Source organism: Microtus oregoni, unplaced genomic scaffold (genome assembly GCF_018167655.1).
Source record: "Microtus oregoni isolate MIOR12 unplaced genomic scaffold, Mior012 000044F_ref0000062, whole genome shotgun sequence".
Classification (NCBI taxonomy): Eukaryota; Metazoa; Chordata; class Mammalia; order Rodentia; family Cricetidae; genus Microtus; species Microtus oregoni.
The window spans coordinates 7,799-1,095,166 of record NW_024543218.1 but is presented as its reverse complement, the minus strand read 5'-3'; the positions used below and the strand labels follow the sequence as shown (position 1 = coordinate 1,095,166).

The window sequence follows — 1,087,368 nt, the reverse complement described above, 5'->3', positions numbered from 1 at the left end:
CCTTCCTCTGCCACCGCCCCCTTGGGGTTTGACAACTTACTCAGGATTGGTTCACGTTTCTAGTATTTTCCTCCTTCTCTGGGGGGTGCCTGACTTATACTATGCCTGAGGCAGAGCAGGGAGTAACTAAATATCTGTTGAATGTCCCTCGACTTCCTGTACCTGATACCTGTGAAGTTGGGGCACACCCAGCTCCCATCTGCTTCACTGCTCACGTCTTGTCTCACCTTCTGACCCTACCACCTTCCGGTTCCATAGCCAGGAGCCTTTCCCCACCAATTGTCCCACTTCTAGTCTAGATGGAGCTTAGTTTTATTTTATTTGTTTTGTTTTCATCTAACCAGTCTTCTTCCACTATTTCAAACAAGGGAGGCCTTCTTATCCCTTATGTAGTTTGGTAGAAGATGTTTTTCCCTTGGGGCTTGTGTTTTGTGCTATTTTGATGTTTTGTTTAAGAATGGACATTATGCCGGGTGGTGGTGATGCGTGCCCTTAATGCCAGCACTGGGAAGCAGAGGTAGGGGGATCTCTGTGGGTTCAAGGACAACCTGGTCTAAGGGTGAGTTCCAGAACAGTCAGGGATACACAGAGAAACCCTGTCTTGGAAAATAGCACTAGGAGGAAACAAGAAAAAGAATGGACATCTCTCCATGTGTTTTCCGGACTTGTTGGCTATGGCAGCCTCCCATTACAAGCTATGGAACAGCATATTCTTCCAAGATCAGACGGGATCGGGCGCGTTCAGGGTGGTATGGCGGTAGACGGAACAGCATATTCTTACTGATTGATAAAGCTGTCTCTGTTTACTCAGTGTCTGTTTCTTATTCGCCCAAATAACATCCTTGATAGTTAAGAAATGGAATGGGCATGCTTGCTAAACTATTCTTAAAACGTTTCTAGGTAGTACCTGAACTCATTGCTGCTACATGATGAAAAAAAAAAAGTCAATGTATCAAGAAAAGCAAGGTGATGGTGGCTAAAGTCTTTCCTAGTATCTTACAATGCTCTTCAATTTACATCTTGGAAAATGGTTGTTTTGAATATCAATAGGCCATGGTTTTTAATATAAGCTTGAACTTTCTTTCAGCTAGTATTCACAAAAGATTTGTGTGTGGGCATCTTCTCCAATCCCATCTTCAGTGAACTCCCCCTTACTCCCAGTTGTGTTCCTTAACTTACCTGTGTCCCGCATATGAGTTACTGACCTCAAATAGTGGACCCCAAAATACATGTAAACAGCTCATACAAGCACACCTCAAACTTTAATTATGCTTAATTTCCATAAAGGCATATCTCATTCTAATCAAACATCTGGGGCTCACTCATTAATGTATATCAGCTATCTTTCATGTGAGGTTAATTCGTCTTTTTTTTTTTATCTTTAAGCTTGGTAAATCTGAGAATGATTTGATAAGCCGTAAGATCTGTAAAGATGAACTTTGGACCATTCCTTTTTTTCCAGCTAAGCCAACAGAACCCTTCAGGCTTTCTGCTTATCTCATGAAGGCAATATCACCAGACCCAGCTACCTGGAACCGCATAACTGAAGCGTCTCCTTCCTTTGGAAGCCTGTCCCTCCTCCACTCATGATACTGCCCAGGCTAACGTCACCAAGGTCCCTCTTGCTGCCAAACATGTTGGACTCCTTTGGGACCTGCATCTCAAGAGACGTTCTTGACACCATTTCCTTCTTGAAGCTTCCTCCTTCCTCCTACATTCATCAACTGAACACCTCTGAAACCTATATGCTTGAGTGGGTGGCTTTCACTCTCCCATCAAAGCTCACAGTGATGTCAGATTCTAGCCCATCCTTTGCACTCCCCTTTCGGCCCGGTCCAGAATTTCCTATCCCGGTAGTGGCACTACCATACCATTTAGTGATCTTCCTCAGCAGCCTAGGGGAGAGTCTCAATCTGCTACTCCCGTGGCATATCCATCCTGCCTGGGTATTTCTGTTTAGAGTTCTCTGCAGAACGGCCACAACAGCCATATGTCACATCCTCTTCATTTGCCCGATATGTGGCCTCCCTCTGGTTGCAGTAAATCTCTCCATCCCTCTGAAAGCAAGGCAAAGGAGCTTTCTCCCCATCCTTGCAGTCAGTAATTGATTGCCTTCAATGAAAACTCTGACTTCCAGAGGAGCACGTCCAGAGAGTTCCCTTTCGCCCCAGTGTTCTCTCCTGTGCATCTGCTCTGCATGCTTAGCCAGCCCTTCTGCAATGTGATAGCCTTTCCAACGTTCATTTCCATATTCCTTGCATTTTCCTCTTTACAAGAAGTCAGCAGGCTTACTTCTTGCTCAGAGAAGTCTGCTGGCGAGATGAAAAGCAGAAGTTGTCTGAAAGACATTTCCTTCCTGCCTTTTATTTCCAAAACTCTAAAATTACCAAAGTCAAGAAGGAGAAGAGGAGCCTTTCAGGAAATCCTGGAAGAGAATCTTTCTCTGGAGTCAGGAGGGGAAAATCGTACACACTCCTGTCTGGCAGTTCAGAGGGCAGGGCGGGGTGGGGACTGAAACCTTCGAAAGACAACTTTGCTGTTTCTGGCTTTGGCATTTCCTGGGTCAAATGACAACCCTCATTTCCGTGCCATCACCATATGCCCAGCTCTTTTTGAAATTATATCCAGCCCAGACTGAGACAGGAGTGAATCAGATCGGCTCCCGCAGCTTGTAACTTAGAGATGCAGAAAATTGTCCCCAGGCCTCCAAGACTCTGAAAGCTGGTTTTGGAAAAAGAGACTTCATTTTTAACTGACTCACAAGAGTGTAAATTTTTAGGTGACATAGCATAGCATGCCATTTCAATACATGTAAAGTAAAGTGTAATGATTAAACCAAGAAAACTGGCTTACCACTGAGATGTTTAGATTCTTTGACTTAGGAACATTCATAATGTCCATGGGTAATTTTATATGTGCAATTAATTGATGTCAACCATAGTCATCCTCTTGTACCTTAGAACTCTACTACAAGTTCTTTCTTCTCTCAGTTATATGCCTGCCCCGTTAGCCCTCCTTCCTCCTTTTCCATCTCTCACATACTTTTCATAGGTTCTGACAACCATTATGTCTGCTTGCTCTCCAGTCCTGAAGAGCTCAGCAGTAGCTTTCAGGTGTAAATGAGAATGTCCCCAGTTTGATCATCCTCTCTCAATGGCTTCTACTGCCCTCTCCTAATCAAGAACTTTTTTTCCTCAGGTACATAGGTTGACCCCGTCGGGATAGCAATCATAGCTCTTCCTCAGTGCATACCAGGCAATCAATAAACACCTACTGAACAATAAAGATGGATTTATTTTTCTAGGAATATGCTTGTCTCGGGGTCCAAATCATCTCTCCCACTAAAAAGAAAAATACAAGGTTGATACATGGTTATAGGGACAGACCTTCCTGGGGTGGCAAGGGAGTGAAAGAAAGACAAACACAGAGAGAAATCTGAGCCTGAGTGATCTGAGCTCTCGGTGGGAGAAACTGCAGCACCCAGGAAGCTCAGCCTGTTTGTTATATACTGTTGAATATGGAGGAGGGTTATTTCACGCAGCTGAACAAAGAGGTGGGGTTGTTACACACAAGTAAACAAGGAGGCAGAGTCTACAGCTGGATAAAACAGGCAGGTTCAGTCTTCATAGAAGAACCCCCTGGAGGGGCGCAGTCAGTCTTCGAGTCCTGAACATCTCAGGGGAGAAGTTATGATGGACGTCTATTGTAGACACTGTCAACATCCACACAGACAGAAGGGAAGGCTTCCCATTTCCCTCAGGCTGGAGTCCTATCTACAGCGGATCCTGTAACAACAACACACATTCATTCAGGACCCCACACACTCAGGGCTTCCTCCCCTACCCACGCAACGCAAAATGTTTAAAATACATTCTGGAAAAGTCTATGGATTGGCAAGAAACTAAGATGTAGAGTAGCACGAAGACAGGATGAAGGCCAGAGCCAGAGAGAGCAGAAGTCACCCTTTGGCCCCAAGGCTATTCGCTAAACCTGAATCTGGACATTGCTTTCTGCAACCCTGCCTGAAAGGGCAGAAGGAAAAGATAACATCTGCTCACTAGAAGACCAGTAAAAATTGGACCCTGCCCCCAGAAGCAAAATAAAAAAATGAGGAAGAAATAACAGTGTTTTTGAAAGCCCACACCCAAACTCACCAAATCTGACACACGTAAGCCAGAAAGCAGGTCTAGAAGCATTTTGGAAAATTTGGAACACACCAACGAGAGTCTGTGACCATGATGCAACTAAGACAAGGTTTAATTTCGGAAGGTAACTGACCTGGTGGTACAGACAGGGCTATAATCCCAGTACTTGGGAGGAAGAGGCGGAAGATCAAGAATTTGAGGCCAGCTTGGGTATAGAATAAAACCTTATCTCAAATGATAATAAAAAATAAAGTAATTAAAATTAAATAGGTAAAGATAACTAGAAAAACTGATAGGCTAAGAGAGTTGTGGTCAAGAAACAAGGCTGTATGGAGATAGAATAAAGCTGCAAGGCTATGTATTAGATATTTGATACTAGGTATTAAAGCTTCGGAAGCAACGAGTAATTAATGAGAATTGTAAGAGAAACCTTTTGAGATGTAAAGAGCTTAAAGGTTAGAAAAAGAGCAGTGAAATAAAGGCAAATGGAAGAAAGTAATAAAGGCAAAATAATAAATCTGGAAATGAACACACAGCTGAAAAACACCTGCCCAAGTTAATCTAAGACTCGTAAATGTACAAACCTTGTGGAAGACAATGTAGAAAAAAAAAAAAGGAACCCACCTATGTGACTAATATAAAACTATAATCACTGCCAGGCGGTGGTGGTGCACGCCTTTAATCCCAGCACTCGGGAGGCAGGCGGATCTCTGGGAGTTCGAGGCCAGCCTCGAACAAGAGCTACAAGAGCTAGTTTCAGGACAGACACCAAAGCTACAGAGAAACCTTGTCTCGAAAAACCAAAAAAAAAAAAAAAAAAAAAAAAAAAAAAAAAAACTATAATCACACACAATCTACAGATTACAAAGAGATTGTTGTTTTCATGCTAATCAATTTGGAAAATGAACAAGACAGTGAGGACAAAGTCATAATCATGCAAGAACTTATTCTAATGTCACTCAGTATAGATGCAAACCCCTGGATGGCATTTTAGCAATTTCAACCTGGCAAAATAAGATATCATAGCCAAACCAGCTTACTGACGAATACAAGTTGGGCTACCATGAGGGAAGCAATTAGGGGAATTCACCACGTTAAAGACCTGGTGGTTATCTGAGCATATGCTGCCATTGGCCATCCACCCGAAGTTCACGGACAGTTAAGAATGCTTCTCTGTGTGTGTGTGTGTGTTTTTTTTTTTTTTTTTTTTTATGACAGGCTCTCACGTTGACACCTGGCCACTCTGGAACTTTCTGTGTAGACCAGACTGGCTTCACAGGGATCCATCTGCCTCTGCCTCCCTGAGTGCGAGGATTATAGACAATTGCTATCACACGCTTCAGGAATGCTTTTCTTGAAGAAGAGAATTGGTAGAAAGCTCCAGAAATTATTACAAGCTACGCTTCCTCAGAAAAGCGAGCCCAGTGTCGTGTTTGCTGCATATTTGCTCAGTACTGTGTGAGGACCAAGGTAGTAGACGATGGTAAGAAATATATATCCAGATTGGCAGCGGGAAAATCACAAGAATGTGATAGAGGATGTACATAGTCAAAAGAATATTTAAAAGTGTACAGAGTGTAAGCCTTTATAATGTTGCTGGATGCCAGAGTCAGCAGACAAAATCATTAGGACTTAAAAACAGTGACAACAAAGAGGACCTTTTTGGTTTTTTGTTTTTTATCTGTGTTTTCAAAGATCCTGCTGTATATCAGTATTCTCTGAGACACACTGCTATCTTCATCAGATCAGCTGTGCCCACTTGCAAAGGTTCATCACAGGTGGGTTGTGGAAGGTTGACTCTCCCTCATAAGAGGAAGGGCAGAGAAGGCCATGGAAGCCTCAACCAAGCATCTAGCCTCACTTCTCAACCAGTTATGCGCAATTGTGCTCTAACCTCACATGGCCTTGAGAAGGGGCAAGGAAAGACAAGGGGAGGGGTCTCCAACTTCAAAGCTGGCGGGAATCATCTTCCATGATACATGCAGACCTGGTGTGGCTGCTTAGAAACCACCCACATTCCTGCCCATAACCCCTTGCCCATAGCTCTGTAAATAAGTCTAAGAAACTCATTGGTTCCCCTGAGTGGAGGGGAAACCATACCTTAACTTGTGGTTGGGAGCTTAGAGGAGGTAGACATCATTTAAATCTTCCTCAGGTAAGAAACTGTAGGAACAGATCTATTCTGAATGATACCAAGGAACAAGGTACTAAGAGACAAATCTAACAGAACACATGCCTGACCTTTATAAAGATCATTCCAAAACCTCACTGAAGGATCACGAAGAAGATCAAACGAGAGGAATGATGTGTGCCCACATCTGCGTGTCCTTGTGTATAGACTAAAGGTGCTGGGGTGGAAATGAAAGCCTTCAAGCTCGGCAAACACTCTGCCAGTGAGCTACACTCCCTGCCCTTGATCTTATGAAACAGTTTTTCTTTTCTATCTCAGGCTGTCCTTGAAGTCATGATTTTCCTGCTTCTGTCTCCTGAGTGCTGCTGCAGTTACAGACATGTGTCATTATACCCAGCTAGAAATAACAGACAGAAAGGTCTCTATCATTACCTAGGGAGTCAGTGCAATTATACAGAGGCCTATTCTTCTAGAAATTCTTAAAGAATATGAAAGTAACTACCAAAACTCCGATAAGAAGGCCAGACGGTATTGGTACATGGATAGACAAAAAGATTAAACTGTATTAGGGAAGGGGAGTGAGAAAGGATATGGGGACTGAATTTGACCAAAGTACATGACTTACATGCATGAAAATGTCATAAAGAAACCTGTTTTGTACAATGACTATGCACGAATAAACACAATAGAAATGCCCACGACAAACATGGAGCAGGTACTGGGCATGCAGCTCGGTTGGTAGAGTGTTTGACTAAAATGCGAGAAGCTTTGGGTTCAGTCCCAGTACTTCATATACGGGAGGGGTGAGGGGCGAATGCCCGTGATCCTATCACAGTTCTAAAGCTTAAATCATACATTAAAGCCCACACACCAATAGTGGGAGACTTCAACACTCCACTCTCACCAATGGACAGGTCAGTCAGACAAGAAACGAACAGAGAAATAAGAGAACTAACAGATGTTATGACTCAAATGGACTTAACAGACATCTATAGAGTATTCCATCCAAACGAAAAAGATCCTATCACTTAGAAAGCAGAAAGGCGAGGACTGGGAATTCAAGGTCATCCTCAGCTACTTAGTGAGTTTGAGGCCAGTAAGCTACAGGAGAGGAAAGGAGGGGAGGGGAGGGAAGGAGAGAGCAATATTGAATTTTTAAAAAGGCATGTGTATGGCTATGTTAACTAGCTTGATTTACTAAGGGGAGCAGAGGAAGCTCTGAGTGAGTAATGTCCCGGATGAACGTGTATTGCTTGACATGGACACGGCCATGTCAAGGAATTCAGCCTTAAACCTATGGAAAAGTGGCAAAGCCTCTCTTTTGGGGCAGCCAGTGACTCTCAACCTGTGGGTCATGATCCCTTTGGTAAACCTCTGTCTCCAAAAGTATTTGCACTGTGATTCAAGCAGTAGCAAAAATACAGTTATGAAATGGCAATGAAAATAATTTTATGGTTGGGGTCACCACAACATGAGGCACTGTATTAAAGGGTCGCAGCATTGGGAAGGCTGAGAACCGCTGCTCTAGAGTGAGGCTCAGAGAGACAGTGAAGTCTTCCATGTGTGGATGTTGATAATGTGTGCAGAAAATGACCACCACAGCTTTCTCTCCACTCCCCCGTATTTTGACCTGAAGACTGCGCCTGCCAAGATTAAACTAAACTTGCCTCCTGGGTTCGGCTTGTACACCGTAAACCCTGCCTCCTTCTTTATCTGTGTGCGACAACCCTGCCACCTTGTTCAACTGTACACAGTAAGCCCACTTCTCTGTTCAACTGTATGTAAAATACACTCAGCTTCTAGGCGCTGAGGCGTCTCCATCAGCCCCACCACGCCAGCTTTTAGTGTGTCTACGTGTTTGTCTTTTCCCCTCCCTCACTCCTGCGTGAGTAATTTGAATGAGAATGGCCCCCACAGGCTCTTTTGTTTGAAGCACTGGGCTCCCAGTTGGTGAAACTCTTTGGGAAGACTCAGCAGGTGCTGAGTTCAAGGAGGCACAATTTGAACTTGAAGAAGCCTGGCACCATTCCCAGGGTGCTCTCTGCCTTGTGCTTCAGATCCAGATGTGAGCTCTCAGTGGCTCCGCTACCATGCCTTTGCTCTACCACAGTAGACTCTCCCTCTGAAAATGTAAGCCCAATTAAATGCTTTTTTTTATAAGTTGCCTTAGTCACGGTGTTTTATCGCGGCGACTGCAGCGTGAGCGACCTAAAGGAAGTAGCAGGAAGTGGGCTATCGCTGTGGCAGGCCTTACCATGTTGGTGTGTGGAGGACATTGGGACTTGGAGTTAGGAAAGTGGGTGAGCACTGTAAGAGCTTACCAGGCCATTCTAGTAGGAGATTAGAAGAGAGTGGCATAGTGCTGAGGGTAACGCGGACTATGGAGGCCCAGCGCAAGATGGATTAGAGGGGAACCATATTAGCAACTGAGCTAGAGACCATTTGGGATATCCTGGCAAAGAATATAACAGCTTTCTTCTCTTGCTAAATTGAAAAGCAATGGCCTAATTTCTTTGGTGGTGGAGATTTTAAGACGGCTGGATGTCAACTCTGCTGCGTGGTCATTAGTAACCACGCTTACGAAGCTGTGCAATGGAAAAGAGCAAGGAGAGCAAAAAGAAGCACAGCACACACAGCGTAAAGAGAAAAAGAGCACAAGGAGATTTAATATGGATGCCAAAGCTTGTGCTGAAAGAGGTAAGATTAAGGAGAGGCCTGATTGAGGACGGAATAAAGAGAGGGCTCACCCCACTTATCTAAGTTTCCAACCTGTGAAAGGAAAAGGCCTAAGGCAGCAACATATCAAAGCTGCTACAAAGGAGATTCACGGGGGGGCCAGGGTTCACCCCATGCTGGTATTCAAACATGGCAGCATCACCCACATGGTTCTGACTTTGGAGTTGTGATGAGACACAAGTGAGGGGGTTGTGGAGTCTTTCTCTGTGGTTAAGGAGAGCCACTGAGACAAGGCATACGGCAGAGGAGTGCCTGCATGGAGTTTCCCAGAGCCATTGCACGAAGCCATGAAAGTGAAGCCTGGATTATATCAGTGACCCCAAGATGTTGGAGGTGTCAGAGCCCTGGGACATTTGCCAGCAAGAGTCACATACATGGAGAGAACCAGCAGACTCCTCACACTGTAATAATTTTAGAAAACAGTTTGGTATTTCCTAGATAGCAAGTTAACTGTCCACATCCGCAAGCTGTTCCAGAGCTAGATTCCTGCCCTGGGGAACAACCGCGCCAAAGGACACAAAGACATGTAATACTATAGCAGGACCTCTCATAAGTCCCAGGAGCGGAAAGCAGCCCATTACGGTGGGACATTCAACTGCTGTATCATCACATCGCCAAGAACTACCTGATTCTATCAGCATGGATGAATCTGGAAAATATAGTCTCGAGCAAGCAAGCATCAAAGGTTAGCGTTTCATCCTGCCAATTCTATCCCATGATACGTTGTTTAAGGATAAAAACAAAGGCAATAAACAGCAGAAAGGAAAACAAGGAAATAAATAACAGCTTTCAGGAAGAGGGTCTGTAATCCCAGCACTTGGGAAGAGAGATGAAAGAATCAAGAGTTCAAAGATAGCCTTAGCTACACTGTGAATTTGAGGTCAGCCTGGTCTACATGAGATCCTGTCTCAACAAACAAACAAACAAACAAACACAAATAAATAAGTAAGCAAGCCTCAGGAAAGAGGTCCGGAGAAACAGAGAGGTTGTTGCAATCTCAGAGGGACACACAGAGTATCTTTGTACCAGTCATTTAGCATTGCTTAGATGTGCAATACTGCATCTTTATATTACAATAAAAATTTAAGATAATTGAAAGACAGAAAATTGAATTAAATCAGTACATCTCTTTTTTCAAGTTATTGTGTACGTATAAGTTTTATTAATATCACTTACAAGACAAAAATCAGATTATTTAAGAACTTCCCTAACACCTTGTTTCTTTTTTTTTAACATGGTGTTATACAATTAGTTTTTGTAAGAAATCCTTCTCTTTTTTGTAATCAGCATCACTCCTATTTTATAAATAGTAAACTGAGACACGAAGTGAGTCATTGTGCTTCAGTTGCTTATTCATATAGCAGCAGGTGGAACCAAAAAACTTAGCAAGCATACGTATTGATAACTTCAAAATATCTTGGAAAATCTGAACTCAAATATACTTTTTTTGTTCCTTGCTATATTTATTAGCTTATTCTGCCCCAGATTTAATTCTTGTAAACCACAAGAAACCTTTCTAAATGATGAGAGGTTATGTAAAATGGGTCAGACAGTCAAAGAAGAAATAGCTGAAGTACAGGAGCTTTTTTTTTTAAACAGGTCACCTGTAATTTACATTGCAAGTCACTAGTGCGGTGCACATAGGTCTTTCTGCATTTGCTCTTCTGCTCTGAGAGTAGACCCCTACAGCCTTGCTCTGAGAGTAGAGCCCCACCCCAACCCCGGCATCAGTCACACCAGATGAGCACATCTCTCTGAGAGTGGAGCCCCACAGCGTCCGTCATGCCAGGCAACCGCATCCAGGTCCTCTGGAAGAGCGGTACCTGCTCAGTCCAACCCAGGTCTTCTGGAAGAGCAGTGCATGCCCAGTCCGACCCAGGTCCTCTGCAAGAGCGGTGCATGCCCAGTCCGACCCAGGTCCTCTGCAAGAGCGGTACATGCCCAGTCCGACCCAGGTCCTCTGCAAGAGCGGTACATGCCCAGTCCGACCCAGGTCCTCTGGAAGAGCGGTACATGCCCAGTCTGACCCAGGTCCTCTGCAAGAACAGTGCATGCCCAGTCCAACCCAGGTCCTCTGCAAGAGTGGTTCATGCCCAGTCTGACCCAGGTCCTCTGAAAGAGCAGTACATGCTCCTGACCATTGAACTGTCTCTTCAGCTCTACCTAGATTCTTTGAGATAGCGTTTCCTATGGAGCCCAGGCTGGCCTTGAAGCTACTACATTCAAGTCCTGGAACTCATGATCCTTCTTCCTTAGCCTCTCTCTGCTGAATTTAGACCTTGCCTCATTTGTTTTCTTTCAGGATGATGGTTATAATTATTTGTCCTGAGAATTTCCACCCTTCTAGTTATTCCATGAGCATTCTTATTTTCATTGACATCTTCTACCAGCTCATAAAATTGGAGCCCCCGGGGCCAATGTGTTAGAACCATTGCTGGAGTTGAAATATCTATGGAGAGCTGATGTGGGATTCCCCTCTGTATGCTGTGAATACCATTGGTTAATAAAGAAACTGTCTTGGGCCTGTGCAGGGAATAGAGGTAGGTGGGGGAAAACTAAACTGAATGCTGGGAGAAAGGAGGCAGAGTCAGGGAGAAGCCATGTAGCCCCACCAGAGACAGACTCTGGAACTTTTCTCAGTAAGCCACAGCCTTGTGGCGTTACACAGATTAATAGAAATGGGTTAAATTAAGATGTAAGAGTTAGCTAATAAGAAGCTAGAGCTAATGGGCCAAGCAGTGATTTAATTAATACAGTTTCTGTGTGATTATTTCGGGGCTAAGTGGCCGGAGAACTAACTAGTGGCCTCCTCCAACAGATAGCCATCTTGTCTAAATCTCTTGGGGCATGTCTGGGGCAACTTATGACATAGCCATCAGTTAGGACTATTGCACTATGCAGTAGACAGATCTATCAATGGAAGACTGAGCTGGAATCTCTCAAAAAAACATTAACTATTTGGAATACCTGCTGCCTCCCACAGTTTTCAACCAGCCAGTGAAGAGAAAAACATGTGTTACTGATTCTGCTTAAGGACTAGGCAGCAGAGCTGTGGTGATGAGTCTGGGCCCTGCTCTGAGTTAGTTCATACTACAAGCAAGAGTGTCTTTCAGGCTGCCCCTTGCCCTGGGTGACTCCATTTTGGGTGTAAGTATTGAGACAGAATGACTCAGCATCTCACTATGACTCTGTGAGTAACCAACCATTATCTTTCCAGAACAGACCATTGGGTTCAGACAGACAACTTATTAATGTAAATAAAATTTTGCTGCCAGCAAATTTATAAAGTTAAGTCAGGAAGACATGGACATATGGACTTATCAGAATCGTATCACAAAGACAGGCCTATAAGCTTATCAAATATAGCAGATATAATCCCTTCACCCAGGGCTGTCGAAGAAGGAGCACCCCAAAGCTGAGTCACGGCAGCATACTGACCCATCACCCATTCACTCATGATAAGTCTTGGACAGGAAAATTGCTGCAACCAAGGACCTCTGCCTCATTTCCTGGGCTCCAGCTCAAATTCAGTTTCTCCTGCCCAAGACATTTAGCCTGCTTCATACTGCCTGCTACCTGGACGTCACGCTCTGATGCCCTGATCAGTTCTGTGTCTGTGGTTCTTCAAGCATCCCAGCTGGTCATATTTAGGGGCTTTTCCTTGTGGGAAAGAGTTATAGCTCATCCTCTCTCTCTCTCTCTCTGTCTCTGTCTCTGTCTCTCTCTGTCTCTCTCTCCCTCTCCCTCTCTCTCTCTCTGTCTCTGTCTCTCTCTGTCTCTCTCTGTCTCTCTCTCTCTCTCTCTCTCTCTCTGTCTCGTGTGTGTGTCCTTCCCCCCCCCCCACTCCAAGGTACAGCTCATATGATACCCAGACTTTGTTTTAGCTGAGAATGGAAAAGATAAAGGAAAAAGTGTAAATAGAAAGGAAACAAGGAGAAACAAGCTTAAAAATCTACTCAGACAAACCATCACATAAATAAGAAAAAACATTTGTGGCCGTTCTGTAGCTGTATGTGTGTGGGTGTGTATATTTCTGGTGTATTATTAATAATTAAGATTGAATGGAAGCCCATGTTGACTGACAACCATGGATAGCAAGGGAGATCAGGAGTTCTTGGTGAGTGTGCTGTTAAGTTTTTGTCAACTTGGCACAAACCTAGACATAGACAGAAGGAGGAATCTTAATTAAGAAAATACCCCATTTCAGCCGGGTGGTGGTGGTGCACACCTTTAATCCCAGCACTAAGGGAGGCAGAGGTAGGCTGATCTCTGTGAGTTCGAGGCCAGCCTGGTCTACAAGAGCTAGTTCCAGGACAGGCTCAAAGGAAGAAAGAGAGAGAGAGAGAGAGAGAGAGAGAGAGAGAGACAGAGAGAGAGAGAGACAGAGAGAGAGAGACAGAGAGAGAGAGACAGAGAGAGAGAGAGAGAGAATGCCCATCTTGACCATCCCATTCCCTCATGTTCTTCTCCCCTCCCCCTTTTCTTCTCCTCCTCCCCTTCTGCCCTCTCTTCTTCACCTACACCCAAGGGGAGAGCAAGGAAAGAGCTATCTTGATTGAAGGAACCATTAGGGGGCTAGCAAGAAACCTGGCACTAGGGACATTCCCAGAAATCCACAAGGATGACTCCTAGCAATAGTGGAGAGGGTGGCTGAACTGGCCTTCCCTGTAGAACCTTCATCCAGCATCTGATGGAAGCAGATGCAGAGATCCACAGTGAAGTACCGGGCTGAGCTCCCAAAGTCCAGTCGAAGAGAGAGAGGGGTGATAATATGAGCAAAGGGGTCAAGACCAATATCGATACACCCACAGAAACACCTGACCTGACCTAGTGGGAGCTCACTGACTGCACACTGACAGTGTGGAGGGGGAGGGGGATCAGCATAGGACCACACTAAGCTGGTGACAGTTGTATGGCTGGAGCAGTCTGTGGGGTCACTGGCAGTCGGCCAGGATTTATCCCTAGTGTTTGAACTGGCTTTTTGAATACCTTTTTTCATACCTTTTTGAATTCTGGAAGAATGCCTTGCTCAGCTTAGATATAGAGGGGAAGGGCCTTGGTCCTGCCTCAAAGCAATGTGCTAGATTTTGTGGACTCCCCATGGGAAGCCTTACCCTCTCTGAGGAGTGGCTGTGGGTAGGGTCAGGGAGAACATAGAGGGAGCAGGAGGAGGGAAGTATGTATTGGAACTGGGATTGGTATGTAAAATGAGAAAAGACTGGGTTTTTTTAAAAAAAATTAATTAATTAAAAAACTTAAAAGATGCTTTTATAAGATTGGCATTTTCTTAATCAGCATTGATGTGGCAGGGCCCAGACTGTTGTGGGTGGTGCTATACCTTAGGCAGGTGGTCTTGGGATCTACAAGAAAGCAGGATGAGCAAGTCATTGAAAGCAAGTCAGTAAGCAATGTCCCTCCATGGTCTCTGCTTCATCGGTCTGCCTGCAGGTTTGAGTTCCTGTCCTGACTTCGTTTGATCATAAACTGTGACCCGAGACTTCTCAGCTGCAATAAAACCTTTCCTTCTAGACTTACTTTTGATCGTGGTGTTTATAGCACACCAATAGAGAGCCAAATTAAGAGAGTGGATTAAGTCAAAAATAAAATAAAAAATGACCTAGCTTGGGAAGTTATTGTTACTCAATAAACTTTGAGAATGTAGAAAGATGTGAATGTGTTTCTTGCAAAGCTGCTCACATCAATTAACATCCTCAGCAGGATCCTGCTCATTCAAAAGGGTGCCCAGGACTAGAGGTATAACTCAGGATGGAGTGCTAGCTTAGTGTCCAAAGCCCATGCCTGTGTGTGTATGTGTGCACACACACGTGTGTGTGTGTGTATGTGTGTGTGTGTGTGTGTGTGTGTGTGTGATGGAGGAAGGTCATTGGTTAATAAAGAAACTGCCTTGGCCCATTTGATAGGCCAGCCCTTAGGTGGGTGGAGTAGACAGAACAGAATGCTGGGAGGAAGAGGGAAGTGAGGCAATTGCCATGCCTCTCCTCTCTGGGTCAGATGCGATGAAGCTCCGGCCCAAGATGGACGTAGGCTAGAATCCTCCCGGTAAGCCAAACCTCGTGGTGCTACACAAATTACTAGAATTGGGCTAGTCAAGATATGAGAGTTAGCCAAGAAGAGGCTAGATATAATGGGCCAGGCAGTGTTTATATGAATACAGTTTGTGTGTTGTTATTTCAGGGCATAAGGTAGCCAGGCACCTGGAAGCTGGGCAGCAGGAATGCAGCCCCAGCTCCTTCTACATGCGTGGGCACGAATATACTGCTCACAGGAAAAGTAATTAGAAATCTGTATTTTTTCAAATGAATTAACCATTTGGTAATCGGGATAATGTTTAGTCCTTGTTAACAAAAACAGCACTTGCTCATGAGGGGCTCGGTATGATTTTTCTGCCCCTTGGCAGTGGATGTTTGAGCTTACATAGTCCAGCAACAGATGGCGAAATCATTTGATCATCTGCGAGTGATGGGAGTTTTGAATGGCATTCACCTCAGAAGGAGTGTGCCCCCAGCGTGCGTGGAGGTTTTCGGAGGTGCAGCTGTAGTGCAGCCCATGGTTCTGCAGGAGGTTGGCCTAGAAAACCTGATACTGAGTTTTAACTGTCCTGCTCTTCCAGACTGCCTTTATCAGTGGCTGATGTCTTCATTTCGTTTCAAAACAGCTCCAAATTTGAACGAGATGCCTGGACTGTTGCAAATTGTTTTTGAGACTGTGCTATGAGAAGATGGACATCTGGTCTCTCAAACTCTTCCTCAGGAAGCTCCAGAGACTCCTTTCTTCCTGCACAGAGCTGAGGCGGATGCTGACCAGGAGAAAGGCCTTGCTGTCTTAGGGACTCTACTTTGGTGGTTCAGTAGTTTTTCTCCTCTTCCTTCTGTCTTACCCTCCTCAATTCTGTCTCCCGAAAGTCCTTCTTATCCATGATTCTCCCCTCTCCCTTATATTTCTCTAGATGGCTTATTAATGTTTGACAGATGTCTCTGATGGAGGTAGGTCATTGGCTAATAAAGGCACTGCCCTGGCCCATTTTATTGGTTAGAGGATAGGTGGGAGGAGTAAACAGAACAAAATGCCGGGAGGAAGAGGAAGTGAGCTCAGACTCCACAGCTCTGCTCTCCTCCTGGGAGCAGATGCCTGAGAGAGACGCCATGCCGCGCTCCTGGGCAGACACACGCCATGAAGCAAGCCGCCAGGTTAGACATGCTGAACCTTTCCTGGTAAGACCGGTGCTCACCGATTATTAGAGATGGGTTGATAGGGATAACAGAATTAGCCAGTAAGGGCTAGGGCTAATGGGCCAAGCAGTAATTAAATGAATACAGTTTCTGTGTTGTTATTTCGGCCATAAACTAACAGGCGGCTGGGGTGTTGGGGACGCAGCCCCGCCGCCCTTATTACTTCATGTCTCCAGACAGAGGAGGTGTGCACAGCCTTGTAGGTGATTGTCTGCTCTGTTGACTTCATCTCCTTTGTGAAGAGACTTCTGTTGTTAATATTCCTTGGAGTTCAGGAGATAAATATCTTACAGTCCTGTGTGAGTATTAACTGGTCAGCGAATCTACAGGGCACCCCTGTGCTAAGTAGTTCACTGCTCACCATCCACAATCTTTTATGAGAAAAGAGACCACTTTGGAGCCCAGGGATGGCCAATTGGGCCATCAGCTCCTAGGCACAGAATTAGTCCAGATTTGTCCCAAAGAGCAAGGGAAGAAGGAAAGAGGCTAGCTGGGTGGGGAGGTCCCAAGAGTCCTTGTTGAAGGCCGCTGTCGCCACCTCCTTACTAGCAGACAGCACATCCTTCTCCCACAGTGTCCTCCCCTCCCGACACAGCTCCACAAGATACTCGGGCTTTGTTCTTGCCTAGAAAGGAAAAGTACAAACTGGCGAGGGGCAGGGAGGAGCAGGATAAGAAAGCCCAGGCCGGCTGTGAACAAGAAAGAACATTGTTAGATTTGGGGAGAGGAGGAGGAGGACCTTCCCCAAAGCTGAAGGTATCTCCCTCCAATAAGCAGTTTCTTCCCAAACTTGATGCGTTGAGCATTTTCTTTATTTCTCTTGGATTTCTCTGTGATCTGCTGCCAAAAAAAAAACAAAAAAAAAAAAAACAAAAAAAAACCACATCTCTGTATATCAATAGCCCAGAAGAAGATGAAGTCCAGGAAGGAAGCTTCTGGAATGATCATATAAAAGACTCAGAAGGGGATGTGGAATTTGCAGAGGAAGGGCTCCTCATTTTGCTCTGATTGGCGTCTAAACTTAGGTCCCATATAAACAAGTGTGTGCAGGCATGAGAAACTCCTCACGATGGGACAGCATCTCTTCCCTTGTCCATTTTTAGCGTCCTGGAGGACATTTTATGTTGCTCCTGCTGGGGTTTGGAGACAGACCTCTTGAGAAGACAGGCCCTGGCCTCAGAGTGGTTTGTCAACTCATCCGTGTTGTACTCAGCGAACACTGCTAACGGTGTCTACTAACATGCATTTGAAGGCGTTCTGGATGAACGATCTAGCGTTAGGGGCCAAGCATCCACACCGAAACTTAAAATCTCAATTACTATTCGCAACATCCATTCAGTACTGAACCTATGTGGATTTTCCATTTCATTTGTTTTTCATATACAGGGCTGCTTTATCCAACTTATTTGTAACTTCCTCAAGAACCAAAGTGTGTCCTTCAATTATTTGCAGCTCTGTTATGAATTTAGGAAATAATAGCAACAGTGATTATAAGTGCTTGCCCCTGTTACTGCCTCTGCCACAAATACCTATTACATTTCTGGAACATTGTCGGTCATGGAAGACTATGTATCTGAGATACACAGATACACCACACATATATACATACACATGTATCAATACACACACCACACACATACCATATACCATACACACACCACACATATACATACACACATATACAGCATACACACACGCATACCACACATACACTACACACACACATACACACACCCCATACACTACACACACATATACCATACACACACCACACACACACACGCACACACACACACACACGCACACACTCACGTCAGTCTCCTACCCTTTTCCTTATGTGTACCTGACAAGCTAGCCTTCCCTGAAAGATCTTCTCCATTATGCATGCGCTGCTTTAGGCTCAGCCTTAGGTTGCCTGTGTCAGACAGCCTGCCCTCAGGAAGCTCCATCTCACCATCCTGCTTATCTTCCCCTGTAACCATCACCCCTGCTGTGCGTCTGTGCAAGGCTGTACTTGTCATTCCCCTTACTCCCCGTTCTCCCTCTGGCACACAGCGCAGCATCTGGCATCAACTACTCAATGACTGTCTATTAGCTCAATAACCTAAGCCCTAACATCTCAGGGTACCTTCACCTCTGCGGATTGCACAGAATAAAATCAGTAGCTTGTTGCTAAAGATCTTATGCTTTACAGAAGGATTCGAGACAGATCTCAAAAAGAACTGTTTCCCTATCAAAGATTTCTTTTGCATCTCCAAAGTTGTTCAGGAACATGCCAGCAATATAACATGAGGTGAAGAACATCTTACTTACACACACAGGGTTTAATTGACAGCAACTGCTAACGACAACACTATGTCTTCTAAATTGTGGGCACTTCTAATTAAAGCCTTGCTTGTCTCATTTCATTGAAATCAGACATAAAAGAGCAGGCAGATCAATAAAGAGCAGGGGCCGTTCTTATAAGCACAGCCTCGCATCGCACATCGCATTGGGTCTTTAGTCTGCTGTGGTTAGTGGCTGTGTGTTTACGTCAGTATCGGGAATGAATGAATGGAGCTTGGGGACTGGTTCTGGATGGGGTGGATGCTCACGTATGAGAAGGAAAGATGGACTTCCTCAACCTTACTTCTGTGTGTTGAGGAGGGCTGGAACCAAGCATTAGAGGAAACAGAATTCACACTCACAGATGTAATCCCTGCTACATAGGTAAGGGGAATTTCCAATCCACATTTCTCAAGGGGTGGTGTATCTATTACAGAAATGGGAACTATGGAAATTAGCATGAAGGATTCTTTTTAAAATTTATTTCTAGTGCATTGGTGTTTTTGCCTAAACATATGTCTGTGTGAGGGTGCCGAATCCCCTGGAACTGGAGTTACAGACAGTTGTGAGCTGCCATGTGGTTGCTGGGAATTGAACCCAAGTTCTCTGGAGGAGCAGTCGGTACTCTTGACCACTGAGCCATCTCGCCAGTCCCAGAGTGAAGGAGTCTTTGTTTTTGTTTTTTGAGACAGTGTTTCACTGTGTAGCCCTGGCTGTCCTGGAACTCACTCTGTAGACCAGGCTGGCTTCGAACTCACAGAACTCCACCTGCCTCTGCTTCCTGAGTGCTGGGATTACAGGCGTGTGCCACCACTACCCAGCATGACGGATTCTTAAGAAAAAAACAAAGCAAAATAAAACAATTCCCCCAACAAATAAACAAACCAAGAAAGAAAGCTGCCTCTACCTCTCCTGCGCACACACCCGATGGTTCCTTTCTACCACAGAGATACCTGCACACCACTGCTGCTATACCCTTGATGGTTAACGGACCCAGTCTGGGTGCACAGCAACAGGTAATGAAAATGTGGTACACAGAGATGAATGGAGTTGTGAGTTGGAGTTCCTCACTATCTGTGAGGAAAAGGGATTGACAGAATTTGGAGAATAAAATCCTCATGTTCTCCCATGTATATATATGTGGGTGGAGCCTAAGAAAACTAAAGGAGACCGAAAGGAGGTAAAAAGAGATGTGGAGGATCTAGAGAGAAGGCTAAGCAGTCAAGAGACCTGGCTGCTCTTCCAGATGACCCCGGGTGTTTTCCCGGCATCCGGCATCCGTATGTGGGTTCAACTGTCTGTAACTCCAGTCCCAGAGGAAAAGGCACTCTCCTTTACCTCATGGGGAACCAGGCATGCACATGATGCCTAGAACATACATGCAGGCAATACACCCACATATATAAAATAAATTTTAAAATAAAATAAGAAAGAGAGAGGCTGAGGAAGAGGCAGTAGGGGTTGGGGTGGGGGAGGCAAAAGGACTCAAATAGCAGGAAAGCTGGGAAAAGATGAAGGGAGGGCAGCAATAAGATGGGGAAGAGGAAACGGGAGGAGGAAGACAGCTAGAAGAACAACGAAAACAAACTACACTTGCAAACAATGCAATGCCACCCAAGGCTTTGGAGGCCAATAACTTTAAAATATGAGAATGGAATTAATAGACGCCCCGAAAAGGAAGAAAGAATACGTAACATGAAATAAGAGAATAGGAACTGCAAAGGCTTCGTAAAGAGGTTTCTTTTGTTATTTTAACTCATGTCTCTGTGTGAGTGTGTGCACGTGACTGCAGCGCTGGGGAAAGCAAGAAGCCTTGAATTCCAAGGAGTTTATGGGGGTTAGGAGCCATCAGATATGAGGCCGGGTGAACTCAGGACTCCTGCAAAAGCAGGATATGCTCTTAACTCCCAAGCCATCTCCCCAACCTGGAATTTATGCAATTTTTATTAAATTAAAATAGTGCCAATTAGTCCATAAATTCCCAATTAAAGAAAAGAAACTGTTAAGGAAGATTTCCTAAATATAAAAAACCCTTGAAGTTTTGGAATTTTGGGGTATATGTCAGAAATTGTATTTTACTGTATAATTCTGCTAAGAATAAACTAATTAATAGTTATAATAATAAACAGTATAGAAATTTCTAGGAATTCAACTAACCCACTCTAAAAATATTTGCAAAGTAAACAATTTTACAGTTTTAATGTGTAATGTAAATAAAGTTATATTTCCGGTTGTTTCTCACTCACTAATCTTTATGTTGGGCCCAGTTAGGTCAGCAGGTTTGTTTCCTTTTGATACGTGCTGATGCAGACAGCAGCAGCTGAGCGTGCGGTATGACTCGCTCAAATTACCCAGCTAACCATGTGGAGCCGGTTGGGAATGGAGCAGAAAGGCCTGACTCACTGCCTTGTCTTTCCGAGTTGCGAAATCTCCCTTCTTCCTGTTGACATAGCTGGCTTACCAGCACATCTTCGGTACCTAGCAGAGTACTCAATATGGCGCCCGACAGAGAGAAATACAGCCCGGACTCCTATTAGCTCCCCCGCCCCCACAGAACTCATAAAGTAGGGTCTTCCACGAACACCAGCAAGTTAGGCAGACCTCACCAAAGGCAGTGCCTACTGGCCGATGTTGGAAGGTAAAAAAAAAACCCTTCTTTGTTTCTTAAAAGGGCTATTTATTAGTAGTATATACTTGCAAGCTACTTACAAAAGAAATTAATTTTTCGTGTTTTTGGCATGTGCGCTGTGGTACACATATGTGAATGTCTGTTTGAACATGTGTACATGAATTCCTGAGCATGTGTACTGAGGCTAGAGGTTAGTGTCTGTGTCTTCACTGACTGATCTCCATCTCATCTATCGAGGCAGGGTCTCTCATTTGAATCCAGAGCTCAGCAGTTCAGCTAGGCTGGCTAACCAGGATCCCCAGCCTTTGCCTGCCGAGTACCATAAGGACAATTGACCACCATATCTACCTGGCTCTAGGAGGATGATGCGGATCTGAATTCTGTATTTAACATCTCACAGTATAGTTCCGTAAGAAACAAACTAGCTGACTATGGTGGTTCTTGCCTGTAAAGCCAGCACTTGGAAGGCTGAGCAGGAGGCCTTAAAAGTTCTAGGCCACTCTGAACTTCAGACTGGGACCTTGTCAATAAATAAATAAATAAGAAATGACACACCCAAAAATAACCCAGAGGAGTTTTTCAAATCTAAATTTAAAATAAGACCCCCTCCAATAAAAATAATAGATATTTTTTCAAAGGCTAATACTAATTAGATCACATCTGAACATCGATTGTGTAAACTGGAAAAGCCAAAGGGGCCAATCAGGTCAATATGCTGATCAACCCCTAGAGAAGCTGTTCTGGTCAATCATTTTATTTTCTTCTTGCCCCTGGCCTTTGCTGTCTGAAAGCTGCCACTAACTATATTCTATATGTTATATACTACACAAATTATCTAAATATATAACTATGTTTCCATATAGCCTCCTCTTGATACTTGTGCTTGAATTTCATGCCCTTTTCTCAATCTTTCACCAACTTTGTGCTTGCCTGGCTGAATCCCAGCCATCTGTGATACGTTGGCCCCAAAGGTCACGGTTCAGTATGTAAAAAGACAATCTTGAGAGCTTGTCAGTGAGCGAGGTTTATATCAGATTATTTGCTATTTCCGTAGGCAATCAGTTGGCTCAGTCAGATCAACATGGCTAGAAATTCTGAAATATCCTACTCTGCTAAGATGTCATCCCTATTAGGGATTCTGAATTTGAGCGTTAGGCCTTTGCTAACATTAAGCATGTATTTTCATGGTTTGGGGAACATGGCTCAGTTGGTAACCATCCAGTCTAGCACAATCAGCAAGCTCAGTAAGAGACCCTGATTCAAAAAGACTAAAGTGGAGAGTGACTGAGGGGGGACATGATATAAAACTCTTGTCTCCACGCATACCTGCACATATGTGTGCATACACACACAGACATATACACACGGACACATACACCTACATACAATAAAAATAAAATGTGTATTTTCAAAGGGTATTATTATTTTATTTTTGTTTTGTTTTGTCTTGTTTTTTGAGATAAGGCCATACTACTCACTATGTAGTCCTTGCTGACAGAACACTAGCCCGGCCCCAAGCTCACAGAGACCCTTCCGGCCTCTGCCTCCTGCCTGAGTGACGCAATCACACCTGTTTGGGGTTATTCTTTTACAGCACAGTTTGAAGGCCAGTGAGGGAATGGAGCTTGGTCCAGGATTGTCAGGCTGGGGCTGATTCTTGGGTCAGGGTGACTGTTAGGGCCGACAAGCCTCGTGTATCTAAAGCCTATAAAAGCTTATGGGGCCAGAAGTTTGGTCATCCAGAATGGGCCCCAGCCTAGTGAGCCCCAGGTGGATCACACTAAAAGGAGGTGTGTGCTACACAGTGGGGAAGAATAACTCCCCCTTTTGATGAGCTGCTCTGGAGCCAGCTCTGGCTCTGTCTTTAGTGGAAGCCGTTTGTATTGGAGACCCACTAATATTCGCATTTCTCCATCTGCCTCACCTCACTTGGTGGGGTCAGGTCCAAAGTGTACCCTACTTCCTCCCAAAAGGGCAGGCCAACTGATTTGATTCCAGACTGAGTCTAACTGGACTACAGAAAGATTTCTGGGTGTTAGATAAAAGCTGGCATTGCTCAGGAGCTTGTGAAATGGGCTCCCTCTGCTAAAAGAAGCCATTTCCCTTGGCGCTGGCAGAAGGAAGATGTTTCTCCATAAACCTGGGGTTGCATATAAAAACCCTGACTCCCATAGTCCCTGTTAGAAATATTTTCTAACACGAGCTCTCTGTTGACGCAAAAATCCCAATCAAGCTGAATCAAAAGATACCAAGGTTTAATAGGACTCTTGCTCTCGGGTGGCCCCGAGGGGAACCGGGAAGCTGCCAACATGATGGGTGGGGGAGGACCATGTGTTGACTTTCCCGGGAGCAGTTTAAATAGACTGGGGGAGTGGTCCTTACCTTGTCCTGGGAGGTGTCAAGGTGCAAGGGACACAGGGGCTGGGCTTCCAAAGATGGAGACCAGAGACCGGGATTTACAGTCCCTTTATGGTATATTTCTCAGTGCCCCCCCCCCCCAGCATCCTGGCCCTTCTTACCTCCTCCTCTGCCTTCAAGCCCCAGGCTACTGAGTGCACAGACTTCCCTCCCCACAGTTTCTCATTTTCCCTATAATCCGAGTGATTTTTCCACTCCCTGCTTCCCCAGCCCTGGCCATGTTCAGCCTCCTCCTCCTCCTCCTCCTCCTCCTCCTCCTTCTTCTTCTTCTTCTTCTTCTTCTTCTTCTTCTTCTCTTCTTCTTCTTCTTTTTCCTCCTCCTCCTCCTCCTCCTCCTCCTCCTCCTCCTCCTCCTCCTCCTCCTTCTTTCTCAGATCTGGACTCTTCCAGATGCCTCTGGATGTTCTCTCTGATCAACTGTAAAAGCCCGTGCCTCACTGTGGAGCTTTTTTGGTGGCTTCTTGACTGTGCCCCTGTATACAGGTCACCAGGGCTTGTTAGCCCAGTTGTCACACACTGTATACAGGAGGTACATTATGCCCAGAGGCCACATAAACTCACGTCGCAGAGATGCTTCTCACGTAAGAGGAACGGAGAAATCCACTGCTTTAATTATCCCAACACTAAGGGTAAATTATGTCCAATATAGTTATTTGCCTAAAACTCAGCTCCACTTGTCACAACAAGTCAAAGTGAAGAGAAAAAGTAGGCCTTGAAGACATATTTTATGGATAGCTGCCATCTGTCTCAACGGGACCATGAAAAGCCTGCTCAAGAATTAGACTGTCATCCTGACTCTTGTTTCCTGCTCATCCCTCCCTGTTTTTCATGTGTCTTTGGGGGGGGCAAGACGATTGCACCTTCTGAAAGTTAGGAGAAACTCAGGGGAACCTGAGGTCTTCCAAGCCAACCAAACAGAGGGCTTTCTTAGGTGTTGGTGAGGGCTGTCACTCCCACTACTCAGAGTAAGCTAGACCTGTGTTTATAGCACTCCCTTGTATGTGTGTGCTATGCATGTCTGTGTGTTGTGTGCTGTGTGTGTGTATATGCATGCCTATGTGTTGTGCGCTATGTGTGTGCTGTATGTATGCATGTCTATGTATTGTGTGCTGTGTGCATGTATGTGTGTATATGTTGGGTCCACGGGGGTCGCGCAAAGATAGGGGACTGACCATTAAAGTCTATTAAACCAGAAGCAAATTTTATTCCAGAGAAAGAAAAAAAAACCTCCATGGAGCACAAAAATCTTATGAGCTAGCCGAGACCGCAGCCAGAAATGGGCTCGTATGACTGTGGCAGTGGGCTGTTTCCAACCGTCCCTCTTTATAGCAAGAAGCAAGCATTAGGCGTAAACAAAAGATGTTTTTCAATCTCAAGGTAAAACTCAGATACAGATGGCCCTTTTCTACACCTTCCATTAACAGAGCTTTTCAGTTAAACTAGTGTTTGTACTTAGCCCATTGTTTCTCTCTGGCACTCTCTGATGGTGTTTACCAAGGCTCTATGCTCCGCTGATACTGCCTGTTTTCGCTTAGCAGGGAAGGGTATGGGACAATGCACAACCAAAAGTCAGGTACATCCTGTCAGCACGTACTGGCTTTGTGGGAGCCTAGGCAGTTTGGATGCTCAACTTACTAGACCTGGATGGAGGTAGGGGTTCCTTGGACTTCCCACAGGGCAGGGAACTCTGATTGCTCTTCGGGCTGAGGGGGGGGGGGGGGCTTAATTGGGGGAGGGGGAGGGAAATGGGAGGCGGTGGCGGGGAAGAGACAGAAATCTTTAATAAATAAATAAATTTTAAAAAAAAGTTAACTTAGCCCACATCAATCGCTGGTCATGGGTGGCCAGGGGTTATCTAAAAGCTGATCCCCAGTTTGCAGAGCGACTCCCAGTCTGCAGAGTGGCGATTCTCATTTTGCAGAGGGCTACTCTAGCCTTGCAGACAGAGCTATGGGTTGTAAAGCAGAGTAACCCACTGTTAATAGCTAATCCTTAAGCTGCTGAGAAAGCTGCTGACAGCCTGCTCTCATCATCCTAGGCTTACAACTTTATATTTCTTTACTTCTCCATTCCTATTTCTGGAACCTACATTTCTATTTTCTTATTTTCTTATTCTTGGCTCTTCGTGTATAAGCATGTCTATGTGTTATAGGGTTGTATGTGTGCTCTGTATGTGGCGTGTGCACATGTGTGTGTGTGCTATGGTTTGTGGATTCGTGTGTTTGTGCGTGTGGATGTGGATGTTCCAATCAGGATCTCACGCATTCGAGACAAGCCTTCTACTCCTGAGCTACCCCCGCAGCTGTCACCTGCTCCCTTACACTCTCAGAGAAAGCCAAGTCAACTAATGCCCCCAGCTGCCACTTTCCAGCCCCTTGGCTTCCAAAGGCCAGGATCTTAGTGCAGCCGGAGGCGAGAAATAGCTTGTGGGGCGGTGTGGAGAGATATTCCCATCTTTCCTGCAGGCCTCCTTGGCTCAGCCACACTCTGTCAATGACTGCGTGTTCCCCACCAGAAAGCATTAAGAACGTGTTTGGACAACATGAGTAAAAATATTACACAAATATAAATTCCTTATTCCACATGCTTCGAAAGACTTCTGTGTGGGGAGGGAAGCTCTCCCTATGTCTTTTTTCTTTTTTTTTTTAAATTGTTTTTATTGAGCTATACATTTTCCCCACTCTCCTTCCTCCCTCCCCTCTCCCCTCCCTATGCCTTTAATATGTTTTTGTTGTCTTTTGAAAAGGGGACCCTCAGAAAATGAGCAGGAAGTAAAGGGCAGCAAAATAGGAGAACCGCTTCGTAGCCAACTAAGTCACATGACACTCTGCCAGGCACATTTGCCTGCATAGTCAAATTCATTCCTTCATGCTTTCTCTAGCCCAGGCAGGCCTAGAACGGACAGAGGTCCCCCTCCTGGGTCTGTCTTCTGAAACCACAACCTGAGCCCCACGCCTGCTGAGTCCACATTCTTTACCCCACCCATGAAAGCATGAAAATCTTACATGTGACATTTTAATACACGTGTATATTGTATGCTTATGTCGGGTTCCGCACATGTATCTCCTCCACCTCATTTCTTCATAGTGATTATATCCAAACTCTTTCCTTCTGTTTCCTTTACGCAGGGTTTGGTTCTTTTCTGTAGTCACCCTGCTTTGCAAAGTTCTTTTCTTTTGTAAATTTGCACTTATTTGTTTAGTGTGCATGTGCGCGCACCCACCTGTACATGCCATGGCATGTATGAGAAGGTCAGAAGACACGTGTGACAGCCAGCATGTGGAGGTCAGAAGACACATGTCACGTCATGTATGAGGTCAGAAGACACATGTCACGTCATGTATGTGGAGGTCAGAAGACACATGTCACGGCATGTATGTGGAGGTCAGAAGACACATGTCATGGCATGTATGTGGAGGTCAGAAGACACATGTCACGGCATGTATGCGGAGGTCAGAAGACACATGTCACAGCATGTATGTGGAGGTCAGAAGACACATGTCACGTCATGTATGTGGAGGTCAGAAGACACATGTCACAGCATGTATGAGGTCAGAAGACACATGTCACAGCATGTATGACAGAAGACACATGCCACGGCATGTATGTGGAGGTCAGAAGACACATGTCACAGCATGTATGTATATGGAGGTCAGAAGACACATGTCACAGCATGTATGAGGTCAGAAGACACATGTCACGGCATGTATGCGGAGGTCAGAAGACACATGTCACGGCATGTATGCGGAGGTCAGAAGACACATGTCACGGCATGTATGTGGAGGTCAGAAGACACATGTCACGGCATGTATGTATATGGAGGTCAGAAGACACATGTCACAGCATGTATGAGGTCAGAAGACACATATCACAGCATGTATGTGGAGGTCAGAAGACACATGTCACGGCATGTATGTGGAGGTCAGAAGACACATGTCACGGCATGTATGTGGAGGTCAGAAGACACATGTCACATCATGTATGCGGACGTCAGAAGACACATGTCATTGCATTATGTGGAGGTCAGAAGACAGTGTGCAATAGTCGGTTTTTTCCTTCCACTGTGTGGATCCCGGAAATGCAGCTGAGGCTGTGAGATTTAACAGACAACACCTTCAGCTGCTGAGCAGTCACAGGCCCCAGAACGTGCGTCCATTACTTGGTAGATGGTGCTCACCTTCCTCTAGCCCTCTTACCCACAGAGATTTATAAAGTGAATGATCTCCTTCACCTTTGCTCAGTCTCCACGTGGGAGACAGAACAGTGTCTTTATTTCCATCTGCAGGTGGCTTTCGGTCAAAACAGGCATGTTCGGAGTCCACCTGTCTAGGTCTGTGATTCTGCAACGGTACAATGAGGAACTTGCTCCCTGACCCACAGAGGATCACCAGGAACAGGGTTAATAAGGAGCAAAGCTGACTCTCACCAAAGACGCGTTTGTCCCAATGGCTTTTAAACAGTGCAGTTAGGCCAAGATGGAGGACTTCCGATGGTGTACAGCAAGACTCACAGACAGCCCAAGATGGAGAACTTCCGATGGTGTACAGACAGACTCACAGACAGCCCAAGATGGAGGACTTCCGATGGTGTACAGACTCACAGACAGCCCAAGATGGAGGACTTCCGATGGTGTACAGACAGACTCACAGACAGCCCAAGATGGAGAACTTCTGATGGTGTACAGCAAGATTCACAGACAGCCCAAGATGGAGAACTTCTGATGGTGTACAGACAGACTCACAGACAGCCCAAGATGGAGAACTTCCGATGGTGTACAGACAGACTCACAGACAGCCCAAGATGGAGAATTTCTGATGGTGTACAGACAGACTCACAGACAGCCCAAGATGGAGGACTTCCGATGGTGTACAGACTCACAGACAGCCCAAGATGGAGGACTTCCGATGGTGTACAGACAGACTCACAGACAGCCCAAGATGGAGGACCTCTGATGGTGTACAGACAGACTCACAGACAGCCCAAGATGGAGAACTTCCGATGGTGTACAGACAGACTCACAGACAGCCCAAGATGGAGGACCTCTGATGGTGTACAGACAGACTCACAGACAGGCTCAGCTCTGTGCTGTATGTAAGGGTCTGCTTACATCGCAGTGTTCAATAAGATGGGACAGTCTGGTGCGAGAAGTCCATGGGTCCCCTCCTGTCAGTCAGGAGCTTTGGGTCTGGATCTTTGGTCCAGCTGGGTGACTGCTCCTTAAATGATCTTCCACGCTAACTTCTTCCCCGTTTGCCAGGAGGAGCCTCTATAGGGAAGAAGGGAAATCACTGCTCTGTTTGTGATCGCCTGCGGCAGACAGACCAACGTGTCTACCCTTGCTGCTTTCGCTGCACTAACGGATTTGCCTGGAGTTGTTCGAGCCCCAGACTAGCCCCTCAACAAGGCCTCTCCTGTGGAAAAGGAGTCAGTGAATTCCAGAGTGAACAGATTTCAAAGGTTTGAGGATTAGCAGCAGGTCTGGTCTAGTTTCTGCTTGTTGAAAGGACTAACTGTGCCGAGGGGCCTGAGGTTAGATTCAGCACAGATAAGGGAAGTGTTTATTCAAGGTCGCCTGAGCAAGGACCCCCGTCCTCTGGACTATAGCCAAGACCAAAACAGCAACACCGTGCTTGCGTCCCAGAAGATGTCAGGAGGATCAGTCTCTGAACAGATGAACAGACAGGTAGGAAAATGCCAAGCCAGGTGCGACTGGCCTGCACTCTGTTGGCAAGCCCTTAATAGTGCTTATCAGATGATCCAGAAAAGGTAGAAGAATCAGAGGCTAATAGCCTCAGGAAGGCTGTTTGGAGAACTAGAAAATGGCCAAAATAGATCGCAAGAAGAAGTCAGCTTGGGGGAGGGAGAGAAAAGGAAGCGGGAAGCAAAGTTTCTATAAGCAGAAGACTTCCTGATGCATGAACAGCCAAACAAAACACCAGTTGTGCTATGGCCTGAACGACAGTCGCTTGTCACAGGAAACTATGCTACATGCAAAAAGGAAGGCTTAAATAAACCTAATAAAATACGCAAAGAAAGTACAGAAAAACAGCAGGAAATAAACCAAGGAGAAGTCTCTGTTCAATGTCTCCCCAGTTGACCCAACAGCCTAGCCTGAGGTGACCCCGCTGTCCTGCGTCTCTCTTACCCACCAGCAGGCCCTGTCTGGGTATTTTCTATCTTACATCATAGCCCTACCACCCCTTTACCCAGATTTCACTTTCCAAGGTTTCAGGAAACAGACAGCCAACCAGTTCCAAAAGTACTAAATGGAAAATTCCTGACACAAACGACTTATAAGTTTTAAATTTCTATCCTAGTATATTATTACATATTTTCTTTTCTTTTTTTTTGGATTTTTTTTTTTTGAGCCAGGGTTTCTCCGTAGCTTTTGGTTCCTGTCCTGGAACTAGCTCTTGTAGACCAGGCTGGCCTCGAACTCACAGAGATCCGCCTGCCTCTGCCTCCCGAGTGCTGGGATTAAAGGTGTGCGCCACCACCGCCCAGCTTATATTTTCTATTTTATTAGTGGTTACTGCTATTACTCTCTTAGTGTGTGTACTCTGTAAATTAAATTTCATCATGCATAGAGGAGAACATAACCAAGCAGAACTATATCTATACAGTTCTTGTAGGAGTCTGTACTATCTGTGGCTTCAGGCATTCATTGGAGGGTGGTCTTAGGACATACTCCCCAAAGATAAGGGGGGAGGGGTTTTCTGCACTCTGCCCTTCCACCGTAGTGAAACGAAGCTACCGTGACTGGATCCCTGGCAGGGCAATGGGGCGTTAGATGTAGGTGACTGTCTTTCAGCATCTCTTCTCCTCTCTGGTGCCTCTAGTGCCCCTGTGCTGCCTGGAGCTTTCCATTGTTCTTTTCAGCTCAGCTCTTCTTATACCTGTGAGACTTCCTGAACCAAGGCCGTGTTCTACACTGGGACAGCAGGCTTGCAAGAACCAGGTCCCTGGGAATCCCATGGCATTTTGACACTATTTCAGGCCTGAAGCAAAAATCCACCTTTGAATTTGATGTAAGCGGGAGAATCTGCCTTTGTGTGGTTTAAGCCATTGTTATTTGGGGATTTAAAGTCTTAGCGCCTGTGCTGGTTAGTGCGACCTGTCAAGTGGACGCAGCCTAGAGTCACCTGGGACTGGACGTGGGAAGACTCAGCCCACTGCGGTGGTGCCATTCCCCAGGCCGGGGTTCTGAACTACGAAGCGTGGAGAAACGGGGCCGAGCACAAGCAAGCAAACAAGTGTTTGCCCGTGTTTCTCTATTCTTGACTGCGGTGTGATGTGACCACCTGCCAGCTTCTGCCGCTCTGACGTCCCCGCAGTAAAGCACTCAAACGAACCTGTGCTCTTTTCCTTGGCTCTCCTCTCTGCCTCTCAGATGCAGACACTGCTACAATATGAGCAAGAGCGCGGTTCGTCAGCTGTGCAGACGGAAGAGCACGCATGGCCTAGGGCCATCAGACAATTCTAACTCTCTGGCATAAAGAAGGCCAGCACAGAGTCTATGCAAGAGGACAGAAGGAACAGAAAAGGCCCACAGAATCAGCAAGCAAGAAGAAGCACGGGAGGGAGGAACTGAAACTCATTGTGGGAAAACATCTGATTGCCATAGACTCTGGGCTGTGTGAGAACTTTGGGGTAGCTGACAGGAACCCAAAACTCATTTGTGATATTGTCTAGACTAGGTGTGTTCAAGCTGACTTCCTGCTTAGACTGTGTTCCTCTGGTCATGGGTGAAATCTCGACAGTTTTCCAGATCCTATGTCTTCCTCTATTGATCTCCACCTTATTGTTTTGAGGCAGGGTCTCTTACTGATGTCTTAGTTTGGGTTTCTATCACTGTGAAGAGACACCATGACTACAGCAACTCTTACAGGAAAAACATTTCATTGAGGGACTCACTTACAGTTTCAGAGGTCCAGTCCATTATCTTTATGGTGGGGAGCATGGAGGTATGCAGGCAGATGTGCTGAAGGAGTAGCTGAGAGACCTCATCTTGCAGACAACAGGAAGTCAACTGAGACACTGGGTGGTATCCTGAACATAGGAAACCTCAAAGCCCACCCCTGCAGTGACACACTTCCTCCAACAAAACCATATCTACTAATAGTGCCACTCTCTATGAGATTATGGGGGCCAATTACATTCAAACTACCCCACTGGAGCTGCTGATTAAGCAAGCCAGCCCCCAGGATCTCTGCTCTCCCCAGCACTGGGTTACAGAGGTGTGCCTCTGACTGGAGTTTTATGAGCTGGGGATGAAAACGCAGGTCTTCATGCTGTACAGCAAACACTTGACACCCCCGCCATCATCTTCCCAGCTGTAACTCATGAAGACTCAAGCAGAATTTTGAGACTGGTTGATGGATACATTTTACACAGATAGGAAACAAGATAAAATTGGATATTTTCCTTGATGGCTATGTATACTTAGCTAATTCATGATACCCTTGAACTCTGCATGAATTCTAGGTGGTCCTCAAATGTACGATCTTCCTAACTGTGCTTCTGAAGTTCTGGGATTACAGGCATGCATCATATCCAGACTTTAAAACAAAACTCCAAACACAATAAAACACAAAGGATCAAAGTAAACTTAAAAAGAAGTTCCCACAATTCCATTCTATAACAATTATTAACACACACACACACACACACACACACACACACACACACACCCCTCTTTCACCTTTTACCCTCTGCAATGATTTATGTACTTCTGAGTGCAAAGGAGACAGGCATGGTGGCATACCTCTATAATCTCAGCACTTGGAAATTTTAGGCAGGAGGATCAGAAGGAGTTCAAGGTCACCCTTCTGAAACTTCATTTCAAAAATAAAACAAAAGAAAATAACAGCAACAATAGCAAGAGCAGAGGCCATAAGACAAACAAGCAAGATCTTTACTTCCTAGGGAGGATCTCAATAAGTATGGAATGACTGCATAGCCTTTCCCTAGTGGGTTGGTAAGGTTTTTCTTCCCTAACCTCCTATTCCTTAGTATTGGAATAACCTTTTGTGTGGTGGTGTAATAAAATATGATGGACATCTTATTAAAACAGCTTCTGCTGTGTTGATGGAGACAGGGCCTGCTTTTCGTCCCGGCCACCCGGCTAGCGTACACGTGAAATAACTAGAATCCTAAACACCAGTGTGTAGGGAGACTCTCCCCTTGTTCCTTCTCCCTAGACATAGTCTTTTCTTAGAGCCTGTAAGTCCCAGGAGTGTGTGTGTTTCAGTGATCTTTTACACGAATCCATAAGTAAACCAATTGTGGTTTGGAGGGCGGCATGTGTGTGCCATGACACACGTGTGGAGGTCAACGGAAACCTGCAGGAGTCAGTCCTCTCTTCCCACCATGTGGGTTCCAGGGATTGAACTCAGTCGTCAGGAATGTTGACAAAGCACCCACACCTACTTACCGGCCCTTGATGACTTTGCGGAAAACTTTGAGACACGGTCTCACTACAGCTGGCCTCGAACTTGTACTCCTCTTGTCTTTGCCTCCAAAGCACTGAGACTGCAGCAGCTCGTCACACGCAGGGCCATGACTGCTAAAATCTGCCTTCTGAGCTCTCGCCTCAGCCACAGCTGTGCCCACCTCACGCCTCCCCTGTGTTATCTACATGTCTAACAAGCATCTCAAATTCAACACACTCAGCAGAGAATGTCTGAGTTTCTCCATCCTCAAATTGTTTCTTCTCCAGGACTTTTTTCTATCTCAGGTAGAGTGGAACCACCTTCCTTCCAGTGAGGAGATCAAGACTTAAGCTCACACAGTTCTGCCCCTTTCCCTCGTTCCCGCATCCGATGTATCATCTCCAGTGTGAGAGTGAGTGCATGGAGGTCAGAGAACAGCTCTGGGTACTGTCCTCAGGAGCTGCCCACCTTATCAAAAGTGATTCAGGATCTTTCATCACCCCGGATCTCATTAAAGTATCTTAGGCTTGCTGGCCACTGAGCCCAGGGATCTGTCTGCTTCCACCTCCCCTGAGTTAGGAGAGGTGTGCTACTTTATCCGGCGTTTTTCATACGGCTTCTATGGACCCAACTCAGGTTCTCATGCACGTGATGGTAGTACTTTCCTGACTGAATTATCTCCCCAGCCCTGAATTAGCAAATCAGTAGCTTTGAAACGGATTTCAAATTTGTGTATTTTTCTCCATCTCTATTGCTAACAACAGTCTAAACTGTCATCAAATCTCACCTGGATTTTGATGCTAGACTAGTGCTCCTCTCTTCTTTCCTTCCTTTGAATTCCTTTCCAATCCATTGTCTACTAAGAACCCAGAAAAGAGCTATGCTCCTTGGCCTACTGAAGCCATGGCTGGTGAAGAATGAGCCAAGGGGAAGAGCAGGCCACACACCTGCTCCCCGCGTGACCTTCGGTGTGCTCTCAAGTAAGTGTGCCTTATCCACATATATGGTGCTAACGTTTTCCCCTTAACTCTCCTGCTCATGAAATAGAACCATATTTTTGAATAAACAACTCCCTTTCCCCGATAATGATGTTTGTGTGTACATATATAAATGCGTGTAAGTGTGGATAAAGTCTAGAAATCCAGGAAGATGATTAAGAAAGAGTATAACATGTGATGAAGAATGAAGAGCGGGCAAAGGGCTTAAGGACATGGAAAAGGGTGAGAGCCACAGAAACACTTTGTTGACAGAATGCTGCAGTGGGGCTGGAGGGATGTCTCAGCAGTTAAGAGCGCTTCATGCTTTCCAGAGAACCGTATTTTGGTTCCCAGGCACCCACGTCAGGGGTCTCAGAAGCACCTGTGTCCCAGTTTGCTGGTGACTGCTGTGATCATGACCAGAAACAACTTGGGGAGACAAAGGTTCATCTGACTTACGGGTCACCGTCCATCTTGGAGGGATGCCAAGACTACAACTCAAAGAGAGGGCAGGAGCTGCTGAAGCAGGGGCCGTGGAGGGTGCTGCTCCATGGACTGCTGTCCTTAGCTTGCTCAGCTTGCTTCCTCATACACCCCAGAACCGCTTTCCCAGTGTGGCTCCACCCACGCTGGCTTGGGCTCTTCCACATCAAGCATTAATCAAGAAAATGCCACACAGGCAAACAGGGCAAACTGATGGAGGTGTTTTCTCAATTGAGGTTCCTGCTTCCCCGATGGTAGCTTGTGACAAGCTGGCAAAACCAAAACAAATAAAAAACCCTCTCAGGCCAGCTCCAGGGAACACCCTTCTCGGGCCTCCTCAGACGTCTCAACACACAGCATTCATTCATAGACACACATACATTTTAAATGAATATATCAGAAATTCAGAGTATGCATGTGTGAAAGTATCAAAAAACATTAAAATAGCATAATGGCGTCTAACATATGCTGATATTAAAGTTCAAACATGAAACAACCTCATTTGTATTCTTCTTATTCCCATCTCTGGAATCCTGCTTGTGTTTATATCGACATGTCTCATTATATTATTGTTGCTGTTGTTGTGTTTTGAAGACATGGTCACATATTTGGCTTTGGCTGGCCTAAAATTTGCTGTGTAGACCAGACCAGACTGTGTAGACCAAACTTATAGAAATCCACCTGCCTCTGCCTCCTGAGTGTTGGGATCAAAGGTGTGCATCACCAAGCCCAGCCTAATATGTCTCACTTAAAAAAATTATTTACTTTTTTCTATGTGTATGTGTGTTTTGCCTGCACATATGTCTGTGCACCGTGTGCATTCCTGATACCGAGGAGGCCCCAGGTAGAATTAGATCTCCTGGAACTGGAAGTACAGACAGTCGTGACTCACCGTGTAGTGCTGGGAACTGAACCTTCTTCCTCTAAAAGAGCAGCCGGGGCTGTTTACCTCTGAGCCACTCCAGCCTCTCAGACGGTGTTCTAGGGTTTTCTTTTTTTATATATCTAATCTTATTCATGTGCTATTTCCTTTAATTTACTTTCTAATTCACTAATTCGTTCTCTGCTCAATGTTCTATTAAGGTTTTCTTCCATTTTCGTAAATAACATTTTTGATGTTCCTTTCCAAATCCATTTGCTTGTTTCTATAGCAACTGGTTCCTGCTTCTTCTTTTTGTTTTTACATTTAAACACAACACTACCTTAGCAATTCTTTTCTATTATTCCATTAATTCTTGTTCTTGTGGGAAGACTCTCCTCTGGGATACTTTCTCAGGAGACATCTTTTCCTGTGTGGTTTCTGAGTTTTTATTCATGAAGTGATCTGCAGTACTTGTTTTCTCTCTGTGCCCCACATTCCTTGGGCTGTGTAGACAAACTTCCAGGAGAACAGGCCCACTTGCTGTGAGGGCTCAGAACTAGCCATTTGTCCAGTTAGAATGTTCTAGTTTCTTTGGTATAGAGGAGGTAATTCCTTGGCTTTTACAGGGATCTCTTCTCAGGCAGATTGTGGTGTGTGTGTGTGTGCGCGCGCGCTCGTGCCTGTGCATGCGTGCTCAGGTGCCCTTAGAAGCCAGAGATGTCAGATCACACCAGAGCTAGAGTGGTTGTGAACCACCTGACCACGGAGATAAGCATTAAACTTAGGTCCTCTGGAAGTTAATCCTTGGGTGATCTCTCCAGCCAGCAAAAGTTCTCTTTTCTGCTCTATTTATTTAAAGAATCCAAGCTCCAAACACTAACATGTTCTGAGGCCTAGGAAGTTGGGGCTTCAATGTATAAATTTTGAAGTAAATAACTGATCACATAATAAAGACAGAATGGTTTCTGTTGGCTACCTTTTATCTGGAAGTATCTATTAAACCACATTCCTAGTACACCTGTCTACTCTGGGGGTTCCTTCATGATGCTAGGTGATTTCTGATGGTAGTACTTGTCCTTTTTGCTTCAAAAATGAGCAAAACTCACTTTCTGTGAAAGCTTGGAGAGAATGCATCCACCCCACAGAGCCCTTTCTCATCCTGGCTCCTACCCTTTCCTACATCCTTGCCTCCCCAAAGGACAATTGCAGCCTCCCTCCTAAGAACACGTCTGTCTTCCCTGTGCTTGTGTGACTTCTCATGTGGTTTATAGCTGTTCGTTGCACTGTTGAATGTTCAACAAGCATCCTGAGGGTGAGTCTCCATGTGGCCTGTCTTTGTATCCTCATAGCTTTTTACTCAATCAATATATTTTGAAGGAACAAGTGAGTGGCATAACAGAAAAACTGGTGACTTATCTATTAGCCCTGGGGTTGAGTATTAGTATGCTCCAAAAAAAATCTCAGATTAATAATTGATTGATTTAAAGACACTGGGTGCTTAGTGTAACTTTTCCTGGCTTATTAAGGTAAGAGTTTGGGATGACTGCTCTGTGGGCAGAGGAAACGTAATGATTCTGGACCTCTATATAGGTAGGTGGACATCTCAGGAAGAGAGTGGGCAAAAAGCGGTTATTACAGCGTTCTGTAGCCCATGCACAAACAGTCCGCAGCACACGCAAAATGAGTCAGGATTTTCCCTAATTCCAGTGACTTACCTGATCACTACAGAAAGTATGTTTTAAACGATGTATTTGTTGATGTTTAAATCCACGCCCCATGTGCTTGCTTGCATGAGTTTACGTGCATTGCATGCATGCAGGAGCCCTTGGAGGCCAGATCCCCTAGAACTGGACTTTCAAGGAGTTGTGAACTCTGCTAGGAGACAAACTTGGGTCCTCTGTAAAAGCAGAAAGTAATCTTAACCACTGCTTCCTCCCTTGCCAGCCCTATATAAAGTATAAAGTGTGTGTGTGTGTGTGTGTGTGTGTGTGTGTGTGCATGCGCGCGCGCGCGTGTGTGTGTGTCTGTGTGTGTGTATGCATGCATGCAAGTGTGAAAGACAGGGACAGCTCTGTGGCATCAGGTTCTCTCCTTCCCCTTTCACAGATCTGGGAACGGAAGTCAGGTTGTTGGCGATCACGACTGGGTCATCAGGCTTACGTGCTGCTGTGTACCAGTATCCTCTTACATTGAAGCAGCCCCTCCTGCAGGGAAGATCTTTAAATGGGAAGGTAAACAACTCAAAACATCTTCAGGAAGTCCCTGAAGTTGACCAGATTCACTAGGCCTCTCCCTGTCAGAGTAAGCAATAAAAGCTTGAAAGACTCTTGAGTCCAGACCAGCTGCCTGCAAGAAGCAGAAACCACCCGAGCTTCAGACCAACCGAGGCCCCTGGAAAGGACATTCTCCAACCTGCTGAGCTGCCTGCAGGCTGTGCGGTGTGCTCCAGGGTCCTGGTGAGTTGTCACCGATGCTGGGGTGAGCTTTGGTGATGCAGCTGTCTTGGAATCATTTCTGCTTCTGTAAATTACCACACTCTTTTAATAATCTCAGAAAAGGTCATTGGGTCACCTATTTGGACTTTGGTGATATCTGCTTTGGTCTGTCATGGGTTTCCTATCTGGTGGTGGGTAGACCTGTGTACCACAACTCCCCCAGGGAGAGTTTGTCACAGAACGCATGCCAAGCACTTTGACCCACGGAACCATCTCGCTGGTCCCTACATAAAGCATCTGAAAGCTGACAGAAGTAAATGCATTCTGATTTTGTTTCTCCCATTTCCTTTAAAGGGAGTTCCCAGAATTTGACTCTTGTTCTGAATGATGTCTTTATAACCAACTTCCTCTGTTGACAAGAGACACAGTGCATTTCCGCAGCTGTGGGTACTGCAGAAGAGAGAGGCCGTTTCAAATGTTTCGCTATTTAAGGTCTTTATGCACTGTTTTTAAAGTTCAAGACTTTTAACTTTACCTTACGTATAGCTCTTTTAAACAACTGTAATAGTTTTATGATAAAACAATATGCAATTATATCCATATACTATCTCCATATAACAAAAGGCACAGCTCTGTGTAATAAATACAGGAATACTAATATATAATTGTACCTCTACAACACATCACTGCAGTGTTTGCTTGTTTTATCTTCTACTCTTTTGTTTTATTTTGCTTTAAAGTATTTACCAGCCAAGGCCTGATCATTTACTGGGTAGATCTGGCTTCTGGGTGATGCATTTTTCTATTTTAGTTTTGAATTAACAAGCAGAGTGGGCAGCGCAGCTCTGTGCCCTTGCCCTGCCCTGCCCTGCCGGTGGTTCAGCTGCTTCTATTGCACCAACGTTGCTTTCTGTTGCCCACTCAGATCCCACCAGATGTCCCAAAATGTCCTTCATAGGTTAAAGGACCCCTTGCATGACTGCAGTTTTAAAATGTTCTCATTATTTTTATTTTTAACTTGGGGAGGGGCCCACACATGTGTACGCATGCGCCTTCCGAAGCCAGGCCAGAAAAGGGTGTCAGATCCTCTGCTGCTGGAGTTCCGGACGGTTGTGAGCCTCCTGATGTGGAGACTGGGAACAAGACTGACATGGGAGCTGGTAACGGAACCTGAGTCTGCTGGAAAAACAGGAGATGCTCTTAGGCGATGAGCCCTCTCTAAAAAATATTTGTATTCCTCCAGATGAAGTCGCTTATCATTATATCATGGCTGACAACGTTTCTGGCTTTGAACACTTATATTCAAAGGCATAACCTTTATTAAAACATAGCTTTTAAAGTGCTCAAAAAGTTTTTAAAGTGCCATCAGTCATAATGTGGCCTCAATAAGAAACTATATTAACTGCAGTGAGCCTCAAGAAATACGACTGCACGCCTTTAATCCCAGTACTTGGGAGGCAGAATCAGGTGAATCTCTGAGTTCGAGGCCAGCCTGATCTACAGAGTGAGTTCCAGGACAGTCAAGGCTACACAGAGAGACCCTGCCTCAAAAACAAAAAGAGAAGGAAAGAAGGAAAAACAAAAGAAACGTAAAACTAAGAAACATTGTAATTGTCAAGTGTTTAAACGCAGTAGTCTAGCTCTCCATGACACGATGTTTATGGGAGCAGGTCATGCCTGTGTTCTCTCTTCTCTCCCCTACTTTGTCACCTTCCAGAGCTGGGCACTACTGAGGAACTCCGTCCTGACAGATGAGAGCACTTCCTTGACTTCCAGCAGTGTGTGTGGCAGAGGTCAAAGCCATTAGCAACTTTCCGCTTGGACAAAAGTCTTGCTGGAAGTTGGAGTTATACAGGCTGGGGTTTTTCCGCGGTTATGCTGAGGGCTCTGTGAAGAACAGAGCCAGCCTACCCTATGAATTCTGTAATGCTCACTGAATGAATGATGAAGATACGCTATCTTACGTAAGCACAAGGCAGAGTTAATTGCTTTCTTCTTCTGTTTGGAGGAACTCTAGAGTTGCGTTTCATGTGCACCATCGTCTCATCTTGATTTCCGTACTTCAGACACTGGCAGCCTCCGGAAGGAGGATTTCAGCTTTACTGATTCCAGGGCAGTCAGCCGCCATTTCCCTTCTCCCTCCACAGTCTTCTCCTCCATGGAATAAAATAATGAAACCTCCCCTTGGCATCGTGGTCCCCGGTGTGGGGGATGGGCGAAGGGACACTTCTCATGCGACTTTCTGGTGAATGGAGCTGTACTGTGCAGGAAGTAAAGGAACGGGATGTGCCTGTGTTGGCAGGTGGGGAAGAGCGGGGATGCTTTCCAGGCCTGGGGAGCCAGCAGGGAATGCTAAAGTGTGGAGAGCATCCTGGAGTGGGTGGGCTGCATGCATGGGTTACACATGTGGCCTGGGGCTGGCATGAAGAGCTGCTTGAAGGGACTTTCAGTGGGCGGGCTCCGGGCACTGTTTAGATAGCAATATTAGCCTCAGAGCCATCAGATAAAGGACACAGAACAATACAAGGGACTGGCTACTCTCTGGAAGGAAATCCTTGAGTACTGTTTGTCCAGTGACCTGGCTTATTAGTTCCAGAGCTGGCAGTTTTCATGCTGCTGGGGCTCAGACCCGGGATCCGGCACACAGTAGGCGCATTCTTTGCTATTTAGTGACATCCCCGGTCCCTTCAACCCTTTAAATGTAGTCCTTTCCTTTTCTTCAAAGTGCAAGTTCCTGCCCTCAGAGGTGGAGTCTGGGGACCAGAGAGATGGCTCAGTGGGTAAGAACAGTGGCTGTAAAAGCGTGAGGGCCTGAGTTTGGCTCCCTGGCACCCAGGGAAAAGCCGAGCTTGGTCTTGTGCACTAGTAGCTCATCACGGGGTGGGGAAGCAGGGACAGGAGGATCATTGGGGCTTGATGGCCTCCGGCTTGCTGTAAGCTCAGTGACACACCCTGTTTCAAAGGAACAGCCTAGGAAGTGACAGCACAGGGCATTTAACATCCTTCTTTTGCCTCAATGTGAGTTTGGGTGCAGGCACTCTCGTACATGTGCCTACACCACACACACACACACACACACACACACACACACACACACAGTCTGTATGATCCCTGGGTACCAATAACATATGTGTTAGCAAGTGAGGACCATTGCTTCCTGGCACTGGATTATGATAATATTTCCTTAAGGTGTTAGAAATCACTTCAATGTTAATGACCATGAGGGTAGTGATTTTGGAAGCTTTCATGTACATGCTAGAGATCGAGATTACTCTGTGTGTGTGTGTGTGTGTGTGTGTGTGTGTGTGTGTACCTTGACTCATCAGAAGTTATTTCAATAACTAAAATCTTCTCTTGTGTGATTTTATTTATCTTTGAAGCGCCGAGGTCAAAGACAAAACTCAAGTACCTGTAGCCATGATGGTCATTGCGTGTCAGGATGGTGACCATCCATAGAAGCTGTGTATTTTCAAAAGCCTTGCTGTTACAGTGCAGACCTGGGCAGAACATAAACACCTGTGAGTCTGTGTCGGCTTTATCAGAAAGCCACAGATCTCTTCTTCAGATGACAGCAGTAGATGCTGGGAAGTAACCGGAACATACGGTTTGTGCTAATAACAGCACGCGTTACCAGTTACCAGTCTGTTCCACAAATGTCAAGAGGGACCTTAAACAGTATGAGAAAGTCTTGATGGGGGCTGCAGATGGTAAGAGAGAGAATTGATCAGGAGGACTCCCTTCCCTCCCTGTATGTGGGAGCAACTGGGTGGATGGATGGTTTTTCAGCCAAAAAGAGGCCATTTAGAGACAGAAGGAGAGACAGAAGGAGAGAGAGAGAGAGAGAGAGAGAGAGAGAGAGAGAGGTGGCAAAAGAGCAAAAGCAACATAGAAAATTCCAGATTGGTGGTTGGGGAACTTACCTTCAACACAGCTACTGTTGTCAAACCAAATTAAAAACAGAAGGAAAACTCCTCGCAGTTGTCATGCAGATTTCCTGAGCCGGGACCCCCCACAGGGACGAGAGGCTTGGACCGGGTGTGCAGTAAGAATTAGGGTTCCCGGGGTTTCCGCTCTCATTTTCTCTACTCATTCTGACTCAGCCTCAGGCATCGTGTAAGTCCCGTCCTCCGCTGCTTTCTCCTCACGTGTCCCATGCGACCTGCTCTTGCCACTTAGGGCTCATTACAGGGGTTATCTTCTAAAACTATAATGTATTTTTCCCTTTCCACACGTGTGTTTGCACGCATGTCTCCGTATGTGTAGACACATATGTATAACTGTATGTGCACATGTTCCCTCTAGCTGGCTCGTCTCTGCCTTCTGAGGCTGGAATCACAGGCAGCAGCTACAGCCACAAAGCATTTATGTGGTTCTGGAGATTCAGTCCTCGACCACTTTGCTCCTGGCTTAGACACAGCACGGCTTATTAGCTCCAACCCAACCACCGGGACATCTCTCCAGCCCCTAAAGCCATAAGTTTTTCCTCTGAGATTTTAGTAATCTTGTTAGTTTTGCTATTATGCTACCCCCCTCTCTAAATGGCCTCTGCAAAACCATCTACCCAGTTGCTCTTGCATACAGGAGGTGACTCCTCCTGATCTTTTACCATCCTGCAACCCCCAGTCAAGACTTAACTCATTTCCTCCCTAAATATCTTTCCAACCTGGGCATCGTCCTCTTCTCCTGGGCCACCACAATCCAGCACTGCAGGGGCCTCCAAAGCGGCCCAGCCCCAGGTAGAATTTGACTTCCCCAAGGTTGGGGGTAGAGAGGTGGTAGAACTGTCAGGGGCAGGCGGACATTTCTCCCCATGCGACACTCTTGGTGAGACTGTCCCTGAGGCTGGAGAAGCCTGGCACTGATGTAGGTTTGTAGGCTGCTGTGCTGGTACTCAGTGCTGGGCGAGATGAGGCACACCAGGAGCAAGGGAAGACACAGGGGATGGGAAAAGCTGTCTCACCCTGTGTGTTTGCATCTTACACCTCTATTCACTTCCCTGTGGATCTGAATTCCCACCTGGTGCCGGCTACCTCCTCCTCCGGAACATTTCCTGCAGCACAGGTCTGTGGGTGGTAGATTTCTCGGCTTTAGATTACAGCGGAAGTCCTTTATACCGATGAGTATGGCATCTGTGGTGTTGAGGATGTCGCGTGTCCCCAGGCTTGGTGACGAGTGTCTTCACCCACGGAACCATCTCTCCAGCCCTGCTCTCTGGCACTCCACAGCTCAGCTCTGTCGTCCCTGGTTTCTAAAGCCTACCAAGCTTTACGATGTCTACTTTTGTTCCTCTGGAGTATAATTCCCATTTTCTGACTGCTTCAAAGAATTTTATGAGTATTTTTCTTTGCAAATTCACTATATTTTATAGTCTTCCATGTCCCACTTAATGCATTTATTCTTTCCTCCTGCTTCTTGGATGTATGAAAGATACTTTTTTTGCAGTACTGGAGACCTAATTTAGCTTGCACATGCTCTACATACGTAATATACGAATGAGCTACCTTATTTTTCACTTTGAGACAAAGTCACACAAGGCTGCCCAGACAGACTCTGAACTTATGACCCTTCTACCACAGCCTCCCTGTTAGCTGGTATTGCAGGCCTGTGCGACCAGCTGCAGCCTGTACCACATGTGAATGAGTGCTTTATGTTATTTACTTACATATTTGACATGTGCTCTGTCATGAGTTCCATGTGCATGCCATTTCTGAGCTCATTTTAATGGCTATTTTTCCTCTGGTCATTAGCCATAACCTCCCTACTTCTTTGCAGGTACCCTAATCTGTTACTTGTATTTATTTTGGGTGCTGGAAACTGAAATTAGGGCTTTGCCATCGGGAGGCTACTGCTCTCCCAGGAGCAACACGCCCAGTGTACAAGCCTGCTAAATTTGGATTTTGTCCCTGCTGTTCCGTTACAGTGTTCATCTGAAGTGTGTGCATGCTATTCTGACACATAGTTCCACTCTTACAGAAATTTCATCCTTTTGAAGCTTCCTTACATGTGTGTGGGGCATGTGTATATGTTGTGTGCACATAAATGTGTGCCTATGCGTATGTGTGTATGTGTGTGCGTATGTGTGTGCCTCTGTGTGTACACATGTGTGCCTATGTGAGTGTGCATGCATACATGTGTGCTTATATGTACTCATGCAGAGGCCAGAAAAGATGTTTTTCACTATTGCTTTCTGACTTAGTGTACCATCACTGTCATGGAACCAGAAGTTCACAATTTGGGCTAGGTGGTGGGCCAGGGAGCTCTCTTGTCCTTGCCACCCCCCCCCCATGCTAGAATTATAGGCACTTGAAGCCATAGCTGGTTCCTTGTGTGAATGCTGAGGATTTGAACTCATATCCTCCTATTTTCAAAGTAAGCACACTCACCCATTGAGCCGTCTCTCCAGATGCTCGCAGCTTCCTGTTTAGCTTCAGGACGTGGAGCAGCTTCAGTCTAGGACTGTTTGCCTCTAGGGTTGACGTGAGAAGCTTCTCCTGAGGAGTGTGCTCAGGGCCCCGTGTATCACCCTTTTCATCTGCACTGGCGGTAGTGAGGACCACGTCCAGCCTGAGTGTGCTCCAAGAATTGTCTGCAGCACTGCGGTGGCTCCCATCGCTCCAGCCCTCTGGCCTCTGTGCAATTCTCCTAACAGCTTCCAGGCAACCTTGACATCTCCACCTTTTTGAACCCCCATCTCGATCTCTTCAGCTCCGTGAGGCTGAGCTGTAGCTTGAGCTCTCTGTCCAGGCAAACAGCTGGAGAAGCCACAGCTGTTGCTATAACTCACTCCCAGCCCCCTTAGGAACCACAGTCCTGTGTGTGTGCTAGCCCAGGCCCCAGGCATTTTCTGCTTTATATTTAAGCCAGGTTTTCTAGCTGTTCATGCCAGGACAGCCCTCCTAACAGCGGTCCTCTGTGACTGGACACAGAAGACCCTTGTGGTATCGTTTTACATTTGCTTCTCTGGACTCCAGACATCATTTCCGTGACCATGGGTGGTTTGGGCTCGGGACTCCCACACCATGCCATGCTGGAAATGTGGCCCCCACATGGAGCCTTTATGCACTGGAGGGATCTGTTGATTTGTTCTCCCCGGAACCACCTCCTGGCAGATGGCAAGCTCAAACAGCTTCTCTGTGTCAGTTGGTGGTACTTTTACAAATACCGTTTTTGTTTAGTCTAAGCCGCCTCTGCACAATTCACCTGGAACAATCTCTTGTTCTGGTGTTAGTGTTAAATTCCAGGCCTCTGTCTATATAAAATTAGTATTGTGGCTACATAGAGTCTGTGTAGTGTGTGTGTGTGTGTGTGTGTGTGTGTGTGTGTGCGCGCGCACGTGCGCACGTGTGTGTGGTCAACCTCGGTTGACCTTCCTTAGGAGCTGTCTACTTTGCTCTGGCTATGCTGGCTGCCCGAAGGCCCCAAGACCCTTGGGTCTCTGCCTCCCAGTGCAGGGATTCCAGGTGCGTGCCTCAGAGCACCTGACTTCTGCGGCGCAGGGATCAAACTGCCCCATCACACTGAGGAAGCACTGTACCCACAGAACAGGCTTTCTAGCCCTCTTTTATTCCAATGCACTTGGGATGTCGTAGATAATAGAACCTAGTAACAGCTTAGGTTTCTGATTCTAAACTTAAAGTGTTTGACTATCACTTCAAATCTAGGTTTTCATATAACATGAGAAGATTTATAAGAACTCAATTTTTCCATACTTGAATACTTATCTTAATAAGCAATTAAGGTTAATTTCTTGATAATGTTTTGCTTAAGCCAGATAACAACGATTAAAATGGAAAAAATATCAATTGATAAATAAAATTTAGCAAATTAAAGAAAATTTTTCAAATTATAAAAAGTAGCCCTAAAACTTTTTTCAGTGACTAAATCTTTGAAACCTTTTTTAAAGTTAAAAAGGATTGTGTATATGCATCGGTGTTTTGTCTGCGTGCATGTGTGTGTGTGTGTGTGTGTGTGTGTGTGAGGGTGTTGAATTCCTTGGAGTCACAGACAGTTGGAAGCTGGCATGTGGGTGCTGGGAATTGAGCCAGGGTCCACTAGAGGAGCAGTCAGTAATCTTAACCACCGAGGCATCTCTTCAGCCCTCAATGACTACATTTTTAAAGAGAAAAAAATGTAAGGATGCACTTCAGGGGCTTAGAAATGTTTCAGAATTTGTCAGTTTCCCTTATTATATATTTATTTTATAAGAACATACCCTACTTGTAGCAGGTCACAAGACTTGAGTTAGGAGGAAACGTCAGCACTGTTATCCCAACATGTCTATGGTTTTAGTTGAATTTTCCCATTTAGAAATGGCTTCAAAAGCTACGAGACTGTGGCATGGATAATTTAATTTGGTCACTGTAATGGTTGGAATAATTCTTAGACTCAGTTTGTTGAGGGATCTCAGCAAATATTGCCCTGAATATAAGCATTCCTTTCTCCCTCTTTGCTCCCCTGGCCCATCAGATCCCTCTGCCACATGGTGGGCTTCCTGGTAGGAGCATATGTTTCCTGTTCTCATACAATTTCAGAAACCAGAACATGTTTTCTCAATTTTGTTTTCATGTGAGTCAACCTGCCTTCTTCTTCTTGAGCCTGGGTAGGTCCCAGGGCAGGGTGCTGGGCTCTGCTCCCACACACTTTTGTCCCCTAAGGCTAGAGCTCTGCTGCTGGCTCTTGCTTATGTGTGTACGTGGGTTCTGTGGCGGGCACACGGTGGGGGCAGGACCGCCACTGCCGGGCTCTTCTCTTACGTGTGCTGTACTGTGGGGTCCTGTGGCGGGCATACGGGGGACCACCACTGCCGGGCTCTTCTCTTACGTGTACTGTACTGTGGAGAGCTCACAGGGGACCGCCACTGCTGGGCTCTTCTCTTGGCTTCCTGTCAGATATACACTCAGTGGCTCCAGGTAGCCTTTTTGCTGAGGCAGGAAGAATTTAGACTGTCTGGACAGCTACCTTCCTCAGGGTTCTCTTGGTTTCCAGAAACACATTTATTAGCTATTCTGTTTTCTATATTGAAGTACTTGAAACCTTCTGGCTTTGCAAAGAAATGGAAGTTTCTTTAGTTGAGAAGCAGAGCAGCCAAGGTCAGGCAATCCCACTGGCTTTGCTGAGGGCCTCATGACAAGAATCCATGTGGAAGTGAGGCCTGCCATCACCAGAGAGGAAGCCAGAGAGAGATTTGGGTAGCAAAATCTGTCATGACATGAGCTCCGGATTAGAGCGAGCCCTCAGCACCCTGCTCCTGCCTGCACCCAGTTCACAGCAGCAGACACCTACTGGGCAGTGAGTGTCCAACAGTCAGGCAAGAGCCAGCTTCAGCCTGGACCTTGTTAAAGCTCTGTATGCACAGGAGCCGTTCCTCCTGTATAGGGAAGTCTGCATCATTCTTACTACCGGAGTGTGAGCGTGCCCCCAGCGTTCACAACTGGAAACATCTCCTACAGTGTTCGGAATGCAGTTAGGGTACACAGAATGGCTCATTCCTCTCCTCTGGAGAGGGTTCCTGACCATAGGTGAGTCTGGACCCGACTTCCTCTCCTCTGGAGAGGGTTCCTGACAATAGGTCAGTCTGGACCTGACTTCCTCTCCTCTGGAGAGGGTTCCTGACCATAGGTCAGTCTAGGCCTGACTTCCTCTCCTCTGGAGAGGGTTCCTGACCATAGGTCAGTCTGGGCCCGACTCCCTCTCCTCTGGAGAGGGTTCCTGACCATAGGTGAGTCTGGACCCGACTCCCTCTCCTCTGGAGAGGGTTCCTGACCATAGGTGAGTCTGGACCCGACTCCCTCTCCTCTGGAGAGGGTTCCTGACAATAGGTGAGTGAGTCTGGACCCGACTTCCTCTCCTCTGAGAATTCGTTCCCTTGCTTTCCCTCCTTCTGTCATCAGACAGGGTAGCAAAAAGGTGCCTAACAAGATTCTAACCCATCCTTGTCAGATGCCAGCCCTTTGATCTTGGACTTTGGAACCTCTAGAAGAACAAAAAAAAATAATCTCTTTTCATTATAAGTCACTTGGTTTCAGGTGTTCTATTACAGTGGCATGAAATCGACCAAGATACCACCTTTGACAGAAGGGAGGTGAGACCTCTTCAGCATTATAGTATCTTGTCTTGATTAATCGGCACATTTAGATCAATGACATTGCATTGTGATGGCGGATGGAGGCAAAGTGATCAGATAAGCAGTGTCAGTGTGGTTTTGGTCTCTGAGCCTCAGCTCACCTCAGATGGTTTAGTCTGACCATGTCCAGGGGGCACTGTTCTTATCCCCCAGGGTGTAAATCAGAAGACAATAATGACAAGGAAGAGGTAGGAAAGCCCCACCTAAGCAGCAGCACCTAAGTCAGAGAGAGATAAGGGGGAGAGGAAAGGTAGGAGACTTTATTCACACCGAGGGAGGCCATGACACAAGGCTGCCGTCAGAAATGTACCATCGCTCCATCAACAGTGACCAACCACCCTCACGGCCTGGGCCGTGGGCTTCTGCTTCAACTGAGTGTGAAGACACAACCTTAAGACCTTGCAGGGAAACTTCATCCGCCTCAAACCCCACCCTCTCCATCTGTCCCCCACTCAACAGCTCTCCAACATTTCCTGGCCTTCTTCCTTGAAACCATTCCCTAGAGTTTTTGACTCTCTAAACTGTGGATAAAAACCCTTAAAGTGTCATCATTAATCGGTGCCTCATATGTATGAATAAGAGATTTGATAACTTCCTCCCAAGTTAGCACAAAATGGAGACACCAGGGGGACGCCCCCGCCATCTGTCACCCAAATCATTTTCCCAGCAGCTGCAGGGTGGGTGGCTCAGCTGGCCCTGCTCTCCTCGCTGCTCACTTGGACTTCTGGTCACCCTTCTGGGGCTCTGAGGCACCCTTCCTCGCCTCCTCCTCTGGGATGAACACACTGACGGTGAAGTCGCTGGTCTCTGAGCCATACTTGTTCTTCACCACCAGCCCGTACTTGCCAGAATCTGCAGTGCTCACACCGGTGATGGTGAAGAAGGCGGTCTTCCCGGCCTCAAACCTGAGGCTGCAGTGATCATCAGAGGCCAGTGGCTTCTCGTTTTTCAGCCAGGACACCTCAGGGGTTGGGTCGCCCCACACATTACAAGTGAGATTAAGTGCCTGCAAGACAGGTTCATGAGAAGGATGTGAGAAGTCTGATCCTGCTCCATCTAAAGGATAATTGCAGGGCTCCCAGGCTGGGGTGGCCACACTCTGGGCGGCATCTGTAAGAGCTGGCAGCGTTGGGGAGTCTAGAGGGCTTGTTGTCAGCACGCTCAGAGGCGCCTGCATCCTGCTCTCCTTCCTGAACACCCAGGCGTCTTTTGCTCTGGCGTGGCCTCTGGGATGTATCAGTAGAGAAATCTCATGCCACGCTCACAGGCTGCTCACTTCTGCGTGGCATCTGCGTCACAGAGCCCGGCAGCGGAATGGTACAACTGCTCTACATAATTTAATTTCCCCATTCCATCTCCCTCTTTTTCCTCAGCTCCCTGAACCCCGTCCAATCTGTGTTGTTGCAGAGGCGCTTGGCCCAAATGCATTTGAAATAAAACCTTCCCAGCCATGTTGAAAGTCTCCTTGAAACGCTAACATTTAGGCTGCAGATTGACTTTGCCTTACTAAGAAAATGGCAAGGTTCCCGTGGAGCTCTGGAAGTAGTGCAGGGCTATGTTTGCGTTTACGACTGCTCTGTTCAATGGGCCACAGCACTCGATTTGGTCTCATTATCCCACGTCCCTTTGTGCTGTCCTTCAAAAGCTGCGTGACCCACCCCAACTTTTCAACCCTGTGTTTTAGTACTTTTTTCTTAGATTATAATACAATTGCTGAGATTACAATTTCATCATTCCCCCCTTCTCTTTCCTCTTTTCAAATCTTTCCACATGCTCCTCCTTGTTCTCTTTCAAATTCGTGGCCTTTTTTTTTCATTAATTGTTACATTCGTGTGTGTGTGTGTGTGTGTGTGTGTGTGTGTGTGTGTGTGTGTGTATGTGTGTGTGTGTGTGTGTGTGTGTAACTGGCTCAGTCTGTATAATGTTACTTGTATGTGTGTTTCTCGGGCTGACCATTTGGTACTGGATAACCAATTGATTTTCTCTTCTCTAGGAAAGACTATTTCTCTGGCTTCCAGAATTCCTTAGTGGCTTATAGTTCTTTGTGTAGGGTCCAGGTTTCTTGGTCTTTCCCTATCCACTCTGGCATGTCCACTGATGTTGTCCTTGTTTGGATCATGTGTAGGCAGTCACGTTGGTGGGACTTACCGGGTGTAACTCTGATGATGGTAATAGACTGTCCCACAGCAGATTCCCTGATCCCCTGCCTCTTACTATCACTCCGCCCCCTCTTCTGCAGTGATCCCTGGGCCGGAGGTGTGGGAGTTTTATTGTAGATGTAGCCAGTGGGACTGTGCTCCATATCTTTGTATTTTGATCGTCAACTCTGTTCTCAGTCTGGAGCAACTGCTACCCATTTTTCCATTTATAAAACATCAAAATTCAAAAATTCATGTAAACATAATCTACAGTATGCAAACTTTCCAGACTGCTTCTTTGTGTCAGCATCATTGCCCATGCTGTCCTTCCTTGCTGCTGACCAGTGATGTGTGTGTCCCTAAGGGCCATATGCACCACTTCCAGTTGGGGGCTATTCTGAAGAGAGTGCAGGCTCTTATGTCAGTGATGTGTCCATCCCTAAGGGCCATATGCACCACTTCCAGTTTGGGGCTATTCTGAAGAGAGTGCAGGCTCTTATGTCAGTGATGTGTCCATCCCTAAGGGCCGTATGCACCACTTCCAGTTGGGGGCTATTCTGAAGAGAGTGCAGGCTCTTATGTCAGTGATGTGAGTGTCCCTAAGGGCCATATGCACCACTTCCAGTTGGGGGCTATTCTGAAGAGAGAGAGCATACAGGCTCTTATGTCAGTGATGTGAGTGTCCCTAAGGGCCATATGCACCATTTCCAGTTTGGGGACTATTCTGAAGAGAGTACAGGCTCTTATGTTGACATTTCCATTTCTCTGCACTAAATGCCCAGGTGCAGTTGCTGGGATATATGCTAAATATATGATTCATTTTTCTCCCTAGAAACCGCCAAGCTCTTGTGCTAGGAGTTGATTTAATTTTGACCGGTGTTCCAACCATGACAACCAGCGATGAATAAGTAATCTGGTTTCCTGCGTCATTGCCTGCACTTGCCACTGTTTGCATTTTCGTTGCTTGTCACTGATCGCTGCAGTTCAGACCGGTATGCTATATTTCACTGTGTCTTTTGTCCCCCTCTCCATGGCTAGTGATGCTAAATGACAGAATGCCGACAAGGGATGAAGTTGGCATTGCTAGGGAAGACGTGTTCTTTGAAATAGCCTCCTGACAGACCTTAAGCTGTCACTATGGCCTCTGCTGTGGGAGCAAAGCTGGGTAAGTCAGAAACCCTGCCCACCTCTCATCATTAACTAGCAAGATTTTTAAGGCAGGCTGCGTAGCTCAGGCTGACCAGTGACCTTCTTGCCTATGCCGCCCACGTGCTGGGAGCCACCATGCCAGTTTAATTAAAATTTTTACTAAATTACACTATGGGTACACTTCAGAAAGAAAAGTCCAAGTTGGAGAGATGACTCCGTGGGCAAAAACACTGCTGCCAAGCTGAGTGACTCGAGTTCAATTCCCCAGTGCCACACTGTAGAAGGGAAAAACTGATACCAGCAAGTTGTGCCCTGATTTGCACATGTCTGCTATGGTATATTCTCCGATAAATAAACACTTACATGCAATAATTTTTAAGTGAGTCAAACCATGGTCATTACAGGCCAGGTAAATCATTTTGGATTACACAAATTCCAGACACCATAAGCACTGTGGACAACCAATGCCCATTCTGTCTGCGTTGTGGATTCAGTGCTTCCATATACATTCTAATCATCACTTATGCCCAATGGCTGCAACCTTACTACGTGAGGAAAGTGGCAAAGGCAACTTCAGGACAGAAGCTGCTCTCAGAGGCTCAAAGTTGACTGTGATATTCTCCCTGTACAAAGACTGGAGCTGAATGGACTTTATAGTCTCGCTTTTCTACCTGAGTTTTGCTTGTCCATTTCCCCCACACCCACCACTGCAGACAGTCAACGCCCTTTCAAGCGAGAAAGGGTTTTACTTCACTACAGGTGAAGTAAACTTACTTCCAGGTGTCTCTGGACTTGTAAGAGTTTTATTTTTATTGATACGGGGTCCAGTTATGCAGCTAAGGTGGCCTTGAACTCTAGACCCCCTGCTGGGTTCTTTGATTATGGGTTAGAATGATGCTCATTTTGTCTCAGATTATATGAAGCCAGGAAACACCAGTTTAATACCAAATGGAGAGAAGCTGGTTTTCATCAGAGATGGAGCAGCTGTAACCATGTAACCATGAGACTCTTACTAGCATGGGCCACCTTCCAGTGTGTGCTGGAATAATTTCCTTCTTCTTTTGCTACAGGGCTATGAGTGAATGTTTTCAGGTTCTTTCCCATACAACCTAATGACTTCTGTTGCTTTCTAACTGTGCCTCTGGAGAAATGGTCTAAATATAGCATCACAAGACAAACTTTCATCCTGATGCCGGGCTGACAAGGCATTATGACTGGAATGCTGAACTTTTAACCCTGCATCTGGCTATGGTGAAGGGCGAATGCAAGAAATAAGACAGATGGTAGGATACAGAAGGAAGGACCCTGGTGTGGGGTGTGGGACCGTTCCCTGTGTGGAGGCACAGACAATCGTACCCCATGCTCACCTTGCCTTCCTGGATGGTAACAACATCAGGGAGACCGCCCAACACCCGGGCCCGATCTGCAAGCACAGGAATTTCTGGTTAATCACTGCAATGAAGAGGGCCAATGATCATGCCCTCAAAACCACTTCAGGACACAAATCCTGTTTAGTTTTTCCTGTCCTGATGGTTATTTCAATACTTTTTTCAACATGCAAATTAAGAAAATGACCCAACGACTCTGGCTTTCTTTACTCACTTACTGCACACATGGCGCCCATAGCTGTACCGGAAGCACCAGCGTGGGGCACCTTGCTAAGCTCAAGGCAGGAGAACAACTCTAATGTGCAGGTTCTGAGTCAGGCGTGGCCTCTTTCTGGTCTCCCTGTGATGAGCACCACTTTCATTCAAATTGTGACTCTTTAGTCTTGTTTCTATGAATTCACTCCAAAATGGCAGTGTTCCAGACTCTTTTCTTCTTCACTGGGTTTAATTTTCTTCTGATGCACTGTACCTATTAGTGCCTAATACCTACCATATGGTTATGACCAAGAGATTTCTTAGGGTGGCTTCAGAGACAAGAGTCAGATGCCATAGTTGAGACCTTCCTACAGACATGAGACTAAAGGAAAACAAATGTGGACCATCTACAATTCATAAAAGAAAGAAAGAAGAGGGAAAATCTATTTTCTTTTCTTGAGATAGTGTCTCACTATGTAGCCCTGCCTGTCCTGGAACTAGCTTTTGTAGACCAGGCTGGCCTCAAACTCACAGAGATCCACCTGCCTCTGCCTCCCGAGTGCTGGGATTAAAGGCTTGTGACACCAAGCCCGGCAAGAAAAAATATCCACTGTCATCTGTAGATGTGCTGGGAAAATGAAGTTCGACTCTGAATCTGCCTCTGTGCTAAGTGTGAAGGTAGCTACTTACTTTTTTCGGCAATGGCAGCTTGTCTGTGGTTGAGAGAGACAAGACAGACAGACAGACAGACAACGAAGATTTGTATTAGTGTCATTCCAAGTAGTTTCTCTCCCCCTGCCCTGTTTTTTTTCTCTCTCTTTCCCTCTCCCTCTCCCCCCTCTCTCTCTTTCCCTCTCTCTCTGTCCTTTTCTGTCTCTCTCTCTCTCGCACGTACACACACACTGAATGCAGACTTAGACAGCTGCTCTCTCAGTTACAGCTCTGAGTAACATGAAGAGCTGCAACAAGCTTGAACTGCATTTAATACACAAACGGGGGAGGAGAGCCAGGCCACGATCCGCCTGAGAGGTATTTGGCAGCTCAGCTAGCCGTGTCAAGTGGGGCTTTTCCTGTGCTTGCTCAAACAAAACCCTGTTTCTGATACTCAGATAGGCAAGAGGTACACAGGGTTCCAGGAATGTAACTGAACAGAAGCGGCACTTGCCAGGAAGGGGAACTTACTTTAACCTCTGGAATTCAGCAACAGCTTCGTCAAATGCTGCAAAAGAAAAAAAGTAAGTTAAAAATTTCTTAGTCAGAATTGACAACACACAGGGCCGATTACAAGTTCCAAGGTTCGGTCACTGCCCAGGTTCTCGGGAGACTGCCTATGGCTTCCTATATCCGTGTAGCGCTCTCAACAAGACAAGCACTTTTTATGTAGAAAATATGAGGTAGGAGATGTTAGAAGCTTTCATCTCAGCAACCCTTCAACCTTAAGCAAAAAACAAAAACAAAAACCATCAGTCTCCCCAAGAAAAAAATGGGGATAAAAGTCTTTCAAATAAAAGTGCTGTCTAAGAATCCAGAGGAGAGAAGAAAGGGACTTTTTCTTATTAAATTACCCCTGGTAAGCACCTGGGCTAGACAGTTCAAACATCTTCATGTTAGGTCTTTCTTGTCCATTTAGGAAGGAGAGCACACTAAGTAATGGTCGTCGCATTGATGTTAAGACCAGTCTGAAGTCCACTGTGCTGTCCATTACAGAACAGAGTCCTGAGATTGTACTTTCTTCTTTTTGATTTTTTAAATACATTTTTGTTAGCATACAAAATAATAGGCTTCATTATGACATTTCATAATATGTATCATTATGTTTTGTTCATATTCTCCCCCTTTTCTGTCCCTCTTCTCACTGAGGCAAAGGTGGAGACAGGTGAGAGAAGAAGATGAGAATTGCAGTGTTCTAAAAATAATCCTACCCCGTGATGTCAGGGTGAGACACTTGATGGTAGACCATGAGAAAATGTAGCTCTGCTTTAAAATTCTACTGTTTCATCTTTCATTGCCTTTGGGGCTCAAGAAACACACACGCACACACACACACGCACACACATATGCACACAAGCGCACACACAGATATGATTTATTTACATGAGTGTTGGGGTATGTGTCAGCTTGTGTGGAGGGGTCAGAACACAACTGTCAGGAGTGAGTTCCCACAGCTGTCGAGTAAGGTTGAGTTCCTCTTCTTCCACTGCTGCTCAGCTTACGACGAGTCTCCTGTCTCCACTCCCACCCCCATCTCAGGGCAGACATACTGAGCTCACACTTGTGTACTGTGACATCAGCTTTGCCTGTGGGTTCTGGGGACTGAACGCGAGCCATCAGACTTCCATAGCGAGTGCTTACACCCGTGGTGCCAATTCCTCAGCCAAGAGCCGTATTTGCAGCCTAGCAAATATTTAGACAATACCAATCGACACATCTCCATTTGTACATACTTTATACGTATAAATATAGATAAAACCAGGCTTCAAGCTGCTGGGCCTTATTTTTTCTCATCTGAAAAATGACGGAGATTCAGTTTGAACCAGGGTGATAGCATAAAACCCTTCCTGGTCCCCATATCGAACTCAGAAAAAAAAGAAAGAGTGTGGTCAAGCTAACTTGTGTTTGGTGGCTGTGGCGACACTGGTGAGAGGGTCTAGCCTTGGCCTTCGAGGGCGTTAAAAGTGAGGTAGTTGCATAAGCTGTGGTTGTTAAAAATAATTTTTGGAATGTTTTAAACCTCTCCACCCCATTTCTGCTTCCCCCTTTCTGTTGTGTTTCCCACAGCCAGATGGACGGTGGGGGAAACCCAGAGCACAGCGTGGGTCAGGAGAGCCTTTGCCTCTTTGCTGCAGTTTCTCCATGACTGCAAATTCTCAGTGTGTCTTTGTAGGCATGATGGGTGGGGGTGGCGTGAGAATAGGGGATTCAGATAGCACCACGAGTGTAGGCCTGTAAACACACACACACACGCACACACACACACACACACACACACACACCCCAGTGCATGCTTGGGGAGTGGCTCTCTACATACATTGTGAATTTATCCTGAGGCTGGAAAGCATGAAGAGTTATGAACACTAAGACTGCATCTTAGTGCACTGAGGAGCTCAGGAAATTCGACCCAGCCTCCTTTGCTGACTTTCATCTAGACTTTTTAGGAAAACATGGGGGGGCAGAATATAGCCAGGGGATGGGGAGAAACAACATGGCGATTTTAGCTGTTTTCTTAACTTTGAAAGTTTTATTCAGGAGCTGTGCACCACCTTTGATCTTTTCTTGTTGCTTCTCCTGATTCTTTCTTTTCTTCCCCATTATCCACAGAAACCCCTAATCTCTCAACAGACAGCCACGACATCTGGGACCCTTCAGACTTAGACCCCAGCTTCCTCTGCTCTGCCCAGCATTTTCCCTGGACTCTCCTCACTCACTGCTCTATGGACAGGGAAGCTTCTGTATTGTTACTCTCGGAGTCGACTCTCCCTCTGCCCTTGGTCTTGCACCACGCACCCTTTGGAGCTGACAGGTCAGCGGTGCCCTGCATCCGGGCTTTCTAGTCGCATCAGCTGCTGTCTGGGACTGGATGACGTCAGTCCCCATGCACAACTGCTTTCCTCACCAAGGCACCTCTCACTGGCTGTGAGAGTGGTGCTTTCTTTCCATGGTTACTGTCCTAGCTTGCTTTTCATGGTTGCTTGACTAAATTCTTGATAGTTAAGACAGTCTTGCCAAAATCATTATTAATAAAAAGCATCGGAGACCATTATTTTAGCCTAGTTCCTGCACTAGACTTTAGCCAACCAGATCTAACCAGAATGGCGTCACTCATATAGTGACATATAATCAAACTGAACTTAAAGACAAATTAGGCCTCCAAAAAGATTGGGACTCAGAGAATCCAATCCAGAACAGGTCCACTCAACCCAAGTGTCTCCCACCCAACTTCTTTGACAACACCAGTGTAATGACCTCATTTCACTCTGGTTCATTCTATAGTGAATGCTAAGGAGCGCATTACCTTGTCCAGAAAGATCCACTGTCTTCTGGTGTCCAGTCTTGCCGTCAAAGAGTTCCATCACGTATTTCCCTTTGTCATTTGGAGTGGGCTCATTGATCTGCAGCCAGATCTGCTCCCCAGTGACCCCAGTCTTAACTCTGTCTGTGTACTTAATGCCAGTCCCACTGTTAAGACGAAGGAAAGTGTCATTACTCTTTCCTCGGTGTCTTACAAAGTGATATGCCGTAAACCTTTATAGGCTTTCAGAAAACATGAGACCTGCATATGCCGTCCTGCTTCAGGGTAATTATGGGCACTGAAGCCAGGGACTTGGATTCTAAGGACCCTGGAATGACAGTCTGAACATCTACTTAACTCACCGCTGTAGCCTGGATCCCAGTGCAGATTTCAAGACCGATACTTCTCAGTGGCAATAATTATCTTTGGTTTTGCTTGGGTTTATTTCTAGGGTTAAGGGGATATTTAAAGGTAAAAGGCAAACTACATACTATTTTGCTGCATATTTAATACATATGCTCTGTTGCCAAACTGGATAGGTAAAAACAATGGTGGGGACTATCTGTGCATGACATCTGTATCAATATTGCTCCAAAGCTACTTAAGCACATACACGTACACTTGGTTGTGGAGTCAAAAGTGACTTCGCAGCCGAGTGGCTGTCAGAGCAGTGAGGCATGGGCTCTGGTCCTGTGTGAGAGCAGAGCGGAAGGACCCTTGCCATTGTCATCTGACTGAAGAAACACTACAGCTCTAGACAAAACAAGCACATGGCAGGGCGGCGTTCTCAAACTGTCAAAAGGCACTTCTTGGAGATTATGTGAGAATGGGCAGTACAGGGCCAGTGAATGGTGGAGGGGCGAAGGGGCTTGTTGCCAAGTCTGGCAACTGGAGTGAACCCCTGAAGCTCAAAGGTAAGGAAAGAACTGACTCCTAAACACTGTCCTCTGACCTCCACATGTGCTGTGGCGTGTGCACATGTACACACACAAAATAAATGTAATACATTTTTAAAAATCAGTATATAAAATTATCATATATATGCACATATGGTTATAATTATATGTGGAGAAAATACTAGAAGAAAGTTTTTTAAATTTGCATAAATGGGCTAACAAAACAATTGATGATATCATATTATAACTCTATTTTCTAATATCTATAAATGTATTTTCCCAAAATGCATGTACAAAGTTTATACCTTACATAGAATTTCAAGACGAACTTAAAATTTTTTTTCAGTAAAAAATTTTGGCTTTCATAAAGATTTAGTATTTTTCTTTCAAAACTACAGGCTATGTATGAGGGCATTTATTAAAATATCTGAAAATATATTAGCAATTCAAATGCCATAGGACTAGAGTAGAGAAACACATTTGTACCCTGAAGGTTTGGGCCTGAATGACAGCGTTTCTTTGAATCAGACAGGAAGAAAGTCCTCTGCTTTGCATGGGTTATTTGGTTTCTGGCTGGCTCGCACAATGGTGCTTTCTATATGTTAAGAACTTCAGACAGAATGGATTCTATTGTTCCTATTTTATTTGAGAAACTGATATTCATAGAATTAAATGACTTGCTAAGGAAGATAAACACACAGTCAGGGCTCTCACCCTCTTTAAGGTGTGTTTTTTCAGTTTGCCTCAGACTTACAGAAAACAAAATTATAGTTCTCAACCCCTGAGCCGTGTATGGACAAATCAGTATCAGGGAAGTTCATGTAGACGAAACCAAAACGGCTGCCTTGCTACTCTAACAGCAAGTTCCTTAAAATATTTTTTAATGTTCCCATTTAAAAAAAATTTTTAAAAAGATGTATTTTTAATTATGTGCATATGTGTTGGGAGACTATATCCACATGAGGGTAGGTGCGCACAGAGGCCAGAGGTGTCAGATCTGCAGCTGGAGTTAGAGGTGGTTGTGAACTACTTGACATGTTGCTGGGAATTCAGCTTGGGTCCTCTGGAAGGTAAGTATGTACTCTTCATACTGAGCACTCTCTCCAGCCCTTGAATAAATGATTCCTTTACAAAGGACACAACTTAAAGATACTGTGTTTATCTGATTATTACCATGTGTGTGTGTGTGTGTGTGTGTGTGTTCTTTCCCTCCACCTAGGTCCTGGGGTGGAACTCAGGTTCAGGCGCCTTTACCCAATCTCACAGCTCTAAGACACACTGTTTTGATTGATGATCCAGCTAATTTTACTCCCCTCATTCTTCAGACTGATATATTATAATGTCCTAGATGTCACAGAGGAATTTCCTAGGATTTGGGTCTATTTTAAATTTTAATACTTACTTCCCCGCAACATTTCCTGAAAAAAGAGAACAAAGGGCCCCAAACCCAAGCCTTCCACACTGGCATTTTGCCTCTTCTTACTTTTAGAATTCAGAAAATGCCTAAGAGCACAGTCAAGTACCAGCTCTGGTTGCCTGTACTTTTTTCTTTTTTCCTACTTTCTTCTTTGTGGTGCTGGGGGTTGAACTCAGGGCCTGATGCACGCTAGGCAAGTGCTTTATCACTGAGCTATACCACTAGCCTTAGGCTCTTTTTAAAAATAATACTTAAGTGATATATGTCTCCTCCTCTCATCCTAAACTTTCCATGCAATTTGGAGGTGTGTGTGCATGCATGCATGCGTGTGTGCGCATGTGTGTGTGTGTATGTGTGTGTGTGTTACAATGACCTAGCTTATCTCTAGAGTCAGACTGACCGGGCATAGCCCTCAGCTCAATTATCTGTGTGCACACTCGAGTCACCTCCCCCAGCTTGAGCTTCCTCTCCCCCGAGGTGAAAATACCTATCGCACAGAGCCGGAGCCATGAAAGAAGCCACCTGTCTACTGACTTGGAACAATGCCCAGCAGACTGCTAGTGCCCAGTGAAGCTATAACACAAACAGATATTGTTATCTGTATCCTCAAGGGATGCTACAGGACTTTTGTTAACAGTTTGGAATGAATGTCTAAACCAAAATTGATCTGGAGGAGGCTGCATCCCTAAAGATTGTCTATATGGTGCCTCTTTTCTGTTTCTGCCAAATACGTCTCAAGGGTGCCCAGAGGTTGAGTATACTGTCAGAATTAGATTGAGACGTCTGTTTTGGTTCAGAAACCCATGTAATTCCGGGTGAATTTGAATGTATTTCCTCTATAATTCCACAAAGGCAGCCTAGGATTAAGACAAATGTCAGACTCAATCCAGTTCAAACATTTGTCCCCAGAGCCTTCTGAGGGTGGGCAAACAAGGTGCCAGATGCTAACGCCTAGTTCTGCCAGCTGCTGTAACCAACAATGATAAGCCGGGGCTCCTCTCAGGAAGAGACTTCTATGGGAAATGGCTACGAACACAGATTATAGGAAACTTGGGAATCTCCTAGTGCACACTGCTTCGGTTTTGTTTCAGATCACATGGGTTAGGTGTACAGATATAGAGGAGGCTGCAAGCAGAGCTCTGGGTGGCTGGCAGACCAGAGGTAGCTTATACATAGCTGTCTCAGGTGGCGGCTACATTACAGAGGTGTCTATGAATGACGGTATTCTATCACAAGAAGGACATACTGTAGCCATTACTGTACCTCACTATGCATGGGTTGAGGGAAAGACCTAACCTGAAGTAAGGGAGGGGTTCTGTCCTGTGCTCCTCACTATGAACCCTCTTACCTGAAAGGGGTGGGATTTTTGTTTTCGTTCCTCCCCTGGACAGTGGGGGAAAACATCTACCTAGCAAGTCAGTTTTCATTTACTTACTTGTGGGACCAGTTAACTTTCAAATCGTCCAGGTAGTAAGTGACAAAGGAATACAGCCGGATGCCCTCTGCTGTGCTCTGAATTTTCAGGTCTGTAGCAGACAAAGCTGAGGAAGAAAACAGCACAGTTCAAGCGCGGTAAGCTCACCCTGAGAGGAGTGTACCGAAGTATTTGTTATGGGAAGGAAATGGGAACTTACCTATCTTCCTGCATACTTCCGTCATCAGTTCCTGGAAGGCTGCAGACAGAGGGTCACAGGCAAAACTTTAGCATGACCATATTCTATATAAGGTCTAATTTCAAGCTGTAGCTCTCGGAAACTCCCTGTCTGGCGAAAGCCATTTGACGGGAGGTGAATTTGTTGACCTACTGATAATTAGTGGGTTTTGGTGAAATAACGTAATTTTCATAAGGGTTTTAAAAATATTTCTGCTTGTTTTGACTTGTTTTCCTTGAACTGTTTGTAACTAATGTTATAGGAACATTCTAGAAAAGGCCACACTGAGATTTCCAGGAAGTCTGTTGGCTTTGGAAGACTCTTCTCAAGTCTGGGGACGCCTTAGTTTGAATTACAGGAGTTTGTTATCTGTGACATCAACTCCTAATGAATTTACTGTCTAGGCTGCTTGGACGCCCTCTGCCCAATAATACGGTGGCCCCCACCTCTTCTGAGAGCTGGATGGTGAACGCTAAGGCTTCTGCGGCTTGACTTCAATCCTGGCGTACTGAGGAAGAGAACTGGAGGTTTGGGGTGGGGTTGTAGGTAGCTTCTAATTATCATGATATGTTTGCCCTTAGTCTCTGAAGACTGGAAGCTGCTGCTTTGCTAATTGCAAGGCTTCACATTTCCTACACAAATCTTTCTTAGCACCCTTAACAATGAACCATTTTTTAGGATGTTTCTCACAGAAGGTTTAGATCAGAGAACATTTTTGTTCAGCTGTGAGAAAAATGATGATTTAAATTGGAAACAGCCTTCTAGAGTTCTATGGGCTATAAATTTATCTAAGGATCAAAAGTATACTTTTGATTTCTAGGAAGTCTAAAAGGGAAAATATTTTTGAAAAAGAACAGTAGGTCGCTCTGCTGGAATTTCAATTAAACCAAAATCACTGGACACAAATCAGCATGACTTCTGTGGCCAGCCCAGCTCCAGTCGTAATTCCGGAAGCTGTGGAGCCCATAAGACAGACCCTAGCAGCTGGTAGTCACCTTCATCCACAAGTTTCAATCTGCTCTTATCTTTTCCTCGGTCATCTTTCAGGATAACTTCATAAAATCCAGCATCTTTCTTGGAAAACTAAGGAGAGAATGAACATTACAGTTGATCACAGTTCACATATGGTTCTGCAGTTGTGTGTCTCTGTGTGTGCATATATGCGTGTGTGCGTGAGTGTATGTTCATGTGTGTATGAGTGTATACTGTGCGACAATGGGCTTTTATCCTGTCACTTGTATTATTTTTAATAAAACGCCGATTGGCCAGTAGCCAGGCTGGAAGTAGAGGCGGGGCAATAAGAACAGGAGAATTCTGGGTAGAGGAAAGCTCAGTCTGAAGTTGTCACCCAGACACAAAGGACACAGGTGTGAGAATGATGAAAGGTACCAAGCCACGTGGCTAACACAGAAAAGAATTATGGGTTAAGGTGTAAGAATTAATTAATAAGAAGCCTGAGCTAATAGGCCAACCTGTTTATGACTAATGTAGGTCTCTGTGTATTTCTTTAGGACTGAACAACTGCAGGACCTGGGGGGACAGAAAGCTCTGCCAACATGTGGGTATGCATGAATGTGTATACAACAAGCATGTGTGAAGAGGCCACAGATCAACCTTGGGTATTCCTCTTCAGAAGCCAGCTGCCATGTTTGTTTGTTTTTAACAGTTTATTTTATGTGTATGAGTGTTCTGACTGTACATATGTCTCTACACCATATGCATGTTGTGACTGGGGACAGTGGCCCAGATCTCTAAAGAAATCAGTCCCAAACTATTTTATTTGAGGAAGGATTACAAGAAAGTTAATAGAAGAGGTCATTGGATCCCCTGGAATCGGAGTTACAGATGACTGTGAGCTGGAAATCAAATCCAGGTCCTCTGGAAGAGCGACCAGTGCTCTTAACCACTGAGCCCTATCTCCAGCTCCGACCCAGCACCCGGAGCTTACTAGCACCTGGAGCTCTCCAACTCGGCCAGAACAGCTGGCCACAAAGCCCCGGGATCCATCTGTCTCCGGATCTCCACCACTGGGATTCTAAGTACGTTCCTCTAGCAGTTAGATGGAAGCTGTGTTGAGTCCTTCGGGCATGGAACAACTGATGAATGTAGTTTCTGCTGAGGCTGCTCTTGCGTCTGTAGCCACCCACCTCTGTGATGAGCAGGGTGCAAATGCCATCCTTAAAGTCATGCTTCTCATCCACCGATATCTCCCGTTCATCTTTGTACCACACAATGTGTGTCTCCTTTTTAATATTTGCCACCTGTAGGAAGAATCATAATTGCCCTCCTTGAAATAAGGAAATACATGTTATTTTATGACGGTAAGCAGTTTTTAACACATTGGGGTATTAAATTAGAAAAAACACTGAACCAGAGTCAGAACACACAGATTTGTAAAGAAAACAGTCCCAAGCTATTGTAGTTGAGAAAGGGTTACAATAAGGTGAACACCAGTGACTAAACCTACCAAGAGGATCTCTATTTCCAGAGGTAAAAAAGAGTAAAGACTTCATGAAAATCAGAAAAACAAAACAACGCCCCCCCCCCCAAAGATCACACTGAACAGCTGGTAAGAGGATAAGACAAACATGGAGAAATGTTTACTTGTGCTGGTTTAAGTGAGGATGGTCCCCATGGGCTCAGATATTTGAATACTTTGTATCCAGTTGGTAGAATTGTTTGGGAAGGATTAGGCGGTGTGGCCTTATAGGTGGAGGTATGTCACTGGGGATTGGCATTGAGGTTTAAAAAGACTCCCTGCCATTCCTGTAGCACAAATAATAAAAATCCAGAGACAGATAACGGGGTTCAACCTGAAGATCAGAAAAGCAAAGTAGCCAGTCACTAGAGAGACCTTTTACCTCTACCAAAGCCGGGCGGTGGTGGCGCACGCCTGTAATCCCAGCACTCGGGAGGCAGAGGCAGGCGGATCTCTGTGAGTTCGAGACCAGCCTTGTCTACAAGAGCTAGTTTCAGGACAGGCTCCAAGGCTACAGAGAAACCCTGTCTCGAAAAAAAAAAAAAATCTTCAGACCAAAAGGATGAGATCCTGTCTCCATGAATCCTCAGGCTTCACACTCACTGAGTTCCCGTCTCTTCCCCTTTATCTTCTCTCTCCACCCAGCCATATCACTTCTGTTTCCACCTCCCCGGTGCTGGGATTAAAGGTGTGGGATCCCAAGGCTGGGATCACCTTTGTGTATACTCTGTTTGTCTTTTAGACAGATTCCATCTTGTGTAGCCCAGGGTGGCCTAGAACACACAGAGATCCATCTGCCTCTGTCTCCCAAGTCCTGGGATTAAAGGTGCATGCCATCACTCCCTGGCCTGTATGGCTGATTAGTGTGGCTGCTTTGCCCTCTGATCTTCAGGCAAGCTTTATTTACTAAAACACAAATAGCCAGGTGGTGGTGGCACACACCTTTAATCCCAGCACTCGGGAGGCAGAGGCAGGCTGATCTCTGTGAGTTCGAGGCCAGCCTGGTCTACAAAAGCTAGTTCCAGAATAGGATCCAAAACTACAGGAAAACCTGTCTTAAAAAAAAACACACAAATAATATACCACTTTATATTCCCAGTGTGCTCTCTCTGCTGCTTGCTCTGTTTGACATGCATGCTCTCAGCTGTTCCTGTCTCCATCCATTGCTCTGCCATCATACACTCTAACCCTCAGGAACCATGAGCTCAATTGAACATTGTCTTTTATAAGATGCTTTGGTCATGATGCTTTATCACAGCAACCAAAAAGTAATTATATATTCATTATAAACAAAAGTATTCATGTTTTCCTACACTGAAAGAATTTCAGCTACGTTGTGGATGTAGCTCAGACAGAGGTGGAGTACAAGGCCCTGCAAAACACACACACACACACACGCACACAGACACACACACACCCTGAAAAAGATCATCTAGCAAGTGAACATAAGAAACAGTACTTTAAACTCTCAATGATCTTCTCAGCTAAAAACAAAATGCTAAGTGTACGACAGCTTAGGATGCTGTTTTGAATCCCCTCCTCACTGATCTTCCCAGAGGCTAAGACCACTGACAATTCCCAACTCCAGTACCTGAAAGGAACATGGAGGCGAGACAGGGAGACACAGCTGGGCACACTCAGCTATGTTTCTGTGCAAATCTCTTGAATTAGAGAAGCTCACCGAATAAGACAGGAGTTGGAGTGGGCCAGGAATAGTCTACCACTTAGAACGCAGATTTAGCATAAAATGAAAGTAACGTGTGATGTTCTGCGATTGACAGAAGGTGGCCACCCTAACCTAAAGGCCAAAGCCATGGCTCCACAACCTGCAGCTTTCTGATCATTAGCATGTGTCTTAGTTAGGGGTTCTATTGCTGCAACAAAACACCATGACCAGAGAGCAAATCGTGGATGAAAGGTTTGTCTGGCTTATACTTCTCCATTGCTGTTCTTCACTGAAGGAAGTCAGGACAGGAACTCAAGCAGGGCAGGGTCCTGGAGGCAGGAGCTGATGCAGAGGCCATGGAGGAGTGCTACTTACTGGTTTGCTTCCCATGGCTTGCTTAGCCTGCATTCGCATAGAACCCAGGACCAGCAGCCCAGGGAAGACACCACCTACCATAGGCTGGGCTCTTCCCTCATTGATCACTAAATGAGAAAATGCCTTACAACTGGATCTCATGGAGGCATTGCCTCAACAGACGCTTCTTCCTCTCTGATGACTCTAGCTTGTGTCAAGTTGACACATAAAACCAGGCAGTGGAGCATGGAACCACAAGTGGAGCATTCCACACCACACAGTCCTGCTTCATTTGCAAAATTATTCAAAATAACGCACGGAATGCCTTCGGGTTATGTCTAAATATATGTGAAACATAAATGAATTTTATATTTGGATTTGAGTTCTCTCAGATATTTCATTATACAAACAAAATAAAAAAATTCCAAAATCCCAAATAAAACAAAATTAGCCCTAAACACCAAGCACTTATGATGCAAATCACTTTGGAGAAGGGGCGCTAAAGCTGTGGCTTGAGAGTTCATGCCAGTCTGTAGCTCGGGTGACACATTCCCTATCACAGTTTCCTGCTGGTTTACTCAGAGCAGTCAACAGCATGACGCCTGTTGCTCATCACTCTGGATTAAATAGCGAAAGAGGAAAAACGGGTCCTTGTTCCACATACATGATGTGGGAGTATCATATATCAATCTGTTGATTTCATTGGTTAAGTAATAAAGAAACTGCTTGGCCCTCATAGGTTAAAACATAGGTGGGTGGAGTAAACAGAACAGAATGCTGGGAGGAAGAGGAAGTGAGCTCAGACTTGGAGCAGAGGCCATGCTCCCCTCTCCTCGGCAGATGCGATCAATGAAGCTCCAACCCAGGATGGACGTAGGCTAGAATCTTCCCTGTAAGCGCACCTAGGGGTGCTACACAGATTATTAGAAATGGGCTAAATTAATACGTGAGAATTAGCCTAGAAGAGGCTAGATATAATGGGTCAAGCAGTGTTTAAAAGAATACAATTTGTGTGTTGTTATTCGGGGTAAAGCTAGCCAGTGGCAGGAGCTGGGTGGTGGAATGCAACCCACAGCTCCTACAACACATACAGTCTCATCTTTATTCCTCCTGAGACGAGTATTTAAAATACATCCATCTCCTACCTTACATTTCTTTTTATTTTTTTATTGATTTTATTGAGCTATATATTTTCTCTGCTCCCCTCCCCTTCAACCATCTCCCACGGTCCCCATGCTCCCCCTTACCTTGCATTTCAATAGTACGTTACATTCACCAGTCACTTCCCAGCTCAAATACTCAGCAAAATGGGGACCTGGGAAATTTTAATGACATAAGCAATCTTTTAATTAGCTGTAAATGCAAGATCAAAGTTCATCTTAAATCTTGAGGCTATTTATGTTTGAAGTAAGATTTTCTTATGATTGTGAGTTTAGTTTTAAAATATTTTAGTATCTACATATTTAATAACAATTATTTTAAATTATTATCTTACCAAGCATTAACATAAGCAGTGCTGTTCACTTAACTTTGCTATAGAAATAACCTTGGAATATTTTATACAAAAAAAATGTCTATTTTTACCTTGTTTCCTGATCCATTCTTGTTGCTGGAATTCAGCTTCTTTCTGGAGCGTCTTATAAACTAGAAATTGAAAAACAAGGAAGTGTGAAATTGAATTGAGCAGCACGAATACGCACAACAACCACCATGCTAAGTGGCCTATTTTCATTACTATGGTATGCAGAGATTGTGATGGCCCTGCTTGTTCTGATTTTTATAGAGACAGCCTTTGAAAACTTAATAGCTTTGTGTATATGTGAGTCTGTGAGTGTGTGTGTGTGTGTGTGAGTGTGTGTGTGTGTGTGTGTGTAGGCTAGAAGTAGACATTGGGTATCTTTACTAACTGTTCTCTACCTTACACACACACACACACACACACACACACACACACACACACAGAGCTGCCAAGACAGGAAATGATGAAGCCACACTGGCTGTTACAAATACAGACATCTATCAGTCTTCGCAGCTTGTGGAAGGGCCACTGTTTAAGCCATGTTGGCTTTCACAGGCGTTTATCACAGCTGCCCTCTGCAGTCTAGTTACAATATATGATTGACAGGTTGCACACATTCAGTACCTTTACATCTTTCTTTCCAGAGTTTAATAACTTAGAGTAAGCACATATTGTTAAAAAATAGTGTCATGGTTTGTATATATACATATCTATATCTATATCTATCTATCTATATCTATCTATATCTATCTATCTATCTATCTATCTATCTATCTATATGGTTCTGTCTGTACTGCAGCTTTCTAGGCTGAAGAATTTAGTAATATGTACTTGTTTGCATGTGAAACTATTTAATTGTGCCTGAAAACCAGGAACAATTTTTGTGCTTTTTTTTTAAAGTAATGTTCATTTCAAGGCAATGGGATACTTTGAGAAGTATTGAATAGATTTTATAATGGGATACTCTGGGAAGTACAGACTAGATTTTGTAAAGGGATACTGTGGGAAGTACAGACTAGATTTTGTAATGGGATACTGTGGGAAGTATTGACTAGATTTTGTAATGGGATACTATGAGAAGTATTGACTAGATTTTGTAATGGGATACTCTGGGAAGTATTGACTAGATTTTGTAATGGGATACTATGAGAAGTATTGACTAGATTTTATAATGGGATACTCTGGGAAGTATTGGCTAGATTTTGTAATGGGATACTCTGGGAAGTATTGACTAGATTTTGTAATGGGATACTCTGGGAAGTATTGACTAGATTTTATAATGGGATACTCTGGGAAGTATTGGCTAGATTTTGTAATGGGATACTCTGGGAAGTGTTGACTAGATTTTGTAATGGGATACTATGAGAAGTATTGATTAGATTTTGTAATAGGATACTGTGGGAAGTACTGACTAGCAACTGTAATGGGATACTATGGGAAGTATTGAGTAGATTTTGTAATGGGATACTCTGGGAAGTACGGACTAGATTTTGTAAAGGGATACTGTGGGAAGTATTGACTAGATTTTGTAATGGGATACTCTGGGAAGTGTTGACTAGATTTTGTAATGGGATACTCTGGGAAGTACTGACTAGATTTTGTAATGGGATACCATGGAAAGTATTGACTAGCAATTATAATGGGATACTCTGGGAAGTATTGATTAGATTTTGTAATGGGATACTATAGGAAGTTTGACTGGATTTTGTAATGGGATACTGTGGGAAGTATTGACTAGATTTTGTAATTTGACTCAGGATACACTAAACACTTCCAGATGCCAGTCACGGGATCTCTTTTAAGCCATGAGGTATTTACACTGAAATAAGTAGCCAAGTGTTCCCTGACTGTCCCTCAGAATTCTTACCATCTCCAATCAGAACAAGAGTAGAGTGGCCAGTTGCTTTTCCATCTTGAATCTGGAATGTGTATGTTCCCTCGTCCTCATCCTGAAGCTTCTCCATGAACATTTCAATAATGCCAGTGTTCCGGTCAATGTGCATCTTGTATTTCTTCGACGTGAAAAGATAAAGAGAGAGAAATCAGAAAGGAAAACATTTGGCTTTGAAGGCAATAACCCTGATAAAATTAAAATGAACCCCAAAGAATCATAATTTTAAAATATCTGCACAACTAAGAAAATTGCTTAAAAATCTTATTCCTGGAAAAGGGAACATTATGTGAGTGTGTGAATTAGACAGGAATTGATTATGAATATTTTGAAATTTCAACAATATGGCCACCCAAACAAGACCTTCACAGTTGATATGCCAATATAGATGGGGTAAATCTCATAAAGCCTCATCCCTAAATGAGAGCTATGGGCAAGCAACGGCTGCCAAGAGAGGGAGAAACAGTCTTTCCTTAGATGAGCCCCCTGATAGGTTATCCAGTCCCAGGTAGTCAACCCTAAGCACATACATATACAAACCACACTCAGTGGACTCAGCAGGTTGTATTAAGAGGTCATGAACTTAAAAGGGAATAGGAGATCATGGGAGGAGTTGGAGAAGAAGTTGGAGGGATAGAAATGATGTATATATAGTACAATGGATGACATTATTTTTAAAAATTAAATATAAATAAAATATTATATATAATATATAATATGATATATTATTATATATAGTAATATATTAATATATATTATATATTATAATTAAAAATATATATAATAAATATATATTTATATAATTTTATATATTTATATATTATATATAATATTTTATATATATAATAAATATATTTATATAAAAATATTATATATATATATATATATTTGGTTTTTCGAGACAGGGTTTCTCTGTGGCTTTGGTGCCCGTCCTGGAACTAGCTCTGTAGACCAGGCTGGTCTCGAACTCACAGAGATCCGCCTGCCTCTGCCTCCCGAGTGCTGGGATTAAAGGCGTTTAATTGGAAAAAAATAGGGAGGGGAAAGCCTACCGGCCCCTCAAAAATTTCCTTCTCGTTAAATATGTAGTTGACTTTGGCGTTGCCAGACAGCTTCTCAGCTTGCATCCAAAACCGAACCTGACCTTTCTCCAAAATTTCAACTGCCAACTCTGACTTAGTTGGGACAGCTAGGAAAAAATAAAAATAGACATAGTAAGTGATCACACTGGCAAACAACAATACTGATATAGACATTCTAACAAGGAAAAAGAGTCAATACCAATAGCAATGCAGACCCCTGCTTCCTTCAAGACACAGAGACAGTGAGCATCATACAGGGAGACCTCAGAATACAGGACAGAGGCCTTGGCTGTTATTCTTGGGATGTCACCCCTATTGAATCATTATTGTCCCAATTGTAAAAACAGGGAAGGTGAAGTGATGTATAGGGGAACATCTGGTTAACATCTGTGACTCTCCACTGCAGCTTTAGTCAAGGTTATTCAAGGGCGTTCACAAGGAAAAATGAAGAGTTCTCAGATGGCCCAGGATGGCCAGCACCTAGCCCTAAGTCTGCTAGGAACAAGCTCTGTAGCAGTCAAGCGGCGGAGATGTCTTTCTTTGCATTTTCCTCTGTCCACTCCATAGAATCTCTACAGGTTTGCTCTGCTTGGACATTCTGTACCGAGGAGATGCACTTGAAGAGAGAAGACAGACTCTGGGGCTGAAACAAGATCCTGAACAGTTGCTCCCCTCCTTAAGCCTGTCAACATGGATATGGTGTGCCTCACTTGACAGTCAGACAATTAACTATGGTACAAGGGGTAACATTAACATACCATGAATAATGATCAGTAATTGGAAGGCAAGTCTCTGTTCTCCCACCAAGTTTACTGACGAGAAAGCTGAATGCTAAGTAAGAGTCATTACATCTAGGCCACAGAGCTAAGCCCGTGATTATCCCTGCTATTCTGAGCTGTTCTTTGTCCCAGTTCCATTTCTCTGATGGACACTGTGGTTTTCCAGTGTGATAAATGTCTGAGTGAAGCAGATAAAGGACAGTCCCCAAGACCAGAGGCCAACCTTACTACAAACAGGTCTTGAGGATGGAAAGCATCATTTAGAAACGTCTGGAGATGCCATCACGGAGGTCCTAACACATGAGTGGTTTGACTTGGAATGGCAATGCAAAGGAAGGGACTGGCTTCCTTGGGAGCCTTTGATGTTCTCTGTCTGACCTGAATCACAAGAATACTGTCTAGAAGAAAAGAGACCACCATGAATTCCCTGAGGGCACAGAACAAACATGGCACGTGCCTACACGGAGGCAGACTTTGTCATGGTTATGGGAACAGCACTGGAGTCAGCCCTTGGGCTTCACCAGCTATATGCAACTGGTCTAGCTGTTAGTCCCCGGCCTCATGTTCTTAACCTCTAGAATTAAACTACCACAGTACAGAGCCTTTCCAGGTCAGTGTATGTCCAAATGACATATTCCGTATAAATGCCCTAGAAAGGGCCTGGCACATAATAAATGCTGTATAAGTGTTGGCTAGTAGTATTTTGGTATCTGTTTTCCCTCCAGTTGCTTCAATAATTTCCTATAATTACAAAGCATAATGTGTTGACAACTAGGAAATACATAGCAGTGTGTCTATATTTATGGCTATAGGCTTAAGTGTGTGCACACAATACAGTACTTGTATAGATGGGACAAGATGCAGACAAGTTTGTCTGCAGATGACGAACTGGGAGGCAGGATGTTAACGATGCCACATACTCTACCCTCTGACTCACCACAGTGCAACTCAATATCATTACTGGCACAGCAGGCCATATTATTTTCAGATTTTACATCTATACTTTTCATTTATCTTTTCCTTTGCTTAGACACAAATCACCTTCTCTGGCAGTTTAGAAAACATATTATTGGTAGAGTGAAGGTGCATGCTTAATGGCTTTGAAAATATTTTTAAAATGGCTTTACAGAAGAGAATTTACTACATTAAAGGATAAAGGAACCGAATATCTAAAATTTACATTCAGTGAGAAATGAGACTTTTAAAACCTTATAAATATCAACAAAAGGACGTAATGTTTTCCTTGACCAGGAAGAAGTGGGTATGAATTAAAAAATTAGATATGCTGCTTTGACCCTTGTGGAAGATCTCTGAAAATGTTCCTTTAGTGACGTCATCACTGTGGCTTGGGGATTTGATGCTCTTGCTCAGAGTTTGAAACACACCCTTGGGCTTGCCCTTTGTGCCAACCACATTGTCACAGCTCGTCTCTAATAGGAAGCTCGAGTTTGCTGTCACCCCCTCTCCAAGAAGCCACAATTATAATAATCCTTAGGCTTATGTAAGATACAACTTCTCAGTGTAGGGGACAACAACATGAGTCAGCTATGACTTCCTTAATTACACTACCTCCAAGCCTATCTGATCATCAGACTACGGGAGGCCCAGGTAAAGTGAGCTCAGCAGTGACGCCCTGTCTTGACTTCTCTCCCCACCATCTTGTAGCCTAAGTGTAAGTGTTGTTGGGGAAGCTGTTGCCTGGATACGTGAACAGTATTTACTAACTAGATTAGTACTTCTCTCCACTTCTACCAGGCTTGAGTCGAGGATGTAAACATGTACCTTAGAGACAGCTTCTTATTAGGTCCTAAGAACAGTCACAACAGCCAATGCTAGAAAATGAAACCAAAGCCCAGGGAAATGGAAGCGATTTGCTCAGGGTCACAGAACAAAGAATGTCCAGGGAGGCTGTCACCTTCTGTACAGTTTTCAAAATTAACTTTTCAGTCATCATCTACAATAATATCTCCAGTTCCACGGCTAATAAACACACAGAGGAAGTGAGGGCCATGTGCTGGGATCTCCTGGAACTCCATAGTCGCAAAGGAGTAAACATGTGTAAGCATCGGGGGAGCCTAGTTCAAAAGAGGGAGAGCGAAGGATAATAAATATGCCGTGAATATGGAAAACAATTAAATATGCTGTAAGCACCGAGGAGTCTTTTAGGCTCTTCCTTGAAAAGAGGGAGCGTATCTACCACTTTTTAGTCTGCTTTCTCAAACACCAGATTGTTTTTCTCTGGAGGTGTCTCTACTTTGGCCACTGGGTAAGAGATCGTTTCAGACCAGTGAGCCTTTTGGGTGTTATTTTCTTTCCCTTCTCTTAGGTGTCCACGGTGGAGTTTAATCTTTTATAAGGGAGGTGCCTTATTTAGGACGTATAAATAGTTCAGAAGGGCTCTTCTTCTTTACCCTGTTTTCCAAGAGTATAAAGTGTTGTCATTAGATTGCCTTTATTTAGACATTTGAATATTCTATTACAAGCCAGCATTGCAGATTTGCCTAAAACGTATAAATGAGTATTGTTAGGAGATACAAATATGATCCAAAATTGAAGAACATAATTACCCATACTACACCTACGGATCTTCACACAGCTCTGTTGAATGAAGCAGGAAGTGTGTTTCTATTTCTTTTCTTTTTTCTTTCCTCCCCTCCTCCTCCTCCTCCTCCTCCTCCTTCTCTCTCTCTCTCTCTCTCTCTCTCTCTCTCTCTCTCTCTTCTGTTTGCTTTCTTTACAGACAGGGTCCTAGGTAGCGCAGGCTGGCCTCTATCTTCCTATTTTGCTATATAGCCTAGGATGACCTTGAACTTCTGATATTCCTGCCTCTACCTGGGATAACAGGTGTATACCACCACATCTGGTTCAAATCCAGATATCTGTGAGTGCTACAAAGGTACTCTACCAACCATAGCCCCATGAAGTAGTTTTTTTTTATTTCAGTACCTTGGCATTTCTGGAGAAAAATGGCAAAGGAAAGTGTCATTTCTAGAAAGTTCTTCTGTGGACACCGGCATGTGATGTATATCCCAAGCCACTCCTTATCTCTTTTTCTCTTCTCTCCCTCCCTCCTTCCATGCCTCCTTGCCCCCACTTTCCTCCCTCTGACAGGTAGCCCAGACCAGACCATGAACTCACAACTTCCCTGTCTCTATCTCCAGCTTGTATTTTAAAGCTCTTAGGTAAAGACAGGGTTCATGTTGTCTAGTCCAGCCTTGAACTTAGTAGCCCAGGCAGGCTTTGAACTTGCCTTCCTCTTGTCTCCGCCTACAGAGTGACTAAGATCACAGGACTGAGCCATCAGGTAGGGCTTCAAACTCCTCCTAATGTCATGGGAGCTGTCATTTGTTCTATCACAAGGTGACGCTGGTAAAACTAGAATCTGTGACCGCATCTAGGATACTTACTTGGGAACTTGTGCTCCTGACTGAGGGCAAGCAGACGTTTTATTTCTGTGTGGGGAAACAGAAGACAAACCTTTACCTTCTAAAACAAGTGTCACATGATGATAACAGGAAAAATAAAGCAACATCAGACCTAGGAGTGCACAGATTTTAAACTTACCTTCTTCATCTATCAAGTAGCTTGATGCTATCCCGTCAGTGTCTGTCACACCACAAGAATAGATGCCCAAGTCATCTGTCCCGAGGTCTTTGAAGGTCATTTTTGTCCTTCAAAACAAAATATTTTTCTTAGAAATGAGCCTGAAAGGTCTGTGTGACTGTCAACTCACCCTATCGCTGATCCCCTGGACATGAGACTCCTTTCGTGTGGGACACTTGTTATGTCCCTACCCACCTCCTCACTCCCACTAAGCTAAAGTCTGGTAACTCTTGCTGTCTTGGGAGCCTTTTCTGACCTCTAGTAGGATGATGGGGCACAGGTATGAATACCCTGTCTCCAAGCTGTGGTGCATATATATAATACACATCCTCCAAAGACATTTTCCTGGCTGGCTGGGGAATCTAAGTTTTTCTCCTCTTGGGCAGACTGCAGGTGACTCTGGCTGTTTCTATGCTTTCTGTTGCGTCATGGCACCCAGCACCTGTCTGGAACACAGCGTATGAATTAATGAACAGACCAATATTCTAGATTGTTGTGTTTTTTCACTTTGGCGAGCTCCATTACCAGTCATGGTGTCTGTCATCTAAGATCAACTAAACATTTAAATGTTAAGTGAATAAACTAGGAGAAAAGTTGACAATTGAATGTCTTTTTCTTTAGCCAAATGTGTTCTACTCCAAGAACCGTGCATTAGAGGAGTATTTTAAGGCTTATACTGGCTATGTGCTTTTATAACGCCAGACATAAAATAGCTATGACTTCATCTTCTTATTCCCAGGAAGTTAAGTAGGGGTCAAGGAGATTATTTCATATTCTTATGGTGAAACTGGAATGAGTTATTAGAGAAATTCCTTACTTATTGCCCTTGCTTTCGACTTCTAACCGTGGAGAGCCGTCAGTAGGTACATAATCTTTGGACCAGACGAATTCTGACTTGGGCGACATCTGGTCACATTCAAAGTTCAAGGAAATGACTCCATCGTCATCCACGTTTACAACGACCTCTTTGGTACCTAGAGGATCATAAAAAAGGCATTTGGGACTTGTCATAGAAACTAGTTACCTAAGAATTCTTGTGTTGAGATGCCTTCTTTTACTTAGCCTTAGACTAAGAGCTATCCCTGGCCCAGGGATAGGTCCCCAGTGTTCACTGCAATTCAACTTCTATTTTGTAACATGTGATTAACCAAATCTGTTGTGTTTCATACGTGAAGTCAACACTACAGCTCACTGTGTCTGTCCAGAACCGAGGAGAAGCTGACTGACATGGAAGTCACAGTGAGGGATGGATTTGATTGTCATTATGAACAGTCTTAGGCAAAGGAAACGTTGATTTATGACTTTGCTTCAATAAGTCTCCCAAATAAAATAACTGTATTATTTTCTTTTAAAATCTAGGAATCAATCTTGAAATGCATCACATCCCTTGGACTTATCCCCATTTAAATTTGAATATGATTCAGTAATAATCTTCTCTAGGTTGCTGCTAAAATCGCTGAGGTTATGGGGTGAGTGGAAGATGTTCCCACAGACATTCTTCCTTTGAAAAGGACATAATTCTGGGTGAGAGAATGTATGTAATGCTTACTCATTCGACTTTCTCCTAGAAATTTCTCTCTAGACTTTTAAAAAATGTCTTTCTAACCTTTTCTGGTGACCTACTAGATACAGGATTTATTGAAAAACTGACGTCCAATATAGCAATTTAAAGTTTGTACATCAGCATATCTAATGCTAAATCCAGCTTGGAAGAAGCAAAATGTGCTCTACTTATACAAATTCAGTCTTGTATAACTTGGTTTGGTTTAATATAAGGAAAATTGTATTTAGTCTCAGAAAGATACAGTTTTATTCTTTTTCAAGTATTAGAAAACTTTCCTATAGATTTTTTCCCAAAAGGATCTATTTTGTCTGTAGATACCACCATGAAAGCCCATCATCCTGGGCACTATCCAATATAACCATCAATGGCGGCAGAGAGTGCCAATGTCCTACTAGGGACGTTCAAGAAGAAACCGAGCCCAGACAATGAGTGACAGGCTATTGGATCCCGATCCCAATAGCTGACATATTTGTGTTCTTACTGATGGCAATGCACACTTTAACTTCCACATCTGTGTATATGTCCAGAAAGTGATGGTTAACACATATAAAGAGTGGAAAGAACCCTAGTTTAAGCAGATTTTTTGAAGTCTTATTTTAAAGAGATGTTTATTATCATAGTTGACTCATAAGTGACCTAAAATAGCAATCAATCAAATGCTTAATTGTTCCTGAAGTGAAGCATCTGCCATATGGTCCTTGTAAAGTTGTAGGCCCTGTCTTATTTCTGTTCCTGACAGCACATGACTCATGACATAATGCTCACACCCATATTATAAAGTCCTAACCAATGTGCTCGCTGGAATTTAGACAAAGGCTGGTGCTGAAGAGTCTTTGTGCCCAAGTAGTATTACAACACAGAGTTTTCAAGAGTCACTGTGAGAATACAAAGTCAGCATATTTGTATCACTATAATGAGGACAGAAGTGATGGGTGTTAACGAATTCTTTTAACTTTTTGCATAGTGTTTACTTGGGAAGCATTACCAATTATTCATATTTATTATGTTCTTACCTGTAATCCTTTTCCAGAGAAAATGAATCACTCTGCTTGCTCTTTATTATAGTAAAGACATGACTTAAGTTTGTAAAGAAAAGTATTATTTGGGCTAAAAACTTGATTTATTTTTTTCTTCTAAAGCTAAATACTAGAGTTTGACAAACAGGAGCAGTTCTACGAGCTTCACCTTTGTTCCAGTTCTATAGAGAACCTTTGAACTCTAAAGCCTCACCCACTTACAACCTGGCCACAAACCAAGAAATAAAAACACACAGCTCCCTGAGAGTCAATGCTCATGGATCAAAGTCCACTCTTGAGGGTCCTACTCACACTGGAGAATTCCGGACTGTCACATGGAATCTACTTATGTTTCACTAGTGACCAGTTCTGATAACCCTAACTGGTTTCTTCCAGGTTAAGCTTAAATGGAGACGGTTTTCCTATGACTTCTACATCCAGAACAGCCACAAGACTGCTGGCTGAGATAATCCAGCCTCATGAATACTCCAGTCAGGACTGACCATAATCCTAAATTTTCTTTGGGTCCCCATGATATTATCAGCACCCCCAATTAGCAAGAAGTATCCTAGAAAACTACATTCCCCCAAAATAGATTATGGATGTTTGTCTTTGTTTAGAGGGTTGGTTACAAGTTATTATTGGTAATAGTAAGGAAAAAAAACTAAACAAAGGAAATTAGATTCAAGGTTCTTGTTTTGAAAAGATAGGATAAAGGGGCAGATGATTAAATCTACTCTAAAAATAAAAAAGGGAGAATATAGATATGATAAGATAAAAAGGTAGATTACTGAGTCTTTTAAAAAGCAGCTATTAGTTTTAAATGTTTTACATTGGATTGGACTTTTGTATATTATGTACAAATTTTTGTATATTGATACAAATTTGAGATTAATTTTTTTAAAAACATATTGTACATATGTTTCTACTCTTGTTCAAGGTATTGTACCTATACAGCTCGTTTAACAATGTAATGCAAATTTCTAGTCTTTGAAGGTTATTATTACCAGTTTAGGATAATAAGAAAATGCAACTTAGTAATTAGTCACCTATTATAATCAAACCTGTAGTCACATTAGGTAAGATATAGTTTAGATAGACAGGTCATCTTCAAGCACTTCAGATATCTCCAGAATATGGCATTTAAAATGTTTTAATAACATAGGCATTTTTATGACAAAGAGACATGTCTGCTCCAGGCAGCACCAATCTACTTCAGAGAAGATAACGGACATCGAAGAAACTCCACATGGAGTTTTCTTTCTTTGTGGCAAAAGTAAACCACAGGACAACAAAATGACTTTGCCTCAACTGCTGACAGTATGCTGTCCTAATTGGACAAGCAGGACACAAAAGAAAGTGACTTGACTACCAAACATTGTCAAGACATGGAGGGACAGCCCTTCAGAATATCCTGCTTCACAGAAAAGTCTGTCAGATATGCTAAGACTGTAGGTCAGCTGTTTCTGTCATCACTCACATTTTTTTGGAAATCACTTACTGGTACTTCCTGCTTACTCAACTAATATTATTTCCTTCTCAGGTCTCTGCAGTAGTTGAAGACTAGTTATAGTTACAGTTTTCCTTGTTTACCAGATGCAGAAAGCAAGTTATGACAGAAAGTAAATTAGGTATAAGACTTTGGACTCACAAATATGGGATAGATATGGAGTATTTTCTCTGAATTTGTCAAATGCAAATAAACTAGACATTGTTGATGTACTTACTGCCTGTATATATTGTATATAGTCATTGTACTTACTGTATATAGCTTTCTTATATTAGTTTTAGCCTTCTTTTTTATTTCTGGCAAAAGGGGAAATATAGTAATTAATTTGTATTTTAATAAATAAATATTTAAGAATCATAAAGTATTCTTAAATTTACTTTCTGCTGTCTGTGGTGATGGTATCTTTAGGAGATCCTAAAAAGAAATTTTGGGTTAATTGCTAAGTCCTGTGAGAGGCAACTGTATCTAATTTTTTGCACAGTCTACATGTAATGGGAAAGTGCAGGGCTTGTCTCAAGTCCTAGCTAGAGTAGTCTGTTAGGCTGGGTCATCTCAGCTAGCCACACCGAAATTATTCTGAGCAATCTAGTTTCAGCTTCATGGTGCTATCCTACTCCTGGAGGAGTCATCATTGTGAGGCCCCATCTTCCTTATGGAGACTTTTGGGTTAGGTGTGCTCATGGTTCACTGCAAAAAAAACTGATGGAGACTCAAACCCAAAATCATGTGCAGGAAGGTAGATGAAACCTTTTTCTAGAATTAGTTAGTACTCCATGTGACCATTAATATGACAAAAAGTTTAACATATATATATATGTGTGTGTGTGTGTGTGTGTGTGTGTGTGTGTGTGCGTGTGTGTGTTATACCCTATATATATCTTATACCTTAAGAAAAACTGTCTTCTAATTAAGAGGTGTCTCTTGTTCAAATTGAGTCTTTATCAATTTTGATATATCCATAGTTTTTCTTCTTCTGTGGAAACAAAATCAAAAACCCTTCCCCAACATAACACATGGTCTGGTTTCTATTCTGAGGTCAGTAGTACATCTTTAAGTATATTGGTTGATTTAATTCCATAGTTTTTTTTCCCTACTATTCCATGTCTCTCTGCAGCTGTTGTTTCTTTTTCATTAGTATGTAAAAAATTCAAAATTAATAAAGCATTATGCAATCTATTTCCAGGGGGTATTTTTCATCCCTTTTGGTTTATTTAACACGTCCTTTAGAGTTCGAGTTGATCTTTTTATAACTGCCTGTCCTGTAGAATTGTGTGGTAAACCTATAATGTGGTTTATATTATAATAAGCAAAGAACTGTTTAATTTTCTTAGAGACATATGGTGGACCATTGTCTGTCTTTATTTATGCAGGTATACCCATGATGGCCATAACTTATAGCAAATGTGTGATTACCAAATCGGCATTTTCCAAACCCAAAGCAACTGTCCATCGAAAACCTGAACATAAGTTTCAATAGTTTGGTGTACATATTTTAATTTTCCAAATCCTACAAAATGGAACACATTTATCTGCCATATTGCATTTCTTTGAATACCCTTTGTGTTACTTCCTGCAGCTAGTGGTGTTTGGTTGTTTAAAGAACCAGTAGGACACCTTATAATTTCCTTGGCTTGTTGCCATGTAATGGAAGAGTCCTTTTTTAAAACCTTTGCTATTGATATGATGTTTTTTGTGAAAGTATGAGGCCTTTAGTACATTTCCAATCAATAATTGATCAATTTCTCTATTACCTTGTGCTGGAGGACCTGGCAGACCCATATGGGATTGGATGTACATTGGATGATGTCTATTACTGATTTTATCTTGTACCTGAATAAATAATGAAGTCAAATCTGTGTCATCTGATATAAATTCAGCGGTTTCAATATGCTAAACAACTCTTTCCGCTTATTGAAAATCAGTAACTATGTTGAGAGATTCTTTAAAGTCCCTTAGTATCATGAGAATAGCATATAATTCTGACTTTTAGACAGAATCATAAGGGCTTTGTTCCACTTTACTTATATTTTCTGATTTGTAACCTGCCTTTCCTGATTTGTTTGCATCAGTATAGAATGTACAGGCTCTAGTTATTGGTGTGTCCCATACAATATGAGGAAGGATCCAGTTAGCTCTCTTTTTAAGTTGAATTCTCTCGCTTTTGGGATAGTTGTTGTTAATCTCCCCCCAAAAATTACTACAAGCTCTTTACCAGGATTCACTGGTAAACACGTTAAGAACTGAAAACAACCAGAAGGAAGATATACAAACAAACACCTTCTTACCGGTAGAGATATCACTAAATTGCAACCCTGTTCCACAAATAAGTTTGGTACTTATGGCTCTGAGCTGTATGCAAAAAGTGTTAAGTTGGAGTACATGCATCAAAAAGTAGTTATTGAAACAATCTTTTCAATAGAATTTCAAAGTCTTAAAATGAAAATCAGAGAATTGATGATTGTGGTAAACTCAGATAAATAGAACAGTTGGATACTTAAAACCAATATTATTTATTTATTTACTTATTTCATGGTGCTGAGTATCAAACTCAGGCTAGGTTTAATAGCCAAATATTTCTAAACACAGGTGTGTGCCAGGATAGAATGGTCAAGCTTAGTTGATGTCCTCAATAGTGTTGAGAGAAGAAAGGGGACTAACTCATTGAAGCATTACAGAGATTAATTTTTGTAATGTAACTGGTGATATTATATGAAATATGAGGTGAAACAAAAGATGTTGCTTTCTTCTCTATATTTCCTTTCAAATATGCTATTTAAACCTTAACTGATGCATTCCCTTTATCTCAAACATGTGTGAATCTTACCTCATTATCTTATAACTGACATCTAACCTAAGAAATATGATATTTTATAATTTTGGAAAAGAACATGGTTGTTCTTTGTTTTTTATAATTCAATTATAACTTAAAAATAACTAGTTTCTAGGATAGACAGTGATGTAGGAATCAGTTGCAGATTCAGCTAGTATCTAAGCATTTTCCTTGTCTGTGAAACTTTTCTTGGTCAATTATGTCGGATTGGCACATGGTAACATTGTAGCAAGTACAGAGGTGTGAACATTTCTCCAACCTGTGCAAATTTAATTGTACCTATGATGGATGACGGTAGTTAATTTATTTTAATAGTTGGAAAATAAAGAGAACAGATAAAACCAATTTGAACTATTTGGGTCTTAAGGTTTAAAATATAAAATGTTATGAAGATAACTATTTATTTAGTAGCATTTTTATTCTCCAAAATGTTGCCCTGGTTCTTTAATTATTGAGAACAGAATTAAATTCTGTAAAGGTAGAAACTCCATCTTCCATATTTTCTGTACATACATGTTCTGGGCACTGGGCTGAAAATGTGACTTAAAAAAAACATAGTTAAAAACTGTTATGATATTTTGTTGGAGCATGTTCTATTAAAGCTTCCACATGACATAAATATTTTGATAAACGTCAAGTAAAATAAAGGCACTGTCCTAGTGGCCATAGCTTTCCTACTTCATTTTACACGTACTGTCCAAAGCAAGACCCACGTCTGCTGTTCTGCAGTCAAGAAAGGACTCCTGCGAGCAGTTTTATCCAAGGGAAAGGCCAACCCACTTTCCCATGACGTCTGTTGGAAAAGGGAACCCAAGTTTTCAATGACTCGGGATTTTTCAGGAACAACTTGTGAATTTGTTTAAAAACATGAAGGTTCATGCGGAACATTGGGATTAGAGCAGAAAAAATGAAGGGTGATTTTGGACTGACAAGGCTTTAAAGATTGCCCTGAGGCTTCAGAGATGGCTCAGTGATTAGGAGTGTGTTCTCCTATAGAGACCTGCGTTTGGCTCCCAGCATTCACAGCAGCTAACAACCCACGCAGACTCCAGCTCCCCGAGAGCCAACACCCTTCTCTGGACTTCAGAGATAACCTGAGCTCTTGTACACATACCCCCCACATACACATACACATACACACATGCTCAGAAATAAACCTTCAGGAAAAAGAAAAGTTGTCTCTAGTCAGTGCCTCAACCTATAAAAATCCTTACTGTAGACACAGGGCCATCTGATCTCACAGTGATCTCACAGGTGGCATTGCACTGACCTCCCAGTATGAGAAGGAGCTAAGAAATGATCAGGGATAACATAAACCCCTTGAAACTTAATTTAATCTACCCCAATTTTCTCTTTTCTAAAAAAAAAAAAAAGCCAATAAATAGATAATAAAATAATAACAAAAGATCATATGTTGGTGAGCTGTTTACTTCCTGCCCATCTCATAACGAGATGTAATCCTACAGCCTTTTACGTGAGCACTAATAGGAGCTTTCTCATTCTGCTCCATGTGTATGTGTGCATGAGTATGACATATGTGCCTTTGAAATCTTGAAAGAACAGCTAACTCAAACAGAGATGAATTGTTGTGGGCAGTGGCACGTACCACTGAGCAGTCTTGTCACTTGTCACACTTGCCTGACCTGTCATCATGGTCGCATTGCTAATGGCACCCAAACGGTTGGCAAGAAAAAAAAAAGAATTGCAAACAGACAAAAGAACAGAGCAAAGCACGGCATCTTGGGAGCAGCACTGGCTCAGGTGGGCTCTGTCTGCGAGAGGCAAGCAGAGGCACGGCTCCTTTAAGAGAGGCTTCCTGACTCAGCTTTAGCAGCAAAAATTATGCGGCTCTTTGAAGAGGGTCTGCCACCAAACACTTAAATGGTGTTTATGAGCAGCCTAGCAGCATGCTTCTTGGTGGTGGCATGGACTTTGAAACACCACAGAATTGTGGTAATAAACATGGCTCCCACCAGTACCTCCATCGTGAAGCTAGACTCTCAGGAAGCCAAGGAGTGGTGAAGATCCAAGCGGCAAGGCTGCAGCTTTAATCCTAATCATATCCCTTACCAAATTAAAGACTTATGTGGTCAGAAAAAGATGAATATATACAATAAAGACAGATTCAGACAAAAAATGATAAATAGTTTACAGTGTGTTTAAAAATATACGTAGGCTTGGAAGAGAAAAGGAAAAGGATAAAGTCCTTTAAAAAAAAAAGAAAGAAATGTAGTCAGATATGATGGCACACACCTTTAATCTCAGCACTTAAGAGGCAGAGGCAGAGGCAGGTGTATCTCTGTGAGTTCAAGGCCAACCTCGTCTACAGAGTGAGTTCAAGGGCAGGGCAGCCAAAGATACACAGAGAAACCCTGTCTCAAAAACCTAAATATTAAAAATAAAAATAGAGTAAAACATTAAAGCCATGTAAAGATGAAAAATACACAGAGAATCTGGATACTGTATGTCATTGTGTTGTCTTTGAATTGTTTGACTGCTGAGGAAGGAGAAACATCTGTTAAAACACATTTGCTTATAAACGCTGCTTGATTAATCCAACCTATAAATTTTAAAAATGCCTTGACTTCAACATTTAAGTCAAAGGATATGTTACTTGGAAGAAGTGATTTTGCTTTTGTTTCCACAGGAAATGAGAGGCTGTAGATTCATTCTGAGTTAAGAAAAATCAGGTTTGACCAAGGAAGACCCCCCCCCCCCAAGAAATTTCTAATAGGAGTGGCTGGCCCAAATGACCCAACATTTCAGAGGACCTCTTTTGCAGATTCCTGGAGTTCTACATCCAGAACAGCTTCAAGACTGCTGGCTGAGATGATCCAGCCTCACAGAATATTCTAGTCAGGACTTGGACATAATCCTAAATTTTCTTTAGGGTCCCATAAGATTATCAGCACCCCTGACCAACAGGAAGCCTAGAAAACTAAGCCCACATTCCCAAAACATGTATTATGGATGTTTATCTTTGTTTAAAGTGTTGGTTACAAGTTGTTATGAATAATAATCAGGAAAAAAAGCTAAGCAAAGGAGATTAGAGTCAGAGTTCCTGTTTTGAAAAAAGGGGAAATGCTGTGGGATACTGCTCTTGTACACTTTAAAAATTTGTCACACATTTTGGTTTAATAAAACACTGATTGGCCAGTACCCAGGCTGGAAGTATAGGTGCAGAACCCAGACTAAGAGAATTCTGGGAAGAGGAAAGGCTCAGTCTGCAGTTGCCTCCCAGGCACAGAGGAGGCAAGATAAGAATGCCTCACTGATAAAAGGTACCAACCCACATGGCTAACACAAACAAGAATTATGGGTTAATTTAAGTTGTAAGAGCTAATTAATAATAAGTCTGAGCTAATAGGCCAACCATTTTATAATTAATGTAGGCCTCTGTGTGTTTCTTTGGGATTGAACAGCTGCGGGACTGGGCAGGACAGAAACCTCTGTTTACAAATCATCTTCGTGCCTACCCTGTGGCCTCCACTGGACTTGCCTTTCCCATCTCATCCTTTGCAACCAGTCATGAATTATAAGATGCCTAGGATAACGGGCACACTCTGATGGTACAAGAGTCACACTGCTCAAAACATGGTGGTTGTATTGTTTAACTATGAAATGTACCCCATAGGCTCATGTGGTGGTGCTCATGGTACTACTTTGGGAAGCCCAGAGCCCTTAGGAGCTGGGGCCCACATGGAGGATATAAGTCACTGAAGATGGTCTCCTGTTCCTTCCTAGGTATCCTGTTATAATGTTGGTTGCTCCATCATGTCCTCCTTGCCACATAAACTAAAATCTCTCAAACCATGAGGAAAGTGAATCTTTCCTTCTTTTAAGTTTACGTCAGATAGTTGTCATGGTGATGAGAAAGCTAACATGGCAGCAATTTTTTTCATCTGACAGATTAACTACTATGCAATATAGCAGGCTCTATGCTAAGCCCTCGGGGTACAGAAGAAAAGATATGACTCCTCTTCCAAAGGAGCCAGAGTCTAACATATATTCAAGCCTGGTTAACTTAATTTTTACTTAATTTCTCTGGAGTAGAGTGAGTGCCAGTGTTTCCAGAGTTCCTGGCAGGACTCTAAGACACAGTCACCACTGAGAACAGCTATGGTGGGAGTCCAAGTGGTACTTAGGTATAAGTGCAGTTGTCTGAGTTAGCCAGACAGTTCTGAGTTAGCCAGAACCCCTGAAGTCTCTACTATGAGGCCCCTAGCCTACATTGCCTTCTCAGCGCTGTACCAGGTCCCGAGTCAACCAAGTTTTAGACACTAGAACTGCAAGGTGCACCAGGCTGCTAGCTGAACCCCAACTCATTTCCTTTGGGGAAGTCATTCTTCTAACCTGTTCTGCTGCCGGTGTCACGCTCCTACTTGAGGCCCTGCTTGCTGTCTGGGTTCTCCTATCCATCCCCTGATTCTCCTACCTGCTGCTGTTGCTCTGGCAAGAATACCTGCAAGCTTCAGTGCCTACCTATTGACCTCCAGATCACCCTAGGCCAGGTCTCTCGCCTCCTATCTGATCTGGCTCACCTGGCCTCTACCTCCATTGTTAGTGCGATGCCATCAACAGTAGAAAATACTGTTTAAAAGTACCAGACATCAAGAAGAAAATGTCTCTTTGGGCATCACCAAGTTTACTAAATAGTTCTAACCTGTTGTGTGTGTAGTTTCTTTAGCTAACAAGGGTCTTGGGAAAGCACTACAGGCACACTTAGGCTGTTGTCTGGGCTCTTGTTACCAACACAGTTAGACACAGTTAGCTGGGCAACATCTCCTTAGAGCGTCTTTGACTTCAAAGGGAGGCCAGTGATCCTGCTGCCTCCAGTGGGTTAGGTGAACTTTCAGCTGAAACCCAATTACACTTGAAGTATCTTGTTAGGTGTATTTGTGGTGTGCTGTTACTTGATAAGCTTTACTTTCTATCCAAGAATTCAATAATGTATCACAAGTGAAGGTGTTCTTCTCAAATAAAAAAGGTAAAGGATTTCTATGATCTGAAAAGAAACCAGAGTGTTTTCTGAACCAAGTCTGCAAGTTTCACACCCCAAATCTTGAAATGGATAACATTTCTCCCCCTTCTTCTTCCTATTCATTCTAACACAAAGCAGGCTTAGTAAAAGTAAGGCTTTTTTTTTTAAAGCCTTAGGCTACATTTAAGTTTTGTTAGCCAGCAACTTACAAAACCGTGAATCCTGATTTCTAGCCTATTTGGCTTTGCAGAATTTTATGAATGTCTGTCCTAGCTCTCATTATACCAAGCTCCAGACTCCACTGTTCCCACATGATCATAAACGTGATGAACATACGGTCCTCCCAGGGCACATACAGGGGCTACCATGCAGTAGCAGCTTGAGAAAGTCCTGTTGCAAGAGTGAACACGCCTGCCGGGCAGTGGTGGCACATGCCTTTAATCCCAGCACTTGGGAGGCAGAGGCAGGAGGATCTCTGTGAGTTCGAGACCAGCCTGGTCTACAAGAGCTAGTTCCAGGACAGGCTCCAAAACCACAGAGAAACCCTGTCTCGAAAAAGAAAAAAAAAAAAAGAGTGAACACGCCTGCTGACTGTCACAAATCTGAAAGGTCACCGGGAAGCATTTTGACTTCTTTCCTAAACTGTGAGCAGAGAAAGTATTCAAGTCTGCAGCTGCCGACTAGAGTTCTAGTCCAGGAACTGAATGGCCAAAGCTGCAGCTTTCGGTGCCTGTGCCAAATCAGTAATACAAAACTTTCACCCGGGGGGTCAAGAGCCAATTCCCCAGAGATGGCTATGCTAATGCCACCATTGGCAGCCTTCGCTGAAGGCATGGATTGAGAAATTGATTTGAGTTTTCTTTAATCAAGCTGGGAACCTATAGCTTAAAGGTGCTTTCCTCTACTAGACAGAGAGTTCCCGCATAGAGTAATATAAATTCTCTCTGGGGCGGATGCTGCATGGGAGCCTTTACAGATACATATCCTGGTGCCTTTGTGTGTCTCTTCCTAGCAGTTTTCCGCTTTCTTTGGAACCCTGCAAAGGTTACTATGAGGTGTGGCATTCCCGGCCTCACTCTGTAAAGATCACTTTTGTCAAAGACCTATGTATGAACTAAGGAGCAGATGAAAACAGTCGTGAAGAAACGGGACGTCTTGGGCAGCCTGTTCCTCTGAGGGTGCACTATTGATAGCCTTCAAGTAACCAGAGTTTCAAGGAGTAGGAGCTTCTCTGTTTATGTTTTCATCACCAGGAAAAGAAAGAGGACATTCTCTACTTGGCCTGTGTTCATTTCACTCCTGAAAACAGGGGCACACTAAAACACAAGTCCTCCCTCCAGAAAACAGGGGCACACTAAAACAAAAGTCCTCACACCAGAACAAATAAAAACAAAAGGTGCTGCTTTCTTTTACAAAACTTCAGGGAACAGAAATAAAAACTTTAAAACAGAACAAACTGAATAAGAATGGAACTCCTAATCATTTTGTAGTGGTTAGGAACTAACTGAGCAATGAGCACCAGAAACTTTGTTCTCATAATACGGGACTGTCTTCTCTGGCCCATCGTGGCTTCCTTGAACCTGTTAGAGAGGGCTGCGTTAGCTCAGTCAACAGTGCACGCAGGCCCATTATTAGTTTAACCTACGGCAAACTATGGCTGATGGACTAAATCTGGCCGGTTGCTTCTTTGCATATGGCCCACAAGTAATAGTGATTTTCAGATTTTTAAATGATTTTTTTAAAGGTCAGATAGAGTGGCCCACACCTTTAGTCCTAGCATTTGGGAGGCATATATTTAAGGCCAGCTTGGTCTACATAGCAAGTTCTAGGCCAGCCTGGGCTACATCATGAGATCTTGCTTCAAAACAAAACAAAAACAAAAACAGAGAAAAAAACAGCTGAGAAAACATCAAAAGAAGATTAATATTTCAAGGTATGGAAACATGATATAGAATTCAAGTTTTATAGTATGCATAATTTATATTATTTATATAATGTGCAGAATGCATGATATTATATGACACATGTATGTAATGCCCATGAAAAGGCCCTATTGGAGCACAGCTCCTATCTGTCTGTGGTTGTCTCCATGCCCTGGAAGACCAAGGTTGTTAACAAGGACCATACGGCTGTAAAGCTGGAAATACTACCTTTCCTTTAACACAAAGTGTGCTGACCTGTGGTCTAACTTCGGAGATGGAATTCTATACAGTCTCCACCTGTGTAAGGGCATGCCCACTCCCTGCTATTGCAGCTTCCTCTGTGACTGGAAAATACCTTATCAGGGCTAAAGGACAGGTCATAATAGGAACAGTCTCCTGGGGGTGCTTGCTTAGAATTGGTCCAGGAAGAATACCTTGTGGTTAGATGCTAGCTAGCCACGGTAGCTCCCAGCCTACTTCAAACCCAGCTCATCCTACTCTGAGGCTCCTGTAAAGGAATACGTGATTGGCACATGCTAAGAGTATAGGTACCAACTACTTAGATGGTACCCACTGTTGGCTGAGAGTGAGAAATAGGATTAAATTTATAAGAACAATGTTCATTTATGTTTTAGTCCTATAATATACTTTTACTTTTTAATTTTATTTTATGTGAATGAGTGTCTGACTGCGTGTATGTCTGTGCACTATGTGTATATCTAGTGCCCAAGGAGGGCAGAAGAGAGTGAGATCCCCTGAAACAGGAGTTACAGACAGCTGAGAGCTGCTATGTGTGTACCTAGTGCCCAGGGAGGGCAGAAGAGAGTGAGATCCCCTGGAACAGGAGTTACAGACCGCTGAGAGCCACTATGTGTGTACCTAGTGCCCAGGGAGGGCAGAAGAGAGTGAGATCCCCTGGAACAGGAGTTACAGACCGCTGAGAGCCGCTATGTGTGTACCTAGTGCCCAGGGAGGGCAGAAGAGCGTGAGATCCCTGGAACAGGAGTTACAGACCGCTGAGAGCCGCTATGTGTGTACCTAGTGCCCAAGGAGGGCAGAAGAGTGTGAGATCCCTGGAACAGGAGTTACAGACCGCTGAGAGCCGCTATGTGGGTCCTGGACTCGAACTGGGGTCCTCTGGAAGAGCACATCTTTTTTCCTCTTTGGTATTTGGATTAAACTCTGGCTCCTGTGCATGACCGTTAAACGTTCCCCTGCTGAGTGACACCCTAAGCTGGGAGGAATATTAATGGAAATGTAAGGACCCACCTGGACGTGTTTCTGCCACCACCGGGCCAGCAAGATCAGAAGGCTTCCCAACACCCGCCTGGTTGATGGCGCGGACGCGGAACACGTAGCTGACACCCTCTTGGAGGCCTTGCACCTGGAATCAGCAGGTTTGGAGGAATGAGTGTCTGATGTCACAAGAGCAGGTGTGCTCTTCCTCAGTAGGTGTCAATCCCTCATCAAGGAAACAAGGCTTGTGCTCCAGGGCTGCCTCTGCCATCCAGGCGGCTCTGACTTTGGTCTCGCCTCTCCGTGGACCAGCTGTCAGAGGATGAGTTGCTAAAATCCCTCCCGGCCCTGTCATTCTCATAGTCTCTCCCAAATCAGAAACATGTTCCATGTTCCCGAAATGCATGCTGCTTTGGATGAATTAGCTGCTTTATTCTTTGATCCAAAAGATAAACTACAGAGTGTTCAAAATAGCATTTATGTTACACACCCCGCAGTGATTCCCTTGGCAAAAAGACATTTTGTATTTGCCCACAAGTTCATTACAGAAGCTGGAGGGATGGCTCAGACCACTGGCTGCTCTTCCAGAGGACCCCACTTCAATTCCAAACAGCCACATAGCGGCTCGCAGCTGTCTGTAACTCCTGTTCCAGGGGATCTGACACACTCTTCTGCCCTCTGTGAGCACTAGGCACACACATGGTACACAGACATACAAGCAGTCAGAACACTCATTCACACAAAATAAAATAAAAATAAAATTGAAAAATATACTACAGGACTAAATCATAAATGAACATTGTCCCTGTAAATGTAATGCCTATTTCTCACTAAATAGGAGACTAATATAATTGTGAATTTAAAAACTTGTGAATAATCTAAGTGTATTAAAATTCTATACCCTCTTAGAGAACCAGCCCATATGTCCATCAACAGTTGAATTGATGAAGGAAATTTGATATTTATACAATGGAATTTTATTTAGCTGTAGAATGAAATTATAAACCGGGCTGGTGTTGGCTCATGCCTTTAATTCCAGCACTCGGGAGGCAGAGGCAGGCAGATCTCTGTGAGTTCGAGGCCAGCTTGGTCTACAAGAGCTAATTCCAGGACAGGCTCCAAAAGTACAAAGAAACCCTGTCTTGAAAAAAAAAAGAGAGAGAGAGAAGTGGGTGGAACTGGAGATCAGGGTGCTAAGTGAAACATGCAAGTCTCAGAAAATGACCTTGTTTCTTCTTATACATGGAACACAAATTTAAATGCTTACATGTAGAGGACATAGAAACAGAAAGGAAAAGGCCTAACGTGAAGGAGAAACGGGAAGAACAGAGGTTAATGGATCTTAGTAATATAAAAATGGAAGGGAGACTTTACAGGAAGAGGAAAGAGGCCAGCAATAGGGCATGGGGGAGAAAGCAATGGAAGCTGGGAGGAGGCCGGGAAAAAGGATAATGATGTATGTGTTTAACAGTGTTACAGTGAAACCCATTGCTTTACATGCTAACAGAAATAATTAAAAATATTCTACATCCTTGGTTTTTAAAATGATTTATTACTGTTGTCTATAAGCAGTGGACAGGGATACTGGCCACGCCACAGCACACATGCAGAAGTCAGAGGACGATCTTTGAGAGACGGCTCTCTCCTTCCACACGGTGTCTGAGGACTGAACTCGGCTAGCCAGGCTCTCTCCTTCCACATGGGGGTTCTGAGGACTGAACTCGGCTAGCCAGGCCTGGCAGCGAGTGCCTTTCCTTGCTGGGCTCGGCAAGTATCAGCCTTACGCCCGAGGGTTTTTTGTTTGTTAGTTCCTAAGTTTTTATGTGTATGAGTATTCTGCCTGCTGGTATGTTTGTGCACGCCATGCTTGTCTGTGAAGGCCAGAAGATGAGGGCATCAGGGCCCCGGGATCTGAAGTTACACATGGTTATGAGTGGCCTTGTGAATGCCCAGAGCTGAACCTGGGTGCTCTGCATGGCAGAGAGGTCCTCCAGCCCTCAGGTTTAAATGCTCAGGATGGCTGCTGAGAACATGTTTCATAAATCTGTGAATTGTTTGTGCTCTGTGTTGTTACTGTTCCTACGATTAACAATGCTGTTGACATTATCAAAATTCTTTTTTATTTTTAAAACATATAATTTAAAAGAGTTGTTTTATATCATTTTGAGTGAGGTAACCCAGACCCAGAAAGGCAATTATCACATGTACTCAACCATAAGTGGTTTTAAACATAAAGCAAACAAAACCAGCCTACAAACCACAATCCCAGAGAACCTAGACAACAATGAGGGCCCTAAGAGAGACATACATGGATCTAATCTACATGGGAAGTAGAAAAAGACAAGCTCTCCTGAGTGAATTGGGAGCATGGGGACCTTGGGAGAGGGTTGAAGCGGGAGGGGAAAGATAGGAAGGGGAGCAGAGAAAAATGTAGAGTTCAGTGAAAATCAATAAAATTTTAAAAAAGAGTTGTTTTAGGAAGGAATTTAGGTGTAATTTCTCCCATAATGCTGTGGTAAGGCCAACATTCAAAATTTGATTTAAACCAAACAGTGCTGGGGAACATGTAGTCAAACAACAAAGCTTTTTGACTCGGAATGTGCTATGCTCTGACTGTTAGATTTTAGATCTAACTGCTGGGCTGGGTTCTGATGGCAGCAGAATGTGATCACACAGTGACAGCTCTCACTGGAACTAAGGAATTTTGCTTTCTGGTTTTGTTTATGAAACAAGGTCTCGTGTAGACCAGGCTGGCCTGGAACTTAGTAGAGGCTGACCTTGAGCTCCTGGTTTTCTTGCTAGGATTACAGGCTTGCCACCACACCTAGCTGAGATACTGAATTTTCAAAAATAATTTCAAAACTGAAGTAAGTTCAGTCTGTAAATGAACTTAAACTAGGGCACTGGCAGAGTGCACAGAATGCAATGTATTCCAAATTCTACATTGAGAACAGAACAGGAACAGAGCGGTCACCAGGTGCCTGTCCCGAGTACACCTGCTGCATGGGTAGTGAGTGGCTGTGAGCTGGGCTTCTGGAACACAAGGGAGAGACCGACATTCCAGAGTCAATCAGCGATGAGACAGTACACCTGCGCTCTTCCGTCACTCTGGCACAAGGACAAGAGCATGACTAACTCATAATCTATGCACGCACACTCTCAGATTTCTTTTCTTTCCTATCATCTTACCAGGAATTATATTGTCTCCTTCCGTCCACTCCTGTCTCCCTCCTCTAATTATCAATACAGTTATGAACTGCTTCGTAGGAATGCAGTATGGAAATTCTGAGTGGCTGTGGTAAAGTCCCACTAATTAAGCTATAAACTATGGAATCATAATCGTTGCCCACTATGGATTTAGGGTCTTTGGGCACTCATCTGTGCCTAGCCCAGGGGAAAACACTCCTTCGCAGCTCCCAGCCTGCACACGTGCGAGAGCCTGCTGCTTCCGGGCAGCATCTGTGTTGGGCAGGCACAGGTTCAGTGAGCACACTCAGGGAAACTGGAGGCAGTGCCATGGTAAGGCTGAGACAAAGGTCAAGAGTTGAGTGAACCCATTCCAAGGAGCTCCGAGTGCTCCTGCGAGCACAGGCACGCCCGGGTAAGCAGGGTGAGACAGGGCATGACTCCAGCCAACCTGTGGTTACAGCAGTACCAGTGTGAACTCTGAAAAAGGGCACCCTCCAGGGAAAGGACACTGTCAGAAACGATTAGAGGAGGAATGAGGGTCACCTTTGGGGGACAGCAATGAGCAGTAATGTTTTAAGATTGGGCAGAACAAAAACTGTGAGGGGGTATGTCGGAGCAAAGAGGGAAAGGAGAGGGAGGAGGAGCTGGTGGCTGCCTTCCAAAGCCAGATTAGGGAATTCAGGTGAAATGTCACCAAACAATTTCAAGCATCAAAAAATTCCCCAGCCTTAATGCTGCCAAGTGGATGGAATCTCACTAGGAGCCTGATATATGAACTTGACTCTGACTGTGTTAGCTTAGTGTTAGTAGCTTTCCTCTTTAGAGGGAAAAGGCATGCTGCAGATCACAGGGCATCCTCTCACCCTCAGATACTTGTTCCCAATGGCTGCCTCATTGAGACCTCGCCATTGGTCATCTTTGGCACTGGCTTCCTTCAGGTCCACAAAGTAACCAGTGACTGGAGTCCGCCCTGAGTAGACTGGAGGCTCCCACTGGAGAACCAGGGAGCTCTTCCTGACTTCGCTGAGCTTCAGGCTGTGTGGTGGTCCTGAGGTAGGGAGAGAGAGCAGCAGAAGTCAGTGTGCCCGAGGAGACTCACTATGCGTACATTCACACCCACATCTATGGTCTCTCAGCTGACTCTCCTGCTGGTGTTCTCTACAGCAATCTCTCCGTCTCCTGAAAGAGGCATGTTGGGACCACTGCAAGTTTCCACAGCAACTACTTATGCTCTGCAACTACTTATGGCACAGGTGGTCAAGGGCATGCCCAGATGCCCTTTGGAGCTGGATCAAGCATCCCTTGGGCTGTTCTTGGGTGGACAAGTCATCGCTGATTTCAATCACTCTTAGGGCAGTTAGCCGACAGTCCGCAGAAGGCAAGGGAATTGATAGCACTCTGAAGGAAAGACACTATGATGTGTGCTGTGTGTACACAGCTGCATCTCTAGAGAGTCTGAGCTATGACGTCACCACCTGTGTCTGTGTGTCTGCTCTTCAAATAACAACTTCTGTCTAGACAGCCAATCAAAACCACCTGAAGTGACTCACAGTGACCTGACGTCAACTGTGATAAGGTATCAAACCACGTGGCAGAATATAGATAAAAATATGGGTCTTTGATTATAAAAATAATCAAATTTGTAGTCATATTAGGTATATTTTCAAGGTTAAACATATACTTAGATAAATAGTCTTCAAACACTTCAAAGACATACAGAACACCCCGAGACTTTTCATGACTGTGAGGTAGTATAACTGTAATTCTTACCTCACGACTGTTTTGCTGTGTATAATTTTACTATGTTAAAGCTAAAACATTCCTTTTTTAATTATACAAAAGGGAGAGATGCTGTAAAATAAGCCTTTTGTACACTGTGAAAATATGTTGCACTCGTTGGTTTAATAAGAAGGCCAGACTAAGAAAACTCTGGGAAGGAGGGCAGAGTCACCAGCCAGACTCTGAGGGAGCAGGACATGTAGAAAACAAAGTAACAAGCCATGAGCCACACAGCAGAACATAAATCAATAGAAATGGGTTAAGTTGTAAGGACTAGCTAGTAACAAGACTAAGCTATCGACCAAGTATTTATAATTAGTAATATCTCAGTTATTTGGGAGCTGGGTTCTTCTGTAGACAGGGTTCAGACAGAGGAAGGAGTGGCAGAGTAAGTGGAGTAGGCAAGGTGGCTGTCCACACAGGGTGTCTTCATGTGGTCTGGAGTGTTTATAAAATTTATGATTATATCATGCCTATGATTAGATATGTTGATGATTAAAGCCAGGAGTCCTATGTCATTCAGAATATTTAGGTTTTGGAAATCAATGCCAAAATCAGAAGCAAAATTGAAGTATGTGTTTGGTTTTATGGCACTATATGAGATGTAAACATGAGTAAGTTTTTCTGCTTACTTCTTTTTTTCTTCCTCATGTACACAACCACCTCCACCTCTACAGCAGACCAGATTCTCAGACTGCTGAGGGAAGAGGATGGTGTGTGAACATAGAGATGCTAGAGCTTAGGAGAGAGGCAAGCAGAGAGGGGCAGGCACACATCCTAGGTAGGCATGATAAGCCGATGTAGAACTTAATGTAGAACTACGACAAGGGAGGAGGACAGACAACAGGGAGAAGCCACCATCTTGATTGGGTCTCCAGAAGGAGAGCTGGGTGTTGATAGATGAGCGCTTCAAAGCAACACAGCTGTGAAGGATGCAGGAAGTGGTTCTAATAATAAATAATAATAAATCTGCTGTGGGATATGAACTGATTCTCTCAAGAGGCCTTTAAGAGACAAAGGAAAAGTTTGGGAGTCCTTCCAATGTTCACTTGGCACTCACATTGTGCTTCTGCCAGTCCTCCAAACAGAGGCTGAGCAACAGCAGCTATGGGCTTTAGTTGAAAGAGTAGCAGGAGGAGTTGATTTTCAAGTTTACATTGCTAGCTATCATTTACCTATTATTTAATCCGATCATAAAATATTTTAGGTAAGTATAGCAAGCATGTTCTCGTCTCTTAAATGTCAGCTAGGTAGTACTTTAGTTAACTCCAGACTGTAGATTTTGCTGCAGGAAAGACACGGTTTGCACTTTACCTGGGACAGCGATGGTCCATTCTTCACACCTGAAGCACTCACTCACTGCAGAGGGGGCCCCCAGCCCTGCGATGTTCATGGCTGACACTTGGAACTGGTACACTGTGTTTTCCTTCAAGTTGTCAATCTATAACATTGATAACATCACAAGCAGTTGTTCAGCATACCCTATGGTGATCTAGTTTTATTCCATGTGCTTAACATTTAACCTATTTGCTCTACATGTTGGATATATCCTAGGGTGACCCCAGTAAGCCACACCCTTTTATAATTACATTCCTGCTTGTAGCCTAAAGAACACTCTCCTGTATCCGGTTCCAGGGAATCTGATGCCCTCTCTTGGCCTCTAAGCGTACCGGCACACACATAGTGCCTATCCAGACAAGCAGATATACACGCATACACACAAATAAAAATAAAATTTAAAAAACAGTAATTGTACCAGGAGTGGTGTTGGACAATTTTAATCTCTCGGCACCTGGGAGGCAGACATAGGTGGATCTCTATGAGTTTGAGGCCTTCCTGGGCAAGACAGCTAGTTCCAGGACTGCCAGGGCCCTGTCTCAAAAGACAACAACAACAAAACAACAAGACAAAGCAGAAACAAACCAAAGGCCCAGGTAATTAATAATATTAAAAATCACAAGTCAATAAAATATAGTAGCATACAAACCAGGAAGAGGGTAAATGACATACTTTGAGGTTTTATGTTTCTGAGATGAGGGTAAAACAAAGAGAACAACAATGAGTTCTAAATTTGTTCAGCTACCCATAAGAAATCAACAGGATCTATGATAGACTTGGACAGACAGACCCCAAATCACAGGATCTATGATAGACTTGGACAGACAGACCCCAAATCACAGGACCTATGATAGACTTGCAAATATAGATCTGAAATCATAGGACCTATGATATAATTAGAATGATAGACCCCAAATCACAGGATCTACCTTTCAAGGCAGAGTAGGAGGAGATGCAACGATGTTTAAACTATGCCCAGAGCCAGTACAAGACCTCAGTGCATAAAGACACTGCCAAGCCTTACACCATGAGTTCAATCCCCAGCACCACAAGATGTGAGTGTTCTCTGACCTCTAGATAGGTGAGTACACACAAAATTAACAAATCTATACAAACGTTTTAAATATCCAAAAGTAGTCAATAAAGAACAGAAAAATGTACATGACAGAAAGACCCAGTAGAAAGTACAAAATTAGGTGATTAGGTTAAAATAAGGTTAATATTCCTACACGACATAAAATATAAACTGTCAGACAAATGGAACTATATTTGGTTTTATTTTTTTTGTTTGTTTTTTGTGGGTTTTTTTGCTTCTTTTTGAGACAGGGTTTCTCTGTAGTTTTGGAGCCTGTCCTAGAACTAATTCTTATAGACCAGGCTAGCCTCAAACTCACAGAGATCTGTCTGCCTTTGCCTCCCAAGTGTTGGGATTTAAGGTGTGCACCACCACTGCCCCAGCTTGAACTATGCTTTTTTTCTGTTGTTATTCTTTTACAGAGTCTCATTAGAGCTCAGGCTGGTCTTAAATTCTTACCTTACTTGCAGAGTGCTAGGATTGTCAGTCTATGCCACGTGACTTAATGTTGGGCTATTTCTAAGGGATGCATAAAAAGTATTACAGAAAGATTGAAAATTAAACAATTAAGAGTTACATGCCATGTAAACACCAGCCATTGTTGTGAATCATCATCTAAGTATCTGCATTTTCAGATGATCTTAGAACCCCTGTAAAAGGTTAGTTTGACCTCAAAGGGGCTGTGACCCACAGGTTGAGAACAACCAGTCCAGAACATCTTCAAGTGCAGAAACTCTGTGATCCTGGCACAAAGGAGGCCTTTCCTCAAAAGGGCACAAGATCACTGACCATGTTTACTGCACTAAAGGTTGCTGCAGTTCAGTAAGAAAGCCATGAGAAAAATGGGCAAAACTATGAGCAGGCATGCTATGAAAGAGGAAATAAAAATGAAGCCTATATACAGGAAAAGACATTTCAACACATTTGACACTCTGATGATCAAAACTGAGGATGTCTGAACAGCAAAATGTGGGCAAGGATGCAGAGCGGGAACTACACACTTTAGGAAGCAGTACAGAGAAAAGAGGAAGAAAAAGAGAGCCACGGACTCAACAACTCTACTTTGGTAATGGCCTAGAGAAATCATTGCATATATGTACTATCAGGTATGTTCATTGCTATATTGTGTGATGTAGTAAAAAAATAAATAAATGACCTACATGGCAATCAATAAGGAATGGAAGGCATATTACTGTAAAATCACATGGTGGAATACCATATGTAATTTTAAAAAAGCTGTACATAGAAACAGGGAGAATTCAAGGATACAGCTTTGCAGCTGGGCAGGGTGATGCATGCCTATAGTACTAGTACTTTGGAGGGTGAGGAGTAGGATTGCAAGTCTGAGGTTAGCCTGGGCCACATGAAGAAAACTCGTGACAGAAAACAAATAGAATATTTTATGTCAGCATCCTGGTCTGTGTGTGACATTTCATAAATTTCAAATATTAGCTAGAGTGTGGCACTGACTTCCAGGTGGACTATTTCCTGGCCTGCTCTGGCCTTGTTCTGGACTTTGACTGTGTGGGTGTCTGTGAGTGCTGGGGAGCTGGTAACTGGGCCCAGCAGGTGATGCTCTACCAAAGCTGTGCCTACAGAGAGAGCCACTGGGATCTGTGGCAGGTAGTGTAGTAGAGGGCTCCCCAACAGGAGAATATCGGTTCCCCTTTCTGGCCATCACAGCCACATTACAGGAGGAGGGTCAAGTAAGCTGGCCATGTCATCATGAGCTTAACTGTGAAAATTGAAAAAAAAAAATCCAGAGTTAGAGGATCTAGCAATGTCTGAAGCTAGTGAAATGATCACTGCTGATTTATAAGTTTTGAAAGAAAATACCAGTTTTCATAATAAATGCACATTTTGAAGTAAATATTCTAAAAAAAATCATGCTTACCCTGCTTAGCTAGCCATACTAATCTTATCTACCAAGGGATATTTTTCACAAACTCACACCAGTGTTGACAATGAACGGTGGCACAATGACACACACCCTTTAACAGGTCCTGGGTGTGTACACGCAAGCACCGTCTCATTCGCAGGATGCAGCCCACCACAGAGACACAGGCTTACCTTGTATGCTGCATCACTGACGGCCTTGATGTTGGCTTCTCTCCACTTTCCTGGCACCCCACCGATTACCTCACGGTAGTTCACATAGTAGCCCGTAATCTCTGCCCCTCCAGTTGTATCTGGTTGCTTCCATCCAAGAACCATTGAGTCCCGGAAACTTTCAAGACAAGTGATGTCATAGGGTGGAGATGGTGCCGCTGTTGTGATAGAAACAGCTCGTAAGAGGAAAATGCACTTACAATTCTGGATACATTCACCATACCTACCTGGTGTGCCATGCATGAGGGCACTGGTTGTAGTATACAATGAAAATGTGAGATTGAACTGAAACTTGGCACCTGACTTGGTGTATGAGAAAAAAACATAGACATTGAGAAAGTGTACTGAAATCACTGAATTGAGTTTTAAAAAACATGTCTGGCAAAATGCTATGTCCTCAAAAAATGGTCTTTTTCCCACAGGAAGAAATATTTTCCTCAAGATGGTTTTGTTTTTATTTGATCTCTGATGACAACAGAATGTGTACGTATCTTGGTTTCTGTCTCTGTTTGCTTATTTGGCATCTCCATACAGTTCCGATGGTTTCATATTCATGTGCACTTACCCCGAGGCTTTGTGCACACTCCAGTCAGGAAAATATCCTACATCTCAGTTAAATGCACTTTTAAAAACATTCTCTAGCACAAGGCACAATCTGTCCTGTGGCTTCTTCTTGGCAGATACATGTTTATCACAATGTTTTAAAATCACTCCTGTGATTTTAGATTCCTGGTGCGAAAATGTTTCACATAGCACAAGATACTATGTAGCGATCATTGCATTGTTAGTGCCTAGCTAGAAAACTATCTGAAGGATATTTCAAAACTCCTTGTACATTTACATGGCTTTGCTGGTTCCCTTTACATTTGACCACTGAAATGATACTTTTCAATGAAGACAGAAAGATACAGTGATAGCAAGAAATCTATCTAGATATGCAGTACATCAAGGAAATTTCCAAAGATTTGTTTGGATTATAAGAGTTACATAAATGATCACATTCCTATTCAAAACAACTTTTAGAATAAAGAAAACCTTGAGAATAAAGTTGTCTGTTTATCTGTCTGTCTGTCTGTCTGTCTGTCTATTCCTTTTCTCTCTCAGATCACTTATAAGGAAAGACCCTAAAGTGACTATTACATTTCTTCTTAGTTAATGGGATAAATAAGGGTTCAAAGCAAAAAAGTAGAGGAGTTATGAAAGCTGGGGTGGGTTAGAGATGGGGAATAGATAAGAGGCACCTAAATTATATCCACACTTTATGTGACACATTGTCTCCTAGAACACACAAGTAACCCATAGCACCAGCCACTCACATTTAGCTTTCTACTAAGCCATCTTCCAGGAGCCCCTTCTGGGAAGAAGTATCATGCCTCACGGAACATAGTTCTCAATGGCTATAATACCATTCCGAACGTTTTGGATCTGCTAAGAACTAGTGATCTGAATGAAGTACGAATGATCACTTAAAAGCCTGAGTTGAACAATGGACGTTAATAACTCTGTCACTTCATTACGAAATGTTTTCCTCTACATCTTCTGAGCATGAGCACGTCAGAGCTCATGTCAAGATCAATGAGCTTCATACAGCTGGGGTAATCATCAAGTCCTTCCTACCCTCATGTCTAGGACCTAGCGTATCTCCCTGACAAATGCCCCCTCATTCAAAAAGGCCTGTAAACATTTTGCCATGGCTAAGATGAAGAGATAGTGCATAAAAGCCAATCCCACATTTGATTGTGACTTTGACAGTGTATTAGATGAAAGCATGCTGAATAGGAACATAAATTCAGAACCAACAAATGAGGACCGAACACGGATGAAGCATATGATCTGGACAATGAGAGAGGTGAGGACACTGATGGAGACAGATGAAGAGCTGGACTTGGCAGTTCTCACCTACTGGGTCCTTCTTCTTTTGTGGGGGCTCATGTTTACTTTGCTCCTTGGGAGCTGCCGTCTGTGATGGCGGGCTGAGCTCCTCCTGAACTGATTCACTTACTGTACTCACTTCCGCCTGGCCCCGGCGGGAAGGGCTACTGGGTGCTGAAGGTTTGTTAGGTTTGCTACTGAGCAAAGCATCTTTTTGAGAGGTTGCTGGGGAGGCTCCATTCACGCCCCCCCTGAAGTCTGTTAGTCCAGCAGGTGCATCCCTCAGTTGAAGCCACACATCTGGAGACACTCCTCCCCCTACAGTCACCAGACAACAACAGAAACGACGACGTGAGCCAGACCCCGTACGTGTTACTCTTGGATCACAGAACAAACAGAAGCATCAGGACTACAAGCAGAGCGGAAAACAATCTTGGTTTAGCAGAATTTACACCAGGGAACATTTCAACGTCTCCATATTTTGAAAAAAAAAAAAAGAAACAAGAACAAAACCAAACCACAGACAAAACAGGAACCATTTCTTCTTACGGAACCAACCCAAAGGGTTTAGTTTATACAGGGAAAAGCAAGTCTTGAGAAATGTATGCTCTAATAGTTAACATAATAGAGAAAGGACCACAAAGCTCACAAGACACAATATTAAAGATTCTAGCTGTATAGCAGAATCATGACTGTTAGTGCAACAGTAACGAACTGTACCTCCCAACTCCCAAAAGAACATGTCTGCTACTGTCTACTTAAAATAATGTCAAAGAAGAAAACTAATGTTAAATATAGTTGTGGTGCTTGTTGCCCTATTGCTCTGAATTTTGAGACAGGGTCTTGGTATGTAACCCAGGCTGACCTTGAATTCTTAGTCTTCCTGCTTCGGCTTCCCCAGTTGCTATGGTTATAGATATGCATCACTGCACTTGCCTCATCTTTTCATAGTGGTACTAGGGCTTTACACACCATAACTGTGCGCTCTAGTACTGAGTTACATAGTCAGTCAAATATTTCTATTAACATGTTAGCATATTACAGATTTTCTTTTCTTTTTTTTTTTCTGGATTAGCTGGGTCTCTTCCCCACTCTAGTTAAGATTGGGAGGTATAACACATAGATACATATAATTGCCTTATTAATTATGTTACTCTGTTATTTTGCAAACAGATGAGACATGATTAAGCAACCACATGTGTCTTGCATGAGTTTTAGAGGCTTTATAAAAAGCATGGTAACGTCCTGTTATGAAAAAGAAGCCGAGCTCTGCTGCGGACGAAATGGCTTTTAAGTACAAGATGGCAGAGTTATGGTGATGTACCCCTTCATGGAAGCGGGATGGCCTGCCAGGTCCCGGGATGGAATGAAGTTAGAATGAAGTTTCCTACGGTGGGGGATGTCTGAGGAAACACTGCAGACGCACAGACACTGGTAAGTGATGAAATCTGTAACACACCAGCTATGGAAGGGTCGCTGTCAACTGGAGCCAAGAGAAAGTGACTGTTTAACTGCGGGATCATGGAGTGGAATTAGGAACTTCAAACCATTTATAGACATGATGGAGAATTGGAAAACCCATTCTTCCCTTCGGCCAAATTACGAAGAAGGAGCTTACCGATAGCAGCTTTGACTTCGATAGCTTCCGAATCCTGGGAATATTCACTAAGTCCAGCTGCGTTCACTGCTCTGACCCGGAAGATGTAGCTCTGACCTGTGGCCAATCCATGGCAAGTAAATCTAAAGAGGAGAGAGCTTTCAGAGCCTTTCTGAGGAGGGTGAGGCAAAATGACCAGCAGCTTAACTGAATGGCCCGGCTTTATGAAAGATTCATTTTCAAAAATGAAACCTTCAGGTAACACATGCACCTTAGATAAGAAGGCAGTTTGAGCAATTTTTAAAACTCGCTCTGTCAAAAAAAAAATTAGGAGTCTTGACTTACCTTGAATGTTCATCAGAAAATGTTCAACAGGGAACAATAATACTACCTACCACATACTGATTCTGCATAAAGGTGAGCTATCTAGTCTTTAAAATACAGTAGTAGGTCTGAACAAAAGAAGCACATAGTGAATAATAGGTGTGTTGACGATATCATGAGTAGTTATTTCAGGTATATACTTAAAATGTAAGGTATACTGATAAATCCTGTCACAGACACCTAACCACTACCTTCTTTACACCAGGGAAGGCATCGTCACATGAGAAATTACACTGGAATCTGAAATAAAGTGAAAAATAGTTCCCAGAATTACCTCTTGGATATCAAGATCCAACAATACAATACGAATCCATGGTTTCTCCCATTTAAAACCACCATCCTCCTTAACGGCTGTGACAGCTGTACGTAGCATTTCATGAATCAGCGTAACATTAAGTCGGCCTTGAAGATTGTAACCCAGGAAATAACGTGTCTGCTAAGACTCTATCCACTCACTGGTTGAGCAGTTGATAAAGCGAGCCGTACTTTTCAGTCTAGCGTCTACTTGGTTGGGTGAATATTATTGAACACCTTAGAGGTGAAGGTATCAGAATAGTTATCACGGGTATGAAGATGACTAACAACGGTGTCTGCCCTTCATTGGCTCCTGACTGCCCCAAGATAAAGATGGAATACACGGCTATATGAGTGAAAAAAAAATGAATGTCGTGTGGAGCATGCTGCTGTCTTCCTTTATCTGCTGGTCTCCAGCCTCTAGGGTCCAGTTCCACTGGGAACCAGATCCTCTGGGAGTGTGCAGCCTTTGGAAAGGGCTAAGACGGAAGCTGCCAACAAGCCTATCAGACTCTTCCTAGGGACCACGTCTCAAGTTGGCCCTAAATAAAGCAGGCTCAACTGGCTGAGAAAATAATTAAAAGCAAGACAAACTACTCTCCCCACACTGAAAACAGAGAAAAGGAAAACTATCAGGATGCCCTTGTTTTGATGGCGCTTTCCCTCTGCCTGGTCCTGGGCTTGATTACGGTGATGTGCAGAACTTGGGAAGTGCTAGTATTCCATTTTCTGTTCTTTTAAAAATACCATGTTCGGTATAGCCTGTTAGGTCTCACATGCAAAAGTTCAGAGAGGAACAATGGGAAAAGATAATTCAAACAGAAAGAATCAGAAAAGAACATAAAATGAACTTCTGAACTTCTGTGTTTCTTTATTTAACACTACAAGTCTTTGTTTCCAAATGTATTACATTAGACATGCTCAGCTTTAAATTCATTTGGCTATTTAAAGTAAATGTGTATATGTGTTCTTAAAAAGATTTTTTTTAACTATATCTATACGCGTGGGTGATGGGAGAGAATGTGCCTGCGTACGGAGGTGAGGCCAGGAGAAACTATCAGACCCCTGGAATTGGAGTTATCAGTGACTGTGAGCCATCCAACATGGGTGCTAGGAACTGAACTTGGGTCCTCTGCAAGAGCAGTATACACTTCTGACTGCTTGGTCATCTCTCTAAGCCCATGTGTGTTATTCCTCCACTGGCTGTATGTACTGCATGTGGCTTATAGTAATTCTGGAGCACGTACACACACACACACACACACACACACACACGCACGCACGCACGCACGCACACACGCACGCACGCACATTACCGTGAGCCCTTCACAGGGTTGTTGTTGCAGGGCTCCCATTTGCCAGAGCCAACCACACTAGACTCGATGTAGTAACCAACTAGTTCTTTGGCATCCTTGGACTCCTCCCAAGAGACCACCACTGAGGTATCTGTATTTCGACTTGGGATGATTTTTCCAGGGGGCTTGGGGATATCTATGTAAAAGAGAAAATGGTGATCAGATTCAAGGTAGTTTAGCATACTTCTTTCCCATTGCATATGGGCAAGCACACACGCACAAATGTTTACACATCATGTTAAACATACATTTGCTCTGTTTTATAATGCATTCTGCTCAAAATGTTATTTAGGAAGCGTAACCTATGGACACTGAAGACTATATTACCTGTCACATTCATGAAGTTTACTTTGCATAAGCAAAACAACACTATTTTATTCTTGGTTTGGAATTTTCTCTCGCCACAGTGTCCCAGTCGCTCAGTCTGATCCCACACTTACCAAGTTTGTCCCCTACGATGGTCACTTCTGTTGCCTCTGAGGGTTCACCGACTCCTGCTGAGTTTGAACAGCGGACGCGGAAGCGGTAAGATTTCCCCTCCACCAAGTCGAACAGAGCAAAGCGAGGCGACTTCACTGGGAGTTCTGTGTTGACACGCTGCCAGTTTTCTGTCCCCACGTCACACTGCAGCAGGAACAGGGACATCACAGAGGGACTCACACACACTTACCTGCCAACAACCACCCGTGTTTCGAGAGCTGGGCTGGAGAGGAGGTGTGGAAAAGGACAGCTGAATGCCATAGGCTTCTACATCAGCTGTGGCTTTGAGCCCTTTAATAAACTGTTTTAACACTTCGCTTCACTTGTACATAAACAAATTTGTCAGTCTACTTAAAGAAGTCTTTATTTCAAGGCTAGTTATTTTTCTAGGTCTTAGGGTAGGTCATCATTTCGATGAACTGTTTTCAATACTTAAATTTGTGCGATTTTGCTATGAATGTTATTTTAGTTGAGGTTATAACTCAGGGCATCCTTCGGGTGCACATCTGGCTGCCGCCTCCTCAGAAAGGCCTGGATACATCCCTCCCTTCACCAGTTCAGAAGAGTCCGGTCCTTCTCTCACCACCGTCTAGCCCTTGCCCAGCTAAATATTCTCCAACTATACTGTGTGTCTCTATTCACACGGTTGTTCATTTGCTTTCTCCTCTACCAGAAGTCTATTCCATGAGCTCAAGGGACCTCCTTGCTCACTGTCCTGCCTCAGCCCAGAAGGACACTCAAAGTTTCTTCTCTGATTATGGAGATAAAAAGATGTTCCTTTGTGAAATTGTGTCCAAATTTTAGAATAAACCATAAAATATATTTTAAAAAAATTTAAATATATTGGAAGGTATGGGGCTACATGTATGTCATCTCAGCCCTCAGAAGGCTGAAGCAAGAGAATAGCCGTGAGTGTAAAACTACTCTGAGCCGCACAGGGACTTCTGCTGAGATGCTGAGTTAGACTCTGTCAAAAAAAAAAAGTGAATAAATAAATCTTATCCTTAAAATGACAGTGACTTGGATGAAGAGGTGAATCACGATTTGGCGGGAGTTAGTCAGCACAGTCGTAAGACAAGTCAAAGGCTTTCTCTAACCCTACCATTCAGCTCTGCTCGATATCACCAAAAGCATGAATTTTGTTGCTCTTGCCTGAGTGTGCTATAGATTAAAAAATCATTTTCAAAATAATCTTCAGAAATCCATATTTTATGACAGGCACAGAGGCTGTCAAAGATGACACAGAAGTTTGTACTATACTATTCAATGTGACCACTACTGACTTACTGACTTGACATGGGATGTATTCAGTAGCATGGCAGAAGGGACCCAAGGGTCTGATTCCAGTTAGTAATGAGCTGGGTGGCCTTGGAACGTGAAATGGGTGCTCTTGACTTCATTGTTATAATCTGTTATAAGGCAGATTTATCAAGGTGAAACTCTAGTGTTCCTGCAAAATATTTCATGATAATGTGTCATTTGTACGTGTGATCTGCCCCTAGGAGTGATGAAATTGTCCCACATCTTTATATTCTCGACATACCTCCTCAGGGGAATGCATAAGTAATCATTAATCATTTTTACTTTCATAATAAAAACAATAGCTACTTTCTCTGTGCTATGGATGTTGTAAGCCATCATAACTTTAACCCTCTCGGCTGCACCCCCACCGTTCTTGCGAGGAGCAGATTTCAGCTTTGGAAGGAGTTCAAATAATGCAGGTAGAGTGCCTCTTATTTCAAACGCGTGGAACCACAAGTGTGTGTGCGCGCGTGTGTGAGAAAAATCTACATATACTTTACTATTTAAGTATCCCCAATCCAAAATCCAAAACATTTTGAGTGCCTTGTTGGATATTGAATTTGGATTTTTAAATTACAAATGTTTACCCTATAGCTGGATTTATGGCCCTATGCCAAGATTATCCATGTTCAAATCTTACTTCTGCCTTGTACCTACTGTGCAATCTGGAGAGAAGTGTAAATCACATCAATTATTCAGTTTCCTTATCTATAAAAGAGGTATAATGAAAACAAAAGTATGACCCTAACAGGGTTTCTTTTAAGAATTAGATAGGTTAACTTAAACGTGCAATCCAGTGATGGCCTCTAGCAAACATCTCTTATTTTCATTTCCATAGATAGAAGCAGCACTAGAAAGTAACATTGCCTTGTGCCTGACATAACTAGATTTTTGAAAGGGAAGTGAGAGAAAGTATCCAAGATGTGAAATATCTGAGGGAAAAGTTGGGGGCTGAAAAGAACACTTTAGGATAGGGGAGTTTAAAAGGAAGACCCTGATTCACCCAGTTCTTTCACTTTTGAGACCCTCAGTTTCCACCATCTTAGGAATCACAGGCATGACTTCAATGTTTGACTATAAGCCTGTATCGCAACAGACCAGTTCACAGTTTATGCACAAATCCCAGGTGAAAGTTCCAGCAAACGCAAGCACAGGAGATAATACTGTGCTGTATAAACATTCTAGGTGGGTGAAAAACATGCCAGTAGGTGAACCTCTGCAAAGACTAACACCTCATAAATGGTTCATCAGAAATAATTAGACTCACAGTAGAATTGCTGGATATTTATAGAATTCTGTAATTGCATCCTAGGCCTCTTAACATGGTCTGCATCCTTATTTCTCCAGCATCCTGGATGCTGTAAGAGTAGAAAACACCCTGTGCAGCTTCTCCATAAAATGTCATACTCTTACATATTATCTTCTCTTCCATTTAACTGTGATGTGGGATGTCCTGTGTATGTGTTGCTTTTACTGGTTGATGAATAAAGCTGTTTCAGCCAATGGCTTAGCATAGGAAAGCCGAGCAGGAAATCCGAGAAGAGATAGATATAGAGAGAGAGTAGGCTAAGTCAAGCAGACACCAGTCAGATGCCAAGGAAACGAGACATGAAGAAAATGAGGCAATGCCATGGCCACGTGCCAGTACACAGACTAATAGAAATTGGTAAACTTAGGATGTAAGAGTTAGCTAGAAATATACCTGAACCATCGGCCAAACAGTGTTGTAATTAATACAGTTCTTTGTGATTATTCAGGTCTGGGGGACTGGGAAATGAAAGTGCAGTCTTTGTATACAAATGGTGTTCAAGTGTTTCCACATAAAGCCTGAGAAAGCTTTAAAAAAAAAAAAAGGTGAGGAGGGGAGGGAATTCTAGACAAAAAAAACAACAACAACAACAACAAAAACAGAGTTAAGCCTGGCTTCTCTGTAGCAGCATTGTCTCGGGTAGGCTCTGTTTGCTAGAGGCAAGCAGAGTCATGGCTCCTTTAAGAGAGGCTTCCTGACAGCATTAGTGGTAAAAAACTCACAGCTCTTTTAAGAGGTTCTGTCACCACACGTACTTAAATGGTGTTTATGAGCAGCTGGTATCAGGCTTCTTGGTGGTGGCATGGACCTAGAAACTCCACAGAGTTGTGGCAACAAATCTGGCTCCTGCCAATACCTCTGCCATAAAGCTAGACTCTCAAAAAAGTAAGAAATGAGGCAGAGCCAGCCACAAAAGCAGCAGCTTTACTCCTAGCCAGATTGCTAAACAGACTAAAGACTCATGTGGTCAAAAAAGATAGAGATATACAGTAAAGACAAATTCAGACAGAAAAAAAAAAACAAACCTCTAAACGGTTTACAATGCGTTTAAAAACTATACGTAGACTTGGAAAAGAAAAGAACAAAAGAAATAGAGTAGTTGGGTGTGATGGTGCATGCCTTTAATCCCAGTAATTGGGAGGCAGAGGCAGGTGAGTCTCTGTGAGTTCAAGGACACAGTCTGGTTTACAGAGTGAGATCTAGGACAACCAAAGATACACAATAAAACCCTGTTTCCCAAATCAAAAATTAAAAAATAAAGTAAAAGAAACAGAGTGAAAATAAAAGAAAGCCATGTAAAGATGGAAAATACACAAAGAGAAAGAGTCTGGAATACACACACACACATACACACACACACACATATGTGTCTGAGAATGAGCTAACTACAGAAAGACATTTCATTGTATGGGCTGCTAAGCCAAAACAACAATATATATTTTAAAGATATCTTGACTTCAAAATTTAGGTCTAAGGACATGTTACTTTGGAAAAGAGGTTCTGCTTTTGTTTCCACAGAGATTAGAAAGCTGTGTATTCCTTATTGGCTCATATGGTTTGACCAAATAAGACTCCCTGAAGCGATGGCCTAGGTGGTCCAACATCCATGACAGTTTTAGGACTGCTGGTTGAAATGGACCAACCACACAAGATACCCCATGAAAGACCTGATTAACAGCACCCCCAATCATTAGGAAGTAGTATAAAAACCTACAAATTCCCAAATATTGTTTATAAATGTTTATTTTCATTTAAAGGGTACAGTCAAGGTCTTTCTAAAGAAAAAATGGGAATATGATATAGAAATGAACACTACTGCATTGGTATGGACTTTGGTTTATTGATACAAATTTAAGGTCAATTTTGCTATATGTATATTTCTACTCTTGTTTAAGGTATTACGTTTATACAGCTCATTAAAAATGTAATATATAATTAAAAACTATGAATTAATAGATAGTCATCTATAAAAGTCAAACTTGTAGTCGTGCTAGTTAAGTTTTCTAGATGTAAAGAGATATATTTCAGATGGATAGATATTCTTCAAACTTTTCAAAGACCTACAGAATATGGCACTTAAAATATTTTTAAAACTTAGGCTTTTCTCAACAGTGAGACATGTCTGCTTCTGGCAACACCAATTACTTTAGAGAGGTTGATGGGGATTGAAGAAACTTGTTATGGAATTTGCCTTCAATGTAAAAGGCTAACCATTTGGGCAAGAAACTGTTCTTGCTTGGACTGCTTGATGGTATGCTACATGAACTGGACATGCAGGACCCACAGAAAAGTGACTGCTTAACTTTCCAAAAGACAGAATGGTCTGTTAGGGTTCCTGCTTTACAGAAGAAACTGCCAGACATTCTGCAGGACACAGAAGAAAGCAACGGATGAGCTTTGCCAGTCCAAGGCAGAACAGATCTTCAAATTTCCTGCTTCACTGAAAAGTCTGCCGGATACTATGGGCCTTTGGCTGAAGATGGAGGCCCCAATGTTACAAAAGAACTTCGGGTGACTGTCCAAGCAGTGAGATGTCTCTGTCGTTTTTAGAGTTTTGAAAGCTGCTTACAATGCACTTTCTGTTTACACGTAAGTAATATTATATCCTTCTGGGGTCTTTGATGGAGTTGAAGACTCCATCGAATTATATAATTATAGTTTTCATTAGTTATGGTAAAAGATAAATTAGATATAAAACTTTAGACTCACAAAGATGATAGATGATAGAGTATTTTCCTTAATTTGCCAAATGAAAAGGGACTAAATATTATAACTATAATTCTTGCTTGATAACTGTTTTGTATATGCAATTTTACTATGTTAAAGTTAAAACATTCCTTTTTAATTAGATAGAAAAGATGAGATGATGTGGGATGTCCTTCTGTATATGTGTTTAATGGTTGATGAATAAAGCTGTTTTGGCCAATAGTTTAGCAGAGTAAAGCCAGGAGGGAAATCCATATAGAGATATAGAGAGAGAGTAGGCTAAATCAAGCAGACACCAGTCAGCTGCCAAGGAAGGAAGACATGTAGAAAATGAGGTAAATGCCATGGCACATGGCAATACATAGAATAATAGAAATAGGTTAATTTAAGATGTAAGAGTTAGTTAGAAATATGCCTGAGGCTTTAGTCAAACAGTGTTGTAATCAATATAGTTTCTGTGTGATTATTCAGGTCTGGGTGGCTAGGAAATGAAAGTACAATCTCTGTTTACACAACTGAGCAGGCTGATAGGAAAAAATGTTCAATTGTTTAATGATAAATGATATGTACTTTGATCTGGGGAAGTTAGAGACTTTTCAAAATTCAGGTTGATGTGACCAAAGGAAATGGTCAACAGAAGCCAGCACTGACTCATCTGAAGCACATGTCTGAGTGGGTTGTTATGCGTCATTATGTTAGCAAAATGGTAATTACTGTCACAGAGTTAATTCAGAGCCTTTTCCTGTAGAGTGTGTCAAAGAAATGCAGTGGGCATGGGTGTGTATTAAATTTACCAGAAATGTACATTTAGCTATTACTCTATCATTGCTTCTATTAAAATAGAAAAAGGTTTAGGGTGATAACAAACATTTTATTTGGGGATAACATTTAGAAAATTGGAAACTAAACATATAATTTTAGATTTCATTCAACCAGACCCTTGGAAGATTTCTAGTCTTTGTTACATGGGAAAGCAGTCATAAACTTATTGTTTACAATTTCCTGCAGATAAGAAAGAAGCAAGACATCGATCTCAGGAATATCAGACAAATGTTCACCACCAAAAATATTAATAACGGAAAATCACAGACAATAACGTGTTAATCTGGTGTAATTCTTTTTTCTTTTCTTTCTTTCTTTTTTTGTTCGTTTTGTTTTCGTTTTGTTTCGAGAGAGGGTTTCTCTGTGAAACAATCCTGGCTGTCTTGGAACTCACTCTGTACACCAGGCTGGCCTTGAACCACAGAGATCCCACCTGCTTCTGCCTCCCAAGTGCTTGGATTAAAGGTGTGGACCACCACCTCCTGGCACTCTAGCGTAATTCTTAAGATCCACAAGTTTGAGATAAATAAAAGGCTATTAAGATATTTGCATACTTTACTAGTGAGAAGGCTAGTGGAGGCAACTGCCACCAAGCCTAACACCTAATTTTGATCCTGAGACCCACATGGAAGAAGGAGAAAATCAACTTTCATAGTCTGACATCTGGCACATATGCTGTCATGGGCACACTGCGTGCATGTGTACATGCATGCACATGTGTGTGTGTATGCATGTGTGTGTGTACACACAAAGATATGTCTATATAAATTGCATATTGGGAAATCCACACATACTTGGGTTAGTCAACACTGTGGTGGAGTGGGCAGGGTCTCATGGGTACTCATTAGCTTATGGTTGACATTTATGACATAAAAATAACATTTTATTCAGTGCAGTATCCACTGATAAGGCCCCTCTGTTCCTACAAACAATTCTTCAACTGTTCTCCTGTAAGCAACACTAGTGAAACCTACTGATTACCAAAAACTCAAACAACAATAACAAAACCTCCAAAAACCAAAACTAGACAAGAAAATAGAAGGGGGAAAAAAACGGGGGGGGGGGGGGGGGCGGTCAACAGGAGAAGAAAGGGAAAAGAGAAAATATGAGTTGCACAAAAATGCCATAATGGAAGTCATCATTATTCATAATCAATAGATGTTACTACACTTCTGAAGTTTGTATATTGGCCAGGCCTGGTGGAACAAGCCTGTAATCATAACCACTTAGGGGGCAGCGATAAGATCTCAAAAGTGGGAAGTCTATCAGAGCAGTGGTCTGGTGCGTATGAACCCTGGGTTCAGTCCCAGCGCTTAAAACACATGATATCTGCACCCTGTTTTTATATTGTCGCCTAATCTGTAGATAGATGTCTCCATAAACCTATATTCCTCAGAAATGGATCCTCTCACAGTAACTGTAAGGGAAGGTAACCTAACAGTTATTCTGAAATTGAATAATCAGAATAATCCAGATGAAAGAAAAAAAACTGAATTCCAAATATTTTATATAAAAAAAACTTTTTATGTAATTATGCAAAGATGAAACTTAAAGCATAAGCACTAATCTCATTTTTGTTAACAATAGCACATTACTCTGAATAAATACACAAATGTTTTTACAGATCAGCCAAAAACACCATCTCAATTAAATCCTGATCTCAGTTTTGTGGCAGTGGGCATTGAGGCAAAGGCATCACAAATCCTAGGCAAATGCTTGGTCAACAAGTGACTTAGAGCTTCATGTTAAACAAATTCTTAAATATCCTCTCAGAAGCCATGATCTTGTGAAGGAGGATTCTGTACCACGCGGTCTGGATTCTCACCTCTAGAAGCCATGATCTTGTGAAGGAGGATTCTGTACCACGCGGTCTGGATTCTCACGTGTTTCTGTGCTGGCAGCACAATCACTTCCTTCAGTAATGCCCTGGCCAGCTCTGGGCACTTCCCCACTAGCCGCTCACAAATGCTCCCCAGACCCCTTTGGATACGGCTACACAGCTGGCTCCCGCATCATCCTTGCCCAGCTCATCAAGCTGTCCTCTAACGGTCTGATCCCAGCACGGTTATAAGACATGTGGGGGAAAGAATTCTCCAGCATCTCAGACCGCTTCATCACCCAGCCCCGATCGATTGTGTATGAAGAATACGGCTTCACCTCGCCTTCCTGTTTGGAAGCAGTACAACTTCTCTATTCCTCTTGCCCTCTACCCTCATCATGTTTCATCGTTCTGACAGAAGGACCAGTAGACAGACAGCCATCACTAGAGCTGTTCCATCACAAGAGAGACGGGAGCTACTCTAGAGAACAACGCCATACAGGCAAGCTATAGCGCAGGAACATGAGGGAGTCTCGAGGCACCACGATGAAGTTCTATGTGTTTTTTATATTTTCAACAGAGACAGTTCATAATCTACGCGAATTTAAAGAGTTTAGTTATTCCTGCTGCTGCCCTACTGTAACTGCTCCATTGTTATCAGAAATTAATAGGAGGTAGCATAGGGGATAATGCCGGGGTCTTACCTTTTCTACAAAATACATAATGCCCTCGTGACCGCGCTGGCCAGGGGGTTTCCAGCTCAGCACTACGTAGCTCCGGGTGGCCTCAGTGACAGAGAGGTCTGTGGGGGGGCCAGGAATGATACCCTCTGAAAAACAACAAGGTAAAGTGAGGTGCACGTATTCAGGGGAGCCGGAGACACATGGAGAGCCACAAGTGCCTCTCTCTTCCTGGCTCCACAGTGTAAAGAAACCTTATCTATAATAATAATAATAATAATAATAATAATAATAATAATAATAAATAATTCATTCATTTGGCTATTCAGATGCCACCGTGCATAGCATACAGACAGACCAAGGGAACCTGCGACTGGATTTGTCTTTATATGATTTACCACTAAACTGATGTAGAGGGAAATTGAACCACGCAAAGAAGTGTGTGTTTGGTTCCAAAGTACATAAGGGAAAAACTGAAGGCTAGAGTGGGCCACGAGGTGGCAGGGTTGATTTCCGTGCCAAGGTCAAAAGTGTGGGAGTCACATGGTATCCTCTGGATCTACCTCACAATTACGACATCTTCATTAGAAAAATGTCTTCCCTGCCTTCCTCTTCTTCCCTCATTCCCTTCTTCCATCCCCTCTGCAACAGCTGAATTCCCTGCCACTTTGAAAAGATTTGTTTCCTCAGAAAAAAATGCTCAAAGGCATTTCTACAAATTTAAAAATATCCAGCATCAAACAATATAAACTCAAAATACCTGGTATTAACTAAAAGAGAGGGAAAAAAAAGTGTGTATAGAAAGCAAGAAAATAAAGCCTATATTATGGGGAAGGATCATTAGTAACAAATCCAGAAATGCCACAGGTGACAGAATTAGTAACATCTGTGATAATTGGGAGACAAGGACACGGAAGCGGCTACAAACATAAACCATGGTTATAGACATTCCACATGGTCAAGAAGGTGAAGACTGGGCTGGAGAGGTGGCTCAGTGGTTAAGAGCATTGCCTGCTCTTCCAAAGGTCCTGAGTTCAATTCCCGGCAACCACATGGTGGCTCACAACCATCTGTAATGAGGTCTGGTGCCCTCTACTGGCCTGCAGGCATACATGCAGATAGGATATTGTATCCATAATAAATAAATAAATATTAAGAAAAAAAAAAGAAGATGAAGACTGGGGGGACACAGCACCAATGAGCTGGGAACCAATTTCAGTGGCCTCAAGTGGCGCATAACCAAAACTCCTAGTAGAGGAGAGAGAGAGGAATCCACTAAAAATAAAGAACAACAGTGGAACCTCCTCAGAACAGAGGATAGCTATAAACCCACAGACCCGAGAAGCACAATACATAGGAGGAAAACCACTGATGCACATCATAATCAAAATTCTGCAGTCAGTGATAAAGAGAATATCACAGAAGCAAGCAAAGAAAAACTGTACTGCAGACCCAGGGACAAAAATCACAGTGACAATAGTTATTGTTACAGTACAGATCTGCAGCACCAGGAACTAAGTTCTCTCTCTCTCTCTCTCTCTCTCCCTCCCTCCCTCCCTCCCTCCCTCCCCCCCCCCCCCCTCTCTCTCTCTTCCTCCATTAAACAGACGGTGGGATTCCAAGCCCCTATGTGATACTGACAGTCTTGTCAGGGATGGGACATGGGAAAGAATTCATTGACATTTTATTGATTCAAATGAGGAGAGTGCAGCTATTACATTTCTTAAATAATTTAATTGTTACATAAATGCAGGTAACTATGAAAACCATAGATCGCCTCCTGAATGGTGGCTATTTCCTTAAGAAGTCAGGATGTCTTTATTCCATAGTGACCCCAAGTGATTTTGATATTTCATTCATCTATCCACAGAAGACTGGTTTAAAGTGTTTTTACAAAAACACAGAGAAACACCCTGTCACTAAAAGAACCTAAATGATTGTTAGACGCTGAAATAACTACAGCGTTTTGGGAACGAAGGCTACCTTCTGTGGCAGGCTGTCAGAAACTGGTTTTGACCAATTTAATATTTGAGGGTCTAAATATCAATAATCTAGCAATTTATATCAAGTAATTGTGTTTCCGTGGATGAAAACTCATAAACTTCTCAAGCCATTTCCCTCTCAAACGGCATTGTTAAGACCAAAATGTGCCACCAGGAAAGAGGAGGGAATCTGCGACACCTCCCTAAGCGAGCGTTTACGTCACTGTGGAAGGGCTGATTCGTAGCTGCATCTCAGGGCATCTCTGCGGCTGCTAACATCAAGCTCTGCAGCTCTCAGCAGTGCTCTCTTCATGGGAAATTAACTTAGGAAGCTGCTCTTGGATTCATTCATTTCCAACAAACCAACTCAAGAAAAATATCTACATTTCTAGGACTTTTGCCAGAGTTTTAAGTTTAAAGTTAAAATGTGCAAAGACTTGTTTTATCCTGCAAGACTTCCTGTTTCTGAGTTGGAGCATCACAATATGGCACATGTTCTAGAAACGTTTCCCCGGTACCAGTGTCAGGGCTTTGTGTTCAGTGTCGTTACCCTGTGTAACATTGTAAGGTTTCCCCGGGACCAGTGTCAGGGCTTTGTGTTCAGTGTGGTTACCCTGTGTAACATTCTAAGGTTTCCCCGGGAGCAGCGTCAGTGCTTTGTGTTCAGTGTGGTTACCCTGTGTAACACATTCTAAGCAACAAGAGCTGTTCTCACCAGCTCTTCTGATTTCTTAGGCAAACTGCTACTTTCATTACTTCTCAGTTTTTCATTTATCTTTAATCTGGCTATTCCAAATGCACTGGAATAATTTTTAAAATCTTGATGTCTGGTCCATGTAGCTGCAAAACCTCCATCCGCTCCTGTGACCCAAGTCCTCCCTGACCCATGGGTCCTCGTGCCGTTGTTACTGCCTCTCAACTGGACTAGTTCTTCAAAGTACTGACTGGAAACTGTCAATCTAGAATTCTATACTCAGTGAAGATCTGGACAAGAAGAAAGGTGAAACAAAGACCTTTGCACACAGACCAAAGGGGAAGCAATTGCTCAGCAGAAAATCTGCACTAATAGAAAGGTTCATTAGAAAGAACGGCTGATAACCCAGGTAAGATCGGCATATGCTTTTCCACACACTGAGGAACTCAACGGTGTTAAATATCATCTGAGTTTCAGGATCTTTGTAGAAATTGATAAGTTGATTTAAATTGACAAGAAAAGACGAAGAATTAGAATAGTTAAATAGCTCTGGGAACAATGACACAAGATGATAGTGCTCAGACTCCCTGACTTCTACCATAAGTCAGACTTATGAACAAAGGAAGACCATAAAAGCAACAGTAGCCATTATGATACTGATGTAGAGAAAACAAAACTGGCTGGTGGGGATTCCAGAAGTAGGTGCACGGGAGTGAAATCAGTGGAACTTGACTGTGGTGCCGAGGCAAATTCCATGAGTAAAGGTTCTATTTCAACAGACAGTTCCAAGACGCTGACAGCCACATGCAAGTCCCAATAACGGCGGGTTCTCCGTACAGTCTAGAAACAGTAACCTGAAATAGGTCACTTGTTGAAACAGAAGAGCAAATGCCCTAACATTTTTAGGGGAAGAAAAGAAAGGCGAAATCCTCAGACCTAACAACAATGAATGTCAACTCACACAGAGGTGAGACGTGAAAGGATGTTTGGTACCAGGAGAATACACGTCAAAGACAGAGCCATCACAACAAGAATGCTAGAAAGGCTAACTTAGAAAGACTGCTCGTCCCAAGGACTAGGGACCAGTGGTCTCTCTAGGAATTCTCGCATGGTGCTGATGGGAGTGTAAAGTGGATCAATCATCTCGGTAAAAACAGCAACTCCTATGAAAACGAAACTCACACCTAGCAGAGAGCCATCTCTTCCACTCTCGAGGGTGTGCCCTAGAGACGTGAAGTGCACACATCTACGCAAGCACATCTGGCTTACAGAAACTTTAACAGGACATGGATGAATTGTTATTAAATTATAGGTGCACCTACACAGACAATAAATCACAAAGTAAGTATGCTAACAAAAGGAAACATACAAAATGAGTATGGCCCTATCTATGTAAAATGTGGACAATACAAACTGTAATGTACGAAAGCAGGCCAGAGATGACCTGGAGACAGGGGAGGGTCTTAGAAGTCGTGGGCATGTTTGCTGCTTTGGTCACAGCAATGATATCACACGTGCATACACATAAAGCTTAGCAACGTGTACGTTAGCATATGCACAGTTCATCATATGACAACTACACTACAGTATGTCTTTTCAAATGAAATGTGTCTCTTTGGCTTAGCAACGTGTACGTTAGCATATGCACAGTTCATCATATGACAACTACACTACAGTATGTCTTTTCAAATGAAATGTGTCTCTTTGGCTTAGCAACGTGTACGTTAGCATATGCACAGTTCATCATATGACAACTACACTACAGTATGTCTTTTCAAATGAAATGTGTCTCTTTGGGGCCTGGAGGAAGTGTGTTCTTGGCCTGCACAAGGCCCTGGGCTCAATCCCCAGTGCCGCCACCCCACACACGATTCTTTGATATGTTATTTCAGCTACCATCTCTTTCCAAAGCTTCACAAACGATTATGTATATTTACAAGCAAAGCTAAATTGCACAGCACATCAGTTGTGGCATCTGGAGCGGCCAGAGTTTGTACCTGTAGGTTCCTCTTCTGTGACAATGATCTGTCCAGTCCAGGGCGCTGAAGGACGACCTAAGGAGGACAAGCATTAAAGTCGCACATTCCCGAATATGCTTCTGACTCTTCGACAAACCAATAAATTGGCCGCGTTAGTCAAATAGGTTCTAGTTCATAGTCTTCCTATGCACCTTTGCCAACATGTAGAAGGTACCATGGGAACCCAGCCCTTCCCAGAACCTAAAGTCTCCCTGGACTGAGCTGAATTTCCTGAGTTCTACATATCAGTACATAGCCCCCTCCCCCACACCACAGGCTTCCCATTCCTTCTTCAGAGACAACACATTTGGGAGAAACACACCGAGGACAGTCATAACACAGTAGTTCTCTGTCTGGTATCATGAAGGTCAGGAGAGACATGAGGCAGATTAGGCATGAGAGCTGAATGGGGGCAAAGCGTTCCTATTATGCTTTGAAAAGTGCTGTCTATGGGACATGAGTAAGGAAGACAGGAGAGAGAGGTATAATGTACAGAACTCCGTCCTATGGCCCTGACAGCGTGGAAAAGAGAATGGTGGGTGGGAGCGATGGCTCTGCAGGTAAAGGTGCCTGCTGCCAAGACTGATGACATCGTGAGTTCAATAACAAGGACCAGCACAGTAGAAGGAGACAACCAACTTCTAGTAACTGGTTGTCCTCCGACTTCCACACAAGCACTGTGGCATGCATGCCCTCCCACACACAAATATACCATATAAACAGAGAGATAAGGTATGATAGATAGATAGATAGATAGATAGATAGATGATACACAGACAGATAGATAGATAGATAGATGATACACAGACAGATGATAGATAGGTAGATAGATAGATAGATAGATAGATAGATAGATAGATAGATAGATAATAGATAGATGATTGATAGATAGATAGATAGATAGATAGACAGATGATAGATAGATAGATAGATAGATAGATAGATAGATAGATAGATAGATCATAGACAGACAGATGATAGATGGATAGATAGATAGACAGACAGACAGATGATAGATAGATAGATAGATAGATAGATAGATAGACAGACAGATGATAGATAGATAGCTCATAGACAGACAGATGATGGATGGATAGATAGATAGATAGATCATAGACAGATGATAGATAGATAGATAGATAGACAGACAGACAGATGATAGATAGATAGAAAGATAGATAGATAGATCATAGACAGACAGATGATAGATAGATAGACAGATGATAGATAGATAGATAGATAGACAGATGATAGATAGATAGATAGATAGACAGATGATAGATAGATAGATAGATAGACAGACAGACAGATGATAGATAGATAGATAGATAGATAGATAGATAGATAGATAGACAGACAATAGACAGTTTAGGAAAGAAAGGAGTAGAAGAAAGTGTGCGATGGAATTGACTAATTTAACAGGGAAAAGAGACTGAATGCAATGCGAATTTCCTTGGAATTTTGTGGTGACACTAAAAGTAACTGAGGTAAAGAATAAAACTGTAAATGAAGAGTGGACCTGTTGCAGGAGATAGCTTTTTCTCCTCCTCCCTAGGTATCTGACAGCGTCCGGAAACTCTAGATTAAAACTGGCAAATAATACCACTGGCATGTCCGTGAGTGTCTTCCATGGTCTGCCCTCGGCTAACAGCTGCTGGCCCGTGAGTGTCCTCCATGGTCTGCCCTCGGCTAACAGCTGCTGGCCCGTGAGTGTCCTCCATGGTCTGCCCTCGGCTAACAGCTGCTGGCCCGTGAGTGTCCTCCATGGTCTGCCCTCGGCTAACAGCTGCTGGCCCGTGAGTGTCCTCCCTGCGTCTGCCCTCGGCTAACAGCTGCTGGCCCGTGAGTGTCCTCCATGGTCTGCCCTCGGCTAACAGCTGCTGGCCTGTGAGTGTCCTCCCTGCGTCTGCCCTCGGCTAACAGCTGCTGGCTAATGTGTGACAAGGACTACTGGGACAGAATGAGATGCTACTACTATCTAGGGATTCTTAGGATGTCATTTTATGGTCCCTTGTTAGGGGATGCCATACAGGTTCCCACTGAAGGCATAATTTACGTACCTGACTTCGATATTCAGGCTCAAAAGATAAATATATGAAATGATTGTTTTTAAGATCTTTTAGATTATATTTTAATTGTGTGTGCACGCGCGCATGTGCGCACTTGCACAAGTCTGTGTGTGTGTCTGTATGGGGCCATGTGAGTGCATGTAAGCCACAGAGTACATGCGCAGGTCAAAGCAGGAGCTCCTTCCTCCACGTGGGCCCCAGGCACTGAACTCAGATAGTCAGGCTTGGCAGCCTTTACCTGATGGGCCATCTTGACAGCTCAAGATTATTTTATATTACCTAAAGGGAAACCCAAATTTGGGTCAGATGTAAATTTGTTTTTTAATCAACATGGAGAAGCCCACAGGATTGGATAGTAATACTTGGACAAAGACTTCAAGGTAAAGAAATTCACTTTGGCTGGGTACTGCAGAGGCAGGTGGATCTCTGTGAGTTTGAGGCCTACAGAGTGAGTTCCAGGACAGGCTCCAAAGCTACACTGAGAAACCCTGTATCGAAAAACCAAAAAAGAAAAAGAAGAAGAAGAAGAAGAAGAAGAGAAAGAAAAAAGAATAAAAGAAAGAAAGAAAATCACTTTGAACCATAAATCCAGTTATATTTGGAATACACTAACAATGTGAATAAAAATGAACTTTGGGCTTTTGTTCCCATATTTTATTCCAGGCCTACAGTTTAGAACACAAATTATCAAGATACATTTTTCTGAGTGATTTTATAAAGATAAAATAAAATAGGTTTTAAAAAGCTCAGAAAATGAATCAAAAGCAAATATTTTTTATGTTCTTGGACTCACCCGAACCACAGGAGTTTCAGATCACCAATAGATGTTTTACTCTTGCCGCCCTCTAGTGGACGGAAGAGGAATTACTTGCAGTGACACCGCAGTATTTTTTTTTTTAAAGGTGCGGGGAAGATGTAGAGAAATGAAGAGGGCTTACTTTTAAGTCTAGCTTTCTCAGCTGCATCCAGAGCAGCCACGGGCTCAGAAACTCGAGATGGCAGGCCTATTCCAGTTTTATTCACAGCTCGGACGCGGAATATGTAGGAACGACCCTCTATCAAGCCGGTGACTAGAAAGCGAGCGAATTTCACAGGTGTGTCATTGCACTGAGACCAGCTGTCCGTGCCCACCTCGCACCTGAGGAAAGAGGGGTCAGCAGGTTACGCCGAGGACGGCTAAGAGCAAAGGTCCAAGGCACACATTCCCCTGTCACCTCAGATCGTCTCTGTGTCAAAACCTGCAATACCTGCATGGCTTATTGGGGCTAGACTTCAGACACTCACGACAATCCCACCCACATTCAATGTGTCCTTCAAGCTGTTCCTTCGGACATTTCAAGCATGTGTGTGGGGGGGGGGGGGATGGAGAGAGGGATGGAGGGAGGGAAGGAAGGAGGGAGAAGGGAGGGAGGGTGGGAGGGAGGGAGGGAGGGAATATGAATGTAGGGTACAGGCATCTACCTTTACTAAGGCATCTTACCAGTCAGCAATTTATCTTTTTTAGCCTGAAGAATGAAGCCTCATTCTTCCCGAAGGAGCAGCTGGGGGGAGGGCATGTGTGTTGTGAAGAGGAGTTAGAGTAAGGAAAACATGTGTGGATCCAGAATCTTCTTGTTGTATTTTTAATGTATGGGTGTTTTGGCCGCATGGATGTCTGTTCACCCCTTGTGTGCCTGGTCTGCCAAGGACACAAGATATTTTAGATCCCTTGTAACTGGAGCTGCAGACAGCTGTGAGCTGCCATGTGGGTGCTGGGACTTGAACCCGGGTCCTCTGGAAGAGCAGCCAGTGCTTTAACCACAGAGTCACCTCTCCAGAATCTTTATAGAGAGTTTTAGGGAGAGCCCTCACTCATGTCCTGCTGACACTTTTAATTTCACGGTTAGTGATATTTTGTCTTCTTTAGGCATTTTCATTTAAAATCAGAATTATGGTAGGACAAGTCGGAATCTAAAAAGACAGCCGTGCATCTGGGAATGGTGGTGCACATCTGCAAGCCTGGCATTTGGGAACTCAGGTGGAAGGACCTTGAGGCCAGTCAAACCAGCCAAACAGAACAGAACAGGAAACTGTACTGCAGTTTGGGAAACAGTGTGCTGTTTTCTTCCTTGATGATCACTGTGTGTGTGGGTACAAGGGTCGGAAGGTTGCTGTAATCTATTTGTTTCTTTTCTTTCTGCGTCCTCTGTTCTCCCTCCAAGGTCTTGCTATGTAACCTGAGCTGGTTTTTGAACCCATGACCCTCATACCTCCACCTCCTAAGTGCTGGGCCTGCACGCCATGTCCAGTCACGCTTGTCCCTTTAACGATGTGGCTGAAGATTCCCATGGGAAATGAAGTGGTTGGACACTTACTTCTAGTTGCTAGCTAATGAAGTAACTTGGTTCCCAATAACAGCGGCAGGGGACTGCTCAGGAGACAATATGAGGCTACTAATCCAATCAGCTCAACATTAGCGACTCGGTGTTTGAGTAAATTGTGCAGCCTTATGACAACGTGATCCCTTGTTTTTCACAGTTAGTACACAAGGCTTGTAGTTTGCAGTACGTCCCCTATATGACACTATGTTTAAAATGGATAACTTTCGAATAGTTCTCATGGGAGGACACTTCCAGGAGCAATCAGTATAAAACACGGGGTGGGGGGGTCTTCCCTTCTTCACTCTCGTTTTACATTCTCTGATAGGGATAACATGGATGATTTTCTTCAACATTACGTAAAGTCTTATCAAGCTCATGCCTTCCGTCCACCTTCCCACACCTCTGCTTTGTAGAGTCTAGAGTTGCTGGCGGGGTGGCGCAAAGCTGAGGGGTGCAGTAGTTTTCCTAGACCTATTTCCCAAGCTTCCGTCTGGACTCTCCCACCTCCCCGTTCAGACTCTGCCATGATGGCATTAGAGCACGCCTCTTAACCTTCATTTGTGCAGGGGAAAAGGTGAAGGGCATCTTTTCTAGAAGCTTCTATAGCATGTTGAAGCAGAGAGAGCACTGATCGACAGCTGAGCTGATAGCGGAATTCTGGCGCTGGGTTTCCTACCCATGTGACCTTAAGCAACATAATGTTTCCTTGTGGCGTGTGGCTTCGGCCGGCCCTCTATTTCCTACTTGTAATAAGAGCTAGGCCTCTCTGGGATGGTTATGGGTTAGTGATAACAAGGCCTGTCTGGGATGGCTATGGGTTAGTGATAGCAAGACCTGTCTGGAATGGTTATGGGTTAGTGATAGCAAGGCCTGTCTGGGATGGCTATGGGTTAGTGATAACAAGGCCTGCTTGGGATGGCTATGGGTTAGTGATAACAAGGCCTGCTTGGGATGGCTATGGGTTAGTGATAACAAGGCCTGCTTGGGATGGCTATGGGTTAGTGATAGCAAGGCCTCTCTGGGATGATTATGGGTTAGTGATAACAAGGCCTGCTTGGGATGGCTATGGGTTAGTGATAGCAAGGCCTCTCTGGGATGATTATGGGTTAGTGATAACAAGGCCTGCTTGGAATGGCTATGGGTTAGTGATAGCAAGGCCTCTCTGGGATGGCTATGGGTTAGTGATAAACACATGCAGTGTTTAGAGCAGTATCAGAGCAGACAGTAAATATTGAACAATGTGCACTGATTGTCTCCAATCTTTCATAAAATTTGCAGACCCCTCAGCTATTTGTCGAAGACAACAAAGCAGAACTGACAGTAAGAAAAGAACTTATGCAAACCTCCAAATTCATCAGAAGTAGGTGGAGCCTCCATCCCATTTCATGTCTACGGATAAACAAGCATCTCTCTGGAAGGCACTGAGCACAGCGCGCACAATTTACTTACTGTTACAAGCAGAAAGTTTAATACACTGACGTAGATCATCTGTCTCTAATTGTTTCCACAGACAAAAGCAGAAGGAATTGGGGTAACTATCAGAAGAGAAACTGAGTCAGAGACTCACATACTTGGGCCAATAATCTAAATTTGTTGCTTGTATTACCCAAATCTAGTGGATATGAACGTATAAAATCCTAAGTACTGAAGACTGTAATCAACCAGGACTCATACGTAAGAGTGTAGTCTAACACTATGAATTTTTGCTATTATTTCTTATATAATATGGATAACTTGAAACGATATTGTATGGTACAAGGAATTCATTTGTGCTCCTAAAGGCAGTAATAATTGCCATACTAGGAACGTGGATGCTAAGAATATTGAATGTCAATTATGTCATTTCTGCATTGGCCTCTGTTGTTAGGTTTACAACGTCATTACATTCTTGCCAAGTTAGTGTCATAAGCTGGTTGCCAAATTCAAAGAGTTTATGTAAATAAGTAGGTGCTAATATGTATGTATGTTTATATATGTATTAAACATATATGGAGAAAGAAAGGGAGAGGAGGCGAAAACTAGAAGAGAAAGCTTTCACTTAGAAATAATGGGAACAATCAAGAACACATCTGTACATCCACAGACTGATATCAGGCCAAGCACTAACTTATCGATAAAGTATCCAAGAATAGGGCTCCCTCCATCCACAGCCGGCTGCTTCCAAGAGATTATGATGTAATCTTTGTTCGCATCCAAAGGCACCACATCCAACGGTGCTGCAGGGGCTCCTTCAATCTCTGCATCAGCATCTGTGGAGACAGAGGGGGCCTGTTAATCGCTCACGCAGACTCCGCCAGCTTGGCAGACTGAGGTCATAATGCCCACATTTCCTACAGAACATGGTAGCTACATATTTGGCTTCATAGAGCAAACTTCAAATCTTACAATTTGTTTGTCAATATAACAAGGTGTGCTTTTCCCTTTTGTGGGAAGAACGCTATGTTGGAAAATAAGAAGAGCTCTGAAGAGAATCCGTGCGTTTTGTCTCCTTGCCCTTGCTTCCCAGAGTTGTTGTAGAATATCTTTAAAGTGCACTTGAGCGTATCTGGGAGTGCGTTTCCAAGACCATAAGATCATGACAGCTCTGGCCCCATCAGAGGTTTAGCCCAGTGCTGGTTTAACAACTGATGATTGGTGAGCAGGGGACTGCGGAAGGAGGAAACTGAGTCGGGTCAGTGGGACACGCGTTTAAAGGGTAGCTAACACTTGCCCTGGCTCCTTTTTGCCACCACCCCCTTCTGTCAAGCTGACGTGAGTTGAGCAGGTCTGTTCCACCTAGTCTGCTACCCACTTGTCTCACCACGGGTCCTGGAATCTGGGGCCAGCCTACCAAGGGCTGAAGCTTCTGATACTGTCAACTAAACTAAACCCTGTAACAGAGCCTGGCAGATACAAGAGGTAAACAAACAAAAGTCGACGCACATAACGACTATTCCAAAACTGAGGGTACTTAGGAAAAGAGCTCCAACACAACACCCACATTTTTTTTTAATGACAATACTGTTTAGTTTATTAACTCGGGTTTCTAATTAACTAACTTTTACATCTTTTTTTTATATTTAAATTTATTTATTTATTAAGGATTTCTGCCTCGTCCCCGCAACCGCTTCCCATTTCCCTCCCCCTCCCCCGATCAAGTCCCCCCCCTCATCTGCCCGAAGAGCAATCAGGGTTCCCTGTCCTGTGGGAAGCCCAAGGACCACCCACCTCCATCCAGGTCTAGTAAGGTGAGCATCCAAACTGCCTAGGCTCCCCCAAAGCCAGTACGTGCAGTAGGATCAAAAACCCACTGCAATTGTTCTTGAATTCTCAGTATTCCTCATTGTCCGCTATGTTCAGCTAGTCCGGATTTATCCCATGCTTTTTCAGACCTAGGCCAGCTGGCCTTGGTGAGTTCCCAATAGAACATCCCCATTGTCTCAGTGTGTGGGTGCACCCCTCGTGGTCCTGAGTTCCTTGCTCGTGCTCCGTCTCCTTCTGCTCCTGATTTGGACCTTGAGATTTCTGTCCGGTGCTCCCATGTGGGTCTCTGTCTCTGTCTCCTTTCATCGCCTGATGAAGGTTAATATTCATGAGGATGCCTATGTGTTTGTCTTTGGATTCACCTTCTTATTTAGCTTCTCTAGGAACATGAATTATAAGCTCAATGTCCTTTATTTATGGCTAGAAACCAAATATGAGTGAGTACATCCCATGTTCCTCTTTTTGGGTCTGGCTTACCTCACTCAGGATAGTGTTTTCTATTTCCATCCATGAGTTTAGTGAAAGTCTACGATTGTACAGGAAACAGGAAATTGACTGTTTATGAGGTCAGCTTTCAGACTGTGAGCCCTTCCCTCACTCCTGAGGCACAGCTAATTAATGGATCAGAAGGAAATGAAAGAAAATATGTCATCAGTAGCCCCTTAACTGAGAATAATTAAAGACCCCGATAACCCTGGGGGAGGGGCCCATACTGCCAGTTCTTCTGAGCATATGAACAGCATTTTCATAGACAGAATTGGTTAGGACATCCTGGGACACACGGGAGCCACTTACCCAGGAGAAAACACCCCTGTCAACTGAACAATCTTTTCCTATGATCTATACTTCTGTAATGCTCGTGAGCTACAAAGGTGTTTTATATAACAGCCAAAACATTTGCAGACTTCCGGCTTTAATGTTAATAAGTTTGCATTGTATGTGAAGAGTTGAGATCACTTGGATTTTGGGCATTCTTTTCCATGTCCCATAAACCATCGGGGCATGCTCTCTGGGCAAATGTCTCCTGCAGACACGTGTGCTGAAGGAAAACAACACTAATAAATCATGGCCAAGGCTGAACTTAGAACCCTTCAAGTGTTTTCCTGGGAGCATGTCTCTCTCCTCACCAGCTTTGTGAGAGGGTAGGAACAGTGATGCTGCTGCGGACGCTGGCGGGTACCAGAAGAGGCGCCTTTCTAGAGGGACAGCTGGCAACAGCACAGACGCATTCTGTGATAAAGACCGATGAGTCTACACACTGATGGAGAGAGTCCCATGTTGACAGAGTGGAGTCTAATTAGCTCAACAGTCACTGGATTTGGTGTGTGATACAAAACAGTGCACACTGTAACCGATCACGGAAGACAGGAGGTGTCCAGAGAGCCAGGGCTCGGAATTTTTGTAACACAGTTTACAAGATGCCATGCAGGGGTGGGCTTGATGATCTATTCCGTTATTTAGGCATTCATTCATTCATTCACTCATTCATCCACTCTTGGCCACCTCTGGACCACACCTCCATCTGCTGACCCTGAGGAAACCCTTCCCAGAAAATTCTGCCTCAATGATAGTGGTTGCTTCTTAATCATAGCTGATTCTCTAGCCTCAGGTGACCAGCATCTGCTGTCCCAGAAAAGCAAAGGTTTCACCTTCGTGGTCCTTAGTTGAAATACCACTAGAACAACCACTAATTTGACTGTGTCTCTGGAATGGGGGCGGGGGGGCCTCTGGGGATTTTTCTTCATAAACAATCAAGTCTTCCTGTATTATCTTAGACTTTTACGAATCTTGGGTGTAGGTATTGTGTCAAAGTTGTTAGCCCTAAGTTCATTTAGTATTCTTCTAGGTGCTCCTCCTGGCTAGTTTTATGTCAACTTGATATAAGCTGGAGTCATTTGGGAGGAGGGACTCTCAATTGAGAAAATGCCTACACTAGATTGGCCAGAAGGTAAGTGTGTCATGCATTGTCTTAATGAGTGATTGAAAGTGATAGCACCCATTATGGTGCTATCCTTGGGCTGGTAGTTTTGGGTTCTATAAGAAAGCAGTGTGTGGTGTGTTGATGAGAGGGGGGGGAGGGAGCAGGCAGAACAAGCCAGTTCAAGAAGTATTCCTCTATACCTCTGCATCAGCTCCTCCCTTCATGTTCCTGCCTCGGCTTTCCTCAGCGATGGATTTATAAGTTGAAAGACAAAATAAACTCTATGTTGCTTTTGGTCATGGTGTTTCACCACAGCAATAGAAATCCTGCCTAAGACAGTACTAAACGCAAAAGTTAAAAGTTAAAAATAAGTATTGCTCTTGTTCTCACACCGTGGGGAGCCAAGTATGCTGGGAATGCCAGCCACACAAGTGTGGAGCGCTCTCACACATGCCTGGTTCGCAGCAGCTGCTGCTGCGCTGATGTGAAGACAGTGCCCACGCAGCCAGCATTTACCTCTTCCAAGCTTCTGCCTTTCTCTCTCCTAACCTCCAAATAGCTGAAATTTTTGTAGGCTGACAAATTGGGTCAATACCAGATTAGCCTGCTACTTGTCACAGTTTGGCCTCAGACATAGGCAAATAATAACCTTTTTCTAAAACATTATCTTGTTGTTTATATTTATTATAAAGGTAGCACAGAATTATAAAATAAATGGTAATCAAGAAGTTTAAAATCTCCTTTAACTCTGTAACTCAAAATAATGACTACTGAAATATTGGCTTAAGCCTTTTTAGATTTGTTCTATTTTTATATTTATAAACTAAAAGATTTTTTTTGAGATGTGTTTTGACATGTAGTTTAGGCTGGCCTTGAACTCAAATCGTCCTGCCTTGGTCTGCTAAGTGCTAGGATTATAGGCATGTGACAACACATCTAACAAAACCATAATGATTATTATTATTTGTAGCTCAGGAACTCACTATGTAGCCCAGGCTGGCCTTGAACTCATGGTGTTCCTCCTGCTTCACCTCTCTTCTTCAAGGATTACAGTCATATTTGACCACATTTGGCTAAATATGATCATTTTTTAAGTAACCTGGGTCATGGTCTTCATGAAATCTGCTTCTTTTCCTTGATATATTTCAATAAGTATAGATATACATCATTAGTTTTCATCGCTGTGTAGTATTTCATTGTTTACACGGAGCATGAACTTTATTCATATATATTTATGCATCCTTATTAAAATATGCATATGTAAAGACATTTTATTTTACTGTTCTCATATTGGTGAACATCTGGATTTCTCCAGTTTTCTCTAACATTTGTCTTCACCTTTGTCCCCTCTGTCCTGGGACTGGAGAAGCTGAACTGCGTGTTTTAAATACATAGTTGCAAAACACCCTCAGAAACTCTGAAGCTACTCAGAGTCACGGGAGAGTTGTTTTCCTTATGTGTACTGTGCTGTATGGGTGTGTGCACGTGTGTATGTGGGTAGGCATGCATACGTGCACACATGTATGGAGACCAGAATCCAAAGAGGGGTGTCTTAGTTGGTCTACATCCTGCTTTTTGAGACAGTGTCTCACGAAACCAGGAGTCTGTGGAGCCAGCTAGACTGTCTCTAACGCTAGTCTCAGGGGTCCACCTGCCTCTGCCCCAGCCCTACGCCCTCAAAGCTTAGGTTATAGGTGTATGCGCTATGCCTGCCTTTTACTGGGCGCTGCGGGCTTAATGTTTATTCAGCGGTCACTGAGCTATTTCCCCAGCCCCACAAGGGAGTTTTAAAATCTTGTTATCTTTTCAGTATGGTAGATAAAGCATCAGCTGTCTGTAATTTAGAATGCTTCAGTTCCTAATAACATTTTTTCCATATACTTGCAGGCTCTTCCTTTATGGTATTTCTATCTCGTCCTCTATAATTTTATTCTCTCTCTCTTTCTCTCTGTGTGTGTGCTTGTGCAGGGGACGGATTAAGGCGGAGCAGAGGATGTAACACTATTTCTGACGACAGCAATGCTTCCTTTATGGTATTTCTATCTCGTCCTCTATAATTTTATTCTCTCTCTCTTTCTCTGTGTGTGTGTGCTTCTGCAGGGGACGGATTAAGGCGGAGCAGAGGATGTAACAACTGCTGGCACTATTTCTGACGACAGCATAGGAGGCTCTTCTCCTTTTATTGTTTTACAAGACCTATATTGTTATGACACACATATTATCTGTGTAATAAAAGCCTGTCCAAATATGCTCAGCTCCTCGATGTTTCTATAAAACATGGTGTTTTACATGCGGACCGTGCTGATATAGAAGCTACTCTGTAAACAGTGAAAATTCCAGAACCCCCAAAAGAATGCCTTTTAGTAGCATCACACGCCACCGTGGGAAAAGTTTAAAAACACATAAAATAGCATTTGAAATGCTTTGCAGTTCTGAAAAAGGTCATATGAATGTGTCCTATGATCCAACAATTCAACATGTGGGTATATATTGAAGAGAAATAAAAAACTGTCCCATAAATATGAACATGAATATAGGTAGTACTAGCACCCTTAAACATCCAGCAGTAGAGATGGTACGGTTGCTTAGCAACTGGTGACATACAGACAGCATGAAGCGCATCTCCATACTGGATACTACTCTAGCAACAGAAGGAATGAGCTACTTTATGTATTATGATGTGATGACATAAGGGAACCTCAAAACGCTGAGTGGAGGAAGCCTGACTCACAAGAACACTGATGTCCAAAGATGCCCTGAAAGAAAATTTGTAGACATGGAAATAAATTGTGGCTGAAAAAGCCATGACTGGGCATGGGAGTGGTTCAGGGAAGCTCAGAGTGACAGAAATATTAGATTATTCCTTAGAGAAGGAAGTCATGGGTGAAGACTGCTTAACTCTGGAAATGTATTTACAGGCATTCGTGTATACAGTTAGTGTGGGAGAACTTTGTGTGTTTATATCTGAGACCTAAAATACATCGTTTCAAATATTATTATTTGAAACTAGGTGGGAGAACATTTGCTCTGCACACAAAGCCCAGGCCTGAGCCTCACAACAGGGCAATAGCAGCAGTAGTAGTAATATAAAAAATACACTTTCCTAAAAGTTGTCAAGTTCAGAATTGCAGAAATCTTCCTTTTTAAATTTTTTCCAGTTATCTTACTCAACCCTTTTGTATTAACATCTGATAAATTATAACGTCTTTCCATTTCCTTACTTTGTGGGATGTGAAAACCGGTGTGTGGGATTTAAATGCTGGCCCCTGCTCTGCATCTGGAGTCAGTCCTGTGACGTCTCATCCAAGTCTGGCAGACACAGCGTAGGTGGGGCATGGGAAATGCAGAACAGCCAGACCAGGCCAGGGTTCCCAGACAAGGCCACCAAGGGTTTCATCTCTGCTTTGTTGCTGGTTTGCACAACTGGAGACAACGTCCAGTCACGTGAGATGAGACACTCAGAGGGAAAGAGAAGCCTCATTATCTAGCCAAGCTGACCCAGGTTCTTCAGCTAACCTAACTTCTGGATGAGTCCCAGCCAGCCTGTTTCCATAGCAACCTTTACGAAGGCCACCTCCTCCGTTCCCTCAGCCATACCTGACTTTACCCACAGTGCTTCTGTGGAGAAGATACTCTGACATGCTTCCCAGCTGTTGCGGATGTTCATACATCTTTTATCAGTTGCTGGTTCGTGACCGAATTTAGTGATCACTTGTCATTGTTCAACTTGGCTATGGTACAGAGTATTGAGTGTTCACAGTACTCATTCTTCCTGCTTCTGTTTGGTGTTATGACCACTAAGTGCTGGCAGGGAACACACGGGCCATCTTTGGTGAGTGTTGTACATGGAATATTCAAAAGATCTGCTCACCAAACAGAAGTGATGTGAGCTTCCCCATCCCCCAGCCCCCCACTTCTTTCCTTTTTCCCTCCTAAGCTGGAATGAGAGTCTGGGACCACAGCCTGAAAGAGCAGACCCTGGGATACTGCACATCATGCTGAGCAGAGCCAACAGGATCACCATCTGTCCTCTAAAGCGACAGGCTTCCAATAGATCAGCCCCACTGTCACAGTGGGTGGGTGCACCCCTCGCGGTAGGCCAGCTGGACTGGGACTGAATAAGCATGGGATAAAACCGGACTCTCTGAACATGGCGGACAATGAGGGCTGATGAGAAGTCAAGGACAAGGGCACTAGGTTTCGATCCTACTGCATGAACTGGCTTTGTGGGAGCCTAGGCTGTTTGGATGCTCACCTTCCTGGACCTGGATGGAGGGGGGAGGACCTTGGACTTCCCACAGGGCAGGGAATCCAGACTGCTCTTCAGACTCGAGAGGGAGGGGGAATAGAGTGGGGGGAGGGGGAGAGGAGTGGGAAGAGGGGGAGGGAAATGGGAGGCGGGGAGGAGGCGGAAATTTTTCCAACAAAAAAAAATAAATATATTTTAAAAAAATAAATAAATAAAGTGACAGTCTTAGCCAAAAGGCCGGGAAGTGAGAGACTGGTAGACGTAGGAAGGAAAATCTTCAGTGGTTATCTCATCTCAGCAGCTGAGCCGGCACCCTAATTAAAGTCTTAGCTGAGGCCCCAGAAGACATGTGTCCTTAACTACTGTTGTTGTCTGTGGACCCTTCTCAGGCCCCTTCTCAGAACAATGCAATGCTTTGATTTTTAATTAAATTTTGTGATATGTGTGTTGTATGCATGTGGCAGGTGTGTGCTGATGTGTGTGTGTTGTATGCATGTGGCAGGTGTGTGCTGATGTGTGTGTGTTGTATGCATGTGGCAGGTGTGTGCTGATGTGTGTGTGTTGTATGCATGTGGCAGGTGTGTGCTGATGTCTGTGTGTTGTATGCATGTGGCAGGTGTGTGCTGATGTGTGTGTGTTGTATGCATGTGGCAGGTGTGTGCTGATGTGTGTGTGTTGTATGCATGTGGCAGGTGTGTGCTGATGTGTGTGTGTTGTATGCATGTGGCAGGTGTGTGCTGATGTGTGTGTGTTGTATGCATGTGGCAGGTGTGTGCTGATGTGTGTGTGTTGTATGCATGTGGCAGGTGTGTGCTGATGTGTGTGTGTTGTATGCATGTGGCAGGTGTGTGCTGATGTGTGTGTGTTGTATGCATGTGGCAGGTGTGTGCTGATGTCTGTGTGTTGTATGCATGTGGCAGGTGTGTGCTGATGTCTGTGTGTTGTATGCATGTGGCAGGTGTGTGCTGATGTCTGTGTGTTGTATGCATGTGGCAGGTGTGTGCTGATGTCTGTGTGTTGTATGCGTGTGGCAGGGGTTGCTGATGTGTGTGTTGAATGCATGTGGCAGGTGTGTGCTGATGTCTGTGTGTTGTATGCGTGTGGCAGGTTTTGCTGATGTGTGTGTGTTGTATGCACATGGCAGATATGTGCTGATGCATGTGTAGACCAGAGGCTGATGTTGGGCATCTTCCTTGATCAATCTCCACCGTACCTTTTGAGACAAGGCCTCTAACTGAACCCAGAGCTGGCATTTTCAGCAAGAGTGGATGGGCAGCAAGCCCCGCAGATCCTCTTACAGGAGTCTCCCTAGCACTGGAGATACAGGTGGGAGTCATTCCCTGGCTCCAGGATCTGAACTCAGGGCCTGAGCTCACTTGGCAAGCAGCTCACCAACTGAGCAATCTCCTGAAGCAAGTAAGAACAATGACTGATAAAAGGCTCTAATGACAGAGTGAGTGGGAGTTTTGGTCTTATTGTAAGGCATCTGGATGGCACCCGCAGTTCCATCTCCATCAAAATGCCTATTTCTATTTCATACACAAGAGATAAAAATTAGTAAATCATCTGTATTATTTAGATTTTTAATTGTCTGTGTATTTTGATGTTCTCAATTCTTTCTGACCACAGAGAGACTGCTCTTCCCAGGCTACCTGAAGCTTAGTGACAGCAACAGCAACCTATCCCCACAGCAGGGCTAAGACATGCAGACCAAGACCCTGAAAACACTTCTCCTTCACCTGGCCCACACCATCCGTGATCCGCCTCCCACACCCCTACCTGCCCTCTACCCTTAACAGAGAGGACTTCCACATCCTACACTCCTCCAAAGTCAGTCTAACAACTCCAGTAAAGGCCACAGTTCAAGTTCTCCCAAGTTTGTGGCCTTCGGCCTCTGGAGCCATTGGCCCTGGAGCTTTTCCACATGGCCCTGAGGAGACTCCTGTCTCTGAAACCTGTGAGCAGAAACACATTGTTTTCTTTTTCTTTTTTTTTGGGGGGGGTGGTGGATTTTTTTCGAGACAGGGTTTCTCTGTAGCTTTTGGTTCCTGTCCTGGAACTAGCTGGAACTAGACCAAGCTGACCTCAAACTCACAGAGATCCACCTGCCTCTGCCTCCCAAGTGCTGGGATTAAAGGCGTGCGCCACCACCGCGCGGCAACAGTAAATTGTTTTTTAAGTAGTTTTCTTAAGACTACTCTGTGTCTCCTCTGTGGCTGTACATGCCTATTATGTGAAAAAAAACATAGAGCACAGGCTGAAAGTGCCAGGATCCCATGCAGAGCAACACAGCACCGCGCATACCTGGCCCACTCAAGACAGCAGTGGAAAAAGAAAGCTTAGAACCAACAACTGACAGCTTGTAGAAGAACTAAGTCCCATCACCCGTTTCCTTCCAAATCAAATCAAAGCCATTGAAGGAGTTTGGCATGAAATAATACATTTGCCATCTGAGGTGCTTATTAAAGAGAACTTCTCCAAATAACGTAGCCTCCTCCGTGGTGGCTTCCATAACTAAGACAGCTTTGCACTTACTGCACTGCGTCCCACTAAAGACAGCATCCTCTGTTAGTGACCAACATGCCCCAGAAACCAGGTACCTCTGTGTTGCTGCCTGTGGGGATCTCTTGGACTAGGTCTAGATTCACTGGAAAGTAATATTCCTGTTCCAGGTTAGCGGGGGGATTTGTAGATGACTCTTCTGATGGAAACATGTTTGCACTGACTGTGGCCTCAGTGTTTTAAATGTGGTTGTGTCTTCTGCTTTTCGCCAGGTCTTACCTCGGACAAAGACATAAGCGCTGTATTGCTCATAATACTCTCCCATTCGCACACGGATTGTGTAGAGGCCTTCGTCTTCTTTGTTGAGGTGGGAGAATGTGAGTGTTGCCCGGTCTCCACTCCAGTTCATGTTCACCCATTTTGATGGAGAAACAGGTGCTCCTAGAAATGTAAAAAAACAAGCAAATTCGTTGACTTTACTTCCTCGGCTCCCTTTCTTCCACTCCTCTCCCCTTCCTTCCTTCCATACGGAGAGTCACTTGACTCTTAGAACTCTGTAGCTCTTTAAGCCATTCTGGGGTGTCTAATATTAGGGAAAATGCTAGACAGAAGTGAGGGGCTCCATGACAGACACATAATTTGTAACATCTGACAAAATTAAATTTTAAAGCTCTTTGTTCAAAGAGCAGAGAAGTTCAAAGAGTTGAGTTTGCCTCCGTGCTGGCTGGTTTATGTCAACTTGACACGGGCTAGCGTCATCTGAACAGAGGGAACCTCAACCGAGAAAAATGCCTCTCTAAGATCCAACTGTAGGGCATCTTCTTAACTAGTGATTGATGGGAGAGGGCCCATCAATTGTGAGTGGTGCCATCCCTGGGCTGATGGTTCTGGGTTCTATAAGAAAGCTGACTGAGCAAGCCAGGGGAAGCAAGCCAGTAAGTAGCACCCTCCATGGCCTCTGTGTCAGCTCCTGCCTCCAGGTTCCCCTACTGTTTGAGTTCCTGACCTGACTGCTAAGCGAAACTGTGATGTGGATGTGCAGGGTAAAGAAACCCTTTGCCTCCACGGTGCTTCCTCACAGCAATAGGAGCCCTAAGACAGCCTCTTTTTGTTTTTAAAATATTCTGTTACTTATAACAAGGGTCATACAAACTACAGACAAATTTAGTGCCATAATTATGTGCAACAAATAAATATAAATTTTAATATTCTAGAATTGGTGAATGTTGAGGAAGATTTTTCTAACTGTACAAATTATTTTTGTATTGTCTGAACTTAATTTCTAAATGTAAATTTATACAATTGTATTTTAATGTTTATTCTGATTTGTCCTTTAACTTTTAGAAGTCATGATTCATATACATTCTAAAGTTCCTGCTTATGCATCCCATCTCTGAGTTTTCAGTTGTAAGCATAAACTAATTCTACAACTGTCCTTTTGTTAATAACTGGTCCACTCAGAAACTTATATGCAAAACATGCTCTGTCTATTGAGTGCTACTATCTTTAAATTATATTTTAAGACTCAGAGCCAGAGGATCAAAACTCTGAGGAAGACTAACCTCCTCATATACGTTACTTGCAAAGTCTACACACTCACTGCGATGTGTGGTATTGCACTGCTAAGTTCGCTGTGTGCTGGTCAGACCTGTCTCTGCACACAGCCCACCGAGGTGAGCTCTGTGGTAGGTGGGGAAGCCACCTCCTACTGTGGGTCTCCATACTGTTCCCTGCAGAATCTCTTCTGTTCTCTGGGGCCACAGCCACACCACAGTTACCACTTCACTGCTGCTGCCGCTGGGCCACAGCCTTGCTAATTCCAATCTGGGCCCGGTCATGGTCCCAACCACCATGTTGGAACCTTAAGGGCCCCAGACTGCTCCAGGTGTCCACATGTACATCCGATGACCAGGCCCTTAGCTTAGTGGGCATGTTGCCCATGACCCACCACTAGTCCAAGCCTGTGATTGTCTGTATTAGCACTTGACCTGTCCCCTCTGCTATGTGTGTGCTGTGTAGTCCCATAGAACTTCACATATGAAATGTAAGTTCACAAATAAAATGAGAGATGGTTCAGTGGTTAAGAACACCAGTTGCTTTGCCTGAGGACTTGAGTTCAATTTCCAGCAGCACCAGGTGTACACGTCGATCTGTAACTCCAGTTCAGGGGGACCTAATGGCCTCTTCTGTCAGGGCATCCACATAATGTACAGACATATATCCAGGCAAAACATCCATACACATAAAAATACATTTATAAAAAGGACAAAATGATATGAATGTCAAAGCAGTGACTACATAGCATTGAACCCAGCTCTGGTAGCCTTACAGAGCAGTGTGTGATGGCATTATTACGTTACCCAAAAGTCAGTCCCAGCAAAAACAAAACAAACAAACAGGGTAATTTTTATTTATTTTATGTCTGTTTTTATATTAGTATACATAATTTATAGAAAGAATATATTCACTATAAACTTTTAAATTATAAGGAGACTATCACATTAATGTAAGATTACTAGCCAGGCAGTGGTGGTGCACACCTTTGATCACAGCACTCAGGAGGCAGATGCAAATGGATCTCTGAGTTTTAGATCAGCCTGGTCTACAGGGCAAGCGCCAGGACAGCCAGGGCTGTACAGAGAAACCCCTATCTCAGAAAACAAAAATAAAACAAAAAAAATTACTAATGTCTGAATTGCTTCTGAAAATTTACTCTGCTGATTAATTAATAATATTAGGACTTAATTGTTTCATAAGGTCATAAATATTTTTAAACTTTTATACAACTCTTATGGATGATATCTAGCTGGGTGGCATATGCCTTTAATCCCAGCACTCACGAGTGAGTTCAAGGCCAGTCTGGTCTATAAAATAACCTAGCTTACAAAGTAAATATTATAGGTTTAATTACACATATTACTTGGTGACAAGGAAATCTTACCTTCAAAAATATTTTTTAGTTGGGCATGATGGCATGTGCCTTTAATCCCAACACTGGGGAGGCAGAGGCACGCAGATCTCTCAGTCTGAAGCCAGCCTGCTCTACATACTGAGTTCCAGGACAGTCAGGGCTACTCAGTGCCACCCTGTTTCAGGGAATAAACATACACATGGTGTACACACATCCAGCACACACAGAGAGTGCAATTATTTTGAAAGGTATGTTAAACACTTAGTACATCAGAGAATGTCCTCAGCTTACAGGCTACGTTAGCCCTGGGATGCAGACCTGCATCTGGCCCTTGCATCTTTCCTTAAGAAGCAAAGGAAGAACTCAGTCTACAGACTCACCATTTCTATACCACTGGACCTCTGGCTGGAAGGGTTTAATCTCAGGAGTGATGACTACCCGACAGCCCAGACTCATCGTCTCTCCTTCTCTCCCAAAAGACACATCAAACTTGTCATCAAAGTGGATGTCAAACTTGGATGCATAACCGTAAGGGGTCACAGCAACTGGGTACAACAGAAACAAACACGGGTAATGCATCTCTTCAGAGGTATAACAGCATTTTTAATAAGCATAGGCAGAAAGCAGCTGCAATAAAAACAGAGCAAAGTATGTGGGCAAAAAAATCAAGTTCTACATAAGTACGTAGAACACATCACACATCATTCTCATAACCGCTAGTCAAGGGGGAAATAGCTTCTCTTTGGAGCACATCTCCCGTCTGCCTAGTTTCTATGTGATCATATTCCTATGAAACCTGAGAGGTCTGACTGCATCAGATCCTGCACAGCCTTCAGAGGCCAGCTGGTTCCAGAGGTGCCTGAGGGGACAGAGGAGTTATAAGGAAGTTCTTTACCAGCCCTAAGGTCCCAAACCCAACTGGAAGGGCACACAGGTTCTAATGTCTCCACGTGCAGGATGAGCGGGACCATCAGAGACTGCCTTGGTATTCAGTGGGAAGTCAGTCCTAACCAGGAGACAAAGCAGTCCACTGTCACTTCAGCAGGCCTGGGTCAGACACGCTTCCCATCTGGGGGAAATGGTAGAATCTGGGAAACCTGTGGGCCAAATCCAGTCTGCTTCCTTTTTTTTTTTTTTTTTTTTTTTATTTTTTGGTTTTTCGAGACAGGGTTTCTCTGTGGTTTTGGAGCCTCTCCTGGAACTAGCTCTTGTAGACCAGGCTGGTCTCGAACTCACAGAGATCCGCCTGCCTCTGCCTCCCGAGTGCTGGGATTAAAGGCGTGCGCCACCACCGCCCGGCCAGTCTGCTTCCTTTTATCATCATCCTCATCCTCATCCTCATCATCATCATCATCATCATCATCCTCATCATCATCCTCATCCTCATCATCATCCTCATCATCATCATCCTCATCCTCATCCTCATCATCATCCTCATCCTCATCATCATCAACCTCATCATCATCATGAATGGGTTTTATTGTTAGATTTCTTGACAGTTAAAAAAGATAAAAATCTAATATTTATCACGTGTGAAAAGTCATAGAAAATCCAAATTTCAATGTTCGTATTTATGGCTTTACTGGAATCCAGCTATGTACAATCATTTACTGCCTACAGAGGGGTTTCTGTTTCATATGTTGGGAAAAGGTGTGCTAAGTCAGGTGCAATCAGAAGCCACTATGCGGTGGAAGAAACAGGGTTAAGTTGGTCTTGAAGAACCTGGCTTTAGAGAGAAGAAAAATGAGAAATGTGGCCATGGGAATGAGCAGGATGAGGTCAGAGGACTGGGAAATGATAAACCACGCCCATCATGGGGACTTTGGGGACTATGCTATGATTTCAGAAGTACTGATATGGTCGGGAAAGAGCATTTCCTTCCATTGTCTCCTCCATAGGACTGATACCAGGGATCATAACTTTGAAGTTAGGAACCATTCAGGAAGTCAAGGAATAGGTCATCTACAGACAGTGAACCAACTGGTTAAGTGGAAGACCAAGTCAGAAGAAAGTATTGGTATTAAGTATTTTCAGAACCATCATTCATGATTTAATGTGTAGAGAATAAGTGTGGGCTGCACTGTCCTTTTCGGTCTGAACATATAATCAGTTTCACAAACATAAACAGGCTACTTTTAAAATATAAGGAAAAAACAATTAAACCTGGAAACAGAATAGTAACCAAAAAATTTAAAAAAACAAACTAACCATGGCTGGGTACTGAGTATTATATCCACCGTGGCAAGTACATCATAAGTATTGTGAATTATTTCATCCTTTTAAAAACCGTGTTGCTTCCCTAGACTCAAGGACTCAGAACATGGCTTGGAATTTGAGCACTACTATGCTCAAATTTACATAGAGATGACATGCAGCGAATGGGTTGTTAGACTTACAGCTAAGAGGCATGGAAGCCCCAGCGTGGAGGCGAGTCTCATCCAATTCCCCCTTGTATCCTAGAGAAGAAAAGAGAACACGTGTGAGCTGCTTTGCGATTGCCTGATGTTTTAGCACTGGGAGGGGTTGGAATCCACTTGGAATAAAGCAAGAGCAAACCTACTCTTTACCACCACTGAGGCGTACGCTGAGACCTCTCCTTGAACATTCATGGCGGAGGCCCGGTACTGAGCCGTGTCTTCAAAGTCGCATCTGCAGAAACGCAGGGAAATGAGTGACCATGGTGCTGACTGGTAACTGCTGGGTGTTTTGTCAGGAGATTCTATGCTAACATAACAGACTGCAAGTCAGTGGCTCACATGAGGCTCTTTAGGACTTGAAGGGACTGTCTCTGTTCCTGGGGGACAGTCTATAATCTAAGTCATCTACAAATTTTCAAGCTGCAGTAGGGCAGGAAGGGAAAAGCTAACCAAGTACTAAGGCTATAAGTTACGCAGCGAATAACTGTTTTGCATTATTGGGGGAGAAAATGCACAGCCGAGCATGTGGCTTTGTACCAGGCTGTCCTGTCCTAGGAGGTGGGTCTCAGTCTGGTGACATCAGGATGACAGGGAACAGAAAAAGCAACTTCTCATGATATTCCCACAGCCTCTCTGAAGCAGAAACCTGAGCAAGGCTGGTCTTATATGCCATTCTGCGTTCTAGTTTCAAAACACAAGCGACTTCATACTGTGGTTCTGCTGGTGTTGGGGCTGTACATGAAGTTCCAGCTCACAGCTGTCTGGGCGCAGAAACAGGGATGTCTTACAAAGGTGGAACAAGGAAAGAACACTCTCCCAGAGGTCAGGCTGAGATGTCAAAGCAGGCTGTTTTGTGTCTAATCACACTAGTTTCTGTGTTCTTCCTTGTTTCTTGGGATTTAGTTTAGTTTCATTTGAGATACACTTGTGTCTTGCGGAAAAGAAAGACAGTAGACTCCAGGAAGGCAAATACAATCACATTTCTCAGAGCAACCACAAAGCTCACTGCTGCTTCGGCAGAAGTGATCCTACTTCAGCTCAGGGCTTGGGGAATGCCAGAGACACCCAGGTTCTGTTTGGAGCCCAGTATCTGCTACAGGGGAGAAGGCAGTAAACCTTGTGAGGATGATCGGCGCCTGTCCCCTCCACAGCTCAGCACATGGGCCTTGTGGGAACCAAAAAGATGGGCACTTATTTACTCTCTCATCCACATAATCAGGTTTGCATTTCAAGCCATCTTGGAAAACATTATATATTTTTTATAACTTGGAAACTTTGATAGAGCTTCCATTTTAAATTTTGCTTAACCCAGTGTCTGTCCTTGATTCGCTCACACAGATTGATGAGGCACACAACGTCCTGGTTTCTGGGGAGCTGAAGGAAAGGTCATTCTCTCAGTCTCTCCAGCTCTCACCCATCCCAGCCTCTATGCCTTTTGTTGATTAAAACAAAAGAGCACAGTACTGTGAGTTCGAAATTCTGTTATGATACAGACATTAGAGGTGCCTACTTAAGCAATTATCTTCTTAATTTCTATAGCACATGCTCATATATAGAGAAGGATGAATAAATACATCCTCATTTTATCATCTTTTCGGAAATTCAAATGTGATATCACGTTAAGAGGTACCATGGGCACAGCAAACTTAGCCATGCATGCTACCTTCCAAGTTTGCATCAAGAAAAACGGACATGAAGAAGCATTGTGAGATAAGCCTGCACTGGGACCAGGAAGAAGGTGGATTTTGTCTGTGACCTTGAGTGACTGCTGGGTAGCACACATAAACACTAATGTTCTCTTACTTGTTGATCTCAAGAGTATGCATTCCATACCGACTTTCAATGATATACTTTCCCGGGTTTGTGTGGACATTTATAGGCACCTGGTTTTTATACCTGAAAGATAACGGAAACAAGATGAATAGATTAAAGAATAATTAACTGCATGATCTCTCTCTCTCTCTCTCTCTCTCTCTCTCTCTCTCTCACACACACACACACACACACACACACACACACACACACCACATGATCACTGTTCTTGTAGATAAACCTGTTAAGTGAAGTTCAACAATTTCGTCTATTGAAAAAATGCAAATTACCTGAGGTTAACTAAATTCCCTAGCACTACAATCAATCCTCTCAAAGTACTTTCTCCTCTTCCTTAAAATTTACATGAAAATGAACCACTCACAATCTGTATGCATCTCATGTACATAATGATAATGAAAAACTACAGTTATGAAACAGTAAACAGGGTAGCGACTGGTTTATATAAAATAGAAAACAGAATGACGCATTGATGCTCCTGGAAATCAGGACACTGATTTCCTGAGGTGGGCACAGGGCATGAAGGATGTGTCTCGGCTGCTGAATATTGCTTGGGTTCCATTTTGGGTGTTGGTGTACAGTCCAACAAACACTAACCCAAACTCTTCCTTTATGTGTAACATACGCTTTTTTTGTATGGACATTATACTTCAACAACAATCAAAATTGTTGGCTCTCACCCGCACGGCAGAACGAAGCTTTGTGTTAGCGCTTGTGTTGCTGGCCCTCTCTGTGGGAGGAAAGCACAATCTCCCTCCCACTAGCGCTCTCTCGTGAACAGCACCATTGTAATGAGGGGTCATCACACTCCAGTGACTTGGTTTCTGTGGTAAGTAAGCATGGCTTTTGACTCAGAATAACTTCAAAGCATGAAAGGGAAGCTCCAGCTGTTCTATTCCTGTTTGCAGCCCATGCAGAAGGGCTTCTCTGTGAGACACTGATTTCCATTCGTGGTACTTGTCTTCTCAAGTTCTCAGTAGCCAGTGCTATGATTCCACATGAGGCTTAGCCACTTGAACCTTTTTTAAAAATTTATTTATTGCTTAAAAAGAAGAGGAGGAGAGAAGCAGCAGGGGGTCACTTGCTTTCCTTTTGATAACCTACTTCATATGTACAGGTCAAACTAATATAGCTAATAAGCACAGGAGGCAGGGAGCTCTCTGGTCCATGTACAGACAGCATCAGCACATCTAGTCCTCACAACAACCACGAAATGTCACTATTTAACCTCACTCCCCAGTGGAGAAACTGAGGCGTGGAGAGATCAGGGAACTCACCCTGGTCATAAGGCAGGCACAGCAGAGCCGGGATTTGAACCAGGTCTGCCTGGCTCCTTATTTACTTGGCATTTCCATTTCTAAGTTGTTCTCTACATAGCTGCATTTCATTTCTTTTAGACTTCTTGAAATGGATATAAGGAAGGGTGGGAAGAGGGGAGTGGTATAAAGGAAGAGGAAAATATTGGTTTCAGTTAACTCTTTCACCCTAACTTTGTCCTCCTAAGGTCCATGTTTTGGGAGGTTGGGGCCCAATGGTGTAGCATTATGTGGTAGAGAGGAGGGTCTTGGATCATTGGGGGCCTTATGGTGTTCTGTTAATTCTAAACTAATGAGTTACCATAAAGGAGTAAGCCCTCCCTGATCTGTGTGACCTACCACCCCGCAGGCTTGCTCACCACTATTCCGTCTTCCATGATGTAACACTGCCAAGGGGACCCCATAAGAGCTGGCACCATGCTGTCTGGGCTTTCAAACTGTTAGATAAGTCTACCTCTCATAGGTAGCCTTAGTGTTTTGATATAGAAACGGAGAGCTCAAAGAAGAGAAAGTGGGACGTACACTTGAACGCACTGGCACAGGAGACCACTTCCTAAATATAACACAGTAGCACAGACACTGAGAGCAACAATTAATAAATGGGACCTCCTGAAACTGAAAGGTTTCTGTAAGGCAAAGGACACGGTCAACAAGACAAAACGGCAGCCTACAGAATGGGAAAAGATCTTCACCAACCCCACATCGGACAAAGGACTGATCTCCAAAATATACAAAGAACTCAAGAAACTTTTGACATCAAAAGAATAAATAACCCCATAAAATATGGGTACAGACCTAAACAGAGAACTCTCAACAGAGGAATCTCAAATGACTGAAAGACACTTAAGGAAATGCTCAACATCCTCAGTCATCAGAGAAATGCAAATCAAAACGGCTCTGAGATTCTATCTTACACCTGTCAGGCTGGCCAACACCGATGACAACTTATGCTGGAGAGGATGTGGGATAAGGGGAACACTCCTCCATTGCTGATGAGAGTGCAAACTTGTTTACCCACTTTGGAAATCAGTATGGCGATTTCTCAAAAAATTAGGAAATAATCTACCTCAAGACCCAGCAATACCACTTTTAGGTACATACCCAAAGGATGATCAATCATACCACAAGGACATGTGCTCAACTATGTTCATAGCAGCATTATTTGTAATAGCCAAAACCTGGAAACAACCTAGTTGCCCCTCAGCCGAAGAATGGATAAAGAAAATGTGGTACATTTACACAATGGAGTATTACACAATGGTAAAAAAAAAATGACATCTTGGAATTTGCGTGCAAATGGATGGATCTATAAAAAAAAATATATTGGCTGAAGTAACCCAGACTCAGAAAGATAAATACAATATGTACTCACTCATAAGTGGCCTTTAGACACAAAGCAAAGGAAAAAACAACAACCTACAGTCCACAACCCTAGAGAACCTAGACAACGAAGAGGACCCTAAGAGAGACATACATGGATCTACATAGGAAAGAGAAAAAGACAAGATCTCCTGAGTAAATTGGGAACATGTGGGTCACAGGAGAGGGTAGAAGGGGAGAGGGGAGGAAGGGACAGGAATGGAGAAAAATGTGTAACTCAATAAAAACAATAAAAAAAGAAATGGGGAGCTAATATAATTTCTAAGGCACACTGTTCATTTTTCTTCTTTTCCTGAGTCTGTGTGCATGATATTATGAGTGTGTCTCTGTGTGTTCACATGCATGTGTGTTCTGGTGCATGTGAATATAGAAGCCTGAAGTTGAGATCAGCAATTTTCCTCAGATGCTCTTCTACCCTTCCCCTTGGACCAGGACCTCTCAATCAAAACTCAGAGCTCAACAATGTGGCTAGTCTAATAGCTACCTTGCTCTGAGGATCCCTGCCTCTGCCTTCTGAGGCTGAAATTAAAGGTGAGTCACGATGCCTGCCTGGCATTTATGTGGGTTCTGGAAGAATCCTCTTGCTTGCATGGTAGGCACCATTTCCCCAGCCCATACACATTTCTATTGGTGTTAGCATTCTCCTTTTCCACCCAGCTAGGCTGCAGCACAGCTGTCAAGACTCAGGTCAGATGCCAAGTCTTCAACACTCCTCTTTACAAGTTTTCCAAACTATGAACCGCTTTCATCTCTCGGAATCATGGTTACTCTGCTAAGTATAACGTTTATCAAAATTATTGTTGGGGGCAGTAAGATAGCTCTGTGGGTAACTGAACTTGCTGCCAAGACTAATGGTGACCAGGGTTTGACCCTAGGACCCACATGTTGGGAAGGAGAAGAACCAACTCCAGGTTGTCCTCTGACTTCCCCACACATGCCATGGGCGGTACACACACACACACACATACACACACACACACACACACACACACGTACACACACACGCACGCACGCACACACGTACACACACACGCACACACACACGTACACACACACGTACACACACGCACACACACACGTACACACACACACGTACACACGCACGCACGCACACACACGAGTGCGCACACACATACACACACACATACACACACACACACGTACACACACACATACACACACACGCACGCACACACACACGCACGCACACACGTACACACATGCACACACACGTACACACACACGTACACACACACGCACGCACGCACACACGTACACACACGCACACACACACGTACACACACACGTACACACACGCACACACACACGTACATACACACGCACGCACACACGCACACACACGTACACACACGCATGCGCACACACACACACGAGTGCACACACACGCACACACACGTACACACACACACACGAGCGCACGCACACACACACATACATGCACACACTATATAGATGTAATTTTAAAAGTTATGGCTGAGTTTGCATCTCCCCTGTGAAGTTGCTAGTCCTGCTATACGTTTCCTTCTGTCCCCACTCCAATGAGGGAGTCGTTGGCGTATTGCATATGCTCAGTGTTGATTAAAATGATCGAGCAGAACTGTTATGTGATAGTTAAATTATACCTTCATACGTTTTCACTAAAGAAATCAAGTTCTGGAAAATGCACACCCCATGCTATGGAGGATTTAACGGGTGTACTTGAGGTGAGCAAGCTGAGACTTTCGGAGTCCTGTTCCCTCAGGTCTGGAATCAGGAGGGAAGTTCTAGCCTAGAGTCACAGCTGGATGGAAGGTGTGCTGTATGACCTTCTCCCTACTCACAGAACACAGTGCTGCTGCCTTTGTCTCTTGAGAGCAGGGAAGTGCTTCAGGGAGCTGTTTCAACACAGCTCTTGTCAAGGCAAAGCGATCAGAGACAGCCATCAGCAACCCTGACTCTCAGACTCTCCCGTCTGAGGGAAATGGTGTGCTTTCTGACGAGAATGGCTTGGATCAAGGGAAACTCAGCTGAGCAGCTCCCTCTTGCCCGTTTGACCAGAGGGACAATGTGTCACTGAAGACTGTGGCATGTGCTGCCTGACCAAATCTGAGTGACGCTAGGTTGGCTTCCGTTCAGCAATGCTGTTCTTATCTCTATAAAGTTTGCGTTCAAGTGGCATCCGGCAGCTCCCGAGGTTGCGCCACTCTTCCTGCCCTCAGGTACTGCTTGACTTAGCACCTTCATACCTTCCTGGTTAAACACACCCAGCTCTTCTAACGTGGCCACCTGGCTGAGGAACCTGCTTTAAAATACACAGCACTTGACTGTGGGCCTCCACAGAACTCGCCATATCAGAGAGAGAAACGAAAGGACTAAGTCACAGGGAGAGTTTGTTCTATTCTGCAGGGAATGTCCACTATGAGGCACTCAAGTTTTGGGTCACTTGAGACTGGCTGCCTTCAGTATTAAGTCAGAGTGGAAAAGAAGGGGGTTTGGCCTGCCCCCACACACTTCACAGCTTGTTGCTTCTGGAAAGTGGAATTCCAAACTAGCCAGTCATCAGCTAGCTGTGGAAAGTAATCTACACCCTGGGATTGTTTCAAAGGCTTGCTCAAATGCTCTGTGTGGATACCACTTTCCTTACACACTCTGTTCTTACACACTGTCCTTACACACTCTGTCCCTACACACTCTGTCCTTACACACTCTGTCCCTACATACTCTGTCCTTACACACTCTGTCCCTACATACTCTGTCCCTACATACTCTGTCCCTACATACTCTGTCCTTACACACTCACGTCAGCCTAGTGCAGGGCTAATGTTGATGATGAGGGTGGTAGAGAGAGCTCCTTGGTGGAGTCAAATTCAGTGAAACGAGAAGGCTCTGAGATCCTTTCCCTGTCATGATGCCAGGCAAATTGAAATGACCTCGAACACTGGTGAGAATCCACCTTAAAGAAATAGCTACTACCCGCTGTGAAAGCAACTATCTGGGGCTTCAGAGTTGGCTCCATGGTTAAGAGAAGAATCCAGTCAAATCTAACTGTCTCAAATAATCCACAACCAATTTTCCTTCTTACAAATAACAGTTTTGGAGCCAGATGTCCTGTATCCCAGCCTGGCCTTGAACCCTTCTGATCCTCCTGCTTCTATCTCCTGAGTGGTAGGTAGGGTTATAGGCATTTGCCATCCTGCCCAGTTTATGCAGTTGTGGGGCTAGAACCAAGGATTTGTGTGGATTTGTGCATGCGAGGTGAGCAGTCTACCAACTGAAACACACTCCCATCCACAAGCGTGTGTGTTTTATTTCATTCTCTATGCCGGTGAGCAGTCTACCAACTGAGACACACTCCCATCCACAAGCGTGTGTGTTTTATTTCATTCTCTATGCCGGTGAGCACTCTACCAACTAAGACACACTCCCATCCACAAGCGTGTGTGTTTTATTTCATTCTCTATACCTTATCATTTCATTTCAAATAAGTTGGAAATATAGCTGTCTACTGTAAGTGCCCGAGGATATAAAACTGCTCAGCACATAGTGCCTATGCCCTTTGATCCCGCTCCGTCAGGACCAATTACTCTCCTTGGGTTTGAACATAACCTTCCAGAATCTATGCAAATGAAACAACATAAATTCTGCTTTCCGCCTCTAGACCAGGAGATGCTAGGCAGGCTACTGTATAAAATAGCCTACTAAACACTAAAATTTCACTTTCTTCCCACCACAGAAGTATCATTCCTCCATGTTAACAAGGCCTTCTCCATGATGGAGGCTTCACTACCCTAGTGTGTTGCTGTCCTCTGTAACCAATTTTCCTACTGAATGAAAGCACACAAATAGAATCGCTTCTACTTCCAGGCTGATCTGCAACCCCGAAACTGTCCTGTACCTGGCCTGGCTGAGTGTTGTGTTGCTGCTGCGCATCGTTCTCTGGGTAACCTCAAAGTTCCACTTAAACAGATGTCTGCAGTAACATGAGATTGGCCAGGAGAACAGCTGCGGGACTCCATGACCTAACAGTGGCCAGTGGAAACTTGGAGCCAAACTGTCTTTGGAAAAGACTCTGAGGGAATCAGACCCGGGACACATGCCTCAGCAAGGCATAGCGAGGACTTAGCTGCTATCCGGGAGGCAGCGTGACCGCACCGAGCCCTCACAAACGCATTTCCTTAACCCACCTCCTCCCATGTTTCCCTGCCATTCATACCCGGTGTGGGGACCATGAGGCTGCAGTCGGGCACCAGAGAGGCCAACGATGTGGTCACCAACAGCATTGGCTCTCACCTGGTGACGAGCTCCCTGCTCTGTGAGTACGAGGATGCCAGTGAAAAGTATTCCCCTTGCGTCCATGTTGTGACATAAATTAGAGTTCCAGCTGCTGCTTCTTAGAAAAGACACCATGTCCAAGAGGAGACACGAATCCATAAGGAACCTGTTCGCGGAGGTCTGTTCACCTGGCGGTGAAGTGGGCCTACATTCCAGGGATCTCCTCTGAGAGAACCTTAAGATTACTAGTCTTGTATTTGTTTTCGTAGAAGCTCCTTGCTCCACAAACCTGAATTTGTCCCCGTTGTCACCACAGCCAGCTGTCACTATGTGCTCACTGATTCCAAACATTTCTCCTCACCCAGGGGCGACTCTCAGTCTCAGGATAGTGGAAGGCACCTTCCCCACTGAGCCATCTTGCCAGCCCTCTCAGAAACAGAGCCCTTTCTTAGCTGCTCTCCGGTTCTTTTGTTTTGACTTGTATGTCTCACTGAGCATGAAAGGGGTACTTTCTCTGCAATTTCTGGCTTTTCTCTCCTGGAAGAACTGGCATAAAGAATGAGTCTTGGGAAACAGTGCCCTCCTTCGAGTAAAAAGGAAGTCACCTTCCCAAACGCAGAAGGGAAGAGAGCAGGAGGCTACCACAGAAAGGGGCTACTCTCCCCGAAATAAAGATTTCAAAGCCACAAGTACAAGATTTGTGGTCAATGTGCTGTGACTGAGCTCTGTTGGTGGGGAAAACTGAAAACAGACAATACGATTATTTTTCAAATTTAGCTTGACAAGAACCATTACCTTAGTAGTCTTATGCTCTCTGTGCAGAGCTTTAATCTCTTTGTTTGTTAATTATTCCTTTTCCAGGCCAATGAAGTGCACCTAAGGAGTTTAATCTCCAAAACTGAGCCGTGCCTCTGGGAAACCCCACTGCTGGTTTAAAAACACCACCAGGAACATGGCCCAGCTTATGTTCCAGATGCTGCAGTTTACAAAGCAATGCTTAAGAAATTAATATTTTTCTCCTAGACATTCCTTTGTATAATTTTAAAGTTCATCTTTAGTGTTTAAAAATAAAAAGAGCTGAGTAAGGCAGTACACTCCTGCAGTCCCTGTGTTTGGGAGTCTGAGTGGGTAGGGTCACAAGTTCAAGGCTGGCCTTATCTCAAACAAACAAACAAACAAAAACAGGTAATAAAAAATTTAAATTAAAAGCAAAAAAGAGCTACAAAAATATTCAATGAACTCTTCTATTTGATTAAGGACTCTATTTAGTCAACATTAATATATTTAAATTTCTGACAGAAGGATTTTTTACTTATCAAATAGTATTTGTGAGAACTAAGCATTCATTTATCTTCATGGATTTCCATGGGAATGTTTGGATTTTCTTTCTCCTTTGGTAAGTGATACTTGAGGGGGAGGGATCTAATTCCGGGAATCACACACACAAGGCAGGTGCTCTACCAATGGAGTTCATCTCTCGTCCAGTAGTTAGACATTTTTTGTTGTTTATTTGTAGTTATGTTGGTGTATGTTTTGGATTGGTTTTTGAACAGGGTCTCATTATGTACTCCAGGCTGGTCTTGAACTTGCAATCCTCTTTTTGAGAATCTTAGAGCTCACTATATATACCATGCTGGCTCAAACTCATGAGGATCCTCATGTTTTTTTTCTGAGAGTTGGGATTAAAGGTGTGTGTGTGACATCACATACAGCTATAATTTTTAATTACATCTATCTATCTATCTATCTATCTATCTATGTAATCTATCATCTATTATCTATGTATCTATCTTATCTCTACCTATCTATCTATGTTTTTTTCTTTCTATCTTGTGTGTGCAAGAGAGAGAGCATGAATGAATGAATATATGTACAGGCATGTTGTGAAAGTTGGTTCTCTCCTTCCATCACTGTGGGTCTTAGAGCTTGAACATAGGTCATCAGGCTTGGTGGCTAGTACGTTACATGCCAAACCATTTTGCTGGCTCGGTGTTTGTTATTTGTTGATTTTTAAAGAGATTTATTATTGATTCCTTTAAAGGTTGAATGGTACAACTTTATAGTCATAAGTAAGTGTGAGGCAATAGAAATCGATTTTTAATTTACTTTTATATTTCAAAATTTATAAGTTAAATTTTTAGAAATTCATTTTTGTTGAAATATTATGTGTTTTGTGGCATTTCTCATCTTTGTTTATTATAAGCTATTTGCCATAGTAAAATTTATAGTCATTTTTGGCATTTTACAATTGCTGCTTTTGTTTTTGATTTTGAGGCAGAAGGGGTAGAGATGAAGTTCTCTGAGTTTTGGTTTTCTATGTATAGATACATATTTGCATATGCACGTGAAGGCTAGGTCAACATCAGCTGTCTTCGTCATCATTCTCCACCGTACTTTTGAGACAAGGTCTTTCACTGAACCCGAGCGTCATGATCTGTCTAACTAGGTAATCAGCAAGCTCCAGGTCTCTTCCCATCTCCACCCTAGCACCCAGCCTCCTCCATGGGTGCAGGAACCCAAACCCAGATCCTCATGTCAGCACAGCAAGCTCCAGAGCTCTTTCCGTCTCCACCCATCAGCACCCAGCCTCCTCCATGGGTGCAGGAACCCAAACCCAGATACTCATGTCAGCACAGCAAGCTCCTTACCAATGGAGCCATCGCTCCTGCCTTTACGATTATAAAGTTATTAAAATGTATAATCTCTGTGCAAGATCATTTATTCTTCCCATTCATAAAACATGTACAAACTTACAGGTGTCTTTGCTGACTCCTGTGTACTGCTAGTTCAGGGTGTTTTCTCTGGATGTAAACTTAACTTGGTTATCAATTCTATCAGCTTCCACAAAGAAAACATACCATGTGACACGGGGTTCCGGCCAGCCTGCCACAGAGCAGTGCAATTTCACATTCTCTTTCTCCCAAACTGTGTGGGAACGAGGTTTAATGATAAACTCAGGAGCATGTAGTAGATGGTCTTCATTTAACTTTCCGCGATATGCTTGGGTGTCTTCTAACTGAAAGAGTAAACAAGTAACAGCCACATGTTTACAAAATACTGCCAAATTAAAGTTACTTCTGGTGCTAAGATAGCAAGTAGAAGCCAAAATGTTACTTTCCCTTTGTTTTGTTTGAGGTAGATTTTTATGTAGTCCAGACTGGCTTCTAACTTACTTTATAGCCAAGGATAACTTTAAACTTCTGATCTTCCTGATTCTATATCTCAAGTGTAAGGATTACAGAATGGCATTGCCCTTGTACCCTACTCTATGGGTTGGTGAGGTTTGAACCTGTGACTCTATGCATCGCATTGTACCCTACTCTATGGGTTGGTGAGGATTGAACCTGTGACTCTATGCATCGCCCTTGTACCCTACTCTATGGGTTGGTGGGGATTGAACCTGTGACTCTATGCATCGCATTGTACCCCACTTTATGGATTGGTGGGGATTGAACCTGTGACTCTATGCATCGCCATTGTACCCTACTTTATGGATTGGTGGGGATTGAACCTGTGACTCTATGCATCGCCCTTGTACCCTACTCTATGGGTTGGTGAGGATTGAACCTGTGACTCTATGCATTACACAAGCAATATAAACTTACTGCATTCTCAGACCTAATTTTTACATTTTGCTCCTTATTTTACACTCAGGTAAAATCATTTCCTTCCTGGTTTTAAAAATGAGTTTGGTTTTCTAAACCCTAGGATTTAGCAACACCCCTATGATATGACCCTAAAGTGGCTTCAGAAACTTATTTAATATCTTTCAAATCTGAATTTCCATGAAGTTTAAAATTCCAAAGTTTGCCTTTATATGACCTATGCATTTTGACATCTTCTCTCCTTGTTTCTGTTAGCTTTGTTTCCCTGTAACCCACGTGGTTCTGCCCTTGAAAGAACCCAGTGTGGACTACACACGCACACGCTCACACACAACTTCTTAAACACATTTCCACTCTTCTGAACATTGACATTAGCTCGCCTTACTGTTTTCCTCAGTGACAGCTCTTCTGCTTTTTCTCGAATTGCAACACTCCTCGACTTCTTTTCAAATGTTTCCTCTCGTTGAAGGGTGGACGTGGCTTGCTTGGATATTTTGGACTGCTTAGAGGCTGTGGACTTTTTGGAGGCTATGAGTTCTTCCTCGCTTGCAAGAAGAGTCCTCTGAGCTATGTAAGCAGCAGCTTCTTTGATTCTTTCTTCTTCTGTGTCTCTAATTCCACCAATGTGCACTTGGCTGAAACAACAGAGCAGAAGGTAGAAACAGTGTGGTAACCACAAGCTTGCTTGATTTTTCTGGGCTCGGGCACTATCCCTACCCTTAGAAAATCTGCCATTAAAAAGCCCTGGTGTGGAGCTGGAGAGATGGCTCAACAGGGCACGTGCAGAGGACCCTGGTTCAGTTCCCAGCCCATAACCCTCTGTTGCTCCAGTCCCTAGAGCTCTGATGCTCTCTTCTGACCTCCATGAGCAATGCATGAAGGTGGTATACTTATATACATGCAAGAAAAATATTCAACACATAAACCAAAAAATACATCTTTAAAAATAGCCTGCTAAATCAGAGTCTAACTCTTTATTATAGAAGCAAGCACCTTCCTTTACCACTAAGAATGACAAGGGCAGTGATTCCTAGTATGGTTCTGGAGCCTTCCACATACAATATCTCATTCCACCCAAATAAAACCCCACAAGGTAGATGCTATCACTCCTATTTTAGATAGATAGTAACAAGACTAAGGAAGATGAATAAACAGCCCAGGAGTTCCCCTAGGCAACTGAGTGTGTTTAAATATGATCCAGTTTACAAGAAAAGATAAAGCTATGCTTTTTCCAGAAAAGATGACAATAGACAATGGAAGAGATCAGTTGTCCGTGGCCTGACATGTGATGTGTGAACTCTGCTCTAGTGCACAGCCCAGAGCTGCCCAGACATGTAACATGTTCTATGTCACATAAGACTCTGGTGGACAGTGGGTTTCTTTAGTCCCACAACACTTTACAGTTTGGGTTTTTTAACATACATATTTTTTAAAAATTATTTCCATCATATTCTAATTTTGTGAAGTAACAGGCTTCTTATTGACATTCTATACATTTTGATCATATTCGTTCCTCTGGTGCCGTTTCTTACCCTCCTCCCTTTGCCCTTCCAAATCTTTACTTACCCTGCTCACGTTACACTTTATAGTTTAGAATCTTTCTTTTTACTGTCCATAGATTGACTATAAATAGTATTTAATCACTCACATCTAAAACTCTATCCCATGTCAACTGACCATATAAAGTATGATGTCCTAATCATTCCTTTGTCGTGTATCCAATGTATGACAGAAATGTCTGAGAATGAAATCCCTTTACTTCAATGAGCCCTCTTCTCAGTGGGTTCCAAGCGTCCCAAGCCCTTTTTAAAGCAATAAATAGCGAGTCCTCAATAATTGCTAGCTACTATTGACTCCTTACTTATAATAATTACACACCAAAGGGAAAGCACACTCACCGTCCAGAGTAAATAGGCACCATGTAGTTGCCTGGCAGGTTTTCTGTCTCCTCTCCAGGCAGAAGGTTCCGCTTGGCTCTCTTTGGCTGGGGGCTCAACTTGGCTGAATAATCTTCTAATAGCAAGCTGGAATCTGTAAGTCTGAAATAAGATCCTAACATTAGCCAGAACACAAAGGGCACTGAAGATATTCAAGGGTTGACAAAGCACGGGGTGAGGGGGCCTAACTTAGGGGGCTTTTCCTAGACTCTTAGGTCTCTAATATTATTATCTTTTCCCTTTAGAAATGAATTCGAGTTAGAAAGATTACAGAGATGTAAATGTACTCTAGACAGATACTAAGAAAAAAGAGTGGTTTCATGGCTTTTTCCCTCTAAAATTTCAAGGGAAAAAGAGGAAGATGTTGGTATTTTCAAGTAGCTTTTGTGGATAAAGTAGTGTTTGAAATGTAGGCAATCTATATAAAGGTTTTTCTTCCTCCCTCCCTCCCTCCCTCCCTCCCTCCCTCCCTCCCTTCCTTTTTGCAGAATTGGGACACAAACCCCAGGCCTTGTAGACAAGCATATAAATGGTTTTGATGCATTTTGTATTCAAGTCCTCTTAGAATATAATGGGAAATGTACAGTTCTTCAAACAGGGATCCTGGGCTACTCTGACGCAGAGCCCTGGGTTCTCACTGTGAGACCCTTTCATACTTAACTGCAGGCATATTCCAGCAGTTGAGGAAACCCTGAACTCATCAAACAAGTTTTCATTACATGGACATTTGATGTTGGGTATGATAAAGAATCCTTGGGCCAGTTCTATTTGACTATGCGCACTGCGGCAAATGTGTGTAAGGAGGTAGTTCATGTTTGAACAGTGAAAAACTTCACTGGAGAGGTGGGAAACAGTAGAAACCATAAAAATTAACAAAACAAAAAATTAGTGGCTGAGTTTAATAACGTATATTTTTAATGCAGATAGTTTCATGAACTCGAGTGCATACTCCCAGGAGGCAATGTATAAGCTGAAGACTGAAACTTCCCTGGTTTCTATGCTGAGGATGTCAACCACAGGAGACTGTGTGGGAACTCTCTGTACTTAACGTTTTCCTGTAGACTTGAACTATTCTAAAATAAAGTAATATTATTAAAGGCCCTAGTCTACAGAATTCTTGAAAGGAAAGAGAAGCCTGTGAGTGGTATCTCTTGGGAAATATCAAGCTTCCCAGTTAAAATTAGTCAAGCCTTGGCTACTGCCTAATGTTTAAAAAACCCTTGGAGATGCTGGTTAGAGGGCTGTGCCATTAAGAGCACTTATTGCTCTTGCAGAAGACTGGGGTTCAGTTCTCAAAAATGGCTCACCATCATCTGCAACTCCAGTTCAGAAAATCCAGTGCCTTCTGGCATCTGCGGGCACCTGCATGCATGCAGTGCATATAGACTTATGCAGGTGTGTGCACACATGTGTGCACATACATACACATACACATACACGAGATAAATAATCTTTTTTAACATGTAGAAAAGCAAAGAGAATTACCTATATCAAAAGCAGAACCATGGACCAAACATACACGCAGTATAAAATGGGTAATGAAAGAAAGTAAATAGTACTGTACAAAACAATAAGGGTCAAAGATTTACAGAGGGCACAGAGGTCCAGTTTCTGAGCAGACATTAAGCACACGTGCATGAATGAGTGTCTGTATCTTGTTTATTAAGACTGTGTTGCGTGTGCAGGCTGGGCTACTGCCATTGATGCTCTGGTGTGGTCACATGGAAGTGGCACACTCTGCTACCCAGAGTAACAGCTAGCTCATTTCTATGGAACAGCACTGAAGATAAAGGTTAGAACCTTGACGTGGAGCTTGTGGATTGCTTACCAATTGGAAGCCAGGCTGAAATTTGTCCCTGGCTAACTGTTCCAGCAAAAGGCCTGCATTTTATACCCCAGGTCACAAAGTACAGCCTGTGCTTACACAGGTCTAAGTTTAAAGTGGTATTTGCCTCCACTTCTCTACTCCATTACTATACAAAATAAACCACGAGATCAAGAGGACTGCTTCCTTTATTATTTTGAGAAAGTGGAATTTTCTCATTATTCTTCTATTTTTACTCTTATTATTTTTGTTTCTACAATCAAATTTTTGCAAACTTGTTTTTCAATGTTGTATTCTAGTAGAAGTTATAATATTCCATTATTTTTGTTTGCTCCTTTTTTTCTGTAAGACAAATATTTTAAACAATGAACTTATTAATAGGACATACCACATATGAGATTGTCCCATTCTCACAGGTAAATCAGAGCAGCTGAGTTTTTTTTTTGATTGTTTTTATTGAGCTCTACATTTTTCTTTGTTCCCCCCCCCCTGCCTCTCCCCTCCCCTTCAACCCTCCCTCAAGGTCCCCATTCTCCCAGTTTACTCAGGAGATCTTGTCTCTTTCTACTTCCCATGTAGATTAGATCCATGTATGTCTCTCTTAGGGTCCTCATTGTGCCACAACGAGCTAAGTTATTGTTTCTTACAGAGTGTGTGAAGTAGATGTCAAATTACCATCTAAACAGATGACTTAGTAATGTCAAGTTATTTACTGATGGATTGACTATGATAGTTCAGGTCAGGCTGGCCCAGGATCATGGTGGCTCTCCTACTTCTTCCTCCCAAATGCTGAGATTACAGATGTGTGCAGCTATGTCCAGCTTCCAACTTATTTACTGAAGTTAGAAAACAAAATTAAATTAGGAACACAATGTTTTGAAGAACCATGTAATAATCTGTGTAATTATTTGAATAGAATAGCAGTCTATTTTGTTGTGATTCATGAAACCAAAGTCTAATGTTTTATACTACAAATCCTAGAAGAGTTTAGTAAAGTATGTAGACTTTAAACTTCTTTGACTCTAAAACCTAAATACGAGTTTATTCATTTCTTGTGATTTTAGTTGTATATAAATTTTGGCAATAACCCTTCTCTAATACCTCAGTTTCTGAGTAAAGCTGACATACATAGTGCTGTGTAGGTATTTTACCTATTAAAATTGTGTTGGTTATTCTTTATGTACTAACTTCGATCATGAAATTTCCTGGGTTCTTGAATCTTAGTTGATCAAAAAATCATATTAAATGTGTGCCCATGCATCTGTCTGTGGCTATATCTAGGTTCATCTTTTTTGCACTTCGCTATTATTATGTCATTTTCTCTGTTAATAGGTCTACATTTGATAGATTTTAAATAAATCTCCTGCTATGTATATTATCACATCTATGGCCGGTGATACCATGGAGAAGGAATGGAATCAAAGGCCAGAAGCCACTCTCTGGAAATCTTCTAGGAATCCAAAAATAGGCTGACCTCTGAATCTAATTAAAATACTGAACAGATAAAAGTGTAGGCTTCACACCAGGTGTGCTGGCACACACCTGTAATCCTGGCAGTTGTAGTCTTCACACCAGGTGTGCTAACACTCAAACCTGTAATTCTAGCAGGTGGGAAACAGAGGCAGGAGGATTAGCACAGGTTTGAGGTCTACATAGCACACTTTGGGATGCAAAGGCTACAGACTGAGACTCTGTCTCAACAAACAAAAGTATGTTCTCTCAGTTGGACCACGACAGGATAACACTTAGCAGAAAAAGTATTTACAGAACTCTAGAGCTATATAGTATCTCAGGGACACTTATTTAATAGGTTCTTCTCATGGGGGTAGAATCCAAGGCCTAGAGTCATGCTTCCATGTTCATACAGCAAGCTGGTGTTTGAATTGGGGTTTGTACCCAAGCTGTCTTGATTTGCAGGTTAGTATCATTTCTACTACACCACTGGTCTCCCACATTTGTTACAGTATACTTAATCAAGTATTTATTGATTGATTAATCTATTAATCAAATAAATCAAATTATTAGTTAATTGAAATATTAATTCAGAAATACTTGTTTACTCATAAATTCTCATATTCACAACTATACAGTCTAACTTGATGAATTATTATGGAAAATTAAAAGACAAAATTCAGTTTGAAAGATAAAAAGAAGGGCTGGAGAGATGGCTCAGCGGTTTAGAGCACTCTGCTCTTCCGAAGGTCCTGAGTTCAATTCACAGCAACCACATGGTGGCTCACAACCATCTGTAATGAGATCTGGTGCCCTCTTCTGGCCTGTAGGCATACATGCAGGAAGAACACTGTATAGATAATAAATAAATAAACCTTTAAAAAAAAAGGAAGATAAAAAGAAGAGGTATACCTCTCCCTATACCTTCCCAACTTATGGACTCCCCACTGTGGAGACCACAGTACCTAGAATGAGTCTGATGTTGATGTTCTGTTACTGAATCGTAGCTTGGGGTTATAAAATCAGCACAGGTCAGATAAAAAGTAAAATAATTATTCAACTTAAATTAAAATGTAGTTACTTAAAATTATGTTTGTACCCATCACATGACCTGTGTGAATTGTTCTGGTTTCCTGAAACAGATAGGGATGGGAATGATCAAGGAACTGCTTTCTGAAAACACTCTGTCAAGCATTACAGAATAGTGGTACATTGTGGGCCTGTTTTGTGGCCTTTGCCTTAAACTCAGTGTCAACCATCCTTCTGTACTCAGGGCGACATTGCATTGCTGGCTTCTCTGTTGTCTTTCCTACTGAAGAGTGATCTTAATTACTTTTCAATCCTCAGCACTAGGTAGCTACATTTGACATCCAAAATATGCTGATTGACTGATGTGGAATCAAGATTCCAGTTCCTGTAATCATATGGTACTGTATGTCTTAACAGCTGAAGAGCTATTAAAAATGAGCAATGCAGGCACCTGGGAGATGCTCAGTTGATAAAGTATTCGCTGCGACAGTACGAGGACCTGCGTTTAATCCTCAAAACCCATGTTAAAAAAGCTAAGTGCGATGATGTGTATTTCTCATTCCAGTCCTGTGGTGACAGACAGGAGATCCCTAAGCTCACTGGCCAGTCAGCCTAAACTAATTGGCAAGCTCCTGACCAATGAGACACTCTTTCCCCCAAAGAACCAAGATGGAGAGCACCTGAGAGCAACACTGGAGACCGACCTCTAGCCTCAACTCACATCCACATCTGTGCACTTGTGCCCCCTCGCACACACACACACACACAAACAAACACACACACACCACTGCAGAAGCAGGATTCCCACTACCGAGGTTAGTTGTTCATCTATCCCTCTAGTCAAAAGGCAAGGATAAAACATAACATATCAAGACTCAGCTCTGAAGTCCAAGGAATACATTAAATGGAGAAGTGGTTCTTCATTTAAGAAATGAATCTCTTTTTAAAAGTTGTATACAGTTATTTGTTGTGTTATACGGAAGTTAGAGTCCACTTGTGGGAAGACTGAAACAGGAGGATCACAGGTTTAAGGCCTGCCTGCATAACTTAGTGACCCTGTCTCAAATAAAAGAAGGCTAGAAGAAAGATATACCATGGAGACAGGTTTGCCCAGAATAAAATGAAACTTTAAATACTGTGATATCTAAATGTATATACTATCATAAGTAGACTAAAATAAATACAAGAGAAAGGGTAACGTAACAAAAATTCAAGCAGAAACAATGAAACAGGAAACAGAACAGAAACAGGTAATGTCAGTGAAGATGCCCCCAAAGAAAACTTTGAAAAAAATGTTAGTAGCTTAATCATGAAAAGAAAGAAATAAGTTATTAAAACCAAGAATGAAAGTGGACACATTATAGCCAGGCCTACAAAACCAAGAGACTCCTAGGAAAGTAGTGTAGACGCTTCCAGGTCAACTCACCAGACTACTAAGATATAATGGAATCATTCCTGTGAAGACCAAAATGATTAAAACTATCTCAAGAAGAAATGTAAAACTATAAATGACCAAAGCCAAGAAATTAAACAAATAATCTAAAATATTCTCACAAGGAAAATTAGACAGCTAGGTGGTTTATATTTATAGATCCTATCAAATATTTAAAGAAGAAATGGTAATGATTACTTTCATATTTTTAAAAAATGTGTTAAAATAGCACTGTTCAGTGTCCTGTAAGGTCAGTATTTTCTGATCAAGACATCAAGATAAATTAACATAGTGAAAATGGCAATCTTACCAAAAGCAATCTACAGATTCAATGCAATGCCCATCAAAATCCCATCAAAATCTTCACAGACCTCTACAGAACGATACTCAACTTCATATGGAAAGGCAAAAAATCCAGGATAGCCAAAACTATCCTGTACAAATAAAAGAACTTCTGGAGGTATCACAATCCCTGACTTCAAACTCTACTACAGAGTTACAGTACTGAAAACAGCCTGGTATTGCCATAAAAACAGACAGAAGAACAAAGACCCAAGATATCAGTTCACACACCTAGGAACATCTGATTTTTGACAAAGAAGCAAAAAATATCAAATGGAAAAAAGAAAGTATATTTAAAAAATGGTGCTGGCATAACTGGATATCAACATGTAGAAGATTGAAAATAGATCCATATCTATCACCATGCACAAAACTCAAGTGCAAATGGATCAAAGATTTCAACATAAAACCAACCACATTAAACATCATAGAAGAGAAAGTGGGAAGTACACTTGAATACATTGGCACAGGAGACTACTTCCTAAATATAACCCCAGTAGCACAGACACTGAGAGCAACAATTAATAAATAAGACCTCCTGAAACTAATAAGCTTCTGTAAAGCAAAGGACACAGTCAACAAGACAAAATGGCAGCCTACAGAACGGGAAAAGATCTTCACCAACCCCACATCAGACAGAGTACTAATCTTCAAAATATACAAAGAACTCAAGTAATTGGTCAACAACAAAAAAAAAAAATCCAATTTAAAAAAAAATGGGATACAGACCTGAGCAGATAACTCTCAACAGAAGAATCTAAAAGGACTGAAATACACTTAAGGAAATGTTCAACAACTTTAGCCATCAGAGAAATGCAAATCAAAACAACTCTGAGATTTCATCTTAAACCTGTAACAATGACCAAGATCAAAACTACTGATGACAGGGCTGGAGAGATGGCTCAGAGGTTAAGAACACTGGCTGCTCTTCCAGAGGTCCTGAGTTCAATTCCCAGCAACCACATGGTGGCTCAAAACCATCTGTACTGAGATCTGGCGCCCTCCTCTGGCATGCGGGCATACATCGAGGCAGAATGTTGTATACATAATAAATAAATAAATCTTTAAAAAAAATACTGATGACAACTTATGCTAGAAAGGATGTGGGGTAAAGGGAACACTCCTCCATTGCTCGTGGGAGTGCAAACTGGTACAGCTGCTTTGGAAATCAGTAAGGTGATTTCTCAGAAAATTAGGGAACAATCTACCTTAAGACCCAGCACTGCCGCTGTTGGGTATATACCCAAAGGATGCTCAATCGTGCCACAAGGACATGTGCTCTAGCAGCATTGTTTGTCATAGCCAAATCCCAGAAACAACCTAAATGCTCCTCAACCAAAGAATGAAGTACTACAAAGAATGGAGTACTACACAGCAGAAAAAATTAATGACATCTTAAAATTTGCATGCAAACGGATGGATCTAGAAAAAAAAAACACATGTTGAACGAGGTAATCCAGACCCAGAAAGATGAATATCATATGTACTCACTTATAAGTGGCTTTTAGACATAAAGCAAAGAGAAACCAGCCTACAATTCACAATCCAAGAAAACCTAGACAACAAAGAGGACCTTAAGAGAGGCATACATGGATCTAATCTACATGGGAAGTAGAAAAAGACAAGATCTCCTGAGTAAATTGGGAGCATGGGGACTATAGGAGAGGGTAGAAGGGGAGGAGAGAGGAATGGAGGAGTGCAGAGAAAAATGTATAACTCAATCAAAACAATTTAAAAAATACATCAAGATATGGCTACAGCCTAGTATTTTTATGAACATAGATGTACAAATAAATTCACGAAGCATTAAAAAACTGCATCTGGGGCTGGAGAGACAGTGCAATGGTTAAGGGTACTAGGTACTGGGTACCCCAACATGGTGGCTCATGACCATCTGTAATTCCAGTACCAGGGGATCCAACACGCTCTTCTGGTTTCCTTGGGTACCAAGCATGCACTTGGTATACATACAGAGAAGCAGTCACACACACACACACACACACACACACACACACACACACAAATAATAATAATTTTTAAAAATTAATCTAGTAAGTGCCAGTCATGGTGGCACATGCCTGCAATCCCAGATCCCAAGAGGCAGAGGCAGGAGGATCTCTATGACTTCAAAGTTTAGTCTAGTTAGCTCCAGGTCAGACAAGGTTACATAGTGATCCCATGTATTAAAAAAACAAACAAACAAACCAAAGGGATGTTTGTTTCAACCTCCAGTCCTTAAAATCTAGGTATAATAGGATATAAAACCAAGTGAAGTGAAGTGAACCCCGTCATTCAAGGTTGATTTACTTCAACAGAATAAAAACAAAACTCACATTATCATCTAATATATGTGTAAAAAGAAGAGGATTGGACAAAATTTGGTGTTCATGCATGTTAAAAAAGAATCTCTCAGCAGGAGCTGGAGATATGGTTCAGTAGTTAACACTTGTCCCTGCGAGGACCAAGGATCAGGTCCCAGCAAACACATGGCAGCTAATAACTATCTTTAACTCCTTTTTCAGGGGTGATTTGTCCTCCATGGGCTCCTGCATGCACAAGGTACACATGCATATACTCAAGCACGCATAACGAAAAATGTAAATATTATTTAAAATCTCTCAACAAAATGGAACAAGAAAGGAACTTCCTCACCCTAATGAAAATGTTTGGTTCTATCTATATGAAAAGTCTATAGCTAATATACTTAATGCTTCTTTCCTTGTCCTTTTTCTTGGGTTCCAAGGATTAAACTCAGTTTCGTGGGCTGGCTTTGCAACAGTAAACACCTTAACCTTCGAGCATTTCACTGGTTTCCTAACAGTTCTGCTGTGGGAAGATGCTCTTGTACCCTGTAAAGATTTGTCACTTGTATTGCTTTAATAATATGCTGATTGGCCAGTAGCCAGGCAGGAAGTACAGGTGGGGCAACCACACTAGGAGAATTCTGGGAAGAGGAGATGCTCTATTTGCAGTTACCACCCAAACACAGAGGAAGCAAGATGAGAATGCAAGAACAGTTGCGGGACCTGCAAGGACAGAAACTTCTACCTACACAGTTCTTTTGTTGTAGTTGAGTTTTGTGTATGTGGGAAGGGGTGTTGTTGTTTGTTTGGGTTGGGTTTTGGGTTTGTTTGTTTGTGGGTTTTTTTTTTTCTCTGTGTAGCCCTGGCTGTCCTGGAATTCACTCTGTAGGCCTGGTTGTTCTGGAACTCCAAGAGATCCACCAGCCTCTGCCTCCCACGTGTTGGGACTAAAGGCATGTGCCACTACACTCAGCCTGGCCCATTTTAAAGCAAGAATGGGAGAGCTTGCTCCTTGTATTCTAGGCAGACAACAATGGAATCAAGAGATGCCTTTAGTTGAATTTTCCTGTCCTTGTACAAGTTACACTGACACACCCCAGCTCACAATATAGATGGTCCTGTGGTTGACTAGAGAGTGCATCACTTCCTCATTCCCAGAGAATGCTGGGGAAAGGTCAAACCTGTTGAAACAGTTCCCGCAGGCTTCCCCACTGCCTGGTCAGCAGGAAGATGCTGACAGACTTAACTTTTCACCCCAGGCGTGGGGATCGAACTCAAGTCAGCAGGTTTGGTGAAAGAACCTTTACCCACTGAGCCATACTGCCAACCGTCTTCTGGAACCAAAGCAAAGATGTCCTATTATTTCCTGCTTAGTTGGAGATCAAAGGGAAGTGGAAGATCAGGAAAGTCCAAGTTACAGAATCCGGGCGTGAGATGTGGCTCAGGCTGTGAAGTGTGTGCCGTGAAAACATGGGGATGTGAGGTAGATCCCAGCACTCATGGAGAGAGCTGAACGTTGTGACCATGTGGACCATGATTTCAGCACTGGAGGACTTGCCATCCCATTAATCCAGCTGACCTCTCAAGATCCTGGGTCAGTGAGAGTGCTTGTCTCAAAACTGTGGGAAGAGACAGAGGAGGGCACCAGACACTGGCCTCCGGCCTCCATGCGTGCGTGCACACACAATGCATGAAAACGCACACACAGAGCCCTTGCATCCCCCCTTTGATAACTATTGTTGATACCGTTGTCACACAAAACATCAATTTTGCCATTCTGACAGGGTTGGTACTGTCTTTAGGGTCTTTTTTTCTCAATGTAACCATGAGCTAAAGGATTGGTAACATAGCCAGTCACCAATCTGTACCACAGCCATACTGACTCCAAGCAAACCACCTTGACTCCAAGCAAGACTGACTGAGGTCAGCCAAGCCTTGAGCACATTTAAATCTCTGTACTTTCCACTTTAACACTGGACATCTAACTACAAAGTAGAGGGTAAAAATAGACCTAGCCTAGTGTTTACATACACTGCAGAGGAACCCAATTCCAATGCAGGGGCCTTTATCAATGACACTGTTCACAATCAGAAGACATAGCTCATTTAGCAGGAAAACTCCTTTCCTTTTGAATAAACTTAAAAACAACCTGAAGAAACTATAAAGATCTAAGCCTGCATCTGTTACTCATAGTTCTAAAAATGAAATATTGAAATGCCTCCAAGGTTATGTTAGGTTTCTTTCTCTTTTACATTCAGGATATGAAGGGGGAAGGATGGCACTGGTATTTTCCCTCCCCATATGCACTATTTCTAGCTCATCTTGTCCCCACCAAGAATCTTGAACTCTATCTTCTTTGAACATAGCAAGCCATTAATAAACACTAACCTACACACACAGAAGGAACAGGTGGTGTGACACATGATTATAGTTTAGTTCCTGTGTAAAGTTTGTCTAAGGCTCCATAGCAGGGTTCCCTCACGCTCTCCAAAAATCCAGTTCAATTACTAATGTTTGAGATGATGTATCAAATTATGAATAAATAAGGATACTGCATAGCATCTAAATAAACCATGTAAAATTAAAGTGGTCTGAGCATAAGTTTGCAGTGGAGCTAAAGAAATAAAATCATTTGAAAATATAAATGTAGAACATTCTATCAATTCTTCCAGGTTGGGAAAATGAAATAAATACATAAGAATATAGCTCATAACTTCATGATCATAAAAACAGCATCTTCTGCAGACCCGGAGCAGACGATCCAGGAGGACGGAGATTTAACATCTAATCCTTTCACTGCAAGGCAGCTGCTCTCCTAAATGTGGTCCTTGAGCATCGCTGTGGAACATTCCTCCGGAGAACAAGTTGATGCTGGCACACACACATGTGGTGTTAATTCCTCCCAACTTTCCTTTGGGAGGTGATTCGTTTGAAATAAGTGCTACAAGAAATAGATCCTCCTCAGCGACAATATTTCCATTTCTGCAGCCAACATGAGCTCCTTCTGAGTATCCCAAGGCAGAGTATGACCTATGAAAGTGAGATGGCAAAAGGATCCTGTTCCACTCCACGTGGAATTTCAGAGTGCTGCCATCGTGCATTCCAGGTAGACCCTGGCAGACTCTGCTGTTACTGAACCTGCCGGACGCTCCCTCGAGGTCACTGTAACTGACAACATGAAGCTGTAGAACAGGAACTTAGGAATTTCTGCCCTCTCCATACCGACTCACACAAGCCGCTGCGTTATTTCCCCAGTAACCTTTGTATGCCCTGAGAGAGACACTTTTTCCAGTCGCCTTGATATATATTTTATATTTAAATTTTGGAAGCCTGAATATATTCCATGTATTACGAAAAATGCCACCTAAGCCTTGGAGAAGTGCATTAGAGGCAGCAGGTGGTTAGAAGCCATACAGCCCAGAAATGTCTACATTTTAAAAGTGAGTAATGTTTTCTATAGACTATAAATAGACTTACTTAAAACTTTGTATATCTTGCATGTCTTTTTTTTAGTTCCCATAAAATGTTTTATTAAGAGTAGTAAAATACATCCTGGTCTACAGAGAGAGTTCCAGGACAGGCTCCAAAGCTACAGAGAAACCCTGTCTCGAAAAACCAGAGAAAGAGAGAGAAGTAAAATAGCCAGGTAGTGGTGGCGTATGTCTTTAATCCTAGCACTTGGGAGGCAGGTGGATCTCTGTGAGTTTGAGGCCAGCCTGGGCCACAAAGCAAGTTCCAGGACTGCCTGGGCTGTTACACAGAGAAACCCCGTCTCAAACAAAACAAAACAAAACAAGAGTTGTAAAATAAAAATTGTCTCAGACTGAGGAAACACACATCTACCCAACACAGTGGGCTAGATGAGCAAACACAGCTAAGTCAACTGCAAAAACACGGGATTTGCCCCAGAGAAGCTTCCATGGTACAATGTCACGACACCCCCCTTCTCTGAGGGACTGCAGACTCACTGTAACACTTCTGCTTCAGTGATCACTGAGTTTGCGGTCTGGAACACTGAGATCCGCTGAAGGTTCTGCTGAGGGTGGAGGAATCGCAGAATGGGTAGCAGAGGAAGGGAATTACAAACACCAGCTAAGGCCATGTGACAAGCTGCAGAACCAAAGATTAAAATTGACAGGAGTGTTTCTGTCATGTTTTGATAAGAAAGTATTTGTACATATATTTGTGTTTTCTTTCCTCAATTTCTTTACTTTTTTTATTAAGAATTTTTAATACCATATTTTTTCATTATACATAGCTATCCCTGTTCCCACTCCCTCCCCTCCTCTCAGCCTCCTCAATTTTTTTTTTATCATGTAATGGTAATGGCATAAAAAACAATGGAATCGAATTGAAGACCTGCCCGGATATTAATTCACACACCTATGAACACCTGATTTTTGACAAAGAAACAAAAAAGATACAATGGAAAAAAGAAAGCATTTTCAACAAATGGTGCTGGCATAACTGGATGTCAACCTATAGAAGAATGAAAATAGATCCATAGCTGTTGCCACGCACAAAACTCAAGTCCAAATGGATTAAAGACCTCAATATAAATCCGACCACACTGAACCTGATAGATGAGAAAGTGGGAAGTAACCTTCAATGCATGGGCACAGGAGACTATTTCCTATGTATAACCCCAGTAGCACAGACAATAAGAGCATCAATAAATAAATGGGATCTCCTGAAACTGAGAAGCTTCTGTAAATCAAAGGACACAGTCAATAAGACAAAAAGGTAGTCTACTGAATGGGAAAAAAATCTTCACCAACTCCACATCAGACAAAGGACTGATCTCCAAAATATATAAAGAACTCAAGAAATTAGACATTAAAATTCTGAATAATCCAATTAAAAAGTGGTGTACTGAACTAAACAGAGAATTCTCATCAGAAGAATTTCAAATGGCCAAAAGATACTTAAGGACATGTTTCACATCCTTAGCTATCAGGGAAATGCAAATCAAAACAACTTTGAGATGCCATCTTACACCTGTCAGAAGGGCTAAGATCAAAAACATTATTGATAGCTTATGCTGGAGAGGATGTGAAGCAAGGGGAACACTCATCCATTGCTAGTGGGAATCCAAACTTGTGCAACCACTTTGGAAATCAGTGTTGCGGCTTCTCAGAAAACTGGGAATCAACTACCTCAGGATCCAGCAATACCTCTCTTGGGAATATATCCAAAAGATGCTCAATCATATGACAAGAGCATTTGTTTAACTATGTTCACAGCAGCATTATTTGTAATAGCCAGAACCTGGAAACAACCTAGATGCCCCTCGACTGAAGAATGGATAAAGAAAGTGTGGCACGTTTACACATTAGAGTTCCACTCAGCAGTAAAAAACAATAACATCTTGAATTTTGCATGCAAGTGGATGAAATTACATCATCCTGAGTGAGGTAACCCAGCCCCCCCCCCAAATGAATATGGTATGTACTCACTCATAAGTGGATACTAGTCATAAACAAAGGGTAGCGAGCCTATAGCTCGGGATCCTAGAGAAACTAAGCAATAAGGTAAACCCAAAGAAAAGCATATATAGACCCACCTGGAAATTGGAATCAGACAAAAATTTGGGAGGGGGCGGGGAATATGGGGGGAGAGAAGGGGGTTGAGGAGAACTTGAGGGAATAGGATAGCAGAGATGGAGGAAGGACAGATATGAGAGCGAGGAAAGAGATACCTTGATTGAGGGAGCCATCATGGAGTTAGCAAGAATCCCGGTTCTAGAAAAATGCCCAAGAACCCACAGGGATAACCCCAGCTGAGACCCTAAGCAATAGAGGAGAGGGTATCTGAACTGACCTTACACTTGTAGTCAGACTGATGATTATCTTAAATATCACCATAGAACCTTCATCCAACAAACAGATGGGAACAGAGGCAATCACCCACATTGGAGCATTGGACTGAGCTCCCAAGATCCAGTTGAAGAGTAGAAAGAATGAGAGTATGAGCAAGTAATTCAAGACCATGAGGGGGTCATCCACTGAGACAGTTTGCTTGAGCTAATGGGAGCTCACCAACTCCAACTGGACTAGGAGTGAATGAGCATGGGAACAACCAAGCCCCCCTGAAGAGGGTTAACAGCTGGAGCAGACTGAGGGGCCATTGATAGTGACACTGGGATGTGTCTCTATTCCATATACCAGTTTCTTGGGATCCTATTCTCTTTGAATGTAAACCTTGCTCAACCTAGATGTAGTAGGGAGGGCCTGGGGCTTTCCACAGGGCAGGGTGCATGGCCCTCTCTTAGGAATGGAGGGGGTAGGGTGGAAGGGTCTGTGGAGGGAGAAGGAGGGGACTGAGAGGAGGGGAGGGAGTGAAAATTTGGATTGGTATTTTTTTAAGTAATAAAAAAAGAATTTTCAATACTACATTTTTTCAATATACATAGCTATCCCTGTTCCCACTCCCTCCCCTCCCCCTGGCCTCCTCAATTTTTTTTATCATGCAATGTAACATGATAACATGATGCATAAGTATAATATCAATATGAGAAAATTAGTGGTAATCATATTTAGGTTTGAGATACTAAAAGAATATCCCTCAAGGAACAATGTCACCAATTCTAAAATTTTTCAAAAATTTATAATGCATATGCAGTTGTTCAAGGGATAGTTATATCATGTTAGGCATAATCATTACCTGGTTAAATATACAATGCATTTGCAATTGTATATGGAATAGTTATATCATGCTAGGTATAATTATGGCCTAGCTATTGTTTTCATGTTAAAATTAAGCATGACATAAGGAGCGTGTGTCAAGTTGACAAGGGGTGGACTGTGATGACTATCCTTGGTTGTCAACTTGACCAAATCTAGAATTAACTAAAACCCAAAAGTTTAGATACACCTGGGAAGGGTTTTTTTCTCAATTAAAATCATTTGAAATGGTAAGAAGCACTTTTAATCCAGACCTTTTGAGGTTAGAAGATACATCTTTAATCTAGGCCGACTTTCTACTGGCAGCCTATATAAAGAACGTGGAAGAAGGCTTGCTCTCTTTGCTTGCTTGCGCTCACTCTCACCGGCAAGTCTATACTTGCATTAAAGGCTACTTTTTCAGTATTTGGGAATATTCTGAAGACCAGACAAGACATCCAGCCTTGTGGACTGAACCACTACTGGATTCTTGGACGTTCCATTGGTAGACAGCCATTGTTGGACTAGCTGGACCACAACCTGTAAGCCATTCTAATAAATCCCATACGTATCTGTCTGTGTGTATAATATTACACATATTATATATAATATATATAATATATATTATATACCTTCATTCTACCAATTCTGCTCCTCTGGGGAGCCCTGACTAATACTAATTTCTGGTACTGATGAGAATGGACTACCTGGGGCTGGAGAGCTAGATTAACAGTCAAGAGCACTACTCCTCTTCAGAGGATTCAGGTTCCATTCCCAGCTCTCACACTGTGTGTCTCATACCACCACATAAAACTCCGGTTCCAGGGGCTCTGGCACCCTCTTCTGGTCTCTGTGGGCACCTACATGCAAGTGGTACACATAAACTCATGCCATCACACACACATACACTGAAATAAATTAGTATCTCTTAAAAGAAGGAAACGTCCCGCTCTCACCTGCAAGACCTCAGTCAGGAAATCAGCCTTAACTCCCACCCCAGGCAAAGAGATCCAAATGGGAACTTTCTAATATAACCGTTCATATTTATGCTAACTTTACTGTTTTCAAAGAAGCAAGAGTCGGGGTTTCTGTCACAGAGCAGACCTTCACCTGTGATTTACTCTTCCTAGCATCCCACGTGACCTTCTGTTTTGGGGTAGAGTCTCCTCGCTGTGTGTGGTCAGTGATCTAATTTGACCCAACGCATGCTTGTTCCTATCGTTCTCAGGCTCACCCAGTGAAGGCCGGGCTTCTGTATAGAATATTCCAGATCGAGAAAATACTTGTTGCTTGAATAATAACTTGGGACTTGGAGCACTGGTTTTCCGATTTTGAAAAATTCCAATGCATCTCTGCTGTAGATTAGCTCCCTGGCGCCTGTGAATTTTATATTCTGTACTGGCTTTTAATCTAAGCCGAAACACTATGAGCACCAAGAGACCTGCTGAGTATCAAAACGTTTCCTGGCCCTGTGGCTGCCAGAGTAACCAAAACTTCCTTGCTTCTAGAAATACCACTGCAGTGGATGGCTCAAGCGAGACTCTCCAGTGAGACTCAAAACTCCGTGAATTTCAAACAGACAGTAAAGGGGAAAGGTAAGACACAGTGCTGGGGTCTCCCTCCACACCTGGAATAACACGGTCGCCATATTTAAGGCAGAGCATGTGCCCGAGGTTGGAGGCTGCTCCTGACTTACCCGTGGGAATAGCCATAATCATAAGCCGAGGCTGTTTTCCGGCTGACGTCAGTCCCTCGAGAGAACTGGGACGCTCCAAGACTGTAGGCCTGAGCAGCTTGCTGCTGGGAGGAGACTGCTGACGCTTGACTAAAAGCCTCCGACTCCTGGCGGTGTGCTGCGGAAGAGCGGCTGCTGTAGGCGGTGGAGCCATGCGTGTAGATGGCAGAGCGCTTCTTCTCCTGCTGGTAATGGCTCATGGTGGTGCGAAGGTCCTTGTTCCGGTAACTGAGGTCATAGTGCTGGTGGGACTTCTGATAGAAAGGCAAAGACATCGTGTGCCCTTGAGAGGAGGGGGCAACCTACAAGAGAACAGTTCTTGACTGAACAATCCCCAAGAACAATTCATCTCAGCCAGAGTAGAAAAAATGCAGATTGCAATGGTTCTGAGAAGTGAATAGGAAAGACTGTAAGTTCACCTTAACCGGGCACTCACAAATCCTCTCCCTGCCATTATGTGTTCTTTTCTTGCTTGCTTAGGACAGTCAAACAAAGTTTCTTCTCTGACTACTGTGCTTTCTCTCAAACATTCTGTGGTGCCTATTTCTAATTTTCTTTATTTTATTTATCTATTTTTAAATTTCATTTTACAGTCAACCACAGTTCTCTTCCCACCCCTTTTCCTGCCACCCCCCCCCCCTTACCTTCCCCCAGCTTCTTCCCCCATCCACTCCTCCCAGTGGGTAAAGGCCCCTATAGGGAGTCAAGGAAGTCTGGTACATTGAGTTGGGGCAGAACCAAGCCCGTCACCCCTGCATTAAGGCTGAGCATGGCATCCCACCATAGGGAATGGACTCCAATAAGATAGCTCACGTACCAGGGATAGATCCTGGTCCTACTGCCAAGGGTCCCTCAGATAGACCAAGCTTCACCACTACGTGCTCCAGATGAAACACCCACGCCAAAACACCAAGAAAGAGCAAATGTGTTGGCGAGCTAACAGTGGGGCTGCAGAAAGAGAGGAAGGGCAGATAGTACAGGCTCCTAAAGGAGATACAAAGGGTGTGACTTTTACTCAGAGAGCTAACACGCCAAAAGAAGTCTCTGAAGAAGCAAGCCCTTGCTCATGTCTGAAGAAAAGATTGTTGAAGAAAAGCCAAGAGATCAATTAGAGGGCTACACTGGGCTGAATTATACCCTTTCCCCAGACTGATGTGCTAAAGGGCCTCCAACCCTCAGAATGAGACTGCGTTTAAAAACTGGGTTCTTGGGGCTGGAGAGATGGCTCAGAGGTTAAGAGCATTGCTTGCTCTTCCAAAGGTCCTGAGTTCAATTCCCAGCAACCACATGGTGGCTCACAATCATCTGTAATGAGGTCTGGTGTCCTCTTCTGGCCTGCAGGCATACACACAGACAAAACATTGTATACATAATTAATAAATAAATATTTAAAAAAAAGAAAAACTGGGTTCTTAAGGGGAAAATTCAACTGAAATGAGCGCATCAGGAGGCCCTTAGCCACCAGGGTTGGTATCCCCAGAATAAAAGAAAATCAGGATGGTGTCTCAAATACTTGATAGGGTGACCACCATGTGAAGGACAGTGTCTGAACACATGATAAAGTGACCAACCATGTGGGTGGCAGTATCTAAACAATGATGGAGCAACCATCATGTGGAAGCACAGGAGAAGTGATCCATCTACAAGCCATAGCAACCATCACGTGGAAGCACAGAAGTGGTCCATCTACAAGCCATAGCAACCATCACGTGGAAGCACAGAAGTGGTCCATCTACAAGCCATAGCAACCATCACATGGAAGCACAGAAGTGGTCCATCTACAAGCCATAGCAACCATCATGTGGAAGCACAGAAGTGGTCCATCTACAAGCCTATCAGAAGCCTTACCATTGCTTTACCCTTATTCACATTGTCTTGATGTTTTGCCTGTATGCTATGTTTGTACCCCATGTGTGTGCTGACACATGGTATAGAGAAGAGGGTGTCAGAGCCTTTGGGACTGAAGTTACAAAAGGCAGTGTGCTGCCATGTAGGTGTTGGGAATTGAACCTGGGTCCTCTAGATGAGTAGCCTTATCAAATCTAAGAACACTTGACCTTGGATTTCTAGACTCCAGAACTGTAAGGAAATACATTTCTGCAGGCTAGACCTCTTGTCCTTTACACTGGGCTCGTGGTTCGAAGGGACAGCCAGTGGCATTCACATGAAGGAAAAGGCAATGCTCCCAAGGCTTTTTATTCTCCTGACTAGGAGAGTGAAGTTACCATTATCTGAGATGGGGAAGGGAAGAAAGTATCATCTGGGATGGAAAAATCCAGAGGATGGTTGGAGATGTCCTACATTTAAGGTACCTGCTACACCCTCCAGCTGATGGTTTAAGTGGGAAGCCAAGTGAAGAACACGGTCATAGTGTAGGGTGGATATTAAATCTTAGAGCCAACTGCATGTAGGTGAAACTGAAAACAAAGATTGCTGGGTGGTGGCGCACACCTTTAATCCCCGCACTCTGGAGGCAGAGACAGGTGGATCTCTGCGAGTTGGAGGTCATCCTGGTCTCTGGACGTTTCAGATCAGCTAAGACTGCACAGTGATATCCTTTCCGAGGTGAGAGAAGAAGATGAATATGAGTACAAACAGTAAAGCCCCAGAACTAAACCGGGGTCTGCGAATGTTTATGAATACAAGTTCTCCCAAATCTTATAAACACTTGGCAACTTTCAAACCAGAAAAAATACTTATTCCAAATAAAAATATGGATATTTCGATTCTTACTATATAAAGAAGAACGTCAGGCCTCAGTGTGGCAGCTGGCAGTGTGAACTCGGGCTGCTGGCAGTGTGAACTTGGGCAGCTGGCAGTGTGAACTTGGGCTCCTGGGCAGCTGGCAGTGTGAACTTGGGCAGCTAGCAGTGTGAACTTGGGCTGCTGGCAGTGTGAACTTGGGCTCCTGGGCAGCTGGCAGTGTGAACTTGGGCAGCTAGCAGTGTGAACTTGGGCTGCTGGCAGTGTGAACTTGGGCTCCTGGGCAGCTGGCAGTGTGAACTTGGGCAGCTGGCAGTGTGAACGCCCGCTGGTCATTTAGCTTCAGGAGGGGAGGCTTCACATTGTATTTACTTTTCTATTTACACCGGTCCATCTATTAATTAACTAATTATGCGGGGTGCATTGTGTCACTGCATGTACACAGAGGGCAGAGGACAACTTGTTAGCATCTGCTCTTTCCTCCCTTCATGTGGGTTCCAGGGATGGAACTCACGTGCCTTTACTCACGGAGACCCCGCATTCACTTTTATAAATAATGCATCACCAAAGAAAGACTACCCGCCATGTGGGAAAATAGGGTATGTCATAATTTTATAGATATTTCCCCCTAAGTTTTAATGCATCATATTTTGAAATATTATTTTCAAAAATATGTAAGAAAATTATTTTCAAGTAAAGGTTTTTTTCAAACCTTATTTTACTTAAAAATCCTAAGTGGGGAGTGAGTCCTTTAAATTTTTGTCAAATTCAAAACTAAGTTTTATTTAAACTGCTTAAAAACTCAAAGTGTACTCTCTAAAAAAGAAAATCCAGAAATGTGCATCTTAGGTCCCATGGAAAATACCAGTCTACATGGCATTTCCTAAGAAGAAAAAAAATAGCTACTAGCAAACAACACTTAAATAGATTGCTTTTCCTGTTATTAAATATACAGAATTGTACTTAATAGTTACTAGATAATGTTTATAGTATAAAGCGTTTGGATACATTAATCTAGAATGGTATTAGTGTCGTGAAATGTTAGAGAAGTCTCTGTGGCAGTGCCACGAGTGACTTACAAATAACAAAGATCTTTCACTATATTATAATGCAATTATATTATATTATATTACATTGTAAACTAACACCACCACCAGATGATTCAAAATGCTGTCATTTTCACAGAACATATTATTTAAATGTATTACCCTAATTCTATTTTCCAGTCTTTGTTATCTGACCCAAAGTACATTTATTTTATTAATATCTATTACTTAGTACATAGGGGTCATGTATTACCAGTAAACAGGGCTTGACTTTAAGTCACCAGGACTGACTGACCTTTGGAACCAAGGTATAAACCACCTCCTTTTCTTATGTGAGTCAGGTTTAGCCCAATACACAACAGCCAGAATTTGTTAAAAAGAAAGATGATTTTGTCATCTTCTGTGCCTCTGAAACCTACATTTTCTTCCTAAAAATAGTTTGGGAGCTGAGGAAGAAATACTAACTCTGTAATTGTAATCTTGCTGCAGGACTCTTAATGCTGGCAGCAGAGGCCAAAAGCTGATGACAATTACCTACAGGAGGCAATAATTTCAGGGTCACAGTGCCAGGTCTGCCACCTCTCTAGTACCCAACCATTTTCAAGTCAGAAATAACACAGTGCACTTGAGAGTTCACCCACACTGGAGCATGCGCTAGTGGCTTTGAAGGGAATTTGTGTGCATCTGGCCTAATTTGCACTAGGGGATGGAGACAGATCTGTAGGCATGCAGAGGAGGGAAAACACCTCACTACTTCCTGTCCCTCGTCCAGTCCAGATTCCAACCAGACCGCTGAACTATAACTTGGAGTTGAATCTGAAACAATATGATCTTATAGTTCCAGCAATGGCAGCTTCATTTCAAAAGAATACAGTGACACAGCAAAATGGCACGGGCCCCAGCAGGCACCCTGCGGCCCCGCTCTCCCTTCCCCTGCATTGCCCTGCTGAGCTGAGAAGACAGACATAAACTACCGAGTGCATTTGCCGCCTGTGTGTCACACTTACCAGTCTCTGGGGCAGAGATGGCCGGGGGATATTCCACTGCTGTGGCCAAGGAGCAGGAGGAGAGAATGAAGACCCTAGGTGGCTGAATCCCAGAGAAAGTTAAGAGGCAGGGCTAGAGGCAGGATCAGGGGGCCAGTTCAAAAATAATGCATGTGGTCAGGCAGCAGAATGTCAGGGCCCCACAGGCAGCCTTTTATGGCCAAGAAGGCAGATAAATATAGCAGCACAAGGGAGGGTAGTCCCAGACCCAGAAGAGACGAAGCAGTACAGCAAGAAGTTGCACGAGCAGTAGGATTAGGCTGATGGTTCCATGAATCTGGCCTCATTAAAGCAAATAAAGCAGTTTCACTGGGTTACATGGCCAGTGTCCAATATAACTTTATTGCTTTATATTTAAAAGTGCAAAACAAGTGGCTTGTGTTTATAGCTAAAAACAGGTGTAGGAATCTGATCCTCAAAATATACTTCATGGAATTTTACTGCCAAGATGTGGGCTTTGTGTGCGCCACTGGTAACACATATACCACAGGGGCAAAAGGCACAGCGTGAAAGAAAGAACTCGAGGCTGACCCAGCGTACCACGTGCTGGCCATTTCACTTCACGATGAACACTCCTTGTTCCTCTCGGTTCAAGAAAATTGACAAAATGCATCAGAGCTTCAGATGTAAACATTTACTTCCTTGTTTCTTAGCAAAACCCTCAGGAAAAGGAATTCATTATTGTGTCCTTCCAAACTCAAGGACAGGGACAGCCCAACTAACTGGTTCTTTGTTCCCAACCAATTCTGCTTCTTCAACGGTAAGAGGAAGAAGGGGCTCAGCCTGACAGCACAGGTTCCCTCCCCAGACTCCATGTGGAAAGAAGTCTGGAGCAATGGTTCACATCCGTAATTCCAGAACACCATAGAGCCTATAGCCCCAGGAGTCCTACAGCGAGATGACAGACAGATGTTGATGCCTGCTGCTACACCATACAGAAATATGGGCCTACAGACAGGACGACCACCATGAAGCTGGTGGGTCAACGGACCTGAAATACTCAGCCGAGCTGAACAAGACAAACACCCCAGCTGAGTGAAAGGAAGAACCAACCCCAGCAAGCTGTCTCTCCCACTCTCACACACGGACACACAGCACACATACTAACTGAACGGAAAATACGCAACTACATCTATAAACTGCAGAAACCATTTGCTTCAAGAACTTTCATCAGGTTTGCCTCGCAGAATGCCTAGAGACTTTTCTGGTATATGCGGTTCATTGAGACCACATTGTCTATAAAACATACTTTAATTCAAGTCGGGTGGAGGTGGCACACGCCTTTAAACCCAGCACTAGGGAGGCAGAGGCAGGTGGATCTCCGTGAGTTCCAGGCCACCATGGTCTCCAGAGTGAGTTCCAAGACAGCCAGGGCTACACAGAGAATCCCTGTCTCAAACAAACAAGCAAACAAAAAACCATAAATAAATAAATAAACAAACAAATAAATAAATAAATAGTACTTTAATTCTATAATTCCACTCCTCTATATTCAGAGAGAGACGAGAATTCTAGCTAGTTTCTTCTCTTAAGGAAATGTCTGGTTTTAAGGCAGATATAGATTTTCTCTTTAAGCTAACTGGAAGAATGTTGGCATTTTCTGAGTATAAAATGATGAGTGACTGCAGACAAAATAGATGTCTAAGCTTTATTTAGGCCCTAGCACTCGGCCAGCTCGCGTTCACTTTACAGCAGCACACAAAGTAATCAGTGGCAGACCATCACTCTCTGCATGAGGGGGGAATGAAAGAAACATTGTTAAGAAGTGAAATGTGAAGAAAACAATTAAGAACCAAATTCCACCTAAAATAAGAAAGCTATTTCCTAGGCTTAAACTAAAACTCACATATCTACAATATGAAAAAAGGAAAATGAAAATATGATAAAAATGAAAAGAAACTCTGCATCTATTCAGTTAAGTGCATGAAGCATTTGCTGAAAGCCCCTGCATGGGCTGCACCCAGCACACCAAGGCACAGCGCAGCACACCAAGGCACAGCGCAGCACACCCAGCACACCAAGGCACAGCGCAGAGGCACAGCGAAGCACAGCACAGCACACCGAGGCACACACAGAGCAGCACGCCGAGGCACACACAGCGCAGCACACCGAGGCACACACAGCACAGCACACCGAGGCACAGCACAGCACACCGAGGCACAGCACAGCACACCGAGGCACAGCACAGCACACCGAGGCACAGCACAGCACACCGAGGCACACACAGAGCAGCACGCCGAGGCACACACAGCGCAGCACACCGAGGCACACACAGCACAGCACACCGAGGCACACACAGCGCAGCACACCGAGGCACACACAGCACACTGAGGCACACACAGCACAGCACACCGAGGCGCACACAGCGCAGCACACCGAGGCACACACAGCACAGCACACCGAGGCGCACACAGCGCAGCACACCGAGGCACAGCACAGCACACCGAGGCACACACAGCGCAGCACACCAAGGCACACACAGCACAACACACCGAGGCACACACGGCACGGCACACCGAGGCACAGCGCAGCACACTGCAGAGTGAAAAGATCCCTAGAGACAATTACATGGTGGTGGACTCAGTGACACGATGCAGTAAGGACGTGGCACAGGAAGAAAACATGATTCCCAGTTAGAGCTTCATAAAGCAACATCTAAATGATTCCCTCACCTTTACCAGATGAGAACAAAGAGGGAAATCTAACGTTATGCTGGGAAAGGGGAAGAAAAATAACTGATACAGGCCCTGTGGTTAAAAATTTCCAAATTCTAAGCCCAATCTCTCCAATGCAGATCATCTAAACCTAAGAAAAATCTTAAGTGAATTACCGGGTTTTTTGAAGGCTGCAGTTGGAATAACCTACAATTGTAGGGTAACTAGCTTGTATCCCCACTAGCTTAAATTTGCCGTGTGTGTGTATGTGTGTGTGTGTGTGTGTGTGTGGTGTGTGCACACACCGCACATACATCTACGTGCGTGTAGGGAGGGTGGGTCTTGAGTATCTGATGTCTTACCTTGCTGCTCATTGAATGCTTCAAGAACCACGTCATGCCCCTAGGCTTTAAAGCTGCATTCCTTCTCAAGCGGTCTCTAGATGGAGTTTCTGGGCTTTTGATCTAGAAGGTGACTGACCTACTCTGTCCTCACTCATAAACTGAGCAGCATACCTTAGGAAGGAACAGTTTATTCTCAAAAGGAAACTGCTTGGAATTGATATCTCACCTCTGACATGCCCCTTCTTTGGTGCTGTTTTGTTTTTAACCTCTGATGTCCCTGAAAACAATCCAGAAATGTGTTTGTGTTACCATTTAAGGCTGTGGGTTGCAAGCAGTGGAGTGAGGAGGTGTGGAAGAGGGGCCGTGGGAATAGTGAGAGGACTGGGCCTAGAATTCTTTCCAGAAGCCAAGTTTCACCCAGTTATTAAATGAACCAGTTCTGAACTAGATCTGGATCTAAAATTAGAACTAGTTATCTGAGCAGTGGCAATGTGAAGCCAACCGTCTCCCATCAGGCCCTGCAGGCTGCAAATGTCCTGAGCAAGTTCCCTCTGAACTAGGCAGAAGGGAAGGACTTCTGGAAAAGAGCAAACCTGTGATGGTACAGCACCCAGGTCCTGTCCACTGCCATGTCTCTGGAGTAGACTCTGCCACCAGTAAGCTCAAGCAATCCCAAAGAGGCCTTGGTTTTCTGTGGAATGCTTTACTCATGCCTTCAAATATTAATTTCTTTCTGTTCTTTCCTGGGCCTGCACTTCCTTCTCTCACTTCTTTCCCCCATCACAAGAACCTTTACTCTGCCTCTCCAGACCCTCGGTATTAACTGTTGCTCACTGCTGTGACAAAATGCCTAAAGGAAAAAGCTTGCCTGGGCTCACAGCTCGAGGCGTGGCCTGTCATGAGAGGGAGGCACAGTGACAGGAACATGAAGCCACTGGTCACGTATGTTCACAGTCAGAAAGCAGAGAGAGAAAAGCATGCTGTCGGCTGGCTTTCTCCTTTTCACTCAGTCTGGGACTCCAGACCATGGGATGGTGTCACTCACATTCAAGGTGAGTCTTTGCTACTCAGTTAAACCTTTCTGGTAACATCCTTAAAGACACACTCAGAAATGTGTTTTTATGGTGACCCAGAAGCGTGTTTCTGTAGTGACCCAGAGGCATGCTTCTATGGTAACCCAGAGGTGTTTTTCTATAGTGGAAATGTACTTCTATGGTGACCCAGAGGTGTGTTTCTATGGTGACCCAGAGGTGTGTTTCTATGGTGACCCAGAGGTGTGTTTCTATGGTGATCCAGAGGTATGTTTCTATAGTGACCCAGAGGTATGCTACTATGGTGATCTGGAGGTGTGTTTCTATGGTGACCTGGAGGTGTGTTTCTATGGTGACCTGGAGGTGTGTTTCTATAGTGACCCAGAGATATGTTTCTATGGTGATTCTAATTCCTACCAATTTGACAACAAATATTAATTATCATACTCTGCATGTTTGCTTCAAGAGGGAAGCTCTTGGTTGCTAAGTTGAATCTGGCCCAGGACTGTTGGCCAAGTCAGCAGAGGCAGATAAAATATTTCTGCACAAGCAGCAAAAGGGTGGGTAGTCAGGGGCACTGATGGAAACTCTTACTGAGGCAGAGGTGAAGGAGTGACCTTGGCTTCTGCCACCACCCTAGATCCAAAATGTAATTGATGGAGGAGGGTCATTTGTCTATGTGTTACTTTCATTGGTTAATAAAGAGACTGCCTTGGCCTTTTAATAGGGCAGAAAATTAGGTGGACGGAGTAGACAGAATAGAATGCTGGGAAGAAGGCAATGAGGCAGACGCCATAGCTCTCCTCTCCGAGATGGATGCAGGTTAGAATCTTCCCGATAAGCCACCACTTTGTGGTGCTACACAAATTACTAGATATGGGTTAAAGCAAGATATGAGAGTTAGCCAAGAAGAGGCTAGAGATAATGGGCCAGGCAGTGCTTAAAAGAATACAGTTTCCGTGTTATTATTTTTGGGGCATAAGCTAGCCAGGTGGCTGGGAGCCAGGTGGCAGGAAAGCAGCCCACTGCTCCTTCTACATGCAATGGTCTGTCCTGTTCCTTTAAGAGACAAGCCCCACCATGAGGGGCATTGGGGCATTGGGTCCAGGCAGGGAGCCATGAGGCGGGTAAGAGACAGACAGCTAGGCACACCATGCAGAGTGAGGTTAGATATTTATATTTACTTAGTGGGTTATGGAAGAGAAGAGGAAAGGGGAGAGGTGGAAGGGGTACAAGGAGGGGTGGGGAGAAGAGGAGAAGCTACCTCTTTAGAAGAGAGATAAAAAAGAAGGAAGGAAGGTCCACTGCCTCAGGGGACTGGGGGGAGTGGGTGGGGCTTGTCTCTTAAAGGGACGAGACAGACCATTACCCAAACCCTGGCCTTAACACCTCTCTTTCTAGACTACACTGTCTGGGGGTAAATGAGGGCAGAGATATGGGGCAATATCTTTCTTAGTTTTTTTTTTTTTGAGATAGGGGTTTCCCTGTATAGCAGCCCTGACTGTCCTGGAACTTGCTATATAGACCAGGCTGGCCTCAAAATCACAGAGATCTACCTGCCTCTGCCTCCCGAGTACTGGGATTAAAGGTGTGCACCACCACCACCTGGCTTGTGGGGCAATATCTTAAATGGTAAGCAGGTTCCACGCCCTGAACATCAACTACCTATAATATACTCTAAGATACTCTCATATACCACTAAGATAATGAGAAAGTAACTACCCTATGTTTTAACCTTGATCCATGCCCTTCTGCTCACACCACACCCATCTGCTCACACCATGCCCTTCTGCTCACACCACGCCCTTCTGCTCACACCACGCCCTTCTGCTCTCACCACGCCCTTCTGCTCTCACCACGCCCTTCTGCTCACACCACGCCCTTCTGCTCACACCACGCCCTTCTGCTCACACCATGCCCTTCTGCTCACAACATGCCCTTCTGCTCGCAACATGCCCTTCTGCTCACACCGTGCCCTTCTGTTCTCACCATGCCCTTCTGCTCTCACCACACCCTTGTGCTCACGCCATGCCCTTCTGCTCACACCATGCCCTTCTGTTCTCACCATGCCCTTCTGCTCACACCACGCCCTTCTGCTCACACCACGCCCTTCTGCTCTCACCATGCCCTTCTGCTCACACCACGCCCTTCTGCTCACACCATGCCCTTCTGCTCACACCATGCCCTTCTGCTCACACCATGCCCTTCTGTTCTCACCATGCCCTTCTGCTCACACCATGCCCTTCTGCTCACACCACGCCCTTCTGTTCTCACCATGCCCTTCTGTTCTCACCATGCCCTTCTGTTCTTACCATGCCCTTCTGTTCTCACCATGCCCTTCTGCTCACACCATGCCCTTCTGTTCTCACCATGCCCTTCTGCTCACACCACGCCCTTCTGCTCACACCACGCCCTTCTGCTCTCACCATGCCCTTCTGCTCACACCACGCCCTTCTGCTCACACCACGCCCTTCTGCTCTCACCATGCCCTTCTGCTCACACCACGCCCTTCTGCTCACACCACGCCCTTGTGCTCACACCATGCCCTTCTGCTCACCACTGATAAATGAAGGGCTCTGTGCATGTTGAGTTCTCCTGTGGCTAAACACTAATCTGCTTGGCTCTTTCCTTTTCTCTTTCACTTTGCCCCAACCCCCTTCCTGTGATTCTGACAGAATCTTTGCTTGACTCGGGCTGTAATGTTTTCCTCTCATTATCAACTAATGTGTGTCATCAAATAACATGCTTGAATTCCAGAGACAGAAAATTACAAAATGTGGCATTTTGAGAAGTCTGATGACTTCATCACTGTTTCCACACAAAGGCATTAGCAATTAGAACCACATTTCACTCATGAATCCCTTTATTTTCCAGACTAACCGACACATTACATGTAATTTGTCAGAATTATTGAGAGCTGTGATCCACTCATGCGTCAGTACTAAGACACGCTGTCTGAAAGCCTGGGCACTGTGATGAACTACAGCAAACCAGGTCCTGAAGCCAAGGCAAAATCAGGGCTACAGCTGGGGGCCCAGGACATGTGCAGACAGCTCATTCCTTCTTCTGTCCCTTAGAACCTTCCCAGGGCCCCTCCTTAGCACAGTGTAGGGAATCTTGGCATTGGAGCCCGCCTAGTCCTCCAGCCCCACCCCCTCTGTTTCCCTAACTGCTCCTGAGCTCCAACCACAGGTAAGTCCTTGCGATTCCCCTAGCTCTGGGGCTTGAATGCCTCGCCTCAGTCCCTCCAATGAGCCATCCTCTCAGTTTGCCTACCACGTGCACACTTCTTTCCTGGCTTCACTTCCCCTCCTTGAGGACTCCTTGTCATCCCCTTGGGGAAATGTCCCCAATCCCACTAGGCTGTGATATTATGATATATATATATATATATATATATATATATATATATGATATGTATAAGTGATATATATATCATATGATATGTAAACAGTGTGTTTGTTTCTGTTTCCTGAGCTATGAATTACCTACAGACAGAAGCTGGTCTCTCTGTATAGGACTCCCAGTATCTAGCATGTCTCTTGACATATAATGGCTCTTTGATAAGGAACCAGGAACTACTCAGAGATGGGAAAAAGAAGAACAATGAAACAGCCAGGCCCAGGAGCAACAGACAAGTAACAGATCAGCTTTCAGTACTATCTGCCTTGTTTGTCTCCAGAGCTGGTGATGGAGCCAGCCAAACCACTATGGGCTGGGCCTATCTCTAAGAGTCAGATTCATGGAGACAGAACCGTGGTGGTGTATTTAATGGGTGTGAAATTTTGGTTGGGAGAGGTGAAAAGTTCTAGAGATGAGTGAGAGCAGCATACTTCATGCCACAAAGCAGTAAAATGGCCAGTTCACCACCTATGAGTACTGGATGCTCAGAGCCCCACCCTTCTAACAGATGGACTTGCCTCTAGTAAATCCGAGAAGGGCAACAAAGAGCTGTGCTCCCCCAAAAGGAGGCAACAGTACCAGCAGAAACAATTGCTGCTCTGCATAAGGGGCAGTGTGGACCCTGGTCACTGTGGTTATCAAGCTGCATGCATTCCTTTCCATCCTGCCCATAGCCATCCGTTTAGTAGTATTGCCGAACGCATCGTATTACTCCTGTACTTTGTTGCCTAGTCTAAATGCTAAGCACATGGGTGCTTCTGGGATTTGCAATTGGAAGGAGGCAGTAGGTAAATCTTCATTTTCACCTAGGTCTTCCATCACCCATGTTTTCTTCTGTGAGGCCTTTTAATCTCTCTGGTTCTTGTATTTTCTCAGGCCCCTTGATAGGGAGGAGCAAGAGCAATTCTCTTTCCTGGATACATGTTAGGCTCATCTGAGCAGCTCTAAACCATACTTAGGACAAGGCTGTATTCTAGAACAATTAACTGGGAATCTTTGGAATGGACATGAATGCTTTTTAAAAGCTCCAAGATGATTCCGGCATGAAACATAAGAGGGAAAAATCATCTCACCTCTTTTAGTTCTAAAGTCACAAAAGTCTGGAACTAAAAAGAAAGCTACAAATACCTGTACAAACAAAAATTTCCTTTTCAATTATTTCCTTAGGAAGTGTTTTTCCAGATGGTATTATGAGTTCCAGGGTATGTTTTACGAGACTGCCATTTGGAAAAATCAGGCTGATGTATAGTGCCAGAAACCAAATGTACCATACTGTTACTCAGTACTCCATTAATAATACAATGTTGCGCAGTGTGGTGACATGCACTTATAATAGGAGCAATCACTGAGGTTGAAGCAGGAAGATCATGAGTTCAAGGCTAGCTTGTCTCAAAAACAAAAGCCAAAAAAAAAGAGAATGTTTGGATTATTTTGTCAAACATTCAATAGATGTAAGAGACATCTATTTTTAAATGGATTATAAATTTCTTTGTGGGGCTGGAAATCCTGCTTGGATTTCCTCCTGGGTGACATATTTTTTCAAAATGTATGTGAGTTATGTTGATTTATAGGTGGATTTTTTTATATCACCATTAAGCTGTTATAAACGGCCATCGTTGCTGAGAACTCCTGTATATTGCATACCATACTGGTTCTTTACAAAAACAAATGTTAACTTTTTTTAAAACCAAATCTCGCCGGGCAGTGGTGGTGCACACCTTTAATCCCAGCACTTGGGAGGCAAAAGCAGGAAGATCTCTGTGAGTTTAAGGTCAGCCTGTTCTACAAGAGCTAGTTCCAGGACAGGCTCCAAAGCTACAGAGAAACCCTGTCTTGAAAAACAAAAAACAAACAAAAAAAAAAAACAAACAAACAACCCAAATCTCTAAAAGATACTTATTATCCCCAGGTATAAATGAGAAAATTAGAGTTCAGGGAGCTTAGCAGAGCTGCTTCTCTAGCTCTTTAAAGTCACTAAAGGTCACAAAATTATAGAGGGCAGAGTGAAGTTTAAATCCAGTTCGGGCATGCTATAAGGGCCCACTATTAAAGCACAGTTAATAAAAACCCAAAACATATACTGTGGTTCAACCTGAAGACCAGAAAAGCAAAGCAGCAAGCCACTGAGCTTTGACCTCAGTACAAATGGCGATCCTGCCTCCAAGAAAACTCAGGATGAGACTGTGAGAGAGCTGTCTCCTCCCGTCTTACAGTCCTCTCTGGTTCTGGGATTAAGGACGTGCACCACTACTGCCTGGTTTCTATGGGAAGCTAGTGTGGCTACCAGGATTTAAAGGTGTGTGTCACTGCTGCCTGGTATATAAGGCTGGACAGAGTGGCTGTTTTACTTTTCTGATATTCAGGCAAACTTTATTTATACAAATGAAATGCCACTACACGCTATAGTGATCTTTATTCATGGTTTATAAATAAAGCTTGCCTGAGACCAGAAGATAAAACTAAGCCACTAGAGGCCATGCAGTGGTGTCACACACTTTCAATCCCAGGATTTGGGAGACAGAAGCAGATGGGCCTCAGTTTCTCTATTTTATTTTCCAACAGTATTTCATGTTGAAAAGATATCTTCCATCATTGTTTATTGCACTTGGGAAAAGAGGTATTGAGCTTCCTAGTTTCAAATTTTTACCATTTTTCAGCCCTCGGCCAATTTTCTGTTTTTAAACTTAGTAGCATCTGGCTTAGTGGAATTTTGTTCATTTATAATACTTTAAAGTTATGTTAAGACATGGTCTTTAATGAGGCATTTTATATGAAATTATTATGAAATAGAGTTACAATAGGAATTAATGTAGTGGAGCTAAGCATTTTCTTTAATGTCCTCTTTTGCCTTGGATAATAAATTTTATTGAGTGCCATGAGCCACCTTTTGGGGTGACTTCTGCCATAGTCCTGGCTACACCAGCTTCATATGTTTCAGGGTGGAGGTGTGTGAATTATAAATGCTAAGATAAGAAAGAAACAAAGAGACACAGAATAGTACCAGGAGGGCAATTCAGTGAACACTGAATGCTGAATTTGCCCGTGTTTATTTTTCATACACTTTTATAACTCAATAGAAAAGGGGGAAAGAAAGAAAAAGACTGCTTTAACATGACACAAAGGACAACCAGAACAGTTACTTGCTTCAATACTTGAGACATCAAGTCACTATTTCCTGAGTGAAGCATTTGATGCTTGTAGCAATGAACACACCCTAGACCAAGTATCCTGTAGGCAGTCACTCCCTATGCCAACCCTCTTATTTTAAATGAAGGACTACAGGAGTATGCTTGAATTCTCTGACCTTTGGTCAGGATGGAGCAGATCCACCTCTAACGGTCATCTTAATGTCCAAAACACCAAGTAACCACACCCTAGGTCAGGCTACACCTGTTAACAACTTTGAAAGAGCAAAAATTAAGCTCAGACTCTCTGGCCTTCAGACAAGGTGGAACAGGCTCACATCTGTGTCCCAACAATTGAGCCTATCTATCTAAACAGTATCTAACCCCTCCATGGCTAATCTGACCATCTATGTGGTTGAGGAAATTTCATTTTGGACTTAGGAGACCAAAAGAAGTTTGATGACATTCAATTTGGTTGAGTTTCAAACAGGATGGCTCTCATCATCTATTTAACTACTCCCCAAAATGCCCTGTGTCTTTTCTACTGCTTTTGCCCCAAATTTTATGGTGCACAGCCGAAAGTTTTACTGTGTTCAGGTGGCACTGGGAACACAAACAAAAGAAGGCTCTCTGGGCAGCAAATCCACCTTCATAGTGTTTTCTTCTTCCTTACCCAAGTAATGCGTGGAGCGCACAGGTGGCCACTGAAGAACCCCGACCTAGGGAAGCCCTTCAGATTAACCTCTGGGTCCGTGGCTTTCGTGGGCAGGAACCAGCACCAAGAACAGTGCTTCACTGACTTGGCGCTCTGTGGTCAACAGAAACAGAGGTATTCTGTGTGAAGTGCCTACAAGTTACATAGATGAGATATTACTTTCATCTGCCATTGCTTCTCTGGAAAGGAGAATTCAGCCTAAAGCCAGAGCATATTTACAGGTGCTAATGCAGCCTTTTCTCAAGGTACTGATTTCAGTGGGGTTGAGCCCACTTGCTGGGAAGTTCCATGAGGTTCATATGATCTCTTTCTCTGGGAAAAAGAAAGATAGGAGTAAGTATTACTCTTCCTTTTAGGTAAGTGTTCCCCAAAGGCCCATCTGTTAAAGGCTCCTCCTGCCCCTTTGAAGCCAACCACCTACATCTCTCCATTTGCCTACAGTCACATCACTCTCTGGATCTCCTCTGCCTCCATGTTCCACTCTGAAAACTCTGTGACATTTGTCACAATGGAACAATGCAGGATAATCTTCTTAATTTAAGGCCAGGTCATTTGTAGAAGAAGCTGCGGGCTGCGTTCCTGCCTCCTGGCTCCCGGCCACCTGGCTAGCTTATGCCCTGAAATAACAACACACAAATTGTATTCATTTAAACACTGCTTGGCCCATTAGTTCCAGCCTCTTATTGGCTAATTCTCACATCTTGCTTTAACCCATAGTTAGTAATCTGTGTAGCACCATGGTAATCTGTGGTAATAATCTGTACACAGGTAGTAGTAATCTGTGGTGGTTTACTGGGAAAGATCTTAACCTGCGTCCATCTCTGAGAGGAGAGGAATGGTGTCTGCCTAAATCTGCTTCTTCCTCCCAGCATTCTGTTCTGTCTACTCTGCCTACCTAAGCTGCTGTCCTATCAAAGGGCCAAGGCAGTTTCTTTATTAACCAATGAAAGTAACACACAGACAGAAGACTCTCCCACATCATTTCCCCTTTTTCTGTTTAAACAAAAAAGAAAGGCGCTCACTTTAACATAGTAAAATTACATATAACAAAACCGTTATCAAGCAAGAATTACAGTTACAATATTTATATCTACTTTATCTTTTATCATAACTAAGGAAAACAATAACTACCTATTCTCATTAGCAGCTTTAATTTCATTATTTACCTTAATTCTTTTTGCAATATAACTCAACAGAGGTCCTAGGAAATCGGATATGGGTATCTTTGAGGGACTATTATTCTGTCTACTATGCACAGGGTACATTACAGCATTCTTGCTGACAGGAATAATACAATAGAAAAAGAACTGGATATTGCAGAAGCAGGGAGAACTACTAGTGTGGACATGGGTGAGAGGACAGAGAAATGGGCTTTTTAGGACCTAGTTACCAAGGGAAGACTCTTGGGGCAGATGTAGGGCAGTAGATGATGAAGTGACCATTTTCTCAGTGACCTACAAGCAAGGTCATCACCTGTGAGTAACAGTGGAGTAGAAGTCACAGAGGTTTGACGATGAGCAGAGAATATGCTCAGTATCTGCTTGTATTGCAAGCATGAAGATTGGAATTTGATCCCAAGAACACATGGTTTAAAAAAAAAAAGCCAGACATGGCGATGAGAGTCAGAGATCCTTGGGATGTGAGGTTTGCTAGCCAACCAGTCTAGCCTACCTAGGAGATTCCCAGACCAGTAAAGACACCTATCCCCCCACCCCTCCAAAAAAGTGCATATGTGAGGTTTCCCTCCAGCCCCTACATGCACACATATACACATGTACATTTATACACATGCACAGGGGGCAGGGATACGTTATAGAACTGACACCTAAGAAAAAAAGAGCACGATAGGGCTAGAGACACACGAGAAGCAGCAAGGACCACTGAAGTCTGTGATCACTGCCTTAGTAAATGATCACTAACACGTTTCTTCCAGTCAAGCAGACAAAGAAATCTGCCATGGTAATTCGTCAGGGTAAGCTCTACCACTTAAAATTCCAGGCCTCAATACAACCACAGTTGTGTACTGACAAAACTGCATGAATGTCTTCCTTAATTCTCACAAAAACTGGAAAAAGTAGATTATATTAATATTATTGTGCCATTTTTCAGAAGAGGACACTAAAGGGGTTGCTAAAGTAAGCCTGAACTATAATTCTTGTTTAATGTATTATTTTAGGTAAAACTAATATTGGCATTATAAAATTAACTCAATAAATATAATCTGATCAATACATTTATTTATTAACAATTAGAATCACTTATGTCAAGATAACATTTTGAAATAGCTTATGATAATGGGAGTTTTTCTAACAATGGGGCAGCCTGTTTTTACCCTTAGAGTCTGGTATCATCATCAAGGTAACTGTTACTGTACAGTTGACATGTTTTCTTTATATTCTGTCTTGCATCTTACTTAGTATTCTAATTTTTCTTTTTTTAATATTTATTTATTTATTTATTTATTTATTTATTATGCATACAATATTCTGACTGTGTCTATGCCTGCAGGCCTGAAGAGGACACCAGACCCCATTACAGATGGTTGTGAGCCACCATGTAGTTGCTGGGATTGAACTCAGGACCTTTGGTAGAGCAGGCAATGCTCTTAATCACTGAGCCATCTCTCCAGCCCTGTATTCTAATTTTCTAAGCGCTTACTTAACTTACTTTTACTGCTACAGAGCTGAGGCTTTAGCTCAGCGGAAAAGTGCTTATTGAACATGTACAAGGCCCTGGGTTTGAGATCAGTACTGAAAAAATAGCATAGAATAAGTTTATTCAAATATCCTTAATTCAATTCCACATTTCATTTTTTCTTTCCTCTTTGGAGACAGTCCTCAAGTAGTAGCTGAAGATGACCTGAGAGTCCTGCCTCGCCCTCCCAAGTGCACAGATTACAGGCATACACTGCCGCTCTGGGTTTATGTAGTGCGGAGGATCGAACTCAAGGCTTGTGCCAGCAGGCACTCTACCAACTGCACTACCTGTGTGTATGCCTCGGTCCCATGTGCCTTTCACCTCACTCATCATTCCTCAGCTTAAAAGAATTTTGATTAAGTCCATTATATGAATTATGAAAATTTCAAAGATGTAATGAAAATATTACATGGAAAATAATTTGGGAGTGGGAGAAATGGCTCAATAGTTAAGAACACTTGTTGCTTTTGCAGAGGACTCAGGTTCAGTGCCTAAGCACCCACATGGTGGCTTACAGTTATCCATAAATCCAGTTCCAGGGGATCCAACACTGTCTCTTCTGACCTCCAAGGACACATGCTACACATACATACATGAAAGCAAAACACTCACACATAAAATAAACTAAATAAACATAAAACATTTTTAAGAAAAAAATGTTGACTAAAATTTAGAAACTAGAAATTCTTTATTCATGTTGACTTTTCTACACACTTTTAATATACTATTTGTATTCTATTTATAGCTTTTGTGCCTGTGCCGTAAATTTAATTATCAGACTTATTTAAACATCCTTTTCATTTGAAAGACAAGAGCTCCTCCTACTGTTTTCCTAGACTAATGCTCACTGTTACACCACACATATCTCACCTACAAGGGATTAGACTTCTTATTGTTAAAGCCAGAGTGATGGCTGGAAACGTAGCTGTTCTGGTGCTTGCCTAGTATACATGAAGTCCTCACTTCAATTCCCAGAGCGGCACAGAAACAGGCATATGGCACATGCTGTAATCCCAGCACTTGGGAGGTAGAGGCAGTAGGATGAGGAGTTTAAATGCAGCCTGACACTACATGAGACCATATCTCCAAACACAAAGAAGAATATAAGCCCATATTTCTCGACATTCAGAAATTTCTTACATGCAACAAAATTCAAAAGAGGGGCTGGAGAAATGGCTCAGTGGTTAAGAGCATTGCCTGCTCTTCTAAAGGTCCTGAGTTCAATTCCCAGCAACCACATGGTGGCCCACAACCATCTGTAATGAGGTCTAGTGCCCTCTTCTGGCTTTCAGGCATACACGCAGAAAGAATATTGTATACATAATAAATAAATAAATAAATAAATAAATAAAATCAAAAGTGATTGAGCCAAGTGAGTAAAAGTGCTTGCCGCCACGTCTGCTGATTGACATTTCCTCCCTGGGACCCACGAAGTAACAGGAGAGACCTAAGTCCCACAAGTTGTCCTTTGACTTACAAACACACACACACACACACTTAAAATTTACAAAAAAAGAATTAGAAAACATTATTTTCTTTCAATTGTGCTACCAACTAGCTATTTGCACCCAAATAAGTATCCAAATAGCAAAGATTTGCTGGTATTCATAACTAGATACTATATGAGAAGTATAAATTTGCCCTGTGCTTCTTTCTCTCCTACTTCTAGAAAACCAAAGACATAGAGGTTATACTTCTGACTTTTGAGTGACTATTTGAACAACCTTGCAAATAACTTAAGTCTATTGGATCTCAGTTTATGTGAGAAAAGCAAATGTCTATGCAGGCCCACTGGGCTGTGGGGGGATTAAATATTACGTAAACACCTTGCATGTACTAGGCACACAGTAATGTTTTATTAGCTCGTTCTTTCTCATTAGCCCTGACCTTGGGAAAATAAACATCTTACTCTGGGGAAGAAGAAATTAAATAGTGTCATTTTGGTACTCATAGTACTCCCAAACAATCATTATAATACTGAGCCCCAAGTCACTAGTGTAGAGTTTTCTCAACCTTAGCCCTTTAGATGGCATCTCTGACTTCTACTCTCTACATCCCTGCAGCAGCCCTTTGGTTATGATGATCCAAAACATCCCCTGACATTGCCAAGTGTTCCTTTAGAGCATAGGTTCTCAACCTGTGGGTCACGACCTCTCTGAGGGTGGACTGACCCTTTCACAGGGGTCACCTAAGGCCATCAGAAAACACAGATATTTACATTATGATTCGGTTATGAAGTCACAACTAAAATAATTTTCTGTTGGGGGTCACCACAACATGAGAAATTGTATAAAAGGGTCACAGTATTAGGAAGGTTAAAAACCACTGCTTTAGAACCAAAATCTATACTCCTCACCTCTGGCTCTACTCCTGGCTATTAAGAACAACAACATTAGTGGAACATGGGTGCTATTTCGAGAGAGGAACCCTAGGAGATAATAAAATTTAGAGAGACCATAGGATGAGGCCCTAATCAGTTAGTACTCATAGGAAAAAGGAGGGAAAACCTCTCCCTGCCATCTAGAACAGGGCAAGAAGGAGGCTGTGTCTGAGCCAGAAAGAGGGTCTTCAGCAAGAAGCAAACCAGACAGTTCCTTGATCTTGGACTTCTCAGCCTCCACAAAGTGGAAAACATGTTATTTAAGATGCCAAGCCTGTGATTTTATATATATGTATATGGCAGCCATGTGAATACCAATTTTAATAGAATAGGAAATCTTGCAAAACATCACAGATATGTATTGTTTAGTTATACACATTTCTTTTTAACTTTTATTGTGTTTATTTATTTTGTGGGTGTGTCAGTGGACAGCTTATAAAAACTGGCTCTTTCCTTCTGCCATGTAGGCCCCTAGGATTGAGTTTAGGTCACCAGACTTGGTGGCAAGCAGGGCCATCTTGCCAGTCCTGAGATAAATTTCCTACTCCAAGTTTCAGTTAAAAATATGAAAGTCACCAGAAGCTAAGGAGATGGCTCAATGGGTAAAAGCATTTGCTGTGTATGCCTGTAACTCCAACAGTGAGGGGCAGACACTGGAGGATTCCCAGGGCCAGGCTAGCCGAAACAATGAACTTCTGGTTCAGTGAAAAGTGCAAGAAGACAGCTGACATTCAATCTGACGTACACACACACATGCATGCACACACACACTTATTTAAAAGCCACTCTTCTGTATATAGAAAATCTTTTAAAGTTATAAATAAGGGTCCGGAGAGATAACTCAGCAGTTAAGAAGTCTGGCTACTCTTCCAGAGATCCAGAGTTCAATTCCCACCACCCACGAGGCAGCTCATAACCGGTTATAACTGTAGTCCTGTGGGATCTGATGCCCTCTTCTGGTGTGCAGATGTAAATGCAGACAAAACATCCACTTGCACAAAATAAAATCTTTAAGAAAAATAAAATTATAAATGATCACATTTAATCGGGAAGCCCTGTAAGGCAAGGTGGAGAAATATAGAAAACTGAGGTCAACCGAGGGACTTGCTCTCAGAGTTGCACAGAACCCAGACTGCCAAACTTGTAGTGAGAAGGTTTTCACCTGATGTTTTAGGAAGATCTCCTCCAGGTTCCAAAAGAACAGGGACATCGAACAGCTAAGAGGCCTTCAGTAGTGGGTCTATCATTAACATGTCATATCAGAACGTTAGGTAAAGTAGTGAGACTTAATTTTTCCACATTGACTTGGTATATCCATAGTTCTCTGGAAATGAATAAAGGGCAAACAGAAACCAACTTCCGAACAGCCAGGTTCTTTGCCCCTTCAGACAATTGAACATGCTTCTCTCCTTTCCTCCACTAACCCCTGGAATCAGTCCAACTGCCCTCTGGGGATGTCTTCCAGCACTCCCCTGGTAGGTGTATTTGTTCTTCTGTAACCTTTCGCATGTTTGTTCCTCGTAATTCTCCCCCATTTCTGTTCCATCCCACAACCCCATCCCAGAGATGGCCATTGTTCATTTTGAAATGGGCAAACCGCAGCTCGGGGCACAGTGTTTACCAGTTTAGTACGTATTGGCTGATTTGACGGGGACTCGGCGGGAATTCCTACAGAAGCCAACAACGCACTGTTTTCCAGGTGAAGGGGAAACTGAACTGCCCACTTCCTTGTTATCATCTACAGGGGTTTTGATTTTCCGCCGCAGAACAGCCAGGCCTGAAGGCCCGAGCTTCCCAGTGTGACAGGCCAGTACCGGATGGAGGGTAGCGCGCTGCTGCCTCCCAAGAACCTACCACAGTTTGACTCTGTACTGTCATGGCTTGCCACCAGCTGTGTGCCCAACTTTCCCAAAAAGTCATGCTAGACCCCTTAAGTCCTTGACTCCCCAGAACCTGCTCTTGACAGTCCTGATTCAGGGAGCTGGGGATGAATTACCCAATTATTTATATCTTTAGTTAGCACCCCAAATGGTTCATATTATCAAAGAAGGGAGGGAAATTTTGTTTCGGTCACCTCCAGGATTAGGACTTTTATTTTCTTCAGTGGCTTTACCTGAGTTAACCTTAAACCATATCACGTATGTTCCATGAAGAAAACAGCTGGTCTTAGGACTATTTAACACGTATCATTTAGAACAGCGCCTTCGTTTTCCTGGGTCAAGCGACAGAGCTCTGGAGATGAAGAAGAAACTCTACAACTGCTCTGGTCTCGCCAGGGTCGCAATCTGCTTCTGGGTCCGAGCTGGTACAGCCTCTGCAGGATTCCTCACAGGGGCGAAGCGGTCCAGGAGGTTTTCCCTTTAACCAGAACCATCGCTGGCAGCTGACTCACGTAAAGGAGACCTGAGGGGTAAATGGGTCCTGCACTTAGCCCCAATTCACCAAGTCACCCTCGAGCGATGGGTGGAGCAGGAGTCACCATCAGGGCTAAAGGGGACTCTTGCAGGAAGTTCCAGGGAACTTTTTTGGGGGGCGAGAGTGGAATCTGGACCAAAGAGACAACGGGGCCCTGAAAGCTCAGTGTTCCCTCCCACGTGGAGTGTGAAGTACTCCATAAAAGGCCACTCCGCAACTTTCCAAAAGGCTCGCACACGCCCTCTCGGCGCCGAGCGGACCCCGAGGCGCTGACCTAGACGCTGATTCACGCGAACTTCCTGCACAGGCGCATTCCAGCAGGGACCGCGCCGGCGGGCGCTCGGGGGCGGAGCCGGTCCAGTCACGTGCGGCCCCGCGTCCCTCCGCGATTCCCCTACAAGGACTGGAGCCGGGGCCCCCGCCCCTCGCCGTGCTCTGGAATGCCGGCGTTGGAAAACGGCGGGACGGACGCAACCATCTGCGGGAGGAAGGGGGGAGACGATCGCAATTCCAGAAGAGACGGGAAAAAGACGAAGAGTCAGTAATTGGAACAAGAGATCCTCTACACAACCCTCTCAGTTCTAAGTTCCGCGCTCTGTGCTGCCCATGGGCGCCGTGCTCCCGCCAACCGCTCGGACATCTTCCCTAGGGTCCCCTCCCGTCGGTGCCGTCCCACGGAGGCGGTGGGAATGGTGGCTAGGCTTCCTTCCGGTTTGCTGGAGGAGGCCGGAAGTGGCCGTTCTGGGGCAGCTGGATAGTTGTTAAGTCGGTGAGAGCGGTTGGCAGAGCATCGCCGAGACACCCTCGATTCTCGCGGCTGGGCAGGGTGAGTGGGGCTGGCCTCGGGGCATGCGTGGCCCGTCCCGAGAAGGCGTCCCCGCGGGTGGCGGGAAGCTTGGGGGAAGCGGGGAGCACACCTGGGCAGGTGTGCCTGCGTGATCGCGGGCGGCTGTGGGCTGGGAAGCCGCGTGCTGGGGCGGCCGGGACGCAAACTTGCTCTGTTTGCTAAACTTGGAGCTTAGGAGATGATGCTCAGCTCGCTGGCGCCGCACGCCTGGGCCCGCGAAACCGGAGCCCCACAGAGCTGACTCCGAAACTATGTTTAGTTGCTAACGTAAACTTGCCAGAGAGTTTGCTGATAAAAAAAACAAAACAAAACAAAACAAAACCGTAGCACAGCCGCCCTCTGCAGCTGTTGTTGCAGCTGTACGGCTACGTGTTTAGTAGGAAGAACCCATTCAAATTTAGCAGCTCAGAGGGCGCTCCTCTAATTAGAACTTTTTCTTTGATGTTTGAACGGGGAGGAGAGATTGGGGTTACGTTTGTCTCTCGAGGGGACTAAGTCGACTTTACAGAGGAGTATTTTTAGTTAGAGTCGTTCAGTAGATATGTAAAATATTAGAACTTCAGAGATCGATCATTTAAGATTTTAACTTCTTATATGCAAAAGTTTGTATCAAAAGGTGGAAAAAGCGAGTTTACTGAAATTGCTGGTATTTTCTTTTTCCGAATGGCTCTTGATAAGGATTAATAGAAAAGCATTTTATCTTCAAAAGTGAGATGTAGCAGACGAGTCGATCCTGACAACTAATTGACTTTTTAAAAAGTGCTCGGACTTCTTGGGTGTGGCTGTCTGGGAGATTTGAATCGATTCTCAGCTGGAAGTGTGCCTGAGAAATGAAAACTCGGCTTTCCTTGGTACTGAAACGCCCAACTTGAGAATATACTTTCAAAAACTGAATTTGCCCACACACACCCAAAAATCTTATCTTGGAAACAAATGGCACTGATGAAATGACAGATTTGATCTGGAGTTTGAAGCAGGCCAAATACCTAGGTCTTAGCACACTAGGAGGTTCTGGGATGGGAGTTTTCCAAGGGATGTATCACCCAGTTTTAAGGGTTTTTCATTAAAAGGTATTTTAATATAACTTTTCCTAAGTATGCTTGTTTTAGATATTCGTTAAAGGATTTTTCTTTTTTACGTGTGTTACCAGTTTAGGAGCTCTGAGATCCTGCTATTTTAACTTAGGCAATCTCATGTATAATTTAGTATTGATTGGTCTCACTTCATAGCTTTCACGGGCAGCTCTGTTGTTGTTATGGAAAAAATGTCACTAAGGCCCAGGCTAGCCTAGAACTTGAGATGGTCCTGCTTCAAGTGCTAGGATTATATACCTAGTTGTGAACTGCCACACCCAGCTTTTATAAATTCTACATTTCTAAAGATCCTGAAAAATCTGGTATGTATAAAAAGCCTCTCTGAGGATCTGTCTTTTGTTTTCCCATGCCTTCATAGTCCGATGTCTTCCTTAAGCATGGACTCCCATCTTAGCAAACTAACACACAAAATCGCTCAGGCTGGGAATGTAGCTCAGTAGTAGAGTGCTTACCTAGCATGTGTGAGGCCCGAGGATCAATCCCCAGAACTGCACAAAACAACCCTCCCCATATTAGTCACTGCTGAAGCACTGTTAACTTAGCTTAAAACATTATACGCCTTTCCATCTGTAAGCCAGAGTGTCCCGACCACCGTCGACTGCCTTCCTTCTCTTTCTGATGCTTTGAAACCCTCATGTGTTCGCTAGAAGGCCAGTCTGCAAATTTCCCTGCTTTTCAAGTTTCACCCCAAAGATCTTTCCCAAGGCTTCCAAAGTGGGGAGGATCTCACATGTTCCTCTCATGCACCCTAAATAAAAAATAGTCACAATGATTGTAAAATATTTACAATTTCACACGAGAATTGTGTTTTACATCTTCACTTTTGGAGACAGTAGAAGAGTGTCTTAGAACCACAGCAAAGAGAATTCTACCAATTCTGTCAAACATTATCTCTTTGAGATCATAGCGCTTTTCTCCACGTGATCCCTTTACCTAAGTTTATTCCAGCCGTGTTTGTAGTTCGGTGTGAAAAAATAAACAGTTTCTATTGTTTTGTATAGATGCCTAATTGACCATCCCAGGCCTGTGAAGCTCCAAGTTTCTGCATTGGAGATAAGAATCAGTCTTATCTCCTTGAAAAAGTTGAGGCTCGAAAGTTATCGGATTTGGAAAGAATTAACTGCTTGAATTAGGATGGAACAGCTGACTCTTGATTATAAACAAAGTTTCTAATTTCCAACTGATAATGCCCTGGGTTATTTAGCCTCCCCTCCCTTGTTTTAGACAAGGTCTTACTTTGTGTCCTTGGCTGTCCGCCTCCCCGGTGTTGGGATGAAAGGAATTCACCACCATTCCCGGCTTCATTCTTTCATTATTTTTATGCATTGGTTTAGCTTGAGAGTCATACCTCTGAAGTGTATGTAGCTCATTTCATAAGTTGAACTAATCATTGCATTTCCTTATAGTTGCCTCTCCAACTATATTTTAACTTCTTTAAGATAGGTCACGTATGTGCTTTACATTTTTAACTTTTGACTAGTGTTCAATGCTAATAACATTTGATATGCATTAATATAATTAGCTGGTCCTAATACAATCATTTGAATTAAGCATGGGATGAGCTAAAGTTCTGGGTGAAGCTGTTGTTAATGCTAAATAAAACACCAGAAAGGAATCTTTTTGATTGTTTTGTAATGCATTTACTAATGTTTTGGTGGTTGAAAAAGTCAGTGGACTCTGTTGCTTCTGGAGTATGGGGCTCAGGAACTCTGGTGGGGCTGTCCCTTTCCTCTTCGCCACCACAGGCTTCTGGCTTGTCAGGATGACACTGGCCCTGGGGATGGTCGCCATGCCCAGAATAAGGGGGTGTTTGTTCTTTTGAATCATGTGCCTGATTTGCTGAGGGTGGCCGTGCATTCTTGTTGATGGTGGTCCTTACGTAAGAAGTGTCTGGTTTTAGCTGACCAGGTCTGGGATTCATGACCACCATGACCCCTTTGCCCCCAGCCACAGCCTGCACTCCCATAGTCTTGCTGTGAGTCAACCTGTTGTAGCAGGAGTTGCTGGCCTGCGGATTGCTGTGCGTTCTCTTATTCCCCTTGATCAGGAAACTGGAGAAGTTCCAAACCACTATCCATTGCACATGCGCAGACATGGCGGTATCTCCTTTCCCTGTGGCGGCCGGAGACGGAAAGAGTGCATTTACTAATTTTTAAATGCATGGTTTAAATAATAGGAAATATAGTCTTAAAGGTTACATATGACTTTTAACATGTTAAACATTTTTATAAAGGAATTTTAATAGTGCACCCATCAAATTTAGTTTTCCGTGAGATTTTAAAGAGTAAAAATCCACCTTTGTCAGCCATTTGACTGATTCTCATCAGTTTTTCTGTTCTTAGCATAACTGACATTCCTGTGTCACTGGGGAAGGGGAACAATGTTGTCATACAAACAGGCTATTTTTGAAGATGATTTTTGACTTGCAAAGGTGGACTATGCTTAATATTGGAGAGCTGTGGACTAGTAAACATGTGCCACTCGCCAGAGTTCGTGAGGGCATTTAAGAGACGCATCCCGTCATACCTGCCATTAGCCATTTAGATCAGGGGAAAGAATGCAACTTTGTGTAGTAAATGAGACGTATGTCTCCATAGGCGAATGCATTTTACGAATGCTTTCAGTAGGCTGTAAAAGACAGTCTCCTAAAGGAGAAATAAAAGTAGGAAATTTGGGAATATATAATTTCTGTGCTGTGCATGGCATCTTTCCAAAGACATCCCGCTGTACTGCCTATGTGCAGATGGATTGGATTTGTGACTGACCATTCGTTTAAGGATTTCCTACAAAAACCTGAAACCAGATTTCCATAGGGAGCCGTGTGAGCAGAGCTGCTCTGATGTTTCTGTAGCTGTTTGTGGTCTGATGGTGTGGTGTGGTCAAGGAAGGAATGTAAGAACTAACTTCTTTTTTGTTTTTTATTTTTGCTTTTTTACCTCATAGGAAGCATTCTAGAGGTCACTTTGGGTGCTGGAATCTAGGTAGCGGTTCATTCTTTGCAGTCCACAGACTTATTTTTAGCGCAAGGGCATGGTGCTTGCTGCATCATGGCTAGATGTTGTTTTCAGAACGTAAGCTTTAAAACTGTTATCTTGGTCAGAGTGGAGTCAGTAGTCCCTGTTTTAGCCCTGCCTGGAGGAATATAACTCAGCAGTGGCTTAGGCTTGCTGATCAGGATTCTGCTGGCTGTCATCTCCACCTCACCCTGAAGAATGGTATGCTGGAATTTTACTATCTGATAACTCGGGGGTTTTCCACTTCAATCATTTGGTATTGTGTTTTTTAAAGTTGCGTGTTCACAGGAAAAACATTTTCATTTTATGTATTAGATGTTCTTTTAAGTTTTCCAGGGATAAATGTATTAGAGAGTGAAGATAGAATCTGTGATCTTGAGGTGTTCTTTAAACGAAATTGCTTACAGCTTGTACTCTGATTTTGAAAGAGAAGCCTTAGCTGTATCGGGTGTTGAGTGCAGAGCAGCTCTGTATAAAGTACAGTCTGTAAGACTTAACGCCTGGTGAGTTAACTTCAGTTTCTATGCCTTTATGTTAGCCTTTCAGCAAACTGTTGTTGAACGACGCTGAATCCGGAAATGAGGGTGCGATCTGAAATGTTCTCTGACTGGAAGAATAGCACCTGTCAGTAGAGGTTGGAAGGGAAGACCTCTTCCATTGGTCATTTTTTCTGATGGCGTGCTCTACAGGAGGCTAGGCTTCTGAACACTAGTTAGTACCTCTTAGCAAACCCGTAGTGCTGATGTATAAGAACTGCTACTGTTTCCTGGGTATCTAAGGTTTTTTTTCTCTCTTTCTCACTCTCTCTTGTGTGCGTGCATGTGCGCGTGCACACACACTCACACTCACATACACATGCACGCACCTCCTTGGATTTTATTTTTCTGTTGTTGTTAGGCTCTATGGTAGTACTAGGGGTATGTATATAATCTTGATGTGCTGTGAACTGTGACTTGATGTTGGTGGAATTAGAAGTGATGGTCCTTTTATAAAAAATCTTTCAACTTTAAGAGTGAATGAATTCAAAACTGAAGACTGGTTTTTCTCTTTTAGTTTGGTTGTTGGGGTGATGGTCCTGAATGGCTAGAAATCTTGACGCACTTGGGTTACCCCACTGAAACTTGCCACTGACTGATAAAAAGACAATTCCACTCATCTTCATTAATCTCTGTTGTTATCCATACTTAGTAATCTTAGATACTGATTTTATTTCCCTTGAATTCTTTCTTAATTAGGATTTAACCACCACCATGTCGAGCAAAAGGGCAAAGACCAAGACCACCAAGAAGCGCCCTCAGCGCGCAACATCCAATGTGTTCGCCATGTTTGACCAGTCCCAGATCCAAGAGTTCAAAGAGGCCTTCAACATGATCGACCAGAACCGGGATGGCTTCATCGACAAGGAGGACTTGCATGACATGCTGGCTTCAATGGGTAATGTTCACTTACAGTGTTGATGTATTAGCTAGGATTCCCTTAATGTTTTCATGATTCTTAAAGCTCTATGGAGTCTGTCTAAGTGATTGATTTAGGAGCAGTGTTTCCCACTGGTGCACACGCAGACGCCTGTGCCTATCTCAGGGTTGGGCTGAAGGGCTGTGTGTGCATGCAGGTATGTGGGTGCTGTCTGAGAAAGTGAGTGCATACAGCTCTTTCAGAGGAATTGAGTTGGGTTCCCAGCACCCACATTTAGTAGCTCACAACCACTTGAAACTCCAGCTGCAGGAGGATTCTCTGGGTACCTGCACCCTTGTGCATGTACCCCCCCACACACATAATTAAAAATAAGTCCTTATAAAGAGAAAGTGAGAGATCTTGATTAAAAGCAGTATTAATCCTTCTGCCATCTCACTGGAATATTACATATTTATTGTAGATCTCTGAACTTTCCCCTTGTTTTGCTATCATGAACCCAAATAGCAAACAATATAGTGGTTTCATTTCCTGCTAGAATGTTTACGGCGATTAAGCGTTTGGTGTATTTCGTAATGTAATTATGAGTATGGCTCTTTTTGTTTAGGAAAAAATCCAACTGATGAATATCTAGATGCCATGATGAATGAGGCCCCGGGCCCCATCAATTTCACCATGTTCCTCACCATGTTTGGAGAGAAGTTGAATGGCACAGATCCCGAGGATGTCATCAGAAACGCCTTCGCCTGCTTTGATGAGGAAGCAACAGGTAAGTCGGGGTGACTTAATCACAATGCTGTTTTAGTTATGTAACAAGATACACAGTATTTAAAGTGTGGTGAGTTAGCACTTTCTGAAGGTTTTCTCCAGCTTTCTTTTCGTGTGCTCATCACACGCCTTACTCCTCCTCCCTTCCACATGAGTGTGTGAGTGTGACTTGTGGACTTTTTCTGGGCTCCTTAAGTATTAGTTGTTTTCAGAAGTTTGTTGGTTAAATTTGCAACTTCTTTGGGAAACGTACTTACTCTTTTACTTAAAGGTTAATTGCCCAAGGTCCTGACTGTCAGTACTGTGTTAAAGGAGTAGCTGGCCAGAACAGCCTGGTAGATTGCTATAGACCACAGCATAGTAGTCTTGTGTTTGCCTGTCAGGCATCTCTGAACTCCAGATTATCCATCCCATGTGCTATCTAACCTCTATATTAGAATATTCCAAGAAGACCTTAGACTCTGGTATCAGATGAGCAGGTTTCAGGTCCTCTTCTGCTGTGTGATAGCTGTGTATTCGGGCAGGTTACTTTGGTAAGGTCTGTTTTTATTTTTGATGAAACTGGCAATACTATGACCTTATCTTGCAGGGCTGTTATGAGGATGAAATGGGGGATGAGATGGGTAGCTAGTGTCAAGCATGCTGCTGGGATGGAGCTGACTGAGAAGAAGGACGTGCTTGGTGCGGTGCTGCAGGACTAGAGCCTGTAAACCCAGCGCTCAGGAAGCTGAGTCTGGAATCATGGCTTTGGGATATAGAAGACTATATCCCCAAAAACAGACCATTAAAACTAACAGTGTTAACTATTGGAATGCCTGGTCCTTTGGCAAAAGTAGAGGAGAAAGCATATGGGGCCTATTTTCTAAGATTTCCACAGTGTGTGTAGAGAGGGAAGGCGCCCTCTGGTTGCCGACATTACTACAGTAGGCTAGTCTTAAATGCCCGTGGTTGGCAGGGCCAGCTGGTGGAAGCATGTTCTCCTCGCTCTAGCTTTCAAGCTCCCCGCAGCATGGCCATCTTCTGATTTTCACATATGACCGCCACAGAAGAGGCACATGTGTGCATGTGAGTGTGACTTGTAGGCTTTTTCCTGGCTCCTCAAAAACAATAAGCCTTTCCTCTCTTTCCATGCGCCAAGTTCTTCACTCGTGATTCTCTCCTGGCACGTGCATGGTGGGCATATTTTAGTTGTGTGCTTACTGCCAACCACAGCTCGTTCATGTGAGTCGGCTGCAGTGAGTGATTGATTTCTACAAAGCTACCCATCTAAGACTTTAGGGGCCTTCTTTAAAAATGTAGGATTGGAGTTTCTTTGTTAATCTCATCTTGTTTGTCAATCTCACTTTGTGGGAAATGTATTCTTAGTGTATTAATTTCACACCCAGGAAGTTGTTTGAGTCTGTTCTTTTTTGCTTTGTGACTAAGCCTGTTTCATTTCTTTTCCACCTATAGTATATTAAGGGTTCTTAATCACTGTGCATACAAGTTACTTGAGCCCTTTAACACTGCTAGTACTAGAAAGAAACGAGGACTAACACAGGGTTCTGCTTCTGTTTTGTGAGTAATTCCATTCTTTTTGGCAGGAGGGTTTTATGGAAATGTCAGGTAGCGGTGGCTGCTATCGGCTTGTACAGTTTGTGTGCCTCTTGCTGAACACCAAGCCAACAGGAAGGATGTGGGACAGGCAGGCAGCGGAGTAACACCATGAGCATCTGCTTGTCTCTGTTAGGGCTGCAGGCCCGTGAAAATACATGGACTGTGCAGTGGGTGTGGGTCTTCTGATCCTCCATTCTTTACCCTCCAGGCACCATCCAGGAGGACTACCTGAGGGAGCTGCTGACCACCATGGGCGACCGCTTCACAGATGAGGAAGTGGATGAGCTCTACAGGGAGGCCCCCATTGACAAGAAGGGCAATTTCAACTACATCGAGTTCACGCGCATCCTCAAGCACGGAGCAAAAGACAAAGACGACTGAAGAACTCCAAATTTCAGCTACATGTTCCCTGTTGCCACTGGGGTATTTCTGAGGTTTTTCTCCTAGAACCCGGTGCATGCCCTAGCTTACTGCTTTTTGCTGTCTGGTTTTGTATTTATATAATCTCAGCCTCTTTGGGCCACATGTATCTTTATAATCAGACTGGAAATGGGACTTGGTGTCGTTATCCAACCAGAAAGTAAGGTAACGGGACTTACAGGCAGTCTTGTCCCTCCTGTGTAATAACTGCAGCCCACACAGAGTCAATATATTTTTTCAGAGAAAGTTATCCACTCAATTTTTTCTGAATGATAATTAAACTTTCTTGATAAAATACTTAGTTGTTTATTTCCCACTTGGTTTTAGTGTTATTGCGTCTTGGAAGCAAGGCAGATGGAGTGAACAGCATTCCTGTGAGCTTGCTTAGCTCTTCCAGTGTCCCTCGTCTTTTTAAAAGCAGCCCTGGTTTCCTCTGCACCTGTTTATTTCTCCCCTCTCGGGGAAATCAGATTTTAACTGCCCTATTTGGGTTTCCTAGACTTGGTCTACAATTTTGAAAACAATTCCTGCATAATTGTGAGCACTTGAGCAGCTTGAGATACTAGAGTTCGACACTTTATTTCCTCCGACTTTAAACTTCTGTACATTACTTCCTGACCCTAAAATAAGATCAGGCCACTAAGTATACTAATTTTCATTTGTTGTATCAAAAAACTCTATTCAGCGCTAAAGGTTCTATGGAATGCTTTTAAGAAAAAGATTTCTGTGTTGTGTTTCCAGCTATCGGAAATACACATAGTATCTTTTGTTGTGTACAGTTTTTCCCTTATAGCAACCCCTATTGAAGGGATGTTTGTTTCTGCAGAGAGTCGTGTGTGAGCTTTAGACACTCCTAACCTACCCACAGTCACAACAGCTGTGGCTGCATGCCTGGGAAAGTGAGGTCATCGTTTCGATCCAAAAATAACTTTTGTTATGTGTGATAATTCAGAACTGTTGCTGAGCTAATCAGGGAAAACACTTGTTCTGTTTAGTTTTCTAATGTTTCAAAACTTCCCAAGTTTAAAAAGACTTGAAGCAAGGGGGTTGGTGGGTTTGCTTCAACAAGGCCCGTCCTTGAAGGAAACCATTACCTCATTTGATAAACAATTTCGGAATGCCTTTGAGCAGCAGGTTAGAGAGCCAGAGCCACCAAGTGGAATGGGGGCAGGGGACAGGGGATCATAACAACTGCTCTTTGCTTCCTTCAAGATTACAATCTCAGAAATCTGCCCTAGTTTCCTGCTTGAATTTCGTTTTTGTTTTTTTTTTTTTAAGCAAAATAACTTTTTCAGCTTATCCACTCAGTGCTAGTCTTGCCGAATTTCCATTTCTACTGAAAACAATACAAACCCCAACCTACCACCTCTGCGTTAACACATCTTCAGCCAGGGATAAGTTATTTCCACTCTAGGAAGAAAGTACTACTAAAATTATCTCTCGCTGCGTCCATCTCCATCCGGACAACCCCATAAACAGCCGTTAGGAACAGTAGTAGGTGGTCAGCCCTCAGTGAAATCAAACAGTTTGCTAGTGGGACTCTGCGTAGTAGCTGGGTTTTGCTTACACAAGAATGGCTGCCAATGAAAAGCTGTCAAAATGTCTCCTAGCAACGGACTTGACTACAGAACCATTCTCTAGAGTTTCCATGATGAGAATGATCTCAAAAGCCCCAGGAAAGCACTCCAAGGGGCAGCACCCCACCGTCTGCTCATGGTCATGTTGCCTTTGAGACTCAGTGCCCAGATTGAGTGCGTCTGACCAGGGAACCTGAGACCTAGGGCAGGAAGTGAATGCATGCAGCTGGGACAAAGGGAGGACGGCCAGAATAAAAGGCAGACTGAGGAGAGGAGGGAAGGACAAGTGGACAGGGACAGAAACAGTTACAGAAAGCTGGTTTAGGAGGAAGGAGGGTGGTCACCCCGTCACAGAGAAGTGTAGGGAGCTTTGCCATGCGTCAGCCATTAGGTAGTTCAGAATGCAGAAACCACAATGAAACAGTATAGTGAACAATGCAGACGTTTAGGGCTCTGGCAGATCTGCAGTTTCAAGTCCCAGTTCTGCTACACCAGGGATTTCTTCTCAGGCGGGCGTAAGCAAGCTACTTAACCTTTGTTGACCTCTTTCTCCACTTCTAAAATAAGTCAATGCTGTTCCTAATTGCATTTTATGATTAAAAGCAACATGGATCTAGAGCTGGGTGTGGTTGAATAAACCCCACTCATTACCCAAGTAGATTTGTGGTCAGGCTGTTCTTAAATACTGGCTTCCTCATCGGAAACAGGAAGGCTTCCTTCGAAGTTTGCTATAAAAATTAGAAGCTTGAAAACGAAGGTTCTGAATGCAGCAGATATGCAAATTGTAGTTTTTCTTATTTTGCTCACTTGTTCCTGAGAAGAAATCCTGAAGGGAAGTCAAGGCTTTCAAAGGGCCTATTCTTAATGATGAAGTCTTTTATAGAGGGGTAAAGTCTGGCCTTTGTCTGATCCACCCTTCAGCCTCACTCCCGGCTTTGAGAGGAGTCTTGCTGTGTTAAGTTTGCCTTGAGCTCAAGATCCCCCTGCCTGCTTCTCTGCTACTAGAATGCCAGGATTAAAGGCCTGTGCCACCACAGCCTGCCTGTCAACTGGTCTTACATCATGTAGGAAGTGTTAATAGACTGTGATAAACTCCTAAGATTTTATAAGAAACATAATTATTTAAACAATGACTTAAGGACAGACAGCATTGAAGTGGAAAGAATACTCAGGATTAGACATAGTATCAGCATTACCTGATTCCTACCCATTAAAAACGGGAATTATTATCCATCTCTGACCTATTCAATACCAGCACCAGATTTTCAAGTGCAGAGTTAAAGCCACCCTCGGTTTATTTGGGGTTTTTTTATTTTACATCTTATATGTGTATTTGCTTGAGGGAGGGAGTTGCTCATTCCCTGCTGCCGGCATCTGGATGGTTTGCAGGAGTTGGTTCTCCTTGTGGGTCTTGAGACTCTTTATTTATTTTAATTTATTTATTTATTAAAGATTTCTGCCTGTTCCCCGCCCCCGCCTCCCATTTCCTTCCCCCTCCCCCTGGTGGCAGGCACCTTCACCTCCTGAACCATCTCGCTGGCCCCTACCATTTTGTTGTTGTAAGTACTGCTCGGTGGTGGATATACAATGGTGTCCCTACCTTCTAGAAATTTCTGATCAGACTTCTAGAATATGTAAACTCCCCCAGCGCCTGGCACAAATTTAGGGGGGGAGTGCTTAATCAAGACTATTACTAGATTGACTATCCTTCATTATTTCAAAATAGTGCTCCTCACCTAGATTATCCCAGAATGAGGGAAGTTAAAAAAAAAAAACTATCCTCAAGAATACACTATGCATAGTATCTAGAACAAATTCTGCGCAGTGCGTACTCTTCTATCCTTTCTTCAAGAATAATTCAAGGGGCTGGAGAGATGGCTCAGAGGTTAAGAGCATTGCCTGCTCTTCCAAAGGTCCTGAGTTCAATTCCCAGCAACCACATGGTGGCTCACAACCATCTGTAATGGGGTCTGGTGCCCTCTTCTGGCCTGCAGGTATACACACAGACAGAATATTGCATACTAAATAAATAAATAAATATTTAAAAAAAAAAAAAAAAAAAAAAAAAAAAAAAAAAGAATAATTCAAAATTGGCTGAGCCCTGATAATCTGCAAGTTGGAACTGGGGAGAAAGTAAAGGACACTGGCTGGAGAGCGATTTCAAATCAGCGAAGGGCGGTTCTGGAACCCACGGGGCAGTGCTCAGCCTCCGCCCTCTTCCGTGTTACATTCCTTCTCTAGAATTGTTTATCTAAAGTTCCGTTCAACCAGGCCAACCGCCCTTTGCTAAACCAAGCAACCTCGGACTGGCCGCTACGGGCGCCAGGGGACCCCAAAAGATCGCGGCCCACCCGGGTCAAATTCCAGAGCTGGCGCTCCGCCCTCGGCCGAGGAATGCGGAAGGACCGGGGAACCGGCACGGGAAGCCGGGGAGGCTGGCGGGTCGCGGGGCGACTGCGGCAGGGGGATGCCGTGTAGGTGAGTTGGGGAATCCGTACTCGTGGCCATCCAGACTCAGTTCGTCGGGCCGCGCAGCCAGGCTAGTCGCCGCCGCTGGCCCCCGGACCCCCGGTCCAGCGACACGCTAGCCGCACACCCCCCCGGCCGCGGTTGATCGCGCCCAGCTCGCTGCCGCTCCTTCCGCCCCGCCCCCTGGCCGGAAGTGCGGCGCCGCCACGGTCCCTCCGCAGCCCTCCGCCGGTCGCAGTAGCGGTTCAGGTCGTCTCGTGCGTGTGTCCTCGGATCTGGTGAGTGGCTCGCGGCACCCCCACCCCGCGTCGGTCCCTCTTGCTGCGCCACCGCGCCTGGAGCCTCCGGGCGGCGGGACAGCCAGGCTGGCGGAGAGGAGGCGGCTCAGGATGAGGCCCTGCCGCAGGTCCCGGGCTGGCGAACCCTGCCCGAGGCCCTGCGTCGCCTGGATGCCTGACACCTGGTACCCGGCTGCCTGCACCTGCCGCGGCCGCAGGCTTCAGGTCCTACTGGTGTGGCGGCGCCATCTACGCGCATCCGTTCTAGACGCTTTGGGGGAGGAGAAGCCGGCTGGTGCACCACGGTTCCTTCCTAAGGAAGCCTGGCACCGGTCCTGGAGTTCGTGGTTAGCAAAGGCTAAAACGAACCGCTTTCCATCCATTCTTCCTGTACCTGGCGTCTTGCAGAGATTTAGTTCATCTGAGAAAAGGACAATTCAAAAAAAGCTGTAAAGAATTGAGAACTTACTAAGCAAAGGCTCCAAGAGGAAGAACTGGGTGTTTTTGGCTAGATGTCTTGGAGGAAATAACAAAAGCAAAAAAAAAAAAAAAAGAAAGAAAGAAAGAAAAGGAAAGAAAAAAAAGAAAGGTGGGCATCGTACCATATGTTCAGGAAGCACGAGAGACCAGCCCCCCGAATGGAACAAAACAATAATGGACAAGAGCTGGGAATGAGAAAGATAGGGTGGGGCAGGGCTCTATACAAGGTCCCGGGCCTGGATCCTATAAAATAAAATAAAGTAGTTAACTAAGTTAGGCCTTTTTATAGATGTGTTGAAAACTTACAGAGAAATAAAAAGATTATGTAAGGGACCTTAGGGAGTCACTCTATAAGGAAATAACACGATGAAAGGGTCTTTAGGGGGTCAGGCTAACAGCTTTTCGTTAAAGATGACTTTGCTCTACTGTAGTCCTGCGTGTTGGAGAAAAATCACAGCATTTTCTAATTCGGTAGACTCCCTACAGACTATCTCCTGAAACCGTTTTTAGTTTACACTCACGGAAAGTGGTGAGGTAATTTGCCTGGGATCAGTTGAGAAATTCATAGGATGCCACCAATTTCCACTGTACACTCTCTCACTGAACACAGACACACACACAGGTGCCTGATCACCCTTCTGAGTGCACAGCTTTAAGTTTGTTTCCGCTGTGTTAAATAAATTCTATGATGGCTGCCTCCATACTTGTTTCTGCTTTAGTGAGACTGAGCTTACTGAACTTTGGTCTCGGAAGGACAGATCCCTAGGTGATGGTGGCTAAACTTAGGAAAGCCAAGGATGGGGCCAGTGTCCCCATTTTCCCAAGGTTAAAAAATACCATCTGTCTAAGGAGGAGTTTTATTATACCCTCATTATCAGTATCTTTGGGCTCTGGCTAGTTCCACATGGCAGGCAAAGCAAATCCCCTTCTACCTCTGAAGGTTGATCCCGGAGTCCTCCCTGACTGGTAAGGGAGTGAAAAAGACAGCAAGCTTGTAGGGGGTGGGAGTGGGTGCAGGTAGGCAGTTTTAGAGGAAGTAAACTGGCTTGAAAAACAGGATATCCGGGACAGCTCCTTTGGACTCTGAGTATGGTGTGAACTCTGGACGTTTTTCCAGACTTGGGGAGGTAGCCCTAGCTACTCCATTGTTTCTGCTTCCCATGCTTGGATCCTCTTCGTGAGAGAGGGAGGAGAAGGGAGGCAGAGACCTAAAGGCGCTTCTTTGATTCAGAGTACTAGTGTGGCGAACAGCATACTTGATGTCACCATTTTTGAACCCCAAAGTACACATTAGCCTTGCTGGTCACCTCACCTAGAGTTTTCAAGGCGGCTATGTTGCAGCTGCTGCTAAGGACATGAGGGGCGGCTGGATTCCCTAGGTATGCTTTCTGCCACTTTGTAGCTTTTATCTGGAAAACAGGGATCCCGATACGCCCGCATTATAAGCTGTTTTGAGGGTTAAATAGTCAATGCTTGTGACTTGCTTACTCCGCTGCACCCATAGCTTGTCCTTTGCTAATATTTCTTCCAAGTGCTGAGCACAGGGGTAACCTGTTGGTGGAGTTTGTGAGGAAGCTCTGGAAAATGAGCCTGGCTAAGTGTGTGCTGACTTAGAAAAAAGCCTTACTTCAGGAGTGCTCGCTCAGCTCTAACACCTGCCGTACCGTGAACACTTGTGTATGCAATTTGTTTTTGATGGAAAGAAGTTACTTATATGTATGTTCTTGCTTACCTATTTGGCACCTGCCAGGTGCAAGGCAGTCTTCTAGACTTTATAATCCAAGAAGAAAGACAAAAGGCTGTAAAAAGCCTTTGTAAGTAAAAACTTAAGAATATTTGTAAGTTGTAATTTTCAGTGTAATTCTACTAGTGAGTAGAAAAGAATAAAGGACTGAGTGTGTAGCACTTGCCTGATATGTTGGAGGTCCTGGTTTGATCCCACACACTCAAAAATGGTTTTTTAAAGAAGAGGAGGAAGACCACTCATAAACTCAACACAGTGGGTCAGTCTCAAAACTATTACATTGAAAGACTCCAGGCTGGCCTGGGGAGATGGCTCAGCAGTTAAGAGCACTAGCTGCTCTTCTAGGACCCAGGGTTCAATTCCCAGCACCCACAACTGTGGCGACTCACAACTGTCTGTAATTCCAGTTCCAAGGAATCTGGCATCCTAACAGACATTCATGCAGGCAAAATACCAATGCACATAAAATTTAAAATTTAAAATGAATTTAAAGTGAATAAATCTTAAAAAAAGGAACAAAAGAAAGAAACCAGGCCTACACAAGTATATACATTTGCTTTTTGGTTTAAAAGACACTCACACAAGAGTAGATCAAGTTAAGATGGTCTCTGATAACCTCTATCGTAGCCCCTGGAAGCTGAGGCAGGAGGTCCTGAGCTTCAGTCAGCCTGGGCAATGTAGTAAAACTTGTCTCAGGAAAGAAATCCAAACAAGATTTGCCTGGGTAGTGACTTCCGGGAAACTTTCTGGAGTGATGTTTAACATTTGTAACTGACTTGGGTTATTACATGGGCGTACACAGTTACAGAAGTGGTCAGATTTGTGCACTTTAGAAGTGATAGAGATATCAGAGAATAGGGAACTGCCGGGACACCCAGAACACCTGGAAGGAAGGAAGAAGAGAGGGCGCTGCGGTGTATGTGGCAAGTGTGCCTGGTGTTAGATGTAAAGGCTGTGTTTGACTCTTTAAAAGAAAGATAATTATGGAACTTAAAAACCTACGTATGTAGCATAAAAACAATTATGTGTCATTAAGTACATTAGGTTAATTTTGTAAAGCATCTTAATTTGACTGTATACTGAATTCTCTTTGATTGCTGCTTTCAAACTGTTGTTCTTGTGTCTAGTCATGTGATCCTCAGAATTAGAACAAACAGTAGCTCATCAAGGGAAGCCCTGTGCAATTTCTAGATTCCGACCGACCTTGGAAAAGATGAAACCGAATGTGAGAAGATCAGAGTGTTAAACCCTGGAGTCACCCTGCTTCTACTCTGGGTTTCTCCTGCTGCAACTCTGTCCTCGCCAACAAGACTCACAACCCCCACCTTGGGCATCTGCCATCCTAGCGTAGTTGGGCTAGAACGAGAAGTCTTCTGTGAAGGTTTATGTTGAGTTATGTGTGTGGGGTGTGTGCATGTAAAAGACTGAGTACTGATCCCAGAGGCAGTGGATCCCCTGGAGCTGGGGTTACAGGTGGTTGTGGTCTTCTCCGAGCAGCTTGCACTCTTGATGACTCCAGCCCCTAAAATTTGAATCCTTTATGATTCCTTTGCCCACAAAGCCAGTTCCCACCCTTTCCTCCCTCATTGACTTACACTGAGTGATAACTTTTATTTTTCAGTTTTATGGTTTCTGTTGTTTGGTTCAGTTTTTTAGACAGAACCTCATTCTGTAACCAGGCTGGCTTGGGGCTCATTGTGTAGCTCAGGCAGTCCTCTTGCCTTGGCCTGGAGAGTGCTGGGAGGAAAGATGTGAAGCCCCACACCCAGCTTGAGTGGAGCCTCACGCTTCTCAGCCAGCCTTTAAGCACATTTAAGGATGAAACTTTGAAGAAAGCTGCAATTAGAAAGCAAGAAAAACCTGCAAAGCAGTAGAGGCATAGGAAATAGGGTGGTGGTGGCAGGGAGAAGAGCCTTGTGTTTGAGAGAACCTACCGAACTAGGGGAATTCTGTCACAGTCACATTTTCTTAACCAGAAAGAAAATTCCCTAGTCACCTGACTGATCCATTTGAACTTTCTAGAATTCGGTGGCTCTAATCTCAAAATGAAGGTGTTTCCTCGTCTCACTATTAAAGAAATCACGTAACAGTGGCATTGCTGCTTTTCTGTTGATATATAACAAATTGCCCTCAATTTTGTTTTGAGTACCTGTAAGGCAATACCTGGGGTTTTTTGTTTGTTTGTTTGTTTCTTGTTCTTTTGGTTTTTTTGTTTTGTTTTGTTTTGAGGCAGGGTCTTTATAGCCCTGTCTGTCCTGGAACTTAACTTTGTAGACCAGGTTGATCTTGAATTTAAAGAGATCTAATCTTGGGATTAGAGGGATGTGTCATCATACCTAGCTAATAAATTCCAGTTTTTTGTTTTTTTTTTTTTTTTTAATTTTGGAAACCAGAACATTTATTTTATGACAGATTGAAATCCTCAAGATGAACTGGATGCTGCAACAGCTGCCCTCTTGGGTTTAGGGGTTGTCCCTTCACGGAATCCATGCCTGAATCTTCGGTAGACAATTTTTAGATGCCTCATTTGCCCAGTCCCGGTAGTGTTTCATCTCTTAGCCTTGGCACTCCAGTTATACTTTCTCTTGCGCTTGGCAGGGTAGCCGCATTTGCCACAGGTAGACTTCTGAAGGTGGTAGGCCTTAGAGCCACAGCGGCGGCACAACGTGTGCGTATTGTTACGACGCTTTCCGAAGGATGACGTTCCTTTCGGCATCTTGCTTCTGCCGCCGAGGCCAGAGAGCTAAATTCCAGTTTTTAAACCCAAAAATCTCCAAACACTTTAGTCTTGTGAGGTTGTCCTTATCTGAAGGGAAGATTGTCTTCTTCAGTGTGGTTGCCTCACACGGCTGGCCAGTTGCTTCTGGCTGTTGGTAGGAGGCCTAGCTCCCCACTTCCTGGTGCGAGCACCTACATACTGACTCAACAGAGCGAGCGGGGGTGCAGTGTCTCTCGTGACAGTCAACCACTGTCATTTCATAACGCTCTGTGTTTACATTGGTCACTTCACTGTGACAGCTGTTGGGGAGCCTAACTACCCCTTGGCAAGGGAGGGAAGGAAGTTCCGTGCCATTGGGATCCATGCAGGTAGCATGAACATGGGGGTGGGATTAGGGTGTAAGGAGGGGGTCTAGTCTAGTTCTTCATTCTGCAGTTGTTCAAGATGTTTGAAATTCGGTTTCTAAGTAAAGCTAATTTTTGGAGAGACATTTTAAAAGCCATCTTGGAGGGTACTAACCAAACCTTCCTACAGACTGCATGTAATTTGCTGGCTGCCAGTCATTGGCTATGAGCCAGTTACTGGATATGTGTATATGTGTGTGCAGGCCAGAGGACAATCACTGGTGTCATTTCTCAGGTGTGTTCACCTTCATTTTAAGACATCATCAACCACTGGCCCACATGCATCACCAGATTCGGATAGGCTCAAACTCAGGTCTCATGCTCAAAGACTAAGCACCAACTGAGCCATCTTCCTAGGTAGCTCATTAATCACCTCTTAGATGGATGAGGAAAATGGGGTCTGGGATGGCTAGACTAGCCAAAGGTCAAACAGCTGCTCATGTCAGAACTGGAGTTAGAATCCAGGCCTCCGCATCTCCATTTTCCCATAATGACCATCAACTTTGAAAAGCCAGGGGAAACTGGACATTTACACGGCCAGAGTGGGCCTAGTGGTTTCAGCCTTAGCTGAACACTGGAAATGCATAGTGCATTTTTAAATTTTTATTTATTTTATTATCTCATGATTATGAGTGTTTGCCTGCATGTAAACACTCCGTGCACCGTGTGCATGCCTGATACCTCTGGAGGTCAGAAGAGGGTGTCAGATCCCTAGGGACTAGAGTCACAGATGGTTCTGAGCCTCCACGTAAGTGCTAGGAATCAAATCCTGGTCCTCTGCAGGTACTCCAGCCAGTGTGAAGCAGCTCTCCAACTCCTACTTGGTGCGTTTAAATTCTTGGCCTTCACGCCAACATTCCCTTCTGGTAGGCTTGACGAAGACCCAGGCATCGTTTTTTATAAACTTCATAGATGACTGATACATGACCAGCTTCTGGGAGAGCGGTGTATATTGGCCATATGGTGATAACAAAGACTTGGGAAGGCATCAAAGGGAGCTTGGAAGCCATAGGCAGCATGTGCTCTGAGCATCTTTCCAAGCCTGGGGAAGCCTTACAGGCAGAATGAAACTCACCGAGTTCTGCTTGTTAATGATACGTTCCCTTGCTCTGACTTGGATATCAGACATTTGCATCACTTGTGACACCGGCTTCCTGCACCCCAGCCTGTGGTGTGACTCAAGAGCACAAACACCACTTAGTTCACTACATTAGGAATGTAGAGAAATAGTAAAATGTTTGAAGAGAAAATGGGTCTTGTTTTTGTTAAAGGTAGTAATTTACATTCTGGGCAATGTTTTCTGTGAATAGTCTCGTCTGTAACTGTAGTCTAGGGGTAGAGTGTTGGGTTAGGTGGGCCCCCACCACGTGCACACACAACACACACACACACACACCACTTTGATAATTGAGCATAAAGGTTTCTCTGTTCAATCATGGCTAATAGAAGTTACTGCTGGCCGGGTGGTGGTGGTGGCACAAGCCATTAATCCCAGCAGAGGTAGGCAGATCTCTGTGAGTTCGAGGCCATACAAGAGCTAGTTCAAAGCTACAGAGAAATCCTGTCTCGAAAAAACAAAAACAAAACAAAACATAAAGCTATTGGCACTTCTTAACCCAGTCTGAGCTGCTGCACCACATCACATACCCCGGGGTTTCCCTTCCATCTGCTGGTCGCTCACCGTGCAGTCCTGCTGTCCATGTAGTTTCTCTACTCTATCTAGTTCTGCTCTTCTGTGAGCCGAATGTAGAAGAGAATTGTGCTCAGAAGCCCACGTTTGTCTCCAGTGGGTTGTGAGCACAGCTGACCTGGGGTCATTTAATGTCTGGTCTTCATTTACATCATTGGGAAGGCAGGCAGTTTCGTTCAGTTCAAGGCGTCTTGAATGTTATCCACTTGTGACTCCTCCTGGAAAAAAAGTAAGCGTGTGTGTGTGCACGCATGTGTGTAAAATATGTATACATGGGGCTGAAGAATTGTCTCAGTGCGTGACGGCTGTTTCTGCCAAGCCTGGCAGCCTGTGTTTGATCTCAGAAGCCAAGCCCATGTGGTGAGGGGAAACCGGCTTTCAAACATTGTCAGCTGACATCCGTGCATATGTTGGCACACACGAATTTAAAAAAATGTTTTTAAAAAAATCCATGGTAGTGCATGCTTTTGATGCCCGCATTGAAGAGGCAGGACAGCTGGGAATAAGTCTACGTGAATGAGGAAGATGGGGCTCTCCATGGTGACAGAGAAATGAGGAAGATGAGCACATCTGAGAACTATTTGAGAGACGGGAGGGATTTGTGGAGGATGACTTGGCTTCCTGGCAGGGTGAGTGGGTGGACCGAGAAGTCTGAAAGCTGGGAAAGTTGAGAGGGAGGATAATGGATTCAGTTTTCAGCTTGTTGGTTTTGTGGTGTCTGTGGGATGGCCGAATGGGCGTGATTCCTAGGCAGTCGGCTATGAATCCAAAGCACAAAGGTGGAGCACCCGCCTGGAGGTGTAGGCCTCAGAGCCAGAACAGTGAGAGTCGATGAGATCATTCAAGGAGAGCGCTTTCAGCCATGGAGGGGAATTTTGATGCAACCGAGAGGCAGAGACTGGCTTGCAGGTTATAAAAATATTCTTCATAAGAGCCAGGTGTGGTGGTACATGCCATAATTCCAGCACTGGGGAGGCAGAAGGAGAAACCCTACCAGCCTTGGATGCATGATGAACCCTTGTCAGAAACGGCAGGGAATGAGAAACCTGGATGCCAAGTGAGTGAGGGTGAAAGAAGAAGAAAATGCAGAGGGCCAGTCCTGGAAGGAAGCTCGAACAGTGGCAGGTACAGGAAAAGGGCCTGGAAGCCTTCCCGAGTTTGTCGCCTTGACGCGGCCGCTGTGGCAGAGATGGATGGCCAGCTTTCTGTGGGCTGGAGAGCGAGTGGGCGGTGAGGAAGCAGAGGTGCTTGTCTCAGAGAGCAAGAGGAAGGGCTGTTTTCTTCTGGGCCTCCCCTTCAGACTGCCGGTTTTGATACCTTTGCTCACTTTTCAACTGATGTGTATGTTTAGTTTTTATAGGTGCCATATAGTTATATGAAGTATATTTTATTTTTGTGCTTCAGGGGATTGAACCCAGTACCTTGAACAGCTAGACAATTACTCTCACTGAATTATGTCCCCAGCCCTAAAATATCTAAAACTCCCAGCACTTAAGATCATAAATTCAAAGCCAGCCTGGGCTATAAACAAGTAAAACTCTAAAGAATGTGGGGGGGGGTGAGACTATGTATGTATGTATGTATAACAAAGTTGGGTTGCTGGTGGTGGTTTGAGACAGGATCTCACCATGCTGGGCTCAAAATTGGGTTTCTTAACAAACAGTTTTAGGACTGGGTAATGACTCAGTAAAGTGCTTGGTCATGGTCCAGACCCCACATAAATGGCGGGCACATAAGTACGCCTAAGATCCCAGTGCTGGGGAGGCACGGTGGCAGGAATCCCTGGAGCTCCTTGGCTAGTCAGTGAGATTTTCACGCGTAGTGACACCCACCATCGGCCTCCGACTTCCACACACATCCGTGCGTGTACACAGACACTTTGAATAGAGATTTAAACACAAGCATTAAGGAAGGAGTGCTTAGGAAAAAGACAGTACATACCTAAGACATAAGAGAGTTGTGGCAAAAACCAAACTTGTGAACAACTCAGATGCTTCCTCAGTCCCCTGCTTACTCTGTAGCACATTCTAATTGAGCCTGTTAGTAATCGCATCCTCACCCATCAGCCTCCCCTCCTCTTCCTCCCCCTCCTCCTGCCCCTGCTCCTCCCTTCATCTGGGGGTCAGAAGACTGCCGTCCCAGCTGAGACTGGTGCCGCCGCCAGCAGTTCTTTTCCACTACTCAAACTCCTTAAGCTGATCCTTGCATTTAGTTCTACCTTCTTGAAGAACTCTAATGAAGTCTCAAAAATGTTTAGTGTAGGATATTCTGGGTTAACTTTCAGCATGATAGAGTTGACAGATTATTTTTTTTATGTTACTAGTTAGTGAGTTTGCATAAATGATCGGCTGGTAGAACTTATCTGTGCCTTCAGACTCCTAATATCTACTAAATCTTGAAATAAGATTTAATACTTTTTGAAGTTTCTGCCCCCTGATAAGCTTCTCCGTGATTACAGTCAGTAATCCAAATTAGACAAAACCGGAACGAATTAGAAAAAACCCAGGTTTGACCAGCAACCACGTTTGTTCTCTAGGGGACAGTTTAAACACCCTGCTGTAGTGGTCTTGAGCATCTCTGGGGAGGGGTTATTATTGAGGGGCTTTCTCGGGGGTGGAGTCTGAACTGAGGCTCAGGGTGGCGCCTCCATCCAAACATTCTAGACTCTTTGGGTATATGGATGCCAGGGCCTGGAGTGAAGCCTTCACCCAAACACTTTTCACACGAGAAAAACTTGGGTCTAACAATTTTGGAATGTAAAGCGTCAAGGGGTGGCTCATTGGAAGAATGTATTATAATATGCATGAGAACCTGGGCTTATACCTGTGCTGCCTAATTTTAGTTTAATCTGAGAGAGGGAGCCTCCACAAGATCACATGTAGGCAAGCCTGCAGCATTTTCTTAGTGGTTGGTGGGGAGGGCCCATTCCACTCGGGGTGGCGCCATTCCTTGTAGTTTTCCTGTTGGCTTAGTGACTGAATATAATATTGCCCCACTGCCCCGAGTCAATGCCCCACCCACTACTCAGGCTGCAGCCTAGAAGGCATTCTGGTCCCACTGCCACAGCAGAACCGGTTAGGCTGTGTAGGTTTAAGCTAAGTCTATTGTTCTATTTACCAGTGAAGACTTGGAAGTCAGATGTGGGGAGTGAAAATCTGCTAGGTCACAGAAGCTGAGAAGCAACCAGCTGACCTTGGCCAGAGACACCAAAAAACAAGCCTCTTCACTCATCCCAAAACCAAAAAAAAGCGCCAAACTCTTAGTCCCTCCCTTTCCTTTGTTTTGGTCTTCTCTATTGAATTCCTGGCTTCTCTATGGCTGATTTCTGTCAGGTAGTTGCTGGCTCTGCCCGGATTCAAGGTAATTTTATTAACAGTCTGAGTGTCACGGTGTGATCTAATATTCCACATTCATCCCTGGGCTTCTATCAGAGAGTCGTCCTGGGTTATGTAAGAAAGCAGGCCGAGCAAGCCAGTGGGCAGCACCCCTCAATGGTCTCTGCCTCAGCTCCTACTCTCTGTGAGCGCCGCCTTTAGGTGCCCTCAGTATGCTGTGTAAGCCAAATAAAACCTTTCCTCCCCAACTAGCTTTTGATCCTGATGTTTTATCATCAAAATTGTAATCTTAGCTAAGACAAGGCCGCCGCAGCAGCAGCCAGAAAAATAAAACAAAAGGAGGGGAGTGACCAATAGTGACCACATTCTGTCTGTCTGTTCTTTGTGTAACTTTCCATATAACTGCAGTCAGGTATCAAACTAAGTTACGGGGAGGAGAAGAAGATGATGTTGAGAGTCAGCACCATGAAGCTGGAGTACTTCAGAGCTGTGCTAACCCAAACATCGGTACACTGGGCGCATGTTTCAGGTTGATGGTAGAGAAACACCGTCTGAAGAGAAAGCCCAAAGCCCGAGTTCCTTTGTAGACAGCTAACATGGGTGGAGTGCGGCTTGGTTTCTATCAGCTTGACACAAACCAGGACCCAGTGCGGACAGTAGTCCAGTCTGTGAAGTGTTGGGAGGCCCAGCTCCCTGTGGGTGGTCCTGGGTTGTATAAGAAAGCAGACTGAGTGGTTAGGAGGAGGAAGCCAGTAAGCTGCTCCCCTCCTTCTGGGCTTGAGTTCCTGCCCTGACTTCCCTTTCTTCCCTAAGTTGCTTTTGTCCGTGGTGTTTGTTTATCACAGTAGGAGCCCTAACTGAGACAGCTAGTTGTTGTCGGTCCCTCTGAAGCAGTGGCCCTGCAGAAGGGGAACTCCTCTATGCTGTCCTCATTTCTCACACCAGTTGTACCTTTAGGTGTCCCTGGGGCCACACTCGGGTTTGATTTGCTGGGGTTCCCACTCACTGATGGCTGTGGTTCTCCCTGCGACCCCTCCGGGAGGTTTCCTAACACAACTTCAGTTGTCTGTCCCAGGGAAGTCATGGACGGTGTCAGCTCCTAGCAGCAATGTGTCACAGTGTGCAGAGTACTGCCAGCCAGGGAATGAGGGCTTTATTGCATAGGTATACCTAGCTCTCCACATGTCCGACCTCGGTGTCCAGCCTTGTTAGAAGTCAAGCTGATAACTTATGACCAAAAGCCTCCCATCATAACTCATAGTTAGATCATCTGGTGTCACCTAAGATAGTAAATATCAGGCAGGACGTTGCAGGAGCCAAGGACAAGGTTATATGCACCTCCCTCAGAACAGCCTTGAATTTTTAATACACAGGGAGTGCCTATCTCATAGGGCAGTTGTAGAGATGCAATAAAACATTAGATCAAAGAGTTGCCATGGTGGGTGAGATAGCTCAGGGGGTAACAGTGCCTGCCATGCAAGCCTGACAACTGAGTTTGGTACTGATCCCATGGTGGAAGGAGAGAAAGCGTTTCCAAATAGCCTCTCACTTCCACACACTCACCTGCACTTTTAGATGTACATCATCATCACCATCATCATCATAATTGGAGCTGGAGAAATGACTCACTGGTTAAGAGCCCTGACTGCTCTTCCGGATAACCTGAACTGGATTGCGAGCACCCACACTGCAGCTTACAACCCTGCGTAACTCCAGTCCCAAGGGACTGCCCATATGTGGCGCACCAACTGCATCAGGCAGAACACCCTGGCACAGAATTCTTAAAAAATAATAATAAAAATATTTTTTTAAAGTTGTCCTGAGGGCTGGAGAGATGGCTTAGTGGTTAATAGCACTGGCTGATTCTTCCAGAGGACCTGGTTCAATTCTCAGGAGCACATGGAGACGGACATTGGTCTGTAACTTTCTCAGAGGACCCAGCATCCTCTTCTGGTCTCCATGGGTGCTGCACGTATTTGCACAGACTTTACATGAAGGCAGACTGTATGTATAAAAATAATAAAAGCTCAAAAATAGTTTTTAAAAACTGCCCTGATATTTGTGAGACTTAAAGTTATGTATACCTCGTCGTTTGTGGCTTAGATTTGAACTTTGCGTGCTGTCTAGTAATGGGGATACATTCTGAGAACCCCTTTGTTAGGCCGTCTCGTTGCTCTGCAAACACTGTAGAGTTTGCTTACACAAGGCCAGATAGAATAGCTGTGGGTCTATACCATTGTATATGCTGTCTGTCACATTGACCAGAACACCACTGTGCAGATATTTACACTGTTTAAATGCAGCCAGGGCATGAGCCATGCGTATAATCCCAGCACTCGAGAGACAGAGGTAGGAGGATCAGAGTTTAAGGTCATCCTCAGCTACAGGTTGAGTTCAGTACCAGCCTGGACTTCATGAGACCCTGTTTTTAAAAAAAAAAAAAAAATGGAAATTATTCTGTTTGACAGTTAAGTTGCTGCTGGATGTCTGTAGTGTTAGAAGGTAACACCAACGCCATCAATGTGGAAGGTGATGGAGTGGGAGCAGTTGATCTTAACTGATCTTTAGAATTGTCAAATGAGGGAAATGCAGGGGTAGCTTGGAAGCCTACAAGAGGAAATTAGGTTTAAAGGTGAGCACCGTAACTCTCTATCCTTCTACTTAGTTCACACTATACACTATAATAGATACTATATTTTGATGATGAAAAATTGGGTTTCTGAAAGATTTGATTTCAGTGGTAGTAAAGTGGAAAGAATAAAAGTACCGGTCATGTTTGGTTGTTGTGAGGGATAAATGGGAAAATTGAACCTAGAAAAGGTGAGAGGTTTGTGTGAGGGAGCCCTTTTAATGATTTATTTATTTTTATTTTATGCGCATTGGAGTTTTGCCTGCCGGCAAGTCTGTGTGAGGGTGTTGGATCCCCTGGAGCTGGAACTACCAACAGTTGTGAACTAGCATGTGGGTGGTGGGAGTTGAACCCAGGTCCTCTGGAAGAACAGGCAGTGCTCTCAACTCCCCACCATCTCTCCAGTCCCTGTTATATAGTTCTATAAATCCCAATAGATAAGGATAGAATTAGTCTTGGGAGCTGGGTGGCACCTTTAATCCCAGCACTTGGGAGGCAGAGGCAGGTGGAGCTGCAGGTTGGAGTCCAGCCTGGTCTATATAGGACAGCCAGTGCTACACTGTGAAACCCTGTTTTGGAAAACAACAAACAAAAACTTGGGGTGAGAGAAATGGCTGCAGAAGACCCAAGTCTGGTCCCCGAATTCACGTGGGGGGCGTGACACACACGACACGACTCTGTTTTCAGGGAGAAAGAAAAAGAAAGATACTTGTATTCACTAACTTTAGGTGTGTGTGTGTGTGTGTGCCCCTTTTTGCTTTATGTATTAAGCATTTTTTTCATTTAATTCCAGATTTAAACCACCATCATGTCGAGCAAAAAGGCCAAGACCAAGACCACCAAGAAGCGCCCTCAGCGCGCAACATCCAATGTGTTCGCCATGTTTGACCAGTCCCAGATCCAAGAGTTCAAAGAGGCCTTCAACATGATTGACCAGAACCGGGATGGCTTCATCGACAAGGAGGACTTGCATGACATGCTGGCTTCTCTAGGTAGCCTTTTGTGCCTTTCCCTGGTGGTGATCCATCTCTGATTCATTTGTCTTGTGATTCAGTTCATGGGCCATTTGGCCTTTGAAAAGCTTTCAGGTGTGGGAGGGGCCTTTTCAGGGCTGGGCCCGGCGAGGGGGAAATCAGCTCTAGAGGGAGACCTGGCAGATACTGTTCCTGTTAGCTAAGTGGATTGTGTCTATGTGAGCCCGAAGGGTGTGTGTGTGTGTGTGTGCACACGTGCATGCGCGAGCATGCTGGTGGCTGTGTGCAGAAGACCAGAAGTCACATTAACAAATGCAGCCAATAATCTTCTGTGGATGGAGGACAGGCCATGAGCAAATGAACAAAGAGGAAGCACTTCATAACCAACAGTGGTTACTCAAAGATGGACTCCTGGGAAAGAGACTTCTACAGTAATGTTTTTTATAATTTTAAAAGAAAGAAAGAGAAAGAAGCAAGGAAGTAAGGAAGAAAGAAAGAAATTGATTTTTTTTTTTTTCCAAAAACCCATAGAGGTTAAAGGTGCATGCTGAGCCTGGTGCCTTGTGTGTGAACCCCAGGATGGAGAGACCTGGCTCTTGGACATTGTCCTCTGTCCTCCACGTGTGCTCCACAGCGCTGGTACACATACGTTTTATATGTACCACCAACAGACACAAACACACTCACCACGTGCGTGTGCACTTTTTTTGGTTTGTCTGTTTTTGTTCTGTTTTTTGTTCTGGTTTTTTGAGACAGGGTTTCTCGTGTGGTTGTCCTGAAACTTGCTTTGTAGACCGGCCCTCCTTTGCTTCCCCAGTGCTAGGATTAAAGGTGTATGCTACCACACCTGGCTACACACACATTTTTAAAAAGATCCATTTTCGATTCCTATTTCGCTCTGAGAACTCTCTTGAACCTCTGGGTTGCAGTCACCCCTGCACTTCCAAACAGGGAAGTGGGGTTGTTTTTGTGTTGTTGTTGTTTTTTGATGTTTTTGTTTTTCGAGACTGGGTTTCTCTGTAGCTTTTGGAGCCTGTCCTGGAACTCTCTCTGTAGATCAGGCTGGCCTCGAACTCACTTGCTCAGTGGCTCCTGTTGTACAGGTGAGCTAAGTGGGTGTAGTGAGGTGGATTTGCCATGCAGTGAAATAGCTGTCCATGAGGTTTCTTAGATTTCCCCCAAGTTCTAGACTGGACTGCCGTCAGCTTCTAGTTTGGTATAGTTAGTTCTAAGGTGCTCCTTTAGATCTGAAGACATAACCAACACGGTTCTTTTCACGTGTGTCAACTTGGTGTCTGAGGGACCTTCAAGATACTGGCTTTAGCCAGCGTTTTCACAGGTTAAGACTAAAGGAGGCTGTGTGGGCCGGCTGGCACTGACCTCAATGTCTGGAGAGCTGGGTTTGAGTTCCCGTTCTTCCACCTTCTCCAGACCTCATAGCCAATTGGTGAACTGGTTTCAAGGTCTTTCCTGTGAGGAGCTCTCCAGATGCTTTCCCTCCCTGTCAGGTCTCTGGCTGCTGTTCTCAGTAGGAACTGAGATCAGGATTCTCTTTACAAACAAGATGGTGAGCACCCCAGTTCAAGTCTGGCATGGTTGCTTTTCCGTCAGCAAGCAGGAGGATGAGACCAGAGGGTCCCTGAGAATCTGAGGCCAACCTGGGCTATAGATCAGATGTGCCCCCACCATATCCCACCCCAACAAAAAAGTAAAGCAAAAGAAGATTCCAGTTAGCAGCATGTAGAAATGGTACTTGGGGCTGACCATACTTTATTTAATATTGTTCAAAAGAAGTTCCCAGTCCCAAACTGACCTAATAATTTTAACCCAAATGATCATCTTATAAATAATTTTGAAGCATACCAAATCACATGCAGCTGTATCATACTTAGAAAAATTAATGTCGATTTTCTAAATTTATTTTTATTTTTTTTATTTTTTTTTAAGTATTTATTTATTATGTATACAATATTTCATCTGTGTATATGCCTGCAGGCCAGAAGAGGGCACCAGACCCCATTACAGATGGTTGTGAGCCACCATGTGGTTGCTGGGAATCGAACTCAGGACCTTTGGAAGAGCAGAATGCTCTTAACCACTGAGCCATCTCTCCAGCCCTATTTTTATTTTTTTATTTGGTTTTTTGAAACACGGTTTCTCTGTCTAACAGTCCTGCAACTCACTTTGTTAGGCCAGGCTGGCCTGGAATTCATTGAGATCCGCCTGCCTCTGCCTCCCAAGTGCTGGGATTAAAGGCGTGTGCTGCCTGTTGATTTTTATTTTAAATAACTGGTATTAAAATAACAACCCCTGATGAACCAGTGTAGAATCAACAACATGTGATAGTGTGGTGTTCCCTGTCAAAACTTGAGACTTTTGGGGTTTTGTTTTTTAATGAAAAAGTGATGAAGAAGCTGGCGAGATGGCTCAGCACGGAAAGGTAAGGTGCTTATGCCCAAAGCCTGTGGGGTTTGGTCCCTGGAACCCTTGTGGAAAGAGAGAACCAACTCCTGAAAGTTGTCCTCAGCCTCCACACATGTGACATGGCACACGAACACAGAGTAATGCGATAGACCCTCTTAACAGTATGACAGCATAGGAGCAGCCAGGCGCACCACATGATGTGGGTTTATATGTCTTCTTACAGGCAAGAATCCCACCGATGCCTACCTGGATGCCATGATGAATGAGGCCCCGGGCCCCATCAATTTCACCATGTTCCTCACCATGTTTGGAGAGAAGTTGAATGGCACAGATCCCGAGGATGTCATCAGAAATGCCTTCGCCTGCTTTGATGAGGAAGCAACAGGTAAGTGCTGCTTGCATGTTTGTCGCCAGCCCATTTTAGGGTCTATGGAGCACATTTTAGGACATGTTTTTAATGTGTAATTTTTTTAATTAAAAAGAAAATCCTGTTGTTTTAAAATAGGAATGCACCAGAAATGGTCTTGTCACATACCTGTTGTAGACCATGAAACTACAGCTTACCTTGTTCACCTCTGAATTTGACTTCGAACTTCCTAGAGCAGTTGTAAGAATTTAGGGTCCATTATGTCGCCTTAGAGATGAAAACTGTTCAGAGACCCTGGTTTCTCTAGACGGCATAGTTCCTACCGTGAGCATTTGAAGTGCTGTGTGTCTCTGGAGTTACTCAGGGTTTCTCTGTTTGTCTTCATTTTCCTGTCCTTTGGAGAAGCACGCTTTGACAAGAAAGCCTTTCAGTCCCATGTTTCTTCCTTTTTCCATCCCTTCTTCCTTCAGTCCTCCCTTTCCTCTGCTTGGCCTCACATCTCCTGGAATCTCCCTTGCTCCTTCCTGACTTTTCTCCCTGAGCCATTGATCTGGGTGACATTGTCTTTGTTCTGGGATCCACCTCTTATTATTTTTGACTTTTTATTTCTATACTGTGGTTTTTAAAATGATTTCTTTTTCTTTTCTGTGTATAAATATTTTGTGTGTGTGTGTGTGTGTGTGTGTGTGTGTGTGCGTGCGTGCATGGCTGGTGCCAGAAGAGGGCATAAGATCCCTTGAAACTGCAGTTACAGGTTAGATTCTGAACTGCTATGTGGATGCTGGAAATCATCCCAGGTTCTCTGAAAGCAGCCTGTGCTCTTAACCACGGAGCCATCTCTCTGCTTTGAAGCTTTTAACATAATTTAGTATTAATGAAAACTCCAAAGCGATTGGGATGGGAAGCAGTGGTGAAGTTACGTGTGTTGTGGCTGAGTGTGGTAGACGATGAGTTTGTGGAATCATGACATGTCACGTACTTGGGTATCTGTGAGTCCGTCCCTTGTTGCCCTCCAGGCACCATCCAGGAGGACTACCTGAGGGAGCTGCTGACCACCATGGGCGACCGCTTCACAGATGAGGAAGTGGATGAGCTCTACAGGGAGGCCCCCATTGACAAGAAGGGCAATTTCAACTACATCGAGTTCACGCGCATCCTCAAGCACGGAGCAAAAGACAAAGACGACTGAAGAACTCCAGCAGGAGCTCCTGTCACGTGACCCTACTCACTTCATTCTCAGCTCCTTCCCCCACCTGTAGGACCTTCTGCATGCCACTTAGTTCACAGCTTTGCCTCTTTTGTAATGTATTTATTTCAGACTTTTCTGTCATTTAGCACTTGTATAATCAGACTGGAAATGGGGACAATGCTGTAAATTGTGTTGAAAATGCCATGCGAATAAAAATCAACAATGTGAAAGCCCAGGAAAATATATCCATAGTTCTGGTTTGCTGGATTTTTTACATTTTTATATAATAAAAATGTTATTTTGAAATAAAGATTATGCTGACTCAAATGGAGTGTAAGACAAATGAGTGACAGTTTGGGGTAGCCCTTCCTTCAGGCTACCTTGTGAGATGCAGACTGATTTTCACATCCCTGGGACAGCGCTCTTCAGAACTTCTAAATCACGTTAGCATCTTCAAGAGCTTTGCTTCTACTAGGGGGACATCTGTTAAATGCTAGGCATAGAGTGTTGTCTTTCAGAGCAGAGTTTCCATTGCTTGATGTCAGCGTATGTGTCGTTCTGAGAAGTACTTCCTGTGTGCAGCATGCACCTCCGCGGTTTTCAGAGTGCCTTCACCCCAGTTTGGTGAGACAGGCTGTTACTGACTGCACTGGTTGCTGGGTGTTGAGCATACTGTACCCCAGAGCCGCACCCCCAGCCGCTTGCCCTCTTTTGTAAGTTGGGGTTAGGGGTGAGGGCTAAGTGACCAACTCTTTGGTCGCAGTTGGTGAGAGTCGCGGTTCTGTTTTACTAACTCCAGAGCTCACAGGTCTACAGAAAGCCAAAAGTGCCAACACATTTCCATTTCACTGAATTCGGAACTCAGTGGTCATTGTTGACATTTAAAACCATCTTGCAGCAAGACAATTGTTTGCAATTTTTCCAGAGTATTTCTCCCAGGGAGAAAGCAAAAGACAAAAATACGCAGACTGGGGTGTAGCTTGGTGGGAGTCCCGTGCTCAGCATATGCAAGGCCCTGTGTTCAAACCTCGGTGAAAAAAGTTAAAGATGAACATTACAAGCAATTATAGATGTGCTTCTGTAGACTTAGGGAAGGAGACAAAGGCAGGCGAAAAGTACTTAGAAGAGGAAGTTTGGTGAGAGTGACACCTATTTCTCCTAAACATTGTTCAAAATCAGCATGCGCACCGCTTGCTGCCTGTGTCTTGTAACTCTGTGCAGCACCCTGGCCTGCTTTCTCCTGCTGTCCTTTTACACCTGAGCTCTTCCCTCATCCTTAAATGAGACAGTGTTCAGCTCAGGAGCACGGACGGATAAGCCAAAGTAGGAATTACTGAAGTTACTACTACTCACTGATATAAGCCAAAGCGGAAATTACTGGTTACTTCTACTCCCTGACAAAAGCTGAGAAAAGCTGCGCTCCCCTCCAGAACCACGAGGAGGCTCCTGTTAACACTTAGAATCTCAAAGTCACTAGGAAGTGTCACAAAACTAAGTGAATTGTCATGTAGTTAAAGCAAGGCAGAAGTAGACACCAAGCCATTTATCCAGTCAGTACCTGTTACCCAGCAAGCTCTTGTGTTGCTCACCAAAGGCCAAGACAGGAGAGACAAGGCTCGGGTTCCAGGCAGAGGCATGATGAATAACAGCACATAAATACCACGTGGTAGTGAAGAACACTACATGGCAGAGCGTGGCCAGAAATGGTCTTTAGGAGCTATGGTCAAGTTGAAGTCTGCTCGATGGGGTCCCTGTGCAAAGCCCAGGATGAGACTGTCCGTTCAGGAGACGACTCCCAAGTCATGGTGGCATGCAGTAACAAGGAGAGCATGATGGTGTCAACTCAAGGATGTCATCAATGATAGGGAATCAGTGGATTTAGGTTGGATGACCTAAATGAAAACTCATTGTAGCTGAGCATAGAATTAAGTGACAAGGAAGACCCAGGGACAGCTAGGGAGCCATAGCTAGCATCCAGAGGAGATGCAGCCACTTGGCTGGGCTAGTGGGGGCGTGGCTGGCCTTGGTCCACTGACCTCCAGTCTCTTGTTACGATGTAAGTTCATTCCATCAGTCTGCTAAAAAGATCAGAAAGAATCCCGGGAGGTATTTTCAATGTTTAAGACAAAGCAAAATCACTGTTCGATAAATAACCCTTGGTGTTGAATCCAACATCACCTCTGAGAACCTTATTGATCCTATGGCCATTGGAATGTGTACACGTATAAACCTCTTAAATGGCATGGAGGGGCCTGAGGATGTAGCTCATTGGTAGAGTTCTTGCCTAGTATTTATTCATGAAGCCTCAAGTTCCATCTCTAACACTGTATACAAATACAAGTGTCAGCTCAAGCCTGTGATCCCAGCACAGGGGAGGTGAAGGCAGGAGGATCAAAAGTTCAAGGTCATCTTGTTTGAGGCTTGCCTCGCCTACATGAGCCCCTGCCTCAATAAACAAAATGCACTGAGTATTTTCCGATTGTTACAGGAAAGGACAAAATCTGCCTTTAGGTGAAGACATGCCGTTGCCTCCTGCCTTAGTTATTCCAGCTTACTGGAGAGATGATTAAGAACCCTTGCTGTTACCAAGCGGTGCTGGTGCATGCCTTTAATCCCAGCACTCAGGAGACAGAGGCAGGTGGATTTTGTGAGTTTGAGGCCAGCCTGGTCTAAGAATGAGTTCCAGGGCAGGAACCCTGTCTCAAAAAAGCAAACAAAAGTATTTCTTGTAGAGGAATGGGGTCCCTATACCCACATCAGGCAGCTCACGACTGCCTGTAAATCCAAGTTCAGGGTATCTAATGCCCACTTTGGACTTCTGTGGGCATATATACACTCAGACACATGAATTAAGTCTCAAGAAGAAAAGAGTTAACCTAAAGTCAGACCTGATGTCAAAGGCCTTTAATCCCAGCACTCAGGAGGCAGAGGCAGTAGGGTTACTCGAGTTCCCGTCCAGCCTGGTCTACATAGCCACTTCCAGACAAACCTGGGCTACACTGTGAGACTCTATCTCAAACAAACAATGGTTAATCCAGTTGGGCAGTTCAATCCCTTGTCCGGGTATCCAACTTTCAAAAGGCAGGTCCACCCTACACTATGCTACAGGGGTAAGAGAATAGCCATCCCTTCTATGAGCCACCACGTGTCCTGAGTCCCTGCCCTCCATGCTGCTGGAAGCTGGTGTGAGGCTCTGTTAGGTCTGCCCACTTTTCACTGTCCTGACTCTCAGAAAGGCTTAACCTTTCCTTTGTCTTCTCTTCTGTCTTTCTTTTGGATGCTGACCAGAGCCTTTGTGCTTTTCCTGGGGCTTCCGGCTTCCTTGCTCTTTCTCCAGTGCTCCCTTCTCTCGGCCGGGTGGCCACTGGTCCACCTTGTGGTTCATTTCCATGAAGCCTTGACTCACATGGTCTGGCTTCTGCTCCTCCTCTTCTCTGTCCTCTTCCAGGCAGCTGCCAGGGTTTACAGTGTTTCTCTTGGGGGTTTTATTTCAAACCCTTAAGCTCCCCTATGAGTCTGTTCCTAAATCATCTTACTAGTGGAACTTAGAACCCCAAGAAGGAACCCAGTTTCTCTGATATCATTCTGCTGAGTGTGATAACCAACTGCCTCCAGGAGGGACCCAGGAGAGTGGTGGTCCAAAATGGCACCGCTACTTTGTTATCCTTGAACAGAAGTTATAAAGACCTTAGTCACGGCATTTTTAGTTCCCAGAACACTAGGACATGGATAATGTAGGCATTGTTAGCTCATTTTATGGGCGAGAATATTGAACTACCGAAGTTACCTGGTTTGCTCAACTTTACTCGCTAGACAGAGTCGAGGTTCGAAGCTTTCTGACCAAACCATTAAGCCTATAATTTCCTAATTAAATAATTGGTACCTCTAGCCCGATCAAGATGCTTTCCAGTTAGAAGGAAGCTAAAATTTCTCCCTGCTCTTTAAACCTCACTAGCATGACTTAGTTGTCTTAGTTGAGGTTTCTATTTTCGTAAAGAAACACTATGACCAAAAAAGCATCTTGGGGAGGAAAGGGTTTATCTCGCTCACAGTTCCACATAACAGTTCATCAAAAGCTGTGACGACAGGAAGTCAAACAGGGAAGGATCCTGGAGGCAGAAGCTGCTGCAGAGGCCATGGAGGGGTTCTGCTCCCTGGCTTGCTTAGTCTGCTTTCTTATAGAACCCAGGACCCCCAGCCCAGGGATGGCACCACTCACTATGGGCTGGGCCCCACCCCCATTGATTACTAATTAAGAAAATGCTCTACAGCCACATCTTCTGGAGGTGATTTCTCAGCTGAGGTCCCTTCTCTCAGAAGACTCCAGTGGTGTATGATATTTGATTGCACTGTGAAACTCCAAGACTGTTAATAGGGGCTGGAGGGATGGCTCTGTGGTTAAGAGCACTGACTGCTCTTCCAGAGGACCTGGGTTCAATTCCCAGCACCCACATGGCAGCTCACAGCTGTCTGAAGATCCAGTTGCAGGGGATCTGACACCTTCACACCAATGCACATAAAATAAAGTTAAATAAGCCATAGCAAAAAAAAAAAAGAGAGACTGTTAATAAAATTAACCTTGGATCGGGGGCAGAGCCAGTGACTGGTTGACAGGAATTAGCCATAGATGTGGCTAGAGAGACACACAGGAAGGAGTAGGGAGAGACTTAGAGATACCTGGTCATTTTGGTTTGGGATGGGTGGAGAGAAACTCTCTTCCTGGGTCTCTGGCCAAAAGGGAAGCTCAGCTGGCTGCTCGTTGGCTTCTGTGATCTAGCAGGTTTTCACCCCAGTATCCGACTCCTGAATCTTTACTGGTAAATAGAACAACTTAGATGAAGCCAACAACACCCTAGCTTGTATGAAGCGGACATAAAACTAGCCGGAACACTGGCGAGATTGCGAGCAGGACACGTGTGGAAATCTATCTGCAGGCCCCACAGCCTGGCAGGAGACTCGAGACAGGTGTCTACCACCCAGTCTGAACAGGGCTGAGACTGGGAGGGGGCGGAGAGGTGCTGACAGGGTTTAGAAGGGTGCAGGGAGGAAATCTCTGGCAGACGAAAAGAACAAGAGCGTATCTTGTTTTACAGATAATGTTCTCCAAGGGAGCAGCCTCTAGAGGAACAGGTCACAGCCAGAAGCTACACTGGGCTCAGTGTGGTCCTTTGGCCTCTTTTCCTGGTCTCAGATCTTTCCTAGAATGCTCTTTACGTGTTTTTCAGAGCAAACTTCAGCTTGCCTCTGCTTTTTCGTGATTCAGGCAGAGTCCTTAAGCCCTAGGCAGTGAGGCATTTATTACTCCTGTGCTCGCTAACATAATCAATATGTATAGTACTGTCTAGACTGCTAAATAATTCTATCAGTATTATACCTTACAGGGGGTGGAGACGGGGCTCAACAATTAAGAGCACTTGTTTCTCTTGCAGAAGACCCAGGTTTTGTTCCAATACCTTGGCTTATGTGACCTAATTCTAGGTGATCCAACTCCCTCTTCAGGCCCCCGTGAGCACCAGGCGAACAGACATGAAGACAAAACACCCATCCTCGTAAGTAAAACAATGCTAAATTTAAAAAGCCAATATTATGCCTTATCACAGAAGCACAATCCTTGAAACATGAGCACCAGAAGTATTGAAAGACCTGGTGTGGAGAGACCCATGAGAGTGTAGCCGAGGGTACTGGTGGAGGATGCGAGAGTTTATCACATGCTGTGGCTTCAGAGAAAGCCTACTTCACGTTGAAAAATGATGACAATCACAGGCTGCACACATCCCCTTTGTGCTTAGTGGATCTAAGTTGTCAAGTTCAACTGTTTAGAGACAGTAACTGAAAGTGTCACTAGGTGGCGCTATTGTTCCTGGTACTGTGGTAACCCAAGCCTTAAGGAATCAGCATGAGGATTGCTGCAATGTCTTCAAGAGCCTTGGCAGCAGAGTTCTTGAAAGAGAACAGGAAATTCAGGCATCCATACATTCCAAACTTAGGGGTTAGTTTCCGGGATTCGTTTTTTACAGATACCCATAGCAAGTCCCTCCTTCCCTCTCTCCCTTACTTCCAGTCAGACATCATTAATTCACATATGAATATTTGTTGAGTGACTGGAAAGTTCCAGAATATCCAGCTCTGTCTGCTCTCTCTCTCTCTCTCTCTCTTTCTGTCTATCTCCCCTCCCCTCCCCTCCTCTCCCCTCTCTTCTCTTCTCCTCTTCTTTTCTCTCTCTCTCTCCCCTTTGTAGGCTTGCATCAAATTCCTGGCTCACCCTATCCTCTGACCTTAACCTCCCCAGCAGCTGGGTCTTAAGACACCACTTCCGTGGTCATGTGAGGTCTGAACAGGACTCTATTGCTATTTTCATGTCTGTTTTAGAGAGGGAAGACCAAGGCTGTAGCCAGCAGACGTGTATAAAATTTACTAAGACAACGCTAAGCTTATGAGCCGGCTTCTTTCTGTTGCTGTCCCTTCCCCCATCTCCTGGAAATATCATCAGAATAATAGCAGGAAAGCGACAAATGAATAAGAGGCTCAAAGTGCTCGCAAAGGGGCTGGAGATACTCTGTGGGATGTGCTTGAGTGGGTAGGTTTAAATACGGGAAATTGTTTTGACATGTCTTCAGGAAGAGCCCCTAATCCCTCCAGTCCTGCTTCTGCTGTCCTGGGTTCCTGGGGCACAATGCTTCCGTTCAGACCCCCCTTCCGAAGGAGCAGGAGGAAGGCTATTTCCTCGTGGACTCTGGAGGCTAGCACTGCAAAGTCCACACGAATGCTTTCCTGCGTCCACTTTTCTCAATGTCTCGGTGCAAACTGACTTAGGCTGTGCTGACTATACTTTCTCAAATTACCTTTTCTGTACTTTGCTTGCCCAGTTCTCACTAACCAAGATTTGATTATATTCAGGTGTTAAAGGCAATGCAAAAACTGACCCTTCTCTCTGGAGTGGCATAGTGCCCACACTTTAGGGCTGGGATGTAGCTCAGTAGTGAAGCACTAGGTCCTGGGTTCAATCACACACACACACGCATATGCACATACACACACATATATACACATGCACATACATACATATGCACACATATACATACATATACATTCATACACACATGCACACGTATACATGCATACACATGCATATACACATACACATGCATATACACATACACATGCATATACACATACACATGCATATACACATACATACATACACACACATTCACATACACATACACACACCTTATTACACTACTACAGAGCAAAAGTGTTAGTCCCTTTGTTTATCAGCATGAAAGACACTGTTACCGAGCTAGGATGTGTAATCCCCCAGGAAGCTGCCAAAGCTGGTTTTTAAAAGCTGCTTGCTGAAAAAAAAAAAAAAAAAGCTGCTTGCTGGAGAATGACATTATTTCCTCTTGTGATCCCATTGCTGGCCTTCATGCTGGTCAGTTATCTCAGCAACACTGAGAACTCAAGCAGACATGTAACAAAGGAAAGCCCAGCATCAAACCTCCATCACAGGCACAGTTTCTGAATTGTCTGTGATGTTCCTTGTCAACAGTGGGGAACAGGGGCCGTTTGCTAAAGGCATTTTGGGAGGAGAATGCCCCCTTCTCAGAGTAGAAGACTAACGGTCTGGCACCCTGTTTCCCATGTGCTGTCACAGCCATGGGCAAGTCGTAGCAGAAGCTTCTCCTACTCCTGGCTCTTCCTCGGCCCGTCTATCAAGAGGTGGCCTTGGCCTGCCTACCCAACCCCAGGGCTTGATGATGAGAAATTACCCTTGAGTTCCACACTTGAGTTTTAAAAAAAGTGTCCTCGTACTTCTTGGGCGTATGTTAATTCTTTTTGTGTAGCTACAACCATTTTCTGAGAGAACACAACTAAGGAGAAGGGGCATGTCTGGGGTCACGGTTTCAGAGGGCTTGCTCCGGGGTTTCTTGGTCCTATACACTGGATAAGAACAATGTACAGAGAAGAATGTTCACCACGCGGCGGGTAGAAAGCAGAGGACGGGGGACTGGGCAGGGGCCAAGTATCACCTTCAAATCCATACTTCCTCCAGCTACGAGATACCATATTCTAAAGTTTCTAGGACCTTCCAAAATAGATCCCACACCACCAGCAGTTGGAAAGCAACCCCTCATCACAAGAGCCTGTGGGGGATATTTCCTATCTGAAAACCATGACAGAACCCAAACCTTGAATGTAAAAAAGATAAGAATTTCCAAACACAGAGACAAACGGGAAACAGTGCCTGCCTTTGTCTGTATACACAGAGAAATCTTAGAAAACCATGAGGCCAGCCAATTTTAATCAGCCATTCCAAGAGACTCCTCCCAAACCCGAAAGGTTTGTTGTGTCTGACTCCGTCTCCTTCCTTATTTGTGTGTGTTCCCAACTAAAAGAGGTTTTTGTTGTGTATGTGACATACTCCTTAAACTCTATCATATCCAGATTTTTTTTTTTTTAACCTTGCTCATGAGTCTGTTAGAAGACAACAGGATCTCCACAGAAACTCCCCTCCTCTCACGGGCTTGCTGCTCAAAGCAGGCAATGCTAGCAGTCTAGAAGTCCATGATGAGAGGCAGAAGAGAAGGAGAGGAGGAAGGACAAGGGAAGGGGGAGGGAGGGAAGCAGATGGAGGCGGTAAACCCATGGCTTGTCTAAGATGGCTGCATCGGGAAGACCTTCCAGTGGAGCTAGCCCCTCCAGGCGGCAGGCGGGGCCAGGGGTGTGTGAACGAGATGGGAGACATATGGATGCAATCAAACTGTTACAAAGAGGAAACAGACTGTCGAGTTTAAAGAAACCAAGAATAAGCATTTCTACACTCTGCACAGTTCTGAAGACCGATCTCTTCGCACACACCCGTTCTCTTATATAGTGTCTGTTGTGAGTCCTCTCTTTTTACCCCACGTGTCTGTCAGCTTCACCACTTTGCTACTTGACTAGAACATAATCAGAATAGACCTCGGTTTTAACACTCAGTTTCTGTGGATTTGGAAAACACAGACATTGTCCAAGTTTCTTCACTGCTGGGCTGAACCAGAGAGATGTAACAAAGTGGATTATCTCCTGATGGGTGAGGAGAGGGGGTGTGTTTCAGGGACGCTGGGTTGTAGTGACTGGCAGACGATGCCTGTGTGGGCTAGGCCAGCAGGTCAAGGGCGTCTTCCCTCCTTTGGGCTTCCGTGTGCAGGCAAGGTCAGAAATGGCAGCAAGATCAAGAAACCTGTGGTCGCGTGTTAAGACAGAGTCCGGTTAGAGTCCATATGGCCCAGGAAGAGCCTGATGTACTATGAATGCGATCTCTCTCTCTCTCTCTCTCTCTCTCTCTCTCTCTCTCCTCTCTCTCTCGTGTGTGTGCACGCACATACATATGCATACGTAGCATGCATGTAGAGGTCAAAGGGCAGCGTGGGGGTGGGGTAAGTTTTCTCCTATCATATGGGTCCAGGGGAACTAACTCAAGTTATCAGATTTTCAGCTTAAAAGTCTGCAAGTTGTACTTGCATTTCTCATTTAAAAACCAAGACTCTCCCGTAATGACAACACGTTTCACAAGACTAGGTCAATTTAAAAGATGTTCTCTAGAGTAGCTCATCCCTTTACATAAGGGAGTGAGATCTCGTTTGTCGCCTCACTCTGAGGGACGAAACATAGTAAGTCCATGCAGTGGTTTTACCACGGCCATGTTGAAAGACAGGTGTACGCATGTGTGCCAAATGGTCTGGAACAGCATGGTTTTGGAACTCCTGATGGCAAAGCTGTGGAAAACACAGTAAGAATTTGGGGCCTGGAAGCCACCTTCGTGACCCTGTCACTGGGAGACTTAAAGCTTGGAAAGATGTGGACGAAGTTGGAGTGGCAGAGTTGGAAATAAATGAGCTCCACGAATCAGGAAGAAGATGGGCCGTGCGCCACCTGAGGGCCACTGTGCTGCCCTCGTCAGGCAGCCAGAGCACAGGTGTAGTAATAGGAGCGGCGGAGCTGCGTCCCCAGCACCCCGGCTGCCTGGCTAGCTTATGCCCCGAAATAACAACACACAAATTGTATTCTTTTAAACACTGCTTGGCCCATTATATCTAGCCTCTTCTCGGCTAACTCTCGCCCTGGACTAGCCCATTTCTTATAATCTGTGTAGCCCAAGAGGTGGCTTACCAGGGAGATTCTAGCCTACGTCCATCCTGGGTCGGAGCTTCATTGCGTGCGTCTGGCCGGGCGAGGGAGCATGGCGTCTCTCCTCCAGAGAGCAGAGCTGTCGAGTCTCGCATCTGCCTGGGAGAGGGGAGCATGGCGTCTCTCTGAGGCGTCTTACCTCACTTCCTCTTCCTCCCAGCATTCTGTTCTTTTTATTCCTCCCACCTATGTTTTAACCTATCAGGGCCAAGCAGTTTCTTTATTATTCCAGGCTGCAGTCTATCACTGAAGAAGCTAATCACGTCATATCCACAGTCAACAGCAGAGAACTCTAAGTGCATGTGTGCTTAGCGCCTAGCTAGCTTTCACTACTCATCCTGTCCAGGATCCCAAACCAGGAACTGTGCCTCCCACTTCCAGGCTGGGTCTTCCCACTCAGTGAATTCAAACAAGACAGTGCCCCACAGGACACCCGGATGGAGACAACCCCTCTAACATTTTCTTCCCAGGCCTTTCTAAGTCCTGTCAAGTTGACGATCAAAAATAATCACATTGAGTAATTTAAGATACAAAGCATCAGGAAACCCCGGCGGTGGTGGCACACGTCTTTAATCCTAGCACTCGGGAGGCAGAGACAGGTGGATCTCTGTGAGTTCGAGGCCAGCCTGGTCTACAGAGCAAATTCAAGGACAGGCACCAAAGCTACAGAGAAACCCTGTCTCGACAGGGAGAGAGAGAGAGAGAGAGAGAGAGAGAGAGAGAGAGAGAGAAGAAGAGAAGAGAGAGAGGGAGGGAGAGAGGGAGGGGGAGGGGGAGAGGGAGAGGGAGAGAGGGAGGGAGAGGGGGAGGGGAAGGGGAGGGGGAGGGAGGGGGAGGGGGAGAGGGAGAGAGAGGGAGGGGGAGGGGGAGAGGGAGAGAGAGGGAGGGGGAGGGGAGAGGGAGAGAGAGGGAGGGGGAGGGGGAGAGGGAGAGAGAGGGAGGGGGAGGGGGAGAGGGAGAGAGAGGGAGGGGGAGGGGGAAGGAGAGAGGGAGAGGGAGAGAGAGGGAGGGGGAGGGGGAAGGAGAGAGGGAGAGGGAGGGAGAGAGGGAGGGGGAGGGAGAGAGGGAGACGGGAGGGGGGGGAGAGAGAGAGAGAGAGAGAGAGAGAGAGAAAGGATCTCTATATATAATCCTGGATGACCTGGGATTTGCTACATAGACCAGAGGGACTCAAACTCACAGAATTCCACCTACCTCTCCCTCTCAAGTGCTGGGATTAAATGTGTGTGCCACAAACCCTACCTAGTGTTTGTTTAACATTTATTTTTGTTTGTGTCTGTGCGTGCAGGCATTTGTTCACATGTGTACACGCACACCAAGGACCAAGGCGTGGCTGTGGTGGTCGGAGGACAACTTGTAAGTGTTGATTCTCCTCTACCTGGTGGGTCTCAGGACTAAACACAGGTCCCCAAGCTTAGCACAACAAGTGTCCCACTGAGTCACCTTACCAACCCTTCATTCTGGTAATAAGTATTAAAGCAGTTATCTCTAAAAGACAGGGCTCTCTTACTTTTTAAATGTAACCACAAACCAATATTTTATTGTAAAAAAAAAATACTATGGATGGGGCTATAAGTCAGTGGGAAAGACCATGCCTAGGATTACACAGTGAGAACCTGTCCACAAAAGAAAAGGCCACAGACACGGGACTTGGTCCAGAGCAGCAAGCTTTCACTCTTTTGCTTGTTTAATGGTACTGAGGATGGAACCAGAAGGCCGCATGCCCTACAACAGAGTGCCATCCCCAGCTTCCACGCTGCAAACTTTATAATTTTATCTATGAGGTCATCCAAGGAGGAAATGTTCTCTGACTTTGTTTTAAAGTAACAAATAGAGCCAGAGATGCGGAGCTGTTGGGAGAACGCTTGCCCTGTGTGTAGGACTCCCTGGGTTCCATTCTCAGCACAGAGTGTACGGGAAGGGATGGGTAGGGGGGGAAGGGGATGATGTCTCTAATAGTGTTTGCTATGCACCTTCTCTTTTGTGCGTTTAACAGAATGTTCTGTGATCTGCTTTAAAGTGTCTTATCTTATCTTCTTCAAAGGTCCCCCAAAATAAATATGGAATGTTAAGTTGAAAGGACAAATTTATTAGACTAACAAAGCCCATGCCCTCCCTGCTCTTTTCTTAGACAGGGTTTCACTATGGAGCCATGGCTGGCCTTGAACTCACAGAGTCCCACTTGCCTTTGCCTCCTGAGTGCTGCGATTAACGACATGAGCCACCACATCCAGCATGAAGAACCTGTATGAACACGCATCTTTAGTGTCTCCTGTGTTCTTCTGGGGGACCCTGACGTGTGATGAGTCTCAGCCATCTGATGATGTATACATTTTCTGTGTGTCGGGGGTTGACGTGTAGTGAGTGTGAGCATGCATGTGTATGCACATGTATACATACGTGTGCTAGCAGCTAGCATCAGGAGTCATTTCTGATCACCCTTCATCTTGCTTGTTTGTTTGTTTTTGAGGCTGGGTGTTTCAATTCGGCTAGGCGAGCTGGCCAGTGCTCTTCAAGGGAACTGCTTGCCTCTGCCCCTCCAGCGCTAGGGACTCAGGCGCCTGCCACCATGATAAACTTTTTACTTGGGTTCTGAGAGACTGAGCCATCTTGTCAACCTGAGACTATAGCTGATTAGTGGCTCTTTACTAGGGGACAGTCATGTCATGCGGTGTTGCTAGCTATTTCTTAGCTCCTAGCTGATGGGTATGGTCATCTGAAACTATTTTTGCTCAATAAATGAAGACATTTCAGGATGGTTTTCTCCTTAGGCAGCTGCCTCCATATATATATATATATATATATATATATATATATATATATATACACACATATATTCCACTGGCCTATAATAGCAGTCTAGATCATTTGAAAGTCCCACTTGGCATGTATAATAAATAATAAGTGTTGTAAGCGGCACCAATGTTAGCCCAGCTTGAGTTCCTTTAGGGTGCTTCTCCTCCACACCCCCACCTTCCTCTGCTTTAATAGACTGTCGGTGTTCATACTTGCCTCCTCAAATATAATCCTAAATCCAGGCTCCAGAGCCTTCATTCCATGCCTGTTTCCTAGTTCCTTTACCAACTCCTGTTGGGTAACAGCTTGAAATATCACTGACATGGTTGCTTAGTTTTTTGTGTGTCTGTGTGAGAGAGAGAACGAGAGAGAGAGAGAGAGAGAGAGAGAGAGAGAGAGAGCATGCACATGCATGTGTATTTATAGCCAACTTTTGAATATGTAAAGGTAGGCATAGATTTTTGTCAGTAAATATGCACCGGGGATATATTAGCACTTTTAAAAAATTATTTATTTATTTGCTATTAGCAATTCCCCTAAGTCCAAACAAAATCCATTCAGGACTTGCCTCCCTGGGGTGTCTATGCTCAAACTCAATAATCTTTCTGCAAACATTCTTTTTTTAAAATACATATGTATGTATGTATGTATATATATATACATATATACGTATAATTTATAAGTGTTTGGTCTACATGTAGATGATCTGTGTACCATGTGCATGCGGTGCCTATAGAGGCCAGGAGAGGGTGTCAGATCCTCTAGAACTGACCTTACAGATGGTTGTGAGCCTCCGTGTGGGCGCTGGGAACCAAACCCAGGTCTTCTGCAAGGGCCATCAGTGCTCGCTCGGAAACCCTGAGCCTGAGCGTTTCCCCAGCTTCTCCCGGCATTTGTCCTAAATGTCAAGTACGCCATAATGTTTTGAGTTGTGAGACACATTTCTGTGACTGTGCAGAGCTACAGAGGAAAAGGTGGTGAGAGCTATAACAGGAGGGGAAAGCAGACTTGAACAAAAAGAAAAAAGTCAAAATCCTTCTCTAATTCATTTCCTCATTCCACCTTGTTAAGTTTTCTCTGATCTCTAGAGCATGCCAGAAGTTCAAGCATAAATAAACCATAAAGAGAGGGGCCCTAGAAAAATTCTCCTTTGAAAGAGCCATATTAAATCTAAGATCTTTTGCATGACGGTTTTTGAAAAGAACACGGTGAGCTCAGGGAAGATGAGAGGCGGTGAAAGGTGTTCTTTAAAGGATGAAGCAGATTAAAACACATTTGTCCCCTTGTGCTTAAGCAGCCTAGCTCTGCATGATTTTTACCTTAACAGGACCCGTGAGGTGGTGGGGAAGCTTGACCACCTGAGTTCCATCCAGGATCCTCATGGAGGGAGGGGGAAACACATTCCATACTCCGGCAAGTGGGCCTCTGCCTCCCACCTGCAAACACCCACATAGATACGCTCTCTCCCTCTCTCTCTTACACACACACACACACACACACACACACACACACGAGAGAGAGAGAAAGAAGTTAAAATAGACATACTCTCTCCCTCTCTCTCTTGCACACACACACACAAGAGAGAGAAGTTAAAATAGACACACTCTCTCCCTCTCTCTTACACACACGAGAGAGAGAGAGAGAGAGAGAGAGAGAGAGAGAGAAAATAGAATAAGAAAATAAAAGAATAAAGCCATGAAAACAAATCTTTAGTGTCAAAGGCCAGGATAGCAATTGCCTCTGTTGTCTGTTTATTCGAGTGGCACATGAAGGCTGCTGGGCACTTGATCTGGGTGGAGGCCAAGCCTAGTGTAAGGTGCGTGCATGTGTGAAGATTTGAGCTGATCCCTGTGACTCGGAACATACTAAATGCAAGTCACACTTCGACAAATAAGTTAGTGAAGCCTTTGCTGGCCTCCACTTATTAAGGAGCCCAATTCTAGCTACCCTGGAGCAATGCTCGAAGCTGCTCAACACTCAACAGCCCACAGTGTGTTCTGCGGACAAGCTGGTGAACTGACACATGGGGACTGCAGTTGGTAGTCACCAGCGGATCTCAAGTGTGTCTGCTCACCGGCAGTGGCTGCAATTTCAACGAGAGGGTTTGCTCTAATGCATCTGGGCCTCTTTAGTGTTAGCAAATGAAGGAATGAAATCTGGATTGATGGAAATTTCACTTAGATTTAGACATAATTACCCAGATGTCACAATATACAGGACCTGACTTTACGTCCTAGGCAGGGTGGCACATGCCTGTATTCCCAGCACTCAGGAGGCAGAAGCAGGAGGATCATGGGCAGCTTGGGCTACATAATAGTATCTCAAAAAAAATAAGTACAGGAGTGAATCTCAGTGTCACAGTGCTTGCCTAGTCGTTCAAATTCATCCCCAATATGAGAGAGGGAGAGACTGATGTCTAGAACATTCAGGTGGCTTGCAACACAGCCAAAATGAGAAGATGGGAAATCAAATCTCTCTCTCTCTCTCTCTCTCTCTCTCTCTTTCCCTCCCTCTCTCTCTCTCTCTGTGGGGGCGGCATGATTTTCAAGACAGGGTTTCTCTGTGTATCCTTGGCTGTTCTGGAACTTATTCTGTAGACCAGGCTGACCTCAAACTCAGAGATCTGCCTGCCTCTGCCTCCCAAGAGCTGGGATTAAAGGCGTGTGGCACCATGCCCAGCTGCCTCAATTTTCTTATGAAGGTCTCAACTTGTACATATAGAGACTTGAACATTTTGAACTTGATCAACTCATTTGAATGTATCAGACATTTGACTGTGCTCATTGGGTGAGGTAATTTCTTTTTCAAAAACAAACAAGAAGTACAGATGGTTGCTGGGTGGTAGTATGGGTCTCACTGTGTAGCTCTGGTTGTCTTGGAAGTCACTGTGTAGATCAGGCTAGCCTTGAACTCACAGAGCTCTGCTTGCCTCTGCCTCCCCATTGCCGGGACTAAAGGCGTGCACTGCCATTCTTGTGGTTATGAAATCTTCAGGAAGAGTGGCTTGCCTGGCAAAAGTACACTGATTGTGGGAAGGTCTTTAAGGTTACAGTGCAACCCTGCTCCTGGCCCAAGCTCTCTGATTCCTGATTTGTGGAGCCGTGAGGAAGCCACACCGCAGTTTGTTTGCCTGATTCCCAAACAGGCATGCTTGAGGCGATGTCTAAGGCATTATTGTTATTAATGTTTAATGAACATCTCTACACTTACAGTGAGGCATACTTTTACAATTACATCCTGGTTTTCAGTCACAGTAGAACTAGTGGATCAAATAATAAGTGTATTTTAAATTTTCGGTGGAATTTGTTTAATTATCCCTCTGTCACGGTTAGCCTCAAGTATTGGTGTACTACACCCTGAGTTATCATCTCAGAAGAAAGCCTCAGCTGAGGAATTGCCTGGCTCAGATTGGTTATGGACATTTCTATGGGGGCACTGTCTTTACTGGAAGGGTCCAGCACCATCCCTTGGCAGCTCCTAGGTGGTCTAAGAAAGCAGGCTAAGCATGGGTCTGTGCGTGAGCCAGAGAGTGAGGTAGCAGCATCATTCCTCTATGATTCCTGCCTTGCACTCCTGCCCTGACGTCCCCCTTGACAATGGGCCGTGACCTGGAAGTGTAAGTCTTGACGATAGGCCGTGACCTGGAAGTGTAAGTCTTGACAATGGGCCGTGACCTGGAAGTGTAAGCCAAGTTGCTTTTGATTAGAGTATTTATCGCAACAACAAAAAATGTCAAACTAGAACACATTCCCAAAGCTCATCAGTGTGTCACCCCACCGGCCATGTGTCAAAGGGTTTATTTTCTTCCCCTATTGCCAATGCTGGGCATGATCAATCTTTTACATTTCTTGTCAATAACAGACAGGTAAGTTATTGGTAAGGGGTAGGTCTCAAGGTCACAATGAAATGATGTAAGATTCCGTTCTTATTGTATCCCCTTGTGTTTGACCTGACAGAACAGCTCCTCTCATCCTTGTCTGTCTAGGGTTTTCATTATTGGTTTATCAGCTCGCTCTGTGATAACTTGGATGTTTAACAATTGATTTGCTTCTGCGACTCAAGAAAATCACAACTCACCTTAGCATTCGCTTCCTGTTTTAGTGCTACGTTTTGTTTAATGTAATACCCGCTAACGGACACATCCTTTGTGATTGACGTGATATTGATGAGAACACAGTGCACACTTCATTGGATGTTTGGTCCATGAGAGGCTCCCTGAGCAAGTGGGTAAAAGGGAAAAAAAAGGTCACTCTCTACAGACCACAAACAGTTTCCCAGATGATCTCATGGTGGACTTTCCCTCTGATCTGGTTCCATCAATCCTAATGGCAGCCTGCTAATCCTTTCAGAAGGGCAGAGTACACTACCTTTTCCTTCAACCGCTTCAGGCAGAAATGCCAGAGTTGAATATCAACCAAGTTCTGTTAGGTAGCTGGCTTCCCCGACTACCCTGAGCAGATCTTGTAGGACCATGTTTATTTACGGCCACAGGGGATAAATTTAAACTCCCACATGAGAACACAGCTAAAATGCAGTGTCAGACTTTAAAACCGATCACACGGGAACTGGGAATGCAGTTCAATTGGTGCTTAACTAGCATTTGTGGCGACTGGGCTCAGTTGCTACCTAAAACTGAATGTTGCGTGTAGGCCTGCAATCCCAGTACTTGGGAGGTGGAAACGGGAGAATCAGAGGTTCAGGGTCATCCTCTGCTGTGTTGCTACTTTGAAGTCAACCTGAGCTACATAAGAGCCAGTCTAAATAAATAGACAAAATAAAATAAAAATAACTCTACACAACCTACTTTCACTATTCTTGTAAGGAAATGCTAATGACCACTAGCTGTCTTTACAATTTTCTGTTAAGCTATAAAAATCAGCATCTGTCACCAGGAATAAATGTCCAGAGTTTGCTTACAGGTATTTGTGGCTCAAGCCCTCTAAAGAGTAACTGGGGTCATTGTCTTAGTTAGGGTTTCTATTGGGAAGAGACACCATGACCAAGGCAACTCTTATGAAGGAAAACATTTAATTGGGGTTGGCTTACAGTTTCAGAGGTTTAGTCCATTAGCATCATCATGGCAAGAAGTATGGTACTGGAGAAGTAGCTGAGAGCTCTACATTCAGATCCTCAGGCAGCAGGAAGAGAGAAACGCTCGGCCTATTTTCTAGGCCCCCAAACCCCAAAGCCCACCCCCAGGGCCAGACGTCATCCAACAAGGTCATACCACCTAACCCCTCTCAAGTAGGACCATTCTCTGATGGCCAAGTGTGCAAATTTATGAGCCTATGGGGTCATCTTATTCAAACTGTCGCAAGGAAGAAAGGGTTTATTTGATTTGCATGTCCATTAGCAATCAAGCAATGCCTGGCAGGAGCTCAAGCAGGAACCGAACCAAAGACCATGGAAGAATGCTGCTTGCTGGCTTGCCCTCATGGCTTGCTCTCCTCGGCTTAGTGAGCCTGCTTTCTCATACAACCCAGGACCAGCCGCCCAAAGGTGGCACAGATCACAGTGTTCTGGTCCCTCCCGCATCAATCGCTCAGCAACAAAATGACCCACAGACGTGCCCGCGGGCAAATGACGGAGGCATTTCCTCAGCTGAGGTTCTCTTCACAGATGACCTGCGTTCGTGTCACACTGACAGAAAGTACCCAGTGCACACGCACCTGTAATCCAGGTGCTGCTCACTGTACGCATTATAACTGCAGAGTTATAATTCTACCGTATGTTTAAAATATCAAAAATTCATTTGCCATCAGAGCATTGTGGAGCGGGCCTGTGATCCCAATATTTGGAAGGCCAAAAGCAGGTGAATTGGTAGTTCCAGGTCAGTCTAGGCTACACAGGGAAACTATCTCAAGCAAAATAAAACCTTTTTTTTTTTTTTTTGGAGACACTCCCCCCTTCACTACCCTTTGCATAACATAGGGTAGGGTGGATGTGCATTTACTTTATATAACTATTGAATATTGTAGCTTAGATTAGCCTTACACTTGTCAGAACACACGCAGCAGCTTCCAGGTGGGCCCAGTAGCACTTTTCTACCGTTTATTGTTAACCAAGAAAAAGAAAAAATTCAAAATTCCAAGGACAACTTTCCCTGAACATGCATTTTTCTTTTATGTATGTGGGTGTTTTTACCATGTGTGTTTCCGTGTAACTTGTGCCAAGGAGGCCAGAGGATGGAATTGGGCCCTCTGGAACTTGAGTAACAGATGACATGGTAGAAACTGAACCTGGGTCCTCTGGAAGAACAGCCAGTGCTTTAACTGCTGAGCCACTTCTCCAACCCCCATGTATTTTTCTTTTGCTCTATTGAAAAGTTGAAAAATAACAAATTATTTTACATGCTAAAACATGGGACAGAATATTTGCTTCATAAAACGAAAATGTACTTTTCTCTATCCCTCTTATTAACTACAGTGCTAATCCCTGAGTACAATACATAAGACACAGGCCAAACTCTGAAATGTAGAGAAAAAAAGCCGACAGACAAGGGACGTTGAGATCCAAGGAACAAGACAGTGACTCCCCTAGGCTCCCCTCTGCCTCCTCCGGTTCATACTCTGAAGAAGCTAGCAACCCAGAAATTCCAAAAGACACAGATAAAACAACAAAGCCTGCTCTCTCTAGACAAGGGCTCCAGGGAAGGGGCCAAACATCACTCTTATCTGCACAACCAGAGGCAGAGCTTAGCTGTCTCCAACTGTTGCAAGAACTCCAAATACCCGAGTTGGTTGTTGTCAGAGAATCTCCACTGGGGAGTCAGGGCTCTCCTGCACCAACACTGTCCCCCTCTGTTGTCAGCAGAGGTCATACTGGGGCACCAGTGAGACACTCCTACCCAAGGGTCTCAGAGGAGACTCTGTGCTGCCCTGAACTCCCTTCACTGTTGAGCAGAAATGAGAAGTCTGGCGCCCTCTTCGAGACTTCGTGGGCACCCGTGTAAAAATGGTATATATTCATACAGATAAATACATAAGTAAAAAGTAAATCATTCTTAAAAGAGTCGAAGACCAGCCTGGGATATTTATCAAGACCTTGTTTCAAACAAACAAACAACAACAAAGAGCCTTCTGGTCAGTATCGCTCATGAATAGAAAAGTTAGGATCTTCAACAAGACGTCAGGGGGTGGAATTTAACAATGGATACTGAAAACAGAAAGGCGAAGGAAAAGCATGTGTTAAACAGGCCACAGGGTCAGATGAGGGACCTCAAAATTATGGAGCTCTGAAATGTTGCAGACCAGAGCTAAATCACCTTGGGCTACCTTCAGTCCCTTGTATTGCTTTCCCACGTCTGACCTAACATCCTTGTAACTATCAAAAATCTTTAAAAAGGTAATTTATGATATTTTTGAGGCAGAGTCCCATGATGTAGCCTCAGCTGACTCGGAGCTTTTGATGTAGACCAAGCTGGCCTCCGACTCAGAGATGCAACCGCTAAGAATGCCATCAGGGAGGGGCTGGAGAGATGGCTCAGTGGTTAAGAGCATTGCCTGTTCTTCCAAAGGTCCTGAGTTCAATTCCCGGCAACCACATGGTGGCTCACAACCATCTGTAATGAGGTCTGGTGCCCTCTTCTGGGCTGCAGACATATACGCAGACAGACTATTGTATACATAATAAATAAATAAATAAATAAATAAAATATTTAAAAAAAAAAAAAGAATGCCATCAGGGAACAGCTAAAACCCACACATTATATTGAGAATAATAGAGGGTTATTTATTCAGGGGTAGACTCACAAGTCACAATCCTCTGCTGGAATGGAGAACAGCTGGAAAAAGAGGCCACAGGTGCGGTTTACTTTGGCATAAATACTTTAAGAGGCCACGCCCATATGGGTGGGTAACTTAAAGGCTCCTGGCAGTAGGAATTCCTACAGCACTTATCTCCCCTCGTTCTGCTTTGCTGTAGTTGCCCATCCAAGGTTCCTGCCAGTGTGTTTGATAAATGCCTTGATTTATGAGTCTCTTCGCTCTCCAACTAACAAAAATCTCAGGTAACCGCTGGGTGTGGTGGGACACACCTTTAAACCAGCATTCAAGAGGCGGTAGCAGACAGCTCTCTATGAGTTCTCTATGAGTTCAAGGGTAGTCTGGTTTACACAGTGAGTTTCAGGACAGCCAGAGCTATATAGTGAAACCCTGTCCCATCCCTGTTGTAATAGCAGGAGCAGCAGGGCTGCGTCCCCAGCACCCCGGCCGCCTGGCTAACTTATGCCCCGAAATAACAACACACAAATTGTATTCTTTTAAACACTGCTTGGCCCACTAGCTCTAGCCTCTTACGGGCTAATTCTCGCATCTGGACTAGCCCATTTCTAATCATGTGTGTAGCACCCCAAGGTGTGCTTACCGGGGAGATTCTAGCCTACGTCCATCCTGGGTCGGAGATTTATTGCGTGTGCCTCAGAGAGCAGAGCTATCACGTCTACCCGGGAGAGGGGAGCATGGCGTCTCTGAGCTCACTTCCTCTTCCTCCCAGCATTCTGTTCTGTTTACTCCTCCCACCTATGTTTTAACCTATCAGGGCCAAGCAGTTTCTTTATTGCTTAACCAATGAATTCAACAGATTGATATATGACACTCCCACATCACATCCCCAACAAAACAACAACAACAACAAAACCAACCAAAGAAACAAACCTCTCCGGTAACCACTACCACATTGGACTATGGGAACTGAGGCAACACAAATGTGCCTTCCTGGACCACGGACACTCATATTTGACTCTTAGACTATCTTTCATTGTGTTTTTGTATGCAGAATATGAAGAATTGGACACAAAAGAATAGCTATTGTATAATTTTATTTATATAAAAATTTAGGACAAGAATAAACTATATTTTTAAGGATGAACAGTTAGGTAAAATCAGAGTGAAGCAAACCTTAGAAGTGGTTTCCATAAAGGTCAAGAAAACAGCTATTTCTGGTGTGGGCCAGAGGTATTTTGGGGATAGGGTATAGTAAAGAGGTATTAGGTGTTGATGGGATTTTATTTTTTGTGGTCATGGGCAGCTTCTATTATTATACATTTATAGTTGGTGTGCCCTTCTATGTACAATGCATTTCTTCTTGAACATTTTATTGCGTTATATTTGTTTTTGTATTTATTTGCTGTGTGTGTGTGTGTGTGTGTGTGTGTGTGTGCACGCACACACATGCGCATTCATGTTGAGGAGTACCCCAGAATGACTGGTATGAAGTGCACACACACACATGCGCATTCGTGTTGAGGAGTACCCCAGAATGACTGGTATGAAGGTCAGAGAGAGGCTTGCAGGAGTCAGTCTTTGCTTTCGCCTGTGGGTCCCAGGACCTGAACTTAGGTTGTCAGACATGGGTCAAAGTGCTTAACCCATGAACCATCTCAGTAGCCCTTAACTGCTTTTCTTAATATGAAAAACATTTTCTAAAAAAAGAAAAAAAAAAGACTTAGCAGGCAGTGGTGGCGCACAACTTTAATCCCAGCACACAAGAGGCAGAGGCAGGCGGATCTCTGTGAGTTTCAGTCCAGGCTGGTCTACAGAGCGAGTTCCAGGACAGCCAGAGATACACAGTCAAAAAGTCAAAACCAAACCAAATACTCATCCGCTTTGTGGACGAAGTGTGAAGGAGAAAGCCAGCAGTCAAGGAAGCACTGGGAGGTGGTGATGATGAAGGAGCAGCCAGACAAGCAGCGTGGCCAGGACCTGAATGGTGGGTGAACCTGAGAGACGACCAGAAAGTAAATGCAGGAGAGGAGAGGTCAGGACGGGGACATTTGTCTCTGAAGCTCGTTCCCGTGGTGGCTCGTCTTGTCAAGTTGGTTAAATTAAGAAACATCTAGGAGGCAGCAGGCATGCTTGTGGTGTGCACTTATATCCTCAAGCAAAACACTCATACACACACAAAATAAATAAACCTAAGATAATGAGATAAATAAATTTAATATGTTTAAAGAAATATGTGTGAATTCAGTTATGCACACCTCCAGCTTCTCACATAGTGAGTGCATTAACCCCTTGAGGGACATTTCCCTCAGCTCCCTGGTGCTCTGGCCCCTTGCTGTGTTCCCTTGTTTCTTTTTCCTCATTACCATGTTGTGAACTGCACTGCTCTGTCCCGCCCTCCTCACCTGGATGGGCTGACACCCCTGAATCCTTGAGAGCCAACACAAGCATTCCCTACTGCATCTTGTTTAAGTATCTGTCACATGTCTGTCACTGAAATGGCAGAGCAGGCTTACTCAGACCCCAGTGAAGCACACCCAGTCACAAAGAATCCCAAGGCTGGTCCGTTAAGACTCTTGGGAAGTTTCGTAAGAAGTCGAAGCCACCCAGCTGAGCCCCCAGGGGACACCCAGAACATTTGCCAGCCGTGAGCCACCTAGTCCGACTGAGTCTAGAGACGAGTTTCAGCTCAGCCAAGTCTCTCATTTAGTTGTCTAAGAAAAGCCAACAAGAAGCAGTTGCCTGGGCCCAAGTCACCCACTGAATCATGAGAAATAAAATACATTTCAATGCCACGAAGCTTCAAAGAGTTTTAAATATATACATATATTTAAAACATATATATATCATATATGTATCTATATAATATATAGATTGCAATATAATAGAAATGCACATAATGTGTATATGATATATGTATATATGTGTGTGTATATATATATACATGCATATATATATAGTGTGTATGTGTGTGTGTGTAGATAACCCACAGTGTTGAGCTTAGTGCGAGGAAGAATGGTGATAGAATCCCTGAGATACAACATATGGGAGGCAAAGGCTTTGGGTGGGTGGTATACCAGCCAGTGGTCATCCCTGTGACCAAATACCTCAGAGAGACAATTGAGAGGAGCAAAAATTTTTTTGGCCTCAGTTTTGGAAGGTTCCATTCCCTATGGCCAGAGGATATGGCAGAGCACAGCAGCTGCTACCATGACAACCAGGAAACAAAAAAAGAGAATGCAGGAATCAGATAGGACCAGATATATATATATATATATTAAGGATGGACACCAGTGACCTGTCTTCCTCAGCCAGGCTCCGCCTACATTTCTCTGCCTCCCAATAACACCATAGAAAGATGAATCAATCAAGGGATTCACCCATCGGTTAGACTGCAGCCCTCATGATCCAACCTCACAGACACACCCAACAGCATGCTCTACTGACTTCCTAGATACTTATTAATCCATACAACCAGTATGGTAGTTTGAATGTAGTACTCTCGTAGGTGGTGGCACTATTAGGAGTGTGGCTTTGTTGGAGTGGGTGTGACCTTGTTGGAGGAAGTGTGTCAGAAGTTTAGTCCATTATAATCATGATGGGGAACATGGCAGTGGGCAGGCAGATGTGGTACTGGAGGAATAGCTAAGAATCCTATATCTTGCAGGCAACAGGAAGTCGACTGAGACACTGGGTGATATCCTGAGCACAGGAAACCTCAAAGCCCGCCCCCACAGTGACACACTTCCTCCAAGGCCCTATCCACTCCAACAAAGCCACATCTCCTAGTAGTGCCACTCCCTATGAGATCGTAGGGGCCAATTACATTCAAACTACCACAGTCAACAATCAAAATTCACCATCACAGATGCAGACATAAGTTTTGTTTGGGATTTTGAAGTGAGGTGTAGCTCTTCAGTGAACATTTTCACATGCCATTTTAAAGCCCAGAGGATAAGTCTAGGCTGCAAGATGGAGATTTGGAAGACATTAGAGTATAAACTGTAGATGCACATGATTCTTCCCAAGAAGTAGGACTTACCCCTTCAGGCTGGTAAAACAGAAATTCCTCTATGAAGACCCTACTGACTCTTTTAACACCAACCAGCCTTTCCCCGGTGACTATAGTTGTTTTTAAATAGCCTTTCTATACAATAATTTTATTTATTTGCATGCTTGTCTTACTCAGCAAAATGTGTGGCAACCTGAGTTGGGATTATGTCTTATAGTTCCTGAGTGTGGTGGTTTAGAGAATTGTCAGCTACAGGCAGGTGTACCTGAATGCAGAGTCTCTAGACAGTGGCGGTGTTTGGGGGCAGTTACGGAATCTATAAGATGTGAAGCCTTAATAGACAAAGTCATTCCTCAGGACAGGGCTTTTGTTTTTGTTTTTGTTTTTTGGGTTTTTCGAGACAGGGCAGGGTTTGAGCACGACTCCCTGCTTGTTCTCTGCTTCCTGGGTGTGGTTGAGAGGCGATCTCCCAGCTGCTGCCGCCATGCTGGCCCCACTTTTAGAGACTTCTAGCCCTCTAGAACTGTAAGCCGAAATAAATCAAACTCTTTGTTGGAGGCCGTGTGGGTCCAACACAGATTCCCTAACTGGACTGGAATGGAGTCACGAGGAATAAAACGACGCAGCTTACACGGTCATCACGGAAGGGCAAGATCTCTCTCCAAAGATCTCTCGTTTAGCCTCCAAACACCTTATATATCATCACATCAATTGAGCGGGGGGGGGGGGGGGGGGGGGGGGACACATTAGGCTGTCTCCTAGGCAACCAGGTGAATGGGCTCAAGTCATGTCCACATCTACCTGTATGCTAGCAGTCAGGTAGGCCATGAATTAGCATCTCTATAAGGCTTCCTCCAAATTACCAAGAAATAAGCTCCAAACATCCTGACCAGCTTCAGCCAACACCTCTTCTCAGGAGATCTACATTTATAACAAAAGAAACTAGGAGCAGCACATCCTGGCTATTGATAAACAGAGACAGCTTGTCTGCAGAGTTTGTGACCACCTCAGACCAGGCTAATGGCTCTTGTGCCATACAGAAATATGGGCCTACATTCTTCCTTAGGTTGCTTTGGTCACGGTGTTTTATCAAAACAACTAAAAAAAAAGCAAACAAAATTTGGTGGGATAAACAAATGAACGACTCATACCTTAGATAAACATCAAAAGCACATAAAAATGTAAAAATCGCCATGTATTTATGCTAAGACTTTATTGGTAGGATATTTCTTTTAAGTATTTTATTTTGGTTTTAGTTATGAGCATGTGTGTGTGAGATGGGGTACTGGATCTCTGTTTATGTGCTCCCGAGGAGGCCAGGGATGTCAGGTTCATCTAGAGCTGCAGTCACACTGACCCGAACCACCTGATGTTGGTGCTGGTGACAGAACTCAGGTCCTCTGCACTAGCAGCCCTTGCTGTCACTGCAGAACCATCTTTCCAGGCCCTTGGGCAAGGTATTTGTTTGCTTAGACCAAAACTTGAAAACAGTTCAGTATGTGATAACCATGAAGCTGAAAAGAATGTTTTCTATATATAAGTTTTGCACCCAGCATCTGGACTTACTTCTGTCTAGAGACTATTTCTAACTACATAAATTTATCTTTATGGTATTTGGACCAGGGGAGACTTTGCAAGTTATATTTGGAAGAGGCTCAGTTGTACAGCTGGAGTAAGAAAAAGAAAGGAGCGGACGATGGCTTAGCTCTTGTGAGTTACAAAGTTTAATGGATTTTTCTTTTTTACCCACTCAATACGGGATTGACATGAATTAGTTAAATAGCTTCAGGCACCTCTTTGACTATCTTGGAAGTTAAGAAAATCCTCTAAAACCTTTGATTTTTTTTTTAACCAGTATACTTTATTTAATCCAATAAAACAAAATTAATTTATTTAGACTTTAGAAACGTCAATGTAAGGGCTTAACTACTATGCCCACAGGCTACCCTATAATTTTAGTTTCCCAGCCTTTTGGTGAGGGACGAAAACAGCTGTGTTTACCCCATTGGTGGCTGACAAGATCCATTTGTTGGTACCGTGCTATCAAAGTTATTTCTACAAATGCAAAATCTGGCAGAAATTTTATTTCAAATTATCCCGTGTGTCTGAATGGATCGTCAGAGGGAACACTGCCAATTCTGAAGGGCTACTGAAGGTACTAAAATATTCATCAGACGAGAAGACTGCCAAGAGCTTCAAGAGTCCAGCGGCTTCCTCAGATTACCAGGCAGACAGAAGATGTGGGGAAAGAGCAGGAAATGAGAACGTCCGTTGCTTAGATACCTCGGTTGAAATCCGAACTGTTGAGACTGAGGGTCGCTAGCCCCACTCAAACAAAGCTGTGACTAGTCCCATGGTCATTATCACTACACGGCTAGCCAGACTTGACCAGAGGGTTGCAAGAACAGAGAGCCCGATGAGGATTCTAAAGACAGCTTTAAAATGAACACATTTATAAAAACACCAGGCTCCTGAATCATACACCCATCTAACACACAAAGATTAAGTGTTGTGGTTGCTGATGTAACTGTTGCCATGAGTGGTCTCTTTAACTAAAATCAGGAACAAAGAAGGCCTCCTGCATAGTGTTTTATTGTCCATGATATAGCTCTTAACTCCTGCCTCTTCCCGTCCCAAACTAATGTCCCCTTTATCTTACTACATACCCTTTAGATTTATTTAAAGTGTATGTGTGCACACACATGCGTGCACACGCATGCACACACGCCTGCAGAAGCCAGAAGAAGGCATCTGATCCCTTGGAACTGGAGTTACAGGTGGTTGTGAGCCTTTAGACATGATACTGGGACCTGAATTCCAGTCCCCCTAAAATAGCAGTAAGTAGTCCTAATGACTGAGCAATCTCTCCAGCCCTTCATATGCCCTTTTAAATATTTCAAGTCTTAGATCAGTCATTCTAAACTAATTTTTCTTTTGACACAGGGTCTTACTATATTGGCTTCCGACTCAAATCTTCCTGCTCACTGTCGTGAGTGGGTCTGCAAGTGAACACCCCCACGTGGTATGGGAGAATTGTCTGTATTCTGTCAGTCATGTTTCAAATAAACGCTGATTGGCCAGGCAGGAAATGTGGGCTGGAAAACAAGACAGGAAGTAGAAAAGATGTAATGAGAACAGGAGAATTCTGGGAAGGAGGAAGTTTATTCCTCCCTCTCCTGCCCAGATCACCGAAGCAGTAGGATGTGATCTGCCCCACTGAAAAACGGTACTGAGCCACATGGCTAACATAGATCAGAAAAATGGACTAATCAAGACGTGAGAGTTAGCCAGTGAGAGGCTAGAGCTAATGGGCCAATCAGCTTATAATTTATGGAGAGCTATGTGTGATTTTCTTTGGGGCTAAACAGTTGTGGGGTACCAGGCGGGACAGAACCCCCAACAACAAGCCAGCACCTCATGTTATACCCACGTCTAGTGCATTGACTCTCAAACACAACTGGCAGTTGACTCTGTTATAAGAGGTTTTCAGACCTGTAACTGGAGCCACCCTTAGAGAGTCTAACTCAAATGCTCTATGGAGAGGTCTAAGCATGATAACATGTTTTTAAAAGAAATTCTTCTTATAGCTCGAGCCTACCAGCATTGTAAGTAGCTGCCTGAGATCCCGGCCTCTGCGGCAGACCTCGCAGTGTAGACAGCAGGTACAGAAGCTGAGAGACATCCAGCATTAGACCAACTGCTGTGCTGTGTTCCCCTAACGTCTTTGTAGTCCAGTGTGATATTCTGGAAATACCAATCATTAAAATAGCTCTGCACACAACCCTGCTACAAGATACTCTGTAGACCTGTCTTCCATCCTCATCACAGTGATATTGACTGTACACTAAAATTATCATCTTTCAGTTAAAGAAACTGCTACTAAAGCCCTGTGCTACATCAGACTTGTAGGAGAAGGGCCTGGGGCAGCTTGTTTGTCCTGGCTGCCTGGCTAGTTTAGCCCCGGAATAAACACACAGAAACGGTATTAATCAAATCGCTGCTTGGCCCATTAGCTCTAGTTTCTCACTGGTTAATTCTTACATCTTAATTTAACCCATTTCTATTAATCTGTGTTATTCCCACGTGGCAGTGGTTTACCGGGTAAAATTCCCAGCTTCTGTCTCCAGCAGATCCATGGTGTCTCTCTGACTCTGCTTTTTTCCTCCCAGAATTCAGTTGCATCTTCCCCGCCTACCCATGTTCTGCCCTATCAACAGGTCAGGGCAGGTTTTTTATTCATTAACCAAGAAAAGCAACACACAGAGGGGACTCCCATATCACAGACTTGCAGCGATTCTGTAAGATATGCAAACTTTCAGGTCAATGAAGTTTCCCAAAGACATATAGCTAGAAGTGCTTGGATCCCCAGCTCTGCTCTCATCTAAATATTCAGGAAGCATTGTCTAGTGGGTTTAAATGACATCCTATGCCAGCAAGATTATGTTGTCTGCAGGCTGAAGACCACAACTCATCCATATGGACACTAAAGACACACATTGTTTTCCATGCAAGAAGTCCAGGTCTAGGGCAGCTCAGTGAGGTCTGGTCCTCTCCCTAGGGGTGGCTCAGTGGTCACTGCTCATCACACCCAGATGCAACCACAGCTCTTTTTCTAGGGGATGAAATGAGAGCTGCGGGGATTTGAATAAGATGTCCCTCCTAAGTGAATGTATTTGAACATTTGGTCCCCAGCTGCTCTTTGGGGGAGGTTACAAACCCTTTGGAGGTGAAACCTTGCTGGAAGAAGTACATCCTTGAATGTGGGCCTTAAAGCTGTTTAGCCTGACTTCCTGTTCTCTTTCTCTGTTTTCTGATTGTGGACTTTCTGTTCCTGTCACCATGCCTTCCCTGACTTTTGTCATATCTCCCCTACTAATGAACTCTGTCCATCTGGAACTGTGATCCAAAATAAACCCGTTTCTCTTCTATGTTTTAGAAGACTCAATGCTATTTCCATCCCCCCTAATAAGGGTATGTTTGAGTCTTCAGGATCTGTTCCTGGCAGTGTGTCCTTTTAATAGTTCACCGTAGCAGTCTATGTGTTGGTTACCCTCACCTATTTCCTTAGGGGAAAAACTGAATTAATTAAGTTAATTAATTAAGAATAAAGTTTTGCAGTTTTAAAGATTGACATCAAGGCCTTGCATATGGCAGACAAGGAATCAGCCACTGAACTATGTTGCCAGCCCTAAAATGTTTTAATTTTACTAATATTTAGTATATTAAAATAAAATTCTTACAACTCAGTGCCTCCTTAGGCTTTTAAGTTTTGTTTATGAATTCTATTTTTATAAGCAAAATAGACTCAGCAAACATTTTATGGAGGCCTTTGTTTTAGTTTGTTTTGAGAAAGTTTGATGGGCCTTGAACTTTCAATCTTCCTATCCCAGACTCCTGCACGCTGGGATTAAATGTGTACCCTACTATATCCAGTCTGCAGAGATGCTGGGATTATATGTGTACTCCATCACATGCAGTCTGCAGATATGCTGGGATTAAATGTGTACCCCACCATACCCAGTCTGCAGAGATGTTGGGATTATATATGTACTTCATACCCAGTCTGCAGAGATGCTGGGATTATATGTGTACTTCATACCCAGTCTGCAGAGATGCTGGGATTATATGTGTACTTCATACCCAGTCTGCAGAGATGCTGGGATTACATGTGTATCCCACCATACCCAGTCTGCAGAGATGCTGGGATTATATGTGTACTTCATACCCAGTCTGCAGAGATGCTGGGATTACATGTGTATCCCACCATACCCAGTCTGCAGAGATGCTGGGATTATATGTGTACTTCATACCCAGTCTGCAGAGATGCTGGGATTACATGTGTATCCCACCATACCCAGTCTGCAGAGATGCTGGGATTATATGTGTACTCCATCATACGCAGTCTACAGAGATGCTGGGATTATGTGTGTATTTATTTATTATGTATATAGTGTTGTGCCTGCATGTATGCTTGCATACCAGAAGATAGACGATTGTGAGCCACCATGTGGTTCCTGGGAATTGAACACAGGACCTCTGAAGAGCAGCAAATGCTCTTAACCTCGGAACCATCTCTCCAACCCCAAAAATCAAATATTTTAAGAGTGTTTATATTTTATTTATCAATATATGTCTGATTTATTACATACTTGTCATAAATTAAATCTTCCTGATTGATTCTCAATCTGATATGTTAAATCCCACTTACAATCATTTGGACATGAAGTTCACTCTTGAATATGAACTTGAATGTACTTGAATCAGTTATCCAGACAGACACTTACATTTGCAAAGCACCTATTGTAATATGTCTATCATACTCAAACACAACAGTTTTAATAATACAAAGCATTGATGAATTCCTTAACTGCCCCCCCCCCATAAAAATACAGTTTGGGTTAGTTCCCTCAGATTGTGTTGTGAGTGTAAGATACTTCCCGGAATTCAGTGGACAAATTTCCCACGTAATTATGGCTTGAGGTTGTATAGCCAGCAAAGCTTTCACCAGGATGCTAACTGAAGTCCTTGTGGTTGCTAATTCTTTTCCTCTTCCTTGCAGGAGGAGGATGAGGCAAGTAGGAACTCAAGACTGACCCCCTTCTGACCCCCCTGCCAAGACTGTTTCTCCTCATCATTTTGTTGAACCTTTTGCATTTCTTTGCCTCTTAAATTACAGAAACATGATCTTCTTGAGGAAGGAATTTTGAAAGTCTGCTAGGGAGCTCAATGGGTAAAGGTGCTCATTGTCAAGCCTGACAACCCAAGTTTGATTCCCGTGGTTGAAGGAGAAAACTTTGTCTTTCAACAACAAAAGTTGCCCTTTGGCCTTCACTTGCATGTATATATGCATGTATACATGTGCGTGTGCATGCATGTGGGTGTGCATACACAAAACACACACACAACTGAATACATATCTTCTCACCCCAGATAAGGAACCTGTTATCATTCATAACGTGGGTCACCTGAGGCAGATCCCACAAGGGGCAGCAGCCGGTTACCTGAGACCCTGGCTGGTAGGAGATAGATAGATACATCATGCAGAGAGAGTTTAGGAATAGAGTTTATTTAATGGGGTTGGGAGAGAGGTAGAATGCTGTGAGACAATGGTCTTTTATCGTGTCACTTGTATTATTTTTAATAAAATGCTGATGAGCCAGTAGCCAGGCAGGAAGTATAGGTAGGGCAATGGCGACCAGGCAGGAAGTAGAAGCATGGCAACAAGAATTATGGGAAGAGGAAAGTTTGAGTCTGCAATCATCATCCAGACACAGAGGAAGAAAGATGTGACTGCCTCACTGAAAAAGATACCAAGCCATATGGCTAACACAGACAAGAATCGTGGGCTAATATAAGTTATAAGAGTGAATAAGAAGCCTGAGCTAATAGGTCAATCAGTTTATGACTAATGTAGGCCTCTGTGTGTTTATTTGGGACTGAATGTCTTCAGGGACCTGGTGGAACTGAAACCTCAGTCAACAGGAGAAGAAGAGAGAAAGAAAGAGAAGAAAGAAGGGGGAACGTGGAGAAGAAGGGGAGAAGGGAGAAAGGCGGAAGGTACCCCTCCAGAAGAAGGAGACGGGGCTTGTCTCTTAAAGGGACAGGGTACCCAGGTAACAGGCCAGGTCAGCAGATTTACTTTTATAGCAGAACCAATGATGATAGACCAAAGTATATAGATAACACCAAAGTCTAACTTGGTGAGCCAATTTCTTTTCTTGATATTACTTAGAGGAATATGGATGAGGGATTACTTACAGGAATGGGAAAAAGTCTAAGACAGCTGCATCATCAAAGTCCACCCCAGCATGGGTGTCAGCTCTGCACAGCCCGCAGGCAGCTTCATAGGTTGGAGTGTCCTTTCTGTAGCTGTCCTGATCTGAACCTCCTCCAGGCAGCCCAGTTCGTCTGAGAGTGTCCTTAACAGTCCTTACAGCTTATACCTGCTGGGAGAACGAAGGGAGGTCTTTAGATTGGTCAGTCCCAGGGCTTCCTGAAGCTATTGAGTTAGCCTCCTCTTCTTTAACATTCTGTGTCTTAATAAGCGTTCCACCAAGATGGAAGGCTTTGATCACAGAGGAAACTGCTACATAGCAGTCAGTATGGAGTTTATTGAAAAATCGTTTTAAAGGGGCTAAAGAGAGGGCTCAGCAGTTAAGAGCACTGACCAGTATTCCAGAGGACCCCAGTTCAATTCCCCGAACACACATAGCTGCTCACAGCTGTCTGTAACTCAAATTCAGGTGATCCAACATCCTCTGGCATCCATGAGCAACAGCCATGCATGTGGTGTGTGCATACATGCAAGCAAAACACCAGACACACAGAATAAATAAATATATATTTATAGTTTTAGCATATATTTTAATATGAGCATAATGTATGGAGAAAGATGCTTATGAAAAGACTTACAATGTAGGACCTAGTCATGACAAACTCAATAGAGGCCCAAGTCTCAGTAGTTTACCATAAGGCAATACCTGGTTCCCAGAAAGACCACAAACTGAGACCACCCAGGCACCACCTAGGAACAGACCATCCAAAGGAAATTCCTAACGTTCCAACCATTGTAGACAGGATCACCTGCCAGCACACAGCCATTGCTTTTCTTCAGGACACCCCCTAGACAAATATCAGCCAATTAGAGGTCCTGAACCTTAGAAATCCCTCACTATTATAAAAACCTCTGCTATTATGAAAACCCCACCTGAACTGAACTCGGGGCTCTCTGATTATGCCAATGTGTTGGCACACGGAGAGTCCGAGTTTGAACTTGAAGAAGAATAAAGACTCTTTGCTTTTACCTACAGGATTCCTAGTTGGTTTTGGGGAGACTCCAAACAATAACACCCAAATGTGAATGCGGGTGTCTCAAGATTCTTGTCTCCAGATCTTTTTTTTTAAAAATATTTATTTATTTATTATGTATACAATATTCTGTCTGTGTGCAGGCCTGAAGAGGCCACCAGACCTCATTACAGATGGTTGTCAGCCACCATGTGGTTGCTAGGAATTGAACTCAGGACCTTTGGAAGAGCAGGCAATGCTCTTAACCGCTGAGCCATCTCTCCAGCCCCTTGTCTCCAGATCTTAACAATAGCCACAGAAGCAACTTTGATGGCTTCTGAAGTCATACAAAGTGTTGCCAAGACACCTCCCAACCCCCCTAAATGAGATCACAGAAGGCTGTAGAAATCAAAGGAATCTTCACTATGCCAATCACAAGGGAGTCATAGAAACATAGATTTGATTGTGAATGAACTTCATAAATGTGTTTTGGGATTCTAAAAGAGTTACATGTTTAGAGTGGAGAAAGAAAGTTAAACTCAAAGATCATGTATGGTTAGGCCTTGAACATGGTCCATTACAGTTTTAAATATATACATACATATACATATGTATGTGTGTGTGTGTGTGTGTGTGTGTGTGTATCATGTGCAAGACCTACACAGGCTCAAGCCATAATAGGGTCCCAGTAAAGAGAGAGAGAAGTAGACACAAAGTCCCACCCCTAACCAAGAAACGATTTGCAACTGTATTCCGCTGGTAAAGGGAAATCAGTTTTTCCCAAAGGAGTGAGGGCTACTGGTGTATCAGCTCCATCTAGGCTACTGGTGTATCAGCTCCATCTAGGCTACTGGTGTATCAGCTCCATCTAGGCTACTGGTGTATCAGCTCCATCTAGGCTACTGGTGTATCAGCTCCATTTAGGCGGGCCCAGGCCCAGGAGTAGTTGACCAACATAGAACAGACTCAGTGGTATGTTATGGACTTTTCCTTTCATTTGGCTTTGTTTTCATTTTGTCATATTGGTTTTGGGGTCTGTTTGTTTGGTTTCTCATTTTTATGTTTATTTGCTTTCTTGCTTTTTGTTTCTTGTTTGGGGGGGTTCATTTTAGAGAAAAAAAACATAAAGTTGGGAGGGCAGAGAGGTTGGGAGGATCTTGGAGATGTTGGGGGAGGGAAATACATGATCAAAATATATTATATAAAAATTTTTAATGAAAAGTTAATAAAATACCTCCCTATTCTAAAAGGGGGTATTGTCTTTGTGTAAGGAGCCTTCATAACCATTTTAATTGTGCTGATTCTTGACTCCTGGGTATTCAGACTTCATGGGGCAACAATAGGACATCTGAGAGAGTCCTGTGAGGATCCAGCATTGATAGGGTAGCAGAAGCTGGAGGTCTAAAACCGGACCAAAGACTCGTAACAATGAGCATATGCAAGAAAAGCCGGGCAAAAGGGTAGACTGTGAGATGCGCCGCCGTGACACACCAGGGCTTCCATGGTGAGATTTTGTTTGTTTTGTTTTCTTTTGGAAACAAGGTTGCGAGGGCAGAGCGCAGATATGGAGGGAGAGGGAAATGAGGGGATTGGGGTGCATGATGTGAAATTCAAAAGGATCAATAAAACAGTTATAAATAAATTAATAAATAAATAAAATTAATAAATAAATAAAAATAAAAAATGTGAGGCTCTCAATGCAAATAGTCTGCACACACTTTTGGGACAGCTACCACTCTAAGGAGCACATTTTCCTTATATAAGAACCAATGTTTTCTATCTACCATCTATTATCTATCTATCTATCTATCTATCTATCTATTCATTTATCATTTATCTTTATTATCACCTGTCAATTTATTTATTATCTATGTATCTTTTAAAACAAAGCTGTCAGGGTCCACTCCCCAACATAAATTACATAAATTATCTCTCTGGATGGGCGTGGAGGTGCGGAAATAAAGACACAGCTCACATGGTTTTATCGGGAGGGAGATTCTCAGTGATCCCTCATGAAATCCTGAGTTCACATGCTGAAAATTCCCCTGTGTTTATTCTCCAAACAGCCTTTATACCAAAATGTAAACTGAGGGGGGAAAAATCATTAGCATTCTGTTTCCTAGATAACCTGTGCCTGCTCTGTCAGGTAGGTTGAATTAGCATCTCTATCCCAGGCATCCTCCAAATTACCAAAAAGGAGCAAAACAACACCCTGACCCTTTGTTAGGGTAGCAACAGCCTGTTTGGAAGGCTATGGGACCACCTCAGGTGTGAACTATGGCTTGAGAGTCTGGCTGCCATACCATGGACCTACAATCCACTCTCTCTTATTAATTTTAATAAAACCCGGGCTTCTGCTACACAAAGCCTCATGAGACAACTGTCAGTCTTGTTAGGTTGAATGGCTTTTGACGTTCTTATCTTCTATTTTTCCCATGCATGCATTCATATGTATGCCATAGTGTTTATGAATGCTTGCCTGTGTATGTACATACAGAGGCTGGGGATCAGCTTTGGGTGTCTTCCTTCATGACTCTGTTTTTGAGACAGGGTTTCTGAAAGGACCTGGAGCTCACCTTCTGGCTAGACTAGGTGGCCCATGAAATGCCAGGGTTCATCTGTGTCCATTCCCACCACACCCACCACACCCACCTCTAATGTTATAGGCACCTGTGGCCACTACTGGTTTTTACATGGGTTCTGGTGATCCCAATTCAGATACTCGGGCTTGGGCAGCAACTACTGTGCCCAGTGAGTCATCTCCTCGGTTCTCTTCTATTTTTCTTAAAATCTTGTTTTCTTCTGAGTCAGACATGGCAGCGCATATCTGCAGTCTCAGCACTTAGGAAGCTAAGCAAAGGGAGATTGTTGTTTCCGCCGCTGAGCTATTCACTTGAGCTTCCAGTCAAATCCTCTTACCTCAGTTTCCAAACTCGCCATAGCTGGGCTGGAGTTACAGAGGTAAGCCACTACACCCGGCACTTTTCTGTGAGTTCTGGGATTTGAACTCAGGTCATCAGGCTTGCATGACAACTACCCTTACCCCTGAGGCCTTTTCCTCAGCCCAATTTTTCCTTTTTATTTTTTATTTGGTCCAGAACCTCTGCCCAAGGAATGGTGCTGATGACATTCAGATTGATCCTTCCTGCCTCAATCAACTTAACCTACATAATCAGGAGCCAACCTAATCTCGCTAATCCTTTATAAGCATGCCTAGAGGCTTGTCTCCTAGGTCATTCTAGATTCTAGAGCCTGTCAGACCGACAATCACACCCTGCTACAAGCATTGTTGAGCATCACACCTTGCTCTTTTGACTTGCGTAAGAAAGACTTCTCCCACCTCCTGTTAGATGCTTTATTTTTAATACGTGTGAATGCATTGCCTGCAATATCCATGTGTACCATGTGCATGCCGGGTGCCCAAGAAGGCCAGGAGAGGGCACTGGAACTTACCATATGCACCATGTGCTGGGAACCAAACCTGGATCCTCTAAAGAGTAAGCAGTGCTCTTAACGACTGAGCCATCGCTCTAACCCCCACCTCCTGATCTTGAAGCCAGTGGTTTAACTGCCAGTGACTAGAACCACCCATTCCTGAGACTTATCTGCACCCAGTACTTTAAAACAGACCTTGATAAAGCAGTAGAAGGAGAAAAGACACAGAGTGAGCACACTGCCTGCCCAGTCAGAAAGGGGATTGATACAAGCATGGGTCACACTGCAGGTGATAAAGAATGATCTTCCTGCGTGTGTTTCCCATCTGCCGTCGCTAAAATGTAGTGGACTTGCGGGACCTGGGTAGAGCCTTACCTGCTGAGGCTTATTAAGACCGTTCCTGCACCACGCCTGCCACCGTCCAGGCTGAGCATCCACCACTGTGCCAAGAACCTGAAAGCCCACAGACGGCCTCTGTTGTTTAAAGCAAGGACTCATTGCCCTATAAACTTCCTTCCCTAACCCAGTGGTTCAAAGTTTCTGCTACGATGAGCGTTTCATAGTCAAGCACTAGGGAAGGAGGGGCACAAAGCTAGAAGTTCAAAGTCATCCTCAGCTACATATGGAATTCTAGGCCAGACGGTGCAACATGAGATCCTGTCTCAAAACTAAAAACAAGCCCAAAGCAAAAGAAACCCAAACTAAAAGAAACAAACCAGGCAGGAAAGTTCAGGTCTTGGGGACCCAACAACTCAGTGGTCCAGCCCTGGAAAGTCTTCAATATTAGATTGACTGGAATGAGAGAGTCCTGGGAGGTTAGGGAAGCGCGCTACTGGGTGTATCAGTGTAGGCAATTCCAGGGGTGACCGGCATGTGGGACAGAAGTTGAGGGGGAAAAGCTTGCTCTAACCAGAGCTAGCACCACGCCACAGACAGAGGCCCAGAGGGAACAGGAGGAGGCCTGCCAGTAGAAGCCTGTCTGTGTCTGCCTCCTGTCCATCTTGAGATGAGCCTCTTCGGTCCATCACATTCCACCTCCGCCATGATGTTCTATCCCATCACACAAAGGCCAGAGGCAACAGAACCAAGTGACCCCCTTTTGATTTACCTCTTCCAGGTGTTTTGTCGTGGTAATGGATATTAGCACAAGTCTTTTACATGCCAGTGCTATATTTTAGAGTCCTGGATTCAATTGCCCCCCCCCCCCAGTTGCTTAGTATTGTAATAATATCCTGGAGGGGAGAAAGACAAGAATACAGGACAGACTCTAAGGGTCTTGCCTGGAAATGGCGGCCAGAACAGACCTGACGCTCAGCAGCTTCGGTGCCTCTGCACTCTGAGTCTCAAGTTTCCTTGTTACCCAGAAAAGCAATCACGTTCAAAGGGTTGCTCTCTTTCCCCTCGTATCCTCCCTTGCGATCCACAGAAAAAAGTCTGTGGATTTTTTTCCCAAGTGTCCGTCCCTGTAAACAATTGTATTTTTGCCTCCAAGAATAGCCGCGTGCTTTCAGAATTTTTTCTTACTTGAATGTCTGGTCCCCAGCTGGCGCTGCTGCTTTTGGGGACATGTAGAACCTTTGGTGTGTGACGACTGCTTGACAGACACCGTCCCCTAGGAGCCCCTTAAAGGCTATATCCACTTGAGGATCTAGTCTAGTGTACTTCCCTGACTGGCTGTTAGGAGCCACTCTGTGTACCCTCCCCCCACCACTAAGGCCCTCGGTCATGCCTTCCCGGCCCCTTGAAAGCCTGTTGAGCATTCTGTCACAGCAGTGAGAACTGTAATACACTACGGTGTTGTCTTGCTTGGCCCAGGAGCTGGAGACAATACAAGAAAGGAAGGGTAAGTCACAGTGTCTCAACTCAATCCATCAAAAGTCCCACCTGCTATGGCCCTGCCCCTGAGGCTGCTCACACCTTCCAGTGGAGAACAGTTGACAATTCATGTACCTTAGGCCAAAGAAAGCACTTTTGACTAAAAATATTCTAAAGGTTAAAACTCCAGCAAAGATACTCAAAACAGAATTTAAAATTAAGGCTCTAAATCAGTTTCCTGAGACTGGAGCCCCACGTGGTATTCCTCTGTCACCTCAGAGAAGAGATTCCAGAACAAAGAGAGGAAGTTACCAGGTTCACAAATCTTCACACACACACACACACACACACACACACACACACACACAGAGTCAGACCTATTCCACTGGGCCAGACCCCTCCCCTAAAGGGCTGCCAGTGCCAGCATAAGACAGGTCACCAGTAGAACTTGAATTTGGGGTGAACAATGAGTACATTTTCTTTGTAAGAACGCCCCTGCAGTTATTTGATTGAAATTTAACAAGTCATCCTGTGTTTTATCTGGCAACCCTTCTCGTCGCACTTTAAAAAAAAAAAAAAAAGTAGGGCAGGAATGTAACTCAGCATGGAGAACGTGCCTGGCGTGCTCAAGGCTCTGGTCACCCCCGCCACCCCACAGTCCAAGAGGAGGGATGTGAGAGAGAACAGGGCATTTAAACCTGACTGGTGGAAGTCAGTCAAGAAACAGTTATGCAGGGCTCAGGAGATGGCTCAGAGGTTAAGAGCACTGACTGATCTTCCAAAGGACCTGGGTTCAATTCCCAGCACCCACATAGCAGCTCATAAGTGTCTGTAACCCCAAGATCTGACGGCCTCACACAGGCATATATGCAAGCAGAGCACCAATGCACATAAAATAAGAATAAGTAAATTATTTTTTAAAAGAAAGAATGAAGCAACCGTGCAAAGAGATGGGTTTTGTCGTTGATTTCCTCCCTGGTTAAAACAACCACGGTAAGAGCAGCAGGGAGTGGGCGGAAGGGACTTGCAGCTTCGCTACGCCGGATGGTCTAATTATCTGTCTTTCTCCCTCGTCTACCTCTGAACTCAGATCCTAGCAAAAATTGCTCATATTTTTCCTTTTTGGCAGCATAACTGAAGAGGAACTACAGAAGGGGAAAGGGGAAGGGTTTGCGTGTGCCCGAGTGACAAGTTGGAACAAAACAATAGCTTTATATTATAACACACACATGTATTTAATGAGCCCAATGAAATATTTTATGCATTGCCTCCATCACACACCTGTGCATTGTCTGCCCTGAAGACAGAGCTGGGGGGACTTGGGGCCACACAGGTCATCCTTGTGTTTCTTCAGACATTTTTCTGAGGGTCAGATTCCTAGTGTATGACCAGGCAGGACTGGATGGGAACTTCCAAGGGTTCTTCCTGTTCTTTTGAGTTGACAGCCCCTTAGTGGGCTTTTGTAGGCCACAGGAATTTCATAACTCAGAAAGAAGAATGTGTGTCCATGTTTTTTGAGTTTTAGCGAGGGGACAAAGTAGCTTTGGTTTTACTACTGAGTAACAACCATAAAACATCAAGGACTGAACTTTATTAAAAGGAGAGAGAGAGAGAGAGAGAGAGAGAGAGAGAGAGAGAGAGAGAGAGAGAGAGCCAGCTAGACAGTGACAGTGGCAGCCAAACCTGCCCAAGGAGCAATTGTTCAAAGGCTGCTGCCTCCAGGCCTTCATTCTCGAGCCTTCTGGAAAAACCCTGGCCCTGCTGAGTCACGGCATAGCACGCCCCCGGACAGTTGGTGACAGAAGAACATGGAGCTGTAATGATAAACTTTTTAGCCCAAAGGTTTAAGCAAGGTCCAAAGATTCTGGAATTTCTTCTCTTTGGGTCATATCCCGTGGGGGAGATCTGTTTTTCCTCCTTTCCTGACTGACACTGGCTGGGAGCAGAGGGTTCCTATTTATCTTCTGAGAGTATAAGGGAGTCTAATAGCTGCTTCAATGTGGTGGGGGTACACGTGTTTGTGTGTGTACATGCGCATGTGTTTGCAGAGAGGGGGTACATGTGACTGTTCAGTGTGCCCTTATGCAGAGGAATAGGATCTCTGGAGTTACAGGCAGTTGTGAGCAGTCTGATGTGGGTGTTAGGAACCCAACTTGGGCCCTCTTCAGAAGCAGTTTGTGCTCTTAACTCCTGAGTCATCACCATCCACCCCTGACCCCTGCTTTTCTTAAAATTTGTTTCTTTTTCTCTTCTCTTGTTCTTTTGTTAAATTTCCCAAACCTAGAGTTTTGTTTGTTGGTTGGTTGGTTTGTGTAGTGGGGCAGTGCTGAGACAGGGTCTTTCTCTCTAGACCTGGTTGCCCTAGAATAGACCAGGTTGGCCTTGAACTCACAGAGTTCATCAATAGGACAGTAAAAGTAGTCACTGTCATAGGAAGCACAGATCATGGGCCTCCACAGGCTTCTGGCAACAGCGCAGATTATGAACTCTGCCCCTAGTTGCAGTAGGAACACAGACCCAGATGAAGCTCCCAGAGGCAGCCTAGATGGTGACATCTACATGAATGACCTCAGGTGGCAGTCCAGGCCACCCACGTCGATATGGCCCCTCCAGTGGCAACATAGCCCACGGACATCAACACGGCTACAGGCCAAAGCAAAGACCGTAGACATCCCCATGGCCTTTGGTGGTGACATGGACCATGGACATCAACACAGACCCTGGTTTTAGTAAGAACCACAGAGCCACCAGATGTGGCTCTCAGTGGCAGCACAGACCTGGACATCACTGGCAACACAGGACACTTACATCAACATGGCCCTCAGCGGCAGCATGGCCCATAGATATCAACACAGCTTCAGTCAGAGCCACAGACCTCAGGCTTCATCGCAGCCTGGGCAGCAGCATGGGCCACAGACGCCAACGTGACCTCTGGTGGCATCACAGACCATGGTGGTGGTCCATTGAGGAGGTCCAATTCAGAAAATTAACTGAGCCATTTCTTATTGCAGGTGTTGTCAGTGGGGAGGGGGAGCGGCTGAGTGAGTGCATCGGTGTAAGCTCTACGCTGCTGCACACTACCTGCTGACCGCACGGGACAACGACACATCCCGCTGTCCACCTCAGCCCTCTCTCGCCCCCATCACCACCATCAGTCTCCAGTTCTGCCCCGCTCCACAGTGCATGTACCATTCAAGTTTTCTGTCTTTCCCACTTCTCCATCATGTATGTGTTCATCGTATTGGTGCCTGTCTCATGAGGCAGGCAGCCTGGCTGGCTTCCACACCCCAGGCTCTGTTTCTTAGGCTCCCCTGCAGTGGATGTGATGTGACCAAGTCCAAGTCAGTGATGTAGGTGGCTCTAGGAAGTGCCTTTGGGAGACTGTCTTCCAATAAAGATTCAATTATTTCTATTTTATTGCGTGAGCGTTTTGCCTGTGTGTATGTTTGTGTATTACATGTGTGCAGTGCCCACAGACACCAGAAGAGTGATTGGGTCTCCTGAACTGATAGGGAACAGGCAGGAGCTAACACTCAATGTCTGTCTACAGAGGTGTTTGGCTAATTGCTGTATGCAGTTGCCAGCACTCACTGAAAGGTGTGTGTGTGTGTGTGTGTGTGTGTGTGTGTGTGTGTCTGAGAGAGAGAGAGAGAGAGAGAGAGAGAGAGAGAGAGAGAGAGTCAGCCTAAGTTTTACCAACTTGGTGGTTTGAAAGAAAATAGCCCCCAAAGGGAGTGGTACTATTAGAAGGTGTTTGAGGAAGCGTGTCACTGTGGGGGCAGACTTTGAGGTCTTTTTCCCAAACATCACTCAGTGTGACACTCAGCTGACTTCCTGTTGCCTCTGAGTCAAGATGTAGGACTCTCAGCTCCAGTACCATGTCTGCCTGCGTGCTGCCATGCTCCCCACCATGGTGACAATAGGCTGGACCTCGGAAACTGTAAACGAGCCACCCCAATTCAATGTTTTCTTTATAAGAGTTGCCATGGTCAAGGTGTTTCTTCACAACAATAAAAACCTTAACCAAGACAACCACTTCTCAATTTTTTAAGAATATTTACATCGTGTCACAGTTGCCACCACCATCAACCCCCAAATTCTTCAATCTTTCCAAACAAAACCTATTGGACATTACACTAAATGGAATAAAGCAGAACTAGAGAGAAAAAGAACGAACAGTCTCTCAGGTCTCACGTCTAAAATAGACAAAGTGTAAGTAAGCAGAATAAAATGGGGGCTCCTGGTGGTGGAGGAGGAGAGGAATCAGTGGGAATGAATAACAGGGTCAAAGGGTATATGGGAAGCTGGCCCTGCAGGATGAGCACGTCATGCGACCTCTGTAGTTGTTTTTCTGTTACTGTGATAAGACGCCATACACGTCTTTAGTCCGAGCATTCGGAAGGCAAAGGCAGGCAGATCTCTGTGAGCTAGAGCCCAACCTAGTCTACATAGAAAGTTCCAGGCTAGCCAGAGTGCCAAAGAGAAACTTTGTCTCAAGTAAATAGATATAAATAAATAAATAAATAAATAAATAAATAAATAGGCGGATCTCTATGAGTTCGAGGCCAGCCTGGTCTACAAGAGCTAGTGCCAGGATAGGCTCCAAAGCTACAGAGAGACCCTGTCTCGAAAAACCAAAAAAAAAAAAAAAAAAAAGAGATAATAATTACATTATTTCCTCCTTCCCTTTAATCTCTCCAAACTCTCCCATGTGCTCCAACTGCTTGGTTTCTCTCAATTTCATGGCCTCTTTTCTTTAGTTGTTGGTGGTGGTGGTAGTGCGCGTATGTGTGCATGTGTGTGTTCCTAAATAGGTAGATGTAGCTTGCTGCTTGCTCTGTTGTGATAATTTTACTTCCCCTTTCCCTTTAAAGCTGGGATTCATGGCATAAATACCGGGAAAGGCAGGACCCCGGCGCTGCATCCACAAGGCTTTGACAGAGTGAGCTCAGGTTTGGGGAATCCGCGATGACGCCCAAGGGTTGCCACATCCTTGAATAAGCTCTCAAGAACTCCCTTTAATCTTCCGTTCACGCCCTTCACTGAACTTAGCCAGTGCACAGACCTGTGAATTGGGCCGGGAAATCTGGAACTTGTTTGCTCGTCTTCCGATCCTCTCTGCGTTCTCCGGTTGGACAGTCCTGTGATCACATCTGTTAGTTCTTTCAGAGTGGTGGGTGTCATTAATCTTACGTCAACAGCCAGCCTTGCCCTCGTCTTCCACCATTAGACACTCCCTTCCCATCTGCCTCCAAGAGGAACAAAGCCTTCGCCATCCGTGCTGTCTTAACACAGGCGTTATACATTTTTACTCACATGACGACTTCTTTTTGTCTTTCCTGATTCTATCTGAAAAAAAAAATTGTATTTGCTGTCACACGCATTCTTTACACTAAATTTTCATAATGGATATATCAAACGTCAAGATATACTGTCCAGAGCTGTAATGATTCCCCTAGTAGTTGTATGATCTCTGAAGAGGATACACTACTTTACATTATTATAACTACACTAAGGAGTTCTACATGGTTTTTTTAAACCTATTCCTTTCAGTTTTCAACGAATCTGGACTCTTGGTCATGTGGTGCACTGTTTCTACCAGTATCACATACTAAATCACAGCAGGGTAATCGCCATGAAATGAAAAGGCACATTTCTTTCCATCCACATTTTTCCTGTCAAGTGCACATCCCTCTAAACTGCCTGTGCTCCACTCAGGGACTCATTCAGCAGCTCCCTGAGACCCCAGGCAAAGTCTGTAAAACCATGCACATGGACCTTGCAGGCCTGAGCAAACTGGTAACCCATCCTGCTCTATAGTGGGATATTATTTGTGTTTTAATAAAACTTGCCTGAAGATCAGAGGGCAAAGCAGCCACACTAGTCAGTCATACAGGCCAGCGAGTGGTGGCACACACCTTTAATCCTAGGATTTGGGAGGGCTTCTCTTTCTCCTTCCACGCGTACATGCGCAAATTCAGACCAGGCTGGCCTCGAACTCACAGAGATCCTCCTGCCTCTGCCTCCTGAGTGCTGGGATTAAAGGCGTGCATCATTACCACCTGGCTTCTAATTGTTCTTAATAATAAAAAGCTGAAGTCAGTTATCAGGAGTGAAAGCTGAAGAATCAGAGAAGCACAGTGGCCAACTACTAGAGGGACCTCTACCAATGCTCAGACCAAAGGGGCAATCCTGTCCTCAGACTGCATTTGAGCTCCTGTCTCCTCACACCTTATAGTCCTCTCTCCACCCAGTCATACCCCTTCCTGTCTCCACCTCCCTAGTGATGGGATTAAAGCCCTAGCACTCCCAAGTACTTGAATTAAAGGTGTGAGTTACCACCCCCTGGCCTCTAGTGGTTTAGCTCTGCATTCTGATCTTCAGGCAAGCTTTATTTGTTAAAACACAAACAAAATATCACGACACTGAACCTCACTGGGCTGGTGGGGCAGAAGGAAGTTCGTCTATTCCCGTGGAACTGAGGCATTGGGTCCTTTGACATGGTGGTGCCTATGACTACAATACACATGTATTCAAGGCTTTATCTGTTCTTTACACAGGCAGGGCTCCCTCGGGTCCCCCTTCCCAAAAATCAAAAAACAAGATCAAAACACTATTAGAACTGGTAAATTATTTCAGTAAGGTTACAGAATACAAAATAAATATATAAAAACAGTAGTTTATATCACAATTTCTTAAACATTTTCCACTTGTGACTTCTTTTTGACCATGACATTTTATGCAACTCTGGGCACATAGAGATAGAAAATACAAGAGCGGGCAAGATGGCTCAGCAGGTGCGAGCATTTCCTCTTCCAGGGGACCCATGCCAGAAGACTCACAACCACATGGGGCAAGGGATCCAACACCCTCTTCTGGCCCACATGTACTGCACACCCAGATACACATGTTCACTGTGTGAGAATGATCCCCAGAGGCTCAGTCAACAGTTGATGTACTGGGAAAGATTAGGGGGTGTGGCCTCCTTGGAGAATGTGTCTCATTCCGGTCGTGGAGGATTTTGAAAGCCCACACTATGCCTGGTCTGTCACTGTCTACTGCTTGTGGAGTAGGAAGTAGATCTCAGCTACTGCTCCAACACCCTGACTGCCTGCACGCTGTCATGCTCACCACCATGTTAAATACTTTCTTTTCTTCTTCCTCAGCACTACCTGTTAGGTGGCTGCCATCTCTTTTGCATCATTATGGCTGCCCTCCGGCCTCTGGTAAAGCCCAAGGTCATCAAAAACAGGACCAAGAAGTTCACCCTGCACTAGTCAGACGGATATGTCAAAATTAAACGAAACTGGCCGAAACCCAGAGCGGTGTACAAAAAAGATTCAAGGGCCAGATCCTAATGTCCAGCATTGGTTATGGGAGCAGCAAGAAAACCAAGCACATCTGCCTAGCGGTGTCAGGAAGTTTCTGGTTCACAATGTCAAGGAGCTGGAAGGGCTGCTGATGTCCAGCAAATCTTACTGTGCTGAGAATGCTCACAACGTTTCCTCCAAGGAAAATCGTAGAAAGAGCAGCACAGCTGGCCACCAGAGTCACCAACCCCAACGCCACCAGAGCCTCCAACCCCAACGCCACCAGAGCCACCAACTCCAACGCCACCAGAGTCACCAACTCCAACGCCACCAGAGCCACCAACTCCAATGCCACCAACCCCAACGCCACCAGAGTCACCAACCCCAACGCCACCAGAGCCACCAACCCCAACGCCACCAACCCCAATGCCACCAGAGTCACCAACCCCAACGCCACCAACCCCAATGCCACCAGAGTCACCAACCACAACGCCAGGCTACCATAGCTCGCATGCATGTTTTAATTCATGTTTAAATAAAACCACAAAAACTGCCATAAAAACAACCACAGCAACAAAAATTTTTTCTTTTGTAAGAATTGCCTTGGTCTTGGAATCTGTTCACAGCAATAAGACACCTGACTAAGACACTAAAATAAGAATGTTCTAAAATAGAAATAAATATGTATACAAATCCAACAGTTACTGACAATAATCATAAATTTATTTGAAAGGAAATCTTTGGCACGCATGTAAGTTTGCCATCTATTAAACAGGACAGCAAATTAGGAGAGCAGAAATCATAAATGCGGCTATGAAATGAGTTACCGCCTGAACGGGAAACTTCCAACCTTGTCAGACAGGGTTTTCCCTTGTCAAATGCTAACTGTAGGATACAGTCTAATTTCCTGTGCTGATAAAGAAGCATAAATGAAGCCAGCATTGTATCAGTTCAGAATCCTGTAGAAATGTCAGCTGCTTACTTCATCCGCAAGGCGAAAGGCAGACAGCGAAGCTCAGCTGTCTCTCTCATTCTTGCAGCCCTCGGACATCCTGGAGGGAAAGTCCCTGCAAGGCGCAGGAGAGGGTGTGGCCAAAGGTCATGGAAAAGGAACCATGGGGCAGGATGATGGCTCTTAGAAAATTCCAGAATGTCTGCAGCCATGCTGGAGTTGCTGCTAAGCCATCTTCCTCTGATGAACCAAAGGGCCTGTCTTAATCCATTGAAGCCACTGTAACTGAATAGCTGAGTCTGGACAATTCACAAGTGACAGATATGTGTTCTCACGATCTATAGGCTTGAGAGTCTAAAATCAATGAAGTCAGTGCCTGATGAGGGTGTGCTCTTCACAGAGGTGCCTCTGATGTCCTCTGACTCCATTCACGCAAATTCTTCTGCCCAGGCCCCATCAATCAACTCTTAAAGTCCTCCCCTATTAATATGAATGGAGGGAGATGGGTTTCAGGGGGTGAATTTGGGGGAGACGTCAAAAGTGATATCTAAGCATATAAAGTAGTCAATATTGCAAAACCTCAAGTCTGGTTTTGATTATATACTGTGGACATTGATCGTGTAAGCTGTTGTTACCGGGAGAAACTGGGGGTGGGCATTATACAGAAATCACTGTACTAGTTGGCAATTTCTGTGTCTCTAAAATCAATTCCAAGCATAAGGTTGGGGCTGGAAAGAGATCCTGGTGGTTTAGAGTTCTTGTTACTCTTGCAGAGGACCTGGGTTGGATTCCCAGCATCCATATGATACCTCACAACCATCTATAACACCAGTTCTAGGGGATCGGATGACCTTTTCTGACCTCTTCAGGCACCAGGCACACATGTAGGACATACACATAAGACAAAGAAAATCAATGTAAAAATAACGATAGTGAAATGTTGTGTCCGAGGTAAGGAAGGACACTTCCACATTCTGCATTAGTGTGACACACTTGTTCTCCATATTCTAAGTGGAAGATGTACATGTCACTAGTTATCTGTGTTGTTTAAGTAGTGAGGGACTGAATGAGTTACATGAAAATAAAATGGTATTTTATAAGAGACTTGGCCGTCCACAGCTGTGGGTGTCTGTAGGGGCCCTGAAACCATTCCCCTGTGAATCCCACAGGATAGCTAATGTAGGAAATACAAAGCCCTGTGTAACTTGAAATCCCTACTGTTTGACTTAGAAGATGCCAAGTCTTGCATTCCTGGCACTGTGGGTGAAGAATTTCCTGTGTGCCAGGTCACTAACACAAGATGCATTAGCCCACAGCATTAGGAACTGCAGATTTCTTGGCACCAGGGGATGATGGACAGCTCTCTCCACCCTGCTTGACCTTTGAAGCCTCTCCAAATGCTTCAGGGGACCTTACCTCTCTCCAGTTAGTGTGCATAAAAACCACCTGGTAAGAAGTTAGGCTCTCAGGCCACACTCACCGAAGTTCTGGAAGGAGTAAGCTGTTTCCCTTGACAAGGACCCTGATATTAGTGACCTGGCTGCAAACCACACGGTGAAAAGCCCTGATGGAGGGGACTCACTTGCATATGGAAGATACAGAACATAGTTCATCATACACTATATGTCATTTGACAGATATGAAAATTGGCCAGGGCGATGACTCAGTAAGCAAGATACTTGTTGGGGAATCATGAGGACCCAAATTCAATCCCTACCACCCACGTAAAATAAACAAAACAAAACAGAAATGGTGGCAGACATTTGTAATCCCAATACTGGGGAGGTGGAGACATTCCTGGGGTTTGCTGGTCAGATGGCCTAGCTTAATTGAGAAACATCAGGTCCCAGAAAGAGACTTGATCTCAAGAAACAAGGTAGAAGTCTCCTCGGGAATGTCACCTGAGACAGACCTCTGATGTGACGCATGCATGCACACACATGCATGCACACATGTTCATGAACATATACACACACAAAGATGTAACACTCAAAGGCTTTTGACACAAACATTGAATCCCTGGACATGAGAGAGTGAAAAAGGACCCGCATCTTGCATTTCAATTTCCTGTTAGCGGCTAATCACGGAAGAATGAACTTTAGCGTGGCATGGTTATCTTCCCTTGTAAGATACAGCATTGATGGTGGTCTTGCACTGCTTACCTGGAGGGATATGTTCTGAGCAAATCACACGGTTTTATCAGCGTGTAAGCATCCCAGAACACGCTTACGTAAACTGTTTTCAAAGTCGCCCGTCAATACACTCCACGACCTCCATGTCAGAAGCGGCCCATCCTTGATCAAAGCGCTGCTGTGCAGTGTGTCACTGCGTTTCACTGTCTGATTGGGACAGAAGGAAACAGAGCCCCCGGGCGCCTTCCCCTGAGTGCTGAGCTCCGTTGGCTTGCAGAAGGTCGATTAGAAGTGAGTTGTCACCCACTGGCTGGGTTTCCGTGGATGGCGACTGCGTAGCAAAACTTGATCGCGGTCTGCACTTTAAAGTGTGCCCTAGCGCTCTTCAGCAGCTTTGCTTTTTACTCCCCTGACTCAGCTCATATTTCCCCTTTCTGAGCTTCATTCCTATGAGCATCCGATTCACTTCCTAACTTGGCTGTGGGTCAACCTTTCCAGCAGAAAACTTTTACCTCAGCAGGATTCCGGGTTCCGAGCAAAAATCGAAGTCCCCTCCTACAGAGCTTCATGGAGAGCAATGGGACAGAAATAGCTGCTGTGGGACTCTATGAATATATCAATGCAGATGTGCAGCCAGCCACAGCGCCTTCCCTGGGTCAGTTGCCTCTCTGGGGAAGAGTCCTATGGTACAGGAATACTGCTCTTAGGTTCAGAAGAACAGCGTGTAACCTGTTAACCAGCGCCAGCCAATGAAAATACAGCGCAACTCTCAAATGCCAGCTAACTGCCTGGCTGCGCAGATTTAGTAACTCCAGTTTACAAGTAAGAAAGAATGGGTGAAATTAATTTTAAAATGACACTTTATTTAACCTGATGTATCTAGGATATTATTTCTTCACACAACAATTATACACTCAAAAACTTAAATTTTTAAGTTTTTTTAAAAAGATGTATTTGTTATGTATACAACATTCCTTCCATGTATGCTTTCATGCCAGAAGAGGGCACAGATCTCATTACAGATGGTTGTGAGCCACCATGTGTTTGCTGGGAATTGAACTCAGGACCTCTGGAAGAACAGTCCGTGCTCTTAACCTCTGAGCCGTCTCTCCAGCCCCTAAGTTTTTATTTAGTTACTATTTAAAAGAGAAAGTTTCTTTTTTTTTTTAAATTATTTATTTATTTATTTATTATGTACGCAGTGTTCTGCCAGCATGTATCCCTGCAGCTCAGAAGAGGGCACCAGATCTCCTTACGGATGGTTGTGAGCCACCATGTGGTTGCTGGGAATTGAACTCAGGACCTCTGGAAGAGCAGCCAGTGCTCTTAACCTCTGAGCCATCTCTCCAGCCCCCAAGAGAAAGTTTCTTGAGACAGGGTTTCTCTATAGCTTTGGAACCTGTCCTGGAACTTGCTCTGTAGACCAGGCTGGCCTCAAACCCCCAGAGATCCACCCACCTCTGCCTCTGGAGTGCTGGAATTAAAGGTGTGCGCCACCACCACCCAGTTTAAAAGAGGTTCTTACAATATAGCTCTAGCTGGCCTAGAACTGGTTTAGACCAGGCTGGCCTCCAATTCACAAAGATCCAGCTGCCTCCACTCTCTAAGTGCTAAGATTAAAAGTCTGAGTTGCCACACCTGGCTGTTTTGATTTTTAATTATGTGTGATTGTGTGTGTGTGTGTGTGTGTGTGTGTGTGTGTGTGTGTGTATCTGGGGGTTATGTTTGTGAACCTGAGTGCAGTGCCAGAGGAGGCCAGAAGAGGGCACTAAGTTCCCAGGTGTTCAAGTTCCAGGGATCTGTGTGCCTCTTGGAGCCCCGTGTGGGCAATCAGACTCCAGTCCTCCACAGAAGCAGCACCTGCTTGTACTAGGGACTAAGCTCAGTGCCTTGGGTGTATAAGCAAGTGCCCTACCACTGAGTTACACCCCGGAGTCTGATAAAATGAGACATTTGACCTTCTCTCCTCATACGGCTTCTTTAGCCTGACATGGGGATCACACTGACGCTACGTCCTTAGTTTGGATTGCCCCAGCCCAGTTGCTCACGAGCTGCATGTGGAGTGGTTCTGGAGTTGTGTCAGCCACAAACAAAGCCTGATTTCCTTGTCTGCGGCTGCGGGATAACGCCCACCTCGGGTTCCATAAGGATAAAATGAACAGTGGGTGGTGGCTTCTGCCTTGGAGGTTTGTTATCGCTGTGCGTTCAGGAAAGGTTGTCTGGGGACTCTGCTCTCTCAGGTCGGGCTCCTGTGGCATCGTCTACATTAGGAGAAGCAAAGGAAGTCATTTAGTTACACCAAAGTGTCGGCAGGAATGGAAAGCTCTCATCCTCCCAAGCGTGCGCAGAGGGTGGGAAGGAAGGAACATTGGCTGGGCTCATTTGGTTGAAGAGACTTTGGCTAGCCTGAATTGGATCTGTGTTGTTTCAGTCACGGGGTGGCTAACTTGGTGGTGGTGGGGTGGATGTTGACATGATCAAGCGATGCGTGAAGGTAGAGTGTTCTTCACTTCTGGGCATGTCCGTGAGTGTGTTTCCAGAGAGAAAGCAAACTGAGTTGAAAAGAACTGCTCCCTGTGTGGGCAGGGCTGGGCCCGAGAAGAAGTTAGCCATCTTCTGCTGAGCTAGCCGTCTGCTGCTGCTGCTCTCCTCTTCAGTCTCCAGGTTGCTTGGTCTTTAGGCTCTGGGATCCCCACCAGAGCCCATTGTTGCTTTAGTTCTTTGGCGTCTGCCTGGGGGCTTCATCTTTGCCCCTCGTTGGTTGAGGCTTCCTGCTTAGGTTGAATCGCACGACTAGCTCGTAGAGCGGGACTTTTCACATCTGTGGTCTGCAAGTCATTCCATTAAGTCCGAACACCTATGTAAGTATATACACAAACATGTATGTAAGTATATACACACATGACTCCTAGGTTCAGACTGACACAAAGAACCCCACAGGAGATATCGTAAGCACAGGGTCTCATGTCTCAGGTTGGCCTCAAATTGCTTGTCCTTCTGTGTCCACCTCCAGAGGGCCAAGATTACAGATGTGTACTGCTACAGCCAGTGCCCAGGATTACAGATGTGTACTGCCACAGCCAGTGCCCGGGATTACAGATGTGTATTGCCACAGCCAGTGCCCGGGATTACAGATGTGCACTGCCACAGAGAGTGCCCAGGATTACAGATGTGTACTGCCACAGCCAGTGCCTAGGATTACAGATGTGTACTGTCACAGCCAGTGTCCGGGATTACAGATGTGCGTTGCCACAGCCAGTGCCCGGGATTACAGATGTGTACTGTCACAGCCAGTGCCCAGGATTACAGATGTGTACTGCCACAGCCAGTGCCCAGGATTACAGATGTGTACTGCCACAGCCAGTGCAGAGGATTACAGATGTGTACTGCCACAGCCAGTGCCCAGGATTACAGATGTGTACTGCCACAGCCAGTGCCCAGGATTACAGATGTGTACTGCCACAGAGAGTGCCCAGGATTACAGATGTGTACTGCCACAGCCATGCCCAGGATTATAGATGTGTACTGCCACAGCCATGCCCAGGATTACAGATGTGTACTGTCACAGCCAGTGCCCGGGATTACAGATGTGTACTACCACAGCCAGTACCCAGGATTATAGATGTGTACTGCCACAGCCAGTGCAGAGGATTACAGATGTGTACTACCACAGCCAGTGCAGAGGATTACAGATATGTACTACCACAGCCAGTACCCAGGATTACAGATGTGTACTGCCACAGCCATGCCCAGGATTACAGATGTGTACTGTCACAGCCATGCCCAGGATTACAGATGTGTACTGCCACAGCCAGTGCCCAGCATTCAAATTTGCCTGAGGTTTGACCCATTTTTAGGTGTGTCAAAGTTCTAAAAGATTTTTTTTTTAAATGTCGATTTCTGTGTGGCTGTGGATTCAGACTTAGGGTTTCAGTCTATCAACAGCCACGGGGTCAGAGCTCTCTAAGGTGATGTCACGGGGTCATCACTAAGGAAAACTGCTAGGAGTCCCAAGTCTTAGCTGGGCTTTAGCTAAGGCACAAGCCCCTCTGATTGTCCCTTTCTAGGTCTTTCTTTACTTCTGAATCTTCTCTGGGGACCCAAAATTAAATTCCTCTCACTTTGGCTCTTTATGAATTTTGGTTTTGGGTTTATTCGTTTGCTTTGAGGCAGTCTTTCCATGTAGCTCAGGCTGCCCTGGAGCTCCCGATTCTGCCTCTGCTGTCTGATGGCTGGGATTACAGGTGTGGCCCACGCACTGCTATTAAACTCATTCGTAGGAGCTTTCCTGTTGCTGCCTGCCTCCTTAGTCTGTACAGAGTGCAGATGCTCTCTGCCCCTGCTTGCCCCAGCATCTCAAAAGGCAGGGGAAGGGTGGGATGGATGACTCACACTGGCCTCTTCCAACTGGGGAATTCAGGTTGGGCCCAGGGCCACTCTGGAAGGAAGAACCACACACAGACCTTCCTCTTCTGGTTTCCATAGCAGCCCCCAGCCCACTGGACAGTGCTGCCCACACTGGGGTAGTTCTCTATGTCCATGGCACATCATCTCACCCCCACCCACCCATGGCACAGGTGTACACTGCCTTCCTTGGGCTTGTAGGCTGCTGGCATTGCATGATCATCCCCTCTTGAGTTGTCTCTATAAAAGGCTATGTTGACTAGAAACCATTTATCATAAAATTCACCTCATGATGTTTCTTTATCATATTTAGGGGTCCCAGGTCTTTATACCTCTTTCCCTGTACTTTATCAGTGAGGGTACTCTGTGGAATCAAACTGAAGTATGTAGGTTTCTCAGAGGCTATGACCTAGGCTCCATAAAGAGCGTGGAGACTTTTAATCGCCCTTTCACCAGTGAGAGGATCTGGCCCAGAGATCTGAAGGAGCTTGTTCATTATATTAACTCTGTTTACTTGAACATGATCAGAGCAGCATGCCTGCCTTTGAAGAAATAGTCTCTCTCTTCACTCTGGATGATGACTCTAGGTGTCCCTGAGTTGAAGTACCAGCTCTCCAAGTGACATGGGGGCTGGGGGGGGACACCTGCTGTGAGGAACACACACACGAGGTGCATCCCATCACTGGACAGACCCTGGCAGAGACTGACTGATTGGACGCTTCTTTCTGGTGTTCATTCCTTATTTACCTTCCTAGTTGCAATCTCTGTCTGCAGGGATGTTTCTGGGGGTTTAGGACACGGAGTCGGTTGATTTAGAGATTTGGTTCTTTTAACTAGAAAACGAGGTAGGAAACCAGACATGGTGCATGCCTTTATTCCCAGCACTCAGGAAACAGAGGCAGGTGGATCTCTGTGAGTTCAGGGCTAGCCTGGTCTACATAGACAGCTACATAGTGAGACCCTGTCTTGAAAATTAATAAATAAAAAAAAATTAAATAAATAGAGAAAAGAGATAGCTTGTAACAAATAAGTCTTACTATCTGTAAATATATTAATATCTCAGAGTAAATCATTCTTCAAAATGAGTCTGATTATGCAACCCCCAAACATGCCACTTTGGCAAAGACAATTGAGACTCAACAGACCCGTCAGCTTGACTTCCCCTCTGGGATGGTGTTCAACAGTAACTTCACCTCTGTCTGCTGAGCCGTCTCTCTAGCCTAGTATCTACCATTTTAAACACTTCCAAACATCTTTGTCACTTCCAAAGGACTCCAAATCCATCTAGCAATTTTCCTCCAGTGCCGCCGCCTCCTCTAAACCCTGGCAGCCACCAGTCCATCCAAAGTCCACGTCAGGTTACCATTCTGGAAATCGCCCATGAGTAGAACCATATACCACATGGCATGCTGTGTCTTTCACTTAGCCTAACGTTTATTTTGCTGTAACAGGTATCAGAACTTCTTTAGTCTGCATGGGCAGAATAATGTTCACACACACCACACACACCACACACCACACACACACACACCACACATAAACATACATACCACACATGCAAACACACATACACACATACAAACATACACATACACCACACATACCACACACCGCATACACTCTCAACACAAACACTGCACACCACACACACACCACACACCACACACACACATATACACACACCATACACACACCATACATGCAAACTCACATACCACACATGCAAATATACACACATACACACACCACACACAAATACACACACACCATACACACCACATACACAATCACACACACACAAACATCACACACCACACACAAACACACACATATATACACACCACATACACACTCACTCACATAAACACCACATACCATGCACACACACAGATACCACACACCACACACAAACACACACACCACACACAAACACACACACCACACACATGCACACAAACACCACACACACAGATACCACATACACAAATACACACACACAAACACCACACATCACATACACACAGATACCACACACACAAACACACACATACACACACCACACATACACATACCACACACATAAACACACACATACACAAACACACACATACACACACCACACATACCCATGCCACACACATAAACACACACACCACACATGCAAACACATACACACATACACGCGCACTCACGCGGCGTTGGGAGCACACGACAGTTGCTTTATCCGTTCATGTGCTGACGAACATTGACTTTTCTCATATCCTGAGTTCATGTGGCCTATGCTGCTGGGGGAGCTCTAGCTGCTGCATTGCCCTTGCATTCCGGGGTAAAGTTCCACGGATCGTGATGTGCCGTCCTTTCACGGGTGGTGGGATGGAGCTTGCTACTTTTTTGTTGAGGGGTTAGTATTTTATTATTGTTATTTTTTTTACAAGCCAGTTTGAGCTTCTTGCTTTTTCTTGTGTTCTGAGTTACACAGGATCAGACACAAGGGAACAGCGTAAGGCAGGGGACAGATGTTCCACATGGAACCGGGTGAGTCTGGCCCACGCAGGCACGATTCTGCTACCATAGATATTAATCTGAATGTCCTTATTGCTACAGAATGCTATCTAAATCATGTAATATTTTTTTTCTTTTTTTTTTCTTTTTTTTGGTTTTTTTCGAGACAGGGTTTCTCTGTGGCTTTGGAGTCTGTCCTGGAACTAGCTCTGTAGACCAGGCTGGTCTCGAACTCACAGAGATCCGCCTGCCTCTGCCTCCCAAGTGCTGGGATTAAAGGCGTGCACCACCACCACCCAGCTTCATGTAATCTTTTTTAAAATTTTTAAGGGTTTAGAGAGATGGTTCAGTGGTTAAGAGTGCTGACTGCTGTTGTAGAAACCCAGGTTCAGTCCGCAGCACCCACATCAAAGGGTTCACAAGCACCTGTAACTCTAGCTCCAGGGGATACGAGGCCACACACACACAGAGGTCACATAAACTCCCACAGACACACACATGCACATAAATTTAAATAAGTAAAATATTTCAAAATTAAATGTCTAAATCATTATTTAAAATTTCCCTTTTAATATACTTTTAGCATTTTTCTTTTTTCATAATGAGTGCTATTGATAGTACGCAGCTGTTATCTTTGTAACTGTAACTGTAGCTCTGTAGTTTTCTTGAGGATTATTGAAATAAATTATGTTAACACTTTTATGACTTTTTTCTTTTGGTTTTTCAAGACAGGGTTTCTCTGTGTAGCTTTGGAGCCTGTCCTGGAACTCACTCTGTAGAAGAGGCTGGCCTTGAACTCATAGAGATTCAGCTGCCTCTACCTCCTGAGTGCTGAAGGATTAAAGGCACATGCTACCACCACTTGGCCAATTTTATAGCTTTTAATTCCCTTACCTAAATTGTTTTCTAAAACGGATTGCTACTTTCACACTGTGTCCGATACGTTGGATTATCTCTCCACTAGACCCGTGTAAAAGCTGGATTTTATCTCCAGGGTCCATGTGGATGTGTGTGGTCTGCTCTGCCTCCTGAGGCCATGTTGACGTCCATGGTCTGTGTACCTCCGAGGGCCTTGTCTGGGTCTGTGGTCATTCTGCAGCCAGGGACCATGTTCACGGTCTGTGCTGTGTCCAGAGATAGTGTGAAGCCCATGACCCCTGTTCCCAATGACAGTGAAGAGCAAGGATGGTATCCATTGTATTTGTATGGTGTGGATGAGTGCAGATACATAGTTGAGAAAGAGGGACACGGAAGGATTCTGTGACAACCTCTACTATCCGCCAACCTCCGCCTCAAATAGCAGCCTAAACAGGAGGCCGTCGAAGAGAAAATGTGTGGCAACGATGCTGAATTGGCTCTCCACAATTGATGGCTTCTGGTGGGGGGGGGTAGGAGGATGGGGGGGTGGGGGAATGGGGGGTGGGGGATGGGGAGGTGGGAGGATGGGGGATGGGGGGTGGGGGTGGGGAGTGGGGGGATGGGAGGTGGGGGTGGGGGGGTGGGAGGATTGGGGGTGGGGAGTGGGGGTGGAGGGATGGGGATGGGGGTGGGGAGTGGGGGGATGGGGGAGTGGGGGTGAGGGGTGGGAGGATTGGGGGTGGGGAGTTGGGGGATGGGGGAGTGGGGGTGGGGGGTGGGAGGATTGGGGGTGGGGAGTGGGGGTGGAGGGATGGGGGTGGGGGGTGGGGGGAAGGGTGGGGAGTGGGGGGGGGAGGGGAAGGGCTCAGTTTGAAGGTGCAGGCTACTGGGAGTTTGACCATTCTCTGGCGAGTGGGCATAGCCACTGTTTTTCATAAGGAAACCAAGCACAAGTTTAACTCATCCAGAGCCACACAGCAGCAAATGGGAGGTGAGGAAGGAGGCCTGGGCTGGGAACTCTGGCTGCAGTTGCTACTGTTGTGTTTGTTTGTTTGTTTGTTTGTTTTGCTATGGTTGAGATAGATGGGGTCTCCCTATGTACCTTAGCTAGCCTAGACCTTAGTATGTAGACCAAACTGACCTAAAAAGTATCACAGAGATTCACCCGCCTCTGCAGGCACCAGGCATACATGTGATGTACATACACACAACACACATGGAGACAAAACACCCACACACATAAAATTTAAATTTTTAATTTAAAAAAGGTAAATATTTTTATTTATATTTTTGTTATGTGTATACAGGCTCCTGTGGAGGCTGAAAGCAGAAGTCGAATCCTATGGAACTGGGGCTACAAGCTGTGGAGTCCTTGGGGACAGAACAAGTACACTTAGCTTCTGAGTCATTTCTGTCGGCCCCCGACTTGAAAAAGCTTTAGACATTGCTGGGTGGTGGTGGCGCACGCTTTTAATCCCAGCACTCAGGAGGCAGAGGCAGGCGGATCTCTGTGAGTTTGAGGCCAGCCTGGTCTACAGAGCGAGTTCCAGGACAGGCTACAAAGTTACAGAGAAACCTTGTCTCAAAAAACCAAAAAGAAAAAAAACCCAGACACTTTAGACATCATTTTTTTATGTGAGTTTATGATAAAAACAGCTTCTCTATCAAGTTTCCGACTTTATATGTGTATCATCTGTTCTCACGAGAACAGTGCCTACTCTACAAGAAGACACAGTACAGGTTTTTGTTAGTTTGCTTGCTGGGTGACCTTGAACTCACTCTGTGAACCGACCTAGCCTCAGACTTGAGACTTTCCTCCTGCCTGTGCTTCCTAAGTTCTAACACTGCACACATGTGCCACCACAGCTGGCCAGAGGGAACGCTTTCTCTCTTGTTAGACATTTCTGTTCCATATTGAAATTGTCTTCCTCTGTGATGGCTCAACTGCAAACTAACCTCAACAAGGAAAGCCCTACCTGCAGCCCACCCTCTCTCCTGCACAACAGCCAGCAAGGGTTTAATGCAATGGATCCTTAAACCTGGACAGGAGCCGGGCGGTGGTGGCGCATGCCTTTAATCCCAGCACTCGGGAGGCAGAAACAGGCAGATCTCAGTGAGTTCAAGACCAGCCCCGCCTACAGAGTAAGTTCCAGGACAGGCTCCAAAGCTACAGAGAAACCCTGTCTCGAAAAAAACAAAACACAAAACAAAAAGAACCTAGACACAAGTGGCGAAAATGGAAATTCATGTTAAGTATATTTAACATACATGCACAATCACACACACGAACACACACAGGCCTGAGGGTGTATCCCAGTGGTAGAGCACATCATGACCCCCCAGGTTCAAATATCCCCTCTTCTCTCTACTCCAAACTGCAAACAAATATTCAAAGTTTAAGTGGATAAGGGTTCTAAATTCACATTCATCTCTGACCAAGATGAATGCTCCAGAGCTTAACACAAAAAGATGACCAATATTATGTCTCCAACAAGTGTTATTAATCTTGATGACAGTTTTTTATATTCTTATAATATCTCTACACATTAAGGAATCAAAACAGTAGTTTGGCAGTACACAGCTGAAATCCAAGTACCCTGGAGATGGAGGCAGGAATATCAGGAGCTCAGGACCAGCTGTGGCTACATTAAGAAAGTGGAAAATTAGAAATAAATGCCTTCCCAGTCCCCATTCTTCTCAAGACTAAATAAGTAAATGACCCGATTTCTGAACTTTTATTGTTAAATATATAAATAGATCATGAAAATTTAAAAAAAAAGAGTTTATGCAATTGCTCTGTGACTCAGAAGTTAGGAAGCATTTCTCATGGGTTGCATACGGCTGTCACTACATGAGACAGAAAACCACAGTGCAACAGAAATAATTATCTCATGTGTCACACTCAGTGAATCAGTCGGTTAGAGAAACAACAAGATTCCAGTAGAGGTCACTGCCACCTACTTCAACACCAGAGGAAGGAGGTGGCAGGGTTTTAATTGTGCAGACATGCGGGCATGCGTGGGCATGCACGCCTGTGCCAGAGATGGTTGTGAACCACCTAGTATGGGTGTTGGGAGCACAGCTTCTGTAGGCTCTCAGAATAAACAGCAAGTGCTCTTCCCCTCCAGCCTTCGTATTTTGTTTTTATTAAGTGTGCTACCCCCTCCCTGTGTGTAGAGAGCTTAGTTCTCCTGGACCTAGAATCACAGGCAATTGTGAGTCACCTGCTGTGGGTGCTGAGGTCTGAACTCAGGTTCTGTGGAAGACAAGTCTGTGCTCTTAACCACTGAGCCATCTCTCCAGCCTTGATTTTGTTTTGAAACAAGGTCTCATGTACCCAGGCCAGCTGCAAACTTGTAACATAGCCAAGCCGGCCTTCAGTTTCTGACCTTCCTTGCTCTACGGACCTCCCAAATGCTGCGATTACTGGTATTCACCACCATGCCTAGCTTTAAAATCATGAATTGGCTAAGAAGAAAATGTTAATGGCCTGTACTAAGATTGTCTTGAAAACTAAGTCTTCCTTTTAACACATCTACTGTATCTCTTTACTCTGAGTCAATTTTAAGTCCTGTCAACAATGCTTTATAAAAAGTACAGAGATTGTTTTAAGGGTAACATATGATTGATGATAATTTTTTAAATGTAGTGAAATTATTCCTATATTTAACAATATCATCATTGGAATAGTAGATAGTGGGATAAATTATCACAGTTCCCTGCGTTATTCAAATGTGGCCTTTTTGCTGTGTGTGCGTGTGTATGTGAGAGAGAGAGAATGTGTGTGTGAGTGTGTGTGTGCATGTGTGTGTGTGAGAGTGTGTATATGTGTGAGAGAATGTGTGTGTGAGTGTGTGTGCATGTGTGTGTGTGAGAGAGTGTGTATATGTGTGTGAGAGAATGTGTGTGTGTGCATGTGTGTGTGAGAGAGTGTGTATATGTGTGTGAGAGAATGTGTGTGTGAGAGTGTGTATGTGTGTGAGAGAATGTGTGTGTGAGAGTGTGTATGTGTGTGAGAGAATGTGTGTGTGAGAGTGTGTGTGTGCATGTGTGTGAGAGAATGTGTGTGTGAGAGTGTGTGTGTGCATGTGTGTGTGAGAGTGTATATATGTGTGTGAGAGAATGTGTGTGTGAGTGTGTGCGTGTGTGTGACTAACTCTGGCTGTCCTGTGACTCACTCTGTAGACCAGCCTCCTTGAACTCACAGAGATCCACCTGCCTCTGCCTTTGAAGTGCAGAGATTAAAGGCAGGTATCATAAAAGTACTAGTTTATGAACATAAAACACTCTATACTAAAGCACATTAATTTAAGTGCCATCTCTGCCAAAAAATAATTAGGGATCCTGAAGAGACGACTAGTTTTGGGTTAGAAGTGGGCCTGCATCATTGCTATTCCAGGACGTAAGAAAGTGCTCAAACACACACGAGGGAGTGGCGAGATGCTCAGTGGGTGGAGGCACCTGCTGTTGTTATGCCCGAGTTTCTGGTCCTCAGATGAATTCAGGGAGCCGATTTCTGATGCAAATTACATGAGGGTTTTTTTTTAAAAAATTCAAACTCAAGTTTGGGCCAACACCTTTCCAGCACACCAGCACGGTGGGTGCAGAAGGTGTGGCAGGGAGTCATGGGAGGGCAGAACTTTTAAAGAGGAAACAACCACCGTAATCAGGGGAGGTCCTGTCCTGTCATCTTGGGATTGGTGAGGAGGCCATAGGGTAAGATAGTTTCTGAAACCATTGGTCAGTTTTGGGGCTCGAAAACCTAACAAAGAGCCATAAATAACTGACAAGGTATCTTCAAGGACAGGATGCCTCCCGGGAACATCTGGACCTCGTTAAATTTTATGGCCCTGCTCTTAGCTCCTTAATTGACTATTTTTAGGGTATCTGTTCAAATTCTGCTATGTCAGCACATTTCTGGAGCTGAGATCTGGACACCCCCTACCCAGCTCATTATATGGCTTAGGATGAAGCCCCTTCTTTAGAATGGAGTTTACAAAGTCAGGTCCTCACACTGCTAAGCCTGCTGGCCTGAGTTCAACCCCAGGAATCCATGTGGTAGAAAGAGAAAACTGATCCCTTTTACATACATGTGTGTTCTGTGGCATGAACACCCCCTATCTCCCCCACACACATGCATTCTGTGGCATGAACACCCCCATCCCCCCACATGCATTCTGTGGTATGAATGAACACCCCTTTATCCTCCCCCACACACTGATATTCTGTGGCATGAACACCCCCTTCTCCTCACATACATGTATTCTGTGGTATGAACATTCCTCATCTCCTCCCACACACACATTCTATGGCATGAATACCCCCCCCCCCACCACACATGCATTCTGTGGTATAAACATCTCCATATCCCCTCCACACACAAAATAAATGTAATTGAAATTTTTTTAAGATTTATTTATTTATTACGTATACAACATTCCTTCCATGTGTGTCTGCAGGCCAGAAGAGGGCACCAGATCTCATTACAGATGGTTGTGAGCCACCATGTGGTTGCTGGGAATTGAACTCAGAACCTCTAGAAGAGTAGTCAGTGTCTTAACCTCTGAGCCATCTCTCCAAACCTAATTGAAATTTTTTTTTTAAGAAAATGCCTGATTCTTTAAAAAATAACAAAAGAAAACACATTGGACAAGTAAAAAGCAGGGGTCAACAGAATAGTCTTTGGATGAACAAATTTAGAATAATTTAAGCATGTACCAAACAATAAAAATGAGGATAGTGGCCAGAAGAGGGCACCAGATCTCATTACAGATGGTTGTGAGCCACCATGTGGTTGCTGGGAATTGAACTCAGAACCTCCAGAAGAGCAGTCAGTGTCTTAACCTCTGAGCCATCTCTCTGAGCCTTTGATCCCCAGGCAGAGGCAGGCAGATCTCTGGGAGTTTGCAGGCAGCCTGGGCTACATAGTTAAGACTCTGTCTTCAAAAAATTAAAGTATTTTAAAATTCTGAAGGATGTGTGTTAGTCAGGCTTTTATCTGTGTGATAAAATATCTAAGCAAAACAACTTATAAGGGAAGATTTTTCCTCATGGCTCTAGAGTTCCCAGAGGTTTCATCTGATCATGGCTAAGAGAATGGGGCGGGGGGTGGGGGGGGGCAGAGCTGTGCACACCATGGTGGTTAGGATCTGCACTACCAGGGATTTCGATTTTTAGTTTTTCTTTCCCTCATCTATTCCATCCAGGCCTGCAGCTGCAGGATAGTGCTGCTCACGTTCTGGGAAGGCCTCCCTTTGGTTAGCCCTCTTTGAAATACCTCACAGACACACCCAGAGAGACTTGTTGCTGATCCCCAGGCGCTTTCAGTCCCATGAACTTAATTGCCAAATCTCAATATCATCGTTTCACAGGAGGCTTGAACATCTCTGCTTGTGGTATCCAAGGTTGTTGCGGGAGGTTTTTCCGCTCCTCCAGCCAATAACCGCTGAGATACCAGCCCATTGGGGCGTGGTCTCTCTCTTTAAAAAAGAGGCCACTTCCCTTCTCACTCTCTCTTACTTCCTGCTCCGCTTCCGGCGACTAGACTCCCTGATTGCGCAGAGGGCTGTTGTCTGGGACGGTGATCTGTAAGTTTTTTCCCCTTTAAATAAATAACTATTCTATTAATCATAATTCTAAACTGGTGTGGGATTGTTTTTGGCTTAAGCCTTCGCCTTCACAAGGTCGTGGGATTAAACGGCCCTTGACTCTGGGGGACGTGTGCATATTAAAATAAAATAATAGAGAAGCTTACTCTATTCAATATAAGGCTAGACTCTAAACTCCCAATGGCTACTGTAGGGGCATCATTAAAATTAAGTAACAAAAAAAAGGTTAAAAGTACTTTCTTTTTTGATTTCCTAATACTTAAAGATCTCAGATGTATTGAATGCTATCTTAGAATGCTTACCTTAAAAAAATAAATAAACTTGTTGGCTATTACTATATCAATAATAGATACCCTATCATGGAATTATCTCATAGTTTTTGGTATAAAAGATGGCCAGAGAAGTATCAGACTTTCCAATGATGAATTATCTTAAGGCTTTTAATATAAAACAAAAGATGGACAGAGTTATCATGTGATCTGAAAATACTTAGCATTGTGCTGGGTGGTTCTGTGTGTCACCTTGACACAAGCTAGAGTCACCAGAGGAAGGAACCTCAGCTGAGGAAATGCCTTCTTGAGATCCAGCTGTCAGGCATTTTCTCTTTTAGTGATCAATGGGGGAGGGCCCAGCTCATGGTGGGTGATGCCATCCCTGGGCTGCTGGTCCCAAGTTCTATAAGAAGGTGCAAGCCAGGAGGAGCAAAGTCAGTAAACAGCTCCCCTCCATGGCCTCTGCTTCAGCTCTTGCCTCCAGGTCCCTGCCCTGTTTTGAGTTCCTGTCCTGACTTCCTTCAGTAATGAATAGCAATGCTGAAGTGTGAGCCTAATAAACCCTTTCCCTCACAACTTGCTCTTTGGTCATGATTCATTGCAGCAATAGAAGCCCTAACTAAGATGATGTCATTGACATTGATGTAATTACACTGTTAATGTATTGTTATGTTATTGTTGTTAATGTAATGAAATCAGGGCCAAAGCCTTAAACAGCTACAGGTTAGTATTTACTTTTACTTTAATTAATTTTACGTGGAAACGGATGAATGAGAATCAGGAGTTCAAGGCCAGCCTCAGCTACATAGCAAGTTCAAGGCCAATCTGGGTCACAGAATCTCCTCTCAAGAAAACAAGGAAGGAAAAGAGGAGAGAAAGAAAAGAAAGAGAGAGAGAAAGAAAGAAAGAAAGAAAGAAAAGAAGGAAAGGAAGGAAGAAGAAAACAAGAAAGCTACATGGTCGGGAAGCAGGGATAGTCCAAAAATTTTTTAATTAAAAGCTTTGTCGGGGGCTGGAGAGCTGGCTCAGAGGTTAAGAGCATTGCCTGCTCTTCCAAAGGTCCTGAGTTCAGTTCCCGGCAACCACATGGTGGCTCACAACCCTCTGTAATGAGGTCTGGTGCCCTCTTCTGACCTGCAAGAATACACACAGACAAAATATTGTATACATAATAAAAAAATAAATAAACATTTAAAAGTTTTGTCATAAACCAAGCTGCTTCTGAAAGGAAACTCCAGTTGACTGTGTTACTAAAGATGACACTTCATGTCCCTGGGACAAAAAAAAGCCAAAGAGCCGGGCGTTGGTGGCGCACGCCTTTAATCCCAGCACTCGGGAGGCAGAGGCAGGCGGATCTCTGTGAGTTCGAGACCAGCCTGGTCTACAGAGCTAGTTCCAGGACAGGCTCCAAAGCCGCAGAGAAACCCTGTCTCGAAAAACCAAAAAAAAAAAAAAAAAAAGCCAAAGAAACAAAAATGAACAGTGCACCACACTTTAATGATATTTACCGTTCTCAGTCTGTCTTTGACAAAAGGCAGAGGCAACAAATAAAACAGACTGTAGGGCTGGAGAGATGGCTCATTGGTTAAGAGCATTGTCTGCTCTTCCAAAGGTCCTGAGTTCGATTCCCAGCAACCACATGGTGGCTCACAACCATCTGTTAATGGGGTCTGGTGCCCTCTTCTGGCCTGCAGGCATACACACAGATGGAATATTGTATACATAATAAATATTTAAAAAGAACAGACTGTAGAGGCTATAATAATCTAATCAACAAATTTACAATACAGAATGCGCATTTTCCCCAATGTTGATAGAAAATAGTGATAAATGCCAAGCTGCCTAAGGAGGAGTGAACTAGCCCAGGTTGGAAAATAATGATAACATTAAGAGCAAAATTATGTAGAGTACTGTTGGGGCCCATGTGGATCCAACACAAATTCCCTAACTGGACTGGAACGGAGTCGCGAGGAATAAACCGACACAGCTTACACGGTCATCACGGAAGGGCAAGATCTCTCTCGAAGATCTCTCGTTTATTTTCCAAACACCTTATATATCACCACATAAATTGAGCGGGAAAACACATTAGGCTGTCTCCTAGGCAACCAGGTGAATCGGCTTTTAGTCACGTCGGCATCTACCTGTCTGCCAGCAGTCACGTAGGCCATGAAGGCTTCCTCCAAATTACCAAGAAATAAGCACCAAACATCTTGACCAGCTTCCGCCAACACCTCTTCTCAGGAGATCTACATTTATAACAAAAGAAACTAGGAGCAGCACCTCCTGGCTATTGTTAAACAGAGACAGCTTGTCTGCAGAGTTCATGGCCACCTCAGACCAGGCTAATGGCTCTTGTGCCATACAGAAATATGCGCCTACTGGCCGGGCGGTGGTGGCACACGCCTTTAATCCCAGCACTCGGGAGGCAGAGGCAGGCGGATCTCTGTGAGTTCTAGGCCAGCCTGGTCTACAAGAGCTAGTTCTAAGACAGAAACCAAAAAAAGCTACGGAGAAACCCTGTCTCGAAAATCCAAAAAGAAAAAAAAAATATGGACCTACAGAGTACATTCTCTACTATAATGGCCTCAAGACAGAAACCAGTCATGAGATTTTTAAATTCTCACCTTTTTAATGTGTATGGGTGTTTTGTCTGTGTACCAAATGCATACCTGGTGCACGTGAAACCAGAAGAGAGCCCTGGATCCCCTGGGATTGGAAATACAGGCAGTTATGAGTACCACGTGGGCGCTGGGAACTGAGTCTCAGTCCTCTGGAAGAGCAGCCAGTGTTCTGAACTGCTAAGGCATTTCTCCAGCACCTGAGAGTTCAAATATTCAGCGCGTTAGCTGCAAATTCAGGTGAACATTAATTTAGAGAGTCAGATTCTAGTACAGCTTCCTGTAGCTGTTTTCTTTGGGCACGAACATACACACACACACACACACACTACAAACTGTGCAGAAAAACAATGAAGAAGATATCATGCACACTGCTATAACCTTAATGAATTGATGGAGATGGAAGTTTAAAGAACCTGCCCTTCGTGGAAGAGATGGGATATTCTCACAGACTCATCTCCCCACCCAGCGTGATCATTGTCATAACCACTAAAATTTAAAAGCAGGAAACTTTCAAGTCATGGTGGTGCGCGCCTTTAATTCCAGCACTTGGGAGGCAGAGGCAGGCAGATTTCTGAGTTCAAGGCCAACCTGGTCTACATAATAAGTTCCAAGACAGCCAGAGCTACGTCTCAAAAGAAAAAGAAAAGAAAGAACCACTTGAAGACAGCAAGTACTTTACTCATGGATAGATATGCAAGACGGAGGAGTGACAGGTGAAAGATAGAACTAAATCTGACTGACTTCATATTCCAGAGAGGCCAGGAGCCGTGTGGAGCAGCACCCCTTGCTACTGCCTCGCCACGCCCACGCGGCTTCATCCTCATTCCAAATGGTGCACCTAAGGGTGTTCTGTAACTGGCAGCCAATCGGCTGGTATTTATTCTCTCCTGGCCACAAAGCCTGGCCTCCCTGTCAATTTCCACTCCTGAGAGTGGCTCTTGGTCTTGATGCTACCAAGGAAACATCCTGCCCTGAGGACTTGAAATTAGGTAGAGGATTGTTGGTTAGGTTGGGATTTGTTCTCATGACTTTCCTCCTCTGCACTGCGCCTTCAGATGAAGCAGCCGAGGAATGAGCACTCAGAGCAGGCCACCACCGCCTGGTTTAATACAATTCTTATTGGGCATTGTAGTCTTCTTTTGAGAAAGGTCTGGGTCAATATTATCATTGTTTTGAGTTTCTTATATATTCCGTCTGTTAATCCCATGTCAGTTTACAGTTCTTCCTGATTTTGCGGGCTGCCTCTTCACTGTTGATTGTGCCCTTCACAGAAGCTTCTTAGTTTCCCAGAATCCCGTTCGTCTGTTCTGCCGCTTAGGCTCATCGAGTCTTACACACCAAGTTTTGGCAACACCAACTTCTTGAAGTATTTCCTCTTTTTTTTTTTTCTTTTCTAGCAGTTCTATAGTTTCTGTCTTGTTAGGTTGATTTTGTATGTGATGTGAGGTAGAGTCTAGTTTTATTGTTTTGAATATGAATATCCAGGTTTCTGTTAGAAAAGATTATCCTTTCTCCAATGTATAGTCTTATATCCTTTATTCAAAATCAGTTAGCTAAAAATAATCAGAAAATATATTATATATACGCATATACATGGAACTGATAAAAATCAAAGAAAATAAAATGAATGGGAAAATCCTCCATTTCTACTAGTTGAAGGGAAGTGTTAGCATATTGTCTTGCATTTTTTCTTTTATTTTTTGTGTAGACTTTTAAAACATCTTTTCTTTGTTTGCTTTTGTTGTTGTTGTTGGTGGTGGTGGTTTTTTGAAACAGTTTCTCTGTGTAACAGTCCTGGCTGTCCTGGAACTTGCTCTGTAGACCAGACTGGCCTCAAACTCACTATGAGATCCCCCTGCCTCTGCCTCGCGAGTGCTAGGATTAAAGGTGTGCGCCACCACCACCTGACTCTTCCGACAGAGTTTTAATGAAATAAGGATCAGTTCTAACTGGGCAGTGGTGGCCTTTTATCCCAGCACTAAGGAGGCAGAGTCAGGTGAATCTCTGTGAGTTCTAGGCCAGCCTGGTCTACAGAGTGAGTTCCAGGACAGCCAGGGCTACACAGAGAAACCTTGTCTCAGAGGTGGTGGGGAACCTAAAATTTAAAAGACAAGTTGTCTGAATTATTCCTGCCCGCAGTCTTCGTTTTCCAGAACAATTTTTAAAATTTTTATTAGTTTTTTTTTTTCTGGTGACTACAATGAACACACTTTCCAATTATATTCTATGCCTCCCTTACCTCTTATTTACCTCTTATTTGCATTAACATTTTAAACATTTACATGCTATTCCATAATTATTTTGTGCTTTGCTATTGAATTAATCCTGGATTTTTAACTCCACAAGACATTATTTTTAGGAAGTCACTGTGTCCACACTGTTTGCTGGAGACTCAGATGGGGCTTACAGGGAAAATGGAATTCTGTGCCGAAAAGGTCCTTTTAGCTCTTCCAAAGAAATTGTCTCAGGGGGCTGGAGAGATGGCTCAGAGGTTAAGAGCACTGGCTGTTCTTCCAGAGGTCCTGAGTTCAATTCCCAGCAACCACATGGTGGCTCACAACCATCTGTACTGAGACCTGGCGCCCTCCTCTGGCATGCGGGCATACATTGAGGCAGAATGTAGTATACATAATAAATAAATAAATCTTTAAAAAAAAAAAAAAGAAATGGTCTCAATACCCTTAGTTCCATAGATGCCCATGGTGGTTTGAATGAAAATGTCTCTCATATAGTCTTTGGCATTTAAATGCTTGGTCCCCAGAAGGTGGTGCTCTTTGGGTATCTTTAAAAGAGCAGCCTTGGGGCTGGAGAGATGGCTCAGTGGTTAAGAGCATTGCCTGCTCTTCCAAAGGTCCTGAGTTCAATTCCCAGCAACCACATGGTGGCTCACAACCATCTGTAATAAGATCTGGTGCCCTTTCTGGCCTGTAGGCACACATATAGACAGAATATTGTATACATAATAAATAAATATAATAACAATTAAAAAAAAAGAACAGCCTTGCTGGAGGAAGCTCATCCCTGGGGGCAGGCTTTCAGGATTCAAAAGCCATTGCCATTCCCTGTTAGTCATTTTATTTCATGTTTGTTGGTCAAGATGTGAGCCTCAACGCTCAGCTTCCAGCTCAAGTCACTATGCCTACCTGTGTGCTTCCTCAGCAGAACAGTGATGAGCAGGACTCATCCCCCTGGAACCATAAATCCTAAATAAACCCTTCTTTAAACTGGCCTTGGTGTTTTATCATGGCAACAGAAAGCAACTAAGACAGTGTCTTTCCTTGCTTGTTTGATTGTCTTTAAAGATTTATTCTAAGTCTGCCACTGCCTTTTAAAAAAAAACATTAAATATTAACTTAATTTAGCATAATTGGTTTTGTGGTGCTGGCAGCTGAACTTGGTCCTCACATATGCTAGGCGAGTAACCACCGCTATACTCCCAGCCCTTGTTTGTATTCTTCAATTGCTTTTTTCCTTTCGTAGGCAGAAACTTCTCATACAGAGTTGGATCGTTTTCATAATTCTTCATCTCAAGATATACCGCCCCCATCTCTTCTCCCTTTGATGCCAGGCAAGGGATAGAAATCAAGCATCATGGTTGGGGTGTGGCTCCGCTGGTGGCTTGCTTGTCTGGCACATACCCGGGCCTGGCTTCAATCCCCAGCACTGAATAAACTGGGGTGGTAATGAATGCGTGTCATCCCAGCCCTCAGGAGGTAGAGGCAGGAAGATCTGAAACTCAAAGCACTTGTAGCATAGTGAATTTGAGGCTATCCTGGGCTACATGTACTCCTTTCTTAAAAAAAAAAAAATTAAAAACGGTAGAAAATATTTGCAAATTTTCCCTAGAAACGGGGAGGAGTGTTAAGAAGAAGGAAAGGCTCAAAAGAGAATCTTTCATTAGCTTTGGTTCCCCTGGGCCCTTGCCTTGATTATTTATTGTTATTTAACAGTCCTAAAGCTTGGTGGTCAAAAGCAATACCCGTTTAATTTTCGCCGATGATTCTATGTGTTTACTGTGTCTGAAGGGCCAGTTTTCAGCAGTGTGTGATGTGGGCTGTGGTTGTGTTCATCAGGGCGTTTGGCTGGGCGGGTCCGTCTCAGTGGCTCCTTCCCGTGGCTGGCAGGGACAGAGGGGCAGTTGGCAGCTCAGCAGGGCTGTTGGCAGGACATGCTCCCGGACTGTCCATGTGGCTTGTGCTTTTCACAGCATCGCAGCTGGGTTCCCAACGTCCCCAGAGACTGCCAGGCCCCTCACAGGCTGGGTTTGGAGAGCTTGGGTCTTTCCGGGAAGGCTCCGTCCCTGTTCTTGCCCATCTTTGTGGTCCTGAAAATGCTCCATCCGGTATCACATTCACGCTGGTTCACTCAGCTTGCCTTCCTGGCTTTGCCGTAAATGTACTCTTGCCCTTTCGTTGGCTTGGGCTTTTTGTTTGCTTGATTTTTTTTTTTTATTTTGAATCTTTTATCAGTGGAACCTTGAAGGAAAGTAATTATGATCGTCAGGTAGTGGTGTTTCTTTGGAAGGCTATGGAGTCTTTGGGTGGAAGCAGATCACTAAGGGTGGGCCTTGAGACTTAATAGCCCAGCCGATGCTCTGTTTATGTTCCGATTTCTAACACAATGTAACTCCTGCCAAAAGGCCTTTCTGCCATGATACGGTGTCCCCGTTTATAAAATATAAGCCAAAACAAATCCTTCAATTCTGAAGTTGTTTGCTGTCAGATCTTTTGTTACAGAAAATAACGGGACAGGTGTGGCGGTACACATCACATCTTCGACGGAAGTACTCAGGAGACAGAGGCAGGCAGATCTTCCATCTTTGTGAGGTTGAGACCAGCCTTGAAGCCAGAACACAATCAAACTCTGTTTTTTTTTTTTTTTTTTTTTTTTTTGGACTGTTGTTGTTTTCATTTTTCTGGGGTGGGGACAGGGTGGGGAACTAGTGTAGTGCCTTATGAAGTAACAACGGGTGGGGTGTGTTTGCCTCATAGTTTTGAGATCCAGGTTTAAGATTGAGTGACCCCATTGCCTTGGGCTTTTGATAAGGATGGCTAATGGCAGCGGAACAGAGAGAAAGATGGCCTGGATCAGATCCCACAACCCCCTTCAGTGGTATTCTCTCAGGCTCCTAAAGGCCTTCCAGTAGGCCCCGCCCTAAGTTCACAGTGTCTTCAAACAGTACCAGCCTAGAGCACTGCCCACCAGCAAAACACAGCAGGCATGTGTCTGCCATCCTCATCCAGCTCCAGAGCCTTGGGTGTGTCTTGAAACCTTTATCTCAGAACCTTTATCTCAGTATATTACCGACAAAGTAGTTTTATACCATGAAATAATAGGATTTTTCTGTTTGTTTTTTTGAGACAGGATCTCACTATGTATATTTGGCTGGCCTCGAACTCACTATGTAAAGCAGACTGGCCCTGAACTCAGAGAGACCCATTCACCTCTGCTTTCAGAGTGCTAGGATTAAAGGAAAGTGTGTGTATGCCATCTACCTGGCTTTTAATGATAATAATAATTTATTTCTATGTTGAATGGGTCTTAGGGTTTTTATTGCTGTGAAGAGACACCATGAGCATTTAATTGAGAATAACGTTTGAGGGGGCAAAGTTTCAGAGGTCTAGTCCATTATCATCATGGCAGGGGGCATGGCAGCATGCAGGGAGACATGGTGCTGGAACTGAGAGTCCTACATCTTGCAAGCAACAGGAATTCAACCGAGTCACTGGCAGGTATCCTGAGCATAGGAAACTTTAAAGTCCACCCCACAGTGACACACTTCCTCCACAAGGCCACACCCACTCCAACAAAGCCACTCCTTCTAATAGTGCCATTCCCCATGAGATTATGGGAGCCACAAACAAACTACATTCAAACTACCACAGTGTGTGTGTGTGTGTGTGTGTGTGTGTGTGTGTGTGTGTGTTTTGCCTAGGATCCGCGTTGGTGCCAGTGCTCATCCAGAGACCCACGTTGGTGCCAATGCTCGTCCAGAGACCCACATTGGTGCCCAGTGCTCTCAGAGGACGCGTGTTGGTGCCAGTGCTCGTCCAGAGGACTCTCTCTCTCTCTCTCTCTCTCTCTCTCTCTCTCTCTCTTTCTCTGTCTCCCTGCCATTCTTCTCAAGAGGCAAGCAGATCTCTGTCTCCCCCAGCCCCCATTCTCTCTTCCTTTCCCATTCCCTTTATCTCAATAAACTCCATGCTCAAGCTCTGTCTGCAAGGTGTATTCTCTCACCCACCGCGGTTTGGACCCACCCGCCGCTAAGGTCCTACCCCCCCCCCCAATCGTAAGAGTAGCTCCTGTCCAAATTCTCCTTGTATATCAAAAAGTTTCCTTTCTTCAACCTTTATAGTTGTTTACAAGAAAATGGCCTCCCAAAGGAGTGACACTATAGGAAGTGTGGCTTTGTCGGAGGAAGTGTCTCACTGTGGGAGTGGGCTTTGAGATCTCTTTTGTTCAAGTTTCCCTCAGTGTGACAGTCAGCAGACTTCCTGTTGCCTGCAGGATGTAGGCCTCTCAGCTCCTCCTCCAGCACCATGTCTGCCTGTGTGCCAGTGTGCTCCGGGCCATGCTGATAACTGAAACCATAAGTGAGCCAATTAAGTCAAATGTTTTCCTTATAAGAGCTCCTGTGGTCACGGTGTCTCTTCACAGCAATAGAAACCCTAACCAAGACACCATGGGACTGGTGAAAAGTCTCAGTAGTTAAGAGCGCACACTACTCTTGTGAAACATCCAAGTTCAGTTCCCAGTCCCCACATTGGGTTTCTCACAGCTGCTTGTACCACTGGTAACTCTGTTCCCCGGGAATCTGACCCCTTGGGCCTCCATGAGAAACACACACCACACACACACACACACACACACCACACACACACAATTAAGCATAAATCTCTGGCCTCCTTGAAAAACACACACCACACATACACACACACAATTAAGCTTAAATCTTTTAAATATTAAAACCAAAAACCTTCACACTCACTTATGAAGCCTGGAGCTGGGAAAGAGGTGGGGGTAGGAAACTCAGAACTCAGTTTCTGCCTTAACAACGCTCTTAACCGAACAAAGGCTTTAGTCACAGGTGAACTCAGGTGCTTAAATGATGTCATCAAGGATTGTATTTCCCTTTCCCACTCTTCCTCTCAGGTTTGTCTCCGTTTCTCTTTGCATGTGGCCTCATTCTCTTCTGATCCAAAAATGTACTTCCCGTGTTCCAGGAGAGAAGGCTCCTGGTTGCCTATGACTCATGCTCAGAGAGGCAGACCCTTCCCAGCTTTCCCGGTACGTCACACAGCAAACCTCTTTGGAAGAAATATGACTGGACTAGCTTGGGACAATGCCTGGTTGCACTGTGTAAACAGAGCTGGGTTGGCAGGATAGGATGGGGTGGATTGTGTATCCACCTCAGTAGCCAGTCCCGTGGGCATCCTTCGGGATCTGGAAAGACCAAGCCTCTAGTGTAAAGCCCAAGCCTCTTGTGTAAAGCCGGATGTTTTGTTGGGAAGACAAAGGCAGCAGCTGTCCCACACCTCATGCTCTTTGGTATGGAAATGTGCCCAGGCAGTACCCTTGCCTGCCTTTGGCGCATCCTGCCTCTGCTTGAGGGTTAGCTGAAGGACCTTAACACTCAAATATCTATCAGAGTGTGCATCCTGCTAAAAGATGTGACATTCGTGTGGCCTGGTTTTCCTATCTTTTCCCCTCAGTGGCAGTGACAAGTGACTTCCATGAGGAGCCCTGGGTTTGTTTCCCCGCTGTTGGCCTCCGAAGAGCAAGTGAGCGAGAATGGGGAAAGACTAAAGGGAAAATGGCCTCATAAATCCCAGGGTTTTCAAGTGAAATTGTGGCTGCTGTGGTGAATCACAACAGCAGGGTGAGTGGATGCATAGAAGTCACCAGTCAACTGGGTGACCCGGCGTGCCGGAGTCAAAGGAGTGTCTTGTTTGGAAGCTAGTCACAGAAAGCAAGGTGACTGAGTGCTGGGGTCTGCCAGGCATAGTGCTGAGTACTAACCACACTCTCACGAGTACTAACAACAGACAGAGTCGGCTTAAAATAGAATTTTGTGCTGCATCAATCTTTTATCTCTCTACACACTCCCTTCTTTATCGGAAGTGGTGATTTTGAAAGGTTCTGCTTCCTTTATTTCCATTTGAAAAAGACTTAAGGTCTGGGGATGTTGCTGGGCTGCTGGAGAGCTTGCCTAGTTTGCATGAAGGCCCAGGTTCGATCCCTAGCCTGCATAAACTAGGCATGGTGGAACATGCATGTAAAACGCTAGAAGTGAAAGCAGGAGGCTCAGAAGTTTGAGGGGGCTAGAAAGACGGCTCAGCAGTTAGGAGCAAATATTGCTCTAGTAGAGGACCCAAAGTTCAGTTCCCAGCACCCATATCAGGCGGCTCACAACTGTCTGTAACTCCAGCTCCAGAGGATCTGATTTCTCTGGCTTCCTCAGACACCTGTTCTCACACGCACAGACACATAAGCTTAACTAAAATAATCTTTTTAATGTCTCTTTATAAAGAATTCAAAGTCGGGCTGGAGAGATGGCTCAGAGGGTAAGAGCATGCTCTTCCAAAGGTCCTGAGTTCAATTCCCAGCAACCACATGGTGGCTCACAACCATCTGTAATGAGGTCTGGTCCCCTCTTCTGGCCCGAAGGCATACACACAGACAGAATATTGTATATAATTAATAAATAAATAAATAAATATTTTAAAAAAGAAGCTCAAAGTCATCCTTAGTTATATAGTGAGTTTAAAGCCAGCCTGCCTGGGCCTCATAGTCTAAAAGGAAATAAATAAAAACACAAAATAAAGTTCTATTAGGTTACACACACTTTTGTCACATATAATCCTTCTAAAACCGTGAGGTAAGTATGATTACCTTCAATTTAGGAGCACTGACTGCTCTTCCCGAGGACCCAGGTTCGAGTTCCAGCACCCACACAGCAGCTCTCAGCAGTCTGCCTCCAGTCCCAATAAGGAGACTTAAAGGTATTAAAGATGGGGCGTGAGTCCAGGAAAGATGAACGTGTCTCCGAGAGACCCCTGCACTCATCCACTGCAGCGTTTCTCGGCACGCCACAGATGCAGGAAACAACCTGCATGCATGGCCACAGGTAAAAGGGCAAGTATGGTGCCCACATGTGGAGGAGAGCTGTTTAACACTGGAGTCCGGCGACACGCGTGCACCTGCCTGTGGAGGAGAGCTGTTTAACACTGGAGTCTGGAGACACGCGTGCACCTGCCTGTGGAGGAGAGCTGTTTAACACTGGAGTCCGGCGACACCCGTGCACCTGCCTGTGAAAGAGAACTAACTGTTTAACACTGGAGTCTGGCGACACGCGTGCACCTGCCTGTGGAGGAGAGCTGTTTAACACTGGAGTTCAGCGACACGCGTGCACCTGCCTGTGGAGGAGAGCTGTTTAACACTGGAGTCTGGCGACATGCTGGCACCTGCCTGTGGAGGAGAGCTGTTTAACACTGGAGTCTGGCGACACGCGTGCACCTGCCTGTGAAAGAGAGCTGTTTAACACTGGAGTCTGGCGACACGCGTGCACCTGCCTGTGGAGGAGAGCTGTTTAACACTGGAGTCTGGCGACATGCTGGCACCTGCCTGTGGAGGAGAGCTGTTTAACACTGGAGTCCAGCGACACGCGTGCACCTGCCTGTGGAGGAGAGGAGCGCTGCATGAGTTCATTTAATGTGGACAACGGCAGAGAGGAACTTGTAACTGCGAGCAGATCAGTGGCTTCCAGGGCCTGGGGTTTGGTGACGTGGGCAGATGCTCATCAAGAGATATGAGTTTAGAGTCCTCATGGGTATCTCGACACTGTGTGAAGATATATTGCTGAGACTGGTGTAATAAAGAGCTGGACGGCCAATAGCTAGGCAGGAGAGAATAGGCGGGACTTCCAGAAAGACAGAGAGAATTCTGGGAAGAAGAAAAGTGAGGAGACTCCATGGAGCCAGAGGGGAAATAGAACGTGCAGAATGGGGATGAGGTAATGGGCCACAAGGCAGAATGTAGATTTAAAAATATGGGTTAATTTAAGTTATAAAGGCTAGTTGGAAACAAACTTAAGCTAAAGGCCAAGGTTTCGTAATTAATAGTAAGTCTCTGTGTCTTTATTTGCAGATTGGTAAATACGAGAAAGTATTCCATTCAGTCATGAAATGACTAGACTCTGGAGGTCCAGCGTGTAGCACCATGGCTAGCGCACACTGGACCTGCGCTGTGAGTCCATCCTAAATGTTCTCGATTCACTATGAGAGTGAACGTTTTTTTAATAAATATTATTTTGTTTTTTATTTTTTAAATTTATTTCTTATGTACGTAGTGTTCTGTCTGCATGACAGAAGAGGGCACCAGATCTCATTATAGATGATTATGAGCCACTATATGGTTGTTGGGAATTGAACTCAAGACCTCTGGGGGAGTGGTCCAGTAGTCTTAACCTCAGAGCCATCTCTCAGCCCAAGATTATTTTAAAATATTTAATTTATCCGTGTGTGTGTGTGTGTGCATGTGTATGTGTGTCTGTGCGTGTGTCCAGAATAGGTTGTCAGATCCCCTGGAACTAGAGCACCAAAAGTGGGTGCTGAGGGGCTGGAGAGATGGCTCAGAGGTTAAGAGCATTGCCTCCTCTTCCAAAGGTCCTGAATTCAACTCCCAGCAACCACATGGTGGCTCACAACCATCTGTAATGGGGTCTGGTGCCCTCTTCTGGCCTGCAGGCATACACACAGACAGAATACTGTATACATAATAAATAAATAAATATTTAAAAATATTAAAGCTGCACCTCAATTTAAAAAAAAGAGAATAGAACTTGGGTCCTCTGACACAGTAGCAAGCGCTCTTAACAACTGAGCAGTGTCTCCAGTTACAATATTCTATTTTTATTATGTAAATATGTGTACCTGTGACTATGCATATGTGAAGTGCAGGTGCCCTCAGAGTTCAGAAGAGGTCACTGGGTCCAATGGGGCTGTAGCTACAGGCCCATGTGAGCTATAAGTCAAACACGCTGTTGCGACATCTGCTAGAGTGGATTTATTTATATATATTTTTTAGTTTTTTGAAATGGAGTCTCTCTACATAGCCCTGGATGCTCTGGAGCTCAAGGCCTTGAGTTTGCAGAGTTCTGCCTGCCCCTGCCCCTGCCCTGGTGCTTGTGCCACCACAACCCTAGAGCAAATCCGTGAACACAAAGACACACACAATTAAAAACAATGTGATATGACAGCTATTTTAATTGGCATCATTTCATGATGTATGTGTATATCAAAACATTACACACCTTAAATATACACAAGTTTGGTTGTCAAGTTTAGCTCAGTTAACACAGGGCTGAGTCTAACCTAGTGGGAAAGCCCATCTGGGGGGGGGGGGCAAATAGCCAATTTTCCCCGCAATGGTAGCCTCTACCTCAAGCCTTTTATTTATACCCATTTTTGCCTTCCTTGGATAAGTGCCTAGTGTGCTATTTCTCAGTTTGACACAGGTTATCATTCCCCCTGCTGGTTCATATTTGCGTCTCCAGCTTGGCCTAGAACATAGCCACGCCTATTCTGATCACCTGTGATGGGGCAGGAGGTCTAATCAAGGCAGATTTCCCTGCATGGTGTAAGTATTCATGAAGGTGGCTAGCCTAGCCACGAGGATAGACAATCCCAAATGCACAATCTTTAGTCTGTTAATATGAGTTTAGTAAATGTTGCATCCTAGCGGGCAGTGTGGAAGAGGAACAGTTCAGAGGTTGAAGGCGGTAGTGGCTAAGTGATAGCAGGAAGCAGGGTATAACTTGAAATATTAAATAACTACTCAGGGCTGAGCCTTCAGTTCTGTAAGCGCCTGAGGTGACCTGGGGAAAATGGTTCACTGCTCTCTCGGCTGAGAAAAGCCAACAAAACCGAGCACATTTAGAGGATCAAATGTTTTTGTTGATTCTCTGTTCATGAAAGTGTCCCGGCCATTCAGGATGCGTATCCCATAAAAGTCACCAATGACCTGACAGAAGTCACTTACAGAAGTAGTGTGAGTCATGTACTTGGGCCAAGTCACAGAGCCAGTGGAGCAGAAGAAATGCTGATTTTTTTTAAATTACAATTGTTTCTGACCCACTGTGTCTAGGACTGGTGTGTGTGTATGTGTGTACATGTACGTGTATGTGTGCCATGGTGCATGTATGAAGGTCAGATGACAATTTGCCTGAGTTGGTAACAAGCACCTTCCCTCTCTTGAGCCATCTCTCTCGCCAGCACAAAAGCTGGACTTTTGCTTTGCATGCTTAAAATGCTAAGTAATACTGAACTGGAGGATTCAGACACCGATGCCCTGGTCGGTGGGCATATCCAGATGAACAAGGTGGCATAGATGCCTCACACTGATGACTGACGGCAGAGCTGGGTCAGGCTCACCCTCCCGCAGGCTCCCCTGCTACAGAGAGGACCTTCGCTGGAAAACAAGGAACACATTGTTTCTGTAACAGAAGAGGAGACTGCACAGGAAAAAAAAAAAAGATATCCCAGAAGACACGGAGGAGACAAAACCTTATGGCATGGGAATATAGTCAGCACAAAATATATGAAAATAAGCATGGAAAAGGGAGTTATGTTTTCAAAAGATTTTCACAACATGAGAAATGACTAAAATACACCAAGCGCAAACAAAGGCAAGTATGATAAATGTCTTCATACATACGCATGTATAAGTGAACTCACCATGAATCTTAAGTAGGCAGAGGACAATGTCAAGCTAACCGGAGGAAAGTAGAGGGAATTTGAGAAAAAGAAAATTTCCCCACCGTGGTACCAGAGGAGAGTGTCCGGACTAGGCGGCAGCAAGCTGCCAGGATGAATACATTATAGGCTCTTGTGTTCTGGGGAAGAAAAACTATTGGTGGCAGAGTTAGCATCCTTTGTTGGGTTTTACAGAGCTGGGTTGTGACACTCACAGTCGAGGAGACGCTTTTGCGAGTAGCTTTCTTTTCTGAGAACATTCCCCTATTGGCCAGCATCGTGGGCTAGTCATTTGGCTTACAAAGCAGCCCCTGTCTAGATAGGGAAACAGTCCCTCCGTGTTCACCGCAAGAGCGCTGCAACTTGGCACAGAGAAAGCCGACGCCGCCCGGACTGTGTGTGGTTGGCTGCCTCCCTGCAGCAAAAAGACACCAAACAGGTTCAACCTGAAACCGCCCGCGCTTTCCCTTCCTCACTCCGAAGTCCCGAGATCATTCGCCAGAAACAGCAGCTTTCCGCCTGTCGGCCGGAAGTAGAGGCTGCTGCTCTGGGATTTCCACAGTTTACGACAGAGCTCCAGGACACAACAGCTCGACTGTTTGTCTCTGACTCAGACCCACGTGTGTTTCGATGTTTGCGGGAAGGTTTTTGTGGATTAGGAAGAAATAAATTCCATAAACACACACTGGTTAGATGGAGTCAGGGAGAAAGCTGTGTTGGGATGGGGTGGGCGGTGGAAGTTGGACCACAGACTTGGTGTATCAGCAAAGCAATAGAATGCACACACACACACACACACACACACACACACACACACACACACACACACTGTGTGACTGTTCAATAATATCACTGTTTATAGAATAGTTACCTGTCTAGTGAAGGCAAGGGGAACTCCAAAGAGAGCCACACTGGCGGCCTGAAATGTAGAACAAAGGAGAAAAATGTAAACAAAACCAAAGATGTTTGGCTGGAGAGATGGCTCAGTGAGTAAGAATGTATACCGCTCTTGCAAAAGTCTTGAGTTCAAATCCCAGCACCCACATCAGGGAGCCCATAACCCAAAGTAACCCTGGCTCCGAGGGAGTCAGAGACCCTCTTCTGGCTTTCTCAGTGTGGTAGTTTAAGTAGGGAAGTCTCTCTGGCTTGGCCTATAGTGAGTGGCTGCTAGGAGGTGTGGCCTTGTTGGAGGAAGTGTCCCACTGGGAGGCAGGCTTTAAGGTCTCAGATACTCAAGCTATGCCCAGTGTGGCATGCACTTCCTGCTGCCTACAGATGTACAACTCAGCTCCTTCTCCAGTACCACATCTGCCTGCTTGCTGCCATGCTTCCTGCCAGGATGACAATGGATGGAACCTCTTAAACTGTAAGCCAGCCCCAATTAAATGTTATCCTTTATAAGAGTTGCGGGGGGAAGGGGGGGGCTGGAGAGATGGCTCAGAGGTTAAGAGCACTGCCTGCTCTACCAAAGGTCCTGAGTTCAATTCCCAGTAACCACATGGTGGCTCGCAACCATCTGTAATGGGGTTTGGTGCCCTCTTCTGGCCTGCAGGCATAGACACAGACAGAATATTGTATACATAATAAATAAATAAATAAATAAATAAATAAATAAATAAAAAGAGTTGCTACGGGATAGTGGTGGTGCCCGCCTTTAATCGCAGCATTCAGGAAGCAAAGGCAGGCAGATCTCTGTGAGGTGTTGGAGAGCCTGGCCTACAGAGCGGGTTCCAGGACAGCCAAGGCTACTGTTTTGAAAAAACAAAAAACACACAACAATGACAGACAGAATTGTCATGGTCATAGTGTTCCTTCACCGCAGTAGAATCCCTAACTAAGACATCCAGGCACCTGCACTCACAAGCACACACACAGACACATAGACACAAAAATAAATAAAAGCCAGTCTTAAAACACTCACAAAAACCTGGGTGTTGTGTAGAAGTGCGACCATGACCAACATGCATGAGCTTCTCTGGAAACAGTAAGGCCGTGGGGCGAGCCTTAGGTTCCCTAGCTGGGAAGCACTAAGATGTGTGTCTTCAGAGCTGTAGTAGTTACAGCCAGGGTCATTCTCCCCAGCTGTGTCCTGGGACTCTCCAGGCACAGCCATTAACACTTGTAAATGCTGTGCCATTTGCACCTCCAAGGGCTTTACCTAAAATCGCTTATTTAACACTCAAGGGAGCACCACCACAAGAACGTGGTTGCAGGCTGATTTTACAAAGGAGGAAAGGGGCACAGAACCATTAACTCTTTTGACCAAAGTCAGCACTGCTAGTGTCCTGTGTGATAAAGTAAGGAGAGGCGAGTGTTCCCAGGTCCTGAAGCTCCAGTGTGCACACAAATGCACCAACTGTAGTGCTCGCACAGCCCCAGTACCACAGGGTGCCCAGAGGAGTGTGATAGGTGCTTCTGGCGAGATTAGCATTTCAACAGTGCAGGTGGTGAAGCAGATTGCTCTCTCCAGTGCCGATGGGATCAGGAGGGTTATTTTGGGCCTGACGGAAACAAAAGGGGTGAAGAGAATTTGCCTCCTTTGCTTTCAGGATAGGTCTTCAGCTGCAGCCACTAAGACCTCTTGTGCACGGTCACAAGGTTCCCTTTTAGAAGGTGGGCCTTGCCCAGCTCTCTCTCTCTCTCTCTCTCTCCCCCTCTCTCCCTCTCTCCCTCTCTTTCTCTGTCCCCCTCCCTCCTTCCCTCTCTCTCTCCTTTCCTCCCTCCCTCCTTCCCTCCCTCCCTCCTTCCCTCTCCTTTTCTCTCTCTCTCTCTCTCTCTCTCTCTCTCCCTCCACCACCCCTCCACCATCCCCTCACCCCCTCCATCTCTCCTCTTCTAACTCTCCTGTCCCCAGAGGCCCCTCTTGTCACCCCCTTTCCCCATTCACTGTCCACCAGTAAAAAAAAAAAAAAAAACCTCTCCACCTGGACTCTGCCTCACCATGTCTTTCTGTCATACGCCGCTATTTTGTTTTGTTTTTGAGATTACTAGAGTGGAGGCCTCAGTTCCTTGGGCCCTCAGATCAGATTAACATCTCTGGCTGTGTCCTGCCCTCCCTCACTTTGTTCCCACTTCTCTGCGATGCACGGTTTGTAAGAGGATAACTTGTTGGGGTCAGTTCTCTCCTTCCACCATGCTGGTTCTGGGACAGAATTCAGGATGTCAGGCAAGCACCCTCACCCCCGGAGCCATCTTGCCTGCCCTCTCTGATCCCTTCCTCTTTCACCCTTTTTATTCCATCCAGTGACCCCACATAGAATGGTACTGAGGAACCTTCCCACAGTCAGTCCATCACTCTGGAAACACTCCTGAAGATACCCAAAGGTGTGCCTCACCAATCTCCTGGGCAGCTGTAATTCAATTAACCATCATTACCACCCTTGCATTCAACTCGTTAGCTGTTTGTTTAAGAGTAATCTAGGGGACTGGAGAGATGGCTCATTGCTGAAGAACACGGACCACTCTTCCAGAGGACTGGAACTCAATTCCCAGCACTCAGATCAGGTGACTCCAGGTCCAGGGGGATCTGATTCCTCTGGTCTCTGGGGCCCCTGCGCTCACATACACAGACACAAACACATACTTAAGGTAATAATAATATATTTTTTAAAGTATTTGAAGTCAGTTGTTACCTATGCTTTTTGTCCTTGTGTTCAGGGGCTAAGGCAAGAGACGATGAGTTTGAGGCTGACTTGACTGCATGGCAAGCTCAAGTTCCACTCTCCCTCCGAAAAGCAACAGCAAACTTACTAAAAGAAATAGTGTCACACGGCCTAGAGCAGTGCTTCTCAGCCTCCCTAGTGATGCGACCCTTTAATACAGCTCCTTGTGTTGTAGTGTCCCCAACCGCAAAATTATTTTCATGGCTACTTCATCATTGTAATTTTGCTACTTTTATAAATCATAATGTAAATATCTGATGTTACCCTTCTAAGGGTTGGGTCCCACAGATTGAGAACCGACGGCTCAGTGGTTAAGAGCATTGGGTGCTGTCACAGAGGACCTTGCTCTCACAAAGCACCCACATGGCAGCTCCCAACCATCTGTAACTCCAGTTCCAGGGAATCCACTGCCCTTTTCTGGCCTCTGTGAACACCAGGCATGCACACAAATACATCTATATGCATAAAATAAAAATAACAATCTTTTAAAAATATTAAAATAATGTTACCTTGTCTCTGTTATGTACTGTGTAGTTAGGCCCATCTATATAACATTTACTAGTATATATATTACAACATACATACACAGAAGTGACTTAAAGTATACAGAACTACATAGGAAACACATAAATATTAAGTCATTTTGTTTTGGGACTTGGGCATCTTCAGGTTTGGATGAGGGTATGTGTGTCCTAGAATCAAGGCCCTACAAGCCCCAATGATAACTTTATATCCTCTTGACTTTATTTCTCCAGAAAAAAAAAAAAAAACAACACACTACTAGGAGGTGTGGCCTTGTTGGAGTAGGTGTGGTCTTGTTGGAGGAAGTATGTTGCTGTGGACGCGGGCTTTGAGGTCTTATATATGCTCAAGCCATGCCCAGTGGCTCCGACTACTTCCTGTCACTTGCAAGTCAAGATGCAGGGCTCTCAGCTACTTCTCCAGCACCATGTCTGCCTGCACACCATCGTGTTGCACCATGATGATAATGGACTAAACCTCTGAAAATGTAAGCCACCCCAGTTGAATGTTTTCCTTTATAAGAGCTACTGGGGTCATGGTGTCTCTTCATAGCAACTGAAACCCCAAGACCTAATTAAGTTGCAAGTACTCTTTTTTTTTTTTTTTTGGGTTTTTCAAGACAGGGTTTCTCTGTGGCTTTGGAGCCTGTCCTGGAACTAGCTCTTGTAGACCAGGCTGGTCTCGAACTCACAGAGATCCGCCTGCCTCTGCCTCCCGAGTGCTGGGATTAAAGGCGCGCGCCACCATCGCCCGGCTGTTGCAAGTACTCTTAACCACTGTACCATCTCTCTAGCCTTTACACACAGTTTTTAAGGTGTTTTGTTTTCCTTTTTTCTCTTTTTTTTCTTTCTATACTAACCCAGGGCCTTGTGCACACCAAGGTCATGCCAAGCATATATTGTTCCACCAAAGCTACACCACAGTCCTTATTTCTTCATTACAAATTCTTTCATTTACTTTTCACTAAATTGTGGAGGCTGGTAACATTCTCCTTCTTCTATGTGTGAAATAGTTTCAAGAGGTCAGGTGACTTGTCCACAATCTCATTGTCAACCCACCACAAAACAGGACCAGAATGAGGGGAAGAGGCCAGGGAAAGCCCTTATTCTTTGGGATCTCTCATATAACCAGAGTGGCCATAAATAACTAAGAAACAAATATGGCTGAATGGTTTGGCATTGGGAATAATTTGTTAGTGCTTATTTAAATCTGGAGCTGTGCCTGTACTAGGAGGTAGGAGCTCAGGAGAAATTTGTACTTAGTTCAGTGAGGTCTTTTTAAGATTTACTTGTTTTAATGAGTGTGAATATTTTGCCTGCATGAGTCTATGTGAACAACTTGAGTGCTGGGTGCCCTCAGAGGCCAGAAGAGGGCATCAGATCCCCTGGAACTGGAGTTTACAGATGGTTGTGCACCGCCACATCAGTGTGGGAACTGAACCTTGGTCTTCTGCAAGAGCAGCAAATGCTCTCAAACAATAAGCCATCTCTTCAGCCCCGCAGTGTGTTGTTCTTAAGCAGGACTGATAGACACATCTATTCCCCAGAAATGGTAGATGCCATCTTGTTAGTAGTCTGGCCTCCGGTTATGTGGAAGTGTCTTTGTTTTAAACAGATTTGGTTTGTTCTAGCTGTTGGATTTCTACTTCCTCTACCTGATGACAGGAGAAGTGAAGCAGTTGAAAGGGTTAGGGTTAGGGGTTAGGGTTAGGATTAGGGGTTAGGGTTAGGATTAGGGGTTAGGGGTTAGGGTTAGGGGTTAGGGGTTAGGGTTAGGGGTTAGGGTTGGGGTTAGGGGTTAGGGTTAGGGGTTAGGGTTAGGGGTTAGGATTAGGGATTAGGGGTTAGGGTTAGGGGTTAGGGTTAGGATTAGGGGTTAGGGTTAGGGGTTAGGGTTAGGATTAGGGGTTAGGGTTTAGGGGTTAGGGTTAGGATTAGGGGTTAGGGGTTACTGTTAGGGGTTAGGGTTAGGATTAGGGGTTAGGGTTTAGGGGTTAGGGTTAGGGGATAGGGTTAGGGATTAGGGTTAGGCATTAGGAGTTAGGGTTAAGGTTTAGAGTAAGGGTTACGATTTAGGGTTAGGGCTCCAGCAGCACAGGGGATGAATAAGAGCAGAGAGAAAACATGTCTGTCGGGACTTTAAATGAAGGGATATGATGGAACCAGTCTCAGTTTTTATTTTCTTCAGAATAGTAACATGTGTTCATTTCAAACCTTAATAACATCTGTTAAACATGAAAGCCTTGCCTTCCTCTGTTTGAGAAATAAGATAAAGGGCTTCACACTAAGTGAGAGAGGTAAAGCAGACCACGAGACAGTTATGAAACAACCAGAAGGAAGCATCAGCAAAGCCTCTCGATGTGGGCCTGGAGGAAGTAGATACAACATGTGGGAAGAAGTGATGTTCTCTGATCTAGGGGGCTGGGGTGCTTGGGGAGGATCGATTCCCTGCCGACATGCACGGCTGGAGTTCACAGGGCTTTAATGGGCATAGGCGGTGTTTCAGTCATGCTTATGCACACACACTTGAAAGCTGGGGGTTGGGAGGGTTCGTGTAACTGTTCTTAAAAGCATGAATTCTGGCCTGGGGAAATGGTCCTTCACTTAAAAGCACTGGCTGCTCTTACAGAGGATCCCAATTCATTACCCAGCACCCACATGTCTCAAAACCATCTGGAACTCCAGTTCTGAGGGATCTGACATCTGACACCCTCTGACCTCCACAGGCACTGCGCTTGTGTGGTACATAGACATGCATGCATGCAAAATACCCCCCCCCCATACAGACACACACACACACACACACACACACACACACACACACACACACACACGGCATGTCCTGCCAGCCAGAAGACTCATGCTGTGGCTATCCAGAGCCCACCATTAGCTCCCACTATCATGCGTCTGTGGAAGGCGTGGAGATGACTGACAGGCCATGGAGGGAAATGAAACCCCAGAAGTAACAGAAGTAACAGAGGAGAAATTATTGATGCGAGCCACATGTAAATGTGCACCGACTACAGATGCAACCTTGTGTCTGGTGATTTCAGACAGCTGAACGGAACCTCCGCAATAGCCACACAGATCCGGTTTCGACTGGGAGAGCTTAGCTGCTGTTGCCACACATTTTTATAAAGAAAGGAATGGGGGTCTGAACCCCCCCCCCCCCAAATAGCCATCGTTATTAGCAAATATGAATGTCCGTGTTTATAATTGATGCAATCTGTCTAGTGAAGGACCTCAGACACCAGGGCCTTTTAAATAACGCTGCGTCCTAAAGAGTTCCTGCAGCGCTCGGGGTACCAATAGGGTAAGCATTAAGTAACAGTGGTGAAAACTGACCCCTGAGGAGCCCCGCGCCCACCTGAGTCGCAGATTTGATTCAGCTTCTAAGAAAAGGGGCATTGCTTTGCAAGGACCTTTACATTCTAGAAAGATCTGCTTTACCCCATTGTTAGTCTTCAGGCATCTGTGCTGGCCTGCCCTTAGGGTCCTGACAGGGTACAACCACAACTGCATGGGGCTAGAGTGCCTTTAATCGCAGCTCTTGGAATGCAGAGGCAGACGGATCTCTGAGTTCAAGGCCAGCCTGATCAACAAAGCAAGCTCCAGGACCGCTGTAAATCAGAGAAACCCTGTCTGGAGGGGCGGGGGTGGGGGAGGGGAGGTGGGCCTTGCCGACCTCACATCTCTCCCTTCCTTTCGTTGTTTCTCTGTCTCTGCCTGTCTCTTTGTCTATGTCTCTCTGTCTGCCTCACTCTTCTCTTCTGCCGCTCCTGACCCCAGAGGCCTGTCTCCCCCTGGCACTCCACCGGCTTTACCCTTTCACTTTCCCCCATGAAAAACCCCTCCACCTGAGCTTTGTCGCATGTCTGTCTGTCATGTGCTGCTTTTTAAAATTCCAGCACCCACGACGCTGCATGATGTCCCTTGAGGTCACTTTCACATTCTGTTTTGTTTCTATAGGATACGTTTTTAATTATTTGAGACAGAATCTCATATAGCCCAGGCTACCCTCAACCTCACTACGTTGCCAAGGACAACCTTGAACTTCCTTTTTTTTTTTTTTGGTTTTTTGAGACAGGGTTTCTCTGTGGTTTTGGAGCCTGTCCTGGAACTAGCTCTTGTAGACCAGGCTGGTCTCGAACTCACAGAGATCCGCCTGCCTCTGCCTCCCGAGTGCTGGGATTAAAGGCGTGCGCCACCACCGCCCGGCTTTGAACTTCCTTTTTAAACAGTTTACTTATGATGATTGATGTGTTTGTAGAGGGGAGAGGATGAGAAACCAAAACTGAGGGAATTTATAAATATAGGAACGATATTAGGCAGATAGTAGGTTCCTAAGAAATATTAATTGGTGGGTTGGTGTGGAACTTGGTGGCAGAGCACTTACTGTTTGAGGCCCTGGATTCAAACACACACACATACACACAACACACACGCGCACACACAACACACACGCACACACACACACACATACAAACACAGACACATACACACACACTCGCACGCACGCACACACCACACACAAATACACACACCACACACAAACACACACAGACACACACATTCACACACAACACACACAACACACACTCACACATACACACACAAACACATATACACACACAACACACACACGCACACACACATACCCACACAACAGACACATACACACATATACACATAACACACACACACACACACTACTTGCATCCTTTAAACCTCAGCTTTTTGTTGTTGTTTTTGGGGTTTTTTGTTTGTTTGTTGTTTGTTTTTTGTTTTTCATTTTTGATGATAGGGTTTCTCTGTGGAGCTCTGGCTATCCTGAAACTCACTCTATAGACCAGACTAGCCTTGAACTCACAGAGAACCACCTGTCTTTGCCTCCTGAGTGCTAGAATTAAAGGGGCATACCACTAAGCCTTGTTAACTTTCTTTTAATAATTTTTTAAGATCTGGATTATAGTGGGTATTAAAAGAGGATAAGCTAGCCAGGCGATGGTGGCGCACGCCTTTAATCCCAGCACTTGGGAGGCAGAGGCAGGCGGATCTCTGTGAGTTCGAGACCAGCCTGGTCTACAAGAGCTAGTTCCAGGACAGGCTTCAAAACCACAGAGAAACCCTGTCTCGAAAAACAAAACAAAACAAAACAAAAAAAAAAAAGAGGATAAGCTGAAAGTTCAAAGTGGAGAAATGACGTTTATTTAGTAGCTAAGCTTAGAAGCACACACCTGTAAGCTCAGCACTTAGAGAACTGAGACAGGGGGATTGCCTGCAGAGTTTGAGATCAGTCTGGGTTGTACAGTGAGTAGTAGGCCAGCCTGGACCACAGTGTGAGACCCTGTCTTAAAAGAAGCCAAGCATGAACTGGGTGCACCTTTAATCCCAGAACTCAGAAGGTATTGTATTTAGTGATTAATTCCTGTGACCCTATTAAAATGCTAGTGAAAAAAAAATTAAGAGTACAACCAAAGGGGCAAAGGACAATTGAAAGACACGGAAGGAACCACCAGTTATCTTAACTTTCTGGTAAGTATTAGGAAATGTGCTATATGAATATTAAGCCTCTATGGGCAGGGAGGCTTCAGCTGACAGGGTAGTGAAGTGGCTGTGCCAGGTCCTCAAATGCTTCTTCTTCTGTCTCAGGCTCATTTATTCAAAGACTAACTTTCCCCAAAATAGCTAGTTTTCCACTGTTCTTTCAGTGTTTATCTCTAGCACGACAGGATCCCAAAGAAGACCCCTGTGGTAGTTTGAATGTAATTTGGTCCCCATAAACTCATGGAGAGTGGCACCAATGGGAGGTGTGTCTTTGTTGGAGTAGGTGTGGCCTCCTTGAGGAAACGTGTCACTCTGGGGGCAGACTTCGAAGTTTCCTTGCTCAAGATACTGCTCAGTGATTCAGTCGACTTCCTATTGCTTCTGAGTCAAGATGTAGGACTCTCAACTCCAGCACCACATCTGCCTGCATGCCACTATGCACCCTGCCATGGTTATTATGAACCGAATCCCTGAAACTGTGAATGGGCCCACACAATTAAATGTTTTCCTTTTAAGAGTTGCCATGGTCATGGTGTTTCTTCACAGCAGTAAAAACCTTAGGTAAGATAGAAATAGTTATCAGGGACTGGGATATTGCTGTGATAGACCTGACCATGCTTTTGTTTATAGTAATATGGACTTTGGGAGTTGAGATTAAGAAGCAGTGGAATACTTTAAGCACTACTTAATGGACATACTAGTAGGAGCATGGAAGACAGTGGTGCTGAATGGGATTTGAAGAACTGTGGAGGACGACATCAAGAGATTTCAGAGGAGAATAATTTTAGTATGTTGCCTAGAGATTGTTCTTGAGATATTTTGGTGACCTGCTTTTGCCCTTGTCTAAAAAGTTTACCCAAGAATAAAGTGAAGAATTTTAGATTAATTCCATTGGCAGAAGAAATCTCAAAACAGCCTAATATAGACTCTGTCACGTGATTTTTGGTAGTAACTCTAGCGAAGATTTATATTGAAAAGGAAATAAAGGAAAGCTTAGATGGAGGACACCTTTAATTCCAGCACTCAGCAGGCAGAGGCTGGTAGATCTGAGTTTGAGGCCAGGCTGGTCTACAGAGCAAGTTCAACAACAGCCATGCTTAGGCAATGAAGGTGAAAAAAAGCAGAAAGCCTGTGAACAAAGGGGCCATGTTCCGGCCCCCAGCAAACAGCAGAACTTTGCAGCTTTAGCCATGTGGTTCTTTCTGGCTTTAGAGTTAAGGATAAAAGAAACAGGTATGGGGCTGGAGAGATGGCTCAGAGGTTAAGAGCACTGACTGCTCTTCCAGAGGTTCTGGGTTCAATTCCCAGCAACCACATGATGGCTCACAACCATCTGTAATGAGATCTGGTGCCCTCTTTTGGCCTGCAGGCATGGAAGCTGAACACTGTGTACATAATAAATAAATAAATCTTTAAAAAAAAGAAAGAAAAAGGTATGGAAGTTGCCTCTGTGCCTAAGGAAAGCTGCTGAGGCCAGGCATGTGTCAGGGGTGGCCCTGAATGGAGGTCTAAAAGAGAGACCATTGAGTGAAACTGTGAAGTGAAGCATAGATTTCCTTGGAGACTCCAAGATGCTAGAGATGCCAGAGTCATGGGATATCTGCCAAAGATATCCTTGGGAGTGGAACCAGTCCAAGGGAAAGAAGTATGTTGCCATCAACAAAGCTGAACAGCATTAGAGAGCTGAAGAGTGTTTCTATGCAGAATGTGGAGTTTGTCCAGCTGGCTTTTGGTCTTGCTTTGGCCCAAGTATTTCCTCATTCTTCTACATTTTGGAATGGTAATGTATATCCTATGCCCTTATATGCTGGAAGTGTGTGATCTGATTTTTAATTTGACTTTTACAGGGGATTATAGTTAAGAGATTACATGAATCTCAGAAGAGACTTTGAACTTCGGACTTTTAAACATTGCTGAGACTGTGGTAGACTATGGGAATTTTTGAAGTTGAACTAAATGCATTTTGCATCATGATATTGTTAAGGTTTATGGGGGCCAGGGAGTAGAATGTGGTAGTTTGAATGTATTTGGTCCCCATAAGCTCATAGGGAGTGGGACCACTAGGGAATGTGACTTTGTTAGTGTGGATATCGCCTTGTTAGAGGAAGTGTACCATTGCAGGGGTGGGGGGCAGACTTTGAGGTTTCCTATGCACAGGATATCACCCAGTGAGTCAGTTGACTTCCTGTTGCCTCTGGGATTCTCAGCTCCAGCTGCCTGCATGCTGCCACACTCCCCACTGTGAAGATAATGGACTGAACCTCTGAAACTGTAACTGAGCCCCTTCAAGAAAACGATTGGTTTTATAGGAGTTCTCATGGTCATGGTGTCTCTTCACAGCAATACAAACCTAACGAAGACAACACCATTCTGGAAACCTTCCCAAAATCCCCCAGCAGACGTCCTATCCTAACTGACCTTGAGTCCTTGCTGTGTCTAAAGCATTGCTAGAAAGGAGACTGGAGTTGCACGGATGTGGGTCATTGCTCTACTTCATCATCGCTCTCTGCTGTGCCATGGTAAAACTTCCTCAGTTATACCTGGACCACAGCCAGCAGGATAGAAGCATCCTTTCCCAGTCTCCCCTGCACTTTGTCTTCACATGACCAAATTCTAGCCAATAGATTGTGATTGGAAAGTTGGTAAGCAAATTGTAGACTGATCCTTTAAAATGTTTGTGCTCAGCCGGGCGGTGATGGCGCACGCCTTTAATCCCAGCACTCGGGAGGCAGAGGCAGGCGGATCTCTGTGAGTTGGAGACCAGCCTGGTCTACAAGAGCTAGTTCCAGGACAGGCTCCAAAACCACCGAGAAACCCTGTCTCGAAAAAACAAAAAAAATAAATAAATAAATAAAATGTTTGTGCTCTCTGTTGTCTTGCTTCCTCCTTCTTGGAAGCATGAGGGTCTGGTGGGATAGATCAGTATCAGTAACTCAGAGACCTAAGTAGAAGGAACCCAGAACCCAAATCCTTCCCATCAAGAAATATCTTTACGTGGTTTCCTAGTTTGAAATTCTAATTATTTTCAGTCATTATTATTATATGAATATAGATTATATGTTAATGTATTGATATATTATATGTTATATTAAGATGTTATATTAATATAACATATAATATTAATATGTTTGGTCATATATTATTATTAGTCAGTACCATATCCAAATTGCAGAAATGGCCAAGCTTCACTTAGGTTAGTGGTTCTCAACAAGGTTCCTATTCTGGCAGTGTCTGCAGTCTGCATCACCCGGGTGCTGGTACACCCAGATTTACCAAGTTAGAATGCCTGACTATATAGTCTAGATACCCACATTTTTGATAATCTTCCAGGTCATTCTGTTGCACACTTAAGTTTGGTCTGAAAAAGCATGGGATAAATCCGGACTAGCTGAACATAGCGGACAATGAGGAATACTGAGAATTCAAGAACAATTGCAGTGGGTTTTTGATCCTACTGCACGTACTGGCTTTGTGGGAGCCTAGGCAGTTTGGATGCTCACCTTATGATACCTGGATAGAGGTGGGCAGTCCTTGGGCTTCCCACAGGTCAGGGAACCCTGATTGCTCTTCGAGCAGATGAGGGAGGGAGACTTGATCGGGGGAGGGGGAGGGAAATGGGAAGCGGTTGCGGGGACGAGGCAGAAATCAGAAATCCTTAATAAATAAATAAATTAAAAAAAAAAACAGGCTACTCACAGGCCCCACGGGTAAGCTTACTACTATTGTTTTTCTAAATGGACATAGTATCAAACTACTATGACTATCCCTATACCCACAGATTAGCATGGCTCTCAGTCCCCACCAGAGGTTTCTTTGTGCAGTGGATGGTGGTTAATACAGAAACCCACACCTACTCAAAGTGCAGAAAGTGTCAGTGGTACTATCAGCTACAAATGTAACATCTGTATCAACAACCCACCAAAGCCTCAGGGACCAGTGTAGAAGAGGGGCAGGAAGGTTGTAAGGGTCGAGAGGTCATGGAGGACCAGAATGGAACTGTGCCCTCTGAACATGACAGGCCACTACACTCAGGAACTCACAGTAGCTGTGGCGGCACAAGACCAGCACTAGACCAAGCCAATCATCATTCTACCAAGGAGGAAGGTGGGGCTTTTGGGCCCACCCCTAACAGAGGAGCTGTTGGCAGTCCAGGCGATGGTTTCTTTAGACAAGGAACCAGTTTTCTCTAAGGGTGTGGCTCCTGGTAGGTTGACCATGCTCCAGAAGATGGCTCCATATCTGTGAGTACTCAGGCGGCACAATTTGGGTTGTTTTTTATTTTGTAAAGGGCATATATGCATATATTATATATATAATTTTTATTAATTCTTTGAGAATTTCATACAGTGTATTTGGGTCATATTCACCCCATCTCTTTCCCCTAACTCCTTCTAGACCCATCCCAAACACCCTTCTCCCCAATTTCTTGTCCTCAAACCAAATTAGAAAAAGCCCAGATTTAATGGATAAAATGGTCCCAGATTATTTTCCATCTCTCCCACCCCTCAGGAATGAGACCGGAAAGGAAGGCCAGAAAATCACTTGTCTGTGCTCATACAAGCCTGCTAAGGTAAATGAACAGTAGGTGGGTCATCGGGAGGGAAGGTAAACAGGCTCCCTGACCAAGTACCCGGTTTCCCAGTGTAGTGTTTTGAATAACAGTCCCCATACACGCAAGTGCTGGGTCCCCAGTTGGAACTGCTTGGTGAGGATTAGGAAGGGAGGACTTGTTGGAGGAGGCCTGTCAGCAGGCCATGGGGGGATGGGTGGGGGCGGGCTTTGAAGTTTCAAAAGCCTATGCCATTCCCAGTTTCTCTCCTCTTTCCCTTTCCCTCTCCCTCTTGTTCAGTTGGAAGCATCACCCCAGCCCCTAACATCCATATACCCAGAGTCGGGAGCACCACAAGCCCCCACCCCCTCTCTCTCCAAACCCTGTTGCATCTTAGAAAGCCCACAGAATGGTGAACGCTCCCCCCAAAATGTTCAAGACCACTCCCACAGGGTGTTTAAACTGCACCCTAGAAAACAGACTTGGTTTCCTGATCTTCCTTTCCTGCCTCCTCTTTGGGGACCTGGAAAATTATCTTGGAGCATTTTATCCATTAAACCTGGGCTTTATCTAATTTGGTTTGATTTGGTTTGATTTGCGTTGCCACACAGGCGAAGAGGCTTATGGAGTGCAGAAAGTTTTCTCCTCTCTCCTCTTTTCTCTCTCTCTCTCTCTCTGCTTTCTGGTTTGTGTCTCATGATGGAAGCTCTCAGCTACTGCTCCAGTGCTCGCTGCCATGCTCCCCATCATGATGGGCATGTGCTCATCTTTGAATCTGTAAGCCACAGGTTAAATGTTTCCTGTCATAAATTGACTCGGCCATGGTGTTTTGTCATGGTGATAGAGAACTAACCAAGATTCGCAGCTACAGGCAGAAACTTGCTTGCAGGGCAGAGGGGGAAGAATATGCAAGCTTAGAGGATGAGGAGGACGTGAACTTTAGGGGAGATGAACGAGTCTGAGCAACGGACCACAGCCTGGGTCAAAGTTCATTGTATTCTGGCAGGGCACAGGTGCTTGTCATTCCTCCGGCCACGTGCATCGATTTCTCCCAGTTGGTGTCATTATCTGGGAAAGGGCCACCACGAGTAAGAACAAACCGTCTGGAAGAGCCATCATTCGGACATATATCAGAACCTCCGAGAAAGCCCTTCTCTGCTTTGTTTGATGTTTTTGTTTTCTCAGGTGCTCTGTTTGATGTTCAGAGAGACATTTGGGGGTGTTATCTGGTTCTGAACCCCAACATTACCACCTTCAAGTAGACAGGAGCAATACACGTTAGGTCGTGATTAACAGTAATAGCTAAGAAAAAACGACAGGTATCCTCCAGGCACATACGCACAGTAAGGAAATGTCTATGTTAACTAGTTTGCTTTAACCATTCCATATTATTTATACCCATCAGTACATCACATGGTACCCCGTTAACATATGCAATCATAATTCACCAATCAAAAGTGAACTTTTTAAAAGATGTATTTATTATATATAGTGTTCTGCCTGCATTGTGCCTTCAGTCCAGAAGAGGGCACTAGATCTCATTACAGTTGGCTCTGAGCCACCATGTGGTTGCTGGGAATTGAACTCAGGACCTTTGGAAGAGCAGGCAATGCTCTTAACCTCTGAGCCATCTCTCCAGCCCCAAAAGTGAAAATTTTAAAGTGAAAAGAAATGGGGGAGGGGCTGGAGAGATGGCTCAGAGGTTACGAGCATTGCCTCCTCTTCCAAAGGTCCTGAGTTCAATTCCCAGCAACCACATGGTGGCTCACAACCATCTGTAATGAGATCTGGTGCCCTCTTCTGGCCTGCAGGCATACACGCAGACAGGATATTGTATACGTAATAAATAAATATAAAAAAAAATAAAAGAAATGGGGGAGAAAGCAGGAATTCAGTAGCTGACCTAATAAGAAATGAAGTCATTGACTGAAAATTATACATGCAAGCAAAACTCAAAATAAGAACAAGTATTAGCAGAAGGGCTGAGTGGATATGAACTCAGTTTTCTTTCTTTTTTTTCATATTATATTTATTTATTTACCTGTGCATTTGTGGGGGGCACCATGGACATGTGAGGGTCAGAAAATAACTTGGACTCAGTAGTCAGTTCTTTCCTACCACATGAGGCCTGGGGATGGAACCCGGGTCTTCAGGCTTGGCACTAAGTGCCTGTTAGCCACCAGGATATCTTGTTGGCCTATATGAACAAAATTTCCTTCCTTCATAGCAGGAAGTCAGTAGATAGCTTCAGAAAATGCCGTAACAAGGAGCATCGTCCTTGTTAGAACAATTCTTTACTAAGACAACAGCCAGGAGAATGGAACCAGGCAATTATAAATAAAACCCCAGAGACCCGTAGAGATGCAGGGATGCAGGCTATTCAGTTTCATTATCACCCTCTTCTTGCTTGACTTTTGTTTAACTTAGGGCTGGTACCCCTCTGGATTCTGTCCACGGGGCCTGGACAACCATCTATGATAGCTGTACTTCATTTTCAAATTAAGCACTAGCAAGGAAAACTGAAGGGACAATAGAAAGCAGCAGATAGCTAGAGGCGGCAAATGCATAACAAAGCATCACCACCCAGTAGTGGTGATTAGAGTAGCCTAATTTGGGTAGGCCAACAAAGGTAACTCTTCAAGGTGGGGGGAGGGGGCGTTGCTTATCACACCCAGCAGAAACGGAATAGGAGTTTGTGAGCTGGAGCTATCAGTAGGATTCTCTCCAGTGTAGGCATTTTCAGTCCCCAGGATGAACAGTAGTAACCTCTGTTGGTTCAGTTTCAGCTCTTCTCAAAGTTGCAATGTTTTTAACACCCTTAGTTGTTTTTCTTTCCTCCCATCAGAGCTGAGGAGACAGGCTGGGCAAGAATAGGGGCTTTGGGAGGACATTTGGAAACAAACATGTTCTAAGGCTCTGAGGTGGCCAGAGATGGCCAAGTCAGTTGCCTCAAGCCTGACAGCTTGTGCTCCATCCCTGGAACCCACATGGCTCCAGCAAACGGTCCTCTGATCTCCACACGGATGCCTGTGGCCCAAGCACACTTCTCTCCCAGACACCCTGTCATAAACAAATTTATGCTTTAAAAGTGCTTGGAGAGGGAGGAGTGAGGGAGGGGGCTAGTGTCTGCTTCAGCTGCACATGAAGTACTTATAATGACGGAAATTTAGCTGTCAAATATTTAAAGTTAAACCACCAGAGAGAGGCTGCACACAATGTGGGGGATGGAGTGTCCTACTCTAAAGCTTTCTCTGTAGCGCCCTGCTTTATCCAGAAGTCGCCAGCGTGTTCTCAGAGCCTCAGCTAGCCCAGCCGCTGGAAGGAGCTTTGAGGGTGGTTGAATGGGGCGGGGCTTCTACAAAGAACCCTCGTTCATTGGCGTAATCCTCTGAAGAGCTGTGCCGCAATGCCTGTGGCCAAGCCATGAGAACCAGCTGGGAGCAGCCTGGAGGCAGCCTTGTGGCTGTCACCCTTTGTCGCAAGGCCTCAGTCAGCCACTTGCTCATTCAGGCGGCGAGTACACTGACTTGCAGGATAATGGAGGCTTTCAGCTGGAGAGCCCTCACCAGCCTCGCCGCTATGGCCCAGCAGGTGAACATTCACATTCCGGAAGTCATGGTATTTCAACTACCCCGGCCCCAGCCCTTGTCCAGACAGCTACAGTAGCTTCCACGTTACGAGAGCAACAGTTAAACCGTGGTTCTGTCTTTTAATTCAGCTCATATGCTTCCTTTTAACACACCAGCGCTGTCATTTTTTAAGTTAACTTCGTGCCCCATGTAGATGTCGGGATCTCTGCTGTCAGTGCCGAATAATCCTGATGGGAGACGGGCCAGGTTGAAGAGCCCAGAGGTACTGTGGGGACAGCTTTGGTGGTGTTCCTAGGAGTGGCCAGGACTCGAGTGACACCTCACCTCACACACTCTGCTGGACAATTAGGCCTGTTACATAATTATATTCGGGAGTCGGGGGAGAAATCTTCAGGAACTCCTTGAAAACAGCTGATACGCTTAGGACGTTAACACCGGGCTTGGTGAGGTTTCCCATCTGTGTGGTAGCTCTGCGACCCGGAGCAACTCAAATGACTCCTTTGGCTCAGTTTCTTCCGTATAAGATAGAGGTGTTGGTGTCTTCTTCATTTTTACCACAAGACTAACTGTAAAGCCTTTTGTTTCCATCTTTACAGGAAGTACTTAAGTGACCCATTGCTTTGGGGTTTGTTTCTGTGTTCGCCAATTCTTTCTTTGTCTATCAAGCTGACCTCTTGAGCGACTCATTAAAACACTCATTCTCTGTCTGCTCCGGGGAATGGAGCTTTGATTGATTCAGGGATTGCAAATAAATCAATGGAGTAATTTGAACTAAATGTTTATAATTCTTAAAAACCTTTTTGAGTCAGATGATAGTGGCATACACCTTTAATCCCAGTACTCAGTACTCGGGAAACAGAGGCAGAGGGATCTCTGTAAGTCTGAGGCCAGCCTGGTTTGCATAGTGAGTTCCAGGACAGCCAGAACAACATAAAGAGACACTGTCTCAAAAAAAACAAAACAAAAGATTGTTTTTCTGTGTATGTATGAAGCATTGAACTACATGTGTGTAAGTAAGTGTACCGTGTGTGTCTCCTGTGCTCTCAGAGGCCAGAAGGGGGCACTGGACTTCATGATTGGAGTTACAGATGGCTCTGGACTGCCATGTGGGCCTGGGAACTGAACCTAGGTCCCCTCTACTAGAGCAACCAGTGCTCTTAACCATTGAACCATCTCACCAGGCCCTAGATTTGATTGCTTTTATAATATTTCCATTTCTACCCATTAATTCAAGCTTATTTCAGGGCAAACATTTGACCCATTCATAGTTTACTTGCTACTAGGGCCAGTTAATATCTTAATCTGGTTAAGTAAATTACCTTAGATAAATCCGCACTCTGTTCCTTCAATTTGCTCTCCACGTCTCCCTTGTTCCAGGAGGAAGGGCTGAACTTACTACATCCTGGTCAGGCCTGGGATAATGCAGTGCTTGATGGTACAGTGTCTCAGGTCTCACCTGTCCACTTCCGGTCTCAGAGGTGACTGCCGCATGTCAGCTTGACTGCTGCTTGTCCTGTGGGTGGAACTGGTCAGTGTCTTGCGGTCTGGCACCTTCAGTTTGTATGAACCATGCCACAGCCACACCCTCACACAGCAGGCCCACCCAAGTCCCTTCTCTCAGGTCTCTTCCCCTTGTCTCCTCAGGACCCACAAGGTTTCACTCTGTGTCTTCTCCAGACCTATGACAGCTTCCGGGCCTGGTGGCTTTGGGAAATGATACTGTCTGCCCTGACCATGCTTCATGACCTCATCTCAATCTCAACCCAGAAAGAGAAGTGGGAGTGGCTAATTGGTACCCCCTCTCTTCCTTCTGTCTTCAGCAACCCTAGGTAGAAGGTTCAGACTTCTTCCTGTCTGAACCAGCATTTCCCTTCATCAGATCCTTCTTCCAGAGATGATTACTGCCCTCACCCTAGGATAGAAGGACTCAGGAAACAGAAGTTAGCTTATCATAAGGAAACATAGGGATCTTTGTATCTGTTATAAGGGAAAGGGTGTGTAGCACCACGGTGGTTTGCCTGCTCAGCAAGCCGTGACCTTGTGGAAGAGACTTGCTAAGGCAGCGAGGAGCCAGGATGTTCTCTGAGCACTGGCTGCTCCTGGAGTTGGATGTTAGAATAACTTGATGGTTCAGAGAAGCTGCTGGCTGTGGCATGCGGTTCTCTCTGTTCTCACCCTTGCTCTCATATGCAGAAGCACCAGGCAGTCCCACTGATAAAGAAGCTGGTCCACGCACGAGAAGGCTGTAGCCTCACCTACCCATGCCTAGTTCCCGGTATATAGCATTTGAGGCTCAGAGTCACTGGGGATGTAAGCATCGGCTGGAGGAACTGATTCTGGCTCTCACTGTTGACCCATCCTTTGACTTGTTGAGCTTTGATAAAGTCTGGGGATTTTCTCCACAAAATAAGTCTGATCACAAGTAAACAGATACCCAGATATTTACAGTGGAGAACAGTGGGTTTTACATTGTCTTTGGCAAGGGCGGCTGGGGGCGTGGCTAAGGCCTTGAATATGCTAAGAACTGCGCCATCTTTGAACTTTAACCCTAGCTCTTGTTTTTTGAGAGTCGGTCTTGCTGTGTAGGCTATTGGTAAAGAAACACAAAATACAGGGCTCCAAAAAGGTAGGAACTTCTGTTCTCTCCAGTGTTACGGTGAAGCTGAATCCAAAGTTCTCTCCTCTTGTGCTGTCACCTCTAGGTTTGCATCCAGGCCGCATGATAGAAGCGGTCAACCTCCACATCAGAGTCCAGGTTAAGCAAATTTGTCTTCACAGAAATCCCTTGAAAGTCACCCACGCCATTTTCACTCACCACTGGCTTAAATAGTCACGCGACCACCCTGGGTCTGCAAGACAAAAAGGCCAGGGAGATGGCTCAGTTGGTTGCCACGTTTGATCCCTAAAACTCATGTAAAACTTCAAGACAGAAATGGTGGGTCCCTACAACTTTCCAGCCAGCCAGTCTAGTTCAGTGAGCCCCAGATTTAGTGAGACATCCTGTCTTGAAAAAGAAGGTGAAGGGGCCAGAGAGATGGTTCATTGGTCAAGAGTGAGTGTCTCCTTGGCTTTCATGAAGACCAGAGATCAACCCCCAGCACAAGTAACTAACAACTCCAAAGGATCCATTGCCCTCTTCTGGGGCATGTGTTTCAGTTCAGACACATGTGAACATGCATGCACATAGACACATAAGGAAAAGAAATATTATTTTAAAGATTTATTAATTTATTATGTATACAGTGTTCTGCCTGCATGTATGCCTGCAGGCCAGAAGAGGGCACCAGATCTCATTACAGATGGTTGTGAGCCACCATGTGAGTGCTGGGAATTGAACTCAGGACCTTTGGAAGAGTAGGCAGTGCTCTTACCCACTGAGCCATCTCTCCAGCCCCAAAAAGAAATTTTCTTTTTCATGTCAGATGGGTAATGTGCCCACGTCGTAACAAGGTTTAATGGGCAGCACATATCACGCACTAGCGTGAAACCCCAATCATTACGCTTATGAACCATGAAAGGATCAAAAAAGAAATATTTTTTAAAATACAAAAAAGAAAGGTGAGGAGTGATTGAGGAAGGCACTGGATGTTGACGCTATACAGACACACACAGACAGATACACACTCTCGCGCACACACACAAGTTCTTTTTTTTTGGATTTTTCGAGACAGGGTTTCTCCATAGCTTTTGGTTCCTGTCCTGGAACTAGCTCTTGTAGACCAGGCTGGCCTCGAACTCACAGAGATCCGCCTGCCTCTGCCTTCCGAGTGCTGGGATTAAAGGCATGCGCCACCACCGCCCGGCTTCACTTTGGGGTTTTTTGGCAGTGGCCATGTCCTAGAGAAAGAACGGAATACACACACAGGGGCAAGAACTCTAGTGCAAAGTTCCAACCAGCTACTGCAATGCTAAATCGAACTCCTGGAAGAGAGCCCTTCTCCTCGTTTGTGGTTCCTCACAAGACCTCTGAAAGATGAGGTACCTATTCTCCCCACTTCTACCCACCAAAAAGAGAGGGATGACCCAGACCCAGAAACACATTACAAAGAATACTTCGAGAGCAAGGTGGGGAAAGGCAGCTCCTGGCTAGCTGCAATGCTGACATATCTTGTCAGCTAGATTTGTACACTTCACCCTGGCCATTGCCCAGTGTGTCAGCTCTCCCTCTACCAAGGATTCTCTGTTGTCCTCTGTGGCATTTGTATGTGATTCTAGAAATTTCTTCCGACAGCCACATCTGAACTGGTGTTAAAGATTCTGCTGTCCTACAGTTCAGTTCAAGGCTTGAGGCTTGTTAGATACTGCTTTAGGAGATAGAGTTTGAGTATTAAAGTTCCCCATTCTGTTCTCTCTCTCTCTCTCTCTCTCTCTCTCTCTCTCTCTCTCTCTGTTTTTGTGAGACAGGGACCCTCTATAGCCTTGGCTATCCAGGCACTTGCTATGTGGACCAGGCAGGCCTCAAATGCCGAGTTACTCAAACCACTCCTGGATTCTCCCTCCTATCTTTCTCTCTCTCTCTCTCTCTCTCTCTCTCTCTCTCTCTTTAAAGTACAAAATCTAGGCCGGGCGGTGGTGGCGCACGCCTTTAATCCCAGCACTCGGGAGGCAGAGGCAGGCGGATCTCTGTGAGTTCGAGACCAGCCTGGTCTACAGAGCTAGTTCCAGGACAGGCTCCAAAGCCACAGAGAAACCCTATCTCGAAAAAAACCAAAAAAAAAAAAAAAAAAAAAAAAACCAAAAAAAAAAAAAGAAAGTACAAAATCTAAAATTGATTTTATTTTTTTTCTCCCTCCTATCTCTTAAGCATCACTTAAGCGAGTCTACCTGTCTGTGGGATGTTCCTATCTTCCTGAGGAGTGGTCTCTCAGCCAAATGACTCACCAGCATAACTGGGTTAACTCTTTTGTTTTAGATAGTTTAGAATGTTCTGTCTCCACCCAGGTCAGAGAAGTAGCTTTCCCTAATGGGCTTCCACAGAGCCCTTACCGAGCTTTCTGTAACTGTAGACCAAAGTCTTTGTTTCTTAGACTCTTTAGCTGCCTGACCTGACCTGTGACTTAATTCTAATTAACAAGCTGTGGCAAGAATTATAAACCAGGCACAGTGGCACATGCCTTTAATCCCGGTTCTTGGGAGGCACGGCAGGTGGATCTCTGTGAGTTTGAGACCAACCCGGTCTACAGAGTAAGTTCCAGGACAGCCAGGACTCTATAGAGAAACCATGTCTCAAAAGACAAAAAAATTAGAAAAAAAGGCAGAAGAAGGATGTCTATATACTTATATACTTACATGTTCTATACTTAGTAATATCATTTTACAAGCCACTGTCATGTATGTGGCCTGGCTTCGACTGGACTATTACTGTCTGGTACAGGTATGCTTCTTTCATCCTTACGTTGGAAAAGCTAAGGCAGTGAGAATCAAGAGCTCGGTGGTAGAGCATTTGCTTAAAGAGAATAAGGCCTAGATTCCAGCCTAGCACTGCAAAGAAAAAGAGAGGGTCACGGCGGGGGGGGGGGGGGGGGGGGGACACGACAGTAGCTGGCAAGAGAGCACCCATGCAGAGAACCCCAGTCTCCAAACAATGCCTGCCCAACCAAGCACCAGCATGGAAGGCTTGTGATTAGATGGAGACAGAAATACAATCTTTCAAGCTGTCACCTAAATGATGTGTGCATCTTACTGTAACTATCTGTTATGATTCTCTCCCCTGCCTCAGTGCTGGAGGTCAATCCAGAGCTTTGCCTATGCTGGCTAGGCAAATACTCTACCACTGAGCTATATCCAACCCATTGTAAAGTGTGTGTGCGCGCGCGCGCGCATGTGTGTGTGTATGTGTGTGTGTGAGTGCGCACACGCACATAAACAGTACCTGTGGAGGCCAGAATTTCAGTCCTTGGGGCTGGAATTACTCTTAACTGCTGAGCCATTGCTCCACACCTGCCTTCCTCCCCCATTTATTTTATTATAAGTCATCAGTAATCATGACAGCACCAGTGAATAATAACAGGTAGTAAATCTTTACTGCATGGGGGCTGGAAGTTCAGCCAGGCCTTGCAGGAGCTGGGTCAGGAAATCAAGAAAGTCCCCAGCGAAGGAGGGTGTTTCTACGCCTGTGAGCCAGAATTCTCTAGTGTGACATTGTGAAATAGACATTTGGCCTTCATTTCCTGGCATACAACTTAAAACAAAACAAAACAAAACCCCCTTGGACTCTCCAAAGGGTAAGAACAAATAGGATAGTTAGTGCTCTGGTGTCAGCAATAGGGTGATCTTTTCCATGGGAAAAACATGTCAGTCAGCACTGACTTGTTTAATAGACTGGGAAGCAGAAGTTAAGGCAATGATTGTCGGTATCGGGCAGGACCGTACCTAATGACTCTTAATGACGCATCTGATGTCAGGGTCCTAAAGATGAGCTTGGGGTAGGAGGGGAGTTTGCTATATCTCTTTGTTTTTTCCCTAATGTCTCTTTCACTACTATCGGTTTCCTTACTTGCTTACTGGGACAGACAGCTGAGCCTTGCTTGTTAAGGGCTTCCAGGATTTGACCCTAACAACTGGTACTGACGCCTCCTTAAGCAAGTAGAGGTCACTGTATGGGCTGAGCTAGGACCCAAAGAACTGTTCCCAGTTTTTTAGTTTTAGTTTTAACAGTACTTGGGTTGCTACCCCACCTCCCAAGCTGTGCTCAGCCAATGCTCCCTTCCCCCAAGGCCAATCAAAGAAATAAGAAATGGTAGACTGCAGAGAGAAGGGACTAGCTCGGCCAGCCACCTTGCTTTAAGGTGCCACTAGAGCTTCAGGTTTAAACAGAGGAAAGCCAGAGCCCCGGGGAGGTGTGTAGTTATAGCCCTGGTCTAGGTGTGGTCTTGTTGATCTTTGTCTCCCAGGTGAGTGGAGGAAGTCCTTGTCTCTGGAGGGGACAGAGCGGTTCTCTAAGCTGCAGCCTCACCTTCACAGAGAACCGCCCTCTTCTGGGGAAAGGAGTGCTCTGTCAGGGGAGGGTTCTGCTGTTTCTAGAATACAAAGGGACACAGGAGGAAAGGTTAAGGAGGGTGACTCATCATCTCTGTGCCTTCAGCAAAAAAAAAAAAAAAAAAAAAGTAAAGGCTCGGTGAGAGTGGAAGGCAGGTCGCTGGTTATCACCTGTTCTTCCTCCCCGGAGGCTCAGGTCAGGGGTCACTGCTTTTTAGCAAAAGTGACTTCTAGGACCAAACCAGAATAGAGCCAATCATCCTAACCCGAACTAAAACTTTAAAGAAGCAGTTTCCCTGATGGACCAGTTTTTCCTTAAAATTGGAGGTTCCAGTCTCCACCACAAGGAAGTGCTTTCTCTCACTTTGGCCCTCACAGAACAGTGACCTGGTGGAAGCTGATGTTAATCAGGTGTTCTTGTTTCCTTGTTCCCACCTCACAAACCCCACTGTTCTCTGCAGGGCCCAGGAGGGCGGGGGAGGGGGTTTCTCATTCCTTTCAGGAAAACAGAGACTGCTCCATTCAGGAATCTTAAAGTCAATTATGCCTGTGACTAAATTCATTGTAATTTTGTTTTTGACAGTACACAATAAAGCCCGCAGAAAACCCAATAGGCGGGGTTCTGGGGTGGGGTCTCTGAGAGGGCCCTGCAGAGGGGGAGAGGTTTGAAACTCGTCTGAGTTCCTCACTCGGTATACCCTTCCTTCGGGGCAGTGGTTCCCAGCCTTCCAGACAATGTGACCCTTAACACAGCTCCCCCTGAACTAAAGGTCAGAATAATAATGTAAATATCTGTGTTTTCCAATGGCCTTAGGTGACCCCTGTGAAAGGGTCACTTGACCCCACAAGGAGTCGTGACCCACAGGTTGAGAACTGCTGTTCATGGGCACCTTTCATGGTACCCCCCTTACAAAAGCAAACAGGCAAATAGTTTCCTTGAGCTCTCTAAACTGTTCTCCAAACTCACCAACCCAAAGGGTTTTAGAGCTGACAGGTAGGTAGAGGTAAGAGAGAAAGTTTATTAAGACTGGTATATAACAATGGTAGAGACAGGAGAGACAGGATTTGGCTTCTCTTGAACCCTTAAGTCTACTTTGGTTGGTGTTTGGCCAGAGGCAACTGGGAAGGTACAACTTTGAATTTCCTAATAGAGACAGATTGGGTCCTCAGTCCTAGACAGGTCCCAGGACAGGTTCTGGTTCAGCCTTGACTGGGCTCACTTCTAATTCCATCAGCCTACTGATTGGCAAGGGAGGGAGATTTCCACCAGCAACAGGCTTGTGAGGTGAAATGTGATAGGATCTAAACCAAACCGTCTGTCTATCTATCTGTCTGTCTATCTGTCTATCTATCTATCTATCTATCTATCTATCTATCTATCTAGGTCTATCTATCTATCTATCTATCTATCTATCTATCTATCTAGGTCTGGCCAAACTTAAACTCACCATCCTCTGTCTGTACCAAAACTTTATATACATTATTTTGGTTGATGACAACAAGCTCAAGCTCAGAAAATAGTATGAGATGGGTAATCTTGAATTTTTATTTTATTTTAGAGACAGGGTATAACGTAGCCTACAAATTCACCACGTAGCCCAAGTTGACCAAGCTCCTTCTGCTTCTACCTTCCTGGTGCAGGTATGTGCTACGAATCTGATTATAGGTATATACTAGGGACTAAATCGTAAATGCAAGACAAAAACTACCAACTGAGATAGAGCCCTAGCCGGGAAGTTCCCCCACCACAACATTTGTTCAGTGTGTGTGTGTGTAGAATAATTCATGGGAGTTGGTTTTCTCCTTCTACCATGGAGCTTTGGGGGTCTAACTCAGGTGTCAGGTTTAGAGCAGGTACCCTTACACACTGAGCCATCTCCCCAGTCCACCGATGCTATGTACTTACTCTTCACAAAGCTATGTCACAAGAGGTTTTGCCCAAGGTGCACCTGCAGTGACAGGAAAATGCCTGAGCCTGTGACTGCTCACCACAGGGCTGTTTTTATTTTTTTCTTTTTTTTCTTTTTTTTATATCTTTTTTTTTATTAAATTTATTTATTTATTAAGGATTTCTGCCTCGTCCCCACAACCGCTTCCCATTTCCCTCCCCCTCCCCCGATCAAGTCCCCCTCCCTCATCTGCTCGAAGAGCAATCAGGGTTCCCTGACCTGTGGGAAGCCCAAGGACTGCCCACCTCTATCCAGGTCTCGTAAGGTGAGCATTCAAACTGCCTAGGCTCCCACAAAGCCAGTACGTGCAGTAGGATCAAAAACCCACTGCAATTGTTCTTGAATTCTCAGTATTCCTCATTGTCCGCTATGTTCAGCTAGTCCGGATTTATCCCATGCTTTTTTCAGACCTAGGCCAGCTGGCCTTGGCTGTTTTTAATTGCAGTTCAAATGCTTGAAGGCAGGAGAGAAAGAATCTGTGGTCCAAGGTGCTGGAGTAGAACAACCACCCGGAAGCAGGGAAGACAATCTGAGGGGAGATTGAGCCCTTCCCTTTGGCTATCTGAAGATGGAGACAATAGATCCCAAAGAACTGGAATTTCCCAGGAATCTTCCTTTAGGACTGTGATGCCTGAGGCCAGCCAGAGGAAGAGCCTGTGTCCCAGGAAAAAGTTTCACAATTGGACTGCTTGTCGGTCCACCTTGCAAGACAGATTGGCGCCAAGACAGGGATGGACCAATGATGCCAGAGACACACCTTGGCCGGGAATACTTAGGTATGCCATCCGCCTGCCCTCTGCTTTAGCCTGAACTGTATGTCGATAACCTAAAAAAGGACATACGGGCCATGAACCATGTTGTTTATTCCGTTCCCTGGTGGACCCTCTCTCTGCTTTTCATTCTGCTTGTCTCTCCATATAGTGGAGAGGTGACCGAATCTAGGTTATTTGGATTGCCAGGGTCTATGCTTTGACACTTAAAATTCTGGTAACATTAATATGCAACTGTAAAAATAAGACTTCTATAACCTGTTATAAAGCATTTATGATTATTTATTATTATTATTACTACTACCAGAAATGGAGCCCCAAACACAAATCCAAAATACAGAACACATACACCTTTTTTTTTCTAGATAGGGTTTCTCTGTGTAGCCTGGCTGTCCTGAAACTCCTTTGGTAGACCAGGCTGGCCTCGAACTTACTAAAATCCACCTGCCTCTGCCTCCCAAAAGCTGGGATTAAAGGTCCACATTTTTTTTGCTGACCTCCAACCCTCTATGTAGCTGAGCATGACCTCACACTTATAATCCTCCTGCTTCCAGCAGCGACCTCCAGGGTTGGCGGAATCTGTGGGTTTGACTATGGCTGACCCTTTCACTTGGTGAAGACTTCTGACTTGTGTAAATGAGAAAATCTGCAGAGTCAGAAGAATGAGGTGGGAACACAATATGGAACACAAATAAAAAACTCAAACGTATTTCAGAAGAGTACCAGTCAGCTGAAAAGCATGGGAGGCAGAACTTACGGAAGTAAGTTTTAAGGAGGGGGTATTTTGATCTTAAACCCGCAGACCAACGGGAAGAGACAAGCAGGAGTTAATTCTCAGTGGTAAGGTTGCTCTCTGCACTGACCTGCAGCCATATTCTAGGCTAAGTACTCATTCTCCCTGGCGGTGGGAAGGGAGGCAGGCTTCTCCGGGTTAGAAAGGAGAGGCAGGGATATCAGAAGTGGGAACTGGAAGGAGGTGCTGGAGTGTTGGACTGAAACCGGAAGTATCAGAATATATGCATTCCACTCCCCCTTCACTCACTCTCTCTCTCACACACATATATTCATTTTTTTTCAGACACAGACTCTTCTCATAGCCCCCAAAGGCCTCAAACTCCCAGCCCCCCTGCCTTAGTGTTCTAAGTACTGGAATTATAGCTGTATAGCTCTTTCCCATGACACCCTGCTTGAATTTGTGATTTTCAACATATGAAGGCATGTGCATGTGTGTGTATGTGTGCATGTGTGCGTGTGTGTATGTGTGCATGTGTGTGCATGTGTGTGTATGTGTGCATGTGTGTATGTGTGCATGTGTGTGTATGTGTGCATGTGTGTGTATGTGTGCATGTGTGTGTATGTTTCACCTCTGCTGAGAAACCCGGAAGCAATGATGGTCGAGTAGCAATGAACCAGCCTTGAGCCCAACTCAGTGTCGATAAATGAGGCCCTTTTCCACTGAGAATAGCCAGGGCTGGAACAGGGAAAATGTAACATGCCCCTGAAACAGTAAGAAAATCTAAGAATCATAGAGACGGAGGAGGGAACCAGTTTAGGGAGTTATTGGCTCCTGGATGCTGCAGGGGAAGAGGGAGTCATTGTCCTCACTGTGTACCCTCGGGTGGGTCTACCAGTTTGAATCAATAGTTCCTTCGCCCAAGGTCACATGAGCCACTGTGATTAAACTCAGTGGATCACAAAACAAAACAAAAAGGCATGAGGGGCTGGAGGGAGAGATGGCTCATTTGTTGCTCTTGGAGAGGATCCAAGTTTCCTTCTTAACACTCACCTAGTGACCTACAGCCATCCTAACTGCAGCTCCAAGGGATCCAATGCCCTCTTCTGGTCTCTGTGGGTACCAGGCACACATGGAACACATGTACACATTCAGGCAAAACACTCATATACATAAAACTTATAAAATATACAAAAAACAGGACATGAACGTGAACAATGGACTTGTGCAGAAGAGGAGGGATTGAAAAGGGGGAGACGAGGGAGGAGGGGGAAGTAAGCAGAATGTATCCATGCACTGTATAGATGAAATTGTCTATAAATTTAATTTTAAAAAAAGCCAGTATGTCTAACTCCCTCTGGGTAAATCTGAGAATTTTTTCACTAATAGTAATAATGGGCGATTAAGGCACTAACTGAAGCGGGATTCCAAACATCTGGGGTTCTGTAAGTAAAGGAACCAATAGAATCAACTGGAGGGACGCTCTTTCCGCTGTAGAACACAGCAGAGAAATGGAGAAGAAATGGCGGAGTACGGAGGTGCAGGATGAAGGTTTGGAGGACTGGACGTCCTCCTGTTTTGATACATTTGATAGATTTATCAACCACAGGGTAGAAATAACACCCACAGTGGAGAGTTTGGGGGGGGCATCGTCTCAACCATGTGACCGAGATTAACAAAAGAAGCCAATGCTTAAACCATGTTACTTGACACCTGCACTGAGAAAGGCATAAAGCCACTTTTGAATGTGACTGTCAGGAACAAACAGCTTCCATCTCAGTGTGACAGCAGACAATACCAAACTGCGAACTCTAAAACAGCGGCCTTTACTTTTAAAAAAGGCCAAGACTACTAAAGACAAATGCAGAGTAACCAGGTAAAAAAAAAAAAAAAAAGCCAGATAAGCCAGGTGGTGGTAGCATTCGCCTTTAATCCAAGCACTTGGGAGGCAGAGGTAGGTGGATCTCCGAGTTAAGGCCAGCCTGCCTGGCCTATGAAGTGAATTCCAGGACAGCCAGGGCTACACAGAGAAAGCCTGTATCAAAAAAAGAAAGGACGAAAGGAAGGAAAGAAAGCCAGCCAGAGAGGTTAACCAAATACAACCAATGTCTGATCCTCATTTGAGTTTAGGAAAGCTTGTTTCTGGTGAAGGGCATTATCTGACAAGTAGAAACTATAAACAGCCGGTGTGTTAGATAACACTTCTCAACTAACTGTGCTCACTTCTAACGTGTCCTTAGGACACACACTGAGGTCTGTAGGGGCCAATGGGCAACGGCTCTGCAACTCACTATCACATAACTCAAGGAAAATAAAATACAAGTGTATGGGAAAGGGTTGTGTGGGGCTGGAGAAACAGCTTGGTAGTTAAGAGAACTTGCTGCTTTTCTAGAGGATCATGTTCAGTTCCCAGCACCCGCACTGGGAGGTTCACAGCTGTTTATAATCCCAGCTCTACTGGATCTGATGCCCTCTGTTGGCTGCCTCAGGCGCCTGTGCTGCCCACGCCTGCACAAAATCTAATTGGTCTTAATGATAAAAATCCCAGAGTCTGATATCGGGGCGAATGCTGAAAGATCGGAGAAGCAGAGCAGAAGACCACTAGAGAGTTTTCTTTAGAGGCAGGAAGGGGAGAAAAGCAGTCATGCGTATGCATGTATATGGATATAAATTCATATATGAATATGTGAAAAATAGTGAATTGAACTGTAGAGTCTGGGTGGTAAAGAGTATATTGGATTTCTTTGTTTTTCAAGACAGGGTTTCTCTGTAGCTTTAGAGCCTGTCTGGAATTAGATTTGGAAAACCAGGCTGGCCTCAAACTCACAGAGATCCACTTGCCTCTGCCTCCCTAGTGTTGGGATTAAAGGTGTGTGCCACCACTGCCTGGCCGATTTCTTTGTATTATTCTTAAATTTCCCTGTAAGGCTGAAATTATATTAACGTTAAAAATTATGAGCCGGAGGTCAGGCATGGTGGTGTACATCTTTAATCCCAGAACTCAGGAGGCAGAGGCAGGTGGAAGATCTGAGTTCCAGGTCAGCCAGGACTGTACAGTGAGATCCTGTCTCCAAAAATTTTAAAAATATTACGGACTAACATAATAGTCTATACGTTGGCATGAGCCTGGCCTGAAGTGGCTTCGTCTTCTTATTAAGGTGGCACACCTACTCACTACAGAATAAGCAATGGCTGTGTAGCTGTACGGTACTGAATATACCTGTCTCACATACAAGACACGGTCGAGTCAAGCCTGCGTTCTTTGTAATCTCTTTCCATTTACTGAATGGCCCCTCTGAGATGGGGCGATGACTTGATGGACAAAAGGACTTGGTGCACAAGCCTGACCTAATTCCACCCCCAGAACCCACACTAACGCAGTGGCGTGCAGCCCTAATCCCAGCACTCCTGCAGAGAGGTGGGAGATGGGGACCGAGAATCAGACCAAAGCTTGCAGACAACGTAGCCTGGAGTAGAAGCTACAGGAGAAACTGTCCCAGAAACAAGGTGGAAGGAGAGAAAAGACTCCTGAAGCCATCCCACTCCAACCACATGCCTGAAGGACCCCTTCTCCATATCTCTGTGTGTGCGTGTGTGTGTTTTCAGAAAAAAAGGGAGGGAGGAAGAGAAGAAAGATAAAGGCTTTTGTCTTTTTTAAAGCATTTATTTGTTTGAGAGCGTCTCCATGCTCACTTAAACAATGAGACAAAATAAAATTTTCTTCCCTAGTTGCTTCCTGTGGAGGATTTGGTCACAGTGACTTTCCAATTTCCAGCACCCGAAAAAAAAAAAAAAAAAAGGCGTGTAAAGCGCGAATGTGTTTCATTAGACAACGGAGCAAAGCCGACGGAGTGCCGGGTGCCCGCAGAAAGAACGGAAATGGGCATCTAAGAACAAACCTGTCCCGAGGAGGAATGCCACCGCTTTACTGGCCTAGATAATGGACAACTAGAACTAAAAGCATTGAAGTCGCAACTAAGGACAAAGTGTAATTGTTCTCTCCGAACAAAAAGTTTAACCGTAGAAGCAGAAAACACCTAGAAAAAGACAATGGAGTGCTTAATTCTGGGACTGCCTAACCCTATTGTAAGCGAGCCATTTTGGCCGCAGAAGTTCAGAGCTACTGATCAGGCAAGCTAGGACATTAATCATAAATGCGGAGCCAGAAGTGATAGGATGTCTGGGATTTATATCAAATAATAAAAGAAGAAAGTGTGAGGATGTAGAGGAAGGAAGACAGACAGCTCAAAAGTCAATAGCTCTTGCGTTGGTCGTGTTGCTCAGTGGGCGGGGCGCTTGCACAAAGACCCGTGTCCCCCGTTCCTACCTAAGCAGAGACCCAGGCGTGGTGTTACATGCCTGTAACCCCTGTACTCTGCAGGTTCAGACAGGAGGACTGTCAAAGCCAGTGTCTGTCTGGGTTACACAGTGAATTCCCACTCGGTCCTGAGTGAGAAAAGAAAACTATCCATAATAAAAAGTTTGAAAGCACACAAAACCAGGCTGGGTACGACAAAATCATTGTATCTGAGATCACTCCTCTATCTTCAGGGTTCCCTAAAAATAAGATGGGTGGTTGGCTTTAGAAATGGTTCGGTGGTTCCGAGCACGGGCTGAACTCCTAGCGGCGGGAAGATCGCCAACTGACAGAGCGATAACCGAGCTCCAGAGGATCCAAAGTCCTGCTCTGGCCTCTGAGGGCACCAGGCGCACATGTGATACATAGACATATAGGCATGACACCCATACACATAGAAAATAACTTTTTTTTTTTGTTTTTTTTTGTTTTTCGAGACAAAAAAAGCTGGGCGGTGGTGGCGCACGCCTTTAATTCCAGCACTCGGGAGGCAGAGGCAGGCGGATCTCTGTGAGTTCGAGACCAGCCTGGTCTACAGAGCTAGTTCCAGGACAGGCTCCAAAGCCACAGAGAAACCCTGTTTCGAAAAAACCAAAAAAAAAAAAAAAGTCTTTAATAATAATAAAAAAAAAGGTTTTGGACTGGAGAGATGGTTCAGTGAATCGCTGGCTAAGATGTACCGTTCTTGCAGAGGTTCCAAGTTCAGTTCCCAGCATGCATCTTGGGAGGCTCCTGAGTGCTGTCTCCAAGGACAGCTTCACTTTTGTGCGTGTACCCACATATAAGCACATAGTTAAAAAAATGTAGCTTACTTTATAAAGAAAAAAGAAAGGAAAGAATTTCTTGTCTTTAAGAATAGTACCCATGCCTCAGCTCCTCAGATCGCCGGGGCTGAGCTGCGCGTTTCCGAAAGAGAGCAGCGGCGCTCGGGAAGATGGTGGCGAGCAGATAAAAAAGATTTGCTCCTACCTGGACCTCACTGATTGGGCTGCCAGTTGCAGATCTGTGTTCAAGTTGAGTGGACTAGGTGAAAGCTCCTTGGATCCGCTGGCCACTGAGTCTCAGAAACGCCATTGCCATGCGATGCTGCAGGGCAGGGTCTGGCGTACGGTAGTGAAAAGTGGAGACAGGAGGAGGAAAGCAAATACAAGAACTGGCTGAGCTGATACCTGCAAATCTTAGCAGTACTGACAATTTCAACGCCAAACCAGATAAACACGCTATTTTAAAGGAAACAGTGAGACAGGTACATCAAGGAAAAACTGTTTCCAGCGATGGTGATGTTCAGACAGTTGACGTGTCTTCTACAGGACAGGCAGTCACTCGTAAAGAATCTTTAGGGCCGCTATTACTACAGGCATTGGACAGTTTTCGTTTGGGTGGATCGAGGGGGCAGCATCGTATTTGCGTCAGAAAATATCACGCAGTATCTGCAGTACAAGCAGGAGGACCTAGTTAACACAAGTGTCTACAGCATCTTACCTGGGGAAGGGGGGAAAGGACTTCCTTTAACACTTACCCAAATCGACAGTTAATGGAGTGAGTTTCTTTGACTAACGAGGTCCAGAGACAAAAAGCCATCCTTGTGTACTGATGAAAACACGATATTTTGGAAGACATGAATGTCAGTCCTGAAGCTCCCAGGGATATGAAACACCGCAGTTCTTAGCCCGCCCTGTCTCAGCTTCGAGCTCCTTTGGAAGCAGGGCAAGACTTGCAGTGCTGTGTAATCTGCGTGGCACACCGGGTAACTACAGGGGAAAGGGCCTTCCTGCCAAGTCTGGGAGCCTTGGTACTGGCATGACCTTTCAGGAAAGATTGTCGATATAGATACAAACTCACTCAGATCTGCCACGAGGCCTGGCGTTGACGATATCATCGAAAAGTGTATCCAGAGATTCTTCTGTCAGAACGACGGGCATTCATGGTCCCAGAAGCATCACTATTCCAGTCCATGCTGAAACCCCATCGCTTCTCATTGGCGGATGGAGCTCTCGTGAGGGCGGAGACAAAAGCGATCTTTCCCGAAATCCTGGAACGAATGATCGAATGATCGTCATGGCTTCCTCTCCACCCACTTTCTTCAGAGGTGATGTCACTAACGGTACCCACACACTCAGGACGCTTTGCTGTTGATATGCAAAGCGAGAAAAGGCAGGAAAGTTGTTGAATTCCATGAAGTGAATTTAGAGTCTTAAGAAATGTTTTCTTTAAGGTTATATTTTTTTTTCTAAAAGTTAGTATTTTCCACTAAATTATTGCTTCTTGGATAAGGCCAGGGTGTGTGGTGTGTGGAAGAGGAGGGCTAGGGTGGTGGTGTGTTGGGGGAATAGTGGATACCTTGTTACCTTTTATTCTAGTGGCATAGTTACATTGCTTCTAGGAACTGAATTGAGAATAAAAATAAAAAAGAATGGAACATATGTATTTTATGTACTCTTTGTGTTAGAGGGCTTTCAAAATGAAAACTAAAATGAACTATGCCAATCCTTGTACATCAAATATAGTAAATAATATGGAACAGATGTCAGAGTTTTAAAATCCAGTTTATTGAGGTTGGAGTGTAGCCCAGTGGTCAGTGTTTGCCTAGCACGGGGAAGTCCCGGGTTCAACATTTATCCATGTAGCTTGGAAGGGACCAAGCATTCCTGTCTTTCAAGAAAATACGAAGGGCTGGGATGGTGGTGGTGCATACCTTTAATCCCAGCACTCGGGAAACAGAGGCAGGCGGATCTCTGGGAGCCTGCCCTACAGAGCGAGTTCCAGGACAGCCAAGGCTACACAGAGAAAACCCTGTCTCGAAAAATCAAAAGAAAAAGAAAAATGAAGCCTTGGCTTCTGGAGAACACCTGCGCAGACAATCAGTCACCCCCATTTACAAGCACACGACTGGACTGGAATGCCTTCGATTAACTGCGGTCCCGTCTTTTGAGGAGTATGCTAACTGTACTAATTCATTCTCGATGAAAATGACCCAGCCCTGACTTCACACGTCATAATGCTTGGCCTATAAAAACAATCTGCAAGCCGGGCAGTGGTGGCGCACGCCTTTAATCCCAGCACTCGGGAGGCAGAGGCAGGCGGATATCTGTGAGTTCGAGACCAGCCTGGTCTACAGAGCTAGTTCCAGAACAAGCTCCAAAGTCACAGAGAAACCCTGTCTCGAAAAATCCAAAAAAAACAAACAGAAAAACAACAACAACAACAACAACAAAAAATAAAACAAAACAAAAAAGATCTGCATCAAGATAAACATGTTTAATTCTTCTCACATCTGGTCTCCTACTCCCAGGCTGTGACAGTATTTGTTCTTGTTTCGGGTAAGGGATGATGAATAATTTGTTTTCCGTGCCATTAGGGGTTCATACAGCTAATGATTAACCACCACTGGCTCTTGGAGAGGGAAGCTGACTGGAGAGCCTTAAACACATCAGAGTCCCATCTCAGATGTCGCTCAAGAGGTTGTACAAATCTAACAAACTAGAACCAGACACACATGTCTAATAGCTAGAGACTGGTGCATATCATGCAACCCATGGACAGATTGCTACTCAGCCGTTACAGTGACAAGATGGTTTGTCATAGGCCCCACTCCAACCTTCAATCTCATGTCACCCCCAGAGGTAGCCAGCCTTAATGTTTTCTCGACATTCATCCCATAATATGCAGCCATTCAAAAATTTTTATGCAAAACGACTGCACTGTTTTTACCAGGTATATATGTGTGTTTGTGTGTATGTGTGTGTACAGACAGTTATGGGCCATATGGTGAATCACACATATAACGGCAGTTTTATAAGACTGAATAGACTTGCCAGATGTGGTGGTACACACCTTTAATCCCAGCACCTGAAAAGACAGAGGTGGATAGCCTGGCCTATATTAATGAGTTCTAGACCATCCAGGGGTACACAGGGAGATCTGTTCTTTTTTTTTTTTTTAAAGATTTATTTATTTTGTTTACAGTGTTCTGTCTGCATGTATGCCTGCAGGCCAGAAAAGGGCACCAGATTTCGTTATAGGTGGTTGTGAGCCACCATGTGGTTGCTGGGAATTGAACTCAGGACCTCTGGAAGAACAATCAGTGCTCTTAACCTCTGAGCCATTTCTCCAGCTCCCGGGAGATCTGTTCTTATGCAAAATAAAATAAAATAAAAAACAAAAACAAAAGTGGCCTAGTGACATCATATCCATTTTGGATAAGAACACTGCACGATGCCTGCATAATAAAATTACCTGACAGCCTGTTTCAGAATGTATTAGCATTGTTAATTGATGAGTCAGGCTGATTTCCTTTATCCTGTAATAATATATTGACAGCATATTATGTCCTTTCCTGTGTTTTTTAGTCATTTGGATTCATTTCGTTAATTATTTTTGTAAACTTCTAATCTGTAGATTCATTTGTCAAACTTTGGAAATATTTGTGTGTGTGTGTGTGTGTGTACATACATGTGCCCGACAGCCTGAGGTGGCAGAAGAGGGCATCAGATTCCATGGTGGTTTTGAGCCGTCTGATAAAGGTGCTAAGAATTGAACCAGGTCCTCCTCGAGGTAAGAGCAGTCACCCACCCAGGCATCTCTCCGGCCATGGTCTCATTTAACACCAGGTTGTTCTTACACCTGCATGACCTCTTCTTGAACTAAGTCTGTGTCTCACGTGTGCTCTTATTTACTCTGGCTTCCTTGCGTTTGAGAAAATGAGCAAACCAAACTGCTTTCTGACAACAAGCCCATGCTGTCTTGACCTCAAGTGTGAACCACCTCAGCCTCCTGAGTGCTGGGATTAGGAGATGATGTGTATGCCTGGCCCTGCTTTTAAAAACATTCTGGATTTTTCCTTCTACCCAACATACTTTCATTTTATGAAGTGAAATGCGTATAAAGATGATGGAGGAAGGTCATTGGCTAATAAAGGAACTTCCTTGGCCCATTTTATTGGTTGGAAGATAGGTGGGAGGAGTAGGCAGAACAGGACGCTGGGAGGAAGAGGAAGTGACCTCAGTCTCGACAGCTCTCCTCTAGGGAGTGGACGCCTGAGAGAGATGCCATGCTCCTGGCTCCTGGGCAGATGCATGCTATGAAGCTCCGACCCAGGATGGACATAGGCTAGAATCTTCCCGGTAAGCGCACCTAGGGGCGCAACACAGATGATTAGAAATGGGCTAAATTAATATGTGAGAATTAGCCTAGAAGAGGTTAGATAGAAATGGGCCAAGCAGTGATTTAAATGAATACAGTTTGTGTGTTGTTATTTCGGGGCATAAGCTAGCCGAGCAGGCAGCCGGGGTGCTGGGGATGCAGCCCCACCGCCCCCCATATTACTACATAAAGATGTGTGTCTTGTGCTGCTGAATGGCTCAGTAGTAGATCAAGAGCTCACCGGTGAGCTGGTGGCCCGAGTTCCATCTCTGGGACTCATGAAAAAGTGGGAAAGGGGAGCAAGTCCACAAGGCTGTCCTGTCACACACGTCCCTCCCATAGTCTTCACCCACATGATAGAAATACAGATTTATATCTCTATAACTCTGGGTTCTGATTTGGAAGGCTTTCCTTACTCCAGCATCATACATTTCTCATAAAGAGCGAGGCATAACCTCTTTCTAGGGCACAATCCACCTCTCTTGCAGCACCTTTAGAGCACACTGCTGTGCATTTTAAAAAAAAATCTCTTTTCAGGGATTGGGAGAGGGGATAGCCCTGGCTGTCCTGAAACTTGCTATGTAGACCAGGCTGACCTCGAACTCAGATATCCACCTGCTTCTGCCTCTCAGGTCCTGGGACTAAAGGTACGTTCCACCACTGCCCAGTTCCAGCTTTATTTTAACTAACACCCCCTCTACTGATTTCCCTGAGCTGTAGCACTGGTTGCCGATTAAAACACTAAACAGAAAAACAGTTGCCTGGGTTTCATCCAGGATCTACAGATCCAGTTCCATGCCAGCCTTTGCTCATTCGCCAACTCCTAAAGATACCATAGAAAAATTTGGCAAAAGGGGCCAGCAAAATGCCTCATTTGGTTAAAGCAGTTGCTATGCAAGCCTGATCTACCTCATATGGTGGGAGAACCAACTCCTAAGATAACTCCCCTGACTTCTGCATGATATAACATGTAGCAGGTGCATATTTTTTAAAAGAACTGTATTAAAGAGTCACAGCATTAGAAAGGTTGAGAACCAATGACTTAGGAGAAAGAGGCAGGCAGTGATTTCTGTGAGTTCAATGCCAGCCCAGTCTACACAATGAAACCATTGCAACAAATAATAAAAAGGTTTTTTATATCTGAGTTTGAATAGTTCTACATTGTTTGAATTTTGTTCTCTTTTCTTTGTTTGTTTATTATTTTACTTCATTTTGTTTTTGTTTTTACAAGACAGACTTTCTCTGTGTAATAGCCATGACTGTCCTGAAACTTGCTTTGTAGACCAGGCTGGCCTCAAACTCACACAGCTCCACCTGCCTCTGCCTCCTGAGTTCTGGGATTAAATACGTGCACCACCACCACCACCAGGCTTGCTTATTTTAAATAGCTGGTGTTAGGGGCTGAAGAGATGACTCAGTAGTTTAGAACATCTGTTGCTCTTGCAGAGGTCTGGGGTCCAGTTCCCAGCACCCATAACTCTATTTCCTGGGGGATCAAACACCCTTTTCTGACCTCTTATGGGCACCAGATATACACATCATGCACATATATGTAATCAGGAAAACACTCATAAAATAAATAAATCTAAACAACAAACCAAAAAAAGAAAAAAACCAACACTGTGGTAGAGTACTTCCTAAGCATGTATGAAGCCAGGAGTTCCATTACCAGAATGTTAAAGAATAAAAGGAAGAGAGAAGGGACTGTGGAGATGGCTCAGTGGCTAAAAATATTCGCTATGCAAACATGAAGACTTGAGTTCGAATCCTCCCACCTACATAAAAGCAAGGTATAGTTGCAGGACCCTGAGTTGGGTTGATCCAGAGAGCAGACTGCAGAAACCTCAGGCTTTCGCTTCCCAATGTGACACCCGTGTACCCCCACCCCACATATACACAAACGGAAGAGTGAACAGAAACCATGCAAAAAAACAGGTGGGGTGAAAATCTAGTAACTTTCAGCATTGAGATCTTGGGTGTCTCTGATCTTAGGTCAAATTCCGACCTGCCAGAAAGACAGGAATTCCTTGAGAGCCAGGCAACATATGCCCAATACCTTGTTTTATGTCTTTTAGCTATGCTATAATTGGATATGTTGTTCAAGTTATCTTGATTTTAAGAAAAATATAATTTATACAATAATTTGGATATTAATGGGAACATTTAAATGTCTCAGAAATTATGAAGCACAACGAAGATACAGGATGTTGAAAGTCACCAGGATACAGGAGGCAGAGGTACGCCTGGTCTACAGAGTGAGTTCTAGGATAGCCAGGGCTACACGTAAAAACCCTGCCTCACCCCCACCCCCCCAAAAAAAACAGCTGTTGAAAATAAAGTAGATAAAGACTGGGCTCAATGAGTTGGTTCTTTGTTCTGTCCCCTGGAGACCAAAGGCCATCATCAGAGGAAAACCAAGATCTCATCCCAAAGGCAGTAAGAGATAGTTTATTCTGAGCCAAACGTGAAAGTGATTGTGGCCTGGGAAACAGAGACACGTTCCACCACGGAAGTTATCACGTAAACTGTTAATCACATCCATTGGTGAAGCAAGTCAGAGCAGGACAGGGAAAGTCTCGGATGCCACAGAGTCGGTGGAAGCTGCCGGTCGGTTAAGTGATTATCTTCTAAGGGTTTTAACTGATAGCCCAAAGAGGCAGGTTAGATGCAGAGTAGGCCATGAATGACTGTGGCTGGGACTTGAGAGAGATCAGGTCAATTTGGCTCTGCATATGTATCCCAGCTCTCCCCAACCAAACATTCTCTAATCTGGCAACCAGTCCACAGGAACCACACTGTGTTGCTTTTTCAGGGAACTTCAGTCCAAATCACCCAGGTAAATAAAAGTGACTTCCACTGTGGAATAAGAATGAGTGGTGTGTGTGTGTGTGGACTTCCTAGAAAGTGCTCAAAAGCAAAAGCAGCCCTGACAGCTGCCTGCACCTGAAGAAGAGAATTACCTGATAATGTTGATAAACTCACAAGATGGCTGGCCCTTGAAAAGACAATGACTAGCGTGCTCCCCCCCACCCTCCCCCACCCCCGCCCAGATCTGAGATGTGACGAGATGATTGCAGGTCCCCTGTGCAGTGTTTGGAGCCCAACCTACATATTTTATAAATATCAGCCCTTGCTGGGCTCCAAGCAAGAGATCCGATGACCACGTGAGTCAGCCGTCCCCAACCCCGGGCCAGCACCTGATGGCAATCACACCCAAGCAATTGTCCAGATGAACAACTCCATCATTTGACAGGCCTGGTACCAATAATAACAAACTTGTTGCTACCGGCCTCTTCTCTCGGCTTTCCCAAGTTTGTGCCATTTGAATCTCTGCCTGCTCAGGGTCTGCAGACCGGGAAAATTATCTTTTAATAACTCTGCTTGGCTTAAGGCACCAAACGGGACTGCGTGAACGGCAAAGAAGATGAATAAATAACAAATAGTGGTGGAAAACGTCTGTCGCTAGGCTGTGAGAGCACAAGGCCACCGCTCGGTTGTACTTAAGCAATTCGATGAAAAGGCATTTTTAAAAATCCATTAAATAACACGTGGCAGCAACTACTAACCCAAAGTCAATTGAATCAGTGACGCGGAAGAGGCCCCGAGACTTTCAGAGTGACACGGCCAGAACTGAAGCTCGTCTTTCTGCCGTGCAGACAGCGGATAAAAAACAACAAAAAAAAAACATTACTGGTGTTACAAGCTCGAGCTGGGGGGTGGGGTGAGGGTGGGGGTGTCGTTTCCCTTTTCTGTAGCTGTGCAGAGCGGATGCACACTGTCCTGCAGGAATGCGAAGCTCCTAACGAGCTCCGCTCCGGCCGCAGCGGTGGAAGTGGTGGGGGAGGGGCACCATAAGGCTCCAGCTGATCTCAGAATCCGGCCAGCGCGTTCCCCGCTTCCTAACGGCCTCGAAATGATTTACACGAGCAGAAGGTGTGCCTTGGCGGGGTCCAGCTGGCCTTCGCGTCACGGTGAGTTTTATTCTGCGTTTTTTTTTCCCCTTCCGTGCTCGTTTGAAAGAGGCTTCTACTTCTCTCCACCCCTCCCGCTTAGCCCTGTAAAGTTTGTTTTCAAACCGTTAAACCCGGTTTCCATTTCGGCTGCCTACGGATCGCATTCGTGAGCCAGGCTGACTTGGAGAAAAGAAAAGCTACCTTTGTGTACATAATGAGAGCCACCGCGTGGGCGCGGGTAACCGCCGGGAAGGAACGTTTCGGCCTCGCGCTGCCGCGGCTGGGTTTAGCCGACCCGAGGCGGGTCCCGTGGAGTGGCCCCGAAGCCACTGTCCCAAGTTAGCAAACAAAGCAACTAGGCAGTCCCAGCCGGGCCCGAACCGGACTCCTGCCACTCACGCGGTCCAGCTCCTCCTCCTCGCGTCTTTCTTCCCTCCTCTCCAGAGTCCCCAGCGGATGTGAGCCACCAATCCCAGCCACAAACAACCCTTCAAAACCAGACCAGACAGAGGCGGCCCTCCAAACGGGCGGCCCCCTCCCCGCATCACATCAGTCCCGCACCCGGGCGCAGCAGCTGAGTCATCGCTGGCCAGGTCCCGGAAAGCTCTGCGACCCGGGCAGTTTGCAGAGGGGGCTGCCAGCCGGTGGGTTCCCTCTGTCTCCCCGGACACGGTCCTACCACCGCCTTCTGCTTTAATTTCCGCGCGTGCACTCTGCAAACCACCGGGGAGCGCGCGGGGTGCGGTGGGGGTAGGGTAGCTTTAAGGTTCCTGCCTCTCAGTGACGCTTCCCGCAGTTGGTTCATTTTGGAAAAAGTATACCAAGCTTCCTTAACTCTGGGTTTTAACGCACTCCCCTGAGGGGTTGTCTTTGGGAAGGGGGCGCGGCGTAGGCACGCGTTAATTTCCAACGTAATCGTAAACAGACTCCAAAGTCTAGCGGGTCATTCTGTGGCCGCCTTAGTGTGACTCGGCTTTAACCTTGTTTTCTCCGGGACGTCTCCTCCCGCCGGATCTCCACCGAGGTCACAAAACCAGAACAGCCACAGAGTCGAAACTGGAGACAGACACTGGCGCTGACGTCGCTGCTCGGCTTATTTACGTTTGGGGTTTTTCTTTTCTTTTCTTTTTTAAGTAATGGGGAAAGTCTTCTGTGACATGTGACAGTTGGTTTGCTGCCTTTTTTTTTTTTTTTTAACTAATGGGCATAGGTGAAAACTATACCCAGAAGTGCGGACATGCGCATCTTGAAATCAGCCAAAACAGCATCTGGGTTGTATTTGGGGCGGGGGTGGAGGGGATTCATAGTTGAACTCCTATTGGAGCTCCCCTCTCAAGCAAAATAAACCAATAGGAACGAGTGTGTACTTAATGGCTAATTTCTGTTTGAAATACTGAAGGGTGAAGGGGGTATCCTCTGGTAGGGATTGTAGCCCACAAAGTTAGACACTGTTTACCGAACCGGACGAGCAGCCCCGGCGTGGTCAACCCTTTTCTACAAAGGTGGGCGGCGGGGGGGGGGGATTGTAGCGGGGCACACATGCGCCCCAGTCATCCCCAAGCCCAGACGTTTAAAGACCATGTGAGCATGACAAGTGTCTATCCCCAACGTGTTAGATTTCGAAACTGTCTTGCAATCCAATCCGGAACTCAGAGCCTGGGGGAACAGACGTTCACCTAGGGTGCTTAAGTTTGTGTCTCATCTCCCCCCCCCCCCCCGCGCCCTTCACCTCCACACACACCTCCCACTGTCAAGAAGAGTCCACGAGGAGAAGGGTGCGCCGCGCCCGCGTGTCAATGGCAGCTGCGCCTACTGGAAGAAGTTGGTTCTTGTCCGGAATACTTTTCCTCCGGTGCCCCACCCCTTGAATCAGCAGCCGCTGCCTCTTGCGGCTGGAGCAGGGACAAGTGGAGTTTGGGGCAGCTGTCAAAAACAAGGGTGGGGGTGTCCTTTCTTCTCTGGGATGGACCGGAGTGAAGGAGGAGGTGTCTTTAACTCTCTCCCCATCTGTTGCAAACTAAAAGCACTTTTCGCCCCGGGAGGAAAGGCCCCGGAGGAGAAACCGGTGTGGCCGCTGAGGTCTGAGGGATGTGGACGGCGTTAGCGCTTCAGGCAGGCAGGCATGACCCTGTTTCTGGGCTCTGCCACCCCAGAGAGGGACCAGTGACCGCGGCCCCCCGGATCAGGGCTGTTGAGCTGGAAGGTGCGGGGGAGGGGCAGAGGAGCGGCTGGGCGGGCGGGGGACTGGGCGGGCTGCTGGGGGCGGAGGCAGGACCTCCTGTACCTTCCCTCTGCTCTCTCACTCTGACAGCGCCGAGGTGCGCGGAGTGGAGCGGGAAACAAAGGAGTTGAGTAGGGAGGGGAGTGAGTTGAGCCAGAGAGAGCCCCCGGCTGGCTGCCAGAAGATCCTGGCTGGAGGAAGCCCAAGTGTCACTTGAATTCCAACCCAGGAGTCAGCGCCTGGGACCCAAGCACCTTGTGTAGCAATAGTGGCTGGAATACTCTTCTGTAAGTTACCGGAGCGCCAGTAAAGGAGGATCATCGCCCGCCCCCCGCCACTCCGACTGCTGGCCCCTAGAAACCCCAGCTTAACCTCTCGCTGGGACGGGGAGTTCCAGAATGAAAAGCAAAAAGGGTAAGGTTGCGGCGGGCTGTGAGCACCCGGGGCTTCAGTGCGGGACATGTGCGGGTCGTGCTGGATCGGGGGACACTGTCTTGGTGGACTTTTCCGCCCAGTGGCACCCGGGCCGGAGAAGTGGCCGATCTCTTTGTTGAGGCTGTGTCTCGAATGGCAGTTGCTGTTCTTTTCCTTCTAGACACAACACGAGGGGCTGTTGTGGGGAACAGCCTCACCACGCTGCTGGCACGTTGTCAAGAAACACGCTCGGCGCCTTGTTTGTGCGCCTCCAAGTTTCATTGTCTTCACTGACACCCCATGCTCGATCCAGCCGCCGCGTGGTCTCTAGTGCTGTTTTCTGGGACGGGGTGTGGGTTGGGTGTTTAAGGGGCCCCTCACACCTCGCTTTTCTAGCCACCTTACCTTTTGTCTAAAAGTTCGGTTCCGGGTGCTCTCACTCCCCCAGACCACGGTACTGTTTTTTAGGGATGTGGTTGGTTTTTATTTTTATTTTTTCACTATCAAAAGAATGTGATCCAGGACCGACACATCATTCTAGGGCGAGGGAAAGCAGGACTTTTAAGATTACTAGCTTCTAAAAGTTTTCCCACGATGAATTTAGCACAGCGTGAGCCTGTTAGAACACTAGGACCATGCAGTCAAGATGTGTTCAAGTGTGACAAGCAGGCTTGGTTGTAAGTGCAGAGAGCGAAACTGTCATTGTTTCCACCAAGCTTTACAACTAAAACTTGCCGTCAGTCTGGTTTAAAAACAAAACACACAGGGGAGAGGGAAAAAAAACCCGAAAGGTCAAAAGCCTGTGAAGTCCCTTTTGAAGCTAACTTTGGAATCCCTGACTGGGAGGTCCCTCGAGTGTTCAGTCGTGGACTAGAGTTGGCTTTTCTGTTGTGATTTATGTGGGGTGGTTCAAAACAGAAGTTAATCGCTTGGGGAAGCTGGCGGGGGGGGGGGGGGGGGGGGCGCTGCTGCGCATGCCCAAGAGCTTCCTCGAGTTTGTTACTCCGCATTCTTTCAGACCCAGACCGCCACTGCAGTTCCAACGACTGCAGTTCCAACGGAACACGGTTACGGAACACAGTTACGGTGGCCACCTCCCGTACACAGACACCCCGGGGTTCCTCCCCGCTCTCTCCCTTATAGAGTGTGCTGATGTAGTTCCGTAGGAGACCCTGAAACATACGGAACTCATGAAGACCCTGGGTACTTGGTTAAGTAGGCCGCCTTGCCCATCTCCATCCCGGTATAGCGAGAGCTTGGGCGCTTAGAGTTGAAAGAGTTTAGCTGAGCTTTGGGGAAGGCTTCGGGATCCTCTGCAGAGTCGTGTCACTCTGACGAGACTGACAGATGTAGACCTGGTGGGAGGTGTTCTGTTCCAGTAGCATCTACATGAGGTGTTTTGGTTTTGAGTGGTTCTCAGTGCGGTGCGGAATGCGAAGCCGGAATTCCGTGGGTGGGGAGGGGGACCGGCTACTAGCCTCCTCCTTCTTGGGTGTCCCCTTCCTTAGATGCAAGGTCTGGGGAAAACATCAGAGGTCCCCAGCCCAGAGCGCGTGGGTCCCGCAAGTCAATCCCCAACTCGTGGAAACAATGAGCGGTGACGTGTTGGAGGGGAAACTTTGCGGCAGCCGCTTCAGAGCTTATGGTGGGGAGGTTGCTAGGGCTCCTTTCCCTTTTTAGGTTTCCCCAGTACATGGTCTGAATGGGGGCAGAACCCTGAGGCAGTGAGCCCCATTGTTCCAGCTTGGTTGCTAACTTGTACAGTAGGGGTTGAAGAACTCCAAAGAACAAAAGCTGCTTGCTCTCCTCCGGCTCCTCCCTCTACCGCGAGCCTCTCAGCCCTGCCTTCCCCTACCTGGGAGGGGAGGGCAAGCTTTCCCTGTCCTTGGGCGAGGATTGCTTAAACCTGTCCGCCTATTGTGTGTCTTAGGAAAGTCTGAACATCTTTCAACTTCAGAACAAAGACTGATCTGATAATAAAGTGCCTTCGTAGAAAGCCGAGACAACCCGAAAGAGCTCCCAAAATGGCTTCGGAACTGGCTGGGAGAAGGCTCGACTAGGAAACCCCCAAGTGTCCTCACGGGGTCTCCAAGCCCCGTAGTGAAGTTCCATCCGAGTTACTTGTCCAGAGGGGAGACTTTTTAAGTTTATCCTTAAACTTTTCCTTTGATCTTTCCTCAGATTCTTTTTCTAGTCTCCATTAGATCTTTAAAACCCAAGCTCTCCCACCCCCCAACCTTGTTTCAGAGGTTCAGAAAAAGAAAGTGAAGAAGCAAGATTTGCTTCTTAGCGCCATGGGATCCACAGGCCATCTTGTGGCTTTCTGAACAACATTTCCTTGTATGTGGGTAGAGTAAGAGGCTTGTGATTCTGTCCCACACCCACCTCTCTCCCTCCCCAACCGCATTTTTTTTTCTTTTTTTTTCAAAAAGTGTAAGCAAAGCGAGACTATTGGAAACAAGTCCTGACCGGGAAACTTTTCAAAAGCTCTGTTACAGTAGGAAATGAGTAACGAGGAAAAAAGCCTGTGTTTTTCCAAGTCGAGCCACAATCGGGAGCGAGTTTTAATGAAAACAGCTCTGACAGTAGCAAACGTGGTCTAGCAACGCTGAACACATCAGCTGGCCCGCCCAAGGCACCAAGTCTTAACTTCCTGTTTCTTCAGCCTTTGTGCATGCTTTGGAAATGTTTGTAAAGAAGACTTGATTTTCTTTCTTTCTTTCTTTCTTTCTTTCTTTCTTTCTTTCTTCCTTTCTTTCTTTCTCTCTCTCTCTCTCTCTCTCTGTCTCTCTCTCTCTTTCTTTCCTTCTCCTCCCTCCCCCTCCTTTTCCCCTCCTTCCTTCCTACCTTTTTTTTTCTTTCTCAAATGAACAGGGGCGGCAGTTTGGTGTTGCTTAACTGAAACCTGCTTTGTGTCCTTAGACTTCTTCTGAAAGATCATGCATGCTTTTTGTCAAACTCGAGTGATCAGATGAAAGGGCAGGCTTTAGGGGTTTTTTGTTTCAAGCACTTTGTTATTACCAATTTACAGTTGGGAATTAACTGCTCAATGAGCGAGTTTCACACTTTTTCCCTCCTAGATTTAAAAAGAGGGGGGCAGGGAATAGAGCCTGGCTTTTCTGAAGTTGGGGGAGTTGAAGCAAATTGCTTTATTCAAATGCTGTTAGTTACCCAATTAACCTGACATGTTTAAGAGTGAGATTTCCTTGGTTATCAAAGCAAATGTGAATCAGGAACTCATTTATAGTCGAAGGTGGTTTTTTAAAACGGTTTTTCACCCAGATTTCAATATGGGACTTTTAAATGTTCTCAAATTCTGTACAAGTAAAGTGCTTTCGTTTTTAAAAATTGCCCTTTAGAGTTTTTTTTTTTGTTTTCTCTCGAAGCATTAATTGCATTTTTAAGAAGGGACACTTGAATTGCATGGCAGTTAAAAATGGAGGGTTCTTGTGGTTTATAATGGCAGTTTGTTAAGCCTTAAGCTACAGTGAATTTGCAAAATCATCTGCCTCTTTTGTTAGAACTTGCTTTTACTTTGTCTGGGGGATTTGGGCTTTTCCTGTAGGAATGCCTTCTAGCACCTTCTGCCCCCTGCAGGCAAAGCTAAAAATGTGTCAACAAAGTCAGTCTGCTCCTGGTTGTAAAATAAATTCCTTTAAAATTTATGGAGTTGATGTTTCACTGTGAAGAATATTCTGTTTTTATTTCCTAGATCAATAAAAGAGCTCAATTAAGATTGGATAAAAAACTATACAAAGCTTAGAAAAGATACATTTTTGCAAACTTTCCCCTCAAATAGAAAGTTTCATATATTATAAACTTTACATTGCCTGACTTTTAGATTTAAAAGCAGTTACTAGCATTTGTTAGAGTAAACGTCTTAAGGTTCAAAATGACGCTAAAATGTCTGTAAAAGTCAAGCTGGCCTGAATTTTCATTGGTCTGTGATTTAAATAATCTGTAGGGTTTGGGAATTCTTAACATTTCCGGTAGGATTAAAGCATTTATCACCAAAATGGTTTCCTCTGTGGGTTGCATATTCAATTTTCTTTGTCATGTAAGAATTAAAAACTGATGGGCAGGGTAGCATTCTAGGTTCATATCTAATTGATAGCTTAGGGACCATCGAAGTACATGAAAATGTACAGTGCTTGCTTCACAGCAAATCTTTCACAAAAAGAGAGAAGCATTTTCAACCTTAGTCACTCGATAGTGTCTCTAGGTAGCAGTGACCTTAAAGACAAGGTTGTGGGATACATTCCCCTTCCTATTTCAAGTGTGAAGACTTCTTACTCCCTTTGAGTGCAAGTTGGCTTTTCTAAGTATCATGTTAGAAAAAAAAAAAGTTTCATCTCAATTGGGTATAGCAAGAAAGACTGAGAATTTTGTTGGTTGAGTGCCTGCCCCAATGGCAGTGGCAGTCTGACTGCTTCTCCTGGCCTTTCTATGGAGACCCTGGCTCAGACTGAAAACTTCACAAGGACAGGGGATGGTGTAAGTAAGTGAGTTCTGAGATGGTAGCTCTGCTGGCGATAGTGACGTGGCCTTGTCCTCTCGCAGGCCTTGTCGCGGCTTCTGGCAGCGAGACTGAGGATGAAGACAGCATGGATATTCCCCTGGACCTGTCCTCTTCGGCGGCCTCTGGCAAGAGAAGGAGGAGAGGCAACCTGCCCAAGGAGTCTGTTCAGATCCTGCGGGACTGGCTGTATGAACACAGATACAACGCATATCCTTCCGAGCAAGAGAAAGCCCTGCTCTCCCAGCAGACACACCTGTCCACACTGCAGGTAAGCTGAAAAGCTAAAGGTTAGCGCCAGGACTTCACCCCTGCACTGCCGGGCTTCTACCACCAAGCCTTCCCCTAATGTGTGCATACACTTGTTTTATTTAACATTAGAGACTTTCTAGCATTCCCGTGTGTCATTTCATTAAGCTCTCCCCTCGTCTAGAGAAAGCAAGAAACAGAACCTTTCCGTTTCAAACTTCATAGTGTGAAAAGCTAATAATGGGCTATTTATGGAGGACAGAAACACTTGGCACTCGTCGGTCAGGAAGCATTTCCTTCAGTGCCTGAAAGAGCCTATGCAATGTGTATTGAAAAGGAGGTTAAACCTTACTCTATTGCCCAGGAAACTGGTTTGATATTTAAACAAGGACAGACCTCAGTGAGGTAATTCGTGTTATGTCTGTTGACACAGTCATTTGAACGGAGAGAAATCAGTTACTGGGGGGTGTGGCCTCTTTTATACAGGAAAAGCTTTCCTGTAGTTGATTAACTTAAATGCTAGGGCAGTAGGTAGTAGGTTGAAGCAGACTTAAAGGTGAACCTTCCTTAAAGTTATATTCAAGTATTTGAGATCTTATGCCTCTCCCTTGGTCCTGAAAGGGTTTGTGGATGATGACAGGACCATAGCAAATTTGTCCTCAGGGCAGGCTGACTCAGCTTGAATGCCTTGCAATAACTTGTAAGTCCCTCCTGGCTGTTGTTGGGTCCCTCACCTGCTAGGCAAATGTTCTACCATCATTGAACTACCTCCTTAGTCCCAGATAAGCCCTTTTATGCCTCCTTTAACTCAGAGAGAGAGAGAGAGAGAGAGAGAGAGAGAGAGAGAGAGAGAGAGAGGTCAGTTGGGCACCCTACATAGGATGTTTTCAGAACCTGTTTGTCGAGTGCACAGAGAAAGTGTTGAAGCAGATCCCTGTGATTTCAGGTCTGTAACTGGTTCATCAACGCCCGCCGCAGGCTCCTCCCTGACATGCTGAGAAAGGATGGCAAAGATCCAAATCAGTTCACAATTTCCCGCCGTGGGGCCAAGATTTCAGAAGCTAGTTCTGTGGAAGCTGCCATGGGTATCAAAAACTTCATGCCGGCTCTAGACGAGAGCCCGTTTCATTCCTGCACAGTTGGACCCAACCCAACCCTAGGGAGGCCAGTGTCTCCCAAGCCTTCCTCCCCGGGATCCATTTTGGCTCGCCCATCAGTGATCTGCCATACCACTGTGACTGCACTGAAAGATGGGCCTTTCTCTCTCTGCCAGCCGGTTGGTGTGGGACAGAGCACAGACGTACAGCAAATAACAGCCAGCAGCTTCACAGACACCTCTCTTGTGTACCCCGAGGACACTTGCAAATCTGGACCGAGTCCAAACCCTCAGAGCGGCCTTTTCAACACTCCTCCCCCTACTCCGCCGGACCTCAACCAGGATTTTAGCGGATTCCAGCTCCTAGTGGATGTTGCACTCAAACGAGCAGCAGAGATGGAGCTGCAGGCCAAACTCACAGCTTAACCCTTCTTCATCCGAAACAGTTCTCCACAATACGGTCCTGACTGTCAGAGTGATGGCAAGAGATGCATTATTTTATATATTTTTCTATGAATATTTGCACATGGGATTGCTCAAACGAAGCTTCCTGTTACTAAGATGTCTTCAATGGAATGCAGCCATTCATTCCAAGAACTACAAACTAAAGCTACTGTAGAAACTGAGGGTTTTCTTTTAAAAATGTTTCTTGGTAGATTTTTCATAATGTGAGATGTTCCCAATATCATGTGATCTTCTCCCCCCTCCTTTTTTTTTTGATGTTTTTTTTTCCAGACTGTGCAATACTTAGAAGCCGTAGCATCTTTCTATTTCCATGTGGAACAGAATACCCACATACAGTCTAATGAATACATTTTCAGTTTTTTTTTTTTTTTTAAGATTCAGGCAAGTATGAATCTAGTTGTTGGATATCTTTTCATGATGTAATAAAGTATTTTCTTTAAAAGTTATTGCCATGAGGAGTACTTTCTTTTTTTTTTTTTTTTTTTTTTTTTTTTTTTTTTTTTTAAATATTTATTTATTTATTATGTATACAATATTCTGTCTGTGTGTGCCTGCAGGCCCGAAGAGGGCACCAGATCTCATTACAGATGGTTGTGAGCCACCATGTGGTTGCTGGGAATTGAACTCAGGACCTTTGGAAGAGCAGGCAATGCTCTTAACCTCTGAGCCATCTCTCCAGCCCGAGGAGTACTTTCTTGAAGGAAGCATTTAGAGCCCAGCAGGAATACAGTACACCCACAAGCAGGAAGTGGGGGGCAGGGAGGAGTGTGACTTCGAGGTGTGTGTCACTGCTTTGACGAGCCGTGGACAACAAACCATTATGAATAAACAGGATGTGTGATATTTACTCTTGATTGGAGGCGGAGCTGGCCCTTCAGTCTTTGCGTAGATTGGCAAATTGCACTGAGGTACCAGCATTTAAGTATTAGAAATCACTATATACATCAGTAGTGAGCTGCTGCATGTTTCAGACAGGCCCTTGTTAAATGGAAGGCTTAATTTCTCACAAGTAAACAGTACAAGCAATTTTCATGTCTTTCTAGTATTAATTCTGGTGGTACAGGTGGTACAGGCTTTTGCATCTGAACGTAGCACTCCTTTGTGAAGCAGTCACCTTTGAGACGCTTTTAAAGCATTTTCCATGATGACGGCATGACCGGGAAAGTGCTGGCTCCGATGACACTCTGAGTTTATGAAGCTTTCCAGGGTCATAAGTTTGAAAAACTGGTGCCATGTACAAGTGGAGTTTGTTGGGACAGGAAATTCCTTACACTTACAAAGCCTGGCTGGTCAGAAGGGAGTCGGTCAGGCTCCTTTCGGTTGTCACATACCACAGAACTGTTCTGACAAAAGTCATGCAGAGTGTGAAGTTCCTTTGTTGCTAAAGCCCTGTCCGCTGTCCCACGGCCTGAACTGTCCACAGTCTGAGGGTGCATCACGGCTTCTCTGTGGCGGTTTTAAACAGGAGCAAATTCTCACACAGTGAAGTTTACCTAAGTGTGAACGTGGCTGCTAGAGAAAGCGATGCACTCAAAAGGTTTCTCTGTAAGCAAAACAGAAAAACTTGACAGTGGCCAGTCTAGAAGTATAACAAAATGAAGAAACAGTCTTCCAGCCAGTGGGGTTCTGTCAGACGGCTGCCTGGCCATAGTACGAACAAATTGAAGGTGGTTAAAGAATTGTGCTTACGTCAAAGCTGGAACAAAGGTCACTAACTTTGCTTTAAATCCAACCGCCTATCCATGTTATGGTGTTACATTAAAAGACAGCGGGGGAAAAAAAAGCCCCAAAACTAAAGCTGGGGAGGGGGGTAGCTCAGGACTAGAGTACACAAGACCAGGCCAAAAAATGGCAAGGTTAAGGGTCAACGAGACCTGAAACCCACGTTTTCTGCGGTTTTCCTCATTTGCACGGTATAGATCCTACAATCGCTGATGTAGAGTGAATATAAGCCATTGTGTGAACACGTGTCACTCAAAAGCTTGTATATCAGCTGGGCATGATGTCACACCTGTAACCCAGCCTTGAAACAGGAGAATCATAAGCTTGGAGCAATCCAGGGTCGCTTTGTTTGGTTTGATTTTGGTTTTTGCTAGCTCATAGGGTGTATATAATCGGGTCTCTGAGACCAGAGTCTCTTTGCACAGAATGTATTTCCAGCACCATGGCCAGCTATTTGTTGATCTTTTGGTAGTCTGTGTCTGTCTGTTTTCCCCTCCTTTGTATTCCTCCATTTTTGCCTTATTTTTGGTTTAATTAGTATTATCTAGTATTTTGTCTTTAGTTTGTTTGAGTCGTGAACTATACTATTTATTTGTTGTGTTTTTAGAGACAGTCTCACTAAGTAGACCAACCAGGTTGACTCAATAGACACCCATCTGCCTCTACCTCCCAAGTTCTGGAATCAAAGGCATTCACCACTGCACCCAGCTGTACTGCTAATTTTGTGTGGATATTGCAGGGACTACAATGTTCATCTTTAGTTTATTGAAGTCTCTAGTAAGGTCTGTTCACCTAATCTCCTGATTTTCTTTTTTGTGTCTGTCACAATGAACATGGATCTGTATATAGCAAACTCAACACTACAGATAGAAGTTTGGCTTAAGAAATAAAGACCTTGAGTTTGGCCTGGCTTGGTAGACTATGCCTTTAGTCCTGGCACGAGGGAGGCAGAGGCAGGATGATCATCGTGAGTTCCAAGCCTGCCAGGGCTCCATAGTGAGACCCTCTCTCAAAACGTAAGCTTTATGGGGAAACCAAAAAAATATATAATAATATTGCTTTAGCCTTTCCAGAGCCTTCCATTCTTTCCTGTAGATTCAGGTGACAGCTAGTGTCCCTCCTAAGCTGGGGGAAGCTCCTACAGGAGTGTAGTGTGAAATGGTCCAGCGGAAACCCAAGCCTGGGTAACCTTAGTTCAGGGCTCAGGCTCCCCTGGAGAGGATATATATATATATACATACATATACATATACATACATATATATATATATTTTTTAATTGAACTTCATTTCACATTTGTCTTGGCAGGATGCTTTCCCTGATGGACAGTTTTAGGTTGGTATCCTGGTATGGATAAGGCATAGTCGCCTCTCCCCATTCTTCTGGAGGAGACACCTGCTGCCATTTCTTTTGTCTTCCGCAACGGGGTGTATTTCCTTAGCTGTGTTGTTCTGGAATTGCAGTAGTTGAGCCTCAATGTGATTAGCTGGAGTTTTCTTCTGTTTTCATTCGGTTTTGTTGCTCGCTTTGTTTTGTATTGTCTTGTTGGAGTTTATTGAACATCTTAGATGTGTAAGTAAAATTAGGGAAGTTTTGTCCATTAGGTTTGTTTCTTTGTTTTTTGTTTTGTTCTATTTTGTTTTTTTGAGACAGGGCTTCTCCATAGCCTTGGCTGGTCATTTGTTTTTAAAATACATTTTCTATTTTCTTCTCTTCGAAAATGCCAATAAACTTATATTAGATCACCCGAGATTGCCTAACATGTTTATGAGATTTATATATCCCACTATATTTCTTTTTTTTTTTTTTCTTTTTTTAGTTTTTCGAGGCAGGGTTTCTCTGTAGCTTTGGAGCCTGTCCTGGAACTAGCTCCTGTAGACCAGGCTGGCCTAGAATTCACAGAGATCCGCCTGTCTCTGCCTGCCGAGTGCTGGGATTAAAGGCGTGCGCCACCACCGCCCGGCATTATCCCACTATATTTCAAATTCCCCATCTTATTCTCCATCTTCAGCCTGTTCTTGGGTCTATCTCAGGTCTTTTTTATTTAGATATAGATTCCCATTCGCTGGAGATAGAACCCATGGCTCATCCATGCTCTCTCTGCGGATACCTTACCACTGAGCTACACCCCAGACTACCATCCGATTCTTTGTTTTGAGACAAGGTCTCACCTTGTAGACCAGGCTGGCCTGGAACCTGAAGTGATCTTCCTGCTTGTTTCCTGAGTGCTGGTATTAAAGGCATACACCATCACACCCTGCCTTAGTCTTATTTTTGAAAAGTCATTTCTATTCTACTGTGACCATTGGCTTATTATTTATTATTTATGTGTAAGCAATTTCTTTATCTGTTTTACTTTCTATTTGTGACGTGTATGTAGGTCAGAGATTGACATCAATCTTCATTAATTGATTGACATTAATTGTTCTCAACCCCTTTATATTTTATTAACTGAGCAGGGTTTCTTCCTGAACCCTTACCCTGAGGCTCATGTGCCCAAGTGCTTGGATTACAAGTGAGCCGCCATGCTCGCCATGCCCACCATGCCCACCATGCCCACCTAGCTTTCTCGGTGGGTACAGGGTTCTGAGCTGTGCTCACACTTGCATGGCACGAGCTCTATCCCCAGTCCCTCACAGGCTGTTCATTAACACAGCCTTGAAGCATGTGTCTGCCAGCTGTAATGTGTCATGATAGACAAAGTCTCTGTTGGCAGCCTTTTGCTTCAGTAGGGGTCAGCTCTGGGGGCCAGTAATTTTTTTTAACTGTATCCTGGACATTGTGGACGGAACACGAGTAGACTCAGTTCCATGGCACTCCTGTGAAGAGTTAATGTTTGGACTAAATAAATGGCACACACTGCCTGCGCTGAGGTCTGAACCTGCTCTTTCACTGTCCGCAGTGGCCCAGAGCAGTGCTCTCCTCTGCACAGGCTGAGACTTGCCCCTGGAACTGCAGCATTTCCCAAAACCTTCACAACTCTTCTGCACCCCCAGACCTTTCCGTGACATCTTTAAAAACTACATTTTTAAATTCACTCACTTTCTATCCATGAGTGTTTTGCCTGCATGTGTGTAGGCTCTGGATGAATCTTGGTCCTCTGGAGAGCAACCCCCGAGCCACTACTCCAGCGTCTTTCCGAGACCTTTTTTTTTTTTTTTTTTTTTTTTTTGGTTTTTTTCGAGACAGGGTTTCTCTGTGGTTTTGGAACCTGTCCTGGAACTAGCTCTTGTAGACCAGGCTGGCCTCGAACTCACAAAGATTCACCTGCCTCTGCCTCCCGAGTGCTGGGATTAAAGACGTGCGCCACCACCGCCCGGCTTTTCTGAGACATTTTAAACCAAGAAGGATGCAGTTAGTATTCAGCCTTTGTAGGTGTGTGAAGAACGGAGGTTATATCACGAGTCCATCTTTAAATTACCTCCTCTTAATTGAGACAGTTTTCCAGTTTCTACCGCCTTTGCTCAACTATTTTGAGGAGGGGGATTTTATATATAAACTAGTTCAAGCTGGTCTCCCGATCCACTATCCTTAAACTCAGCTCCCTGGTCCGACGCTAGGATTATGCAGGTTTGTGCCACCAGCTCTTTGTTAAATATTTGTTTCTAGTTTGTAGTTGTTAACCTCGAATGCTGTTGGTCTAGAAAAGACTTCCCCATGCTGGACATTAGAATGTTACTGTCCCTTTAAACTCAAAATCAGCAGGCAAGGAAGGAGTTAAATATCTCAGGCCTGCTTAGACAAATTCTCCTGTCTCAGCCTCGTGATGAGTTGTCCACCACCACGCCCAGTTTAAATTTTTTTTTTAAGGTTTATTTTATGCCTTTAAGTGTTTTGCCTGTATGCCTGGAGTCCCAGGATTTCAGAAGAGGGTGTTGAATCCCCTAGAACTGGAGCTACAGATGGCAGCAGTAAGACATCACATGGATACGGGGAACTGTATTCAGGACGCTCTCTTAACTGAGCTGTTTCTTCAGCCCCCGTACATCACTTTTTTTATGTGTTGTGGGAGATGTTGGTGTTCCAAAATGGTTCTTCTGTGTAGCCCTGGCCATCTTGAAATTCCCGCTGCAGACCAGGCTGACTTCACACTCACAGAGACCCACCTGTCTCTGCCTCCGAGTACTGGGTCACCACTCCCAGCTACCTAGGTCACTTACCTGAATATTAGAATCACTTTGAAAATTTTCAAAACTATTTTGGCCAGGGGCTGGGAACTTTTTTATTTATTTACATATAAAAAACCTATTTATTATATTTTATAGCTCGTCTGGGAACTCTGCCCTGCTTAATTCTTAAATTTCCCTCAGTTTCTTGAGACACTGTCACATGTAGCCTAGATTGGCTTGGCACAGAGGAGGCAGGCTCACCCTGCACTCAGCGCCAAACCCAGAGCCTTGCGCTGGTTCTACACTGTTCTACCGAGCTAAGGTCCCAAACCCTGTTTCTCTTCTTCTCTTCTCTTCTCTTCTCTTCTCTCTCTCTCTCTCTCTCTCTCTCTCTCTCTCTTAATTTTTTTTGAGTTTCTCTTCTTAGTAGTTGTCTGTACTCTTGGGTCTGGCTTAGTGGCCCATGCCTTCAACCCCAGCCAGCACTCTGCAGGGAGGGAAAAGCAATCTGTGAATTCAAGGCCTGCCTAGTTATGTGGTGAGTTCCAGGCCGCCCAGGGCAGGGATAGCAATGAAAAACTGTCTCCAAAGGGGAAAAAAAAAAAGGTTGCCAGGCAGTGGTGGTGCGTGCCTTTAATCCCAGCGTGCCTTTAATTCCAGGACAGGCTCCATAGCTACTGAGAAACCCTGTCTCAAAAAACCTCCAAAAAGAAAAAAAGAAGGCTGGCCATTCTCTTTCCAAGCTATTTTTAAGAGTGTACTTCAGACAATAGACAATTTTTGAAAAAAAATGTAATTTGATATAAATTTGATATAAAGTTATTTTGCTACCCAGATCAGTGTTTTTCTTTTCTTTTTCTTTCTTCCTTTCCTTTATTTTTTTCTATCTTTTTTTTTCTTCAAGACAATGTTTCCCTTGCTGTCCTGGAACTCATTCTGTAGACCAGGATAGCCTCAAACTTAAGAGATCTTCCTGCTTCTGCATCCCGAGTACTGGGATTAAATATGTGTGCCCCCAATGCCTGGCCTGTTTTTCAGTTAAAGTTTCAATCTAAATTTGATATTTGACACTGGACTCATAAGACAGCACTCACTTGGTTTTTACTACATAAGAAGAAGCCTAGCCCCTATTTGCCCTGAAATCACTTCCAGATTTTTATCTATCCCTGACCCCCAAATGAATAATGTATCTCTGAAGCGTGGCCAGAGAACAAAAAATAATATGTAGAGATCAGAGTGTTAGATCTTACTAAGCTCATTGGCCGGAGAATGTGTCGAGTCTTGGCCTCTCCAAATCCTGACCTGGTTAACAACAGACTGCCCTGTGGGCTGGACTCGTGGTTCGGAGGTTGAACCATGCTCAGCAGCATGGCAGGTGAAGCATAGGTGGTAGCTTAGCCAGCGGCCACAGCAGCACCACCAACAATCAAGGGAAGCACGATAAATCAATGAGGAAGAGCAGCAAGTTTCACAGAGATTTAACAAATGTCAGGGAAATAGGATTTCTGAATGAAGTGTTTGATAGACGGCAATAGCCCGTGCAACCCTGGAGGTTGCGCATGGGTGACTGGTGTATGACTCAGACCCCATGATGGAAATTTCCTTGGCTTTAAAAGGAGACTGCTGTAGGCAGTCAGTTAGCAAACAGCACTTGCAGGTAAGTCAAAGGAAACCATGTGGAGATTTCGGAAGACAGTTGTTACTCTAGGGAACACGACCTTAGGAAAAAAATTCAAGCTCCACTTCACGTCACTTCGTGTTATTTTTTTTAATGTGATGTGGCCTGTGAGGGCCACCCCACACATATGGGGATCAGAGGCAAGTTGTCGAAGTCAGTTCTCTCTTTCTAATGGAACCTAGGTCATAGGACTTGGTGAGGAGACCCTTTACTTGCTGAGTCATCGCGCTGGCTGGCTATTATCTTTGTAAATAAAATTATGGAAACCTGAATATGTTGACATTTGATAAGATCATTCTAATTTATGATATTGGGGCAAATTCTGCTCTTATCTGAAATTACTGCATACACATATAGGCAATAATATATAGGATCTATATCTTAAAGGTATGAATTCTCATATAAATTTTAATGTGAAATCAATAAATTGAAATAAAACAAAGATAGTTGCTATTCTGGTCTTGTTTATCTCTTGTCACCTGGTCTAATAATATTTTATTGCCTTAAGTTCTTTCTAATGAATTTTGGTTTGAAATTTATTGGAACGCTTCTGTGAAAAGCCAATATAAACTATTCACCTTTATCTACCTTTCTAGTGTGTCAGTTACTCATAAGGACTGAGACAACTCATGTTTAAAATTCCACGCTGCTCTAGTAGGATGACAAAATCTCATACAGTCTTACCCCGTGACTCACCCCCATTCTACACAGGGCTCTGCTGCCTGCTGGTCAATCACATGGTAGCCATATTAATTACTGAATGGACTTAGGGCATCCAGAGCTAGTGTTCATAATGCAAAAATGCGAGAGTAGTGAGCCATGGTGGCAATTAGCATACGCCAGAGAGAGTTTACAAAGATCTTCCCGTAAGTAAAGAAGTGAAAGTTCCCAGTAAGGTTAGTAAAAAAAAAATCACATCCTGTAGTCGGTCAGATCTAAGGGAGATCAACTGTACCTGTGACATCGTGAGGAAGGAAACAGAAGCTCAGGCTAATTCTGGCTATCAACCTCAAACTGCACACGGCACATGACAAGTACTTGTTGAGACATAAGATGATACTTGTGCACACATAATATGGAAAAAAATTATATGTGAGAAGATTCAAAACTGGTGGTGACTTTGCGTATCCAGCAGGTGTCTCGGAATGCAAACACCCCAAGGGTTACTACTTAAAGATGGCTGCCAATTTGTGATGGTTACAGTTTTTTGACCTATGAATGGTGTGAAAGCAGTAGACTCCTCCTTCTGATCCTCACGGCTGCCCAGGCTGGTGAGGACACTGTCAAGGGAGCAGTCACAGCTCTCACTTAGAAAACCGACCTTGGAGTGCAGCTCTGTGGCCTTTTGCTTTGGGATACAGGTACTCGGGTACATTACACGAGATGTTCATCACAGTATAGCATAGGCTTAGGGCAAAAGGTACTGGAGATACAGTTCGGTTTGAAGGGCCTTGGCTTCTATCCCCAGTAAGCACAAACAAACAAGACACCACAAAAGAACAAAATAGACAGGCCAGATAAAACTAGGTGAGTGGAGACTGAAGAGAAGGCGGCTCAGTGGGTAAGAGGGCTGACTGGGGTTCCATCCCAGCATCTGCCTGGGAGCTAACTAGTGACTCTAACTCCAGTTCAAAGGGGACCAGACACCTACTTGCTGGCAAAGCACTCATACGTATAAAATAAAAATAAATCTCTAAACTAGATAAGTGTTTTAAATCCCTCTTGGAATTAGAATATTTTCAATTTATGGCAGATTCATCTGGTTGTAATATCATTATATGTCAAGGAGATAAGTATTATACAGTCAGTGTTTTATCCCCAAGGCCAGGCGCACAGCAAACCACACAGTTCAGAGCATAATTTATTAAAATTTTCTAATGAACAATCTTGATATGTTATTAGTCCAATCCAATCATTTCACAATTTATATCATAGATCAAGATGCCACAGAAAAATACAATTTTTTTCTTCACAATTTTTGTAAAGCCTTTAAATACTTCAAAATAACTTTTAATTGTAGAATTTTTCTAGTATCTTCTGTAAATCCAGGATAGTAGTGAAATGTCAGAGTAAGAGCTGGTGGGGCTGGGGCTCAGTGATTCCGTGCTTGCAGAGGTCCAAGGTTCAATTCCCAACACTACATACATTAAACATAGAAACAAAGTCAGATGAAGTTAAAAGCAATAGTATAATATTTATTGAACACCGTATATTGCCATTTATGGCATTATTGCATTTTATTGAGCACCTTATGTACCGGTCATTTAAACGTCACGATTTAGTGGGAGGTGTTACTACTGTAAAGGGAGAGGAAGCCGATTACCTAGAGTTCAGCTTCTCTGCGGTAGCTGGCTGTAATTTTGCAGCGGATTCTGCAGATTCACGCTGTGTGCACTGTGCCAGAATCAAACGACCTGGAAAAACACCCTACACTCTTAAAGATTTTGGAGTTGCCACTCCAAAATGATCAAATCATTGTTTACAATTTTTTTTCTAAATACTTTTTTTTTGTCTGCCAAATTACCGCCTCTCCTCCCCACTCCTTTTCCTTTTGATCACATCCGCATCTGTTTCTTGGGGTGACCCTCCGGAGGCACTGACACATTCTTTGGGTTTGCTAAGCCTCCTGAACTGCAAAGAGTCTGGCATAAAGAATTCCTTCGCTGTGCTCGCTGCAGCTTCCCGATGTAAGTAACAACACTCGCCCAACTGCTCAATACTTTTTCTTTTCTCTGAGCCTACAACCTTTTTTTCCCGAGTAAGTTTCTGTTTTCGTTTTGACCCTTTAATTCTTCTCATTTTTTTCTCTTCATTAATACCATCGCTTTTAATTGTGATGCGGGGACAACGGTGCATTAAAGGGCGGCGCGAGTTTCTGATAACGCCACTCCATCCCTCTCTCTCCCAACCCCAACGCTTCTATTCGCCTTTGAAAGCGGGATGTGCATTAATGAGAGCCAGGGGTCTCTAGTGGTATATAGACCGTCTTTAAAAATAAGCAAATACCTCCATGCAAGAAAAAGAGAGCACGCCTTTCCCCTTCAACCCGGACAGTACCCGAACCGTCAGCCTGGGCGAGCTTTCTGAAAGGCTCACCTCCGGACAAGATGAGCTGATTTGCGGCCACGCTGCTCTTCGCGGGCAGGTGCAGCGCGGCTCGCCAGTTCCGTGTTAATTTGAGCCCGCAGAGGGACCTTTGATCAGCGCGCTCGCAGCCTGCAGGCTTCCCGAGCTGGGTCCGGCGACTTCAAAAGAGTTATAAAGCGGACTGTAATCCCGGTCTTCCTGTTTCTGTTCCTGCCCCCTGGGTGCTCATACAACCGCCCGACTTCCCACACTGTCCTCTGGTTTCCCACTCTGTGCAGCCACCGCAAACCCTGCGTGCGCTCGCAGGGGACTGGGCCAGACGATGACCCGGCTCAGGCTCATTTGCTGGGATGTAGAGGAGGGCTTGTCACTTAATGCTTGTTGGCCGGAAGCTGGATGTGAAAAGCCGACCGTTCTGGGGAAATCTATACCAGGAAGACTGCTATTTAAGTCAGCCTACTTCCACAGACTGGCAGTGGGCTAAAATTGTGATCCATAAACTACAACAAAACTCCTAATCAATATAGTCAGTCAATCTGTCTATCAATCATCTATTTATCCTCTCTCTCTCCCTCTCCCTCTCCCCCTCCCTCCCTCCCTCCCTCCCTCCCCCCTCCCTACCTATCAGCTATCATCTCTGTGTTTTGAGACAAAGTTTCACTTTATCATCCTAGCTGGCCTCTAACTCTACATCCTACATGCATCCTTTTTGTTCTCGATATTTTCATCCTTACTTGCCTTTGAATTTTCATTCTCTTTCAAGGCCCTCATAACTTTGGGTTCTGGGATCTTAATCGTATTTGGGATTCAAAAAAAGACTTTTGAAAACTTAACATGTATTTTGTGTGTCAAGTGTGTGTCCCTTGGCAAGCGTATAGAACAGGGGTCAGAGGACCACTAGAAAGAGTTCTCTCCTCTCCGTCTCCTTTACGAAATTGAACTCAGGTCCTTGGGTGTGGTGTAGCGGCAGGTGCGTCTACCTTCTGAGCTGTCTCCCTGGTCCTGATCTATGGCTTCTATTAGAACAGCACAGAGGGGAGGTGAGAACTGGACTAGTGTGGCTTAAGCAAGCATTTTGTTGTGTTTTCACAGTACAAGGGCTTGAACTCAGGCCTTGACCAATGTGAGGCTAAGCTCCATAGAGCCTTCTAAGTCAATTATTTGGAATCTTTGAAAAGCTTAATTTCTTTATCCACAGTTTGGTATCTATTTTTACCTATCTATTTATTTATTATTATTTTGCAACCACCCCAGCTGCCCTGGAACTCACCCTGTAAACAACAATTTAGTATTTAAAACACCAATCCCCCACCAAAAACAAAACAAAACAAACAAACAAACAAAAAAACCCCGAAATCACTAAACTTCAAAGTTGTTGAAATATCACAGAAGGTAAACTGAGGTCGCTTCAGAGTATCCCCCATAAGTTGGCCAAAGAGAGAAGGTGAAACCTGTTCTGCCATAGGGTGAACCATCCTTGAGTAATTCAGAACTGGGATTGGGGGCTGGAGAGATAGCGCAGTGATTAAAGCACTGGCTGCTCTTCCAGAGGATCCGGGTTCCAGTACGCACACTACAGTTTCCAACTGACTAACATCGGGTCCTAGGGATGTAATACTGGTACACACAGAATATAGAAAGAAAAGAACTGGGCTTGGTCTGCGGAGCACTCAGTGATAAAGCTCTGGCCTTTCATGGCACGTGAAAGGCCCCATGTAGATCCCCAGCACCAAAAAGGACAAAAACAAAACAAGCAAACCCAAGTGACTGGGGCTCACGGTTCTCCTGAACTTCCTGCTGTCTCTGAAGCCCTCACACTGCTTCCTCCTATGAAGTCCTAAGGAGAGAAGGAAGTGAGGGCAGCTTTGCTGCCGTGTCAATAGAAACTGGAGAAGGGCAGGCTGGGGAATGAGCAAGTCAGGGCCAGACCAGAGCCAAAAGGCAGAAGCGAGGCTAGGATAGTCGCCCACGGGCAAGTAAGAGGAAGCAGGATTCTGGCCCCTATCCTGGGAGGGTCACCGGACAATTTAACCATTATCTGGCCACTCAGTTTTGCTCTAAAGAACTTGCTTTTGTTGGGTGCAGGCCTTTATCTCAGCATTTGGGAGGTTGAGGCAGAAGCAGGCAGATCTCTGTGAGTTCAAGGCCAGCCTGGTCTAAATAGTGAATTCCAAGAGGGTTGGAGCAACAGACATCCTGTTTAGAAACAAGCACCAAAAAAAAAAAAAAAAAAAAAAAAGACAACACCAAAAACACACACACACAAACCAACAACAAAAAGAAGTTGTTCTTTGTAACTTTACTCTGTGTGTGTGCGTGCTGGCGCGCGTCTCTCTCTCTCTCTCTCTCTCTCTCTCTCTCTGTGTGTGTGTGATCTTCCTCTGATTTCTGATGCTATGATAAACACTGACTGAAGGGTTTATTTGGCTTACACTTCCTCATCACAATCCATCTCTAAGGGAAGTCGGGGTGGGAACTCAAGGTAGGGACCTGAAGTAGAGGCCCATGCTTTGTGGTACTGCCCTAACTCAAACATTAATCAAGAAAATGCCCCACTGATAAACTCACGGGCCAATCTGATGGAGCCGATTCCTCAATGGAAGTTCCCCCTTCCTACTAATTTCTGTTGAGCTGACAAAAGCTAACCGGCACAGGTGCTATGATGTATGTCTTTGGACAAAACCACCCAAAGATCATTGCAAACTTTAGGGTTGACCCTTTAGGGGAAAGAACAATCTGTGTTAAAACATTAAATTTGAGAGTCGAGTTTTATATTTCAGGTGGAAGCAATTGATGTGTAGAGTCAGTGTGCCCTGAAACAGTCGGTAGAGAGGAGTGGAGGCTGGAAGAGGGGTCAGGGAAACAGGAAGAGGGGTGCTGTGGGCTGCTGGCCACTAGTCCTAGGCAGCCAAACATCAGGCAAGTCCTGTCAAGTTCAGGCAAAGTGTTCTGTACTGAACGTAGGAGGGGAAGATCAAAAAAGACTATAATATTTCTTTAATTTTTCTTTCCTTCCCTTCTTTCTCCCTCCCCCTTCCTTCCTTGGTGTTTAGGGATTAAACCCAGGATCTTATACATACATCTTAAGCATACATCCCACCACTGACCTACACACTCCCAGCCCCCCTAACTTTCTGATGACTGTAGGACCCAACCCTACAGGTTCAATGGCGATCTCCCAGGCACCACCCAGGACCTGACCATCCAAGGGAAAATACCTAACATTCCGACCATTATAGGTAGATTCACCTGACCTGACATCCCTAAGCACAGCACACACCCATCCCATAGACAAAAGTCAGTCAATGTCAATCAGGGGTCCTGAACCTTAGAAGTCCCCTCACCCCCAACCTCTGCTGAGAGAAAAACTCCACCTCAGCTGTGCTCAGAGCTCTCTGACCTTACAGCTCTGTTGGATGGACAAAAGGTCCAGGCTCAAGCGTGAGTAAAGGCCTTTGCTGAATACGAGTGTGGACTCCGTGGTGGTTTTGGAGGGACCCCACGATCTGGGTATAACTGACCAACAGAGCTCCCGTAAAACCTGTAGCCAACTAGCAATGGCTACCGAATCATATCGACGTAAACTCAGCGAGTAGCCGGAGGAAGAGCTGGAGGCTGGAGAGGAAAGAGTTCCATGACTACAAGAAACAAAAAGGCGAGCTGGAGAGATGGCTCAGAGGTTAAGAGCATTGCCTGCTCTTCCAAAGGTCCTGAGTTCAATTCCCAGCAACCACATGGTGGCTCACAACTCTCTGTGATGAGGTCTGGTGCCCTCTTCTGGCCTGCAGGCACACACAGACAGAATATTGTATACATAATAAATATTTAAAAAAAAAAAAAAGAAACAAAAAGGCACAGCCTGGAAGTCAGGGCATCCACTGAGAGAGCACTGCAGAGGGGCAAGGCTGTCAGAGCCAAATAGCCCAGGTGGGAAGGGGCTTGGTGTGTGTGTGTGTGTGTGTGTGTGTGTGTGTGGTGTGTCAGGGGCAGATAAGAATCAAACGCTAAGAAACCTTGAAACAGACCCAAGGCCCAGAGCTTACAGGCCACGTATCCAAAGTTCTCCCTCACTTGAACTCTCTAGGACTCAGGTCTGTACACACTCATCCCTACACCAGTTCTGGGGGCTGCAGGTGCCAGTAAAGCCCCTTCTGAAAGATCAGGGCCAGCAAGGTGGCTCAGCATGTTCAAGAATTCGCTGCCAGTCCTGATTGCCTGAGTTGGATCCCCAGGACTCAGGTGGCAGGAGGAGTAGACTGACGCCCCCAAGTTGTTGTCTGACCTCCACGTGTACAAAGCGGTTATGCATCCATTCCATCCTCACAGAGAAATAAAATGTAAGTTTGGAAAAGAGCCCTGGGAGGTATTCAAGTGCTGGCTGGGTAAGCACTTCACGGGAACTTGGAGGACTGAGGCAGGAGACACAGTAGAGTCTGGCGTTCAAAGTTAACAGGGCAAGACTCCGGTCTCAAGGAAACAACAACAACAACAACAACAACAACAACAACAAAAAACAGCAAATAATCAAAATGCAAACAGTGAAAGAGGAAGCGGAAGGGCCAGGAGTTCAAGGTCACTTTCAGGGTGCGCAGAGTTGGAGGTCAGCCTGAAACACATTTAACCTGTCTGAATAACACAAAGCAAAGTATCCAGACGCCCTTTTCAGTGCATTGATTTCTACTTAATGTTTCTATAATGTTTGCAGTAGAGAGGTCTTACAAACCAGTAGCGTGCATTTGGGCCATTTGCTATCCTCTTAGACACTGCCATCCTGAAATGGAAATGAAAACCGTTGCATTATATGTGGAATCTTCCAAGCTACAAGCTTCAATTTCAACACTTGTATGAGCATTGAGTATCGTATCCTGTTCTTACAAATAGCTGTGCCTGTGGCACATGCTTTTTGTAACGGTTGTTCTGTCTTTTTAAGAGACAAGCCACGCCCACTCCCTCCCCAATCCACTGAGGCAGGCTGATCTTCAGCTTCTGGCCTGAGCTCGCTCTCTTTTACATCTTCCTCTTGGAGAGGCAGCTTCGCTTTTAGTCCCAGCACTCAGGAAGCAGAGCAAGGTGGATCTCTGAATTGGAGGCCAGCCTGGTCTACAGAGCAAGTTCCAGGACTGCCATGGCTGTTACACAGAGAAACCTCATCTTGAAAAACTAAAAATCACAACAAAATAAAAAGCCAAATAGCTATACCCAAGTAATAATACTGTTTTGTTTTGTTTTTTCCCTTTTCCAGTCTTAATCAGCTCATATCTCACCAATGCACTCCAGGAAGAAGGGAGAATCAGAGGCGCTATGGTGACGCCATCTTGCCCTTACCTTCTTGATCATTGTTGGCGAACACAGGGCAGTCACAGGGCCAGGGAAGAATGGGCAGGGTTCCTTGTTCATTCATGTTTCTCGAATATCAGCTTTTTTTTTTTCCTGGCTTGAAGGAAAAGTGTTCCCTGTCTGGACTGTAACTACCATCTCTGGTTACTCAGGTGCACATGTAACATGTTTACCTAACACTGCACAGCCTGCTACCCTCCCATGCATATGTGAACTGGCTTTGGGCTTGTTGTGTGTGAATGAGATACGAGATGACAGAGTGTGAACCCAGCTGGGTGTGGTGCCAGCTGCAGCTAGGCCTGCGCACTTCATCTCAGAACTCCGGCACCAGGCACAGGGAGAGAGCACACAGGAATGTGAAGACACAGCCAAGGGTGAGTCAGGCCAGGAGAAGGCTCCGAGTAAATAGGACAAGAAGCTGGGCAGTGGTGGCACACGCCTTTGATCCCAGCACTCGGGAGGCAGAGGCAGGCAGATCTCTGAGTTCGAGGTCAGCTTCGCCCCAGGACAGCCAGAGCTACATAGAGAAACCCTGTTTCAAAAAACACGGCAAGAGTCTTGTGACCTCAGTTTCTTCAGAACACAACAGAATTGTTTTTGAAATGTGTTTTCATGCTCCTCCCAGGTGTGGTGAATAGGAGTGAGTTTACTTCAGATTCTTCGTTACTGTTATGCAGATTGATCAATACAGATTGATCATGGAGTCCTCCCAAAACCAACTAGGAGACCAAGTCCTATATGTAAAAACGAAGAGCCTTTATTCTTACACAAGTTCATGAACTCGGACTCTCTGTGTGTCCAATGTATTGGCGTGATTGGAGAGCCCCAAGCTCAGTTAGAGTTGGGTTTCTATTATAGTAAAGGTGGGGGTGAGGGATTTCTAAGGTGCAGGACCCCTAATTGACTTACATTTGTCTAGGGGTGTCCTGGTGAAAAGCGATAGGTATGTGCTGGCACGTGATCCTGTCTACAATGGTTGAAATGTTAGGAATTTCCATTGGATGGTCTGTTCCTGGGTGGTGCCTGGATGGTCTCAGTTTGTGGTCTTTTTTGGAACCAGGTATCGCCTTAGGGTAAACTACTGAGACTCGGGCCTCTATTGAGCTTGTCATGGCTGGGTCCTACAATTACAACCGGTTATTGTTATTGTTATATGGCTCTATGGGAAAACATAAGTTTGCCGCTTGCAGTCAGACACTAACTCATTCCTGAGACAAAACGCTAAGAACCAACAGTTAAAATTCATTATTTGGCTAATAAGTCCAATCAGGATTTATCAACACAGACTTCCCCCTTTTCACCTTAAAAACCAACAAAAAGTATTGAAAGACCCGGATAAATCCAGACCCCTCTAGCAGGAAAAATAGAGCTAAAAATCTAGCAGGAAAAGAAGAGCCAAAAATCTAGGATTAGCTGGTTCAGTGACTCTGTTTCAGGAACTAGCTGAAGATAAAGTTAGATTATAGTTTTTTTTCCCCTTAAATACCCCTTCTCCTAGCTACTCGTGGTCGAACTCCCTATCCCTGCGTGGGAAATGAGTTTCGGCCCCAGTGTACTGGCTCCTGTCCTGTCAATAAACTTCGTGTGATTGCAGCAAGGACGATCTCTCGTGAGATCCTGGGGGATCGTGTTATCCCGAGACTTGAGTGAGAGTCTCCCCACTCTGGAGGTCTTTCAGTATTTGCTTGCTTGCTGCTGTTTGCCGTCTGCCTTTGCAGCCTCCCCTACCCTTCTTGCTTGCCCATCTGGGGTAATAAATCTCCTTTGGGCTGAGAATTTCATATCTGAGTATGTACCTCCTACATTGCCCGCCACTGCCACCACTGTGCCGCCACCACCACAGCCCGTCTGCCACTTTGACATGTGATTGTATACTTTACTCATGTGACTGTTTGTAACCCTCAGAATATGAACTGTCTGATGCTCTGAATAAAGTTGTTCTGCCTCTTTTCTGGTGGAAGCTGCACCCCAGCTTCTGGCATCCATGTACCCAAAGAGTCTGGGATGTTCTGGTGGAAGCCCCATGACAATCCCCCTCCTCCATCTCACTCTCCCCAAATCCTACCTCATCTCAGAAAGACCATCAAACACAGAACCTCCTTGGGGGCCTGGAAAATCATCCAGGTGTGTTTTGCCCATTAAACCTGGGCTTGGTCTAATTCAGTTTGTTTTGGTCTGATTTGAATTGCTGTGCCTGGGAGAGGATTATCGGGGTACAGAAACTTCTCAGCCTCATTCATAGGCTCCATTCTCCCAGGCCCCACAGTCTTTAGAGCAGTAAACACAGTAGGAAATTGTAAAGGATTTTTTGCGCATCCCGGCAGCTTGCTGTGGGGCTGAGACCACGCTGCAGGTTCCCAAACGAAGGTGGCTGATCCCCAGCCATGTGGCAGCTGGCTGGTCCCTGGTGAGCAGTGTGGGCAGGCGGTGGGTGGGAGGCACAGAGATAGGCACACCATACGGAATGAAATTGAACATTTATTAGGTGATTAGGTGGGTTATGGAGGGGAAGGAAAAAGGGGAAGGGGGGGAGAGAAGAGAGACAGAAGCGGGGGAAGGGAAGAAGTGGGGAGAGAAGCAGAAGCTGCCTCTCTGAGAGGAAGACAGAAAAAGAGAGCAAGCTCAGGCTGGAAGCTGAAGATCAGCCTGCCTCAGCAGTTAGGAGAGGGAGTGGGAGTGGCTTGTCTCTTAAAGAGACAGAACAATCATTACAGAAATAATGGGTGCTTCTGCAAGATGTTTGCCGATTCTCTTTCCAAGAGCAGGAGTTTTCCATCTATGGAAATGTATGGCTTAGGCAAACGTTTGGGTCTCAAACACAGGCCAGTGGCTGAGGTACCTGTTTTACATGTCAAAAGCTGACCTGGCCTCTGGGTTCTCCCAGTATCCCTCAGTCCTACCTGTTACCAGGTACATGACTGGCATACCCCACCTTCTACTCCAAACTCTCCAGCCCAAGGGATTGTGGGAGCCCACAGTCATTCTATTTCCATCTTGACTCAAGGTCAGAGTTCAAGCTTGTCAAGGCCAAATAACAGGATGCTGTGGGAGTTACCCGCCCACTTGGGCATGGCCTCTTACTATTTATGCCGGTATAAATAATGCATCCAGTCTCTTTTCTGGCTGTGAGATTCGGTTGCTGTTCTCTGTTCCAGCAGAAGATTGTGATTTGTGAGTCTACCCCTAAATAAAAACCCTCTATTATTCTCAGTTCTGAGCTTGAGTGGGATTTCTTTTAAGCATCCTTCTTCATCTGGCACCCCACGTGGATCCAGACTCCACACCTATGGGGTGGACAGCCTGAGGGTTTCACCAGTCCACAGCCCAGAAAGTCTCCCAACCCTGCCTGCTTGGCTTGCTTTTACCTAAGCGGGTTTTGTAAACACCCCCCCCACCTACCCCCCACCCCCCCAGCAAAGCTACTGCTTGCAGCAACTTGGAAATTTCCCAAGCTCACGAACATCCCCTCCCCCACTGCCATGTTTCATGTGTCCTCTCTTGTGCAGCTTCCGGTTTGTGGTCCCTGCCTGTGAGTTCTGGGCTTCTTGCTCCATGTATGGAATTGGTTTAATTGCTTTTACTTTGTAAAGCAAAGCATATTTCTCAGTATTTAACCAGTACCAAGGTGGGAAACTAAAGCGGCTCAGGACCATTCATGCCGCCACTGGTTGCATTGCTGCTAGTGGTGACTCTGCAACCAGTATTATTATTTAAATTATTATTACCTAAAGCAATTTACCGGATCTCATAACAATTAATTAATAAATCAACATGGCAGACTATATTAACATTGAAACTTTTAGTAACTTTTTTGTTAAGACTATAGATTGTATTTTACAATGTTTATATGGTTATGGTGATATATCCATTTATTGGATAATGGGACTCAGTTTTTTCTTCATACTATATCCTTAAGAAAGAATGAGATACTTTTAGAAATGATATAGTTTTTACAGACAAATAATGAACAGCTCGTTGACAGGATTAATACCATTAAAAATCAGAAGTTACCTGAAAAAATTAATACTATTGAAAAGGGTAACATTAATTTGACAGACAAAATTGAATCCATGTCTAAGGGTACTGAGAAATTATCTGAAAGAATTTATACTGTTCAATTTGACAATCAAAATTTGTTTAAAAGTTATGATAAGTTAACAGATAGTGTATTTTTCCAGGATGGCAATCTATATACTATCCAAATAATGTCCAAGGATGAGGTATTATCTTTAAAGAAGAAACTTCAGACCTTGGAATCACATGTGCAGAATGAGGTCCAGAGGCTAGGTGCTTCAGTGAAATCACTAGAAATATATAGATGCCAGGAGACTCAGACTTTACAAAAGATTTGATATGATTTAGGGAAAGTATTGGAGCTGATTAACAGGGAAAGAGGCACAAGGACAGGATTCAACATCACCAGTAGCTGTCAGAGATGACTTACCCAGGGTTTTAGCTTCCTACCCTGTAATCTACTCTGACAAAGCATCACATTCTAAAGGTCTAAAAGGATCTAAAGAAGGTGATGGATATCTAAAAAAATGCATGATCTAAAAGAAATTAAGCAAGCCATAAGCAACATATGGCTTGTATTTCGCATTTGTAAGGGAGATGATAAAGACATGGGCTTCAAGCATTAAGGTGACATCACATGACTTACTTTAGTTAGTTTCAGAAGTTCTAGATGATGGGTCTCAGTTGTTGTTAAATGTTATTTCATGGAAGAGGCAAAATTTTAGAACAACAAGAAAAAGCAAAAGGACTTGAGACTTCCTAAGATCAAATTCTTGGTGAGGACACTTATGCTGACCCACAGGTTCAAGTTCTTTAAGATGAACAAATCTTGTCCCTATGCCCCAAAGCAGCCTTAAATGTTTGGGACAGGATTCAAGAACCAGGAAAATGAATTGAATCATATGCCAGGGTTAAACAGGGCCAGAGAGAACCTTTTAGTGACTTTTTACAAAGATTAACTAAGGTTATAAAAATAGGAATAACAGACTGAGATGCTAGATGAGTACCATGGAATCTTTGGCTTTTGAAAATACTGACTTAGAATGCAGAAAGATACTTGGGCCTTTAAAGGTTAGATCAGCACCCATGGATGAATGGATCCTGCATACAATGAACATTGAGACATTTGACTATAATACTGAATCTTGGGTAGGAGAAGCAATTTCCAAAGGAATGAGGAACATCAAAGTGCTAAATGTTTTAATTATGGTAGAATAGGACATCTCAGAAGGGATTGTAGATGAGGACTTCCTAGGAATAATGTCTCCTTTGGGAATGGCAAGAATATGAGGATTCAGCCTTCAGGTATATGTAGAAGGTATGACAAAGGCCGACATTGGACCAATGAATGCAGATCAACAAAAGACAGACAAGGGCAACCTGATACCATTGGAAACTTCTAGGGGTCTCTCACAGGCCCCCAAGGCAGAAGTGGTCCAGTTATTCCCAGTTACTGTGGAGGACATGTCTCACCAGGAAAATTAAAAATCCAGAGCCTTCTATAAAAACCATACTGTTCTGAATGGTGGGATAAACATGGTGGATAAATCAAAAATTCAGATAGGAAATGTATATTCTGATAGACTTCTATAAATGATCAAAGACCAAAGCTAAGCATGCGTATAAATGGCATTGGATTGTGGGTTTGATAGACACAGGTGCAGGTGTGAGTATCATTGCTTCAGAATCTTGGCATCCAAATTGGCCTCTTCAAGAGGCAGATGTTCAATTACTAGGAATTGGAACCCTATCTCAAGTTAAACAAAGCATGAGATGGGTTGACTACATAGGGCCATAAGATCAGAGAGGGAAGCTGCCCCCACCCTAACTTTGGGAAATTCCTTCTCTGTGAGATCATATCTTTGTTAAGATAAAATGTTTTGTGGCAATAGAAAAATCATTATCTTTTACTAATAATTTTTTATCATGATCAAATGAAAGACATTTGTTATTCTTAAAAGTTAGTTTAGATCGAATGTACTGGCTGTTTGATAAATTATCTCCTTTCCTCATTTGGAAGGCTCTCCTGTTTGAATCTAACCTTTATCAGTGTTTATGATATCCATAGCTTTTCTTCTCCTGTGAAAACAAGAAGCAAAACTTCTTCCCTAACATAAGACATTTCCTGGTTTCCATTCTGGGAGGTCAACACATCTTAAAAATATATTATTTTATTATATATTATATAATATTTATTCTATTATCCAGTGTCACTCTGCAACTGTTTTTCCTTTTTTGTTAGTGTTTTAAAAAAATTAAAGTCAATAAAACATTGTGTAATCTATCTCTGGGGGTCTTTATTACCCCTTTCTGTTTATTGAGCATATCTTTTAGAGTACGATTAGATCCTTCTATAACCACTTGCCCTGCAGGATTATGTGGCATGTTTATAATATGATTTATGCTGTAATATGCAAAACACTGTTTTATTTTACTAGAGATATATTCTGGAGCATTGTCAGTTTTAATTTGTACAGGTATTCTTATAATGACCATGGCATTTAATAAATGTGTGATTATAGAATTAGTCTTTTCAAAACTTAAAACAGTATCCCATTAAAATCCTAAGTCTGTGTCTACGGTATGTTGCATATATTTTAATTTTCCAATCTATACAAAATGAAACACATCCATTTACCAAGTTTCTTTTCTTTTTCTTTTTTTCCTCTTCTCTTTTCTTCTCTTCTTTCTTTTCTTTTCTTTTTTGACTTTTGGGACAGAGTTTCTCTGTGTAGCTTAGGAGGCTCTTCTGGAACTTTCTCTGTAGACCAGGCTGGCCTTGAACTCACAGAGATCCACTGGCCTCTGCCTCCTGAGTGCTGGGATTAAAGCATGTGTCAGCACTACCCAGACAAATTTCATTTCTTTGAATACCTTTTGGGTTACTTCCTGCAGGTAATGGAGTTTGGTTATACAAAGAACAAGTAGGACATTGCCTTATAAATTCTTTGGCTTGTTGCCAAATGATGGAAAAATCTTTCTTTAAACCCTGCTATTAATATGGTGTTTCTTAGGAAATCTGAGTCTTCGAGCACATTTTCTACCAATAGATGATCAATTTGATCATTACCTTGTACTAGAGAACCTGGTAGGCCTGTATGGGATCTCATCTGTATTATATATAGGGATGATTTCCATTTATGATTATTAGTTGTTGTTGAATACATAAACAAGGTTTATTCTGAATCATCTGAAATAAGTTCATCTGGTTCAACATTTAAAACAACTCTTTCTGCATATTGAGAGTCAGTAACTATATTGAGGTTCTGAATAACTGAATAATATTATGAGAATAGCATATAATTCTGATTTCTGAATTGGATCATAAGAACTTTGAGCCAGTTTACTTATTTTCCCTGACTTATAACCTGCCTTTCCTGATTTATTTACATCAGAATAGAATGTAGGGACTCAAAGAAATTGGGATACCTTTTATTATATGAGTGAAAACCCAATTAGTTCTTTTTGTAAACTGAAGTCTTTTGTTTTGGGAATATTTGTTACTAATCTCTCCTGAAGTATTACTGCAAGTCCTTTGCCAATGTACATTTTCTGTCCATAATGAGGAAATCTTGGCATTAGTGAAAGGTACCACAATGTCTGCTGGTTCTAATTCTGCAATTGCTGAAATCTTAATTTTTCATCTCAGGATAAATTCAGAAACCTTTTCTACATATATTTTACTCTGTGTGGTAAAAATATCCATTCTTATATATTATCTTCTCTCTGTACTAGAATTCCAGTAGGAGAATACACAGAAGGTAAAATAACCAGAATAAATCAAGCTGGGGATTCAAATGATCCACTTGTGCATCCTGTAATTTCTTTTCTACCAAAGCCAATCTCCCTCATTCTCAACTGACAGTTTTCTTGGACTATTTAAGTCCTTATTACCTTGTAAGTTTTGAAATAAATCACTTAGTTCTCGAGTTTCAATCCAATTGTGGGTTGTAGTCAGTTATTATCTCCCAGCAATTTTTGAAAATCATTAATTTTTCATAATTGGTCTCTTATGATTTGTACTTTCTGTGGTTACATTTTCTGTAAACCTATTTATATTCTAAATAATCAGTAGAATCTCCTTTGCATTTGTTTCAGGAGTAATTTGTAATCCCCAACAAGGAAACATTCTCTTTATCAAACATTTTCCCTAAAATATCTATATCTGAATCATCCAATAAAATATCATTCATGTAGTGGTAAATTATAGATTGAGGAAACTGCTTATGAATTAGTCCTAATGGCTATTATACAAAATATTGACATAGTATGGGGCTGTTTAACATTACTTGTGGAAGAATCTTCTAATGGTATCTTTTAACAGGCTTGAAATTATTATAAGCAGGCACTATGAAGAAAATTTTTTCTCTACCCTGTTATTGTAAAGGAATAGTAAAAAAGCAGTCTTTTAACTCAATCACTATAATAGACCATCCCTTAGGTGATAAAGAAGGAAAGGGAATTCCAGGTTGTAAAGAGCCCATTGACTGAATCACTTCACTTATGGCTCTTAAATCTGTTAACATTCTCCATTTCCAGATTTCTTTTTATTTAATGACAAATATAGGATAATTCTAGGGACTGATCAATTCTTTAATATGTTGAGCACTTAACTGCTTCTGTACCAGTTGTTCTAGTGCCTGTAATTTTTCTGATACCAAAGCCATTGTTCTACCCACACAGGTTTGTCAGTTAATAATTTCAGAGGTAACTCAAACAGACTGTGACCATCCTTAATAATACCTCTTATATTTCTTCCATATGCATTCCTTATTTTATAGTTTGTTTATGAGATTGGGGGAATATTAATCCGTGCTTTCCATTGCTGCAACAAATTATGTCTCCATAAATTCATTGTTATGTTAGCCACATATGATTTTAATTTTTCTATCTGTCCTTTTGACCCTATACACTTGACCTATCCTGCACTTTTACCCGAGATAAAGTTCCAATCTCTTGAAGCTGAACCTTTACCTCCTGAAGAGGCCAACCTGGATGCCAATATGTTGGGGCTATTATTGTTATATCTGCACATGTGTCTACCAAACCCTTAACTTCTAGGCTGTTTATTTGTAATTTTAGCTTTGGTCTTTGGTCTTGGGTAGAAGTTTGCAAAATACTTGCTTTATGGTTTCTCCTGAAAATCTTGTTTTATCTACTGATGTTTTCTCACATCCAGAGCAGTATGGGTTTTAACAATAGGCATTAGATCGTTTAACTGCTCTGTAGAGGGACTTCCCCTATGCTGGCAGAGAATGGTTGAACCAAATTTGATATTGGGACCTGATGTGGGAAGTGATGTATGCTATGAATATGCTTTATTGCTATTAGTTAATAAAAAAGCTGCTTTCGGCCAATGTTTACTCAACAGAGTAAAGCCAGGCTAAAAGAGATACATATAGAGAGTAGGTGGAGTCAGGAAGAAGCCATGTAGCCACCACCAGAGACAGATGCACTGAAATTTTGTTGGTAGGCCACAACCTCGTGGTGATGCATAGATTAATGGAGACAGGTTAGTTTAGGATATAAGATCAAGCTAAAAATATGCTTAAGCTATTGGCCAAACAGTATTGCAAATAAAATGGTTTCTGTGTGATTATTTCAGAGCTGAGCAGCCAAAAACAAACTAATAGCCTTCCCCTTATAGGGACCCACAGGAGGCCCCTTCAGGTCATTTCCCTGATGACAAATGGTTATCTTGCCTGTCCCTTGTTGATCTGCATTCATTAGTCTATTACCAGCCTTTTGTCACACCTTCTACATATTCGAGAAAGCTGGGGCCTTTTGGTTGAAACATTTCTAGAATAAACATTGTTTTTAAGAGCACCTTGCCTACAATCCCTTTTCAGATGTCCTTGTTTGCCATAATTAAAACATCTAATATTTTTATTATTAATTTGTTTATTGGTAATTTTAGAAAGCAGTGCTCCTATCCAAGTATCATTAGTAGTATGGGGTCCAATATCAACTCTATTTCAGATCTATTCTCCTATGGGTGTTGATCTTGCCTTTAAAGGTCTAATGACCCTTTTGTATTTTGAATTAGCATTTTCAAAAGCCAAAGATTCAATTAATATTTGTCTAACACCTATATCTAATATCATTCTATTTACAGTTGATGTCAATCTTTGTAAAAAAAAAAAAAGACAGCGAAGACTTCTTTCCTGATTCTTAAGCCCCATCCCAAGCATTCCAAGGTGCTATACAGCATAGAACCAAGATGATCATCAAATATAGCCTGTCTCGCAAATCAGCATTCTGACCCTCACTGCAAATTTGGCCTTGGGAGGTCTCATGACCTCTCACCCGACCTCATTGTTCCTTGGTCCTAGATTCCTCTCTCCACTATGTTCTCCATTGTAGCTGAAGGCCAGCTTCCAGTACTGCTGAACTACATCCTTCCAGTCTTGTGGAATAACTCTGTTTCTAGTTGCCTATGAATTTAACATTTGTTTTACAACAGGTGAATGCATACCATATGAAATGACTATTTCCTTAAATCTTTTCAAATCTACCATTTCTACGGGATTCCAATTAACTTCTGCATAACCTTGGGGCTTTTTAAAAAAAGATTTATTTATTTATTATGTATACGGTGTTCTGTCTGTATATATGCCTACAGTCCAGAGGAGGGCGCCATGTCTCATTATGGATCATTGTGAGCCATCATGTGGGTGCTGGGAATTGAATTCAGGCCCTCTGGAAGAGCAGCCAGTGCTTTTAACCTCTGAGCCATTTCTCCAGCCCACCTCACCTGGGGCTTCTTATCATTTAGTGGTCATTCTCATATGGTAACTGGATTCCCTCCCCCCCCCCCCCCCCCCCGTTTTGTTTTTTTGAGACAGGGTTTCTCTATGTAAGAGCTCTGCCCTGGGACTCACTCTGTAGACCAGATTGACCTTTGAGCTCCCAGAGATCTGTCTACCTCTGCCTCCTGAGTGCTGGGATTAAAGGCATGCTCCACCACCGCTCAGTTGGTAACTGGATATCTTTTTTTTTTTTTTTTTTTTTTTTTTTGATTTTTCGAGACAGGGTTTCTCCATAGCTTTTGGTTCCTGTCCTGGAACTAGCTCTTGTAGACCAGACTGGCCTCGAACTCCCAGAGATCCACCTGCCTCTGCCTCCCGAGTGCTGGGATTAAAGGCGTGCGCCACCACCGCCCGGCGGTAACTGGATATCTTAAGGTTGGTGTTCTAATAACCTTAGGCCACTCCTCCTCAGTTTCATCATGCAATGGCGCAGTAGGTTCTATTCTAAGTTCCTGTTTGTGTGTGAATATTTTTCTTGTTTTCATTAATAGGTCTTTCTAAGGCTTGTATCTTATCAATCAAATTATATTTGGCCCAATTATCAGAACACTTTGATAACAGTAATCACCAAACTGGTAGTAATTACAGTCGACATTATGTCAATCCTAGTTAAGTCATTTATCCCCTCAATTAAATTTTCCATCAAATGATCCATAGTAGCACGATACAGGGTCCTAGCACCCTGCATTGTGATGTTTCCCATTCCTAATATGGGAAAGATCTCCCCTAGAGGGTTTCTCTGGTATCTAACCAAATCTGCTGACTTTTCTGTTAGTCTGCTATGTCAAGCCCCGCCCTCACTTTCCAAATGTAAGCCTGTTTTTTGGAGTCCTGACAAGCATCAGCTCTCTGCTGTAAATGCTTGGGTAGAGAGACCACAGCTGCAGCAAATCCGGCTGGCATGACCCCTCCCCCGAGCCTGTCTGGTCTTACCATGCATCGGAGCCCCAAAATGCTGCTTTGCCTTCACTGCAATGGCCTGGCTACTGAGACTGTAGCCTGGCTTGAGTTCTCTTCCCCAGATAGTGACTCTGTAGCTGTAGCTACATCTCTATTGTTCTGATTCAAAGGCCAGAAAACCTGCGAGCTCAGAGAGTTAGAGTAGCAACTGGCTGACTTTCTCTCTCAGCTGGCATCCTGGGAACCTCTCTCCTTCCACAGTGCCCCAACCAAAAAAACTCATGCTAAGTTCCTCTCTGCTACCCTTGTCAACAAATTGCTAATCCTACCTGAGTCCAGGCTAATTTTATTTAATTAATTCAAATGCAACATATCTTTACATAGTTAACAAGAGCAGCATAAACAAATATAACACATCTTTGCCTACTTAAACAAATATTTCATAACAGCTATGTGTTATGTGTATGTGTGTGTGCGTGTGTGTGAAATAAACCTGAAGTAGGGCTGTGAGGGTAGATTCTTCAAGTACATAATATTCTGGTTCCGACTTGACCTTGCTCTGGCACAAATTGAAATACAGCCTGAGCGATGAGCTTGTCTTTCTAGTCAGGTCTTTTACCAGCAACTCAAACACTCAGCTCACACCCCTCCACCACACTTTGGCCATCTTCTTCCTTTAGGTTCAAATACTAAAATGGGAGTTTGAACCTGAGCTGACGAAGATATGCCCAGCAATACCGCTGCCTTTGCCCTCCTCCCCAAGCCCTGCCCAGCTTTTAACAGGACCGATCTTCGTTATTGGGCTGTTGGGCATCAAAACTAGGGCCTCATGTATGCCAGGCAAAGTGTTCTTCTGCTGAGCGGTCCTGTGTCAGGTTTTACAGAGCTGCCAAAGCTAAAGCCCATGATGGACAGCAATTTTTTTGGCGTTCTGGGCACCAGTGGCGTTTACTTCAACAAGATGTTTGTTAGACATGCAGGTGGCCATTCAGAGCCGGCTTTCCACTTGGGATCTGCAAGGGGCTCCAGGGATAGCCTAAGGGATCTTCAGAACACCTAAATGATGATGCCTGGGGGACTGCAAGCCTGTAAGTCAAGCCTGTTCACCCACAGCCTTTACCTGCTTCGATTGCTGTTTATGGCTTCATGAATCTTTTTCAGTGTATCGTAAACAACAGAATAGCGTGATTATTTTCAGGTTTGTTTGTCCCTTTGGGGCTAGAGTCTTGCATAGTCCTGACGGGATCTCACACTTGCAACCCGTTCTTAATCTCCTGTGTTGGGATTGCTGGGATTGCAGGGGTTAGTAGAACATATATTTTAAAAGATGTATCCATTTTTATTTTATGTGCATGAATGTTTGTCTGCATGTGTGTATGTGCACCATGTGTGCGGTGCCCTTAGAGGCTAGAAGAAGGTGTCAAAGCCTACGAACCTAGCTACAAGTGATTGGGAGCCACTGCCAATGCTGGGAATCAAACCCGGGGCCTCGGGAGAAATGGCAGCCACTCTGCCCACTATGCCATTTCTCCAGCCACGGTTGGCAGAATAGTTTTTATTTTAATCTAGGGAGATGTGTTCTTGCCTGTTTGGGGCCATATATAGTATCATCTAACCCCTTACGTCTTTTGCATCATTGAAACTATTGGCAGGCTTTGGACTCTGAACGCCTAGAGAAAGCGGTGCCCATCAATCAGCCCTCTTACAACATCTGTGAGTGACTGGTTCCAAAACCTTGGATACTAAAATCTGTGAATGCTATCTTGGTATAAAATCTACATACTGCCTGTGCCTGTCCTGCTGGGTCCTTATTTTTAGATTCCTAGTGATACTTAGTACAATACAATGACTTTGTAAAACACTGTTGTGTGAATTGTTTAGGACATAGGAAAAGAAACATTTATACATGCTCACTATAGATACTTCTTCAAATAAATATTTTTAAAATTATTATTATATTATTAGTGTGTGTGTATGAGAGAGAGAGTGAGAGAGGACAACTTGTAGGAGTTGGATCTCTCCTTCCACCAAGCTGGTACTGAAGACTGAATTTAGGTTGTCCGACTTGATGGCAGGCACTTTTACACGCTTAGCTATCTTGCCAGCTGCTCCGACTACTACCGATTCACAGTGGGCTGAATGTGGGTATGGGCCACTCGGGGGTAGGCAGTGCTGACTGTAAACCTCGCAAGCCTGGCTATGCTGGGATGTTCCCTGTAGGGCATCGGTATCTGAGGCATTCAAGGTGTCAGGATTGGAGACTACAGAAAACAGGTGCTGTCAGTTGTAACCTCCTTGTAGAGCCACTGGGAAGAATGACAGGGCCGGAGAGGATCAGTCTCCATCGGTGTCATGGAGAACGTTCTGTGTAACGGAGAGCAACATTCAGCCTGCGACGGGGCAGACCTTGGTTTTTGCCATTTATGAAACTGTTTCCTGCTTCCTGCCTTGTGTAAGTTCAGGCTTGTGTTCCTTTGTTTAGAAGACATATGGAAATAATCCCCTAACCAAGGCACAGGGTGCCATCTGGGGCTCCGCATTCTTGGGATTCACACAGGGAAGAAGGGTGTACCTGGGGTAGCCCTGCCCTCTTGCTCTGCTTCATGGGAGACGTGAGTGACTTAAGGGGAATTTAAAACCTATTTCGCAAACTTAAAAATTAGTTAGAAGCAAAGGAGGGATTTCAGACAGGGTCATTAGTTTCTGTTTGCAAAAGGAATTGATTGGGTCTTGGTTTCGCAGTTGAAAGTCAAACAGCAATTGAACAAACAAAAGGAAAACCAGCACCTTTGGTTCCCAGCAGCACTTACTGAGCCAACATACTGACACGGTGATTTTAATAACATGTCATTTATTTAAACCAAAATCAGTGTAAGCTTTCAAAGAGTGGGTTTCAAAGATTTAAAAAAAAGTAATGTTCTCAACAAACTTTTTTTTTCAATTTCTTTAAAAAAAACCAAACAACTAAATTATATTTTCCAGGAAAGTGGGTTTAGACTCTAACATGGAAACTGTTCACTTAATAACTCCTCCACCTCTTTTTCACCTCCTCCTTCATCTCTTTCTTTCTTCTCCCTCTCATCCTCCTCTTCCTCCACTTTCACTTTCTTTTCCTTCATTTTTCTAGGCAGGGTCTCTCCATGTAGCCCAGACTAGACTTGAATTCTTGATCCTCCTGCCTTAGCTGGAGTTCGTTAACTTTAGATTCTTACATTCAAAAGCGAACTCAGTTTGGGGATTGATTGAAATGCTATAGAGCCTGGATAAGATAAAACTGAGCGGCGAAAAGGCAAGAAATGTACTCAGATTAGATGAACAGCGTGCGCGTGTCCAATCATGAGGTCTTCGTGGCCCTCAGGGATTCGGTAAGGTGACCATTTTGCTTCTCAGGTTCAACACATATTGTGTTATTTGGGGACTGGCACAGATCTTGCTTATGAACAAAATTAGAAAAGATGCCCGTCTGTCTACTCATTTCCAACTCTGTTGCATGTAGGTGAAGGGGTTTTGCCAAGAATGAGGAGGAAGCTAGGAAGGAGGCACTACAGACACAGTGGCCAGATTCTTTCAGACTACTGATGAGCGCAAGTCCACTTTGGAAGCATAAAACCCAGATGAAAGTGGCAAATAATTAGCCAACGTGAACTAGGGAAAAAGCAGAGGTGGTATTGGAGATACTGAACACAGGCCTGCAGTTGAGAGCCCAACCCATCCTTTAGTAATTGTGCTGCCGTGTCTAGTAAGTAAACTGTGAGCAAAAATGTCTTTGCTTTTTCTCTCCCCTCTCCTTTCTTCCCAGTACCGGAGATGAGATCCAGGGCCTCACACATGCTAAACACACCCGGTCACTGACATACACAGTTTTGATTACTGTGAGGGTGGGATACAAACAACGGAGTCCAACTGTGTGGGAAACACAACGCAGCGGGGCATGTACGCAAAGAAACCAAAGTGGTTAAAATACATACGTGTGAGGGGCTCAGAGCATCACTCTTAATCTGTACCTGTCAGCATAACGCAGTGGCAGGGGCACCTGAATCAACACGCCAAGCATCTGTGATTATCAGGATAGAAGACTTCAGTTCTGAGATCCTGGAGATGGGAGCTCCCACAGCCTGTGTGGCAGGGGAGGGAGCACGGTGTGTCATCACAATGACATGAGAAAGACGACGTGCTGCCCGCTTCCAAAGAAGCCCCAGGGCTTCAGTAAAAACACGCAAGCCGGCCTGGTGGTGGTGGCGCACAACTTTAATCCCAGCACTAGGGAGGCAGAGGCAGGCGGATCTCTGAGAGTTCGAAGCCAGCCTGGTCTACAAGAGCTAGTTCCAGGACAGGAACCAAAAAGCTACGGAGAAACCCTGTCTCGAAAAATTTAAAAAAAAAAAAAAAATAACCCACACAAGCCTGAAAGCGGTGCATTGATTATTTTATTAATTCCTTCTTTTTACATTATGGGAAACATTCATGTATTTACAGATTGTTGGTTGTTTTTTCTTTTTTTTGACCACACACAATCTAGGTAAATAAGCCTATGAAATTCCAATTCAGAAAGCCATAAAAATCTTCCCCACCCCTCCATCTGAAGGCTTTCAAATGAATCTTTTTTTTCCCCAAACCAAAATAATTTTTAAAAATTACATTAGGGAATTCAGATATGCTAATGATTTACATCCAGTTATTTAAAATATGCATCTAGACATGTTCTTAAAAAAGAAACGGTAAATTCACAAGGATAAGGCTTAAATGAAAGCAAACGGCACAGGAAAACATTAAGGGAACACCTATAAATAACAGAAATATATTACAAATAAATTAGCTCTATTTACCATTTCAAATATTAAAAATCTTTAATCCATTTCTTCATCTCTCTTTACAAAAAGGTTATGTGAATTGTATGGAAACATCTGCAAAAAATATAATAAATACTTAATTTATTTGAACGTATTTTTTTTTGTTTTGTTTTTGATGAGGGAGAAAATTTTCTTTTGTAATTCCCCCCGCCCCAAGAAAATGCCCAACACCTTTATACCAAAGTTAAACAAAATAAGCAATTTTTCAGGGTACATCCGCTGTTCATTATGAACTAAAAAACATCTCTACAAATTACATCAAAAAGAATAACGCAACAGAGGTGATGCTCACAAGATGTCAGTTTCCGGGTCCAGTGGATAACAAGCTGTATTGTGTGGGGGTCAGGTCCTAACGTCAATAATTAGCTTTTTTTTTTTTTATAAAGTGTTTGTACAGATTAAACTGTGTTTTTCAGGAAGGCAAAGGTTGTGATGCCCTGCAGGCGTTCAGCTAAAAGATTTAAAATTCTTACCAAAAATAGCTTATGAATATACAAATGCCACTCACTTAGACAAGATAACTAGGCCTTCTCTCGTCCCTCTTTAAAACAGCCTGGGCCAAATCAGTTTCCAAAGAAAACCCTGCAGGAGTATCTGGGATCAAGTTAGAACCTGAACTCTACCTCAGGGCAGGGAGCTGTATTCCTGACAGTGGGTCTAGAATGGCTGCTTCCGGTGAATTCCAGTCTTTCTCGGGTGAGTGTGACCACGGGCTACCCAAGGGGACAGTTGGCTTTACTCCTGCATACTTCCCACAGTATGTAAAGAGAAAGTGTCTTTTTTTGAAACTAGCAAATTCTTGAAGCCTACGGATCTCTGCTCCAGTTGAGAAAGCACTGACTTTGTCTGCCATAGTTAAAAGTTGTTCTGTTGATGTTTTTGTTAATAAGTTAGTAGCCCTTTTCTTGTAAACCACAGCAGGGAGCGAACATTTGTGCCCTGTTAGTAAAGGCAGCTCAGAGCACCAAGGGCTCTGAGAGGTAGCGAATCCTCTCGTGGTTTTAGAGTGTGTCTGAAAATAGTGCTTGCCAGACCCATCGCTTCTCTGAAGTTTGTAAAGAAAATTAAATTAGCACCTGGCTATGAGAGTGTATGTTTTTAAGCGTCTCTGGTGCAAGCGTTTTGTTTGTTTGTTTCTTTTAAGACTTCCACTTTTCAATGGCAAAATTTAGGCTGCAAGCTTGACATAGTATGTGGCTGACCCTTTCAGATCGCCACGTTCTGAATGTTTAAATGGCTACAAGTAAGGGCGTTTGAAGACTTCAGCAGGAGGCCAGTGCTCACAGCCATCCACCACGACTAACCTGCAAGCCAAGAGAAAGTCTGGAATCCAACCCAAAGCACGGGTTTCTATCAGCGTTTCCCTTTCTCCTTACAGCTCTTGGTCCCTGCGCATCGAAAGACTCCTCTCTACCTGCAACTTCGGGATCATGATGGCAGCTCTTTGGAATGAGGCAGCATAGCAACTGGGGTAGACAACCTTTTTAAGTTTATTCCTTTGCTAGAGGAGGAAACCCTGTGCTGGGAACACGTGAACCCTGTACGGGAGCGAGGGGAGAGCCCTGAAATATGACGTGCTGGGCTAAACTAGACAGGTATGTAGCCTTCGAAGGGGTGGCAGGGAACCGGAACTCTTCTCTGGAAATGACCTGGCAGTCTTTTGGAAGCACAAGTGTTCTTACGTGTGTGTGAAATCTTAAGTGAGCCCACGCGAATGGACATTAAACTACCTGAACCAACTCTTTCTCCCCCGCCCCCTCCCCCCCCATTTAAAAACCACGGCCATGACACTATAATACACAGAGTACAAGAAAAGTTGATAAAACATTTCAGGTCTAAATTTTCTTAATAATAAGAGAAATAAACAGATTCCTTATATAGGATCTTAAACCTTCCTTTGCCTTAACTTTCTTCATTTTATTGCCTTTCAGAATAGATTAATTTCCCTGAAAGATCTAATTTACAATCTTCTGCTGATTGAAACATCTGAAGCGGTTTGAATGAAGTACCAGAGAGGCAGTTTGTACAGCTGCGAAGGTACACACTTTACCCTTCTCTCCTCCAACACCCAGGCCCCCAACCCCAGGTCAGCTTTGGTCCCTCTCTCTTGGTCACCATGGATTCCGACAAGACGGTGTGATATCTGATATAAGAAATAAAGCGATCTGCCTGCTTGTAAAAATAACTGTTTGGGGGCAAATAAAGGGACGCGAACCCTCGTTTCTTTCACATGGAAGACGGTTAAGTCTCAGAGGATACCGGGTTTCTGAAATACCCTATGGTTTTATATTGCTGAGTTCTAGGGACACACTAGCTTGAAAGAACTGAGGAAGGTGAGTGACCTACAAGGTGTCTTTTCTACACAGGTGGGTTTGCTTGCTCCAGAAAAGAAAGGGTTTGGATGTCTGCATGAGGCTTCAGGACAGGGGAGCAAAGCTCGGTGGAGAAGATGGGCCAGGCGGTCCAGGAAGCGGGGCGGCTCAGGGGCGGCTCCTGCGAGGAGGACAACTACGCCAGGGCGGTGGCGGTCACTGAGCTCAGAGACGGAGGGGAACGGGGAGGCGGCCGAGGGCAGGGCGGCGGGACGGTCCTCTGCGGCGCTCAGAGCCGGGTCTGCGCCTCGGGGATGTAGATCTCGATGCTCTCCGCGCTCTCGGTGGCCGAGTTCTGGCGGACCGACGCGGCACGCTTGGCAGCCATCAGGCGCTTGCGGGCCTCCTGGCGCTGCGAGCTCTCCAGCGAGCGCTCCCGGATCAGCGGCGCGGGGCCCTTCGCCGGCTTCTTTGGCACTGGAGGAGGGGCCCTTCGCTCCTGATCAAAGCAGAAGGTTCAGGACATTACACAGCTTCTCAGGACAAGCTTGGGAAAGACTGGGATAGGTCAGTAGTTCGAAAACACATACACGTCTTTTTTTTTTTTAAACCTAAGGATGGTTAGTTCTGATCTGCACACTGTATATATGATTTCTCTTCATTGCTCTGGCTTGGATATTCAAAAGATGTGGGAAAACAAAACAAAACAACAACAACAATAACAACACATAATCTCTTACACTTAAGGTCGAGGGGAAAATTGCATCGCAGAACTAGGCCTTTCCACGGCAGGGTGTGGGCATTTAAAGTGCAGCCCTACAAGGGGCTCCGTGCACCTCACAGTGAGGGAGGCTCTGTCTGCAACCCCCAGACTATTCCTGGCGCTAGCAGTGGGTCAGGAGATCTCAACAGCTACAGAATGAATTAGAACTCTAAGCTGTATCTTTATGAGGAGCATCAGGTAGGAGAGCTTGGGTTCGAGAAAAAGCCCCCGCTACTCCCTCTCTCTCTCTGGCCTCCTCCCTCCGCCTCCCCAGCCTTCCCTTCCATCCCTTCCTATTATAAGATAGTGTTTTTAGGCTTCAATGGTGCCATCGGGAGTTACACCCTTTTTGCACAACACACAGCCATAGATTGTACAGGGTCACGGGGTGGGGGGTGAACAACTGGTATTTCCTACTCTGGGGAGGATTTTTCCAGGACAGCGGTCCCTAGGGGTTTCAGCATGCTTGTGGTAGTCCTGAAGACAATCCCAAGTTGTTATCAAAGCTGAACACAGGACTGGAAAAGGCCATGTCTCTTATCAGCAAACTCCGAAATGGTATTAGATCTTTTCTAATCTACTGCAAAATCCAGCCACTCACGCCTTCACGATAACCATACAAGGGGAAGGAAAGGCATCTAAACCACAAAGGGTGCTTTTAAGGAGAGAAATGTTGACCTTTTGGGCTCTGCAACAGTCCACAGCAACCCCACATTTCCACTTAAATAAAACACCCTGCATCCTTATGAAATCAAACGTGAAGTTTCTCATGAAGGCACGGAGTATCTGACTTAACACTGATGCTCAGTACAGCGGGTCCTCCTTGCTTGCCAGGGAGAAATGCAGAGCTCAGTATCATCACACTGGGCTTTGGCCCGTGCTTGTTTAAAGTGGACTGTGTTGCTAACGGACAAAAAGGGAGAAGACAGAGTGCGGTCTCCCACCACCTCTGTCTCTTCATCTTTTGTTTCCCTGTCAGGTTCATGAGATGAGGAAAGGCTCTGATCATAGGCAAAATGCATTGTTAAAAACTGAAAAAAAATAATTAAGCTAATAATTTATTATTAGGTTACATACCAATAAATCACATGTAACGATTTCTTTGCATCACTTCTTCGGGACATTTGTAATCTTCATTGTGGGATAACTGGTGGATATTTTTAAAAGTATGAATATTGGAAGCTTTTTAGTCATTTTTCTTTCTTTGCACACTTTATTTTTTTTCAAAACAATAATATTAAAGAATCAGTAGGTGAGAAGTTAGATGGAGCATTCCTAAATTCCAGCGTGTGTACAGGTGTGTATTCTTTTAAGACCAGTTTGTCAGCAGACAGTTTTACACATAAAGAAAACTAGATGAAGCACAACGTTTGGCTTCTCAAAGCAGAGGCCACACACACATCGATAGTACTTCAAGCTTGGTTCTAATCCCCCCAGTTGGATGGCAATAGAACTAGAGATGGTGGATAGTGGTGACAACATTGCCCTCCTTTGGGACTGGGTTTGTCCTGGGTGCCCACTGACCCCATACACCCGGAGATGATGGGCAGCAGTGGATTACTGTTAGTTCTTGATGGGTCAGGAGACCCCAAAGGGCAGGGCTCTCACTGCTCCGAGCAAATAACCAGCCTTCATTTTCAGGGGTATCTCTTGGAACTATTTGACCTCGGTTCATAGAAGAACAAAAGTTACTTAAAAAAAAAGACAAATCTCATACAGAACAGATCAGCCTGGAACGGCAGACATGAGATACTTATAGAAGCCTAGTAGAACCACAGCAATCAAATATGAAATTATGATTGATTAATTAAAATAATTTAAGCCTTTATTTCTAAACTTTTGCATGAAGATTCCCAGGGAACAATACTGCCCCAGGCAAATCAACCAAAGTTAGGAAAAAAATCCCAACACTTAAGATGACTACCAGTCTCACAGGGAGCATTTAGACTGGGGCGCCAGTGACTTCTTCGTTACTCTGCTTGTGAGACGACTGTCAGCCAGTTACTGCTCAGAAACATGTCCTGAGCGTGGAACTGAACTCTAGGGAACCATACACTGAAGAGGTCCCGATTTTGGTTTAGAAAGCAAAACTGGAGGCGGTTCCTTTCAGTGTCTAAGGGGGTTTAACTTAAAGTTTAATTAATGAGAGAAGACAAAGAAAGAAAAAAGAAAGAGAAAAAGAAAGAAAGAAGGACAGGAAAAAGGAAAAAGAGAAAGAAAAGCCACATTCCCACTTTCCAATTCACAAAGACAGGTTTTTCTTCAAAAGTATGCCTGAAACATATTACAGATAATATCCCAAGTGGTTAGTATGTAAACATTGCCATTCCAATGACATGGACACGATGCCAGCTCCATTTCACATGGTGAACAGAAGGGCTGAGTGCAGAAGCCTATTTAGACTGTCCAGGGTTTGTGCAGCTTTTTAAATGGACCATACAAAATCTACATTGTTCTACCTTCTTGTCAAGAGGATCCATCTGTTTCCAATTATTGGCCTTTAACTGATGAAGTTCGTCAAATTTCATACTAATATTTTCTATGGACAACTGCAGCATGTCCCAAAACCCCGCCAAATCCTGGGAAGTGGGTCTTGGATGCGCATTGGGATTCTGTGCAAAAGAGAGAAAAATATTGATGATTTAGAGGCAGTGGGACGGCAAACAGGGGCCACAAATGCATTTTCAGACATTTCAAAGAACCCAAGGAGGCCGAGTTCCTTTTGGCTTTCAGATAAGAGATAACAGTGAGGCTACCAATGGTGATTTTCTACAGGCCCCCATCCCAGTCCCTGATTTTCAAATGTCAAGGCTGTAAAATTCCTCGTCCTTACAACAGCATGGTTGTTTCAGTCTGATAAGTGGGGGAAGAGTCTAAACATTTGAAACAAAGCATCCCAGAATGCATTATCTCTTCCTGGATGTATTTTTAAACAATAGATTCAAATAAAAATACTGCCTTGAAAATAAAATCATGTGTGATTTCATGCCACACAGTTTATCCGGAGAACAGACGAGAATTCTAGAGTGGGATTAGTTTTAGCACTCATGTTGGGTAAAATATCAGGTGCAGAATGAATAAGCAACAAGGAATTTTTTAAGTACCTGGTTCTCAAGGCTTCTCTGGTGCCCAGAATTCAAATATTCAAATTGAATATTTGAAGCAAATGGTCAACCGTTGTTGGGAGCAGTGAGACCCCAGATCCTGAATTGCTTGCTTTCCCCTGATCTGAGTGCCTACAGCTGCTCTGAGCACGAGACCTTCAGGAGTTCCTGATGGCAGGAGAGTGGTTTCTGGTGGGTTTGGCTGGGGCGTGGCTATCTGATGTGGGAGTGTCATATATCAATCTGTTGATTTCATTGGTTAAGTAATAAAGAAACTGCTTGGTCTCATAGGTTAAAACATAGGTGGGAGGAGTAAACAGAACAGAATGCTGGGAGGAAGAGGAAGTGAGCTCAGAGAGGCCATGCTCTGCTCTCCCGGGCAGACACACACGATGAAGCTCCAACCCAGGATGGACGTAGGCTAGAATCTTCCCGGTAAGCGCACCTAGTGGTGCTACACACAGATGATTAGAAATGGGCTAAATTAATATGTGAGAATTAACCTAGAAGAGGCTAGATAGAAATGGGCCAAGCAGTGTTTAAATGAATACAATTTGTGTGTTGTTATTTCGGGCATAAGCTAGCCAGGTGGCCGGGGTGCTGGGGACGCAGCCCTGCCGCTCATATTACAACAGCTATCTCTATATAATCTGCCCCTGAACACAATAAAGGGGGTATTCTTGGGGAATTCAAGGATGACCCGTGTTGCTGTCTCTCTGTCTGTGTGTGTCTGTGTATTTTAACCTCCAGCCCCCTTGCCCGAAGCTCGCGAACTGGGTGCCAGCGCACAGAGTGCAGACACGGGGGCGCTGTGTGCAGCAAACCGTGGATATCCACAGGTAGTCCTTGAAATAGATATGTGTTCAGTAATTGAGACATTACTGGTATATATAATAACGAATCATTTTATCACATGACACATTGGAAGTTAGCTAGTTTTAAATATAGCAAATGTCAGAAAACTTTATCTTTACACATACATATGCATGCTGATAATAATTCCCTTTTCAGGATCGCAAATATCCTTCAGTGTTTAAGAACTGACGTTTTGCCAGCCAGTAGTGGTGACTGCCTTTAAGCCCAGCACTTAGGAGGCAGAGGCAGGTGGATCTTTGAGTAACAAGGCCAGCCTGGTCTATAGAATGAGTTCCAGGAGAGCCAGGACTAAACAGATGAACACTGTCTCGAAAAACCAAACCACTACCAACAAAAAGTTTTTATAAAGAATCATTCAAAATTTTTATTGTTGTCATTAGGGCATAGCGATACACTCCTTTAATCCCAGCACTTGGGAGGCAGAGGCAGGTGGATCTCATAGGAATTCAAGACCAGCCTCGTCCACACAGTGAGTTCCAGGATACCCAGAGCTAGAGAGTGAGACCCGGTCTGGAAAAAAAAACTCAAAAAACAAAAACTAACAAACCAACAAAAATTATTATTATCAAGAATACACGCATACATGCGTGTGTGTGCACATGTGTGTGTCTGTGTGTGTGGTGTGTATGCTACAACATGTGTGTGGAGGTCAGAGGACAATTTGTGCATACATGTGTGCGTCTGCAAATGCGTGTGCTTGTGCCTGTGGTATATATGCTACAACAAGCGTGTGGAGGTCAGAGGACAATAAGCATGTACATGCGTGCATGCGCACACGTGTGTGTGCATGTGGTGTGTATGCTACAACATGCGTGTGGAGGTCAGAGGATGATACACACACACATGCGTGCATGCGCACAGGTGCGTTTGTGTGTGTGGTGTATATGCTACAACATGCGTGTGGAGGTCCGAGGACAACTTTATTGAGTTGGTTCTCTCCTTCCACCTTTGTGTGGGTTTCAGGGATTTAACTCTGGTCATCAAGCTTGAGAAGCCAGCTCCACTGAAGCCAGCCGAGAGCTGACTTTTGTTAGTTTGCTTGAGAGTGTTCTGTGTGATTTATGCTGGCCTGGAAAGCTCCACCTTTCTTATCTCAGCCTCCTCAGTGGAAAGACCTGGCTTGGGAGTTGACTTTCTTTGTCCCTGTAAGCTGTAATCACTGTCATTGCCTAACACCCTTTGCAAAAGCAGCCGAAGGCTTCCCAGTCAGACAGCAGGATTAGTAGTAGAAACAACTGTGCTGGGCGGTGGTGGCACATGCCTTTAATCCCAGCACTCGGAAGGCAGAGGCAGGAGGATCTCAGTGAGTTCGAGGCCAGCCTGGTCTACAGAGCGAGTTCTAGGACAGCTAGAACTGTTACACACAGAAACCTTGTCTTAAAAAACCAAAACCAAAACCAACTGTAAACTCCCATGTCCTATGATAACTAAGGCCAGCTTGGACATTTAAAATTAACCTCACGAAAACGGTATCATCAGAATTTCAGAAAGTGTCAAGGTTGTGGGGTCATCCAGTTGTTTAACAAGGTTGGAAACAGCATTTACATCAGAGGATGAGCAAGAGTGACGGCAAATAAGGACGCCGATGTGCACACGGTTCTGAAACAACGCATGGCCGTTCTTTGGAATGAATAAATTATGGAGTTTTTAGGTGCTTGGCAATATTATAAATCTATCCCAGGGATGAGAGTGAGTGTGGCTTAGAGGTACATGCTCAAGACCCTGGGCTCAGTCTTCAGCACCTAAGCCAGAACAAAGCAAAATAAAATAAATACAACAACTTAGTCTAACACTAAGTAAGCTGGAGCAAGAACTCCCAAGTTTGAGGCTTACACTGCAAGCAACAAAAGACCAAAAGGGCTAGACAAACAACCCCTCAACATGCAGAACGGATAAGCAGACTGAGAAAGCTCGTCTCACTACTTCACGGTTTCACAATTAGTCAGCCTTATCCACAGTGGGAAACTAAACAGTTAATATTTTGGAATGCAGTGACATTTTCTGGGTCATGAGTTTTACTATTGTATTGTTTTAGCACCAATGAAAGGAATAATACAGATTGAGCTTCTTATCTGGCACCCTTGGGACCAGATGTCGAGATGCTAGAGTTCATAGGATTTGGATGTTTTCCTGTCCACAGTGAGATATTTTGGAGACAGAATATGAGTCTTAATGTGAAATGCACATATATGTCATGTACACCTGTACACACAGTCTGAAGGTTGTTATATATATTTTTAATGTACCTATATTGACTGTGACATGTTATATGAGGTCAGATTATACAGTATCAATGCCTCGGTGTCCCCAAAGTTTAGATTTTACAGAATTTCTGATTTTAGATTTCTTGGGTTTGGGCATAGTCAACCTCCAGTTCAGTAGCTTCTAGAGTATTTAGAAGTGCTTAAATCAGTATCGTGGGCAACTCGGTCTTCCCCCCAAAGGAATCTCTTTGCCCCATGTTGTCAAACAGACAAATGAGAAAAGAGAGTGTGTAAGCGCTAGCCACTCTCTAACTCAGCAGTCATGAGTCATGTGACAGAGTAGCTGAGTCTAGACAGACCATCTCTGAGATCAGAGGGACAGTCGGGGGTGGCCCCCTGGTTTAGTGTAGCTGGGATAAGACAAACTTCATCCATTCACTTTAAGCTTGAGAATCTAGTCGTTTTCAAACTATCTTCTTTTTTTTTTTTTTCCTCCTCAAAGGAAGAGGAAGAAAGAAAAGCTGCACCTGGTTCTGACCAACCCTACAGTCACTTTTAAACACACACACACACACACACACACACACACACACACTTATTTAACATGCGTGTGCTGGAGGCAGTGCCTGGGCAAGCAGGTGGAGGTCAGATGACAGTTTGTAGGAGCTCGTTCTCTCTTTCCATCTTATCTGACCTGGGATCAAACTTGGGTCATCAGACTTGGCAGCAAGCCCCTTTGCCTACTGAGCCATCTTGCTGCCCCTTAGAGTCCCTTTCATACAGATGTGGTGCTAAGAGGAACTACCACCAGGTCATATTTACTTCCTGGGATGACTTCGCTCTGCAAAGGTAAGGGATGGAACTCAAATCCTGCATGGGATTTATGGGGGACAGCCAGGAGAGATCAGGGTTTGATTCTTGGGTCTGATTTTACTGTGGGCTGGTAGCTAAGTTTCTTAACTTTTGTGCCTGTCGATCCCATCTGTAAGTCATAAAGACAATGCCACTAGGAACTCCAAATGGCCATTCTGCGTAGTTACCAGGGCATCTGACACATTTGGTGCTGGACCTGCTCTTCAGAGGCCTGCTGTGAGCAGTACAATGACCATCCTCTGCTGGTGTGGCATTACCATAAATAGAGATTTCTCTAGTGGCTATAGGAGCCACTATGAGGAATGGCAAGATGTCAAAACTGGCTTTCATGAAGTTGATAATTTCTAGAAATCAGTACACATTAAAAAAAAAGTACCTGTAATTTCATCTTTAAAATGTACATGAAATTTATGTTCTCCTTTGTAGTACACTTGGCCACTTGCCCATCAATTCTGTTTTCACACTTATTCAGTATGAGTGTGGGGTAAGTGAGGGTGGGGCTGGTGCACATGCCACCGTGTCTGTGTGTCTGTGTGTGTGTGTGTGTGTGTGTGTGTGTAAGAATGGGAGCTGGTCCTTTCGTGAGTCCACCATGTGAGCTCTGGAGATTGAACACCAGGCTTCTCAGCAAGCCCCTTGACCCAGAAGCCACCTTGCCAGCCCTGGACTAGATTCCTTTGAGGAGAAAACGCAGTGCTTAGGACACAGAGTTGAAACTCTAAAGCCCGACCTGGGTCCTCTAAGATGTCGTTGTGTTTTCCCTTCCTGCACATCACCGAGTTGCTGTGCGTTTGTTCTGTGTTAGCGCCAGCCTGACCGGCAGCAGTTGTGTGTGCAGAGTCCCTCGTGGTGGACGGAGGTCTTCTTTAAGGCCTCCTGGAAGAGGCTCCTGGCCTTTATTTCTCTGCCAGGTTTGCAAAGGCTATTGCTGTCACGGCTGCTGTTACAGAAGAGGGTTCCCTTCCTTCGTGTTTGTATGTCACCTGTCTCAGGGTGTCAAATCCACATTTTGTCATACCCTCAACCTCTGGCCTTTGGGTTAGAGCAAAACTGATCAGGAGACACCGAAGGCTGTTTTAGAGAGAGAAATCTTTGTTTAGAAAGTACTTAGGAAACATCAGTTGCTCCAAATTTTACTAAGAATAAGAAAACCAAAAGCAACATACAAAATCTAGGAACATGGGGGCTGGAGAGATGGCTCAGTGGTTAAGAGCATTGCCTGCTCTTCCAAAGGTCCTGAGTTCAATTCCCGGTAACCACATGGTGGCTCACAACCATCTGTAATGAAGTCTGGTGCCCTCTTCTGGCCTGCAGACATACACGCAGACAGAATGTTGTACACATAATAAATAAATATTTAAAAAAAAATCTAGGAACATGGAAAGTTTTCAATATAAAAAAAAATCAGGAAATGGAGTTTTAACTTAATTCTGTCCCTAGGATTATTTAAGTGGGTCTCTCTCTCTCTCCTTCCTTCCTTCCTTCCTTCCTTCCTTCCTTCCTTCCTTCTGCTTGTTTGCTTTATTTAGTGAAAAGCAGGAAACCAGATTCATCTGTTAAGACTCCAAGGAGCCTTGACCTAACTTGGTTCAAACTAAGTTTTGCTGTGGCTGGACCAGTCTTGAGGACAAGGTCTCTCCGAGCTGTGCTACAAGGAATCACAGCGATGTGGATGGTACTTACCAGGTTCTCTTCACACAGCTCTCTGAACTGGTAGAATTTCTGCGCCATGAGAAGTTGGGCGCTGCCCACAGCGGTTCGGATTTTCCCTAGAACTGAAAAGAGCAGACACAGAGGTTTACACGATGCCTCAATGTTGAGCTTAGTCTGATTTAAAAAAAAAAAAGGCAAAGAAAAAGTTATGCTGTTGCGGTGTGGAAAAACACCCACAACGCGCACCCACACGCACCTGGGTCCATGAAACCCGGGATACCGGGTTCAAGCATAAAGTCAACTTGGGAAACCACATGTTTATCGCTCTTGTTTCTTGGGAGAACTGAGTTTTCCGTCACATCACTGTGCTGTACCCCAAGGAGAGGCAAATAGCGTTCCTTTTCTTGGTCCAGACAAACTTCACGCGATTTTCCCAGTGTAGTTTCGGGTTTATGGAGTCAGTGATCCTGATCTACTAGCTTGATTTTCTAATTCCGATTCAAACACAAGAAAAGTAATACAAACTGGGGGAGGAATCTCCTAACACCCTAACTAGTCCATAATCCAGCATTTTCCCTGGAGTTCAGCCACTGACATTCTCTGAGAAATGAATTTGCTAGGGAGTGATGGGGTTCAACCTGTCGCCTGGGTCACACCAGCACGGACCCTAACATTCATTTGGTGTGGAGTCTTCCTCCTTGCTTTGGTACTTGAAGCGGTCTTAGTAACTGCCTTTGAGTGCCTCTGCAGCCCCCCCCCCCCTCTCAGTGTCCCCAGGGCTCCCCCTGCACCCGCAGCTCTTGCAGCTGCCCCCCGCTGGAGCTCTGCCACATAGCAAACCGCCCTCCTGTACCCGAGTGGACAGAAACCTCCCACAATGGAAGACTAGAGAGAACTCAGACCACCTGAGGCTTGAATAGGCTGGGAATTCTGCCTGATAGAGACAATATAGGGTTCAAGCAATCTCACTGTTGGCTTCGATCTAAAAAATCCACACTCCTTTTCTCAACCACAAGATCAGGAGAAAACAAAGAAAGCAACGGGCATTGCCCAGGCTGGCTTTATAATCTGCTGTACTGGATTCACAATGCCAGGCCTCCTGATGCTCATTCTACCTAGGAAGTTCTGGGGCAGACCTACACAGAAGTCTTTCCAAGGTCACTCTTGAATCCACTATTGTTCTGCAGCATGGTGGTGGTTAACCTTGAAGCAGTTAGCCTGGCCCTCAAGGCTAAAGCCAGGCCAGAGAAGGGCAGAGGAGCCAAGGCCCTGCCTTCTTGGGCTTTGCATCCTAGTGGAAAGCACAAAGAAAAGGCAGGGGAGTAGACCCCTTCAGTGGATTAGACAACATAGCGTTCCTCCTCTGTCTCCTATGAAATGGGAAACAAATGAGCAACAAACAGGCTCTGGCTTAAACAGTTTGTCTTGATAGTCACAATTTTGTAACAGCAAAATAAAACTTATTTACCTCATTAAATCTACGCACATCATTTATTGATTATATATCTATAGTTTATCTTATTTTATGTGCATTTGTGTTTTGTCTGCGTGTATGTCTGTGTGAGGGTGCCAGAAACCCTGGAACTCAAATTGCAGACAGGTGTGACCTGCCATGTGGGTTTTGGGTGTTGAACCGGGGTCTTTTGGAAGAACAGCCAATGCTATTAATTGCTGAGTCATCTCTCCAGCCCCATAAATATATAAATGAAAACACACACGAACACTGGATTTGATCCGTCCCACTAACACAGTAGATAGACTGGGAGTTGAAGCAACAGATTTTCTCTGAATATTAAAATGGGAGGTTCGAGGACTCTGTGGGTCGGGAATGGGTTTTGCTCCTGGGGTTCTGGGTAGTGGCCTCCTTTACAAGCAGGCTCCTGTAAACTTTTTAGATTGTCCAACCAAATAGGGTGCTGTTCTGTTCACATGAATGTCCCCCAGAGGCCTTTGTATTAAAATGTTGTTCACTGGCCTATGGGGCTTCTGGAAGTAGAAGACACTTGGGAAGTGGGGCCTTAGTGGAAGGAACTCGAGCTGCTAGGAGGTGCCGGAGAAGGGACACTGGTACCCCAGCCATTTCCCCTTTCTCTTTTGTTCCTCAGCTCCCACGATGTACTCTGCCACTGAGGTCTACAAGCAACAAGGTTAAGTCACCATGGACTGAACCTTTGCTTTTGTTTTCCCCCAGACAGGGTCTCTCTATACAGCTCTGAATCTCCTGGAACTCGCTCTGTAGACCAGGCTGGCCTCGAACTCACTGAGATCTGCCTGCCTCTGCCTCCCGAGTACTGAGATTAAAGGTGTGCGCCACCACTGCCTGACTTCTTGTTCTATTTAAAAAATCTATTTCTTTTTATTTTATGTGTGCCTAAATGGACATACATGCATCATGTGTGTACAGGTCCCTGCGGAGGCCAGAACAGGTAGCAGATCCTTTGTAACTACGGTTATAGGGGACTGTGAGCTTCCTAACATGGGTGCTGGAAATGGAACCTGGGTCCTGTGCAAGAGGAGAAAGAGCGCTTAACCACTGAGCCATCTCTCTAGCACTTGTTTCCTTTCCTTCTCTCTCTCTCTCCTTTTTGTTTTGTTTTTGGAGATAGGATCTCTTTTTGTAGTCCTGCTGTCCTGAAGCTCACTCTAGACCCAGCTGGCTTTGAATTTAGAGAGATCCACCAGCCTCTGCCCCCTGAGTGTTAGGATTAAAGGCATGCAACACCATGCCTGGCTCCTTGCTTTAGTTTTTGATATAGGGTCTCTCCTTACACTCTGCTCTGTGATGAATTTGAATTTGCCTTATTTATTTTATTATTGATTTATTTAGAACCAGGACCTTACTGTATAGCCCAGATTGGTCTCAACGTCCGTGATTCAAGCAAACATCCCTACCTCAGCCTCCAGGGCACCTGGGATCCCAGTAGTTTTCCACTGAACCAAGGTTTGAATTTCCTTACTTTATGCTGTTCATGTGTGTAGGAGTATTCAGTATGTACCTTCCAGTGACAGGCTTATTGCGCTTAACACGGGGCCTCTTGAGTTACCCATGTTGTCACATAAGATCTTCTTCTTTTTAAGGCTCAGTAACATTTCATAGTATCCATGAATAGCATTTAATAATCTGTGGAGTGGCCGGGCGATGGTGGCGCATGCCTTTAATCCCAGGACTCAGGAGGCAGAGGCAGGCGGACCTCTGTGAGTTCGAGGACAGCCTGGTCTACAAAAGCTAGTTCCAGGACAGGCTCTAAAACTACAGCGAAACCCTGTCTCAAAAAAACCCATAAATAAACAAACAAACAAACAAATAAATAAAGGCTCTTTGCTTATCTCAGCACTTGGGAGGCAGAGGCAGGCAGATCTCTGTGAGTTTGAGGCCAGCCTGGTCTACAAGAGCTAGTTCCAGGACAGGCTCCAAAGCTACAGAGAAACCCTGTCTCGAAAAACTAAAAAAAAAAAAAAAAAAAAAAAAATCTGTGGAATGTGATTTCTCTCGATTATCAACACTTTCTAGAACCAGATGTGGTAGCCAGTCCTCAGGAGGCTGAGGCAGGAGGATTCTGAGTTCAAGATTGTGCCAAACTACTTAGCGAGACCTTGTCTCTGAACACCAAAGCCAAGCAAAACCAAACCAAATATTCACCTTCCAGCCAGCGCCACGGGACAGAAGGATTGGGTATAAGGGGACACCGTGGGAATCTGGAGCTGAGAGCAGAACAGATCTAGTCGTAGTGCTGAGGACAAGGTCACGTCAGTTGTGAAGAAAGTGGAGGGTCTGGGGCTCACTCCACAGACATGGTTGGAGAAAATTACAAGCCCCATGTTTTCTTTAAAGGTTACATGTTATAATGAGAAGCACAGAAAGGCTCTGTGGGGAGGGGCGTCTATGCAGACTATGCTTTGAAATCCCCTGGCTATGCAGAATTAAAGACGAGACATTAAGAGAAGAATGAAGCTCCTCTTTCCCCACCTCCCTGTGTGGGGTATGGTTTTTATTTGGGGAACATAGCGGTGGTAGAAAAAACACAGCGGTGAAAAGAACGAGCGATTTCGAGCGATTTCTTTTAACCCTGCCAGGGGAATCTATGATTGCTACGAGGAGTTTCTGTGTGCCGGTGCCAGCGAGCCAAAACAAAGACCAGTTAGTTCCCTTGGGAATACGCCTGGCTTTTCGCTGAATCAAAATTTCAGGGCTGAAGGTGGTGCTTAGCATGTGTGACGCTCGGAACTCAATCCTTAGTACCTAAAACACAAACAATTGAACAAACGCACACAACAGGTGAGCGTTCCAGCAACTCTGTGATCCTCTCCATAGTCCAGGAGAACTGGTCTCTAGATGGGAAAAGTCAGAAGACTGGTTTCTCTGGCTTCTTTTAGTTCCTTTCTTTTCCTTCCTTTTTTCCTTCCTTTTTTTCCTTCCTTCCTCCCTCCCCTCCTTCCCTCCCTTCCCTCCCCTCTCCTTCCCTCCTCCTCCTCCTTCTTCTTCTCCTTTTTCTTCTTCCTCTTCTTCCTCCTCCTTCTTTTTATTTTTAGTTTTGAGGCAGAGTCTTGCTATACAGGCTTGGCTGGCCTGAAGCTATAGACGGAGCCAGCTTCAAACGCTCAGAGACTCACCTTCCTCTGCCTCCTGAATCCCAAGTGCTAGGATCAAAGCCACCATGGTTGGCTTGCGCTCACCTCTGCCCAATCCACAGCCACCATGCCTCTACTTTAGGGCCTCAGACACTGGAAAGAACATACATACAGCCTCAAACTTGTTATGTAGCCAAAGACAACCTTCAACTCCTGATTCTCCTGCCTGCATCTCCCTAGTGCTAGGATTATAGGCATGCGCCACTATGCCTGGGCTATGCAGGGCTGCGATTGAACCCAGGGCTTCACTCTTACCAACTGAGCTACATCCCCAGCTCAAACAAAAATTTTTTCCCCATGTCATTAGTTTATTTACAATCATATCTAGCATAAGAATTTGAAAGGTTAAGCCATTTTTCATCGATTTCATTTCTTAAACATTCTTTATAGTTGTTAAAGGGATGAATGAAAATATTCTGCTTTCTTAAGTAGTCACTGCTGTCTTAGGAAGAAAAGAGCAACAGATCCAGATCTGTAAGTTCACAGTTGTCAGAGCCAGTGACCGACGGGGATTTCCTCACAGTGGCTACAAGAAGCACAGAGGTGGTGAACTCTGGACGTTCTGGCCTAATACGGTTCTGTTGGACGCTCTGTAAGGCTGCAGACAGAGCGGGAATGTGGAAGTAATGACCGCAGCACTGTCTCCCTCACGACCTTGATGTCTGAATCACCAAGGGAAGAGGAGAATTACAGACATATTTCTTACTCCTTTTGTAGAGTCCCGGAGGACTAGAAAATACCGTCACCATGCAGGAGCCCATCGAGCTGTCCAGCCACGGTGAAGGGCCGTCAAGTGAACACGCCAGGGAGCCATTTTCAAATGGCTGGCCACCTCAACTGCAGTACATCTGCTGTGCTCCTTTGCCATGGAACTTTCCTTGACACCCAGGCCATAGGTTCAAGGGCAGCCAGCTTCTTCACTAAGTGACTGTTCGTCTTGGGACCATTTACACACCTCTTCCTCCTCATTTCTCCTGAAATTCCTATACCTAGCTGCCTCTGCCATTTGCTCATTCTTCTGCCTCTGGGTGGCTAGATCCTTGATTTCCAACCAGCTCGCAAGCTTCTTGACTACATAGGTGGTGTCCATGCACTCAGGCAATCCCTGAAATGACACTGAAGGGTTAAGTTTGGGGATCAGCTGAATCAGCTCTGGACTCTCTCTCTCTCTCTCTCTCTCTCTCTCTCTCTCTCTCTCTCTCACACACACACACACACACACACACACACACCCTGACAAACATACACACACACCACCACCACCAACAACAAAGTTAACAGCAACAATCTGGACTAGATTTTGACTCCTTTCTGTCTGTCTTCCTCCGCCCTTTAAGTTACTGTTGAGTAGTTAAGGAATACAGTCTGAGCTAGGCATATTTATTTCTGAGACAAGATCTTTCTACAGAGCTCTGGCTGTCCAGGCCGGCCTCAAACTCCCAGAGATCCATCTGCCTCTGATTCCTGAGTGCTGGGATTAAAGGTGTACGCCACCACCTTTGACTCTTAATTCACTAGCTAGCTCAGTAGTAGCCTTTGGGAATTCACCGTCTCTGGCTTCTCTGTCCCGAGTGCTGGGATTGCCTTCTGTGCCTGCACACCCACCCTGCAGGTGTCAGGCCATGTGGGATAGGGTGACCATGTCTGTGGGTGAAGTGAATTGCCTCATGGGGAATGTTCCTCCAGGAACTCCCAGTAAACTCCTCAACAACGGAAAAGGCAGGTAAATTCCTAGTCTACTAACCTTTATGATTTTAGCAAAACACCCCTGGGCAATCTCACTTGCAACCCCCACTTCCTGAAGCTGTTGGGAGCAGGTGGCTGCCATTCTTCACTTTAACCAGAGAGGGTACTACCAGCGTGTGGCCAGCCTAGGAAAAACAGAACCCACAAGCCCAAAGCGGCATGGAGTGTCTGTCATGGAAATGCCTGCCGGCGTAAATTAAAGGCTATCTGCTCCCAAGTTTGGGCTCCTCCTTAACCTCTTTATGCTTTTCTTATTATTCTGGAGACTTTTGGGGTGAAGGAGGAGAGAAGAGTGGGGGAGAATTTGAGTCCACATCTAAAGCCACATGGGTTTGTCAGTACAAATCTATATGAGATTGCCCAGGCTTTGAAGAACGCATCCTTGGGGCAGTTTCTCCAATCTGTGACTCAGAGGTCCCTTCTTATATATACACAGAGCAGAGTGCTGACCAGGAAGCACATTGGCTATCACTTCCTGTGGCCGTGAACTATTGTCAGGTTAGTCAGAACTTACGAAACAGACCACATGGTCTCTGTCTCTCTCTGACCCCTACTACCGAGTGTGCATGCGTGTGTGTGTGTGTGTGTGTGTGTGTGTGTGTGTGTGTGTGGTGTGTGTGTGTAGGCACACACACTGGGAAAAGGAGAAAATCTTTTGAAGGTTCACTTTAAAAGGTGAGAATTAGCCGGGCGGTGGTGGCTCACGCCTTTAATCCCAGCACTCGGGAGGCAGAGGCAGGCGGATCTCTGTGAGTTCGAGACCAGCCTGGTCTACAAGAGCTAGTTCCAGGACAGGCTCCAAAACCACAGAGAAACCCTGTCTCGAAAAACCAAAAAAAAAAAAAAAAAAAAAAAAGGTGAGAATTAAACTGAAAGAAGCCAGATGCATCTGCAGCTCTGCACTTAGCCACACGCCCAGGGCTGATGAATGAACGGCAGGCCTCACAGAGCGCAGCTTTATCCACCACCTACCAGCTGATGAGCTGCGCAGACTGGGCAGAGGCAACCCTGGACAGAAACCCAGTGATCACACTGATAGCCGGTCACAACAACGACCCTGCCCAGCTTCCATAACCAAACCTGAACGCAGCCAGAGCTTACTTAGGGTTTCATCAGCAGCCTCAAGTTCCCTGGCCAAACTCACAAGGCTCCTGTGAGATGCTATCCACTAACCTGAATGCTACTGCAGGTGAAATTAAACTGGAATTAATCTGCTTCTTGCACACGCTGTTTATTTGTGTCTTTAGGATAACGTCTGAAAATTCCACAGAGAAGTTGTCCACAATTCAGGAGGCAAAGACAGATTACCAAGTACTACAAACCAGTCGGTACTTTATCCTTGAGCCAATGAAACCTGAGCCCGCTTTTCCCCCCACAGCCGGAGACTGCATTCTTGTGAGAAGGGCTCAGTTCCATCTGGTTGGTTCTTTCCCGGTTAGATAATCCCAGACGTATCCATGTAACATGCGAGCCGCTGTCAAACAGTGCTGAGCCATCTCCCCGGGACAGCTGTTTCGCACAAGGGCTGCGTTGTCTGAGGAGAGTGGGTATCGGTTTCCCTTCAAGTGCTTGGGAGACTCTGTCAGCTGCCTTGGCTCAAAGAAAGCCTCGCCCACTGCAGACTTCCATTATTCTGTTATCTGGCCCCAAACCACTCTCGACTGGGAGGGTCGAAGGCCTAAATCAAGAACCAGTCTTTGTTCTGCTTGGCTTTTTATCGGGGGAAGTAATAGCTCCACACACCCAAAGAATGTATGGTCTTACTCTTCCGAAGCTAGCTGGCTTGCTTTCACTCTTCCCTGGGCTCCAGGTGAACTGGGAACGCCAAAAACTATTCACAGGGAGGAGTCGTCAGAATCTCCATAGATGATGACCGCAGAGGCACTGAAAACGAGATGGAGCTTTCCTTCTCTAATAGAGACCACTCTAACTCCCCACACACCCAGATCTCTGATTTGCTTCAAGTAGTAATCCAGCAAACAGATTCCTTACCTCCCTCTCCCTCTCCCCTCCCCCCTCCCTCTCTCCCTCTCTCTGTTTTGGACTGTGGACATCTGTGTTTTGAACTTAGACATTTAATAAAGTATCTTACATCGTGTGTTGTTAGGAACAGAACCTAAAGCCTTGAATTTGCCAGGAAAGCTGACAACCACTTGCCTATACCCCTAAGAACACCTGTGGGGGGGGGGTCAGAGGTCAACCTGTGGGCGTGGGTTCTCCCCTCTGTCATGTGGTTTCTGGGACTGAATTTGATGGTCAGGTTTTGTGGCAAGCACCTTCAAGTGCTGAGCCATGTCATACCCCCACTCCACCATTTTTAAATGTGCATCAAGCATTTGAAATATTTAAAAACTGGGATAACTCTGAACCCTGTTCCTAACCCTATCTAAAATCTAACCTGGTTGTTGGCTGGTAAGGTTTTAGACAAATGAGCTAATCTAAACCTAATCCTAACCCTAACTGTAACCCTAATCACAACCCAGCCCTCTTCCTGTGACTAACCCTAACCCTGACCTTAAACCTAACACTTTTTTGCTGTTTTGTTTTGTTTTGTTTTTGTTTTCCAAGACAGTGTCTCTCTATGCAGCTCTGGCTGTCCTGGAACTCACTCTGTAGACACACTTAGAGCCTGCCTCTGCTTCCCTAACCCCGAGTGCTGGGACTGAAGGCATGTGGCACCACTACTTGGCAAACTTAACAGTTTTCCTAACCCTGGTCCTATTATAAATAAATAAACGAATAAATAAATAAATAAATAAAATGCAAGCAAACAAAAAGTTGGGAAACTGAGCAAGCGCTGTGTTCAGAATTTCCCCTGTCCTCACTGTGTCTGATGACTGTAAACATGAGGTCCCCTGAGAAATTTTTGTCAAATTTTTCCTCTTTTTCTTTTCAGGAAAAAAGAACACATGAAATGTATACCTTAACTAAAGCACAGGGACACTGGACTCTAAACAGACACTGCCCCTGACCCCCGAAGAGATGTCTTCTCTGCAGAGGACGCAAAGAACCTCTGCAGCGGTCACATGACCTGGACAACCCAGAAGTAGCTGCTTGATTTGTTTCTTTGTCTGTTATCCACAGATGAAAACAAGAGTTGGTTACTTAGAATTTAGCTCTTCTCTGAAAACTGGGGCTGACAGAAAGGAAAAAGAGAGAAGAAAGGCTGGATCAGAGAATTTGGGACACTGACTGAGGCTGTCATCAGAATAGAGGGACAATTGCCAAGAAGCCAGGGGCAAATACGCGTGGCAAGCTTTCCTGAGGGTCTTGCCAAGCAACACACAGTGTCATTATCTTGTCAGCTGTGGTGTGTGTCCTGCCAGACACTTCTGTGTTCTGTGACCTCAGACTAGGCATTGCAGAGAGCTGTTCGGATGGCAAGGGAAAAAGGCATCTGTCAAAGGCTCCAGCTTTCTCCTAGGCAGCAGTTTTTCTCAGGGTTTCTCCCACAGAGCGCTGGTTCCCGCTAACTTCCGTTTGCCTCATCTGAAACTGGCAATGGTTTGTCTTTGGAATTATCAGTTAACTTCAGAAATCGGGAATCCCAGCACACGAAAGCATGGCTGGGGGATGAGATAAACGAGACTCGCTTCAAGTGCTCGTGTGTTGAAACTGTATCTCAGAAGCCGGGCAGGAACTATGGAGCTCACTGAGTTATCCACCGGGTTCTCTCACCCCTGACAAATCTATCCCCTAGTCTGAGGAGCCCATATCGTACAAGGGATGATCCTTGATGCTTTTATTGCAAAAATAACGGCTAGTTACTTGCTGTGATCTGAATGTTTGTATTCCTTCGAAATTCTATGTTGAAGCTCTTCACTGAGGAGCAAGTCTAGAAGAGATGATTAGCAGGTGGTATCTCGCACCTTTGATCCCAGCACGCAAGAGGCAGAGACAGGAAGACGTCAGAATTCAAGGCCAGCCTGGTCTACGGAGTTCCAGGACAGCCAGGGCTACACAGAGAAACCTCTCAAAAGAAAAAAAAGAAAAAGAAAAAAGGACGGAAGAGAGTAAGAGAGAGAGGGAGGGAGGGAGGGAGGGAAGGAGGAGGAAGGAAGGAAGGAAGGAAGGACGAAAGAAAGAAAAAAGATGATTAGGTCATGGGGGTGGGACTCTCAGGAACAGGATTAGTGGATTCCTAGATGAGGCCTGGAGAGCTTGCAGCCTTTCTGCAGCCCGAAAGTGCGTCAGGAAGGTCCCGTGCTGAAAGCAGACAGTGGGCTGTAGCAAACTGACCAGACTAACGTACTACTTACTATGCACTTTTTACTTAAGTAGGAAGAAAGGTGTTGCTAACTTAAAAAACCAGGGCCTGGAGAGATGGCTCAGTGGTTAAGAACACTGGCTGGGCTGTTCTTGTAGAAAACCTGGGTTTGAGTCCTGGCACCTACGTGGCAGCTCACAACCATCTGTAACTCTAGTCTTAGGGGACTCAACCCCCTCTTCTGGCTTCTGAGGGCACCAGGCATGCACACGGTGCACAGACATATGCAGACAAAACACCCATATGCATAAAGTAAATAAATGAAAATTTAAAAAGTTTTATAAGATTAAATATGTCCAAGATTTAAATGTATACGTAATGATCCCATCTTACGTAACAGAGAGGCTAGATATGTAAAGGCGAATAAGACAAAAATAACTTCTTCCTGGGCTGTGGTGGTACACACCTTTAATTCCTAAACTCAGGAGGCAGAGGCAAGCAGATCTCTGTGAGTTCAAGGCCAGCCTGGTCCACAAAACCTGTTCTAGGATAGCCAGAGCTGTTACACAGAGAAACCCTGTCTCAAAACAAAACAAAACAAAACAAAACAAATAAACAAACAGAAAAACAAAAGCAAAACCCAAAACTCTTCTTGCTGGAAGTAATGGCACTCATCTTTAATCCCAGCATTCGGGAGACAGAAGCAGTTGGATCTCTGTGAGTTCAAGGGCAGCCTGGCTATAAAGAGAGACACCGTCTCAAACAAAAACCACTGGGCAGTGAGTGGTAGCGCACACCTTTAATCCCACACTCAGGAGGCAGAGGCGGACGGACCTCTGTGAGTTTGAGGCCAGCCTGGTCTACAGAGAGAGTTCCAGAACAGGCCACAAAGCTACAGAGAAACCCGGTCTTGGAAAAACCAAAAAAATAAAAATAAAAAAATAAATAAATAAAAAAAATAACTTCTAACTTTATGAAGCTTTTGTCCTGAAAATGAGAACATAGACTATCATAAAGAGGCTGGAAGGCCTGAGAGTGGTTAGGCACCCCCAAAGTCCTGGCAGCCATGCCCAGTGCACCCCAACAGCAAACTCATTTTGGACAATAAACAGAGGCATTACTTTGCAATGACCTATAGTTTTACTCTCTCCTTCCTTTCATTCTCCCTCCCTTCTGCCCTTCCTTTCATTTCTCTCTCTTTTTTGGCTGTTTTGAGAATGTATTTAATCACAACATTTCTCCCTTCCCATTCCTGCTCCGAGAGTCTCCAAACAAAAGGTAGGCACCCAAAAGCCCAATTCTGCATTCTTGGCAGCTATTGGAGCCCCACCCCCAAGTTGCCAGGCATCTAAACCCATGCCCAAGTGCTTAGCTTTTGACCATACTTGGACACAAACCCAGTTTGTGGCAGACATACCATCACCCCTCACGTACAACCTAAAAACTCTCCCGGCTGTAGTTTGGGGATGGGACTTTTCTGGCCCAGTCTCTGGGATCAGAGAACCTACCTGGGAGTTGCTCTCAATAAACCCGTTACACTTTTTCAATTTGGCTTGACCTGGCTTACTGTGAAGGTAGGGAAACTTACCATATGAGGAGGATGTGTGGCAAAAAAAACCCTATTACTCACTCTGTAGTCCTGGCTGGTCTGGATTTTGCTATGTAGACAAGGCTGGCCTGAAATTCTTTTTGTAGCCCAGGCTGGTTTTGAACTCATAGAGAGAATACTTGTCTGTGGCTCCAGAGTGCTGGGATCAAGGATGTATACCACCAGGGCCCAGCATAAATTCAATGTTTTTAAAGATGTTTATTTATTTATTTATTGTTTGTTTGTTTGTTTAAGGTTTTTCGAGACAAAATTTCTCTGTAGCTTTGGAGCCAGTTCTGGAACTCCCTCTGTAGACCAGGCTGGCCTTGAACTCACAGAGATCCACCTGCCTCTGCCTCCCGAGTGCCACCACTGTCAGCCAGATTGTGGCTTTCTATTCTATTAGTGTACAGCTGAGATAAGTTTGGCCTAAAGCTGCTTCCTACACAGCTACACAGTTTACGCTAAAGGATACTTTGTACATAGAGAATAGTAACCTAACTGGATGTATCAACAGACTGGTAAAAAAAAAGTTTCATTACATTTTGGGGAAATTTATTTTCAGGTGTGTGACTTTGTTTACGCTGCAATTATTTAACTCTATGAAGCTGTGTTACTGTGACTGTCTAAAAACACTTAATGGTCCTAATAGAGATGAACAGCCAACAGTGAGGCAGGAGCAAGGATAGGCTGGGCTGGCAGGCAGAAAGAACGTGTAGAAGGAGAAATCTGAGAGGAGGGAGCAAGGAGCAAAGGCGAGAACAAGGAGAGGAGGATATCAGGGGTTGGTTACACAGCAAGCCACGGAGAAAGAGGCAAAGAAAGGTATTAAGAAATAGATAAAAACCCAGAGGCAAAAGGTAGTCAGGATAACATAAGCTAAGAAAAGATGGCTGGAAACAAGCTAAGCTAAGGCCAGGCATTCATAACTAAGAATAATTCTTTGTCTGTGATTTATCTGGGAGCTGGGGGATAGGCCCCCCAAAAGCCAAAACAATACACATCATACAACAATTTTGGTCAATCAGAAGTGACCCGAGAGGGCTGGAGAGAAGGCTCAGCAGCTAACTGCACCTACTGCTTTTGTAGAGAACCTGGGTTTGGTTCCCAGCACCTCTTTGGAGGCTATCAATCAGCCTTAACTTCAGTACCTGGGGATCTGATGCTTTCTTCTGACCTTCATGGGCACCAGATACACATGTGGTGCACATGGCATATGCAAAGGCAAAATATTCATACACATAAAAATTCATAAAGAAGTCTTTAAATTTTTTAAAAAAAATGTATATACGTTGGCGTTTTGCCTGCATGTACGTCTGTATGAGGATATCAGATCCCATGAAATAGGAACCTCAGACAGTTGTGAGCTGCCATGTGGGTGCTGGGAATTGAATCTGACTCTTCCGGAAGAGCAGCCAAGGCTCCCAACCACTGAGCCATCTCTCCAGCCATAAATAAGTCTTTAACAGAAAAAAAAGGCAGTTAGCTGGCTATGCATGGCTGCACACACCTTTAATCCCTGCATCCAGGAACTAAAAGCAGGTGGATCACTATAAGCTTGAATACAGCCTGGCCTACATAAAAATTCCAGGTCAGCTGGCCCTGCATGGAGATGTATGCCTACAACACCATAACTTGAGAGGCTAACATGCATTTATAATCCCAGCACTTGGAAGGCGGAAGTAGGAAGATCAGAAGTATACAGCTTTCTTTTGCTACTGAGCTCCAGGCTAGCCCCTGTCCCAAAAAAACAAACAGGTGGGCTGGAGAGATGGCTCAGTGGTTAAGAGCATTGCCTGTTCTTCCAAAGGTCCTGAGTTCAATTCCCAGCAACCACATGGTGGCTCACAACCATCTGTAAAGAGATCTGGTGCCCTCTTCTGGCCTGCAGACATGCACACAGACAGAATATTGCATGCATAATAAATAAATTTAATAAAACAAACAAACAAAAAAAACCAAACAGGCTAAAAGACGCAATAAGCAGGGTTTCTGTGGGCATACACACTATTTTAATATTGCATGTTAATAAAACTATACGGATTATTATTACCCAACACACACATGTATACACACATTGTGTATTAGTATTAATTATCAACCTGACAAAATCTAGAACCAACTGGGAGGTGAGCCTGTGTGTACGATTGAGAGATTATCTTAATTGTGGTGATTGCGGTGGGGAAGAGCTGCCCACTGTGGATGGCACCATCCCCTAGGTAGGGGGTCCTGAGATGCACACAAGGAAACAGCGAGTTGAGTACTAATCTGTAGCTATTTGTCATTGTTTTCTTTGCATTGGCGGGACAGAGTGTGCAGACCCTGCTGCAAACTCAACCCCCCCCCCTCCCCGCGCGACCTCAGACAGTGGACAGGGAGCTGAAATAAGCCCATTTTCCCTTACATTGCATTTGTAGTGGACCTTACCACAGAAACCGAAAAGAAACTAAGACATCTCTGGACCCTGTCGACTTGACACAAGGTAAAACACTCTGAGCGGCAGGAACCTCAACTAGGAAAATGGCCCCCTAAGGTGGGTTGCAGGCAGGGCATTTTCTTAATTAGTGATTGATGGGGCGGGGGCGGGCCCAGCCCATTGTGGGTGGTTCCATCCTGAGCTGGTGTCCTGGGTTGTATAAGAAAGCAGGCTGAGCAAGCCAGTAAGCAGCTCTCCTCCATGGCCTTTGCATCAACTCCTGTCCCCAGGTTCCTGCACTGCTTAAGTTCCTGTCCTGACTTCTTCAGTGATGAGGAGTGGAAGTGGAAGCCAAATAATCCCTTTCCTCACCAGCTTGCTTTTGCTCATGGTGTCTCATCGTAGCAAAAGTAACCAGGACTAAGGCAGACCTTTAAAACTAGTTAGATTATTATTATGATGATGATGATGTTTTTCGAGACAGAGTTTCTCTGTGTTGCCCTGGCTGTCCTGGAACTCACTCTGTACACCAGGCTGACCTTGAACTCACAGAGACCCACCTGTCCCTGCCTCCTGAGTGCTGGGATTAAAGTTGTGCACCTTTAACTACCCATCTAGTTAGAATTATTTTTAATCCCTTGGGATCAGACACATTCCAAGATGATCTGGGGAAGCGGGGATCCTGGGAGAGTGAGACCACTGCCATGCTGGTCTTGAATGTTTTTCTGTGAAGGAAGTCACAGATCTTAGAGCTGGAGGAGGTGGCATCTGCTTAGGGGCTTTTTTCTTGAGCAGTCTAGCAGTTTCTGGTTTTTTCAGTGGGATTGCCCAGCTCTTCCGGGAGTTTGGGTTTGGGGTGTGAAACAGAAGGTTATAGAAGCTGAGCTGGTGGGAGCGCAAACAGGAAAGTCTACAAACACACACCGGCACCGCCCACACCACAGCCACAGACATGAGTGGCGGGCGGTACTTACTGTCCTCCGGGAGGTTGTTTTCCCGCTCTTCCCTCTCCATCTGCTGGCACCAGCCTTCCATGCGGTCCCGCTCTGCCTGGAGAAGCTTCAGGAACCAGTGGCCATCCCGGTGGCACACGGACCTTTGAACGGCCTCCAGAGGGTCTTCTGTGATAGAGTCAATCCAGGGGTCAGGAGGAGGCAGGATGGAGGGGTCAAAATCCGTGTCAAAGTCATCATCGGCCGCGCAGGCGTGGTAATGGTTTCCTGAACCCTGGATGCTGACAGTGGATGTGCTGGCGTCCCGGGAGAACTGCCTGGCCATCGGGCCGGGACACGAATTGTCCTCTATAGATTCCAGAGAATTTTCCAGATTGTCATGGAAGTCCAGGTCAGCCTGCACTGCGGCGGTCACACTGTTGGACCGAGTGAACCTGCGGAAGCTTGGGAGAGAAGAGACATGGGGTTTAGTTCCGGGATATTTATTGAAGTGTATCTATCGAAGTACATGTTTTATTTGTTTTAGTGGATCTGACGAGGGGTGTGGTCGCATCTTCTCAGCGTTTAAAGGAACTGCTGGGAGTGACCTTTGGGGTGAATATGCTGGTTGCCACAGACCTAAATCTTTGTTAAATATGGAATAATAAGGCATAAGTAGAGTAATTTTATAGGTGGAGCAAAACATAGAGCTCCCAAAATCACTATGATGTCCAGTATCTGCCTTCTTCTCCAGACCTGGGGTGGCTTTCAGACGGCCACTGGAGAAGCAAAATGTTTCCATTAGATTTTTGTATAATTATCTGCGAGATGGGAGAACAATGCAAGCTGAGCTTGACCAAGACTCACAATTCTTGCATTTTCTAGGGACACCTCTTAGGAGAAAGATTTCTTCAACACTCGTTAGGTTTCCTTTGAATTCAACCCTTTTTGCTCGGTAAGCATTCACCTGACAGGCCTGGAGGTCCATGTAATAACATGGTTCAGAGTCTTTGGGATAAAGACCAAGTTTACAGTTCTAGAGTTCTCCATGACTACCCTCCTGTGCTTTTGCTTGCTTTACCATAATTCGTCCAATGTGGCAAAACACTGCTTATTAACGGACTTAGTTTGGGCATTTCTCTCTCTTTCTCTGTCTCTCTGTTTTGTTTTGTTGAGACAGGGTTTCTTTGTATAGCCTTGGCAGGCCTGGAACTAGCCCAGTAGACCAGGCTGGGCTGGGACTCACAGAAATCTGTCTGCCTCTGCCTCCTGAGTGCTGGGATTAAGGACATGTGCCACCACTACCTGGTTAGTTTGGGCATTTTTATATGGATATTCATGAGAACTTTTTATTTATTTATTTATTTACCAAATAGTTCTGTGTATCTATTGCTTACCCCTACTATGAAGGTGAGGGCATGTGGCCTGTCAGAGGGTTGTGATGGATTCAAGTATCAGTTTCTCTATACCCCATCAATATCACCTCTTATTCACTAGGTCTCTCTGTGTCTCTGTGTTTAGTGTGTGTGTGTGTGTGTGTGTGTGTGTGTGTAGTATATGTGCATATGTTGGGAGCACACACATGTGCATACATATGTGAGTTTAGAGCAGTAGTTCTCAACCTGTGAGTCTGACCCTTACATTACAATTCATAACAGTAGCAAAATCACAGTTATGAAGTAGCAACAAAAATAATTTTATGTCTAGGGATCACCACAGCATGAGGAACTGTATTAAAGGGTCGCAGCGTTAGGGAGGTTGAGAACCACTGCTCTAGAGAAAGACATTGGTTATTCTGTTCCCTTGAGACAGGGTCTTCCACTGCACCTGGAACCAGGCCGATAGCCAAGAGGACCCAGTGAGCTTCTTGTTTCTGTTCCCCACATTGCTGGGGCTACAGTCAGGCATGTGGGTGCTGGGGATTTGAACTCAAATCCTCATGCTTAAGCGGTAAACATGTTTGAAAGAATTATTTTGATTTTACATATCTGAGTGTTTTGCCTCACTCAATACATATATATTGTATGTATAATAAGTATGTACGTGTGTGTATGCGTGCGCGTGCACTGTGTATGTGCCTGGTGCCCTCAGGGGCCAGGAGAGGGTGTTGAATCCCCTGGAACTGGAGTTACAGACACTGTGAGCCACCGTGTGGGTTGCTGGGAGTCCTCTGCAAGGGCCGCCAGTGCTCTTAACCACTGAACCGTCTCTTCAGCACCTTAGTTTAAAAAAAAGTTAGCTTCTGGGTCCCACAGTCATGCATGCGCCATGGGCATTCAGGTAAACTGCCTGGTCACCCCAGTGCCTGAAGCTGTATGTAATCTACGCACAGTGTGGTCACGTAATCTATGCACGACATAGCTACATAAGCCCCTGTGCGCATGCGCTAGACGGCCTTTAAAGGCAGACACGCCCACTCCACCCCCCCCTCCTCTCCTCTCCTCTCTCTCTCTCTCTCTCTCTCTCTCTCTCTCTCTCTCTCTCTCTCACCGCATTGACGCTTTGCTTTCAGACAGGACCCTGCATTACTCTCCCCTCCCCGCCCCCATTAATAAAACTCTTAAAGTGGGTTTCCTTGTGTATCCTGTGATTTGTTCTTGTAGCCGGTCGATTTCCAATTAATGTTTCATATGCAATAGTACCAACTGGAAAGGATTGTGCCTTAAGCAAAGTCTGTGCAGCATTAAATAGCTCAGACATTTGCAATTCTCTGGGATTACCCTGTGTCAGTTAATTAAAACTAATGCTTGTTTTAACATCAAAACAAAGGTCCAGATAACATAGGGAAGCAGTCATGTGAACAAGTTAAATCAAGTCGTCAAAAGGAGAAAGGATCATTATTCAAAAAAAAAAAAATCCGTATTTTCCCCTAGAGATTATATGTCAAAGATGGATGGAGGACTGGTCTGTGCTAACTATTAAGAGTTAAAGACAGGCTGGGCAGTGGTGGCACACGCCTTTAATCCCAGCGCTCAGGAGGCAGAGGCAGGTGGAGCCAGCCTGATCATCAGAGTGAGTTCCAGAACAGCCACGGCTACAGAAAGAAACAGTCTCGCTCGAGAAACAAAAACCAAATGACAAAGCGTAAAGCCACCCACACACCTTCAGTCCCAGCACTTGGGAGGCAGAGACAGACAGCCACATACACCATGATCCAGGCCGCTCACTTCGGGACATCTCATCACTTAAGACTTAAGATACTGCATGTAGCCCTGCGTGGGCGCACATGCCTCTAATCCAGCGCTTGGATCTCTGTGACTTCAAGGCCGGCCTGGTCTACACAGAGAGCTCCAGAACAGCCAGAGCTACATAGTGAGACCTTCTTCAAACCACCTCACGCACATACAAAGAAAGGAAATCACATCTGTTGACATGATCAGCTCTCGTTACTTCTGGAAACTTAATACTGCAAAGAAGCAAAACGCACATGTGTGTGTGTGTGTGTGTGTGTGTGTGTGTGTGGTGTACAAGCTTGAGAGTCATGTTAGGAAGTCTCTTTGTTCTAACAAGGAAGGGCAGAAATTCAGGTAAAACGTCCCTTCCAGCAGCCACTCATTCCTTGGCTGTGTCTGTATTTTTCCCACTTTGTCCCTAAATGCTAAACGTCGCTTCCCGAGGTTGAGCTTTCTCTCCTGCTGCCCATGTGTGACCTGGATGGCATCCATCACCGCTGCTGACATTCTGACTCTCTTCTAACTCAAAACTCAACACTGCAGAAATATTTAGGCTTCTTTCCCCGAGATCTCTGATTGCAGGGATCAGATTCCCAAATTCACTCTTGCCACTTGTCCCCCAGCAGCTCACACTCGGGCTCCAGAGAGAAAACAGCTCACACTCTGCTGCGCAGAGAAAGCGGTGGCCTACTTCCCTGTCTGTAGCCCCACAGAACTGTCCCGCCAGCATTCCTGACAGCCACAGTCTCCCGGCTGTGGATTGGGCAATTTATCTACCTTCTTAAGAAAAACAACTTGGCAGAAGATTAATAGAAGTTTGCAGTTTAGCCACCCAGAAAGAAATAAAAAGTTAAGCTGAATGAAAATGGTTTGGGATTAAAAGCGGCGCCTTTGAACTCCAGCAACCCGGCACAAGCTGGGCCGTTTTAGCCCTTGAGTCCGGTAAGCAAAGGCTTTTTCTTCCCCTAGAGCTTTCAAAGGATGCTCTGCACCACAAAACTGCTGTGTGTCTTTCAAGTGCAGAGGCCCTTGGGGGTCAAGGGCGTGATCAAGTTGTGAGTGCTTTTCAGTTGTTGCCGGGCACCCAGGAAAGGGTCACTAAGATTAATCTCCACGAGTGGGGTAACCCTGAAGCTGAGCCTGGTCTGGCTGCTTCCAAACCCACACTTCCCAGTCTTGAAGTTCTTCCTTCCTGCTTGCCCTGCGGGCACAGTGTGTAAGGATAACACTTTTGAACCAGGCCAGCCAGTGCTCAGGTCTGGGATGCAGAAAACCTGTGGCTCAGCCGGTGCAGGGGACAAAGCCCTGTGTGTTCTGAAGAGTGAGCCACAATTCACCAGCTTGCAGTCCTAGTAAGGACCTTTGTGCCTGTGAACAAGCGGGTGTTGAAGGACTTTCTACCCCACTGCCCCAATGTTTCTATGTGGAACAGGTTACAGATGAACCTGTTACAGTTTTTATAAAACGGCGGGAGTGGGGGGAGGGGAGGGGAAAGTAGAGGGGGTGGGAACACGGGACACAGACTGCCGGGTAAGCACAACGGCCATCTTCAGTGTATGTTTGTGTAAAGGCTGGGGTTTGAACTCAGGGCCAGGCGTGTACTAGGCAAGTGCTCACCTACAGAGCCACACTCGAATTCTGACATCTCGGTGCTAATGGTCTGAACCTGTTTGGCCTACAACCAGTGCCTTACAAGGCATGTGGGGTTTAGGGAGAGTAATTCAGTCTTCCCTTGGCAGAGTCCCCAGCCTCTCCTCACCCTCTTTATCCTTCCTTTTGCATAACGCTTGCCTTTCTGAGGTAACTCTGGCCACACAGATGGAAGTGCGAAAGCTTAGGCTATTCTTTCTCCTCAGAAACCCTCAGCCTTCCCCAAGCTCCTGTCAAGGTTTATGTGAGATCTGAAAAGTATGCCTCAGTGCGATGCCCATCTCGGTGCTTTGTGGACCAGCGCCAGTTCTGATCAAGACCCGACATAACTCATTATACAAACTAAACGTCAAAAGAAAGGGGTGGTAGGTCAGGAGTCCTCTAAAAATGTGCTCTTTAGTCAGAGCTCCCAAGCCAAAACTGATCACAGCCGTCAACTGCCCTCACTCAGAGAACTCCCTGCCACCTTGTGAGCCAGGCTAATGCTGTTCTATCTAGTTTGCAGAGCTGCTCACAGGATGCACCCACTGCTCACATGAACTCCGCGGATGTCATTCTTTTTGCCCAGAAATCTCTTTAAGACCAAGGACCAGATTCCCAGCATGAAGACTCACACCAAGCTGAACAGGGGAGATGCACTGGCAGACAAGGGCAGAGCATGGGAAGTAAGGACAGTAGGTGACATCCAACAGCTTTTGAGAGGACCCATGTATTTCTGGTCTTCTTCGAGGAGGAGCTGGGAAGCTGCTAATGTCCCTGATGGCTGTCACTATGGGAAACTTGGTTCTACCTCTTGAAAGGTCCGGAAGAAATTACTTTGCCTTCAGAACTGGAGCAGAGCCAGTTCTTGGCCACTGACGCAAGGTGTGAGAAGTCTCACTAACAACGAAGAGAGTTTATGCTTATTTTATGTCTATGAGTGTTTTGCTCATGTGTATGTATGTGTACTACCCGTATGCAGTGCCTAAGGAGGCCAGAAGAGGGCGTCAGATCCCTTAGAACCGTAGTTACAGACAATGGCTAACACCCAACTGGGTGCTGGAAACCAACCTAGGTCCTCTACAGGAACAGCAAGTGTTCGTAACTGCTGAGCTATCTGTCACTTCAGTCCCACTAATACATTTTAACATAGCTTTGGTTAAATGAAAGTCACAGTGAGTTGGTTTCTTTATCTTTCTACAAACTAAATGATCTTAAAACAACAACAGCAACAAACACGCCGGGCAGTGGTGGCACATACCTTTAATCCCAGCACTCCAGAGGCAGAGGTAGTGGATCTCTGTGAGTTCGAGGCCAGCCTGGACTACAGAGCTAGTTCCAGGACAGCTAGAAACCCTGTCTCAAAAAACCCAACCAAACCAAAACAAAAATGATGCAAAATGGAAGAAAGAGAAAGAGGGAAGTAGAAGGAAAAGAAGAAAGGAAGACAGGAAAGGGAAGAAGAAAAGAATGAAAGAAGGAGCAAAGAGGGATGGGTCAAGGGTGGCGCCACATACTCTGTAGCTCAGGACTAAGAGCTATAAATTTGAGGCTGTCTTGGACTTAGTGTCTTAAGTGTCAGACATTTGAAATTCAAAACCCCTGAAGGCCACACCTCCAAAACTCAGATGCACGGTTAGAAACTATTTGATTAGGTTTCATCATTGTTAAGCAAAGGAGAGAGGTTGTGAAGGGTGGGGTCCTTGGGGAGACAGTGGGGGGGGGGTGATGAATCCAGAATCCAGGTGAGCAAAACAGGGATGTAGCCTTGAGCTTAAAGTGGCTGTCTCTCTAGGCCCCTCGATTTTGAATGTTGTTTTTTTTTTTTTTTAAATTCTTGTTTAATTGAAATCAGAAAAAGCCCAACTATTTCCACAGTGAAGTCACCTGGGATCAGAGGAGGAATCTTTATAATGGCCATCACTATGGGCAGAGAAAACAACGTGGTTTCGCTACGGCTTGCTTGCTCTGTCCAGTTTTGAGTCTGCTGTGAGTGCTTCTGTTTTGAAATGTAGAATCTTGCGGGTTGGTGAGGTGGCTTACCCACCACCAAACCCGATGTTATAAACTGAATCCCTGGGACCCACACAATGAAGGAGAGAACCAACTGACTCCTGCAAGCTTTCCTCTGACTGCCAACATGCACCTGCCCACTAAACAAACAAACATACAGGGTCATATGTAGCCCAGGTTGACCTCAAATTTGCTATGTAGCCAAGTATGAGCCCGAACTCCTGACCCTCCCTCCTACCTTCACTTCCCAGACGCTAGGATTACAGGAATGTGCCACCATATCTGCCTCTGAGCTGTAAGCTTTGATAATTTGAAGGAAGGAAGAAAGGTCTTTGAAACTCAGAAGTAGGTCACTGCTGGAAATGCTCATGGAAATAGAGGCAATTTTGATGGAAAAACCAAAAGTATAAGACTTCTCTTCAGAAATCCAGTGGTAGTGATGCATGTCTTTAAACCCAGCACTCGAGAGGCAAGGGCATGTAGATCTGAGTTCGAGGCCAGCCTGGACTACAGAGTGTGTTCCAGAACAGCTAGGGCTGTTACATAGAGAAACCCCATCTCATAAAAACAAACAAACAAACAAACAAACAAAACAGACAAAAACCAGGGCTGGAGAGATGGCTCAGCGGTTAAGAGCATTGCCTATTCTTCCAAAGGTCCCTAGTTCAATTCCCAGCAACCACATGGTGGCTCACAACCATCTGTAATGGGGTCTGGTGCCCTTTTCTGGCCTGCAGGCATACACACAGTTAGAATATTGTATACATAATAAATATTTTTTTTAAAAAAAACAAAAACAAACAACACCAAAAAAGAGTTCTGTTCACTGAAGCTTTGTTTCTGGAGATGGGGAGTGGCTCTCATCTCAGGGAGCTCAGTCTGTATCTGGGCTAGAATGGCAGGAGTTACTTGCAAGACGATTTTATTGTTTTGACAGAGGATGTGATGGTGTAGTTCAAGCCGTTCTCAAACTCATGGAGCCCCCCTGTGTGAGCTTACAACTTCCATACCCAGATCTCAAGCACATCCTAATGCCAGGACATCTTCTTTGCCTCTAGTCAGTGTACTCTTGAGGTCTAAGTCCTAAGCACAAAGGAAAAGGTGTGGTGGGAGAAGCAGGAAGGGGTCTCCATAGGTGGGAGGTCAAACAGAGTAGAGATTTTTCTTTACAAGTCAGAATATCTCTCTGTACCAATTTCCTTTCCACCAACAAACAGGAATGTTCCTGGCTCTCCCCTAAAGTGAGTAATCACATTCTACATTCACAAAGCATGCACTGTTAAACTAGGGTCATCCTTTGACCCTGTGTTGGGTGCCTGATACCTGACAGGTGGAACTACTTTAGAAAGCGGTGGAAACTCCAGGAAGTAGGGCCTTGCTAGAGGAGCAAGATCACTAGCGGCACGTCACTGAAGGGAATTTTTGTTTCCTCATTTTCTGAATTTTTTGCTGTCAGTAGTTGGATCTCCTGGGACTAGTATTACAAATGGTTCTGAGCTGCAATATGGGTGCTAAGAACTGAGTCAGGGTTCTCTGGAAGAGCAGCCAGTGCTCATAGTCCCTGGTTGCCCATCTCCCCAACCCTTTGGGAATAATTTTTTTTTGATATTTATTGAGCTCTACATTTTTCTCTGCTCCCCTCCCTGCTTCTCCCCTTCCCCTTCAACCCTCCCCCAAGGCCCCCATGCTCCCAATTTACTCAGGAGATCTTGTCTTTTTCTACTCTCTACTTCCCATGTAGATTAGATCTAGGTAAGTCTCTCTTAGTGTCCTCATTGTTGTCTAAGTTCTCTGGGATTGTGGTTTGCAGGCTGATTTTCTTTTCTTTATGTTTAAAAAGGTAATGATTTCTTAAGCAGGATACTGAAACTATAAGCAACAAAACAAAGATTGAAAACGGGACTTTTTGAAAATTAAAAACTGGGGTCTCAAATGACCCTATACAGAGAGTGGGAAGCCAGGTCATAGAATGTGGGGAAAAAATACATTTTCAATTTTATAAAGATCTAGTGTGTATTTGTATTTGCATATAAAATATGCAAATCTTAAAATACTGACTAACAGAAGAACAACCCAATCTATAGAAGAAAGGGAAACAATCTCAATCTGAACAGACGCTCTCCAAAGAGACGTACGATTGTCCAATAGATTCATGATAAAACAGCCAGTATCATTGTTCATTAGAGAAACTCAAGTGAGTTACCACTGCACACCCACCAAGACGACACAGGAGGAAAAAAGGGAGTAACAAGTGTTAGTACTTCCTCAACCAAACACAGAACTCACGAGGTTTTCCCTGAACTCACGGTATAGACCAGAGTGGCCTCAAACTCACAGAGATGTCTCTGGAGTGCTGGGATCACAGGCATGTGCCACCAAAGCTAGCAAGTTGTTGCTTTACGCTTTTCAAACATTTGCTTACTCTGTATGTGCATATGTGTGGGGGTGTGCACATGCCTCTGCACGTGTATGGAGGTCAGAGGTCAATTTATGGACCTTGGTTTTCTCTACCATACAGGTCCCAGGGATCAAACTCAGGTCTTCAGACTCAGTAGCTGGCACGGGACTCTCTGGCATGGGCTTCTCATAACGAAGAGAAAACTTAGGTTGTGCTGTTCTTCTTTTCTGTTTCATTTGATTTATTTTATACGCATGGGTGTTTTGCCTGCAGGGGTGTCTGTGTACCACAGGTGTGCCTGATGTCTTTAGAGGTCACAAGAGGGTGTCAGATCTCCTGGGACTGTAGTGACAGCAGTTGTGAGCTGCCATGTGGGTGCTGGGAATCAAACCCACGTTAACTGCCAGAAAGGCCAGTGCTCTTAGTAGCTGAGCCATCTCCCCAGCCCCTACTTTTCTTAGTATTAACTGATTTATTCAACAGTACACAATCCTTATTTAAAAAGACAGTATAAAGAGAAGACACAGGTGGTTTTTGTTTTTCTAATTACTCCGAAGCCCGTCAGTTATAAATTGTTCCCACATCACTCTGTCTCTGCCTCTGAGTAAATCTGCATAGTCCTTTTATCCGGAGGGCAGTAATCACCTCCCTTTCTGGGTCCACTGCTGGGGTCAGAATCGCCAGTGGGCCCAGTGACAAAGGGCAGTTTAGAGTCACCAGGCGAATGCAATCCTTCTTCGGGGGAAGGGGCCCTCTGGGAGCCCCAGGCTTTCTTACCTTAGTCAACAGAAAGGATTACTGTCCTGGAGCGGCCAATTATCAGCTTGGAAGCCTAGAAGACTTCACAGGAATTCCTGAGAGCCGGCAAAAGGATGGGGCAGCCGTAGGAGGCCTTTCATCCAGGGCTGTGGAGGAGGGATCCGCCCTTCATGTCGGCAAATATATATACCCCTTGGATCCTGTGGATAGCACAGCTAGCAGGAACTGGGGGACAGCTGATGTTGACGAAGGTGATGAGTTTGGTTTAAGAGAACAGCCTCCTTGCAAAAAGTGACTCGGGGCGTTAACACAACTGACCTTTGGACAGCATGGTCCCTACTGTGACGCTGTCCAGCAGAGGGGACATGGTACATGGGTTAACCATGATATTCTGAGGATGTCCTGGTGGCCCACCAACTCTGCGATGTTCCATGCCCAAACCTCTTCTTGGAGCAGATCTCTGCCTAGCGTATCTTGTTTATGTATTTCTTTATCAATAGCCTATGAACTAATTTGTTTGAACTCAGAACTCTCAAGTCCCCTGCTTATCAAACAGGCAGTCAGGTTGTTACCTAAACAACTTTCAAATGAAAGACCATTCAGAAAGGCCAGGAGTGTCCTGGCCTCTTGCATATCTTTCTTTCTTTCTTTCTTTCTTTCTTTCTTTCTTTCTTTCCTTCCTTCCTTTCTTTCTTTCTTTCTTTCTTTCTTTCTTTCGGATCTGTTTCCTTTTCTCACTTTTTGTGAGGCTGGCACTTCTTAGCCTTCAGTCTGTTTGGGGAAGGAAGCCTGGGTTATTATCAGATATTCAGTGTGAACACAGCTGGCTCCTCATTAACACTACATAATTGGTGTGTGTGTGTGTGTGTGTGTGTGTGTGTGTGTGTGTGTGTGTCCAGTCACCATGAAGGAATCTCAACCGCCCAATTCTGCCTCGTAAGATGGGATCTAAATGAGCTGCCACCAGCGGAATTACAGAAAGGAACTGTAGGAGAAGATGAAAGAAACCCTTCATGTCTGACAATGGGTTTCTTTTGGGGTCAGCCACTGATATCTTTGTGTGAGCCCATTTACTTTACAGAAAGGCCAACTACAAAGTGGCCCGTGGAGGAACATTCTAGAAGGCTAAGCACTGAAATTACGGGCAGCCCTTCTAGGGGATTAATTAACTTGTTTATTCCTTTAGTTGTTTGTGTTTTGAGACAGAGTCTCACAATACAGTCTGTCTCACTATGGAGTGTAGGCTCGCTTCAATTCACAGAGATCCACCTACTCTGCCTGGAGAGTGCTGGAATTAAAGGCATACGCCTCGTGTCCAGAGTTGCCAATAATTTCTCAAGAAAGTATTACGAAGGTTCAGCAGTTGAGAGCTCACAATGCTCTTTCAGAGGACCTGAGTTCAGTTTCCAGACCCAAACCTGATATGGCTCTGGTCTCTGCGGGCACTTGCACTGACGTGCACAGATGCCCATACAGATGCATACACATAATAAATCCTTTAAAATGACTAATGTTTGTATATGTGTGTGTATGTGAATGTATGCGTGTACATTTGTGACTGTATGTGCATGTGTGTGTATATGTGTTATGTGTGCGTGTGTATGTGCGCACACATGTGCAGGTTTGTTAAGGTCAGAGGAGACAGCTCTCTCTTTTAGGTTGGTTTCAGGGAACTCAGGTCATCAGGCTTGTGTGGCGAGCACCTTTTCCTATCAAGGCAATCCTACTGCACTATCATCCAGCATTCTTCTAGATGGGCGAGCATCAGGGCATTTCTAAGAAGACTTGGTTGACTGTGGGGGAAATTCTCTCCTCTCTCTCTCTCTCTCTCTCTCTCTCTCTCTCTCTCTCCTGTTTATTTGTTTTTCGAGACAGGGTTTCTCTGTGTAACATTCCTGGCTGTCCTGGAACTCACTCTGTAGAGGGTTCAAGGTTGGCCTAGAACTCACAGAGATCTGCCTGCCTCTGCCTCTTAAGAACGGGATTCAAGGCATGCACCTACTAGTGACCTTTTCTGTTTAAATTATTATTTTACTTTATGCATATGGCTGTTCTGCTTGCATGGGCGTCTGTGCAGTATGTGTGTCCCTGGTGCCCATGAAGGCCAGAGTAGGGCATCTGGAACTGGAGTCATAGACCACTGTGAGCTGCCATGTAGATGCTGGTAACTGAACCCGGATCCTTCGGAAGAGCAGCCCGTGTGTGCTTTACCTCTGAAACATCTCTCCAGCCCCCTTCTCTTGTTTTTTTGAAGGAAAGGTTATACTATTGCTTTCTTTAAAATTTCTGCACACCTATGAGCACGTGTGTCCCACAGTCTACACACGTGGCAGTCAGAGGACAACGTTTGGAGTCAGCGGCTTCCTTCCGTCATGTCTGCAGGCTGGGTGCTGAGCACCTCTGTGTCCTGAGCTTTCGCAGCCGCCCTGCTCTTTTATAGCTTTGTCTTTACAGCCATGCTGTGCGGCTCTCTCCTGGCAAATGTGAGGAGAGCATCCCGCATGCCCGGCACTGCGCTGAATGTTTCATATGCCAAACAACACATCCCCACAAGCACTGATGTTGAAACTATTATCCATCCTCTCTTTCACAACTGATACGTCTACGTTTTTAGGAATGGTTTAGAGTTCATAGCAAAATTCTATAAAATGTCAAGTTCCCATGAACCTCTTCTTCACTTAGATATCAAAACCCTTCACTAGAATGTTACGTTTGGTGCAAATGGTACCTCTCTAAGTTACCAAACGATGGTGTTCATTGGGGTTCACTTGCTTTGTTTGTTTTCCACTCAGCTCCCCGCCCCCCTTCGTTTTTAGACAGGGTTTCATTTAGCTCATCTGTGTAGCTGAGGTTGGCCTTGGGAGAGTTCTCTTAACCTCCCAAGTCCCGAAATTACAGGTTTGTGCAACCACACCCAGCCAGGGTTCAGTCTTAGTATCTGTTGTGTATTCTACTGCTTTCGATAAATGCGCTTTAACATGTAGGCTCCATCATAGTTTGGTACAGAGGAGTTCACGGCCTCTAGCCATCCCTGTTACCCCCAACCCTTGGCACCCACAAACCATTTCTGTTTCTACTATGGCGTTCTCTTTAACGACAGCTAAACACAATGATATGGTGTGTCATCTGTTTAGATTGGCTTGTTCTGGGACAGCGCTTTCCTCCGTGGATGGTTGTTTGTTTATTTTGTTTCTGTTTGCCCTGCATGACAGCTTTTCTGGTTGCTTTTCATTTTAAGAATTTTTTTTTAAAAGATTTATTTATTTAATGTGTATGGGTATTTTGTCTGCATGCTTGATGCCATGAATTCCCTGGACTTGGAGTCACAGAGAACCATAAGCTGCAGTGTGGGTGCTGGGAATTGAACTGGGGTCCTCTGGAGGAGCAGCCAGTGCTCTGAACCACTAAGACATCGCTCCAGCCCTTGTTTTGAGAATGTTATATGTTTATTTATTTGTTGTGTGTGTGAGTGTGCTTGTGTGTGTACCTGTGTGTGTGTGTGCAGAAAGAGGGTATTTGGGGGTATCTGGTGTTATCCCCCCCCCCCATCACTCCCCATTTGTCCCTCTGAGGAAAGGTCTCCCTGAACTTTGGGTTTGTTTTCTCAACTAGGCCGAAAGATCAATGAGTCCCTGGGATCTCCTTTCTCTACCAAGCCAGGGCTGGTTGGGGAGACAGGCATTTGTGGAGAAACTGGATTGCTATGTGGGGCTGGAATCTGAACACCAGTCCTCACTGCAGAGTAAATACTCTTAATTGCCGAGCCATCTATCTTTCCAGCTCTGTGGTACCTTTCATTTTGAGACGGTCTCACTCTGTAGTCCTGACTGGACTGGCGCTGACTGCGTAGACCAGACTAGCCTCGAACCTCCTGCCTCTGCTTCCTGAGTGCTGAGGTTTAAGGCACCCATCACACTGTCTGATACCTTTTTAAAAAAGCTTCAACTATTATCTCCTTACCTGGATGTGCGGGGAGCCTGGCCGCTGCACGGTATTCTAAGAGCAGAGTATGGTAAGAAATTGCCAGACTGCTGTCTTACATGGCTAAGGTTCCCTTTCCCACCCGAGACTGCCGTGCATCCCTATTGCTCTGAGCTCTCAGGATCAGGGACAATGAGCAGCCTTTCAGACCATCAGTAGTGCGTGTCTATCTGTCAGGCCTGCTGCTTGTCTGCTTGGGCAGTGCTGCGGACTGAACCCAGAGCCTCACGGATTCTAAGTGAGCGCTACAGGATGGAGTTACAACCCAGCCTTGTGCATGTCTAATTTTTTTTTGTAGATTTTTTTTTTTATGTGTTTGAATGTTTCGTATGTCAATAGCATGCATGCAGTGCACACAAAGGCCAGAAGAGGGTGTCAGATGCCCTTGGAACTAGAGTTAACAGATGGTTGTGAGACACATTCTGGGTACTAGGAACTGAATTACAGTTCTCAGTAAGAGCAGCCCATGCTTTTAGCCATTGAACCCTTTCTCCAGGCTCCATTTCCAAAAAAGTTTAAATTTTATTTATTATTAATCATCATTAATAATAATAATAGAAACATCATGAAAGTTCATTCCAAACTCATCCCACAAGATCAGCAAGATCTTACTATCCAAATCCAAAACATAAGAAAACTGAAAATCAGTATTATGAACACAGATATAAAAATCTTCCACAAGATATAATGAAATTGCTGGGTGGCCGTGGTGCAGGCTTTAATCCCAGAACTCAGAAGGCAGAGGCAATTGGATCTCTGAGTTTGAGGTCTACAGAGTAAGTTCCAGGACAACCAAGGCTACACAGAGAAATCCTGGCTCAAAACACAATAACAACAAAGTATATATGTGTGTATACTATATATGTATGTGTGTAATATATACACATATATATTATGTATATACACACATCTCGAGAGAGAGAGAAATGGAAACTAAATGAACCTCACCTCAGGATAAATTCTAATTTATCAGAGGCACACAAGTCTGGTTCAACCTTTGAAAAACAACTGGTACATAAACATGCCAAAGAAGCCAGGCAGCGGAGGTGCACACCTTTAATCCCAACACGCGCGAGGCAAAGGCAGGCGGATCTCAGTGAGTTCAAGGCAAGTCTGGTCTACAAAGTGAGTTCCAGGACAGACAGGACTGTTTCACAGAGAAACCTATCTTAAAAATCAGAAAAAAAAAAAAAGCCAAAGGAAAGCAATCACACGGTCACATTGGTGTGTGCATAAAGTTGCAGCATTCTAACACCTGTTCATGATAAAAGAGGACTAGAGCCTGGGGGTAGCTCACTGGGAAAAGATTTTTGCCACCAAGCCTGGCATGCCTGGACCCACATGGTGGAAGGAAAGAAGCAGCTCCGAAGTCTGCCCTCTGACCTCTGCCCTCCGACCTCCGCACAGGCACTGCCATACATGTATAAACACATATGTGCACACACACATAATAATGTAATTTTAAGATCTTTTTTCAAACCTCCTGTAAACGAGGCATGGAGCAGAACTCCTGTAACTCACAGAGCACCTGCAGCTCACCTTGTGACCCCTGGAAAAGTGAGCTTCTGTCCCACGAGAAAGGCAAAGATGTCCTGCACTATTCTGCTCAACAGTGCCACGAGGACATATTACATGCGTTGAGGAAGGCAGTATCAGTGGCTTTTGTTCATAGATTACAAGGTCACATATGCAGAAAATGATGTTGAAAAGATAGTAGAAAATTTCTGCAATTTACATAATGTGGGAGCTACAAACAAAACTCAGTTCCTCGGAGCCATTTCATCTCTTTAGTCCCTAGGCAATGTCTCTCTTTATCCCTGATAGCATTCCTTGGTCTGTTGTCTGCAGCTGCTCCTCTGTTGGGAGTTGCAGACCCTCAGATGATGTGGGAGTGTCATATATCAATCTGTTGATTTCATTGGTTAAGCAATAAAGAAACTGCTTGGCCCTCATAAGTTAAAACATAGGTGGGTGGAGTAAACAGAACAGAATGCTGGGAGGAAGAGGAAGTGAGCTCAGACTCGACAGCTCTCCTCTCGGGGGCAGACGCCTCAGAGAGACACCATGCTCCCTGCTCCTGGGCAGACACACACGATGAAGCTCCAACCCAGGATGGATGTAGGCTAGAATCTCCCTGGTAAGCCACCTCGTGGGCTACACAGATGATTAGAAATGGGCTAGTCCAGGTGCGAGAATTAGCCTAGAAGAGGCTAGATAGAAATGGGCCAAGCAGTGTTTAAACGAATACAATTTGTGTGTTGTTAATTCTGGGCATAAGCTAGCGAGGCAGCCTGGGTGCTGGGGACGCAGCAGCTCCTATTACTACACTCAGACCCTGAACTTTCTATGACCCCTTGTTTGTCAGAGTAAACAACTTGTTTTTCTATGCTTGCAGCTCATCTGATCACAAAACCTTCATGAGTTCCTGTTAACAAGCAAGTGGTTTCTGGTGGGCTTGCAGTAGAAAATCCTGAGAGCTAGGGCGTGGCTACTAGTTAAGGAGAGCACTATATCAGCTGCCTTGGAACATAATAAAATTGGCATTCTTACGTCCAGAGTGACCTGCGTCTCTGTGAGTTCTTTACTCCCCAGACCCTTGCCCGACTGTGGTTCCAGATGGTGCGGGCACCACACTCCTGCATTCTTTTTATTAGTCTTAGACCGTGGCTCTGTCTCCCTCAATTTATTTAACTTGTGTTATATTGATTTATTTTATTAGCCCACATGTATGTCTGTTCACCATGTGTGTGTGGTACCTATGAAGGTCAGAAGAATATTGGATCATCTAGAATTAGAATTACAGAGACTTGTGAGTTCCCGTGTGGTGTGGGTGGTAGGCACCAAACCTTGGTCCTCTGCAAGAGCAACAAGTGCCCTTAACCATCAAGCTATCATTGCTTGGTTGATTGACTGATTGATTTTCAGGGGTGGGTCTCACTATGTAACCCTGGCTGCTTAGAACTCCCTATATAGATCAGGCTGACCTCAAACTCATAGAGATCCACTTGTCTCTAGCTCCCGAATGCCGGAATTAAAGGGACATTCATACCACCATGATACAGGCTCCCAAAACTTGTCTACACTTGAACTTACGTGGTAGCCCAGGCATGTCTTTAACTTGCCATCTACATGAATCAGAATTCCAGGTAGCTGGGACTATTACTGACCTGTGCCAATTAGCCTGGCTTAATGAGATGATTTCATAAAGCACAGAAGTCTGAGTTGGTGGGGTTTTCTCCCTGACCTTAAACACTCCCGTCTCTTGTCTGAGATGCTTTGCGATTACTGGATTTGTAGTTTGATGTCTGACATCACTTTGGGGCAATTTCTTAGTTGTTCTTGTTTAAATGCCATTTCTGCTCCCCTTCTGTCCCCTTCTCCTGGTGTTCTCATCTTATGTATGTTATGCTTTGTAGTTGTCCTGCTATGGTGAGGCCGTCTGCTCTGTGTTCTCAGCCTTTCCGTCTCTTTGCTCGTGTTTTGGAGATTTCTACCGTCACGTCTTCAAGCTCAGTGATACAGAGATGATTGTACCCTCAAGCTCTGAGAGTTACTATTGATCCCATCAAAGGCTTCTGTGTGCCTTCTGCATGTTGGTGCTCATGAGAGTGCAGACAGCTCATGGCTGAACATAGGGAGCTCATGGCTGAACACAGGAAGTTCATGGCTGAACACAGGAAGTTCATGGCTGAACACAGGAAGTTCATGGCTGAACACGGGGAGCTCATGGCTGAACACGGGGAGCTCATGGCTGAGCACAGGGCCTGCACACGCTAAACACAGGGAGCTCATGGCTGAACACAGGAAGCTCATGGCTGAACACAGGAAGCTCATGGCTGAGCACAGGGAGCTTGTGGCTGAACATGGGGAGCTCATGGCTGAACACAGGAAGTTCATGGCTGAACACAGGAAGTTCATGGCTGAACACAGGAAGTTCATGGCTGAACACAGGAAGTTCATGGCTGAACACGGGGAGCTCATGGCTGAACACGGGGAGCTCATGGCTGAGCACAGGGCCTGCACACGCTAAACACAGGGAGCTCATGGCTGAACACAGGAAGCTCATGGCTGAGCACAGGGAGCTTGTGGCTGAACATGGGGAGCTCATGGCTGAGCACGGGGAACTCATGGCTGAACACGGGGAGCTCATGGCTGAACACAGGAAGCTCATGGCTGAACACAGGGCCTGCACATGCTGAACACAGGGAGCTCATGGCTGAGCACAGGGAGCTCATGGCTGAGCACAGGGAGCTCATACAGAGTCTCACATGCTAAACACAGGGAGCTCATACAGGGTCTCACATGCTGAGCACAGGGAGCTCATACAGGGTCTCACACGCTGAGCACAGGGAGCTCATACAGGGTCTCACATGCTGAGCACAGGGAGCTCACAACAGGGCCTGCACACGCTGAGCACAGGGAGCTCATGGATGAGAACATGGAGCTCATGGCTGAGCACAGGGAGCTCATACAGTCTCACACGCTGAACACAGGGAGCTCATACAGGGTCTCACACGCTGAGCACAGGGAGCTCATACAGGGTCTCACACGCTGAGCACAGGGAGCTCATACAGGGTCTCACACGCTGAGCACAGGGAGCTCATACAGGGTCTCACACGCTGAGCACAGGGAGCTCATACAGGGTCTCACACGCTGAGCACAGGGAGCTCACAACAGAGCCTGCACACGCTCACAGTGCAGTCTAACCCCAAGTTATACCCTCAGCTAACAGTCTTCATTTTCGTTACACATTTTTCTTAGTCTCCTAGCATTTACTTTGACACTTTCTTGTGATTCCCCTTTCTGCTTACGTTCATCTGTTTTACTTGGAATTTTCCTCCATTCCAGCCCCGAGCATCTTAATCATGCTTTCAAATAATTGCTTGTAGCAGGGCAACATCCTTGTCACACCTGGCCCTGACATGGATACTTTCCCATGTGGTTTCCACATCGTATCTTTAACCACTTGCAGTGCCTTATTACGTCTTGACAAGTGGACATGATGTATGCATGGCATGAGAGAAAACATGGTAACTGGACCGAGTCAGTCGTGGGAAGGTGGGTGGCAAATATGTCTGTCCTATAAAACTGGGGTTGTCTTCCCTCTTTGTGACCCTATCCCCTGGACTGTGAACTTCATGGGAGTGCCTCAGTTATTTCTCTCTCTTATTTGGGATAAGATAGCTAAGGGGGAGATGGTGGTGAAGAGGGGGGCTGGGCAGATCCCATCCCTCATGTGTGAGGTTGTGACTGTAAAGGGGAATCCCTCTTCCCCAGGTAGGATGAAACTCCAGCAGGGGAACCCCCCCACCATGACATTGTTCCTGTTGAGTGCAGGCCCAGTTTAAAAATGATCCCCATCCCTTTCCTCTTCCTGCTACCAATATGGGATTGTCCCTCTGTTCACTGTTCAGGCCCAGGAACGTTCCCAGAGGTAAAATATACCAAGTACAGGGTGTCCTCAGTTCCTGCCCTAAGTTCTTCCTGGGCAGTTTCTTCTGAGGGGACAGGAATTGGTGACAATGTGGGTTTTCCCTCCCCAGGACTGGTTTAGGCTTGTGGCTGGTCTTCCCTCCCATGTTTGTGATTGTATCTGGTATCTGTCTTCAGTTTCTCTAATCCAGTGTGTGCGCCTGTGTGTAGGAGGGGAGCAGGGGCAGGTCGTATTGTATCACATGACTTCACTTCTTTAATAGATTTAGGACTTACTTTTAAAGATTTATTTATTTACTATGTGGGGTATCTTGCCTGCTTGCACAGATACTTGCACCACATGCATTCCTGGTGTGATGGACCCTGAAACTGGGCCCATCTGGACAGCTGTTAGCGGCCATGTGGGTGCTGGGAATCGAACCTGGGTCTTCTAGAGGAGCAGTCAGTGCTTCCAACTGCTGAGCCAACTCTCCAGCCCCAAGGACATGGTTTGTCTTGTTTGTTTGTTCAGATTTTTACTTATTAGAGGGTACAGGGGTGACTTCCCAGCTCCTGATATGCTAGACTGGGAACTGTCACCCTTTTACACTGAAGGACTCCAAGTACACGGATGTGCAGTTTTAGGTTCAAGGTCCCTCAGGCGAGGATTGGGCAGGGGTTAGATACAAGCAGGAGAGGAATGGCATAGCTCTATTGTTTAAAAATTGGTAATTTTTAATTGTGTGTGTGTGTGTGTGCACACTCGAGAGACTCAGAGCACACACCCACACTCAGATGTGTTGGCTCTCCCAGAGCTGGAGTGTCAGGCAACCGCGAGTAAACAGTTGTGGGTTCTAAGAACCAAAACTGGGTCCCCCATATTGTTTAATCTTAGCTCTGTGGCAACAGGACATCTGAGCCCATAAGTTCATAGACTCTTATTTGTAAAATGAAAATACTGGGTGTCTAGGGAGATGGCTCAGTGCTCAAAAGCACTGGCCACTCTTGCACCCATATGCCAGCTCACAACTGTCTGTAGCTCTGGTTCCAGGGGGTCCAATACCCTCACGCAGACATACATGCAGGCCAAAACACCAATGCACAGGAAATAAAAATAAATAAAATTAAAAAATGAAAACATTAACATCAGTAGTCAGTTTCAGCAATGGGATTCTGAGATATGATGAAATTGAATTTAACACCTCTGGATGCTAAGATTCTATAGGGAGTTTGCTTTCGACATCAGTGATGTAAAGCTGGGCCTTGGGTGCTTGTGTACTTAAAAACATTTTTTAACATTTTTTTCTTCTCTCTCTCTCTCTCTCTCTCTCTTTGTGTGTGTGTAAGTACAACTGCACTCCCCAGCACATACCCACACACAGACAAATACGCAATTAAAATAAAGTCACATGACTGAGCACGGTGGCATACACCTTTAATCCCAGCACTCAGAAGACAGTGGCAGACCAATCTTTGTGAATTTGAGGCCAGCTTGGTTTAGAGTTCCAGGTCAGCCAGGGGTACACAGCACAACTCTGTTTTAACAGCAGCAGCAACAGCAACAACAACAACAACGTGATAATAATAACAATACTAATAAAGTAAAATTAATATAGAATGGCTGTGAATTTTACGGAGGGGCTCTGGCAGTCCCTCATCTCCCCTCTCCCAAACCTAGTGGCAGGAAGGCAGAGAGGTTTGTCACGGAGGAGTGCCGCAGCACCCTGGCCAGCAGCAGACAGGAAGACAAGGACAAACTGTGGACTCACCACTTCTCCTCTTCGACTTGCACTCCCACGGACTGGAACTTACTGGGCGCCTTATTCTCCCCTGGCTTCTCAGGCTCATCAGCATCATCCACCTGAGGAAAGTGTCAAGCAGACAGGGTTGGTCCTTCCCATCGCCTCACTCGAGAGACAAATGCGCTTCCTCCTCAGGCCTCGGTGTTGTGTGGGGATGTTCTGGGACTTAGGATGTCTTTCATATTTGTGTATCTGAAGTCAGCAATTACTACATTAGTTAGCATGCCCTCCGAGTTTGCTAATATTTTTTAAAAACACACACACACGTGTGTATGCGTGTGTGTGTACCCGAGCATATGTATGTGCACCACATATGTGAAGAAGGCCAGAAGAGGGCGACAGATCCCCTGAAACTAGAGTCACAGGCTGTGAGCCATTATGTCAGTGCTGGAACTGAACCCTGATCCCCTGCAAAAGCAACAAGTGCTCTTAACTGCGGAGCCATATCTCCAGCCCCCAACTCTGCTGATTTTTAATAAAACACAGTTTTACACTGGGCAGTGGTGGTGCACACCTTTAATCCCAGTACTGGGAGGCAGAGGCAGGTGGATCTCTGAGTTTGAGGCTAGACTGGTCTCCAAAGCAAGTTCTAGGGTTACATAGAGAAATTCTGTCCTAAAAAAAAATAAAATAAAAAAGTAAGCAAGAGAAAAGGTGGGCTTATGAAATGGCTCAACAGGTAAAATCACAGGCTACCAAGTCCGACAACTGGAATTTAATCTCTAGGAGCCACGTGCTAGAAAGAGAGAACTAAGTCCCACATTGGGTCCCTTGACTTCTTGAAGTGAGCCACCACTCCCACCACTAAATAAATAAGCAAATGTAATAAAAGAAAAAAAATTAAAGCAAAGTATAGAGTATTGTAAGGTATATGCTAATATCAGGGCAAAAAAAAAACAAGGAATCAGCAAAACATATATTTGCTAGAGTATTCACAAAAATCAGTATATGCAAATACTGAGTGTATTGATTCCCCCAAAAGAAAATTGGTTGAATCTTATCATCATATATATATATATATATATATATATATATATATATAAACTTATATATATATAAGTTTTGGGGGGCTAAAGAGATGGCTATGAGGTTAGGAGCACTGACTGCTCTTGCAGGGGAGCCATGCCCACGGTGGCATTCATCTGTCTGTAACTCCTACTCAAAGGTAGCCAATGCCCTCTTTTTAACCTCCGCAAGCTCCGGCGTGCACACGGTGCACAGACATGCACCCAGGCACGTTTCACAGACAGACGTACACAAAATAAGTAAATAAAAGCTAAACAATGCTTTGAGTTTTGAATGATGGATTAGCTATTGAAAATAATATGAAATGAAGAAGGAAAAAGAGCAGACTAAACGCTGAGGAAATAAAAGCAAGCGATCATTCCGTGACACTAATTTAGAGCCAGATAGAAGGGCAGATATTTTAATCGCCACGGTGAAGCTTGTTACATCAACTTTCTCACTGTCACCATGGTGATGTGCATGGATGAGTTGGTACTGAGCGTATTCCTATTGCTGTGCAGCCACCGCCAAGAGCCACGACAGAATTGTTCAGCATTCCAAGCAGAGACGTGTGTCCACAGGAATCTAGATTGCGTGTGTCTCGTGATATGGGATGAGGTGGGGTGCCTGCCGTGGTGTTCCCGTGGAGTTCAGAGGACAACTCTCAGGAGCACAGGCTCTGGGTCTCAAGCTCAGATGATCAAGCTTGTGCAGGAAGAGCCTTTCCCCTCAGAGCCATCTTGCCAGCCTAACATTTAAAGTTTTACATACCTCATTCTTGGGTGAGCAAGATGGTTCATTGGGAAAAGGCACGCTGCCAAGCCTTTTTAGAATTAGACCCTGGGGCCTGGATAATGGAAGCAGAGAACCCCCTCCTATAAGTTCTTTTCCGACCCTACATGCATGCTGTGGTATGTAATCCCCCCACTCTTCTAGACACACGATAAATAAATTAAACATCTTTACTGTTTCTTAGTGCTGGTGACGTATGCCTGTAATCTCAACATTTGACAGGTAAAGGCATCTCTTAGTGATGGAAGGGAAATTTAGCTTCCAGTGGGAACCAGGAGATGGGGGCAGGGGGTTGACTTGGTCTCGTGACTCCTATGCTGTCACCTACTCCCAAGCTTCTGTGTGACCAGCTCTTTGGAAGACCTGAGTCACTTGCACTATGGTAACCTGGAGGCTCTCAGAGGGCATCTGACTCCCTTCTGTGAGGGAAGGATTAATGGTCCTTAAAGGGGAATTCTGCAGAATGGACTGTGAAAGTACAATAGCAGGGGAAAATGTGCCCACGCCTGGCCTTCAGCTGTGCCGAGGGTGGGTTCAGTGTGTCTGTGACCCATGCATGGTCTGCCCTGTAGAGAGATGACTGTCTAACAGGCACCTGCAGAAGGCACCACAGACATGGATGTGTCTTAGGGTTTCCCAGACGGGTGCAAAAGAACAAAGGACGGGCTGGCGAGATGGCTCAGTGGGTAGCAGACCTACGGCTTGGCCTTAGGACTTGAGTTTTGTGCCCAGGACCCACATGGTGGAAGAAGAGAATCAAGTCCTGAGAGTTGACCTCTGACCTCCACATGTGTGCTGCTGCAAGTGTGTGTGTGTGTGGACACATGCAATAAATAAGATCAGATGATCAGATGGGTGTTATTTTAGAAAACCCACAACACAGGAAAATATTTCCGTAGTACTTCCGCTGTGGAGCATGAGTTGGGAAAAGGAAAGAGAGCAAGGAACCGAGAAGTCTCCGAGCTGGCTACTGCATTTCCTGAAACGCACGATTAAATAGCCAATGACGACCCTGGGCTTTCCACACTCGTAGTAGCTCCGCCCTTGGTCTCCCACATCTGTGAGTGATAGATCACGTTTTGCTCTCATATAGGGTTAGGCATAGGGCACCTGATGGTGACCACAGCGATACGGCGCCAGGTCGTCTTTACAAATCTGGTATCATGAGCGTGCAAGTGTGTGTGTGTGTGTGTGTGTGTGTGTGTGTGTGTGTGTGAATGTGCGTGAGTGTATGTATTGTGTGAGTGTGTGTGCCTGTGAGGATGTGTGTATGTAATATGTGATTGTTTGTACATGGGGTGAATATGTGTGATTATACGTATTGTGTGAGTGTGTGTGTCTGTGAGGATGTGTGTATGTAATATGTGGGTGTGGGTGAGTCCGTGAGAATGCATGTATTTGTGTGTGTGTGTGTGTGTGTGAGAGAGAGAGAGAGAGAGAGAGAGAGAGAGAGAGAGAACGGGCATGTGCGGGCCACAGCACTGCACTGGAGGTGGAGAACATGCTGCAGGTGGTGGGTCTCTCCTTCCTCTAGTGGATTCTGTAGATTGAGCTCACACTGGCAGGCTTGGCAGAAGTATCTCTATGTCCTAAGAAGACACCAAAGACACCACAGAACTGGCATACATAGGAACTCACTGTGGGAGCAGGCATGGGGCCTGCATGGTGCTGAGCCAGATGGGCTCCCGGTGCTGAAAGAAGCGGGCATGAGCCCCATCCTAGCCCACAGCTACCTAAGTGGACATCTGCTCGCAAACGAAAATTCATTCTCTCCAATGGCGTCTCACTGGGTGGACAAACCACTCGGAAGGGGAGGCCCCGGCCCACAACAACACGAACTCAGTGGTGGTTTTTGGAGGGTTTTGTCTGTAATGCGTTGTCTAGGGTTTTTGCTTTCTTAAAATTTACAGGTCTTTTGTTTCGTGTTTTGTATGGGAGCTCAGTGTGTCAACATGTGTATCGACATCTATATACATATTTCTTGTGCTTTTTCTTTGGTCCCTTTTCTCTTTCTATTTGTTTGATCTCTCCTGTTCTGGCTTATTTATTTCTGCTTTATTTTATTTATTTATTTATTTTTAAAATATTTATTTATTTATTTATTATGTATACAATATTCTGTCTGTGTGTATGCCTGCAGGCCAGAAGAGGGCACCAGACCTCATTACAGATGGTTGTGAGCCACCATGTGGTTGCTGGGAATTGAACTCAGGATCTTTGGAAGAGCAGTCAATGCTCTTAACCACTGAGCCATCTCTCCAGCCCTATTTTATTTATTTTTATGTGCTTGTCGTTTCCTAATGAGAGAGAGAAAGTGTGTGGATTTGGCCGGGAGGTGGAGAGGATCTGGGAGGAGTCAGGTGAGAACAAAACAAGCAACAACAACAAGCCAGGAAGAGGTATACATCCTAGTAGTCGGGTTGTTTCAAGGGTCCAGGGAGCTGTTACCTGTATCCCAATAGAGAGGCATCGGTTTTTCTTGAAGTCTTTCTTCCTGTCCTCGGTGGCAACAGTGGCTATGGTGGTGGCAGTGGTGGCAGCAGCGGCATTATTGCCCATGTGCTGACTCGCTGGGCCGTGGATCTGGGCATTTGCGGCCTCGATGGCGGCCGTCAGAGCCTTCATACTGTCCAGGCTTTCGGTGGAGTTGCTGAGGCCAGACTGGCTGATCATGTCTCCGCGCTGGCCCTGTCCGTCCATGTAGGCATCCTGCGCAGACTCTGTACTACTCTGGGCTGTGATAGAAATGAAAGGTTTCGTGGTAGTTCTGGGTGGGACTGGAGGTGGTGTCTTCTTATATGTTGTAATGCAAGATGACACTGGAAGACAGCGAAAACAGACACTGTGATTTCTGCGTGGGTTTCAAGCTTCTGACATCGTCAGTGACAGCCCCTGGAAATCGCGGCACGGGAAACACTCTCAGACGCTGAACTTGAACACAAGTCCATGAGCAGGATAAGTGAGGTCTTTGCTGGGGTCGGGGCGGGGAGGGGGTCATAGAGGTACTGCCTAGGGGTAACACACCCACAAAGTGAGTGAGAGGAGAAGCCTGGAAAACGCCCACCTTGGAAATGGGCGTTTCTACATGGAAGTTATACATCAACATGAACTAGATATGATTGGTCAGAGGCAGAAGCTCTCAGGTAGCAAGGCAGAAAAGGAGAGGAAGCTCAGAACAGCACATACAGCTAATGCCAAACAAAGCAGCCATCTGGAGTTGATTTTGGTGGTTGGTAATTAACACTGAGGAGGAAATGAGAGGTTGGGAGCATGTGCATGCAGACCCTAGTGAGTGTGGCAAGCTTGGGCCACATCAGCCACTGTAGCTCCCCGGATTATACCTGCCAACACTGTGTTCCTCCCTGCCTCCTAATGCCTCCCTTCCATCCTCTGTGGTTTCTGTCTGTTTTCCTACCTATCTGCTTTCCCGTCCCGGCCCCTCCCACCCTTGTTTCATTTTTTCGGATGGGTACTCGCTATATAAACTTCTATTCAGAAGCTTTGTTTGCTGGGCACAACTGCTCACTAAGAGGAACCCCATCCCTACCCCCAACACAATTTTATAACACACTTGTTTATAAACCGACTCTGAGAATCTCTCGGTCTCTATATTGCCCCCTTGAAGAGTCAAGCTAAGCCTTCCTTCAGGGCGACTTCATCAAGTCAAGTGTCTGAATGCTGCTATTTCCCTAGGCTGCTATTTCCATGTCCGCCCCGAGGCTCCAAACATCTGGCCACAGCTTTTCAGCATCCTGGAGAACTGTGGCTGCTTCTCTGCTTCCCATCTGTGGAGCACTGGTTCAGAAAAAAAGGGACATAAAAACCCATTTCCCCGTAGGACCTTCTGCCAGCAAAGAGCAAGCCCTGGGCAGTGTTTGGAACTCCCTTCCCACTGTCTCTCCATTCTGCTCCCATACCTTCCCCATGCACACACGGCCGGTACCTCTGTGGTTACAGCAAATCCACACAACTCTATCTTGTCTCCTTGGGTTCCAGCTACCACGTGGATAATCTCACCTAATAAAATACTCACTTCTGTATTGCCCATGCTTCCCCAGGTCACTAAAAATCAAAATCCTTAGCCAGGGTGGTGGTGGTTCATGCCTTTAATCCCAGCACTTGAGAGGCAGAGACAGATGGATCTCTATGAGTTTGAAACCAGCCTGGTCTACAGAACAAGTTCCCGGACAGCCAAGACTATAGAGAGAAACCCTGTCTCGAACTGCCCCCCAAATAAAATAGAATAAATCCTCTGATGAACCATAAACAAGAGGGTCCCATTTCCTGTCTCTGCTGTTCTGTGACTCAAATGATTTCCTTATCGATAAAAGAAAGGGACACAGCAATGTTGTTTTCCTAGGCATTGCCTGAGAATCGAAGGAAGAAACCATGTGTTGTCATGTTACACTATCACATGCTCAGGAGGTGTGAACACACGCAATGGGGTCACCTTCGTTATGTGGTCAGATGCTCAACAAACACAAAGAGAAACCTGCATACACTGACTGCCAGGCTCTCCCGCGGATCCAAACACTGAGAGATTGACAATTCAGATCAACTCCCTCTTTTCCCTTTTTTCTAGCTAATGCTCCTGAGGAATAAGTCCTCCAGAAGAAGATCCCACTGGAAGATGTCCCTGGTGCCTTCGGGGTCACGGCAAGAACCTGCCTGGATTCAAGTCCAACCCACTGCCTTACATTTGAGCCTCTCACTGAGTTACGGGAGCTGGAGGGGACCGCTAAGTTGTCTCACTCGGCTTGGTTCATGTACTTCTAGCCCCTGTGATGCTGTCTCCTGCCTCCCAGAAAGAGGTAAAGGTGGCAGCTGTGTTCGTGATCTATCTGACGACCCAGAGAGGTTCAAGAGGGGCGAGGGCCATAATTAGGATATCCACTCCCACCTGAACCTCAGATCACGACATGATTTCTTTCTGTGTAGCTTTGAAGCCTGAACTGGAACTCGCTATGTAGACCAGGCTGGTCTCGAACTCACAGAGATCCGCCTGCCTCTGCCTCCTGAGTGCTGGGATTAAAGGCGTGCGCCACCACCGCCCGGCTTGACATGACTTCTAAGGCGAGTTGTTACAATATGAACTTATTATTTCACTCAATAGCTACCTACTGTCAGGACCTTCGGTCCACCCCTTCCCAGCGCACAGGGTCTGCTATTTTTTTAAATTTATTTATTATGTGTACAGTATTCTGTCTGCAGGCCTGAAGACGGAACCTGATCAACACAGATGGTTGTGAGCCACCATGTGGTTGCTGGGAATTGAACTCAGGACCTCTGGAAGAGCAGTCAGTGCTCTTAACCTCTGAGCCATCTCTCCAGCCCCACAGCATCTGCTCTTATAGGTTATTGATTTACTGCTTGCTCTGACCCCTTCTGCTTTCTCCTTGTTATACAGATCATCAGACAGACAGACAGACAGCTGTCCATCTGCCTATGTGGGTCTGACTCCAGAAACAAATCAAGTGTTCTCTAAGCAACAACAACAACAACAAAAACTTAGATTGGTGCATTAAAAATATCATTTCATTTTCTGTAATATAGAGGAAAAAGTCCTGCCATGGTTATATCTCAATATCTCCAATGCCCTGGCTGGCTTTGCCTCCTGCCAGGTCCACACACTTCCCAGACCAGCCGCAGTTTTTCTAGTGTCAGACTGTTCAGGGGCAACACTGGGGACATGCTGCCACCGCTCCGAGATGCAAAGGTGATCAGAATTTGAGATTGTCCTACTTTATTTTTTTTAATATTTATTTATTTACTATGTATACAGTGCAGGCCAGAAGAGGGTACCAAGTCTCATTACAGATGGCTGTGAGCCACCATATGGTTGCTGGGAATTGAACTAAGAAGAGCAGGCAAAGCTCTTAACCACTGAGCCATCTCTCCAGCCCCATTGTCCTACTTTAATAAAGAGGGTCAGGAGCATGGCTGGGGCTTGCTGGCCTCCTGCTTACCTCCATGTTCAGGGAGATACCCTGTCTCAAAAGAATAACATGGAGAGCTATGGATCAGGCTAGGCAGGGTCCATTCTGGCCTCTGTGTATATGGATACTTTGTACCTGCAGTCAGACTTGTGAATACAATGCGCATAGAGCTAGAGATAGACAGACAGACAGACAGATAAATAGATAGAGATAGACAGACAGAAAGGCAGATAGATTATAGATAGATGATAGACAGATAGATGATAGATAAATGATAGGTTGATAGATGATAGATAGATGATAGGTAGATAGATAGATGATAGGTAGATAGACAGATCATAGATAGATGGTAGATAGATGATAGATAAATGATAGGTTGATAGATGATAGATGATAGATAGATGATAGGTTGATAGATAGGTTAATCATAGATAGACAGTAGGTAGATGATATATAATAGAGGATAGGTAGATCATAGATAATTATAGATAGCTAGATGATAGAGAGGAGAGAGTCAGAGTCAAAACAAGACTTTACAAACAACAGATTTCTGTCATTTCAGTTAAATTTTTAACACTGACTATTTTTTTTTCTTCTACAGCATCTCATATGGATCAGAATGGCCTTGAATTTGCTTTGCAGCTGGCCTTGAACTCCTGACTCTGTTTTGATGGTCAGGTAGTATAGGTGTGGACTGTGACTCAGGGTTGTCTACATTCTAAATGGAAGTCAGTATTCACGTGGAAGCCTCCAGAGGGGCTGGGCTTTCTGGAAGAAGATGTAGCCTCCTCCCATTCTGGCCATCCTGTGGTCTCCTAAGCACAGATACCAGGTGGCCCTGGACACACAGCAAGCACGGCAGGGACACTCTTTGAACTGTTTCTTTATCCCCGAGTTAAAGTCTATGGTTGTTCTGGGGCGTGCAGGTGCCCGCGGAGGCCAGAGTCATTGGACAGCCTGGAGCTGGCGTTACGGGTGGCTGTGTCTTCAGCTCATGGGTTCTGGAAACCAAGTTCAGGTCCCCTGTAACAGCCGCTGAGCCATCTCTCCAGTTACCCCCACATTGTTCTCTTACTAAGGCTTTCTTGTTGTTTTGAGACAGGGCTTTCTGTGTAGACCTGGCACTTGCTCTGTTGACCTCTTGTAGTTTTTACTGGCTTAGCTAATGGGTCATGGAAACATCAAGCCATATGGCAGAACAGCTTAGCAGGTCTTGGTTACTATGCCTGTAACTGTGATCCTCCTGATACTGGACCTGGCCTCTCTGGAGAGAATGAATGTCTAAGGAGACACTTATGCTCCCCTCTTTGGCTATAGAGTAATCAAAGTATTGAAAGGAAGGCCCCTAAGAGATTAGAATTTCCCCAGAGGAAACAGTAGAAGACCTTGTCTCTCCCACTAGGACTGACTGTTTAGCTGGCCTTGCAGAGGAGGCCTGGAGCCATAGTGGTAATGGGCCAGGGACCACACCTTTTGGAACCACATATCTCTTGCTTCTAGTTACCCTACACTCATGTCAGGACCCCAAAAGATAGACCAGGGGACACCACTGGACCTCTTTGTCTCCGTGCCAACACTGAATGATTCTCCTTTTTCTGCTTTTCTCTGTTAATTGGTTCATTGAGGATTGGTAGCAAAACCTGACTTCTTGGGGCACAGGCTGTGACCCCTGAGTAGAGTAACAATATACGAGCAGCTCAACAGGGAGTACAGATAAAAACATCAGGATGGGTCCGGGGAGGGGGCTGTCTCAGAGGCTGAGAGTTCTCACTGCTCTTGCAGAGGACCAGGGTTTGGTTCCTAGCACCCACATGGCAGCTAACAACCATCCCAGAGGACCCAAGCCCTCTTCTGGTCTGTGGGGGCACTACGCACATGGTCTGCACAGACACATACAGGCAGACACCCATCACATACTAAATAACAACAACAAAAATATCACCACCTATCCTACTAGCTACATCCAGTCATTCAAACGAGGTGCTGGCGTACACTCTCAGCATTGGCAAGGTGGAGGTAGGCGATCCTAAGCTCGTAATGTGGCTAAACAGTGAGTCCGAGCGACATGAGACCCTGTACGGAAAACAAAACAAGACAAAATACCCTCCAAAATCAGTTCCACAGTCGTCAGAGGACCTTTCTGTATGTAAGCACAGTATCTTTTTTTTTTTAATACTTATTTATTTATTATGCATACAATATTCTGTCCAGACCTCATTACAGATGGTTGTCAGCCACCATGTGGTTGCTAGGAATTGAACTCAGGACCTTTGGAAGAGCAGGCAATGCTCTTAACCGCTGAGCCATCTCTCCAGCCCGTAAGCACAGTATCTTAAGGGACTTCTAATGCTGGTGGCTTTGAGTCGCTAGGTCTCTGAAGCCAGGGTCACAGGCTTGCTGAACAAGGGTTTTGCCCCTGAGCCTCAGCCTGCTACTGCACTGAACTTGTATCTAAGTTGTTATTAAGCAAGCCTCGGCATGATAAGAAACCACATGATAAGAGAGAACCAGGTCCTGCAGGTTGTCCTCTGATCTTCACACGCACACAGGATCACACGTATGCATGCTAACCAAATTGATGAAAGAAATAAAAAAAATCAAAACTAACATGGGTCCGTGAGATGGCTCAATGGTAAAGGAAACCAGCTGCCAACCCTTACAGCCTGTATTTGTTCCTGGCCCAACCCACGAGGTAGAAGGTGCGAACTGACTCCCAAAAGTCCTGTCTTCCATATGTATGCATACCATGGCATGCATATGCCCATATATAAGTACGTGTACAAAATAAATAAATAAATGCACGCAATTTTAATTAAAAACAAAACGAAACAACAACAACAAGAAGAAGCCAGGCTTGGTGGTTATTCCCAACACTAGAGAGGCAGGCTGATCTCTGTAAATCTGAGGGCATCCTAATTTACACAGTGAGGTCCAGGCTAGCCAAGGCTACATAATGAGACCTTGTCTCAAGAAAACAAACAAGCAAACGAAATCCCCACAAAATAGGTAGCCATGAGTTGTTCTATAGTGAGGGCTCAGTTCCTGGGAGTATACCAGCACAGAGTAGTCAACTTTCTTTCTCTTCTTTTTAAGATTATTTTATTTTATGTACATGATTCTTGCCTTCATGTATGTCTGTATATCACACGCATGCCTGTTGTCTACGAGATCAGCAGAGTGCACTAGATTCTCTGGTGCTGGAGTTGGGATGGTTGTAAATCATTGTGTGGGTGCCGGGAATTGAACCCACGTCCTCTGCAAGTGCTCTGAACCCCTGACCCATCTCTCCAGCCTCAGATCAGTCAATTCTCAGGGGTGGAAAGATACAGAAATTGTATCAACATTTGATAGACGGGCGACCTTGCTAAAACAACTTTATCTTTCCGAGGGGGTAAAATCTAGAAAGGCATTTTGGGTAGCAGCGTTCTACTGAAGGTGATGTGAACCAGATGCAGGAGGAACCACCACTGCACTGTGTGGCAGTAGGGTGTCCCGGAAAAGCATCCTGGCATGGAGACACAAGTGCTAAGAGAGATGTTTGCTGCCACTGTTTCAAGTCAGGGAACCAGGAATCGTTGTGGTCACACAGTTTACAGTGATGTGCTCGGCCAGGCAGGAACCCACCTGGTGCCAGACAATCCTGGCCCTTCACTGGGGAAATCACAAGCCCGAGATGGCAAAGAAGCCGAGATGAAGAATGAGCTGAGATTCTCCTAATCATAGACAGTAACACTGGACACTGCTAAGAACGTGAAGGTCTCATGTATGAGGAAGAGCCCAGTACAAACCCACATCCTATTTCTTTTCCTTCCTTCCTTCCTTCCCTCCCTCCCTCCCTCCCTCCCTCCCTCCCTCCCTCTCTCTCTCTCTCTCTCTCTCTCCTTCTCTGAGTCAGGGTCTTACTATGTAGCTGTCCTGGAACTTGCCGCCATGTGGGTGCTGTTCTGGACAAGCAGCCAGTGCTCTTATTGGCTGAGCCGTCTCTCCAGTACTCTGGCACACGCCTTTAATTCCAGGATCTGGGAGGCACAGGCAGGTAGATCTCTGAATGTGAGGCCAGCCTGATCTACAGAGAAAGAGAACTCCAGGACAGCCAGGGCTACACAGAGAAACCCTGTCTCAAAAACAGACAGAGTCTCACCATGATCCCGAGACTGGTCTCGAACACTCAATCTGCTTCAGCCTCCCAAGTAACTGGGGCTACAGGCACCCCAAACCAAATTAAGTCAAAGTTCACGCCTCTGTTGGGAACCATTTCAAACTTATTCACTTACTAAACCTATAAGGAGTTGCTAGAATGTGCAGAGTGTTAGGATGCAGGCATTACGCTGGCCTGGCCTGTCATCTGGCAGGTTGCACCCAGGCTTTCCCTGGCTGGCCCAGGGTCCTAATCTGTATACAGGTGAAAGGGCCCTTTAAGAGACAAGCTCCGCCCACTCTCTCATCTCTAGCTCTCTCCCCCACCTTTCTTCTGAAGAGGCAGCTCTCTGTTTCTCCTCCCTTGCGCTCCCTCCCCCCCCCCCCCCCTTTAATAAAAGGCCACACTCAAGCTCTCTCTTCTAGGCGTACTCTGTCACCTTCCTGGGTCCCACTTGCGCTGTGTCTAACACAGAGGGCTATGTGGGGAGGAATCTCTCCCAATGCTGGGAGAAGGTGTTTTGTGGAGGTGTCTTCGGGATGAATATAAATAAATATTTTATTTAAGCCTGGCAGTGGTAGTCCGCGCTTTTAATCCCAGTACTTGGGAGGCCGAGGTAGGAGGATCTCTATGAGTCTGGGGCCAGCTTGATCTACAGAGGGAGTTCCAGGACAGCCAGGGCTACGTAGAGACCCTGTTTTCTCTAGGAAGGCCTGTCTTCAGTCCTTCCTAGACTAACAAAATAAAGAAATAAATAATAATAAAAGAATAAGGGAGAGAATAAAATACCCAAGTATATATAAATTTTTAAAAGTCAACAAAACGTTACAGAAACTCTACCCAACAAAGTCCACATGGAAAAGTTACTGCACTGTTTCAAAAATATTTACAGCTTCCCCCTGTCCAGGCCACCCAGAGAGATAGGGTGGCTTGTGGTGCGAGGCAGGGGCCAGGAACGCCTGCTCGCTGTCTGCCAGCCCACCTCGGGGAGGTACAGTGCACTACACAGGAGTCTCTCCGTTAGTTCTGGCTCCAGGAAAGTGGCCGCCTGAGAATGACTTCCACTCAAGACATCCTCCTCGGGGAAAACTTCCCTGTCTCCGAAGGAAAAAAAAAAAAGCAAGCGGCTGTTGTGAGCACCGAGGATGGGGAGGGGCTGGCAATAACTCTTGCAGTCATCCACACCCTTGCCAGTTGGTGGTTACCAAGATCCCAGACACTTCCTAATGCCAGACAAATGCCCCAAGCCTCGGCATGTCTGGCTTGAAGATCTATTCAACTGATAGCCCCCGCCTTTTCTAGGGAGAGCCCCACTACCCGGCTAATCAAACAAAACATTGTTCTCAGATGGCAGGAAGAAAGGAAAGGCTTGTCCTCTGGGCCACGACGTTTGGGGTTTATTTAATACACACACACACACACACACACACACACACTCCTAATTAAAAGGTTGTTACAAAACCTGGGCTTCCCGAGACCAAGGTTGTTTTGCACAGCGCGAGCACTGTATAAAAATCCGGGAGGGGAGGGGAGGAATCAGAAAGTTAAGTGCCATTAAACAGAGAAAGAAGAACAAGAAAAAGCCCCAGGCACTTGATGCCTGGAACTGATGTAAGACGCAGCCACTCCTCTGTTAGATGTACAACTGAACAGCGCTCAGATCCGCCGCAGCTGCTCTCCAAATGTCTGCGCTGGCGCAGGGCAAAGCCTGCAACCCACCGAGCTTCAGGAGGGCTTTTCTCATCCACATCTTTCCCCGAGCTCTCTTAGGAACCTGGCAACAGGTAACGTGGCAACCTTTGACTTCGAAAACGGCGGGTGGGATAATTTCAGGGCACAAATGGATTGTTTTCCAGCCAGCTGCATCTCTCCTACCGCCCCCGCACCCGACCTCCTCCCTCCCAAATCAAAGTTTGGGAAAACAAACTAAGCGCTGCAGGGCTACCCTTGCTCTTGGGCGTCCCCTGGTGGCCAAGGTAGGAACAACACATGTGCTTGGAGCTCCGCAGCAATTCCTGCTGGTAAGTGCCTTTGTTGGCCCTGCGGACTGGTAAAGAGCTGGAATCTGTCCAGAAACTCTTTTTGTTTGTTTGTTTTTGTTTTCGAGACTGGGTTTGTCTGTGTGGCCTTGCCTGTCCTGGAACTCACTAGGTAGCCCAGGCTGTCCTGGAACTCAGCCTATGCGTCCTGAGCGCTGGGATTAAAGGGATGCACCAGCCACGTCCAGCTCCAGAAAGGCTTCATTTTTATCTAAGCACATTAGCAATTGTACCATCTATATGCTGAGTAAAACCTCTGGACTAGGACCTAGAATCCCTGAAAGCAAACACTGGGCATCCCGAGAGCATGCATGGCAGATGGCCCAGGCCTGTGAGTCCTTCTGGGGATGATGTTTGGGGGGGGGGGGGGGGGCAATGACCAAGGTTCAAGACCAACCTGGGTTCCCTATTCAAAGTCTGTCTTGAAAAAGCATCATCAAAATGGGATTCCTGCTGTGACGACTCCCAGTATCCTCCCGTGGTCTCGTGTGCCTCCCCCCCCCCCCCCCCCGTTTTGTCTTAATGTGTATTCTGCATGCAGATACCTTTTGGGTCTGCAGTTTTCCCAGTCAGCCCTGCTGGGTTCCTATCTGCAAGGATCACTGAAGACTTCCACACTGCCAGGCCAGGTTCCCAGACAGCAGCCTCCCAGCCCCAGCTACACCGAGGAAAATGCCAGTGGCAGTGTTTTTAGGGTGTCTGGCCCTCTCAGACTGCCCCACCCCTTCCTCCCTTGGGCAGGAATGGAGGCCCACAGTTGTGGGCTGCTATTAGCCCAAGCACCTGGCACTCCTCAGCTCTGCATCTGGAAATGGTACCCGGAAACTCAGAGTTCAGATCAAGGAATTGTTCTTTCTTCAGAAACTTCCATTAATTACCTAAATTAGAGGGCACCGAATGATGCTGGGAAGGAGGTGTCTCTGCAGAAGGCTCAGGTCCCGGGGTTACGGTCTGAGCCCCGTCACAGAGACTTTTAGTGAAGTTTGACAATCAATTAAGTAATAAGAGGAGCTCAAAGTTGCCATATGTGAAGAGAGGACATGCCTGAAACCATAGACAAAGCTGGGGATCTGAGCCAGCATGGCCTGCATCCCCTGTCGTGTCTGTCCGTTCGTCTGTCCCCACCCCCAGTGCGACTCGCAGCCTTCCGAGAGCCAGGGCACCTGTGTTGAAATCGGGGTATTTCCATCTTCAGTATTACTAATTTCCAAGGCGCGAGCGAGTATCGTTCCCAGTTGGGAATTTGATCTGGACTTGACACTTCGTTCTCCCGGCTTTGCTAATAGGGGCCCTTGAGTCATTTGTGTACACAGATGACAGCCCCGGCTGCTTCAGCACTGCCAAGATTTCGTGTCCATTTGACCCATGACTCTACGGAGTGGTTTCTACCGTGGACTCGGATCACTTCCTCTTAGACTTGGGATTGTTTTCTTCCTCTTCTTCAGCATTTGTAATCATGTGTGTGTTTTTCAAAATGTGTCCCGGCCTGGCTCACAGGTCTTCCTGAGTTGAATGGACTGTTCACAGAAAGGGGAGATTGGGGGCCCAAGGTCAGAGTCACAGAATTATAGACAGTTTCCTGTTTCAGCAACTGCTTTCCCAACCCCTCGGTTAGGGAGGATAGAGTTTTGGTGAAAGACAGCATGCCAGTTGGGTGTGGTGGCATACAGCTGTAACTCAATACTGGGGATTATCAGATGTCCAGAGTCTTGCTGTGTAGGAAAACTCAGAACTACTAAGAGTGTGGACATGAAGCCAGGAACAAGAAAAGTGATGTCTCTGATGCTCTCATCGGCCAGCCAGCTTTCATTTCTCTCCAGATGCCGATTCTCAGCCATTTGGCTGACCCTATATATTTTTTCCTGGCTGGATCGAGAGAAAGACGTTCACCAAGGATGTATGAAGAGCACAGCCAAGCATTCTTGTCCTTCTCACCCATGATGACACGGTGGATCCTAGACCAGGTAGGTCACAGTCATGACACGGCGGATCTTAGACCAGGTAGGTCACAGTCATGACACGGCGGATCTTAGACCAGGTAGGTCACAGTCATGACACGGCGGATCCTAGACCAGGTAGGTCACAGTTATGACACGGCAGATCCTAGACCAGGTAGGTCACAGTTATGACATAGTAAATGTTGGCTACATGAAGGAATGAAGGACAACGGGAAGACATTTCCTGGAGAAAAGGGAAGCAAAGCTAGTCCGGGTGGCCTTGGGTCTCACAGTCCACCACCCACCCCTCCCTGTAGCCACAAGGTCAGCACCTGCAGGCTGCACTCACTGTGAATGTTAAGGGACCTGGAAAGACAGACCAAGCCTTCGCTGAACACGCCAGACTTTTATTTGCTATTCTCTCTGTATAGCATAACAACTAGTTGCTTGGTGTATGTTCACACAATCCTAGCATGCAGGAGGCTTAGGCAGGAGGATTGCAAATGGAAAGCCAGTCTGAATCACAAAGTTGGATACTTGTCTCCAAAAATTAACATCTAGCCAGGCAGGTTGGCATATACTTTTAAGCCCAGCACTTGGGGGAGAGAGAGACAGGTGGATGGATCTCTGTGACTCTGCGGCTTTCCTAGTCTACACAGCAAGTTCTAGGCTACCCAGGGCTACAGAGTGAGACCCTGTCCTAAAAAATATGTATGGGTCTATGTCAATGGTAGAGTATGCCTGAGATTGATCTCTAGATCCACCGAAATAAAAAATAATATTCCCAAAGCGTTTGTATTAGGTGTTAGAAGTAATCTCAAAATGGCTTATAGTATATTGTTCACAGGTTATGCAAATACTACCCAAGAGATTCAAGTGGCTGAGTATTCCTATAAACATGCAGGGCGAGAGGGTGTTCCAGAATCAACTCTCCAAGGATACCAAAGGACAGACAACTACATAGTCTGTTGTCCCCAGTGCCTACTTCTGCTGGTACTAGTCAGGGCTGGCCAAGTGCAGCTGTGAATGCCACCTTTTGCCATGGAGCTAGTATGTCAAACCCCAGAGTCATGGGGTTGAGTGACTGCCCAGCTGTAGAACATGAGCCTTGTATGTTCGAGGCTCAGAGTTCCACTTCCAGCATCATCAAAATGAAAACTGTAGTTTCTGTTCTCACCTGTGGTTTATCTACCTCATATCCTCCTTTGTCTCTGCCGGGTATCACACTCAGGTCCTGATTGGCCAATTGGCCACTGCTGAGTGGCCCGGATGTTCCGCGTTCCCTGTCTGTCTGAGTGCTTTTCTTCCCTGTAGTTCCTGTCAGATCAATCTTATTACAATACCTGTCACTCATCATTCTTGGGCTTTTGTCTCCTGTAGCCTAGGCTGGCACAGAACTCACTGCATAGTTGAAGCTGACCTTGAACTCCTGATCCCCAACCCCCTCAACTTTCGAGTGTTGAGATTACAAATATGCCATTGTATCTGCTTTCCCTTCTGAGAACCTTTGTTGTCTTTACTTTTTTGAAAATTTTTGAGACAGGGTTTCTCTGTAGCTTTTGATTCCTGTCCTGGAAGTAGTTCTTGTAGACCAGGCTGGCCTCGAACTCTCAGAGATCTGCCTGCCTCTGCCTCGGGAGTGCTGGGATTAAAGGTGTGCATCACCACCACCCGGCTTTTCTTGTTTTTTTGAGACAGCGTTTCTTTGTAGTTTTGGAGCCTGTCCTGGAACTTGCTCAGTAGACCAGGCTGGTCTTGAACTCGCAGAGATCCATCTGCCTCTGCCTCCTTAGTGCCACCACCGCCCGGCTAAAAATCTTGTTATTTATTTTATTGATTCATTTGCTAAAGTCTCACGCAGTTTAGGCTGACCTGGGACTTGAGGATAACCTGGAACTTCTGATCTTCCTGCCTCACCTTCCTAAGGGTGGGGGTCTAGTAAGCAGACCATAGCTGGCATTTGCTCACCCGGAGGCCAAGACCATAAGTTGTGGAGGATTCCTATACTGGAGGAGAGTATCAAGCTCATGGTATTTGTCTGTGTTGCTTCAGGAAGTGAGGGGCCTGTTTAAGAATGACGATAATCACATCTATGGGAGCCCAGGCCTGCTAAGTCCTAACTGACCGGAGTCAGGCTTTCCTGGGAGCCCTTGACTGCAGCTCTGCCTAGGGATTGCCAGCAGCCTGGAGAATGTACTGGAAAGCCTCAAGCCTGAAAAACAGGGTTTGTGCTTCGGCGGCGAAGAAAGGAAACCAGTCTTCCCTTCCTATTGGTGTCTGTGGGGTCTGGAAGGCGGGGCTGTGGGAGGCGCCAGCAGCGAGGTAAGCATTTAATTATTGATCTCCTTTCTACCTCCTAGAAACCCTCGTCTTTCCAAGGGAAAAGTGTCCTGTCATCTGGCCTGGCCTCCGCAGTCCCTCGGTGCTGATCACCATGGGCCCTGAGGATGACGAGTCACTTTACCTGCTGTGTCATTGACAGCTGAGGACACAGATCTAAGAAACTGTCCCAGCGTCCCCCAGGACTCGTTCCCACTACAGTCACCCTGGGGTGTAGCTCAGTCGTAGAGCACACACCTGGCGAGCAGAGGGCTGTATTTCAAGCATGGAGACAAAGGACAGGAGGCACTGGTGAGTGCTTGTCATCTGCCAAATTTCAGTTAAAATCCTTTTGAAGTTAAGATTAAAACTGGTATCATGTTACTTCAACCTCTGTCTGCCTCATTCACCGAGTGTTAATGAACCCAAGGCTGTAGCCGGTCTCATTAAATCCCTAAAACAACCCTGCCAAGGAGGGTATGGCTTGCAGATAAAAAGGGAGGCCAAGGGAGAGGTTGCTTTGCCCCAGCTCTCCCACGACAGAGCGGGCTGGGAAATTGTTCTCCCCGCCAATGCCTACTTAGTTTTCAAAGACATGCCACTGTATCTGCTGGTCATGGGGGGTGAACACTTGTAATCCCCTCACCGGAGAGGCAGAGGCAGAAGGATCAGAAGATCAAGGCTAGCTTCAGCTACACTGTGAGTTCAAGGACATTGTCTCAAAACAATAATGACCAAAAGATTCTCCCTTTGAGTCTTTGGGAGGACAGTGCTGCCAGAAACTCTGTAATCGTGCTGCTAGCAGTCCCAAGGTCAGATTTTGGGTGATGGCTTACTGAAATGTGGATGGAGGAGTCACCAGCATCCTGCTGTGCTATCACTTTAGGAACTGAGCCAACCCGCAGAAGGTAGTTTGTTACAATGTTTTCTATTTCAGTTTTATTTTGAGACAGTGTTTCACTGTGTAGTTTGTAGCCCTGACTGGCCTAGAACTCTGTAGACCATGCTAGTCTTGAAAGAGATCTGCCTTGCTATGTGTGCTTTGAGCCCAGTACTTGGGGGGCAGAGGTAGGAAGATCTCTGTGAGTTCAAGACCAGCCTGGTCCATAGAGCAGAGTTTCAGGACAGTCTGGGCTACATAGAGAAACCCTGTCTCTAACAGAAAACAAAACAAAAACAAAACAGAAACCCCCAAATAACAAGAGATCTGCCCACTTCTTCCTGAGTGCTGGGATTAAAGGCATGAGCCACCTCACCGAGTTTAAAGGTATGGTTTAGGCTGTCCTGGAACTCCTGATCCTCCTACCCCTGCCTCTTCAGCACAGCACAATCGGGTTTGATTGGAGTCTCTGTTGTCTCCCTGTGGAGTTAGTACCTTGCACATGAGATATACCTTGTTAGTTTTTATTGTAACGGTAGGGATGGCCGGAGGGTTCTTCAACTGTGTTCTTTCCACAGGTTAGGGTGATATCTGAATAGCAAATGGCACTTCGAGCTCTGTTCTTTGAGATAAACATTGCATATTTACAAGGCTGTGCCGTCCACCCCACTTCTTCCTGATCCCTACTCCCATGCCAACTTCATAGACAGCAAAATAAATAAAGTAGCTGTTTTTTTCTTGGACTGACAGGCGGGTGGGAGTCCATAGTAGATTCTTTTGGGTGGGGTGGGGCTTCTGGCTACACTTTATCTGCAATCAAACTTTTCAATTATTGAAGTTCTACACAGGGAACAGGGTCTGGAGATCATCTTCCAATGCTCCAGATTAAACTCAGTTAATAGTTGAGATAATCATTGTTACAGCTTGAATTACAGAGTAAACTGGGGTGGGGGTCTATAGCTTGTGGTATCTCCACCCCCAGCACTGCCAAAACAATCTCTCCGAACTGATGTGTGGGTAGACAGCTATGTTAGTGAACTGCACAGGTGACCGATCAAACACTCGACATTTTTATGACCCTAAACAAGCCCTGCACCTTACTTCCTGGTGTGGATTATAGTCTTGTTTTTAAAATGAACCATAAAAATAAGGGGCAATAAAATCTTGTTTTTTTTTTTTTCTTTTGGATTTCTATTACCGTAAGTCAGACTTTATCAGATAACAACTTTGGGCTCACCAGGTAGACACACTTGCTGCCAAGTCTGCTAGGCTGAGTTCAATCTCTGGAGTTTACAGGGCAGGACAGAAACAGTCCCAGCAGGTGGCCTCTGGCCGTGGTGTCCCCTTTCTCAATAAAGAAATGAATGTAAAACACAAATCCAAAAGGCAACTATGACCACTGAAAAAATCTCCTGCGCGTGCTAAAATGCTTGGGGCTATATTGGTGCTATTGGGTGGGGGTCTTGTCAAAACTGGCTCGCAGAGGGCGGCTGACTTCTCTCAGACCTGGAATGGGAATGCGGAAAAACCGGAGGCAAGCGGGGCTAGGGTGGACGTAAATTAACTACCAATAAAACTGTGGAGAAGAGAATCTTTTGAAGGCCGCTGCTCCGAGTTTCAGCCCGTTTGAGTTGCTGATAACCTTGTCAGGCTGGAAGATAAAGGCCAGTCTTGTCACCCCGGGCACCTGGCTGAGCCATAATAAAGGGCGTAATCTCCCAAGGGTGGAGCCTGGCCAAACTCTGCCTGCGGTAATTACAGCTCTAGAATTGCCAACCCCTACTGAGAAACCCGGACGCGAGGGAGAGGGGGAAGAGAAGAGTTGGAGGCCCGGAAACGTTTGTTTCTGTCCTTGGATTTAAAAGAGAAAGCGATCCAAACAAGGACAAGTTCTCTAGAGAGTGAGAAAAAACAGCTAGGGGCTAGGTCCCCCTGAAGGGTTAACCAGTTAGCGGACTGTCACGGAAAGAGGCTCAGCTGTGAGAATAATCCCAGAAATTTTAAACTGAGGCCTTGCCTTCTACGTGTAAATAGCCGAGTCACTGCTTTGCTAAGCGGGGTAGGAAGTTACGGGAGCACAGACTGACTGATTCATTTGTTGCCCTTCGCTCTGGCTGTTGGGGAAAAAAAAAGCAAGAAAACGGCTTTAAGTCCCAGCTCCGTAAGGGAATTCCTCTCTGGCGGGGGTGAAAGCCAGCCACACAAAAGAGCTCCTGTGGACATCTCATTTACAATCTCCCCTAGGACACAGAAAAGACCGCCTCAATAAACCGGGCTCAGAAACACCCATTGTTTGAAATCTGCCTTTAGCAACAGGCGACCATCACCCAAAGGCTTTGCAAAAGAAAAGATTCGGGTGGAGGAAGCCAGGGACTGGGAAAATGGAAAGGCAGGAAGCCGTCAAGCCCGGCCATCCGAGAGGGCAAGCAGAATAAAGTTAATGGTGTTTCCATCTTTTTTTAAAGAGATGCCTGGGATAGTCCCAAAAGAGTGATGTGAACTCTAGATTTGATGTCAGCTCTATACAGAGACCTCTGTCAACAGGATTGCTAAATAAAGAGACCAGGCTCTACCTAACTCCCCTCTTCCCGACCTTGTGAAACCGGATCCTGCCGCAGCCACAGTGGAGCAGCCGTTGTAGGCTCAGTCTCTAACTACACCTGCCCGGAGTTCTCGGTCAGCTCCATCGCTTCGGTCCCTCTCTCAATAAAGCTTGAAAAATCCTGGGATTATATAATGCTGTTCTTTGGATACACCTTAAGTTACAGAATACGTTAGGGTTTCCCAAAAAACGGAGGTGGGATTTAAGAAACAAACAAAAGCTTTTTACAAATTATTTTTACCCTCCTATGCGACCTTCCAGTTAACGTCCAGCCCCAAACCCAGGGCATCTGTGTATCACTGTTCAAGCCACAATTCTGGCTGTTATTTTTCTGATCCTCCTGTCTCTTAGGTCATCCTGGGGTCATTCTACGTCCTGCTTGACCCTTTCTCGGTCTCTAGATCTTTCTATTTATTAACCCGTCTCCGGGGGTGTCGCAGCCGTTTCCTACTGCGGGTTTCTACAGCTCATGCCTGTGATTTATTAATGAGTCATGGGATCAACGGAGGTGAGTCATGCAGCTTCACTGTTTAGAAAGGAAAAACGTTTAAATAGAAAACACCAGAGTTCCTCATGGTTAGGAAAAGTATTGTTGCGTGAAGCGTGTGTGTCTGGATCTGTGTACAAAGTAGGCAATAGGTCAAACGCTCTTGTTCGTCAGAAGTGTTTCCGAATTGGTCATCCTGCAGGTCTCGTCCCTGCTTCCAAACTGTTGTATGTACTTAGAACTGCAGTGATAACGTGGAAATGGACGGCTTGTCACCCAGGCTTACATCTGTTCCTCGGAGGAAAGTGTCCCATCCGGGGCTCAGGAAACTCCTGCTCCTCAATTCTGCTAGCCTTCAGGCCGCTCTTCCAGAACAATCGTACTTTAGTTATTCAGACAACCTAGTTTCCTCCCTTTGCCCTGGGGTTCCTACTGGTCCAGGTACCAGTGTAAGTGTCGCCACCTACTGGAAGACATCTGCACTGTCCTTCCAAATGCCTCTTCTCCCTACTCTTCTGGCCTGATAGAGCAGTTACTATATTCTGTTATCTTTTCAGTTCCTTCTGAACACAAGCCCCCAAATGGGCATTCCATAGCAGATGCATTGCCTTGAAGGTTGCCTAGGCGACCAGTTCACTTTCCACCCTGTCCTAATCATGTTTTTTTTTTTTTTTTCCTGTAGAGAAGATAGATGTCTTTATGCCAGAAGTCCCTCCCTCTTTAGGTGACCTGGTCAAAGTGGGTTGGGTTGGGCCAGCTGGGTGACTACAGGAAGCCTCTGCATGCTAAATGATACGTGTCCTCCAAAGTCACGATATTTGTCAGCGGCCGTGACAATAGCAGGGGCGGGGGGGGGTAGTAAGAGGCAGAACCCCGGTTCCCTGAGAAGTAAAACCTTTAGTCACCCCCAGAACAGACATGGACGCCCCTCTCTACTAGCTTGCTCTTTCTCTCACTCGGCTTTAACCTCCCAACCCCGAGGACTGAGAAGTGGATTCTCACCTCCCATCTTTCCTGTTCTTGGACCAGGCTGGAAGACTACTTGTCTAGGTCAGGCATGGCGACTGTCAGCTTAAGCAGGTGCAGAGCTGTCTCACAGCAAGATATCCAGGGGGAGTAAACTCAAGATCACTCAAAACCAGCTGGGACCAGCATGGCCAGAGATGACAGTTAACTGTCCCTTATTATGGCATCTTCAAAGCAGCGGCCTTGCAAAATTCTTGTTACCCTCCAGCTGGCTCCAGGATACATCATCCTCAAACTCCATATAAGGACAGAAGAGAGATGAAACCCTGTTCTAGGAACCCCTACCCCGCCAGCCGTGACTTAATCTTCCCTATATTATAAGACGCCTGGTTAGTCCTGACATTCAGCCCTCAGACTAGCCCACTTTCAAAATTTAGCCAGAGAAGCGTGGACTGGAAGATCAGCAGACCCGGATACTACGTGGTGAATTGAGGCCACTCCGGGCCTCAGAGGACTGAGAGGTGAAGAAACCTTTCCAAGGCCAAACAGCTTTTAAGGAGTAGGGGGAAATTAACACTGTGTAGGTTTTAATCCGTTAATTTAGGAATGCAGGGGACTAGATCCAGGGCGTGGCGCATGCTAGGCCAGGGCTCTAGAGCTGGTGGCAAGTGACAGCTCAGCTGGCAAAAGAACTGTGTTGTGGGATCCTGGAGCCAAGCAGCCCCACCAAGCTGCCCTCTGACCTGCACATCGTCACTTTGGAGCGTGTGTGTGTGTGTGTGTGTGCAAACACTAATCCAATAAAAACTAAGACGACTGGGCTGCAATACCCATCCCTCTATCGATGTGAGTATTTATTTAGAGACAAGATTCCTCGGTGTAGTTCAGGTTGGCCTGGAACTTAAGATATCCTTGCCTCAGGCTCTCAAGTGTTAGGATTGTGGACAGACGTAGCTGCCAGGCCCTCTCAAGGTTTTAAAAAGGAAGCTGAAAGACCAGCATGACAGCTCAGTGGTGAGCTGTGCTTTGCCTGCCATGGTTAAAGACCTAGAGGTTCAGTCTCTCGTACCAATGAGAAGGTGGGGGGGGCAGGAAACTGAGTGTCATTATCATGTTTGTATAAAAGAATCCACAATGAACACAATGAATATAATACAATAAATAACATAATAATATTAAACACATGCATACAAACCAGACAGCATCCATAATGGATTCCTTCTTGAACACACCCAAATGTTTAAAAAGATGGTCTGATGGCTATTTGTTGTTAACTGGAGAAATAACTGGATTTCCTTTGAAAGTTGAAAGTGAGCAAGCACATCACGGTGGCGCATGCCTGCAATCCCACCACTCCAGAGGCTGAGACAGGGGATTGTCAGTCTGAGAACTGCTTGGGCTATATAACTAGCTGGTTCCAGGCCAGCCTGGACTATGTAGCTTATACATAATAGAAAAAAAAATGAAAATAAAAATAAGCAAAGCTAAGAGGGAAAAATGAAAGGACTTCCTGCTTCCACACACACTGTGCTAACACAGCACCCCAAAGATGCTATATTGTTCAGGCCCCGGACCCCCGTGTCTGGACCAGTAGCCACTGAGAGAAAGCTGTAACTTTGGGTCACATGACCCTTCTCCCTTCCCAGGTCTACTACAGAAAAGAATTCCTTGTCTTCAGGGACAGACCGTGTTTACTCTCCGGTTTGTGAAGACAGTCATCTTTGTTCCTTACTGCTTTTCCGTTCTATGCGTAAGCAACACAAGCGTGAGAAGTCCAGAAAAGTGACCTGTGTAGTGGACGGCAGAACCAGTGCTGAGGGTCAGGGTCCACGGCATACGCTGGCCAGAGGAGGGCGGGTATGGCCTGGATAACACACTCATCCAGCCTAGCATTCCTGGCTCCCTCCCTCCCTTCTCCATAGCAGCCCTTTGTGCTGGGTCCCCAATATGGAGCTTTGAGGATGATAGTGTGATAATACCTACGTCTTCTCCAGTCTAACTGTCTCTTAGTAGAAACCGATTTCATTGTCCCCGTGTGTGTGTGTGTGTGTGTGTGTGTGTGTGTTGTGACTATTCAGGCTCTGTCATTAATACTGTCACCTTGGCACAGTTATATTTAATAATGTCAATGAATAGGTGTGCCTTTCTACCAATGGGCTGCATGGATCTGAAGGATTCAGTTGGCCAATTTCTATTCTAGAATATTACTATTCCCTGTCAGGGGTGAAGTCTGAAGGCTACATGAGGTACTGGGTTTAGGTTCTGTCTCTGACACCCACCAACCTACCTTACTCCCATCTCTGCAACATATACACAAAGTCTGAACTCCTTTCCATATTCTCTGGAACATAGGAAGCTTTGCAGTTTGTAACTAGCACAGTCAGAGGTTATACTGCATGGCCTTCAATGCTAGAATCAGAGCACGAAATGGAAATTCTAGCAGCCCGGTGGCCCTGAGGCTGTCGAGCTGTTAGGAAGCCCAGGTCAGTCTGTGAGGAAGACCATGTGGGGAAACCTTGAGTCTACAGAGGGAGAGATGTTCAGACAGCCTCCAAATGTTTTAACTCCCATGGACTGTAAGACCAAGAGAGGCCCTGAGCCAGGACCACCAGCCAACGCCCTTCCCCAAATTTATGGTCCCCAGAAACTGACAACTGATAAAATGTTTGCTGTTGTGTCTCATGACCAAGTTTGGAGTTGAACTGTTCACAGACGTACACACTTCACTGCTCTGTAACTAAGGATTGATAGAGATGCCGTCCAAAGCTATGACAGGGCCAGACAGTGCATAGGTCCCTCCATCTTTTATTTTTGCTGAGAATTTGTTCACCTTGATTCTATGGAAATTACTCATCTCTGTTCTAAGAGCCCAAGGTGAAGCTGCCCCAGCTGGCTTATCTTGGCTTCTGTTAAACTGCCTGCTTTGCAGATGCCCCCCCCCCTCCTCCAGTCAACTGATTATCTCAGTCTTTGTAGAACTGCTTCCTTGTGTAAAACTTCTCCCGACAGCCGCCAAGCAAAATACCAGGGTGTGGCTTTTGCCTTTGAAAACCCCTTATCTCAAACACTTGGTTTTATACTTGGGTCCTGCATACCAGAGCGCAGTTCTAGCCGCCTAGAATAAAGACTCTCAGGTGGTTATAAACTGTGTTTGAGTGGTTGTCTTTGGTGGGCTCCCCAGTGAGATTTCCCAGAGACTGGACCCAGATATTTAGGAGGACCCCCAGAAGCAAAGAAGAGTGTGTGCCAGCTGGAGAAGACTTCTCGGGGAGCCCTGAGACTATACTCTGACGGATAACTGTTAGCTGCCCATACTCTGATGCTGCCACCCCAGAAGGTCAATCCAGAGTCATCTGATTTGAACACCTCTGGAGGTGAGTCTGGTCCGCAGGAGTTGCCATCGGATTAAGACACAAGAGAAGAGATGGAATTGACCAAAGATTCAGTGTCCAGGATCCATATGAGATGTCCTGAACCCGCCTGGTCTGTTCAGGTGTCTGAATGTGTGGTGGCCACCCTGGTTGTATTTACTATGTGTTTCTCTGTATGATTGCGTCTCCCTGTGTGTCTCTTTGTGGGTTTCTGTCAGTTCTGTTGGTTGGAAAAGACAGATCTAAAATGGAAGGGAAGGTGAGCCATCCTGAGACTGCAGCTGCCACTGCCCCCCAAATTGGGCACTATGTCCTGCAGTCTACGATGGTCCAGGTACTATGATACCTGCAGAGGTCAGGAGGTCCTTGTGCACACAGATATGCACCGGGGACACCAGGAAAAACTAAACATGCAAGCTTGTCTCTTCAAAGGAAGGAAATATTTACCTGTCTTCCCCTGGGAACCAATGTAGTTTTCTATGTCTGGTGATCTTGCTGTCTGTGGGGCCAGGCCTCATCCTAATCCTCCAGACTGTTAGGTTTGTTTATCTCAGACCTCCCCCACTAGATCTTGAACATTGCTTCTCAGTCATTAAAACCCATCCTTATGAGAAATGTCACTTGTGTTTTGCGACCTCGCCAACTTTTGTCTTGTCTTAGGGCTAGGCCAATCCTGACTCGACTCCCACAGGCCTTGTGTTTACCTCAGTCATCTCCCTACACCTTATCCTTCCCAGTCAACAGAACCCATCTTTATGGAAATGCCACATGTACTTTGTAAAGAATTTTAGTGTAAACATGTCTTGATTGAGTTAGCTGTCAACAGGAAACTTTTTTCCAAAATAGTGTTGTGCTTAAATTTGGCTAAAATAAACCACTTGGTATCGGGTTCTAGAAGTCTGAGCCAGCACCAGCTAACCAAGTCATTTTGAACCGGACCTCCATCTGGGCCAGCACCAGCTAACCTAGTCATGTTGAACCAGACCTCCTTCTGAGCCAGCACCAGCTAACCTATCATGTCGAACCGGATCTCCTTGCCTCTTGTGGACTTCTCTGTCAGCTGTAGCATTTGTAGAGACTCCACAGACACTCCCCTTCTGTGGTGACTGGTTACTGCTGCCATGGAGATGCCTGAAGCTTCCTGAGCCACAGTGGTGGCCATCAATTTCCTTGTAATAACCAATAGCTTTCTCTGGTACAAGACCCTCCCCTCTTAGTTTAAGACCTGTGCCCTCTTCTCAGGGACTAGAATCCTTTTGACCTAGCAAATTTGACCAGAGAAACCTAAAACCCCCATCTCCTTAGCCCCACCAGAAGAAATTTACCACCACCCCTAGCAGTGACGTATAACTCCGGCTGTGGTCCCAGGGTCCTGGTCCTGTTCCCTGTGTGGAGGTGGGACCAGGCCTCATCCAGGGGCTCCCTGCCTTCTAAGTAGTGCACACACAGGGAGGAGGAAATGCTGGCTCCTTCACAGGCTCTACACAGCTGGCTGTGCCCCAGGAAAGTAGTTCCTCCAGTAGCAGCCCCCCAGGGGGGGGGAGGAGTGGAAGTTCATCTTTTTCCCTGTTCATGGTTTAGGTCCCCTTCTCTACTGATGACATATAATTGAAGACCCTTAAACCCTCCATTTTCAAAGAAGCCACAGGCCCTTATCAGCCTGTTGGAAATTGTTTTAAGGTCGGAGAACATTGGATGATCTTTCACTACACATTATTAGGAGGACTACCAGCTTATCCAAGCTAAGTCCAGCTACTCAGGACCTGATAAGTTGCCTGCTGGGTTTCTGGAAAGGCTGTATGAGACATATTGGTATTTACTTCCTTAGACCGAGATGCCTCCAAAGACCAGCAAGCCACTAATATTGCCTTTGTCACATGGTTGGCCCCAGTCATAAGGAAGAAAGCTCCAGACACTAGAGGGATTTGAAGGGGACAAATAGGTCTCAGCTTCCGGAAATAGCTGAGCAAGTTTACAACAGCCAAGATCCAGCTAAAGACAGACAGGGAAAGATTGCTGCCCTTAGGGAAACAGACAGGAGAGGAAAGAGATGGGTAGTCCAAGAGAAAGGGGGCTACAACTCACCAACTGATAAAGGCTAGATCTATTGGAATTTAGGCAAAAATATCCACAAAGCACCTGCTCCAGTGTGTAGATGACTTCCTCATAGCTACAACCACTGAGGAGGAGTATGTGTGTGCGGTGTGTGTGTGTGGTATGTTTGTGGCATGTGTGTAGTGTGTACGTGTATGTAACGTGTGTTATGTTTTGATGTGTGTGGTGTGTGTATGTATATGTGGGGTGTGTATGTGGTATGTGTGGATATGAGTGTGTGATATGTGTATATGTGTGTGGTGTGTGTAATGTGTGTGTAGCGTGTATATGTATAGATGTGCATGTATGTGTGGTATGGTGTGTGTTGCGTGTGTGCCTGTAGTATGTATGTGTATAGTATGTATATATGTGTGTGTGATACATATTTGGTATGTGGTGTGTGAGGTACGTGTGTGTATGTATGTGATGTGTGGTATATGTGTGTGGTTATGGTGCATGTGGTGAGCATGTGTCTATGCCTGTGGTGTGTTTGTGTGTGGTATGGCATGTATGAATGTGTATGGTATGTATATGGTATGTGAGGTATGTGTGTGTGGTTATAGTACGTATGGTGTGTATATGTCTGTGGTATATATGTGTGTGTAGTGTGTATGTTGGGTACATGTGTCCCCACTGAATGTAGTTAAACAGATTGTTTCAGGATTTATGGTGGCCCTGGAATTTGAGAAGACAGGCCAAGTTATTTTCTCAAGGATGGGCTCAGTAGGGTGAGCATTCACACTTCCTGTCCTCTTCCCCTAAGTCAGATTTCACCCTAGTGACAGCCCCACCCTTTGCTGTATCTGTCCCAGCAGGCCCGGCAGGAGGGTTACATTTCCTCTCAACTTTCCCTCTCCTTGAGGCCTGAGGCATTCGCTCCCTGGCTGGCTGGAAAGATACCACACTCACTTTCAACACACAGTGAGGTCATCTCTGCAGCCCTGGCTTGCAGGCTGAATCACACTCACACAGACATCGATTTGAATATTTGAACTAGCTGCTTCACGCCAGCTGGGTGATCCCAGGTGCTTGGCTCTGTGTTCTTGTTGGTATGGTGGGCATGCTGAATGTGCTGTCCTGATGGAGGGGGTGTGAGGGTTAGCGGGCAGTCTGTGGAAGCACTTTGGTGCCAGGCCTAGAGAGGAGGGAATCGTACTATCATAGTAACTATAGTTGGTAGCTTTTCTTGTACGAATCCATAATCCCTCCAGACACATAAACAGAAGGGATCTAAATACTCTTTCTTTTCTCTCCCTCCCTTTCTTTCCCTTCCTGTCTTCCTCCTCCTTTTCTGGGATGCTGAGTTGCAAAAGCCTTGCACAAGCCAGGCAAATGCTCTACCACCGAGTCACACCCCTAACCCTAGAGACTCTGCTGCCCACACATGTGTGAAGAAACTCGGCATTAGCAGCTAAAACACACCAGGGTCCTGATGCCACCCAGGCACCGGGAAAAGTGTTCCTGGTGACCTCCAGCTAATGAGGCTTTCCTCAGGTGGAATGCCACTGGGCCTGGGTGGGTGGCAGCCTCCTCAATACTCGCTCCTCTGACTCGAAGGGCTGGCTGGTACTTTTCCTCCCTCTACCTCAGCTGGGCCTCCACATCACCCGGATGGACCGACAGCTGCTGCCACATTCCACTGTTCCAGCAGGGGAAGGAAGGCTGGCCGAGGTTTTTCTGGGTGAGTGACGGTGTTTGAGATGAGATTAAGCCAATGCCAGTGTTGGGGACAGCAGCCTTTCCCTGAGTCACCTCTGTCCCACCTGACAGCTGAGCCTGTTGAGCACTGGCCTGTGGAATCCTGAGTCAGCCTTCTGCTGTGGGACAGTGGGCTCTTGTAATCCGGCAGCAATGCATCTACCTGTGAATGCAGGTCTGACCTGTGCGAAGAGAGCCAGCCCTAGCCACGGCCAACACCACGAATCCTTGACTTTGGGGCATAGCCTGGCATGTGTATGTCTTTGTTTCTCTGTCCCGTGGTGGAGAATGAGGGTTACTCTGGCTTCCCCAGGGATGTTGCAGGGTCTGTCCTCAGCCACCACGTGACAAGGATGGGGAAAGAGAAACCCCACACAAGGACAGCATTCCAGGAAGCCGGAAGGGCTGGGTGGGCCTCTGGAATGTCAAAGTTGACAGCTTGGCCCAGCTGGCAGGTTCCTTTCTGCTGTGTCATTCTCCCTGAGCTACAAGGTACTTCAGCAGCACTAACCCTCTGCCTTAGCAGGAAAGTATCGTTTTGATTTATTTTCTGTGTGTCTCAGTGTTTTGTCTGTGTGTGTGTATGTACACCATGTGTGTGTGCCTGACGCCCACAGAGGTCGGCAGAGGGCATTGGGTCTCCTGCAGTTGTGGAGGGTCTGAGCCATCATGTGGATGCTGGGAACCAAACCCAGGTCCTCTCATTTCTTCCTTTTCTTCAGCCCTGTCTTGTTCACTGGAGTACTTGTGCTCCATGGAATGATGTTTTCCCTGACTTTAGAACTGAAACTAAAGCCAAATACAGTCTTTAAATTGAATGGCAATTACCTCATCTGAGAGGTTGTTTCCAACTTTTGGACGCTTGGTCGGTGCCACAATGGACACTGCCTACGTGTTCTGCACAGGAGGGAAGAATTTCCTAGGGAGCTTCTGGATGGCAGGTTGTGTGTGTTTTCACAATGCCAGAAGATTTTCCCAAGAATGTTTATACCAAGTTATACTTCCAGCAGAGGGTTCGGCCGCTCCTGCCATTGTCCCCTTCCTCACTGTTCGAAGTCGCCTCTTTCTTTCTTTCTTTTTTTTTTTTAATATTTTATGGCTTATTTAACTTTTTTATTTTATGTGCATTGGTGTGAAGGTGTCAGATCCCCTGCAACTGGATCTTCAGACAGTTGTGAGCTGCCATGTGGGTGCTGGGAATTGAACCCAGGTCCTCTGGAAGAGCAGTCAGTGCTCTTAACCACTGAGCCATCTCTCCAGCCCCAGAAGTCGCCTCTTTCTATGAGTAAAGGAATTTCACTGCAGTTTTAATATACTGTCTGAGTTACTACTGGCATGAGTACTTTCCCTTTTATTTTTTTAGTATGTATGTGTGTATGTGTGTGTGTTAGATGCACGTGTGCGAGGGTCTATGTAAAACCAGTGGCGATAAGAGGAGGGGCCAAAGGAAGACATTAAGTATCATCAGAAGGTTGACCTATGACCTCCACATACATGCCACAGCATGTACACACACACATACACACAGCCAGCAACCTCTATGTCACTGGCTGAAGCAAGACATCAGTTTGTCCAGCCTTTGGACCCAGCAGAAACTTTGGTTTTCTTGTGTGTGAAACTTGGAGCTAGTCCTGTTTTTCAGGTTTTTGGGTTCAGAGGCCAGCTTCACACCAGCTCACCCAGCTTCCTTAGCTTAAGGCTTCTCAGCCGCTCCAACTGTGTGAGCCAGTTCCTCACTGTCTGCCGACCTCCCTCTCTCCTTCTTTCCTTCCTTCCTTCCTTCCTTCCTTCCTTCCTTCCTTCCTTCCTTCCTTCTTCTGTCTCCTCAGCTGTCTCCCATACCCCTTCTATCGTTTACACTGTTTCAGCTTCTCTGGAGACCTGGAGTTCTGCAAAGGTGCAGCCTAATGTCCTCTCTTCTCTCCTTCCTGTCCCCCCTCCCTCTCTGTCAAAGCAGACACTCCTGCGCCAGCACCCCATGCAATGCTGCCCTACCCTGCTCTACAGAGGGCTTCACTCACATGCCCTGTCCTGTGCCCACACATCTTATCATCACAGGGTGATTTTAAGTCTTGATGCATGCTCTTGTCATTTCAGAGTACCTTGAGCTGCGCGTTGATAGTGCACTCTTTAACCCCAACACTCAGGGGGCAGGGGCAGGGGCAGGGAGTGGGGCAGGAGCAGGGGGCAGGGACAGAGGACAGAGAACAGGGACAGATGACAAGTCCATGGGCCATGTTGCAGAAGCAGAGGATAGGGGCAGGGAGCAGGAGACAGGGGATAGGGCCAGGGGACAGAGGTAGGCAGAGCTCTGTGAGTTCAAGGCCAGCCTGGTCTACTTAGTGAAACCCTGTCTCTCAAAAAACAAAACAAGAAGTACTTTGGCTATATTCAGCAAAACTAAACAACAACAACAACAACAAAATAATTAGGCTTTTAATTGAGTTCACTTTGAACTTATAGGTAAGTCTTAAGAAAACTGACATGTTTATGATTTTGGGTGTTACAGTTTGTATCCGGAGGTCACAGTCTCTGTGAGCTTAAGTTCCTGGGAGGAAGCTGCACCTCCACTGATCTTTGCAAAGGCGGAATGACTGATGGGAATTTCAGAGACTCTTCAGAGGCTGGAATGCTGAAACAGAGCCATATACCTTCAGCAACCTATCTTACCTAGACCCGTAAGTAACCATTGCCAGTCTGTATGACCTAACATCCTGTCCTTTGAAATGTAAGAACAGACCCTGGCTTCCACCAGTCCAGCAGCTAAGAGTGTCATCAGATCGCCTGCTGTCTGTGGCAGACATTGCTTTGCGAAGCTGTCGATTTGAGGTACCACCGGTGTATGTATCTTAGAAGGGTCTGGTTTATGCCTTTTTTTTTTTTTGTCCTGTTACTATAAAATTCCTGGAACCTGTTTCCATCTTAGAACATGGTTTTTGGGGTGACCTAAATATGTTTTTCCAGCCATGGCCACTTAGGCCCTTGAAGGAACAGCAAGACTCCAGTCCCTTCCATTTTCTCCTTTCTTTTCTTTTTTTAAAGAAGGCTTTTGGAGTTTTTGATTATGTATACAGTGTTTTGCTGGCATGCATGCCTGCAGGCCAGACAAGGGCACCGGATCTCATTATAGATGCTTGTGAGCCACCATGTGGGTGCCTTAGAACCTTTGGAAGAACAGCCAGTGCTCTTAACCTCTGAGCATCTCTCCAGCCTTTCCTTACATCTTAGCTGCCATCATGTGAACATACTCGCTCCATCGTGTGAACATACTCGCTCCATCATGGGAACATACATGCTCTATCATGTGTATATACTTCCTCCATCATGTGTTCACCATGATTATTTTCTTTATTACCGCATCCCCCCAAACTGGAGTCAAATGACAACGACCTGAAATCTCCAAAACTATTAACCGAAATCAATCTTCTTTGTTAAAATATCTTTCGATTTATTTGTTTCATTTTATACATAGGCGTGTTTTGTCTGCATGTATGTCTGTGGGCCATGTATATGCCTGGTGCCTGTGAGGACGAGGAGTAAGCGTCAGATATCCCGTAACTGGAGTTATAGATGGCTGTGAGTTGCTATGTAGGTGCTGGGAATTGAACCCAGGTCCTCTGGAAGAGCAGCCAGTAAGTACTCTTAACCACTGAGCCACAAGAGCAGCTAGTACTCTTAACTGCTGCTTCACTCTCTCTCACACACACATACACACACACGCACACGCACACGCACACACACCTGTTTTTGTTTATTATTTATTTAGTTAGTTAATTAGTCTCACATAGCCCAGGCTGGCCTCAAACTCAACAAGTAGCCAAGAATGACCCTGAGTTTCTGATCCTCTTGCCTGTACTTCCTAGGTGCTGGGATTACAGGCATGTACCATTGTGTCTGCAGTAAGTCAGTCAGTCTTATAAGTGCTTATTGCCTTTCAGATCCTAAGTGAGTTTATACCTTTATCTACTACTTATTGTTGGTAAATAAAATATGTAATTAGTTTATTGGCTGGTCACTGATCAAATTTTCTAATTTGTTTATTTTTTGTTCTTGTTTTTCTTTTTTGGGGGATAAGGTTTCTCTTTGTAACTCTAGTTGTCCTGGAACTCACCCTGTAGATTAGGCTGGCCTCGAACACAGAGATCCACCCGCTTCTGCCTCTCCAGTGCTGGGATTGAAGGTGTGTGCCACCATGGCCAGTTTTTTATTTTTAAATAATTAAATACAGTGTGTCACGTTGTAGACCCAGTAGGTTTGGAACTCACTGTGTGGACTAGGTTATCCTTGAACTCATAGAGCTCTGCCTACCTCTACCTCCTGAGTACAGGTATTAAAGCTCTGTACCACCATAAATGCCTAATCCTAAAAGTTTTTAGTGAATTTTCTAATTTATTTGTATATTCTTTGACATTCACATGTATTCACTGTTTGAGGCTAGCCTGGGCTACACGGCAAGACCCTGTGTTAAAAAGCAAAACAGCACAACCTTCAAATATATCTGTAGTTCTTAATGCCCTCTCAGCCTCTCTTTTATTTTTAAATATTTATTTATTTATTATGTATACAATATTCTGTCAGTGTGTATGTCTGCAGGTCAGAAGAGGGCGCCAGACCTCATTACAGATGGTTGTGAGCCACCATGTGGTTGCCGGGAACTGAACTCAGGTCCTTTGGAAGAGCAGGCAATGCTCTTAACCACTGAGCTATCTCTCCAGCTTCCTATTTTATTTTTAAAGACTGATTTTGTTTTTACTTGTGTGTATTTGTCTGTCCATGTGTGAGTGTGTACATATGAGTTCAGGTACCCTCAGAGGCCAGAAGTGGGTGCAGTCTCTAGGACTGAAGCTGCAGAAGGCTGTGAGCCACAGGAGTGGGGGCTGGGAACCGAACTGGGTTTTAGGTAAGAATGTTAGAAGCTACCTCTCCAGTCCTGTTCTCCTTTGTTTTATTAAAGGCTCTTTGTTTCTGAGGGGCTGGGCATTGAGTGCAGTCTTTCACACCTAAGGACAAAGCTTTTTACTTCTCAACTACTTTCTTTGCTTCTCTTCAGAGTTCAGTTAATTTCTTTCTTCCCCCTCCCTCCCTCCCTCCCTCCCTCCCTCCCTCCCTCCCCTCAATTCCTCTTCTCCACCCCCTGTTTTGGAGGGTTGAACCCTGGGCTTTGCACAGGGCAAATACATTTCCATTTGAGGGAATCTACCAGTAACACAATTTCTCGTTTCTGCGGAATACCCTGACATCACATGACTACAACCCAGACATGTGTGAATGACATTGAGGATATGGCCTGCATTTCTGCATGAGTTCTCTTGTTTTATGTATTGTTCTACCAAGTCATACATTGTGGTTTTTATACAACAGTTTATCATAGAGTATTGACTCAAATTATACAGTCATGGTCAGCTGTCAGAACATGGTCCAAGAATGGGGTTGTATAAGGAGATTTCTTTCTTTCTTTTTTCTTTTTTTGGTTTTTCGAGACAGGGTTTCTCTGTGGCTTTGGAGCCCGTCCTGGAACTAGCTCTGTAGATCAGGCTGATCTCGAACTCACAGAGATCTGCCTGCCTCTGCCTCCCGAGTGCTGGGATTAAAGGCGCGTGCCACCATCGCCCGGCTATGAGGAGATTTCTTAGTGCTTGTGAAAAACTCCAAGTCTTGTGACTTCGGTGTCTTCAGAAACAGGGAATTGTTTTGGGGTTGTGCTTTTGTGCCCCTCCCAGGTGTACTGGCTAGGCATGAGTTTACTTCAGATTGTTCATTACAACTGCCTATTGTTACTTGTTATGTGCCTCTATGGAAAAAACATGTTCTGTTGCATGTAGCTTGCCCACCATGTACGGCTTGCCCTTGCGATTGGACACTTTAAGCCTGTTACCCCTCTTAGCCCTCAGAGTATAAACTGTCTGATGCTCTGTATAAAGCTGGCTGCTGGATGAGACAACAGTCTGCCTCATTCATGGGCTCCATGCTCCCAGTTTCCACTGCCAGCTAGAGTGGTACCAGTCAGCCTCATGAGATGAGGTTAAGGGAAAGACACCATATTATATACTACAATGTTTGCCTCTATAACACATAGGAGCTGTGTCATACAGTTATTAAGATAGATCTACTTGGAGGTGTAAAAAAACATAAATTCCAATCCTCACCATATATTAAAATTTTTTATATTTTTTATCTGCTATTTCTCTCTAATGCTACAACCTTTCTGAAATAACAATTATTATTGCTGTTTGTGGCTTTTACAATTTTTACTTTTTTTTGTTTGTTTTGTTTTTTTGAGACAGGGTTTCTCTGTGTAGCTTTGGAGCCTGTCCTGGAACTAGCACTCTAGACCAGGCTGGCCTTGAATTTGCAAGATCCTCCTGCCTCTGTCTCCCAAGTGCTGGGATTAAAGGAGTGTGCCACTACCACCTGGCTGCCAAGAACTTTCTCATGCTTAACCTGACACAATCCTACAGGGTAACTCTTACACTGAGTGTTGACTTAATAAATGGATAAATGATGGAGGAAGGTCATTGGCCAATAAAGAAACTGCTTGGCCCTGTGGGTGGAGTAAACAGAACAAAATGCTGGGAGGAAGAAGAAGTGAGGTCAGAGACTCCACCGCTCTGCTCTCGGGAGCAGACGCCTCAGGGAGACGCCATACTCCCAGCTCCCAGGCAGACACACGCCATGAAGCTCGACCCAGGATGGACTAGGCTAGAATCTTCCCGGTAAGACCGGTGCTCACCGATTATTAGAGATGGGTTGATCGGGATATCAGAATTAGCCAGTAAGGGCTAGGGCAGAAGGGCCAAGCAGTGATTAAATGAATACAGTTTGTGTGTTGTTATTTCGGGCATAAGCTAGCCGGGCAGGCGGCTGGGATGTTGGGGACGCAGCCCCGCCGCCGCCCTTATTACTACAGATAAACTAGCACTATCCAGGAACATTCCTTTCCCTTGTATCTATATTCGAGCAGCCATGAGTGCTGAGAGCCCAAGCTCCTTCACCCAATGGAGTTCTACATGGCACAGACCTTCAAATCTTGACTGGATTCTCTGCCTCTAAATTTCAGCACTTTCTAATTTATTCTTTTTTTTTTTTCTTTGTCAAGGCTAATCTTGAGCTCTTGATCCTCTGGCTTCTACTTCCAAGTGCTGAGAATGCAGACACATCTCATTGTGCCTGGCTCTGAGTTATTGATTGAATAGACACATAATCATTTCATTAACTAGTTCAAAAAAATCTTCAGTGGGGTTGACCAGATGGCTCAGAGGATAAAGGCACTTGCTGTCAAGCCTCACTACCTGAGTTTGATCCCAGGAACCCACATGGTACAAGGAGAGAAGCACCTCTCTATAAACCGTCTTCTGACTCCACATGTGTCCTACTTCCTACTAAATAAATGTAAATTCTACTTTGAACAAATCCTCAATGGCCTCTTCTCACAGATGGAGTTGAAACTCCTTATTGGGATCTTTATAACAATCTGAGTCTTCTGCTTTTTACTCTTTAATTTCTATTTTAAACCATTATGAAATATAGACTGACATCTATCTACCTACCTATTATCTATCTCTATCTATCTATCTATCTATCTATCTATCTATCTATCTCTATCATCTGTCCGTCTGTCCATCCATCCATCATCTATCCATCCTGTGGTGATATTTTGTTTGTGCTATAACAAATAAAGCTTGCCTGAAAACCAGAGTGCAGAGTTAGTCACACTAGTTAGCCAGGCAGTGGTGGCACACACCTTTAATCTCAGCACTTGGGAGACAGAGGCAGAGGATCTTTGTGAGTTCAAGGCCATTCTGGGTTACACAAGATCGAATGTGTCTAAAAAAGAAACAGAGCTCTTTTGATCCCAGCACTTGGGACCCCACACCTTTAATCCCAGCACTAGGGAAGTGGAAATGGGAGTGATACGGCAGGGTGGAGAGAGGAATATAAGGCAGGAGGAGACAGGAACTCACGGCATTCAGTTTGAGGATTTGTAGAGACAGAATCTTGACCCCTTGGTTCTGAGGATTTCTTAGAGGTGAGAACTAGCAACTGGTTGCTCTGTTCTCTGATTTTGCAGCTTTCACTCCCTAATATCAGACTCTAGTTTTTTATTATTAAGAACAATTAGAATTTACACTACATCATCCATCTATCTATCTATCTATCTATCTATCTATCTATCTATCATCTGTCTGTCTATATCTATTATCTATCTATCATCTATCTATCTATCTATCTATCTATCTATCTATCTATCTATCATCTGTCTGTCTATATCTATTATCTATCTATCTATCTATCTATCTATCTATCTATCTATCTATCTACTTATCTATCATCTGTCTATATCTATTATCTATCTATCTATCTATCTATCTATCTATCTATCTATCTATCTATCTATCTATCATCTGTCTGTCTATATCTATTATCTATCTATCTATCTATCTATCTATCTATCTATCTATCTATCTATCTACTTATCTATCATCTGTCTATATCTATTATCTATCTATCTATCTATCTATCTATCTATCTATCTATCTATCTATCTATCATCTGTCTGTCTATATCTATTATCTATCTATCTATCTATCTATCTATCTATCTATCTATCTACTTATCTATCATCTGTCTATATCTATTATCTATCTATCTATCTATCTATCTATCTATCTATCTATCTATCTATCCATCCTCTATCTATCCATCATCACCTATCTGTCTACCATCTGTCATCATCTACCTACCATCTATCAATCGTCTGTCTGTCTTTCATCTATTTGTCTGTCTATTCAGTGCGTCTCCTTAGCCACCAGGGACACACTCCAAGACCATGGCAGCTGCCTGAAGCCCCCACTTAATACAGAGCCCTCTACTATTTTCTCTATGTGCCCTGCAGCACTGCTCCACAGAACCATGATCAATGTCCTTCGGTGTTTTAAGTCCTGCTGCCTCCCTTCTGTTACTCCTCTTGTGTTTTGGAGTCACTGCTAAGTGACATAGGGAACACTTGACCAGCAGTTTTGTGCCATGCAATCAGTCTGAAAACCAACGGAGCTAAGTGAGAAATCCGGTGGCCACTATGAGGCTAACGACTGTACAAACCGGTGGATGCTTTGTGTCTGGTAGGCTATGTGGCTCAGAGCAATGTTCAACCTAAAGTTCATGACTTGAAAATTTCTGGAATTTTCCATGTAATATTTCTATACTGTGGTTGACTGGGTAAGTGAAAGTTTAGAGAATAAACCCAGTTTAGAGATAAACTGACTTCCTGTTTCCTGATCTGACATTTGCAGTTCCTTCTTCCTGTAGGTCCAGTGTGCGCGTGTGTGTCTGTGTATGAGTGCTTTTGTGAGTGTGTATGTATCTGTCTGTAGATCCAGTATGTGTGTCTGTGTGAGTGCTTTTGTGAGTGTGTGTATGTGTCTGTCTGTAGGTCCAGTATGTGTGTCTGTGTGAGTGCTTTTGTGAGTGTGTGTATGTGTCTGTCCGTAGGTCCAGTATGTGTGTCTGCGTGAACGCTTTTGTGAGTGTGGGTGTATATATATCGATAGGTCTAGTATGTGTATCTGTGTGTGTGTTTTTGTGAGTGTGTCTGTAGGTCTAGTGTGTGTGTGAGTGTGTGTACATGAGTGTGTCTGTCTGTATAAATGTATGTCTCTGTGTGTGTCTGTATGTGTGTGTATGTTTCTAGGTCCAGTGGGTGTATGTGTGTATGTATGTGAGTATATCTATGTCTCTCTCTGAGTGTGTCTGTATGTGTTTGTAGATCCAGTGTGTGTATATGTGAGTGTGTCTCTATGTGTGTGAATGTGTATGTGTCTGTAGGTCCAGTGTGTGTATGTGTGAGTGTGTCTGTGAGTGTGTGTCTGTAGGTCCAGTGTGTGTATGTGTGAGTGTGTCTGTGAGTGTGTATGTGTCTGTAGGTCCAGTGTGTGTATGTTTGAGTGTGTCTGTGTGTGAGTGTATGTGAATCAACCTAGGGCCTCACCCATGCTAGGCAGGTGCCCAGCTGCTGAGTTACATCCTCATCCTACCCTCTCTTTACTTTTTGTCACTTTTTGAGACAGGGCCTCACTGTGCAGCCCTGGGTGGCCTGAAGCACACAGAGATCCGTCTGCCTTTTGCCTCCTGAAGCTGGGGTTAAAGGCGTGCACCACCATGTCCAGCCAGCATTTCTTTGGCATGCTTCTTGTCTCTCCTGTAGGATCCTCTTCCTGGGTCACCCATACTGTCTCTGTGTCTTCTCAGTCCTTTGAAGCTGTCTTCTTAGGACAGTGTTTTAGGACCTGCAGCATCTTCCTTTGCTTATGTTTTTGAGACAAAGTTTGATCATATAGTCCAGGCTGGCCAAGAACTCGATCACACACACACACACACACACACACACACACACACACACACACGAGGTTTTTTTTTTTTTTAAGTTTTTCTACTGGGCCAGGGGTATGACTCAGTGATAAAACATTTGCCTTGCATCTGAGTGTCCAGAGATAGACAGATTGATTGACAGAGCAAGCACCTATGCTAAACTAGGTTAAACACCTGGAAAAGGAAGTGGTTTTGCTCCCATTTTACAGATGGGGAAGGCCTGGTTCTGCAAATGTTATAGTTTGGACATGGAGTGTTTCCCTGAGGGGCTTGTATATTGAAGGCCTTGTCTTCAGATGGTAGGCCAGTCAGGAGAGGTGAGTAGATTATGGGGAACTGATTTAATATATAGGTCCATCATTGATTTGGGGGTACAACAGCACTAGTGGGGGGTGGAAGAGAGAGGTGGGGTGGGGTCAGAGGAAGTGGGTCACGGGGTACACCTGTAAGGATGGGTCTTACCCTGCCCTTCCTATTGTTATACTATGCATCCAGGAAGTGGGCAGCTTTTCTCCACTGTGCCCTCCACCACGGTGTTCTGCCCTGCTACCTGCCTAAAGCAATGGAGACAGCCAGCCAGGAACCAAACACTCTGCAACTGTGTGCTCAAAATAAGTCTCTCCCCTTTCACTTGCTTCTCTTAGGTATTTTGTTACAGGGATAAAAACAAAACATAAAAACATCAAGGCCATTCAGAGTCTCTCCCTTTGGATCACAGCGCAGGCTGAGAGACTGTCTTGTGCTCTTCTGAACTTTCTTCTACTACCGTGGTTCCAAACCCGGCAATAACTTTATCTTTGAAGCCATCTCTACAACCCACAGAAGGCTTCAGAGGAGACGAAATCTGTGTCTGTATCTCTTACAGTTTCAAAAGCGCGGTACCCCACAGTGATGGACCCAGGCTCTTTCTCTCTTCAGCTCAGCATAACGTGGTGCTTGAAGAGTCTGCAAGTCTAGAACCTTTCACGTCCCATGGCGGCTGATTTTGCTCATCACCCACGCAACCGCGAACACCTAAGGCAGCATGAATTCAACAAGACGGCTGAGCAAATCTGTAGATATCTCGGTGGAGTGCCCAGCAATAACCAGTTTTCCACTTAACCGTACTGGGTGCAATGGATAGTTTAAGATGTGATTCCTAAGGTCACACCTAGAAATATCTAGTCCTACTCAGACCACAGTATCCAGTGACTTGAGCCAGTGTCTAAATTATGGCATATTCCAAAGTTAACAGGAAGGCCTCACTGTAATTTTAGATTGAAAATGTGAAAAGTTTTCTAAATTTGGGAAGGCAAGAGTAGGAGTGGCCTTGATGTCATCGCAGAGCTGGCTGCAAAGCACGATAATCAGAACTCAGTCCTAGAGAACTGTGTTCCCAAGCAACGAGTCCGAGCTGGTTGTTGAGAGACAAAACATTCAGCAGACAGCTACGCTAGTGAACACAGGTACACAGATATTAAAACCTATGCCCTTAAACACAAAAGGGGAAAGTGAGCCAGTGGGCTGAAGAGAAAGACTGCACAGCCTCTGTGATCCTTACTTCCATGTCCTGCCCTGGGGAAGATGGCAAGAGGCCGGCTGCCAAGTTGGGGATGTGTGGACTCTCTGGGAGATGCTCGTGTGTTGTTATTGCTCAAGGCTGCAGATTCAGCACAGACTTCATGAGCTTAGAGTGATAAAATTCACAGATTTATGAAATTCTGCTGTCAGGATAACTTTAGCCACACAGACTTTAGTTCTTATTTGTCAAAGCTCACACTTTTTTTTTTAAATTTTGTTTTAACATTTTAATGTGTGTGTGTGTGCGTGCATATGCATGTGTTTGTGTGTGTGTGCACGTGTGTGTGCGCAGGCGTGCCACGGTGCACGGTGCACATATGGAGATCAGAAGATAACTTGCAGAAGTCAGTTCTTCCCCTCTATCATGTAGATCCCTGGGATTGAACTCAGGATATCCGGCTGGGAATGGGCTTTATTACCCACTGAGCCATGTCAGTGGCCTCTGTTATTCATTTATGTTTTCATAGTTTGAAACCTTTATCTGCTTTTCCAAACCACTGATCATGGGTTATGTCATCAGCGTGAGTGACTAAGCCATATTTCTGCCCCAGGAGAGAAGGTCCACCAAGTGACTGCCATGCTGTGATACTGACGGTCAACTTGACAGGACCTGGAATCGCTGAAGAGACAGGCCTGTGGGCATGCTTGAGACGGGTGGTCTCGATCAGGTCAACTGACAGGGAATGTCATTAAATGTGTCGATTCCCATCCGTGGGCTGGGGTCCCAGTCTGAACGAAAAGGACAGAGGGAGCTGGGCATTCATCCTTGTCTGGCTTTCTCAGCTCTTACTGCCTGTCATGACTTCTCTAAAACTTCTAGAACTATCACTCAAAATAAATCCTTCCTTCTTTAAGCTTTTGTCAGTGTTCTTTCTTTCTCTTCTTTTTTCTTTTTTCTCTTCTTGTTTATTTGTTTTTGTTTTGAGACAGAGTTTCTTTATGTAGCCCTGGCTGTCCTGGAATTTGCTCTGTAGACCAGGCTGGCCTCGAACTCACACAGTTCTGCCTGCCTCTGCTTCCCGAGTGCTGGGATTAAAGGTGTGCGCCACCAAGCCTGTCTTTCGGTCAGCTATTTTGTCACAGCATCGATACAAGTAACTAAAAGGCAAATCACAACACTTTCTTCATAGAGATGGGAGTTCTTGGCTCCCCACTCTGTCTGGCCCTCTCTCTCTCCTCCCCATCCCTTCCTCTGTAGTCCAGGGTCTCAAGGACAATTCATTATGTAGCCCAGACTGACTCTGAACTCTGAACAGTCTCCCTGGGTTAGCCTCAGAAGTGCTGGGCTTACAGGTGTGAGTCAACACATCCAGCCAGCCACCAGAGGTCTAAGTTCAAAAACACTCGGGAAGACAGACTACTTCTGTAACAGAGTATCACTCACTGATACTGAGGAAACTGGTCTCTAAGGAGGACTCTGTTGCACCAGCCTGACAATTTCCTCTGGTAGAAATGGAAGAGCAGTAGATAGGCAGTGGGGTGGGGAGGGGGCCACGGGGACGACAGTCTATTTGGACCTCATATTCAGATGGTGCCTGGCCCCTGGGGTGACTGTTCCCCTCTGTATGGCGATGTCACATCTCCAGACAAGGACATCAGAAGCTCTGTCCCATGTAAAGAATTGTTTCCTTCTGAGTTCTCAAGGTAGAGAGAAGGGAGTTCGGGCCGCCTCTGCCCAGGCTTTGTTCAGAATGAGGCAGTCACTGCTCTGCTACAGCACAACCAGTCCGCTGTGCACTAGATCTTTGGGAAGAAGAGTGTGAGATTGGCAGAGAAGACAGGAGGAAAAGAAAGGAAGAAAGGAAGGAAGGAAGGAAGGAAGAAAGAAAAAGGAAGGAAGGGGTAAAAAAGAGCTTCCTGTGGGCTAAGCCTAGTGGTGCAGGACCCCAGGACTGAAGGGGCAGTCAGGTAGATCTCTGTGAGTCTCAGGCTGTCCTGGGCTACACAGAGAAACAGAGTCTAAAGGAAAAAAGAAAAGAAAAGAAAAGAAAGCTCCTCGGGGACCGGCTGTACCCTAGACCATTGCAGACAGTATGCTATGTCTTTCTTCCTCATTTTCTTTCCTTTCTCCCACCCCCTCATCTCTTTCAAGTGTCCCAGGTACTTCAGCTTTTCTTAGACTCAGTACGTAGCCAAAGGATGACCTTGAACTTCGGGTCCTCCTGTGTCCACCACCTAATTCTGGGGTCACAGAGGCATGCCACCTAGCCTGTGTGTGTATATATATATATATATATATATATATATATATATATCTTATATATCTTTCACTTCGTCTTGACAATTGTCCTGAGAAAAAGAGGGCCTGCTTTGTGGGTCAGTGTGTTCAAGTGAATAGCAGTTAGCAAACACACCCAGTTAGTGGGGAGTTCTCTATTGCCGAAGGCCTCCATACGGCTGCAACTCAGGAATAGAGACACCAAAAATAAAAGCAGCTATAAAATGTTGTCCATGGTCCTGCAGAGTTGCCTGTACCTGACAACACAAGACAAACTACTGGTCTTAACCTGGATCTGTCTTTCTCCAGTTTCTGCATCACATGGCTCCATCACTGATAGTTCAGATAATAATCCCAGATTCAGGAAGCTGCAGTGGTCTCTCTGTGTCTGTATGTTCTACATTGTGGATTCAATGAACCATGGATTGAATATCTATCTGTCTCTATCTGTATGTATGCATCTATCTATCTATCTATCTATCTATCTATCTATCTATCTATCTATCATCTATCTATCTATCTATCTATCTATCTATCTATCTATCATCTATATCTATCTATCTATCTATCTATCTATCTATCTATCTATCTATCTATCATCTATCTATCTATCTATCTATCTATCTATCTACCTATCATCTATCTATCTAACTTTTTATTATTTATTTGTTTAAGCGTTCTACCCCTGAGCTACACTCTCTGCCTCTGCGATTACTATCTTGTAGGAAAGTTTTATCAAGAGGCTAATGACATGTTTCTGCAAAAATACACCTGCAAAGGAAACCCATTTGCATTTGGCGAGGTGTTCCGGCTTGCAGACTACCTGGCCAGGAGGTCGGAGCTGCTTTGCAGGAACATTCTTCTTGCATATTATTTTTAGTTTCCACAGTGTTCAGTCTCCAGCCCTCAAGCCGTCGCTCTGGTGGGTGGAGCAGAAGAGCACCATCCTAGGAGACCGCTCTATCCTGGCCCTGTCAGTTTCCTGCCTTGAAGGTCTGAAGAGATGCGCTGATTTCCAGTCACATAAGCGATGAGGCCTCACCGTCAGTTTTCTACTACAGTCAGTCCTCAGCCATCTGTCTAGTAACGGGTTTGCCACCGTCCGCTGTGTCACGCTGGCTTTCCTTAAAAAGTGGACACAGTGGCAGTGGCAACGCTCATCTGTGGAGGGAACGATGTCACCATCTGATCAACTGTTTTCCATACTGGGAATTGAACCCAAGGCCTCTCAAGTGCTGGGCAGACTTAATCACAGTTATACCCTCCATCCTTTCTTTTTCTTTTTTTTTTAAAATGTGTTTTTATTTTGCAATAGAGTCTAGGCTGGCCTTGAACCTGCAGTCCTCTCACCTCAGCCTCCCCAATAGGCCTTTTAGCTGAGGACTTTTAAAACGTTACCTTTATTTGGGAAGTTCTGGATTTAATGCAAGACAGGAAGCAGTGCGCTCTGAAAAGGAAGCTCTTCACAACAGACAGGAGGCTAAGAGTGTTGTCTGGTTAGAAAATGGGAGAGGGGCGCTAGAGAGATGGCTCAGTTGCTTAGAGCACTTGTCGCTCTTGTAGAGGGCCCAGGGTTGTTTCCCAACATCTACAGAATGGCACAGAAGCCTCTGTAACTCCAGTTCCAGAGGACTCAATGCCCTCTGTGGTCTTCCACGGGCATCGGGCACACATGTGGTGCACACATTATATGCCAGTCAAACACTCATACATACAAAATAAAATAAACCTAAAAAAAAAGGAAAGAAAGAAAATGGAAATGAAGCATAAGCCCTGCTTTAAGTTTTGTTTATTTTGAGACTGGCCAGGTCAGCCTCAAATTTATTACATGGCTGAGGATAATTCTCCTGCATCCACTTGCCAGTGCTGGTGTTTCAGGAGTGCGCCATCACGCCTGGTTTATATAGTATGACGTATGGAACCTAGAACTTCGTGTGAGCAAGGCAAGCGCTCTACCAACTGAGCTACATCCCTTGGTTCTAATTATCTTAGCTTTTAAACATTATGGTGCTGGGCTTATAGACAGGGGCTTGTACATGTTAGGGTCTGCCTCTCTAAACCTATTTTTACTATTCTTCCGTTTGTCCGTCCATCCATCCATCCATCCATCCATCCATTTATTTAAGACATGGTCTCTCTAGACCAAGCTGGCCTCAAACTCAGAGGTTTGCTTGACACTACCTCCTATGTGGAGGGATTGAAGGCAATCACTACCATACCAGGCTCTTTTCTTTTCTTTCCTTTATTTTTTTTTTTTCTAGACAGGGTTTCTCAGTGTAACATCTCTAACTGTCCTGGAACTCACTCTGTAGACCAGGCTGGCCTTGAATTTACAAATCCTCCTGCCTCTGCTTCCCTAGTGCTGGGATTATAGGTGTGTGCCACCACCGCCGGGCATTGCTATTCTTTAAAACAAACATTGTGTGTGTGTGCATGCATGCCTGTGCACACATGCCATTTCATGGATGTGGAGGTCACAGGATGACTTTGGAGAGAGAGTTCTCCCCGGCTGTATATGTCCCGGATATTGAACTCCGGCCATAAGGTTTGGAGGCAGTGTCTTCTACCCACTGACTCATTTCTCTGGCCTTGTTTTTTAGTATTCTCGAGATGTCTTTCCATTTCGTGGTCCAGAATTCATGAACCTGCAGAAAATGTCACCTTGGCTACGACAGCCCAAAGTCACCTGTTGTGACATACATACCAGTCATCATTGGGAACAAAAAAGATAGTTATTGTTTTTAAAATTACTATTACTAGTAATAATTTGTTGTTTCTTAAGACAGGGTCTTGTTATGGAGACCAGGCTTGACTCAAACTCACAGGAATCCTCCTGCATCTGCCTTCCGAGTGCTGGGATTACAGGCGTGCACCATGGCATACCCAACAGCAGTTAGATATTTAAGTTTAGATATCTGAATAGGAGGAAGTGGGAATAAGGAAAAGAGAATATTCGAGACTATTCCTGTGCTCAGGGGAGGGTCTGGTTAGTGGATCTATGTGGTTCCTTCACGGAGGCTTGGGTGTAAACTCTCACAGCCTTGCTCTGACTGCACAAATGAGCACCCAACTCCAGCACCCTGTGCGACTTAAGACCAAAGAGGAGGGAGAGCCCAGGCTGTCTGTCATTTGATTTTCTTGAGCAGTTCATTTATTCACAGTTTTAAAGCCATGGGGCTTTCCCTAAGCAGACTTCTCTTTATCTGGGCTTTCGAAAGTATTTCCTGTCATTTGGGTGCTTGGAATTATCACCTGTAAAGGGATCGACGAATCACCCTTGAGGGGTCTTCTTACAGAGCCTAGCTAGTCATCAGAAGGAGCCTGCACCAGTCTGACAACATGGCAGCCTCGCCTCGTCCCTCTGGGCTGCCATCTCCAGAACACCGCAATTTGATTTAAACATAAGTTAGCGCACTAGTGCCGCAGTGGCCGGGAAAAACCTCTAGGCTGGGGCTGGGGTCGCCTGCCTGGGAACCGAAGCTGCCTGTAGGCTATCAGGAGTGTCCTGCCGGCTGCTTCAGCTCTGACTTGTCTGCAGTTCCATGATAAGGCTGGTCTTCTCTTTCTGCTTGTGGAAGTGCACCTGTCTGCTTCCACGTCAGGAGGGAGAGTCCCCTGCCAGAGGGCGTGCGTGAGATTCTAATCTGGGATTCTCGGCATGGACATCTTTTCTTTCTTCCATAGCTCAACTTCAGTTTAACCTCAGATGTTCTTTCTGGACTTTTCCCTCTTAGCCCAATTTAGTTTGGAACTAACCATTTTCTTTTCTTAATTTTATTTATTTATTTGTTTTTGGTTTTTCGAGACAGGGTTTCTCTGTGGCTTTGGAGCCTGTCCTGGAACTAGTTCTGTAGACCAGGCTGGTCTCGAACTCACAGAGATCCGCCTGCCTCTGCCTCCCGAGTGCTGGGATTAAAGGCGTGCACCACCATGCCCGGCCTCTTAATTTTAAAATTAAAACACACAGCATCCACGTGGAGTCAGAGGAACTTGTTGGTGCTGGTTTTCTCCTCCCCGCAGGGGCCCCAGCATTTGAACTCAGCATGGGGCTTGGCAGGAAGTGCCTTTATGTGCTAAGCCTCCCATTTTTCAGTCTCCTTCTTCTCCCTGTGTTGAGATTGAACATTGTACATGCCCAGGGCTTTGTTCATGCTAAGCAAGTGCTCCATGGTACCGAACTCCCCAGCACTGAGTTTGGAACTATCACTGTTATGGTTTTCTTCTCTTTTTTTTTAATGTTTATTTATTTATTATGTATACAATATTCTTTCTGCATGTATGCCTGAAGGCCAGAAGAGGGCACTGAAAGACCCCCACAGTATAGACAAACAGCTAAGCAGCAGCAATGCCAGGCTTAAACTTTGGAGCAACGCAAGTAACACTAGAGCAGGGAAGTTCGACTTGAGAACAAGGGCGGAGAAGCCAGGCAAGATATCTGCGGTCAGCCGGTCAGCCATCTGGCCCCAAGCGATAAGGAACCCGCAGCTGGCCTGCTCTAATGAGAACATCCCGTTTGCTTAGGGAAACAGGATGCCTATAGTCAGCACATGTGCCCAACTTAGAATATCAGTAATTCACAGAAGAGACAACTCCCCCTATGAAAGATCCCAGCTTATCTGCTGTAACGTCATTTCACAAAGCTTTTGACGAACGACTGTAAGTGCAGAGTAAGGTCAGGGTCCCTGGCTGCAAAACAGGATATTTATATCCATAGATTAGGACAGGACATCAATTAACAGGATATCTGTTCCCATACATCTGTGCTGGGAGAGGAAAAACCACCTGTGCCCCTTGCCCCATTCCAACTGACCACTAACGATGCATTTGCTTCTGTAATCTGCTTCTGCCGCCCTCTTTCCTATAAAAAGACCTTCCCCCAGTCTGCAGGCGCGCTTGTCTTCCGAGAGACTAAGTCGCCCCAGGTACCTGTGTACTGAATAAAGACTCTTGCTATTTGCATCCGAAGAGTGACTCGCTGTTCCTTGGGAGGGTCTCCTCAGCCTGAAAGACTGCCCACCACTGGGGTCTTTCAGGCACCAGACCTCATTACAGATGGTTGTTAGCCACCATGTGGCTGCTGGGAATTGAACTCAGGACATTTGGAAGAGCAGGCAATGTTCTTATACGCTGAGCCATCTCTCCAGCCCTGGTTTTCATCTCTTTAAGAGGCAAGCCATGCCCACTCCCAGCAACCCCTGCCCTTTCCCCACCATTTTAGACTCTCTCTATCCCTTCTTGGCGTGCATGTGCGTGTCTCCCACTTCCCCCTCGCTTCTCCCCTTCTCTGTCTCTTTCTTCTCTTCTCCTTCTTCCCCCCCCACTCTCTCTTTCCTCTAAGTAATAAATATTCAGTTCTACTCCATATGATGTGTCTCCCACCCACGTGCCCACCTGCAGCTTGCGGCTGGGAACCTGCCCAGCCGCTCGACACATGGCAGGACCAGCCCGCTCCGCTACCAAGGACCTTGTAGTATTTTTAGAAATCACCACCATACCAAACTCCCCAACCCTGAGATTAGAACTATCAATCTAAAATTAAAGGCAAGAATTAATCAATGTTAATGATATGATACTGTAGTTAAATAAAGATTCTTTTTCTCCCCATTTAGACGTTTATCTTCATTGAAAAATAAAATATTAATGTGTACTTCTGTTTAAGTCCATATTTAAATCATTCAAAGAACATTTCACTTTAAAGCTGACAAATATGACAAATTTCCCCTTTGTGCTTACATGAAGCTACAGAATGTTGAAGGAGACAGTGTTTCAGAAAACGGAATGCCCCAAACCATATGATGAAATTCTTGGTAGCAAAGCACAAGTAGAACCTCTGAAGATCTCTTTCTGGTGACTTTCCGAGTTGTCTTTCTTTTTATCGTTTGGTGATGAGAATTGAACCCAGGGCCTCAAGCACTCTAAGCAAGCCATCTACCAGTAAGTTACCTCCCCGGCTCCTCCTCCCAAATGTTTTCCCTTAAAAAACAAAGAAAATGAGAACCTACCTAGAATTTTAATGCTAGTTTCAGAGTAATAGCATTTAGTAAGAGCCATTTTTAAAGAAAAAGGAAGAAGTTTCATTCTTTTGACAGAGGCCTCTTCTGTATACATTCATATTCCCGGGCATGGGGGAAGAGCTAGGCAGCTGCTGTGGATACATTACCCAGCCGGAAAAGAGTAAGGGCGATAATTAACTCAATAATTGCTGTTTCACTGCCCCACAAGAGATTGTAATCTGACACACATTCCACGGAGCATGCTCACAGGAGCCTCACGCTCTAGATGCACGGAGAACGCATGCATTGCACACCCCCCACCCCGCCCCAACAGACACAGCCCCAGACTGCATCTGAACACCCGGATTAGGTCACAGTTAGAGCACAGCATGCTTCCCAGCCTGCAAGCTTTTCCAGCTCTCAGCCAACAAGATGTGCAAGCACAGTAGAAGCCTGCTCCCTAGTGGCTCACACCTCCGAGAACTTCCTGTGACCCCAGGGCCTCTGGGAGGTGGGCACCGGCTGCCAGCCATGCTCTGGACAGCCATTCCGCTGGCTGCCTCACTTTCCCTCACAGCTTCCCCTTTCTCTGGAGAATATAACTGTGTTTGGGGAGCCGAGAAAGGGGGTGCCATCTAATAGTAACCTCTAGTAGAATAAGGTTTTAAAATTCTTGGGTTTCTAACTTTATTTAAAAAAAAAATTTCTATATCCTTTGTTGTGAGTGGAATATTGTGCTTAAGTCAAACAGACCATGTAAAGATCAGGCTTCAGATTTTCGGAAATGTTACAATGGCTAAATGGTGGCTAACCCTTATCTGTTATTATCTGATAGTTAACTGAATCTACAGGTCCAAATTGCCATTGTCTTCTGTATTATTATTATTATTATTATTATTATTTTTAAATATTTATTTATTTATTATGTATACAATATTCTGTCTGCGTGTATTCCTACAGGCCAGAAGAGGGCACCAGACCTCATTACAGATGGTTGTGAGCCACCATGTGGTTGCTGGGAATTGAACTCAGGACCTTTGGAAGAGCAGGCAATGTTCTTAACCGCTGAGCCATCTCTCCAGCCCCCGTTTATTATTATTTTTTAATGTGTGTCTCTCTATGTGGGGAGTGTTTAGGTAGGCACAGTGTGTGTGTGTGTGTGTGTGTGTGTGTAAGGGACCAGAGCAGGTCGTTGCTGTCTTCCTCTACTGTTCCTGGCCTTGTTGCCTTGAGGTAGGGGCTCTGACTGAAAAGGGAGCTCTCAGTTCTGGGCTAGGGAGGCTCCACGGAATGCTCTGATCTGTACACGCAGCTATGCCCAGCTTTTTATAAGTAGGTGCTGGCGGTTCAGGTCCAGGTCTTCATCCCCTGAGCTCTCTCCCAGCTCCAATTCTTGTACTTTGAGAGGCATAGAAGAGACCGGAGAGGCTTTCTATAAAATTCTTCTTTGATGTGGCCTTGGAGAGGCCTGAAATGTGCACTCTGTTGAGCTTTGGGCTGATTAGCCTTGCTCATCTCTCTCTGCTCTAGAGCACCTTACCTGAACCCTTCTCCTGTTCTTTTGTTTTCATGGTGCGGTGTGTGTGTGTGTGTGTGTGTGTGTGTGTACCACACTAAGCTACATCCCTGCCATTGAGCTACAGCCCAGGCCTCCATCTGTTTTCTTCAGTGTAACAACATTCTTTATGCTGTTGTCAAGGTCAGAATGCTGCCTTTGGGATTTGGTTTTAGAGTCTGTGGTGGCACTAAACCCACAAAGGGGACCGAGCCTCCCACCCTGGATTTCTAGGTCTCATGAATGAGTTTCTGAGCTCCTCTCTCATCTCCTAACTTTCAGTCTCTAGCCCTTTGAATGCCTTGGCTCAAGTCCACCCTCTTCCCTTAGAGCCTTTCCCCACCTCTACGCATTCCCCACTCATCAAGCTACATCTCCCTGCAAGCTGCCTGAAACACTCGCCTGAAACCCAGCCCTCTCTTTAAGCTACCTCCCTGAAAGGATAAAGACAGCCCCAGGGCATGACTGGCACACTCCCAGCACACAGGAACAAACCCCCAAACAAACATGAGACTCACAAAAAGAAAATGCCACACACTGCATGTTTGATCTATAAAGACCCTAAGAGGGTGAGAACATCATTAAACAAACAAACAAACAAACAAGCAAACAAACAAAAAAGCCCCCCCCCCCAAACATCCCAAACTAGTCACCATCACTTCAGATAATGAGAGACATTTGTTACTGTTGTTTTATAGGGCCTTGCTATCACAGCCCAGGCTGACCAGCAATGTAGCCCAGGCTAGCTTCAAACTCATGATTCTCCTATCTCAGCCTTCTGAGAGCTGAGGTTGCAGTAAAGTTATTTGTAGCAGTCCTGGGCCATTCCTCAGCAATACATGCTGCTGTTATCTTTGATTTTGTATTTTCTTTGTTTTAATCTCCTAATGGCTTTGGTGCCAGGGAAGGGGCCCAGAGCCTTGTATAACAGAGGGAAATCACACTACTGCTTAACTAGACAATGCAAAGTTGGCCCCAAGAGCATCAGCTGTTTTGTTATGTACTTTTTGAGACAAACATTTTATGTAGGGTAGGCTGTTTTCAAATTGTCTATGGATCCTTCTCTCCATTCCCATGTGCTGGGATTACAGGCATGCACTACCATGCTGGGCTTTTCCCACAGCATCTTGAGGTAGACCGGGTACCCAAGAACTTGCTATTAGATTGGCAAGTGCACTTACTAGCACAGGAGCCGGAATGATTCTTCATGCCCACAGGCTTCCCAGGGAAACCAGTATACAGCACAAAGAACCGCGGCTGTGCCAGAAAAAGCCCTTGCTGAAAGTGTTTGGGCCGCAGACTCCCTACAGCCTTCACATCCACTCAGGCTCTGAAGCTGGTGCCTCTTCAGAAGCTCTGGATCTGAGGCGACCACACAAGGAAATACAGACACATATGAGCTCTCACGATGCCGTGCGCACAGGACCGCTAAGGCCCACAGGGAGGCCGAGAGATTTGTTAGGTACGACATGACCGGAACAAGGAGAAACATGAGACGCAATGGCAACAGCTTGCAACCGGAACATGGCGTCAAACACCACGGCCACAGAAGCCTGCTAGCTACGGGCCACGCTGTGCAGCCTTGAAGCAAAACTATTGATTTTTGTGGCTGAAAAAAAAAAAAAACAACAACAAAACGCCCCCCAAAAAGCCCCAAAACGTACCTTCAACGGCAGAACTCAGTTTTATGACACCTTGAATAAAGACAAAAGATGGTGGTTATAGAGTGGACCTGGGCCGCCTTCTCCCGTTTTTCACATAACATGCGTACATTTCAGCTTTGGGTATTTGTTGTTGCTGTTGAGAAACTGTTAGTTAAACAATTTCAAAAATGAAATACAGACGCTATCGTTACTTCCTCATTTTTTCCTGGGTCTGGGGATCATTTTACACATGTTGGGACAGGGTTCGTGTTGAAATATATAATAGGCGGTTGCAAACCAAGGCCTATCTCCTAGCGTCCTTCCCTGAACTGGTTGGGCAAGAAGCTATTGTCTCAGTCTTCAAGCTTGACTTTTGCCTTTGTACGTGAAACGATGAAATAGTCACCTGGGAATGCCAAGTTGATCGTGGAGAAAATAGATAATACCCATGACTGGACTGCTTTTTGTTCTCCCCTAAATTTAAAGGTGAAAATACTAAAATAGATTAAAGTAGACCTGGTTCAGCCATTTGACCTAAAACATAAGCTTTGTAAGCCATGGCTATAAATAGATAATGTTCTCGGTTTCTTTCTAAAATCTTGGTGTGTGTGACAAATATGTACGTGAATACAGGGGCATGCCCTGGTCAGAGGACAACCCTCATGTGTTATCCCCTCCTTCTACCTAGCTTGAGGTGGTGTTTGACCGGCCTGCTGGTCTGTGCTTTCGGTTGGGATGTTCCTGTTTCCTTACTTCCCTTCCTGCCAGGAGCTTTGGGATTACGACACACTGCATCTACTTGTAAACTTTCTGTGGATTCTAGGGATCAGAAGTCAGGTCCTCTGGCTTGTACCAGAACCTCCTTTACCCCCAGGCCTTCTCAGCAGCCCATTTTCTATTTTTTTTTGTGCCATAGCTGTGGTCTTTTACAGGGTGCCAAAGTGTCTATAGCATCATTTGGCTGATGATACACCTTGTCTTTTTACTGGAAAGATCTCTAATTTGAATGGAAACAAAAGTCTTTTCAATACCACCAAACTCAGCAGGTATCGGGCAGCTTGCACACGGCTTTCACGGAGTGCCCGTAAGTAAATATCTCGCTGCAGATGCTGCTGACGTGAGCACTGTGTGGAACCGATCTACAAACGGTAACAAAGGCCCCGTGATCCTACGGCAACTCCCATGTAGCAAATCGGTCTTGTTAATAAATGAAGTCTTCTATTAACCCAGCAGTTCAAGCCAGATCCAGTGTCCCTCCTCAACAGATCATACACCAATCTGACCTTTCTCCAAACAATTTATTATCATTACATCTTTTCATGACCGTAACCCAGTCCACATATAAACTATTTTCATTAGGTTAAAGCCCTGTTCGGTTTTAGTAACTTTGAACACTCCCATTGTGAGAAGCCCACTGTGGGGCTGGGGAGAGGTGTGCAGTAGGCACAGCACACAGCAGTGAATAGCTCCAGGAATAGGGGGCAACGAGCTCTTGTTAGGAATTCTAGGATTTTAGTAATCTGTGACCGTTGTCCAACAGGGCTGAGCATTGACTAAAACACACAATGAAGCCAGGGGGTGCAGGTCAGTGGTCCCGTCAGGAGACCCTGGGTTCAATCCTTGGTAGCATTAAACCCAGTGTATTGTCTGCCTCTGAACTATCTAGTCCTTACTTTTTGTTTTTAATGTCAATTTATTGAATTATGCACTTATATAATTTAAACTGTAACAACAAGCTCATAAGCTTCCTAGAAATGCAAGATACTGGAAATGCTGGGCTCTGTACCTGCAAGGAGCCAGACTTTGGACACCACCATCAAAACTGCTGTTCCTACTACTCCGGTTCAGAGAAGAAAGTTTGCTTAGATTTACGGACGTGGTTTTAATTGAACCAAGCAAGCCGGTTGTAAACAACTACGATTCTGAGAGTCTCAAAGGCTCTCAAAACTGTCAGATGCAAGAAATACCTTTACATCCCTTCTACTGGAAGCAACAGTCATTGACGTCCAGTAAGAGCAAAATCTGAGTGGGTTTGCCCCTTCTGTGGTCAGACGATTAAACCAAGAGGTAAAGTCAGGCCTGAACACTAGAGATATTAATGATCTACCCTATTTGAACAGTAGGAATTTTACATAGGTTAAAAACGAGATTTTCTCCCAGTCATATTTATCCATTACACGTTTTTAGATGATTATTCTTGTGTGCACACATGACGTGTGAGGGTGTGAGCAGGCGTGTCAGGGTGCGTGTGCAGGTCAGAAGACGACTCTGAATTCGCTTCTCTCCTGCCTTAGGTGGGTTCCTGGGATCAAACTCAGGTTGCCAGGGGTGTACTGTAAGCACCTTTGCCCACTGAGCCATTTGCCTGTCCCTCAGTCATATTCCTCATTGTATGTAACTGTGGTGTCAGCAAATGCAGCTCTTTAAAACAATGCGCACTACATGTGTGCAGACACAGTCTCGATGAAGAACACCTACATAAATTCCAGGGCTGTAAGTGGCCTTGGAGGGGAGCCCAAAACCGCACTTACTGAGTGAGAGGAAAAAACATTAAAAAGTTAAAAAACAAACAATAGTATGACTTTAGAACTTTCATTATGAACATTATTTTCACAGAGGCACTAATGAGTTATTATCTTCAAATGGGTGTTTCTCATTTTTTTAAACAACAAATGAGATTTTTCTCTATATCAGGGTAGATATTTCTATTTTGAAGAAATTATAGGGAAAGTCTAAGTTAACTAAAACACAATACATGGCTATTAACATATATGATTACACAATGACAGAGAAAGCATCTTTTATCTTCAGATGCGCATATTTGGAAGTCTCGGAATATTCAAGAGATGACTGGTGTTGATGTTGTAAAGTACACACAGTGTTGCTGACTTGCAGACACAAGCTAGACATGAGCTGTAAGCGGCCAACACTGACGTTGCCTGGATTCAGGGTTAGTCACAGCACGTACATGTTTGCAGATACAGAGAATGGGGCCCACCACTCCCCAAAAGGTTCACTTCTTCACAGGGTGCGGGAGGTTTAGAAAAAGATGAAGAGAAGAGAAACCCCACGGTTTTCCCCTGAACTGGTTATCTGAGCAAGGCAAACTCCTAATAGGGTGGAGATCTGTGTGGAACCCATCCCATCCTTGTCCTGAGGTTGGGAGCCAATGGGCAGGTAGGTGTGCTTCCTTTTCCTCAGCCGACCACTTCCAAGGGCAGTTTGCTCTCTCCCCTGTGCCTTTCTTTAGCTGTGCTTGCTCGCTCGCAGTCCTAGGGGTTGAACTAGACATGATGTGATCCTTTGGCCATGTGCTGTGGGGCAATGGTCTGTACCCTGTCACTTGTAGTTTACTGAAACGCTGATTGGCCAGTAGCCAGGCAGGAAGTAGAGGTGGGGCGATGAGAATAGGAGAATTTTGGGAAGAGGAAAGGCCAGTCTGCAGTTGACATAGAGGAAGCAAGATGAGAATGCCTCACTGATAGAAGGTACCAAGCCACATGGCTAACACAGATAAGAATAATGGGCTAATTAAAGATGTAAGAATTAGTTAATAAGAAAAGCCTGAGCTACTAGGCCAACTAGTTTATAATTAATGTGAGTCTCTGTGTGTTTCTTTGGGACTAAATGGCTGTGGGATTGGGCAGGACAGAAATCTCTGTCAACAGCTATGTTTGCTCGCTGCAGTCCTAGGGGGTGAACTAGACGTCATGCATGCAATTCTTTGACTGTGTTTGCTCGCTGCAGTCCTGGGGGGTGAAGCATGTGAGGCAACAATCAAGCAGAACACTAGGACCTTAGCTGGTTTTTGTTTGTTTGTTTGGTTTTTACTTTGGGCATTGATAGAGAGTTTTATAGGATGACCAGGCTGGCCTTGAACCCACTTGGTAGCTCATGTACTCCTTGAATATAATCCTCCAGCCTCAGTTTCTAGAACAGTTAAAATTATAGGTTCCAATGTGAGGCCCATGTCCCTTATATACATTGATTCCCCTACTTTCTTTGGTGCTGAAGATTAAACCTAGGAGCTTCCGTATACCAAGTTTGTTCTACTACTGATCTACAATCCTGACCCCCATCTGAAATGATTGATCTTAGCTGTTGTAAGAGAATGCATAGGAGATAGGACCATGTTATATCATGCTAAATGTGAATGACTAGAGGTGACTAGGACCCTGCAATGGCATCTCACTGCTGGTGAAAGGCTGAGCCAGTTTCTAGTGCAGAAACCTCCCTACCTCCTACTACAGCTGCTCCCAGAGACACCCCTACCTCTCCCTACAGCTACTCCCAGGAACATCCCTACCTCTCCCTACAGCTACTCCCAGAGACAGCCCTACCTCCCTCTACAGCTACTCCCAAAGACAGCCCTACTTCTCCCTACATCTACTCTTGGGGACACCCCTACCTCTCCCTACAGCTACTCCCAGGGACACCCCTACCTCTCCCTACAGCTACTCCCAGGGACACCCCTACCTCTCCCTACAGCTACTCCCAGGGACACCTCTACCTCTCCCTACAGCTACTCACAGGGTCACCCCTACCTTTCCCTACAGCTATTCCCAGGGACACCTCTATCTCTCCCTACAGCTACTCCCAGGGACACCCCTATCTCCCCTCACAGCTACTTACAGAGACACCCCTACCTCTCCCTACAGCTACTCACAGTTCTCACTCCTTTCTGCCCTGAGCTGGCCTAGCTGCTGCTCCACTGAGCTGTGGAACCCTCCTGGACCTCTTTCTCTTCATTCAGACTCTGCTCCACGGCCTCTTTGTCAGAGTTCTCCGGGTGACTGCATTCAGAGAAGCGCACAAACTACCTTCAGTGCTAGGCTTTGAGTTGACTTCTCTATCTGACATGCTCTCATGGGGTCCCTGGCTCATGCCTGCCTTCCTCAGTGGGGCGCAGTACAGTGAGATCTGTCTGTCTTGTTTGTTTCTGGAACCTCTTGCCCAATGGAATTCCTCATGTAAAATGAACACCCAGTAAATACCTTTAAAATATTTTATTTTTTTGAGATGGAAACTCATGCAGCCCAGCTGGGCCATGAACTCAACGTGTTCTGAGGATGCCCTTGACCTTGTGATCCTCGTGCCTGATTCCTGAGTGCTGGGATTAGAGGCGTGTACCACTGTGCCTGCCTACTAAATACTCACGGAATAAATTAACTGAATGATCTCTGCCACGTCCCACGTTACGAAGCTTTGCAGCTCCAGCAAGTGCATTTCTAGTATATTATTTAATTGTGAATACTCTGAGTAGGATACTCAGAGTTCATTACTCTGATTACTGTCTGTCCATTTCTACTCAAACTCTTTTTTTGGGGGGGTGGGGAAACAGTTTTTGGGGTAGACTTATGAATGGAGAGTATATATATATATATATATATATATATATATATATATATATATACTTGTCTTGTGCAGATATAAGGTATTTTTGCCTGTTGTAACGGTAACAAGATCTCAAAGAAATCTGGATGGCTACTTGTAGAAAGAATGTGCCCTAATTAGATGATAAGAAATATTAATGGGAGAGCTGGCTCAGAGGTTAAGAGCACTGGTTGCTCTCCCAGAGGTTCCCGAGTTCAATTCCCAGCAATCACATGATGGCTCACAACCATCTGTAATGAGATCTGGTGCCTTCTTCTGGTGTGCGGGCATACATGGAGGCAGAATGTTGTATACATAATAAATAAATAAATAAATCCTTAACAATAAGTAAATATTTTTTTAAAATTATTTATTTACTTATTATGTACACAGTATTCTGTCTGCATGTATGCCTGCAGGCCAGAAGAGGGCACCAGACCTCATTACAGATGGTTGTGAGCCACCATGTGGTCGCTGGGAATTGAACTCAGGACCTTTGGAAGAGCAAGCAGTGCTCTTAACCAGTGAGCCATCTCTCCAGCCCAAGTAAATATTTTTTACAAAAGAAATATTGACAAATTAGTTTTACATCCAAGTGTCTCAAAAATCTGTTCTCTACGACACCACCACCCCGCTCCCACTGGAGCAGAGTTTGTATGCTAAGAAACAGAAAAGAAAGGCTCAAAAGAGTGGCTGGGGTTCCCCGAGGGTCTGGGTCACAGGTGTGTGTCGCCATGCCTGGCTGAGGACTGTCCAGATTTTAATATCCTGATTCTAATTAGTGGCTGGACCGCAGCTGGCGGGGCTCCTCAGAAGGTCCTCACCCCTGTAGACTCCTTCAGTAGTGGTTTATTATTTCTAAGATAAAGACAAAAAGCCTTAATGCAAGCCTTTCAGGATGTCGCCGCTAGCCACAACAAAAGACAGCTCTGTGTTCTTCCACACTCCTCTCAGGTACTACCTGAAGCTCCGAGTCCTCTGACTATCAGAAGACAGAGGAAGGACCTTTTGCCCACCCTGTGTCCAGCTTCATGAAGCCAGCTGTACCCTCTTCCTGTCTCTTAGGGGTTAGAAGAACTGAGCATGCTCGGATGGCTGGTGAGGCCTCAAGGAGGTTCTGTTGCATGGGACTGGAGGCAAGTCTTCACATGAGCCTGAGGGACCCTGTTGGTGATGGGTAGGAGAATGTGGAGGAAACCATCACTTTACCAGGAGAGTCACTGATCCTTTTATGTGGTGGGAAGGATTTCTGCCACATTATCCCTCTAGTAGAGGGGAAAATAGACCTAACAAATGCACGGTTTTACTTGTTATTGTGGGGATCGAGCCCAGGGCTCCAGATATGCTAGAGAAGGGCTCTCCCTCTGAGCTACCCTCAGCCCGTAGCATTTCCAAGTTCAGGGCTTAAAATGCCTCTCCCTCCCTGTTAAAATAGAGCTACCCACCATGAGTTCCAGGCAAAGAAAGAAGAGTTTAAAAAACAAATGAAAAGCTGTTATTTTAAGAAACACTTAGAGGGAAGACAAAGAGGCAATACTTGCAAAGCCAAAACACAAGAGCAAAGTAAAAATATAAGAAACAAACCAGTGTTTCTGCATTTCACGAGATGGCCTTTTTTTTTTTTTTTAATGAAATCAGAAGTATTTAAGCGTGCATCCTCTGGAGTTCCTAAAACCGAGAAAAATACTGTAAGCCCCCTCCCCATAAAAAGCTGTTCCCCAGCTCCATTTTGAAGAGACCTGTTGACGTGTCTTGTTTAGCAGACAGATGTCTATGAAGACCCAGTGGAAGGCCAGGAAGATTGCAAGAGACTCGAAACAGGAGCTGCAGATGGGCAAAGTGAACAGGAGTGTTCCATGTGCACAGCCACAAGATGGCCTGAGAAGACTATTCAGCTCCAGGCTCCATTTCCTATGAAAAGGGACAATTCAGAGTATGTGCCAGGAGTCTGGTAACTGGACCCTAGAGCCCTAAAGAACCACACCCCGGAAGCAGGACTGGGCTCATGAGTTGAGGAATGGGTTTCAGAACTGCTGAGGCTGCTGGTTACCACACTGAATAGAAGTGTTTGTGGTCATTAGATAGGAAAGCTCTCCCAAGGAGCATGTGCTGAAGGCTCGGTCCCCAGTGCAATGTTCAGTGGATTTCAGGAGTGACTGGATCACAGGGACACTAGGCTAATCAATAAATGAATTAAGTCACTGGGGGATTCATAATTGAAAGGACTGTTGGGAGGTGGTAGATGCTGTGGAAAGAGGAGCCTGGTTGCAGGAAGCAAATTTCTGGGGTGTAACTTTGAAAGGTGTGGTGGTTTGGATGAAAATGGCCCCCCTAGGTTCATAGGGAGTGCCCTATTAGGAGGTATGGCTTTGTTGGAGGATGTGTGCCACTGGGTGTGGGCTTTGAGGTCTCAGATGCTCAAGCCAGGCCCAGTGTTGCTCTCTTCCTGCTGCCTGCTGATCAGGGTGTAGAACTCTCAGCTCCTTCTCCAGCACCATGTCTGCCTGCATGCTGCCATGCTTCCCGCCATGATGATAATGGCCCTCTGAACTGTAAGGCAGCCCCAATTAAATGTTTTCCTTTATAAGAGTTGCTGTGGTCATGGTGTCTCGTCACAGCCATAGAATCCCTAACTAAGACAAGGGGCAGGGCTGGAGAGATGGCTCAGTGGTTAAGAACATTGCCTGCTCTTCCAAAGGTCCTGAGTTCAATTCCCAGGAACCACATGGTGGCTCACAACTAAAGAGGTCTGTAAAGAGGTCTGGTGCCCTCTTCTAGCCTGCAGACATGCACACAGACAGAATATTGTATACATAATAAATAAATAAATAAATAAATAAATAAATAAATAAATATTTTTTTTAAAAAAAAAAAAGACAAGGGGCATATCTTGTCTCCAACTTTTTCCTCTGTCTGGTTGTTTTCCCAGCTTGTCATGATGTTCCTGCCTGAATAGAAACCCACAGTAATGAAGCCAGTTGACCACGGACTGATCCCTCTGTAACCTTGAGCCAAATTGAGTCTTCCTCCCGGGGGTTTGTGCAGCGATGAGAGGCTAAGTAACAGCGCTCAATGGATTCTTCTCTTTCCACATCATCAACATCTGTTGGGTATACACAGCTCATATACTTTTAGCTCACAAATTTATGTATCTAAATTATACTAGACAGCAGCTTCAGGGGACTGCCACTGGCACCTCAACCTTATTTGGATAGCAAAGATCTCAAACTTGAGCTTGGCAAGAAGTTATGACATCCTTGAAGGTGTCCATTGCTTTACAGAGGATGTGAATGCTTCATGTGTGGGGATGAACTGCAGCTGCCTTCCCATAGGGAAATGGCATCTTGGTCATGTATGTGGGCTCTGTGATTTGACCAATAGAATGGAGTAGATGTGACATTGAGCATTTGGGCTCGGACCTTAGGACTTCCTGTCATGAACACACTCTTTGCGAGTCCTGACCTGTTAGAGGTCTAGAAACCACAAGCCTAGAGGTCAGTTAGCATTGAGCTTATGTTCCAATCATCCAAACCAAGAAGCCAGGCACGTGAGTGATGCCATCAAAGACCTCCCTGTGATGGCTAGCCTTCGTCTCAAGCTGACTGGGCCTTGTGGAGAGTCAAATATTTGGTCAGGCACTATTTTGGGTGTATATGTGAGGGCTTTTCTGGATGAGATTAATATTTGAGTCAGTGACTAGATGAAGCAGGCTGCCCACCCCGACGTAGCTGAGTCTCATTCAGTCTGCAGAAGGTCTGACTAGAACGTGGAGGTGGACTCTGAGGGAACTCCCCTTCCCACTGCTGCGACACTGGTCTCCTGACTTGGACTGGAATTCATGTTAGTTGTCCCCCTGGTTACCGGGTTCTGGCCTAGACTATAGCACAGATTGGCCTCTGATTGCCGACCTTGGGACTTCCCAGTCTCCCTAATCAGTCAGTCAGCTCTGAAGCGCCTTAGCCCCCAGCTTCCAGATGCACATGGGACAGAAGCGTCACTGCTGAACTTGGCCCAAACCCCGCAGGCAACACTGTCATCTCGGTGACAAAATACCTCAGAAGACCAACGTAAAAGACGGAAGAATTTCTCCTGGCTCTTACTTTTAGTTCCTAGCTGCTTTGCTATACTGCTTTGGACTCGTGGCAGCATGCTATACCATGGTGGGGACACAGGAGAGGAGGACTGCTCACCTTCAAGCAGGTGAAGAAGAAGGAGGGGGGAAGGAGAGAGGGAGGAGCGAGAGACCAAAAGGTGGTGGGGAATGGCGTCCCGGGGTCACTTCAGGAGCATGCCCCTAATAATGTCCTAACAGTCCCCTGCCTTCTAGTAGAGTCACGGTCTGATGACTAAGCCTTCACGCAGGAGGCTCTGGGGGGGACATTTCAGATCCACTCTACAATGCAGAGTCTGATGATCAAAAAAGGTTGCTGATGAGCGACTACGCATTGTGAGACCATACGGTTCACAGCAACCAAACAAGCAACAGTCAGTGCTCATCTCTGGCCCTGACATCTGTCCTTTCCCCAGTGCTAGCTGGAGCTTCCTCTCCCTCCATCACCATCACTGCCTGTTTAGCATGTGAGGGTTTTCTGCAGCGGGTCCTCCCTTCCCTCTCCCTCCCTTGCTCCCTTGCCACGATTCTCCGACCAGCACTGAGTTCTTTCCCTTTGGAGCCATCATCTTTGATGATTTGATTTATGCTGGTCCTCACCTCTAGACTGTGAGAACAGAGAGCGAGACTCCCTTTGATCACGGTGGAATTCCTGGCTTCGGCACAGTGGCTGGACAGAGCAAGTGCTGGATAAATATTTGTTAAGCAGATGAATGGAATATTTGATGCTGCTGATAAGGACTCGGTCCTCACCACAGCCTTAATAAGGTACCACTATTCTTCTTGCTCATGGGCTGTGCAAACCTGGGAACCCAGCCACAGGAACCGGGCAAGACCGTGTGGCTTATTCATCACTGGGCTGTGGTCTCTGAGGGCAGCTGAGCACTCTGAAGACTCTACAAGCCCAGGAAAAAGAGCATTTGGCCATGTGTGGGTTTGGTATGCGAGAGTGGGCTGCGGGGGGGGGGGGGGGGTGATTTGTGCTCCAAAGGGAAATGGGGGTTGGGACTTTACTTGAGAGCCTTGGGAAGTCAGTGGCATTCAGACTGTTTGAAGCCCTCTAGGCCGAAGTTAGAAACCATTCCTTGCTGTTTTCCACCCTACATCTACAGCAGAAGGAAGCTGTTGTTTCAGGGCCAGGCAAAGCTGCCACTTTGCACAGCAACTGCTCCCAGAATTTGAATCACCCCGTCCTGGGAATGCACCTAACTTACGGTCCTATAGATACGGGGAGCAGTGGCGCATTGGAAAGTGCTCTCCTACAGTTTTTGCAGGGCTTAATCGCCATGGCTTCCGTTAGTGGGATATGTACAAGTTTTATCAGTGTTCTTATAACTTCCATTTTATAATTGAAAAGTACCTTCCTCACCCCCTCTGTAAGTTCTATCCCTTCCTTTACACCCTAGTGTGTGTGTGTGTGTGTGTGTGTGTGTGAACTTTGACACAAAAACACTGCTCTCACCTCAAAGGGATTAAGAGTTATATTAAGTTTCTATAGTTACAGAACAAAGAAAGCCATAAATCAAGACACTTTAAAAATAGATTGGTGAGAACATTAGAAATGACTTCCAATAGAAGTAACTTCTGTTATTGGACACAGCCCACTATTTGATGACATTCTTAGCCTCTGGGTTGGAGGGAGCTAGTGGTCCGTTAGTACATTTTAAAAGGATTTACCTGAATAGTCACAGGGCATTAGGGCAAACTCTGATGGGCAATGATGGCTATAAGAAGCTAAGGATAGCCCAGGATAACTGGGCTCCAGATCGGAAGCATTACAAATCTCACAATCCCAAATTCTAACTAGTCAACCAGCCTTGCAGGTCCCTCCATCTTCCCATCCTCCTTCCATCCCTCCCTCCCATAATTCCTTTCTTCCTTTTGTCTTTTTTAAAAGCAGGGTTTGCTGGGCGGTGGTGGCGCACGCCTTTAATCCCAGCACTCGGGAGGCAGAGGCAGGCGGATCTTTGTGAGTTCGAGACCAGCCTGGTCTACAGAGCTAGTTCCAGGACAGGCTCCAAAGCCACAGAGAAACCCTGTCTCGAAAAACAAAACAAAACAAAACAAAACAAAAAAACAAACAAAAGGCAGGGTTTCACTGCATAGTCCTGACTGGTTCGGAACACAGGGCTCAGAGAGATCTGCCTGCCTGTGTGTCTCGTAGGCGCTTGCACAGTAGGCTTGCCTTTTGTATGCTTTAACTCGGTGAAGCTGATTTACTTAGGTTTCCCGGGCACCCAGTTCACATAGGCAGGCTCTCTACCACTAAGTCACACTTCCCATGACCTGATTTCACGAAGTGGGTTTAGCATGGCTCTAGTTGGAGACAGGAAGATTACCATCTACCCGTGTAAACCCTGATCTTTAAACAAGAGCACACTTCACCGTGTCCGGGCTGCTGAATTAGCGTGTGTGCAGAGAACGCGCGCCTCATTTTCTGACAGTCATTCTGCCATCTCTGGTTGGTGCCCCACCACTCCCCTGGGGCGCACAAGGCCGTATTTGTCCCCTTTGAATGTGTAACATTTGAAAGCGCAGGGACAGGAGGCAGATGTAGGCACACCTTTGATCTTTCATCCTTGCGGGCGGGCGGGTTAAGGGAGGACAGACACCTGGCGGCTGTTGTGAACTGGAAACAAAATGCTGGCGGGGATCGGAATGACCTGAACTGCTGATGCTGCCGGGTCGCAGGCGCAGCCGGAGCTGATTCAGTGTACGGTCCGGGCAGCACCCCTAACGACCAACAACAACGGGGCTGGGGCGCCAAGGGCAGACACTTCTTAGGCAAGAGGCCAGGAAAGATCCGGCAGTTGCGTTGAGCAAAGTCAACAACGATGCAAAGACTGCAGCTGTGCACCAATGCCGAAGGACGCCTCAGGGAGCTTCTAGAAAGGGTATTTAGAGAGCTCTCTTTTCTTCGTGAAATTAAGGATTCCACCCTGGCATCAATATGCCACGAATGCTTGCTTCAAGTTCCCGGGTCTTCGGCGGGATTATACTGCCCCCTGCCGTTTATGTGCTGTCATTACGCCACTGCCCGGGAAACCAGGGCTGTCAATTACACCTATCTATGGCTCAGCAGCTTCCGGTTTACCCCACTCAGTGGGAGGTGGTTTGACAGTGCAGGACTGAAAAACAATTTTAAACCCCAAGTCAGACCTGGGAGGAAATTTGGGAATTAAAGTGCTTCCTTCCCCACTCTGAGTCGGGTCTTCTGAGATATTCCAGAAGCTTGGAAGAAAAAAAAAACCTGTCAGCTTCGAATCTGTTAGTTTTTAAATGTGGTTACTGCACTATGGCTCTTTTCAGGATCAACTCAAATGTAGCCTGGGCTGGAAAAATTTTCCTGACATCACTTCTGCAATTGGCATGTGACAGGTGACAGATGCCCCTTTGCTGTCCCTTCCCCATCAGCGTGGAAAGGCAAGGGTAAGGGATAGTCGCAAAGCTCTCTGTTCAGTAAAAAAGTATCCGTTCAAAAACGGCCGTGTATTGTCCACAGGTAACAACCCTATTAACAAAAGCGTGTATCAACCACAATACAGCAAGCAGCCTGACCCAAACGAGAAGGCAGGTACTGGGATGAGGCAGAGGGTGTGCACACACCGGTGTTTGTGTGCGAAGGAGGACAACGTCTGGCTTTGCTCTCCTGCACTTTCTTCTTACCCTGTGACAAGGTCTTTCATTGGCCCTGAGCTTCCACAGGTAGGCTAGCTGTCCAGCAAGCTCCAGGGACTTGGTGGTCCATCTTGCTATTACAGGATGACAAGTGCCCAGATACTTACATGAGTTCTGGGATCGAATTTGAGGCAAGCATCTACTAACAGAACCATCTTGCCAAGTGGTATTTTTTTTTGTGTGGAATATTTATAATAACACAAAAGTAGAAAATATCTGATTGCAATAGCTGAACATTCGTGAAGCTATTTCGACTTTCACTCCCCGCACTCATGGAGAATGGTCTCCATGAGACCCCTCACTAGTGAGATCACAGATGTTGTTTGGACAGGTATTTCTAGGAGTCAGTGCCGTTTCTTAGACGATGGCGTTAAATGTCCTCTGGCACCTGGATAGAGCCCGGAACACGGTCTGCCACTGAGCGGAGTGTTGGTTTGCATTAACACTACTTATCAAAGATGCTTGGGCAGTCCATTTTGGGGACCTCATACGCCTTGCTGCAGGGACCTGTTACTCTACACTTGCCCTTAGGCTCCTCCCCCAGACTCTTAGGTAGACCTGGCCTCCAGGTCTACACAAGGATGACTTTGAACTCCTGATCCTCTTGCCTCTATTGCCCATGTGCTGGGCATTTGTCATTGTGTCCTCCCTGCTTGCTTGTTACATGCCGATTTAGTAACAGTTTTAAGGTGGAAAACTAACACAGTATGGGCATCGTTCATGATTGACAGGCAAGTGTACTACGGCTAGTGTGTAGCACCTCTAAGCTAGGCTGACTAACAGAAGTGTCAGATAACTTCTAAATAAAGTATTGTATTGTATTGTATAATCTCAGTTTTAAGGCAAGATGGTTTAGGGTTCTAAACTTTCTAGATGGTTTTCTTCTCTTACTAAAAATATATACGAATTATATAGAATGGCGGATTCTGTCTTAGTCACTGTTCTATTTCTGAGAAGAGACACCGTGATTAAGGCAACCATTAGAAGAGAAAGTATTTAATTGGGGGCTTGTTTACAGTTTCAGAGGTTTAGTTTATTATCATAGCCTGGAGTATGGTGCAAGCAGGCAGGTGCTGAGAACTCTACATACCGATCGGTAGAGAGGGAGAGAGAGAGAGAGAGAGAGAGAGAGAGAGAGAGAGAGAGAGAGAGAGGGAGAGAGAGAAATGATTTGAAACCTCAAAGCCCACTCCCAGCAACAACACACTTCTTCCAACAAGGAAGAATCCTTCTAACCCTTTCAAATAGTGTCACTCCCTGGTGACTAAATATCCAGATATATGAGCTTATGTCTATTCTTATTCAAATCAGACCTATTCCATTATGATATGATATTTTCATACTTGTATGGAACATATTTTGCTCATTTTCATACTCCTTCTCTTACCCCCCCCCCTTGTTCACCCCCTTTCTAGTTTCTTCTCTCTTTTTATTTACTCATTTCCCCTCTTAGGGTTGCTTATAGAGCACAGGCAACAGTCACCGGTGACTGCACTGAAGATGGTGTCTCTTGGAAGTCTAGAGAGATGGCTCCGTGGTTAAGAGCACTTGCTGCTCTTGCAGCGGGGCCGAGGTTTGGTTTTTAGCACCCATGTGGCAGCTCACAACACCTGAACTCCAGTTCCAGGGAATCCAGTGTCTCTTTCTGACCTCTCTGTGCACCAGACATGCGTGTGGTCAGCACTCATACACAGAGCAGATGAAACTTAAAAAGAAAAAAAGGAAGTGTCCTTCCCTCCCCTCCCAACCATCAGCTGTTGGGAGGACCTCAAGGAGGAGTGATCTCATGAACCTTTCCTTATATGTAACTTTATTTCGTGTTGCAGCATTGAAATTTTGCCTCTGTGCTGATGGGAAAATACAGATCACTAAGATGAAAAGCTAAAATTTTATTGCTTGACTAAGATGGTCAAAGTGAGACCATTCAAGTGTCTTCTGTGTATTTGTGACATGCACAGGGCACCCTCAGATTTATACAAAGATGGACCAGGTTGATTCTTAGAGAGATGAATGGTGCCCATAGCCACCAAGAAGAATGCAAAATTATGTATTTGTGGGAACCTAGAAATATATATTCTTTTTCAAGGGGAGAACCGGGCCTTCTAATGAAACATCCAGTAATGTACGTAGAACACGAGTCCTTCACAGGTCACAGGGCACACCGTGGCTAACATAGAATTCCAGCACGTTCCAGTAGACCTGACTGCTGAGATCTGTCAGCCTGGCCTTCATGGGAGAGCAACATCCACCGCCCTGCAGGGACAACACCTTTGCGGAGGCTGTCTTGTTTGTTTGGCAGAGGATTTGCAGGCATGATGAGGATGGAGGGTTATGTTTTCTTCACCAACAGAATCTAGCTCAGGGTTGTAGGATCTTGGTGGGAAATTTCCAAGCAATTACTTTTTCTCAAATCTTAAAGATTCTTTTCTGTATATGGGTGTTTGGTCTGTAGGTATGTCTGTGCACCACACGTGTGCTTGGTCAGAAGAGGGTCCCTTGGAAATGGAGCTATAGATGGTGAGCTACCATGTGGGTGCTGGGACTTGAACGCAGGTCCTCTGGGAAAGTAACAATTGCTCTAAAGGCTGAGACGTCTGTGTAGCTTGTTTGAGTAATTTAAATATCAGTATCTACAAATGTAAGTCACAATCCTGATTAGACAAGCTTTTTAAAAATTTTTTTATTTATTTTACATACCAACCACAGTGCCCCCTCCCTTCCCGATTAAACATGCTTATAGAACTGTGTCTCGAAATTGATGTTTGACAACTGCCGTGTGAGCAGAATGCACTTGCCTTTATCCATAAACCAGTGAATATTAGCTTTCCATACCTAGGAGCAGTGAGCACGGTTTAATCAGGGCACCTGTGTGAGCGAGGTCACCATTGTCTGACAACCCCATTCTTCTTTCTAGATCTGTGAAGCAGCTGGCCAGATGTTGGCTTTCCTGAGCTGCGATTATGTCTAGTTCTGTCTTGGGTGCTTTTCATGCCTTCAGGCTCCCATTTCTACCCCCACTCTGAAGCCCTTTAAGGTTCTTCACTTTGTATTTTCCCTCCTGCCCCTGGAGCTCTCTGGAGGAAGAGACAGTTCCCTTTCTCTGCCCAATTAGCTCACAGTTACACAGGGACCAGTGCTTCTTCGCTAATCACAGATAATCACAGAACACGATGCGTCTGCACAGTACGCAGCAGCCTCCCTTAGGTGCCGGTGGGTGCCCGCTAGGTTTGGATAAATATCCCCATGAAGTCCCAGGGCTTTGTCCTAGCCTGGGGCACTGCTGGGACATAGTGAAAACTTTCAGAAATAGGACCCAGTGGGAGGGCTTAGGTCTTTGGGGAGGGGTGTGTGCTGGATAGTCTTAGGTCAACGCAACACAAGCTAGACTTATCTGGAAGGAGGAACCTCAGCTGAGAAAATGCCCCCATGAGATCTGACTGTAGGGCATTTTCTTAATTAGTTATTGATGGGGGAGGACCCAGCCCACCCTTGAGCTGGTGGTCCTGGATTCTACAGAAGAGCAGCAAGCCAGTGAACAGCTCCCCTCCATGGCCTCTGCATCAGCTCCTGCCTCCAGATTCCTGCCCTGCTTGAGTTCCAGCCCTCACTGCTTCCCCCCTCCCCACAAGAAAGGGTTTCTCTGTGTGGTAGCCCTGGCTGTCCTGGAACCCACTCTGTAGACCAGACTGGTCTTGAACTCAGAGATCCGCCTGCCTCTGCCTCCCAAGTACAGGGATTAAAGGAGTGCGCCACCACTGCCTGGCCAACCCTCACTGCTTTTGATGACGAACTGTTATATGGAAGTGTGAGTGAAATAAACCCTTTCCTCCCCAAGTTGCTTTTGGTCGTGGTGTTTCCTCACAGCAACAGTGACCTTGACTAAGACTGTGCACGCCCTCAAAGGTGAAACTGGGATCTCTCTCTCTCGCCCACCCACGAGGTGAGCAATTTCTTCCAGCATTGCCTCACTGTAGGCCTAAAGGACCTTCAAAGCTCGGAGCCCAAATCAACTTTTCCTCTTTTTAAGGTGACTCATTTCCTATCTGCTACAGTAATAGAACGCTAACTCAGTCCAAAAACAAAGTGCTCGCTGAAGAAAGGAAGGAATCTGTAGATTGACAGGTCACGCTCTCCCTTGCTTGGCTGTGTCTGGCTGAAGAGATTACATCACAGCAGCTGTGATGTATTTCAGTGGGAGGCGCAGCCAGTTATTTTCAGAAAGGTAGAAAAAGGATTTATTTATTTTGCTTTTTCTAGGCAAGCATTTTTTTCCCCATTAAGCAACACCTGTAGCCTGAGAACACAGGTTTTTAATTTACTTGTTCGTTTGCTTATTTATTTATTTGTTTGTTTGTTTTTTGAGACAGGGTCTCACTGTGTAGCTGTGGTAGCATGAATGTAATCAGCCCCCAAAAGGCCATAGGGAGTGGCACTATTAGAAGGTGTGGCTTTGTTGGAGGAAGTGTGTCACTGTGGGGGTGGACTTTGAGGTCTCATATACCTCAGACGACTTATTTCCTGTTGCCTACAAGGCGTAGGACATTCAGCTCCCGCACCACGTCTGCCTGTACGTCACCACGCTCCCCACCATGATGATAATGGACTAAACCTCTGAAACTGTAAGCGAGCTACCCTAATTAAATGTTTTCCTTTTTAAAAGAGTTGCTGTGGTCATGGTGTCTCTTCACAGCAATAGAAACCCTAACTAAGATAGTAGCTCTGGCTGACCTGGAACTCACTCTGAAGACCAGGCTGGCCTCAAACTCACAGAGATCCCCGCCCACCTCTGCCTCCTGGGTGCTGGGATTAAAGGAGTCTGCCACCATGCCTGGCTTGATTTTGCTTTGTCAGCACTCATGCAGGATGGAAGGAAGTATGAAGGAAGGAAACGAAGCAAATATAGCATTCCTGAAGCCATTCCACTTTGAGTCCATTTTAAGATGCTCTTGTCTTCATGCCCAGCTAGTTGGTTCCCAGTGGAGCCACAAGAATAATTCCCTAAAATCTGGGATTCTGAAGCCTCTTTGTTGAAGTCAAGACATGATTCCTATTTTACTCATTGTAGGAAGCAGATCATCCCCATTGCCAATGCATGGTAGAGTAGCAGTAAAGGACCATGAAGGGAATATAATAATAATAATAGTAGTAGTAGTAATAATAATGATAATAATAATGATGATAATAATAATAATGATAATAGTAATAATAATTGTTGGCCAGGTAGTGGCACTTGCCTTTAACCTCAGCACTCGGGAGGCAGAGGCAGGATTTCTCTGAGTTCAAGACCAGCCTGGTATACAGAGCCAGTTCCAGGACAGCCAGGGCTGTTCCACAGAGAAACCCTGTCTCAGAAAAATAACCAACAAAATTACTTATTTTTATTTGTGTGATGGTTTTGCCCGCATGCCTGGTGCCCTTGAGGTCAGGAGGCATGGGATTCCCTGGAACTGGATCTATGGTTGTGGGTGCTGGGAGCTGAACCTGGAAGAGCACCCAGGGCTCTTAACCATGGAGTCACCTCTCCAGAACCCGGGGAGACTTTTCTAAGTGGGAGGAAACATGACTCCCCAGTGGCTAGAGCAGACTCACAGGAGAGTTTGCTTGCTGATTGAAACAGTTTTCTTTCTTCAATGCTAATGAGAACCCCGCAGTACCAGGGAGGAATGAGAACCTTAGAGACTGCACTTTGAGCACCTGTCTCTTACTCCGGAGAGTAATGGTAAGCACACACTCTTTTGATGAGCTACACAGTCATTCCTATGAACATCATTTGGTTAAAGACTAGAATCTAAGCCTTTGAGGGAAGGAGTACCTTGAGAGTGCTCCATTTCTGAGTGCGTTAACTGAGGAATTTGGTGAAGCAGTTGAGAGATGAAGTCAGGTGCAGGAAGGTCAAATATACATAAAACATCAGGTCAACTAGTTTTCCTTATAACAAACAGGCCAAACAAAAAATATCAGCACTATATAAGCAGAACTGTCCTAGTACCAACTTATAAAAAGAAATAACTGAAATCCAGACTGAGGTTTTATGGAGTAAGAAAAGATTAGGCTCAAGATACTTTTCTAATCTGTCAGAAAAGAAAGTGTTTTTTTCTTCTTCTGTATTCGGGATGATAAATGATAGATTTTAGTTTTAGAGACTCTGCAAAACCAAGGGTGAAACAGTAGGGTCTTAAGTGGGCTGGAAATAAACAGAGCTATTGTTTCCTCCACATCCCACAAGGCCTTGAAAATGTAGTTGTATTGTTAGACAGAATTATTTCCCTTCGAAAACGACTGGTTAGAGTTACCTAATGTAAATTCCTTGGTTCATACAGAAGAAGCTCCAAGACCTAAAATCAGACATAGTTTTGAGATGCAAAGTAGAAATCCAACGTCATGAAGGGAAGCAGAGAGAGGGAGGCCTGGGGATGGATGTGGCTCAACCATCTCAGGAAAAGGGAAGGATGAATACGATGCTGGAAAGCTATAAAGGGCAGAGCAGAGGAGGCTGGAGAGATGGCTCAGAGGTTAAGAGCACTGGCTGCTCTTCCAGAGGTCCTGAGTTCAATTCCCAGCAACCACATGGTGGCTCACAACCATCTGTACTGAGATCTGGTGCCCTGCTCTGGTGTGCGGGCATACATCGAGGCAGAATGTTGTATACATAGTAAATAAATAAATCTTTTTTTTTTTTTTTTTTAAGAGCAGAGCAGAGAAGATCATTCCCTGGTTCAAGGGGAGCTGCGGAAAGTGTCTCAGAGGAAAGTTCTGCATGCTATTGCCGATCACATTTGCATTTCTTTCATCAAATAAAAGTCTTTGATTTTAGATATGGAAAAAAGAAAAGCAAAATAAAAATAAGAGAGGACTGTCTTCAGGAAGATGCCAAATGGCTACAGAATAGGCAAAAGGGCAGAATGGGAGGCAGCTGGCATCGGTTGTGCTCCTTCCCCCACAGATTCTTCACGTGCTTGCAGAGACTTCAAGGAAGACTGGCAGGAGGCTGACTCTTTCCTGAAACCTTTCCCTGGTGCCTTGAGCCTTCCACGGTCCCTTCCTGCTGAGAATTCCTGTTTACTGCTGGGATGTGCTAATAAAAACAGACTATGTCACATTTAGGCCCTGGGTTTGATAGCTAGCTTCCATCTTCTCCTGGCTTCCTCCTTTCTCCCATACACTGCTACGAATGATGTTTTCATAGGCTACAGCCTTGGAAATCTTCACTAAATTAACAAAAAGCATCTCTGTGTTGGCCATTATCATACGAGCTACGGTCAGCTCTGGAGTCCTAGGAAGAATTTAAATGTATTTATCTCTCTGCTCACATTCAAACCAAATTAGTCCCAAACCTCAGGCTATAAGTGATATCCTTGAACAACAAACCTTTTCATCCGCCAGAGCAACAAAGTTAAAACCCTAGCTGATGAATTTGACCTTCTCTGTGCTGGACTGTTTGCGAACTGGGAAATGTAATTTTAGATTTCCCAGCACCAGGGTCAGCTCGCCCTGGCGTTGGGGGTACTCTCAATCATCTTTGTCCTTGTGAGTATCGAGTGTCCTTTGGAGGGATCTTTTACCTCCTCTAAATGGCGTGATTAAGAAGAAAGGTGACCACCGTTTTACTGGAAAGCTGATATATGCTGAGAATTGCTACCGTCCTCAGCAAACAAAAACATGGGTGGACAGAAAGGGCTACGTTCTTGGGCCCATGCAAACACACCAGGCCACTGTGGTATAATGGATGCTCAACTATGCGCCCCGCCCCCCCTTTTTTTTTTCACCTTGGAAGTCATGTTCTGAGAAACAGAAAAGAGTGTCTTAGGTGGCGATGTAGAAAAAAAGAAAGGAAGGGAGGAAATTTATTTTATAGCTAAAGTAACTTGGAAAATTCTGGAAGAATTAAAGACAGTTCTTAGAATAAGCTCCGTGACTTCCTAAGAGGTCTACAGCATGGGGTGACCTCGAGATTTGTTGTTGCTGTTTTTAGGTTTTGTGTCTGGAACATATCGTGACATTCCGGGGCATGGTTTGGGAGATCCTCCCAAGTGTCTTCCCCCATCCCAGTTTTTGGGGCAGAGGGTGAAGTTCCAGTTCTTTAAACTCTGGGAAGACTCGTGGAAACGCTGTCTGGCCGAGGGTCTGAGTGAAGCAGCCCCCAAAGGAGCCACCCACGCTGACCTTGGGAGGACTATGTGCAGAGAAGGTCAGGGTGTGGTTTTCTGTCACAGGGACAGAAGCCGGGCTAAGCCACCCCCTAGAGAGGCCCTCTTATCCAGATCCAGATGACCTCTTCACATGATGAGCTAAAGAGTTATTCATTTTTTGATTTAATAAAGTTTTATTTTCTCAAATGTACAGCCGACTGACTCTGTTCACGCATCTTCACCAGCAGCAGGGGCAGCTCCGCCCTTTGCGTTTCTGGTGGAAATTCCTTGGGCTCTGTGCTTTGAAACCAGCTCGATAAGCCCTTTACTAAGCAGCTCCTGAAGGGATTTATTAATTTTTATTTTACTCCTGTGAGAGCCTGCATGTATGGCCGTGAATCACGTACGTGCCTGATGCCCTTGAAGGCCAGAAGAGGGCACTGGATGCTCTGGAACTGGAGTTACAGGTGATTGAGAGTTGTCATGTATGAGCTGGGAGCCAAACCTGAGTCCTCTTCAGGGGTAGCTGGTGCGCTTAATCACTGAGCCATCTCTCTAGCTCCATTTAAAATGACATCTGTGTGTATGCATGTATGTATGTATACATGTATGTGCGTATGTATGCATATATGTGTATGTCATACACGCATGTAGAGGTCAGAGGACAACTTGTAGAAGTCAGTTCTCTCCTTTAAACATGTGGTTCCCAGCAATGGAACTGGGTCATCAGACTCGGTGGCAAGCATCTTGATCTGCTGAGCTGTCTGGTGGGCTCACCATTTGATGAGTTAGTGGGAGAAAACATGAGTGAGGTGAAGCTAAATGACTCAGCGTGGCTGAATGAACGTGATTATGACTTCTGGCATGCAAGCTTTTGGGTTTAGGAGTTTGCATTTGCATTTAAGATTGCAGAAATGGGGGGCTGCAGAAATGGGGGGCTGGAGAGATGGCTCAGCGGTTAAGAGCATTGCCTGCTCTTCCAAAGGTCCTGAGTTCAATTCCCAGCAACCACATGGTGGCTCACAACCATCTGTAATGAGGTCTGGTGCCCTCTTCTGGCCTGCAGGCATACACACAGACAGGACACTGTATACATAATAAGTAAATAAAGAAATATTTTAAAAAAAGATTGCAGAAATGTAAAGATGAACACGAGCTTCCTGAGACAAGGAGTCATTCATAATTTCCCCATGCAACATTTTAAAAACTCACTGAAGAATTAGTTCCTCTCACAGCTGTGAGGAAGGATGAATAGCAAATGGAAACCAAGCTAATGGTGGTTTGTGTTTCCTAGTCTTTGCCAAAGTTAATTCCCACTCCCACCCCCATTTTGCCTTGATCTGTAAGAAGCTGTCCTTAGGAGAACTTGGAAAAATTTACTAATTATTTTAACGTATTATCAAAACAACACCCAAGGAAACAAGTCCCTGGCTGTGTGCATGGTGCCTCTGGGTAATGTAATTTAGCTAGAGATCAAAGGTTAAGTGCCTCTTAGCCGTGGTGAGAGGTAATCGTTTCCATTATGTGTATTTTTGGAAGTGTTTTTATTGTTAATACAGAACGAAATGGACATTCCCCCTCCTACGAACCATTAACAGTTGTGAATCTTCATCTTCGGATGCATTAGAAGAGGCGATTAGAAAGTTCCCATGGCCTCCAGAGTTCAAATGCAATTTTGTCATTTTAATTAGGAGTTTATTCTTTTACCAGGCATTAGAGTATCGTGTACCAAGGTACAGTGAAGTAAAGAGCCATTAGCTTTTCAAGGTCGCGCGGTACTGGTTCCCATTCATTTACCCTGGCAGAGATTCCGCTTGGTAAGTCAGTCCTATTTCTGTAACCGAGGGCTCCCACGGTTAGACCGTGGTGCACACACGTGGAGCTGCTTGCTCACCACTCAGCACGTGACAGTCCCAAGTCACTCTCCTGTTTCCGAGTTCTGTGTTTGCAGGGAGATGGGCATTATCTCTAAGCTACTATCTCCACCAGCTTCCTTCACCGACCTCTCCTCCATTGGGAAATGAAGAAGCAGTTTTCCAACCAATTTCTCCAATATTAGAGAGAAGTGGATGAAGTGGGGTTGGAGGATGGGCAGGACTAGGATCCAGCCCGATACCTTTGTATGTGGAACCTCAAGACTCTGGTCATGGTAACGAAAGCCACGCAGTCTGGCTGTCATGGAGACAGCATGTGGGATGGCTGTTAAAACCCGTCAGCTCTTTGCTTGAGGTATTTTTGGTTCTTCAGTATCAAAACCACTATATAACCTTGCACTGCTACGGTCAAGGTATGAATTGTGTAGTTCCTAACACTTGGTTTTCCTCTTTCCACGTTGGAAAATGAAAAACACTGAATTACACAGTCCATTACAGAAACCACTTAGGGAATGGGTTTTAGAGTGAGAGCAATCACAGCATAGATCTATGCCAGTCAGATGAGTGGGGCAGATTTCTGCTCAAGAGAAAAGGGAAACCCAGATAGCCCAGGCCAAGTGACTTATTACAACTTGGTATATTCACAAGGCTGCAACTCCTCTGTGGCCTTACAGCTCAGATCACGGAGCCCCAACACATTCAAAGTGGGAGGATTTTCATCCATGAGAAAATGTGTTTATTGAAGATGACAATAGGGAACACATACTGAGTGAGGAGGTTGCTGGGCTCTCAGTGTCATGGGCACCCAACACCCAGCACTGGTTCTGCCTACACCATCCAGCTTGTTGTGTGTGTGTGGACGCAAGAGGACGGACAACGTCTGTGTCTTTATCTCTCTCGATCTTATTTTACCACAACTGCATGCTCACCAATTTGGCTAGACCGACTTGCCAGCAAACACCAGGGATCATTCTGTTTCTCCCCAAGAACACCAGGATACCAGGTGTGCATGGTCACCTCGGGTTCTTTATGTGGACTGTCATTATGGCACATGGCCAGCTTCTTGTTTTAGGTCTCACATGGCAGGCATGCTTTATAGTACTGGGTTGTACATACCTTATTGGAACGGAGAAGGCTGGGAGAAGCCAATACTGAGGGCTGTATATTACTACACTCTTTGGATTTGTACTGCATGGCAAAGGCGTTTCCAGCACAGGAAAGGATGGACCCCTAGGTCAGCATGGTAAGACATGGCTTTTTTCTTTTGGTTACTGTTGTTACTGTTTTGAGACAGGGTCATACTATGGAGCCCAAGCTACGAACATACATCAGCATGCCCAGCTAGGGGTCTGAACTTCTTGGACGGCATAAGTCAGTAGAGTGAGGCGGGCTGTGGGAACCAATACATCATTCAAGAAGCAACCAGTACAACCACGTGCTGGTGTGTAGCAGCCATTAGGGTTATATACAGCTCCTGGGTGGCAAGAGGGTCCAGACTTGAAGGACACATCTGCTGGACTAGGAGCAGGGACAAACTGGAATCTCTAGGAAGCCAGAGGGGCTGCTGGCTGGGCCGCTGCTGCCAGGATTGAGGAGATGGATAGGAAAGGGAGAAGTTGGCTCTGGCTTCTGGGGCTGCTGGGTAGCAGGCAGCAGCCCACTCAGGAAGCAAGGACACAGGATAGGGAGGCAGAGGCTAGCTAGCAATCCAAGTCCTAAGAACACAAGTTGGGAACTTGTCCTTACAAATGGTCAGGTCGCCTTCTGGGACAAACAGGAGCAAGGGCTATTGGGAGGGCACTTTTAGTTTTGTGATAGTGGAACACCACTGGACTTGAGAAGGTGAGGGCCTGATAGTGATGGCTGCGTACAAAACCATTTAAGGAAAGGATCAGGAGGGAGGATGGGGACCCAGGCACCAGATGGTGGATCCAGGCACCATGGCACCATAGATCCTTGGCTCCAGACTGCTGAATCTTCAACGTGCTGGGAAGATTGCTCAGTAACCGATAGCAAAATAAGACATACAAATCGTCAGAGTTGATTAGAGAGAGGAACGGGGCAGCAGATCTGATGGCCCAAGGGTAGCGTCAGGGTGACATCGTTCATTGTGACTGACTTTTCCTTTAGAAGGAAGCTCACCAGCTACGGATACATTCCTCATTTTGTGGGCATCCCTTAATTGTGCGAATGAACTTTACAGACTGTCTTACAGCCGGTGTTCGCTCTTTCCCCATGCACATACACATAGCGACCACCAGAGGTCGGCCTTACACGCGAGTAAGCCCTTAGCAGAGCGTATCCCCAGAGATTACTGAGCCCACAGTAGTACACAAATTTCTCCCCAGGGTTCCCTTCATGCCTGGCCTCCGATCTGACGATTCCTCAGAGTACCAGGTACCGGTCTCTGTGGGCAATGGTACAGCCGGGAACATTCTGGCTGCTTTGTAAAACTGTAAGCACCTAGGGACAGACGCTTTTGAAATATAAAAGCCGGATGCCAAGCTCACAGGGAAGGTGGTGGCAGATGATCCGCCCTACTACGTTTCTCCGTTCCCAGAGGCAAGTCCGCAGAGCTCCCTGGAGGGGCTCCGGAAGTTGGCAAGAGTGGGGTTGTCTGGACATATGGCTTCCTCTGGGTGTGCGCATTCTCTCTTAAATTATGAAAAATTGCTAGTTTCATAACTCAAAGTGAAGTGGCCAGTTTGGGAATCCATGACTAGGTTTCCTTTTTAATTTCCTCTACAGAACTCTAAATCAAAAGATCTGAGAGAACAGTAGGATTTATAAAGCCAGCTGAGCAGCCTGGGGTCACAAGGACCTTCAGGAAGGGATGGTATCCAGGGTTTACCTGGACTGTGTGTTTACTGAGTTGCTGTCATGAGACCTGGTGGGATGCCTGCAATTAGGACAAACATCTCCAAGATTTATTAATACCATTCTTGAATGCCTTTTGGAAAGATATTCTGGGTAGTCAACGTGGGTAAAGATAGAAGACACGAACCCATGTAAATGGGAATAATGAGCATTTACAGTACTACATTCTGGGGTTCTAGAATGAGGTGATAGAGGACCAAAGTGTTGTTTCTGGTAGTTCAGTTCAAAAAATACAGGATGGAATGTGATTAATAAATAGGAAAAAGAAAGTCAGATAAAAATTTTAACATCCATCCATCCATCCATCCACCCATCCATCCATTCATTTTAGCATCTGTGTACATGGGCACCATGGTGTATTTATAGAACCCAAGGAACTTGTGAGAGTCAGTGTTCTCACAGTGTGGGTCCTGGGGGTGGAACTCAGGTCCTCCGGCTTGGCTGCAAGTGCCTTCACCCACTGACTCATCTCATGAGCTCCAGTTTTTTTTTTCTCCTCCTTTTTTTCTTTCCAGGATGGTTAATATGGTCTCCATGTAGCTCAGGCTAGCCTTAAACCGTTCTGTCCCTCAAGTGTTGTGGACTACGGGCATGTATCACCACACCCAACAGAGAAATTCAGATATTCATTAGAAGAGAAAGACACACAAATATGGTATGGTTCTCTAATTTTTTTGAGCCAAAGAGATTTGTTGGCATGGTGACTTCAGAAATCCATCTGTGGGGTTATCTGAAGAGAATCTAAAATAAATGGAGGGATTAGTCCAATTTATTTTTGGGGAGAGAAACATTTCCAATGTTTCAGACTGCTTTGCTCGCTGGGAAACTTCTGGGGGTTTAAACGCAGTCCAGCTTTTCTTTGGCCACGGTTAAGCAATATTAACCAAAAACATGGCGCTGAATGTGTCAGCTTTCTAACCACAGAGCAGTTCCTCACCAAGAGACTGCTCAGCCAGAACAGCGGAACACAGTTTCACGGAGGGACTTCAACGTTAATACAGTTCTACACTCAAAATGACCTTCACCCCAGTATAGTCATTAGAAGTTCCCTTCCCACCCCCCTCCTTTCAAAAATGTCTCAGTTTGAATGAGACACGAAGTGGCTACCGTGCCATTATCACCAGTCTCGGAGCCTACAAGATGTGTACAGATGCGGCCTTCGGCTCCCAGCCTCAGGAGACTGATGTGCCCTGTACACACACAGGCTGGACCCTTCCCTTTGGCCTGTCCAGAGAGTTCACATACCTACAGTGCCAGAGCAAAGGCAATATGGAGATGGTGGAAGACAGGATGAAATGTCTCTGCCCCAAAGTACTTAAAGATACGTATTATAGTCTGCATCAGGAATGTCCCCAAAGGCCTCCTCCCCCATGTTGGTTCTTACTCTATGATACTATTGGGACATGGCAGAACCTTTAGGAGATGTGACCTCGCGGCAGGAAGTTAGGTCATTGGAGGTATATCCTTGGAGGACATATTGGGATGCCAGCTCCTTCCTGACTCTCTCTGATCCGAGGCTGCCTTGCCCCACCGCGTGGAGTCATGTGGGCCTCACCGCCACACGCCCTAACTAAGCTAACTGATAACTAACTGCCATCTCTGAAACATGAACCAAATGAAACCTGTCCTCCTTGGAAGTTATTATTTCAGGTGCTTCTTAGTGGGAATCGGACACACATAGTGTGGGAATTGAGGGGACTCCGACAGTGAAAATATTGGCTCTGACTTAGGACAGTATGATGACAGAGCCCATCGAATACTTGTACATGGGAGATGCCGAAATAAGGCCAGTGGTTGGCTGAATGACATTTCATCTGGATGCATAGAGAAACTGGGACTCTGGTCCGAGACCAAGGCCAAGGAAACAAGAAATGCAGGAAAACAAGCCCTCACTGTACCCTAGTCTCATTATTTCTATAGTTTTTAGTTACTGGAAGTCAACAGAATGTAACTGGAAAGTTCCAGAAGTATACAACTCAATTAATTTGTTTTGGTGTCAGGGATGCACTCAGGCCAAGCAAGAAGCCTACCAATGAGCCCTGCTCCCTGGCCTTGACTGTTGTCAGGGTGCGTTGCTCTGTCTCGCCCTGGATTTGCATTTCTCCTCTTTGAGCCTCCTAACTCCTGAGATCACTGGCATGGGCCACTGTGCCTGGTGCATATTTCATTACTAGTTATTACTAATCTCTTACTGTGCCTCACTAGTGAACTCATCTCTATCACGCTGTACGCATGACTCACTTCTCTTGCTGCCATGACAAACCCCTGAGGGGAGCATCTGCTGAGCTCACAGGTGCAAAGGACATGGCCCATCATGATGGGGAAGGCATGCTGACCGGAGTGGTGGGTTAGTCCATGGAGGGAACAGTGGCCTCACAGGGTGATCACATGGCAGAGGCAGGATGGAAGCAAGGCTGGGGAATAACACACAAGACCCACCCCAAGTGGCCTATTTCTTGAAGCTTGGCCTCACCTCTAAAGACTCCACAGCTTCCCAAAACAGTAAATAGTTTGGAACTCAGTGCTCAAACTCAAGGGCGCTGGTGGTGTAGGAGGTCCTTCTGTTTGTGTGCTGCTTTCATTGGTTAATGAATAAAGAAACTGCCTTGGCCTAGGGCAGAAATTAGATAGGCAGGCATGACAGAACTGAATGCTGGGAGGAAGAAAGGCAGAGTAGGAGAGAGACACCATGGAGCTTCCAGAATCAGAATCTTTCCCGGCAAGCCACTGCCACATGGCGATACACAGATTAATAGAAATGTTAAATTAATATGTAAGAGTTAGCCAATAAGAAGTTAGAGCTAATGGGCCAAGCAGTGTTTTAATTAATACAGTTTTCTGTGTGGTTATTTCGGGGCTAAGCTAGCTGGGTGGCCGGGATGAACAAGCAGGCCCTCTGCAACACACTGGGACATTCTAGAATCAAAATATTTTACACACACACACACACACACACACACACTCTCACACACACATGCACACACACAGATATGTGACAGGGTTCAGTCATATATGGATTCTGACATCTACCATATAGAAAAGAAGGGGAGGGACTGATATATATTATGGTTAGGAAAAAAGTTCCTAAATAAGAACTTGGTAGAGATTTCCATTAAGAAGAATGCCAACATTGTTAATACCGATGGATGAAGAATGTGGGCAAAAAGGAATTTTGCTATGAAATTCAGGAGGAGAATTGAATTCAAACAGAGAATTGAATGCCACCAGGGCATGACAGAGGAAGTTGGATATTCTGTGGAAATAAAGCTGTGAAGAGCCTAGCATTTGTTTGCCTATTTCCCTTTAAAAGTGATTTCACTGTCTGTCTAATCTACCATCTGTCTATCACTGTGTGTGTGTGTGTGCGTGCGTGCGTGTGTGTGTGTGTGTGTGTGTGTATGTATTTACGCCATATAGAGTTCCAGGCACTTGTGAGCTGACTGATGCAGATTCTGGGAACTAAACTCAGGTCTTCTCAAGGAGCAGGAAATGCTCTTAATTGCAGAGCCATCTCCAGTCCGTGCTGACCAGTTACCCATCTCTACCAGCCGGTATGAGCATGCTTTACGTCCGAATGGTTCATTAGTCCCTTATTTTATTTTGGAATCTAACCGTAGCCCAGGCTGGCTTTGAACTTGAGGCAGTTCTCTCTCTTTAGCCTCCCAAGTTCTAGAATCAAAGTTATGACCTACCACGCCTGGCTTCTCGTAAGTATGTATTTCTTTTTCCAAGAACCCATTACTGTACACCAGTAATCAGTCAGCAATACCGAGTCAGGTCCTTTGATCTGATAAGCTGGAGTTGAATTCCAACAAAATTGAGCTGAAAATAACTGCACCAGTCAACAGTGTAAAACCCTGTCATTATTCAGGGAGTCAGGTAATACATGGGCTCTGGTCCCCATTCATTATACAGAGGACATGTACATCTGTACTGGGTCCTGCAGGACTCTGCCATGATAAAGCAGCAGTGCAGAAACTGAGGACTTAGCACACGGCATAGAGGTGGGGTTCCCTGCACATGGTATAGATATAAAGAGGTGGGGTTCCCTGCACATGGTATAGATATAAAGAGGTGGGGTTCCCTGCACATGGTGTAGATATGAAGAGGTGGGATGGGATTTCCTGCACATGGTGTAGATATGAAGAGGTGGGGTTCCCTGTACATGTGTAGATATGAAGAGGTGGGGTTCCCTGCACGTGGTATAGATATGAAGAGGTGGGGTTCCCTGCACGTGGTATAGATATGAAGAGGTGGGGTTCCCTGCACGTGGTATAGATATGAAGAGTGGGATTCCCTGCCAGGATACTCATACCTGCAGTCATGATGCTTACCATGGTGGGCATCTTAGTCTTGAACTTGAAGTTTGGTACAAAGCAATGTTCACTGGTTTCTAGTCTGAGTGATTAAAGAGTATAGTCAGCCTTCTGCAGCAAAGGTTCTGGATCCTTTCAACTATTGGAATTGGATTAAAATTATTTGGGAAAAGATAATGTTTGTGTTGAACAAGGACAGAAATTTTCTTGTCATTATTTTTGTATTAATTATGTGTCTATGTGTGGATATGTATATGTTTGTGAGTGCGGATGCCTCCAGGGGCCACAGGCTGCAGATCCTTTGAAGTTGGAGGTGCTGGGAATAGAACTTACGTCCTCTGTAGGAGCAGTACGCACTCTCAATCACTGACTCATAACTCCAGCTATTGTCTTATTGTCTAAGCATTAATGTACAGCAACTGCTTACAGAACATTTGTTTTATTTTATTTGTGGTGCTCGGGTTTTAACCCGCAGCCTTACGAATGCGATGCCTCTTGCTGTCCAATATTTGGTACTATTTTGCATTCTAACCACCTAGAGATGGTGGAAAAAGCATGTAGATTATATGGCGATGACCACCATTTCTCAAAAAAAAATATTTATTTATTTATTATGTATACACTATTCTGTCTGTGTATATGCCTGCAGGCCAGAAGAGGGCACCAGACCTCATTACAGATGGTTGTGAGCCACCATGTAGTTGCTGGGAATTGAACTCAGGACCTTTGCAAGAGCAGGCAGTGCTCTTAACCACTGAGCCATCTCTCCAGCTCATGACCACCATTTTATAGAAGGAGTTTGGACTTCTGTGGGTTTGGTAGGGAGGTGTGTTTGTGTGTCTTGAAAGCAGATGGCTAACACGACTTGGTAGTCCTCTTTTCCTTTTATTTCTGTATCTGCCAGGCCTGGTTAACACTGGAATCAGAAGCAGTGTGGGGATAGAGGTGCACTCTCCTGTGCCTGCATCCTAAAGGGTCAGTGCAGGTCAGAATTCGGTTTCCTCTCTAAATCATCACTCAAGCAAATTGATCCACTAAGGGTGGGTTATCGTTGCCAGCTACAGAGAAGCTCAGATTACCCGCTGGATTGTGGTGGTGGGGGGCAGTATCTCGATGACCACAGTGTCATCGAGTTTGGGACACACAGCTGAGAATGTGGATGGATCTGTGTTAATAAATATCCATGGCCCTTCATTTACAGCAGGAGAGAAACTACCATGACCTGAGACCGCTCACACGCTCTCTCATTCCCCACTTACAGGAAAGAGAAGACACTTAGAAAAGATGCTACAGAGACTTGTGGCCCAAGCCTCCTTGGAGAAGTCACAAGTCTCACCTTCCCTGGTGGATTTCCAGAGGGCTCACTTCTCTCCTTTCATTCCTTCCATTCTGATCCAAGCTCCCCCGCTGCAGAAGGAATGTGGGTGTCTAAACCCCCCTCTTTTTTGAAACAGAGTCTCACTTCTGGCTTTTTTTAGAACTCACTATGTTGACCAAGCAGACCTCCAACTCAAAGAATCCATCTGCTTCAGCTGGAGTATTAGAAAATAAAGGTATAAACCACCATGCCCTGGCTCCATGCAGATGTTTTAAAATATCTGATGTCAAGGTTTTAAGATCTGAGAATATAGCAGTAAGAGAAGCTCTCTGGATAGGTGGATAGATCTCACTATGTCAGATGCATGAGTTGTTAATTCAGGCAGCAGGAAGTGCCCCGAAGATAAAGAAAGCCGACTCAAGGTGGAACCAGCGTGTTGGGAGCTGGAAGGGCAGACATAGTAGGCAGCATTGTTAAAGCCTGGGGCAGGACGGGAGCAAGCTTGCTGGGCTCACAAAGGGCAGAACTGCAGCTCTGTAGGTGTGCTGCCCAGGTGAGTGGTACCTGTCACAGGTGTCCTGGGGGGAACACACTCAGGAGGAGGGCAGAGATGGGCACAATAGCAGCTGCGAAGGAGACGGGGTGAGGGCAGCAAGAGGCCAGCAGAGGCCAATGGAATGGCAAGGGCTTGGTTACAGACACGATTCCCTCAGCCCCACCAAAGGAAGCAAGTAAACCAAGGAGGCAGTGCCTGGCTTGCTTAAATCTGATAAGAAGCTGCCAGCCGGGGACAATAAAGGCTGAAGAAAGCCTGGAGCTGGTGCCTCTCATACAATGAGCCCTGTGATTGCCTGCTTTCATCAGAGACGTGAATCAGCTCCGGTGAATAATAAGAATCGTGTTTTAAGAATAACTAGGTGAACTGGCCTGCTCATGTAATGTTTATGCAGAGCGGATCCATGGGAACAAAGAGAAAATGTGGACAAAAGTAAAACACCTACCCACACGAGGCCAGGTGAGACCATTTATACCTTAACTATCTGAAGTGACCCCAGTGGCCTGCCCACACAATAGGCTATGTTGACTGTGGTTGGGAATAAGACATAAATCTGTCTGATTGCGATCATGTGATTTTAGGATGATGGGCTATTGGGAAGGAGGTGGTAAGGGTCAGGCCAGAACCCTGCCTTCTCCCCCCACACCAAGTCCATACAGTTAAGGCTTAGCCCCAGCCTGAGAGGCGGTCAGAGCCTTTAAGAGCAGGGGCCTAGTTAGAGGATGCTAGGTACTGGTGATATGGGATTGGGATGCCCCCTTCTTCCCAAGCCTCTTTTTATTTTCCAGTTGCCACACAATGAACAGGACCCCTTCAAATTTTTTGTCACAATGTACTGTGCTGTTGTAGGCCCAAAGGCCAAGAACAGGGCCATGTGAGTATAGGAAACAGTCAACTGAAGTAAACCTTTCCAGCGATGAAGCTGGTTGCCTCAGGCATTTTGGTATAGTGGTGGGGGCGGGAAGATGCTACTATGGGAATAAACAAAAAGGAATATTTATATATAAAACAATATAGATTCTGCTGCCTTCGTCTGCAGAGTCAACCAAGTACAGATAAAAAAAATTGGAGAAAGAATCCCCTTGCGTCTGTCCTAAATGTTATTTACCAAATAATAAGAATGTAAGAGCTGCTTGGCTAACACTTGCATTACTTAAGGTATGATAAATAATTCAGACTTAAATGAGAGTATATGGGAAGGTGTGCACAGCTTGTATTTGAATATGATACCATGTTAGGTAAGGGACTTGAGCATACTCCCTGAGCAGGTGACTACTGGGGTAGGGTTGGCCCTAGAATCAGCTCCCTATATATTGGCCTATAACTAAAGCCAATGTATGTGATATGGGCTTGAAGGATCTATGGCTCATGGGTTCTGAGTGAAGGGCATAGCCAGTTAAGGGACAGAAGTTTGGTGTCTAACAGGCTCTTCTCTAACTACCGAGGCAGCAAAGCCAGGATGAACATTTACCAAATGGCTTTCCAGCACTTCACACACCCTCAGTTCCTCTTGAAAAGGGGCTTGTTTTGTTTCTGGATTTTTCTAGGACCCCTAATCCACAGCAAGGTTCATACTAGAAGACACTGTGGTTGGGGACAAGCCTGAACTCGTAGAGCCTGGGACTAAGTTGGCTGCAGGACCTACGCTCTCAGTAGTTCACGATCCAGTCTGATTTGCCCTTCTAGAAAGGCTATCAGAATCTGTTGTACCTGAAATGGGTCCTTAAGCTCCTGGCCACCTAGGGCTCCGCTGCAAAGTCTTACCAAGGTCCCTACTTCTCCTGGTCCTCCTGTTAGCGCCCATAGTGATCTCCTGAGGTATCTGATGGTATCATAAAGCCTTCATACTAAGAGCTGATATCTGCATAATCTGATTTTTCTCCAACTAGCCAATGGGCTCTGATTCAAGCAGGCTTCATAAGGAAACTGAGGAGGTCAGATCAGGGCACAGGAAGCAGAATCTGGGAGTATGGTCAGGCTTATTTTCGAATCAAGACAATTCTACTGACCCTTGGTCTCCTTTCCCTTCCTTCTCACCCACAACTCTAGCAGCTGGTCTGGCGCTATCCAGCTGTAACTGATCACCTTCTGCAGGACCTGAGGAAATGTAAGGAAGGGGAGTGGCGAGGACGGGTCCGATGGAGATGGATGGAGCTGAGGCCTGTGAACACGGCACTCAGGCAACTGGAAAGACGTGGAAAGCCAGGGGGAGGGTTTGGCTTGGAAGAGGGAGCGAGGAAATGTTAGGGTAGCTCAGTAGCTCGCTAGCAGTCAGGTGTGTGGTGCTGGGGCGGTGGATTTGGAGGGAGCTGTAGCACTCAGCAAGTCACTGACGTATAATATGCGTCTGTTCTTAGAATGAGGACCTTCCTTGGAGATGCCCCCCATTACAGCCTGTGCGACGTACTAAGCATCTGATGGTCCACCATCTGCTGTGGTGTGTGATGCTAAGCCATGCTCTCTGTGGAAGGCCTGGTATGCTGCAGCTGTTCAGTGGGTGTGCCATGATTTGAATACCTTGCAGAAGGCCCAGAACTGACAGATAGTTTAGATCAATCTTCAGTTACTTGTCTGCATCTATCTTTTAGCCTATGACACGCGTGGAAAGAGAAAAGGAACGTATGAGAAAACCGAAGATAAAGGTGACTTGGAAGGTGACTGTCCATTTTGAATCATATGAGAAAACCAAGGTCACCGAGAGAGAGCATAGCATCTGGTTCTGTGTGGAAGTGTCCAGTTCCTGATGATGGGGATGCTTCTCTGGGGAGAAGCTGACCTGGGTCCTATAGGTATGTCAGAGCCCCCTTTGCGTAAAAAGGTTTATTTTAGTTTTAATTATGTGTCTCTACGTGGGCACACATGTGAGAATGTGTATATAAGTTCAGGGGCCTGTGAGGACACTGGTGTTGGATTCTCCTGAAGCGGGAGTCACAGGCAGCGTCTTCACAACTTTGTAAAGATACACAATCTTGTTATGCTTTTAGCGGAAAGAGTTTTGTGTGTCAGTAATGAATATAATCTGAGTACATCACTTCAGGCCTATACTGTCCTTGAAGGCCCTTGCCCCTTGAAGAGATGGCTCAGCAGTTAGGAGACTGTACTGTTCTTGCAAAGACCCCAAGTTCAGTCTCTGGGACCCGTGTTGGGCAGCACACAACTTGATGCTTAGTGGTGCTGGGTAGCAGAATCCATAGGATGTGTAGCCTATGGGGAGAGTGAACTTCAGTTCCCTGACAGCTTGATCTCAAGGGAGACTGTGGACCTTAATCCGTTTTCCTCTCCTTTTCTACTTCCTGCCCATGAAATGAGGGCTTTGCTTTGCCATATGATCCTGTCATGATGTACTGTCTTGCCACAGGCAGCCACAAGCCAAAATAACCCCTCTCTTGTAGGCTGGTTATCTCAGCAAGTTGTCTGACACAAGGATGGAGGTCTAGTGTTTGTAGTGGATGGAGGTACAACCCCTAAAGGTGGCTCTGGATGAGATACAAACTGACATTAAAGCTAACTGCAAGGCCACGAAGTTCAGGGAGATAGACTGGTGTGCTCATCACTAGTGAGGGAATCTGTTCTGTTAGACGCACTTGACAGGAGCAAGCGCGGTAGACATGCTCATAGGTTTAAAGGCATCCACGGATGTACTGTTTAAAACTGGGCTTTAAAATTACGCTCATGGGGCTGGGGAGATGGCTTGGCAGGTAGAGTGCCTGCTGGACGAGCGAGAGGACCAGAGCTTGGATCCTTTAGACCCCATGCGAAAGCTCGGTGTGCTGTGCATGTCTGCAATCCCAGAGTTGGAGGGCAGGGACATCTGGATACTGGGCTGGCCAGCTTAGCTGAAATGGTGAGTTATGGCTTCAGCGAGAGACCCTATCTCAAAATACAAAGTGCAGAAATGAATAAGGAGACACCCATATGTTGACCTATGACATCCATATAGGCTTGCATGGACCACTGCACAGATGCACAGACCACCCCACCCCCACCCCCAAATAAAATTATATGAAATTCAGTACATAGCCCAGCAGATTTACATTCTCTTTGCTTGGATGAAGGCTTCACAGTGCCACTGAAGTGACTTATCTTACAAGATCTGGCTGAGAAGCATCAGCCATCTGTGTCCTTTTCTGGTGAAATGCGAGCCTGTGATTTCTGGGGTCTTATCCATGCCGTATTATCTCACATAGAGACGGATTTCTGGAAGCACATGTATTAGAAATGGGACAACCGTCTAGCCTGGCTTTGTTTTGATTTGGCTGCTTTATTCTGATGTTTTGCTTGAGCTGTTAGAATGTATGAGAAATGGCCCAATGCCCTTGAGCTGCCCCTGGGACAGGAGGAAGGGAGCAGGGAGGCCCAGTCAAGAGAGAGGTCTGAGAGGGTGGGGTGGAGCAGCTGAGGAGGACAACACTACCGGAGCGGGAGCACAGAGGATGTGCAGGATGCAGGGTAGCACGAGCCGGTGTTTTCAATGCTGTGCTGTGCTGCACGAAGAGACTCCTTAGTGCTGCTGTTAGTGTAGCTTTATCAACCTTGAGTTTTTCTCCTTCTGCTTCTGGGCTACATGTCCAGCCATCGCATGAACAGCAGCGGCAATGGTTTTCCACACTCCCACTTCGTGTTTCACTTTTCCTGTTTTCTGAAAAGCTCTCTGGCCTGCGCTGTTATAGCATGGCCGTGAACCGCCATGACTGCCCAGGGAGCATTGCTGGCTGGAACAGGGCACCGTCTCTGAGATCTTTACTTTCATCAGAGTAAGAATTACAAAGACCTGGATTTATGTTTTCAGGACAGCAGGGCCTGGGTTGATGTAGCTTTGCCCTTTGTCCCCAGCTCCATTCTCTCAGAGGCCACCTGCAGCTGTGGTTTGTAAATGAACCGCTAACTGACATCTAAAGCGAAAATCCTTCCAAATCCACAGAACCTCAATAGCAGGCACCATGAGAGTCAAGGAGGGCAAAGGAAGGATGTTTTAAAAATGATTTTTATGCACAGCAGTGCTTACCTCTAACCCCAGCACTTGGGTGCAGAAGCAGGGGGATTGTAAGTTTGAGACTAGCCTAGGCTTCCTGACAAGACCCTGCCTCAAACCAACAGGACAGAGCTGCCTGTTTCAGCCTCTCCCCAGAAATGTAAAAGCCAAGAGGTCATGAGAAATGGTTCTATCCAAGGCCCCCGGCACTGACTTGTGTTCCAAGCTTGGCCCTTACTTGCATTTTGGTTATTATATTGTTGCAGGTCTAGACTTATTCCACCTCAAAATGGAGGTGCGAAGACAGAAAGTGAGGGACTGTAACAGGCTTGTATCTCAATCGGACTGTAGGAACAGTGAACCCCAAATAAGAAGGAATTTCCCTCGGAATCTCATGCTGCAAAGAGGTCAGCTCTGGGAAAGAGTCCACAGCTCAAACAACTTGTTAGGCCAGCCACCATAGGAAGAACCCGAAGCCCAGTCAAGGATGAGTGAGTGGTGGACAGGACCACACCCTGCCCAGGACCACTTAGATGTGTGTAGCCTTGACTGTCTATTCAATGTCACTTCCGGACCCTGAAGATGAAGACGGGACTGGGGAGTCACTGAATCTCTCTGTCCCTCTTCCCAGTATGGCTACATGAAGAAAACTCTTTTTTTTTTTTCTGATTTCCACTATTAGCTATTTTTTTTGGTTCATCTTAGAATTCTTATAAATAAAAGAAACAACAACAAAGCAAGTAGGAATGGCTTCAACTACCCTGATAGGAACCGAACTCGAGAGACCTCAGTTAATCATGAATCATGAAAACGTTTCTTCCTCATCTCCCCCTTCCCCTCTTTCTTTTCTTCTGGTGCCGTGTATTGGACCTAGCTCTTGGAGCACGTCAAACACACGCTCTACAAACTTCATTTAAACTGGCGGAAGGTGGACAGTGGTTGATCTTTATGATGATGAAATGAATCTCTATCTTGAGTGCATGGTGGCTATGGGAACCCACACCAGTGACAAGACATGAATTCTTCACTCCGATTGCACCCATATCACTGTCCTGCCTTGGTGTTACAGAACCACCTGGGTTCCATGTCACTGCTGGAGGAAATGGGAACATTATAAGGATCTCTGCAGTCTTTGTAATTTCCTAAAAATCCACAGTTCTTCTTCCTCCCCTCCCTTGTCTTGGGATCAAATCTAGCTGTGTGGTGTGGACTGTTCTAGAACTCGCTTGTCTCCAACTCTCAAAAGCCTGCGAGGAGTATAGGCCTGCATCACCACACCACATCCAACTGCCATTATGCTGAAAATAAAAAGTTTAATACAAAAGGTGACAGATGGAAGCTTTATAATGAAATAACAAAAGCAAACATTTAAAGTCCCATGATCCTCTGGCCACAATTGGCATTGTAGAGAGGAGAAAAGCAAAGTTCTCTTAAAATGTTTTAGGGTGGGTAGGTGGGTTATACAATGGAATACAGAAAGTGGATGAAAAGATACTGATAACGGGAAGAAGAGGTAGGGAAACAGTGTATAGGGCAACACTGTATCGGCAGAGAGCAAAGAAGCACCTGTGGCTGCACGGCCATTGATTTATCATTAAAACAAGTGTAAGATGGTTTCAGTTGCCAATGGGGCAAGGTCCTGGTACTCTTTAGTTTTTTCAATCAAGGACAGTCACTTTGAGGTGAAAGTCACTTTGAGGGGTGTAGCAGAAATTCAAAACCTCCGGCCTTGATTTCACCACCTGGAGATAGGAACGCTTTGAACATCAAAGGGGCTTTAGAGGGTTGTTTAATATCAGTGTTAATTACAGGTATGGTTTCCAGCTGAACTGCCATTGTGAATCGGGACGGACTGACTGACTAGCTACTTATGTGCCTACCTATCTAGTATCTACTGATCTTTCAGAGTAGAGGAGAAACTTACTTATTTTTACAGTCATTTAAAGTTATCATACAGAGTACTGATTTTCACATGACATTCCCCATACAACATATTTCACTTTTTAACCCTTCTTCCCTGTCCTCTATTCTTCTTGCTGGTCCCTTGTCTAAAGTGTTTTTTTTTTTTTTTTCACTTTCTGAGGATTGGGGTTAACACAGTTGGCAGAGTATCTGCCCAGCATGGACAAAGTTTTATGTTTGAGCCTAAGCACCCTGTAAATGGTGTGCTGTTGAATGCCTGCACCCCAGCAATCTAGAGGAGGAATCTGGCTCAGAAGTTCAAGGTCATCCTTGGTTACGTAGTGCACTGGAGGCCAGCCTCGATCAGAAAGTTTCTTTATTTTACAACGATGTCTATAGATAGAAAGGAAAATGGTAAGATTTTAGGTGCTATATTTTCAGATCAGTATTTTTATTTGGAAATTTCATCTGACAAGTCATGGCGTTAAAGAACCCTAATTGACTAATTTGTGTTGTCTGACCTTTGTAACTGGGTCATCTCGTGTCTTTGCTTCCCGGTTCCATAAAAAGACCTGCCATGTCAGGATAAAATTACCACAGGACGTTTCTTCTTACTTGGCACAAGGGCAGAGAGACCCTTGTCTTTTTCACCAGCCACACAAAGCAGCATTTGCCACCTGCTTGGTTTACATACTGGTTGGCAGAAACTTCTTTTTTCCAGTCAGGCTGCCTGACAGAGCTGTGGCAAACGGGGACTGGAATTTGATCTTAAAATCTATCACACTATCAACACAACAAAATGTGATAGGAAATTTTAAACCCAGAGGGTGCTTCCTTTTTATAGGCTATTTCTTTATTCATTTACATTTCTCTCTATTTCGAACACCTTTAAACGGCCATTGCACAGGCAACGCAACACCAGAGACTGTGGTAATAACACGTGGGCAGAACATTTTCTTTTCTTTTTCCTTTTTGTTTTTTCCAAGGCGGGGAGTGACTGTGTAGCTCTGGCTGTCCCGAAACTCACTCTGTAGCCCAGGTAATCCTGGAACCTAGAGAGGTCCTCTGTATAAAACAGAGGTTTTCAGAAACTTTTAAGGAAGATACAGGTTTCAGTGTGGCATGAGCTACATTTATGAGAGGAAAAAATAAGGGGAAATTTCCCGGGCTTCTCAGGATAGAAACAGACTTTGTTAAGTTACTTTAGAGTATACTCTATCTTAAAAAAATTATAGTTATAGAAATAATTTGAGAGCTTTCATTGTCATGTATACGTACGAGACTTGGTCAAAGTGTGTAAATTGTTAATTTTCTTAAAATGTTAATGTTTTATCATCATCATCATCATTGTGTATGTTTATGTGCATGTGTGCACACATGTGTGTGTGTGTGCGCACACACACGTGACTCTGTGTGTGTGTGCACACACGTGTGTCTGTGTGTGTGTGTGTGTGTGTAAGTGCTCTGGGGTCTGTGTGGAGGTTAGAGGCAATGTTGTGAAGTTGCTTCTCTTGTTCCACCTTTAAGTGGGTCCCAAGGGTCTAACCCAGACCTTCAGGCTTTCATGCCCCTTAGCAAGCGGCTACCTGCTGCGCCGTCTCTGCCATCCTTATTTTTTTAACTGCATGATGAAGATAATATCACACACATGTCATAGAGCATTTGTTAGGATGTCATGGGATGATCAAGCAGTTGGTTCACAATTTTGTTCAGTAGTGTGTGTGTGTGTGTGTGTGTGTGTGTGTGTGTGGAGGTTAGCTATGACCATTATCAGCCACTAAACCGGACCAAGCTTTGAAACCCAGCCGCAGTGGCGGCGTTCCGACGTGTAACTTGCAGATTGCTTCCCCACTAATCTTTTCTGAGCCTCACCGCACTTCCCGCCACTCAGAAGCCCCATGGGGCTCCTTCACTATTTGCCCATGGCAATCCTCCCTGGGCAAAGGTAGAAGGACCCTGGGCTGGCTCTTAAGGCATGGACACTCTGCTCTCAAGAGATGACTTTCATACTCAGAATAGCCGGGTGAGATGAAAACACCTGGTGTTCTCCATATTTTAAATTGTGCTTGTGTCAGCCAGGATGTTTGCACGCTCATGATTTTTTAATGCTTTGGAGGAATCCCATCTCAAGTGCTCCAAAGACAAAAGGGGAACCTAAAGCAAAGTCTTCTGAGTTTATCAGCCAATTTTCTCTGATAGAAAATAGACCGGGATGGGTTACATCACAGGCGAGTGGGCTACCCCAGCAATGTTGCTCTTTTTTTCCTTTCTTTTTGCCTAACTTTCCCAAGGTGTGTGTAGGCAGATGTCCCGCTTTATGTGGAGAGATTCAGAGACAGAGACGTCATCAGCAGAGAGCAGGAACCCGGCCAGGCGAGAGCCAGACATATATTACTTGATTTTTATCTTGGACAGAACACAAAGGGGCTTTGTTCGGAAGGCTTCTGTTTGCTATCTGGCTGTGAGCTTCTGAACGTTCCCCGGCTGCTTTATTGGAAGTTTATTAATTAACTTAGTGCCTGGCAGGAAGAAATGACTCTGAAATTGGAGACTTCACTAAGTCTGGGATGAGAAGCTCCATTCTAACCTCACTTTACATACAAAGAAATCCGCATTAAATTTATAATCATGGACTTCGTAGAGCATCCTGGAGGTGCAAAGGGCTATTTTCAGAAGACCTGGGTCTTTAATCCTGATTTCCTGTCCACTTGGAGCCCCAATGCCTGCTGTGGCCACTACCCCCTGCTCCTCCTCCTACTTTTTTGAAACAAGGTCTCCTGTATAGCCCAGTCTAGTCTTGAACTTGTAATCCTTCTGTCTTAGCCCTCTGAAATGCTGAGATTATAGGTATGTTCCGCTATTGATTTTTTTTCGTACACACTTATTACCATGTTTCTGTCTTTGGAATGTGACCACATACGGCTGTGATGTCATATTTCACCTGAATATGATGTCATATTCAGGTTTTGCCATCATCAGTTGTCTGATGGAGGAAGGTCATTGGCTAATAAAGGAACTGCCTTGGCCCATTTTATTGGTTAGGACATAGGTAGGTGGAGTAAACAGAACAGAATGCTGGGAGGAAGCGGAAGTGAGGTCAGACTCGACAGCTCTCCTCTCGGGAGCAGCCGCCTGAGAAAGACGCCATACTCCCAGCTCCCAGGCAGACACACGCCGTGAAGCTCGACCCAGGATGGACTAGGCTAGAATCTTCCCGGTAAGACTGGTTCTCACAGATTATTAGAGATGGGTTGATCGGGATATCAGAATTAGCCAGTAAGGGCTAGAGCTAAAGGGCCAAGCAGTGATTAAATGAATACAGTTTGTGTGTTGTTATTTCAGGGCATAAGCTAGCCGAGCAGGCAGCCGGGGTGCTGGGGACGCAGCCCTGCCGCCCCTATTACTACAGTTGTCAGTCTGGGCTCAGAGGTAGAGGGCCTGCTGAGATGCCAGTTTGCCTAGCTAAAAAGAAAACCTACCCTTAAATGCATATAATGATATGCATTGGTGTATTCTATAAGAAGTAGGCTCAATCCATCACTGTGAGGGGACATCAGGGTTTATTTGGGCCACCAAGATCTACTTTTTACCAAAAATATTTAGATGAATGAAGCAAGAACATTTTTCTCAGCCATGAAGCTAAGTATCTCATTTTTTTTTAAAAAAATTTTACTTTCCTCTCATAGCTCTAATCTTAGCCAAATATATAAAACCTCGGACAGGTTGATCAAGCTCTGCCCACTCCCTCCCCCTCCCATCTTCTCAGCCTGTGCCATTGTTCACTGTTCGGGGCTCTACTTCTGTGAGATTCACCTTCTTCAGACTCCACATATGAGTGAGAACATGTGACATGTGTCTTTTTATGTCTGGCTTATTTCACTTAACACAGGAGGAGGGAAAGTTGCAAAGCCCTAGTGTCCTGCAGGCTGCTTGAAACAAAATAACAGGGATTGCATACTTCAGAGCAGGCATTCTTTGGTTTGTTTGTTTCATTTTGATTTGGTCTGGTTTCTTCAAGACAGGATTTCTCTGTAGTCCTGGCTGGCCTCAGGCTTGCTTCCTAGACCAAGCTGGCCCTGAACTCAGAGATCTGCCTGTTTCTGCTTCTCAAATGCTAGGATTAAAGGTGTGAGCCACCAAGTCCAGCTCAGATAAACATTCTTACCATGAAGAAACAATAATTGTTTGGGGGGTGTGGTAGATAATATTGATTGTCACAACTGATGACACAATATGCGTTTGTATCAAAGCGATAGAGAGCATCCCACAGAATTGGAGAGTCATTAGAAATTTATCCAATCTATTGGATTCAAAGTGATCTGGGTGACTGAAGTGGATTATGAGCTTAGAGAATGCTTGATTCTCTCATAGATAAACTAGAAATTTGATAAATCAGTGGAAGCATAAAGAAAGGTCACTACCTCCCTGATGATCTGCGCAGACATGGTCCTTCCTCTCCACCTCATCATGACTAAAAGGTCCCTATGGCTACTTATAACTGATCTCATCTGCATGACTCCTCTGTTTAGCATAAGCACCCTCTGTGGACTTTTGTTTATGATTTGGCTGAGCAAATATGCATAAAGAGCAAGGCTGGAAGAGAAAAGATCAATAGAACATCTTGTTGGACATGCCGAGGGCTAAAATGGACAGACATAAAAATCAAACTCTTAAAAATGACAGCAGTCTTAAACATAATAGCAGATGAGAAAAAGGGATCGTTCTTCTGGAGAGAGGATGTTTAGCCATCATCCAATCTGTTAGGAGAATCCACGATTAAAAAGCAAAGGTGGAGAAGTCAAAGCGGGAATCTCTATCATGTTCACTAACCCAAGCAGGCTGACCTCTGTACTCGGGGAACCTCAAGAAGGCAAAGTCGCTTCTGATGACCCCAGGTGAGTACATGCTTTAGCATGCTAGTAAATCCTTTGAGAATAGATCTCTAGAGGAAATTATATTTGCTTCAGAGTGAGAAACAAGCTACTAGAACCAGAAAAACGAACAAGAAACCCCAATACACCAGTACTGAGAACAGGGAAGGCGATCTGGTGGGGACTGGGGAGGACAAACCAATGAGACTGAGAGACCGTGAAATGTAATACTGGGATCTCCCATGCTGTGTTCCCAGATATCAGATTTGCTCGGAATCCACTGTAATGATTTTCTTACTTAAAGCCGTTTGCTTTTCCATAATGTTTGGTTAATGTTGTGTTTGATGATTTAGTTAATGGTGATATTTGATGATTAAGTGTGAAGCCAGCAGCTGCCTTGTGTGAAAACCTGGCACGGCGCATCTCTCCCTCACCTGGAGCGAATCACAGAGCTTGGAGTGCCTCACCTAGAGAGCTGCAGGTGGATGCTGCATGCACTTGGGACAGGGGAGAGGGTGCAGTTGTCTCTGAGGTTTTCACTTGCTGTCCCTGTTCTGGGAGGGTCTCACATGCAGGGGACTCCTGTTACAGACCCCCCCCCCACCGGGGTCAACTTAGAGGCTGGGTGGGATGATATGGGACACCCTTGTAGGTATGCTTGATTCTAGCAGAGACCCCAAAGACTCCAAATACTGCCTCAATGTCATTATTAGCTGAGGTAGGTAGGGATCACTGCACAGCGGCAAGAGATAAATGAATGAAAGGCCTTTACATCACTGTGGTCATCAAATACCAGATGAGGCCACAAGGCCAGAATGTTAGGGATCAGGAGTTCTCTACAACCAAGCTAAACCCAGAAGGGTTTGAGATGGGTGCACAATGGTAATACCAGGGGACCTCTTGCCACAACCCCCCCATCAGTTCAGACATTCTACAACCTGCCTAGCAGAATCCTAGCATTCCTGTATAGGCCAATAAGTTACCAATGTTGGAGGTCACAACTGAGCAATGAATTATCAGCTTCTATCTGGGTTACCGGAGCTAATGCTTCTGGCCTGTGGGCTATGATAGCGTTGTCTAGGTAACCTCTTAGAAGCTGGGAGACTGCTTTTGCTAAAAGCCATCGACTCTTTCCTAGAACCCACAGGCTAGCTAATGTATCATTAAAATGGGATAAAAGGCCTGGCATCCTTGTCCCCATATCATGTCCCTTTCGTTGCCGTGACCTTTGAGCCAGACTCTATTCAGCTCTGTGTTTGGTCGTATTTTGTCCAAGTCCATAACACAGGGTGAAATCTTGTCCGCTGCTCTTTGGAGTGGGTATGCTTATCCCGCCCTTCTGCTTTCTTGCCAGCTCAGGCACCTCCAGTCCCTCATCCTTCTTATAATGGAACCAAACCATGAGGTGAAGACAAAGGTGCCAGCAGCAGGTGGGACTTAACAGCCCTGAAAGTCCTAACAGGCGGGACATTTACGCGGGACGTGGGGCTCAGTAGCAGGAGGAACTCAGCAGCTGAAGTGTAACTCACTTCCTGACAGTCTGCAAAGCCTGAAGGGCAGAATGCTTGCTCATAAAAAAGGAAAATACTTCCTGAAACTTTGCCTGTCACCAACTGATGATTACCTTAGCCCGCTCTAAAAAATAAAACCAAAACCCAAAAACCAACCAACCAACCAAACAAAAACCTAATGAAAGTCTGACACTTCCTTTGTCCAAGCAAACAGCCTGGTCACCTCTGGGCCGTCAGGCTGAAGTCAGGCAGTGAATGGAGGCCCCAACTTTGCATGCTTTGTTTTTAGTGTGTGGGTGACTCATTTTCACTCCTTCCACGTTATAAGATCCCAGAGTCTGGTTCCTTTTCCTGTCCCATATTTGGGTTTCTTATATATTACTTACTATTTACCTGGTATTAACGGGCAAGCCTGGCTTTTATTTGGCAACCTTATTGTCTGAACTCTGTGGGTCTCCAGAGTGGGGAGTTGGCAGAGTCATCAGTGAGTGTCTGCGAAGCTGAGAACTGCCATGGAGAATGTGGAGACCACAAGTCACTGTCTGTTAGTGACAAAAGCCACACACGTTCTGAGAGGTGACCAGGGTACAGCCAATCAGAGTCTCCTTGCCACTTTATCTCCATACCTGTCCCCGAGGGGGAGGAGCAAGCTGGAGAGCCTCTCCTTCACAGTTCCTCCCAGGTCCACGCTCTAAATTATGTGCATTTAAGGACTGGTTTTATCTGGCAGGTGATGCGATTGTTAGAGAGGAATGGGCCCAGCACCGGGGAAGGGTTGTTCGGAGGGTGAGGGTGGGAGAATGGGGAACACCAGCAGACACACAATGATAAGCTGCAGGAGAGAGCAGACCTTCAAAACCACACATGTACGGCACGACATTAAACATACAGAATGTTCTGTGACTGATGTTTGAAAGACATTTTGAAGGCTTCGTGAATCACCCTTATTTCGTTAGCATCACCTGACACTGCTCTCAGGGATTGCCTACCAAAAACTGAGTATCTCATCCACACTCTGCAGTCTGGACATGACTGGCCGGGCTCACGGTGTGGAGCCGTTCATGCTAGCAGCGTTTCTCAGTTCGTCATGGCCAAAAATCTTTGTTCAGCTCCTATGGGTTTTTTACGAATCCTTACGTCAATTGTTACCTCTAGTTAGTAGGGGTTTCAGAGGATTTATCACGTAAGCCTTCAGAAATTCTAGAACAAATGACAGTTACTGCGATTACATGTTTTTGAGAGGTTTTAGTATGAAGTGTTTGACTCAGATTCATGGTCCTCCTGCCTCAGCCTCCCTGGGACTGGAATTACAGGCATGCTCACCATGCCAGGCTAACGCGGACACTGGAGCACCTAGTAATACACAGAACAATATGATATCCTGGTATGGGCATCTCTAGTTTTCTCATTATTTCTTAATATGATATCCGGGGTAGGCGTTTCTAATTTATTCGTCACTATTTATCTTGACTCTTACGTTTGTGGTGTTTTTGTAGAATTACTCTATTGTAGTGAGGCTGGATTCAATCATAAAATGAAACCCGGCTAAAATGGAGGGATTTTCGTGGCGCTCAATTGTTATTCAGTCACACACAGCTCAAGGCTGTATTACTATGCAGCTTCCAGTGCCATGGAAACTAGTTAAGCTTTCCCATGCCTCTGCATCAAAAATTTGCCCGTAAAAATACAGTTCCCCTGCAAAATCACAGTCAAGAGAGAGGAGCCGTTTCTATATGGCAGGGTTTAAACTAATGAAATAAATCTTTTTGCTGTAAAAAAAAACCTTCATAAATGCCTAGTCAATGTTACTGGTCCATCCATTTTTCTTTTCTTTTTCTTTTTTTTGAATTTTAACAGGATATTTTAGGTCTCCTGGAAGAGTCACACCACGGCTACCTTGGAATAAAAAGAAATCAGGCTGACTCCAAGAAGCAAGTGTTTTTGGTTAGTCTCAGCCCGAGGAGGGCGGTAGCTGTCCCTGAGGAGTTTTACCACGGTGATGGAGGGAGGAGCATGTGAGAATGACGGGAGGCGTGGGTGGGGTCATGTGAGAAGACTGTTTTTCTATGTGGCACACAGGTGGAATTTTGTTCCTGTCAACCACGTGACTACAGCAAAACTACCCACTTCCGGGACGGCCAGGCTGGGGCTCCTGGCTCACTCACCGGTGCTGCTTTGGATGGTCCTCACCGTGGTGGTTGTGCGGGGAGGGGAGGACGACCTCAGTGAGACGCACTCGTCGTCCTGGGAGCAGCCCTTCTCGATGGCCCGCACATAGCTGTGGCTCCGCATGCGGAAGCAGCCAGGCATGGGCAGGTCGAGAGCTTCCACAGCCTGAGACTCCAGCTCGCTGAACACAGACTCACACACGGACTCGAACTGTCCGTTCACCTCCATCTCGCTCACCTGTGGGCACAAACACGATAGTAAACACCTGGCTGGCCGTTCCCCACCAGCTTCTCCCGGCCACTATCTGGAAACTTCATTCCCCGCACGGGCAGCCTCGGTTACATATCATTCCAATGTGTATTAGTTTCCTTTATGCCACAGATTCTAAGTCAGTGGCATCTAGCTGGTAATATAATAGACGACATTTTTAAGGAAGACAGCTTTGGGGATGGGAAGAGATCTCAGCATGCAAGACCTCTTGCTTTGTAAGCCAGAGGGCCTGGGTTTGAATTCCCAGTACCTATAGTGAGAAGTGGTGTGCCTTAGGGTTTGAAGAGCTACCATGACCCTGGCAACTCTTATAAAGGAAAACATTTAATTGAGATGGCAGCTTATAGTTTCAGAGGTTCAGTCCATTATCATCAGGGTGGTGTCCGCAAACAGGCAGACACGGTGCTAGAGAGACAGCTGAGAGTTCTATATCACACAGGCAACAGGAAGTGAACTGAGACATTGGGTGGGGTTTGAGCATATGAGACCTCAAAGCCCAACCCCATAGTGAAACACTTCCTCCAGCAAGGCCACACCCACTCCACTCTCCTAATAGTGCCACGACCTTTGGGGGCCATTTGATTTCAAACCACTACACTGGACATGGCTATATGCACCTGTAACAGAAGCACTGGATAAAGCATTGGGCGGCAGAGACAGGCAAATCCTGATAGCTCATGGACCAGCCAGCCTAGCCAATCTGGGAGCTCCAATTTCAGTGAGAGACCTTGCTTCAAAAAAATCAGTGGAGAGCAACAGAGGAAGACTCCACCTTCTTGCTCTGAAACACACACCTGCACACTTCTGTGCATGTGTTCTTTACCTCTCCTATCAAAGGAGAGCAGTGAAGAAATTCAGGATGGGAAGGAAGCTTTGGCCCAACACCTTCTTGATAATTCTATTTACTGTTTCCACTTAACTTACTTTTATTTTGCATTGCTGGGGACAGAAGCTGGGGATGGGAGCCAGGGCCTCTTGCTGGGTAAGCATTTCATCACCGGCTCTGTTCTTCAGCCCCCCCCCCCTTATGTGTACACAGGGCCAAGTTTATTGGCTTGTGGTCATGGTTCGTGCATTTCAGTGTAACTTTTTAGCAACTACTATTTTTGTAAGCTATTTTCCTTTGCCTTTTGAAGTGACTAGCTCATCAAATAATTTCAAGGTTGACTGAAGTTCACTGAATGCAGAGTTTGGAGCATACATTTTTTTTTTAAAAAAAATTTTGTTTTGCAAGATATATTCTGTACTAAAATAGATCAAGCCTAGATATGTCAGAATCTTAAAAAGCACTATCAAGAATTCAAACTACTTACAGGTTTCACTTTTCATAAAAAAATTAATAAACTTATTTTGGAGATAGGTTTTTAGGTTTTTAATCCTGACTGTCCAGGAGCTCTCTATACAGACCAGGCTGGTATTGAACGCACAGAGATCCTGCCTCTGCCTTTGGAGCCCTGGCATTGAAGGTGTACACCACTAGGCTAGCCTCATCCATAAACTCTTTATAAATACATTCATGAAGATCTTTCATTCATAAAGACCTCTTTGGCAAAATCAGATAATTAAACAACAACAATAGATTTTAGCCTAATATTATAGTGCATGCCTTAGGTTGAGGCAGGTGAGTTCAAGGCTATATACTGAGTTCTCTACCTTTGAGGCAGGGTCTCTCTCTGAATCTTGTACTGTTATTTTCTTAGCTAGGGTGGATGCCAGCAAGCCCTAGATACTCTCCTATACTTTTCAGTTCAGAGATGTGGATACAGACATGTTCAGATTGCATGGCTAGTTACATGAGTGTGAATACAGATCTGTCCAGATCGCACAGCTTGTTACATGGGTGTTGGGATTCAAACTCTGACCCTTACAATTGAACATCAAGCACTCCTACATGCTAAGCCATCTCTTTAGCTTTCTGAATCTGTGTTTTAAAATGATTATATAGATATTTAGTCATATATATATATATATATATAGTATATATGTATTAGTATGTGTGTGTGTGCGCTTGCGTGTGTACCACAGTGTGTCTGTGGAGTTCAGAGAACAACTTGTCAGACTGTATTCTCATGTGAGTCCAGGTATCAAAATCAGGTTATCAGTCTTGGTGGCAAGTACTTGCTGGACCACCTCTCTGGCTCAGCCACTGAGTCAGAATCCGAGGTTAAGGATCTGCAAAGGTTTGTTTATTTTATATGTGACTCATTCAAGCTTGAAATAATCTCAAAGCAATTTATCCATGTATGTGCTCCGAGCTATAACTTCTTTGCTTTCTTCCCTCTCGATTATTGCTGTAGCAAAAATCACAAAAAAAAGTGAAATAACTGCCCTTGTCAAGGCTGCAGACATTAACCTTGGCTGTCTGTCTTTCCCCAGGGTTTATACACCTTCTTTCCTAGTTTTAAAAAAGCTTGACTCATACAACAAACGTAATTTTGTGACTTATTTTTATTTGACTGAATCATCTAGGCTAAACATATATTTTTAATAGGATTGTTCTTTCGCAGACATAGAAAACCAAAGGAAATAAATGTATAACTTAACAAATAATAATAACCAAATATCCTTGGAAATACTAACAAAATTAAGAATGGACATCCCCAAGCTACCTTGTAACCCTCCACATGCATATTTTAAAAACAACCCCAAGTCTAACCTCTACTTTATCCATTTTTTTTTCTTTTTTGTTTTTTTTCGACACAGGGTTTCTCTGTGGGGAGCCTGTCCTGGAACTAGCTCTGTAGACCAGGCTGGTCTCGAACTCACAGAGATCCGCCTGCCTCTGCCTCCCGAGTGCTGGGATTAAAGGCGTGCGCCACCATCGGCCGGCTTACTTACTTTACCCAATTTAAAAAGCTTTTTCAACCAAGCGTGAATCCCTGGGCCCTACACTTTAGTCACTGAAAACAATCCAGTACACAATCCAATCAAAAGGAATCAAAACCCAGGGACTCCTGGATGCTAGGCAGACACTCTCATTATTAGAGACAACTCCAGCCTCTAAAACATCATTTACTTAAAAGGATTAAGTTACACTTATGTACATCTATACTTATGTGCATGCATGTGTACATGGGTTATGTGTGTGGGTGTGCGTGCCGGAGTGTGCATGTGGTCAGAAGTAACTGCGTGCGAGTCAGTTCTCAGCCTGCGAGTATCAGCTTCGAGTATCTTTCGATTGTATTGTGTTAGGGAGTTTTATTTTAAATGTCGTTATTTCAGTTTCATGAATCGCTAAGTGGTTTTGGGCTTGCAATTGGGACACTTTCTGAAGTGGCCTCAAATCTACGTCGGCTGTTCTGTATTTTATATCTATGTGAAGTGGCGTTCTCAGCACAGACGGTGGCACACTCAGAAAAACACCAAAGACACCCTTGCTCCTGCTATCTAATATTCAGCCAGGATTGAGGTTTCTCTCTGTAGACCAGGCTGGCCTCAAAATCACAGAGATCCGCCTGCCTCTGCCTCCTGAGTGCTGGGATTAAAGGTGTGCGCCACCACCGCCCAGCAGGATTGAGTTCTCTATAGCATCTTAAGCATGTCAATTCGCTTTCATATTTAATAAATAGTACAATATACATATGTCCAAGCATTGCTTTAAAATAAACTTATGCTTAGTCATCAGTAAGTTTGTACACTTATTTTATATATGTTGCATAAAAAATTTAAGCATAAAGGGGTCATAAGTTTAAAAACGTTTAAGAAGTACACCTGAGTCTAATTCCTTGGTTTTTAACATTTTACTTGGATCCTTCTTCTGAGCCTTTGGTGAATAATGTCAGATTTTAAATAGGAACAGAGTACAATGGGCTTAACTTCAACACTATTTTCTACATATATATATATAATTAATATATATACATGAAATACTATATGAGAATAACTCGCAAAATCTTCTTTCAGAAAAGTCAGTATGTATAGCTGAGTGACTTTGAAGAATTGTTCTCTGGATAATAACAATGTTGCAACTGTAGTAGGAAGTTCAAAATTGTCCTTAAAGATAATGTGATATTTGAAAGTTGAATATAGGCTAGACAAATGACGTGTCATTAGAACTCCATTAAGGATGGTTGATCTTTCTGTCTTTTTTTTTTTTTTTTCTTAACTCAAGGCCAAATGACTCCAGCGTGGAATTGCAGCACTTGACCCGAAGGCAGCATTAGTCTTTTCCAGGCCTGATATCTGACGAAGCTATCATTGGGAAGTGATGGCCTAAGGAAGGTCATACCCACAGCACAGGGACCTGAAGTGGCCAGCAGCACAGCACAGTGTCCTGCTGCGGGATAGGACGCGTTTCCTTCTGCTGAAAACACTAAGGTTATAACGTTTATAATGTGTATACATCTTTTCACAGTTTTATTTACTTTCGGAGATAGGGTTTTACCATCTAGCTCTGACCGTCCTGGAACTCACAGAGCTCTGCCTTCCTCTGCCTCCCGAGCATGGGATTAGATGCATGTGCTGCACAAAACCTTTTTACGGACGCATTCTATATGTAATTTTGCCTTGATGACCCCACTCTACGCTGTAGTACTTTTATGACTATGGTTTAGCCAGTGATGTCTACCTTAGGAATGAACCCCTCAAGCAACACTGCATTGGAAGCCTCTTCCATCAACACCATCCTTAAAATTGGATGGTGCCTGTGAATTTCCCAGGATTCCCTCCTAGTGCCTGACTCACCTGCAAAGGGCCTCTCTTCTCTTAGTAGACCATCAAGACTAGGAGATGGGGATGAACACGTGGCTTACATTGCAGCGTTCAGTCAACTCCGTCAATGTCCCCGTGCCTCTCCGCCCCCGCCTGCCGCGCCCCCGCCCTCTCAGTTCTCCCCGATAATGACGCGTGCCCACTGAGGCTCGGATGGCTCTCACCTGGCTGATGGTGCTCATGGCGCGCATGTAGCTCTCATTTCTGGAGCGGAACTTTGGCGATGTGAGCAAGCCTGCAGGGTCCAGGCTGTCCAGGCTTCTGTTGATGGAGACTTCACTCACGGCCCTCAGGTAACTGTGACTCCGGATCTGGAGTTTGGGTGAGTGTTCATTGGAGATCCTGGAAGAGACCAAAGGAAGGAAGGGTTTGCTGCGTGTTTACTGGAGGTCCTGGAGGAGGAGTCATATTCCACAGGGGCAGTGAGTTAGCTGTGGTTGCTGTCCTTGGTGCAGCACCCTTAACACCAGGACAAACAGCACTGAGGTCTTATTGCTAATGTGTCATAGTGAGACTCAGGAGGATAACCTGTTCTTACGTTTCTATTCTTGCTTTCTTTTAAATTAAAATTTGTTCCAATAGACATATAATAATTTTATATGCATAAATAGAGGTCATGGTGCGATATTTTAGTGCACTATTTTCTTTCTGAGACAGGGTTTCTCTGGTAGCCGTCGCTGTCCTGGAACTCACAGAGATCCACCTGCGTCTGCCTCCCGAGTGCTGGGATTAAAGACGTGCGCCATCACTACCATCGCCTCACTAGTGCATGCATTCCTTTGGGAATGTGGCTGTAGCTGCTGGTTGGCTGACCATGTCCCATTGGATGGTCTCACACACAGCCTTCAAATGAATGGAGATCAGTTATTTACCAGTGACGTGAGAGCAGCTGAACATTCAGTTATTGGGAAAAGAAATTATTCTTATCCATGCAGATTAAAAATGAAAATATTAGAAGCCATCATAAGTAGATCTAACAATGAATAAAAATCAGATTTAGTCACCCCTGCTAAAGGCTCTCTAGGGCGCATTGCATGAAGATAAATAGACCCACAGGAAAGAAGTTTATATGATATCAGGCACAAGACAAGGTGTGCAGGCTGGAGAGATGGCTCACAGGTTAAGAGCACTGACTGCTCTTCCAGAGGTCCTGAGTTCAATTCCCAGCAACCACATGGTGGCTCACAACCATCTGTAATGAGATCGGGTGCCCTCTACTGGCCTATAGGATATATTATATACATAATAAATAAATCTAAAAAAAGGGGACAAGGTGTGCAGTCTCACTGAAATCCAGAGAAATGTTGACTACAAAAAAAAAAAAATCACACGTTTTCAAAGCACAGCCATGGGAAGTAAGAACACTCCAAATGTCCTTGAAGCAGCAATGCATGAGGTCACACCCATTCCTAAGGATTACAGGAAACTGCTTAATAACGGCTGAAAAACAGATTCCGGGTAAGACTGCTACCCCAGAATTTGCTTAGCAGCAGTTTTATTCATCACTTGGGCAGACAAAACACTGAAAACAGATGTAGACCAAATGTCTGAAGGAAACCTGGTATTTTATTACGATGAGGAAGAAATGATTGTTCTAGAAGCCTGTCCTATGGGTTATCTGGGCAGCTCTCAAGAAAGAGGATGCCTCTGCCAGGACAAGCGGATATTTTTTATGTGTTAATGATATTCCGGAAATCCATATTGGGTTCCTTTGCCATCCCAGGAATTCTACCCAGCCAGTAAACTTCAATTTATTTTCTCAAACATCTCTGTTTTGAAAAGTGTGTTAAGCTTTTATAAGCTAATGTTCACTTCCACTTAGAACCCGAGCACATGGTGACACATTTGTTTTCTTTTGACCCAGAGCAATGACGCCCCCCCCCAAACAAATGATGGTGCCATTATGTACGGTCATCAGGGCAACGATGGGAGTGGTGCTTTCATAATAGAATATATGCAAGAAGAAACGAAAGTCCAGTTTTTGAAAAGCGAGTGTCTGCTGGCTGAGATGCGGAAATGAGGCATCACCGTGACAACCACTCATCTTGGTCACTTGTTATAAAATAAGGCATTGTTCCAAACATTTCAAAGGGGGAAAAAAATTGAGAAGGAACTGAATAGCTCCCTTTCAGTGAGTCATTTCTGATAAAAAAAAAACACAAAACACAAACAACGCACACCTCAGTAACCTATGACACACAAGGAAATGAACTTTATCTAATCTAGAGGGTAGAGGTTGCAGCTATCCACACAGAAGACAGCCTGGACCTGCACTTCCTGGTGCAGAAGAGGCCAGTAAGAAACGTTGACACACAGTTTGCTCATTGCCCCCTCCACGGCAATGGATACCCCCTGAAGGAGGTGCGCACAGTCAGAACTGGGAGAGAGAACTACTCTTTAGTGTCAACCTCTTGGAATAAGACCAGCCTTCTCCCACTGTCCTTCCTGAATCCTCTGAGACTTATCCTTCCGAAGTCCATAAAAACTCAAGTGGGATTTTGGCCTTGGGGGAGACGGGCAGAGAACCCTACTCACTATTATATCCCTAAGCACAGCCACTTAAAGAGACAACCCTTAAGGGCGCTCTGGGGTTGATCGTGAGGCTGTGATTGCAAAGAAGATCTGAGAAGACTCGGACCATAAAGTTTCAAGCCTATGCCTTAAGAAAGAAAATGACCAACTTCGTAATATAGAAGCAAAAATATGACCAGATGATTGGTTATTATTATTATTTTATTTATTTTACATTAGTTTTAACTGAAGAGAAGTGATTCCATGTGACTGTGTCTAACAAGAGTCTTGGGTGGGGACGGGACACCTAACTGGTCCATCTGAGCTCTAAGCTTTTGCTCTTTCTCATCTGGTTTTGACTCTGACTCCTACAATGTCTACGTAAAACAATGCCATATGCACAGAGGCAACGTCTGGCTTGGTTCTATTCTGAAAATGAAGATATTTGATCTTGGCCATGACCCCCTTATTGAAGTATACCACAGACATTCATGGCTTAAATGGGGCTTTGATTCCTTGGGCTTTTGGGTAGAAAATGGTACTTCAGCCAGTGACGGCATTTGGTTACCGGGTTTCAAGATGTTTTATGAGTTAATCTGCTTCAGTAAAACTGAGGCCAACTTTTTCCCCCTCATCCTGCTGTGTATGCTCTATAAAGGGCTATCTTTTGATCAAATTGTTTCTTGGGTCGATGCCTCTTGGATGATTTCCACCTGACATTTCTTACTACTTATTAAACATGCAGGTATTGATATTATCCCACTATATAACAAGAAACAACTTCTCTAAGAGTCTGCATGGTTTGAAGATAATTTACTTATTATGAAAATCTGATCTTGAGACAGGGTCTCATTAAGTATCCAAGGCTTGCCTTGAACTCGAGAGCCTTCTTGCCTCAGTTTCCCTCATGCTTGTATTATAGGCAGGTGCCACCAAACCCAACTTGTTGAAGGCAATTTAAGTAGAAACCTTCCTATTTCTGACTTCTCCACTGTGACGTTCTGAATAAGGATGGCCTCCATAGGCTCATATGGTTGAATGCTAAGTCACCAGGGCATGGAACTCTTTGATAGGATTAGAAGGATTAGGAGGTGTGGCCTTGTTGGAGGAAGTGTGTCACTGGGGTCTGGGGTGGCCTTTGAAGTTTCAAAAGCCCATGCCAGGCTCAGAGTCTCTCTCTCTCTCTCTCTCTCTCTCTCTCTCTCTCTCTCTCCCTCCCTCCCTCTCTGCCTGTGGATCAGGATTTATCTCTGAGCTCCAGCTCCAGCACCATGTTTGCCTGCTGCCATGTTTGTTACCATGACGATAATGGACTAACCTTTAGAGACTGTAAGCCAGCCCTCCATGAAAGCCTTTCTGTTATAATTTTGCCTTGGTCGTGGTGTCTCTCCACAGGAATAGACTAAATGACTAAGCAATAGTGACTAAGACATCCATCTTTATTCCTTTCCCTTCTACTTCTTAGGGACTTCTGTCTGGAAGCTTATTAGTGTTCTTCCTCAAACCTGTCCTTAAATGCCTCCCCCCCATCCATGACATTACAGTTTTTTACTTTCTTTATCAGATTTTATCACCATGCCATCAAAAGTCTACTTTGTCTTTTTATCCTACATTATTTCCCTGCACAACTCGACCTGACTCTATTATTGAATAGGCATCAACCCTCCTGCGTCTATGAGGTGCATAGCTCCCTCCTAACCTGGCCCTTTCTATTAACAACTGCAGCATGTTACCTGATGCTCCGCCAGCACCCAGCTCCTCCTGACTTCCCAGTGAACACATCTGTCCGCCAGCACCCAGCTCCTCCTGACTTCCCAGTGAACACATCTGTCCGCCAGCACCCAGCTCCTCCTGACTTCCCAGTGAACACATCTGTCCGCCAGCACCCAGTTCCTCCTGACTTCCCAGTGAACACATCTGTCCGCCAGCACCCCCAGCTCCTCCTGACTTCCCAGTGAACACATCACTCTGCCAGCACCCCCAGCTCCTCCTGACTTCCCAGTGAACACATCTGTCTGCCAGCACCCAGCTCCTCATGTCTTCCCAGTGAACACATCTGTCTGCCAGCACCCAGCTCCTCCTGACTTCCCAATGAACACATCTGTCTGCCAGCACCCAGCTCCTCATGTCTTCCCAGTGAACACATCTCTCCGTCAGCACCCCCAGCTCCTCCTGACTTCCCAGTGAATACATCTGTCCGCCAGCACCCCCAGCTCCTCCTGACTTCCCAGTGAATACATCTGTCCGCCAGCACCCAGCTCCTCCTGACTTCCCAGTGAACACATCTGTCCGTCAGCACTCAGCTCTGCCTGACTTCCCAGTGAACACATCACTCCGCCAGCACCCAGCTCCTCCTGACTTCCCAGTGAACACATCTGTCCGCCAGCACCCAGCTCCTCCTGACTCTGTCCGCCAGCACCCAGCTCCTCCTGACTTCCCAGTGAACACATCTCTCCGCACTCTTGTTCTCTTTGATTCCACAGCCCAGCAGACGCACTAAAACCTTCACAGTCAAGCAAGTTGGAAACCCAGGCATTTAGTCTGTCTTCTCTCAACTGTCCAAGCCATTTGGTCACCACAGCTCCTCAGCTTTGCTTCCCGTATGTTTACAACTGGCTTCTCTCCCCACTGTCTCTCCCACTACATGCTCAGGCCCAGCCTTTGTTGTGATTCTCCTGACCAGGTCCCCTGCCACTGGAGCACACCTTCGGCCTCCGCCCCTCTTGTTCTGATCAGTATTTGACAATCTCTGGTTCAGCTTTGTCTGCAGAGAGCCTCCGTCACTCCCTCAGCTGGGTAAAGTCTCCCTCTGCGAATGCCTTCTCTCTTTGTCTGTTGCTTCAGCCTCCAATCTTCCCGGCTCCTTTGACTTTCATTTTTTACATGCTCATACACTCTTTGGGTTTTTAAGATCTCAGAGGGAGAACCAGGATTGCATTCATCTTGTTACACGGGTCTCACTGTGTAGACCAGGTTAGCCTTTGACTTGTGATCCTCGGCTTCCTGACACAGCGCGGAGCATCAGGCACCCCCACTGCAACCCCCCGTGAAGCTTTAATTTTACGGTCACAGTGGTTGAGAGAGTCTGCGCTGTCAGGGACTGTATTTGGACGGCCTCATGAAGTCGATGACACAGTGAGAAAATAAGGAGCGACAGAGATACCATCGCGCTCGACCACGGTTTTCCTCGGTCTCATAAGTGATCTTTATTACTGCAGGCCAACTCCACAGAGCCGATTTCATCATGGGGTTTTCAAGCACACACAGAGCCCTTCGGTGAGCTCCACCCTAGTGCTCCCTGTGCACCCTTCCCCGCTTCAGCTGCTCTTGTTCCCTAGTAGTCCTCCTGCTTCATGCTTTACAAGGGTTCCGTGTGTGGAAAAAGCGTGCAATGCCTGTTCCATGAGTCTCGATTGCTCTACCATCACGGCCCTTACTGCTATGCATCTTACACACGATTGTGTTCCTCACTCCGTCTGAATGCTGCCTCGTTATGTATGCACACTGCATTTTCTTTATCCATTCATCTGCTGGTGGGGATCTAGGGTGTTGGACTTGGCTATGTGAATAGTGTTCATGGAGGAGTTTAAAAATGTTGTAAGATGCCGGGTGGTGGCGGCGGCGCAGGCCTTTAATCCCAGCGCTCGGGAGACAGAGGCAGGCGGATCTCTGTGAGTTCGAGGCCAGCCTGGTCTACAAGAGCTAGTTACAGGACAGGCTCCAAAGCTACAGAGAAACCCTGTCTTGAAAAAACAAACAAACAAAAATACCTTAAGATATAATCCACCCTTAAAAGTCCGTGGTTCACTGGTTCTTAGCATGTTTGTAGAATTGAATAAGCATAATCACTATATGCATATCCTTTAAACATCATTACAGGAATCTACTGACCATTATTGGCCAATGGGTATTTATAGAAGGTAGCACAATTCCCCCATTCCAAGCCCTTGCACTGCCAGGCACAGAGGGTTCTTTCAAACTTTATTCTTTGTCATACCATACTGTTTCCTTAACATTAATTTTCCTTCAGTTTCACAAAAATGAAAATTCAGAACAGGATCCATTTAGCCAATGATTGCCCCTTCAGAAGAGCAATAGCTTACATACAAAGGCAACTGGTAAAGAGTAGGAAACATGTTAAGGAGTGGACTCCCATAGATTCATATAGATTCATGCTATATTCTTTGCTGCATTGCGTCTGTAAATGTTTGATGTGGTAGATAAATGTCAGCATTAACTGCAAGTCGTTCCAACTGTCAAGTGCCATAGACACAGAGACATTCCTATTTCCCAAGAGTCCCAGGGCTGTGGTCAAAGAAAGTCAAGGGAATGTTTGGAGAGTCATTTAATGCTGTTGTGTTTCATCTGCTCTATTAACTTTTCTCTGTAGGAAAAAAAGACAGATTTGGTTGGAATTTTCTGTCTGCCCAACTGTGGGCCTGCTGGAGAGTCAAAGGCCCAGTACATGTGGAGCCAAGTGCTAGACCCTGGGGTAAGTGGTTAAGTTCTGAGAATCACACAAATTGCAACTGCAACCCTTTTCACAGCCAACCATCTCATGCATAGAAATTATTACTAGCAAATGAATTTCCTATGTTTCAAATGTGCTTATATCAATCACACTTAGGTTTGTATGACTCTTAGGATTCAAATGTTCTCCTCAGACTTTTACCGTATCCAGCACTGATGGCAAAGCAATGAAAAGACACCAGGGGTACATATGGCTCGGGTTGGCTACAGCAGGGAACAGCTGACTCCTGCCTGCTAGAACTCTAGTTTTCAGATGGAGACAAACATGCAGGCCCAACTTCAAGAGAATCTCTGTTAGGCTTTTACCAGTTCCAGGAAAAGGAATAGAGCAATAGGAAAAGAAGGGTCTCAGCTGGAATGTGGAGAAGAGCTTCGAAGAGAAGGAAGCTTTGAGTTAGAACCCCAATGACAAGATTTCCCGGGGGCACAAGGAATTCCAGACCAGGGAACTAAGGGGCAAAGGAGGCTTGGCAGTAGAGTAACCGATATCCAGAATGCTGGGTTGTGCAGAGCAAGTCAGTGCAGCCGGGAGGGCTCTATGTGTTGTAGCTGCCTGCTGGCCAGGCTATGTCATCAAATGGTTGGCTCCCAGAGACAGCAGCCTCGGGCTGTGTTCCCAAGCTCATTTGAGGCCTCCTCAAATAACTGCTGAACAGCAAGCGAGGAAGAGGGTGGTTAGATGTAAAGGCCCGTTCAGATACTGGGACAGGAGGCTCTGGGAGGTCTTGATGAGGTCATGAAGTGAACCAGAGACCGGAAGAAGCCCAGCTAGGGTGTGCAGGACAGACTCTAAGAATCGGCAGTGACAGAAGAGCTGTCCAGAGCCCTGTCCCTGAACAATGGAAAGTCTGCAGTGACACTTTCTCCCACTATGAAGAACATGGGTCTGGGGATTTGGTTCCCTCTTTGGGAAAAAGAAATACCCCTTCTTAACCCTTGCATGCACCCACAGAGTCTGGGGTTGGCTGAAGACAGAGCAGGGGTCATGCAAAGATTTATTTCTGAAGAACCACATGCAGGATGTTGCTGGCTACAGCCGAGCCTTCCAAAGGGTTCTGTGTGCATCTGGACAAATCCAGGAACCACTGCCCATAACGGAACTGCAACTGGAGCAGAGCGAGGTCCAGGAACCACTGCCCGCAACCGAACCGCAACTGGAGCAGTGAAGTTTCTCCCTGCTGGTTTTCACCTGATCCAGGTTGTCAGTTTCATGAAAATTGTCGTACACCTTAAACCAGCTCCTGAAATTGCCTTTGCTTTAGCTTGCCCAGGACCACACCGAGAACCAAATCAATGGAAACAGGCCAGTGAGAAAGCAAAGGAACCCATACAAGTCCTTTAACCCATAGAAGTCCGTTAACATGAGGACGTCTACCGTGGGCTGCTTGTCCAGAGAGCTTGGATCTGTTTAATTGGTAACCTGGAGACCTTCAGTTTAAGACCTGATTGAATCTTAAATGCTAAAGCATCGGGTGAGCCCCATTTTTCTTGTTTTCAAGAAGCAATAGTGGAATGGAGAGATGGCTCAGTGGTTAAGAGCTTTGCCTGCTCTTGCAAAGGTCCTGAGTTCAATTCCCAGCAACCACATGGTGGCTCACAACCATCTGTAATGAGGTCTGGTGCCCTCTTCTGGCCTGCAGGCATACAAGCAGACAGAATACTGCATACATAATAAATAAATAAATAAATATATTTATTTTAAGAAAGCAATAGTAACAGCCACCTTCCACAGCCCAGAGGACTTACTGAAGTATAATCATCTGTCTTCCTCTTACTGTGGAGAAGACAAACATCACATAAACTACTCCAGGAAAGCACAAGAGAATCTGAGCAGGGGGCAGAAGGACCTAAGGGAGGGAGGGGGAGATGCTGAGGGTGGAGTAAGTTCAGTGAACATTGTATATATTATGTCCTACAATAACACGGACAGTTAATATGCACAATGAGCTGCGAAAAATCACCATTATAACCATGATTTCTGTGTACAGTTCAGCGGCATGAAATACATTTCTATCCTTATGCAACCACATACTGTCCCTCTCTAGAACTGCTCTTCCAACTGAACTGCTGAACACCGGTGCTCCCCAACCTCCTCCTGTAGCCTGCTGAACACCGGTGCTCCGCATCCTTCTCCTGTAGCCTGCTGAACACCGGTGCTCCCCATCCTCCTCCTGTAGCCTGCTGAACACCGGTGCTCCCCATTCTCCTCCTGTAGCCTGCTGAACACCGGTGCTCCCCATTCTCCTCCTGTAGCCTGCTGAACACCGGTGCTCCCCATCCTCCTCCTGTAGCCTGCTGAACACCAGTACTCCCCATCCTTCTCCTGTAGCCTGCTGAACACCGGTGCACCCCATCCTCCTCCTGTAGCCTGCTGAACACCAACGCTCCCCATCCTCCTCCTGTAGCCTGCTGAACACCGGTGCACCCCATCCTCCTCCTGTAGCCTGCTGAACACCGATGCTCCCCATCCTCCTCCTGTAGCCTGCTGAACACCGGTGCTCCCCATCCTCCTGTAACCTGCTGAACACCGATGCTCCCCATCCTCCTCCTGTAGCCTGCTGAACACCGGTGCTCCCATCCTCCTGTAACCTGCTGAACACCGATGCTCCCCATCCTCCTCCTGTAGCCTGCTGAACACCAGTGCTCCCCATCCTCCTCCTGTAGCCTGCTGAACACCAGTGCTCCCCATCCTCCTCCTGTAGCCTGCTGACCACCGGTGCTCCCCATCCTCCTCCTGTAGCCTGCTGAATACTGGTGCTCCCCATCCTCCTCCTGTAGCCCCCAGCAACCACCATTTTACTTTCTGCCTCTGAGTCCAGCCACTCTAGGTATCTCCTATAAGTGGAGCAAAGCAGTATTTTCCTTTTGTGCCTGGCTTAGCTACATTAGCACATCTTTCAAGGCTAACTACTATCACTGAATACACCTTGTGTATCCTTCCTGTAGGCAGACACTCAAGTTGATTCCCACCTTTCAGGTACTGTGTAATGCTGCTCTGAACTTGAGTGTGCATATAACTTCTTGAGTTCCTGCTTTCATTTTTTGATTAAACATCCAGACGTAGGAGTCTCTCCTTAGCAGAAGGACTTGTTTCTTTTTCAATTCCATTTCCTATCAGTTTTGCTACCAACACCTATAAGGACCAATGCAATGAAAAACAAGCTACCACTTTTCCCCAAGGAAACACTCTTTGGATTATTTACTGCATATTCTAAGGATGTTAAACAATATAGTAGTATTTCACAAATGGTTACTGCCATGGTGAAAATATAAAAAAATATACTTCTCCCAGGGACAGAACACTCATCCCTGGATGCCTGCTGACCCTGGATGGCTGCAGCATCTTACAGACACCAGAATCTGCACACTCTTGTATACAGATAGATAAATGTATATACAACCTCGCTTTCACCTTCAATGATGTCTGGGTACTCATAACATCCAGAAAAATGAAAACGCAGTATACATAGCTGTTCTATTGTACATTTAAGGGAATAATGACAAGAAGACTGCACTTTTTCAACACAGAAACACTTTGGAAGTATTCTCATTCACAGCTCATTGAAGCTCTTCTGCATGAAGAACCCATGGATACAGATGATAATACCGTAAATTAAGAGTATAATTTTACTGCTATAGCAATTGAAAAACTGTAAAGTAATTAAAACTTGATATAGTATTATCAAAGATATATTGCTGTGGTTAAGAAATCTGGAAAAAATAATCTCATAAGCAGCTAGAGATTGTTAAGAGGCTGCGGAGAGCAATGTCAGTTAATGGACTGGTTACAAGGGCGATCATTCCCTATGCACCAGGCAGTAAGAGCCCATGTGGTAATTTTTAGCAGTGGGTAGAGAGTGATCCCAATGCTTTCTGCGTGTCAGCAACAGGGAAAGGAAGTGACGTAGGGTACTGACTACCACTGCAAGCTCTAGAACAACAAATAGCCCAGAACACACTATGACCAATTAAGAACATATTGGAAACTAATGAAAAAAGACATTGTTTCACCAAACTGATCTGGGACTCTTGGCTAATAAATTGATATAAAGAAGAATCAAGTAGAAATTTTAGAACTGAAAAAAAAAAAACGGAGCAACTGAAAGGCAAATCTTAGCAGCTGGCTTCCGAGGCAGGATGGAAAGGGAGAGGAAAGAACCCGAGGCAGGATGGAAAGGGAGAGGAAAGAACCCGAGCCCTGGAGGACAGGGTAGAGGAAATCTCCCAGTCTGCACGGCAGACAGAAATAAACTAAAAAGAAAAGTTTGAGAGCTCACAGACCGGTGGGTTTTTCATGTTGTTAGAATTCTGGGGTTGGGGGTGGATAGCTTAGACTCAGCAGGAGTGAGCGGGAGTACGAGGGGCTAACGGGTGATTAGGGCCACAATATACTGCACACCTGCGTGAAATTGTTAAAAAAAAAAAAAGAGTTTTAGAAAGTGGCTTAAAACTTGTTAAAAATGGCTACGAACTCTCTGAATTTATCAAGACACACAACTGTAGAAATAAGAAGCTAAGTAAATCCCAAACAGGACAATCATAGAGAAATCTAACCAAGACGTCATACGTAACAGCTCTAAGCGAGAGACAAAGAAAACATGTTGACACAGTCACAGAAAATGACACCCATCCCTTGGGGAAAACCAACTCGAGTGACACAGATTTGTCCTTTGGAGTCATGATGACAAGAAGATGCACAGAAATTTTCAAATGCTAAAGAAAAAGAACTGTTGCCGCCAACTTTTATACCCAGAAAAATCATCCCAGGGAATGGATAAGAATAGAGACATTCTCAGTCAAAGAAAAACTAAAAGCTGATCTACTGTGAAAGAATGGAGACAAAATGTACGCATTTGATAAGCCTCTTCAAATAAAAGAGCAGAGGCAGAGATTACCACCACCACGCGTGAGGCAAGAACCGTCATGATAGAGTCTACAGACACACTGCATGGATGCGCGACGGGCTCAATAGATCAATACAGGACAAAGAAGCACACGGCCAAATCACCTGATGTAGAGAATACCTTTGACAGGATTCAGCACACACACAGTTACCAAAACCAGGAATATCATTGCCCATCCTCAGTTTGGTACGGAGCATTGACTATGTCTGCAGCTAATGATACAGCTGACGGAGAAGAACGGATTCCTGTCCTCTGGATAATCAGAAACAAGCTGAGGACGCTGTCTGTGTTCTTGTTAATGCAGCAGTGGACTTTCCAGGCAGTGTAGTGTGGGAATTAAAGGCTCACTGGTTGAAAGGAAGAAATAAAACTGTCTCCATCTTCAGATAACACTATAGTCTACATAGAAAGCCCTGAAGACACTACCAAAAACCTCATCAGAGAATTCAGCAGTGTCACAGGATATAACACAACACGAGAACCATGTGGATTTATCTAGTTATAAACACAGAAATTAAAAATACAGTGTCTTTTTACAGTGGCTCAAAAGTGAAACACTTAGTGCCAAATCTAACAAAATAAATGCAAGACTATGGGCTAAAACTGGTCAACACCAATAAAGAAATGAAATAGCTAAATAAATGGAAATGCCACTATGCTTATGAGCTAGGATACTTAATAATTCTCATATTGATGTACATGTTCAATGGATCCCTGTCAAATTCCATAAAGACTTTTTTTTTGAGACAGGCTCTCTCTGTTATCTATCTGGCCGTCCTGGGACTCACCATGTAAAGCAGACTGGCCTCAGACTCACAGAGATTCACCTGCCTGTGCCTCCCAAGTGCTGAGATTAAAGGTTTGTGCCTCCATGCCTGCTGTCCATAAAGACTTTTGTAGATATAAGTACAACTATTTTTACATTTTTCTGGAAGATATAGAAACAAGAATAGCTAAAATGATTCTTTTAAAAGAACACTGTGTGAGGGTTTACTCTATTCAATGACTCACCTTGCAGGTACAGTCAGCAAGACACACTCTGTCATGCCAATAATCAAGGAATGAGTGGAAGGGAATGAAGCCTCCCAGAAGAAACCCACGTATGTCTTGAACTGACTACGGCTGACAATGCAAAGCCAGTGTGCGAGAGGGAGGACTGTGTTCTGAACAAAGGTGCTAGGAGAATGTGCACAATTTCTGGCAGGGAGAAGTCTGACCTAAGTTTAACAACGTATTTAGAAACAGATCCTGGCTTGAGTGGAAAACAATGGAAAATGATGAAGGAAAAAATATTCTTTGAGACAGGTTTTCTTTGTGTAGCTTTGGCTATCCTAGAACTCATTCTGTAGATCAGTCTGGCCTCAGACTCACAGAAATCCACCTGCCTCTGCCTCCTGAGTGCTGGGATTAAAGGTGTGCACCACGCCTGCCTGGCTTGAAGAAAGTCTTTAGGAAGGAACTCTGAAGAAGATGCTTGGGATTCTCAGTGAGACGAGAGGTGGTTCTTAGACATGGCACTAACGATTCATGAAAGGAGAACAACTGGGCTTGATAATACCTAAAACCTTCGTCTTGATTATGACCTGGTCAGAAAGAGGCTACAGACTGTGCACAAGACGTCCAGTGGGGAAGTCTTGCGCTGACATTTGTTTCCATCCACAAACACATCATGCTTTGACCACGTGACTCTCCCGCTCCTCCTCCCTTCTCTCCTGGTTCCCCTTCCCCTTCTCCAGAAGTCCTTCAGAAGTTATTGAAAAGCAGCCATCTCACAGAGCCTAGTATCTGATACTCTCAGAACCTGATGCTAAAAAAATACAATTCAATAAAAACATGGGCAAAATATGAAGAGGCACTTCACAAATGAGTACACGAGAAAACATTCAATGTCACTATTCATTACTAAGATGAAAACGAAATCCACAGTGAGCCAGCATTGCCTCCTTACCAGAATGGCTAAAATACAGTACAAAGGCAGCAACAGATGTGGGTAAGGATTCAGGGGAAGGGAGGCACGTATAAAATGGTTCCTTAAAAATACTAAATGTCCAACCACTAGACAACCTAGCCCTCGTGCCCCTGGAATTTCTGTTAGACAAACAAAGAACTCAAAATGCTTCATGGGAATGTTTATACTGGTTTGATGTATAAAAGCCCCAGATTGGAAACAACACAGGGATCTGTTGATGACCGAAGGCTGAACAAACTGCAGTAGATCTACAGCAGGGAACAAAGAAAAAAGGAACAAATTCCAGAAAGTTCCACACCGTGTGGTTCCCCTGATATGAGAAGAAATCATCATAGAAATGGAGAACAGATTGGGGAAAGAGAGGGAGGGGACAAGGAGGTGTGTGGAGCGACAGGGGCAACCCGGATGATCCTTGTGGTGTTAGAAATGCTCTGATGTTTACTTTGTGCGTGAATTCTAGTACAGCTTCCGAACTGGTACTATGGGAGACAGAAAGGGAAATCAGGGAACTGGGAAAGGGTATGCGGCTCTGTTAACACATGCTATATCTGTTAACTCCGTGTATCCTACAACATCTTAAGATGAAAACTTCATTCAGAACAATTTCACTTGCAGACAATCCAGGAATGTCCAACACATGGCTGAGGATAGCTACAAATACAGCAAAATGCAAAAATCAGAAACTTACTCAAAACATTGCAAACATGGGTGCACACACACACACACACACACACGGCTGTACAAAACTAATTGTGTATGTGGTGCATGTAAATGTTGTAAACAACATGGTGTTGCAGTGTGGTTGGATATGCCCAACAGTACAAGCTGCCCAGTGACGGAGGAGGGTCATCTTTCTATCTGTTGATTTCATTGGTTAAGCAATAAAGAAACTGCTTGGCCCTCATAGGTTAAAACATAGGTGGGTGGAGTAAACAGAATGGAAGGCTGGGAGAAAGAAGCTGAGTCAGTGAGTCGCCATGATTCTCCCAGTCCAGGCAGATGCAGGTTAAGATCATTCCTGGGTAGGCCAGCTTGTGGGCTAAACAGATTATTAGAAATGGGCTAGTCCAGGTGCGAGAGTTAGCTGAGAAAAGGCTAGATATAATGGGCCAAGCGGTGTTTAAAAGTTTCCGTGTAATTATTTCGGGGCATAAGCTAGAGCTAGCCATGCGGGCGGCTGGGTGCTCGGGACGCAGCCCCGCCGCTCCCATTTCAACAGCCCAGTATCAGTGATGTGGATAATTCTGAGACTAGGAGTAAGGAGAACTGTGTTATGTTCCGAAGTTTTCAACTTCGGTCCCAGTGAACCAGGGTCTCCGTGTGTGACGTGGGAGATGCAATTGTGAAGGGTCTGCTCTCAGGAGTGCACTCAGGGACCTGGTTAGGCCACTGTTGGCAGCGACTACTCCATTTCCCTTACAGAGTTGGTCAGCGTGGCTGTGGGTGGAAGGTAAGGAGGGAGGAGGAGAGAGGGAGGGCATGGGGAGGAGGAGAGAGGGTGGGCATTCTCGGCTTACTCTTTCCCAAGCCTTTGGAAAGGTATGTGACTCTTAATGACCAGACTGGTTCTCTGAATACTGCCTCTGCCTTGCCCACTTGACCCTGGCTGTTAAGACAGAAACACACTGGAGGTGGCCACAGGAAAAGGCACTTGAAATACAACTTTCAATGTAGTTGTGTGCACACATCCATCATATTTTCTTTACTGTACAAATGAAGCCGTTTTGAAACTCAGAGACAAAAGAACTCATTTATCTGATCAACAACAAGACTGGATTCCAGGATATGTGGAGAGCGGTCAACCTCACTGATTCTGAAGACGAGGTACAAGACAGAAATGTATTTCAAAGCGTTTGTGAGCAAACAGAAATAGGCTCTGTTAATACACTGTAACTTGAATCAAAGCAGCATTGAATGACCACACGCACTCTGAATCAGCCAAGTAGGAAGAGTTATAATTAATCTCACAGGCTTTCCAGTTATGCACTTAGCTTGAAAAGATGATTTCTAGACACATTATTCCCCGTTGAGGTAAATTATAGTAATTTCTAGTGTTTGGGTGCTAGAGAATGGAAAGATAATTGTCTTAGTCGGGGTTTCTATTGCTGTGATGAGACACCATGACCAGACACAACTTGGGGAGGAAAGGGCTTATGTCTCCACATCACTGTTTATCACTGAAGGAAGTCAGGACGAGAACTTAAAAGGGGCAGGACCCTAATGCAGAGGCCATGGAGGGGTGCTGCTTCCTGGCTTGCTCATCATGGTTTAGTCAGTCTGCTTTCAGCCCAGGGATGACACCACCCACAATGGGCTGGACCCTTCCACATCAACCACTAATTTCCCAACTGAGAGTCCCTCTTCCCCAATGACTTTAGCGTGTGTCAAGTTGACATAAAACTAGCCAGGGCAATTTTCACCTAGTGAAGACGGGTTAAACTCTCCACAGAGAATCACCGAAGAACCTTTTACCAACACACGAAAAGGGACGAGTCCACCTGGTTCAAATGGTTTCTGCCATGGCAGCAACAGAACAGACTACCTAACTCTGCTGCGGGAAATTCCAAGACTGCCACGAGTAACGTGCTCGAAACGCAAGCGCAAGCGCTGTGGAGTCCGGAGGGGAGGCAGTTCATAAACAAAGCCTGCCTTTTACACGGGGCTGCCTAGACTATTAAGACTCGCTCTGTTTATTGTCTTCTGACCCTGAGAGCCCTTCCTCTTCTGTGGGTCTTTATCGCCTGGACTTTGTCTCTTCTCTAATGAAAGAGGCGCTTATGCTCTGTCCTACTCACTGGTGCTCAGTGGTGGGGAAAATTCTGTAAGTCTAAAGGAAGCCTGAGTGTGTTCCCACGAAGAAAACCTCCAAGGTGTCCCTGGCGTGTCAGTTCCGGAGAGCGCCTGCAGGGGGCGCTTGTATACTGAGGAATGAGCAGGGGTTTGGCGCAGCCACAGAGGAACCACCAGGGTAATTTTCTTACTCAAATTTTACAGTGTTTTTCGTTGGGGATTTGATGAGAGAATCGGAGGACGTTAGGAACTCGAGTTTCTGTGATTATTTTTTCTAAGGCTTCTGTTTCTCAGATGAGGAACTAAGCTACGAAGCTTTGGGTCTAAGGAGCTGATGAGCAGGGCAGGTGCCCAGGCTGAGATCTGGTGGCCACCTGCCTCGGACTCCAGACCCCTAGCCAGCCAGCTTTGCTGAAAAGATAAACAGCGAATGATGAAAGACCCCAGACTCTCTCCCACTCCCTAACTGGTATTTTCATGATTCAGGACCCCAAATGGCTAACAACCTTCAGAGAAAAACACAAATTTGAAATTAGATAGAATTATGAGTGAATTGTAATATTTTGATCTTTTACCATGGGTGCTGATATAAAAACAGTAAACAAAGATTTTCTTATTGTTCATCCTATCCCTCCCTCCTTCTTTCCCCTCCCTCCCTTACTTCCTTCCGTCCTTTCTTCCTTCCTTCTGTCCTTCCTTCCTTCTTAGTGGGGAATCCTGGCTATATTCTTAATCCTTTTTAAAATTTAAAATCAACGTTATTATTATTACAGACACTGGTCTCACTATGTAGTCCTGCTTGGCCTGGCTCTCACTAGGCAGACGAAGCCAGCCTCAGACACATAGAGAGCCATGAGTGCCAGGATTAAAGGGCCCCATGTCTGGCTGTTTCTGTCTTAAGTTTTTTTTTTTTTGTTTTGTTTTGTTTTTTGTTTTTTTTGTTTTTGTTTTTTTTTTTTTTTTTGATTTTTCGAGACAGGGTTTCTCCGTAGCTTTTGGTTCCTGTCCTGGAACTAGCTCTTGTAGACCACGCTGGCCTCGAACTCACAGAGATCCACCTGCCTCTGCCTCCCGAGTGCTCTTCTTAAGTTTTGTAGTAATAAATGTCTCAGAATTTATTCATGTCTTCATTTTCCAGTCTAAAAATTATATTTTCTAAATACTTCCCAAAGATCCTCTGAATTTTGTTGGATTCTGTTATAACTCTTTTCATCCTTAATTTTATTAATCTGGGTCTTCTCTTCCTTCGACTAGTTGGCTAGAGGTCTGTCAGTCTTGTTTTTCTTCTCAAGGAAAAGGATTTTATACCCCACTGGTTCTGGGCATTGCACATTTACTTTCTGTTTCGTTCATTTCTGTCTGGAGCTCCGTTATTTCTTGCTGTTTCATACATTTAAGTTCAGCCTGTTCTTGTTTTCCCAGGACATTAAGGTCCATTGTTAGGTTACTTGAGATAACCTTTATTTTTATTTATTTATTTGAAATGAGGTCACACTATATAGCTCTGATGGCCCGGAATTTACGATGTAGGTGAGGCTGGCCTCGAACCCATAGAGATCCATTCGTGCTATCACCCTCAGCTATCCTTGACTCAAAAATTAATACAATAAAAATTAAAATATGATTATTTTCTCCTTTTCTATCCTCTCTCTAACTCCTCCCATGTATTCAAAGTCTCTTGTTCCCACTCTAAATCATGTCCTTTTTTCCTTAGTGACCATTGCTGTGCTCTCTCTCTCTCTCCCTCTCTCTCCCTCTCCCCCTCTCTCTCTCTCTCTCTCTCACACACACACACACAATTTATACATTTATTTCACTGTAATCTCTTGGTTGGCCTATGCACTAGTCATTGTAATAGTTTCTCAATATTTGTGGATTTTCATATTCCTATTATTTAATTCAAATGCAATTTTGTTGATCAGGACATATACATTGTGTGATTTAGATCTCTCTCTCTCTCTCCTCACACACACATACACATATAGAATGCCTAAATATATACATACACCCTGCACAGCCTGTATAATATTATTTGTGTATATGCTGTTTCAGGGCTGACCTCCTAGTACTGAATCACCAATAGAGGGCTCATCCCCGAAGAAGGCCATTTCTTCTGCTCTTAGCATTTCTTAGTTGCCTGTAGTTCCTAGCCTATGGGTGGGGCCCAGTGATCCTTCTCTCTGTCATGTCAGCATTTCCATTGGTGCTATTCTTCAGGGCTTGTTCAGGCAGCCACACTGTTGAGGTCTCATGGGTGTAGCTTCCCTGTCATTCCTTGGAGACCCAATCACACAGCAGCATTCCTGGCCCTCTGGCTCTTGTGATCTTTCCGCCCCCTCTTTCACAGCGTTCCCTGAATTGTGCAGGGGTTGTGCTGTAGATGGCTATCCATATACCCACAGAGAGCGCAGCGCCCAACCCTTGCCATCAGAAGGAAACCATTCAAGAAAGCTACAACCAGTTAGAGCGCAGGGAAGAAGTGACCTTGGCTGTCCAGTCCCAACTGTCAAATCTCCATGATGTTTTAGAGTGAGCGTCGGCATGCAGCTCTAACTTTCCTCTTTGAATGGCCTTATGGGTATTCAGAACATTCTGGCAAATTGTACTTTGATTTCTGTTTAATTCTAGGAACTGCAACATGTCTTCACTGGGTTCTTCAAAGTCAACACTTGTCATCCAACAATGTGTTTCTCGGTCCCCAAGAATTTGTGCAGTGTCTGTTATATTTTCCTGCTACTGGTTTCTAGTTTTGTTCCTTTGTCTTTGTTTTAAAATGCCTTTTATTTCACTGGCAATTTTAGATGTTAGCTTTGTGAGATATAGCAATCGTGACCGGCAATGATTTACTTTATCGGCTTGAAATATATTGTTCCTTGCTCCCCTGGCTTTTAGGGTTGTTGATCAAAGACTTGCCATTATTCTGATGGGTTTGCCCTTATAGGTGAGTCCGTAGTTCTGACTCATGGCTTTTTAAAAAAAAAGTTTAAATTTATTTACGAGTCTGTATACATGAGCACATGTGTATGTGGGGATAGCAGAGGTTCCCTTGGATCTGGACTCACAGACACTAAAAGGCCATGGAAAAATTTTCCACGTATGCTACTAAGTGTAAGAAAATTGGAAAGGTTCAATAGTAAATGACATGTTCGATTATGTTGTACTGGATGAGACCGCCTGGGCGGAGTCTAAAGGACACGGGGAGAAGGCACAAAAACGGCAAACACAGTCCTCTTGTCTCATCCTCCCCCGTCTCCCCCGTGTAGGCTGTGCCTCTTCTGTTCTTTGCCTCTGTTTAGCTCACTTAATGTGTTTAAGATTCTTTTTTTTTAAAGTTAAATTTTACATATAGTTTCCCCTCCTTCTCTCCTCCCGTTCCCTCCCTCACCCCTTCTGAGAAGTGGATGGGGGATTAGAAAGGATGTGGAATGTTCTCCTCAGTTTTGTTCTGAACCTACAACTACTTCAAAAAATAACCTATTTTTTTTTTTAAACTTGCAAGGATGAGCGAGTCTGTAGAGAAATTGGGTTTATTGAGCTGAGAATCTGGGTAGCAGTAAGCGATGGTCGTATTCACTGAGAGAGGCTGAACTGGACCAGCGAGCATGCTACTCTTCTCTCTCCATCACGGTAGCCAGGCAAGCGCCTCTGTTGTGTTCCAGATCTGTGCCAGGAGCCCGGGACAGAGTCTCATACCCAGGATGAGAGAAGACACACGTGAATGGCAGTTAACATCCTGGGAACAAATATCAGGACAGCTGTTTAACAGGGTTCCTAGAGCAGCTCCGCGTCGACAGTTTGGATTGGTGATCTCACTTTCCAGTTTGCTTTTGGAGAAGACGATTAATTAGCTAGAACTATTCTGCTAAACTAACTGCAATTCTCTTAAATAACTTCTTGCCCCACTGAAAAAAAGCCTTGCCAAATTCAGCTCGAACAGATTGGTAAGTGCTATTTATTTTGAAAGGATTTTATTCTGTTCTGGGAGCGGCAAAGGCAGGTGATACGTTAACTCGAGTAGAACATGGAAGGAGATAGTCTCTGATAATGTTTCCCCGTAGCCCGACAGCCAGATGTTACGAGTTATAAATTGCCAAGTTTAAAAGTCACAGAAAGAACCAAAATACACTTTTCGGTGGTTGGGACTCCGAGCCAAGAAACCAGATTCTCGCTTAGTCTTTCTACCCCCAAATTAGGCAGCTCCCTCCCCTGCCATGTCCCAGCAGCTGCCACCCCACCTTCTCCCTCCCACTTATTAGAAGCATTTCCAGCAGCTGTCTGAGGAGAGTGCAGCAGACGCTGCCAATGGCAGGGTTTCCGTGTATCTCTAAGCTGTTCGAATAACTCCGTGCCAGGATGCTTCTCTTATTGAGTTCTTGGGTACAAAAATTCAGGCTTTTTCTTTAAGCCATAAGAAATGCCTGGTCAATAGCTTAAGATTTCCTTGTGTCCAGCGTATGCTCTCCTCTTCCCCCTTCCTCCTCCTCACTCCCTCTGTTAAAAGACAGAGTTTCACCACGTAGCTCTGGCTGATCTAGAATTCACCATGTAGAGCAGGCTGGCTTTGAATGTCTAGAGATCCACCTGCCTTTGCCTCTTGAGTAATGCAATTAAAGGTATGCATCACCATGCCCAGGTCTTCTTTTTAAGAAGGACTTTATTTTAATCTAAATTTACGTGTGTTTGTGTCTATGCAATTGTGCAGAGGCTAGAGGCAGAAGCTGGACCCTTTGGAATGGAGTTGCATTGTCTTAGTGACAAGGAAGTCGTGAGTGGTAATAAGGGAGTCTGGGAAGCCAGAAGACTGAGAAGTCATGTATGCTGTGCCCACCGCACGGAATGTCAAGGAGGGGTGGAGAGAATGTCCGCATGGTTTTTCCCCCGCTCTTTGCTATACTGGAGATTCAACTCACGGCTTTGGGCATGCTGAACAACTGTTCTCCTATGAAGCCACATCCCCAGCCCTTTTTGGTAACGTTCTTTGTACACATGTATGTGTATGCACGTATGTAGAGGTGAGGCTGCCCATATGCACAGATATGGAGACCGGAAGTTGATACTGGGTGTCTTCCTCAACTACTCTCCACCTTATTTTTTGAGTCAGGGTCTCTCACTAAATACAGAGCTTATCTTTTAGCCTAGTCTGGCTGGCCGGTATGCTACAGAGATCTGTCTGTGTCCGCCTCCCAGTGCTGAGGCTATAGGTGCATGCTGCCATAGTTGGCTGGTACATGGGTGCAGGCCTCTGAACTCAGAACCCCACGCATGGATAACAAGCACTTTACCCAATCAGCCCTCTTTAAGCCCTGGTGATGTTTAAATGGTTATTTAGGGCAACAACATCCTTAAAAACTTATTTAGCATCACCTCTGTCTGAGATGGCGGTGGTTTCGTTCCCGTTGGCTGGACTTACGCCGTGGCAAGCAACAACTCACCTGGGAGAAGGACTTGTCTTGAGGATTGCTGACTTCCCCCTTGGCTGCTGGGAGGAGAGGCTGATCATGAAAGGGAAATTGTGACAAAGAGCCCAAGCATCCTCTTGGTGTTATTGCCCTAACTTCTTTACAAACCTCTTCAGGGAGGGGGACAGTAGAACACAGGTGATCCAAGAGGGGGAACGGGATGCTCAAAGGGAGCATTGATTCAGGGGAGGGAAGAGAGGAGAGGAAAGAGAACGGGGTGGGGGAAGAAGAACTAACATTAGGGATGCTTGAAAAAGCTGTATGAAAACCGACTATTTTATAAGATTCCTAGCTATGTGCATATGTTTATTAAGGTGAAATAGCCTAATTGGAGCAACCCTGCACAGGGGATAATGCTCCTCCCAGAAGCCATATCTGCCCAATAAAAAGCCCAGTACCAGCTGTGGGATCCCCTCCTTAGACTTGTTAGTTCAGGGTGCCTCAGAGACCCTAAACCATTACAGGGTGTTGTTGCCTATCAGAACTGGATGGCAAGACTCTACTGCTGAAGACACCACATATTTGGCTCTATCATACAGACAAATCAAGTTGGCACTGACCAAGGAGCCTCCTAACAGAAAGCGCAATGCAGGTCACCTGGGGGAGAAAAGTCAACAGCAGGTTTTACCCAGCTAGGGACTCCCTACAGTAAAGACCAGTATGCCAAGATATGGACAAGGTGCAATAGTGACACCCATGTTATAGGGGAAACAAAACGCTTTCTGATTGAATGTAATGCCTATTCCAAAGGAGGAAATGCATGCCTAGTATCATAAATATGGACAAGAACCCATAGTTGGGGAGTTCACAGGCCACAAGGGTAAACTCACCATCATCATCATCATCATCATCATCATCATCATCATTATTATTATTATTATTATTATTATTATTTGCTGAGTAGACACAGTGTCAAACCACTAACTAAATCTCTCTCCCTCATCCCCCTGATTAGTGCAGCTCTCAGATGGGACCAAGAGAAACAAACTCCCAGCTGGTCAACACGCAGAGAGCAGTGCAGTGTGCTCAACTCTAAGAGGGGCATCCACACTGCATTCTCTCCCTCCGAGACTCAGGGAAGTGTACAGAAGAGGGGCGGGAAGATTGTAAGAGGTCAGGGAGGATGCGACCCAAAGAACCCGCTCAATATGAAAGAACCGTCACTCCCTTGGGCTCAGAGCAGCCGTGGCTGGGAGTACACGATCAGGACAGTCCCCTTCTCGCCATGGAGGGGGGAAGGGATGCTGATCCCGCACCCCAAACTTGCGAGCATATAAAATCATGTGCTCTGACTCCATAACGGTCCCACACACCTGTCTGTTCTTCACCGAAGCTAAGCACAAAAACCGATAGCTTTTCCTAGGTCTCTGGGTCTTTTTTTCCCCTCAAAGGCTTTTATGTCATATAAGACTTTGATTAAATAAACTTGACACACTCTCCTCTTGTTATCCTGTCTTTGGTTGTATGGGTGTCAGTCTTGGGGTGGGAGACATGGCTCAGCAGTTAAGAATATAATCTCCTCTTTTAGAGTGCCAGGTCCCAGCGCCCTTGTCAAGCACCTTCCCCTGACTCCAGCTCCTGCATACATGTGGAAATATCTGCACACAAACAGCCATGCACACATAATTAAAAATAATAAAATGCATCTTTGGGGAAAAAAAGCATGTAAGTAGTGACCCTTAATGATGGGAAGAGAAAAAAGAATCTCAGGGTTTTCTGCCCAATCCGTACCAAATTTATTCTGTTGTTGATAGCAGTTCTCACTTGGAAGTTATTAAAATAATCCTGCAATGAATATTTTACACGTTTTTGGTGCCTGTGTGTGCATATTTCCGTCGTGTCTGTATCTAGAAGAGAAGTTGTCAGTTCTGTGACCATCTATGCTGGGCTCCTGCTGTCATTTTTTTGTCTTAATTTCAAGCCATTTCTGTTCCCAGATAATTTAGTAGTTATCGAAGCTGTTTATATGGAAACTGAGCAGGCCAGGGCACTGCTTGGGGCTGCAGCTCACAGCTCAGGGAAGGACCTACTGCTGGTATCAAAAGGTTCTGGACCCTACTCCTCAGTGACACAGTCTTCCATGGTGATGGCTCTCCCTGGGGTCCCGAGCACATGGCAGTCAGAACAAGGACAGACATGCCAGGTGTTCCCGCTGCTTGCCTTGCTGTGAGCCAAAACTGTCACAGCAAAGGAGAGGGGAGGCTTGGCTGAAACTAAATATATGAAAAACACCTCAGGGAAACTTGCTTTTTAATAAGCTAGTGAAAACACACACACACACACACACACACACACACACACACACACACGTGCTTTGACTCAGACACTTCATCGACTCCTGACCATGATCCCGCATAGGGCTTGTCTTCTAAGCTTTCTGTCGCTGTGGCTGGGACCTAAGGTCTTGTGCATACTAGGTGGCTGTCCTACCTCTGAGCTGCACCAACTCTCTCTGTTACACAAGGCGAGTTCTTTCCTCAGAGCACTCAGTTTGGTCCTTTGTCCCTGCTCCTACTCTCCCTTTCTGCTCGCTTTTTCTATAGCGTCTTGCTACGTAGTCCAAGCTGGCTTGGAACTCGCTAGGTACCCGAGGCTGGGTTTGAACTGTTGACCTGCCTCCATCTCCCAAGGGTTGGGACTGCATGTGTGCTGCCGCTCTCTATTAACACTTTGCTTAGGAAGGCAGCTAAACAGCTTCCCAGAGTAGCACCTGAGATTCTCATTGCCCTCCCGGCATTGGCTACAAGGCGACACTTGATTGGCTAACATAATATCCTCTTCATAGTCTCAAATGCCATACGTCCTACAATTCCACAAGGTAAGTTTTATTCTTCGACAGGGCCAATGGCAGAGTATGAAAGACATTTAATTTTGTATGGCCATGGTAACAACATTCACCACGATGCATGGCAGTAGCTGCCGACACCGTATCAGACCTTGTGGCTGGTGTTTCCCACGGGAGTGGTTTCACAGCAATGTTGTGGTAAAGTGTCAGCTGTCCTCACTCTTCACGAGTGGGATTGTCAGCTGTCCACAGTCTCTTAACCATGAGGGACAGGAAGTGACTGACCTCAGAGCCCACGCACAACTCTCCCTCCATCACACTCCTTACGTATGTGGTGAGCAGAAGAGGCACAGGCTGGACTCCCATCCCTGGAACCTAAAACAAAGGCAATTTCACTGGATACTTCCCCAAGGCAACTCAACCTTCAGCTGGGAATTTGATCGAGGAAGGTCATTGGCTAATAAAGAAACTGCCTTGGCCCATTTGATAGGCCAGCCTTTAGGTGGGTGGAGTAGACAGAATAGAATGCTGGGAAGAAGGGAAGTAAGGTCAGATACGCCTTAGCTCTGCTCTCTGGGGCAGACGCAATGAAGCTCCGACCCAGGATAGATGTAGGCTAGAATCTTCCTGGTAAGCGCACCTTGGTGCTACACACATTACCTGACAGAAGAGAAAGTGGGAAGTACTCTTCAACACATGGGCACAGGAGACCACTTCTTACGTATAACCCCAGCAGCACATACATTAAGGGCCTCATTGAATAAATGGGACCTCCTGAGACTGAGATGCTTCTGTAAAGCAAAGGACACTGTCACTAAGACAAAAAGGCAACCCACTTACTGGGAGAAGATCTTCACCAACCCCGCAACTGACAAAGGTCTGATCTCCAAAATATATAAAGACCTCAAGAAACTAGACCGTAAAAGGCTAATCAACCCAATTATAAAATGGGGCACTGAGCTGAACAGAGAATTCTCAACAGAAGAACTTCAAATGGCCAAAAGACACTTAAGGTCATGCTCAACTTCCTTAGTGATCAGGGAAATGCAAATCAAGACAACTTTAAGATACCATCTTACACCTGTCAGAATGGCTAAAATCAAAAACACCAATGATAGCCTTTGCTGGAGAGGTTGTGGAGAAAGGGGTACACTCATCCATTGCTGGTGGGAATGCAAACTTGTGCAACCACTTTGGAAAGCAGTGTGGTGGTTTCTCAGGAAATTTGGGATCAACCTACCCCTGGACCCAGCAATACCACTCTTGGGAATATACCCAAGAGAGGCCTTATCATACAACAAAAGTATATGCTCTACTACGTTCATAGCAGCATTGTTTGTGATAGCCAGAACCTAAAAACAACCTAGATGCCCTTCAATGGAAGAATGGATGAAGAAAGTATGAAATATATACATATTAGAATACTACTCAGCAGTAAAAAACAAGGACTTCTTGAATTTTGCATACAAATGGATGGAAATAGAAAACACTATCCTGAGTGAGGTAAGCCAGACCCAAAGAGGAACATGGGATGTACTCACTCATATTTGGTTTCTAGCCATAAATAAAGGACATTGAGCCTATAATTCACGATACTAGAGAAGCTAAATAAGAAGGTGAATCCAAAGACAAACATATAGGCATCCTCCTAAATATTAACCTTCATCAGGCGATGAAAGGAGACAGAGACAGAGACCCACATTGGAGCACAGGACTGAAATCTCAAGGTCCAAATCAGGAGCAGAAGGAGAGAGAGCACGAGCAAGGAACTCAGGACCGTGAGGGGTGCACCCACACACTGAGACAATGGGGATGTTCTATCGGGAACCCACTAAGGCCAGCTGGCCTGGGTCTGAAAAAGCATGGGATAAAACCAGACTTGCTAAACATAGCAGACAATGAGGACTACTGAGAACTCAAGAACAATGGCAACGGGTTTTTGATCCTACTGCACATACTGGCTTTGTGGGAGCCTAGGCAGTTTGGATGCTCACCTTACTAGACCTGGATGGAGGTGGGTGGTCCTTGGACTCCCACAGGTCAGGGAACCCTGATTCCTCTTCAAGCTGATGAGGGAGGGGGACTTGATCGGGGGAGGAGGAGGGAAATGGGAGGCGGTGGTGGGGAGGAGGCAGAAATCTTTAATAAATAAATAAATTAAAAAAAAAGAAATGGGCCAGGCAGTGTTTAAATGAATACAGTTTGTGTGTTGTTATTTCGGGGTATAAGCTAGCCAGGCGGCTGGGAGCAGGGTGGCAGGAATGCAACCCGCAGCTCCTTCAACAGGAATTTTCCTGCCCCACCAGGCACACAAGGAAGCTCACAGATCTGCCAGGGACAAAGAGAGAAGAGAGTGGAAGGTTTGTCCAGTTCTTATCCTGGGTCCTCGGCCTCTGAGTGGCAGCCTGGGTGGCTGATGATGAAAGTTGGAGAGGCACGGAAGTCTTCAGGCTTTCTGAGGGAAAGATGAGACCTATTAAAGAGCAAATGCTAACTGCGGTTCTTTGAGCACTTTACCCCAAATATGCCAGGAAACTACGTGACAGCTGCTTAGAGACCACCTAAAAAAGAAACTTATAGGTAATCAAGAAAATGATATTATTTGTGTGCTTATAAAATATTTTTCAAGGTTCTATACATTAACAAATTAGTATTTATGTGATAGTTCAAAGTTTCCACTCATAGATGTGACTGGGATATTTGGAAAGAGAAGGGAAGAAGCTTAAATGGGCCATCCAGAAAGAAAGCTGAACTCTCTGATGGAATCGTTCTGAACAGAGATAGGTCATTTAAGGACGGGCAGGTGTGTTCCAAAGAGGAAAACAGCAGGAGCCGCACAGGAAGGAAATACACTGGAACCAAGAAGGGGCTAGAGAAGTTCTGTGGCTAAGAGAACTTGCTGCTCTTGCAGAGACCGTTAAGTTATGTTCCCCCCCAGCTCACAACCACTTATCACTCTGGTTCTTCTGGCTTTCACAAACACCACCATAAACACACACACACACACACACACACACACACACACACACACACACACACTTAAAAAGTAAAATAAGAGCGAAAATGAAGAAGAAAAAATGTAGGTAAGTTCATCAAGGCGGAGGTGGTAGAGGAGTACACATTTGTGGCCTGAGAGACGGGACATAGCTTATAGAAGGATAAGTCTCAAAATAAATTTCTTCATGTCCTATTGGCTATTACTCCACATTGAAGGAAAGAAAGCAGAGAAGTTCTAAGCCTTTTCTGTGGGAGTTTTCTTACAATCTTGTTAACCCATCTCCTGAAGAACACAAAAGGGTTGCAGACGTCTTTGCATGCAGATTCTGGGTACTGGGAAAACGTATTTCAACTGTGAGGTATTCTACATTTGTGAAAAAATTGAAAGGGACTGAAAGCCCTGGGTATCAAATGTTGCATTCCAGTGTTGTTAAGTACTGCTTCTTGCAGAATTATACAACTAAACCAGCAATGTTCCCTGGCCTTGGGAAAAGGTTGACCAGAAGGAGCTCTTCTGATCAGACATTGGCTCCCTGGAGGGATGGCTATCTTTGGAGATGGGTGGGTGGCTAGTGTATGAAGATATGTCTGTGGAAGGAGTCTTCTCAAAGTCTATAGCCTCTTCCATGCATTCTTCCATTTTTGCTTCTGGCAAGCTCTCAATTCCACATTATGGTCAAGGAGACTTTCCTCTAAAGAAACCTTCTGATTAAAGACAATGTACCTATAAGATAAAATTTAATTGTGCATATCAGAGTTTTGAACTAATTAGCATTTGTGGTGCACATCAAAGGTAGGTCATGGCTCTCATTTTAGCTGATGTAGGAAAGAAAAGACTTTCTGATGGAAGGTTCTCCATTAGCAACAAAGATTTCTTGTTTGCTGCTGATTCCTTGGGTGACTGGGGATCTTTTCAGAGAACAGTCCAGCAGAGAGAGTGAGAGAGAAGAGGGGGAGATGGATAGATGATAGAGATTGCATAATGGGCTCAAAGAAGAGGTACACCTTAAAAACTCATGAGAGAGGAAGATGCTGGAGGAAAATGAGTAAAACAGGATAGTGAAACAGGATGAGTGGGGAAGAATAATGACTCGTTATCTCAAGGATAATCAGTGCTTAGCAGAGGAGATGGACTGTCCACAGAGCGGGTCCTGCCATGGAGACACAACTGTGCTCAGTTCCATCCATTGGAAAGCCATGTCAATCACTCCTGTCCCACTGCTCATGCGACACCTGCTGTATGTGAGACCACTGTATCCCAGCCTGCTCCCACCTTCACGCTTGGCTTCACTTTGACAGGTTAACTCCCTTGCCCGTTTTAGCTGGGTTTCTACCAACCCAGCCAGAGCTAGGCTCCACAGTTCTCCCACATTCCCATCCGTATTCTGCTCGTTTCTCTTCTGTCCTCAGCCCTGGGTCATGCTCTTAGTCTTGTCCCCCTGAACTCTTTGCACTGAGGGATTAATCTCCAGAGATAATTTAATCCATTTCCCCCCCCCCCAACAAATCCAAAGAATTCAGGGATTTTCACAGACTACTAAATAAAGCTCAAATCTTCAGCAATCCATCCAAGCCCCAAGTAGCCTGTTCTTGTCCTCCGAAATCCAACCTAAGTACCTGCTCAGGCTTGGTTTCCTGCACTCTTCCGAGTACCACACAGGACAACCGAGTGTCTTTCATAAGGTCTGCCTCACTTCTTTGTTCTTGCTGTCCTTCCTTTTCATCCCCCCTGCATCTTGCATGCTAGTATGGCGTTTCGTCGCTGCGTTAGAAATCCTAAGACAAGTACCTTGTGGATCTAGAGACAAGAAGAATGAATTGGTGTTTCTGGTCTAAAACCAGGGGTTCACAGTGGGTTCCTTTCTGTAGTCTGTAGGGAAGAATCTATTCTTTGGCCTTTTCTGCTTCAAGGCTGCCTACATTCCTTGACACTTTCCCCATCTTCAAAACCAATAATGGCATTTGAATACGTCAAGCTTAACAACTGCACTCAGAAGGGCCCTTGTATATTTACTGAGCACTGTGGGACATTCAAGATTACACATTACATACACATCTATCTATCTATCTATCTATCTATCTATCTATCTATCTATCTACACACACACATTGACACACACAGAGACACAAATAGACAGACAGACAGACACTCACCTACACACATACACTCTTACTATATTCCACAAGTTGGCTTCAAACTTCTTGGACCAAGTGTTTCCAGCATACTCACCTTAACCTCTACTTTAACTAGCTACCTTAATTTTATCTGCAGCTTTAAGTGTTCATTACCATGTAGGTAACATATTGCAAGTTCTGGTATTGTGGACATCTTTGGGGAATTTGGAAGATAGCCTTTTCTATCAATCACAGGCGCATTCTATATACTTTTCTTATTTTATACCCATCTGTCAATATGAAAAGATAGGCATTTATTTTTTAATACATGACTTTTAGAAGTCTAATCTACCATGCAACACTGCATCTCTCTGCAGTGCTGTAGGTGGAGGGCAGGGCCCTGCACATGTTATACAGGTGTTCTACCATTGAGCTATTCTATCGGTCCCAGATGTTGCTTTTAATAAATAATTTATCCTGTATGTTTTGAATAGAAGTCCATTGAAAACCCTCACTGTTTCTGACTGTTTCAGAGTATTCCATGGGATAAATGTCTCATTGTTGAAGTCATCGGACATGGAGAAATCAAGTAGGTACTGGCCAGGAAGTTTCCTCTGTGATAGCTAGCTTTCATAAGCTACAGAAGGTGATGTTCATGCTTGTGGGGGATAAGAGTCTCACCTAGATGGGATCCCTGTGAGTTATTTCACTGTCAACACGGCAAGAGATGCTCATGGTACAATAGTGGCACAAGTATTAGAGGGACAACCAACAGCTTCCTGATTGGATTTAAAGTATATTCCAGAGGAAGAAACACATACCTGGTACTACAAATCTGGCAAAGGACCCATGGCTGGGAGCTCATAGGCCCCAGGGGTGATACTAGTACTATTATTTAGCTAAATGGACATAGTATTGATCTCCCCTCTGAATTTTTATCTATATGCTCACAAAGGGATGGTGTAACTTTCACATTTTATCAGATAAGTCTCTTTGTTCAGTGAATGGCAGTTAATGAAGGAACTCACAACTGGCCAAGGTCTAGAGAATAAGTGTCGGTGGAGTGGTCAGCCACAAATGGACACTGATCCTACCATCCTTGTCCACCCAAGGCTCAGAGCCATTGCAGACAGGGGGCAGACATGTTTTCAGAGCTAGAGTCAGGGAGGACCAGATCAAATGTCTTCTTGATGCAACAAGACCCTGTGACCATAAACTCACAGCAGCCATGGCTATCTCACAAGACAGACAAGACCAGTTCCACCATGGAGGAGGGAGGGGGTCATAAACTTCCACTGCTAACTGAGGAGCTATGGGTAGTAGTGGACAGCTTCTGCAGGAGAGACAATTCTCTAAAGTGTGTGGTCCCTGGTAGGCCAACCACACTCCAGGGATGAACAGGGTGGGAAGGAGAGAAATCAGACTGCATGCTGTCCATGTATGAAGATATCAGACTGCATGCTGTCCATGTATGAAGATATCAGACTGCATGCTGTCCATGTATGAAGATATCAGACTGCATGCTATCTATGTATGAAGATATCAGACTACATTCTGTCCATGTATGAAGATGCCAAAGAACAAATGCCATCCAAAGGAATGGAAAGACAACAGACAGATGGATGAAAGAGTTTTACAATCATATAACTGATAAAAAAACTTGTGTCTTGAGACTGGAGAAACATCCCAGTGGTTAAGCGTACATACTGCTTGTGTTCCGGCTCCTATGTTGGAGAGCTCACAACTGCCTGTAACCCTTATGGAACAGAGGAGCTAGTTAAGGGAGAAACACCAGCTCCTGAAGCACAATGTACCACTGGGCTGTGCCCTGGGTTCCTGAAGGCAGCTTGCTGCCTGATTTTAGGCACCTGAATGGGACATGCTGCCTGGACGATTTCCTCTCGCGTTCCCCCAGTTGTGCTCCCCCCACTCCCCAGATAGAAACAAGCAGAAGCCAGTGGGCATACAACCCTATCCTGGGAAATCCCTTTGGGTTTCTCTGCTGATAGGCAGTACCAATGGTGGCAAGCTGGGCTGTTCGCATATCTTGCTGTTGTGAGGATGGGATGAAAACATGGTGGGACAGTGGGATTGAGTTCTGGTGTGCAAGGCACAGTGAGTTGACATGGCTCACAATAATCGACTACATGTTGTATGACATTCTAGAACAGAGGAAATGATAGAGACGGCATGCTAATTACCGCCATTTGACCCCTATGCCTATGTGTCGCATGCATTTGTTATTACCAAATCAAACCCTATTAATATGCAATTATTACATGTCAGTTAAAAAACCTTAGTCTAGTCTCCATTTTCCTCCCTCCCTCCCTCCCTCCCTCCCTCCCTCCCTCCCTTTCTTTTCTTTCTCTCAAGCAGCTACAGTCCTGGGAGACATTTGAGACTGCTTTATGTTTCTTTGAAAAATCTATTTTTATTCGTATGTTCAGGTGCCCAAATGATGAAGTCTCTCTCTCTCCCAATCAATGACAACCCACCCACAATGTCAGAGTGTTCCCTGCTTTGGCTTCTTAATGACAGGCCAGATTCCTGCCCAGCTCTGCTACCTGCGAGGCTCTGCAGGGTGCCCACACCAAGCTGCTCCTGAGGGAAGGAGCCCTTTAGGAAGGACTGGTGTGCTCTGGTGAACCAAGGAAGAGCCTTGGTTTGGAGTGCTGACAATGACTGATTTTGCTAAAATGTGTATTGAGAGCCTCTAATGCACTACCAGAGAACAAAGCTGATAGAACAGTATTGTGTTCTGATCACTTTCAGTGTCGATTTTAGCTGCTCTCGCCATAGAAAGGGTGGACACGCTAACCTCCCTCACTATGGTAACCACCGTACCATCTGTATTTGCCTCAGAACATCATGTTGTAACCCCAAGGTACACACAATGCGATGAATTTTTAAATGCACATCATGAAATTAGAAACAAGGAGCTGAGACAGTAGCTCAGTTGGCAGAGTGCTCGCCTGGCAAGCACAAAGTTGGGGGCTCCATCCCTAGCACCATGTGAACTGGGTGTGGAGGCACAGGCAGGAGGATTAGGACTTCAAGATCACCCTTGGCTACTGTAGTGAGTTCCAGTCAGCCTGGGCTACTTAAGGCACTGCTTCCAAAAGAAAGTCATAAACGAGGTGCAGGAGTTGGCGAAACCCACGGGGACTGCACATGATGCTGCTTCTGCCCCCATGCTCACCCAGCACAGTCTCTGGCAGCCACGGGCTCGCTCATTGTTGCTTGCCTGGGCTCTACTCCTGTGAACAGGCCCCTTTTGAATTTATGGTTGGAAATTCAAGCACTCAAAACAAAATCTACCCTACTTTATGGGCTGAGTGCATCCTTTCTCCTAGTCTTACGTCTGTACTATTCTCCTACTGACAGAGACAATACCAAACCAGAGTTGTACTACCTTACTGTTGCTGCCGCCATGATACCATGAATTCAGAGGCTCACAACAGCCACAGTGTATCCTCATTCCTGAAGTTGCAAGTTTGAAATGGGTCTTTGGGTTATCCCTCCTGGATATTCTGTTTCCTCATCTTTGGAGAGGCAGCCTGTGTTCCTTGGTTGAAGAGCCATCCTCTATCTTGAAAGTAGGCCACTCAGCATCTCCAATCCTTCCTTCTCTCTCTGGCCTCTGCTTGCTCTTTTTTTTTCTGATTCAGATGCACCTGCATCTCATTTCCTTAGATCTCTTATGACCACACCCATCCCACCTACAACTTTAATCATGTCTGTGAAGTTCCTCCCTTTTGTCCTGTAAGGAAACACCTTCACAGGGTCTGGGGATTAGGATGTAAACATCTTTGGTCACAGTCCACTTTCTACAGGGACCTAGAGCTGAGTTAAGAAGAATAATCCAGGGTCAAATGTTTCCACTTGTCTCTTACTGTGTCAGAATATGGAACCCCAGTTACATATTCAATACTAAAAATGAAGACATAGTCACTACAAATAGAAACAAACCCAGAAGAAATGGCAGATACACTGTAGTGTTCCTTCCAAGCTATAGGAAAACCAGCTGATTCTGGCTTGATAGGTTTTATGGTATATGTGAGCTCTCTAATGAGGCTTGATGGCACACAAACGTCAGCTTATAAAAAAGAAGAACACGGGGGCTATAGTTTCTAGAATGTCATAGATTAAAAATACTTATTATTGTTGTTATTATCTCTGCGAGAGTATGGGAACATACAAGCCACGTGCTTGTGGAGCAGAGGACAGTATTTAGGAGCTCTGGGGAGAGAACTCAATCCATCAGTCTTGGGTGGCAAGCACTTTTACCTGGTAAGCCATCTTACCCACCCTTAGATTTTGTTTTGTTGTATGCGGCTGTTAAAATATTTCATGAGAAAAGTGAGTAAAAAATTTACCATAAGACAGACATCAATTAGTAAGTAGATCTCTTACTGAAAACTGAAGTCTTCCTGGTGGAAAAGGCTATCAGTGGCTGCGCATGCTTGGGCCATAGATTCCTGGGTAGATTTACAGTCTTGACACGGGACCCTCTCCTAGAGGGGGCCTTAAATCCAACCAAAAAGCTACCGGTTACCCCCATGACACTCACATCACTACTGCACCAACAGGCATATTGTGCCAAGTCGCTCATTACTGCAGCCTGCAGCATTCACAGCTGGGCAAGTCTGTTGATGATGTTTCTCCTGGCAGCCTTGGTAGCTTCTTCTAGCACCGTGAAAGCTATCCGGAAGGAAGGAAGCTTCTGTTTCGGTACTAGCATGACTTTTCCATGTCCTGCGACCATAGGATGCAGCGTCTTTAAGAGGGTCTTGCCAACAAGTTCTGATTGACAATCTAGAATAATGACAATAGCCTATACTCATTTTGGGGGGCTCTTTGGGACCCCTTGATTAACAACTCCAATGTATGTTTCACATATCTGCCTTGTCCTTTGTGTCTAATATCTATGCTTTCTGGGAAGAACAATTTGTGTCTGTGTAGGTTAACTCCAATTAACCTTTCTGTTTTTAGATTATACTTCTTAGGAAGCTTATGAAATAGTATGTTTCTAAATGACTTTTAAAAATACCCTTCATGCTACTTATTCCTCATCATCCGATATCTGTCCTACCTTGACATCCTCTTCCCACTCCAAACCTTCCCCTCAGCTTCCCCTCCCCCTGCATATCACCTGTGATCTACAATCCTTCTCCCTTAAGCACCCCCCCCCCAACAATGATACCTTCTTTCCTTCCTGGCTTTAGCACACACACTCTGAATTGAACACTCAACTCTGAATATTTGAAGTTGAATCTTACATACGAGAGAGAACATTTAACATCTGTCTTTCTGGGACTATTACTGCGCTGTCTGGCCTTGTGCCAATTTAACCCAGGCTGGAGTGATTTGGGAAGAGGAAACCCCACCGGTGAAGATGCTCCGCCAGGCTGGCCTGTGGACAAGCCTGTGACGCATTGTCTTAGTTGGCGATTGACAGGGAAGGGCCCAGTCTGTTGTGGGTGGTGCCATCCTTGCATGTGGTCCTGGGGTGTGTAGAAAGCAGGTTGAGCAAAGTTCCAGGAGCAAGCCGGTGAGCAGCACTCCTCCATGGCCTCTGGATCAGCTCCTGTTTTCAAGTTCCTGCCTGGAGTTCCTGCCTTGGCTTCTCTAGGTACAAGGTGAAATAAAACACTCGCTAACAAACCCAAACCAGACATGACTTAGTAAATCCCTTCCTGAAAACAGAATCCCCGTGAAAAAGGTCTTCAGAGGCTGTGCATTCTTGGGCTTAGACTTAGACAGGGAAGCCACCAACTGTGAGTCTTTGATTCTACTCAGGAAATCTCAGTGTTTGGGCAATCACCTGCCATCCTAGGTAAAGACATGAGTCCCTCATTGAACAAAGACTCGTTTTAAATCTAAGCGAGGGCGATGGGATCTCAGGTTGAGCTAGTACTGAGTCTGCTGTGAGCCATGTGGTTGCCACGCATCTCACGGTGCATGAGGCTTGTGAGTTCAATGATTTCTCTCCCAGTTATGAAAACTTGACTTTCTTGAGGAACTCTGACTTGTCACCCAAGGCCAAAGAGCAAAGGAAAAGAATTGTTCAGCAATGGGGAAAGGAACTACAATGAGACTAGATGTGCATTTCCCCATGACTATAAATGAGGATGGCAGACTAATATCACATCGGGAATTCTGAGGATAAAAGGGAGAATAGGAAAGTTCTTTTCTTCATGAAACTGAATCTAAGCTCAGGAAAATTCTAATCAAAATATGAATACCACACAGTGGATATATGATCTTTTTTGGCACAGGTGTATTATTACATCACACTAAACAGGAGGAAGCTGGGCATGGCAGTGTAGACCTGTAGTCTCAGCACTCAGGAGGCAGAAGCAGAATGACCTAAGTTCAAGGCCTGCCAAATCTAGGCCAGCCTAGTCTACAAAGCAAGTTCCAGGCCTGCCAAGGTTACACTGTAAGGCCCTGTCTCAAAACAACAACAAAAAGTAAATAAGAAGAAAACGAACTTATATTTAAGATTTTATGAGGTTGATATTATTTATTTAACTCTGAATCATATTAATATAATATTACTACAAAACAAATGGGATGTCACCATTTTCTTAATGTTTTTTCTTTCCAATTCTGGTGGATTTTTTTTTTTAAAAAGAAATGACTAGCAACCCACTCAAAGTTTGGGGTTTCTTTTGATCCTAAACTTCTCCCAGACACAGGCCACCCTGGAAGGGACTGAGGCAGCTCATGGATACATGGGTTCCTAAGCTGCTCCCCCCTTTCCCAGCTCATGGGTTTCATCTGAGACACAAAAGTTGAGCAAGGAACAGGTCCTCAGGTCCCTGTCCAATTTCCGTATTGAAATGTCGTCATTTCAGGCACCTTTCTGTGTCTGTGCATGTATATATGTGTGTGTGTGTATGTTTACACACGTGCACGTATGTGGATGCCCATCCACAAGCGTGTAGAGGCTTGGCGATCACATTGCATATCTTCTAGTTTATTTATAGAGCCAGGGCCTTTATAATAAACGAGGCGCTCCCTGATTCTTGCTAGTTCAGCTTGCCCCGAGGATCTCCTATCTCTCTGCCTCCTCAGTATCCGAATTACAGGTGACTACCATTCCTACCCAGCTCTTACATGGGTTCTGGAGGTCCAAACTTGGTCCCTCATACTTAGCCATCTTCCACGCCCAGGAAAGAACTTTTAAAAGATGGTAACAGATGACTCTAAAACACAGTGGAGGCTCAGTGTTTTTGTCTCGCCCGCCCTGCTTAGTCTTTTTGGATCCTGATGACGGGGAGGGTAAGTGATCGTTAACCTGCCCTTTCTTCAGAGACGGAGACAAAGGGAGCAAGTTATTTCTATCGCACGAGCACAGGCAAGTCTGTAAAATACCAAAACCCGTTTCTACCGCACAACACCCCTTGCGGATGGCAAACGACCATGATTAGGTTCATTTGGCAAATGAGAAAATTTGCTCTTTGAGTTAAGTGGCTTTTCAAGGTCATTACACTTTGGCAGAAGTCTCTGACACTCGGGTTTGTGTGTCAGAAGCAATCCTCACGAGGCTGGGTGTGGCAGTCCCAACTCTGTCATTCGAGAATGACCTTAGAATTCAGTGATCGTAAAGGAGGGTAACAGAGCCCTCATAAACAGATGGTGGGATGGTTATGAATCAATGTTAAGGACAAATAATCAGAACATAAAATTGTAAGTTCTTTGCTACTGGGACTACCTAACATTGTAAAGCAATGGCCCAAACACCGGAAAGTTGCGGAGAAAAATAGAGATGTGATTCTCAGCCTAGCCCAACTTTTCCTTTACTAGGAAGAGTGACATAAGAAAGATAGTAATGACTCGATGAGGGTGCTCCATCACAAGGCCCTCTAAGAGGCATTGATAATGTCGAGTTTATTACAGATATATCAGTGGGCACAACTGGCAGACATTATTAGCCTATTGACATAGCTAGCAGATAGCAACTGAGACGTGGGAACAGGCAAAAGGCTGACAGAGTGAAGATCCCCATTGGGACGACTTCTACATTGAGGTCTGGTGACTCACTCAGACAGAGTAAGAAGCTTCTAAAAGATGTGCCGATCAGGTAGAAGACCCGATCTGAAGAGGTGGATGTGAGGGCCAGAGACAAGCAGATGACAGATGAACCTGCAAGGTGCAGATGGTGCTGCCCAAGGAGAGATTATTGACTAAGAAAGATCGAGGTGGGAACAACACGGCCCATCAGTGTCTGAAGGGACAGTGAGAGAAGATAGCGTCTGAGAGATGCTGAGGAAAGGCAGTCAAGAGAGAAATGCATCTGTGTCATGTAGGTCAACAGAATAGTTTAAGACGATAGGATCAGTTTAAAACATGACAGAAATAAATATGTGTATAAAGACAAGACATCAGAAACATCCCTTGGCTGTGGCATTTGTGAAGAGTGACAGGGATCCAAGAATTAATGAGAAATGAAAAGAGATGATGGTGATACACACACACACATACACATACACACACACACACACACACACACACACACACGAAACAGGCTTAAACTAATTAAAACTAAGCAACAATAAAAAAGAAATACTAGAATTTAGTAACTGTTTACCAGCAATGACAATCTTACACTGCAAAAGCAATGTTTGGGAAATATTGGGAGCTGTGTCTCTGGTACACAAGTTATTCCAGAATCTAAGGAAATTAGTTTAAATGTGGCACATGCTTGTGGCTTAGCTCTTCATGGTTTTGAAATATCAGTGAAGTTCTCTCAGCTTTTAGTTTGCAAAGTTTCTTTTTGAAGGACACATTAGGATGAGCAAGAATTTAATTCTTGTCTCTGAAAAGATTTTAGAATGAATTACCTTCTCTTTGTGTAGTGACATTTCATTTGTATTTTTAATAAATAAAGCTTTCCTGAAGATCAGAGAGTACAACAGCCCCATTGGTCAGACCAGGCAGTGTTGACACACACCTTTAATCCCAGTAACCACAATAGTTTGCCATAGGAACCAGGCAGTAGTGGTGCACGCCTTTAATCCCAACACTAGAGAGGACTATAAGACGGGAGGAGACAGCTCACAGTCTCATTCTGAGGATTCCTGGAGGCAGGATTGCCATTTTGGACTGAGGTAGAGGTAACAGCCAGTGGATGGTTATTTTGCTTTCTGATCTTCAAGTTGAACCCCAATATCAATCTCTGGGTTTTTATTAATCATGCTACATATTTGTTTAGCTGTAAAACGACTGTTTGAATGGAGGACTGGACCACATCTTTGTACGGATAGTTTCGAAGTCCCCCTCTGCCTTCCTCTCCTCTGCCCTTTTCTTTGTCTTTCTTTCTCTTCACTCTCCTCCCTTCCCCTTCCCTTTTCCCCCTCCCTTTTTTTTGTGACAGGCTCTCACTAGGTATCTCAGGTTGGCCTCGACCTCACAATCCTCTAGCCTCAGCCTTTGGAGTTCAGTCTGCGAGTATGCACCCCACTCTCGGCTGTTTTGTTTCTTTAGTCTATAAACTGAGGAATTTGGGGTTCCCTGTGGTGTCTATTATCTTATTTACCAAGGCACATTGATTCAACAGAAAGAGGAGTGCTGCTTGTTTGCTGTTCCGTGTGGTGTGTCCTTGACAGAGGTTATGGAGAGGAGTGTTTGGATCTCGATGCCACTTTTTCGCAAAAGGAAGTGGGGAGGGAGGTTCCTCTGAAGGAGTCATGGAGAAGGACCTCTCAAGTCATCAGTACTCAACACAGGGGACTGGTGGGTTTGTGGTCTTCTCGAAGGACTGAACTCACTTTTAGCTCAAGCTAACTCAATGCCACTTCACAGACAAACACTGACGTTACTTTTGCTTCATTAAAGCAAAGGTACCAACCAGGTCCCTGCATATGTGGTCTCTGCCTCTTAGAAATGACAGACTCAATTAGTGAAGGGTCATCTCAGCTGTGCACCATGGGCATGGCTTCTGGGCCAAGGCAATAAAGACCTGTCAACTTTGATGATGTTCCTGAGAACAGGGGGAACAGGAGACAGTTCCTCAGGATATGAAAAATGGAATCTACCAGAAAAGAAGGTGAAGAAACTGTAATAACCCACTCAACAAATGCCTTGTCCTACACAACTTTTTAAAGTCTGATATAATTACTAATCCAATTGGCTCAATAGCAGAATCCAACATCGAAGGGAAAGGAGAGGAGAATAGCATTTCTTCCCATAATATCTTGTACATATGTTATCACAGTGGGTCATAATGCTCAGAGTGGCTTATGGGAAAATGAACTCTAGATTCATACAATTGGCTTGAATACAGGGCTGCAAACGTGTGTGTGTGTGTGTGTCTGTGTGTGTCTGTGTGTCACACACACACACACACAGAGAGAGAGATTGAGAGAGAGAGAGAGAATTCTCATTCACACAAAACAGAGTTCAATCCCAAGAACTGACATTAAAAAAATAAAAGCCAGGTGTGTTGGCCTGCATGTGATCCCAGTGCTGGGGATCCTTCAGGCTCACTGGTCAGGCAACTCACCTACAAGTTCTAGGACAATCAGAGAGCCTGCCTCAAAGAACAAGGTGGATAGGACCTGACGGAGTGGCACCTGAGGTTGACCTCTGACCTCCACAACCATGTACACACATGTGCATACATGTCCTCCTGCACACTCCCGCATGTCCTCCTGCACACTCCTGCATGAACGTATGCACACACACACACACACACACACACACACACACACTAAAAAGCTACACATGCAAATGGGAAATCATTTATTATATCGAAAAGAAAGTCACATTCAATCCCTATCTGTTTGCCATCTGCACACTAAAGCTCTTCACCTGGAGCTGGACATAATAACACACCAGTATCATATCCCAGGAACCCTCAGAACTGGTTGACCCTGAACAATTATGGGGTAGCAACCTTCATGAATGCTGGAGGCTAGATACTCTCCTTTGAGGTCCCACTGGTTTCCCTCATGGGATCATGCCCAGTACCACAGCCTTTCCCCTCTTTTTTCAACCCCTTTGGCCCTGGAGACAGGGTCTTGGAATTCCATACAAGGGTTCTGACCATGTCCACAGTGGACAAGAAGGAACCGGATAGTTTAGCTAACTGGACAGCCCGTCTCACCACTGCCCTGATGAGAGTTCAGACTGAGCCTCAGTTGGCTGAACTGTTGGGATGATATACTGGGTTGAGTTTATATAGCTCTCTGATTCTCTTGGTCTTGTCTGACCCCTTGGCTTAGATACTTTTGCATGCTATCCTGAACTGAGAGCATCCTTGGGGTGGCTCCAGTTATACAGTCTACCTCTGTTGTCTTCCTCCCCTGGGCACTGAGTGTTTCTCAGCTTTCCTAAGGATGGGGGCTACACTTGATCCAGCCCCGAGAAAGCTTGTGGGCCCACAGGAGCTCAGGCTTCCTGTTTGGGTTGCCGAGGAAGTGTGGTGCAGTTAGCACCCTGGATATTAAGTTTGGCCAGAGCAGATAGATGTCTGGAAGTAACCAGCATGTGGGTTTCTAGTCCTTTCTCTGATAGACAGTTAGGTCTGCACTAGCTCCATATGATCCACCCAGAGGAGTTGCATGTAATCAGACAGCTAGTTATGCTTGTCCCCAACACTTCGGTCAGCCTGGTAATGGCCCACCGTCTATTTGCCGTGTCTAGTCTCCGATCCTGCTTAGCCCTTCCTAAGAAGAACATGAATGTAGGAAGATAAGACCTACAAGGTGAGAGATGAGCCAACCCCAAGTCTGCCTAAGGGCCTAGCATCAGGCACTGTCAGAGGTCCTGATGGTGCCTAGCCAATGAGGGGCAACCACGCAATGTCAACGTATCAAATATAAGGCTCTCTCCATTGCTGAATAAAGGAGCCTGCTGTTTGCAGTTACCTGACTCCTGGTGTCTACGCCATTGGTGCTGTGCCTTCTCACCTCCTTCCCCAGCAATAGAGGACTTAGCTCCTGCTCACTGTCTTGGGCCTGGGCTACGCAGACACTGGGATTGCAGGGAACGGTGTCCTGGCACGAGGGTGGTCCATCACAGGCAGGCTAGCCTAAGGTGGGTCTGCCCATACACAGACTCCACTGTGGTCCTTGCTGGTCTGCTGCTGACATCCAAGCCCAACTCATAACTGACTTATGGTGAAAAATGGATGGATTCTTGGACATTTTGGTCATTAATTTATGTGGTCTGGGACTGGTCCAAAGGAGAGAAGTTTTGACTTAATAGCTCTACTATCTGGCAATCCCAAATAGCTTAGGTGCTCAGGTCCGGGAGGGTGGACACTAGTTGATACCCATTCTAGAACAGAAGACATGGCAGAGGTAGCTGACTGCATCATTTCAAGAACAGAGTGTGGTACCCAGAACATCCTCAGCACTCGATGGACACATGGATGAACACGATGCCATGTACACACAAGCACTTCCTCTGGAACTAGATGGGCTCCTTCTCTTCTTTGCTAGGAGGGGTTTGCTTGGCCTGGTCCCAGACCATCCATCAGACTGGTTCACCGTCACATCCCTTAGGTGGCAGTACTTCTACCTTTAATCCTTTCCTAACTGCCATGAACCAACGGTGATGGCAGACAAGAAACCTGTCACCTGGGACCTAACATAAATAAGAGAACATGAATGTAGGTGGACAGCATACATGACCGGGCTACATGTTCAACGTTCACGTTAATATTAGGCAGCGATTCTTTTTTATCTTTCTGACTTCAGAGTTTGAAGTGCCAAAAAAAAAAAAAAATCTTGCTTCTGATAGCTTGTTGAACATGCCTTCCACTGATAAGTAGCGTGGAGCTAGTTTGGGTTGGGAATAACTGCAAGTCTCCTGCTTCACAATTCTTTCTGAGGCAAGTGTAAGTTCCTCCGTGTGCAAAGGAATCTTCCAGGAGTTGAGGTTTTTGGAGGGTACAGGAAAGGTAGACAGAAAAGAGATTGCAGGGGTTCCAACATCCTCCTTCCCCTACCAGCTCATACAAAGGCTTGGCCAGCTACCTCCAGAGGGTAGTCTGAAGAAATTGGCCAATTATCCAGAAGACTGTGTGGCTGTGGGAGTCAGACCAGGTACCTAGGGGCAAAGAGATGCTGTGGATTCTCAGCGTAGGATACCGCTGACTTTCGACAGATGGTGAGGGATATGTGTGCCGCTGGTGTCCCCTCCAATCACCATCGCCTCTGGCTTCTGTCTGGCTGCTGTGCTAGTCTCCCATTGTGACACTCACACCTTCATTCCCCTGCTGCCGAGTCTTGGAGGTTGTAGAATATATCAGTGAAAACTCATTTATTGTGGAAGGGGAAATCCATTTCAGTCAATTTCCCTTGTGGGTTGACCACTTATTTGCAATGCAGCATGGCCCCAGTATTTGGTGTGTATACATAACGCATTCTGGCAAGCAAAACGAGGGTCATGGGGCCACTTGACTAATGCCAGACAAGATAGAAACCTGGACACTACGAAAAGTCAGGAAAAAGCTTGGCTTGAAATAGAAAAGGGAATTATCATATCCCCTTCTCCTCTTCCCTTTCTCTCTTCTCTCTTTCCTTTGTCTTTTTGAGTATTAACTGTCAAAAATATTTTCTAATACTTGAAGGTAGCTTGGAGCGCTGCTTTCAGGTAAAATAAATCTGATGAGGGGGTTTTCTTATTGGGGGCTAAGGTAGACACATTAAATAAAGAGCATTTTCTCCATTGTGTTCACCCGTTTTCTTATTGTTTTATGGCTTGCAGGATACAAACCACCCCAGTGAAACACAAATGTTCTTTTTTCCACATAACAGCCAAAACCCACACACTGAAATTCAGGATCTTTCCATGGTATCTCATTGGCATCTGACATACTGCACAACTGAACTGTGGGATGCGCAGACCCAAAGGAGCTGGTCATTCAGGGGAGATGGTCAAAGGCTTTATAGGACAAGGGAGCTAAGAATCGTCAGCTCCCAGTCGAACCGGTTCTTGCCAAGGGAAGCCAGGTTTCCCCAGCAACTGCAGGCAAACATCACTGATTCTGGCTGTGACATTGCACCTCTGTGTCCGTCTTAAGCTGCCAGGCAGTGACAGAGGAAGAAAAATTAATTCGTTATGAAGGTGGGCACAGCACTGAGAACTGCAGACCTAAGGGTGTCTGGAAAAATCTTTCATACCAAATATCTAGAGGAAGCAACTTTCATTTGCTCCTCTTCAAAAATCATGCCCCTTCCTTTCTTTGTGTTGGCATCCAGTATTACGAGAAATTCACTGGTTGTGGGACTACATCTGGTTCTGCTCATTATCTGAACTATATGATTAGATCTTTAATATCCCCCAAAGATCCACTTGGCAAAATCTTGGTCTCCTGCGTGATGCTCCTGGGAGATGTAGAACCTTGACGGTGGGGAGGTCAACAGGGTGCACCTTTGGGGCGATAGCACCCTACCTCTGTCCTTTTCTCCTCTTAGGCTGAGCTATTTCACTGTGTGCTTCTACTGTGAGATGCCTTGTTTCGAGCTTGAAAATGACAGGGTGAATCAAACACTAACTGGAGCCCGTGAAACTGGGCCAAATGTAAACCTTTCCCCTCTATAAATGTATTATTTATAGGCATTTCAGGTATTTCCTACAGTACCAGAGAGCTGACGAACACTTTCTATCACTGGGAGAAAACTGTCTTACAGAAAAGAGGGTTGTTTACTACAAGTAAGCAGCAAACGATAAACCTTTTAAAATTGCAGAAAGCACACAATCACAATACGCTCCTAGCATTGCATATGCAGACTGTCTTCTTATACCATGGCATTCCACGGAGAGGTAGGATTTAGGCAGCATGTTCTGTTAAGAAGTCAGGAACAGAGGGGTCAGTGCACTGAGTTACGGCTTATCCAAGAGATTCTAGGAGCACACACATCTTTATCACGCTACAGACCCATAGGTCATAACTGCTGAGCCGGGAAGCTAAGCACTGAAACAGGCATAAAATGAGACCTGCTGAGTCCTCACCGAGCCACCAAAGCACATTCCATCATCAGGGGCCACTGGTACCCGCAAAATACATTGGCCAATAGTTTCTGCTTTCTGGAAGGCACCAACACTTTTCCTTATGACAGAACATGAATGTCAGGTGGAACAAACTGTGTCCCCTCAAGTTCATATGTGGAAGACCTCCCATCCAAAGGGACGGATTATTGAGACAAGGCTTTTGTGGGAGGAGTCTGTAAGTTTAGATGAGGCCATGAGGGGGGGACCTTTCCAATGAGATTAATGTCCTGATAAGATTGCTCAGTGCCTCCTCAGCCACTTGGTTTGTGGAGGGAGAGGTAAGTAGGAAGTTTCTCACCAACATCTTACCATAATGGCACCTTGATCTCAGACTTTCAACCTTCCAAACTGGGAGAAAGTAAATTTCTGTTGTTTGAACCCCCTTGTCTATGGTTTCTCATGGAGGTCAAAGCATACGCCCAATAGCAGACTGAAGTCTAAACACATGCACAGCAGGAGAAGAAAGCCTCCTCCTGTCCGCCCGTCAAAGGCTAGGGAGCACACAGACATCTATTCTTCATGTTTCACCTCCTTTACTGCAGAGGGCCGTGTGCTACACAAACTGGCCAAAGGCCAGAGGATCCAGTGTGTCACAGTGTACTAGACCTCAGGATCCGAAACATGTTGGCCACTCCCCTACTCACTGAGTTCCAACCAGCACAGCAAAGACGCCAGGTTAGAAAACAGCTGGCTTCATTTGTCTGTCCATCGGTCATTGGGTTATAGGGCTTTCCAGCTATCCACTTTCATCTAAGGATTGCTTTGCATTTTTATGTATAATTACGTGCACATCTGTGCGTCTGTGTGTGTGGTTTATTACTGTGAGCGCGGTGCTCATGGAGGGAAGAGGAGGGCATTGGACCCACTGGGCCTGCAGTCACAGGGGGTACGAGCTGCCCACTGTGGGAGCTGGGAGCCAAATTCTGGTCCTCTGCAAGAGCAGTTAACCCCTTAACTGCCAAGTTGCCTCTCCCCACATGAAGGCTGTTTCTTTCAAGGTAATATTTGTTCCTGGTGAACCAGGATGGGTACGCTAGGGTGGCAATTCAACTTTCACCAGCAGATTTACTTTTCACAAGTATTTGAACAAGGATAGGTAAAATTAGGCCAGTTTTACAGGCAAGGAAAAACCCGTGAGAAACAAAGTACCTCACAGGTGCAGGGTGGTAAGGTTCACCTGTGCACTCATGGCGGTCTTCCCCACACTCTCAGGGCACCTTTCCTGAAGAACACTTCAGCTTGAGGTCCCCAGCGGACAGAAATTTGGATGCTACTATGAAGGGTGATGGGAGCAGAGGAGGAAGCTGACTCCTTGGGCCTTCTGCCTCAGTTTCCTCTCTCTTCTAGAAACGACTGTCAGGACTGAGGGTGACTAGTGGACCCTAATAATAGCAGCTCTTAGCATTTCAGTGTGCCATTCCAAAAGTAGTGCCCTTTAAAAATACATAAAGAAGAGCAGAACCCACGGTTATATGTTTAAAATATTATTTAAATTTTAATGTAGTTACCCCCAGGGCCCAGAGACTAATCACGGAGGCCAAGTCAGAAGAAACTTGTCAGGCTGCTTCCACAAAGCCCATCAGCTACTTAAGATGCCGGTGGTTGCTATGGGCAACTACTTAAATAAACCCGGGGAGGGTGGGAACAGTGGGCACTGAAGAGCACAAGGATTTAATGAATCTACCTGACTTTGGAAAAACAAAACAAAACAGCAGACATGATTTGCCACAAGGGTGGCTACTCCCTCCCTCGAATGTTATCAGGAACTCCCTCTACCGAAGATGAAGGTTTCCCTTCAATCAGGAAGAGAAATCGAGGAAGGGGTGAGGGTGGGGGTGGGGATCTGGCCTTGCAATCAGCTCAGTCTCAAGATCTACAGGAAGGAAAGAAGCTAGAAATCTTCATTTTAGTTTTAAACATTTGATGACATCTCACCAGGATTCTGAGCTTAAAAAGGAAAACCAAGCGAGGAATCTAAGGGCAATGGCCTCTCAGCTGTTTCCTGGTGGAAGGTTCTGTATGTCTACCCCCAGTGTCAGGGTCTGAGTCCAGCCCTGCCTGCGGGGAACAGAAGAGTTAGCTTCGTGATCAGCCTTCCCATTTTGATGATTGGGAACACATCTGGCTTCATACTGCGCTTTCTGTTGTATTTTTCCTGTCTTCAGACTCAGTACTCCAAGACCATATGCTGTTACGTTTATAGCTATTGCCTTTTAACTCTTACCTCTTTTCTATATGCTCGTGCAAGGATCACAGCCCTGTGACCATTTTGATATGTTATGAACGCCCCTTTCCTAAAGTTAGTTTTTCCATAACTTTGGAAAAAAGTATTCCCTACAGAGGAAACCGATTGCATAAGTCATGGCACATGGACAGAGTGGAGTACCCAGAAATTACTCAGATTCACATAGTCTGGTATTGAAGAGATGGCTCCGTGGTGAAAGTCCTTGTCACAAAAGCATTACAGGTGGAGTTCAGATCCTCAGAATCCACATAAATGCTGCGTGGGTGTGGAACCTGGTTGAAACTCTAGCTTCCTTTAGAAGATAGAGACAGGGGACCCTTAGAACAAGCTGGCTAGAGAGATGAGTCATATTGATGAGATAGGGTTTGACTGGGAGACCCTACTTCAATCAGTAAGGCAGAAGAAGGATTAAGGATGATTCTTGGTATTTACCTCAGGCCCCCCAGTGCTCCCCACATGTATGTCCCCTCACACATGCAAACATGCACACACACACATGCATATCACACACATGAAAATAGAAAAAACATGGTGAACTTATAGAAAGCATATTTAAGGTATAGTTTGAAGAGAGAAGAGCAAGGTGTAGACAATGCTTCTAAGGAGAGCTTAGACTCCTGTGTATATAACGTGTGCCCAGTGGGAATACTGGAACCTGCTTGCAACCTTCACTCATGAGGTAGAGGAAAGGAGTATCATGAGTTCGGGGCCAGCCTGAGCTACGTAGCAAAAACTTGTCCCTCCCACAAAGAAAAAATATGCAATATTTATGTGCATAATATTTCTGAAAGGTCATATTAAAAACTAAAAATTGTTGCATATAGAGGGGTACTTGTGGTACATAATTCCTGGTTTCTGGGTCTTGTTAGACTTCTTCCTTTATTATGCCCCCATGATGGCCACCATCAGCTGATAGGACTCAGTTTTGTGAAGTGGTTCTGCTCAATGAGGTAATGCAGTGTTGAGCTTGATGAGTATGGTCAATGTTATGGCTTGGATCTTAGACATCTCCTGCAGGCCCACATGTGGAGATCTGTGGCGCTGTCGGGTGGCTGGAGGGTGGCACTGGAGAGGATACTAGTGTCTACATAACTTTTTTATATGTGCCTTCACACTGCCATATGGTAAGCAGGTTTGTTCTAATGGCACAATATCTACCATGATGCTCAGTCTCACAAGCCCCAAAGCAATGGAGTCATTCAACCATGGACTAAAACCTCAGAAGCCACAAGCCCAAATAAACCTGGCCTTTTTATGCTATGTATATCAGGTAGTTTATCACAGTGATGAAAAGCTGATTGTGTTGGTTAGTTTTGATTATCAATGGATGGATCAATAAATGCCTAGGGCATCAGGGAATGGAGCCTCTAGATACAAGGGATTATTGTATGTGGTCAGGGAATGAAAGTAGAAGATATGAGTGAAACACATTAGTATATGTATGAAAATGCAATAATGAAACACTTATGTTTAATTAACATATTCTAATAAAACATTAAAAACGTATCTAGGTTTATCTGAGATGGTATTTCCACAGTCAGTTAGATCATGAGAGCTTGACTTGATTGATGGATTCATCCACTTTCAGGCATTCATAATATGATGGCATTATTGGGAGGTGAGGAAGGAGGTCTAGTTACAGGAAGTAGGTAACTGTGGGTATTGGGGATTGAACTCAGGTTCTCAGGCTTGGCAGCAAGCATCTTTACCCACTTACCCATGACAACCTTACTAAGTAAGGGATGCCAATTTGTGGTTCTCAACCAGCTCTTTAATCTAAGGCTATAAAGAGACAGGTTCTAGGATAAGCCAAACTTTCAACCCAGTATCATCAACAGAGTGAGAATTTCTTAAGTCTGACCCAGGGACAACTCAGGTATGGGCGATGCCATATGCAATTGGTAACCTAGATCTATGCCAAGAGCTCTCAGCCCTGCCATTTCTGGGGAAAAGAAGTGATCCAAAGAACTGAAGGAAGGTTCCAGGATGAAAGTCAAGAACAATGCCCAGATGGTGCAGGCAGTCCCCAGATTGCTTGGGGGGAAAAGCCCCCACGGTTCTATGAGTCATTGAGAGGAAGAAAGTTGGCACAGAAAGCAGAGGTTTACAGCTGAAGGCACAGGGCAGAGCTGGTCATTGGCTGATGAGGAGAAAACCTGGGAATCCTTTGGTTAAACTCAACTCTACTCCTTTTGAGAATATTGGGATCAAACAAGATGTACTGAGAATTCCGAATACACCGTTATTTGCAACTATCAGTCTTGAAAAGAAAGCCAAGGAGGAGAAGGAAAACAGTGCTATATATCAGCATGGATGATCAGATGCCTCTCTTGCTCTTTGGTTTTTGCGGATTTTCAAACAAGTTTTAAAAGTAGTGAGTAGTTAGTATGGACATTGAAGAAGACCTCTCTCCAATCATAAAGGACTCATTAATCCCAGAGAATCTTAGGGAATCCCCAGATAAACTAAAGGAAATATGCCAGCATTCGAAGAAGATGACAATACTAGGGCTGGCTGTGTAGATATTTTTACCACGATAATGCATGCCTGACAGACTGAGTTCCCAGCCTCCAGGTGGGTTGGCAGTGCTAAGCAGGGCTGAGAGGGAAGAACTTTCAGAGAACTACAGACTCTGCAGCATGGGGGGGGGGGGGGGCTGAAGAATCTGAGAGAGTACAGCCAGAAGACTTCCGGCAGAAGCTGGACGGCCGTCTACCTCAGGGATTGCAGGTTGATGCCACTGTGTGAAATTCTTGTCCAGCCTACCAGAGGCATGCAGGGATGGTGGTGGCATAGTGACCACAATTCAGCTTTTGCTTGGGGCTATTCCTGTGCCAAAGGATGCGCAAACATTACTTGTCATCTACGCTAGGGAGAAAGAGATTATACTAGCAAAAATCACATGAAGGCTAATTACCTTCACAAATATTTGCCCCGGGAGATCTTAGGAAGAAGAAATATTGGCCATGGGAAAGTATTTTAGTTTGAGAGGAAGGTTTAGAAGAAGGGAAATATTCTTCTAGTCCATTCTTTGTTATTTTAAGTATCCGAAGACTGCACTTACTGGGATGATGGGGGGAACATGATGGTAGCTAAGCCCTAGAGAGCATCTTCTATGAGCTAAGTGCCTCACATGCACCATCTTGCACCTCCATGATTTCTAATCGTGTCCCTGAATCAATGATCCAGACGTCGAGGTATAGAAGGGCCAAGTAATTTACCATACTATGTACTTCATAGTGACAGAGATAAGGGTTTGAACTGAGATATCCAGCATCAGAGGCTGGGCTGTGTGCTTGGGTATTTTATGGGAGAACAAGGGACAGCAATGGCAGCGCATAGGAGCTGGGGTGGGGGGGAGAGAATGAAGGAAGACCTTGAGGTCTGGTGACGCTGCTCACCAAGCAGACCTGGTTCTCAGTTTCCTAGGCTTCTGGTAGCACAGTTCTTCCCTACCTCTTTGAAGGGAGGTGTGGCCCGCCGTGGGGCTTGCTTTAGCAGTGAAACGTGAGCCAGAGCCATGTCTCACCTCGAGGAAATGGTGCTCAATTCACCACATTCCTTTTGTGCCTCTGCAACTGTGGAAGCAGATACTAAGGATGGGAGTGACCACCGTAGGCAGAGCAGGATGAAATTGTGGCCATCTGGGAACCGCCTATCAGCAGAGCACAGCTTAACCTAACCTTGCTGGGGCACAAGCTGGCATCGGAAATAGGACGTTCCTGTAACACCGAGAATGACAAAAATCTCAAAGCATGTGCCTTGTGTTTTCAGTACGTGGTAGTCATCAGCAAACAGTGGCCATTAGAGGCTGGAGAAAGTGTTGATCAATGCTTCCCAGTGAATCATTTTGTGAACTGTTTTCTACAACCCAGAAGAGAGATGATGGGACAATGGAATTCAGAACATAGTGTTAATAACATAGGCTGTTGCTGTTGGCAACACCCGACAAAGCTAGGAAGGGAATAGATTCAGAGAAAAAGGGGCTGATCTTTCAAGTAGCAGTCAAACAATAAACAGGTTAGACATTTGGGTGCTTGAAGGACTGGAAGAAGCAACTGGTTCTAAACTAACTTATAGAAGGTAAAACAAAACCCGAAGAAACTTTGAATGGCGAGGGAATGTGAGACTCGCCTCGTGTGGCAAAGTTCCATTCAAGGACGTGCCTGCTCTTCTCCACTGTTTATCTCTCTGAATAACTCAGAGAAACGAGAAGAAGATATCATTAAGATACAATAAGATCCCTCTTATTAAACAAAATTATTCAGAATAGAAAAGTGAATAAGACTGGTTGTCTAACTCTTGATGAGCTGAGAGTATCTACAATAGTGTGTGGATAAGAAGGCAGACAACCCAAGGCCAGATAATAATTGCATCTACACGGGTCCTGTCAGTACGGTAACCAGTTCACGGAGCTCACTGGAGACAAGAGATAAGAGGGTGCCTGTGGTATTATGGAGCTGTACTGTTCAAGGGACCACAAGATTAGATGAAAAGACATGTTTCTGGAAGAATCCTGAGATACCACTTGGGCTGCGAAGGAGCAGATGTTCCTTAGAGTGGACTACGGATATAGTCGGGAACGGTAACAGAAATGTCCTTCCAGAGACAAGGCTCAGAGACAAGAAGAACAACAGACAAGTAGTTGCTCTCTGGAAACAGAATATCAGCCTCATCAAGAAAAACTGCTTTTCCCAAGGAAGAGACCCTACAACAGGCAACAACCTACCAGCAGGACCGCTGTGGGGCCATGCCTACCGTGATCCTGTCTTTTTCTTCCTAATGAGAGTGTTGATTAGAGATTTTTTTTTTTTTGCTCGTACTTTACAATTACATTAGATATGTGGGAGGCAGGTCATTTGTCCTGTTGAGTCTCTATGTCACTCAGACACACCTGGACGGTGTCTCACTCTCTGTGGCACCCACTATCCCATATCTGCCACAGGACATAAAGTTTCATACAGATTTTTCGTCAGAAAAGGATGGGGTTTCTGGATTTCCTCCCATTTGATGGTGAGCATGAACCTATATTTTTTTTTCTTGCAGGACAGAGAGTACACTAAATATTTAGTATTCAAAAGGATGGGCTGGGGCTGGAGAGATGGCTCAGAGGTTAAGAGCATTGCCTGCTCTTCCAAAAGTCCTGAGTTCAATTCCCAGCAACCACATGGTGGCTCACAACCATCTGTAATGGGGTCTGGTGCCGTCTTCTGGCCTACAGGCATACACACAGACAGAATATTGTATACATAATAAATAAATATTTAAAAAAAAAGATGGGCTTTGGTTGTCTTTAGAGCGGTCTGACCGACAGTGTTTTGCATTTATGTCCTTGCATGTGGTCATGTTGCCTAGCTCTTTGAAGTCAGGCATGGCTGTGCCATTAGCTTTTGTCAGTGGAACTGGAAGGGAACTGGCTCACTTCCAATCCAAAGTTTTAAGGTCTCTTCTCTGGGTCTGCTTTGGTGAACTTGTGGGAATTTTTGCTGTGGAGACTCCACACTTGGTCATGGTGAGCAGAGTGCTCTAATGACCCCAAGTAAACACACAGTGTGTGTAAGAAATCACCTGTAGCTGTTGGAAGTCTCTGACTTCAAGACTGTTTTAAAGCACCCGCCTTAATCTAGCTTATCTTGTCTAGCATAGGTCTAAGGCCTGAAATACAGAACCCAGAATAAACAATACCTCCCCGTGATTGAAACCTAGGAAATATGTAGAGGGTTGGAAGTAAAGAGCTCAAATGAAGTTGGCATTGATGCTTTGGAATGTTCTATTGTGCATGGGCAAAATGAGATTCTGAGGTGGCCTTTTAGGAGCCGTGTAAAACGTCTCTGGAAAGAGCTAGAACAGGTACAGAGCAAATTGGTTCATTGGAATCTTTCAAGAGAGGAATGGGAAAGCCATAAAGCTCAAAGGCATTAGAAGTGATACCCACAATGCTTTGTCACTGCATTCTGGACAGGGGCAATTCCACCAACAGAAGGAAAAGACCTAAGAGGAGATGGCTGTGTTGAATGAGTTGAAATGCCATCTCACAAGCTCAGCTGGGAAATGTAGAACTGGCGCTCACAGTAGGAGGACAGTGCTCCCCTGTGATGACATCTTAGACTCCTCAGGCTGGAAGAATCTTACGTAGATGCTTTGTTCATCATACTTAAAAGTACATAATACATCCGCGCAGTGTTAGCACAGGCCCTCTGGGAAGCACAACACAGTGTTTATAGACCAGGAGGGCTTCCGTAAGGGTTGACTTGATCGTTCCTCCTTGTAGGTAACCTGAACTCCGCGCTGTGGCGCTGACTCTCTCCTGTTTGCTACATGGGGATATCGAGAGTCCTGCTCTTCAATGCATCCTCTGGTAAGACACATTTATACAGGCTTTCTTCTGAACAGGGCTAGCAACTGCTTTCCATATGGCTGGCTGGGCTTCCTGGGGAAGAAGCTTTCCACCCTGTGTGATGTCCTGCTGTTTAGGGGGAGGACAGAGGTTCCTTGAAGAATATAAGAAGAGAAATCAAAGCTAGTAAAACTTGAACTATTCCGATACATCAAAATTCCCTTCCCCATGCCAAGTAGACTGTTCTGACCAGAAAAAAATTCCAAACAAAACCATTGTTATGATTTGCTGTCTTTTTTCCCTGACAACACATATTCATGTGTTGGTATTGGTTTCCAAGGTCCTGTGTTAATGGTATCTGGCACTGAGGATTGGATGAGGTCTTGAGGGTGGGGTCTCCATGGTGGTATTAGTGGTTTCATCAGAAGAGGAAACCAGACAGATTGTAGCTGACACACCTTGTCCTTGCTATATCTATCCCTGCAATGGCCCCTACCATGTTATGATGCACCAAGAAACTAGATGCTGTACGGTGTGGTTGAATTTACCGTCCTTCAAAATAGTGAGCCAAATAACTTCTAATTTTGTTTTTTAAAGGCTTTCAATTTTAATAATTATCCTGTTTATTGTGCTTAGTTGTACCAACAGAAAATGCATTAAAATACACATCAATACTGATAGCTCTTGTCACTGAATTTTAAGCTCCTTATTCTCTGTTGTGCTAATCTTCTGGATGTGTGTGTGTGTGTTATCTGAATATCAAATTTTTAATCATGTATTTAGTGCATGTATTGAAACAAGAGTATAAATGATTTAAGCAGTAAAGATACTGAATAAAAGTTTACTGCATGAGTCAATGACTAGATTGCATGGGCACTGTCTGATTATAACTAGGGCACTCTCTTTACCTGCTGCCCGTATTCAACAGGTGTTCAGTATTGCACTGGAGGAATGCCAGCCAGCAGATAGGGAAGGCATTGAGACTTTAAGGCTCTTTGCAAAGAGGAGTCTTCCTCACTCACAGGGGTTTCCACTGCTAGAACCCTAGCCTGAGTTCCTTCCCTGCACACATCTCTCTGCTACCCCAGTTTTTTTTGCCACTCCATCCCCCACTTTTTTTATTTTATTTTTTTAAAATTTATTTATTTATTAAGGATTTCTGCCTCCTCCCCGCCACCGCCTCCCATTTCCCTCCCTCTCCCCCGATCAAGTTCCCCTCCCTCATCTGCTCGAAGAGCAATCAGGGTTCCCTGACCTGTGGGAAGCCCAAGGACCGCCCACCTCTATCCAGGACTAGTAAGGTGAGCATCCAAACTGCCTAGGCTCCCCTAAAGCCAGTATGTGCAGTAGGATCAAAAACCCACTGCGATTGTTCTTGAGTTCTCAGTATTCCTCATTGTCCACTATGTTCAGCTAGTCCGGATTTATCCCATTCTTTTTCAGACCCAGGCCAGCTGGCCTTGGTGAGTTCCGATAGAACATCCCCATTGTCTCAGTGTGTGGTAAGCCAGACCCAAATATGTACTCACTCATATTTGGTTTCTAGCCATAAATAAAGAACACTGAGCTTATAATTCATGTTCCTAGAGAAGCTAAATAAGAAGGTGAATCCAAAGACAAACACATAGGCATCCTCCTGAATATTAACCTTCATCAGGCGATGAAAGGAGACAGAGACAGAGACCCACATTGGAGCACCGGACAGAAATCTCAAGGTCCAAATCAGGAGCAGAAGGAGAGGGAGCACGAGCAAGGAACCCAGTTTTGTTGACATAGCTCTATGGCGTCTGTCAGGGATGCAAGGCCCATCTGCAGCCATCTGAAGAAGGCTCAGTCGGTCCTCTGCCTCTGTGTGCTGTCACTCACACTCCCTGCACCTCTGATCCTTTGACCATGTGGTTCTTCCTTCCTTCACCCCAGGCCATGCCTGAGGCAGAACATTCTCAAATTCCTTCTAGTCATGTCTTCTGCTTATACTTCTGGGTCAGAATTCACCTCACTGAGCCTCTGATACCATCTTGAATCCAGCCTTCAATTTTACTAACTGCTTTGAGTGTCTTTTTTTCTGGGGCTGTTTATATTCACCCTGTTTTCCCCTCCTTAAAAAACCCCTTGTAAACAGTTCATTGTGATTTTAGTAAGGTATTCATTCCACCCAACTGTTTCTATTTTCTCCATTAAGTACACAGGCTCAAATCTTTACTCTTACTGTACTTGAGAGTAAACTTTGGACAAATTATTTAGTCTCAGTGAGACTTGAATTACTCATCTGTGAAAGTCTCTAAATCACATGTAAAGAGCAGTGGTGGCCACATGATAGAACATATGTAAAACTCTTGTGCTCAGTCACGTACTGAGAACTTTGTGAAGATGGAGATATCCGGGCTGCAGAGATGCTCAGTGCTTAAGAGTTCTTGCTGCTTCTCCAACCCACATCAGGTAGCTCACAACCATCCTTAACTCCAGATCCAGAGCATCTGACGCCCTCTTCTGGTCTCTTTTGGCACCTGCACTCATGTGTACATATCCACTCAGACACACACACACATACATATAATTAAAAATATGTAAAAAGGTACCTTATAATTAGGTAATTATCTTCTTTTTGTTGCTAAGCTGTGTGTTCAAGCTCTCTGAAAAGACTCTGAACTTCTTTTCCCAACCATTAAACACACACATACTTCTCTTATTGCTGAGAACAAGGTCATTTCAAGACGGTTCAATCTGTGCAAGCTTCCTTCTAAGATAGGCTTTGAAAAGAGGAGCCATATTGTAAGGTCTAGGATAGGGTGTAGACCACAATACTCAACAGACTAATCCCATCTGAATGTGGGCTTTCAAATCCCAGTGAAGGGCCAGGTTCGAAGCTTCACCTGGTGATCAGGGATTGAAGCAGCAGGCAGTTCCTTGCACTAAGTACTTCCTGTGTTCAGTCGTGGTTCATCCCAGTGGGGCTTTAAAAGATCTTAGCCTACAAGCAAGTGATAATTTATCTATAAGAAGGAATAATTCTGTTTTAACATTTTCCCACTTATTATTTTAGAAAGTGAGGGAGCTGGAAAAACTGGGACAGCAACAGAAAGTATTATTGCCACGGAGGATGGAAATTTACAATGTGTAGTGTCTGGTTGTGTTATTCTGCCCTCTCCAAGACTGTACAGAGTGCATGTTAGTTTGTGCCACAATTATTTATACTTTGGGAAAGGTATAAGAGGAATGGGAAGAATTCATGGAAAAGAGATAACAAAAGAACAGAGCTATTTTACATCCTTAGGGCCAAGGTGGATGATGTATACTGCTATGCTCTTAAATATGGCTCATATTTTTGGTAAAAAAAATAGCAATGCTCCAATCTCTTCCACCCTCTTCCTTTTCTGGGAAGAGAAACAACATGAAGAACAGTCGGTGGGTAGGAGGGGCATGTGGAGTGTGAGGAACAAGCAGGGACAGAGTGCGTCTAGAAAGAAAAAAGAAACTTATACAAAGACAAACAAGTCTTATGCTCTTGAAAGAGACCTTCGTTTTGAAGTTGAAGCTGGATTCTGGCATTTCTCAAAGCATTTTACTTGCCAGTACTGTTTCCCCTTGTATTTAAATTATAAATAACTATTTTTTCCAGTGCTTCATCCTTATAGTTTCTTCATTAGTGCCAAGAAGTTTTTCAGAGACTTTTCCTGTAGATGGGCAATGACATCCACAGACAACCTGCGGTCACTGAGTCCAGGATCAGGGAGGCTAACATTTAGCCATCAGCGCTGGGATCTGACACAGCCAGGAGTGGAGGAGTCAGCGTAGAGATCCCACTCGTGCTGAAAGCCTGAGACTTTTCAGAGATGCTAAGCCATCAGTTCAAAGGAAAGAGACAGTTGTGGTTTCACCAACTAGGGTGGCTCATCCTCATCGTCATCTCCCCTAGATTTGGAGTCACCTTGGAGGCACACCTGTGGGAATATCTGTAAGGATGTAGTCAGAGGTGTCTAAGTGGGGAGGGGAGACCCACCCACTTCGAGGGTAATACCACCTCATGGAACAGGCTGCCATATAAACAAAAGAAGAAAAGGAGGACAGCTATGGCTCTCTGCTTTAAGGATTGTCCCGATGGAAGGAATTCCAGATGCCATGAGCTTGGCCGTATCTCCTGACCTGGATGGACCATGCCCTCTCAAGCTGTGAGCTAAAGTCAATATTCCTCTTGTGAGTTTCTATTTGTTGCCTATTTGCTCACAACATGAGAATAGTAATTAATTTATCTTTCAAAAAGCGAGGAGCTGGGAAGTACATGAAGATGAGGAGGATGAACCACCTGAAACACAGGATTAGACATAAAATCCCTTAAGTCACTTCTTAGACACTGTATCTAAATTGCTAAGAGCCCTGACTGGTCCCATTATCATGCCCAGGCCCTCCTCAGTGGTTTTAGAAGCTGCCCCCCACCAACAGGAAGATAAGGCCAAGACTAGCCAACCTGGAATACTCTTGAGGACCTAGCAACAGGCACTGTCAGAGGTCCTGATTGTGCCTAACCAATGAGGGGCGACCATGCAAAGTCACTAAATTGGAACACAGCCTAGGTTGAAGGAGGAGGGGAAACCAGGCTCTCCCCACAAGTCTGATGTTTGCTTTTTACCAGCCTTTCAGAGTCTACGCCACTGATGCAATACCTCCTTGCCCCCACAACCCTGGGATCTGTTAGGGACCAGCAATATCCCCCAGGAGATTTTATTGCACCTGATGCTTCCATGAAGGGATAAAAAAAAAAAAAAAAACTAAGATATTTTAAAGCATTATTTGCCTTGGATTACTGGGTATTTGAACTTAACTTTAGAGTATTTCATATTATATTATGATGATGATGATTTGTTGTTGTTATTGTCATTATTTTCTTGAAATAAGATCTCAGGATATAGTCTTGGTTGACCTGAAGCTTACTACATAGACCAGGCTGAGCTTGAACTCACAGAAATCTACCTGCTTCTGTCCCCCGACTGCTGGGCTTAAAGCCATGTGCCAACAAACCAAATGTACCTTTTAGAATGTTTTAAATGGCAGCTCTCTTATATCCTTTTAGAACATTTTTTTTTCTATACTATATTTGAGTGAAATAAATTCAAAACTGGCTTGGGCAAAATTTTAACCAACCACTGCAGCAGTCTCTAGTCTAGCTCTGAGAACAAACAAAAATATAAAGAATCGAAATAACAGACCTAAGTCTTTTTCAGAGCGAAACTGCGGGGATGGGGTTTGGAGAAACTCTGGCTCCTAAACTTCTTCCTCACTTGCCTGAAATTTTCTTACTGACTATTCAGAAGCTTCTTTGGGAAACATAATAATTTTCTAGGGATGATGTCATTTTAGATGCTCCATCAGCTCATCCCAGAAGAAGGAGAAGCTAGTGAAGTCAAGGGTCAGTGGGGCGGAGAGGAAGAGGAACACGAGAGAGACAGCGGCTTCCAGGCAGGGGTGACTGCAGAGCTCTCTAAGCCCAAAGATGGACTCTCGTGATTTCAGAACGTTCACCTGCCCGTAGGGTTTGTGCGTCCAAGACCCAACCGGGAACATTAAGGAGCTGGACGCATGAACAAGTTCTCGGCATGCTTTTGGAAACTAGGAGGCCAACAATGGAAGGGTGTGTAGGAGTACTCTCCGTCTCTGGGAGAAGAGGGAAGTGGAAAGCCACAAACAAAATGTTGTCCCAGTCCCGCTGGACTAATTTTAGTTATCTTGGTTCATGTCTATGATTCATCCCTAAAGCTGCGAATTGTTGAGGAGGAAGGAGGAAAAAAACTGACTTAAATGTCAAAGAAGTAGGAACATAAATATAGTTTTCTCTTTTAGGGGAACTAGAATTCCAGGAGCTGGGTATCTTTTTTTGTATGAGGGACTAAACGCTTCAAACTTCTAGAAAAATAATGACTCCAGTCAAAACCCCACCAAGAAATAAGACGAGACTGATTCCAAACCATGACACTTTTGACTTGTTTCTCCTTCAATACTGTTAAACTAGACATCAGCAAATGATCGTATGTGACTAAGTATGACGGAAACAATATGTAGACTGTGGTAATACATGGAACTCATGAGACAGGGCAGAGAGGAATATACGCTGAGAAGCAGACTCAGGAATAATTCTGCAGAATGTCATGTGTACATAGAGAAGGAATTATGACTATACAGTGCTCAGACATTCTCTAGGCTGCTGGGTCAACACAGAGACGGCTTGATGAACTTCTGTACTGAGTAATAAAACATGCTTTTTTATAAAAATATCTGTGAGTAAACCGATTTCCATTTTGAGTTTCCATCGATTTGGAGAGTAGAACAAGCCCTCGTTGCTCACACTCAGTTTGAGCATTTCACTGACGTCAACATCCTCCTCCAGAATTATCTCATCTGTGACCCATGGACTACATGTGCCCCGGATGAGTGCGCCCCTCTCCCCACAAAACCACAGGCTTACTTAAAACATTATCTTTCTTTGATGACTCAATTACATAGTTCTTGAGCATGAACTTTGTAGATGACGGCATGTCACAAAATCACAAAGCTGGGCTCTAGAAGAGTATGCATGTCTAGCTATGGCCCAGGGAGTTAGCAAGGAAGTATTATGTAGAAAGGAAGGGAGAATTGATTTCAAGGGATTTGTTTCTGGGAAGCTGTCAGTAGAATGTCCCTAGTGCAAAGCTGAGAATGTTGACTTCAGAACCTGCCGTCTCCAGTCTCCCTGAAGCTTGCTCCATTATCCTCACAGGGCTCCTCTCAGTGAACTCACATCTGTGCACTGCAGTGAGCAGCGGCAATCACTGCACACCGTCACCTCAGGCCCCAGCTGTGTATTGCAGTGAGCAGCGGCAATCACTGCACACCGTCACCTCAGGCCCCAGCTGTGTATTGCAGTGAGCAGCGGCAATCACTGCACACCGTCACCTCAGGCCCCAGCTGTCACTGCAGTGAGCAGCGGCAATCACTGCACACCATCACCTCAGGCCTCAGCTGTGCACTGCAGTGAGCAGCGGCAAACACTGCACACCGTCATCTCAGGCCTCAGCTGTGCACTGCAGTGAGCAGCGGCAATCACTGCACACTGTCACCTCAGGCCCCAGCTGTGTATTGCAGTGAGCAGCGGCAATCACTGCACACCGTCACCTCAGGCCCCAGCTGTCACTGCAGTGAGCAGCGGCAATCACTGCACACCGTCACCTCAGGCCCCAGCTGTCACTGCAGTGAGCAGCGGCAATCACTGCACACCGTCACCTCAGGACTCAGCTGTGTATTGCAGTGAGCAGCGGCAATCACTGCACACCGTCACCTCAGGCCCCAGCTGTGTATTGCAGTGAGCAGCGGCAATCACTGCACACCGTCACCTCAGGACTCAGCTGTGCACTGCAGTGAGCAGCGGCAAACACTGCACACCGTCACCTCAGGACTCAGCTGTGTATTGCAGTGAGCAGCGGCAATCACTGTACACTGTCACCTCAGGCCCCAGCTGTCACTCACCTAATGTGTTCAGCATGTCCTGTAAGTGACCTGATAGGATGCTCGGGACGAGGGAGAATGCCGGGGGCTGCCCATCCTCACCTCTTCACTTCAGATGAGCCTGCAGGACTAATGTGACTTCCTGCCCTCTGCCTGCCTTAATACTTGTCTCTTGACACCATGACTGTGACAATTATTGTCTCTTGAGAGAGATATTTTAAAGTCTATAAATTATATACATATATAATTTATAAATTTATACATATGACCAATTTTTATCCTGTAGTCACATTATAGGCTGACTCATCTCCCCCAAATAGCTGCACTGCCAGTATTTGTGAAAGCTCACAGCAAGAACATGGTCTCGCAGACTTAATCATGTTAGCATGAGGCTAATTAGCGAGGTTCCTCATGCTACGGCTGGTGTCGTGAGAGAGATGGGTTAGCTCCATGTGATGTCAGCCAAGGCATGCCGAGTGCTGTGGCCTCAACTAGAATCTAGAAGAAGCGAGGAAGGACTGACCGCGGCAGGTTTTGGCAGGTGCACATCCCTGCATGTCTACCTCCTTGTGCTAAGAAGCAGTACATTTGTTGTTGGTGATGTCTGTGATGACGGCCCCGATGAACTGACACAGCAAAGCGAAGCGAAAGCACATGGGTGTGTGAAGGTTAGAGAGAAGGGCTTCTCTTTGTGGATTAGGTAACTAATGTATCAATGCTAATCTTCAATTAGAAAAATTTCAGAGCAATTCCATATGGTCCCTTGAAAAGGACCCAAGAGTAGATTTTTTTTTGTCTAGTTCCTTATGTCCTTCGCTATTTAAACAATTCTCGTTATAGATCAGTCAGCTGCTTTTCAAAGTTCTTGATCAATAGTCTGATTTTGTATTTTTATATTTTAACCCATCTGCTTTGTCCTTTTCTGTTTTGTCTCTTAATATTTCACTCTGTGACAAATGCAAGCACATAAATTGTATTAGTCACATGTGTTTACAAAGAGGGAGCTTTAAAAACGCTAATCAGCTGCAGTAAATATACCTTTAGGTCCGAACAGATCTATATTCCAAGGCTCTGACTTACTCCCTATAAACAATATTAAAAATTAGGCCTGTTTGAAATAATCAATGTCTGGGCTGGGTGTGGTGGCAAGGCTTTAATCACAGCCCCAAGGAGGTAGAGGCAGGCGGGTCTCTGTTGAGTTCAAGGCCAGCCTAGACTGCACAGTGAGCACGAGGCTAGCCAGGACAGCATGGTTAGAACATGTCTCCACAAAGAATCAGTTCTAGCTGTTGCCTTGCAAAGTTGTTTTTCTTCAAATCGCACAAATATAAGTACACATACTCACATTTTTCAAAATAAATAAAAACACTTTGAAGGTCTTACAAACTGTGATATGTATGGAGTTCGAAGTCAAACACGCATATCAATAGCTCTCATGTACCTACCCAATTTCCCAGCATGGTCACATTCTATAAATTTCTATGACATAAACATCTCCACCACCTTACATAATTTTCTGAAAATCCAAGTCTCCAAAGGAAGACTTTTATATTAGTGGCTGAAAAAAAGGTTCCCAAATGGGGTACATGGTCCTTTTCATTGACCAGAATTCTTTTTTTCCCCTCCAAAAACATTCTGATTGCCTTAGAGGGTTAGGAGTCTACCCGGTGTTCCTCTGACTTTGATGACAGTGGTATTTACAAGTCAAATCCAATGTCAACATCAACAGGCCAGTCATCACACCCGGGTATCTGAGGGATGCTTTCGGCCCCACTACAACTAGCCAGCCACCAGCCGGATCCTCGGTGCTAACACCGGGCTGATGGAGGGAAGCAGACAGGTAGGGTTACTCACTTGAGTGTGGTGAGCTCCGTGAGGGAGGGCTGTGTAGCCTTGAGATAGCTTTCTCTCCGCGCAGCCACTTTGGGAGAAGGCTTGGGGCTCGTGTCTGAGTCTCCGCTGTCCTCATCCCCCATGGCTTTGATGTAGCTGCCACTTCGCATCCTTCGGCATGGAATCTCATCATCTTTCCCACGAGGTGTGTACCCTGTCCATTCATCTTGGGGAACCTAGTCAGACACGAAAGAGACAGTTCGCTTTCAATAAAATTGAACTTTTGAAAGCTTTTCTTGTCCTTGCCTTTTTTTTTTTTAATGAGTCTGGAATAGAGATGAATTATCTAACCCTCAGACATGAACTTTTTGGATATTAAAGTTTCACGGTAACCACTCTGACAATCATTTTAACACATGCACACCCATGTTGCAGTCTTAGGCAAGTGCACAGCATCTGCAAAGTGGGAACCCCTGGCTCTGGGAACTTAACACTTCTCAGTGTTCTCACACTCATCACAGCTGAGGTGGGAGAACGTGATGGAGAGGGAAGCCGCTGGATTTGAACTTTTCACCGACCTTGCTCCAGCAGCACTTGGGAGTTGGGGTGCTCCCTGACTCCTCGGGGTCTCTCTAACTTCACCCCTGCCCCACCCTACGATTGCTCTCTTTCTGTCCTGACCCCTGCGCTGTGCCAGATGCATTGACTTTCCATCCACCCATTCTTTCTGAGGTCTTATTATGGTTTATATCTCATCCTAGTGGATCTGATTAAAGAACCTTTTGGGAGGTTTCCCAGCAAGGTTTTCAGAAGAGTCAATGGCCTTCTCTCGGTATTTGTACTCGCTGGCCTCTCCGGCATGCACACGTCACACACACTACACTTATGAAAGCGTCTCCATGTTTGACATCTTGCTTGGTCTATGACCTGGGGGAGGTACCAGTCAGTTTTTTTCTCCTCAGGTTTGGCTGGATCCTGCTCCACATCCTTCACTGTGGAGTCCACAGAAAGGGTGCTGGCGGTGCGTTGCTTTCTTATGCTTCCCTCTCTGTGAAGCTGAGCAGGGCATTACATATTCTGTTTTACTTTTAATACATTATGACATTACTTTCAACTTCTTTTTTCTTTTCTTTTTTTACTTCAGCATGTGCTCAACCTAGTTCCTATTCAGGTTCATTCTTCTTCCACTGGTGAAAGAAACACATAATAACCCCTGGCTTTATCCTTCAAGAAGTGAAAAGAGCCCACAATGCATGGTGCCCTGTACGGAGCTTAATCCAAAGAGACCGACTAGGGCTGGGCTGATTTCACCACTGACATGCTTACAACAGGGACGAGCAGATACATAAACAAAGGACGACCTCTAAATCAACATGCTCATAAGTCGAAGCTGCCGTGCCACAATGGGATATGCACTACAGAGACACTAGAAGCATGGCCCTGCCAATAATGAAATGGGGGGAAGGGTCCTAGAGGGGCGCCCTCTAGGTCTGCAATGATAAGATAAAATGAATATATATTTACATACATACACATACACACATAGGTATGTATGTATGCATGTATATATGTATGTGTGTTAGGGTCTCATGGGCAGGCCAGTAACTCATTCTGTAGCCCAAGTTGGCTTGGAACTCTTAGTCCACTTGCCTCAGTTTTCTGTATTCTGGGATTAAAGGTGGGTACCACCATATGGAGTGATAAAACATCAGCTCCTTAAATACCGGGATTTAATATTTAGATGCTAAGTAGCTCCTGGCTATGGAAAGTGACACATTTAACTATGCTAAGCAATTTGCTCATAGTAACTTATTTTAGCAGTGTAACTTGGGGCTTTTATTTTCTTTCTGTAATTTTCCAATGAAAGGCTGGAGCTTAGAAAGCTGAAATCACTGGACAAAGAACACGGGGGAAGTCTTGGGATTGAAAAATGCTCAGGTCATCTCACTCCAGGCAGGCCTCTTGTCCAGGAGTAGCTGGTCAACACAAAACAAATTCAATGGTTTTTGCTACATTTCTTTTGTCAATTTTTATTTTATTATTTTCTTATTTGCTTGTTTTGATATTCCCTTTTTGTATTCTTTTGAACGAGAGAAAGATAAAGAGGGTGCTAAAGTTGGGTAGGTAGGGAGGATCTCAGAGGAGTTGGGGAAGGAGAAACCTGATCAAAATATATTGTATAAAACATTAAAGAAAAAGAGAATAACACACTGATTGCATCTCAAGAAAACAGAAAAACATAAGAGTGCTCCTGCTGAACTTTAAAAATCAGAACATTCTCATGAGAAACAGCCTGTGAATTTGAAACTTAAAAGTGTTAAGAAAATTGTCCATGATGGCTCTTATCTCCACTGGATATAGATTTCTAAATATTGCCCACTGTAGAAAGTGAAATTACACATTCACTATCAAAAGCATTGTTCTTTCTTCCTTCAAACCATGGGCTTCTCTGTGTAATCAAATGACATTCATTGCTAATAGCCTCTCATTCAGGGGTGGGCCCTTGTGAGTTTCTCACCCATCCATGCTAGAACAGTGACTGGCTTGATCTTGGGCAGGTTTCCAGAGCTGCCATGAGGTCGTGAGTGCAATAGCTTTGTAACGTCCGAAGACATTGATCATTCCTTAGCAGTCTTCCAGTGCTCTAGTTTGTATAATCTTCCTGTCCCCTTTTTGGTTATTCCCTGAGCCTTGGGAAAGGAGTACAATATAGAGGTCCTGGTTTAAGGCTGAGGAATCTACAGTCACTTTTTCTCTACACTCTGACCAGTTGTGAATCCGGATGGAGGACACCAGGAGAACAAGGCCCCCTAAATCATCAACTGGACAAAATTCATATGAACTAACAGAGCCTGAAGCAGCAAACAGAGAGCCTACACAGGTCTTCTACATATATATTAAAGCTTTAAGTCTTATGATGGGAGCCTTTAATGTGAGATGAGTAGGTCTCTGACTCTTGTGCCTGCTCTTGGGGCTCTTTTCCTTCTGTTGATTTCCCTTGTCCAACTTCAGTGCGATGGTTTTGTTTTATCTTACATTTTATTTTGTTATGTTTTGTTGTTATCTCTCAGGAGTCTGTTCCTTTAAATGAGAGACAGAAAGGGGGTGGATCGGGATGGGATGGGAGGGGAGGAGGGCAGAACTGTGAGGAGTAGCGGAGGGGAAATTGTAATCAGGATGTACTGTATGAGAAAAGAATCTATTTTCAATAATAGGAAAAAAGATAACCTTCTGGAAGACAGTTTAATACTACATCAACTAAGCAGAACAGTATTAGTAGGTTTACTCCTAGGGCCTATGAACTTTTCAACTGTAGGTCCTTGGCTATGCTTGCAGTACAAAGGATGAGTTCCTTCCTTTAGAGTAGGCCTTAAATCCAAGGAGAAAGATGCTGGTTACCTCCATAATATGCATGCTACTATTGAATCAATAAATTTATCTTGCTAGGCTGACCATTACACAGAAGATCATTGATGTCTCTTCTCCCCAAGCCACCTGAAGAGCACTTTCTGTAAAAGCTAGGCACCATGGGGGAAGCTTTGAGATGAATATCAGTGTTATTTCTGTGCTCTTTCCTGTAACCAAAGTGCTGTCTTCCATAGCGGGGTCTTCCCAACACAACTTCCACATTCTTGGGCTGAGCTCGCAGAGTGCAGATGCTTTCTGAAGTGTGTTCTGTTAGTTTCTTTGATCCACACAATGAATACTGTTTTCCCCTCATTTTACAACGGAGGGACCTGAATCTACGGAACTAGGTCATGGCACAGGTGTGAAGAGCAGAGTCTCCGCCGGGCAGTGCCTGGGCTTCACTACTGGCTAGTGGCTGATGGAGATTTTCCTTCTGGGCTGTGCTGTGCTGTGCTGTACCTGCTGGACTGTATAGTTACATCCTCAATCTCATAGTTCACCACATACAACACATCTGTCATTGACCAGCCACGCTAGTAGCAATGTAGAATTTTCATTTTTCTGCGCTAAAAGGGCTCAGGATCACCACAGCAACAAGGGCTGCTCAGACAATTACAAATGATGAGAATAATCTTGTTTTCCTCCAGTTGGTAAGTGACTCACTGCACAGCGACAACCGTGTTCAGATCCTTGCCATCAGCTTAGCAATCACAGTCTAAAAATTAACAGCAAACCAGGGTCACTGATGACCCGCCACTCGTCATTTCTCAACGCTGACGCGAGGTTCCTAAGTGTTGCCTTCTGGAATATGTTAGAGATGAATGACAGACTGATTAGCTAATATGACAGTTTCTGTTCGGGTGCTTTGCAAACCTAGCTCAAGGCAGAAACCTGAGCTCCAGGAAAAATAGTCTGCCATCGTTGCTAGGGGAACGGGCTGAGAAGTGTTTAATCGGTATGCCTTTCAATTAATCATTCTTTTCAAATGATAGTGGTGAAAGAATTGTATCAATGTGACTTCTACTGGAGTGGAGCATAAATATTAATATAGTATTCATCTACCTAAAGGCAGCATGCAGCAAGATTTCGCAGAAAATAACAAAGAAGTTAGTTCTAAAAAAAATAGAGATGTAGAAAACGTAGACCCCGAAGAAGAAAAATACCATTGCTGAACTGGTCGGGCGAGCAAAATTGCTGTAATTAAGCCTCTGTGTGTGTGTGTGTGTGTGTGTGTGTGTGTGTGTGCGCGCGTGCGCGCGCGCGTGCACCTAAATACTTCAAAACAAAAGAGGGACATCTCAGAGGTGCACAGTATTAGAAGGAAGCATACTGCTCTGAAGAGCCCAAAGAGTGCAATGTTACCCATCTTTGGTCATTGAGAAAAGATAGTTGTGAGCTTCGGTTTCTCCTTTTCACTACTGGGCTGGGTTTTCAGCCCTCAACCCCCAAGAAGCCACAGGCCTATGTATGTCTACAGACTTCCAGGCAGACACGAATCTGCTTCTTCATGGCTAGGAGTAGCTAATGTTTTAGATTTTGGTGATAGTCTCCATCACCAGGGAGTACCCACCCTCTGCTGACTGAGTAGCTAATGCCTTAGATTTTGGTGATAGTCTCCATCACCAGGGAGTACCCACCCTCTGCTGACTGAGTAGCTAATGCCTTAGATTTTGGTGATAGTCTCCATCACCAGGGAGCACCCACCCTCTGCTGACTGAGTAGCTAATGCCTTAGATTTTGGTGATAGTCTCCATCACCAGGGAGCACCCACCCTCTGCTGACTGACACGTGTGTGGTCTAGACGGACTCTCAGGTTTGCTCGCACTGTGTTCCGGTCACCTCTGTGAGTCCAGCCTAGGTCTACAAACAGCCTTCAGAGCACCAGGCGTGCAGGATCCTAGGGGTGCTCCTTCTCCCTTCCACTGCTCTCTCCCCGGGTGACCTGCTGTTTGCTGCTGCTAACACCTAGGAGCCACCTTGACTGCTGCCCAGCTGAATGCACTGAATAAGAGTGAGGGAAATCTAAAAAGAAGGTTAGCTCTTCCCACTGCCTGGGAAAGGCTATGCTGCTGCTGCTGGTGCCAGGCTAGGACTGGAAGTCCTGCTTGAAAGAGGAGCAGAGGACAAGCGCCCAGGCATTGTGGGTGGTGGGACAGGAGGTGGTCCTGCATGTCTGAGGCATCCCAGGAGGCAGCCGGGCCCAACGACAGAAATACCACATAAAGCAGTCTCCTACAGCTAAGTATGATAATACTGCTAGATCTAAGAGGAGATTATTTGCTTTTTAATGCTTGTATTTAAGCACTAATACTCTAATAGAGAGCTTTATTTTTTTTTAATTTTCTTTTATTCTTTTTAGAGACATGGTTTCTCTGTGTAACAGTTCTGCCTGTCCTAGAACTCGCGTTGTAGACCAGGTTGGCTTTGAACTTTCAGAGATCCACCTGCCTCTGCCTCTCGAGGGCTGGGATTCAAGATTGTGCCACCACCACCTGTCTTTGTTTTTCTCTTTCTTTTTATAGTTTTTAGGAAGGCTCTCATTATTTAGCCTGAAACTTGCTAAGTAGCCCAGGTTGTCCTCTAATTCACAATCCTCCTGCCTCAGCCTTCCTTTTCAGTGCTGTCAATACAGGCATGTGCTACTATGCCTGTCAGAGTTTTGAGAAAATCAGGAGTTCAGGGAGTTTCCTACTTGAAGTCTACAGCTGAAGTCACATGTTGTCACTGAGAGTTGGAGGGCTCAGCACCAAACAGTGACTGTAATCAGACGCTGCCAGGCTCCACCCAGGGTGCGGATGCTTTCTATACTGCGAGATGTCTCAGGCACTCGACAGCAGCCCATCTATTCAACTATGGAACAGGGTCCAAAGCAGGAAGCTGACCACCTAATGGAACGTGCTGTTAATTCCTAAGTCTTCCTGCCTGCCGCTCTTATTGTTCCTGCTGCAAGCAGTTCTGTTTATCTGCCAACAGCACTCGATTCAGATAAGCGGAGAAATAAATGAACACGGTAATTTGAGAGAAATAAATGCTGTGGGGAAACCAGGTGAGACAACATGACAGGGTGTCCGAAAGGGGCTGGCTGTCGCTTGTTTCTCTCTTGTCTGAAAGGGTGACATCTGAGAACCACAGCAGTCAGCCTTAGGAAGGCCTGGGTCCAGCCAGCAGAAACTCTAGCATAAGAAGAAGCTTGGAGTCATCAAAATCTAGTCACGAAAGTGTCAGCCTGGGCAGAGAGCACCGGGCAGAGGAGCAACAGTGGGCAGGTCACTTCCGTCTTAGAAGTGCATGTCAAATTTTCCTCCAAAGATGCGTCAGCCTCCCCTAAGCCCCTTCTAAACCATCACAGCCTAAATTAGCTTTTTCTGTGAAATCTACAGATGTGGTCTATTTACTCCAGCGTTTGTGAGCTATAGCGCTTGGGACTAAATAATCACAATAAACTTTATTGGAACACAGTCATGGTCGGTGATTATATCTTGTCTATGGCTGGTTTTGAGTTACAAGGGCAAAACTGTGTGGTAGTGAGAGAAACTGTACTGTCCACAGGGATCGGGTGGGACCTGTCGAGTCCCATTCTTTGATACTGCAAACACAAAAATAATTGAATGTGTTAAGCAGAAGTATAAATTTAGAACAGACTGTCTACACTAGCAGTTCTTAGCGACAGTTCCCCATCAGGAAGTATCCCAAAGCTGTCTTCTCCAGGTGGGCAGGCTTCCCTGGCTTCCCAATGACCCTGTATAATATCTCTTTGGGTTTAGAAATCTTAGCGTCCAAGAACCCCAGTGGGACATATTTTTTTTGTTTTTTAATTTTAAGATTTCTTAAAAGAACATTTGTCCTAAGATCTGTGTGCTTGATACGTATAAGGGCTGTCTGGATTGGTGTGTGTGTGTGTGTATGTGTGTGTGTGTGTGTGTGTGTGTGTGTGTGTGATCGACTCACAACTGTTTGTAGTCTCCGAGGTAGAAGAGGGCAGACTAACAAAGGTGTAAGCATTTTACTATTCACCTATTTCCAGGGCCTAGAACCGTGCTGTAATCCATTAAGTTTTTGCATGAATGTGATTCCCCCCCCTAGCTTTTACTTACTATATGTTTAACTATGTGTGTAATCACATATTTGACTCAGTCTTTTCATCTGTAAAACAGGCATTCATGAACTTAAGCACCTTATAAATGTGAGCATGAAGGTTGGAAGCTCAGCTATATTGTAAGTGGAACCAGCCATAAATATCTTGGGGATGACAAAGTAACAGCCTTTCAGAACGATATCCTGCTGCATACTAGACATTCCAGTACAAGGACATACACGTGACAGACTATGTCAACAACCACAGGCAAAGATGCAGGTGTTTCTTATATGGTAAGAACGTAGTCCTCCTAAGTTGGCCATGGGTACCAAAAGGTATTTATCCACCTTCTAGGCACTTTGGAAATGGACTGTCTTTTGATGCTTTTAATTCCTCTCCTTTAGGTTTCCTCAAATGAAGTTAAAAGAGCATCATACTGATTCTAAGAGATCAAGGAAGGGGTACTTAAAAACCTTCCTCAGATGGAACCTTGGAAGATTACAATTCAAGGTTACTACTTCCATCTGGATGTCTCAAACTGTGATGATGTTTTGAGCCTTTCTCTTGCTTGGTTAGCTAACTTCCTGCATTTACACTTCCTTAAGTTCCTAAGGTGACAGAGATGCCTCATTTTATTGACTCTAAGATTCCAGTGCGAGATGCTCATTTTATTGATCTCAGAGGCCAATGCGAGAGACCTTATTTTATTGACTCTCTCTCAGATGCCAGTGCAGGCCTCACAACACTTTTTATACTAATCAGAAAGAAGGAAACACTGTTGATGAACTCTGTTGCTCTGGTTTATAAGCTGTATCTTGGAAATGACAAACATATGGGTCTTGGAAATGGAAACATATGGGTCTTAGGATCAACTTTTACAATATAAATGAAAACGAGGAATGAGATAGTATTTGTATTCAGCATTTATCTGTGCTATATTTTTGCAAAAAAGCCCACCTATATGTTCATATAATATCTACGATTCTCATGGTGAAACTGAATGACAGTAAGGACTCTTTTTTATACTTTCTATTATAATTTGTAGCAGGTAAAGACTGGGGTGCAGAAGATTAGTTAGTGCTGATGCCCCTGATGCTCAAGCTGGGTTCAGGGGCAATTTTCCTTCCATTATTTATAAATATTTTTTTGAAGCACTATTGTTATTTTATGATAATCAACAGAGTACACACTTCAGATAAAAGGAAATCCAACTTCACATGGATTTAAGATCAGCTTATGGGAAAACAAATTAAAACACCAAGCGTAATTTCTATGACTTGGGATAAAAATGACAAGAATGACTATTTATGACACAGGGAGGCTTGTCTGTAAGAGGCCCTGGAAAGGCCTAAGAGCTCGAGACGGCGTCGGCTGTCAACAGGCCCTGAGCCGTAGCTGCACCTAGGGGAAGATAGACATTCAGTGCCCATGATGGTCTGGTGGCCGAGGGATGAAGCCATGTGCACATCCTTGAGAGTGGAATATCTCAGGATGGGAGCTGGATGGTGAGGTCTGGAGTAATGAAAATGTGTGAGATTTGGGGAAATCTGAGAGCCACAAAAGGAATGCAGACACTTAGAAAGCCCGGGCAGTTGGAGTGGAGCGCATGTCCTGAAAATCCAAGGGTAGGAAGTGGAGCTTTTCTGGGGAGGTGATGGAGCTGGTAGTTGTGGGGCACATAAGGCAGAGATCTATGTCATCGGGGTCAGAGAGGCATTTGGCTGGGCAGACAGACTACAGACAACAAAACAAGAAGACGTGGGGAATATAGAGGGGCCATTGATAGGCTTGCTCTTGCAAGCACTTAGCACTGTTGAGGTTTTTCAAAGTACAGAATATTTCAGTGACGGTGATCAGGTAAATGGTGGTTCTTGGCCTTGACTGAGGCCAAAAGAGCTTGCCCATCCGGGCTTTATGAACAAAGGTCAATTACAGAACAAGACCTTGTATTTATGAAAGCAGAGGTGGGGATCTGCTATCTACAGAAAAATCTAACAATTACAGAATAAAACACAGGGTTGGGGGCAGCGTCATTCAGCAATAACGTGAAACAGGCATTGCCATTTCTGTTCTGCTCTGGCAAAGCCGAGACTCAAAAGAGGTGAAATGACTTTCTGAGGTCATCATCACGAACAAGAGGTTTGCTGTCCAGCACCAATGCTTTTAACAGCATTAGCCAGCCTCTGATGAATCCATCATGATCGAGGGATGAACAAATATACCTCAAAAAGGAAAAAGAAAACCGAGAATGGAGCACATGCTCCCATTTAACTGCTCTTAAAAACAAAATATAATTATTAAAACAACCACAAGTATTATCTGGTCTATAATTTTCTAGCATTAAGTACTTAAACTGTAGGAAGTGAGATGTCCTTTGCCTCCTCAGACGGACTCTGCCTCCACTGGTCTCTGCTTTATGGCTTAAACAAAAATGCTCAGTTGTATGCATGTGAGGAGGAGTGTGGCTGGGGATCAGAAGCCTTTCAGGACAGTCACACTGGTAACAGTGACTCTGGAGGCCTCCGAGCATCCTGGCATGCTTTGGCATCGGTAGGAAGACTTGGCTGTGGAGCTCAATCTCCCGCCGGCAGCTGTCTGCAGAGACGGCTGCGGTGTGCTGACCTTCTAAGCACTTTTAGTGGCTCTCAGATTCCCTACTCACTCTGCTCCTTCGCATCTTCTTTGTGGCTGGGAGAACTGCTTTTCTGCTCCACACAGCTTTCACCTTGACAAATACGACTTGGCTTAAGTGTCCCTGCAGCCTTTTTAGCTTGCTCTTCTCATAGCAAAAGCAGCGGGAGAAAAAAGAGAGCAGGAATAGGAAAATTACAATGACATGATATTCAGATCCTTAGCCTGTCCTTAAGATTGTCCTTACCCAAATAGGATTTGATCTCCCTAGCAACCACCCTGCCTCACTCCTATGGAAGCCCAAAGCTGGAGTGACTGAATTTGCTCTACTTACAGTTACCTTTTAAGGCCAAGCGTGAATACCTACCTTGCTTAAAATCAGGGGCTATACCCCTTGTCAAAGCTCCCTCCACAGGTTCTTAAATGGTTGCAATGTGTAAGAGATCTGTCCACTGAGTGACTCTGAGATTATTTTTCACCTACAAATAGTTATACTTGTCTTCAGGGGACCTTGCACCATAAAAGTTTCTGGGTAAATAAGCACAAAGCAGTTTATAAAACATAGTCTCTGACCTCAAGGAAATTTACAGGTTTTAACTGGATCAGGAGAGCTGGAGGATGGATGAAGACTGAAAACAGCTTTAAAGCGTGTCACTCTGAGCTGGGCACCAACTCTTGGGGAAGCTGAATTACCTATGGTTAGAGTTTGTTCCCATACAGGCTGTTCCCTAGTGGGTGGAACTATGTTTGTGGGAGTACCCAAGGACCTTTTAAATCAGCTCAGCTCTGGGGGCTGCTGGGAAGTGTTTTCAAGGTGTCAGCTGATGAAGGAAGGGGGCAGCTGGGCAAAGTCTTTGTGATACCACATCAGGAAGCAGTAGTGGGGATACTGGCTTCCAGCTGGCTCTATGAAGGGGAAGAAGGGAAAGCTATTACATTTGTTTTTATTTTGTATGTATGAGAGTTTCTTCTGCATGTGTGTCTGTGTACTATGTGTGTGCTAGGTGCCTGTAGAGTTACAGATAGTTGCGAGCTGCCATAAGAGTGGCTGGGAATTGAACTCGGGTCCTCTGGAAGAGCACCTAGTCCTCTTAACCACTGAGCCACCTATCCAGGCCCTGAATATTTATGAGTGTTCTATCCTGTACTATAACTGGAGTGGGCACTGATGGAGTTATCTGAACCTCACTGCTGGCTCTCGGGTCGCATCACACTGGTTCTCTTTTGGGGAAACTTCTTCCTTTATTCGAGACCCATATGTCTGAGAAATGGTTTGGGGTTCAGGCCATGCCCATCGGTCCATTGATTTGCTCACTGTTCTTTGTTTCACGGAACTGCTACAGGGTTGTAGGTATGACCTAAGCCTGTTCAATGCTTGGGATGCTGGGAAAAATACTTTCTCTTTGATGAGTAATGCAGTCGGGAGGAGGGTAGCCTTTGGCCCTGAAAGTAAGCACACAAATATACAGGCATTTTCTAACATACTGTTGATCCTAGGATGCTATCAAATCCCATTGCAAAAATGAGAACATCGAGACTTCAGGGTACCAAGGGATTTAAAATGAATGTTGTACACCACAGTCAAACTTCTGTTCTCTCTTTACCACACCGTCCTATCTAAACAAGATTCTGACCTTTGCTTCAGCAATTCTTTATTCATCATGAGATCCAAAAATGAAAATTTCAGGACATATTTTGAAAGTTTTTTTTTCTGATTTTCAAAAATTTGACACATAATGACTATTAGATGCTTGCAAGAACACAAAGAGCTTGAAGTAACAGAGACCACACCCTGCCAGCAGTTATAACTGGCTGTAAGATTTAGTGAAATGAAAGGAACATCCAAAACATTCTAAAAGAGTTCAAAATCAACAGCCCCGGCATTTGTCTGTGGCAGACAAACTCGTTTGTACTGGCTACACAGGAGGATAATGGGGAGCCCTGAGTAGTTTTCACAAAGCTGCTTGCTTCTGGGCACATTGAGTATAGATAGCTGCTGGCTCAGAAAGTCCAGGCTAGGCACTGAGTTTTTCCCATCATGCTACAGTCAGGGCGGGCTGCGGTCTCTCCGCTATATCGTGTGTGGGTTTTAAGTATAATTCCTTGTTTCAAAACGGAGTTCTCAGAGGAAAGCTTGAATTCTTGCCTGGGTATTCAGAAGTACCAATGGACCTCAGTCAGTAGTCTTCCTGTCGGGTTTCTGTAGAAACCCAGACACAGACACGTTATCCACCAAACCCAAACTGTGCTGTTTGCTCAAACCTCCCAGATCCCTCATCTAGCCCATCAGCTGTCAGTGCCATCCACGCCCCAGCTCTGTGTCTGATTTACAGGGTGCTGATTCTGCTTCTTTGGAACATGCAGCCTGATAAACACATACAGTTATTTTAGAACAAATAGTACAGTTATTTTAAAATGCTTATGAATATAGATGTTTTCTCTTAGAACAGAAAGTCTGATAATCTTGTTAAAATGGTACAAGTTTAGTCCATAAAATCTTCAGTCAACCATCTCATACACTAATAGTTAAACATAAATTCTGAAAGAAATTCCAGAGAATATGTTTCCTTTAGAGCATTTAGTATTAATTTCAAAATACTGCTTCTCAAATGAGCCTATCACTAATTATACTTAGCAATCATGGACTTGACTTTCCGGCATGACCGACTGGAAGAAGGGAAACAACGTAGTTACAGAGATGTGCACACGTGCATTTCGTCACCACCCACTGGTTACTATGGCCGTCAAAGTCGCAGCACCTACAGCACACTGCACACTGCATTTAAATGGGCCACAGTGGAATATTTCCTTACTGAATCTATTCATTCTCTATCAGTGAAACACCACGAAACCACAAGAATCTAGCGCTCGGTATCCAAACAGGATAGAGTCATATTCTGGTGTCTTTATGCATGTAGGTGATAACAAAAATTATCACACACTGATCGTGTATCTTGAGGATCTGAACTTTGTTCTATCTCATCACACTTCCTCAGGCACAAGGTATCTAAACCTGGTATGTGCACAGATGGTCTGTTCCATAGCTACTTTTATCAGTATTTTATCAGGCTGTTGGAAAGGCTGTGGCTGAGGTTTTGAATAGAGACAGACATGTTCTAGTTTAAAGGGCTCTTTTAGTTTGACTAAAAGGAAACAAGAGTAAAGTCAGAGATGAGATTCATGGGAGAACCTTGGTGAAGAACCAGGAGGCTGTGATGGAGAGAGGAGAGGATGGATTTTCTAGTGATGACTTGGGTGCGTAGCCAGGAAGAAAGGAGGTGAGATGACCCCAAGAAAGGTGGCAAGGATGGCTTGATCTACTAGAAGGACTGAGTTACTGTTGGCTGAAATGAAGAGGCCCAGAAGGAGTAGATTAAGACTGGAAGATTTGATCTGGACTCTAAGTCAAAACACACACCGCAGGGACATCTTAACAGTCCTGTTCACTGTGGTACTACCCACAATAACCAAGTCACGGCATCAGCCTAGGTGTCCGCCAGATGAATGGATACAAAGAAAGTAGTACATTTATACAATAGAGTTTTATTCAGCCGTGAAGAAGAGTGAAACTATGCTGTTTGCTGGAAAAAACATATATTCAGCAAAACAGCAAGATTCAGAAAGAAAATATTTCATGCTTTCTCTCATTTGCAGATTCTATATTTTATATTAAAACATAAAACTCTATATGCGAATAAATATTTTTTTCCATTAAGAAAGTTTTCTCACGTATATAATGTTCCTTAACCATAGTTTGATGGAGGAGGGTCTATGTGTTACTTTCATTGGTTAATAAAGAAACTGCCTTGGCCCTGATAGGACAGAAAATTAGGTAGGCGGAGTAGACAGGGCAGAATGCTGGGAGAAAGAAGCAGATTCAAGCAGTCGCCATAGCTCTCCTCTCTGAGATGGATGCAGGTTAAGAATCTTCCCGGTAAGACACCACCTTGTGGTGCAACACTCATTAGAAATGGGTTAATCAAGATGTGAGAGTTAGCCAGTAAGAGGCTAGAGCTAATGGGCCGGGGAGTGTTTAAAAGGATACAGTTTCCATGTAATTATTTTGGGTAAAGCTAGCCAGTGGCCAGGAGCTGGGTGGCGGAAAGTGGCCCACCACTCCTTACAACAATAGTTACCACTATGTTCCCCGTCTTTCTCCCACACTTTTCCACTGCTCTATCCCCTTAAGCAAGAAATCTATCTTTTGCATATGCAAAGTGAACTACAGCACCATGCACAGCTGATGCACACACACGTAAAACAGAAGTGTGCGCTCGGAATGTGTTGACGTTGAGATGTCTGCGATACATCCAAGAAGAGATGCTGAGGTGGGAGCTTTGGGCATATCAACATGGTAGGCCAGCAATCTGGGCTGGAAAAATCCATGTGGACATGTAGACAGCACTTTCATATCTGAGGATGAATGAGTGTCAGCAGGAAAGAGAGGCTCAAAGGCCATGACTAACTCAGCTGTCCTTCCGTCTTCGGAGGAAGGAACCAAGAAGCAGCAAGAACGGTGTGAGGACAGCAAGGGGGCAGCCCTGGAAGCTGAGCAAAGGAAGGTGCTGGAAGAGGGAGGATGACCTGCTGCACCCTACCCCAGCTTTAATCTCCAGGGAGGCCAACTCTCTGCTTTTTACAAAAGACTCACCATTAATTAGCTTTCTTTTCTCAGCGAGAAGAGAACTCAAGAGCATCCCTTTTGTTTTCTTTTTCTCTCTTCAAACTCTTTGACTACTTTCGACAATAAGAAGAGTCTCTTACTTTGGAAACCCAGTGCCCCTACACACAGGAAAGAAGAAATAAAAACTTAACCTTCCATCTCCCCATAAGCTCTAGCTTCTTTTTCTATTCTCTTCTATTGTGTTCTACTTAATTAAAAATAACGTTGTTCCCAACCCACTAAATTGATTTTACTAACTGCTAATTCGTCATGACCACAGTATTAAAAAACAGGCTTTCACAGCATCTGGCGGGGGCTTGGCTATATTCATTATTAATCAGAAAGATAATGCTATTCATCTTTGCTTTTCCTAGTGAACCTTCTGCAAAATCAATGCTTACCACGTACTGGTTGAATGAATAGTTTGGGGACCTGAGAGTCATGTTTTTCGAATGGAGCTCTATGGATTTTTGTTGCCCTTACTTTATTGATTGTACCCTGTGTGGAAAACCATTCCTGCAAAGCTCTTTATCTAGATGTGATTTGAATCTTTTTGAATAGCTCCTGGAAGAGCTGGTGAAGACCACCTTCTGGGTGACACCCACCAGTAGGGTTACTACAACATGCAAAGCCAGAGAAGGCATATAGAAAATGCATGTATTAGCATATTCTCGCATATGAACCTTTTTGGGTCTGGCCAGTGTGTTGAAAAAACATTTACGAGCTAGCGGGATGGCTCAGGATAAAGGCACTTGTTACCAAGTCTGAGGCTGTGAGTTCAGTCTCTGAGACCCATACAGTGGAAGGAGAGAATTGTCTCCTGGAAGTTACCTTCTGATCACACAGGCATGCTGTGATGCACTCCCACCATCAATAAATGCAATAGAGTTTTTAAAAAATGCAAAATTCAAACCAATTAAGCTCCCCTTAGCCATACTATAAGAGATCTCAATATTTTAGAACAATCTTACTTTTAATATTGTAATCTTCATGTCAAGATGAAATACCTGTCACCTCATACAGTGCATCACTTACAGGAAGGAATATGCTACAACAAAGTACAGATTTTGGAATCAGGTGAACCGGGTACAAATCTGATCAACAAACCTGGAATTTTTTTGGTTTACTTACATGGCTTCCCTCTAACTTCAGGCTTTCAAATATAAAATGAGGATATATGGTGACTTAACAAGGTTAAGACTGTAAGGATAAGGCTACTATAAATATAAAATAATTTAGATTCTACTAAATAACAGACAGAACATGCTTGTTAAATATGACGACAGGGACATGCCCACCAAATGAAGGCTTGTAGAGCATTTTGGAGGTGAAAGGGGCTTGGTCCACATGATTTTTATGTGGAAATCATGTAATAAGGGGTTGATAGATCTTTGAATGGCGGAAGTTTCTAAAGTCTATTTAATTCATGATAGACCTCATCTGTAATCGAATATACAATAAATCCAAGACTCTGAGCCTTGGTAGAGCTGAGAGAAATTAGCAGATCTGGGGGATTCTCCAGAGGCTTGGCTATAGAGGATGGCAGACTGGCCAGGGGAAAAAACAGAAGAAAACTCCAAATTTGTTTTAAGACACAGGCGTGCATGAGTGTGGCAATGGCGAGTCTTAACCCCACAGAGGTCACCCAGAAGCTCGGGCAGGAGTGAGGCTGCCATACTAGAAGAGTCTTTCCAGGAAAACTTCAGTTTCGTTCTAAAGGTTTCTCTGTTGATTAAATGTGGCTCGCCATCCACACAGCCACGGTCACATCAGGGTTTGATTCAATAGCTGGGCACTCCGGCCTAGTTAGGTGGCCACGCAGAGATAACTACCACAGGTAGGGACATAGGGAGCAGCTTGTGGGGCAAAGGGAAGGCTTTAGAGTTGGGTTCAGGCACCGATTGCTTACAGGTCTTCAGGTTCAGATATTTGGTTAAATATTCTCTTTCCATTTTGTGGAGAAGTTATTATTTGGGTCAAGAGCCTACATGTAAATATGAAGTCTTTACGTAGCTGTACTTAGCTGTTCTGGATGTCCACAAACTCTTTCCAAAAATCAAACCTCTGTGTTCTCCTTTGTACCCAGCACCTTGCAGACTGACTGGCCAATCAAATTCAGTAATAGTTTTTTTTTCCTCTAAATTTCTTGTTCACACATGAACAGGAAGACTTGAAGTTAACAGAAGCATCACATCAGATGATATAAATAGGAATCGGAGAGGTCGATCTGATGTGGTATTCCCCTCTATATGCTGTGAATATGTTTTATTACCATTGGTTAATAAAGAAGCTGCTTTAGCCTATGGCAGGGCAGAACATATTTAGGTGGGAAAATTAAGATGAATGCAGGGAGAAAGAAGGTGGAGTCAGGCAGATGCCATGTAGCTGCCCAAAATCAAGATGTGAGATAACAAACCATGAATCTTGTGGAAAAATATAAAATAATAGGAATGGGTTAATTTAAGGTGTAAGAGCTAGCTAGGAATATGCCTGAGCTGCTGGTAAAACAGTATTCTAATTAATAGAGTTTTGTGTGATTATTTGGGTCTGGGTGGCCAGGAGACAAAAACAGTCTCTGTTTACAATAATCTTTCTTTTAAACCTCTTTTCTAAGAGGCCAATAATTCATAACGCCCCACCTTAATAAACATCAATACAGTGACAAACTACAGAAACCCAGAGTTACTCTAAGAACTTGAATCAATGTAAAATACTTCATTTTAAAAAACCATTTGCTTAGAAGGCTGCCTCACCAACCAATCTCTAAGCAACTTAAGAGGAGAGATGAAGTTGTCGGTCTCACAGACACTGCTGTGCCTAACTATAAACCCCACTCCAAGGTCAGTGGCCCATGAAATGAAACAAAAGGGTTCATGACACGCTTATCTACCTCAACTGGGTTAGAACTGATTTATTCATCAACCTAGAAGTGAAATAAAGGAACATTGAATCCTGACTTTTCCTCCATCAATGGTGGGGAAGGAGGAGGAACCTGGCATTCAAAGTGTGTTGTTAGAGTGGACCTCGGCAGATGATGGTTCAGTGCATGGAGTAGCCGGGGTGTGTGTGTGTGTGTGTGTGTGTGTGTGTGTTCACGTGTGGGTATGTATAGGCAGGAAGGAGATCCATGGCCAGCATTCAGAAGCAAGGCATTGGAAGCATCCAAGAAATTGCACACGTGTATTTCCATGGAGACCTTCAGGTCTCCAAAGCTACAGCTCACAACAGGGCATACTGAAGCCAGGCCAAGGGAGCCCTATCACCACATCTGGGCAGGCCCAGTGAGGAAAATTAAAGACTGTCACCTCACCCAGCACGTTTCAAAGTCCATTTTTATTTATCATGGGCCCTTAGACATGTTTTGCCGAAGTGGTTTCCAAGAGGGACTGGAGACACTAATATGGAACTGCTTGCTGTGTGGAGATTCCAGGATGCTTCTGATGGGAACGTGAGAAGGTCACTTAGTCTTACAGCTTGGCTGGTTTTCTTCATGTGACTTCTAGTTACACCATCCCGTGGCAAACCCTACCACTTACAAATGAAGGTGCGGACACACAGAACGTAATTAAAGTTGACATGAATGATAAGCAGTAGGAGTTAGTCAGATTTCATAGCTCCTCCTGGGCCAGTGAATGTTCCACCTGGCCACACCACACATCAATGAGTTATCTACCTTCTAAACCCTACAAAGGGGAAAACCACCAATGAATATGTATCAATTCTTTCAACAATCTTGGAAATGGCTTCGACCTCTCAACATAGATACATACAAGGGGAAAATGTGTTTAGAAGACTCTTGACCAAAACCAATGTTAGGATCACAGAATTCTTGTCAAGTCTGTGCCAGTATATATATTTCCCAAGGTATTAGTGTAAACAAAATGGTGTTATAGAGGCAAGTAGGTATGATTGTTAGTAAAAAAAAAATAGACATATGCCTTACATTTGATTCCATAAACCTTGAGCATGCCAACAGTTTAGAACACTGCATGTATGTGCTCTATGCATGTGTTCATGTGTGTGCATGTATGTGTGTGTGGGCTGGAGGTTGATGTCAGATGTCTTCATTACTGTTCTCCAGCCCGTTTCTTATTTGAGACGGTCTCTCAGTGAACCTGGACTTTACCTATTCTGACTGAGTAAGTCTAGCTGGGTAGCAAGCTCCAGCCAACCTCCTGCTTCTATAGCCTCACTGCTAAAATTATAAACATGTGTCAGGGTGTCTGGATTTTTCCATAGATGCTGGCAACCCGAACTCTTGTCTCTCCTACTTGTTACTGCAGGTACTTGACTGCTGAGCAACCTTCCTAGATCCGTATCAACATTTTGATGGTAAAAATTAGGAGGGAAAAAGGGCCTATTTATGTTTATAAATGATTGTCTTTGGATGTAAGACTAACAGGAACCTTGCTAACCACACACATGCTACTATTACCTCTCCCTTTAAAAATACAGTGTTCTCCCAGCCCTCTCCCCCGCACAAATCCACAGCACACGGTTCAGAACAGTGTTTTCCCACTATAAAACTGAACCACCTACGGAGAGCAATGCCGCGGGTGCCCTTCACATGAGAGAGGCTTTGGGTTTTTCCTTTATCTTTTCTTAATGGGTCACACCGGCCCTGTGAAAGCTCCTCAGGGACCATGGCACCTCCCTGTGGCAGTCCCCATGCTTCGCTGCAGAGAAGAGTGGGCTTAGCTTCCTGCTCACGCTAGCAAGTGTGTGTGTGGAGTAAAAGTCTATGGGTTAACAGACAAGAACTAAGGTAAATTCCATTTATGACATCCTGTAATACTAAACAGAATCCTTTACTGGGTCAGAAGTAGACAACTAGGAGAACACACTGGAGAAGCTGGGAGTACAGCTAAGGGGTGGAACACGTACTGTGCAGGTCCGAGGGCCCAAGTTTGACCCCAAGACACATGTCTTCTCTTGTAATGTCCACAAGAAACCTTTTTTTCCTGAGAAGGAGCTATTTCATAAGTAATATAAAAATAAAAAGCCATGTGATTTCCTAGTTTCTGCACAAGCTAGACAAGTTTCTCAATATGACTCGAAGATCTCTGAAGCAGTGCATAGCAGAGGCTGTTGCCAGGCGTGAGGGCAGCTTCCATCCAGAGGGACAGTGGACGCTGACCAATGGCAGTTGACTTTCTTTTAAAAAATGTATTTTTAATGAGATTTTTCACAGTATTTAAAAAATGAAAAAAAAACCACAGGAAACACACACACCACAAAAACACAAAATCTGAAACCATAAAATACAAATAAAAGGCCAGTAAGAAAAAACTATGCCCAAATAAAAAAAAATATGGGACAAGAGTCTACACAAATACCATGAGTTCATTCTGTGTTGGTACCTGCTGCTGGGCACAGGGTCTGTCTTCAGTGTGGTTTGCACACCCCGTGATAGATAGATATCCGTTAGAGATTTTCCCTTTGCAGCCCTTGACTTTCTTGTCAGTTATATTGGGAGTCAAATTTTTCTGTGAATGAAGGGATAAATTTGTCTCGTGTTTGCGAAACTACGTTTTCTTTTGTTCTTACACAGCAACCAAGAGGAGAAATATGAATTCTGTGTGGGAGGCAGCTGAATATCAAGACGTATTTAAGTGGGAAAATTGTAGCACACATGATCAGGAAGAGTGGATGGAAACTGGGACACATGACCTGATTCTTGGGGGGACATCATCACAGGCTCATCTGGGAGAACTCAGTCCCGAAGTCATTGTAACACATTTCTTCATTTTAACAGAGATGTAGCCCATAAAACGTAGCACGCCTTAGTGCTAATATTTTATTATTGCCTGAACTCAGGCAGCAATGTAAAATAATCCATTTCTAAAGGAGTTGATGATAAAACACACACACACACATACACATATGCACATGCCAAAAAACATTGATGGAAAAGCTGCATTTATAAAAACAATTTCTGCAATTTGCCTAGCTGATTAAGAGGCAAAAAGAATTGTTTTAACACAATCTGTTATAGTACTTATTTGTTTTCTAATTTAAAAATATTAAAAAATTTATATTGTTAATAGAAATATTATTATGTGGCTTTCTTCCTTCCCTTCCTCTATGTGTCCAGCCCTTCCCTCTAACCCCTCCCAGGTCTGTCCACTCTCAAGTTCATAGACTTTTCTCATCACTCATATATATTCAAATATTAGCATAAACATGTACATATTACATAGACAAACATGGAAATGCTTAAACATAAATGACTGTGTGCTCAGACATACACTGTCTTCTCTTTTAATAGAGTGGAATTATATGGTGAATACGCCCAGCTCTTGGCCTTTCTCACTCAATAGCACAAACTTACCATCATTGCATGACAACATGTTTCAATCCACCTCATTCTTGTTAAAGTTAGGAACTCTTCATTGTATGGGAGAATTCATTTCCTTAACAAATGTTTACTCCTTATTTGCTGTGCACTCAACACACATCCAGGTAATGGAAACACAAACTCAGGCAAAACCAAATCACTGGCCTCATGGAGACACGTCCTACCATCTCATACTAAAGGAGGGCAGAATCAGAACACGCAGGGACACAACTCATGGTCACATGTTTTTCCTGAAGGGAGAGAATCTCATGGGGCCCAGGCTTAGATGAAGAATTACAGGCAGCTAAGGACTACTGAGAGATTCAGCCTCTCCCAGGTATGAGCCCCTATATTAGTCAATACAAAGCAGTCAGTCCTGAAGGGACATATTACAACAAAAATGGGCACAGCAGGCTCCCTTTATATATCTGTGCAAATATGCATAGGCACATGTATATACACAGATACACGTATATACATATATGAATGAACTCAAGAACACACACAGAACATAGCTGGAGGAAATGCTATTGGGGAGGTGAAGGAATACACACAGGTGGAAAGTTTTTAACTTTCAACTATATGATTATATATATATATATATGATTCTTTACTATTTTTTTCCTCCACAATTAGCATGTGAAACTTTCATTAAAAATATGAATTACGTAGAAAAACTCTCAACCTGCAATTCCCGTCTATCTGGATTTTGCATTCATGTTGTCTTTGCGTTGTCTCAACCCCAAGGTAAAAACACCATTAGGTTCAAAGACCTAAGGACAGGTTGACTCTCCGCAGAGGACTAAGGATCCTGAGATGGGGAATCAGCGTTACAGAATATACTCTGCTTCCCAATTTCTTCAGCTGGAACTTTATAACCAAAGTGAAGGGCATTTACATGTGACTGAACGCAAGAACCCATATGCTCCAAGGCAGTCTGTACCACTTATTTTCAAGAAGATAAAATAGCTTATTTAAACTTTGAATTTCCCTATTGGGTTCAGACGATTCAGCTGTTTACCCAGCAGCACCCTACTTAAAAATAGATAGCATGACATTTGTGGGTGCTCTAAAGCATACCCATTGGGGAAGGAGCAGAGCGCTCACGCCACACTTATCGTTTCTATTATGTAAGAGTGGAAAGGGTTATGAAATGAAGGCTTCAAAGGAAGCGCTCTTCCTCTCAGCTATGAAGGACAGATCTTCATACCAGCTGAATATTACTACTTGGTGATTATAATTAATGTAATGGAAATCCACTAGTAGTATAAGGAAATTTTCTTTCTTTTGTCATCCTCCTCATTACAGACTTTCCAACCAACACTTTATCAACTAGTAAGCAATTGCTATATGTCTGCTAGTATCTGCTATATGGTAGGCAATGTCAGTATGTAACTGAATACACAAGTGACATTGGGACTATTTGATGAACCTGGGTAATAACATTTGTATCAATCTCTCAAATGTAATTGGTATGATTAATATTGACCTTAAGCCTATGGTCACACAATTTCATAGACAATGGGGACAAGAATTAAAATAGGCTGAACTCAAGATATGCCATTATCAGAAATACCAAGCAGGAGCTCTACCGGAATCTGAAGGACTGAAATCGTGGTTCCAATCTGGCAGCCCTGCCGATGGCAAAGGGCAGGGCCCGGAGGAAATGAAACCCAAAGCACTTCTTTCCCACCATAACACGCCTCTCTTGGCATCTTACTGATTTTATTTATTAAAAAGATACCTTTTGTGAGGAAATTGCATTTCCTGGGTGATATGAAGGAGGAAATCAGGTCTGTGTGGTCTTCTCTGGGCAACATTTTTATCACCAGTTTTAGCAGTGTTTTCTGAGTACTCATCACAGGCAACAGGGTGAGGTCCGTCTTCCTCCATCAAGTGTGAGTTTTACCCCAGCAGCTGTCACTCACCCTACAGGTGGATGGATGGTCCCACTGAGGAGGAAGCCAACCGTTCATCCTCCGGGTCTATGACTTGAATACTTAGCTGTTAAAATTAGATTTGCCACCTGCTCCTTCCCAGGGGGAACTGGTGACCTGAGGCCATTCCAGCGAGTGGCCAGGTTAAGGGAAGAGAGTCCTCTAAAGTCCACTTCTCCATGTCCTTCTAGAATTTACCTCATGGGGCAGCTTAAATGCGTCCTGCCTGAGACACTGTCTCAGCAGTCCTGCTGGTTTCCTTTCTTCAGATTCCACAAGTGCTTTTAATGGACGGGGTGTCCCCACTTAGAAGAAGGGTTTTGTGTTTTCTTTTTAATAGCACAGTCTACTCCTGAGCACCCTGTGGCATTCTGTAAAAGTGATAAATACTAACGATGAACAGCCTAGCAGGCCCTTGGGTCCCCGGGGGTGATAGGAGGACTCAGAGCGAGGGGAAGAGACAAAACTGTTTCCAACACAAAGGCAAGAGGAATCCAGCCTCTCATTGGATCCAGCTGTGAGATGTGATAAAGGTTGGTAAGAAAATGATGCACGGATTTTGTGTCATGGAGTCACGTGTGCGAATCGGGTTTCCAAGATGTGTTTCCATTTTCCTTCCGATTTGGGGTGCTATGATAGATACAACAGGATTTTGCAATCCAACCAAACATTATTCTCTTTCTTCTTCTCCTCTTGTATTTAAAGCTGCACTCTACCGCTAGATCTCCCTCTTCAATAATCCAGACTGTTTGTTTCCTTTAAACATACATTTAATTGACTTACATGTTTAAAACTCATTTTCACTTAACAATGCGAAGATTCTTAGCTGCTTCCTCCCTCTTAGTACTGCATCTAGTCCTACTGGCTCATAACTCAGGTATGAGTACGTTAATCTTGACAAGTGTTGGATACAGCTGTTCCTATAATTTATACAAATGTACCCTCGTTTTCATACACAAAGCTTTGAAAAGTTTTGAGTTATAAAAACACTAGAAATAATTGATTATGTCATTTTCACTTTGAGGGTTTTTAGGACAAAACTCTGGATGCTGACAGCCACAGACTGGATGAGGGCAAACATTAAACAGTATTCTTATTCTTATTAAACATCTCCATTTTGTTTATGTTTGTAATGAAGCACCTACTTATAAATTTTGAATCGAATATAAAAAATTTATGTTTTCTAAAAAGGATTGTAAAACTTCTGTTCCTTTTGCCATATTCTGTTCTCAGTGGGCTAGGATGGCAGAGGGCTTCCTTTCTTTAGACACCGATGGGGGTGCTGTGAACATTGCTATTTTCTTCATTCTGTGAGAATTGTGACTACAGCATACAATTAGTGAATCAGTTAATCCATGCATCCATCCACATGTGTACAGTCCCTCATGGATGGGCAAGGAGGCGAGCAGAAGGCAGTGCCATGATCTGATATTTATTCCCAGGAGTCTTTATGCCCATTGAGAGAATAGGTGGAATTACTGTAGAAGGAAGGAACCATAGTCTACAAATGTACTATAAATTGGTAAAAATCAAAACATATTTATTTACAGTATTGGCATAGAAACTAGTTCAAGGTCATCCTTTACTTGAGACTTGGAATATGGGCAAGACATTGCCAGTTAGGTAGAAGGAGAAGAAAGGTTGTATGTGGAAACGTGAACATGTGTGTTTTCACAACATAATATGCAAACTGATTGTGATATATGGAGAACTCACAGGAAACGCAGTTTGCTTCTAACAACAGTCTTGACTTGGTTGACAGACCTAGGAGGTATTTTTAAGGCTTTCAGTCCTTGAACTGTCCGTGCATCCCTATTGAGGCACTGTGATCCCTAGAAAATGGCTGTTTTTCCTGTTTGCTGTTGTTTGTGTGATCCTCTTTTTTTTGAGGGTTTCTTTGTACAGCCCTATCTGTCCTGGAACTCATTCTGTGGACCAGGCTGGCTTTGAACTCATAGAGATCTGCCTGCCTCTGCCTCCTGAGTGCTGGGATTATGCTATGCACCACCACCGCCTGGTGATATGTCCTCTTTTCTAAGATTCCTGGTTGCTGCCTAGAGAAATTTCTCCAGACGACACTTTTTCTTTTCCCGAATGGAAAAGGACATTTCACCATTTCCTCAGCCTCATGATGCTGTGAGCCTCCCCTCATCTGCTACTCATGGCTGCTCTCCTCCAGCAAGAACTTACGCATGCTAACATTTGGGATCTTCACAGTCTGCCCCAATGAAGGTTCTCAGCTGAGGTGCAGCGGTCCATCCCTTCCCATATCCTCCCATGCCCTGGCTGTCTCAGCTGAGGTGCAGCGGTCCATCCCTTCCCATATCCTCCCATGCACTGACTGTCTCTAGCTGAGGTGCAGCGGTCCATCCCTCCCGTATCCTCCCATGCACTGTCTGTCTCTAGCTGAGGTGCAGCGGTCCATCCCTTCCCGTATCCTCCCATGCACTGGCTGTCTCTAGCTGAGGTGCAGCGGTCCAGCCCTTCCCGTATCCTCCCATGCACTGGCTGTCTCTAGCTGAGGTGCAGCGGTCCAGCCCTTCCCGTATCCTCCCATGCACTGGCTGTCTCGAGGACCTCTGCACCTCAGTCCACCACCCCTGTAGTATCATCTACCTCTCATTCACATCCTATTTCCCTCTATTAGCTCATTTGAAGAGTCGTCTTTCATTTCTCAAAATGCCAACAGCTCTATCTGTTCTCTCTGCTGCGTACCCATGCCACCATAGCCCACCCACTAGCAAACAACTCCCATTTATTCGCTCACAGTTCTGTAGGTCAGAAGTCTAGACAGATAGATGAACTGAAAGGCCCATCCCAGCAGCGAGGAGTGTCCTTCCTTGCCCTTTTAACTGCCTAAAGTGGCATTCCTTGGCTCATGGCCTCTCTATCTTCAAAACCAGGAGTGTGGCATCTTTAAATATTTCTGTTTCTTGAGTCAAATTGACTTCTGTGCTCGAAAGTCTCTCTACCACGTTACTTATGAGTATATGTATTTAGGGCCCACCCATGACGATACTTAATGTAATCACATTTGCAAAGTCCTATTTACTACGAAGATAACCAATGCACTCCAAAGACTATGATGTGGCCACATGGGCTTTCGCTTCTGTACTTACTGAGGCCACTCACACCACCGGCCGACGACTCTGTGCTCACCCCCATTCATGATGTAGACATCACTGTCACCGTCACCTCCATTGCATGGATGAGGAAACTGGAGAACATAGATGATTTCAAGCTAGCTGTGCCCCGAACGCTTTCACTCACGTTCCGCTCAGCGCTGATATGTTCACGTGGGGGTTGAGTCGCCCAGCAGGGGCTCCGAAGATTACCATGGCCAGTACAAAGTGGAAATTTCTTAGACATTGTACATTTCACGTCCCTAGCTGCACCCCCAGGTGTTTCATCCATAGGGAACGCTGCCAATTAGGGGGCTGGGTGGTAGCGAGTAACCCAATAAAGAGTAGCGGAAGCTCCCTGGGTCGGCTAACATCAGGCTGAGGTTGAAACACACTGGGGACTGACGGGGTTTGGGCAAAAAGTGCTATGGAAAGAGTAATCACAGGGCAAGACCTGGAAAATGATCCTTGCACAAAAGAACAATGGAAATGAAGCCGAGACAAAGAGCTCAATCACTTCGTCTGTACAGGAAGCAAGGGAGGTTCCTGGAGACCCTTGTGGATGGAGGAGCCAAAGGAGAAAGCAAGAGAACAAAGAAAGCCATAGCACAAAGAAAGTACTCCCCAGCCAACAATAAGGGAGACATACTCCCAGGGCAGGGCGGACTGCTGGAGGTCAGGAAGCAAAGGAATACTGGTTGCTACAGAAAAGCTCAGGCTTTTTCTATGAGCACAACACATCAAGAATAGGCCTTTTTCTCTCATCCTAAGAAGGCAGAGGATTGCAGCAACATGGATAGAAAGAGTTGGTCCTTGGTGTCAAACACACTGAAGGGCCAGTTCTTTAATAACAATGTCATAAATGGTAGGCCGCTCATTTACAGAATGGCAGAAGAACCATCATGGCGTTATCTTTCCAGGGCTGAATAACATCCAGTTTCTGCAGCCCAGAAGACCACAGGTCATAGTTTAGCACTGTTAACTAGATGGTATGTATTCAGACAGATTTTACTGTGTCAGGGGCAGTGTGCTGGATCATGGGCCACAGCCATGAATGAGTCTAGGCACCAGTTTTCATGGAACTAATAGGCGAGAGGAAGAGGTAGCCATGGGATGGGCAATTCCACACACAACAGGAAGTTCACAGCAGAAAAGTGATGGATGCTATGAGGGCATGATGGAAGAGGGGACCTGTGATGTAAGAGGGGGCCCGTGATGGAAGAGGGGACCCGTGATGGAAGAGGGGACCCATGATGGGTCATCTTCATTGTCCACAGGACTGGAATTGGAGTCACCAAATGTGTTTATGAGGATGTTCCTGGTAAGGTCTAACAGAGGAGTGACACCATCCTTCAGATAGAATACAAGAAGAGAGCTGAGCGCTGGCATCCATTGCTCTGCTTCCTGACTGCAGATGCAGTGTGGCCAGCAGACACACACTCCTGTTGTCATGTCTTCCCTGCCACTAAAACCCAAGACAAACTTTCCCTTGACTGGTTTTCTGTCAGGAACTTTGCTACAGCAATAAGAAAAGCAACTAATACAGCATTTGGCTCCAATCTGGGCCATCAGGGAGGACTTTCCATAGGCAATGACATCTCATAAGAGACTAGCAGGTTGAGAAAGGGATCAGTACGAAACAGGGAATGAGGCAGATGGAAAAAAGGATCAACGGGGAAGCAGCTTGTGCGAAGGTCTCGGGTGAGCGTCCATGATGGCTGTAAGTGAGGGAAACAGACCAGAATGGCGGAAGTGCTGAGTGGACGTGGGAGAGGAAAGAGATACAGGAGCAGGAAAACGGTCCCGGTCATGCCACCCGCCACATTAAGGAATCTCAGTTCTATAGTGGGGGTAAAGACCACCCTTTTCTCTCCCCCCACCTCAATCTCTCTCTGTAAGTCACACAGAGTGAGTGATCACTATACTGTTCAAGCAGGCCTCAAGACGGCTGTGTCACTAGGGTGGCCTTGAACTCATCCCGTCCTGGTCTCTCAGTTGGCCACCATGTTTGGCTCACTGAATGACTTTTCAGCAGAATGATTCTGTATGTATTTCAGAAAGATCCTTTGGCTCTGTTTTCCAGAGTGGAGTGGATTGAAGAAGAACTAACAGGAAGATCTACCATCTACTCCCCCTCCCCCAATAATCTAGGCATGACAGAGATTGGACTAGAATACTAGGATAGTGGCAGAAGAATGGAGAGAAAGAGACAAGTAAGCTGTCTAGAATTTGGTGGTTTTCCTCCTCCTTCATCTCTTATCAGTGCCAAGAAGCGAGGACATGAGAGTAAGGGAAAGGGGAGGCGGTACCAGAGATGTTTTGTAAGCTGGATTGAAGAAGAGCGACATGGAGAGGAAAGGAACCAGCAAGATGGAGGTGGGGAAGATCAAGAGAGACTGGGGCATGAATAAGAATGATATAAAATGATATCTGTGTATGAAGACATTTCATACAGAAACCCATTACTTTCCACATTGAAGCAATAAGAACAGAGAGAAGCAGGCTACAGAAGTAAGAGAAGACTATATGGAGGACTTCGGCTACAGTTATAGATCTGACATACTTTAGTTTTGTATCCTGGTATCCTTGGGTTCTATAGTCTGTGGAAATAAATGAGGCCATATTGACAATAATAACCGAGTCTAGACATATTTTAGTCTCTCTCGTCTTTGTTCTCCCTGTGGCTGATCCTCATTGTGCTCAAGAATGAGCTTCACGTGTATTTGGAACAAATTTGCTCGCTGCCTTCTGTCAGGCTGCTTGGCCACAGTGCCAAGAACTTTTTATGACGGTGGATCCATCTGGACCAAGTGCCACCTGATCACCACTGTCTGCAGCTGGTGGCTGTTCCTGGTCTTTGTGCGTGAGAGAACAATGTGAGGGTCCTGCTTTTTCCCATTTCCTCTATAATAACACGGAAAGAATTAACATTCAACTGTGTAAATAACACATGGCTTGCATGTGGCGTGGCCAAAAAAACAACCTCAAAGGGCAGAAATGTTTATTCCTTACGTAGCATAGTCGCTATAGTGACAAAGATCATATGAGCGGTGAGCGGTGCTGACCCATCTTGCTCATTTTGACCACTGAGATGGTTTCAGGAAGCGATAGTGGATAGAAGTCACGGGGTGTGTGACTCTTATTTCTCCAGCGGCAGGAACTGAATGACACAATTCAGTGATCACACAGGGCTGGTTTCTACTTCCCACAGCTTTCAGATGGACATGGGGCATTCTACAGCTCTGAATTAGAGCCATTTTAGGGAAGAGAAAGGGGGACTGTTAGGAAAAAGAAGGGAAAACAGTGCCTGGGTAGCTAAGGGAACTTTAGAGAGTTGAGGTGTGAGGAAGAATGTGGAGGAAAAGGGGGAAGATAAAAGAAAGGCTTTTCAAACCCCAAACGTGTGCTTGGAGAAAGCTCTACACACTGAATAGCTGTGAAATTGAACATATTTTAAAACCGTGCAATATGAGTAGGTAACATGTGCTGTGTTGCTCTACAAAATAAACTGTGAGAGACTAAAATTCCACGCTCTTCCCTGCTAAAGTAGTATCTCAAGAGGAGTGCCTCAAATTTGGAGGTGGGACTTGGGAAATAGTTTAGGTCGTATTAAGCTGCTATTGGCGGATAAATGTTTGTGCTCACACTTTTCGAACTTTGTTTATACTCCCAGAGATAACGGAGTCCAGAGCCCGTGGTGAGGAAGTGGGAGAGATTGGTATATGGAAAGTCACTGTGATGTTCAGAGTCAATAAACAAACCCGGGAGCCCCCAGGTCACTTCCCATACAGAAAACCAGAGCGGAAAGACGAGACGAGAGGGACAAGAGGATAGTTCCTTTCTATTTCTCCCAAATCCCCATGTGCTCGGCCGTTTATGAGTAGACCTTCCAATGCCTTTTGAGGTCACCTACTTTAGGAGACTCGCGTCTGGTTTTCAGATGACACAGTGGTGCCATCCCAGAATGCCTACAAACACAAACCCTGCTTCTGTTTGCCTTCCTTGTCAGCCTCTTAGAGCAGATCACAATTTCTTCTCTATCTCCATAAACCCTTGCTCGTCTCAGGGATTCATGGAAGGATTCAAACAGAACCAGACTCTCGTGTTACACACACACACACACACACACACACACACACACACACACACACCAGAACTGCCAAGGGAAGCCAACCCAGGGACTGCTTCTTCACTTCTTGTTTATGAGATATTATAGATATTATAGAGAAAAGTCTCAGATATGATGGTTTTGACTTCCATGAACTTGGGAACAACTACGTTTTCCATATGTCCTGAAAACATTACAGCTAGGGACAATGGAGAAAGTTACAGAAAAATTCCCATTACCACTACACTGGCATTTAAAAAATACACTCTCACAAAATAAAATCCACCTAAACCAACGCTGTGGAGTAATTTTGGCAACTGAAAATTACTACCTTTTCTAGAATAACACATACTTAGAAATGAAACGGCTCAGAAAACAGTGTGACGTAGCTATAGCCTGCTTTCCTGAGAACAAATTTCACTGTCAATTTATATTACAGCATGGTAAACATCAACAGTCAATGCTTAAATACTTTCGTCAATCAGGGCTGAATCGAAGTATTTTCCTGCTTAACTAAACTCATTCTCTGCCACAGATGATTAAAAAAAAATACGACATCGTTCTTATTAAAAGCTGTGTCTCTCCCCGGACTCTCTGATATCATAAGCTGTCATCTCAAGAGGGCACAGTGGGGGAAACTCGTTACAAAATTTTCACCCCAAATTCACAGCCAGCATTAAGTGTGAGATTACTTCCATTATGCTAAAAGAAAAACTATAGATTAACACAGAGATCAAGCATGAAGAAATTATTCCCTCCCCACCCCCAGCCCAGCCTTTCTACTAGCTTACCTTATTAGCTGAGACACCAAACAGAATGTCCTTATGGAAAATTAAGTTCATTATTCATGTCAGCTTTGATTTGGTGTATGCACGCAGCTGAGAGCCTCCAGCTTCTGCCTATGATTTGCTGAGGCAAAGTGTGTGAGTCAGGCAGTAAACACAGGGCTGGGGGTGGAGGGAGAAAGTGCCGCGATGATCTGTCACAAGTCCCCACTCGCAACTTTCTGGATTCATTCACAGGAAGCTGAAATCAAGTCCACCAGTGGATGACTGTCTCTTAGGGGACACCCTAGCCCAGGTGTGGAGAGCAGTGGACAGGCGCTTGCTTTGTGGGTCACTGTCCTAGCAAAATGACACTGTTCTCTTTCATTATTTTGGTGAATCCTTGGGGTGTTGATTCACCTTACACCATATATGGGGGTAATTGCCATCTGTCAGAGAGAAGGCCACATGAGCTACGGAGTCCTGCAATTTGCAAACCACAGCACACCTGGCTGTCTCTGTAGCAGTGAAATGCTCAATGCAGTTCTCAACTTTGAAGGTAGTGTGTACACATACCAAGTGGATGGAACATCCACGTGACAAACACACAGAGAACCTGGAGATCCAGGAGTCAAATATCAACAGCTAAACATTCTCTGCACAGTAATCTCCCCCCACTCCTATTTAGAAAAAGGTGGAAGTAATACTGCCTCATTCATGAATTTTATCTAGAATAAACATTGAGTGAAGTTAAGCTTTCTCAACGAAAACTTCCAATCACAGCAGGAAGAGAATCTCTGGGTTGTCAGTGGGTCAGGATAACATGACTGAGCAATGGAAGCAGGCATGCTAACCTATACCCTGTGGGCTGCATGGACCACAGAACATCTCTGTATGTGCTCAAGATGAAATCACTAACTCAAAGCATGAGATTTGAAGGACAACTGTTTTTGTAACTTGATGATGTGGTTGTCGAGTGTGAACTTCAGAGGTGATCATGTCCTTCTGTAATGTTCGTCCCTGCCTGGAGCCTCAGAGCTGAGAGTCTTTCACCTTCTTGTTCTTGGTAGCGTATGATGCCAAGTCTGAGAGTTCTCCCCTGAATTAATGAGTACTGCTGCCTTTAATGAGAGCGATCGACTTATCTTTAAATGTGATACTGTTGTTACATCCTTGAATTTATTCCAGGAGAATGAAAGTAAATGCCTACCCAGGAATCTGTATACAGAGGCTTTCATCATGTTATGTTCACAACAGCCAAAAGTAAAACAGCCCTAGTCTCCAGCTAACGAATGGCTAACACATATGCAGTAGATCCATAAGAAATGAAGTAGTGATATGTGTTGTAAGTTTGTTGTGCACACCATTTGTAAGAATCCCAATATTGCACGCCTTTAATCCTAGCACTCAGGAGGCAGAGGCAGGCAGATCTCCATGAATTTGAGGCCAGCCTGGTCTATAAGAGCACCAAAGCGACAGAGAAACCCTGTCTTGAAAAACAAAAACAAAACAAAACAAAACAAAAAAAAAAGAAAAAGAAAAAAGTTAATCCCAGCACTCGGGAGGCAGAGGCAGGCGGATCTCTGTGAGTTTGAGACCAGCCTGGTCTACAAGAGCTAGTTCCAGGACAGGCTCCAAAACCACACAGAAACCCTGTCTCGAAAAACCAAAAAAAAAAAAAAAAAAAAAAAAAAAAGAAAAAGAAAAAAGAAAAGAAAAATAAATAAAGAAAAAAGAATCCAAATATAAAAGATATCTTCTATATTTATGGCTTCATTTATAATAAAATGTCCAGAATAGTGGACACCACAGTCTTAGCACATAGATTATTCATGGCTGTGTTAGACTTGAGGTAGGGCTTGGCGGGAAGCGAATGATACGGTACCAGGATGAAAATGCTTTTTCCTTAGGCACATAGTAAAGACTGCACAACTTAGGGACTGTACTAAACTACTACACATCTTAAATAGCTGAACTTCACATTCAGTGAATGCGAACTCTGTAAGGAAGAAAATGGAATCACTGTCATCTAGTGCTTATTGTCACATGAATTATCCGTACGCAGTTAATCCTGTAGAGGCAGAAAGGAAGAAGTGGAGAAGAAAGAAAAGGTAACTACAGCAAGGAGCCTTGAGGACTAGAGAGATGCAGACAGAGCTAAATACATATCTATGTGGTGTTTCATTGTGTCCCTCCCTCCCTCCTCCTCTCTCTTTCTTTTGAGGTATAGTCTCACTATATCCTAGGCTTGTTTATAACTTGTGCTTTTCTTGCCTGGGCCTCATTAATTCTAATATTATAGACATGTGCCATTGTGCCTATCTTCCAGTTAATTCTCTCCCCCTCTCTCCTCTCCTATCTCCTCTCTTCTTTCACCTCGCCTCCTTCCCCTTTCCTGCCCTTCTCTCTCTCTCTCTCTCTCCCTCCCTCCCTCCCTCCCTCCCTCCTTCCCCACCCCGCTCTGAAGTACTAGGGATTGAACACATGTACAGGCTAAACAAGTACTCTACCACTGAGTTATATCGCTAGCTATTTAAAAATTATTTTCATTTTTGAGGTAGGATCTCAATAAGTTGCCCAGGTCAGTCTTAAAGGTATTATGTTAGAAGAAGAGAACGAAAGTAAAGAGAAATTGGAAGGAGAATAAAGACGAAACAAGAATAAGATGGTAGAGACTCATTCTCTTCCTTTTTCCTCTCAGTAGTATGGACTGAATCTAGGTCCTTGAGAGCTCTATCACCAGCTTCAGACTGGGTTCCGGCAAGATAACATGAAAGTACAGACTGTTTGAGAAGGAAAGCAAGGCCACAAAATTTAACCATGACGATATCAGGGTCTAGCTGAAGACAAAAGGAGAAATTCCATGGAAACAAGTCTGAGGGTACCAGACTGCCCAGACTAAGAAAATGTGTCTTAAACAGAGCCAGTGGAGTCAGAATCAAAGAAGTGGGAGCATCTAGAACAATGGTTCTCAGCCTTCCTGATGCTATGACCCTTTAATACAGTTCCTCATGCTGTGGTGACTCCAACCATAAAAACATTTTGTTGTTGCTTCATTTTACTGTTATATAATGTAAATATTTGATATGCAGATGGTCTTAGGCAAAGCCTGTGAAAGAGTCATTTGGCCCTCAAAGGGGTCACAACCCACAGGTTGAGAACCATTGATCTAGACGATCTCTAAGACTACGACCCAGAATGAAATGAGGCCTTTAAATATGTAAAGGAGGCCCTTTAAAACATGCAAGTTAAAATAAGCTAGAAGGAGAGGGCAAAGGCTTGGTCCAGATGGTTTAATGTGAACATATGAAGAAAAGGGAGGAGGAGGAAGAGGGGGAGGAGCAGTGGGGAGGAAGGAGGGGAAGACAAATAGCAAGCTGTCGAACTTTTATCTTCCTGCTTTTTTCCTCTTCTGTCAAAGGGCAGAATCTTTGCAACAAAAAGAAAAGATGATGGGGTAAAGTCAAGAGAAATCTGAACTTGAAGAACTTTTCTTCGCTTAGATAAATCTTAAGTGTATCTTTCCTTTTCACAGTGACCATAAACTTAGGTACATGATAACTTCACATAGGTACTTCAGAATCAGATTCTTTCTGCCTCCAACTCCAGCCACAGAGCAAACACTGGGGGGTTCCAGAGTTTTGTACTTCAGTGAATGGAACCACCATCTTTTAAGTATGTTGGGAACACAAGTACCCTAAGGACACTTCCCTGATCCTCCATATCCCTAAACCATGGATTTGGAATGTCTGGAAATGATCTATGCTCTTCACTGCCACGTCCGTCATCTTAGTCCTGGTCACCGTGTTCTTTTTTCATTTCTGTTTACTTTTTTCTGAGAACAGACTCTCATTCTGTAACCTAAGCCATCACCAAGCAGCTCAGGCCCTAAACTCTCTACTTTCCTATTTGCCTCTGAAATGCTGTAAGTCAGGCTCCTGCCAGCACACCTATGGTGTGGGATGTCTTTCTGTATGCTGTAAATATGTGTTGCACGTATTGGTTGATAAATAAAGCTGGTTTGGCCCATGGCAGGGCAGAATACAGCTAGGTGGGAAACCCAAGCAGAGATAGAGGGAGAAAGAAGGCAGAGATGGGGGAGATGCCGGCAGTCATTGGGAAGCAATTGGGTAACAAGCCACGAGCCTCGCAGTAAAATATAGATTAATAGAAATGGGTTAAGTTGTAAGAGCTAGATAATAATAATCCTGAGCTAATAACCAAACAGTTTATAATTAATATTAAGCTTCACAATGATTATTTTAAAGGTGGCTGTGGGACCAGGTGGGAAGAGAAAGCTCCAGTTACACACCTGGCTTTGGCTGTCCTCTATCCTTTGCACTGGTGTGCTGTTTATTCTCTGGTCCTTCTTTCCCACACTCTTTTTCTTCCCATGCCACATAGAGGCATGTTTTCAGGGTGCAACATATTTATCAACCATACTCTTTCCCCCATTAAAAAACGATATAGAGTTAAGTTTGACTTTTGGGGTCTTGAAGAAGTCTTATCTTTCCAGACTCATCTACCATCTTGGCAATCTAGCTTCGCTGGATTCTCACCTTTCGGTTGGTCTGCTCAGTCGGGATTCCCCCACACTTGTTGTCCTGTTTTCCATTTATCCTCATCTCAGGCTGTGTCTTCCTGAACCTTGCTACAGCAGCATTGACCCAAGTAATAGCTATGGAGAGATATTTAATCAGAAGCAGAAAGATTAACGGACACACAGGTCACTAAACTCTTGAAATGTTCAAGAGGACTTGCTTGGGATTAATCTTTCTCACTCTTTAGACCTGACTTCCTGTTGGTCATCCATCTCGCTAGGGAAGAGTATGTGGAAGATGCCCTCAGGAAGGTAGGTAAAGGGGAAACATTCTGGGTTCGGGACCACAGTCTGTTTGGTGGGCCAGGTCTTGATGGAAGTGCTAGGGAGGGCAGTTGCCCCGACCCTAGAGTCTGTGAAGATCCTTATTCCTATCCGTGGAGCAAGGGTTGCACCAATTTCAGACAGCACATTTCTGGGGAACCAGAGATGAGTCCTCAGAATCGGTCAGCAACAGCTATTACAGTTTGCATTTGCTTGTGTGGCTAATTATTGTTTATTTCATCATTGCACGAAAGGGAGCTTGAGCCAGGAGTCACGTTTGTTTCTGGCTATCACTGTAACCTGCGCATTTACCTGGGGCCTAGCAAGAGTAAGAATTTAGTATTATTTGAATGAAGGCCACAGCTTTTAAATTGGTAGGATGCAGAGTATAGGTAATAAGCATAATTGCTACTAGAAAAAATAATTTAATGCCTATGATTCTATGTGGGACACCATTATTAGTATACTGGTTTATAAATCTGGCCCTTTTATCTCTTTCCCTGTTCCGGTTATCTCTCGCAGCCTAAAAATGCTCTTAGCTGAACATATACGTTTTCCTTAGAAAGTTAGCGGCCATGCAACATGTTGATTTAAAAAACTTACTGAATTAGTAGTAACTTTCACAATGAAGACATTTTTCCTTTTAACCTAAATACATTAAGCCTGAGGGAACTGTGCTCAAATTGTAATAAAGGGCTTTTGCCAGGACTGTAAAACCAATCCGGGTAAATAAAAAATATTTTGTTTTATTTAGTGTGTATGCACATACATGTGCATATGCATGTGTGTGCATTTGCACACACACACACACAAACACACACACACACACACACACACACACACACACACACACGCCATCTGAGTCCAGAAGAGGCCATCAGGTTCCCCTCGAGCTGGAGATACAGACGGATGCAAGCTACCCAAAGTAGGTGCTGGGAACTGCACTTTTCTGCAAAGATAGAGGGCGCCTCTACCCACTGAGCCATAGCCCCAGCTCTGCAGCATGGGTAATAATCACAAAGACGAGTAAAAGAAGTGGTGGTTGTGGCAGCTGTCACAGCGTCAGCGAAAGCAGCAACAACAAAACACCTGAAGATGCTAATACATCTGAATCGTCACAATGAAATGTCTTATGTGTTCAGTAGAAGGTCTCTGGGAAGAAAGAACGGCTCACTGAGAGGTGGACCAACCTAACTGTGCTTGGCTTTATCTTTTACTTTGTAAGATAAACTTGGATGATAAATAAATGAATATATCAAGCTTGCATGGACAAAATCATCTTCAGAACAAAGCACCAGTATAAAATTATGTCTAAATGTTAAGAGGATTGGCTTTCAGAGAAACTAAGTCTCCCCACGTTTCTTGGAATCCACTCTGTGCAACAAAAGCAATACAACAAAAATGAAAGGCAACACTGGCCAAGTAAATTTCCAGCCAGGCCAGCAGAGAAATCCATAAACTCCTGAGTCAGAGCCAGGCAATGAAGCTGAGGGCTGAAGTTGTAACAACATTGTAAATAAACAAGAGACACAGAAGGACCTCAACGGAATGGATTGAAGAAACCTCCGCCTCCCTAAAAGCCTGGGCTTTAATCTAAGAAAGAGATGCTCTGAAGAGACAGATGCAGATGCAGGAAAACAATGGCCAGAAAATTTCTAAAAGCATTTTTCAAAGCACTGTGCAATTTGTGTTTCCCACATCAGGCCACATGTAAGGCCATCCCTGAAGGAACCAAGGAGAGAAGCAGGCTTGGAGGGGAGAGCAGAGGAAAGAGGCCTCACATTATAGAGATTTTTAGAGCTGTGCAGCAGCAACAAGAGAACCTTGGTAGCTGGAAAACACTGCCCTCCACTTCCTCCACAGGAATCCTTTTCCAGTTCTCTAGAAAAAAAAAACCAACTTATTCAAGTAAGAGAAACACGAAGCTGATATGAACAAGAGCAGCCACAAACAACTTGTAAATAATGAATACCCACCTGGGAAAACATTCCTGAACAAGATTAAGTATTTAACCCCAAGGTCCATTATCAGCTGCTTGAGTAGCTGACAAAGCAGCTACTTCTAGAAAGGAAGATCACACAGTAGGACTGCAGGAACTCAGGGACGAAGGGAGAGAACAGCAAATGTCACGGAAAGACTGCCGGAGTGAAACAAGAGTCAGCAGAACTGAAGGAAAGGACGTAGATGAATGGATGTGAAAGGTAAGAAACTTTTAAAAGAAAATAAATGACACAGGGATATAAAAGTATCAGAAAGATAATGAAACATTGAAGATAAACAGGGTACCCAGCATATACATAACCTTAATCCTTGATCAAGAAAGCCAAAACACCAGAATGGAATCATTATCACAAGACATAATTCAATTAAAAGAGGCCACCCAGACCCCTACAGAAGTGCAGGATGTTGACGCTGTTCTCGGTTGCCCACCGAAACGTGATAATAAGACCCTGTGCTGCAAATACCTCATACTTTAGCCCCTGGATTTGGAGAAAGCGAGTTGGTCCTACCTAGTTGCTTCTCCCTTGCTGGTCAACTTTCATCGTATTAAGAGGTGCTGTGCAGGCTTCTGGGGGTGAAAAGCCATGAGTATCCTTACCCAGCTGTGAGTCACGTGAGGTACAATAATGAACGGCCCAGAAGGCAGGTCCATTGGTGCAATAGTGGCATGAGTGTTATGGGGGAAACCAATAGCTTTCTGATTGCTCCACAGGAGAAAACTCATGCCCAGAGCACATAGCTGGGGAGCACACAGGCCCTAGGGGAGAACCTAATACTTTAATTTTTGCCAAATGGACACAGTATCAGAGTGTCTTCTAAATAAATATTTCTGTACCCAAAGATACCCCAAATCATGCAGCTCTGTCCTCATTTGTGAACAACGTTTGTGTGGTGGATGGCTGTTAACTGAGAAGTCCACAATTAGCCCAAGTGCAGAGAACCAGCCATGGTGGACTCAGTCATCCCAGATGGGACACCCATATTACCCTAAGGCTCAGGGGCCATTGCAGAAGGGAAGGCAGAAAGAGTATACAAGCCACACATCTGGAACTAGTGGGGTAAAACAGTCTATTCTGGACATGATTGGGCTGTTACACTCATGAATTCATGGCTGCTGTGGTTGTCCACAAGAGACCTGCATGAAAATCAAGTTAGCTAATATTCAGGAATGGATGAGGAAGAGGCTCTAATGAGGCTCTAATTCCTATGCCTAGATGGGAAGCTCTTGAAAAATCCATGAAAGCGAGAATCGGTTTCCTCTAGGGTCCTTTATAGGGTGGCTTTGTTCTAGAAGGTGGCCCCACACCCACGGGCAGCACCAATTAAACTCAGTGAGCTATAAAAGAGAAAAGAAGAGTACACAAAATTTAGAGGGGGACCTCTGAAGAGGTGATCTGGGAGGAACTAGAAGGGGGTATGTTGTGGAATATTATTTTAACTGTTATATTTGTTTCTGCTGTTTTTGTTAATGATGCAAAGACATGTTACATTTGTTTGATTAAATAAAATTAACTTGGGGGTCAGGAGGTTGAGTCAGCAACTAGCTGACAGGAAGTGGTAGGGAGGAACTAAGTGTAGCTAGGGTTCTTAGGTGGGGGTTGCGGGGAGAAGTGAGAAAGGAGAAAAGGTTAGTTAATTGTTCTTCAGCCTCTCTGAGCGAGCAGGATTTCACCTCCACCTTTGAATCCTGAGCTCTGTAGGAGGATAGAGATTTACATAGTTTCCTTTAATGGTCTTGCTAGAGCCGGTGCTGGAGGGAGTAGACTATCCTGACTGGCTGGGCCAGGGTGGCAGGACTGCTGCTGGGAGCTGCAGAGTTGCAGTTATCAGATGGGACAGCAGTTGCTCAAGGTACCGCCACTGTATTGAAAGCAAAACAACAGGGGTAGTGAATATTCTAAAAACACACTATACATTCATGAATTATTATCAAGAATAAGTAAAAATATGTTAAAAACATAATTCAGAAAAATTTTCTGAAATAAGGGCCTTAAGTGTACTTTGGAAAAGATCTTTTAAGAGTGTGTGCAAAATCATAAAATAAGTTAAAGCGCAGAAAAATAAGCTGACATCAGACTTAGTCATAGGAAGTTTTATCCTCAGTAGAGAGTGTGACAACATCTAAAAGGTAAGAAGTCAAAGATTTTCTACCTCATCTGGTCATCGTTCACATATCAAAACTCAAGTAAAAAGTGAACAGAGTGGACATGAACAATAATTCTCAAAGATGCCCTATTAGTAATTTCTTTATTCGTAGCTGTGCTAAAATACCTGAAGAAAACACATAAAAAAAGATGGGCTTATTTGAGTTCATGAATTGAGGTGACACAGTCCATTATGATGGGAGCACATTAAGGAGGGAGGCTGAAGGAGCTGGTGGTCATCATTGGGTCTACAGTTAGGAGGCAGAGAGAGAAAGTTGGTGTTCTGCTTGCTTCCTCCTCCTGCTCTTTTTACCCAGGGTAGGAACTTCGCTGGGATGGTGCCACTTGTATTAAGAGTGGGCTTGCTGGCTAGTTTTATGTCAACTTGACATAAGCTAGAATCATCTGAGAGTAAGGAATCCCAATTGGGAAAAAAAAAAAAGCTTCTGTAAAGTCTGGCTATAGGCAGATAAGCCTGTAGGGCATTTTCTTAATTAGTGGTTGACAAGGAAGGACCCAACTCACTGTGATTGGTGTCATTCCTGGGCTAGTGGTCCTGAGTTCTATAAGAAAACAGGCAGAGAAAGCCATGGAGTGCAAGCCAGTAAGCTGCACCCCTTCATGGCCTCTGTTTCAGCTCTTGCCTCTAGGTCCCAATCTTGTTTGAGTTCCTGCCTTGGTTTCCCTTAGTAGACTGTCCATAACTGTCATCTTGGCACCCAAATATCTCACCTTTAGATCTTAACATTCCGCCATCATCCTAATTCAAAACTCAACCAGATGGTTTCCAAGAGACCAAGCTTCAACAGTCCCAAAGACTGTTCAAAAGTTCAATAGTTAAAGTCTCTTCTGAGGCTCAGGCTATTTCTTAACAATAAACCCATCAAATTAAAAAAAATCAAGTCACTGATCCTAACACACAATGGTGCTATGGTGGCCAGCTTTCATATCATACCTTTCAAAGCCCCACCCAGGACCGACGAACAAGAGTTCCCACCCACATATGTGAGTTTATATGCTGCTTGTTGATATCCTACCCCATCCCCTGGCTCCAGTTTTTCCTCATGGAGCAGAGACATATGATTGATACTGTTTTCTGCTCAAAACTTGGCCCCAAATGGTGTGAGCATCAGACATCAGTGGATCAGACACTCTTGCTGTTATGAATTGTGCTGGCTGCTATATAGGAGGTGACTAGCAAGCAGCAGACAACTGCAATATGGTGTATATATTGTACAGTGACCTGGGGACTTTTGCACGCTCTACGTTGACGGCAGTGTCCTTTTCAGAAGATGATACAGCGCTGTACACTCCAGCCTGGAAGAGATATGCAATTTTCCAGGACAATCATTACATATTGAGTGGGTTCTATAGTCTCTTCCTATTGATACATATTAACATAATATATATACAAACATATACATATATACATGTAGGCAAACAAATTAAAATCCACCATTATTAAAATATCATCAAATTCATTGCTGATATATCATACACAATAATGAGATTTTCAGTGTAACTTGAGTTGGGAAGATTTAGCACATTCTTTGGGGTAGTCTAATCGGCACTTTGAGGTGTGTGAATTCTAAGCAATCTGTCTTTTGCTCGTTGCTGGAAGTGTATAGTAATAAGTAATTATTACTGCATGACCACTAATAAAAGTGGTGCCCCGCAGAGGTGAAGGGGGCCTTCAGCACCACAGTCAACCATGGCCGTGGGCTGGAAACACACACTTCCACGCGCACAGTAACACTTACTAACGCTAAGAATAGTGGCGGCATTGTGCTGAGCCTCCCAAGTGTTTAATGCAGAGTACAGAAACATGTCAACACGCTGACATGAAAAACAAATGATCTCAGAAATTTGAACTGAACACAAGGCAAGTTGACACAGCTGCCAGTCTCGTTAGGGGAATGACAGAAGCGGGACAGTCAGAGCCAGAGATTTCTTTCACTGCACGCTGTGAAGTTTTGAACCTAGCTGAAATGCCGTTGGCACCATTACATTGTACGCCAGAGGGGTGCTTTCTTGGGATAAGGCGCAGTTTGTCGGGGCGATGCTGACAGTGCTTCAAGGCCTACTGGCAAAGAACTGTGGAGGGAAGTCTGCCCGCTGAAGGGAGAGCACATGACTTCCAAGGAAAATAGAGGTTGTTTTTGCACACTTGAGGACTGCCATGCAGAGGGGTATTTAGATACATTTTACATAGCTCTATCAGAGTGGGAGAGTTGGGTACAAACAGAGAAGAAGCTCCTTAAAGGCAGGAGCCCTGGAAAGGAGAGCTGGCGCTACTAAGCAAATACATGGATGCAGAAAAGAAATGTGAATCAAACAGGCAGCTCCCAGAACAACGACAACCCAGAGCAAGGACAAAGTGAATCGGAGAGAGACCAACACACTAAACGGAACAACAGCAAAATGCTGTTACAGAAGAGGGAAGACAACGCGGCAGTATCATAAAATCGCCAGTCAAAATAAGGTTGAATGCGGGCCACTGAGGCAGTGACCCAATTTCTTTGTTAATTAGACGAGAGAATTGTGATTGCTAAAATTAAGACGAGCAGGAGGAATCCGAGGGAGGTGAGGTCAGCGAAAATAGCTAATGGGCGGGGCACCCGTCGTTTGAAACGGAAGACATGGATGCCTGACGGGAGTCAAACTGCTCACAGTGTAAGAAAGGGAACCGATTCCTGCCTTGTATTTTATATTACGAAGCTGCTCAATGGTTTTTCTTTTTCTTTTTCTTTTTTTTTTTTTAATACAGCAAGAGGCAAGCTCTCGCTTTAGAAGTGTGCGCTTCAGGTTAGAAAGTAGTTGAGACATTTGTGTGGTCTCTGCCTAAAAAAAATAGCAACAAATAGAGAAATGTCTCTGCATCATAATATGCAAAATTAGAATTATTAGGATACTAAGATTCACTTGGGTTTCTTCCTTAAGATCGGAGGATGCTTCATATTTCGGAATAATAAAAACAGGACAGTCTTTTATTGAAAATGACAATTAAGGCATTATTTGTCACAGAGAAAAACTGCAAAAAGTATTTCGAGTTGCAAATGACTTACCAATAAATATTTTAGTCACAGAGCACTTACGTATTTTAGTAGTATATATATATATATATCCACTAAAATGGAAATTACTTTAAAAATAAACTTTTGTTAAAATGGCATGAAATGAGTTTCACTCATGTCTAATAGTGATTTCCTAACCTTCAAGTTCACGGACAAGGTTTTCCTCCCCTGTCTGACTGGGGTTCTGGTAGATGACTTTGTTGAACTGTTTATCCCCCCCCTCCCCTTTCCTTTATCCGTCCTAGTGCAAGGCTGCTGGAATTTCCTCCTGTGTCAGCCGACTCTCGGCCACTGTGTCCAAGAACCTGACATAAACACCTTGTTCAGGTTCAGAGGGGCCGTGCTGCCATGGTGAAGAAAGGATGAAGGAGAAGCTTATAGCCTCACAGCGTAGCTCAGCCCGTGGGGGCAAGAGGGCGCAGCCAAGGAGGGCTAGTACTGTGGCTGAATCAGACGCAGACGCTGAACTGCAGCAGCCAATGAGGTGACACCCTAAGGACCCCCCCCCCCCCCCACTGACCTACTTCCTTCTGCTTATTTTTACCTTGAAAGTTTCCAGAACCTTCCACAATGTCCTTACCATCTAGGGACCAAGTATCCAAATTATAGACCTGTGGTGGCATTACATGTCCCAACCACAACACCTCCCATCTTTGCATATTTTAATTATTTGCTGTTTATTTGTTGTCTGTGTAGTTCAGGGACATGTGTAGCAGAAACTGTTCACAACGTGGCAAAGCAGGAGGCAGAGAGAGGGGGAGGATCTAGGGGGTGTATATAACTTTCTAGAACCCATCCCCAGTAACCCAATCAACTTCTACCAGGTAGGTTCTGCCTCCAAAAGGTTCCACAGCCTCCTAAGGTCGTGTTACCAGAGTGCCAAGCACGAGCCTTTGAGAAATCTGACTGACTCAAACCATAACAGACACCAAACTTCTATTATGAAAAAAAACGCATATATGCTCCCTGACTTGGGAAAGGGCTTGGACCTGATAAACCCATGATAGTACTGTAAGCTGAAATAACAACCGACCTACTGGACATCCCTCCAGCAGCACAGTGCTGTGGAGAGGAGTGTTGTCCTCTAGACTGACCAGAGCTACAGCTCACAGCCGCTGCCCAGCATCCAGGGAGAGGACCGCACACATATCTCTCACCTGGGAAAAGGTCCAAATCCAGTCAGGGAAAATATCGGATACTTACTGCTTTCACAGGATCATACAGGGGAAAAACTGTTGAGAGACCATCATAATTCAGAGCTCACTTGCATTTAAATCCATAGTTACTGAAATAATATTTCGAGTGACAGGACGAGTTAGAGTTTCACCATGAAGCAAAAATAAGTAATGGAATTTCAAATAAAAAGAAGTTATCAATATGTAATGCATACTTAGCAAAGTCAACGCTGCCTAGCACAACCTCCCTGTGGTCTGCAAGCTCACTGAAGGTCATTGGCCCGCACCATGGTGGGGCAGTTCTCATAGGAGATGAATACTGCTCGGAGATGGTGCAGAAAGTTAGAGTTAATTGTAAGAGGAAAAGCAGGTGAGACTATCACACGCTTATATTTGAAGAAGGGAGACCAATAAAACTTAAATACATTAGAGATTTCCTGGCATTAAAGTATAGTGTGAGGAAGAAAATACATAACAGGCGGCAATATTTAACAGAAGCTGACAAGTTAATTGTGAGTCAAAAACAAAAGAAAGGCAATAACGGCTGCAGTACACGAATGCACATTCTGTAACTGCTTCGGGCTGAAATGGTGATTTTTGAATGGAGATGTTGTCAAACTATGTCAGAGTAGCATTTTTCAAACTAATACAACAAACGTAGAACTTGTTGGCTTTTCCATTTCCTCTCTATAGACAAGTATCAAGATTTCAGTGACTATATTAGCTCGTGTGTACTAGATGCATGATTTTATACACCTCTCACCCTAAACATCAAAAAGGGTAGGATGGGGGTGTAGCTCAGTGACAGAGTATGCAACTAGCATACAAACAGCACTGGATTTGTCTCTAGCCCCAAAGGAATTGTATTAGGTTAAAAATGTATTATGAATTTAGTTGTGTATTCTGTGGTTGGCAGAATAATGGCTCCCTAAAGAAACCTACATCTTAGTCTAGCATCTGACCTTACATAGCACAAAGGCTTTTGAAAGTGGCTTTGAAGATGTGGTCGATTCATGGTTTTAAGATGAGAAGATTATTCTAGATTATTTAAACAGGTCCAATACAATCACAAGGACCTCTGTAATTGAAAGAAGGGGGCAAGAGAGTCTGAGAAGGGCAGGGGACCAAGGTGACGTGACTGCTGGCCTTTAACATGGAGGAGCTACGAGCATGCTTCAAAAGGCTCTGAAATGGATTCTATCCCGCAACACTGAGTGGGGCATAGTCTTACATGTTCAAGTTTATTTTGTGCGTGTGTACATGCGATGGGGTACATGTGGAAGGCAGAGGACACCTTCTGAGAGTCAACTCTCTGCTTCTGTCATGTGGGCTTTGGGGATTGAATTCAGGTCTTCTGGCTTGAAAGCACATATCTTTACCCACGGAAACATCTCATGGGCCTCCTTCTTGTAGGGATAAGTCCCGCCCCTTGGGGGGCATGTTCCCCTCGGGCTAATGTTTGCCTATAAATTTGGTGAGCGTGCTCCCAGCCGTCCCTTCTACTTTCCTGGTCTCCGCGGGAACGGTGGTTCTGTAAGTCTATTTCGCCATTACAGCTGTATATATATTTTTACAATCTGTCTGCATTCGTTTACGCCGTTACATTTTGGCATCCAACATCGGGCTATTTTGCCCCCGACTCAAGCGGGTAGCCCGCTAGCTAACACAGCACCCTTCTGGGTGCTGTTTTTTAGTTCGTGACTCAGGCCCCAGTGCCGAGTCCAAGACACACTCGGCCACACAGGCCCATTCTGCCCCGCCTGCTCGCCAGAGCAATTAACCCCTCCCTACCTGCCTTGGCTAAGTTTGGAGCAGAACCCCACTGCCTGAATTAGCAGAAACTCAAGTACCTGCGGTTTTGCAACAAAAGCTTCCACAGCGGCAGATTTGGTCTGATACAAAGTGACTTGGCCGGGCGGTGGTGGCGCACGCCTTTGATACCAGCACTTGGGGGGCAGAGGCAGGCAGATCTCTGTGAGTTCAAGGCCGGCCAGGCGGTGGTGGCGCACGCCTTTAATCCCAGCACTTGGGAAGCAGAGGCAGGTAGATCTCTGTGAGTTTGAGGCCGGCCAGGTGGTGGTAGCACACGCCTTTAATCCCAGCACTTGGGAGGCAGAGACAGGCGGATCTCTGTGAGATCGAGGCCAGCCTGGTCTACAAGAGCTAGTTCTAGGACAGGCTCCAAAAACACAGAGACCACCACTGGCAGGAACTGATCATTGCAGGTAAAAAATTTTTCTTTTATAAATAAAATGTTTGAACACGTTACTATTCAAGAATTTAACAGTTTTTTAAATTGTACCATGTGGGAGATTTTACAAGAGGTGTCTATCACCCCACATCTATGGATCCTTCTGGGATTCATAGTTTTCATTGGCACTAAATGGTTTGATAATAGAAATATGATAAAGTCTTTACGAGATGAATCCAGGATTCTTAAGGCAGAGATTGAATGCTTAAAAACAATTGAGAATGACAACAATCTTCTCAAGAATCAGTTTGAAGTTCTCCAGGCTGATGTTAAGGAGAAATTCATTACTATGGAAGAGGGAACAGCTGATTTGGATTGTAAGCTTCAGTCCCTTTCTGTAGGAAATGAAACATTAACTGAGAGAATCAAAACTGCTGAATGTGACAATCGGATTTTGTCTAAAGCTTATGACAGATTGACGGAAAGATTGTCAATACAAGAAGGCACGGTTTATGCCATAAAAATTATGTCCAAAGATGAGATGTTATCTCTAACGGACAAACTTCATACTTTAGAATCCTCAATGAAGGCTTTGGAACATAATTCTGGACAGGAGATTCATACATTGCAGAAGGCAATGGTGAATAGAATTTAAAAGATTGAGGAATTTCTAAATTCTGATGAAGAAGAGCAAAGGGTAGAAAGGCAAATTTTAACTACATCTGTGGGTAAATCTCTCCGGGACAATTTCCACAAAGCTCTACCTACAGCTCTACCTGCCTATCCAGTAATAACAACAGAGAAGGTGATTGGTTCCAAAAACCCTAGGGTCATCAAGGAGGATACATGGGAGCCTGTCCGTATGAATGATCTCAAGGAAATAAAACAGGCTGTCATGACTTTTGGGATGCAAGCCTCTTTTGTTAAAGAGATGCTAAGAACTTGGGCCACGACAAGCAGAGCAACCCCCTCGGACTGGCTCCAGCTGAGCTCTGCAGTACTTGAGAGTGGACCGCAATTGAAATGGAAATGCTTATTCAGGCAAGAGGCTAGACTCTTAGAACAGCAGGAAAAAGCAAAGGGAATTGACATTTCCCTAGATAAAATTCTAGGGGAAGGGCTCTTTTCCGACCCTCAGGGACAAGCTAATTTGGATGAAAACACACTCTCCATGTGTACTACAGCAGCCTTAAGGGCTTGGGACAGGGTACAAGACCCAGGACAGAGAATGGAATCATTTGTCAGAGTTAAACAGGGTCAGAGAGAACCCTTTAGTGACTTTTTACAAAGATTAACTAAGGCTGTACAAATAGGGATATCTGACCCAGAAGCAAGACGTATAATGATTGAGTCTTTGGCTTATGAAAATGTAAATGTGGAATGCAAAAGGATTTTGGGTTGTTTAAAGCTCAGATCAGCGCCCTTGGAAGAATGGGTCTTGCATACACTCAATGTTGATACATTTGATTATGGCACTGACACATGGGTAGAAGAAGCAATTTCCAATGGTAAAAGGAGACACCAGAATACCAAATGTTTCAATTGTGGAAAAATGGGTCATATGAAAAGGAATTGTAGACAATGGATTTTCAGAAATAATAATAATAATAATAATAATAATGCATCTTTCAGAAATAATAATAATAATAATGCATCCTCTAGAAATAACAGGAATAGGAGGACTCAGCCTTCAGGTTTATGTAGAAGATGTGGAAAAGGTAGACATTGGACAAATGAATGCAGGTCTACAAGAGATAGACAAGGCAACCTGATACAGATGGGAAACGTGAGAGGGGGGGCCTCACAGGCCCCCATGGCAAACATGGTTCAGTCATTTCCAGTTTCTGCAGAGAACGTGCCTCATCAGGACAATTAGGAAGCCCCATGCCTACTGTTACAAGCAATAATGATCAGAAAGATGAGCTACGTGTGTTTTGGCAAACTTCTATAAATGATCAAAGACCTAAACTGAGAGTGTGTGTAAATGGCATTTTTATTACTGGCCTGCTGGACACAGGTGCTGATATAAGTATCATTACCCCAGAATCTTGGCATCCGTATTGGCCTCTTCAGAATGTAAATGTTCAGCTCCTGGGAATTGGAACCCTATCTCGAGTAAGGCAGAGCACGAGATGGGTTGAATGTATAGGGCCAGAGGGACAAATAGGAAAATTAAGGCCATATGTAGCCAATATCGCAATGAATTTATGGGGTCGTGACCTATTACAACAATGGAATACCGAAATTAACATTCCTGCTACTTCTAGAGCCTATATTTCTGAGAATAATATTAAAAGATATTACAAACGGAGAAAACCGGCCATTCGGGCTGTACAAGAACAAGCAATTGATGTTCCTTCAGAGATACCAACAGCCTTGCCTCTAAAATGGTTGACTGAGAAACAAATATGGACAAAGCAATGGCCTTTAGCTGAGGAAAAGTTACAGGCTTTAGAACAGCTGATACAAGAACAAGTAGATGCTGGACATATAGAAGAATCTACCAGCCCTTGGAATTCTCCTGTATTTGTGGTTAAGAAAAAATCAGGTAAATGGAGAATGGTGACAGATCTCAGGGCCATCAACAAGGTTATTCAACCTATGGGCCCTCAGCAATCTGGAATTCTTTTGCCCTCTTTATTACCAAAAGGATGGCCTCTCATAGTTATTGATTTAAAGGATTGTTTTTTCACTATACCTTTGCAAAAAGAAGATAGAGAAAGATTTGCCTTCACAGTGCCTACTTATAACAATTCTCAACCTTCGAGGAGGTACCACTGGACCCCAGGGTATGTTAAATAGCCCCTCCCTGTGCCAATATTTTGTGAACCAACCATTGCAAATAATACGCAAGAAATTTCCCGAATCTATAGTATACCATTACATGGACGACATTTTGTTATCCGATTCAAACATGGATACCTTGAACAGACTGTTTGAAGAAATAAAGATACTTTTACCTAAATGGGGATTGCAAATCGCTCCTGAAAAGATTCAGAAGGGAGATTCTGTTAATTATTTAGGTTATAAAATAGGTTTGCAAAAAATTAAGACACAAAAAGTACAAATTAGGAGAGATCGCCTACGGACTCTTAATGACTTTCAAAGACTGTTAGGAGACATTTCCAGTCTACGACCAGCTATTGGAATAACACCTGATCTAATTATTCATTTGAACAAAACCTTGGATGGTGATAAAGATTTAAACAGTCCCAGAGAATTAACAGCTGAAGCAGAAATGGAACTGACAATGATTGAGGAAAAATTACAACAGGCACATGTGGACAGGGTGAATCCAGGGCTCGATTGTATTCTCGTCATACTACCATCAAAAATTTCTCCTACAGGAATTTTAATGCAGAGAGATGATATTATTTTGGAATGGATCTTTTTACCACATAAACCAAGTAAGAAACTGAAAACTTATGTGGAAAAAGTCTCTGAGTTAATTATAAAAGGCAAGCTGAGACTTTGTCAACTAGCAGGCATAGACCCAGCAGAAATTATAGTGCCTTTCACTGCTGATGAACTAAAGAAATTATGGGAAGATAATGAACCATGGCAAAGATCTTGTGCTATTTTTTTGGAGACATTAATAACAACTATCCAAAAAGCAAGAGGCTTAACTTCATAAAGAGAACTTCTTGGATTCTTCCTTGAATCGTCCGTGATGCTCCAATAACTGGAGCCCGTACATTCTATACTGATGCCAATAAATCAGGGAAGGCAGGTTACAAATCAGAAGACTTGGGTAAGGTGGAACAAAGTCCTTATAATTCTGTCCATAAGGCTGAATTATATGCCATTCTTATGGTGCTAAGGGATTTTAAAGAACCTATTAATATAGTCACTGTTTCACAATACGCAGAAAGAGTTATTTTACATATTGAAACTGCTGAATTTATACCTGATGATACAGAACTAACCTCATTGTTTCTCCAGGTTCAAGATTTGATCAGGAACAGGCTTTGCCCTATGTACATAACACACATCCGATCCCATACGAGTCTGCCAGGTCCTCTAGCACAAGGTAATGCAGAAATTGATCAATTATTGATTGGTAGTGTGCTACAAGCCTCTGAATTTCATAAAAAACATCATGTTAATAGCAAAGGTTTGAAGAAAGAGTTTTCAATTACATGGCAACAAGCTAAGGCGATTGTAAAGAAATGCCCTACTTGCTCTTTCTATAACCAAATGCCACTGCCTGCAGGGGCTAATCCAAAGGGCACCCAAAGGAATGAAATCTGGCAGATGGATGTGTGCCACTTTACAGAATTTGGCAAATTAAAATATGTTCATCACACCATTGACACTTATTCAGGCTTTCAGTGGGCAACTGCTTTAAGTTCAGAAAAAGCTGATTCAGTAATCACTCATTTATTAGAAGTCATGGCTATCATGGGTATACCTACACAAATAAAGACAGATAATGGTCCTGCTTATGTTTCTAGGAAAATGAAACGGTTTTTTGATTATTACAATATCAAGCATGTTACAGGTATACCATACAATCCTACAGGTCAAGCAGTCATAGAAAGATCAAATTGAACTATAAAGGATATGTTGAACAAACAGAAAGGGGTGGAAAACACCCCCAGAAATAGGTTACATAATGCTTTGTTAACCTTGAATTTTCTCAACGCTAATGAGAAGGGAACAACGGCTGCAGAAAGACATTGGATAATGGAAAAGTCTACTGAACTACATCAACCAGTTTATTTCAAGGATGTGCTGACCTCACAATGGAAGCCAGGAGATGTGCTACGTTGGGGAAGGGGTTTTGCTCTTATCTCCACAGGTGAGGAAAAATTGTGGATACCGTCAAAATTAATAAAGGTTCGGTTTGAAGAAGAGAAGCCACTTGGAAAAGATAAATAACAATTCTTTCATAAGGATGGCGAGCATACTGATGGTAAGAAATACAGATAGGTTGGAGGCAGGGTTCTTTTCTTATCTCCACAGGAAAATACTCATCTTCAAAGAAATTAAGGGACCCTGAATATTTAATTACTGATGGATGGACACATTTTTAAGTATTAATTTATATATATATGTGTGTCTTATTAAATATTTCTTTATAAATATGTAGAGCTGGTTTTGAAGTTGGACTCTGGCTCAGTCCCTCTCCAATTCCAAGCCTGTTAGTAAGAGAAAAACCCAGAGTTTCTGGAGTTTCTGTCTCATGTCAAGAGCCATGATATGGGACAGAAAGAAATATGAGTTTAGAAAACATCTTTGCTTTTCTTCGTATCTATCATACTTTTCATTGAATATATCTATCATGCCTTTCATTGAATATATATGTATGTCTATATATGTCTATATGATTAATGTTTAAGTTTTTCACAATGAACAATGAGTTTTTCCTGAAGTGACATTTGAAGTTTCCAGGAAGAAGATGGGGCCCCACAACAACAACTCTACCTGGTTGATATGACGTCATGATACTGATAGCGCTACTACAAGACCTGTTTTGGATACCAGCTACACAAGACAATCCCAACTTGGTTAGCTGAAATGGTGCACATCTTGTACAACATTCTGGCCAGACCTCCACAAAATACTCAGAGACTATTTGCAATTTTAAACGACATTGATCTTGAAATTTAACCATCATTTTACTTTCACAGGATCCCCCAGAAAGAACGTCGCCCCCATGACAGCTGGAAGTAATTCTAGAGGACGACGTCCCCTCTCCCAGTAAAGTTTACCCCTGGGTTTAGGGACATCACTTAGGGGTTGGGAGGTTAGGGGAGGAATTTTATAAGCTCAGGGATCATTTTGAAAAAAAAAAGAGGGAATGATGGGATAATAGATTTATAATTGTGAGTTACTGCTTTTAGACAAATATATTGGTATTGATTCTTGTATATTGATACAAAGTTAAAGTATATTGACTATTGTATGCATGCATGTTTCTATCTCTGTTTAAAACATTTTTTATGTATTATATTGTTTGTTATATTTATTATCTGTTGTTATTGTATATAGTTGTATTTGGTTTGGTTCTGTCTTATTTAGACAAAAACGGGAGATGTAGGGATAAGTCCTGCCCCATGGGGGGGGGGGCGTGTTCGCCTCGCTAATGTTTGCCTATAAATTTGGCGAGCGTGCTCCCAGCCGTCCCTTCTGCTTTCCTGGTCTCCGCAGGAACGGTGGTTCTGTAAGTCTATTTCACCATTAAAGCTGTATATATATATTTACAATCTGTCTGCATTCGTTTACGCCGTTACACCTTCTGATAATTTTATTGTAGCCTGGTGAGACCCATTTAGGACATCAGTGATATCCAGAACTGTAATATAATGAACTTGTATTATTTTTTTCTTCCTTCCTTTTTTTTCTTTCTTTTTTTTTTTTAAACTGTGGACTGCTATTCAGTCTCAAACAAGGATAAATATAAAATAGTAGATGGTAGAAGATTGGGCAGGGTGTAGAGGGCAGACAATCAGGTTTGGATCTTATGTGCACATCATATGCCTGGTTCAAATGCCAAGTGGAAGAAACTCCATTTATGTGCAAATAAACAAAAATCAATTTAAAAATCCGTGAATTCACATTTTTAAATTTTAGAAGTTTTTTTTTAAAAATGTGTCTATCTCCATGAATATATACCACATGGTGTGATATAGATGTTCCTTTTTGCCTTCATATCTATATCTATATCTATCTATCTATCTATCTATATGGAGAGAAAAAAGAACATCAGATCCTCTGGAGCTGGAGTTACAGGCAGGTGTGAGCCACCTGATCTGGGTGTTGGAATCAGACTCGAGTCCTCTGGGAGAGTAATATGAGCTCTTAACTACTGAGCCATCTCTCCAGCCCCAGATTTGTGTTGTTTTAACCTGCTGGGCTTATGGTGATTAGCAGCCATAAGAAGTCCATGTGGCAGGATTTCCTTTTCTCAAACCCTTTTCTGTTCTAACTGCCACCACCATGTTTTCAGGCGTGGAAACACAGAAGTGATGGAGCCACTGTGTAGTGCTCCCTTTCTAAGCGTAGTGCTCCCTTTCTAAGTGCCGATATCTGTGCTTTACCATGTAGATCCGTGTAATGTTTTCAGCATCACAAGGTGACAGGTGCTTTCTTTATCACCACATTATAGAGGAGAGGACCAGGGATGAGAGAAATAAATAATTTCTTCATATAATTAATAAATACAGGATTTGAACACAACTTCCTGGCACCAAAGTTGTGCTTGCTTTTCCCTAAACAAACATCAAAGCCTTGGACCACACAGTTTTCAAAGAACATGGCCATCATACTGACTCATCATCCAGGTAAATCTGCTGGCTATTCATGTGGCAGACAGAATTTTGGCCCCCAGAGTCTTGCTCCATTGTGTTATGGCCTTGAGCGAAAGGGAATTTATGTAAGTAATTAATATCAATTGGCAACTTCAAGTAGGCAAGTTAATGGGTTAATCTGGGTGGAACCACGATAATTACAAGCACCCTTAAAGCAGCTGGCTTGTGCTTTGCGTATTTTTCCACCATGAGATAAAATAAAAAGAAGTTTCTTTGGCTGAGAGCAAAGAGTTGGTGGCAGAAGTTGGATTAAAATCAAGGGAAAGACCCCATGTGCTACTGTCAGCCCAAGGATAATGGGACTTTTGTTGTATAACTTACCTGAGCTTCTGGTCCACAGGGATGTCTACCTTTCTGATCTTATCCATATCTGATTTCTTTCTTTTCAAAACAAGATTTATTTTTAATTACGTGTGTCTGTGTCTGTGTATGTGATGTGGAATTCCCCTCTGTATGCTGTGAATACCATTGGTTAATAAAGAAACTGTCTTGGGCCTGCACAGGAAATAGAGGTAGGTGGGGAAAACTAAACTGAATGCTGGGAGAAAGAAAGGGGAGTTAGAGAGAAGCCATGGATCAGTCACCAGAGAAAGACATGCCGAAACTTTGCTGGTAAGCCACTGCCACACAGCAGTACACAGATTAATAGAGATGGGTTAAATTTAATATGTAAGAGTTAGCCAATAAGAAGCTAGAGTTAATGGACCAAGCAGTGATTTATTTAATACAGTTTCTGTGTAGTTATTTTGGGAATCTGGGCAGCTAGGAAACTAACAAGTCGTCCCCTACTACATGTATGGATTTGTGCACATGTGAGTTCAGATGCTCAGGTACTCACCTATGTACTAACCTCCTCATACATAAAATATTGGCTAGGTGTGGAGTGTACAAGACTTACTTAGTGAGGGTTAAATGAATAATGGGAAGGTACTAAAGGCAATTTCCTCAATATGCTCCTAAGAAAATGATGCTAAAGTCTTATAGTTCTCCAGTGACTTAGTTCATTTTACCTTACTGTGTTAAAATACCCAACAAAAGCAATTTAGGAGTAAGGGATTTAGTTTAGCTTGTAATTCTAAGTTATAGTCCATTGTTGTGGGGAAGTCAGGAGGCAGGGAGACAGTTGATGGAGGAAGGTCATTGGTTAAGTAATAAAGAAACTGCTTGGCCTCATAGGTTCAAACATAGGTGGGAGGAGTAAACAGAACAAAATGCTGGGAGGAAGAGGAAGTGAGCTCAGACTCGACAGCCCTGCTCTCTGGAGCAGAGATGCCAGACTCCCCTCTCCCGGACAGAGGCGATAGCTCTGCTCTCTGAGGCAGATGCATGAAGCTCAGACCCAGGATGGACGTAGGCTAGAATCTTCCCGGTAAGCGCACCTAGCGGTGCTACACAGATGATTAGAAATGGGCTAAATTAATATGTATGAATTAGCCTAGAAGAGGCTAGATAGAAATGGGCCAAGCAGTGTTTAAATGAATACAGTTTGTGTGTTGTTATTTCGGGCATAAGCTAGCAGGCGGCCGGGGTGCTGGGGATGCAGCCCCACCGCTCATATTACTACAGACAGTGAATGTGCTTATGTTATTCTTGTGCCCTGGTGGCCTTCTCTGTTCTTATGATAGTTCAGGATGCCCTGCTTAAGGAATGGTGCCACCCACAGTAGACAGATCTTTCCTCCTCATTTAATATAATCAGATAATTCCCTGTAGCGGTGCCCACAGGACACCTGATCTAGGTAATCCCTCACTGAGACTTTCTTTGAGGTGAGTCTATAGTGTGTTAAGTGGATAATGAACCAACCCTTACAGGAAGAATTCCTCTCCTTTGCCCTCCCCTCCCTGAAACTCAAGTCTGAATTTATCATCCTTTAAATCTCCAAATATTTTATTCAGAAATCTTCCCTTGTATTATACTGATCTACTTAACATTCTACCACTCTAAGTTCTTTGAATGTATTGTTTTATAGAATTTTAAATTCACATCTCCTCTTAGTTTTAACTCTTGAATATGTACAGAACCTTGTGCTTTTGTTACTTGACTGACCTAATCACTTGAGTGAAGTTCCTTAACAATACATCTCTAATTTCTAACAGAATATCTACTTATTTCAGGAACTATTTGCAGCCAATGATAATTTTTATAAACTTGAATATTCTGAGTTGGTAAAATGACTCAGTGGGTAAAAGCTCTTACCATGTAACCCTGACAGTCTGAGTTCCATCCCTTGGTTCCATAGTGGAAGCAGATAACTGACTCCTTAAAGCTCTTCTTATCCTCCACATATGTGTTGGGGCATGCATATATCCATGCTTACTCAAAGATCATACATACATGTAGGGGCATGCATATACACACACTCACACACAGATCAAATATACATGTAAGGAGATGCATATACCTACACTCACACACAGGTCATATATACATTTAAGGGGGATGCAGATACATACACTCACACACATATATACATGTAAGGGGCATTTATATACATACACTCACAAACATATATACACGTAAGGGGCATGCATATACATACACTCACACACGTATTGTATATACATGTAAGGGGCACAGATATACCCATACTCACACATATATGTACACATAATTTACAAGGAATTACTTTAATATCTTTGTACATGAGAAGGCTGATTTTAATCAGTAGTGCATTAATCTCACCTCTGGTCTCCCTAGGGGCTCTCAGCCTCTGGCTAGGAACATCTGGATTAGGTGGGTGGTATGTCCTACAGTCTGCACTTGACATTCCCCTCTATTCCTCACTCTTTCTGAGGAAGGGTAACTTCAGAAGCCACCAAAAGCTGAGACTGGCCAGTTCTGCTCTGGGCTGTCCCCGCTGTGGGAGGGTCACCCTGAGATGCTTCCTTCACGAGAGCGCCCTCTGTTGATGGTTAGGGAGTCTGGCCTCTCTATTTTAGAACTTTATACAATTTACACCATTATTAGTTTACAATGAATTACTCTCCATTAAGGCATTCTCCAAACAAAATGGGGTTTTGTTCTTCTTGGTGTGCTTTTTGAATGCATTTGCTGCCAGTGGTGTTTTCCTAACTTGCTAAGTTGAAGTAATTAATTTCTCTCACTAAATTTGAAAGATGACCAAACATGGTTTGAGGAAGCAATATCAGAAATATATTTGAAATTTGGTAAGTAAAAAATGAGGTTAGACAGCACTATTTTTTGACAAAATCTTCCCAAAATTTGAATTTGAAAGTACATCTTGCTTATTAGTGTACAAAATTCTACTAGATTGTACAAGAGTTTACTAGATTTTTCTATCAAAGCAGAACATTATCCTTATAATGCTTATAACGTTCACGTACAAGAATAACATTAAGTGTCACTGATACTCAGGGACCAGCAACATGAAATTTTCAGCGAACAATGGAATGGAAACAGAGTTAAAACTAAACCACTGTCATGGCTAACTCAAGCTCAAGGGTCCTTCTAGAAGGTTCTTTTCGGGTGAAAGCCAAGCATCTAAAGAGGGCAAAAGTGTCTCCTGTAAGTGTCTTCCTATCATGCCACCTGATGGTAGGAGGGGTTTTGTGCCAATGCCCCTGCTCTGGACAGGCTGTAGCAGATCTGCCTGAACGAGGCCAAGTTCAGAATTATTTTGCCCCTAGATTGAAGTGACGAAACATTATCATTTACAAATAAACTCAAAGAACAGGTTTGCACACTTGGTTTTTGAATAAATAGGATGAACATTCACAGTCAAAGATTAAAAACCCAAAATACTTAAAAAAATCTGAATTCTTTTGAACATAAAAGGATACAAATGGGAAGTTTCACAGGAAGTCTTGTGACAGATTGCAACCCAAAAGAGGCACACTAAACAATAGCACATGAAACTGCCTTCAGTTATGTGTATAAGGTATATATAATGCCTAAATGAATTTTGTGTTTAGACTTGGATTGTACCCGAAGAAATAACATTTCATGTATACACATATATATGTATATATACACATACAATACATGTATACATATATATATATGTGTATATATACATACAATACATGTATATATATCCAAAAATCTATTTAAGTCTGAAATTTAAAACACGTCATGTCCTTAGCATTTTGATAAGAGATATTCAAACTGTACTTTAAGTAATTGATTCCTTATGCTTATTCTACAAAGTAAGTTTTTGAAAGACAAAGAAAGTAGATAAGAACTGTTGAGTGTTTGCTGTGTAGTATAGTTAGTATAAGAGTCAGGATTTAATTAGGATTCAACTCACCTCTTCTACTTAGGTACAGAGAAAGTTACCAACTAGCTTACATTCTTCTGACCAAAGAGTCATAACAATAGAACCTTAACTTTTTTGGTTAAACTCAAAAGCCGAAATGGAAAGAATTTAAACAATATCAACAACAACAACAAAGCACAACACTGTCCACTAGAATGTTCTATTTTGATAAACGTCTCATAGATGTTTTGTCCATACATTGACTACTAGCCACATGCGGCTACTAAACACTTCAAACACAGGTGCTGTGACTAAGAAACTCTTTCAAATTTCCTAAACACAACTGAGTTTTCAAAGAATCACATGTGGCAGATGACTACCATATGGGGCAACATGGAATTAGATGACCTGGTTTAAAAGGAGCCCTGGGGTCATCTATTTTAACCACTGCAGAAATATGGCATGCTCTGTCCTTGACTGTGGGGCCCAGGCTACACAGCTGCCATACTGGGTTCCAGGAAAAGCCATAAACTGGCACCACCCAGGGACAGACCATCCAAAGGAAATTCCTACCATTCCAACTTGCTAGCACACACCCATCGTTTTTCACCAGGACACCCCTAGACAAATGACAGCCAATCAGGGGTCCTGGACCTTAGAAATCCCTTACCCCTAACTTTGCTACTATAAAAAACCCAACCCCAAATGAGCTCAGGACTTTCTGATCACTCCAATATGTTGGACACACGAAGAGTCCAAGTTTGCAAACTGTGTAAGAATAAAGGCTCTTTGCTTTTATATACAGGACTTGGCTCCTAGTTGGTTTTGGGGGGACCCCGTCCGAGATCTGGGTATAACATGATATTTTCATCATGTCTTTCTCTACACATTTTTAATAATAGGAAGACCTCCACATGACTTGGGATTTGATAAAGTTTGCTAGAAAAATCATCTAATGCCACTTGAGAAGGTGCTGTGATCTGAGGATAAAGTGAAGTTTGGGTAGAATAACAAACATATTCATTGCTCTCTAGGGCTATTTACCAACCTCTGTCTGAGTTCTTGTAATGCCTGTGACCTTTGAGGCTCCACGTGTGCCGAATCCACAGAGTCACTGTCTGTGAACACCAGGGCGTTCTGGTGTAAATCAGGGGACATGTGCAGCACCCACAGTGCTCTGCTCCCGGTGGATTCCCTCTCTAGGTCTTGCTCAGCCCCATGGCTTCTGGTGCCAGAGGTCTGCACGGGCACAGGAGCCTGCAGCTTCTGTTCTTCTCTACCAGCTCTTTGCCCATGTCCTCACCCTGATCCCATTGATTGGCCTTACACAGTGTCCACAGATTCACTTGCTTTGGGTTTGGTGCTTCGGATACAGATTATTGATTCTCTTTGGGTAATGTGTGCATTTGAGAAAAAAATACTATATACCATCTTGTTAATTACAGAAAAAAAAATCTTGATTTACATTATTTATCCTACCTGCTGGGCAATCAGGTTATCCACCTGTTTACTCCTTGACAAACAAGTCAATTCCCTCTTTCCTTTTATCTAGCCACCTATCCTTAGCTTTAGGTTTGGGCCAAACAGGTATGGGATGAATCGCCAGTTCCCTCTCTCTTTTCGTCTGGCCACCTGGCCCCAGCATTTGGTTTGAACCAAACAGCTATGAAATAAATCTTGGTTGAGTAAAAGATTTTTTTCAGGATGACATTTTTTTATAAAACTTTTAAACATTTTTTTCATTATACCCTTGAGGACCAGTTAATGCAAAAACACTATGTACTAGAATAATTGAGCATTTTTACTACCAGTGAGAGCTAGGAAATATGCTATATTCTATTTACTTAATAATCTAACAACAGCTTCCAAAGTATAAGTGAGATTGAATTGGCATGGTTTAGTTCCAGTGATCTTTTCCCATTCCTTATAAACTCCTATTAAACAATTAACATTCTTATATGTGGAAATACTTTATTATAAAACATTGAGATAAGGGAACATGGAAGCTGTAGAATATATGATGAATGTACTCATCATTTTAAATTAACTTTATCTGAGTTTAAACAAAGAAGGAAGAGTATTATATAGGGGTTTGCTAGAACACTAAAGTATTCATACAGACTAGGAAAACTCCAAACAAGGGAGGAAGTAGGGCAATAAAAAGTATGATGAGGGAGGGGGACTTGATTGGGGGAGGGGGATGGAAATGGGAGGCGGTGGCGGGGAAGAGACAGAAATCTTTAATAAATAAATAAAAAAAAGAATATGCATACTCCAAGGTCATCAGTGAACACGACCTGTGTCCTGAGAGATTTCAAAGGCTTTACTGTTCCATTGTATTGCTTCTAAGGATTTAGCACAAACTCTACCTCACACCAGATTTATAGGACTCACTAATATTCTTCTTTGAGCAGTTAAGTGATATTCTATGGATAGACCTTTGACAAAAATATAATTTCCTTCAGACCTGGAATGAGTAACTTAATATATTATAAAACTGGTGACCTCCCGAAATATTTAGCCAACCTTGTAGGAAATACGGGGCTCATGCTGGGCAGAATTCTGATTCATGATACATCTTAAAGATGATAACCAGGTTCCACAAAGGTAAGAGCAGACAAACTATAAATCATATTGATATATAGAGGAACTGAGCTTGGGGATTCCTAGTCTATTTCTGCGAATCTGCTGCTCATAGAAGTGAATGTTGCCCAGCACACTGATCCACCAGACAGGGCTGATTTGGGCATAAGAAATTTCAAGAACAAAGTTATGACTACAACCAACTGAGTGGTTTTATTGGCTCAGTCATGATGTTTCTTTCTAAAATTAATAGATGAACAAATAAATTAGTAACAAGAGCTGTGCGTAACTGTTATTTACTGGGTTGAGATGTGGATTTCTAGTTATAAGAAATAATATTGTTCTACTGCAACTCAACTTTAAACATACGACTTTCCAAGTGAATTTCATACAGTTCTTGATTTTAAAAAAATAGCCATTTTCCAAACTGGTCTGAGCATCACTTCTTGCTACACAGGTAGAACTTAGTTTTAACATTCATAGTTAATAATTTCTATGAGGAAAAATGATCTTGTAAGAAGATTGAAGTAAATGATTATGAAACAGCACCGGCTGGGTGTCATGGAAAGTGAAGAGACTTTGGATTCAAGCAGACCAGGGCAAAAATTTCGATTCTGTCACTCAGTAGCAATATAATTGTGAGCAAATATATATTAATTCCTTAATAAAACAAGGATAAATAATAACTACTCCAGAAATGTCAGAAATAAGAGCAAATTGAGAGCAACAAAAGTCAAACACAGGTCCACAGAGCTGTCTCAACAAGTTCTAACTCTTCTTTTTATTGCTTTTATTTTCTTCTTCCCCTTTTATCTTCTTATTGTTACCATTGCTCACTATGATGGTTAGTAATGGTTACCATTGTCCATTATGATGGTTAGTAATGGTTACCACTGTGTACTATGATGGTTAGCAATGGTTAAAATTGTTCACTATGATGGTTAGCAATGGTTACCATTGTCCATTATGAGGGTTAGTAATGGTTACCATTGTTCACTGTGATGGTTTGTAATGGTTACCACTGTGTACTATGATGGTTAGTCATGGTTACCATTGTTCACTATGATGGTAAGTAATGGTTACCATTGTTTACTATGATGGTTAGCAATGGTTGTTATTGTCCAGTGTAACAGGTAGTAATTGTTACCATTGTTCAATATGATGGTGGGTATGGTTAGTTCACTATGATGGTTAGTAATGGTTATGTAACATTGTTCACTATGATAGTAATGGTTACCATTGTCCATTATGTTAGCTAGTAATGGTTACTATTGTCCATTAGATGGTTAGTAATGGTTAGTATTGTAATGGTTACCATTGTTCACCATGATGATTAGTAATTGTTAACCTGAAGTAACCTGGAGTCATCTGGGAAGGGTTCTCATGAGGGACTGTCTATACTGAGTTGGTCTTTGGTATATCTATGGAGGAGTGTCTAAATTTCATTGATGTGGGAAAACTCAGCTAATTGATGTGGTTGGCACTGTTCCTTAGGCATGGACTCTTGAACCATATAAGAAAGAAGAAATCGAGCTGAGCACAAGCAAGCCTCCAGTTAGTGATCAATGCATATACCCTTTTCTTTTTGCTAGGACTGTGAGTGCGATGTGAATAGTTGTTTGAAGTTTCTGCCTTGTCTTCCCCACAATGATGAACCATACTCTGGAACTGTTAAGCTGAAATAAGCTCTCTTCTCCCATCAATTGCTGTGCTGCCAGGGTATTTGATCCCAGCAACAGAAATGAAACTAGAGCAGCCCCTGCAGCACCAAGGAGGGTTCGGCATGGGCTGGACATAAAAGGCTCTCAATGTAGTGCTATCTAAAAAGCATTCGGCTAGGAAGCGAGGGGCTTGTGTGTTCTGAAAAAAATCAACTCCTCTTTCTGGGTTACAGCCAAGGAAAACAAAATGAAAGTAACTTAAGAATTTATATGCTCATAGGAGAGGAAGCAAGAAGGTAAGATCTAAAAACAATTAAAAAATGATGGAAATAAATTCTTATCTAACATCAGTTACAATGACTATAAATGGCTTAAGTTTTCCAATATAAAGACATAATATCTAAATTGATGAAAAAACAAACAAACAAAAAAGCCAGGACCCAGTCATATGGTGCTTACAAAAGACTGATTTTACCTATGAGGCTACACATAGGTAGAATGGATGGAAAAACGGTGAGAAATGAAGGAGAGTAGACCTAATGGACCTAGATAAAGAGACTAAATTCTAAAAAGGGTAAGAAGAGTCAAACGGTCATTATGTCAAAGGGTTTAGCAAGAGGATGTAAGCGCTACGAATCTATAAGAATATATGCACCTAAAGAGTATCTGAGAGTGGAACTCTGGGATACAGTGTCTGGGAGGGCATTGGCCATGTGGAATTGAAGTATTTGGTAAGGTTGCTCTTTTGAGACATTTATACTATTTACATGTGGTTGAAAGTAATGATAGAGAGTGGAAAAACTGGACCTAAAGTGCCATCAGAACAACTAGATGAAGACAGTTGCAAGAAGGAGGACCAGGGCGACTATACCACTGTATCTATATACACAGATCCACTGCTCACACCAGCTCCCGGCCTTGTGCACACTAGCCAGTGAACTTTCCCCAGAAAAAAACCCAGGCTACTGTCACTGCCATGGGGACATGACCACTGCAGCCATACCACCTTCAATCCGCACTATCAATCTCTGCTAGTGAACAGTTTGTAGGAAACCTACTCGGAAATACAGACAGAAACACATGGGTTGTTGAAAGGTACACATGGAGACCGGACTAAAGAGCCATGGAGAATGATACCAAAGACAGGCCAAGGGGAGGAGAAACCGTATCACCCCAATGAAAAGAAAATGTGGCCTAAAGGCACGGAACAATACCTTCTATTTTATGTGATTGCCTATTTTGATTTGTAAACCTCAGTTGCTTAGGTTTTTCTATCTTCTACTGTTAACGATTACTTAAAATTTTATACTTTATTGTTAAGCTATCATGTCTCAATGTCCGTGTGTTGGAAGAAGCTTTTATGTCTGTCTTTTAATTTTTCTATGTCTACAAAGGTTTATACACCTACAATAGCCTCTCTAGTACTTCTCATAACTCCAGCCCATTTACTTTTCTTCTTAAAGAGAGCAGAAAATGTCACATAGGTCTTGACATGATACTTGGGACTGATAATTATGTTTACGTAGGTCTTTCAAACTAGACATCTGTAAAGAAATTTCAGGAATAAACTATACCATAGATCAACTAGTTCCAAGAGATGTCTACCGAATATTCCACCTGTCAGATAAGGAATAGACCTTCTTCTTCATGACACAGAAACCTCCAAAACGATCATATTAGCATATGGTCATCCAGCAAGTACATAAGAAAGACAATAAGAATCTCTCTGTGTGAGAAAAGCCGCAAAGCAGCCTTCTCAAGTACAAAGATACTAAAGAAGTTTTTTGCATCTTACCAGACCACAGTAGAAAAAAACCCTACAAACCAGCAGCAAAAACAAAACAAAACAAAAAAACAACCAACCAAAACCAAAACCAAACAAACTGAGAAACTACACAGGAACTTGCAGACTGAACAATATATATTTGAATGAACAGTGGTTCATGGAAGAAATTGGAGAGAAAATGAAAAATTTCCTAGGAACAATGAAAATAATAGCACAATGTATCAGAACCTCTGGCATATAGCCAAGGCAGCCCCAAGAGGGAAAGGTAGAGCTGTAAGCACCCATGCCAGAGCAATGCCCTTTAAGACGCCAAAACCAAACCCAGGGAAGAGTAAGAAATAACAAAGACATGTACAGAAAATAATAAAGCAGAGAATAAGAGAATACTATGAAGAGCCAATAAAAAAGGGTTCTTTAAAAAAAAGAGTTCTTTTGGAAAATGAACAGAAAATACTTAGCTAAACTAGCACAAAGAAAGAGAGACACATGATGTAGGTGGGTCTTCTATCTATCTGTTGCTTTCATTGGTTAATAAATAAAGAAAATGCTTGGCCTGATAGGTCAGAACAAAGGTGGTGGAGTAGACAGAACAGAATGCTGGGAAGAAGGGAAGTGAGTCAGATGCCATGGAGCCAGCCGCCAGGTCAGATATGCTGAATTCCCCCCCCCCCCCCCCCCCCCCCCGGAAAGCCACCACCTTGTGGTGCTACACAGATTATTAGAAATGGCTTAATCAAGATGTGAGAATTAGCCGATAAGAGGCTAGAACTAACCAGCCAGGCAGTGTTTAAATGAATACAGTTTCCGTGTAATTATTCTGGGGCTAAGCTAGCTGTGTCAGAGCCGGGCAGGATGAAAAGCAGGCCTGTTTGCCCCATCACAACAGACACACATTAAGAAGTTAGAGACAAATGGAGTTTTTATAACAGACTCCAGTGAAGTTAGAACATTAGGGAATACTCAGAAAACATTGTTTTAAAAAAGCTAGAAAACATATAAAAACGAATGAATTTCTAAGTTCATATAACTCTACTAAAACTTAACCCAGGGGATATAAACAATTTAAGCAGATTCGTAACAGTCTCTGAGACTGAAACAGTAATAAAAAAAATCTCTACATAGAGAGAGGCCAAGGGCCATGCAGATGTACTGCAGAATTCTACCAAACTTTTGAGTACAACTTTATAGAAATAGTTCTCAAACAGTTCTGTGAAAAAGCAAGAGCAGGGACAGTACCAAAATTACTCTATGAAACCAGCATTGCTCTGATACCCAAAGCAGAAAAAGACAACAAAAAGGAGTTAGGATCTGCATTGATGCAAAAATAACAACAAAATACCTGTGAACTAAATTCAAGGACACATTAAGGAGATCATATTTTATAATTAAGTTGATTTTATCCCAGGGGTGCAAAGCTGGTTTAATATCTATATCTATATCTATATATATCAATAAATGTAACACTTAAGGACAAAAGTTTATAATTATGTCAGTAGATATGGAAAATTTTTTTGACAAAATTCAAAATACCTTCCATGACAAAGTTCTGGAGAAATTAGGAATAGACAGAATATACTTCAACAAAATAAAGACTACATTAGACAAACCTATAGCCTATGTTATTCTAAGAAGAGGGAACTGAGATCATTTTCTTTATAATCAGGAATGAGACAAAAATGTTCATTGTCTCTATTCTTACTCAATATAGTGCATGATGTCTTACACTGAATAGTAAGAGAAAGATATGAAAAAAACTCAAGTAGAGAAGGAAGACATCAAATTATCCCTATTTATAGACAGCATGATTCTATACTTAATAGATCCCACATACTCTACCAGAAAACTTTAGAGCTGGTAAACATACCCATCAAAATTGTAGGATACAAAATCAATATGTAAAACTTGGTAGCTTTCTTATAATCAAAAGCATAGTTGCTGAGAAAGAAAATTGGAAAAATATTACATTTGCATGCAAAGAAAGCATCTAAGAATAAGGAAGACCTCTACAATGAAGACTCTAAGACAATAAAAAAAGAAACTGAAGAAGACACTAGACCACTCAATGAACGTCCATGCTGCTGGGCTGATAGAATTAACACTGTGAAACTGGCTATGTTTACAAAAGTAATCCATAGGTGCAGTCTTCATCAAAATTCCAATGGCATTACTCACAACTAGAAAAAAAAATAGTAAAACAAAAATGAAAATGCAAAAGGTGACAACAGTCAAAGTAACCGAAAGCAGAAAAAACACTGTTGGAGGTACCATGACCTCTGACTTACAGTTCTCTACAGTGCTCCAGTGGCAAAGACAGCTCCCTACTGGTACAAAATTAGACATTAGGCCAATTAACCTGGAGAGGAATGAAATTAGATCCATATCTCTCATTCTATCAAAAAAATCAAAATAGAGCAAAAGCAGGCCCTGGTGGCACACATTAATCTTGGCATTTAGGCAGAGGCACGTTCAAGGCCAGTTTGACCTACATAAAGAGTTACAAGCCAGCCAGAGTTGCATGGCGAGACCTTGTTTCAAACAAACAAACAAACAACTAAAAATAGATCTAACACTTGAATTTAAGTTCTGAATCTACTAGAAGAAAACACATCAAAAACACTTCTCGGTGTAGGCAGAGAGAACCTTCTAAATAGGTTCTACTAGCACATGGGATAACCTCAAGAAATTACAAACAGAATTTCATGAAAATAGAAAACTTTGTGTAACAAAGGGAACCAGATCATACAGCTTATAGAGTGGAAGAAAAATTTCCTCTCTATATGTCAAAGATGGCATTAATACCTAAAATATAAAATGAACTTCAAAAAATCAAACAAAACTCAAACCACCAGTCAAAAAATGGGCTAATGGACTGAAGAGGTGGTTCTCAAAAGACATGCAAGAGGCTAATAAATATTTCAGAAGTATTTTGGGGGCTGGGGAGATGAGTCTCAGTGGGCTGAGTAGGCACAAGTCTGAGTCCAGTGCCTATGAACATGTGGGGAATGTTAATTCCAAAGCAAGATGCCTGGTGGAGACAGGTGACTTCTAGAAGCTGTTCAGTGAAAAGTTGTGATAGATAACACCAATTGTCAACCTGCTGGGCTCCAGAGTCACCTAGAAGACAATACCCTGAGCATGCTTGTGAGGATTATGCAAATTTGGTTAGCCTCTGGGACTGTCTGTGAGCCATTCCCTGGATTACTTTAATTGAAGTAAGAAGACCCACCCTGTGGGATGCCAAGCTCAACCCTAATGCAGGGGGAAAGGCTTGGTCCTGCCATGACTTAATGTGCCAGACTTTGTTGACTCCCCTTACTGTTGGGAGGCATGAATGTGGGGGCTAGGGAGGAGGCGAGTGGAGCTGGAGGAGGGGTGGGGGTGGGAAGAACTGTGGTTGGAATATAAGATGAAATTTAAGAAGTAAAATAAAATAAAATATGACCTCAGTCTCCAAGATGCAAGAAAAAAAAGACCCACTGAAAGTGGTGGCACCATTGCTTGGGTTAGGGTCCTGGACTAGGTACAAAGGAGAAAAGTCAGCTGATCATGGTCATTTGTCCCTGTTTCTTGACTGTAAATGCAATGGGGCCAGGTGTCTCAAGTTCCGGCCACCATGATGAATGGTGCCTTTGGATTGTGAGCAAAGGCAAACCCTCCCTTCTTCAAGTGGCTTCTGTCAGATATTCTGTCACAGCAACCAGATAAATAACCAATATCAATACCCTGACTCAAGAGCCGAGAGTGGCTGGAAAGGGGCACTTGACATTATCTCTGGCCTCTCTACACATGAGCATAGACACACTCATGTGCACCCACAAACACAAGATATAGACACACTAGTGTGTACCCGCAAAGACCCCCCCCCCCCCCGTCTCTCTCTCAACAACTACTACAACTACATTGAGAACGGTTTTTATCAGGAAGACAAATGCCGCTGAACTAGTGTGCTGCTATGGAAACAGATGTGGAGGTGTCTCAATAAACTCGACAGTAGAATGATCAGGTGATCCAGCCACACCACTCCTTAGTAGAGACCCAAAGGATTCTATACTCTACTGTATTCTACATTCATGTTTCTTCCACGTAAATAGAATCACTCTTGATGCCTATCAGCAGATAACTGGATAATAAAACTGTAGCACATACATACAATGGAAGTGTATTCATCCATAAAGCAAAATGAAATTCTGAAGTGTCTAGGGAAATGGATGTATTTAGAACCTGGTACATAAAGTGAGGTCACTTAGAAAGATTATACTCTCCTATGCAGATGATAGCTTTAGGTTTTTACATGTGCATATATGTGGGAATGAGTGTGGGCATGTGATGTGGGAGTCTTCTGTTTTGAGTTGATTTCATTGGTTAATAAAGAAACTGCCTTGGCCCTTGATAGGACAGAAAATTAGGTAGGCCGAGTTAACAGAACAGAATGCTGGGAGGAAGTGAGGCAATTGCCATGCCTCTCCTCTCTGGGTCAGACATGCTGAAGCTCCAGCCCAAGATGGACTTAGGCTAGAATCTTCCCAGTAAGCCAAATCTTGTGGTGCTATACGGATTACTAAATATGGGTTAAGCAAGATATGAGAGTTAGCCAAGAAGAGGCTAGCGCTAATGGGCCAGGCAGTGTTTAAAAGAATACAGTTTCCGTGTAATTATTTTGGGTAAAGCTAGCTGGTGGCCAGGAGCTGGGTGGCGGGAAGTGGCTCGCAGCTCCCACTACAGGCATGGGTCATAAAACTGGAGAGAGGACCATGAGAGAGGAACAAAGAAATATTAAACAAAACAAAACAAACAAAACAGTATGTATGTGTGTGTGCTGGACATGTGTGCACCTGTGGCTGAATGCGTGTGAGTGCATGTGCACATGAATAGGCTTCAGGTTGGTGTCAAGTGTCTTCCTTGCAGGTAGGGTCTCCCAGGAACCTGGAGTTCATTATTTTGGCTAGTAGCCAACTTGCTCTGGGGTATATCCTGTATCTCCTCTGGTGTGGGGGATTATAGGTGGGCCATTATGTCCACCTGGATTTTTATGCAGGTTGTGTGGATCTGAACTCTGGTCTTCACAATGCTTTACCTATCCAGCTATCTCCTTCCTTCCTTCCTTTCTTTCTTTCGCTTTCTTTCTTTTCCTTCCTTCCTTCCTTCCTTCCTTCCTTCCTTCTGCCCTTTTTCTTTTTCTTTTCCTTTCTTTTATTTGAGATAAGGTTTCACTTTGTGGTTTAAATTGCTCTGGCATATAAACCAAGGACATTGAGCCTATAATTAGTGATCCTAGAGAAGCTAAATAAGGAGAACCCAAAGAAAAACATATAGGCATCCTCCTGAATATTAACCTTCAGCAAGCGATGAAAGGAGACAGAGACAGAGACCCACATTGGAGCACAGGACAGAAATCTCAAGGTCCAAATCAGGAGCAGAAGGAGAGAGAGCACGAGCAAGGAACTCAGGACCGCGAGGGGTGCACCCACACACTTAGACAATGGGGATGTTCTACTGGGAACTCACCAAGACCAGCTGGCCTGGGTCTGGAAAAGCCTGGGATAAAACTGGACTCTCTGAACATAGTGGACAATGAGGACTACTGAGAACTCAAGAACAATGGCAATGGGTTTCTGATCCTACTGCACACCCTGACTTTGTGGGAGCCTAGGCAGTTTGGATGCTCAACTTACTAGACCTGGATGGAGGTGGGGGGTTCCTTGGACTTCCCACAGGACAGGGAACCCTGATTGCTTTTCGGGCTGAGGGGGGGGGACTTAATTGGGGGAGGGGGAGGGAAATGGGAGGCGGTGGCGGGGAAGAGACAGAAATCTTTAATAAATAAATAAATTAAAAAAAATTAAAAAAAAAGTTGCTCTGGTGTGGTAAGCCAACAAGGATAGTGCAAACGCACAGCTGGTAGATCTACTGGACTACCCACGGGAAGTGTACACATACACCCCACTTGGACTAACCCGTTATTGGAGGGCTTCGGGTACACCTGTCCTTTGGATAAGTCACTGTCAGTTCTGTACAAATCTTGGGAAATCATGGCATTTCTCCCTTCTATAGTATCCCAGCAGTGTAGAAACCTGACTTGTCCTGTAGGGCAAATGGATATCCCCCCCCCCCCCCAACACACACTTCATGAAGCCCTGGTATGAAAAAGATTCACTCACTCACTCACTGTTCTCAGAGCCAAAATCTACATAAAAATAGTCCCTACAAACTTTCTTTATAGACTGTGGTCACTGATAAGAAAGGAGACTCATATAGGAGGTAATATGTCTGCTCTAACAACAGACTCAGGAAGGTGTAATCTCCTGGTCTTCTGCTCTGACTTAACAGGCTACTAATATTCTGTATTTATCCTAGCCCAGGAAATTAACTGTTTGTACAGGAAAAAGGCCCGAGTCACTAAAACTAGCTTCAGAGAGAAAAATTCTCACCTGGGTACCCTGCTAGAGCCAAAATCAAGGTCCTCAGAAGAGATTCCTTTTAACTCAACCTAGAGAGATGCTTACTATAGCTACCAATGCTGTGTTTTCTGCTGCAGGGGACTTCACAACCACGCTGCCTCTGAGACTTAGTGGGCCTCCTTGCCAGAGCCACCATTTTTTTGTGATTCTGTGAAAATGCATGCTTGATACTATTGTTATTGTCTTTGGGATTGTTAACTTGTCTGTATGCTTATAAAAACCGAATATGTACATATGCCTATACATACTATACATACATATTTCACAAACTGAAAGCTTTGTGGAGATCACCCCTTATACCTTACCCTTATGTCTGGTGCTTTGCCCTTATGCCTTATGCTTTTTTCCCCTTCTTTCATCTTCCCCCAAGGAATAAAGAAACATGCAGGAAAAACTGTGCCTAAGTCAGTCAGTTCGTTCTGCCCCTCAGATCCCATCTCCAAGCCAGTTTTCACTTGTCATAGAAGTCCTCCCTGAACCCTGTGTTTTTTTTTTGCCAGCTGAGGCTGGTACTCAGTAGTTCTGGATACCCTGGAACTTGCTAAGTACATCAGGCTGACCTCCAACTCACAGAGATTCCCCTGCCTCTGCCTCCCAAGTGCTGGGACATAAAGGCGTGCACCACCAAGTCTGGTGAATGAATATTTCTTTTGGGGGAGGGAGGTTAATAGAAACACGCGGCAGGACTAGAAAGAGACTACTGTGAGTAGGAAGTGAGGGGCAGGGACGGTCAGGGAAACAAGTTACACAAATGCAAGCAACGACTTTGTATGCTAATTAAAGTTAGTAAAATAATACATCCGCTCGACATCAGAGCACCTAAATACACAAAGCAAACGGTAATGGACATGCAAACGGAGTGCAATGGAAGAACGGCAGGGAACCGTATCAATCCTCTTTCTGCAGTGGTTTTCCGGATAGAAAAGCAACAAGGCAACATTAGATTTAAGCTGTGCTCCTATGCGGCACTCCACCCAACAGTCGCATCCACGTGGAATGGTAGCCAGAGAGTTGCTGTTCATCTTAACAACAGCAAGGGACTGCAGTCACATTGGGTCTCCTTCCCCACCGCAAAAACCAGAAATCAGTAACAAGCGGAACTTGGAAACTTTATGGTGAAATAACATGCTTCCACCTGGCCAACGGGTCAATGAAGAAATTAAAAGGAAAACAAGAAAAATTTCTTCAGACAAGTGAAAATAGAAGCACACTCTTCCAAATTCTGTGGGCTGGGTGGTGGTTTGAATGATGGGGGCATCTGTTCTGATTCGAAGCCTCTGAGGTGTCACAAGCCCACGCTAGACCCAGCCTTGCTCAGTCTCTCCTGCCGCCGCCTGGGGATCCGGATGCAAGCAGCTCTCAGCTACGGCTCCAGAGCCTGCTTGCCTACTTGCCATTATGTCCTCTGTCATGAGAATCATGGACTAAGCCTCCGAAACTGCAAGCAAGCCTCCAAGTAAATGCTTTTGTTTTTTATATGTTGTCTTGGTCATGGTGTGTCTTCCTAACAACAGAATAGTAACTGACACAGGGTGCATCAAGAACAGTTCTAGAAAGTAAGACTGAAGCAATAAACATCTTCATAAAAAAGAAAGACTCCAAATAAAGAACCTATTGGGGAACCTCAAGAAACAGTAAGACAGGAAAAACAGACCAAATGAAATGAGCGGAAGGAAGGAAATAATAAAGAGCAGAGCAGAAATAGGTGAAATAAATGAAATACAGACTAGAAAAAACAAACAAGGCCATGAGCCAGAAAATGACAGTTAAGACCAGTAAATGCTTAGCTAGAAGGAGCAAGAAGATTCAAATAAATTCAGAGACCAAATAATAGCAGAGTCAAGGCAGCAAACACATTGGAAGCACAAGGAATGATGGCAGAGTATTGGGATAGTAAGTAATGACTGTAAACCTGACAGGATCTATGATCCCTGGTGAGACAAACCTCTGCATGCAGCTGATGTAGAAGGGTCTTTATCTATCTGTTGTTTCATTGGTTGATTAATAAAGAAAACTGCTTGGCCTGATAGGTCAGAACATAGGTAGATGGGGAAGACAGAACAGAATGCTGGGAGGAAGAAGGAAGTGAGGTCAGACACAATGGAGCAAGCCGCCAGGTCAGACATGCTGAGTCTTTCCCGGTAAGCCACCACCTTGTGGTGCTACACAGATTATTAGAAATGGGAAATCAAGATATAAGAATTAGCCAGTAAGAGACTATAACTGATGGGCCAGGCAGTGTTTAAATGAATACAATTTGTGTGTTGTTATTTCAGGTGTAAAACTAGTCGTGTGGGAGCCGGGCAGGATGAAAAGCAGGCCTGCTCACAGCTCATCACTACATGCAGCTGTGAGGAATGCTCTAGAGTGGGTCTCTTAAAACCAGAAGACCCACCATACCCTGGCTGGGGGCATGGACTATATAAAAAGGAGAAAGCAAGCCGAGTATGAGCATGATCTGCTTTCTGCCAGACAGTGGGTACAACATGAGCAGCCACGACTTTCTTACCACAGTGGACTGTGATCTGGACCTGCAGGGGGAAACCAGCCCCTTTCTCTCTTGCTTTTGTCAGGACAGAAAAGTAACTGAGTATGACAATGTGATAATCCAAGGAGAATTTGATGAATTCCTGGAGGCATAATCAACCAAGGTTGAAGTATAAAGAAAGAAAATTGTATAGTCCAATTACAAGTTGAATAAATTATGAATAAAAATCTCCCATAAGTAATTATTTTAATAGTAAGAGTCCAATGGAGCCATTGTTGAATTACATTCAACATACAAAGAACAACTAATTCTTCTCAAATCATTTCAGTTGAAGAGAAGGGATGTTTTGAAATTCTTCTTATGAGGTCCCCCATGTTAACTGATCAATAAATGAAACTACAAATCTTTGATATCATTGAGAAATACAGATGAAAAATTTCTTTAAAAAAATCCTAGCACATGAAAAGCAACAACACAGAGATATTGTTCATTTTGAAAAAGTGTGATTCCTTCCATGCATGCAAGGAAGGATGCTTCCATATATACAAATCCATGAATGTGGTACCCCTACCCATTAGCAAAATTAGACAGAAACCCTATTATAATTTCAATAGACAAAAAAAGCAGACAAAAGTCAACACCCCTTCACAATGATAATTGTCTATTAAATGAAGCAAAGGACTCCACGTTGCTACCACAGAGACTCTCTACTACAAAGCACAGCCGCTCCACTGAACACGAGCACCTGGAAGTGGTTCCTTAACATCTGGAGCAAGACAGGGACGCCCATTTTTATCACGTCTATTCAACACAGCATTACCATTCATAGCCAGAGCAACTAGCTGAAAGAAATGATGGTATCCATATTGGAAAGGAAGTAAGTTCAATTGTCCCTATTTGCAGGGGATATAGGCTTATATAGAGAACCTTAGAGATTCCACTAAAAACTGTTAGGTCTAACAGATGAATTTAGTAAGGTTTCAGGGAAACAACAACAACTAACACACATAAATGAGCAGTGGTTCTGCATATGATCAGTAAACTATCTAAAAATGTAATGAACAAAACAGTCTCATTCCCACTTACGATAACTAAAGTAATATTTGGGATTGCATTTGAAAGAGGTGAAATATCCCCTCACTGAGAATTATAGAATACTGTGAAAGCAACTGAAAAAAAATCACAAATTAATAGAAAGATCTGATGTTCAATGGATCAGACACATAAATATTGTTTAATGCTCTTGTTGCCTAAAGCAATCTGCAGATCCTACGCAACTCCAATCAAAACACCAATAGTACTCTTCAAAGAAATGGAATACAGCAGTTCTGAAATTTGCATGGGACCATAAAAATCCCCAATGCACAAAAAATACTGAGTAAAAAGGACAACGATGGAGGTATAACATTGCCTGACTTTAAAATGCACACAAAATGGAGGTTTGGTTAATGCTCTCGAAAAACAAGTGGGTTGAAGAAGTGCAAAAGACAGTTGTAAATTTTCTTTGGATGGGTGAAGTGAAATCTCAGTGTTCTCACCCTTTGTGGTATGGTAAAAGCTGGGTCATCAAATGACTCGGCACTGGAACATACTAGAATGGGAGGTCAGGAATGAGCCCAAGAACTCATACATAGCTGTTTTTGACAGAGGATCTAGGAATGGGGACAGGGAAAGATGCTTAAAGAGATGGCCTTGGAAGATGGAATCTTCAGATAGAAGCATACAGACCTTTCTATACAGTTAGCTCAAAATAGGGTTAAAGATCCAAATGTTATTTGCAAAATTATGAAATGACTTGAAGAAAACACATGGGGAGATGGTGTCTTTACATTGATCTGCAATGACCTTTGTGATATATTTGTTATCTGTGATAACAAAATATAAAAATAATAAAAATGATAACAAAAGAAAAAAAGAGAAATGTGATTACATCTGACTAAACAGCAGTCCTACGAACAGCAAGAAGCATTCAAAGGTGCCCCAACAAGCCAGCAAAATGGCAGAGAGTATTTGCAAACACCCATCTGATGAGTAGTTAGTTTCCAGAATTTGTCAGGAACAAAAACACTCCAGAGAAAACAGACCCAAGAATCCTGCTTGGAAAATGAGCAAAAGACCAATGTTTGCAAAAGAAGACATGAAAATGGCAAAAGGTGTTAAAAGGTGTTCAGCAGCACTAATTAGCAGACAAATGCAAATAAAACTAAATGGAGTCACACCTCACACCTGCTGGAATAGTTATTGCCACTGAAGAGGCAACACATGACAAGAGTCAGCACACATCGGGAGAAAGGGAACCCTACATTTTTGGTGAGGATTTAATTAGGATAGCCACCATAGCAAAGATGGGATTTCCCTGAAATACTAGGAGTGGAGCTGTCATCGTACTGTTTCTGCACATGACCAGGAGACCACTGAACTTTCAGCACACAAATCTGTGTTGAAGAGACATCCTCAAAGCACAGATTATGACAGAAATAGTCACAATAGCCAAGATGTCCATCAACATATAAACCAATGAAGGAAATATGGTAGACATGCAATGGCCACAGAAAGAAGAAAGTCCTGTCATCTGTGATAAGACATATAAATCCAGAGAATATCATGTTCTCTAGGAAGAGGACCAGAGAGACTAATGTCCCATGATCTCAAACATATGTGGAATCTGAAAGGGTTTATTGCATAGAAGCACTGAGCAGAACGGTTCTTAGCAAAGGTGTGAGTGGTTGGCGGATTGTGGAGGCGTTGACTAATTATAGTTACAGAAATACAAATATTTCCAAAATAGGTGAACACAGGGACAGAAAGTGGAAAGGCAAGTGAGTGCCCGTGGTGTGGTGACTGAGGAGGGACCGTGTTTGTGTGTGTGTGTGTGTGTGTGTGTGTGTGTGTGTGTGTGTGTGTGTGGTGGGGGGATGGAGAATGACTAAATAGTCCTGTAAACCCTTTATGAGATATACGATGCTCTGAAATTGTGTTGATGGTTGGCAAGCCGTGAGCACCCTTACACTCATCAGGTTACACACATTAAGATGGAGGACTGGGTGACATGTTGGTTATATCTTGTTCACATCTGTGTTTCCGTTATGGGTGTGCGCTCTGGTGTGCAGTGTGAGTGGAGACGAGGCAGATCATCTCCAGGCCCTAGCTCTAACTGAGGAGCCAACTGGCAGCTGATAGTTACTAGAGGAACATGGATCACTCTTTTGAGGATGTGGCCACTTTTAGGATTTCCACGTTCCACGGCATGGCCCTGTATGGAGGATCATAAAGGCAGCACCAACTGGATCAATGAAAAATAAATGAAAAAGCAAGATGCCACGAACGTCACAGTTCACCATCAAATTAGACAGCTTCTGACTGGAGTGGAAGACGCAGGACCTGGGGACAGGACAGCATTTCCTGACCACTAGATCACCGAGGTGGGTGGAGGATTCCGCTCACATAACTAGGAAGGCGTATCACCCATGGGACAGGAGGAGCCAAGGAAGACTTTGCAGTTGCTACTGGCCCACTGCTCTCTGTGATAGAGGGATCTTTCTAGAACTCAGCCTGGAAACGGATGACTTTGGGTAAGTCTTCTATCTCAGATTGTGTAATAAGATAAAAAGTGGGATTCGTGAGGGAGGATGAAGCCAAAGGAGCAGGGAAACATTGCTGGGCTCCGTTCTCTTTTCCTTAGGGGTGTGAATGGGAGGGGGGCTAGAAGTAGGAGGGAGTAGGATTAACCCCACCTATGAGATGGGTCAGGTCTGATTTTAGTAAAATTAGCAAAGGAAGATATTCAGGTCTCTCTCAACACAGGTACAGTCTTCCAAGGATTTTCTAATTCCTATGCTGGGAAGCCAGGTGGTGGTGATGGTTGTGAGGACACAGGAGACAAGATACTAGGCTGGCCAGCCAGTCAAAGACCTGTTAGTAAGGCAGATGGGAGGAGATATGAGATCAGTTTCAAATTCCCCACTCAGGAATAGCCCTAGAGATTGGCTATTCAGGCCTACAAATTGAATCTAATAAGTTACAGTTGACTTCAGGTTTATTTTTTTAAAAGTAGCATGCGTGTCCAAGTATGCATTTTCAAAGCACTGGAGTCCATAGGAGACATTTTTTATTTTTTTTATGGCTTGTTTGGTCCATGAGATCACCTGCCACAAAATAAAATGTTTCTTCTTTTCTGTGCCATTGACCGCGGCAGTCAAACATGGCCGAACAACCTACACAACAATTTCCGGCCCGTGGATCTGATTTTTCATAAGCCTCACCACACATCCCTCGCAGAGGGCTCTTGTTTCGGGTGGATTTGTTTCACCTTCTTTGTGGAGGCCTCCAAGAGAAGGCAGTACGAAGGGGAAAAAATAGCTATTTATAGGCATTTTTTGACTAAAAGTGTCTGCTCAGCACACTACGGAAGATTTCCAAGATGTGGGAGAACAGGAAGCTATCTAAAATCAACTGGAAGGCTGGAGGAGTGTTATGGGGGAGCAATTCTGCAGGGAAGCCGTCTGCAGAAAGCTCAAGTGTCATTTGCAAACAAATGACAGTTACTTTTCCTCACACCCCGAGTTACAGCTAAACTTGTAGTTAAGGAGAGAAGAGGAGAGGGGAGAATGAAAAACCCCGCGAATTCTTCAAGTATTAGGAGTAATTCGAAACCCTTAAAGGAATACGAAAGGGGAACGCTTTTCTCCATAGCCAGTCCTTGATGCATGAGCTGCCAGCTAGATGGATGCGCATGGAACACACAGCAGGCAGGTGGATCTCTAAGAACAGACTGCAGGTCCCTGTGACCTAACAGCGTCCCGCTGAGACCAGAGAACAATCTTTATCTCCACTTACAATAACAACACAAAATGGCAAGATCTTCTACCGCCAGGAAACAATTCCACGAAATCCTCTGTGCATCCACGGGCTCTGCTCTCACTGTCTGTAGGAAGCAGGAAGTGGTCGTAGGAAGCAGGTGTGGAGGGACGACCTGGGGCTGACTGCCAGGAGACAGATGGCTGCGAGAAAGCCTGGGCTGCTGGTTCTGTGGAGGAGGAGGAGGTCCAGAGAGGGACCTGCCTTCACCAGGTGTTTATTCCTTGGAATTCTACAGCCTTGAATGAACGGTGTACCGGGCTTCAGAGAATGAGAAGGTTAGCCAAGGACCTTGGGCAGGAGCAATAAAGGACAATGGCCTAAGACCTGTTGCCGCCACCCTTCAACTGTGAAGCTCATCCCTGTCTGGCTGCGATGAAGGAGACACTCCCAGGGAAGTGGCAAAGCTCATAAAGGACAAGATGGAAGGGTGGGCTGAGTTACCTTGCGGACACCTCCCACAGTTGTTCCTGTTTGTGAAACTCATCCTGCTGACTTAGCAAGGAACCTGGAAGAAGGCAGTGGGGGGTTGGCAGACTAAAACTGTCGCTTTTCTGAACAAACGCTTGAACAGGCTGGAACTGTGATCTCTCAAGCCGTGTGAAAAGCAGCTCCACTGAGGCTGAGATGATCTCTGACCTGGCCCATCGGAGACCTCTTACTTACAGTGACAAACTTTATGTGTTTAGTTGGCACCTGGTAAAGGAAGTTTCCTCACTGTGATTAAGATATACCATTATCAGCTGGGCGGTGGTTTCGCATGCCTTTAACGCCAGCACTTGGGAGGCAGAGGCAGGTGGATCTCTGTGAGTTCTAGACTAGCCTTGTCTGCAGAGCAAGTGCCAGGATAGGCTCCAAAGCTACACAGAGAAACCCTGTCTCTAAAACAAAACAAAACAAAAAACCAAAAAACAAAACAAAAGATAGACATCTTATATGGGGGTAGGAGGAAATGGGGGTTGGGTAAGGAGGAGATTTTCCTTGTCCATGGAATCAGACATGCCTATGTGAGCAAAATAGAAAAGAAAAAGTGTTGTGTTATGATACATGAAACAAAGAGATGATTCAGAGCATGTCATGGTGGACACGCACTCTGAAAACCTTCCACACTGTTATTTCAACCCATTTTCTAAGTCCTCAACTTTCTTCCCTAGCTCCTGAAACAGTCGTATCTTCAAGCCCATTCTACAGATTAAGAAATGTAAGCATCAGGTAGAGGGCAGCCAGTGATGTAGGAAGCCAGTGATAGGATCAAGGCTTGGATGAGCATGGGAAGCCCGTTTCCATCAGTTAGACTCTACTGCCCCCTACAGGAAAGCACATGAGACACTAAGCCTCCTGTTTCCTGGAATTGAGTTCCTTGAGCTTCTTGGATAGATTCTATTGGAATCACTCCAGATGTGTGCCATCAGAATTTCTTGGGTTGATGCAAGAAGTCCTCACTTAACAGACTCCTTCAGTGCACATAATGTTACAGAAAGGAGCTATCTCTAAACTGCAATGATAGAGGGATATTCAATGGTATATGACTATTAAAATGATTCAATAAATAGTTGTGTTTACTTGTACCCATGTAGATACCATCTTGTCTTGCATCAGGTAGTGTTTTCCAGCCGTACAGGCAGATCTTTTTCTCAGTCACCTACTCTCTCATTTCGGATGCAATGATCAAGAGATCCATTTTAGCCTTTTGTTTTTCTGATTTAATATATCTGCTCTCATTTTCCCAAACGTATTATCCTCTATATTATTATATGTGTGTATAATTTATATATGCCATATGTATATGTGTTACATCACCTAGCCCTTTGAAACTACAGATGGTTTTTATCCTGACGAGGTGAGGTGAAAGAGTCTGACGGCCATGACGTGGAAGATGCCAGGCAGAAGCACGCGATCTTCAGAATCCAGACCCTGCACTTTTAAGAATTGGACCTAGCCAGACGATGGTGGCGCAAGCTTTTAATCTCAGCACTAGGGAGGCAGAGGCAGGTGGATCTCTGTGAGTTTGCGGCCAGCCTGGTCTACAAGAGCTAGTTCCAGGACAGGAACCAAAGCCACAGAGAAACCCTGTCTCGAAAAACAAAGCAAAGCAAAACAAAACAAACAAAAAAAGAGTTGGACCTAAAGATCACAAATCCAAAAGTGGGTCTGTTCTGCTCTGTTTGTCTTCTTCTGGATCATCGTCCAGCCCTAGTAAAGCCATTGGGACACAGAAAGAATCAGTCTGTAACAACAGAAATAGAGCCATTTTGGGGGGTGGGTGGGGGAAAGAAAAGAGTTAAAAATACTAACATGGGGCTGGCGAGATGGCTCAACCAATAAAGGCACTTGCTGTGTAAACTGACAGTCTGAGTTCAAGCCCTGAAACTCCCATGGGTTCCAGGAGAGGACACACACCTGGAAGTTGTCCTCTGATCTCCACCCGCATGTGTGCATGTGAACTTGCATTCACACACAGCCCCCAAACACAAATAATAAATAAAATAAAAATACAACATGCACTTTGTGACTACAGAGTCATGAACTGTAGATAATTATTGAGCTGACAAGTATCTTTGCCTCCTATGAACCTTTTAAAGCACAAACATGTATCACATGTAACTCTGACATCACTCTCTTCGCCTCTTTGACCTCACTGCCTCCAAAGGATGGAGAGAGAGAGTATCCGCAGGAGTCTGAAAAGAGCCTCTAGGCTTTAGTGGAATGTGTGGGACAGTGGGAAATAAAGAACACCGGTCGTCAGGCGGAAAGACTGCCAGTGGAGGGCTCTTCTGAGACGACAGATCTTGTCAAGGTTCTTCCTTTTGTCATTTGAAGAGAGTAAGCAGTTAATTCCAGAAGGTTCTTTTATAAGATGGTCACTACATAAACTATCAGGAAGCAATAGAGTCCAGACTATCGGGAAGAGACTGTGAATGAGGCCGGTGAGAAGATGACGGTCCAGAGAGGAGTATCTCTCATTCAGAAGACGATAATTTAGAAGGAAACGAAAATAAGATCTTAAGTCCCTAGATGGTTAAATCAGGGTATCGGACAATCCCGACGGTGTATATTAAATTGTGGGATTTCAAAGTCTACATGGAGCAGAAGACATGTTCTTTCATGGTTGTTGAGTATGGCTTTGAATGAAAGGACTGACACCAGCCTTGTCACACCAGGGAGTCAGGACATGCCTACATTAATGATCTGAAATGAGACTGGGAAAGTAATGATTTCTTTTTTAACTTGGATCGCTGAAAAATAAAAGAGGGGGTGTTCCCTACTACGTAACTATTCTTCCATGGCTTTCACGAAGTGCCCCATTTAAGAGGGATCTCATTCCATCGGAGATCAAAGACATGGAAAGCACGGATGTGTTATGCAGAGTGTGGGGTGCCCAGGTGCTGAGGAGGAGGTGGGGGTCGATCCACACACCTCTGTACACAGTAACACTCAAGACGTTTCCCAAGAGTGAGCTCCGCTTTCCTAACTCCCCGAGGACAATGATGAGACACTCTTGAGTGATCAGGAACAGTGTCCTAGTATCAGGAGCTTACCTAGAAACTTCAGTGTGTGGCTCAGACACACACAGTACGGCACAGCGTTAGACTTCAGCAAATGGAGAAAAGCAGTTTTAAAGGCACACTCTGCCTTTTCTTACATTCATAGGGTCAGAGCATCAAAAGAGGTCTTCCCTGCCCACGTGGGTCATCTCCAGAAGAATTAAAAATGAGGAACTGGTCCCAGGAAACACAAGGGATATAGGATGCTTTCCTGCACACGGCTCTCTCCTTTACGTATTTTGATCATTTTAACAGTAATCAAATAGCTTCTATGCCATCATCTTTTAGTTACAAACAGAGAGGGCTCAGAGGCTGGAGGATCAGCTAACTTGAAATCATTCCAACTGGGAATCCTTCACTGAAAGAAAAGAAAGCACTTCCCTACTGTGACTTTAGTCTAAGAACAGAAACGAACACTTACATACGCAGAAGAATACAATGGCTCTCTGTGTTATGATGTCAGCCCTATGGCTGCTGCTGACCTGCTGGTGGGGGCCAGGAAAGACGGTCTTGGGAAACAGGGCAGTGAGTCCTATCAGCAAAGGTGTAGGTGCTTTCTTCCCTCTGAATCAAACTCTGGGTTTAACTTTTCAGATGAATAATACATGTTACAGCAAAGTCACATAACCCAATGCAAACTGTTGACAGTAACAAGTTTTACCTGAAAACACAGATTTCTCTTTCCCTCCACCAGACGTCCCTGGCTAAGGACATAAAACCCTTAGGTGGTATTTGTGGTTTCGAAACATATGAAATTGGAGATTTCTGTGTCGTAGACCCACATAAGATGGTATTTTCACATGAGTCAACCCTGCCTGAGCTCTGTGGTCCCGGACCCTAGCAACACACATTTTTCCAAAATGAGAAAAATGATACTGAGCTTAATTAATTGAAAGATTGATCTCACTTAACTTTAACTCACAATGATCAACTAAAAGACACTGAGCCAAAAATTGGAGAAAAACATAAACTAATTGCAAACCAAAGCCAGTATGGCAGTGCTACATAGATCCTTTTCTGACTAGCCCAACACACACACACACACACACACACACACACACACACACACACACACACACACGCACACACCTAGAACAAGAAACTGATATATTCTGCCAGTCACAATCACTGTTAAGTTCCATAATGCCATGATCTCAAATGTGCTGGAATTAAAGTTGAATTCCCAAAAGACATGGTGGACCTTGACTTCTCACCTTTGATTGTAACCCACTAAGTGATTCCCAAGAGAGAGAAGAAAAAGAGAAATCAAGTCCATGGCCACCGAGTGACCCCCGGCTGGATTTTTCTCTTTGACACTCTCCGAATCAATGTTGCCTCTTTAATTAGTAGGTTGCAATTCGGTGAGATAAGCAAATGTAAGCAGAAACCTCTGGCTGGGGCTCACCAGGGGCTTTCAAGCAGCTAACAGTGGTCTCAGAGCACTGAGCTGCAGACCAAGAATCACGAAGTTTCCTGTAAGAGCAACTTGTGATCCTCTCTCCTCGTGCCTGGGCTCCTGATTTCTCAGGGTGTCTTGCCGATTGTTTTCCTCTTCTTATTAGTCAGATAGAGGCCTTAGTGAGAGAACTGCCGAGAAACAGGGCAGAGGACAGAGGGCGGCAGAATTCCCGGGGTTCTGTGGGTGGTCAGGGCCCCCACATTCAAAGTTAGCATCGGACAGGAGTTGCCTCACCTTGTCTCCCAGTGGGAGAGGCATCTCTACTAAGATGAAAGATACAGAGGATGTATGAGACACATATAAAATGTATTCAAGGTCCTTGGCAATACCAATTAAAAATAAAGAAAACTATTAATTAATGTAGTTGATAAGGCTTTTAGACAAGACAGGCAATATTTCAGTTAGCAAAGTCATTAGCAGAATTGGCAGTTTTATAAAATTCATATGAAATAGTTAAAACTGAATTAGTATAATTTAAATTGTTTTAAGACAGGAGGAAAGAAAAGAAAAGAAAAAAAAAACTCAGCCAAAAGAACCTAAAAAAAAAAGCCTAAAAAACCAAAGCCAAAATTAAAAAACCTCCTACTGGACAAAGACGGCAACAGTCTTGAGATTGATTTGAAAAATAAGTGTACCTGCACTTTAAAATAAAGCCCGAGCTCACATTTGCTGGGAACACTTCCTTAAAGATCTCTGTGATATATCTCATGCAAACAACAGACAAGACAAAAACCAAAAACCACTCCAAAAACAAACAAAACCCCATCATCCAGAAATCTAAATTCTTAAATGGACCAGTAAGTGCTGAGAATTCTTGTTCAGAAAAACGATCGATGGCATTCGAATCCCTGGGCATTCAGCATCACCAGCTCCGTAACATGCACTTCAGGACCATGAGAAAGAGGATTTTAGGGAGCCTCTGCGCACAGTGACTTGTAGGCATCTGATGTCTTCACCTGATTTTTGCCATCAGTACATACATTAGCTTGTGAGCCCTCTCTGACACACGAGACATTGTTTATAGAGACGAAAGAGAATAACAGAACAACCAAACTATCGTACACTGCCCCCCTTTTTGCAAAAATCTCTTCCAAACCAACTACTCACATCCATCAAACACAGAGTAATAAAGAGTGACTTATACCCAAACCTGGCCAGTCCTTCCATTCCTGGAAACTTGCACACAGACGGAAGAAACCCACTCAGCCTTAAACAGGTCGATCATCTTGTTGCCTATAGCTTCATCTCTGAGAGCGCTGGCTTCCTCAGTCCCTGTCTGTGCTCTCTCGCTCCCTCTGTGTGTCTCTCTACTTCACGGGAGACGAGAGGGTTCCCTTCCCCTTTCCTGTTTCTGCTGCTGGATGAAGGACGAAAGCTGAATACACGATTCAAAGGGATTTTTTTCCCCTTCTTCTTAGGTGAACAGTTGGATATCTAAAAATCTTTCTCTTCTGAATGGCTTAACATGCCACTCACTCGACACAGAACATTTATATAAAGAGGCATAAACACAACCAAGAATTCTACTTAAAAAAAGAAAAGGAAAGGAAAAAGAAAACAACCCTCCTCCCAGCCTATTCTGTTCCCTTCACTATTAGCACTTACCCTGAGATGTGCCATCAATGCCCTATTCCAAATGTACAAAAGCCAACCACATCTCAGCTGAGAATTAAACAGTTTTAATGTCTTCCAATCCATGCTCCTGCTCCAAACCCTGATGCAGGCAGTCACTGGCAGCGGTACAATAGCTCTCCACAGCAGACATCTGATTCTTGACATTTAAAAATAACAATATTGGGGAAAGGGGGAGCTTTTTTTTTAATTAACTAAAACAGCTTGTGAGTGAGCACACAACACTCATTGAGTGTACTGATTGATTGGAATTGAGTGTATTGATTGATTGGAATTGAGTGTATTGATTGGAATGTACAGAGACTACAAGTGAATCCTTGACAGCCACCAGCCAGACACACACAGACCCCTCACCTCTTACACAGTCCTGGCAAGGAGCTGCGTTAAGTTCGCACTAAGTGAAACTCTCCAAAGACTTCTAGAAGGTATTTCAGTTCTGTTATTTAGCGAATACTTATTGATTAACATTAACTTGTGAATTAATTCATGAATTAATATTAATTAGTGAATACTAATTTAGTTTGAAATAAAATTAGGGATTTTGCTTTTCTTTCCACTGGCAGCCTAGTTTCCCGTTTATATTATTGTATGACATGGACACATTGCAGGTGGAAGGCACACATGAATTTGATGCAGACTAAGGCATACAATAAAACACACATTTACATCTGAAACGTTACAGAACTAGACAGATCTGGGGTCAGCTGTTGGCTGTCCTGTCTACTCTGAATTCTTTGTGCCTTAGTTTTGTCTATAAATTAAGGCAAAGAAGGAAGAAGGTGGGAGGGGAAGCAGAGGATGAAGGAGGGGGAGAGGAGGAAAGCAGAGGAAAAAGGAGGGGGAGAGGAGGGGAGTAGAGGAAGGAGGGGAGAGGAGGGAAGCAGAGGATGAAGGAGGGGGGAGGAGGGGCGCAGAGGAAGAAAGAGGGAGAGAGGAGGGGAGTAGAGGAAGGAGGGGAGAGGAGGGAAGCAGAGGATGAAGGAGGGGGGAGGAGGGGAGCAGAGGAAGAAGGAGGGAGGAGGGAAGCAGAGGAAGAAGGAGGGGAGAGGAGGGAAGCAGAGGAAGAAGGGGAAAGGAGGGAAGCAGAGGAAGAAGAAGGGGAGAGGAGGGGAGCAGAGGAAGAAGAAGGGGAAAGGAGGGAAGCAGAGGAAGAAGGAGGGGAGAGGAGGGAAGCAGAGGATGAAGGAGGGGGGAGAGGAGGGAAGCAAAGGAAGAAGGAGGGGGGAGGGAGGGAAGCAGAGGTAGAATGTGATCGAAGTTTGTTAGGCAAATGGATGAAACTATCATAATGGAAACCCAATTTTATATGAGAAAAAGTTCTGAAAATAGTTAAAGCAAATATAGTATTTTTCAAAGTTGCTTTGAGTATGGAGTGAGATTTTCTTGGTTTCTAACCCATAAAAGATATGAGGGAATTGGGCCTGGTGAACAGAAAGAATTCAGACTTCACAGGGAAAAGAATCAGTTCTGGCTCACCATATTGCTGTGTGCCCTTGGTCAAGTTATTCAACATAGTTTTCTAAGTCTATTTTTTCTCTGTGAAATGCCTTTAAAGTTTCAAAGAACAAATTAAATAACATTTGAGAAGCATCTGCTTTAGGCAAGCATTTATGAATCGAGAGACAGAGGCCTTCCAACTCTTGGAAATTGCTCTAATTAGGAGACTGAAATACTCAATTTATGAATTTAAAAATGAGTAGAGAGACTGCAGCCTCTGAGAACCAAGTGCCTGTTTCCTAGTAGATGAGAGAGGCTCCGGAATCTGAAGGATGGCTCCAGCAATGGCACCAGTTAGTGGCAAATTGGGAAGAGAGCCCAGTGTTCTTGGTTGCTCACTAGACTGGCGATGGTGATGTTAAGAATGAGGGTAACTCTGGTTTTATGTCACCTCCTACTGTATCATGACTAGAAGACAAAACAAAACAACTCTTTTTCTTTCTCCAAATTTGTTTCTAGGAAGAGCTTATCCATGAAATTATCCCACAAGAGCTGATGGGAGCTGGTGAAGCCTATTTTCTGAGAAGAGGATCCACAGGATGCCTGATTCTTTCTCCCTCCTTCTAGAAGCAAGAGAATTGTGGGAACTCGGGTCTCAGGAGGCACCTCCTACTCCCCCTCTCCTCGGGGATATCAGTTCTTCCCTCCCTTGTAAGAACATCCCAGCCTCAGCTGGGGCCGGAAGAGGCTGCAGTTCTCCATGTGGCTTCTTTACTAACATGGAAACACAGATCAACATTATGTTTTCAGCTTGAAGGCCTTGTACAGAATAGGAATGCAACAAATGTATCAATGCAGATTTCAGTGTATGTTCAAAAGGATAAACAAACATGTTTCAGGATTAAATCTTGTCCAAGGCATGAAAAAATATTAAATTTAAACAGTTTCAAGTTAAAAATAATAATAAAAAAGTTCCATTGTTCCAGGTGCAAGGTAAGGATGGGTTAGAGGGAGGTGCATATGAGATTTATTATAACTATTGTTTCTTGACTATATTATTACTAGCCTAAAGGTGGTAACCAATGTGAAGGTAGAGGTTTCTCATCACTGAAAGGTGAGGTCTGCTGATAGCACTCTATCAAATTCCTCACTGTGATTTTAAACTTTTCGTTCTGATGTTACTGCAGAACATTCACAATTATTATTTTGAAAACTCTCCTTCCTCACTTTCCTCCTTAGCTTTGGCCTGACGTAGGAATAAGCCCACGTTTCAGACCTACAGCCTCCAGGTCAAAGTCTCTCCCTATTTCAAAGCCTCAGTTTCTTCTTCTGTGGGTGGTTCCCTCTCGAAGACGGAACCCGCTCACCACAGCGTCTGCTCCACAGTGGCTCAGCAGTTGATACCCATCTTCCAACCATGGTACACTTTACCACTTTGGAGACTTTCACTTTACATAGGCGTAAGAAAGAAAGAAAAATGAATTTCAGGGAGGAAGAGCATAAACTATTGTACAAGCACATGTGAGAATTCTATTACTAACAACGGCTGGTGCTGGATCTCTGGACAGCAGCCTTCTTAAGTCTATTTCTTACCTTTCTCATCTCCTTCCGTGACTTACAATAGCACAGACAGAACCGTCATTAGCGTCAGAGCCTTTTCATAGGAAACATGCCGATTTCTAGGGCACCCATACCTCCTTACTCAACCTTTTTTCAAGACTTTTTTTTTTAAATCAGAATACTTCATTTTCAATACTGGATAAAATTTATGTGCTTACTGGACTGAGCCCCCAAAGTCCAGTTGAAGAGTGAGAATATGAGCAAAGAGGTCAGGATCATGATGGGTTCACCCACTGCAACAGTCTACCTGAGCTGATGGGAGCTCACCAACTCCAGCCAGACTGGGAAGAAACAAGCATAGGACCAAACTAGTCCCTCTGAGTGTGGCTGACAGTTGCATTGCAGGGGCAGACTGAGGGGCCACTGGCAGTGGCACCAGGATTTATCCCTACTGCATGTACTGGCTTTTAGGAAACCTATTCTCTTTGATGGATACCTTGCTCAGCCTTGATATAGTAGGGAGGGCCTTGAACCTTTCACAAAGCAATGTGCCGTCCCCTCTCTGAGGACTGGATGGGGGTGGGATGGGAGGGTATGTGGAGGGAATGGGAGGAGGGGAGAGAGTGGTAACTTGGTTAGGTATGTATAATGAAAAAGGAATGTTTTTTTTTTTTTTAATTTATGAGCTTGAGTAATTTCTACATCCTTGGCTTGCAGCCCTTGTAATGGCCATTTTGGGAAGCGACTTGGGTTCCTGTCCCATTTCTGCCACATGCAACAGAGTAATGAACCCTTAAACCTTTATTTGAGTTCACTGTTTTTCTATGCTAAATAGGTCAGACGATCCTTTCAGCTTGAAAATTATTAACAGTTCTTTGCCTGTATCTATGTCTGTGCACCATGTGTGTGCTTGGGGCCTGCAGTGGCCAGAAGAGGGTGTCAGACCTTCTAAAACTGGAATTACAGATGGCAGCAAACCACTGTGTAGGCGCGGGGAACCCACAAGGTCCTTTCCAAGAGCAGTCAATGCTCTTAACCGCTGAGACATTTCTCTAGTTTCTTTTGATAGTTTATTTTTACACAGAACAACCAGACAGTAAACTAGGCAATCCCATCTTCAGTGGGAAATACTAACATCTCTAATACTAACGTGGTAGCTTCTTCTCAAGTTTGGGCATGGGCTCTGTTCTTGCTCAGGACTGCCAGCCTAGAATATTCTCCGGGCTCAGGATAGATGCTCTCAAAAAGGTTGTATTTAGCAGAAAGAGTTTAATGAGGGGAAAACGACCACCTTCTCACTGGAAGAACTTTTCCTTGTATTTCTTTGGAAGGAGAGAAGGGAGACAGCAATGGCATGGTGCTTTTAAGGCTGAGTAAAACCCGAAGGAAAGGAGAGCAGGGAAGGAAGCAACACAGATGCCCTGAAAGGGGGGCATGAGGGTCGTTATGTGGAGCCCTGTGTCTCAGGAAAAGCACCACTGGAGGGAGGACAGAGGGAAGAAAACTCTGCCCGCCTGCACTGATATTTTTATCCAGGTGAATCTCGTTTAAGTAAACTGGAGGCAGAAGGGAAAGCGGAGCAGAGAGGAAAGGGAAGAGCTGGCCTGCCTTGGCGGCTGTGTGTGGGATTTACAGGCTGACACTAATTGTATTTTACTGCACTGATGTCACCTCTCCCCTGTTGTCCTGGGCTTCTACAGCTGTGCTTATCAGGTCCTCAAACTGCCTCCTCCTGCCTCGACCTCTGCAGAGCATCATCCTGGCTTTCTGTGGCTAAGAAGTGGGGCGGGCTTGGGATAATCACGGCAAAGAGGAAGATGTGTGCACACTACTTAATATCTTAAGGAACCTGGCGAAGCGGGTAGAATGTACTTCCTGGAATTTTCCAGATAGCTGCCATTAACCCAATACTGAAATGATAAATATTTTGATCGAGTTCATGCAGACAGTTCAGAATATAGCCAAGACTAGAACAAAGGCGCAAAGACCACATAACCGAGGCAGGAGCAATTTAACATTGATAGTACCTGTAGGTACTGGCAGGACCGTTCCTGTTGACAAGCTTCAGACTTCACCATGGCCTGGTCCATATTCACCGAGGCTTTCTGGTAAACCTCTCGGGCTCTGCTCACGGTGAGAGTGGAGGACCAGGCACTCTTCTTCAGAAGTGGGGCATCCAGACTGACTACCGGCAGGTTAGTACAGGAGCACTTGACATCATTGTTACTCCGGGAGGCCTTCACGGCCTGCTCGCTGATGGTGTTGTAGGCTTCCATGAAGTACTGCGAAGCGGAGCGGTCGGGGCACCTGCCCATGGTCATCACACCCGAGGGCGTGTGGTAGAGGCACATGTCCCCATCTAGGTTGTCATCTGAGCTCCACCAGCTGGGAGAGGTTGGAGAAGCGTTGGAGGCATTGGATCTGGCCTTGGACTCGGATCGTCTCTCCTTGCTCTTGCTGCGCTTGCCATATCTCACAGTTTGCGACTCGTCGGGGCTGGCTTTGCCCCCATTGACGCTCCCTTTGGACGGCCCCTCCAGGGAATGCGACTTGGTGAAGAGCTTCTGGACCGAGTGGACCAGGTGGCGGATGCGGCCTGGGCTATCGCTGCGATGCTCCACAGCGGTGCGCTTGTACTGGAGCGTGTGGTAGCCATCCCGGCTGAGGGGCAGCTGCCTTTCAAATTGATCTAACAGGTTGGCTGGGATGCGATTGGCCTTGGTGGCCAGTGTGCGTGGCACCAGGGCACTCTCGTCCTTCAGCTCCTGTTGCGAGGTGTAGTGCCTGCGTGGGAACGTGCTGCTGGCCAGCGGGTCGCTGAAGGGCCCCACACACTCGGCCTGGAAGGAATTCCGCTGGGTGTAGTAAGGATGGTCCGCTGGGTGGTGGTCCACGGGGCTCAGCAAGTAGGGCTTGTGGTCCGAGTGGTGTGACAGTGAGTCACAGGCCGATTCGCAGGTGATCCCGTGGTGGTGGCTGCGGCTACCCGATAACCCTTTCATTGCTGACCGGAAGCAATCGCAGGGCTCATGGGAACCCCGTTAAGTTCCAGACCCGTCTTGGGAAAAAACCTGAGGGAGGAAGAGCGGGACACGGAGTTAGCGCTTTTTTGGTATAGGTATACTGTTCTTTCTGTGGCTACACACTCCTGCTGGGTTTCTGAGGAACTCAGGGCTGTTCCTAAAAGCGGCTTTCATGCATTACTGGAAAATTTTCTCTCACCTTTGTAAGGGCGGGAGGAACTCAGGGACAAGGAAACTATTAAATGCAACCTTACTGTTGCTTTGTGTTCTGAGACAGCCTAGGCTGGAGTGCTCCATCCTGCCTCAGCTGGAGAGATGGATCACTGCCATACCGGGCTGAAATTGTTTCCAAGTTCTTTGACACAGTAACTGTTTTTCCTTTATGAGCCCAGTAGCGCAATGTATCTTTCCCCTGCTTTTCTTCTTTCCTTCTTTACAAGACTTGAAAAAGATATTCTATTATGTTTAGATGTGGGAGTACATATATGGCATGTGTTGATGCCAGTTGAAACCAGAAATTTGGCATCCTCTGGATGGTAAGATACAGGTGGTTGGGAGCTGCCTAAAATCAAACCTGGGGATTTTACTAAGCAGCACTTAGCCTCTGGCCCCAACTCTTTACAGGTTAGTTACAAACGTAGAGCATCCAAAGGGCTGGGTTTATGTGCAAAGCCCTTCCTGGCACCCATAGCAGAGAGATGTTATGGTCTTGTGATTTTGTGACATCTCATATGTACTTTCCAGAAATCACAGTATTGTTTGCTTCTGTCTCTCCCAGCTAAAGTTCCTTGCAGCCTGGCTTAATGCTTCCTCCCTTGTATATCTTCCTGTTATCAACAAACTATTACTACAGGCACAAAGAAAGCATTCTGTAAGTGGGACTAAAAAAGACAAGATGAACAAAAGAAGCCTGTAGCAATTAAACCATGAGGATATAACTTTGTGTCATTCTGTCCGCCATCACTTTCTGTTTGAAATTCTGTAGGGATAAATATAGTACCCAAACATATCAAGGTTAAATACAATTATGTATTTATGTATTAATAAAATTAATGTTAAATACAAGCCCACATATTAATCAGCTACAGACAGGAAGACCAATAGCCTGGAGAAACAGGGAAATTTGTCCATGTATTTCTGTTCTCAGATCTAAGCGTCCTGTAAACAGAGTAAGTAAGAAAATGCATTGACTGAGTCTCAAGTCATGCCTTCTGGTTGCCATGGTTTGGATCCTAAAGAGCCCTCAAAGGACGGTGTGTTGAGGGCTTGGCTGGTAGCCTGCAGTGTCATTGGTGGGTCATGGATATTTTGGTAGATGGAGGCAGTGTGGCCATTGGGAGATACTGTGAACTAGGCTCCTTTTAGCTCTTGCTCTTTCTAATTCCTGGATGCTGTGGGGTAAATAGGCTTCCTCCAACACACATTTCTGCCATGGTGTGTTTCTCCGTCACAGGTCCCAACCGACAGGGTGAAGTGAGCTAGCACATCACCTCTCCAAGACCACGAGCCCAAACAAATCCTTTCTTTAAGTTGATTTTCTTGGTTGCTTTGCCTCAGTGGAGGAGGGCTAACTGGTTTAGTTTTTTTTTTTTTTTCCTAAATGTTCACAAGGAAAGCAGAATGACAAGAGGTTGAGAGGCTCTTGGCCCCAAGGATCTGAATAGAAGACTCTGGACCTCATGATCTACGTACTCTGCAGGAGACTTAGTCCCTACTGTTCGTGCAGTGGGAGCTCACACTGAGTTTGTATCTGAGCTCAGGTTGTCCCAAGCTCTGGAAACAGTCTGTGGCTCCAGCAGGGAACTTGATTTTCCTCTGACTTTAACACAGTGTGCTCTTCAGGACCTGGCTGGGGTCATCCTGACAGTCTGCTTAAAACCTTTTGTTTTTCTCAAGCTTCCTACAGTACAAAGATTGTCATTTTAAGCATTGTTCTGGAAAGCGAATTAAAAAATGTCATTTCCCATTTTCACCAACGGCAAGACAAACGGCTGGTGAGCATACGGGGTAGGCTGAAATGCATGTGCCTGGCCTCATGAAGAAAGACAAGGACTTTAGGGAGGCCAAAGCTTGCCTTTTCCAGAGGACACATGGTATTTGTGAGCTCATGACAATGCTGATGTTTTTATGCCCCCCGAAGCCTCCTGAAGCTCCGCAATCCCTCTCTTTTCCCCTGTCTTTTGCTGCTCAGGATTGTACCTGGTGCCTTGAACAGGTTAGGTAAGTAATCTCTCCCATTTCATGGCTTAATAGTTCAAAACTACTGATGGGAAATTTTAACCACTGGTCTTTTGAAATTGGTTAGTCTACTGAGTGAGGACAGCGGAGACTCAGTTCGTCTATCTAGTCTCAAGCACAGTGTAAATACTTAATCGTTGATAATGAATGCATGCAGAATTTTCCCGGAGGGTCCATACTGTGATCCAAGTAACTTCTGCTGACAATGTGACAACATGGCCATACAGGGAACACTGGGGGAGTATTCCCCTGGCATGAAGGAATCAGCGGGTTCAGCGAGGCAGAAGATGGCTGTTGAGTCATACTCCCGCACCTCTTACATTTTCCACTTCTGTCTCATCATGGACCCTGACTTCTACCTGCCTGGAAGTTAAAGTCTGGGAACTTTGTCTGGCCCAAAGGATATCCACACAAAGATGGTATGTCTGGAGGAGGGAGAGAGAGAACACGCTCTCAAAAGACACAGAAAGGCATTTAAGATTTATAATAGACGCGGACCAGGAAAAGCCTATGAATAAAATCTCCCCCCCCCCCCCCGGAGAGATCCTAATAAAAAGGGAAACCCCAGGACAGCCCTTTTATGAACCTGAGATGGAAGCAGCAGACTACAGCAGGAAAGGATCTGGAGTGGGTAAATTTACATCTTTTTTTAAAATTATACTTTTTTAAGATTTTATTTATTTATTATGTATGCAACATTCTGCCTCCATGTATGCCCGCACGCCAGAAGAGGGTGCCAGATCTCAGTACAGATGGTTGTGAGCCACCATGTGGTTGCTGGGAATTGAACTCAGAACCTTTGGAAGAGCAGCCAGTGCTCTTAACCACAGAGCCATCTCTCCAGCCCTTAAATTTACATCTTTAGCAAAGCTATGGTGCAAACTGACTTCTGAGAAACCTCTCTATTAGCCATGGTTTTGTTTTTTTCAGATATGGACCCAACAGGAAGAAAGCTAAGGAAACACCTAGGTGGCGGAGTGCTTGCTGAGCATGGGAGAGAATTCGGGTTCAGTCTCCAGTGCTGTGGTAAATAAATAAATGTAAGCCAACAAGCTCAAGAGGGGACAGTTCTGGAGGCCTATATGCATATATGCATTTTAGGACTATACTGAATTGTTTCTCGACATACAAGGTAACTGAGACGGGGCTTCAAGCGTGTCTTCTGAAGCAGCTGAGTCTTGGGTAGATATTTTGTACTAAATCATATGTGACATTGGTAAGATCAGAAAACAAGGATTTGCTCTAACTTGTACAGTATTATTTCTATCAGGTATTCAATGATCATCTTAATACATGAGCAACATTTTATGGGATATAGTAGTACCTGAGGGCAGGCAGAAAAAAATGTAGAGTCCCTTTATGACCATCAATGGTGAATTACACTGCATGATGTACGCAATGATAATTTATGTAAATTAAACATATACAGTATGGTATTACTTTAAGTGGGCTATTTTCATCACAGTGACAAGTACCTAAATCTTCCAAGTGGCTGAATATAGTCTCTCACTTTTTTCTTCTTACTGCTTGTGAAGGGACACTGAACTTGTCATTTTCCTCCATGTCAGGGGATTCCTATGGGCCTTGATCCTCACAGGGCCACATATCAGATGTCCTACATATCAGATATTTACATTACGAGTCACAGCAGTAATAAAATTACAGTTATGAGGTGGCAATGAAATAATTTTATGGTGGGGTCACCACAACATGAGGAACCTGTATTAAAGGGTCACAGCATCAGGAAGGTTGAGAAACTCAGCTCTATGCCATGGTAAATGAAGTCATAATATTGGCGCTGTACTATCATAAATGTTTGTTTTTTTTCCTGGTTAAGGTAAAAAAAGATTGTCAGCTTGGCTCTTTCTGTAGAAGATCTCACACTGCCTTTTATCCTCTTTTCATTTTTAAAAGGAAAGTTGATCAATTTGTGGTTAGAAATCACAGCAGCACACTTGGCCACTTCCTGTTGAGCAAGACAGATGACGTCACATGCTAATGTCAATGACCATGGATAGATAATTGTGGCCGATACCTACCATGGAGATCTTGAGTTCTCTTTCCTCATGCTTCATACCCTCCTTTTTCTAGCACACCTCTCTCCATGACTCCTGTTTATTGCCCTCCTAATTGATGTTTCTAAGTGGCATCTGTGGACAGCACTATCTCCCACCCATGGTGTGGCCAACAGCATCAGTATAAAGCATTAGCGGAGCACTGCTCATGTGCAAAATCTAGGGCTTGCTGCTGCAAACATGACCAAATGCACACAGAGAATCCTTACTGAAGGGGTTATGATTTTCTCAGAAAAATATGACTGAGGCATGAGAAAAACCTCACTGACGAGTCTCCTCATTTAATACAGTCTTCAAGAAGGAAGTTGCGAGTAGTTGAATTAGGTTTCAATGGGCAGTAACAATTTCTAAAAATAGAAAGGGGGAACTGGCTCTTTTGCCCTTCTCTCTGAGCAAGGCTGTGGACTGTGGTCAACACGTCTCTGGGAATGTTTCTATGGCTACAGTGATTGCATCTGATTCTTTCTTTCATCAAAATTATTCTTTGTTGTTCTCTAGGTTCAATTTTGCCATCAGATCGCGTGTCCTGTTGCCTGCCCTGGAGAATTTGCGGCTCTACTGGTGACCGTGAGATGAGCTGACTGTGGCAGGCGCATTGTTTTTACTGAGTCCCTGCACCCGGTGCAGGATGGACACACAGAAAATGACTGATGCCAGAGCAGTTAAGCACGCAAAGGAAAATCTCTAGGTAGGTAATGTGCAAGACCCAACGCAACACACAAACCAACCACACATCAGAAGATGCCGACAGGGGAAGATAGCCCCAAAGCAGATAAAAGCAGGCGATTCCTTATTTCCTCCGTTTCGTTTTGATTTCTGTGCACGTCTTTATTTAGAGCTCCTCCTGTTGGATTTTATTTACATGCAGAGAAGCGTCAGCCAAAGGCCTCTGGTCGCCTTCCTCGGGGAGCGTTGGTAGGCAAGCAATCACAAACTGTGTCACCAACAATGTGGGGGAGCTCCCGCCCAGAGTGTCATGCTCTGGCTGAGGAAGGCAATGGGGCAAGGCAATCTTTATAGATTCTTCCGGGGTCAAACTACCTTTCTGGCTTTGCGCCATCTGCCTGTGACTTTCTCATGCCAGATTATCACATTGAAATAAGAAGAGATAAAAGATTCTCTTATCAAAAGAGAACAACCTAGCCCTTGAATAACGACCACACGTCCCAGTGTCCCTTGTTGAGTAGAGCTGACGAATTCTGACTAATGGAATATAATTAGAAATGGCACGTGCAATTTCTGGAAAAGATCTCAAAGGTGAAGTTCTCTTTTCCCTGCCTCTGGCTGGAATGCAGATCCAAGGGCTGGTGAAGCGGTGATCTCACACCACAATATAAACACTGTGTATTGAACATGGTGGAACACAAAAAAATAAAAGATGTCCTCACCACGGTGGAGTGCCATGTCACCTAGTATCTTGTTCCTGTGAGAGGAAACAGACTTGTGTTTGGTTTGCAGCTCTGTTCTGCTTCCTTGAGAACCAGTTTCTGGATGAGATGGAGCAGCTGAGGCCCAGTCGCAGAGGCCATGAAAGCAGCTATGTCATGATGGAGAACCACACCTTGAGGTGGGGGCACTCCACTTTGAAATTTAAGAAAGCTAGTGGCGTGGCATGATTGTAGGCATCCAAAAGATGTCTGTGCTTGTTCCCAGGGAATAAATTGAGGTAAGTTTAACAAGATGGTCCAAGGGAGCAATTATTTCACGAGAGAAGAAAGAAGGGAGGGGAAGGAACAGCCTAAAGGAGCATGGTGATGTACTGACTAACTGGGTGCTTCCCCAATTTCTGCTCTCTCAGCCAAATAGGGATGTTCCAATCACAGCCTGAACACATCCCACACCTTTTCTAGAAAGAACAAAATACCCGAGGTGGAGGATCCAGCTTTCTCTAGCATTTTTTTTTTTTTAAATTTACTTAAAATAAAACCCGGTTCAATGGGCAGCCTCCTAACCTGTGAAGTAAAGAAACTCCCCTTTTAAATCAGTACCCCGCCTAATGTCTTTCATTCTAGTAACAAAGAGGAATGGGTCACTTAAAGGCACACAGACATTAGTGGGGTACCTCGGAGTGCACACCGTGCGAAATACTCCAATTATATTATTCAAAGCGCAATGCTGAGCAGCTCTGTACATACAGAGTGTACTTTGGCTTTTCGTTACCATTAATTGCCATCCTGATCCCCTGCGGTTTGATTTTGTGAATACCTCTTTGAATCAGGGGCATTTCTCTCTCGAAAAGATTTGCTATTGTATAAGAGAACAAAACAAACAACCGAAGCCTTCTCCAATTTAGTCACAGTAGGCACCGAATCACAGTAGCCTCCCAAAGCTTGCAAAAGGCGGTGTTGTACCAACCAGCTTTCGAGACTCAAACGGAGGGGACGTCCTGGAGAAAGGCCAGGGGAGGGGGGCATCGTTAATACCACTATGGGCTTGGTGCTGTTTGGGCAAAGCATCACAGAGACTGGTAGAAGATTTTTATGTGATATGCCACATTTCTTTGGCTAGATGGAGGGAATGGTGGCTGTCTTCACTGTGAGGAAACCAGGGCGTATACTTCCTGTGTGTCCACTGTTTTCTGTTTCGGCTGTCTCTCCAGAGGATTCAGGGAAGCCCCCAGAGTGAGGCAGGAGAGTGTGATCACCTTGATCACCAGCGGTCAACAAATGTTCTTCCCAGAGATACTGAAGGGAAAGGAACACCTTATCTTCTGGGGTGCAGCTGCTTCCAAATATTGACAGGGGAGACTAAAAAACCATCAGCATCTACTAAAAAAGTTGAGAAAAACTTGCGAGCTACCGTTTAATCGAGAACAAAGAACAGTGACGGATTAGCACTGTTTTGTGGGATACAAGCCAGCTGTGATGGAAGATGGGAAGGCTGCAAAACAATGACAGCTAAAGCAACGCAACAATGCAACTTGGGAAAAGCGGTGGAAAATAACCTCTGATAATAACGCAGTTATTTTTGTCTGTATTTCTCATAACTAGCTAAAGAGTCTGGCGAGCATGTTCTGGCATATTCTAGACAAGCTACTTCACAGTTAGAACACACACACATACACACACACATGCACGCATACCCACCCACCCTCTGAATCATGTTTTCTTTTATAATTTCTTCTCTTAAAAGCAATTGCTTCCCTTCCAGAGCTTGTAACGCAATTCTACTCTCCTGAGTTCTGAGGCCTCGGAGTGCCTGCATGGAGGTCCTTTTGTGATAGTCATTCAGTCAGCAGCTGCACTTGGGAATTTTCTGCTACCCACAGCATCTGCTGAGGACACCCTGGCTGGGTCTGTTGAGGCAATCACCATGTTTCTCAAGCTGACTGGGCAGTTTGAAAGCCAAACTCAAGGACGTTTGTGCAGAGGCTTAATTGAGCGAGCCAGATGTTTCCTCTAGAGAGTCAAATGGAAATATTCCACAGTCAGTGGATCTTTGTGAGCACAGCCAAGGTCAAGGAAAGGAGCATCTACATGGATGCCACAGGATGGCAGAGTTATCTGCTATTTAACCTACGAGATAGCGAGGTCACTTGATCTGCAGAAGGAGAGAGTATAAAGAGAGGAATAAGTCTAGAATCTATGTAGCCATGGGAATAAATAAAACAAAAAATGTCTCCCAAATCTCTTGGATCTAGGTAGTCAGTTTCCTGCCCAGTGTGACTGAGAACTTGTAGTAGTTTGTGGCAGAAACATGGTAGCCCATAAAAGCTTATATACACGCATAAAGGGAACCCTTCTTCAAAGTTGGGGTAACTACTAGCATACCAGAACCACTGTCAATGATCTGTGCCCAAGTGGGCACCATGTGAGTCCTCAGACTCAGTTCCCTTGGGATTGGCTAAGGTGTCTTCATATGGCTTCACACAACCCATTTATCGAGCATGATACATTATGAACACTCATTCAGATTTCATATCGGCTCATGGAAAAAGCCCATGAGTGGCCTCCCTCTGTGGCAAGGAGATGGTCAGAAGCTGTGTAGAAGATGAGAAGAGCCGCCATTCTCAGCATCTGACAGATTCACTTTCTTTTGGTGAGTCTGGCTTTCCTGGCTTCTACAGTGGTTAGTTAGTGGTGCCCAGACTTTGGCCTACTGAAACGCCTTTTCTGCCTTCTGTTTCATCGTCGGGTCATTTTCAAAGTGCTCCACTTTCAATCCCAGCTTTTTTTCACTCTTCTCACCTTGGCATCCATTTTTCTTCTCTTGAGGATTGTATATCCAATCTTAACTTTTCAAAAAAAACCCCAAATTTATCTCCACTAAACAGTCTAGAAACATGGTTGTGGGTAAAGAAGGTTTTGTATCTGGATTAAACTTCCAGGATCCAAATTTTGACAGACAGAAGTAGCCATTGAGGCTGCAGCCCATGTGTTCATATGTCCTTCCAGTGTCCTGGCATGGAACCGCATCAAGTAAACACACAAATCAAAGTATTTATTAAAAAAACTATTATTTGCCTAATGTGCGCTAGTCACTCTGAAATGAATTGAGGTTCTTCACACTGCACTTCCAACTTCCCCTCTTCCATTTTTTCCTCATATTTCTTTATGCCTATGCTTCCTGTCTCTGCCAGTTCTCGTGATGGCTTCTTCTATTTCCTCATTGCTTCCTGTCTCTGCCAGCTCTCGTGATGGCTTCTTCTATTTCCTCATTGCTTCCTGTCTCTGCCAGCTCTCGTGATGGCTTCATCTATTTCCTCATTGCTTCCTGTCTCTGCCAGTTTTCGTGATGGCTTCTCCTATTTCCTCATTACTTCCTGTCTCTGCCAGTTTTCGTGATGGCTTCTCCTATTTCCTCATTGCTTCCTGTCTCTGCCAGCTCTCGTGATGGCTTCTTCTATTTCCTCATTGCTTCCTGTCTCTGTCAGCTCTCGTGATGGCTTCTCCTATTTCCTCATTACTTCCTGTCTCTGCCAGTTTTCGTGATGGCTTCTCCTATTTCCTCACCGCTTCCTGTCTCTACCAGTTCTCGCGATGGCTTCATCTATTTCCTCATAGCTTTCCTCTTCTCTAGTCTTGGCCCAGGAGACACAGCAGGTCAAGCATCCTGTCATCTCCTCTGCTCTATGATGCACTTCACTGGTTCTGGACAATATAAATCAAAGACAGATGTCATCATCTTTTTTGTCCTTCGACTCAAGCTGCCAAACATCCCTGGGGGGAGAGCTAGTACCAAATCTTAACTCTATGTCAATGCCTATTAGGAATACTACCCCAAGTATTCTGTTACAGATACTCATTCATCATTTGTGAGGACTTGGTTGGAAAAAGAACTAATATAAGCTAAGTGAGTGAAAAGAATGGGATCTGTGCCTATAGTAATCATCTACCAAACAAACATTCTGAACTATCTATGAGCACATTCTGAACACTTTAAATATATGCTATTACGGTTCATTATTAAATAATCCTATGTGGTAGGAATTCTAGAACTCCATACCTACCCAAGGAGGGTATATCCTAAGACTCCTAATAGATATCTGGAATCTTTGACAGTATTGAACTTTGGATAGGCTGTGGTTTGCCCCATAATATTTGTATTTAAGTTTAACTTAAAGACTAGGAACAATATGAAACTAACAGCCATAAAATACTGTAGTTATTAGTAACTTCAGCATATGATTCTTTTTCCTTTCATTATTATGTCAATAACTTCCGTCTTTTCACCTAAAGGAAACACTTAACTCCTTCTCGTTGGCAAATCTAGGTCGCCAGCATTTCTACTCTTTTTCTTTGTGGAATTATTAAAAGATAAAATAAAGATTACTGTTGCTGGGATAACTCAAGACCTAATCTGACATCTGAGGCAGTTATTGCATAGCCTGCAATCAGGGAGTGTATATGATATGGACACACGGGATGGAAGGGTGACTCACACACTAGGTAGGATGAAGCAGGCAAGAAATTTCAGCATATCACTCAAGAAAGCAAACAGGATTTAAAACTCATGAATTGTTTGTTTCTGAGAACTTCACTCATTATTTCATGCAGTTGAGTGTGGATTAACCGAAAATGTGAAAAGTTAAACTCTGTGTACGGGGTGGTTATCATGTTCTTTGGATAAAGAAATCGACTTTCAAAAATTAAATGACTTACCCCAAGATCTTTAATTAGTAAGTTTTGAATACTTTCAACTAGTATGTTATGGTAACTATTCTTACCACTTTTAACACAGGCACACACATACAAAACACAGACACACATACAGATACACAGAGAGAGACAGATACACAATCACACAGACACACATAAAGACACATACAGACACAGAGATACAGAGACAGAGACACATACAGACACACATAGACACACACAAACATACAGACATAAACACAGAGAGACACAGACACACATAGGCACCCAAACACACAGAGACACAGATACACTCACACCAACACAGAGATACAGAGACAGAGACACACACACACAAACTCAGAGAGACACAGAAACAGATACACACTCAGAGACACAAACACAGACAGAACAAAGGCTCAGACACAGAGACACACACACACACACACACACACACACACACACACAGTTTTTGGTAATGCTAACAGCAGGCTTATACTATATTATTCACTATTTGGTTATCCTATTTTTAAACTTTTAATTGCTCCCCCATACCCACAGGGTATACCATCAGTCTTTCAGTATGGCCCACAGTGGACAGCTCCATTATCTGCAGACAGTCCCCCAGACAGCTCTATCTCCTGCGCCCTCAGCCCTTCTTCCGCTCCGGCAAGGCTGCACTCCTCCCCAGACGCCACGCTGGGCTCTCTGGTGCATGCCTCTGCAATGCTCTCTTTCACTCGTCAAGCAAATGCTCATTCCTTCTTCCAAGTAGGTACAGATATAGCCTCCCCCTGAAACATTACTCGGCTGAAGGAAACATGGAAATGATAGGCCTTATCTAATTCATCATTTAGTTGAAAAAAATAAATCGCATAGAGGTGGCAATCACAGGATAATACAAGCCAGAATCTAATCAAGCACTGAATCGCGCGGTACGTGCGGCACATGTAATGTGGTAAGTGTAACGCTTCTGGCAAGGAGAAGTCTGGAAGATGCGGAAACTACGGAGGACCAAGACATCTCAATCTAGAAAGCCAGAGCAGTGCATGCTGCAGAGAGGAGCATCTTAGGGCAGTGTGGTTCTTTCTCTGGGTTTTAAAATCTCATCGCTTCATATTTCGTGTGGCTTTGTTGGTTTTCTATTTTAGAGACAAGTTCTCACTCTGTAGCCATAGGCCCGACTGGCTGGAACTTGCTGTGTTGACTGGACTGGCTTCGGATTTTTGGTGATCCTCATGTCTTTGCTTCCTGCTGCTGGGATCTGAGGCATCCTTTAGAGGAACTACTCTGCCTGGCTCCTCTGAAGTTTTTAGTTTTCCCGTTAGTACCACCAATAAGTTGGCCAGAGCCTCTGAGGCCCACAAACCTGACATCACTGGGCCCTTGTGCTGGGCTCCTTTCTCGGAACTGCTCTTGGATGTTAAGTGGCTGCTCTCCATAATAAACCTTCCCCAAACAGTTTCGCTTCCGACAGGGGGCTTTGTTTTCTGTAGGGTTGTCACGTACCCCAACAAAGACTGACTTGAACGAGGTGCATGGGGGGTCCTGGGCAGGTTTTTAGCATTAGCAGATCTGTGTTCTCAGCACCTGCCTTTCAGCTTGGAGATAGCTTGTAAGACAAGGGCAATTCTAGATCAGCTATAGTGGGCTCCTCCAGCCTGAATACCATGAAGGTTATTGGGAAATTTATGGAAATATAGCAGTGGTTCTATTATTTTTCTACTTGTAGTCTAACGGCATGGCATTTCCTTAAGCTCTTCTTGTTACTCCATTTTATAATACACATACTCTTACAAGTCACACAGGCCTTCATGGAAATGCAGTACACTGGAGCAGCACATCCGTGCCCAGATATCTGTGTGTTTTTAACATGAATCTATGTCTTCCCCACTCAGGACACCACATTTGAATGTAACAGAGGTGTGCATAAGAATCTGATAGCAGACCTGTTAAGACCCAGCTTGCTGGGACCCACTCTCACGGGTTATGGGGTGGCTCCCAAGAACTCACAACTCTATGGCAAAGTTCGTACTGATCCCATAACCACATGATAAGGACTGGGGGATGTAACGATTGGGTCTGTGAAGCATTTGTTGAATACAATACACAGCACTGACGTGTACCTTCTGTTATCTTACTGGATACTATGTCGCCTTGCATCAGGCTCTAGGAATATCTGCTATAAATTATTTCCCTACATGCACCTCTGTAGGACTTGCAGTTGTACCAGGCCTGGGAGTGCCTCACCGATGCTCCTGTTAGAGTTCTATAGGTAAGCCCCACCCCAAATATTGCATGCACTCAGCAAGCATTATCCAAACACATCATTAGGAGTCTCTTGCCTGCAAAACACTTTTTCCTTGTAAGTTGCGCTAATTTACAAATAAAAACAGCAGCAGCAGCATTCTAGAAACAGGGTTTTTTTTCTGTACAGGTGCCACAGAAAGCTGAGGGATGGTGCTAATTGTCGAGTAACGAGCGACAGCTGATGAAGATGGCTAGTGCCTTCTTTGCTCTCCCATCCATCCACACACAGCCGCTGCAGCTGCCTGGAGGAGGCTCCATTCATCCTTTGCTAGCCTCCTCAGCAGTAAATCTCTCTCCAGTTACAATAGCAGTAATTGAGGAAACCGCTGCAGAAAATTTTCTGTTCATCTCTGAAGACAGGGGCCTTTGGGGTCAAACCTGGCTAGTTCTAGGACAGTTCTAGGGGAACCAATGCAGCTTCTGACCCCAGAGGGTCCTATGCCCATGTGGTGCAGGTACATGCAACTCAGACACTGAATATAAAGTATGTATGTATGTATGTATGTATCTATCTATCTATCTATCATCTATCTATGTATCTATCTATCATCTATCTATGTATCTATCTATGTATCTATCTATCTATCTATCATCTATCTATGTATCTATGTATCTATCTATCTATCTATCTATCATCTATCTATGTATCTATCTATCTATCTATCTATCATCTATCTATGTATCTATCTATCATCTATCTATGTATCTATCTATCTATGTATCTATCTATCATCTATCTATGTATCTATGTATCTATCTATCATCTATCTATCTATCATCTATCTATGTATCTATCTATCTATCATCTATCTATGTATCTATCTATCATCTATCTATGTATCTATCTATCTATCATCTATCTATGTATCTATCTATCATCTATCTATGTATCTATCATCTATCTATGTATCTATCTATCATCTATCTATGTATCTATCATCTATCTATCTATCTATCTATCTATCTATCTATCTATCTATCATCTATCTATCTACTATCTATCTATCATCTACTTATCTTTATAAAAAGGGCATCGATTTCTCCCTCTACACAAGTGTCACGATGAATATCCATCTAAATAGGAGTGTATGCTCCCTTTCCCCACCACATACATGGGTAGCTGGCACTTTCAGCAGGGATCTAAGCATGAATTACCTTAGCCAGCATGAGCGTCTGTGGTCAAGGTGAGCCCTGAGCATGTGAGTGGCTGCGACACGCATGGAAAGCAGTGCGTTTTTGTGTTGAGGTAACCTTTGCCCGCTGAGGAAATGAACCAAAGTCTGGGCCGCTCGTACCCTCCATCTTTCAGCCGGTGTGTGAGGTCGAGGCCTGATTGGACTCCACAAAATGTCTTTGCCACCGCCTCCAGCTTCACTCTGCTTCATTTCAGAGCCAGGTATAGGCAACTTGGGAAGGAGATACCTTCTCAATGCTGCTTTCTGCTCACCTTTAGGGACACCATCCTTACAACATGAAAGGGCAATGTTGCCGAGGTCCTTGACTGTCGTCACCTATAGGAATTTTTCTTACAGGTTATTTGTTTAATTATTTTGGGGGTTGTGTATATGCCATGGCCTGTTTTGTTTGTGGAGGAAAACTCAAAGGAATGACTCCTCTCCCTCTACTATGTGGGATCTGGGGACTGAACTCAGGTCACCAGGTTTAGTGGCATGGGCTCTACCCTGCAGAGGCATCTCAATGGCCCCATTGCCTATTTTAAAAACCGTCATCTTTCTGCACCTTTTCAATGAGCCAACTGCTTTTGAATTATTTAAGTTAGCTTTCTCTCAAGATTTACTTTTGTTGTGAACTTGAGAATTTTTCTGGGTCACTCCATGCATGCAAAACCAAACTAAAGCCAAATAGTAAAACAAATCCAAAGAGAAGTTGTAGAGAAAAAGAGTTTTAGGTATGAAAATGAACTCTGCAAAATGGATAGGAACCCAGAAACAGTCACAGCGGGCGATATATCTTAGCGTCACCATAGCACTGCTCTGGAGACCCCTGCTTCTGCTGTGAAGTTCATCAGAGGCCTACAGTCTAGCTAGCCACACAGCCTGTCTTTCCCACGTTCAGCTGCAAATTGCAGGTAACTCACTGTGATATTTTATCAATACCTGACAGTGTTGATTTTTCTCATCGGCTTCCCTGAAGCTTTTCTCAGGGACCCTTGCTATCTCTCTTGTCTGTACCGATTCCTGTACTCCTAGGGACCGGCTTTCTGGAAAACCATTTGAGCGTTTGTGAGCAGTATGTTAACGGAGAACAGCTATTCATACATGGTTCTGTCTCCCTTCCAAGGGAGAATCCCTGGGCACATGTCCAATGCTAGGTAGGGAATGAGCGCTCAACGAACACCGAGTGACCCCTTAGTCCACTGAGTCACTTTCAGGTCCCACAATCGAATTAGACTGGATTCTTCAAGATTCATAAGAGGGAGATTATGTCTTTGGGGTGTAAGAGTCTCCATACATGACTAGACCGGCTAGAAGACAAAGGTATTCAGTCCCAGAAAGCTATCTTCTAACATGTCACAGGTCCTGCATTGGGACACCCCTTTCATGTGGGAACTGAGAGCAATAAAAAGGGCGAAGGAGAAAGTCATGCAGAAATTGTACAAAGGTTCCCATGGCACTGTCCTTGTTTCTCCTCCTGAACAATCTGTCTCACTCCAAACCTCATGCTGCTTTTTCTCTGTGCAAAGTGGTTTCTATTTTAATCATCATCACCACCACCACCATCATCTATGTACCTTGTATGGTCAAATCATCCCCACAGGCTCTTACTGGTCCATTATCTCCATGGTCCCAATCACTATATGACTTACAGTTTTCTTTAACATCCCCCATCTGCCCTCCCTTTATGATGCTGTGGACGGTATTCATTTCCTCTGTATGGGAAATGCTCTCGGCTGCCTAGATAATGCTTGTTCATCCTCCAATACGGCTCCCACTGACCACACTGAGTTCTGAACATTCCCAATGAGGCTGGGCTGTGCTTCCTACTGTCAGCTGCCTGCCTTCTTGTCACCATTCTTTCCACTGTGAGTCAGGGTACAGTTACGATTGTTCTTGCTACTTTATGTTCAGTTGTACGTTTATCAACAATGAACTTCATAATCCCCTAAAATCATAAAAATGGAACCATGAAGAAAAGTTGAGTTGGTTACCTAGGATTAGCGGTGATGTGGGATTCCCCTCTGTATGCTATGAATATGCTTTATTACCATTGGTTATTAAAGAAGCTGTTTTGGCCAATGGCTTAGTAGAGTACAGCCAGGTGGGAAATCTGAACAGATATAAAGATAGAGAGTAGGCGGAGTCAAGGAGATACCACATAGCTGCCGAAAGAGACAGACACAGCCGGAACCTTTACCCGTAAGCCACAGCTTCTTGGTGATACACAAATTAATAGAAACAGGCTAATTTAAAATTTAAAATTCAGCTAGGAATATGCTATATTCATTGGCCCACCAGTGTTGTAATTAATATAGTTTCTGTGTGATTATTCAGCCGGGAAGCAAAAGAGCAGCTTCTGCCCACATAGTGGCTGAGGTATATATGGTCTCAAGCTCTCCTTAGAGGTGTGTAGCTGACAGGAAGAAAGATCTGGTCTCTGGCCCACAGCCTTCCAGGTCCTACATGTGGCAGTATTTTACCACCTACACAATTACTTTATTGAAGGTAGCACTTATGTTTAGCCTAGAAACACTGTCCTTTTTTCTATTTTTTTTAAAAACTAAAGGTGGGTTTCTAGGATTTGGCAATAGGAAGGAAGAACCCTATCAAGGGGTGGGAATTAAATTAACACCCAGAAGTAAGATTTAACGCCTAGACAACACTGAACTGAGGCAGAAGTATAATAAGAATGCCACAGCCTCTCAGGTGGCCAGCAGAACCCGGAAGCCATTCATAGCACAGTGACCTTTTCAGTCACTGAGCTACTACGTCGTATCTGTTACTGTGCTTGCTTACCGTCCTCCCCAGCCTATTAGTGAGTGAATGAAGCTACTCGTGCAGTCTGAACTAAAGCTACCCTAGAGCAAAGACTTCGAGCATCAGTGAGCAGGCTGTCTCTCTCTACTACAGATCTTTCTCAGTTCAACCAGTTCAGTCAAAGAAGAAAACTCGCTATTCACAGATGATCTGTTTTGAATATCTGTTTAAGTAGATGCAGTGTCTTTTAGAATTAAATAACATTTCTTGATTCTCTTCTTCTTATTTTTATGGTTAGCCTTTATCTCAAATGGCGAGGCGAGCAGAGGCAATATTCAATTTCTTTGTAAACAATAAATATATTGAAATGAGAGTAGAAAAACAGTCAGAGGGCACCAACAGAAAAGGCCAGTTAGAACCGTGGAAAGCTGGTGGTATGGAGATGATGGGTGTCAGGAGACACTGGCACAGGACGGGCACACAGTACATGTCTGTTTAATGGATTAGTGCCCCCCCCCACAGCTCCTCTCATTTTTCAGTTTCTGTGAGGTCTACAGTAGACTCCATGTTTGCTTTACTCCACCTAGATTCCGAGCTTCATTCTTGCCCCCATTCCATTTGACTCCTTCCTGTCCTAGTATCATCTCCTTGTAAACACCCTGGGGCTCCCTCCGACTTGCCAATAAGGAGTTGCCTTTGGACATTCCAAAAGCGGTCTCAAGGCTGTTACAATAAATGTATCATGCCAAGCTCCACAGTAGAAATCATGTGGACAGCTGTCTGGTCCCTGGCCTTGATTTTTTTCTCTCTAAGCAGAAAAATAGAATCCTCCTTAATGTTGAAAGTCCACACAGGTCCTCCTGCCCCAATAACACCTTTCTATCCCATTCTATGGAAAGATGTCCGATGTGGGACTTCCCTTTGTATGCTGTGAATACCATCGGTTAATAAAGGACTGTTTTGAGCCCATAGCAGAGCAGTGTAGAAAGAGCTAGGTGGGGAAAACTAAACAGAATGCTGGGAGAAAGGAGGTGGAGTCAGAGAAAAGCCATGTAGTACCCACCTGAGACAGATGCCTGAACTTTATCTGGTAAGCCACAACCTCATGGCAATACACAGATTAATGGAGATGAGTTAAAATAATATGTAAGAGATAGCCAATAAGAAGCTAGAGCTAATGGGCCAGGCAGTGTTTAAATTAATATAGTTTCTGTGTGATTTTTCTGCATCTGAGCTGCTGAGCAGTCAGGAACCAACAAGTGGCCTCCTCCTCCAACAGATATCTGTCTGTACCTTAATCCCTGTGAGGAAACACCTGTGTGCATCTTCCACTGAGCAGAACCACTCAACCTTTCCTTAGGTACCCAATTTCTTCTTTTAAAATATAGATTCTAAGAAAGTGAGACTCAATTTCACACAGCCACAATTCTACTTCTGTTGACCAAGTACCTTGAGGGTTGGACTAGTGTGTGAGTGGACACAAAGAAAGGAAGTGTGGTGGATCAGTGTCAGCTCAGCTGAAGACACACAAGGCACAACCCCAACAACATGGAGTGCCCATGATAGCATGCCAAGTTTAATAATGCAGAGAAAAATCACAGTTTTGTATTTGACTAGCAAGCAGAAGCAGAGGGACAGCCTGTAGCATGCATCCAACCTCAGTTGAGCCCTACTCGGTGATGTTGCCTTGGCTGCACACACAAGAGTAAACATTAAGCACCCTGTCTTCGTTACATGGTCTATTCCACTGCACGTAGCATCTGTCAATGGTTCCCGGCAGTTTTAGAGGTCGAGATATTTGCGGGCTATTCAGGCTGATCCTCCCATTCAGAATAATGGGATATGAGCATGAAAAACATTTAGAAGAGAATCCTTTCTGCAACAGCTGTTTCTGAACCCAGTTGTGTTGTTTCGTTTCATGCCAGATGTCTTGTGGTTTGAATGAGAAGATCTCCATTAGGGTGTGTGTGTGTGTACAGGTGTGCCTGTGTGTTTTTGTGTTATGTATGTATGTGTTGTGTGTATGTACATGTATGTGGGGTGTGTATGTGTGTTTTGTGCATCTATATGTATGTATGTGTGGGGTGTATGTGTGTGGGGTGTGTGTGTGTGTGTGTGTTTGAGAGAATGGTAAGAACATGACGGAAGTTGAAGTTGGAGTGGAGAGAGGCAGGGTTGGATATGATGCAAATATATAATACAAATCTATGAAAATTTCAAATAAATTTTTAGGAATTGTTACAGAAGTAGTCGTGGATGACACAAATGTACATATTGAACATTTACAAAGATATTGCATTCAAATTATTTTGTATGCCTACACCTAAAGAAACTAAGACTTCAGTTTCTAGGAACACATCACAAATGTGAACAATGAGAGAGGGGTAAGTCTTGAGCTCCACGTAGTACATTTCTTTCAATGAGATTTCAATGAGAAAGTTGTTCATTATGTTTTTGGATAACTCTAAACATTTAAGGAAAGCATCTTTAGAGGGTCCTTCATTTATCTTTTATGAATAGCTTACTAGTTAGATAAACCAGTTTGGGGAATTGTCAGCATATGTCTAAACATTTAAAGATATTCAGTGCCAACATGACAGATATGCTTTAAATTGTACTTATTGGTTTTTTTTTTCCTTTCTTAACTTCCTTTACTATTTGAGCTAGGCCGGAAGGCAAGGCTTACTGGAAACGGTGATACAGAGGGCTTGTGGGATCTCTCATCAAAGCTCCCAGGTGCAGGAGTGAGAGGCAATGGGACCTTCACCCGGGAGAGAGCTGGTGCCTGCAGCGCTGAGTGGTATATTACTGATCGGGGAGATGGCTGGCTGATACCACAGGGCTTTCTCACTGGGAAAGTCAAGAGTAAGAATTTCTACTGGGAATTTCAAATTTCTATTTGAATTTGGATATTTGATTCAATGCTCTGAGATGCCACCCTACCCCACTAAATCCCATTTCATAAGAAAAAATGCTGGCCATGAACACTAAGTTATTTCTTGAGCACAGTTTGGAAAACACTGTGAGTAAAGACTGAAGCTGCTAGGGATCGTGTCTCATCCTGTCTACACCAGTGGTCCAAACCTGCTGTGGAAGTAGACTTGCTCACAACATACAGCTCTGGTGAGTATTCCAGATCCCTCGCTTGAATTCTTGAGCTTGGAAGGATGGAAAACAATAACACAGACCTTCACTTTTGGTCTGAGTCAAACTGTCCTTGCTGAGGGCCTGGGGGTGACTTGGGGAATGAGTGACCTCAGAGACTCTCAGTTCTTGGGTGGGGCACGAGGAAGGGGATGGTGCCTAAGGAGGTGCAGGAGTACTGGAAGCATCTGAGGAAATTAACAACTGTGTGGGGAACACATGGTGTTACCCCATCATCCAAGACCAAAGGCAGCAGTGAGGACCACAGGCTTCCTCAACAAGGGGAGATCCAGGGGACCTGCAAGGTGGGTCCCTGTCTCTCAGAAGACAATGATGAGGGGGAACGGGAGCAAGCTCCTCTTCATAAGTCCAGGAGCATAGGCTGCGAGGACAGTCTATATCAGAGATGCCGAGAAAGCCACCCAGAATGACAGGGGACATTCAGTATCACCAAACACTTATCTAAAAGACAGAACCCTAGGCAGGCCTGTGACCCTGCAGGCAGAGGTAGTACTAGGAGCTTACTGACTTAACTGGAATTGTGGTCTTCAAGAGCGAAATGTGCTTCGAGCTGCAGGAAAGGCTGCGCTACTGCCTACATGACTTGCCCTTGTAAATGTTAAACCATCTCTACCTGTACTGAAAGGATTTGTTGACGGATGAAAGCAACAAGCAGTCCCTGCTGTTATTTTTAATGCACACTCAGTGCCAATGTTCCAGGCATTGTACTGACTGAACACAGAGTCAGACAATTCTCTGCTCGCTTGGCTCCCGGGCAAAGTGACAAGAACAGGGCATGCAGAGCCAGTGTGGCGGGCCAGAGGGGCACAGTGGCAGTGGAGCGTGCAACCTAGTTAGCAAGTAGAAGTGATCTCATTATGCGGCTTTAGAAGCAATTGATACAAGAGAATTAAAAACTATGACTACTCAATATTGAGTCAACGCCTTGAAAGCAGCGCACGACTCGAGAGGTTCGGTCTCAGCTCTGGCTGCCTGCGACTGAGAAGCCTCACCCGTCTTGAGAAATGACGTTTCTGTGGTGTCTGATGCCTGCCCCAGGTCGGCAGTCACTTGCATTGAAAGGCCTACATATTTTTATTTATTCTAATCACTTATTTTCTGGACTATAACATAATCACATTATTCCCCTTTCCTTCCCTCCCTCCAAGCTCTCTCACTACTCCTCGTGGCTCTCTTCAAACTGTGGGCTCTTTCCTCATTACTTGTTTCATGCGTGTATGGATGTATGTGCATACACACATATCCTTAACACGAAGCCGACCTGCTTGGTCTGTATAATGTACTTGTGTGTGTTTCCCCAGCTCTCAGCACGCCTTAGTTGTCTGTAGACCTTTGTGTAAGCCTGAGGCCTTGAGAGCTTCCTGTCCACTCTAGCTCGGCTGTTGTTGTTTAACTCACGCTTCAGTGGTCATATTTTTTTAAAAAATTACCTTTTTTTTGCTTGCCATCTTAAGAGGTGATAAAGAAAGTATTTTGATATATCCTCTAACACTTTTTTTCCTAACCAGAAAACATCCTTAAATGTACCATTCATATTTACCATTTGATTTTGAATTAAGAAAAACATATTTTTAATAAATTATATAAAAAGTCATAAATTTACAACAGTATATGAGGCTGAGTGGTAATGGCACACGCCTTTAATCCCAAAACTTTGGAGGAAGAGGCAAGCGGATCTCTGTGAGTTTGAGGCCAGCCTGGTCTACAAGAGCTAGTTCTAGGACAGGCTCCAAAGCTACAGAGAAACCCGGTCTTGAAAAAAACAAAACAAAAAACCAATCGTCTATGTGAAACATCATGGTAGGAGTAATAAATGCTGCAAGAGAGGAAAGACCTGCATGTTTCAGCTTTGGAACACTAGGCCACAGCAGCAGGAAGCCCTGTCAACCTTGTTCTTCAGTGCCGGCAGCAAGGCAGTTTCTGTTGGGGCAACTGCAGGTGAGTTGCAGAAACTGGCACAGACAAAGCAGATGGTCCAGCCCGTGGAGGGAACGCTGATGAGCACAGCCAGGAGACAAGTTTGTTCATACTGGAGGATCTAAGTCATAGTGGTCATCATCTGATTGTTTCCTGGAAGCATTCACTGTCATGCCAACCTTCTTGTCATAGGAGGCAAAAGGCAAGAAAACCGTTTCTGTACTGAGCAATTAGAATCAGTTGTTCATCTTTCCATAGGCCTATTACATATCAAAAACAATATCATATTGGTGGATTTTTATCCCCTAAATTCTAGGAGTCAAAACTCAAGATTAGCTGGGCCTGATGGTACAGCCCTGTAATTCTAGCTCCTTGAGAGGCAAGAGGATATAAAGTGAGTTCAAGGCCAGCCTATGCAACTAGTGGGACTCTACTGCAAAATCAAAGGTAAAAAAAGGTCTGGGGCTATAGCCCAGTAGTAGAGTCTTTACTAAGCGTGTGAAGGTTCTAGGCTCAATTTCCAGCGAAACACTGACACAGACATACACAGAGAGACAGAGAGGGGGCGAGGGCTCACATAAGCCAAGAAAGAGCTGGACAGGATAGCAGTTAAGTTTGAGTCTGCCTCAGAAGAAGGTTAAGCAGATCTTTGGTATCACACTAATTCTATAGGTCACATTCTGAATGGAGCAAAAATGAGCAAGGGGACACAATGATGGTCTTCCCAGGCTGGTCTAAAAGGGACAGAATGTGGCCTAGCAATGCCATACAGGCTGGAGACTAGTTTTTGACATTACTATTTGGATCTCTTCCTGCCTTTTATTTTGAAATGATTAATGATAACCATTATTTCTATTCTACTAAGTGACTACTAGAATATAATCTTGAGGCAATTCACATTTACAGATGTCTCTTTTTCCTGGATTTTTCAGTGTCAATAGAGAACAGACAGCCAGTTCCTCCAGCAGCAGCAGGGACATGGAAGTCCCAGACCACAGCTGTTCTTCAGTGTGTCGCTCACAGGCTGCACTGTTTGCTTTATGTTGCACACTTGCAAAGGTGCCTTTCTGGTGATTTTATACTTCTGTTTACCAAGAGAATGCTGAACATATCTGTATTAGAGATAGGCATTGCACACACAAGCTTTTCCTCTTGACTAGATAATCATTCTGCGGTGTACTTAACCAGCTCTGAGTTTCCTGGGAGAAATGTCTCTTAACACCTTTAGTGCTAGTGTAAAGTCAGGGTTCACATGGATAACACTCTAGCGTTCTTCATCTCTGATAGTTCTACTGGGCTCAGTGGGAAATTCTTGGGAGTGATCTTTCCGACAGTATGGAGACTGGAAGTCACTGTTTGCTGCTTTCTCATGATTAAAAGCTCACAGGTAATAGACCATAAGAATGAAAAAATGTCGCGTGCTCTCCAGCACCCTTAGCTGTTCTTAAAGACTAGCTAAAACACCGATTCTCAGTGCGCATGCACACTGCCATGCCTTTATCTGAATTCTAACACCTCACAAAGGCAGGGATTGCAGTTGCTATCTTACGCTCAACCAGAGCTTCTCCCCCACATCCCTGTTCTCAAAGAAACGAAGATAGAATACAACTGCTGACAATTTCTCTGTTAGCAGAGTCCACTGTAGAATGACAGGAAGTTGAGAGATAATTTTAGTGTTTTAAGGCAAAGCACTAAATGTGGTTGATTTTTTTTTTTAAAAACCAACTTTTAACATGCTCAGCCATTAAGTTCTGTTGCTTCACTGATGGAAACGGAGGCAGAGACCCGCAGCAGAGCACTGGGCTGAGCTTCCAAAGTCCAGTTGAAGAGTGGAAGGAATGAGAATATGAGCAAAGAGGTCAAGACCATAATGGGTTCACTCACTGAAACAGTATATCTGAGCTAATGGAAGCTCACCAACTCCAGTCGGACTGGAAAGGAACAAGCATAGGACCAAACTAGTCCCTCTGAATGTGGGTGACAGTTGCATGACTGGGGCAGACTGAGGGGCCACTGGCAGTGGCACCAGGATTTATCCCTACTGCATGTACTGGCTTTTTGGGAACCAATTCTCTTTGGATGGATACCTTGCTCTGCCTAGATATAGTAGGGAGGGCCTTGGACCTTCCCCAAAGCATGTGTCTTACCCTCTCTGAGGAGTGGATGGGACTAGGTTGGGGTGGGGGATGGAGGGAAAGGGAAGAGGGGAGGGAGTGGGAACTGGGATTGGTATGTAAAAAGAAAAAAAGATTTTTTTTAAAAGTTCTGTTGCTTCTTACAGGCTAAGTTCAAATTGGATAACAAGATGAATGAAACAAAAGCCAAGTGTCCAAGTGTTTGACTCTGTGACTTCAGGTGGACGATAATTTCAAAATCTTCATAGTGGACTCTGGACCAATTAAAACTAACAATAGCTTCTCTGAATAAGGGCGGCATGAGTGACCATGGGTGACTAGGCATCTTCATCATCTTCCGGTGTTTGCCTACACAGCTTTGAGATGTTGATAGGGAGCGGTGTGTGCATCAAGCCTCAGTGGAGTGAGTCACACCCTCCTAGATAGAATAGAAGGCTTGAAGAGATACTCATATTCCAAACCTATGAAAGCATTGGTGAAATCAGAATAGGAATCTTTCTGGTGGCATCGATAGAGTATAAAAGTGAGGACTAACGGCAAGGCTTGGAAGAGATGGGACATGATTGCTTTAAAACCTACAGGGATCATTGCTTGTGGGAATAACAGGGAGTCACAGTGCTAATCTTGGTTTTGACCCATGAATTGCTTGAGGATGAGGCAGTTAAACGCTCAAGAGTTTAGTTTCTCCAGCTGTGAGTTGGAAAAGCTGTAAGTGAGCACAGGCAGGGCAAGGCTATTAGAAAGTTGTGGGTGGAGAATGACTTCATGTAAACTGGTGTTCTGCCTGGCAACCAGGAAGTTCACTAGAAACCTACTTTGTGCCCCACTGGGGGCAGTTGGCTATGTCCTGTCTAATCCTTTAGGATGACATCTGAATCTTAACGCACATTTGTTGGTTTCCGGCCGAGTGTTCGGCTAATCAGCGGTACAACAGATTTGTTGGATGAACTGATTCTGCATATCTCATACAAAAACTAACCCCTTCCCCCCTTCTCTGAGGGCGGGTGAAAGGGATGAGAGGTAGCAACTGTGCAAAGAAGAGCAAGAGGGATCCTTACTAGCCCGAGCTGCTTCTCTGTGGAGACACATACTCCACAGGGTGTGACCAGACCGACAGACCACTCAGAATGGCCAAGGAGGCATTTGCTCAGTTATTAGGTGCTTGGCTGGTTGAAGGCTGCTCACCATGAAGTTAGCACATGGTTCAGCACATGCTGAGGACAACAATGCACTCGATATCTACCGTGTGACAATGAGTTCAGGGGTAGTTGATTCTCACAGCATGTTCCTCCTAAACTCACAGCATCGGTATCACTCAAGACCCTCGCTGAAGGTAAGTTTTCCGACTCAGATCTATTGAACTGGGCACTCTTAATTGCTTCCAGCTGACACGCTGACACCTTCAAACCATGGATACATGGTTTTAAAATCTGCAATTAACTATTAGACATCTCATTCTTCTCATTTTGAAAAGAAAAGATTGCTATCCATGTTGCATGACTATCTGAGTGTTAATAAACCAAAATGTAATTTCTTGTATTCCCAACAACTCTATTGCTATTACCTAATATGCTTTATCGTTTGAGATAGGGCAACTTTAAAACATCTCAGATGCCTGTGAGCATCCCAGCTCGCAGGGGATTCTGTTCCAAGATGGGGCAGGTAAGTGTGAGCAAGTCAAGTCTCCTTATGTCTGTTTCTGGGCTTTAAACATAGTCTGAGATGAGGCTAGACTTCCGGTTTGTAAAGAGCTTCTGTCAAGTTCAAAGAGCTAGAGAAATCAAGTTGGAGATCTCTATCTCAACATGGTACTTGGTTGGTTATTTCTGGGCCTCTTGTGTAAACTTCTCTTTACATTTTATTTGCAATGCTAAGCATCCAACCCAAGATCTTGTCCATGCTGGACAGGTACTCTATCCCTGAAAAAGACCCTCACCCTTCAGTTCTTTTGAGCTACAGTCTCCTTGCAGAGTCAGAATAGCCTTGAACTTTTGACCTTGACATTCCAGCTTCCCTATTATTGGGATTGTAGTCATGCCTTACACACTCACTTCCAAGGAACTTTTTACTTACAAAAAGGTTTCTGAAATGGATCACGGAACTGGACATCCTTAGGGCTGTTATAGCTATGGTTCCATAGACTTCCGTTCCTCTGTGGTTCTGGGAGGGTTTCATTAACAGGAAGCACTACTTGGAATTCTTTGCAGGAAGTTTTCTATGGAGCTCTCAGTTAAGTGATAAATATTTCTATTAAACATAGCTTCTATTTAGCACCCAGAATGGCCTATCAAGGCACCTGAGTTTTACTTAGGAGGCACAAATTTACCTTTTGTTCTTCCTAGCCTGATTCATAAATAGAGAAAACAATTGCTCTTTCTATGGCTGGGTAAACAAGCAATATATATGCTGTTGGGCTTGGACCAAAATACTAAAATAGGTCAAACCTTAAATGAAAAAAGAAAAATATCTTATGGTTCAAATTATCATTAGTGTTGCTCCTTAAGCTAAATTTACCTCTTGAGTTAGCCTTCTATTTATGAATATAGTGTGACTGAAAAAATGTTCTCTCCTCAATCCACCACCATATGGCTTACTTGCCTAAAAGCATTATAATCAAGATGACTCCCCCCTAAAATGAAACCAAAAGAATAGTACTCAAGTGAAAAGTGGAAAACTCGTTGTTAGTATGAACTGAAAGAGACTACATTTTACTCTTGTACGTGATGGCTAGTCTTGATTATCAGTTCAATGTGACCGAGAAGAGCCTAGGATGTAAGTAAGGAGCATCTCTGGGTATATATTTGTGGAGGTTGGGGGCGGGGGAGACTAAAGGGAGGAGAAGAAACTTGCCGAGTGTGGGCAACATTATTTCACAAGCTGAGGCCTCAAAGGTCCTCAAAGAAAAGAGAAAGAGGCTAGCAAGATGCAGGCAATCTCCTCCCTCCCTTTTTTCTTCCCTCCCCCCTTCACTCCATCGCTCCATCCCTTTCCCTCCATCTCTTGCAGCATGCACTGAAATGCTCTCCTCAATCACACCGTCACCACAAGGATGGACTAGGACTTTGGAAACGATATACGAACAAAGACTTCTTCCCTTGTTTGTGTTTGTGTCACAACTATGCAAAACTGAGCTTCACACCAACTCTGCCTTAATTAAAAGCCCTTCCCAACTGGGCTGGAGAGATGGCTCACTGGTTAAGAGCGCTTGCTGCTCTTGCAGGGGACCTGTGTTTGGTTCCCAGCACTCTCATGGTGGCTTACAACTGTATGTTCTAGAGGACCTGACACCCCCTTCTGACCTCCATGGGCGCTGCATGCCTGTGGAACATGTAGTCTAACCCATAAACATAGCTTAATGAATTAAAAAGTTAATAACTTTTGAATAAATTAAAAAGTTAATAAATCTTGAGAAAAGCCCTTCCAATTGGTACCAAAATTTCTTCTCTTTGCCACTCAGAGGTAATTGTGTTTATCTACCTACCATTTATTTTTGGGGAAATATGTGCCCTCATTCTTAGTCATTTTCCTGTATACATTGTTAACTGCAGTCTTTGTTGTCCAATAGTTCTCCATGTTGATTCATCACATCTAACAAAACTGGGTCCTTCCACTAACTTCTTCCCACCCCTTCCTGCTTAGGCCCCGAGATCCACCGTTTATTTCATAAGCTTTTCTAGGAATGCAACAGTTTTCTATACCATATGTAAACGGTCTCAAGGAATATGTCTCTTCCCATGCCTGTCTTACTTCGTTTATCATAATGTCCAGTTTCATTCATGCAAATTCCAGGATCTCCTCCTTTTAAAAGGTTCAGTGGTAGCAGTGTGTGTGTGAGTATGAGTGTGTGAGTGTGTGTGTGTGTGTGCGCGTGTGTGTTTCACATTTCTTTTGTCTATTCATTCATTAGTTTGATTTCACATGTGTGCTTGTGTGCTGCAGTGGACTTGGGAGTGTAGACACCTCTTCAACACACTTGGTTCCATTTTTTTTGGGTATGTGTGCAGAAGTGGTGTTAAATGGATCATATGGGAATTCTCTTATTAGCTTTTTTGAGGAACCTTGATGCCACTTTTCCTACAATGGGTGCATTAATTTATTCTTTTCTACTAGGTACAAAGATCCCCTTTCTCCTCATCTTTATAAGATTTACCTTTTAATAAAAGTAATAGCTGCTCTCACAAGCGTGAGAAGTGTGAAGTGACTCCTCACTGTGGCTTTCGGTTCCTTTTCCATGAGTCCCATGACTGTTGGGGTGCTGAGAGCACTTTGCCCCTACATGTCCACTGGCCATTCGTATGCCCTCTTTGAAAACACTATATTCAAGGGTTTGCTCATTTTTTCCTTCTTCTTAGTTTTCTCGCTGTTGAGACTACGACTCCTTAAACGAGACTTTTCATGAACTGAACTTCACTAGGTCAGAAGTGATAGCTATGTACAAGAAGAAGGGAACCTGAGTCTCTTCGGATTGAGTTTTACTGAGATTTAACATTGCAGGTGACTTATAAAATGGCAGCTCCCACAGAGGAGTTTAAGAGGCGTGTGGCTGAATTGCAACTCTCAAGGCTACCGAGAGCAGAAAATAATGAGACTGAACCTAACCACAAAGCAAACTCCAGTCTCACTGGGAGGTGGAGCAGGCTGGGGCTTCTGGGACCTGCAGAATGTTTGCTTTTTGGAAAATAAGGATTGCAAAGAGGACCAACAAGCAAGACAAGGGACGAAACAGCCTCCCATGCTCCTTCTGAAGTATCAGTTTCCTTCAGGTCAGCATTTCCCAAGCTCACTTTGTGAGAAGTATCTGAAAACCAGGAACCACCTTGAGCAACAATACACACTAGGAAAATCTTAGACCTCGGAGGAGACTGAAAGTCAGTGAAAGTGGAAAATTCCCTGCTGTCTGCTGGGGCAAGATGCCCAACAGCAGAAACAAATACTTTAGAAATCTGCACCTCATTGTGATCCCCTCTGATAAGGGAAATAATGAAACTCCCCAAAGATGTTGACAGACTAATCTCCCAACACCCAAGGGCTTGATTTGCTCCCAACATTGGCCACCCCGGAATATGCTCACTCTGCAGCAACCCTGTGTGATTACTGCCAGCTCGCCCAGGGCAGTGACGCTGGCTGCTTCAGAGACACCCACGGTTACAGTAGCACGTGCCAAGCCAGCTTGCATGCCCGTGCCTTCCCAGAGAACAGAGCAGCATATGGAGGGTTTGGGCTCCCTGCCATCTGTCAGGAGTGGGCAGGACAGTGCGTGCAATTCCAATCTGAGCCAGTGCGCAGGAGATAATGATTTCCACAGCAAAGGGTCTGTTGGCCTCAGATAAGGACAGTTTTCACACAGGAATGGCAAGAAATCACACAGCATATGTACCTTGGCCTCAGCTCCTCAGGGTCATCACCCATGTGGCACTGAAAAGAAGCCATCCTTATTTATTGCTGCTGTGTATGGAGATTGGCCATCCACTCCCGGGTTGTATGACAGGACCATCATCATTATTATTGTAAACGAAAACAAAGCCGACATTTGCTGAAGTACTTCAGGGTGATTCCCTTTTTACTTCCCAAAGCATGAGTGAGGAAATCTCCTTCTCCAGGGACTCAGACACATATGTCACTCTCTTCTCCCGACACCTGGACTCCAGCCAGGGAGCCAAGGAAATGGCAGTGGGCATTACTTTCCCCAGAAAGCTGGTTTTCAAGTTTTCTAGCATCCATTTTTTAAAATTGCTTTATATTTTATCATTTTGAGACGAAGTCTCAGGTAGCCCAGGCTGACCTTGAACTTGGCTGTGCAGGAAGACCTTGAACTTCTGACCTGCTTCCACCCTCCACGTGCTAGGATTGCAGGTTTTATGGCATTCTGGAACTCAAATCCAGGGATTCATGCCTGTGAAATAAACATTGTGTGTGTGTGTGTGTGTGTGTGTGTGTGTGTGTGTGTGTGTATATATATATATATATCTGGCTATATCCCCAGGTCCTTGAGAATTATCATCATCACCCACAATTTCCATCTTTTTTTTGGTTTTGGACCAACATCTATAAATGACCAAATGAAATGGTATAAATACACAATCAACACACAAAGATGTCCTGTGACTGGCCTGGTAACTAAAGGACATTACAAGGAAACTCATGTCCCCTCACTTTGGTTATCAGACTATTGACAATTTAGTCTCTCCTATTTTCGGTCTTTAGCTATTAACTTGTCTATTTTAGTTGGCTTAACAAGGATGGGTAGATGAACCTGGCTTGTTGGGGCCTAGGCTATGGCCCCTAAGTCTAATAACAGTGGTAATGAATGCTATACGAAGTCCATTAGGTGCTTACTAAGAGTGATCATCAAAGTCTTTGAAACTCCTGAACTAGTCCTCCAAAGTACCTGCCAATGGGCTAGTTATTGAGCTGCACTGAAACGTAAAACCTAATGTTTCAGACATCCTGCTGATGTTCTTTGTATCTAATAATTCACAAAATCACTAGAAAAATTCAGTGTGATAAGTACTGTCAATTTTCCTATTTTACAAATTTCAAACTGTAACATAAAGAGATAAAGTCCCTCATTAGGTACATGGTGGGGATGAGGAAGCGGGCAAGGAAGCCTAGCTACACAGTCTCTGCTTGATGTTATTCCCCCACCTCATCTGGGAGCTGATGCTTATGGCAGGACGTGGGGAATAAGCTCAGAATGTTGTCAAGGGTGTGCCCAGAGAAGAAGGGCAGGAAGGGGACACAGAGGGTGCACAGGGGTATGCCCAGAGAAGAAGGCCAGGAAGGGGACACAGAGAGTATGCAAGGGTGTGCCCAGAAAAGAAGGCCAGAAAGCAGACACAGAAGGTGTGCAGGGGTGTTCCGAGAGAACAGGCAGGAAGGGCACACAGAGGGTGCACAGGGGTGTGCCCAGAGAAGAAGGCAGGAAGAGCAAACCCAGAGGGTGCACAGGGGTTTTCTGCTTCATTTGCACTTCACTGAATCTCCCAGATAGTGAATACAAATAGATCATCCACTGGGGAAGGCAGGTATGTTCATTATGGGTCCAGAAGCGAGTCAATGGCTTCCTGTTCTTGTACCATAGGCAAGAAGTCAGAGGTCCACCTTAGGGCAGTGACTGTAGTTCAAGGAGCATAATTTCCATCTCCCAGGCACTTCCATAACTCGTTATTTGTCCTCCTTTCTGGAGGAGTCGCCTAAAATATTTCATATTATATTCCACATGTATTTATGGAGTAATGATTTGCACTAATGTTTGTAAATGTGTGACATCATCAGACACATGTCTGGTAAGCACCCAGGGCATGCTTCACCGAACCAGTACTTCCTACTAGATCAACTGCAGGCTAAGAGACTTTTGGAGCTAGCAAGATGGCTCAGTGAGTAAAGGTGTTTGCTTCTAAGCCTGAAAACCCGAATTTAATCCCTGGGACCTACATGAGAAAGGAAGAAGAGAACCTATTACTGCAAGATGTCCTCTGACCTCCACACACATCCTGTGGCACACACACCCTGTTCCTGTCCACAATAAATAAATAAAATCTAATTGAAAAAACTAAAGAAGAGAAGACTTTGTTTATTGGTCATATTTGAGTGACTTTTTACTGCAATATATTTAATACAGGTTATGTGGTAAATGTTCTGCCAGAGTAATACTAGTGATACTATGCCTGCTTATATTGTAAACTATACATATATAAATTGTATACTTAAATGTATATACAACTTAAATATAAAAAATAAATTGTATATACGTTTAAATCAGGACTTGTGGGGGAAAGCAAACAATATTGTGCAAATAATATGTTTTCTCTTCTAGACTAGGGATGCAGCATGGTGGTGGCAATGAATCAAAAAGGAGATGTGGTGCCCAGGCTTAAGGAGGCAGCGCCATTGTTCCTTCTTTACAGCTGCCGTCAGTATTAAGGAGGCAGGAGTGATGTACGAGTTCATGTTTACCAAGAACAAAGTGGAGGACCTGCGCGAAGGAGGTGCCTAGTATTAGCATTCTCAATGAGGCTGACAGCTGGCACACTTGCTCTTCGATTCTTTGCAATCATCTCTATTCAAGCTGAAACACACTGTACCTACTATTACCAGGCTGGTGTATTAGATGTGTGCTTGTTGTTCTCCAAAAATCGTGTCTGTTGCCATGAAAACGAAGCACTCCAGACTAAGGTTTCATTTTCTGAACACGTAGGACACTTCTAGTTGCGAATGGATGTATAACTGAATAAGTCATTTAGCATCTCTGAGCCTCAGAGTCTTCTGCGAAACAGAGAAACTGTGTGAAGCATTGTCCACATTTTCTTTAGCCTGTAACAATTAGGTGAGGACAGACGGAAACCAACCACTCAAAACAAAATGGGGCACTTAAAAGGGGTAAGTCTTAGGATGCTAAGTAGGAGTGAATGATAGAACTTCAGATTCGGTCGTGAAGCCAGTAAATAGATCTTCTTGACTCTTTCTCTTCAGGCATTGTCTGTTGAAAGAATCCGTTCCCCTTCTCACCTGCTTTCTTTTTCTCCCTGCCTTCTGTATTGTTGTGGATCGAAACCAGACCCCTGGAGAGGCGCGGGCTATGCTGTCACTGAGCTACACCTCCAGCTAATGGAGAGGGTTCTCCCTAAGTCACAGCTGGCCCTAAGCATCTCCTTTTTATGTAGAGAGCATATGTCTGCGGTCTAGGGCAGAAAGAGAAAGTGGAAGAAGGGGAAGTCGACAAGTGATCTGGGCCACGAGGGCCATGGGATTTAGCATGAGACAAGACCTTGGACGAGAGTTGCTAGCGGTGAAGACGTGGAAAGGATGGCATGGAAGAAAACAAGGATGCCAAAGAGGTCAGGAGGAGGTCACGAAAAAAATGTGGCAGACATTAATGATGGGATCTTGGGACCTGCACACAGCATAGCAGCTAATGCTGGCTCTCTGTAAGGGTCTCACAACAGAGGCATAGTCTGCATATGTCAGGCACAAGGGGCGTAGGGACAATTTGAGACACATGCGGAGGAGGGGCAAAATTATATGAGTGGCATTTAAAGAAGGTTCCTAAATATACACACAGTTGATAAAGAAAAATGGATGGGCTATGGTGTAGCTCAGGGGTAGAGAATTTGTCAATGCTGTAAGAAAACAGGAATGTGGTGAGGTGGCTTAGACTTCTCTCTAGGACTCAGCTTCATGTGGGGGTCATTTTAAACTCCTTTGTTGGCACGTGGGAAACACTCAGAATTCACACGTCCCTAGCTTTGTCTGAGGTTTTTGTGGGCAGATCTGTCTCTCTTCCTTAGCAGTAAGGAGTCTGAGAGCATCTAGACCATTCAGAGTGAGCCATTTTCATGTGTAAGCTTTCCTTTTGCCCTTTACAAAAACACAGGCATAGAGATCCCTGATGAGTCCGAAAGGTAAAGCCGGGAAGTTATGTTGACGTTAGATTGTGGGTGCTTTTACATTTTGAATGGACTGGTTTGGTACAAGGGAGCTATTGATAATTTTGCACAAGGGGCGAGGGGGATCACAATTACATTGTTATCTGAATGTGCACTGATCATGAGAGAAGTTAGACTCTTGCTAGCAAATAGCGACTTGTTGAAACAGGCGATGTACCAGGTGAGAAGACTGGTACTCCAGAGTGATTGCATGTCAAAATAGCGTGGTACCGTGCTAACCAAATGACTTCACTTTGGGTGGTAGTTAGACGTCCATTGTCAGGTTGACTGGATTTAGAATCAGCTAGGAAGCATCTTTCGGCATGCTTAGGAGAGACACCTCACCCTGAATGTGATGGTACCAAGAGCTCAGAACAAACACAGAAGGGAAAGGAGAAGGTCGAATGATGCGGGCACCCCTTTCTCCGTGTCCTCACGCACAGAGATCCACCACCTGCCGGGGTGGACTGCGGCTTCAAGTTATAGGTTAAACAAAACAAAACTCTTCCTCTCCTTCTTTTCTTCTTGTCGGGTGTTTGGTGGTAGCAATGAGAAAGACAACCATAAGTCTATATTACATCACTTCCTGTGAAGCCGCACCACAATTCCACAACAGCATCACCAGCCTCCTGTAGAAGAGTAACCAGAGGGTCACAACATCAAAGCCAGCTGTGAACCGGGGCTAACCAGGGCCAATCTGTGCCGTCGGCCAGTTCACCGGCAAAGCCTCAGTGATAAGGGAAAGGAGTGCCAGCAGCATTGGGAAACTGAGGCTGTCCATTTAGAGCTGGGAGTTATCTTCTGGATGGATTTTCTGTACATGCTACAGACAAGAAACCTTTCTTTTCACATCAACGATCTTAAATATAAGAGACCATGCAAAACCGTCTTGAGGAGGAGCTGATAGGAAAGAACAGATACATTGTGTTTAGCTGTTTTCATGGGGTCCCTGATACACTGTAGACCAGGTTACCAGCCCACATCCTAGGAGTGGGGTGAGTCATCCCACCTCCCCTCTGCTGCCCCGGCCATTGCTAGTTCCCACCAAGGACTGACGTCTGGCTCTGTATGTGTGATCTTGAAAGGGTTACTAACACAGTGAATTAAACAAAAAATAAACCGCAAAGGGTGGGGGCCTAGGCAGAAAATAAGAAGACAGTTTTCAAAATACAACCGATATGGCAGAGCTTCTAGTAAGTATCAGAACTGGCCCCACAGATCACGTGAGATTTTTAGGACCACAACTGTCTGAGCACATGCCCTAGTAACTGAACAAATCGTTCATTCGCTAGTATGTATGCATATATGTACATACATGCACATATACAGCCATCTTCTTGTCTGGTTCTTGATACCCATTAGAGAGACGAGAGACTTCCAGGTCTTGGCTCTGCCTCAGAGGAGCTCATCTATAGCCACCTTTGGACTTGATGAATTTAAGGGGCCCACAGTGGCCCACAAGGAGAAGACTGGTGCATGGTGGGATATATCCAACTCTTCTACAGTTTAGAAGAGAGATCTATGCAAACATTTAGGGTTGCAAATTCAAAACACAGAAGCAGGAGATCTGCTGCCACAGGCCTGAGGGATGGCTAAGATTTGGTGTGCATGTATGTGTGCGTCTGTGTGTGTATGCTTGCCCATGAGGGCTCACATGTACTACAGCATATGTGGGGTGGATGAGGATTACTTGAGGGAGGGGTCTTTCCCTTCCATGTGCCAAACCCTGGTCACCAGGCTTGGTGGCAGAGTCTTTGCTGGCTGAATCATTTTACTAGTACAAAGACCTAGCATTTCAAGTGAAAATCCGGACGGTACTCACAAGGAAGCAGAAAATCAGGACGGCAGCTCTCAATGAAGCAACTGCTCAGCAGCCACAAGTACCAGAGAGGACATCTTAAGAGCAAGACTGAAAATGTCTATTTAATCTGACAACTAGGTTCTTTTGTCTAGATTTACTGTAATTTAAAATGTTTCAAAATGAATAAAGCATAAATTAGAAGAAAATAAAGAAGGAAATTCATTTTCGGTTGTTCTTTCCAGTTGCTGTTCATTTGACTATGCTGAGGCATGCAAAGTTCTTGAGTCCAGAGGGGAATCTATCCAGATGGACGGGTGGGTAGTGGGTACTTAAATCCTTCAGTGTTTAAAATACAATTCTCATCATCTCTTTCCAACCGTGAGGATGAGGGGAGAATAAATCTCCATTCTTTGAGTTCTACTTTCCAGAATAACGATTGCTAATAATTTATGCATCATTTGGATCCTTTGCAAAGTAACCCATGACTTGTTTACGTCACTAATGCCGTGTAATCTTGGGTCTATATGCACATTATCATTGTCTTGTTGTTGTTCAGGCTGCCCTCTGGTTTCCTAGGTAACTAAGGAAGATTTTGAACTTCATATTCTTCTGCTTCTGTCTCCCTACCTAAGGTGTGTGTTCCTGTACTTAGGTGGTGCTGGGAATCAACCCCAGGGCTTTGTCATCCCAGAAAATGGAGATCCCAACTGAGCTATATCCAAACCCACAATAGCATCCTTCTGAAATTTTAATTTAATTCCTATTTACTATTTATTTTTATTTTATATGTGTGAGAGTTTTGCCTGCATGTTCAGTAACAGATCTAGAACAGCAGTTACTACCGGTTGTGACCCAACGTGTGGGTGTTTTGTCTTCTGCAAGAGTAGAAAGTGCCCTTAACCCCTGAGTCATCTCTCCAGCTCCATAATAGCATCTTTCTTACGGTGACACATCACTTCACTCAGTACATTCGTCGTGATTTAACTGGTCCTTTGTGGAGAGTCGATCAGTGAGTCTAGCTTTGTTATCTGAGTCATTTCTTACTAATGCAACATACACCTATTTTTATAAATATCCAATTCTACAGGCTAAATAAGTGCATGGAGAATTATTTCGGAGTAAAAGGGTATGGACAGATAAAATTGGATAAATATTATCAAATTTCTTTTCAAAAATCATGCACTGAATTTGTTTATAACAGCTATATATAGGAATGAAATTTTCCTTAACTTTACCAATCCTAAACATGAACTTTTAGTTTGATGAAATCAATTTCTCTTCCCCCCGCTTTTGTTTTGGTTTTTCGAGACTGGGTTTCTTTGTGTAGCTTTGGAGCCTCTCCTGGAACCCACTCTGTAGACCAGGTTGGCCTCGAACTCACAGAGATCCATGTGCCTCTGCCTTCCGAGTGCTGGGATAAAGGTGTGCGCCACCACCGACTGGGGTAATCAGTGTCTTATATAATTTTTAAAATACTTCTTCATTTAAATTTTCATTTTATTCTAAATAGAGTCAGTAGATTTTCATGTTTATTGGCCATTTTTATATTCCTTCTGCAAATTTTTATTTACAAAATTGTTCATGTTTATTGTATTAATTTTTTGATTAGTAAGAACTCTATGATCTTTTTGTAGAAATTAATAGTTTGCAAGTCCTATATTATACCTATATTTTCCAATTTATTCTTTTAAAAGTTTGTTTGCTTTTGCATTGCTAAATTTTAAGTATTTCACTTTAAGCTTTGTTTTGTAGCATGCTCATTAAATTTCTCTGAAATGTGATTTAAAAATACCATTTTAGTGCCAACAAGATGGCTCAGCAAGTAAAGGGGCTTACCGCCAAGCCTGATGATTCAGACCCAAATTCAGTTTCCTCTTAGTCCAAGGAGACATTGGACCAAAAGGTTTAAGTGACACAGGAAATCTTACTGATTTAATATTAATCTTTAAAATAAATTTTATCTTATTGATAATTTACTTTTATTAAGTGGAATTGTAAAAGTACATGAAAATCATGACAACATAAAGTCAATGGCTGGGGACCAAGTCTTTGCTATATGAGCCCCTGGGCAGGGGACGTGTAAGGGTCACACTATTGAAACATGTAAAAATATGTAAATTATCCACATATTTCCGCACTATGCCTCAGTAGGATCTAATGGTGACAGTCCAAGAACCCTGGGCTTGGGTTCTAACCATCATTCATGCCTGGAGATAGGGTTCCTTGAAGAAGTGGCTTCCTTGAGGACTGGAGCTGGAGGAAGGAAGATGAACAATGCCTTTTTGCATAGAAAAGCAAACTAAAGCTCAAAAAGAGGCAGGTCACATGAGAAACACTTGGGGTTTGCTTGAAGGTGCACTTCCTAGAAAATTTGGGCAACAAAATTAATAAGTTAAAGATATATAGCCCAAAGCTATAGCTGTCATGCATGCATGAGGCCTGGGTTCAAATCCCTCCCTATGGTAAAAGGTTCTTGAAAAATACACAGCCAATACTAAATAAATAAAAGAATAAATACATAAAAATACAGTTCTTTACTACTCAATTAGTAATATTAATAATGAATGCAGATGAAATGAGTTCATGATTAGAAGAGCACACAGTCTTGTAATTGTTTCAGGAATGTCTAAATCAATGGATGCTAAAATGTTGGGGGGTAACAGTCTTCATATGAAAGTATATTTCCACTTTATAATTCTTGTGATGCTGTACTGGCTAGTTTTCTATAAACTTGTCACAAGCTAGAGTGACCTGAAAAGAGGGAACCTCAATTGAGAGAATGCCTCCATAAGATCTGGTTGTAGGGCATTTTCTCAACTAGTGGTTGATAGGGGAGGACCCAGCCATTGTGGGTGGTGCCATCCCAGGACTGGTGGTCCTGAGTTCCACAGGCAAACAAGCTGAGCAAGCCAGTAAGCAGTATTTCTTCATGGCCTCAGCATCATCTTCTGCCTCCAGGTGTTTGTCCTGTTTGAGTTCATGTCCTGACTCTGCTTGCTGATGAACTATGATGTGGAAGCAGAAGCTGAATAAACCCTTTCCTCCCCAGGCTGCTTTGGTCATGGTATTTCATGACAGCAAGAATAACTCTCATAACACAGACAACAATGTCTTGACTGAGGAACATATGAATGTCTTCTTGTGTAAAGGATTTTGCTAAAAGTTTTAGAGGCAGATGTGTAGATTATGGTACATTACAGACTCGAATGAACACATATAATCACACGTATCAGCACCAGAGACTGACGAAATAAATATTTACTAAGTGAAGGGATGCTGTCTCCCCATTACATGTGATATATGGCTGTTGTATCAACATGAGTCATGACTATGCCATCGTGACATATGAGCGAAGCAGCTGCCGTGGTTTTTCGTTAGCCTAAACAAATGTTTATCATATCAGCAGAGAAGTTTTAAATGTCAGGCCTTCAGCTATAGATGTAATTTAGGATTTAGATGATGATAAAATATAATTTTTAGGATAAGGAAGGTAAGTTTGAATTATCCGATTATAGGAGTGTCTTGATATGAAGTTTCACTATGGTAGATTACAAGGGTTACCAACATGTGAGTTCATTATTAAGAAACAGAAATCGCAGCATGCTCATTGTACCTTAGAGTATTAAGAAGCGTGAATGCTTTTAAAATACAATGTAGGCTCAATGAGACTTGTGTGGACCTATACTCCAATGAAAGCATCCTTCCCTGTAAGGTAGAAGACCTTGACACTCATCTGCTGGGAATTATCTCCACTCTGAATGGTTGGCCTCAACACTGCTTGCAGACTTTTTGTATTCTATAGAGTTTGTTAGATGATACTATCCCATGGCCCTCACTTTATTTTTCCTTCTTCCTGGCCTTCTGTCTGCGCTGCTCTTTTCTGACCCTAACTCTGGACTCAAAATAGCTGTGCTCCTCCTCTAAGGACACCGGCATCTTTTGTTTTTTCAAGAAGCTCAACGTATGGCTTGTGAAATAAGACCCTTGCCCATCCCTTCTGATGTGGGATGCCCTCCTGTATGTTGTGAATGTGTTTTTATTACCACTGGTTAATAAAGAAGCTGATTTGATCAACAGCCAGGCAGATAAGAGCCAGGCGGGAAATCCAAGCAAAGATAGAGGGAGAAAGAAGGTGTAGTCAGGGAAACACCAGCAGCTGCTGGAGAGGCAAGATGTGAGGCAATAAGCCATGAGCCTCGTGGCAAAATACAGACTAACAGAAATGGCTTAATTTAAGTTGTAAGAGCTAGTTAATAATAAGCCTGCTCTAACAGGCCAACAGTTTGCAATTAATATTAAGCCTCTGGTGTTTACTCAGGAACTGGAGGGCAGGAGAGAAACCTCAGTGACACCCTTCACCCACTTAGCTGTCATCTTAGTATCTAAGCATTGTTGCTTGCAAGAGTATTTAAACAGAGACACATTCATCTTTTCATTTTGTCATTCTCTTTATAAGCATAATAGCCCACATTTACCTGTGGCTTCACGTCTTCCAGTTTCTGTTACCAACAGTATACCACTGTCTGAACATGCTGAGTGAAAAAGTACTGATATAACTCGTGAACTTTAAGCTGCTGCGGCTCTGGGAAGCATGGTGGAATGTCACGTGATCTCGCTCCACCATCTATCTAGATAGCCACCCTCCCACACTCACTCAGCTGTCTCAGTTTTCAAGCCAGCTGTGGAAAGCACTTCAGCGCAGAGATCCAGGTTCTGTGTTCTCTGGTTTATGGTACTCACTGGGGCTCTTGGAGCATCTCAAACTAGGAGCAATTACTGTCCTTCTGGAGAGCTTTCAAAACAAGATATTGGAACAAACCACTTCAAGTTATTATTTTCAGAACATATTAAGAGAAAGTAAAAAAAATCCAATTATACCAATACAAATAATTAGATGATGAAGACATTGAGAGTTACCATGTGCCAGGCATAGCTGCAAGGACTCCAGGCCCATTGATCATTTAACCTCGGCAGTGCTGTGGAGGATACACAGTAATCCCCCTCCCTATTACAGACGAAAAGAGTGAGCTAGAGAGAAGGGGCATGCTCACAGAGAGACTGCAGGCAAGACTTAGAACCCAGGCTAAACATAGGCAGTCTGGCTATAGGTCCTCAACCTCTCTGCTCAGTTATTCCATGCAATTTCCACACCAGGAAAAAAGATGTGGTTCATTTTTAGATGGAAGGAATTTCAGAGAAAAGTAAGGTTGTTACCTAATCTAAGGAAGACCTTGAAGTCTCAGATTAATAAGGTGTAGCCTATCGTCTTGGATGTGACATGAATTTGAATTGAGTGGACAATGGCCTCCACCATCCTGGATATTCCAGCAGTGTCTTCAGGTCACTTTACTGCTTCAGAATAGGAAGACGTAAATCTTCAATCTTATGGTTTGGAGTTGAAATGTCAAAGCTACATTTTGGGCTTTCTAATGTAAATACAGAACAAAAGGGCTTCAGAAGCCACCTTATGCCCAAGTATGGCGTTTGGAAGACAGCAGAAAGCATTGCTGTGTCCCTTATACTTTATACATTTCTCTCTGGGGAAGGATGGAGCTATGCAAACATATTCTATCCACAGGGTATATGTATGTGTGTGTATAGATGTGTGTGTGTGTGTGTGTGTGTGTGAGAGAGAGAGAGAGAGAGAGAGAGAGAGAATGTGTGAGTGTGTGTGTGTGTGTGTGTGTGTGTGTGAGAGAGAGAGAGAGAGAGAGAGAGAGAGAGAGAGAGAGAGAGAGAGAATATGTTTGTGCACGTGAAGGCCTTGGGTACTGTACCTTAGAAATGGCTGGCTGGTCAGCGTGAGTCCCAGCAATGACCTGTCTCTGCCTCCCTGGGGCTGATATTAGGAATGAATACTTCTGGAACTGAACTCACGTCTTCACAGTTGCATGAAAAGCACTGTATTGATTGGGAGATCTCCCCAGCCTCTGCTTTGTGTACTTTAGTAGGAGAAAAAGGATTATGAGTCACATATTTCTCTCCATTGAACATCAAATTCCATGCAGTGACTCTTCATTGTCTACCACAAACAAAGCACCTTATGTATTTTACCGAGTTTTTATTTTTCATAAAACTGTGAGAAACACTCTATAGATAAATATTTGCATACATTTTTCCATTCCTTAAAATGAACTGCCTAGAAGTAGAATTCCTGTGTCAGTCTCTTTGTGAACATTCTGGAACTTGGACTCTTGTCGCATTAGTTACTAGTTCACTTTAGGAAGCTTTCAAAGTTGGCCATGGCTCCAGCATTGGTTTGTGAGGACTTGATGTGGGATGCCCGTCTGTATATGTGTTGCTTTATTGGTTGATGAATAAAGCTGTTTTGGCCAATGGCTTAGCAGAGTGAAGCCAGGTGGGAAATCCGAACAGAGATAAAGAGAGAGAGTGGGTGGAGTCAAGGAGCCACCATATAGCTGCCGAAGGACAAGGACACACTGGAATTTTAGGAACCATACCAGTAGGCCATAGCCTCATGGCGATACAAAGATAGAAATGGGTTAACTTAAGATGTAAGAGCTATCTAGGAATATGCTAGAATCATTGACTGAACAGTGTTATAGTTAATATAGGTTCTGTGTGATTATTCAGGACTGGGTAGCGGGAAATGAATGAGCAGTCTCCATGTACAGGATTTCCTAGGTGTTACTTTGGTCTGGAGGGAATAAAACATGGCCAGTTCCTCAGCACTTTTAATTTATGGTTTATTGATTTTTGTTGAGTGTATTATCTGATGTTTTATGAGTCGCTTCTTTTGTAAACTGTGTGCTTGTGAACACCTCTTTCCTATTTTTTACTGATATGTATAAAGCTAAGTCTTAAGGACAACAACGACACCTAAAACATACTGGGTTTTTACTATATGCCTGGCATCATGCTAAGCCCCTTGCTCTCATAGACAGACACAGCAAATCTTTCCCCATGTGGCTTGCATCTAAAATACTCTTGTATGAAATCATCACTCTATTCCTTGAGGCCAGTTTTGGAGCAGCCTGTTTTAGAAGCCTGCATTAGCTCATTTTTAGCATTTAACATCTTGAGAGGGGGACTGAGGTGTAGAGCCTGTGTAGGCCGCTCCTGGCGGTGTAGCTTGGTAGTTGTCTCACCCTGACAAAATCATAAACATAGCTACTTCCTTGGACACTATGGCCTCTGGCAGAGGTGGCGGCCTTAGAAAATTAGGTCCCTCTGTTCCTTACTTCTTCCAGGAATTCCAAAGGAGAGAAGCATTAGGATCAGTTGAGGGGGACAGGCACTGACTTGCAGCGACACTGAAGAGTGTGAAGTGAGCAGGGAACACTCGGATATTTCTTTCTCTAAGCATCTATGAGCAAATACACAGCCCTGTGGTCCAGGAAGAACAGCAAGACTCAGTGTCCCTCTAGGTACCCTGACATGGAGACACTGGATATAGTTTTGGAAATGGCCCATGTTGTCACGCTTGTGCCAAACTTGTCTAAATGTCCCCTCTCTTAGCATCTGATCAGGGGACGACCTCTTTGTCACTACTGTTTCCTCTACTGCCTGCCCTTCCTTCTAAAGCGACCGTAAGGATGCTTCATGCTGCCCGGAGGCTATCACTATGCTGGGCTTACGGGCTAGTCCCATGACTCGATCTCTTCTCTACCTGCTCATTCACTCTGTGAAGTTTCAACTTGCTACAAACATCCTGATTTTGGAGCTCACGCTGACTGCACAGCACCCAGATGGCAGTCACTAGGTTGCTTTGCTTGAATAGCAAGGACCCAAGCTCCAGGCCTGGGAGGTGGCGTTAAACAGAGAACAGCCTTTTTCATCAGACTTGGCTCTGGCCCATTGTGCTAATAGAAATGCAGGAAGAAGCTCTTCACAAGGCCCTATCCTACACACTCGGGGGTGTGCCTGGAAATTAGAAACCACCCGTTTTCTCTTTGAGTACAGATATTCGTTGAGGACCAAAGCGAGGGATGAGAAACTGCTAGAGTCCTTTGTAAGGATGAGCATGCCATCGGGTAAATTAGGACACATGTCAAATCTAGATGCCTGGGCTCTGTTCCAGATTGTCTCAATAGGACTAGGCAGAACCTGGGAGTCTGTTTGTAATTAAGTAATCAATTGATTTTTGATTAATTAATACTTATGTAGGAGGTAATTCTATTACAACCTGTCTGGCATGGGAAATGATGTCTTGGGGCAGAACCAAAATAGTCACTTGTTCAAATCACCAAAAGATCCCAACATCCTCCTTCCCACACATCTGAACAGCAGCTTAATAGTACCTTTATAATGGAGGATTATTTTTAAATACAAGTTAATTATTCTAACTGTTGAGACCAGTTAAGGAAGACTAGCTTTTTGAAGTACAGCTGATAAACACAACTTCCAGCCAGGCATTTGGTAGCTCATGTTGGTGGCTTCTCACAGCGTCTTTGATCTGTGGTGGCCTGTCTCATTCAGCATTTTTTATGTTGATAGTCTTTATGTTCCAGCCTATGCAGGCACGGACATGTGTACTCAGTCTCTTTTCTGCATCTTCCTTCCTTCTTACTTCTTGGATACTTTCTTCCCTGCACTTCTCCTAAATGAGGGCTGCCATGAAACACTCCAGATACCCATAGGCCCTGTCACAGAAGAAGAAAAGGGTCCCTCGGAGTGTACAGAAGTTACTTAACAAGGCTGCTTTCTGGATATATACACATGGTTGGATCAAAAGCATGATGACTCCAAACTTTGCTAGGTCTACAGGAGACAGAGGTTATCACCACATCTTGAGGTTGCTAGGCTAGCAAACAGATAAAGGCCCAGATCCAGGAATTCATGACATTCCACCTCCCACAGACTGCAGGAGTCAAAAAGTTCTCTTACGCATTTCTCCCCCTTCCAGAGTTCTAGCCAATCACATAAACAAAAAGTAATCATCTGTATTCTCTACAGCTCAGGAGCAGATGGGACAACCCCCACAAGGCTAGTGCCAGGATGGAGTTGTGATATCAGTCCCCAAGAGGGAATGCTGCAGAAACAACCCTAGGAACAGCTCAGGCTCTGCTGTCACCAGGAAGCCAAATCCTCTACTTCCTGTGCTTACCATGTGACCAAGGGGGAGTGGCTGAGGACAAACTGAAGTGTCGATAGTGAAAACGGAAGTGTAGACAAGGGCCACATTTGGAAGAGATAGTTCTTGTGTCTGGTCAAGTCTACAGTTAAAAATAGAACCCAAAGTATGAATTTGAAATAGGAACATGGCCAATACACAAAATGCCTTCAGAAATGGTGCCTCTTATTCCTAAACACTCATCCTATAATGATCTGAACACCTAATGCTGTGCACTAATGGGCTAGAAACACATCAATGGCTACACAAATTGTTAGAAATAAAATCAGAAGAAAAACCTTAGTTCATCTTGGAAAACATGCATGACAGACTGGATGCAGCTAACTCCTACCATAGGAGTTTCCCAAGAGTAGACTAGCAATGACGCTGAAGGAGATAGAAGCTGTATTGTGCTGTGCACGTGGGCTCTACTAGCTACAAACCCACGTCCAATCTCTTCGGATTCAATTGGACACACTAGACCTTGGAAGTCAACACCCGATGGAACTGACTCTTTAGATTTCAGAGTCTATGTATGTTCTTTGTGTTACCACCCCCTTCTTATTCCATTGGGCACTCACTGACCTCGGATCTCAGGAGGAAAATGAGAGGAAAATTCAGACGGCCTCTGCCACCGCGAAGGATATAATCTGGCAGGAAAAAATGAAATTGAACAAAACAGTAATCAAGTTTATGAAGGGGTCAGATATTAGTCACGATTTAGGCAGTGGAAGTGGAATGTCCCATCCTTATCTTAACTACATCTACCCTCAGACTGTGTTTCTACTAAGGAGTTTGAAGATTCTTCTTTTTTTTTTATAATCTTTTTGGTAATTTCACAGTCAATTTAGACATCAAGATTGAGTCACTCACAATTTGTTAGCAGACGGTATCTTGTGGGTCCTTGTTATTTATAACAGTCTTCCTCTCCAGGTTTGCATCTGGGAGCAGGAAAAACAACACAGAAACATGCATCTGGGCAGAAGTCTAGGCTTCAGGGCTGCTTTTGTTTATGTTTGGAAAGTCTAACCCCTAGGGAGGCTGGCTATTGATATATTGCGTTCCATATCCCCTGTGAGAGGGATTAAGGGCATGGTGTGGATGGACCTTGTCTCAGGTTCTCTTCTGTTTGCAATCTGTCTTCCATTCATGCAGATGGAGGGACACGTGAAAGGGGCTTGATGGATCTTCGTCTTTTAACTTCAGAAACTATGGTCTTTCTATGTCACCCTCCTTTTTGCCCAGTAAACACAAAGACACAGAATGCTGTAACACTGTTGTACCCATCGAGTCTTCTAGAATCTTCCACTTTACTCCACTACAGACACCCCAGTCTGAAGCCATCAGCAGGTTGCTGTGCCCTGGTCACTGGCGGGCATTAGGTGCAGTCAAGCGGTCTCTTAGACGTTAACTGATGGCTTTGACCCTTCTGTTGAACTCAGGAAGCAGCAGCTTCGTAAAGAAGGCCGATTCTCTAGGTCGATCTTCTATATAAGCATCAATTTTACTTAGTCCCTTTGCCTCATCTCTAAAAATGGAAGTGCATTTCCTGAGAAGGATCGGTGACATAAAGTCAGGCATTTGTTTCCATTCATTTGCGTTCCTTAGTGATCATAGCCATGACTGTTATACTAGACTGTGGGAGTCTAAAGGTTCTTGGCCTGAAAAGAATGCTTTTAAGGTCCAACTACAATAAGCAAGAGGGGAGGCTCCCGAGAGAAGGCCCATAGAAGGGACTCACAAGGTTGAGACTCTTCAGACTCAGCCAGATTGACCCATTAGTTCTCCATTCAGTGAATGAATGGTTAAATATCTATGGCTAGCTACTATGTGGTGATAGTGAGGGATGGACAGTCAGCAATAGAGTAAGAGGGAGAAAGAGATAAGATAGACGATCCTAACATTCTGTAACAGGCATCTTCTCTGACAAACTCCAACAGATGTATTGATGACATTGTAACTGTACACATGCAAAGCCATGTCTTTTAAAATCCAGAGAAATAGCAGGTGACAGTATAATCGGTCTCTCATGCTATCAACACCATGATTTAGGGGCTAGGGGAAGTGAAAATGATGGGCAGGTTGAAGGCAAGACTATGGATGAGGAATAAAATTTGGGTAACAAGGAGGGACCAAAGGGTATCCAGAGCAGTGTCTAGGTCAACCTGGCAGAAATTGGAGGACCTTCTTAAAAGATACCTCCTCCACTGCTGAAGACTCTTCACCTCCTGGCAGTGACTTCACTTTGCTGTGCCCCCGTTTCTTTTAGGCTCTGAAACTAGAACAAAACATCTCTGAGGGAGTTACTGTTGTGGTGACGATAAGATACATTTGCCTGGCAGATTATAGGTCCCAAATAGATGCCCAAGCGGAGGAATATGAGGTCTTCTCATCGTTTACAGATCATTTAAACAAATAAAACACTTCCCTGGGCATTATCTCATTTGGTTCTCACCACAACCTGTGAAATGGAGAAGACAGGTATGAATATTCTCATTTCACAGTTATATGAGATTTCAGCTCTACCTTGCCTCCTCAGGGAGACAAAACAAAAGAGTGAAATGGAAAAACACTGTGGTTATGTCAGTGACTCGAAACTTAGGGAATATGTTGGGATTTTATTTCAGTGGCTAAGAGGAAGCAGGCAAATACTCGAGAATAGAGAAAGGAAAGGACAGCAGTACTCAAGGGATGTTAATCTGGAAGTAGTGGGTTGATTGGAACGAGAAGGGCTTATTCAAGCCAGCCTCAAAGGTAAGTATTTTGGGTTTTGCTGTGCATAGAAGTATTGGGTTACTGTAACAATTTAGGGCCGGTGATTCAACGAGACAGAATTTCCTCCTCATCAATGAGACATGTGCAGCGGTCCATCTGCTGCTCTTTCCTGCCTCTCCCTCCCTTTGCAAGCAATGAGGATGATAACAGACAATAGCAAGACATTATAGTTAGCAGGTGTGAGTGGCAACAGTGTATTAAAGCTATGTAAATAAGGAAAGCTGAATCTCTGGAGCTTTCTAGATGAGGACTGTCATGCCCAGTGCTTAGAAAGCAGAACGAATCCAGGGCTTACTCCAAAGCCTGGCATTTGCTCTCTGTCATTTTTTTTTTCAGTCAGGGTTTAGGTGGTGTCTTTCATCAAGATTAAGGAAATGTTTAAAGTTTTACACAAAACCTACATCACCATCAAGCCCCTATCTCGGGTTTCTTATCCACTCCATCGATGACATCAATGAAAATGGCCCTCTCCCGGACTATCTTGCAGAGTCCTAATCCACTTTGAAGGAGAATACAGACTTGGAGACTCATCTACCCACCCACCACAATGGCGGTCTTTCCTTTGCAAGTCCAACTCTATACAGACAATTCAATAGCAGTGCTGCATCATTTTCCATGAGGTCCAGTCCCCTACAAGTCCCTCATCAACTGGAAATAGCATGAACCCCCGTAGCCTACTGAGCACCCTACTTTAGTTATGGTGTCACTTGTGATTACTCTGCTACCAGGGAGTGGAGGCTCGCTGCTACTGGCCACCATCAGACACAGGCTTGGACAGCACACTGCTAGACGGGGACATGATCAAAACTCAAAATGGAAGGATAGTTTCTACTGACAGTGGCTATATTTTCACTTTTATAAGTCAAACATGTCTAAAGCAAACCATCTGGGCTTCCAGACCACATTTCACAAGGATGGGACTCTGCTGCAAGACCCTGAACAGACCGAGAGTCAGAAAACAGTCGGTTTTGACCTGGCCTTGTCAGACTGACTTCTTGGATGCAGTTTTCCTCCTAGTGATGAGCAGATTCTTTCTCCTCCCTGTACAGGTCATGCTGTTTTAGGCGAGTGTTGAACATTTTCTTTCTCCATATATTTAACTTCTAATTCACCCAATTCATCTCAGTAGATCTTCACTGGAAAAGCACGTTGACTGGACAAGGCAGTGTCGCCCACCAAGTACCTTCCTATTCTGCATTTCTTTGACATCATTTTCAGCAATACCATGGCACGGTGATGTGGATCCACTTCTGCCAGCTGTGGATGTGGTTGGTGTCCTCCTCCAAAAGCTGTTCATCCGATACCTGATTCCTAGTTTATGTGTTAATGGCTTTGGAGATGTCATATATACATCACAGTAATGAGATAAAGTCGTGAGAGAGGGGCTTCTAATGATAGCATTAGAGATTTTGTAAGCAGATGAGAGACTGACATTGACCGTTTGTCTTACCATGTGATGACCTGTACTGTTTCACCATGCGGCAGGAAGGTCCTTCTCAAATGTCGGCTATGCTTGTGACTTCCTAGCCTCCAGAACCAGCAGTTAAGTAAACCTTTATTCTTAATTACTCAGTCTCGGATATCCTGTTATAGTGGCAGGATAAAAACTAAAACCCACTATATTTGATTATAAGTACCCCAAGGAGAAGCTCCATTGTCTGATTTTATATAATGTTTTGTCTATTGTAAATGTTTAAGTCGGATGTTTGAATGAACAAGTGAGTGAACGAAATACTCATTTACACTTGTCTAGCACTCTAGAGCATTCCACTATCGACAAGCTATTCACAGTCTGGCGGCACATACCGGATCATATGGCCTCTCTTGGTTTGCCCAGGATCTACGAAGCAGGAAGGATGACCCACCAGAGATGCTCTGACTGGCATGCTGACCCCCAGGTACGAAGGGGGGATGCGTGCTCATCTTGTGTAGGTGTCGGCAGTCAGTCATCTCTGACTCACAGGCTACATTCCTTGGCTGCTATTAAAGCTTACGTTAAGAGCACTCTCACAGGAAGCAGAGGGTGGCATGTGACGCCCGGAAGAAATGAGCTCTGAATGGAAGCTGGAGCACAGCAAGCCCCAGAGAGGCCAGCGTTTACAATGGTGGCAGGAAGCGAACAGAATGTTCTAGAGTCATGATGCTACATGCCATCACTTTGCATCTTTGCAACTTCTGCTTATATAATAGCAATTTGCACACCCAGATTTAGACACCCAACATGTCCATCTCTGAGATTCAGTGCTAAATTACAAATCACCAAATTTGCTAGTGCAAATCAGTTTTGCCCAAACTAACAGGTTGTAATCATAACATTTACACATTAAAGTTGATACCTTGAATGCACAGGAGACCTCAGACACTGAGACAAAGCCAACCTACATTTATTTTATATGAGATTTTATAAAGGGACACATATCACGGGCTTTGGCAGAGACTGCTTTCACTACCATCTGACATTAGCTGAGCCCCAGTAACAGGCTACTTTGACTTTCTGTGCCTCTGTTTCAGGAACTGTACAGTATAAAGAATGTAGGACTGTATGTATACATGAGTTTGTTGTAAGGAGTTTATTAGTTAATATGCTGTAGACGTCACTTCTAAGCTCCCCGTGGGTCTGAAACAACCAATCAAATTTTGGAGTTAAGGCAAGTATGCTGATGGTTTATTTGTTAAGAGAGTGTTTTACTATGTCAGGCGGGCTGGCATCAAACAGTTGATGCTCCTGTCTCAGCTTTCTGAGTGCTGAGATCTTAAGACTGAATCATTACACTTGACTGAGGTTTTTATAACAACACAGGCATTTTAGAATAGATATGAAGAGGTCCACAATTTGGGGCTTATCTAATCACTAGAAATTTTCATCTAATAAAGGATCTTGGCATTTATAGATACTGTACAGCATCAGGCAGGGGAGGGAGTTTGAGGGAAAATGCAGCTGGACACAGGGAGAAGTGGGTAAGAAGCCTCTCTGAGAGCTAAGTGATGTTAGGGAGTGGCACTCAAGAAAACCCAGAGAATAACATTCTGAGGGAGGGCAAGGGATGAGCTGCTGAAAAGCTGTGAGCCTTCAGTGTGTGTGCTTGGTTTTGGGTGCTCATGTTTCATGGACGAGACCCACATATTTAATTCACCACTGTACCCCAGGAAACCAGGAGAATATCTGGCAGAAAATGTTGGTTTAATTAATATTCTTGAGTACAGTTAAGGAGGTTAGTACAGGCAGAGTGCTGGAAGAAAGGATGGGTGAAGTAGAAGTGAGTCTCCACAGGACAGCCATATCAGAGCACATGAGACTCTGGGCTCCAAGAGGAGACTTGGGTAGCACTCCAAGAATGTTGTGGGGCAGACAGAACCTTGGGATAAATGGATGACGTGATCTGACTTACATCGCAAAGTCGCCATCTTGGTTCCCGGTGCGCTTACATCAGAACACATCATAGGGGACAATAATGAACACTCCCAGGCCAGGAGGAAGGGAACCGAGACATACACTGATGTTAGAGGTGATAATGAGGGTTCAGTTCTAGTCACACTGTGTTTGTCATTGTTAACTTGGGGGGAGCTAGGGGAGGCTGGAAACAGAGCTAAGCCACTCTCAGGAATTGAATTGGTAAAAGGCAGTAGATATGTATAATTGAAAATCATGTGGCAATAAACTATAGATACACCAATAAAGGGATATATGCTTAAAATGTGGGATAGAGCAAACATTTCAGAAAAAAGCTGGAGGACAATTCTGTTCATATACATTAAAAATAACCAGTAAGTCTAATACATCTTAGGAAACACAGCTCTATATTGGTGGAGTTGACGCCTCGTAGTATGATGTCTGTCCCTCCCATTAGATATGGAGAAAGAATTGAGAACAGAAGGGAGTAATAAATGAAACAAAATGCAACAGTGGTCACAATACACTATCGAGTAGTGGATTGCTTAGCTCTTGGTTGGTGAGGCCCATGGAAATAAATTCCTCAGCTCTAGGTCTCACTGGCCACTTTCTCTATGAGAACTCCTGTCTATAAAACTTCCTCCTTTTGAAGGATATGAATTCCATAGGCTCCTGAATGGTTCTTGGTGGTCACTGATTCCTGACAGTCACACTGTTTGAATCCTCTCTCTCAGGGATAGGGCTAACCTGTAACTCAGTGGGGTTGTAGAAATGGCCGCCAAGGCTATGTCATAAAAGACATTTTGGCTTTTGCCTCTGTGGCGGTTTGAATGAAAATGGCCAGGATAAGTCCATAGGGAATGGCACTATTAGGGGGTGTGGCCTTGTGGAGTAGGTGTGGCCTTACTGGAGGAAGTAGGCCTTACTGAAGGAGGTGCAACACTAAGCCTCAGAAGTTCAGCTTCTTCTCCAGACCACGTCTGCCTGCACGCTGCCCTGCTTCCTGCCATGATGACAATGAAATTGTCATCTGAATTTTACATCTTAAATTGTAAGCCAGCCACAATTAAATGTTTTCCTTTATAAGAGCTGCCATGGTCATGGTGTCTCTTCACGGCAATAGAAACCCTAACTAAGAGAGTCTAAGTCTCTTGTCCATTTGCTCTGGGGAAGTTAGTGGTCATGTTGTAAGGACACTCAAGCAATTCCATGGAGGACCACGCGGTCAGAAACCAAGGCCTCCTGAGAATTTTCCTTGAATTTTCCAGCCCCGTGTTTGACTATCTTGGAGGGAGTATTCCTCCACACATCTTCACTGCAGCCTTGCGAGACACTGGTTCAGTACCCCCACACAAGCTATTCCTGACGCACAGACACTGTTTGGGGTTAATAAATGATTATTGTTGTCTTAAGTTGACCATTTTCTGGGCAGTTTGCTATGATATAGTTAACTGAAGTCCTTGAAGTCAGTCTTTGAACTCATAACTGCCTTACTAAGGGGTGTGAAGAAATAAAAGCCTTGTTTGTCTTGGATGAGTTTTTTCTTCACTAGGTTCCCTTCCCTTCCAACAGGAGAGGTGTGAAAAGCAATAATTTTAATCAAAATAAGTAACACCTGGTTCATTTAAAATCAAGTCCTGTGAAATTGGTCCTTACAAAAATCAAATGTTGGCACCGCTAACAACCTTAGAAGTGTCTTTAAAGAGATGAATCTGTCCTAAACTTGCACGATGTTTTTCAGAAAAACACCCTTGAAACATCCTTTCTTATCCACGCAAAGTTCTGGAAAATCAGCTGGCTTTGAAACCTTATCTGTTTGGTCTTCTTACAGCAACTTAAAAAAAAAATCTACAGAACATATAATGAGCAGATGAATTTAAATCAGTGAAATAATTTATCATTTCCCGAGTTTTGTAAGAAATTGAAATTTTTCCACAGTGGGGTGTGTGGAGGTGAGGGGTAAGTTAGTCTGTTAGAGAATATGGTTGTAGCAATGAGCCCTCTTCTTTCACAGTAAAGAACACTGCAGACTATGAAGCAGGAATGGTGGTTTCCTCCTTGTTTGACATACTGTGTATTTATCTGCATATTATTTTAAAAGGACAACAAAATCCAAAGCCGAATGACCAAATGCTAGCAAGTCATAGTCAGGGATGTAAAAGGAATTTGTAAGACAAAAGTGTGACCTCTGCTAGGTCAACTGTCTGTACTAGACAGGGAATTCTGCAGAGTGTGGAGTTCGCCCCAGGAATTCAAGGAAGCCCAAGTCAAGAATCCAGCAAAACAAGAAAGCAATGATCCCTGGCTTCAAGAGCTCAGGCTGCACGGTATGGGAGCTGGCAGGGCCTTGAGGAAAGGAAGGAAGGGAGGAAAGAAGAATGGGAGGGAGGGAGGAATGAGTCTTAACAACCGGATAAAAATCAGAATGGGCCAGAGGAGAGTAAGTTGAGCAAAGGGAAAGATTATATGACGAGAAGTCTGGAAAACTTCTGGGGTTCAGAGCCAGAAATGGCCTCTTGTTACCAGGAGTTGCCATCGGCGTCACTTCCTCTAATTAACAACAGATGCTTTTTCAACATAAATAGCATTTACTTTTCCTACAAGACATTATTAATGGAGCTCTTTCACAGTACCGGAGAAAATGGCACGTGGTGATGAAGTTTTCATAAATTTCAGGTTCTTTTTTCCTTCCCTTCCCTTCCTTCCTTCCTTCCTTTCTTCCTTCCTTCCTTTCTTCCTCCCTCCCTCCCTCCCTCCCTCCTTCCCTCTCTCTCCCTCCCTCTCTCTCCCTCCCATTCTTCTTTCCTTCTTTCCAGGATTCTCCTGTATCCCAGGTTGACCTTGAACTCTCTATGTAGCTGAGGATGATCTCAAACTTCTGAGTGCAGATATTATAGGTGTGTGCCACAATGGTTTCTGGGTGTTGAAGCCAAGGCTCTGTGCATTGTAGACAAGCACTCTATCAACTGAGTTTCATCCCCAGGCATCAGGCATTTCCTCAGAGAGAAACAGCATGGGTTTTGGATTTAGATCATGATCATAGTTCATCTTGACTTTGTGATCTTAAGTAGGCTAGTGGCTTTCAGGGCTCAGATCTTAGCATTTAGTGAGTGGCTTTGCCATATATGAGGCACTACAGCTAAGCAAGCTCAACGCCAGCTTGCTCTAACAACCATCTAGGATTGAATGTATCTCCCGAGGTCCTTGTGTTGGAAATTTGATCCTTAACAGTGTTGTGTGTGGGGGTCTTCAAGTAGTGATGAATTTAAGACAGTTCTGCCCTCAGGGATGAATTAATGGCATTACCTTGAGAGTGAGTTTCAGACACGGGAGTCTGGCCTTTTCTTAGCCTCTCTTACTTACCACTTTACCTTGTTGCATTCTGTCATGGGATAATTCAAAAAGAAGGCTCCTGGCATATGATGGAATTTTTAAGTCAATTTTTATCTTATTAATGTATACTTGTCTGTGGACAGACAGTGGTATTATGCACATGTGATTATAAGTGCCTATAGAGGCCAGAATAAGGCATTAGATCCCCTGGAGCTGGAATTACAAGTGGTTGTGAACTGTCAATAGTGGGTGCTGGGAACCAAACTCAGGTTCCCTGTAAGAGCAGTCAGCACTCTTAGCTGCCAAGCCATATCTCTAGCCCTGGTGCTGGCATCTGCAGATCGGACTTCCTACCCTCCAGAACATCAAGAATATATGCAAATTTATTAAATGTATTAAATATTAATATAGAATCATAAACATGACTTATTTAAATGTATAATAAATGGCATAACAACATATAGTAAAGAAGATTGTTATCATATATATTATTATAAATTAGCCAGTTTGTAATATTGTTACAGCAATGCAAAACCAACTAAGATCATCCCTCTGAGTGTTGTAGTCATTCCAATTTATGAAGAACCTGAGGCTGAGAGGCCAAATCTAAAAAAAAGTGTGTGTGTGTGTGCATGTGTGCATGTGTATGTGTGTGTGTGTGTGTGTGTGTGTGTGTGTGTGTATGTGTGTGTGTGTGTACAGGTATAAGCAAGCCACAGTATGCCTGTGGAGGTCAGAGGGTAACTTTGTGGAGTTGGTCCTCTCCTCCCACTTTTACAAGGGTTCAGAGGATTGCAGACTGAAGTCACACCAGCAGGCTAGTGCAAGCAGCAACTGCTTTTACCTGTTGAGACATCTTGCCAGTCCCAGATGTTGAATCATTTGTTCAAGACATCAGGATTAAAGGGGCTGACATTTGAAGAATGCTTTCAACAACAAGTTGAGCTTTGGCTCTGTTTCATGATCTCTAATCCGGAGATGAAAACTACAGAGTACCAATGTTGGGAGCTGCAGACCCTCAGACCCTGAACATTCTATGATCCCTTGCCTGCCAGAGAAAACAGTTTGCTTTTCTATGCTTGCAGCTGCTCTGAACATGGAACCCTCATGAATTCCTGCTTACAAGGAAGTAGTTTCTGGTGGGCTTGCATGGAAAATCCTGAGAGCTAGAGCGTGGCCACTAATTAAGGAGAGCACTATATAAGCTGCCTTGGAACATAATAAAATTGGCATTCTTGCTTCAAGAGTGACCCGTGTCTCTGTGAGTTCTTTAATCCCCAGACCCTTGCCTGACTGCAGTTCCAGGTGGTTCAGGGGCCACACATCAACATTACAGGAAGGGCCTGGAGGCAGAGAAGGTCTCCACACATGATCTCCAGCCTTGGAAGTAGGTTCCAGGAAAGACAGACAAATCTGTCATACCTGAAAGGGTGATGATCATCAGAGGTCCCTTAGGAAAGGGCTATAGTATCAGCCTCCCCTTGGTCCAAAGTAAGGAACGAAAGGAACGCGAGGATGATGTGCACTGACTCTTTCAGACAAGGGAGGCAGCCTTAAGCCAGAGTTCCTGCCTGACACCATCTGCTCTGGGCTTTCTCTTGCTTAGATGTAGAAATTCACTCTGGCCAGGAACTAAGACATAAGACACAATAAATGTTCCTTAAATCAACAGAGTATTTTTAAATTATTATTGAATTTATAGGCTTTGTAGAAAGTAGACAATCACCCCCCCCCCCCCGTATCTAAATATAGGTGGTGTTTAGGGTTAGCAGGCAGTATAAGATGCACCAGGTAGTAGGACTCAACTGGGGGGGACAAAGATGGGGACCAGAAATAGTGACATTTTCTGGCTCTTTCTGCCTAAACCAGCCCGTGATACAGCTGCTGAAGCTAAGTCCCAGCACTTGCATTTCCCACTCACTTTTCCCCATTCACTTCAAAGAAAATTGGCTCCTGCATTTATTCCTGCTCCCATTCAGGGTTCTGCCTCACACCAGTTTTCTATTATTTAGTTCTCTGAGGTCAATCTGTCTAAAAGTTCACCAGGTTTGCCAGGCGGTAGTGGCACACGCCTTTAACCCCAGCACTCTGAAGGCAGAGGCAGGTGGATCTCTGTGAGTTCAAGGCCAGCCTGGTCTACACAGAGCTAGTTCCAGGACAGGCTCCAAAGCTACAGAGAAACCCTGTCTTGAAAAACTGGAAAAAAATTTCACCAGCTTTTATCATCTTCCCCTCCTAAATCTGTTCACCTCTCTCATTTTCCTTGATCAAAAAGGCTACATTGGCAAATGGTTAGTTTTGAGAAAGGAATGGTGGGGGGTGGGGGGGAGAGAGCCACCCACTGAACTTGGGTTTGAGTGTTTGGAAGCTGCGTTTCAGAGAAGCTGGTCTTCAGTGGTTTAATGGTGAAAGACTGGAATCTGGCCTCATCAGAGGTTATTCATGCCCAGGGTTGAACGGTGATAAAATACAAAGGTGGAGATTACCTACTATGAAAAAGATGAGCTCATTCCCAGCCTGGCATGGCAGTTCCACTGGCAGGGCTGGCCACAAGATTATGCCTTTTGTAATTTTGCACATCGGTAGAACTGGTAAACCCATGGAAAGGCAGAAGATAGATAACAACCCACAATGGGGATGCAAAACACCATGCCTGAGAAAACTTGGCATGGAAAATGAACTCAGATTCAACAGATTCAAACCAAGCACCTCAGCGTCTGTCTTTTCTTTGTTTGCTTTTTTTCCCCTCTCTCCTTTATAACGGGCTCTATTTGCTAATTTAAAAACATTGCAAGTGACCTGAGCCCATCTTCTCAGATGGGTCTGTGTACTTTCTAACTCCACGAGGGCAGTCCTTGGGTTTAGAGCTGTAATTCTAAACCCAAATCTTAATACTTTGTGATGTTTTTAATATGTCAATAATTTTCTGGCTAAGAATCTAGGGCCTTGGGGCTGGAGAGATGGCTCAGAGGTTAAGAGCATTGCCTGCTCTTCCAAAGGTCCTGAGTTGAATTCCCAGCAACCACATGGTGGCTCACAACCATCTGTAATGAGGTCTGGTGCCCTCTTCTGGCCTGCAGACATACACACAGACAGAATATTGTATACATAATAAATAAATAAATATTTAAAAAAAAAGAATCTAGGGCCTTGGGTACTTGATGCATATTTATCCCTTGATCATGTTGCTTTTATGAATGGTGTTAAAAGAATGGAAAATAATAACCTTCAGCCACCTTATCCTTAAGCGTGGATTTTCTCTGACACATGAAAGACTAAGTCTGACAATATGGTGGACAGATACGTAATGTGAGGCTTGGTTCATTTGCCAACCAAGTTCTTAGTAATTATCAGATCAGATAAATCCAACGACTCAGTAATGTACCGATTCATGTTTCCATAAGAACTGAAAAATTAATCAAAAGTATTTTATACATGTAATCAAACATTAAGAAATTAGCCATCTTCTAAGTCAAATAAAAAATAAATTTAGTAATATATACATATATGCATATACTTGATAATATATGTGATTGATTTATTGATTTATTTATTGAGATAGGGTTTCTCTGTGGTTTTGGAGCCTGTCCTGGAACTAGCTCTTGTAGACCAGGCTGGTCTCGAACTCACAGAGATCCGCCTGCCTCTGCCTAATATATGTGATTTAATACCTAATTGATTTACATTATAAAAGCAGCAGAAGGGGGTTCAAAGGACTTTACCTTATCTACAAGAAGTAATCAACTCAATTTTGAAAAAAGTTATTACTTTTATTTATAGTGTGTGTGTGTGTGTGTGTGTGTGTGTGTGTGTGTAGTGTATGTGTGGATTCTTCCTTCCAGAAGCCAGAAGAGAACATTGCATTCCCCTAGCACTGGAGTTAAAGGTAGTTGTTAGCCTCTGGACATGGGTGCTCTGAGCTCAAGTCTGGTCCCTTGCAAGACAGCAAGTGTTCTTAACCACCGAGCCATTTCTCTCCAGACTCCACAAATCCAGTCTTTAAAACACAGCTTTTCTTTGTGGAATAAAATAGTTAAATATTAAAAATAATCAGACCTGTAATCAAAGTCTTTCTGGAAAGCCCTATCATTTGCTTTATGACCCCGAAGTTACTCTTAATTAAAGGTTCTGATTTGTTGCTAATAAAGGATGTCGGTAATTCTCTGAGTCATTGCTAAAATTATCACAGGGTTTCTAGTGAAAGGAAGAAACCCTAACGTGTCGCATTCATTTAATTTGTACTCTGACATGATGCTTTTGGACAGGACTGCCTTCATTTGAAGAACCATTTCCTGGCTTTTCCTTTATCGCGTGGCAGTTTTACGAAGAGGTCATTCAGGATGAGTGGGCTAAAATTCTTGGTTTCTATTCTGAGTGGTCCCGCAGCTGTGAGAAGGCGGCCGGAGAGTGGGAGGCTGGGTCTCGGTAACCTTCTCCTGCAGTCTCTAATCCCAGTGGTTTTTGTTTTGTTTTTCCATCCAAGCTCCATCTCCACCATTGTACTTCTGGAAGTATTGGGCTTGTGTTTATCACAGTCTGAGGTGCTTTCAGGGGTCAAACCCAACAGAAAAATCCTGTAAACCAAACTCCTTTTACATCTTCAAACATTTAGCCGATAATTCATGTTTTTAAAGATTTATTCATTTGTATTTTTTTTTAATTCTTAAAACGTTTTATTTCTATTTTGTACATATGCATATTTTGTCTGCATATATGTCTGTGAGTGACTTGTGTGTTGAGTGCCCTCAGAGTTACAGATAGATGAGCCATTATGTTCTGAGAATTGAGCCCTGGTCTTCTGGAACAGCAACCAGTACCCTTAACCACTAAATCACCTCTCCAGCTCTATAGTTAATTTTAAAAATTACTTTGACTAGAAGATATACTTATATACTAGAAGATAGTATACTTTTAGTCATAAACTAAAGCCACTTTGCATGTCTAAAGTAAACTTTAATAATCATGTCTATTTTCTTTTTTTTTCTTTTTTTAATTTATTTATTAAGGATTTCTGCCTCCTCCCCACCACCGCCTCCCATTTCCCTCCCCCTCCCCCGATCAAGTCCCCCTCCCTCATATTTTTTTCTTTTTTTAATTTATTTATTTATTAAGGATTTCTGCCTCCTCCCCGCCACTGCCTCCCATTTCCCTCCCCCTCCCCCGATCAAGTCCCCCTCCCTCATCTGCTCGAAGAGCAATCAGGGTTCCCTGACCTGTGGTAAGCCCAAGGACCGCCCATCTCTATCCAGGTCTAGTAAGGTGAGCATCCAAACTGCCTAGGCTCTCCCAAAGCCAGTACGTGCAGTAGGATCAAAAACCCACTGCGATTGTTCTTGAGTTCTCAGTAGTCCTCATTGTCTGCTATGTTCAGCTAGTCCGGATTTATCCCAGGCTTTTTCAGACCCAGGCCAGCTGGCCTTGGTGAGTTCCCGATAGACTACCAAAGAACTCCTACAGCTGATAAATACCTTTAGTAATGTGGCAGGATACAAGATCAACTCCAAAAAATCAGTTGCCCTCTTATACACAAAGGATAAGGAAGCAGAGAGGAAAATCAGAGAAGCATCACCTTTCACGATAGCCACAAACAGCATAAAATATCTTGGGGTAACTCTAACCAAGGAAGTGAAAGATCTATTTGACAAGAACTATAAGTCTTTGAAGAAAGAAATTGAAGAGGACACCAGAAAATGGAAAGACCTCCCTTGCTCCTGGATTGGGAGGATCAACATAGTAAAAATGGCAATTCTACCAAAAGCAATCTATAGATTCAATGCAATTCCCATCAAAATCCCATCAAAATTCTTCACAGATCTGGAGAAGACAATATTCATTTGTATTTTATGCATGTATATGTGTTTTGCCTCCATGTGTGTAAGTGGACCACCTGCTTCTGGTGGCTTCATTTCCTTGCAGTACCCATCAAAGCCTGGTGTTCTCACGACCCTGTTGTGGTTCTGAGCCATCGGAATGTTTCCTCAAGTCCCCGGTTCTTCAGTTACAACCTCTGCTTTACCAGCTCTTTCCACAGTCTGTGCAACTAAGTTCCTCTTTTTAAATTCCTTCTGAGTAGCATCACATGGGCTCCATTTATTTTCCTCATAGGAGCCTATTATCTTCATAGTTGATTACTTTGGTGACAAATAAATAAATATATAGTGTGCATATATATACACAATGTTTTGACACATATATATATTATATATAGTCACCTCTAAGTTATATTAGATTGAATTTTGTTTATGCAGATCAAGGATGACAGAGGAATCCAACCTAGGAGAGAAGGTTCCAGGATGTCCCACAACTGGAAGCAAAACTGCTCAGGCCAGATGTTATTTTATCTGCACTTCATGTGTAAAAATGAACTCTTTCAGGTTTACGAGACCCAGATAGCAACTGAAGGAAGTTCATGCATTTCTACGTCTGTCTCATATTTATGAGGAAATGCAACTTAACAAGCTTGCACCCAACGTTTCTACACCAATGAGAAGAAAGTGGAGGGTGATACTGTGGCCGGCATTGGTTTAGTGGAGCTTCTGCATCAGCACAAAGTTAGAAGCATTACCTCGCAGGAGCATGCAGATACATCGTGTGCTACAGAAACCATGCCCGGGTCCATGGCAGTGTGTGTCAGGACAACCAGGCAAGAGCACATCACTGGGGCTGTAGCCATGGTGCTTGCGTGGTACTGGACCACCCGAGAACACTTCTCTCAGGATGCATCCTCACCATTTAGTAGTGCCTGGCTGCACATACATAAAAGTCATTCTGGAAACTGTGTTAAGACACTATCTGATATGGATGAGTTAGTTCTTCTGTTTTTGCTTTTGCATTTTTAAATGGCTCGTGTCAAATTCTGGTGTGCAACACATTCGTAAGAAGAATGAATTCTTTAGAAACTTTTAAAGAATGGTCACAAGTATCTTGATACAAGTACCCTATTTCTTCATCTTGCTTTGTGTTTATTTTTTTATTGCTTTGTTGCTTGGTCCAACTCTCTGACTGAATTTACTTTTCAATGTGCCCACTGCATTCTTGTAATTCTAAAGACGCTGGCCTCCTAACTTACTGTTACTTTTCTCGATGATTCTAGCTATAGGTTTATTGAGACATTTTAGGCAAAAGGCAGGTGGTAGAGAGACATGAAGAAATTGCAGTGATAGAGGAGTGGTTAACATTCTTGTTAGCCGTTAGTCAGCTTGTAAGATGGATTCTAAAGCCATGTGTGGGAACATCTGAGTGAAGTCAATGAACATGACTCAGATCGCATCTTGAAATAAATAAAACCTTTCTCCTTTTCCTGGATGCTGTTTGCTTGCTGCTTTTATCTCCGAATGCCAGGAGAAAATATCAAGGAGATTACTTTAATCTCCTTAGCTCATTTGTGCTTCATCACACACATGACTCTGTGGCTCCTTGCTCTGAAGACGGCAGCCTTGGAGTGGGTTGGCTGCTGTGATTCACACCTATCCCTCCTCTTGGGCTTCACAGGTGTCTGAGTGGAGGGAGATAAGACGGAGGCCGCTGAAGGCCACAACCTCAGCCTCATCTGCCTTCTGTCCCAAGAGCCTCAGCGGAGAGAGAACACGCTGTTCACAGAGGATGAGGTAGAAAGCGATCATCTAGGAGAACATACACTCGTCTCCAAAGCTTCGAGGAGACTGCCTCACATAAAGAAAGATGGCTGCCAGGTGAAATAAACATACGGGTGATTTTCCAGAATTTAAAAATTCTGTAGAATCAGAAGCAAGGCAATACAAGCGGAGAAGAGGGAGCTTATAATAAACAAACAAGCACGTTTCATAAATTGCCATTAAATTGTCCAAAGAAGGCTGCTGCATACGGCCCTGTTGATGATTTAGGACATCTGCCTGCTTACCTGGGAAAGAATTTCACTGCATAAGCCCTTAACTTTCTACTATAGTTAGTTTTTCCCCTCTGCCCTGAGAAATTAGAAGGTTCCTTCCACATCTATCAATTGTACACCAGATTTACAACACAGAAGACAAGTATTTATAAAGTGAACTATCTAAAGTAATGGCTTCATCTCAGAATTTCTGAGCAAGCTATTCTGTACATTTGCCCAGCTCCTGAGCTGGTTTGCCCGTTTCACTCTGGGAATATTTAACGCCTGAACTACCGAGGAATACATGAGGATGGCGAGGATGCTCACAGGTCAGCTGGTGTGCGACACCCACAAAGTTGCTGTGGCATATCTAGCCGCAGCTCTACAAACAAACGTGTCGGGGGACGCTCTACGGCTTGGAGCGAGGACTCTTGGCTTGGAGCTCTTTCCTCCCAGCATTGCCAGGTTATACAGAGGAACAAAGGCAATTGTTAGCATCCCTGTTATAAGAAGACACTTTAATTTTTGCTTTTGCTATTCAGAAAACATTGACACTTATTGTTTTTTTTTTTTTAACTTACAAAGCCTCCAGGCAGTTGCTTATCACTTACACACGAAAGGGGTCTTTAATTTCATGGAAGGAAATAGCCCATGTGGAGAAGTTAAGACTTCAAGAGCCACCCAGGAGCTTTCTAAATTGTCTTCTTAAAAGATATTATCGTATAATTTTTCATCTTTTGTGAAAATTGGAACCACGTCCATACGATGCCTCCAAAGGGATAGAAATAAAAGGCCTTGTGGGACTTCAGTACCCGCTGATATTAAACTGTCAAAACAGGATTTCTGATGTTAAGTGGTGTGAACAGATTGCATTTAATTGACACATCTGAAGATGCATAATGGGATGAAGAAAGTGGCTTACTTCAGTGCAAGTTAAACAATACTTCTGCTAGGCCACAAAATACGAAGAAGATTTCACACCAGAAAGTTCCCATCAACCTTATGGATCTTTAAGGCAACAACCCTTCATGAATAATCTCTTGAGAAACAAAGCATTTTATTCAAATCAATGGGAAGTTTTAAAGTCTTTATATGTGAAGGAGGATTTTGACATGATAAAAAAGAAGTCTAAGAACTAAGGGATGAGATGCTTCTGCTTAGGATGCTGTCAAAGGCAGCCATATTTATCTTCTACTTGAAATGATAAATGATGTCAGGAAACATGAACGAAATAACCTCCTCCTAAGCACAGGGTATATTGGCACAGAAGACAGTGATCCATGAGAAAGAAGAAGCTAAAGAGACGAGCCTGGCCATGACCTCTGCACATGATAGGATGGTTCCAGACTATGATGTGGGAAGAGGAAACAGGAGGGACTTCTGAGAAGGCAGTGGATACTAAGTACGGCACACAGAGATGACAAAATGCAGGAAGAGAAAGGCAGCTCGAGTTCTGGAGTTCAGCACGGCATACCAATGACATGGGGGGGAGGGGTACCCATCCAGCTGTAGAGGCCTGAGCAGTGAGGGCACTCTGAGGAAGAGGCCACTGGACCAGTGGACGGAACTGTACCTGCTGCTTTTACAGAGCTTTGCTGATCAAAGAAATCGTAAGTCGCAGGGTATTGGGTAGAGCACGCAAGAATGTCCTGCCTGATTCAGTCAGGGTAATCAACCTTACATGATCTGTACTCGCGTAGGAAATCAGAAAAGCAGGACTCCCCAAAGCAGGTTATCTCCAAAAGTGACTTAACTGTGTCTGAACAGAGCTTGAGAATAGTTATAAAACATGAAACACTTTGCACACAACAGTTACAATATCTGGCCATGTATTAAAACCTAAGTAGAGAGGCTGGAGAGATGGCTCGAGGCCTAAGCATGTACTGCCTTTGCAGATGGACCTGAGTTCAACTCTCAGCACCTACACGGGGAAGCTCACAACTGCTTTAAATCCAGCTGCCCTGTTAAGGCTGTCATTTTAGATGAGTGAAACCCAGTTGGGTCGCCTGACCTCCATCACCATGGGATAATAAATCTTGTTGTTGTGAGAAGTTACGACAGTAGCAATAGGAAAGCAATATGCTTACCTCCAGAGTATGCATTAGTTCATGGACTCATCAGATTTCACTTGTGTCTGAGATATTTTAAACATCTTTACCTGTTTATTAATAACCTCCCTTCTACATACTTTTAAGGATGTTAGCCTTGAAAAAATATGTAGCATTTCTATTTTAAAATTATTTGCACACACTAACATTTGCTTTCTAGTTGACACATAGAAACTGCACGTAAGTATTCACATAATGAGTACGACATATGACTTTGATAGATGTATATATTGTGTCGTCTCCAAATCTGAGTAGGTGCATTCCACAAAACTAGCTTTCCCTCTCGTCTGTCCTTCCTCCCTGTGGTGGTCTGAAGGAAAGTGGTCCCCAAAGAGAGTGCCGCTATTATGAGACGTGGCCTTGCTGGAGGATGCGTGTCACTGTGGGGACAGCTTTGAGGTCTTATTTTCTCAAGCTTCACTCGGTGTGACAGTCACTCAACATCCTGTTGCCTGCAAGATGTAGCCTTCTCAGCTCCAGCACCACATCTGCCTGCATGCCACCATGGTCCCCTTCATGATCATGATGGACTGGACCTATGAAACTGTAAGCAAGCCACTTTAATTAATGTTTTTATTTATAAGTGTTGCCGTGGTCATGGTGTCTCTTCACAGCAATAGAAACCCTAACTAAGCACTTCTTCCTTTCCAGTCTCTCATTACTTCCTTTCCTTTCTTCTATTTTGTCTTTGTCTTTGTTTTTGGTGGTGCTGAGCCATGAACAATTGAGCTATGTTCCCCAGACCTTTTATGACTATTTTATATTGGGGACAGAGTCTTATTAAGTTGCCTAGGTTGGCTATCATCATAATTATCAGTTATCATTTCTTTGTGATGAAAACATTTAAAAGAACTGATTCTACTTTTTTGATAAATATACAGTACATTATTATTATCTATAGCTATCCATTATATGGTACAGTAGACATCAATTAGTAAACTCTTTAAAAATCCAGTATGGGGATGTGACAGTTTTTGCTTGATAGATGTATCTTCTCTAAAGAGATCAGCCTTAGATTACTCCCCCCTTATAATTTTCAAATACATCAGATATAATATAAAAGAAATGTTTAGCACTGATCACGGGGTTAAGTAAGTAGAAGAAGAGAGACAGCCTCATATACTAACCAGGTATTAAGAAAGAATGCGAATTAGGGGACGCCAAAAAGACTACAGGCTGAGCAAGATCAGGTAGCCAGGAAGTGCTTAGAATCCTTCCAAGAAAGCAAGCACCGACCGATAAGACAAGGCTAGAGATTTTACAGATGAGAAACAAAGACCCACGGAGCTTCCATCTTACTTAGCGAAATGGCCTTCGTAGTATTTCAGGTTTGGGCATTCATTATAAATAGGATGCTGCCCACAGCATTTTCACTCTTGCCCGTATCGCCTCTGTGCCTTTGAGGATGTTTGATTGACAGCTTATTGAAAGGGGAAGCCTGGTTTAAAGCCCCAAGTTTCCTTTTACTGGGTTTGCCACATCAGTACCAGGCTCTTCTCAGACAAGTCCTGTCCTTAAATTCTTGGAGTTCCGCATTGGACTGTCTGTTGGACAGGAAGACATACCTTATTTTTAAGCCTTGACTTTGACCCTTTCACCTGTAGAACTAAATAAAGCAAACCCATGATGATGATGGTGATGGTGATGATGATGATGATGCTGGTGGTGGTGGTAATGGTGATGGCATCCCAGTGCAGACTTCTTCTATACACAGATGAAGTCCTGGTACCACCCGGGGTTCTCCTCCAGCGACCACAACTCTTCCCAGGCAGATTTGAATTAATAGTGAGTAGTCTACAGCCTATTCCTTATGCCTATGTCTGTGGTCTCTTCCTTATGTCTTTAACTTGAGGATCTTGAAGGAATTACAAATGATGTCCTGAATGCCCTTTTGTCCTGACTCCCCAAGTTCCCCTTCACTAAACTTCCCTCCAAACTTTTAGACTTCTTGTACTCTTGGATACAGACATGAATAAGAATCACAAAAGTAACTGAAAAAAATTCTAGGGGTTAAAACAGGGAAAAATCAATGCTAGTAACATACTTTATTTAGCTTGCTATGTTAATATCATTAGTATCATTAATAGGACCCAGGAATGGGGGATGGGAGGAAAGGTGGGAGGGGTGGAAGAATTGAGGGAGAGGGAATTGGGATTGGCATGTAAAGTAAGACTGTTTTAAAATAAATAAATAAATACAGAGAAGAAAAGAAAACTAACAACACCAATGCAAACTGAAGAACTAACCCCCAGGAAATATTGCCGGTAGACGATACTATTTTATAACAATGGAATAAATTAATTGTTTCCATCAAATACTTAATAAAACACAAACAAGCCATTGAGATTTAATTTCCTAACAAACAAATACACAGGCTCAGACTGAAACAGAATAACCCAGCTAAGAGAGTGAACGTTCAGAAAATACCTTGTGAACAAACATACGTGGAGAGAAGGAGCAAGGGAAAACCCGTGGAAATGAAGGATCATAAAATCCCGAGACACCAGAGTCACAGGAGAAAAGAGTCAACAAGTGACAGGAAACAATCCCTGAACTGAAGGCACAGCACAGGGAGGTCAAACAGACACTGACATGAAAGGACCTATGCTGCAGAGATGCAGTCACGGGAGGCTTGGAAGGGAGCAAGCGGGTCAGACTGGACGTTTCACCCACGGCTGGTGTTTCATGCCCTAGTCACTGCATCTGCTCTGGACTGTCTGTTGGAAGACTGCAGAATGCATGTCTTCCTTTAAGATAAGGAATCCTGTTAGCTGTCTTATTAATGTATGTTCTGACCTCCTCTGTCTGCCTCCTGTAAGGGAGAGAGGAAAGGATGGGGGAGACTTTGCTTTGTAAGGGTTGGGAAGTAATTTCTTCTTAATTGGAGTACTGTCTCACAGCCCTTGTTAATCTCTACTTCAGAAAACGTACTCAGAGTCACAAACTGGGCCCAAAGGCTCTTTTCATCCCTAAATTCCAATCCACTTTTATGAAGACAACCCAGCAGCAACAGCAATTGCTTTGTGGCGCTAACAGGTCATTAGCGAGAAGGCAAATGCTACAGCTCCCAGGCTCTTGTGTGCATGCATGAGGTCCTCAGCTTCTCGGACTTCCTGCAAGAGCACTTCACAACTCTGGACAGACTCATCCCAGGGTCCAGCAGCCTTTCAGCTTCTCTTTCTGTCTCTGTCTCTCTCTCTTTGCTGTTGTGCATGTGTGTGCGCGCACGCACGTGCATGTGTATGCATGTATGTGTTTGTGTGTGTGCATGTATGTATGTATTAATGTGGGTGTACATGTGATGTAGGTGTTGTTTCATTGGTTAATTAATAAAGAAACTGCTTGGCCTGATACGTCAGAACATAGGTGGGTGGAGTAGACATAACAGAATGCTGGGAGGAAGAGGAAGTGAGGCAGACTCCATGCCTCTCCTCTCCAGGGCAGACACGATGAAGCTCCAGCCCAAGATGGACGTATGCTAGAATCTTCCGGTAAGCCACCAGCTCGTGGTGCTACACAGATAAATAGAAATGAGTTAATCAAGATGTGAGAGTTAGCCAGTAAGAGGCTAGAGCTAATGGGCCAAGCAGTGTTTAAAAGAATATAATTTGTGTGTTGTTATTTTGGGGCATAAGCTAGCTAGGTGGCTGGGAGCCGGATGGCAGGAATGCAGCCCGCAGCTTCTCACTACATACATGTGTATGAACATTCATATGTGGGTGAGGTTAGAGTTTGACACTGGCTACTTTTTTTTTTTTTTTTGAGACAGGATCTCTCACTAAAACTGGAGCTCATGGATTTGGCTAGGGTGGTTGGCCAATAAATTCCAGGGAACTGCCTGTCTCTGCCCCACAACTCTGGCATTACATATATGTTTCACCATTTCCAAATTTTACATGGATGCTGAGGACTGGGCTGAAGTCCTCAGGCTTGGACCTGGGTGTGGGGGGGTGCTTTAAGAGCTGAGTGAGGGCTCCAGCCTCTAATCACAGCGAGTTTTTATCAGTGTGCTCTAGTTTCCTTTCTGTTGGTCCCATAAAATACCCTGAAAAAAGCAGCTTAAGGGAGAAAAGCTGATTCTAGCTCATGATTCATGACTACAGCACATCATTGTGGGGATGTCCCAGTGACAGCAGACATCCCAAAGGACAACCTGATGTAGATGACCCCTCATGAGACTATCTACTCAGGTGATGCTAGATCATGTCAAGTTGACAATTAAAACTATCTCATGTGGCTTCTCTCTTTCCTCTCTTATTTCTGGCAATTCCCCTACTAGATGCCATATGAAATTGGGGTTTTTTAAGAGGTGACACAAGGGAATGATAAGGAGAAAGCAAAATCACTGGAACAAAGGGGTTCTGAGTTTTGTGTTTGCTTCCATTGGGATAGACAAGAATTGCTCTTAGGCCTGTGTGTTTATGGAAGATTCTACTAGGAGACTTAACCAACCATGATGGGTTGCTTCCCATCTTGAGCTCCGAGCCAAAGGGAGATTCCTATTGTTTTTAATGCTATAGTAATGGGATTTAAATGGGGGTAGGGAAAGACTGCTTTGTAAACAGCTAGGAGGGATGGATTATCGTTCCTTCTTTTCTGCAGTCTAAATTGAGGACACACAGTGCTGAACATCGTAAGCCTGTAATTACTGCAAACATGAGCGAGGGCCTCAGGTCAACATATGAATGTTTCTAGTTCTCCACCTCTTAGAATCATCTGGCAGATCTAAATAAAACTGACAAAAGGACTGGGTAAGACCCAGGGTGGTGGGGACTTGCAAGACTCGAGAGATGATGGTTTCTGTTTTGGTTTGGCCAGTGGCCATGCACAAACTACTAAGAGCCTTACTGAAATGGGATCATACTACTAAGCATAAAGTATGTATACAGAGGAACAACCATCAAACTCTGTGGCATTTTATACTGTCCCAAGATTTATCTTTTTAATCATTTTCATTTCACATCTGAAGCAATTACTATTCAGCTTGGGAGGTGAGGGCATGCATGTAATTCAGTTTGGTTGGATGTGGAAGCGTGTAAACCCATTGTATCAAGCTGTGTGCGGTGCCAGGCTACGCTGCTTCAGGGAAACTGCCAGTCAAACAGGGGGATCTAATACTCATGAGTTTCCCTTCCTTCCTCGGGGCAGTTATGGAGATGATGCACCAGCGCTGCGGAGGAGTCAGGCATGGTTCTGAGCAGCTGTGCTCATAGTGACTTAAGCACTGCCGCTATCTATCCCAGTGCCGCGGCTTTACTTAGAGAGGTGATTCTCAAGACAGCGGTGCCTGCATCAAGGACTTTCTCTGGAAACTTGTCAGGTGTGCCATTCCAGGGACCCACCAAAGGCTACAGAATCTGAGACTCTGGGGGCTGGAGTGTGCAGAAGCTAGTCAGCTGACTGGGATGTGGAGGGACACCAGCAGAAGATGTGGTCCTGTGGGGAGAAGGGTGTCACTGTGGACACGGGCTTTGAGGTCTTATATGCTCAAATCACACCCAGTGTCTCAGACCACTTCCTGTTGTCTGCAAGATGTCGGACTCTCAGCCACTTCTCCAGCACGTTGTTTGCCTGCATGCTGCCATGTCCCAATATGATGATAATAAACTCAACCTCTGAATTGTAAGATAATCACCCTAATTAAATGTTTTCCTTTATAAGAGTTGACATGGTCATGGTGTCTTTTCACAGCAATAGAAACCCTAAGACAGAAGTTGGTACCAGGGACTAGGGTATTGCTGTGATAGGCCTGACCATGTTTTTTTCTTTTTAATTTTTTATTTTTTGGAATTATATGGACCTTGGGACTGTGGATTAGAAAAGTAGCTGAATGATTTAAAAGTGGCCCTAAATACAGTGGTTCTGAATGTGAACTGAACTGTGGGTGATGGGCTCAAGAGGTTTTAGAAGACAAGAACATTAACATGTGATGTAGAGACAGGTCTTGTGATATTTTGGTGAAGAATGAAGTTGGGTTTTGCCAACTTTGCCTTGTCTGAAGAGTCTGCCTCAGGCAAAAGTGAAGAGGTTTGGATTAATTCTACTGGCAGAGGAAATCTCGAAGCAACATAGTATTGATTTTGTTGTGTTTATTACTGGTTACTCTTAATCAGATTTATTATAATGAAAAGGAGCAAGAAAATGTACAATTTGAGGAGAAAAGGAACACCAGGAAGTGGAATGGTGCTAAGTCCTATTGAGGGAATAGAGATAGGGTAGTTTGAATGTATTTGACCCCCATGAGCTCACAGGGAGCGGCACTAATAGGAGGTGTGGTCTTGTTGGAGGAAGAGTTGTCTTTTTGGAGAAGGTTGGATGCTACACACCTTTAATCCAGACTTTGAGGCTGGCGGGCACACACTTTCTGTTGGAAGTGTGTCACTGTGGGGGTGGGCTTTGAGGTCTTTATCTCAAGCCTCACCTAGTTTGACAGTCCGTTGACTTCCTGTTGCCTGTGATACATAGGGTATTTGCTTATTTCTCCAGCACCATGCCTGCCTACACGCCATCATGCTCCCTCCCTTGATGGTCTGAGCCCCTGAACCATAAGTGAGCCACCACAATTAAATGTTTCCTTTATAAGAGTAGCTGGGGTCATGGTGTCTCTTCACAGCAATGAACACCTAACTAAGAAAGGTGGCCTCAGGGCAAGATCTCAGCCAGCTAAATTTCCAACTTGTAAAAAGGAATTAAAGAAAAGTTTAGAGCCAAGTGTAATGGCATGTCTTTAATCCCATCACTCAGATGGAAGAGGCTGGTGGATCTCTACGTTTGAGGACAACCTGGTCTACAGAGCAAATTTCAGGACAGCCAAGCTTAAACAGTGAGGAAACTATCAAAACCAGAAAGCTGGTGAAGATGTAATGGAACAAGAGGACAATGCTCCAGACCCAGTAAGTAACAGATCTTGGCAGCTTTGACCACATGATTCAGACTTTAGAGTCTAAGATAGAAAAAGTCATCATGGAATATTCCTCCACAACTAAGGAAAGTCACTGAGGCCAGACATGTGTCAGGAGTGTCCCTGGATGGAGGCCTAGAGAGGCCTTTGAGTGAAGCTGTGAAAGAAGAATTGCCTTGGTGACCCCAAGATGTTAGAGGTTCCAGACCCACGGGATAACTGCAGAGGAAAACTGCTAACAGGAAAAGTGCTAACTAGCTCGAGAGAAAGAAATATGTTGCAGTCAGCAAAGTTGAAAGGAGTTGGAAATCTGAGGCGTATTTTGACATCAGACATAGAGATGCAGAGTTTGGAGTTTGTCCAGCTGGTTTCCGGTCTTGCTTTGGTCCAGTATTTTCTCACCATGCTTCCTTTCCTATGTTTTGGAATGGTAATTTATATCCTGTGCCATTATATGTTGGAAGTATGTGATCTGGTTTTTTTTTATTTTTATTTTATCGAGAATTATAGTTAAGAGCTTATATGCCTCTCAAAAAAGACTTTAAACTTTTAAACATTGTTTAGACTGTGATAGACTAAGGACTTTTCAAGTTTGACTAAATGCATTTTGCATTATAATATTGTTACAAGTTTTGGGGGGCATGGAGTTGAATGTGGTGGTTTGAAGAAAAATGACCCTCAAAGGGAGTGGCACTATTAGGAGGTGTGGTCTTGTTGGAGGAAGTGTGTCACTGTGGAGGTGGGCTTTGAAATCTCATATATGCTCAAGCCATATCCAGGGTCTCAGACCAATTCCTGTTGGTCTCTCAGTTACTTCTCCAGCACCATGTCTGCCTGCATGCTGCCATGTCCCACCATGATGATAATGGACTGAACCTCAGCTCTAGAAGCAAGCTCTCCCAATTAAATGTTTTCCTTTATAAGAGTTGCTATGGTAATTGGTGTCCCTTCACAGCAATAGAAACCCTAGCTAAGACAGTGTAGAAACCTCTGCTTGAGAAAGGAAAACTTGATCTCCAAATTGTACTAACCCAGAGGGAAAATAAAATGTCAAGGGAGGTTTGGGTAGTAGGCTCAGTGGATAAAGTACTTACCATGCAGTCCTGGGGGCCTGAGTTCATGCTCTAGAACCTGTAGGAAAAGCCAGGCATGGGGACATAGGCTTGCATCTCCAGTATGCAGAAGGTAGAGACGGATGCATCCCTGGGGCTCACTGGTCAGCCAGCCTAGCTGAAAAGCAAGTCCTAAGTACCAGCGAGAGATCTCAAAATGGAGGGCTCTGGAGAAACAGCACCTGAGACTGATGTCTACCCTACAAATAAGTACTCCCACACATTTGTACACACCTACCCTCCCAACAGCTCACCCCCATACACAAACAGTGAGATAATGGTAGTATGTATTGCTCTCTTTCTCCTCTGACAACCATACTTGATTATTTTGGCTCAAAATATACTTGATTCTACTTTTGGCTTCATATTAAGAAGAACAATTTAATGTTTTTGAGCTTATTTATTTCTGTTATATAAGAGAAGCTGTTGAGGGCTTCTGAGAAAGTCACCCAACTGTGCAGCTTGGTCCCAGCATAAATGCAAAGAATAAATACGTGGTTTTCAGCTGCATCAGATGCCTGATTCAACTTCCACACCCACGATGTTTCCTTGTGAGCCCCCAGCACATTTTCCAGCAGCTGACTGGAATGTTCTCTTTGACTATTAGAGTACCACAACCAACTTAGAGTCTTCGCAGTTCAAACTGGTTGTTGGAAAAACTGTCTGACACCTGTCCTGATCAGAGCAACTTCTTGACAAACAGCCAATTCCTTCACATATTATTTCATTGATCATGCTCGGATAAAGGCATTAAAACTGCTCCAAATTGAGCTCTAATACATCAAGACCCCCCCGCTTCCTCCCAGATCTTAAGCCTTCCATTGGCTGTTAGCGTTTATCTTTGACTGTTTATATATGCCAAGGAACATTTTTATCTTAAAGGCAAAGTGGAATCTTACTTCAATTTACCATCTGATAGAATCTACTAATCTCAAATTTTTATTTTATGCGATGTAATTTCTTGAATTTACCTAATTTGTTCTCTTTGCCCTTCTTAACTGGCCTGCCATGTAGCTTGCCAAAAGGCATTTACTGAGCTTTACTGCTTAAAATGGCTGACTATAAATATATACTTAAAATGGGAAAATACAGCAATCTACAAAGATGAGCATGTGATTCCCAGAAGTTTTAAATAGGGAATATGCTCCTTTCTTATTGTGGCTGTTTAAAAGATAAACACTACTTTGATGAATTTTAGGAAGAATGCTGTAATGGTAGATAATGTGATAATTGGAATTCAATTACATATGCAAACATTACCTAGAACAAAGAGGGATAATTGAAACTTAGGGGGAACTTCTTTTCTTTAAACTTTGAATTGTCATACCCAATCAAATTTATACTCGGAATAGCAAATGAATAGTATTTAGTAATGCATCTTCATTTCTTCCCTCCCTCCCTCCTGCAGTTTTAATATTCAAAATAACTGAATGATATAGTAACAGTACTTAGGTACTTAGCTAGGAGGAATGGATTGTCTCTTCTTTTCTGCAGCTTAACTAGAGGACACCCCATGCAGAACACCCCTACGCCTGCAATTACTGCAAATATGCCTGACTAGGGCCACAGGTCAATGTGAGCATCTACAGTTCTCAGCCTCCTAGACTCATCTGGCAGATCCCAACAGAACTGATCAAAGGCCTTCCTACAACATGAAGGGAAATAATGAGGAAATCTTTAACAAAGCACAGTTTTTGTTTGGAAGAAAAATTATACCACATTTCCCCTCCATTTTTCTTTTTAAAAGACATATATTTATATGTTATGGGTGGCAAAGGTCTACTAGGGAATCACTAGGAGTGGGAAGTCAGGGAATATATTCTAGAAGAGCAATCTTATTTTCTGTGCTAATAATACAAAAGAAGTCAGGGTTGTTTGTTTTGTTACTAAAGAAGAATTGGAAAGAACAAAATGATTATCAGAGTGTCTTAATTATCAAAGTCGAAATATTTTAATATATATGTGCCAGATTTAATAGTACCCCAATATCACAAAGTTATGTTATGAATCCTACTAGTGATCATTAACCCCATGCCCTCACCCAATGATTCTCACCTAGGAAGAAACATCGCTACTGCTCCATCCTTTCTGAAGACTAAATGACAGGGATGCAGAGGAAGGTCTCCTCTTAGCTGCTCACAAGACATCCTGCTGTGTATTTTCCTTCATTAGTGCTTAATGCGTTACACCATGGACACAGTCCAGCCATCAGGAAAGAAACAGTGGAAGATTCATGCTCTTAAAACAGAAAGACACACACGGAAAGAAGGGTCTTTAACATTAATAAACAGAAGAGATTCTAGAGGGAGACATTGCCAAAAAGAATGATTGCCCAAAAGCTTCAGTCTCTATCTTCCTTATAAAACAAAACAAAACAAAACAACAACAACCACCACCATCCAGCCACACCAGTGCGGATGCAGTCAGGCCCAGTTTTATATCTCAGCAATGAATCTCCACAACTCTATGTGAAACTGAAGTTATCACCCTTATTAACAGTGCCAGCTCCTTTCTGCCAAGAGATCTGTTGGTGCCAGCTTGTCGCTACGGAGCTCAAGCCAAAAATGGCGCTTGTTTGGTTTTTTAATGTGGTTCATATAAAGCCCTTTCACGTATGGAGCGTGCACAAGAAAATGACTCCCTCCAGGAATTGCCTGAAGGCTGTCTTGCCTGTGTTTAGGACGGAAGGTGGCTTGCCAGGAGCTTAGAGGTTTGCTGGGTTAGCGTGTGGATGTTTCATCAGCGTTTAATAATGGTGCCAGGTTTAAGGTTTGCTGCTGTAGGTAAAAGGAAAGAACACAGTTTCCTCAGGAAGAATGAAGAAACATATGACAAAAAAGGAGTGGAGAATGAAGGATAAGCTGAATGCTACTGAATTCATGTGATGTGTCCTCCTCGGGGCCTCATGTAGTATTATTCACTGAGTTTCTAATAACTGATCACAGCTTTAGCTTTAAATCTCAAGTGAAACTTAAAATGTAATAATTTGCTTATTATCTCTCTCTTTTTTTTACTGTCTTCTGAACTGTTACCATAGCAATTGATATATGATCTGCCATTAGGTCTCATAGATTACATTTTGGAAATGTTTCTCTAGAGCTTATTTTTAAGACTCACTCTTGAGCAAGGTGAGATCCACTCAGGATGAGGTAACACACTATTGGAGCAGTCACAGAAAATCCCTGCCTGATTGTTTCTAAGAGTCTAAGGGTTACAAGCTTAGAAAACCTTGCTCTATAAAAGAGTGATAATGATTAAATCTGACAAATCTTACATGGAGTTTTCCTTGTTGATCAGTTTCTGAAATTTTATATCAATGGGCATTATCAATTTCATAGTCTCTTAGACTGGTAGACATGGATTTTGAGGGAATTATCAAATTATAACTAGGCTTTTTTTCCTCAAAGAGCACATGCCTTTAATCTCACCACTCAGGAGGCAGAGACAGGTGGATCTCTGTGAGTTCAAGGCCAGACTGGGCTATAACTAGGCTTTTAAACAGTCCTAGAGCATTTTACATGAACTAGACCTCTACGAGGTGACTAAGCAAAGTCCCTCCCTTGGCTTCTTGTCAGAGGACTACAAACTGTGACAGGCCAAGACAGGGCAAGACAGTGCAGAGGTTCCTCCATCTTGCTTTCTTGCTGAGACCAGTTCTAGATTAATTAGAATTTGATATCCTGACGAAGAAGCCCACGGGAAATTATCCGACTCTAGGACCTGAGGCGAAGATGCTCCCGCTGACTTGCATTAGTTTATGGTAAATTGCCTGTGTGTGCAGATCAACCCTTGCACTTCTGTGTGAGATATCAGAAGGAGCTTTTGCCTTTACAAGTCCCTTGGTGCCAGCACTCAGGAGGCAGAGGAAGGCAGATCTCTGTGAGTTCAAGACCAGCCTGGCCGACAGAGTGAGTTCCAGGACAGTTATGGCTGTTACAAGGAAAAAACCCTGTCTTGAAAAACAAAACCAACCAACCAAACAAACAAAAAAGTATCTTGGTTTAAATGTCCCTACTCTGCACATAGGTCTGAATGCCTGTGGGTAGCCCCAGCCGGATGGAATAAAGACTTTCAACTGGTTATAAACACTGTCTGAGTGGTCTCTTTGATGGACATCCTGTAAAAAAACAGCTTGGACTACTTTACAACGTCCAGCTGATAAGGAAGTCCTGCAATGCACAGGTTTTCAGCTTTCAAGGATATATACTTATATTTATAAAGGTTTTTTAAAAAACACTATACCTCACCTTGTTAGTTTTTGTATGAACACATGCACACTGTGACACATGACATACGGTGAGTACAACACCTCAATGTGCACAGCGAAATACATCATTGATTAGTTTGCAAATAAGCTGGCATATAGTTATATCATATATATATATATATATATATATATATATATAACACATATATATGTATATGAGCTTTCTGTCTCTCTAGTTCTCTTGTTAATTTACTCTATCTTCTGTCACCTTGATTATTTGCTAACTGAATGAAGCCTTACTGAATCTGACTCTGGCAGTTCCAGACTTACAACCATGCTTGGAATGTATGTAAAAATGTAAAGAAATCTTGGAAATTGCTTAGTAAGTAGCTATATGCAGACACTGCCTAGATAGTTATAATTAGTTTATTTTAAGTAGTAATTCCCACTAAACAGCAAGGTATTTAGCTTCCTGCTCCCACTACCAACCCTATGGCTTGTTGCCATGCCTCCCAACTATGATGGCCTCTTATCCCTCTGGAACTCTTTCTTCAGGATAGTTGCCTTTGGTCATGATGTTTTATCACAGAAGCAGAAAAAGAGCTAATACAGAGAAGGAGAAGGTGTGAGGGAAGATACCCCGGCCGCCAGGGCCCACAGAAGATGGGAGGTGCTTTCCCCATAACTGAAGCTGCAGAAGGAGTCTCTTGACCTCTCTGCTAGTTAGCTCTTACCCCACGGTGACAAAATACCTGAAAGGATGGAAGAAGATGGAAGAGGAGGAGGAGGAGAAGAAGGAGGAGAGGAGGAAGAGGAGGAGGAGGAGGAGGAGGAGGAGGAAGAGGAAGAAGAAAGAAGAAGAAGAAGAAGAAGAAGAAGAAGAAGAAGAAGAAGAAGAAGAATAAGAAAGGGTTTTGTTTAGTTTTTGGCTTATGGTTTCAGAAGGTTCAGTCTGTGTTTGCTCAGACTGATGTCCTTGGGCAGAACATGGCAGGCTCCTATGGCAGAGGATGAGGAGCAGGGGAGAGAGATTACAGAAAATGCCTGGGTAAGACAGAGCTCTCAAAAAGATTCCTCAGTGCTGGAAAGTGTCCTTGAGTGGTTCTATTATTTGATTTTCAAAACATTTAAAAATTTAACACAATCTCTGCATATACTAATAACCTTTTGCTAACATTGTATTTATTTTAAGCTCTATTAAAGTAGTAGCTGCTTCACAACCAATATGTTGGTTCTTTTGTGGTCTCTTCTTTGAAAAGCTGTTTTCACACTAGGCCTGGCAGAGCTGATTCCGTTCCTCTCCCCGGCTTCCTTATGGCATGATGTTGCATGTTCAGTTTGTTTTCCACTTGGAATCCACCGCAGTAGGCAGCCGAGTTCTCTGGATCAGGACGCAGGGAGAGGGCTAGACAGAAGAGGAACAGCGTTCGGGAGCTTTTAGAAGTAGGCTTATATGGGTAGTATGCAGGAAGTGTGAGGACAATGTGGCTGTCTGGGTGAGACAGCTGAACAAGCTGGAACGGGAAACGGGAAGTGTGAGAAAGGGAGCTGGGTGAGGTGGGCGCTGGTCTGTCAAGAGGTGACATGCACAGCCTTGGACAAGTCTGGGGTTACTGGAGGTGGCAGGACCTGGGGTCAACAGCCTGTTAGTGGGGTATTGGAGAAGAAGGCCTTTGACAAATCACAGCAGCAGGTTGGGAGCAGGGCCCAGGGAACAAGGCCTGGAAGTGGGCATCATGGGTGACTCTGGAAATGAGGTCGTCTCTCATCTCTCCAGGACAGGTTTGTGCAGTGTGGGATTTCATGTCTGCAGGGGGAGGGTCTCTTCCTCACGTTCTGGCAGAAGTATATATACGCTTTGCATCTTATGCGTGCACTGCTATGTACCTTTCTCGCCCGTCTCTGAAAAATATAGGCACAGCAATTTTTACCTCGGAGTTCTTTCTCTGGGGTCCAGATTGTATGTCGGGTGCTTAATTTTATTCACTTTCTCACCAGTTTAAAAATTACTTATGTTTAATTGGCAACTAAAAAGTGTACATATTTATGGTGTATGCTCTATTTTGAAATATGTTAGGTATTATGGGATGGCTTAATGAAGCTAGCTAGTGTAGGCAGTATCTCACATTTAACATCTATTTTCTTCCGTGCTTTCAAGTGCAGAGTGTGTCATCACTAGTTATGATCTTCATGTATGAGCAGCAAATCTTTTGAACATGTATTTGTGATGTCATCGTATCGTTATTTTAATCCAATGTTTATTGTGGTTTATTTGAAACAGAGCAAGCTTTGCAGCCCAGGAGAGTCTCAAACAAACAATTCTCCTGCCTCGGCCTCCATGATGTGCCACCAGACTCAGCTTTTGATATTATTAGGCCTGACAAGATCCTGGCTCTTTTGAATACAGACTTTTTTTTTTAAATGATGTTCAGTTAGTAGTTACATTAAAAAAAAAGCCGACTTCAATATACATGCTTAATAACCAATGAAGAAAGTAAACATTCTCCACTACCAGAGTTTACTCAAGACTTATTTATATACAAAAGAAAAGGAAAAGTCTTAGGTTTCCTAGTGGAGCTGGATACTTGGCTACATTTATAAAAAAAAAAAAAAAAAAAAAAAAACAACTGTAAACTTACAGATTTGTTTTCGGGTCACCCTCGCTACCCATGACCACATGTTTCCTCTTGTATCTACTGATTGACCACGCTTTTGAGTTCTGTCCAGGGACATCTTATTTCCACCTCAGTGATTTTACTCATCATTGTCCCTTCTTGGGAATCTCTTCCATCTATCAACCATACCCATCTTGAAAGGCAATTTCACATCTAAATCATTCAGAGTCCTGTCTCCCATCTCATCTTGAATCGCAAGGGCTCTCAGCTACACATGATACTCTACGGAAGTTCCCTGTATCTCTGGCTCCAGTCACGACCAGCTCTGTGTCCTCTCCAGGGGACCTACGATATTGTTTACAATTCCATTTAAAACTCCCTTTGGAATCTGTTTTTTTTTTTTTAAACAAAAACCCTCAAAGGCATAGGTCTTGTTCATTTTCAACTGAAGAAGAACCACTAAATTACACGCAAATAAAAAGTCATGCTAATTCCAATGCATGGCCTTCATGGAATTGTCATCTTAAGGATCACTTTTGTTTGAGCTCTGTCTTGGGTGGCATGTGATTTCAGGATCTAACTTTTCTCCTAGATTGTCCCCCTTAAAGGCTAAGTGTCTCTTTTAAAACCCCACAAAGGATTGGGCATAAATATAAAAATAAATCTAAGTATTTCCTGATGTAGGAGGTCCTTCTGTCTTTGTATTACTTTCATTGGTTAAAAAAGAAACTGCTTTAAGCCCCTGATAGGGCAAAACTTAGGTAGGCGGAGAAGACAGAACTGAATGCTGGGAGGAGGAAAGCAGAGTCAGAGAGAGACACCATGGATCTCCTGCCTGAGACAGATAATGGTTAGAATCTTGCTGGTAAGCCACAGTCACATGGTGATATACAGATGAACAAAAATGGGTCGAATTAAGATCTAAAATTAGCCAATAAAAAGTTAGAGATAATGGGCCAGGCAGTGATTTAATTAATACAATTTCTGTGTGGTTATTTTGGGTGTAAGCTAGCCGGGCAGTTGGAACAAAGGGGTATTCCGTGCAACAATTTTCTTCCAATATGAGAGAGGCGTATTTTTAGGAGGACAAGCTCATTTAATAGTGAGTCGTTCAACCTGAAGGATGAGCTTACCATTCGGTGGTATTTTTTGCCTGTTTGTTTGTTTGTTTGTTTAAATAAGTGCAAAAACATCTGCTTTTGGATTTTAGGGAGTTTTTTTCTTTACATTTTTACAGACTTGAGAAATAGTTGGGTGCCATTACTATTCCAGTGTGAGTCATTGTTCCACCAAATAGCTGATCAGCCTCTAGCCAAAGGCTCTTTAAGTCTTCCACTTAAAGGAGGACTCTCCCCTGTCCCTGTCCTTCCCACTAGGTCAAAAAAAAATGACATGTAAAAAATTTTCTGGAATATTTAAGAGGTTCAGTTCTGGCTTTGACACGGAAAGTCTAAAGGACACCAGGAAGACATCAGGAAGTGACTGTGGGTGAAAGTAGATGTTTCTGCTTTGGTTATCCTCCAACACACTCTTCTGCTTGCCAATCATTCCTGTCTGATGGCCAGCTCCAGAACATTCTCCCTCTTCTTCTTCTTCAAGTCAATCTACCAGTCTTTCCATTTGGGACACCCTGCCTGCAGCCTTTGGGCTTGCTGTATCTTCTGCCACCATCACCTCTGCCATACGGTCACACAGTCTGCATCAACAAACACCTGCACGTATTCACTTCAATCAACACAGGGGTGCCAAGTATTCTTGTAAAGAGAGATGCAGATCAACTCCTGTAACCTGTAACTGTCTGCGATCCCTTCTAAGTCTTCATATTATTTTGAGTGACACACACAATCCCTGGGCTGTCGATTTCCAGCCAGAAGGTGGTGGTGCACACATACTTTTAATCTCAGCACTCAGGGAGCCACAGGCAGGCAGATCTCTCTGAACTCGAGGGCAGCCTGGTCTATAGAGTGAGTTCGAGAACCACACAAAGAAACTCTGTCTTGAAAAACAAAACAAAAATAAAACAAAAAAAAATCCCCCCCCCCCAAAAGATCCCAAACCTACTTAATAGGACCATTTGTTATAGACAAACTCATTTACAGCAACGAATATTTGATTTGCTTTATTCTCTCCTATCTAAGGAAGGTGACTCACAGTAATCTCCCTTGTTAATGGTGAAGACCATGAGAAGGCTCCTACATCTGGCAGACAATAAATACGCACATGGTTTCAGAGAGCCCAGAGAACTTTAATTTCTAGGAAGACGAAGTAAGAAGAAGCAGATGCAGGTTTCCAGTTTCCGTTTATAGTCTAGCTATTCTCAGCAGGATTCCAACCCACCGTGGACCTTTTCCAGCCCTCACAGGCCGTGTTCAAATGCCTGGAGTTGACATTTAGCTGGTACGCATCTGTACGACTGCACCTTACTGAATTCATCAGCTGTTAAAATAACCCTATCTCCGCTGGTGTTGACCCATTGTAACCCATATGGCTCCCCAGTTCCCTTACCCCAGTGCCCCATTCCCATAAAAACACACCATGATTAATACTTGAGAATGTATTTCAGAGTCAGGGTGGCTCACCTGGACCAGGACCTGTTAGTTATGGCTACTGTCTTGTAGTTACAACTTGCTTCTCACTGTATCAGTCATCACACAACAGTCTGAAAGTATCGGCTTTGAGAACTGGGGTACCTAGGAGCTGATTCCCCCATCTGGATCCAAGAGTCACTCCTCACAAACTTGCTACCGAGCCTAAACCCTGGCCCCTGCAGATTGAGTACCAGCTTACTGGCTGCTACTCCTTGAAGCCCATACTATATTTTATAGGAATAATTTTACAAATGGATGTTTTTGCTTCAACACACATACACACATGCACACATGCACACACATGCACACACACACACACACACACACACACACTCACCCTACACACGGACAACACAGGCTTACATCATTGATATAAGAATGCAAATAGACTATGTTGGGCCTATTCCAAGCTAGGCATTGTATGATTGCTTTACAATATAAACTTATTTAATCCACAGGGTAACACTATGACCTGATTTAATCAATATTGCAATTATTATAATTTAAAGACTACAGTCAGATATATTTATTTTTACCTTCCCAATTTTCTTAGATATATTTCAAGTTATAATTTATTCAAACCTAATATTAATATAATGATTATTTAATGAAATGCAAGTTATGATATTGTCTTTCTTTTGTACCCTAATGATGAATTTCAGAGCATACTTTATACAACATTTTCTCTTTAACTGTTGGATTTCATGCAAAAATATAGACTGAGTCACAAAAGCACCTATGTGCTTTCTTTGTGGTTTCTATCAGTTTTCACATTATCTTCAGCCTCTAGTGTGGTCATGGGTTTGGATAGTTTAGAACTTTGCTCAGACATTTTCAGAGCATCAAGGGACTACAACTGGTTAACAGACATAAAACCCCAGTATAATTTGAGCACAAATTCTTCAACACTTTCCTATTTATGTGTGTCTATGGGAGAGGCGGGCAGGTCCATGTCTGTCCCTGTCATCCTGCACAGCAGCATCACTTGCACCCTGGCCCCTCAGCATCCTGCACAGCATCACTTATAGCACAATCCCTTACCATCCTGAACAGCATCACTTGTACCGTGGTCCCTCATCATCCTGCACAGCATCACTTGCACCATGGTCCCTCACCATCATGCACAGCATCACTTGCACCATGGTTCCTCAGCATCTGCTAATGCTTCTATCTCCATGGTCCCATGTGCTTCTGGGTGGGAGACGAGTCATGGCCAAGCCCATCTTAGGTCTTCGCTGGTAGGGAATGCAGTCTCTCAATGAGTCCATAGGAGCTGGGAAAGAAATGTGAGGAAGCAGACCTTCATGAAAAGAAGTAGGGAGGACCTCTGGGATTCCTGCTTTGGCACAAGGACCAAGTATCTGAAAGGAATCCTCTGATTCTTGTAGCTTCACTGGGCTGGAAGAGAGCTCACAGATGCAGTCTGCAGAGCTGGGTGCTAATGGAAGCGGAGGAAGATTTCCTGACCACGGTGGTCCTTTCACGGTGCTCAGATGGCTCATCGTGGACGAGAAGTGAATTCAAACAAGATACATGGCTTGGCCATATGAGCTCCCTGCAGCATTAATCACCCATCCTAGACTTCATCACCTCTCTCACCCCAAAGCAAACACCAACTTGCTATAGTCCTGGTTTTAACATAAGAACGAAACAGCTCCACAAACAAATAAACAAACGAACAAACAGGCAAAAGCTCTTTCCTCTTATTGTTTAAGTGCTAGTCCATTACGATGATGGTTTTTACTTGATTTCTCATTCGAACAATAAAGACCCAAATGAATAGAATTAAATAAAATCCTTATATTTGTATTTGCACGTCTTTATTTCTCTGTACTTCTGGTGGTGGAACAGAATGAGAAGAGAGACATTGATTTCCACAGGAGTCAAAGCCTCTGTGTTTCCTCAGGAATCTGAGACATAGCCAGTGGGAGTGCTGGGAATCTGGGCGTGGGATCCTGGGAATCACATCACAGGGGTTGCAGGCAGCCTGCTTACTCCAGGGGTTAGTGGTGGCAGACCCAGTGCTTCTGGAATCCCTTCTGGAGGCTTCCATCTCAGAGGCCTGGGAGTCCTGGAGACCAGTACTGGCAGGTATCACACTTCTCCCAGAGCTGTGCCTGATGGGGTTGAGAGGGCTGGAAACACAATGCCTGTGTCACATATTCCTACGTTAATATGCTAATACCCTACCTATCCCCAGACTGAGATGCTAATAGCTCCTCTGACCCATCACAACCAAGCTGTGTTACATGCGGCAGCTCTGGTCACACCATCACCGATTACAATATACTTTATTATAATATACTGTAACTCTTCTCTTTTGGTCCTGTCTTGACATTATTTCTGTATTGAAGACCATGAAACATGTATTTTTTTGGGGGGTGGGTGGGAGATAGTCCTAAAAATGACAAACTGCAGAGCTCTTATCTCTGCAACTTGGCTTTCGTATCACAGAGCAGCTCTCTGCTCTGATAGCTGATCTCACCATACAGGTGGATAAAGAGGGCTACATAGCCACCCACAGGTCCCATTTATTTCAATGTTCTCAACCATATCAGTGGCCTGTCTGGGAAGAGTGGCCGGATGATGAGAAACAAAGCTGGCCTCTGAGGATGGCGCGGAAGCAGAAGCTCATCCCTGTGCACCAGCCATTTGGGTATCTGGCAGAAACCACCTCGGCAAGGAAAGAGAAAAGAGTGCTTGGAAGCAAAAGGCAGACCAAGCTTGTCAAGAAGAGGCAGGAGGTTCTTAGACAAAAGTAACAGCATCTTATTTACTTAATTTTAGGGGAGTATGCTCTTTCTGAATGGAACTTTTCAATCCATTGCTCTTGTTTATTTTTTGTTTTGTTTCGTTTTGGTAGAGGGTCTTTAATGACAGCTTGTTTAAAATGAAACGTCAGATGTGCTTCTCATTCATCCTATCAGAGAAAACTTGAAGGGAATGGGGGAGCAAGGAGTTGTGAGATTAACACTTGGTGAAGGACTTAGAGCATCTGAAAGCAGAAGTTTGACTTAACCATAAAGAGGGCCGGGTTGCAGTGGCCCAGGCTTGACTGATTCATTTAGGAACGGGCAGAGAGTAGACATGTCTCCTGTTCCCCTGCAGCTCTATCTAAGTACTCCAGAGTCAAAGGGTGCTGAACCCATTCAAAAGTTGGTCATGTGATGCTGAGAAGAAACTACACGTTTTTTATGGAATAGCAGATATTTTCCATTGAAGCAGGGAACAAAAAGCCTAGCATGGAGGAATCATGGATGATTTTCCTTAGAGGGATCTGGTGAAGAATTAGTGAACGAGACAGACACACAAGGAGAGGCCCCTCAGGGTCATTTCCAACACCCAGGGGCTGTTATTCACCATGGCTACAATCACACTTGCTTCCCTAATTGTTTCTTGCTCTCAGTGGCCCAGGTCATGCTTGGGCTGAGGCAGAGCAGGGAAGGAGGTAGGTCTGGGAGCTTTTGCCTCAGCCCCTCCCAGTCTTGGTTCTGGCTGTGTTTCCATCCAAGACACCATAGCTGTGTTTCTCAGAGAACTAGGCAGCTCCTCCCTTCATGCCCGCGGTGGTGACAGCTTCCTACCGTATTGCATTGTGACTCCAGCCTCTCCATTACCTTCTTTCAGCCTGTCCACCTCTGTGAAAACAGCCCCTGGCTTAAACTTAGTGCAACACTCATGAAAGTGAGATTCTTTTCCCACGGAACTCTGGCTCAAAACTGATAGAGGTTCCAGTGAATTGAAAGTTTGAGTTGCACAAACATGGATTCAAATTGCCTCTCTGTGTAGGAGAGCAAAATCACTTATTATTTATGAAATACCATGAGAATAGGCTATAGAAATTCCAAGAACAAAAGACCTGAAGAAATGAATCGGAATCAAGCAGGATTAATGGTATTAATCACATATTTTCATAATCACCCCGCCACCTGCTGCTAATGACACATTCCAAACAGACTTCAAGAAGTAAATTACAAGAACCGTGTGGAATGAGGAATTAGAATTTAAGTAGGTCAAAGCCAAGTTCAGAACACAGCTCATGTAGTAATCACAGAGTCTACTTCTTAAAGAGAGAAAGAAATTATGTGTTGCTGTGTATTAGGAGATTCCCTGCATATTGAGAAGGTTCTGGAATACAGCTAGACTCTGAGTTGAGCATACCAATGATGACCTTATCACCAAGTATAAAGTACCTATGGTCTGTGCCAAACACTACATGTTCTACCAGGAAAAATCACTGTTGGCAGAATATTATGCTTTTAAAGCGAACTAAAAGATAGTGCAGAAATGTGGTACACTTTCACAGTTCCAGTGGTTAGGAAGCCAAAGTAGGAGAACGGATATGCTGGAGGCCAGCCTGGGTTATACTGTAAGATACCATATCAAATTAAAATAACAGTAAAAACAATCAACAAACCAAAACAAAACAAACCAAACAAAAAACAAGCAAAATATAATTGCAGAAAATGTAAGTAAGTTTTTAATCCTTTAGATTTTTAGTTTTGACATTTTAGTTTTTGTTCCTTCTTTTTTTTTTTTGGTAGGTCGTGGGCTAGCATCCAAACTGATTATTTAGGATGCTTTGTGAATTGGAATTAAACTGAGTTGTGTAAATTAAGGATGGAGAGAAAGAAGCTGAAGGCTGAGAATAGCAACTATTCTCAAATCCTATCAAAAGGACAGAGACACCAAGGTGCAAGGGAGAGAGGCCGAAAAGAACGGTGACTCCAAGAGAGGAATACGGCAGCCACAGATGCTATTTCTGCACAGACAGAAAACGGCTTTTCTCAGAAAGAATCGTTAGAAAGGCATTTCCAGAAAAATATTATGGATGAGTTCAAAATTTGAGCAAAGTGTCCTTTCAAGAGGTGATGGATATTACACACTCTCCCTGTAATTCAGAAATCATCTCGAGTAATGTTGCTACCACACATTGGTGTAATTTTCCAATCCCTAGAGAGCCATGGGCTAGCACCACTGCCCCCTAGTGTTCTTTTATGTTATTGCAACATCTATTTATAACACAAAATAATTATCAATGTTTTCTTATCTGACAGTGACTATTATCTTTCTGTGGGGTATTTAGACATCAAATTCTTTCTGCAGTATGGACAAAAGTTTAGGTAATGTTAAGTCAGACCTTTTTAATTGATAATTTAAAGCAGAAATGAGTATAGATGACATTAGGCAATTTCTTACTCAATGAACTGCATCTACTATTAGACATGACATATTAAAAGTCAAGTCTGCATGGTCTTAATTCTACAATTTTAAAGTGTAAGGTTTCTGCGAAGGTAGGAAGTCTGCCATGTGTCACAGGCCAGCCTGGATTATAGAAAGAGACACTGCCCCAAGAAACAGAAAATACAATATACAATAAGATAAAGTAAAATAAAATACAAAATACCCTCTAGTGCTTCCTAAAGTGTAGATTTTCCTTGTCTAAAAGCTTCAGCTTTGCATCTGTATGTCATTGTTCAAGCTCCTCTGTCCACCACTTTTCCTGCTGGTTGTACTTACAACAGGCTGTTGCTATCCAATAGGAATATAATACCAGGTACAAAAGAAACCTTAAAAATGGTGATGAGTACTTTCAAAGTAGCCTTCACAATATACTTATTTTCCTAATATATAATAGCATATGAGGAAATAATAATCAAATTTTAATAATCAAAATTAAATGCTATTGAAATACATCATTATTTATTTATTTTTGCTATGTAGTAGTTTACATCTCAACTTGGCCTGGCATCACGTCTACTGTGGGCAGTCAGCTGTGTCTGGTATTGAGAGAATAGTGCAGACCTAGGGATGCAGATTCTTTTTTTTTTTTTTTGGCAAAGATACCTGTCAATGGTGCTGTATTCCTGTTTTGAAGCAGATATTTTTATAGATTTTTTGGTGACATTGGTGGTCACAGTCTATAAGTGTCTACATGTAATATATCATTAAAGATCTCAAAAAAAATGGTGTAACTCTAACATGAGTCTTCATTTGATAAACGGACTACTTCCACAAAGAGAAAGAACACATCAAATTGCTTACTTGTGATAGTTTGTATGAGGGCAGAGTCAGTGCTTGATTTCCTTCATTTGCTGGTTTTGAATAGAGATTTTGCTTCCTGGTAACTTTTGAAGCACAGTACCAGTATTTAATTTTGACAGCATCATTAGAGGTTTGTACATTTTAAGACACCTGTTGGGCTTCAATCCATTAGAGTTGTGCTCTCTGCTACTGCTCAAAATTTTCCATCCTTGGTCCCCGAGAGTTCAGTACCAGCCTATGATAGCTACCCCAGGCTGCTGTTGCTTCCCACAAGGAGTGCTTGTCAAGCCTGAGAGTCAAGACACTGGGCTGAGACCAAGGCCTCATGGTAAGAATTCAAGCACCTCAAAAATCTTCCTGAGAACAAAACACAGGAACCACTTACTTTATCAAACAACCTTCATGAATTCATGATACTTCTTATTCAAACAAGTGGAGGGCAGGTTTATCATTATTATTACTATTATCATCATCATCATCAGATTTCAGTTTTCTGATGAAGACTATGTGTACTCACTTCTTTAACCAACAGGTGCTGTGGGACAATGGCCTGTACCCTGTCAATTGTATTTTAATAAAATGTTGATTGGCCAGTAGCCAGGAAGGAAGTATAGGTGGGGCAACCAGGCAGGAAGTATAGGCGGGGCTATGAGAACAAGAGAATTCTGGGAAGAAGAAAGGTCAGTCTACAATCATCATCCAGACACAAAGGAAGCAAGATGTGACTGCCTCGCCGAAAAAGGTACCAAGCCACGTGGCTAACACAGACAAGAATTATGGGTTAATATGTAAGAATTAATTAATAAGAGGCCTGAGCTAATAGGGCAACCAGTTTATGATTAATATAGACCTCTGTGTATTTCTTTGGGACGGAACGACTGTGGGACCTGGTGGGACAGAAACCTCTGTCAACGATCAGGCACACACACCACACCTTGGGAATAAATCCCGAGACAACCCGAGAGGCATCATGATAACAGCAGCCAGCTCACAGTTCCTTGCAACTGTGTTCAGCTTAGGATACGTGGCACCTGTGACTTGAAGTCCTCTGTCATCCTCCTTCAGTCTTGCTGGGCTACCTACTGGAAGACAGACACAGTTGGCATGTTTTATTGCGGATGTTTATAGAATGCTTCAAATTGATTTCTGCTCCGTGATGATGGGAGGTTTTACGTGGCTCTGAAGTCAAATTTACAAGACGAACCTGGAGTTCATTTCTCTCTCCTTTCTCCTGGCTCCTTCCTCTGCCAGGAGGTACAGCTTTATTTTTACATGCTGTGCCATCTTTCCATTAATATGCTAATATATTGCTATATAAAATTTGCTTCTCTCTGTATGTGCTATTCTTTTTCACTAGATAAATAGCAGCATATTTTACAGACCATTGTCTACCTAGAATATATATGAATATATATATATATATATATATATATATATATATATATATATAATATAACTGCAGGCAGAGACAAGTAAACCACCTGCATGATAACCTGACATGGGAGACTTGACTTTGCAATCTGAAAATCAATTTTATGAAAGCAGATGGTCTAAAGGGGATTAGTGGTGAAGTCATAATCTACAGTTTTAAACAGATGCCTGTTACACGCTTCTGTCAGAGACAGGATGGCTGTCCACACAGATCTACAGTAGCCCTGTTTCTGAGCCCACCACTGTCCTTTCATGGCGTGAGAGATGCCGAGCCCCAGATGGTGCTGAGATCTACAGCCCCCTTTTCTCCTGTTGTTAGGATACATTTACAGTCACAGTGGTCTTCCAGGATCGATGGTTCAGTTACCCACAGTCAAACATGGGCCAAAAACATTAAATGGAAAACTCCCAAATAAACTTCCTAAGTTTTAATTCAGGTATTACTCTAAGTATTATAATTAAAAACAAGCATCTGTGTTTACGAGCCAGGGACACGAATCAGCCTTTACTATACATTATAGGTTATAGGTTATTTGTGCTGTAAACTCTACTTGCCTCAAGGCAGCAGAGGAGGAGATATCTAAATAAATACGGATCTGTTGTTGCATTCTGCTTTGTCATTAATCTTTCGCTATGTTTAGGTTTATGGGTTCAACTTATTCATTTTCTGTTTCTATTTTAAGATTTCTCTTTATTCATTTTTAATGAAAATAGATTCTTCTCTCATACAACACATCCTGAGCACAGTTCCCCTCCTTCCACTCTTCCCAAATACCCCTCATTTCCCTTCTCCACCAGCTCCACTGCCCATTTCCTCTTCAGAAAAGAGCAGTCCAAGAGACAACAAACAGTACAAAGCAAGATACAATAGACAAGGTAAAAGCCCTCATACCAAGGCTGGACAAGGCATCCCAACAGAAAAGAGTCCAAAGAGCAAGCAAAAGAGTCAGAGATACACCTACTTCCACAGTTAGGAGTCCCACAAGAACACCAAGCTAACAACAAGTATATGAAAAAGTCACGTCTGGTTCTAAGGGGTGCCATTTACCACTTCTTTATCATAGAGCTGGCGGTGGGGTTTTGTTTCTGCTGTTCCCGTTGTTATTTCTGCACAGAGTGGTTTAGTAATGTAAACATTCTTGCCACCTTGGCACTATTTTGCAGATGAAGCAGACAAACCTATAGTCTTTTTGTTATTAGCATCCATGTGTCTGTTTCCCTATAGCATGCTTCCTGAGGCACTTCAGATGCCCTCCCATTTGCAGTGGGTGATAGCCTAGAAAACCATCAAAAATATAACCGAAAACTGGATTCCATTTTATCCTACCAGTTAGCTTAGCGCCCTCTTCCTTAAACCACAGAGTATTTATTTTAATACAGTTAGACAAAATCATTATACAGAAAATCTATTTTACAATAAAATTCTGAGCATACCACATAATACAGTGAACACGATTTATATGGAAAGCAAAATCCAGATAATAGCATAGATGTGCGTTTGCAATACTACAAAGTTTAAAAATCATAACCTCAGTGGGAACCATCTGTATATCATTTAAGCAATGTGGTGTTGGGATACTCTTTTTGTACACTGTGTGGAGATGTGTCTCTGTCCTTCCTCACCTGCCTGATTGGTTCTGATTGGTTTAGAAGAGAGCTGACTGAACACTAGCTGAGTGGGAGAGAATAAGCAGGACATCCGGGGGTGCGGTAGGGGCAGACAGGAACTTTGGGAAAGAATTTGAGGCACAGAAGATTTGCCAGCGAGATACAGAGGAAGTCATACGTATGGAATTGAGGAGAGGTAACGAGCCACACGGCAGAATGTAGATTAATATAAACAGGCTAAAGTAAGTTTTAAGAGCTAATTGGGAAGAAACCTAAGTGAAGGGCAAGCTTTCTTAATTAATAAAAAAAATCTCTATGTCATTATTTGGGAGCTGACAGTCCAAAGAAAGACTTGCAACATTTAGTGTCCAACATAGAGGCATGTATAACTACACATAAGACCCAAGAAAGCTGAGAAAGGATCATGGCATAGACATAAAAACTTGTTTATCTAAGAAAAAATTTTTAAGGTCTAAAAAGATATTTTTAGGTTGGTATTACAAGTTATGATAGAAAGTGATTGAGGTACAAAGTTCTGGATTCACTAAGATAGTACAGATAATAGAATACTTTCTCCAAAGTTGCCAAATACAAATGTACTGGACATTGTGAACATACCCATTACCTGATAATTGCCCTTATTATGCATAGTTTATCGATGTTACAGAAAGAGCCCTGGATTCTAGAATAAAAAGTCTTAAAGGTTTGGTAATAGGTAAGGTTCAAAGGTTATCAAAAGTCAAAGAACCAATGGTCCAAAGAACATTCAAGATAATTTCTGAGGAGTCCACAGAAACTCCAGCATGAAGGTCATATTAGTAACATGAGGGCATATCATAAATATTTCACATAGAGTGATGTAACAACTATGTAGATGTTTCCCAAGTAAGTTTGTTACCACACTGATACCATAACAATACGTAATTTCATATTTATGAGTTTTCTCTATTTTCTGTGTTTTGGATATAATTTCTTCCATAACTGAAGAAGGAACCCAGAAAATGAAGTCACCCAAATTAAGTCTTTTATTATGGTATTAATATTTTAAAATATGTTGGTAATGTATTATTGTATATTATAATATAATCTTTCTGCTGATGCCTCTTAACTATGACAGGATCCATCATGGCAAAGCACAGCTATAGAGACAGCCTCCATTCCTCAAGATTCTCCTCCCTGTTATGTTCCTGCCCAGTAGTGACTTCTTGTTTACTAACTATACTTAGTCTTTTTCTCAGAAATAATGTTATCTACTCCTTGTGCCAGTTGAGGTCAGCAAACCAAAGGAGAAACAAAAAGAAAAACATCTGCAAGACTTGGAAAAGGTGTCAGCAAAAAGAAAATAGTTCTTGTTTGTTAATTTCTGCCACAGTATATAATGAGCAATTAGTGCCTTTTGACTTTCTTCCCAATGGTATTAAATAAAACCACCAAGAAATAAAGCTGGGGAAATACCCAGGCCCTGCACATGATAGACAAGTACTTTGCCACTGAGCTACATCCCCAAACCAGAAGCACATCTTTAACGTAATCCGGCCATATCGGAGCCTGGAGAAACAGGACAGTTTTCACTTTGGAAAGTTTACTGGGCATGTAGGGTCCCTTTATGCCTCTCTGTTATAGCTGCAAGAAAAGTCAGTTTGGATCCATGATTACTTTTAGATGAAAGGAAGCATGCTGATATATATGTATGCGGTGTGTGTGTGTCTGTGGTACGTATGTCTATGGTGTGTGGGGCATGTGTGTATGTGTGCCGGGTGTATGTAAGTGTGGTATGTGTATATGTATGGTGTGTGTGTATGTGTAGTGAGTATGTGAAAGTATGGCATGTGTGTATGTATGGTGTGTATGTGTGTATGGCGAGTGTATGTAAGTGTGGTATGTGCATATGTATGTGTGTGTATGTGTGGTGTGTATATGTATGGTGTATGTTTGCATATATGTTTCTATGTGTAGTATGGAGGTGGTATGTATGTGCATGTGTGGTATGTGTTTGTGTATATGTTTGTATTATGGTATGCAGGTGGTATGTACGTGTATGTGGTATGTATGTGTGGTTAGCATGTGTGGTGAGTATGTATATGAGTGGTGTGTGTCATGTGGTGCATGTGTGTATGTGTGGTAAGTGTGTCATGGGGTGCATGTGTGTAGGTGTGTATGTGTGTTGTGTCATGGGGTGCATGTGTGTATGTGTGTTGTGCCATGGGGTGCATGTGTGTATGTGTGTATGTGTGTCATGGGGTGCATGTGTGTATGTGTGTTGTGTCATGGGGTGCATGTGTGTATGTGTGTATGTGTGTCATGGGGTGCATGTGTGTATGTGTGTTGTGTCATGGGGTGCATGTGTGTATGTGTGTTGTGTCATGGGGTGCATGTGTGTATGTGTGTTGTGTCATGGGGTGCATGTGTGTGTATGTGTGTTGTGTCATGGGATGCATGTGTGTAGGTGTGTATGTGTGTTGTGTCATGGGGTGCATGTGTGTAGGTGTGTATGTGTGTTGTGTCATGGGGTGCATGTGTGTATGTGTGTATGTGTGTCATGTGGTGTATGTGTATATGTGTGTTGTGTCATGGGGTGCATGTGTGTTATGTGTGTCATGTGGTCCATGTGTGTATGTGTGTCGTGTGGTGCGTGTCTGTATGTGTGTATGTGTGTCGTGTGGTGCGTGTCTGTATGTGTGTATGTGTGTTGTGTCATGGGGTGCATGGGTGTTATGTGTGTCATGTGGTCCATGTGTGTATGTGTGGTAAGTGTGGCATATGGTGTATGTGTGTATGTGTGTCGTGTGGTGCGTGTCTGTATGTGTGGTCTGTGTGGCATGTAGTATACGTCTGTATCTGTGTTATGTGCGGCATGTGGAGCATGTGTGTATGTGTGGTGTTTGTAGCACGTGGCGTGTGTGTGTTGGGTGGGAGGTGGCGTGGGAGCCAACACTTAGCTGTGAATTCTGGATACACCTTCGTACCTTGCTGCTTTTCTATTTTAACTGGAGGACGGCAGGCTCACAGGCTCCTTTCTGCCTGTGCTGTTTCCCCACTTGGACTTACTGTGCTCAGCGTCCTTGTCATTCAACAGGAGTTCTCTGAAGCAGACACAGGGACCTTCGAGTGACATTCAGCACGTCCCAGAGCAGATGTAACCTGCGGGAAACACAGTTCACACTTCAGTCCGCTTGTCACATGCAAAGACAACAGGAGGGGTTGACAAGTTTCAGGAACTGCGGTCAAGGGGCCCCACAAGTCATCTCTACATGCTTTCCTTGCATGCTCAGAGCCATTTTTATTATGCCCCCTTTCCCAGGAAGTCTTAAGGGAACTCCCCATCCCCTCAAAACTTTTATCCTTTTAAATTTGCTTATTTTGTTTTGGTGAAGCTCTATTTTCCTGTGCTAGCCCAGTGTTCCAGATTTAATGTCATATGTTTACTTAACTATTTAATGAACAAATATTCTTTTTGAGTTCATTATGTGTCACAGTACTGGGTATCCCGATATGGGGGGTAGCGGATGTTGTCTAGTCCCAAGTATTTAAATTCAGTGGGCTATTGTGTCTTTTCCTCTTCCTGTTCCACCTTCTAGGCGCATATAGATCTTCAGTTTCTTTGCAGCCATCCTTCCTCACGCCAGGCCCACAACGGTCAAGTGCACAGCGCCTCCCAGTGGTCTGCAGGTCCGCTGTGCACTCTTTATCCTGCACTAGGACTTCACAATCCTCACACTGCATCAAGGTCCGTTAGCAATTGAGGGGAAGAAGGTCTATTTGTTTTTGTCATAGATGCTTAGGAACCTGCCCGTAGAGCATTCCCATGAGTTTCTGCAAAAATTACTTCCCTCTTTACCTTTTCCTGGCTGTATGGATCCCTGACTGTCAGTAACAGTATCACACATTTCTGAGCCACTGCCTCCACTTAGCCAGCTAGCATCTCTCCCTCTAGGGGAGTTTTAGAGTCTTGACGTCATCTCTACGGACTAATGCCATGCTTCCTTCCTCTTGGCCTTTCGCAAGGATCAATATCTGTGTATTCATGAACTGTCTGCCTTTAGCACCTACCTTCCCCCAACCCCAAGTCTCAGGGCTTCGAGCAGCCTTGCTCTTATGTAAACAAAGGATGGAAAGAACCGCAGAACTCAGCAGTAGCCTCTTTGGCTATTTTACTTCCGGTCATACGTATCTTTGCAAATCTTTGTAAATGACTCCTTGGGACTAGAGAGTATACCGAAATCGGTTTCTTTCCTCTCATAGCAGACTACACTCAATGTTTAAGAGATCCCCAGCGGAGCAGACTGGGCGCTGAGTATGACAGATCTTCAGCCTGCCGTCCACCACATACAAAGTCAGGACTGGTGGTTGAATCTCATACTGCAACCTTAGCTTTTGTCTTCTTGTATCTTTTCTTCTTCCCCAGCCAAGAAAGTATCTCTAAATCTAAGGATTCGTGTGACTCCACTGAATCCACTGAGATGATTAGAATCATCTTCTCATTGAAAAGCCATCTGGCTAGACACTAAATCCCACCACCCACCTGACTGTTCCTTTGTTGTTATGTGATATTACATATTATAGCTCTGGAAGGAATCGTTCCTAATCACCATTTTCATAGAGGAGGAGACTGAGACATATAAAAATTTAACTAATTTGTTTCTAATTTAGAGCTCGAGAATGTCAGAGATAGCAACTAGCCCAGTAGCTGGACCCAGGATTCGCAATTATCTATCTATCTATCTATCTATCTATCTATCTATCTATCTTCTATCTATTTATCTATCATCTACTATCATCTATCTATCATCTACCTATCTAGTGTGTGTGTGTGTGTATGTATGTATGTATGTGCACTCATGCGCATGTGTGCACCACAGGTCATATACAAAGGTCAGAACACAGCTTTTGGAATTGGTTCTCTCTTTCCATCATGGGGACTGAACTGAGGTCATCAGCTGATTGCAACTGCCCTTCCTGATTGGTCCATCTCGCCAGCTTAACTCTCACTCATGTATACACTTCCTCCTGAATGGGTTTGCTGAGTCTTTCTGCAGAATCCTCCTGAAAATACCGCTTGAACAGGCTTACACTGTATTAATAATGTTGAGGCACTTCACAGAGAAACAAAGCATTTCTGCCAGCGCCGTTTAGTTCATTCTCCAAGTAAGAGGGCATCTTATGATGATTAGTTCTACTTCACAGATTGGAAAAAAAGAAACAGGAACCAAACATTGAGCAACTGAAGTGGCTTCTTCAAGAAACACTGTTAATAAGGAGCACAAACAGGGATACTTGTCACAGACAGGGGTTGCTGGGACTCAGACTTGGGTTGAAGTAGAATTGGCATAGTTCTGAGCTGTGTGCACCAGAGTTTCCCGCCTGCGACTTGCAAGGTCTGGGCTTGGGGAACGAGTCTTGTTGCTATTTTCCTTCCACGACCAGAGGCAGGTTTTCTACAATATCTGTATCACAACAGAACCCCACAGGAAAGCCTGCAGTGACATCTGGTGACCACAGATGGATAAAAGTTCCAGCCCAATACTCAAGGAGCTTTAAACTATTGGTGATAGTCCAGAAGAGGGGCAGAGGTTGGGGTGGATGAGAACAAAAGAGAGTCTTCGGGACATTCGGGCACTGTTCTCCTCAGGAGCTGACCTGCTCAGGACCAGGGCTGTCATTATTCCAGCACGAAGAGGGGAAAGGCTCACGAGCCTCCCACTGCTGCAACTGAGGCATTATGGACAATTAATGTTTTTTTTTTTTTTGTGTGTGTGTGGGGGGGGAAGTCAGTTTTCTTTAAGGGTGTGGTCTAGGTAGGTTTAACTATGCTTCTGTGTGGTTGGTATGACACCCCACGAGTACTGGGCAGCACAAAGTGGATTACTCAATAATTTTTTTTAAATAAGAGGACATGGAATTGCAGGGGTAAGGAAGTAGAGGTGGATCTGGGTGGAGTTAGGGATTGAATATAATCAAAATACATTGTATGAAATTCTCAAAATAACAGTGTTATAACAAAATATTTTTTATCCTTTTATTAGAATACTGTTATTGTTTGGATGCGAAATGACTCTCACAGATTCATGTGGCTCATGGAAGATGGTGCTGTTTTGAGAGGTGAGGGAGATTTGGGAGATGAGGGTGAGCGAAGGAGTCTTCTTTCCATTTCTTGTTCTGCAAAAGATGCGAGGATGCAAGGAGCCCTCGTTGAACACATCAATTACCCTGGCACCACCTGCTATCATGCCTTTCTGTACACATCCCTTCGTCTACATGATAAACTGCATCCCTCACACCACGAGCTAGCATCCTTTCCCCTCTAAGATGCCCATCGTAGGCATTCTGCTCCAGCACTGAGCACGAGCGTCAGCTGCTCCTCTCTTTCTCAAGCACAACAGCGTCCAACCGTGACTGCTGCTCTGTGAGTGTCCCCTCCCTAACAGCATCACCTCCTATCACTGCTCCTTCTAGAACACCTTTCCCATCTGTCCTCACAGGAAGCCCCATTCATCTTCAGGGTGCAAGCCACACTCGGTACTCAGACACTGCCTTGTCTAGGTCTCCAGATGAGGGGTAATTTTCATTCCTCTAAATCCAGCTTCTCCTGTGTTCACCAGTGACACAGCATCCCTGTGCCTTCCGTCCTCTCCATCAGTCATGAGAACTCCGAGACCTGCAGATGATCCCCTGACTTTCTCTTGTGTATTTATTCTCCTTTATCCCATCTTCCTTGTCTCCCAATGGAGTGTAAGTTCTTGGTATGTCTTCATTTGACTGTATAGTAATCTACTGCCATTTTAATCAAATGGAAAAGAAAACTGTAGGCACCAGGAAAGCCCCTATACCCCACTTTTCTTTTATGGCCAATGCAGAGACTTCTGACTGAAACGACAAAAACTGGGTTATTCTCGTGTTATGCTATACAAAGTCCACAAAAACGCTACTTAAAGTTGTAGCGTTCTCTTCCCGTCTGGAAAATGATCTGTGTCATTTTTACAGTTCTTCACTGACACTCTCTGCTTCCTGTTCCCAGACTAGCAGTATTGGTCCCAGCATGGACCAGGTTCCTTTGATCCTTTGATGAGAACAGAAGCACAGGGAGAGAGCTGTTCCGATGGTGGACCGTCACCTAGGTGGGCCTTTGTTGTCTCTGTAGGAGTGGCAGTAAGAAAGGAAGGGGCTGGAGAGATGGCTCAGTGGTTAAGAGCACTGCCTGCTCTTCCAAAAGTCCTGAGTTCAATTCCCAGCACTGCAGGCTGATTATCAGTAACCAAATGCATCAATCCGTGAGCAGGGACGCCTTCCTATTTGGAATCCTATCTCATCACGTGACTGAATCTATCATAATGGGCATCTCCCATAAAAGGAACAATCTTAACTTTTGTTTTTCATGCTTTGAATTAATGCCAGGTTATTAAAGATAGAATGACTTGAAAGTTCAAAAAAAAAAGGAAATTACCAGCACCCTAACGTAACATCAGCTTCTTCAGTTATGTGCCTCTGGAAAGACCGTTTCCTTTGTCTCTAGAATGCATATGATGGCAGCATTGGCTATTTTAATAACAGCTATGGGTCTATAGCGAGGAATGAGTAAGATCATTTAGGATAAGATATTCAGCATAGCAGCTGGCCCACACTGGGTACGCAACACAAGAACAATCACGGGTCACGTGTGTTCATCATAGAGACATAGGTTCTAAAAGAACTTGCTGGAGTTACACTGAAAACCAATTATGGGTTTGGAGACAAGCTGGAGTTTAGGGCAGAGAAGATGGATCTTGCTCCCAGGTACGTGGTGCTGATGAGACTGGCCAAAGGGAGATGGCCGAAGACAGAGTGACTTTTGAAGGAGTCTGTGGGCCCCAGCAGTCACACTCCTTTATTTCTTTAAAAAACTATTTTTATTTTTAACCTTGAATGCATGCACACAGACGGCAGGCACACAGTGCCTGTGCAGGCCAGGTGTTGGGTCTCTCACGTCGGTGCTGGGAATGGAACTCAGCCCCTTCCCCCCCTCAAAAAAGCAATACATGCTCCTAGCTGCTGATCCATCTCTCTAGCCCTGCTTATTACTTTTAAAAACCGCTTTTTTGCTATGAAGTATGGGAATAAAAATGTCTTCTCAAAAGAAAAACTGTAGTTTATGTATTGCTCTGCTATTGAGCCAGTATGTGGTAACTTGTCTTAAGGATTTAGATAAAGTCAGCCCTGTGTCTATGGTACCACTTCTACAGATGCAACCAATGGAGAATCCAAACTCACATACAGTCTGAGGATGTACAGAGTTTCATCTTTCATACAGAAACGATGCTGAGGTGCAGCTATGCACAGCCCTTGTATTAGACATGATAAGAGATGATAGGAAGGGCAGAGGAGACTGTGTAAGTTGGATAAAAACACTGCAGCATGAAACAAGAGAATGACCTCCATCATTTCTCCATTAACCCTCTCTTTCCTGTTCCCGGGGAAACATGTCTCCACCAACTTGTGTCATGTTCGTTTGGTGCCTTGATGAGAACAGATCTGGGGTTCTTGCTGCTGCTACTTTGGATGCTTAACTCAGGGGGCTCTGAAAGGTAAGGGGTCCTCCCTGCACATGCCTGACGTGTAGAAGGGATGCTTACATGGCTGCTGCGTTCATTCCTTGGATTGCAGTCACCATTCACACTGGAGCTCACGTCACGGAACTCATCATCCCCACACTGCTAAAGGTCTGCTTTCTATTGTTTTGTGGGTTATAGTGACTCTTTTTTCTGCTGTTGCTTCCATCCCTGGCAAGCTCAGAATTCAAACTGGAAATGTGTATTTCACTTGCTTACTTGTCACATAAAATGTTCTCTGAAAATGAAATTAGTCACTAACAAGTCCCACGGAATGGTTTCCCCTCACCAGACCTCAAACCAGTAGGGGTTGCTATAGCAACCCGACAATCACCACGCCCAACTCTGCTGTAAAGCATACACCAACTTGTCATCTACAAAATCACATAGATTTTTTCCCAATTAAATTTAAACAAAAGTACTTATCTTTGCAGAATTCTAATTTAATTTTTGTTGCTGTGATAAAAGATCTGACAAAAAAGCCACTCTGGGGAGAACAGGTTTAGTCTGCTTTCAGTTCCAGTTTCCATCAATGAGGGGAGGCCAATCATATCACACCTCAGCACTAGCTATCTCCACCCTTACACTGTTGAGGGTCCTCTGAATAGGGAATGGTGATGCCCACAATGGGCCGAGACAACCTGTCATAGGCATGCCCACACGCTAATTTCATCCAGATGAACAAAAACACAGGTGGAAAGAGTTTAAGGGCCAGAGGGGACGGAGTGCACCAGAACAAGCCCTCTAAATCATCCGAGCAAAACTCCTATGAGCTCACAAAGACAGAAGCAGCAAGCACGGGGCTGACAGCCAGTTCTTTGCATATCTATACATCATAGTTTTCAGTTTAATATTGTTATGGGACTCTCAAGTGTGTGAATGAGTGGGTGTCTGATTCTAGTGCCCACTGATGTGTCTTTTTTCACTTTTGTTGATTTGTATTGTCCAACTTCGATATGATGTTTTTGTTTTATCTTTTTATATTTGATTTTGTTTAAAAAAAAAAGAAGAGAAGAATTTCTCAAGTAGAAGGAAGTCGATACCAGATCAAACAAAGCCCAAACAGATATCCACGAGAAAAGACAGAGTGATGGCAAACATGAAAACAGTATGTGTGTGTGTGTCTGTGAAATGTGTGTGTGAGAGGAAGTATGTGTGTGACTGAACTCAAAATAATAAAATAAACTTACTGTAAGTTTTAAATTATATAAGCTTAGAATCTCTCATATGATCTAGTAACTTTTTTCTTTCTTGCTTCATCTTTTAGGTTAAATATTTTGATTATTGTGGTGGTGTAGAAGAAAGTGTCTCCCAAAGGGAGTGGCACTTTTAGGTGTGGCCTTGTTGGACAAAGTATGTCACTGTGGTCTTTTTTTGCTTGAGTTTCCCTCAGTGTGACAGTCAGTTGACTTCCTGCTGCCTTCTGGTCAAGATGTGCAGGACAATGTCTGCCTGCACAATGCCATGCTCCCCATTATGATGACAATGAACTTACGCTCTGAAACTCAACTGAGCCCTTCAATGACATGTTTTCATTTGTAAAAGTTGTTGTGGTCATGGTGTCTCTTCACAGCAATAAAAACCTAACTAAGACAATTATACTTCTCTCCTATCTTATACTCTTAAACCTAAGATGACTTCCTGGAAATGACAATATTCTTAATGTGTTTGAAACCTATATGAATGCGTAGTTTACCATATTCCAAAGTCAATTAGCAAATGGCAAAAATGGAGTTACAATCACACAATCATTAGAATAGGCCTGATCTGGTTAGTAATCTGCTCAACCCCAAATCCTCATTTGTGGGAGAGCAAATGGTGTAGATAGAGATCTGGTCAACCCTACATCCTCATTTGTGAGAGAGCAGATGGTCTAGATATGGATCTACTCAACCCTATATCCTCATTGGTGCTAGAGCAGATTGTCTAGATAGAGATCTGGTCAACCCCACATCTTCATTTATGGGAAAGCAGATGCCCTAGGAACACTTTGGTCAATGGTGGCTTGTTTCCCTCTCTGTTTACAAGTAGATGTCAAGTGTCTGCCTGGGCCAAGGTCTGAGCGCTAAAAGCACAACAGCTGATGTGCACTTTGATTTCAGTGTCCCAGACCTTGCCTTTGATCAGCAGCACAAACACCAGCCCCTGACTCTCCAGAACCTGCCTTTGAACAATTTGCTCTTTACCATTTATTGAAAGCTCTTGACAGGAGTATTGAAGGACACATGTCCAGTGCATTCCTGACTTTGACCCTTTTATGAATTGAGAGGTCTGAATTTTTGTCCTAAAAGGATACATTTAACCACAGACACAGAAGAATGGATGTGTGCTGTTACCCCTGGAGGAGAGTCTCTGATGACTTCAGTTTTTGCCACCTGCAATCAGGTCATTGGAAAGACCAAGAGTACTTTTATGAAATTGATTTGAGTTCAGCGTGGTCTAAACAGAAGAGAGTCCTATGACCCCTTAGCAGCCCCTGCATTTAGGAAAGGAACAGCCATGGTTTTAGCTCCATAATCTAAAAATTATTGCAGGGAGTCATCAAGCTGTGTATATTGGTTATGCTTTCTAATTGAGCCAGCCACTAGCTTTTCTTGGCCATTAGAAACTGCCTGAGACACCTGACTTCATAAATTTGTTATAATTTCATAAACAAACTGTCATAAAAACTATGGTACGGGAAAGAAGTTCTTGCCAAACCCTCAGTTTATTAAAATCCTTGCTTCACTATAGAGTGTTACATGTTCAGGGTGGAATCTCTGCTTCACTATAGAGTGTTACATGTTCAGGGTGGAATCTCTGCTTTACTATAGAGTGTTACATGTTCAGGGTGGAATCTCTGCTTCACTATAGAGTGTTACATGTTCAGGGTGGAATCTCTGCTTCACTATAGAGTGTTACATGTTCAGGGTGGAATCTCTGCTTCACTATAGAGTGTTACATGTTCAGGGTGGAATCTCTGCTTCACTATAGAGTGTTACATGTTCAGGGTGGAATCTCTGCTTCACTATAGAGTGTTACATGTTCAGGGTGGAATCTCTGCTTCACTATAGAGTGTTACATGTTCAGGGTGGAATCTCTGCTTCACTATAGAGTGTTACATGTTCAGGGTGGAATCTCTGCTTCACTATAGAGTGTTACATGTTCAGGGTGGAATCTCTGCTTTACTATAGAGTGTTACATGTTCAGGGTGGAATCTCTGCTTTACTATAGAGTGTTACATGTTCAGGGTGGAATCTCTGCTTCACTATAGAGTGTTACATGTTCAGGGTGGAATATCTGCTTTACTATAGAGTGTTACATGTTCAGGGTGGAATCTCTGCTTTACTATAGAGTGTTACATGTTCAGGGTGGAATCTCTGCTTTACTATAGAGTGTTACATGTTCAGGGTGGAATCTCTGCTTCACTATAGAGTGTTACATGTTCAGGGTGAAATATTTGCTTCACTATAGAGTGTTAGATGTTCAGGGTGAAATGTTTGCTTCACTATAGAGTGTTGGAAGTTCGGGGTGGAATCCTTGTTTCACTATAGAGTGTTACGTGTTCAGGGTGAAATATGAATGTTGGGAGTGTACAGGTTTTCTTTGACTTTCAGGACAACTAACTTAGTATTAGTAATTATATTCACTGACACAAAATCTGCCATACAGGGACACCAATTTATCATCTATCTATCTGTCACCTCATTGAGTGAGGAATTCCCATCAGCCATTTAAAACAAAGTGGAATATATAAAAACAAACAAATACTTTTGTAATATTTGTCAATATTTGAAGTCTCCCATGCCAAAACAAAAGCTACTTTGGTTTCAGAACAGATTAATCAGTTTTGTAACATGAAGACTGCAGAGTAACAAACTTTCCCACTGACACTGGGAGAAGAGTCACTCTGATGCAGCCTCTATCTCCTGCCAGGTCCTTCTAGGCAGTGGGGGTGGGGTGGGCTCTTACTCTCTCCCTGCAGTCTAAATGGAAACAGGTATCAAAGTGTTCCATTTGTGTTATAGACACAAAGAGTTGTGGGGCAATGGATTTTCAGTGGTGAGTGTCTGCTCTGTGACTGAGGGAAACACTCCAGGTAAGGCTACTTTCAGGTTTGGTGTGAGAAAGCCCTGTCAATGGAGGAGTCCCATGGAAACATTGTCGGAGCAGCTAAGGATTCAGTGGACTTTTCAAAATGAACAACGATCACGCATGAGTTAACAAATAAAAAAAAAAACCAGCACAGAGAACTGATCTTAACATTCTAAGCACCATGAAGTCACTCACGGAGCATCAACTCACAGACCCAAGCAGGGATTTTGCAAATGCCAGATAGTTTGTCATTGCTCGAACTGATAAGCACCAGACATTTTGGAGATCTTATTGCTTTTCTGGATTCTTGCTAGGATACTGATTCCCTCTGACAGTTGATGCCTGTGGCTTATTTGAGTCCTGGGTCACCATCCTGGAGTTTTGCTAATGATATGAAGATTTGTGGAACATAACCACCCATTGCTGTATTGGGGGAAGAATGAGTCAGGGGAAGGCAATGGTCTCCATGTGGATAGTCCTTCAGATTGATGGACAGAGGCACAGAGGCTGACCCTCTGTGTTCCTGTCAGTGACTACTCATTCAATATGAGTTGTTCTTCAGAGAAGGCATACCCTTGTATGAAGTCACCACCATAAACAAGTGGTAATGCCCACAGAAGGGTACAGTTGACAGCTCCAATCCCTACAGCTGTTGAAATGAGCACCTTTGTCTTAATGGAGCAACTGTGTGACCATCCAAACTGACCAAGCTGAACAATAAGATATTTGGGGAAGAGGATTTTCTATACAACCTGCACTTAATATGAAGGACATTCAATAAGTATTTGTTGAACCAATAAATAAATAATTATTATGAGGAAAGAATGATGAGTAACTGTTTTAAAGCTCATCAGGAAAGATTTAAAGGAGGTCAATACTAAATGCTAGAAAGTCAAATCAGTCTATAACTCCAAGCCATTGCATCTGTTTTATGATGCTGGCATTTGATTTAGTCATTAAAATTATTAGAGTCTGAATCTTCTACGCTATGGGCAAATGTAGCAGGAAAGACCCAGAGGGGGCTATGAGCTGAAGCTGAACATGTGATGCCCTACTCTGCCAAAGGGCAACCGTTTCTACTATATCAGAGTTTGAGGGAAAACCTTAGTACTTTAAAAAGGCAATTATTAGTTTACAGGAAGCAGGAAAGAACTGAAAAGCAGTACTGACCGAATCTTCCCAAAGTCAACAACTCTTCCTGCCAGAAGCCATTTAACTACGAAAATCTCCTAAGTTGTGTGCGAAGGCCAAATCTAAGCATAGTCATTTCTATTCAGCTGAGGATTCAGGTCCTCCCCCAAGCATCTGGAAATACCTTACAGCCAGCAATTTAATCATAAAGAACATTTTCCCCAAATTACAAATTCCTGCAGTATGTGGAGTTATAGAAAATAGGGACTTGCTCCTTAATGCCAAAGATTTGTCGCCTTCACACAGTGTCTTGAACCAAGGTAAGCTCTACTTAAAATTAGCTTGTAAGAATTTCTGTCCCTAAAATTTTCCTGATTAAAGGCATAAATAAATATTTAATATATTTAGAAGATGTTGTTGTTGTGCAAATGAGCAAATCTTGTCTTAAAAAGAATTTTCCCTGCTTATCCTGAAGTGGCGTGTTTTTCAGATGTGTCCATCCAGTGATTAGTTTACTGTCTTTGTTGTCACAGGATGAATGTGTGGCAGAATCTGAACATACTGATACCTCATGAGTGCTTTTAGAGTAGGGTAATCAGGTCATTTAAGAGATTCACTGCTCTGATGAGGAGGTTATTAAAAAGATGCTCTGTTGTGTTGCAAGATCAGTTGTTATCCAAGATCAGTGACTATACCTCTCCAGGGAACGTAGGCACAGAAACACATAGGCATATGCCCACACACCGACACTCACATGTCTCTGGAAGCTTGAAATCCTACCACCAGCAAATTACATACCCTTTGTATAAGATTAGCTCTTTTCACAGTTCCCTGTTAAAATATTCCTAAATAGGGTGCCATTAAGGTGATGGGGAAGCAGGGGCTCACCAGATGCTTACTTCCCACCTCCTACAATGAAGAGAAAGAGTACTAAATTTTGCCCAGAGAACCGCCTCATGGATGACTAAACACCGGGAGACATTACAGAGTATCTACGTAATGAAAATGGTAATGGAGAATCTAATAATACACAACCATGTTTACCAATTGCTAGCATAAAAGAATAATGAGCTTCATCAGTCCAGGAATGAAAGTGAATACTATACCTAGCACTGCTGACCCTCAGTAGACAAGTTTTGCTACCCCTCGACTATTTGTTAGTAACTGGGACTCTGTTTTTCAATGAAGGAATCATCAAATTTATAAATAAAAACATTCCTTTGATGCAATCATAAATGAAGTAAGTGCCTGGCTAAGCCTTGCTCCTATTCCATCTTCCTTTAAAAGGGATTTTGTATCTGGATTCATTTTCTAGAAGATCTAAAGCCCATAGGTCCAGGCAAAAACAACCCTGGTTTCCAGTGGCAATGGGGCCAGCTTCTTAGGCTCAAGTCCACCCTCTCCATCAGTCACTGTCTACTGAGTGGGAACAGCATCGCCATGTTTTCATGGCTCAAGTCATCTCTCTGAGTTAGCATACAGTTTCTAAGTATTATATTTCTACAGCTTTTTATTGAATGTGTATTAGATGAGAGGGGCTAGGAGGCCCTGGAGTGAACTTTATGTCAACTGCCCTCAAGTGCTGCTGACTGTAGAACATTTCGTAAAGTTTTATTTTCTCTGTCATAGTGAGGGCAACTATCCTTTAAAACTAAAAATCTGTCATCCAGGTTCAGCTTCCAAGAAAATCTTCAAATAGAATTGATATTTTTACTGTTACCCACACCTGTTCTTGATTTTGCCTCAACTGTTATGTGTTCCAATTGTTTCTAAAGGTTCACCTCAGATAAGCAAGTTTACAATGACTAAAGACTCGGGTTTACATCATTCTGTCACTGTCAATGCATGGAATGCTCCTCTTAGTTTATGTTACCTGATTTTTTCTTTTATTATCTGTCGCGCGTTCCATGCTTCTCTCGCATTACATTTTTTATACTGCATTTACAATATGTTTTGATGTTTACCTTCTACACACAAGCACATCTTTGAAAATTTATCACCAAGCGTGTTTAATGTTCATCCATGTAGCATGTATTTCCGCTTATAACATTTTCCTGTTCAATGCTACTTTTGAAGTTCTGCACATAATATTGAACATACTCCGAAGCCATTGGTTCACGCACTCCATCGTGTGCTGAGCTAGCCACACAATGGCAAACCTTCTCATGGCACCAGCCTTGCTGTATGCAGAAGCACACATTTTTCCCGAGTTCCTAGTGTTTAAATGAGAATATCAACAGTGGTAGCATGGCTAGATTATTAAGTCCACATATGTAATGTTAAATATCTGGGGAGAATATTTCCCAGCTATGTGGAAGCATACTCCAGGGTCTCAATGTGTTGATATCCTCACCAACATCTGATATCATGCAACGCTTTAGTTCCTGTCAACCTAAAGATGATATATTGATGACACCTTACTGATGCTTTGATGAGCTTGATGATACTTTTCTCGTTGCTAGAAGGCTGAGTACACTTTCGCATTTGCTTCTCCTTTACCTGGGCTTTTCTTTCTATGAGTGACCTAGTCACAGAGGAGGAGACATTTCCTATGCGCCTTCTCATGTCTTCATTTTTTTTTTCAGAAAAAAAGCCATGTGGAGCATCTTTTCATTGTCAAAAGCCTTTAATATTGTTAACTTTAGGTTTTTCTGAAGTCCACACACTTTTCTTTCCTGCCTTGGTGTTAGAAAACGTATGGCCCTATTCAACGTGGAGCCAGATATTCAGGGAAACACTGTAATCCATTCTTTGGAACTAATTTATAATTTCAAGGTTTGCTGCAGGAGAGCCTTCTGCTCTTTCAGCCAATAGCTGCTGAAATACCGCCCACTGCGGAGTGGTCTATTTATCTTTAAAAAAGAGCGGCAAGCCTTGGCCCTGGCTCCTGCTCCGGCGACTAGGATCCTTTCCTGACGGTTGGTGCTTTGTTTTTTTTTTTTTCCCCTCAAAATAAATACCCCTTTGAATCCTAACTGGTGTGGGATTGTTTCGAGCATTAAAGGTTATCACTAAATGTATTTTTAATAGTCCACTTTTCAGACCCCAATTCAAAAGATGTTTTGAAGGATTTATTTGCAAATAAACCACTAAAAGTATTTTCCCCCAGAATGTACCCTTTTATTTGAAAAATTGGTCTTTCTAGAACCAAACATGTTCTTACATACCTAAGAATCAAAAAGGGTTTTTAGAATTACAAGGCTGTAGGTGTCATCTGGTCCAATCACACACCCTCCTAGTAAGAGTTGAAAGCCACTCAGAACTAGGTGTGGAGGGGACGTAGGGCCACCCAAACTGGAATGTACTTGTGCCAAACTTAAGATTTTTCATATTATTTTCAATTTTTTTTTGTAGAAATAAAGCACAGATATGGGCGGCACATGGATCAAAACACATTGAGGTTGGCTAAGACAAATACTCGATGGTTGCCTACTTCCCATAAGAACGTCCTGGGCACTAAGTGATGAGTTAGCCTACATTCCAGGGCTTCAGCCAGAAAAGAGGCAATGACAGGGGAGTAAGAATTACAAGGCGTCATTGAACAAACTAGAAGAGAGACTCCATCCGAGGTCAACCGCGTGCACCTCACATCACAGATCTCACATCCGTGTGTCATGTGACACATGCAAGGACTCATACAACCATTTCACTAGCAGCCAATAGCAGTTTAGTGACCGGATAAGGAGCTACAATGGACTGATGTACTCCTGTGTTCTGAAGACAAAGATGGTTTCCACTCGATCTTTATTTCACAACATGATCAGTTTGAACAGAAAAAAAATCAGGTTGCAATTTCATGTGCCCCCACCCCCACCCAAGACTTCTCTCTAAATCATTCTCCAGCTGTAACCCTCCTGGAACTCCTGGTCTCCTACCTCTATCTCCCAAGTGCTTCGATTTTAGGGGTGTGCCACAAGTTGGACTAAATTTCTACTTTCTAAGGTTGATGTTTTTCTATCTGAATTCTGTTTCTTGCTGATAATTACAACATTTTGAAAATAATTCAAGCCATATATGTATGTGACATTTGCTGAATATTTTACATGACCACCAAGGGATTCTTCAAAAATTGACATTTAAAAATGCCAAGTAAATCATTGAAAGTATTTTTAGAAAATGGTTACTTTGATTTGAAACAATTTCTTACTATGCCAAGAACTGTCTCATCTCTGAAACTGCCAAACTCAGGTAGTCAGAGGATAATTAAATCACAATCTGACTTTACTTAAGGGGATTGAATCCAAATGTCAAAATATTGCATGCTCATGCTAGGCTTACGGTAGCAACAGCTTGATGTCAAAGCATGCTGGATTCTTGAGGCTGTGGCAGTGCCTCTATTCATACACAGTGAAGAGGATGTTAATATGACTGCTCTTGACCTCTGACCCCTGCCATTTACACATGTAGACATGGTCACACCCTGGTCAGACTAAGTTGAATGGAACTCAAGATGTATTAGAAAAACATTTCTAAATTGTTGAAAATCATGTTAGGGGTCAATTAAGGGATTAAGAACTATACCTTGATTCTGAAAGAGAGGGAGATGAGAGACACACACAAAGCGATTAAGAAGTGCTATGTCAAGAATATGAGGAGGTTCCTATCTTCTGTTTCTTCTTAAGAATTCAGTACATCCTACTCAAGAATTAAGAATACTTATGCCTCAGATCAAACTGCTAAGAAATACTTAGGGGTAAGGTCAGAAATGTACTGGAAGAGAAGAGACAAAAGAATGAGCATTTTCAAGGCAACAGTCATTCAGAGAAAGAGCTCTGAGTCAGAACAGTCATTTCCAGTTCTCAAGATGAAGGAAAGCATCAGGGTAGTAACACCATTAGGCAGCCACAATTCAGCACTGTTCAGTTTCCTCTTTGTGGATTTTACTTACACGGCGAGACTATTTGTCAGAATAAAGATAGCAAAAGCCATTTTCTTAGTCTTAGTCCTGAAAAATCACAAACAAACTAAGTATTGAGAGTTGGTGTTTGGTTTTTGAGTCAGCCTGTGAGTTTTATTACTTTCCAAGGTCTAGGTACCAAGTGACATTAAGACATGAATTATATGGATGGATTTGTTTAGTCCCATAATGAGCCTTATCCTGAATAACCCATCTCTCACCGCAAGGGCAGAAAAGAGAGCTTCCTGGATCCCGTGTGCTCCAGCTCTCCTCCAGCCGCCATGCTCTTCATGGATTTGATCTTAATCCATCGTATTTACAGTTTGAACTAATTACTCACAGAATAAAAATGTTTGAAAAAAAACCGCATCTGTACCAAATATGAATACATTTTCTTGTTGCATTCCTTATATTGTACAATACAGTACAATTCCCATTTACACATCATTTATATTGCACTAGGTATTAAAAATCTAATATGAACATAGTATTAAACTGCCCTCTAAATTCATATCTCTCTACCATACATTAGTGAAGCTCTCAGAGCTTATTGAGAATGTTCTTTATGCAACAGACAGTGGCTAATGTACAAACAAACAACTGAACAAAGAACAAGAATAAATGGTAGTGGAATGGTGATTCACAAATGGGACATATGTATTGTATCTTACCCCAAGACTATGGCACCATCTTGGAAGAGGGAGCAGAACGATTATAAGAGCCAGAGGTCCAGAAAGACTGAACAGCATCCTCTGGAAATGACAGGACCACTGTAGTCAACAACTCACAACAGTGGTAGTTCTCCATATAAGAACCATACAAGATCAAGCCAGTCAGCATTCTAAGCATGGAGGTGGAGGGGCTCATGAGTCCCAACCATAACCGAGGAGTTGTGACAGCTGCTGGTTTCTGGTGGAGAAGGTGTCAGTTTTCTCTAAGGAGGTTGCCCTCAGTAGGCTGACTATGCTCTAGGAGATAGGAACAAAACCAGCAGTACAGGGGCAGCATGAAATAGACTCAGGAGGTTATGAAAACAAAGAGGACGAGAACTTGGGGAGCAGTACAGAAAGGAGCATGGATCTGCGAGGAGGGGGCAGTGAGCACAGAATGCATTGTATCAAAGTCTCAGAGAACTAATAAAAATATTATATTTTTAAAAGTAAAGAAAATATCTGGGGGGGGGGGCTGGAGAGATGGCTCAGAGGTTAAGAGCATTGCCTGCTCTTCCAAAGGTCCTGAGTTCAATTCCCAGCAACCACATGGTGGCTCACAACCGTCTGTAATGAGATCTGGTGCCCTCTTCTGGCCTGCAGGCTTACACACGGACAGAATATTGTAAACATAATAAATAAATTATTTATAAAAAAAAGAAAAAAAAGAAAATATCTGGAGCTGGATTATGGGAGTCAGCATTCTTCCGTGGAAACATCTTTTTGGAGGTCTCTGCCACGGACGAGCATACACACAATGAATTATACGATGTTTCAGATCCCCATTTGAGAACAGAATTAGAACAGACTGGAGTAAGATTACATGATATAATGTACTTACTCATCTATCCAGAATGTGGACCTTGGTACCAAGTTCCCTCACTGTCTCCTCTTTTTGAAAGATTCTATACAGTTATGATAATAAGATTCACTTGCTGCATGAAAATGTAACTCACATGATCCCAGCTTAGAATTCATGGATGCAAAACCTGGAGCTAGTAAACTATGAGACAACAGACCCCCAGGGGACACAGACTCGTATGGTTTGCTTTTAAGATCAGGAGACCTCGAGTAATAAATGACCTTGAATCTGATTTCCCTCCTTTGTAGCATGAGATGGCAGTATTTTCCCCAGATTATCCTCTGGAAACCAATCACTGCATCCCAAGGGGAAAAACATTTCAGAATGAAGAAAAATAGTGATTTGTTTTTGCTAGAAGACTATGAAGTGGTAACAGAAAATTCTAGAATAGACCTCAAATTGCTATGAAGAATCTAAAACCTCAATTCGTCCTCATTTTACCAACAAAGTGCTGTTAATCTAAGACGGTGTCTGGCCATACAAGTTTTGAAATTATCCTAATATGTAAATACATAGTGAAATGTCAATCTCTCTCTCTCTCTCTCTCTCTCTCTCTCTCTCTCTCATCTATCTATCTATCTATCTATCTATCTATCTATCTATCTATCTATCTCTATCATCTAGCTAGCTATCATCTATTTACATCTATATATATCTATCAATCATCTATCTATATATCTATCTATCATCTATCATGACACAAATAAGTCAACACACACACGTGTTTGTGTGTGTGTGTGTGTGTGTGTGTGTGTGTGTGTGTGTGTGTGAGGGAGCCAACAGAAGTGAGTCCATTCCACCTTGACTGGAGATCAGAGAATTCAGGCCTATTCTTTCTTCTTCAAGGCTATTGACAAGAGGTTTGACTTTAGGTGTGGCTACTAACTTGGTATCTTGATCTAGGGTTTAGTTACTTGGTGTTTTGGGCCTTAAGACATCCCATAGAGGTAGATTCATGATGCATGTCCAGTCTAAACTACAGAATATTCAGCTCAGGAAAAAGGTGCTTGCTGCTTCAGGCATTGAAGAGGTAATTGCCCTGTGTGTTCTTTGTATCATGTTAAAGCAGTCTTTTACCTTCTTTCCCCCCTTTTTGGATTGGGGTGTATAAGCATATGGAAAATAAACATGGGCGTATTCAGTATTCACTGTATTGCCCCATCAATTCTATTCTGTGTGTCTCTGTCCCTTTCTCTGTATCTCTGTTCTGTCTGCCTAGTGTTTTAAATCCACATGCCCCTACCCTGGAACATGCCAACCTCATTGAGGTTGGACCCTGACAGATGTCGCCTCAACTTGGGGCCCCGACAGATGTTGCCCCAATATGGTATCCCAATATCTGTAGACACATACACATAAAACTTAAAATATTTTATGCAGTGGTTCAAAGATATTCATGTCTTATATGAGTGCATATGTTGTGTGATGTATTCCTCAATTGAATCTCCACCTTTATGTTTTGAGACAGTGCTGTGGTCCACAGGACTATACAGTGAAAATACAGCAGACAAAATCACTGGACTGAACTACAGGAAACACGTATTCTAGGGAAGGAAACCCAACTTGCAGAGTTTTGGGGATACCTGCCTTTGAATAGTCAGTGTCATTTCTGGAACACCCTTGTGAAGCCAGAGTGCTCCCTCTTCCATAGTGGGACTTGTCCCAAAAACCCTCAGCAGTGTATCAAACAATTATTGGGCACAGCTCCCTCATGTACTGTTATATGGGATGACCATTCATTTGGCTGTGTAATCTTGATATATAGAATATATACTGGGTGCCTTGAATTCTGGGAAGGACCCCAGAAAAAGGAAATGTTTCTCACTCAGGCGACAGTGGTAACAAACCCGCCCCTTATCCCGGAAGCTGGAAATGCCAGGTTCCAGATTTTACAGTATCACAGTCTCTCCCTTGACCTAGTCACCTTAGATGTTTTATCTCTAGAGCTGAGGGGTTCCCTTTAATCAGCTAGCGTTTGGGTAAAATACTAATGTGGTTCACATGACATCCATTTTTCTTCCCTGGCTTCTGCTGGTTGCCATGACTACTATGAGGCTGTGTTCCCAGCCTCTTAGGAAGTGAAAGGAAATGCTAAGAGAGTGCACAGCACTTTGCAGCCTTCTTCTTTTCTCCACATGTATCAATTACAAACTTCTAGCTTAACTAACCACACAAATGCAGTTAACAGACAAGATCCCTCTCCCCCTCTTAGAGATCACAGCCCCTTCCACAATTTACCCTTTTCAGATATGTCAGGGCACTTCACCGCCATGCCCCCTCTGAGACATACATAAGATAATGCCCGCCATGTCAGCCTTATCTGTCTTCTTGGTCCTCAAAAATGCATGCTATTTTTTTTATAGTATCCTTGCTATTGCCAGAGAATTTCTAATTATGTCTGTGTGGGTACATAAACTGGAAGCTTTGTGGGGAGAGGGAACTTTTGTTGAATAATAGAGACAAGAGAAGGAGGCGTGTACGAGCTGATTCGTCCACTCTCAGACCCCTTTAGCCAGTTCTGCATGTTGTAAGCATACTGTCTGAACCCTGAGGGAGCACTGAGGTTGGTACTCAGAGGTTCTCACTAAGACAGGTTCTCTTTCTGAACCAGGACCTCACTAATTGGCAGAGGGGCTTGTCAGGAACCCCAGAAACCTTCTTGTTTTGGCCCCATGTCTCTGAGTGCTGGGGTTACTGCCTTGCATCTCTGGGTGGGCCTGGCTTTTGGTATGGGCTCTGGAGACCTTAATTCTGGTCTTCATCTTTCTGCAGCGTGTGCTTTACTGATGGACTGAGCCATCTCCCCAGCCCCAGATGTCTGTGATATTGGCTATGTTTCTATGTAAACTTATGAGAAAACCTGAAAACAAGTGTGTACTACGTGATCTACAGTTCTACTCTATGGTGAAGAGTGTCTTCTGGAGTGTCATCCTCATTACACAAGTTTCTGAGGATGAGATAGTGGCAGGATTCGATTTCTCAGATTACAGAAGTTTAACATTTAGGGAGTGAATCCTAATTTGTAAGCATTTGTATCGGAAAGTTCTCTTTAACATATCTAATATTTCCTTGCTTTGCCAATTCAATGTATTAAGTACTATTTAATCTCTCTTATCTCACTTTCTCATTCTCTCTTTAAGATTTTTTAGGTCACTATGTTACAAAACAAATTTCTTGGACGTATTTCTTTGGCTCATGCATTGTATCCTTTGGCCAAGATCTCTGTGATACTCCACGTTTCACCTGTAATACCTGCTATTCACTGTTTCATATTTTGCTTCTGTAGATTTTACCTTTAAGTAACAGCAATAGGACTTGCCTTTCTAAAGTGCCTGGCTTCTTTCACACAACACAATTCCAGGGTTTTCAATGTCACAGGTAACTTTTTTCTTTTCCGCCCTCCCCATATGTATGCACGTGATCACATTTCCTTTATCCATTCCACCTATTAATGGATACTTAGTCTGACTCCATGCCTTGGTTATGGTGTTGCAAAGAACAGGACAGTGAAGAACTTCTTGGAAATTGTGGCATTATTTCTTTTTGCTAGTTGTCCAGTGGTTGGACTGTTGGGGATTATAGCAGTTCTATGTTTAATCTATGGGGAGCCTTCATACTGCTTTTGATAATGGTGAATTTACATTCCTCTCATCTGTGTACAGGGTCCCAATTCTCCATATGCAGGTAATATACTTTTAATGACCCCATCATCTCTGAGAAGATATCAGTGTTCGTTCTAATAGGTGAGGTATAGCACTAATGTTGAGTTCTTGGCACTTGCCAGTGATCCCACCCTTGTTCTGAGGATATCCTGCTCTGCCCTGTGGAAGCTCTCTCCCCTTGTTATCCTCTTGGTACAGTACTCCAGGAGGTCCTGTTTAAATCTGATGGCCCCTACACACTTCCTCACTGTCTCTTCTGTCTTCGATTCTGTCTCTTCTCTGTAGCAAACACCACGCTAGCATCCTCCACTTCCAACCAACTGTACACTGTTTCTTCTTCTGCCCCTCACGTTGGCACGTCAACTATGAGAAAGATTTTAGTTTAGTTTTGTTTTTTAATGTGAAATTTAAAAAAAAAATCTGTGTCCCTAGTGGTAGAATCAGGGCAAATTATAGGCTCTCTGTGAGTATTTGTGTCAGACATCACTCTATGACTAAAGCTGGACACACACTTGACTTCTGTGTGAGCGAGGAGATGCAGCACTGTCCATCTTGACAACACTCAGTTGCTTTTCGCTCTCAGTCACTTGCAGGCGACTGTAGTCCAAACACATGGAACAGAAAACTCTAGTAAAAAACCTACATAGTGCTGGTAAGATGGCTCAGCAATGAAAAGCACTGGCTGCTTTTCCAGAGAATTTAAGCTGTGCTCACAGTACCCACGTTGTGTTCAGAACTGCCTGCCATTTGAGCGCCAGGAGAGCTGATGCCCTCTTTGAATCCCTATGGAGATGCACACACAGATACACATATACAAATAAATAAAAGTAAATATTGATTGAAGCTCACAAGTTTTAAATGAATTTGAGTACTGTACAGTGCTGTAAATATTTTTAATGTTGCTGTAGTCTGTTATGTGCCTAATTTAAATTTAAGCTTTATCTTAGGTGGGTAAGCACAGAAGAAAAGCACATGCACAGCTTCAGGTGTCTGTTGAAATACTGGGATTTGTCCCCAAGGAGGACGGGAGGCTTTTGAAGAGGCCTCGACAGCAATTACAACAGGAAATAAATTAGCCAATGAATCCATTTATTCATGTTGTAATTGCTGAACAAAATCTTCTGCTTAAGAACAAAACAAAGCAAAAATTTAGCTGATCTTCAGCAAAAGCCAGCTTTATGTCAGATGCCAAATAACATAAATGCTGCAAATACATTTCGGTTAAGCCACTGACAGTATTGGTAGCAATACTGTCATTGAAACTACATTTTTCTTACAATGGTGATGTACTTATGAAAACCCATTTATGTGTGTACCCAGTAGGCACACAGGATGCCCCACCCAGGTCCTTTCTTGATCAGTAGGGAGCTGACAAGGCATCTTCAAAAGCCATTGGTGGGAAACTCAAAACAGTGTTTGTGGAAAAACCACTTGTAGAAATCTCAAAGGTTTTGGGGTCTTTTGGAGAACAATTTTCAGCAAGTTATATAAAAGAACTCACAACAGCGAGTTTCAAAGGAGGACGAATGTGAGAGGAACTTGCTTGAAAGCAGTGATAATCTCACGGGCTGTAGGCACCCCGTAGAGTTCTTCAAAGTAGGTGGGAGCTGGAAGCATCCTGACTCAGTGAGGAAACTGTGAAGTAATGTGCAGTCTAGAAAGTGCTGCTTCATTGGAAGTGATCATGATAAAGACTGCAGAGCAACTTAGAAAAATTCTATGAAGTAATAGCAAATTGTTCGACATACACAAAGCCAGATGTGGTAGCTGTAGCCATGCAAAATATGCAATGTTATCTGAAGACTCTATTTGAGCCCTGTTGAAGAGTCAAGATACACCACTTATTTAAAACTCTAAAAATTTATGGAAAGAAAGGAATGGCTCAAAAAAAACTTGGTTCAACTTTCCCTGATATTATATTGCCACCTGCCATTTTCTTGGTCCTAATCTGACCCCTGACCTCCTGAGGAGCTCCCTGTGAACCATGGGAGATAGGGCAGCAAGTACACACCCACAGGAAGCACAACAACTACTGTAAGTTGTTGAACAAAAGAACCACAGTGCTTTGTGTTTGAAGGCAGTCAAGGCAGACTGACCTGGAAATGCAGAGTCAGTCTGTAAAGTCTGAAGAGAGGGACCATTCATAGAGACCTTTCATAGCTGGGATGAGTCACAAGGCAGGTGCATGTATGTCATTCTGCCTGGAAATAAGCTACTCAGGAGTCAAAGTCTTAGGACTTATAGAATAGAGTGACTGGGAAAGATTCCAAAGCCCTATATTCCTATGACCCCTGTAACCACTCACTATTAGGGAATGATTTTCTTAGTGATGGGTCTTGGTAGAGTGTGAGCTCCTGCATCTACCCTGTTGGCTCCTAAGCCTCTTGATGACTTAAGTCAGTGGTTCTCAACCTTCCCAATGCTGTGACTCATGTTGTGGTATTTTCCGATGGTTTGAGGCGACTCCTGGGAAAGGGTCATTCGATCCCCACAGGAGTTGGGACCCACAGACTCAGGTTCTGGGGGTCACCTTTGTGTTCACAATGGCTGGAACGTATCTGGTGCTGAATAGGTGACAGCACATTAGGAACAGAACTGCTGAGTGGCTAAGTGAATTAGTGCTCTTGGGTAAGAACACTGGAGCAGAGGAATTCAGCATTCTTCCCAAGTGCAGGCACCAAGTAAAACAAGCCTGAGAAAACTTCCTACACTACTATTAGACTAGGAAGTACATGTACAGTACTGTCCAGACATTCCTTAATATCTTCTCAGCTTATTAAAGTTCATATACTTAATATCATCATGTATAAAATATTAAAATATTATAGACAAAGGTAAGATGTCTCCAGGCTAGAAATCTTTGAACCAAGTTTGGCGCACCAAGTTGTTGTCTTTACGGTCTTCTGAGTCTGGGAAACTGTGCACATAGACTTTTTTCAGTAGCCACAGAGTCCTCCACAAAATAGCATTGGATGAAGTCTTCAATTTCTCCTGCTTACAGAATCCTGTGTCACCAAGATTCTTGCACAAATATTTCCATTTTCAAATAAGATTCTTTTTCCTTAATCATTTGGTTAAAACAATATTTTTTCTGATTACTGTGGAACATTAGCACTTTTGTGTGGTGGCACTGGGGACCCGACCCAAATGCTACATTGAGCTCCCCTTCATAACCATAAACTATGTTTCATACATTACTTGCCATGAATTAATTTAGGCCAAAATATAGTTGTGTGATGTGGGAGCAGAGCTGGAGATATGCAGGAATTACTCAGCACAGAAAACATGAGTCCAGTTACTGGAATCCATTCACAGACCCTGCAGCGTACACCAATCACATCAGATACCAGGAAATGTTCTGCTAATTTTCTTCCTTGTTTAAATTTATCTTCTTTAATGTTACCAGAAGCAGAGCAAGAACATTAAAAGCATGATGCAGACTTTAAAACTGGTGAGAAATTTGCCAATTAGAAGTGGAAGCAAGACTAGAGAGAAGGAGGAAGGAGATGGGTTGAGAAGCAAAGCCAATCTCCACTGAACCAGTAACTCTTTGTACACACTTGAAGAAAGTTTTGCTATTTGTGTTAGGTTTTAGTAGGAATCTATAAGGTGTGGCATCTTTTGTGCTTCCGTAGAAGAACATGCCTCGTAGACTCTTTAGAAACATAAACTACTCATTCGGAACAGCCTTCATAAATCAGGATAAAGTCACGGGGAAGAACACTGCATCTTTCAATCAGTGCAAACCGCACCCGTGAACGCTTCAGCATGGCCGTTGTATGAGGGCTGCAGCCTGGACCTGGGACACTGTCTAATGGTGCACATGCTGACGGAGTGAGTTCCAGCCTGACGGGTCGGTGGAGGCATCTGTAGAAGGCGTGAACAGCAGACGAAGTGAGACCGCTGGGTGTCTCCATGGAAGGGGGTGCTGTTGCTTCGCTCTTTGTCCTCCTCCTTATGCATTCCTGGCTGCTCTGCACAGGAGCCCCGCACACACTCACCATCTGTGCCGCGCGGCTTCAGGCCCAGGGAAACAAGGCAAACATGGATGGGAGGTTCCTCAGGCTTGAGACAACTCAGACCTCTTCAAAGACTTAGTTCTACTATATCTTCCAGTGAGGAAAAGCTGGTATATTAAGCCCCAGGAAGTTAACTATTTAATTTTTACGGTTTAAATTAAACTGATTCTCAAAACATAGATCTTTTATGTTTTAATGAGGTAACTAATAGGCAATGCTTCAATAGACGTTTATTATATAATGCTTAAATTACATTAAATACATCTACTCAACAATTTATTATTTTTATAGAAAAATGTTCAAAATCCTTTCTGTTAGGCATTTGGAGCCTACAGTGCTTTGTTGCCAAGGGTGGCACGTGACCACGTGGTCACACACTAGGGCTTCTCCTTCCTAACCAACCGTAACTTCATTCCCACTGAGCAGCCTTTTCCAGTTCCTCTTTGCCTCCAGTTAATCTGACTTTACTGTTCCTACTGCCACCCATTTTATGAGGTCTCACTTCTGTGAGCAAAGCTCATTCCTTGCAACGCAGTTTCTCTCTATTGCCACATTTCGCCCATGTCCCCACCTCTCGTGATCTTGCAGAAGCAGCTCATAGAACTCAGTTATCCACACTCAATATTATACCTATGGTTTACAAAATGCAATTGGAAAAACATTATTTCTGCTACCTATACACATTTCTGCTTATCGTTCTGTCAGTCATTGGAGTAAAATATACTTTTATTTACAGTCACAGAGAAAAGAATGCTCACTAAGCCTCGGGTTATATGATATTAGACTTAGTAGTAGAAATATGGGCATGCTAATAAAAAAAAAGAATAAAAATCAATTGCTGCATTCTGAGAAATGTTTCACATTACAGAGCTGTGGGTAGAAAAAAATGATTTAAAAATACCAGATTTAAAAAAGCCAATCATCTATTTACTTATCTGAAAACAGTATTTTAGGTGAAGAGAGAGAATATACGTTCACTTCAGTAGGCTCTGGGCTTATGGAGTGTTCCAGAAATAACTCTGTTGCGCTCAGAACACCAGAAAATTGCCACTTCCGCAGTTACAGAGCTTTCAGGCTGCCACCCAGACACCTACTCGCTCGACACTGCATTGGTTGCTAATGGTTTCTCGCTGAAAAATTGATCCTCTTTGTTTTAATCGGGAATGATAACCTCTTTCCAACTCAATCATAGTCTGCCAGCTCCGTCTATTCCAAAAGGCTGCACTTGGTTCTGTATCTATCTGAGAAGACCAACAATGGGCTCAGTGCTAACAATTCACACACACACACACACACACACACACACACACACACACACACACACTTCTTTGACACCACAGAGAGGCTATTTGGGGAAGGCCAAATCAGTTATTTATTTCTCCCTCTCAGGAGAGCAGATCAGAGATCCCTTCCAGTAGCAGTTCTATTTGAAAAGCCCACGACTGTTTTTAGTGGGACCCGGAGATGCCCGAGACAGGGTCGTCCTTGGACTCCCCATCTTTCTGCCTCTGCCTCCTAAGCGCAGGGATTTCTGGCACATGCCACTACATCTGGCACTATGATAGCTTCTCAAACATTTTTATTAAGCACATTAAATACTGCAGTACAAACTGAGTGCTCGATATGAAGTTATATTAGAAAGGAAACAGCTGGTTGTTGATGCAAGAATCTATGAAAAACCAGATGTTTTCTAATGGAAACCAGGTGTGAGGAAATCAGTCGTGGTGCCAAAACAGCATGGATCTGAAGATCAGCCATTGGGGGAAAACATGGAGAGCATTTAATTACAATTCCCACTTTTAAAATGGGAATCTTCACATGATTAAACAGAAACATAAAACACAACCTTTTTATTTAACCAGAGATTTTCTGCAATGGCCCTTTCTTAAATACTTAAAGTCCATTTAAGTTGAGGCTCCATTTGTTCTCTGGGCCCCTTTAGAAAGCGGCAGGAGGTCTCTCGGGAGCTTCCTGGCATGGCTTGCACCCCTCATGGTTCCTCTGAATACTTTTGCAAGAGAACTCTGAGCTCCTCAAGTTGACACAAAGACTGCCCATCCTGTTCCCTCGAAGACCTGCAGGCTAAGGCTGTGCAGCATCCACGGGGATGCCTGAAGGAGTTGTCTCCGTGGAGGTAAAGTTCGGGAAACAGGGAGATGCACAGATGGCATGCTTAGGCATCAGGAAGAGAAGTCAGGCGAGAATGAACTGCTCAAATAAACCTCTAACGGGGAGTGCTCCTCAACAATCCACAGCGATAGTGGCAAAGTTTCCTCCTGCACACCCAGAGCAAACTGCAGCACTTTGGACCCAATATGGGCAGACTGACACAAACTGTACTGCCCGTTCATATTCAGTTTTTACATTATCTTAGAATTAGTGAGTTTCATTGTGGCATTTTCATACAAATGTGTCAATATACATTGTTCTCAATTTTTTCCCCTCTCCAACTACCTCCTCTCTGCTGCCCCTGCTCTGCTATGGTCAGTTCTTTCTTCCTCTGGCTACCTTCTTTCCTTCTTTCTTTCTTCCTCCTTCCCTCCCCCTCTCTCTCTTTCTTTCTGTTTTTTGAGACAGGGTTTCTCCGTAGCTTTGGAGCCTGTCCTGGAATTAGCTCTTGTAGATCAGGCTGGCCTTGAACTCACAGAGATCCGCCTGCCTCTGCCTCCCGAGTGCTGGGATTAAAGGCATGCGCCACCACCGCCCGGCCCTTCCTCTGGTTTCTATCTTTTTAAAAATTGAGAACTCTATACACACAAATAATGTGTTTTGATCAAATCTGTGCCTCTTTCTCCTCTTTCCAGTTCTTTCTCTATTTTCCCCACCACTTTGTCCTCCCAACTTCATGGATGCGCTCTCTCTCTCTCTCTCTCTCTCTCTCTCTCTCTCTCTCTCTTATTCTCTCCCTTTCTCCCTCTTTCCTTCCTCTCCTCCTTCCTTCCCCTCCCCTCTCTCCCTCCCGCCCTTCCTCTTCCATCCCCTCACTTTCTCATTCTCGCTTCTTTGAACCAATGGGTCTATTTGGTGCTGCTGTATGTTCATGGGCATGGGACCATCTACTGGAGCAAAGGCAGCCTCTTAAACCCACATCCCTCAAAGCGTGACTCTTTCTCCCTCAACACACCTCAACTGCCAATAGCTACTCTGATAGAGGCAGGAGTTCATGCCTCTTCCTCTCCCCATGCTTAGATCTGAATGGTTAGATCTTGCTCAGGTCTTCTGCACATAGTCCTAGGGTCTGTGAGTCTCTGGGTGCAACAGCACTGTCATGTCTGGCCAGCACTGCTTCAAAGCCAGCATCGAATCCATCAGGCTCTTCAGCAATGATCCCTAGCCTTGTGGGAACAGGTAGTGGTGGAGATGCCCAGATTCTCTCTGCTTTCTTATTCTTTTAAAATTATTTGTTCATTTGCACTGGAGCATCTGTATAAGGGTACTAGATCCCTTGGAACTGGAATTACAGACAGTTGTGAGCTGCCATGTGGGCTCTTAGAATTGAACACAGGTCCTCTGGAAAAACAGCGAGTGCTCTTAACTGCTGAGCCCACTCAGCTCCAGCACTCCCTGCTTTCCTATTCCATTCATTCCCATACCTTCTCTCCAGCCATCCCTTAAGACCTATTATTCTTCCTCACAATCCCTTTGCTAGACCACACTGCCTTTGAACAATGAATCCCTTGTCCCAGTAGACAGCAGGACTGTAGAGACAGAGTGTGAGGGCTATAACTGATCCACTTGTCCTGGCTGGACACCCAGAAGTGAGCAAGCTGTGTCACACCCACATTGCCTTGGAAGGACCCACCTGCTGCCATTCAAACCAGTTTTCTATCTGCGTGGCAATGGAAGGTTCCACGATTTATCTGTGACTGTTTTCCTCACTGTTTTTTCAAATGCAACTGTTAGGGTTGAGGAAGGTATTAACCATCCAAGTTACATTGCTATGCAGTAAGCAGTAACTGCTAGCTTTAACAATTGCAATCATTAAATGAAGTTTTCAATTTTTGAAAAATATAACATACTAAGGTAGAAATGAAGTTTAAGTCTGTTTCAGGATGACTTTTTCTTACCCAATCCTCATATCATTTTAGGCATGACAAGGTCTATTTGTCAACTTAAGGAAACAAGTTTCTATCTCTGCTCAAATACAAAAAGGAGACGTAGTGCCCCTTTCACAAAGGGTGAAGAATTGGTAAGTCTCCAGACACAGCTTCTTCTCACGCTTCCCTCCTCCCCCCACACGTCTCGATGTGCTATAAAGGTCCGAGTGACCTGACCCTTTCGTCTGCAGCATTGGTTTGGTGAAAACTGAGCTCAGCAGCAAAGTGGTCAGGAGAGGCGGTTCAAGAAGACAAGCCTCCTGTCCTGAAGCAGATGTGGCAGTCTGTGATAAGCAAGGCACTGAACCGCCAACAAGAATTGGGGTGGTCGGTGCTGTGTCCTTCATAACAGGGGCTGAGAAGATAAGTGTTACTTACTTCTCTTCTTGAGGGCATAAAAGTACCTATGAAAGTTAGTCTGGGAGCACACTTGGCACATGCCACCTACAGAGAAGTTGGTCCTAGAAAGGGATAGCCACGATCCCCCAAGTCCCATAACATCACCTCCTGGAGCCATCCCAATTTCTTATTACTTATTATTATAGCCTACTGGAGGGTTTGCAGGGAAGTGAACAGGAATAGAGATGGTATCTACATTTCCACCATAAAAGGTACCTACTCACAAGCTACAAAGTGAAGCATCAGCACGATCAGCAGCAGCAGCAGGCAGAACTGAGATCCACTCCTCTCCCACCCCCGAGATCTCCCTATATACATGGAAATCTGGCTTGTGATCTGGTGTTTGCAAGCAGGGAAGCATGCCCTGCCTTGGCACAAAGAACTCTGAAAGAAAAGCCCCTTATTGTTGTAGCATATTTTGATCATAGCCTGACAATTCCGAGACTGACAATAAAGTTCTGTCTGAATCAGAGGACAGAGATAGCTACCAGCTGACCAAAATTAGCCATAGAGATTTTGAAGGACCAAGGACGTATAGAGAGATACAGGACGTAGTAGGGTGGGGCTTAGGAAGGTGCTGTAGGAGGCTGCTAGTTCATTTCCCAACTGCCCAGCAGCTCAGACCCAAAATAAGAAACTATATTATTTAAAAGACTGCTTGGCCAATGACTCTAGTGAATTTGCAGCAAGCTCTTACATATTAAATCAACCCATTTCTATTATTTTATATTTTACCATGAGGCTCATGGTCTACTGGCAAGGTTCCAGCTGGAAACTTGTGTCTTTCTCCTCTGGCCTGACTCCGCCTTCTTTCTCCCAGCAATCAATTTAGTTTTCACTGCCTAGCTCTGTTTTGCTCTGCTATAGGCTCAAAGCAATTTCCTTATTCATTAACCAAAAAAAGCAACACATATAAGAAGGACCTCCTACATCAGGAAGTTCTCAGCCTTTCTGGATTGAGTAAGGAGAAAGAGAGAGAGAGAGAGAGAGAGAGGTCACTGGTCACTTCTCTACTGCTTTGCTCATCATTCAGGTTCTTACTCCAATAAATGACTCCTGAGTTTTTATTGATAAAGAATAACTAGATAAATGCTTCACTTTATGCCTCTTGAAGCCAGAAATAAAGTCCCCTGTGAGAGACACCTTTCCCCAAGAAGGTGTGGCCTGTCTATCCTCAAGGGAGGAAGCCCATGTATAATAAGTGTGCAAAATGCCCAGCAGCCTTGTTCATTCTCCACTTCCTCCTGGCCACTTCTCTCTCAGATACTTCAGCTCCAGCTCCTCTATCTGGTCATGACTTACAAATCAGTACTTTCATCCAACTTTAGTTTAGTTTCGTTTCGTTTTTTTTTTTTTTGAGGGGTGTTTTTATTTCCCCTATGAGGACTCCAGCCTTAATACACATAGAGGTGCTTAGTCTTACTGCAACTGGATATGCCATGTTTTGTTGATACACATGGAAGATCTGTCCTTTCCTAAACAGACACAGAGGAGGGAGTGGATTGGAGGTGTGGGAACATGGGGGCGGGTGTCAGACGGAAGGATTGGGAAGGGAGGAGGATGGGGAAACTGTGGACAAGACATTGAATGAATGAATGAATAAATGAATTTATGAATGAATAAACAAAAATAACCTCCCCAAACAAACAAGCATACAAAACTTCATATTAAGAAAAACTGAGAGCTTTCCCCCAGTTAACTGATTCATGTCAACTTAATTCTCAGGACCAGATGGAGATGAACTTCTCTCTATGATGGAGGGAAGATGCTATAGAGAATACATTCTGCCTCTCTGTGGTTTGCCATTTTAGCAAACAGGAGGGTTACTTACAATGCTTTGTGAACATACTAACCTATGCTCATCACGGTCGCATTGTGATGCATTTTAGTCCCCTCCCTCCCTCCCTTCCCTCTTTTCTTCCTTCCTTCCTCCCTCCCTTCCTCCCTCCCTCCTTCCCTTCTTCCCTCCCGTCCTAAGATTTACGTAAAAAACAATGACTTCTCAAATTTTGCATGCAAATGGATGGAAATAGAAAACACTATCCTGAGTGAGGTAACCCAGACCCAAAAAGATGAATATGGGATGTACTCACTCATAATTTGTTTCTAGCCATAAACAAGGGTCACGGAGTCTACAATTGGTGATCCCAAAGAAGCTAAGTAAGAAGGTGATCCAAAGGAAAAACATATAGGTGTCCTCTTGGCTATGGGAAGTAGACAAAATTGCCGGGGAGAAAATTGAGATCTTGGGGGTGGGGTGGGATGGGGGTAAGGGGAGATGGGGAGAGAAAAGGGAGAAGGGGAGAATGGGGGGAACTTGGGGAAAAAGGAGGATTGGGATAAAGGAAGGTTAGATAGGGGAGCACGGAAGCACAATTCTTAGTTAAGGGAGCCACCTTAGAGTTGGCAAGAGACTTGAACCTAGAGTGGCTCCCAGATCTCCAAGCCGAGGTCCCCAGTTAGTTCCTTGGGCAGCTGAGGATAGGGAACCTGAAATGACCCTATCCTATAGCAATTCTGACGAATATCTTGCATATCATCATAGAACCTTCATCTGGTGATGGATGGAGATAGAGACAGAGACCCACACTGGAGCACTGGACTGAGCTCCCAAGGTCCCAATGAGGAGCAGAAGGAGGGAGAACATGAGCAAAGAAGTCGGGACCACGAGGGGTGCACCCACCCACTGAGACAGTGGAGCTGATCTATTGGGAGCTCACCAAGGCCAGCTGGACTGTGACTGAAAAAGCATGGGATAAAACTGGACTCTCTGAGCATGGCGAACAATAAGGGCTGATGAGAAGCCAAGGACAATGGCACGGGGTTTTGAACCTACGTAATGTGCTGGCTTTGTGGGAGCCTAGCCAGTTTGGATGTTCACCTTCCTAGGAATGGACGGAGAGGGGAGGACCTAGGACTTACCACAGGGCAGGGAACCCTGACTGCTCTTTGGACTGGAGAGGGAGGGGGAGAGGAGTGGGGGGAGGGGGAGAAGGGTGGAAGGAGGGGGAGAAGGGTGGGAGGAGGGGGAGGGGAAAGGGAGGCTGGGAGGAGGTGGAAATTTGTTTTTTTTTTCTCCTTTTCTCAATAAAAAAAATGAAAAAAAATATGTATACGGTGCTCTGCCTGTATGTATGCCTGCACACCCAAAAGAAGGTACCAAATTTCATTATAGATGGTTGTGAACCACCATGTGGTTGCTGAGAATTGAACTCAGGATCTCTCGAAGAGTAGCCAGTGCTCTTAACTGCTGAGTCATCTCTCCAATCCATTCTTAGTCCTTTTTCATCTGGAGACTATTTGATAGGAGGATTGCCATACTGTAGCAATACAATCTTCTGAAAATACCGCCAGCATTCTAAAATGTTGCTTTTGCTGGACCTCACAGCCTGAGTTAATAATATAACTTGAAGTGACTTAAGGCTTAAGACTGTTATCTTATTGAGCACTCAAACTGTCCGACCAGACTTTCAGAGACTGATGTAACAACTGACTTTACTTGCCTTGGATTGCCCATGTAGTCAACTTCCGAAACCTAAGTTAATGCAGAGCTGTAATCTTAAATTAAGTACCCCCCCCCATATATGTGTCTCATTTATCCAAAGCAGAAAATATAGAAGTTGAAAGTGACTTCCTAAAACCTACCATAAAGGTTGACACAGCCATTTACAGATATTGATTGATAAACAATGGTGTCTACTGTCCGGATCAGTTGGGTCTGGTGAAGACAGTGACTTAATCCCTTGTAAAACTATGATAAAGATTTCTGTAAAGGATCCCTCATTTCTTCCCCATGTGATGCTTTCTGTGCTGTTCAGTAAAAACAGAGCAAAGCCCTTTGTGAGGGACAGACACAGAGATCCAACTCACAGAGCAAACAGACATACATAGAGACACAGCCAGACACAGACACACACACTCATACAGATAGTTGCAGAGACCCACGCAAACGGAAACAGACAGATTTAGAAGGTATCCTTCAAGCAGGTACAGATTATGACTCATGAAACAGACAGAGGATGGAAGACACAAGAAGCAAGAAGTAAAGAATTCAAAACTAGACTCCCTCGTGGTTAAGTAGCTCCACGTGGAAGTGCTTTTCTTTTTTTCCTTAAGCGACACTAGTGCACTATTGGTAATGCATAGGTATCATTAAGACATATAATTCCTACATCACAGCAGTCTTAGATCAGGTTATAGAGATAGAGATGATTGCTATGGGCAGGAAAAGGACTGTCTTGGCTATAGTGACAGATAAAGGGTTGTGAAGCTATGCAGCACGCTCACATCATAAGACCATACTCTTACAGCATATACCCTATTCTCAGCATGGTTTTCTTGTGATTTAACCATTTCTAACTTAAAAGTATCTTAAATATTTATGTTCCCCTTCAAAAATGATTTTCAGATTAGCATAGTTTTCACGACAGAACAGAGCTAAAGAAAAAGGGTCAGCACCCCGATGTTTCTTTCATTCATACTGTTTTGCAGCTTTCCTTTTAAAACCCCCACCATGAGCAATGAATGGGCAGGTATCAATTCTACTGTTGAGGGGTATGGAGAAGAAAAACATCTCTGCTTCTTGCAAAGTATACAGATAGACTGTCTTGCTAGTGTTCTAAAAATCATTTCGGAGGGTTGAGAAAGCAGTTTACTGTTAGAGCATGTGCCTAGCATGTGTGAAACAAGAAACAACAACAACCAGGTAACATATTAAAGAGCGTGGAAGGGATACAGAGGTCAACGATAAGGGCAAATACAGGAAATCATACTTTGAATTAACTATGGCCAGGGGGACAAATATGGAATGGCAGAAACATTTTTTATGGAAAACATTTCTTTCCTTCGACTGGGTGACAGAAATGAAGCGAGCCACATTTCCCCCAAGGACATGTCCCTTTCAAGAAGAGCCACAGAAGAATTAAAGATCTCTACAGTCGATGTACTACACACTTTGAGATTTGCCATTATTCCCATAATTCTAGGTTGGACAGTGTTTGGTTGTTGAGTTTTATAATGTAAAATGATAGTCATTTGGAAGGTTTGCAAAAACGAATGTGCCAAATATCTTGGCTCATGGTAGTAATAATCTCTTTTTCATTCCCATAAAATATAACCGACTTCAAGTCTGTGGTTTCATAAAATACTTTAGAATTTCCTAAATTTCTTCAAGTACTGCATTTTATGATATTTGCCAGTACTCTAAAGTTTCCTTAAGTTTTGGCCAATAAGGCCCAAATTCTCTATCATTCTTCTTGTTTCTAGTTAAGACTGCCTCAGGGGGTTGCATTATGAGATGTTACGCAAGATAGAGGTTTGGAGATGGCCACAGGCTGTCAGCAATTGATTACCGAATCAAAAACCGATGCTGGCTCTGCTATGAAGGAGGCGAGCATTTCAGGTCCCCAGACTAGAGATGTTAAGCCAACACAATCCCCTCTGGCAGAAGAGGGCGTCCTTTAAAGTTAGAAAAGGGGAAGAAGAGGTTGGGGAGATTGGCTTCGAAGATGGATGGAGTCACCTCCGATGAACGGGAGGGGGTGAACCCTGGTGGATACCTGGCACGGAAATGGACTTCAGAGTACAAAGCACACAGCCTAGCCCAAGTGGGTGACACCTGACTGCAGCCCTGTGCTACCTGACCACACCTGCCTGGGCTTCTGCCCCACAGAAGGTAGATATCATAGCCATGATGTGTTTGTTAGTTTGTAGCAGACTGATATTCTGTGATATGAATAACTAATATGAATTCTGCATTTGCAGCAGTGTAGACAACCTTAATATTTCTTTAAACAATTTATATTTAAATAAATTCTTCCAAAGATCATCCTATTAGCTATAAGTTTAGAAAACTTCAACACTACATATGATTTACACATAGGATAATTTCTCTCTTCTAAAAAAGATTCATTTATGTTATTTGAAGACAGTTGAGACAAAATATAACACTTTATTCTTCAACAAAATACTTTATTCTCCAGTGACTAAACTCTGTGCATTTCTTTACCCATTCCAAATCGAGACTTCCATTTTTTCTCTGACTCTGGAAGCAGAGGGAAGGATAGACATCCGCAGGAGCTTTATTACTGTAGCAATATTTATACATACTTAATTTATGCCTGAAATGTTTATTGTAAATATAATCTCTATACCCAGCACAGGGGATACAACTGGATCTAAATAGTGAAGAGCATTTGCATACACAGCCTTGATGAACTTTATGCAACTAGGAAAGATGACAAATCTGAATGAATCATCAAACGTCTGACATTAAAACAGGAATTTGTCAGGGTAGAAGCATACGAGTCAGTGCAGAAACTAATTCCACGGTTTCTGGGCAAATCTTTTTCTGTATTCTGATGAACACTAGCATGTGTTTATATTAAAACGTCTCCAGCAAACAAGACTGTACTTAGTGCAGCCTGGGTGCCCAGGGAGAGAATACATCTGTAAAGATTTTAAATGATGATGGATTTAGATGTAACTTATATCCTATTTCCCCTTTCATCTCTTAGTCTTGTCTTTGAATGACAGACACATTCCATTGATTCCACTAGAGCATTCCCAGCTTCGTTTAACAAGCTGAAGCAGACACATTGACCGAACTGTCATGAACTACTGGTCTTATTTATAACGTCCATACAAGTACTTGGCTTTTCTCTTCAAGGTTGATGGCAAAACAGAATGGGCCAAACTCAGCGGAAAAAATCAAGATGGGAGAGGATGAGGAGGGAAGGAAGGGAAGAAGCAGGGAAAGTGCTGATTTAGAAGCCTGGTATTGAAAAATTTATCATTTTTCAGTGTTTGTTAATGAAAACTAAGTTGGGAATTTAGATAAAATATGTGAATGTTCCCAGCAATGGATAATGAGGTGGGCAAATGTCATCATTGTGTACTCATTTAAAGTTAGTACTAAATACGAACTGACAATGTAGAACAGTTCTTCTACTCTCGGTACTGAAAACAGAAAATGAAAGGTTAGTTATCAAGATATTTAGAGGGCACATTGGACAAAAAACAAAGAAGGAAGTAAAAAATGAGAAAGCATGATTCTCTGACAAATAGAACCCTTTAAAATTAACGAGAATACAATCTATTTTCTTTCAGAAGACAATGGGCAAGCACAAATGATGAGGTAGGTATGTGTTACTCAGTTTATCATCACTGCAATAAAATGCCAGTCACAATCAAGTTCTAAAGATGCAAAAGCTATTTTGATCTCAGTTTTAGAGATTACTGTCGATGACTATGAAGAGCCAGCAGTGATGGTGGTAGCATACAGTAGAACCACCTGGGAGCCAAGAACAGAGAGAGAGAGAGAGAGAGAGAGAGAGAGAGAGAGAGAGACATAGAGAGACACACAGAGAGACACACAGAGAGAGAGAATATGGCACCAGTGTCCACAATTTCTATTGAGGACACAATCCAATGATTTAAAACTTCCCGGTCAGTCCCATCTCTTAGTTTCTACATTTTCTCAATAGACCCACACTTAGTCCAAGGTTTTAGCACATTGGTCGTTGGTGGGTCACTCAAGATTCAATCTGCCAAATACTGTCTATGAAAGTGTGGGGTTTTATTCCTGGAGAGGCCAATTACTTCACTTATTGCTAGTCTGGGGATATTTACAGTGGCTGTCACTCAAGAGTAAATCAGCTATTTCTAAATAGTATTCAGGGCCTCTCAGAAAAAGGGTAGGTGTTTTCATCTAAGTTGTTCTATTTACCAATAAAGTCAGATGCTGGTGTGAAAATCTGCAAGATCACAGAAGCCAAGAAGCAACCAGCTGACCTTGCTTTTTGGCTGGAGACCCAGTAAAAGAACATCTTTCCTTTTGTCCCAAACCCAGAAGGCCCCCAAATCTCTAAGTCCTTCCCGATTCCTTCCTGTGCATCTCTCTATCCATATTCCTGGCTCCTCTGTCCTCTCTATGGCTAATTCCTGTCAACCAGTCACTGGCTCCAACCTCTGATCTAAGGTTAATGTAATTTTTTTTTCCAAGACAGGGTTTCTCTGTGTAACATTCCTGGCTGTCTTGGAACTAGTTCTTGTAGACCAGGCTGGCCTCAAACTCACAGAGATCTACCTGCCTCTGCCTCTGGAGTGCTGGTATTAAAGGCATGTGCCACAACCGCCCAATCCAAGGTTAATTTTCTTAAGACCGGCTCAGAATTTTGTATTTCTTTAATCCCAACACTTGGGAGGCAGAGGCAGGTGGATTTCTTTGAGATGAGGCCTTGTCTACATAGCTAATTTCAGGATAGCCAAAGCTACACAGAGAAAACCTGTCTTGAGAAACCAACAAAAAAAGAACAACTTGGAGATTTGGGGTTTTCAGTTTGTTTTTTTGTTTGTGTCTGTTTGTTTTGGGACAGCGGTGAGCGTCCACAGATGTAAATCTGAAACACAGCTTACTCCAATACTGAGGGGATCTTAGGAGCTTGCTACAATACAGAAGGGATCAAGAGCTTGCTACAACACTGAGGGGATCAAGAGAGAGGACCAAGAGAGCAGACTTAGAGAGACCTCAGAAGTCAACAAGATAGACAAATCCTTACCCAAACTAATCAAAAGGCAGAGAATGAACATCCAAATTAACTAAATCAAAAATGAAAAGGGAGATATAACAACAGACACTGAAAAAATTCAGAGAATCATTAGGTCATACTCCAAAAACCTGTACTCCACAAAATTGGAAAATGTAAAATAAATGAACAATTTTCTACCATATGCCAAAATTAAATCAAGACCAGGTGAGCAATTTAAATAGACCTATAAACTGCAAGGAAAATAGAAGCTATCACCAAAAGCCTCCCAATCAAAACAAAACAAAACAAAACAAAAAAAAAAACTTCCCAGGGCCGAATGGTTTAAGTGTAGAATTCTACCAGAACTTCCAAGAACTAATGCCTAATTCCTCAAAGTGTTCCACATAATAGAAACAGAAGGAACATTGCCAAACTCTTTTTATGAGGACACAGTCACCCTGATACCAAAACCACACAAAGACCCAACCAAGAAAGAGATTTACAGATCAATCTCACTCATGAACATGGATGCAAAAATACTCAATAAAATACTGACAAACCAAATCCAAGAACACATAAAAAAATTCATCCACCATGATCAAGTCGGCTTCATCCCAGAGATGTAGGGCTGGTTCAACATATGAAAATCTATCAATGTAATCCATCATATAAATAAACTGAAAGAAAAACATGATCATTTCATTAGATGTGGAAAAATCATTCGACAAAATCCAACACCTCTTCATGATGAAGATCTTGGAGAGATCAGGGATACAAGGAACTTATCTAAATATAATAAAAGCAATATATAGCAAGTCGACAGCCAACATCAAATTAAATGGAGAGAAACTCAAAGTGATTACACTAAAATCAGGAACAAAACAAGGCTGCTCACTCTCTCCATATCGCTTTAAAATACTTCTTGAAGTTTTGGCTATAACAAGACAACAATAACAACAACAACAACAAAGATCAAGGGAATTCATATTGGAAAAGAAGAAGTCAAACTTTCATTATTACAGATAATATTACAGTGTATATTAGTGACCCCAAACTCTACTAGAAAACTCCTACAGCTGATAAATACCTTCACTGATGTGGCAGGATTCAAGATCAACTAAAAAAAAAAAATCAGTAGTCCTCCTATATACAAATGATAAAAAAGCTGAGAGGGAAATCAGAGAAACATCACCTTTCACAATAGCCACAAATAACATAAAATACCTTGGGGTAACACTAACAAAGGAAGTGAAAGACCTATTTGACAAGAACTTTAAGTCTTTGAAAAAAGTAACTGAAGAAGATACCGGAAGATGGAAAGATCTCCCATGCTCTTGAATAGGTAGGATCAGCATAGTAAAAATGACAATCCTATCAAAAGCAATCTGTAGATTCAATGCTCAATGCAATCCCCATCAAAATCCCAACACAATTCTTCACAGACCTTGAAAGAACAATAATCAACTTCATATGGAAAAACAAAAAAACCTAGGATAGCCAAAACTATCCTGTACAATAAAGGAACTTTTGGAGGCATCACCATCCCTAACATCAAGCTCTATTACAGAGCTACAGCACTCAAAACAGCCTTATATTGACAGAAAAACAGTGAGGTTGACAAATGGAATCGAATAGAAGATATGGATATTAATCCACACACCCATGAACACCTGATTTTGGTAAAGAATCTAAAATTATACAATGGAAAAAAGAAAGTATCTTCAACAAACTGTGCTCACATAACTGGATGTCAACACATAGAAGAATGAAAATAGATCCATATCTATCACCATGCACAAAACTCAAGTCCAAATGGATTAAAGACCTCAATATAAATCCGACCACACTGAACCTGATAGAAGAGAAAGTGGGAAGTAGCCTTCAATGCATGGGCACAGGAGACCACTTCCTAAATATAACCCCAATAGCACAGAAACTGAGAGGAACAATGAATAATGAGACCTTCTGAAACTGGGAAGCTTCTGTAGAGCAAAGGACATGGTCAATAAGAAATAAGACAAAAAGGCAGCCTACTGACTGGGAAAACCTCTTCACCAAGCCCACAGCAGGTAAAGGACTGATGTCCACAATATATAAAGAAGACAAGGAATGAGACATTAAAATTCTAAATAACCCCATTAAGATGGGGTACAGAACTAAACAGAGAATTCTCAACAGAAAAATTTCAAATGGCCAAAAGATACTTAAGGAAATGTTGAATATCCTTAGCCATTAGAGAAATGTAAATCAAAGCAACTCTAAGTTACCATGTTACACCTGTCAGAATGGCTAAAATAAAAAACACCAATGAAGCTTATGTTGGAGAGAATGTGGAGTAAAGGGAACACTCATCCATAGCTGGTGGGAATGCAAACTTGCACAGTCACTTTGGAAATTGGTATGGCAGTTTCTTCAGAAAATTGGGAATCAACCTACCTCAGGATCCAGCAATACCACTCTTGGGCATATACTCAAAAGATGCCTTATCATACTACAAGGTCATTTGTTCAACTATGTTCATAGCAGCATTATTTGTAATAGGCAGAACCTGGAAATAACTTAGATGCCCCTCAACCGAAGAATGGATAAAGAAAATGTGGCATATTTACACATTAGAATACTATTCAGCAGTAAAAAACAATGGCATCTTGAATTTTGCATGCAAATGGATGGAACTAGAAAAAAAACCATCCTGAGTGGGGTAACCCAGACTTAAAAGGCTGAATATAGTATGTATTCACTCATAAGTGGATACTAGCTATAAAGGAGACCAAGTTAAGGGAAGCTAAGTAACTAAGTAAGCTAAGGTGAACCCTAAGAAAAATCTATATAGATCCACCTGGAAATTGGAAACAGACAAGATAGCCTGAGAAAATTGGGAGCATGGGGGTGGAGGGAAGAAAAGAGGATGGAAAGGAAGAAGAAGGGAGAAGAGGAGGCGTGAAGAGAACTTGAGGGAATAGGATAGTGGAGAAGGAGGAAGGACAGAGATGAGAACAAGGAAAGAGATATCTTGATTGAGGGAGCCATTATAGGTTTAGCAGAAACCTGGCACTAGAGAAATTCCCAGGAATCCACAAGGATGACCCCAGCTAAGACCCTAAGCAATAGAGGATAGGGGGCCCGATCTTGACTTGCCCTGTAGTCAGACTGATGAATATCTTAAATATCACAAAAGAACCTTCATCCAGCAACTGATGGAAAAAGAGGCAGAGACCCCTATCAGAGCACTAGACTGAGCTCCCAAAGTTCAGCTGAAGAGTGGGAGGAACAAGAATATGAGCAAAGCGGTCAAGACCATGATGGGTATACTGACTGAAACAGTTTACCTGAGCTAACGGGAGCTCACCAACTCCAGTCGGACTGGAAAGGAACAAGCATAGGACCAATCTAGTCCCTCTGAGAGTGGTTGACAGTTGCATGGCCGGGGCAGACTGAGGGGCCACTGGCAGTGGCACCAGGATTTATCCCTACTGCATGTACTGGCTTTTTGGGAACCTATTCTCTTTGGATGGATACCTTGCTCAGCCTAGATATAGTAGGGAGAGCCTTGGACCTTCCCCAAGCAATATGCCTTACCCTCTCTGAGGAGTGGATGGGGATGGGGTGAGAGGGTGTGTGGAGGGAATGGGAGAAGAGGAGGGAGTGGGAACTTGGATTGTTATGTATAATGAAAAAAGATAGTTTGTTTTCTTTTCAAAAAATAAATAAAAAAGGAAAAAAAGAACAACAACTTAGATAAATACAAAGTAGTCGAGCTTTCTTTGGACTGTCAGCTCCCAAATAATGGAATGAAGACTTCTTATTAATTATGAAATCTTGGTTTTAGCTTAGGCTTGTTCCCAGCTGACTCTTATAATGTAACCCACTTATATTTTCTTAGTTCTGCCACATGACTCGTTACCGCTCCTACATACTGTGTGTCCGACTTCATGTCTCGCTGGCAAATCCCACATCTTTTCTTCCTAGTTTTTATCTCTGTCTGGATGGCCTGCCTATCCATTCTTGTCTAGCTATTGACAATTCAACTTTTTTATTAAACCAATCAGAAGGTGCCTTGGCAGAGACACATCTTCACACCGTACTAAAATATTATCCCACAACAAGCAGAATGACTTCCAACTTTGAAAGCATAAAAAACACCCCCACACCATAGTCTAAAACAAGCACTCCAACACAAGAAGCCGTTGAGGATCAACAGGCACACTAGCGGTAAATACAGATTGCCAGGCTGACCCTCAGAGAATTCTGCCCCCACATACTTTCTAAGAGCTGTGTGGATCAGACTTGGAAACCAGTTGCAGTGAACCAATGCCTCCCTTCCCCATCAGTAAAACAACACAAAGGAACAGAAAACACATCAACATTTATAGGTATGAGTAAATGGCACCTTATTACAATGACCAACCCATGTTTAGTCCCTCGGTCAGCATCAGGTCTTTGTTTTAAGAGAAAATTCTGCTTCAGTGTTGATACTATCTGGAGGTAGCCATGTGCATCCCATACTGACCCAACTGATCTGTTGTCCTTCAGTTGTCTTTCGTCTCAAACACTGCAGAGACCTCTTTGTAATTACCTCAGTCCATTTAAAAAGTTTCTTTAGCTCAGTGGTCCAGCACTTGCCTAGCATTTCCATGACCTGGGCTTGATCTTCCAGCACCAGAAATAATAAAAAAGTGTTTCATATGTGGCCAAGCCAATGAGAAATAGAACTGGCAACCCACTGGTACCCCGCAATTGCACTCCATCCTCAGCTTCTAATATGCACACTTACCTAAATCTGAATTTCTGGGTAATAGAGAACTGACTGTAGCAAATTACACTTTTAAAAAACACACCTTTTGGTCTTGTAATCATCATGCTTCATCTTAGTTCTAACAATTAGTAGCTTGGTAAACTATTAGTTACAACTCTCTGAGTTGGTTATGCCACATATAATATTTTATTGCCTTTTGGCTCCCTTTAAAAAACTAGTCTAGCATATTCCTTCTGAGATTTTTATGTTTTCAAAAAATGCCACGTGAAACAGTAACTAGGAATAGGAGTGACCTCACAGGATCCAAGTTTACAGCCCTAGAATTAGAAGATTCTAGAAGAAAACCAAGCATCTGCAGCCCGCATATGTCACCATCCAGTGTCTGTCTACCTGTCATATAGAGGGGCCAACTGAACATGACTGACCTGATCAAAGCTGATTATTTTCACATTGGGATAGAGAAAATCATAGTTTTGTTTTTGTAAACATTAACACCTGTTGGTTGATCCTAAAATTGTTCAGATTTGGGGAGAGCTAAAGATTGCATATGATTTCTTGAACAAGTCTCGATAGTATTGGCCAAATTTGACTAAGATCATCTGGAGTGTGACCATAGCAATTTAACAGGCCTGCCCTTCCTAGATTAAAAACACCATTTCATTTAGCATGCAGTCAAGAATGAGTGATCTTTTGTGATACAAAAATAAAGTTTTGAAACATGCCTGGGGACTAGTGTCTTGTGAGAAACCATATACACGAGTAAATCATTATAAGGTATTTGAATATAAATCTGGGAAACAAGCTGAGATTGAAGGTAAGGATGGTATTCTGTGTAGTGGAGTGCTATCCTCTTCTATTTCCCTCAAATACAGCAGAGTGTTCTGAGGGCTCTCAATAAACTGTCCTTGAAAAGAAAACAAGCAACAAATCACATTATTTTACATAAACAGTAATCAAAGAATCAAAGGTATGAAGTCACTGATTGTCTTGCCTCGTAGCAAAAAGGGGGGTACCCATCCCGGCAAAGTGTTTCCAGATAAAAATGTTTTGCTATTGTTTTGAGGGGCTCTAGGGATCAAACCCAGGGTCTTTGACATACTATATAAATGCTGCAGCACTGAACAAATAAGTCTTTTTTTCACATTGTGAGATCATTCTCCACTATGCACATCTGTGGAGCATAGAAGTGGATGCCTCGGATACACGGTTCAGAAGCTCAAGGCTGTGAGCATAGCATCTCACTGCAGCTCTGCAGAGAAGGCCCAGCAGCGCCACAGAAACATGAGCAGGCTGGAGCGTAAACTCCACAATGTCACACTTGGATGCCAACGGTCTTTACGATCTTGTTTCCAGGTACCGAATCTTTGACCAACCGGCTTTCTCTGTAGAATTACAGTAAAATGCATTTCAGCCTTTTCTAATAACCCTGTTCATTCTTCTATTTCCAGGAGAAAATTAAAGTAAAATCTGCCTTACACCTTTGAAACAACACCAACAGGATATCCCCATTATTTATGTAAAATGTTGTTAGTCCTCAAGTCACGTCTTTCAGAGAATAAAATGGACTATTTTAGTATCATAACAAATGTATAATAGCCTAGGAACCCGCACATGTCGAGAAATGGAGTAAAATGTTGTCAGTTATCAAAGCATTCGTATCTTGGAAGGAATGAGATAACCATTCCTCAGGTGACTGCAACTGCTCTGAGACTTGAACGACAAGCACAAATCCTGCATCTTCATGGCCGAGCTTTATGCAGGACAACTGAGAGCAACAGCAGACACAAGAACATTCCATTTCCACCCTGTGTGTGCAATGATGAGCATTTAGTTGTGAAACAGAATACGAAAGATTTATGTACTGAGAGGAAGTGACTTGGGTCCCAGCGGCTGGTGACTATCAAAGTCCTCAGTTTGACCTCACATCTTCCAGTTGCCTGAAGATACGCATTGCTTGAGGAGAAACCCTTGGCCAAGCAAGTTCATCCACACTGCTGGTGGAGTTCGGACTTGTGCATACGTCTGCTTACTGACTGCGAAATGGTTCTTCTACTACACCAGTGAGGTTCGGTAAGGGACAGAGCTTTCCATTTAGCTGAATGTGGTAGCACATGATTGAATTCCCTGTACCTGGAAGGAAGATTGATAGTTCTAGACCAGCCTGAGCCACATAGTAAGTTCAAGGCCAGCCTGATCTATATAGAGATCATTTGGTTTAAAACAAGAACCAAACAACACTCAAACGAGGGTTGGGGATGCAGCTGAGTGCCAACATCTGTCTTGCTCATTACACAAGGGCCTGAATTACTCCACAGCAACCACTCACTTAAGGTAGAAGGAGATTGCTCTTCTCAAGATACCATGTACATCCGAACAGATCCAGGGAGCTAATAAAATGGGCAAGTGTGAACTACATCATCTGCAGAGCCTGGGAACGCTCTTTATGTGGCTACTTTCGAGAAATTCACTGATTCTAGAAGAAATATAATCGCTCAGATTTAAGATGAAGAATCAGAGCAGCAATCTAAGCCATCAGAGCCCATTCTTGACATTTCAAAGCACTGAAATTCAAATTTTGCCTTTTATACTTTCCTTATACCATATTGATTCTTAATGACTTGGAGTTTCTCACAGTATGACGATGCACGAAGCGGGCTGTTTGGCAGATCTTATTTTGGTCAGAAGTGGGATCTATCTCCATGGGCCTGTCTGTCAAACCATGCCCACTCACTCAGAAGTATAATAATTGAAGCCAGACTTCAGACAGATTTGAGATTTCTTCTCTCCATTTCTCTGACAGTTGTATAAATCTTATGGAGCCAAAGAAGATGAGAAATGGTTCTGACTGACTTGTAGCTTCTTCTGGGTCAGCCCTGGGCCACCCAGTGAAGGGCAGGGAAACAATTTGCCCGCCAATGTCAGCCGTTACTGAGAAGTTGATAACTCATTGTCAAGGCGCTGTCAGCAGGAAGAGGTTGTGGACAGAGACAGCATTTACCACAGTCTCTATCCTAATTGAGTCCATCCTAACAGGGTAGATGGCTCCTCTTACCCTGCTCCCATTCAGCTGAGCCACCTCTACTGGTTGGCAGGCCTGAAACCTCTGTTCTGAACTTCCTGTCAGTTCAGCCTTCCACTGCATCCTTGTTCTCAAAACTAGGCTCCAAACCTGGATTCGTGCTAGGTTTTCATTCACTAGGTCAGGACCATGTCTCCATCTCCTTAGGACATGATAGCCCCTTCTACGGGAAAATGGGGAAATTGCCCTGGTACTCTGTATGAGTTTATCTCTTGCTAAGCCCAAGGCCTTGACTTGCTCTTAAATGTTTGAATCTTCAGCACTCCACATCCTTTGATGTAGAATACCTTCTGGGCTAGCCCGGTGAGAACCTACCCTGCACACTGTTCAGGTTCTCCTTTGATAACCAAGGCTAGGACTGCATTTGAACAGTTTTCTAGACAGTAGTCAAACTATTCATGACGTTGCTTTTTCCACTGATATGACCAAAATACCTGACAGAAGCAACCTAAAGAAGGAAGCTTTTATTTTGGGTCACAGTTAGGGGGTTCATTCCACCATGGTAGGGAAGTCATGGTGGCAAAGGCATAAGGCAGAGGCTCACACTGAATTTACAGTGAGATGAATGGCAGTGCTTAGCTTGTTTCCCCGTGTTTGTCCAGGTCAGGAACTCAGCCCACGGGATGAATACTTCTGTTCACATTTATAATGGGTCTTCCTACCTCAACTGAACTCAGATGTGTTCAGCAATTGATCTCCAGGATTATTCTAGATACCGTCAAGTGGACATTCAATAAAAACCATTATAATGAGAGTCTGTCCATCCATCCATCCATCCATCCACCCACCCATCCACCCCTCCCTCCCTCCCTCCCTCCCTCTACCCTTTCTATTCATTTACTATTTATTCACTTTTAGGTTAGTACTAAAGATACAATGTGTCCTAAGATAGGTCTAATCTAAGTTCTGGAAGAAGAAAGAGAGAAAGAGAGAGATGACAGAGACAGAGACATATAAACAAGTACAATGAACAAGTGTACAAATCAAGTAGAAAAGCTCTTCCACACAGCTGCTTGCGAAGGTGTCTCTACCTAGTTCCAGTGCACTCTTTCTTTACCTACATCTCTGCACATACGGATACATTCTGTGGAGTCCAAAAAAAAAAAAAAGCTGATATTTTCAACTTTCTTTTTAACGAACTCTATAGAAAATCCTACCATGGAAAGTGCATTAATATTATGAAAACACCTACACCACAACTCTTCAGGGTGCACGAGTTTTACAGTGTATAAATACTGTTATTCACAGTTGCTATTCCATATTCAGAACCTCGCTCGCTGTAAGGTTCTTGCAAGGTAGGTTCTATTTTTATTTTGTGGAAAAGAAACCAAGATTTAGGCAATAAGAGTAGGTTTGGCTATTGAAAGGCAAAACAAGCTTTGTTATTATTATCACTATCATGAGACTCTATGCACTTTATAAGTACTTGAGGCAAACTTGCATAGTTTCTTAAAGTCTTAGTAATAGCACTTCTGTTATTAGTGTCTGTTTTTGAAAGACACATTTGCGCTTATTGGATAGCCTGGCATGCCACTTGCTCCAGAGAAATGACAAAAGACAAGCATAGAACTCTAAAGTGTTGATTTTTCCTCCATTAAACACTTACTGCCTTAGTCTGTGAACTTAAAAGGGGAGCTGGGGGAAAGGAAACCGCATGTTTTCCTTTGAAAGATGTGAGATCATTTCTAAGCCCTGACAAAACAGCAGGGAGCTCCCAGAACATTTTTCAAAGAACGCTTAGTGACTTTGATGCATGACTGAAGTTTCATCATGGCGTTTCCCTTCTCATCCATCACACTATGGAGCAAGCTCATTCTTCGGCATCTGTTGTTTCTAGTTAGACTCATCGGCATCTGTTCTCATGTGTCATTTGTTGTTTTGGCTAACTTTACTGATTCCATTTTAATTTCTGCAAATAAACTTCCTTTCTTAAGTCTACCTCGTAAAATAAGTTTTTAAGTGTCAAGTTAGTGGAAAAATTTGCTGTTCTACTATATGCTTTCCATTTACCGTAGTCTTCTACGTAAATTTTCAAAAGTGTGGCGTTTAACATGGAAGAATTAAAGTAAAACTTAAATATGCAATTTTGTTTTGCATTTTTATGTGGATTCCATATTTCAAAGTGATTTGAGAATGTCTTGACTGTGTTAAAGCAAGGGCATTGTATATACCTAAGAAGACATTTTGTGTGTGTGTGTGTGTGTGTGTGTGTGTGTGTGTATTTTAAGATATGATCTCTTAGCTTCCTCATCTGGCACCTGCTGCCACGCCTTCCCATCATGAATGACTCTCCTTCTGAAAATGTTAGCCTAATGTAAACACCTTTGTTCATGGTGTTTTATCAGTGATACAGAGCAAACTAGAACACAGGCAAGCACTATAATGATGGAGGAAACCCCCAAGTCCCTTTTTTCATAATTATTTCATTTTCCTAAGCACAGAACACCCTGATAACCATGGAGATATGTCTAAAGGAAGTGGTGGCCATCACTTCGTTAGTTCTATATCACCGTCATTTGGTTTTGTCTGATACTTTTACAGAATGGAGCATCTTTGCCTAGTGTCTCTCACTTGCTCTCTGAAATTATATATCTGCTGTTTGGGGCTGTTCTGAGTATAAATATCATGAACTGGTCAAGTCCCATGAAGGATGCTGTATTGATAAGGAAGAAAAAAATCCACAAAATCTCTAATAATATGGACTCTTTTAAAATCAGTCCCCCCCCAAAAAAATTTTTTTTAATTGAAAACTTCTCCAGATGGGAAAGTAAGTCATTGATCTATATTTAATGAGTGCATATTTCTTCAAAGATGAAAGAGTAACTCAAGCGTGTGCACTCAATCACAGTTCGGGTAGGAGCCTCCGAGAAAAACAGTAGACATTCCATGAGTATAAACCCTGACTACACACTGGCAAGCACAGCGGGACAAAGAGGAGAGAAATCACACCTCAACAAGAGTGGAAAACATTAGAATTAATGAACGGAAAGTTCTCTGGAACTCCACTCTCTCCAATTGTCCCATGCACTACAAGGAAGGGACAAAGCAGCCAAGCATGCTCCAGCATGTTCCAAGTCCTCAAGCAACACCATATTTTCCATGGGCCATAACATTTACAGTGTGGCTCAGTGATAAAGGGCTAGATCAAATCCATTAGACTATTTCTACTTTTATTCCATTTTAATTATGCTTTACTCAAGGAAAACAAACATTTGGGGATTGGATTTGGAAAACACACTCTTTGAATGGGTAAGAGAAAAACTTTTTATGCTGATGTGGTAGGCACTCGACTTGGATGGAACTTTGTGACTTTATTCTGAGGTATTGATTTATGGACATTGATAACAGAATGTTGATTTGGAACTTGTTAGTGGGAAATAAAAACTAACAAGTGCTGGCTAAATAAATCCAAACATCCCAGGGGCTAGGGATAAGTCTGGTCTCTGATCACAAGCCATGATCAGTGAAGCTGGTGAGGGGAAATGGCCGGTGAGTCATGGAATGCAGGCAGATAGCCTTCATCAGAATGAGTTTTTCCAAGTTTTTCATAGGACTGCATACTGGTTACTCATGTTTCTGCTCAGCAAACGCAAGAGGCTTTGGGTCATATTTCCTGGCCCAATAGAATAATCAAATATCCAAATTATGTGGTTAGAATTATTTAAAGGGCGCTGGGAGTATTCTACTGTGTGCTCTGAGGGAGAGCTGGGAATATTTGGTGAACGGCTCTTAGGTAGTTGCAGGGTGTAAGAAATGTGTGTGCTACTCAAGTGTCCTTACTGCCATCAGGAATGCTGGTTAAATGGCTCTTCATAAAACTACTAGTATTAATTACATTGTCATATGTAAAAAAGTTGAGACATGCAGTTAAATGCATCATTATCATGCCTGCTGCTAGGGGCTGATTCAATGTCAAAGATTGATGAAAAGAAGAGGGAAAAGAGAAGGTTGATTGTTTTCATACTGAAGGTAGACCTATATTCACGTGCTATGCTAATTCAAGTGTGTAAAGAAGCAGATGCTGAAGATGAGATTAAGCATGAAAGAGATTAATGGGAAGCTGGAACTAGATTGACCAACACATAGCCCCTAGACAGCTACTGTCCTGCCAGAAGAAGATCCATATGTAGGTAAACACAGGAGTGTGTGTGTGTGTGTGTGTGTGTGTGAGAGAGAGAGAGAGAGAGAGAGAGAGAGAGAGAGAGAGAGAGAGAGAGAATTTGTGAACATGTATATTTCCTTGGAAGGACTCACCATAAATCAACTAAAAACAAACAGGGAACAAGTTAGTATAATGTGAATGACTGGCATCAGAACAGAAGTCTCCAGGTAGTATACATAACTATAAGAACAGAATTTTACAGGGACGGCATTAAAGGGCTGGGCTGGGGTGTGAAACAGCCAAGCATGGGCTGCACTGCAGTGTCACCGAAACTGCGCCATTCACTCTCCTGCTAGTGCCCAACACTGGCATTCGCCATAGTCTGGGAGGGGTTGGGTTTGCCTTTACTCTTCTGGAAGAACTATGTGTATCAAGACGAAACAATGGGAAGACTTTTATCTGATTAAGACTATATGCGGAATTAGAATGGGTTTGTTTATCTGAAAACCATTTCAGAAAAGCGAGGATTTTACAAATTCATTTTCAAGTCAGTCCTTTCTGACAGTTTCTCACACCTGAAATACTCTCAAGGATATCAAACTTACCCAGGCTCTCATAGTTCAGTGTGAGCATGTCAGTATTTTGCTCCTCTTGATTTGTATTCTATGGAAGTTCACTGTCATCACACAATTTAATAGAGATTCTGCCTCATATGTTTCCATAATTGATTTTTATTTTAATTAAAAAATTGTATCAGACAGTATCTACATATATGTCCTTTATATATGTTCTTTCCACAACAGCATACTTACCTCCATGTAACAACACTATCTGACACACTATGAAAATTATGTCTATATGAAAATTTGTTTTCTAAATGGAACATAGGCTCCAAGAGGGCAGGATTGTTTGATTGTTCCTGTAGGCTTATAAAGTTTTCCAGTCAGTAGATGTTTAATAAATAGTGAATTAGTCAATGGTATTTTTGTGTTTTGGCTTACATTTAAAATTACATATTGCGGTATATATTTATGTATATTACATATATGACATATACTATAGAAATGCTATGCATTTGTATGTATGTTCACATACATAATTTTGCATATTTATTTAATTTTGGTGCCAATGGAGGTCAGAAGCATCAGACAAAGCCGGAGTTGGAGTCATAGGTTGTTGTAAGCCAACCGTCATGGATGCTGGGTCTTAACTTTGGTCTTCTGGAGGAACAATGTCATACTCTGAACTGTTGAGCCATCTCTACAGACACTGTTCATGCTTTTAAATAAGGATTTTAATCTTCTGATTTTTCAGATTTAAGAGTAACAGTATCGTGAGATGATTTGGAGATAGTGATAAATGATGTTCGACTACATTGTGTTAATGAATATGATTACAATCTTTACAGTTCACATTAATGGAGATGAATTTTGTAGTGAGTGTGTAACAGCAACATCAATTAAAAAGAATTATTATTTATGTAGTCACGGCCTATAGGGAAGGAGCTAGGCTATTGGTTCTTGCTCTATAGCACCATCTGCTGTGCATATTTAAAACAACAGGAGACACATCAAACAGAACTGATAAGGTCCCTTGTCGCTAATACATTTACAGTTTTACATGTTAAAAAAAAAAAAAAGCAAAGACGAGAGAGGAAGTGAGCTTCTTGCCAGCTTGTCATCTTACATGTTTTTAGCACAGATGAACACAGAAGGGCTATGTGGATAAGGATGGGAGCTCTGGAGTCAGGGCAGAGCTAACACTGGAGAGCTATGTGGATAAGGATGCGAGCTCTGGAGTCAGGGCAGAGCTAACACAGGAGAGCTATGTGGATAAGGATGCGAGCTCTGGAGTCGGGGCAGAGTGAACACAGGAGAGCTATGTGGGTAAGGATGGGAGCTCTGGAGTCGGGGCAGAGTGAACACAGGAGAGCTATGTGGGTAAGGATGGGAGCTCTGGAGTCGGGGCAGAGTGAACACAGGAGAGCTATGTGGGTAAGGATGGGAGTTCTGGAGTCGGGGTTAGGTTTGCATCTCATGCATGGCCTCCAACGCCTTTGGAGAGCTGGTGATATTTACACTGTGTCATTGCTGTGAGACTATCTACATCACCTGGCAAACAGCACACCCTACTGACTGCGCTTACAAAATAGAACCTTAGTTCTTCCACAGTGAAGGCATTTTTATCTCAAAATCATCAGCAGCACATGGCGTGTGAAGCACTTTGTTCTCACTAATTACCTGAAGAGTATATCTTGAATAGATGGAAGATCATTAAGAGGGGGAACTGAGGCATCTTATATATCTATTCCAGCCACACAGAATGCTGTGTACTGTAGATTGGAGAACCTGTTTTGTAAAGAACAAGCAAGGCTGATCAATTTATCTCTTTATTTGCTTCTTGGGGGCTCCTGACTGATAACCATGCCAGCGAGTTTCATGTAAATCATAATTTACGGTCCTAATATTTCAGAACATTAGCATCTATTGCTTTTGATTCAAGCTTGATTTTCAAAAAAAAAAAGCGTAACTCTGTTTTCTATCCTTATTTTCTTTGCAACTAAATACCAGATTTCTGCAGTCCAGTCTTGCAAACCACTTGTTCATAACAGATCAATCTCTGAAAGGAGAGTATCTGCTTTGGGAAATCTAGGTGCAGAGAATTTACATGAAAACGACTTACAAAGAGGAGTGTCTTATATAATACCACGTGCAAAATATTATGATAGCTATGAAATATTTTCTCACTTCCCCAAAGTGGATAGTAAACAGAAAAATAAAACCTAACTTTCACTCACAGCTAGTGACAAGCAATCTAGGTTTTTCAAGGAACTTGGTGTCAATAGCAGAAAAAGACACACAAAAATGAAAGACTGGCCGTGGATGAAGGTTGAGAGTAGTTGCAGACATCACAATGTGAGGTGCTATTCCTAACGACATTTCTTTAGATACAGACGACACCAGGGGACAGAACATTCTTGCCTTCCTTGTTAAATTAGAGCAGAGGAATGCCGGGAAGATGGGAACGGATGGTGGAAAGTGACAACGCACTGGGATCCTGTCTCATAAGATGAAAAAAAAAAAAAGGAGATGAATCGTCAAAAATCAGCCTTGCATCAGATCGGGAACGACTGAGGTTGTAGTACTTCTCATCTCCATTCAGCTGAGATTTGTCTTTCAGGCCCTTCTAACTTAAAGCAATGTGAAAGCTTTTTGGAAAGAGGGCCTCGCTATACAGCTGTGGCTGCTAGGACACTCACTACGTAAATCAGGCTGACCTTAAACTCACAGAGTCCACCTGCTTCTATGTGATTGTGAATTGTAGGCTTTTTTTTTTTTTTTGCTTTATGTCTAAAAGCCACTTATGATTGAGTACAGATGATATTTGTTTTCTGGGTCTGGGTTACCATACTAAATATAGTGTTTTTTAGATCCATTCATTTACCTGCAAATTTCAAGATGTTATTATTTATTTCTGCTGTGTAGTACTCCATTGTGTGAATGTACCAAATTTTCCTTATCTATTCTTCAGTAGAGGGGCATTTAGGTTGTTTACAGATTCTGGCTATGACAAACAAAGCTGCTATGAACATAGCTGAGCACATGTCCTTGTGGCACGATTGAGCATCCTTTGGATATATGCCCAAAAGTGGTATTACTGGATCTTGAAAAAGGTTCTTTCCTAATTTTCTGAGAAAACTCCACACTGACATCCAAAGGAGCTGTACTAGCTTGCATTCCCACCAGCAATGCAGAAGTGTTCCCTTTTCCCCACAATCTCTCCAGCATAAGTTGTCATCAGTGTTTTTAATCCTGACCATTCTTACAGGTGTCTATGGAATTTCAAGAGTGGTTTGATTTGCATTTCTTTCATGGCTAAGGTTGTTGAGCATTTCATTAACAAGAGCTTTTCAAGAATTCTAAGGAGCTTCACTGTCTGGTGGCACAGAGAAGAAGTCCTTGACTGCTTGTATTCAAATGTGACAGCTGGGAGTGGTGAGACATTCTTTCTCTGAACTTTCCCTGATCACTTTCTGTGTTAATCATATTATAAATCATAGGCATTTTTTCAGCACTACCACCACTATTATTTTTATAGCTGATTCAACTGCTCAAGATTATAGGTAAAAATTAACTCATCTAACTCAATAGGCATGTGAGAGAGGTTTTATTATATATTTTGATCTGACAGAGAAGGGACCAGAGTTAGAGAATGTGAGTCAGTTACATATAGTCACAGAATTGGAGATGTGCTGTCCTAGAGTAAAGATGTTTCTGTTCAAAATCTCTATCCCCTCTGAAGAACGGTGACCACAGACAAGTGTCCTAGGTCCCCATAACTGTAGTTTCCTATTCTAAAGAAAATGTCGCATGGCTCTCTGGGGATAATGGAGGACCAAAGAGATGGAAGCGCATGGCTCTCTGGGGATAGTGGAGGACCAAAGAGATGGAAGCACATCTGAATCCCCACTGAAATGTTTCAGTGTGGAGCGAGTTCGAAATGACCTTCTTTCACAAACAATACCTAAGCAAAGAGAGTCTTACTTTCGTTTTATTTTGTGGTTTTGTGAGGAAGGGTCTTACTATGTGGCATTGATGTTCCGAAACTCACTCTGTAGACCAGACTGGAAACAAACTCACAGAGATCCACCTGCCTCTGCTCCCAAGTGCTGGGCTTAAAGGCGTGCACCACCACTGCCTGGCCAAGGAGGTTCTTTACACAGTGAACTAAGTAGATAAGATTTCTAGTAATTTCCTAGGAAATTTTTTTGTCCAGCATGAGCTGGTTAGTAAAAAACAGGAAAGACTTTCTTCATCTATGACTATATTATTATAAGCCTTAGACTCCAGCAGCCACTCCGTGTTGGAAATTATCAGTGAATGGAGCAGACAAAACTCTGATCATTCATAGCACAGATTTTCTTAGCTTACAAATCAAACAGCACAGTCAGCTAACTCAGGAAGACTTTGGGAGCCCAAACGAAGGTCAAAGGAGTGAAACGAGGTTGTGTTCCCAACAAAAACACACAGAAAAGGACAAGACATCAACACTTGTCGTGACTTACTTGTGGACAGATAATCCAACTTCAAGGAATGGAATAAGAAGTTTAAATATTTATTAAAAAATATGAGTGAGGTTTATGAGAAAGTACTTCCTGTATAATAAAGCCCTTTATTTTGGGAGCTGGTAAATGTGGATGGAACACCAGGGGTGTGCACATGTTCATCTCTGTGCAGGGATCACATTTTTTTCTAGGTGATTGGATGGATACAATATTTTAAGAATCTCTGCACCCCTCACACTTCAGGTAAGCATGTGGTCAAGGCTCCAAGGGTGCAGCAAGCTTTCCTGACTTACATTTCAAGGGAAATGGCTGCCTGCATGATTTAGAAGGAAGAAGGGAGGAACAATCTGTTATATCGGAAAAAAAAAATCTGCTACTGGATGATACCGCTCAGGATGATGAGGCCTCCGAAATTTCAACACAACCCCCAGGAAGTAATTTTACTGTCAGTCTTGATTCTGGAAACCAAGTAGATTTCTGAAAGTTAGGAAATGGTTAAGATGCACAGTGGAGACAAAGTTCAACTCCTGATATTACACCAAATCTGAAGGAATTTCAGAAAGCATTTTATTCAAAGTGGTACAGGACAGCTAATCTACAATCATCAAACTAAATCGCCACTCTCCATCCGTAACGGAATAACTGCGATGTGCGGTCCTCTGAAACTGTCACACAGAGCTGTCTGTATCGTCGTCACACTTGTTCCGTTGTCCTGCAGCTAGCTGTCCCTGCGCGTCTTCACTAGGGCACAGAGGCAGCTTTGCTCTGTACACAGCTCTCAGAAAGCGTTCGCTGAATACCTGGAGGCATTCACTCCTGACACGCATGGTACAAGTCAGAAGAGTAAAACTCCCAGTCACTCCGAAAGAAACTGCTGTTATGCTCAGACCATTTCCTGTGTTTCCATGGATCTAACCTTCTGAAGGTCACAGCCTTGGCATCATTAATTTTCTTGACAACAAAATGACTGGAACTTTCCATTGGAGAATGATCAAAATTTACCAATGGAAATTCTCCTCCCACTGACATTAAACAGCTTTCTTAGTGTCATTATGGTATAATAATAATTATAACTATTATTATATTACAGTAGTTTCTCCAGATTAGATTTCTTGTTTTAAAGCCATACAGTGTTGAGTAATAGCAGAAAAATCCCTGAACACCCCGATAATGATTGCTAGCTGCAGTTCTGTGGTATGGACAGGGCTTACCTGTCTTTACTGTTAAGAAAAAAAAAATGAAAGAAAGAAGTAGCTAAGAAGCAAGTGAAAAATGTTTTCTCTTCTTCTTACAAAACTCAGTAAAGTGAAATCCCCTCAAACAGCTGTAATAGAAAACACTGGGACTGTCCACGCTGAAAGGTTTGCATAGGCCTGTCCTTCCCTATGGCTACACTTAGGAGGGAAAATGAGGCCGGACTCCCATTAATTTACCTACACTGATCTTGAAATACAGAAGAAATGGTGAGAAGACCTCACTGATCAAACCGCAGATGCAACTTGCCCCGTCTAGCCTCCACCTGCCAGAAAACAACAAGCATGGGATGCTGTTGAATTCTCGGGAATCTGAGTGCTGATACGGCAGGGTGTGAGACAACCTTACTATTTCTTCTCTGAGACTGTCGAGCATGGTGACTCACGTGAGAGCCGTGCATTGTTCGGCTGGGTTTACTGTGACTTGAGTTTACCCTGCTCTATAGGCCACAGGCTGATTATTTAAAGAACGAAAGTTCTGACATTAATCAGAATCTTTTGTTCTTGTCAGTCACGAAACCTAGCACAGCTCTTGGGTTACTTAGCGCTCCAGAACTTGTATTTCCTGTTTTTGTCCCTCGGTTCCTCTCTCTCCATGCCTACTGGATTTCCAGTGCTCTGCTTTCTGAGAAGTCTCTCCTCCCTCACCATCCTACAGACAGCTCTCTTGCCTCCAGCATCTTCTCAAAATGAGTACAGCACAGGACTTGTATTTTTTCCCCATTGGCAGCTCACTAGACTTCTCCCAAGATATGTCATTTTTAATGGTCTCCTTAGAGACACACTATATATTGTATTTTATTAAAAACTTTTATGTGTAAAGGAAAAGAGCTCGTGGTAATTGGTAAGTTCAACTGAATGTGGCATAAGCTTGGTTGAATGGAGATGTAACAAAGACATAATAAAAATCTTCTTTTACCAAGGCACTCAAAACACATCCATACTTTATAGGGATGAAGTCAATGAAGTAATGAAAAATTCATAAGAAAACTTCAATGCACAAGAACCCGCCTTTTGGAAAATGAAGGGTTTGTGCCCTGTATCTGGAGCCTGTTTTTACTGAAGCACGTGTTGTCATTTAAACCCCATGTGAGGGGAGGGCAGTAACCACTTCGCTTGGGAGATTTCCAGCAAGAATTAATTGCATTAATACATGAATAGATTAGCTCCACCCCTGCTACACAGTAGCCCTTGTTAAAAGGTCAGATTTTTATCCATTATAGTAGTTTGTCATAAAAAGCACAATTAAGTATATTAAAAGATGGATTGCATAGGAGTTAAATACACAGTGAAAACTCTCTCTCCCTCTCGTGTGTTGTGTGTATGTAATATACACACAGAGAGAAAGAGGACAGAGGCATCAGAGTCAGAGAGAGAGGGGAAGAGAAAAATAAAGGAAGCCTGAAGTATTCTGTGTGAAGAACAGCCACGTTTGAAATCATTCCCCCATACCGAGCTTCCTAAATCTTAACAAAGATTCCAGGTAAAGTGCGTAAGTCCCAAAGTCCTATGTAAATTTAAACAAGCTGCCATAATCTTTAGGCACTGGTGCAGAAAGCACCTGGTGTTCATAGCTCTGAACCATATGGAGGACCACATTACATAACAGGAGTCTAAATGGGCCATGTGTGAAGAGTGGGCCTATGGCTCAGACATGGAGGTCAAAAGGCTGAGTGCTCGTAAAAGTCATGGCATTTTCAAGGTTAGACAGTCCCTGAGAAGCCAGATGATACTCTGGGTGTGCGGTATGATGGAGACTTTGAGTTGTAAAGCTGACAAAATCTATAATCACCCTAGAGAGTTTCAACGAGGGATCCCTAGTCCTCCACATTGTTGGCCCGTTGGTCAGTCAATGGGGAATTGTCTTTGATTCTGATCACTGGGGTGGAAAGTCTTGTCTTTTGTGGTGGCACCATTCCCTGGCTTTGGGTCCTAGACAGTCTTAAACCAGAGAAAGCTAGCTGGACAGTAAGTAGTAAGCATGGATGCATTCTCTCTCTTTGAATTTTATAAAAAAATATTCTTTCCCCTTTTATTAAGCGTAGATTCTTTCCTCAGACAATATAATCTGAATACAGATTCCCCCCCCCCTCCTCCCAGCTCCTCCCCGCCTCCCTTCCTATCCACATCCACTCCCTTTCTGTCTCTCGTTAGAAAAGGACAGGCTTCTAAGAGATAACCACCAAACGTAAGAAAATAAAATATGATAATGTTAAAAAAATTGAACAAGACAAACCAACAGAAAAATAAGAGCCCCAAGAGAAGGCACAAGAATCAGAGACCCTCTCATCCACACATGCAGGAGTCTCGCGAAAGTACTGAACTTAAAGCTATAATATGTGCACAGAGGACCTGATGGAGACCCATGCAGGCCCCATGACGGCTGTCTCAGTCTCTATGAGTTCATATGAGCTTTGTTTAGTTGTTTTGGAGGGTCTTACTCTCCTGTTATCATCCATCCTGTCCCCCTGCTCCTGCCTCCTCTTCCCTGGGGTTCCCTGAGTTCTGAGGGGAGGGATCTGTTGATCTCTCTTTGCCTTTGACTGTGAATCTGACTAGCTACTTCAAGTTCCCACCGCCTTTCTTCCCCAGTAAGGATGGACTGTGACCTGGAGCTGCGAGCCAGAATAGACGTCTCTTCCTGCAGGCTGTGTCAGCAGAGGTCTCACAGGCACAAGAAAGAAAAGTACACACAGGCTTCCTAACAAACCTAATTCTTTCCTGTTGAACGGCATCAGTAGGGCTTCGGGGTAGGAGGTGGTTCTGTCTGGAAAGCACTTGCCTTTCAAACACGAGGACCTGAGTTTGATCCCCAAAACCCACATAAAAATGTCCCATAGGGTGGTTTGTGCTTATAAGCCCAGACTGGAGAAGCAGAGAAAGGAAGAGATCTAGGACTTATTGGCCAGCCAGTTTAGCCTAATGGATGTGCTCTAGGCCAATGAGAGACCTTATTTCAAGGAGGCTGATGTCATCCCTGAGAGTGACAGCCAAGGTTATCATGCTTCCGTACGCAAATCCTGAACCACCATTCTTAAAAATTCAGAGACGTGACAGAGTTAGGATGTACTCCAAACTATCCTACTTATATATCATTCCAAAAAAATCACTAAAATTAAACAAACATATGTTGTAGAATATTATTTTAAGATGTTTTACATTTGTTTATGCTGTGGAACATTTGTTTTAATGGTACAAAGATGTGTTGCATTCTTTTATGTTGCATTTGTTTAACTCTGTGAAGCTGTGTTACTTTGCCTGTCTAAAACATCTGATTGGTCTAATAAAGAGTTGAATGGTCAATAGCGAGGCAGGAGCAAGGATGGGCAAGGCTGGCAGGCAGAGAGAATAAATAGAAGGAGACATGAGGAAGAGCAAGAGAAGAGGACTCTAGGGGCCAGTCACCCAGTCACCCAGCCACCCAGCCACCCAGTCACCCATGGAGTAAGAGTGAAAGTGATATATATATATATATATATATATATATATATATATATAGATAGAGAGAAGAAAAAAAGCTCAGAGACAAAAGGTAGATTAGATAATTTAAGAAAAGCTGGCTAGAAACAAGCCAAGCTAAGGTTGGGCATTTATAACTAAGAATAAGCCTCCATGTATTTATTTGGAAGCTGGGTGGCAGCCTCCCCACAAAAAGCCAAAAGAATAAAGAGTAAAAAATAAAAACAAAAAACATATAACATTAAAGCTTCTAATAACTAAGACAGGCAGGACCAAAATTGCCTAAAACTAGAGGAATTGATTTGCTGTACGGGTCTGTACACATCAGAGCCTCTGGCTCCGGGAAGCTCTAGGTATTTATATTTAGATGGGGACAACTGAAAGAGATCTGGGGATGAAGCTCAGTAGGAGTTTGCCCGGCATGTGTGAGGCCTTATTTAATTCAGCACCACAAAAAAGGACGATGGCCAAACACGAAACCATCAGCCTTTAATCCCACTCTAAAAGCCAGGAATGGACCCGTACACTGCTATTTCTAACGGCTACTCAACATGCTCACATGAAGAGATGGTTGACAACCCCCAGGGTAGTGGAAAGGGTAAGTGAGAAGCCTGGCACTGGGTGCTTCATACAGTGGATGGGATGAGCTCTTCGGAAATGGTTCCAGATGAAAAGAAACAGCATATAAAGTGGCGTATAAACACAGATGTTAAGAGTAGGCACCACGGGCTCACCCAGCAAGGCTGCCTGTCCCAGAAATAGCTTCGCAGTTGCACACCTGGTCCTCAGCATTTCTTGTGGGGAAGAATGGAGGCCAAAAGAGAGGGAGGTGGGCAGCATGGATGGGGATGCACATAGATTCATGTTTCCTTGGAAACCGAGGACTTTTAGGTAACACAGCCTTGCCATATCTAAGTTTATTAAATTCAGATAATGACATAAAAAGTCCAGACTATTTTATACATGGAATAGTGTAGCATGAATAATTAAAACCCAGAGAAAGAAATTGGGGTTTAACCTGAAAACCAGAAAAGCAAAGCAGCCAAGTTCTACAGAAGTCTCTACCAAGGCTGGGTGACTGCATACCAAACCAACTAAGCCTCTCTCCACCCATTTTATATTCTTTATAGTACTGGGATTAAAGGCATGAGCTACCAACACCTGGATTTGTTTCAGCATTGTTCTGTGTAGCCCAGGGTGGCCTTAAACACACAGAGATCCATACGCCTCTGTTTTCCAAATCCTGGAATTGAAAATGTGTGCCACCATGCCTGACCTCTAGTGGCTTAGCTTTGCCCTTCTGGCCTTTAGGCAAGCTTTATTTATTAAAACACAAATAAAATATCACTATAGAATAGATTGCAGCTCTCAATTTTATGGCATTATATTCTTCAATATATCAATTACTTTTCTAAACCTATTGAAGTGTGAGAAAACTCCATGACCAAGACAACTTATAGAAGAAAATAATTTATTTTGGGCTTATGGTTCCAGAGGGTTAGGGTCTATAATCGTGGGGACAGCAGACAGCAGACATGGAAGCTGAAGCTGGAAGCTGAGAGCTCACATGGTGAGCCACAAACAAGAAACAGAGAATGAATGATAAATAGTACATGATTTTTGAATCCGCGAAGCCCATCTCCAGGGATACACTTACTCCATCAAGGCCACAACTCTTAATCTTCCCCAAAGAGCACCAACTAAGGACCATTTAAACGACCATTACTCATGGGGGACATCTCATCTGGACCACCACAGGCATCTTTGGCTGTTCTCTAATGGTTCTTGTTCAGAAAGCTTAGGTAAATAAATGTGGTATGAAAAGCTAAAGACCATCAGTATCTGGATTCAACGCTGACTCACAAGTAGGGAATGATCAGAGTATCAGTTTCCCACATACAATGCAAGGCAAACAAAATTTATGGAACAGATTTGAGTTACTATATATAGGCTGTGTAAGCGTGTCTCTGTGTGCATGTGCATGTGTGTGCATTTGAGTGTGAAGGTCATGCCATGCGCATCAAGGAAGTGACCTCATTAAGGTTTACTTTATCTAAACCCAGGTTTAGTCTTGGGGTAGTTGGGGAAGAAATCGTGCATTTGTAGTAGAATTATAGGTGAGAAATAGATCTGTCTGGCTAAGGGGAGAAGAAAGCAGCAGAACCAAGCTGTGTTCTGTCCCTGGCACTTGTGGGAACTCACCACCCCCATCAGCTTCCATCTGTTCCCACATGGATAAGAGATAACTTGAGTGTGGCCAAGCAACTTCACTGTAGGTAACAATCTTTGGATTACTAACAATGAGATTTCTGGTTCCCTTCCAGAATCTCTGACTTCAGCGAATCCCCAAATAGAGCAAGGATTCTGTAGCTGCCTCAAATGAGTCTTGCACAGTCTTTTGAGGCAGTGGCTCCAAAGCCCTTAACACAAGGCACACCTCTCATGATACGTTTCTGCGATGCTTTAACTCAGAACATCACAGTGTGTGTGTCCATCCAATTCTCTGTTATGCTCAGAAACAAGATAAAGTTAGTAATGCCAGCCTCCTAGGAACCATTTCTTATCTCCCTTTGCTAGGTCGTTTCCAATTTTAAAGGAAATTTCAAATTCCATTTTGTTGAATTATAAGCACTTTATGGCACTATGCTTCCATTTGCTAGATATTTGAAAAATGGGAGCAACAGAACCTAAATTCCTCTTTGTAGCTAAAAATAGATGCACTGTGGTGCTCTGCGTATGTGAAACGGGCTTTGAGGGAGTCTGGCCTTACTTTTAAGTCCATTTCACGACACTACGCAGTGACTCGTCATGAGACCTGATCAACGATAACAGGAATTACAGGAATTTCTCTCTTTTGTTGAGATGGAGGAAACACGTGTTTGGGAACATTGAAAGACACTACAATTTACTGAGTACAGGGCATCAACCACTATACTTGATCTTTTCAAATGCCATTTGAACATGTCTTTTTCTGGAGGCAAGGCTGAAGCCACTGACTCTGACACTGGATGCTAATCTACCACCACTGAGCTACACCTTTATCTTTAAGCATTTGCTATATTCATTTGGCGTGTGTAGGTGAGTGTGTGTGTGTGCGTGTGTGTGTGTGTGTGTGTGTGTGTGTGCATGCACGTGCACATGTGTATATGGATGTGTCTCTGTGTATTTCAAAGCACTTTCCCTCTCCTCTCACTTTTAGCCAGGGTGTTTTCACCACAGCTGATATGAGACTCCACTGCCCTGTCTATGGACTCCACTGCCCTGTCTATGGACTCCACTGTCCTGTCTATGGACTCCACTGCCCTGTCTGTCTATGGACTCCACTGCCCTGTCTATGGACTCCACTGTCCCTGTCTATGGACTCCACTGCCCCTGTCTATGGACTCCACTGCCCCTGTCTATGGACTCCACTGCCCCTGTCTATGGACTCCACTGTCCCTGTCTGTCTATGGACTCCACTGTCCCTGTCTGTCTATGGACTCCACTGTCCCTGTCTGTCTATGGACTCCACTGTCCCTGTCTATGGACTCCACTGTCCCTGTCTATGGACTCCACTGCCCTGTCTGTCTATGGACTCCACTGTCCTGTCTATGGACTCCACTGTCCTGTCTATGGACTCCACTGCACTGTCTGTCTATGGACTCCACTGTCCTGTCTGTCTATGGACTCCACTGCCCTGTCTATGGACTCCACTGCCCTGTCTGTCTATGGACTGCACTGCCCTGTCTATGGACTCCACTGCCCTGTCTGTCTATGGACTCCACTGTCCCTGTCTATGGACTCCACTGTCCCTGTCTATGGACTCCACTGCCCCTGTCTATGGACTCCACTGTCCCTGTCTGTCTATGGACTCCACTGTCCCTGTCTATGGACTCCACTGTCCCTGTCTATGGACTCCACTGCCCTGTCTGTCTATGGACTCCACTGTCCTGTCTATGGACTCCACTGCCCTGTCTATGGACTCCACTGCACTGTCTGTCTATGGACTCCACTGTCCTGTCTGTCTATGGACTCCACTGCCCTGTCTATGGACTCCACTGTCCCTGTCTATGGACTCCACTGCCCTGTCTAGTCTATGGACTCCACTGCCCTGTCTATGGACTCCACTGCACTGTCTGTCTATGGACTCCACTGTCCTGTCTGTCTATGGACTCCACTGCCCTGTCTATGGACTCCACTGTCCCTGTCTATGGACTCCACTGCCCTGTCTAGTCTATGGACTCCACTGCCCTGTCTATGGACTCCACTGCACTGTCTGTCTATGGACTCCACTGTCCTGTCTGTCTATGGACTCCACTGCCCTGTCTGTCTATGGACTCCACTGCCCTGTCTATGGACACGCCTCCTTGTCTAGCCGTATATTCTCTCCACTGGGAACTGAGCATTTGTCCTATGAACTTGAATACTGTAAGGTTTTTTAATTTTACTTTATTCTAAGGTTTGAAAAAAGTGGATTCTATATCACATTCTGTTTAATACCTTTTCTGTTATTAAAATTTAGACTTGAGGCAGTTTCAAACCTACCCTAGCACTAGCTGCAGATACAGGTATTTATGAGTATTTATGAGCATCTAAGCCCAAGTCACCTGACACAGATGCAGAAGTGAAGGCTCTGATTTGCCACCCTCTGTCCCCAGGACAGAGCAAGTGACACACGTGAGAAGTCCACCCTCTGCCCAGAGGGAAGGAGTGTCCTTGTATCTGAAGATACAGAGATGCAGAGAAGACTCAACCCACTGCCCTAAATGCCCCACATCCTGGCAGCTACCACCCAAACACACTATTTTAGCAGATGCTCCTTCTCCATAATTTTCCAATTGTCATCAAACTTAGTGTAAAACACACATGGTGTCCATTTCTCTGGGCCTAATCTCTAATGGAGATGCCATGCCATTTAAGATCTGTGCATATATGTATGTACATCATCCTGTCAATCCATCGTTTTCAGTTTTATTTTTGGACCGAGGCAGGGATATTAAAAGAACAGAAGAAAGGTATTTTAGACCTCCCTCACTACTCTCTCTCTCCTTCCCTTCTTTCTTTTTCTTCTCCTTCATTCTTATTTATCTCTTCTCATTCCAGCTCCCTCCTTTCCTTCCTTCCTTGATGGATTGAGACCAGGTTTCATGTATTCCACACAAGTTTGGAACTCCCTATGCAGCAGAAGATGCCACTGAACTCCTGATGATCCTGCCTCTACCTCCCAAGTTTTGAAATTATAGGTTGTAAGCCACCACATCCAGCTAAAACTCGATTATGACTGACTACAAATGAAGAAGAACCTGTGCCCAAAATGCACACATCAACTGAATTCAAGATGGTTAGTGGTTAATGGTTAATCACACGGTCCACCTGCCAATTCCAAGTCTATGAATGAGGAGGGTTTCTGCACTCACAGGTCACTCACCGATGGGCCTGTACTGTTTGCTCTCTCTCTACTATATGAAAATTATTACGGTAGGTCGCTCACACAGTCTCTGTGCAACTGAATTGCAGAACTAAACGCGAACGTGAAAATGGAGAGGGACAATATCGTTTGCAAAATCTTTCTGAATGCCAGCTCCTTGACAAAGCAAGGCAGAAAAAACCACGTGGGCAGCCCCCCGTTCTGATTATTTCCAGACATGATGATTATTCGCGTCAGCTAATTCACTTCCACGCTAATGAGGAGCTTTTGTCTTCATTGAAGAATGTTTTCTTTGTTTAACTCAGCAAACCCAGCTTTATATCATAAGCAGCTATGCAGCCAAGCAGCATCTTTTACCACAAGAAGGAACTTGGGTATTAGGGCAAGACTACCAGTTCTTACCTGATGTAAATCTGCAATTGGTAGACAGTCATTTTTTTTTAGAAATAGGTTTTAGTGACAGAAATAACCCGAGAGTAAAAGCTTCCCACTGCCACTGTCTGTCTTGGAAACCCTACAAGCCTGTGCTCCTTTCGTGTGTTCAGATCCCTGGGCTTGCTGTCAGCGCTTCCCTCCTTAACTTCAGTCCTTGCCTCTCAGGAGAGCAGAATGGATTTTTACACTGTAAACATGGATGGCCATCCCTAGGTAAGCACAGAACGTAATACAGGGTCTGGACCACCCATCTGAAGTGGTCAGGCTATGGTTTCCATTCACCTACCCTTCCTCCTTGTCAGCTTTTCAGGGAGTGTTTCTACTTTTGTTAGGATTCTATACTATGTCGATCCTGCTTCCTGTGGGAAGCTCGTCTACATGTGACTATTTGTGTTGATTTGAATATGAACGGCTCCCCAAAACCCACATATTTGAATGCTTAGAAATCAGGAATTTGTACTATTTGAGAAGGATTAGGAGGTGTGTCTTTATTGGAGGAGGTGTCACTGGAAGTGGGCTCTGAGGTTTGTTGGATTTTTTTTTTTTTTTTCGTTTTTTGTTTCTTCAAGTCAGGGTTTCTCTATGTTACAGCTCTGGCTGTCCTGGAACTCACTGTGTAGACCAGGTAGGGCTCGAATTTACAGAGACTCCCCCTGTAAATTTCTGCCTCCTGAGTGCTGGGAGTGTGTGTACCACCACAGCCCGGCTGACTCTGAGGTTTTTAAAAGTCCACGCTAGGCCCACCTTTTCTCCTTTGCTCTACTGTGATTAGGATGTAGCTCTCAACTACTTCTTCAGTACCATGCCTGCCATGTCTGGTGCCATGTTCCCTGCTATGATGATAATGGACTACATCTCTGAAACTGTAAGCCACCCTCCAATTAAATACATTTTTAAAATAAGAGTTGCTTGGTTATGGTGTCTAAGAGCTGGAGAACAGTGATAATTACACTGGGCAGATGCAGGAATAAGACCATTTATGCTTCTGTGTATTTGAAAGGTAGAGATGGCAGAATCCTCAACTCTGTTCATTCCTTTACTCTGGCCCTGGCCAAGGAACAGGAACTTGGCTACTTCAAACAGGTTTTCAATGTGGAATTGGTCAAAGAAACATTTTATAGTCACAACACAAAAGAGTCATAAACTATGACATCTGAACCCAGTACAGTGCTGGGAGTATCAGGGGTGCTAACAGGAAAAAAGGGAACTCTGCTATGGTCTCAGATGCTATCTGAGCACATCTTCAGCTATGGTGTTGGCGGAAGCTAGAGGTCTGCTAAGAAGACATTCCACAGGTATTGCCTGAGAGTCGAGAAGATCTAGCTCAGATATAGAAGGCGAACAATAAGTGACAACGAGAGACACTGAAGAGAGCCCGCTATATATTTTAGCTTAAAGTTGTAATCATGTACATTTTAATGTACATGGGGACTTATTTTTTCTATGAACTTCAGTTCATAGTTATTCAACTTAAAAACGTTCAGGGATTTATTCTTTTTAAATGATTTAATACCATGGGGTATGTTCTTAATTATCTCAAATGCATGAATGCTTATTTTGTGGTTCATGATCTGATTTATGTCTGTTGAATGTCCCACTCAGAAATAGCGGGTAGACTATTGCTGGGTTGAGAGTTCTGTAAATGTCACGTTGTGTTGTCTGTCGTGGTGGTAATGCTTCTATATTCTTGCTGACTTCTGTCTTGTTCTATTAACTACTTGCAGAGAAGTATTGGAATTCCTAAATATAAGCATGGATTTGTTATTAACTCTATTAGGTTCTGTCAGGTTTTGCTTTATGTGTTTGCGGATGGGTTGTTGGATGCATACGTCTTTAGAATTGTTAACTTGCCTTGGGGAATCGTCCATGCTGTTATGGTAAAATCCTGGTATAACTCTGGTAATTCTCTGATTCTGAAGTCTGTGTCACCTGATGCTTATATAACCAATTCAGGTTTCCTTTGCTTGGTGTTTGCATGATATTTTCATGTCATATATGTTTACATACATCTACTCTTAACCTTTCTCACGATGTGTGCATGTATATGTGTATATATATAATGGGTTTCATGTAGGAAATTAAATTTTCAACTTTTTTTTTTCAATTACTGACCTACAAACATTTGGGTCTTTTATTTTAGTAGCTTATGGAGAATGTGTATTCTGGAAAATAATCAAGTTAAGTCATAGAAATGTAGAGAAGGTTAAATTATATTCCTATTAGTTTACTGTCACCTATAAAACATTTTTGATTACATGATTACAACCTCAAGACCTTTTCTATTATGTCTAAACAGCCTACACCTCTCTGTGTGCTGTGAAGTGTGCTTTCAGAGGAGAGACGACTTCATCTTCAGCTGAAGCACTCTGTCCCTTTCAATCCTTTTATCCTTGAACAGAGAAGGACCAAGGCAACCAACCCATGGTGTGTGAAGAAACACCTTCACGTTGCTCTAGAAAGCTGTTATCTCTGCCCACTTAGCTCCCACAGTGGGAAACAACTCGAAAGGGGCAGAGTCTCCAACTTCTTTCTGGTGTGTAATAGGGGTTTTAAGAACGTACGATTGGCTGAAGTAGAAACTTCAGACTATATGGGTTAGCATGCCAACCTGCCTTGTTATTTCTGATTAACGCTGACAAGGTTTATCTACGTTTTCTGTATTTCAGTTTACTTATATATAAAATTCAGTAAACATCACTTAGTGACACGTCACAAACTTGTGAAATTAAGTGAATGAAGTTAATGAAAGAGTTTAGAATAGTGCCTGGCACAACTTCACGCCAGTTGGTACCCTTGCTATCATCATTCTCTTAGAGAACTCTGCTCCCTAATCTAGCGCATTCTGTGCTTTGTCCACGGATTCTTCTTACATAGACCTTCAGCTGCATTACTTGTGGTGGTTAAAGGGGAAATGTTCCTGATAGACAGGCTCACCTACGTGAGCACTCGATCCTTAGCTGGCGGCTCTGCTGGGGAAGAGATGGAATCTGGAGGAAGTTCATTGCTGGGGGTGTTCGCTGGGAGACGACAGCCTCACTCCACTTCTCACCTGCTCTCTTGGCTTCTTGTGTGAGAAATGTGCTGAGTTTTCGCTCTGCCTTTGCTGTCCTGCTTCTGTGTCACTGTGAACTTGCCTCTGGTGCCAGAAGTTAAACCCGCTCTACTCTAAGTTGCTTTCGGTGCTGGTATTTTTTTCACAGCAACAAAAAGTGTCTGGAACATTATTCAAAAACACAGAAACTTTTTAACACTCATTTAAAAAAAAAAGCATTCAAGTCAAACCTTTCTGATATTCAGAGAATTGTAGAACAAGTTGAGCATCTGAAAATCTGACTCCCAAATGGTTCAACGTCCAGATAGTTTTTAGTGTCCCCATGATACAAGGGCAAATATAAACACAAATATGCGTGATGGGTCACACTTAAAATGCAGCTAAAAATAGAGTAGAAAATGTAATTTCCTTTAGCCTCTGTGCATATAGTAAATATGAAACATAAATGGCTTTTGTATTAGACTTGAATCCCACCTCAAGATACCTCACACAGGTTATGAGACTTCATCCTCCCATCTATTGCTTTATTGCCCACTGTGCAGGGTTTTTGCTGTCTCATGACTATGTTCTGCTCTTTTCTGTCCGGAGTCCTTCTTGCTGTAAACACCAATCATCTTCCTTATTTCTATCTATACCATGTCATCTTCATTCTACCTTTTCCAGGATGCCTACTACTTACAATTATGATGTAGTCTCCTGACCTTTCAAATACCACTGCCCAATACTAGGCACTGCAATCTCACAACACTAAAACATAGGACATTTTGTGTAATCATATGATACGTGGTGTAAACATACGATACTTTATGTAGTAGATATGATGACTCTCTTCCTCTGATGCCAGGCTTCTCACAGGCAGGAATTTAATGATTTACATGCTTATTTCCCAAAGTTACAACAGCATACCTTTTATGTAGAGAGATTCAAGAGTTGGTTATGGATACAGAAGCTCTGGTTAAGGATAACAATACGTTGACAAATTTCCTGCTTATGCCTTTGAAGCATGACACAGGACATTATTCTTGCTTAAAAAACCAGAAGTTTTAAATATTTCAACAAAAAATTCAGATTGGTCTATTTCCTCACAATATATCAAAACTCACTCAGCATCAATAAAGACAACGACACATTTTTCTACAGAGGAAGATGTCAACATTAATCACTGTAGCATTACTTCAAGGCTCAATATATAGTCAATGGCTATTACAGACTTGGTATCAAAAACCAAAAGGAAGCTGGGTGATGGTGGCGCATGCCTTTAATCCCAGCACTCGGGAGGCAGAGGCAGGAGGATCTCTGTGAGTTCGAGACCAGCCTGGTCTACAGAGCTAGTTCCAGGACAGGCTCCAAAGCCACAGAAAAACCCTGTCTCGAAAAACCAAAAAAAAAAAAACCCAAACAAACAAACAAACAAACAAAAAAAAACAGAAGGAAACAAGAACACTAGAAAGTCCAGAGTATTTAAGTTAGGGAACATGTCAGAAGGTTCTCACTTCATAATGCAAATCCATCAGCAAATACTTATTATGCCACCTAGTGATGTAAATGATAAGAAAAGGTTACAATACCCAAGACAAAATGGAGTTGGTTAACTGGGAAATGACTGTTCCCTAATGAGATGTATCAGAAGTTTGTACTGCAGTTCATTTATGGCAAAAGGACTTAGAAGGAAAGGAGAGGTGCAGTTGTGTTAGAAAAAGAACACATGGGACATGGAGACCAAACAGTGGGCAAGGGCGGGGAGAGAAAGTACAATATTTTAATTCCAAGAAATGGAGATAATTACCAAAATACAGAAGTATGAAAAGTAGGGGAAAATGTTAGGGATGGTTGGGGCAAGAACAACAAGAAACTAGCAATGTGATACACGGAAAATAATTCAGATTTAAGTTCCCACAGCAGGCATTCACAGTGCTTTACAGTTTTTCATTGCTTTGTTTGATGACACCAAAGAGCCTGTGATGTTCAGAGAAGGAAAGTGATTTTCGCATGTACCAGGGGCAGAAGTCTACACATGAACTCTAGGCCCTAAGGAAGCTGGGTTTGGTATAAGCCATCTTGGGGTAGGTGCTACATTAGTTTGAACTGCCAGCTCTGTAAATTATTTCAACTCCTCTAAGGTGCTTTCCCCATCCATGCCTACATTTGCAGTGGAAATGATAGCACTTAGAATAACTTAGAATAACTGGCATGCAATGAAAAACCTCATAAAATTTTTACTCAATATATTGCTTCAACACCAGAGCTGCCCCACAGAATCTAGTACTTGAAATTAGAGGCTACATAACCTGCCAGGATACATGTTTTTTTCTAGCCAATGACCACATATGTAAAGCTAACCTAGAGTTGAATCCTAAAGAAACTGATGTTTTTGATACCCAGTTTGTCGAGCTACATTAACCTCTCAGCAGAATTCTACACATCATTTTCACTTATTTCCTTGCTGGAGTCAAGTGTTTTCTTAGAATGCTGTCTCTCTATAGTATGAAAATATGCAGACAGAATGTAGCCTCATCCATATTCAGAAACCCAGAGATTCATTGGATATCTCATGACAGATAAGGTTTACATGAGGCTACGAAATGATTATTCTATTATAAGCAAGTGAAAACTTTGGTGATCTTGATAACTACTTAAAAATTTAAAAATTAATACTTAAACATTAATGTTTTTGAGAATTTCCTATATTTGTATTGTATTCATATTTTTTATGGTCCTCCCTTTTCCTCTTGTGCCTCCCCCACACCTTCTAAAATTAATAACTGCTGTGGCAGTCCCCTCTATAAGCTATGAATATGTTTTATTACCACTGGTTAATAAAGAAGCTACTTTGGCCTGTGATAGGACAGAATATATCTAGGCAGGAAAACTAAACTGAATGCTGGGGGAAAGAAGGCAGAGTCCGAGAGTAGTCATTTAGCCGCCCAAGAATATGAGGTAACAAACCACAAGCCGTGTGGTAAAATATAAAATCACAGAAATGGGTTAATTTAAGATGTAAGAGGTAGCTAGGAATACTCCCCGGCCATTGACCAGACAGTGTTGTAATTAACATAGTTTGTTCTGGGATTATTTGGGTTTGGGTAGCTAGGAAATGAAAAGAGCAGTCTCTGTTTACAAAATGGTGCCCAACGTTAGGCAAGATACACCACATAGAGCCTAAAAAAGTGTTTCTAGACCCACAAAAACTGGAGTCAACTGCAGCTTCTTGGTTACCACATTTTTTCAGATATGCTTTGTTTGCTGGCCACAAGCAGAGATACTGCTTCTTTAAGAGATGGTTTCCTGGTTCATACTCATTGCATGAAAAGCTCTCATTCTTTCAGGAGGTCCTGCTACAGAGCACTTAAATTGGGTTTGTGAGCAGGGTGTTCCAAGTTCCTTAATGGTGACATAGACCTGCTGTGTACATGGAGCTTGGGCGGTGAGCATGGCATGCAGAAGCGGTGAACATACTTTCCCCATCTTGGATGGGGCAGACCAAAAGGCAAAGCTGCTTGGCATTTTAAAAAAAAACTCTCCTGGTCAGGTATACAGTAAGACAGATTCAGACAAAAAAGACTGCTGAATGGGTCACGGTGTTGGATAAATGTACACGGGCTTAGGAGAGAGAGAAGAAAGAGTACAGACACTCAGAAATTAAAGGAGTAAAGATAATAAAATAAATATTAATTTAATATAGAGTAAAAGATGGAAAATACAATGAAATTCTAGATTATGTGTATCTCACTGTGTTTTCTTTGGATTTTTTTGACTGTTAATGAGTTAACTGCTGAAAAACATTTGATCCTGGGAGCGGCTAAATATATATGGTTTTAACATATATATTTTGAAGGCATCTTGACTTCAAAATTTGAGCCTAAGGATATGTTACTTTGAAAAAGAAGTTCTGCTTTTGTTTTTACAGAGGATGAGAATATGTGAATTCTTTCCAGGCTAATGTGGTTTGATGGAACAAGACCCCCCCCGCCCCCCCGCCAAAGATCTCTGTGTATCCTAAAAATACTTTACCCAACAAACAGTAGAAAGCAGTTTGGAGAAAACTATGCCAACATTCCCAATATGATTGTTTATAAATGTTTGTTTTCATTTAAAAGGGATTGGGTAGAAATGGTTAATGTTAACAGTCAATCACTGTCTATAAAAAAGAAGGTATGATATAGAAATGAATACATTGTTATGGATTTTGGTCAATGGATACAAATTTACGGTCAATTTTGTTACACTATATATACATGCATATATATATATATATATATATACATATATCTACTCTTGTTTAAGGTATTATGCTTATGCAACTGATTTAAAATGTAATAGATAATTAAGAAATACAGACTAATAGATAATCATCTATAATAATCAAACTTCCAGTCATGTTAGTTATGTTTTCTAGATATACAGTTAGATATATTTCAGTTAAATAGATAATCTTCAATACTCCAAAGAACTACAGAACATGGGATTTAAAAGGCTTTAAAACTTAGACTTTTCTTACAGTGAAACACATCTGCTCCTGGCAGCCACAATTACTTCAAGAGGATGACAGGCATCAAAGAGGCTCCTTTTGGAGTGTATTAGCTATTTGGGCAAGAAACTGCTCATGCCTGGACTGCTTCACTGGGCATGCAGTACCCACAGAGAGAGGACTGCTGAACTTGCCTAAAGGTGAGATGGTCCTTCAGGGTTCCTGCTTCATGAAAGAGTCTGCCAGACATTCTTCAGTATACAGAAGAAAGTAACTGACAAACTGCCAATATAGGCAAAATAGTCTTTCAAATTTCCTGCTTCATGGAAAATCTGCCAGATACTATGGGCCTGTAGGCTGAAGATGGATGCCCTAATGCTACAGAAGAACTTTGGATGACTGTTCAGGTAGCGAGATGTCTATGTCAATTCTAGTTTTAGAAGTTGCTTATAATGCACTTCCTGTTTACTTGGGGGTAATATTATATATATATATATATATATATATATATATATATATATATCCTTTGGAGGTTTTGATGGAGTTGAAGACTAGACAGTTATAATTATAGCTTTGTTTAGTGATGACAAAAGAAAATTACATATGAAACTTTAGATTCACAAAGATAAAATAGATGATAGAATATTTTCTTTAATTTTTCCAGGTACAAAGAGACTGAATATTGTAACCACAATTCTTGCTTGATACCTTTTTAAAATATGTAATTCTACTATGTCAAATTACTTAGTTAAAACTTTCCTTTTTATTTAGGCAGAAAAGGGGAGATGATTTGAGATTTCCCTCTGTATGCTATGAATATGTTTTATTACCATTGGTTAATGAAGAAGCTGCCTTGGCCTATGACAGGGCAGAATATAGCAAGATGGGAAAACTAAACTGAAGGCAGAGCCATGGAGTCACCACGTAGCCACCCAAGAAGCACAAACCACAAGCCTCGTGGAAAAATATAAAATTATAGAAATGGGTTAATTGAAGATGTAAGAGGTAGCTAGGAACACTGAGCTGTTGGCCAAACAGTGTTGTAATTAATATTGTTTGAGTGTGATTATTCTGGTTTGGGTGGTCAGAATACAAAAGCACAGTCTCCATTTATGAATAACTTCTTTTAAAATTGTGTGATATACAAACACACACACATGCATACATGTGCACCCCCACAGAAACCATGCTAGTAGTTAGAAATCATTCTAGTCTTTCTAAAGACATACCACTTCTAAAATTAGTAACTTCTTTTAAAATTATTGTGGCATATGAATACATACACATGAATACATATATACATACAAACACAGACATGCTACACACACACATACACAGACACACACTCACATCCCTCCAGAACCTACCGGGCCTATTTAGTGTATGTATATGTGTTACAGGATGACCTTGTGGAATTTCATAATTTATCAGGGAGCTCAGCTTTGGATAGGATTGATTCTCCTCTCACCGGCCATTCATCTAGATATGGGGTCATGTGAAATTTCCCCCGTCAGTGTTGGACTATCAACTTATGTCATCATTTTGTAGATCATGTTTAGGTGGCTATTTTTGAGATTTCACAGGTTCAGCTTCTTTGTCAAATAGAAAACATACTGTCTCACAGCAATAGATGTTCTGGTACCAGGGAATTCATGCCTGGTAGTCTAAACCACGCTAACTATTAGTAGCAGGTGAGGTCATGTATCTCAGAAGAAAACCTACTACTGCCACATTCAAAGACAAGTATGGTCTCTAACCCCATTCTGTAAACTTACCCTCATACCCAAGGTAAGTATAGCTCTCACCTCATCAAAGAGCTTCTTTCCACAGTGGATACAGACTTGCAGAAATACACATCTGGCCACAGTGCAGGAAACAACAGACTATGGAGAGTCTAACCACAGCTGACATATCTACAATGCAATAACTACGCCCAAGACTCAGACAACATCAGGGGAAATGGGAATAGAAGGACTATAAGAGCTTGGTAATCTTTAAGACTGCATTCATGGAGAAAGAAACTGAAGTAAGCCTATTCATTTTTAAGTATTTATAAACGAGAGCTTCTCAATGCTTGAATCAACAGCAGTAAGACAGAGATCTGAAGAACAAGGATAATTAGAGGGGTCACAGATGTTGATGGGCCACCTCAAGCTACGAGGTTTGGTCCACTAAGACACTAAGTTAAGGGGGGCAGCTGCACATCTCAACATCTCCATGTCTTCCCATCTGTCTCATCATGAGTCAGTCCAGAAAGCTTCATGGTCCTGTCTGTGCTCGGTGTCTCTGAGTCTGGAGTTACCCTACATCCTCATTGATGAGGCCGGGCTTCAAGTGAAGGTATCATGGCTTCTTTTCTGCCAGTCTGTTCTCATCTTTCTCTCTCTCTTTTCAAGATAACTGAATTTTAGTAGTAAGACATTATCATCAAATGTTACCAAAATTAGAAAGTATAGAACAAACAGTCAACAAAAGTCTCCCTTGCCAACTGGATTTCTTTCTTCACTTTGGAATTATTTATATACTTTGCTCAAATTTGTTGTTACATCATTTGTTCCCTTATTTACATAAAGTGATTCCTTACAGGTGCTGATAGTTCTGTGTCTTTGAATGATTTACAAACACCTGGGTCTGTTGTTAATTTGTTTTCCAACTGCACTTATGTGGGTTGTAAATAGTAGAGATTTGAAATATTGATGATATCAATGTGTAGACTTTTCCCCCCTTTATGTCTTCTGGATTTTTCTTCTGTTTTTTTTCCAGGAAACTTCTTCTTTCTTATAAAATATAAATATGGTTTTGTTTATTGATTGTTTAGATTTACTTTTTCTACACTTTAAGAACTAGGATGTGCGTTTATATGCTGACAGAAATCAAAACCACATTAAAAGATAAAACACTAAATGTCTTGCTTCTAGCATTGGCTTTATTGTCCCCTGTTACTCTGTTTAACTAGCTTCTTGTTTATTTTTCTACTGTTTCCTAATGCAAATACATATTTATAGATGAACAGAAATCTGATATACATAAATATACTGTACCTTTATAAGTGCTTATTCATTTGTGAACACATACACTACCCTTGGGGTTTCGGCTTCAGAAGCCCCTTAAGCTGCCCTAAATCTGCAGATGCTCAAATTCCTTCCAAAACATTATGTAATATTTATATATAAGCGAGGCATATTTTCTCATGTATTTTAATCTTGTCTAAATTATTTATAATACTTAATACAACATAAATACCGTGTAGATGTCTGTTATATTGTCATATATAGGGGATAATGAAAAACTCCATGCATGTTCCCTACAGATGCACCCACTGCAGACTTAACTATGTTTAAACCCATGGCTTGTTGAATTCACAGGTGCAAAAGCCACAGATATGAAAAGTCAAATGTGCATACAGTTTTAACACACAAAAGGTTACTTTAGCAATCTCATTTGCTAGTATACTTGGAGCTTGAATGTAATCACATTTAATTATCACAATTTCCAAGAGATATTCTTTCCTCCTCTTCCTTCCTTCCTCCCTTTCCTTCCTCATTTCCTACCTCTGTTCCTCCCCTCTTTCCCCTTTTCCTTTGTTCTTAAGAACTCCTTGAGTGAAAAATTCTCACCCGGGGACCAGTACCTACTACTTGACCACCGGGGAATGGCAGCGTATTAATGACTTCCTTCATTGCTCTGATCACATTCCTGGCAAAGCGACTCAGAGGGGGAAGGATTCATTCTGTTTCCTGGTTTGTGGATGCAGCTGTCATGGTAGCAAAGACATGAAAGCAGGTTCCATGGAAGTGGAGACATGCAGTGGGGACTCCTCTTGCATCTCAATAAACCAGGAATCAGAGAAAAGAGAATGCCTGTGTTTACATGGCCTGCTCACTTCCTTCTTTTTATTCAATTCAGGACCTCCATCCATGATAGGGCCACCCACGTTTAAGTCGGGACTTCACCACATGATACCCTGTGAAGATGTCTTCAAAGTCACATCAAAAGGGGTGCCTCATTCCTACAAGACAAACACATGCGCTGGAATGCACCTGCCATTTTATGAGATCAACCATTCTCAGTCTAAACTCCTATGTGTTTTAATCCAAAAATTGCTGAGCATTGATATGGTGCTACAATTAGAAATTCTCCACCTAACATCAGGTCACAGAGAAGGCGCAAGTGCACAAAATTAAATTACAAATGAAATTGCCTTCAGGCTATGAGAACAATGTGCGTATGGAACATAAAAGGGTTCTATGCTCCAGAACTTCCATCTCATTCGTAGCTTATAAGCCGTCAGGAAGTCAAACAAAGTGTAAAGTTTAAAGTACTTTTGTTCCAAAGCATTGGAGGTAAGACTTACTCAGCTTGCACTTTTGTGTTGGATGTTAAGTACACATGAATATACAATGTATATATGAGCAAGAACTCAAGTGTCTACCATCTGGCTAACATTAATGCTACCAAGAAGCATCTTGTATGACCCCTCCCAACTGTGACTACTGATTTTATTGTTTTCGTTCCTGTGTGTGAATAAACCTGATAAATTCTGCTCTTCTGCGTCTGGGCATTTGTGCTTTCCTGTGTTTTGTGCTTTTTGTTCTTTTCCATTACTATTGTGTGCCCATGAGCTTCCTCATGTATGTCTCCTAACAGTTTGCAGGGGTGTTCATAAGGCATCCTTAGCCACAATGCCAAGTCCAGGGACAAAAGCAGAAGCTTCCCCTTCCTCACCTGTGGTGGTTTGACTAGGTCATACTCTCCAGAATTATTTTCAGACAGATGTGACCAAGTTCTCACCAACAAACTCCACCAGATGCCTGTTTCCAGGAGTCAGAGCCTCGAGGCAGCGGGCATCTCCTCCATTCTCCCACCTCTCACCCACAAGCTAAAACCCAGACCTGGTGGCGAGGACCAGGATAATTTTGAAGATAAAAGCCACTGAATAACACAGATTAAAATTCAGACCTGTGGTGTAAGGGAAAATACCTCTCCCCCTTTAAGCTATTCTACTGTGTTGTCAGGGTAGCCTGGGCTCACCGTCCTTAATGTGGGAGGAGCATGGGTTAAGATTCTCCAGTGGGTGCTATGTTCCTATCTAAACTCTCTGAACTGGGCGACCCTTTCAACAGTGTCGGCTCCTGTTTTAGCAGTGAGATTTACCAGGCTGTCCTACCTTCCACTTTCTCTCTCAGGAGGAGAGAGATCTGCACTACTGAGAAACTGAAGTTCTTGTGCCATGCCTCTGGGATCAACAGATCTACTCTCTGCTTCCTTTGGGGGCAAGCGCCCCTCCCCTCCCCCCCAAATACGTCCTGCTCCACTGCAGCCACGGCCATTCTTCCCTTCACTGGGCCTCTGTAGAAGTTAAGAGAAACAGGAAAGAGTTCTGGCTGCACACACTCCAGCGTCAGCGCCACTCCAGGAGATCCTGCCTTAGTCCTCAGCTTACAACACACTTGGTGGGAGCAGGTGGGAAGTGGTCCAAGGGAAACGTCAGAGCCTCCGAGAGCAATCTGGATATTGTGAGACCTGGTGTGGAAAGTGTCTCCACGTTATTTTTTCCTTCTCCTGTAAGAACCACGGCTCTTCTCACACACACAGCAGGTGATTTTTAGGTGAAAATATTATAGGCAATACATATTCCTTCTGACTCTTAAGAGCCGGATTTTGTTAAATTTACAAAATAACTTTAGAACTGGTGTACTTAAAAATGAGTTAAGCCAGGCATGGTGGCGCACACCTTTAATCTCAGGATTCGGGAGGCAGAGGCAGGTGAATCTCCATGAGTTCAACGCCAGCTTGGTCTACAGAGTGAGTTCCAGATAGCTAGGGCTGATACACAGAAAAATCCTGTCTCGAAAAACCAAATCAAAACAACAAAACAAAACAAAAGTTAGGCCTTTTGTTTAATTCTGAGAGTGCCAGCGATGTGTCTGGGAAATAAATGTGTTTGCAGGCCTTTTTTTGAGATGGTTTATGAAACCAGCCACTATGGCAATAATATTTTCTTTTTCAAACAAAACCCACAGTGTTTTATTTCCCTCCCATTACGTAGGGCTCGGCAGGGCAGGGAACAGGTTCTCATAGAGGGATGAGGCCTCTATTTGCCCACAGTGAGCAGGTTTCGCAGCACCTCCATGACTGAGTGCCTGTGCAGGAACACCTTGGAGATGCAGTAGTCCTTCTCGACAGGCTCGGACTTGCCCTTGCTGTGCCTGGGGACATCGGTCCACACCTCCTTCACCTTCTCTGGCACCAGGCTGCAGTGTCCCAGTAGCTTCTTGTTGGGACAGTTAACGAGCACCCGTCGGTTGTTCTTGACGACGACATGAGCAGCGAGAAGGGACCTGTGTTGCATTCCTCTTCCCCCTCCTGGTTCTGCACTTCCTCCTGGGCTTACTGAGGAGCCTCACTGTGGAGGTTTTGCTCAGAGATCACTCCCACCTCTACTGTGCTGCTCCCGTCTCTGACAAAAAACACTTATTTCTACTGATTTTATTCCTGGGCAGTATGATCGAATATTTATTATTTCTAATTGTTTGTTGTTCACCTTTAATTCCAAATAGAAGACTCCATCATCTTAAAAAATGAAAGTTGGCTCTTCTCTGTTACAACACATTTTATACTTAAGAACATACCTAGTGTAGAAAACAGCTTGCACAGCATACAACCAAAGTGCATTCTTGTATTGATATTTCCTCAACATCGATTATGTTTTAATAGCCGTTTTAATAGCAGGCTGAAGGAAACATCCTCTGCCGTTTTCTATGGCTTTGAAAATCTTTAATGAGCTTTATATCTCATTAATACTTTTTTCTGAATAAAATCATACATTTTCCTCTGTTTTAAGATCGATAGTGGCTTTAATAGCTATTTTGAATTGAGCTGGTTTACATGGTTAGTATACAGCATGCTTATTCTACATGTTCAACTCTTCAGAGTTATGTGTTTTAACCACTAATTATTTATTCAGGAATTGTATGTCCGTATTTACAAGGGAGTATGACTTATCACTTTCTCTCATCTAGCTGAGCATCACATTTTTTTTAGCATTTCACATTGAGAGTATTTCTAGTAATTTCTATTACTTACATAGAAAGACCCTGTCTCGAAAAATTTATTTTCCTTAGCCAATTTTGTACTGTATCTATTTTTAAAAGAGAATGGATGCACACACTCATCCAAATGTGTGCAGAATATCCCTATGCAGCAAGCCCCTTGGCTGTAACTGTCCTTTCCTAATTTCTAACACTGTTCGATAGTCATGGGTCTTTCCCTTTGATCAGTCTCACTAAAAATCTCAAGGGCTGCTTGAAAGCCTCAGGCTTTGATTCATTGTTCATTCTATAGCTGTCTTAATTAGGGTTTCTATTGCTGTAAAAAGACACCATAACCTCAGCAACTCTCATAAAGGAAAACATTTAATTGGGGTTGGCTTACAGTTTCAGAGGTTGAGTCCATTATTGTCATGGTGGGACATGGTGGTGCTCTGGCAGGCGTGCTGCTGGAGAAGGAGCTGGGAGTTCCTCATCTTGACAAGCAGGCGATAGGAAGTGAACTGTGACACTGAGTGTAGCTTGAACATAGGAGACCTCAAAGCCCACCCCCACAGTGACACACTTCCTCCAACAAGGCCACACACACTCTTAAGAAGGCCACATCTACTAATAGTGCCACTTGCTTTGTGAAGCTTTTGAACAAATGAGTCAATGGGGGCCATCCTTCTTCAGGGCATAATAATATTGTTTACTTTTGCACTTTGATTATTTCCACCTCATACTTTTACATTTTTGAAGTATTCAAAGTCACTAGTATTTTTGTGGCAACATTAATTTTCTAAAACATCCTATTTTAAGACAACATACATGTATGGTATTGTATCCCCCCTCTTGCATCCCCTAGTCTAATAATATGTTAATATGGAAATAAGGATAGAATAACAAGCTCTTAGTCTTCACAACTCTGCCAATGTTCTCTCATTTCTTCTCCAGGAAAAGGAGCAGCAAGTGTGTTTCTGTGGCTCTCACAACAGTTCTGACCCACTCCAATTCTCTTAGCTTTGGCTGACAAGACTCCTACCTCTGTATTAACTTCCAGCAAAAGGAACCACCATAACACTGAAATAGCCTGAAAGGGGCAGTATGTATTTGAGGTGGTAGACATGTATCTGGTAAGTTTACAGTGTCCACGTCTACATGCTTCAAAATAGCACATTGCATGCTGTAAATACCTTCAATGACAGTGAATCAGGCAAAAATGAATAAATAAATAAAATTTAAAAAGGAATAACATCATCAACAAAAAGAAACCAATAGAAATACCTGAGACTTGGATCACATTTACTCATGGAATTTATGCACATGTGCAAGACACACACTTCCCGGGGCTAAGTGCTGTGATTTTAAAATAATATGCCTATATAAAATGTGCCTATATACAATGTGTGGGTACATGCATGGTATGTGACCCATAAAGACTGTGTCTTATTGAGGAATATAGTTAGTGTTCTAAAATAAGGCCAAGCTGTCAGGAGTGGACAAATGCTCAGTAGGGGGCATCCATCTCCAATGACCCAAAACTGGATGAGGCAAAGCACAGACCAAGCAAGGTCCATCAAGCATCCAATCTTAGCTCATGATCTCATGTGATGAGTCTTCCCTCAAGCTCTGACATGATGCAGGGAAACAGACAAGGGAAAACCCAGTGTCACACATATTTGAGGATTTTAGAGCGTACAAATGCAACTTAACAAAAGGAGAGGTAAAATTCTATTTTGACTTCAGAGGAAGAAAAATGAGTTTCAATGAAATTTTAAATTTAGACTATACCTTAAAATATTAAGTATTTTTGATGCTTTTAGCAATGTTGCCTAGAGTCATACAAATTTATCACTAATTTCATGACTAAAACTTACTTTTTTAATCCAATCTTTAAACGCATAACTTGTAAAAAGTACATTACTATTTAAAATACATACAATACATACAATCTATATATTTTTTTTTTTTTTTGGTTTTTCGAGACAGGGTTTCTCTGTGGTTTTGGAGCCTGTCCTAGAACTAGCTCTTGTAGACCAGGCTGGTCTCGAACTCACAGAGATCTGCCTGCCTCTGCCTCCCGAGTGCTGGGATTAAAGGCGTGCGCCACCACGGCCCGGCTCATACAATCTATTTCTAAAAATTTATATTGCCTCTATAGTCCTAATATCCAGAATCCAGGGAAGGGACAGAAGTTATCTTTTTTTCTTCTTCTTCAGGACAGGGTTTTTCTGTATAGCCCTGGCTCTCCTGGAATTCATTTTGTGGACCATGCTGGCCTTGAACTCAGAGGTCTGTCTGCATCTGCCTCCTAAGTGCTGAGATTGGAGGCATGTGATACTATACCAGGCAACAGAAGCCAGTTTAAGGTTTGAGTGGAAAATGTCCCACTGAAGGACATTTTCTAGCCTACAGCACTACTGGGACAGAGGCCCAGTGGATGAAACTGAGTCCATGATGCTATCATGGGAATATCGGGAAGCTGGCTTCCTTCTCTGTTTTGCTTCCTGGCTATCATAAAGTAAGGAGCGAGACTGTATCATACAATCCCATTGTGATTCCTATCTGATATGGGATGCCCATCTGTATGATGTGGATATGTTTTATTACCACTGGTTAATAAAGTAGCTGCTTTGGCCTATGACAGGGCAGAATATAGCTAGGCAGAAAAGCCAAACTGATACAGGAAGAAAGAAGGTAGAGTCAAGGGAGATGCCAGCAGCCACAGGAGAGGTAAGATGTGAGATAACAAGCCACGAGCCTTATGGTAAAATATAAACTAATAAAAACAGGTTAATTTAAGTTGTAAGAACCAGTTAATAATAAGCCTGAGCTAATAGGTCAAACTATATAATTAATATCAAGCCCCCAAGTGGTATTTTAAAGTAGCCGTGGCACCAGGCAGGACAAGAAACCTCCAGGTACACCTATCATGGTCCCAAAACAGTGGGGGCAATGACCATGGATAGAAACTTCTGAAACTGTGAGCCAAAACATATCTTTTTTTTTTTAAAAAACTGTTCATCTCAGGTGTTTTGTCATAGCATCAGAAAACTAACATAAGCCGTAAGCCATTAAATAAAAATGAGTTGTGAAGTTAAAGCCTAGCTTTCTCCCCTCTAAAGCAGCAGCAGGTGGCTGTTTGCTTGGTGATAATATCGATAGTGATGTAAGGGGCCCGAGTTGACATGACAGCAGCAGCCAGGAACTAGGTGGGAATGAAGCTTAAAAACCTGGCTGGACTGAAAAGCCCCACGTGCAACTGAAGCCAGACACAAGCTGCATGTGACATGTGCAACTATGATCTAAAGCCTGGATTGCCCTAATGAGACTGTCAGCCGACAGCACTGGGACAGTCACAGAAAAACATCACGGATTTCAGCAACTGGAAACACACAAGACTACCTGGTGCAATCCATCCTAAAGTATTCTTTAGACAACTGCTTATCTATCCCTGCCATGGAAGCCAAGGTGATAAGCTGTGAACACTTCCAGCAGCTTGGATCTCTCCTCTCTCCTCCAGGTTTGACAGTTCTCTCCTGGTTGCTCATAGTTTACGACTCATTTGCATACAAACACTCCCAACCCAACAGGGCCCACCCGAGTGTACAAAAATGAGTGTGCATAGGTTTTTCTCCAGTTCAGCTTCCACAGGCATCTGCGTCTCAATTGGCTCCTGGCCATTCCTGCTCTCTTTAGAGATGGAAGTCAGATGTCTTCAGACTCCAGCTCTGAGCCTAAGTTCAATTCTCAGTCAGGGGCCTGGCTCTAAGAGTTATGCTCAAGAGGAGAGATCCACGAGGGACAGGCCCTCTGAAGACCTTCCCAGGCAGAGGAACTTAGTCTGAGAGGCTCTGGTGCCATGAGACTCATCGTTCTTGTCTCAGCAGGGAGACTCCCACAGCATACCCTCCTGGCAACTATGCAATTAGTTTGTTCTTTGACAATTGTGTAAATGTACCTAATGAATTCTGATTGTTTCCATTCCCCCATCTTTACTTTCTTTGCCCAACTAACCTCCTCTTTTCCCCTTCTTTCCTTCTTTCCTTCTTTCTTCCCTCCCTCCCTCCCTTCCTTCCTCCTCTTAATGCTTTCTCTCTCTCTCTCTCTCTCTCTCTCTCTCTCTCTCTCTCTCTTTCTTTTTCAAGACAAGGTTTCTCTTTAGCTTTGGAGCTTGTCCTGGAACTTTCTCTGTAGACAAGGCTGGCCTCAAACTCACAGAGATACACTTGTCTCTGTCTCCCAAGTGTTGGGATTAAAGTCCATCTCCTTTCTTAGATTCATGACATTTGGTTTGGTTTTGTGATTCTGAGGCCACCCTTGACCACTGCTTTGGCACTATCCACTGGAGCCTTGTGGGGTCACCAGTGTATGAAACTGAAGACAATGACTCCTTCAGTCCCTTGAGACCTAACTGACACAGGAGACACAGCATTGCTACTCTTACAAGTGATCTTCTTGCTATGCAGGGTGTGTTCTCAGGAGGCCCCCTAAGACCCTGTGGAAGTTGAGAATGGTGATCCTTGCTAACACCCTCTTAGATGGACAGTCTGAAACCTGCTGAGAGTGTAAAGTTTCAGTGTGACCAACCTCTCTCAAGTGGTTGGCATTCTGTTGCTATTGTCTTGTTCAAGTTCCCACTTTCAAGCTCAAATTGTTCTCATGGGGCAAATAGAAGCTTTTCTAATGTGTTTCCACTCCCTGTTTCTGTCTTCCATTCTTTAAACAATTACTATTAGTTTTTCTACATGCGTGTGGTTTTGTCTAGTCGTATGTCTGTGCAACATGTGTGTGCCTGTGGAGGTCGGAAGATGGCACAGGATGCCCTAGGTCTGGAGTTACAGATGGTTTGGATCCACCATGTGGGTGCTGGTATTGAACCTGTGTCCTTTGGGAGAGAAGCTGGTGGTCTATGACTGAGACCAAGACTGCCCTGTCTGCTGTGGCATCTGCACCCCTGCGTGTGCCACCTCTTCACATCCTGCTTGTACTGGAGGAGGCCAAGAAGAGAATCGAGTAGAGGATTTGCATTTGTCTTCAGAATTTTTGTCCTTTCCTTTAAAATTTTTTTTTAAAGAAAAAACTATCTTTTTTCATTCTACATACCAATCCCAGTTCCCACTCCCTCCCCTCCTCCCATCCCCTCCACCCCCTACCCCGAGAGAGGGTAAAACACATTGCTTTGAAGAAGGTCCAAGGCCCTCCCTACTATATCTAGGCTGAGCAAGATATCCATTCAAGGAGAATTGGTTTCCAAAAAGCCAATACAAGCAGTAAGGATAAATCCTGGTGCCACTGTCAGTGTTCCTGCAGTCTGCCCCAGTCATACAACTGTCAGCCACATTCAGAGGGACTAGTCTGGACTTATGCTGGTTCCTTCCTTGTCCGGCAGGAGTTGGTGAGCTCCTATTAGCTCAGACAAACTGTTTCAGTGGGTGTACCTATGCTGATCTTGACCCCTTTGCTCATACTCTCACTCTTTCCCCTCTTCTCCAGAAATTTTAAAGATTGCTTTTGCATTTCATCTAGGGGTTTGTCTGCCACCCAGGAAATGGGCAGCAGTATTTCTCTTCAGCCAGCAGAGGGAGCAGAGGATCCGAAAGCCATGCATCCGACAAAGCACTGCTTATCTTTGCTGACAAAACTCAAAACAAAACCTACCTGCTTTTACTTCACACACGCACGCACACACACACACACACACACACACACACACACGAGAGATGATAGATAGATAGATAGATAGATACAGAGAGAAAGAGAGAGAGACAGAGACAGAGATCGATTGATCAGTTTTGAAACAGATATTTACTCAGATTTTAAAGACCAGAGGAACATATTTAACAAGTCACGTGGAAATTTTTCCAGATAAATTCACAGCAAGATACAAGCTGGTCGTGACTAGTGTTACTTCATCCCCGTTTGGTCAGCATAGATCCAGAGTCTGTCACCCACGAAAAGAATGGACACGAGGGTTTTGATACAGTTATTTGCTGCTAGGGACACTCTACTCACATCCCGATTATATTAAGGTAAATTGCACAAGCTTTTTTCCTCCGAAACACACTTCGCTCTCTGAAACTTCAAAAGAAGAACATGAAAGAAGGCCACACAGGCATTTTAAAATCAAGTATTTGTTCTAAAATTGCCTAGCTAAAACACAGAGCCACTTGATTACAACAGCCTCTCTGCTGAGGCAAAACACACACTGAGCTCCCATTCTCCCTCGGCCCCCTTTGGAATGGCTGGGGAGATGGCTGTGGTGAGGATCGTAATTCACAATTCAGTCTTGTTATGGGGTCTGGCTCGCCCATTAGGCTTAAATGGAACCACACAGTGAATTTTCCACAAGCGAAATGTACCAGGGAAAAGCTTTTTCCAAGGTATCTGCCTTCCAGCCGAAGCCCAGGGGTCCGGCGTGGTCTGCAGAGAACACACAGCTCCCTTCGCCACTTCTGCTCCACTCTCTTCCCTGTTTGCTCTGTCCCCATGGCCCCACATGGATTAGCATGACTTGTGCTTTGCCATGATAAATAAAGGGATTTCAGGGTTGGTTGCCAGGGAGATGAAATTTAGTTTGCAGTGACGGATGCTGAGTGAATGAACAAACGAAGAGACACTGAACTATACACACACTGTAAATGGGAGAACTGTATGGGAGGAGAATTATTTCTCAACAGGGTACTAAAAACAAAGGCTTCTCTCTCTTTGGCTACAACAGGAATTCGTGTAATGGCATGCGCAAGGACACCTGACCTCACTTAGTCAATGGAATTCGACCGGTCTACTTCTTTTTAACTTTCTAAGGCTTCCATTTGATATCTATGTTTGTTACTATTTTCCTCAAACACTGGAAATATATGGAAAAGGAAAAGGAGACACTGTAGCACGCTAACAACATCTCTTTCTGAGTTTTCACCTTGAGTTTTCATAGGTTTGAGGGAGGGGCTTCTCATGCAACCATCTAAAGACCTAATCATGTCTGTGGGTCAGCTAATGGATCATTGGGAAGCTGGAGATAAAGGAAGCAGAGAGAGAAGCTTATGAAGGACGGTCCCTGTCACCCGCTTGTCCCCTTTCCTGAGTTTGGTCACGGAACTGAAACTCTCTGGTTGTTATGGATGTCGCAGATATCAGGCTACACACACTGCAAATCAATACAACATTGTTACAACTCTCAGTTTGTAAGTCTTCTGTATTTCAAGATGCAGAGAGGAAAGGAAATACTTCAACTGAACTTTCTGAAACAGCAGCTGTAAGTGTCCCCATTTCTGTGGAAATAAGCAATCACATGACCACCTCATGTTTTCCTACTCCAGTAAACCTTCGCTTCTCTCCATGTTCTGTCAATCTAACAAAAAATATTTTAAAAAATTCTTTTGGAAAGTCATACATTAGCACTGTATCTACATCAATCCCATCCTTTGTCCTCTCCTAATTCTTTCTCCATTAATGACGATTTATTTAATTATTACTGCTACAAACTTAACGATATGATAGGTATGTTTTATGCAATTTCTCCTTTAAACTACAGAATAACAGTTTCAACTAAATTGCCTTTTGAAAAATTTATCTACATAAACACCCTCATCAGTATTCTTTCTGTTCCCCCTGGAGATTAGAAACGTGATTTTGAGTCTGAACATCTTTGCCTGTTAGTATTTCTCCCACTCAGGAACCGACCAGGCTTAGCCCTACTTAGCTTCCAGGATCAGAAGAGGTGAGGCACATGCCAGGGTTGTGTGGCTCAAGATTTCCTTGAGTCAGGTCAACAAACAGCGTTTTAAAAGCTGGGAATGTTTCTGTTTTGCCCTCATTTTTCACAGGCAGAATCTGCCTAGATTCTCGCTCGATGTTTTCCACTTTTGGCTCTGTGGCTGTGCCACCTGCACGTGGCCTCAGTTGTCAGGAAGAGGTCAGCTGTTAATACTCCCAAGTTCTCTTGGCAGCGATGACTCATCTTTCCCTTGGTGGCTTCTCTTTGTCTTTGATCATTTTGATAATGTGTCCAGTGGTAGATTTCTCCCTGCTTCTTATTTGGAGCTGACTGTACTTCTTGGCTATGTAGGTCATGAAACTTAAAAAGTTTTTACTGCAGCCTTAAACATTTTCTCCTTCCTTGTCCTGTCTTCCTGGAACTTCTCTATGTGTTCCCAGGTATGACAAATGATGTCCTGTGTTTCTCTAACCACTTCGTTTTTCCTCATCTTTTTTATTATTAAATGACTATGTAATCTTTGCAGATTTCTTTTGAACTTTTCCATCTTTTGGCAGCTCAAACTTCCTGTTGAATCTCGTATAAGTAGAACTACATCAGACCAAAACTTAGGTGCTAAAGTACTTATTTTCAGTATCTCAGAATGCAACTGTATTTGTAGCCAGGGTCTTTAAGGAGGTAACTAAGGAAACAGGAAGCCATTGGCTTGGTCTCTTGCCCAGTGAGACAAAGGGAAGACCACATGAAGACATTTGAGGGCGGTGAAAAAGGTAAGGTTTTATAAGGAAACAGTAGTGACATTTTAGTTTTGTAAGGATAGTATCCAGAATTTTGAAGTTTTGATGGTGAGCCCAGCTTTTAAGGGGTGAACCATCTCTTCTGCCCTACTCTCTGGAATTTTAAGGAAACAGTTTTCACTCTTTAAGACACTCACTCTCTGGTACTCTGTAATGGCGAATTTAGTATCAGTACAGGGCCCTACTTCCCTGTTTCTTTGCATGTCTTTAACTTTTGTTGAAAGCTTGGCCTTTTTTTCTTTACTTTTTGATATAATACATTGTAGCAGACCCTTTCCCCTCTTCTCTATTCTATTGGCTTGGTAGTGTTGTCTCTGTAGTTTATGTGTTCAGTGGCTGGATGCCCATTCCCTGGCCCTAGCAGGTAGCCTGTTGCTTACAGGCTTCTATCTTTTCTTTTGACCCAGTATTTTGCTATGGAGTACAGGCTGTCCTGGAACTTGTGATTTGCTTGTCTCTGCTGGCCAAGTGCTAGGATACCTGCTGTGCTCCACAATACCCAGCTTGTTCCTATCTTGTAGTTTGGCTCCCTAGAGATTTATCCTTGGTCACCACACTTGACATGCACTGTAGTTTGACTTATGCACGGCATACTAGCCGTTGTCACAGTTTAGATAGTTCTGGGTTCACCTCTACTTCCTGTCAGGGAGTACTAGCTTGGATTTCCCCTTTTCACTACTAAGTTGAAATTTTGGCATCACCCCCCCCCCCCCCCCGGAATGCACGGTCCTACACAATGCATGACTACAGACCTTCAGGCACGCATGAGCTTGCTTCTTCATTTTCTTTCCTACAAGCTGCCTCTGGCTAGGAGTAGCTAATGCCTTAGATTTTGGTGATAGTCTCCATCACCAGGGAGCACCCACCCTCTGCTGACTGACACGTGTGTGGTCTAGACGGACTCTCAGGTTTGCTCGCACTGTGTTCTGGTCACCTCTATGAGTCCAGCCTAGGACTGCAAACAGCCTTCAGAGCACCAGGGGTGCAGGATCCTAGGGGTGCTCCTTCTCCCTTCCACTGCTCTCTCCCTGGGTGACCTGCTGTTTGCTGCTGCTAACACCAACAAAGCCTTGAGTGCCTCCTTTATTGCTCCCCACCAAGATGTTCACCTCTTTTGACAATATCCTTGGGCATGGAGTTCTCCATGCTCTAAATAAAGTGAGTTCCCTCTGGCAGAGCTGTGGAGTTTATCCTTGAGACCTGCCTCCTCTCCTAGGCAACATTTCTCCTCTACACCATTTCCCAGTGCTATGAGAAGGACATTGAGGCTTGCTTTTCCCAGAAGTAGTCTCTGATGTAGGAGGTGCGTGTGTGTGTGTGTGTGTGTGTGTGCATGTGTGTGTGTGTATGTGTATGCATGTGAGCAAGAATGTGTGTGCTCTGTTTTCTTAGTGTCCTTTCTGGAGGTAAAGCCTGGGGGGGTGACCAGGCCTCCATATTCTTGGGATGCTATTCCTAGGGAGAACTTATATCTTATAAACGGGGATGAGTTGAAGGAAAAGAGAACATGATGTCTTTTTTTATAGCTGCCCGGAATGGAATGGGGCTGAAGGACAAGAGGAATTAGTGGTAGTCCTTCATCCCCAAAGTGAACTTATTGTCCCAGTCAGAATGCTGGGAATATAGGATGAGCCACACCCTCCTAATGTCCCTGAGTGGGTGAGTGCTCCTCACTGCTCCCTAAGTAGTGCTCTTCTGTAAATGTGTTTAGGACTAATCTCTTGGGGGTGAGTAATGTACCAGCCGGCTCATCCCTGGATCGACTGATTCCCTCTGTCCCAGTACCCACTAATTGCCTGTAGCTCTTCATTTAGGAGTATGGCCAGAGTAATGCTATCTTTCTAAGGCTGGTGGCGTGACAAGGGCATGATGCTGTCCCTGGAAAACAGCTCCACTGTTCTCTGCAGTATGAAAACCCACAACCTTTATTTCTAACTTGCACTAGAAAAAGTACCTAGGGGGCTGGAGGTGGAGGTCAGAAGTACAGCTGTGGAATAGTCCTTTACACTGTGTGAATATATGTTGCTGTGATTGCTTTAATAAAGAAGCTGACCAGCCAGCAGCTGGACAGGATAAGGTTAGGCAGGAGAACAGGACTAAGGTAACTGGGGGGAAGAAGAGAAGAGTCAGAGGGGTCGCCAGAAGACACAGAGAGAAAACAGGAGTTGGAAAATGAAAGTGAGTTAACGCCACATGACAGAATATATAGTAATATAAATAAGTTACATTAAAAGTTGTAAGAGTTAGCTAGTAACAAGCCTGAGCTATTGGCCGAATATTTATAATTAATAAGAAGTTTCCATGTGGTGATTTGGGAGTAACTTCCGTGACACAGAGGAACTCTGCCTACACACAACACTTGTCTAACACATGTGAAAACTTGGGTTTAACCCTCTACAAGGATATGGAGAGCAGTCTTTTAAAAAACATGTTTATTTTCTGTCTGGGATAGTAGTACATCTTCCCATAGAAGTCTTTATCATTATTAATTTGCAAAATGTTTCTTTGTATATTTTAATTTGCTAAGAGCATGGTGAAATTTGTGCTTTTGGTAAGACTACAGATGAAATAAGACATCGTCCTACATATAAATATGTCCACTGGTAAAATTACTTGACATCTGAACTTCTTCTTTCTTTGATACAATGACTGAAGTTTAAATATTTCTCTTTGAGATTTAAAAAAAAAACATTATTGTGTGAGGAAACATCCACAAAAAGACAACCTTTTAAGAGCAGAAGGGGCTTGCTGAGTTCAAAACAGAGACTGTACTTGTCACTTAATTTAAAAAGTCCATGTAAATCAGTATTATTTTGAAGATAAAATTTATCAAAAATGAAAGCCAATGAAGATTAATTATAATGCTATTTACTAAGAGACCTTTAAACACTGTCCATTGTTTGAAAAGCACCCATGAAATTCAGGCCCAATTGCTCATATAGTCACGGTCGCACGTGTTAAAAAGAGCAATGAGATGCTACTAAATACATTACAGCATTCAATTAAATCGTTACAGGTCGTCAGAGACATCAGCCTGGTGGAAAGGCTGGAGTTAGAAGGTTTCTCCTAAGGAGACAGACAGCAGGATTCTGTACCTAAACAAGCCCATGACAGAAAAGCAATATGGAAGAGGGAATTGTACATCCCTCTTGATTTTACAGAATCTCTGCCCACAGCTTATTCTTGGTTTGAACCACCTAGACATCACTGGCAGTCATAAATCTGTAGTGTTGGTAGCATAATGATAGGCAGGTAAAATCAAGATCAGTGTTCAAGGCAGCAAGGTCTGAATATTTCTCTCGATAAGAGAAAAACTCAGGAAATGGTAGCGTCATTGCCCACTGTTTCCACTGGGTCATTTTCTCCTGAATTCAAAGAGCAGGACCATGCAGAGAACTCATCCCAGCTTTTTTTTTTTTCTGTCTCCTTTTCTCCCCTCTGTCTGCATGTCAGGTTCACACTAATAAATGTTATTGAAAACATCTGTCCCCTTCTCCCTTGTGGCAACATGGGAAGTGAGAGGCAAGCAGTTTGGGTAGCAGTCTACGCAGGAAGCGGGTCCAGAAGGATGCTGTGAGCTTTAGTGACTGAGAAGGTCAGAGTCTAGGTTCCTCCTCTCTGTATATCCCATGTGCGGGGATTCTGGGGGTCAGAGGATAAAGCTGACTGTGGATTTGAATGTACACAAAGGAAGCCACATGTCCAGTAGGTGGGAGAGGCAGGTCCTTCTGTTGACCCTGACTGTATAAGGAAGCACAGAAGAGGAGCAGGAAGAAGAGAAAGGATGTTTATTAGAACACACTCGGAATGTAGGACAGAAATGATGGTCTGGCAGGAAAATCTAAAAAAGGACTCTCCTCCCGGGTGCTCATTTCCTTCTCACTATGAGATTCTAAATGTCCAGTCATTTAGAAACGCTGACCTGCTCTTTCATCTTCACGGAGGCAGTTGGGGCTGTCGACTGAACAGACCGAGGCTGAAAGAGTTATGGAAACCTGGCTACCAGTTGGTCAGCAACTACTCTGCGCATAGAAAAAATGAGGCGCACAGACCCTTGTGAGACACCCTCCCTCTGACCTCAACTTCGCACAGAGATTTGGGGCAACACAGAACAGTGCACACGATCGGAATCTTTGCTGATGAGATCCTACAAAGACCCCACAAGGAGGCAGTGCTATCAGGGAAAATGGTTGGATAAGTGTTCTTGTAACATGAGGACAAGCTTGTTGGGGTTTCTGTCCCACCCGGTACCCCACAGCCAGCAAGTCCCAAAGAAAATCACACACAGGTCTACATAGGTTATAAACTGGTTGGCCCATTAGCTCACGCTTCGTATTAGCTCTTATAAATTATATAGCCCATTATTCTAGTATATGTTAGCGACATGGCTTGGTACCTTTCTCAGCGGGCAGTTCACATCCTGTTTCTTGGGTGGTCTGGACAAGAATGTGAAAAAAAGGACTTCCTCCTTCCCAGCATTCTCCTGTTCTCATCGCCCCGCCTCTATTTCCTGTCTGGTTGACCCGCCTATACTTCCTGCCTGGCCAAACAGAGTTTATTTAAAACATGATTGATAGAATACAGACAAGTCTCCTGCACCATGTTCTGTCTCTAAAAGCAGGAATGTATCTCTTACCAGCTTTAAATCATTCTGAATAATAAATTTTGATATGTCAAGGGAAAGAACACTATAGTATGTCAGACTGTGACATAATGATGGGTCAGTGCCTCTGACTCACTAGGTTCAGAACAGCTTTCAATCCAGGCAGCTTGTAGCTGATACCATCCTCGGTTCATTTTTGAAACAATGGTCTGGGAGTCACAGAAATCCTTCACAATAAAATATTTCACCAACTCATTAATCATAATTAACAGTATTAAAGGCAATTCATTCATGCTTTTCTACTTTTCTATAAAGAAGGAAGGTTGATGTACCTGGCTCTTCTCTCCAGTGTTCAGTTTATGAGAATAACATTATTTCCTGGCTGGAAGAAAAAAAAAAAAAAGAAAAGCTATATATCTGTCCCAGGGTTCCAGCCATTGTCAAAAACAGTAGAGACTGGCCGAGCGGTGGTGGCACACACCTTTAATCCCAGCACGCGTGAGGCAGAGACAGGCGGATCTCTGTGGGTTGGAGGCCAGCCTGGTCTACAGAGCTAGTTCCAAAACAGGAACCAAAAATCTACAGAGAAACCCTGTCTCAAAAATCAAAAAAAAAAGTAGAAACTTTAATGGATTTCCTTGAAGACCATATACAACTAGCCAGAACTAATAAGCAACACAAACATTAGGTCTAGCTGGTGGTCAGATGTCATAGTTTAAGTACAGCAGCCAGTAAACAGAAGTGGCCGAGAGGGAAGGACCTGGAGGGTTAGTATATAAGGCAGAAGATTAGTCACTACAGATACAGGATGCAGAAACATAAGTCTGAGATTCATTCACTCACTGAAAAAATTAAAAGCTTGCATGTAGTACTAGGCATTTCGTAAGTCATGGGAGGCTCACAGACTAGGGGAAGTGGGTAACAGATACACATCTAGATAATTGTAACACATAGTTGAGCATGCTTGAAATATGTGACAGAACTTCTGAAGTATTGAGAAAGGACATGCATCCTATCCCAGGGATAAGAGGAGCAACCATGGGGGAACCCACGGAGAATGGATGCCTGAGCCAAGTCCTATCAGACGCAGAGAAAATCATCATAGGAAAAGGGCGTTCTAGTACTAGGGACAGAAGGCTAATTTCCCCTTGTATCACTGTGGATGGCTGAGATCCACACAGGCCTGGTATCTAGCTGTGCATACAGGGCTGGGGATAGTGGAGTCTGGAGAGTCAGCTTTACATACACATGGTTGGCCAGGAGAGTGTGCTAACCCCAGCAGAGCTGAGCAGTGGATAACAATAAACCCATCAGTCCAGACATGAAATAGTTTAGGACATGGGGCATAAGTTCCCATCACAGGGATGTTGAAGAAAGGGCTAAAACCAAAGAATCTAGAACAGTGAGAGTAGATGCCGACCACCACATTTCTCGGCCAAGGATTGCTTTGCTGCTCTGGATGCCTTAATCTGGAACCAACAACCATTCCAAAGCAGAGTGGACACAGGGAGAATGCTTACAAACTTCTACCCAGCCAGTGTGACTGTGGTCACATGACTGGGACCACAGAGGACAGGGGACACAGGCGTCAGCAATGAAGGAAATGAGGACACAAGCTGGAGCTAGCAGGAGTTGATGAGGGAGGCAGTTTTCTGACCTAGTTCTGGCTTTCATTTTTGTTTTCGTCTGTGGAAGGAATCAATCCCAGCACAGCTGGTCCCTGCTCATGGATGGAAGTTTGCTATCCCAAGCACCTGGCTGGCGAAGCCCGTGTCGAGCAGGGACACAGCCGTAGTTCTGTGAAGTGAATCCTCTCTTGGGTCAGGTTGGAAAGGCATATTGCAAAATAAATAAAAGCCCCAGCGAAGATGGAGAGAATGGGTCTCTCTACCATTATTAAACACTCTGTCTCTGAGATGACTTTGTAGTGCCCCTAAGCGTAGCAGTAGAAACCTCAGCATTGTACAAACTCATCTACTCAGTGATACAGGGACGATGTCCATGCTCACAATCCATCCCAGAGTTAACCTGTTAGATACCACGCACAAATGCACCATTTAAAGATATGGCACGGTGCACTTGTAACATCCTTTATCTATTTGCTTTAATTACACACTGTCCAAATGGAGCAGTGTCTACTTGTGCATGTATGTGTTGCAGATAAGTAGATATTTACATGTCTCTTTCCATACACTTGATTATTCCTCTAGTTCTAACATAAGGATGAAATGTTGGGCATCTTTGAGGGAATCACAGCTGCTTTAAAACCCTGCAGTGGATTTGCCTATGACTTGTCACCGTCTTCTGTCCCTTCCCAGCACCAGCCCTTTTACTCTACAAGGTGTTACATGTGGTACTGAACCATCTTCAAAAACTTGAAATCTCAGAAACCCAGATATGTAACTATCAAAGCAATGTTTCAAAGGCAACTTCTGGAAAGGATAAAGCCTCTCAAGGGACCTGGCCCAGATTGATGCCATCCTTCTCCTTTGAGGGAAATGGGAACATCCTTAGAGAAGAGTCCAAAGTGGCATGCCAAGACCTCCAGAAAATGCATTCTGTGACTTCCATTCTTTCTACACTTAGAGCACTAGCCTGCACATTCTACCTTAAGGATAGAAATTGGCATGCCAATGGTTTTGGATTCATGGTGATCTGGTTCAGAATACTGGAGTTTCCACAGGAGTTTCTAAGGAATAATTTTCGAAGAGCTAGAGAAAGCCATCAAAGTGGCATCGATTAACAAGATGGCGACACTGAGCAACAGCAGGAGCCATGCGACCTCATGCTTATTCAAAGCCATGCATTTCTCCACACATGCTTCACAACATGGGATAACGAAGAAGGGCGCTTATAAGAAATCCCATACTAGCTCAGAACTAAAAAATAAATGTTTATTTACTTAGGGGTAGATGCACAAATCAGAATCCTCTGCTTGAATGGAGATCAGAAACCGAATCCCGCAGCCAGAAAAGAGGCTGGACACATGCTCTACATCAGTATCAATAGTATAAGAGGCCACGACCCAGTGGGTGGGTAACCACTGGCTGTAAGACTTCCTACAGCAGGGATGTAGTTGTGTACCACAGAAAGCAGATAGGTGGTGTACAGTACCTTTGCAAAAGAATGAGTACTCTTACTAAAAAAAAAAAAAGATTATTAGTTTGCATTTTCCTTTGAGTAAAACAGGGCATTTTCCATTGCCATAATGTACATTTGCAATGATGATAACAGGTCCATGCAATAAAGACTGAGACCCAAGACTGCGGTGCAGACTGGGAAAAGGTAGCATCTATACTAGGTGGGGCTGAATGGAGCCATGTTCTCAGGGAGGGTGCACCCATGAAGGCAAGGTAGGAACCTCCGAGCTTTCCTTCACCCCTCTACTAACTAGTCATGAGATGGAAAGTTTTGCTTACTATACATTCCGACCACCATGTACCAGGCTGTACGGCACACAAACAGCCAATCCAACCAAAGTAGACAGAACTTCACAGGAATAAAAGGCAAATAGATTCTCAGGCCTTAATTCAGATCCCGTCATCTACTAAAATGAAAGCAAAATCTCTTCCTTGCTAACAGTAATGTAGATATGTCTACACCCGTCCCTCATCACTCCTTCTCCTCTCCCTGTAAGGGCGGAAACCAGACAGGTGCAAGGTGATGCTTTACTGCTTCCATTGATGGACTGGTCACTCAACTCTGCTTTACAGGAGCAGGACACTTATTAAAGCATGAAAATAAGACTTGGTAATTTTACTTTATTCTTTTTGCCTATGTTCGCAGCACTTGGGAGACTGTGGCAGGGGGATTGGGAATTTGAGACCAATTTGGGCTACTTAAGCAAGACCATGTTAAAAAAAAATGAAAAAGAAAAAGAAAAGTACACCCAAAACACTCTGAAAGAACCATTCTCATGTCCTTATGACTAAAGAAAAAAGACCAGACCTGGGACTCCTCCAGCAATCCAATCCATGGGTGCATTCGGTCCTCCTGTGCAAATGCTCTTCCCTGTCTTTCCTTGAATCTTTTATTTATTTCAACTGAAAAGTTCACCCCATCTTTTCTTTAGATTTATAGAGACACATGGAGATAAATGATTGCTCGAGTATGACAGCAAATCCTCTGAAACCGTGAGTCAAAACGAACAGGATTCTCTCCCTCAGCTGCCCCTCTCGGGCGTTTGCTACCACCACAGCGGCTGATGATCACGACTGTCCCTCACAACTAGCCAAACCTTGTGTGAAAATGCGATGGGGTACAAACAAGGATAGCAGGGATAAGAGAGGCCAGAAAAAGAGAGGCAAAGAAAGGAAAGGAAAGATTTGAACTTCAGAGAAAGGACAGTAGGAAAATACATTTGGAATCATTAATTGATTAGTGCATCTATGAAATAAAAGTGTCAGTCAATGTCACGGAGTACATGGAATCATCAACTAGTGAGCCAATGAATGGTTTCTCAGAATTAAACATGTTATCTAATCTCAGAATTAAACATGCTATCTAATCTCAGAATTAAACATGTTATCTAAGACACACAACTGAACGTAAATGTGAGGATCACATATTTGTTTCAAAACCAGAAACCAGATCTTGCAATATTACTTCCTGCTAATATTTCTTCTGACACAAGAGTGAATTAAGACTTCTAAAGATAAGAGCTACACACCAGAAGAATTTAAAGTTACATGTCAGTTTTCTTGGCTTATTCCATTCATTTGAGTCATCTTGTCACTATGAAAAGAAAGGTATAGAAAACTCATTTTCCATGCCTTAAGCTATAAAAATTCCACTCATCTGTCAAGAGAAATCATTGAATACAATAGTCTACAATAAAGGCAAGGTTTTTCAAAAGCATTTTTGAATTGGAGATAAGATTGTTTTTAATGGAATGTCCCTCCCTTTGTCAGCTCCATATTTTCCCTCAGGAATGCCACTGAGTTCATAGAGAGCATTGTGTGTCACTGCAGGCAATTATCTACCTCCTGTAACTGCTGATTTCACACATGAAAATATGATTACATACTTACCATTTATATGCCATTTCCTGTTCTCTAAAAGCATTGTAAGACTCTCCAGCTATTCATATGTGCAAAGCAGAAACAGTTGGAGAGGAATCGCCACAACTCAGGGCCGAGTACTCATAAAGGTAAGTGGATTCTGAGAGGGCAAAGCTGGCGTGGCAATGAGGAAATGTAAACATAATGTTGGCAAAGCCCCCAAGTAATTTCCCAAAACTTTCCCGGCCAGCCAGAGGGTGAAACACATGCTGGAGGCCATAACCAATGATCAAGTTAGAAAAGATGCAAGACCTGACAATTTGGGACATAATGATCCTGGCTGAATTAAAATGGAACGAAGTGATGAGAAACACTAGAAAGCGCTTCGTTATTTCTTGCTCTTGCTGGTATTTTTCCCCAAATGTCCACTAATTTTCCATGGAAACACTGTGTACTCTGGATTCTAGAATGAATTCAGGATGAATTCCTAACATGAAGAGCCCACAGAGTGAGCACGCATCTTTGGCTTTGGTAACAGAGTGGGGAGAAGGAGGCATCTGCTGTCAGTGACCATCCTTAAGCACAGGCGTGTCTCCAAAGCTAGTTAATTGATCTCTAAAGAGGGGATACAGAAATGTGACAGGTCAATTCCTGCCCGTTGCCAGCTGCACAAGAAAGGAAAGCTGTCCTTTGACAGGTTCCACAAAAGGGGAACTGTCAGCATGCTATCTGTAGGTGAAGGTAGGGGAACTGTCAGCATGGTATCTGTAGGTGAAGGTAGGGGAAAACTGTTAGAGAATCTGAGTTTAAGGGGAGCCCATAGAAAGCTTCTGATTCACAAGTACACATACATAAATACACAAGTCCAAATACATAAAGTCCACATACACAAGCTTGCAAGTGCCAAACACACATACACACACACACCCATACCATGGAGTGGGCAAGAACTAGCTATCAGGAGCACTACATATGATAGTCTCATTGTTCTCTCTACTTTATTTTTTAATAATAATAATAATAATAATTTTATTATTATTTTTGGTTTTTTGAGACAGGGTTTCTCTGTAGCTTTGGAGCCTGTCCTGGAACTAACTCTTGTAGACCAGGCTGGCCTTGAACTCACAGAGATCTGGGATTAAAGGCATGCACCACCACTGCCTGGCTCATTATTCTGTCTCTTATATGCTTTAACACATATGATCATTCTGTGTCACACTGGGCATTCCATCATCATTCATGAACATGATGATGGTGGGAAACTGTGTCGTCCGGGCCTGAGAGTCACTACCCATGGCTCCTACCCTGCTCATAGGTGAGTCTGCGTTCTAGCAGACAACATCCCCTGGGAAAAGCAGGAGAGGATCCACCTTCCCAGAGCCTTCTAGACCACTAAGGTGAGAAGGACAGACAGGAGGCAGCGGATGATTTAAGTTTGCTTGAACAGCTTCATCTGAGCACGGCGCCAGGAGTCAGTGAGGGTGCTGATTTCCTCAGGGACATGGGCTCAGTTCTATGGAGTCCAGTACCAGCTCCTACAGTGATTGCTTGTCTTCCTAAAATAGCTCTTTATGGTATAACAAACACATCTATTAAATAACCTTTGAAATCTTTTGACTAGTAGATCAGTGATTTGACATGCGTATGCTATAAAGAGTACTGTCTTGAACTATTTTTCGAATAGCTGAATAGGACCTTCTGGGCCTCGCTTAAAGGGTGGTCAAAATGCTTTATCACAGTTTTTTTTTTCTCCCTGAGAAAAATGGTAGTACACACACTCAATTGTCTAATTACTGTGTCCAAACTTTCTCAAGCACCGTGACTTTAAGTCTCAGAGGGCTTCAGTTTCCTAACAGGACCTCCGACTCTCATTATTTGTTCATGTTATTAATGAAGCTACATGCACTCTCGAGAACGGTCCCAGTTACAGAACCGATGGCTACCTCCTAGTTGCCAAATTTTCTGCTGGGTTAGTTTCAGTCACATTGCCGACACACCCTAACTTAGAAGCACAGAAACACAGTATCTGGGATAAAGCTTATTCACTGATATGGGACTGAACAGACAATGACTTCATTCACTAAGTTAGAAGAGAATTCTTAAAGAGTATAAATACGTATTAAAATCTCTGCCATTTCAATAATTTTGTGACACCTATATTTTCTCTCTCTCTCTCTACACACACACACACACACACACACACACACACACACACACCTGATAAATCAGAAACTAGAAAAGGCAGCGGGGACCTAAGCAGACTCTGTTCCTGCCCTGGAAAAGCACATTCCAGCAAAGAGCAGTACTACTCCTTCCTATCAGTCAAGCACACACAAAACCCAAGTGTGGACTAGTCATGACTCAGCAAATGTCAGGGATGGGCTACAGGAGACATAGCGGCCAAGGAAGCTAGCTCTGACATTGACGGAAGGCTAGATGGAGGATATAAGGGGCAAGAAAAAGGAGACCTGAGGGTATCTAGCAGGAGTAGCAAGAAATTGGCCTGTTTTAAAAACTCGAAGGGAGCCCCTCATGGTAGCTGTGCAGGGCCAGGGCCAGGATGTTGAAACAAGGTGGTGAAGGGCAGATTTGGAGAAGTTTTTACTGAAGGGGATATCTAAATACAATTTAATTTTCCAAGCCACTAATATATGCAGTACCAGTAATTACCATCAACAGCCATACCTATATTCTTATGTATCTCTTCAGAAGCCCATTACTGATATAATCAAGGTACTTATACCCCAGGGAAAATGCAGCCATTTGATTTTCTGAAGAAAAAAACAATAGGCCCTTATTTTTTCTTAGTTAAACCAGCTTCAGAAAGGAAAGTGTGTGTGTGTGTGTGTGTGTGTGTGTAATTACTAAATGTTATGAGAATATAGTCAAACTGTGTCTGTACTCCTTGTACTCATGTCATTCAGGCTACCACAATCATGTCAATAATTTTGTTCCACATAGTATAATGGCTAATTTTATGTCAACTTGATACAAGCTAGAGTCATCAGAGAGGAGGGAACCTCAACCGACAAAGAACCTCTCCATAAGATTAGGCTATAGGCAAGCCTGGAGTGTATTTTCTTAACTAGTGATGTCTCTGGACACCCCAGGGCACTGTGAGTGGCGACACCCATGGGTAGGTGGTCCTGGTTTCTAAAGGAAAGCAAGCTGAGCAAGTAATATGGAACAATGCAGTAAGCAGCTCCCCGCCAGGGCCTGGGCATCAGCTCCTGCCTCCAGGTTCTAACCCTTCTGAATTCCTGATCTGTCTTCCTTCAGTGATGAACAGTGATGATGAAGCTTACGACAAATAAAACTTTTCCTCCCAAAGTTGCTTTGGTCATGGAGTTTCATCACAGCAATGATCACCCTAAATAGGACAGATTCGGTACCAGGAGTGGTCCTGCTGTAGCAGATCTGACCGTGTTGCTTTAGTGGGGGAGGACTTTGGAACTTTGGGCTGGAAAACCATTGGGTGTTGAGAGCTGATAAATTAGCAGTGATTAAGAAGATACTAGTGCTGTTGAGGTGAAATCTGGGAAGTGTTTTCTCGGTTTCAGCACACAGAAATTACGTACCAGAAGTAGCCAAGGTTAGACCTCTCGCTGGCATCTGAACTCCATAATGTACGAGTATGACGAGTCTCATAGGTGATGCTAGTTTTGAAGGCATGGAAGGGTGTAGCCCAGGCTGGCCTAGAACTTCGATCCTCCTGCCTCTGCCATGAGATGACCACCAAGAACGGTAGCAGTGGTGTTGAAAAACTGGACTGAGCTGGCCTGAGCTGGCCTGAAGGAAACTGTGTGCCACAGATGGTGGAGTCAAAGAAGTGACCCAAGCCCCTTGGGGGAGTACAGATGATCATGGTAATATCCAGGTAGTTGATATTAAATTATTTATACTGCTGGAGTTTTGGTTGGTTTTGTTTAGATAGTGACTGTGCCCTGGTTGTTCCCTCTTGATAAAAGGAAGTATTTATTTTTGATTTTACAAGACTCAACAGTTGAACGACTTTAAACTTAAAAATAAAAAGGATTTTGGAGCTTTACAGAGCCTTTGTATTTTAAAAGAGAACAGATATTTTTAAGATATAATGTTTAAAGTGTTTGAATTTGTAACGCTGTGGAACTTTTTAAGTTTGCAAGATGTTTTAATGCTGTGATGTCTTTATTAATGTGTGATCTTGGAGAAGAACGAGAAAGGGACGGTTGTGGCTTAACAGTGATGGGTTTTACATGCTAAGCTGACAGGCCGTGCTGGCTAATTTTATGTTAGCTCGACAAAGGCTGGAGCTACTGTGAGGTGAGCCTCAACTAAGAAAATGTCTTCATAAGATGGGGCTGTATGCAAGCCTGTAGGGTATCTTCTTAATCAGTGATTGACATGAGAGGGCCTAGCCCATTGTGGGTGGCTTCAATCCTGGACAAGTAGTCCTGGGTTCTATAAGAAAGCAGTCTGAAAGTCGGGCAGTGGTGGCCCACACCTTTAATCCCAGCACTGGGGAGGCAGAGGCAGGTGGATCTCTGTGAGTTCGAGGCCAGTCTGGTCTACAAGAGCTAGTTCCAGGAAAGGCTCCAAAGCTACGGAGAAACTCTGTATTGAACCCCCTGTCCTCCCCAAAAGAAAGCAGGCTGAGTAAGTCATGAACAAATCGGTAAGCAGCTCTCCTTCACGGCCCCTGAATTAGCTCCTGACTCGAGGCTCCCGCCCTGCGTGATTCCTGTCCTGACCATCTTTGATGATGAGCAGTGATGTGTGGCGTAAGCCAAGTAAGCCTGTACTCTGGAGGTTGCTGTAGTCATGGTATTTTGTCACAGCAATAGTGACCCTGGCTAGGACGCATGATGAATGTATTAGGAAATAAATGAAATAAAGACACACACATGAACTGCAATACTTTGGAGCGCAGATGGACAGACAGTTTTTCAAAATGTCAGACAATGATTTAGTCTTTCTTGGCAGCACTGTCTCTGCGGCCACCACCTCTCTTAGCCTTCTTCAGATAAAACAAAGAGCCACAGACGACATGATGCTCTGTGATACACTTAAATTATGCTTTATTAATTTAAAAAAAAAAACACCGGGAGTAAGATACCAAGGTAAGAACCTGACTGATCAGAGAAATAACCAGTGACCTGCCATCTCTGCTCTTCCTCCATCTAAACGGCTGAGAACCCTGGTAAGTCCTACTTTACTACTTCCTGTCTCTCTACCTGTTCTCAGACCTCCAAAAGCTCTATGGTTAATGTCGGTCAGCTAGTGGCTAGCTCTGCCCTCTGTTTCAAAGCAAGCTTTATCGTTGGAATGCACTCAAATGATCACACAACACACTCGGTGTGGAAACACTTGTTCATCCTTCATATGGCCTTGGCTTCAACTGCCCAGCACCACAAATAAATAACATCAAAACCAAAAACAACTGAAAAGCAAAAAAAAATAAATAAATAAAACCAACAACAACAACAAACACTACACAAAAGAGCAAGTGTGTCTGTGCCTTAGGAAACTTTATCTATGACAACAGGAGATAGGCAACATTTGCTGTTGACCTCTGCTTTATGGGAACAGAAGCGAATACAAAACAGTTCCTAAATGAACAATTCTGATAATGACATAAAGCAGATTTCTAAGATGTAGTCAAGAAATGAGCACAGTGAATCCTCCAGGACTGCACCGGCTAGCTAGTCTAATACCACACTAGCCACAGGTTTATTGTTAAATGGTATTGTGAAAAATAAAATAAACAAACAAATGAATAAAACCCCCCAAACAACCCACCGCTATCTCTACTGATGCTATACAAATGATATAGGAATATTTTCAAATATTTTATTTTTAAAATATCATGTTACTATTTCTGACATGAGGTAGCAAGTTGGTCCAGATGACCCAAAACTCTCATCCAAATCTAAAATTCTAAGGCTCCAAAATGTAAATGATAATATAATCAATAATACCTGTAAGCACTTCAAAAGCAGCTAAAAACGAATTTTATGCTTTCTTTTTCCCGGTTTACCAATTTTTTTTTTGGTAGATTTTAGAATGCTGATTCTTGAAACCTGGCAATAACTGACTATTTCCCAGGCACTTTGCAATTGCTTCCTTTTAATTAAGTATGAATTGGTACAGCATGTAAAATCTGAAAAGTAAAAAAGGATGCTTTAGGCAACTCATATGTTTTAAAATTAAAATGAGTCAACTAGCATGAAGCCATAGTTTACTTTTACATGGCAGCCAGTGAATATCTTGATTGAGTATTCATGCAGTGCTATCAGTAAGTACATATCCATTATACCTATTAGTATATATACCTACTATAGATCAAAAAACATACTTGATATATAATAAGCTGTATGTGCTCATTCATTAACTGAGTGTCTGAACAGAAAAAGTGCCTGGGTTCAAAATCTCGGTCTTCCATTTACTAGCTATGTGAACTTGGGAAGACATTACTGAATCTTTCTGTGTCTTCTTTGCTGATTGGTAAATTCGGAATACAAAATAGTACTATATGAAGTATTATAAGAATACAATTTGCCAGGCGGTTGTGGCAGATGTGTTTAATCCCAGCACTCAGGAGGCAGAGACAGGCAGATCTCTATGAGTTCGAGGCCATCTTGGTCTACAGAGCAAGTTCCAGGACAGGCTCCAAAGCTACAAAAAAAGCCTGTCTCCACCCTCCCCCCCCAAAAAATTAAAAAATAATAAAATAAAAACCAATTCGATGTTACTTACAAAACACTGCCTCTTCCATTGTCAAATTCTACAAAAGGTAATGTTCCTAACATTATTTTCATTTGCACCTTCTCTTTACTAAGTAGGTATATTTAAGTAGAAATATCGTGTGATCTAGGGCAGAAAAGGTCTCCTGCCAAAGAATGGTGTACTACTGATAAGGCAGAATTCTTTTAATATTCTACCAGAAGGCTTCTTGCATTCAAAACAGAAAAGAAAAACAAAACAAAACGAAAAGGTTTGGATACGTAAAGCAAGTTGCTCCATCTGCTCTGGAAAGAGTCACTGGTGGGGATGGTGAGGGTGACACACGTTTGCAGAACACTGAAAATAAAAACAGAAGTAAAAATTCCTCAAGTTTTCAATTGTTTTGATAATCAGTTTAAACAGATGCAGTATTCAATGTGTGTATTCTACACTTATGGAGCATTTACGAGGTCCCAGGTCTCGAGAAACCGTATTTCAGATGTCACTTAGACAGGAAACTCCTATCACAGAGGTGAGCCACACCTCCCTCATCCGGACACGTGGGTGGGATACTTCAACAAGACCTTGAGAGACAGATGAGAGTCAGATGAGCCCAGCTATAGATCCTGTGGTGATATCCAAGCCTTGGAGAGAAGACCTTGACTAGAGGTCATAAACCCCTGAAGGGTTTCCCTCGGTAGGTGGCCATATAAAGCTGACCTGACAGAGGTATGTGAACTAGAGATATTAAGTAACAACGCACGTTGTGGAGAGGGTAGCTTCTGAGACTGAGGGAACCTGACAAGCTCTTGAGGGTGACACAGATATTAATTACTTCCACCCTGGAGGTGCCAAGCTCGCAACAGATCCAAATCCAAGAAACACTCACCATACGCCTATCAGAACTACTTAGTAAAGGGAATCCAGCCACACGCTTCCCTTGCCATCTCTCTAAAAGGCTTCAATAAATGTTTTCCACCAGGGATAACTGATTGACCCTTTCATAGTCCATTGTGATCTACCCAGACTGAGCTCTTGAGCTGGTTATCATTGTTTTTCATGCTCAAAGAGTCTTGTGACATACTGCTTGGGTTTTAGAGTTAAACTTTCCTAGTTAGGTTACCTTTAAAACACTCTCTCAAGACCAATTTTCACATCTGTAAAACAGGAATGACCATAGCACCTACTGTCTGAAACTGTCAAAAGACGAAGAGAGATCGAACACTTAGCATAGTGTCTGGCACATAGGAATTGGGTAAGTACTACAGTTATAGAAACATCAACCCACTACTGGGCATACATATTAAAGGAAAGAATTATGTTCGGAAGATATGTGTACACATGCTCACTGCAGCTCTATTCCCGATAAGTGAAAAATGAAAAGAACGTAAGAGTTTATCAAATAATGAATACATTGCATGGTGGTACTTGCACTTGATAGAATATCATCCATTCATAAAAATATTAAACCATGTTACTTGTGACAGTTGGGATGATAGAGACGTATGTTCAGCGAGGGAAGAGGCACAGAAAGAGATCCACAGGATCTTGCCCATATATGCAACGTATTGATTTTGATCTCGGAGCTGCAAAGAGAGGGTGAGTTGGGGGAAGAGGTTGATCACCAGGCCCTGAATTACAACCAGATGGAAACAAAGGGCTCTAGGTATCACCTCACAGAACAGTGATGACAGAAAATAATTACTTGCTGCACATTTTAAAAAATCTAGAAGGATTTAAAATAATTTTACCACAAACATGACAGGTGGCTGAAAATGTAAGTGTGATTAACCTATTTAGACATTACCCAATGTGTGCATATATCACACGCTGCCTAGGACCCCAGATGTATGCTCCGGTTCTCTATCTGTGCACTAGTTAAAATTAAAGTGCTGTGTCTGCCGTGGTGTTTGGGAGAGATTAGTACAAAGACAGCTTACAAAGGATGCTGTGGAGAGAGCCTGCCATGGGGAGGCACAGGAAGGGATACGGTCCGGAGGTTGAGGGAGGATCTGAAAGGACCAGAAAACATAAAAAAGGCCCAGCAAGGGACCTGAGAAGAAGGTGAAACTGAAATAAGGGGTAAGTCATTGGTGATCCCCAAGATTCCAACAGCGAATCATCAACAGTCTGAAACAGGCAGGTCAGGAAGTTGGTGAAACCGAGGTTTGCAATTTGCAATCACACAATCTTAGAAGATAGATGCCGCGTTTGAAAGACGGAAGTTTTCAAGCTTAAGATTAGGAAAAGATCATTTAATTAAATTCCCTAGTTTGTGGATTGGGAGATAGCCCTGAGACAGAACACTTAAGGTTCTAGGCTCAATCCTTAGCACACTAATAAGATTAAATGAAAATCCCCACTCTGATTCTGAAACTTCCTTTTCAGCCTACAAGCGCAGAAAAGCCTCTATTCCACGAAAACATTCCATCCCTATGCATCCTTGTATCCACTCAGGTAAGTCCACCTCCTATCACCAACAGGATGATCTCGACCAGAGGTCAGGACTCAACTATCTTTTCTGATTAACCATCTGCCTTGTGAGGTGGGGAGCAAGACCAGGTATTGCCTTCCTTTTCATGTCCCATTAGGACTCAGGACTTCAGTCTTCCTGCCCAAAGCACCTATTCCACATTACAATTTCAAAAATTTTCCACAGCTAATTGGGAATGGAAATAACCCAATGTCCTTTTACTGCCAAATGGATGATGAAAATGTGGTCGTATACACAGTGGAATACTATCCAGCTGTAAAATAAAATAAAATCTGGAGATAAATGGATGGAACTAAGAAAAATACTGAAAGGAGAAGAAGATCAATACAGAAGGAGAGGGAGGAGGGAGGGGAAAACAGCACTAAGGATGCTTGAAAAGACCATGAGAAAACATATTGTTTCTTATTTACCTAAAATTACATATAATACATAGAAGTCTAAACATATGTATATCTTAAAATGGGTTATGCCATTTGAGCCGATAATGTTCCCTCCCAAGAGACTAGTTTAAAAAACTCTAGTAACAAGCACGAGAAATCACCTTTTGGTTGTTCATCAGGACTGACCAAGAGATTTGTAGAACAATATAGGCTACTGCTGCTGGCCTTGGCGTCCTTCCAGAAGGTGAAGGTAAGTCCTTATTGCTAAAGACACCATGTGCTTCATACACAAGACTTAGAGGAGTTGAGCTGGATATGATGTGAAAGCCAGAGAATTAATATTTGTCATCCAGACAGGTTCAATGCAAGCAAGAAAGAAAGTAACCAACAGCTATACTCAGCTATGATGGCTATGAACCCCAACAATACCAACATGGTAAGATAACCCCAATGTTGCAATAGTGGTAACCACTATCTTGACTGTAAACAATAACTATATAATTGGACTTAAAATCCATCACCGGAAGATCATGCCTGAAGCTGGAAACCTGGCGAACTATCCAGGGCTCGTGAAGTTATGGATTTTAGAGGAAACCCTACTGCCATCACTTTACCAGTCAGGCAAAGGATTATAGAGACCCAAGGACTGCTGAAAGAAAATGAATTATTCAGCCCCAAGGATGACTCTGACTGGGTAACAGTCACAATTAAAGAAAAGTGGCCATCTATTTAATAGGGAGTGAAGAAGGGGCCGTGGAAGAGTTTGGAGGGAGGAAATTAAAGAAGGAAATAACATAATAATATTTTAATTAAGAAAAAAATCTCGGGGGCTGGAGAGGTGGCTCAGCGGTTAAGGAGCATTGCCTGCTCTTCCAAAGGTCCTGAGTTGAATTCCCAGCAACCACATGGTGGCTCACAACCATCTGTAATGAGGTCTGATGCCCTCTTCTGGCTTGAAGGCATACACACAGACAGAACATTGTATACATAATAAATAAATAAAAAAAATTTAAAAAAAAAGAAAAAAAATCTTCATGGCTAGAAACAAGTTTGAGTGAAAAATAATGATAATATATTAGTGACTTTAAAGTCCCCAAAGGATATGTTTTCAGAGTTTTCATACCATTGCACGTGTTGTTTACTGGTAATGTTTAAACAAAAATGGTTCAAAATGTTTGAAATCTTTCTCAAACCCCTCATAAAATACTTTCTTATGAATAACATTGGAGGTTGTTGATCCCCAACGGATATTTAAATGAATGCCTAATTAAACCCCACCGTATGCTGCGGGTCGAAGCTCTTGCGTTTCTTATTACTTAACCCAAGAAGTCTGATTAGGAAAGGGGCCTTGCCAGGGTAATGGGTGTTTCCTAGGTGACATAATTAAAGGGAGAATATTGCTGAGAACACGTGTGCCACTGGCAATATGCTGTCCTTGTCAGTACACGCGACACCTTCGTGGAGGGCAAAGCAGCCCAGCTCTTAAACGAGGATTCTTTTGTGGGTCTCGCTAGACTCCCTCAGCAGCATCACCATTGTCACTATCTACAATCTGCAGGCACAAACCCCAAACCTCACACGGACATTCAATAGTGCAGCCTCTGACTCCTACCCTGTGCCCAGTTTACTTTTTATGGCTTTAATAAGCATCATGACAAACACAATTTAGAGTGGACGGGGCTTATTTTAGCTGACTGGTTATACTCCATCATCAGGAGACTTCATGGCAGGGCACTGGGGGCAGGAACTGAAGAAGAGACCGTGGAGACATGTTGCTTACTGGCTTGCTTCCTCAGCCCCTGCTCAGCCAGCTTTCTTATAAAATGCAGAAGCACTTCCCTAGGCTTGGCTCTCTTATATCAATCATAAATTAAGGCTAGCCTTATCTACACAGGGAGCTGAAGGACAGTCAGGACAGACAGAAACTGTCTAAAAAAGTTTTCAATTATTTAAAATGTCAGGGATATGTGATGGAGGAAGGTCATTGGCTAATAAAGAAACTGCCTTGGCCCATTTGATAGGCCAGCCTTTCAAACAGAAACAGAACAGAATGCTGGGAGGAAGAGGAAGTGAGCTCAGACTCGATGGCTCTCCTCTCTGGGGCAGACACGATGAAGCTCCGACCCAGCATGGACGTAGGCTAGAATCTTCCTGGTAAGCGCACCTCGTGGTGCTAAGATTATTAGAAATGGGTTAAGAGGCTGAAACTAATGGGCCAGGCAGTGTTTAAATGAATACAATTTGTGTGTCGTTATTTTGGGGCATAAGCTAGCCAGGCGGCTGGGAGCCGGGCTGTGGGAAGAGGCCCACAGCTCCTTCAATAGATATGGACCCTGCAAATTTTAAAGTTTTGTCCAAATTGTATGTTATTTGATTTTCAGATCCCTGATTGCATTGGAAGGGTTAAAAAAAAATGCCCGTGCTTAAGTTAGTTATTTAGCATAGTAACACCATTTCTCCAAATTTAGCTTTTAATGAATATGGTCTGTTTGGAGTGCGGGGGGCTACACAAAAACGAAATAAATTCTGCAAGCAAACCTGTTTTCTTTCTTCTAATTATTCTTGGCAAGTTGCATGCATTGTATGCAATGAACCTGGCTTTTGTGCATCCTCACAGATAAGCAAACACCTATAAGCACTGAACTGCAATACGCTCCACTATGGTTTATTTAAAAACAAATTATCCAGTCATATAATATAATGCCTTTATATATCATGAATACTTTGTAGAGTGGAAAAGCTGCTCTAGTAGGAAATATCTGGTTGTTTATATAAATAATAACATGATTTACACCACACATTATTATATCTGTCATCTTCTAATGATCTATCTCTCTCATTCTATTAATTTATCATTTATTCGTCTGTGGATCATCTATATTTCTAGCCATCAACTGCCTATCTATCTACAGTCTGCCTATCATCTATCTTTATCCCATAAACCTTGAGGCATCCTCATCAGCAGGATTTTCATATTGATGTCCAAGACATGACAAGCACAACACACAACGTCCCACAATTAGATTTTTCTTTCTTACAGTTGTCTGAGTGAATCAATCCCTTCATATAGCATGGAGGTTTTCAGCTTCTAAACTGTTTCTGACATAAAAAGGGACAGATTACTAAACAGTAAGATGTATCTTGAAACTTTTACTTACAGCAAATTCATAGGATATCGAAATGGCAAACAATCCCAAGAGGATGAAATCTTGCGCTCAGGTTGAAATCTCACACCAAAGTTTCATTGGCTGCCTATTATGTAGACCACTCTGAACTTCTGATGACGAATATTGGGGTTAACCAATGTCAGAGTGACAACTCAGCCTCAAGAACATCAGAAAAACAGAAACGCATTCAATGCGAGCATGAATGTTTTAGCAAATGAATCTTCTATTGACCAAATTTGATTTTCTCTGCTTCTAGAGATGGAGCTGCATCTGGCAAACTGGCTATGAAAATGAACTTTTTATTTTGAGAAATAGAAAAGAAACAACTTCGCATATACTGCAATCAGATCTCAGCTCCAAGCACAGGGACATTCGTTTAGAATGATTCTCTGTATTTGTAGAATCTCTAGGTTAGTTTTTCCCAAAGGTGTGAGTAGATTACAAGCGAGAACACAGGATATGATTTGCATACTTAATACTCATAGATGAAGGAGTTGTTTGTTTTCTTTTGGAGAGTGGATGGAGGGGAATCTAGTGCCACTTTTAAGTAGCTGTTTGGTCTGGAATTTGCTACGCAGTCCTGGCTGTCCTTGGACTCCTGATCTTTCTGTCTTGGCCCCGCAAGTGAGGGGACAGCACCTCCATGTCCCACCTAAGGACTGCCTCTTGAGGTACAGGGCATGACTTTCTTCCTAAGCTCACTAGCAGTCAACAGTCAGAGACATCCTTTCCAGATAAAAACACACACTGAGTTTTCCTTTTAGCCTTTCAAGACTCACATGCCTGAATTATCGATGTATGTTTTATAAGCTGTGTTCATCTTTTAAAGTCTCTAGCAAAACTGGCCTTAGATCCTAAAACCTTACTTTGAGTTTATAAAGATTTGAGATCTGAACAGGCTGTTGGAACCACCCATGCTCAGTTCCAAGCAACCTCCAGTTTTATTTTTTTCTATATGATCCTGGTTTTCAAAACAACCTTAGATGTAATAAATACTAATCAAAATTATAATAGTAATCATAAAGAAATGCAAAGTTGTTTGGAATACTTTCTAAGGGTAGCCATGTGCTAAGTGAAAAAGTTGGGTGTTGAACTCAGGTCTTTCTGAATCCTAAACCTTGCCTTTTACACTCTATTTCCAACCGTGTGTCGGTCATAGATTGTTTCATACTGCAGAAACTGACTTTGGGTAACACTGTATAAGCTCTGTACCCTGATATTGAAGATGGGCACTGGAATGAATCAAGGTTTTTATCCTAAGCTGTTTTCCCTGTCCCTCTTCCTCTCTCTTCCTTTTTCTTTACTAAAAAATAAAAAAGTTTTTATTTCATTTGTTTTGCTGGCATGCATGTCTATGTGTCATGTGCATGCCTAGAGCCCTCAGAGGCCAGAAGAGGGCATTGAATCCCTGTAAATGGACTTACAGGTACTTGTGAGCTGACACAGGTTCTGGGAACCAAACAGCAAGTATCTTGGAAGAGAAGCCAATGCTCTTAATTACAGAGCTACCTCTTCAGACCACTCTCCTCTTCTGTCTTAAAACTGTGCATGCATGTGTGCACGCATTCATTTGTATTATGTGTGCATGTACTATGTCAATGTGTATGTGTTGTGATCTGTCTCTTTCTGTGTGTATGTGTTTGTCTGTCTCTGTCTATTTGTCTGTTTCTTTTTCTGTGTATGAGTGTATGTTTATGTATGTTGTGTGTCTGTCTCTCTCTCTGTGTTATGTCTCTCTCTGTGTGTATGTTTGTTATGTCTGTCTGCGTTTATTTGTATGTGCGTCAGTCTGCACTCTCTCTGAGCATGTCTGTCTCTCTCTATGAGTATCTGTCTTTGTCTCTTTGTGTGTATGTCTGCCCCCCCCATATACGTAGTTGTGCACCCATGAAGAGCTTCCCAGAATTTTTTTGTCTTTATATGCCATCTCACTGTAAAAGTTGGGATTATAGACATGGGCTAATGTGTCCAGCTTTGTAATGGTTGTGTGGATTTGAACTCTCGCCCTCATGTTTATGTGGAAGGTATTTTACTCACTGGGGTGTCCCCCAGTCCTGCCCTAAACCCTACTTTTCCTAATTGAGTGAACAAGTCTAGGATTCAGTCAGGTAAACGCACTTGTGATATAACAAAGCTGAAGTTAATATTTTATGCTTTAACTTTTAAGCTTTAATATGAGGGATGCTATAAAATAAAAAGAAATTGGTAATTCTTCCACTACTAAAATGAATTATGAAATACATTTTTAAAGATACATTCTCAAGGATTCAGCTTCATCATCCACTATGGTTAATTATGATAATATATAATTGTAAGCATTTTCAATTTTAGTTAAAATTATTTCCAATTAAATTATTGGGTGTATTTTCAAGTTTAATACACAGCAGAATATATAGGAGCAAAAATATGTGGAAGTTTGGTTTTAAAACCAAACAGAATGAATTCGCACTGAGCTTTGAAAGTAGGCACTGAACCCACTCTCTGGAATAAATCAAAGAGTAGGCAGAAAACAGACAGTACGGACATCTATTTTAGCAAGCGAAGTGGAATAAATTTACCAAGCCAATCACGGTATAAAAAATGCAGCTGAAGATGCAGAGAGAAAACATGCAATGTTGATCATGAACACATTTCAATGCACGAGACCAGAAAGCACTTTTGTCCTCGGTGTGAATAAACAGTCAGACCACGCTGCAGCTGCAGCATCTAAACTCGAGGAAGGCCAGTTTACAAAGGGATTTATTAAATTGGTGTGATTTCCCAGTTTCACACATCCAGTGTCTCTTTCATAAAGTAGAATGTACAATTTATCTTGATAAAAATGACATTTCTCTCATTGTATTCAATCAGATAGCAAATGTCCTTTATGAGAGATGTGCTTATAAAAGAGCACAGTGCTAGGATGCCCCGCAGCTCAGGCTCTGAATAGACACAGCTCATCCTCTGTTATGATGCCCTCTGTGTCGAGTATTCTTTGTAAAGAAGGTTCCATGCAAAGGAAATACGTCTCTCTCTGTATAATATGTCACAGAGATTTCTTTGTGAGAAGTCACTTGTTGCTAAATCCATCCATCTATCCATCCATTCATCTGCCCCTCCACCCATCCATCCATTCATTTCTTGATCCATCCATCTATCCATCCATTCACCCACCCATCCATCCATCCATTGACCCATCCATCTACCATCCATCCATCCATCCATCCATCCATCCATCCATCCATCTCTCCATCCATCTATCCACCCACCAAACCACCCATTCATCGACCTATCCATCTACCCATCCATCCATCCCTTCATTCATCCACCCACCCACCCATCCATTGATCCATCCATCCATCCATCCATCCATCCATCCATCCATCCAATATTTATAAACCTCCACAGTCTCTAATGAAATAATGGAAAGAAAATATATCTGAAAACTTAGTATTCAAAATTTCATATTAAAATCTTATTTCAGGGTTGGAGCAAGGAACTGTCCCTGACAGCTACACATAGTTGTTGAAAACAGGAAAGAGGGCGAACAAACTTAGTCATGGTTCTTAACGAAGGTTCCAAGCCCAAATCTCCACAAAATGAGGGCAGAGTACAAAGAAAGATCAAGAGAGAAAGTGACAATACAATTCTTTAAGAAGTGACTGACCACTTGACCAAACCCACAAGACTGCGTATCTCCAATGTCATAAATGAACTGCAATGCAAGCCCACAAGGACGTACATCATGTGTACCCCTGCTGGGGTTGGTACCTCCTGTAAGGGGAGAAGAGGAACTTGCAGGCACAAAGACTGACTTGTGTGAGTGGGATCATATTCTGCTTTCCTGGTGATTGTAAACCTTTCAGTTAGGGGCCCTGAATTGTGGTGACCCCAGATGACGTCCAGGTTGTCAGGAAACTCTGAGACTTAAACAGCAGCCACTTTAAGGCTAGGGAAATCAGGTACTTATGAAGCTCTGTAGAGTGTGGGGGAATCGTTAGGGCAAAGACTTTGGGTGTGAAAGCCCAGGATTAAATAAAGACAAGTCAGTTTTTAAGTAAAGTGATCTTGTGTATTTTCACTTTTGAGTCATTTTCTCACTGTGTAGACTGGCTCCTGACCTGGAACACTCTATGTAGACCAACTTGGCTTTGAACAAGGAGACCAGGTTGAAATTAAAGGTATGCACCACCACGCCCAGCTATTAAATGTCATGCCAGTCCATGACTCAGACCCTGTCTGAAGCTAAGACAACTCTCCACGGTGTGAGCTGGCAAGGAAATCCATCCTCTCTTTAACCAAAACTGTAGCATGATAACTATAGTGCCATCCTGGATCATCCCATTTCTAGAGCTGTTCTTCAAGGGAGGTCTCAGGACAAACAAATTCACCTCCTCTTGGAGCTTGTTAAAAACGCACACCCATGAGCTCAGCCTGCACTGTTGTATGCCTAGCAACCACAGGCCCACATGAGAAATTGGAAGCTTGATAAACCACAGGAACTACTTTCTAGATTAGACCATGACTGAGAGACATTCTGAGAGTAAAAGCTGGCAAACTAAGGGGCAGGTTTTACATTTCTGGTTTAGCAGTTTGGATGACAATGAAGTGCTTAATCTGAGAATAAGATTTGAGCTAAATCCTGATATAATCAAAACTTTCACTTCGAAGAATCAGAGGTCAAGGGAAACTACAGAGCAGAAACCCAGGGAGAGGTGACTGTAAGCTCAGTAAGAGGGCAGAATTTGCCAAGTCTCACAGTCTCCAGGGCCATTCACTCTGTCTGCATCTAATATGTAGTATAAGATTCGTTCTGAGTGACGGCCCTCACCATCAGTGAAGTCTTCTCAACTCTGGTTCCGTCTCCTCTTTGGGTATTGCCGCCGTGCCATCTGCCACACCTTCCCTGGCATCACTGGGATCACGGCAATAGTTGAGATGTTTGCGACTGTGTGCGTGTTATATATTTAATGACTGCTCCTTTCTAATCACAACTTCTAGTGTGTTTTCAAAGATTTATTATTTTATAGTAAAGCCATTGTTTTTATCCAACTTTATTTTATTGTTTAATATTCTAATGATAAAGAAAGGAGTTCGGAGGATGTGAGATGGCCCATTTACTGAATATGGTGGGTTGAGAGATGTGTGTGTGTGTGCGCGCGCGCGCACACGAGAGAGAGAGAGAGAGAGAGAGAGAGAGAGAGAGAGGAAGAAGATACTTGTCTGCCCACTCTCCTCAAACTGAACAACATCAAGTAAGTAATTGTGAAAACACTATTAGATTTTATTATTACATTATACTTTATAACTCTTCCTAAAATGCTCACCACTTTGAAACCTATAGTTTGCTTTAAAAAAATATGATATGGTATGCCAAAATGCATGTCTCATTTTGAACACAGATCTATTGGCAAAAGCGCATTTTGAAACAGTTCATCTTGGCTCCATGACACTCCAATAAGACTTTAAAGCGTGAAGCACTTACTTCTCAGATGTTTCAAAATCAAGCAAAAGGGGTTTAACAAGTCACTGATTGGCTGAATACTGACCTCTGGACCACTTGCTATTGCAGGCCCAGCTTTGGGGATGGGCATTTCTGCTTCCCAATGGATTTTTCTTTGCCTTTACAATGCAACTAGGTGTCCTGCCTCTTGCCTCAGGTGGCGCTAACACAGCCTTGAACTATGGGGGAGTTTGTGCTTTGGGTGACAGACCCAGAGAGTGCGTGATCCTCCTAGTACAAGCTGAAAGGCGAAAATCCTGGACAGCATCCAAACCTCCATGGGAGACCTCTGAAGAGTCAAGCTCCCATGATGCCCAGGGAAGATTTGCAAGCCCACCCATGTTCTTACCCACGCTGATTCTCTCTCTATGCTTCTTTATATTTCATTATTTTACTTTTTGAGACAGAATCTTACTATGTTGTCCAGTCAAGATGCAATCTTATCCTTCTATATCATGTAAGAAGGCCCAATCTTAATTTGTGGGATCATTTTCCCAGTAAACAGGCATTTTCAAGTCCTGGTCTTTGTTGTATAAGTAACACAAACAGGAAGGTAGTTAACGAACATAGTCAGCAATACCAACCCCTTCTGACCTGCTCTTACTCATTTAACTTAGATGTTCTCTGGCCTTTCTTTGCCTCCCAACAGAGCGTTCGATGAAAGGAGGAGAATGGCGATTGAGGCACGGGTTCCAGCATTTCTACTGCCTTTCTTAACAGATTTAGATCACAGTGGACACACCTGTGCTAATAAATGTGAATTTGTACAACATGAAAAGAAAATAGAGAGTGGATGCTATGTCATCTATTGCTTCTGTTCGACACTTAACCTTGCATCCAATACTTCAGAGAGTCCTGAAAACAGCATTTGCCTGACCTGACGTTCCAGACTGGCAAGAACGATTACCACATGTGAACTCCATCTTGGTCAAAATCTGCACAGGTAACTATGGAGTTAAAAAACAGACTTTAAATTCAGCAGCCTATTAATATCTCTGGAGCTAAAGAGTAGAAATAGATCACACTATTAAAAGGAGAAAAGTCCTTCACATAGTGCATCTCAGGAGGACACTGTAGAAGTGGGTTCTATAAGGGGTTTTACCTTTGACGATCACGCTTTCATTTTTCTTGCTTCCAATCCAGAAGGAGATACAAGCTTCAAGTTGCCGCCGTTGCTGATATTGGTATGCGGATGTCACTCCTGGTATGTGATGCTCAACTGCTCTGAGAGATAACAAATGCAATAATTAGACATGATGACTCACTGGAAACAGAAACACACTGAGGACTGAGCTCATAAAAATGACACCAGCAGCCATTAAATCCAATGGTGTGAGACGAAGAGTTGCATAGGAAATCTCTGTGCCGGGTCTTGTGATGATATTTTTATGCATCTCAGAAAATCAAATCAACCAGGAAAAAAGTATGCCACTATTATAAATAGGTTTGATATTGTACAAAATGCTTGTCTATAACTATCACTTATATTCTCTTTAAAAAGAAATAACACAAGATTGGAAGAGATGACTCAGTGGTTAAGGGCACATTCTGTTGGTATGGAGGACCCAAATTCTGTTCATAGTACCCCCACCCCACATCTGAAGGCTCATAGCTGTCTGGAATGCTAGCACCAGGGATGTGATACCTCTAACCTCTGCAGGCACATGCACTTGTGCGCGTGCGCGCGCACACACACACACACACACACACACACACACACACATGCACACATCCCAACACACACAACTGAAAATAATAAATATAAATCTTTAAAAAGTAATAAGGTACAAATATCAAACATATGATTTTGTAAGGTACAATACATGCATACAATTGTAGTCATTCCCTGGCAACTGCATGTTTTCTTAATACTGCAACCAACCAACCATGGTTAAAAATCGACATTGCTTCCATTGTGGTCTCTTTGACCTCACAGCGGGGCCCAACATGACATACTATTCCTTAGTGAGCAACCATGGGCTCGGTGATGCCTAAGCCGAGCCATTCACAGGATTATCAACGATGCTTTCTTAGAAAGTGACAAAGTAGAAACTATATCTGGCCATACTGTGAGAGGGAGGCTGCCTCAGATCACAACACAGGCTGTGTGGGGCCATGAGTCTCCTTTCTAGCAGGTCACAGAAGGAAGGATTCACCACACAAATGACCCCATGTTTCAAAGTGCTAGGGGACACCGACATCTGTTTCTGCTGTTTGGTGATGTTGTTTCAAGCAAGATAATTCTGTGTGCCCTGGTAGCATATAAAAATATTTTTAGAAGAGAAAGGGAAAAGTAAATTGAAGCAATACATAGAAATTCAGTCAGATTAACAACTGAGATTAAAAATGCAACTATTGTTTTAATCTAATTAAGGTAAGTGTTTTAACACGGAGTTTGTGTTTCAGAAGACGGCATCAAGATCTTGGAGGTGATCTATTTTGATCACTTCCTCAAAGAGTTTTCAAAGGCAAAACCATGCCACCATGACTAGCTGTGCACCACCATCCCAGCTACGACATCTCTGGACTCTGAAGGTGCTCCCAGTTGATTCTGCGGCCAGGCACGCTGCCACCAGGCACGCTGCCACCAGGGACGCCGCTGGCTGTTCACATCTTCACGGCACAGATGAGGAAAGAGTCCAGAGGACTGACTTGCTCCAGGCCTTTGCTTCTTGGTGTGAGCACTCATTCTAGAATGCAGAACTGTTTCTCTGGTACTCTTACCTTTTCTCTACCCCGAGAGACCCTATTTTCCTCCCCCCAAATATTTTTGTTTTGATCAACTAGCAATATTTATGTTCTCGAAAAAGAAGAGCAACTATAGTCACTGGAGTACAAGAAGATCGATGTGGATTTTCTCATTGATATCAATATGACTTTACACATATGGGGGCACTGGAATTTCGATATAACTTGCTTGATTCAATGGTTCCTCTACATTATTATTACAGGCCTTTTTATAGATATAGCTAGTTTGGGAGATGTTTGCCAAGCCCACATCTCTGAGGTCTATCCAATACTTGTAATTATTCTATCATCAAGGACATCTGTCAATTGTTTGGACATTATGTACTCGCTTCTGGCCATTGTCAACTGGACCAGGAAAAGTGGCTCACCCAAAGACGACAAGGACACTCTGGCCACAGCAGGCTTGGTGGCACAAGCCAACAATACAAGCACCGAGAAGACTGAAGCAGGATGAAGATTTGAAGCTAACCTGGGCTTCATCTGGGAAACTCACTCAAAAGACCAAACAATATATATAACAAAAAAGCAAAACAAAACAACCAAAACCCATCATCAAGCAAGTATGCAAGCAACGGACAATAGCAGCCTTGGTCAGGGTTAAAAAATGATGGGCAGGGCTTTGTCATCTTATCTCCTACAGGCAAGAGCTATCGGTGAACTCTGGAGAAAGAGTGAAGAAGACAGGCCGTGGGAGTTTGCAGAAGAAATCCTGTAGTGATATTTCATTTGTATTTTAATAAATAAGGCCCGCCTGAAGATCAGAGAATAAAATAGCCCCACTTGTCAGTCTTACTGACCAGGCAGTGGTGACACACACCTTTAATCCCAGTAGCCACACTAGTTTGCCATAGAAACCAGACAGTAGTGGTGCACACCTTTAATCTCAGCCATAGAGAGGAATATAAAACGGAAGACAGCTCTCAGACATAGTCTCATTCTGACATTTCTGGAGGCAGGATCGCCATTTCAGACTGAGGTAGAGGGAAGAGTCAGTGGCTGGCTAATTTTGCTTTTCTGACCTTCAGGTTTAACCCCAAAATCTATCTCTGCGTTTCTATTAAATGTGCTACAAAATGCCCGCAATCATTTCTCTCCCACTTCTTCTTCACTTCTTTTCCTGTGGTTTCCCTGAGCTGAAATAATCTTTGGACTATTTCTGCAACAAAATCTATTAAATTGTTTTAAAATTAATTTTCTGGATTACTCAGTAGAACTTTTTCTTCAACTCTGGTGTCAGAGTTTAAACTAATATAACCCACACCATTCTATTCCCAGGAGCTACTCTATAAGGGAGGCCCTTCCAGAACTTAAAAGAGGTTATTTAAAAATATTGCCTGAGGGTATGGGAAGGGAAATGCAAATGGTACATGCATTAGACTTTATGAAGTGCCTATATTTTAGCAAAATGCAGTTCTCATCAGATAGAAGAAGCTCAGCTGAGAAGCGTCTTTAGTCTTACCCTGTCTCCCACAAGATCTCTCCCTTATCAGAGTGATGAGGTTTCTTGGGATTCCAATGCTCTTCTTTATAAGTGAACCTTGGTTTAGCACAAACACTCCTTCCTTCACTCACGCATGCCTTCTATCACCTACACCATTCCACAAAGGCTATAATCACATCCCCGGCACTACTAGGACGTGGAAACAGACCAGGGGACCTTTCGTTTCAGGGGAGGCAAGTAAGCAGGAAAGCACTAACAAATAGTTGGGATGTCAGTGCCTAGTCGGCTTGTCAAGGAGGTATGTGACCTTGGAATGCGGGAGACAAGAATGGGCTTCCAGGATATGTATTCTGTGGGTTTAAAAATGCTCATACTGGGCTGGAGAGATGGCTCAGTGGTTAAGAGCACTGCCTGCTCTTCCAAAGGTCCTGAGTTCAATTCCCAGCAACCACATGGTGGCTCAACCATCTGTAATGAGGTCTGGTGTGCTCTTCTGACCTTCAGGCATACACACAGATAGAACATTGTATACATAATAAATAAATAAATTTTAAAAATAATAAACAAAAGACTCATACTTCATTTAACATAAACAAGCGCACTGTGGGCAAACTTCAACAGGAACAATAACGTGTTTACACTGCATGCATCTGTAGCTGTTCCTCACTGCCTTGCTTCACGTTCATTCTGCATGCTAGGGCCTCTGATGGGCATTCAGCGGAGGTGAGCGAGATTCAGTGGGGGTGCCAAGCAAGCATGTTGTGTCTATGACTAAGCTCAGAAGCGGCTAGTCCAAGGAGCCTGCTCTGGCTGGAGACCAGAATTCCCTCCAACTTAGGAAGAAGGCAAGAGTGTTCTGAGATACAGACCTACCACACTTCCTTCCTTTCTTCATCTAGCCACAGACTGAAGACGATGAGAAAAGGAAGCAAAGGGGGCAAAAGCGTGCGTTGCTCTTTTTCTCTTCCAATCTCTCCACTCCACAGTAAGCCAGGGAGAAGTGGCAGCTAAAATGCGCACACATTTGGGAGTGACCCAGGGACAGGTCTATGTCACATTTTTACTGTTCTGGTAAGAACAAAACACATATACATGGTCCGTGAGAGCACAATATAGACATATTTATGATTCCGTAAGTGAGGATTAGGTGTTCTACACGCACTGTACAATACAAAGGGGAGGGGGAAAATTCACACTGATAATGTACGCCGTTGACTTTCATCTTCACTCAGAACATTGTGCAATGATATGTCGCCAACATGATATATCAAGAGAGCTGGCGGAAGAGAGGAAGTAGCCTGCACATTAGTGCCTTTTGTGGCCCCTTGTACCTGTTTTCTGAACAAAGGACCTGCATTTTTATTTTGCCCTGGCTTGACAGGGCCATTAACGCTCACCCTGCTATAATGAACTGGAACAGACTCTAGCGAGTGCTTTGGGTATTAACTTAGAGCTTCAGTATTAAATATGGGATTTTGGAAATGATCCATCTACGCCTGTAATTCCAGGCCAACTACAAACTAAATCAATTTAGTTTCTGTTCTCCTTATTAATGTCTTGTCCTGGTTTACCAAGTGACTAGTCGGATATCGGGCCAAATTTCCTAATTTGAAACAATACCCTTCAGAAGTTCCCCACTTAATTCCCAATTTCGCTTAAATCTTCCTTTTAAAACCCACTGCCCTCAAGGTGACATATTCATCAAAGACAGACAGTAGTAATTTACTCTAACTAGTGAGTAATGGAGATGCCTGATCCTGTCCGGGGATATTCACATCTTAAAAAGTGTATGTCCAAACTCATCAAACTGCCCACATCAAAGATATGTGCTGTTCCCTGCAGCAGCTGAACCTCAATAAAGGGTTTTTGAGAATTAGTTAGATTTTAAATGACTTTGATGTGCCGAGATACTGTTGTATACTGTGACATATGTAAGCATGTTTGCATGGGTGTAGGTATACACTGTGTGCGGTGCAGGTGCACCTGTGTGTACAAGCATGAGGAGGCCTGAGGCTGACATGAGGAGTTTTTCTTGGATCACAGTCTACCTGACTTACTGAGTCAGGGTCTCTCAGTTGAACCCGAGGTTGGCTTTTCAGGATAGCTACCTAGACAGCTTGCTGGGGGAGGGCCCTTTATCTTGTTCCTCATTTGCTGGGATTGCAGGCAGGCTACCACACCCACTGGGCATTTATGTGGGTGATAAGGACCCGAAGTCCAGTTCTCATGCTGGCAAGGACAGCACTTTCCTCACCAAGTCCCTGGCCTAGCTAGAAATGGCATTTTAAAAGGGGGTGGGTGGGAACCGTCTATTTAATCCTATCAAGAGGCGCTTCTGCTTCAATCCGCTTTCAGGGACAGGTGGCTATCTCTTCCCAAACCACGGCTATATTAAGAAGATGAAGCAATGTACCTTTAAATATATCCCCAAATTTCCTGCTAATTGAAAATGACCTCTCCATCATCCAGCATATAGGGTTATCTCCTGCCTCATTAAAGTAGTATGATTATACATATAAAAAAATCACCAGACTCATTTGTACAGCCAAGCAGACAGGTTCACCACTGCTCACTCACTACATGTCTTTGAGCACGCCTTCTTGGGATGAGCTCGGCACACACAGTAAGGACGGCTATAGTATGAGACACTTCCTCCCCTCAGTGCTGTGGTGACCTGGAGCTCATGATCTCCTTGAGGTAGCTGTTGTGACTGCTGACTTTTGACAGGAGCCGGAGTGACACAGATGGCAAGAAACTGGCCACCTTGCAACAGAGGGAGGAGGTCGCAATTTCACTATTCAGTGTCTTTCTCAGGACAAATGCTATGACTTATTCCTCATGAGTCATTCTGCCCACCTATGTAATACCTTTCCATCTATGCAGCTGTCAAGCTTACAAAACTTGCCGTGACCCAGGAGCTATAAGTGAATTATTTCATTTAGGTGTCATTAGCATCATTCCATTTTACAGATGCCAAAACTGAGGCACAAAAATATTAAATTATCTGGCCAAAGGCTCTCACAAAATCTCAGAGCTGGGATTTACTCTAGTTCTTTATATGATTATTTCCTATTTTGTTCTGTTTCAGATTTAGTTTCCTTTATTCTTAAAAAGCATTTTTTCATGCCAAAATATAGAAAAGCCTTATTAGTTTTTGAATCAAGTTGGTGACTAGCTCAAGTAATAGAGCCAAATTTTGAGTTGCCAGAGAGAGGAGAGTCTCATTTTTGAGCCTATATATGCCAGCTGGCAATGCTGGCCCCACGACCATCAACCAGAATTCTGCTCCCAGCAAGCTATGTCCTGAACTCCCACGGCTACTCACGAGTGACTTAGTGAACTAAGCACTTTAGAATATGGGCTGGAGTTTACTTTTCAGTATAATCTGTTCGCGTCTCAGAGAGCTGGGAGGAATAACAGAGAGAAGTGGCAAAGGTGTCCATACACATAGCCAATGCAGAGCAGGGCTGGGTGAGTCTCTGACATTTCCTGGAAGGAAATCTGGGTCCTATAAAACAAAGGTAGCCTACAGGGCTATTTCTTTTCACAATGTTTGAAGAAACACAGTTCTCCATTCAACGAATGGCTACAACATGTAAAATGCTGTTCCTGGTGCTAGACATGGGGTAACAGATGTCAAAGACAATGTCCTGCCTTTATTCAGACTTAGTTCCTGGCACCATGATGGTAAAAGCTGGAACCTTTCAAGGAGCACCATATTATGAATTAAGTTTCTCTTAATTTAGCTCCGGATTCTGGATGGTCCACAGCTACGATGTTTCAGAGTTGTTTGGTTTATATGTGATGCCAATCTTAGGTCTTGGAGTGAATGAAGGACTATCTAGAGAGCCAATAAAGGACATTTTGCAAGTAGGGTGAGTGGGGAATTCAGTGTGGGTGGATACTGTCCAATCAGCAGAGGGCCTGACAGACAAGAAGCCATTTGTTGGCTCTCTTGGAGTGGGCACCCTTCTTCTCTTGAACATGGACATCACAGCTCCAGGCTTTTTGACCTCTGAACTCCAGAACACACAGCAGTGAAGGATATCTGGTTTTATAGACTTCCTGTCTTCAACTGCGAATTACGTCCTAGTGTCCCTGGCACTGAGCCACATTTCCAGCTCCAAGGGTCCCCGGATTGCGTGGACTTCTCCATCATCTGCAAGTCAATTTCCTTATGAATATTCTCTCCACTCTCGGTTTTGTCTCTGCAGGATGCTGACTGGAACAATATTTCTATAGTTTTGCACAGATGATCAAAACCAAGATATTATAGTGGGAAAAACTATGGGGATCAATAAATAGGGATTTGGGGATTACAGAGGTATATTTCCTTCAGACATTAAACTACTTTAGGCAGACTCAACACTTTAACAGAATCTTTTATTCCATGACCCCCCCAAAAAAAACATTCTCCAGAGGTGTTGTGCTAAATTGATTATAACAATAATTAAGTAAATAATCAGAAATCCCCAAATTCCAATTAAAACGTCTGAAATTGATTTACACAGTCTTTAAAACTGTCATATAACTGATTTTATAACAACATGTCTAGTGTCAGAAAAATAATAACAAAATGTAAACTGGCTTCTAAACCGACACACAATCTCTTCCCGCTCCCATTTATTATCAAAATGAAGTTATAAAAGTGAGTGGCTGGTCACTAAGGCTGGTTCCATTTACTATCAGTCTGAGTAAAAGCAACTACCCTACAGCCATTTAAAAATGAAAAACGAAAGTCCCACAGCTTAAAGTGCTCGATTGAGCTTATTAACTACAATACCTCATGGTGTCAATTCACACAGTTATCTGCAATGACTAGAGATCAATAAAATTTTATTATATTTAAGTTAATCACATGGTGTACATTGCTTTAATTCAAATGGTAATGTTTTAATCTGAATCTGTCATTCAGTATCTCCCTAACAAATAGGGATAGGTTGTTCCCTGAGGAGTGCCACTAGAGGCCAGCAAGATACCCTCGCTCATTTCCAGCCAAGGAAAAACATGTGAAACCATAATACTATATATATAAATATATATATATATATATATATTTGTAATGAATTTTGTTAGAAATCCGTAACCCTTCACCTTCACTTGTAAGCTTGCACAAATGTTGAATTGCTGAAGATACATCTTTTTTTTTTTTTTTTTTTTTTTTTTTTTTTCGAGACAGGGTTTCTCTGTGGCTTTGGAGCCTGTCCTGGAACTAGCTCTGTAGACCAGGCTGGTCTCGAACTCACAGAGATCCGCCTACCTCTGCCTCCTGAGTGCTGGGATTAAAGGCGTGCGCCACCATCGCCCGGCGAAGATACATCTTCAAACAACGCTCTACTGTGCTTGTCAGAAGTTTATTCTCATCTGTAATGAATTCCTTATTTACTACTTCTGTGGAGCAAATGTCATTGTAAAATGGTCCTACTCAGAACAGGTAACCAACTACTACGACTGAGAAGCAATTATCAAAGACACAGTGGGGAAGCGACATTTTAGGGGGCCCATTCATGTGGGAGTGCAGTGCAAGCCTTGGCAAACACCAGCCAGTCACGGGCTGTGCTCTGGGTCCATGCAGTTCCTCCTGGCTCACAGGGGGAGGAGCATCAGTAGGTCTCAGTTGTGAACACACTTCCTTTCCAGTGTCAACGTCACCACACAAGCCACATTCCAAAATACAGGGCAGTGCCACAGCCAACATGAAAAGTAGGCGAGACAATCTGTTCCAGAGGCCAAAACTACAGACAGGAAAAGGGGGAACTCTTTTCGTTCCTTTATGGCTGCCACAGCTGAAAAACTCGTAGGTCAGAGAGCAGCTATGGAGGGAGGGATTCACTGTCTCCTGCGTTTTCTGCTTTGCTGAAGTCACTTTCCAAATTTTCAAATTTCTGTCCAGATATTTTAATTTTCTTCAATAAAATTCTAACCTTTGGCAAACTGTAGTTTGGGTAAGGAAACCTTTTCATCCCTTCAGTTCTAGGGCTCCTCACCCAAGAGAGGCAGCCAGAGCCTGGCCAGGAAGTCCCAGTTCAACACCACCCCAGGAGAACCAAGGAAAGACAGGGGAGAACAAACCTCCCCTAGAGCCATGTTAGGTAAGGTAGGACAGAACCCTGCTTGTTAAGCCTGAATAGCAAGACCAGGCGTCAACATAAAAGAAACAGAGGTCCTTGGTTTAACAAAGAAAGGATATAATTCAGAACAATACAAAGCAAAACTCCCAAACCTGTCAATCAAAAATCAGTAAAATCATAACTTGAATGAGGAAGGACATGGGAGAACCCTTGTTCTAGTTAGGTTTATTATTGCTGTGATGAAACTTCGTGACCAAGGCAACTAGGGGAGGGAAGGGTTTATTTTTTTCTTATCCTTCATTATTATTCATCACTGATGGCAGTCAGAACAGGAACTAAAACAGGGCAGGACCCTAGAGGCAGGAGCTGATGTAGAGGTCAGGGAGGGGTGCTGCTTACTGGCTTGCTCAGCCTCCTTTATTATAGAACCCAGGACTACCAGCCCAGGGATGGCCCCACCCGCAATGAGCTGGGCCCTCTCACATCAATCACTAATTGAGAAAATGCTCTCCAGGCTTGCCTCCAGCCAGATGTTCCCTCCTCTTTGATGACTCTAGCTTGTGTCAAGTTGACCAATAAATTGCCAGTACATCCCCATATTGAGATGAAACAAATGGTGAATTATGTGACCAATTTTAAGGTATTATCCTAACACTATTTCATCAACAACAAATTCTCCTGAGATAAATGTAAAACAGTGTACTCAACAAATTATTTTACCCACATTGGAGCACTGGACTGAGCTCCCAAAGTCCATATGAGGAGCAGAAGGATGGAGAACATGAGCAAGGAAGTCAGGACCTCGAGGGGTGCACCCACCCACTGAGACAGTGGGGTTGATCTATTGGGAGCTCACCAAGGCCAGCTGGACTGGGACTGAAAAAGCATGGGATAAAATCGGACTCTTTGAACATGGCGGACAATGAGGGCTGATGAGAAGCCAAGGACAATGGCACTGGGTTTTGATCCTACTGCATGAACTGGCTTTGTGGGAGCCTAGCCTGTTTGGATGCTCACCTTACTAGACCTCGATGGAGGGGGGAGGACCTTGGGACTTCCCACAGGGCAGGGAACCCTGACTGCTCTTCGGATTGGAGAGAAAGGTAAAAGGAGTGGGGGGAGGGGAAGAGAAATGGGGAGAGGGGGAGGGAAATGGGAGGCAGGGAGGAGGTGGAAATTTTTTCAATAAAAAAAAAGAAACTCATATGGAAATTGTGAAAATGTAAATGTAAAAATAAAATAAATTCTAAAAATTTTTTAAAAAGGGAATATTGGTGGATGAACTAAAAAAGAATGAATAAATGTGAAGAGATATCAGTTTCATTTACCAAATCTGAGGAGCAAGAGGAAAACTGATTCTTAGAAACTGAGAGAAGCCTCCAGGATATACTGGATCACAGAAAACTCCACCTGTAGATCATAAAATTCTCAAGCTCGGAGGAGGGTGGTGCTGAAAAACCATGTGAAAAAATAATGGTTGAACATGTCTCCAGATGGTGCTACAGACACCCAAGACCTTACAGAAATCATAGATAGAACAAACCCAAAGAAATTTATTAAACTTCTGAAAGAGATGGACAAGGAAATCTGTTGTGAGGAGGCCACCTGTTGGTTCCTGGCTGCTTAGCCCTGAAATAATTACACAGAAATTGTATTAGTTAAATCACTGCTTAGCTTTAGCTTCTTATTGGCTAACTCTTGCATATTAATTTACCCATTTCTATTAATCTGTGTATTGCCACATGGCTGGGGCTTACCAGGAAAACTTCTCAGCTTCTGTCTCCACTGGCAGCTCCATGGCAACTCCCTGACTCCGCATCCTTTCTTCCAGCATTCAGTTTAGTTTTCTCTGCCTAGCTCTGTTCCCCTATAGCTCTGCTATTGGCCCAAAGCAGTTTCTTTATTTTTTAACCAATAAAAGCAACACATAAACAGAAGGACCTCCCATACCAGAAAACATTTTGAGACTATTCAGAGAAAAACAATCATTTTCCTGGAGAAATACTGAAGTGAAGAATGGCAGATTTTTCATAAGAAACTATAGATGGTGAGAGAATTGAAAATTTTCATCAGGGAACAATAGAAAAGAGCTCTAAACTTTACATCTACAATTAGAAAACTCTCCCTCAGGAAGAAGGAGCAAAAACCCTTCTACCAAGGAAAATTAAAATTATTGGAGGAGTTGGGCGGAGGAGAAACTGCAATCAGAATATATTATATGAAAATAAAAGAATCAGTCAAGTACACTACAGTGGAAAATTAGAGATACCTGTCAACTGTCAAAACAAACCTAAAATTGGTTAAATGAAGTATTTTTTTTTAAAACAAAAGGATAATGGGCCTAGAGAAAAGCAAATGTTATTAACTGGCTAAAGGAGCACAGCAATAAAATGACTCTGAATGACCTTCTGCTACACCCACAGACCAGTGTTGCTCTCAGCCACCACCAGTGAATCTGCTTTCTGAGGGAGACTGGAACTAATAGAAACACAACGGAACAATTTCTAGAGTGAGAGATTTGGGGCTCTTGGTCCTAAATAGGATGTATTCATCAACGCGGCCCCTCAGGGCTCAGGGGCTGTGGTGAAAAGGAAGCAGAAAGAATGTAGAGACAGGGGGATGGACAGCACCACAGGAACAGTGTCTTCCAGAGACAATAGGACTGACACACATCTGAACAACAGCTTACAAAGAAAATTAGTTTTCTTCAGTGGGGTCTCCCTAGGTATATTAACAACACTTTAGGGCAAGCCCCATGTTCAACAGAACAAGATGAGCTCAATGGTATAATGGGATTTTTGTATCCCTTTTGTTTCATATTGTTTTGTTTGGACATTTTTTCTTAATACTATTTTCCTCATATATTATATTTTTCTATTTTTTTTGTTTTTGTCTTTCTTGTGATTCTTTTTTAATGTTTAGTTTCTAAAAAGAGGGGAAAAAAGGTTTGGAGTTGGATGGGTGAGAAGGTAGGGAGGGACTGAAGGAGTTATAAAAGGGGAAAGAATGACCAGAATATATTGTATGATGTCTTTTTCAATAATATATCAGATGTTGTAAATTTAAAGAAAAGCTAGAAGAATTTTGACATATATGAAAGAACAGGAGAAGTAGCTGATATACAGGGATAAATAACCCTATTACTTATAAAGTATACTTGATGATGGCAGTTGATATTGAAATGCAGTTGACACTCAGGAGGATGGTATGTAAAGTGGGTAGAGGAAGTAGGTTGCCACACTTAAAGTTTCTATCAGTGGACTGTGGTAAATCAAGTCTACTTTAATATTCAGAAGCGTCTCTGTAAAAACTACACAAAGGGTAATACTTAACACTATTATAGATAAATATTTTTCAGGTCACATAGCTGGTAAAAAATTAATATCTAGCAAATAGAAAAATACAAATAAGTCAGTGAAAACAAAACCAAACAAAAGCATTTTAATTAAAAGTGAGCAACGGTCAACAATAGTAAAAACTGTACAGATGGTCAATTGTAGGAACCCGCTTGTTTGTTCCCAGCTCCCCAGACTTGAAATAACCACACAGAAACTATATTAATTAAGTTACTGCTTGTCCTATTAGCTCAAACATTTTATTGGCTAGCTCTTACATCTTAATTTAACTCGTTTTTATTAATTTGTGTATTGTCATGTGGCTGTGGCTTACCGGCAAGGTCCTGGCTTGTCTGTTTTTGGTGGCAGCCACACGGCATCTCACTGACACTGTCTTTTTTCTCTCAACACTGTACATGATAGCACATGATCCTCCCACCCAGAAGGAGGAGTCACAAGTACTAGGAGTTCAAAGCCACCCTCATCTATATACATAATTGAGTTTGAGACCAGTCTGGGATACGAGAGACTCTGCTTCAACAACCAGAAACAAAACAAAACAACTGCCCAATGAACACCCAGGAAGGTATGTGGTACCATTAAACACAAGGGAAACACAAATCGAAACCATAGCATGCTGCCACCTCATGCGCCTTCACTTTGATGTTCTCAATATGGAAAGTAACAGGCAGAAAACAATGTGTTGGCAAGGAAGTAGAGAAACCGAGTTTCTTTAGAGTTGCTAGTGGGAATGCACGCTGGTACATAGAAGCACCATTTGATGTAGACTTTACGCTTCTTAATATACACTCAAAAGAACTCAAAGTACAGACCATGCTAGATGTTAGCACATTAATGTTCACAATCACCTTAATTCACAATAGCCTTAATTCAGAATAGGAACTCCTTGTACCGGGACCTGGGAAGGTGGGCATGCTATTGCTAACTGGATAGAATTTGTGTTTTGGATGACAAAACGTCCCCAAAACAGACAGGGTAAAGGATCCTCAGCAGGCTCGTTTGTTTGAGCACTTGGTTTCCAGCAGAAGCGCTGTGTTTTTGATATCATGGAACAGGGAGGGCAGTTTTAGTTGGCACAAATGGGTCAGTGGTGGTGGGCTCAAGCTCATGGTCAAACTTTAAAGTCTTATGATCCTTATTTCAAACCACAAAAGCAACCCACTCATCCTACCTTATTTATATAAATAAAACTTTCAGAACCAAAGAAGGCAGTGCTCTGAGAGTGAGCTCAGACAGAACTGGTGGGGACAGCTGCCATGTCTGGGCATCAGGTTAGGGTATTTTAGAGTGGGATGGGAACAGGACAAGAGAGGACACGTGTGAAGACACTTTGTGTTCTCAAACAGATCCAACAGGACTTGCTTTTTAAACTGAGTGCTCAACATGAAAGAGAGAAGCTAACATGCCCTGCAAGGCTCTTAACCTTAGACACTGATTAATGAAGCCTTGAATCCCAGCACTTGGGAGGCAGAGGCAGGCAGGTGGATCTCAAGAGTTTGAGGCCAGCCTGGTCTACATGGTTTTACAGAGTGAGTTCTAGGACAACCAAGGTTTCAAAGAGGAACCTTTTCTTGAAAAAAAAATCAAAACAAACAAATGAAATACAGAAAAAGAAAAGAAGGAAGGAAGAAAGAAAGAAAAGAAAAGAAATAGACTAATAAAGTATGTTTTACCTTGATTAAAAAAAATACTGAGAATGAAAAAGTTCTTGGTATTTAAGAAACTCATTTGTTAGGTTTGGAGATATTACATTTATTAACAATCTATTAACCATCCAGATGAGGATAAATAGCAAACAGGAATTATCGTTATTGTTTTGAGAAAATGCCCAGAGAAACCTGGGGATGGAGACAGAATCACATGGAAACCACAGGTACAGCCCAGGCAAGAACCAATCACACCCAAGATAACAACATGGCTGGATAGTTAAAGGGATGCAGGGAGCAAGTGTAACTTGATCCTTTGGACAACATAAATGAGAAGAATCACATACTGCCCCACAAGCGCAGGTTCCATCAAAGGGTAAAAGTTGATTCAAAGGCAGGAGAGGCTGTGAGTTAGAGTAGGGAAAGATGGGTGAAGTTATACAGTATAATCTAATCCACCCATGCAAATGAGAGTAACTTCATTATTTAAATAAGAACAAAATTAGATACGGCCTTCTCAGATATTTCCCACAAAAGGCCAATTTAAGTCATGTTGTAAATAGTCGAAAAAGAATATTAGTATTGTGAGTTTTTTTTTTTTTAATTTCTTTGCTTATTTCCTTACAGGGCAAGTGGAGAATAGGGGAGGAGGCAGCATTGCATTTTTGCTAGGCTTCTTAATGCTTCTTGTTTACCATTTAAATATGCTCGAACATGAGTGCTATGCTCATACATAACAGCACTTGGTATCATTTCATGTACTGGACATGAAAACTCTCCAGTTTTCTTCTTCAGTTATCACTTTTCATCTAGCTTGAGAAGAACCTTATCTTTTTGTTAGACAATATATTTCTATCTATCCGTCCATAAGCCACTAGCCTGAGAAAAAGTCGACATAAACAGCTGCTTGAAATTGATGCTGAGCTGTATCCTTGGTAACTCAAAGGCATGTAATATCCCATTTGGGAAAGATGGAATGTGTTTGTAGAATAGAAAAATTATTGAAATAAAAAAAAATAAAAACAACAATTCCATAGGAACTTGGGAATAAATGCTTCAGGAAATGGTTCAACTATTTTGTAAAGTAAATTTTATAAAAGAAAAGTCATATTTGCTCATAAACCTAGCTTTCGGTGTTATTTAACCTTGAGGAGTACACATGCCGTAGGAGAAAGATGATTATGAATCTGATCACTATGCACCTCTAAGTAATAAAATCTAAGCAACCCAGCTTAAGCAGTTTATTCACATTCCCTTCATGAGCCCACTTCTGATGGGTTCATCTGGAAAAGTTACAAACTGTGTCTTGCTTGTTTAAAACAGCTTCGTGACTAAGCAGCAGGGCCCAGGAGCTCCTGGATCTTGTCTCATAAAGGTTATTTCTGTTGCTACCCATGAGAGAGCGGCATTGAAGGAAGATGTACCCTAAACATCAGAACTGTGTTGATTATGGCAATTGTCATTAAAGTTCATCTGGATATGGCCACCTCCAGTTTGAAATGATTTGTCTATTCAGAGTTGCTTCAAAAATGCCAGAGTGCATCCTTCTCTATATCTCTAAATCTCATGATTTTGAGTCGTATGCCTTGGACACACAGACAAGTTTCTAAATATATCTCTATTTCATTCTGCATGCTTTTACAGACATGTGTATTTCCTCTACAGGCCATTTGGGTTTCTAGTGTTTCCTGAGAGGATAAGTAATGGAACCCTTTTATATCTAATTTCAGAGCTCTTTCAAAGCTGATCAACATTATTGAGACTACCCTTCAAATTAAAATAAAATAGCATGAGTCAACATAGAAAAATGTCAACGGCTGAACAGAAGGGCTCTGAAATAACCAATCATCATCTGGCAAACACTCAAGGCATCCCCCATAGCAACAGAGCTGATGGCATAGCAACCACAGCTGCTTCAGCTCAGGAAAATTAGAAGAAATATTCTTGGAGAAAAGCATAATCCATGTTCAAGTCGTGGAAGTTGCTCTGCTTTTGCAAAGGGCCCTTAGTGTGGATGTGTTAAGCGACACAACTCCTGACTTGTAGACAATGCTGCAGTGCAAGATGAAAACCACCTTGACTACAACACTCCGAGCCAAGTGCTCCAAAGCTAAAACTCCCCAGATAGGTATGCTGTAGACTGATACTGTTTCTTGCAATGTTAGAGAACAATCTATCATTTAATTACTTTTAATGATAAAAGGCTTTTCACCGTTTGAAAGGATCACTTGAAGGTAAAATTTACTGAAGTTATGTTTCCACTTCATTATCACTTGAAGAATGTTAAGATCCACAATGCACTGCTTTAAGATAAATGTTTATACACTGATTGGAATAAAAGCCTGTAGGATTAGAATTTAAAGCCTATGAGCTGAATACTTGCATTATGAAAGGACACATATCACAAAAGAATATAATTGCAGGACATTTATAGAGTTTTGGAGATTCCTATCCTTTTCCTTGGTATCAAAGGCCAATGCCACTTAATACAAGAAGTGACAGAATCTAAGTCTTTGAAGGAAGAACTCAGATAAAGAACAGTGCTTCTTTGAGGTTTGAGGATAATGCCATTCTGAGGGGTTCAAGATTCCTGAAGGTGAGATAACATGAACTGGATGAGCCAAGGGGAATATCCACTTGGAAACCGGCTACATCATCACAGTGACTTGACGGGGGCCACAGGAATAGAACTTAAGTATAAGAAGTTAGTCATAATGGCTTTCTGAAACAAAGATAGGAATGGAATTCAAGGTGGTCATAACAAGGTAGTCATAACAACAGGTGGTCACAGCAATGTTTTGAAACAAAAGGGAGTTTTAATATGGTTGTAACAACTTTTTGAAATAAAGACATGGTTGCCATTTCCGGGAAGAGGCAGTAATAGTCATTTGTAGTTAAGCTTACAGGTGGGACATCTCCCAATCCTTGAGAAATGGAGTTTTAATCATAGAAAGGAATGAACCTAGTTTGTCTTGACGACAAGATGACTTTTAAGACTAATATGGAGGCAGGCTGGTTCATGATGTTCTATTCTCAATTCAGAATTTGTTTAACATTTTAAAATCAAGCAAATCAGTAATTCAAAGAGCAAACTTTTAAAACTCAAATGTTCCAAACACAGTATGTTCTAAAAATATACTAATTTGATACATGCAAAAGAATGAGGGCAGGGAAATATAAAGACTTTGCATCAATTAAACCACCACACTTCTAGAAGAACAGAAAGCTTTGCATAAACAGTAAAAACACTGCAGTTTATAACAGAAAAGATTGTAGACAGAGGCTGAGTCTTGTAGGGGTGCTTTCGTGCGGCTCCGCAGCATGCAAAGTTCACAGTATGCATGTTGTGTGTTCAGCATCAAGACTGTAGTCATGCAACATGGTGACATGTGTCTGAGTGCTGCCAGAGCCAAACCATTATCATCACAGGCTTGTTTTTCAGTTCAGTTCTGATCACTGCTTATTCAGAATGTTCACTCCTGCTAATAGTTTTGCAAGCCCCATAGTCCTCTATATGGCCTTCTACGGGGGATCATGACTCACAATTTAAGAACCTGTGCTTAGAGGATGCAATAAAATTACAGGCAGAGAGAAACCAACAAGTGCAGCATGCATTCCACTAACATAGGTTATGACGACATTCCTGTAACTTCCTGGAGGCTGTATCTACAGAGTCACAAGTTGGGAAAGGTGTGTTGTTGAGCAGAGATCAACAGATGACAAAAACACAGGGAGGAGAGCCCAAAGAGACCTCTAGAGCCTCTCTAACAAGGGAGCATTTGACAGTGGTCCCAATCAACCATTTTGTTCTCATTGTTTAATTCAGGACCCCAAGTTTTACAACAGGTTCTGGCTCACTTTATGACAAGAGCCATTTATGCAATTATGTGTGGAGCTGTAGTTACAGAAGACATTGCACTATTCCATTCACCACCCAGATATCTGGCCAGTGCAGGACATTTGAGCACTGATGAAGCAGAGCAGGACACACCTTCTTGGAAGCTCATCCAGGGGTCGGTCTTCCTTCATCTTCCTGCTATGCTGTCTAGTCCTAGGGATTTCTTATTCACTGCTTCTCTACCTATAAGCAAAGTAATAGCCACACTTGCAGGATACAACTGGGAACCTAAACACCAGCAAAGCAGCTGGTTCTTTTAGACACTTGACAAAGTTTATTACTTATTGGACCTGTTATTTTTTCCTAATCTTCCACTTTGCAGGGATTATGGAAGGTTAAAATGTCGTATGAGTGAGGGAGAGGTCATCACCATTCATGGGGATTATCTGAGGGTGCAATGCATTCTGCTAAATGACACCAGAGACTTGACAACTGTCAAAATGACCCCCCTCACAAGGTTCCCTTGAAGAAATGCTCACTACTGTATGAAATATGCAGAGATAGTTTCTGCTTAAAGTTAAAATTCTCAGCGTAAAATCATCGTTAATAGGTTTATTATTTTCTCATTGCTCGTGCTCACGGAGTTCTGGATATTTTGGCATACATGCTACAGTAATTATAGACAGCATTTCCATTCTGTAAATGCCAGAGGAACTGATGGACAGGACAGGGGATTTGGTTGAAGGTCACACTGCTGCAATGGCCAGAACATTATCCTAAGCTATAATACATAGGCTTCATTTCAACTCCAAATCCTTACAACCATGCTATGCAGGTTTAATCCTTAGTAAATTTCCCAAAGAATCGAAACTTCAATGCTTTTTATTCTTTCTTCAACAGTTCCATCAAATACATATTTGTCCATTTATTACATCTCATCACTCTTTAAAAAATAGTTTTCTTTGCACCCACTTTAATCCAACATACTATATAAAACCTCTGATTTATTCATTAAGGAAGCACACTGGTTGTCTTGTATGTTTAAACCATAGTAATTAGTACCTAAAAATGGAAACTAGAAATATTTAATGTTTTGTTCATCCTAAAGAACTTCAAATTGTCACAGGAGACAGTGGTTTAGTTCTTGCTATATTATGCAAGTTCATATATTGTTTATAGTAGTTCCGTAGATAATATTTTATATTGATCCCATAATTAAGAAAACTGAAGCTCATATAGCATAGGACCAGAGACCAAGATGACTCACCACCTAGGACAGAGGCAAGTCCCAATATTGTATGAAACCTAGCATACACTCTGAACTATTATGCCACCTCCCAAATCATGGACAAATAGGAAGGGTTATCTGAATGATACAGACAGAATGTGCCAGGTGGCTATCACCGTGAAGAACAGTTTCCAGCAGGATTCACATCAGACAATGGCACGAAGTAGTCTCTTTAAAGAATAAAGGGGTTTCAGGTGGGTAGTAATTAAAAACATGCCCGCATCTGAGGGATGCAAAGCACGTAACAGAGAGGGGCAAAAACACTCCTGAGGGATACAAGCAGAGCTGTGTAGTCAGTAGACTTTCCAGGGGGCAGGGGATGGGCTGTGAATAATAAACAGAACAGAAAATAAAATCCCTGGAGACAAGTCATTGGTGTGATTTCTAACTTGGCTATGTGTGACTGAGTGCCCTTGGAGATGCATTTGATTTTCTTGGTATCAGTATCCATATTTGAAAGCTGATTGTGATGGCACTGACTTTGGGAACTGTTTTCAAAGTGAGGGAGAGTGGGTAATACACGGTAGTTCTCATAAGGGTTTGGAGCTAGGGAATTTGGGTTTCACTGAGCACACAATGGGGATCTTCAAACAGCAGAGCAGACCATACCTCACACATGCTCTTCCTCACTGAACAAACATGTATTCTAAAGATAAAATTCCTTCTAACACAACTGTGGTGATCAGTGTTGTCAACTTGACGGAATCGCCAGAGAAATGGGCCTCCGGGTATGTCTTTGTGGATTATCTTGATTATAACAACAACAACAACAATAATAATAAAATCATAGGAGATTGCTAGCAATTCCCCAGGCAGAGAACCCTATGCCGTATAAGGGAGAGAACAAACTGCGTTGGCTTGCACACATTCATTGACCTTTGTTTTTTGACTGTAAATCCTACATGACCAACCGTGTCAAGCTCCCTCGGCTTTGATTTTCCTTCCATGAGCTACTGTACCTTGAACTCTGATATAAAACAAACCTTTCTCTTTCTAAATGACTTGTGTCAAGATATTTTTAACACAGCAAAGGAAAACAAACTAAGTCAATAATAAACATTTCATAACACAGCTTTCTCCCATTGTGGCTGAGAGCCTTGTCTGGTTTCCTACTCTCCACAGAATAAAAGAGAAATCCTTTGTGTGTCATCATTTTCTGCTTCAGCTGTTGAGAGTGCCCCAGAGCAGGGTGACCACTGTACTTTCGTCTTCCCAGACTGCACAGTACACTGAGAACGTATTCACCCTTCCTCAAACATATCATATTTTCTTAAGCTTCTGTGTATTCACATTTTCCCTTTGTACTGCTTTATCAGGAAGTGAGAGCCTTCTAAGACTTAACTCAATGATAGTATCACAACCAGCTGTTGAAATCAGCAGAGTTGACACCTACAGGAGAACTATCATGGAGTATGACAGGTTAGGATCCGTGGCTAAAGGTTTGTCTAACTACCAAGACTATGCACACATTTTTCATAAAGCCCCTGCTGGTAATGACACAGTCTCTGAACTACATATATCCAACCAGTATACACATAGCCATCTGAACCACCCAGTCTACTACATGTGGTCATCTGAACCAACCAGTCTACATGTGGCTACCTGAACTACCCAGTCTACATGTGGTCACTGAACTACCTAGTCTAGATGTGGTCACTGAACCACCTAGTCTACATGTGGTCACTGAACCAACCAGTCTACATGTGGTCACTGAACCACCTAGTCTACATGTGGTCACTGAACCACCTAGTCTACATGTGGTCACTGAACCACCTAGTCTACATGTGGTCACTGAACCAACCAGTCTACATGTGGCTACCTGAACTACCCAGTCTACATGTGGTCACTGAACCAACCAGTCTACATGTGGTCACTGAACCAACCAGTCTACATGTGGCTACCTGAACTACCCAGTCTACATGTGGTCACTGAACCAACCAGTCTACATGTGGTCACTGAACCTCATGTGCCAAGAGGAGCAGCAAATCTCTTCTAACGCGAGCTGTTCTTCAGAAATGCACTTTTGAGGAAATATTCTGAGCATTGCTTTTGTACAATGACAGTTAGAGGGCTATGTAGTAAAGTCTAGAAAGAACCCTGAAGACAGGACTCTGCAAGTTGGCTGCAGTGTAGGTCTAAAGCAAGAACTTCAGTGAATGGGCAGGAGGAGCTGATGAATTTGAGTGAAAAGTAATATTCTATTATTCCACAGGTTAGTTAACTTCACATTTTCTTAACAATTGTACTAAAATTAATAAGACTACTAACGGTTAGGAATTTTGTACTTACATTACTTTTAGAAAACAAAGGCCTTCTATCATATTCCTAAGTGGAATATTTAAATGAGGTCTCTGTTCTCTAGAGAATAAGAACCCTTCTTATACGATGGACTCATTTCCTAGCAGAATTGTATTGGGTGAGTGAGTAGCAACTGAAAACAAGCTTGCCTTCTGAAGCTTTGGGAACCTGCTCTCAATTATCATTGAAATGTCACTAGAGAGGCATTGAAACAGTTTCTGATAAGATACAAACTATCACACTGGATCCAACTGCTACTGGGAGGCGCCTTTTAATTTCACAGTTGGTTGACATATATATATATATGACGGTGGCATAAAGGAGAGAGGGGCAGTGATCACCTCTGATGGCAGAATAGTTGTCAGCACGCGAGAAGTCCTTCTACTCTGATGGGAAACACTTTTACTTATGATCTGATCTCATGGAATCTTACAGACCCATTTTACAACATCTTTCTTAGTATTTCTGGACCAATAGCAATCTTTAAATTACTTATTGTTCCCTGGTTAAAATCCCTTTAGGTTCTCCTTTTTACAAGTTTCTAGTAGTCTCACTGTTCATTTGGGTCATATGTACTCATTGTTCCATTAAACAAAGATATCTACAGCCTGCCATTGGTGTAATTAATGCTCGTCTTACACTGAGAGCATCGTATCAACATTGCTAATGAACAAAAAGCTGCTCTGATAATTAAAAGAAACAGAAAGATCACATGTATATTCTAATCTGAACTGTGTGCATACCCAGTGAATGAGAAGATAGTATAGGGATTGACAAAACTTCACATATGGGCTTAATCAGAGAGTGGGGGGCTGAGGCATGTGGTCACAAGTATGGGCAGTGGTGCCTCTCCTTTCACAGCAGAGAGCTATCAAGATGTGCTTGTAGACTGAAGCTGGCCACGAGAAAATACACAGCACAGAAACTGCTGTAGGTCTTTCTCTAGAAGCAGTGAAAGACAACCAGAAGACAGTATTTTAAAGCCTGTCTCTTTGCCATGCGAGTGGCTGAAGTGGGCTGATGATAATCAGGAGGAGGCAGATACAGACAGATCAGCATCTTTTCTCTGTCTATCTGAAAGCAGGACACAGCTTAACAAATGCACACCGTGCACTATGGCTCCCTCTCTACCAGGGAGAAGGAAGACAAGCTGAGGACAGCTTTTGATACTAGGAACCAGGAGATGGCACCAGAGGGATCTCCATCCGTATTCCTCACTCACTGGATGTTGCCTTTCAATCAGCTCGGAATCAGGTGTTTCCTCTGGAGACTCAAACTCCTTTCACTTGCTGTTCTAAAGTCGGACTGGTCTTTGTTAAGAATGCCACGTACGCTGCGATTTAGCGTCACTTTTTGGAAACTATATTCATTCCCTGGGGCACACCATGCAGCTATGAAACAGGCCTGCTAATAAACATCTACTTTCCCTTCTGCTTGGTAAACTGCTTTATGGAATAGGGTTTCCTTTCCATTAAGAACTCAGGAGTTAGTAAAAATGATCTTTACTAAACTGGTTATGAAATGCCACCTGGCTCACTGGCACCTACGAGAACCTTCAGGTTGTGATTACAGTTCACTAAGTGTGGGATGAAGAATAGGCAGATATGAAATCTGAAAGTGCCGCCCTTAGTATGCACAACAGCTGCACAAGCTCCAATCAGAATAAAAATATTCTAGGACAGAGAAGGGGGTTATACACAAGGCCCCACTTCTACCCATAACATTATTTGCATTTGATATCTGCTGCAAAAGGAAAAAGTCAGTTTTCTACAATAGAGCTTCTCACGGGGTATATAAACCAGACTCCAGGGTAAGCACCATGGCAAGGAGTAGTTTGGTCAGGGCAAAATAAACTCCATGTGTTTTTTTTTTTAATTCTGTTTTGATACTTTTTGCCTTGTTGAGTTTTTGTTTATTTGTTTTGATTTTCTTTTTTTCATTTTTTTTGATTTTCTTCTTTTTTTAATTTGAGAGAGAGACAAACAGAGAGACAGTAAAGAGATAGATAGATAGATAGATAGATAGATAGATAGATAAGTTGTGTGGGTAGGAAGGTGAGAGAATGTGGGAAATTATGGGGGAAAAGAATTAGATCATAATATATTTATGAAAAATAAAATTTGGAAAAATAGTGTCTGTCTGTATTGAGGTGCTGTCTGGATGGTGAATCCAAATGACTTGACGATTAATCACTTGAATTCACTTTAAAAAGACAAAGAAGAGAATGGTGTTTGAGAAAGCTTGTAGACAAGGAAAGAGAGAGTTCAGATAAACTCAAACATAGTTACATTCTTCAAAAATACCAATCATAAACAAGTCTCTGTCAGGGTGGCTGACAGCTACAAAACATAAACTGTTAATGTAGGCTATTCAAAGCAAACAAAACACTATCAAACAACATTCTTCCTTAAAAATAACTTAAATAAAAATTTTGGTATCTTAAATATGCAAGTCAACTGGAAGACCATTGTAGGCCCATATTTCTGTATGGCACAAGAGCCATAAGCCAGGTCTGAGCTGATCAATAGCCAGGATGTGCTGCTCCTAGTTTCTTTTGTTAGAATGTAGATTACCTGAGAAGAGATGTTGGCTAAAGCTGATGCCTTAAGAGTTAGGAGGTTTGGTGCTTCCTTCCTTTGTAATTTGGAGAATGTCTTATAGAGATGCTAATTCAAGGCCTATGTGACAGCTAGCATACAGATGTGGACATGACAGAAAGCCCATTCACCTGGTTACCTAGGATACGAGTCTAATGTGTTTTCCCGCTCATTTTATGTGATGATATATAAGGTGTTTGGATAATAAAGAGGAGAGCTTTGAGAGATCTTGCCCTTCCATGATGACCATGTAAGCTGCGTCTGATTATTCCTCGCGACTCTGTTCCAGTCCAGTTAGGAAATCTGTGTTGGACCCACATGGGCTTCAACAGATCATCAATTGTACTTTCTTGTAACGCAATGTCTACTAAGCAAACCATTTTCATTAACAGACTAATTCAGTTAGAGCACAAAATAGAATGACCGCTGCTGGATCCACTGTGGTAGCCAAGGAAGCAGATACCCATGAAGAAGAAGGATTTTATCAAGAGTTCATAAACTAGCCGGGCGGTGAGGTGCACGCCTTTAATCCCAGCACTCGGGAGGCAGAGGCAGGCGGATCTCTGTGAGTTCGAGACCAGCCTGGTCTACAGAGCGAGTTCCAGGACAGGCTCCAAAGCCACAGAGAAACCCTGTCTCGAAAAACCAAAAAAAAAAAAAAAAAAAAAAAAAAAGTTCATAAACTAAATGAGCATGAGCAGATTAAATAGAAATTCCCATAGACATTATTTACTTATATATGTCATCCTATCTGTCTGTTTATCTACATCCATCTATCTGTCTATCTCTCTCTCTCTGTCTCTCTCTCTATTATCTATCTTTCTAAACACTTACAACCTTAAACTGAAAGTTGACATCACATTACAGATACAGATTTATAGTATTTTTTATGCTATTGTTTCACTTCAAAGTGCTTTATTATTCTTTTTTACCTAGGCTCCATAATTCTCCTTCTGCACAGGTCACATGACTACTCATCCACTCTTAAATGTGTAGACACATGGATTGCAGCATTTGTGTTAAAACAAGAAGTCTTTGGTACCATTCAGGTTTCCATGGCAGACTTTAAATAACATTTTCATAGGATTCTCACATTCATATCTTTAACCACAGCAAGCCCAAGTCATTCCTACAAATGGATTCTGCTTCTAATCTCGCAGTAAGAGTGGAAAACACTGTATTCTTTTTAATATCAACTATGGTCTAAGAAGTCATTTCCTCTTATTTTTTCCAGAAAGCTTTCACAGTGAAGTAGAGAAACCTGAGGGCATATTCTTGTCTTGTGGTAGAGAGTGACAGTACCGAATCGCACAAATGCCCACGCAGAAAAGTTAATAATATTCTACGAGGTATCTATTTTTAAACTAATAGAACTGGTTTACGCAAAAGCAGATCTGTACTGCACAATGAGAGGAAGATTCTTTAAATGTTAGAAATAATTGTGGATAAACTTTAAGAGAAAAAGCAACCTTTTCTTTTCCCACAGTGAGTTTAAAGTAATTAAATGAATTCGAAGTCTTAGCTGCTTTGCACAGCTTTTTAATTGCTCATATTGATCATGACCTAAATTAGCTTCTGCACAGTTCATGGAGCAGCATTTGGCACGTGAACTAAACCCTCAGGGATGAGCACAGTCCACAGGCATTCTAGCATGACCAAGGGTGGAATAATTATTTACATTTATTAATGTACAGACAAAAGTCATTTTCTTGGTAGACCAGATAACCAAGTCTTTACCAGATAAAGAATAAAGAAATACTGTTTTAAGGGCCAGGAATTTTTCACTGGGGCTTTGGTAGATGATAACTTTGTCTTACTGAGAGAAAAAGAAGTCCCTCACTACACATATAGGCCCATTACCCCAAGTCTATCCAGTAAATTGGGTTTGTACATAGTCCTCAAAAACAGGCATGGAGATTTATTCAGTGATGATGTTTGTAAGCACTGGTGCTGTGGGAGAACGCTCTTGTATACTGTAAAGATTTGTCACTCGTATTAGTTTAATAAAATGCTGATTGGTCAGCAGGCAGACAGGAAGAATGGGTGATGCAACCAGACTAGAGAGAATTCTGGAAGAAGAAAGGCTCTAGTCAGTCACAAGCGAGATGCAGAGGAAGCAAGATGAGTCTGCCTTACTGAGAAAAGTTACCAAGACACATGTCTAAACATGCATAAGAATTATGTGTTAATTTAAGTTGTAAAGAGTAGTTAGTAATAAGCCTGAGCTAATAGACCAAACAGTTTATAATTAATATAAGCCTCTGTGTGTTTCTCTGAGACTGAAGGGCTGCAGGACTGGGCGGGACAGAAACTTCCATTAACACACTGGTAGGCTACAGAGACAGCAAAATACATAACCAGTGGCTTTCTGTTTGGGTAAAAAGTTAAAAAAAAAGCCCCAGGCCCTTTATTATTTTAATAAGAAAGAAAAATCAGTATGGTTCTTATTTTTGTTAGAAACAATATATTTTCCAAATAAAATACTGATTCTGGGAGGATCACAATAGCTGGGTGAAGTTCCACAAGTACTGTTTTAATAGGTAGCTGTTTCCTCCACTCCAAGCAAGCTTGGAAAGGCCTAATGTCATGGGGCCTGAAGCATATACCCAGGTAAACAGCTCTATGTGTTCGGTCATTAAGTGTGCAACTGAACCACATGTTTAAAGATTTCACCTTTATCCACAGATATTTTAGCCTCACAAATTATAAACTATCACTTTTGGAAGTTACTTTCAAATTTGCTGGGTAACAGATATTATATGCACACAGGATCTCTTTTGTCGGAAGTAAAAAATGCAATTTTATGAAGGTCTTCTACTTTCAAAGGCCTTTTGAAAGTAGCGTCTGTTTGCCATCAATGACAATGTATCTGATGGACAAAAATACTTCAGGAATTGTTTCCTTATCATTTCTGGTTATTTCATGTGATTTTAATATCTATTTCAATATCTAGATATGCATTTTTTTCTTATTTTTTATTTTGTTAACTAGACAATAAATCTTTTGAAATGGTAGTGTAAGTCAGTAGGTTTAAACCTCAAATTTCTCCTCATTTAGACAGAGAAATCTTAAGTTACATAGAGAACCTTATAGTAGAGTGTGCTCTGATAATAGAAATGAAAAACCTAAGTAATGAAGAAATTTTAAGAGAGGGGATATTATTAAAATTTCATTTCTTTCTTAACTAGATCTCTAGGATTTGTGTACTCAAAAAAAAAAAAACAAAACAAAACCAAAAACCAAAACAAAACAAAAAAACCCAAACCAAAACAAAACCTAGCATATTAAGTAGGTTAAGTTCTTTGTGTCTTGGTAGAAGATAATAACAACATGAAAACTTCTTATTAATTAGAAATGCATGGCCAATAGCTTAGGCTTGTTACTAGATAATACTTACAACCTAAATTAACCCAATTATATTAATCTACATTGTGCCACATGGTGTTACCCCTCTTTCATCTTGCACTTCCTGTCTCCTCCCCATGTCTGGCTCTCAACTCCTTTGACTCTGCCCTTCTTCCCAGTGGCCTTAGTCTGGTTCTCCTGCCTAACTTTATCCTGTCAGCTTCTTTATTAAACCAATCACAGAGACATATATTCACATAGTATAAAGGACCATTCAACAGCATTATTTTATAGATGTTGACGCACTGATTCCAGTGCTCATGTGAAAGACAAGGGTGACAACAAGGAGCTTTGGTTGTCAGACTGACTGGATCTGGAAGCGAGAGAGAAACTGCTAAGCACACCGGCAAGGGATTTTCTTGATCAGGTTACCTAAAGCACAAAGACCCAATCTAAATGTGATGATACCTTCAGGTAGAAGCCCATATAAAAGGTCTGAGAGAAAAAGAAAAGCTTCTTGTTTCCTTTTCAGTCTCATTGGCACATTCATCTGCCGTCTGCAAATTCATCCACCCTGCTGCTTCCGCTGCTGCACCCCTGTGTACGTGAACCCAGCTTCTTCAGGGTTCTAATGTTGAACGAAGATCAGGGGCTCCCAGAAATGTTCAATGTCTTAAGTACCACACTGGAACTGTGAGGTATCCAGGCTCATGGAGAGAGTAGCTACAGGGATCCCGGTCTCTCCAGTGTGCAGACCGTCATTGTTAGTCTATCTGGATGGGATCATGTAAGTCAAGCCAGTCTCCTTTTAATATATTCATCCTTCCACTTCTCTTCTCTCGAGGACCAATACAGCAGCGAAAGAACCAGAGCTGAAACCACATAATGTTGAAGAAGAAGCATGTACCATACTGGACTTCAAGTTCGTTGTAAAACTACAGCGAGAGAAACACTGTAGTGCTCGAGACAGAACTGGCTAATAAATCAATTGGCATGAACTTTACCCAGAACTATCCCCGCACAAATGAAGCCAATTTATCTTGGACAAACTAGCAAAAGAAATTTCTTGACAAAAGGGGCAAATTCTTCAACAAATAGAGTTGAAAATATCGAGCAGTCACAAGGAAAATTGAATCAGACCTTACAAGGTGCAGGGACTGATGCACATTCCTGTACTGAGATATAGTCGCTTTAGAAGCCACGCTAGCAGTTACATACAACGATACACATAGCAATTATATTCCAAGAAACTTACTAAGTGAGCTGAAAATATGCCTATACAAAATTTGCACATGGATGTGATTTACAGCAGTTTTATATTTTTCAATACTGAAAGCAACAACGATGCCTTCCTACAGATAAATTGGATAAACAAACTGTTGTATACTCAAAAAATGAAATGTAATTCAGTTATGTAAAGAAATAAGCTACCAACCTATCACTGTAGATGCAAATAAAAATAACACAGGAGTGTAAGTTCAGCTTTGAATAAAACAGAGTTAGTTAGTCTAAAAAGCATACACCGATGGTTTCAGCCATGTAATATCCTTGTAAAGATAACTAGCAAAGTGGTGGAGAGAGTTAGCTGGTCACTGAATGTCAGCAATCCAGCTGTCAACAGAGAGGGGTGAGCAGATTAGCACGGGGTGATCTGGAGAGAGCAAAGCTTCTGTAAGATAACACAGGAGTGGATACGTGACATTACATATCTGTCAAAGCCCTTATGATATACAACAGAGTCAACACTTATGTGGATAGCATACGTCAATTAAAACTTAGTGCATCCATGGGGTCTCAGCAGTTGCAACGAGCAAACCACATGACTGCAAAATGTCAATCAAAGCTAAATAGGTTAACGTACTCCCAAGAAGAGAGGCAATGTAACAACGCCACTTTGTGCACAATTTTCCTGTGCATGTCAAATGGCTCTACAGAAACAATCTACTTTACAAAACAAATATTGCGGAACTTTTACTCTAAAATGAATTTTTAAGATTGGTATTCCAATTTGAAACCACAGGGAATAGACGTTTCCTCTATGTGTAACTTCTAAGGAATGGCGATTTCTTTTCTTTAAGCAAACACGTTGGGAGTCAGGTATGATAGCTCATGCTTCTAAGCCAGCACTGGGGAGGCAGAAGGGAGCAGATCTCCACAAGTCCAAAACTAGTCCATTCTACATAATGAGTTTCAGGTCAACCAGAACTACAGTAAGACCTTTTCTCAAGAACAAACAAATGAAAACAATTTGGGGCAGTTTAGGTCACTGATAGAACATGTGCTTAACATGTTTGAAGACTTGACTTCAAACATCCACAAAAACCAAAGGAAGAAAAAACATTCATATGTAATATTCTATTATTTTGGAATAAAGAAAGTTTACATGAAAAGAGTCATTTTCATCTGTAACATTTAAAAATAGTTTATTCTTATGTGAGATCCATTAAATAAGAACCCAATGGTTTAAAATTATACTATATTAATTTAGAAAGCGGATTAAAGATTATAATATATTAATTTAAATGATATCTAGAAAAATATCATCTATTTAAACTCTTACCAAAGATCACAATTTTATTTTCTTTTCCTTCACAGATATTGAAATTGCCTTTTTTAATTTAAACAATTTTTTTAAGCTACATTAAGTACATCAAAATGTTTGACATAATGACAGGCAAAATTCTCATTTGCCTTCAGTTTTCCATTTATTTATACAGTTTTCAAGATTGTTCATGGATTTTGTGATTATTTTGAGACCTGAAAATTTCAAACATTTTCCTAAGTGTTCTTTCTACCTAAAAATTTGTTGTTAAAGTCTTTATCTAAGCTTTACTTCAAATAAATCCAGAACAGCCAATATATAAAACATATAAACTAGATTTATTTGTAGTTAGAATTCTCTAAAACTATGTAATAATACATAGGTGTTAATTATATCTTTAAAACATATCTATCCTCTCTATCTCCTCTACCCTTTCCTTCCCCAAGTACCAGCTCACTTGCAAGGGCATCCCCAACAGCCTCCGCAAAGTTCCCTGTTTCCATTCTTCCTCTTTCCTGATTCATTTCTCACATCACCATGGTGATCTCCCCGAAGCAGTCTGAAAGTATCACGCTTGTGCTTAGCTCCTTCAAAGGCTCCCAGCCAGCAGATAGTATTCTCTCCCCACTTCTGAGCTGAACAAGCTTCTGTGTGACTTCTAGGGAAGCATGCCCTGAGCTCCCTGCCTTGTGTGTGACTCAGGACACAGCCACTCTTCCAGAGCAGCATTCCATCTGCAGCAAGGGGGCCGTCTGCAGTGATGTGTGCACATGCACCGACCCTGCTATGGGGGGCCATCTGCAGTGATGTGTGCACATGCACCGACCCTGCTATGGGGGGCCATCTGCAGTGATGTGTGCACATGCACCGACCCTGCTATGGGGGGCCATCTGCAGTGATGTGCACACTTGCACTGACCCTGCTATGGGAGGCAATCCTCTTGAACACACAAACTGGCATATGGCTTCTAGACTTAGTACCAATTTCTCGAATGACAAAATGACCGTCAAGGGGAACCAGATGTGAAATGGGGACTTGAGATGAAGAGATGACCGAGAGGAAAGGGGGTGGGATTAAATTAGATAATACATAGGCAAAGAGAAGTCAATAATGAATTTAGTGTGAGACATCATTTTTCTTCCCTGACCTTCAAAAATCTCATATTTATGAGCATTCCTAAGGCTAAGAAGGAAAGCTTGTGCTCCTCAGCATTTCTCTCCTTATTCAAAGAAACATATTTAGAATCTTCCAATTCTTGATTTATAATTTTTATTCTGGGATGAAGATGTATCTAAGTAGTATAGCACTTTCCTGCTACATTGGAGATTATAGATTTGGCCCTGAAAGAGATAAGAGGAGACAGGAGGAGAAAGGAGGTGATTTGATGGTGAAATGACCTTCCATAGGCTCATGGTTTGGTCAGTAGGTGGCTTTATTTAGAAAGGCCGTGGAACTTTTGGGGGTGGAGCTTTGCTAATAGAAGTGGGTGACTAGGAAGAAGGCCTTAAGGTTTTACAGCCCTGACCCATTTCCTGGTGTTTCTGAAGCCTGAGTGCCTGTCTAATAGGAGCAGCCAGATGCTTACTTCCCAGCTGTTCCCTTCTCCCCCTCCCCCTGTGCAGCCATGGCTTGGGTAGAATGTTCCATTCAAACTGTTGAGTTTCCTTCCTTAAATTGTCAAATATTTGATTACAGCAACAAGAAAATGATCTAAAGGATGGAAGGAAAGAAAGAAGGAGGGAGGGAGGGAGGGAGGGAAGGAGGGAGGGAGGACAGGCGTGCGGGCAGGCGGGCAAAAACGAGGGAGACAGGGACAGAAGGAACCAATTTTTCCATTCTATTCTAAAGAAAGTGACAAACCTGCTGATTATAGAAAAAGCACACAGACCAAGCCTTCGGACAAACAGTCATGGTTTGCCCACACACACTTTGAAGAAGGGTATCCAAAGCACATCACTCAGTAACTGCTGCAACTAGTTTTCTTATAAACACAGACCCAGCTGCTAATGGAATCACTATACACTGCATTTAATAAAAGCATAAGTGATTGCTACAATGTGCTTACCCTAGATGCCTGTGCTGCCAGCAGCAGAGCTGTGGCAAACACGGGAGAGGTGGCATCTTTTGATCTTTCCAACTTCGAAGACGGTTTTGACATATTCTGTTGCTCCTGAGAGTAAGTGACACTGAAGCCAAGAGAGAGCGGCCAGGTTAGATGTAGAGGAAGAGAATCCCTTTATAATGCAGACTGGTTCCCTAGCTGGGAAAATGAGGCCATGTGGCTGCTGCTGACCAGAGAGGAGGTCAAAGCTGTAAAAGGCACCAAATCATTGTTTGACTCAAAATATTAATAAGTTTCTTCCCTTGACGCTTGCCCATAAACCAGGACATGAGTCTCTCTGAGAAATCAGTTTGCTTTTGAGTATACAACTGTCCTGCTCTTAAACACCTTCCCGCTCGATTCCCACACTTAAATATACATATGTATTCTTACATCTCAAGATACCCTGTGTATCTTAATTAATACTCATTTATTTACAATTCCATTATGCTGCTTCATGAAAAAAGAAAGACGAGAGAGAGAGAGAGAGAGAGAGAGAGAGAGAGAGAGAGAACGAGAACTGACAGAGGAAACTAAGATGGGAAGGAAGGCAAAGACACAAATTAGCTTCTTATTTAAGGCAGGTATTTCTGCTCTGAATTCCAAGGAAAGATAATACCTTAATCTTCTTATTTATAATGGGTGAATTATATCACCCATGTATATAATTCTTTATCTTCCTCAGTGAAGTCTCATGTCTCTATTCTGTAGACTTTCTGCACTGATGAGACAGCCACCCTGAGGTGATCAGTCAATGCTATTGAACCTATTAGGAGTCCCCATGAGATTCGTTAAGGACGCTACTGTCGCCAAACTCTTCACCACCACAGTTCAGCCTCTCTGGCGCATGATACAGAAAAATGGCTGCATTGGATGAGGACCTGGCTTGGATTTCAGGACTGGGGCATTGGCCAACTTTGGCTAGAATTCATATTTAATCTCATTTTAAAATATGTTTCTGTTATAGTTTCCAAATTATGCATAAATTATTGAAACTGGGTCAAAACTAAAATCATCAGCTAAGCAGAGTTAATAATGCATGACAACTTCACAATCATCCCCTCCAAATACAAAGGCCCTGAAGCAGAGGCACCTTCCAGCGCTGTGAAACTGCCCAGTTGTAATGGCTTTCCGGAAAATGAGTCAAATGCTAGGAAGAAACCAATGTCCATGCCCGAGTTCAGGACAGACTGACAGAACATGAAGGGGTGTGCTGAAGAGGCTCCCTGTTAGAGACAGTTCCACTCTGTGGAACTTTATAAATGGATATGCTGTGAGGGAAACATGACTCGTAGACACTGGTTACGGACATGAAAGCAGTAACGGAGCCGAGGAATAAATGAGGAGAAACAAAGCCGAGAGCAGAATTTGCCAGCCCTCCGGTCCACAGGCGCCCTTCCTCTTCTGTTCTGGGGACGTTTTCTGAGCATACTGGTGAACTGAACTCAATGCATCCATTAATAAAAAAAAAAAAAAAAAACGACATTGCATGACTTACCAAATGCAAAAGGAGAAATAGGGAAATTTAAAAAAGTAATACAGATAGAGGAGAAAACAATATTCAGCAACTCTTTTTTAAGAATACCTTTTCTTGTACTCCCCCCACCCTTTTTTTCCCCAAAGATTGAAATTGAAACAAATTCTGTGATGTTTTTTGTTCCTGAAAAAGACTAAAATAAAGGTGTATGTCCTGTACTAACAAAATGGCTAGCTTTGCTACAGACTAAAAATGACCATATCCACTTGAGGTAGTAAATTCAAGACAAAAAATCTTGTAGTTATTCAGAACATGCTTCAATAAAGACTCCTTACTGCAGTGTTTGTCGGAATGTCCATGTGCACTTGTGTTTGCTTTTTGATTCAACCTCATGTGATACTCAATGCTTCCTAGATTTATAAATTACTTTGAACCAAAATCTGGCAATGAAAATTCCAGTTATTTTAAAATGCAATTTAGTCTCTATAGTTAACAAAATTTAAAGTAATAATGTAAATTTTCATTTTTAAAAATTATATGCAATTTTAAATGTAAAAATGCTATCCTATTTAGTTGAGTTTATAGGGTTATTTTCCTTTGGTATTAAACAATTTGGCATTTTGATATATATATATATATATATAAATGATCTATTAAGTCCAGTTAACTAACATAGCCATTAATATAGCACTTTTTTGTTGTGGTTAGACCTTGTAAATTTCCTTCCTTATTTATTTGAAAGACAAAAATACATTATCTTTAACTATGTCACTTTGCTGTGTGATAGATACCCAAATCCGTCATTTCTGTTAGAGACATTTGAGAACATACAGATCTCCTGAACAAAAAGAAAAAAAATATATAGCTGAGGTTACCATTATCAATGACCACTGTACTGGAGAGACAGTGATAGAGTTTAAAATAATAGTGATTTGTCACAATCTGGAAAGCTACAAAGTTCCGTGTTCACATGAAGATAACCAAATAAGTAAAAATCTCACCTCACAATTCATGAAACACACTATGAAAGAGACTGTGAAAATTAGGCTTTCCCTCAAGAAAAGCCTGTGGGAAGCCGTGAGTTCAAGAGCACCATGAACCGTCTGAAAGCCAGTAACATGCGGAAAGGCACATGCAGAATGAGCTTCAGATGTATTATGCCCTTCGCTGCCCAGTTCCATTCAGCCTTCATGCTTTCACGTAGCAAAGATAAATGAGGGGCACTTGAGTGCCACCTGTCGCTATAAAAAAATTCATCGTCATAGTATCAGAGGCAAAAAAACGTTTTGTAGAATGAGGTGTGGTCAATTCCATGGGTCTTGTGGGGGCTAGACAAGCTCTGTTCAACAGGGCTCTATCCATAGCAACTGGTGCTGTTGCCTTTATTAAGAGTGCTTCTGTAACAAATTCTAGAACTGAACCATGAAAGTATAGGCAGGCTGACCCTGAACTCATTCATGATCCTCTTGCCTCCACCTCCGTCAGCTGCAAATCCTACAGCAATGCGTATCAGCAATCAGACTACAACCGACAGCTCCAGAGAAGCTAGGTAACAAGGACGACCCTACTAGAGCCTTGGACTTTCCATTGGGAGACCATCATTGTTGGCATAGGTGGATCATAACCTGTAAGACACAGGAATAAATCCCATCTGTCCATCCGTCTCTCCATCCATCCATTCATCCATCCATCAATATGCATATACACACATAATTATCTATAAATTAATTAAACTTTGTTTCTCTAGATAATCCTGACTAATACAACTACTAGGTACAAGTAGCATTTTAAATGAGATATGACAGGAAACATGCCTAGATGAAGAGAGGATTATGGGTCCCACATAAGATGTCCAGACTTCAAGCTGGCAACAGCATATCCATCAAGGATGGGGGTTTCTAAGAAAGGTTAGGATAGAAAGTCTAGGAGTCATTTAAAAGCCACAGACAGCAGAGCTATCTAAGGTGATGTGGTTGAGAAGACAGGAAGCCTGCACTTGCTTTTCAGTAGTCACTATAACCATACAAAGCTGCAAAACATTGAAGAGAAGTCATTAAAACTTGTTCTTAAGATAGCTAGGAGAGGCTCATAGCCTGCTCATGGTAAGTCACACATCTGCAAAGGGAACCAGCACCCAAGAAGGTCCCGAGTGTTGACAATGAAAACTAAGAGATTTGTTCTCACAAATGCCACACCCCTGTGTATTTCTCTTCCTGCATTAAGTACCTTGATACCTCCTCTAAATAACAGTGGATACCAATAACAGATATATTCAAATAATGCCTATTTAAATAATTCAAAACAATATGTTTGTCACTGTTAATTTTATAAAAGCTTGGAACTCTAATAACGTGACGTCATTTAATTAAATATAAAGACTTGGCTAAGAAAGCCAGACGATTATGTGATGCTCATGTTACCGTATTACAGTGAGAGGTTCCACCTTTGCAGTTTACAATGTTCCGTCTTCCTAATGTGACCTAATTCGCCGGATCTTTAGTAAAACTAAGGGTAAGAGATTCATGCTATTTGGCTTCAAACTGTATCATTCACCTTTGTCCCTTAATGCCTTATACATGTACCTCAAAAAACAGGTGATAGCTTTTCAAAGACATGTTTCAAAGTAATGAAGTTATGCCAGCTCCATTTTAACTTTCACTAGAATGGCGAACAAACACTGGAGGAAGAAGAAGCTGGCATCTTAGGGGACAGATGAAGAACACGTTTCAGTGCCCAGCAATCCAAAGAGAGGGCACATCTGAAGTGACGCGTGCTCCTCCTTTAAATGGCCTTATTCCTCGCCTCCCCTGCTTCTGATAGATCATCAATGGTGACAGAAGTATTTGTGGCTATAAAATGGGAAAACATTGACACTCAGTCTAAGCTGTGTGCAAGCTACTGAAGGCAGCAGCATAGACTCGCTACATCCAACACAAACCTTGAGTCTCTGGAGAGGCAACCCCTCTGCTGATATTGGTACAAGAGTTTTTGGCTCTTCCTGCTTGCATCCTGACATGCCCTGAGGGGAGCGAAGGGAAATGACTGTAAACGTGTCAATATCAATGGTTCCATTAATTTTAAAATGCACGTCAAAAGTTTTTAACATGTGAAAGTGACTTCAGCAATGCCCAACATCCCAGTTGACCCAGTTGATTCTTTTAGATATAAATGTGTGTATGGTTGACAGACATGAGGGTGGGCAAATGTGTGTGTGCATTCACATACATGCACCTTTGTGTGTGTGTGTAGGCATGAAGTTGACATCAATTGCTTTCTACGTTATTGACTTAGGCATGGTCTTGCTCGGTCCTTGGAGCTCATCAATTTGACTAGTCTAATGATCCAGGGTTCCTTATCCCCACCACGCCAGCACTGGGATTCGAGGACCTTCATGCCTGGCCACCTTTTATGTTCTGAGGATCCAGAGTGCAGTTCTCACACTTGTATGCCTAACACTTTACCACCATATCACGTTTCCATCCTAATCACAAACATTTTTCTGTTTTGACTAAGTAGCATACATTATAATGTCTGGTTACTGTATACTGGAGTTAGTTGGCGAATTAAGACAATAAGATCAATTATCCTGGGCTTATTCATATGCTCAGTAGTGCTAATTCCACCTGGTATGGGAGGACTGGGGTAGGGAGTTTCAAACTAACTCCAAAGCCATCACCTGTCCATGCAGAGGCCCTGTCTCCCAGAACTGCTCATTCTAGAAACCAAGCAGTTCTGGAAAGTCATTTGGTGAAGAAAGGATTTGGATGGATTAGTCTTATGAGCATTTTCAGAGACAGGGAAGAAACGAAGAATTTTTCTAATTCTCAGAGGTGTTTTTTTTTTTGTTGTTGTTGTTGTTTTTTTGTTCTGTCTGAAAGAGATACTTCTCTACACATTATAATGAGGACATAGAAGCTTCATTATGGGAGGAAGCAGTTTTTCCAAGAACTTTACAGGCAGTTAAGGAGCACGATGAAGAAATGCCTATTTAGATAAGCAACGGCATTTTTCAGAAGGGCTTATAATTCCAGATAGTTATCATTGTCAAAGTTATATAATTAGGTGCAGCCACTCAAACACAGTTGTCCATTAATACCATGGTTGTGTTACTTTTAGTCATTTTTTTCATCGCTAATTTTTATACTTTATAATGTATACACAATTTGCATCTTGTGTCTATTTATTTGTAAGTATTATTTTCTGATTATATCAATCTTCCATCAGCTAACATCTTCAATAGTTACATAATATATTTATTACATGTATATATCATCTGTCACATGTAATGACTAGAGGAGTCTGTTCTTCTCTACCCCACATGGATTATAGAGATTCTACTCAGGAGGTCAGGAGTGGCGGCAAGTGCTGATCCATGCTGAGCATCTCATTGATCTGAGGTTGGTTTCACCACAGTATTTAAAGTGGAAGTTCAGTTGATGCTACTAGAGATTTTGGATACCTAATTTTTCTCATCACTATATATTGCATTATTTTTTGCTTCCTCAGCAATTTGTGATAGTTCATGTAAGATAGCTACTTTCTGAATATATCAGAACCTATTTCTGGCTAAATATCCTTTCTTATTATTGTGCAAATATCTTGCAAAACTCACCCTTCTCATGACTTTTTCCACTCATTTTTGTATGTTTGTATTTCTTTCTCCAGATCTGACACACTTTAGAAATATTTGGGTACATTATTAAAAAGAGACTTTCGAGGTTTCTATTACCATTGCAATAAACCTGTCAAACCACAGAGAATTGAAATACACACAGAAAGTGACAGATTTCTCAGCTTATTCTCAGGTCATGTAGGAAATTTTTATTAAAATAGATGCAAGGTATTTTATATAATTTTGCTACTATAAATAAATATTCTTCATTTTATATACTTAAAAATAATTGCAAATTATAATTGTAAATTTACCAACGTTGCATGAATTATACTTTTTTGAGTTGGTTCTTTTTTATCTAAAAAATGCGAAGTAGCATCATAGTGGAGCAATGCTATATCCAACTGTTTTAATGCTTACAGCTCCTTTGGCTTTTGCTTATTGCAAAAGAAATATCAAATAATTTAGGTAAGACAGCTATTTTTCTTTTTGCCATCACATAGTGTGCATTTATGTATGCGTGTGTGTGTGTACACATTTGTGAATGAGTGTGTATATGTGTGGAAGTACAGCTGACGGTTAGTGGAGAACGTAGACTATTATTTCCTGTGTACCACTCTTTGTGAGATATTCTTTCATTGCCCTGAAACACACCATGTAAACTAGACGGGCTGCCCAGCAAGTTCCACACATGGCCCTGTCTCTGCTCCCACAGATCTATGGTTGGAAGTATCTGCTACCACTATGAACTCTGTAGACAGAACTCAAGCCATGAGCTCATTAGTCCATAGGTAAGTTAAAATTGCTTATCTCCAGTACAGGTTGAGATTAGGGTAATTCTTGATTCCGAAGTGTAAGGAAAACGTGTGGCTGTGGTCCCGGCAGAGGCGTTACATCATCTCAACCGCACGTCTGCTCATCTGACATAAAGCATTTACTGCAGAGCACCACCAGGAGGTATGAAATTCATTAAGTTTGAAGGTCTTAGGCAAGTAATTAGGGTTGTGTCATTACCCTCACATCTTCACGATGTGGATCCTGATCTGACAGATTCCTCTGTTAGTCTTGCAATACAAACTGGCTAAGAAAGACAGACCATATCCTGTAGAAAGATAATTTGTAGCTAAAGGCAACAGTGACAAGGACAACACATTTGACAACCTGGAAGAGATTAGAAAATATTCACAACTGTGCATAATAAAATAAAAGCAAGGACAAGTTTGTATTTAATGATGAATGTTTAAAATGCATTACATATCAGTTTATAAAGCTTTCTCTGTGTGCAGCAATAATAATTAAATGAAAGGAGGCCATGGATTTGAGGAGTAGAGGGGATGGGAGGGGCTCGAGGAAGGAGAAGGAGGAAGAAATGACATAAATATAGTACATATTCATGAAATTAAAAGATAAAATTAAAACTCTGTCAACCATGATTACATTAAAACAAGCAAGCAAAACAATACCCTACCACACCGATATTCTCCAATATCCATTCTTATATTTTGTTAGGTCTCAGGAAACTGGTTTCTTTCAATTTTCCTGAGTGCTCAATGGTTGCACCTCGCAGGGGAAAGGGCAGCTTTTGTAAGGAAGTTATCAGTTGAGTTACCATTAGGCTAAACCTTTGGAGATAGCTTTCTAATCTCTCAAAGCAACAATTTAAAAAGAACCAATTGTGTGGGTATACATGCCACAGTTCCAGATAAAAATCCACCAGATCTCCCCGCTGTCAGTAGTATAGTAAGACAACATAGTTAGGTGTATCAGAGCAGGCCAGATTCCTGGAATACATGGGCATCACTGAGTTGTATTTTAACCATCTAGCTGAAAGATCCTAGAATGTGGTTCTCATAGAGCAATAAAATGTAACAAGCCCACAGCCACATCGACAGGGAAAAATCTTATCTATATGCACACTGCAGAAGTGTCTATTACTAACTCACACTGAACAAATATTTTATAAAAAGATAATCAAGTAAGCAATGTCACATTTTAGGACACAGGCAGATGGTCATCTCCTAATTGGTCTTCAAGTCATTCTATTAAAATATAAAACTGTTACAAAAGGGTGCTATCTTTTAAAATATTGTTTTCTTCATGCATATGTATGTTTATGCACTTGTGAGTGCCAGTGCCAGTGGAGGCCAGACGAGGGAAGAGGATCCTCCAGAACTGGAGTAAAAGGCGGCTGAGAACGACCTCGTGTGAGTGCTGGAAAAGCAGCCAGCACTCCTAACATTCCTCTGGGCTGGAGAGTTGGCAGAGCAGTTATTTTAGTGCACAAACCCAATACACAATTCACTTCAGCTGCAACAGTGTATCCCTAAAATATCCATGAAACATGTTCTGGGTTGCACGTCCAGCTCAATATTAGAATATGTTCATAACATGTGCAAAGCTGTGTTCTGTCTTCAGTATTCACCAACCCAGTTTCTAAACCTGCACTTGTCACGAGGGAAAAGCCTTAGTAATGGGCAGAATGTGACTCTACTCTCAAGCCTTCAATACTCACCCCAACATGCTTGAAAATCATAAGGATTTTTTGAAGTTTAGAAACTTCCAGGGATTATAAATTTAGCGGCAATATGCTAATCCTTCAGTAAATCCAGAAGATACACACCCTTTCCCTACACTCTCCTCCCCTCAAACGTGTTCTACCTATTCAGTGAGAGCTACATGGAGCTTCTAAAGGATGCCATCAGGATTATGCAGTTCCCAGGCGCGCATATGCAGAATCCTGCATATCCAAACACAATGTCTCTCGTGGTGAGTGGTGAACATTTGTGCACACAGATGCTTGCGCACAGTAGGGCTACCACTGAAGAAAAGGGGAACAGACAACACTAAGAGGAGGCATCTAAGCTAATGCTTCTTTTCTTGGAATTTCCCCGATTCCAAGCTTACAAACATAGGAGGCTTTGGATTCATGAATGCTTCTAGATTGACTATCAAACACCACAGTGTCTATAATTAGAAATCTGATTGACTATGACCCTCACAATCAAAATGGGAAGTAACAAAAACCCGTTCATTTTACATTTCCTGTTGAATAGCTGTAACTCACTCAGCTGTCTGTGCATAAGAGTGTCAATGAAACCAGTTGAATAGGTGCTAAGGAGAACACTCTTCTAGACAACTTTTCTTTGAAATAGTAACATTAGCTATTCCCCAAAACACAACGGATTGCTCTGCACCCCATAAGATCAGGACAAGGAGGTGGCTCTCTTCACTCCCCAGTAAGCTCAAAGGTGGGATCCTTTCCAAGATACCTCCATGAGTAAGAGGGCATTTTCCCAGGGAACACTTAACTCCCACTAATTCAATTCATCCTTTTTTGGCATTATTATAAGACAGATATAAGGCTGGCTGTATCTGGCAATTTCAACTGCAGTGCTGTTCTTTGTTTTCCTACTGCAGTACTTTAAAAGTGCCCATCCCCCACCAGCAATTTCACAATGGAAAACCCAGGCAACGTGTTTTACTCTTGTTTAACCTTGAAAGATATATGATGTACTCAATGGGCGATCTATTGCTTAATTAGTTTAAAGAGGTCTGACATCAGACAGGAGCACATTTGAAATATAAATGAAGCGAGAGCTGAAAGGACTCAGTGTAGAACTGCAAGGGGAGAAGCTGCTGTCCTGTGAAGGTCGACCTGGACTTCTCTAAGTCTTCTGCGAAGACACACATTGGGGTATTCAGTGCTGGTCATGGTGGGCGAGCCTTCCCTACTCCTCTGTTCGGTCTTACTAGCAAGTGGGTTTTTCATTAAGCTGTTTGTTTTGTTTTGGCTTTCTTTATGAGATAGAGCACGCCTAGGCTGGTGTCAAACTCATGATCCTCCTGTCTCATCCACCCAAGAGCCACAATTATATCATTAAGTGTCATTATTAAGTTAAATTTATTTTGAAGTTTAACCTAACTCCCATGCACACCAAATATATTTGCTGTCTACCTAATGTAGTGATTTTGAAATCTACTTTCTGGCCATTTAATGTGGAAAATTTGATCAGCAATAAAAGGGACTGATACCCAGTAGCGAGAAAGAAAAGGGAGTGGAGTGGAGGAGGGGAGGGGTGGAGAGAGGGAACTGTAGTTGTGGGAACCCCTAATGGGGTGTGACAGGTGCTAAGAGGCAGCTTTTAAGAAGCCACATTGAACATGGCACTGTAGGATTTGCAGAGTTTTTGAAAATTCTGAAAGACAGAAAATATATTACATATGCCCCCCCTCCCCCAAGCTAACACACATATAAAGGAAGCCAGATGAGAGGCATGGTGGGCATCCAGGGAAATAATGAATATGCGTGCATCTATAACACGCTATACCGACTGACCAGATGGGAGACTGGATGTGTGACTGGCCTGTAGAGATTCAACATACTACACCGAAGTTTGCATTTTTTTTTTTAGATCCATAAGATGTATTATAATGGTCATGATATACAAGCAGAGCCTTCAATTTCAAAAAAAAAATAAATACAGAAAAAAAATTCAATCACCCAGTTACACTGGCTACCATTCAAGAGCTCAATAGCCACCAGAGACTGATGGCTACAGCACTGGATGAGACGGGCAGAGGATGCTCCCAAAGTCACTGAAAATGGCAACAAGCTACGCTGCTTCAAATATAGATGAGCCACACCCAACTGCACACTATAAAGCAAAAGCCTGACTTGGTGGAGATTATTTTCAGTTAAAAAAGCTAATTCACAACACCCAAAAGCTTTGCATGGAGGTCAGTGGGGATGGATGCACGGGGCCAAACAAAAAGCAATTGTGTAGACTCAACCAAAGGCAGCGCTGATGAAGCCAGAAGGACTGAACAGGCATAAAAGAGAACATTTTTCCTACCACAACTGAAAGGGAAAGTTCCCTGTTGTAGACCTCAGAGGGTGGAATCCAGGTGGCGGTGCCTCCACTGGGAGATAGGAGAGGAATCTATGCAGGCTGGAGAAGAGGTGGCCTTATCTTTGACCTGTCTAATTTGAGACTTTAGCAGAAGACTTCAAGAAGATATTTGGGTCAGGAGGTCTCAAAAGTAATTTCTAGTCACTTTTCTTTCTTTTGCAGTTGATTTCCTGTCTCAACTATCCCAAGACACACTGTAAGATATTGCTTGATTTCTAAAGCCTTTAGAGCAGATTAAACAGTAAAGGAGAATTGAGGCTCAAATTGGTGAAAAGAATGACTTAGCCTGAGTTGCAAGCTTCTGGGCTTCATCTTATTACCTGCAAGACATCAGTGCAACAGAATCATACCAGCTAAGAGCAACCACTGTTCCTTCCCGTCCTTCAGGTCCTAAACTCTGAGGATTGGTGATGTCCTCAGCGAGTGAACAATACCTCGGTTTAGAAGAAAGGAGCTATGGCTTCTAGTCTTTAATATATGCCTGGCTGGGCATGGCTCACATCAGCATAAGTGTTTAACAGAGAAGTCTTTCCCATCACGGTTCATGGCCCTTTGTAATTACCTCCCATATCTCTCCCACTGAGACCTACCTTTGACAGTTCTTCAGCCTTAGCATTAGCACACACTCCTTGTCATTTGCTAGTGATTGCTTCACAGAGAAAACAAACAGACTCCATTTCCCAGGTTGACAGCTACCTTCATCCATATCCATCAATTTTCTGTTTATTTCTTAGGAAGTCATTCTTGCTAACTACTTGATTTACAAACAAGAAGTTACAGAAGGAAGAAGTAAAAGAAAGGAACAAAAGAAGGTTATAGAAGGTAACACAAATGATTAATGATACAGAGAGGCACAATTTAGATGGAATTTTCTTGCATCGGAAGTTAAATTGCTGTGTTTAAATATTCCTCTCAAAGAGTCAGAAAAGACCAAGAATTAAAGATACAGAAAAGGAGGAAATGATGACAAAGTCTCCTAAGAATCTAGAGAAGATGGCGAGAAAGTGAAGATGCTGGTTGACTCTGACGTGGCAGAAGGCCTATCGATCGAAGAGCAAAATGAGCAAGAATGTGGACCAGGGAGGCACGATTCCTCAGACAGAACCCTACAGGATCCATGTGGGATGTCAGCATGTTTTACTGCAGCAGGCATCCGCCTGGCTTCCTCTTCACTTCACCTCCACATAAACCATAACTTCCGGCGTGCTTGGGAGACACAGAGATCAGGCTCACAATCTCAACACCGTTCTCTTCTCGGTGTGACACTTTTAGCCTTTGAAACTCGACAACCACTTCTCCTTCCTTCAGCATTCTCTGTATTTTAGACCTAAACTCAGAACTTGTATTTCCATTTAGGGACATGCTTGCATTGATTTGAACGCTTGCTTAATGTCCTACACATTCTTTTTCAAAACACTGATGTGCCCTGAATTGTCAGTTGCTACCAGAAATACACACTGTAAAAGAAAAAAACCACAAAGCACAACAAACATGCTACCAAATTCTAAATGACGATACCAGATTTCCAGCTCAAGTACCTACACTTTTCCCTGACCCCAAGGATCCTCATCTGTAAAATATGTCTCATTTTTAGGGAAAGGTCAACTGCATAGAGAAAATTCCTATGCAATTAAACTTTAAGGTCAACATCGCCCTGTTTATTCTTAATGCAACAAAGAAGAAATAAAAGATAAAACCTTGACCATTATGGTTTCCCAGACAGGTTGTTCACGCCTAATGAGCATGCTGTGTCAGAAGTTAACTTGGAAAGTGTGGATTCTGGAACTTAAGAACAAAATTTCTGCGGAAAAATATTACAAATTATAACTAGGTTTCCAGAACAGCTCATAAAAGCAAACTGGATACACTTGAAATACCCCCAATTTGCATGAAATAACAGGAAATAGCATGTGGAATCCAGATGTGTTTTCCTTTCTGTGTCACTGGTGGAGCTTGGGTAAAGCCTGGTGACTCGCCTCCGAATCTATTGCTGGAGATGGAGTCACGGATGAGGCTGGACATTTATTTTGATCTGTTTCCATTATGCTAGTAACATATCACCAGATTCGAGATGAAAGAGAACAGTCAATGGGGGACATTCGGACTGTGGCCTGAGGGTGCAGGATCAGAAACAGATGGTTAAACTGCTCTTGAGCCAAAAAATACATTTTGTTTTCCTCCCCTATAGAACTTCAGATAATCACGATGTCCATGTCTATCACAAAGACTAAGAGGCAAACAGTTGGAGAAAGAGAAATTTGCAAAGGAGAATACTGATGGAGCCAGAGAATGGCAGCCTTGGGAAGAAGCCGACCATCTGACTGTTTGCTCAAGAGGAAGCTAAAATGGCACTGAAATAGGCACCAAATTCCTTATCTTTGGAAAAATGGAGAGATAGTAGATCATAGAAACAATTACTAGCAACTAAATTGCAAGGCACTGGAAGAGGTGACATGAACTGTTCTCAGGTAAGGAGTAAAGAGATGCTCTCTCTATCACAGGGAAGAGGAGGGAGGGTTAAGCCAATAGATTGGTAGTGAGAATTTAGCTCAACCATGCATAATGTGGAACACACCCCATCCTTGCATCAGGCAGAAGACCTGAGGCTCCTTTTGCCGTGTTACTTGAGAGAGACAGGATTAGGTTGGTAGCGTTGCTGAGTCATCAAATCTGCCTGGAATCTGCCAAGAAGCAAGGACAGGAGCCATAGCAAGAGATCAAAGGAAGAAAACTAAATTTATGCTTGTCAGAAGATGAATGTCTTAAGGACTGCTCCATTTATAGAAAGAGATAAAAGGAAGAAAACTAAATTTATGCTTGCCAGAAATGAATGTCTTAAGGACAATACCATTTTTCACTTAAGTGAATGACGCCCAGGTAAGTCAGAATGTTGTGCAATCCTGCCTACTGTGTGGCTAGCTGAGCTACCTGATTAGAGCTGCAAAACATTCTTTTTAATAAGTCTTCTGAGCTGACTAATTGAAATTGATATAGTTATTGGCTGTTTGAAGTGTGTAATTCTATATTGATTTAATAAAATAAAAATGATTTCCAGGCTCTTATTTAAATATATTTATGATGTCAACTTTATATCAAACTTGGATACTTTCTTGAAAGGGTCAAACAGTATATTAATAAGTATATTAGAAAAAAGATACTATTAATATTAAAAAATTGAAATGTAATTTATAAAGTTTATCACACAAAACTTTTATGAGGACACACAGGTAGGATGTAATGTCGGATAAGAAAGCTGTAGCTCCTGCTTTGTTGGCATAGCATAAATGAGGAAAACAGGGAAACACTGTCCATTCTGAGGTGGGCTGTGGTTGGGTAAACTGAGGTTGCTGCAGTCTCACCCAGAAGATGAGAAGGAGTTTCTATTAAAAATCATTTCTAAGTCGCCCAATACCTTAGAGAGAGCCTGGACCAAGCGATGAAAAGAAAGGTAGGGGTCAGTCTTCCTAGGGAAAGTGTGGTATGGTCCAGGAGGCCATGCCAGATCCAGAGCATCTGCTGTATTCTCACAAAACCACGAAGCTCATGAAATCATTAACGGTCACTCTTTATCATTTCTCATTCATGATCATGAGTGTAAGTGTGCAGGGAGTTTGGGGGTGGGGAACTGTCTTGTAGTTAAAAAAGGGAGAAGAGGATCAAGAAGTCTGTGTTTCCTTTAGGAAGCTGCCTGGCTGGACCCTTGGAGCTTCTGCTACCAGCCTGAGAAAGAAGCACCACAGAGAAGGGCTGAAATCAGACCTTCACAAAGGGCCAATCTATACATGCAGTCTTTAAAACCCCTGAACCTTTCTGTGGAATGCAGTAATTTCATTGTCACTGTTTTGGGAAACATTCTGTTTGTTTTTGCAGAAAAAATGTACTGATCAAAATATGTCCGATCAAAATCTGTCCAATCTGGAAACAGAAAGGACAGCCTTAGAGATGAAAAGGCACTAGAGTTCCCTCCACACAGAAAATGTCATCCTCTGCCCTCTGATAATTAAGAGAAAACACACACCACTACAATCTCGTACCGAAGTTGCTTTGACTATGGATGAAGGGGAGAAGGCATAACAGGTCCAGGGACAACATAACCAATCAGGAAAACACTGTGGGAACAAAGGTGAGATGATACTTTCCTTGGGGTGTTGGCAGAGGGCGACAGAGAGATGTGGACAGGGGCAGATGTCACCTTAGCTCCACTGGGAAAGGAGAGACTGAAGAGGCAAAGCAGAAGATGATCTCTCTCTTTCAGGAGCTCACTGCTCAGCAGTGTCAGAGGGAAGACAGCTAGCTTCACCAGCAAGAGGAGAGGACAAAATGGTCACTCAGTTACTGACAGTACAGAGCCCGTCATAGTCCATAGCAGTGCGTGAAAGACAGCAAATGAGGTCAAAGAGGAAGGACACAAACTATTTCCTATGGACACGTCCGGGCCTTCCACTGCGGTACAATTCACTGCAATTTTATGTCAGCTCTCTTCCGTCTCTGCTTCTCTTCTTGAAGCTTCAGCAGCTTTTAAAGTGACTTAAATGACCCCAATTCAACTTAATTCATTCTCTTCAGTGGTCTTTGAGATTAAAATTCAGTTAACGGGAAAACTAGTCCTAGCCACACGGAATTGGTTAACTGCTCTTTCTTCGGGTCCCGTGGCCTGCTCCATGTCATAGTGCATCTGTAAGAAATTTCAAGTTTATTCATTATTTGTCTGTCGTTTAAATATATAATGCACTTTGGGCACACCTTACCCCACCACACTGATGGGTTGAGCATACTCTTCACTTTCCTGTGTATGGTAATTACCAGGTATTAGGTATGTTTCTGGTAGCTAAATAACTGGAAAAAAAATAACCCACATGGCAAAGATAAAAAAATATCAGTCTCAAAATGAAGAGTGACAGGTGATGAAAAAGGAAATGCTGGGATGTAGCGAATACAGAGGGACTTAAACATCTTTATTGCTTTAAGCCAATGGCATGACACTAGCGAATGCAAAAATGGACTCAAGTGTTATCATTAAAACCCCCTATGTAGCATGGCTAGCTACAGAGTGACATTTAAAGATCTCAAATGGATCTGACATTTTCTCCTGACTCTCCCTGCTTTGTCTAATACAATTTGAACTGCACACGTGGTATCCCCCAGGACAACGAGCCAGAGAAATAAAAAAATGTTGTAGATTATTTTTAATGATCTGACAGCTCATTAGAGAATAAACATAAAATTCCAGAGCAGAGTGGACAAGTTTATTATTTATTTATTTATTTTACCTTAGTGGTTCTCAGATAGAAAACAGCAAGATCCCAGCCGAGATTTAGGAGTTTCCTGATCCATTATATCTGAACTGGGTCTGTGACTCTAACTCCTGATACATGAAGAGACTTTCAGGTTGAGTTCATCACTGTCATCTACATGTTAGAAAGTTGAGCTCAGGAAAGCTTGGTGGCAAAGATCGGAAACCTCCAGGCACCAAGGACTGTGCTCCCAGCAGCGGTTCTAGAGAAGGACAGGACCTAACCTGAAGCTGAAAGATACTGGGATTTAGATGAATCTGTAAGAATCTAGCTTTGAAGTTAGATGTAGAAAAGCTTCTCCTGACCACCATACCAGGGTGTGAGGGTGGGATGGAGCCATGATCACAGCAGAGTCGCCATGATAAACCTCGTAGATTTCCTAGAGCGGTGATGACAGAAGCACCTGCAGATGGCAGGGGCCTTATGCTGAGGAATGAGTATTAATGGCACCGCCATAAGCAGCTTGTAAAAATGATAAAATCAGTTCTTCATCACTAATCACAAAAAATAAAAGGGGATGGGCCATAAGATAAAGGTGTGATGCATGTGATTGATGGGATGCACCAATCAAGGAGTGTGTTGCTTTAATGGTTGGTGCTTTCTTCCATTTAATCCTGGGGGGGAAAAAAACAGCCTCGTTTTTATCTCTAGTGACAGACTAGAATGTGGGTTGATGCACCTTTAGAGCCCAGGGACAACTGTGTACTTGTAGGTGTTTTCCTCCTGGAATATTCTAGATCATCTCAACAGAACTCGCATAGACAGGCAGACATGCTATGGGAAGGAGGAACCCAATGTCTCCTGGACCTTACCCAGAAACGATAGCAATTGCAACACATGCTTTAGCAAAAAAGACAAAGATAAGGGTCATGAGACAAGGACAAAACAGTGGCCTCTGTCACAGGACCGTCTCTCTGAGGGTGAGCGAGAGGATCCTATTCTGTGATAACAACACATATCCTTGAACTAACGATGCTTTTCTGAACGTCCCTGTGAAGCTGCATTCCTTCACAGCACATCCCCCATATCAGCAGGAGAGAACTCAAACACCTTGTCCTGCTGGCACAGTCCGTCCACACTTACAACAAGTGTTTAGTATATGTTTCCAAAACTGTTCTCATTTACCACAGTGTGTATGGCCCGCTTCCGACCTGCGTATTCCTTTCTTCCTTTTTTAATTGCTGGAGGCAGCCCTAGCGGAAAACCCTTTTCTCTGTAGTATTACAATCTGCACAGGTTAAACTGCACACCACCGAACCTGACAGGAAGACAGGCAAGTGGGTAGGAGCTGCTTACTGCACAGCTCTAGCAGGAGGGGCAGGGGACACGGTGTCACAGAATAAGACAAGTTTGTGATGGCTCCCACTGACTCTTCCATAACACCAGAGTCATCTGTGCCTTAGTGTGCACCCTCTTCATCAGTACCTCGGGAGTGGCAGATACTTCTACTAATCTGGGACAAGGGAATAAATATGATTTGTAGACTCCTGGAATAATTATGCCATGTAATAGGGCTTTTATAAAATTATCTAATTATTGTCACAACCTCTTAATAAAAACATCTATAATAAAAATATTCTAGGTCATCTGGAGTCAGTGTAGAAGACACAAAAATTATCCTTGTGTGGTTACAGGGCTGGGTAGTTAAACCTAGGGCCTCATGCATGCCAGACAGAGGCAGTACCCCTGAGCTATATTCCCAGCACTATAAATTACTTTTGTACTTGAATTTATGTGTCCCATTCCTAGGGTTGGAGAGAAGATTTCGTGTTAAGAGGATGCACATCTTTTGGAGAAGATCCAACTTTGGTTCCCAACACTCGTGTTAGGCTTCTTATGACCACCTATAACTCCAGCTCCAGGGAATTTGATGCCCCTTTCTCGCCTCCTTGAGTCCTGCATTCATGAGCTAACCTCCCAGCATATGTGTGTATGTATGTGCACACACACACACACACATATAAAATTAAAAGTAAAATAAAATCTTAAAAAATCCCATTACAGCTATCAAATGTACTATGACATTGATTTTAATGTTCAAACATTTTCCAGACACAATAAGTCAGCACAAGTAATGAAGATGGTAATTACATTTGCTGTGAGAGAAGCCAGAATATCAGAGAGTCATAGAATCATGACTTGTATCTACTTATTTACTATTCTATCTGATTGTGTATGTGTGTGTGTGTGTGTGTGTGTGCGCATGTGTGTGTGTATACACGCACACATATATATGTAATAAGCATGTTTGGAGAGTTAATTTTAGCACTGTGATAGAATTGTGAGCTACACAGGTAAAACTGGTACACTCTCTGCTAAACCTTGAAGTATATTCCAAGGAAAATAAGTGCCAAAACATGAATACTGATCATAAGAAGTTTCATATGTGAGCTGGAGGCAATAGAGGAACGCTGAAAAGTCTGCAGGAGTGGAGCAATGACCCTATAACCAGGATTAGATGGGAAAGTGCCTGGAGGTTCACCTGGAGGGAAGGTACCAACACCCGCAAGACAAGATGCTTGGCAGGTCTCTGAACTAATATCAATGGAATCCAACAATGCTAAAAGGAGAAACACTGGGGAGGCATGCTGAGTCTCTAACGCAAAACTCTGAGCTGTAACAAGGGGGCATTATTATCAAGCTGTAATTCAGCTCCTGAATAGAAGGTGACAGACACCCTTCACAGATGTGGAACCCTGTAAGCATAAAGGTCTGATCCTTAGAAATGCTGAGATAAAGGGACACATACTGGAAATGTCCGTGGGGAAATCCCAGCATATTTGAGAGGTATCTATGAAGATACAAGGACTAATCCTGCAAAAAGCATAGGAGAGTATGGATATGTCTACCTTACACAGGTAAGTAAGAAGTAAGAAGGCAAAACAGGAACGAACATTAGGTTTCCGGTATCTGGAATCGACAAGAATTGAACTGTGGCAGAAAGGCAGGTGGCAGGCACTGGGCTGCTTCTTGCTCAGCACTGACAGGAGGGGCAGAGGACACTGCACTCCAAATGTCACTGAACGCCACGCTTTTGTAATGCCACCCGATGAACCACAAATAACACCAGAGCCATTTACGTCTTTCAACACACCGTCTCCATCATTAACTCCCAGCTGACAGTCTTTGGACAAGAAGACTGGAAAACATCCAGATAAGTTAGAGGAAAGGCCAGGGGTGGTGCAAAGATTAGGAAATGGTTGACAGTGTCTGTCCATTTAGGATCCACTTAGGAAGATTTCCTGAAATGGGACTAAGGGCTTTTCTCAGATCTTGACCAAAGAATTGTCTATGAGAGCACAATACCCTGCATTGAGTAGCTACAGACGAGAAGGCGGGAAAATGCATAAGACATGGCTCCCAGGAAGCCTCCCTGCAAGACTGGGAAAAGTAAGGCAGAGGGGAAAAGGGAAGGCTGTGGATCTTTATTCTTGAAGATAGAAATGTTTTAATGTTATGAGAGAGAAAAAAAAAGGGAAAGGAAAATAATGGGATCTAAACTAAGTGGCAAGGTAAACTGATGAACAGCTGAGATGGAAAGACGGGAAGGGGAACACTGGGCTGTGGATAGAGCAAGGTAGGCAAGATAAAGGGTAAGCCACTGTATGGGTAGTATTTAGGATAAAGCTTCATGTTTCTGATTTTCTTCACAGTGAAGCCCATATCTTCTATTCTCTCAGCAAGACTGGAGTGTTATCTCATACTGGCATTATGTTAACCACACAGTGAAAGCCATGGTAAACTAAAAAGGTCCTTTCCTACGAGGAAGGGACTGTGTTGGGCTTATGATGGGAGGGACCATGCCATACCCCAGCCATCCAAGATCATCTGTGATAATCTTAGCAGCAACTCACAGTTTGCTATGGGTACAGAAGAGCTCTGTATGCTTCTGTGGTTCTTAGACATGAAGATCAATATAAAATAGCTTACCTTCCCTAATACAATTACAAAATGTTATCTCCCCGAGTGCTGCCCACGGTGTGGTTCCAATAGTTTCCAGACTAGGAAGGTGACTGGAATTCATTAGCCTTAGCAGTGAACTGCATTCTGACCTTGGTCTAATCAGGACAATTTTCTACTCTAGAGAGCATGATTAATTATCTGGTCCGTTTAGAGAGGCAAACCCAACAGAAAAGGCAAACAACAAACAAACTGCATGCCGCGTCCCCTTTGTGATTAGGACTTTGGAGCATTTCTTGATAGAGTGTCTTCCCTTCAATAAACAACACGCAATCGAAAGAGGACGCCATTTGAGGAATGGTTAAAGAAACACACATGCAACACTCAGGTTATTTTATCAATGGAACTGAAATGATTTTCCTGTAAAAAATCACATGTATTCTCAAATGTATTTACTACATTATATTTGGTGCTCGTTTCTCTCTATAGGAAGAAACAAAAGTTTATGCTATATTGAAAATACTCTATCAAGGAAGTGATAAGCTTGCCTAAATACTGCAATTATGTCTGACATACTTACTACTTTTGTTGTACCATTTTAAATCGCACTGTTTACTACTGGAAAAATACTTCAACCCAAAGACACAGAGCACTCCTCTGGACATCACTAACAGAGATCTTAGAAGAAATCTGCCAATCAAAGTTGTATATGACGATGGGCCACAAAATGCACCACGTGCCTTGCTCTCCATGATCTCTGTCTGCATTTAAATATGATACTTTAAATACTTAAAATACGCATTTAAATATGATGCTTTATATGATGCCTAAGTCTCTCAAGAGAAAGAATGAATGTGTTCACAAACAGCTAAGGGGGAGACAGTCTCATTTTTAGCAATACAGGTTCCTCTCCTGTGAGCAACATTCCCATTGGATTCAATACAGTTTTTGTTGAATTGATTCACCAAATGAAGCCCAATAGTAAATACTCTTGGAAGGATAGCAGTCATTGCCTAATTCTGCACAGTGTTGCCTGTTTGCATGGCAAAGGAGAGGCCAGTCTTTCCCATCTCATCAAAACAGATGGGCATATTTACCAGCCAAAGCAAAGAGGGTCAGTGTTAATTTGGGGCATCCTCTCTGTGCCAAGGATACTGGTACATTTTTTTTAAACCACTCAAGTAATAGCTTGCCCGGTGTATTTAAAATAAGCTTGGTGCTGTTCTCATGGCAAAGGTAACTGCAACACCCTGGCAATCTGGCTGTTCCTAACCCAGGTGCCCTTTTGTCCTGCCAAAAGCTGGAACGGGAACAGGTTGGGGAAGGAAGATGACTCTTGAAAACTCAATACACAAGGTCAAGAGTTACTTCAGGGAAGAGACAAAAACAGGAAACGATGAAGCAATTTCAGAATGTGCAAATATTATCTCATCCTTGAAACCGTACCATCTGAATCTAATAGCTGTTCTCTAGAATTCCCTTCCAGCTGACCATTTATTTACATTCATGGTCAAAGCACTTAGATGGCATTCTGAATGCCTAGGAAGATGGTGAGTATGTCACACAAATACACACATGTATGACTGTGATAGCACCAATCAGTACCGGTTAGCTTAATAAGACAACGACCAAGTCTTCAGATCTATCCCTCATCTGTCATTGTAGGATTTGGATATTGAGAAAAGCACAAAATACTTAGAACAAATGTTTCTTTCATAGAGTTAGATTAGATTGTTTCTTTCTAAGAGAATTTATTTGTAGCATAATTTCAGTTTGCTTAAAAATGAGTAGAAAATGTATTTTGATAATCTGATTGGTCATCACAATTTATTATCATTATCTTGCATAAATGGGGGCTATTTATTGTCACTAATGAGCTACTCTGATATTTTTAACTAAAGGTTAGAGTCTATGTGAAGGTTCATCGTTGTGTTGTACAGTTTTATTGACTTTGATTCTGGTAGGTGTATAGTGTTATATTTCCAACATTATATTATATTGATTTAATTTTCCTAAATATCAACTACATTCTATCTAATTGCCCTTCATCCTCCCTCACTGGACTCCTGGCAGCCACCAGATTTTCTTACTGAAACTTATATTTTGTTTTGTTACCTTTTCCAGAGTGCAATATACTTGGGATTACCCAATAACAACCTTTTTAGACTCAAATTCTTCCATTTACCAATAGGCGTATAATATTCTTCCATGTCTTTTGAGGCATAATTGTTCATTTCATTTTAGAGAGTAATAATACTGAACTGTGTTTATGTACCACAGTTTCTTTACCCATTCACTCATTGTAGAGAATCAGGATTGCTTCCAAGTTTTGCTAAATTCGAATAAGGCTACGGTAAATACACATGGCCAATGTGTATGCAACTGACTTACATAATAACTTAGGAACTGACTACTGGAACATAATAGTCATATTTTAAAGAAATGATCAAAATATCTTCCAAGGTGATTATACCATTTTGCATTCTCACCAGCAACAAATGAGAATTTCTGTCATTCTATATATTGTTGGCCCTTGGCATTGTCTGTTTTTTGCATTTTAGTTGGTTTATAGTGGCATCTTGTTTTATTTCATGGTTCGCCAGTCTCTCTCTCTCTCTCTCTCTCTCTCTCTCTCTCTTTCTCTTACACACACACACACACACACACACACACACACACACACATGATTATCTTTATAAATTACCTTGCTGTGTGTGTATCTTTTTGTGGTAAGGTGAATGTTCACAATTCTCATTTTAAAAAATGCCATTAGTTATTTTCTTACTGTAGAGAGTTTATATTTTGGTCCTAAATATGATATCAGATATGTGGCTTGCATATATGTCTCTGTGTGTGTCTGTATGTGTGTGTGTGTGTGTGTGTGTGTGTGTGTGTATATATATATGTTTGTCTATATGTCATGTATGTCCTATGTCTAGCTTTTCTTTCCAATCTTAGAATTGTGTCTTTTGCAGATAAATTTTAATTAAAAGACTAAAATGCAAAATTTTCTTTTCATGGGCAACCGGTTTTTTGGAGATTATACCTACTAAAGCTGAGATCAATTAGACTTTTCTCTATGTTACTGCATATATGTTTTCTAGTTTTCAGATTAGAATGTTGGTTTTTTTATTGATTTGAATTTAACTTTTTGTATTTTTATTTGCTTTTGAGAATATATTTTTGTCATATTCTTTTCCTGACCATAGCTCTTATCAGGTCTTCTACCAACCTCCCTACTCATCTGATTTAGTGTTTTTCTCTCTCTTAAAAAAGAAAACCAAACCCCAAGTCAACTCCCATTACATATACCCCTAAAAAAATGAACCCCCCAAATATGAAGTCCATTTTTGGTTGGCCAACTATTCCTGATCATCAGGTCTCCCCTAAAGTGTAGCTAATGTACTCAATTCAAGAAGACTGATTTTTCTCACTCCCAGCAGCTGTTAATTGCAAAGAGCTTTTTTTTTTTTTTCCCCCGAGACAGGGTTTCTCTGTAGCTTTGGAGCCTGTCCTGGCACTAGCTCTTGTAGACCAGGCTGGCCTCGAACTCACAGAGATCCACCTGCCTCTGCCTCCCGAGTGCTGGGATTAAAGGCGTGCACCACCACCGCCCAGCTGCAAAGAGCTTCTTAGTCAGGGATGGGACTTTATGCTCTGGACTCCAAATAAACATATTTCTATACCCATTGATCAGTGTATCATTCAACCTTCATCAGAGAAGCTTCTTCCTATAATAGAGGGGAACTAGCAATGATAGTTTGACACTCAGTAGCACTCAGTCCTAAATGGAATGTCTTTAATAGACCCTGCCTCTCAAGGCTCAAAGAAGAGAAGGGTTTAAGAGCCAGAGGCTGGGGACAACTCCAGGAAAAGTGTTTTCCAGACACAAAAGGATTAATGCACATATGTAACTACAGAGACAGTAACAACATGGGCAAGTCCTAGAAAAGCTGCAGCCAGCCAGAATCCCAGCACGGATTTTAATTTAAAATTATTAACGGTACAGAAAGCAGTCTAGAATTTTTCACATTACCCAAATGTTCAAGCAGAATTTGTTAAAACATCTGTCTTTGCTCCGTTGAATTGTCTTTGCCTCTTTTGATAAAGGTCATTTGGTTTCATTTGCTTGAGTTTACTTCCGGCCTCTTTCCTTATTTGATTCTTTTTCTATTCTTTCAGTGTCCTGGTTAATTACGAGAGCTTTTAGTAAGCTTACTAATGATTATCAGGCACTAGTCTCTCTGCTGCTGTCCCTATCCCAGTTTGTATTGCATTGATTACTCTGGTATTTTGCTTTCTCTTATGAACTTCGGAATCACTTGGTAAATATTGATAGTATGACTTGCTTGGATGTTTTTACTGTCATGGTGCCAAATCTATTGATTGTATCCATAAGAAATGACATGTTAACTGCAGGAATTGATTCATCTAAATAACCCATTCTAGTCTGCAATTATCTAGATATTCTGTATTTTTAAAATCAGGGTTTATAATTTCCTTTATATGGATCATAAAAATGTATATATTATTTGTAGTCAAGTGTTTAAAATATTTTCAGGTAATATATATGATATATGAGTAGTAGTTTCAAATTCTGTTTATTGATAAAATAGAGAAAAATTACTAACATTTTTACTTTAAACCCTGTTTTCTACAGCTTCAAGCTAAGTGCTGAGTGGACCCAGGTCTTCTTTTCCCAACTCTTTGAAGGTATTTTATGTAGGAAAACCCACATTTCTGAATACAGACTTAGTTTTTCTCACTTTACATATAAATTTAGTTTTAAGTTTTATATATTTATTTTCTTCTTGCATTATCTAGGACTTCCAGTACAGTGATAAATATTAGTGGTACAAAGAGATGCACTTGCTTTGTTTTCAATCTTAGTAGAGAAGTATCTAGTTTCTTACCATGAATCTAGTTTCTTACCATGAATCTAGTTTCTTACCATTAATCTGATGCTCTGCAGGCTATTTGCAATTCTTTAGCATGCTGAAATGACCTCTATGCCAAGTTTGACACTGCTGTATTTTTAAAAACACTCCTTTTAATTTCTTCATATGAAAGTGGATGGAAAACCACTGGCTGAGTGTTACATCTTGGCAGGACATTATCCATCATTGGTACCAGTAGCTGCAGTTGTTGAGATCAGTGTTTATTCATTGGCGATGTCAACACCTGCAGATTGTCTTTTCCTCTATGACAGTGACCATCAACCTCTCAGCCATGCGTTGAAACACCTATCCTCCTCCTTCTTCTTCTGCACTCACATCCCACCGTCTTTCATCACTAAACTTTGTTAAGTGCTAAATTACTAATAACAAATAACTCATTACCTCTGCCTCCTCCTTTCCTGGCTTCTCAGTCCAATGACTTTACTTTGCATTTACTGCAGTCTTTGGTAGTATTGATTTTCCTTCCACTGCATAATTTTATCCAATACATGGTTTTATTTTCTCTAACATATCAGACAATATTCAAATTCACATATTCCAAACTTCTCGCCAGTTTCTAAGAGAGTCAAGTTCTTACTTTTTATCATTATTCAAAATCTTAAGGAACATTGTGCTCAACATTACACAATATAACTCTCAGCTCTTAACTCTTTGCTCCTATTTCTTTTTCTTTTTAATAGACACTATTTATTGGGTTTTGGAGTATTGATGTTTATTTTATTTTCACTCATTTCTTCAAAAGCTCTATATGATAGACTATAGCCCCATTTGAACCTGACTTTACTTGATGCAGAACAATTTGGAAGTCTAGGCATGATAATATGGAAAATAAACAGGAACCAGACATATAGTAGTGGAAGCTCACATATAATGTCAAAAATATGAAGAAGTTATTGTTTCCTATGCTTGACTATAGTCAGATAGATTACATGCTAACAGAATAATAGAAGCCAGAAGTCAATGAAATAATAAACTTAAGAGGTTGTAAAATAAAACAACCATCTTATAACTGTATATTCTATAGATAACAAACCAGGATAAAGAACCTTTTCATATAAATAGAAACTAAAGACTCCGAATAGTATATGGTAGATTTTTTACAAGGATTTTTTAAACATATATTCTAGACTATATTTAACTGGCCCTTGTTAAAAACTAATGTGAGACTAATAGGATTCAGAAACATGGCACAGTAAAGAATACATCTGCACAAGCCTCTACTAAACAAAATCGTAACAGTGTTAAACTGAGCAATGTTAAAATGGAGAAGACCAACATGAACATAATAGAAAATTAGTACAAACATACACAAAAATAGAAATCAAAGGACTGATAAGCACACACTCAGGATACTGTTGCTGTCTTTTTAAACAGTGGCTCATATGACACATAGTTCACTCTTATTTTCTCATGTCTTACTGAGGTTTTATTGATTGTAACTTTCATAATTAATATTTAAGAAATATAAATATACAATTTCTTATATCCACGATTATGAGACATGTTCACATCTAAGTAAAAGTTGTATTTCAGTAGATAGTAAGATTGGCTTACTAAGATTTGCTCTTCTTCATATTTGTTTCCTCGAAGAAATAGTCCAAGAACAGATTCAGTTTTAACTTTTACATTTCACTGGGTTCTGATAGGAAAACGTATTTTTGAAGTTACGCATAATTACTTCAGTAAACCTCAAGGATTGTGCAGCAACAGTTAAAGTTCTCTAAGTAGAGGCATGCTTTGCTTCTGGAATCAACTCTCAATGCTAACGTCAGAAATACACATTTTTCAGAAGGTATAATCCCAGCATAATTGTTTTTCCGTCAAGCACGTTTGCGATATGAAACTCCATTATTCCCAGTTCACACCGAGGACAGAGAAACAACCCCTAGTTCCCTTTTTGTACTCAGTTCTCACAGAGCTAGCCAAGTGAGGAAAAGGTCTGTACTAAAGGATTCAATCGTCATAATTCAATTCTTAGCTATAACTTCATAATATCTTTATGTAAGTAGATGAATATATGATTTAATTTGAGTACAACTTGGCAAATTTTAGCAATAGTAATGGGATAGAACACACTAAATTATTGAACACAAAAAATCAGCCAGGTGGAATCTGTCCATGGTCCTGAAGATGGCTTCACTGGGGTTGGCTACATTATTTAGTCAATATATATGTAAATTACCATCACAATTACCTATCAGGTTTGTTTAATTGCTTATTTCTTATGAAACAGATTGGGTCCTGAAAGGAAGCATGCATTATATTCATAAATAGTAAAAGTATTCAGTTTACATCACGATTTGGACAAAATCTCAAATGTTTTCAAAACCTTTTCAAAAAATGTGTCTAAGGACATTTTAAATATAGCTTATATAAGAAATGAATTCCATATAATGAGGTATTTTATTATGAAGGTTTGCTACCTACTTTACATTATCCAGTTTCCAAAATTACTTTCCATAGTTACACATTCGGTCTAGGAGGTCATGGCAGTCAGTCTCTAGCAGGCACACTGCCAAACTAACTAGCTTCTACTTGACTGCCATTGGACCTGGGCTGCATCTTTAGGAAAGCAAGAGGTTATCAGGCAGGACAAACGGTAAACAGGAACACTTTCTCTCCTTTACTGCATTGACCAAAGCATCAGGAAACAGTTCAGTAGTTTAGAGACTCCAATTCTCACTGGGCAAACTATTTTGGGTGTTTCCAGTCCTTTCTGGGCTCATCCCCTTATTCATTGTTAAGGAAAGAAACACAATCCAACTATTACTATTTCTGGCTAGATTTAGGGGAGAAGGAAGAGAGGGGGGAGAAAGACAGAGATAAAGACAGAGATAGAAACCAAATTTTTAAAGTAGTTTTTTCATTTAGAATTTATTCAGTTAAACCATCTAAGTGTGCCCTATTTCTTGACAGGCCCATAAATGATACAGAAGGCACCCAAATTACAAACAACACATTCAACTATTAGACAAGAAGTGACTAAAATGTGTCCATAAGATATACAAACTAGTAAAAAAGAGGGGTATGTACTGTGGATAGAAATAGAAGGATGTTTGGTCACTGTTCAATCCCTACTATCTAGTCCCTATATGTAGCACAAATAAATAAAAATCTTTAGTTGTATATGTTAACACACTTGTTTTATTTGTTGACACTGTGTGCTAAAAATCAAAACAACTCTGAGATTCCATCTTACACTTGAAAGAATGGCCAAGATCAAAAACACTGATGACAACTTATGCTGGAGAAGATGTTGCGTAAAGGGAACATTCCTGCATTGCTGGTGGAAGTGCAAGCTGGTATATCCCCTTGGGATATCAGTACGACAATTTCTCAGAAAATTAGGAAACAACCTTTCTCAAGACCCAGTAATACCACTTTTAAGAACACACCCAAAGGATACTCAATCATACCACAAGGACATGTGCTCAACTATGTTCATAGTACCATTGTTTGTCATAGCAAGAACCTGGGAACAACCTAAATACCCCTAGACCAAAGAATGGATGAGAAAAATGTGGTACATTTACACAATGGAGTACTACACAGCAGAAAAAAATGACATCTTGAAATTTGCAGGCAAATGGATGGATCAAGAAAACATCATATTGAGTGAGGTAACCCAGACACAGAAAGACAAATATCATATGTATTCACTTATATGTGGCTTTTAGACATAAAGCAAAAAAAATGAGCCTACAATTTACAATTCCAGGGAACCTAGACAACAGTGAGGACCCTAAGAGAGACATACATGGATCTACATGGGAAGTAGAGAAAGGCAAGATCTCCTGAGTAAATTGGTAGCATGGGGACCATTGGAGAGAGTAGAAGGAAGAGGAGAGGTTATGAGGGAAGCAGAGAAAAATGTATAGCTCAATAAAATCAATAAAAAATTAAAAAACAAAACAAAAAAGACTGTGCTCCAATTCATTTTAACAATTAACTTGACACAAATTATAATCACTTGGGAAGACAGTATGAATGTGGAATAACCTAGATGAAGTTGCACTGTGTGCATGTTGGTGGATGACTATCTCGATTGCTAATTGATCTAGGAAGACACTGCCTTTTAGGAGAAGCACCATTCCCTAGGCAGTGTATCCTTGAATGGTATATGGGATCAGAAAACTATATGAGATAAGAGAGCAAGAAGCAAGGAAGCAATGATGTGATTGTTTCCTCTTTGTTCTTGTCTGTAGATGTGATGAGATTAGCTGCTTAAGTTCCTTCCAGAAAACAATGGACTGTAACTTGGAACTGTAAGCCCTTTAAGGTCATATATTACTTTTCATCCGGGTATTTGTCAAATCAGTAGAGATGGTAATAGAACACTACATAAATCAAATATTTATGAGTTCATAACTTAAAGGTTACTATGTAATTAGCCAATTGTTTTAGAATAAAACATCAGTAAAACCAAGAATTTTTTCATCACATTTAGACTCATTAATTTTGTAAAGAGGAACAATGAGCACAAAATACGCAGCCTGTCCCACGAATTCTTGCCATTCACCTCAGAAATAGACATTTGTCAAAAGGTGCAACCTTATTGTAGATAAAAAAGTGACAGAACTTATGTGGTGTTATGTAGTTGTAAAAGTGTTTGCCATGTACATCTAAAGATCCAAGTTTGATCCGTGGGACCCATGATATAAATGGCTACTCTTGCTTGGCAGCTTGACTACTTTTGGAATCATTCACTAAAATCCAAAACTGAAGGCCACATCTGTGAGGGATTTTTACTTTATTTGAAGGAGATCTACTTCTAATTTGGATCTTTGCAGTATGAAGATATGGCTTTTATTTGGGCCACACATTTTGTTGGAAGCCTATATAAGGACATGGAAAAAAAAAAAGCTTTTCCTCTTTCTCTGCTTGTCCTCACCTCACTAGCAAGTCCATCCCTTCACTGGTATTCACTCCTATATATATATGTGTGTGTGTGTGTGTGTGTGTGTGTGTGTGTGTGTATACATATACATACATGTTGGATACATACTATATACATAAATACATACTTATATGGGGAGCTCATTCTATAAGATCTGTCACCCTGACAAAGTAAGTCATGGTGAAATAAATTCCTGAAAGCCATCCTATGATCTCTACTGGAGAAAGAAGTCTTCAGGGAAATTGGTAACATTGGAAAAAGTATTTCAACTTCTTTTTGGTAAGTTAAAGCTGATTCTCATTTCTTCCTTTCCATAATTATTTCAATATAAATACATATTCAAAAGTTATGCTTTCCTTATATAACTGTATTAACTGAAAATTCAAAAACTGTTTTGAAAACCAAGATTTCTATTAGACCCCAAATGTCCCAATTTTCACCCCTGACTCAACTTGACAGAAACTCAATTTTATATAAAACCTATATGAAAAACCTCTCCAGGTAAAGATACATGGTGCTTCTTCTTTTGGTTTAGTTTTTGTCTGCTGTCATTGGAAGGTCAAACCATCATGACCTCTAACCCCTGGCAGAGGTTGCTATGGTTGCTTGGCAACTTGACTGAAGCTGTAATCAACAAATGCAAACTGCTCATAAGGCCTGTGAGGGACTTTCTCGATCATATTATGTGAAGAGAAAACAACGGCCTTCTACAGCACAGACCACAGGAGAGTGAAGAAGGAAATGTTTGGATTTGCTGGCCTGCCATTACTCTTGCTGGCAATTTAACCTAGCCTGTTACTGTAGCATTCCTTCGCTTGTACTAGAACCACCTTCTTCATGCTCCCAATATAGACGGAAGAGCAACACGTCTCTAGGAATGTGCCAGGTCTTCAGTACCACATAGGGCGCGCAGAGACACCCAGACTCATGACCTGAACCTCAGAGTTCACCTCACTAGTGTAAGACAGCCTCTGTTGGATTATTGGGACCATATCACAAATGCCGATCTAATCAATTTCATATATACAATAATCTCACATGCAGTACATCTCATATATATATATATATATAAAATATCTTTATGTATTCATTATATCAGATGATACTAACTGAAACAACAGTGTCCAATAAATACTAATAATGGTATCAAAACTGCCTTAAAGTACTGGAGAGTTTCTCAGGTAGACTATTTATACAGTAAGAAATTACATTGGTAGTACTGACATTCAATTTTTAATTAGCCATAACACATATGCTTTAGAGCCAGCTGATGGAGTGCTCCTAGACTAGCAATTTTAATAAGCTCAGTTCAAGGCTGGTGATAACCAAGCAAAAGCTTATGAGTCAATGCAGAGTAATATGTATTTCCAGTGTCCCTAAATATTCACCAACCTATCCAATTTCAACCAGAAATTCATTCATCCTCTTTTCATTCCATAAGGATTTTCATTGAAAAAAAATTCATGATTTTTAACTTTGATAGAAAGCTAGATCAGTGGGAAATATTTTGGGTAATACAGTTATCAAAATAGCACTTCACCGAACTTTCTTTTAGAAAACACAATAACAGGCAAACAGCTTTAGCAGCAGTCTGAAAACGAGAGTCATTATGTAAGAAGGAAAAAGTAGTTCTATTGCCTCTTCTCATCGAGTCCTTTAATTCTCATGGTAACTCAGCCAAATGCCGACATTCACCATGGCCTTTTACAGTTCATAAAGGTAAAACTAAACAAAAAATCCAGAAGTAACATAAAAGTGTGTTGCAGAGAATCAAGTGCATGCAGACCCTAACACTATTATTTTAGTGCTCCTCCTCACTCCTTCCCGTCCCCTCCCTACCTTATTTCTATAGAAGATTATATAAAATAAAGAATTTCAAAGCCCATTTTACCTCATTTGTGAATAATTCCCTGCCCAGGTCAGTGCTGGCTCCTTTGGTGGGAGGCTGTAGATAATTTCTGCCTCCTTTATAACATTTACACTGTGAAACCTGGCTTTAGCTCCATGCAAGCACATATTCTGTCCTTTGATGAAGCGTTTCATAAGATTATACAGCATGGCACATTCATCTTCTTCCCTCCTGGTGGCCACTACACCGTGGACGGTGCCTATCCATTAGCTTTATTAAACTGAATTTATAGAACATTTTTTTCTTTTCAAAAATGCCCAAATGGAATTTAGTCAGTATAGAAAACTAAGAGGCAAAAAGAAAAATCAAGAAAAAGACAAGCAACTTGACTATCAAGATAACTCCTATTCCTTTTCCATGTAGACTATGAAAATTAAGTCTTGGAGTAGTGAAGCTAGCCAATGGTGTGGCTCAGCACCGGCGCTTTCCTTAGTGTCTCCAACTGTTTAGCAGCAGAAGTAGAAAAAGAAAGCTTGGTGGGACAGGGACACAGCTCAGTGAAACTGGGCTTAACTAGCATGTAAAAGGTCTGACGGTGGGAAAGAGAGTAGGAGAGAGGCAGGGATAGTGAGAAGAAAGATGAGGAAGAAAAGGAGAAAAAAGAGGGAGGGAAGGAAGGACAAAGACACACAGAGACAGACAGACAGAGTCAGAGACACAGAGAGAAACACACAGAGAGAATATATGAGTTCTTGGATTTAATTTAGGGACAGAGCATGATGAGCCCTTGACAGGCCAAAAAAAGGCTGTATACTTAATTTTAAAAAATGTGTAATTCGGAATTCCTGTTCTTTTTGAGAAAGGAGATAATAAGAATAAGAGAGGAATAAATAAGAATGGCTTCTGATTAACTCAAAAAAGCCACATATATGATTGCCTGAGCAATGGTAAATCTCAAAGGATGCCAAGGCGAGCCTGTTGCTGGTTTAAGCTGCAGTAAAGGGACACATTACCACCCACGACAGTCGCCCATGACAAGAGGAGGCAGAGAAATGCAGCCTGAGAAATTTCCAAATGCGAAGAGGCAGGCGGTGGTGACCCATGGTGATGTGATCCCTGACAGCAGCAGGAATCTAATATCACGTGCACCAAAGAGGGAGACTGTTTCTGCCTTCCCACGAAATAACAGCTGCTCTGCTTCTGAGGCTGTCATGCATGCAATGCTGTAAGTCACTTTCTGCAGCTGCTGATAGTTAAATACTAGCGCCACGTTGAAATAATGCATCCAATAATGTCTTCGCATGCAATGTCTTCTCTTACTCATCTGGATTCATCAAATTCCTTTACTACTCTGAGAACAGAAGGACGAATCAAAGTTCTGTGCACCAGCATGGACAACTGTCTTGCACATTTTAACATTGTTTTTCTGTCCTTTCATTTTTCTGCAGAGAAACATGGGGATCTCCTTGTCTACTGTTCAGTTAGTCACAACTATGAATTTTATGAATTTCCTGGGTCCAGATCTTGCATCAACCAAAGGTTGGAGTTAGGTAAGACATTAGAAGTTTCTTACCTAAGATTGAACATGAGGAATAAATACTCCCTGCCTCAGGATTTTGTGGGGAGTCCACCAGGAGTGCACCAAAAGGCACTCCCCTTTGGACTGACACACAGTAGAGTTAGACTTCACTAGAAGTTCGATAAGGAAGCACCCTAGGCACCTGAAGCTTTCTTTATTGGACATACAGTACAATGTATGCGATGGAGGGAATCGCGAGCAAATGGCAAGAATAAACACTGGACATGCACAGTAGAACCCTCTTCCTTGGTGTTCAGGAATTTGTTACCTTCAGAATCCCTGAAGCATAGGAGAGCCATTATTCTCAAACACAGGTCAAAGGGATCCCCTAAGCCAGGAAGCATATCACCCCTCAGACCCTTGAAAGTTTCACATTTCGCATCTCTTCAATGAGTGGCCTTCATGCTTCACACGTATGCTTAACTCTCACACTGAGCACTGGTATTTACCTTGGAAGCAATAGTTCCTATTACCCAAACCAAAGCAAAGCTATCTATGCATTTATCATTTTTGCTGAACTGTAAATGTCTGATACAGACATTCCTGCTAGTCTCTAGGACATTAAATAAAATTTCTCTTCATAAATTTCCCCACCATTACCATTAACAAACAAGCACAGAAGAGTTAACGTTTTATCTTTTCTTTGGCTTTCTTTTTACATTTTTTAATTTATTTTATTTTGTGTATGCATGGGGTATGTGTGCTACAGGGCGTATATAGAAGCCAGAAGAGAATTTATAGGAGTTGATTCTCTCCACTCAGCATGTGGCACTTCAAAATCAAACTCAGGTCTTCGGGTTTAGCAGCAAATGTCTTTACCTACCATAAAGGCACATACTGAGCAGTTCAAAGTGATGCATTTAGTGGCATCATTTTTCATGGGAGACCAGCATTCATCTGTCATTTGAAATTACATAATTTGTGGCCCCCACGTCTCCTAGTCTAGGCAGAGTCACCAATGGCGTGAGTCAAGAAGAAGCTGTCTCTATTGAAGTTCCCAGAGGATGCTGCTGAAGGCTATTAACTGTCTCTGTGTTAGTTTGGCGGAAGCCCTAATGAGGGAAATGCAATGGGGACTTCACTAACCTGAACTCACTTCACGAACAAGTGACATTTGAAGCTATCATCCTTGACTCTCATCCATGGGAAACAGATTTGTTGATCCTACATTGGAAGCTCATTAAACCTCTACTGAAATACATAGATTCATCTACTGTCTCCTTTGAAAACATCCGAGCAGCTCGGATTTCTCAGCCTTAGACAATGGCATGGTCTACTCTGTGGATTTGTTATAAATAACACTATAAATGCAAAGCATAACCATGCTCATCAGCACCGTGCATTCAGTGCAGCCACATAGCCTTTCCAATTATTGGCAAGGAACTATGGCTTATATTACTTAACTTCCCATATTCTCAGAAGTGCGGTGCTGTATTCCAGTATGATGTGATGCTAAAGAGAAACTGGACACGCTGCAGATAAGCACTAGATGATTCTTGTCCTTCAGCATAAAGATGAAGTAATAGATAGAAATAATGTGTTATATACAGAATATGTGTGATAAATGATCATTTCTCTACAATGCCTACTTGTTTTAAAAACCTTGTTTGTAAAACCTCACATCAGGGGCAGGTAATGGAAAGCACTAAACCTGGCTTGGCTACAGCTCACGCACAGTGTTTTGCCCACAGTTTCTTCACCTACATGAGTAGGTAGGTAGGGAGATGGTAATGTTCTTTTGACGACTGTATGAAGTCACTGTAAATCAGGATGTTGTGCCGGTCGCTGTACATACCACATGGCTCTCTCCTCATCCGCTACAGGACAGGACCCTCCTCTCATCATATTTCCCACTATCTGTGGAAACTCATCTGCTTCTTCCTACACAGCGCTCATCAGACTTCTTAGAACAAATGTCAACATCTTGTTTATAACTACAATTAAAGGGAGAGGCTGAAAGGATGGCTCATGGCTCAATAGATAAATCACTTGTGAAGCAAACATGAGGACCTGAGTTTGGGTCCCCCAAGCCCAGATAGAAGCTTGTGTGATGGTGGAAGTCAGTAACCACCATACTAGGGGAGGGGTGGCAGAGATAGGAGGTCTTGGAGGTTGCTGGCCAGGTGCTATGGTTGAAATTGTGAGCCGCAGGTTTAGTGAGAGACTGCCTGATACCTAAAACTGGATACCTGACATCACCCTCTGGTGCCCACACATGCATACATGGGGAAACACAATCCCCCTCCGCATCTATCCAGCATGGGCACACAAACAAACATAAACCTCATCGAAGGTAGTGAAGAGTGACTGGCTCACTAAGTGTGCATATACTTGGATGCTTGTGTTATAATATAAGTCGTGATGCGGATGTGTGTATCTAGATAAATGTCCCAATTAGGTATCCTGTGCACAATATTATAATATATATTTTTCTATATATATATAATATATATATGTATTATATTATATATATTATTCTGATGGAACAACATGACTAGGAGCAAGTTAAGGATTTATTCAACGTGTACTTGCACATTATAGTCTATCACTGAAGAAAGGCAGGATCGGAACTCAAGCAGGGCAGGAACCTGGGGGCAGGAGCTGACACAGAGGCCATGGAGGAGTGCTGCTTACTGAATTGCTTATTAAGGGTTGCTCAGCCTGCTTTTTTATAGACCAAAAACCACCAGCCCAAGGAAAGCACCATCCACAAGGGGCTGGGCCCTTCCCCATTAAGAAAATACCCTGTAGCTTGATCAAATGGAGGCATTTTCTCAACTGAACTTCCCCCCTTTCATGGTGCAGGAGAATTGTCTGTATTCTGTCAATCATGTATTTTAATAAAACGCTGATTGGCCAGGAAGAAAGTATAGGCGGGTCAACCAGACAGGAAGTAGAGGCGGGGCCATGAGAACAGGAGAATATTGGAAAGGAGGAAGCCCATTTCTCCCATCCCAGCCCAGAGCACCAAAGAGGCAACATTTGACCTGCTCGGCTGAGAAAAATATCGAGCTGTGTGGCTAGCATAGATAAGAATAATGGGTTAATATAAGCTACAAGAGCTAATACAAAGACGGAGCTATTGGGCTAATCAGTGTTATAACTTATGGAGATCTCTGTGTGTTTTTCTTTAGGGCTTGCCAGCTGTGGGGTACTGGGCTGGACAGAAACCCCAAGCAGCAGGCCCCCATGTAACACTTTCAGACTATTCAAGCTCATGTCAAGGTGACATAAAACTAGCCAGAGCAATAAACATATGGAATGAATGAAAGCAGTGTCCACATCAAAGTGGTGACAGTAGCTAATTAGAGGACTATAATATCATGAAGTTATTTATAGTCACGACATTTTATACTGTGCACAATATAATCTGATGATATAAAATAAAACTACAATGGACACTGTTTTTTTAGTAGCCTCAGCTACTAAATTTCATATTTCTTCTGAAACTTTGGTAGATCTTTCTACTCACCTCTCACTATTTCCTATGGTAAAAGGGTGACATTTTAGTGGGTGACAGGAGAAAGAAGTGAAGTTTTCTTAGCCCAGCACCTGTCCCTTCTTTATTTTAGGCTTGCCTGAGAGTGATCAGGCCACATGCTGGTCTACTTGCTGCCATTTGGTCATGGGTCTCCTGGGGGTGTGCAGGGGTTCACCAGCTGCGCAGTTCCTGTGGCATTAAGAGGTGATACCTGACAAGCCCAGATGGCTACAATTTTAACGTCATTCTCCAGTCAGATTGCTGGTGCAGCAAACAGGTGACATTGTCATCTCTCCTCCCTCTCTCTTTCTGTCTCTCTCGTGTATGTGTGTGTGTGAGCGCATACACACACTTTTACAGTATGTATAGGTGTACATAACAACTCAGGAGATTTAGGGAGGAGCTGTTTATTACTGTTTCTTACCACACCCCAGCAGATATTTGTTTTCTCATTTTTGTTGATTGCCAATACTCATTTCCTTCTGAACAGGACACCTAGTGTTTTGTGGGCTAGGGGCGGGGGTTCTTCTCCTTCAGCAGAGATAATCTTAGTGAGATTTTAGATGCTGAAAGCTCAGTAAGTCCCCGGAGGCTTCTTCTGTTGAGAATATGATTTACATGGAACAACCATAACCAACATGGATGGCTGGATTCAAAGGCCTTTCTCTCCTGGGTGGGGGGAACTACTTCAGCATCCAAGTACAGGTGTTCCCAAGCCAACAGCCTTGCTGTGTCCAGAGTTCTACCTTGTCCGAGATGTGTACTGGCTTAGTTTTCCCTCTCTTGCTGTGAAAAAAATCCAAGAAATGGTTTTCCACCTCACAGTCTATCACTGAGGGGAATAAAGCTAAGGACCCAAGCAGGAACCTAGAGGCCATGGAGGGGTGCTGCTTACTGGTTGCCTTCCTCCTAGCTTTCTCCGTCTTCTTCTTACACACCCAGGATCAACTGCCCAGGGATGGCACTGCCTGGAGAGGGCTGGGCCCTTTCCCATCAACCATCAATCAAGAGCATGTGCCAGAGGCCTGTCTACAGACTGATGGAGGTAATTTTCTCAATAGACATTTCCTCTTCTCAGATGACTCTAGTATGCGTCAATGACAAAAGACAACCAGGACAAACACTATGCAGCCTTTCTACAGACTTACTATTCTCAAGCTCATTCTAAAACAGTCCTTACCTGCATGTGCTACCTACAGTCAGTTTTTATTTGCAGTGGATCTTTACCAGTTGAGGAAGACAAAATGAAGCAACCGGTGCCCAAGTTACAAGTCAACTGAAATTCAACATGCAAATGGCTCCAAAGACAGCAGAACTAAGCTAAGTTATGGTGACATGAATCACTCTGCAATTATTTTATATCACCCATCATGCCTAAAACCAAATAAATTACTGTGACATATAAAGCTATAATGGAAATATTATGATGCAATCTTGTTATACACACAAAGTGAAGACTCATTTGGATATTTTACCTGTGAAAACAGTCTGCAGATGCCATATGTCGTGTGAAGCATTGCCATGACAATATACCCCTCTCTGTGAAGGAATTCTAATTGTCTGGGTATGAGAGGGATGACTTTCTTCAAAGGACCATGAGTTACATGAGATAATATCTATGAAGTTTCTTAGGAGATCGCTGCTCCATTAGCTTGACCCAAGTGTAAGGTGGAGACGTTGCAAACTATTTCCTATTCAAACCAACAATCAATTTGAGGCCTTTTAAAGTAACATTTAAAAGACTGAGATTTGAAGTCATTCAGATAATCAAAAGAATAAAACTAGCTTAGTAAGTTAATTTGACAACTTTCTGACAGTGTTTTGATAAAGAGCATTTGCTTTTAATTAAACAGAAGTGGGAAAGACGTTTTAGGGTTGAAATATCTTAAAATTATGCAAATAGACAGGCGAGGTTTTGAGAAATGTTACCTCTTTTTCTAGGACTAATTTGTAGTACACTGCCTTGAAAAGAATGGATTATATACTGAAGAGTTTCAGTGCATTAAAAAATAATAGGAATGGTAGAAAGTAATAGGGATTATGCATTTATAGTATCTAACTATTATAGTTATAGTAACTAACTGTCGTTAGTTCTAATCAAATTATGCAATGGCTGTCTTTTCAGGCTACTGAAGGCAAGATGGCTAGATGCTAGAAACAGGTACGATTTTAAGTAAAGACCTTACAAGTGTAATCCTTAGTTCTTCTGCATCTAAATTGTATGGCATTACCTTATTGGATGACAATTCCTTGAGTATGAAAGAGTAGGAAGGAATGCCGTTGACAAACTTCTCTTATAATTTTCATGAATATAGCTCAAATGATTTCTGATTGACTTCATCACCAAGAAGATAGACAGCAACAAGAGACAATGTCATGCACTGCACAGTGCTGTGGCGTGTCACGTTGTACATCGAATGGCAGGCATCTTTGAAGGCGAGACTCAATTCAGGTCATGACCAGGAAGCATCATTAAAATAGCAACTGAGAGAATGCATTGCGTTCACACAGGTCTTTACATTTTTGGGCAGATACATGATACACATGTGTGTACATATTTATGAAGAACGGTGTATTGTTTTTAGTCATGCATACCATAGACAATGATACAGAGTAATTACGTGTTGGATAGTTGCAGTTTTTAAGCACTCAGTTCTGTCAGTGTCAACAAGTATAAAATGCATCAAAGTCTATATACTTGGGTCTACTTGAACCCTAAATGAATTATCATTTTGAAAAATCACACTGTTGTATTCCTTTTGAAGGACAGGCCTTTAAATCAAAGGAGATGAAGTAAAAAGAAAATCCTTCATTTGGAAGTGTTAGGTCACAAAGTACTGCAATCAGTTTCACCGGCTGAGACCTTCAGCTTGTCATATACAGTTTGTCCCACATGCTGTGGAAGATCCCTGGGAAATATTGCAAAAAGTCCTGTCCTCTTGTCTCTTCACATGTGGAGTGCCACAAACTGGCCAGCTGCTTTATGATACCTCACCAACTTGCTTGCTTAAACAAGGCTGCAGCACACAGTACCAACAGACACACTGATACAGAACGAGGAGGTCTCAAAGGGTCCACTCACAAACAAAGGACTATAGAGAACTAAAGACAGCTGAGAGCTGGAGAAATATCCATCTCCAGTGATGAGTCCCCTAATAGGCTATCCAATATTAAGTGGTCACCCATGAAATCATATACGTGTAAAACAATAAAAGGACTGAACAGATTATGTTTATACTATATCTGTAGTTATACATTTAGGCTTGTATACATGTATAATATATATCTCCATATCCATGCTCACATGCATCAGTAACAACTAAAGAAAAAAAGTCATGATTTCAAGATATACTAAGAGAGATACACAGGAAAAGTTGGGGGAAAAAAGGGGGAAGGGGAAAATTATGTAATTATAATTTAATTAAAACTTTTACTAAAAGCTAATTTAAAATCCAGTCTCATGTTATACAACCCTCCTTCCAGATGTGCATGGCCATGAATATTTTCAATCACACAGCCTAAAATAATAGAAAAGTGAGACCATTAGTTCCCTCAGTACAGGTCGCTGGGGTTGGTTCAACTCTGGAAACATAATCTTTAGTCAAGTGAAGCACACAGATCCTCAGAGGAGCCCAGCTGCATGTAGCATTTCCTCCTCATATCTTTTATCTTCCTTTTGCACACTCTGTTTACCTAAGTCTCTCTTTCATCTTCTTTGCCCTTCAGGCATGTCGAATTTGCCCTCCATAGAGACATTTCCTCTCCTTGTGTTTCGCTCCTGCTGAAAATTCTCACCTAAGCATTCTATCCTCAAATCTGAACCAGTTATCCAGCTGCTGTCTCTCAATTGGCAAGGCCATCTTGGTAAATGTACTGTATGTTTTGGTCATACAGTATTTTTATGTGTTCTTCAGCAGATAATATGTGTAGTTTCCTTCGGTATAGTTTTCCTTACAGCCCTTACAATGTGTTTGTTTTATTCCATCTGGACTTAAGCAAAATCCTGTTGCCATCCTTTCCAATGTAAATTAGCCCTGACTGAAACAAATTTACCACCAAATAAAATATAAGTGAAATAAACATATTATCTTAGACAAATCATGAATTGAAAAGAATATAGAATACTAAATACATGTACATAATTAGAAAATATGTTCCTAAAAATCAATATTCCACTATTAAGAAATCTCATGATATTTAAGATTTTTTTTGTAAAACAATACTTATAAAGCCAGAATGAAAACTTCAATAAAAAGAGACTAAGCTGATTCTCTACCTGTATGTGACTAAATATGAAAATATAACAAATAGAACAAAAACATGTGTCCTAACATGAGTTACATAATAAGGCCTATATGATATTTCCAGTATTTAATTCAGAGAAATAGCTTTTTCTTAATGTAGACTGAGATGCTAACAACATTAGAATTTTGAAGGTGGATTATTAGAAATTGTGGAAGTTGTTTATTTCTTTGGGCCTGTTCATAAGCTCCATGTGGCTCACATGAAATCACATAATCTTAGACAATTTCATTTGGCTCAGTGATGAGACATATTAAGTGCAACACAAGAGGCAGATGCTCTTTGACCTCACCGTTGCTAGGTCTATCAGTCACCTCTTCTCCACTCTCCAAGCTCAGAAGGATGCGTATTAAAGGGGAGGATAGCAAAGGCCTTTCCATCTCTTCTCTTTAACTTGGGCAATTCATTCTAGGCATATTAAAAGCCAATGCAATGTGACCCAGACTCTGGCTACATCTTTATGCACTGCACAAAATTGGCTCTGTGGCTGGTTATTTCTTTCTGGGATTCAGTCATTTTGAAATTCAATAGAACCTTTCACAGAGTTCTGACACCTTCATGATTCTTAGCACATTGAAGGCCTTGGTTGGTCCCACAGTTTTTGAATCAGTAAGTCTGGGGTGAGACCCTAAATTCACATTTTTATGTCCTTTCATAATTTCTGTTATCATACAAAATAACGAATGTTATTCCACATTTTCTTTTTTTTAAATTTATTTTATATGTCTTTTGCATCATGTATCTTGATCCCATTCAATTCCCAATCACTTAGTATCCACCTTCTGCCTCTGCATACCTTTGCCTCCCAATAAAACAAAATTGAAGAGAATTTAAGCAAAAACGAGAAAAAAAGAAAAGAAAAAAGGGGGGGGGGGGTGTAAAAATCTTGTCACAGAAGTTGCAGCGTGTTATTGCACCATGCTGTGCACCCCTTTGTCCATCTATGCTTACTTGCAGGTGTTCATTGCAAGAGCCATGGGTCTGGTTTGAGGACTCTGGTTTCTACTACCCTATTGATGCTGGGACCTTACTAGGGCTCCTCCTAGATATCCTTTTGTTTCCCTGTGTTGTGGAGATCCTGCAGCTTTGGGTCAGCAGGTCAGGTCTCTTCACGTGTTCTAGAAGATCATAAAGGTGGATGATGGGACGGGGCCATGTCGTATCCTTGGGTCTGGGCCTGGTCTGCCAAATGGGAAATGAACACAACTCTTCCATGTTTACAACTTTGGGGCTAGCTCACTCACACCTACGCTAACAGGGTTGGTTCTATTGTGCTGTCCTGGAGAGGAGCACGGCCTGTTCTTCCAAGTGTTGCAGCTGGTGGAGCTTTGGGATAGTTCTCCCACTCTTATGACCACGGGGCCAGCTCTCCCACCCGTCTCAGGCATTGATGGGTATGTGGCAATGCAGCATGACCCTGCCCATGCTACCACAAGAGAGGTAAGAATTGGGGAGAGCTCTCCCACGCTCACAACTTTAGGGCTGCCTCACCCGCATCTGCCCTTACAGGATTGAAACTACATTTTCACGCATATTTTCCTACTTTTCCCGCTTTCTTTTCCATCCTCATCCCCATGCCTCTCTCTTTCTCACCCCCTTCTTCCCGAAGTCCTCTCTTTGATTTGATTACACATAACCTGTATTCCATAATCATCTCCTTCTCCTCCTCCTCCTTCTTTCTTCTTTCCCCTCATTATCTACTCCATTAAGACCAGTCCCCCAACACAGATCCATCAAGGACTCTTGTCCAGTTCCCTCTATACATACAAATATATACAGATTAATAACTTAGGCCCAGCAGTTGAGAGATGTGGCAATTAATTTTTGTCTCTCTTAATTCACTTGACAGTGATTTTAAGTATCACACGTTTTCCTGGAAATACCGTTGGTTTTATTTTTCTTCAGAGTTGAATAAAATTCCATTGTGCATATATATCCTATATAACTGTTACCTATTTATGTGGAAGCCCAAAAATGTGAGCCTATTTCCACACTGACCAAAGGTCAGAGAGTTGGAACTTACCTCTATTCTGTTAAGACTTTTTGTTCCTACCTCAAACAAAGGTCCCACCTAGATTTATATCAGAGAGGTCTGCTCTCTCAAGGTTACTGTCAACAGATGTGGCTAATAGCCACTCTTTGTATTTCAGGAATAGAGAAGTAGATATGCTTCTATTTCAAACAAAAGTCTCAGGATCTGACTAAGGTTCAAGTTCCTTTAAGGAGATGATAACATTAGATTCCACGCAGGTAGTGGTTTGTCTGCAGAATGCCTTGGTCTAGGGTGTGAGCATGACTGGTGTTGTTCTAGAAACAGAATGTTTAACTGTGAACGGAGCCTGTGACCTTCAACTGTACGATTCATTTCCTTATATCATGTTAATGCATTTTTTTGTCTTAATTCTACCTTCTGTGGTCAGGGGTATTTTAAACAATTGGATATTAAATGGAGGTGATTTCAGTATTCACTGGAACTCCCTCCTAGTACTATTCTATATGTTTCTGTTTTATTATTTTTATTCACAACTTCATACCCCTTACTAATATTTCAAAACCCCACACCCCTACCCTGGCGAGTGGTGTGTGTGTGTGTGTGTGTGTGTGTGTGTCTGTGTGTGTGTGTGTGTTTGTGTGTTTTGAGACTTGTCCCTGACACATTTATCTATTGATGCATATCTAGAAAGGGTCCATTTTTTGGCGTTTTATGAGTATCTGTGATATACTGATTGATGTTCCTTGAAATAAATACCTAGGGATGGTACACCTGAGCTTTATGGTAGTTCTATTTTTGATTGTACTTTTTTCTTCTTTGAGAAAGCAATATCCTGAATTGCATGGTGGCCACACCAGTTTATTGTCTCAACAGCAGTGAAAATGAATGGTTGGGAAGGAATTAGAAAAAAAAATACCACTAAATAAATTAAAAAATAAATAAAGGGAAACAAAAAGAAAAAACAAACAAAAAACTATGTAGGAACTGTCCCAACTCAAGAGGTGGAAGAACCTTATAGTGAAGCTTAAAGAAATTGAATAGGATTTTAGAAAACAGGAAAACAATTACAGATTGGCAGAATCATTACTGTGAACACTACCAATTGTGATTTCTAGACTAAACACATCCCTTATTAAAATTCCAATGATATTCATCTGAGAACTAGAAACAATCCTAAAATTCAAATGGAAGCACAACGGTCCTGAACATCCAAAGCAACCCTATGTCAAAAGAACGAAGCACCTGATCTCAAATTATACACTGGGTCAACAGTAACAAAAATAACAGGGTTCTGGCCCCCAAACAGACATGTAGATTAATGGTACAGAATCTCGATATAAACTTACAAAGATATAGCTATCTAATTTGATAAAGGTATCAAAAATACATTGGATAAAACTAGATATTCACATGTAGAAAATCAAAACTAGATCAATTTTCCAAATGTCCCTGAAAAAGGTCAATTGAGAATTATCAAATACCTTAATATAATATCTAAAACTGAAATATCTAAGGGGAAATTGGTAAAAAAAAAACACTTTTAAAATATATGTTTAGGCAAGGACTTTCTGAAAAGGACTCAAAGTGCACAGGAAATAACCCCAGAAATGAACAAACAGCATTACAGGAAAATGAGAAATTACATGTATAGGAAATGAAACAACCAGTTGACTTCAGAGAGGGCTGAGCATTGAGAACCACTTCCTGCTATACATCAGACAAGGATCTAGTTTCCAGAATGTATACAGCCTGGCAAAAATTAAACGTTTATTCGCAGTTCTGGCGAGTTCCCAGGTGGTGCTGACGCGGTTAACTTGGAGGCATACTTGAGCCATGGCACCAAGGCATGAAACAGTCAGCGATTTTCAAAGGCTATTTTTCTTCTGCACTACCTTACGGTGATAGAAACGGACCGTAAATCCATAGATAAAATTAACATAAAACACACTGCATCAGCTCAGCACACAGTTCTTAGAAACAATGGTTCCATACAAAATGTAAATGCATGACAAATTATACACAGCCTGAAAAGAGATAAATCTTTGTTAAAAGAAAATGAAATAATTTAGCTTCAGTTTAAAGCAAATAAAAATGCAAAATTCAGTAGTACTGGCACTAAGATTTGTGATGCTACCAGCAAAAAATATGAGACTTACCCTCCTCTATTTTATTTTCTAAAATATTCATTTTGGGGACTGCCACTATATTACTACATATGAAATCCATGCATATTTTGGAATACTCTCTAGACAACAGTTTTGCTAGAATATTGACTAGCCAATGATATTCTCCTAGGAGTTCCTTCTTGACGTAACTGCTTTAAAATACATCTTAAAAATCCTTTTTATATAATGAATAAATGTTGCATAAATATATCGTGTAAAGTTTGTTGGAGTATCTACATATTGTGGAATAGCAAAACCAAACTGTCATTTACATTATTTATCTAGTTTTACCTTTGTCATTATGTAAAATAGATACATTATGAGTCCTCTGTCCTAGAAACTATAAGATGACAGACAGCATAGCTGATAGCATTTCCTTTATCCTTATCAACTTCAGTATTATATGGTTCTGTGGGGTTTCTTTCAGGCAGAAAGTATTTTTCAATAACACTAAAATATACTCTAATTCTTGGTATAGGAAAATTAGACCCTTCTTCAATAGGTCATACAACTATTATCTATAGAATTCATTATCAACATTTATTTTCCTAAATGGACATAGTATCAAAGTGCCCTCTAAATTAGTATCTCCATACCCACAGATTAGTGTGACTCTCAGACCTCACTGAATACATCCCTTTTTGTATTAGATGGTGGTTAACAGAGAAACTACAACTAGCCAAGGCATGGAGAGTGTCGGTGGAGTGCTCAGCCACAAATGAACATCTATATCATACCCAGCCCAGGTTCAGAGAACATCGTGCAAGAGGAATCAAAAATATGGTAGGTGGTGTAGAGTTTGGGGGATCCAGAGTGAAACAGTATCTTCTGGACATGAAGCAACCACAGCTGCTTTGAGTTTATTAGTACAGTGGTCCTGTACTAATATATAAGATCTACAGGAGATGAAGCCAATCAGCATTCTAGCTAACTACCCCAATCCTATCTGAGGATCTAATTAGAGTTAATGGCCTCTAAGGGAGGGACAGTCTTTCTTTAGAGGTGTGGCTTATAATAGGTTGACCATGATCCTGCAGATGTTCCATACACGTGAATATATGGGCAGGACAAATTGGACTCTGGGCTAATATTAAAAAGGGGTACATGAAGGCTAGAGGATGTTGTGTTAGGATGGGAGAATTTAGGGGAAAGGATAAGGAATATAGATGAAAAAATTTATTTTATTACATATACATATGTGTGTGTGTGCGTGTGTGTGTGTGTGTGTGTAAAATTTTCAAAGAACTATAAAAATATTTCCAGTGAGTTTTTAAAGAAAGGGAATCCCCAAACATCTTGTTACTATATGGGATGGGGGTAGGTTTGCCCTTATAAGTGGAAAATTAGAAAACAATTTTCTCCTTCAAAGAACAGTCATGATTTCCTTTGAGAAAAGGCAAACCAAAGTATTCTTTGCTTTATTCTCATTCAAACACTGCTTTCAGAAACACTAGGACACTAGGCAAGATGAAAAGGGAAGGCCAGAAGATACCGATTCCAGGAATGAAGAACAAGACAAAGGCCAGAGGTGCAATGATTCAAATATGTCACAAGTCATCCTCCAATGGGACCGAAAGCACTAGAGTGGTAAGGACATGGCAGGAAGAAACAAGATAACGTTCAGCCAATACAACTTTAACACGCCCAAAAGCAGAGCTAAAGATTTGGCATGTTTTTGGGGATACACAACTCAAAGACTTTATGTTTTAACTTCTCCATCTGTAAAATGGATGTTAGTTCCTATCTCATAGAAATTGTCTGGTCCAATACCATGTGGGCATCTACGCATACCCTGAAACAGCAACATTATGGGATTGCCAAGGCACACAGAGGTATCTGACAAACCACAAACACTGGGTACTACAAGAGTCATGCCATTCTGATACTGACTGCCATATCCTGCCAAGATGCCACAATGCTTAGGAATCACAAGAAGAGAATTCATTCCAGTGGACAAGGTGTTTTCTTCAGTGATCCTGTCACATAAATGAGCAATATGGTTGAGAGCTTTCTCTCAAATCCACAATAGCATCAATATAATTGATTATCCAGCTTTTCCTGGATAGATGATTCTATACTATGGCTTAAAGGTAAGTGATATTTAAATGGCCCTTAAAAACTGAAGCCTATACTTTGAAATATTTGCTTCTTACATTTGTATTTCAAATGATTTAGATCTTTAGAAAGTTCATAGGAATAAGATGAACACCCCCATGGTGTTCATTCTTGTAATCCTATTTTTGTATCATTGAAGTTGAGTTTTCAGCATCTTCAAGTTTTACTGCTAAACATTAGCCTGCTGATTTGTATAATTTCCCCATTTCCTTCCAGAAGTTACTACAGCAGATTATGTAGTATATATTTTAGAATAAGCATTGTTTTAGATGTGAGAAAATAATCAAAATTTAAGTCCCTATATTAGCAACAGGGGAAGTGGCGATGACAACAGAACAGATGATGTTGGCCATTTCTCTTGATTTCACACTATATAAAAATCATGTTCACATAGCCTTCAGTATCCCATAGACATTAAAAGGATAAATGATGTAGGATGAAATTATTCTTGGTTCACAGGCAACAGTGCATCTAAGCCATATGCAGCTCGAATTTATCTATCACCCAGTGAAATACAATGGGTCCTGGCAAGTACACCATGAGGATGTACTCTATTTTAAGAGAACTATTCTTATTACATAGCAGGTGTCTAGTAATACATTTATTTTCTGATAGTATGTAAAATTCAGCCAGCATTCCCTTCTCATTCTTCATATAAATACAGTACATTTAAATCATATAAAATTATATTACAAGTTAAAGATATCTAATACTACCAATTACATATTGTTCAACCTAGAATTCACCATAGCTGCTGATCATAATACTATGTTTAGCTAACCACTGCAATCACTCAAAACATTATCTCAGCATCAAAGGTGGTGTGAACTCATATACATGTTGAGAATTGGAGAGAACACTGCATTCCAGAAGAGAATGTGGCAATTATTAAATCTATAAAATCTCAATATTCCCATACTAATTATCCTTGATGTTCTGTCAGCTTGTGGATACCCACCTTGTGAATATATATTTCATGGAGTGTTAAAACTAAGCCTAAGAAAGACATATGCCCTGTTTCAGAAGTCTATGTTCTAACAAGAGTCTCTGGCATCTTTCTTTAGTGAAGTAAGGCATTTCACAGGAAGGAAAGCAAAGCTTGCTGCTTCTGCAGCCTTGCTGCTTTGTTTTTAATGCAATAAAACAAACATTTCAATATCTCCACAGCCTTAGCATAAGCAAGCCTAGTTTTCCTCGTAAGCAATAGGTCTAAATTATAGACTGAGCAGCCAGCGCCAGGACCCAGCAGCAAAGAAATCACCCAGAGTCCCCAAACAATTCAGTGACCTTACAGCAGGAAATCAGGAGCTATCACCAGAACCTGCTTGGGCAGCATCACGTTGCTAAAACTCATTCAGCTTCCCTTTAAGGAAGACTTGATTTTTGGTGCTATTTCAGGCAAGGCTAGGGAGGAGCATTTATATCATTGAAAGGCAAACATTTGTTATTAATGTACTCACACCAAAATGCTACCGAGAAGACTGAGACCTGTAGGCAGGGCTTTGGGTCATCACTGCCTCACGAACAAGCCCCCACTGCAGAACAGCATCACAGGTGGGGAGTCCTCACGACACTCAGCTCCCTGAGATTCAAGTGCTCCCACTGAAAATGCACAGTGACTTAGCACCGTTATTTGACTAGGAAAAAACGCTCTCAGTAGGTCTTCATCTTATAACTGAAGATGTCTTCGTTACTATTGAAAGGTGGCATCTGCTTTTGTTAGGTAGTATCTCAGGGGCATATGCCTTAAATTATGTAGAAAATACAGAATAAAAGAATTAGAAAGCATAATGACATATAATTAGGTTTATGGAATTCTTGGAACATATTAGAAAATATTTTAGTATCTTTAAATGACTAAAAATCTTTAAATAATTCTTTAAATCTCTGTTGGAGAAAATCATGGCAGTTGCCATTTTGAGCAGGCCAAGTAAATTTTATTTAGAATTTCTAGAACCAAGAAAATCTGATGATTTGAAATGATAAGAGATCACGTGATAAATGCAGTATTACATTTGTATTCATGTGGATAACTCCACAGAATATATTTTAATTTAAAGTAAATATTTCTCCTATTTCAAATCATTCCATCCTGTTACATAATAACTGGTCTCTATTACCAGTGTTCTGTTTTACAGTGTTTTGGTTTTTCTTCATTGAAATTTTTTCCCTTGTTTGTTTTAAAAGTGGGTCATATTTCTTAAGCATCCAGAGCTAGGGAAGGTTTTAATAAATGAAATGGTATGGTATCTACCTGGAACCTCACCATCAGTCGGCTCTAATTTCTGGGGTCAAAGGTTTCACAGATGACAAACCCGACGCTCTCACTGTTCAAGCCTGTTCATGGACAGAGGGGTCAGGAGGGGTCACTGTGTTTAAGCTCAGACTGAGGTCAGGATGCTTGCTTCCTGGGACTCCTTGCAATTCCAGCCTCTACCCCTAGGCATCTCCTTGCTTTGGGGGATGTTGGTCTTAAAGGGAATTACCTGGAATGGGAACCAGGATCCTGTCAGTGTATCACCGGATAAAGTAAAAGTGGCAGGGAAAACGGTGATGTCAGAGGCTCATCATAGACAAGGACGTGACAGTTCCTTTAAATTCACAGTGACATCTGTGAAACAATGTTACTTTGTTTCTCCCTTTAGGAGAGACTAGGGAGGGAGAGAAAAGGATCAATTCTTTCATTATAATATCGAATTTCAAAGTTGTGAGGCCTACAAGATAGGATGATACTCTTATCCACGATGGCCCAGCACTCTGTGGGTCTCTACGAAGACTTGCTTATATTAAAATTTACGCCTTCATCGCAGGCATAGTGACAGTATTAGGAATTTAGGGGAATGAAAAGGATGATACAAAACAACCACAGGAGAAATGGGAACAGTGCCATAGTTTCCCTGTAACTTTCTGCAGGTCTGTGTTCAAGACTCACAGTGGGTGGCAATGCACACATATATTTACCCATACATATGGGCACATATATGGATATATGCACATACATATATGATGCTTTCCTCATTTATCCATACCTATAATAGAGTTGAATTTATATATTAGACATGGTAAGAGATTGAAAATAAGAGCTTACGATAAAATAGAACAAGTCTAATTATATACTGCAATAAAAGTTATACAAGTATTTATGTTTTCACACACTGTATAACTTCTGTTTCACAGATATAAACTGCAGAGTTACTCGTGTGCCTTGGAGCCATTGCTAAGTAAAATACAGGTTATTTACTCTACTGCGCAGGTAGCATATACAGTGTGGATATGCTGGACAGAGAGACGAGCCTTTGGCTCAGAATTTCATCACAATGAAAAAAAGGGATAGAACTAAAATATTTGAATAATTTGTTTTTGAAACTTTCCATTTAATAATTTTGGAATGGTTGACTATGTGGAAGTTTGGGGAAGTGGGACTCCCTTAAGGAACAATAATAGTCTTATTAATTCTAATGTTTAATGCAAGCCATTACTATTTGTTTGGTACTGCAATGGGGATTTTCTCACACAATAAATCTGAGACACCTGCTAAATTAGGAATTATACTATTATTGATTGAAATGAACAGAGCTAAGAAATTTGACTCAGTTAACCTAGGTGCTAAGGAATGTAACCAGATTTAAAGCTTGCCAAAGCTTTCTTGGTTTTAAGAGGAACAGTAATGCTTTAACTCCTTGCATCTGTACTGTGAAAACTCTCCTTAGAAATGTTGTCCCATACATTTATTTACAGAAAGAGCTTAGGAGATAAAGATAATTCTCTCAAGAGGATTAGATTCTTTTCTGAGGTAAATAGTTGAGAATTGCTGACCTCTAACTGAAATTTCCACTCCTGTTCCTTCTTACCAATAAATGCTCCATTACACAAGAACTCAGTATATATTGAGATCTATCATCTAATATGCTAGTGATAAAAAAGCAAATCATCTTAATTTCTTGGAGTTTAACATGGGAGTTGGAGGGGGGACAGAAGGGAGAAAAGGAGTCAGTGATACTGGGAAAAGTGGGCTGAAATGGAACTGCTGGATACTGTGCATCTGGCCCATCCCTTGAAGCTGAAGCTACAAACTGGTTCTGCCTCTTCCAAAGCATATCTTGCATTTAACTCTTCACTAGCAAGTAGAGAAAATGAGGAAATAAACACCACTGTCTTTAAAACCCACAGGAAACTACCATCTTCACAGTGAAATGGAGGGCAGAAGGAGCAGCTGGGACCCTATTTTTAATTTCTTTGCAGTATTTGTGCCTTGTAGTCTAGTATGTTTTTTATTTCACTGGATAGGGGTTTGTTTTATCCCAAACTCAAACTTTTTTGACTTGTCTACGATCTCCCAGCAAATCTGGTTTGCAAATGGCTCTGTCTGTTACATCATTTTTCTATAGAGTGTGTGAAATCTCCTGAATAATTCAAGAGAAGAGTTGAGACATTGAGATACCCTTAACATGAATGAAGGAGAGGAAAAATACAACGGGGGCTACACTGAACTTCAGTCTTGTCTATCGGGTTCCTAGCTTATCAAAGCCAGCTGGATGTCTAACTAAAATTTTCAAGCTTATATATGTTCCCTCATGTTGTCCCCTTTGCCATTTGTCCTCAACACGGTGATGCAACACTTTGAAAGTCATCCAAGCTACGCCACACTCTTCATTAAAAGTCTTAAGGGGACTCCTTTTTACACAATAAGCCAAACTCACCACAGTATCTTCATAGTGAGGTAGCCCTTTGCTTCATGTATGCCCGTGAGTCCTGCTGCCTCACTACACTGGGTTACTATGTGTGTGCCATCTTAGTCTGCATATGTCCATATCCAGAGACTGTTGTGCACTTAAGATTCAGCTATGTAGAAGTGCCCTGCTCAGTGCGGTACAGTATCCTTCTCCCATCTATGGAAATCCTAACCCACTCCACTCACCCTCCGCTGCTTGAATTCTTTCTGCTCCACCTCAAACCATAGAGTATACATGTGCACATGTACTAACATCTCACTTTTCACTATATATTCTCTCTAGAAGAGTAAATGGATGAAGATGAGCTTTAGTCTGATTCGTTCATAAGACACTTCCAAAGCAGAGGACACTGTCTGGCACACAGTAAGAGTCCAGTGTAGATTTCTGAAGGAGTGACTAATGATTGAAATTATGTCCTGGAAAACAAAGAAAAAGAATTCTGGATGTGCAGACTAAATGCATACCTAGCTAGCTGGAGATAAGAAAGAGTGTATCAAATTATTTTTAAATATTTATTTATTTATTATGTATATAATATTCTGTCTGTGTGTATGCCTGCAGGCCAGAAGAGAGCACCAGACCCCAATACAGATGGTTGTGAGCCACCATGTGGTTGCTGGGAATTGAACTCAGGACCTTTGGAAGGGCAGGCAATGCTCTTAACCAGAGAGCCATCTCTCCAGCTCCGAGTGTATCAAATTAATGGCTTGCCTTGATTGAATATTATGGCAAAAAAAAAAATCGAGAACAAGTGAGTACTGCCTAGCATATGAGATATGTCTAGCCATGGCGGCAGGCGTCATTTCTATGGGGTTAGTCCAGTAGGGTTTCAGTGATGGCAGATGGCAGGTTTGTTTGTCTCAGCTTCTCCCTATCAGCATGCTGTCAAGGACCACGTCCTCGCCTGTTCTTCTGTGCCATTACTCACATCTAACCGTCTGCAATCTTACGTACTCTAGCCACATATTCAGACTGGCTACTTCCCATCCCCGTGCCTCTCTAGAGAGCAGACCCTACATGGCTCGAAACAACTCATACTTGTAAGCCTAGCAGATGCTGCTCCGGGCTGGCTCTGCAGGTACCCAGGGATGCTTTCTCCCTTATCTCTGGACCTTCTTTGCCCTTGGCTAACAGCAGTTATATAAGAGAAAGCAGACTAACCTTGGTGTTGGTAATTTGTGCTGATTGTACTTCTGCTTTTGGTACCCTACAGCTATCACCTCCTTGAGCAGTTAAAAGATCAGAAGATGCTCTCACTGGCTGCCAGGTCACCATTCTATGTACCTGAGAAAGTCCAGATTCTAGTAAAGTGGACAGACACAGCTAATGACTGTTCTAGGTTTTATGTATCATGTTTCATTCATTTCGAAAGACTATTTTTCTTCCACTTTGCGAACCTTCTCATGCCTGTTATCCTTGTTCTTAAGCAGAAGTTTTACTGAAAATGACTTCAAATGAGGAGAAAAGCTGTCTGGCTATCAATTCTATGTAATTTCCCAGCGTGAAGTGGAGTGAAAATATGCCCGTCATGTCCAACAGATTCTGACAGGTAAAGCTGGCCTATAAAACAAGACGACTACAAAGTGAAAGTCAACTTGCATAAATTACTTGCTGAAATTTCTGCTCATTCCCATGATGCGGAAAAAGTTAAACCTTATGGTCTGAAAAGATTACGACCATATAGCCTGAGTCAGCAACTGTGAACAATATATTAAATCTGAAATATATGTGTGAACACACGCACAAATAAACACACACACACACACACACACACACACACACACACACACGTGGAAAACGGGCAGAATCCTCCACAGTGGTGGAAGGAGAATAAAACCATGAGAACTTGCCAGTGTGAAATCTACATGGGCACAGGAGACAGTTAACTGTCACAGAAACGCAGAAGTGAAAGGGTCTTTAAGTCCTCACAGGTTCCAGGAAAAGATGAGACAGATAGACAGACAGACAGAGGCTATCTCTGTCTTTTAAAATCTTTATATATACATCTTTTAAATTACTTGCTTTTGTCTTACAGAATTCTCCAGATGCGGTTTACGTAACTTTTCAAGCCAGGGTATCTGTCATGTTTTCTTAGTTTCAGAGAAGGATGCTATGCCCAGAGGAGGTACGCTGAGCAATTAGAGCTTGGCCACTCCAGCGCTAACCTCCAGCCTAGAGCCATCTCTAGTAACCAGTGTCAGGCACAAGTGACTTGTTTACAGACTCCACAGAAAGTCCTAGAAGTTGCCAAGAGTTAACAAAGTTTCTAAGAACTTACGGTCTCACTCACTCTCAATGAGAGCTCAGCCTCCTTAAAATCCAGTGAAAACAAAGAACGCCAGTTTTTATTTTTAAGACAAAATGAGATTTAAAAAAAAAAAACCATGATGCCACCAGCACATAGCTAAATTTGCAGCACTTGGTGGATAAAATGTAGGCAAGAATATAGGGAGATCAAGATGATCTCAGACACATATGAGTTCAAGGCCAATGTCAGCTGCATGATCTACTACATAATCTACTCCCAAATCATTCATTATTTCTGTGGTTTTGGAAGGGCTGGTGGGGCCATCATTTATGTACTGTCCCAAGCTCAAAGTCTTCCCTCATCTGCTTCTCTATGAGTTCTCAGAATCACCTAGAAGCAAAAAGATTGCATCCTGAAACAAGACTCTCCATGTCAACTCAAGCAATGAGTAGCCTTCAGGGAGGGGGACAGCTACTTGTGTCCCTACGGAAGCATCACTTCTACCAAGGACTTCTCTGAGAGCCCCGGAAACTTCCCACAGGGAGGAAGGTATCTGTGGAGCTTCGAAGCCCTCTCTGCTCCGTTCTGTCTGACTTTTGTCACTCTGAGATTGTTGAGTGTGCAAACAGACTCTTTACTTCAACTTCTGTATGGAAAAGCCTGGCATTAGAGTGAAATTAAATGAAATAAACAATTAAATTAAATTAAACTCCTCCCGGTACTGACGCAGGGAGCGGAGAAAAGGTGTGGGAGGTTAAGGTTCGTACATTTACACTGAAGCAAGCCAGGAGGGAAAGTCAACACAAGACCACTCACCTCTCCGATGGCAGTCGGAATTTCAAACTTTTGTGACTGTCCTTTTAAACAAACATTCGAGAGATGCAAAGCAGGATATTCAAAACAAACAGCACAGTGAGCTTTCCCTTCCATTTAAAAAAAATAGATTTTTGCCGAATTCAAATGCAGCCATTGAAGATAAAACATTTACTGAAGACGAGACAAGGGAACATTGCCCAAGATCTCCGTGCCATTTACTGCCTCAGAGCTGAACGTGGGGACTGAATTCACAGATCCTACTGGCACAAGCCAACTTTTTATTTTTTTCTTAAACAGAACCACATTTTTCTGATTTTCAAGAAAATTGGAAGCAGAATGGTTTCAAGGCATGCAGAGACTGATCTTTTTACTCAAAGTAGCATGGCCTAATGTTGTTGGCTGGTATCTGAAATTCCTGGGGGAGGATAAATGCAGGCTACTGATGCAGCATAAAGTGGATGAAGCTAGTATGCTCACCAACTTGTCTTCTCTTGAGTAAATATCAAAGGAGCACTCAATTCTTAGGAAAGTCATGAAGGGGAAAAAAACCCAAGAGACACTAGCGCATCCTGAGGTAGGATTCTGTGGCTAATCACCTTTATCAATTTCATTTCCGTTACTATTTCACAGGATGATCATCTGTGTACTGAGACAACTCAGATACATAAAACAGCCATTAAAAAGCATTGCTTTTAAACATATGCTGTATGCTTAAGGCTATGATGGTTATAGTCAACACGCACACATTATTTTCTTGCCATAATTCCCTAAATAATATAGCCTAACCATTACTTGCCTACCATTTACATTGTGTGAGGCGCTATGCAAGGTGATAATAAATGCATGTATATGATGTACCCAAAGACAAATTTCAGTGAGAAGTGGAAAATAATATTGGAAAATATTCTAACATAGTAAATGATACATCCTGTTTTCAGAACTCCTACTGAAGAACACACCCGTTTCCAAAATACTAATAACTTTGGGGCAGAATGAACATAAGCAATTGTTCAACTCCCAAAAGGTTTTGTCAAGAGAAGTCTAAATTATTTGGGGATTCAACCAAATTTCTATTTCTGCCATTTATGCTCGTCCTCTGCATGTTTCTTCGACTGTTTTGACTTTCTGTTATTAGTGCATGTCTAAATCCAGGGGACACCTTCCTCTTTCAAGTTTTCTGAAATCTGTATGCTTTAGAGAACATAAAACCCAGCAGTTGTAGATACTGCCCTGAATTCCTTTCTTCCTATCCCTTCTGCATACTCTGTGGTACACAATCATTTTGGACATGAGCACAGTTTTCCCATCGTGTATCGAGGGAAGCAGGACAGGGATGGAGATGAAGAGGACACTGCGTTTCCCAAGAAGTTTTCTTCTCATGATCTAAACCAGGAATCCTGATTCTTAGGCAAAGTTGCTTTCTCCACAAGCCCCAACATAGGTGCCCTATATTGGATGTAAAGATGTACGTGGGTTGTGGACTCAGTTACCTGAAGAAATGGAAACTGACATTCTGGGCTGTGAGAAACAGAACAAGTGATTCAAGCTGCCCCACATATAATGTCATTCACAACCAGTGAAGATGCATGGCCATCCAGTTTGTAAGAAGAAAACTGACAGCCAAAAATTTTAGTTCTGAGACTTTTAGCAGTTGGTATGTGGGTCAAGTCTAGTATTGATATTTACCACGCTCAATCAGGATTTACCCAATACATTACTCTTACCACAAAGAATCTGTCCTGTATTTGAGAACACTATCCAAACGAATGCTTCTAACCACAGTCTTCTATAATATCTTCAAGACAATGAAATCATGGTTTGAGAGCAGGAAGTAGAAGAGTATAGAAAGTTTCACATAATGTTTCACCTGTTGGTCTGTCCAAGTGTAGGAAAATTTAGAGAAAGCTGGGATGAAGATTTGTGTCCCATTTTAACTCCATATCTACAGTGCACAATACCTGCTGATCTGTACTCTGTGGAGTGGGATTCAGAAAAAAACATAGGCTAGAAAAAAGTACAGTGGAAGCCAAAGAATTAGCAGAGCAGACGAGTAAGGACACCAATCAGACCAAAGCAGAGAGGAGATTCTGGGGCGGAGTGCAGCTTAGTTAGAGTTAAGCATGTGAGACCAAAACTTAGCACTGGCATTTAGACTTGACACATTGTAGAGCAGGGTGCGTGCGCAGGCTCCTCTTTCCTCCTTTATGATTGCCAGCAGCGTTTGTGAAGAGGGAGTAGGAACAAGGCAGCAAATACATGAGCACAGCACTTGTTCCCGTTTGTCTCCAGCCTCAGAATTTTGAGCTCTTAATGCACGCTTTTGCTCAATGGAACAATGGCGTCCATCACAGGGGAAAGTGTGTCATCTTTCAGCTTTTACCCACCACAGTAATGTGTACATGAGTATGTGTGAACATGTGTATATTTGTGTCTCTGTGTGTAACTATATAATGTCTTCGTACTATTGTTTTATATCTCCTAAAGCTGAGGCATTTCTTATTAAGTCATATTTTATATCTTCCAAGACTAAAACAATTGAATAAATTATTATTTAAACCACTAATGAAGTAATATAAAATATTTCTCCAAATACACAAACAATAAACTTTATTTTTACTATTGCAAAAATTGCAAACAATTAAGTTAAATGTAAAACATGTGAGACTTCTTAAAGTGGAAGTTTCAATTAATTCTAAGGAAATAAGAAAATTTTCAGGAAAACAGGTGCATCTAAAAAGATTATATTAATGACGTAATAGAGACAAAGTCTCTCATCTGTCGTTCCAAGCACCACACAATCAGATGTGAGCCTACAACACAGAGCAGCAACAGAAACCAAGAAAGTATAAAGGGATCAGACATGTGCCTACATGTACGGGGCGAAAGGTACTTCAGAAGGAATAGCAGGATGCAGGTGAGATTTCAACTTCAGTCATGGTTTACTTGCCTCAGCAAGAGAATGAAACATTAGCTGTTTGCTGATTATGTGCAAGGAAAAGAAGTGCAGGAAGCTCGGATTCTGACATCTCGTGGCCCCACAACAGGGAGATGCTAACCCAAGCTGAACTGCTGACTCTCTGCATTACCACACACAAATCATCTGATGGACGGCTCTCCTGGCCAGCCCTGTGGCAACAACCAATCACAAGCTCGATTGGTGAGGAAAAGCGTACGTCTACGGCAATCCTGCTTCACCTGAATCTGTTTTACTTCGTTAAACTTGTAACATCTACTTAGACATGCTCACTTTTCTTTAGGAGAAAATATATACACATATTAAATTTTCTTCAATTTCAACTCTTGAGAGGGCAAACCCATGTATATGGGGACATACACAGTCACACACATTTTCCATATCTTTTTTGTTCTACCTTTATTGAGTGAACCAACTTTAGGTAAGAAATACCGGTAAAAGGTTAGGGAGATAGCCCAGTTGTTACAGCACTTGCTATATACGCATGAGGGTGGAAATTCAGATCTCCAGAACCCACACAAATTGCCAGGGCAGTATGGTGCTACCTGAAAGTCCAGTCTTGTGAGACACAGGCAGAACCAGAAATTACACATTATTGAGAGCTCTAGTGTGTGTTGCCCCTCCAAGAGAAAGACTCCTACAGAAAGCAGAAAGGTGAGCTCTGTTCAGACTTTTCATAACTATTACAAATCTTTAGAGCAAGCAGGACTCTGGACCACTGGAATAGGCAAAAGATTTTCATAAATTACAGTAAGGAAATTATTAATATTAAACAAATTTTAAAATTAATCTTAATTCATAAAATATTAATAATAAATAAATATTAAGTGAATGCCTGAGGGGTGTGTACATGCCTAAAGCACCCATGTGTGGTAGGTTAGGCCACTGACTTGGGATGCCAGAGGTTCTTAGTTGAGCCCTGAGGTTAAGTTCTTAAACCTACAATGTGGGAATGACCATACATCTCAGTGTGCATACTACCTTATGGCCAAATAGAAATAGCTCAATTTCTACAACTGCTACAATGATAGAATTGTAATAACAACAACAAAAAAAAACTTGTTTTAAAACATGGTCTTTGAGGGGATTTTCCAGGTATTGATCTATGTGTCAGTCAGCTCTCTCTCCCTATAAATTCAAGAATTTGCTTACAGAAGGAAGCTATTCTGACCACTTTTACATTCCTTACAACTCCTGGGGTATATCTAGAATGTTGTTTGGCAAGCACAAAGGTTGTATGTGACTTTAAAATAAACCACTGGATATACTGAGGTGCAGGAGAAAAGGGCTGATCAACATTAACTCAGTTCGTCACCCTTCTTCCTGGTAAATGGTGATAGAAGGCAGACCCGAATTTATATATCCTGTGGTTGTATTTGAAGAGGAGGAATGTGAACGTTAGAAAGTAAACAATGCCTTAAGCATTTAAATAACCTCTTGAGATTCCCCGCGCTGGGCTCTAACCTGTATGTCATGAGATGGTGTAACAGTTCACACTCAGCAGCAAGGGGAGGGGATTTGGGTAGACAGAACAAAGAACAACAAGACAGAACAAGAACAATAGCAGAAAATCCTCCTTGGAGAGAAGACAAACGCATTGTTGAAACAGGAAATAGAAAAAAGCTGTTCAACAGATCCAGCTCTCCCCCAGGGGAAAAAAAAAAAAAAGACTGTGCATTAAATCCTCGTTACTTTTCTGTCTCTTTCTCTCTCTCCCTCTCCCTTCTTCCCTTTCTTCCTTTCAAGTCTCGTGTCCAATAACTTCCTTTATTAGGAGTTGTTTTAATATAATAAAATACTAAAAATGATCTTCGCTTGGAAGTCAGGGAACTAGTATATTTCGTTTCACCATCATGGAAATTAAAATCAAGGAGCTTTTATTTTGTGGTTGATTGCACGAAATAACGTTACTAGCTTTGCCTAAAATAACATTATCATCTTTAATTGCATGGGGCTAAGATTATGTTATGTGTTCAAGGTAAACTGAAAACAAACTTAAACATAAAGAATTTATTTGCACAAACATGGATTAGAGCTACACTTAGGAATCACAAAAAGGTCTTTTTTTATTAAATATAATCAAAACCAAAAAGGCATATGATTGGTTACAATTCCATGATTACCTTGCTTTGTTCTTCCTTATAAAAATTTCCTACTTGTATAATGTATGTTGGTTAATACCTCCAGTTGGGTATCCTTGTTTAATTTTTCTTTAATAAAACTTTGATAATAATTGCCTATATTTACTATTATTTTCTTATAAAACATGTAGAGCAAAGGTCATCTACGAGAGCTAAATAGTTTCATGTGCTCAAGAATGGTACAGACCCCGGTTCTTTACATTATACAACCACAGTACAGTACAAGCCATCGTGTGTGTGTGTGTGTGTGTGTGTGTGTGTGTGTGTGTTTCTCTTCTGGGAGTGCCCTTCACTCTGTTTTAAACATTTATCAGATAATTTCTCCTCATCTTTAATACTAGCTCAAAATTATGTACTCAAGAAAATATTCCTTAAACCTTTCTTTTATTTTCACCATTCTTTTGCATGCAAAGTCATTTTCTTCTGCCCACATTTTATAGAATATAGTGTGTAGGATGATTACTAAAAACCTAGAGAGAGAAATTGGGGTTTAACCTGAGGGTCAGAAAAGCAAGACAGTCAGTCACTGGCTCTTATCTCTCTACCTCAGTCTGAAATGGCGGTCCTGATTCGAGGAATCTCAGAATGAGACTGTGTTTGAGAGCTGTTTCCCTCTGTCTTCTTTTCTTCCCTAGGGCTGGGATTAAAGATGTGTACCACAGAGACTGAAGGCATGCACCACTACCACCCAGTTTCTATGGCAAACTAGTGTGGCTACTGGGATTAAAGGTGTGTGTCACCACTGCCTGGTCTGTAAAGCTGATCAGTGAGGCTGTTTTACTCTCTTAACTTCAGGCAAGCTTTATTTTCTAAAATACAAATGAAATAACACTACCACAGTAATTTAAATGATACATCTCTATCTTCTGTTATAGGTAAATTGGTGAGCCAAGGTTCTGTCTAGCCCAGTGGCTATGAATAGACATTTACTCAGACTAGAATATGTATGTTTCTAAATGCACACCTAGGTGAACAGTAAGTCACAGAGCTCCACTAAGCACCAGGAAGTGAATCACAACAAACTAAGACATCTAATGCCCGAAGAGTGAGAAGTAAGCAGAGAGACAGAAAACAAACTTAAAACTTTATCTGCTGGAACAGGGACCCTAGCAGAACTGAAGGACAGAATCATGCAATCCTTTCAATAAATATGAAGAGATTCAGTGAAGTTCAGCATTCCTTCATGATGAACCTGAAGAAATTAGAAATCGAAGGGGAGAAATCCAACAGAATAGAGGCATGTAGAACAAACCTGTAGCCAACATTCACCTAAAGGGGAAAACGACCATATTCCCTAGATCTGATATGAGACAAAGGTGCCCACAACTTTTACTCTTCTCCAATATAGTATGTGAAGTCTTAGCTACAAGAATAAGGCAAGATAAATTTATGAAAGGGATACAAATAAGAAAGGAAGAAGCAAAATTATACCTATTTAGGAGCAACATGGCCTTATTTATGCTTAAAAGACCTTAATGTTTCCATCAAGAAATCCTTATTACTTATAAATACTTTTATCTAAGTAGCAGAATAAAAACTAATGTTTAAAAAGTACTTTCCTCTCCAAAGCCACAGAGAAACCCTGTCTCGAAAAACCAAAAAAAAAAAAAAAAAAAAAAAAAAAAGAAGGAGATGAAGTGTCTCTACAATGGAAGTTAGAGGCACTGAAGAGAGCAGTGGGAGGGAACATCTGAGGGTGGTCAGCATCCTCGCTCCCCTGGGTGAATACTATGGATATAAGGCAAACTCATCAAAATTTCAATGACATTTCCAACAGAACTATACAAACAATTAAAAAATCCATATGGAAACACACAAAAAAATAGCCTACACAACCAAAAATAGAAAGGTTAATGTGAGGATGCAAAACCACCTGATCTCAAACTATACTGCAGGGCAATGTTTAAGGGAAAACCTTAGGACTGGGGTAAAAACATACATGCAGACTAACGGAAGGTAGCCAGACATAAAGTTCCATAGTTACAGCCAAGAAAACTGATGATCCACCTGTAGAAGAATAGAACTTGATACCTTGCATAAAAACTATTCAGAAGGAATAAGACCTTTCAAATAAGACCTTGATCTCAAAGCTGCTCCAAGCAGCCAAGGCAAACCACTTCACAATGCAGGAACAGGGAAGGTGATCCTGAGAATGACCTCAAAGAGACAGGAAACGATGTAAAGTATTGACAAGCAGGCTTACACAAAGCAAAATGGCTTCTGCATAGCAGGGGAAAATATCACCACATACACAGACAGCCTAGAAAACAAGGGAAAACCCTTTGCTAGCGACACATTGGAGAGGGGATTCCTATCTGGAATACAAAAAGAACCAGAGAAACTAAACCTCAGAAGAATCCATCTGATCATAACTGGGCAAGTGCAGTGAGTAAACATGGTCAAAGAAGACAAATGGAAAACAAAATACTTGAGAAGCTGTTTGTCATCCTTGGCCAGCAGGAAAATGCAACTGAAAGCTGCCTGAGATTTCATCTCCATGCATTTAGAAAGAGGACCTTCAGGAAAACAGAAAGCGTATGTGGTAAGGAGGTGGGGAAAGAGTTCTCTTACACAGCCGGTGGGAGTGCACATTGGTACAGCCACTGTAGAAACACTTAAAACAGGATTTCCCCATGTCCCAGCATCGTATCTTTGTGTACATACAGAAACCCACTGAGTCAACACTCCACACAGATACTCACACATCCATGTTTATTGCTTCACTGTTCATCACGGCCAGGGAACAGCTCCCACCTAGAGGTTCACCATGATGTGCTACCATACATACAGCAGGATCTTAGGCAGTCCCTGGCAAAAAAAATTTTCTAAGTGGAAATTCAGGAAATTTTATACTGGAATGACATTTTTTAAAGGAAAATTGATAGATCTGGAACTGATGAAGTTAAGCATAATAGAACAATAGACCAAACTCAGACAAATATCGTCTTATTTTTCTCATGTGGAGCCTAGATTTAAAACTACATATATGCAATTGCATATATGTGTGCTATCTTCTCTCTCTCTCTGTGTGTGTGTGTGTGTGTGTGTGTGTGTAGGCATGATGAAACTAGAAAGAGGATCATGAAAGGAGAGAATGTGATCTCAGGCGGGGAATGAGAACATGAAGGAAAACATGATATAAAGAAGAAGGGGGAACAATTTGAGTAGAGGGAATGAACCATCCAAAGGGGATGGCAGAGATGGGAGGGAAGGCAGTGGAGTTCTGGAATTCGTTAGAAAAATGTGTGATCATTCAAGAAAATGCCACAGTGAAACCCACTGTTTTGTATGCTGCCTTAAGTAAAATAATAATAAAAGAAGAATGGCAGAGGTGGAGGGGGGGGGGGGGCTGGGGCAGGGGAGAAGAAAGCCAAAGTCAGCAGGTTGACTCACGGTCATGAAAAGTACCAGAAGAAGAAGGACAGAACGCCGCCATGACTGGGAGCCACATTAACACATCTCTACACATTTCCCCAAGACCTACATTCTGCCAGCTTCCTCTTTGCCTGGTACGAAACAAGAAACTCATTCCCTTCTTTAAATAACACCATGCTGTGTTGGAGAATATTATTTTAAAGTGTGTTACTTTTGTTTCTGCTGTGGAATATTTGTTTAATGATTTTGTTTAGGTTGCATTTGATTCTTTACCTGTCTAAAACACCTGATGGCCTAATAAAGAGCTGAACGGCCAACAGTGAGGCATGAGAAAGGATAGGCAGGGCTGGCAGGCAGAGAGAATCTGGGAAAAAGAATTCTGGGAAGAGGAAGGAAGGAGCAAAAGAGAACAAGGAATGGACTTCAGGAGCTAACCACCCAGCAAGTCATGGAGTAAAAGTGAAAGGAAGATATATAGAAGTAAGAAAAGCAAAAAAGCCCAGAAGCAAAAGCTAGTCAGTACAATTTAGGTTAAGAAAAGCTGGCAAGAAACAAGCCAAGCTAAGGCTTTATTGTATGAGGTTAATTTCTTCTGTTCTCTAATTTTTATGATTGTGATCTCTCCTTCTTCTCCCCTCTCCCTGATTCCTTCCCTTCTTGCCTCTCCTCCCCACCCTCATTGGTTATATGGATAGTAAAAGAGTCATCTCTGAAAAAAAAAAAAGAAAGAGTAAGACTCCAAATATGATTTATTTAAGAGACGGGTAGCAAGCTCCCGAAAGAGTAAAGAGTAAAAAAACAACCAGCTATAATTCTGTGACACAAAACTCTCGATTCAGAGGATGAGGATATAGTCAGAAGACAGACTACAAAAGTGAACTAGTATTTTTCATTTATTCCATGTAATCCCTAAGTTAAAGAACAGTTTGCCCCAAGCTGGTCCCCCTGCTGTCATGTATACACTGGAGTGTGTACAAAAGCAGGCAATCTGTATGTCCACCCAAGTGGCTCACATTGTCAGCCACCTCGAAGGAGAAAGTATTGAAACTTGCAATACATTATTGCATGATCTCGAAGCCAGCAGAAACACTGTAGAACAGATGAGTGAGGTAAATGTCATGTATACTCATGCCATTTGAGTAACAACTTGCAAGAAGATCAGAATAAAAGTGACTGTTCTTTAAATGTACTGTTCCTCCAAGCGACAAAGGCAATGTGTTTCAATGTCCTCAAAGGCACATCAGTCTACCGTCCCTGTCATTCTCCATTCCACGACTCCAGTAGGTGTCTGCAGCTCTACATAGCAGTGATCGCTCTACACTTCATTTTTTTCACCTATGATTCATAAAGAAAGTACAGGAAGAAATGATTAAAAATTGTAAAACAGACAGAACAATTAAGCAATGAGTTGGTATGACCATCCTTTGCACTCAAAGTACAATGGAACAGTTTACTGAAGAGAACTGGAAACAAGTCAGTTGGATTGTGTGCTCATTTCATGCTTAAGTAGAACATTTTTAGCAGAAACACCAAAAAAAAATAGTGTTTCTAAAGGTTGCTACATTCTAATGCTCCCAAATCTGCAAATATGCTAGGCTCCTGGCAATGAAGAATTTGATTTGTAGACCTAGTGATGGTTCCTAGAAAATGACCTTGAAATAGGTGAATTATCCTAGAACATCTAGGTTGAACCCTTGTAATAACAGGAGCCTATACAAGTGAAATGAGGGGGCAGAGGGAAATCAGAGAGATGGCAATGTCAAGATTAACGGTTTGAAGGATGCGATGAGCCAAGAAATGAAGGAGGCCTCTACACACTGGCATAGGCTCCCATGTAGGCTCTACGGTGTTCTACAGGACCGTGTGCAGCATGGCAGACTTCTGACCTCTTAAGTGTAAGGTAGTATACTGAGCTGTACTGCACGGCTACGTTTGCCCTAGTTTCTTACAGCAGTAACAGAAAACAACCAGTTCCCAATTAAGGTGATGTGAATGAAAATGGCCTCCATGGGCTCAGACATTTAAATGCTCGGCCATCAACAGGTAGAACTATTTGGAAAAGGATTAGGAGGTGTGGCCTCGTTAGAGGAAGTATGTCACTGGGGTTCCAAAAGCCATGCCATTCCAGTTCACTCTTTGTCTGTTTTCAACCTGGGGATCTGATGTAAGCGCCCGGCTACCACACCAGTGGCATGCCTGCCTGTTTGCTGTCATGCTCCCTGTGTGATGGCCATGAACTAGCATTCTGAAACTGTAACCACACCATAAACCCTTTCCTCTATGAGCTGCCTTGCTCATGGAGTATCTTTGTAGCAATAAAAAGAAAACTAAGACCCCCATTCCTCCACATTGCTTTTAATCACTGAAAACACAATTATGCCTACATAAGAGATTTAATAAATTGTTCAATCATCTTAAATAAAGTTGATCTGTTTTTGCTTTGAGAGAAGATGTGTTAGCCGAGTCTATGCTGGAACTCTGTATGTAACCCAGGCTAGCCATAAGCTATCAATCTTCCTTTATTAGCTTCCTAAGTGCTGACAATACAGGCATGCACCACCGTGCTGGATTCTCTAATCATTTTGAAGTAAAAGTAGATTTTAGATAAGAAATAAACAAAACATTTTATAAACAATTCTAAAAGTTCATAACATTAGAAACAGATGGCCAATAAAGGCAAAGATTCCCACGGAGATTTCCCGTTCTTCCTACAGGAATGTGAGTTCCATAGAACAGAGATGATTATGCTTCTGTGCATTTTAAGTCAGCGTCTAGAAGCTAAACATTTACACATTAACTAAATGAATAAATGAGTCACTCTTGGCCCTGGTGCATTTAGTACGGGTATAGAAAGGAGGTAAGAAGGTTCTGTTTCACGTCATCTTTTTACTTTTTCATGTTTTGCATAGATTATCATTCAGAATATTAAAGCACTTGAACAAGTGACACAATTTAAAAAATGCTTCCCCTGAAAACAAACACTCCTTGACCAGTAAAGATGGTTTATATCGATTACTATCAAGTCTATAATTATAATGAATATAAATGGTTTTTATAAATCAGATTTTGTACACATAATACATGAACATATTTTCTCATTAATTCCTGTAGTTATAAGTAGCTATGTAAATAGGCGATGTGTGCTTTGTTAAGTTATATTCTGGGAACAGGACTATGCTAGACAAAAATCAATCATGGATCGGAAAGCCCCAGTTTCTAGCTGCGAGTCCCCGGAGTCTGGGGAATCCTCGTGTGTGTGAACTAATACAGCAGAGGTGCAAAGTGACTCCCACACTGAAATCACTCCAAGGAGCAGCTTGCTGTCCAGTCCACACACTAGGGAATCCCCTCCTGCCAGGCCACCAGATGTGTGAGCCAGGCTCAGCTCCCATGCTGAGGTCCTATTCTGAGAGTCAATCTCGTCAGAGGAAAGAGGCCCCACACTGTTCTCCTATCAGTAATGTGTGAGACATGCTGGGGTCCTGACCTCACTCTGAGCTGCTGGATAACCAGCCCCGAACCTGCAAGTGGCTCATAAAACTGATTCCATGCCTGCATTCACCTTCAACTCTATTTCCTCTGCCTCATCTTGCAATCTGGACACTGCCCCATTCAGAGCTGCTCTGAATCACTTAGGACTTCAGAGAATCTGTTCAATTTACAGCTTCCCCTTCCAACAGCAGGGACTGGATTTACACAGGGAAGTTCAGGGGAGTTTAGGCTAATCCACTAGGTTTAGAGGAATGGACTGGTCCCCGGGGACCTTGAGCTGAATTAAAACAAACAAACAAACAAAAACAAAAACTGAGCTTTTAAGACCTTTCAGACTGTTCTAGAAACAGGAGTCCACCAGAAGCAAACTGGAGGCTGCTCAAGGGCACTGGCTTGACCCTTCCTCCAAGAGTACCAAAGCTACCAGGCCTTCAGGCAAAACCACAGGGAAGGCAGGGAGAAGGCTTTCTCTTCAGTTCAAGCTTACACTTTCTTTTGTGTTCTCACTGCTTCTGTCCTTGCTGTGCCAGAGGAAAAGCACCGCTTGCTTCTCTCAGCTGTTTCTTTTCTGTGGTGCAGCCACCAAAATCTCTCAAAGGATGAGGTTTCTGGGAATTCTTTTTTAACAAACATTTTTATTAACTCTTTGAGAATTTTATTCAATGTATTTTGAACATTTCTGGGAACTATTCATTAGATTAGAACAACCAAGATTAAATTGTTCAGTAGGTAAACTCGCCTAATACGCTTTTTACCCCTAGTGATGTCACAGAATCTGCGATCTGTAGATACATAAAAACAAATTCTGATGTGAGGGTTATTTTTATTTTAGCAGATTTGGCAAAATGGATTATAAAAAAAGTTGCAGCATTAGAAGCAGGAGATGTAATTCATGGTACAGCCCTTGCCTACAATTCTTTAGGCTTGTTTCTCCACACTATGAACAACAGCAACAATAACTCAACAAATAAAAAAGAAAAACAATCAAGACAACTTCCAGGAAAGACTAGGCTAAAAGCTAGCTCCATGTGAGCCTGCTAAGAAAAGTCAGAATAATAAAACAACAAAAGCAAACAATTCTATCCCAAAGAGAGGAAGACCAACAGAAAACGTAGAAAATGTAAAAATCAGGTAAAGAAGCCTTGTGGATCCGTTATTTGCGGGGGGGGGGGGCAGTGAAGCTTAAGACTCCATCAAAAGGTAATGCAGACAACAACTGACTGCTGGGAGCAGGAGAATTACCTCACCTAGGGATGAGGCACCTAACTGGCTGTACAATGCAGCGCCCTGAAACCATACAAACAAACAACAAAACAGGTTCCCAGAGGAGTCCATACTGTAGAACAGTTGTTTTCCTATTGGGTGATTCATGCCAATGATGGAGACTGACCAAGGCAGATGTACAGTATCTTTCACCATCTAGTCCCAGAAGTGCAGCTCTACTGGTATCAAAAGATCAGTCACATGTGAATGATGGTGTGTTCCAACAGTGGAACACACACACAAATAAAGTTTCCCCAAGACTATGATTAATGATGCTGAGAAACTCCCACTGCCAGTGATGTAGACTTTAGAGTGCTGGTAGTGCCGGGAGCAATGTATCACTCATGATTTCTTGGCTATACCACCGTGAGACGTCTACTACAAAGCCAGTCAGAAGAAAGCAAATGACTTTTACTGGCCTAGGCACTTATGGTAATGTTTACTACCAGTTCTAAGAGTACCTTCTATGCATAAAACTGTGCGTCACGAAACAGCGTGCTGTGCCATGCTGGCAGCACTCGCACATGCTCCCATTACTGTGTTTCTTCACCACATCAGGGGGCAATGTTATGACTGACCTACATCGTCTAGGTGAAATAAGAATTCTCTATATACTCACCATGACAAAAGGACCTAACACACTTCTAAGAACACACACTGCTGTTAAACGACACGTGATTATACCAAGAAATGGCACAGGGATACACAGACATGAATATCAGAAAGGTTGGCCATTGAAGACCCTACTTAAAGGTTATCTCACATGGAAGGCTGCCCATCGTGTCTCTTTATAATTAGCCCCACATTCATTACCTTCATAAGTGTGGAGGAGACATGAAGAAATGAAATTCACTTGATGATATATATATATATATATATATATATATATATACACACACACACACATATATATATATATATATGGGGGTGTTTATGTTTGTAACTGTTGAAATATGAAAGTTTCAACTTGAATGATAGTTTTACAACTTTTAACAAACTGAGCGCTTTCAAATACTATGTAACAGTATGTGCAGGTTGAAAGCACACCAGCAGAAAGGATGAGTGAAGAAGAAAGGGAGCCACGAACACTGATAGAAACAAATGCTTGTTTAAAGCTGATGCAGATATTAGGATAGTCTTTTACCCCCTTGTTCTCACTGCACCAGGCCTAACTCGATCCCCTCCCTTCTCCCCAGGCTACCAGGTTAGCTTTCTGCCTTCCAGTTTTAGAAGTAAAAGGTGTGAGAGATCTCTAGTCACAGTCTTGTGATGACAATTGAGTTAGAACCAAAACATGGCAGCACTGTTCAGTTGCTACAAGAATGTTTGACACTAAAACTTAAAACCATTTCTTTGAGAAGGAATGATTACTAAAACTTGGAATATTCCATAAGCAGCAATTCTTTAAAAGATAACACATTTCACGTGTCTGCTGCATGCCATCAAAAAAAAGCACAATCAAAGTATTTAATATATTTCAAGATCATGGCAGGGTCCATTTGAAGAAGAGAGAGATGACAGAGAGAATGTACAGTGTGAATAATACTGACATTTAACGTGTTCTTGAATTCAGTGTTGTGTTGATGTTATGAGATCTGGATTGAACACGCTCTCCCGAAGGCCAAAGGTCTGGTCACCAGTCTGCGGCACGACTAGGAGGCAGTGTGTGGAAGAAAACTGGATCACTGGGAGTGTGCTCTTGCTGAAAATATGAAATCCCAGTGCTACCCCTCTGCCCCATTTCCCACATGACAAGTGGTGAACAACTCTCTTGCTGGTGCCATCACTCTAAATTGGGGTGCCACAAGTCCAAAGCAGCATGGCCAAGGGACAACGGATGAAAGACCTTGAAACTACAAGTCCTACCCACCTTGTCACTGTGTCACAACGTGAAAACGCAGGCTAACACAACTTGTCTCTTACTTTGGACTAGAAATTCTTTGGAGCTGTTTTAACAAGCTGTTTACTGATGCCAAAACAAGAGACCAGACTGACAGATTATTAAAAATTGGTAAGTGTCTTACAATATTAGGACATCCTTTCAGAGACAAGTAGGCCTGCTGCTATTTGCTGTATTTCTGCCTCGTTGCAGTAGAATATCACAGGCAGGGTATCCAGCCTTGGCCGTCCACATGTCCTCGTCCTCTTCCTATCTGCTTAATGTTGATGAAAATGTTGGATCCTTCAATGTAGAAATAAAATCTGTTTGGGAGACAAAGTAACAACTCCATTCTAATTCTAATGGCATTTTCACCAAAAAGCAAAGCCATTTGAAAGCTACATTAACATAATTTGTGGATCTCATTACTAGTGTGAGGTTAACAATGGAAAATGAGTCAAGGTAAGGGGCAGCCTAGACACTCAGCAAATGTGACCACATATATAGAAGGTGCTAGGTTGTAATATGGAGGAGCAGGCCATGTCCTGCCGCCCAGCTACCTTACACCCTTAATAACCACACAGAAATTGTAATAATTAAATCACTGCCTGGCCCATTATCTCTAGCCTCTTATTGGCTAACTCTCACATCTTGATTTAACCCATTTCTAATATCTGTATCGCCACTTGACTGTGGCTTACCTGCATGAGTCTAACCAGTGTCTGTCTCAGGCAGGAGAACCATGGTATCTCCCTGACTCTGCTCTTCTTCCCAGAATTCTGTTCTGTCTTCCCCGCCTACCTGAGTTCCACCCTATCAACTAGGACAAGGCAGTTTCTTTTTTTTTACTGAAAAAATTTCTGCCTCCTCCCCGCCTCCCATTTTCCTCCCCCTCCTCCCACTCCTCTCTCCCATCCCCCACTCCTTTTCCCCTCCCTTTCTGGTCTGAAGAGCAGTCAGGGTTCCCTGCCCTGTGGGAAGTCCAAGGTCCTCCCCCCTCCATCAAGGTCCAGGAATGTGAACATCCAAACAGGCTAGGCTCCCACAAAGCCAGTTCACGCAGTAGGATCAAAACCAATTGCTATTGTCCTTGGCTTCTCATCAGCCCTCATTGTCCACCATGTTCAGAGAGTCCGGTTTTATCCCATGCTTTTTCAGTCACAGTCCAGCTGGCCTTGGTGAGCTCCCAATAGATCAGCCCACTGTCACAGTGGCTGGGTGCACCCCTCACGGTCCTGACTTCCTTGCTCATATTCTCCCTCCTTCTGCTCCTCATTTGGACCTTGGGAGCTCAGTCCGGTGCTCCAACGTGGGTCTCTGTCTCTATCTCCATCCATTGCCAGATGAAGGTTCTATGGTGATACACAAGATATTCATCAGTATGGCTATAGGATAGGGCCATTTCAGGTTCCCTCTCCTCAGTACAAGGCAGTTTCTTTAATGACTGATGAAAACAACACAGATACAGAAGGACCTCCTACACCACTAGGTCTAACAACAAATGCTGCACGGAAAGCTTTGAATGTCACTTCCTGATCTTATTCCTCCCCCTTAGTCTTTTAAATACCTTCTCTCCACAGCTGCTTCATTCATGACTCTAAGGATTCATGTGGAAATCCATGTCCTCTGGAGTAGGATCCTTATGACTTCATACTAAAGCAAACTTAATCATTCTAAGACCCAGGATCAGGGCTGTTCAGCTCACATGAAGGGTACTTGGCCTGCGATACCAAGTGTGATCCTCAGGACCTATGTAAATGTAGAAGGAATGCACCAACTCTCCAAGGCTGCCTCTGAGCTCCAGGAGAACACTGCACCACACATTGCCATCAGGCACTCACGGGTACATAATAATGGCTGTCTTTTAAAATGCTCACTGTTAAAACCCAGTTTCAGAAAAGCAACATGGGGCTGGGGCGATGGCTAATCAGTAAAGAGCACTTGTTTCTTTTCTGGAGGACCCGGGTTCAATTCCAAGCACCCACACGACAGCTCACAACTGTCTGTAACTCCAGTTCCAGGGGATCTGACACCTTCACATCAATGCCCATGAAATAAAAATTTTCTAAATTATTTTTTTTTAAATCTGTCAGAGTTTCTTTCCATGAAGTAACAGTACTCCACATTTGGGAAACTTCATTTCAAGGAACTAACAGAACACATTTATTATTATCATTATTTAATGTTGGGGTCATGAGAGTTACAGTAAGGTGACAACAAGTGTTCAAATGTCTACCCACCAGAGGAGTGACTCTGATGGAAGTTAATCCTGTCCAAGCAAGACCTTCAGGACCATCGACTCTGTTGTTCACTTATGATAAAGCAGCTTGGTGTCTCCCCAATTAGCCTACAATTATAGTGTATAATCTCATGTAATGTGTATATAGAATCTCATAACTACATCTCAGTCTTATAGACACTGTGGATCTTATAGATCTGTGGATGGTCAGGAAGATGACTTTTCATTTAGCTATATAGTTTTTATATATAGAACATATATTGAGCCATGGTTCATGGTTCATAACTGGATCTATTTGTCCTACAAGGCTTGTGGACACATAAAAGACTGCTTTATTCATTTGCTTATTGGGTGACTTACTCCCACTCTGTGGAACCCCCGATGAGAAAAACTGAGTCACACAGTCAAACCCTTAGGTTACCACAGTCAAATCTCTGCTAATTCCATGAGATAAAACTTAGATGCCAGCTCCCTGCAATAATTACCTTTTATTTGGCAGTGTATTTAGTCAGGAAAGGAATCTTTCAAATAGATCACATTCAGGACCTTCAAAGTCAGGGGTATGATGTAGGACCTTCAAAGATAGGGGTATGGCACGTCCAAGTTTGTTTGAATCTTAGTCTATCCTGATAAAGAGATTGGGTATCCCAATTTCTCTCGAAGCTGACTTGGGAAAGTGCTAACCTCATTTGACCCCCAGCTCTCACCCTAAAAAAGATATTAATTCCTACACCTAGTCTCACCTCGGTTTATTCATACAGAATTTTAACCTAGGAATGCAGCATCATGCAAAACTCCCCTTCTCCATTCTAAGGATTTAAAGCTTCTTTATTACTTCTTAATGCTGTCCGGTATCTATCTAGCCAAGCCTCCCTGGGGCCATGAAGATGCTGGCAGGTCACACAGGACAGCTCTTATCTGCATAATGACCCCGAGAAATTCTAGCTCTGTAACTTTGTAACTACTAGAGAACTGCCTTTGTTTGTGGGAGTGTATATAAACTGGAAACTTTACAATGCAGCAGAACAATAAAGAAACTGGTATGAAGAAGTACAGAGTAAGAGAGATTGTTCATTCACCCTCAGATAGCCAGAGGGGGGGAAAAGTCCTTTTCGCTTCTAGTAGCTTCTAATCTGAACCCTGAGAGGGCATTAAGGCTGGCCCTCAATAGACCTTATTAAATTACTATTGATTTCTTGAGACAGGTTTTCTCTGTGTAGCCCTGGCTGTTTTAGAACGTGTTCTGTAGACCAGGCTGGCCTTGACCTCATGAGATCTCCCTAGCTCTGTCTCTCAATGCTACGATTAAAGGCCTGCGCCACCACCACCCAGTATAAAAGCACCATTGTCTGAACAACATTACTTAACACCAAACACAGGCAACCTCATGAACTCAGGGGTCCTCCTGACCCCACCTCCATCAATTATGCTATTTCTTTTTGTCTTCCTTGCAACTATAACGATTTAAAGCAAAATGAGAAGCTTTGCTCTTACTCCAGAGACATTGTTCTTAGAAAGAAACTTTTACTTATCCCATCAGACTTGTCCCCAAATCTCAAATGTGACCACTATGGAGGCATCTAAAATAGGTGGTGCAGAACAAATGATCTATCAATTCGAAACTCAAGGTAAAAGCTTTGAGGTCTGCTGATGAATTAATATTCCACCAGAATATTGTTGCCTGTTTCAACACGCAACAGTCCTAACTTAAGCTGTTGAATGTATTTTTAATTAAGGGATGCTATTACTGACAACAAAGAACATACCTGGAGGTCTCCAGTGCCCCCAACCCAGAGCTTGGGGAGCCCTGTAGAGGAGGGAGTAGTAATATCTTAGGAGTCAGGGGATGGAGGATCCCTGGGGAAACACTGCTCACCGAATCAACTAAACAGGGCTCCTAAAGCTTCACAGAGACAGAGACTGCCATCAGAGTCAGGAGTAGGTCCTCTGCATACATGTTATGGCTTTGTGTTTGGCATTTTTGTGGGACTCCTAACAGCGGGAGAGGGTATATCTATGACTCTTTTGCTGGCTCTTTGGATTCTTTTCCTCCTATTGGTTTGCTTTGTTCAGCCTTTATATGAGGGCCTGTGTCTTGTTGTCTTGTCTTGTTCTGTTTGGTTCCTGTCTCTTGGAAGCCTCTTCTTTTCTGAAGATGGGGGATGGGTGGGCCTAGGGGAGAGGGGAGGTATGGGAGAACTGGGAGAAGTGGGGGGAGGGGAAACTGTGGTTGGGATGCATTAAATAAGTGAAGAATCTATTTTCAGTAAAAAAAAATGAAAAAGAAAATAAGAAGTACTTAAAATCCTACATAAGAGAGGGAGAATTAATAATTTTTCTTTTTAATGAAAGCAATATTATTATTTACTAAATTGGAAAACTCAAGACACCAAACTCTCTGCCTACACCTTCCCAAATTAAGCTTCCGAAATCGTCTGACAGACGTTTCATGCATATTTCCATCAGAATAAATTTTAATTCAGTAATCAGAAGCTTTTCATAAGCTCAGTTTTCAAATGTTAAGTTCCCAGAACGCTTTTCAATAGAACGACAGCTACGCGTCCTGTGTGGGCGCATCTCTGCTGCTGTTCACAGATGTTGACATACACCATGGATGCATGGCCTGCACAGTGAGCTATTCCTGCTAGCCACGGCATTTTCTTGCTTCTTCCTGTCACTCCTACAGCTTTGAGCAGTAGTTTTCACAGGGGAATTTTCCACTCCCTGTGGATGAGTCTGAGACACAGGACTTTACAGGCAGCCTTTCCTCTTGTCCATTGACTCAAAAATGTTATTCTTGTTTAAAACATGGAGAGTGTGGTTCAAAATCGTCAGGGGAATTCTACTCTGCCTTCTTCCTCACTTCCTCCCTCTTTCTTCCCCCCTCCCTCCCTAAGTCCATCTCTCCCTTCTTCCCTCCTTCCCTCTTTTTTATTTATTGTCAACTTCTACAAGCATCTTCTACATTAGAATCTTTTGGGAAAATTTACAAACATTCAAGCTCAGAACCAAGTCAAAGTCAATCCCTATAAATTGCCATTCTACTGTCTGGACAGTGTCCTAGGGACCACTGTGAAGCCCTGATCAGAAACCTCTTCTTAAGAAATTTACAATGAACTTTCCATGGAGATCTTAATTTTTATAATGCTACATAATTTCCCATATATGGACTGGCAAATAGGACAACTTTAGAGGGCACGTCATCTTTACAACGAATTTGAGAATTATTGTTATGAATGGAAGAATTCTCCAGATCATAGAGACTTAATTTATCAATGGCTAGTTATTAATATTTAAGCAAGCCTTCCTAGTAAACATTACATATATTTGTGTCATGACAAAAATACAGTAGTATTTTGTATCATTGGGGGACATATGCTAGGACTTCCATGGGTTCTAAAACCCATGGATACTCAACTCATTTTATAAAATGGAATGTAACTTGCGCACGCCCTCCTCTGCACATTAAATAATCTCTACATCATTCCCAGTACCCAAAACAGTATGAGTACACAATAAACAATTGTTGTATTATTTAGGAGAACTGATAAGGGGAAATATCTGAATGTGTTTTTTGGTATATTAATTCAGTTTGTGGTTGGTGGTGGGTGTAAAGGAGTAACTATCGAGTAAGCATGATTGAACCTTGGTGTTTTCACCGTATGATCATTGTCAAGGTCTCTGAGCACATTACCCCGTCTCTGTAATATTTTAGGCACATTCACTATACAATGTGAGAGTTCTCAAGGTTTTAGGAGGTAGTGACACTTAATGTCCTGACTCCATGATAATTTCTTACTGCTTTAAATGACTTCATCCACTGATTTTCCTTTGCCTTTGTCCTTCCTACCTCTACCACAGTGATGTCAGTATTGATTATGCAGAAATGACTTAGTCAAACTTGGGAAGATCTTGGAGACTGAAGAAACAGGTAATAATGCATAATAAGTAAAGCACCGCCAAAGCTGCATATACTTCTGCAGGTTCTCTGTGAAAACAGACGTCTGTCCTATAGGACAATGAACACAGATATTGTCAATTTTCCTTTCCTTCATGGATGTATTAAGACAACATAAGTTGGCAGATTTTATTGCTAGGTAAGTAGGATATTCATATATTGAAAACCTACACTACTTAGAAAATCAGCTGGAAGAACAGATTGTTAGACAGTCTACATAGTGAGAAGATGCTTATGTGCCTTACTCCATGAATATGTGGTCACCCTCTGTGAGTCTCTGCATGACAGAGAGGCCCGGGAGCCTGGAGTTCACAATTCAAATGCAGGATCCACATGTGAGCAGCAGCTAGAAGTGAGCCAACAGAGACTAGGCACGCTCCAGATATGGTACTCATAAATGGCAGGACTTCACAATGTTTCCCACTAGAGGTGCCAGAGGTGGTGAGAAAAGTAATAGCAGATACAAATGTGGCATCAATACTTTGTTTGCCCAGGAATGTCATGACAATATCTAGACATTATAATGTTTAGCTGTGAATGGACATCAAGACAGGACGTCTAATTTTTAGCGCAGAACACTCACAAATAAAATACTTTCCCCATCTCTAACTCCTAAACAGTAAGGAAATGAACAATCTAGAGTAAGTCAAAGCACCCCAAGGCAAAGAAAATATGTGTAACTGTATTGAAAATACAGTGTTCTTTCTTGATTTTTCCTTGGGGCCTCATGAGCTGTATAAAATGTATTTCAATTTTATGATAGAAGGCCAATACATAATAACACTTCATCATTAATATAGTGTTAATGGTAATAAATGGTATTTATACTATTAAAAATATTATACAAAATATATATCCATGTCATTTTAAAGGCATAACTACTGCCTATTTAGAGTGAGTATAAGTGTTTCTGAAGATATCTCGCCCATAAATTGCCACAAGAGAACCCCATTCATAATACTGAGAAGAACACATAAAAAAAGCCATAAGGAGGATAGGGAATAGGCTCAGTCCATAAATTTGTTTAACTTGAAGGCATGAGGACTGAGTTCGATACCAAGTAGACACTAAATATCTAATTGTGGTTTTAATCTGCATTTCCCTGATAACTAATGATAATGACTATCTTGTTTTAGGTTTGTAAGCCACTTGTTAACTTGCCTGAGAGAAAAAACTTCTCCAATTTTTAGGTTTTATTATCAAATTGTAAGCATTTTTTTTCATAATTTAGATGCAAACCATTAACAAGACATAAAATTTTACAAATCACCTTGTATGTTTTTCATTTGGTTTTACAGTTAATTGATGGAGTCCGTGAGGTACATTTTTTTTATTTTTATTAAAATCTAATTAAATATTGTTTGGGAAGAGCTACTATTTGGGGCCATGTGCAAAATCACTTGCAAGGTTCAGTGTCACAGGTATGCCACGATGATAAAAGTTTCGTTGCTATACTTTCAAAAAATCTTTTTAAAACAATCTAATTTTATTAATATATTCTTTTTTCATACAATATATCCTGATTGCAATTCCCCCCTCCTCTACTCCTCCCTAGTGCCTCCCCACCTCCCCTCCCCTCTGGATCCACTCTTTTTCTATCTCTTATTAGAAAAGAACAATCTTCTAAAAGATAACAATAAACATCTTATATCAATAAGGGAAGACTTCGACTTCACAAGTTTTGTTGGTGTTCGGCTCATATTCTTGCCACACAACAGTTAGGCTTTCTGTAATCGATCCATAACGTCTGCACTTTCATTTCTAATTTCAGAAATTTGAGAGTCGTTCTTTTTCTTAATAAAGACAAGGTTTAGCAATTTTTCTGACCTTACTCATCAACCTTATTTTTGTTCTCTATTTCACTAATTTATATGAAAAATTTTTATTCAGTTCTTCTCCTTCTTTTAGATTTACCTAAGCTTCCCCGAGCATCATTACCTCAGGGCACATGAGGAAACTGTTGATTTCACCTTTTCCTCTTGTTAAGTATAGGACTTTAGCCCTTCGTTCCTATCTATGAGATAGTTCTGCATTTTATGTTTCTCTGTGTCCTCTTCACTTTTATCCCATTCAGTGTATTTTTGGATTTCCCTTTTGACTTATTTATTAAGTCATTAAATATTTATAATATCTGATTTAATTTCCATGTATTGTGAATTACCCGGTGTTATTTCACATTTATTTCTATTTTGGGGCCACACATGGGGAGCACAGAACACTATCTGTACTATTTCTCTTTAAAGTTCCAGAGATCTGCTTTGTGGAAAAGTACACAGTTGATTCTAGAAGAGTTCTATTACCTGTCATGCCTGGGAAACCGTCAACCACCAATGACTATCTGAACACAGCTCTCAGTGTTTACTTGACCATCAGAAGCATTAACCTAACAGAATAGCTTCATTAGTAATATACAACTAGACAACACACCATCTAGAAAATATTACAGGTTCTTTATTGTTTCTACTACAGAGCAAAAACCTTCTCCTGATCACTTAAAACCATCAAAATGATACAGGGAAACTAAACAATGTCTTGAAATTTAATACAAATTTTTGCAAAGATTTGCCATCGATATAAAAAGTATCTAATTCTTAAAAGTGCAAATTAATCTTGTAATTGATTATAATCAATCTCTATGTGCTAGACTTTAATGTTTATAAATGTAAGCTAATACTGATAGCATTAACACATATTTACAGATATTAGATGTTTCGTTATTTTCATTGTCGATACCTGTTGTTCCTGTATGTCTCTAGTGCCAGTGTGTCTACTCTACCTGAGTCACAGTAACAATGTTCCCAGTTCTGCTCAGGGTTTCCCACTTCCAGGAGCACTCTTGCCAAGGACATCCATAGGAAGAATTCTCTCCCTTTCTCTAACCTTTTGGCCAAATGTAGTCTCTACTATAAAAACTGACTCTGCATTTCTCCCTATTCCTAATACTTTGTATCCTGTCACCAAAGTAATAGGAGGATTTTCCCTTTCAGTGTGGTAGTTTGATTGCTTTCTATGGAGCCAACACAGAAGACTGCGAAACATGGGTACATTCTGACTGGGGTCAGGGTACAGTGCAGGCCTTCATGGCTTAGCAATGCAGAAATCTCTACAGGAAAGACATGGAATTGTCTAGGCTCTCCATACAGAGTTCTTACATTTTTATTTTTAACTAAATTTTGAAAATAGAAAATAATCTCCCCCTCCCGTGTGTGTGTGTGTGTAAGTCTCGACGCATCAACTAGCTATGTTCCTTTCCTGATCAATTTTTGGATGTCAGGGTTACTCTGAACTCAAGGTGTGTTAGTACATTTTCTAAAAGTAAGAATAGTTTGTGTAGGCTTTATGTGTGGGAAGATATATGTCATATGTTCAATAAAAGATGTCTAATGGATTAATATTTGAGCCATGAAGTATTTCTTTTCTACTTTGAAGGGAACTTTCCTGGAAATAAAAAAAAAGTAACTAGGCTTGCTACATTTATTCTCTTTGGGCTATTTTGAAGGAGTTATCACTTATTATTTTAACCTATAATTTCCAAATATATTAAAGTGACAGACTCAATGAGGAGGAGACAAACTCTTCTTGCTTTATGCATTTGCTTGTGTGACTTCTAGTTGCTCACCCAAAAGTCATTAAGTTCTTTTCTTCATAGTTTTGGCCTTAGAAATAGACTATCTACTGATACTCTGCTCTGCTGGGCTCAGAAACAACTCCCCTTTGACCTAAAGAAGCATCTTCAAGGTTTCTCGGACTCCCCTAAGCCACTTTTCCCATACTTTGTCTTCCCAAATTTAAGATGGGGATTTCTCTCAAAATCCCTTATCTAAGTCTGGCTGCCCCACATGGAACTCATTTGATCCCTATGATCTCATTAGACACTAAAGATCAACTCAACCCTGGAGGTGAACCTACATCCAATGCACAGATGAACTTATCCTTGGGCCCCGTTTATTTCCCCTAAACCTCCTTTGCTCTTCCTTAAACTTGCTCCCTTTCTCCAGGTCCCCCTCTGTGGGAATGGCAGGCACATTTAAACTTTCAGTCCATTGACTCATGAGGCACTCCCTCTCTCCATATGATACCTCCACGAGGGTGAGGAACATGCCTGTCCTTCCCCCATAGCCCACCTGTTGTCAATTTGCTTGAGTAGATCAGTTGCTGAACCAACAGAGGGTGATGGGACATTCCCCTTTCTACAGCTCCCGCAAAAAAGTCTTTCCCAGCTTCTCTTCCTCTAAGTGCTAAAGAGGTTTGCTTAGGGAGCTGATGACTGGGCAAAACTTGTTCAGACTCCCTTAGGAGAGGAAACAGACTTTCCTGGCACTTTGACATTCCCTTTCGGCTACAGTGATTTAGGTAACAGCATTCTCTTTTTGAATGCCAGGTGTAGTTAGATGTGGTGCTGAATGCTGAGGCAGGAGAATCCTAAATTTAAGACCAGGCTTAAATACGTACAAGAGAAGGCTCTTTTCCCACCAGCACAATGCTTCTTTTCTCAAGGGGTTGTGTTTAAGAAGTGTATTAATAATACTTGTAAGCAATAGAAAAACACCTTTGTCTGTTCCTCACTAAACGAAAGTATTACATAAACTAAGTGTTAGGCCATAAGCCGGAATAAAGCAGGGAGCAGCCATTTGCAGCAATGGAGAAGGAGAGCAAGGGGAATCTGAGGAAGCAGCTTCATAGGAGGTAGTGCAGATCTTTCCTTAGTGTATTTTAGTAGCTATGCAAGCATTGAAACTCACTGAAAGCTTCTTCCATGAAATGGAGAGCTTGTTATTGAGCTGATGACATATACGAGAATGCATCATAAAATGGAGTTATTTATATATTCATGCATCTTTATTTTTTACCACATTCAGTGAAAAAAGAATGAGAAAAAAAGCAACACTGGCCAACACCCTGGCTTTAGGGACTAAAGATACATCAAGTAACTCATGTTTTACCACTTCCAAGACACTTGAGTATTTAGATGAAGTAAGTCTTACTTTTTTGACGTGGGAAATGCTTCTGTATATGTGTTGCTTTTATTGGTTAATGAATAAAGCTGTTTCGGCCAAAGAGTAAAGACAGGCAGGAAATCTGAACAGGGAGACGCCATATAGCTGCCGAAGAAGACAGACACTAGACCCTTACCAGTAAGTCACAACCTCATGCCAATACACAGATTAATAGAAGTGGGTTAATTTAACATATAAGAGTTAGCTAATAAGAACCCTGAGGTAATAGGCCAAGCAATATCGTAATTAATATAGTTTCTGTTTGTCTATTCGGGTCTGGGCAGCCGGGAACAAAGGAGCAGACTCCTTCAACACTTTTTCCAGTGACAAAGACTATATTGGTTATATATATATATATATATATATATATATATATATATATAAAGGTTGATTCAACTTGACTCTAGTGAAAAAATGTGTGAGTAAAGTTCAGACATAATGATAAATAGAACAAATTATTTTTTCTGTCTGTATTTCTCAACAAGCCTGTGAGTTCAGATATATTATTTACCTGTAACAATGACTTAAATGTGTTGAATAATTTAAATAATGCTAAGAGAATGTTTAATTTGCTAATGTTTAATCAGATTTACCAATTTAACAATGATTTAAAGATTCATAGAATTCAAATACATCAACCCACTGTTTTCAGTCTCATTAATCTTATCTATTTTATCATTCATCCATATAATTTGGCTGATATTGTTTCACCTTGAAAATATGAGTTCCATATGACTGTTTTATAAACAAAACCCTCATTTATTTAATAAAAAGTCTTGATGTTCTGACTTTCTTTACAGTTATAAAAGGAAGCAGTTGCAGTTTTAAGATTTCAGTTTTTATGATATTACTAAAATTCTTCAGGCATTTATAATTTTTAATTATTCTTCTAAATGTGGCATATTAGTTGTTGGTGCCCATTTAACTTAATGCATATATTACATTTGTAATGATGGAAAACATCTTAATATCGTATAAGCATATTTTAAGATTAAAACATGCATTAGTTTTGCCAAGTTTTCAAAACACCAATTAATAAAGATATGATGTATCAATCAGGGTCTCAAGTGACAATTATTTATTCATTCAGGCAACAAGATTTTACTGAGCACAATTCCAGCACTGCTTCTAGTGTTTCAAAGGCATCAAGGAGCAAAACACCATCTCTCTTCTTTTGTGGCTTCATGCAAAACAGGAGAAACTAACGCACCTTGTGAACGAATTAGTGTTGGAAAGCGTAGGGCTTGTGCATTTCCAACTATGTCCTTCTTGTTTGCAAGTCATCATACCTGCGTGTGATAGATATAGACTATGCCCTTCATATTTGCAAGTCATCATACCTACGTGTGATAGATATGGACTATGCTCTTCCTGATTGCAAGTCATCATACCTGAGTGTGATGGATATGGACTGAGATAAAAATCCTTGTCTTTTTCCTCCCAGATTAAGGATATTCCTACAGAGTCACACTGACCCCTCTCTCATAACTCCACATTCTAACACTTGCTTATAAAGACTAATTAACAGTAACTCATCAGTTACTGGCAAGCCTCAGTAATCAATGGTCATATCATAGAACTTGTGGATCTCATACTATTAGGCAGACAGAACTGATGTGAAATACTTGGTGTCTGACTATGTCTGATAAAAAAATGTTCTCAGAAAATGTTATGCCATTTTTATTAACTTATTCCTCTAAATTTTCCATGAGTTCATTTTTCCTTTTCTTTGTACTCTTAATAGAAATATAAATTTATTTCAAACCTGAAAACTTACTTTGGCTAAATCTTGAGAAATCTTTTATCTTAATTTTTTTATATTTTTTTAAATAATGTACTTTAAATCTTCAGATCTCTTACATGAAACAATTGTGACCACTAATTTCAGAATGAGTTATCACCCTACATTCTTTCTCCTTTAATATTTTATCAGATGATACTGCAATCAAGTCCTTTAGTAGTAACATTTAATATGTATGGATATGTATGTATGATACAGGGTCTCATTTTGCAGTTTTCACTAGCCTGGAATTCACTATGTAGATCAAGATGACTTTGGACTTGCAACAATTTTTCTGCCTCAGTCTCCGAGTGCTGGAACTCCATCAATGACCCACTATATTAATTATTCTTTCTGTTTACCACAAAGCTTTCCTGTTGGTTTCAATGTTACTAGTTGAAGAGAGGACAGACATTTCTTTGTAGTATATGTGTTTAAACTTTTCTGAAACTTACAAAACTCAGTTCTTAATTTTCTTAAGATTATATATAGAGACACCTGTATACATGAAATACATGTAAATCAACAAATATACATATATTTATATTCAGTTGCTATACTTATGATTCTGTGTGCCACAGAGAAGATTTCCTTGTGGTGGAAAAGATGAAATAAGGTGGTTTAGCTGGGCATGGTGGTTCACACCTTCAATACTAAGACTGAAGGAGTTGCAAGCCTGGAACACAGAGTTTGCCAAATACACTTTTAAAAATACAAAAAGGCAGTCTATTTTATGAACTCTAAAAAAAAATTTAGTTTTATTATAAATACCATGTCATTATGAAGTTTCTGAAATTTAATATCAGTAATCCAGAAGGAGTAAGATGTGATGGCACATGCTTGCAATCCCAATCAGAGAGACTGAAGCAGGAGGATTATGAGTTTGAGACCACTCTTACAAAAAGCATTCCCTAAAGACAGAAATGAGAATCAATACAAATGAACAGTATTCTTCACTGCTGTATGGTATGTTTTCATAAAACAAATCAATTAATTAGCTCAAAAATAAAATAGGTCAGGAGTGGTAGTGCATGCTTTTAAACCCCAAACTCCAGAAGCAGAGGGCAGAGACAGCCTGATCTCTTGTAAGTTAGAGGTCAGCCTGGTCTACATAGTGAGTTCTAGGTCAACTAGACCTATACAGTGAGATCCTGTCTAATAGACAATAACTAAATAAACAGATCTTCGTAATAAGATTAAAAAATATTGATTTTACAGAAAGGATGGACAGGTACCTAATGATGAAGAATTCCCATTAATCCATCTTCAGGAAGATGAAAATGGCAGATGTGTGCCAACAGTAAGGCAGTCTTAAGGAAGCTCCTAGGTTTACTTCCAACTTGATTGAGTGACATGTCTGAGGCAGATTCTAAACTGACATTGTTCCAGTAGAGAATGAAATAGCTTAGATCTCAAAAGAAGTATTTGATTGGAAATAAACCTTTGCGACGATTAAGGGACTTTGCTTACTTTCTACTTGTAAAAGAAGGATTCTCCTATGTGAGCAACAGCAGAGGACTCATGGGGGTAAAAAAAAGAAGAGAACCAGAGAGCAAGTTCTCCTGCTTCTCGGCAGCACACCTCTGGCCTGGAGCTCATTCTTAAAAGTACGAATTTGACAAAAGCAGTTAAGGCCAGGAAATAAGTCATTCATTACCAAACTCCATAATGAGTGGTCTGGATGGACTTGTCTCAATTCTGTCATTGGGCAGCAATTTAGATTCAAAATCAGCAGTCTGTTCAACATGTGCACTTCAGCCACATGGGACCTGGGAAGTTTGTTCTGACATATGTCACATGAAAACAGGACACAGCGAATGTGACAAGCTATAAGGAGTATGATGTGGACTTGACATGGGTTTACTGTTTGCACAGGGTCAAGGGATTAATGAAATATTAGATGCAGAAATGATGGCGTGAACACAACCAAGAACAATATTCCCTCAGTCCTCTGTGTAACTTACACTCTGGAGTCATGTGGTGATTTTCTGGGCAATTCTCAAACAAACATGGATAAGCCAAAATATTTTTAAAGGAAAATAAATGCTCCTGAAGGCTTGTGTTATGAGAGATGAAAATAGAAAAAGTCACCATATGAAATGGGAGATTTCGGGATTATGCGACTTTATATATTTTAAAAGATTTTATGTAACAGACTAAACTTACTTTGACACCTTGAACTAGAATTAACATGAGAGTTGATGAGTGACCACAAAAGAATATTAGAATATAGAAAGCAAAGATGAAATAAAAAGTACCAAGAAATGATAATATCAGTGGAAATAATTTCCTTAACTATTTCTATGTGGTCTTTTCTCAAAGACAACTGAAGGACAGATTTAAGTCAGAGGGGAAAAAATCACGTTCATCTTGAGAGTTTGTGATGTAAGTTTGAAGAGGAAAAACAGTTCTGGGTAAAGAATCTTTTCACACAAAACACACATGATTGTGAATATATAACACATAAACAGACTTTCCAAGATGTCATCCAGGTACTTGCAGGAAATTTAACTTAAGGAACTCAATAGGAAAACATGCTATCTTTAATAAAACTGATCACAAATTTCATTTCCAACAACGTGGTTATATCCTAACTGCTGAGTAAATGAGTAAATAAATATGCTCTTGTCTGACGAGAGAAACATGGGTCCTGATTGACACATTAAGGGAATTTTAAGGAGGACAAGGGATGTACAAAGGAATGTTAAAGGAGCATACAAAGGGCCCAAATGTGGTGTTCCAAGGCACTACTGAGAGGTCACTTGCAACAGAAGATCAAGTGCAGTCATCTGTACAGAGAGAAGCCTTTGAGAAGCACAGGCAAAATTCCCTCCTCTGTCTAGGGCCTGAGTGCAAGCCAGGCTAGAAGAGGTTAGGACAGAAGGCACACAGGAAACAAAGCGTAAAAATCAGAGGGGGAATCAGGTGATTAGTGAGACGTCTCCATGTGACATATACTTATCAGTGTGAAGACCTTGACTTTGGGCATAGAAGTTATAATGTAGTGTCTATGAACCTGAAGGGGAGGTGGTGCATCTTTATTTTCTAGGAAGAGGTCTCATGGGGTTCAATGTAGCCTTTCAGATGTGGTAGCAACAGGATTCATGCACACGATATCAAAGTTTGTATTCTTAAGTTTTGTAAGTGGACTACCAGGAATAGTTCTGATACCCAGCTGGCCAACTTGAGAAATTCATCACCTACAATGAGGAGATGGATTCTGATCACAGGGCTGGCCCAGTCACAGCCTCATGGGTGCCAGGCTGACTCTGGGTGTTCATGTCTTAAGTCCTGATCATGGTAATCTGTGGCCTAGATCACTGGAGGAGAAATTACTACTAAAGTAAGCGAAAGGAAGGGAATCGTAGGTGTAAAGCTAGCCATGCGAGAACTAGGCGGGACGAAAAGCAGGCCTGCTCGCCTCATCACTACAAATAGCTGTTCCTTCCACAACCTAGTAAGCATTAAAACAAATAAACAAAAGTAAGGCAACGTCCCTTAAATGACTGATGAGCTCTCCTCTGCTCCATATTGGTAGCTGATAGGTGGGCGACTGTGCATCAATTCTGTGTATATGAATCGTGGGATAACTGCTCTAGGTCGTGGGGTGGGGTCTGTGCTTTTAAAGGTTTGCAGATGGTCCAGTAATGTAGTCATGTCCTGTATTTCATGGCTCTTGTAACAAACAAAGTGAAGGAGGGATGCACACATGGTGAAGTGATTTAAATACAGAATGAAATAACATCTTCACGTCTATGCACTTGCTGTTCAATTCACCAGCTGCGCCAGAGTGAGCAGGGAAGAGAGGTGAGGTCCTAGCAATCAATAGTGCTAGAATGTAAGTCATACAACAGATTTCACTTTTAACTTAAATTTCTATAGGGGGATTAATTAATGACCCAGGGAGACCCACTCAGGTCTTCTGTCGCTGCTGCTGTGTGTTCCTCCTTTCACAGGAGACTCTCTTGTCTTACTCTACTACATTAGGAGTCTGGGTTTAATCTAACAGCATGGAAAAAGCTAAATTGCGGTGTGGCGTGTTCTTAAGAACACTAAAATACAGCTCTATTCTGACCCGCTTCTGTCTTCTGAGGGCAAGCTGTTCACAGTGGGGAACACTAAGGACTTGGCCAAATTTCACAGAGGTAGGTGTTCTCTAAGCGGAATTGCCCGTGCGTGTGTGGGTGAGTGTGCATGTGTGTTGGGAGAGGAGTACTTCAGTCGTGCAAAGATGAACAATTAATTGTCTGTGCAGCTAGTAGACCCCAGCAAACCCAGGAACATAAATAGAAGAATATATATGAAATGGAAAGGTTGTGACCAGAGATCACCAAGGTCTAGTTTCTGAATAATGCTAGCTGTCTGAAATCAGGGAACCAACTCTAGTGGTTGAGTACTGGTCTAGTATGTATTGAGGTGCTGAGTTCAAGTCACAGAACTGCAGTGTGTGTGTGTGTGTGTGTGTGTGTGTGTGTGTCTATGTGTGCATGTAGGAGTGTGCATGATGAAAGTACTGGTGGTAATACGGAATAAATATGACCCAAGTTGCACAAATTTGGTCACTGTGCTGATTCTACTCATAACCTATGTGAAATCCCAGAGGTCAAACTCGATTCCTCCGCTGTTGAAATCTCTATGAACCTGCAAGATTACCAGTGAACCGAGGTGTAGGAGTGTGGCTATTTCTTTCAGTAGACTGGAGTAGTGAAACTGACTTTTATGGGGGTTCTGTTAAAAGGGGGAGGGAGCTGGAGAGACAGCTTCACAGTTATGAGCACTGGCTGCTCTTCCATTGGACCTACGTTCAGTCCCCAGTACCCCCATGGTAGTTCACAACCATCTGTAGCTCCAGTTTCCAAGGAATTCAACAGCCTTTTCTAGCCTCCATTAGCACCGGGCGCACATATGCTGCACACACATACATCCAGGTAAACCACTCATACACATAAAAATAAAATAAATGAAGCTACAACAATCAAGAGAGGGACATGACTGAACCTAGGTTTAAAGCCCAATTAAGAAACAAGAAATCTGTCCTAGAATTAAGAGTTTAAATTCCTTACAGTCAATGTGCACACAAGAATATACTAATTTTCTAACCTAGATTTTATATCATTACCAGTTATAACTAACCTGTGTAGCCAAACAAAACATTCATGTAGTAAGAGAAATTTTCCATTTTCTTTCCAGATTCATTTCTAAGACTCTTTATCTTTTGATATATATTCTACTTACCTAGGCTTATTCGTAGGTGACATTGTCTGAAAAAGGAAAGTAATATCGGAAGTTACTTTTGGCAAATCACATGTACCTTGTAACTTTTCCCTTTTCATTCTACTGCAAAATCAGACCTTTGTTTGATTAAATTATTTTTCTTTCAATATATTCTGACCTCACTTTTTCTACCCCAACTCATTCCACATCCTCCCATGTTCCCATCCAGCCAACTATGTGCTCTTTATATCTCTATCTACTTAAAAAATAAAAAGAGGCACACACACATGTACACACACAGAGAGACCTATAATACAAGAAATTTACACATAAGGAAACACCCACAAAAACAGTGACTCGGAAACCATAATATACAAACAAAAGACTTATAAAAGAGAAAAAAATGTTCAAACAATTCAGTATGGAACAAAATGTCTACAAGAATAGCATTCAGTTGGTTTTCTGTTAGTGATCTCCTACTGATGGGGCCTAACCTTCAGCGCTCTTACTACCTGCTCTCTCTACTCTTGTTACCAGAAAACGTGAGTGATGGCCTCTTCAAATCTTGATATTTTTACTAGATAATATTTGTAGGAATTTTTCCAGGTATCTTCAGCTGTCAACTTGACACAATTGAAGAGTCTTTGGGGGGTGGGGAACCTAAGCTGAGGAGTTGTCTAAATAAGATTGGCCTATGGGCCAGTCTCTGGGGCACTGTCTTGATTGATGAGGGAAGGGCTGGCCCACGGTGGGCAGCATTAGTCCAGGCAGGTTGGCTTGGGCTGAATAAGAAAGCTAAGAGAGCACAGATGTAGGAGTGGGCTAGTGAGCCACGTTCCTTTGTGGTTTCCTCTTTAGTTCCTATCTTGAGCTCCTACCCTGAGTTCTCTCAATGAGGGACTGTGATCTGGAAGTATAAGCCAAATAAACCCTTTCCTCCCCAGGTTGTTTTTGGTAATGGTGTTTATCACAATAGAAAAGAAATTAGAACCAGTGCCAAATACACACTTCCTGAAAATCAATGGATAAATAAGGTATTTGGAGAATCACTTGTTGTTAAAAATCACTCCTAGGGAAATATATTCCATAGGTACCACGTAAAGAATATGAGCATGGAGCCGAGCGATGGTGGCGCACGCCTTTAATCCCAGCACTCGGGAGGCAGAGGCAGGCGGATCTCTGTGAGTTCGAGACCAGCCTCTACAGAGCTAGTTCCAGGACAGCCTCCAAAGCCACAAAGAAACCCTGTCTCAAAAAACCAAAAAAAAAAAAAAAAAAAAAAAAAAAAAAAAAGAATATGAGCATGGGCGCTGAACATTTTGTGAAAATGATTTTAGCTGAGCTAATCTATAAACCAAATTTCCAGCCCTCCTTTCTAGGCTAGCAGGAGACAATGGCTGGGTCTGTTTTGTGCAGACGGAATAGCAGACAACGTGACAGAGAAGGCTGGCAGCCTTTTTTCGGGCTTCATGCTCACTGCAGGGCAGAAGTTCAGTCCGCCATGCCCGTCGTTTATAATTCATGAAGGACTGCAGAGTTGGAATGCTGCTGAGGATCCCAAGGGTGACAAATTAAAATTCAAGAAAACCAAAACAAAGGGGAGCAGGTCACACGTCTGAGCTGTCAATCAACAATCACCAGGTGCTCAGGGGTACAGCTCACCAGTGATGCTTTGTTTTCATATCAAATCATGAGTGTCACCGAGCAACGGCAGAGATTTCCTATAATATAAACAGGAAAAGGAAAGACATGCACGGCTTCTACTTCACAAACTCTTTCAATCTTTAATAAACTTCTTAGAAGCACAGAGGAAATTGTCCTTTAGGGAGTGATCAGAATGTTTTGTGTTTCTGTGGAGAGGAGAATGAATGCTTGACAATAGAAGCTGAGATGCAGATTTATATTGCTAAATTTTTAAAGTCAAAAGCTCAGTAAAAAGAGGAACTGACAAACGCGGGATTCTGGATTTCACTTCACAGCAACTGTTGCCTGTGAAGCTAAGATACTGGACACTGAAAATAAAAGGATTGTTACAGAAGCATTCGTGGCATTGTATGTATGATGTATGATGTATGCATGTATGTATGTATGTATGTATGCGTGTATGTATGTATGAGCATGCATGATGGCATTGGTAGCCGTAAAGCATGTGGGCTGTTGCTCACAATCCTCTGGAAGATAATATAAACAGAAACAAAGTTCTCATGGATTAGACATGAGATTCATCGTACATTACGATGGGAGAAAAGGTCTCTACACAAATCAGAACACAGCACAGGCACCGATGTAGCTTTGTTATGGGAGGAGTAACCTTGTAAAGCGCTGGGTTTTCTTGCTTGGTATCGTGTATACAGTGTGATTTTGTGTAATTTTGAAAGACTAACATTTTCTTGATTTGACAGTCACCAAAGAACACTATTTGGTTTTCCCCACAAGATAGTTCAATGGCCTGAAAATCAGTTTTCCAAATTCCAGTTCTCACCAGGTATAATATGCGTGTGCACTTGCCCGTGTTTTTGCATCCCACACGTACATATGTTCACTTTTAATGCGAAAGGGGTCTCGGTTTTTAGTCAGAGTAGTGATATTTGAAGTTACCAAGAGAAATATGACAGGATGTAAAAAAGGAGTCAGAATAGCCACAAATGAATCAAGTATCCACCCACTCTAAGGCTCGGGGAATGCAGAAGAAGAAGGTTGGGCACACATAAGGACTGGGCGACAGGTTAAAGTATACCACCCACTTTAAGGCCCAAGGAATGCTGAGGAACCAGGGGTGGGCACACATAAGGACTGGGCGAGAAGTTAAAGTATACCACGCACTCTAAGGCTCGGGGAATGCTGAGGAAGCAGGGGTGGGCACACACAAGAACTGGGCGACAGGTTAAAGGATTGTGAAAAGACATTGCCTACCTTGCCAGAACTATTGTGATAAGCAAGCTCTCACAGCAGCCAACTCCACGCTCACACAATGCCAGACTCATCAACAAGAGTCCACAAAGGGTTATCAACAGACTGGGGAGAAGACAGGAACCACTCTCCTTATTTATACATCTTGTGCTGAGCTCCACAGGCTCCAATGGACAGGTTCAGACACAGATGACCCTGTTAATCTTCATGGGACGCAGAACAGAATGAATAGACACAGTGCAAGGGAGCTATTCAAGGTGAAGGAAGAGGGTGGGCACGGAGACAACAAGGTGGCATGCAGCAGTCGCCCGCATGCAAAGCAAACATGTGGAATAGTTAAAAATAATAACAAAAATGTAAAAAGCACAACTAGTTTGCTTTCATGAAAACCACTGTAAATGGTCCCAACCTACTTTCTGCCTATGAGTGAATTCAATATTCGAATTACAGCTACGTGAGTAATCTAGCAGAAATACCAACTATCAAAAAATAGTCTGGAATTTTTCGAAATGGATACTCTGAAAACTTTCCTCTTTGAATTTGTTAGTATTTTCATTGTATACTGTTTTTGAAAAAATAAAGAGTAATACAAGGCAAAAATTGCCCGTTATGAAGCTGTTCATTAATTGCCATTATTCCATTTTCCTTTTTTTATCTTTAAACAGACCTTCGCATTTGTGTGTGTGTGTATGTAAATAAGATCAAGCTTCTTAATGTAGTAAGATTACAAGCATTTTCTTCTTAAAACACTGCATTACACAGTTCATTGTTGTCCATATTATAATATGTGTTACTAATTTCTTCTTAATTAAAATTAGAGGAAAAAGATATATTACAAATATTGCTTCTTGATGGCATCTTTAGGGTAAAATGTCCTTACAATTTATGAATTAATATATTTTAAAGAATGCGGCATGGAGTTTAAACACACGCAAACATACATGCTTCCTTAATAGTAAAATTAGGTCAGGTACATTTTAATTTCAAGGACAGTGTTTCCCTGTTGCTCAAAAACAGAAACCACAGAGGGGAGCAAAGTGTTAGAAAGCTGGTCAAGAATGGCACAGGATATGAACAAACATGGCATGGAAGAGACTCAGAGTTCCAGGTGGCAGCACCAGGTCTCTTACCAGCGTAAGTGGGTTGACGTGGCCCCCTGAAGCCCACTCAAAGATTTCTCTGTAGGTTATAGCCCTGGAATTAACTCATGCATTTGTTTATTTAACTTCAGTGTAGGAAACCCAACTGAGGGCCTTCAGCATACTACTCTAGCGTACCACCACTGAACTGAATGGGTCCATACTTTCCGCTCTGAGTAGCTGTGGATACAGCATGCAGGGCATTTCAAAGACCAGAGAGAAGGAAAGGTCCAGATCAGGTGTTTCTTGAGAACAAAGATCGTGATGAATCTATGGTCTAGAGGTCACCTAAGATCTTCCTGTGTTCTCTGCACACAGCAAACGGGTAAAAAACCCAGTGAGCTGAGGCAGGGTCACCTTCCAAGAATGAAGGATGTGGCAATTCCATGTATATGACTTAGCAACACTGGAAAGATTGGTTGTCATATCTGAGGCAAACAGTCAGTTTAATCTTTGCAATAAAGTCTCCCACTTCTTGAGGGGGGGGACAGATAAAAATCAGTTGATGTGATGCATTCAATTAATCACAACAAAATAAGAACTTCCTTCTGTAAAAATATCATTTATTTCAAAACACAGCCGACTACCTGCTTCCAGCAAACAAAATCCAAGACTGACAGCAGGTAACATCTATGAGATTCCCGGTTTTCTGTAGCCTCCCTCTCTCACATTCCAATCAAAGGACCCAGAGAACACATTTATTTGTGACCTTCCTACAAAGGGTCATGAATCCACTGCCACATTGGGACAACTTTACTTTGTAGTCCTGGGCCAAGGGTCTTTCATACTCGGCTCAGAAAAAGCTTTCTCTTAGTCCCTTTGGGGTGAGATGTGGATTCTGTATTGACAAAGGTCATGTTTATGATATATGTTTCCATGCATATAAGTTCAATCTCTTTATGATAAAAAGCTTTAACTGAGAAAGAATCTTAATCACTGTAATGAATAAAGAGGCATTTTCATGGCTCTTTGCAGCCGATTTCCAACACAGCCTTTACTCTCCCAATGCTTCTCCTTTACCCCACCAGTCCCCCACCAAAGAGGGAATTCAAGCCCTTAAGAACAACAAAAAATGTTCTGAAATAACATACCCCTACTCCATTTACTTAATTGACTTCGAGGCTAGGAGATTTCCTGCACTCCCAGAAAAGAGCAGCTGAAAAGTTTATGGAGAAAACCTTACGCTCGATCACAGTGGATATACCAGTAAACTAACAGCCCATCTTCAGGGACAAATCCAGCCCAGGCTTACGGGAAAGCGCACGTTCTTAAACTGGATGCCATTAGAATGATCTTTTCCCATCCTGTTTCTCTCATCTCAAGCTATAAGAAAACCTGAGCCATATAAATCCCACGGGTTTAAAAGGAGCAGCACACTGAAGCTTTTCTTGGTCTCCCTCCTTTTATTTCCATTTGGGACATAACCTATCTCCATCATTCATCTGTGCATCCAGAACTGACTTTGACATGACATTCACAGATTTTTTTCAATCTATTCTAAACAGCTTTCCATGGCTTACTTCCTTTCCGCTCTTCTGAAAATATCCACTAATCAAGCCAAACTGTAGACGTTCTTCCCAGATCTGACGACATCTCAGTGTCACATGCCCGTGTAAAATGTCTCGAACACTTGCAATGAGAATGCCTCGTGCATTGTGACAGCTGGGCAAAGTCAGGGTTGGGTGGGGAGTCATAAGGTCTCATTGAGAGAGAAACTCAGTGGTGAGGTGTCAAAAACACATGAATCCTTTACTCTCCCTGTCCCTAGGGCTCCAAAACATGGCTCCAAAGAGGGCAACACTGAGTCCTAGCAGACACCACATTGGAGTTGCTTTTTTGGTTTAATATGTGTGATTCCCAGTGGAGTAATGGTGGCCTTGGGCCTTGTCTTAAAGTGGTCTCAATAAAAATTGACAACGTTGAATTGAATTGCGCTCTGACATTTGCAATCATGCTTTGGTTCTCCATTAGAGTGGTGAATGAATAGATCAGGAATGAGACCATGAAAGATATAGCAGTGTATAGGTGTAGGAACAGAACGGTAACAAAGTCAAATGAACGGATGAAAAGGGAATGAGAGTTAAGGGTCGCCAATACTAAGTGAGCTAGCGCTCTGCTGTATAGAAGCTTCCTTGGAGACTAAAGCCTTCTATTTTGGAAAGAAGCTCATTAAGAGACTGGATGTTAGAGGTGAGGTAAAACAACAGGCTGCTGGAAGGGGAAGTTAAACATTTCCTCCTACTGGGGAAGCTTGTTAAGTTCAGAAAGTAAGTAATTCAAAGATCCCAGGACGTCCCTGAAACTGACCAGATACACTAGGCCCCACCTTTCCAAAGCATATATACACAAAAGGATGCTAAAAGACACTTAGACAAAGCGATATGCCTGGAAGAGGCAAAGGCCCATCTAGATGCCGGGAAGAGGCCCAGAGCAACTGAGACACCTGCAAAGGACATTGTATGACCTGTTGAGCTGCCTGTGGGTTGGTTGCTACACTCCAGGAGTTTAGCTTTTGTGAGCTGTATCCCATCCTGGGGTGGCCTTTGATCTTTGTTTACTCCTATAAGTAATCCCTCATCTATGGTCCTGTAACCAATTCTAATACAACTCACTGATTCCCTGGGATGGACTCCGGGGCATCTGCTCTTTGCTCTGTCATCAGTTCCCTGTCTGGGTGAGTGGATATTGGTTCCTACATCCCTAGGAGCCATGTCATACAACACGCTCTTTCATGTGGTTCTACAACTGTCTATCTCTATGGCCCTAGACAAATTATATAATTTCCAGTCTTCCAATTAGCTGTCTGCAAACTGGGCACATAAACAAGCTCTTATCAGGGTTCATAAAATCAAGTAAAGTAAGGAGCGTGTTCAATGAAGTGTAAACCACAAGTATATCCCCAATAAATATCATCTTACCAGTAATAGATGTCGTGCTGTGCTTCTTAGGAAAGGCTCTTATTGGTTGTATGCATATACTAATTATTTAAATAATGGGTCAATAGTCAATATCCTATAAGCTAGCCTTCCTTCACTGTACTACAAAATTTTAACAAGAGGGAAACAGACTGCTGGGAGAATAATAGGCTCACGATCAGTAAGGAGAAAGTAACATCCATTAGTATCCCTTCATGATCTGGTCTCTTAGCAAACACACAACACTCCAAGGACCATCTATGATGACAGCCACATGTTCTGGCCTAGTCTCCCTGTGTTTCGATTTTGCTGAAATTCTATCTTCCTACTAACTGTAAATCCTCAAAAACAGACTATCTCTCACCTTCATATAATTCAGAGCCCGAACTTTGTCCACACATGCACACACACGGTGGGGGGGGGGGGAGGAGAAAGAGAGAAAAAGAGAGAGAACAGAGGGTGATGATCTAGCTCAACTGAGAAGGAATATGATTTTTTTTTAAAAAATGCAAGCCTACAGCTGAGCAGATAAACTGAACCATCCAAGCAGGCCATATGCTTCAATAACAGAATTGCAATACCTCAGCCACAATTTGTTGACTTTTTAAAATCTGCAGTTCAGTTGAGGTTGTTGTCCTACAACTGTGAGTCATCCTACAGTCAGATCCAAGTTCTGTTGTCTTCCAAACCCTGTCATTAAAGTCACTTTCAGCTTGACTGCCTTGATTAATAGCGCTGTGATGTCTACATTCTCTGTTGGATAGAACATTTTGTGTTCCAAAGTCGTTCTTTACCTTTTGATCTTGACAACTTCAGTCAGCATCAACAGAATAAATAACCACTTGGAAGCAAATTCCTGAGGCCAGGCACTCTCCATAGGAAACCATATTTTCATTTCTTTCCCCCTCGTTTGTGAACTGAGTTGGCAGAGCAGGTGGCCTCTGATCAAGGAGCTCCCCCATGCCTGGCAGAGGCCACTTCCTGTATAGACCTGGAATGGATTTTAACCTCCAGCATCTTTAATGAACCAACTGCATTTCCTGATAGGGTCATATGATCTAAATTTACTTTTCAGGACTTGAACAACTATCCCAAGGTGAACCTGCTGTGTAGTTCATCTAATCTGGGTGGTTCATGAATTTTTGCATTACTCTAGATTTATAAAGACAATACCACCAGTCTTGTAATAACGTCAATTAGTATCATTTCTGAACATCTCAAATATAAGAGATGCACTAGGAAAAGTTCTGTTGCAATAACATTTGGAAGGTATTTTATTTTGCCAATCAGGCAACCGAGATTTAGATAAGTCAGGGTTATCTATAACATGAAATGCTAAAATGTGGCAGAGAAGGGATCCCTATTAGTTGACTTTGAAGATCCCTTCTTTTTTCCCAACTTGTACCATGACCTAAAGAAAGTACATTAGTGCCCAACAATACCTAATGCAATACTATCTCCATGTATGCCAAACATGTTGAAGTATAATCTCCCCCTGAGAAAATGATCAAAAGTTCATCGTTAAAACTCAACAAGTGAAAAAGATAATTAATTCAAACAAAACAATTGGTATTTTGACATGCCCATATTCACAGTTGGGGAAAAAAATAAATTATCACTGGCTATTTTTAAGCTCATCAAGGTGGAGATTGGGAAAGATTGCAGTCAAAGTCCTCTCCTCCCTGTTCTCTGAAGAGGATACACCCCTCTCTTTTTCTGTATCTTTCCAGGTTTCTCTTTTTGCTTCCTTTTGATTTTCTTGTTCCAACAAGGGGGTTTGTCCATCCGTATATGTGTTTGAAACTATGTCCAACTAATCTGTTTGAGGCATAACCTGAGAACCTTCTAAATTTCAAAATTAACACTGAACGTTCTCCATGTGTGTTCCTGCACTGGCAACAGAGTTTCACCTGACACCTTGCTAGAGAATCAGAGTTTTCAGGCAGATCTGATGAGGCTTAAAGTCAACCAGAGGGCCAACAGTCAATGCTTTAGTAAACCATCCAATTAATTCTGCTGTGCACGGAAACATATGAATCAATGCCATGACTTACTTTCACAGAATTCTAGAAATACTTTTCCATGGACAGTACCCTGTTGGCACAGATTCATTTAGAAATAAAACTCAGTGGATCTTTCTCTAAATGATTTTCTAGTTCTGGGAAAACACCATTTCCAAGTGTTGGAGATTCTTCTTCAAACATTTCCTAATATAGTATAAATTCTACATTCATGGTCAAGATTCAGTATGACTCTCAGAGTTTACTCAATGCCAAGTACTTACTAATTATTGCAAGTAAAAATAGTAACTGGTGTTGTGCATCTAGGAAGATAAAAAGTCCACTGTGTCATGTGGTATGGTCAACTAACTTGAAATATATCTTCTTTGAAAAATATGTAGTTGGCAATTCTCATATAAAGATGATTGTGAGTGTATGGGAATGGGTGGTACCAGTGTCTTATAGCACCAACCCTGGAATGAGAGGACAACTCTCAGGAGTCCATATTCCCAGGTTGTCAGTTTTGCGTGCAAATTGATTTTACCGACTAAGCCATCTTACCAGTCCTAATTATCATTCTTTTATGAATTGGGTTTTTTTGTGCTTCTTCATCAAAAAATTATACAGCACTTATGTACATAGTGAAAATAAGAAGAACTACTTAAGATCTATCCTGTGTTCATCTGTGTAACATGTCACAAAATAGCAAGTAAAGAAAAAACAAACCAAACTGAGTTTGGAAGATTGTGGCTAGCTGGTGGCTTCCTTCCACTGTTACGATTAGGTACCCCACCCCCTTCATACTTCTGAAGTTTGTATGAGGAAATCTATTCCAATGTTACTGCCATTGTCTTTTCCCAGTAAGTAACTAACGTAAGTGTGGTCACTTGAGTGCCGCCAACATAATTTCAACTTATCCCTTGCATTGCAGACTGCTCTCTTCACCTACCCCAAAAGCTCATGATATGAGTATTCATAAATGAATGAGTTAGTGATGGAGAAGGAAGAGAGACAAGCCAGGGATAAGATTGAACATTAACAGCAACAAGAAAACCATTGGTCACACTGAGACCCTGAAGTTACAAGCTTCATATGTATAGAACCCATGTGCCCCATCTCAGCAATTTTCTGAGTGAATTCTGCTGTTCTATACAATCAACCATCAAGTCATGCTCAGAGACCATCAATAACATTCTCTACCACAGAGATACTTTTTACTTTTCTTTTTGACTTAGAAGCCTATGGTTTAAATATATTACCTATCAGATGCAATGGTTAAAAAAAAAGTCAACAAAATAAAAACATCGTAGTAAACAATGCAAACTGCAAATAAATATCATGAGAGAGTAGAGGGGAATTTAGCAAAAGAATCTTTCTTAAGTTCTAGGAATTTTAAGTTACACTTTGGGGCAGGCTTCTAAGTACACTAACATCAATGTCATTAGTGGAGGCCACTCCTGGAAAGTCAACCCCACCAGAGAAAAGTGAGGCCACGTATAAATCATACAAATTGTAGATTCAAAAACAAATATTAAATTTATAATTTGCCTCCAAAGCCACTTTGGGGTGTTTGGTATGTTCGATTCAAATTATACTTGTCACCTAAAACCAGAATATGAATTATCTACTTAAAGGCAATTTAAGTAATGTTCTTGAGAATGTTTCAGGTTTGTTAACTTTGTTTATTCCAGACAAGATGATTGCTTATATTTTTAAGTTATAAAAAATGGTATAAAGTATTAATAGACCTTTGCATTTTCTTTCTCAAAAACATGCTAATTTGAACTTTAAAAAAATCATTTAATCTAATGCCAGAGTAGACTCTCAAAAATGCAAATATTGGTGATCAAAAGTTTAATGTCAAGTAAAAGAAATCATCCCTGCCTTGGTCATGTAAATATATGCCAGGAGCCTTTTGGGGGCACCAAGTCCTTGAGAAGGGGTTATGTGTTCAGAAGAGACCCTATACCTGGGTTCTCCTGCAAAGATTCCATGGGTAAGCACAAATATCAACCAATAAATTTGAGAAATGCTGAGACATTCCAGAAGGCTTCATTGTCCCTTTACCTACTGCCAGGCAGGAAATTTCTACCCTTCCTTACATGACCGCAACTGAACAGTTTTATGCTGGAAGAGCCCCTCAAATCTGGCCTCTGACCTTCTACCGTTAATATGCTTCAGTCTGTTCATTAACAAAATAACAATAATATTTTTTTCCTCACCTATAGTCTCAGGAAGCCACTATTTTTAAGGCTTACTAAATTTAATGTATTTTGTCAATTTAGCATGCCATACAACATCCTAGTTATATACTGTCTCATTTACATAGAGAATGCCACTCTACTACAGGTGGGGTTTTTTTTGTTGTTGTTGTTTTTGTTTTTTTTTTTTTTTTGTTCTTTTTGTGTGTGTGTTTCTCTCTTTAAGACCCAAGGAAATATTCTAATAGAAAGAAGTAGAAAATAGAAAAGTCATGTTCCAGACCTGCTATCTCACTGTAGCCATAGCTTTCTGCCCAGTGGTTTCCACACTGTTGAAGGGTCACATTTGCTACTTCTAGTCACCTCTGAATTTTAGCACAAGCTGACTAGCAAGGTCCTTATTCTCACACAAGTCTAAGGATACTAAATAAAGAAAAAAAACTTGAAGAACACACACCTGACAAGCAGTGAAGTGGTCATGTGATCAGGAACTCTTCTGCCCAAAAGTCTGCAAGAGCCCCTGACCCTGTGCTCTGAACTTCTGCTCTGCATTTGAATCTGCATAACAACCAAACATCTGCAGCTGCCTACAGCTTCTCTGCTGCCTAATCCCACCTAAGCACCTGATAGGTGTGTGATCAGAGCTGCACAGAAAGCAGCTGCAAGCCAGGCATACAGAAAGGTGACCAGAACACATTTAAAGCAACGGTCTTCATAACCAGCGGCATTTTAAATTCTATGAATGATAAAGTGAACGAGAAGGCTGTGCGCATCCAATCAGTGTTCTATTTTTGCACCGTCCTTGTACTTTATCTTATTATATCAGGGCACAGAAAAACCCTAAAAGCTCTCTCCAGGCTGTCAATAAAAACAAAGAGCCAAACCAACCTTGTTATACCTGAAAACTGACTCTCAAAACAATTAAATTGTTTGAATTTGTGCAAATAGTAAGAGATCAGAACTAAAACTTAAGCAAAAAGAAAATGTGTGGGGAGGGGGGACCCCATAAGAAATGGCATCAATGTCTATATGAAGACTCTATACCATGCCTTAATTTGCCTCAGACAAAGGAACCTTGATCAAACACATTTTGTGACAAACAAGCAAACTCTTCTTCAAAATGTCAACCAGATAAAATAAGTTACTGAACAGAGAAACATGTGAATCCCCAACTTCTTACTGACACAAGAGCATGATGGAATAATTGCTTCATTCAGAACAAGTGAGTTGAAAGGAGATTGCCAACTGCTCATTATAGCACTTAGGTCGGAGAAGTGAATTTGGTGCAGTACAGAATAAAATAATATATTCAGAAGCCTTCCAAGATTGTGAAGCCAACACATTAGTTGCCAGTACCCAGTGTATGACAATAGGCATGGCTTCATGTTAAATTCAGAACTCAGTTACCAATATATGTTTTCATTAATAGTGCTGGTTGTGAATGCTCATGCTGTCAAACCACACTGGACTCTGGGTCCAAAGGAGAAAGTTATACCACAGCTCACATATGCTGATGGCCTAAAAACTATTTCTGGAAACATTAAATGGCTGGGGAAAGGGCCTAATCAATAAACAAGCACGTAGACCTGAGTTAAGATCTCAGTACACTTGCAAAAGGCTGAGTGTGGTCATAGGCAGCTACAACACTAGCTGTGTAGGGGACAGAAACAGGAGGATACCTAGGGGTCACTGGCCTACTGGTCTTGCTAAATCAGTCGGCTCCAAGTTCACTGAGTTCTTGTCTCATAAAATAAGGTGCAGGGCCAAAGAGGAAAGCACGTGACATGAAGCTCTGACTTTCGTGTGTGTACACATTCATGTCTGCACATATCCCTACAGACAAGTGGATACACACAAAATATGTATGTACAGCACACATAACCACACACACGTGAGAGAGACTGAGAGATGAGAGACGGGGACAGGGAGAGAGGCAGACATACACGGAGAATACTTCCATGATGAACTATGCCCGATGCTGATTATTGGGGACCAGGCAAGAAAAGCTTGGAAGTGCTGAAACATGTCTAACAGCATAAGAGCGCAGAATCTGCATCGAGTTCTGCTGACCAGATGGGATTTGAGTATAAAACACGGAAAGATAAGGGACAGGAAGACAAAGGTCAACTCGGTAAAGTTAAAACTTATTTCAGCACTTCCTTCCAAAAGCCACCTTCCTCCCTTTGCCCAAACTTACTAGCAGGAACGATACAAAGAAGGATCATTTTACGTTAGCCCAATGCTTTCAAGGTTAGTGGTTGGACAAGATTTAACTGCGGAAGCCACAGGAACAAGACAACTGCCAGAAAACACTATTTCAGATTCGCAGGAACGAAGTCAAGTTTCTATCTGAGAAGTTTCCCGCTCTCAGCCTTAGGACAAGTGACCTCATTCAACACCTGGCAGACACATTACTACAGAGATTGAAATCAAGTCTAAAAATACCATTATATATATATTTCTTATAGACATTAAATAAGGATTAAATTTTTTGAGGTTTATTCATAATTCTGAAATCTAAATCGTGTTAGAATAAACATTTCATTGAAATTACATACAACAGTTTAAGTAAAGGTAATAAAAATTCATAGGAAGCAAAAGTCAAGGCCAGATATCAAATATTCTTTTTCAGCGGGTTCTATGAGTTCTCTTGGTTCAGGAATCATCTTTCCCTATTTGCATCCTTGGTTCATTGCTTCACGTATGATGCACAAGCTACTTCTCTGGAAACAGCAGAAATGTCATTCTGCCCTCACATTTAGAGCATAAACACTTTCCTGTACCTCCAAATAACTCATTCATTCTTGTTGCCATGAGTCTTCAGATCACTCTCAAATGGGACAGACTTCCTGTCCTGGTTCTTGATGTCATCTAAACAATTCTCCAACTTTGAGATGTCTTGAAGAACCCACTAGTGCTTCCTTCTATTGGACTGGATGTTCTCACATTCCAGGCTTAGCCCACGAAGTGAACATTTATGGTTGCATGTGAACAATACTGACTCCTTGATCCCTTTAGGGTCCTGATACAAAGGCAAAAACAACTCTAAAAATTCCACCACACCGACTTAAGGAAACACAGGTGTGACTCAACACACAATCCCACAAAGTAGACCCACACACAATCCTTGAGACGGATGTGTTTTCCCTCAGGCAAAGGCATCTGTGGCTGATGCTACTGTGTACAAACTGGAGCTTAACTACTCAGCACTTTACCTCACTCAGCTAAATTTTGACAAAGCCGAAATCCTTTTAGCCTTTGATTCATAAAACCTCCTAATTTATACACCAAACTTCACTGTTTTTGGAGTGCCCACGGGGATAATTACAGCAGCTGTCTCACTCATGTCTGCTTTATTTAGATAATAGGCCTAAAAGGCCAGGGGTGTCTTTGCAGTTTCTATCTATAGCACTGACTACAAGGCATTGAGCATTTGTGAAACAGTAATAGTAGGTTTGCATCTTTCTACAGCATCTTTTGGAAGAGTCCAGGGGCTATATTAGAGTCAAGTTCTGTTTACTTTTGCTTGGGATTTCAATATTGATTCCAGCTCTAGAAATTATAGGGCATTCGTATATTATACAAGATTTTCTTTTCTTAAACAACGTTAGCAATGCCTTTCTGGTATTTAATTGAACATCTGGATCTAGACATGCGTTTCTCTACATCTAATGCCCATCCTCTCATTAAAAGGCTCTCAAAGGGATTACTGGGCAAAAGAATTTACAAGAGGGTGTTCATGGCTTATAATAAAAACTGAAATACTTTAGGATTTTATTCACTATTTCAGAGATGAGAAGATGCAGCATCTACCTTGTGCACAGGTCTAGGATTTAAACACATTTTATTCAGCATTCTACACAAAGACTATGTAGTTAGGAAATAATTCTGGACCAAAATACTAGGTGAAGATCAATAAATGTATAAAAATGTTCTTTCATTGGAAAAACTGCAAAGGGAGGGTGGGGAGAGAGAGATGGTGGGACTGGACTTACAAAGAGACGCTGACCTTTCAGTGTTCCTAAGACTAGAAAGGCTCAGCAGTTCATCTTCTACACAAAAGGAGGGACATGGACTTCTAAAAAGTGAGTAGCAGACACTGTTAAAGGGAGCCATTAGCTACTCAATACATTGGAGAAGAAAAGTCAAGAAGGGAGCCTTGACCAGAGCCCACACTTGAAGACGCCTAGTGAGCAAGGGGAGGGTGCACTGAAAACAGAAACTGCCTAGTGAGGAAAACCGGTCCAAGTCTCTGCTCTGCAGAGCCCGAGGACAGACAAAGCTAGGGACCCTGGGGAAAAAATGAGATTAGTGAAGGAAAGTCAGAGGTCAGAAGAGATCTTACCCCTCAGTAGGGTTCAAGGAAAACCCAACAACTCCAGAAGTCAGGCAGAGAACTTGAGGAGACATTCTGAAGAGCCAGGAAGAGAAAAGAGAGAGCGGTGATTGTGAGCAAGGCAGACACTCTTCCTAAGACAAGACTTGGGGATTTTCAAAGAGAAGGAAAATGTGGAACCTGGTTTTCAAATGTCTCATTCATATTTACATTCAGAACAGCTTTGTATCAAATTAATCCAGAGAAAGGTAAGTAAGGCCTTGAAGCTGGAAAGCGGTGAGTGCGAAGCCAGCATCCAGTTTACTACTGTTTAAGACCTGAGAAAGAACATTTAGAACCCAGTGATTATCCCTCTGCAAAGATGAAATGATTTCATGAGCCTCTGCAATCTCCATAGTTGTAAATGCTACTTTTGTTCATATTTATTCCTCGACTTTAATATCTCATTATTAAAAGATGCCTTCTATGTATAAATCAGCCTGACTTTAGAGCTTCAGAGAACTTCAGCCACAATAATTAAATAAGGAAATGGCTGTTAGTAACATAATGTATTTTTTTTCAAAATACAGCTCTTTATGAAAGACAAGAGTGAAATTTGTTGTCCCTAGCACCAGACCACAGCCCAGTGCCTGCACAGATGAGGCTTATAATACACATTCCCAAATTAATCAATGAGAACATCCAGGAGACAGTTTCAGAAGGATGATGGCACCAAACGTGTCCTCTTATTTAGTGCAACACTGCACACGAACGTTGCAAAGTCGGAAGAAGAAGCAGCAAGGAGCCGAGAAGGCAGTTTATGGATGGGCAGGTTGGATACAGCACCATACCCTGTTTGCTCGAGACAGTCCGATGAATCTCAATGGGTGTTCTTTGCTACACACATGCATCTATGACAAAGTTTAATTTATGTAATAGACACAGAAAGAAATGAAGAATGAATAAAAAAACAAGCAACTGTAACAATATACTTATTGTTATAACAATATAAGTATTAGCCGGGCGGTGGTGGCGCATGCCTTTAATCCCAGCACTCGGGAGGCAGAGGCAGGCGGATCTCTGTGAGTTCGAGGCCAGCCTGGTCTACAAGAGCTAGTTCCAGGACAGGCACCAAAAAGCTACGGAGAAACCCTGTCTTGAAAATTCAAAAAAAAAACAAAACAAAACAAAACAATATAAGTATTAAACTTATACAAAAGTTGCTTCTCTGTTTCTCCTTAAAAATACTGTACTTTTTCCTTTTTGCTTAAAAGAAGCACATTTTGCATCTTCTTAGCAAGATATATGATCAACTAGCATCACTTACTTTGTGATTTGGGACCATGGTGAAGTAAGCTTAACTTAGCCACAAATATTTTAAGCCCAGGACAAACAATATGGTAAAAATGATGGTTTTTATATAAATAGTGGATATATAGTGGATATGGTATTGATATGTTCCACTAAGGTATGTTTTATGTCCTTGGGAGGACAATAAATGGCTCTAGATTTTAATACATTACTAAAAATAACATGCAATATAAAGCTTATAGTTGTTTACTTTGGAAATAGTCTAAGATAAGCAACTATTTAATCGGAATTTTGACCCACTCAGCAAGAGTGGGTTTCCAGTCCCAGGCTTAGTATTGTGCTTGGAACTGGAAATGTAGCTAACTACTCAATGATCATGAAGTCCCAGTTATTGGAGGAAAATCTATGACTAATTTACTAAAACATCATAATCTCTAAAAATCATCTATAAACCATTTGTTATTATACCCACAAATAACAGTAGTCTTCACCCATCTACAAGAAAACTTCTCTTTGCAATAGAAGAAAAACAAAACAAACAAAAAACCAAAATCAACCAAACAAAAGAAACCCAAACCAAAATCAACCAAACAAAAGAAACCCACAATCTATCTAAAGGCAGAGATGCAGAGTCCAGTTCTAATGGATGCATTTACAAAAACACTCTTGCACCTAGGGCTTGGAGGTCACTGCAGAAGAAAGGGTGGAAGTTTCTAAGGGCCAGAGAGTTAAGTTCATGTGAGACTGTGTCTCCCAGTAATATCATACGCTACATCCATAAAGTCTCACCAATGTGACTGTCCAAACATGAGCTGAACGGAATGACACCAATGAGCATGGTAACCGGCTGGGGGAAAGTTCATGAGACTGCCACTGTGCACAAAAACTACAGGCAACTGAGGAAAGCTGGGAGCAGGAGAGGTGGTCTTTAAGGAAGTGCATACCAATTGGCTGTCCAGTGCTCAGTCCTGTCCAGTGGTCAGCCCTGAAACCATACATTCAAGTAATATCATAGAGACTGCAAAGACTATATTTAGGAATACGTATGTGTATACAAATATGCATATGAATGCAATAACAATTAATTTTAAAAAACTAACCAAGAATTGGAAAAAGAGCAGAGAGGGGTAGTTGGGAGGGTTCCGAGGAAGAAAACGAAAGGGATTAATGATATAGCTATATTGTTATAATCTCAAAAATTGAAAAAAAGATATTCAGCTTATTGTTGTCCATAGGGAAAAGAAACTGTAAAGGGCAAACCACTGTCTATGTAGAAATACTAATCTCAAAGTCTAAAGATATGAGGATGATGTGGGATTTCACTCTGTATGTTATGAATATGGTTTATTACCATTTGTTAATAAAGAAACTGTTTCTGGCTATAGCAGGGCAGAATATAGCCAGGCTGGAAGAGATATATAGAGAGCATAGGCAGAGTCAAAGAGAAGCCATGTAGCTGCTGAAGGAAATGAACATGCCGGAACCTTACCACTACACAGCCTCATGGCAACACATAGGTGAAAAAGAAAAGTGTTAATTTAAAATGCAAGAGCTAGCAAATAATAAGCCTGAGCTAATAGGCCAAGCAATGTTGTAATTAATATAGTTTCTGTGTGATTATTTGGGTCTGGGCAGCTGGGAAACAAAAGAGCAGTCTCCTTCTACATGAGGACGATCTATTATTTTCAAATGCCTAAAAGTTTCTTGCATTTACAGTAAAATCGTACTAGAAATGGCCATCTGAAGATCAGTAGTTCTATTTTTCCCAATATGGACCAACATGAATTATTAAAATTTGTTACCCATTGCACTAAAACACAATTCACATGTAGGCATTAAGTTAATAATGTGAAGTAATATTTGTGAAGATGGGGTGCTGGGGTCAAACTTCTGGAATGGGACCCTGTTCTCAAGCTGGAGAGGTGACTTCAACTCAGCTTTTCAATCGACAAGACTGTGACAGTGACAGCACAATGAGCCTTTGAGATGTGAGAATATAATTAAATCATAGAGGTACAGTTGCTGGTAGACAGTGATAGGCTAACTACACTTGTCCTTAGTATCTAGGTGATTCTAATTAACAATAGATATGAGGCCGACGTCCATGGCACAAGCTTAGACATTTCTAAGTGGATTAAATTCTGAGTTGCCATAAAAATATTCCTTGGGACTGGTCAATTATCTCTGCCTGTTAATTAGCTTTTGATAAGTCTGTGATTGCTCTAATTATTTTGATTAGATCTATTTTAAAACTATAAAGTACTTCAAAGGCTTTATACAAATAGTTAAGTAAGGTATAGGCTTTTAGTTATTATGCATAGAATGATAATTATCCATGCTTATAATCACCAAATTTACTCCAATTAAACATCTCATATTTATCGGAAGATCAACTATTATTAAAATGAAATAACTTTTAAACTTAAACTAATAAAAGTTAATTTAGGTTCTAGATGTTCATACAGTAAAAAAAAAACAACATTATGTAAACCCTTGAAATAAACTTAATATGCATTCAAATTCTTCATCTCTAACATTTTCCTGATAAGCCCAAGTGACTTTCGACTCTGACGAATGAGTTGAGAAGTACAAATTTTAGATACTGTAAGTGTTCAATAAAATTGATTAGTTAATAAGATTAATGAATTCAGTGACCAATGATATTTCTCAGGTAATGTGATGATCTAAGCAGCTCTTGGAAAGACTGGGGTTCATCACTATTAAATATACTAACAGGAATTATGTTCATATATCTAATATAACCACAGACAGAATTGAGGCAGGCCTATAAAATGCACTGATAAAATGTTAAAAAGTATTCTTCCGTTGCTATGTTCTATGATTTCTCTGCTGCCAGTTGAAAATACGGCAGATGGAAGGAAGACGAGAGTACAGTTCCTATGCTCACCTGGACCTGCCGTACTGATCGTCCCATCTGCATAGTTTTCATTAGCTTTGGACCACTAATTTTAACTGTCCATGTTATTATACAGCATCGTGCTCTCGGAGGGTAAAAACACAAACCTCACAGGGGCAGCATATGAAATAATTATGTGCTTGTAAAGTTTACGTTGGATGTGAAAAACATCTCGTTTCTATTTACTATACACGGGTGTACGATACAGAAAAAGGGGCTCTTATCTCCCTCCCTGTGGTGTGGGCACTTACTGGTACAGGTTCGATGGGAACAAGGTGGCACAGTGATAATCCGCAACCCCGCCGAAGCACAACACTTGACAGTCAGACATACTCAGAGCTGGCCTGGAATACCTCAGTTGGCTGTCCCTGCTAAGAGCTCTGAAGGGCCTTGCTGCACAGAAGGGACCCCAAGGACAGAAGATGGCAATGGCAATACCAAGACCACGGCCAAGTCTCTCTCCATAGTGACTGCCACAGCAAACCTGCAGAGTCAAGACTGCTAAAAACTCAGACCTGGCATCCATTGTTGTTCCCCCTCCGGGCCTTAATTGTTACAAAGTTTTCAGGCTTTTGTAACCACAATTTCATCACCAGATCCACGAATTTCCACACTCCATGTCTATATCGCGGCTGAGGCCCCAGAGAGGCTTCCAATAGGAACATCAATTCCTAATTACTGACCCTCTCGAGAAATCAAAGGATGTCACCATCTTTCCAATCAGAAATCCATCTCCCATATCTACCATCCTGTCTTTATGACCTACACCCAAACCGACCAGCAAGGTCACAATGGAGACAACCTAGATACGAGACACTGGAGAGAAATGTCTCATGTCTGTTTAATATTAGACCAAGTTTTGGCTTCCACATCAAAGCTGAAAGACGTTTGGAGTAAAAGCTAATTCTGCGAGCTCTCCTATTTGCTCCATGAGCTCCTTCCCTTAGCAGTGACCTTGAGTGCCTTGCCCTGCTGCTCTCCCACCTGCTGAGAGACCTACTCATTACTGTCAGAACTGTTACAGACATGCCCTGTTGCTAATATGATTCCTCATCTGCTACCATCTTTCCCAACTGCTCACGGAGCTGGACTTGTTAATGTTTTGCTCTTATCTAATAACACCTGACAGGCCAAGACTAATTACGTCATGACATAAACAAGTAATTCTGTGACAGTTTTTAGGGCATTATAGCATGAGTTACCTTCCAGGCTTTGCTCAGTGAGCTTTACTGGTCATTATGACAATAGAGGTAGCTATCTATTTCTTGTTCTCTTTTCTGTTCCTAACACTGGGTATAAAAAAAAAAATTAAAAGATAAAAATACTTTCCAGTTTTCCATAGCATCCTGTTCATGAACTAAAAATCTTGTAAAGCTGAGACCCTTGCTTAAATGTTGTTTCTACCATGCTTCTTCTCCAAAATCTTAAGCAGAATCTAGGCTAGGGAGAACTATGAGGGACAGGCATAGTGTTAGAATTCCTTGCCCAAGGTGGCCACATGTAACTTTAATAGCTCCTGTGATGTAGAAGGTGCAGGACAAGAAGAAAAGGATATAAAAAAGGCCTGGAAGTTGTCTATTAAAATTCCAATAGAACATACACTGAGAAAAACAATTAATAAATGAGACCGCCTGAAAAGGAAAAGCCTCTGTAAAGCAAAAGACATAGTCAACCAGACAAAACGACAGCCTACAGAATGGAAAAAGATCTTCATTAACCCCACATCAGACAAAGGTCTGATCTCCAAAATATACAAAGAACTCAAGAAATTGGTAATCAAAAGAACAAATAATCCAATGAAAAATGGAGTGTAGACCTAAACAGAGAACTCTCAACAGAGGAACCTAAAATGCCTGAAAGACACATAAGGAAATGTTCAACATCTTTAGTCATCAGAGAAATGCAAATCAAAACAACTCTGAGATTCCATCGTACACCTGAAAGAATGGCTAAGATCAAAAACACTGATGACAACGCATGCTGGAGAGGTTGTGGGGTAAAGGGCACACTTCTGCACTGCTGGTGGGAATGCAAGCTGGTACAGCTATGGAGCGATTTTTCAGAAAATTAGGAAACAACCTTCCTTAAGACCCAGTAATACCACTTTGGGGTATATATCCACAGGATGCTCAATCGTGCCACAGGACATGTGCTCAACTATGTTCATAGCAGCATTGTGTGTCATAGTCAGAACCTAGAAACAACCTAAATGCCCCTCAACCAAAGAATGGATAAGGAAAATGTGGCACATTTACACAATGGAGTACTATACAACAGAAAAAAAGAACAACATCTTGAATTTTGCAGGAAAATGGATGGAGCTAGAAAACATCATTTTGCGTGAGGTAACCCAGACCCAGAAAGACAATTATCACATGTACTCACTCATAAGTGGTTTTAAAACATAAAGCAAAGAAAACCTGCCCACAAATCACATTCCCAGAAAACCTAGACAAAAATGAGGACCCTAAGAGAGACTTACATAGATCTAATCTATATGTGTAATAGAAAAGGACAAGATCTCCTGAGTAAATTGTGAACATAGGGGCCTTGGGAGAGGGTTGAAGGCGAGGGGAGAGGCAGGGAGGGGAGCAGAGAAAAATGTAAAGCTCAGTGAAAGTCAATTTAGAAAAAGTCTTACTTCTCTACCATGAGAAAGTGATATTAACAAATGAAGATCTCCCATAATGCCCAGATATGGTTCTTGATTCAAACCCTATCAAGGATTCCTTGAATTTCAGGAAAAATACAAAAACTAAAATGTTCCTCTGTTCCACTGTAGCTTGACAACTTTAATTTGAAGGAAAAATCAGGGATACTGCTGGATACAGCATTATTAGTATTATTAATAAGCTTTCACAGTGTAAGAATTATTAAGATGTGAACTGTTGAACCATTAAAATGCATGACATGAGAGACAGGTAGAAAATCTGAAAGCTATAATATGATATTAAAATCAAAGCCCAATCAAATTGAATGCAATATTAAGCCAATTCTCAATTCAAGTCTCCACTTGCATAGCATCACCCTGCTTCCTGTTCTCAGGAGGGGGTCTGGAAAAAGCAACAGCAAAGATGACAAAGATTTCTCCAGAGATAAGGACATCCCACCATAAGGTAAAGAAAGCTGGGCAGAACAGGCCTCCTTTACTTTCAAAAACGTCATTTTGGGGTTGGTGAGATGACTCAAGGCAACTTGCCTCCAAAAATAAGACCTGAGTTAGACGCACTAGATCATATGAAGGAAGGAGAAAACCAACTTGCTCAAGTTGTTCCCGGCATCCACACGGGCGCCCACACCCACACAAGAGCACTTGAACACACTGTCACTCACACTCATATACACACTCACAAACACTCACGCACACACACATGCACAATTAATTAATTCATTTTTAAATACCATTTCAATTTCTACCTTCATTCGAACAGAAGTCTTAAAAAAAAAGGATGACATTCTCAAGACACTATATTTTAACTTTTACAAAATTTCAGTGGGCTTACATACTTAAGTTATTTTATGAAAAAAATCAAGTTTTATGATTTCATTCGTAAAGTCTCATAAGTTATTGGCTACTACTATCCGAACCATTTCCCAGGGTTTCTGACTGAGATAATGAAGACAGCAGAGATTACTGTAGAGAAGTAGAGTTCTGGAGAACTGTCACCACATATCATGGGGAATACGGTTAGTGCAACATGTATGTGTTACTAACAAATTAAAACTGTATCCCCATTTAAATTTTAGTGGGTGCCTAATCCTGCAGAAAGAATTGAAACCAAGGGGCAAATCAGTCCATATTGTATACTGGGCGATCAAACAGATAAAATTAACACATGATACAAGGTCTATTAGTGACATATTAATCACCAATAGTGAGTTCCTGGTAGAAGATAACAAATTTAAAACTTGTAGGGATTATCATAACACTACGGAAAGTTGGAAGCACTTCACTGAGTCCTGATAATTTTGATAAAAATCTGACAGAGCTCAGGCAGAGAATGGAATCCTTGAGCAGGTTCAAGCGCATTGGTTGTGGTCTGGACTCCACTTCACAGGACAACATTAAAGTGTGAATGAGGGACACTGTGGGGATGGCACTAATTGGCCACCTGCTGTTAAGCCCCACGAGGCCTTCCACTGAATATTTCCAAACAGCAAAATAACACCATGCCTTTATGAAAGCAATTCAGCAACATGTAGAGGGCTCTCCCCTGCTCCTCTGTGTACACACTGGCCTTTCTTTCACTCTATTCTGAGGATGTTCAACTTTCAGTTCGTATCCCTGAGGCCCAGAGAGGACTCCGCAGTTCTTCTCTCTCAAAACTACCCTCGTCTTGTCTTTACTAGTAACATAATTTTTACTAAAATTAGATATTAAATTCTCATTAAATACCAGAAGAATCATTTCAAAAATATATGAACACCACAGAAGGCTCAAGGGACCTGCTTTGAAATGGGGTAGTCACGAGAAATCAGTCTTGTACCGTGTAACCGCTAGTGTTACCACCCACCTTACTTTCATTAGTTTGACAGCTGCTGACTCATTTCGGCTACTGGGTGTAGGCGAGTGACCAGGACAAGATGCACAGGTACCTGGTGTCCTGTCTTCCCTTTTCTCTGTAGATGCTTCAAACTGACTAAGGCAAATATAAAGACTTTTTAATAACTTTGTTTTTGAATCAAATGGATGTGTTTATTATGGTTCAAACAAATGATGCTTTCACCATTGTCTCGTGAGTTATGACTCTCTTGGTCTTTTGAACACATCCCATATTATACAATGAATGTCTCTTCAGTGAAGTCAGAATCCAGAAAGTCAGTTGAAGATAAGTCAAACGGGGAACCACCTCATCAATATCTGAGCCCTTCCCCCATCTACTCTCTCATAAACCAAAGCAGAAGCACTCATTTTATCCACCCTTGTCCTTGTGGGTAATGACGTAAAGTTGCCCATCTCAAGCTTTAAGAACATCTGTGGTAAAAACACTAGTTATGATTTCATCTACCTACACAATAATATAACTGCAGAAAGAAAACTCAACAATGAGAACAAATTACTTGTGATTTCTTGATGTCTACAGGAAGTGAAAATTCAAGAAAGACCAGAGTTACCCTGAAAACTTCTGGCATTGGGAAAGTCAACAAAGCCTTGTTAGATGCTAATCTTAGAACTACAAGATGCTCTGAATTCCAGAATTTCAGGACTCAAAGCAGTCGCTTTCTACGATATGGCAGCATGTATAATTGAAAAGCATACTTATTAAATTTCCCACCAATCATAAAAAGAAACTATTCTTCCAGGCATTGTCATCTGCCAGTCACCTTTCTCTCATTGCTTCATCTGGGGATGACACAGTCAAGTATGGATGATAAAAACATCACTTTCCATTCGCAGGATCAAGATGAGAGGTCCTTTAATTTTGTCAACGCTTAACATTCAGTACAAATTTATAAATACCTGAGTTTAATATTAACAGGGAGTAAGCTGGTGGGGATAATTTACACAGGCCCAACCTTTGCTAGTCACTGTGAGGCACCGCTGTTATCATTTTGCCACATTTACGGGCTTCCTGCTCATGGTTGACAGCTCTCAGTGATAGATGAGGAGATGTAAATACAGACAATTATTCAGTAACTTCATCTCTATGGATAGAGGCATTCTGTCATTTATTCTTTACTGCAAAAATGGCAAAGCGGCTCCTTGCAGAACTGGAGAGCTTACCTACAGTCCCTTCAATATAAAGTAACCCGGCTCTTCCCAATACCACATCTACTTTAACATTAAATTTAATAGAATCCATAGAGACATAAGGCTTTCAAGCACTCTCAGAAACCAAACCAATAGAGCATCCAGAATATACACTGATGCAGTTCAATATGGGAAAACAGGAAGAAGGCAGAAAACATTATAAGAATGTCCCATATTGTATCACTTAGACCATGGCTTTTGCTTACGTACTGTCTGATAAGATGAGGAGGTGACAGTGAAGGCAAATGCATGAAGCCCAATGTCATCTAGAACAAAATGAATAATCCCGGAGATACCATATGACCTAATTTCAAACGACAGTGCAAAGATCCATCATCTGAATGGCTTGGTACTGGTATTAAAATAGACATGTTGTCTAATGAAGGAAAAAACTGAGGTCAGAACGGAACCACATTTCTTGTCAACTCCATTTCAATGCAGTCATCAAGAACACACAACATGCAAAACACAGGGGCTTTAATAACCCACATCAGGGAAATTGGGTATCTATTTGCATAAGGATGATCTGGTTCCTGTCTTCTGCTTTTTCTTTTCATTAACTTAAAAATTTCTCATACAATATATATTTTGAGCATATTCAATTGCACACACCACACCTAACATTTTCTGCTCCCTTAGTTCCCTTTCCTTACCCTAATCAGATTCTTGTCTAACTTTATGTCATATATGCCAATATTACTTTATGAATCTATGTAAAAATCTAAGAACAACAAAGGTAGAAAAAGAAAAACGTACAAAATTTGTTTTCCAAAGATGAAAATAATTTACTTAATTTTATAATATTCAGTTGCATCTACTTTTCTGTAAATAGCATACTTTGCAAAAAAGCATACTTAAGGAACTTTGTTCTTGGCTGAAAAAGTTTAATGCTATAAATGTAATCACATACATACTTCTATCTCATATTTTCTATTCCCACTCCTCACTTGTAAGACATCTCAATTAGTTAAAAAAACAACCAATATTAGTATTGCTGCAGTTGATAAATTAGGTCAGTATGCTAAATAACCAGGCCAACTGAAGAATAACAATTATATTTTAATGGTTATAAGGGGAAATTCATGCTACAAGAGTGGGAGGTCTGACTTCCTCTCTGTCCAGCAGGCGGGGAGAGACAGAGAGGGAGAGAGAGAGAGAGAGAGAGACAGAGAGACAGAGAGAGACAGACAGAGAGAGACAGAGAGAGGGAGACAGAGACAGAGAGAGAGACAGAGAGAGAGACAGAGAGAGAGACAGAGAGAGACAGAGACAGAGAGAGAGAAACAGAAAGAGAGAGAGAGAGACAGAAAGAGAGAGACAGAGACAGAGACAGAGAGACAGAGACAGAGAGAGAGACAGAGACAGAGAGAGTGAGGATTTGGGGCCTCCCAGTTTTTCTTCCTGGGCTCCAGGTAGCCACGCCTTAACTAGATGTGATTGGTTGACAGAGCTTCCTCATCAGTTGACAGTGATGAATAATTATCTCTGCAATATATCGAATTAAAGTCCTTTGGGTAAATATTTAAGAGTGGTATAGTTAAGTTACATGGCAGAGTTATTGTTAAGTTTTTTGAGAAACCTCCATACTGATTTCCACAGTGGTTTGACTACCTTACAGATCTCAATGGTTGTGTATCAGGGTTGATTTTTGCCACATTTACAGTTTTTGCTGTCATTTGTTCTCTTAGTGATTAATACTGTAAGTGTGGTGGGATGGAGTCTAGGCACAATTTTGATGTTTTTTTTTTTTTTTTTTTTGGTTTGATGTCATATAAACTGTACCCTGGACAGGCTCAGGAAGCATTCAGTGTGCTATCCCCAGGCTGATTTGCAATATCTTGATAGCTAGTAGAGTTAAACATTTTCTCATATGTTTATTGAAAATTTTCATTTCATCTTTTGAAAACTGTCTGCTTATTCCATTCACCTTAAGTTGTTTGCTTTTTTTTTTGTTTAGTTCTCTGATTTTGGGGGGCAAAGCTTTTCATATAAAATCCACCCCCGAAAGTATTAAAGATTTAAATGTAAGAACTGAGATTGTAAAACAACTAAAAAACACAGGACTTCTTGAAGGCACTGCTCTAGGCGGATTTTTGTTTGTATGTCTCCCCCAGACACAACTAACAAGAGTGAAAAATTGCCAAGTGGGTAAAATGACAGCCTTTGAACAGCTAAAGACCTAATAAAGAAACAACCTACAGACTCAAAAAATATGTTCACATGACAAATACATGGCTAAACAAAAACATATAAGAAATTCAACTCATAGGAAAAATACAGATTAGTTAAAAATTAGACAAACAACTTCAAAAGAAATTTCAGAATAAATCATTTAAATGGCCAACAGATTTATGAAAAAATGGTAATCAATACCTACTAGGAAAATACAACGATAAACAACACGAAACACCACTTCTCGCTTGTTTGACTAGTTGTTACCAAACTCCAAAGTTCCATGTTGATGAAGATACGTAGATAAAGGAACCCTTGAGAGATGCTGGAGGGAATGTTAATTGTTGTAGTATGATTTGTGTTGCTGTAATAAAGCCAGTGACTGAAAGCAGCTCTTGGAGGAAAAGGTACATTTTGCTTACAATTCCAGGTCACAGGTTATCATTGATGGAAGTCAGGCTAAGAACCGTGGAGGAATACTGCTTGCTGGATTACCCATGACACGGGCTCTTGCTCAACTAGATTTCTTCTACAGCCCACTTCCATCTGCCTAAGGATGTTGTCACCTACAATGCATCAGGCCCTCCAAATCAGCATGAAATCAAGGCAATCCTTCCTAGATATAGTCATGGGCAATTTGATCTGGGAAATCTCTCAATTGAGACTCTCTCCTCAGATGACTCCAGTTGCCAGCTGAAGCTAACTGGGCCATATCCTAAGTTATTATAGATAACAATAGAAGCTATGTTTTAAAGCAAAACCAGAATTGCAATAAGATCCAGTAAATATACTATTGGATACATAGCTTAAGGAATCAAAAAATTAGTCAGTTGAAAACAAGTGTTCACTTCCACATTCTTCACAGTGGTGTTGATTAATTTCAAAATGTGGAATTAATCTAAGTATTAAATAAGTAATGAATGAACAAAGAAAATGTAGCATGTGTGCATGATGAAAGAGGAGTGACATTAAAAATAAAGGGAATTCTGTATTCGAGACAATCATGATGGACCTGAAGGACATTAGAATAGGTGAAATGAGCCAGCTACAGAGAGGAGAAGACTCATAGGGGAAAGCTAAACCCCTGAAATATTAAGAAGTAGAGAATCGAATTTTAGGCAGGAAAGGCTCAGCATTGGCATTGGGGGCTGGGGCGAAGGAGATTCGAGGAGAGCGTGTCTTCTTAGCCTTGGGGAAGCCATTTCTATCTGGGACAAAGGATGGCACCAAATTCTATACATACTATGCTTTCCCTTCTGTGTTTACAGAACAATGAGGAAATACAGTGTATAAACTAGACATGGTAGGAAATAAACAACTATGAAACAAGAGAATAGGGTTTTGGAACCTGATCTCTGCCAAGATATCTCCCTGTGCTGTACTCGTCTTTCCTGTGCTGATGTGAGATGAAACAGTGTTGGTGTAAGAAGAGGATGCCAGGTGAACTGACACAGGATGTTCATCTACCATTAGTGCACTGTCCGTTTACAAGATATGACAGTCATCAGGCAGGTAGCAGATACAACACGGATACACAGCACAAAGGATAATTCATATCCTAGGTAGAAGAAGACTCAACAATCTGAGTTCTTCATGCCACTCAGAACAACATACAGCTTAAAATGTATAAACGCCTTATTTACACAAGTCTGCACTTAATATTTTCCTACCACAGTTGGTTGTTCTTGAGACCAGAGAAATTGAAGTCATAGATAAAAGAGAGCTATAGTTCTCTTTTATCCCTTTTGTCCCCTCTGGTCAATGACTTTATGTCCACAGAATAAAAAGAAAAACTTTCCTCCAAAATTATTTTGAGCCGCGTGTATGTTGTCCTGTGAGTCAGTAATCTACTTCATTTTGTGGTCAACAGTGTTCCAGTACGTTCAATTTTAACGTTGCAAATCCAAGGGTATTTCTTATTTTTTGACAACCGTAAACAAAACTTCCAAGAACATTTGAATGTATTTTGCATAAATGTTATGTTTTCCTTTCCCTTGGGGAGATATACAGCAGTAGTGTTTATGTGCCACATGGTACTATGTTCTAGGACAAGAAACCAAAACTGATTTCAAAGATGCTGGCCCACTGTGTAGTCTGTCTACCATGCCGGCAATTTCCAGTTGGTCCCCATCTGTCCATCTTCATCCCAGAGAATGTGAAGTGCGGTTTCAGTCTGATTTCCATTCATGTCTCTGCAGTGACTCGTTGTGTTGAGCATCTATTCACCTACATTCTAGTTGTTCGTACGCCATGACTGATGAGTACCTTCAGATCATTTGCACATGTATACTGTTCTAAATCAGGTAGTCTTATTAAATTGCATGAGTTCTTGCATAATTTTATGTAATTTTTACCTCAAAGTCCACGCTCTCTAAGTCTGTTGCTTGTGTTTTTCTTTTCTAAGTAGTACAGATTTTAGAACTATGACCTGATTTTCTAAATAGTACAGGTTTTAGAACTATGATCATAATTAAATTTTTTTAACTAAAAAAGAGAGATAGCCTATTGTTTCTCATCATTTATTAAATAACAGTATTTATAAACTTTGATATTTTAATAAAAATCAATTTATTGTATATGAGGATATCCTACTTTTTCCTATTGTTCTATATAAATATTTATCTTTAAATACCACACTATTTAAACTATCGTTTAACTTGATTTTATAGCACCATACTAAGACTTCAAGTCAAAAGTACATTCTCCGATTTTTATTTATCTTTAAAATTTGTTTAGTTTTAAAAATGAGCCATTAACATACATATTATATAAATTCCTGAATCTATAAACATGTATTGTATGATTTTTGCTGAGATCATATTGAAACAAATGACCATTTTAAAAAAAAAAGAAACACTGAGTTTAAAGCATAGAAACACTGAGTTTTTAGATCTATTAACAGGTAACTAGGCATTTTAGATTCTTTGGAGCTTGAGTTACAGGCATCCTGACATAGACACAAGGAACTGAATTCAAATCCTATAGAAGAGCAACAAGTGACCTTAACCACTATGCAGTACCTTGAGCCACTGATTTTTATAATCCTAAGTGTATGAGTGTTTTGACTGCTTACATGTCAGCATGTCCCAAACATTCAGTGCCCACAGAGCTAGAAGAGGGCATTGGTAGTTAATTGTTGGTTGTGGGCCAAATATAGGTCAGTGTGGGCCAAACACAGAGCACTGAGTACTTTTAACTACTGAACCATCTCTCCGGCCCCTGCATTTTTTAATTTTACCTGATTATAAATGGCATTGTGCTTGTATGTATCTCCAATTATTACTAGAACAGAGCAATACTGCTCTGTACTTTTCAGTTATCCTCACATCCTTGGTTCTGGTAGCAGAATAAAACATGACATTAAACATCTAACTACCTTCTCTTTTATTTTCTGTAAGGCTGACTGCATGACAGGCAATTTTTCTTTGTTTTTGACTGAAATCACAGAGAATTTATAAAATTAATTGAAATCTGTTTGACTTTTCATCGCTTACCAATTTCATCCTGACAGAATTTTGTTTTTCTAAAACAACCGTCTATTTAACTTTATCAGAATTATTGGCTTGCAGATGCTCAGTGCTCTCTCACTGTCCTTTTGATTCTGTGAATTGTGTTGATGCTTATCTTGATGTATCAATTTGTTTCTTCTTTAAAATCTGAGCAGTGGTGTGGCTGAGGACTCCTCAGTGGCACAGACTCCTCACAAGAACAGCCTCTATTCAACTAACCTCTTGCTGCTTTTCTGTTTCTGTCTAACCCAGTTCTTGATTTATGCTCCTTGTCTTCCTGCTTCCGCTTGCTATTAGTTTTCTAGTTTTGCCAACATGAGAGCCCAGAGTTCTGTATTCCTTCCATCTTGACTAAAGGTCAGAGAGTTCAAACCTACTAGGATATTTGACCAAAGGCATGGCTACTGGATGCTTTGCTCCTCAAAGGCCAGGCAACAGAACGTTTGACTTAGGGCGTGGTTATTAAGTATTTTGAGTTGTTAGGAGGTAACTACGCTTGCTTGTTCCTTGTCTCACAGAAGTCTTGTGTCCTCTCTTTTTGATGGAGGTATATAAGGACTGTGAGTGATAGACTGGGTTTTGTTTTGTTTTTTTTAACAACAGTCACTGGAAGCCCTCCCGACTTGATCTTCTGTCTCTGGTTTATTTCTTTCCTCAATCCACACTCCCCTTTTCAGGAACTTATGGACAAGTTGGTGGGTCCGAACATGCTACATAGTACTTTAGGTACACGTTTAGGTCATTAACTGGATGACTTATTTTAATTTTTAACATAAGCATTCCACGCACATATATAGTTACCCATTTTGCTTAGTAGGAATTTGACCTTTAGTCTATTCAAAAATACTTGCTAACTTTTCTGTTAAAGATGGATCATCTATATACATATTGCTCAACCCATAAGTAGTTGTAAAATTTTAAGATGCTTTTCTATCACCACTTTGTACAAGTCCCTCTGGGTACAGATCGCTCTTGGGATGAGCATGTACCTCTTTAATTTATTAAGGTCTGTCTCATGCCCTAGAATGTTCTCTCTATATGGATGCAAAGTAATATAGGCACTCTGATGGTTGGAGATGTATTCAGGCAGATCATTTTGGTTGACGGTTTATTTGAGTCATGTATATATTTACCATTTCTTCTACCTTCTCCATCAGTCACTAGATCTAGTGTGTAGAATGTTTAGCTTATCATTTCTCTTCTGAGTTCCATCAAGTTTGGCTCACTGGGTTGTGGCACTCTGCCATTAGATGCAAACTCACTTCGATCACTGTATCCCCTTGATGAATTGACTTTTTTGTCATTATGAAATGTCTATATTTCCCTGATAGAATTCCTTATCCTGAGATCCTTCTAGCCATTCTAGATTTCTTTTGATGAATCCTGGCATGTGTACTAATTTCCATCTTTTTATTTTTAGTACCTTGCTTAAGCCTGTCATAGGCTGGGCTTTCTCTGCCTCTGTATTCATTCCCATCCTAGCCCCTTCACAGTCCTTCTGTAGGTAAGTGAACTTCAACTCTGAGGATCAGGATAAGAACTAAGGAAATTTGCAATTTTTGTTTTTTCTGTATCAAGAAGTCCTTTTATAATAAACCTGATTATGGCCATGACTTTCCGTCTAAACCCATCTTTCCAGCTCTCCATGGGGAACCATCAAATTGTGAATCCCTCTTCCCTTTCTGTTTTGTGTTTGTTTGTTGTTTCCTCTTTCGGGTAGCATATCTGGGCTCTGCCTGGAACACATTCCCCTTAGTAGCTTTCATTGTGAGAATTTAGCCTGTTATTGCAGGCATGCAGAAGTGATAGCCCTCCGTTAGTTTCCCATTTCCAGAGACATTTATTCAACACTGGCCAGATGCCAGACACCAAGCTCCATTCTGACACAAAATTACAAATCTAAAGATATTGGTGGCTATACTTAAGGAGCTGACACTCACTATGGAAGACAATTACCTCCCCATGAGCGTGAGCAAATACGTCCTACAAGAAGTTCAATAAAGAAAAAGAATTAAGAGCTCTGAAGAGCCACAGTGAAAACTGAACAGGTAAGGAGGACTTCGCTCAGGAAGAACTCTTTGACCAAGTTCTGGAGATAGAGTAGCTGTTATCCAAACAGTCTGACAAACAGCGTATTATTGAATGATAGTCAATACATGTGTACTGGTAACAGGAAGAGTTATGGCCATTTTGATTCGCCATAGCGTAACTAATTGGTTACAACTCTCAAATTGGCATCATCTTGTCAGATAGATATAATAGAATATGGGTTTATGATTTGAGTAGAAAAAAGTGGTATATTGAACACTATGAGTGAGAAGGGCTAAAAAAAGAGAAATGTCATATTACCACCACCACCCCCTTACTGGTACCTAATGTTATGATTGCAGAGATTGTTTTAGTGAAAACGGTAAATAAGAAATACTTTTATTTCAAAGCTGCATTTGTTAGGTTTTCCCAAAATATGTAATTCAATTCTTTCTTTAATGTAGGTAGAGGAGAGGTACATTCAATGGTCATAAAATGGGATATTTAAAACTTCATCATTTCATTCTGGAGCATGTACTGCAATGGCCTGGGTTTTAGGTTAAATTGCAATCCAGTCGAACTATGTCACTGTCTGAGGAATTCTATCAAATCTGAAGCAACGTGAGGTTTTACATTTAAACCATGTCTTCCTGCTGGCATCTCAGCTGTTCTGAATTTAAAGACTGTGTTCTTCACCTACAATGTTTTTTTTTCTACTCATACAAATCCTACTTTCAAAGCATTAACTTAAAACTAAATTCTTCTAACTCAACTTCTCAATCTTTTTAAAGGCTTATCCTTCAGTGAAGTGTAGTGTTCCAAGCCTGGTGATGATCATCCACAGTTTTTTGGTTGTTTTTTTTTTTTTTTGTTACAAATGGATTGATTCCACCGCCTGTATCAACTAGCATTTGTTTATTAAACCATTCCTGTGTGCAATAGCTTAATACAATATCCTTTTAGTTTTCTGTCAAGTAGTTTTCTGACCTGAGTTTGGGTTCACCAAACCAGAAAAAAACTATCTTGGGTTTCTGAAGGGCATTTGAGAATCAGACAGGTCTGGTGTAGATAGATGGTCTTGTGGACAGATCTGGAAGTGTCTAGTGGCAAAAGGTATGTGACCTTTTTTACCATCTTGTAGGCTACGTGACACTGGGTCCTAAAACAGTCAAGAGTCTCCATTGTGCAAGTATGAACAAATGTGCTCTATGAACATTTCATTGGCCAAAGTAAACCCCTTTGAGAAATGCTGTGTCAAGATAGAGAGTGATAAATTGTGTGTACATATTTTATATAGATTATATCATCAGATGAATGGAAATAAAAACTCAAACTAATAATACTTTTGATTCCCCTCATCGCTGCTGCCCATTCATTTGTGTTCATTTGATGCCTTAGTATCTGTGACGATGAATCAACTGACCTTTTCCTGGCAGTACTTTAACAGCATTTACATATGAGTTTATCAAAAGAAATGGGATAACTCAAGATTATGCTTGGTTCACCTTATAAAAAGAAATTACCATGAGTCCTGGCTTACTTTGCTTCTATAAGAGGATCTGACTGTTTCTACAACAACCTGTAATTTATATTTGCTTTGAATGACTGTAAATTTATATATCATTCCAGGCAGTTGATGTATCAAGATCATAGCATTAATCAAAACAAATCTTCAGTTGAAGAATATCCTTGTTTGCATTATAGATCAAATGGTTACAGTTAGGCTGAAGAAAGCAGTACACAGTTAAAGCATAAAGGAAAAAAATCTGGACGACTAAAGCAATAAACATTTAAGTAGGCAAGATTCCTAAACAGTAAAAACGTCCAAAATAGGAACAGAGAAACTTCTATGGTTGTCTTCAAAGCCATCCTAGAGAGCAAAAAGAAAATGTACTCAAAAGCCAAAGAAAAGTAAAGCTGTTCTTATTTCACCCTGCCTTTCAAAAACTCTGAATGAGAAAAAAACGGGAGCTACCCTTGAGCCTTCAGCAATGAACTCGGTGATGTACGCAATCAAGTTAATAGAACTTGTTAACATAGAACTTGGTTGTTCAAAAACCCAAACAGCCTCACCATACCAGAAAAGCCTGCTTTAACTGGGCTTCAATGATTGATTGGCCTTAAAGATTAGTTGGAAATTTGGAAATGAAATGAGAAGTCTTATAGCTTTACCTGGATCTGTAAAGCAACACAAAGACCATAAAGTGACAGCGACTGAAGGACCGTTTCTCTAAGAGCAATGTGCCAACCTGCAGGTGTCTGTATTTATTATTGACTTTCCAGAAAATGGGTTCTCCATCCACAAATCTGCTGATAGTCATTCTTCTATTGCTGCTGTTTTGTGACAAAAGCATCATCAGGAAAGAAGGCTGTATTTGAGAGCACAGCAGGGCAACCAAGGAAGTGAGCTGGAAGCACCTGCCATGCTACATCTGCAGTGGGCGCAGAGAACTGTAGACGCCTACAGCTGCTCAGCTTTGTCCCCTGATCCAGTCCAGGATCCAAGTCAGGGAGTGGGGTTCCAATGGTGGGTTTTCGCATACCAATTTAAGTTACACATAAAACCCTGACAAGAACCTCAGGGGATCATCTCCCAGATGATTCTAGATTTTGTTAAGTTGACAATTAACAAAAATCAACACACCAACCAACTATATATCTACTCTATTTAGAAAACGAAATGGTGCTATGAATTTTCTTTCAGAGTATGGCCCCGGTGGGTCAAACATGCACCAGTGGGCCGGGCGGTGGTGGCGCACGCCTTTAATCCCAGCACTCGGGAGGCAGAGGTAGGCGGATCTCTGTGAGTTCGAGGCCAGCCTGGTCTACAAGAGCTAGTGCCAGGATAGGCTCCAAAGCTACAGAGAAACCCTGTCTCAAAAAACTAAAAAAAAAAAAAAAAACATGCACCAGTGGATGACCACACACTTGAGAGTACATAGGCAACATTAATGGGGTTCAGTGGGCAGAAAATGTGAGTGTACAAGGTTAGATGGGTGTGGAATGAGGCAGCTCTTGGAGGAGATGTGAAAGTCAGGTAAAATGCTCAAAAGACAATGTCTGAAATTATCAAAGAATTAATAAAACTATAAAAAGAAATACAGATTTTCTTGTCATTGTTCCCTAAACAACCTACTGCAACAACTACTGATACTGTATTCTACATTATAAGTAATCTAGAGATGACCATGAATACCTCCCTGCAAGGTTTGAGTAGGTTGTATGCAAACACTGTACTGTTTTCTATTAAAAAAAAAAAAAAACAAAACCCTCATCCAAAGATCTGGAGATTGAAAGGGTGTCAGAACCAGAACCAGGGTACTAAAGGAAGACAGTATACCAAACTTGAGAATTTAAAAACCAGAAATCAAAATTATCATTTTCTATTTTGAGTTCTCAAAACCCAAATATTCTGAAATGTTTGGCGCAAAGTGTACTTTAAAAGAAGAAATTAGCAATTGAAATGCTATAGTGTTTTGAAATATGTAAATGTCCTCGGGCTTCTGAATTAAAATTCTGTCAGTGTCTTATCACATACAGGTATTTAAAGTGGGCGTATGCCGTGAATCACTTGTGATATATGTTAATAATTCAGAACTATAACTATTGGTTGGTTTCTCCTTCCATTTGGGAAAAAAAAAACTTATGTATCAAGAGATAAGCTTTAAACCTCTCCCATAAAAGTCACCAATGAAAACCATACAGGCCATTACTATGGTCATCCCAGTATGTTGAAGAGTGGGTGCTGGTAAGAACATCCCACTTCACGCCTCCCGTGAGGCACTTTGGCCACATATTTGCATTAAAATGAGTTGATGAATGTTTCACAAAGCACATTGTTCTCACTACTGCTTAGTGATCTGTGTACAAACTGATTCCAGGGAAAACAAGCAGATTTTTTCAGGATTCTACTACAGTCCAAGGAGAGCCTGGGTTAGCTCTTCTGATGATAAATTATCAACTTGATGGGACCTGGGATCACCTAGAAGACAAACATCTGTGCACATCTGTGATCCAGTTTCTAGACTGGGTTAGTTGACATTGGGTGACTCACTCTAAATATGGGTGGCACTACTCCCAAGATTTGGGGTCTTGGCCTGAATAAAAAGTAAAAAGAAGAAAGTGAGCTTAAAATAAAGATCCATGGTACTTCCTGAGGATACAATGTGATCAGCTGCCATCTTACTTTCCCACTGTAATCAATCCATTTATAATCCAATAAATCCACCTTTGCTTAAATTCCCTTTATGTGTCTTGTTTATTTTGATGGAAATGAGGAAAGCAATTAATGTATCTCTGGATGGGCAATTTGAAAAGTCTACAGAAATTATACTTTCGCAGCCCTTGAGCTGCAAAAGTTGAGTAGAAAGATGAAGAAGAGAGAAATTAACACAAAATCAAAGAGACAGCATGTGGACCACAGAGATGTTTAGTCAATGAGACTATGGGCTGGTAAATATCTTATATAAAGATTCTTCAATTGTCATACCAAGGGGACTATGCTGCTCCTAAGAAAATGATCTTACAATACCAAATATTCTTTTGCAGTAGAGCAGAGTCAATGGATAATCTAAACCTAATATCTCTTTTCCTTTGTTTTATATTGCATAGTAATACCAACAGTTGATCTGAACAAAGCAGCTTAAAGGAAAAATCACAGTGATTTCTTTTACTTTTTACTCTCAGATCAGAAACATCTTCAGGTTAATATATAATCTAAAACACATTACCATCATGGTATGTACAAAGACAGAAAGTGATAGCTTGGTATATGACAAACTGAGAGGCCAACTGCTACCTACATTGTAGTTCATAGAATTGAAAACTATTGAAAAGGCAATGATAAGGATCATTGATTATTGATTGCACTGGGTGGTAGGATTTCTAATTAGTCATGATTGACGTTTAGTTTCTAAACAGTTTGTTAGAATGAATGATTCTTAGAGTGGCAGAGTTTAAATAATTTTTTATTTAATTTTTTTTCCATTTTTATATACCAACCCCAGTTCTTCCTCCTGCCTCTCCTTCTGTACCACCTACTCCTCAGAGGGTGTAATACCCCTCTTAGGGATCAACAAAGTCTGACATAGTAACTGGGAGGGGGACACAAGACAGAAGATAGGAGAAGAGTTTAAATATTACCCTAGGAAATGCATACTTTTTATTGTCTTTGCAATATTTTTCAATTCTATGAGCTATAATAGTTGAAAGTTAACAGATGTAGACCTAAGACATAGTTAGAAAAACCTGAAATGTTTGAGTGAAATTGTCCGCTGTTCTTACACTGCAGCATCTCATCTACTTTCCAGATGGGATGGAAAGCAATCCCTGTGCTGTACTTTGTGCCATTCTTCCTATGGTATCTTTGACCAGTGGTCATATTGATGTCTATCCTGTCAAACTTTCTCTTTGTTTTTATACAGTCCTTAAAATTATGTGTGTTCGAAAACCAATATATTTAAAAATAGTTGAAAATTTCGTAGTTTTTGTCATTCTATTGAACTTAAGATAACAGACAGTGACCAGGAAAAAAAATCAATTTCTTCACTGTGTTTAGCAGCTATTGTAAAGTCCAACAGTCTCAATGTATCCTCATTACATGAGAGTAACAATCACAGAATTATCTGGATTTGAAATGTAAAACATTGCCTGTGAGTATTTATTACAACAGTGGCTTGCTAAGTGAACCTTGAATGTGCATCAGATGATACTTATCCATCGCCCACTCAAAGTCTTATTTATTGAGTGCCTATTATTCCCAAGGACTGCAGCTGGTACCAAAAATACCAAGATAGCAGATCACAGAGGGTCTCTCTGGAAATTCACAAGAAAACTGTAAACTAATGTTTGCATCATTTAAAATGACAGTATGATAGACAGGACAGAAGTTAAATGAATAATATGTTAAATAATTCTAGATCAAGTAGATCAATACTTTTTAATACAAGGAAAGAGAATAATTTTATAGATTATTATGCAAATGTACTATTTCCCAGATAGTCCCTCTTGCCTCATATTATACGTCACTAAGGCACTGATTAAGACATTTATTGTATATAAATAGCCTCAAGTGGAAAGCACTTTGAAAATATCTTACCTACTTGCATATTTAAGATTTCTGTGGCAATAACCCATAACACATGCTCACCATGCACTTGTTCAACACATGCATACTGAGTGTCCAACTCATAAAGACAGAGCATGCATTTAACATTCTGCAGACTAATGGAGATTAACAACTGTTATCTACTCTGATGAGAAACTGCTAGGATATTAGTACGGTATTGTCCGAGGGTCATCTAGGGTGAGTGGGGATCTAATCTAATGAATGGACTTATCCTCTAATGAATGAGAGATAACTGGAAAGTGCAAGACAGGTCTAAGTTTAAGGAAGTAGAACACTGAGATGTGTTATTGAAAGACCTGTCTTGACCTCACCTGTTCCTGTAGTTCCCTTCTTCTCTGTTTCTACAGTCCTCTGCCACATTCTTTTGGCCATGTTCGACTATGAAACTGTGTGCCAAGCAAATATTTCTCATGTAAGTTGCTTTGCTCAAGTGACACAAAACACTGACTAATTTAGATTTATCTAATGAGGAACATAACAATGTGTTGTACTGATTTGGGACAATGCTCTTGTACACTGTAAAGATTTGCCATTTGTATTAGTTTAATAAAATGCTGAGAGTCCAGTATCCAGGCAGGAAGTATACATGGAGCCACCAGACTAGGATTGTGAGAAGAGGAAAGCCAGAGACACAGTTGCAAGCCAGAAACAGAGGAAGCAAGCCGAGAATGCTTCGTTGAGAAAAGGTACCAAGACATGTGGCTAAATATAGATAAGAATTATGGGTTAATTTAGGTTGTAAGAGCTAGTCAGTAATAAGTCTGAGCAATAGGCCAAACAGTTTATAATTAATATAAGCCTCTGTATGTTTATCTGGAACTGAATGGCTGTAGGACTGGGAAAGACAAAAACTTCCATCTATAGAAAAGCCCGAATTTAGGCTCAAATAAGACTGGGTTTTGACCACAGCCCATAAATTACCATCTACTTAATTGGCCTTAATAATTCAGGAACAAGTTTTCATTTATATTTAAATATTCCCTTCTGGCAATAAAATAATATCATTCATGCAGAAAAACTAGTAGCTCATCAATTCTGTATAACTTTGGTTTTGGTTTTTGTCATAGAAATCATTCTTTATGTCATTCCACCATGTAGCAGGAGGGGAAGAAGAACTGGGAGGTCAGTGTACACAAGGCTTATTGCAAGATACTCTGTTGTCCTGGAATAGGAAAAAGGGTCCTATAGTCATTGTTTAGATATTGATCCCTGTCTGCTAATTACTATGATAAAGCAAGATGTGTTGAGAACTTAGGGGCTCAGGTAAAGATCGTTGGCCTCCTGGAAGAAAAGGTGTTCTCCCCATTTGCCATAGAGCTATCTAAACATGCATGTGATGAAGAACCATTGAAGACTAAAATGCTACCAAGACATTTCTACTCAGTGGGCCTCAGCGAACACAACAGTTCCAGTAAAAGAAATCTTCCCACAGAGGTCTTCAGAATTTTAGGGGCACTGTAGCAAAATTCCTTGCCTTGCTGATACCTGACAATTAACAATCCTTACTCTGGGTGGGAGTCTAGACCTGACTATAGTTCTAGAAACTTCAAGATCACTTACCATAATTAAACACATTGCTGTTTCCTAATATAACACAAAATATATTTATCAGATTTACTAACATCACAGACTTTAACAAAATTATTTTTGTTTAAAATTCCACTGACAAAAGCCAGGCATAGTGGCACACATCTGTAATCATAGGACTTTGAAGGCAGAAGTAGTTGGACCTCTCTGAGTTCAAAGTCAGCCTGTGTACACAGTGAGTCTAGGGTCAGCCACAGATTCATAAAACAAAAACAACAAAACAAAAACAAAAAAAAAATTTCCCACTCCCAGCCCCATCCTACAAAACTTCACAGGTACCAAAGTCATGGTTCTAAAGCTTCAAGACTCAGCAATTCAACATGGACTTAATATTTAGCATTAAAATATTGAAAGTCAAAACTAAGATTCACTCTGTTGAAACAAGTTATGTAATGAGGCCAAACCATTGACCACCAGACAGAAGAGGCATGCAGCCTCGAAAAGAAACAATAACTCTGTATGACGTAGAATCCACAGAAAATGCTTCTCCTTGGAATTCTGTAAAATGTTTGATAGCTCTTCATACTTGTACCTTTAACAAGAATCCCCATGCAGTACTGATAATAGCAACATGCACATGGATTATTCTGACAGAATCTTAAAATTCAAAAAGATGTTGCCAGACTAAATCATTTTATTCAATAAGGTATTGTAGCGATTTTAAGGAGAAAATGATTCTAATGTTCAGACATGGTTAGAAAGTGAACATTGGGGCTTGGGGGAAGTTTAGTGTTAGGGCTTTCGCTCTGTGCAACATTTTTGGAAAATGACTATTTTTTCTTAATGAGGGGTGAGGACTACACTTATTTTTGGGTTTAAGGACTCATATTTAGAATGCAATTATGGATTCTAGTTACGATTTAGTAAAGTGGCAGCTGTAGGCTCTCCACCGTGATCCCTGACTTCACTAGCCATGGGTGGTTGGCTAGTTGTCTACTACCAGGTACAGTTCTCCTCTTCTTGATCAGGTCTTAAATCATAAACCAAATCAGAGCTGACATTAAGGGTAGAATAGAGAGCCAGATTCTAAAAGTACAAAACCACATAGACAAAACTGAGTGCCAAGTTAGACCAATAGAGGATGGGCGGTGGACTGCGGTGGATCATGCCTACTGAATGCTTGTCTTATGACCTTGAAGGTGGAGTCAGTGTCTGGAAATGCTAAATAAAAAAAGGGCTGGAAAAATCTGCTGTTAAGAATCAAAGTATAAAGGTGACTTTTAGAAAAAAAAATCAATGTTTTATAATTTCCCTTGGAAGTGATAACATTTGGAAAGCTTATAAGTAGTTTTCCATGGAGATGATTTAGCAGCATCACAGATGAGATTTTTGCTTAAACACCCTGCACTCAGGGTCTAAATGATGATGTTTCCAAAGCTAAATTAAAAACATTTTGAGACGCTTGTTTTCGGTTTGACAAATTAAAGGCCAGCAGCACCTGCTGGGCAATGGTGGCACCCGGAAATGTGAGACACCATCTGCATGAGAGTCTCCTGAACCAGAACCAAGTAGACGAAGCACATCGGCAACCACAGCAAAGGCAGGTGAGCATGTATTAAAGCATAATTATGATCATGATGACAGCAATATTCACTGTTCCTATCCTGCATTTAACAACACTGCGGCATGCCCTGTAGATTGTAGCATTTATTGTTGATCATAATTGGGGAAAATATTCTATTGTTCTTATTTCAAAGACAAGGGCATTTAGAAAAGTCAGATAACTCTGCTCAAAAAATCAAGAGGGTAGAAGTGACAAAATGACGATAAACTTGAAACTACAGTAATCTTCAGACACATCTTCATCAGATTTAAAATTTCAGATTTACCCTTGAGAACTCTAGCAATGTGTTCCAACCAAGAGGGCTGTGTGAGAGTAAGGAAAACGCAACATAAGAAAGCTTTCAGATGAGAAACTTAAGTCCTCACAGAAAAAAATTGCATTGAGATCAAGATCAGTTAGCCTAAAAACATCATTTCAAATATTTATACATTGGCTTAGTGAAATAATGCCTACTTATTGAACACTCATTGAGTAACAGACCTAGTATGAGACTCTATTTATGAATTTGATTTTCAATTTTCAAAATTACCTAGAAGTCATGCCTAGAAGGTAGTAAGGTCATAAATCAAATTATAATCTTTGATCGGTGTCTAGACTATTCTCAGTCACTGTATTTTGAATGATGACATTTACACACCTTCAACCTCCAAGATCCTAGGCCTTTCTTACTAGTAAACTTTGAGGAAATAAGTTCCTTGCTATCATCAAAAATACAGAAAAAGTTGCTAGACCCCGTAGGTGAATGTGAACCTCAGGAGATTGTCTCCATCCACACAATCAGTTGCTTCCTGTTTTATGTCTCTGAGGCACTGATTTAGATCCAAATTCTCAGATATGAGAGGTAAAGAATAACCTGTGTGCTTGAGAAGGGACGCCTTTGGGTGGCTTCCATGTCCCAAAGTCTGTCTACCCACTGGTTTCATGCTGTGAGCCATCAATGGGTTTCATCCCCAGGCTTCTGTTCTCAGGAGGCCGCTAGGCGTCTAGAAGATGGAGAGCCATCTTTATTCAGCTTCATCTTCTCCTCAGGAATCCCGCAGCAACGACTCCTGCTCTACCATCTGATTCCAACTCAGTCTTTTCCCAGCCCCACCTCACTTATACTTAGCCCTGATAGGAATATCTGGCAATTTTATGTATTATAACACAGCACACCAAAGCCGAAGAAAGAGGCTTGAGAATGAATTACAGATACGAGCAATACAATGAGGAAAACCCAGGTAGGAAACAATTTGCATAGAGGTAATTACAACACACACATTTTCATCATAGCCAATTTTAAAGAAATTGCTTCCTCATTTTACAGCTATTAGTTTTACAGAGGTAAAACCAACATAGTCCGTGACAATTATAGGTTTCATAAAACTGAAACACATTTTTACAAGGAAGAACGCCTGATAAGAAGCTCTACCAACAATAAATGTTAGCTCTGTTACTTTATGCACAACAACACTTTCAAATAGATGAGCATCTGCTTGACTACTGATGAAGATATCAATCAAGGCATCAATGATTTCTATCTGATGGATCTTTCCAATTAGCAAAAAAAAAAAAAGCAGAAATCTTACAGAACATACCATGTCATTAAATAGCAAAGGTATTTTTACACTTTTACCATTCTTGGTTAGACTGAAGATGTCCACTCTAGAAGAACCGTGTTAGTTTGGGAGAATAGCCGAGCAAACTGGATGTGTGCTGGTCTTCTGAAGAAAGTGTCCCAGGAAAAGGTATGAACTGTTGTCACTAGAAGTGGTCCAGCAGTACCACTCACTGTTTCTGAAACAGAGAAGGTGGTAAAGAAAAGAAAGAATGAGAATCTGCTCACAGAGTCCCATAGCTATTCTTTCAACATAATCTGTACACATTTATTCACACACTGGCAGCTCATGTTTTTTTGCACATCTTACGGTTGTTATTCTTTACACTATTTCTTTAATTTTTGAGATTATAATATAATCACATCATTTACGTTTTCTGTTTCCTCACTCCAAACTCTCCCCTATATTCTTCCTTGCTCTGCTTCAAATTGATGGCTTCTTTTTTCTTTAATTGTTGTCAGATGTGCATATGCATTTTTGTATATATTCCTAAATATAACTTGCTCATTCTGTATACTGTTATTCACAAATTGATCAAACTGCAGAGTTGCAGAGCCTAGTCCTAATAAATATATCTATGAAACAGCTCCTGTTTCTTATCTTTTAACTAACAGGCCAGGTCAGCCAACATTGTTGTGTGTTTTACATGCTAATTAAAAATAAAGTATCAGTAATGTCAAAGGCTGTGGAATAATCTTATACACTGAGAATTATTTGTCACTGTATGGTTTAGTGAAGAAACTGACTGCCCAATAGCTGAACAGGATAAAGCTAGGTGGGAAAGACAAACTGAGAATGCTGGATAGGAGAAGGAAAACGTCTGGAGAGCCAGCCAGCCACTCAGCAAGCAGAATGTGTAGGAATGAAACAACACGGCCCAAGCCATGTGAAAACACACAGATTAATAGAAATGGGCTAAGTGTGTTAGCCAATGTCAAGCCTGAGCTACCAGCCAACCATTTATAATTCATATCCAGACTCTGAGTCTGTTTTGAATAAAAAGTGCAATTATCACTAAGAGGAGAATAATGTGTATTGTAAGTAAAGAGTGGGATCTTTGAGTCACGGTCAGGGTTCCTATCACTTTGTGACAATCAATCCACATATTTGACCTCTTTGGGAAAACTCTATATTCTATGGAGACACCTGTGGAACAACAAAATTAAGTTTCCCTAAGTCAAGCTCTTTAAAGTATTCAATGAATACCTATTATACTTTCTGTCTCTCTGTATGTGTGTGTGTGTCTTTCCCTCTCTCTGTATCTCTTTCTCTCTGTTGCATCTCTGTCTCTGTCTGTCTCTCTCTCTCCTGTTGTTGCTTAAAACTTACAATGAAGAAAGAGAGGTGGTGTGATGCACTGATTATACAATATGAAGCCTTTGCCTAGTGATTTTTAGAAATCATCTCAGTACTCATAAGAGATGAGATGTCTTCATTTCTGTTTTACAAATAAAGAAACTATGAATCAGCAAGTTTAGAATGTGCCAAAGTCAGATGACAAGAAAACAGTGGATCTGGGACTTCAGCCATGGCTGTTGGACTTTCAAGGTCCATGCTATATCTGGCCTCTTTCTTGTTTTTTTTTTTTTTTTTTTTTTTTTTTTTTTAGTTTTTCGAGACAGGGTATCCCTGTAGCTTTGGTGCCTGTCCCGGAACTAGCTCTTGTAGACCAGGCTGGCCTCGAACTCCCAGAGATCCGCCTGCATCTGCCTCCTGAGTGCTGGGATTAAAGGATCAAAGGCGTGTGCCACCACCGCCCGGCCGGCTCCTTTTGTCCATAGTCCCTAATTTTTAAATTATTTCTTGTTTGGTTGGTTGGGTTTTGTTGCTATTGTTGTTTGTTTGTTGTTCTTTTGGTTTGGTTTAGTTTAGTTTTATTTTGTTTAGAGACAGGGTTTGACTTTTGAACTGGTAACTGCCCATCCCCCACCTCCAGAGGTGGGATTACAGGTGTTTTCCACAGTTCCTGGCTATGGATTCTTCCACACTTGCGAGAAATACAGTAAAATTTTTAAAAGGTAAGCTAATTTCCACAAAAAATTGCTTGATCCAAACATATTGCCTTATTTCTATCAATAAATAAGGTGAATGAAATGTCTAAAGTAAAAATTGAATTTCCAGCTAAATATAAAAAAGAATGCATACAGGAAGAAATACTGAAGACAAAGATAGAAAATAACAAAAGTAAATCAGAAAAACGGAACTCAAAAGTCAATACTCTAGTTGTTTAAAAAGTAACTGTATCAAAATAAGGAAGACATAAAACTGACCAGGAAAAATAAAAAAGGCAAAGTTATATAAAAATGAGAAATTACAAAGGAACTAAGTACTGAAAAATGAAATGAAATAAAATAAAATTATGAGAAACAACTCTAGAGGCATACAATCACACATGTTTGAAAACCTAAATAAAATGAACAATTTTCAAGTGAAATGCAGACAAATTGAATTGGTAAGCAAATGATAGATATCTCTACATATGGCTGACATAAATCAGAAAACAACAATATGACTTCAAATATTAAAATAATCAATACAATAACACATAACATTAAGTTCAGAAATTCACAAATAATATGAGCCTTGCATTATAACTAGTCACACTTAGAAATCTATGAACGGAGCTAAACTAAGTAATTTTCAGAAACATTACTGTGATCACATAGATTTAATGATGAGAAATGTTCATACATACTGTACTCCAGCTAAATATTTTCATAGTGGTATGAAATTTTAAGTATGAGGGATTCTTTGGGCAGCATTTGAGGGCTGTGCGATTGATTAAATATATTGATGACAAAGGAGAGAAGTTTCTCAGTCTGAACAAAGTAGTTATGAAAAGGGATCAAACACTTTGATGTAAGACATACCCATTTGAACGTGCTCCAGGAAAATGCCAAAGACTTCTGGAATAAATGCAAAACACTTTACAATAGAGGGATAGGCAAAGAATTCTGAAACGAACACCAGTAGACCAAAAATAATAAAAAGAATTACCAAATGGAATTGCCCGGGAAACAACTGGGAGAGTGAAAAGACCACCTACAGAATGCGAGCAGCTTTGTGGCCACCAGACATTTGATACTGAATTAATATTTAGAATCTATAGCTCCTTTAGTACTCAAGTACCCGAACCCCCAAACACCCAACCAACAAATTGGCAAATCAACTGGATAGTTCTTAAAAAGAAGTACATATGACCAGTATGTATATTTTAAAAAAAATGCTCAACACATTTAACCACCCTGAAAACTCAAGTCAAAAGTACATTGACATTCTACCTTGCCCTGTCAGAATTACTATCATCAAGAACAAAGAATAAATGCCGGTAAATATATGGGGGGAAGAAACTTTATACATTGCCATAGGAATGTTAGTATAGCCATTGTAAAAAGTCAGTAAGAAATATCCTCCAAAATTTAAAAAAATAAAAGAATTAAAAAAACTACTGTATGATACAACTACTCCACTATTTGATGTGGGATTCCCCTCATTATGCTGTGAATTCCATTGGTTAATAAAGAAGCTGCTTTAAGCCTATGCCAGGCAGAATAGAGCTAGGCAGGATAAACTAAGCTGAATGCTGGAAGAAAGAAGGCAGAGTCAAAGAGAAGCCACCTAGCCCCACTGGAGATAGACACTGGAAGGCAGATGGAACTTTACCCTGGAAGCCACAGTCACATAATGATACACAGATTAATGGAGATGGGTTAATTTGGGATATAAGAGCTACCTAAAAATATGGTCAAGATATTGGCCAAACAGTATTGCAATTAATATAGTTTCTGTGTGATTATTTTGAGTCAGGGTGGTTGGGAAATGAACAAGCAGCCTCCAACAACAACGAATGGGCATACAGTTAGAGGAACCTAAGTCACCATACCTCAAGGATATATGCACTCCAACATTTAGCAATGCTAAAAATCATGAAGTTATAGTATCATCTGCAATGTATATCAGTGGATGAAACTATAAGATCATCTATTTATCTAGCATTTATCATCTATCATCTATCTATCTATCTATCTATCTATCTATCTATCTATCATCTTCCTCTCTTCCTTCCTCCCTAATGGGGTTTTATTTAGTCATAAAGATGAAGACATTATGTCATTTGGAAAAAAAAGTCGATGGACCTGGTAACCATCAAACTAATCAAATAAGCCAGAATGGCAACTATGCATCTGTAAAGCAATAACCATTTATATGAAAGTGAAGGTTAGTATTTGGAAAGAGACAGACAACCATCAGCAGTCAGGAGAGGTAACAAGAGAGAAGCTAAATGAGAGATGAAAATGGGCAAAGAAATGACATATGAAAATGTCATAATGTAACATAATTTTGTACAATAAGTATATTCTAGTGGTATTTTTTAAGCAGTTTCATGTAATAAAAGGTAACAGTTTAGAGAAAGGAGGCATCAGTAAGACTAATTTGCATTAGTCTTTGTGTGAGTAGAGAGATATGAAATAGGTACAGCTGTGTGTTGCTGAGTGCGTGTCTAGGATTACACATTTCCTCTTCAAGTCAATGGCAACAAAGCAATAAGCACACTAAACAATCCAGACCTTGGTTTCCACTCATCTGTCCAGGGTCTCAGAGGAAAGAGCTGATGTGAAGAATGGGATGGAGATGAACAAGAAGAGAAAAAGCAACAAGATGAGAGGATACAAGGTCCTGTGGTGCTGAGCGTGTGCAAAAACTCAAGTGTCAATAGATAGAAACATTATCAATTGTTTTGAAGGCAAGAATCAGTTCTGAGTGTTAAAAGTAGTGAGGAAAAAAAACATGAAAAAGTGGAAAAATAGGATATTAGATAATCCCAGGCAGCCTTTCCACAAGACACTTAGTAGCTAATAGAGTATGATGATGAAAATGACATACAACACAGCAACCAAGTGATAACTGCACATCACAAGCCTCAGCCTCCTGGGTGAGCTCATACCTCCTGGGATTTCAGACTCAGAATGAACAGCTTGCATTTAATCAGAAAGGAAAACTTTACAAAGCAATTGAGGGACAGTCTCCAAAGCAACTGGCTATCATTCTTATAAAGCATCGACGTTACGAAGGCAAAGGACTGGGGGGAATTCTCTAAGTCAAAACAATGATGGAGCCACGAGAATGAATGAAAACCATGAGCCAGCCAAGAAACACAAGTATATCATGGTTGCAGCATTTGAAGCAGGTTATAAATAACATCAATATTCATGATTTTATAATATCAGCATTACGTAAGGGGTTGACATTTTGTGAAGGTGCTAAGTTTGTGGAAATTGTGTCATTTTAAAAGTTACTTTATGGATCTTAAAAGTAAATGCAATCACATTTCTATTGCATAATTATAAAATGTCAAAATTTTCTGAGGATATCTAATCCAATTACCAATCAGTTAGTTTGAAGTCTCTTAAATGAAACTCATTCTAAAATTTTTCTGTAGAGTCCCACTTTTCTGTGGATCACATTCAGTCCCCTTGGGGACTGCACAGTGTACTGTGGAAAATGTCAATCAATCACTGAAGAATTAATGTAGGCCCAGTACCACTTTCAACCAACAGAATGTAGAGTGTTCAGAGTTCTTGTGACTCTCTTTCTCCCCCAAAGGACATGTAAGACAGTATCTAAACATGGAAAATATCAACCCATGAATTCTTTAGTTTTGAAAGGTAGGACCACGTCTAGGGCAAGAAGGAAACAAAAATCTGCAATAATTTTCATGGGAATTCATACTTAAAAATTGCAATTTGATGGTTCAAATGTGTTGCAGTTGGCTACAATGTCTACTTATTTATTACTGTGCACACACAGAGTCGATTAAAGATCACAGAACCAAACAAAGGTGTCGCAGCGTGACTGCACAAGCACATTGCCCTCCAACATCAGCAGCATTGGGTGACACACATGCATATTTGACCACGTCACCGCAGAGAATTCTCCTCTGAACTAGAGCCTACCCATGCAATAAATAAAGTTTGTAGTTCCACTGACTTTAACTACTGTCATTACAAATTCTTCAAATGATAGGTTCAAACGAATTACTGCATCATTAGAATACAGGGAGCAGTGAGCCATTATTTCACTAGTTAACATTCTTCAGGAGACATTGAAACGAATGTAGGCCACCCTGTAGAAATATTGACGACTGAAATCACAGCCTTCACACACGCTGAAGGCAGCGCAATCAAATGTGCTCCATTATTTTAGGCATTTAGCAAGACTGCAGAGGTTACTGCAAGCCTTCCGTAGAGCAGAGGGCAGGAAGACTGTATCGGGTCATGGGAAGAAAGAGCTAACGTCTCAGGCATTCACCAGCTCAGCTCTGAGGACTCTATGGCGGTGATGTAATCGCCAGGGAGGAATATTAGCAAGAATTACATAAACCTCTCTTCACCAATTGTCAGCTTGTATACTGTAGATTAAGCTCTGCCACAGGCTTCTAGTGGTTGGCAACTCATGCTGTGGAAAATGTCACAGGGCCTTGCAAGCCCACTAGCTGTGCTCCATAGAGCAGAAAATTAAGCCTGGCATATTTGGGGGAGGAGTCTTCTGGTTTATAAGAATTTATAAAAATAGCCATATGGAAAGAACCCAGGGTCACATTCCTAAGTTTTTAATAGTTTCGCCATAAATAATTTTGTCACACATGTTAAAATCTTACCTCATTCTGTCTCAAAGCCTAGATAATGTTTACTTGTGAGAATTCATTTCCTCTTCTAATTATGAAGATATATAAAGAGGACAATAAAATACTTTTACATTTATGGCACATCAAAATATGCTGAAGAAAGTCAACATCAGCAACTGCATTCTGCCCTCAGTTACTCGGTTATTTTGCTTCCTCCTGAGTAAGTCTGAACCGATAATCATTTATCAAAGTATTAGAGTTTCATCATGAATTAATTAGATTCATTGCACAAAGGCAACACTAAAAATGAAATCATGAATCTAAGTAACACCAGACTGAAGTTTATTGCTTATTTTATGTGTTTAGTTTGAATTATGCTTAGCCTTCAAACAAATACTTTCTGTAGTAACACATTTGCTTAGGCATTTTTGAAACATTTAAATGCATTTTTTCTCCCATTACTGCAACATACAGCTTTGTCAGAAGGGCTACACCTTATTTGTGAACATGGACTAGAACCGTGGTGTTGAAATGTTCGACAGAAGGGGTCCATTAGAGCAAACGGCACATTGTTGTTCCTAGAAATGATCACACAGCTTAGGGAACAGCACCAAGCTATTTATTTTGAGTCAGTGATTTCATCAAAATAAGGTTATGTCTCCCTATCCCATTCCTCTTTTCTCACTTTACTTTGGCTGCTGTTCGGTGAACCTTAGGGTCCAGAGTAGAATGAGGTAGCTAGAGTCTGTCAGGGTAGGTGAGAAGTTAGGCAAACAGAGAGTAAACAGGTTCTCAGAAGGGGAGCTCAAAACGTTCACAAGCTAACAGTTCCTGAGTCCCCTCAACAGCCAGTCACCGCTCCACTATAAAGGAAGGAGAGGGTCAGCTTAGGGCTGGCAGGTCAAAGATGAACCGATAATGGCTTCAAACTGGCTGCAAAACCAGAGTAAACTGATTACATTAACACAATGCTTTCTGGGATTAAAGTTAACGAAACCAAAGGGGTAAATCCCTAGCAATCGAGACTGTTGTTGCTCTTTTCAAATCCAAAGCTAACAAGACTGAAGGGTAAAGTCATATTAGTGAATCCAGTCAGTTATCTCTTTAATACTAATGAGCTTTTGGCCACACAGAATACACTGACTACAAAGTTAAAGTGTATAGTAATAGACTCTGACTAATAATTTTTCCTTGTTAGCTCAAGCAGGCAGAGGACGGTTGTCACTCCAGAGGCTCCCATTATTCTGGGTAGAATACATTTTTTTTTTAAATGATCAACTCAATAAAAGGCTCAACGGATAAAGGCCTGAGGCAAATGGTTCTCTCTCCTGGCTTTTCCCTTTGTCCTTTCTTGCAAGGCACAGACAGTACCCTTGCTCTGAACTCTGCTTTCATTAAAAAATTCCCTTAACCTTTTCACTGTTTCCCATTTGGCTCTTTGTCTAGGAAGATGCTTCAGGAAAGGTCTTTCTAAACTTAGGCTGAGTCCTCAGCCCAAGAACGGAGGTGATTTCCTGTGACAGTTCTATTAGCAATGTAGAAAGGCCCACTTTAATACCTGTGCAAAGAATTCCTGACTTCAGAGAACCCCCCCCCCCACACGCACACACAAACACACACCTTCCCTTACCACCCTACCCGTCTCGCGCTGCTGAAAACTCAACCCTGATGCTCCTCACCATGATCTGAAGGGGCAACCTCTGCCTCCCCAAAGTCCTATTCTCCTTACCATGATCTGAAGGGGCAACCTTTGCCTCCCCAAAGTCCTATTCTCCTCACCATGATCTGAAGGGGCAACCTTTGCCTCCCCAAAGTCCTATTCTCCTCACCATGATCTGAAGGGGCAACCTCTGCCTCCCCAAAGTCCTATTCTCCTCACCATGCTCTGAAGGGGCAACCTCTGCCTCCCCAAAGTCCTATTTTCCTCACCATGATCTGAAGGGGCAACCTTTGCCTCCCCAAAGTCCTATTGATTACGCTTATAGCCTTTGCTTAGTACCTGCTTTGTGAATGTCACTGCTTTGTTTGCAGTGAGGAAGCCCCAAGCTCCGTGACTGTCTTATCCAATAGCCGCTGTTCTATGACATTTCCTCCTCTTAGTCATCTCACTGCTCCCGACATCTTGTCTATTCCATAAGCTGTTCCATTTAAAGGAGGAAAAGCTGGCCTCCCATTACCCCAAGTGTTCCCACACACAGCTCTGACCTCACTGTTCCCTGAGTGGCTTAGAACACTTACTCTCAAACAGTGTTTCATGGAAAGTGCTTGGACTTCATTCCTGTCTGTTTTTCTGCCGATGAGTTTTCTGTTTGTGACTGGGCATTACTCTTGTCCATGCAGGTGAAAATTCCTTGGGGCACAGGTCGCTTATGAGATCCTGAACATTCTACAGTTAAGCTCTAACACCCAATGAGGGCATGACGAGCATGCAACCAGATTGTCGGTGCACCTCATGTTCTTTCAAAAAGTTTGTTGGACAGAACTGAGTGTCAGAAGTACATAAGCATGCCAGTCACTTCATGCAAGACAGCAGTCCCTGGAGCTAGCGTTCTTACTATCTGCAATGTCTCTGCTTTAACCGATCCCACAGACTGGGAGTTGAAAGAATAGAAGATGCATGTTTCTACCCACCGAACACACAGCGGCTTACATCACACTTTACTGTCTTATTCTCCCTTTCTCTAAAGGTCCCACAAGAGAAGCTGGCTCTGAATAAAGGCTTCTCACTGATTAGGTCAGCCAGCCAGCCAGCCACAGATCCTTAAGGACCACTCTGCTCAAGTTGACCTGTATAAAACTGCAATCGCCTCTAAGGCTGAGCCCTGCAGTAAGCAAAACAAACTGTAGCTAAGGCACCTCCTGGCTCCCAAGAGGAGGCAACTCCATGTGGCCAGCAGTTTCTTTGGTTTTCTCCAGTGTAGGTTAAGTACTGATTCCTTGTATAAAACCCTCTGTGGCCTTCTGTATCTGGGTTACATTTTTTTCTTATTAAAAAAAAAACTGGCTTACAAAAACAAAATGTGTTTTCTGAAAAAGAATTTTTATTCTAAAAATGTTGAAAGACTACAAGGAATATTATATATATATATATATATATATATATATATATATATATATATATAGTGTGTGTGTGTGTGTGTGTGTGTGTGTGTACTGCTTTGATACAGTAATATCTTAGATGTTTCCCAAGAGCATTATGGTTGGACAATGGTTAGATTGCAAAGACAACATAGCATGTGTATCTCCATCTGCAATGCTCCTAAATCTAAAATTGTGAATGGCCAGGCATCGCCACTCACACCTTATTGCCATACCCAACAGGTGGAGGCAGGCAGATTTCCCTGTGCTTAAGACTAGCAGGGACTATAGTGAGGCCTTGTCAAAAACCATGGAGTTAGAGAACACACTAGAAGTTGCCAGACATTAGGGATGAAAGGTACATGGTTTTAAAAAGACAGCACAGAGAACTGTATAATTACGGGAAAGGTACAGATCTTGATTGTGTAGACAGTCACACAAATCTATACTTGTGGTGAAGCAGAACACACAAACACACACACAAGCATATGTGTGTCAGGGAATTATCACAACCCCTGTGAATGCCAATGCTTGCTTCCTGTTTGACATTTTGCTACTGAGATACATGGGAACTCCATATACATTGTGTATTATGCATATATTTGCAACTTCCTATGAGCCTAAAATATCAAAGAAAAAAAGCTACAAAATCAAGGTGTCTTCCCTTGATTCCCCAAGCCTAATAGGTTCTGTGTGAAGTTTTTATACACACTTCTCACAGCGATCCCCAAAGTTCTACATGCTGCATCCCACTCACGCTGTTGGTCCTGCCTAAAATCCGCTGCAGTCACCTTCTGCCCCACCCACCAGTTCCAATGTGACTATGTCACATCTTAAGTTCAGGGTCCATCTGCCAGGACCACCTTTGACAGAAGCAATCACACACTAGTTTGTGGGGCTCTTTTCACCTAATGGACCATCATGGGCATTTTAATTTCCATTATGAGGTTCTTCTGTCTCACTTTGAGGTTCTTCTTAATTTGACAAGGTCAATCATTTTCCTAAGGTTAAATACTATGCCCCCAAACTTCCAAACGTGTCCCTAGTCCAAACAGCTATTTTTGAACTTTAGAATTGTACTTAATATGTATGCAACTGTATATGATAAATAGGCCAGGAAAGGGCTTATTTCATTTTACACTTCCAGGTAACAGTCTGTCACGATGGGAAATCAGGATGCTGATTGTCCTGCCCTCTCTCTGGCTCATGCTTAACTGGTTTCTTATACAATACGGGGTAACTTGCACAGAGGTGACACCACCCACAGTGCTCGGGGCCCTCCCACAGCAATCAGTCATCAAGAAAATTCTTTGCAGCCATGGCCACATGCTATTCTAATCTCGGAAACACCTCCATTGAGACTCGCTCCTCAAGTCCCTCCAGGTTGTATCCAGTTGACAGCAGAAGCTAACTAGGACCAACAGGCTCCATGTAGCTAATTAAATTAGTTTTCACTTAATATGTCCCAACTAAAATCTCAACAGCACATAAAACATGTTGTTTCCAGGAATCTATCTATGTCAATATTGAAACAACTTTGTAGTTCTAATAAAGCAAGTCAAAATATTGGTATCATTTTCTCCTATCACATTCAATCTATTCTGTTGGCTCCCTCAAAAGTAATCCCGAATTTAAGCATATCCCACTACTTCGATTTTCATCACCCCATTTTGTCCATTAAGGTTTCTAGTCTGAGTTCTTGAAACAGGTTTGAATGTCTCTCCCCTGTCCTCACTATTGTGTGGAAGATCAGCACTCACAGATCCCTTATAAGTGACAAGCTACAGTATCAGGTGACACATTTCCTCCCAAACAAACCTGTCTGCTTGTTCTTTTGTTATCTTCACTGCTTCACCCGTTAGTTCTAACCCCATTTGGTCTATTCTAATCTCCGTGTGCTCCTTCTAGAACATGCACAGACCTCTGTGCTTCTTATCTTCCAACGTGAAGATCTGAAAGGACAGCTTTCCTGTCTTGTTAAGCAGCTGCTCAAGGGACAGCATCATAGATGCTACATTATCACTCCATGCGCTGTCTCTACAGCACTTAACTTAAGAGAGAAGGGAAGCTCAAGGGACATTGGAAATAAACCTCACACGTCCAGGAAAGCAGGAGCTTACAAGATCACACACACATACACATAGCACATACACGACACATTCTCTCTCTCTCTTGCACACACACACAACCATAGTTACTCTCTCTCTCTCTCTCTCACTCCCTCTCACTCTCTCTCACTCTCTCTCACTCATACACACACTCTCTCATTCTCTCTCTCTCTTTCTCTCTCACTCACTGCCTCTCACTCTCTCATTCAACTCTCTCTCACACACTCTCTTACCCACTCACTCTCAGTCTCTCTCTCTCTAACTCTCATTCACTCACTCACTCACTCACTCACTCACGTGTTCCATAGCAGTAACTAATTTTGAGGAAGCGGAGACTTTGGAGAGGAGGCCTTAGACCTGTCACTGTCCAGTTCTGCAGTGCCATCCAGGGATGCAGCTTGTCCATTCTGAGGTGACCTTGTCCTGCTACAGCTGCTTCTGTGTCACCGAAGACCTCTAAATAGTCACTGCCCCATACTTCAGTTATCCACAAAAACACCAAGTAGGATGCGGTGAATTCATTACTTTCATCAGTTGCTCTATGGAAGTCTCATACAATTCCTTACCATTGTCCACGGGACTCACAAACCATAGCTGGTACAGACAAACAGGTGATATATGATATATGATATGATAGAAACGATTAAAAAGTAAGTAGGTGGATACTAAAAAGACATTAAAATAGAAGAAAGATCAGTGGGTAGATATAGGATAGACAGATCTAGATATCATCTGAAGACTACTCAACATGTAAATCATGGCTGAAGGCTTGGTCCCCAGTGTGACTCTGCTGTGTGTAGCAGAACTCTGGGATTATGCTATAGGCATCTAGTACTAAGCTTCTTGCTCCCCATAGTTTGCTCAGCTTACTTTCTTATACACCCTAGGGGGTGACACACAGTGAGCTGGGTCCTCTCCCATCAGTCATTAATCAAGAAAATGCTCCATAGACTTATCCACAGGTCAGTCAGATGGAGTCATTTTCTTAATTTTCTCTTCTCCTAGACAACCCAAGCTCATATCAAGCTGACATGACTCACCAGCTCAGAGCTCAAATAAAGACACCAATGATAGACTTCAAAGTCTTGATATAATGCAAGTCAAACCCAAAGCATAGGCAGAAGAAAAAAATACAGGTTGTGGCAATTTAATGCACTGCTCACTAAAAGAATGATGTATAAAGTCCGTCAATTCAATAAAACATTGAGTTTTATAAAATTTTATATAAAAATTGGCTCATTAGAATTAAAGCATATTTGATAAAAATCCAAGCAAACGTAGCCAAAACAGGGAGAGGCTCCAGATTAAAAATTAGAGGCAAATAATGTGTAGGCTATTCAAGATTACAATGATCTGGGGGTAATAAGGAATGCTTCGAAAACTTTTATTTTGCAACATCAAAAAATATAAAAGAAGCTGACAAATTCAAAGGCTCTCATAATTTATCAATGTAAGATCAAGGAGATAAAAATAACTTACATAGATTCATAATAAGCAATAATAATCCCTTCTCACAAAGAAAAGCTGAAGTCAGAATGGATACACTTTCCAGTTCTAGAAAGGTTATAAAGAAGCACTTACACCAACATTCTTTAAACTAATATATAAAATAGACATAGCTAAAACACTACCAAAGTCATTTCAAAGGCATCATTACCCTCCAACCAAAGTCAAGTAAGGACACAAGGAGAAAGAAAGCTATAGCTCAATTTCCATGACCATAAACAAATATTCCCACTATAGGCTAATTTCTTTCATTAACATAGATGCAAGAATTCTTAATGCTTGCAAACCAAATTTAAGAATACATTAAGAAGATAACACACCATGACAAAGTTAATTTTATCCCAAGGATACAAGACTGGTTCAACACTTATAAATCAATAAATGTAACAGACTACATAAGTAGATTTAAGAACAAGTATCACATGATCCCCTCGGTAGAAACAGCATTCAATTGCCCCTCATGACCAAATCCTTGGAGACACTAGGGATGGAAACTGTGAATCTCAGCATTGCAAAGGCTATTCATAACAAATCTACTATCAATTGCATTAAGTGGAGACAAATTTTCCATTATTTCTTTTGAAATAGAGAATGAGACAAAGGTGTCCACCCTCTGCTTTCACTTGGGACAGTATTTGGAAATTTGGAGTAGTGAAATAAAATACATACTGGAGATAGAAATAGCAAAGTAAGAGTAAAGATGACTCTATCTGTAGATGATATGATCTGATACTTTAGAAGACTTTCAACTCCCTTAAACAATCCTGAGACTCACAGACTACTTTCCCCAAAGCAGAAAGATAAAAACCACATACATCTTTCACAATGATCTGGCTTGAAACAGAATTTGGAGAAACAGATTGACAGTGCCTTCTAAAATGCCTAGAAGTAAAATAAATAAGAAAGCAAGACCTCTGCAATGAAAACTTTAAAACGCTGAATAAGACATTAAAAGGTAGAAAGACCTCCCAGCCTGGATATTATGAAAGTGACGATATTATTGGAGACCTACAGACTGAGTGTGGTACCCACCAAAATGCCCACAATAGTCTACACAGAACTAGGAAAACAGTTCTAAAATTCCTTTAGAAACAAACAAACAAAAAAAGACAAAAAATCCAGAGCAAGTCTAAGCACAAAGAGTAAAACAGATGGCATCCTAGTATTTGATCTCAAACTATAGTTCAGAGAAACAGCAATGAAAAAGTAATGCTTCTGCCCTAAGATAGATGTGTAGTTCACTGGAACAGAAGAGAGAACAAAGAATTAAAATTAGGGCACAGATACCTAGATTTGGACAGAGCTGTCAAGGCATATATTTGAAAAAGAACAGTCTCAGGGGCCCTAATGTTAGACCTGAAACCTTGAAAATACATGAGAAAAACATTTTAATACATAGGCACAGGCAAACTCTGTCTAAAGAAAATAGGTATAGTATAGGAAATAATCCCAATAATTAAAAAAAATGGTATTATATGACATAAGAAAACCAGCTGCCCAACAAAACAGTAAACACATACACACATGAGCAATGCTACATGGAGTCAACAGATCTTGTATACATGTGTGTATGTGTAAAAGTAATTACTAAGGAAAAAGAAATAGACAAGACAGCCAACGTGAGAAAAAATGGATCTGACATTCAAACTATGTAAGTTAAATGCACCAGTGAACTGGAGACAGTTTTCAAGAAATGCAAATGGCCAAAAAACCCCTGAAAACCTAGTCAATATCCTAAACCATTGGGGAAAGTGAATTAAAGCAACTCTGGAGTTCCATCTCACCCTAGTCAGGGTGTTTTCATAAAGAGAACAAATGCAAACATCTGGAGAGGTGGGGAAAGAGGGACTTTTACTGCTGATGTGAATATAAACTGATCTAGGCAGTTCTCAACAAAGAACTCCTGAAAACAGGACTGATTTATGACTGGCCTCATCAGTCCTGGGTATAAACCCACAGACCTATCACCCTCTTTTGGCCTCTGCAGGAACCTGAGCATACATGCCATATACACACTGACAAACACATATACAAATAAGTAAAAATAAGTTGGAGAATAATAAAAGATATTCACAGGTAATAGCTGGGTACAGTAGCACGCACTTTTAAGCTCAGCACACGAATGCAGAGGCAGTAAGATCACTGTGAGTTTGAGTCCAATCTGCTCTACATAATGGGTGCCAGGCTATCCCAAACTCCGTAGCGAGACTTGTCTAGAAGGA

At 43.2% G+C, this 1,087,368-nt stretch overlaps 5 protein-coding genes, 2 long non-coding RNA genes, 1 other non-coding gene and 3 pseudogenes across 24 annotated transcripts; 3 read left to right on the top strand and 8 right to left on the bottom strand.

Moving 5' to 3' along the window:
- Nucleotides 1-48,169: 48,169 nt before the first annotated feature.
- Nucleotides 48,170-175,713, bottom strand: LOC121434799 (myomesin-1-like). Of its 2 annotated transcripts, XM_041633771.1 has the most exons (38): nt 175,574-175,713; nt 170,779-171,119; nt 153,999-154,139; nt 152,486-152,735; nt 151,354-151,511; nt 141,501-141,593; nt 139,841-139,929; nt 139,677-139,736; nt 137,661-137,825; nt 134,649-134,810; nt 124,562-124,703; nt 121,033-121,232; nt 118,005-118,061; nt 113,356-113,480; nt 104,654-104,837; nt 104,175-104,349; nt 102,202-102,323; nt 100,611-100,901; nt 98,673-98,869; nt 95,504-95,630; nt 93,274-93,458; nt 89,255-89,369; nt 74,980-75,136; nt 74,124-74,230; nt 73,967-74,011; nt 69,751-69,887; nt 68,675-68,819; nt 66,873-66,932; nt 66,536-66,603; nt 62,937-63,050; nt 61,785-61,872; nt 60,772-60,810; nt 60,573-60,678; nt 56,828-56,991; nt 53,998-54,034; nt 53,506-53,528; nt 52,600-52,655; nt 48,170-48,951 (listed from the first exon to the last, which is right to left on the bottom strand). In XM_041633771.1, the coding sequence occupies exons 2-38, from the start codon at nt 171,090-171,092 to the stop codon at nt 48,658-48,660; spliced, it is 4,992 nt and encodes a 1,663-aa protein (XP_041489705.1). In that variant the 5' UTR covers nt 171,093-171,119; nt 175,574-175,713; the 3' UTR covers nt 48,170-48,657. The 2 variants fall into 2 exon arrangements, with proteins under 2 accessions (XP_041489705.1, XP_041489704.1); XM_041633770.1 differs by lacking the exon at nt 100,611-100,901 and having other exon boundaries at nt 48,171-48,951; nt 175,574-175,710.
- Nucleotides 175,714-186,939: 11,226 nt separating this feature from the next.
- On the bottom strand, nt 186,940-198,411 carry LOC121434651 (annotated as a pseudogene).
- On the top strand, nt 195,052-203,822 carry LOC121434627 (myosin regulatory light polypeptide 9). Of its 2 annotated transcripts, none has more exons than XM_041633549.1 (4): nt 195,052-195,201; nt 200,566-200,764; nt 201,351-201,512; nt 203,316-203,822. In XM_041633549.1, the coding sequence occupies exons 2-4, from the start codon at nt 200,581-200,583 to the stop codon at nt 203,486-203,488; spliced, it is 519 nt and encodes a 172-aa protein (XP_041489483.1). In that variant the 5' UTR covers nt 195,052-195,201; nt 200,566-200,580; the 3' UTR covers nt 203,489-203,822. The 2 variants fall into 2 exon arrangements, with proteins under 2 accessions (XP_041489483.1, XP_041489482.1); XM_041633548.1 differs by lacking the exon at nt 195,052-195,201 and adding an exon at nt 199,385-199,531.
- A 3,871-nt stretch (nt 203,823-207,693) lies between these two features.
- LOC121434628 (myosin regulatory light chain 12B) lies at nt 207,694-226,133 on the top strand. The gene is made up of 4 exons (XM_041633550.1): nt 207,694-207,851; nt 221,646-221,844; nt 224,474-224,635; nt 225,634-226,133. The coding sequence occupies exons 2-4, from the start codon at nt 221,661-221,663 to the stop codon at nt 225,804-225,806; spliced, it is 519 nt and encodes a 172-aa protein (XP_041489484.1). The 5' UTR covers nt 207,694-207,851; nt 221,646-221,660; the 3' UTR covers nt 225,807-226,133.
- Nucleotides 212,437-212,791, bottom strand: LOC121434630 (annotated as a pseudogene).
- A 99,444-nt stretch (nt 226,134-325,577) lies between the features above and the next one.
- LOC121434792 lies at nt 325,578-347,317 on the bottom strand. Of its 4 annotated transcripts, none has more exons than XR_005972505.1 (4): nt 346,912-347,317; nt 339,135-339,647; nt 338,585-339,045; nt 325,578-325,677 (listed from the first exon to the last, which is right to left on the bottom strand). It is a non-coding gene; the product is annotated as an uncharacterized LOC121434792 (long non-coding RNA). The 4 variants fall into 4 exon arrangements; XR_005972506.1 differs by lacking the exon at nt 325,578-325,677 and having other exon boundaries at nt 338,244-339,045; nt 339,135-339,205; nt 339,458-339,647; XR_005972504.1 differs by lacking the exon at nt 325,578-325,677 and having other exon boundaries at nt 338,244-339,045.
- On the bottom strand, nt 326,245-326,349 carry LOC121434821. Its single transcript, XR_005972516.1, has one exon. It is a non-coding gene; the product is annotated as a small nucleolar RNA U13 (small nucleolar RNA).
- Nucleotides 347,318-348,593: 1,276 nt separating the features above from the next.
- On the top strand, nt 348,594-356,076 carry LOC121434791 (homeobox protein TGIF1). Of its 2 annotated transcripts, XM_041633765.1 has the most exons (4): nt 348,896-348,913; nt 349,022-349,345; nt 353,906-354,132; nt 355,057-356,076. In XM_041633765.1, the coding sequence occupies exons 2-4, from the start codon at nt 349,330-349,332 to the stop codon at nt 355,630-355,632; spliced, it is 819 nt and encodes a 272-aa protein (XP_041489699.1). In that variant the 5' UTR covers nt 348,896-348,913; nt 349,022-349,329; the 3' UTR covers nt 355,633-356,076. The 2 variants fall into 2 exon arrangements, with proteins under 2 accessions (XP_041489700.1, XP_041489699.1); XM_041633766.1 differs by lacking the exon at nt 349,022-349,345 and having other exon boundaries at nt 348,594-348,913.
- An 8,973-nt stretch (nt 356,077-365,049) lies between these two features.
- On the bottom strand, nt 365,050-366,454 carry LOC121434618. Its single transcript, XR_005972490.1, has 3 exons — nt 366,277-366,454; nt 365,504-365,594; nt 365,050-365,317 (listed from the first exon to the last, which is right to left on the bottom strand). It is a non-coding gene; the product is annotated as an uncharacterized LOC121434618 (long non-coding RNA).
- A 21,278-nt stretch (nt 366,455-387,732) lies between these two features.
- LOC121434631 (disks large-associated protein 1) lies at nt 387,733-1,072,003 on the bottom strand. 11 transcript variants are annotated; one of them, XM_041633553.1, is made up of 15 exons: nt 1,071,809-1,072,003; nt 906,975-907,096; nt 882,980-883,029; nt 789,511-789,603; nt 695,356-696,399; nt 605,861-606,075; nt 543,047-543,224; nt 537,899-538,139; nt 490,267-490,296; nt 440,893-441,263; nt 436,615-436,706; nt 415,523-415,944; nt 399,993-400,084; nt 393,712-393,864; nt 387,733-390,988 (listed from the first exon to the last, which is right to left on the bottom strand). In XM_041633553.1, the coding sequence occupies exons 5-15, from the start codon at nt 696,328-696,330 to the stop codon at nt 390,779-390,781; spliced, it is 2,979 nt and encodes a 992-aa protein (XP_041489487.1). In that variant the 5' UTR covers nt 696,331-696,399; nt 789,511-789,603; nt 882,980-883,029; nt 906,975-907,096; nt 1,071,809-1,072,003; the 3' UTR covers nt 387,733-390,778. The 11 variants fall into 11 exon arrangements, with proteins under 11 accessions (XP_041489487.1, XP_041489486.1, XP_041489485.1 ...); XM_041633552.1 differs by lacking the exon at nt 882,980-883,029 and having other exon boundaries at nt 789,429-789,603; XM_041633551.1 differs by lacking the exon at nt 882,980-883,029.
- On the bottom strand, nt 868,594-876,021 carry LOC121434650 (annotated as a pseudogene).
- Nucleotides 1,072,004-1,087,368: the final 15,365 nt, after the last annotated feature.

What these genes read in the sequence shown, in the direction of transcription:
- LOC121434631 (XM_041633553.1), bottom strand. Translation starts at nt 696,330, where the DNA reads ATGAAAGGGTTATCGGGTAGCCGCAGCCACCACCACGGGATCACCTGC. An exon ending in GGTCCTGCCAGTACCTACAG is followed by an intron (nt 606,076 to 695,355) that starts GTACTATCAATG and finishes GTGTCTGACTAG; the next exon opens with GTTCCCCAAGATGAATGGAC. An exon ending in TGGATCCTCTTGACAAGAAG is followed by an intron (nt 390,989 to 393,711) that starts GTAGAACAATGT and finishes TGCTTTGATCAG; the next exon opens with GAGCGAAGGGCCCCTCCTCC.
- LOC121434799 (XM_041633771.1), bottom strand. Translation starts at nt 171,092, where the DNA reads ATGTCTTTGCCTTTCTATCAGAAGTCCCACCAGCACTATGACCTCAGT. An exon ending in CATCGTAGGGGACAAACTTG is followed by an intron (nt 104,350 to 104,653) that starts GTAAGTGTGGGA and finishes TCTTTTACATAG; the next exon opens with ATATCCCCAAGCCCCCTGGA. An exon ending in AAAGAAGAAGGACCCAGTAG is followed by an intron (nt 98,870 to 100,610) that starts GTGAGAACTGCC and finishes CTATCACAACAG; the next exon opens with CGGCACCATCTCCACCCTAT.
- LOC121434627 (XM_041633548.1), top strand. An exon ending in TGACATGCTGGCTTCAATGG is followed by an intron (nt 200,765 to 201,350) that starts GTAATGTTCACT and finishes CTTTTTGTTTAG; the next exon opens with GAAAAAATCCAACTGATGAA. An exon ending in CTTTGATGAGGAAGCAACAG is followed by an intron (nt 201,513 to 203,315) that starts GTAAGTCGGGGT and finishes TTTACCCTCCAG; the next exon opens with GCACCATCCAGGAGGACTAC.
- LOC121434791 (XM_041633766.1), top strand. Translation starts at nt 348,799, where the DNA reads ATGTGGACGGCGTTAGCGCTTCAGGCAGGCAGGCATGACCCTGTTTCT. An exon ending in CAGGGCTGTTGAGCTGGAAG is followed by an intron (nt 348,914 to 353,905) that starts GTGCGGGGGAGG and finishes GTCCTCTCGCAG; the next exon opens with GCCTTGTCGCGGCTTCTGGC. An exon ending in CACACCTGTCCACACTGCAG is followed by an intron (nt 354,133 to 355,056) that starts GTAAGCTGAAAA and finishes CTGTGATTTCAG; the next exon opens with GTCTGTAACTGGTTCATCAA.
- LOC121434628 (XM_041633550.1), top strand. Translation starts at nt 221,661, where the DNA reads ATGTCGAGCAAAAAGGCCAAGACCAAGACCACCAAGAAGCGCCCTCAG. An exon ending in TGACATGCTGGCTTCTCTAG is followed by an intron (nt 221,845 to 224,473) that starts GTAGCCTTTTGT and finishes GTCTTCTTACAG; the next exon opens with GCAAGAATCCCACCGATGCC. An exon ending in CTTTGATGAGGAAGCAACAG is followed by an intron (nt 224,636 to 225,633) that starts GTAAGTGCTGCT and finishes GTTGCCCTCCAG; the next exon opens with GCACCATCCAGGAGGACTAC.